The following is a 1,153,433-nucleotide window of genomic DNA, read 5'->3' on the forward strand; positions in this document are numbered from 1 at the left end:
GATCTGTCTCTTCCGCAGGAGCCTCCCCCTGGAATGGTCTCCCTGCCCTTCTCAGACTTGAGCCGGATCTCCTTAAGTTCTGGAAGCTTCTCAAGACCCTCCTTTTCTCTTCTTCCTTCCCTTTGTCCCTGCCCTGCTAAAGTCCCCACTCTGTCGCTTTGACTGGCTGCCTGGTTCCTTCTGATCCATGCAGGGACCAGGCTTTCCTCGCCCGGTCTCTCCCACTCCCCCAGCACTTCGGTCTCCCCAGAACCCCCTTCCCCTAACGTGCACTTGACCTACCAGGCTTTCTCCCCCTGCACTAGCCTGGCTGGGCCTGCACCCTATTGAGCCCATCCAGCCCTGTCCTGTCACTTAGCATGTGGACATTTATTCCCCTGCACACTCTGCATTCCCCTGGCACTTGTCCACCTGGCCTCCCCTTAGCACTCACTTAGCCCAGGAGCCATCCTCCCCCCTTCGTCCCTCTCCCCAGCACTTGCATGCTCTCCACTCCTACCTGCACTACCTTCCCTCCTAAGCATTAGCGCATTCTGCTCTGACTGGAACTTCCCCTCTCCTCCCAACTCCCCTGCCCTTCTTGTTACTGCACTTGCACGATCCGAATGACACAAGACCTAGTAGGACCGTTTTTTTGTTATTGTTCATCCCTGTCCCCACCCCCACCCTTTTTGTCTTGTTCCTTGAAACACCTTTTGCTGTTTAGGTGCATTTTAAATACCCCAAAAATAAATGTAATTTGTAAGTGCCCTCAGTATATTATGTCTGCTCCCACACCCTACATGGCTCAATGGACAAAGCACGATGATTTAAAATCAATGCCTTTGGATATTGGTAGCCAATGCAAAGATCGCAGAGTGGAGTGATATGGGTTCCACAAGGAGTGTCACGATCTGACACTCTGTATGAAGATTGCTATGCAATTATCATAATTCTGCACCCCCATTCCTTTAGCGTTGGCGATTGCCATGGTGTCTACGCCGAAGCAGCATACACGCACGACGCGCTCCAGTCAGTGCGTCCTCGGGTCGGGTACGTCCTCTTGTCACCTGGGTTATCCGACGCAAGCCACAATGTCAGCACACTGTACTGCCGCACTCACAGACATAAGTAGTCACCTTACAATGGTGGCAGTGCTTCTGATTAGCGTTAGTGCTTGTTGTTCATTTTTGTGCCTAGTCGAAGCTAATACTCCTTGAGCCTGTACTTTGTTTCCTGGACTGTCTTTTGGATCCTCCTTCTGGTCTTCATTCCTTATACTCCTGGCTACGAACTTTGGCCTGTCCCTCGGATTGATTTTGGATTGCCCATGTCGGATGGTTGTTTCCTTAGATTACCTCTTTGGATATTTCTGGACCCTGTATTGGGATTCAGTCCTTGGATGCTCTGCAGTGTGGACTAGTACCACCCCACCCCCATAGTGCGCCCTCATGCCACCCAAGAACAGGTCCCTACTAACCTACTAATACCCCACTTCCTTCCCTTCTGGATCTTTCAGTATTTTCCTGGATTTTCTCGATTTACATATATCACAGACCATCCTCCTTCCATTAGAGCCTTTTTTGTCCACCAGACGACTAATAGGTTCATCTGCAGTGCCTTAAAGCTCCTCAGGTCCGCGTTGTCCCCTGTTCTTGTTTACCTACTGTTGCACAAGTTCAGATGGTAAAGTCGTCCTTTATTTTCACAGTTTGGCATTTTCTTGTGGGATTTTTTGCTCTTTCAGTTGAATTACACCTCTAATTTGTCACAGATAACCAAATTGAGGAGTACATCAAGAGAAAGGTCACCCTCAAGAGAGGAGACACGATTTTAGGCTCGGGTTACCAGTCTGCTGATCCTAGGTTGGTTCTCGGGGACGTGTTGGTGAGTACTGACAAGGAGCCCCTGTGGCTACCCGAGCTGCCAAATTCTGGATGAGCTGCAATCGCTGGATCAGGCCCTTAGGTTGGGCTAAATACAGTAAATTGCAGTAGTCAATTCGACTCAGAATGAGGGAGGATACTACCACGCCCAGAAACAGTTGTGTACAGGTGTGTTATAAATGCCACATCAAATCATATCATACCAGGTGGTGAACACGGCACAGGATATGTGGGAGCGCGTTCCACGAAATCCTAAAATGAAAGTGGCCTGCTTTGCAGACTGCTGCCACCTGCTGGGACATAGACAGAGTGGATGAAAACATAACGCCTTAATTCTTCACTGCTGACACTGGAACTGGAAGATTCCCCAAAGAAGCAGGCCAGGAAGCAGACACCCAAGATGACGAACTAGAAGAAGTACCCACCATCAGAACTTGTGTCTTGTCCCTGTTAAGCTTCAGCCAGTTCTGGTTCATCCAGCCCCCCACAGCCATCAGGCACCGACACAGACATGATGGCATCTCAGCCTGGTTAAGACCTAGCCGAACCAGGATCTGTGTGTCATCGGCATATGAATAGCACCTGATGCCGTAGGAGCAGATGAGACCCAGAAGAGGCTGGATGTACACATTAAAAAGCATCGGGGACAGGGGGGATCCCTGAGGGACATCACAAGACAGGGCGGAAGAAGGAGATAAAAATAAAGATAAAGAAATAGTTTGGCTTCTGTCTGCTAAGAGGGATGTGAACCAGGCCAGCACAGTGCCCTCCAGACCCACGGAGGCAAGCCGAGATCGCAGAATATTATGGTCGACGGTGTCGAATGCTGCTGACAGATCTAATAATATTAGGGCCCGACGCTGCCCCCGTCAACCAGCCTAGCCAAATCATCCATCACTGAGACCAAGACACTTTCAGTGCCCCGGCCAGTTCGGAAGCCAGACTGAAAAGGGTAAAAAAAAAAAACTAAAGATTCAAGAAAAGAAGAGAGAAGAGGAGAAACCAGTGCTTCCAGCAGCTTTACGAAGAAGGGTAGTAGAGAGACGGGCCGGCAGTTGGACGGAAGTGAAGGATCCAGGGCAGTATGATGGATGTAAGACTCTGAATCAATCATAACCACTGGCATTGCTTTTGGTCAGCCGTCCATACCATTGTTTACAAATCAGCTTTGGCCCGGTCACTAATAGGGGCAGCCCTGCCCAAAGTGTTAGACCACAGTGACTGAAAATGCTTGCAGTGGTTTATGTTCCAGTGTAGAGCTGTCATGGCCTAACAACTGAGATTGAACCTGGCTGTTTGGTGGCAGAACCAAGACTAATGGCGTTTTCCCTTCTGTAATGGCACTGACATACTAATGATTTATGGGATGAAAGACTGCTCAGAGAAATTATAGTACTAATGTTTAACTGAAAGCCTTACATCAAATAATGTTTTGATTTTCCTACAATCTCTGCTCTAGAATTAAACTTACACAAGTAGTTGATGCAGCAGAATATATACTTAGATTGTAGTTTGTCAGGGTCCTAAACCATTTATACACCTGTTGCAGAAATCTGTGTCAAAGCTTCATCACCTGCCATTTCTTGTTCGATACAGTTAACCATTTTATTTAGCATGATGGGAACAACAGTTATATTGCCACACAAAATAGCCATACTTGAAATGTCAGAAATCATCTTAATGTTTCAAAAAATAGCTACCTTGTAACTGAGAGGTCGAAAATGGAAGTAAGATGGACAGTGCAGTATAAAAAAGGAGCATCAGTTAAAGAAAAGAAACACAGGATCTTGCTAGATAGTTGAGAGCAGCCTGCTTGAGCAAGTGTGCTACCTCATTTAGAGGTGTAAATGGCCCTCCATCTCCCTGGTTACTTGTGTTTTCATGGCTATGGGGCATAACACAGTGTACAAGGCAAGCAAATCAATCCTGTCTGGGCCCCCTCCGCAGTTGCTACCACACATTTAGAGCCAAATCCCACCTGCTTGCAACACTTCCTGCCCCCGCCCACACCTCCCAGTGGTGGTTAACACTTCTGCAAGGCCTCCTTACTAGGAGGCTGGTGGAGGACCGTGCTGGACCTGCACTTAACTGAGATCTCAATTGTTGTGACCTATACCAATAAAGCCAAAGGAATAACCTGTGGAGGTTGAATGTTTTGTCCCATTGGGTTGTGCAGCGGCTCTGATCCGTCTGTACCACTCTAGCTATTACTCGGGCTAGCGGCTACTCTTTCTGCTAGTAGTTTACAGAGAACCTCAGCTTCCATATAAGTTAAGGTGAGTGACCTAACTCCTCTTAAAGATGCCTCTAATACGGTTTCCTCAAACGCGTCATTAATGCCACTAACATTCAAAGTTATTTACCAATTCACCTTCATCATTTTAGACCTGCGACAATCCTTGATGTGCTGTCTCGCATGACCCTTAATTTGGCAGGAAACGTCAGCACATTTCTAATTTCCAGCTCCCACTGCCACTTTTGACTGCTTCCCCTTCCTTTGCTTGCTCTGCATAGTCCATGAAAAGCAAGCTGTTGACATCCGCATGCAATGGGTCCTCTCTTCCTGGCTGCTTGTGGAATGGCTTTGCGGTCTCTGGAATTCAGAGGTTTACAGACGCTCATCCTGGGAAGAGTCCAAGTTGGAGGTCTAATTGCAGGCAGCCTAAATGCTATCAACACTGAGGAAGCTGTTCTGGCTTTAGGGTGTCCTTATGGGGGTCTAGATCACAAGCACAGCAGCTTTTAATACTCCCAATCATGTCCAATACCAATAGTTTCTCGCCTCTATGTGGGTATCATGTACCCAACTTCAACTACGTACTCTACTGGCTGCATCAAAAGGAGCCCTCTGTGTGACCTAAGGCGACCTACTTTATTTCTTCGATACTGGGTCCACCACTTCTACATCCACGTTTCGCCTTCTCGTCTGAGCTTTAGCCTCACTTTAAATGTAGGCTCTTGCCCCTTCTCCTCCGGAGCAGTTTGCATACTCAAGACTTCACAGAACCACCGCTCTGGGGCCTGCATATGTCTCCCTCTTAAGTGGTAGTTCCTTTGAATGCTTTAAATAAAGTACCATGCTGGGAGCTGGATTCCGCCCCTTGTGGACCAAAACACTAACCATTGATTTAAGGTGTCATCACTGATCAACCCTTTCTGATGCCCTGCACCCCTGGATCTTATGTTGGGTGGCATCATTGTCCATGCTCAAATGTATGAACATGTCAACCCAGACGACATAAACAGATCTCAGCACAACCATAGCAGCGGGAAAGCAGGTAAATCCCTGGAAGCTAGCACTTTAAAAAACATGAACATGGATTTTACTACTTGGAATCCAGCAAACATCCATAACGTGTGACAGGGCTAGCAATCTACCCCTGTGAAGTAGAGGTAGGACCCCCCCCCCCTGCCTATGGTGGGATGCCTACCAGGGTTAACAACAGAGCCAGGCCTTTCCCCGAGGCGGGGTGTGGGAGTAGAGAGGGCCCCCAGCTCCTGGCCCTTGCCTTGAATTACAGAGATCCCACTTTCTAAGCTGGCCCTTTACTGGCTATCTGGCAGGGTGTTGCTGAGCTGGTTACACTTGTCAGTTACTACAAGTTTGCCAGTGCAATAAGGGAGTGGCGCTTCATGCGGAGAGTGACAGAATTTTGAATCATTTTGTGTGGGTTTGCATATGCTGAGAATAGTTAGCAGAGCGCCATTAGTATATACCTGCACTAGCACCCATCTACCTTCTCCATCCGAGAAAAAGGAAACCCAGTGGCAGCTTTAAGCCCTTTGCGCAATAGAATAACCATAGTTCCCTGTCTACCAACAGCTGGAGAAGAGAAGACCTTCCAAACGTAATGCTTTTTAAGTTTCAGTGACTAACTTTCATTTAAGCGTATAGCTTGGATATGGGCCACATTGGCCATTGGCTTCTGTAAGTGAGGGAGAGCACCGTCTGGTGTTGAACAGGATGAGATTGCATCTTAAAATTCCAAAACACAATATTAAGAGCCATGGTTCATGGACTCCCAAATACTAAGCTGTGTTTAATCACACACCAAGGCAGGTCCCTCTCCACCCCACTGTGGAAATCCCTGGAGATCACCATCTGACTAAACAGAATAAGAGAACAGAGAAAAGGGGTCGAACCACAAGAAACCAGAGCATTCTGTAGTCAGAATACCAGACCATATAGAAACCCAGCAATGAGACCATACTGGGGGTTGCAGTACTGTCAAGATACAGTTGTCAGCTCATTGGCCGCAGAAACAGCCAATGGAATCAAAAAGACCCCTTCTTGTAAACACCATCAGACGTAACCAAAACACCTAACATGTTGAAGCATGGCAGAGATGGAGAGCTTCAGTCAGCCCTATTCAGGACCATAGAAGATGGCATATTGAAAATGTTAAAGTAGAATGTTAACCCACCTGGCATGATCCTCTAGAGTATCTCATACAGTAAAGAATCACAGGACCATGTAAGTGTAACAGTACATAATATTAGTACAAATTACATAAACAAAAGGATGCTGGGATGAGCAGACCTCAAACCACCGTTGGGACCTCATTCAACACTCTTCTTTTTCTTCAGGTGCGCATCTGTTTTAAATTCTTTAGCATCTTCGGTGTTCGCAAAGACATGGGTGTGATTGTTTAAAGTTCCCTTCAATGAGCAGGATGTTACAAACTTAATTTTGCATTGAGCTGCTTTAATGCATGGCAGAGTGCAAGAAACTCCTTACGCCGTGCAGCAGTAACCTTGGAAACATATTGTGAGAAGCATAGGAGATTCCCATTCCACATAACTTGGACATTTGGCAACACAGCCCAAAGTTGAACAAGCTGTTTTGAAAAAACGTGATTAGACCATGAGGCTTGGTATCAGGTAGGGACGTGGACACTGCGGTCGCTCTGTGGCCTAGATGATGTGGAATTTGCATAGTTAAGATCAATGAAGATTTAATATGAGCAGTCGCTGGAACGAAAGCAGACAATAATGAAGCCTTATTTGCTTCTTCATTGTGTTCTCTGGAAGAACGACATTTAATTTGCATGTACTGTTGATCCTTTTTCTGTCCTTTTTACTCCTCCTTGAGTTCCTTCAGCATGAGCCGCAGATGATTCAGTATGCTAACCCGCTGTTCCCCATCATATCCTCTGTGACTTTTCACTTGTTCATTCAATGAAGTTCTGGATGGCCTCCACTTCCTGCAGAGTCTTCTCCTGCATAGGATCGGACAGTGAGAAAGCAGGATACGTGGTATCATTTTAATCTCTCTTTAGGGCAGGCAATCCAGTGCTTATGCCAAGGTCCCTTTTGCAGATGGCTCACACTTCCCTCGCCTTCATGGCCCCCATTTTCCATTGCCAGTTATGTACAATCACCACTTATGAGGAATTGGCTCTTGGGGGGGGGGAAAGATCTTCCGTTGTGATATGTCCCTGTGGGCTGCCGGCCCATCAGCCCCGAATCACAATAACAACACTGAGCCTCAACAACAAGTGCCCCTGCTTAAGCCTGGACACGGGCTCCATCCATTCAGTGTGCTTCACTTGAAAGACAGTAGCACAGCTCTGATGGGTAAACAAGCAACCTCGTTTAGAGGTCCAGTCCCAATTCTCAGAGGGTAAAGATTACATGTTGGAATCAGCATGAATACTCAAATATATGGAGTAACAGAATCAGCAAATCCTTCTTGGTTTTCTTCATCTTGGCCCTTCCGCCAGAACCGAACTGACAGACCCCTCTGAACCAAAATAATGACATCACGAGGAAATGGCTGCCTGCCATCACAGCCACTCCTTAAAATACCGCATTCCCACTCTTGGTGGTCTTTGCACTGTTCTGGCACCAGTTTGAAGCTGCGGTAGAACGGGAGCAAAGCATCCCCGTTTCGTATATATGAGAACTGCCATGTAGTTTGTTAGCGATGGTGGCTTCTCACACCATAGACACCTGCGCATACCCAACCAACCAACTAGGGCTTCCATTGGTCCATTTGACTCCGTAGTAGGGTCAAAAGCACAGAGACACTTTCCACGCTACCCTTCACCTCAAATGATCCCCTTCATGGGCTCTGAAGGGGATAGCCCGGTGTATAAAACGCCTGGGGAGAACAGGGATCAGCAACCATCCTCTTGTCACTCTCAAACACCCCTTCCAGTCCCACCATCTCTGCCACAAAAGATGTTAAATGGGGAGCCCCCAGCTGATTTCAGTACTCAGGAACTGAAAATAGGGAACCCTCCAGGGTGGTTGGTATTTGATGTAGTGTTACCTACACTAGAGTTCTAGTGTCATACCAACATTTTAGAATGGTTTACATTAAGAGCACCTTCTGGCATGCGTTCTCCACTTAAGGAAAGATTCAACCTAGAATCAATCAAATACATTATTTAAGTGGCTCAGACTCCAGAGCTGCCAATGCACAGAGAGTAGGAGGAAATTCTTACGCAAGGAGACACACTGTACCATCTCACAAAGGAGATGTGTATTTTTGCATCAGCAGTCAGTTTCTCTGTCCATTCAGCCAAAAGGACTGACCGGGCCTGTTTGATTCCAGCAGTCACGGAACAGAGGACCATTAATAGGCAGTGAGTTGGTGTCTTTCATCTATGAAAGAATAAAGAACCCAATAAACCAGTGGATCCAAAGCAGTGGCTTACACCTCTCTCCCTCTCTCTATCCCTCTCTCACTTTTCACACACACCAAACTACCATACTAGGCTCAACAGGAACCAGTCTCTCATGCACACAATAAAGTGCGTACACTCTCTCAGAACACTGCCACAGTATCCTCAGCACTCTATTCCTCTGCCTGGCTTCTTGATCCACCACCGCTCCACCTGACCAAAACAAAACGCCTTCCAATCTAATCTATGCTGGCTGGGCTTTTATAGCACAGCCTACCCCCTTCCAATACGTCTCCCTGCTCTGGTTGGTCTCCCTGGGGATGGGACTAGGAAGGCTGTTAGCCCCGCTCCCTTTTTCAGTCTTCATTTGTGGCATGGTAGCCATGTGCTAATGCTATTAGTTTTCCTTGTGGTTTGCTTCAGGTGCTGATGAGTTTTGTTATTATTATTATTTTATTTCGGCATTTGGTTTATTTCAAAACTTTGCCACATTACTCTTTGCCTCAATACTCTTTCCGCCTTCAGTCTCAAAGGCTCGGTTCTCAACTGGTTCTCCTCTTACCTCTCCAATCATTCTTTTGCCGTCTCTTGGGGCGGCTGTTTCTCCCCTACTCACTCCCTTGACGTTGGGGTCCCCCAAGGATCCGTACTTGGCCCTTTCCTCTTCTCACTTTATACCTCCCTTCTTGCCCCTATTATCGCTTCCTTTGGTATCTCTCATCATTTCTACGTGGACGATACCCAACTTTACCTCTCCTTCTCTTCCTTCACTCCCGATAACCACCTCAAACTCTCCTCCTGTCTTACAGCTATCAAAAACTGGATGTCTTCCCACTTTCTCTCCCTTAACACTGATAAGACTGAAGTCTTATTCCTTCCTGCCAACACACTTCCCCTCCCCCCTTCTATCCTCTTTCCCCCTACCAATCTTCCCTTCTCATCCTCTGCCCGTAATCTTGGCCTCCACTTCGACTCTAACCTCTCATTTTCTCTCCACATTTCTCTTACCTCCCGACCCTGTCGCTACCACCTCTTCAATATTTCCAAAATGTGATCTTCCCTCACCTTCCACGCTACCAAACTCTTAATTTCATCCCTTATTGTTTCCCGTCTATTCTACTGTTCTGCTCTCCTCTTTGGCCTCCCTGCCTCTCATCTTTTCCCCCTCAAATCTCTTTATCACTCCGCCATCCGTACCCTATGCTTTCTCTCCCCTCTAGATTCCATCTCCTCTTTGCTCTCTTCTCTTGGCTGGCTTCCCTTTCATTCACAACTTAAATTCAACTATCTCGGCCTCGTTTTTAAATCCCTTCACGACCTAGCCCTTCCCTACCTTTCCTTCCTCCTCTCTTTCTACTCCCCCTCTCGCCCTCTCCGTTCTACCGACCTCTTCCTCCTCTCTGTTCCACCATCACCCTGCGCCCCTTCCCGCTTTCGATCCTTTCAGCTCCTTGCCCCTCTACATTGGAACTCTTTACCTCTCCATATCTGCTCCATTTCCTCTTACCCCTCCTTCTGCTCCTCCTTAAAATCTCATCTTCTTCATCCTCCTTCCTGACCACTCCTTATCTCTTCCTTCTTACTCTTCCTCCTTTTATCTTATTCCTTGTCCTCAGCAAATTGTTGTGCATACTGTTCTTGATTGTTTGATTCTAGTTTGATACTCATGCTTCTAATGTAATCTTGTTGTAATGTAAAGCGCTTTGGCGTAAAGCGCTATATAAAATTTAATAAACACAAATAACCATACATAACAAGAAAAAGAGGAGAGAAAAAAAAGTATGAAAGCTATACAGTTAAAAGTGCAGAAAAATATCAGTCCACATTAAAACATTTTTTAGACAAAGTAATACTTAAAAACGTAGGTTTAGAAGAAGCCTGGGTTGATTTCAAATCAAAGAAGAAAAACAGATTAACCAGGCAACAGTACAAATACAAATAAAAAAACATACTCAAATCGCACAGATATAAGGACGTGAGTTAAACAGCCATTACCAGAACAGCCCCCTTACGAGGTTTCCTCTCTTTCAACATCTGATTTATTTTCAGCCCATTGTGGTAAGTTAAAAATCTCGCCCAAAAGTTTTGCTGAAGCAAATATCAGACGAAAATGTTCGCCTTTACAGAGTTGCAACCACTAATCATCAGCGGTCCTCGTTTGAAATGCCCAAGTAGGTCATTCTTAGGGCTTTTACAAAGGGGCACAATAGCGTAACATGTTTCAACGTTTCTGAAGGACCACTACACAAAAGACATGCCATGTTATCGCTCGCAACCTGTTTACGAGCATTGCAGACTTATTTGGTATGAAACAGGTTTAGTCGAAATCTCAAAAAGAGGTTGCAGTGTTTTGGCCGTGGAAATCTTGTCAGGTATTTCGGGACCCTGTTTAATGCTTTTGTTTCAGGTAATATGCAAGGATATAAGTCAAACTTTGTTTTTTCTGTTTGGGTCATAATCCAATCTCTGATCCAGAGCTTTTTTTTTTGCTGCCACTGGGTTTGCTTTCAAGAGGTCCTCCAGTATACCTGCACTTCAAAGGAGGTCAATACATAGCCTTGACCATAAATCCAAAGCCCAATCCACCCTTATACCTTCTTTCTTTTTCAAGATGTCAAACTGGGACAGGAATTTCCCATTTTTAGTTTCCGATACAAGGACAAGGAGTTCCAGACCACAATAGTGTACAAGGACAAGAGGCTTAGCTCATGCCTTATAATAGACATCAGTACGCAATTTGGAAGGTGTACAATTTTTCTCCAGAAAAACGATCTTTCCTCCCTCAATGATGCCTATATGTCAGAGATAAACATATAGAAAAGTTCTGGAGCCAAACTGCACCCCTGCTTCACACCTCTTCTAGTGTAGATCTTTTAAGAGAGGAGCCCCTCCTGATTCAATTTTACCTGAATCGAGGTGTCTGTATTCAAGGCCATGATAGGTGATAAAATATCACAAGGGCAACTCCATTGAGTCCATTTTGACCATTACAGGCTTGGATCAATACTATCGAATGCCTGTGAAAAATCAACTATGGCAATATACATTTTTTGGCTCTTTTTCAAAGCTCTTATTTTAAGTATATTCAATAACAGCAGGTTTAGGCTACAGCCGACCTCCTTAACGAACACAGATTGTCTCATATCAAATTGACCTGAGTCAAGTACCCATCTCTTCAATCAACTCAAAATCAGGGACGCAAATATCTTGCCCAAGACATCCAGCAGGGCAATTGTGCGATAGTTCTTAGGGTCATCCTCCTGAGTATGTCCATTTAGCATGTGAAAGTTCCTTTCAGCGATTTCTTTCAGCCAGACCTCAGCCCTTGATCCCCCCCCCCGCCCCAGTCCATGTGCATTACTTGAGGCTGCAGCATTCTTCTTGGTAGTCAAACAATTCATATTAAAATCACCACATATGATCATCATTGGATCTACAAACATTACAGCAGAATCGTCAATTTCCTTCATGACCATGTCCACAAAACACATTTCAGGATTCCAGTAAATATTTATAAGTATCTTAATACTGGGGAAGGTCGATCGCACCTTTGTCCAATCCACTACTGTTACTTGTAGGTATGGGTTCGGGTTGGATGAAGCCACAATTTCTTTTAAAAACATTTATTTATAGCAAGGCAGGACAAGGTACATGAATCATTGCATGGCAACATTGCATATCGATAGTAGGTCTACAAATCTATATCCCCCACTCCCTTTATTTCAGCTTCCCCGGGCCCCAGCCTCAGCCCATCGCCCCAGCCTGGTGTGTATCCTCTCGGTCACCCAGAGCCTATCTGGTGTTGATCGGTTTGAATGTCAGTGCGGGAAACCGTTGATCATAATCCAGTACTGGGGCCCAAATGTTCTGGAAGCGGTGCAGGGCCCCTGCTCTTGGCACGGTGACCTTCTCGGCGATCAAGATGTCCCAGAGTTTCCCCCATCAGTGGGCCATGCAGGGACCGTCCGGGGACTTCCAGAATCGGGCCAGCACCGTCTTGCCCGCCAGGAGGCATTGCGTTAGAAGCTTTTCCCTGTTTCCAGGGCGGGGATAGATCCCGGGGGCCGGGACCCCTAGCAGGACAGTTTCAGGGTCCAGTGGGAGGGTGGTCCCGGTAATCCGTTCAATGGTCGAGAGACACCTGGACCAAAATTGCTGGATCTTGGGGCAGGCCCAGCACATGTGAAAGAAGGAGCCCGGCTGGGGGCAGCCCCTCCAGCAGGAGGGATCCACCTGCGAATTCATGTGGTGTAGTCTGAGTGGGGGGTAGTACCATCAGGGGGTGAGTTTTTAGGCACATTCCTTGTTGGTGACACAGGAGGAGGAAGAGTGGGTGCAGGTCCATATATCTACCCACGTTTGGTCGTCAATCGGATGATCTAGGTCCGCCTCCCACTGGGCCATATATCGAGTTTTTGTCTCCCATGAAGCGTCTGTATAAGGTTGAGGTCCTACCCCTAGCTGGCAAGTCTCTGAGGGTTAGCTCAAGGGGCGTTGGGGGCGGGTGGCCGCCTGGAGGGTCTGAGGGTGGGAGCACCAGTGGCGGAGCTGGCAGTACGTAAATCTATCCCCCTCCTGGAGCGGGAAGACCTCTTTACATTGTTCGAAAGTCCAGGGTTTGTTCCCAAAATATAACTGTTCCAGAGTTTCAAGGCCCCTGTCTAGCCAGTTTTGGAAGTTACGGGGATGGGCCCCCGGAGAGAAATTTGGATTGTGGAAGATCGGTGAGAGAGGGCTTTGGCCTCTCGGGATTCCCTTCCGTTTCAAGGCCCAGTCCCAGGAACTTAGTGTATGTCTTGTCGTCCGCAGAATGTTCTTCCAGTGTTCCTTGAGGGGAGGCTAGATGTTTGGGAGGAACCGGAGGGGGAGCGGAAGTTGAGCCTGTTCTAGTTCCACCCATCTGGGGCGGGCCGTGCTTATTTGCCAGGCGTGGTTGTGTGCCAACTGCGCCGCTGCCCTATAAGCTTGTAAATCGGGGACCCCCACACCCCCAAGCCTGGCATTACCGATCAGGGTCTTGTGGGGGATCCTGGCCTTCTTGCCTTTCCATATAAACTTTGATATTTTCTTCTGTAGGTCTTGAAGAGCCGGAGTCGGAATGGAAACGGAAAGTGAGGAGTAGGCGTAAAGGAATCGCGGAAGCAGGTTCATTTTGGTGGCTGTGATCTGGCCCATTAATGAGATTTCTTGCGTGGTCCAGCGCTTCAGGTCTCCCTCTAGTTCACAAAATAATCTGGGGAAGTTCGCCTGGTAGGTATCCTTCGGGTTCGCTGGAATGTGAACTCCCAGATAAGGAATGGACTGGTCCCGCCACTTAATTGGGCACAAGTTGGTTAGCGCCTCCCTTTCCTCCGGTCAGAGGCCGACCCCCAGAGCCCCAGATTTGGCAAAGTTGACTGTGAAGCCAGTGACCTCCCCAAAGTTCTTTATTTCGGCTAGGGCATGCTTTGCTGAGGTGCTAGCTTCTGAGAGCATCAACAGTACATCGTCCGCGTATAGGGCAATTTTATGTTGAGATGGGCCCACCTGCGGGCCCATGATAAGTTCATTCTGCCTGATCCTCTGGGCGAAGGGTTCCATGGTGAGGGCGAAGAGAAGGGGAGATAGCCTTGTCTTGTCCCACAGGACATGGGGATCGGGGCTGAGAGGGCGCCATTGATCCTCAGGATGGTTTTGGGGGCCTTATAGTTGGCTAGGACCATGGACCGGAACGTCGGGCCGAAAACAAAAGCTTCCTGGGTACATTCCATGAATGACCAGTCGACTCTGTCGAAGGCCTTGGTTGCATCCAGGGCCATTAGGGCGAGACCCTGGGAGTTTCGGTGAGAAATGTCTATCAGGTTCAGGTTTCGCCGGATATTGTCCCCCGTATGAAGCCACAATTTTATTTCCTAGGCCTTTTTTAATCAATGTCAAAAGGCCTTTTGAAGGTCTCCCTTTTGCCCCCTTAAGAGCTGAGTTTATTAACAGCTTAAAGTCCTCAGCTCCTGAGGCCGCTGATAGCCAGGTCTCCTTGAGGCATAAAATGTCATATTTTCAAATGTCTTTTCCATTTTCATTGAATAAGTGGCTGAAGCCCCTCGTGTTCCGCGACCCAAGTATTACATGTTCTTTCACGTTACAGGGGCTCCTCACGTTAACGGCTTCGGTTAGCGTTCAAGGTGCCCGCCAAGTATAGCCCTCAGCAGGCTTTCCCTCTCTCTTGCTGATCGCTTAAATAGGGCTCCTGATAATCCAACAATGCCTCTGTTGGGTTCCATTATAGCCTATTTCTTGTCTTGCCTCACGATTGGTCTTGTTTCAGTCCCCCAAAGTTTATTTCATGTGTTTTCTGTGCTCTCGTGTGCAGTCTTTTGTCTCCATCCCTTTGTGGTTGGTTGAGCTAATTCCCCTAATGACAATGCTTCATAAAAACCTGGTCAGGAGGAGTTGCTGGACTGTCTGTGTGGCTCTGTGATATGGTGCTCTCTCCCTGCTGTACATCTGGGCTAGAACCTGTGATTGTGACTCTTTGGGGAGCAAGCCTTTGGTACTCTTGGCCAGAGATGGCTTGTGACTTGTGTAGGAGCTGCAGTGTTTCTGCCTGGGTGTCACAGAGGCATTTCTCCATTGGTTTGGAGGGTTGCATAAGAGTGGGTGTTGGGTCAGAATGGTCCTGGAGGGGACCTCTTTTCATAAGGTGGGCAAGGGTGAGAGCAATGGTGGGGATCCCATGCACTTCCTACATCTAGCAGGTGACATTGCTTCAGCGCCTCCATGGCCCTTAGAGTTTTCTTCATCACTGCAAGTGGACCATTCTGTGTGTCTTCCTGTCACTAGCCACAGATTTTGTGTTTCACCGTTATTCAAATAAAATCAACATATTCACCAGGTGATGAGGTTGGGGGTGTCAGAGAAAACATCTGCTTAAGGAATTTAAAACAATTATTGTGTACTTCAATCATAGCACAATGATATGATATGATATGATATGGCATTTGTAACGCGCCTATACACAAGTGTTTCAAGGCGCGACGAGGCAGGGAGGGGGGAACAAAGGGAGGACAGACAACGATCCTACTAGGCCAGGTGTCATTCAGACCGCGCAAGTGCGTGGTAGGGGGAAGGGAAAAAATGCAAGGGGAAGGGGGAGGGGGGAGTGCAATACAAATAGTAGAATAGAAATAAAATAATAAATAAATAGGGCCAGCTGGTGGCAAGTGCAAGGTAGGTGCAGACAAGTGCTGGGGAGGGGGTGGGGGGGCTGTAGTGATACAGAGACAGTCCCGCAGTGCAGGGGTTGCCAGGGAGGCAGTGCAAGTGAAGAGTGACTGGGTCCAGGACCGAGGTCGGTGAGAGTGGCCCAGTTGCAGGATCAGTGCAGTTTTGGTGAAGAATTTAGCAGGGGAGAGGGAGAGAGAAAGCAGAAGCGAAGAGGAAGGTTTTGAGGTGCTTCCGGAACGGAGATGGTTATCCTCAAGTTTCAGGGAGGCAGGAAGGCTGTTCCAGAGGGAGGCACCTGCCGCGGAGAGAGATCTACCCCCAGCTCGTTGCTTTGAGAAGCGGCTGACCCTGAGGGAGTTGGAGACGGATGAGCGTAGGGCTCGGGAAGGAAGATATTTAGGAAGAGAGAGTTGAAGGTATTTAGGCCCCAGGCCCCAGAAGGCCTTGTGGACAATGGAGAGGGTTTTGAACTTAATCCTCGCAGCCACTGGGAGCCAGTGTAGAGATTTCAGTCCTGGAGAGATACGGTCCCTGGGCTTGAGGCCAAGGACAAGTCTCGCAGTTCTGTTCTGGATGAGTTGCAGAGGGCGGAGAGTGGAGGCAGGCAGATTAAGGTAGAGGCTGTTACAGTAGTCCAGCTTCGAGAGAACCAGGGCTCGGGAGACAGTGAGCTTCTGGGGGAAGGAGAGGAAGGGAAGAATACCTCTGAGGAGGTGCAGCTGGTAATGTGACTTCTTAGAGACATCAGATATATGAGGAGAGAAGGAGAGTGTGGAGTCGAAGATGACCCCGAGGTTTTTTGCCTTGCAGGTAGGAGCAGGAAGAGGGCCAAGAGAGGCCGGCCAGAGAGCTGCAGGCAAGGAGGGAGTGGGTGTGCCGATGAGTAGGATCTCAGTCTTACTAGCATTAAGGCAGAGGTCATTGGCAGCACACCAATCCTGGATAGCAGACAGACAGTCAGAGATGAGGGAGGGAGAGGAGGAGGCCGAGGGTAACATGAAAATGAGCTGGGTATCATCAATAACAAAACATTATCCCAAACAAGTCTATATATCTAGTGTTCATGATTTGCGTATAGTCCATATACTCCAGACAAACATTAATCCGCTGTATCAATTACTTCATATTATTATTTACAAAAAAACAATGCCTTTCTGTTGCATCAGTGACCGGTCAAAATATGGTGTGGGTCAAAATAAAAAATGAAACATATCTAAGATTTCAAAATAAATAGCCCAAAACATAAAGTCGGTAAAATAAATATAATACTGGCTTGGATAGTACGTGGGTGGGACTGGTGGAGGAACTCAAAGGTAAATGGGGGCTAAATAGGTCCTTGCGTGTTACTTTATCTTTATCTGAGCTTTGAGTGGGAAAAAATTGGGCAAAAGTGAAAGGTCAATATTTTACCTAGAAACACAATAAAATGGGTAGGGTCTTGATACTTTAGGTGTAATGTAGTTAAGAGAAATTAAAATATTGGCTTTTAATATCATGAGGCTGATGTTAAAGCAACATTTATTTTTTTCGACCATATTATGACATGGCACCATTCTAGCATTCGTTATCACACCAGCTAGCCAATCAATGTCCAACCCATGCTGGTTCTACTTTTAAACATGAATGGTGAGCCTGCAGTTTGCCAGCAATAATTCCAGTGGTATAAATGGGCAAGTTTGGTTTTGCTCTTTACACATCCGGAGACGGCCCAGAACATATTTGTTTCTCTCACCAGAAATGTGCTTATAGATGAAGTTTGTTCATCAGCAACCACATCGCCTGTCAATAGTAATTTATTCCAGGCCTACACGTTACTATATTGAAGCAGGTTTATTTCTAAGCCCCCGGAGTACAACCAGCCAGGGTAAATGTATATAACATTATGGTCCTGGAATGGCTACATTCCAGAACCATTACATCATTGAGTTCCACACAATACGCAGTGTAACTACGTGTGTGTTGTACTACATAACATCCCCCTTCCTCATTTTACTGATATTTAAAATTGTAATGAGTGTGTAGTGCTACATATCAAAATTAAAAGAAATGTTTATTTTAAATAAAATAACTTCCTTTCTAACACTATACTTTAATGGATACGCTTGAGCGGTAATATGATGAAAATACTAGTAATATATATAGTCATCTTTAAAATTCTGTATAATTCTGCCGTTTCTTTTTGATAATCCACTTCCAGTAGGTCTGCTGCCACACCCTGTCTCTTGGACGCGCATCTCTTGACTTCTGTCATGTGTACCATAGTCAATACAATCCCTTGCCTACTGTTACTATACTCACTAGTGCTTGGGCATTCAGCATCATTTTGCACCCACACAATATCATCAATAGACCACATCTTGTCATCCTCCAACACAACTGATTTGCCGGAACTACTATGTATCCTCTGTGGTGGTCTGAAACTGGATTCACCTTTCATTGTTTTTTTAGGTTCTTTGACACAGACCCAATCTTCTTTTTTTGATCATCTTTTCCTTTACACCATTCCTGCGAGCATAATATGCTTTATACTTTCCCTGTTTCTCAGCAACTCTCTTTATGATTTGTTCAATGTCCAAATGCACATCCTTTGCTCCTGAAAACATCCAAGCAGGCTTCAGACGATTGAACGTGTGTCTGCCCCTCATCATGGTGAAGGGTTCAACCTCTGTGGCAGTATGTGGAGTGGTCCTATATGTGCAGAGGGCTTCCTTGAGGGCTTCCTTCCATGGAAGCGAGTTGGAGACAGCTAACTGAACCACTCCCTTCACAAACCTGTTCATCCTCTCAACAAGCCTGTTTGCTATGGGATGATATTACGATGTCCTTATGTGGTCGATTGCTCTTTCCTTAAGAAACAGTTGAAATTCCAGTGAGGTAAACTGTGGCCCGTTATCTGACACTATCTTTTTGGGGTCGCCTTCCCTGTTGAAAATGTCACTGAGAAAGTTCAGGATTTCTTTTGTAGTGACATTATCTTCCACAACTCCCCACTCAACCCACTTAGAGGGGTAGTCTACTAAAACCACAATGTATATTTTAACAGCCTATAGGTTTTCATATGGCCCCATGAAGTATATGGCTAACTTGGACCACACTTTATCAGGAATCTCAACAGGTTGTAGAGTTGTCTTTCTTACATTTTTTGTTTTGTCACTCATAGTATGTGCAGTACAGTTCCTGACACTTTCTTCAACATCTCTCTACAAACCCGGCCACCAGTATAAACTCCTTACCCTTCTCTTGGTCAAGTTCCTGCCCAAATGTCCTCATGGGCCAAGGCAATTATTTTGTCTCTTAGTCTCACTGGAGGAATCACTCGATCTCCTCTATATATATATATATGTCCTAAATCTATCCAAATTTCTTCTTTTATTCGAGCATAGTCTCCTAGACTTTGGTCATATTTGTGCCAGTCATTCTTTATCGCTTCTCTGATATTCTCCTGTTCTTGATCAACGTCAGCTATGTTTTTCCATTCTTCTTTCGTCACACCTGGATTTGTGGTGGCAATGATGTCTTCACCTCCCAATTCTTTCTCTATTTTAGCATTGGCCCTTGTACATTCCCCTGGTAATCTGGATAAACATTCAGCCACAGAGTTCAACTTCCCTGGGCTGTAACATATGCAAATATTGTACTGCATAATGTCAAGAATCCACCGTCTAATCCTTGGTGATATTAAGTGTGGCATTTTAGATTGCAACACATGAACTAGAGGCTTGTGGTCAGTCTTGAGGATACTAGGTAGCCCTCATACTAGGTTTCTGAAGTGTTCTAATATCCACTTTACCCCCAAAGCTTCACTCTTTATTGTTGAATAGTTCAATTCTGCATCTCTTATGACTCTCGATGCAAATGCTATTGTCACCAACCCTTTGTCCTGTAGCTGCTCCAATACACCACCCAAGCCGATCTTGCTGGCATCGACTGAAATTATAGTTTTGGCTTTGCAATCAAATATTCCTAGTGTCGGGGCTCCATTTATCGTGCTTTTTATTTGCTCAAATTCACACTTGCACTCATCCGACCATATGTATTTCACGGATTTCTTCATAAGTTCTCTCATATTTTTAGTTTTGTCGGTGTAATCATTCACAAATGTGGAGTAATATTCAGTCACCCCAAGAAACTTCTCAATTGAACTTTGTTCTTAGGTTCACTGATGCCCAAAATTGTATCCTTCAATTCTTTTTTTGGACTAATCCCATCCGCATCAATTGAATGACCTAAATCTGACACCTTGCTGCACTTGATCTTACATTTTTCGAGTTTTAAAGTGAGACCACTTTTTTGAATTACCTGCCGCACACTCATGATTCCTGCCCCTCTTGTCCCCAGCCCTCCAAAATGTCAGGCTGGAGCCAGGCCAGGATCACCTACATGGCCCTCAAGGGCCTCTCCATCCCTCCAAAGACTCACTTGGAGTCAGACTTGGTGCTTGTGGCACCAGACTCACCCACTCCCATAGGATAACATTGGGGATTGGATGGATGCCCCCACATATTTCGGTTCCCAGAACTGCATGTGCGGTCTAGACTTTTGGGTGTGGTACAGCCCAGAGGCACCTGGGATACCCAGAGACTATTTAAGCCACACCCAGGCTGAGAAGCATGCAGCGTGACGCTCACCGTGTTCGGATCGGTCTCCAGTGGGCCTGCATCTTTCTTCTGCGCTCAGCTCCTGCAAGAACAAGAACACTGTTAGGAACAGCCTTTCCTTGCAGCCCTTCTGCCCATCATTCAACGCTCCTTCTGTTCTGCGGGCATCTTCGGCGGTGTCATTCCCATCCTGGCACGCCACTTCCTAATGAAGAGGAAGAGGAAAAGAACAGAGAAAAGGCATTAGTAAGCATTTTACAGCTATTCGCTTATTTTTTTTTTAAATACAGCACAAGCTTCAAACGCTTACCTGAATCCCAGCCGCTCTGGGGGAACTGTGTCTCCGGAACTTCTCATCCATCTGCGAGGGGGAAAAGACACTCCAGGTTAGCGTGGAAACATCTAGAGGCGCCGCATACCGAACTTACTCACCGCATTTGTTCTTCATAACCAGCATCCACGCTGACAACGTTGCGGCACCTAAAAGTCACAGAAAAAGAACTCAGTTCAATACAAATAAGAAAAGGGTGCATCGTGCATCGTGCTCTCACTCACCTTCAGCGCCTCTCATCTCAGCAGCACGCCGCCACCCCCGGACGACGGCCATCATCTAAGAAGGAAAGGAATGATGTTAGAGAACTGTTCAAAGACTCATTATACTTTCCAGTCGGATTCTCGCCAGTGAAGTAACTAGGCACCAATGAGCCCGCATCAATCAACACGGCCCTGCGCTCAAAGCAGGATGGAGAGCACACCATCCAAGAAAGCAAGGTGAGCTGTGGATCAAAGGGAAGGGTTGGACCCCGGGGAGGAAGGGGTTCAAGCACACAGCGACAATAGGGAGTTAAACTCTACCAATCCTGTGTTTCAGGCCCAGTCGCCAGTCAAATAGCCTCCAGGGAAGGGTTTGAGGTCATAAGACGCCAGGACCGGCTGAGTGACGTCCCCGTGGATAGCAGGTGAGCGTTACAGAACGCAAAGCCTCACATCAAAATCCACCTGGGCGTCATGGAAACGTCAGAAACCGACCAGTTAGCTCAAATGTTGGGACAGCTACGTTCCGAAGTACATGCAGCCAGGCAGGAGACCAACACCCTGATAAGGGAGCTGATAGTAGCCAAAGAACGTACTGATGATTTAAGCCGACAACTTCTCCAGTCACAAGCAGGGCATGCACCATTTCCGGGAAGCGTGCCCTCGATGCCAGTGCCATCAGCTAATCTCGTTCAGATAACCCTTCCTGGGCAGTTCCCTTGGCCCCGCTTGAACGATTTACGGGGGATCTGAAGAAGTTTGCAACGTTCATGAACCAGTGCCGCCTGCACTTCCTTTGTAGGCCAGGGGCCTTTCCAGATGACCAATCACGGGTTGCTTTTGTGCTATCCTACCTGAGAGGTAGCGCCGCGGATTGGTCTGTACCCTTTGTGGCCCAAGACGATCCTCTGCTGCATGACTTCAGGGGCTTTCAGCAGGAGATGGAAAAGCTGTTCGCCCGGCGTACTCATGGGCAGGCATTAGACAACGAACTTCTGTCCCTACGCCAGGGGAATCAAGACTTATTAACATAAATAGCCACGTGCAATAGACTCGTAGTTGAAGCAGAATGGCCAGTGGAGAAGAGAACCACGTTATTTCATTGGGGGTTGCGGGGGGAGCTCAAGGATGTTCTCGCACAAGTAGTGAACCGCCTGAAAAACTGCTCAGAATTCATTGACCTTGTTGTTCAACTGGATCATAGGTTGCAGGACCAAAAAACAGACCGAGCCAGACCGGACCCTCGCCCTATGTATGTGCCTTCAAAGGACAATACTACCCGAACAGCGGAAGGTTCAGGAGAACCAATGCAAATCGGGGGGGGTCAGGTCCCCCTTGACTAAAGCGGAAAGGGATAAAAGGAGACAGCAGCAGTTATGTCTGTACTGTGGAAGGTCAGGTAATTTCATTAAAGAGTGCCCTGTGAAGCCACCGAAGAGTACGGTAGGGGCCACAAACAAGGAAGATACCATCAAGGAATCGGAAAACTCCCCAGCCCGGCAAGTGTAGGGGTCCACTTGTCGAGCGAATAAAGTGAACTACAGACCTCCCATTTTGCACTACCTGTGGTCTTGATCAATCCCCAACAACCATCTCGGATGCACGCAGTAAGAGCGTACATAGACAGTGGGGCCGTTGGGAATTACATCGACCAGGATCTTGCGGCAAAGATGGGGCTTCCGTTATGCCCTAAATCAACCACCGACACTGTTACCACTGTCGACGGCACGGAAATAGCTTCTGGTTCAGTATCCCAATGCACTGCAGCTTTAAAGCTCAGTGCAAGGATAGACACCAAGAATCTATCATTTTCGACCTCATTAAGGCACCACAGTTCCGGTTGATTTTGGGAATGCCATGGTTGGTAGCTCACAATCCTCAAATCGATTGGCGAGCAAAAGAATTGGCCTTGCCTGAGACTTGCGGCCACACATGTTATCGCCAAGAGAAACAACCAATAGACACCAGAACCTCCACGCTTGCGACGGTGGCAATCTGTACCCTCCCAAGTGAATACCAGGATTTTCAAGATGTCTTTCATAAAGAACGGGCTAATACCCTGCCACGCATAGACCATACGATTGCCAAATCGATCTGATACCTGGCGCACAAATCCCTTGTGGGCGAACGGAACCAGAAAACCAGCGCCTGAAGGCCTATCTTGACCAATACCTGGCCAACGGGTTCATCCGTCCCTCGAAGTCTCCAGCAGCCATTCCTCTAATCTTTGTACCGAAAAAGGAGGAGGACTTGAGAACGTGCATCGACTATCGCGCACTGAACCAGATTACCATAAAAAAATGCTACCCCCTGCCACTGATCTCTGAATTGCTTGATCAAGTCAAAGATGCCCAAATCTACACAAAACCTGACCTGAGGGGGGCATATCACCTTGTTCGCGTAAAACAGGGGGACAAATGGAAAACCGCTTTTCGCACCAAATACGGCTTGTACGAATATCAAGCAATACCCTTTGGCTTTTGCAATGCGCCTGCTGCATTTCAATACTTCATGAACAATGTCCTACGGGAATTGATTGATGTCTGCGCTCTAGTGTACATCGACGATATCCTAGTGTATTCCGCATCAAAGCAGGACCACTCTAAACACGTCCGATCCGTATTGGAGAAACTAGCTCGAAAAGTGCTCATTCCACGTCTCCGAGGTGGAATTCCTGGGCTTTATTCTCAGCCCGAATGGAATCCGAATGGATGTACACAAGGTAGATGCTATCTTAAACTGGCCATCCCCAACTTCATTCAAGGGGGTTCAAAGTATGCTGGGTTTTGCAAACTTCTACCGCCGGTCCATCCCAGGATTTTCACAAATTGTGCATCCCATCAAGTCATTACTAAGGAAAAGCAACAAAAAGTTCCAGTGGACAACTGAAGCCAAGGAGGCTTTCCAGGAACTCAAAGCAAGATTCACATCTGCCCCAATCTTACTCCACCCTCGCCCTGATCTCCCATACCTGGTGGAAACGGATGCCTCAAGCATGGCTATGGGAGCCATCATCTCACAAACGGACCCCAAAACGGGCCAGTTACACCCTGTTGCCTTCTGGTCACGTAAATTCACACTCCCTGAACTCAATTACGCTATTTCAGACAAAGAACTCCTAGCCATTAAGTCAGCCTTTAAGGCATGGAGGCACTATCTATTCGGCGCCAGACACACAATCACTGTAATAACTGACCACCGGAACCTCCAGTACCTAAAAACGGCAAAGGCCCAATCTTCACGACAACTACGTTGGGCTCTTTTTTTTGCTGAATATGACTACGTGATTACATTTCGACCAGGGGTGAAAAACGGGAAGGCTGATGCCCTTTCCCATATGGGGGTGGAAGAGCCAGGGTATCAGACTCCTGATCCAATAGCAATCATCCCGAGTGACAAGCTCCTAGGAATCACAGCTACCATAACTCAGAAAGAAATACGTGAAGAAATCCAAAACCTGATGAGTCCGGAACAATTACAAGCGCGGGGTGCGCAAGGAGAACGTTACATGATAAAAGATCAGCTGCCCTACTTCAGGAATCGTTTATTCTTACCAAACCAAGAACTACGAGAACAAGTCATGTCCGGTTATCATGATTCCTTGATCGAGGGCCACCCCGGAATCGCTAAAACCCTAGCCAAGGTAAAACAAAATTATTGGTGGCCCACGTGGCGTAAAGACATTATCCAATTCATCCTGTCTTGTGGAGTGTGTGCTCAAAACAAGTCATCCAAGCAGAAACCGGCTGCGCTATTACAACCATTGGAAATCCCACCAGCACCCTGGCACACGTTGTCCCTCGATTTTATTACTGATTTACCACCCAGTCAAGGGTTTAACACTATTCTTGTGGTTGTGGACCTGTTTTCAAAGTGGCACATTTCATTCCTCTTAAGGGGCTCCCAAATGCTTCCACTCTGGCAAAGGTGTTTCTTGAAGGCATCGTATGGCTGCATGGGTTCCCTTCAGTTTTGGTCTCAGACCGAGGTACTCAGTTCGTATCAAACTTCTGGAGAAAATGCTGCTCTATGGCCCAGATTTACATTCGGCTATCCACCAGTCACCATCCCCAAACGGATGGTCAAACTGAGAGGACAAATCAGACGCTCGAGCAGTATCTGCGTTGCATGTTACACCAAGCTGAAGGAAGCTGGTTCGACCTATTATGGATAGCTGAATATGCTTATAATAATTCCTTGCACACCAGCACCGGGCAGACACCCTTTTATACCATGTATGGCAGGCACCCACGTACTTCTGAGTTGGACATTCCTACAACCCTGGAAATGCCTGCAGTGAAAAGCTTGCACATGACCATTTCTCAAACCTTTAAAAGGGCAGCTGAACACCTACTTCAAGCGAAGAATCGCCAAAAGAAGTTTTCTGATCAACACCGAGCAAAGGCCCCCAACTATCAAGTGGGAGAGAAAGTCTGGCTGGCATCTAAACACGTGTCCATTAAAGGATCCCGAACTTTCCGTCCAAGATACCTGGGTCCATTCACCGTCACCTCCGTGATAAATCCTGTAGCGGTCAAACTAGCTTTGCCGTCAAACATGCAGATTCATCCTGTGTTCCACGTGTCTCTCCTTAAACCTGTTCAACCTGGGACCAGGGTAGCAACGCCACCACAGCCAGTAGTAGGTGCCGGGGAGCCAGAATTCGAAGTCAAGGACATCCTAGATTCAAAGTACGTCAGATCCAGATTATACTACTTAGTAGACTGGAAGGGGTATGGTCCACAAGACAGGACATGGGAGCCTTGTGAGCACATCCATGCACCTCGCTTGCTTAGACGATTTCATCAAAACCATCCAACCAAACCAGGATCAGACAGAAGAGCCACCTTGAGTGGGGCCTTGGGGGGAGTGCTGTCAGGATTCCTGCCCCTCTTGTCCCCAGCCCTCCAAGATGTCAGGCTTGAGCCAGGCCACGATCACCTACATGGCCCTCAAGGGCCTGTCCATCCCTCCAAAGACTCACATGAAGTCAGACTTGGCGCTTGTGGCACCAGACTCACTCACTCCCATAGGATAACTTTGGAGATTGGACTTGTAATGCATTGATGGGGACAAGATGGATGCCCCCACATATTTCAGTTCCCAGAACTGCATGTGCGGTCTAGTCTTTTGGGTGTGGTTCAGCCCAGAGACACCTGGGATACCCAGAGACTATTTAAGCCACACCCAGGCTGAGAAGCATGCTTTGCGTTTTCTGCACCTGCAGTGTGACGCTCACCGTGTTCGGATCGGTCTCCAGTGGGCCTGCATCTTTCTTCTGCGCTCAGCTCCTGCAAGAACAAGAACACTGTTAGGAACAGCCTTACCTTGCAGCCCTTCTGCCCATCATTCAACGCTCCTTCTGTTCTTCGGGCCTCTTCGGCGGTGTCATTCCCATCCCGGCACGCCGCTTCCTAATGAAGAGGAAGAGAACAGAGAAAAGGCATTAGTAAGCATTTTACAGCTCTTCACTTATTTTTTAAAAAAATACAGTACGAGCTTCAAACGCTTGCCTGAATCCCAGCCGCTCTGGGGGAACTGTGTCCCCCAAACTTCTCATCCATCTGCGAGGGGGAAAAGACACTCTAGGTTAGCGTGGAAACATCTGGAGGCGCTGCATACCGCGCTTACTCACCGCATTTGTTCTTCATAACCGGCATCCACGCTGACAACGTCATGGGAACCTAAAAGTCACAGAAAAATACAAATACGAAAAGGGTGCATCGTGCTCTCACTCACCTTCAGTGCCACTCATCTCAGCAGCACACCGCCATCCCCGGACGCCGACCATCATCTAAGAAGGAAAGGAACGAAGTTAGAGAACTGTTCAAAGACTCATTATACTTACCAGTCGGATTCTCGCCAGTGAAGTAACTAGGCACCAACGAGCCCGCATCAATCAACGCGCCCCTGCGCTGAAAGCAGGACGGAGAGCACACCATCAAAGAAAACAAGGTGAGCTGTGGATCAAAGGGAAGGGTTGAACCCCGGGGAGGAAGGGGTTCAAGCACACAGAGACAATAGGGAGTTAATCTCTACCAATCCTGTGTTTCAGGCCCAGTCGCCAGTCGAATAGCCTCCAGGGAAGGGTTTGAGGTCGTAAGAGGCCAGGACCGGCTGAGTGACGTCCCCGTGGATACCAGGTGAGCGTTACACACACCTATCAATTTCACATCATGCTCCTCTTCTGTTTTGGCAGATACTAAAATGTCATCCTGAAAGCAGTATACACCTTCAAGACCCCCAAATAGGAATGACATCAGTCTTTGAAATACCGCTGCGGCCGATGCGAGGCCAAACGGCATCATCTTAAACATGATAGCGCCCAGCGGAGTGACAAATGAGGTTAAATTCTTAGTCTCATTTTCTAAGGCTATCTGATCCAGAGTGCTGAAAAACTTAGCTGGTTTCATAGTTTTTAGTAGTTCTCCTATATTCGGAAGAGGGTGTCTGTCTAACCATATATTTTTGTTGAGGTCTCTGAGGTCCATGCACATTCTTATGGATCCATCCGGTTTCTTAGCTAACACTATAGGGGCCAACCATTCCGAGCTCTCAATGGCCTCAATTATATTTTTTTCACACAATCGGGAAAGTTCCTTCTTGAGTGCTTCCTTTGTGCTGATGGGAACTCCTCTTACCCTGTGTGCAATAGGTTTTGCCCCTTTCTTAAGAATTATTCTGTGCTGGAACCCCTCTAAAAGTCCAATTCTTTCACTAAACACTGGGGAATTGCTTTGCCAACGTTGCTTTGATGTCATCATTGTCCTCAGAAATACCTGGGATGGATCCTGACACGTAGGGCAGCGTGTTCTTCCCATCCGACCACCGAAAAGCCATTTTTAGCTACATAAAGTCTATAATATGTTTCCCTTTCACGGAAACCCAACCTCACTAAGGTGCAACCAGTGATCTCAATGGGGGTTTTACCGTAACCCGTTGCTCTTCCTCTTGTGTATTGCAGATTCTGCATGTCACCAGACAGTACTTTGACATAAGTCTCGACATCGACCATGGTATAAGGGGACCCAGTATACACCATTATGGGTAAAGATATGCCATTTATTTTCATGTCAACCCATGGTCCGCCATTTCCTCCCACTGCAGTAACTGAGTATTTGCACCTGTTGTGCGTTCTCACTTCTGACTGTCAGCATGTTGTCAGGCCCAGTGTTCTCTTCTACCACACCCACTGTATTTCTTGGTGGTCTGTTGGATGAGTACCTGTTGAACCTTCCACTTCTTCCCCGGACATTCTTGCACACCTTGGCAAAATGACCTGTATGGCCACATTTGTAGCATTCCACAGCTGCAGCAGGGCATTCTTTCTCTGCGTCATTGTGTTTATACCATCCACATTTTTGACATTGGTTCTGGGTCAGATTTCTGTATCCAGTGTCTCTACCTCTCTTTGAGTTACCTCTGGAATTATTAATTAGGTTGAAGCTCTACAGCATCTGGTGATGAACTGTGGTTCTCTATTGAGTCTTAGAGAAAAATGGTTGGGGATGCATTTTCGAAATCTAAGCACCTTATCTATGCAGGAGAGGTGGTCAATCCTAAGAAGGGGAGGAAAAGTATCCATGACTTTGGCCTTGATGAAGTTCGTGAGAGAATTCTTTTTAAAACTGGACACTTAGCTATTTCCCTTTTCCTTGTTTTTACTTTTATTTCTTTTTCCTTCTTTTTTTTATTCTGTTTTATTACTTTTCCTCCCTATATATAGCTGATGTAATGTGTGTTTTCATTTTTCTGTTAAACATTGATTTTAAGATGCATTTAAAGTTTTTTTGGAAACTAATTGATGCATTAAAAAAATAAAAAAAATTAAAAAATGATTAATTGACCTTCTCCTAACCATTGCTACCAGATTCTTCAGAGTCTCCTCTTGCTTCTTCTTGGACTATCCTGATTTCTTTATCTTCAGGTTTGTCAAACCTGTCTCTCATACAGCGATCACCTAATTCCATAGTTTTTTTAAAAAAACTATTTTTATTATTATTAACAAACAACACACCAAACATTACAGCTCTTTCAGACGTCCATAGTCCGCATCACAACATCACTTTATACAATGTCATCCTCCATCTCCCCCCTCCCTCCCCACAAACTTGAGCCGTCTCCTCCGTGCCATCTGCCTGGGCTTTTTCGGGTTTCTCAGTATTTGTCAGCTCATATGAGTCTTCCGTTTCAAAATTGACCTGGTGAGGGTTTGCCATTGTGGTCACCAGTTGCCTCCAGGCTATCAAAGGGCCCGCTTCCTCCTCTCCCCATCTAGTGATAGCTTCATACCACACACCGCAGTCTCCTCTTCTGCCCATTTCAAGAGGTCTGCCCACCATATCTCCACCCTGGGCCTCCGGGCGCCTTCCAACACATAGCTATTCTACGCTTGGCTAGGATATAGGCCAGATCCTTCATTTTACTGATGTGTTTTGAATTACGTGGTCTAGGGAAACACCCGAGCATGCATGCCCAGGTGTCACGGCTCGCTCCCTTCGCTCCCGTTCCCACCACTTGGGGGCATGTTTTGGGGTTTATTCCCTACTGGACATTTCCTTCGAACCCTATGCTACAGTGTTCTGATGAATTGGGAGCGGTAAAACCTTATATTCCAAGTTACTTCCCTTCCGGATCCATTCCGGGTTTTTGGCAGCCATCATGCTACTTAAATCAAATGACTATGCTTCCCAGAATGCCTTGGCTCACTGCTTCACCTCCTGCTTCCCAGAATGCCTGGCTCACTGCTTCATCTCCTCCCTGGCAACCAGCATGCTACTTAAATCAAATGACTATGCTTCCCAGAATGCCTTGGCTCACTGCTTCACCTCCTGCTTCCCAGAATGCCTGGCTCACTGCTTCATCTCCTCCCTGGCAGCCAGCATGTTACTTAAATCAAATGACTATGCTTCCCAGAATGCCTAGCTCACTGCTTAATCTCCTCCCTTGCAGCACAAGGCTGGGTGGAGGATAGGCAACACCTGTGGCTGCAGGTGCAGCAGGCGGCACGCCTGAGGGGTGTGCTTGTTTAGCAGCTTTAAAAGCCTCAGTTTGCTTCAGTCCGGCGCTGGTCATTGTAGCAGTGTTCCTGTTGTGAGTAGTCTCTGTTCCTTGTTCCTAGTTTCTGTGCTTGTACCTAGTTCCAGTTCCTTGTTCCTAGTTTCTGTGCCTTATACCTAGTTCCAGTTCCTTGTTCCTAGTTTCTGTGCCTTATACCTAGTTCCAGTTCCTTGCTCCTAGTTTCTGTGCCTAGTACCTAGTTCCTTGTTCATAGTTATTGTGCCAAGTACCTAGTTCCAGTTCCTATCTTTTGTGCCCAGTTCCTAGTTCCTGTATCTTGTTCCTCTGTCCTGGATTTCGGATTAATGTGCTTAATTGATTTATGCTTTCTGAATTTCCCTTTCTGTCTTCCTCTGTCTGCAGACAGCCTTTCTCTGTGCTTTACTCTTTGATGCAGCCCAGTTTGCCGGTGCTTTCTGTCCCTTTATGCTGTCCTGGTTACTGAAAAGCTTGATGAATTAACCTTTACTTTTATAGAATTAGTATACTGCCTTTTCTCCTTGGATGGTGGGAAAGGTTTCCTTTTGTGATATCGTTTTCCCTGCTCCCGATCCTACTTTATTGAGATTCCATTCCATGTTTTCCATTGCACTTCTGCATTTATTTTCCATTGATTATTAGGTGTGGGTGTTGTTGTAACTAGTTCCAGTGTGTATCCCCTTTTGTTTTCCTCACAATTATATCACAATTCATACTTGCCCTAGACCAGGGTTTTATGTATTTTGTTATCTTTAACCCTTTGTTTTTACAGCCTCCTGGGTCCCTGTTTGATCTACAGGGTTCGTGAAATTACTGACATTCAAGTGGTCTTTCCGGTCCTCGTGAGTACTGTTTCTAAGTTCCTTATTCAGTATTTTACAGAGTGTCAGTCCACAGAATCTGTCCTTGCTTGCCCGCTACGTGGGTTTAGCGCTGTCAGTATCTGTAATAGCATAGTGGGTAAAGAGTTTGCTGACTTTCCTTTCAGTCATAAGGAGGTCCTAAGTGCTTACCCCACATCCCTTTTTTCATATATTGGTAATATTGTTTTACTTTATTTGCACTCCTGGGTTTTATATATACACAAGTCTTGGGTATTATATGCACGTTGTTAGATTCAAAGTTGTTCATTGTGCAATTCTGAGCACTTGTCCCCTTGCCATAGTCAATGCCTTCTTCCTTTCTTAACACCAGGCAGACCTCACATCAAGCACCACTCCTCCCCCGGCCATTTTCATCTTTATTTCTTCCCAGAATCTTTGCACCTCGGGGCAAGCCCAGAACATGTGCAGCAGCCCTGCTTCCACCTCCTCACACTTGGGGAATTTCTGTGTAGCCGAGCCTCCAAACCTGGCTATTCTTCCGGGGGTCAAATAAACTCTGTGGGTGATATACAGCCGTATCTGCTGGAGTCTAGCATTCCGAACACCTTCTTATGGTATCTCTGGACTCTATCCAACTGCCCCTCTGTCATGGGTTCTCCCACCTCCTCCTCCCAGTCTTGCCTCAGTTGCAGCAGCTCCTTCCCTGCCTTTGCGCTCAGGAGCTCATATATCCGAGATATTTCGTGCCCACCCTCCGAGACATCATACATCATTTCTAAGATGGCAGCAGGTTCTTCCGCTAACACTGTCTCTGGCCATCTTCCCCTCACCCGTTTCATGAGCCTGGAATAAGTAATATATTGGCCTTTAGGCACTCCTGTCTCCTCATGCAGCCTCTGAAATTCCAGTGCCTCCCCCTCCTGCCATACATCTCCGTGGGTGGCTAGGCCACTGGTTCCCAGTATCTTCGGACCCCTTTGAAAAGTTGAGAGTCTTCCCCGCATAGCACCGCCAGCGGGACCTGTTCAGAGTGCGGGTCTGGGCCGCCCACAGTCCTCCATGCTCTGTGCCAGACTTCCCAGCCCAATACCAGAAGTCTCCCCATCCCCGACATTTTATTTTTATGCAACCACACTGTCTCTCTAAGGAAGTATGGGGCTGAATCACCTCGTAGGAGCCTAGCCTCAGCCGAGTCCTCTGCAGACAACCACCTAGCTACATACATCAGCCTTCCCGCTAAGTGTTCCACAGGGCCACCCTATTCCTGGAGCTGTGCCATATGAAGCCCCTGCACAGGCCATTGAGTCTCGCAAAAAAGCGTCTAGGGATCAAATACGGGACATTCACATAAAGATGCAGGAGTCTGGGCAATACCACCATTTTGAGCAACGCTGCTCTTCCCATCATTGCAAGGGGTAACCTAGACCAGAACGCCATACTATTTTTAATTCTGTCAACTGCTTTTTCCGTATTGTGCTCTGACTCAACACTATGGTAGATGTGTTCGTCCAGATATCTGAACGTCTCCGTCTGCTAAGGTATCTGCAAAATGGGCAGCCTTTTCAATGGGATCCCCTTATACCTGCCCAAGGGGAACAAGCTGGACTTCCCGGGGTTCACCGATATGCCCGAGAGGGTGGCATAACGATCCATCAACTCCAGCACATATTGCAGCTTTTCCTCCGGGTAGCGCAAGTAGAGGAGCATATCATCTGCGTACAGTGATACTAGATGTGTTCCTCCTGTCGTGCTAATCCCCACCTCCCCGTATTGTTGCCTCAGGCTAATTGCCAGGGGCTCCAATGCCAGAATGTATAACATGGGTGACCAGGGACAACCCTGTCTGGTCCCCCTACTAAGTTGCCATTTATCTGAAATTACTGTTCCTGTTTTAACTCTCGCTATCGGGGAACTATATAACAGCTGGGCCCACCTGATGTATCCAGGCCCCATCCCGTATCCTTTCAGGGTCGCCAGAAACCACGGCCATCGCACTGAATCAGAGGCTTTTACCGCGTCCAAGGACACGATAGCTAGCCCGCCCGAGTCTCCGTCGGTCTGATCAATGATGTGGTGCAGCCTCCTGTAGTTGTCTGTAATATTTCTGCCGGGGACGTAGCCTGTTTGGTCTGGATGTATCAGCTTGCTTATTACTCTCTTAAGTCTATTGGCCGGCGCCGCCGTGAGTATCTTACTATCCTGATTGAGCATAGTCAAGGGCCCTATAAGACCCACACTCCACATCCGGATTGCCCGGTTTTAGGAGCGGGATGATTACAGCCTCCCGGAGGGATGCCGACAATTCCCCCCGTTCATAGGCTTCATTGAACACAGCCAGCTGCGCCTGGAGTAACTCCTGCTTGTACATTTTATAAAACTCGCTAGGTAACACGTCCAATCCGGGCGCTTTACATATGGGCAAGTGTTGAATCACTGCATCCAATTCGTCCACAGTGATGGGGGCCTCTAGTTCTGCTCGTTCTAGGTCATCTAAGGTGGGAAAACCTATATCATCTATTGTTTCCTGTATTTCTTGGCTCATGTCCCCTCCTGTCTCCTCATATAGTCGTTTATAATATTTGAGGAACTCCTCGTTTACCCCCTCCTGTGTATTACATATTTGGCCTTCCCCATCTCTTACCTCTCTGATCACCGCGGGGGGGGGTCTCATTCTTGTATAGCCATGCCAGTAATCTACTCGGCTTATCCCCCCAGCGTGAAGCATCTCTGTATATTTCTTATAATTTAGCTTGCACAATCTGTCTCAGAGTCTACTACAGGTCATCTGTAAATCCCTTATCCTGGCACTGTCCTATCGGGTGGTCCCCCCACTCTGTATCAGGCCCTCCAGCTCCCTTTCTGTTTCCTGTAATTCCCGTTCGATACCCCCTTGGAGCCCTTTGGATTTGGATATAGCTACCCCACGCAACACCACCTTAAATGCCTCCCAGACTGTTCCCACGGAGCGTACACTGCCCGTGTTGATTTCGAAGTATTCCTTGATGGCCTCCCTCAAATCCTCGTGAAATCCTGCATCCTGTAGAGCCTCAGCTCTGAGCCTCCACATCGGGATTCGTGCTCTGGGAGGCTGGTGTTGCCACTCTATGACCAAAGGCGAATGGTTGGAAAGTACCCGGGCCTTGTATTCCGCACCCACCATCTCTCCTGCTATCTCGGCGGCAGCAAACTCATAATCCAGTCTCGTATGAAGGTCATGTGGAGCTGAGTAATGCGAGTACTGCCTGTCCCATGGGTGCAACCGTCTTCACACATCCTCCAGGCCGAGGTCTGCCAACAGTGTCGCCAGCGCCTTCGCTGCTGGTGCCTGCTTAACTGACTTGTCATCTGACCTATCTATCCTGGGGTTTAGGGTACAGTTAAAGTCCCCTCCCCATACCGTAGCTCCACCCACCCAGGGGCTAATTTTATTATATTGGGACCTAAAGTATGCTGCTGCGTCGTGGTTGGGGGCATACACGTTTACAATATTCACTTCTCTGCTCACCTAATTCCATAGTTCTGGTGATCTCCACAGCCTGTTCCAGTGACATGTCTTTCATTGGCCACAATCTCTGTTGAATGCGTGAATGTGCCACGTTCAACACCAATTGGTCCCTCAAATATTCTTCACTAACTCCAGTAAACTTGCATGTGGGCATGAGACCTCTCAGGTCTGCAATGTAAGCATCTATGGATTCTCACTTCATCTTGCATCGCGAAAAGAATTTGTATCTTTCCAATACAATGTAGGTTTTGTTACCAAAATGTCTCGCCAATTTCCCTAAAGCGCTTTCAAATTTGCGATTATTATCACCAGCTCCACCCTCTGTCCCTTCTAAGTCAGGAAGCGCTCTGAAAATTCTTAATGCCTCTGCCCCAATGCAGTTCAGTAGGGTGGCTTATTTGAGGTCATCGCTATACTTACTGCCTCTCACAGCCCTTAGGTATACTTGGAAGCCATCCACCCACTGTTCCTATGGGCTAGTGGGGTTGCCAGGTAGTGGGAGGAACTGTACTGGAGCTGTGACATGTTGCATAATGTCAGACAGGTGAGGTAATCCACTAAATATCTTGGGTAGATTGGCCCTGCTTGACAGTTCACTGGGTACTGTTGTTGTATGGTATTACTTAAACATTCAAGTGTTAACTGGGCCAGTTATTCACAGTACACTTCCATGCATTGGGCCTCATTACGACCCTGGCGGTAAGGGGTTAACGCCAGCGTTAGCTGCGCCGACCCCTTACCGCCAACTACGAGGTCCCTTAGCGCCATGGCGCTTTTAACACCTGCTTTTAGCAGGTGTTAAAATCCATGGCGCTAAGGGACCATGGAGTTAATTACGCCACCGTAATTTACGGTGGCGTAATTAACGCTTCCCCACTCCCATTATGCCCTATGGGGCAAAAATGGGAATGGGGAAGGGTAAATGGGGATTGGGGACTTACCGCCCCGCCGACCTCGGAATGGGGCGGTAAGTCCGCCAACCACCATGGCGTAAACGTAGTTTACGCCATGGTGGTAAAGTCACGGCCCAGGCGGTAACTTACCGCCTGGGTCGTAATGAGGCCCATTGTCTCATTTGGCGCATAAATGTGCTTTTGGCAATTGTTAGTGGCTTCTGTATTCATGTACTTGTTATAAGTGGTGTACAGTCTCTTCAAAATGTATTGTTCATCATGTTTTTATATCTATTTTACTAGCAATGTACAGCCTCTTCAAGATGCATTGATCAGCATGATTCCATATCTCTTGTATTAGCGCTGTATAGTCTCTTCAAGATGCATTAATCAGCACGTTACACATGCTTTTTTTTTTAAGCTTAGTGTGCTCCGTTACGCGATTCCGTTTCTCCGTATTATGATTACTATGGTAACCTCCATACACTTATAATGTCCCAAAATGGCCGCCAAGTTGAGGCACACCGCGAGGTCCTTTCCTCTAATGTACTCGTCGCTTAATGATCACTCCGTGTTTCATAAAATGCGTTTGTCAATGCGGGCATCCGGGCTGGCGAAATTCACACTACATCTGTTTCCGTACTCACGGCAATTCGAATGACTCTTTTGCACGCACATCCGATGCTGTATATAATGGTTGTATACAAATTGTTCGTTTTACAACTGTTCGAATTACAATTGACCTTTTCACAATTGACCGAATTGTGAAGGTCAATTGTAACATATATGCCGGGGAAACCCCCGCAGCCCCCCACCCAACCCAAACCCCCCCAAAACCCCTTATATATATATATCACCAAAGCGATATATATATATATATGATATATATATATATTATATATATATATATTTCGGCGGCAATGATCGCCGTCTCGCTCTGCATCACTATTTTTTAACTCTATGGTTCCAAGGGGACGAATTGTTGTGACCAAGCGGCAGGGAAAGCCGCGAAACGCGTTAACGTTCCCAACGCGCACATTATTTTTGCACTTTGGGGGAGCCTTATGTTAATGGATTTTTAATATGTTTGTGCCGTCCTGCAAGGCACCAATAAAGATTACTTTTTAATTGCGAACTGGATGTCCGGACCATCTTTTTGGGAGAAGTGAAGAGTGCTGCTCGGTTTTGCCTGATTCCATCAGTGTGAAGAAAAAGGATATATATATATATATATATATATATATGCGGTCAATTGTGAAAAGGTCAATTGTGACCCTTTAAAATCGGTCAATTGTTCATTTGAACAATTGTAAACAAACAATTTGGTGTATACCGTATATAATAGCTCCGGATCGCCAGTTGTCCAGTCACAGCGCCGCGCAAGGAATTCTCTGTAAAATGCGGTTGCTCAGTTTTCTGTGCACAGCAACGGCGGCGAACAAAACTCTGTGGGCTTACCTAGATTGAAGTACTCTCGTCGCCAATTGTTATGAAGACGCACACACGTACTATATTGAAGCAGGTTTATTTCTAAGCCCCCGGTGTACAACCATCCAGGGTAAATGTATGTAACACAATGGTCCTGGAATGGCTACATTCCAGAACCACTACATCATTGAGTTCCACACACTACGCAGTGTAACTACGTGTGTGTGGAATTACATAACACCCCATTAAGCCTCGTCACATGTTTTCAGTTTCCATGGCGTGATATAGGACCATCTTACGTGGTTTAGAAGACTTTCTTTTGAAAGTCTGTAGTTATTTCGTGCAGTTTTGGTCGACCTGAATTCAACCATATTTTCTTTTGTTTTTTTTGTTATGGGGCCGTTCCGTCCATGCCTGCCACCCTTACGCCACAACCCCACCCCTCAAGCCCCACATACATATACAAGTATTAGTATGTCAAATTGGTCGATTCGACCAAAAGTGCACAAACTAGAATTTCATGTTTTTTAAAACACCACTACCTGTCTATGTAGAATCTTGACTTTTATGAGTTGATAGTTTGACTTCATTGAGACATTATTGATGAGCATACAACACTGAGCCCATGGCTTGCCAGCTAGATGAAACCCAACATTGGCATTCCATCCATCCCTAACCTGATGGTCAGGAGCTGGACTGGTGTTCCAATTCAATGCAGTCAACATGCAGTGAGCTAACTCGTGGTTCCTCAGTACCACGGGGGGGAGAGGTGAACTCCTGCACACCTTAGGAGCCAGCACGTATGCAGCATGCATTTAGGCATATAAATGCACAGTTAATATATCCTCTCATACCATACGTTTGGGAAACACATCTGCACCGGAAATGGGCAGGTTCTCCATCGCACGGAAGGGCAGCAGGGGGTTGTCTTTGAGCTGAACTGCAGTGCTCAAGTCAAGGGTACACGCGGGTGGAAGGAGTCCCCCTGCTTTTTTCAGGAGTCCCTGCAATTTTTTCAGAGGGGTCCTTGATGTGCTCATTTCTGGTGACGCAACATTCAATTGGTAGGTTAATGAGTCTCCCCACTTTTTTGTTTTCTAGGACTTGACCCCTGAGGAACTGGTTTTGCCTAACACAGTCCCTCTCAGGACCTCAGTTCTTTCTGAGTGACCTTCAGTGCTCCAAATCCTAGAGTACACTCCACACTGCCTTACTGACCTCGAAAGGCAGTTGGCGGTGCCAGGTAGAGATGGTCAGAGATGGGCATGCCAAGTCGGGCTTGTCTTCCCTTTGAAATTCAAATACATGTCCAAGTGACCTGGTGTTTGGCGGGTGGAATGGTGAAGAGCATCTCAAGGACCATCGTGCAAAAGAGGTTTTTGGTGTGCACACCAGGTTGGGGACTATATTTGGATATGGACAGCATGAATGGCTAATTTACACCCACAATATCAAATCACAATTTCTTAACATGCTTAACCTGTTCTTATTGGAAATTCTGGTTGGAGCACGCTGGCCTCCTAACAGTGTGGCATGTTCACAATGGGAGTAAACACGCTGTGCTGCTCAATTGCAACCGACATGCAGCATGCATTCTTGTGTGCAAGGAGGCAGGGTACGTCCTGCAGCCGCAACATAGAGAGGCAATAGAGACGAAACATAAGGTAAGTGGGGTCGTGGGGTAGAATAGGGGTTTTTGAGGCAGGGGATACTGGAAGAAAAATGAAGAGGTTGAGGAGAAGAATGGTAGGTTCGAGCCGAGACCCCCCGAATGTCCCCCAAAAAAGACACTGATGTATTTGCAGGGATAAGGATAATTTCCTTGTTACATTATCCTCGCCGCCCCCATGTAAATATATGTTTGTCTTTACTATCATGGCCCACTATGTTTTATGAAGCTAATTCAGAGTTCCAAACCAATGGCCACATGGGCTCATTAGCATGGAAAGGCCACTTAGGTGCTAATCGAGTGCTCTATAAATTCTTCAACATAAGGTATGATAGGCCATACGTGTTATTGACATGAGCAAATATCAATTCACCACATCATGTATTGGCCAGGTTTTTCGCAATAAAGGCTTGGCGACATATATTATTGAGGATTTCACCCTAGTTTTCCAAGCTGTAATTTTCATTACTTCTGTGGTTGTGACTGAATGGCCATCCATGATGGTGGTATAGCCTGAGCTTTTTTGGTTTTTAATTCATAAAAAGATGCAGGTAGTTCTGTTTCTGGAGTCCTGCTAATCAGATCTCGCATGCATGGAGTATTTAGGCGGTGAGGTCTGATTAGCAGAACTCCAGAAACAGAACTACCAGCACAATTTTATGAAATAAAAATCAAAAAATCTCAGACTATACCACCCTAATGGATGGCCATTCTGGGCTTTCCTGAGGTGGTCTCCTGGTAGCCCCTGCTACTGCTTTGCAGTGATATGCAGGGTAGGTTCAAAGGTCACATGTGCATTCCTGAGTACAGCCTACTGGAGCCCAAAGTTGCAAACAGGTGGGGATTGTCTTTGTAGTCAAAGTCCCAATGTCATATCTATGTGCTTTAAGGGCCTTGTGGCACAGTACATTTTAAATATTCGCCCTCGCTGGCTTTACAGGGTGGCTCCTAAAATGACAGTTATGCAGCCACAAATAATTGGATGTCATATACCGGTCATCCTAACGACCATTAACGCATCCAGAGCAGGACTGTGTGGTTTCAGTTTGTCTGGCCTGGACCCAACACCTGGGTGCAGGCCACAAAGCTTCCCCTTTGATGCTCTTGAGAATGGTTGTCGCCTCCTCCTCACTCAGTGCAGGAATTACCCCTTGGCAGTGGGCTGGGTACAGCCTTTGAAAGACATGCCTGCCAGGAATCCTCACCAAGGTGCTGAATACTGGAGTCCTCTTGAAGTAGACAGACAGAGGAAGAAGCTGATGTTAGAGTAGCCTAGGGCAGAGGTACAGTCTACTGAGGCGTTCTATCCTATTGGTTCTTGCTGGGACTTCTCAACCTTCCTGCCCTCTCCCCACTTCCTGCGGACCGAGCACTCTTGGTATGACATCACAGGTCAAAGGACATTTATCACAGCATCCTTGATGGAGCTAATACAGAGGGTTAGAAAGAAACCAATCAGCTGCTGCATTTTCCCTATATAAGGGGAGCAAAGAGGGACCCTGGCCTTAGTGGATTCATTTTTGGTCTCTAGACAAAAGGATTAACATTAAACTGTGGTGGGGTATACAGTCTATTCCAAAGTCCTCTGGGAATCAGGTGAATACAAAGACTTTCAGCAAGAGGCAGACTCTTGCCCTATACCATTCCCAGGACCTATGTGGGATAAACAGTTGACTGGCCAAGACCCTCTGCAACTGAGACAATGGTACCCACAAACCTGCTGCTAAGGGTGGCAGAGCCCTGCAAATGTGCTTTACAAGCGTTCCTGGTTGGGAAGCACAGAAAAGTACTTACCTGGGCTTCAGATAAGCTTAACTGGGCCTCCCATCATCCCAGAAGTTTAAGAAGCAGCTCAGAGTCTATATTCCACTTTGAGATGCTTTATTGAGACAGCTCAACCGCACTCAGTGATTTTGAGCCACTACAGGACCCGGGATGCTGCCTTTGGCACTCAAATAAGCTTTGACCCACTTACCTGCATTGTTGTGCCGTGTTGACACTGGCTCGATCCATCTGATTCAATTGCTCAATTCGACTCATCAGCCAGCTCAATCCAGAAAAGCATTAGACTTGCAACGTCTCAACCCTTGCCTTGATCCACGGAAGATGAACGTCCCACTCGTCTCATTGATGGCTCAAACCACCGGAAGCCACTGTCTTCACCAGTCTCAGCACCATTTTGATCCACTGGTGCCCCTCATCTTGAATTGCGAAGACCATCTCGACGTGCAGTGCCTAGAAGACCCGTTCAGTACTGGTGAGATCGAAGACAAAGTTTTAAAGGTATCGTCCCCTTGTCCTCACTTTGCGGTACCTAGTGACCGATAAGGTCCACTAATTTACCGCTTTCCAAAGACATCTTTTTAATGACATTACTGATAAAGTATTGCCTGTCCTGCCCCTGTCTACAAGACTCAGAGCGCCCTTTTCAATATAAAGTCTACATTGTATGTGCTCTCTCCAAAAGAGGCTGTTTAGGGTTTTTAATCAGTTGTATGCATTTTTAGGTTGATTAAAGGTCCTATTTTGATATGATTTTCATTGGACATTCTTTCGTTTTGGATTGATTATACTAATGCTGCGGTTCCATTTGTTAAAATCGTGGCAAAAATGGGCCGTGGACACAAAATATTGCAGCAAAAAGGCTGTGGTTTTGCAGCCGCAATCCATGTAAAGGATGCGGGGGACTCCCCCGCAACCCCCGGACCCATTATACCATTTAAAGGGAGCGGGGGACACCCCCACAATCCCCGCTCCCCTTAAATGGTGTAATGGGGCACACCTTCAACGGGTCAAATCACCGCGTTTATTTGTACAGGCAACATTTTTGCAGCGATTTTATCACTGCATACCAATTCACATACCATTCATGTTGTGCCTCGTTTTACTTTTATGACTGGGATCACTGCTGGTTTAGTAGTAGCGTGAGGCTGAGTAGATGCTTTAATTACTAGTCATCCTTATATTCCTGCAGAGCGTATCTTATCATCACAGTGACATTTCCAGCCTTCTACTCATGTCTTAAAATCCCTTTTCCCATAAATGGCATACACATCCCTGCCATGTCCCCGCACATAGCATGTGCAGACAGCAGTCATTCACTGGCAATCTCTGGAGCCCGACTGCAGTTTGCTGCAAAGCCGGAGTGACAACAATTTATGCTCTGTACTCCCAAAGGCTTAGAGCTACTGCCAGCTGGCAGGCCTTAAGCCTTCACGATGAGAACAAAGCCTAGCTGACAATAAAAGGTAGAGGGAGTCGGGAACGGTGCCCAGTACCCTGGATGTTTGTCCTTCATCAGCTTATGCATTATTTGAACATGCTAAGCACTTTGCCTTTTTTGCCTGCTTGACAGTTCACATAAGGCAGACAAATGGAATGTGTCCTACCCAACCTTAAGATGCTGGTTATTGCTTCATACTAAAATAGGCAAAGACCCCTGGCCGCTTTTATGAAACTGCCCTCTCAAATTGTTGGAATCGGTTGGGTGCAGGTAGGACCCCCCCAGAGAAGTTCTGTCCACCATTGCATGCATGATCCATACAGCACTCGGTGACTATTGTCTACTGTTAGTAAGATGCACTCCTGGAAATGACATCATGCCTGCATTCATCAATATTATGGCGCCATTTCAAGCTAAGAGTTATTATATCTTGATCTGGGCATATTTAACTTTCAAAATACCATTAGATTTTTTTGCAGTGAGTGCAGCTATGCTTGTCCTAAAGTTACACAGGGTTTTAATGGAACAATAAATTGGCATGTTAGCCTGGAATGAGTATGCGTTAATCAGAGTGGTGACTCTCGTATTGGTAGTCCATCTGATTTGTTCTTACAAAATAGCTAGATGTCTGTAACTGATGCGCCAAGAAAATACAATTTCTTGCAAAGCATAAGGAACTGGAAGCTTTTGCAGTGGTGCAGGTGACCCTGACTCTCCTACGCACAGACGGCTTCCATTCTCCAGTCCCACTCTTTCTACACATTTCTCAACAACCAACAGAATGGAGTAATGCTGAATAAGTCATATGTGTTTCCGGGAAGATAGACAGCAGCGGGTCAACTTGTCCACTGTCTCCTGGGACTAATCACAGGGTATTGTCATTGTCCCCATGGGAGGAGGCCAGGGAGGTGAGGCCAGGTAGGTGAGGCCACTGCATGATAGTCCCCCTGGGGGTAGTACTCAGTAGGTGGATCTCATGGGAGGGAAACCCTCAGTGGGACTAGTGACACTATCATGGGAGAACCTGGAATGCACCCCCTCCACCTCTGTCCCCTCACTCCTCTCACCCTGGCCCATCCTCTATAGTTCCCAACAAGTCTATATATTTTTGTAGGACAGCAGACCCCATCCACTTAAATCATACTGGGACAAGGAAGAGTGAAAACTACCCATACCTTTGCATACTGACAGGAAAAAGATTGGGCAAGGAGGGAAAACCCCACCGCAGAACCAACGTACAGTCAATCAGAATCAGACTTAAACATAAAAAGGGGAGAAGGATTACGTGGAGAGGCAGATCCTCGCTGGACGAACCGAGAGCTCTTGGAGAAAGTCGAGGAACCCCTTCTCCCTCGTACCAGTAAATATACAAAGAGGACATATGAGAAACAGTTCCTGGCAGGGTAGTAAAACCAGGCCTTGCTACTTCATACAATAAACCCAAGAGAGGGGTCTAGGACCCATATGAGACTGAAGAAGCCCCACAAGTACAGCGCATCAGGGTGCGGGACCCAAAGGAGGACAAGGAAGCCCCGCCAGAAGAATACAAAAGGGCCAAGGACCAAGTACCATTTAAAGAATCACACGAACAAAGGGCTGAGGCCCACAACAAGTCAGGGATGCCCTGAGATAGTAAAAAGGGGTCAGGGACTCACGTGAAAGAGAGACAAGATACAGAACAAGTCTGGAAGACCCTGAGATATCCCAGAGGGGTCTGGGACCCACACAAGAGAGAGAAAAAAGAATGAGAAGCTGAGTCAAAGGGTTGAGGACCCATGCTTAAGGGACAATATACCTTTTGGAATGAGAGGAGCTACCATCAAGTCTGGCAGGATAGGGAACCAGTGAAAACACTCACCGCCTATATGGGAGTACTAAAGAATCAAAAAGGACACTCCTATCCTACACATGTGTACACCTTGCATGATCTATCCACAGCTAAGAGTCAGTCTCAGTTTTTACAAAAATAAAGAATTTTAATCCAAACAATACTTGATAAAAACATACATAAACTGGCTCAATGGACTATGTCACCATTTTGAAAAGCACCAAATGTACTGGAAAATAGCCTGGCACCGGGATCTGATCTTCTGGGGCCTACTCTCCAATGTAAGGCATGATGGCCCTGCTGCTACTGCCTTTTGAGCCCGGGACTCCTGGAACAATGTTTAAAGATGTAAAGGCAGGCGCTCTGTTACCAGTTGTTTCCAATCACCTGCCAGAAAAATCAAGTGTGAAAAATACAAGTACCAGAATCCTCAGAGCTAATTAACTTGCCACACCTGAAAAAGAAATGCAGACCTGCCTGAAATAACTAAGAAACTCAGCCTCCCTGAAGATGATTGAAGTCATGAAAACGTGCGTTAGGAGGAGAAGCTAAGGACTGGTAACAGAGCGCCTGCCTTTACATCTTTAAAGATTATTTCAGCTAGGAGATGTTTCAGTGCAGACTGCGTGACAGGTTGATCTTGGTCGCCTTGGTTCGATGGCGGGAGGGCCCCAGAAGGGAATTTTATTATCGCGCTCGTACACAAGGGTTGTACAAGGTCTTTAGCCCATATTTTAGCCAACACATCCTCCTGCGCTCTCCTAGGAGATCTTTGGTGGGGCTCAGAGTCTTTGCCCTTATTCTTTGACATGCCTTGGTTTTTGTGAGATAATTTGGTCTGGGGAACTCCCACTAGGAACCTCTTCAGTGGAGCTGAGCCTCAGTGACCGCTTTCTATGTTATCACCCTTTCTTGTTGCGGGGGGAGCCTCCCTGCGTCAGAGGTCGGTGATGACCTTGCGGGGTGGTCGGAGAGGTGGGGGAGGAGGGGTGCTTCGTCGGTGAGGCCCAGGTGTCAGGGTCGCCCCCCAGGTGTGCTTCTCCTCTCCGGGATAGTCTTTTGGAGCCCGTTGAGCTCGTGCCCCCACCTGGGTCTCGGTGCCTTGGGCGATCCCCCGCTGTTCAGCTGCCCCAAGCCAACTGTTCACAATGCTCCTTGTGGAGGGGGTGCCTCCCGATGCCTGTGGTCCGTGGCGTCCAGATGAAGTGGCTGAGGATAAGGGAGGGGGTCTGCCTCCTCAATGAACCAGGATGTCAGGATTGCCTCCCGGGGTGCGCTTCTCCACCCCTGGCTAGTCTTGTATGCGCCCGTTGACGATATTTGCTCGCCAGGGACTCAGTGCCTTGAGCAGTCGCGGGACGCCATGTAAGGATGGCACTTGCCTACGGGGCAGCGGGCCTGCAAGGGGGCACCCCTTTCCCCCCGTTTCAATCCTTGGGCGCTGATGGTTGAGTGGTCCCAAGTGGCAGGTCTGAGGTGGGCACTGCAGGGATTAGGGGTCCCCAGCAGGCCAATGTTCTGGAGTGAGGTGCCACTGCACCTACACTTGCCCCTCTGGTCTGATGTTTCCTGGTGCATCCGGGAAGGCCCTTCAAAGTAGACCAGAGAGGTCGCTCTGCTCCCCCGCGCCTTGCTGGGTTGTGACTCACTGCCTTGAGCCTCAGAGGGGAAGCGGGGGATGAGGGGTTAACCAGGGAGGGATGGCCGCACGTACCTTGGAAATGTGAGGCAGTAAGAGGCATCCTCTATCCACTGGGGCTTCCCAGTGTGTTGTGGCTAGGGGAGCGCTCTAGCGTCTGAACTCCCCCTGGAGAGCTGATCCACAGCACAGCGCCGGCTCCAACAGTTGGTAGTGCCTGAGCAGTCTCTGTCGTTGCTTCGAAGGGAGCTCTGAGGCCTCCTCAATGGCAGGGTACGTCAGAGGCTCCGGTCAGGCCCTCGTCTTTGGAAGTGGCTGGTCCTCTGAAGTGCTGGGACGAGGCTCCTACTGCATCTGTCTGGTTCGGGACCAGTGCTTGGCGGGGCCTGCCTGGGCACCCTGACTCGTGCTCCCCGGGAGATCTCCAGGACGGTTCAGTCCACTGCAGGTAGGGTTGGGGGGAGGGGAGAGGGTCAGTGTCTCCCCCCCCGACGGCTCAGGCGGCAACTTATGCGGGACAGACCCCCGGAGTGGAGCTCCACGGCACTCTTCAAGGGTTCAGGGCTCCCCCCCCCCCGTTCCAAGCCTGGGCATGATGTGCTCAGAGGGTGCCGTCCGCTCATCTGTAAAATCACCTCTAATTACTCGCCTCAATCTCGATGGGCCATAGGATGGGGTTCTCCCGGGCCCCGACTGTGCTCCGGAGGCTATTGGGTCCCGATTCGGTGCCTGGGGAGGGCTAGCTGCTTCAGGTTTGCGAGCTTTGGGGCCTCAAAGGTCATGAGCTCGGTGGCTGTGATGCTTAGAAGAACGCAGCCATCTTGGAATCCTACATTTTTATTTCTTATATATCAACCTCCGTGGTATGGGTCCTCACTCGAGGTCCCATATACCCGGATTTGTTGCCAACTACATGTGCCTGTCTGCAGCCACCTGGGCAGCTGTGTCTGAGAGTGCTGTGCACGTATTGCCTCTATCTCTATACCCCCTCAACAGGTGTATAGGGTGGATGTCATGACCTCCACCTCTCCAACCGAACGCTCCTGCGTGGCCCATATGCCTGGTCAGAGTGAATGTCACCTTTCGGTCAAAATCTGGTAAAATACTAATCCTCGGATGTCTTGCTTACAGGGGAGGACCCCATTCTATGCAGCCATTGAGACCCTTCCTCACAGTGTCAAACTGCTTAATGCGCCTCTGTTCTTTTCTATGCAAATGTTGTTCTGCTTCTCGGGAATCTGGTTTTACCTGTACTTGTATGACCACAAACCACAGTAGCACTTCAATTTTGTGTTGTTTAATAATCCATTACTCTACCAATGATTTGTCCTGTACCTGATTTCTTATGCAAGACCGGCGTTCGCAGATCCTCTTCCCTGCTTCCATTTTAGTCTTCTCCAGATAGACTAGGTCACAGTGGGAAAAAGCACCTAGATTTGAGATTCACAGCAGTGGGAAAACGCACCTAGATTTGAAATTCATAGCTGTGGGAAAATGCACCTAGATTTAAAATTCACTTAAATATAACAGTATAATGAAAGACCACTTAGATTAAACTTTGGCCGTGCAGTGAGAAACCAGCTATACAATTAGGCAAGGTGTGTCTAGGTATAAAATAATTAGGTAATAAGAGTATTGGGGTTTTACTGGCATGCAGTAATGGCTGTACTCCCCGCCACACCACACTTACCTTATCAGTTGCTGTCGGATGAATGCATTAGGTGTCCCAGGCAAACACAGACAAAAACAGGGTGGAGCTGCTTAGTAGGGAACTGCCCTTTGCCTTGAACCCTTAGCCGGCTGCCCAGGCAAGCCTGCCCTGGGGCTCTTAGTGATGAAGGCTGCTTCCTTGTGGAGGCCACCAATCACGGGCCCGGTGTGAGGGAGGAGGGAGTGGGGATGTAGGGAGGCATGGAGGGAGGACAGCGAGCAGGTGAAGAAAACTTAAATAAAATGGTTGTTTGATCCAAAAGCTGTACCGAAAGATGGGGTAATAATTGTATTGACCTGTATTATTGTTGAAGTATTTTCTGCAACATTTTTCATCACCATCACAAGTACCCTTCCTACATCTGTCCCCTCTTCTAGGAAGAAGCTTTGTGACTTTCCGGCACAAGGCCACCATACATCATAGGGATTGGATTTATAAAGTTAGGTTTGTATTCCTGTGATCAGGTTTCCTTCTACTGCATCAGTACTTACCTTCTTTTGTGTTGACTAAGTTATTGTATGCATTCCTACAAACCTAAAGGTGACTATGTATATTTTATAATTGAGTGTTGTATGATATTGCAAACTGCTTATTTCATTTCTTAGTGTGTGTTTTTGGGCCTACAATAGAGTGTTTTGATTATGACATTGAATGTAAGCGACAACTAGATGAGAGAGATGTTTACGTATCTCTTGAAAAGGACTCAATAGAAGAAATACGAGCTAGGCTAATGACATCACTAGATGAGACCATATAAAATTAGTGGATTAACAACAAGACCAGATAATGTCTCACAAACTTACATCCATTAAATCTTATTGTATATATTCTACCAAAGATAAACAAGAGTTTGATAAATCCACCAAGTCAACCAATAGTATCTGCCACAAACATAATCTTACAGCCATTAGGCATTTACATAGATGACGTTTTACAAAACATAATACAGAAACATACAGTAAGGACACTACACATTTTCTGACAATGCTTCAGGGATTGAAACCCAATTTTGAAGACATCCTGTTTACAATAGACGTTAAAAACATATATACTTCAATACCACACAATTCTGGTCAGGAAGCAGTGGAATGTCTCCTTATACAAGAGGTGGAAATTGGAGCCTCAAGAATCTTTCTAAAGGCCGTAGCACAAAACTCATACTTAAGGTATGATAAACAATTTTATTTGCCAGTATCAGGCACTTTTATGGGGGCCATAATGGCACCACCATATGCAAACACTTTAATTTACAAATTGGAAAAGGAACATGTCCTTAATCACCCCATGTGACACAGGTATATCAGATCAGAATAACTTTATTTTGGTGTAAAGCCATACAGGTTTTCACATCAGGTATAAAACATCAAATTACACAAATATAGAGCAATACAAATACATTTTCCAAGAATATTCAGTCAGATTAGGGACAACATTGGGTTGGGGATGGTCTTGAGTGGGACTCCGTTCTGGCAATAAAGGTAGTTGGATTCATAGCAGAAACAACTTAAAGTTGGGCATGGTAGTGGCATAATGCTGTTAGTGGACCCTAAACCTTTAGGTTCTAGGTCACGGAATATCACCTAAGGGCCTGTTTCCCAACTGGACAGCATTTGCTCCAAAGAGCACTGCTCTCTGCATTATGATTTCACAAGGCTGGTGGCTAAGTTCTAATAGGCAGTTCCGCAGTGATTGACAACTCTTGTAAAAATTAAATAGGCTCTCAGCTATGCCCTGGTCTCTAAAATAAATTCTGATGAAATCATATACATTGCCTCCCTGGCGATGGATCCTGGAGCAGCGTGAGATTTGCTCCTGGCTAATAAATAGACAGACCCTCACTACCCGGATCCAGTGAGTGCACTTATTTAGGAGTGCTTCACTAGGCTTGTGGTAGTTTGGGGCCAATTTAGGGACCGTATGAAGATAGAGTGACCCCACTTCCCAGGGTGCCGTGGGCCTACTGATATTAGTCGTTACTATGCTAGCGGCACTGCCCAACTTATTTATTGCCTTGCCAGATATGGTGTTTTCCCTGGATCTCCTAGCTACCTTAGGGCCAAGGGGGTGCAGAAGCAGTGGGTATGGGGTAGGGGGGTGCAAAGTGATGAATAATCCTGCTATAGGCACAATTTTCTAAATCTGTTTTAAGCAGTGCTTTGTCTCCCACTGATGTGGGTGTGGGATGATTGATTGCTTAATTCCCAATAGTCAGACCTCTAAAATCCTGAGTGTCACTGGCATTATTGGGACTTGCATCAGGGATGGATAAACCAGCTTCCACTAGTTGGTCTGGGTCCCTCATTTCTCTCCCCTGATCAATCCATGGCTCCTCCTTACACATGCCCCTTCCAACCACTTCAATCAGAGATAGGACTACATTTTTAAGAATCGACATTTCGACCAACACAGTGCTGCACTTGCAGATATTAGGCACTAAGCCTGCCCCTTCAGGCGGATTTGGTATAAGGTTTGCCACTTGTTAGGCAAGAATTGAGGTAGTAACCCTGTGGGAGACTACCCAACCCCTGTCCTCTTGGTATTGCCGGTCCGATAGCACAGCGAGTAGGGCGCTTGCTTTGATGTCCGTGCAGAGCCTGCTAACGCAGGTTCGAATCCCAGCAGGGCCAAACTCAGCCTTTCATCCTTCTGAGGTCGATAAATGAGCACCACACACCCTGGGTAATAATAAGCCATAGCGCTAAATTATTATTATTATTGTTAGGTAACCTACCTATTAATATAGGCCTCAACTACACAAGTTGGTAGTGTGACTGAGCAGCCAGGCTTATCTCAAGGGGGGTAAATGTGAGCTGTAGAGCTGTAGCAATGAAATACACCAATACAATTAGCTAAGTAATACTTATACGTAGGGTTTATGTTATAAATAATTATTTATCTAACAACAGTTTTCAAATACGCATTCCTTAAAAAAGGGCAAATATATGTAGCAATCAAATACACTTAAATACTTTTCCAGAATCAACACAAAGCTAGTAGATACTCTTTAGAGATGCTTCTTACACACTTCCTACAACCTGAGGTGACTTCACTGACTAGGACAGTAATGAAATGTATATATCACTAGTAAACGTTGTAGATTCTGAGGTTTGTAGAAAGAAAAGGCTAAGGGGCGGAAAAAGTTTAAACAGGTTCTCAATGCTTGTGTGCACTTTAAATCTTCCAATGAAATCTAGATAAAAACCTTTCCCAGAAATATTAGTTTAAAACCACTGTATCACCTATGAGGGACAGTAAGTACCAACAAGCAGCTGGTTGTTTGTTGATAATATTGCATTGGATATTAGATGTCCACGTACCTATATGGATCGCTATTGCGAAGTTATGTTAATTTAATTAGCTGTGAACTGTTCATCAACCGCATATTTTGCCATGATTGGCATGTCACGTAAGTGGGCCGAGAAGGAGACAAGTACGCTCAATTAGCTTGATTAGTTTAACAAGAATAGAACAAGGTCACATGCGCAAACTCAGCCCCTAATAGACCTACTAAGGGTTGTGCGTGATAGACCTTACTTACCCAGCGTTTCCATGTGAATGCCGTGCTTGGAGTCGGCCGCAGCAGTGACTTGTTCCCTTTTTAACATTAAATAAAGCCTAGCCCGTACATCGTAATACAGATGTATGGCTACATCGCACGGCCATATTGGGAGTGTTAATGGGATCGTGATAAGCACCTATGGTCAATAGAGAGGAATTGCAGAGAGATTGCCAGAACAATTAGTACTCTTTAAGTAGGTAAGCCTTGCTCCCTGCAATAACCCGTGGGACACCAGCATCAGCCATCTTAACACCACACTGCTGGATTCCATCCCAGCATATCCTCTTCCGTACTAACGGCTTATTCATTTTTGTTGTTCACTGCCACAGAAGAACAAGCCTAGATGTAGGATGCTGCACTAAAATTCAGCACTTCACTGACTTTTCGTTTGAGAAACGGGTTTACTTATACCCAGCTCTCCCCTATTTGTTTTGTCTCTCTTACAGGAGATGGAGCAGCTTGTTCACACTGCCTAATCTTGGGGAAAGTTGCAAGACTGCTCTAGTACAGAATGCAACTAATGTTCCTGAAGAAGATGGTTTAAATTACCTCAATCATTGAAAATGGTCGACCTTTTTGGCCATAGGGGCTTCCATGACATTTAGATATCCCTGCCAATCAGGGGAGATACACAAACATCTAGATACCATTGAAAACTCACGTTAGCCTTTTAAGGTGTACCAGTTAGATGAGTACATTTTTATATATAAACACAACTTTTGCATGTGGCAAATTAAATGCCCTAGGGTGAATAAAAAATTGATGGAAATCCCATGGCTACATGAAGTCCATGCAAGCTAACCAGCTGCTTCGACAAGATCTAATAGCCAGTCTTGTTGCCTGCAGCAGCCATTGAGTTGTGTTTTTTTCTGGTTGCTCTTTTATGATTAATTTAATTTCTATGAAATCTGTGATTCCCATACAATTGGTGAGATGAGGGACAGCTTCCTCTTTATCTTTCACTATTAGATAGGCTTTACACCACACGCCACCTAGGGCCAGGCACCCCTGTCAGGGTTAGGGTTTTATTCCTGTAGGGATAGATAGCACATGGTTTTCCCCATTGGCATTTTTCTCAGTTCTCTGTTCACTTAGTTGTTATTAATATTGTTTCTCCCAAAGAACCGTTTATGTTGTGATACGATAGTGTTTGTTTAATGGTTAGGGAATGTAGTTATTTTCCTGCATTGTCTTTGAAATCTCCTTACTTCTACAGCAACCTCTGCTTCAAAAGAATATTCATTCTTAAAGCTACAAGATTTAGGGGGTCATTCCGAGTTTGGAGGTAAGGGAAAAACGATGCTGGGTAAAGGATTACCGGCATTGCTTACAGCTCCGGGCTATTCCGACCTCAGACCCCGCTATTAGCGGCACCGTTAATAACTGTGCCTCAAATAGCGGCATGGGCGCGGGCACGTGGCCCTTCATACCGGCAATACCGGCATGCCGCTAATGGGAAAAAATCACATGTCAGGCGGACAAGCAAATACCGGCATCATGAAGGCGCTAATAGGGGAACCAACCGTAAAATGCTATGCGCAGTGTTCCCAACTGCCACAGATGCACACAATCAGCACAGATGGAGGCAATGGAGTCTGGGCCAGTACAAAAGGAGCACACCCACACACCACACCCCTTCCCACACCAAGATGATTCCAATAGTAGTAGCAATACTGGAGCTGGAGGACATGCTTGCATTGCAACACCAGCAACAATAACAACAGCAACAGCAGGCACCACAGAGGAGACGCAGGAGGAGAAGGAAGGTGAGACAGGCCCAGCATGCCCCACCAGTGCAGCCAGCTGTACCATGCAGGTGGCCCCCAATCCCTCGCATCAGAGCCAGTCCTTTCAACCTAACCCCAGAGCAGATCCACGTCCTGTACCGACTGGACCGGGACACCATCACCACCATCGTGGACATGATACACGATGACATTGTCAGCCTCATTGAAATACGCACTGCCATCCCCCCTCTACTGAAGGTAGTGTCGGTGCTCCACTTTCTTGCCACAGGCACCTACCAGCACACAGTGAGGCACATGCATGGCATATCACAACCCTTATTTTCTTGCATTCTGACCAAGTGCTGGATGCCCTCCTCAAGCACACAAGGGACTACATATCCCTACCACGGACTCCCCAGGAGATTCTAGATACCAAGGTTGGCTTCCATGCACTGGCAGGCATGCCAAAATTGTATATGTGCCCTCGACTGCACCCACATGGAGTTGGTGGTCCTGCATGCCATGGAGGTGTTGTACCGCAACCGCAAGCAATACCACCCCATCAATGTGCAGATGGTATGTGACGCCAGCAAGATCATAACACATTGTTGTGCCCGATATCCCGGAACAACTCATGACTCAATGGTCCTGCGAAACTCCACGCTAACACGCTACATGGAGTGACATGCTGGACGACGTGCCTGGCTGCTTGGTAAGCTGCATGACAGGCATATGGCACTGATTTGGGGGAAGAGATGCACACACCACCTTGGTGTCAATGTTGATGTGACAGCATGATGTGCACATCACTAAACACTGTGCCCCAAAGCATCCCAAACAGAACATGACATCCAGATCCCATAGGACAGAAGTAAGGTCGACACCTATCACAACATGACAAACAGTAAACCCTCCCCACATCCCAGTAAACGTGAACCACTCATCAGCAGACCTCACCTTCCGTAACACCATCCAGCAACATGCAGTGAATATGCACTATGTTGCTGTCTCCTGCAAATCACCACACAGGACAAGCATCCATGGGAGTGCATTGAACCAAACAAGCAAGGGAATCCACTGTCTGTCACAGGGCCGCCACAGCCACAGGAATGCAACATGTCACAATGACAAAAATCAGCGCTGAATGCCTAACATTGCAGAGCCTACTCCCAGTCAGCAATTCCTACAGAAGACAACACATCACAAATTAGACACAAACACAGCTGTATGCGTACACAATGCATGTGCAACAAGATGGCAGTGCACACCGTGTATCCTCTTGAAGATGTAACCCACACCATTAGTCCATGGCACAGGACAAAATGAGGGCCTGAAAATGGCGTGCGTACAACCAGGGACATGTGCATGTGACCAACGATAATCTGCAGGCATGTGTGACTAGTACAGCTGTCCATCATGATTCGACTGACATGTACCTTTTGTTGCCTCCCATGCAGGTGACAGTGGATATCCCTTGAAGCCATGGCTCCTCACCCCTGTACGAAACCCACAGAACAGGCATGAGGAAGACTACAATCGTTCCCACACCCGTACCCGTGTGGTCATTGAGCAGACCTTTGGCCGGTTGAAGGCACGATTTCGCTGCCTTAGCAGGTCGGATGGGGCACTCCTCTACAGGCATGAGAAGGTGGCCAAGATCATCATGGCATGTGTAATGCTGCACAATATGTGTATCCGACGGAACGTGCCCCTGCCCCCTGACATTGAACTGCTACCACCTGGTGATGATGAAAGGGATGAAGAAGATGTGGCTGCACATCATGGCAGTGCCGATGCACAGGAGGGACGTGATGTGCGTCAGTCAGTGATAGCACAATATTTCTGACACACATGTCTGCAGAGGGTGACATGACACTTGGACAGAGGGCACTGGGTGTGGGAGTACATGTACACTATGCACTGTATATGAATAAATGACATATGTGCAATGATGAATGTCCACTCAAGATGTTTTTTTTCACACAACGGGTGTATTGAAATTTACAATGAAGAAGAAAGTGCACCAACCCCCCCACCACCCTCACCTCCCTCCCCCCAAAACTCCCCAACACACCCTCACCCCCTACCCCTCCCCCAAAACTCCCCAACACACTCTCACCCCCCTCCCCCCAAAACTCCCCAATACACCCTCCTCCCCTCCCCCTCCCCACAAAACTCCCCAACACACCCTCACCCCCTTCCGCTCCCCCCCAAAACTCCCCCACACATGTCCAAACAAGTATCCATTGCCTTCATCAGGCTGGCCAGTCTACTTCCTGCCACTCCCTGCACCTGGTGGCGGCATGTCCGGATGGTGCAGGGTGCGCGCTGACCTGCACAATGGAAAAGTCTGTGTTGAGCTGGAGGACGATGGTGTGGCCACCTGCTCCATCTGGGGTGCTGGACGTTCAGCCTCCATAGCATCAGCGATGCGGCTGAGGACCTGCCGCAGGGCTGAGACCTCCTTGCACAGTCTCGTTGTGCTCTCGGCAATGATCTTGCCCAGAGAGGCGATGTTTTCTCGCCACTCCTGCCTTGCTTGGGCATTGTCATTTACAAATTGTCACACCAGGGCGGTCAGCTCCTCGTGCCGCTGCACCCCCGCTGGTATACCTGTGGAGGTGGAGGGTGCTTGGGTGTCATGCACATCAACCATTGGTTCCCCTATGGGACTCATGGACCCTTGGTCATACACCCCCCCAGACTGCTCTGGGGTGGTGGCGTGGTCACAGTCTAGCGATGTCAGCTGGGGGGATGGTGCCGGACTTGGTGTGCAGGGCAGGTCGGAGGGGTCGTCCTCCAAGGGCACCCACACCTCTTCCTGCGCCTCGCCCTCAGCCAGGGATGCTGTGGCTGCCGCCTCCCTGACTGAACTGAACTCCGCAGAGGGTGCAGCTTCAGCTGTGTCCTCTGCCTGTGTGACTGCTGGAGTAGTGGGTTCGGTGTCGGGGGCCCTTGGCGGCACCAGTGCCGCGGCATCCAGAGGTGGTTTCCTCTGTGGTGCATGGTGAGGCTTGTGTTGGCCTCTTGAGATTGAAGGCCTGTTGCCCTCATCACTGGCCCTCTTCCGGGGTCTGGTTGGCAGTGGGGGTGAGTCCCGAGCCTCGCTGTCATGGTCTGAGACTGTGGGAGTCGAAGAGAGGGACGGCATGAGTGATGGTTGGAGAAGCATCATGCATTCATTTGTATCATTGCTCATGTACACAATCGAGGGTAACAGGTAGTTCAGTTTGGATGATCAAGTTGCTTGCTATATGGGTGGGTAATGCAGGGATCCGTCGGGGTCACTCATGTTGGGGCAGACGTATGCTATGTGACATGCATATTTGTTGTGGCCCGCATGCAGTGTGACTTATGCCATTGACATCTTAGTGTGTTATGTGGAAGGTATGGCATTGCCTTTCTGCAGGCAACTGCATGTGTCTGTGCTGCGTACGACAATTATGCTGGGAATCTGTGTGTATTGGGCCATGGCTTGCCTCTTTAGACAGACATATCGGTGGACTATCATCAGATTCTGCATTGCAGTGGTTTCTTAGGACACTCGCCTCCTTCTGCGGATGATGTGGCGCCACACTCCATGTCTCCTATGCCTTCAATTGCCTCCATGCCAATCAGGCTTGCACATATGTCCTCCCACCGGGACAGCTCTATGGGGGAGCTTGTTCCTCCGCCAGTTGCCATGGCCTGGCTCCTGTTCGCAGAGAGGATGTTACGGACTTGCAGGCGCAAGTCATCCTACCTCTTCCTGCAGTCTTTGGTTGTGCGGGGGGTGTTGCCAACCGCGCTTACTTTTTCCGCCACTAGTGCCAAGATCTCTTTTTTTCTGATGAAAGCCTCCCTCTTGAGGCTCTGGGCAAAAACGATGTCGGCATTCTCTGCTAGTGTCTCCGCGAGCATGGTGAGCTCATCTTCATTGAAGCACTCCTTATGCTGGCGTGAGGCACCCTTTTTAACAGCCTTGGGCATTGTACTGTTGTAGTGATTAGAATTTGCCACACAACAATGTACTGCAGGCTCTGGCTGCTGAGGATGGCAATGGATTGTGTTTTTAAAGATGGCCGCCGTGCTCTTTCCCGTTCCTGTGCACTGACGCTACTTCCGGTTCCGCTTATTTACGGTGACCATTATTAGCGGTCAATGCTAATAGCGGTGACCGCTATTAGCAGCGGCCGCTAATGCTGCCTTGATTCATGCCGGTAGTGCAATCTGCGCTTTACATGATGCTGCTAAGGCCCTTTTTCATAGGCTTTTACGGCATGGCGGTAATGCCCTTACCGGCATGGCACAAAACTCTTGCCCGCAAAGTCGTAATAGCCCTCTATTAGCGGGCTGTTACCTACAAGGACACAGTATTTGCATCATGCCGGTAAAGACAGTTACTTACCTCCAAACTTGGAATGACCCCCACAGTCTTCAAAAGAAAAACAATTTTAGGTATACGCATCCACTCGTACAAGTAGATTTTCATCTTCAATTGTCTGTAAAGGTCAGTATTCCTATGGATTAACACGCAGATAGCTTTTGCTCCGTTTGGGAAAGTATAATTGTTTGCACCCAATCTTTCTTTGATGTTATAAGTTCTTATAACAAGTTGTGAATGTCAGCTTCAGTGTTTTCAGAGACTTTCAAAAAACGTTTCCCCTTTAATTGGAGACACGCAACCACTCCGATAATGTTTTAGCATTTGACAATGGAAAGGACAAAGCTTTTCTTTATATGCAAGCACTATAGTTTGTGTTAGGAGTGCGTATGATACATTTCCATTGTATAGAATAGTGTTCACAACAATCAACAATTAACAACTTCCACTTGCTTCTGCTCTTACCAAGCCGCTTTAGAGATGGTAACAGTTACCAGCAAGAGTTTAAAAGTGAACCTGAAGGCCCATCTTCACTCACCAGCTCGAGGAACAAAGCCGTGGCGGGCTGCTTCAAATTCCAGACTTCTGCTTCTACTGCTTTAGGCACAACTGGGACCCACACCCTTCTACAGCAGGATTTGTGAACACAGCACCCTCTCAGAACTTGCATGTGAAATTTGTTCTCCATCCCGGTGTCCCTTAAGTGATCACACTTCCTCATGAACTGCCAGCCCTGTGCTATTCTCCTTCTGCTACTACTAACACCCTTCCAGCTCCTGCTACAACTCCTTCTCCAGCTCTCTCTCTGTTCCCCAGCCTGCTCTGGCTTTTTATGCTTCTTAGGTGGGGCAATTGATTTCAGGTGCAGGCCATAAGTGTTAATTGCCTGACCCTGGCCAAGGCTAGTAGGTCTGATTGCCTGTCCACTTCTACATGTCTCTTCAGCCTTCTTCTTCATCTCCCTCCAATTGGGATTCTGGGAAATGTGGTTCACTTTATCAAAGTTAGGTCTTCCCACTTCTTTTAACCTTTTAAGAGTAGATGTAATTCTCTTCATATTTTTAACAGAGGGCCATAGATTTTAACTCTATTAGGGAAAGATGTGATAGAGTAGGCAACACATTCACTATTTATTGTAGTGTATCCTTTGTATTAAGGAGGACATTTGATTTTGGGGATAAAGAAGATTCTTTCTTTGGGTGTCACCACCTTAGTTTTGCCAAGAGGTTGAGCAATATTAAAATGACAGTAATCCATAACCTCTTCTGGCATGGTGGTAAGAATATAAGTAAAAAGGCAAAGGGAACTTTTCTGCAAGATCACTCTTTAACCTGCGTGACTCAATGGTAAGTACAGGTTTTGATGGTGTCGCAATGGTGCGTGCAGGGAACGGAGACAAAGAGTTTGCCTACTCCGTTTGTCAAAAATGAAAATAATTTCTGCACACATCTATTACTGTGCCAGAGTAAAGAATAGATTCCAAACAAGCAGATTCTCATGATATGTTACATATTTATTAGTGGCCTTTAACAATGACACTCAAGCGGATTACGGGCGTTGCAAATGTCCATTAGTGCATCACGCGTCGGGTTCTCCATAATGGACGATTATCCGTAATCCGCTTGAGTCTGATGGGACTCCAATCGCCAATATGACATTTTAGAGCTTTGAACTTCAACAGATAGTTTTTGAGCATCAGTTATTTCCCTGATTTGAAGAAGGCACACTAAGGGTGCCGAAACACGTGTCATTGTTAAGGGCCACTAATAAATACGTAACATATCATGAGAATCAGCTCGTTTGGAATCTATTCTTTACTGTGGCGCAGTAATAGATGTGTGCAGAAATTCTTTTAATTCGTGGCAAGAATATACCCTTCAGAGGAAAAATACTGCGTACCTCACAGACTCTCCTCACCACCCTGGGCCCTGTGCCTACCCAGGTGATCCTCCTGCAGTAGACCACCCCCAGGGTTAGGACCAGGAAGCGTCTGCTCTCCCCAGGCCCCCTGGGAGGAGACTTTAGGCAGGGTTTTGGTGAGGGATCCACAGATTTCTTCACACAAGGCACAAGAGATGAATTGGAAGTATTAATTTCATACATAAACAAGATTGATCCTTGCATACAATTCACGGCAGAGATCAGAGAAAGGAAGGTCAACTATCTTGATGTAACCATTGAATTAAAAGGAGATGGGTGGAACACCAATCTGTTTTGGAAACTGATGTATCACAATCATTTATTGCATTGTTTAAGCTTTCACCAACTTAAAACAATCAAGAGTTTACCCTACAGCCTGCTACTGAGGGCAAAGAGAATAGTCTCTGAGAATGAGCAATGTAAACAGCTAGATGTCATGGGAGAAAGATTCATGGAACATAGATACAGTGTAGAGGAAATTAGAGAAGCTAGACTCAAAGTGCACCTATCAACAAGATAAACGCTTTTTCAAAAAACAAAGAACAGAAATACACCAGATTTAATATATGTATCTAAGTTTTCAATACAAATTTGTAAGATCAAAAATATCATCAATAGACACTGGTCGATCTTGTGAGAAGATGATAAAATAGATAATTTGTTCAAAAGAAAACCTATATTTGCACACACGAGGAGTAAAATTATAAAAGACCTATTAATGCACAATGATAAGATCAGGAAAGAAGAAATTACCAATAAGAGAGGGGCATTTCCATGTCTTCAGTGTGTAAATTGTAGTTATGTCACAAAGGGCAATGTGGTTTTTCATTCGAACAAAGGAAAGAAAATAAGATTGAAAAAGGTTGCCACGTGTGAAACTTCGACCATTAATGACAGCATCAAAGGCCCATATGGGATATACTATGTGGGCCAATCCACAAGAAAAGCAAAGATCCGGTGGAGGGAACATCAGTCCAATCTACGCACAAGTAACATGAAATCACCAGTCGTTCAACATTTTTTAGAAGTGGGACATCAAATGTCACAGATGAAATTTCTGATTTTGGAGGTGATTAAGAAGGTACTAGGTTGAAAGGACATGAGTACACTTCTCAATCAAAGAGAATACCTTTCACTAGAGACTTTTATTTCACTTATCCCAGGAGGGATGAATGAGGAGTGCAACTGGAATTGTTTTATAGGTTGAGTGTACATATCAGCACAGAATACTGTAACACCAAAGAGAATGGTGAATGTTGTAGAATAGGTCACATATTGTGATGAATATCAAAGAAAGTAAAATAGGTTGCATATTGTGATGAATATGTATATTCAATTCCACTAGCTTTATTTCAACAGAAATGTCATCAAAGCATACATCAATAGAAAACAACACATAACATTTGCATCATAATACAAGAATTAAGATCATTAAAACCACAATTATCAAGGGCTCTCCGGTGACATCTTCAAACGTAGATGCCATGCCCATTTAAGAAATGTCCAGGTGGCAAATACTGCAGGAGTCCTCATGGCCTCCTTTGTAGTTCTGCATCCCTGATTGTGTATGTATTTGAAGGGTGCAGAAGTAAGTTTGACGTAGGGGGTCAGTCATTAGCAGAACCTTTTTTTTAAGTGAGACAGTGAAAAGAAAACCCTATCTTGCCCTAACCCTAGGATTTATTTCCCAGCCTCAACCAAAATAACTTGTGTCAGTGTCAGAATGTCCAAAAGCAAAAGTCCCAATGTCCAATGTCAGAATTCTAACTCTGTCAAACTAAATGAAAAGAAGGTATTTCTAGCCCAAGAGGAGTGACTCCCTTCCCATGGACAAAAAGACAATTCTGGAATCTTAATTTCCTCAAGTCTTGGGGAATATCCCCCTTCTCCAGCCTTATTGAGGCTTCTTGTAAAGTTCAACTGCCGGGGGGATGTCTCCCTATCCCAGCTTTCTTCAGGCTTGTAATACAGTTCAACAATGGATGGGGAAATCTCTGTTCCCTAATTGGCCTTTCTGAGGCTTCTTCTCTGTCTCTGGGTCCCTGATCCCGATTGCAGACCTGGTTCCTTTTCACAAGGCACAGTTGCAAAGAAGAAGAGTTTGGATGCATCTCCAAACTGTAGTGAGTCCCTGACCCTGGTTGGCAGAGCTGGTTTCTTCCTACCAGGCACTGCGATGAAGAAGAGTAGCTTGGACGCACTTCCAAGCTGTGGTGGCCTTGGTTGGCAGAGCTGGTTTCCTCCTGCCAGGTACTGCGACGAACAAAAGTAGCTTGGATGTACTTTCAAGCTGTGATGGGTCCCTGATCCTGGTTGTGAGACCTGGTTTCCTCCTGCGATGAAGAAAAGTAGCATGGATGCACTTCCAAGCTGTGATGTCACATTCAGACTTGGTTTACTCCCCTGCCACGTACTGCCTTCATGTATATCACTCTCTCACAGTTCTCTTTGTGGTTTCTTGATTTCACATACAGGATTGCTTTTATAGGGGTACGGGTCCTAGACTCATACTGTGGGTTTTCGCCAGTACGCTGCAAAACTTGTTTCACTGTTCCGCCAAGTGTTATTATCTCATTTTAGTTTTCTAAATGTCCCTCGACTTCCATCAGCGTCCCAGACCCAATCATGTTGCTTCATTTGCTTACTTGCTCCCTCAAGTTGTCTCTGCCCTCTACAAGTGGTCCGGCGCCTACCCGTTCATCAGCATACCTTATTTCGTGGTCCGTGATGGTCTCGGGCTGTGCCGTTGCGCTTGCCAACTGCGGTGGGGCTTCCCCTGCTTTCTTCTCTTGTCTCCAGGCACCAGCGGCTCCGTTGTGCCTGCTTTTTTCTTGTTGGTGTGGGACAGTTCCTCCATGGGATGCCAGGAGCATCCTTGCTGCCCGCCGCACTATCCGTGCACACCAGACCAGCTTCAAAGCAACTTGCTTCTTTCTTGGCTGCCTGGTCTGCACCACTCCTTCCCTGAACGTACTCCGTCTTGTGGTTCCTCCAGGGCAGGCTTGACACTTTGTCAAGTCCTTCCTCAATTTTAACTTGGTTCTTTCCAATTGGCTGCCGAGAACCACTAGAATGGGCAAAGTGGTCCTGGGAGGGACCCTCCTCACAGTACTGATCGGGTTATGATGTTGTGGCTCACTAGAGACTTTCCTCGTCTCAGTACCTTCTACTTCAGGCTCACTACAGAAGTATATGGGATGGAAGGCAGGGGTGAAGAGGGAGGGGTGAAGGAGAGGTGTGGGTGTTATAGGGGGTATATGGTCATCACTGGTCCCATAGGGGATTTCCCTCCCATGTGATCTACCCCCAGGTAGTAGTGGAGGCAGCTTTTGGTGCCGAGGTGGGGAGGGGTGGATAATAGGGGAGCCATTCGGAGGCTTGGGGTGCACTATGCACCAGGGGAAATCCAGGGGGGGGGGTGCCCCCCTGCCTTCCTCCATCGAGTAGCGACCTCACCTCCCTGGCCTCATGGGAAGGGGCTCCCCCTACGGAAGCAGTGACGACATCCTGGGGCTAGTGTTATTTGCTATGACTTTTGCTAGCTCACACAGAATCTAAATAATTTGTGTGTATTATTTATAGTCCGTAGCTCGATGGAGTATTGGCCCCAATTCTTTCGACATCCTGGGATTCATCACAGAATGCTGAACATGGGCATTGCTTCATAATCTGTGAGAATTGCAAGAACATGTGCGTTTGGACATTTTTGGCAGTAAAAATCAACAAGGATACCTCCTTTTTAACTAAATTGTCATACATCATGGTGTATCATATCTTTATATACTGGGTTAACATGCATGACATCCATAACTTGCTAGTTGAACGCAAGCTTGATAGGGTCTCGTCTCTAATGAGCTGACCTCTTGTAACAGCAAACTAAGAAAGCACTACATATAATGTTTATGTATAGCAGAATAGAGACATCAGTTTAGTCATGTAATACAGTCAGGATACAAGGGGCGTTATAAGTAATGTAAACTGAATGAGTGTACAACATTTGCTCATCAAACAAATCCTTGGTCAAAATGATTTTTTCTCTGAATATGGATTTATACTCGCAAACCATAAGCCTGTATTTCATTGTAAATGTATGTAATTGTAGCAAATGGTTGTGTCACATGTACCGCGCGGCTACATGGTGACAACATCACATGATGACGTCACAGTGCAAAGATTCTGTGATGAGCCATATAACTGAAGCAATTGAGGATGTGGTTCTGTGTCATTTTCCCATTTTCTGAAGGTTGCATATCAAAAACACATTTTTTTTCGGTCGATTTCATGTGATCCCCAGAAAACTGAAAAGGGACATCGCCACTGTCATCTTTTTTGTTTGGTGGGTTTCAACCTTCAAACCACGCCTTTGCCCCCTGCTGCTCCCCCACCCCCTTCGCATACATACACGTTTTTCACACGTGCACAAACAGACACACACACTCACTCACACAAACACTAGACATACACTTACCTCTCACTCACGCATCTCGTCCTCTCCGTCTCGCCGTGCCTGTCAGCCCCTGTGCGCACTCATGTGCGGCGCAGGGGCTGACAGTTCGATTTACAAAGACCACTCTGAGCGGTCCCAGAGAGTTCTTTCTAAATCAGCCTAGTAAAAAGGTAATTTGACCTAATAGTGAAGAGGTAGATTAGGTGAACACAACAGTGCCATTGGGCGCTGTAATGGGCTACAAAGTCGGTCACACAACTGTAAAGAATATTCCTTCTAACAAGGTATATTTATTATGGTATCCAATGATTCCCTGGAATACAAAGCATCGAATGCAAAAGCCTAAAAAAAATGCATCTCGAAAAAATTAATGTATTTTGTAGGTAAAGGTATTTTTTTTATTTAAATAGGGTTTAAGGGGTAAAAAACAGGGGTTGGGGGACCACCCTTTTAAAAAAAAAAAGGAAAAAATGCTTTGGATGTTGAGGCTATTACTAGGAACCTTTATTACAGGTTTTGGATTTTTTAGCAAGATTAAATTGAGCTATTCTACATGTATTGTGGTGTATCTTCTAAATCCCTGAGATTGTATTGTTTTAGAGCTTCTCAAGAAAGGAGTATTGTGTGATCAAGTTAAAATCACAATTCTCATGGGATGTTGCAGACGTATTGAGAGTGAGAAACCAAACAGTATGGCAAAACACTTGTCATTCCATACCACACAAATCAGCGTCGAGGTTGGATTATTTTTTAGTATCACACTAACTGCTGGGTCGGGTTAGAGAAGTGAAGATCCTAGCCCGCACTCTCCCGGACCACACTCCTGTGATGCTGGAGGTGAAATTGGAGGGCCGAACGAGAGGGAGGTTCCCGTGGCAGTTCAAAAGTGAGGGCCTCACATACACGGTCTTCAGAGAGAGTCTAACGATGGCCATAAACACCTTTTTTGACTTGAATGTGGGATCGGTGGAGTCCGCCGGGATATTATGGGAAAGCTTTAAATGTGTGATAAGGGGCGAATGCATATCCAAGGAAGCGAGGATTCTCACGCAGATTAGGGAAGAGCTGGCGGTTAAGGAGAGCCCCAATACGGAGGCTTCAGATGACAACTCCAACTCCTAAAAATCGAGAACAAGCTGAGATTCTGAAGCAACTACAAGAGTTTCAGGGGCTAGCGCTTCGGGAGGTTAAATACATTTGTAATCTGGTTAATATTCACCAATATGGGGAAGGGCACAAACTGGCCGGACATTAGCTAAGGCAACTAAGATGGACAATTTGAAAGGCAGGATCCAGGCTATAGCAGACGAGCAAGGGGAAGATCGGTTTGAGCATACGGAGATAGTCCGGCAATTCTTCAATTTTTATAATCACCTATACTCCTCCCAAATTCACGCCTCTCAGGTGGATATCAAAGAATACCTGGATCAGGTAGGCCTACATTGGTGCACCGACAACCAAAGAGAACACCTAGGTTGTCCCCTATCATTAGATCAGGTGCTGAACGCTAGTAAATCCTTGCCAAATGGGAAGTCGCCGGGACCCGACGGGTTCACGGCAGAATTCTATAAACACTATGCGGATCGGTTGGGACCCTGTCTATTGGGAATGTTTCAACATAGTTTAGAGACAGGACTCTTACCGGACAGGCTCAGAGAAGTGATGGTAGTAGTGCTACTAAAACCAGATAAGCCTAGTAATGATTGTTCCTCTTACCGTCCAATCTCACTCATTAATATAGATAATAAAATGTTAACGAAGATCCTTATATCTCGACTATCACCAATGATGCCAGTGATGTTGAGGACGGATCAGGTGGGTTTCATCCCGGGACGATCCACCTCGTTCAGTCTACGGAGGATGTTCGGGTTGATGGCGGCGATACCTCCCGAAGAGTCAATTGTAGCGGCCAAACTTGATGGCACTAAAGCGTTCCATTCGGTTGAATGTTCCTGTTCACTGTGCTGCAGCGAATGGGGATGGGAGAACATTACATTGCCATACACCCCGAAGGACAGGGAGAGAGTGAACGGTCAACTGACACCGACTATAGCATTGGAGAGAGGAACTCGACAGGGGTGCCCTCTCTCGCCACTACTCTCCACCCTGGCGATCGAGCCATTTGCTGAAAGGGTTAGGGAAGCACACTTGCACCGTGGGGTCCGATTACAAACCCGTAGGGTAGTAATATCGTTATACGCAGCTGACATGGTACTGTTAATCAAAGATCCCAGGGAGAATCTGGACCCAGTTATGAGTGCTTTGGGGAAATATTGGGGTTGAAGGTAAATGCTTCTAAATCAATACTTTTCCCAATGACAGAGAAGGTCGAACAATACCAAAATGGCTGGGTGTTCCAATGGCACATGACTCAAACCCACTATTTGGGAATCTACACAGCTAGGGACCCAACCGTGGTGTATCATAGTAATTATCTGAGGGTCTTGGATCAGGCTCGAGAGGCCATGCTTAGATTGAAAAACCTCCCCCTTAACCTGTACGGCCAGATATCTATCGTCAAAATGACGCTGCTGCCTAGGTTCCCCTATATCTTCCTGAATGCCCCGATAAAGGTTTCAGGGGACTACTTCTGTAATCTGAAATCAGCTATCTTGCAGTTTCTATGGGCAGGTAAGTCAGCCAGAGTTTCTTGGGACAAACTGACAGCACCCATACACGAGGGGGGATTGGCACTACCCGAATTTGGAGCATACTATAATGTGGCACAAGCAGGGTTTCTTACACACTGGTACGGGATGCAGGGAGATAGAAAACATGTGGAACTGAAAAGGGCGGTGGCCGCACTGGGTTTGCTTAGATCGATTATACTAACAGCACCGGGTAGAACACAACACACAGGGAACCAGTGGTCGAAGTGAGCGGCAGCGGTTGGGAGCGGTGCTCCTCTACCTTTTTAAATTAAGTTTTACTGTTCTATACTTTTTATTTTAAAAAGAAACCATTCCAGAATGGTTTAATTTTTAAAATAAAAGTGCGGGAAGAAGTTGAAACTTGTACTTTCAGTGCAATGCACTGAACGTTCCCTTAAACAGCAGTGAGCGGCAGCGGTTGGGAGCGGTGCTCCTCTACTTTTTTAAATTAAGTTTTACTCTTCCTATACTTTTTAATTTAAAAAGAAACCATTCCAGAATGGTTTAATTTTAAAATAAAAGTGTAGGAAGAAGTTGAAACTTGTACTTTCAGTGCAATGCACTGAACGTTCCCTTAAACAGCAGGTGCATGTGTTTGGGGGTTTGTATTGTGTGTGGAAGGGGATGTGGTGATGGGGTTTGTGGGCAGCAGGTGCAGGCCAGGAGGGAACATAGTTCCACTACTTCTTTTCATACACTTCGACCACTGCGCGGAACCTAGAAGAAGTGACCTGCAGAGCCTTCACTCGAATAGAACCCAAAAAAGTAGGGAAGGTACTATATTCGCCCTGACTCCCAGTAATACACACACCCGGGAGTCCCATCACAAGTGAGACGAGGTTTGTGACCATGGTGAATCGGCTGAGAGTTACAAACTTTGGAGAACTCTTTCCCGAAGCGAAGTTTATAACACTGGAAAATCTGAAGGAGAAAGGGGCAATGTCAGCCCTAGACATATTCCTGTACTACAGATTGATAGTGAGCCTACGCCAAGTGTTTACCACGTTTCCCGATCAACCACAGATCTCCCCTATATTAGATAAACTGCTTAGGGGCCTCATGGGCCACAAGGTAACCTCAGGATTATATTCCATATGCATACAATCCAGGGGAATGGCTAAGGCACAACAGCGGGAGAAATGGGAAAGAACACTAGGGTGGGAGATTTCAGAACAAGTATGGAGATATTGTTGTGACGGGACCAGAAAGGGGGCTATTAATGCAAGATTTAAACGGATTCATTTTAAATATACACATCCATTTTACTACACACCGGTTACGCTGAAAAAATATTTCCTGGATACCTCTGGGAGATACAACAGATGTAACAATGAACAAGCAGACTTTCTCCATGTGGCCTGGGGCTGTCCAAGTATACAACAGTTCTGGGAGCAGGTGTTTGACACGAATGGAGGAATTACAGGCCAGATGATAAACTTAGACCCATTGATTGGATTACTGGGCTACACTAAGGAGGTTCCCAAGAGCATCAGGAAACTGATTGGATTGCTTCTTATATTAGCTAAACAACGGGTGGCAATGCAATGGGGAGTGCGGGGGGGGGGGGAATGGAGTCCTAAAATCTTACAATGGAGGGCTGACATAATGTATTGTATTGATATAAAAAATGGTTGGGCATCGCTAACCCGGCACATAGAAGCATGTGGGATGCGTATACACATTTTTTGATCCAACAACTTGCTGGTGGGGAAGCGACATCCCCGATACCCGCAGCCGAACCGTGATGACGGGAACGGCGCACAGGCTGGTAGATGGATGTCTATTGTAGCGCTGCAACATGTACTTAATTATTGCCACTCAAGACTGTGTATCCATTTACTCTAATATAGGATGTAAATGCAATCCAAAGACTTACTGAATATGAAACGATCTGCAAATTGTTGCGATGTTACGGGGACATGAGGGGAAATCGGGGAAATGTTGGCACACAGTGCCAAATGTTTTTTTCTCCAGAAATGCCAATAAAAAAGAATTATAGAAAAAAGAAAGTTAAAATCACAGTTTCTAGAGCAATAGATGTGTTGGTATGTACAGATATATGAGATACCAATAGTACATGTATATCACATAATATATTGATGACATAGAACCATTGTATTTCTTTCCTTTTTCAGGACAGATTTTAGCAGAATACATGGGCAATTACAGGACACTACATAGTGATTGATGTATAGATTATATTGTGATATGGCAATAAATATAATGCATGTATATGTTATTTTCTTATTTATGATTATTCTAGATCCTTGAAAAAGGATGTCTGAAATGCATCGATCTTCATATAATAAAAGTCTCTTCTCCTTTATAAACAATATGGTCAAAATGCTTTATTGTTGTAATACAGAGGTGTAAACTCATGACTAAGGCTAGTGATAGGTATAACAGTGTAAAAAGGCAGAGCCATTGGAGGTTCACCTGTTTTTTGAAAGATCATTTGCCAGAATGTCTTTTCGCAAGAGTCACTTCAAAGCCTAACTTGCACTAGGCATGCCCTTTCTCCTTCCTAATAGCCACAGGATGGATAACAAATCCCTTAGCGGTTCTTATAGAGAGGGTGTCAGAAACTCTACTCTAGCTACATCGAAACCAAAATGAGAATCAGACCTGGAGTTCGACATTAAGAAGTATTCCCTAGAAAACGTAAATGGTATTGCCAAAGTTGTATTCAGGCAGAGATGAAAATGTATTCGAGAATATCACAGCCCAGTTCAACATGAAGCCATCTCCTAGGGAGAGGGGCTACTTGGCCATGGATGAGTCATACAAACTGTAATTAGAGTTCTGATGAGTCATGAATAGCTATATTAAGGGGACTCTCTCATTTCCTGATAATAGAAACTGTTTCTCGATCCTGAAGTTTCAATTTATACGGGGGCAGAGCGGGGGAGTCAGTCTGCTTAATCTGCCCACTCTGCAGCTGTCCCCACCTGCCAAGTGTGTTGATTAGATGGGCATTCACTTGCTTGTGGCACAATTTCACATTTCCAATGCAAGAGTGCCTGGCTTTGTGGAATAAGGTCTGCCTTGTTTTGTGGAGATGGGAGGCAGGCTGAAATGGGGAAGGCTGTGTGGGGGTCTCCAGGCAGAGCCACAATTTTGGGCCAGGGAATTAACAGACCCCAGTGAGGGTGCGTTGTGCATGAGCACTGGGTCCTCCTTCTGGCAACAACAGGCGGCTACACCGAAAAGTGGGAACACAAACGAAGGCATCAAAGTCTTTGCAGGAACAGATGTATTACATGCAGAGAAGTAGACTAATTTCCTGCATAGTAAGTTAGGTACACTGGACACAGATGATTGTCTTCACTGGGCTGTGGGCACAAGATGGCGCATTGATGGCAGGCATGCTAGCTAGGCACACCCATTGGTATGGGAGCTGGGGCCTGGTGAGTACCCTTGCATGCGGGGTTCCCCAAGGGGGTAAAGGGAGGGTTGGAGGGAGAAAGGTTTGAGTGGGGAGGCTGCTGGGAAGGAGGAAAGAGAGAGCAAGAGAGAGACTGGGGAGGGGAGTGAGAGAAGAACAAATGGGCAGCTGGGCAGAGGTGAGAGGGAGGGAGCGAGGAGGCAAATAACCAGTGCAGACATAGTGATAGAAGGGGAGCTGGTAGAGACAGTGAGGGTTGGGAGAAGGGGATAGAAAGGTGGAGGCAGAGAGAGAGAGAGAGGCAGAGAGAGAGAGGGGGCACAGAGAGAGAGAGGCACATAGAGAGAGAGAGGCACAGAACACATAGATAGAGCCAGAGATAGAGAGGGAGGCAGATAGAGCCAGAGATAGAGAGACTAAAGGAACACATGGTGGCAGTTAGATCTACAGTGCAAAGTAACATGATTAAGATCCAGAAACATCAGAAGTGCTATCTTGATAGGAAAGCTGTATTAAGATCATTTTCTATTGGACATAAAGTCCTAGTTCTCCTCCAGTCTTCCAAAAACAAAATGCTCTCTAGGTGGCATGGTCCCTATGAGATAATAGATCAGACAGGGCCTTGTGATTACTGAATATTGCAACCAGACAGGAAAATCAAGACTCACATGTATCATGTGAATCTTCTTGAGGAATGGAAAGAAAAACACATTGAAGACACTGCCGTGGTGTTAACTTGCTTGTTAGCTGACGAAACCATCACAAATACTTTGATTCCCTCTGACTTTCACTCAGAATCAAAATGAGGACCCAAGGGACCTCTTAGGACAGTTCTGTGATGTTTTCAGAACAGAACCTGGGAGAGTAAAATGGATATATCATGACATCCATACCCCCCCAGGAAAAGTGACTATTGGAGACTAGAAAAAGCATAATTGAAGAGGGGTTAGAAAATAGCTGGAGGGCTGATATTATCAAGCCCTCTCAAATCCCCTGGTCATCTCTGATCATGTTAGTCACCAAGGGAGATCAGTTGTGGAGGTTCTGCATTGATTTCAGGATGGTAAACGCGGTGTCACAATTTGATAACTTTGATGAATTGATGATCGAATTAATCGATTGGGGACCGCTGTTTACCTCTCCATGATTGATCTGATGAAGGGGTACTGGCAACTCCCTGTTAATCCAGCAGATCGGGAAATAAATGCGTTTTCTACTCCCATTGGACTTTTCCAATTTAATGTATTGCCTTTTGGTTTGCATGGGGAACCAGCTACTTTTCAAAGGATAATGGATCAAATCCTTCAGCCCAATGCCTTTTTCTGTGGAGCATACATCGATGATATCATCATCCAAAGCAAGTCTTTAACGGAGCATGTTTACCACATGTATTTAGTTACCAGGGTACTAAGAAAATCTGGGCTACAGCAAACCCAAATAAATGCCATTTAGCTAGATCAGCAGTTAAATATCTTTTCGTATGAAATGGCTGGTTCAGCCCCAGGCAGAAAAAAATCAGAGCGGTTAAAGAGACCCTAAATCTCAAAACAAGGAAAGACCTGAGAGCCTTTTTGAGTTTAGTAGGATATTACAGACATTTTATGTTAAATGTTAAATGTTAAAGCTATTTGTACCGCGCACCGTCACCAACGGAATTGGTCCCCAGGCGCTTAGGCGGATCTGTAAACGATAAAGGTGGGATGGGTTAGTAAGGTGAAGAAGGGAGTAGGATTGTGAGAGGAGTGGTGTTCTGTTGGCAGCTTTAACTCAGTATACCCCTGGTGCCGAGCTTCGGTGCGGGTATTGGATCGGGGTTAGTCCGCGTGTGCTGTTGTTCCGGCTTATGTGTTGTTGCGGTGTTGTGAAGTGCATGCGGCTTGTTGTGCGACAGATGGTTGTGTGAGTTTTTTGAGTGGGCTAGGTATGCAGAGTTAGAGCTTATATTGGTTAGTGGGTTACCTGACCTTTGCCATGCTAACATTCATAGTTCTTTCTGAGTGTGACACCTGTTGGCTTTCACATTCCCATCTAGACGCGGCGCAGGTCAATGTTTGGGACTCCATCCAGGTGTGGTCATGCCAACCCTCACACCCTCATCCAGATGCGGCACAGGCTACCGTCCAGGTGTGGGCAGGCTAACATTCACAACTCCATCTGAGCGCCACGCAGGCCGGTGTTCACGATTCTAGGTGTGGCACGTGATAGCATTCACGTTTTTTCTGGGCGCGGGCATGTTATCCTTCAATCGATCCTATCCAGATGCGACGCAGGCCAACGTCTATCTAGATACGTCTGCCAGTCTGGATATGTTCGTCCGGTACGTACGAGTGGGAGAGTCGCTTGGGGCTTTCGTCTGGGTCTAGGTATGTGGTCAGTCTCTGCAGCCTTCCTTTGTGGCTATTTTCCATGATGTCTTATGCTCTGTCGGATGGTTGGTTATTTGGTTTAAGTGTTTGTCAGATATGAGAGTGGTCGAGGTTGGATTTATTTTCGTCATTGTTTTAATGTCTGGGCATTCTAGTGCATCTGCGTTGTGGTTACGCTTTGAAGAGCCATGATTTGAGGAGTTTCCTGAATGCTAGGTGGTTTATTGTATTCCGTATATTCTTAGGTAGGTCATTCCAGGTCTTGGGTGCCTGGTGAGAGAAGGACGATCCTCCGAGTTTTTTTCTGTTGTAGGGTTTTGGTTCCAGGTGTATGTCGGTGCTTGATCTTAGTGTTCTTGTCGGTTGGTGTAGGCGTAGTTTGTCGCTTAGGAATTCTGCGCCTTGTTTGTGTATTGCTCTGTGCGTGATGCACATGGCCTTGAACTTTATTCGTTGTTTCAGTGGTAGCCAGTGTAGTGATTTTAGCACGGGTGTGATGTGTTCTCTTCTGGGTAGCTTGAGGAGGAGTGTGGCTGCTGCATTTTGTATGCGTTGTAGTTTTTTTAGAAGTCGTTCGGGCATGCCCAGGCATAGGCTATTGGCATAGTCTACTCTGGACATGATCAGAGCGATGATGGTAAGTGTTTTGTTGGCGAATGACAGGAACGGTAGGATCCTTTTTGCTACTCGCAGGAGGAAGAAACATTTCTTGATTACCGAGTTTACTTGTGGCTCCAGAGTGAGGTTGTTATCCATCAGGACCCCTAGGTTTTTTACAGTTGATGATGGTTCTGGTGTGGTGCCGAGCTCTCTTTGCCAGGGGATGTAGTTGATGTCTCCTCCCTTTTTTGAAACAATCATTATCTCTGTTTTGCCCGGGTTGATTTTGAGATGGTTGAGGTTCATCCAGTTGAATATGTCGCGAAGGCAATTCTCTAGTGTGGTGTTTCCTTCCCGGGTGTCTTGTATGTTGAAGATTATTTGAGTATCGTCAGCGTAGTTGTAGCATGTGAGGCTGTGTTTTTTGATGAGTTCGATTAATGGGTTCATGTCCCTTATCCCTAATTTCTCATCTGTTACATCATGCCTTACTGATAAACTCAAAAATGCTGAGCCGCAGAAAGTTAAATGGCGTGACAAAAATCAATTGTGTTTTGACAAACTTAAACAAATTTTGTGTAGTGAGCCTGTGTTGAAGGTGGAAGTTTTCAACCAGGAATTCATCCTATAGACTCCTCAAATATTGGTCTAGGTGCAATTCTTTCACGAGATCATGACAGTATAGAGCACCCCATCCTCTATTTAAGTAGAAAGTTATTCACAAGAGAGAAACATTATGCGACTCTCGAATAGGAAGTCTTGGCAATTAAGTGGGCCGCAACCTACCTCAAATACTATCTGACAGGCAGTAAATTCAAACTCATCACAGACCATGCCTCATTGCCCATGCCCACATGGATAAGCCACTGCAAAGACACTAATGCAAGAGTCATGCGCTGGTTCTTAGATTTACAGCCCTACTGTTTTTCTGTGGACTTTCTTTCCTGTTTTCCAATAGGTGCTGAGAGAACCAACAACATTAGGGGAAGGGTATGTGATGAATCCAATGGAGTCCTCATGGATTCCTCGGCAGTGACCTCCTCCCATGTGGCCAGGGGACGGCAGCCACTACCTGATCCTCATCCTAGGGGGAGGATCACATGTGAGGAAACAACTAGCGGGGAGATGCTCTGACTCATTGGACAAAACGCTGTGTGCCTCTCTTTTCCATGAGGAAGACCCTCTAATATCTGAGTTTTTTTTTAACTTGTTTATTTATTATTCAGCGCACAGGATAACAGAGCATTAACGATAATTACATCTCACAGGGCATAACAGATCATAGGGTCCCAACCCCCCACCCCCAAATTCCCGGAAGGCAGATACGTGTCTCATTCGTGCTGGGCAGGCGGCGAGTTCTCCCCCAATGTATGGAGGGCTCTCACAATCAGGCGTGGTTTGAGGTCAGTGCCGGGTAGCTCTGGTCATAGTCTAGGACCAGGGCCCAAATGTCAGTAAATCGGTAAAGCAGACCCGCTTTGGCTGCCGTGACCTTTTCTGCTACCAATATGTCCCATAATTTAAGCCACCATAGGGTCATCAGTGGTCCGTCCACGGACCTCCAGGTGCAGGCCACTGTGATTTTGGCAGCCAGCAGGAGTTGGGATATCAGCGCTCCCTCCGCCCCGTTCTCGGGTATACGCCTGGGAGTGGGATTCCCAGGAGGACCTGCTTGGGCATCAAAGGGATTACGACATGGGTGATGTCCCGAATGGTGGCCAGACACTGGGTCCAAAATTCCTTCACTCTAGGGCAAGTCCACCACATGTGGAAGTAGGAGCCTGGGTTGCCACAGAGGTGCCAGCAGTGGGGTTCCAAGGTGCTCTGAAAGTGGTGAAGGCGTAGGGGAGGGTAATACCAACGCAACAAGAGTTTGTGGGCGCATTCCCGGTTGGTGATGCACCGGGATGCCGTGCGTGTTCTAGTCCAGACATCGACCCATGCGTGGTCCTCAATCGCATGGCCCAGGTCAGACTCCTAGTGGCCCATATAGGAGGGCCTGACGCAGAGGGGGTCTTCCAGCAATAATTTGTAGAGGACCGAGATCTTTCCCCGGGCTGGCAGGTCCTTCATTGTGAGTTCCAGCGGGGCCAGGGGCCTTGTTGCGGCCGCCCGGGTCTGGGGCTGGGAGCACCAGTGCCTCAGTTGAGCATAGGTAAATCTGTCTGCCTCCGTTAGCTGGAAGGTTGATTTACAGCGTTCGAAGGTGAGGGGGGCACCTCCTTCAAAGAGTTGCCCCAGGGTTTTGAGGCCTCCCGCCACCCAGTTCCTAAATTTCCGAGGGCAGGCCCCCGGGGCGAAGGCAGGGTTGAGGAAAATCGGGGAGGATGTGCTGAAGCATCCTGGAATGCCTCACCGTTTGCGGGCCCACTCCCATGCCTTTATCAATTGCTTCGTAGCGGTCAGCATCTCTGGCCAGGTGCGGCGTAGCGCGGTAGGGATGAACGGGAGGAAGCGGAGCGGGAGAGGGAGGCGGGATTGTTCAATCTCTACCCATTTCGGGTGTCCGGAGGCGAGGTCCCATGCTTGAAAGTGGGCCAGCTACGCTGCGATAAAGTATTTTCGCAGGTCCGGCACCCCGAGACCCCCCAATTTCGTGCCGGCCATTAACGTTCTCCGAGGGATCCGTGGCTTCTTGCCCTTCCAGATGAAGCCACTGATTTTCCTTTGAAGTCCTTGCAAAGGGGGAAAGGAGAGGGCAGTTGGGAGGGCAGCGCACATGTAAAGACAGCGAGGAAGGAGATTCATTTTGCTCGTCGTTATGCACCCCAGCAGCGAGATCTCTTGAGTCTGCCAGCGGGCTAGGTCCTTTTCCAATTCTGCGAAAAGTGGGGGGAAGTTGACCTGATAGACCTTCATTGGGTCGGCAGGGATCCGGACCCCTAGGTATGGGATCGCTTGGGTGCTCCATTGGAACGGGCTGTGGCTCTCCAGGGCTTCTCTTTCGCCCGGGGACAGGCCCACTCTGAGTGCAATCGATTTGTGGAAATTAATAGCAAACCCTGAGACTCTCCTGAAGGCCTGAAGTTCAGCCAGGGCCGCCCTCATAGAGTTCCTGATGTTTGTGATGGTCAGCAGCACTTCATCCGCAAAAAGAGCAATTTTGTGGTGGGTCGTGCCGATCCTCAGGCCAGAGATCAGGGTATCCCGGCGGACTCGCTGGGCCAGCGGCTCCATGGCCAAGGCGAAAAGCAGAGGGGATAGTGGACACCCCTGCCGTGTTCCGCATGTGAGAGGAATCGGGTCCGACAGGCAGCCATTGACTCTTAGTCGGGTCCTCGGAGCCTGGTAGTTTGCCAGGGTCATCCTCGTAAAGTTGGGTCCAAAGCCGAAGGACGGCAGGGCCAGGGACAGGTAGGGCCAGTCCACCTTATCGAAGGCCTTAGTGGCGTCTAGAGCTATCAGGGCTAGCTGCTGGGAGTCCTTGCTGGAGATTTCAATCAGGTCTAGTGCCCTGCGAATGTTGTCCTTCGTTGATCTGTGTAAGATAAACCCCGTCTGGTCGGGGTCAATTATGCTTGGGAGAACAGGAGCGAGGCGGTTGGCCAGGGCATTGGAGTAGATGTTGGCGTCCAAGTTCAACAGGGAGATGGGCCTGCACGAGCTGTTCTCCTGGGGGTCCTTTCCAGGCTTGAGGATCAACACCGTGATAGACTCCTGCATTGATGGGGTGACTGTGCCAGAGGCCACAAACGAGTTGAATAGGCGGGTCAGGGGAGCCACAAGTTGGGGGCGGAAGAGTTTATAAAAGCATGTGGAGAACCCATCCGGGCCAGGGGCCTTCGGCTTTAGACTCTTAATGGCCTCCTCCACTTCCTCATCAGTGATAGGTGTCTCCAGTTCCTCTCTCGCCTCTGGTTTCAAAAGCGGTAGCAACGCCTCCTGAATGTGGGAGTGCTGCTCATCCGGGTCCCGCGGGACAGCCGTCATTATTTCCGATTGGTGGGCGACTGCCAGCCATAGTCTTTCGCCCTCCGTGTGGTGGATCTTCCCTTGTGCGTCGCGTAGTCCCAAGATGAAGTTCCTGCTCTTTTCCTTGGCTAGCTTGCTGACCAGAAGTTTATTAGCTTTATTGTTATGGGCATAATACCACTGTTTGGTTCTGGTCAGTAGATTAGCTGTAGCATCGGTGTAATGTGCCTCTAGTCTTTTCCTCGCCATTTGTAGGACCCTGTAGGACTTCGGGGACCAGCCCTTACGTTTATGGGTGGTTTCGGCCTCACGGACCTCGGCTTCCAGAGTGGCACGAGTTGCCCTCATCTGTTTGTGGTATGCGGCTCCTTCATGGCATCCCAGGTATTAGCCGGGGAGGTGTCCTCGTCTGGGTTTTCCGCAAATAAGTTTTTGATGGTCCTGGCGATCGTGTCTCTCGTTGCCATGTTCCCCAGGATAGGGTCGTACAGGCCCACTGGCGGCGGGGAGGGGGGTTCGGGTCGTGTGCCCGTAGGGCAAGCGAGACCAGAGCGTGGTCCGAGAGGATCTAGGAGCCAATCGTGACGTTGTCCGTAAAGGTCAGGATCTGAGGGGAAACCCGTAGCAAATCGATTCTAGAGACGGTACGGTGGACGTACGAATAGAAGGTAAAGTCTTTCTCCTCTGGTGATAGCACTCTCCAGGAGTCAACGACGTTCAGGGCATGGAATAAGCGGAGCAGAGCTGTTGCCTAGTTCAGGTCCCTGGTCGTTGGGGGGTGAGATCTATCCCTGAGGGGGTCCGGGACCCCGTTGAAGTCACCGCCGATAACCACTTGCCCCTCAACGAATGGGAGAAGGGAGTCCTCCAAGTCCTGATAGAATCCCACCTGATGCTCATTCGGGGCGTAGGCCGAGACGAGGGTGTACGTTGGCCGAGGGCAGAGCATTTGACCGCCATAAAGCGGCCCTCAGGGCAACTTAGCGAGTCCAAGATCTGGGGCTGTAAGTCCTAGTGAAAAGAATAGCGGTGCCTCCCTTCTTAGTTCCGTTGGAGGCTAGGAATTGAAGAGGATAGAGTCTACTTCGTAAGCGAGAGAAGTCTGCTGGGAGAAGGTGCGTTTCTTGTAAGAAAGCAATTGAGGTCCCCTCGTCATGCAGTCTTTGAAGGATGGATTTCCTCTTCGGGGGGGATTCAGGCCTCTGACGTTTAAGGTGGTGAACTTCAATTTTAGGTGCAGGGGCTGGTGCTCCGGGTCCAATTCCTGCGGGGAGGGAATGGGAACGGATTAGGTTGGCCATAACTGAGGAATACGCTGCATTGGGGTCTCCTGTGGCTGAGGGTTTTTCAGAAATGGTCTCCAATGGGAGATGAGAACCTCCAACAGCGGCCTCCAACGGGAGGGCCAAACTGCGACCGGGGGGACAGATTTTGATCATTCGGTGGCTCCGCCGGCCACTCCAGATGTCGTAACGTGACATCTCCAACATAGTTGAGAGTCTCTCCAGGGGTAAAAAAGGTGACATCCACCCTGGAGGAGGGTATGGACCGCATTAGGTCTGCAGTGAGCTTACGGGTATTCTGGTGGTTCCTGCGCCCTGAGTGCTTTGGAGCTACCAGCCCCTGTTTACGGTTCCTCTGCACCCTCGACCACAGGGTCAGCCTTGGCTTGGGCAAGGTGGCGTCTTGTCCAGAACTCGTCTGGCTTGAGGAGTGCGGTTCTGTAGTCCCAGGGGAGTCCGGGCGGAGGATGGATGCTGCGTCATCCAGGTGACTAATGGTGCGGGGAGTGCCCTTATACGAAAACTGTAGTGCCGTGGGGAACAACCAACGGTAGCGGATCCGTTGATCTCGCAGGAAGAGCGAGAGAGGGCGCAGCAGCCTGCGCTTCTGAAGGGTTAAGGGGGAGAGATCCTGGAAAATCTGTAACGGGGAGCCCTGGAAGGAGAGTTCATCTTTTGAGCGGCCGATCGCTGAGAGAGCCTCCTTGGTAGTATAGAAGTGCACTCTTGTGATGACGTCTGGAGAGTGCGGTCGAGCAGGAGCTGTGTCTCATCCATGTCTGGCAGCAGGGATTGAAAGAAGAGGCTTATGAATCCGGGAAGCTCCTTATCGGTGATCGCGGAGGGCACCCCGTGGATGCGGAGGTTGTTGCGTCGGGAGCGATTCTCCAAATCATCCTGCTTTAACTCGAGGATTTCTGTTCTGTCCATTAGTGCCTGGACCTCCATTAATGCATTAGAGTGATCCGTAGCCAGTTCCTCGGACTCCCCCATTCTATGTTCGATGTTGCTGACTCGTTGTTCTGTTTGCTCCAGTTTGATCGTTAGTTCGGCCATGCAGGACCTGAATTCCGACTTGATGTCGGACATAAAAGCCTGGAGGTCTTCTTTGGTTGCGAGCGACCCCTTATCATCGGTGGGCTTCTGAGGGGTGAGTTTGGGGGGTCGGTCTTCTTCCCCCTCTCCGGGGCCAGCAGCACGGTGGAGATGTCACCAGATTTAGTGGTTTTTAAAGCTTTAGACATGGCTCCAAGTTGAAGGACTGCTTTCAGGGGGCTTGGCAACTGTGCGCCAGGACTCCAGGCACCTGCCAGATGATTCGGGGATGACAAGGGCTAGGGAGATGGAGTGGGCCGGGGCGCCCCAGGAGGCTGTGCAGATAGTCAGTGGTTAGATCCCCTCAGTAGAGGTCAAGTACCTTGGTGGCGTCGCTCCCAGAGGCCAGGTGATTGCAGGTCCACAGGTCACCCTCCGTGGATAAGTCGGGCTGCAGGGGTCACAGGTCCGCTCCCTTCGGCTATAGGAGCGGGGTTAGGCAGGGGCGCCCCAGGAATTCAGTGGCGTAGCTTAGGCACTGAAAACATGAAGCCGGGGACAGGCCAGGGGGGAGCCCAATAGCTGGTACTGGATGGCCCCAAATTCAATGGGGGGGTGTGCCGAGCTCCCACCAGGAGGACCCAACGGGGCCCAGGCAGACAACAGGCTCCGGAGAAAGGAGGGGGTGAGCAGCCCCAGCGAGGTCCCCCAGGACTGAGGCCCCAGCCAGAGAGGAGTCCAGGGGCCAGCTCCGCCAGCACAGGAAGAACGAAGAGCCGGTCCACAACAGAAGGGCTGGGCAGCTCGGAGAGCGGGCAGCCCCAGACGAGCGGAGAATGCAGGCGGGCCCCGCACGGCTGCTGGAGGAAGTCGCTGGGGCGGTAGCCGGCAGAAGAGGTAGGTGGAGCCGGAGAGGCTCAAGCCCAGCAGGCACGGTCTGCGGTCCGCCTCGCGGAGAACCGCCGCACCCCAGCTGGGCCAGGAGACCCAGCGCAGCCGGCAGCGAAGGCGGCCCCCCCCCGCAGTGGTCAAGTCATGCAGCAGGGTCCGTCACCGGGCGAGCCGGGCAGAAGGGGGCACGGGCGGGCCCTGCGCAGGCGTTGGGCACAGGCGGCCCCCGCACCACGCAAAGCAGCACTGCTGGAGGGAGGCAGCGGGTGAGGCCCGGGAGAAAGAGCCGGCGGTACAGGCTCTACAGGCAGGCTCCGGCACGCAGAGGACCGCCGCGCCACTTCCGGGCCAAAGTCTCGGGCCAGCCGCCAAAGTCGAGGGGGAGGGGCCGCTCAGCTAAGCTACGCCCGCATCGGTGTACATCCGGTGGAAGCTGGAGGGGGTCCGGTCTACGAGCCGTGGGGGAAGGGTCACACAGGGGCAGTCGCCATCTTGGGGGAGCAACATGCTGGCACCGGAGAAGCGCCTTTGCCGCGTTTCGGGAGGCCCGGGCCCGTTAAGCGCCCAGAGTGCGGTCAGCAGTGCAGGGGAGGCTTCCACTTCACATCTTAGGTCGTGTAGGCGAGTGGGATGGCAGGAACCGGAGGAATCATGTTAATGGCCGCAGGAACGTGCGGAGGCCATCAATGGAGCTGCCTCATGGCTGGCGCTCCAGGCCACGCCCCCCAATATCTGAGTTTTTAATGGCCAAATGTAATTCTGGTCCGGCCCACACCTTTGACCCAAACCCCCACAACTCGCACATAGCACCTTTTATTTCTGATGTGCCTTTATGTGAAATCTTTCAGAAAAACCATTGAAGAGTTAAAAGTCCAAAGACATCTATGGACTCCAACTCCCATAACCACTCAGGTATTGAGATGAGGAGGAGGATGAGGGAGTTTGTGCAAACTGACAGAAGCTCGAAGTACAACATGCAGGCCTTTGTTTTTGTAAGCCTATAGTGTGCAGGCCATTTAAGGATGCCAACTGCACTAGTAGATGGAGCAGTGCAGGAGAAGACATTGAACCCCATGCTGAGGGTCACAAATGCAAAGCATACAAACTGGCGTGGCAGGACAAGAGGTGAAATGCCACAAATGAGCGAAAAAAGGCTGTGGAGATGCTGGGAGCCACGCAGGAGCTCCTGGATGTTGACCACTCGAAGAGGCAGCTTTCTCTGGTCCCGACTGAAAAGGAAACCGGCATGTGAGTGGAGCTGCGCAGGATGCTGGAAGAACATCTGCACACTCCAAAGTGGAAAGCGGAGGAAGGAACCATACCAAAGAGGCGTGAGCAGAGTCAGATACACTGGAAGCAACCAGGAGTCTGCCCAAAGCAGCTGGGGACCCTGGGGCATTCCGACACGCGTGCCAACAAGTGTTTGAATGGTACAAAGTTGCAGATGCAGAAAATACCCAAAGTTTCTTTGAATGCAGTCAAGGCAAAGTACAAATTCAACACCCAATAAGATCATGTGTGATGCAGATAAGGCAAAGAACAAATTCAATACTCAATATGAAGAATGTTTGAATACAGACAAGATAAAGCACAAAGGCAAACCCCAATCAAGTACAGATGCATGAGATGCCAGTGGGGGAAGGGAAGGTTTGAGAAAATAATAGTAAGAATGTTTGAATGTAGACAAGACAAAGTAGATATCATAGACAGATATATCAAGGACCTGATGGTATATGCCTTTTTGCTATAGCCAAAGAACTGTGAAATCACAGAAGTCCTGGCAGGTGAGTACACCAGGCAACTGAAATTGTATAAAGATTCCTGGCAGGGCAGTACACCAGGTGATCTGAAGAAGTCATAAGAGAAGTCATGGCAGGTGAATACGCCAGGCAGCTGAAATTATATAAAGATTTCTGGCAGGGGAGTATACCAGGTAATTTACAAGTTACAAGAAAAACTACAGAAAGACTGTTACAAGAACGTATTGTTTACACAAGAACTTTGTGAGTCTAGGGAAGGCACTGAGGAACTGTTAACCAAAAAGACATTATTTTTGCCATTCTAAGTATCCAGGGGAAGGGGACCACCCTCTGCAGCCGAGGGTCTTTACCTTGGAGAACGTTTTTGTTGAAGTCATTCTTGTACTTTCAGTTTTGAACACTTTTGCCAACATCAAAGTTAAAGATATTTCCTTGCACCCCTTTGTTGTCTTGTTTGTAGTGTGAGGGTCCGGATAATACGTTTTGGACACAACAGTGGCGTTTCAGTTTCTGATATCCTGACACAGACAGATCCTTAGCTTTTGGTTTTTGATAGTGTTAAGTCATCATGAAGCAAGACACAGACAACAGATTCAATGTTCAAAATCAAATGGGTTATTAAATCAAATGTCAGGATGGTTGAAGGCCTAACATGGCCTATGCTAAGGTGGGATTTCCCTACCTGAACGAAACTAAGGAAAGTCGGAGTCAAAGAGTTCAACTTAAAAGTTTGTCTGTGTCCAAAACCGATCCTTGCCCTCACAACTAAAGCTAAACAATGTGTAGGGATGTCAATAATCAAAGAAATGGTGATCAAAAATATGTTCTGAGCTTCTTCCAGCTCTTAGCTTGCCTTTCAGCTCCCCTTCCCCAAATTCAAGAAAGTTCCACAAATCCTAGATTTTCCCTTCCTTTAGGTCAAGGCAATACAGTTCCACACAATTCTATGGGTTCCTGTCCCCAAGTTCCAAGCAACACAGTTCGAAGGAAACAGGTCTTGGGGCTCCGTCCTCAAGACAACATTTGCAGTTCATCAAGTTTCAGGATTCCCTTCTGCAAGACTTCAACGTAGCAACTTGTACTTGTTTCAGCCTTTCAATGTTAAACAGAACTCCAGGTCAACTTGACCCTCCTTCTGGATTGCATCAATAGTTCACTTATATTGCTTCTTCTTGCTTTGTTTCACAATGTCTCAGGCTTTCACAATTTTAGGGTTCCCCGGTCTAGGCGCAGTTGTCAGACCACAAAGTCCACCCATCTCAGGTCGCGCAACCAGGAACCTTAGACACTTCAGCCCACTGAGGTTCTTCTGTATCTGCCCCGGTGTACAAAATCACATTCACTTAGCTTCTCCTTTTTGGCCTCTTGGGTATAGTGCAGGTGCACACTCTCCTGGCTTCTCCTGGTTAGCTTCTTGGCTTTGCCATCACGTTTCGCACATCTCATGCCAGTCTTGGGCCGTGCAGCACTGTATGCATTCATATAGTTCACTCTGTGGTGGTCTCTTTTATTCCTCACCTTTCTGTCATGCTCTTTTCATACATGCGCTCTTATTTCATAGATGATTTTCAAATGCGCACTCTCCCTTTTCACTTTCATCAGTTAATAGCTTTGCCTGCAAAGTTTTCATGCAGTCCAATATTCAATATGCGTGATTTCAAGTTTTCATTCAGTACGAAATTCAATATGTGTGATTTAACTTTGTTTCACGCTATCATTCAGTTAGGTATTCAATATTATACAGTATTTAGTTAATTGTGTGCAGCCCTGGCTTCGAGTGTCACTTCCCTGCACTCACAGGTCTTCGGTGTTCCTCTCCGGCAGCCTCGCTGCTACCATTCTGCTTTGCCAGCTGGTGGCCGGTCACTGCGAGTCCTGCTTGCACTCTGGGTGTTTCCGAGCACCCGCGGGCATCCCTGCTCCTCTTCCACAGACGCAGGCGGTGTCCTTGCTTCCTTCTTTGTTTGCAGCTCCAGCTGCTCGCTGCCAACCACAGAGGCTGCAACACCTGTGGGAGTAGTACAGCCCAACTCGCCCTGGGCTCCACAGGTCCTCTGGGACTTCTGCCGGCATCCTGGCTTCTTCTCAGGTCCCACCACAGATGCCTCCTCACCCGCAGGGTCCCCTGCTGGTTTCTCCCACACAAGCATCCCTGTTGGCCATCCCCATGCTCATCTCTGCCTCTCTTCTTATACACCTGCAACCACTTGACACGTTGCAGGTGTGATTTCTCAATTACATTTACCTGCCTCTATTTATAGGGACATGCCTGACCTTCACAGTACTTTGCAGGCATCTGTAACGCTCACCTGGTTCCCACGGAGGCGCGGCGTCGAAGGCGCAGAACTCTGAAGATGGACAGGAAGGGCCCCTCTATTCTGGCTTCGCTGGCTCGTTGGATACCCTCCTTAGGGTTTGGAAGGATGAGCTCTCCATCCTGCTTCTGATGCAGGGGCGCGTTGAAACCCAGTTACTTCACTGGATTGAGGATTGATGGGAGTTCAGGTAAGCTTGACTGTTCAGGTAAGGCGCTGTAAAAGTTCTGTTCAAAAGTTCAAGCTTAATAATGTTCGTTGTCTAATTGCAGCAAGCGCTAATGCTTATGTCTTTTTCCCCTTAGGGGCCGGGGTTCAGAGTGCCGGAGATATGGAGCCGACCCGAAGTGAAACAGTTCTGGATGAGCGCTCAGGTAATGTCTTTGCATTCGCTCATTCAATGTCTTTGTCTTTTTTCCCCATAGGGGCCGGGGTCCGGAGATGCCAGGAAGCGGCAGGACCCGAAATGCAGTGGGAATAATCCAACAGGTAAGACTTAAAAGGAAACTGAGCTTTCCTTATTCCTTTTCTCCCTCTCACCTTTGTTCTTGTCTTTTTTCCTCTAGGCACCGGGGCGTAGCTGAATCCGGAAGATCGCTGCTGAAGATGGAAGCGCCTTGCAAAGGTGAGTAAAATGCAGCGCTGCAGCGATCGAAACGAAATGCCTTTAAAATGATGTCTTCCTTTTCAGGGCCGTTGGAGAAATGACTCCGGGATGCAGATTTAGCAGGTAAGGGCTTTTCTTCTCCTATTCTCTTCCTTTCTCCCCTTGCAGGTGTTCCAGGGTGCTGGCAGGCGTGGCTGAAGTCAGGATGCAGGAGCTGACACGGTGAGCGTCCAGCTGCTAGGTGCAGAACAACGCGAAGCATGTGTGGCTGTTCGGGTGGGGTTTAAATAGCCTTGGAAGAAGTTCCTGGTATGTATCCTTCCACCAATCAGGTATGTATCCTTCCCCGACCACACCCGGGTGGTGAAGTAGTCCTACAGGTTAAGTAGTCCCATTCAGGCCTCAAGAGGGCCTGGATGAAGCAGCAAGGTCTGCAACAGGTAAGTGTGCACCCAAGCACTTAAACACATATCCTCTTCTATGAGCCTGGCGCCTAAGGCGCCAGGACTGAGTCCAAAGGGCCCCGACTTGGGCCCGCTGAGACTTCCCTGGGGAAAATGATGTCTGCCTCTGGGGTTGCTGGGCCCGGCCTGGCTCCTTAGAGGTAGGCATCAGGACAGCATCTTCCTTGTCCCCGTACTAGAGTGGTGAAAGGAGTTACTAGTGTTCGTTACTCCTAGTCGCCTCTTCCTCATCCCAGTACTGTCATAGGTAAAGTGTGTGAAAATGAGGGCAGATGTTTTACAGTAGCCCATGAAGGCTGTGGAGGGTTAGGCTGGTTTTTAATAGGTAATCGAGGATGCCATGTGTCACCTAATTTAACCTTAACCCCTCTCTTCTACTCCCTCTATCTGGTGCTTCTAGGTTGGCAATATCTCCTGGTGTGTTCTTGGCCAGTGGAACAGGGATAGCAATACCCCATAACTGCCTCCAGGATAGAGTGTTTCTCCTGAAATGGAGATGCTGGATAACGCATCTCACCTGACGGCATCTCATTCCGCAATCCCCAAGAACCCCTCTACCCAGGTGATCCTCCCTGGCTTCCCCACCCACAGTGTCAGGATCCAAAAGTGATGGCCTTTCCCAGGCACCCTGAGAAGAGGACCCAAGGGAGTAGATGTGAGGACACCCTCAAGTTTCTCACAGTAGGGAGGATCCTCTTTGGAATAGGGCCAGGGAGTCATTTTTCCCAACCCATGACAACTTGCACGGCTTTCATTTTTGACCCCTCACAGAGTGGCACACCATAAAACCTCTTTGTACCATTCTGAAACCAATGGTGCAGTTGAGTGATTCAACCGCACGCTTATGCAGGTGATAATAATGCCTGGGTGAGCGGGGAAGAACTGGGAAGATGTTGTGGAATGTAGAATGTGTATTATAGTTAGTCTAGCATGCAACCACTGGGTTGATGCCTTTTGATGTGCTGAGTTGAAGGATGCTGCACAGTGCGGTGTGCCTACCACGTTTAGGACAGGTAAGGTTTGTGCAGTGGCATTAGGAGAGTTTGAGAGCGGTTGTGGGGTCAAAAGCTCTAACAATGAAGCCGAGGTTTGACATGCAGAATGTGGAGAAGAGTGAGTTTCGAGAAGGTGAGTGAAGAAGGGTGGGATGTACCGAAGGGTCTTAGATTTTGGGGGTCACAGAATGTGCAGCATGGGTATGATGATGCAGTCGTAATGGAGGATGGTAGAGTGTGGAACAAGGGAATGCTTGCTCTAGTGAAGGAGGACTCTGGGGTGACCGGGGAAGCATTTAGTGTTATTTGCAGGTGTGTTATATGGGCTATCTGTTCTGTATGTTATGTCTGTTAGGTAAGATTTTCATATCAATGATACATCTTCCTGACCTGTGTCAACCCCAGAACATTTTGCTTTGACTAGGTGACTATTTTACCTTGTCCCTAGGTGAAGGGCAATCTTTTTCCCCTCTCACCTAGTATTTGACTCTTTTTATGGGTGACCTTTTTATGTCTCTCCATAGTGGATGGTTGTAGTTATAGTTTCCTACAACTTTCGGGCTTAGGCTGGGTCGCCCCTATGGGCTCCCTGGTTAATTTCTTTGTCATGTACTTGGGTGAACTACAGTTCCCAAGTAGTAAAGAGGGATTTTCTTCCCCATTTACATTTTATATAGTGAGCCAGCACACCCCTCCTTATGTTGAGTGCTGGGCGGATACAATGTATCCCCTTTCTTACTTACCTGATAACATTTTGTTACAATTGCAAGTTTCCTTGAATGGCTGGTGGCAGTGTAACTACTTTTATAATGTTTCAGTCTTCAGTACTTGCAGGCTATTAATTCAGCCTCGGTAATGCACAAAAGGGCCACCATTTTGCTAACATGGTGGGCTCCTTCATTTTTGCCATTTCTTGTGTGCTTGCTGTTTCTGAGGTCTTTCCCTGTCATTCTAGGCAGGAATGACCTCAGTGGCAGTTTTGTCTTTGGCGGGAATCCTATGGATTCCCACCCACCCCTCCCCCCCACGGCTCCAGAGTGTTTGGAAACACAGGATGCGAGGGAGGAGTCCAAAACTCCACAGCCCTTTGTCTTTCACCTTGCATGAAACGAACAAACTCCCATTAGGGGGCTGCCTGTCCTGATTGGACAGCCAGACCAGACCGCCCCTTGCTGTAAAATGCAGGGAGAGAATGCAGATGTTGTGCTGATAAACACTCAGAATCTGGAAGCTGCTGGCAAGTCGGCCAATAGAGCTGATACTGAAGAGGAAGATGAAGAAATGACGGCCGTAGCGATTTCAGCGACCGGAGAACCTGCTCTGTAGCTAGAGCCTGTTGTAACCCTTCCTTCCAATCGACCTACAGTTCCCGCAAAGGATGACGCCAACCCATAGCCTCATGAGATCCACTAGACTCAAGAGCACCTGCATTTTGAGCCATCCCACATTGTGCTGCGACCTTGCGGGCTGCAATACCCCAATACCCTGCGATCTAGAGCCAGTGTGTGGTGCACAGTCTTCCAAATTCCGAATCGAGCTGAAACATTGGTTGCATCCTGCAGGATCTCCAGAGATGGGAATGGAGTCTGAAAAGTCCTCTCAACAGAGTGCTGGACCTTACAAGTGATGAGAATCCGACCAGCGATAGTCACTCTACTTCTGGGTCTTGGAAAGGGTGCCAAAACCACAGAGCCGAATTCAGCCATGAAGAAATTCTTGCTTGGACCCTTCTTTGTTGATCCCATCTGCAAAACCCCTCCAAAATTCCTGTCTTCCGTCTTCATGACAAAGGAATCCATCAACCAGGTTTTTGGCTGCAGATCCCGAAGTATTCCTGCTGCAACTCTTCTTCTGTGGTGAGGTACTGTGTTGGCTGGGGTACTTACTTACAGTGTGATTTCTGTAAAGCTTTGGTGGGTGTTTTCTGTAATTGGAGCCCTCTCATCCAGTTCACTGAGGCCCACTTGCGGAATCCTCCTACGGTGTTTGCTTTAAAGTCCCTGGACTATAACTAACTCTAAAGTGAACTACTTACTTGTTTGAACAATCTTCCACAGGAACTCTGACTTTTTCTGCAACTGAACTTTATCTCACCCTGCCTACAGCTGGCACCTTGCCCACTAGGGTCCCGCTTCTGCCTCTGAGAGAACTCAGGAAAAAGACTAGGGAAGGACTGTATAAGAAAAGGATTCTTTCCTGAAAAGTATAACACATGTTTCAAAGTTGCTTACTTGTGAAAGAGTTGGCTAGTAACTGTTCATCTGAGAGTGAGCAGTTACAAAAGATGTTGCTTACTTTGAATGTGTTCTGCCATTCTGAAAAGTATATGTAAGGTTAATTTATGCAGATGCTAAAACAGTCTTGGGTTTATACCTACCTTCAAGTTGCGGATAACTCCTTTAAAAAGTGTATGGTTTTTCCTACCTTACCTTGGTCTGCCTTGGCCCATCCTAAAATAAGTTAGAAAGTTATTGCTTTCCTTAGTCTGTGTCCCACTGACCTGAAAAGCAACTCTAATAGTATATTACAACATTGGGCCTAATTCCGAGTAGGGCGGTAAGAGTTAACGGTCACTGGTAACGAGACCGGTGCCGTTAAACCCTTACCGCCCTACTACAAGGTCTCTTTGCGGGTCCTTCTTTAACGCCTGCTTTTAGCAGGCGTTAAGGACAGGACCTGCAAAGTGACTTTAGTGCTAATAACGGTACCTTAATTTACCCTACCGTTATTAGCGCATTCCCATTGAGCCCTATGGGGGCTCAAATGGGAATGGGGAAGGGTCCTGGTGAATGGGGAATTACCGGTCCCTCCAACCTTGGAATGGACCGGTAATTACTCCATTCACCATGGCGGAGTCGGAACGATTTTGGAGGCAGCTATGCCGCAAATAGCGGCGTGGTTACCCCCAAAGTCGGAATGAGGCCCATTAGGTTTTACCTGCCTAAAATAGCTGTGTGCCATTCTTAAAAAAGTGTTCTGTGGGTGAAGCTGACCTTGTTTTGCCTGGTGCAATCCTAAATTAGTCTAAAGAGTTCTTGCTTACCTTAGTCTGTGTTCCACTGAGCTGAAAAGCAACTTGTAATTGTATATTACACCAAAACGACTTACTCGCCTAGTATAACTGTTTGTTATCCTGAATGTGGTCATAGGTTTCTACTGTTCCTTGAATCAGTGTTCCACTATTAAGAAAAATATCCTTACAGGTTGGTTTACTAAGTGATCCCTTAACTGAGTGCCACTGCACAACTGCTAGGGTCTACTACCTTTGTATTACTGAAAGTAGTCAGAAAGTAACTTATGGTTTTACTTCCCATGAATAGGTGTGTCCTATACTAAATGGGTATGATGAGGTCTGACTTGCTTAGACATACTGTTAGTTTTCTAGACAATGTTTATGCTTTGGTCTGTGCACCTTCAAACATTGCATTGTTTTTTATAATGTGTTTATGACAAAGTACTTACCCCAAGACTTAACTTGGCTTAACTGTATTTATAATAAACCTTCATTTTGTATAATACCTCTGGTTGTTAGTGTTTCTGTTGAACCCTTGGTATGCTACACGTTCTTTGTACCTTCCTACAGCTGTCTCTCCCTCCTAAGATAAGCCTGGCTGCTCTGTCTACGCAACCATATACTCAGGTGGTACAGCCTTATACTAAGAGTGGAGTCTTGTACTGTCTCAGTTGAATGGTTTTACTAAGCCCCTAGTTGGACTTCAGAAAAACAATGTCTATTACCAGTGCTCAGGAATATTGGCTGAGGGAACAGTCTTTGTGGAGTGTTCACCATGAGCATCGGAATAGCAAGTACTGTTTACACCCGAATCAGTGGTTCCATAAGAGCAGTTGCTAATCAGACTGTGGAGGAGGTGGTGCTCCAGGGGGGCTTGTTACCTATGGCTTTTCGTTTATAACAAAATCATCCAGAGTCGTCAAGCACGTCCCCGCCACTTGGTTATAGCCTTGCAGTGGGATGGCGGGTCCAGTGACAGTGGCTATGGGATGTTTCCCATAGCACCCCTGGGGTCAGCGTTCTCTAGCTTAGGGAGGTACCCGCCCCCTTGATCAACCCAATCTGGTTCTTCCCGCCTCTTGGTCCTTTTGATCTTTGTGACTCTCCCTTGCCCTCCCTGCTCACAAAGAGCACCTAATAAGTCAGAAAATATCTTAGGTTTCTCCACACTGCAGATCTTCAAAAACCATATCTCTGTTTCACTCAGAGCATACATCTCTTTTTTCATCTATGTCTTGGTTAGACTATGCCTTATTTGGGGGACACCGGACCAGAGGAGGGTGGCATACTTAGCAGAACCATCCCAAACTTGATATTTTGCTTTAAAGGGACATTGTTAAAGAATTCCTCTTCATGATAAGCTCCTGTCATGCAACTTGGGTAATGTGGAGTGAGCCACGGGATCATCCACGCACCACGGCAGGCAAGCATCCCTTAACAGGCAGTGACACATGTCCCCCATGCTTCCTGCACCTTTCTCCCCAAGAGCCAGGCAGGGGACTTGGTCAAAACTGACAATGGAATTTGATAAGACAGCAAATAAATCTTTATTAAAATGTGATGCTACCATTCTGCTGGAAGGGTGGGTGCGGTGTCCTTCTTATGAAGAATCCAATAGTTGAATTAAAGGTTATGAATGTATTCCCAAATCACAGGCGGTCAAGTCCTTTTAAAAAAGTAATTCCATGGTTCACATTCCCTGAAAGTTTTTGTAGTCAAGGGTCCTACAACAGGAGCATATTTTCGTTCTTTCGAGAAATTATGCAGTTTCCAAATCAGGTCTGTACTGCCCAGTCCCCGGGCTCAGTGGGAACCCTTGCTCCATGGTTAAAGGGGGGGCGGCCAGCATACATTTCGTACATGAGCCTAAAGGCTGCATGGCGTGGAGCCCATGTATAGAAACAGTACACAATAACATGCACAATGTTTATGTAAATAAGGGTTTCTGTGAAATGTAAAGTGTTAATTCAGTATCTGCGACAAGTGTCATAAATTATGTATGCTTTGCTGCCCACAATTACAATCAAAATGTTCAAATTAATTTCCAGGTTTCTTGAACTTTGGCCTGAGCGTATATTGAATGCACTGCCGTTGGAATGAAAGGGAGTCGCAGGGATGGAGTATGGACTAGGGGAATGGAGCCCTCCATCCTAGGTTATGGACATTTACCAGAGTTTGTCCATCCATCATCTTAGAAACTTCTCCGAGTAGACTTACGGTCAGTAAGAGAGACGGAGGATGCCATTTTGAAAAAGAGACTTGCATAGCCGATTTGTCACACAAGGCAATATTCACGTTTTCTGGCGCCTTTCTGCTCCAGGTGAATAGTACATTCAGCCTAAATGCATCCTTTTAGAAAACACAGATAAACAAGAGATTGAAAGGCTTTTGGTATAGCTGGGGACATTGAGATAGGTGACTTTCAGTTCACATGAAAAGAAAAATGCTTTCTTCATGCCTGGCAAACACTCATAATTCTAAGCAGCTACAGACATGGCTCAAGTGGAGAAGTAGCTTCTGAGGAGATCAGCCAGAAGGACAGGAGGACTCTCAGGGGCAGGAGGAGCCACTGATTATGTAATGCGATCCTGGATGTGGTATATGAGGGATCCTTCATAGACAACAAACCCTCCCCAGACCCCCCAGCAATCACTCAGCCAGCCCTTCAGAACCCTCCTTTGCATGCCCACCATTACACATATTATATGGAAGCAGAGACTGGTTTAACAGAATAAAGCACCCATGTGTCAAGTAGCCATGGAGAGGAAGCACATAACGTATCAGTGAAAGGAAAGATTTATGAGAGACATGAGATCTCTGTCCTCTGACGCACTCTGTGGGCTCCCTTCAGGAGGCGGGAAGATCGTGAGTGGAGCATGAGTGGAGGTCCAGAGAAGAATGGCTTCTGGTGGATTTGGGAAGACAGGCACAGCATTAACGCTCAGAGCAAGGGAAGTGTTAGTGGGGCGATAAAATGAGCACCATGACATGGAAGTGGAAAGCAGGGCCCCCAGGGTGACATGATCATGCTGACTCCAAGATGGCAGCTTGTCTATCTAAGCCCTTAGCCTGCAAAGGCTCCATCAGTAAGGCCAAGGGAGGGGCAAGTAGGAATCACACAAGATCTGGATTCAGTAAGAGAGAAAGAAAGAAAGAACGAGAGAAAAAGAGAGAAAGAAAGAAAAAGAAAGAGAAAAAGAAGGAAAAAAAGAAGAGAGTAAGAAAAGTATTAGTACCCTCCTAATGCTGGCACCGACAGGAGTTGGAGATCCTGAGTTCGAGAAAAGCATGTGGTGAGCAAAAGCCCAGAAAAAAAGACCCTTGGCTGGGGGTAGTAATTACTGTAGTCTGACAAGAACCCAAGCAGAGGGGAAAAACGTGGGTGGTGCCAAGAGAAGGTGTCCACTAGACTAAGGATGCACATCCCACGGTCTTGGCCCAGCAGGAGTGTGTTGTATGGCTGCAGATAACAGAAGGACAGCCCCTCTTCTGGCCCAACGGTCAACAACAAGAAAGAATTCTGCCCCATAGGGGATGTATGGAGAGGGGGGGAGGATGGTTCCGTTTGAAGAATTAGCTAATCGTTATAGTCTGCATAACAGAGAGGCGGGTAGATATGGGCTTTTGAAGCGGTTGCTGATGGAAAGATTGCAAATGTTGAGCGGACCTTTGAGTGGTAGACCTCAGATTTGTGAGATTTTTGCTACGTCTCCTAGGACAGTTTCTACATATGTTAGGTTGATGCCTTTGCAGGACTGTATGAGGAGTTCCTGGGGTCAGTTGCGAATGAAGTCGGTGTCTGAATTGGAAACTGATCTTTCTGATGGCTTGTGGGATAATAGCTGGAGGGCTTCGGTGAGGGCCAAGGTTGATTTAAATCTGAGGTATATTCACCAACGTCTTTTAGGCCGTATTTATTGGACACCAGTGAAAATGAAGGAGAGAGGCTTGGCTGATGTAGATCTGTGCTGGGGGTGTGGGGGCTCGAGAGGGACCTATCTACATATGCTTTGGGAGTGTAGTAGAGTGCTGGACTTTTGGAGAGAGGTTTTGGATTGCATTGATATGGTAACTAGTATGACACTGCCTCGTACTTTTCTGTCAGTGATTTTCCTTTCAACTGATAGTCGAAGTGTGGAGATGTGGGATTGTTCGGAATGGATTGATAGAGCATTGTTGATGGCCATAAAACAAATAATGAAGGTGTGGAAATCCAGGAAGAAGCCACATTGTGAGAACTGGGTGTCGGCTATGCGGACGCTCTCATGGTATGAGAAGACTCAGGCAGTTCGACAACATCGGGGAAACTGAGTACGAGGAGAGATGGGGGCCATTCAGGGATTTATTTGGATGAGGTGTAGGCTTTGCTTTATTTTGTGGATATTGAGGTTGGGGATTGGTAGGGGCATTTTGTTGCACTGATGTATATGGAGTAATCTTTTGCTTGTTCCCATTCTGTTGTTACTCAGTTGTATTATGTTTTGTATAATTATTAAATAAAGTTGATAAAAAATTTTTTTTTAAAAAAGAAAGAATTCTGCTAGGGTGCTTTAAATACCCTGAGACTGTGTGTGTACTGAAGGACACGTCCAGGGGAAGACAACCCTGAGATCTTGTTGATAGGAACTGGAAAATGGACTTTGAACCAGACCAGCAGGGCATCTTGGAATAGGCTATTACACTCTGCTTTTTACTTTTCCTTCCTGTCACTACCTTCGAGTCTCCCCTTTGGTGTTCATATGGTTTCCCGTAGCTCCCGTAGGAATCCCTCCTACCCTCTGTGAAAGAAATAATAAAGGTTTTCAAATGGTCACGTTCTCTTTTGCATGCTCACTGACACACTCATTAAACTGAATAAATGTAAGGGAGCACTGCTGTTTATAAAAACCCAGCACTGTGATGAGTATATTTTAGTTTAGTGAAAGAGCAAAATACTGATGGCTGCATATGCACTAAACTAAACTAAACGCAGCCTGTGACATGCACTGTGATTATGGTTTTAAGGGCTGAATCAGGTTTGTACAGACAAATCAGTACCCGGACATGTATTGTGCTTGCAAGGGACCCCGAGTTTCTCCTGTAAAGAGAGAAACCTCTCCTGCATGGAAGCAGCATGTAGCTGCTTACAGGGACTAGGGTACAGTGACTGGAGGTTCAATGGATTTAGGGCCTGCACATTGGAAGACATTCTACATCTTAGCAAGACATTACAAAGGCTGCATTTGGAGTTACAGTGCATTGCATCTTAGATTATGGATAGACAGGTTTGCAAGTTGCTGAATTAATCTGAGCCTCTAAGTTGAAAGAAATACTGACAGCAGTAATGTGATTATAGTGGCTACTGTTACCTGCACGCCAGAGCATTGCTAAAGTAGGGAGCTGGAGGCCCAAAGGCCCTATGGGAGCGAGCACTTGCATATTGCAACACACTCTCTCCTGGCCTTCTGCTCTGTACCGCGTCACTAGACCCACTTGTTATTAATGCTTCTCAAGATTATGGCTTCCCCGCTCCCACGCCCCATTTGTACCTCCTTAACTGAGCGGTCTCCAGTTTACTCCTCGACACCTGCGACCGCCTATGATATAAGTGGTTGCTGACTCTCCACTCCTCCGGTGCATAAGGCAAATACATGGACTTGAGATTTTCTCAACACTATTCCATTCTGATGATTTTTATAGCATCTACTGTGCCAGTTCGGTCTGTGGATGGCTCCCCACTAAAGTCTGGAACGCTACCTCATGCAACTGTGGCTTTACAAATGAGCATACAGGATCATCAGGAGTTCATTGGTTTGGCTTGACACATGCACTAGAGTGGACAGGGATTTTGGGGATGCGTTGACTACATAAGATAGTCCAGTCATTAACTGGCCTTTGCGGACAGGTACACATCACTGCTGAGTATTGCTAGGAAGTTGGCCATACTGAAAATTACTGACAAAACATGTCTCCTTTAGGAACAATGGATATCCATTGAGTTGCTGCAGTTGGTTCACGATCTTCAGATTATTAGGAATTTGAGGACATTTTTTCTGCAATTGAAGTGGAACAATTGCCCCAGGGCTCGTGCAGCCCTGCGACGAAGAGCCCAAGACAAAGAGCGGCTCCCACAAGTGGCGGCTCAAGATCGTATCTGCAGGTATCCGCAGGAGAAGCAAGAAGCCACCAATAAGTAAGTGTGGCAAGGGTGGGGACAGAAGCAATTACTTCACGCCATACTACTCTACCACTCAACCCTAGAAGCTAAACTGCTGTAAACTCTTCCATTTGTGGTGTAGTTTGCATTTAGAAAGTCTGCCTAATAGCATGTCTATGGTGTAGTTGCGTTAAGAAAGTGTGCCGAATATCATATTTGTGCTGTAGTTGCATCTAGAAAGTCTGCCTAATAGCATATCTGTAGTGTAATTGCATTTAGAAAGTGTGAATAATATCACCTTTTGGTACAGTTGAATTTCAAAACTGTGATTAATCTCACCCTCTGGTATAGTTGAACTTTGAAAGTGCAAATAATCGCTGTGGTACAGCCGTAGTACAGTTAATCATAAAGAGTGAGTACAATCAACATCCAGTGGTATAGTTGAAGTGGGAAGGTGTGAATGAAATCATGCAACGCCAACTATAACATAGTTCAAACTAAACCAAAACATGAGTCCACCCAACCCACCAAGACCCGACAGAAATGACCCCCTCGGGCCTGCCTCCCTTCCCGCCCGCCCTACCACCCATCCCCCCTTCTCCAAACCATCCTGCCCTCCACCACACCCCACTCCCATCCCCTACCTAAACACCAAGCCACGGGGCACGATGGTGAGCCAACCATCCTAAGACCACTGCTCCTCCCATCCCCTCCACCCACCCGCCTACTATCATCATACCCGCTACCCCCGCTCCCCGGACTAACGGTCCGACTAGCCTCCCAAGCACACCCAGCCCCGCTACCATCCACCCCCCACTCCCCTCATCAGCCCCCACCATCATCCCCCTCCGACCCCACTCCTTCCCCTCCCTAAAAATTGCACGCTTTTCTCCCCTCTGCATTGTGAATGATGGCATGTCCCACTCTTGGTTGGAGCTGTGGAGGGCGACATGCGCCACATTTGGATGGAGTTCCGAAGGATAGCATATTCCACATTTAGACACAGTTGTGATAAATAACATGTGCCCGAATAGCGTCACTGTGTTAAAATTGAATCTAGAAAGTGTGCCCGAATAGCGTCACTATGTAAAGTTGAATCTAGAAAGTATGCCCTAATAGCGTCACTGTGTTAAAGTTGAATCTAGACAGTGTGCCCGAATAGCATCACTGTGTTAAAGTTGAATCAAGAAAGTATGCCCTAATAGCGTCACTGTGTTAAAGTTGAATCTAGAAAGTGTGCCCGATTAGCATCACTGTTTTAAAGTTGAATCAAGAAAGTGTGCCCGAATAGCGTCACTGTGTTAAAGTTGAATCTTGAAAGTGTACCCTAATAGCGTCACCGTGTTAAGATTGAACTTAGAAAGCGTGCCCTAATTGCATCACTGTGCTAACATTGAATCTAGAAGGTATTCCCAACATCATTGAGTGTGCCCTAATAGCATCACTGTGTTAAAGTTGAATCTCGAAAGTGTGCCCGAATAGCGTCACTGTGTTAAAATTGAATCTTGAAAGTATACCCTAATAGTGTCCCTGTGTTAAAGTTGAACTTAGAAAGTGTGCCCTTATAGCATCACTGTGCTAATATTGAATCTAGACGGTATTCCCAACATCATTGAGTGTGCCCAATAGCGTCACAGTGTTAAAGTCGAATCTAGAAGGTATTCCCAGCATCATTGAGTGTGCCCTAATAGTGTCACTGTATTAAAGTTGAATCTAAAAGGTATTCCTAACATCATTGAGTGTGCCCTAATAGCGTCACTGTGCTAAAGTTGAATCTAGAATTTGTGCCCTAATAGCGTCACTGTGTTAAAGTTGAATCTCGAAAGTGTGCCTGAATAGCGTCACTGTGTTAAAATTGAATCTTGAAAGTATACCCCAATAGTGTCCGTGTTTTAAAGTTGAACTTAGAAAGTGTGCCCTTATAGCATCACTGTGCTAATATTGAATCTAGACGGTATTCCCAACATTATTGAGTGTGCCCAATAGCGTCACAGTGTTAAAGTCGAATCTAGAAGGTCTTCCCAGCATCATTGAGTGTGCCCTAATAGTGTCACTGTATTAAAGTTGAATCTAGAAGGTATTCCTAACATCATTGAGTGTGCCCTAATAGCGTCACTGTGTTAAAGTTGAATCTTGAAAGTGTACCTAATAATGTCACTGTGTTAAAGTTGAACTTAGAAAGTGTGCCCTAATAGCATCACTGTGCTAACATTGAATCTCGAAGGTATTCCCAACATCATTGAGTGTGCCCTAATAGCGTCACTGTGTTAAAGTTGAACTTAGAAAGTGTGCCCTAATATCGTCACTGTGTTAAAGTTGAATCTAGAAAGTGTGCCCGAATAGCGTCACTGTGTTAAAATTGAATCTCGAAAGTATACCCCAATAGCGTCCCTGTGTTAAAGTTGAACTTAGAAAGTGTGCCCTTATAGCATCACTGTGCTAACATTGAATCTAGAAGCTATTCCCAACATCATTGAGTGTGCCCTAATAGTGTCACTGTATTAAAGTCGAATTTAGAAGGTATTCCTAACATCATTGAGTGTGCCCTAATAGCGTCACTGTGTTAAAGTTGAACTTAGAAATTGTGCCCTAATAGCGTCACTGTGTTAAAGTTGAACTTAGAAAATGTGACCTAATAGCGTCAATGTGCTAACATTGAATCTAGACAGTATTCCCAACATCATTGAGTGTGCCCAATAGCGTCACCTGTTAAAGCTGAACTTAGAAAGCGTGCCTAAATGCGTCACTGTGTTAATGTTGAATCTAGAAAATGTGCCCTAATAGCGTCACTGTGTTAAAGCTAACTTAGAAAGCGTGCTCTACCACCATCACTGTGCTAATGTTGAATCCAGACGGTATTCCCAACATCATTGAGTGTGCCCCAATAGCGTCACTGTGTTAAAGTTGAACTTAGAAATATGCCCTAATAACATCACTGTATTAGAGGCGAATTAAGATGGTATTCCCAACATCATCAAATTTGCCCTAATAGCATCACTGTATTAGAACTCAAGTTAGAAGGTATTCCCAACATCATTGAGTGTCCCTGGTCGCATACACTTTACTGATTACCACAATTTCACACTACTACGCTTACTCTCTCCTATACACCACCATTCAACTAGAACACAGCGGTACTATGACACATTCGGTAAAACTGTTCTCATACTAACATGACTCATCAAACTACCCATCATCCTAATAAAACACAGCTAGCTAGCACATACCGGCTAGCTTAGGCGTCTCCTCAGGCCTAACGCAGCCAAACCTCAGTCTGGATATCCCCCTCCAGACTGAACACATTCAACTGATCTCCTCAGCACCACACCTACCACTAAGAAGCAGCTATCATGCAACAACCACACCACCTGCACACATACCTGGTGCGTCCATGCACTTTACGACACTCTCTCTCAACTGACTTGAACTGCGGTTCCCGAGGACGTTCAACCTACCTTCGCCTTGAGATCATACCAATGATATATAAGGCGCTATACAAATGCAACATAACATATGATTATTACATTGATCCCATACCCGAGATGCCAGTTCTTTATGGTCCAGGTATATTCCCTCACTGCACAAAAAGAATCCCTTTTGAAAGAATACATTGACAATGCCCTAAAGAAAGGTTTAATTCAGCATCCAGTCTCTCCAGTAGGTGCACCAATATCTTTTGTCAAAAAGAAAACAGGATTTACATCCATGCATTCACTACAGAGAACAGAATAGCATCATAGTAAAAAATGGTACTCCCTTCCTGTAGTACCCAACTTTATCGACCAAGTCCTCAATGTGCAGAAGGTCACTAAACTGGAATGATGAGGTGCGTATAACATGATTAGGATACGGATGGGGGACACGTGGACAATACCCTTCAAGAATAAATTCAACCACTACAAATACAGGGTTATATCATTTGGGTTGTGCAGCATGCTGGCCGCATTTCAACATTTAATTTTCTGATGTGTTTCATGACATCAGTGGTGGGCTGTGTATTTGGATGACATGCTGACTCACTCTTGGAATTTCAAGAACATAGGTGTAACATACGTGAGGTATTGCACAGACTAATGTACCATCACTTGTATGGCAAGCTAGAGAAATGGCAGTTTCACACCTACCAAATAGATTTTCTGGGTTACATTTTCATGCCCAATGGAATACAGATGGTGTGGTCAATAGCGGTGCCGTGATCCACGCAAGAGCCTTACCCATGACTAACTGGCCATGCTAGTGACAATACCCACTGGAGCGGGATGGCGGCAGCAGTGGCGCAGCTCACAACGCATGGAGGAATGGATGGGCATCCACCCCTTGGCATGCTGGAGCTGGAACACCAGGAGCTGGGGTGCCAGCGTGGACCGTTCTGAGGAATGGAAGTTGATCAGAGAATATATCAGAGAGACAATGCAGGACCTCAGAGGAAAAGCCCAAGTCTTTTCCTTCGACAGCGCCAGGAAAAGTCATGGATGTTTGGAACTCCATAGAACCTATGCAAGGACCCGGTTTCAAATCCTCATAGAGATGCCTGGGGAAATGCAAGAGGTAGTCAAATTGATAAGGAAAAAACCTGAGCACTAAGGATCGGACAAATAATATTTAAAACGAGCCCAGTACAAAACAAGAATACAAAAAGAAAATGAAGAAATTCAATCTACAATTGAAGCAAAAGAAAACCAAATGGGCAATAAAAAGAGAGGCTAAACACAGGAGGACCAGAGTGGAAACACCCACCAACAATTCTTGTAAACAGGGCTTTCCATCAATCAGTAGCCAACAGGATGAGGAGGAATCCGGCTATAAAAGCAGAACCAGCTCATTCTGAACTTGATTCAGTCAGGGACAGGTTCCTTGTACTTCTCTCCAGACACTACTGCATGAAGAGGAGTTGTATCCCGAAGGAGGAGTTGCTGCCTGGGCGAAGGAGCCAGGACTATCCACGAGCACTGCCTGCGGGAAGCTGCCTGGAGGAAATTGATTGACCCAGGGGGAAGTCAAGTAATCCTGCATCCCACGAAAGCCAAATGGGTGGAAGAGCTGGCCGGCCTGAGAAGCCCAAAAAGAGGCTAAGGAGACTAGATGGCCTAGGGGGAAGGAGAGTACCCCTGCAACCCACCTAAGCCAAAAGGGTGCAAGAGCTGAACTGCCGGAGGAGCCTAAGGAGAGACTGAGGAAGCTGATTGACCCAGGGAAAAGGAGAGTACCCCTGCAGCCCACCTAATCGTAAAGGTTAGAAGAGCTGTCCTGCGTGAGAAGCCTGGGACAAGGCTAAGGCAAAACCTTGCTAAGAGACAGGTGAAGAGAGACCAGTACAGAAGCAGGACCTCTGAGAGGAAGAGAGGCAAAAGCTAATATTCCCTAAAAAAGAGAGGGGTGACAATCCAAGTCCCCTGAGGATGTGAGGGGCAAATAAGAGAGAAGGTAATGAAGATAGACTCCTGAAGGAAGGATGAATCACATAGAGAGAGAGCGAGAGAGGAGGGATGAATCGTACGAAGGACAGAGATAGAGAACCTAAGCACAGGACTCAGCTGATCCCTCACCAAAGAGGTCCTGCACCTAGAAGATAAATACAGGTCCCAGTTTGATTGCTTCACACAAGCGGCCCTATTATTTGTGTATCTGAGGAAACCGTAAGAGAAAATCTCTTATGAATTGTTGGACTTTTGTGGTTTAGGGAAGGACTTTAAGTTAGATATTTTACCCTGAACACTTTTCATCCATGGGAAGGACTTTAAGTTCATATTCTTCATTGCACCACTTGATTTAGTTTTTTTGACAACTCACTTTCAAGGAACTGTTTTGATTCAGGAAACCTTTTTTTTTTCAACTCAACATTTTATTAGACATTTAAAGAATTGACAAAGACATCAGACAGCATAATATATGCATACGATACACAACACTAGCGCAATCCTAGCAGAGTCTCCCTCTGGGACGTCGGGCCTGGGATGGTATAATACTCTCCAGGAAATTGGGCATTCGGTGTGGTATCCTCCCCCAATCTCTCAACTCATTGTAGCCAGTGGGTTAGTGGGAGACTTTGGGTGAGTTTGGGGAACTTTTCTGCGTAGTCCATGAATGGGGCCTGGGTGTTTCGAAGGGAGTCCAGGTCCCGCAAGTGTATCTCTGTGATCTTTTCAGCCACTACAATGTCCCAACACATTGAACACCATATCGGGATTGAGGGGCCCTCTGGATTTTTCCAGAACCTTGCCAATGCGATTTTGGCTGCTGTCAGGAGGTGGGTGCACAAGCGGGCTATATGCCCGGTCAGTGGGAATTTCCCTTCTCCAGTGTCTCCCAGCAGTATGATCCTCTGGTCCCAAGGAATTGTAAGACCCGTGATTGATTTGACCTGGTCCAGCACCCCCTGCCAGTAGTCCGCCGCTTTCGGGCAAGTCCATAGTAAGTGGAATAGTGTTCCCTCAGAGGTATAGCCCCTCCAGCAGCCCGATTGAATGTCTGAGTTAAATCTGTGTAGCTGTTCTGGTGTGATATATCTGTAGCAGACTTTATATCCTCCCTCTCTGTTTGTGACACATTGGGTGCTTTTATGCAATCCTGCCCAGATCTTGTCCCAGGCTTCAATGTCTATTGTTCGCTTCAAGTCTCTCTCCCAGTTGAGCATATATTTTCCTTTGATGGTGGGGTCTGATTTGTCCAAGAGTCTATACAGAGTGGAGACTTTCCCCCTTGGGGAGGTAGATGTTAATGGTAGTTCTAATGCTGTTAGGTCTCTGGAACCACTCTCCCGAACAGTCTTTTGGGATATCCAGTGATGGATCTGAGCATAGTGGAACCTTTCCCCTTCTGAGATTTTTAATTTTGCTTTGCAACCTTCAAATGTGAGTGGGCTACCCACCTCTAGGAAATCGGAGATTTTCCAGAGACCCCCTTCTTTCCAGGCAGAGAAGCTCTTAGAGTGAAGTCCCAGTGAGAACTCAGGGTTGTTCCTTAGTGGTGTGAGAGGGCCTAAGGTCCCTGTGCATCCCCATTTCCTGGCCACTGCTTTCCAGTTTGCCACAGTGTTATGCGTTGTTGTGAGAGGGCCCAGGTTTGCCTGAGTTCTGAAAGTCTGCATGCGTGGGAGGTCTGCTAGGGGAAGCTTGCACCATGCTTCCTTTATCTGCTTCCAGTACGGTTGGTCTATGGTTGGGTCCATGTAAATGCATGGGATAGTTGTGCCGCCCGCTTGTATCTGGACACATCTGGAACTCCCAGTCCCCCTGAGTTTCGGCCCCGAAGCATGATCCTCCTTGCTATTCGGGGTTTCTTCCTTCCTCAGACAAATGCTAAGATAGATCTCTGCAGGGCATTCAGTTCACTCTCTGGGATATCTGTCGGGAGTGCTGCACATTGGTAAATCAGTCTGGGTATCAGGTTAATTTTTATCACCGCTATTTTGCCCAGCCAGGAGATCTTCTGCTTATTCTAGTGGCCCAAGTCCTTCCGGAAATCCCTGGACAGCTGTGGGAAATTACATTGATAGACCCGTTTGTGGTTTTTGGGGATCTGGACCCCCAGGTATCCGATCGCAGCGTCTGCCCAAGGAATAGGAAATCTGGGACTAAAATCTTCCCTCTGTTTCTTTGTGAGGTTAATTGCTAATGCTGAGGATTTGCTACAATTTACTATGAATCCGGAGGCTCTCCCGAAGGCACCAAGCTCCTCCAGTAGGGGCCCCAAGGATGCACCTGGTTGGGATATGGTTAGGAGAACGTCATCAGCGTAAAGTGCTGCTTTATATTCCCTTCCCCCCACTATGAGTCCCCGTATTCCTGGATTTTGTCAGACCCTCTCTGTAAAAGGTTCCATGGATAAGGCAAATACCAGGGGTGATAATGAGCAACCCTGCCGTGTGCCTCTGGTGATGGGCATCTTCTCCAAACTAATACCATTTGCCGCAGTTGAGTGGTTGGGATCTGATAGTTTGCCATTGTCCATTTCACAAAGTTATGGCCAAAACCCATGTGTGTAAGAGCGTGTCTGATATATCCCTATTCCACCAGGTCGAATGCTTTGTGAGCATCCAAAGGATGGGGTAGGACCAGTAGTTCCTCCTCCATCCTGTTGGCACTTTTGACAAGGTCCAGCATCCGTCTGATGTTATCATATGTTCCCCTCCCTGGTATGAACCCCGTCTGGTCCCTGGCTATCACTTCTGGGAGGATTTCTTTCAGTCTGGATGCCAGAACTTTACAGTAGATCTTTCCATCATTGTTCATGAGCGTTATAGGCCTATAAGAGGCCGCCTGTTTGGGGTCTTTGCCTGGTTTATGAACTAGTATGGTAAGTGATTCCGCCATTGATTTGGTAACCTTGGCAGTTACTAGAAAGGAGTTGAATACGAGCGTAAGTAGTGGGGCCAGAATTTGTGTGTATGTTTTGTAAAATTTGGCTGTGAGCCCATCGGGGCCTGGGGCAGTGCTTTTCAGGGACTTGATAGCGTTGGATACTTCCACCGATATTAGGGCTTCAAGAGATTCAAGTTGGGGTTTAGTGGTAGATGTTCTGAAGGGCTGTCAATACTGTAGATATTGGGATTGATTTCCAGAGAGACTGGGTGAACCTGCCATGATTGCGCTATGGTGGGCTACTAGGGCTTCCATCTTTTCAGTGTCAGTGTATCGGGCCTTGCCATCCTCCCCAAGGAGCCGAGTATATTGTTCCTTTTATGTACCCTCTGCAGTTTATAAGCTAGGATGCGGTTTGCATTGTTGCTTTTATTGTAATAGAACTGCTTCGTGGGGCTAGAGCTTTAGCTGAGCGGTCCGCCCAATGGATTTCTAGGGCTAGTCTAGCTTTTTTCAGTTACCTCTAAGTTTTCCTAGTTCGGCTTTTTTTAGCTCCCTCTCCAGCGCAGAGACTTTCAGCTCTAAGGTTGATGCTTGGATCTGAGAGACCCGGTTCTGTTCAGCGGCTGCGCTGATGAGTGTCCCCCTTACTACCGGTTTCATGGCCTCCCAGATTGTTTCAATGGTTGTGTCAGGTGTTGTATTTTCCCTAAAATAGTTAGCTAGCGATTCTCTTACCTCTGATTTGATTGTTTCGTCTAGTAGGATAGCATCATTTAGCTTCCAGTATCTCAGTGGTGGGGGATTTGGGGATCCTCTTATTAATAGATCTGCTGGTACTGGGGAGTGGTCGGAAATCATCCGGGTGTGGATTTAGTTTTTCCCTAGACAGGGGAACACGGCGCCTGTGACCAGGAGTAGGTCAATCCGTGAGTGGCCCTTATGTGCGTTGGAGTAGAAGGTGTAATCCCTGGACCCCATATTCGCTAGTCTCCATGCGTCTACTGTTTCGGTTTCCCGGAGGAGTTTGGTTAGGGATAGAGCCCGGGTGAAATCTTATTTAGATGGAGGAAGCGTTTTATCTTTCACTGGGTCCAGGACCATATTGAAGTCTCCCCCAATGAGGAGGTATCCTGATGTGAATGCTAATAAGATTGGGATTAATTCTTGAAGCGTTTTATCTTTCACTAGGTCCAGGACCATATTGAAGTCTCCCCCAATGAGGAGGTATCCTGATGTGAATGTTAATAAGATTGGGATTAATTCTTGTAGGAATTTGTCTTGGGCAATGTTGGGACTGTGGATCCCGACCATAGTAATCGGTTGTTCCAAGATGTATCCTTTTAGTAAGAGATTCCTGCCCTCAGGGTCTCTTTTTACCGTGGGTTCTGTAAGTGGAATTTTGTCACTAAGTAAAATTGCTACCCCCCTCTTTCTCTCCGGAGGTGGTGAAGTAGGTCTTTTTAAACCTTTTGAATCTAATGCACCGCTCATCTGATGCTAGTAAGTGTGTCTCTTGGAGAATTACTATGTCACCTTCCAGAGTGTTGAGCCGGCTTTCTATTGATTTACACTTCCCCTGGAAATTGAGGCCTTGGACATTCCACGTGAGAATGCGGATTTCCCTTTCATCATCCAACCTAATGAGGCTCCAGTGTGGATTCAGATGTGGACGCCTTTAGGCTAGGTCCTTCATTGAGGTCCCGATGTGCCCCCCCCTCTCCCCCAGGAGAGTGTGTTTGTGTCTTGTCTGTGGATGTCTAAGTTGCAAGAGTTTTGGTTTCACGGGAGGCTAGGGTCGTAAATCCTTTCCCGTCTCCCATTACCCCCTCCCCCAGATTTCCCCTTCTCCCCAAAGAACTTCTTGGGATGAGACCAGCCTCACCCAACGGGGTAACTAGCTGAGCCTCATCACCAAAACTATTGAGGCCAACAGGCCTAACATGCCATCAGCGGGATAGCAAAAGATGGGAATTGGACACCGGAGTAGACATGTGCATTCTATTTTGATAGCACCTTTTGTGTTTATTGTTTGGGTGTATAGGTGCTGCCCTCCCAGGGACCGAAAGTTCCCTCCCTTGATCCGATACCCCCACAACAGTTGCAGGGGTAGCGATTCTACTAGAGATCTCTGCGAGAGGGCCATATGGGTGGTGGGAACAACTGACCTTCCGTGTGCTGTTATTGCTAGTCCAGCTCAATCTGGGTTGGTGGTTTTCCGGGGCCCCGGAGCTTCTGCAGCCTGCTGACTCAGGACCAGTTGTTAGTTGGGGGCTTTTTAGTTTGATCCTGGGCTTGCGCTTCTGTTCGGAGTCTCCACTTTCTGCCCCTGTTCCCATTAATTTCTCTTCTTCCTTCGGTGTGCGGATTTGTCTTCAGGATCCTTCCCAGGTGAAATTCAGGGCTGTTGGGAAGCCCCAACAGTACTGGACTTTTCTATCCTGGAGCCATTCTGTGAGATTCCTTAATGCTTTCCTCTTCTGTAGGGTAGAGTTGGCTAGATCTTGGTATAGCAGAATAGTCGCCCCTCTGAAGAATATCGGTTTGGATGATCTGTCCTCTCTCATTATTTCTATTTTAACTTTGAAAAAGTAAAACCGCGCTAGGACATCCGGAGGGGATAAGGATGCCTGCCTAGGGGCAGTTTGGTGGACTCAGTTGATTTCCAGGGGAGAACTGTCTGGCAGAGTTAAAATGAATCTAAACAGGTCCCCTGTAAAAGCTTCCAGCGCCGTGTCTGTGATTGCCCTGGGAATTCCTCTGAGGCGGATATTATTCCGTCTAGAGTGGTTTTCGGGTCCTCCTGTTTGGCCTCTAGAGCTTCGCATCTTGCTTCAAGGGCTACAATTCTATCTCGGCCCCTTTCCAACTCGAAAGCTTGGTCGCAGAGGTTGTTTTCTACGTCTCCTGTGCGCTTTTCTACTTCTTCCACCCTCTTGTCTAATGTCGAGATCTTTTTCATGACCTCGTCTGTTCCTTTCTGGATTTCCTTTGTCAAGGCAGACAGTAGGTCTTTAAGGTCTGATTTTGTAGCGGACTGGGCTGGTTCTGACACCTCAGAGGCACGTATTGCCTTGGTGGGGGGCCCCATCGTCTGTTCGCTTTTCTTCAGTTTCATCTGGTTAGGGCTGTTCATTAGGGTCACGATGTGTTTGCTTCATTGACTTCCCGCTCTTTGCCATGGTTCTGTGGTGGATTCAAGGGATGTGTGTGGCAGTAAAGGTCCTATTGATCCTGGGTCTGGCCCCAATTTGATCTTCTATCCTGTGTGGGGAGGGCGGAAGTCCAAGAGAGTGTAGTAGGCGTGGTCACCCTGTTCTCCGCTGTGCGCTTCTGTCCCTTTATGTGGGTTATGGTGTGTTGTCTCCGTTCCCTTTCAGTACCAAACGGAAAATGCTTGCACTTTGTTGAGGGGATGCTTCTTCCCTGCTCCAGCGTCTTTGTGGATCAGTCCCTATCAGATGGAAGGCACACTCCCTCTTGGAGGATGTTGGGGCCTCCGCGTACCACGGAGATCTGGGGGTGCTGGAGTTTGATTCAAGGTGGTTAGGTCCCTGGGGAGATCCTGCTGCATGCCCCATAGTTTGAGATGTGCTGTGAGTTGGGGATCAGCCGGGCATGGGCTAGTGATGCTGTGCGAAGTCACGTCCTCCCTATGTGTGCTTTACTGTGCCTTCTTCATTGGATTTTTCCACGGTGCCGTCCATCCCTCCACGGGCCGGCCACCCGCCTCTGGAGCCACGGGACAGCTGTACCACCAGATTCCACGACGGCTGCTCCTGCGGGTGCTTGGGTCCGAGATAGGACCTGGAGGTATGTATCCGCTCCCTAGCGTAGGCGGTATTGATTCTGGGTGATCTGCTTAGTGTTGCCTTGAGTCTCTGCTCTCCTCACGGGGGAGGTACCTGAGACGCTCATCAGGAACTTGGAGCCCGCCCTGCATTCTTGTATTGTACTGGAGCTGATTCAGAGCTGCTACTGACTGCTGCTTGCCTTCCCCCTCCTTTCCAACGGGGGAGGGAAGGTGTGTTCGCTTGTAGTGCTCCCAAGGTTGTTGTGAGTCCAACGCTTGCAGCTTTACCCCCCTTTGGCTATATTCCACTGCGAGGTCCGCTCCAGTTCCAGTTTCCGCTCGGAGGTGGAAGGCGAGTGGGCTCCTATCTGATCCTTACGTGAATCCTCCGGGTCGTGGACTGAGGAGGTCCCACCTTTTCCAATGCTGCTGTGCATTTAAGCATTTCCGGCTGGGGTCTTGGGCTGCGTGGCTGGTCAGGAGCTGGGAGGAACAGAGAGAGATCTCCGCAGAGGCACCTGTAATCTCTGACGGGAGGCTGAGATCGTCTATGGTGAGTATATCCTGTTAGAGATCAGGTCTGAGTTACCGGTGTCACGATTCCGCCCGCTGGGGTGCTGCTAGGCATCCGGGCCGTGGATAGAGCCGTGGCTCCTCCTCCTCCCAGCGATTTTGGAGCTCCAGGACAGCGCGGCCACCATTTTCCCCTGCTGCTTCAGGCTGAGTTTGGAAGTTCCAGCCAGAGATTCACGTCGCGGGAGGTGTTTGATGGCCCTGGTTTTTGGGCATTAAGTGCACCGTTCTTTCATAACCCCAATGCCAGAATTTCAGAGTTGTAACAGAGGCTCCAGCCTGCCGAGATTCGTTTGGATGATAAGGCCAGCAAGGAGCTTCTACGGAGCCATGCTGCTTGTGTCGGGTCCAAGCCACGCCCCCAGAAACCTTTATTTTAAGTTAAAGGATTAGTTGTGACAGGCGAGTTTTCTTTAGGGGTTTTAGTACTTTGGGGCAGGTGAAGTACATCTTCAGTTTGCGTTATTCACACAGGCATGGACTTTTAAATCACTCACGTTTGAACATTTTGCTTTATCATTTAAACCCTGTTTTGGTTACACCTATTTGATAAAGCATTTTTTTTAAAGAAGACCCAAAGTCTGAGACACTTCTGTTCGCCATGTCGACACACTTGCCACACAAGGCGTTAGGCGTGGAATTCTCTAGGCCCGAAATAGAACCTGCCCACAAAAGATTTACTTCCATTAGGGAACCTCTTAGCACTGTGCCATCTGAAGTCCCTCTGGAAGTAAGGCAACCACCATACCCGCCAACCCATCTAGGACACAGTTTCAACCAATGAGTACAGATGCCTTCCTTCCATGTAGAACCAATTGGAAGGAAACAATTACATACTGCATAGTCCCCAAGACTTTTGGATCCCTGGCAGAGACCGTCTCTTGATCTCCACTGACCCGGAAGTGACTGTACTCTCCAACCATTGCGGGTTCCTTACGCCATCCGATTAGGATAGTGCTGGGACTCAACGCACACTAACCACACCAACCGCCCTACAGGATCTGAATTTTTCTCTTCATCCAGTAAGGTTTTAGAGAGGGGAAGCCCTTGGTTGTCTTAACTATGGTACCTTCTACATTGACTCCTGTCCTGTGTACCACCCAAATGGAACTGGAACCATAGAGGATAACCAGGAAAGCAATCAAAGGGAACACTTTACACCCATTTCCCACCCAGAGATAAGTTCTTGCATTAACTCACCTTCATTGCGAAACGAGACCCATGATTCAGACCTTGTAGTAGTGGAATCTATCTCCCAGGAAGAGAGGCCATCTAGGGAATCAATGAAAGCCATAGAATGGGAGATGGTAGAGTGTCCTATTGTACAACTGCCAACCATACCAATGGAATATATGGATTATTTTACGACCAGCTCGACATTATACCCATGTTTGCCCTGAACACTATTACTCAAAAGAAAAGACTTAACCCAGAGAGTTTGAGACGGACAGTACAACCACTAAAAAGATGCTCGAAAGAAACCCAGAGGAAAAGGAGGCCCTATATGCCCGTAAAGAGGATCCTGGCAGCTTTAAGCACATCAGAGGAATTTTCCCTTTCCCAAGTACAAGACCCTGGAAAGGTGAACATCCGAAGTCTGGCAAGTCTACCTGAGAAAAGGTCCAGAAAGCATCAGAAGAAAGGAGGAAAGTGTTGCTATACTGAAGGAATCACCTATTGTGTCCCAGTAACACTCTTCAAAACCACACTGTGGGCAAAGCTGGACATGGGAAGCCTAGTTGCAGCCATCACGCTGGAATTCCTACCAACATCCTGGCGGGGGAAACTATCACCTGTGTCCACAGGAACAGAGAAAGGTATGATACTACCATCATCCCAATTCAGAGAAATTAGCGAGTTGGAAAACAGAAGCGTCCATAATTGGTGGTCTACCAGAAGATGTCATAATAGGAATCGACTTCCAGTATCTTCACCACTGGATTACAAGACTCCATCCAGCAAAAGAGGACCAGAAACCCACCAACCCAAAGATATACCAATGCCCTGATAACATCAAGAGGGGAAGTTGAGATTCACTCTATCAAGGAATATGCCCCAATTTCCATCTTTAGGGAATCGCCAAAGGAGTTGGGAAAGGAAGACCCAGAGAGAAGATGGAAGTTAGAGGACCATGAGCTAAGATGGTCCCAAAACCCCCCAGGAAAAATCAAGGAAGCAGCCAAAAGGAAACGGTGGGGGTATGGGGTGAATTGTAGTGCCGTGATCCACACAAGAGCCTTACCCAGGACTGCCTGGCAGTGGTAGTGATGTTACCCACTGGAACAGGATGGCGGCAGCAGTGGCGCAGCTCACGACACGTGGAGGAATGGATGGGCATTCACCCCTTGGCACGCTGGAACACTGAGAGCCGGAATGGCGGCGTGCTCTACTCTGAGGGATGGAAGTCGATGAGAAAAGACGGCGGAGAGACACACCAGGACCTCAGAGGAAACGCCCTAGAAAGACCTAGTCTTTTCCTTCGAAAGGACCAGGAAAAGTCCCAGATGTTGGAAATCCATAGAGTCTATGGGAGGACCTGGGTTTAAATCCCCATAGACAGACCTGGGGAAATGCAAGAGGTACTTAAATTAATAAAATAGAAATCTTTGCCCCAAGGCACAGACAAATAGTATTAAAAAGGAGCCCAGGATAAAACAAGAATAAAAAAAGCAAATAAAGAAATTGAATCGGTTATTGAAGTAATAGAAGCCCAACTGGCCAATAAAACGAGAGCCTAAACACAGGAGGACCAGAGTGGAAACACTCTGCCAGCCAATCCTGTAAGTAGGGCTTTCCACTAAACAGCAGCCAACAGCAGGAGGAGGAGGAGGGGGAGTCTGGCTATAAAAGCAGAGCCAGCTCATTCTGAACTTCTCTCAGTCAGGGACAGATTCCCTGTACTTCTTGCCAGACGCTACTGCATGAAGAGGAGCTGTATCCCGAAAGAGGAGTTGCTGCCTGGGTGAAGGAGCCTGGACTACCTTGGAGCACTGCCTGAAGAGACTGGAGTAAACTGATTGACCCAGGGGGAAGAAGGAGAGCATCCCTGCAGCCCACCTAAGCCAAAGGGTGGAAGAGCTGACCTGTTTTAGGAGCCTAAGAAGAGGTTGAGGAAGCTGATTGACCCAGGTCGAAGGAGAGTGTCCCTGCATCCCACCTAAGCCAAAAGGGTAGAAGAACTGACCTGCGTGAGGAAACTGACTAACCCAGGGGGAAGAAGGAAAGTACCCCCATAGCCAGAAAGGTGAAAAAAGAGCCAACCCATCCGAGAAGAGGCTACGGCAAAACCTTTTTGTGAACATCCAAACACAAAACACTTTTGATCTCTTGAAGGATGCTTTCTGTTCTGCTCTAGTACTGTTTCAGCCTGACACAATCAAGCCCTTCACCCTGGAAGCCAATACCTCTAATTCCAACCATGGAGTGGTTCTCCCTCAGAAAGGAGCAAATGGTCACTCCTGCCAAATGGAAGTATCCCATATACAACAATGGGTTATTGGTGATTAAGATAGCTGGCAGCTATTGGAAGCCTTATTTGGAAGGAGCAGTCCACACCATAAAAAAATCTGATGGACCACAAGAAGCTAACCGTTTTGAAGGAAGCTTGATGTTTCACTCCACGTCATTCTTATTGGATGCTATTCTTTGCTTATTTTACATAAATCCTATCGTACCGTCCTGGAAAGTTGCATGACAAGGTGGATGTGTTATCCCAAGAAAATCCTGACATTAACTTTCAGGTGCATCCCTTACTCATTCTTTACCCACAGGTGACTACTATACTAAATTTGGCAGGCGCTCTTGAACAATGCAAACGTATCCTTCTAATATACTCGGATGCTAGATTTGTTGCAATGATACACCAACTTTCAGTCTACCTCCGATTGATTGTTGAGCTGTCAGGGTCCACTTTATGTTCTGCTGGTAAAAGTATGGAAATAACTTTTACATTGGTGTCATGATTCCTTGCTTTGGGGCCCATACCGGAATCAAACAAACTTGTGAGATGGTGGAACAATGGTTTTGGTGGCTTCGAATGAATAAGGGCATTATGGAATACATAAGGTGGCTGTTCTGCCTGTGCACCACAGAAGTACTCTGTACAAGCCCCAGTGAGCTTACTACAGCTCCTCAGTGAAGCATCTAACTGCTGGAGAAAACAATCAGTTTGGATTTCATAACAGGCTTGCCAACTGCCAAGAAGAAGAAGATAGTCAACTGGACCATCATAGACACGTACACGAAACTAGTCAACTGGACCATCATAGACACGTACACGAAAGTAGTCAACTGGACCATCATAGACACGTACACGAAACTAGTCAACTGGACCATCATAGACACGTACACGAAACTAGTCAACTGGACCATCATAGACACGTACATGAAAATGTTCATTCCGTTGACGCCTTGAGCAGAAAACATCCGGATGAAGTGATTTTGGATCTCAAGTCACAGCAGAATTATGGCATGCATTAGCCAAACTGCTGGGGCTTCAGGTCTTCCATTTAACTGTATTGCGACGGCACTGCCACTCACACACACACACACACACAGATGGTGAAACAAAGTGGGTCAAGTAAATAATTGTAACAAACCTGCCAAGCTCAAGATAACTGGGTTGATCTGCTACCTCTAACAGAATTCACTTACAACAATCTCTATCATGCCTCCATAGGTATGTCCTCTACCGTTTACCTCCCAGGCTTCACCCCAAAGCATTACCAATCCAAATTCCATGTACTTGTCTTGTTCGTGTTGCACAGGAGGTAGCCAGACAATCGGTAGAAGTGCATTATGAAGCACATGTCAAGCTGCAGAAAGCGAAAGATCAGTATAAAAAGTACAGATCAGTATAAAAAGTACACAGTTCACAAAATAAGATCTGCCGCTCTCTGTCGAATGAACGATTGTGTGTGGCTATAGTCCAAACCCATTAGTATTCCACAAACTCACAATAACCTAAAACCTCACTTTCATAGCCCCTTCCACAAACTGTTCCCATTATCTTTGAAGTTCCCCTTGCCTAAACACAGGTGGATGTATCATGTCTTTCACGTGTCCCTTTTCAAAGCTGTCAGGGTCAGACACCAGTGGCAGCCTACCTTCCTGCCTCCATTGCGTGATGCTAACACTAGAATAGTGCAGTACATTCTGGACACCAGATGCAAAGGACGAGGAGTGGAATATCTGTTACATTGGAAAGGTTGAGGCCTTGCAGAATGCTCGTGGGAGCCTAGTTCGGCTATTGAGTCTTCCTGATTGACATGCTCATTTCATTCTTGTCACACTTAGTAAGCCCTAGCCTTTGGGGGGAGGGAAGTGCACTGTCACGTGCACACTCTGGCGAATGAGTCAACCAACGGGGCAGGAGCGCTGCTGATGTCAGCAGTTGCAGGCTTAAAGGGCTTGTGGGAGCGTGCTACTACTGCGTTGTTCACTAAAAAGATCATCGGGGAGAGCCCAAGTATCAGCCTCAACGGAGACAACATCAAGTGAGACAGCAGCGGCTGTTAACTCGGAGTGATTGTGGATAGCAAGCTCACCTGGAGGAGCCACATTGAAAACATCCAACCGAAAGCTTCCAGCAAGCTTGCAGCTGTGTTCCCACTCTTGGAAGGCAAGATCCGTTCCTATCCAGAGTAAAGTCAACATGTACAAGCTGATTATTAGACCCACCCTGACTTATGTCTCTCTGGCATGGAACACCTGTGCAGAAACACACCAGAGGACTCTTCAAAAGGTGCAAAACAAAGCCCTGAGGATAGCGACTGGAGCCCCACATTTTACAAGAACAGTTGACCTGCACAGGCAGTTGGGCGTCGAGATGTTGATCAACATCTAGCGAAGATAAACAGTACTTTATGCCAAGGACTGGATCAGAACACAAATCCTCTGATCAATTAACTTGCTATGATTACTGCAAATCCCTTTGACAGCTACCCGCGGCTCACCACAGCACCGACCCTATGAAACCATCTCTACTGTGGCAAGATAACACAGATCAAGAAGCAGTCCAAACCATGACTACACTTTCAACCAGAGACATTTGAGTAATTAGGCTTAGCCTTGGTATCCAACAACCCCACTGACAGATCTGACCGGTCAGCAAGATAAAGAATGAGGTGCACTCGTGTTTTTGCAATGTGACTCCGTTCTTACCGGTGCATCTGCACCTTTATTACTGCTTCCATGCTCCTATGCCCCATTCTTACCTCCTTACCTGGGGGTTTCCTGACCCCTCCTAAACACCAGCGACTACCTCTGTCGTGCACGGTCGCCATCTCTCCGCTCCTCCTCGCTTGCTGGTTCTGCTGGCCATTCCTGGCATATGTGGTAGCTGCATGCTACATGCCAGCTCTCTGTTTCTGTCATGCCTGCGCCATGGGCTCATACATTGGCAATCAATATGGACAAATTGTTATTCATTTATCTACAGAAAACTCCTGGATCAACCGCTATTCACTATTTGGACTTTATTTCCCATTTGCAAGACTTTGGTGCCTTTTTATTTTTCCCAGAAAACTACACTTACCGTAATGCACTTGGCTCTAATCATCCATTCCTGGCTATTCCTATTTTTCTTCATCAGAACTACAATCCCCAGAAGCCCTAGGGATTTGCTCTGCTTCCACCAGCTCAGGAACAGAGAGGGAGGTGGCCGATTGTCTGCAGGTGTGCTGAGCCAGGTGCAACCAATTAGCCTGCCTCTGTGCTGGGCTGGGCAGTATAAAGGCTGCTGCCTGTGAGAGCTCACTCTCTTGCATTGAGTGTCCTTCCGGCACCTTATTTGCTTCGAGCTACAAACTTCGTATGCTGTTTCCTGATTTCACCTGCTCTTTGTTCCAGTGCCCTGCCGGGCTCTCCACATTGCAGCCGATCACGCTCTGCTGCCTTCCAGCCTCCACCCTTGCCCTGCCGGGCTCTCCACATTGCAGCCGATCACGCTCTGCTGCCTTCCAGCCTCCGCCCTTGCCCTGCCGGGCTCTCCACATTGCAGCCGATCACGCTCTGCTGCCTTCCAGCCTCTGCCCTTGCCCTGCCGGGCTCTCCACATTGCAGCCGATCAAGCTCTGCTGCCTTCCAGCCTCCGCCCTTGCCCTGCCGGGCTCTCTACATTGCAGCTGATCACGCTCTGCTGCTTTCCAGCCTCGGCCCTTGTCCTCTGGGCTCCCTGCTCTGCAGCCTGCCTCATTCCGGCTGCCTTCAGCCCTTGTCCTCTGGGCTCCCTGCTCTGCAGCCTGCCTCACTCCGGCTGCCTTCAGCCCTTGTCCTCTGGGCTTCCTACTTTGCAGCTTATCACGCTCCGCTGCCTACTACCTACCTTTTTCCACTGGGTTCACGGCCTAGCAGCCCTCTACAGCCCTCTGTAACCTTCTACGGTCAGCGGCCCTGCCCCTCAGGGTCCCCTCCTTGCTGCCCGGCCCTTCTGGGTTCCTTACCGTGCAGCCTGCTTTACTCTGCTGCCCTAAGCCCTTTTCCTCTGGGCTCTGTACCTTACAGCCCTGCTCCTGTGGGCTTGCTCATTGCTTTCCTGCTCGTCTGAGCTCTCAACCTTGTTCCTTACTGTCCTCTGCTATCCTATCCGGTTACACGACTTTCCCTTCATTTCCTTCTGCTAGTTTGCTATCAACCTCCTTTTCCTGGATTTGTCTGTAAGTATCTTCTCTTGTCCTGTTTGTAGACCCTTTTGTACAGAGCTTGTCTGTTGGTTCCCATCAGTCAACCTCTGCCCCTTCCCTTGTCTCGTTTCTACATTACAGACACCCATAGCTGCTGTTCCAAGCCATGAGCAAACAGCGTGGGCCTCTGTTATAGCAAACTGTGCAGAAGGCTTGAGTATTTCCTAAGGTTCGTGGAATACTCTTTTCCTATATCTGCATACACCCCAAGAGGGAATTCATTCTGTACCTTTTCCTTGCTACTCTTGCCTACTCTTCGTTCTCTTCCTTTCAGCTGTGTGTGTGCTTCTCTGTCCACTTTATTTAGGCACAACCACCCAAACCCTTTTTGGGTGTCCTGTGCCACTCTTAATAGAGTGCCATCCCTGACAGTTTTCTTTAGTCTCAATTCCATGTTTGGTCTGACAGGTGCTGCTTCTAACATGTGTAACTGCCAGTTCTCGTTTTGTATAACTGAGACCATGCTTGTTCTGTTACATATGAATAAGTATGAAAAGGAACCAGATCTTTTATGCAATCTTGTAAATATGTGTGTTTGTACAGTGCCTTTTGTGTCTACCTGAGAGCTACAGGCTTCATATGCCCATTCTGAGGTAAGCCTTTTTCATCCTTTATCTAATCTTGCTTTGTGCTGTTCTGTTACAGCAGGGATGGGGGTTCTGCTTTCTATTCTTTGCTTCTTTCGGTCTCTTCTCTGCCAGCTCGGACATAGTATCGACCCATATTCCTCAGAACTCCTGACAAGACCCTGTGGCTGTTCAAGAAAGATCTACAGTAGTTGTGTCACCAGCCTGAGCCGCCCAACTTGGTAGCGCTACACTCGACAGGGGGGCGGCTAGGGTGGGTCTTATAGGGGACACACCCCAAGCACCTGGTAGTTAAAGTCCCATTTTCTCTTACCAGCCCAACTATTCGTCTGCACCCCTGCTGACCAACCGGGAACACAGTATCCTAGAGAAAGTGAATATGTCCAGGCCAGAAGATTCATGAAGGTGGTTCTGGCCGATGGAGAAACTAAACCTTCAGTGTGGTGAGGTGTTTAACTGCTCAGGAGCTTGCCTCGCCCTGTCTTTGTTCCCTGTGAATCACTCGGCAAGTCTTTTTATAACAGCATCCTCATCCAGCTGTTCTTTGAGGCAGAAGAGATACAGAGTGAGAAGTAGATGATAACCATGACCAGAAGTGGCTGATAACCATGACCAGCCACACGAAGACAGCAAGCATAGCAGACAGTGTTTAATTGTAATTGTCAATGCTGCCTGCCATGCTTCCAGCGTTTACTCGTTTACGCGGCGAGTGCAAATGTGCAGGGCAAAAAGCGGCATACACGTGTCTGCTGCCTTTTGCCTTTCATATTTGCACTCGTCCATGCAAATGACCAAAATATGACGACTAGGAGCCGCCTACGTGTATGTTTATGGTAATGGCTCATCGACGCCAAATTACGAGTTAATTTAAAATTGGCTCCATAACGTTAATACTAGTTTTTAATTTTTTCCAAACCACTGTACAGAACTGTTACATGTGTACATTTCGATTGCCAGCTGCAGGTATGGATACGCTTGAGACTCATTACGATTTACAACCGACTTTTACATTTTCTCTATTTCCACAAGTCAGACGTTTGTGTGCAGCATGCAATAATTCATATGTGCTTTTTCTCAGACACATTCGATACGGATTATTTGTACGATGAGCATTCTATGTGTTGTCTGTTTTACCTGCTCTGCTCGCCGAGGATGACACAGTCCATCATCTCAGGGGCTGTAACTACCTACTGAACAACTTTATTTGCACCACGCCTATAGAAGCACACATCTTTACCACCAGTCACTGGGGAAAGAGACTTCATGTACTCTGCGCAGCCTGGTGATTTCTTGTGGATAGTATCTGTTTTTAACAATAGCAGAAGTTAGGTTTTCATTGTAGCGGATTCGTCGTTTCACTTTAAGCGCTTCGGTGGTTTATAATATGCCCCAGTTGCATATTCTATCGGATGGTTTATTTCAGCTAGCGTTCCTAGAATACCTCATGAATGGCAAGAGAGTTCTATTGGAGCGTTAATGACCCTTCTCTGGGCGGGCTGGTCACGCAGGAAGGGCTCAGGGCAGTTACCAACTAATCCGCCCCAGCCCAAGGTCATTAACAGTATTAGTACTAATAGTTTTTATTTGTTTTTTTTAAGACAATCAGATTGCACTTATCACTCATGCCTGATTTCTTTGAAGAAAACTATGACACAAAATGGTTGGCTTCTGTAATAATAAAATGACTGTAGTCCTTTTACTATTTCTGAAGTATTGCTGAGTGGTTGAGACTCAGAGAACGTCTGGTCTGCAGTCAGGCGAGTGTGGGTCTGTGGAGGGCTGGGTGGCTGTGTGGCATCCAGGGAAAGGGTCAAAAGTATGGAGGAATGTGGGGTCCGGGTAGAAGGCTGAACAAAAATTGGGAGCTTGGATGGAGTGGCGAGGAGACAGGAATTGAATGGAGGCTTATACCTACAGATATAGGCCATATTCATAGTCTCGTGATTGGCTGGCACAAATCCTACAGGTCTTAATGTAAGTTATGGTTTTCACAAACCTTCCATGCTCACCATGTGTTGCACCATGGGAGGGAGCCCTCCGTCTTCCCCCAACCCCTGGTGCACCCCAGGTTATTGCCATTAACATTAGCTCCACTGCAATGAGAACACAGGTGATGCCACACAAAATTGTCACTGAAACAGGCTTTGGAAGAAACATAGCAGTACCTCAGGAAAAGTATATTTTATAGACAGTTTTTCATTTGGTGGGACAACATGAAGGACAACTGGGTCTAAATAAAGTTGCAACTCCTGGAGCCCTGACACAATGTATTTATATTGCGCCAGAGTCTAGCCAGGGCACTTCACTTTCGTCAGGGCCTCTCCATGAATCAGCTACATCTAAAATGAATCAACAGAGAGCGCTCCTTGCATGTGGCAAAGGGTCTTGCACCGTCCTAGAACTTCCAGCAGTCTTCAGCCTTGCTTGGAGCATATCCTCGCATTACACCCCTACACCAAGGTCTGTTCTTTGTGCTGAGCTGGGGCACTGCAACTTCACTGGACACACCCAAGCACAGATACCCACTCCAACCGCGTCCGCAGTTCCACTGAGTGCCAACTGGAAGAAACTGCTATGTCTGGTTGAGAACATGGCTGCTCATTCCAATGGGGCTAGAAACCCCTAGCATGGCCAGAGTACCTTGGAAGGAAGCTCCTTCATTCCATGGGCTTGGCGACATGCGTGAGGCCACATATGTCATACAAATGCAAAGGGGGGTACTCACTTTATTTCTTACAAGGGTTGACTAAGCTTCTGGTCCAAAGCTGGGTGTCCCTGGGTTAATGATTTGGACATGTATTACATGAAGGCATGTTCAACGTAGCAGCCGTGTGGAAGGCTTGGAGGGATGTGGCAGATGCATAATGGGCCTTTAAGCCACACACTGATTTTCATATAACCATTGATATTTGAGACATGATATATGGCATTTATAAGGCGCCTATACACATGCGCTATGAGTTTTCCTTCTTGTTTCTTCTGGGGGGCAGGATTATCCTTGATGCAAAGGTTGATATAGTAAACTAGTGTAAAACTAGAAGGGAGGTCCCCTACATAGTCCTAGATAATGGTCTAAACTCAGCTTCACATTGTGTTTGAAAGGAATCATAAAAAATGTGATTTGGAGTCTGGTACCGCACACATTCTTATACAGCCAGTGTGTATTGTATAGGAATATGTTGTGAGAAATTATATCACACAACTTGTAAAAGCCTAATTGGTACGTTGTTACTTGGAATCAATGCTTATGAACCTTTATGAGTGTGGCTGACTAACTGCTTTCTGCACCGTTACACACAGCGCAATGCATCCCTCAGTCGACAGTTGCTCTTTACACATAACTGCATCACCGTAGCAAGAGCGCTTATTCTAAGTTAGACTACTGTAACATACTCTTGGCTAGGCACCACCAAGAAAAATCTAGCCAAATTGCAATTATTGCAAAATAAAGCTCTTAGAGCAGCAGTAGGTATAAAAAAGGGACCACATTTCACAGTCTAGGAGAGAGGTACACTGGTTACCCATACAAGCAAGAATACTGCATAAAACTCTCAGCAACACACACAAATTCATTACCCTAAACGCCCCACCTACCTGAATGAATGTCTTACACAGAAAACCTCAACCAGACTCCTGAGATCTAACACTAGCACTCGCCTCCTTATTCCCCGTTTCAAGAATTCCAGAACAGGAGAGTCCAGCTTCCCGGTGGCAGCACCCAGAATTTGGAACTCACTCCCAGAAAATATAAGCAATGAACCTTCCCACACCCACTTTGAGAAACTCCTAAAAACCTGGTTATTTAATAAATTTGAATCATAACCGCATCATAAGACTTGTCCACAACTATATGACTGATGTATCTGTTCTGCTGTAACTGTTAATGTATAAATATGTCAACCGTTCCCCCTGTAACCACAATGACTGTGTTTTTGTCCTATTTAGCCGACATTTTTACCCTGTAACCAGAAAGCATTACTACAATACTGTAACCTACGCCGTGATACCTGCGGGTTTGGGCATATAATCAAATGCAATAAATGAATAAAGAGTTTCTGTTTCAGGTCCAGGCCTATCCTGCTATAAACAGTCGAGAAAGGAGCATTGTGGCATGCTGCCTCTCGTCAGTCCCGATTACCCTCTTTTCAATTAAGGCTCTGATTATCATTATGGATCATGCGCAGTAGGACTAGGAGGTTGCAAAGATGTTGCAGTCCTAATTGCTACTGTGACGTCAAACATGGTTGTGAGGGTTCCGTGCTACTGTGACGTTAAGCATGGTTGTCAGGGTTCCGTGCTACTGTGATGTTAAGCATGGTTGTGAGGGTTCTGTTGGTATACCTCGCGCCCTGAGAATGTATAAAGTCTTTGCAAAGGTGCGCAGGAAGCAATTACTGCAAATACCACATATTTAAGCAGAAGTTACATAAGCTTTTTGAGATCCCGGTTTTCCGTTCCTTCTGTATTGATGGATTATTTTAACTATGAACTTTGTACACAAACTGTTTATAATTATTTAAGTTTTTAGTGATATCATTGTTTTGTAAATTAATTTAATGGAATTTTGTCATTAAGAAAGCAATCGTCTTTGATGATGATGCGACTTAGCCCTGCAAAGGGATCGGGAGGGGAGCAGTGTCTCCATTTTACTAGAAAATATAAAAGTTTAGGTGAGTGTTGAAATTGATTGGACATTGAGAAACTGAGGTCAAACAGGGAAAATTATTGCTGAAAACAGGAAATCAATAATCTTTCTCTTAGACATTACCCAATATATTCAGGCACACACAGACAATTCATGTTTCCAGCAGAACTGCGTAAAAGATAGACGTGATAAGGGAGCCAAAGGATACCTTGGATACATGGGAAAGAGTTGCACGGGAATCTTAGCATTAACATAATGTGCCCTCATTACCAGAGGCACAAACTCATAAGCAAGAAATGTAAAGCTTTTTTCTTTTCAATAGTTTTTTATTGATAGGCCGGGTCTATAATAAATAGGTTTCTGCCACATTTGTAAACATCACACAAGACTTAACAGACATGGGGGTGAAAGAAGTACCAGAAGCAGGACCGAAGTGGAAGGGAGTCTTTAACATCTTCACGTAGTGTGTTTGTGGATTGCCTTGCACGGCTGGTTCTTCCCTTGCATTGCTGCTACATCAGGTTTCTACCGATTCTGATGTATACCTGCTTGAAAAAAGGTAACTCAGGGTGTTCCACTGACAGGTTGGACCAAGTCCCAAGGAACATGGCTAGCAACACCTCAAAAACAAATCAGGGAGGAGCAAAGTACCTTGCTCCCACTATGCGCTGACATAGACAGTCCAGCTCCTGCTTCAAAGGGACCCAGACACGGGTAGGTATAGGATCACCCAAATAATTAGAAGCTGCCAGGTTTCACTGACCATCACACCACTACCCACACTCAGGTTTGCCCTGCTTTAAAATAAATAAACAGCAATTAAAACTTCTTTTAAAACTAAAATAACACTAGTGTAGGCAGTGCTAAGAAATGATTGTCTGAATTCATCTTGCTGATCTGCTGCATTTCTTTCTTCTGCGGATCAATTCTTTTTTTTCAGAGGGCTAATCAGTATATTTGGTTAAACTGTGTGTGCCAGGTCCTTCTTGTCTCAGGATGGAGCTCTGCAAGCCAGATCTTATCACCAGTCCCGGTCTGCAGAGTTACCTAACCTACATCATCTGCCAGGATTTAATGCAAGCGTGGCCAATGGCACATTTCATAATTCAGATGGGACTGCTTGGACCTAGATTCCAAGACCTGCAGTGTGTAGATGTGGTGCTCTTTAGACAACAAAGAAGGATATACAGATACAGAGTTTAGAGTAAAGATCCATTCCTTTGGTACGCGTAGACACTGCAGGCAGATTCCTTAGATACATCAGTCCGTTTTTGTTGAGGTGACCACTTACATTCAACCCTGAGGTAGGGCTTAAAAAAGAGTCATCGGGTTTGTAGACCATAGCTCACACAGATCATACAGTCTCAAATCGCAAACTGCAGAATTATTACTCCGGGCAAACAGATGCTTGCTGCCTCTGAGCTCAAGTAGCAGAACTATACCTCAGGTCATTCAACATTTCATAATTAGACAACAAAGTTGGTTGTTATAAACACAAGTGAAATAGGGCCAGAGCATGGACAGCAGAGCCATCCATTGGTCACACGGAAGCTCGTATGGCTCAGTCTTAGTACTAGGGCAGCAGAATCTTTACACATTTTAAACTGATATTACAAATTCAAGACAGCAGAGTGTTTTCTCTCTCTCTCTCTCTCTCTCTCTCTCTCTCTCTCTCTCTCTACACAGATCCTTTATGCTCAGGTCAAGGAAACAAAGCTGTGTTTAAGGATATTTCAAACTCACAAGACTGTTTTTTCTAGCTTTCCATCATGCATCACAAACATTATCAGTTGCAGTGATCTGGCCTACAATCTGTTCTTTCTATCCTACTGGGTGTGGGAGGGGGATATATGCTCTTTGATGGAATTTACACTGCACCTCAGGTTTTCAAGTATTTTGAGTAGATACCAACAAAGATGCACTTGATTGCATCTAAAAGCTTATTTTTCCTTCTGAAGCCTAGTAAACCACATCTGCAGGTGAGAGTAATAGATGACAAGTCTTACAGCTTGACAGCATGCATGGTATGCTGCCCTACAGAGGGCGAGGTGGTGACGAGTAATTTTCATGAATATGCACCAAAGACCAGGCATGGGAGCAAGTTAGGGAGGCTTATGGTGCCTTTTTGCATGAAAGCGCTTCATGATGTTTCTATAACAAATCACCGCTTCATGATGTTTCTATAACAAATCACCGGCACGTGTAATATCCTTTCACACATATATACATATTTTATGCACACATCGAACCCAAACTTCTTACAGTGCGCCTCGCAGTACAGATTCAGTAGGAGTGGATACTGGTTTACCACTGTAACTCCATGTACATCTCCTGAAGATCCAAGATGCCAGATTGCAGCACAGGTGAGACTGCACAGCTTCAATTGTATGCAAGGTGCACTTTCAGTGCACAGCACAGTTAGCATCTCAAGGCAAGAGCATTGGGTTTGTTGGGCTTCGTACCTCGTTCAGTGAATTAAATGGATTAGGGGCAAAGGAATTTGAAAGGATGCTACAGATTCCACAGCTATTCTAAAGCAAGGACAGCAACATTTCTCCCCAAATAGATTTCATAGTGGCTTCCTGCCATTGATTCTTCATGATATTTGATGCTATATTCTCTGTTGTATGTTTTGTGAAGGAGATATTCTATGGAAAATCAATGCAACTTGAAAATGTTAAAATAACCATTTATAAATACTAGACAAATTCAATCAAGTAAGGTAAAAAAAAACAACACAGGGCAGGACAGTGCTGAGTATTCCCTGTAGACGTGAGTGTAAGGTTCATGGTGCGGCTTGAGGTCTCTTCTCTGCTTTGGAAGTACTTCCAGTACTGGGCAGTGCGGGAATGTGGGACTTGAGGGGGGGCACAAGGGACCTGGAGGCCATTTTGTGAAACTCATGCACCCCCTCCAAAACATCACTGCGTCAAGGCCAGGATAATGTCCTTCACCAGCATGGTGCCAATTACCATCTTTTCACTGTTTACAGTCAGCCGGGCCGCACCACCTTCCTTTTTTGCCAAGGTGACAAGGACCAGGTTCCTGCTGCTCACTGTCCTTGCTGCAAACCTTTCGGAGAGAGAAGACAGAAAATGTTATCAAAAGGACAACCTCACTCAAAAAACAGTGTCAGTCAGAAGAAGTGGTGGGGATGGGGAGTCAGGTAAAACAAGTGCCAAATGAGGACAATAGCTCATGATGGTTGTATCTAAATTGTCAGACCTTCTTAGTTACAATGAGCAATGTTGGAATATTCAAACATGTGGTTTTCCTTGCATCAAGTACTGCAGAGGGACTGCACTCTTATTTTTGTTCATGTTTTTACAGTAAGGCTATTGAACACATATATACTGCAACCACTAAGGACTAGCAGACCCACGAACCACAAGCTAAAGACATTGATGCCAGCCTACCTCTGCATCTCTACTAGTCTCTGATTACCATGCTTACACTAAATACATCCTTCCCGCCAGTAGTTATTTAAGCCAGGAAGTTGAGTATAACCCTAAGCGGTATCTTCTTAGCCTCTTGGACGATGAATCCAACACACTTGTGAGCTCTCCACCAGCAATACCTTCTCTACCATACACTTCAGGAGAACACCAGGCTATCCACTGGATTCAAAGCAACCACAGGACTAAATGCCTTATATAGTCAACACCTGCTCCATAACCAAACATCACAGATATGTATGTGCTGCTCCTCAAGCGGAATCCAGAACCACTCTTTTACCAAGTCTTGGCTAAATGCCGACTATGCTCCAGTGATCTATGAGCCCATCCCATAGACTTAAAGATCAAGTAGGCCAACTGCAAGAGTGGAGGGGAAATCACCTTGATACAACAGGATTACATCAACACAAAGGTGTCATATGCCAACACAATACCTCGTATTAACTTTTAAAATGACCTACAAGTCAACACTTTCCTTTCTCACGATCTACCAAATGCCTTCCTACAACCGTTAATTTGCAGACAAACTTGCAGGCGTGGTAGTAAACCTTCTGGTCAACCACAACTACCTCACCATCACAGTGAAGGTCTCCAACCTGTGGCTGAAGCAAAAGGTAAACACTGCCACCAGAATGTTCCCAGAAAACCTTGAAACCCTCCACATCAAGCAATTATTAAGTGCCCCGCTCATTCAGACCAACACTGGAATGCTTTGCAACATAAACCTCACCACATTGGCACCCTGCTCCCGATGCCATGATCTTGCTGTACCGATCACCTAATTCACAACTTCTGGCACACTGCCTAAGTGCACGAACACCCCTGCCTACTACCATCGGACCACCAAAAAATATCACATTGGAGGGCATCCTTGCAGCCCTCCAAGACCCAAACCTTGCTTACTCCTCAATGGTAACCCAGAAATGTAGCTGAGTGACCCTTATGCTTAATGATTTGTAGCTCTACCCTTGACCAGCTCGCCTCAATTAAGTCATCCACACAGTTATAGAAGAAGCATGTTGCAAGATGGTACATAGTCAACCTCAACAAACTCAAGACAGAGAACAGATGGATGGAAACAAAACTGGAGAAAAAAACTACAGTGAGGCTGAACCATTCACCACGCGTGGACAATTATGGATCTACAGGGACAGTCAGGCCAAGAAAGCCTCCTAGGCAAAATGAATAGAATGTGAAAAATGCCCTTAAATGAAAATATTGAAACTTATTGAACATTTCAAGACTCCATCAAACTGCAACACTGCACCAACCCCATCACAACAACTCTATGACTCAATGTCTGCCCACTTGACCAACACAATCATACAGATTTGCAACTGTTCAGAAGATTTTTCTATACACCTGGTGTGGGACATCGCGAGACAAAGCTATATTGTACTTGCAGGGTTTCTATCAAGTTTGACCAAACTCTCACTCGTAAATGTGACTTGCCGTACAGATCACTCACAAAAGGGATCAAGTCAAGAACTGATCACTCATGATAAATATATAAAATATATATGGGTATTTATTTAACAACTATACAGTGCCATAAACTAAGATAAACTAAGTAATTACTATATACATATGTACTTAACAGGTGTCCAAAATAGACACCACCCAATGCTTTATACATATCAAACAGTTGTTAAAATTGTTACAAAATAGATGTAATGTAATAACACTTTTGCATGCCTTTGATGACCTAAGGCAAACAAATGCAAACTAAAATAAATTACTTTAGAAGTCCATCATTGGATTCTGAACAAGTATTCAATGAGTACGAGAGGTCAGTAACAGAAATCTGGTGTTTTTTCATACTGCATTTTGTATAGTAACTGGTATACAATAAAATAAAAATATATAAAAGCGTCTCTTAGTAATACAAATGTTTCCCCATTGTGATCTCTAAAATCAATATGTATGTGCGGTTATATTGTCATGTTCTGAAAATTGTTCCTTACAGATGCTACAAGGTGCAGGAGGGCTGCCAACAATCTCAAGGGGCTAGAGGGAGTAAGGGAGTCAAGACAAGATTGCGTCACCCAGTTTTTACCACCAAAGGTAAGATAAGGGTAGATGCTACGGAGGACTTTAGGTCCTATTTGAGTCAGTTGGGACACTGATGGGCAACACAATAGGTGTGCAACCCTGGCCCTCAGACCCCAACCAAGAAGAGCAACAACTCCAAGTAAGCCTAGGCCAATGGTTGCAGCGCTTGGGGTCCAGAATTCACAGGTGCCAAGGTGGCTTAAGCAAGTTAGCAGTCTCAGGCCCTGCTCATGTGCTCTTGGTTCATGATACCACTAGGCTGAAGTTCAACTTTTCTGCTGGACCTCTGCTCCAGCAATCATGATGGGGAAGGATCTTGGGGATACAGCAGCCGTAAGAAGCACCCTGCATTTGCATTACCGCAAGGGGCTGCAGGCAACAATGAAGAAGGACAAACTTACTTTAGTTACAACAAGGCCCCCTACCGAGTGAAAAGCAGCAGCAGCAGGGCCACGAGATTGATGTCCCATAAGAAAGTCATCCAGCAAGTTGTGCAGCATGGGAGGCTGCACGATGTCCAGGCATAGAGGGGGGAGTCCTCTACCCACACCAGAAGATGCAGAGAAGTTACAGGACCACAGCTTCTATAAGCTTCCTGAGGATGTCCACTGGTACTAAGTGATTTAAACGATTAATGAAAACCGAATAATGAAATAACCGATTTAGATAGACTGCTTGGAGACCGCTCCGAGCGATCTTTCTAAATCAAACTGTCAGCCTGGCCGAACACGAGTGCGTGCAGGGGCTGACGGGCACGGCGAGACACAGAAGAGACATCGCTGGCGAGTCCGTTAAGTGTGTTTGTGTATGTCTCTGTGTGTGTATGCGTGTACGTATGGTGTGTGTTATGTGTTCTGCTGGGAAGGGGGTGGTGGGTGGCTAAACGGGATTCAGGGGGACCATAAGACCATAAGAACCAGCGGGAGATGGTGCGGTTGGGAAAGGGATCACCTTGAAGAGAGGGGTTGGGGGGAGGGGGATTTTTCTACATTTTAAGACCGAAACAATAAAGGTCAAAAACACCCAGTCTTTTTTGTGTTCGGTCTAAAAAATGAGGTAAAATCAAATAGAAGTGAACTGGTTCTTTCTGCCAGTTCAAATGATGGGGACACCTTTGAGACTTCCCTTGAAAGGCAAAGGACAGGGCTTCACTGTATGAGTTAGCTTTGGCAGTGCTTGTTGCTGCAGCAGTTGCCAGTGTTGCTTCTATGGCCCCTTGTGCTGTGGATTCCAGGTTACGGTGCAAATGAAGAATTTCTCCAAAACTCCACCAGGTATACTCAAATACTGGGCTAGACGTCGCCTCAGCTCACCTGCCAAAGAAGATGCTCCATTTAAACTCTGAGTGGTTATCATTTCCTGGATAACGAGCTAAGAGACAGTCATGATGTTAGTTTACGTGAGGATTTGGGTTAGGGTGTCTGCACCATCAACCGGGCCTCACTGGTTCCAAGCGCGTAGATGCCTTTTGTGGGCTCTGGACATGATAAACCATCATGACCACATATGGCCATTTTCTACCCTTGACAGGGGAAAGATGGCCATGAACGTTAGTGGCTTGGAGAGACACGGCTAAACAGAGTAATTTTGGGCACTCGAAATGGCAACCTTTCTTGAAGGAAAAATAGCTGAATTAGGACAGCCTGCATTGGAGCACACTGTTTAAGAGTAAAAGAACAGAGGGAACCAGCCGCCTGCACTAGGTTTCTTAAGGAGGGTAGTAGTGCTGTACCAAATATGAAATATGGAGCATAGGGTCCACTTTTACTGGCAGCCTTAGGGACGGACCAGTACTGTCCAAAGAATCAGAGTCATCAAAGAAAGTGAAGGGCGAGTAAAAGGTACTGCACTTGCAGAAAAAGGTCAGCAAAACCCTTATATGTTGCCGGTGGGTAGTGGGACTAAAAGCACCAGAAAAATAATCTTTCCTAAATTACCATCTGAGCAAAAAGACAGCACCCCAATACTCAGTTACAAAATGCAGCTAGCACCTACTACATCATCCCCAAGACCCTGGGACCGTGTTGCCTCTTTTACAACAATACATTTGGCACCATCATTAACTCCAGAAAACTAGCAGGACTACAAGGACATGTGTCTGCCAAACATTCATAACACAACAACTCTTGCCTAACTCTTTCAATCACTTCTCAACTTGTCCACAGAACAAGGCACCATTCCACATGTTTTTGAATCAGCATATGTTAAGTCTCTACTAAAAAAGCCCACAGCGAATCCTGACAACCCGGTGACCTACCTCCTCATTGCCAATGTACATTACCAATAACAATTCACAGAGCTATTCCTCCACCAAAAGCTTTGGGATCACTTGGAGAACAACAACAGCATAAACAAGACACAATATGGCTACAGACCAATGAGGGGAACTGACCAACACCATCATCCATTGGGTACACATTAAACAATAAATGCAGATGACATGCCAATCGATGTTATCCTCCTTGATATTTTGACAACATTTGGCACAAAACCACAACATTCTCCTAATGTTTATTTATTTTTATTAGGTTTATATAGCACTTTAATCCAAATCTTTAATCTAATGTGCTTGGCTGATTGAAGACATTCCTTTTCCACAGGACAGAGGCAAAGTGCATGTCTCCTTTCAAATACTCCCTCAGCAATATCATCTGGGGGTGCCTCAAGGTTTGAGCCAGTTACCCAATATCATCTGGGGGTGCCTCAAGGTTTGAGCCAGTTACCCCTATACACATCTACATGACCACTCTTATGCAAGCCATTCAGCAAAGTATGTCCCAACCGTTACAATTACACTGATGACACACTTTCTACAAACTAACATAGGCCTCAACCAAAAACCAACTGGATCCCACCGATTGATTCTTGGGGTGACTAGAAACTGACCAAACAAAATCTAAATCAAGTTTTGCAGCACCAAAACAACACACCCCACAACTATTTAATGGCCAGAAGAAATAGGAAACTGCTGTCAACAGACATCCACGGACAACAAACTTGAATTCCTCATGAATAAAGACCTCACCCTGGAACCACAAGTTAAAGCGACAGTCAAGCGTTGTGCCTTTAATTGAAAGATCTATTTGTCGCGCTGTGCCATACTTGTCGTTCTCAAACAGCTCTTAATTGCATTTACTACTTCAACAGCCTTTACTTAGGCTTCACGAAAGAGCTGCTAAACCATAAACAAAAAGCACAAAAGTCATCAGCAGACTACTCCTGGCTCTGGAAAGCGGGCACCAAAAATCACACTGACTTCGAACCCTTGAACAGTTCCCAATCAAATGCGGGATCCACCACAAAACCATCTGCATTGCCCGCAATGCTTTCTATGGCTGAGCGCCCAGAAGCCACTGCAAAGAACTTCACCCCTTAGGTGCCTGACAGGAGGCTTCCATTCATATTGCAGCTCTAGTAACGGCCCCAGACTTCAACAGGAAACCTAAAGAAGAGGTGGCGAGACGCTTGCTCAATCCTATCACCAGCATTTAGAGCTCCATACCCAAGCAACTCTGTACCCTGCATGACTATCTGACATTCAGGGAATCCTTAAAAACCTGTCTTTTCACCAGGCCACAAGGAGAAAAACGGCACTGATACTTTAGCACCAGAGGTTGGACCCAATCGAGTTGGACTCCCCCATGTGCTCACACTAACGGACCTTGAACACCAAAATGTTTCCTCGAGCCCAGGCAAAAACCTCAGCCAAGCAATCGAACCCAAGGGGCAACTAGGAGTAGCGAGGTACTTAATCTCAGTACATTCGTTACAGCAGAGAAAATAGACTCTCTGTCAGACTAATCAAAATGGTCGAAGGACAACTAGAGTATGCCTAGAATCTCACCCGCTATCTTCTCCACAAAGCAAAGGCTAAGGACAGCCAGGGCCCTTCTGCCTGGGGCCTTGGCCACACTGCAGCAGAATGCCTGCTAGTGTTCAACACCTCTGCTCTCAATAACACCAGTATAACTGAATTTTATACCTCTTTTACCAGTCACCACACACAGTGCCCTGCAAGGCCCCATCCCTCTGCGTTCTCCAGACAGACCGTACCGATAGCACTGGAGAAGGTTCATACACCTACGGCTCCACTCTGGGTACAAAAACCCCGAATCACCAAGAAACATACTGACAAACAGAAGAGGAGTTCTTCCAATCTGCAATCATCAATGCATTAAGGTTTTGCATTTTGCGTTTCCTCTCTGCACAATAACTTAGCTAATTTCAAGTCTGATGTGTTATAATACAGCATGGAAAGGAGACACATATGCTTCGTTAACCGGAGAGTGTATTGTTTAATTACTTCCATGGGGGGCTTATCTGTTCCTTCTGTTTGCCAATCAGGGTGGCTGACCTCCTGAGTGGGGGTTAGGAGAGGATCGGGCAGAGCAGTCTCTTGTTGTACAGTTGAGTGGCAAACACATTTTGCTCTGCCCACGTCTTTACATCCTAAGCAGTTGGAATTGTATAGCATTCTAACACAATGAAGAACAAATGCATTCGAATAGTTACACACATGAGTGAAACAAAAGGCCTCGTGTAGTGAGAAATATTTTGCCTGTTATAATAAATTCTGAATACTGGGATCTAGAACATCATAGAGGCAAACACGGCAAGGCACTAAAAAAACAACAAAATCACACAAAGCACATCACTGGGTAGAACACTGCCTTCACGAACTTTTATTGTATACTAGATAGGCCTGTTCCTCGGGCAGTTATTTTCATCTTAAAGCCCCATGCAGTGACGAATAATACTGCATTAGTCAGCAGAGTGAGTGTGGAAAAGGTCCCACGGGCAAGCCAAGCCAATAGTGCTTCATCGGTGGGCTCTTCCCGGCCTATTCCGATGAATCCCCACAAGCACAGGGATTATCAATACATGCAACTCTTTGGTAAACTCCAAAACCTGGGATTCGCCGAGATTTCGCACCCTTCACTGCACGTGTGAATGATCTCAGACATGCACGCATGCGCACAGCAGAAATCTGCAATGGCAATCACTGCAAAACAAATGGTGGCTGCCGCTGCCCCACTGGTTACAAAGGGCTCCTCCTGTAACCACACAGGCCCAGGAAAACTGAGTACAGTTCGTTCTAATCTGCCATTCTGGTGGAATCAGAATTCTGATGTGTGACGGCATGAGGCCTTCCCACACAAGTGTAGGAAACGAGTGTGGGACCTCCATGTGGGGGTCCTGTTTGCGGCTTCCTGCATTCATACAGCTAATTCATTCTCACCCTGACGTGGAATGGGGAAAGGCATTTTCCTGCGTTGTATTCCATGCCCCCCACATCCTCATTCAGACAGAGGGTGTCAGAGGGAATTCTGCATTACACGTCTGGCTTCTTGTGTTTACACTTCAGGCAGTGCCCTCAGCACACTGTCAAATACAGGCAAACAGTTTGGGGGTGAAATGGAAAAGCAAGCCATTGTGGGGGTCATACATAATATACATTGAATAGCTGAGACCCCTCCATCATTGTAGAGTCGTTTCTCAACATGGGACCCTTAGTTTTTAGTTTTGGTTATGAGGTGGCACTGTCTATAAGCCTAAACAATTGGCATGGGAAGTGAAGATTGGCACGAAATGGGATCTTAGTACGGACAGACAACCTGTGGATTTTGTTAGTCGTTTTACAAACCCATTGACCAGCAATGGCCCTGTTAGGCCCTACGGCCATCCACTACCTGACGCTCCCCATCTACAATATCCACCCCCAGGGATCTCTTTGGTACCCCCTTAATAGCACGGAGCTAGCCCAGTGTCGCTTCAAGGCAGCTGTCTGAAAGGTAATGGTTTAGTTGCAAGTTTAAACCAACACCCACCCCGTGCAATAAAAATGTCTTACTCAAGTGTGCCTCCGATCACTTCATTTATAAGCAATACGTGTGTCCTTGAATGTCTTCCTTTCACCGGATTTCTGTTAAAAACAAGCATTCGCCCTTGTATAGGCCTCTGGACTCCCATCACTCTAACGTGAAGTAAAAATCTGAAGATGGCTGCCAGAGGAGGGGCTTAGGTAGAGGGAAGTCATTGGTTGGAGGCAGTATGACCCAGAGACCAGTGATTGGTTGTTTGGAGAAAGACAGTTCAGAAGTGAAACTGAAACTGATTTTTTCTATACTGAGGATTCCCAGCCTGACGACGGGGAATATTCATGAGCATGTGAATCCATGCCAGACCCCATGCTGGAGAACATCATAATGCCTATACCATACCTGCACTGAAGCCAAAACTGTTGCCTTTGCAACTGCTTGTTTTGGGATGACAGTGAAGCAGCATTACATATGTTTCATAGGTGTACAAGAGACGAAGTCCTACACAGATATTGACTCCTGAGAACAGGCAGGTGATTGCTGATCATTCTGTATACAAGCACCACATGATGTCATTATTAATCATTCTAAAAGCAAGCCCCACACCATAAAAGCGTCAAATAAAAACTCAAAACATGCTCGCATGAAGACTCTGAATCTCAGAAAGCATATAATTACTTCAAAATGATTTGATGTATCACCCACGGCAAAACAACCTCAAGCAGCAACACATTACCTCAAGCACGACGGATCTGCAACCTCGTCAGGTGGATCCCTGCACCACGTGAAATGGAAAATGAAAGATATGGTTGTGTGTAACAAGTACATTTGCAAAGATGATGACCTATGATCAATGCACAGCGACAGATCCTCCATTCCGTCCCAATGCGATGCCCTTGTTACAGATCATGTTTCTCTATATTTTCTGAGCCTAAGAGGTTCACCACCCACATTTCCTTAAATCCAGTGTCTGCTATTCAAACTCTCCACTCACTGAATTTCTTCCAATTATATTTTGTGGCCCTCTCACTTATTGTGCTTAATTTGGGATCAAACTAAAGGGTCTTTCTAAGCAATTACCTCTAGATGGAAATGGATCACTGGCTTTCAACATTGTCTCTGAATATGCCGGCGAGGTCGGGGCTTTCCTCCCCAAGTCCTTAGCTAACATCTTACCCAAATATAGCTAATGAATTCAATACCATACAACTGCAATATCAAAGATCTATGCAAAATAAATCAGTGGTCTTAATTACTTTCAATTAGGAGTGACTGGCATCTGTCTCTGCCGCCTCAGTAGGGAAACAAATGATTGGATGTGTAGGACAGTGAACCACCCTTTCGTCTACCATCGGAGAACTCTGCTGATGCTTACCAGCTTCCTGCAGGGATGTAGAGGCCTTAGAGGCCATGTTTAGCTCGATGCGGTATCCCACTGGCAGTCTGTGCAGAGTGGGAGTGAGGCACTCAAAGGGAGATACATGGAATCCTAGTATTGTTCCGTCAGTGATGGTAACTAAAGGCATAGTATCTTAGTTATAGTCAAAGTGTGGATGAAGGAGGCAGTAACTCCCGCCCGATACCTTCAAATTCCTGAGTGGCTGGAGCTAGCAGAAGCATCCGTCCTCACTCACCCTGCCCTGATACAGCAGATACAGTAGACAACCTTTTCCACAGTAATAGTGCTGCTAGATAACCTTCTCCTGTCCTCTACCCAGGGACCCAGAGGATTCTGGTCATAACACCAACTCACCACCCCAGGTTGCACATGCGGGGTCTGCAGTGGTAAGATGCCTAAGGCTTTCCTGGAACCTGCGGATGCTACAGGGTGTCTGTTAAAAGCAGGGCCTGATGATCACAGAATAGGAATCATTTTCAATTACTAGTGTTTGTAAGACATTCCAGTCATTGAATCTTTATGATTTAGGTTCAGATACTTATTCGCGCATCAGCAGTTGCTGAGGAAATCAGAGTTAGAACCTGTTTAGACACTGCCCTGTAGATCTGAGCTGCTTATTCAAAACTGGACATTCCTCAATCGTTGTTTGCTACTTTGTGGTTAGTTTGATCACACTGGTAAATCGTTGCCCATGCTTTTGTTCTGCTTCAATTCTGGGGTTGTGAGAATAGGACTTCCTGTCTCCAGCTCTAGTTTCAAGTCTCTGATCAAAATGAAATCAAATCCGGATTCCAAACACTGAGTCTCTGATCCTGTGAACAGATAGGTCCTGGGCACCAATAATCAAGCCACTGGTTTCAGCTCTGCACAAAGTAAAAAGTCTTAGTCCTGGTAACCGTCCATGTTTAGGATATCAACTTTTAATCACTCACAGTTGACTTTCCAGAAGAGTGCTCTTCCCCTAGCCTTCCTGGTTTGGCGGACCTCAATTGTCATTGCTTTCTGTAATCATGGTGTATTACGCCAACCAGGTACATTTTGAGTGACTGTGCTTGCAGGCCGCAAGGACTGTAGTACCAGCGGTGGCGAGATTACACTTGGCAGAGTCCCAGAGTTTCCACCAGGCATTTGGAAAATGGGTCTTGTCAAGAAATGAGCCTGTAGGGGGGAATGAGCAGGCATGACTTACCTGTCCACATGATCAGAGACTTAGGGTTTGGAGTCCAGATTTGATTTAATTTTGATCAGAGATGGGAAACTAGGGGAGTGTGGGGGCAGGGGGAGCTGGAGGTCCTGTTCTATTCCACCAACTCCAGAATCCAAAGCAGCAGGAAAGTCTCAGGTTTGAGTTTTGAATTGTTTCAGGATGATATAGTCTTTATTTATGGACTTACAGATAAAGTACTGAGTGAACACAACCCCCGAGTTTGACTGGTATTGATCTCACTTTGCTTTGTGACAGCCCTTAAATGCCATAAATGAATTAAAGCTGAATAAGGGAAATGTTTTAATTAAAGCCAATATCAAGGAACTGCAGACTTAAAATATACCGCCACCCACAGTTGTAATAAACCATTCTAGAAGCAGAATCTTAGTAATTCACCTGCAGAGACAATGAACCTCATTTTAAATGGGGTGGAGAGGAAATGGATATATAAAAATGGTGCTTTTATGCCCGTTTCCAACTCTGCCACGTTTCATAACAGCGGGAGGATGGAAGAGGGGCACAGAGAGGAAGTACTATCGCTGCACTGCTGATCTCCTCTGTCTTTTCAGTGCATTTCATTTTACGCCTACATGAGATTTTTATGCAAACGTGAAACTAATGGATTCCTATAGAACTTGCCTCTGTTTTGCACCTGCTCAAGAACAGGCAGATTCCACAAGAATACATTAATAAATGCCACCTAAAAAGGCTAATTTTAATGTGATATGTATTTCTTCACCAGATAGAGATAAAAACTAAAGAGTAAACAGGAATACACCCTAGTTTACTCTTAAGTGTTCTGCACCTCTTTGTGAATATTTAAATTTGCATGCAGCGGACCCAACAGCAAATAAGTGCAAAATGCTGATGGTCGCTTGCAGGCAATTTGCCTTTCATGCAAAATTACTCTATAAGATGACAGAATCTGAAAATTCTTCATTTACTAGCTGTAAAGAGAGAGTCCAGAATGTGAGTATCATTATCCTGCCTACAGTAGGTAGAGATTCTAAAAGTGTCATGTATCATTCAACGATCAGTAAAACATCTCAGACTGAGTCGTGCGCCCTCAATAACCGTACTACATATGATGTGCACTGTTTTCATCTATCAAAGCTGAGTGTCAGGGATCCACATGTCTGCATTCAACTGCACGCCCTTACTGTCACCTTCCCTTGTCAAACCACTATGGCAAGAGGAAATGGGACTTGCGGGCCCTTTCTGGCTTGTAATCTACTGTTTTCCGTAGCAGACCTATGTTTCTTAGCATTCGGGTTCTCTCGTCTGTGCTCAATCATATCGGGTTAGAACCCAGACTATTCAGTCACGTGATGCTCAACGGGTTCCCATTCTTTGTTGTCTGTGGCTACTGCAGTGTTTTCTGGTTTGGGTTCCTGGTACTCTGTGGCTCCTCTCTGTTGCGTCAGTTAGTGCCTTGACCTTGGACTGTATCTGGATCATCTTTTACCTATTCCTTTGCCTTTGTTGATTGCCCATAAGTTGATAGACTTGGGCTGTATCTTGATTGTTGTTGCCTAAATCTCTTGCCCTCGTTGTTGCGGCGAAGTTACTGGATTGCCTTCATCGAACCCCTCAATCTCATTTTGCTAAACTTTTTAATTTCTAGGCGTATAATGATAGTTTATGATTATAGTATTGTAAAACTAATTTACCCCTAACCTCTGGTGGCTCTCAGGCCATTGTTGACTAATTGTTAACCGCTTTTCCTCCCGCTAGCTGCCACATGTAGTGCAAGGTGTACATTTGTATAATTATTTCTGCTACATACTAGAAGTGAGGGGAATTGGTGTGGCTATTCATGTGTGATAATATTTAGGGGTATTGACAGGACTCTGCCAATAATGTGTTTTATTGCTCTCTAGTGTCCCCTTTTTCTGCCCACCCATTTAACCATTTATGTATCATGCCGACCACCAGGTAGCGGGCATACATTTATCTCAAGAGTGCGCAAGGTCTCCTATGGTCCTTTACTGTTTTTATAAATGCACTGTGTTACTACTATGTGTTATGTTTCAACGTAAGTACTTATTTGACCGTATAGGTATTCTATACGTTTCATTGTACCAGGGCGGTGTATTCTCTATGGTTAAATATTGAGACTATCTGTACTTCACTACCAGCATCCCTCCTCCCTTGAGTTAAGCTTCGGTGCTCTGCCATTGCTACCATTGTAGAGAGTTTGGTTTTGATTGTGGTTGGAAACTCTCTCTTGCCTTTAGGCTAAATGGTTTTACTTCCCTAACCAGGGGGCTGTGGAAAATCCACTTTAACCGTATGCATATAAATGGGTATAGTGTTAGTGGAGTAACAGTTTTTTTGCATGGACCACTATACAATGCAACTCATTACAATTTTGGCGGTAATTCCCCCACCAGCAATTTGACCACTTACCCCCAAACTCATAATGAGCCCCAATGTCTTTATTTTCAGAGGTGATCTGGGGCAGGTGCAAACACTTTTGGTCTATATAGGATGTTACTTATACTACATATCTGAAAGCATAGTTTTGCAATTTAAACATTTTTTGACAGGGAAATGTGCTTCTGTTAACATTATTTGTTGATACTATATTAATAATAATACTAATGATAACAATACCATGTTATATAGTGCTTCATGCCATATGCCTCCATCTTCTGTGCACTGTAATAATAGGTGTTATTTTAACCCAATTAAATAGTACTCAATTTATTGACCTCAAAAGGACAAAGGACTGAGTCGCAGGACTGTAACTTGCAAATGCAATCTGGCCACATGTGCGAGACAAGCGCTAAACTCAACAGCTATCCACCTGGATATGAATGCTTTATCTAGAAACCCATCCAGCAAGAGTGCTCCCTGTCTTACCTGCACTCATTGTCTGCTCCACAGGGAACGCGGCTAAGGTTTGCCGCTGACGTCACTCGTTGAACAATGGCGTGGTCATTCTGGCACTTGCCTGGCAACGTCAGCTTCTCTGTGATCTCATTCATTCCAGTTAGTTTCCCTGTCAAAAACAGCATTAAACCAGAGTTGATTGTTGTCACACAAAGAAGTATTCAAATGTTGTAAATGTTTAGCATTTCACAATGCATGGTGTAGAAGACTGATACAGCCATGCTCAGTCAAAAAACCTTTACTCAATTTAAGCCATTAGGTGCAGAAATAACACGTAAAAATGACAATCTTTAAAATCCAAACACGTTACATTAAAAATAATCAATACAGACTAAAACATGCATAACACATGACAGGATAAAAACAGCGGCAGTGATTGCACGCAATCGCCAGTAAATATAGTGCATGGTTAAGATAAGAGTTCAATTACCTTGAGTTCAGGTTTAAGCTATTAATCAAAATCAGGGTTCTAAAACACCTGCCGCTGATGTAGCCTGGCCGTACGGATGCATTTTGACATAAAAAAAAACACTTTGGGGATATCAATGGCCTTGCAAAGGTCCATCACGTTGACATCCCTCTGGATGGACTGTGAGTTAAATATTTTTTTAAGATGAGCTTTTCTCAAAGCCTCAAGTTCAGTGTAAAACAGTATCAAGTGCAACACGGTTTCTTCAACAGCACCACAAAGAGGGCACTCTCTAGGGCCCAAGACTTGGTGACACTAGCGACCTTGAGGGTGTTCATTCTAAATTCTAAGAAAAGAGTCCTAGCCAGGGGCGGGGAAATTGAATCAAGATAAACTTTATACCCAAATTCAGGTTTACCCACTAAATATCCTGTGCCCAAACATTGAAGTGTACAGGATTCTTCCATTTTTCTGTGGCATACAAGCAGGGCTGTGTTTTTGAGACGCTGAGGGCTAGCTTTGTCAATGGTACCTGGCTTCATCCATAGCCAGTATGATTAAGTTCTGCAAGCATATTTTTTTATGTCGGCAAATCATGGTAAATATTTACTGCCCTGGACCATCAGGGCGTGCGCGCTGTAGGGCCTCTCGGTATTTGACAAGACATGAGGACCCCCACAGTCCAACCCAATATTATAGAGCTCTCAATCCGACACCGTCCTCAATAGGGCTCAGGTCAGTCTCCATGCTGAGCAGGGCATTTAGGGAATTTTGCGGCTGCATCAAAAAAGCTTTCAAGAATTTGTTTTCTGTTAACTGCAGCATTCGATGCATAGCCCCAAATGTCCGTGCCATAGAGAGCAGAAGCTTTTTTAAAAACATTTTTTTATAGATTTCCAGTACAGGCGAGATTGCGCGTCTACTGTGCCTCCTGAAAAAACGCCTCCCCCGCCCCCCCCCACTAGATTTCACTAAATGTGTGCATGACTTCTCAATCTGTCTGGGCAAGGTGTCAGTTTCCCAAAAACGAATTCCCAGATAATCATAGTCACCTACTTGCTCTGGTGCCGTCAACAATAATGCGCAAGTCTCATTTTTTTGTGAATCTGGTTCGGAACACCAAGATCTTAGTTTTCCCCACATTAAGAGATAGACCAAGATCTTTACATTTGGTCAGAAAGCATTCCATAGTTCGACTGAGGCCAATAGGAGAGGCGGACAAAAGGACAGCATCATCAGCATAGGACAATTCAGGGAATATCTTCCTGCCTAGTCTGGGGGGATTCATACAGAGAACCACCACATCCTCTATAGCCTCTCGATGCAAATACAGAATAAGGCTGGGGCAAGGACACAGCCCGGTCTAACACCTCTGCCCACTCCAAAGCCAGTAGTAACCTCCCCTGCAAGGCCAACACAAACTGCTGCTTGATTATCAGGATATAGAGCCTGATAATAAGTGGGTGGTGTGATTAATACCAGGGTATTTTCACTGCTCCCAAGGGGGGAGCTCCCTCCCAGGAGGCCAGGGAGTTGAGGCAGGTATACGATGGTCCCCCTTGGGGTGGTACTCAGCGGGTGGATCTCATGGTGAGGGAAGCCCTCCATGGGACTGGTGACAAAAGCCTTGGGTGAGCCTGGTATTCACCCCGTCCATTATCTTCCCCATTGTCCTTGTACCCCACTCAGTATCCCCTGGTCCCCCATGCCTCTAGGTGCTTTAGTAGAGTAGAAGAGTTCATTAATTATACTGGGACGAGGAACAGTGAGGCTTACCCAGCTGGAATACAAAACATCACTGACACTAAGAAGAGGAGGCAAAAGCCCACTGCGGAACCAATCTGCACAGTATAGCTTACTAGCAGCAGCCTCAATTATAAAAAGCAAGAGACTGCATAGTGTCAAGCCAGCGCAGGAGGAGCGAGGAACCAGGCGCAGATTCCGTGGTGAGGGACACGAAGGAAAGAGGCAGAGACGCTGTCGAGGAGAGACAATTCTTTCCAGGAGGTCCATGCAACAGGGACTTGGTCGGTAGCAGGAACATGGAAAACCTGACCAGTGAAGCCAAAGCGAGCAGAGGAAAGCAAACAGCTGGCAGTGAGAGAGTGCCTAACGCTGCAGAACCATTAAGAGAGCACGCTGAACACGACAACAACGAGGAAGCCCTGCTGTGCTTCCAGGACAGACCGGAGCCCACAGCCACGCTTCCCAAAAGTAGGGAAAGGGTTAGGCCGGCTACTGCGATATATAGTGAGCTGAATAGACAGAAAAGGCACACAGTAACATCCCGAGAGACGAAAAGGGATAAGGAGAGATGTATCCAGTTTGAGACGAACATTTGCAATCACCCTATGTGGAACAATGCCTAGAAGGGGAGTTCTCTAGGTCTGTTCAATTGGAAAGTGTGTGAAACAGGGGCAGAGGTCCCACAGAAACAGAATATCAGGTTATGGGACCCACTTGAAGACTGGGAAGTCCCACCAGTTCACATCAGGTTCTGGGACCCACATGGAACAGGTCAAAGCAATCAAGCGACGTGGACAGGTGTCGAGGACACTCTCAAGCGCAGAAAAGTGCATAATCAATCGGCTAGAGCCAAAAGTGAACAGGGGTGGCGCGTAGAGGGGCCTGAAAGCCAGAGAAAAGAGAAAAAGCAATGGAACAAGTCAAGGAGATCCTGACAACCCAGAGGGATCTGGGACCATAGCAAAAGAGGGAAATAAGTGCAGGAAACCAGGAGAAGGGGTCTGGACCCTTTACCAAAGAGAGACATTTTTGGAACTATAAAATACATAATTAACTGGGCAGAGACTTGATACCATGTTGGAAACCTGGAAATATTTCAAAGTTGTCTTTTGTGAAGGATGACGCCAATAGTTAAGTCTGGCCGGATAGTGACTTGATGCCACATTGATGACCTGGAGAAATTTTGGAACATTGGGCCTCATTACGAGTGAGCCGGTCTGGTAACAACGGCAGAGAAAATGCCGGTACGACCGGCTCTGGCATTGTTACCAGACCGGCTCACTCCGAGTCTGCTGATAGGGGCAGTGAATTACCGGCAGGCCTGACCTGCTGGGAGTTCAGGCCCCTACCGACAGAGAAATCACTGAAGCACGAGCAACGTTAATGGTGCCGGTGCTTCAGTGGTTCCCACTCCACTGAGTCCTATGGGACACCATGGAATGGAAACTTACTGCCGTTGCCGGCGCCCATAATATCCTTGGGAGCAGAAGATAGCAAACATGGGAAAAGGCACCGCTCCACCCCCCCCCCCCCTAAGTCTGGAAACTGTATTTGATTATTTGCTATACAATGAAGGGAGCATTTAAGATAGAACTTTGAAAGTGAAGGTTCACTCGCGTTCAGAATTGAGCATTTTGGCTCTGCATCCAGAACAAGGAGCCTCCTTCTGGAGCAAGAAGATACCCAGTTTTCCTTAGTTTTAAGTGTAAGGGATGGAAATAGGTTTGGACACAGGACGGTGGACATTTTACTTTACGGACAGCCTGACAGATTCCTTTTTAGTTGAGGTAGGTCAACCCCTCATAGTAATAGGGCTTAATAGTAAGATAGGATTTTCTCTTTCTTTTAATTTTTTAATAAAAGCCTTTTCCAACAAACATGCCACGACTGTGTCAGACTCATACCTCTGCACTAGTACATTTTTCTTTTTTAGGACTTGCCAGTGCTGGTCCTATGGAACCCCATTAAATGCGGTCCTTAAATCCACAAAAATGGCATACAATCTTGCTTTCTTTAGAAATATATGTTTTTGTATCAGGAGGAAAAGACGTAACCCCCTGTTTCAGAGTACTTTTTCCACACTGGAAGCCAGTTTGGAGGTTATTATTAATCTCATTGTCTTCCGCCAATTCCTGGAGATGTTTCAATATAGCTTTAGCAAATATTTAGCCAGCACAGTCCAGAAGCGAAATTCGGTGGTAATTCCCGGGTGCATCTCTCGCCACTTTCTTAAACATGGGAACTATTTCGGCTGAGCACCATGACTCAGGTGCAGCAGTGACGCGAAGGACTGCATAATAAAGTTGCAACAGCACTGGGACCCAAACTGACGGTTCTTCTTTATAAAGATCAATAGAGATTCTACCGGCCCACAGGCCTTCCCATTTTTCTGCGACTTAGCAGCCTAATGAACTTCATCAAATGTCAGTTCAAAGTTGTATCCCTCCATTTGCTGGGCTCCAATATGAGATAAATTAGTCAAAGTCATTATAAGTTACTCACCGTAGTGACCAACGTACTCTTAGTCCTTAGTCCCCTTTCCTCCATACTGCATGGGCGCCCCTTCCAAGGGACGAGAGACGGAACCTTTTTCACCAGAAAAAACCTTCTTCCCCTTTAAATTCAGAGGCACACGGGGAGCGGCCCTGGGAGCTTGCGCTGTGCTGACTCCGCCTTCCAGCACCACACCTCAGTCCCCATAGACACGTCGACAATAGATTAATATTGCCTAATGACACCAGTTTCATTAGGGGGGAGGATGGTGGGACATATGGGGGAAGGGGACTAAGGACTAAGCGTACGTTAGTCACTACGGTGAGTAACTTATAATTACTCTTACGTCCTGTCCCCTTTCCTCCATACTGCATGGGTGATTACAACTGAATAGCACCAGGGTGGAGAGGAGACCCTCCTTATGCAAACTGGTTTCTAAGAACCGCTTGTCCGAAAGCCGCGTCTGATCTAGAGCCGGCATCCAAACAGTAATGCTTGCAGAAAGCCAAAGGCGTGGCCCAGGTGGCCGCCCTGCTTATGACCTGCCAGGGGACATGCCACTGGAAGGCGATGGCAGTTGCCTTGGCTCTGACCGTGTGGGCATGCATGTTTGCCGGTAGTGGCTTATGCTGTCCCTCGTAAGCTTCTTTGATGGCCGAGACCATCCACCGGGCTATGGAGGCCTTGGATGCACGATCCCTCGGTCTTGAATCTCCAAAAGGTGATAAATAGAGCATCCGAGTTGCGGAAGCCCTTAGTCCTGCCCAAGTAGAATTTCAGTGCACGCCTGACATGGAGGCAGTGCAGAACTCTGTGCCTCGTCCTTAGGATCAGCAAAAAACACAGGCAGCACTATTTCCTCGCTTAGATGGAAAGCAGATGGCACCTTAGGCAGGAATGCTGGGTGTGCGAGCCGAGGTGAGGCCGACTAGTAAGGCCCTCTTAATGGTAACCAGCCTGATGTCCGCGGACGCCATTGGCTCAAATGGTTTGTGCGCCAGGGCACCCAATACTATGTTGAGGTCCCATACCGTGTGTGGCCTCTTGATGGGCGGGCAGAGCCTGGCGAGTCCCGTCAAATGCTTCTTGACAATCGGATTGGAAGAGAAGACCTCCTCCTCCGAGTTCCTGTAGGTCCCAACGGCTGCCAGGTAAGTGCAGCAAGTGTCAACCTGCACACCTGAGTGGGCGAGGTGCGCCGAGAAGGAGAGCACGTCGTCCAAGGTACATGCCAGAGGGTCGATATTCTTCGAGTCTGCCAGTGGCAGAACCTGGTCCACTTACTCTTATACTGGGGCCTGGTAGTCTTGCTCCTTGCGCCCTGTATGATCTCCAGATTAGCCTGGGAGAGGCTAAGGTGCCATAATGTGACATGCTCAGGAACCACGCTGTGAGGGCTAGTTTCTGTGGTGCATGGTGGATAACCCTGCCCCCCTGTTGTGCCAGCAGATGTGCTGGTCCCGTCGGAAGGTGAATCGGAGGCCTCTCCACAAGACTGAGTAGCTCCGAAAACCATGGCCTGCCCAGCCACCATGGAGCTATTAGAATGACGTTGAGCTGGCGAGACTCCTTGATCTTGCATATCACTCTGTTTATCAGCGGTGTGGGCGGGAAGGCGTATGTCATTCCACTGAATCTGGAATGCATCGCCCAGGGAGCTGGGGTCCTGTCCCTGCCAGGAGGTGAACTGCTGCCACTTCTTGTTGTCCCAGCTGGCAAAGAAGTCCACCTGGGGGTATCCCCATCTGCTGAAGATCTCCTTTAGCACGAGGTTGTTTAATTGCCACTCGTAATTGTCCGATCCCAACCTGCTGAGCCTATCCGCTTCCAGGTTGGAATCCCCCAGTAGATGGAGTGCCCCGAGGTAGAAGTTTTCCAGGGCCCACTCCCACATGCTGAAAGCCAGTCTAAACAGTGGAGGGTATCTGGTACCACGCTGCTTATTTCCACAGTACATACTGGTCGAGTTGTCTGTATGAGGACAACCCTGCCCTCGATCAGCGGAAGGAAGGCTCTGAGAGCTAGCCAGATGGCTTTCAGTTCCAGCCAATTGATGTGGTACTCCTGCAACTGCAGGGTCCAGGATCCATGGACGCAGTGGTTGTCCAGGGTGGCCCCCATCCCTTGAGAGAGGAGTCCATAGTGATGGTTGTCTGCGGGGGAGGGAACCGGAAAGGCTTGCCTGTCCTCAGGTTGCAGTCCCTGGACCACCATGTGAGGTCCAGGTGAAGAGATGGAGGAACATTAATCATCTCCGCCTTAGAGCCCTGTTCCTGGTTCCATGAAGCTGCGAAGTGTAGCTGTATCTTGTCTTCCGAAGGAAAAACTCTCTCAAAACAAGTGTCCCTGGTGAGCCCCAAGGAGGTCAGTCTCTGCGTAGGCTGCAGCTGTGACTTCGTAAGATTGAGCGAAAAGCCCAGATCGTGCAATGTGTTCATAAGAGTCTGGGAAGTAAGGTGCACAGCTTCCGGAGATGTCGCCCTGACGAGCCAGTCGTCAAGGTACGGGTAGGCCCTGCGACCTGATGAGGGACGCCACTGGATTCATCAGCCTGGTAAAGACCCTGGGGGCCCCGAGTTGAGGCCGAAAGGAAGCATCGTGTACTGAAAACGGTAGCCCATGATCCTGAATGGTAGAAAGGAAAGATGAGGCTGCCAGACCGGGACGTGCAAGTACGCGTCCTTCAGATCCAGGGAGCACATCCAGTCTCCCTTGCACAATGTCTCCGCTATTAAAGCTGGCGTAACCACCTTGAATTTTTGTAGAGGTAGGGGGAGGTTGAGGGTGGAAAGGTCCAGCACAACTCTCAGGCCCGCCTGGTTCTTTTTGTGAATGGTGAAAATCCTGGAAAATCCAGGAATAACAGCCCAAACCTCGCTGGGAGGCTGGGACTTCCTCCACCGCTTCGCTCTCAACGAGCGACCAGATTTCCACCAAAAGAGTTGCTGTCCTAACCAGTGGGAGTGGAGGGGAGAAGGGACTGGTATAGGTAGGCGGTACCCCGTGGGTACTAAAGAGGATCCAGGGGTCCGTGAAATTCTGGCACCAGAAATGTGCACAGAGAGCAAGCCTGCACCCCACTGGAGACACGTGGACCCAGAGGGGCGTGTCATGCCTTCTTTCCCCCTGAGGCTGTTGCGGAGGAGGGGGACTGGAAAAAGCCTTTACCCCCCTTCTCCTTTTTGTTGTTTTCGCCAAAGTTGGGATGGCGAACATTCAGGCTGCCTGGACCTCTGCTCGTGGAATCCGCGAAACCCTCCGTACGCACTCCCCTTCTCAGAATGCTGCTGTGACTGGGTGTACGGTTTGGGCGTGGTCTTTGTAAGGATGGATAAAGACTTGGCCGTTTGAGAGAGTTTTTTCTTTTTATCCAGCTCCTCGTCCGTTGTGGAGTGGAAGAGGTCACCCCCCTTCGAATGGAAGATCTAATATGCGTTCCGGACATCCGTGTTGAATTTCGTAGCACAGAGCCAGGCCATTCTTCTCATGTCTGTGGCAATACAAATGGCACGCCAGAGGTGTCAATGTGGGCCACAGAGTACTCCATGAGTCCTACGTCACAATCTTGGCCTCCGCCAATCCCGCCTTGAATCGTGATTGGCTCTGCGCCGGAAGCTATGGGAGGAAATCAGCAATTTCCCACCAGAGCCTCTGGTTAACGGCTGCCAGCATGGCATCCGAGTTGGCTTGACGTAGGTGAAAGGATGCGTTGGAATACAGCTTCTTCCTGTACGCCTCCAAGATCTTCTCCTCCTTGCCTAGCAGCGCTGCAGAGGAGGCTGATGAAGACTGAGACTTGGAGTACAGTGATGCTGCAGCGATCACCAAAGAGTGTGGTTGAGGATGGGCCGATAGCAAGAGTGTATCCCCCTCCATCAGCCTGTACCTGGCATCCAGGCATTTATGTACCGGCTGGGCTGAGTGGGGCTTGAGCCAATCCTTCTTGGCCAAGGCAACTGCATCCTTCTGCATTGGGATCCCGTTCTGGCAACGGGACGTAGCGTGAGGACTTCTGCGAGGACCCCCTCTGCTGGTTGCTGGACCTTGGGTTGAGGAAGGCCCAAGTACTCTGCCAGCCCTGCCAGATGTTCGTGGAAGGCTTTGGCTGAAGACGGCATGTCAGGGTCCTCCTCCTCATCTGTGCCCACCTGAGGGTCCGGTTGATCCGGCACCGGAGGGGGGAGCTAGGAGCTGAGGGCTGAGGTATGGAGACTGGACCCGGAGGCTGCAGCGGAGGCTGGTACGGAACCGCCTGCACCATGGGTTGGGGGGCCGGAGCAGGCTGCTGAGGCTGAACAGGGACCGGGGGAGCCTGTACTGGGGACTGCGACACCGGGCCACTGAAGGGAAGGGAGGACCCCCATCTGGGGAGATTTCATGAGCCCGAGGAACCTTTCAAAGAACCTGTCCTCGCTGGCTGGATTGGTGGTAGGCGATATTGACGGGGTAGCGGGTGGCTGCTGGAGCTGTTGTGTGCACTGCCCATACGGATGCAGCAAGAACCTACCTTGCGTGAAGGAAGGGTAAGCTGTAGGCCACATACCTGGTTGACACCAGTCCCACCTCGACAAACGGTCCTCCACCTGCCTTCCCTGGAGCGGCATCGGTCGGATGTCTGGATTTTCTGGCGCAGCAGCCATTTTGTCGAGCTGTCTTCCACGTGCCTGCGTCGTGTTGCTCGGCTCACTGGGCCCGCCCAGTCCAGGACTCCAGAGTGTGGATCATGGGGCCTACCCTGTTCCTCAGGCCGAGGCCTGATAGGCGTTTCGCCTCGGCGGATCTGCCGGTAGAACTGGGTAAAGGCGCCCCCTCAGACATGATGCTGGTACTAGGGCGTAGCCCCTCTGGTGAAGACCCAGAAAAAGAAACTTCCGGTCCCTCTGCACTGTCACTGGGAGGATCTACTGATCCCGCGGCCTGTCGGCCGGTAGCTGATACAGTCTTGGTACTTGTGCTAGTACCAGGACCTGGGCAGTCCTTCCCGCGCGGGTGAGTCCCTGGGAAGGAGTCTCTCTTGAGGGGTGCACTGGAAAAGAGCGTCCCTACCTTGGGTTTGGATTGATGATAGACAAAGTCCTTTAGGTCCTCTGGAGGCAATCTCTGAAAGAGCTCCCTCCACCTGGCTAGTCTGTTCTTCAGAGACCTTGAGAAAAGCATGTCGCACGTGGTACAAGCTTGCTAGCCAATTTTCTGGGCCAAGGCACCGTAGGCAGAGGGCGTGGGGGTCTTTAGTCGGGAAGAGCCCGTCGCAGGATGGACACCTGCTGAATCCTGTAGAAGTTCACATGTGCGGGGAGGAGCGTGACGCCTTAGGACCGAGTACCTAAATGATAAAAAGACAAAAAAGACAAAAGAGAAGAAGTATCCGCACGTGGAATTACATGGCCGAAGCCAAACCCAGGAGCGCTGGTGAATTTGGCCCGTTTCCGTCGACGAAGAAAAGGGTACTGAGGTGTGGTGCCGGAGGGCAGAGTCAGGGCAGCGCATGCTTCCAGGGCCGCTCCCAGCGTGCTTCTAAATTTAAAGGGGAAGAAGGTTTTTTGCTGGTGAAAACGTTCCATCTCCCGTCCCTTGGAAGGGACGCCCATGCAGTATGGAGGAAAGGGGTAGGGACGTAAGAGTAACATCAATTACATTCTCAGTATTTGGCCCATATCGGACAGAAAAATTATTGAACCCTGCATCCACACTTATGCTGGACAGGAGGGAGTTGTTACCATTGGTCTCTTTTCCTGCAACCAAGCTACAGAATTTGATGGGATCACCCCTCACAACTGAATCTCTTAGCTCCTCCCTTTTAGATTGGAACCAAGCAGATTTTTTAACCTTATAATGCTCCTTTAGTAGTAGGCCCCTTTAAAACGAAGCTGGTTCCTATCTATCTGAGTGCTTGCTTGCAGGCAAGCAACCAACTTAAGTTTTGCATCACTGCAATCCTTGTCATACCATTCCTCCCTAACCAGTGCATTCTTTTTAATCACCGGCTTTGGGCACGTAACATGAGGTTCAAGAATGCCACCAACGCTTCAAATTAATTCATTACCATTATACTACTGCACCCTGGTGCACAGTATCTCCCAGGGCTGCCGAATATATCCTTGCCTTGGTCTGTGTTCCCTGGAGTTTATCTTGTAAATCACTCTCTAGGCCTTGATATAGGGAAAGGTATGTGCACAGTGGCTTATGGTAGCTATCAATTCGATTTGAGACAGCAAAACTCTCAATAGTGTCCCATTCCTTGGCTTTAAACCACACATAATCGATTTGAGAGGAACAGTTGTTTCCAACATATGCTATACCTGCCGGTTGGACATTCAGGAATCTACCATTACAAGCCCTCATGTCTAACTCAAAGAGCAACAGTGTGGTCTCTATAGTTTGCACATGGGCTCTTTTTAGGATGGGGAGCAATGAGGGTGGGAATTCCCCAGGCCCCATCATGATCTTTCCAGAGCTCTTCCAGGTTACTCAAGGGTTCCAGCTGTAAATTGAAGTCACCCGCTATACTGACATGTATATTATTAATATCTTGACCCTCCCATTTACTGATGAGATTCTGTATCTTCCCAACTAGATACGGCACTGGGCTATTACTTGGCCTGTTGTAAATATTGTTGGGAGATATATATGACCTCCTGCGGCAAAGGCTATTCAATGTTGTAAATCACACAGGTCTGTGGCGCTTCTTGGTTGGATATTCCAGTTGAGTGAGCTGTCCACCCAAATGATAAGACCACCAACTGGTCTGCCCCGAGCTCCTTTAGAGGTGGGCTATAATAAAAGTCTGATAACCCTGAATGCCTACTGTTAGGGGAGTTTTCCTAAAGTCCCACATGGAGGTAAGATTTTAGTAAGCTATCCCAATGGTTAATAGATCCTCAACTCTTAGTATCAGTCTGTACTACTCACAGAACCTTGGGAGAGTGGCAGAGCATGGAGGCTTATCATAAGAGGTAGATGTGAACTGTAGGTAAGTACACTGAACCTAGTTAGTAATGCACATCAAATAAACACTTGTACATAAAAGTATATTAAAATATAGATTATAATCACACAAGAATCACTTTAAAAACTTAGCATAAATAACCAAAACTCTTAGGAATACTTGAGAATACTTTTCAAAGTTCCCTGCTTAGTTTGTAGTTGCTCGCGGTTACATTTGCTACAGCTTTTGATAGTAATTACAGTTCTACCGTATTATCGGTACTACCGTGCACTCACGTAAGACAGAAGAAATACAGCAATTACATTTAGTTAGCAAAACCACGTAAGATTAAGTCTTTTTGGAAGGAAAATAGTTGGTCAAACAATAGCAGAGCTTAAGGTTCTAGAGGCAGTTCCTTCGCACACTAAGGCTTTTAAGGTCCAATTTGCCAGTGTAGCTAAAAGGCAGTTCGGAGAGGCTCAAAGTCTTGTGCAGAACAGCAAAAGTTCCTGTGGATACTTTCTAGTCTCTCGCCCTAAGGATGCTGGAAGGCTGCAAGATTAACACAACGTCGGAGACCCTATTAAAGGACTCGTAAAAGGGACATAAGCAGCAGCCTGGGTCAGAGGTAAGAGGGGGCCACCCAGGACATCTCTATGTGCACTGCAACACTCTGGAGCGACTTCTGGGATTAAGGTAAGCAATTTATTTTTCCCCACAGTACCTTAGGTTTGAAGAAATGTTTGTGGCTGGATTCTCCTCAATGTGGCAGCGCTGGACCGGATCCCCGGATTCCTTAGTCTGGAGAGGAAAGGCAGGACAATGGGATCCCTCAGCAGCAGTCTCGAGGGAGGACCACTGGCACAGATTTCTTCAGCAAACACTTGGATGGATTCAGCCTTTCTAAGACGATGCACTTCATTTGGGTGGGGGGGTATCCTTGTATTCGCAGTCTGCAGCTCTGGAGAGGCACAGCACCTCAGGAGATGGCTCATATTGGACCTTGTCTTGGGACTGGTTGTTCCTACCAGTCAAAGGGAAGGAGTCAACCTCTTTAGAGTTCCTCTGTCACACAGAAAATGGGGTCAGGACAGCAGTGGTAGCTTCACGGTCTTGCAAAGGGTCTGCAGGTGTCTCTGGTCGCTTTCTTCTTCGGTTAATTCAGTGTCCAGTGGTCAACATGCCTTTCACCTCAGGAACCTCACCTTTTATTCAGTTTCAGCACACACTCCTCTGCAATCTCTCTCAGCAGTTTTTTTTTTAAATGTGTTTATTTTAAACAGGCATGTTATGGCAATACAAAGCTTAATCACTTGCGACATGTAGCATACAGTAATACAATTTGACCCTCCTCCCACCCCACCCTTCGGCCTCAAGTTTCTTCTTCGCTTCCCTGTAGGGGGTCTCCCTCCTGAATAGTTCTCCTGGCCAGTTGGGGCTTGAAAGTCAGGGCTAGGAACCTTAGGTCAAACTCCAATACCGGACCCCAGATGTTGCGAAAGCGATGCAAGGTGCCTGCTCGGGCAGCCGTTACCTTCTCGGCAATCAGGATGTCCCAGACTTTCATCCACCAGAAAGACATGAGGGGGCCTTCCGTCGTTTTCCAGGTGTGGGCTATCATGTTCCTGCCCGCAAGTAAGCATTGTGATAATAGTTTGGCCTTGGGGCCAGACCTGGGGTAGATCCCGGGGATCGGTGCTCCAAGGAGGATAGGTTCGGGGGCCAAGGGCAGACGCACCTGAGTGATGTCCACTATCGTCGCCAGGCATTGTTTCCATAAGGCTTGGACCTTGGGGCAGGACCACCACATGTGGAAGAAGGAGCCTATTTGGCCACACTGCCTCCAGCATTGAGGGTTGACCGTGGAGTTCATGTGGTGGAGTCTTAGGGGAGGGTAGTACCACCGGAGGAGGATCTTGTAGGCGCACTCTCTATTCGTGATGCATGATGAGGAGGTGTGAGCCTGGGACCAGATGTCAACCCACTGTTGGTCTTCAATCGGATGGCCCAGGTCCACCTCCCATAGGGCCATATACCGGGTCTTGGAGGTTAGGAAGTCCGTTTGGAGGCGCTTGTATAAAGTGGAGATCCTTCCTCGGGGCGGGAGCTCCTTAAGGGTCAATTCGATGGCTGTGGGGGGGCGAGTAGCTGCCTGGCGAGTCTGTGGATGGGCGCACCAGTGGCGTAGCTGGGTATATGTGAACCTATCTCGTTCCTGGATCCTAAAGAGTTCTTTGCATCGCTCAAAGGTGCAGGGTTGGCCCCCTTCAAAATGTTGACCCAGGGTCTCTAGGCCTCCTGCAATCCAGGCCTTAAAATTCCGGGGAGACAGACCAGGCGAGAAGGCCGGGTTCATGAACACTGGGGCGAGGGGGCTGAGCCCCGTCGGGATCCTCTTCTGTTTCAACGCCTTGTCCCACACCGAAATGGTGTGTTTGGTGGATGCCAGGAGATTCCGCCACTGTCGCCGTTCCGGAGGGGGGACATGCGGGAGAAAGCGTAGCGGGAGGGGCAACTGCGCTTGTTCGAGGTCCACCCATCTAGGGCGGTTGGTGAGGACTTGCCATGATTGGATACAAGACAGGTGAGCCGCCATTTGGTATTTCTGCAAGTCAGGGACCCCGAGCCCACCCAATTTCGCGTTGCCCAGCATCATGGATTTAGGGATCCTGGGCTTTTTCCCTCTCCAAATAAACTGCAGTATTTTCTTCTGTAAGCGTTGAAGGGCTGGAGCCGGAACCGGCACCGGGAGTTTGGAGCATGCATACAGAAATCTCGGTAGTAAGTTCATTTTACAGGCTGTAATACGGCCCATCAGCGATATCTCCTGTGTCGCCCAGCGTCTCAAGTCTGCCTCCAAGTTTGTAAATAATGGGGGAAAGTTAGCCCGATAAGTCTCGCTTGGACTGGCCGGGATCTGAACTCCCAAGTAGCTAATTCCTTTGGTCGACCATTGTATTGGGCACAGCGGGACCAGGGCTTCTTGGGCTTCTCGGGTCAAGCCCACTCCCATGGCGACTGATTTCCGGTAGTTGACTGTAAAGCCTGTGACCCTGCCATAGCTCGATATTTCAGCCAGGGCTTGAGGGAGGAGCAGGGTTTCGTGATAGTCAGGAGGACATCATCTGCATAGAGGGCCTGATTGAAAGCCTTCGACTGCAGGATTCAACCTGATCCGTTGGGCAAACGGTTCCATAATTAAAGCGAAGAGAAGTGGCGACCGCGGGCATCCTTGTCGGGTTCCACAAGTTAGGTTGATGGGGGAGGAGAGGGTGCCGTTAACTCTGAGAAGGGTTTTGGGGGCTTTGTAATTTGCCAGCGTCATGTTGCAGAACTCCAGGCCAAATCCAAACGCCTCAAGGGTGAGCCTCATGAAAGTCCAATCCACTTTGTCAAACGCCTTGGTCGCGTCCAGGGCCAAGAGCACCAACTCCCGGGAATCTCGGGAGGCGAGTTCCACCAGATCCAAGGCTCTTCGAATGTTGTCGGCCGTGGAGCGGTGTCTGAGGAAGCCACTCTGATCCGCACTGATTATCTCCGGCAACAATCGAGACAGAGGAGATGCCAGGATTTTAGAGTAAATATTAGCATCTATGTTGAGCAGGGCAATGGGTCTATATGATGCAGGGTTCTTCGGATCGCCCCCAGGTTTAGGTAGTAAGACCGTAATGGACTCCTGCATGGACAGGGTTACAGTGCCCGTGGTCCTGAAAGAGTTAAACAACTGTACCAGGGGTGCTAATAGTTGGGGTTTGAAAAACTTGTAGAACCTGGTTGTATAGCCGTCAGGGCCAGGGGCTCGGAATTTAAGAGCTTTTATTGCCTCGTCCACTTCCTCGTCAGTAATCGGCGCCTCCAAAGAGTCACGGGCTGTTCTTTTTAGCCGGGGAAGCGCTGCACCCCGTAAGTATTCCTTCTCTCTCTCAGCAGTTTACAGAAAGGGGCAGGTGGATGTCCAATCAGGACAGCCAGACCCCCAGTGGGAGCTGGTTCCATTCAGGAACTTAGACAGACAAAGGGCAGAGGAGTGAATACCTCTTCCCCCACTTCCAGCCTGCCCAGACACACTGGATCCTAGGCAGAGACACCCAAGTGTTCCTGCCAGAGGTAAAACACCCACACAGACCACCCCCTCCCAGAATGGTAGAAGAAGGGTTAACAAAGAACAACCACGCTACAAATGGCAAAAAAAGAAAGGAGCCCCCAAGTTAGTACTTAGGTGACCCTATTGTGCATAACCGAGACTGCGAACACAGTCTGCGGTAAAAGATTAATACAGTAGTTGGTAGAACACATTCACTGCCACCATCAATAACTAGGAGGTTGTCTATGTATGTAAAAGTTCACAGGAGCAGAGAGATGGGGGATACTAAGTAGCCCCCTTGGCACTCCACATAAGCCGGAGGGATGAAGAACTGTAGAAAGTAAGGATAAAGAAATAATCTCAAAGGAGAACCCAAAGGGTTCCCAGCAACAATACCCATAAGGAGCTGAGTGTTGCAACAGTAAAATACAGATGCCTGGAGATATGGAGGAAAGTAGACTGCATGGTACAGGTAAAACACAGAGAACAGAGTTTCAAAACACAGAGCCCATAAGCATGAATGAGTGGAAAAGTGCTCCAAAGGAAAAAGGTCCAGCAGTCCAGCAAACAGTGCTGGGGGTCTCACTAGGGGAGGGGACGAAGCATAAAAATTATAAATCTCCCTAACAACCAGTACCACCTTCACTTCAACCACCTGTTACCTCCTCTGATTCACTTGAACTTCTGATGTTATCACCTTCTCCATCTCCTTGAAGCTTGCTACCTTCTCGTGGACTCCAGTTCTTACTACCTTCTCTATACTATCACTCTGGGCTTCTGATGCTATTGCCCGCTCTGTTAGCACCTTAGCTTTCCCACTTTCTCCTGTCCTGTCCTGTCCCTCCCTCTCCCTCTCTCTCTCCCTCCCATGTTAAAACCTAACCCTTAACCATCCTAGCTCTCACCACCTTCTTCTGCTCTCCACTGCTGCCATATTTCCAGTCTTCTTCATCTCGCTAGCATATTAACTTTCCAGCACTCTCCAGTCTCTAGCCTTCTCCAAATGAGAGCACCCTCACTGAGAAAGTGGGGCTCTATTTTTTATACATTGTGTTCCCTCCTCCAAGTCGGTTGGGCTTTCAATGAGGGGTGTGCACCCTTGACTTGTAACTGGGCGGGGCTGCTTTGGACTTAAGGGGCTGGACCAGATCTATAAGAGGCCTGTCTGTCACTGTGACTGGTTGTTTTCCCTTCTGTGCACCTCCTTGAGGATGTTTGTGCTGAGCTACAGTCTTCAATGTTTCCAGCGTGTGAATTTAAAAATGGAAATCCAAAAGGTCATGCTTTGTAAATCCTTAATTTCACAAATTACGAAAGGAGTGTGGGAGCCCCTCTACTGAGCACGAACATTTGTCAAATACCCTGTTCTATGGAATGTCTTCCACTTAGGAGGGTCTACAACCATGTTTTAGCTCACTGACCCCTTCACAGAGGAGAAATATACATTTGCATATCAACCTTTGTCCCACCCACAAGGGCAGTCCAGCACCGAAATACTTCATTTCACATTACACTCTGCGTGAGGGGAACATAAAATATTTTATCCCCAGCACAGGAATCTCTTGCCAGGGAACAATGCTTTGATTATGTTTCCTTTGTGAAACCGTTAGTGTTTGGGAAGCTGTAAAGTGGTAACCCTGTGTCTGCAGGGCCACAGAGTTCACCATGCGAACCATCTGAAATAACAGTTTTGATCTGCCAGGCGAAATTTCAGTTGTAACCAAACACTTGATACCAATGTCCAGAGAAGAGGAAACCTTTCCCTTAAAGGGAAGGTGAGATATTTTATCAGTATAAAATTGGGTATGCTTACAGGAAGCTTCAGGTTCTTTATAGCAGTGGAAGGGGGAGATTAACAGACAGGTGGCATGATTGTTGACAGAGACTTTTATTCAACAAATAAGGGTTGGAGAAATACCTTCCAAACCCAACTAAGAGGGATTTCCCTGCCTCAAAATCATATTTCAAGGAGTCTGTCACAATAGCCCAAAAGAAACAAGTCCACCTTTGTGTCAACATTCCTATTTACAGCCCTCACACTAAGAACGTAAGCTAATGTGCAAAGTGGATCTTCTTTAGTCTCAGAGTTCTGGTCCAACTCACAAAATAAAGTTCCAAAATGGTGCAACAAATAAATTCCAAAAGAAAGGACAACCTTACTGCTAGGTTGTCGTGCCCTCTGAATGTTCAATGAGGGTCTTCGCCTCTTTTAATGTTCAAGAACAACCTTGCTCTCAGATTGTCGTGCCCTCAAAATGTTCAATAAGGGTCTTCTCCTCTTTAGTTTTCAAGGACAACCTTACTCCCAGATGGTCATGCCGTCCGAATGTTCAATGACTGCCTTTTCCTCTTTCCTTCTCCTTGGTTTCATGGCCAACCCGGTACACTATCCTGCCAGGTACTGTGGCTCTGAAGAGTGCTTTAGCTCCCTCTTCATGTGGGTCAATACCAGGGTATGTCTTCTCTGTACTTCCAAATTGCACGTTTTCTTCTTTGACCACTACTGCCAACCTGGTATTTTTTTATTTTTTTATTTTATTTATTTGATACAGCTGAAATAAAACAGCCTTTCAAATATTAGGCATTTTCTTTCCTTTTTACAAAAACATCAATTATCTACATCTTATTCATAAAACTATACATACAATCAAAGTCAAATTGTTAAAAACAAGGGAACACTTTTAAGTATTACATGATTCACAGCAAGATATGAAAAGTAATTGAAATTCTAAATTCTTAAATATCAGCGAAATACAGACAATTTATCCATGTTATGTCTTTACCCACTACAAATGTGTGTTAACTAGTTATTAGTTTGGGCTTTTATTTGGGTTTCTCCTCATTCAAATTTAGTGATTGTAAAAATGTCACCATAGCTATATTCAACACGGATCTCTGACAATCAAAAAGAAGTCTCCACAACTTATCGGGGGTTATCAACCGATATTCTTGCAACAAATGATGGAAATCTGTAGTTCTTGAAATAATTAGCATGGGCCATTCAACAATTAGATGCTTTAGGGTCTCAGGTTGAGATGTTTGGCGACAAAATCTACAGTCGTTATGTTGAATAATTCTACGCCTGTACAAGACATCATCGGTATACCAGAGGTTCATTCTTAGTCTCATATACAGGTTCCTCAGCTTCGCGTCTGGGAATCTTATCATATAAGACACTGCAGTGTATAGCTTTTTTATCATAAATGCTTGCTCAGCAAACAAGTGCAGCCTGCAGCATTTATCTCTTGTTCTTATCCAATCACTCAACCAGAGTTTTTTCTCAACTCTGTTTGGGTAAGTGACAAGTGAGTTAGCTGAAATGTCCTCATCTTTTAGTATTTCCTGAATTTTGGTTCTCCAGCACATCATCTTTATGTGTTTGGTTGAGAAAACATATTTTGCCATAGTATTCAAAATGCCATCAGGTTTAACTGACATTAAATACTTTCTATATAGTGAAAGCAATTTCATGTTTAAATTGCATATAGGGAGACCGTTCCCAGTTCGTGCAGTATAATACACATTGATGTTGACTGGGGTAACACTACGAGTGATCTCCAAAATAATCCCTCCATTCTTTGCCAATATTTCTCGAACAGCCAACTTCGTGTCTCAGCCCCATACATGAGGATAGGCACAACCTTCTGTTTGAAGGTTATAACAGGGGAAATCGAAAACTTGCCACATCGTACCTGGATAATGCTGGCCTGAGAGATGGCAGTCTTCAACTTCCGCTGTATATCACAAAGATAAGATTTGTCAGAGACTTGGTTATTAATGATAAGGCCCAAGTACTTATATTCTTGAACCACCTCCAAGACAGCATGTCCTTTGTTAGCCCTTCGTCTACCATTCTGAGAGGGGGAGGCCTGAAGGTAAGTTTTGACTTTGGCGGGAACCCTTTGTTTGCCCGTCAAGGCTCCAGTGTGTCTGTGAAGGAAGGAAACAGGGGAGGAGCCTGAAAACTCCACTGTCCTTTGTCTGCTGGAGTGACTGAGTGGAACCAGTTCCCACTGGGCGGCTGGCTGTCCTCATTGGACAGCCAACTGCCCCTTTCTGTAAACTCCAGGGAGAGTTTGCAGAGGAGTGAATGGGAATTCCTGATAAAAGGTGAGGTTCCTGAGGCAGAAGGCAAGTCGACCACTGGAACAGAAGACCCGAATCAGAAGACAACCAGAGATGCCGCCAGATCCTTCCAGTTACCACAAAGAGACCTCTGCTGAAGTGACCCTGTTTTCTAATCGACACAGGAGCTCTGAAGAGGACAACTCCTTCCCTTTGGCTGGTGGAACCGACGGGAAGAAAAGAGGTAACACCAAGGGCTCGTTAAGATGGAAGTCCGACGGCACCTTGGGCATAAAGGAGGGGTACGTCCTAAGCACCACCCTCGAGGCACGGAAAGTCAAGTACGGTGCTTTGCAGGATAGGGCCTGGATCTCTCCCACTCGTCGTGCGGAGGTAATGGCCACCAGGAATGCAGTCTTCCACGACACAAACTTCATCGGTGCGGAGTGCAGCGGCTCGAATGGGGGCCCCATGAGCCTGGTCAGCACCACGCTAAGTTCCCACGCCGGGGCCGGGGCCTTCACCGGCGGGAACGACCGGAACAGTCCTTTCATAAACTCTTTTACAAGTCGATGGGACCACAGGGACGTCCGTCCTGTGGTTCTGGTATATCTGGAGATCGCCGCCAGATGAATCTTAATGGAGGCATGGGCTAGCCCAGCCTTTGCCAGCGATAGCAGGTACGGCAGCACTTAAGGGGCCGTAATCCGTAGGGGGTTGATCTTCTGTGCTCGGCACCAGATAGAGAACCTCTTCCACTTATGACCGTAGCATTTGAGAGTCAAGGACGCCCTGGCTTTTGCAAGAACCTCTCTGCAATCGGCCGGTATATCGTAGCCTCCAAACTCTAGCGCTGCAGGAGCCAAGCCTGCAGGTTCAGTGACGCCGGGTCGTGGTGGAAGATGGCGCCTCCTTCTCTGGAGAGAAGGTCCGCGTCCGCCGACAGCTTGATGGGAAGGGACGTTGACAAGTCCAGAAGGTCCGGGAACCAGATCTGCCTCGGCCACGCCGGTGCGACGAGGATCATCCTGCACCGGGACCTCTTGAGCTGGCTGATGAGTCGAAGCAGCAACGGCAACGGAGGGAACGCATACAGGTATAGGCCGTCCCAGGGGAACGAGAACGCATCGCCCATGCTTCTGGGCTGGGGAAACCTGCTGGCGAACCTCTTGCACTTCGAGTTCGTCGCTGTTGCGAACAGGTCGATTTGGGGTTTGCCCCATCGTCGGAAGAGTTGATCCACCTGATCCTGGCGCAGTTCCCACTTGTGACACGAGTGCAGCTCCCTGCTGAGCGAGTCGGCGATGGTGTTGCTTTCTCCTGCCAGGTGGAAGGGAACCAGGAACATCCCCTGGGCGACCGCCCAGTGCCACAGATCCTGTGCCTCCTTGGATAGGGCTGGGGATCTGGTGCCTCCCTGCTTCCGTATGTAAAACATTGTCGTGGTGTTGTCCGTGAAGATCCGGACCACCTTGCCCTTGAGCGACGGGAGGAACGATTTGAGAGCCCAGAACAAAGCTCGGAGTTCCAGGACGTTGATGTGCAGGAGCCTCTCCTCCGGGAGCCAGAGGCCTCTTGCGTGGAGATCTCCGGTGTAGGCGCCCCAACCTTCCAGGGAGGCGTCCGTCGTCACCGTTTCCTGGTACACCGGCGTCTGAAAGTCCTTGCCCGCCGTGAGGTGCGCTCGAACGCCCCACCACTGAATCGCCTGCCGGAACACCTCGTTGAGGGTGACCCTGTCTTCGAAGGTGCCTGTCGCCTGCATCCAACGGGCGTCGAGAAATTCTTGAAGAGGGCGCATCCGTAGTCTGCAGAGGCGCACCAGGTAGATGCAGGAGGACATCATCCCCAGGAGGGACTTGATGGACCTCACCCTGGCCACGTCTGTGGTTAGCAGGTGCTGCACTTTGCCTAGAATGGTCTTCGTCCGTTCTTCCGACGGGGCCGCCAGGTGCCTCACTGTATCGAGCTTCGCTCCCAGAAACAGGGCCACCTGCGACGGCACCAGGTGGGACTTTGGGTAGTTTATGGCGAATCCCAGGTCTGTGAGTAACTGGACGGTCCTCGCAGTGTGCTCGACGGCGAGTTCCCTCGTCCTTGAGCGGATGAGCCAGTCGTCCAGGTAGGGGTAGACGTGAATCCCCTGCCGGCGCAGCCGCGCCGCCACTGGTGCTAGGCACTTGGTAAAGACCCTGGGGGCCGACTTCAATCCGAACGGCAGTGCTCTGAATTGGTAGTGGCGTCCCTGGACGACGAACCTGAGGAACTTTCGGTGACTTTTGAGGATGGGAACGTGGAAGTATGCATCCTCCAGGTCCAACGACGATAGAAAGTCACCTTCCTCCAGCTGTCCCAGTACGTGCTGGAGGGTGACCATCCTGAACTTTTGTGATCTGATGTATTTGTTCAAACGACGAAGGTCCAGGATGGGGCGCCAGCCGCCCGTCTTCTTCCTGACGAGGAAGTACCTTGAGTACACCCCGGAGCCTCTTCGGGACAAGCTCAATGGCGCCTTTCCTGAGCATCGCCCGTACTTCCAACAGCAGTTGCGGGACGTGATTTTCCTTCTTGGCCACAGGTGGAACGTGAGGGCACTTTATCGAATTCCTGAAGGAGTGTCCTCTTGCCAGGGTATCCAGCACCCAACAGTCGGTGGAGATGGACTTCCACACGCCGACGAAATTCGTCAGCCGGCCTCCCACCGGGGTGCTTCGGTGGGGGCCCAAGACCACGGCCGGTTCAGTCCTGCTTGGAGGTGGTGGCCTTGCCGCCCTGGCCACCTTGCCGACGGCGGCGAGGCGCTCCCTGCTTGCCGCGACCCCTGTAGGCCTCCTGAGACGAGGAGCGTGCCGCCTGGCGGTAGGATGACGAGCCACCGCTGGATCCCTTGGAGGCACCCTGTCTGCCTCCGGAGCTCCGAAAGGGCCGTTGTTGCTGAAGGGCTCCTAGGGCGCGGGCCGTCTCCGTGTCCGTTTTTATGGCTTGGAGGGATTTGTCCACCGCCTTCCCGAACAAGTTGCTGCCGTCGAACGGCATGTCCAACACCCTGGTCTGGACGTCCTGACGGAAGTCGGTCGCCCGGAGCCAACCCCGTCGTCGTAGGCAAACACCGTTGCCCAGCTGGCTGACCCCGGTATCGGCAATATCGGTTGCCACCGTTATGGTGTGGTCTGACGCCACCTTGCCCTCTTGCAGTATTTCCAGGGCCTCAGACCTCTTGTCGTCCGGCAGGAAGTCCAATATGGGGGCCAGCTTAAACCAGAGCTCCCTGTCGTAACGGGCCACGATCGCCAGGGCATTGGCCGCTTTGATCGTCGTCGCCGCCGACGAAATGACCTGCCGCCCCATGGCGTCCAACTTCTTTCCCTCGCCGTCCGGCGGGGAATTCGACGTCGAGGCTCCTGACCCTGCCGCTTTCTTCTTCGCCGCCGCCGAGACGACCGAGTCTGGCGTTGGCTGGGCCCTCAGGCACAGGGGAGCGGTTTCGGGGACCTGGTACTTCTTCTCGTACCGGTCCCGTTTCCCTGGTGCCGTGGAGGGGTTTTTGAGAACCGACAGGCCCTCCTCCCAGATGTCATCGATTAGAAGCACCGCGATGACAGTGTCATGCATTCCGCATGGCAGCGTTTGTGGGACATCTGGAAGCGCCATTAGCGGCTCCGTTACGTCGGCGGCCGTTCGGATTCAACGGTCTAGTTGTTCCCCAAGATGGCCGCCGCATCTAGTAATGCCGGTCCGGTCCTTTCCTCCTCGCGTTGCACCTTCTACGCTCCGCGAAGGTAACGCTACCGTGTGTGTTCGTCCTTCGTTTTCTCTTCCCTACTGCTATTTCTTCTCCCTCGAGTCTCTCTGTCTCTTGCTCCCGACGCTGCTCGCGTCCCTGCCATTCAGACCTGTTATCCGTCCCGGATATCTTGAATTCCCCTCCTGTGTATCCCTGGAGCTTTACCTTCTCTTCTTTGCTTCCCGGTCTGGGTTCCCTCCTCTCTGGGCATACTTACCTCACGTTCCTCTTGTTGGAATCTCCCTTGGATCTGCTCCATTATCAGCTCCAGTATATCCTTCACGCCAAGATTCTTTTCATCCGGACTCTGCTCAAATACAAACGTCTCCAACCTGCCTGCACACAGTGGAACCAACTAGCAGGGTTTTTTCTGCCGTGTGGCTTTTTCCCTGCTCCGGAACCGGCTCCCGGGAGTCCCCCCTGTCCGGTTATCTCATATACCGACAGCGTGGCATCCCAGGGAGCTCGTCCCTTTTTGCACGATAAAAAGACCAGGAAGAAGATCAACACAGAGAGGCAAGAGAGACTGAAGAAGAAGACAGAGTACCAAGACGGTTCCACAGATCTTTCAGGTGAGGAGGAGGGGAAGGGAGTTACTTCAGAGCCTGACAGAGTGCAACGCCAAAGAAAAGCAATGGCTTCGTTGGAACAGTACCAGGAATTGGTAGCTGCTATCCAAGGACTCACTGTAGAAGTTCAATCCCTTCGCGCTGACAATCAATCCTTAAGGCAACAGGTTTCTGCCCGAGATGAATCCAGAGGAGAATTACCCCCGCTTCCTTTCCCATTTGGGAAATATGATGGGAACCCCAAGACTTTAATAAAGTTTCTAGACGCCTGTCAACTGTACTTCACCTTTCGTCCTCGGGCTTATGAGACGGCTAAAGCCAAGGTGGGGTTCCTAGTCTCTAATCTAGATGGGAATGCCCTTGCTTGGGCAACACCTCTAATCCTTCAGTCAGACCCCTCTACTAATGATTATGACCAGTTATTTCAACGATTTAAGACACGTTTTGAAAGACCCGAAGTTTTATACACCACCTATGAGGCCATTGTAGACATCAGACAAGGATCTCATGATGTCCAGACTTATGTAACGACGTTCATGCGCCTAGCGACTGAGGCAGGGTGGCCGGACTCTGCCCAACAGACATTGTTTCGCCGTGGCCTACATGAAGACATTAAGGACGAGTTGGCCCGCGTAGCGAGACCACAGTCTTTTCAGGAACTTGACTCTCTGGCCTTACAGATTGAATTCAGATTAGGCGAGAGGAGACGAGAACGAAGGAGACCAAGACTCCCTTTCTCGCCAGTGTCTTCTCCTGCGGCTAGTGATCACTCTGCATCCCAGCTAGGGGAAGAACCTATGCAAATTGGCACAGCCAGAGGTCCCCTAACTGCAGTAGAAAGGAAGCGAAGAAGGGATCTGGGATTGTGTATGTATTGTGGCTCCAATAAACATTTATTGCGCAATTGTCCAGAGGTTCCTCCTCGCCGTCAGGGAAACGATCTCCCCCGAACCGGAACAGGGTCAGGTCGGGGGAAGTTTGCAAGGATCCCTGTAACAGCTCTTTGCCTCTCTCCTCTCAAGAAGATCATCGGCTGATGGTTTTTCAGATTAAGTTGTCCAGTGGATCTTCAGCAGTCTGGGATGTTATTGCCATGTTAGACTGTGGGGCAGCGGGAAATTTCATTGATGCTTCGTGGGCATGGAAGATGAAGATACCCATTCTCTCTAAGGACAGGCCCATCCCGGTTGAAGGGGTGGATGGCACACCTTTGTCTTCCGGACCCATTACTCAAGAGACTCTTCCAATACAGGTGCAATTGTTCCAACATAAGGAAGAGATTGTGTTTGACCTTATAAAGGCAGCCCATTTTCCGGTGATTCTGGGGATTCCATGGCTGCGCCGCCACTACCCTCTAGTGGACTGGTCAACTAATACCATACAATTCCAGTCCTCCTATTGTCAAGAGTACTGCCTTCATCAGACTTCTCCAAACAGGCTATCCAACAACAAGAGTTTGTTACTGGCAGCCTCTTTACATCTGGTTCCAGAGCATTACCAAGACTTCCTCGAGGTTTTTATGGAAAGGCAGCCACATTCCCTTCCTCCTCACAGGAACGAAGATTGTGCTATAGACACCATTCCCAATGCTTCAGTTCCATTTGGAAGGATGTACCCTCTGTCTCTGCCCGAGCGCAAGGCCCTTAAGGAATACCTTGATTGTAACCTGCAAAACGGTCTCATCCAGGAATCCAAGTCACCTGCAGGAGCTTCGTTGTTTTTCATACCTAAGAAAGACTCCTGTTACCTTCGCCCCTGCATTGATTACCAAGGTCTCAATCAACTCACCATAAAGGACCGTTATCCGATGCCTCTGATCAAAGAGATATTGGAGGCAGTTGAAGGTGCTTCAATCTTCAGTAAACTGGACTTAAGAGGGGCTTACCATCTGCTTCGCATTAGGCAAGGGGATGAGTGGAAGACAGCCTTTAGGACACCTCTGGGTCATTTTGAGTATCGGGTCATGCTCTTCGGCCTTGTGAATGCCCCAGCGGTGTTCCAACGCTTTATGGACAAACTTCTAGCAGACCTTCTGTTTTCTTCCGTAGTGTTTTATCTAGACGACATTTGATTTACTTGGACCGCCTACTGAGGAATCAACTCTATGTTAAACCAGAAAAATGCGTTTTTGATTCCCCTTCTGTATCGTATCTGGGTTTCATTCTCTCGCAAGAAGGTACCCGCATGGATCCGAGGAAGATACAAGCTATAATTCAGTGGCCTGTACCCAGGAACGTCAAGGAGACCCAACGCTTTCTAGGACTCGCAAATTTCTACAGACAATTTATTTCGGGTTTCTCCAATTTGGTCCTTCCAATCACCTCTTTGCTCAAGAAAGGGATACAATTCAACTGGACACAAGAAGCAGACGTCGCGTTTCAAACCCTTAAGTAGGCCTTTACTTCTGCACCCATTCTAATCCAGCCTGATCAAGCATTGCCCTTCATCGTGCAAACAGACGCCTCAGGAGGTGCTATTGGGGCGGCTCTCCTCCAAAAGAGCTTAGATAGTCTGGAACATCCAGTGGCCTATTACTCCAAGACCCTCTCTACCAGCGAAAGAAATTATTCCGTTATTGAAAGAGAACTATTAGCCATCAAACATGCCTGTGAGGAATGGCGACACCTCCTTCAAGGGGCCCGACACCGGTTCACTGTCCGCACAGACCATAGCAATCTCCGAGTCCTTCAGCAGATGGAGTGTCGTAACGCCCGTCATGCTCGATGGGCCTATTATTTTTCCCAGTTCGACTTTGAAGTCACCTATCTTCTCGGCAAAGAGAACATCTTGACCGACGCTTTATCCCGTGGGTATCAAGGAGATGCTGAAGAGAACCTAGTCCATGACTTGATATTAGCAGGCAAGAATTTTAAGACCATAGCTAATGCATTCCTACGGGATGTACAGCTCAGACAACAAGGGAAACTCATGAAGGAATCTGTGGATCCTCGGTTAGAAGACAGAGAAGGCTACCTATTTAAGGGGCGAGCCTTGTATCTACCCGATAGTAGACATCAAAGAATGGCCCTCTCTTGGTGTCATGATACACCGTTGGCAGGCCACAAGGGCATTCGCGCTACCAAGGATCTCATTTCGAGACTGTTCTGGTGGCCTACTTGGAGCCAAGATGTCCAGTCATATGTCGAATCCTGTCCCATCTGCGCTTCTAACAAATACTCCACTTCTAAACCTCTTGGTTTACTTCAACAGGAGCCAGCGCCCAAGCAACCCTGGACTCATGTCTCAACGGATTTTATTGTTGATCTACCCCGATCAGAAGGCAATAATGACATTATGGTGACTATAGATTCCTTAAGTAAGTTGGCCCATTTTACTCCACTTAGAGCAGTACCAACAGCTCCTGAAATGGCCAGAGTATTCCTCAAGGAAATTGTACGGTTACATGGCCTTCCCAACACTATTGTTTCGGATCGTGGCCCATAGTTCACCTATTTGTTTTGGGGATCCCTTTGCAAGCAACTGGGTGTCCAGCGGGCCCTTTCATCCGGGTTTCATCCCAAAGCAATGGGCAGACTGAGAGACTAAATCACACCTTAGAACAATACCTCCGTTGTTTTTGCAGCAAGAAGCAAGAAGACTGGTGTACCTTCCTCCCCATGGCCGAATTCGCCTATAATAACACCAAACATACCGCCATCCAAATATCTCCTTTTTATTGCACCTATGGTTACCACCCAACCCATCTTCCTCTTGCCCAGAGGCGACCGTCTAAGCTGCCTGCTATAGAACACCTCTTGCAGGAGCTCAACGATTCTCATAGAATAGCCAGGGAGACTCTGGATGCTAGTCGCCTATCTTACAAGACTTGGGCCGACAAGAAGAGGAAGGCTCCTCCCCCTGGGCCGAGGGCAGCAAGGTTTGGTTAGCTACTAGGTACCTACCACGATGGACACATACAGGGAAGTTTGCGCCGAGATATATCGGTCCTTTCCAGATCATTAAGAAGATCAATCCGGTAGCCTTTAAACTCCAACTACACACCTACTTGAAGCATGTTCATCCTGTGTTCCATGCCTCACTTCTGAAGCCTTATCTACCAGATCCGTATAAGAGAAGATCTAGCAGAACGACTAGAACCGTTCTGGTAGTGCCTGCACAATACAAAGTCTCTCTTCTGGTGGATTCACGCTACCATCATGGTGTATTACAATACCTGGTACATTGGAAGGGGTATCCAGCGGCAGAACGATCTTGGGAACCAGTGCAACACATACACGCACCTCTACTAATCAGGAGATTCCATATGTTACATCCCGGCAAACCGGGAGGACCCCCGGTGTGGAGGAGGCATACTGTCATGCATTCCGCATGGCGGCGTTTGTGGGACATCTGGAAGCGCCATTAGCGGCTCAGTTACGTCGGCGGCCGTTCGGATTCAACGGTCTAGTTGTTCCCCAAGATGGCCGCCGCATCTAGTAATGCCGGTCCGGTCCTTTCCTCCTCGCGTTGCACCTTCTACGCTCCGCGAAGGTAACGTTACCGTGTGTGTTCGTCCTTCGTTTTCTCTTCCCTACTGCTATTTCTTCTCCCTCGAGTCTCTCTGTCTCTTGCTCCCGACGCTGCTCGCGTCCCTGCCATTCAGACCGGTTATCCGTCCCGGATATCTTGAATTCCCCTCCTGTGTATCTTGTAGCTTTACCTTCTCTTCTTTGCTTCCCGGTCTGGGTTCCCTCCTCTCTGGGCATACTTACCTCACAATCCTCTTGTTGGAATCTCCCTTGGATCTGCTCCATTATCAGCTCCAGTATCTCCTTCACGCCAAGATTCTTTTCATCCGGACTCTGCTCAACTACACACGTCTCCAACCTGCCTGCACACAGTGGAACCAACTAGCAGGGTTTTTTCTGCCATGTGGCTTTTTCCCTGCTCCGGAACCGGCTCCCGGGAGTCCCCCCTGTCCGGTTATCTCATATACCGACAGCGTGGCATCCCAGGGAGCTCGTCCCTTTTTGCACAATAAAAAGACCAGGAAGAAGATAAACACAGAGAGTCAAGAGAGACTGAAGAAGAAGACAGAGTACCAAGACGGTTCCACAGATCTTTCAGGTGAGGAGGAGGGGAAGGGAGTTACTTCAGAGCCTGACAGACAGTCTTCCTCTTGGCCTCCCGGCGCTGATAGAGGAAACTTTCCTTTTTCTGCTCCTCCGGGCAGAGCTGGAACAATTCGGACGCCCTGGCGATCATGGCGTGGAATGAGCCAATCTCGTCGGGCGGCGAGGCCTGTGCGACGGGAGACGGGAGACCCGTTCCGTCGTTGTCGCCCTCAGAACCCGTCGTCGAGCCCAATGCACCGTCATCTCCCGACTCATGGGAGGATGAGGAGGGAACTGTAGGCCTTACGGGGGCGAGAGGAGGAGAGGGTTGGGTCCGCCATCGTTTGTTCTGAGGACTTCCCGACGGGCCAGGCTGCGGGTCCTCCGGCCTGGGCCGTGGGAACCTAGTCCTTATCTCAGGGCATAAGGACTGGATCGCAGACAAAATGGCCGCCGAGCCATCCTGAGGCCTAGGTTCCGGCCGCGCCGGCAGGGAAGGCTGCTCTTCCTCGCCGTCTTCCTCGGTTATCTCCCGAGGATCTTCCTTACGGGATCGAACCTTCTCAAATTGGACTTCGAGGTTCCTCATGGCCTCGGTCAGTTCCTCCTCCGAGGCTGACTCCGAGCTCGAGGAGGCTACCGTGCCCCTCCTCGCTTCTTCCATCATGGCGGCCACGACGATGGGCTGAAAAGAGGATTCCCTCCTTGGCGGCAGGGAAACTCTAGTCCCGGAGGCAGTCTCCGTTGGCGGGGTCTCTGCCGGCTTGGCCAGAGTCGCTGCGATCACCTCGATAGAGGCCTTTGCCTGCTGGGTAGGGGCCTTCACCACCTTAGGTGCGTCCCGGGTCTTCTCCTTCGGGGGAGGGGCGACGCCTCACTCCCCCTCTTCCGAGATCGGACGGGGCTTCTCCCGAAGCTTACCCGGGGTCTCAGACTTCCTCTTCCCCGAACCGGAGCGCTGGCTCGTGGTTGATGGTGCCGGGGAAGGTGCGCCCTGCCTTGCGACTGAAGAGCCCGACCTTTCGGCGCTCCCGGAGCCGGCGGACTTGCGGCGCTTGGCCTGGTGTTGGGCCCCCGTCGCCGGGGCGCCCGCACAGGACTTAGAAGCCCACTCGGACCCTTCTTCTTCTCACCCGTTGAGCCCTTCTCCAACCAGCTGGCGAGACGGGATCGGCGGCCCCTCATGGTCCGCTCCGACAAGTTCTTGCAGAACTGGCAGTCCTTCTCTATATGAGTCCTGTCCCCATGAAGACAGTAGAGGCATCGCGAATGTTCGTCTTCCTTAAACACATTCTGCAGCCCGCATCCAGGGCAGCTGCGAAACAGCTTGGGTCCGGGCGACGAACTCGCATCCTAGGCTATCTCGAAGTAGGCCGCGAATCTTCTGGAATCCTCCAAGAAGTTGATTCGACGAAATCTTCACCCTTGAGGGGCGTAGGAAAATCCTGCAACGGGTAGCCGTTAACGGGAGTAGAAACGGTGGAGCTTGAGGCTCGATTAACCGAAAAAATGTGAAAATTCACCTGAAAAAGCGCAAAACACGCAGTAAAAGCTCGAGAGCTAAGCACGAGGACTCCAACACTTGAACGTGTGGTAAAAATCTGAAGATGGCTGCCAGAGGCGGGGCTTAGGTAGAGGGCAGTCATTGGCTGTGGTCAGTATGACGCAGAGATCAGTGATTGGTTACTACTACGAAAGACAGATCAGAAACGAAACTGATACTGATTTTTTCTTTACCGAGGATTCCCAGCCTGACGACGGGGAATATTCATGAGCATGTGAATCCATGCCAGACTCCATGCTGGAGAACCTTGCTTATGGTTCTTTTTCACGGCTGCTGCGACCACCCTTCCAGATTCCCGCCTTTCATTGCAAGACTGAGGAAACGGGAGACTGGATCTGTCGCTGCTGCACAGGAAAGAGTCCAGCTGCATTTTCTTCAAACAACCTAAGGTACTGTGGGGCTCAAGGTAGTGTGTGACTAGAGTGCTTTATTAGGTGTTTGGGTGTTCACCCATATCCTTTTCCCAGGCTTAGCAGCTTGTGCGTGAATAGGGAGTCCTTTCCAAAGTCCCTACTAACTTTTTATTCTACTACAGCATTTTACTTGAAAGTAACTAAGCGTCCTGAGCAACCTGTGCCTTTTCTACAGTTGCATGGCTTTTGCATCCCTCCTCAACTGACTTTTGAGAACTCTGAGACTAGTTAGGGAATGGACTGCTAAAGTGCTGGAATCCTTGAAAAGTCTTACTAAAAGTATAAATTATTGATATTAGTGTCGAATAACCCTTTTTCCTCCTTAGAACTGAACTGTGATTTGACTGTGTTAATTGCTGGTGCAAGCCACTACTATTTAAGCAGTGGAGCTGTCATTACTGTCATTTTACGGTGTTCAGCGTGGGCGCGAGCCACTAATAGTTAAGCAATTGAATTGTCACTGAACTGTACTCATTGCTGGCGCAAGCCACTACTAGTTAAGTATTTACCTGAAAAGGAGTTGCTTATGTTTCCTTTTGTTGTGTTGGTTAGTCTAAATAGTGTTTACATACCTTTGTCTTGTGTGTTTAAAATAAATCTATATTTTACTATAACTACAAGTGTGTGAGAGTTTCTTTGGACTAATGTATTTACTGGGTTCTCTTTTTTTTGACATACAGCACACAACCTTCTCATAACATAAGCCTGGCTACTCTGCCATTCTACCAAACCTTTGGGTAGTGCAGACCTATACTAAGAGTTGGGTCTGTATATCAAGGGATAGTTTTATAAAGTCTCACCTCCAGGTAGACTTTAGGAAAACTCTAATAACAAGGGTATATAAGAACATCGGTATGCTGAGGATACCCAATTGTATTTATGGAATGCACCAAAGGGTGACTGAACCTCTGGGTGACTGTTTTAAGATGCATCATGGAGCTGTGCACAGCCTTCCACTCGGCTAAGACAGAATAGCCAAAAAAGTTTGTAATTTTAGGAAACTACTGGGCCCTCTTTAACACTACCTTACCTAACTTAACAGTTACATAAGAAAAGGATTTGTTATTCCTTTTTTGTAAAATGCAACTTACAGATAGAAATGTGTGCTGTTTTGAAACCGTTGTGTTCCTTGCTTTCAGGTGTTTTGTTGTCTTTTAGATAAGACAGCAGTTTTCAGACCCACATTCCATGCTGCTCCTTCAGCCAATCAACTTTAAAAGGTTTTTCCGTTCATTTCGAGCACAAGCTGTGCTGTGTTTTTCTCTTTACGAATAATTTCACACTGCGCCATCTGATGAAGTCTGATCGATTTTGAAACCCAATGCTTTGGTCCATCTCTGAATAATATTTTCAGTTATGTGGCAAGTCAGACTCAGGAGGCAGACGAGAGGACATGATTCTCAAGTTTCTTTTCATTATCACAGGAGTAGAAGGCATCTATTTTCTCTATGACTAAGGGGATCTTTACCCTAGTTTATATCAGAAAATAGAAAAAAAGGGTGCTTGTCAGGATGTTGTGCAACAAGAATCAGTTCTCTGTTATAAGCCTACTCTAACTGAAGTCTGTCCCTACCACTAACAAAAATAGAAATAAAACAAATTCTATCAGACCAAGAATGTGGGGCTTACTACACGTCCCCCGATATCCTGCCAGTAATTCCGGTGTGATACAGGGGCACTACTGTGCGGTCAGGATATTACAGGTTGTGGGGACACCGAAAAATCGAAATTCCCATGGAGTACCATAGGACTCCATGGGATAGGGATGGCAATCACTTGCACCGGTAATACTCGTGCTGGTGATTGCGGCAATTGTCTGCCGGTAGGGGCCTGAACTACTGGCAGGTCAGGCCTGCCGGTAGATCACAGCCCCTACTGGCATACTTGGAGTTTGCTGGTTGTTACCAGCACCTTATTTCCGGCATGGCAAATTCATGATGAGTCAGACTCCTTCTCCTCCATATAGGACATTGGCTGGGTACTGACCGTCCACCCAATTGTCTCTCTGGTGTCTTTCCAGCTACACAGTTAAAACAAAGTTTCCTTCAGAAAACAATGTCTTGTTACCCAGCTTTCTTCCAAGCCACGTGCTTGGATTTACAGTTCCATGTTTCAGGTTTATACCTTTCTCCCAGTCTTGGGCTTTGCTTTCTGGTGTACCACAAGATGCTATTGTGACTCTCACCCCTATGTGGGATATAGCGTATCCTCTCCCTACCTGTGTTGTAGTATTCCTCACCCAATCTTGGGGCCTCAGGGCTTCTATTCTTCTTGTGGTATTTCCTCTTCCACCCCTACTTGGGATACTTTCCTTATTACCCTGGCTTGAGGTTGCTTCTCTCTTACCCCAGATTGGGGTTCTTTCTCCCCGACCCGACTTGGGGTTCTTTCTCTCTTCCCCCTCCTTGGGGTACTTTCTCTCTTCCCCCTACTTGGGGCACCTTCTCTCTTCCCCCAGCTTGGGGCTGGGCTAATCTTCTCCACCCTCCACTCAGTTTTCGGGAACAACCGCGTACTGCTGTGACTGTGTTCCTCCAGGTAGGATGTTTCTACAACAGTGGCTCGAGTTCCTTCTCGGCCGTCTGCATCTTTTCAACCATTTTGGTTCATCCCATCGGGGCTCAGTGGTTTTTCGGCAGCGTCAGTTGCATTCGCCATATGACTAGCTTTGGCGTGGCTTGTTCCCTTCTCCTAAGAGGTTGAATTCTGTTGACTGGGGACCCCTTAGGGGAGGGCAGCGTTGCGCAGGTCTTTGAGCTCCTCAGCTCTTCACGTTGTCTTGTGTGGGGCAGTCTCTCAACTCTGCCCTCCAGTGGGATGTCTCTTTCTGCTGCTCAGTCCAGAGGACTTTCTCCTCACTCTCTGTGGCTCTCACAAGTCCTTTAAAATCCCAGCTGTGCAGAGATTGGACAATCTTCTGCTCTGTGAGCCAGACACTGTAGCTTGTGTTACTAGTGGAATTCAAGTGCTCTGGAACAGTGCATGGGTGATTCCAGGAGAACGTACAAGCCGAAAGAGAAATGCACATAGCCTTCACTCCACGCCATGAGGGTTTAAAACCTGTGCTTTCCACATGGGGAAGGCAAAACAAATGTAGCAAACAGCCTCTCCTCCTTGCCGAGAAATGTAATGCATATAACATCACAGGCTGGCAGAGCAGGGGGGCACAAGTTCACCAAAACAATGGTACCATGACTTACAACGGGGAGGGAGACTCCAAACCTGCACCCCACCCTTCTGAAATCCAAGATGATGGCAGTCCTTCATGTAACTTTAGGCCAGCCCCCTTCAAAGCCATATTATCATCAACCCTGGGCTCAATCAGAACTAAGCACACCCCTCAGTGCACAGGTGCCCTATAGATTCCAGCACCAACCCTGGCCGACAGTGAGGGCCGTTAGAGTACGAGTTTGAGGAGAGAGTTTGGTGGATTGTGCTGAGAGAGAATTATTGAGAGGAAAGCAGAAAGAGGGACCTGGAGGTTGGAGGGAGAATTTGGTGGAGCTTGGTGGGAGAAGGTGGCGTAATCAGCAGCAGGAGAAGGTGGAGAGCTGTTGGAGAGTTAAGGAGGTCAGAGTAGGCTGTTATCAGGTGGAGCAAGTTGTTAGATAGAAGGAGGTTTGAGAAGGGTGTCATCAGAAGGAGAAGAGTTATTGCGAAGTGAAGGAGAGGAGACCTAACAGTGAAAACACTAAACGCCTACATGGGAGTTTTCACCGTTAGGTTCCCAGAAGCGGTGGGGATATTACCTCTGGGCCCCATATATACTGTGCGGAGAGGAGACCTGCCAACTTGCCCAAGCCCATAGAAGCTGACTGTGAAAGGCTCAGAATCACATACTTAATCGACCAGGGTTCGCAAACCTGGAAAATCCTGCAATCCAAAGACAAGGGTTTTGACATTGGCTGACCAGCAGAGGTGGAAAAACGACACCGCTGGTACTGTCATAAGAGACATTTTGTTTTTATACCTGAACCAAACTGGTTGTTGTAAATAAAAATCCATCATACTACTACTCCACTTTGTATCAGGCTTCTTTATTCACCCCACCCAGCTAACCTGAAACAGGCTTCCTGAGGGTACAATGTGCCTTTAAAAACTGTTCCTCTTGCAGCTGCAAGACCAATAAAGGGGTGGGGAACTGTGAGCATACACCAATTGGATTCTTTAAAGGCTTTATTGGCAGGTACTTTCAGCTGGGGCATGCCATCATGGGAAAGTAGGTGTGTACCCTTTGTGATGATCTGCTGGGGAAAACAGATTTGTTTTTCTATTGAAGAAAAATATGGAAACAAAATGGGAGGTGCTGTACAGTTCCTTTTAGGAATTGATATGTGTCTATTTCTTTTTATTTAGAAATTTGTATCTGTATTTTGAGAATGTTGCAGTAGATGAGACTCCTTTTTTTAAGGATTACATTTTTGTATAATAAAAGGAACTCAAAGCACAATTTGAAAGTATCGATTCCAACACATCAGGAAGAAATTTAAAATTACGATCGGAAAAAGGTAGAGGTTGAAGAAAACAGTAAAAACAAAAATGCATTTTGCACTCAAATAGGAGCAAACACATAGCTACACAGGGTTTACCATGTGTATGGAAAAAGCATGCAATGTCAAACTCTATAAAATCTGGAATTATTTATGCATGAAAAAACAGTATAAATTGAATCACGCCATGGATATTTTCATTTGATAGTAAATTAAAATGCTGTCAGGGTCGTTGGCTTGGGTGCTTTGTGGTCATTAAACATCACTGAGCTCAAACATAATTAGCTACTCTTCATGATCAATAAAAGTCAACAAAGGTATTTTACAAACCTTTCCTGGAATCTTATTCAGAATTATAGGGAGTTTAAAGCACGTCAATGTATAGGCTATCCCTTGTGGAACATGTGTTTTTTTTACACGTTGGATTTGTGTTCAAGGTAAGTTGGACATGAAGGATTCCTTGGTTGCAAAGCGGCCCAAAGCGGCCTAGCTATGGAACTCTCTAACGCCCTCACTCCGAGAAGATCAATCATACCAGAACTTCAGATACAACTGCATTAACTGGGTTAAATCAACAGATCACCAAGTTCTGACCTCCCTCACCACCTGCTATCAGTCCACTATGATTGTGCCACTATTTGCTAATATAGTACACCATGCAACTTGTAGTTTTTACCTATGTCTGACCTTGTTCCATATTTTTTACCATGTGTATGTATCTGTAATTTATTTTTGTAACCTAAGTTGTGAATCTCCTTGTAATCTCTGCGCCCTGATACAAATGAATAAACAAACAAACAAACAAGGTCGCTGCCAAATCACAAAGGATTGAATAAATATATACAAAAGGAGGTCTGGGAGCCCACCTACTGAGAATGAACACTGCCAAATAATCTTTTCCATGGGTAGGCGCCCACTTAGGAGGGTCTACAACAAAGGTTGAGCTCACTGTACCTTTCACAGAGGATAAATTACCATTTGCATATCAGTCTGGCCCCACTCACTTAGGCAGTCCAGCACCGAAACATGTCTCCAAGGTTGCTGATGGTACTCTTGTTCAGAGGAGAATTGCATTGCATTTCGGTGCTGGACTGCCTAAGTTGGTGAGACCAGACTAATATGCAAATAGATATTTCTCCTCTGTGAAAGTTACAGTGAGCTAAAGCGTGGTTATAGACCCTCATGAGTGGGCACCTTCCTATAGAACATGTTAATTGGCCGTGTTCATTCTAGGTAGAGGGGTTCCCCAAAAGACCCCATGCAATATCACTGTAAAACCCTTGAATGATTGGCAAATTCATTGCATCCTGGCACTTACCTTGCTCCTTCTTAAACTCATTCTCGCTCATGAAAATGGGTGACATAAGCTCTCCAACAGGTGGCTGAATGGATACATAAAACTGGCGCGTGTGTGTGCTAGAAAACATAAAAGCAGTGAATGGTTTAAGCCTTTAAAGAAATTGACTTTGAGTAGAAACTAGTATTGGGAAAGAAAGAGCAAAATGTGACATTTTAAACCTGACGGCCAAGCTTTAATTTGAAGTTTTATTTAAATGCAATATTTGTAATTCTTTATTTATAAACACAGAATGACAGAATTAGTAAGGAACAAGTTACTTACCTGTAACTGTTGTTCTCCAGCATGGGTCTGGCATGGATTCACATGCTCATGAATATTCCCCGTCGTCAGGCTGTGAATCCTCGGTAAAGAAAAAACCAGTATCAGTTTCGTTTCTGATCTGTCTTTCGTAGTAGTAACCAATCACTGATCTCTGCGTCATACTGACCACAGCCAATGACTGCCCTCTACCTAAGCCCCGCCTCTGGCAGCCATCTTCAGATTTGGTAGCAGGTGAAGTGGCAGTATGACCAAGTGAAGAGCCGCAGAGGGGTAGGCGGGAGGGTTCGCATGTGAATCCATGCCAGACCCATGCTGGAGAACAACAGTTACAGGTAAGTAACTTGTTCCTTCTCCAGCATGGGGTCTGGCATGGATTCACATGCTCATGAATAAAGAATACATAGCAGTACACACATGCACAACCACGGGAGGTGGCAAAGGCTCAACATTAAGCATTACATCAAACTCAACATTAAGCAAATCTTACCTCCTCACCAGGCTCACCTTAGGCGAACAGGTTGCGCAGCACTGGTTGGCCGACCCTGGACTCCTCCCTGGAATCCCGATCGACGCAGTAGAATTTCGTGAAGGTGTGCGTCGACCTCCACGTAGCAGCCCTGCTGATGTCCAGCAAGGGCACACCAGATAGGAACGCCGTGGTAGCTGCGATCGCTCTGGGCTCTCGGACGGCCAGGCAGGGGTCGGTTTGCCAACCAATGACAGTACATGATACAGCTGGAGAGCCATCTGGAAATGGAAGCCTTCGAGAGAGCCTTCCCCTGATTGACAGGTCCAAAGTTCACAAAGAGTTGTGACGTCTTCCGAAAACCCTTTGTGCGGTCCACGTAGAACTTCAGCGCTCTAGCCACATCCAGCGAGTGCAGAGTCCTCTCAGCCGACGACGAAGGCGACGGGAAGAAAACAGGCAACACCAAGGGTTCGTTGAGGTGGAAGTCCGACGGCACCTTGGGCATGAAGGAGGGGTGCGTCCTGAGCACTACCCTCGTGTCGTGAAAAGTCAAGTACGGGGCCTTGCAGTAAAGGGCCTGGATCTCTCCCACCCATTGTGCGGAGGTGATGGCCACAAGAAACGCTGTTTTCCACGACAAGAACTTCAACGGGGCCGAGTGCAGAGGCTCGAACGGAGGTCCCATGAGCTTGGTCAGCACCACGTTGAGCTCCCACGCCGGGGCCGGAGTCTTCACCGGCGGGAACGATCTGAAAAGTCGCTTCATGAACTCTTTCACCAGAAGATGAGACCACAAGGACGTCCGCCCCGTGGTTCTGGTGTATCGGGAGATCGCAGCAAGATGAATCTTGATGGACGCGTGCGCCAGTCCAGCTTTGGCCAGCGTCAGTAGGTACGGCAGTACTTGGGGAGCCCTAATCCGCAGAGGGTTAATCTTCTGTGCGTGGCACCAGACAGAGAACCTCTTCCATTCGTAGCATTTAAGAGTTGAGGATGCCCTGGCCTTTGCAAGAACCTCTCTGCAGTCGGCCGGTACGTCGTATCCTCCAAACTCTAACGCTGCAGGAGCCAGGCCTGCAAGTTCAGCGACTTCGGGTCGTGATGGAGGATGGCGCCTCCTTCCCTGGAGAGCAGATCCGCGTCCACTGGCAGCTTGATTGACGGGGACGCTGACAAATCCAGAAGGTCCGGGAACCATATCTGCCTCGGCCACGCAGGTGCGATGAGGATCATCCTGCACCGGGACCTCTTGAGCTGGTTGATGAGCCAGATCAGCAATGGCAATGGTGGGAACGCGTATAGGAACAGGCCCTCCCAGGGGAACGAGAAAGCATCGCCCATGCTCCTCGGCTGGGGAAACCTGCTGGCGAACCTCCGGCACTTGGAGTTTGTCACCGTCGCGAACAGATCGATCTGGGGTGTGCCCCACCGTCGGAAGAGGCGGTCCACTAGATCCTGTCATAGTTGCCACTCGTGGCACGAGCGCAGCTCCCTGCTGAGTGAGTCGGCGATGGTGTTTTTTATCCCTGCCAGATGAAACGGCACCAGAAACATCCCTTGGGCAACGGCCCAATGCCACAGATCCTGGGCCTCCCTGGACAGGGCTGGGGACCTGGTTCCGCCCTGTTTCCTGATGTAAAACATGGTGGTGGTGTTGTCGGTGAAGATCCTCACCACTTTGCCCTTGAGGGACGGAAGGAAGGACCTGAGGGCCCAAAACACTGCACGGAGCTCCAGGACGTTGATATGGAGGGACTTCTCCGTCGGGAGCCAAAGGCCTCTCGCGTGCAGATTTTCGGTGTGCGCTCCCCACCCTTCTAGGGAGGCATCCGTGGTCACTGTCTCCTGGTGAATGGGGGTCTGGAAGTCCATGCCCGCCGTCAGATGCGCGCGGGCGCCCCACCACCGGATCGCTCGTCGGAAACTCTCGTCGAGTGAGATCCTCTCCTCGAAGCTGCCCGTCGTCTGGATCCAGCGCGCGTCCAGGAACTCCTGCAACGGGCGCATCCGGAGCCTGCACAGGGGGATGAGGTAAATGCAAGAAGACATCATTCCGAGGAGGGACTTGATGGACCTCACTTTGGCCGCGTCTGCAACCAGCATCCGTTGCACCTTGCCCAGAATGGCCCTCGTCCTCTCCTCCGAAGGGGAGGCCAGAAGCGACACTGTGTCGAGCTTCGCTCCCAGAAACAGTGCGTCTTGCGCTGGCACCAGGTGGGACTTGGCGTAGTTTACGGAGAATCCCAGGCCCGTGAGAAGTTGGACGGTCCTTGCCGTGTGCTCCACGGCGAGCCCCCTCGTCTTGGCTCGGATGAGCCAGTCGTCCAGGTAGGGGTAGACGTGGATCCCCTCTCGGCGCAGCTGCACCGCCACCGGTGCGAGGCACTTGGTGAACACCCTGGGTGCCGACCTTAGTCCGAAGGGAAGGGCTCTGAACTGATAGTGACGCCCTTGGACCACGAACCTGAGAAACGTTCGGTGTCCCTTTAGGATGGGAATATGGAAGTAGGCATCCTCCAAATCCAACGACGACAGGAAATCGCCCTCCTCCAGCTGACCCAGGACGTGTTGGAGGGTGACCATCCGGAACTTCTGTGCCTTGATGAATTTGTTCAGTCGTCGTAGGTCCAGGATGGGACGCCATCCTCCCGTCTTCTTCTTCACGAGGAAGTATCTTGAGTAAACTCCGGAGCCCCGAAGCCTCTTTGGGACGAGTTCGATGGCGCCCTTCCTGAGCATAGCCTTTACCTCTAAGAGAAGTTGAGGGATGTGAAGTTCTTTCCTGGCCACGGGGGGACGCGCGGGCACCTTCTTTGAAACTCGAGTGCGTGGCCCTGGGCTAGGGCGTCCAGCACCCAACTGGACGCCCTAGCCCTAGGGTGGAGATGGACTCCCACACGCTGACGAAGCCCGCCAGCCGGCCTCCCACCGAGGTGCTTCGGTGGGGGCCCGACCCCAGGGCCGGTTCAGTCCTGCTTCGACGAGGCTTTGCCGCCTTGACCTCCTTGGCGACGACGGCAGGGTCCGCCTGACTTGCCTCGTCCCCTGTAAGCTTCCTGCGACGACGAACGGGCCGCTTGACGGTAGGTGGAAAATCCGCCGCCGGAACCTTTGGAGGCGCCCTTGCCTCCGCCGCTCCGAAAGGGCGGCTGCCGTTGCTGGAGAACCCCGAGAGCTCGTGCCGTCTCCGTGTCTGCTTTGATGGCTTGAAGGGAATCGTCCACTGTTTTCCCAAACAGGTTGTTTCCATCGAACGGCATGTCCAAGACTCTGGTCTGCACGTATTGACGGAAGTCAGTAGCCTTGAGCCATCCACGCTGCCTAAGGCACACGCCGTTGCCCAACTGGCGAAATCCAGTGTCGGCGATATCCTTCGCAATCGTAATGGCGTGGTCCGACGCCACCTCACCTTCCTGCAAGATCTCTAGGGCATCCGCCCTCTTGTCGTCCGGTAGGAAGTCCAGCAGGGGGGCCAGTTTGTACCACAGCTCCCTGTCGTAGCGGGCTACGATAGCCAAGGCGTTGGCCGCCTTAATCGTCGTCGCTGCAGACGAGATGACCCTGTGTCCCATCGTATCCAATTTCTTTCCCTCGCCGTCCGGCGGGGAAGTCGATGTGGAGGCCGCACCCCCCCCCGCTTTCTTCCTGGCCGCCACGGAGACGACGGAGTCCGTGGTCGGCTGTGCCCGGAGGCACAAGGGGGCCGCGTCCGGGACCCGGTACTTCTTCTCGTACCGATCCCTTCTAGCCGGCGTCGTGGATGGGTTCTTGAGGAGGGCCAGGCCCTCATCCCATATATCGTCCAGTAGAGGCACGGAGAGGACCGTCTTCCTCTTGGCCTCGCGCCGTTGATAAAGGAAACCTTCCTTCTTCTTCTCCTCCGGGCAGAGCTGCAAGAGCTCGGATGCCCTGGCGATCATGGAGTGAAACGATCCAATCTCGTCGGGCGGGGAAGCCCGGGTGGGAGGTGACGACGGCAGATCCTCGTCGTAAACCTCGTCGTCCGTACCCATCGCGGCCGTGTCAGTCCCCGTATCATCCCCACGAGTCGTGGACGGGGAGGATGGCTGAACAGGGCGCGAAGGCTGAAAAGGAGGTGGAGGGTGAATCCTTCTCTTAGGGGGAGGGCTCCCAGAAGGGCCTGGCTCCGGGACCCCCGTCGGGAGCGGTTCCTCCGCTGGTGGTAACGGCAGTCTCGTCCTTATCTCCGAGCATAAGGACTGTATAGCCAACAAAATGGCCGCCGAGTTGTCTTGCGGCGCTGGTTGAGGGGAGTCCGACGGGCGGTCAGGGGCCCTGTCGGCACCCTCGACGATATCGTCGTCTCCTACGTCGGGATCCCTCCCGACGGGCTGGTCTTCTTCCATGCCAACGCCGTGGCTTAAGACCTCGATCAGCTCTTCCTCAGAGGTTGAGGCCGAATCCACGACGACCTCCTGCCCCCCCTTTTTCTTCTCCGTCGGAGGTTTTACGGGGGTCATGTCGAGGGGCATAAAAGAGAACTCCCTCCGCGGTGGCAGGGAGACTCTGAGCCCCGAGGTCGTCACCACTGGTGTAGCCTCCACAGGCTGATCGCGATTGTCGTGATAGAGGCCTTGGCCGGATGGATTAAGGCTTTCACCACCTTAGGTGCGCTCACCGTCTTCTCCTTGGGGGGGGGGGGTGGACACTGCCTCGCTCTCCCTCCGATGGGGCCTTCGAGCTCGACCGGGGCCTCTCCAGGAGCTTCGCCGGGTGCTCGGCCTTCCTCTTACCCGAACCAGAGCGTTGGCTCGTGGTTGATGGTGCCGGGAAGGATGCGCCCTGCCTGGCGCCCGTAGAGCCCGACCGTTCGGCGCTCCCGGTGCCAGCGGACTCGCGGTGCTTGGCCTTGTGTTGGACCCCCGTCGCCGGGGCGTCCTCAAAGGTCTTAGAAGACCGCTCGGATTTCTTCCTCTTCTTCTCGCCTGACGGGCTCTTCCCTTCCAGCCACTGGCGAGACGTTGATGGCGGTCCTTCATGGTTCGCTCCGACATGTTGCCGCAAAACGCACAGTCCTTCTCCACGTGCGTCTTGTCCTCATGTAGGTAGTAAAGACAAAAGGAGTGTTCGTCCTCCTTGAAGACATTCTGCAGCTGACATCCAGGGCAGACCCTGAACAGCTTTCCGGGCGTCGAGCTTCCCTTCTCCTGGGCCATGTCCGAGATGGGCCTGAGAAACTTCTGGAGTCCTCCAAAAGCGTAGCTCGACGAAATCTTCACCCTTGAGGGGCGTAGACGAATCCGACACGGGTCCCCGTTGATCGGATGAAGAGTCGGTGGAGCTTGAGGCTCTTTTTGACCGAAAAAACGAAGTTTTTGAGAAAAAACGTGAAAAATAGCACTAACGCTCGAGAGCAATAGCACGAGGATCCCAACACTTGAACGTGCGGTAAAAATCTGAAGATGGCTGCCAGAGGCGGGGCTTAGGTAGAGGGCAGTCATTGGCTGTGGTCAGTATGACGCAGAGATCAGTGATTGGTTACTACTACGAAAGACAGATCAGAAACGAAACTGATACTGGTTTTTTCTTTACCGAGGATTCCCAGCCTGACGACGGGGAATATTCATGAGCATGCGAATCCATGCCAGACCCCATGCTGGAGAAAACATGTTTCTTCTGAATTACCTCACACTTAGACATCACCTCTTAATATCTGTTAGGGAGAATTTTCAATGATGTGCTAATTCTGTGCTTAGAGACCCCCCGCTCTTTTGCTGGACTTTAGGACTTAGGCATCATCTTTTTATATTATGACACACCCCACCTGAAGTGCAGTGGCACAGAGAAGTCCTTTGGATTTCGGCTAAGGTTTAAATACCTTCTCTTGGATAAACAACTGTTTCCAAGAGTAGTAAAGTGAAATTGACTTTACTTACCTTTTTCTCTTTGTAGACGCAGCACACACCATCCTATGTAGAGTGCTGGGGGGTTACTTAGTATCCCCTTTGTCTACCTTCTCATGTAACATTTTGTATGTTACCCTTACTTCAATTATTGGCTGGTGGCAGTGGTTTGATTGTCCTACCATTGTGCGCTTTTACCGCAGGCTGAATCCTCAGCTGCAGTATTGCACCCATGGGTGCCCATTTTGTCACAATGACCTGGTCTTCTTTTTTCGCCATTTCTTGTTTGCAAGGTCCTTCTTGAGATTTACTCTGCATACCAAACCAGGTTTGGTCCCTTTGTTAATTTTGTCTTTGGCAGGATTCACGGGTGAAATCCGCCTCTGGCTCCAGCGTGTCTGGCAGGGCAGGAAGCGAGGAAGGTTCCCGAAACTCCCTGTGCTTAGACTCCTTGGTTACAGGAATAGACCCAAAGGTGATTGGCTGGCTGTCCTTGGAGGACAGCCACCCTGCTGTGCGAGGGACAGCTAGGCTGCAAATGATTGGGAGAAGCGTGCATAAAAGGCGAGGTCTTTTGCAAGGAAGGCAGAGTCGACCACTGGACGAAGGAACTGAAGAAGAAACTGGAAGAGAAACTTGCTGCACACCCTCCTTCACCGTTGGTTTGCCCAGTGAAGCCCTGCAGCAGTGCTGAAGCTCCAATGTACGCATTGATTGGAGAAGCCCGGAATGGACGACTTCTTCTCTTGGGTTGGTGGGACCAACTGACCCCAAGACGAACTTGACTGGAACCCCTCTCCCTGCTGGCAGTACTTCTTTGCTCTGGCTGGAACCAAGTGCCAGGGGACAGGAAGACCAGAATCGAGTGCATCGTTTTTAAGCCAGACTCGAGCTCCAGGAAGATCCACTGGACTCCTTTGAAGCAGGACTATCCAAGCCTAAGCCACCTCAACAGAGTGCTGGACCCCAGAAGCAAGGAGAGCCCATAAATTGTCCAAGAACCGCAGTGGTGCTATTTGCGAGTGGCTGAAACCGCAAAGTGCCGCTGATCTGGAGTAGGTCCATTGACCTTCAAATCTTAGTGCAGGAGTCCCCAGACGTCACTAAATCTAAAAACATCAAGAAATTGATTCATAGTAAGAACTGCGGCTCCCGAGGTTACTTAAGAAAATTGAATGTTCCTCCAGCAACTAAACCATCACGTTATGTCCAACGGAGTACAAATGGAGAGGGGAGGGCCCAATCTAAATCTCTTGAGAAGCGAAACCCCGCCTGGAGCGTCAGTAAGGAAGACAGGGAGGATGAGCCAGAGGAAAGCTTACGAGAGTTACTTGACTTGTCAGTTTACGAAGACGATGACCAGCAGAACGGCTGGGACCTACTGAGGAGGGTTCAGGGTTTCTCGGATGAAGAGAGGGTGCTATTGCTGTAGGGGCACCCAGCATTTCCCCTCCCTTTTTGACTGTTGGAGTAAAGGGACAAACTGAAATACGAGGCTAAGATAGAAGTTGACCCCCAGCCCCAGGAAACTCTAATAGAGGAGTTATTTAAAAAAATCAAAATAAGACCGCCTTCTGCAAGCAGGGAGAAAAAAAGCCACAGAAGGTGGGATTCAGCACAGAGAAACTTTGTTAGATTTGACAAGTTGGAAAAAAATTCAAAATGATGTGGTCTGGGATTGGAGTCGATCCATCACACTGAAGAGAATATTGAGAGCTGACAATGGCCTAATTCTAAATAGGACAAACCTAATGACGCTCCAGCACCACATACCACGGCTGAAAGTTATATACTCAGATGATATCAGGATTGTGAGGTTTCGGATGAGAAAATCAAATGACAAGGTGACCCCATTAATGAAGCCTGCAGCATTGTCTAGCTTAATGTTCGATGCAAATGACGATCTTTGTTCGCTGGGCTTTGAAATAAGCACGAGAGAGACCCCTCAAAGGTATCAAAAAGGGAATGGTGTGCATGGATCATCCCTAGAAACAAGTATGCTAGCTGCGGTGAAGAGGTCAGGTGATGTCCTGAGATCACCTAAGCTACAACAGGATGTTAGCAGTCAGTCAGTCTCAAGACAAAATAGATCAAAACACAACCCACTCTCCTCAGTGTTACATGAAGAGAAGGAAGTATTAAAAAAGATCCGGATCACTATTCGAGGAAGGGAGACGGCAGACCCTATTTGTGTCAAGATGCCATTTAAGCGGGTCAATTTGTCCCCCTTTCAAGACCCAATTTCATGCAGCTGGTTAGCAGGTGCGTTGGCCACTAAATCTGGAAATTAGGAGCTGGAACACTCTGGGATTTTAGACATCTTTTTAACGAGATGCTACCAACGATTGCAAAATTAGATATTGTATGCATCGAAGGATCCTGGCTGAAAGTTCTGCCTTTGTTAGATGGATACAGAGTCTATCCTAATCCAGCGAAGGGGGGGCTCTCGAGCAAGACCCTCCTCGGGTCTCATAACAATGACAAAGAATGGATCAAATATGGAAGTGCTGCAGGTTATTAACCTAAATCCTTATATACAGATAAAAATGAAACTAAATAAGCAGATGAAAACTGAGTTCCTACTACTGCTAAATTTATATTGGAACCCAGAGACCATTCAGGGCGCCTCCTTTATAGATCTGGTAACTGACTGGATCGATCAGATGTCAGAGAGCTACAAAAATATTCGAATAGTGATCTGTGGGGATCTAAATGCAAATTGTATGACAGGAGAGCAGGAAGGCAATGAACTTAAAACTTATAACAAGGAAAGAAAAAACTGTCAGGGTAAGCGTGGATGGAAGAAAATGGAGCTAGGAGGTATCCACCGCCTTAACGGAAACATCATGGGAGACATACCGGCTGCCCCCACCTGGTCAAATGGAATAACGAAGGCCACCCTGGACTACTTCGTTGTACCTGGAAATCCACTCCCAGATATTATTTTATTGGTAGTTAAGCAAGCCCACCATAGTGATCACAGCCCATTATAGTAACCATCTCGGAAACGAAATAAGGAAACCCCCAATGATGGAATGAACGGCTTGAATTAGAGAAGGGATGCAATAGACTTATATCCTCCTGAAAGACATCCCTGTATTGATAAAAGAGCTGGCGGTGTGGTAACATTAGGAGCCAGAAACGGTTGAATATGAACAAATTCTGCTAGCCTTTACAGAAAGCAAAGCCAAGCATCAAAAACCTAGATTCACAGCAGTCCATACCTGTGATGTGGAAGTAGCTAAAGACAAAACCTTGAGGAAAGACCTACGGCTCCTGAAATCCTTAAAGCCTCAAAACAGAAAGGAGCTGCTGCGCAAAAGGAGACAGCCAAATAAAAACTGGCACAGGTTGCATAAAGCTAGGATCCTTCCAAAAGATGCTGAGACGATGTTAATGGCTCTTAGTAAAACAAATAGCAGTAACTTATGGCAACTGCTAAATGAAAGAGGCCATTCTCCTGACCCATGTCTCCCAAATCCAATCTCGGAAGAAATATGGACCCAGCACTTTAAAAAGATATTTGGAAGTTGTAAATAACAATGAAAGGGGTGGGGAAGAGGAAATGAAAGTTCCCCAAAGTTGGAAAATGGAGTTCAAGAGAGAAGAGATTGAATTACTTATCAAAAAAGCAAGTCGGTCACGGGCGCCAGATCCTGACGGCATCTCCAACGTGTTCTTAAAAGCAGCGCCGGATAAGTGGGTCAAACATTGTGAAATGCTATTTAAAAGAATATTGAAAATTGGAAAAGTACCAGAATCTTGTAAAGCAGAGATAGTGGTCCCTATATTTAAGAAAGAGGACCGCCTATTTCAAACAAACTATAGACCTATCGTGCTCCTCGATGTTGTGGGAAAAATCTTTGCAATGTTACTTTTAAAACACTTGAAATAATGGATCAAGAGGACAAAGAACTTTGACAGCAGACAGGCTGGATTTGTGAAAGATGTAGGGTGCAGCTTTAACCTATTATTACTCTGTCTATTAAAAAAAAACAAGAGGGCCATAAGAAACAACAAATGTATATGGCTAGAATTGACTTACAAGAAGCTTTTGATAGTATTGACCGGGGGCTACTATGGAAGAAACTGGAAGCTAGAGGCTGCCCGAAAGATCTATTGGCTGCCATTAAAGATCTGTATTCTGGAACTTAGATGCAGATCAGATTGGACCAACAGGGGAACCTCTCAAAGAAAACTGAAACCGCAAAGAGGCTTAAACAACAATGCCAGATAGCTCCAATGTTGTTCAGTTTTTTCATAGAAGATCTGAAATGGGCCTTGAACAACACAATATCATTTCCACCGAAACTGAACGGAAGGGAGGTGGGCCAATTCCTGTATGCGGATGATTTGGTCCTCATGGACCAGACTAAGATTGGCCTTCAAAGGAGATTAAACCTGTTGCAGAGGTACATGGATAAAAACCGCCTGAAAATAAATGCCACAAAATCAGAAATGATGGTACTGGGTGATGTGAGAAGAGGAATTCTAGGCAACATTGTCGTCAGTACCCTGTGGGAGACTGCACTGGCCTTGACCTCTTGGCAACAGTTAAAGCAAGATTTGGTATAAGCATGTACTAGACAAGTTGGTAGAGTAACTGAGAAGCCAGGCTTATCTCAAGAGGGGTCAATGTGAGCTGTAGGGTTATCACACAGAGATTCACAGTGACAAGTATTCAAATAAACTCTTACACTCAAGGTCTCTTGATTAAACAATTATTCATGCATTTAACAGTCAGTTGAATAAGCCTTCTTCAGAAGTGAGCAATATATATGTAACACAAAAATATACTTCAAAACAACACACTCTCAGTTTCTTTAAATCAGTAAATACCCATTTGGGATGGCACACACATTCTTCCTACACCCTGAGGTGACTTAAATAACCAGGACGCTGTTGACATTAATATATCACTGGTACATTTGAACAATACTGAGATTAGTGTCAAAAGAAGAAGTATAGGGATTAAAACAATGGTTAACAAATATTCTTAAGCATTTAAGTATGTTTTGAACCCTCCAATGCAAAGTATATTAACCCTTTCTGGGGGAATGGTAAAGCACAACATCAGAGGTAAGAAGGGTCTTTCAGAGAGCCAGGACAGCCAATGTTAGTTGAGCAATAGTCTAGGTGAGCTGAAGCACTTCTTGCAGGTAGATAAAGTCTTGCACAATGTTTTTTTAGACGTTTTTGTGTAAAAAGGAAATCACTGTAGGGCCACAAGCTGGGAGGCTTGTGAGTGGCCACACTGCAAGCAATTCTGCAAAGCAACCAAGACAAGTCTCCACTGAGAACTAGCAAGGCTACACAACAAGAGGTAAGACCTCTTAGTTTTACAGTACCTTTGGTTCAAAGAAATTGGTTCCATCTGGCTTTTGTTCCTGTGTAGGTCTGCAGATCCTCCGTTGTGGGGACAAGATGGAGGACATCTGGGGACTCCTGCACTACGAAAGGATGGTCAGCAGCTGCAATGGGCAAACTTCAGATCAGCGGCTCTTCGCGGTTCCAGCTTCTTGTGACCCTTGAAATAACACCACTACGGTTTTCGGGTACCTTTATGGACTGTCCTCGCATCTGGGGTGGCTCAGGCTTGGTCAGTCCTGCTTCCTGGGAGTCCAGAGGATCTTCCTGGAGCTCAGACCTGACTTGAAAACACTCACTCGATTCTGGTGTTCCTCTCCCTGGCAATCGGTTTCTGCAGCAGCAATGGAAGTACAGCCAGCTCTGAGAGAATTTCCAGATGAGCTAGTCTTGGGATTGATTGGTCCCACCAACCCAAGGGGAGAAGTCGTCCTTTCCAGGTCTTCTCTAGTCGAGGTGAATTTGGAGCTTCCACACAGCAGCAGAGCTTCACTGGGCAACGGTCCAGGAGTTGCAGCAGGCGTCTCTTCGAAGTTCTTCTTCGGATTCCTTCGTCCAGTGGTCGACTCTGCCTTCCAAGACAAAAGCCTTGCCTTTTATGCAGGTTTCTCCCATTCATTCGCAGCCTAGCTGTCACTCACACAGCAGGGTGGCTGTCCTTCAAGCCCCCCATCCCCAACACTGCCCTACATGCAGAATTTGCTGCGTTTGATTTCGCTACAGTTACTAGCCTGGACTTCTCGGGGATGCTGAGCACAATACACCCATTTGCTGGCCTGGATAATATTCTCCTTCTGAAAATGAATCTTGATAATAGAGACATTTTTGCCCAGTTTTTGGCAAGATTCATTAATGCTTACTTCCGCACTTGCTCAGTCCTGAGAAGCATCAAGAATGCTACAGTCATACCACTCCTAAAAAACGGGGACAGACCCTAATTATGCAACTTTCAGCTGAAGGTCAAGGAGGCCACACGTCAAATCCAAACTTTTATAGAATCTATAGATGCATTACACCCCAGGCAGTCCGGATTTCAAACCGCCCATAGTACTGAGACAGCCCTCATCGATCCGCAAACCCACCTGTTGAGTATTGTGGATAAGGGTAAGACCGGCCTCTTGGTCCTGTTGGTTTTGTCATCCGCTTTTGATCTCCTGGACCACAAGCACCTTCTGTACACACTAAAAGACACTGGTCGCTGCTCTGAAAAGACATGTAGGTGGATGCACTCTTTCCTGACTGGGCGATTATCAAGAGTCTGCTGGGGAGAAGCATCAGCAGCCCCCGCCCTCTCCACCTGCGGGTTCCCACAGGGGTCATGTATGTCCCCTGTACTTTTCAATATCTATGCTAGACCGCTTTGCAGCCTCCTGCAAGAGGTAGCTGTGTTCTTCACCAACTACGCAGATAATACCCATCTGGTCCTAGAGATCTCTGGGGATCATGCTGCTGACAACACAAATCTCCAAAACAACTATAACATGGTGGACCTATGGATGAGAGACAAATGGATGCCTCAATGGAGGTAAAACAGAGTTTTAATCTTTGGATCTCTCCAAACAAGAGCAAAACTAGACCCAGACTACCAGGCTGTTTCTATCCAGGAATGTGATATCCTCGTGTTGGACAATATCAAAACTTTTGGCATACATCTTGTTTGCACCCTGAGCGCAGAGCCACACTCTACTAGCTAAAACGTCTCAAGAACATCCTCCCTTACCTCACCGAAAATGACTGCACTACAATAGCCCGGTGGTTATTCTGTCTAGAATAGACTATTGTAGTGCTCTGCTGGTGGGTGCCGATAAAAGGAGCTTACAGAAGCTTCAGACGGTTCAGAATGATACTGTCCGAATCATAAAAAGGATCCAGAGAAAGTGGCATATCTCAACCAATCGGCAAGGCTTACACTGGCTCTGTGTAAGAGCCAGATGCCAATTCAAAGCAGCTACCTTATTACACAAATGTCTATATGGGAAATCCCTGAGTTACTTCAAACCATTAGGGCCCTGATATCAGCTGTCACAGCCACTTCGTTCAACTAACCTAAGGCTAGTCAATTGCCAATTTTTCAAGCGGACTAAAGACTTGGTTAGGTCTTTGGCCGCCTGCTCAGCCAAAAACTGGAATTCGCTCCACTCACCCCTGTGGCTAGATACAAACATTAGAACCTTTAGGAAAGCACGGAAGACTTTTCTCTTTGAATAAACTCTTACACCTCCATCTGTAGAGCTGCTCAGTACCGTAATTTTTGTTGTCTCATGTGTATATGTGCGCCTGATACCTTTGGATTATGGCGCGTTATAAATCAATCAATCAATAAATAATAGAGTGTATAAGCGTTCTTTGGACCATATGTATGCTACAGGTTGTTTGTACCATCTTCCTACAGCCCTCTCTCGCGCCTAAGATAAGCCTGGCTGCTCTGCCATTGCTACTTACCTTGAGTGGTGCAGGCCTATGCTAAGAGTTGGAGTTCTGTATGGCCCATGACATAGTCGTATAAAGTCGTAAATAGGTGGACTTAAGAAAAACAGTCCTAACAGGGCTCATTGGAGAAAATAGACAGAGTATCACAACAAAGTCAGCAACAAGTTCATGGCGCAAAGAAAGTGGGTAAAAGGGGATTTTCAATCCAACAGAGGCTAGCTGGGTAGAAGGAGGTTGGGGAACTGTGAGGGGAAAATCATACGTGACAGAGGATCTACAGTGAGTTTCATGCTAACCAGGCACACAGGTGAATTCAATGAGCCAGGTGCTGTAATTAAAGCATGTCCTGCTGGGTCTAGTCAAGGCAATGTTTGTGAAAGGACATTGATGGATTCAGTGGCCACGGTGCTATACAACAAGAGTACACCTCTAGGGCACAGTCTAGGCAGGGTTTGAGAAAGTTAAAGGCTACATGAACCACAATGCATTAGGAGTGCAAGGTAAAACCCAGAAACAGACTACGGATCGAAGCAAGTACTCAAAACTATGACAGAGGGTTGTACAAAGTACTCAAAACTATGACAGAGGGTTGTACACAGGTTCCGGCAGGGATTGGGCGTGAAAGGGAATATATACTGAAGCTCTTAGGATCCTTAGGTACGTCACCAGGTGGCAGAAAGCCAGATTTGTTGTGAAAGATAGCTACAACCAACCTCGGTAAAAGAAGAACCCATTTGACCTTTGGGTATTCCTCCGACCCTAACTGGTAGATTCATAGCTTCTGAACATCAAAAGACTTTGTATTAAAAGGTTTACTTAACTATAACCTGTAGAGAACATACTTACCTACACAGAATATGACATGCATTACTTACCGTAATATAATTTCTGATGATTGTATCTGCTTAGATTCACATGCTGTGCATATAGTCTGACATCTAGTGGTAACGGCGGAGTATTGCATCTTGTCTTTCGAGGATCGAAAGGGGACGTCGACATGGGCGTGCCTGTAACACAATCCCTAACGTGATGTGTAGTGTACCCAAAATCCCTCATGCGTCGAGGTCCCTCCGATTGTATTTTGTCCGCCATGAGGGAGCCTTATGACTATCGTGAGTGAGTCATAAGAGAGAAGAAGTAGTAAAATGTCTATGTTCCTTCCATCCGAGCGGGGAAGAAGGGTGGGCGCACGTGAATCTAAGCAGATACAATCATCAGAAATGCTATTACGGTAAGTAATGCATGTCTTCTGATGCTTCTTAATCTGCTTAGAATTAACCTAGACCATAGACTACCGAGCAGTACCCGGAGTTGGAGGTGGGACATGAGAAGGAACAGTAGGGAAAATATGTCTTAGTACTGCTTGACCCACCTGAGAATCAGCCCTAGAGTGAGTATCTAGGCACTAGTGTTTTGTATAGGTGTGTACAGAACTACAGGTTGCCGCTTTGCAAATGGACTCGAGAGGAACTTTTGCAATGAATGCTATGGAAGCCCCAGTGCCCAGAGTAGAGTGTGCTCTAGGCTTGAAGGGCAGATCTCTCTTGGCAATAGTGTAGCAGAGTGTGAAGGAACTGACAATCCACCTTGAGATGGCTTATTTAGAGACAGGATCCCCTTCTCTACCAGCTGCCACTGAGACGAAAAACTGGTTTGTCTTCCTTAGTGGTTTAGTTATTTCCAGGTAGTACATAACAGCCCTGCGCACATCCAGTGTGTGTAGGCTTCTTTCCGCCAAGTTAGTGGAGTTCTGGAAGAAAGTTGCCAGTTGTATTGACTGGTTCACATGGAACTTAGAAATAAATGTGGGCGCAAACTGAGGGTGAGTGCACAGAACCACCTTATCTCTGAATTTTAACGAAAGGGTCTAGAATTGAAAGGGCCTGTAGTTCACTGACTCTCCTTATCGAGGTGACTGCCACTAGGAAGGCAGTCTTTTAAGTAAGAGCTTTGAGATTCGCTTTATGCATAGGCTCAAAAGGAGAGCCCATAAGTCTGGTAAATACCACATTTAGGTCCCATCTGGAAGCCGGGTTAGAAATGGGGGGATGAATTCTCTTAACACCATCCATGAAAGCCTTAATAACTTGGAATTTCCACCACAACATCTTCAGTTGGGACATGGAGTAGGCTGAGAGTGCCGCTAAGTGAACCTTCAGGGAATTAAAAACCAGACCCGAGTCTAGCAAGTGAGTATCATCAGGTTACTCACCGTCGTGACCACCTTACTCCTAGTCCATAGTCCCCTTTCCTCCATACTTATGGGACATCTCTCCGCCCTGTGGGACGGGACCAGAGCACTTTGTAAAAAGCATCCACATTTTTCCAAAAATATGTCCTTCCTCTCTTTCTTGCATGGAGCCCGGCACGCGGCCGTAACCCCGCCCACCTTGGCTCCGCCCCACGCATGCCCATCAGTCCTTTTCTATCGCCTGGTCAAAGACCCATTAGCAATAACAGAGGAACCTTATTAGAGGGGACGGCGGGCGGGCGTATGGAGGAAAGGGGACTATGGACTAGGAGTAAGGTGGTCACTACGGTGAGTAACCTGGTAATACTCCTACATCCTGTCCCCTTTCCTCCATACTTATGGGAGATTCCCAAGCACTCCTTACAGGAACTATGGGTGGATGGAAATACCCCTTACTGAAACAGGTTCTTCAGTACAGCCTGACCAAACTGAGCGTCAGCTCTTGAGCTCATGTCGAGACAATAATGCTTACAGAAAGCAGATGGGGAGGCCCAAGTAGCTGCCCTAGCAATGGACTCCCAGGGGACATATTTCTGAAAAGCAACCGCAGCTGCCTTACCCCGCACCAGGTGTGCATGAATACCCTTAGGAGGTTTCAGCCCTTGGACGGTGAAGGACTCCGTGATGCAGGCAACGATCCACCTAGAAATAGTTGCCTTAGACGCCTGCCTGCCCTGGGGGTTACCGAAGGTCACAAAAAGTTGAGAAGAACTCCTAAGCTCAGAAGTCCTGTCCAGGTTGAACTTAAGAGCTCTTCGGACATCAAGACAGTGTAGAACCCTCTCAGCCTCAGAGGCAGGGTTCGGAAAAAAGACCGGTAGGGAGATCAATTGATTCAGATGGAATTCGGTCACCACCTTCGGTAGAAAGGCCGGGTTTGTCCGAAGGACTACCTTGTCCTTGTGAAAGACCAAGAAAGGATGCTCCACCGACAATGCCTGGAGTTCACTCACTCTCCTTGCCGACGTAACGGCGACCAAAAAGGACTCCTTCCAAGACAAGTACTTGAGGTCCTCCGTAGCCATTGGTTCAAAGGGTTTATGGCACAGCGCCGTCAGGACAACATTTAGGTCCCACGGCGGGTGCGGACTACGAACCGGAGGGTAGAGGTGTGTCAAACCTGCAAAGTGCCTCCTAACTACTGGGTTACTCAGAGAATACGAGCCCTGGTCTGTAGAAAGATAAGCGGAAACCACTGAAAGGTAAGTCCTGCCTGACAGAACATGAACCCCTGACTCTGCTAGGAAGGACACGAAGGACAGGACCGTGTCAATCGTGGCCACCCTTGGATCCAACTTCTTCTCCAAACACCAATGACAGAACCTGAGCCATTTACTCCTGGTGAAGATCGGGTGTTACTGGTAATCTGATCAGCGGATACACCGACAGGTGTTGAAAGTCTGAGAACCAAAACCTGGCCGGCCACCATGGGGGTACGAGTAGAAGGGAACAGTTCACCGAGTTCTTCAACTTCCAGATCACACAGTGAACTAGAGGCAGAGGCGGGAAGGCGTAAACTCTCATGTTGTGCCATGGAATGTCGAGGGCATCCCCCAGAGAGGAGGCTTCCAGCCCCCCTCTGGAAGCATACCGAGGAAGCTTCTTGTTCACCGCCGTAGCGAGGAGGTCCACCTCCGGTGTGCCCCAACGCAAGAAAATCCATGAGAGGACCTCTGCCTTCCCACTCGTAGCGGACCACCGTCCGCTGGCTGAGGGCATCCACTGTGACATTCAGCTAGCCCCGGATGTGCACTGCAAGCAGCCAGACACCATGAAGCACGGCCCACTCCCATATCTGGATGAACAGGTCCACGAGGGGGGGAGACTTTGTTCCCCCTTGCTTGTTGATGTAATACATTGACACCACGTTGTCCGTGCGACTGCGGACCACCTTGTTGACAATGAGCAGTCTGTACGCCCTGAGCGCTAGGAAAATCGCCAGGAGCTCCAAGTGATTTATGTGCAGGAGCCTGTCCTGAGGCGACCAGAGGTCCGAGACCTGAAGAAGATCTAACGTCGCAGCCCACCCCAGAAGGGAGGAGTCCGTTGTGATCGTCACTGTGGGGGCTGGGTCCTGAAACCCCGCGCCCCCCCACAGGTTGCTGAGAGATGACCACCAATCCAGGTCCACTCTCATGGAATCCGGAATCATTATCCGCTTGGAATCTGGGTCCACAGCCTGACGCCAGGAACTCCGAAGAGCCATCTGGGTCCATCTCATCTTGAGATGAGCAAGAGGAAGAGCCAGTACACACGAGGCCATGAGGCCCAGAAGCCTCTGGAACAACCAGGCCGACATGCTCTCCGACTGCGCAAACATCTGACACATGGCTAATAGATCTGCCATTCTGTCCCCAGTCAGATACACTCTGCAGTCGATCGTGTTCAAACGAAAACCCAGGAAAATCAGGTCCTGTGAGACCGTCATGGAGGATTTCCGCCAGTTCACCGACAGCCCAAGATAGAACAGGAGCTGAAGGAGAGACTGGAGGTTGCCCGCTGCTGCCAGCGGACAAGGGCTGCGTAAGAGCCAGTCGTCCAAATAAGGATACACATGGATACCCTGTAGACGAAGATAGGCCGCAATCACCGACATCATCTTTGTGAAGACATGCGGCGCCAAGCTGAGGCCAAAAGGAAGCACCCGAAACTGGAAGTGCTCCTCTCCCAAAGAGAGGCGGAGATATTTCCTGTGTTGATTCCAAATCAGGATATGCATATACGCATCCTGAAGGTCCACAACGCTGAGCCAATCGCCCATCTGTAAGGAGAAGCGTATCTGGCTGGGCGTGATCATCTTGAATTTCTCTTGGGGTAGGAAAAGATTGAACTGGGAAAGGTAAAGGATGGTGCGCAGGCCAGCCTGGTTGGGTTTGGGCACCGTAAACAGCCGGGAGTAGAAGCCCTCCACTCGCTCCCCAAGGGGAACGGGTTCCACAGATCTGAGGTCCAGAAGTTTCTGAACTTCGGCCTTGAGGGAGGGTGAGCCCGACAGCTGAAAAGGAGGGTTGAGGGGTAGGGTAGGGGGTAAAGGTAAGCGGAAGCCCACTCAAGCGACTGACAAGACCCATCTGTCTTCTGTGATGGTCTGCCACGCCTCCCAATGAGACGCAATGCGTCCTCCCACCGGGGTCTCGTGCGAGCGCGGAAAACCCTCATTTGCTAGGCTTATCGGTGGCGGTGCCACCTGAACCTGATGAGGAGGCTGAGGAGCGAGAGAAAAACCGTGTGCGCTGTTGTCTACGGCGGTTATTCCCCGCTGGAGTATCCACTCTGTGGGATTTTCGGTCGAGGAAGCCCCTAAAACCAGAGGAGGGTCGACTTTGTGACAACGGTCTCTGGGATTTGAAAGGAGCTTTGACCAGAACAGACAATGATTTAGCCGTTTGAGTGCTATCCTTGGTCTTGGTGAGCTCTACATCAGTAGAAGAATGAAAAAGCTCCTTACCATCAAATGCAAGATCCAACACCTTGTCTTGCACTTCCTTAGAAAATTTAGTGGCATGCAGCCACACCTGCCGTGAGGTATCAACCCCAGCATAAGGCCCCGAGCCAAGGTGTCTACATGATGAGCCGCAGCCTCCAAGAGATCCTGGGCCAAGACCCTGGCATCGGAAAGGCCTCCTTTGAAGTCCTCCAGCTTCTCGACCGGGATGTGCTCCTCAAACTCCGACAGACCTTTCCACATCCGCATGTTAGCTCCCGCTAATATCAACTCAGCGTTGGCCTGCCTGAGCTGCAAGGCCGAGTTGGCAAACATTTTTCTCCCTAGGGAGTCAAGGAGCTTGTCCTCCTTTCCCAAGACCTGAGTAGCCGTCGTGGAAGAGGATGCTGCAGGTCTGGATTGCAACGTGGCCGCAGCCACCACTCTGGAGGAGGGAGGCAGACAGGACGACAGGGCCACCTCCTCCGAGGAATGTAGCCTGTACCGCGCGTCAATCTTCTTATTGACAAAAAGTCCCGAGTGTGGCTTTTCCCAGACTCTTCGGACCTTGGCCAGAACGTCCTTCTGCAGGAACAGGCCGGTACGCTCCAAGGGAGACAGGGTGAACGCCCCAGAAAGAACGCCCTCCTGCGGAGCGGGTGCCTCGGGCACCGGAACATCTAAGAAACTCATCATGTCCAGTACCCCGTCATGAAAGGCTCTGATAGAGCGGGGAAGGTCCTCGTCCTGATCGCCTTGAGGATCATCTGACAGGTCAGGATCCTGCTGAGCCGTATCAGGCACTGCCTTGTCCACTGGGGACAACGGAGGCACAGGTGGAAGAGCCGGGGAAGGCACCACGGGCAAGGGAGGAACGGGTGGAGCCGGAGACGCAGGTGGACATATCTCCTTGAAAAGCCCTTTGAAATATTCCCTCATGGGGTCGGTGCGCATAAGCGCTTGAAATTTACCGAAAAAGGCGTCCTCAGGAGATTGTTTCAGAACCTGAGGAGGCCTCTCTTGAGGTGGACAAATCCAGGGACGTAACGGGGAAGGGTGCCACACCGGCCCCTCCACCGACGTATCCACATAAATCAAAGGTGCCGCCCCCGCAGGCAACGACACATTGTGCGGAAGAGGCATCCGGGCGTTCCAATCATAAACCGGCTGGTAAGGATGCGCACAAGGGACCTTAGGTTCACCAAAGGGACTGAGCCCTACACCAGAGGCCGATGGCGTAGTTGTAGGGGTAGCACCTAAAATGGCCGCCGTGGTCGTGGCGGGGACGAGCGCCATTTTGTCCTCATCTGAGGGGAACTACGGCACGTGAGGAAGTGAGGCAGGGGTCCCCGTCGATGGATCAGGGGTCTTAATCTTAGCCTTAACATAAGGAACCTCGGCAGAGCCGGCACTATGAGGCCTGGAATGTTTTTGAGACATACCAACCGCCAAATTAGCCTTCGAAGGAAGGACCTCGGCACTGTCGGTAAAAGAAGAACTTTGCTTCTTTGCCCCCTCATCAGATCTGGTGTCACCACAAGAGCGGGAACGGTGAGCAACCGCTTTCACCGACAAGGCCTTGTCTGGCCTCTCAGAACTGATGGTAGCTTTAGCCTCTGAACGAGGGACCTCGGACCAAAGCCCGGTAACAGCCTTATCTGCACGGGCCTCTAATACCGTTCGGTAACAACAAGCCCAGCCAAGGCCTCGGGGCGCACCCCGGTCTTGTTTTTGAGGGAAGCCGACAGAGAGGCCTCAGAGTGAGCTCCGATACCCCACGATTCAGTAGAACTGGGTCTACAAACAGCCCCCACAGGAGGGGCCTCGGAGTGTACTCCGGTGTTCACAGGCCCCTTACGGAGACCCTTGGAGAAAACTCCGGTAGAATTATTAGGCCCGACGGGCACCTCAGGGCGAACCCCGGTGACAGAGCGATCAACGCCCCTCCCGGGCCGAGAGGAACCCGGAAAGGTATCCCCTGGCCGGGGAGCTCTGAAAAGTAAAGAACTTACCGGGCGTTTTTTCTTCTCATCGATGAACGCCTGAAATTGCGAAGGAGGAGTTCGTCGGAACACCTCCTCCCACCGCTCCAACTGACGTTGAAGTGCCCGGACCGAAAGGGAGTCACAGTAAAAACAGGAGTCCCAACGGTGTTCCGGACCCAAACACTCTAAACAAAGAGGATGGGGATCCACCCTCGCGAAGCGACGGTGACACGATGAACAATCTGGAAAGTCTAACTTGAAAGACAGACAGACTAATAAAAGAACGCTAGCGAGAGCCAGAGAAGAAAAAAGGGAAGAAAATCTTCTGAGGATGCAAGTGCGTCCGGCCCCGATCGAGCGGAGAAAAGGACTGATGGGCGATGCGCGGGGTGGAGCCAAGGTGGGCGGGGTTACGGCCGCGTGCCGGGGCCCGCGCAAGAAAGAGGAAGGACACATTTTTGGAAAAATGTGGATGCTTTTACAAAGTGCTCCGGTCCCGTCCCACAGGACGGAGAGATGTCCCATAAGTATGGAGAAAAGGGGACGGGACGCAGGAGTAAGGTATAAAACAATATGGTCTTCATTCCGAGCTAGGAGGTAAGTACAGGTACTTTCTGGCATGGTGGAAAGTATGACACCGGCCTGGTGCCAGACCGCTAGTTGCGGCCCATTCCGACCTCGCGGACACGCGCTTTTCGCCATGCCAGAAAAGTACCTAGCGGCATGCCGCTAAATGACCCGCAAAACCCCCTACCGGCATGCTGCGACACGTACTTAACAACACCGCCTTGGAAGTAGCAGTGTCTGTAAAGAACGGTGACCACAATTTACGGATCCCATAAATTACGGTCACCGCAAAACAACGGAACCGGAAATTTCGTCATCGCACAGGAACGGGAAGGAGCGCAGCGGCCATCTTTAAAAACACAATCCATTGCCATCCTCATCAGGCAGCCCACACCCAGGAACAATGCCAAAAGCCCCAAAGAAGTCTGTGGACCGGCTCTGCAAGAAGAGATTCAGCCCTGAAGAGCTGCAGGCCATGGTGGACTACCTGGCAGAGCATGCTGACGTTGTGTTCAGCCCCGACATGCGGAGAGAGTCAACAATCCATAAAAAAAAACATCTGGGCACAAATCGCCCAGAGGGTGAGCGCAGTAGGCACCACCCCCCGCAGCCCCAAGGACTGCCGCAAGCGGTGGGATGACTTGCGGGTGCGGGGCCTCCTCGCCGCCAACCAGAGTCAGGCAATGCAGACCGGAGGGGGCCCAGGTTCCCCAGTGAGACTTGAGCCATGGGAGGAGACATGTGCGGCATTGATTGGGACCGAATCGATTGAGGGCGTCGGGAGATGGAGTGTGGGGCAACGCCGTCTGCCGAAGGAGGTGAGTGTCCAAAGTCAACACTGCCAATGGCAATGGCAATTGCATGATGTATACTCCCCCAAGGGCCATCAAAGGCACCTTGTCATGTTGCCCCCCTCCCATCCAACTAATGCAGAGCTAACTGCCACGCAATCAAGGGCCAAGTGCAAGTACATAACGCACATCAACCATAGTGCACTAACTTACACATCCCATCATGCACACTGTGCAGCAGGTTCGGCAGTGTGCCAGCCAGACTGCACATTACCAGGCCAGGATGAGTCACTCCAAAACCTGCGTACATATCATACTCATGCACCACTGCTGTTGCTACAGCCAATAGGCCACAAACCCCAAATGACTGAAATGTGAATGCAGCCATGTATGCTATTAGGACATCATACAATCACTCATGTTGGCCCTCTCTTCTACCCCCACAGGCACTGATCATGACAGCGGTGAGCCACAGACAAGCTGTCCAACCACCTCCATGGGCAGTGGCAGGGTCCGGCGCATTCCAGAACTGAAAAAAACACCCACCCCGGCTCCTAAAAGGTCAGTGGAGGCTGCACCACCCCAATCCCTCCCAGCATCGGCACCTGCCACAATGGCCACCCCAACGTCGGCAGCGTCCAGCATTGCTGAGGAGGTTGCAGCTACAGGCCCCGAGGAGAATGTGGACAGCCCTTCATCCATCTGTGGGGCGTCCGAGGAGGAGTTCCATCCCACAGTCCACACCCCGGAGCCCAGCAATGTCTCCCTGGCATCATGCAGTGACTCTGGGGATCCAGAAACACCTGGCCGCAGTGCTCCTACAGACACACAGGGGTACGATGATCGTGGGCCAAGTTCACCAGTTGAGTCCATGCCAGAGCACGTAGGGCCAAGTCACTTCAGTGATGAATTCCCATCATTTGGCACACGTCGTGCAACTCAGCTCACTGACCTAATCACTGAGTTCATGGAGGACAACCGCCAGGCCAGGGTGGAATGGCAAAATGAACTCCGGGAAATGCGTCAGACAGTCACTGACAGCACTAACCGGTTGTGTGACTTCCTAGGACGCATAGCTAATGCCCTTGTGGCTGCACATTCAAATCCGCAGCATCAGCAGGAGGACACGGCCACATCCAGTCGTGACACACCGGCAAGTCCACCGCGACCCATTCGGCGTTCTATGCGGCGCCGGGACATGCCTCCCCCGGCCCCCGGAAGCATGGAATAATCATCATTGCTGCCACATGTGGCCTTAATGTACTTCACTGGAGTACTGTTGTGGAGTTGGGGGGAGGGGGGTGAGGGTTTGTTGTGGAGTTGGGGGGAGGGGGGTGAGGGTTTGTTGTGGAGTTGGGGTGGAGGGGGAGGAGGGAGGAGGTTTTGTTGTTCACGTTTGAACCTTCTTATTCAATACACCGGTTGTTCATCCAAAAAATAACAGAGTGGACATTGTTCATTGTGCATGTGTCATTTAATGTCTTACAGTGCATGGTGTACATGTATTCCCACACCCAGTGCCTGATGTCCTTTCATCCTCACACCCTCAGCTGACTTGTGTGTGAGAAATATTCTCCGATCAATGATTGCCGCACGGCACGTCCCTCCTGTGCATCGGCACCGTGATGCTGTCCTGCCACTTCTTCCTCCTCCCCCTCATCATCATCTGGTGGTAGCAGTTCCATGTCAGGGGGAAGTGGCACGTTCCGACGGATACACATATTGTGCAGCATTACACATGCCATGGTGATCTTGGACACCTTCTCGTGGCTGTAGATGAGTGCCCCACCTGACATGCTCAGGCAACTAAATCGTGCCTTCAACAGGCCAAAAGTCTGCTCTATCACCACCCGTGTACGGGTATGGGATCGATTGTAGTCCTCCTCGTGCCTGTTCTGTGGGTTGCGGACAGGGGTCATGAGCCACGGCTTCAAAGGGTAGCCACCATCACCTGCATGAGAGGGGAATGAAGGTAAGTGTTTGTACATTCATGGTGGAGACCTGTACTAGTCTTACATGGCAGCAGGGGATTTCTGGCCATACACACATGTCCTTGGATGCATTGACCCCATTACTGGCCCGGCTATGTGTCCTGTGCAATGGAATGATGGAGGGGGTAGCTTCTTCAAGATGGGTTATGGTGTGCACTCACATCTTGTTGCACGTGCACCGTATATGCATGCAGCAGTGTTGGACTGAAATCATTGATGTGTTGTGTTCTGTGAGATTCGGTGGCAGGGGGTGTTGGCTGTAGTCAGTAGCATACTCGTCATTCTGCACTGATCAGTACCATGGTGACCTGCAGCACTCTGATGGGTGTGCGGAAACAGTGACACGCTGTGGTATCCCTGCTAGGCTCACTTCTATGCACTCCCAGGGATGACTGTCCTGTATGGTGAGATGCAGGAGGCTGTGACATAGTGCATATGCAGTGCATGGAGCAGGATGCCCTTACAGTGTGTGAGGTCCGCCGATGAGTGGTGCATGTGTTGTGGTATTTGGCCAGGTTACCTGTTAGTCATGTAGTGTTAGGTTTCGGCATTCAATCATCACTGTGTGGTTAGGTAGTCATGTGCCGCATCACTTGCCTTGGGGCACAGTGTTCTGTGAGGTGCACATCGTGCACTGGCGTCAACATTCCCACCCAGGTGTAGTATGCATCTCCCCCCCTTTCCCGGCCGGGTGGAGTATGCATCCCCCCCCCCTTTTCCCACCCAGGTGGAGTTTTCAACCCCCCCCCCCCCTTTCCCACCCAGGTGGAGTATGCAGCCACCCTACTCACAGCCCCAATGCACTGCCATGGGCCATTCAGGAAACTCACCAAGCAACCAGGCACGTCCAGCATGTCGCTCCATATAGCGTGGAGTTCCGCAGGACCAAGGGGTCATGAGTTGATCTGGGGTATCGGGCAGAGCAATGTGTGATGGCTTTACTGGCATTACATACCATCTGGACGTTGATGGAGTGGAATTGCTTGCGGTTGCGATACGCCACCTCCTTGGCATGCGGGACCACCAATTCCACGTGGGTGCAGTCGAGGGCACCTATGCAATTTGGCATGCCTGCCAGTGCATGGAAGGCAACTTTTGTACGCAATATCTTATGGGGAGTCCGGGGTAGGGATATGTAGTCCCTTGTGTGCTTGAGGAGGGCATCCAGCACTTGGTTAAGTATCCGGGAAAATATGGGCTGTGAAATGCCATGCATGTGCCCCACTGTATGCTGGTAGGTGCCTGTGGCAAGGAAGTGGAGCACAGACACTACCTTCAGTAGAGGGGGGATAGCGGTGCAGATTTCTATGAGGCTCATTATGTCGTCATGTATCAGGTCCACTATGGTGGTGATGGTGTCCCAGTCAAGCCGGTACAGGGTGTGGATCTGCTCTGGTGTGAGGTTTGGGGGTGGGTGGGGTGGCTCTGATGCAAGGGATTGCGGGCTGCCGGCGTGGTAATGGTGGCTGCACCGGTAGGGCATGCTGGGCCTGTCTCACCCTCCTTCTCCTCCTGTGTATCCTCTGTGGTGGGGGCTGTGGTTGTTGTTGCTGTTGTAGTTGCTGCCTTGCAAGCAGGGCCTCCAGCTCCAGTAATGCTGCTACAATTGGTATCATCTTGGTGTGGGAGGGGGTGTGGTGTGTGGGTGTGCTCTTGTTGTGCTGTGCCAGACTGCATTGCCTCCACCTGTGCTGATTGAGTGCACCTGTGGCTCTGGGAACCACTGCTCAGGGTTCTTTACTCCTTCTCTGAGATGCCTGTATGTACTCCATGCCGGTAAGGTACTTTACGGCATTAAGGAGGCCGTTATTTACGTGTGCTCCTTACTTGTAATATGCTCCGGATTACGCCATGCCGCTAATTTCGGCATTGGTGGGGCGCGCGCGACCCAAGACCGATAATTACGGCATGGTAGTTTACGGTGCCGTAAATAGCGGTCTGACAGGTCGGAATGGCCCGTAGCGGTAAACGATGCCGGTAAATCATTACCGGCATGGTTTTTCCCTTACCTCCAACCTCGGAATGACCCCCAATATGAGTAGGAGAAGAGTCAACGGGATGGATGCTCTTGGAATTGCACCAGATGACGAAGTGTTTCCACTTATTGGAGTAGCAATGTCTGGTGTTAGGCTTTCTTGCTTCCCTAAGTATATTCATGCATCTTGTTGGAGATGCCTGAACTCTATGACCTCAGGAGCCAGGCCGCTAAATTGAGAGTCTGCGGGCATGGATGAAGTGTTTCCCCTTTGTCTTGAGACAGCATGTTCTATGGGCAGGGCAGTTTCATTGGAGAGAGAGGCATCTCCATCAGATGGGAAAACCAGGGTTGGCGTGCCCACCTCAGGGCCACCAATATCATGGTGACTGGTTCATGGTGCACCTTGTGCACAATCTTGTTGAGTAGGGGAGTCAGGGGGGGAAAGCGTGAACACATTTCCCTGACCATGTTATCCAGAGACCGTTCCCCTTGGACAGGTTGTGAGGGTACCTGGAGGCGTAATCTGGGCATTGTGAGTTCTCCAGAGTTGCGAACAAGTCAATCTCTGCAAAGCCCCATTCTGTGAAAACGTTGGAGACGATGTCTTCGTGTAGTTGCCATTCGTACTCCAAGGGTAGTGGGAAGTTTCTGCTGAGCAAGTCCGCAAGAAGATTGAGTTCCCCTGGAATGCATTGAGAAAATAGAAACATCTTGGGCTTGAAAGCCCATTTCCAAATGTTCTGTGACAGTTTGGACAGCCCTGGAGAGTGAGTGCCCCCTTGTATGTTCAGGTAGCACATGGCCGTGGTGCTGTCTGTGAGGATCAGTACTGTCTTTCCCTGCAACTGTGCTTGAAAGGCCTTCAGTGTTTTCAATACCGCTCACAGCTCCAACAGGTTTATGTGGTTGGATGCTACTGCTGGGGACCAAATGCCGTGCGCCTTCTGTTGAAGGAGGTGAGCCCCCCCACCCCATGAGAGATGCGTCTGTCGTGAGAGTGGCTTCTACTGCGGGGGTGCTGAAGGATTTCCCCTTTAAGAGGTTTTCTCTCGACCACCACTGCAGAGAGAGAACGAGGGCTGCCGAGACAACCACTAGATTGTCCCATTGTCCGCTGGCCTGACACCACTGGCTGTTGAGCCACTCTTGCATGGGGCGCAGGCGCAAACATACGTGAGGAACCAAGTAAATGCAGGATGCCATCATCCCTAACAGTCGCATGGCCTTGCATACCGTCATCTCTCGACTGGCTACATACTGAGGTATCTGAAACAGCATGTTTTGAACCCTCTTGTTGGAGTCGGAAGACGTGGCTTTCTGTTCGAATTAGAGCCCCAGAAACTGATTGACTTGGCTGGCGTCTAGGCTGGATTTCTTCTCGTTTATGGAGAATCCCAGACTAAATAAGAGGTCTATCGTCTTTTGAGTGTTCGACAGGCATGTTCCGTAGGAGTCCCCTGTTATTGTTACGCTCACCTGGCTCCCACAGGGGCGTCGATCTGAACTGGACAGCTACGGTCTCCACCAATGTGACGCATAGTGCCGAGATGACAGACTGGACTGGCCCACCTAGCTTCGTTTGCTTGGGCCGTAGGAATATTCTTCTGCAAATGGAGAAAGGGAATTAACCACCCGTGGAGTTGAGCGTTAACCCCCACCCACTCCCGCTGTTCTCACCACTGATCACCTTTGATGTCCCCTCTTATAGTCTCACCAGATGGTTTGGAAAGATGAGCTCTCCTTCCTGCATTGAGCGCAGGGGCGCGTAGATAACCAGTTGCTTCACTGGCTCGAAGGAATTGGGGAGTTCCAGAACAATATTGTATGTAGTTCGTAAGAGTTCAAATGTCTGACTTTCACTCTTGGCCGATTCCTTGCAGGTTGCAGCTTGACCCTAGCGAAGAGTTCCTTGTGGCAACCGGTAATATTCAGGTAAGGATTTGTATTATCCAACAAAGTTCGATAAAATAATTTCAGTATGTAACCTGCTGCTTTCTCCCTTATTCAGGCGCTGAGAGAAAGTAGGAAGTCTCGGGGAATAATGCCTCCGGTGGTAAAATCAGGTAAGTCTATTGTGGTGAGGAGGTTTCCCCTTGTTTGTCCCTTTGTTTCACCTTGCTGTCCTTTTGTTTTCCCTTAGGGGCCGGGGTTCGGCGAGGAAGCTGTGGAAGCTGCGCCGACCCGTGAAGAGGTATAGTACCCCAGTGGTAAAATCAGGTAAGTCTATGGGGGGTAACTAATATTGCCTGTTTATTCCCTTGGCTCACCTTGCTGTTCTTGTGTTCCCCATAGGTGCCGGAGTGCGATGGGAACATGCAGAAGGATGCGGTGGAATGTGAAGATGCTGCGAAGGCCGGTGAGTTCAGCGCGGCGCTGCAGCAGGCGAGGCAACACGCATAAAATAACTTCTTTCTTCCAGCTCGAAGGCGCGGTGGATCGGGAATTCAGATAAGGATCAAAGGTATTGCTCTTGTTCTAACCTTTTCTCCTTCTTTCTCCCTTTTACTAGGAGCTCCAGACTCGAGGCGGGCGTGGCAAAAGACTGGATGCAGACTTGCAGGCACGGTGAGCGTTACGCTGCTAGATGCAGAATAACGCGAAGCGTGTGCTGCTCTTCGGGTGTGGTTTAAATAGCCTCCAAAGTAGTCCCAGGTAAGTATTCCTCCCCAGCCCCACCCGAGTAAAAAAATAGTCCCTAGGTAAAGTAGTCCCTTCCAAGCCTCTTTTGGCTTGGAGCTCTTGCAGCATGGTCTGCATCAGGTAAGTTTGCAGCATGGTTGCATCAGGTAAGTTGTAATCTATGAGCCTGGCGCCTATGGCGCCAGGACTGACTCTCCATATGAGCCTGGCCCCATAGACGCCAGGACTGCACCCAAATAGCCCCTAGCAGGGGTTGTTGGGCTTGCTTGGAATAACTTGATGCCTGCTTTCGGGGTTGCTGGACTTGGTCTGGGTCCCCAGGAGTAGGCATCATGACAGCACACCCCCCCCAAGGCCCCTCCTAAAGTCGTTCTCCCCTGTGGTTTTGGTTTGTCTGGGAAATTTCGGTGGAAGTTTTTCACCAATCGGGGTGCATGAACGTGGTCACTAGGTTCCCATGACCGTTCCTGTGGTCCGTAACCTTTCCAGTCGATGAAATAAAAAAGTTTTGACTTTATCAGCTTGGAGTCCAGGATGTTTTTAACCTAAAATTTGGGTTCCCCGTCTACAAGGATGGGGCCTGGTAGCTTGGCTAGTCTTGTCCCTGGTTGCACTGGCTTCAAAAGTGACACATGAAAGACGGGGTGAATTCGCATATTAGCAGGTAAGTCCAGCTTGACAGCCACCGGGTTGATAATGGCCTTAATAGAGTAAGGTCCAAAATATCTGGGGTTAAAGGTCCGTGTTCCCTTTAGAGGTATGTGTTTTGTGGCTAACCATACTTGGTCCCCTATCTGGTATTGTGGAGTGTCACTTCTATGGCGATCAGCATCTTTCTTGGATTTTTCTTTCGCCTGTTTTAAATGTGCAGTTGCTTCCTTAAAGGCTTGTGTAATCGTAGCGTGCAGATGGTCCACTGCAGGCATTTCTAAGTGTTGGGGTGAGTCAAGGTCTGAGATTCGAGGATGGTGCCCATATAAGGTATAAAAGAGGCTTTGTCCAGTTCCAGAATGTACTAAATTATTGTATGCATATTCAGCGATCCAAAGAATGTCTTTCCAATTACTCTCAGTCTGATGTAACATACAACGCAGGTATTGTTTGAGAGTCTGGTTGGTCCTTTCCGTTTGACCATCGGTTTGGGGGTGGTGACTGGTCGATAACCTCACATCGATTTGCGCCAATTGACAACATTTTTTCCAAAAATGTGAAATGAATCGACTGCCCCAGTCAGAGACCAATACGGATGGAAATCCGTGTATGCGAACAATGTTTTCGAGGAACTCCTTGACCAGGATTGAAGCTGAAGGTAATCCCTTTAAAGGAATAAAGTGGGCCATCTTGGAAAAAAGATCCACAATAACTAGAATGGTGTTAAATCCATTGCATGGGGGTAGATCAGTAATAAAGATTAACAATAAGGTGTGCCATGGTGTAGGCGGAATGTCTAAAGGTTGCAAGAGTCCAGCTGGTTTTTTCTTCTGACTTTTGTTTTGGGCGCAAATGCCACAAGACATCACAAATGATTTAATATCCTTTCGCCAGGTGGGACACCAGAATTGTCTCTTAATTTTGGCTTCAGTTTTTGCAATACCTGGGTGCCCCTCCATTAGGGTATCATGATAACGGGAAATGACTAGCTCTTGTAGTTCCTTGTGTGGCAGAAATAGCCACCCTTGGTAATAAGGCAGGTCATTGGTGACAGAGTAGTCTGGGCCTTTCTTTACCCAGTCCTGCAGGGCTGTAGGATCAAAGAGTTGCTGGATCTTTACCTGAATGTCCTCTAGTGTCTGTAGAGTAGTCATGCCAAGAATCCTTTGTTCGGAAATTATAGGTACTGGTTCTGGGTTCGCTTCTGCCTCTCCCATCCCTATTCGGGATAAGGCGTCTGCTTTACCATTCTTACAACCTGGTCGATAGGTTATCACGAAATCGAACTCAGCAAAGAACAATGCCCATCGGAGTTGGCGTGACGATTGGGCCTTGACCGTCTTTAAATACTGTAAGTTCTGGTGATCGGTGATCAGAGTAATGGTATGCCTGGCACCGAGAAGATAGTGCCACCAAGCCTTGAAGGCGGATTTAATGGCTAATAACTCCTTGTTGGTATCCGCATAGTTTAACTCGGGTGCCGAGAACTTTCTGGACCAAAATGCTACTGGGTGAAGCTGGCCAGTTTCAGGGTCCTTTTGGGACAGGACAGCTCCCATGGCTAGACTGGATGCATCAGTTTCCACTATGTATGGAAGTTCAGGGCGCGGGTGCTTTAATACAGTTGCAGACGTGAATTTCGCTTTCAGCTCTTGGAAGGCATTTTCAGCTTCTTCAGTCCACATAAAGCATTTATTTTTTGCAAGAGTGCTGTGATGGGATGTACAACATGTGAAAAATCCAGGATGAAGCTGCGGTAGAAATTGGCAAAGCCGAGCATGCTTTGTACTCCTTTAACTGAACTTGGTGATGGTCACTTAAGGATTGCGTCCACCTTTCGTGAGTCCATTCGGACTCCTCTTGGGGTCAGGATAAACCCAAGGAATTCAACTTCTGTGGCATGAAAAACGCATTTTTTCAGTTTTGCATATAGTTTGTGCTGGCGCAATTTTTCAAGGACTGCTCGGACGTGCTTCACATGGTCAGATTCTGAAGAGGAGTATACTAGAATATCATCGATATATACGACAACACAAACGTCAATGAGTTCACGAAGGACATCGTTCATAAAGTATTGGAAGGCTGCTGGTGCATTGCACAACCCGAAGGGCATCACCTGGTATTCGAATAACCCATACTTAGTGCGAAAAGCAGTCTTCCATTCGTCGCCCTCTTTTACACGTACCAGATGGTATGCCCCCCGGAGATCTAACTTAGTGTATATGCAAGCGTCCTTTACTTGGTCTAGTAGTTCAGGGATCAGAGGCAATGGGTATCGGTTCTTAACAGTTATCTGGTTCAATGCGCGGTAGTCTATGCACGTTCTGAGGTCGCCTTCCTTTTTGGGCACAAAGAACAAAGCTGAAGATGCAGGGGACTTGGATGGGCGAATGAAGCCATTAGCAAGGTACTGGTCTAAGTATTGTCGTAGGTGAAGGTTCTCAGGTTCCGTAAGGGCGTAGATCCTGCTACAAGGGGGGGTTGTGCACCGGGTATGAGATCGATTTGACAATCGTACGATCTGTGAGGTGGTAAGGTGTTTGCCTGTTCTTTTTGGAAGACATCCTGGAATTCTTGATATTCTGGAGGTAGTTGCACGACTGCTGTGGTTACTGTGGCCAGGCCTGCGTTCAGATTTTTCTTTGGGTAACAGGTTTGTGCACAATCCGGGAAGGTTATTCTCTTCTCTCGCCAATCAATACAAGGATTATGTGTTTCCAACCAAGGTATCCCCAGTATTATTTGGAACTGTGGGGCTTTGATTAGATCAAACACAATAGTCTCTCGATGCCCATCCTGACCCAATAGTGTCATCTTTGCGGTGGAATGAGTTACAGGCCCAGAGGCAATTTCAGTTCCATCGACTGTGGTGATGACATCTGAGGTGGTTTTACGGCAGAGAGGTAGATTCATCCTAGAAGCCAATTCGTAGTCCACATAGTTTCCTATGGCCCCGCTATCAATGTATGCCCTTACTGCGTGCATACGCGATGGCTGCCTTGGATCTACGAGGACCATTGGTATGATGAAATGCGAGGTCTGAGTATCCTTGAAGCTCGGCAAGCGGACCTCTATGCTTGTCGGGCGTGGTCGTTTCCCGAGTTTGACTCCATATGGCTTTTATCAGCAGCTCCTACCACCTTCTTGGGTGGTTTTACAGGGCAATCCCGTAGAAAATGCCCAGAAGTTCCACAATAAAGACACAATTGCATTTGCCGTCTCCTTTCTCTTTCCTTCTGGTTTAAGGGTCCTTTAACCCCTCCGATTTGCATGGGTTCTGAAGCATCTGCTCCTTTGGGGTTAGCTTGGGTTTTGACCAACACCCGATTCTCAAACTTGGCTCGATCAGCCTTTCGGTTCTGACGTCTGTGATCTAACTGGACCACTAAGTCTAGATATTCAGTGCAGTCTTGAGGTGGGTTCACAACTTGAGCCACAACATCCTTAAGTTCTACTCGAAGCCCTCGATGAAATAACGTGATTCGTTTTTACTCAGGCCATCTAGTTTCCACTATCAACCTATTAAAGGTCGCGATGTAGGATAGAAGGTCCTGGTTACCCTGTCGTAGGGACAAAAGTTTGTTATCCAGGGTCTGTCCTTGGGAGTGCCGGGCAAATAGTCTTTCCATGCTCTTTTGAAAGTCCCGAAAATCCGGAAGAATTGGGTCATCCTGAGTAACTAGTGGAATTGACCAATCAGCTGCACTGCCGCGGAGATATGACAATACAAAGGCTACCTTGGCTTGATCGTTTGGTAAGGCTCCAGGTCTGCATAAAAAGTGCAAGCGGCATTGGCTCATAAACACAGCGAACCTTTTGGGATCCCCGGCAAAGCATTCGGGCAGAGCTAATGGAATAGTTCCTGGTAGGTTTATTTGCACAGGGTTACTCGATGACACAGGAGCTGGATTTCCCCCGGGTCCTGGTAGGGCTGCTTGTCCAGCCTGGCTTTGTAGTAGTTGCCTAGCAAGGTCATCAGTTCGCTCCTTTGACAAAATCAGTTCCCTCCTAAGAGCATTGGTTTCTTGACGGGCAGAATGCACTTCAGCCCTCAGTTCCCCTAGTAATTGTGCCAATTGGTCAGATTCTCAGGTATCCATAACGCCCGGGTGGGAATTTGTGGGTAGGCTTCGCGTTCTGTTATGCTCACTTGGCTCCACAGGGGCATCGCTCTGAACTGGACAGCTGCGGTCTCCACCAATGTGACGCGTAGTGCAGAGATGACGGACTCGACTGGCCCACCTAGCTTCGTTTGCTTGGCTCGTAGGAATATTCTTCTGCAAATGGAGAAAGGGAATTAACCACCCGTGGAGTTGAGCGTTAACCCCCACCCACTCCCGCTGTTCTCCCCACTGATCACCTTTGATGTCCCCTCTTATAGTCTCACCTGATGGTTTGGAAAGATGAGCTCTCCATCCTGCATTGAGCGCAGGGGCGCGTAGATAACCAGTTGCTTCACTGGCTCGAAGGAATTGGTGAGTTCCAGAACAATATTGACTCTGAGATTTCCGGCAAGACGCCGTAAGTATGTAGTTCGTAAGAGTTCAAATGTCTGACTTTCACTCTTGTCCGATTCCTTGCAAGTTGCAGCTCGACCCTAGCGAAGAGTTCCTCGTGGCAACCAGTAATATTCAGGTAAGGATTTGTATTATCCAACAAAGTTCGATAAAATAATGTCAGTATGTAACCTGCTGCTTTCTCCCTTATTCAGGCGTTGAGAGAAAGTATGAAGTCTCGGGGAATAATGCCTCCGGTGGTAAAATCAAGTAATTCTATTGTGGTGAGGAGGTTTCCCCTCGTTTGTCCCTTTGTTTCACCTTGCTGTCCTTTTGTTTCCCCTTAGGGGCCGGGGTTCGGCGAGGATGCTGTGGAAGCTGCACCGACCCGTGAAGAGGTACAGTACCCCCGGTGGTAAAATCAGGTAAGTCTATGGGGGTAACTAATATTGCCTCTGTTTATTCCCTTGGCTCACCTTGCTGTTCTTGTGTTCCCCGTAGGTGCCGGAGTGCGGTGGGAACATGCAGAAGGATGCGGTGGAATGTGAAGATGCTGCGAAGGCCGGTGAGTTCAGCGCGGCGCTGCAGCAGGCGAGGCGACGCGCATTAAAATAACTTCTTTCTTCCAGCTCGAAGGCGCGGTGGATCGGGAATTCAGGTAAGGATCAAAGGTATTGCTCTTGTTCTAACCTTTTCTCCTTCTTTCTCTCTTTTTCTAGGAGCTCCAGACTCGAGGCGGGCGTGGCAGAAGACTGGATGCAGACTTGCAGGCACGGTGAGTGTTACGCTGCTGGATGTAGAATAACGTGAAGCGTGTGCTGCTCTTCGGGTGTAGTTTAAATAGCCTCCAAAGTAGTCCCAGTTCCTCCCCAGCCCCACCCGAGTAAAAAAATAGTCCCTAGGTAAAGTAGTCCCTTCCAAGCCTCTTTTGGCTTGGAGCTCTTGCAGCATGGTCTGCATCAGATAAGTTGTAATCTATGAGCCTGGCGCCTATGGCACCAGGACTGACTCTCCATATGAGCCTGGCGCCATAGACGCCAGGACTGCACCCAAATAGCCCCTAGCAGGGGTTGTTGGGCTTGCTTAGAATAACCTGATGCCTGCTTCTGGGGTTGCTGGACTTGGTCTGGGTCCCCGGGGGTAGGCATCATGACAGTTATGAGCCAGTCGTCACGGTAAGGATAAACTGGGATGATGGTCTGTGCAGGTGTGCTGCTGCAACTGCCAGTACCTTTGGAAATACCCTTGGGGCTGAGGCAATGCCGAAGGGAAGGACCTTGAACAGATAATGTTTTTTCTTTGTCATGAACCCAAGGTATTTCCTGTGTGTCCGTAACATTGAAATATGAAAGTATGCATCTTTCATGTCCAACGTTGCCATGTAATACCCCTGCATTAGTAGAGGAATTATCTCTTGCAATGTTACCATTCAAAACTTGTGTGGTTTGACAAATTTGTTTGCAGGGCGCAATTCTAGCACAGGGCGCGTGATGCAATGCTTTTTGGGTACAAGGAAGTACACTCAATAAATACGCCTGTTTACCTGTAAAACGGGGACGACTTTGATTGCGCCCTTTTCCTGCAGGATCTCGACCTCTTGCAGCAGGATCTTCAGGTGTTCCGGTGTTAGGCGCCTGGAATCTTGGAGGTCTGTATAGAGGTGGTCGGCTGAACTCGATGCAATAACCATGGGTGATGTTCTTGATCACCCACTGATCTGTTGTAATCCCCTCCCATGTGTGCAGGAATTATGTTATACGTCCCTTGACCTGGGAAGGCATGGGAGGGGACCCAGACTTGAAAGTAATTTCTGAGCAGAGGCATGGGAGCCTCTGGAGGGGGCGTTGAGGCCCCTTCCCTTGTCCCGGCGCTGTCCTTTGGGTGGATAAGGGTTTGTGGAGGCAGACCACTGTCCTGAGGACCAGTTGTTGCCTGAGCTCTACTGGTTGTGTGGGGAATGGGAGTTGGACTGCCCACGAAAGGAGCGGCGAGAACTTCCCCCTCTCTGTTGAAAGGATCTTTGAGTGATCTGATTCAAAGTCTTTAAAGTCTCTTGTTCCTTCTTGGCCATTTCCAGTGCCTAATCAACGGCCTTGCAAATAAGTTTGAATCTTCCACAGGTTTGTTGATCAACGATGCCTGTGTCTCTGGTTTGAAACCAGAGTTTTTCAACGAGGCGTGGCGTTTCAAAAGGGTATCCTGGGACAAGGTTCTCCCTGCCGTCTCAGCAGCATCCAAAATGTTCTTGAGGATGTTGTGGTTTACCTGCTTACCCTCTGAAACAATTGAAAGCAGACGAGAGCGCACTGGTCCAGGTACCTCTTGTAGGCCCTCTTGGAGCAGGTTCCATTGGACGTCCGAATAGCTGGTAAACAGCCTGGTGTTGTTGGCTATGCGGGTAGAATATGCTGCTGCAGTAGTGACTCTATTTCCAGTAGCATACAACTTTTTACATTCTTTGTCCGGCAGAGCCTCGCTCATGGACAAGGGGATGCCTGCTCTTTTTCTTGTAGTCATAACCACAAGAGAATCTGGGATGGCATGACCCCTAATATATAGAGGGTCGGAGACTGAAAGGGCGAAACAATCTTTCCACTCGAGGGTTCACAGTCCTAGTGTGAGAGGGTGTTAACAAGGAAGGGGCGATGTGCCGTTTGATGGAATTGAGTAAAGGGATAGCCTGGCTGGCAGGAGGCTTCTCCTTTAATATGTCTTCCACGAAGTCTGAATCTAACACCGCCTCTTGCGTGGCTATTTGGAAGTGTTCTGCTGCCTTCTTCAGAATGGCGTTAAATGCCATCTGGTCATCGACAGGTGAAGCCTGATGCAGAGGAGGGGAGGAGGCAGGGTCCATACATATGGTATCAGGGTCCGGGGTATGGGTGGGTGACAGCCAGGGTGGGTCATCCCCCTGCTTGTCATCCCCCCAATTTTGGGTCTGCTCAGTAGTAATCCACAAAGGGATCATCCTCCTGCAAGTAAGGATCAAGGGGCTCTTCTTGATCTGTAAGGTCAAAAACCTCCTCATGAAGAGGGCAGCATGTCTTCTGAAATTTGCCCACTGAAGGATAACGGTTGTCCTTCCTAGGTCTCTTAGGGGTGAACCCCTCATAAAAGTCCACAAACATAGGCAACCTGTTCATACACCCTTCAAATCTTTCTCTGCTCCATGTAGAAGAGCCAGATGAGTCTACAGGGGTAAAGGGCTCCTCCTGGGGCTCCCCTAGCCTAGAACGCCAAGATTTATCAAGGAGTGTCTTAGATAAGGACTGGGGGCTTTCAGAATAATCCTCCCACCTGTCTGGGCTTTCAGATGTGTCTTCAGACTTGTCCTTTTGTTTACTGGCTGCCGAAAAAATCTTAGCGAGACTCTCGCTGATGTTCAGCGTTAACGGGAGGGGTTTAGGCTGTTCAGACGGTTGCGCTATAGATTGACGCAACCGGAGCTTTAAGCATCAGTGCGCTCTTAGGAGGCGTCTCAACGGCCTTGTGGGTTTTGGTGCTGGCGCACTTCCTTGTAGACTGCCCAGACGCATGCCGCTTACGCAGTTGCGGCGAGGGCTGCTGATCACGCGAATTGACGGGTATCGTCAAGGAACTCGACATACCAGTTGGCGCTTTGACCCGCTTTGACGGATTTGCTGAGGCAGTACCGGGGGTTGTGTTAGTCTTACGAGAATCGTGTGCGTTCCTGTCGCCGGGGTGTACATTCCCCATAGCAGCACTATCGTTGTGCCTGCGATGTGAGCTCAAATGCAGTTGGATCAGCGACATGGGCATCGCTTAGCTCCTTGTCACTCTCAGCGGCTGCTGTGGCAGGGGAGCTACACTTGCATGCGATGTGGCATAGGCCGCCCATCGCTTCAGTCGACGCTCCTTGATCGTTTTAGGACGCAGGAGTAGGCAGTATTTACAGGACGCCTTGTCGTGAATGAGGGGAAGACACTTATTGCACCGCCGGTGCTCGTCTTTCCAAGGGTATTTTCCCTTACAGGAAGGGCAAAATTTAAATGGTGTCCTGTCCATAACTCAGGTGTGTGAAAGCGACGACAAGACAGAACAGGCAAAGAGAGGGGAGAAGGAAAGACATTATTGAAAAGAATAGAGACCCCCAGGCCCTACTCTCCCTACTGTATAGGCTGGCCAGAAATCCCAGCTATGCGGTCGGCAGTGCCGAGCGGAGCACCAACTGTCGAAGGTTATTCTTTGCTGTCTTCGTCAGCGGTGAGGAAATAGTCGTTGAAGAGCAGATGAATAATCAATAAATTACCAAAGGTCAGGAAATAACAATTTTGCAAAAGGTAGGAGCTCCGCATAAGGCGACCAGCTAGCTGGGTGGAAAAAAAACTATCGGAGGAACCGTGACGCGTGAGGGATTTTGGGTACACTACACATCACGTTAGGGATAGTGTTACGGCACGCCCATGTCGACGTCCCCTTTCAATCCACGAAAGACAAGATGCAATACTCTGCGGTTACCACTAGATGTCGAACTACATGCACATTATACTTACCTATAACCTGTAGAGAACATACTTACCTACAGAATATAAAGTATTGTGTGGTCCTTCCCTTACTAAAATCTATATTTGTGTTAGACTGTGTCCTACCCATCCCATTGTCATCCTAAAAGGTGCTATTTACTGTTTAGCCACATACACCACTAGGAGGCCCTGTATTGCTTTTAAGGTCGTTTTCATGGCCAGCAACTGTAGAAGAATTGACATGATGGCAATTTCATGGCCAGTATTCATTGCAATAATCACAACAATATCCAATGATAAGGACAACTGTTAGGCAAGACTGCATGCAGTACCCTTTGGGTGCACTACAACAACCTTGGCCTCCTGGCAATAGGGACCGAACCTTTAGTATAAGTCTGAACTACACAGGTTGGTAGTGTAGTCGAGCAGCCAGGCCTATCTCAAGAGGGGTCACTGTGAGCAGTAATGTTGTGACAGAGTCTTACAATACAGTTATCCAAATAAACACTTACACTGAAGGTTTCTTGATAAAACAATTATTAATTTATTTAGCAGTCAGTTATCTAAGCCTTCTTCAGAAGGGAGCAATATATATGTAAAAAGTAAAGTACACTTCAAAAGACACTCTGTTTCTCTAAATCAGATGATACCTATTGGGGATGGCACACGGACACTTCCTACACCCTCAGGTGACTTAAATACCTAGGACACTATGTACATTGATCTATCACTGGTACATTTAGAGCAATACTGAGTTTGGTGCCAAAGATAGAATAGAGGACTAAAAAGGTTAACAAGTAATTCATAAACAGGTAAGTACTTTTGAAACCTTTCCAATGTTCAGTAAATTAACCCTTTCCTTGGGAAAGAGACAACACAGAGCCAGAGGTAAGAAGAGTCACTCAGGGAGCCAGGACAGCCAATGTTAATTTCACAATGTCAAGGGGGGCTGAATATCTTCTTTGCAGGTAGGTAAAAAGTCTTACACAATGCTTTTAGAAATGTTTGTAGAAAGATAGAACACTTAAAGGGCCACAAGCTGGGAGGCTTGTGAGAGACAAAGCTTTAGCAACTCTGCAAGGTAACCAAGACAAGTCTCAACTGAGAGCAAGTAAGGCTACACAACAAGAGGTAAGTTCTCTTAGACTGTACAGTACCTCTGGTTAGAGGAAACGGTTCCAGCTGGCTTCTGTTCCTGTGCAGCTCTACATATCCTTTTGTTTCTGGGCCTCAGTCGTGGGGGCAAGAGGGGGGATGTCTGGGGACTCCTGCTCTGCAACGGGATGGTCAGTGGCAGCAATGGGAAAACTTCGATTCAGCGGTCCTTCTGTGTTTCAGCTCCTTGCGTCAGACAGCAAATAGCAACACTGCGGTTCCCGGATACCACTTCAGACTTTCCTTGCTTCTAGGGTCCAGCACTCTGTTGAGATGGCTCAGGCTTGGTCACTGACCAAGCCTGACTAGATCTTCCTAGCGCTCAGGTTGGACTTAAAAGCAACGCACATAATATGGTGTTCCTCTCCCTGGCTCTTCGGTTCCAACAGCAACTGTAGTGGACTTACAACCAGATCCGAGAGGATGTCCAAATGAGTTCACTTTGGAGTTGAATGGCCCCACCAACTCAAGGGAAGAAGTCGTCCTTGCAGGGCTTCTCTAGTCGAAACAAATTCGGAGCTTCAGCACAGCATCAGGGCTTCACCGTGCAAACCAACGGTCCAGGAGCTGCAGCAGGCGTCTCTTCCAAGTTCTTCTTCAGATTCCTTCGTCCAGTGGTCGACTCTGCCTTTAAAGCCAAAAAGCCTTGACTTTTATGCAGGTTTCTCCCATTTATTCCAGCCTAGCTGTCAATCACACAGCAGAGTGGCTGTCCTTGCCCGACAGTCATCCGGCCGATCCACCTTTGGGTGCATTCCTGTAACCAAGGGGATTAAGCACAGGGAGTTTCGGGCACCTCCCTCACTTCCTGCCCCTGCCAGACATACTGGAGCCAGAGGCGGGCTTCACTGGTGAATCCCGCCAAAGACAAAACGAACCAAGAGAACAAACCTGGTTTGGTGCGCAGAGTAAATCTCAAGAAGGACCTTTCCAACAAGAAATGGTGAAAAAAGAACACCAGGGCCATTTTGATGAAAATGGGCACCCATGGGTGTCCTACTGCAGCTGCGAACGCAGCTCGTGGTAAAAAACCATAATGGTAGTAAAAAGTAAACCAATGCCAGCAGCCATTCATTGTAGAAAGGGTAACATAAAATTGTTACTTGAGAAACTAGACAAAGGGGATACTAAGTAACCCGTCCAGCACCCTATGTGCTGGGTCTAGAAAGTTAAACATTGTAAGTAAAGTCAATTTCCCTTTACTGCTCTTGGAAACAGTAGTTTATCCAAGAGAAGGTATCTAAACATTTGGGAAATCGAAGAGACTTCCCAGTGCCACTGCACTGAAGGTGCTGTGTGACACAATGTAAAGATGATGCCTATGGAGTTAGACTCCAAAGTTAAAAAGAAACACAGAAAATGAATCACATTAAAATGACAGAGATTAAAAAGTCTTAAAGTCCAGCAAAAGAGCTGGGGGTCTCTAAGGTAGAAGGAAATTAGCACATTTCTGAGAATTCTCCCTAACAACAACCGGATCCAGGAAGGCAAAGCAAAGCACAGATCCCCATAGTATATGTTCTGTCCTATGAATGGTTTGTACAGACTTACAAGGGACGGATGTTTCTGTGAGTTATCAAAGACTCATTCTATGGGCAGCTATGCAAAGCTTGTCTCTACTATGTATATCTGTGCACTGCAGAGAACGCTACCACGCTTACGTGTGGTCAATGCCTAACACCTCCCATGACATGCACTGCTTAGTTTGTTACAGAGGCATGAATTGGAACTCACCAAAGCTGGAAATTGGCTGCCTGTGTTGAGTCGCAGAAGTCAATTCCCATAATCACGGTTGCACTTTCCCCACATGCCAAGGATTCTAGGAAAGTAGAGGAAACAAAACAGCCACAGGCAAGAGCAGTGATAAAAAGAAAGGACACATTAGCAACAGTAGAACTAATACAACTATTTGTCAAACCAAAATTAGAAATTAAATGAAAATTAAAGCAGTGGCATGTTCCTTCTTCTTTTGGAATTATACAAGTGAAAAATTAGCATTTTAGGCATTTTGTGTTCTCCTTAAATGTATCTGTAGACATCACAGCAAATCTGTCCCACAAATGCCTTCAAACCCCATGTAAGGGAAAAGCAGAACCTGGGCACGTTTTGACGTAGGCATCATTATCATATAGAAAGACCAGTCTAGCATGCTTTATGCAGCATTTGTATTTTCCATCTTATCCCCCACATTGGGCAATTGTTTATTGTATCCATATAGCTTTTAGATCTTGGGTTTGTCTTACTTTACCGCTGGCAGTAGTTGGGATCTGTGTAATTATACCAGTAGTAAAAACGGTGGCCACACGATTCCTATTCTCTTTTTTAAATGTTATTTACAGGGTGGAGTTGGGTACTGTGGCTGTACCCTCTGCACCCATCCCTCACCCAACCATGTTAGCCCTGCCCTCTGCGGCCCATTATCGGGGCTGGGTAATTAGGAATGCTGCTGACAGCATTTTAACCATCAGCATTCAAATGGCAGCCAAAAGTCCTGGTCAAGTGGCTAAATTAGAGCTTGGAAATAAGGTTCTGATCTTGGATTCAGCAAAGAAATTGCCAATTAATACAAACCATAGTAGCACTCTGTGCCACACATTATTATTATATGCGGAATGTAGCAAACAAATGTAACTATGTGAGAAAAATCCCCACAAAGCTACAGGATACCATATAGTACTGTCACAATTACATGTTTCTAACCAACATCCAGATGATGTCCCAGGTTCTGCAATCAGGCTTCAAGAGGCAACCACACAACACACTGTACTACATACAGTACTTCATTTTCAAGGTGCTCATGATACAATACAATCTTCTTTGTAAAGGCCTCCACTGTCAGAGCTAGCTTTGAGCTATACACAATGCCTGCAAAAATAAGGGCCGTTCACCAGGGACTTCGGCATATAATGCGAGGTGGGCTTTGAGCCTTGCCATTTGTAGCCGCATTTCACAGCCCACAAATGTCAGATTCACAATAGGGATATTTGGACGTGGGGAGGGACTCTAATGCTGTTTCGTTGTTGACATCTAGATAGGCATTTGGCCACTGACCTCATGTGGCTAGGTTCTTCTAGCTACTCACTTGATATCAGTGATCATATTTGGAGTGACACGTTTTAAAGGACCTTGTTAGGCAAGACTGTATGTAGTAACCCTGTGGGAAACTACACCAGCTTTTTCCTCTTGGCAATAGGGAACCCAATCTTTAATATGGGTCGGAACTACACATGTTGGTAAAGTGACTGAGCCGCCAGACTTATCTCTAGAGGGGTCAATGTGTGCTGTAGCGGTGCAACATAGAGATTCACAGTGACAAGTATTCAAATAACACTTATATTCAAAGTTTCTTATTAAAATAATTATTTATTAATTTAACAGTCAGTTTTAAAATAAGCCTTCTTTAGAAAGGGCAATATGCAACAATGAAATACACTTCAAAAATACACTCCTTCAGTTTCAGTTAAGTAAGTAAGTAGATACCATTTTGGGATGTCACGCATACACTTCCTACACCCCGAGGCGACTTCTATTGCTAGGACACTGTGGACATCGATATATCATTAACACTTAAATGCATTACTGAGATTGTGGAAGAAAAGATTAGGAAAGGAAACAAAGGTTAACAATTTCTCTGAACAGGTAAGTACTTCACAATCCCTCAATGAAGTATAAGTTAACCCTTTACCAGCTATAAAAGTAATTTATGTATGACTTTTTGAGGGACAGATAAATACAAAGCCAGAGGGTAAGAAGGGGGCCAGGACAGCCAATGTCAATTGAACAAAGTCTAGGGGAGCTGAGGCACTTGTTGAAGATAGCACAAAGGTCTTGCACACTGTAATATGGAGAGTTTGTAGAAAAGAATCACTGTAGTGCCACAAGCTGGGAGGCTTGTGAAAAGCAAAGATGCAAGCAGCTCTGCAAAGGACAGCAAATGCAAGTCTCCAGTGAGAGCAAGCAAGCTACACTCAACAAGATGCAAGTACCTCTAGTTAGACAGTACCTTAGTTCTGAAGAAAAAGTATCCAGCTGGCTTCAGTTCCTATTGCAGTACTGCAGATCCTGTGTTCCTGTGCCTCAATCATGGGGACAAGCGGGAGGATATCTGGGGACTCCTGCACTGCGGTTTGAAGTTCTGCGGCAGCAATGGGCTAACTCTAGATCAGCGGGACGTCGCGGTTTCAGCTACCGGCAAATAGCACCACCATGGTTCTTGGACACCTTGAAGGCTCCCCTTGCTTCTGGGGTCCAGAACTCTGTTCAGGTGGCTCAGGCTTGGGTCACCCTGTGCTTCGGGAGGGTCCTCAGGATCTTCCTGGAGCTCCGGTCTGGCTTAAAGACGATACACTCGTCCCTGGTGTTCCTGTCGCCTGGTACCCGGTTCCAGTAGCAGCGAAGAGGTACAGCCAGCAGGGAGAGGGGTTCCAGTCAAGTTCGTCTTGGGGTCAGTTGGTCCCATCAACCCAAGGGAAGAAATCGTTCATTCCAGGCTTCTCCAGTCGATACAAAAAAAGTACTGCAGCAGGGCTTCACCGGGCAAACCAATGGTCCAGGGGGGTGCAGCAAGCACTCTTCCAGTTTTTTCTTCGGTTCCTTCGTCCAGTGGTCGACTCTGCCTTCCTTGCTAAAGACCTCGCCTTTTATGCAGGCTTTTCCCATTCATTCACAGCCTAGCTGTCACTCACACAGCAGCAGGGTGGCTGTCCTCCAAGGACAGCCAAACAATCACCTTTGGGTGCATTCCTCTAACCAAGGGGACTAGGCCCCGGGAGTTTCGGGAACCTCCCTCGCTTCCTGCCCTGCCAGACACGCTGGAGCCAGAGGCGGGTTTCAGCTGTGAATCCTGCCAAAGACAAAATGAACAAAGGGACCAAACCGGGTTTGGCGCACAGAGTAAAACTCAAGAAAGACCTCACAAGCAAGAAATGGCGAAAAAAGAAGACCGGGGCCATTTTAACAAAATGGACACCCATGGGTGCAATAAAGCGGCTGAGGATTCAGCCTGCGGTAAAAACGCACAATGGTAGAAAAATTAAACCACTGCCACCAGCCATTAACTGTAGTGAGGGTAACATAAAAATGTTACACGAGAAAGTCAAAAAAGGGGATGCTAAGTAACCCCCCAGCACTCCACACAAGATGGTGTGTGCTGGGTCTACAAAGAGAAACGGGTAGGTAAAGTCAATTTCACTTTACTACTCTTGGAAACAGCAGTTTATCCAAGAGAAGGTATTTAATAAATCATAAGAGAAATGCAAAGGACGTCTCTGACACTGCACTGAAGGTGCCGTGTGTCACAATACAAAAAAATGATGCCTATGGAGTTCGTGTTTCTTTTGGTTTTGGAGTGTGACAGAGTCCAAATCAGATAAAAAATACACGAGAGAGTCAGAAAAAGGTCTCACTCACTCCAGGATAAAAATTAAGAGTCCTAAGCACAGAAATTAGAATTCTCTCTAACAGACCCGTCACTGCAGTTGTAGATGTTACATTTCTTCCCATCTTGCAGCGGTGGAAAGACAAAAAATAAAATATTAGTCAAATCAATGGTGTCCAGTGGTCTGGAAAGACCCCTCTTAGCACTGGGCTTTGCTTGGGAGAATATGCGTGGGGGGAAAGAGCAGATAATCTACTACCGATTAAAGCACATCGTGCTGAAAACCTGGATTTTCTTTGCTGGTCTGCGGCACACCCTCTCACCTCATTCTGCAGGTGAGCTGAATCACAAAAAGCAGATTCATTTTTGCCCAGTACACTTTGAGTTATGTGTGACAGACACCTCACGGGAGATCACAAAAGTGATTTGGGGGATCTCTGGGGGAAGCCACCAACTGTGATTGAACCCCTTAATGTGGTATATGGTCCATCCTCCATAGATCCCCGTGTGAATCCTGGGTTCACCTTCACACACTTTGCAATCAAGCCTCGAGTGGAGGGTCCCAAGTAAAACCCACTAGGAAAAATAACATTTCTGAGTGCTCCGACTTTTTCCTCACTGGGGAACTGCACAGAGAGATTACATGATTTAGCCAGGATCATAAAAATGTTTGCATGTTGCAAACCTGGGATTAGAACATGGTTCCTAGAATGGCCACTTTTCCATTCAAGCAGACCTCATCTCAGGCTTTCCACATGTTGTCACATAATTGATGAGTGTTAAGTTATTATTGGTGCTCAAACATGTCTATGTTAAACATTTCCTTAATCACTATTGATTTCTCACAATTAAATGAGCCCATTCATTAGTTCTATGATTGGGCTAATCATCCAATTTGGATAGATGAAACGGGTCAAGTATGTGGATGGAACGGGTCAAGTATGTGGATGGAACGGGTCAAGTACGTGGACGGAACGGGTCAAGTACGTGGACGGAACGGGTCAAGTACGTGGATGGAACAGGTCAAGCACATAGATGGAACGGGTGAAGTGGATGGATGGATGGAACGGGTGAAGTGGATGGATGGAACTAATGAAGTATGTGGAAGGACGGGTGAAGTATGTGGATGAATCGGGGGAAATGAATGGATGAAACAGGTGAAGTATATGGATGGAATGGGTGAAGTATGTGGATGGAACGGGTGACGTATGTGGATGGAACGGGTGACGTATACGAATGGAACGGGTGACGTATACGGATGGAACGGGTGACGTATACGGATGGAATGGGTAAAGTATATGGATGGAACGGGGAAGCATGTGGGTGGAACGGGTAGAACTGGTGGAATGGGTGGAGTGGGTGGAAAGGGTGAAGTGGATGAAAGGAAACAAGTGTGTGGACGAAACGGGTAAAGTGGGTAGAACGGATGAAGTAGGTCGATAAACGGATGAAGTGTGTGGATGGAAAGGGTAAAATGGGTGGAACCGGTGAAGTGGGTAGAACGTGTGAAGTGGGTTGAACGTGTGAAGTGGGTGGAATGTGTGAAGTCGGTGGAACGTGTGAAGTGGGTGGAACAGAAGAAGTGTGCAGATGAAATGTGTGAAGTGGGTGGAACGGATCAAGTAGGTGGATGAACGGATGACGTATGTGGATGGAACAGGTGAAACTGGGTGTATGAAATGGGTTAAGGATGTGGATGGATGATGCATAGAGAACGGATAACGTGGAAATTAGCAGACCGGATGATGAAGGGATAACATGTATAGATTGGACGAAGTGCATTAATTAGAAAGAATACACAGAACTGATCGAACTGATAGTGTGCATAGAACCGAGTGAGTACATACATCGGATGGAATGTACTGAACAGATAGAGGGCACGGAATGGACACTTACAAAAATGATTTGAGAGCATGGAACGATCTGAAGTGCATAAAACGACCGAAGTACATAAAATGGTTGGAGTGCATAGAATGATTAGAGTGCATAGAATGATTAGAGTGCATAGAATGATTAGAGTGCATAGAATGATTAGAGTGCATAGAACGGTTAGAGTGCATAGAACGGTTAGAGTGCATAAAACGGTTAGAGTGCATAAAACGGTTGGAATGCATAAAACGGTTGGAATGCATAAAACGGTTGGAATGCATAAAACGGTTGGAATGCATAAAACGGTTGGAATGCATAAAATGGTTGGAGTGCATAAAATGGTTGGAGTGCATAAAACGGTTGGAATGCATAAAATGGTTGGAGTGCATAAAATGGTTGGAGTGCATAAAATGGTTGGAGTGCATAAAATGGTTGGAGTGCATAATACGGAGTGCATGGTACTGTTAGGAGTGCATGAAACTGTTTGGAGTGCATGAAACGGTTTGGAGTGCATGGAACGGTTGGAGTGCATGGAACGGTTGGAGTGCATGGAACGGTTGGAGTGCATGGAACGGTTGGAGTGCATGGAACGGTTGGAGTGCATGGAACGGTTGGAGTGCATGGAACGGTTGGAGTGCATGGAACTATTGGAGTGTGCTCGATCTCAAGCACCTAAGGTAAACCACCATATCACATCTCCACGCTTACTCTCTTCTTCACACCACCACTCAACTAGAACACAGCGATACTATGACACCGTTCGGTATAGCTGTTCTCATACCATCACTTGCATCATATTCCCCATCATCCTAACTAAACACAGCTGGTTACATCCCCTCCAGCCTAGGCGTTCTCCTCAGGCCTAACGCAGTCAGAATAGGTCTGGATAACAACCTGTCAGAACGAACACATACCCTTGATCTCCCAATTACTACATCTACGCTAAGAAGCAGCTATCACAGTAATGAAACACCTGCTGCAGACATATCCGGTGCTCACACGCACCTTATGACTCTCTCTCTCTCTCTACTGACTTGAACTTCGGTTCCCGAGGGCGTTCAACCTACCAGCGCCTTGAGATCATACCAATGGTGCATAAGGCGCTATATAAATGCAAAATAACATAACATATAATGTTCTGCTACAGATGTGTCAGCCATCTACAACCAGCGGCATTCAGCACAACTTACCTATCTCTTTAAACTCTTGCACCCTCATGCCGGACTGCAGCTTGGGTTCACTGATACGGATGTTCTTCACTTCGGCATCAGTGTTGTTGGAGAATTGGATCTGGACGGCCACCATGTGCGGGTCTGGTGTGAAGGGCTGGCGGCTGAACAAGTATTCCACTGACAACCCCTCCCCTGTCATTCGGTGAAGCAGCTCATGAGTCTTCACTGCACTGAAGATAGGGCTGATGACCTAGGAATTGGAGGCAGCAGGCATAGGGAGTTGAAGGGAGAGAGACATTTATCGAAAGCATATTAGTGGAGTAGAGCTTAAGCAAAGCAATCTACTCTTTGCACATCAATACTGACCGGTAGCACCTACACGTATTCTATGGCCGGGACCCCCCATATAGATCTGCAAATGCCCCCTAAATTGTTACCTGCAGCGCCTTCAGATATTCACCTGCTTCAACAATATACAACTTCATGAATAACCATTAATGCCTGCAACCTTCATTTCAAACGTAGTTCTGCCACTGAGCCTCAATCCTGCCACTGGTATTCTTTTACTGAGAACATGGACACAGCTCTGCAATGGGAAACTATGTCTTTAGGTGTGCCAGATATTATAGTACAGATCCCTCAGCCTGTGCACTTTAATCAGTACCTGTAGTAGGCCACAAGGAAAGGGTGGCTACACCAATTCAGATCTGCATTTTTCCAGTCTTGTAAAAACATTGTCAGTCCCAATGGACAGGCCCCTATACCAGGTGGCAATTCTGGTTCCTTGACCAAATTTCTAGAGTCTGGAGACAAAGCTAGGAAAGGGGTCTCTATTGCAGTTAAGTGGACAGCCCAGCAGCAATGCTGGTCACTTACCGTTGGAGACAATGCCGTATCGGTCAACGAGAGTCCTTCCAGATCTGTTACAAGACTTGCAGACACAACATTTCTAGATGAGACATGGGGGATGCTGGGTGTAGAGACTGTAACACAAAGAAAGGAGACAAGCAAGAATCAATTGTCAAAATAGACATTCTGTAGCAGGAAGTCTGATTTGACTGAGTTACATCAGGGTTGTGCGCTCAGACATTGGGTTCCTTGTCCAAGTTCTGGTAAAGTATTCAGTGTATGGATAATTAAGGGCAGCACATTCACATGAGTCACACTCATCAGTGAGGCCTTTAAAAGTAGTCTGACTCCTAACAAACTGGGAACAATACATAGAAAAAGCCAGCAAAAATACTACCGGACCCAGATAAGTGGGAAAAAGTGGGAAAAATTGTGCTTTCTGACCAGATTTGCACCTCATATGCAGCCAAGAAGTGAGGGTTAGAACGCCTGGTCGACTTTTGCTGCCACATGCTTTGCCCAATAGAGTTGTGTGTGTGTGTGTGTTGGGTGAGGGGGGTCGACATCCTCGGGATGTACAGATTTTGGAGCTGGGCGGGGTACTGGGTTGGTGAGAATTGTAATGATCTAGACAGTAACAACCCTAGCCAGTTTTGATTCCAGAGCTAGAAAGTATCACCAGACTCTGGCCCAGGGCTCTCAAAGTGCGGTCCTCATGAGCCAAATCCACTGCATGTTTTCAGGATTTCCACAACAAATGATGAAGCTCAAAAGAAGTTATTTGCAGTCACTGGTTATCCTAAAAAACGGTGTGGTGTGTGTCCCCAAGGAATGGCGTTTGAGACCATCACATTTGAACAAGTTCCCCTCCTGCTGTACTAAGGAGGGGAGTGCGTTGGGGGGATTAGATTTTTGGGGAAGCAGCGGTAAAGTCAGGGGCACACAAGGATACAATTAGATACCAAGTAGGCTTGCATATTTGTTCAGCCATCAGAAGTGAACGGCCCGGTGAACGGATTTGAACTGCTCATTCAGCACCATGGACAGCTCTCCATGGAAAATGCAACGTTAACAGAGCTCAGCGCCTGAAAACCAATACATATGGTGGGCTTTGTTGATCCATGTCTCCCTAAAAAGGCCTACCCATAGGTTCCACTGCTTTCCATGTGGTTCGGTTATTCTTCACTGGCCCGGTCATTCCAAAGGCCCTGCTTATTGCCTTGTTACACCTTTGGACAACACCTCTATACTCGTCCACCTCCTTAAATGGAAATCTGCTATATTTAGAGCCATAAACCTTGATGCTGGAATACTACTTTAATTAATTTTTCGTTTTTTTCACATAAACACCTGTCCCTAAAAAATACTACATAATTATGAATGAAAACAAACCCCCAAGGCACACATATGGCCTAACTGCATGCGGGTGAGGCTTTACAAAGCCCTAAATAAACAAATGTGCTGTACATATGATAACTGTCACTAGTGAATAGTTGCAAATACACACAAGAGGGGAGTTTAGGACCAGCTTAAGAATTCCCCTCATTGGGTCTCATTACGATTACGGCGGTGCAAGAAAAATTTATAGTAACACAGTGGAAACTCTGTTACCACTGAATTACTGCTGTATTACCGCACTACTGTACCACAACTTTGGTATGATATGGTATGGCATTTAGAACGCGCCTGTACACAAGTGTTTCTAGGCGCCACAAGACAAGGGAGGGAAGACATAGGGAAGACAAGACAAACGATCCTACTAGGCCTAGTGTCATTCGGATCGTGCAAGTACGACACTAGAAGTGCAAGGGGGAAGTGCAAGGGAGAGGAAAGGGGGGGAGTGCGATCAGAGCAGCATGGCTCTGAGTAAGTGCAGCCAGGGCAGTGCGGCTCTCGGTAAGTGCAGGAGGCAGTGGGGCTGTAGATGTTACAGTTACAGCCCCTAAGTGCGTGGTAGGCCAGGAGGTAGTGCAAAGGAAGACTGGTCATGGAGGAGCCTGGTAACCAGTGAGACTCTGAGGGAACCAAGCAAATCAGTCGGAGCTGCAGACAGGTAAGTTAGCAAGGGAGCGAGAGAGAGAAGGCAGAGGATAAAAGGAGCGTTTTGAGCTGTTTCCAGAACTTCAGGTTGTCCGACTCAAGTTTGAGAGGGGCACAATGGCCGTTCCAGAGGGAGGCACCTGCAGAGGAGAGAGATCTACCCCACTCTCTGCCTGGAGAAGCGTCTGACCCTCAGAGTTGGAGGTAGCTGAGCGAAGGGCTGTAGCAGGAAGGTATTTCGGAAGAGAGAATTGGATGTAGTGCAGGCCCCAGCCCCCGAAAGCTTGTGGACGATGCAGAGCGTCTTGAACTTGATCCTTGCGCCCACGGGAGCCAGTGGAGAGATTTCAGGGCTAGAGAGAAATGGCACCTGGGCTTGAGGCCAAGGAGAATTCTTGCTGTTGTGTTCTGGATTAGTTGCAAGGGGTGAAGAGTAGGCAGATTGAGAAAGAGGTTGTTGCAGTACTTCAGCCTGGAGAGAACCAGGGCTCTAGAGACAGTGAGCTCCTGGGGGAAAGTGAGAAAAGGTAGAACATCTCTGAGGAGGTGCACCTGGAAGTGGGCCTTTTTGGCAAGGTCTGTGACACGAGGAGAGAAGGATAGAGTGGAGTCTAAGATGGCTGCAAGGTTTTTAGCACCATGGGAAGGCAAGGGTAGAGAGCCCATGGAGGCCAGCCAGAGTTAGAGAGGGAAAGTGGGAGCCGGGGTCCCAATGAGATGGATATCTGTATTACAGGCATTAAGGCAAAGATGGCTGGAGGTGCACCAATCCTGAATCACAGATAAACAAGTCAGGAATGAGCGAGGAAAGAGAGGAGGTTGAGGAAAGCCTGAAAGAGAGCAGAGTGTCATCCACATAACACTGAAAGTTAAAAAAGAAGGTGGAGATCAGGTGGGCCTAAGGGGCCAGATAGACATTGAAGAGCCAGGGTGAGAGGATAGAGCCCCGGGGGACACTGCATGCGGAGAGAGAGGTGGAGGATAGAAAGGACCCTAGTTGGAGCTGAGAGGGACGGTCCAGGAGGAAGGCGGTCAGCCACGCCAGGGCCTGATCTGTGATGCCCAGGTGCACCCAGAGTCCATTGATCAGGGTGGCGTGATTGACCACATCGAAAGCAGAGGAAAGGTCAAGGAGGAGGAGGATAGAGGGAGAGATGTAGTCGAGGTTAGAAAGCAGATTTTCACGGGTGTTAAGGAGAGCAGTTTCCGTGCCTCTGGCTGCCCTGAAGCCAGAAAGATGGTCATGGAGGCAGCCAACAGATTCAGTATGGAGGGTAAGCTGGGAGATGGCCAGCTTTTCCAGACGTTTGCCCAGGAAAGGAGAGATAGAAATCGGGCGATAGTTTGCCAGACATGTAGGATCAGCAGAAGGCTTTTTTAGGAGGGAGTGCACAAGGAAGTGCTTGAAGAGAGAGGGGACAGATCCAGTGCCAAAAGAATGATTGCAGAAATTGGCGAAGGCTCGAGCAATGGTGGCAATATGGTCCTTGATGGTTCTGGAGGAGAATGGAAGAACCTGTTTGGATGACACTTTCATAGATCTGATTTGTCTATATACATCGTCAGGTGTTGTCAGAGCAAAGGAGGAAAAAGGGAGAGGAGAGAGAGAGGGAGAGGCGGCCAAAGGTAGCCTGAGAGAGTTAGGAAGAGGAAAGCGAGGACAATATGTGCTGAGTTTTAGTGGTGAAATGAGAGGCCAGAGGCATATAGAGGGTTTGGGAGGGAGATGGAGAGGTGGAGACTGCAGTAGGCTTGCCAGCTCCTTGCAGATTTTAAAGAGTTTGGCCGTGTTGTTAGATGCCGCAGAGACGCAGGCTTGGATATTGACCCTCTTCTTGGAGAGGAAAGAGTCTGTATTGCCTTTGGAGCAGGCGGCTGGCCAGTTTGTCAGAGGATGCGTTTGAAGCCCTCCACTTCCTCTTAGCCACCCTGCACTTGCATTTCAGGGCAGCGAGGTCCTACTCGTACCAAGAGTTGCACTTGGAGGTAGGCTTGAGGCAGAATCTCATGACAGAGGCAAGAATGTCCAGAGTGTTGGGGATAGAAAGATGCAGGCTAGAGAGGGCTGTGTCAGGGTGCTAGTCAGCCTCAGGAGTAGGAGGAGCAGAGAAAGTAGAGGCAAAAGCTGGTGGTAAGGTGAAGGATTTTCTTACAGCAAAATGCTGTAGGTAAATCCTCCACCTTACTGCCAAAAAAAGTAAAAATCGCAAAATTACCATGGAGTCTTATGGATGGGGATTTCCACCGCCTTCCTCCACTTGTAATCCTGCGGTAAATCCGCAGGATCAAGTGGCGGTAATGATAATTTAGTTTGGTGGTATTTCAGCAGATTTACCCCCGAAATACTGCTAAACTTGTAATGAGGCCCACTGTGTATGAAATGAATGAACAGTGAGCAATCTGTTAGTTCGAAACTTTCATACGTTCAATTACACCCACTTTCTTGCATACAGAAAAGTCGGTTTGATCCGAAATGTCAACCGAATTCACTCCTGTTGTGGCCTTTCTACTAAAATGCAAAACAACCTTTAAAGAAGAACTTTAAATTTGTGCAAACCTAAAATGTTCTTTCTTTTGACATACACTGAATTCACAAGAAATCTTTCCCCATTTCAAATTCCTTTTCTTAAAACGTATTATTGGTTCTCAATAGCACCTTTCAACCATCTAGTCATGCCAAAGCCAGGCCTGGCAGGAACAGCTACTCCCTGAATAGTGTAAAGAAGGCATGTCAATATGCCCCATGCAGTTAGGGAGAGTTTCATCCAGTCTATTCTTTTCTTTGTATTCTGGGGTTATTTTAGTTGTGTTTTCCCCATTAAAAACCCGGCAGTACAGAAAAGCCCAGAAAAGAACAGGACTAGATGAGCACCTCCCAAATGACACAAGACGTGTTGGCAAGAATGTAGAAATGTATTGTTTCTTTGAAGTGGAAGACCTGATGGTGTTGCTATGACAACCCACTAAACATCAACCCCATAAAAAAGGTGTTCGTTTCACATTCGATCAAAGCAGATACATTGAGATGCTGTACATGTGAGCAGGCGCCTTCTTCAGGGGTATGTGTTCTGAAAGTTAGAACTGTCCAGGTTTGCACAAGCATGTGTACAAAACTTGCCCTGTGACCTATAGTACTCAAGCAATGTAGGCTTCATTACCAGTATGATATTGCCAGCTGAACTAATACAGCCAAACTTAATTAAGTTACTGCATGTTGTAATGGTTACATACTGCAACAGTTAGAGTTATAGTTACTCCACATTTTAGAGGGCCATTGGACTTCCCTGGGGATAAGCGGGATACTGCATGGGGGAATTTCCGGCTAGGTCATTACCACCATTGCAAGTGGAGGGAAAACCTTCATGTGGGCTGGCAGATTTTGGTTATATGGTTGACAAAACCATTAACTATGCAGAGTGGTAAAAGAGGCGGTATTTGGAGTCCATTGGGTATAGTCGGAATTACTGCATTCAATAATTCTACCTTGGCCATTACCACCATTTTAGGAGGAGGTAGTTCTACCTTCATTTACAAGCTGGCAGATTTTTGTTATATTGGTGACAAAACCCATAATCGTACGGAGAAGTAACACGGGCGGTATTGCAAGATACCACCTGTTTTACTGTTACTGTGCAACTGGTAATGAGCCCCTTAAAGAAGTGGAAGCAAGAAAGGGCACAGTTGGCATTGGCAGGCACTCCCTTTTACTTACAGTCATCCAGATCAAGCAGGGAGATCTCCTTGGTCGACGTCTTCACTGGTTTGGGGGCTGGCTTCGTGCTTGCAGGCTGGACACAAACAAAATTGGATGTTGAGAGTTACTATAAAAAAACAATCAGTGAATTGTCGCAGAAGCCGCAGAAAGATGATTTCACACCTGTGCATTCATCTGTGTAATGAATGTGTGTGGATGATGTAGGCTGGGTGTGATGGGAATTCTTATGCAGCTGCTTCCAAATTGTTTAGAAATATGAGAAAATTCACATGTGTCACCTTTCATTTAACTACTTCTCAAAGTCCGGGCAAGGGAGGGGGTTATCTACTAACATGTCCAAGAATTTAAGGTTGAGGACCAGCAGTGGTGAAGTGACTTCCACAACAGTAAGATGAGCATGGAATTGTAAGTCTGTCTTCTTTGACCATCCTCATCTGACATTACATAGCAAGTAGGAAGGAGGAAAAAGTCATTGAGAGGGCGTGTGGAGTCGAAGGATGAAGTCCTCATGGAGCAAAACAGGCAGAGAAATCAGTGTAGAGTCCAAGAAGGTGGAGAGGTGATGGTGTGGGACACAGATCACATATGCAGAAGCAAGGATGGGTTGAGATAGACACACCCAAAACCAGTAAAGGGCGCTGCAGCAGAGAGGGGATCAAGAGACCGAGGGCCAAACTTAGTGCACACGCAGACTCAATGAAGGACGTGCTGATGGGTTGTTGCAAGTGAGAGGCTCAGGGGAAGGAGACAGTGTAATGCAGAGTGGAGAAAGGTTTGTGGATGAACGGCCTTAGAAAGAGGGAGAACTGAGGCGAAGACCAGAGAACAGAGCAGACACGCTTGAGGCAGAAACGTGGATCAGAGTAAAGGAAAAGCTGCTTAAAAGCTGCTGGCTGGAGCCAAGAAAAAGTCCATGGAGCCATGTTTAAAAATAGATTGGAAGGAGTAACAAGGACAGCTGCAACAACTGGAGGAGAAGGTTCTGAGAGGACAATGAGAAAAAGATTGCAGGAAGCCAGGCTGCTTGTTGGAACATGAAGTAAAGGTTCCCAGAGACAATTGGCCTTATTACGAGGCGGGCGGTAAGGGCACCGGTGTCGGTAATGCCTTACCGCTCTACTACGAGTTCCCTTTGCGGGTCCTCCCTTAACGCCTGGTTTTTCCAGGCATTAAGGACGGAACCCGCAATGGGACTCGGGAGCTAATAATGGTACCGCAATTTGCGGTACCGTTATTAGCGCCTTCCCCATTCCGATTGAGCCCTATGGGGGCTCAATGGGAAAGTGGAAGGGCCATGGTGAATGGGGAATTAACGGTCCCGCCAACCTTGGAATGGACCGGTAATTGCTCAATTCACCAGGGCGGAGTCGGAACGAGTTTGGAGGCAGCTATGGCGCTATTAGCGCCATGGCTACCTCCAACCTCGTAATTAGGCCCAAGGAGTACAAAAGGAAACATTGGGTGCTGGAACTTTCAAAGGCTTTTGAGAAAATGACTTTCAAAAGAAATGCTGCATGCTGGAACTTGAAGGCAGAGTTCCCAAAACCACTGAAAAACTGATTGCAAGGAGAAAGGCAATGCGCTGGATATTAGAGGCCACATTCTAGACCCAACTGAGAGACTGGAAGCAAGGACATATGATACATGTTGGCGTTTGAAGGTCAAGAGCCCAAGAACAAACCATCAAGAAAATGGGGAAAAGATTAGCAATTCTAGGGACAACGGGTTTCACTACAAGTTGAGCTGTGCAGTAGGAAAGTGGCGGTAACTCCATTAACACCACTTTTATTTTAGCAGTAACTTAATAACTGCCTCTTTAACCACATTGTGGAATTATAGATTTGGTGTTGAAGTGAAGAATTTACCTTTAGCAAGATGCTGGAGGTAAATCCTCCAATTCAAGACACAAAAAAATGGTGGATTTACCAAAGCAGAATTACAGATCTGAAGAGATAGGCAGTAGGGACTAAGTACGTTATAATTATGAGTGAAAGAATATCTATGATGCGAATATCTTCAAATAACTGTATGTGATCAATGCAGAATTTGACACATTATGCAGCAAAACACCCTCCTGGTAATGGCAAATATGATCCATTCGGAAGGATGGTCATTCCTTTGGAATGCTGGCTTGAAGGGAACCGTGTATGTAATGAATCTGGGGTCAGATTCCAGTCGACAGATACTTGCTTTACAAAAGGAAGCACCGTTGATCGAAATTACTGAACAGAGGCAAAGGCATGAATGAGGATGTCTGGGGAAGGCATTCACCCACCACAGAATGCTTTTCTGACCTAGCCTGCAACTTGCAGAAGCTGTCATGAGTGTGGGAACCTACGTGTGAGAGGGTATGTCCAGTCGTGTGTCCCTTGTTTGCTTCCTCATAAGGAAACAAGCTGCACCTCACTGATGAGGTCCACCAAAGCCGGAACGTGGCTGGGCTGGATTGTGTTTCGGGGCATTGGGGTTGTGGTCTAGCAGTTGGCGATTGACTGTTCCCATTGGTGGCAGTATGAAGACTGATTTGCATATGGCTAGTGTCCTTCTGCAATAACCCACACAGGCTAAAACTACGATGTGGAAGGCTGCCCTGAGCAATGACGGTGGTCAAGGTGAATTCATAAGCTTCCATCCATCACATTTATTTTGTTGTGGCTGTGGATACCTGCAGTTCTGAGTGCTCTAAATCGTGTACCTTTCACTGGTGCAATATGTCCATAGATTTACAGATGGCTAAGCTTATAATTTCACTTGTAGTTGCACAAATTCACTCAATCATGCACTCACACACGCACTCACCATGACTCGCACATGCACAGAAGTCACTTCCTCCTCCTCTCCTTCACCTGGACATGGTGGATAATGTAGCAAACACAACATTTTACCGTCTTCTTGGTCTTTGTTTCTGGCTCAGACTGAGATTCCTCCTCTTCCTCGGATTCAGATTCAGATTCCGAGGAGCCACTCTCGGAGGTGCTTCCTTCTTCCGACGAGGACTTGGGAGGTGCTTTGGGGTTGGACTTTTTCTTCGTTCTGGTTTTCTTGGGATGCTCCTCTTCTTCCTCACTCTGATCGCTGAATCAAAAATGTAAAGACATCACTTTAGAATCGCTCATGGATATCCCTCTTTTTGACAACCTACATGGTGCGGACAGGTAGTGGCAAGCACCACTTGCAGATTACGCCTGAGGAAAGATGGGGCCACTGGTCTTGGCCATCCCAGGTTAAGGTTTATTACTGGTTGGTGAGCCCAAGGTTAGTAGCTTTTCACTGAAGGGTGAGCCAAAGGTGTGTTATGAGGAAATATGTATTTGTAAAGGGCAGAGGCCTAGCTCTGTTTGCAGGCACTCGCGCGCACCTTCCACTTCTGATCAGCGCATGCCTGTGAAAGAGCCTGATGGGGGCTGGTTTGCAACCTAGCAATATGGCACAGAAGTAGTTGGAACTTGCTGTAAGGCCGTGCTTATTCCCCAGTGATAGAATAAAGTGCCTGTAGTATATGTCCGTGTCCATCCGATGATGCTATCTGTACTGACTGGTCAGTGTGCCTGAAGGCCTGTTATTGGTGCTTGTTTCAGGGGGGTTCTGGTGAGGGACTGATCCTATCGGACCTGGAGAAAGTTGTTTGAGTGCAATCCCAGCAGCACAATCCCTGAGAGGACTTGCTAAGAATTATGTGCAAGGAAAATGCCTTTTAGTGAACCATGGTTGGGTACTTCCTAGTGCGCCAGAAGGTCTGGGGAAGGCACGAGACAACTGATGAGTTATTGGACTGTGGCCTACTGCGGGGATGCAGGGTCTGTCCCATGTGGGGTACCTTCAGGAAATGTGAGGTGCTCCGTGTACTAAACCTCAGGAAATGTGAGGTGCTCCGTGTACTAAGAGTATAGGGAGACAAAGTTATGAAGCAGGTACTAGAGGTGTGTGGTGTAAACACTCTCAGTAAAACATTAGGAGGGACCAAGGAAGGTTAAAAAAAGCCAATATCAAATTTTAATAATCAACAGTCCGTCAAGATTAAAACATCAATTAAATAAATAGGTCAGAAATAGACATTGTCAAGTCCCATGTAGAAAGCAGCAATAGGGAATACGTAACAGGCTCTGAAGGCCAGTTGAAAGTAGTGTTATAGCAACAATACGACCACTAAGGGTACTTTTCAACCTAAATAGCAAGGTACCCATCCAAGTATGGATAAATGTGTCATAAATTATACTCTCTGTTTAAAGTTCAGAGATATACCTTGCTATTTAGGTTGAAAAGTACCCTTAGTGGTCGTATTGTTGCTATAACACTACTTTCAAAAGGCCTTCAGAGCCTGTTACGTATTCCCTATTGCTGCTTTCTACATGGGACTTGACAATGTCTGTATTTCTGACCTATTTATTTAATTGATGTTTTAATCTTGACGGACTGTTGATTATTAAAATTTGATATTGGCTTTTTTAACCTTCCTTGGTCCCTCCTAATGTTTTACTGAGAGTGTTTACACCACACACCTCTAGTACCTGCTTCATAACTTTGTCTCCCTATACTCCTATCACTATCCTCCCGGATATAGACAAAGTATACACTGCTAATTGTGATTAGACAGTAGTATACCAGGTTTCCTCTCCTTGTAAGTAGCTCCGTGTACTAAACCAGGATGATGCACTGGAGTAGGCTGGGGTTGCCAAAGTTAGTCAGACAGGCCATGTCTTCTACTTAGCTGGGATGGACATGGTTCCCTCCACAGGGTAGACCTTCCCAAAAGAACCAAATCAAAATAGTGCGATGCCCAGTTTCATACATCAGAGAGCAGAGTTCCTTGTTTTTACAGACACCGTACATTTGTTATGAGCTTGATTGGGAGGACTGTCTGTATCTCACCCCATACCTGTGAGATGAAGGGATAAGTGGCTCGACAGACAACACAAAGCTCTGCATTTCCAGTGGATACGCTCTTAATGAAGCTCATGGGCACTGTCTAAATCCAATACATTGATACACTTTTATGGGCCCAGTACAGGAAGAGCAGGCTTTGGATCAATGTACAAGTCAAGAGAGGATTTGATACATAAGTCCATTTAGGAGCGCAGAAGGTATGTACAGATTTATCGACCACATCTACATGGGTTTCTTATGTTTTTGAGAGTTAGCAGACTATGGATGGGGTGAGGAAGGCTTTAGTAGCAAGAGTAGCACCAACTGTTTTGAAGAATCTTTTCTCTTCTGTCTGTAATTACATTCCTGTGGTAGCTTGTGGCTGCAAACTCACTAGGGCAATATGTTCATAACTAGGGTGCAGCAATTATGCCGGTGAAACTTAATACTCGTTTGTGTACATTAGGACCTCTGAATGCTTCATAGTCTGATCAAGACCTTCAGCTTTCCTTGAATGCCAACCCATTCATTCATGCACATGGGACAGGGAAATGGATGTTGGAGGTTGCCATGGCAACTCTCTTGCATTGTCAGAAAGCATGCCCATGCAGTGACCTGTGCCAACATCCAAGGGCACTTCCACAGGGAGGAGGAGAAAGGTGTGTTGCATGGGCGAGGGACCCCTTCAGTCTCAACGTCAATGTGCGGACACACGAGGCGCACTCAAAAGTCTGAAGGCAAACTCCTCCCCGCCTCTACTGAACTTCCTGCATTGCTTTTCGCCCGCTGTGGCCCACCGACTGCTGGCCTACATTCAGCACAGGCATATCTCCTACCCTTGAATGACCTTGATTTTGCCTGACCTCTGACCTGAAACGTTGACCAGTAGCTTACTTTGCTAATCAATCAGGATCCTTGAACTATTGCATTTAATGGATTGTGTAGACCATCAATTTCATTCTACCCATAGGGACTTTTTATAGCAATTAGTAGTAAGTGCTTTTCAGCGTATCCCTCGATTCCAATCCATTATCATTGCATCCATGCGGCTGAAACAGACCTGTTCTTTTTCACCTCATTAGGGACACTTCAATCCCCCCTCTGCAACGTCTACTCCTCGTGAGTTTTTCTGTTCTCCCTCATCCAAGAGACGCATTTCAGCATGTCTTGCAGTTGTGGTTATTTTCACAAGGCACCGCCAAGCCTTAAGCCCTTGAGTGCTAAAGGCGAGTGTGTTCCCCTGATTTACATAGGTAGGCATAACAGCCCAGCGGTTAATTCAAGAAAGCTGCAAGATTGCAGACCACAAGATGCTTGCTTTGCAATGTGCACCTATAATCCAAGTCAGCTGGAAATTCCTCTGACTTTCACTGCAAATATAAAGCCAGTCAAAGGGCTTCCAACATTCTGGTTTATCCATCCCAGGTTTGCTTCTGAATCCAAATTCAAATTATACAAATCGAAAGTCCAAAGGTCTCTACCATGACTGTCCCTCTAATTACGATACCATTACAAACAAGGGGGCTCATTCTGAGGGTGGTGGTGTAGAAAACACCTGGTGGGAATTCCGTTACTGACACCCATTTGCTGGAATTACCACCGACCTCATAATGAGGTCCAATGTACCTACCACATAAGAATCACTCATAAGAAAGCTTAATGATACAACTACATGCACTATGTATACAAATGGCAATTTACATTTAGGCTAGTACTTTTTATTGCAAGTAAGAACAGCCATTTCAAAATATTTGTTTTCACTGATTCTTCACAATTCAGAGTCAAAATGGCCCCAATGCTGGTAAAAAGCGGGGAAAATAGGGAGACCTAGAGGAATGTAGCCACAAACAGAGCAAACAATAATTACTTGATGTTAGATTGAGCTTGCAAAACCTGTAGTGTCAGCTGTTCCTACTACACAACTCAAAGGCACACATTTCCTCTACCTTCGAGGGGCTAAAAAGCAGTGTTGACACCACTGGGACGCATACCTGTGGTCTACAAGTTACACTGATAGCTGCAGTCAAAGCACAGGCATTTATCTACCAAGCTACCTTACCAGGTAGGTTTTTTGCAAACTAGGAACTTGCCAAGAGGAATGCATGAGATTCCGGGTAGCCAAGCAAACGTAGGATTTTGCGCACAACTGTGCATGCAACACACTTTTTCCCTCTTGAACGGAATCAGTGTGTGTTCCAAAAGATGAGATATATTTTATGCGCCAGCAGTAGTTAGGGGTCTTGTGCTTGCTGGTTTCTAAAGCCCATGACCCTGATGGTTCTGGACTCCCTGTCACGGTCTTGACCTACAACACATTCTCAAGATGATATTCTTGTGGTAAAACCAAAGCATGTACTACCCATATGCAGAGTGATACCAAATATCAAAATGGCTGTCTAGATTCTGTTGTGCGTTCAGCAATAACAGCGAGGCCTTTCTTCCCTGAAGAGCATGCTATGGGTGCTTTTGGGAGTCACCATTTAACATGGGGTAAGAGGTTCTGAAAGGAATTACTCTCCCTCCCTGGTACTTATCCCAGACATGCATTTTTGTGGGTTGGTTCTGTCAGAGCAGCCTTCGTGGCTATCACCATAGCAGCCAGTCTCACCTCTCGGTATTCTGAAGGACAGCCTTGCGAGGGGCTTCCGTCGGTTTTGTTCTCTTGCTCTTCTCCTTATCAGATTCGGACTGCTCGCCACTCTCCTCATCTTCCTCCTCCTCCTCCTCATCGCTTTCTGTGCCATCACCACTCCCGCTGCCACTCTCACTCGCTGAAGCACTTACGGACTCTGGTTCTGAATGGGAAAGAACATACAAGAGTACATTTATGAATGAGCTTTATACATTTTGTTACGTATGTGTGCGGGCATAAAGTGGCCATGGGTCAACATAGTTTAGCATATGTCCAAAAAGCTTTATTAGGAAGCAAACTGTCATTTTTATGTTAAAGGATAGTTCCGGGACTTTTTTTTTATTGTCCCTACGGGTCGGCCATGTGTTTGTAAGCATAAATCGGTAGATCGTAGGAAACTTTCCTATGGACCTTACCCGACTTTTCGCCCATTATCGCACTCGAAATCAGCCTCCATTTTGTGATAATCCTATCATTCCGCCGCATCGACCTGGCTCACCTGCCTTTGCGGCACTAAATCAAATCCCCCGCCCCTGAGCCTGACATCAGCAGACGCGTACTGCCCATTTCAAGCACGTCTCGTGTCAACAATCGCTGCGCCTCAGCTATTGACGTGTTGCCATGGAAATGGCAGGACGCCTCTTTCCCCAATAAGTATAAACAGACCGTTTCACAACACACAGCAGCAGATTTTCGATTCCATTCCTCTCTCTGTGTTACTTTGAGTATTCTGTGACTCGTTTCAGTGCTCTGGTCAGCTACCTTCGCCGCTTGTAGCCCGTGTGAACACCTGTACCATCTCTGTAAATTATTTTACTATCTTTACCGCACAATGGCCACAATAATGCCGTATATGTACGAGCCCGAGTACACCGAGGAAGAACTACTGGAAAGTCAAGCACGCGAAAACGATGGGGATTCGGACGGCAGTTGGGAGGACCAGTCAACGGATGAAGAGCCTGGACCATGTCGCATGGACGGCGTCTCCACCTGGTGCACGTGCAATCGGTGCGAGCTAATGCCAACTGAGGAGGAGAACTGCTGCTGCCGTGAAAATTCCGGGTGCTTGGCCTACATTTCGGAAAGCGAGCAAAGTCTGCAGGAAGGCGAGCAAAGTCCGCAATGCATCACCGAGCTGCCAGAGTTCAGGGAAGCCTGCCTCTCACGGACCGTGTTGAGGATGATGATGGTGCTTATGCACGAACTTCGCGGCACTGTTCGTCCGCGTAATCCGAGTAACGAGTAAGTATACTCTGTTTGTGATGTCAGTGATGCCACCACTATTTCATGGTCGTCTCCCACATATAAAATTACATTTACATATCATTCGAACGCATGTAAATTTGTTCCATATAGTGCATTTTCTAGATATAATTTTTTTCTAAGAAAAATGACATGTGTTACCTGAATCGACATTGATAAGAAAGTTTGGTCAGTTTAATACAGTTTGCATCTTTTTTTTTCACAGGTGGTACAGGCTGGTGGCCTATCGTTGCTTCACTTGGTGGCTTCACGGGAGGCTCGGACACCGCGTTCGGAGAGTAATACCTGCCTGTGCGGTACTTGCCATTAGACAACATTTCCCCAGTGACAGTGGACAATACCGCGGATTTTCCCTCGATGTGCTGCAACCTCAACTTTACAATGTGTAATGTTTATTATTTATGTTTAATTAAAATCTAAAATAAAGCCCAACATATATTTTAACAATGGTTGTTTTGATTTTTTAAATGAATCTAGTGTATATTCTCCTGGGAGGGTGAGGTATTTATAAACTCACCCCCCTGCATTCCATGTAGTAGATCCTGCAGCCATCCTCTTACATTCAGTTAGATGGCCTCTCCTTGGTGAGGCCCTGCGGCAAACGGGTCTTGTCTGCACGACCACCGCCCCGATCCACCCCCCGCCCTATCAAAGGCAGTTCGCACCGGGGTACTTGTGCTGGCAAGTGGAGCTGTCAGGGAGCGATAAAGGCCAAGAGGTGCCAAAGACCATGTACACTTCAAAGTGGTCTATAGAGCATGGGTTGTTGTTCCCATGTCTACCTCCAGACCCCGTGTCTCCTGCCAAGCATCCCCCCTCACGCTGGACGGCCCCCTGCAATCCACATAAGTGTGTCTCCATTCACGAGTCTTCCTGTGTCTTGTCTGCACGACCACCGCCCCGATCCACCCCCCGCCCTATCAAAGGCAGTTCGCACCGGGGTACTTGTGCTGGCAAGTGGAGCTGTCAGGGAGCGATAAAGGCCAAGAGGTGCCAAAGACCATGTACACTTCAAAGTGGTCTATAGAGCATGGGTTGTTGTTCCCATGTCTACCTCCAGACCCCGTGTCTCCTGCCAAGCATCCCCCCTCACGCTGGACGGCCCCCTGCAATCCACATAAGTGTGTCTCCATTCACGAGTCTTCCTGTGTCTTGTCTGCACGACCACCGCCCCGATCCACCCCCCGCCCTATCAAAGGCAGTTCGCACCGGGGTACTTGTGCTGGCAAGTGGAGCTGTCAGGGAGCGATAAAGGCCAAGAGGTGCCAAAGACCATGTACACTTCAAAGTGGTCTATAGAGCATGGGTTGTCGTTCCCATGTCTACCTCCAGACCCCGTGTCTCCTGCCAAGCATCCCCCCTCACGCTGGACGGCCCCCTGCAATCCACATAAGTGTGTCTCCATTCACGAGTCTTCCTGTGTCTTGTCTGCACGACCACCGCCCCGATCCACCCCCCCGCCCTATCAAAGGCAGTTCGCACCGGGGTACTTGTGCTGGCAAGTGGAGCTGTCAGGGAGCGATAAAGGCCAAGAGGTGCCAAAGACCATGTACACTTCAAAGTGGTCTATAGAGCATGGGTTGTTGTTCCCATGTCTACCTCCAGACCCCGTGTCTCCTGCCAAGCATCCCCCCTCACGCTGGACGGCCCCCTGCAGACCGCATAATGCCACGACATATACACGTCATTCATTCACAAACACACCCCTGTTTCGAATTCTTTATAACCCACTTCATATTTCTAATGAGAACTTCTTTGCGCTTTGCTAGTCAACCCGTGAAGGTGCTGGTTATCTGCTCTTCGTCTCTGTGAACTTCCGTGACCACTTTGAGCAAACTCGTCAGTTTGCAACCTGTGAACTGCTCCCTGTTCTACGACAAGAAACTACTCTGATCCCTGCATCTAACTGTTTGTTCATCAAGGTAAGTCCATGTACCATAATCATTTTGCGTCCAATTTTTTAATTTATATCTATTTGCTAGTAGTCATCAAATTGCATCCATGTTTTCTTTTCGTTCACGACAGTACATGCAAGGAACTAGTCACATGTTCTGAGTTTAGTCAAATTACTTTTTCTATTTTTTGAAAGTTATTGAAATACTTATCCGCATGTGAATAACATGTATAGTTCCAAGAACCAAAACGGACCTTGCATTGAACCTTTTATGTGTCATTTAATGTTTTAACACATTGGTATTCATAGAGAATTGTTGATCTTTACTTTTCAGAACTTTCCATAATGCCTGCCTGTTCCATTGGCGGTTGCCCTTCGAAGACCCATAACAAATCTGAAGGTACTATAATGCATGTTTTCCCTAAGACAATAGATCAGATAAGAGAATGGGTCCGATATTGCGGATATCCAGCCTCTGAGATAGAAAGTAGAGTCCTAGAAGTCTTTGCGGACAAGAGGGGTGATCGATACCGCATCTGCAGCAGGCACTTTAGCCCAGACATGTACTCCACATCATTGCTAATAAGGACGAAAACACCGCGAGCGAGGCGAAAATTGCTCTCAACCGCTATTCCCACTCTATTCGTCCACATCCCTCCACTGGTGAGTCAAGTTTACGTATTTATCTCTCGGCATTGCGGTAGTGTGTAGCATTAGCTAACAATAATTTCCCCATTTATGTATCCACTCAATATGAAGGCTGAAGATTCTCCATCCGTGTCGTTATTGCAGTCATCAGCCACTTCAAGCGCCTATCGGGTAATCTTACTTAGCTATTCTGACACTGACTTGTTTTAGGCATGTAAATCAATAGTTTTAATTGATCGTGTAATTATTTTACCTAATGGTACACCACAGTACTCGTCCTCTAGTCTTTGTTTTCAGTTATAATTATTGTTATCCAAAATAATGCAAGTACTGTCTTTCAGGGAGATGCTGAGGAGTCCAACGCATTGACGACAACCGTAGATGTCACTCAGATGCTCGAGGTACGTTTCCGGACAGTTCCATCGATGGAGATCATCAGATCTTGCATTCTTGTAGCGTGATTGTTACACACAATGTTTCTTTCGTTTTTAGCCATTGGTATGTCCTTCTGTCGTCGCCCTCCTATGTGTCTTCTTTTTTCAATATTGTGTTCATTACTAATGAAAGTCCTATGTTTCAGGGAGTCGATGGAGCATTAGTCCAAGAGGAAGGGGGAGCATGCAGTTACGGGTCGGCGCAACAGCTTGCAGAAGTGTGCACCGCAGTTACAGCGTCCCTTGATGTTCTTATGCATTTCGAGGTATGGATACTGACAGATCAATCATGCGAGATCAAATGACGTGATTACATCCGCTATACTTCCTTCTTTATTAACGCAAGTACTATGTTTCAGGGAGCTGACGGAGCTTCTTCAACAAGAACATCACCCCTAGTAGTTGATGCAGATCTCTGGGTGGTGACACTTCCAACGATGGAGCAAATCGAATCATATTTAGATATCCATTATTTATTTTAGACAACTGATCATTTGTGCAGGTCTATTTAGATGAGCCGTTGACGCCTGCAGAAAGTTTATGTTCTTTTAAACAAAATAGAAAACCATACTAATGCAATTACTGTGTTTCAGGGAGTTGCTGAAGCGTCATCTTCAATAATATCATCAATGGAAGTCTATGCGGAGCCCGAGGTATGGATCTTGACAGTTCAATCTAACTAGATCAACAATGCGTGAACTATTGTCGTTTGAATGTTCTACACAATGCGTTCATTCGTGTTTTGCTATTGAGATGTACGTATGGGTATTGGTCCCCAAGTACATTTTGTGTTTTCAATATTATTATACATACTAATGAAAGTTCTATGTTTCAGCGAGTCGATGGAGCCTCAGTGAGTGATGGATGTGCTTATCATGAAAGTATAGTCGTTGCAGCGCGAGAGGAAGTGGAGACATGCACACACGAGTCGGAGCAACAGCGTCCAGATGTTGAAGTTCGAGGAAAGAAAGTTTCAAAGAAAAGAAAGCAAAAGAAGGTTAGTGTCCTGTTCACTATATTATGTTGTCTTTCACTGTCAATAGTTCAATACTGTAAGTTGTGTTTAAACTGAACATCCCTTTTCTAATCTGTCCTCTAGTTGCGAGTGGGTGTAAGAACTAGATCTACACAGACAGTGAAGCGAACGAGAGATGTTGCTTGTCAAACCTTTTGGCAGGGACTTGAGACTGGAGATGCATCGTGCCAATGGGAAGAATATGAAGTGATTGACAACGGAGCTATACCACCACCAGCCATTGATAGTGAATGTCCTCCTGGTAGTTTGGATGCAGTCGTAGATCAATTCACAGAATCCACACCCGCAAAAAATAAGAGCACGCGAAAGTTGAAGACATTGTTTTTTTCTCCCATCTCCGGACAAGGAACAGATGTTGCAATGGAAGAGAATGAAGTGGACGACAATGAAACACCATCAATATCACTCAGCATAGCGGAAGACGATATCAGAGATTGTACCTTTCATGCGAGTGACATGTCCTCAACGTTACAGGCCGAACCAGCTGGGATGCAGAGTGACAGTATAAGGAAAGAGGCCAAATTCATTGTATTCGATAGCTGTTTGATGGATATTATTATGATGATGAAATGTGGGCATTGGGTTGGTGGGGAAGTATGTGGGGAGCCATTGATTAATGTGACTCGTGCAATTCGAGGCACTAACCTTAAAATACATGCCACCTGTACACAATATCATCCGTTCGCATGGTCTGCACAACCCATGCTGGGGCAACTGCCAGCAGGCAATCTACTTTGTGCAGCGGCCGCACTTTTTAGTGGTTCAAGTTTTAAAAAGTTACAGTATTTCTTTCAGTTTGTGGGAATCCATTTCATTGCGAAAAGTCAGTTCTACAAATACCAAACCGATTATCTATTTCCAGCCATCAGCGAAGCTTGGAGAATGGAAAAAATGTCAATGGAAAGTACATTCGCGGGCAAACGCTTCAGGCTAGCCGGTGATGGACAATGCGACAGTCCAGGATTTTCAGCCAAGTACTGCACCTACCACTTTCAGGACATGGAAAGTAAGAAAATTGTGAGTTCGGTGGTCGTGCAGGTGTCACAAAGTACATCCTCAGTGGCCATGGAGAAAGTTGGCTTTGTAGCATCATTGCAAGAACTACAATCGCGGGGAATGGTGATCGACCTGATAGCCACGGACAGACACGTTTCAATTGCCAAGACAATGAGAGAACAGTACAAAAATATAAATCACCAATTTGACGTATGGCATCTTGCAAAAACAATCAATAAAAAATTGTCGGCTGCAGGAAAAAAAAAAGATATGCAAGGTATTTCACAGTGGTCCAAGTCAATCAGCAACCATCTTTGGTGGAGCTCAAAAACATGTGAAGGGTCGTTGGAAATTCTACTGGAAAAATGGCGGTCAGTAATGTTGCACTGTAGCAACGTACATCAATGGTCGACAAATGAGCATTTCCACAAATGTGAACATGGCCATTTGTCCACAGAGGAGGCACGGAAGAAGAAGTGGTTGATTCCTTCATCACCCACTCACAAGGCCATTGAAAAGATTGTATTTGATAAAACTATAACAAGAGATTTGAGGGGACTCACGGAATTCTGCCACACAGGAGATTTGGAGGTGTTCCACAATATGTGCCTAAAGTACAGGCCCAAAAGATTGCATTTTGGCATGGAAGGCATGATAAATCGGACTCTTCTAGCGGTCTTGGCACATAACCATAATGTTGGCCGTCAACAAAGTAGGACGACCGGAACTTTAGGGACGCTTCGCTACAATAAGGCCTTCACTAAAAGAAGTAAACAATGGGTGATCAAACCAGTGTTTGAGGATATGCAATATGAGTTTATTGAGAGACTTATCGTAGATGTCCTCGATAGGCACATACATGGAGTGGTGAACGAACCTATGCAGGGGACAACTGCATTGCCACCCAACATTGCCTCTGTTCCATGTCCACCTAAAGCAGAGCTCATTGAGAAATACACATCACGGTTTAAATGATTGTAATTCGATTGTCTGTTCTCTCGAGTCTCCTCATGTTGCAGGCCCATTGCAATTAAACCAAACAGTAATATAAATCATTTTTACAAAAATTATAGAATGTTTCCGTATTACAAACACATGGCCGACCCATAGGGACAATAAAAAAAAAGGCACGCAGACAAGATGCCCTTACACTAACTGGAGCTAACTAGAAATGTGTGCTCGCTCAAAGTGAAGGTCAGCTGCTTTGATGTTTTGCTCGGGTGGCGGAAAGGCCCACGACCCAATATAAGGTTCTATTGTGATTTGACCTTGACAGGCCGGGACCATCCTGAAAGACTAAGAAAAGATAATGAATAAAATTTCAGAAACGAAACGATGAGCCACGTTCATTAGAAGAAGTAACGTCGGCAAAGAAGGAGTGGTGTTTCGGGTCTGCCCTACACAGAGACACAATGGAAAATGCAAATATAATGTAAGTAACTTTTGATGAGTTTATACCGCAATTTCATTACTATACAGTGGCTTTAAAGACGGGTTCAGTTGTACTTGTACGTTCTATGTGGCATAGTGTTTTCTACCGCGCACTATCTGGAGGAGAACCATCTTCTTTTACTGAAGCACCTCAAAACCTTCCTCTTTGCTTCTGCTTTCTCTCTCCCTCTCCCCTGCTACAACTGGTCCACTGTCTGCGACCTCGGTCCTGGGCCCTTCCACTCTCCACCTGCACTGCCTCCCTGTCAACCCCTGCACTGGGGGACTGTCTCAGTATCCTACAGCCCCCCCTTCCCAGCACTTGTTCTGCACTTACCTTGCACTTGCCACCAGCTGGCCCTATTTATTTATTATTTTATGCTACTTACCTTGTACTCCACTCCCCCCCCTCCATGCCTCGCCACGCCTTTAAACACTTGTGTACACCCAGTAGCGCTGTCCTCGCTATGAAATGAATAATTTTAATAAGGATCTGATGGTGAGACTAATTTCATTTTTTATGTTTTTAGGTACATCATTCACTACTGTCTGTGTCACGAGTACCAGACACCGGCGGACGGCTTCTACAGCCGCCAGTTGCTTCTCCGCGTGAACAACGTTACCACCCTGACCATTTTATGGGACGATCGCCAAGTACAAGTATGCCCTTACGCGGTACTAACGGTTAGATGCAACATACCTACCGTTGTGGTGGCCTAGTGCCTCGTTGTTGGAACAGCCATGCGATTATCAGTGCGACAGAAGAGCTTATTTTTATCGTAAACCAACACCCTGTGTACTGCACACGAACATCGCTTCCCTCAAGACGAACTAATTTGGATCGAGAGCAAAGAAAAATGCAAATCGCTGAATATTCTCTAAACATTTGATGTCCAATAAACGTACTTTGCCAAATGTACAATCTTGCCGTTTGCTTTTAAACCACGGTTTCACATTCCGAATTGTGGTGCTGTATTGTGAGATGCTCTAAGACCCTGTGTACAGCAAAGGACCATCGCGTTCCTCAATACGAACTTTTTGGAACATGAGCAAATAAAAATGCAAATCGCTGAATATTCTCTAAACATTTGATGTCCAATAAACGTACTTTGCCAAATGTACAATCTTGCCGTTTGCTTTTAAACCACGGTTTCACATTCCGAATTGTGGTGCTGTATTGTGAGATGCTCTAAGACCCTGTGTACAGCAAAGGACCATCGCGTTCCTCAATACGAACTTTTTGGAACATGAGCAAATAAAAATGCAAATCGCTGAATATTCTCTAAACATTTGATGTCAAATAAATGTACTTTACCACATTTACAATCTTGCGGTTTGATTTCAAAGTACAGTTTCATATTCCGAATTGTGGTGCGCTGTATTGTGAGCTGATCTGTGTTGATTTCCGGGGTCTGTGTGGAGTCGCGTAGAAGACGCCTGGGCGCGTTTGCCTACGCAGCACAGTCACGTCACGGATAGAGGCGGGGAATATGAATGTTTTGATAAAGTCTGTTTCAGGGGCGGGGGATTTGATTTAGTGCCGCAAAGGCAGGTGAGCCAGGTCGATGCGGCGGAATGATAGGATTATCACAAAATGGAGGCTGATTTCGAGTGCGATAATGGGCGAAAAGTCGGGTAAGGTCCATAGGAAAGTTTCCTACGATCTACCGATTTATGCTTACAAACACATGGCCGACCCGTAGGGACAATAAAAAAAAAGTCCCGGAACTATCCTTTAAGTAAAGTAAATTGCTAGTGCTGGGCTTAGCAATAATGAGGTTTATTTCAAAAGGACAAGTGGCTGTCCCCTGTAAAGATGTGTGTTAGGTCTCCTTTAGATAACGTTGTTAATCCTCTGTTTGCTAGCTTTTTGGTTCTTCGTTTCTATCTTTTGCCGCCAGAGGACTTCTATTGAGGGGACTACATCTGCAACCCATTTAGGCGGCGCTACCCTTGGAAGCCCATATGGCTGCAAGGGAAGAGGTGCTTGATGAGCCCCCTATTTTGACCATGGGTAAGTTCATTCACCCAGAAAGTGTGTTGAGAAGTAGGTTGGTGGCAGCTACATGTTTTATTTTCATAACAAAGTGAACCCAGCTACTGTGATTCAGATGTGCTCACACATCTATTCATGTTACTAGGGCGAACAAAGTAGTCCAGAATCTTTCATCTAAACTGATGGGCTATAAACTGATGGGCAATGCAGCATCGCTTATCTGCCATGTTGGCGCTCTGAAACACTTGGGTACGAGCGCGATAGAAATAAAATATTAATATCAACACTCCTGTGCCTTACATTTTACTTTTGAATTTTTGTCGAACCCACTCAGTAAATAAACATACATAAAACCTACTAGAACCCCATACACAGATTGACTTATTGTGCCCAAAGTGAAAAAAAGCAAAGCCGGAGGCTCCAGCTTCCCATACCATGCTGGCAAGCTCTGGAACGACCTCCCACCGTCCCCGAGGGCAGAGAAATCCTACTGGATCGTCCATAAAGCTCTAAAAACTCAGTTTTTCCCCAAACCTGACCAGGAACTTTCTCTGTCCCACTGCCTGTTAGGGAGAATTTTCATTTTGGTGCTTAATTCCTCTCACCTTAGAGACGCCCAGCTCTTTTGCTGGATGTTAGGACTTTAAAAAAAAAAAACTTTTGTTTATTAAAAAGGTCCCAACTGCCACATATAGCACACTCCAGTGGAACATAACACAAGTACCAAAACATTTACGATAGCATTACAAAATCAAATTACATATTCTTATGGCATGGGACCAGGAGAAGTTTCAACGTCTGATACCATATCACAGAGGTACATCCTAAATGGAGCCCATATGTCCTTGGGGCGGCTGGTCTTGGACAGAGCGTCATTACATATTGCCCCTCACATTCGTTAACGAATGTCAGTTACCGGAGAAAATGTTCAATCTTTGGAGCAGAGGGGCTTTTCCAGTTTTGCAGTATGCAACGTTTCGCTATTATACAAGATACGTTGAACAGCCTTCTAGTAGTTTCAGATACCTTCCCAATGTCCCCAAACAAATACTTTTGCGGAGTGACTGATGCAGGAATCTGAGTTATCTCCACAACAATGCCCGCCACTGCCCCCCAGAACTCTGCTACCACAGGGCAGGGCCATTACATTTGAAACGTGCCCGCCTGCGGCTCCCCACATTTCTGACATTCCACAGAGTAGTTCACTGTAAATTTAGCCATTTTGGCCGGGGTATAGTGCAATCTGTTTAAGATTTTAAATTGTATCATTCTGAGGCCAGCGTTCAACGATACAGCTTTGGTCAATTGGCAATATTTAGACCACTTCTCATCAGTGATTGTTACTTCCATGTCCGCCTCCCATGTAGGGCTTACGTTATTTAAAGATGAGGAATGCGTTTATCATATTATATATTGTGGATATACCGGGGCCAGAACCGGACATCATGGCCCGCAGACATGCATGTGTGGGGGGTTCATCGGGAAATAGAGGCCATCTGGCGTTGAACGCTGCTCTCATGCAGTGATATTGAAATGCCTTCAGTTGCCTCCCACCAACCCCTCCGACCGGGCTTCTGAAATCTTCTAGGGTCACATATTTCCCATTAGGGAACATGTTGCACATTATTATCTCCTTGTTTGTGTCCCACATTTTCTGCAGGGCTTCATCAAATGAGGGTGAGATGCTGGGGAATTTCCACAATGAGGCCTCCGAATCATAGGGTGTCTCTATCTGTAGTTTTCTGCAGAGTGTTGTCCATGCATGGACCGTAACACTGACTGGATCAAATGGATGTTAGGACTTTTTAATTTTAACCCTGGAGTGAGACCTTTTTCTGTGTTTTGACCTGATTTCAATTATGTGTTTCCTTTGTTTTTGGAGTCTGACAAACTCTATAGGCATCTACTTTCTGAATGTGACACATAGCACCTTCAGTGCAGTGTTACAGAGATATCATTTAGATTTCTCATACGGTTTAAATACCTTCGCTTGTGTGAACTACTGTTCCAAAGAATAGTAAAGTGAAATTGACTTTACTTACCTTTTCTCTTTGTAGGTCCAGCACACACCATTTTATATGGAGTGCTGGGGGGTTACTAAGTAGCACCTTATCCTACCTACTCATGTAACATTTTTTATGTTACCCTCACTACTTTAAATGGCTGGTGGCAGTGGTTTAATTTTCCTACCATTGTGCTTTTCTACCGCAGCCTGAATCCTCAGCTGCAGTATAGCACCCATGGGTTGGGAGCTCCTGACTACAAGCAATTCTTTATTGTACAGACACATGCTTCTAACACATTCCTTGGTAATAGGTAATCCACCTTTTGGTATAGGCCTGTACTACACAAGTTGGTAGTGTGACTGAGCAGCCAGGCTTATCTCAAGAGGGGTAAATGTGAGCTATAGAGCTGTAGCAATGGGATTTACAAATAACACTTACACTCAAAGTTTTCTAGTAAAATAATAATGTATTTATTTAAAGGTCGGTTTTAAATAAGCATTCTTTAAAAAGGGCCATGTGCAACAATAAAAATACACTTCAAAATACTTTCTCGGAATCAAGTCAAGCAAGTAGATACTCTTCATAGACACTTCCTACACCCTTAGGTTACTTCACTAACTAGGACAGTAAGGAATACATAACTCACGTAATCGTATTTCTGGTGCTTGTATCTGCTTAGATTCACATGCTATGCATAGGCCACCATCTAGTGGAAGCTGCAGAGTATTACAGTTGTTGTTTTCAAAACTTGAAAATGGACGTCGAAATAGGGTGTGCCAGTAATACTATCCCTATTGTGACGTCCCCTGTACCCATGATCCCTCGCGCGTGTAGGTCCCTCAGATTGTATTTTGTCCTGACAGGAGTAGCTTGAGTACAGAGTTGCCAAGCAGATATGTGTATATAGTAGCTCATATAACATCTATGCACCTTCTCCAGGGGAGGAAGGGTGGGTGTATGTGAATCTAAGCAGTTAGAAGCACCAGAAATACAAATACAGGGAGTAATGTATTCCTTCTGATGCTTGTGAAATCTGCTTAGATCACATGCTATGCATAGATTAGCGAGCAGTGTTATGAGAAGGTGGTGGGTTGTGAGAAGGAGTAGCGGCAAATAGATGTTTTATAACCACTTGTCCCACCTGTGTATCTGTCTTGGAATGTGTGTCAATGCAGTAATGCTGAGTGAAGGTGTGAACTGAGCTCCATGTAGCTGCTTTGCAAATGCTGTCTAAGGGGACATTTGCAATAAAGGCTAGAGTAGCTGCAGTACCCCGTGTGGAGTGGGCTCTTGGTGTAGAAGACTGTCTGATAGTGAACAGCATAATTGTATACATTTGACTATACATTTGGAGATGGCTCTTGGAAACACGATCTCCTTGTCTGGCTGTAGCCATGGAGACGAGCAGTTGATCAGTCTTCCTAAGCGGTTTGGTCTTGTCTACATAGTAGAGAACCGCCCACCTTACATCTAATGTGTGGAGTTTGACCTCAGCTGAGCTAGTTGGTTTCTGAAACAAAGCTGTTAGCTCAATTGACTGGTTTACGTGGAACTTGGAACCGAATTTAGGGGAGAACCTAGGGTGAGTCCGTAAAACCAATTTGTCTTTGTGGATGATAAAGAAAGGGTCCTGCACTGACAAGGCTCGGAGTTCGCTGACTCTTCTTATGGAGGCAATAGCCACTAAGAAGGCAGTCTTGTAGCTAATGTGTTTAAGGGTAGCTTGATGCAAAGGCTCGAAGGGAGGTCCCATGAGTTTTGCTAGTACTACATTTAGATTCCAGCCAAGCGGGGGATTAGAGATTGGGGTGTAGTCTTTTCACTCCCTCCATGAATGCTTTAATGACTGGCACTTTCCACCATGAGACTTTACTTTGAGAGGCGGTATAGGCTAATAAAGCTGCTAGGTGGACTTTTAAAGAATTAAAGACCAACCCTGAATCTCACAAGTGGAGCATATATGTTAGAATGTGTGATTGAGTACATTCTATGGGGTTGATCTGCTTAGATTGGCACCAAATGATGAATCTCTTCCACTTGTGGAAATAACAGTGTCTGGTATTTGTTTTCCGTGCTTCTTTCAGGATCTCCATACACCGTTGTGGAATATTAAGGTGACCGAACTCTATGACTTCAGGAGCCATGCTGCTAGGTTCAAAGAGTGAGGTTGTGGGTGTATCGTTGTTCCCCCGTGCTTAGGCTGACCTGGTACGGGAGCTTGATGGGATCGCACATCGCCAGCTTGCGCAGATATGGATACCACGGTTGTCTCGCCCACATTGGAGCAACTAGGATGAGTGTCACCTGATCCTTGTGTAGCTTGTTCACTATTCTGCTGATTCAAGGAGTCGGAGGAAAAGCGTAAGCACATTTCCCTGACCAGCTCATCTATAGCCGGTCAAGTGGCACAGCGAGTAGAGCGCCCGCTTTGACACCCGTGCAGAGCCTGTTAACGCAGGTTCGAATCCCGGCAGCGCCAAACTCAGCGTTTCATCCTTCCGAGGTCGATAAATGAGCACCACACACCGTGGGTAATAATAAGCAGCGCTCAGATACCTGAGGGTTTGTAGCGCTATATAAAAGCCTAATTATTATTATTATTATTATAGGGCGTTCCCCTTGGAGTCTGGTTGGGGAACCTGGACACGAAGTCTGGGCATACCTTGTTTTCTCTTGTAGCAAACAAGTATAGAGAGGGGTAGCCCCAAAGAGAGAAGATGTGGTCTACCGTATCCGTGTGTAATTGCCACTCGTGTTCTTCTGGCACAGGATCTCTGCTGAGAGAGTCCGCTAGAGTGTTGAGTACCCCTGAAACATGTTGGGAGAACAGGGACGTCCCTCGTCTGAGTGCCCACTTCCATAATTTCTGAGCCAGTTGGACAGATTTGGAGAGTGTGTGCCTCCCTGCTTGTTGATATAAAACATTGCAGTGGTGCTGTCTGTTAGGACTTGTACTGACTGGTTTGTCAGGTGGTTTTCGAAGGCTTGTAGTGCCTTGAAAACTGCCAATAATTCCAGTAGATTGATGCGTTTCTGTGCAGTCACTTGTGACCACAGGCCGTGTGCTGTATGGTGAAGGTAGTGGAACCCCCACCCGGAATGTGACGCGTCTGTTATGACGACCGCTTGTGCTTCCTGTTCGTGGAAGGGCTTCCCTTTGAGCAGATTTTCCCTTGACCACCAGCGTAAGTTCTGAACTATTGTAGGCGAAACAATCTCTAGATCGTCCCACTGCCCACTTGCCTGAGACCATTGTTTCGCCAAGCATTTCTGCATTGGTCGCATGCGCAGGCGCACGTGGGGGACCAGGTAAATGCACGATACCATCATACCTAGCAGACGCATTGCTTTGCGTACACTTATCCGGAGACCGGCTTGATACTGGCGTATTTGACAATGAAGTCTAGATAAAAACCTTTCCCGGAAAATATTAGTTCAAAACCAATGCATCACCTATGAGGGACAGTAAGAATCAAAGTCAATGGGCTAGAAGAGTCTGCAGGGAGCCAGGACAGCCAAAGTCAATTAGAGCACAGTCTATGGAGTTGAGGCACTTCTTAGATAGCAAAGTGTTGCACAAAGTTAGAGAGTTTGTTGAAGAAAAATCACTGTAGGGTCACACGCTGTTAACCATCTGAAGCGTAGAGCTGAAATCAACTCTAGCAAGGTAGCTACAGCAAGTCCCAACTGAGAAGTGCAAAGCTAAAGACAAAGAGTAGTCCGAACAGTACCTTAGGTTAGAAGAAGAGGATCCAGCTGGCTTCTGCCCTGGTTAATGTTTTGCAGATCCTGTGTTCCTGGGCCTCGGTTGTGGGGACAAGAAGGAGAACGTCTGGCGGACCCCTGCACAGCAGTTCAGAGGTTGGCGGCAGCTACGGGTTCTTTTCAGTTCAGCGTCACTTTGCGGTTTCAACTACCGGCAAATGGCACCGGGGCGGATGTTGGACACTGTTTCAGCTTCCTTCATTCCTTGAGTCCAGCACTCTGGTGAAGTCACTCGAGCTTGGGTCGTCCTCTTTCGGGAGGGTCCTCAGGATCTTCCTGGAGCTTTGGTCCGGTTTAAAGACGTTGCACTCGACTACGGATTTCTCAACCCCTTGCACTCGGTACCAGCATCAACAAAGAAGTACAGTCAGTTGGAAAGGTCTTCCAGCAAAGTTCATCTCGGGGTTAGTTGGTCCCACTACCCAAGGCAAGAAGCCATCCTTTCCAGAGCTTCTCTTGTCGATTAGGAAAGGGAGCTTCAGCACAGCAGCAGGGCTTCATCGGTCAATTCAAAGGTCCAGGAGGATGCAGCAAGCTTTGTTCACAGTTTCTTCATCGGGTGTTCTTCCCAGTGGTCGATTCTGTCTTCATTCCCAAAACCCTCGCCTTTTAAGCAGGTTTCTCCCATTTATGCACAGCCTAGCTGTCACTCAAACAGCAGGGTGGATGTAGGACAGCCAGTCAGCCAATCAGGGCTCATTGCATTCAGGCATTCCTAAAGGCAAAGGACAGCTGAGTTTCGGGACCCTCCCTCACTTCCTGCCCTTCCACACACACTGGAGGCAGAGACGGGTTTCAGTATTGAAGCCCGCCAAAGGCAACATGAACAAAGGGCTCACACCTGGCTTGGCCCGCAGAGTAAAACCCCAGAAAGACCTCACAACCAGAAAATGGCGAAAAAAGAAGCCGGGAGCCATTTTGACAAAATGGTCACCCACTGGTGCTATACTACAGCTGAGGGTTCTGCCTGCGGTAGAAAAGTACAATGGTAGGAAAATTAAACCACTGCCACCAGCCATTTAAAGTAGTGAGGGTAACATAAAAAAGTAGGTAGGAAAAGGGGCTACTAAGTAACCCCCCAGGACTCCACATAAGATGGTGTGTGCTGGACCCACAAAGAGAAAAGGGAAGTAAAGTCAATTTCACTTTACTATTTATTTATTTTTTCATTTTTTCATTTACATTTATTGTACGCCCAGACCCTGAGGTATCACGGTGTAGTTACAGACACAAGCAAATACAATCTTAATGTTGAGCAATGCAATACGGGCAGAAGTGCAGGTATTCATTTATATACACTTATATACAGTGGAAATGGGGAATTGTTCTGAGATAGTAGGTATCTAGGTTCAACTTAGAACAGGTTAAATAACCAAGTTTTGAGTGATTTTTTTAATTTTGGGAAGGATGTTTCATTCTTGATATTGGTGAGTAAGGCATTCCAGTGCCTGGGGGCGAGTACTTTGAAGCTACTGCCCCCTGCTTTTTCTCTTTCGTATCGTGGGATTTCGAGATTTTCGCTGTTGTTCGTTCTGAGGTGTCTAGTGTGGTTTTTCTTAGCGACTGTGTTAAGTAGGTATTTGGGAGCTTTGTTGGCGATGCATTTATGGGTAATACTAAGGGCTTTGAAGAGTATTCTGGCTTTAATGGGAAGCCAATGATTTTCTCTCCTGATGTTGGAGATATGATCAGATTTTTTTATGCCTAGTGCCGCTTGGAGGGCTTTGTTCTGCATGAGTTGGAGTTTGGCTAAGTTTGTGTTAGAGGTGCCTAGGTAGAGGATGTTGCAATAGTCGAGCTTTGAAAGTATGAGCACTCTTGCTAGTGTGACGCAATTTGCTGGTGTGAGGAAGTCGCGGCTGGGGGAGATAAGTTTGGCTGTTTAGGAGGTGGAGGAGGCTAGGGTGTTTACTTGCTTAAAAATGGTTAATGTAGCGTCTATGTATACCCCAAGTGTCTTCACTTGTTTAAGTACTGGGATTGTGGTGACATCAATGATGAAGGATGAGTAAACAGACTGTAGGGAGGTGATTTTGGATGATCCTGGTATGAGTAGCTCTGTTTTGTCGTCATTGAGGCATAAGCTATTGTTAGCCATCCACTTTTGGATTAGTGGATTGATGTTATTAATAAGCAATGAGTCTTGCTTGTGATTACCTGTTAGTGGGATGAGGATCTGAGTGTCATCTGCGAAATTGGTATAGATGACACCCATAGAATCCAGCGCTGCAAAGAGCAGCTTGGTGTAGGCGTTATAAAGGGTGGGAGATAGACAAGAGTCTTGCAGGACGCCTAGAGGGACTGGTATGGGATCTGCTGATTCTTTACCAATGGCCGTTCTTGAGGTCCTGTCTGCAAGTAAGGATATCATCCAGTCTGTGGCATTGTCAGATAGGTTGAAGTTGTTGGCTAGGGTGGCACAGAGTTTGTCTTGGTCGACCAAATCGAAAGCCGCCGACAGATCTAGGAGCATTAGTAGGCAGAGTTTGCCTGATTCTCTAGTGGCATCCATTTGGATCTTCAGGTCGAGGAAGGGTGTTTCCATACTATGGTTAGGGCGGATCCCTTATTGTCGGTCCCCCAATAGTTGATGGTGTTCTAGAGGGTTTTGAATTTGGGAGTATGCTATTTTGTCGATAATTTTCAGTAGAAATGGGACAGTAGTTATGGGTCGTAGTTAGTGGGGATTGAAGGGTCCAGGGTTGTTGTTTTTAGGAGGGGTGTTACCACCCATGTTTTTTTGATACTGGCAGGGGCTATGTTTGAAATGAAGGAGGCGTTTACAAATTCAGTGATGACGGGTGATAGGGTAGGATCGCACAGTTTGACAAGATGGGAAGGGAATTGGTCTTCTCTGCAGTTGGAAGCTTTGAGTTTCACTATTGTGTCTAATACTTCTTTATTAGAAACTGGGGTGAATTGAAAAGGGGGGAAGGAGGTGGTAATGGGAGGGTTAGTGGCTATGTTAGGAAGTATTTTTTCAGCAAGGAGTGTTTTTTTGCTGTCGATTTTCTTTTGTAAGAGCATAATTTTAGAGGCTAATGTATTGTGGTGCACCACGTTTTACTAGCATTATAGGGTGCTGTCACTTGGCATGGGTTCTCAAGCTCTCTGAGGATAGAGAACAGTTCTTTACTGTCAGAGTTGGCATTGGTTATGTGAGTGTTGAAAGCGTTGGCTTTATGAGCGATTATAGTTGATTTGTACTTTTTATTGGCTGTTTCGAAGGCCTTTGCTGATTCAATGGTGTTGGTTTTCCTATGTAGGTGCTCAAGCGATCTATTCTTGGGAACAGTAATTCACACAAGAAAAGGTATTGAAACCTTATGAGAAATCTAAAGGATTTCTCTGTGACACTGCACTGAAGTGCTGTGTGTCACCATATAAAAGGTAGATGCATATGGAGTTTGTCAGACTCCAAAAACAAAGAAAACACATAATCCAAATCAGGTCAAAACAGATGAGAGTGAGAAAAAGGGCTCACTCACTCGAGGGTTAAAATGAAAAAGTCCTAAAGTCCAGCAAAAGAGCTGGGGGTCTCTGAGGTTGAAGGGAATTAGCACAAAAATGAGAATTCTTCATAACAAGGACTTTCAACCTCAGAGTGGGATTCTCTGGTTGGGTATCTTCGGCATTTTTTGACTGCCAGTAAATGCAAGCATCCTTGCTGGGTAACATAGCAACAACAGTGGGCCCTATGTTCTGGTGGGCCAATTGCAGTTCCGGTGAAGCTAATTATCTTCATACAGACCGCAAGATGCTGGTATGCCCAAGAGAAGAACCTCTAGGGTGTAGTGTAACTGCACAGTCCATTGGAGGTGCTGAACTGGTGTCAGAATGTATAGATTGTGTTCAAGCAAGGCAGTTCAGCTAAGAGATGCAACCCTTGCAGGATGGATGTTCATTCGTCTTTTTCTGGGTTATAGTTTAATTTCTCCGCTTGCAGCAGCCACGAGTCTTGAACTGCTTCCTCCTTGTGTCACGTGTGCACAGGGATTAGTCAACAGGGCTTTCCCACGAGCAGCGGTTCCCCAAAGACTTGCAAGTCAGATATGCCTGCAACTCAGAAGGCCCTGCTTGACCAACGGGTGAGAGCCCAACCTAACATTCACCACAGCTGATCCTGCAGTGGAAAGAGGCACTGATATGCTGGTGCCCTCTGTTCTTTAAAGAGGTACACTATTGGCAGACACTGGTAGCACTTTGCTGTCTAGTGGGCCATAGCAAGTTGCAGCAACATCCTCACAATTTCCTGGGGGTTTGGTGTCCCTCTTATTTTGGTATTCACCCCAGGATTAAATAAAGTAATGGAGAAATCTCTCTGGTTATATAGGAGAATTATGAGCCGAGTGCAGGCAGTGACACATTGACATTTTTCCGAGCTACTAGTTTAGAAAACACAAATGATGTAGCTTTCGCTCAAGAGTGCCATATGCTAATCAAGCATCTGTCCAAATATTTCTTGCTTCTCCTTTTCTCACCTTTCAGGCATGGAGAGTTCATGACCATACATAGCTTCATCAGTTTCCTTTCACAAAAATGGGAAAAAGGTCTAGCTTTGAAAGGGATTTCTAACAGAGTAGCGACCCCTAGAGCCTACTGGAAGGTAAGATCTGCATCAACCAAAATTAGTTAAAACAGACTGTGCGAGAATACTCACAAGGACAAGATGTCTTGTGGATACCCTAACCCTGAGAGGCCAAAGGGGCTTTAAGGACATGACACAGAGTTGTGTCCTGGATGATGCCCCACCGTCTGACTCATTTGGGGAAATTTGTTTCAAAATTAGTAGGGAAAAAACAAAGAGTACGTGGCTTTTTTTTTCCAGTGTAGGGCTTTTGCCCTCACAGCGAAACCCGGTTTGTTAGGGGGTTTGGGTCTAGATAGGGAAACCAGATCTCGATCATAGGCTTGCGTCCACTCAAACATCCTTGCAGCCCTCCGACAGATGGGGATGACACTTGGAAACGGAAGACCTTCCCTATGAGACAGGCAGTAGCCATGACTGTATATGGTAACATCCAAATCCCATTCACTCACTTGCATGAATGAGGTCTACCTGTTGACTTGGTAATGCATTTTCTTATGGCGTTCCCAGCAGCGAGTGACACATATGCCGTGCAGGCACAGCAAGCTGTGCATCACTAGATCACAAAAGGCAGGCATCAACTAGTGGAGACCACAGAGCTGATGTGCAAGGTGTGTCGCACAGGGACACCACATACATTGAGGTATCCTGACTTGAAGGATTTAGGATCTCAATCTGGTTTCACATCACTTGATGAGGCTTCCCATGAGGGACAAGTCTGGTACACTAGCTATGGAGAGTCAAAATACCCAGGCACTTGCCCCAGAGTGGCTGGATCAGACTTCCGTCTCACACCGACGTTGCTCTGTTCAGCTCTGACAGATAATTCATAAACCTTTAGTATCCATTGGTTACAATGCAATCTATCCGTAGTTTTAAGTAAATCAAGTGGCTAGGATAATGTGCAGGCATTGGTCCCTGGTATGGGAGTTTTCCTAAAGTCCCACTTGGAGGTAAGACTTTAATAAGCTATCCCAGTGGTTTGTAGATCCCCAACTCTTATTATCAGTCCATGCTACTCAGAGACCTTGGTAGAGTGGCAGAGCAGTCAGGCTTATCTTAAGAGGAAGATGTGAGCTGTAGGTAAGTACAGAACCCCATTACTAATGTACATCAAAGAAACACTTACACATGCATTTATATTTAAATATAGATTTATCATATATACACATAAGAGTCACTGTTTAATACTTAGCACAATAAACCAACACACCTAGGTATACTTTACAATACTTTGAAAAGGCCACTTCTCAGTTGGGAGCTGCTGAACACACACAATTGTTACCAGAGTTTGACAGGTCTACCGTAGTATCCGTAATAACGCACACCCACAAAGAAATACAGTAATTGCATTTAGTCAGCATACACATATTAGACAGGGATTTTTGGGAAGGAAAACAGTTGGTTAGTGTTATCTTAATAGAGCCTCAGGTTCTAGAGGCAATTTCACTGCACAGCAAGTCTTTTAAAGTCCAAAACGTAACCCTAGCTAAAAGGCAGTTTGGAGAGGCTTAAAGTGTTGAAAAGCAGCAGAAGTCATGGATCAAGAAAACCTGTGAATACTTTCTAGTCTCTAGGAAGGAAGATACAAGAAGGCTTAACCCACGTTGGAGACCCTGTTAAAGGACTTGCTAAAGGGACACAACCAGCTTGAGTCAGAGGTAAGAGGGGGATTGACCTAAACACCTCTACGTGCACTCCAATGCTCTTGAGCGACTTTCTGGAATAAGGTAAGCAGTATAATTTTCCCCACAGTAACTTAGGTTTGAAGAAAACGTTTGTGCTGGATTCTCTGTGATGTTGCAGCTCTGCACCGGACCTCCAGATTCCTTTCTGATGATGAAAGGCAGGACAATGGACGGAATCTCTCAGAAGCAGTCTCGAGGGAGCACTTCTGGCACAGCTTTTATCTGCTTCTCAGGTTACTCTGCGATTTTGGTGCCTTTTCTGTGACACCAACAAAGTACGCTATTCGCCCGGTCAATCTTTTTCGGTTCCTGCAGTCCCACACTCTGGTGATGGGGTCTGGACGAGTTGGAGTGTGTCTCTGGAGTGTCCTTGAGAGCTCAGCAAAAACCAGTTTGGCCTTTCCACGATGATGCACTCGAAATGGACAGCAGGTCTCGTGGTATTGGGTTTCCGCAGCTCTGGTAAACTCACAGGACCTCGGGAGATGGCTCAAATCAAAGTTTGTTTTGGGACTGGTTGTTCCCACCAGCCAAACAGAAGGAGTCTTCCTCTTCGGAGTTCCTCTGTTGCGCAGAAAACGGGGTCAGGGCAGCAGTTGTCACTTCACAGTGTTGCAAAGGGTCTGCAGGTGTCTCTGGTCGTCGTCTTCTTCGATTACTTCAGCTTCCGGTAGTGGACTTGCTTTTCACTCCAGGAGCCTCGTCTTTTATCAAGTTCCAGAACTTACTCCTCTGCAATCTTCCTCAGCCGTTTACAGAAAGGTGCATTTGGCTGTCCAATCAGGACAGCCAGACCCCCAGTGGGAGATTGTCCCATTCAGGCACTATGGCAGACAAAGGACAGGGGGCGGGGGGGTGGGGAGGGGTGGAAACTCCCACTTCCTGCCTGCCTGCCCAGACACAATGAAGCCTAGGCAGGGATAATCAAGGGTTCCAACCAAACGCAAAACACACACAGGACCCCCCTCCCAGAATGGTAGAAGGGCTGACAAAGGGCAACCAAGCTAGAAATGGTGAAAAAAGAAGGCGGCCCCACGTTAGTACTTGAGTGCCCCTATTGTGTACCACCGAGGTTATGAACTTAGCGTGCAGTGGAAAAATCACACAATAGTTGGTAGAACACATCCACTACCACCAGCCGTAACTTGGAAATTGTCTATGTGACATAAAAGTCCCAGGTGCAGAGTGAAGGGGGATACAAAGTATCCCTTTGGCATTCCACATAAGGTGGTGTGTGCCAATCCATCGGACTATACAGTTTTAGGAGAGATACTAAGTATATCTCTATCCTTAAGAACTGTAGTTTCTCTAGGATAAAGAAATAAATCTCAAAGGAGGACCCCAAGTATCCCCAGCAACACTGCCCATAAGGAGCTGTGTGCTGCAATAGTAAAATACAAATGCCTTTAAGAGTTATGGAGAAAAATAGACTCCATAGGACATGTAAAATACAAAGAATAGAGTTCCAAAAGACAGAGCCTATAAGAATGAGTGGAAAAAGACTCCACTCATTCAGTATTTCAGAAAAAGGTCCAAAAGCCCAGCAAAAAGTGCTGGGGATCTCACTAGGAGAGGGGATGAAGCTTACAAATGACACATCTCCCTAACAGTCCCACCAAAGACCACCTCAGGCTGATATTGGACTGGATGCTTCTCATGGTCATCACGCATGATATCACGCTAGAACTCTTCAGTTCAGCACTTAATGACACTAGACTGACCAGCACTAGTGGTGTAAATATAGCACCTTTGAATTGCAGTCGTTGATGACAAATAGGGGCCAATACAAGAAGCGGATATCACTTGCATATCAGCTTAACTAGCACAGCCACAAGTGGGCCTTTGCGACCAGCTATCACTTTCCATTATTGTAAGGTTACCACATCCTTCCATGTCAAGTAAAACATTCCAGTAAGCCCATCATTTTGAGATTGTATGAACAATTGTGCAAAGATGGCTAGGGCTAGGACTACACAAACTACACAATACTTAATGTGTCAGTTAAGGAGTGTGAGAAAACTAGTTTGGCCAGGTTAATGTTGGTACACTTGAATGTAATGCCAGGGCAGGGCTGTGCCAAGAAGCAGAAAAGAGAGGAGTAGAGCCACTTGAAGGTTAACCAATCAAGTATTATTTTACACTATAGCTTGCTTTATTATAGAGTCATGGATTTGTCGACTAGCGCACATGGCAGTGAGGTATTCTACTCAGAAGAATCATATAAGGAGCAAAGCATCAAGATCAGAAATGATTTACGCAGTGCTCCTATAATTGCACCTATCTTGTGCCTTAGATTGGCAATAAACATTATCATAAAACATTTGTTGAAAATGGTTTCTTACCACTATCTGCTGATTCCGTTGGGCCAGACTCCCCCTCTGAGTCAGAGTAGAATGGTTTCTCCACTTTCTCCTTCCTCTTCTCCCTACTTGTGCACTTGGTCCACTCAGGAACCTAGCCAGGAAGTAAGGAAAGCATTAGAAATCGTAGCCACGGCCCTCACCACTTGCACACAACACTGGGAAGAGCCCTTTACTAAGGAAGGAAGATAATAATGAAACAGCCCAGTGGTACCATCAATTCATACTGCCTTGCTACGTTCAAACCCACTCCATGCACAAGTATAGATGGAAATGACAGAGAAATAATCATTACAAGGCTGTGTGAGATCCCTAGTTTATTCGAATTGAAAGAATACTGAGGTACAGAGTAACTGCATACCACAAGCAACATGGTAACATGGTCACTGTTGCTTGGACCAGATATGTAAAGGCTGAAGCTCCAGCCCAAAGACATGTTCAACAGTCAGCAAAGGTACCCATGTACCTAGACCTTAAATTATTCATATGTGCGCAAAATGCAGCCTCTCTTACCAGTTATAATGCAGGAGTTCAGCAAATTGGTGTACACTCAGCGACAGCAATGCACCGCATAGAATATCCAGCCCACCCCTTCTCTAACGCAATAGTGTGTGTTCTGGAATGGTTGAATCCTAAGCAGAACAGAGTGACGTCACACAAACACCAGGTTATAAAGTCCATCTGAGGAAGGGTTTGGGAAATCTTTTCATTTTGCGTTTTTTCCTTTCTGCTTCAACAGGATCCCCCCTCAGAATATCTGCAGATGCTTTGTGTGACCCTAGTTTGATTTTTAGGCGAGAGGTATTTTTCTGCAGGATTGCCTGGTTTGAGCCACTCGATCTGAGGGCGCTGGTCAGCCCTCATGGCTAGCAGTGCAAGAGGAGTTCCATCTCCCCCACTGAAATCCTTTTTGTATAGCAGCACTAACTCCCCAATGGAAAGAACTGCAGGGAACACCGTTTCCCATTTATTTTGTTTTAACTGCATTTTTCTTTTTTTTAACACTTTCTGGTAAAACACTGGTGGGCTGGTGGCAGTGGTACTTTTTGTTAATTGTATGTAAATGCTCTATTACTGAGCTTTGGTGAAAGCGCTATATAAATAACACATCATTATTATTAACCATTCCATATATTTACCATGAGGTAGCAATATAACCACGAGAGCCCCCATCTCGTGGTAAATTGCTCGTTGGCCTTCTTCCTTCTGGCCAGCACTTGCAAGGGCCATATAAAGTCACGCATTCTGGAAGACTTCTTGCAAGAACCCTGGGACAATGTCCAGAGTGTGGCAAGTGGCGTTTGTATACTAATTGACCTTTTCACAATTGACCTTGGGAGAATTGACCTAATTTAGAAGGTCAATTAGGACATATATGCGGGGAGAAACCCCCCGCAACCCCCCACCTAATCCAAAACCCCCTGCAACCCCCCACCCAATCCCCTTATATTATTTGTAATCCAAAACCAACCCAATACATATATAAAATAATATAAAGGTCAATTGTGCAGAAGGTCAATTAGGACCGCTATAATTAGGTCAATTGTGCAAAAGGTCAATTGTAAAAGGTCAATTTGGGTAATACCCAAGTGGCTGCAACTGCGTGGAGTGTCTGTCTGCCTCAATATACATTCAGCCAGAGTGATGTAATGATTGCTGGGCAGTTGCTGAGGGAGCTGGCTGTCCAGGAGTGGACAGGACCACCCTCCTTATTTGAATGTTGCAGGCCTTCTATTGTTGGACTGTGGTTCCACCTGGTCCCGGAGTTCACATATTAGGAGGGGATCTGGGGCCGTTCAACAGTCGGCCACAGTAGCCAAGCTTCCAAAGATGAAGTGGCTGCTGGGACGTTCATTGGTTAGGCCATTGTCTGGAATGCAGAGGCTCTACTCTTCACTACTGTTAGGCAGATGTATCATTTTTATGCATGATCCCCACTCCTACTGAGACCCCCAGCACTTTTTGCTGGACTTCTGGACCTTTTTCTTTATATCCTGAATGAGTAGAGCCATTTTCTACTCTTTCATTCTTATGGACACCACCTTTTGGAACTCTGTTCTCTGTGTTGTACTTTTTCTATGGAATCTACTTTCCTCCATATATCTTTTAAGTCGTCTGTCTTTTAATTTTGCAGCACACAGCTACTTATGGGCAGTGTTGCTGGGAACACTTTGGGTTCTCCTTTGAGAGTCTTACCTTATCCTTAATTTCTACAGTTCTTAAGGATAGAGAGATACTTTGTATCTTTCCTAAAACTTTATATTCAGAGAGATTGGTACACACCACCTTATGTGGAGTGCCAAGAGGTTACTTAGTATCCCCCCTTTGCTCTGCTCCTGTGACTTATTAGTCACATAAACAACCTTCTAGTTAAGGCTGGTGGCAGTGGATGTGTTCTACCGACTATTGTGCTTTCTTTTACGTCAGACTGTATTCATAGTCCCCGTTGTGCACAATAGGAGCTACTGAGTACTAACTTGGGGGCTTCTTTCTTTTATCGCCATTTCTAGTGTGGTTGTTCTTTGCAGGTGCTTCGTCTACCATTCTGGGAGGGGGAGATCTGTGTGAGTGTTTTGCCTTTGGCAGGAACCCTTGGGTGTCCCTGCCTAGGCTCCAATGTGTCTGGGCAGGTAAGAAGTGGGGAGGAGTTTTTGTCTGCCTGAGTGCCTGAATGGAACCAGCTCCCACTGGGGTTCTGGCTGTCCTGATTGGACAGCCACAAGCCCCTTTCTGTAAACTGCTGTGAGAGATTGCAGAAGAGTATGTGCTGACACTGAATAAAAGGTGAGGTTCCTTAGGTGAAAGGCAAGTCGACCATTGGACATTTAAGTAACGAAAGATGAGGACTAGAGATGCCTGCAGACACTTTGTAGCACCGTGAAGCAGCCACTGCTATCCTGATACTGTTTTCTGTGTGACAGAGGAATTCCGAAGAGGGCGACTACTTCCCTTTAACTGGTGGGAACAACCAGTCAAACTACAATCTGAGTCATCTCCCGAGGTGCTGTGCATCTCCAGAGATACAGAACCCCAATACCAGGAGACCCACGACCCAATTGAAGTGCATTGTCTTTGAAAGGCAGAATCCATCCAAGTCTTTGCTGAGCTCCAGGTGAACCTCCAGAGACACAATCTGACTCATCCAAGTCACCTCAGCAGGAATCGAAGAAGGGTGACCGCGCGGATCCTGTCCTTTGTTGGTGCTGAAGAAAAGACGCCAAAACCACAGACTGCCCAGAAGAGCTGACCAAATCCGTTCCAGAGGTCCTCCTTTGAGACTGCTGCTTTGAAATCCCATCCATTGTCCTGCCTTTCATCACCAGACCATGGAATCCGGAGGCCGATTCCAGCGCTGACACATCAAGGAGAATACAGCCATGAACATTTCTTCAAACCTATGGTACTGTGGGGAGAAAGATATTGCTATCCTTAATCCGAAAGGTCACTCCAGAGCGTTGGAGTGCATGTAGAGATATCCAGGGTACCCCCCCTTATCTCCGATCTAACCAGCAGCTTGTGTCCTTTAGTGAGTCCTTTAACAGTGTCTCCAACATTGCTTTAATCTTCCTGCATCTTAGAGACTAGAGACCAGAAAGTATCCACAGGCACCTTTGTATTCTGCTGCTTCACAAGACTATGAGCCTCTCCGAACAGCCTTTTACATAGGGTTGCATTTTGGACTTTAAAAGCCTTGCTGTGCGAAGAAACTGCCTCTCTAACCTTAAGCCCTGCTAGTGGTACTGTTTTCCTTCCTAAAAGTCATTATCTAACTAAATGCAGCTACTGTATATCTTTGTGCGTGCGCGAGTGCGTGTTATTGCCGATAGTACGGTAGAACTGTCAATAGTGTCAAACGCTTTAAAAATTGTAACCACAAGCAACTACAAACTAAGCAGTGGCCTTTGAAACGTATCTTAAAGTATTTCTATGCGTTTTGGTTCAATGTACTAAATATTTAAAGACATATCTTGTGTAAATATAATACATCTACATTTTAATATACATTTATGTGTGCTTCTGTGAATTGCATTACTAACTACGTTCAGTGTACTTAGCTACAGCTGACCTCTTCCTCTTATGATAAGCCTGACTGCTCTGCCACTCTACCAAGGTCCTGGGCTAGTACAGACTAATACTAAGAGATGGGGATCTACAAACCATTGGGATAGTTTTGTAAAGTCTACCTTCAAAGTAGACTTTAGGAAATCTCCCCTAACAACTACCAGGGGAGACCTGAACCTGGTGCCCCACCCCACCCTTGGACTAGTGGACATAATTAGTCTGTAGTCCTACTCTACTGTCCTCGTATTCTGGAGCTCTGAGAAGTTGCTGGTCCTGGGTTTGGCTGGCATATTCTGGAATGGGGACTCTGTCATTGCATGTACATCAACTTGCCTTGGGGTTGGACATTTTTCAGACAGCCTCGTCATGACACTGGGTGCTTTCTGCTGCTGCACTTCATCCAGGAGAAGGGCCTACTTAGACTCTCGGTGTATATGTCTCCGAAGTCACAGCCCAACTGCTCATCTGCATTACCAAGAGAGAGTTAAGACGTTTGTGTCAAACCTTTGCAGGTTCACGAACAGCAGCTTCCCAGGAGCCTACACCAGTAGTGGTTCTGAATAATATTTTTTTATAATTATTATTATATTTATTGAGCGCAGACCTGGCTTTGAGAAGCAACAGAGTGCTTTACAGAGGTAGACGCCAATACAGATCCATAGCGGTGCGCTTTCCAGAGGTGTACAACATTACAGATGCATAACGAAGTACTTTTCAGTGGTAACAACAGAGCAGATATACAGTGGGGGGTAGGATACAGAGGGGGACAGAGGAGGGGTACAGTTGTACCGGGTGGCAGGGAGGAGAGGGGCAGGTGGCATCTATCGATTCAGGGGGCGCGACGAGCGACGTGATGGCCTAGGTGTTAAGGAGGAGAGACTCCTTGAAAAAATGGGTCTCGAGTTCTTTTCGGAATTGTTGGAGAGTGGGGGTAAATCTGATAATCTCCTAACACAAGGTTTCTGAGAAGGTCCTCAAGCACTGGTGACATTGCTTCTGGCCAGAGGTTGGCAAGTAAGTACTCAAATGAGGTACATGATGAACCTCATTGGAGTACTTATTACATGTATGGTAGTTATCTCCATCTAAGTTGGCACAGGGAGAGAATTAACCATATCATTTCCGGTTATGAGGACATTAAGCGATTGGAGCATGAGCTCGTAGTGGCTTATCTGGTGCGGTCCAGTGCTATCAATATATATATAATTTGTCCAAACGTAGCTATTGATTAACAAGGAATATGCCCACCTTAGCAAGTGGCCCAAAAAGAGTGGCATTTAAAGCTTTCGTCAATATGCAGTCTTACTCCACAAAGGGATGCCAAACCACAGAAGGCGATTGGTATTGGATTGCAGGTGTTTGTATCATAACAGTACCATGTGATCCAGGAATATGGAGGTCGCAAGCTGATATATTTAATCAAATCAATGTCATCAGCATACTCTGGCTGTGAAATGAAAGAGGTCCTACTTTCATCACAGTGTTGCCCCTCGAGGGTAACCCCACTTTTATGGAGTGTACTCATTGCTTATAGACCAAATGTTAAAGTATTAGGATCGGTTGTAGGGCTATGTTTTGGGTGCAAAGAGGCCCAATTGAAGGTCATGGCAGGCCTATCCTGCTGTCAAATACTGATTAAAGGGAAGCAGTGCATACCTTTGGAAACCTGTAATGGTGATCCTCTAAAACGTAGCCAAACCCTCTGAATGACGCCATCCTCCATTATGAGGAGGTTAACAAAGGTAAAGGACAGGCTTTTATTTTAAGAACTCTATGATGTCTGCCCTCTGACCTCCTCTCTGGTCAGACTCCCATCAAGTCTACTGAACATGGTAATTCAGCATGTACTCATTTGAAACAGCACCTTATTACTTACTGTAGGAGGGCAACGTTGTTCAACCAGAACCTTATTTTAATAAAAATGTTTAGATGATTAGTTGTTTCCCGAGCATTACTTTCTTTCTATCCATAATTGTATATTTTTGCCTGCAAATGTATTTATCCACAGGGAGCCATTTTGCATTTAGCTACTGCTCTTGCTGAGAGCAAATATTAGAACTTCACGGAATCCCAGTGCTGCTATACTGTAGATGCTGCTGTGCCGTACCATGTATACAGGGGTGGACTGGCCTATAGGGAACTCTGGGGATTTCCCGGTGGCCCTCTGCACCCTGGGCCTCTTTTATGTGGTATCTCCAAATGTGCTCATAGGAAAAGCATTGGGCTTGCTGAAAATGTGTCATATGGAGCCACTTTGAACTTTATTTCCAGGGCCTCTTTTGGTCCTCAGTAATTATTTCCAGAGCCTCTTTTAGTTCCCAGTCCACCCCTGCATGTATACACCCTTTTTTTCAAGAATGTACTTTGAGCACATGAAAAAAGGATCACATACCCTTTCACCAAGGAAACGTTTAATGTGAATGTGTGTTTTTTTTCTAATACTTGGCTTTCAAATTTCTCCTAGAACCATTTTTATTACATGCATTCTAACACGTTAAGAGCCTTATTACAACTTTGGCAGTACCATGGTTTTTACGAAAGGAGTGATGATGTTAGTTCCTGTTTTTGGGGGAGTCTATAGGACTCCATCGGGATTGTAGCAGATGTATTGTGAGCATTAATTCTGCTTCGGTAAATCTGATGATTTCTGGTGCTAAAGCCGAGGAGTTGCCCCAAGCAATATACTGGCGGTGGACCTTCCTTTGGCAGAGCAGTAAAATTGGCAATAATTCCGTTCACCGAAAAAAAGTGGCTGTCTATGGAATTACAGCCAGAAATGTACCACACTGCCGAATTCATAATTAGACAGTATGCACAGTTTAACAAATCCTAGTTTGAGATTTAGTGTTTGAACCAGAATCCACAAGCAATTGGGATTAATGAGTATTGCTTAAAAGAAGCAACACATCGATGTCCTATTTTAAAACGGGCAGAGGACCCATTGAATACCATTTTCAAAAACGCCACTTTCTCCTGGAATCACTTCACATTAGTTCCTTTGGGTATCACATGTTTGGTAAATTCTGTTACCCAGATTCTAGCGGAAGACACGGTTGCCGTCTGACTTTTTCTATACTGCTTCACCACCAATGGACAATGGCAAATTTATCAGGGCAGCCCTGTAAACTTTTTCTCCACATCCTGATTTTCCCTTGTAGGTAATGCTATGCAAATAAGCTCAAGAGGGGTGAATCTGTCTATGGAAAGAAATTAAGGTAGAATGTACGCTTACCTCGAGGAAGCCTAAATAGGAATCTCTGTATTCATTAGGGAAGATGGTCCTTTTTGCTGAATTTGAACTTTATTTTTTAGACTCCTGCAATATTTTCCAGATTCTTTGTTTTTCCCAGACAGCTTTTGGCAAGTGAGGTACTTTCTACCCCACTTGCCTCTATAACTAATTTCCTGGGACAAGCCTAGGCCAATCCATAGGGCTGCCAGGGCAGGGTATGTTTAACTTTGCCTGTTTGTGTAGCACTTCCACAGTATCTATGAGGATCCTACCCCCCATTTCATGTTACCTTGGGTGGGATTTTCCACCCATGGAGTGTGTTCTGGACAGTATGGTAGCAGTGGTAACCATATTCCTATATATTTCACTGGTGCACTTAAGGTTACCTTTCATCCAGTGCAGTGGCCAAAATGGCTTTCTCGTGCTTTAAGCCCTGTTGTTGTGAACGACTGGCTTTGTGTGATCTTCCTCCTTCCTCCTTGTGCCTGGAACTGGTTAGTATTAGGTAGGCATCACAGATACCCAAATCCACATCCTGGGTATTTTCATGGAGGAACCCGAGATGGTTATCCAGGATTAGGTACTATCTTGAATGCTGCATATCTCCTGATAGGTGGGCTGGTGGCTACATTTTGCTTAACTGGGGTTGTTTATGGAGCAGTTCAACAGTCACCCTTGGAACCTGTATCAGAAACATCAAGAGGATCAAGAATGATGCTGGCACTGCGTCTTCAACCACCATTGCCAAAGACAACTGCAATAAGGCAAATATATGCCTCTCTCCAACAGAAGGTGTCTTCATCCCTTTAGCCAGTGAGCACAACTGGGTCACTGCCCTACACCTCAATTGGTGCCCTTCTGAAGGCAGGGGGGAGGGGAAGGAAGACACCCAGAAATCTGCTCTAGTGTGGAAAGTCTACACAATCTGAATGAGGGGCTAGTCCAGCAAAACTGAAGGTGGATGGCTGGAACATTAAGAATTACTCTTAACCACTGGCAGTCATTTTGGGCAACACTCAATACCATGGTATTTCAGCGGCCATGCCATTGCAGAATGTTAAAGACCATGTGCAAATCAGGCTTGGTGCAACCCTAAACAGATATCAAGCCTGCTTTCATTGCATATCCCTTGCTGGCTGCATGTCCATGGTACATCTTGGTTCGTCACTTTGCTGCTGCTCTTGGCCACCTGGCAGAGTTAGCCTGCTGAAGTGGACAGACCCTCGCTGGGTCATCCTGAGACTGCTCACCACCTGTTGCATTTTCTGCCCTTCAGCATCCTGGACTCGAAGCAGAGGTCGTCCTTCATTGGGATCCAGAGATCCAGCTCCAGGCACAATCGTGAGCCTTGCACCGACAAGCAGAGACTGGAACAGCCACCGGCTTGACCTGTCCCCGACAGCTGATCTCCCTACGCACCGACCTACCCCTGGTGGTCTTCACTGCAACATTCAATGTGAGAAGTCTTTCCCAACTCTTCTTGGGCTTGCTTGCATACCCTTTTTGCTAATCCCCCCAGAATGTGACAATCTTCAGAGGGCTTATCTTGACAGGCAGTCAATCGATGCCTCGGTTTTGATCGTGGAGCCTAGATGTATAAATCTCAAATGGGGTCCCTCCGTCTCCCCAGATAGTAGACTGTCCATTCCTCCTTACCAAAGAGGAAACATCCTAAAATTAGATTATGGGTCTCATTACAGGGTTGCCAGTATCAGCTATGGGTCTCATTACAGGGTTGCCAGTATCAGCTTGTAATTCTGGTGGGATACTGGCAATTCTGATTTACAGTCTCCGCCGCCCGATATGACATGCATTACTTACCGTAATAGCATTTCTGATGATTGTATCTGCTTAGATTCATATGCTGTGCATATAGTCCGACATCCAGTGGTAACCGCGGAGTATTGCATCTCGTCTTTCGGGGACCGAAAGGGGACGTCGGCATAGGCGTGTTTGTAACACTATCCCTATTGTGACATGTAGTGTACCCAAAATCCCTCATGCGCCGAGGTCCCTCCGATTGTATTTTTTCTGCCATGAGGGAGCCCAAGGCTATTGTGAGTGAGTACATGAAGAAGAGAGAAGTAGTAAGATGTCTATGATCCTTCCACCGCGAGCAGGGAGGTACGGAGGGCGCATGTGTATCTAAGCAGATACAATCATCAGAAATGCTATTACGGTAAGTAATGCATGTCTTCTGATGCTTGTTAATCTGCTTAGAATCACATGCTGTGCATAGACTAGCCAGCAGTACCCAGAGTTGGAGGTGGGATGTGAGAAGGAACAGTAGAGAAAAGATGTCTTAGTACTGCTTGTCCCACCTGAGAATCAGACCTAGAATGAGTGTCTAGGCAATAGTGTTTTGTAAAGGTGTGTACAAAACTCCAGGTTGCCGCTTTGCAAATGGACTTGAGGGGAACATTTGCAATGACTGCTATGGATGCCCCAGTGCCTCGAGTAGAGTGTGCTCTAGGCTTGAAGGGCATTCTCTCTTAGCAAGAGTGTAACATGGTGTGATCCATTTGACAATCCACCTTGAGATAGCTGATTTAGAGACAGGATCTCCTTCTCTACCAGCTGCCACTGAAACAAAAAATTGGATTGTTTTCCTCAGTGGTTTAATTCTTTCCAGGTAGAACATGACTGCCTTGCGCACATCTAGTGTGTGCAGGCTTCTTTCGGCCATGCTAGTGGGATTCTGGAAAAAGATAGGTAGTTCAATCGACTGGTTCACATGGAACTTTGATATGAATTTAGGTGCAAATCTGGGGTGCGTGCGCAGAACTACCTTATCCCTGTGGACTGTAACAAAAGGGTCTAGAACAGAAAGTGCCTGTAGTTCATTAACCCTTCTGATAAAAGTGATAGCCACTAGGAAGGCCGTTTTAGAAGTCAGATCTTTTAGACTTGCTTTATGCATAGGCTCAAAGGGAGCTCCCATGAGCCTGGTCAAAACCACATTTAGGTCACACCCAGGAGCTGGGTGAGAAATGGGAGGATAAATCCTTTTAACCCCTTCCACAAAGGCTTTAATTACCGGTATCTTCCACCACAACACCTTTTGTTGTGATGTGGTGTAGGCTGACAATGGGTGACCCTTTAGGGAATTGAAGACCAACCCAGTGTCCAACAGATGGGTTAGGTACAGCACAATGTGTGTGGGTGAGCAATCGATGGGATTGACACCCTTGGAATTACACCAAAGGACAAAACGTTTCCATTTGCTGGCATAGCAATAACGTGTGTTTGGTTTCCTAGCTTCCCTGAGTATGTCCATGCACCTCAGAGAGCTGTAGGGTGTCCAAACTCTATGACCTCAGGAGCCAAGCTGCTAAGTTCAGAGTTTTTGGGCATGGGTGTAGGGTCTCCCCCCTGTCCTGAGACATGGTGTACGGGCAGGATAGTTTCACTGGTGGGGAGAGGGACATTTCCATCAGGTGAGCGAACCAGGATTGGCGGGCCTACACGAGGGCCACCAGTATCATGGTAACTGGTTACTGGTGCATCTTGTGCACTATGTTGTTGAGAAGAGGAGTCAGGGGAAAAGCGTAGACAAATTTCCCTGACCATGTTATCCAGAGACCGTTCCCCTTCAAGCGGTTTTGGGGGAATCTGGAGGCGTAGTCTTGGCTTTGGGCGTTCTCCCGAGTTGCGAACAAGTCGATCTCTGGCAAGCACCATTCTGCAAAGATGTTGGATACAATGTCTACGTGCAGATGCCATTCGTATTCCTCGAGAAGAGGAACATCTCTGCTGAGTATGTCTGCCAGAAGATTGAGTTCCCCTGGAACATGTTGGGACAACAAAAACATCTTGTATTTGAGAGCCCATATCCAAATGTTTTGGGACAGCTTGGATAGCCCTGGAGAGTGACTGCCCTCCTGTTTGTTCAGGTAATACATTGCTGTAGTGCTGTCCATTAGAATCAGCACTGTTTTCCCTTGCAGTTGAAACTGAAAGGCCTTCAATGCCTTGAACACCGCTAATAGCTCCAGTAAATTTATATGGTTGGATGCTACCTGAGGGGACCACACTCCATGTGCTTTCTGGTGAAGCAGGTGAGCCCCCCATCCTGCAAGAGATGCGTCTGTCATGAGAGTGGCTTCCACTGCAGGGGTGGTGAAGGTCATCCCCTTCAAGAGGTTTTCTCTTGACCACCACTGCAGGGAGAGAATGAGGGATGGCGAGACAACTACCAGATCTTCCCATTGTCCGCTGGCCTGACACCACTGGCTGTTGAGCCACTCTTGCATGGGACGCATGCGCAACCACGCGTGTGGAACCAAGTATATGCATGACACCATCATTCGTAGCAAGTGCAGGGGTTGCGCACTGTCACCTCCCGACTGGCTACATATTGAGGAATCTGAAAAAGCATGTTCTGAACCCTTTCGTTGGAGGGGAAGACGAGCCCGTCTTTCGTCTGAATTAGAGCTCCCAGAAATTGTTTTGTTTGACTGGGGACTAGACTATTTCTTTTCGTTGATTATGAAACCCAGGCTGAAAAGAAGATCTGCTGTTTTTTGTGTGTTCAAAAGACATGTGTTGTAACAGTCCCATGTAATGAGCCATTCGTCGAGGTAAGGGTAAACTGGGATGGATAGTCTGCGCAGGTGTGCTGCAGCCACTGCCAGGACTTTGGTAAACACCCTTTGCGCCGAGGCGATGCCGAAGGGGAGTACCTTTAATTGGTAATGCCTGTCCTCCATCATGAACCTTAGATATTTCCTGTGCGCTGGCAACATTGAAATATAAAAGTATGCATCTTTCATGTCCAATGTTGCCATGTAGTCCCCTTGTTTCAGCAGTGGGATCACTTCCTGAAGTGTTACCATGCAAAACTTTTAGGGTTTTATGAACTTGTTCGTTGGGCGCAGGTCTAGAACAGGGCGCATGGTGAGGTCCTTTTTGGGTACAAGGTAGTACACTGAATAAATACCCTCGTTTACCTGAAGAATAGGGACGGCTTCTATGATGTCCTTTCTCAGCAGTGTTTCCACCTCTTGCTTCAGGATCTCCAGATGGTCCGGTGAAAGGCGCGGTGATCGTGGCGGCCTGAACTGTGGAGGTCGGGCAAATTCCACACAGTACCCGTGGGCGACCGTCTTTAAGACCAACTGGTCTGAAGTTATCCCCTCCCATGCCGTGAGGAAAGATGTTAAATCGCCTCCTGACCGGGGTGACATCAGAGGGGACCTGGATCTGGTGGTCATTTTTGACCAGAGGCTGCAGCTCCTCTGGGATTGGGGCCTCTACCTCTGCCTTTGCCACGTCGCTGACTCCTAGAAGGGTAGTAAGCGGGGCTTCCTGAAGTTTGTCCTGTGATGAAACTCCCTGTGCCATAGTTGTTTTGGCCTGCATGGGTAGTTGCCCCTCTGGGGGGAAGGTCTTTGTGTGATCTGTTGCAGAGACTTAAGAGTCTCATGCTCCTTCTTGGCTGTTTCCAAGGCCTCATCAACCGCTTTCCCGAAGAGGTTACCTTCTTCAATCAGCTTTTTAATGAGAGACGCTTGCGTTTCGGGTTTAAACCCAGAAGTACGCAGCCAAGCGTGTCTTTTTTGTAGGGTCCCTTGGGCGAGTGACCTGCCTGCTGTTTCAGCCATGTCCAGGGTGTTTTTGATCACATTCTGGTTCACTTGTCGACCCTCGACTATGATCGATAGCGAGAAGCTTGGATTTGACGGGTTCTGGAACCTCTTCGACGCCTTCCTGGAGCAGGTTCCACTGAGCATCAGCATAGCTTGCCAATAGCGTGGTATTATTTGCTATCCGCGTAGTGTATGCGGCCGCTGAGGTGATTCGTTTGCCTACGGCATACAGTTTCTTGGATTCCTTGTCCGGAGGTTCCTCCCCTGTGGCAAGATGTACCCCTGCCCTTTTTCGGGTGGTAGTTACTACCAGCGAGTCGGGGATGGTGTGCCCTTTAATGTATAGAGGGTCGGAAGGAGACGGCCGAAACAATTTTTCGACTCGCGGGTTCCCTGCTCGGGTTTGAGCTGGTGATATCAAGGAAGGGGCCATGACCTGGCTATATGGAGGTTTTTCCTTAAGGATATTTTCTACAAAATCCTGCTCAGGCACTGCCTCTTGAGTAGAGATCTGAAAAGGTTCAGCTGCCTTTTTTAACATCGAGTTGAAGGCCATTTGGTCATATACAGGCGAGGCCTGACGAGCCGGAGTGGACGGAGGGGAGTCTAAACACAATACATCCATGTCCTCAACTTGGAAGTGGAAGGGTCCATGGGTCTGTACCCTCCTGTTGGGTTTCTTCCCAATTGTCTGTGGTATCCTGCTGTTCTTCTTCATAAGCTTGTAGAAATTACGCTTCTTCTTCAGTGTAAATGCCCCTATAGGTGTCCAAGTGGACAATGTCTTCAGGGCGGACTGGGACAGAGGGCTGCTCCTCTTGATAGTGAGAAGAAAAATGAGGGGTTATGCTCTCCACGAGACCTTTTCGGGGATGGATGGTCGGAAAGTAATTCTTTCCAGCCGGTCCATGCACCCCTCAAATTTCTCTCTAGTCCATTTAGAGGACCCAGACGGGCCTATGGGAGGAAAAGCGTCGTCTTCCACCCTATGGCGTGGAAAAGATTGTTTTAGGGTGTCTGAAAGAGGCTCTTGGGTATCCTCATAAGTATCGTGAGAATCGGGGCCTAAATCCGAATCCGACATTTTTTCCGCGGCTTGCCCCATGCTTTTAGGCGGAACCGGGGTAAGACCCGCCGCCGCCGTAATCCTCTCGATGCGGTCTTCGATAACCGCCGAATCAGTGTGGGATAATTGTTCCGATGGTTTATCGGTGGGTATAGTACCCTCCGCAGCGTTAGGGGGCCTAGCGGTCAGTTTTTCGACTAAAGGCCTAGTCGTAGCTTTCGGGCCTACCGTGGCCTTCGGGACCGTCGGAGCGTCAGATTTCCATGCTTCGACGTGTGAAGTTTTTGGAGTAGCGCCCTTACTTGATTTAGATTGCCCAGTCGCAAGACGCTGTTGCGGATGCGGGGAAGGCTTTGGATCTGCGCGATCCGAGGAACCCATCGAAAGTTTTGGCGGCCCTGCTGGCACTTTCACCTTTTTCGACGAGGACGTCGAAACTGGTGTAGGGGTTGTATGCTTAGTGTAATGCGTTTGTACGCCCCTGTTGCCGGGTGCTTTCCCTGCAGCGAGACCAGAGTCAGGCCTTAAAGGGTCGGGGACGGGCGTGTTGGGCCTAGAAGTGTCCGCCTCGAGGTCTATCACATCCGCAACGGATGTTTGGTCATCTGAGGTGCCCCGTCACTCTCAGCGGGTGTGGCGGTGGGGGTTCCACCCGCGACATACCGTACGCGGCCCACCGCTTTACACAGCGCTTCTTAACGGTCTTGGGCCGATGGAGTTTGCAAGCTGCACACCGCTTTTCGTCGTGCTCTAAGGGGAGACAGACGTTGCACGTCCTGTGTTCGTCCTTCCAAGGATATCTAACCCTACACTTAGGGCAGAACCTAAAAGGAGTCCTTTCCACAGCCAAAGGGAAAGATGACCAGGCTGAAAGAGTAAAGAGGGGAAAGGAGGAAAGACATACTGAAAATATGCCCACCCCGACCCCACTCTCCCTACTGTAAAGGTCGGCCAGAGGGCCCGACCATGTGGAAAGTCCGGCCGCCGGATCTTAGGCACCGAAATCCACTGCTGTAGACGAATCCCCCGAAGTCTTCGTCAAAGGTGTTCTTGTGACCGAAGTGACTTAACGGGGAATAACCGACAAGTCGGTGTGAGATAAACAAAGTCTCTTCTGAGAGAGCTCCGCTATAGGGCCACCAGTTATCTGGGCGGAAAAAAGCAATCTGAGGGACCTCGGCACGTGAGGGTTTTTGGGTACACTACACGTCACGATAGGGATAGTGTTACAAACACGCCTATGCCGACGTCCCCTTTCGGTCCCCGAAAGACAAGATGCAATACTCTGCGGTTACCACTGGATGTCAGACTATATGCACAGCATGTGTTCTAAGCAGATTAACAAGCATCAGAAACCGGTATTACCAGGATATTACGGGCGGATGTGTAACGGTTAAGTTCCCACTCCCATCATGGGATGGAATTTACTGAATCACCGGCACTGTTAGTAACAGTGCCGGTGATTCAGGCATTTGTTTGCCGTTAGGGGCCTGAACTCCCGGCAGGTCAGGCCTGCCAGGAGATTCATGGCCCCCACCGGCTAACTTGAAGTGTGCCGGTCCGGCAAAAATGCCAGAGCCAGAATTACCGGCACTTTTACTGAACCAGCAAACTTGTAATGAAGCCCATGAGTCACATGGCTTTTTGTAAAGTTGTAGCAGTGCCATCGACTTAAAGCAATGAGCGTGCATACAAAGGAGACAATCAGGACAAAAGAAATACCTCCCTGTTTTACCTAATAGTAGCAAACAGAATGACAATAGAGAAACAGGAAGATATCGTAACTACCTGACTCATAAGCAAAAAAAGCTCTTTAATTCAGAAATTGCTGAAATTCATACCAAAATTTATCACATTCACCTGGCTAATCACATAAAGAATTCCCTAATTTCAGCATTTTCTGCATAAGAGCATTTTGACCTATATGGTTTGTTTAGTTATATCTTCCTGTTTCTCTATTGTAATTCTTAAAGCCTGTGAGCACTGCTCGTCTAAGTAGCCTGCGCCTCCATTTCAAAGAGTTAGGCAGCATACTAGTCTCACAAGAGATGGTAACGCTAAAACGTTGACTCATACTAAATTCTGCTCTTGCAGTTAACTCCTCTTATCGAGGCATCATATAATAGTAGCTGAGGCTCAAACATAAAAATGAAAGGAAAGAGGAAAGCTAAGATAGGAAAAATGGCAACACAGCAAGCACGCAAGAGACACCTCTGTCCACTCGCCCAGCAGCCCGATGCGTCCTGCATGGGGTACAAACGTTTCCTCCTCCTGCAGACATAGGTGGAAAAACAGATTCATGACTGTAAATGTAGTGCAATCGGGCCAATTCAGTCCACATGCTGGTGTCCCCACTCAATTCCCACACAGTATCTGCATGCCTATTGGGCTTTCACAGCAGGTCTCCTTTGATGTTCTAGGTGAGATTTGACCTTAAAAGGAGAACCACATTGGAGTTAGTTGACACATTATTATCAAAACTTTTTTTTTTTAGGTTAAGGATGGTTGGGTTGACCAGATGACTTTATATCACTAGGATACCACTATTCAAGTCCTGGGTTTTCTTTATGCAAATAATTGGAGCCTGGTGCTACAACTAATTTATTAAATTAAAGTTAACTAAGGCTGTTACTCCCAGAAAGCATTATGTTCAAATTAAAGTCCAAGACATAAAAATAATGATGTTGCCTTAAACTGTAGGCTGTAACCCTACCCATAGGGTACACCATGATTCTATGTCAAATCTAGAGGCGAGCATTATATTTCAACTTCTTTCATTTACTCTCCAGCAGTTTCAACTTTTTAAACTGAAAATTGTTCTCTTTTTTTTAAAAACTACATTTCCCTTTCTTCCGATCCATTTCTGTATTCCTTCACACTTCCTTTATCTCTAGCTCTCTAGCTACTTCCTGCCTCTGGATCCTCCTCTTCTTAAGCTACTCTTCAGCAAGATAAATTGTGTTTTTCTTATTGCCGCGTGTGCGTCTGTAAAGATTTCATGCTTTTGCTTATCAAACATGAGGAATGGTTGGCTGACTAGCAGCATGAGTGGAGCACACCAGTGCTTTTGTCAACAGTCGTTCATAGTGGCTCCGTTGTATTGGCAAACATTGTTAGTGATGTCCTTTCTAGCACGTGAGCTGCACATACTCTAAGCGGGCGGGTGAACCTGCTTGCATCAGGACTCCAGAGCCTGGCTTGGTCGCTCAGGCACTCCGAAAGTGAAGAAACGAGGCGCCCTCCCTCAGTAGGAGTTGCTGTGTCGCGCATGCGATGCAGCGGTGGCTTCACAGGCTCGGCACTCAGTCCAGCGTGCGAGATAGCGGAGGGAACATCAGAACTCCGATTCTGCCTCCTGCTTTACCTCCACAGCCCCGGGTCGTGCGAATGCTGCAGTAAACAGCAGCTATCTCGGCAGACACGAGGGAGATTGTGTGAGGCAGAATTCATCACTGGCAATACATATATAGATCTGATGATTCCGTAGTAATATTGATGGTGCATACCAAGCCACAAGCAGACCAGGCTTTTGGCATTACACACCTGATCATAACATCTCCATCCTCAGCATGTCGGACTATGGGTGGAGCAAGGAGGAGCAGTGGAGCGAGGAGGAGCAAACAGAGCGACCTGGTGCTCAGTTTCAAGCAGATGCTAGGGTATTCCCTGGTGGAAGCAGTGGCAGAGGGAGTAAGCCCTCTACTAGAAAGGCTGGGCCCCCTAGAGTCTTTTCTTGGAGAAGAGATTTAAGAGCACCCAGAAAAGTACACAGATCATGTCTGGGAAAGCTGCCGAGCAGGCGAAGAGCCTTCAGGGGAGTAACATGACACAGAAGAGGAAACTCTTACTACCCCGGGCCAATAATATGGGGTTGAACATCATGACCCAGAGGCTGCTGATGCCTTTGGGAAGCTGAAAGAAGCGTTCCTACAAAAGGCAGTGGTGCCAAGCCTCCTAACACCATCCCAGGGGTAGATAATATGGGCAATGCAGATATGGGGCAGGAAACCCCCAGACGCTAGGGCTTTCTCGCAAGAGGAGGACAATAAGACCAAGAAAGAGACGCCAGGTACTGTGGGCGGCAAGAACTCGAGGAAAAAGAAGCATCTGGAGCTTCCAAATTCAGACATGTCAGATATGTTCGATCCAGACTGTATTAGAAACCCCAAGTCCTCTGACTGGCCTCCCTTGCCGAGGGTAACAACATACATGGTGCAAAGAATATAAAAGCCATTAGATAAGGAGATCAGGATGCACGTGAGGTCGGAATGCCCGCACCCACGTCTAGCGGCAAGGTGACCGAAAACCCCAGAGCTAGACCCCAAAATGATCACCCTTGTGACCAAGACTGCGAAGGATCTGAGGAAAGGTATGGATAGGTCCTGAAGAGTTGCCAGGAGAAACTGCTGGACCTCACCACTCTCATTGCAAAGATCATGGACCTGGCCGAATGAGTCAGAGATACAAGTGGACACTGATACGTTAGCGAACTGGGCACAATGAGCAGTATGCTTCTTGGGCAACGCAAACTGCATGTTCTCTTCGGAGAGGGGAAGGCGTCTCCTCCTGAAGATCGATGCAAAGCTGAGCAACCTCGCCTCCTACGAGGCAGGAGACGCAGCGCAAGGGCTCCTGTTCGAGGAGCCATTCGGCAAGGAGATGGGGAGATTTGTTGGCACGTATATCTCCCTGCAGAAAGCATAGGCCTCTATCAAAAAGTGTTTCCCAAACAGAGTTTTTGCCAGGACCTGCCACTATCGGGGTCGATCGGCCGGTCGCTTATCATCATGGAGACCCAGGTGGCAGGGCGCTATACTGGGAATACAGAAAACAAGACTCTTTCTTGAGCTGGACCACTTGAAGTTCCGGAAGCAGCTACAATTTTCCTCTTCTCCTCTGATTTCTCCCTCTCCCTCCCATGCTGATGTAACTGTCTGCTGTTCAGACTGGTTGCTTGGCTACCCTCAGAGTCTCACTTGGTTCCAAGCTCTTTCTTGATCAGTCACACTTGCAATTCTTCCGGGCAGACCACGCACTTAGGGACTGTAAATATATCCCTACAGTCCCTGTCTCCTTGCAATACGCAGAGCCGCGCTGACCTGGTTGCACTTACTCAGAGCATTGTAACCCTGTTTGACCTTCCCTTCTCCTTTGCACATCCCCCTTTCTCTTCCCTTATGCTTCTCATGCACGATCTGAATGACACAAGGCCTAGTAAGATTGCTCGTCTTGTCCTCCATCTGTATTCCATCCCTTGTCTTGTCGCACCTAAAAACATTGTGTACAGGCGCGTTATAAATTACTTATCATATCATATCTTCTTCCCAGCCAGAGGAAGACACTTAAGAGGTCATAGAGGATGGCAGATCGCAAAGAGCCACCTCAGGTGAGAGAACATCACATAGTATATCCTCCAGTAGGGGGAGGAAGATGCAATTATTGGCAAATTGGCACAAGCTCTCCAGCGATTAATGGGTACTTTAGACAGCCCAAGGTTTCCATCTAGAGTTTATTCACACTCCAATTCAGTCAGCTTGGCCGTGCAATATCCGTATGAACAGTAGGAGTAGGCGTTCCTGCACAATGAGCTGGCGCAGCTCCAAGTAAAGGTAGCCATAGAGCCCTGCAGCGATCAGGATATTCGCAAGCAGCATGTTCTAAGTACACAGAAAGGAGAAAGTGAGGCTGGTTATGAAACCGAAAGAGCTGACCAGCTGGGTGATTTACAGGCACTTCAAGATGGTGGCTATCCATCTACTGAGAGATATTCTCAGAAAAGAAAGCTGGATGGCCAGAATAGATTTCAAAGAAGGCTACCTGACGGTCCCTGCGGCAGACATATACCATCCTTTTCTAGCGTTCAGGTGGGAAGGGCTATTTTGGCAGTTCAAGACGCTGCCCTTTGGTCTGGCCTCAGCACCACAGGCTTTTACTAAACTGATAAGACTGGTGGCGGCTGCCATCAGAGAAGGAACAAGTTACTTACCTGTAACTGTTGTTCTCCAGCATGGGTCTGGCATGGATTCACACGCTCATGAATATTCCCCGTCGTCAGGCTGGGAATCCTCGGTAAAGAAAAAACCAGTATCAGTTTCGTTTCTGATCTGTCTTTCGTAGTAATAACCAATCACTGGTCTCTGCGTCATACTGACCACAGCCAATGACTGCCCTCTACCTAAGCACCGCCTCTGGCAGCCATCTTCAGATTTGGAAGCACGTGAAGTGGCAGTATGACCAAGTGAAGAGCCGCAGAGGGGTAGGCGGGAGGGTTCGCATGTGAATCCATGCCAGACCCATGCTGGAGAACAACAGTTACAGGTAAGTAACTTGTTCCTTCTCCAGCATGGGGTCTGGCATGGATTCACACGCTCATGAATAAAGAATACATAGCAGTACACACATGCACAACCACGGGAGGTGGCAAAGGCTCAACATTAAGCATCACATCAACTCAACATTAAGCATCTTACCTCCTCACCAGGCTCACCTCAGGCGAACAGGTTGCGCAGCACTGCTTGGCCGACCCTGGACTCCTCCCTGGAATCCCGGTCGACGCAGTAGAATTTCGTGAAGGTGTGCGTCGACCTCCACGTAGCAGCCCTGCATATGTCCAGCAGGGGCACACCAGATAGGAACGCCGTGGTAGCTGCGATCGTTCTGGTGGAATGGGCTCTCGGACGGCCAGGCAGCGGTCGGTTTGCCAACCGGTGACAGCACATGATACAGCCGGAGAGCCATCTGGAGATGGAAGCCTTCGAGAGAGCCTTCCCCTGATTGACAGGTCCAAAGTTCACAAAGAGTTGTGACGTCTTCCGAAAACCCTTCGTGCGGTCCACGTAGAACTTCAGCGCTCTAGCTACATCCAGCGAGTGCAAAGTCCTCTCAGCCGGCGACGAAGGCGACGGGAAGAACACAGGTAACACCAAGGGTTCGTTGAGATGGAAGTCCGACGGTACCTTGGGCATGAAGGAGGGGTGCGTCCTGAGCACTACCCTCGTGTCGTGGAAAGTCAAGTACGGGGCCTTGCAGGAAAGGGCCTGGATCTCTCCCACTCGTCGTGCAGAGGTGATGGCCACAAGAAAAGCTGTTTTCCACGATAGAAACTTCAACGGGGCCGAGTGCAGAGGCTCGAACGGAGGTCCCATGAGCTTGGTCAGCACCACGTTGAGCTCCCACGCCGGGGCCGGAGCCTTCACCGGCGGGAACGATCTGAACAGTCCCTTCATGAACTCTTTCACCAGACGATGAGACCACAAGGACGTCCGGCCCGTGGTTCTGGTGTATCGGGAGATCGCAGCAAGATGAATCTTGATGGACGCATGTGCCAGACCAGCTTTGGCCAGCGTCAGCAGGTACGGCAGTACTTGGGGAGCCGTAATCCGTAGAGGGTTAATCTTCTGTGCGTGGCACCAGACAGAGAACCTCTTCCATTTGTGTCCGTAGCATTTAAGAGTCGAGGACGCCCTGGCCTTTGCAAGAACCTCTCTGCAATCGGCCGGTATGTCGTATCCTCCAAACTCTAGTGCTGCAGGAGCCAGGCCTGCAAGTTCAGCGACTTCGGGTCGTGGTGGAGGATGGCGCCTCCTTCCCTGGAGAGTAGATCCGCGTCCGCCGGCAGCTTGATCGGCGGGGACGCTGACAAGTCCAGAAGGTCCGGGAACCATATCTGCCTCGGCCACGCAGGTGCGACGAGGATCATCCTGCACCGTGACCTCTTGAGCTGGTTGACGAGCCGGATTAGCAGAGGCAAGGGAGGGAACGCGTAGAGGAACAGGCCCTCCCAGGGGAACGAGAAAGCATCGCCCATGCTCCTCGTCTGGGGAAACCTGCTGGCGAACCTCCGGCACTTGGTGTTCGTCGCCGTCGCGAACAGGTCGATCTGGGGTGTGCCCCACCGTCGGAAGAGGCGATCCACCAAATCCTGCCGTAGTTCCCACTCGTGGCACGAGCGCAGCTCCCTGCTGAGTGAGTCGGCGATGGTGTTTTTTATCCCTGCCAGATGAAACGGCACCAGAAAAATCCCTTGGGCGACGGCCCAATGCCACAGGTCCTGGGCCTCCTTGGACAGCGCTGGGGACCTGGTTCCGCCCTGTTTCCTGATGTAAAACATGGTGGTGGTGTTGTCGGTGAAGATCCTCACCACCTTGCCCTTGAGGGATGGAAGGAAGGACCTGAGGGCCCAAAACACTGCACGGAGCTCCAGGACGTTGATATGTAGGGACTTCTCCGTCGGGAGCCAGAGTCCCCTTGCGTGCAGATTTTCGGTGTGCGCTCCCCACCCTTCCAGGGAGGCATCCGTGGTCACAGTCTCCTGGTGGGCTGGGGTCTGGAAGTCCATGCCCGCCGTCAGATGCGCGCGGGTGCCCCACCACCGTATCGCTCGTCGGAAACTCTCGTCGAGCTTGATCCTTTCCTCGAAGCTGCCCGTCGTCTGGATCCAGCGCGCATCCAGGAATTCTTGCAACGGGCGCATCCGGAGCCTGCACATGGGAATGAGGTAGATGCAGGAAGACATCATCCCGAGGAGGGACTTGATGGACCTCACTTTGGCCGCGTCGGCCACCAACATCCGTTGCACCTTGCCCAAGATGGTCCTGGTCCTCTCCTCCGACGGGGAGGCCAGAAGGGACACTGTGTCGAGCCTCGCTCCCAGAAACAGTGCGACTTGCGCGGGCACCAGGTGGGATTTGGCGTAGTTCACGGAGAATCCCAGGTCTGTGAGGAGTTGGACGGTCCTTGCCGTGTGGACCACGGCGAGCTCCCTCGTCTTGGCGCGGATGAGCCAGTCGTCCAGGTAGGGGTAGACGTGGATCCCCTTGCGGCGCAGCTGCGCCGCCACCGGTGCAAGGCACTTGGTGAATACCCTGGGTGCCGACCGTAGTCCGAAGGGAAGGGCTTTGAACTGGTAATGACGCCCTTGGACCACGAATCTGAGGAATTTGCGGTGCCCCTTTAGGATGGGAATGTGGAAGTAGGCATCCTCCAAATCCAACGACGATAGGAAGTCTCCTTCCTCCAGCTGACCCAGGACGTGCTGGAGGGTGACCATCCGGAACTTCTGCGCCTTGATGAACTTGTTCAGACGTCGCAGGTCCAGGATGGGGCGCCATCCTCCCGTCTTCTTCTTCACGAGGAAGTATCTCGAGTAGACTCCGGAGCCCCGAAGCCTCTTTGGGACGAGTTCGATGGCGCCCTTTCTGAGCATCGCCTTTACCTCCAGGAGAAGTTGAGGGACGTGAAGTTCTTTCCTGGCCACGGGGGGGACGCGCGGGCACCTTCTTTGAAACTCGAGCGCGTGGCCCCGGGCCAGGGCGTCCAGCACCCAACGGTCGGTGGAGATGGACTCCCACACGCTGACGAAGCCCGCCAGCCGGCCTCCCACCGGGGTGCTTCGGTGGGGGCCCGACCCCAAGGCCGGTTCAATCCTGCTTGGACGCGGCCTTGCCGCCTTGACCTCCTTGGCGACGACGGCGGGGTCCGCTAGACTTGCCTCGTCCTCTGTAGGCCTCTTGCGACGACGAGCGGGCCGCTTGACGGTAGGAAGCGAAACCGCCGCCGGAACCTTTGGAGGCGCCCTTGCCTCCGCCGCTCCGAAAGGGCGTCCGTCGTTGCAGGACTCCAAGGGCCCGGGCCGTCTCAGTATCCGCCTTGATGGCCTGAAGGGAATCGTCCACTGTCTTCCCAAACAGGTTGTTCCCGTCGAAGGGCATGTCCAGGACTCTGGTCTGGACGTCCTGCCGGAAGTCCGTAGCTTTGAGCCATCCACGACGTCGAAGGCAAACACCGTTGCCCAGCTGGCGGAATCCAGTGTCGGCGATGTCCGTCGCCACGGTGATGGCGTGGTCCGAGGCCACCTCACCTTCCTGCAGGATCTCAAGGGCCTCCGCCCTCTTGTCGTCCGGCAGAAAATCCAGCAGGGGAGCCATCTTGTACCAGAGCTCCCTGTCGTAGCGGGCCACGATAGCCAAGGCGTTGGCCGCTTTAATCGTCGTCGCTGCCGACGAGATGACTCTACGCCCCATAGTATCCAATTTCTTTCCCTCGCCGTCCGGCGGGGAAGTCGATGTGGAGGCCGCACCCCCCCCCGCTTTCTTCCTGGCTGCCGCGGAGACGACGGAGTCCGGGGTAGGCTGCGCCCGGAGGCATAGGGGGGCCGTGTCCGGGACCCGGTACTTTTTCTCGTACCGGTCTCTTCGAGCTGGCATCGTGGAAGGGTTCTTGAGGAGGGAAAGGCCCTCATCCCAAATGTCGTCCAACAGAGGCACTGCGAGGACCGTCTTCCTCTTGGCCTCGCGCCGCTGATAAAGGAAGCCTTCCTTTTTCTTCTCCTCCGGGCAGAGTTGGAAAAGCTCGGAAGCCCTGGAGATCATGGAGTGGAAAGATCCGATCTCGTCGGGCGGAGAGGCCCTGGTGGGAGGCGACGACGGAAAATCCTCGTCGTATGCCTCGTCGTCCGTACCCGTCGCTGCCGTGTCAGTCCCCGTATCATCCCCTCGGGTGGACGGGGAGGAGGGCTGGAAGGGGCGCGACGGTTGAAAAGGAGGTGGTGGATGGATCCTTCTTTTCTTGGTAGGGGGAACACCAGAAGGTCCCGGTTCTGGATCCCCCGACGGGAGAGGTTCCTCCGTCGGTAACGGTAGCCTCGTCCTTATCTCGGAGCATAAGGACTGTATGGCCAACAAAATGGCCGCCGAGTTGTCTTGCGGCGCTGGCAGAGGGGAATCCGACGGGCGAGCAGGGGCCCCGTCGGTATCCTCGACGATGTCGTCGTCGTCACCTGCGTCGGGGTCCATTCCGACGGGCTGGCCTTCTTCCACGCCTAGGCCGTGGCTTAAGACCTCGATCAGCTCCTCTTCTGAGGTTGAGGCCGACTCTACGACGACGCCCTGCCCCCCCTTCTTCTTCCCCACGGAGGGTTTCACGGGGGTCCTATCGATGGGCACAAAGGAAGACTCCCTCCGAGGAGGCAGGGAGATTCTGGGCCCTGAGGTCGCCACCACTGGTGCAGCCACCACAGGCTGAGCCAGGGCCGCCGCGACCGTTTCGATAGAGGGCTTGGTCGGATGGATCAAGGCCTTCACCACCTTAGGTGCGCTCACCGCCTTATCCTTGAGGGAGGGGGCACTGCCACGCTCCTCCTCTGCCTTAGAGCTCGACCGGGGCCTCTCCAGGAGCTTCGCCGGGTGCTCGGCCTTCCTCTTACCCGACCCAGAGCGTTGGCTCGTGGTTGATGGTGCCGGGGAGGGTGCGCCCTGCCTGGCGCCCGTAGAGCCCGACCGTTCGGCGCTCCCGGTGCCAGCGGACTCGCGGTGCTTGGCCTTATGTTGGGCCCCCGTCGCCGGGGCGCCCTCAAAGGTCTTAGAAGACCGCTCGGATTTCTTCTTCTTCTCGCCAGACGGGCTCTTACCCTCCAGCCAGTTGGCGAGACGTTGATGGCGGTCCTTCATGGTCCGTTCCGACATGTTGCCGCAAAACGCACAGTCCTTCTCCACGTGCGTCTTGTCCTCATGAAGGCAGTAAAGGCAGAAAGAGTGTTCGTCCTCCTTGAAGACGTTCTGCAGCTGGCATCCAGGGCAGACCCTGAACAGCTTTCCGGGCGTCGAGCTTCCCTTCTCCTGGGCCATCTCCGAGACAGGGCCTGAGAAGCTTCTGGAGTCCTCCGAAGTGTAGCTCGACGAAATCTTCACCCTTGAGGGGCACAGATGAATCCGACACGGGTCCCCGTTGATCGGATGTAGGATCGGTGGAGCTTGAGGCTCTTTTGACCGAAAGAATCGAAGTTTTTTGTAAAAAGCGCGAAAAAATAGCACTAACGCTCGAGAGCAATAGCACGAGGATCCCAACACATGAACGTGCGGTAAAAATCTGAAGATGGCTGCCAGAGGCGGTGCTTAGGTAGAGGGCAGTCATTGGCTGTGGTCAGTATGACGCAGAGACCAGTGATTGGTTATTACTACGAAAGACAGATCAGAAACGAAACTGATACTGGTTTTTTCTTTACCGAGGATTCCCAGCCTGACGACGGGGAATATTCATGAGCGTGTGAATCCATGCCAGACCCCATGCTGGAGAAAGAGGCATCCGCATAACAGTGTATCTTAATGACATCCTGCTGCTGGTGGACAACAGGCAGGACTTGCTATGCCAGATAGAGTGGGTGAGAGACCTCTTGTCATCATTGGGGTTCTTAATAAATCAGGAGAAGTCAGACATGGCTCTGAGCAAAAGGTTAGATTTCTTAGACTTTGTGGCGGACACGAGGACAGCAACGCTGGAGCTACCAGCAAGGAAACTGTGGGATATCAAGAGGTTGATACGAGCATGCCTCGACAAAGAGGTCGTCTCCCTCTGTACTCGAGCGAGAGAAGTGGGGCTCCTAGCATGCTCCATTCAGGCCATATTCCCCAGGCCACTCCACTACAGGGCTCTCCAGAAGCTGAAGATCAGACATCTTCAGCAGGGTCTGAGATACCACCAGACGGTTCCGTTGGACTGAGAATCAGGCACAGAATTACAATGGCAGCTACAAAATATGGAAGCGTGGAACGACCGTGACATTTTTTCGGGGACAAACTGGACCTAGTGGTAGAATCCGAAGGCAGCAGAGCAGGCTGGGGTGCCAGATGCGGCACCCTGAAGACAGGGGGCATTTGGACACCGGAGGAACTATATCTGCATATATAATGTCTAGAACTGTTAGCTGGATCCTTCGTGATCAAGGCATTTACAAAGGGCAGAATGAACTGCTTGCTGTATTCTGTTTAAGATGGAAAATATTTCATCAGTTTGTTACATAAATCACTTAGGGGGGACGAAATCCAGACTCCTGGCGGAACTGTCAAATGACTTCTGGCATTACTGACTTCAGGCCGGAATATCGGTGACAGCAAATTATCTACCGGGAGCACTCAATGTTATAGCAGACTGGAACTCCTGTTATGTGACAGATTCCAGCGACTGGAAACTCGACAAGAGGGTGTTTCAGCGTGTGGATCATCTGTGGGGTCCGATTCAAACTGACTTGTTGCATCCAGATTGAACGCTCAGATGACCAGATTCTTCAGCTGGAGGTTAGACCCTTGTGCTCTAGGATCAGACGCGTTGTTGAACGACTGGAGTGGAGAAGTGCACTATGTGTTTCCGCCGTTGGTGATGTTGAGCAGAGTTCCTGCGAAAGTTCGCAGAGAGAGCGCAACAATTGTGATTGTGGCACCCATGTGACAATCACAAGTATGGTTTCCAGCTCTGATGGAACTTTCCTTGGATTTCCAGAGGACTCTCCCGCCAGAGACACACCTGCTCACGGACCCAGCTGGGTCGTTTAATTCTCAGAGTGAAGGGCACGCTCCCGTTGATGGCTTGCAAGGGGTTGCGAGAAGATGGGCCAGGGCAGGCATTTCGAGCTACACTGCCCAGCTCATCTTGGACTTGTGAGCCCCTTCCACATGTAGGAGCTATTACGTGGCATGGAACAAGTGGGAGCACTAGTGCAAAAGGAGAGGTCTTCCTCCCATTTCTGCCTCTGTAGTTTCCATCCTCATTTTCTATCCTCCCTCTTGGAAGACGGCAAGGTTTTCAGGATGGTGGGCGTCTATAGATCGTCGATTTCAGCGGGGCATGCGGCAGTGGACAGGGCTCCCTTGGGGGACCATCCGGTAGTAGTCAGGCTCATTAAAGGAGCAAAGTTTCGGGTTCCTCCCTTCCCCAAATACGCACACTTATGGGACGTGAACGTGGTGCTGCAGTTCTTGGTAGACTGGCCAGCAAAAAGTATGTCTTGATTACGCAACTATCGGGAAACTAGCAATGCTATTGTGCCTAGTGTCCTGTAGGAGAGTATCGGACATCAAAGCATTGGAGGCTGATAGAAAGATTTTGGGCCAGAGGGCGTTACCTTCACCCTGGCAAAAAAAGGACAAAGACTCCACCTCGATTTCATACCCTTACTTTCCAGGACAGCCGCAGTTGTGTGTGGCGGCTTGCATTAGCGAGTATGAAGCCATGGTGGCAGAATTTCTTCCGGTGGGGGTGACCGAGCTACTAATTGCTTGCAGGAAGTCTTTCATAGCGGTTCCTTCGGCTACCTTAGCTAGATGGGTGCTGGAAATCATGCTGCAAGTGGGCGTCAATTTAGCTTGATTCGGAGCCCACTCAGTGAGAGGTGCAACGGTGTTGAAGGCCTTCACGGCAAGCGCGGCTCTCGCAGACATTTTATGAGCGGCGTACTGGGCGAGCACCAATGCGTTTAAAACATTTTATTTCAAGCCAGTCTCGTTAGTGACAGAAGCGGTGATGAAGAGCTTTGAACAAGCATAATGCTCGCCTCTGTTCTTGACATGGAATGAAGATTACCTAGGCTTACAGCTATGGGAGTCTCAATTCTATAAAAGACACAGAGGTGAGCATTACTCTCCCACCCAGCGCATGCTTTGTAGTGTATGGTTATTCTAATGTTGTACTTTTACCTCTCCCGAAAACAGGGCGGTGCATTCAACCTCCCTAACAGCGTCCTTTCTATTTTGGCAGGTGATGACAAGAAGAACATCTGAGAGGTGCTGAGAGTGAGCAAGGATAGCGTGAGTCAATTTCACGGAGTTTGCGGCAGGTCCGTTGGAAGGTTCGAACCTGAGACTGTTTATCAGGACTGTTGTTGACTTTCAAAGAGTTTTCTTGCAGTTGCGATACACAAGGACCTGTTCAGAGCATCCAAAGAAGAGGCGCCACCAGAGGCAGGAAGTAGCTAGAGAGCTACAGAGATAGGAAGTGTGAAGGACTACAGAAATGAACCTGGGTTCGCGCTTAGAAACCTCTGGGTATTAAGTGCGTTATAAATAACCAATTATAAATATAATGAAGATAGGGAAATGTAGTTTATGAAAAAAGGAGTCATTTTTTGTTTGTTTTCATTTTAAAAAGTTGAAACTGCTGAAGAGTAAATTAAAGAAGTTGAAGCATAATGCTCGCTTCTGGCTCTATAATAGAATCAAGACTCCCAGCGCTGTAAGCCTAGGTAATTTTAATTGTCCCTGCAGTGCTGACTTAAGCTGCTCATGGTGATGACTTCACTTCAACTGAGAATGATTAATGTATTGTCCCCCACTACAAGGTTTACTGTGCTAGTCCCTACACTGCTGACTCTGCTTACACCCACTGTGCTCAATGCACTATCACTGAAAGTGCTGAATATATTAGTTCCCCAGATCTGACACTGCTCTTGCCCACAGTGCCGACTGCGCTCATCCCCCACAGTGCTGGCTCCCCGTTATGGCTGTCTTAGCCACAATACTGTAAAATGTGTTCTCGTGCCCAGACTTGCTCTTGCTCTTCTCTGTCCCCAATTAACAGCAGCTTTACTCAGTGTTCAATGTACATCCGTGAATAATTTTATACCCCAAAGAAGGTCCCACATTAACACCTAAAAGAAGATAATGTTAGTATTGTGGCCATAGGATGCGCAGATTCCTCACCTCAACGTTGCGCACAGAAGGGTCGGGGGCCGCCTCTGGCCAGTCCGGCAGCTCCTGGTACCCGACGGCCTTGGAGTTTAGAAGGTGAGAGAGTGATCCAAGCTGGAAGTGGTCTCGATCTTCCATCAGGAGGAAGAAGAGGTCAGAAAGAAGAAATATCAGACACCCGGATGCTAAACAAAAGCCATCTGAGCAGCGCAATGACATGCTAGGTTCCAATGTCTTCAAAAGGTTTTCAATTCACCAGTGCATTTATTGTAGCCAAAAAGTTTGGAATAGGGAAAGGAAGCTGCAAGTGAAGCGACCAAAGAACTATTGTTGTTAACATTGCACATCCTTTGCTCACTCATGTTAAAATGAAATATGACATTGATGGCTCAGGGTCAAAAGGTAAAGAAATCTGAAGGTTGCTTGTTGCGAAATGGATTGCTGTGTCTGATGTGCAATGTAAGAGGAGGAGATGTTTTGCGTGTGGCTTAGCTTTGCAGAAGGAATGTTGTGATGTCATGTGGAGTGTTTATGCCTGAGTGATGGAATGTATGGGTGAGTGTTCTAACCTGGTCAGTTGGTCAGCCAGAGGCCTGGGTGCTGGGCTGCCAGTGTTATTGTCCTACATATATATATGTAACTTAAATGACTGCCTGTAAAGATACTTATGAAGCTGTTAATAAACCTGGCAAGTCAACCTAAGAAGGCTGGGAGTCACTTCATAACAATGGCGACGAGTCGGTCTTAAAGAAGAAGAACCCAAGTGCAAGAAGAAAGTAGGAAGCTGAAGAAACCTGCTGCGGGGGGTGCAGGAAAGGAAAGGACAATAAAGACAACACTGCACCCCAATACAAGTAAGACCCATCACCCAGGGCACCAAAGGGGGAGGAAAAAGACCCCGTAGCATGAGGGATCAGCAGCTCATGATCTGGAGGGAGAGCTGAGTCCCGGGGGCTGGAGAGGGAGCTGGGCCAGAAGATGAAAGGAAGCTGTGTCCCAGTAATGAAATGAGAAGTCATGCTGCATAGGATGTAGAAAGGAGCTGGCCCATAGGGAGAAAAGTGATGCTGTCCCAGTTAAGTGGGAAGTACTTGCTTTCAATGAAAAGTGGGAGGTTTGCACATAAAGGAAGAGTAGAGCTTTCCCATTAGGTGTAATCATATGTCCCAGCAGGTGAAACAAGGGACAAGGCAAACCAAGGGAAAGCTCCCCATGATGAAGAAAATGAAAGTAAATGAAGCCAGGGTGAAGGGATGTGTCCTTTTTACTGGTAAAGCGTAAAGCGATCATGGTGCATAAAGCAGAGTCAGTAGATGCCAGAGACAGTAACCGTTGGGTGAGCAGAGATCTTCACTACTCTGTCTGGCAAGGGAATGCAGACGTCAGTATGGAAGTGAACGGAGTTGGCGAATGAGACGAATGCTCAGGAGATACAGGAATCATTGCTTGCGAGGTTTAAACAAGACGAACTTTCAGGAGTTGCAATAATCGGGAGGCTTAAATGATGCGGCTGCATCGCGTCAAGGGTGAGAAATGATGGGGATTTCCGAGTAAGGAACCCAAAGGCGTGTGGCTACGTGTTCAGGACGCAGCGTAACGTTCATTGAGGAATAGTACGGCACACAGAAGTCGAGTATGCCTGTGTTGTACTGTGGCGGGACGTTCAGGTAGTGGTCTACCCAGCGAAGGGAAAGCATGCGATGCCCCATTGGAGTACTACTTATGCATTCTGAGCGGCATGGAGAGGGAATAAATCTATGTATGGTAAATGCAACGCAGACTTGGAGATACATCATTCTCATCACCGAAGGAGGAACGGTGCGGGGGCCGAGGTGCTGTTTGGTTGTCTAAAAACTGATGGACAGACCACTGAGATGGTGACGGGTTATCTTCTGAGGATTCTAGGAGAAGGGACTTAAGTATCCTTTTGTGATATTATCCTTGTGTGTTGCGCCACTGATATTTGGTGTTTTAAGAGTAGATGGTTACACTTTGAGGATTTGTAGATACATAGGAGGTGACATTGACGTCTTGTTTTAAGCAAATACATTTCTGTTTAGCTACTTCAGGCAATGGTATGGGTGTTTGCTGCATGGATTTCTCATGATTATTTGTGAGTGGTGTGGGTCATGTTTGAAGACTAGGATTAACCTTTTGAGGACTTTCAGCATTTAGGCCGCTTTATAGCGAGATGGACTTTTAGGATTGGATATGGAAATGTGCTCATGACATTTACTGTATTGTATTAGAGTCTAGAACTAACCTTCTTGAGGATTTTCAGTGTTTAGGTCGCTATGTTGCGACATGGACTATTAGGATTGGATTGGTTCGGAATTCATGAAATATGGTGTTTAAAAAAAAATGCATAATTTCAAATGTATAGAGCAATGCAAAGTGAACTGTATAATCTCTTGTGTGATGCATTGTGTACAGTATAGAAAATCTGTATGGACTCCGGGAATTTAGTGAGACTGGGGGTAGCGCCTTCAATTGTTTCTTGTTTAGGTGTGGATATGATTGTTTGGTGAATGCGGGGGTAGCGCCTACCATGTGTTTGGTTTTGGGTGAAGCTTATATGTGATATATAAGTATGGTTTTGCTGATGGTGTGAATGCCAGGTCAGCATGTTTGTGACTTCCAAATGTGATTTCTGGGGGTAGCGCCTTCAGTAATATTTTGAGTATGGGAGTGGAATGATATACAAGGGAATTTGGGAGGTAGTGCCACGTTATTTGGTGTTTGGGGGTAGCGCCTCCAATACAGTATGGGCGTGATTGTGATAAGTCGCGCAGGGTTAAACAATGTACGTGGGTTTATGGTGGTAGCGCCACCATATATGTTGGGGCATGACTGTAATAAGTTATGCATGGTTATCCCACGTATGGCTGTGTGAGGTGGTAGCGCCACCAAGTGTTGGATCTCGACTGTGGTCAGTCATCCGAGGTGAATGGTTTGGTATCTGGGTGGTAGCGCCCGCAGTAGGTGTAGGGTTGTGACTGCACTATAAGTCACGCATGGTAAGGGCTAGGTGTGTACGGATGGTAGCGCCCCCAGTTTTGGTTGGTTTGGGCGTGCCTGCGGTATTAGGCATTGCATGGTCACGTATTACCCGACTTTGTGGTTTATTTACCACAAATAATTTATTGTTCTATTCGTTGTGCACGTGCGGCTGTGTTTAGCTGTACTGTGTGTCCTTCTATGACCCTTTTCACCCCATCAGGGTCCGGAGTGCGACAGTGAAATTAGTTGTTGGTCCTGGTGTGCCTGGCCAGCGCATCGGGTATGAAGCGAGTGTTTGAGTGTCAGAGCACATGTTGTGTGCTTGCCCTGATGATGTGAGTCAGTGTGAATGATTTTGATGTGTATGGAGGTGTGTTGTGTAATGTCTGTGTTGTTATTGGAAGAGGGGAGGTGTGTTGTGTATGCGTTATGTATTGTTGCTCTCTGCAATGTGCCAATGTAAGGGGAGGAGATGTGTTGTGTCGGGCTTAGCTTGGTAGTGGGAATGCAGAAGGAATGTTGTGATGTCATGTGGAGTATTTGTGTCTGAGTGTCGGAATGCTGGAGGGAAGGTTCTGTGTTGGGCAGGTAGTCATCCTGAAGCCTGGGTGATGGGCTGCCAGTGTTTTTGTCCTATTAATGTAACTTACTTAAGGACTATGTAACTGCTTTTGAAGGTGTCCTGAGAAGCTGTAATAAACCTAGCATGTCAACCTAAGAAGGCTGGGAGCTGCTTCGTAACATTGGCGACGAGGACAGGCACACTCACCATCAGCCAAACTATGCTCCTAACATGCATGTAAGCACCATCCACAACCAGGATTGAAGGCACTTTTAGCTTTGGATTTGGGATGGATTTGTCGCATCTAATGTTTCTCGAGATTATGTGGTTTGGGCTTCGTGATATAGATATATGGGGCCACATTACGACCCTGGCGGTACGGGGTAAACGGCGCCGTAAAAGGTGCCGGCACAGTTTACCCCGTACCGCCTCATTACGAGGTCCCCTTGCGGGACCCAGGAAGCAACGCCTGGTCAAACCAGGCGTGCTTACCGGGTCCCGCGAGGGGAAGAGGGAGCAAACAATGGGCCAACTCGTAATGGCCCGTTGTTTGCTCCCTCTCCCATTCCCATTCAGCCCTATGGGGGCTGAAATGGGAATGGGGAAGGACCGGGTCCGGGTCCTTGGAGGGAGGAATTACCGGGCCTTCCGAACTCGGAATGGCCCAGTAATTCCTCATTCTGAGGACCCGGACCCAGACGCGATTTCGGCAGCAGCCATGCCGCCAATAGCAGCATGGCTACCGCCGAGGTCGTAATGAGGCCCAAGGTGTTTAAGAAATATGTCAATTCAAATGTAAAGAACAATGCAATGTAATCTGCATATTGTGTTATGTGATGTATGGTTGGGCTGGGTATGGATGGGAGTGGTTATGAGTGCCTTCAATCCTGGTTGTGGATGGTGCTTACATACATGTTAGGAGCATAGTTTGGCTGATGGTGAGTGTGCCTGGCCGACATGTTTGACCTACCACATGCGGTTGCTGGGTGGTAATCTCAGCAATGTATTAAGTATGGTATGGGTGCGTCTGTGGTAGGGGGGTGCATGGGTTAATGTTGTACGTGGGTTAATGGCGGTAGCTCCACTAGTTTTGTCAGGGCGTAACCGTAATTAGGTTATGTATGGTTATTCCACGTATACTGTATGAGGTTGAAGCGCCACCTATTGTCAGAGTGTGACTGAGGTAGTCACGCAAGGTGATTGGCTGGTATCTGGGTGGTAGCACCCCCAGCATGTGTAGGGGTATGTGAGTGCGGGTGATAGCGCCCCTGGTTTTAGTATGGGCATGTCTGTAGTATTAGGCATAGCATGGTCAAGTATTACCCCGACTTTGTGGTTTACTTATCACAAAAAATGTTATCTTTTCCTATTCCCTTGCACATGCGGTGTGGCTGTTTTTAGCTGTACTGTGTGCGCCTCCATGGCTCTTTCCACCCTTATCAGGGTCCAGAGTGTGACAGTGAGGCGAGTGGTAGAACGTCAGCACGTGTTGTGTGCTAGCCCTGATGATGTGAGTCGATGTGAATGGTTTGTGTTGGTGCGTGTGGCGGTGTTGTGTAATGTCTTGCGTTGTTGTCGGAAGAGGGGAGATCTGTTGTGAAATGGATTGCTGTGTCTGATGTGCAATGCATGGGTGAGTGTTCTACCCTGGTCAGTTGGTCAGCCAGAGGCCTGGGTGATGGGCTGCCAGTGTTATTGTCCTATATATATATATTATATATATATGATACATTACTCACCGTAATCGTATTTCTGATGCTTGTATCTGCTTAGATTCACATGCTGTGCATAGGCCGACATCTAGTGGAAGCTGCAGAGTATTACAGTTTGTTTTTCGAAACTCGAAAATGGGCGTCGACACAGGGCGTGCCAGTAATACTATCCCTAGTGTGAGATTGTATTTTTCCTGACATGAGGTAGCATGCGGTGTAGCGTGAGTACAGATGATCCAAGCAGATAGAAGATAGATAAGATAAGACTACAAGCATCCATGCGCCTTCTCTCAGAGGGGAGGAAGGGTGGGTCGCATGTGAATCTAAGCAGATACAAGCATCAGAAATACGATTACGGTGAGTAATGTATCCCTTCTGAGGCTTGTGGAATCTGCTTAGATCACATGCTGTGCATAGATTAGCGAGCAGTGTTAGAAGGAGGTGGGATTTGAGAAGGGTCATGAGCAAATTAATGTCTTAGAACCGCTTGTCCCACTTGAGTATCTGTCTTGGAATGGGTGTCAATGCAGTAGTGCTGAGTAAAAGTGTGAATAGAGCTCCAAGTAGCTGCTTTGCAAATGGTGTCAAGGGTAACATTTGCAATGAAAGCCAGAGTGGCCCCAATGCCTCTTGTCGAGTGGGCTCTGGGCGTAAAAGGCAAGGTTTTGTCAGAAAGAGAGTAACACAACTGGATACAGTTGACAATCCACTTGGAGATGGCACCCTTAGAGACGCGATCTCCCTCTTTGCCTGTGGCTACGGAGACAAACAGTTGATTTGTTTTCCTAAGCGGTCTGGTCTTGTTTACGTAGTAAAGGACAGCCTTACGCACATCTAGGGTGTGTAGTTTAACCTCAGCCGAGCTTTGTGGGTTTTGGAAGAAAGCCTGAAGCTCGATGGACTGGTTTACATGGAATTTAGAAATAAACTTAGGTGAGAACCTAGGGTGTGTCCGTAAAACCAGCTTATCCTTATGAATAGTAAAGAAAGGATCCTGCACTGACAGAGCCTGAATTTCACTGACCCTTCTTATGGATGTAATGGCTACTAAGAAGGCAGTCTTATAGGTCAGGTGTTTGAGAGTTGTTTTATCCATGGGCTCGAATGGGGGGCCCATGAGTTTAGATAGCACCACGTTCAGGTCCCATCCTGGTGGTGGGTTAGATATAGGAGGATGAAGTCTCTTTACTCCCTCCATGAAGGCTTTAACCACGGGTACCTTCCACCACGACACCTTGCTATGTGAGGTGGTGTACGCTGACAGTGCTGCCAGGTGTACCTTTAGTGAGTTGAAAACCAACCCTGCGTCCAGCAGGTGGAGCATGTATGTCACGATTGTGGAAGGAGTGCAATCAACTGGATTGATTTGTTTATTCTGGCACCAGATAACAAATCTCTTCCATTTGTCGAAGTAGCAATGCCTCGTGTTCGGTTTCCTAGACTCTTTTAGGATGTCCACACACCTCTGTGGTAAATTGAGATGTCCAAACTCTATGACCTCAGGAGCCATGCTGCTAGGTTCATGGAGTTGGGTAGAGGATGCACCTTCTGACCTTGGTGCTGGGACAAAAGATTGTACCAGCCTGGGAATTTGATGGGATCGCACACCGAAGGTCTGCGTAGGTGTGGAAACCACGGTTGTCTCGCCCACATGGGAGCAACTAGGACGAGCGTCATCGACTCTCTGTTCATCTTGTTCACCACCTTCCTGATGAGAGGAGTTGGTGGAAAAGCGTACGCAAACATCCCTGACCAGTTCATCCACAGGGCGTTCCCCAGGGAGTCTGGTTGGGGAAACCCGGATGCGAATCCTGGGCACTGTCTGTTTTCACTTGTAGCGAATAGGTCTATAGTGGGGAAACCCCACGGAGAGAAGAGATCTTCTACGATTTCTCTGCGTAGACACCATTTGTGTTCCTCCGGAAGGGGATCTCTGCTCAAAGCGTCCGCTAGGGAGTTGAGATCCCCTGGAACATGTTGAGATGACAGAAAGATGTTCCGTCTGAGTGCCCATATCCAAATTTTCTGGGCAAGTCTGGACAGATTTGGCGAACGAGTCCCTCCTTGCTTGTTCAGGTAGAACATGACTGTCATGCTGTCCGTCTGGATCTGCACCAACAGGTTCAGTAGGTGGGGCTCGAACGCTTGAAGTGCTCTGAAAACTGCCAGAAGCTCTAGCAGGTTGATGTGATTCTTGGCCACTGTGTGAGACCAGAGACCCTGAGCTGTGTGGTGGAGATGGTGAGCTCCCCATCCTGTCAGGCATGCGTCCGTCGTGACTACTGCCTGTATCTCGGGATCGTAAAAGGGTTTCCCTTTGGATAGATTGTCTCTTGTCCACCAGTGGAGGCTTTGTACAAGTGTTGGCGAAACGACCACTAGATCGTCCCACTGACCACTTGCCTGAGACCACAGTTTCGCCAACCATTCTTGCATGGGAAGCATGCGCATGCACGCGTGGGGGACCAGGTAAATACATGACGCCATCATGCCCAGCAAACGCATTGCTTTGCGTACTGTTATCTGGCGACTGGTTTGATATTGCGGAATTTGCAGTAGTATATTCCGAATTCTTTCCTCTGAAGGAAAAGCCTACCCCTCTTGAGTATTTAGAACATCTTCTAGGAACTGCTTGGAGGTGCTGGGCACCAGACTTGATTTTTTTTCGTTTATGGAGAAGCCCAATTCGAAGAGGAGGTCGATAGTTCTTTGAATGTTTGTCCTGCAAATTACTGGGGTCTCCCCCGTGATAAGCCAGTCGTCCAGATAAGGGTACACTGGGATTGCCTCCCTGCGTAGTTGTGCCGCCGACACCGCCAGTACCTTGGTGAATGCCCTTGGAGCCGAGGCTATCCCGAAGGGCAGTACCTTGAACTGGTAGTGCTGACTGTCCACCTTGAAGCGCAGATATTTTCTGTGCGCTGGGAACATGGAAATATGAAAATAGGCATCTTTCATATCCAATGTTGCCATGCAATCCCCCTTTTTTATGAGGGGAATTACCTCTTGGAGAGTCGTCATGCGAAATTTTTGGGGCTTGACATACTTGTTTGCAGGCCGTAAGTCCAATACTGGGCGCATTGTCAAATCTTTTTTTGGCACAAGGAAGTAAGTTGAATAAATACCCTTGTTTACCTGGTGTCCCGGGACGAGTTCTATCGCGTCCTTTGCAAGAAGATTTTCGATCTCTTCGAGTAGGATCTTCTGGTGGTCTAAGGAGTGTATTCTCTGTCGTGGAGGGTGGTTTCGGGGACGCTCTAGGAGTTCTATGCAGTATCCTGCGGACACTGTGGACAGCACCCATCTGTCTGATGTGATCCCTTCCCAAGCTTGGGTGAAGATGGAAATGTGCCCTCCTACTGGGGATGCGTGAGAAGGGACCCTGAACTGAGCATCACTGTTTTGGTGGCGGCGTGCCCCCTCCTTTATTGGGACTGCCTCTACCCCTACCACAACCTCTTTTGTTACCCCTGCCATAACTCTGGGTAGACTGCTGGTTAGTGTTCCATGTAGTACCCTGGCCTAGGGAATAGTTTGAGCCTCTTTGGGAGTTTTGTCCGCGAGGCCGACGAAAATTGCCATTCCCTCTCTGGTTAGGGGGTTTGTTGGTTAGTTGCCCTAGGGACTTGAGTGTCTCGTACTCGTCCTTGGCATTCTTCAGCGCGCCCTCGACCGCCTTTCCAAACAATAGATCCGGCTCCACCGGCTTATCTATCAATGATGCTTGGGTCTCGGCCTTGAAACCAGACTGCCGTAGCCAAGCATGCCTCTTGATGAGCGTGCTTTCAGCAATTAATCTGGCGGCGTTATCCGCGGCATCAAAGGTTGATTTTAAAATGCAACCTGACACGGCTCTCGCCTCTGCCGAAACTCGTGCCAGTGGCTTTTTAAGGGTTCTGGGGCGGAGTCTATGAGAGCCGCAACTTCTTCCCACTGGTGGCAGGTGCAACTAGCCAGCAGGGTGGTGGAGTTGGCAATCTTTGCCTGGTAGGCGGAAGTGGAGGCTACTTTCCTGCCCAAGCCATAAATCTTCTTGCTCTCCTTGTCGGGGGGAGCTTCGGACGATGACAAGGGTGTTCCCATCCTCTTATGGGTGTTTGTAACAACCAGGGAGTCCGGTTTGAGATGTCCCCTTATGTACAGTGGGTCAGATTGGGCTGCCCTGAAAAGCTTTTCAATTCTGGGGTTTACTGCCCTAGTGAGATTGGGGTTAACAAGGGAAGGGTCTATCCTCCTTTGTATTGACTTAAGGATAGGGATGGCCTGAGCAACAGGTCTCTTTTCTCACACCAATTCCTCTGCAAAGTCCCTCTCTTTCTGAGCACCTTGGGTGTCAATGTGGAAGTGCTGTGCCGCTCTGGACAGGACCTCATTCAGGAGAGGCTGGTTGTCGACGGGGGAGTCGGTAACCGCGGGCTCCTTCTCTACCGGGGAATCTACCCTGTATGTATCTGGGTCGTCGTCCTCCTCCTCCTCTTGGTCCTCATCATCCCCATAATAGCCTGTCCCAGTTAGTTCTTCGAACATGCCCACGTCTGGATCCTCACCAAAGGATGGATCTTCCTGATATTGAGAATAGGGCTGTGTATAGAAGGGGTCTGAAGACTGAGTTGGTGCTTCACCCCGGGACTTCTTACTTGGGGGTATTGGATCCTTAGAGCCTGAGGGAGTTGACCCTTCTGGGTTATAAGAGAGAAAGTGTTCCGGGTTTTTGGTGTAGAAATCCGCCAATGATGACATCCTTGACATTACTCTGTCTATGTCATCACTGGACCATTCCCTTGAACTGGGAATAACTCTTTCCTGGAGTGCTTTTCCTGTTTTATCCTGACTAGACTTACTGGTTTGAACAGGGGTCTTAGGGACAACAGACTGAGATTTGTCCTGTCTAGACCTACTGGCCTGAACAGGGGCCTTAGGGACAGGAGACTGAGACTTGTCCGTCTGTTTAGGTGGAGTAGAATGTAGTTTAGGAGTGGAAGTAGGCTGGGACTGCTTACTTCGTTGTTTTCCCCCCTCCCCGCAGGTGGAAGAGTGTTTCCCTGATTTTTGGGCCCAATCAGAGCTTTTCGATGCCTGGTGCCGAAATTCGGGGGTAGAGTCCCTGTCTCTGGAGAGTGTAAGGGATTCAGTAGCAGCCTTCGTGCTGCCTGCAGATGCCGACTCCTGGAGTGCGGCCTGGGGGTAGAGGTCGGCGTCGTCCTCCGGCGACCGAACCTCAGTCACTAAGGGGAGCGAGGCACTCTTAGCAACAGTGGAGGGTTGCCTGGTGTCATGAGGCGATCTCGAACGTGAATGCCCAGAGGACACTGACTCGGTGGACCGTTCTCTACGTGCCTCTTTCCGAGAACTCGACGTGCGCGTTGAGTCTCGGTTGAACATTTGTTTGCTGGAAGTGGTGTGGGTAGCGCTCGTGTCGCTGGGGTTCTTCCCCATAGCTGCCCTGCCGGACAACCTTCCAAGATCGGGGACTTGCGCTTGGCTGTCCATCGACGCCACATTGCCCTCGCCGTCCGAATGATGTCCATGGCCTCTTGTCGCCTGGCGTGGTGGGCCCAACGCTTTGTCGAACAGTCCTTAAGGGTCTTTGGTTTAAACCAACTGCACGCTCTGCAATTCGCCTCGGGGTGGTCCCTCTGCAAGCAGAGGTTACACGTGGCGTGTCTGTCAACCCAAGGATACTTGCGGTTGCACTTGGGGCAAAATTGAAAATGGGTACCCTCCATACGCACCCTGTGGCAGCGGGTTGGGAGTGTAGGAATATAAGTAATGTACCTATATTAATCAGAGTGTAGGATATGTGCCACCCCACACTCTCCCTACTTGCAGGGACGAGTCCAGAGGACTTCCGAAGCCCGGGCCGAGGCAAGAGGCCTTCCGAGGCCCAAATCCGTCACTGTAGTCCGATGGTTGAATTTTCTCCGATCCGGCGTCGAGTGTCGATGTTTGGAGATAGGTGGAATAAACAGGGAAATATATAACAATATTTGCAAAATCTGACTAAGTCAGGGAACTCCGCTCAGTGCTTCCGACCAGCATGGTGGAAAAAAACAATCTGAGGGTCCTAGACGCGTGAGGGATCATGGGTACAGTGGACGTCACAGTAGGGATAGTATTACTGGCACGCCCTGTGTCGAAGCCCATTTTCGAGTTTCGAAAAACAAACTAATACTCCGCAGCTTCCACTAGATGTCGGCCTATGCACAGCATGTGATCTAAGCAGATTCCACAAGCCTCAGAAAAATATATGTAACTTAAATGACTGCCTGTAAAGATACTCATGAAGCTGTTAATAAACCTGGCAAGTCAACCTAAGAAGGCTGGGAGTCACTTCATAAGATTGCTGTCTGCCATTGCAACATCACACCATTGGATAACCACTTTCCATTGCTCTTTGCCCTAAAAGAAAACCAGTTACCCTCTTTCTACTGGTGTTGCAGTCTCCAACAGCCTCCTTGGCGGTCTCTGCCAGGGTCTCAGGATCAGGCGGAACTGAAAACCAGTTAGGCAGGTACCTATCAGCACAAACCACCATAGACAGAGTGGGCAGTGCCAGGCTGCAATTCGATCCCACTCTACTTCAATGAGAGCTGGAAGCAGCAGGCCTTGTATTTGGAGGTTGATGATGGATTAAAGTGAATGCAAAGGCGAGAGAGCCATGGCAGCGTGTAGGGGGAGACAAGAAGTGGCCCCTGGTGGACCTGAGGTATTTTTCTTTGTTGTGGAGGTCTGAGTGGGAGGAGGTTATAAGAGGGTTGGCGAGGGCCCAGGATAGTTCAAGGGTTCTTTCCTTGATGCATGCAAGTAGTGTCAGGAGTGGTGGTGTTGGAAGATGCAATGGATGTTTTATAGTGCCCCTTGATTACCTTCCTGCTCCAGGTGGGGGCAGACAGGGATGGGAAGGGACCTAGACACAAAATTAATTTGTGAGTAGCTTCACCAGTCTCAACTTCCTGTTTCCACGTTGTCCTTCAACACAAAAGACAACCTGGGCCAATGAATCGTGTGCCATCTTTCATGGCATGCCATTCCCAATTCTATACACTCACCTGCTCCCTAGAGCGTTCCCTTTCCAGAGAGAGAAAGTGGTGCTGTGCCTTTCCAGCAGCAACTATGACACATTTGGTGAACAAAGGTGCTCCATGTGGTATATTAGTTGGATGTGGATGAGAGAATGTTTATGGAACATGGAATTATCTGATGTGAGGGTGGCAGCTGTTAAAAACTGTTGGAAGGAGGACTTTGAATGACCAAAAAGAATTTGGAATGTTCTGATTTGTCTATATGGACAAAGGCACAATAGCTTGACCCCTAGCAAGTGTTGGATGGAGGAAATAGGAGTTCCGGAAAATCTATCCATGAATGTAGGATGGATCCTGCCTTCATGGGATTGATCTTCAGCCAATTCTCTCACCCAGTACAATTACGAAGACTGGCTATTCCACCAGCTGTACATATATGTCCTCATAAAATGTGCTCACATTGGGATCAGGATCAAGCTGCATGTCATGGCTGCAATACCCTGGTTGGGTAGACTCAGGCCTTCACCCCACCCTCTCAGGTTCATTGAGTAACCCATTTTGGGTAATAATCACAGTAATAATAATATCAGTTAATAAGTGCTCTGAAAATGGGTTCCCAGTGTAAGTCAGCTATATAAAACAGCAGAATAATTATTATTAATTACCCATTATTCTATCATGTTGAACAGATTACTCCATTCACCATTTCCTCTACTTTCACATACACTTATTCTTAAATGCAATCATCTAATTTATAATTCATCCAAAGGCAAACCCATAAACCAACTATCTATTCATCACTGATATAGCCACTGAACCTGAAGAGAAAGGCCTATAGGTAACCTCCTTTCTGTCAGGACATTGTACATCACTGGCCGCATACGCCATCACTGGGCATCTCTTACCTTAGCGCAGCACATCATGGACTAACAGGACGGGGGGATTGGTGGTCGATGGGAAGAGCATAAAAGGTGCCTTACCTCCTAAGAGTACGACTTCCCTCACTGACCCTATAGACTTACATCCTTCGATTAGCTGGAAAGGACCTATCGTACCAGACCTCTCCTGCCGAACAGCTCAAAACTACGTTTAATAACTCAGACATGCCCCCCCTAACAAACCTGGACAGGCACGAAGTGGTGATCGCCTAACCCAGTGGTCTTCAAACTTTTTTGGCCAGGGCCCCCCTGAGCAAAATTTGGGCAGGTCGGGACCCCCCAGAAATGCCAAATGGACAGTATATATTGCGCGCCGTCACCTGCTCCCATCAAAGTCGCTGGGCTCCCTCATCCCACTCCTACCCAGTCGCTGGTCTCTCCCCACCCCATCACACACCCAGGGCTCTCCCCACTCTGCTCCCATCACTATCCCATGGTTCCCGCCCATTGTGCTCCCACCATAGTCCCTCGGTTCCCCCATCCCGTTCCCAACACAGTCTGAGGGCCAGTGGCGGCTGGTGAATCTTTTTTAAGTGGAGGGGCATTAAGGGGAGGTTCGGGGGGGTTTCCCCCTGTGAATTTTTTTTTAAATAATAGGTTAAAATGTTGCATTGTAGAGCATACTTTTAACAAAAAATGGGTAAATAGCCAAACAGTTTGCAATTGTTGCTGGGAGTCCAGGGGGCAGGCATTGATATTTTATTTCTATCGCGCTCGTACACAAGTGTTTCAGAGCGTGACAAGGCAAGGGAGGGGAACAGAGGAGAATCAAACAGCGATCTTACTAGGCCCAGTGACATTGAGAACGCGCAAGTGTGAGGGGAAAAGTGCATGGAAGGGGGGAGAAGTGGAAAGTGCGAAGCAGAGGAGAAACAGATAAATAACAATAAATAAATAATAAAGGCAACAAACAGTGGTAGTGCAGCCAGCAATTTGCAAGTGCTACGTTTAAGGCAGCAGACAGGGTAGGTCTGATAAGTGCAGGAAGAAAGATGGTTCTCCTCAAGTTTTAGAGTGGCAGGGCGCTGTTCCAGAGGGAGGCCCCAGCCGAAGACGGAGATCTACCCCCAGCTCGTTTCTTTGATAAACGACTGACCCTGAGGGAGTTGGAGGTAGAGGAGTGAAGAGCTCGAGAGGGGAGGTATTTGCGGAGGAATAGCTGAAGGTATTTTGGACCGAGGCCCCAGAAAGCCTTGTGGACAAGGCAGAGGGTTTTGAATGATAGATGTCCAGTAAAAAGATACCATCCCTGTCCCTTGGGCCCCACTGGTCCTAACACAATGAACATGATTATGTGTATATGCAAGGCGCTGCACATTCATACAGCAATCACTCTATCATTCACATGAGCATCCATCACCATACACTCACTCATAACGCATCCATACACATGTTTAAATAAAAACAATGAACATAAACGTACCTTCTGCATTGGCCTGTGTGTGGGTGCTGCTCCAGCTGCTCTGTCCGTATGTGCGAGGAGGCGCAGGAGCTCCCCCTCGGACATACAGACATGCAGTGCCCCAGCCAGCATTTCCAATGAGCTATGCAATGCTGGCGAAGCAAAACGCCCCAGCACTTGCATGGCTCAGTGAGCATGTGAGGCTGGGGAACTAAACTGAACTGTCAAAGGGAAACAGTGTTTCCCTTTGACAGTTCCGCCAGCCCAGGAGCACTCCATTAGCTGGATAAAGCAGCTGAGGGAGTGCTCACTGTTTCACTGGGCTGGCTCCTTAGCTCCTCCATAATGGGTGAGGGGCCACTATGCAGTTAGTAATGTTGACCATTGTTGCTGAATATATCACAATTTACTTACATTTTAACACAAAGCAACCCTTTGGGTACTATTGAAACAGTGGGCTTCATAACTACTCTGGCGGTAGCTGTGCCGGTAAAACCGGCACGGCTGCCACTGGAGTTGCATCCGGGTCTGGCACCCGCGAATGGGCAATTACTAGGTCATGCCGAGTTAGGCGGACATGATAATTGCCCTTTCGAAGGTGCCGGTAGATCCCCATTCCCATTTGAGCCCCATATGGCTCAAATGGGAAGGGGGAGCTCGGATGCACCGGCACCGTTAATAACGGTGCCGGTGCATCCGACGAGCTGAGGTCAGACCTGGCGGGGGCTGTCAAGCACCCACGAGCACAACTCTTACTATGGCGGAACGGTAGCAACGGTGCCGGTAGCTTACCAGCACCGTTGTTACTGGTCCGCCATAGTAGTAATGAGGCCCTGTCTGTGACTAAAGGAATGAATATCCATTTACAACTGTGGGCCACTTTTTCATTGTTGCCTGAGACAGTTTCATGCTTCAGCCCGCCCATGTGGGCCACCCCTGCCCATTTCTTCCAATCTAAAAAAAAAAAAAAAATACTTTTTTCATGCTGAGCTCTCAGGGCCCCCCTGGGATGCACCCGCGGACCCCTAGGGGGTCGCGACCCACAGTTTGAATACCACTGGTAACCATACCATAGGCCCCCGTAAGGACGTTGAACCAAACTGAGTGCACAGACTATGAGAGCCCCACCAAAGATATGCACATCAGCAACCACTCACAAGGACTTCAGTGCCTTGAAGTCATATAAATGACAGAGGGGCGCTTTATAAATCACTTGTAATATAACTTAACTCCAAATAACCTGGTTGTGGAAAGCATTGAAGTTTCGTATTGAGACAAACCGCTTCGGCACCGGAAAAGGAAAGAAACCTCTGCTTCCTGAAAACCCTGGAGCTCATTTTGCTCAATTTCATAATTTGATGGTGGAGAACTAGTAGGTTTGTACTCAGGGGTAGCAAGGTCCCCTTTTGCACAGCCAAGTGCGAATAAGAAGGGAAAAAGGCAGCGTACACAAGCCGTACCGTAAAGATAATCTGTAAAAGGCTTACGCAATACGTTTACACATTTTCTTTACAGTATTACTCATGGAAAATGTGTTCCCTATGTGTTCTTTCATTCGGCACAAAAGAAGCACCTTAAGGTGTTTCTGTTCAAAGAGGTGCGACACAGGTTCATGTTACTTTATTCAATTGGACTGGATTCAAATAGCGCCATCTCTTCCTTTGTTTTTACATGCCCCCATCTAATTCTCCATCAACTCATCTTTTTATCATTTGTCCACCTGTCTTTTTGTCCATATGTCTGTAGGCCTCCATGCATTAAAACACACATCCCTTCACTCACAAATTCTTTCATGCATGCTGCATTGGTCCATCAAAGTACTGACATTGTCAGAAAGTTACACCACACATACAGTGGCTTACAAGGGCTTGTGGTCTGCAAAAGTGTGTCCTGCATGTCTGAAGCGGCTCATGACCAATCGAAGAGTCGTAGGGGTCTCCTATAATGGGCGATTTACAAACGTTTCTGTGAAGGACGATGCTTACATCCACCTCAAGAGACTAGTACCTTTGAATGAGGATTCCAGAACAGGGGCGGGCTTCTGTGCCAGGAACAGCTTCTTGGCATATTTACTCAGAGCGCCACCTTTCTCTGTTGGGACAATCAGCTGGCGGATGAAGCGGGCACGGTCTCGGATGTCATAGTTCTGGTCATATTTAGCCAAGTTTAGGACATACTGGGTCAGAAGCTTGGTCTGCAATAAACAACAAGTGTAGGAAGATTAAAATCAAGAAAGTCATAAGTGGACAAAATGGGTATGAACATATCCAGGGGTGTTTTAGAGAAATAGTGAGTAAATAAGAGGAGGGAAAGAGAGATACAGAGCGGGGGAGGGGAAGTGAGAAACAAAAGAAAGCTGATTAGCAGGACAAGAGGAATTGAATGACAAAAGCAATGAAAGCAGAGAGAATGAGAAAGAGCGAGAGGAAGACTGAAAGTAAGATAAAGGAGGTAGGAGGGTTCATGAAGAGAAAAAGAGAATGGAAGAGCAGGAGACGGGAGGGGAGCAAGTGAAAGAGGAAGAAGGGGAGCTGGAACAATTAGAGAAAGCACAAGAGACAGCACAAGAGAGAAGCAAAGAAAGTGGGGTGAAGGAGAATGAAAGAGCAAGAAGAGCGAAAGAGATTAAGAAGTTTAGAGAAGAGATTTGTGAGCAGACAAAAAGGAGAATACAGGAAAGGGAAAGAAACCTGGTGAGTAGGTGAAATGAATAGACAAAAGAAAAGAATGAGACAGGATTGAAAGAATGTTCAAGGTGGTGGGCGCAGAAGGAACATTGAACAAAGTGAAGGGGAGGACGGTGGAGAGAAACATAAGGAAAAACTGGACTGAGAAATTGAAATTTTGCTAGAGAAACAGACATGGGATAGAGGCAGCAGTATATGGAATAGAATAACCATGAGGAGAGGTCTATGACAGGTAAAGAACAAGCTAACTATCTGTAACTATTGTTCTTCAACATGGGTCTGGCATGGATTCACAGGCTTATGAATATTCCCTGTCGCCAGGCCGGGAATCCTTGGTAAAAGAAAAACAGTTTCACTTTTTCTTACAAACTGTATTTCTCCTCTAAACCAATCAATGTGCTCTGGTCATACTGCCCCCAGCCAATGACAGTCTTCTGGCAGCCATCTTCAGATTTGGTATGATATGATAGGTTATTTATAACGCGCTTAATACCTAGAGGTTTCTAAGCGTGGACCCGGGGATCAAACCTGTGCTGCTCCGGAGCATGTTACCCCTGAGACAAGCATGTAAGCATGTAAAGTGGCAATATGACCAAGAAGAGCCGCAGAGGGGTAGGAGGGAGGGTTTGCATGTGAATACATGCCAGACCCATGCAGGAGAACAATAGTTACAGGTAAGTAACTTATTCCTTCTCCAGCATGGGGTCTGGCATGGATTCACATGCTCATGAATAAATAATACATAGCAGTACAACATTACACAACCACGGGAGGTGGCAAGGCTCAACAGAAGCAATACCCTTTACCTCCGGAACACACTCACTTCAAGCAAACAGGTTGCGTAACACTGCCTGGATGACTCTGGACTCCTCTCTGGAATCCCTGTCAACACAGCAGCTTCGTGAAGGTGTGCGCGGACCTCCACATAGCAGCCCAGCAGATGTCCAGCAGGGGCACACCAGACAAAACGCAGTTGTCGCAGCGATCGCTCTGGTGGAGTGGACCTCGGATGGCCGGGCAGCAGCCGGTTCACCAACCAATGACAGTGTGTGATGCAGCCGGAGAGCCACCTGGAGATGGAAGCCTTGGACAAGGCCTTCCCATGGGTCACAGGACCAAAGTTCATGAACAGTTGAGACGTAGAACTTCAGGGAATGAGCAACGTCCAGCGAGTACAAGGCCCTTTCAGCTGGTGACGAAGGCTTTGGGAAAAACACAGCTAACACCAAAGACTTGTTGAAGTGGAATTCCAAAGAAACCTTCGGCATGAAGGAGGGGTGCGTCCGCAGCACCCCCCTCGACTCATGGAAACTCAAATCTAGGTCATCTGGCCTAAGCACCACCCACCTTCTTAGCCCTGCCTCTTCCTTCCTTCTCTTAACTCTTACATCAAGGGCGTCTCTCGCCCGGGTGTCCAAAGCGAAGGGCAGACAAAGAAAAAGACAATTCCTTTTTGGACCTGTTTGGACCAGTAGGCCCCAGGGCCCGAACCCCTGCTCAGACAGCAGGTAAGCATGCATCGACATGTGTTTACGGCCTCAGTCCGCACAGGCCATCCCCACCATCATCAGGCAAAGCCAACGTCAACTTCTCCGGTGCTGGGGTGAGGAAAGTTTCTCCGTGGCATGGTAAGTTGTGCAAGTTGTGTAACGCTGCCTGCCTCTTGTATTCCGCTGTCCCCCCTCTGTTGTATGCATGTGATGTCTGTATGCTTAAATCCTTCATCTTGCTGTCCCCGCCCCAAGGCTACCCTCTTCTGCTACCCCCACCCACCTCCTGCATCAACAATCCCTCGCTGCTCATTGTGGGAGTTTGTATTGACACATTATGGTGACACCATCACCGCCTTGTTGCTGATGCTTTGATTTGACTTTTGGACTCGTGTGACTCATGTTGGTTCACCCATCTCGAATCTCGTTCTCATGCTAGGCTGCCATAAGCATCACGTAATCATAGTGACCATGAGTCATGTTGTGCCCATCTACGACTTGATCTCTTGCAACATTATGCGACCAGTACTGACCTCTGCACTTGCTTATGTGCTCTATAACACTTTATTTTGCCGGCTTTGCTTCTTCCTCTCTTTCACTACACTCACTGCTCCTCAGTCTTCTCTTCCTCTCCCTGTCTTTTCACTCTCTCCCCCACCCCACTATATTCTATGCACTTACCCTATCAGAATTGCCGTTAGACCTAGTATGATAATCGCTTGTTTGTTCATCTCCCCCCTCCTCCCTCTCCTTTTGTCAATCTCCAGCACTGCCATGAATGTCATCAGACCTAGTACGATAGTCACTTGTTTTGCCCCCCCTTCCCTCAACTTTTGTCATTCCCCTGCACTACCAGAAATGTCGTCAGACCTAGTATGATAGTCTCGTCTGTCTCATCTCCTACCTACCCCTCCCCCTCCCAACCTCCCCTCCTTATCATTGTCAAAGCTCTTGCACTATCTGAAATGTTATCATTCCTAGTACGATAGTTAATTTCACATTCTTAATGTCCCAAGGCCTTGTAAGAATGTCATTGTATTTTCCCTTGCTCCCTCCCTTGCCTTGAAGCGTTTTGAAACTCATGTGTGTATAGGTGCTATACAAATAAACTATCAATATCAATAAAGATATGGATGTTTGCAGGATAGGGCCTGGATCTCAGCCACCCTCCTGGCAAAGGTGATGGCCGCAAGGAAATCAGTTTTCCACGACAGGAACTTGACAGGGGCCTGATGCATATGCTCGAAGGGAGCCCCCCCATAAGCCTCATCAGCACCACGTTGAGTTCCCATGCTGGGGCAGGAGCCTTCACCGGCAGGAAAGATCGAAACAGTCCTTTGAGGTACTCCTTGAGGACCAAAGAGAAGATCTTCCTGGAGACCTGGTGTAGCGGGAGATAGCCACCAAATGCACCTTGATAGAGGCGTGCGCCAGTTCCGCCTTGTCCAAGGTCAACAAGTTCGGAAGAATCTGTGGGGCTGTGACCCTCAGATGGGAGATCTTCTGCGACCAGCACCACGTTGCGAAACAAGCCAGCGGGCCAATCAACTACGATTGCATTCCTGTCTCCTATGAGACTAAGCACAGGGAGTTTCGGGCATCTCCCTGACTTCCTGCCCCCACCAGACACCCTGGAGCCAGGGGCGGGCTTCACTCGTGAATCCCACTGAAGACAAAACAAACGAAGGGACCAAACCTGGTTTGGCGCGCAGGGTAAATCTCAAGGAGGACCTTTCCACAAAGAAATGCTGAAAAAAGACTGGTGCCATTTTGACACAAATGGCACCCAGGGGTGCTTTACAGCAGCTGCGAACGCAGCCCGCGGTAAAGACACACCACGGTAGTAGAAAGCAAACTACTGCCACCAGCCATTCATCGAGGAATGGGTAACATAAAAATGTTACATGAGAAGCTAGACAATGGGGATATTATGTAACCCCTCCTGCACCATATTGTAAAATAGTGTGTGCTGGGTCTAGAAATGTAAAATTGTAAGTAAAGTCAATTTCACTTTACTGTTCTTGGAAACGGTAGTTATCCTAGAGAAAGGTTTTTAAACTGTTGGGGAAATCTGGAAGAATTCCCTGTAGCACTACACTGAAGGTGCTGTGTGCTACAATGTAAAAAGATGCCTATGGAGTTTGTCAGACTCCAAAAACCAAAAGAAACACAGTGTTCAAATCATATTAAAATACATGAGAAAGTGGGAAAAAGGGTCTCACTCTCTCCAGGTAAAAATGAAAAAGTCCTAGGACCTCATTCCGAGATTGGAGGTAGCCATGGCGCTATTTGTGCCATGGCTGCCTCCAATACCGGGTCCGGCACCAGTCTTGTTCAATGGGGACTTACCAGTGCATTCCGACCCTGGAGGGACCGGTAAGTCCCCATCGAACAAACCATTCCCCATTCCCATTTGAGCCCCTATAGGGCTTAATTGGAATGGCGCTAATAACGGGCTTGTGGCTAGCAAGCCCGTTATTAGTGCCCTGGTCCCTTAGCGGGACCCGTAAGGGACGTGTGATCAGACCACACGTTCCTTACAGTTCCCGCTAAGGGACCTCGGAATTGGGCGGCAAGGGATTACCGGCACCGGTATCCTTACCGGTGCCGGTAGTCCCTTACCGCCCAACTCATAATGACCCCCCTAGAGTCCAGCAAAAGAGCTGGGGCTCTCTAAGGAAGAGAGGAATTAAGTACATTTCTGAGAATTCTCCCTAACAGTAGGCACTTGGGTGCGGACTCCCGCAGCCGGTACTTTTTCTTCAGTACATCCCGCTTGGCCGGAGCTCTGCAGGGGTTTTTCAAGAGGGCTAGGCCCTTCTCCTAAACGTCGTGCAGCAGTGGTATCACCATGGCATTCCTTTTGGCCTCGCGCCTCTGGTACAGGAAACTTTCCTTCTTGGTTTCCTCGGGCGTAAGCTGGAAAAGTTCGGAAGCTTTGTCGACTATGGAATGGAACAAACCCAACTCATCCGGTGGGGATGCTCTCGGCTGCAGAGATCTGCCCGCCGTGACGATATCATCGTCGTTGTCTGTTGTCATGTCTGTCCCAGTATCCGGGTCCACCGGGGGGAGGGCACAGCAATAAAGATGAGGAGGCTGAAATGGGGCTGTTGAGTGACGCTTCCTCTTCTTAGCCGGAGGCTGGTCGGGGGCTGCCGGGAACCAGGGTTTACAGTATCCTTTTCTGGATTTCTGACACCAAAGTGTGCAGGGTCGATAGGATGTCCAGGGATACATCCCTCTGTGGAACTGGCGTGTTCAGAGTGCTAGGCTCGTGCCATTGTCGAAGCTGTCGTTGGAGGCAGGGACACCTTGGTCGCAGTAAGGGTTACCTTGGAAGTGTCAGCCCCTTTCGCCTTCATGAGAGCAGCCGCCACAAGCTCAATCCTCGACGATTACTTCTCCTGTGCCACTTGGGCCTTCTTGGGCAGCTTTTTTCTTTCCAGCCCTTGGCTTCTTGGACTTCTCCCGCAGCTTAGCCGGGTTGGGCGATTTCCTTTTTGAGGAGGAGCTCGACTGCTGGCTGGCAAATGGAGGCGGATGGTGATGTTGATCGCGTCCTGCACATCGCGGGACCCGCTTGCGTGACGACCCCAGTGGAGCTGGACTTGAGGTGCTTGGCCTTGTCTTGGCCCCCTAAGGATGGGGCGCCCTAAAAGGATTTATACGCCTGCTCCTCAGACCGGCCTGTCCTGGATGAGGCATGACCCTGCTCGGGGCATGGGGCAAAGGCTTTGGCGTTCGGCCACGCTGCCAGTCTGTGCCGCTCCATCGTTTTCTTGGGGAAACCAAGGCAGATCTCGCACTCTCCCTTCTTGTGGTCCGGGTGAAGACAGTAGAGCCATTGGAGGCGTTTGTCCTCTACAAACACGTTCCGTACCCCGCATCTAGTGCAGGGCCTGAAAAGTGACCTACCTTCCTTCTCCTCCGTCATGGTCGGAGGTGCAGAGTAGGCCCGATGACCTTCTGGAAACTTCAAAGAAACGTAGACGATCCTCGCCCTTGAAGGGCGCTTGAAATTCACAGACAAATGGATCCCTGCTGTCGGCAGATGGAGAGAAGAGTACACAGGCTCATTTTTGACAAAAATAGAAACTTTATCTGTCGAAACATTTCGAAGTAGCTCACGGAGCAAAACTCGAGGACTCCCAACACTGAAACATGCAGTAAAAATCTGAAGATGGCTGCCAGTGGAGGGGTTTAGTGAAAGGACTTTCATTGGCTGGGGCTGGTAGGACCCAGAGGACAGTGATTGGTTAAGAGGAGAGATACAGCTTGTACATGAAAGTAAAACTTTTTCTTTTACCGACGATTCACGGCCTGACGACGGGGAATATTCATGAGCATGTGAATCCATGCCAGACCCCATGCTGGGGAGATATGACGATAGAAAAGGCAGACTGAAAAAGAAGCAATAGGATAACAGCCAGTGAGTGGACAAAGGGAGCAATACAGACCAGGAAGTGAGTGGCAGAGAAGGGCAGTGGACAGGGAGAAACTTTTTAACATTTCATACACGGACAGAATGTTTATGAACGTGGAATAGTTATATCTGATATAACAAAGTGTGACTTATGAGAGATTACAGATGTCAAACGCCTAACACAAACGAAACCCCATCAAGAACCAATTTGTCCTTATCGGTTCCCCACCAAATAGCAACTTGTGCAACAATGGTTGGATGGATGTGCCTGGAAGGATTCTCCCCTCAGCTGTCTAACGCTGCCGAACACTGGGGCTTAATTGTTGACATTAGCTTTTCCTTCCAAAGTACATAGCCAAAAAGGTGCAAGCCGTGTGGCTACAGATCTCCGCACTCTGCAAAATCAAAATAATCATCCCTGCATGCCTCCACACAGTGATTCAAGCCCATACTGTGCTAATAGCCAAACACCTGCCCACACTCAAGGCAGCCCACAACACTGCAGCCCACCTCATTACACATGCCAGCACATTCAACAGTATCACCCTAAAACTGTGCGAGCTTCACTGGTGCCCCCTTCTCACGAGCATCATATTCCAAGCTGCATGCATCACCTAAAAAGCAGACTTGAATGAAACGCCAACATACCTGCTGGCTAAACTCTACAGCTTTGGAAGCTCTTGCACCTCACATAGCAAAACAATCAACAAGTTGGAGATTAAGCTAGGTAACCCACCTTTTAATATAGGCCTGTACTACACAAGTTGGTAGAGTGACTGAGCAGCCCGGCTTATTTTAAGAGGGGTAATGTGAGCTGCAGAGCTGTACAATGAAATTAGTAAATACAGGTATCCAAGTAAACACTTACACACTTAAAGTTATAATATACATATTTATTTATATATACACAAGGATAATTAGACAATCTTTAAAAAGCAGCAACTAATAGTAACATTAATCCTAAAGTAGGATTCAGTTCAAATAGAGCAATTAAGTAGGGGAGTAAACTTTTCTTATGTTATACATATTCCAGCACACTGAGTGACGTAATTTGAGGACAGCAGTAACACTTATTTGTGATCACCATTAGAATATTGAGTTTTAAGGCGGGAGAAGTTAAAGTCACATCAGAACATACTTCGTAAGTATAAAACCACTTATATGCAGGATGCAGGGAGTCTTTATCCCAGCAATAATAGTGTTTAACAATTAAAACCTTTAAGGGAACAAGCACTGCCAAAGCCAATAGGTTCAGAAGGGTGCCTTTAGCCAGGACAGCCAAAGTCAATGGACCAGTTGAAAGTTATGATGCTTTCTTCTTAGAAAATGTTTTAAAATATTCAGTAGTTCAGGAGAAAGTCACAGGAGCTCAAGAGGAGCTACATTGAAGAAGCGCAAGCTGGGAGGCCAGTGCAGGTGAGTTGAGGTCAACTCAAAGGGGGTTCAAATAGTACTCCCCAAGCTAGGAAGCACCACAATTGGCAAAATGGTAGATGTACCCCAAGCCCCATAGTACCTGATAATTGAAGAATTGGTTCCAGCTGGATGCCTTCCTGTTGCATTGTAGCAGACCCTTGTTCCTGGTCCTTGGTCGTGGTGATGAAAGGGAGGACGTCTGTCAGGCTTCTGTAGCAGCACTCGAAAGAGGGACTCGGCAGCAATGGATGTTCCTTGATTCAGGGGACTTTTATGGTTTTGGTGCCTTTTTCTCAGCACCAAAGAAGAACGAACAGCTCTGGTTGGAAGTTACTTCTTTACTTGGTCCTGGACTCTTGTGAGGGGACTCTGGATTAAGATTTCCTGCTTCTAAAGGGTCCCCTGGATGCCCACAAAGTTTTGGCAGGATTCGCACTTCGAAGACTAAGCCCTCGATGGGCCCTGGGCAGCCTTGGAAACTCACAACAAGTCAGGGGTTGCACCACAATGAAGCTTGTTTTAAGGCTAGTTGGTCCCACCAGCCCAAGGGAGGAAGTCGTCAGCTGCAGGGCTTCACTGGGCAGTTCGCGGTCCAGGAGGGTGCTGCTGGCGTTCCTTCATGCCTTCATCGGATGTTGTCCTTGAGTGGTCGACTCTCCTTCTAGTCCCAAAAACCTCCCCTTTTAAGCAAGTTCCCATTCATTCACAGCCCTAGGCTGTCAATCACCCAGCAGGGTGTCTGTCCTTCCGGACAGCCAGCCGGCCAATCAAAACTAGTTTCAATCAAGCACAGCTAGAGACAAAGGACAGGGACGTTTCGTGACCCTCCCTCACTTCCTGACTTTCCAGACACACTGGAGCCTGGGCGGGCTTCAGGGCTGAAGCCCGCCAAAGGCAAAATGCACAAAGGACTCAAACCCAATTCAAACAACAGAGTAAAAGCCCAGAAGGAACTAACTGACAAGAAATGGTGAAAAAAGAAGACATGGGCCATTTTGGGAAAATGGTCACCCGTGGGTGCTGTACTGCAGCCGAGAAAACAGCATTCAAGTTAGTTAGTGTAACAGAATGTTACATGCGAAGTGGGATAAGGAGTTACTATGTTACCCCCCAGCACTACACAGTGCTGTGTGCTGGACCCCTAGTAAGACAGTAGTCATCTTACTATTCTTGGGAACAATAGTTCACCCAAGAAAATGTAGTTAAACAATAAGGGAAGTCCAGGGGACTTGTCAAGGGCACTGCATAAAAGGTGCTTAGTGTCACAATGCAAAAAGCAGATGGCTATGGAGTTTACCAGACTCCATTAAACAGAAAGAAACACAAAACTCCTAGTCAGAAAAAACACGAGAGAGTGAGGAAAAGCTCCCACTCACGATAAAAAAGCCCTGAGTCCGCAAAAGAGCTGGGGGTCTCTAAGGATAAAGGGAATTGGCACAGAAATGAAAATTCTCCCTTAAAGTTCCCTTGCACAGGATGACTGTTTTTGAGGGCACGAAAGCACCAGACCGAGGGTTCACTGGGGCAAATAAGGAGAGCAGCCCGAGGACAGCGAGTGTAACGAGCCCAGGGAAGCAGACTGGCACTCTCTCCTCCGAGTAGGCAGCGCCCCCTTACCTGCTTGGAGTTGGTAAGGTACAGCTTGGCTGCCAGGTTGATAACCTGGAGCTTGACAATATCTTCTTCGGTGGTGAAGGACTTGGCCGTCTTGCGCAGGACGTCGGGTGCAATCTTGGGGACGTGCTCACAGTACTCTCCGATCAGCCACACAATACTGGCTCGGGCCATGGGCACCTAGATAGCAAGGGTGACAACTGGTTCATTATGTGGCACTTACAAGTGGGTCGGATGTTAGGAGACTGGGCGATCTTACATGCTCACAATAGGGCAATAAGGACACAACAACATATAGACACAAAGACGAGACATACACTGACACACATGAGCACACACATGTATGTAAAGAGAGACATACACACATATACACAAATACTGAACACATGTACGAAAAAGGCAAATCGGTACAGACGTGGAACAAATGCAGATGTATATATAAACAGATACATATGCAGATAAACACAGCTACATTTACTGCACACTAACAAACTTGCACAGATAAGAACACAAGCATAGATTAAAAGACATTCATAAAACACATATGAACACACACGCACAGGCATGGAGTCAGATGGAGCGACAGAGATTGAAGCCCTTTATGGAGTCTGAGGGTATAGACACATGCACATGTGTATATATATATATATATATATATATATATATATATATATATATATATATATATATATATATATATATATATATATATATATATATATATATATATATACACATATATATATATATATATATATATATATATATAATTCCACATTCTGAAATCGGCTTTCTTTTCTGGAGTGCTTTTAAGCTGCACCTGTTCATTTTGTGTTTTGGTGGTAAAATCACATTTTGTTACTTTTGTGTGACCTTCACATTACCTTTGTCTATAATGAATATGGGGTGTGTGAGGCTGAAGCTTCTTTTTATGATATATTATCTGGGGGCGTGAGGGGAGGCTGTTTTGTGCTGGATATGTGTTTGTGGAAGGAAGCATGATTTGTACCAGGCAGGTTGCTTTCTGCTGTACTTGTTGTCTGTGTGTACAAGAGAGGAAGCCTGGTGTTGATTATAGATGTTGTGCAGTGTTACATGTTTTTTTGAGGGAGAAGATGCCTGGTTTCTACTGTTCTATTGCAGTTTGTTGGTCTCCCTGTGTATGGGGTGCTTGCACAGTTGCCACATCCACTGTCTGTGCAATAGGTCTTCCTTGTGCGTGTTAAGGCAGAGCCCCTCCTTGATTTTGAATGTGTTAAGTAGTCAGTGTGTGTGCATGCGCTGCACCCACCTTGTGCGTGACGGGGCGCACTGCTGCTGCAAGTACAACATGTCTTCTTAGCATATGAGTACAGATGGGCTTGGTTCAAGTGAGATACACAAGCCTGGGTGGGAAAAGCCTTGTGTGCAGGCTGGAGCCCTCTTTTGATGAGGTAAGCAGATAAGGCATGAGAGATCAGCATGGCTGCCCTCATTCCGCCCAATGCGAATACGGCTCTGTTGCCTTCTCGCCAAGTGGTTGCCACCCTTTCTTTGCGCAAAGAATTCCTCAGAGTAGGAATTCAAATGTGCCCTTTAAATGCAATCTCCCAGTCACTTGTGGTTGCCTCACAGATCAAGGCAAGTCGACAGGTGTGTTGGTGGTGGTGGTGGGAGAGTGGGGCTAGGGTAAGCCGCTTCTGATCAGCAGTGGAGCGCGCATGAGACAGGCAGATCTGGGATGTCAAAGTTCAGGGATTTCCTTTTGGCCTATATGTAGGGTACAATCGGAACTAACTTTGATTATAGAGTGATCAATAGATGGCTGTTTACATCGTTTGGGATAGAGCTGTAAGAAGGCGTTTTAGTTTTGGCTGTTACCCATCATAAGTCCAGATGAATTGTCTTATGTTATTTTAGGAAGAGCAAGCTACACATGCGTGTAGTTATGAGACAATGTGATTTGTCAAATGTGTACCTATTGCAGGCACTGCACCTGTTCTGTACATTGTGTTTCAAGCTTCAACCAGCTTGTGCAATCTGGTTGTTAAAGTCGCTTAAACGTTGCTCTCTATACCGTACCTTATACGTGTGAGTGTTTACATAGTGTCTGCCTATGCTTTATCCCTTTTGAATGCATCTGAGGCAAGACTCCTCTGTGTGGAGGGGTCACATGTGATGTGTGGTTGGTCTTGCTGTACATGGTGTGTGAGTGCCATGTGTGTGTGAGTGTGTGTGTGTGTGTGTGTGTGAACTCTGTACAGAATGTCAGTGTTGTGTTGTCCCAATGGTAGGTGTATTACTGGGAATAGTTCTCAATGCTGATGTACCTTTCCTGTATGAAACTCACTGTGTGGTTTCCTTTGCGGAACCTGTTTGCATGTGCTCTTTTTGTACCTATTCAGTGTGGGTTATTGAAGCATTACTTAATACTGGCAGCACAGCAGCTAAGTGAGTGTACACAAATGATGCTGGTAATGCTGCTGCCAGCAGTCCCCCCACTCTCTAGAGTATCTTATATTGTTACTTGTCTTTTATACTGTGCCAAATCACCAAGGTAGTAGTTTCAGAGCGCCTAATTCTTGTCCGTGGTATATTTGGGAAATTGGGCAAAGGGAAGGGCTTTGTGTAAGGATGGGTGCGTGCCACCCCATCTTATATGAATTGTCTTCTGGAGAAAGTTAGAGACTAGATATATGTGTGAAACTATCAACGTTGCCCATAATCACCGCAAGTGAATAACGCTTGATGTGCTCCCAGTGATGCCATAGCAGGCTAGGCAAATGAGGGTCAACCTATTTTTTCAAGCACTATCCATAGACTGTTTGTGTTCGAATGAAGCTTGGTTTTCCAGTCCGGTGAAGTTTGGCAATCTCTGCTATCACAACAGTGAGGGACTGCCTGCAAACACAGCTCTAGACTATTGTCGCCAACGCCGAAAACATGGCCAGTGCGTGTAAAGGAAGGCTGACCTGCCAGCTCAAGCAATGTAGACAATCATTGCATGTGGATGACGCTTGTCCTGAAACCAGCAGCACTGACCCAGTTAGTTCGATGTAATTTAATCAAGATTTGGTCGGATCCAAATCCATTTAATTCTCTTTTTTCTTTTAAGTCATTTGTCCGCAAATATATGCAGGGGAGACCCCAACTGCAGTCTCCCCTTGTCCCCACAACCTTAATTATTACCCTTACCCACCCGCACAAATATTCACAGCCAAATTCAGCCAAACAACTGTAATGGATTTGGCTTTGATCAAATCTCCTGCGATGAAATCTCCCTATCCCACCCAGTCAGCACGTTCCTAGTAAGATTTGCCGGAAAGGGCCAGCACTGTCCCCAGTCAGTGAGTGTGAATGTAGCTTGGCGCCTGCTGCTGCACATCAACAACTGTCCAGCATGTCAACGATTCCTGCACTGCTGCCGCTCATGCTTAATCTGCACTATATGCCAGGGAAGTCTGCACCTCTGCTGCCTTCCCTGTGCCTGGTCTCTGGATCTTCTTCTAGAGAGCACTTACTTGTATGTTGTCTGCCAGCTTGGCCATGTGCTTGATGATCTCGCTGTGCTGGGAGGGCTGCATCTGCAGCAGCTTCTTAATGACAACCACTGACTCCGCCACCACCAGTTCTGGATGGAATAAAGAGAGAGCTCCCGGTTAAGACCTCCACGCCATATTGCGCAGAAGGGACACTGCTTTCTCTTCTTATAGTCTGCACAGAAAACCGCTCTCCGTCCCAGCATATTCTGCTGACAACTCCCTCGACTGCCCCAGTCTGCCCTGTAGAAAACATATTCCCCATCCTTAGCACCCTATGGAGGCAAAACATTGTTTCTCTTTTTCTCTGTCACCTTCATGGCTGCCTCCATCAACAGGAAACGCCCATTGTTAGAAGGATTTTCATGGAGGTGATGTGTAGGGCACAGGAAGATCAATGCACACCCCACGTGCAAGGCTTCTCTGCTGGCTGCCTCTCTAAGGCGAAAGTGTGGCCGGGCTTTCAAGGCTGTACCCTCAAAAGGTGATCGGGGAGAAGAAAAGGCAGGGGAGAAGAAAAGGCACAGGGTAGCATACAACAACAGCACACAATCAGGGATTGCCCACGCAGAAACGGATATGCAGTATTTTACGGGTGAGAAGCTCTGGAGGATAGAGTCTTTGAGGGCAGCGACTTCCGCGGAAGTCACTAAAGAATTTCGAGATTGTTTTTAAATGTTCGTAAAAACCCCAACATTTGTCTACTGAATGAATCAAAAAGGAAGCTAGCGGTTACAGAGAAAAGAACGCCCTGCAGATTTAAAATGACCCCTACTGTGATTGATTTGTTCGGTGCAAAACTCTAGATCTTCTGAAAATTGCTAAAGTTTCGGTGAAGCATCCCACCGTAGACACACTCACAGTACTACAGAACTAACTGCAGTTTGCCTACACCACCCAGTTATTACCCAACACAGCAATTCTTTATTACAGCAAAAGAAACTTCTTTACACACTCAACCTAATTTCAGAACATGCATTGGCAAAGCCAAGCCAACAGATTTGTCTTTTGTGTAGTCATGGGACAAGAATGTTCCTGGCACTGCCATAATGGTAATACTTGGCAATAAATGTCAACAGCTGGAAAAGGTTTGATTAACTGGCCATTGTGAAATACCTATACATGGGCCAAAAACAGCTGGCTTTGTCAATGCTGGTTTTTAACAGGACTTCAGTGCAAAGAACACATTTCCAACTCAATCAAGCCATTAAATCTCAGCAGGCTGCTTAGTAAAAAGAACACGGTGGGGTCAATGTTTGATGCTACTGCTTGAAAAAGCTCAAAGAGTTCCCAGGCAGATGTTTTTTGGGCAGGGAGGGGAAGAAAGTGGATGGGAATAGCCATCAAGATTAGCATGGCCATGATCAGTCAATGGGTGGGTAAATAACCAAACCACACCTAGATGTGGTGTGCCCCTCCTCACATGCCATCTCCCACCTAGTTGTACTCCAATGCAATAGTTGTGCCTGATAGGTGGCACTAAAGCTTGGCCTAGATGTGCATTTTACAAATCTGAATGGATACTCTGCCTTTGTTTTTGTACTCATATTCAAAAACGAAAGTCAGGCGCATTCTGCTGCTCACCTCTAATAAAGAATTCAATGGTTTGCTCACATTAGGCTTTTACTCCAAAATTCTCAAGCTTGTAAGTATGTACACTCCCAATAAAGTAAACTGACTGCTATATGTTATGCCTGGAATTACCTGACTTTGCCCTCTCAAAAGGTGAAATGAAGCCGTACTAGATACCCAGGATGGGCACCCACTGATAAAGTAGGATTCTTTTTTTTTAATTGTTTTCTTGGTTAAAAACAAACCTTACACGATTAACTATGCACAACAACCATGCAATATATTGCGATGAATCCAATGGAGTCATCCTGGATTCCCTGGTGGGATCCTCCTCCCATGTGGCCAGGGGGTGGCAGCCGTTACCTGAACCTGACCCTGAGGGCAGTTCGATGAGGGATGATCACATGGGAGCAGACAACTACCAGGGAGGTTTTATGGCATCATTGGAGGAGTCACCGTGTTTCCCCTTTTCCACGAGAAAGACCCCCTGAACCCCAAGACCTTAATGGCCTATTGTCAGATAAGGATTTCCCCCTGCAGAGGGAGTTAAGAAACATTTTCTTTACATCATTCTAGTCAAGCCCCACTTTCCACCCAAATACCCATAACTCACACATAACACCTTTTGTTCTTAATGTTCCTTCATGTAAAGTCCAGGAGAAAAACTATTTAAGAATTAAGATTCCAAAGGTAAGCATGGTCTCTAATCCTGTTGTGCCTTTTTGTGAAAACTGAGAAAAAACATCCAGGAGTTAAAAGCCCAAAGAAAGTTATTGACTACAACTCCCATAACCAATCAGGTACTGAGACGAGGAGGAGGACAAGGGAGTTTGTGCAAAGTGACAGGACTAGTTGTTTTTCCAAAACCTGCAATGAGTGGGATATTTAAAAATGGCATCTACACTATAGAACAGAGAGGTGCAGCAAGCAATGCAGAAGGAGACGTTGCCGTCTACACTGGGGCTCCTAAGTGCGGGGCACACTGAGAGCACTGGCGAAGCATAGGAGGCCGTTGGGACTCGGAGAGAGACGCCGCTCATGAGCAGGGAGGATCAGACGCCAGGAGCATTCCTTCTGAAAATTGTGTAGGAAGGTTCCAATCTTAACTGTATCGGAAGGTTGTGCCAATTTATTGCGACTTTAATGTTGAAAGCCCTGCCCAAGCCATTTGATTTCTTAAACCTTGCTATCCTTAATTGGCCTTGTGATTTGGATCTGAGGGCATGTAGCAGGTTATCTTCTTTTTGAGATATTCTGGGGCTTTACCGTGAATGCACCTCTGTGCTAGGGTCAGAGCTTTAAACAGAACTCTGTCTCCTGCTGCCAACCAGTGAAGACTTCTTCTTTTTTCACTGATGTGTTTGTCTTTTGATTTCCCTTTAATGATTCTTACCGCGTCGTTCTGAATAGTTTGACAATTAGCAGTGTGTCCTTTAGTAGCTCCCAAAAAGAGTGCATTTCCATAGTCTACTCTTGATAGAATGGTGGCTCTAGCTATGGTCTAGCTAAAGAGACATTTTGCCATGCTGTTCAAGAATCTAGGAGAAGGGGGTTCCCTTCTGGATCCAGGGGTTTTTACCTTGGAGAACATTTTTTGTTGGAGTCATTCTAATACTTTTGGTTTTGAACACTTTTTTTATAAGTGTGAGGGTCAGGATAGGTTGTTTTGGACAAGAGAGCAGCTATTCAGTTACCGACATCCTGACACAGACAAAATCCTTAGTTTTAGTTTCTAGGTAGGGAAGTTCATCTTTAGAATAGGGCTAGAGAGGTGTTTTTCCAACCCAATTTTAATTAATACAAATGTCTTCACTCGAGAACACAACAACCTGGTATCCGTCTCTCATTTCTGACCCCTCACAATACAGAAATAGGATTAAAGTGCCCAATGAAATTAAAAGAGAATTATTCCTGCCTGCTAAACTTGCATCAGTCCTTTATATACCACACAAGTTAATCCTGTACAAGAAATGTGTTAAGGCGATCAGCAGTGCTATGGAGAGACCACTAAGTATCCTCCCCCACAAACTTTCGCAGGGGTCGCACCTAACATTGATAATAAATTTACCAAAGAAGTAGAGTCTTAGGAAAACAAGAATAGGCGTTTCAGAATTTCAGTTTGCCATGAACAATATCGGCATAAGGAACAAGTTACTTACCTGTAACTGTTGTTCTCCAGCATGGGTCTGGCATGGATTCACATGCTCATGAATATTCCCCGTCGTCAGGCTGGGAATCCTCGGTAAAGAAAAAACCAGTATCAGTTTCGTTTCTGATCTGTCTTTCGTAGTAATAACCAATCACTGGTCTCTGCGTCATACTGACCACAGCCAATGACTGCCCTCTACCTAAGCACCGCCTCTGGCAGCCATCTTCAGATTTGGAAGCACGTGAAGTGGCAGTATGACCAAGTGAAGAGCCGCAGAGGGGTAGGCGGGAGGGTTCGCATGTGAATCCATGCCAGACCCATGCTGGAGAACAACAGTTACAGGTAAGTAACTTGTTCCTTCTCCAGCATGGGGTCTGGCATGGATTCACATGCTCATGAATAAAGAATACATAGCAGTACACACATGCACAACCACGGGAGGTGGCAACGGCTCAACATTAAGCAGTACATCAAACTCAACATTAAGCATCTTACCTCCTCACCAGGCTCACCTCAGGCGAACAGGTTGCGCAGCACTGCTTGGCCGACCCTGGACTCCTCCCTGGAATCCCGATCGACGCAGTAGAATTTCGTGAAGGTGTGCGTCGACCTCCACGTAGCAGCCCTGCATATGTCCAGCAGGGGCACACCAGAAAGGAACGCCGTGGTAGCTGCGATCGCTCTGGTGGAATGGGCTCTCGGACGGCCAGGCAGCGGTCGGTTTGCCAACCGATGACAGTACATGATACAGCCGGAGAGCCATATGGAAATGGAAGCCTTCGAGAGAGCCTTCCCCTGATTGACAGGTCCAAAGTTCACAAAGAGTTGTGACGTCTTCCGAAAACACTTTGTGCGGTCCACGTAGAACTTCAGCGCTCTAGCCACATCCAGCGAGTGCAAAGTCCTCTCAGCCGGCGACGAAGGCGACGGGAAGAACACAGGCAACACCAAGGGTTCGTTGAGATGGAAGTCCGACGGTACCTTGGGCATGAAGGAGGGGTGCGTCCTGAGCACTACCCTCGTGTCGTGAAAAGTCAAGTTTGGGGCCTTGCATGAAAGGGCCTGGATCTCTCCCACCCGTCGTGCGGAGGTGATGGCCACAAGAAATGCTGTTTTCCACGACAGAAACTTCAACGGGGCCGAGTGCAGAGGCTCGAACGGAGGTCCCATGAGCTTGGTCAGCACCACGTTGAGCTCCCACGCCGGGGCCGGAGCCTTCACCGGCGGGAACGATCTGAACAGTCCCTTCATGAACTCTTTCACCAGACGATGAGACCACAAGGACGTCCGGCCCGTGGTTCTGGTGTATCGGGAGATCGCAGCAAGATGAATCTTGATGGACGCGTGTGCCAGTCCAGCTTTGGCCAGCGTCAGCAGGTACGGCAGTACCTGGGGAGCCGTAATCCGTAGAGGGTTAATCTTCTGTGCGTGGCACCAGACAGAGAACCTCTTCCATTTGTGTCCGTAGCATTTAAGAGTCGAGGACGCCCTGGCCTTTGCAAGAACCTCTGCAGTCGGCCGGTATGTCGTATCCTCCAAACTCTAGCGCTGCAGGAGCCAGGCCTGCAAGTTCAGCGATTTCGGGTCGTGGTGGAGGATGGCGCCTCCTTCCCTGGAGAGAAGATCCGCGTCCACCGGCAGCTTGATTGGCGGGGACGCTGACAAGTCCAGAAGGTCCGCGAACCATATCTGCCTCGGCCACGCAGGTGCGACGAGGATCATCCTGCACCGTGACCTCTTGAGCTGGTTGACGAGCCGGATTAGCAGTGGCAAAGGAGGGAATGCGTAGAGGAACAGGCCCTCCCAGGGGAACGAGAAGGCATCGCCCATGCTCCTCGCCTGGGGAAACCTGCTGGCGAACCTCCGGCACTTGGAGTTCGTCGCCGTCGCGAACAGGTCGATCTGGGGTGTGCCCCACCGTCAGAAGAGGCGATCCACTAGATCCTGCCGTAGTTCCCACTCGTGGCACGAGCGCAGCTCCCTGCTGAGTGAGTCGGCGATGGTGTTTTTTATCCCTGCCAGATGAAACGGCACCAGAAACATCCTTTGGGCGACGGCCCAATGCCACAGGTCCTGCGCCTCCTTGGACAGCGCTGGGGACCTGGTTCCGCCCTGTTTCCTGATGTTAAACATGGTGGTGGTGTTGTCGGTGAAGATCCTCACCACCTTGCCCTTGAGGGACGGAAGGAAGGACCTGAGGGCCCAGAACACTGCACGGAGCTCCAGGACTTTGATATGGAGGGACTTCTCCGTCGGGAGCCAAAGGCCTCTCGCGTGCAGATTTTCGGTGTGCGCTCCCCACCCTTCCAGGGAGGCATCGGTGGTCACTGTCTCCTGGTGGTCTGGGGTCTGGAAGTCCATGCCCGCCGTCAGATGCGTGCGGTTGCCCCACCACCGGACCGCTCGGCGGAAACTCTCGTCGAGTGTGATCCTCTCCTCGAAGCTGCCCGTCGTTTGGATCCAGCGCGCGTCCAGGAACTCCTGCAACGGGCGCATCCGGAGCCTGCACATGGGAATGAGGTAGATGCAGGAAGACATCATTCCGAGGAGGGACTTGATGGACCTCACCTTGGCCGCGTCGGAAACCAACATCCGCTGTACCTTGCCCAGGATGGACCTGGTCCTTTCCTCCGACGGGGAGGCCAGAAGAGACACTGTGTCGAGCTTCGCTCCCAGAAACAGTGCGTTTTGCGCGGGTACCAGGTGAGACTTGGCGTAGTTCACGGAGAATCCCAGGTCCATGAGAAGTCGGACGGTCCTTGCCGTGTGATCCACGGCGAGCTCCCTCGTCTTGGCTCGGATGAGCCAGTCGTCCAGGTAGGGGTAGACGTGGATCCCCTCGAGGCGCAGCTGCGCCGCCACCGGTGCAAGGCACTTGGTGAATACCCTGGGTGCCGACCGTAGTCCGAAGGGGAGGGCTTTGAACTGGTAGTGACGCCCTTGGACCACAAACCTGAGGAATTTTCGGTGCCCCTTTAGGATGGGAATATGGAAGTAGGCATCCTCCAAATCCAACGACGACAGGAAGTCTCCTTCCTCCAGCTGACCCAGGACGTGCTGGAGGGTGACCATCCGGAACTTTTGCGCCTTGATGAACTTGTTCAGACGTCGCAGGTCCAGGATGGGGCGCCATCCCCCCGTCTTCTTCTTCACGAGGAAGTATCTCGAGTAAACTCCGGAGCCCTGAAGCCTCTTTGGGACGAGTTCGATGGCGCCCTTCCTGAGCATCGCCTTTACCTCCAGGAGAAGTTGAGGGACGTGAAGTTCTTTCCTGGCCACGGGGGGGGACGCGCGGACACCTTCTTTGAAACTCGAGCACGTGGCCCCGGGCCAAGGCGTCCAGCACCCAACGGTCGGTGGAGATGGACTCCCACACGCTGACGAAGCTCGCCAGCCGGCCTCCCACCGGGGTGCTTCGGTGGGGGCCCGACCCCACGGTCGGTTCAATCCTGCTTCGACGAGGCTTTGCCGCCTTGACCTCCTTGGCGACGACGGCGGGATCCGCCAGACTTGCCTCGTCCTCTGTAGGCCTCCTGAGCCGACGAGCGGGCCGCTTGACGGTAGGTGGAGAAACCGCCGCCGGAACTTTTGGAGGCGCCCTTGCCTCCGCTGCTCCGAAAGGGCGTCCGTCGTTGTTGCAGAACTCCAAGGGCCCGGGCCGTCTCGGTGTCCGCTTTAATGGCCTGAAGGGAATCGTCCACTGTTTTCCCAAACAGGTTGTTCCCATCGAAGGGCCTGTCCAGGACTCTGGTCTGAACGTCTTGACGGAAGTCCGTAGCCTTGAGCCAACCACGCCGCCTAAGGCAAACGCCGTTGCCCAACTGGCGGAACCCAGTGTCGGCGATGTCCATCGCAACGGTAATGGCGTGGTCCGAAGCCACCTCACCTTCCTGCAGGATCTCCAGGGCCTCTGCCCTCTTGTCGTCCGGCAAGAAGTCCAGTAGGGGAGCCAGTTTGTACCAGAGCTCCCTGTCGTAGCGGGCCACGATAGCCAAGGCGTTGGCCGCTTTAATCGTCGTCGCCGCAGACGAGATGACTCTGCGTCCCATAGCGTCCAATTTCTTTCCCTCGCCGTCCGGTGGGGAAGTCGATGTGGAGGCCGCACCCCCCCCGCTTTTTTCCTGGCCGCCGCGGAGACGACTGAGTCCGGGGTAGGCTGCGCCCGGAGGCACAGGGGGGGCGTGTCCGGGACCCGGTACTTCTTCTCGTACCGGTCTCTTCTAGCTGGCGTCGTGGAAGGGTTCTTGACGAGTGTGAGGCCCTCATCCCAAATGTCGTCCAATAGAGGCACTGAGAGGACCGTCTTCCTCTTGGCCTCGCGCCGCTGATAAAGGAAACCTTCCTTCTTCTTCTCCTCAGGGCAGAGTTGGAAAAGCTCGGATGCCCTGGTGATCATGGAGTGGAACGATCCAATCTCGTCGGGCGGAGAAGCCCTGGTGGGAGGCGACGACGGTACATCCTCGTCGTATACCTCGTCGTCCGTACCCGTCGCTGCCGTGTCAGTCCCCGTATCATCCCCTCGGGTGGACGGGGAGGAGGGCTGGAAGGGGCGCGACGGCTGAAAAGGAGGCGGAGGGTGGATCCTTCTTTTCTTGGTAGGGGGAACACCAGAAGGTCCCGGTTCTGGGTCCCCCGACGGGAGAGGTTCCGTCGGCAACGGTAGTCTCGTCCTTATCTCTGAGCATAAGGTCTGTATAGCCAACAAAATGGCCGCCGAGTTGTCTCGCGGCGCTGGCAGAGGGGAATCCGACGGGCGATCAGGGGCCATCCCGGCGGGCCGGTCTTCCACGCCGAGGCCGTGGCTTAAGACTTCGACCAGCTCCTCCTCCGAGGTTGAGGCCGAATCTACGATGACGCCCTGCCCCCCCTTTTTCTTCCCCACGGGGGATTTCACGGGGGTCCTATCGATGGGCACAAAAGAGGACTCCCTCCGAGGTGGCAGGGAGACTCTGAGCCCCGAGGTCGCCACCACTGGTGTAGCCTCCACAGGCTGAGCCAGGGCCGCCGCGACAGTTTCGATAGAGGGCTTGGCCGGATGGATTAAGGCCTTCACCACCCTAGGTGTGCTCACCGCCTTATCCTTGAGGGGGGGACACTGCCTCGCTCCCCCTTCTCCTTCGAGCTCGACCGGGGCCTCTCCAGGAGCTTCGCCGGGTGCTCGGCCTTCCTCTTGCCCGACCCAGAGCGTTGGCTCGTGGTTGATGGTGCCGGGGAGGGTGCGCCCTGCCTGGCGCCCGTAGAGCCCGACCGTTCGGCGCTCCCAGTGCCAGCGGACTCGCGGTGCTTGGCCTTATGTTGGACCCCCGTCGCCGGGGCGTCCTCAAAGGTCTTAGAAGACCGCTCGGCTTTCTTCCTCTTCTTCTCGCCGGACGGGCTCTTCCCTTCCAGCCAGTTGGCGAGACGTTGATGGCGGTCCTTCATGGTCCGCTCCGACATGTTGCCGCAACACGCACAGTCCTTCTCCACGTGCGTCTTGTCCTCATGTAGGCAGTAAAGACAAAAAGAGTGTTCGTCCTCCTTGAAGACGTTCTGCAGCTGACATCCAAGGCAGACCCTGAACAGCTTTCCGGGCGTCGAGCTCCCCTTCTCCTGGGCCATGACCGGGCCTGAGAAACTTCTGGAGTCCTCCAAAAGCGTAGCTCGACGAAATCTTCACCCTTGAGGGGCGCAGGCGAATCCGACACGGGTCCCCGTTGATCGGATGGAGAATCGGTGGAGCTTGAGGCTCTTCTGACCGAAAAAACGAAGTTTTTGAGAAAAAACGTGAAAAAATAGCACTAACGCTCGAGAGCAATAGCACGAGGATCCCAACACATGAACGTGCGGTAAAAATCTGAAGATGGCTGCCAGAGGCGGTGCTTAGGTAGAGGGCAGTCATTGGCTGTGGTCACTATGACGCAGAGACCAGTGATTGGTTATTACTACGAAAGACAGATCAGAAACGAAACTGATACTGGTTTTTTCTTTACCGAGGATTCCCAGCCTGACGACGGGGAATATTCATGAGCATGTGAATCCATGCCAGACCCATGCTGGAGAACAACAGTTACAGGTAAGTAACTTGTTCCTTATGCCGATATTGTTCATGGCAAACTGAAATTCTGAAACACCTATTCTTGTTTTCCTAAGACTCTACTTCTTTGGTAAATTTATTATCAATGTTAGGTGCGACCCCTGCGAAAGTTTGTGGGGGAGGATACTTAGTGGTCTCTCCATAGCACTGCTGATCGCCTTAACACACTTCTTGTACAGGATTAACTTGTGTGGTATATAAAGGACTGATGCAAGTTTAGCAGGCAGGAATAATTCTCTTTTAATTTCATTGGGCACTTTAATCCTATTTCTGTATTGTGAGGGGTCAGAAATGAGAGACGGATACCAGGTTGTTGTGTTCTCGAGTGAAGACATTTGTATTAATTAAAATTGGGTTGGAAAAACACCTCTCTAGCCCTATTCTAAAGATGAACTTCCCTACCTAGAAACTAAAACTAAGGATTTTGTCTGTGTCAGGATGTCGGTAACTGAATAGCTGCTCTCTTGTCCAAAACAACCTATCCTGACCCTCACACTTATAAAAAAGTGTTCAAAACCAAAAGTATTAGAATGACTCCAACAAAAAATGTTCTCCAAGGTAAAAACCCCTGGATCCAGAGGGGAACCCCCTTCTCCTAGATTCTTGAACAGCATGGCAAAATGTCTCTTTAGCTAGACCATAGCTAGAGCCACCATTCTATCAAGAGTAGACTATGGAAATGCACTCTTTTTGGGAGCTACTAAAGGACACACTGCTAATTGTCAAACTATTCAGAACGACGCGGTAAGAATCATTAAAGGGAAATCAAAAGACAAACACATCAGTGAAAAAAGAAGAAGTCTTCACTGGTTGGCAGCAGGAGACAGAGTTCTGTTTAAAGCTCTGACCCTAGCACAGAGGTGCATTCACGGTAAAGCCCCAGAATATCTCAAAAAGAAGATAACCTGCTACATGCCCTCAGATCCAAATCACAAGGCCAATTAAGGATAGCAAGGTTTAAGAAATCAAATGGCTTGGGCAGGGCTTTCAACATTAAAGTCGCAATAAATTGGAACAACCTTCCCATACAGTTAAGATTGGAACCTTCCTACACAATTTTCAGAAGGAATGCTCCTGGCGTCTGATCCTCCCTGCTCATGAGCGGCGTCTCTCTCCGAGTCCCAACGGCCTCCTATGCTTCGCCAGTGCTCTCAGTGTGCCCCGCACTTAGGAGCCCCAGTGTAGACGGCAACGTCTCCTTCTGCATTGCTTGCTGCACCTCTCTGTTCTATAGTGTAGATGCCATTTTTAAATATCCCACTCATTGCAGGTTTTGGAAAAACAACTAGTCCTGTCACTTTGCACAAACTCCCTTGTCCTCCTCCTCGTCTCAGTACCCGATTGGTTATGGGAGTTGTAGTCAATAACTTTCTTTGGGCTTTTAACTCCTGGATGTTTTTTCTCAGTTTTCACAAAAAGGCAAAACAGGATTAGAGCCCATGCTTACCTTTGGAATCTTAATTCTTAAATAGTTTTTCTCCTGGACTTTACATGAAGGAACATTAAGTTTATGTCACCCACATCGAACTTCAGGCACCACGCCACATTAATGTCGATTACTGGGATGGAACTCGGAGGTGGGGCATACAAGGTCATATAATATACTGCCCAAGCCGACTTTGTAATAGGGTTTTCTTAGAAAATTAATTACCACTGGCACAGTGAATTTACTAATTTCCAGTAATTGGAGCTGGATTTACTCAGCACACGATTAAGCATGATTTCACCATCATGCTTGTCCTGCACACCCCTTCAGTCTTCCGGTCTCTTACCGTCTCGGTTGGACAGGAGCTGGACTAGTCCATTCAGGCAGGTGTCACGGACTTTACCAATGTTCGTCGCACAGCGCCCAATGGCCTGGATCGTGGCTGCAACAAAATCCTTATCCATGCTCCGGATGTAGGTCTGCAGGAAAAGAAAGCGGGGTGGGATGGAAGAGGAGAAGGATGTGTCAGAGCCAACTCTGATCCTTTGCTAAAAGCACCTGCGAAGTGGTCATGTGATGTTGCTGGTCCACTTCCCTATCATGTGAAAGTCAGAACTGCTTGGTGGAAGCTTATCCTCGGAGCCGAGTGTGTGCGATCGGTGAGGGAGACTTCTGCGTTCTCACTGTCGGCCTAAGGCTGGTGGCGGCATACACAGTTTCAGGTTATCTAAAAAGAGCCTGGAAGCACAGGGTGCGAATGTAGAAGAAAGTGCGAGTGGCATGCACGGCCCATCTTTTTTGATGCATTATGGATTTTTGGATTACTATTGTTCTGATCAGAGGGGTAGATACAGGTAATGTTTATGGCAATCACCCCCGCGTCGGGACAGACATGGGTGGTAACAGCCGGCCAGCCCAAGCCTAGGCAGGCCCAAGCAAAGCACTGCCCGGCCATGTCCGCCTCCCCCCAACAAGGGGGTGATTAGCACCCCGGGATTCATCTGGGGAGCAAATGGTTTATTTATGTTTCCGGGAGATTGGCTGTGCGTATTGCGCAATTCCAATTTCCAGCAAAAAATTAAAAATGGTTGCCGCGGGCAGCGGGCGTCCCGGACCGGAGCACAAAGCTCCGGTCAAGCAGGTAAGTGGGGAGGGAGGGGCTGGAGAAGGGGTATGTGATGTTTTGGGGAGGGGAGCGGGGAAGCAACAGGGAGAGGCTCCCTGTTGCCTTCCCACAATCAAGATGCCCCCCCCCCCCACCTCCCTGTTAAAGGGCCTTGGGTGGCTGGAAAGAGTGTTAGATTTTATGTCTTTTTAAAAACGGTGAATATTTTTTATTTGATGTAACACAATGTTTGAAAACTTTGCATGCATTATTTAGAACCATGGGCGAGTGAATAATACATTCCTATTAGCTAATTTGCAGGCTTTACGAGCTGATATAGTGCGAGGTTTTCGTATACCCTGCAAATGTCAACATATGTTTATTCGCAATGAGTGCAGCGCCACCTCTAGGCCTATCTGAAAATGACACTACATTTTCTTTGTTCAAATCAGTGAAATTAGGACAGTCCATTTGAGTCAATTCATACATTCCACAACGCCACCTAGTAGCCTTCGCTGGAAGTTCATATCCAGTTTTGAGCCACATCAGCAAGGCATTCTGGGTATGAAAATTCACCTAAAGGCATGAAAGGGATAATTTATTAAAAATAAGCCTGAGTTATATTTTTGTCGAGGGAATATTTTTCAGTTTCTTTTAAGTGTTTTTAAATACAAATAAAAATGTAATAGTAAAAACAATTAAATCATGTAATATAACTTTTGTGTGTTTATGATTGGCCATGGGTTCTAATGGGTTCTCGGCCACCACAATGCCAACACTGGAACAGAGTATTATGGAACGTGTGAATGCTAAACTCTAAATTAAATGATGATTTCACAAGTATCACTACGTGTTCAGGGCAAATCAAGGGGACTTGGGTCATGATATGATATGATAGGTTATTTATAACGCGCTTAATACCCAGTGGTTTCTAAGCGCGGACCCGGGGATAGAACCGGTGTTGACCCGTGTCGTCCTGCTTCCAAGGCGAGCATGTTGCCCCTAAGCAGGTAAGCAGGTAACCTCCCGAGAGGTTGTCTCGATCCCATAGGCGCAGGACTGTACGTACCTGGAACTCTCGCAGGATGGTGGAAATGTTGGTTTCATTTGCAAGGTTAGTCAGAACCTCCAACTGTGGGGGGTTTAAAAAAGAGCAGAAAACAGAGTCATTAACTGGAGAAGGCAGGAGGCGTGCACAGAAGAAGAAAGGACAACGGCACACAATGCAGTGATAGGAGGGTGTCTCGTGCACTGTACAACTGATAATTATGAACACAATTATTTGTTATGCTTTGCAAAGTGGCGACATGCCTGCTTTTATCTAATGTTAAGCATGGTGACATGCTGAAGGGCGAGCACAGAAGGTGCATGAGGAGCACTGAAGGGGAGTAGAAGGAGATGGGGGAATGAAGGGAGGGTGGCAGAGGGAGAAAAGGGGACATGGGGAGGGAGAGGATGTGAAGAAGCATATTCATTTATTTTCAGTGTTTTGTGCAGCGTCATAATGTCTGCTTAAGGCCCCTCTAGATCACTTTAAAATCCTTGAGCAAGGGCACCTTGGAATAGTAGGAAAGGAAGAACAAGTGGGACGTTAAAGGTACCCTAACACCCACAAGTGCCCAGAAGCAGCTCTGCGTGCATGTGGAATGCTACAAAAACAAATAAATAATGAAATAGTGTTGCTTGTTGGGCCCGTCAGAGCACCTTAAGACACTATACAATTACGCAGACACAACAAAACAATGAACATTTTTCCATGTGATAATGTCGCAGTCAAAAAGTCACCAGGCAGGCGACTTTTTTTTGTCCTGATCCCTAAAATTCTTTCCCCAAATATTCTAGGAGAGATATCATTATTATAACCTCCAATCCTGGAGTATTTGGGGAAATTGTTTGATTGTCCCATGGTGCATTTTTAGGGAAATGTCGTCACCAGGTTGCCATTTCCCCGGCGACATTATCGCTGGATACCCTTGACACTTCCTGGCCTACTGAAGAGATCTTGCCCCATTGATTCCATCTCCTCAATGGAGGCTCTGACCAGAGGTCGTAAAATCGAAACACTGCTGCAAGGATCTGGTCATCAGTTTCCAGTGCGTAGTCCAGCGCAGACTGATGCAGACAAATCCAGGTTACTGCTTTTCAGCCGCCACTTTCCACCACAGCCTAAGGTGTGCAAGCAGGAGAAGCCTCGCCACACTCAACAAAACCTAGAGAGTTGGGGACAGAAACAGCTCGCCCCCTGCAATGTGTGGAGTGAGCCTTCTCTCTCCAAGGTTGCCCTGGAGTCTCACTTCCATATGAAGCGTCTCTCTTATCAGATTATAGCAGCTATTTTGCAGATGAACCTGGTTTAACTCTCTTTTAGCAGCGCCTTGTAGCAATCGTTTATGGTTAATTTTCAGAAAGGATGGTAGAGACATCTCTGCGGGGAACTAAGCATTGGTGTGCTTTTTTGGCAGCGTTAACACAAATTACAATTTTCATCCTTAAACCTAGTCTTGTCCAGGGCTTAGAAGCTCAGCGTCCATGAGTACAGAAATACATGACAATATACGATAAATATATATAAACAATTCGGCATACCTTCAAAACCTTGATTTGAGTTGGGTCGGTCGACCGGATATAAAAGCTTTTCAAATAAGGCTCAAACATCCCCTGTGGGAGAAACAAACAGCGCTCAGGTGAACTTGGGTAAATGAAACAAACACGGACAAAGAAACCGACGTGCAGACAGATGTATGGGAACCAGCACATGTCTTACACAGCTTCTTCTAACCACAGAAGAACTCTAGGGCAACTGAGGGCCTCCTATGCTTCAAATACAGTCATGTTTTGGGGGAATGTGCAACACTCTCCTCTTTCAATTACAACTCTGTGCCTTCTGTCCAGCCAGGCGCCTCTCCCCTCTTTCTCATGGGTTATAAGCCCATTTAATGGTATTGAGTTGATCAAACTCAGAAGAATAATGGGCCGGGACCGCCCTACTGCGGGATTCAAACATGTGAAGTACATACAGGTCATCCATGTTCAAGGCCATCACTTCACTCTCGAGCTATACACTCCCACACTCTGCACTTGATCTCAGCAACAAATCTTTCCCTACTCTATGAAGTAGCAAGCCAGCTCTCTCTTCCCTTCCTATGAGGCTCTCGCTGATATGGGCGCAAGGCCTTGAAGCGTTGGAGGAGCTGCTGCACAGAGCGGCACAGCATGGGTGGCCGTAGGGTTAGCTATGAAGTAGGGGTTCCCATCTTCCTCCGTCCCACAATACAAAAGTAGCCAAGAGTGAACCCAGGTATCCCATGGACATTAATCTGCCCTTTACTGGAATCGGTTTGTCAAGGGAGCCAGCTCTAACCCCCCCCACCCCTGTGTGTTGACAAGGCACGTGTGCAATTTAAACACTTGCTGCAGAGTTCTGTGGCCAACATGACATCACTGGATTGAATCCCAGCCGAGCCGACTCAGGCCTTCACCCTTCCTGAGGTTAGTTCTATGTCATATCATCGACAGTCATTTTTACGACGGGTGTTTTTACGAAAGCATTTTGCCGAAAAAAACTGATCGAAATGTAATGTTTTTTTTCTTTTTTGGAGGCCCCCCCCAAAGCCTCCTCCCCACCCATTTTCTATTTTTAACTGTGGTCTTGGTTCCCAGTACACTCCTGCACACGGAGGAATAATGTAGTGCGGGTTGCGTGGGGGTTGGGGGGGGGGGCAGTACCGAGGGCTCTATCAGTTAATCATGGGCTGAATTTGCGAGGTTCTTTTCAGAACTCTTGCCACCGTAGACAAACTGGAAAGAGCACTTTAAAAAAAATGGGGCCAAACGATGCATTCAAATTATTATTATTGGGGTATGTACTGACCGCCAAGCTCGTTTTGGGAAGCAACTGAGGTCTTTACAAGTCACAGATGCAGGGACGTGGTGGAGGTAGCCGAGAAACAAGGGGGACGGGAGAGGGCGGGCAATTAGGCAGCAAAGAATCTACAAGCAACCAGGGGAGGAAACAGCAGGGAGTGGAGGGTGTGCCCATCTCAGTCTTAGGGGGAGCCATTCTTTGACAAGGAGGGTCTGGGGCGCCTTTTAGAAATGTCGCAGCGAAGGGGCGAGTCTGGTGTTGATGGGGAGGAGGTTCCAGAGTCTGGGGGTGAAGACAGAAAAGGCCTGTCTTCTGGCTCTTTCCTTCTTTCAAAATGACACGCGGAAGGGCCTCCCTATTCCAAGTCACCACTGGCAGTCAATATCGCGAGTGCCGCATTCGCTAAGCAACCTGGGATCTGTTCACAACAATGATTTGTGTGTAAAGCCACATCAGTTTAGGTTGACTAGACGGTTCATCAGTTTGACACAAATCTAGACCACACCTGTGGGCTGCCGTTTAAGGCCTGTCCAAGTCAGGAAGCATCTGTAATGATTTGGTAATCTTTACGGCAAACTTTGGTAGCTTCAAGTTGACATCTTGGTTGCTTGTTGTTAATGGCCCATTAAAAGTAAGAACATGTGATCCCGTTCCTAAGCTTACAGGACAACGTTGCATTGACTCAGCTGTGCAGAACATCCTCACTGGTAACTAAGGATAGCCATTCCTAGTCAGGAACTGCACACTCTACTGTCTGGGACTATCACTCATTGCCACACGCACCACAGGGAACCAGAAGAATTCACTTCCCAAAGTGCACCAGTGAAAAGAATCAAGTCTGAGAAAGCTGGGGCTGCGTGACGTGGACCTGTGTGGTTAGATTGATGGGAACTAAACGTCTCTCTCTCCTATTCTTCCGCACGGCACGACCTTGGAGCTCGGGTCAGGTGCACAACAGGTGCAGTGTAAGGGAGACTGGCACGAAACACTGCACTGGAGAAGCAGGGGGCTTGGCTTTCCACATTACTCAACAGAACAGGATCACCAAATATCAGACTCACAAACATCTATCAATAACACAGGCCCAATAATAGCTCACCCGTCTCTTGATGGACATCGTAGCCACGTTCTGGAGAACCACGTACTGCACCTCACTGCTCCGGAGGAAAGAGACAAGAGAAGCGAGCATGATGTTAGCATGTTCGGCCATGCACAAGTCTAACAGACACACGCAATACCCTCTTGTACCGAGCTGAACTCTAAACATGCCTAAAAAAAGTGTCATGTGCTTCATCACCCCCAAACCAATGTGGGCACCCCTAAGCATCGTCTGGTGTCAAGATGCTCAAGGGAAGTGGGCGAGGGGAGAGAGGTTATTTTGTCTATGGACGTTTTAATTAGTTAACATCTGCTCGAATGTGGCTATAAATTAATATAAACCCATCTGTTTCAGATTTGTCCCCTCTCTCTGCTGCCCTGGTCTGGGCCTGAATGGTTTGGAGCACCAAGATGCCTCCAGGTGTACGTTGCGCTTTAGAAGTGTACTTAACATAACATAGAAATATATTTTAAAACATTTTTTTTTAGATCCCAAAAACTCATGGCTATTTGTTCCCACGCGAATATCATTGCATGTTACAACACATGCTCTTTTTCAGCTTTTCCGCAAGACAATGGCTGATTTCTGGTTCCCCGTTCTTTGCAGAGGGCACTGTCCCAATGGGAAGGATGGAGTTACATGAGGCCGCAAATTCCAAACGTGGACATTTAAAACAAATTAAAATGGTATGCTTTCTTTCTTTTTCTCAAAGGCTGCAGTCCCTTTAGTTTGGTATATGGTCGCCTGTAACGCAGATAATGGGGGTCATTACGCCCTGGCGTTAAGGGTTTAACGGCGCCGTAAAAAGCGTCGGCACCGTTAAACCCTTAATGCCTGATTACGAGGTCCCTTTGCGGCTCCCGACCTTAACGGCTGGTCTGGACCAGCCGTTAAAGTAGGGACCCGCAAGGGGACTTCCGAGGTAATTACGGTACCGCAAATTGCGGTACCGTAATTACCGCCTTCCCCAGTCCCATTGAGCCCTATGGGGTAAAAATGGGAATGGGGAAGGGCCAATGGTAAATGGGGAATTACCGCCCCGCCAACCTTGGAATGGGGCGGTATTTCCCCATTTACCATTGGCGGACTCGTTACAATACCGGCAGCAACCATGGTGCTAATAGCGCCATTGGTTACGGCCGGTGTTGTAATGAGGGCCAATGATATTTCAGCTTGGGGGGGAGCGTCAAGTATCATGTTACACAATCACCTTCCAAATATGAGGCGACCTAATGTGAGCCTGCAAATGCCCGACCGCCCCAAAGTTTCACATGGCAAAAGTTGATTAAAAAAGGAATAACTTCGTTTTAGCGTTAGGAGCTTTGAGTAATAATAAGTTTTAAAACATAAAAAAACAAGGCAGAATATTACCCCCGATTAAGGTCTAGCATTTTTGCAATAGGGACAGAAACATGTTGGCATTAGATTGGAATACACTTGGATATCTACTATTGTAGGAATAGATATGAACAGAAAACGTATTTTGTTGAAATAATCTGGACATGTGGTGTGTGATTCGGTTAATAAAATGTGAGCTTTTTTTATAGAAAAAAAAATACAAGGCAGATTTAGAGGGGAAAGAGCGAAATGTGAGGAGCACCGTTTAAAAAGTACATTTCGTCGCGCACATGCCCCTCCCCCCTCAATCCCAGCACTCCTTCACAACGGGGCCAGATTGGCCGTCTGGAGGACTGGTCCAGTTCTGTGCCGATTCCTTCTACCCACGTGGAGCTATAGACGGCAAAACATTACTGCCTGGCTGCAGCTTGAGCCATGCAGTCACACTGTGGTTTGCATAATTGATATCCCATTGAATTTCACCTAACAGTTGGTCATTTATGCAGTTGAACTATTTTCCGAAAATACTGTTCTAACAGGGAAGATTAGCTAAGGTCATTTTTTTAAAAAACAGCAACTATTTCTATACTTGAAAACTAGTATTGGCCTTTGGATTGCAGGGGTGACAGGTCACTATTGTGGCGTTAACACCCTGTTCCAAAGTAGCTGAAATGTGAAAGTAAGAAAGACCATTTGAGCCAAGTCACACATTCCACAACGCCACCTAACAGCCATCGCTGGAAGTTCACCTCCAGTTCAGAGCTTTCCCATTTCAGGTAAAAGTTTTTTTTCAACCCTTTGTAAACCCACTATAACTTTCTTGGTGTTGTGAAAACATTTCCAAATGCTCCAACCACAAGGCTGTCTGGACTATACTACACTGATGATCCCTAATAAGGGTGAATTCAGGTATGTACTTGTCCTGGCAGCCTTGCAAATGTCTGTCTTGGGTTGATTAAGCTATGTATGAAGTAGCACTGCCCTCTTAGACAAAGACCATTTCCTGCAGAATAAGTTTGCATTTGGGCTAATTTGCAGTTGGAGTCTCAGTGGTTCTGGGACGGCCTGTAGTAGTTGTTCAAACTTGTGCCACTTACGGCAACCGTAACTAGCTAACAAGGTTGTATTTTTGGCAATTCTTGTTTGGTACGCTGCAGAGGGCGCTACCTTTCTCCCATGTATACATCTTTTTTCTCTCCTTGTCTGGCGGAGCCTCTGCCAACGCCAGGGGAGTAGTAACTACCAGAGAATGTGGTTTGAGCTGCCCCCCAATGACAGGGGGTCAGTGGGTGCAGGCCTGAACAACTTTTCTATTCTTGGGTTGACCAGTCTTGTAGGACTAGGTGTTAAGAGGGATGGTTGAATACGTCTCTGTATTGATTGCAAGAGAGGTATGAATTGGGTGGCTGCCTTTTTGTCCCCCAGGATGTTTTCCACAAAGTCCTTATGGGCTTATGTCTCCTAAGTGTCAATGTTGAAATGCTGCAACACCTTCAGTAACAATTCGTTATACTGCAGTTGGTTGTCAACTGGCGAGTCTGCAACCGGCTGGCCCTGCTGGTCGGGTGACTGTACTACATAAATGTCATTATCGTCATCAAAGCAGTACTGCTCTTGATCCTGGCTATAGAGATCCCCCTGAGACTCTGCTTGGTCATAATAATATGGGTCTTGCAATGGGTCTTCATATTGAGAGCCATCTTGGGTGCCAAGGCCAGAGTGCCTACGGCAGAGGTGCTGGGCTGTGGCTCAAGGCAGGTTTTCATGGCAGGGGTGGCTTGCTGATGCCCCTGGCTGCGAGGCATCTCTGAGTACAGTTAACTGATCTGGGTGTCTGTCCATGAAGTCCACGAAAGAGGACGTTCGCCCTAAGATCTTGTTAAATTGTTTTGGTGAAAAACGACATCCTGGTGGGAAGGCCGAGATGACAGGGCCCTGGGAAGGGGTGACATCTTTAGTAGGGGTGGTTTTTGTGGGAAGGCTGTCTTTATGGCAAATAGCCCCAGAGAGGGTATCTAAGGGAGTGGAAAACTGTCTTGGTGGCCTCAGGAGTTAATGGCGTCGATATTTTGTGTCTTTTCTGCGACCTAGCCTTTAGAAGAGATGCGCCAACATGTTTTTGAATTAGGTCTTGTATTTTTTGCGTTTTTTTTAGGAGACGCCAAGAAGCCCTTTGAAGCCTGTTCTTTGGCGTGCGAAAGGAGGGATTTTTTTATATGCGGTGCTGGAACCGACATTTTGTGTCAGTTTTCGGGAGCTGTCAATAGGTGAAAGGGTGCATGATGGCCCCACAGGAACCTGAGGCTTTAACCCCGGTCAACGCATGGACCTCGACGCACGACAGTGTCTTCGAGAGTCGGCCGTGGGTATGCTTTAGCGTGTTTATGCTTATGTGTGCTGTGGCCACCACGTGTCTTCTTCATCACAGGACCACCGGCCTGCTGCTCGGAGTCGGGGGGCCTGCAATAGGGGTCCAGACGGATCCCGATCGCCCTCAGCGTCACTCATGACTTCGTAACTGCTCTCGCTGGAGTCTTCCGTCAGGTATATGGAAGCTTCGGCCTGTATAGAGTGAGCGGCCCAGTGTTTCGTTCGCCGATCTTTTAGGGTTTTCGGCTAAAAAAGCAGGCAAGATTTACAGTGCTTTACAAGCGTGATCCCTTGGGAGACAGTGGTTGCACACGCGGTGCATGTGTTTCCACAGAAATTTTAGAAAGGCAAGAGGAACAACATTTAAATGGGGTTTTCTCCATTATGTATAAACAAGGCAGTTGGGCGAAAAGAGAAAAAAAGGGGCTAATAGGATAAACATTCTCTAAAAGGAGTCAGTATAGAGAACCTCCCCCCTCTCGCTCTACTGTACTGGGCCAAAGCCCGAAGAGGCCCGTAATGCCATGGCTGGGCGTCGATCGATCAGAGAAATTCTACCAATATAAAACTTTAGTAAATTAAAGGCATCGGCCTAGAAGAGAACTGCATTTGCGACCGACTTCGATGGTGGAAAAAATCCATCTGAGGGACCTCGACGCGTGAAGGACCATGGGTACAGTACACGTCACACTAGGGATAGTATTACTAATCACGCCCTGTCGACGTCCGTTTTCAACAAATCATGTAATACTCCAACTTCCACTAGATGTCGGACTATACAGAGCACGTGATCTAAGTAGATCCACTAGCTCCAGAAATATATATATAAGCTGACTGCCAAGAGCAAATCCTTGGAAAAGCTAGTGGTATAAAGACCTGTCCTGAATTTCTACCTTGTAATAAAATGGGGAAATGTAAAGATATACTAGATATAATCCATCCCCCCCACCCCCATGAACGTTCTTTATAAGTACGCTTTAGGCTAGGAATTCTGCATATTGCTTGGTACACCCTGACATGGTTAATGTTAAGATCTGACAAATGCCCCCTTTGTCAATCAGCAAACAAAACTCAAACCCATTTTATGTTAATCTGCCTAGTTACGCTAGAGCTAAGATGTAGGTACTTGAACGCTTTATTGATTGAGTCAAGGTTAAGGAGTACACAAAAAGTTTTTAATGTGCACAATGGAGTGGAAAGTTTTGCCTCACCTAGGTATGTGCATCGAACCTGGTTATTAAGAGGGAGGTTAGTGGGCACTTCTTAAATTACATACTGGGAAGAGTTATGAGGCTGCAAGCTTACTCTGCTCATAGCAGGAAATGCAATTAGAATGATATTAACTGTACATAGACCCACTTTTAAGTTTTATATGTAATTTTAAGATTGAGATGTATATTGAAATATCAATTTTCTATAAGGCACTATTGTGAAGAATTGTGATGAATTTCTATTCCAAATCAAGCTACATAATGAATAAAAATGAATATAATAGATTTGTGAAGCAGCTAAATACCATGCATTGGTATATGTTTTATTGTGACTATGCCATTGACACCACTGTCACCAAACCTGACATGAGAATGCATTACTTACCGTAAAAGCATTTCTGATGATTGTATCTGCTTAGATTCACATGCTGTGCATAGGTCCGACATCCAGTGGTCACTGCGGAGTATTGCATTTTGTTTTTCGTAGTCGAAAAGGGGACGTCGACAAGGCGTGTCTGAAACACTATCCCTATAGTGACGTGCGTTGTACCCACAATCCCTCACGCGTCGAGGTCCCTCTGTTTGTATTTTTCTGCCCTGAGGGAGCCTTCTAGACGTGAGTGAGTACAGAAAAGAGAGAGAGAGAGAGATATATAAAGGAAGTCTATGTTCCTTCCATCCGAGCGGGGAGGAAGGGCGGGCGCATGTGAATCTAAGCAGATACAATCATCAGAAATGCTTTTACGGTAAGTAATGCATTCTCTTCTGATGTTTGTTAATCTGCTTAGAATCACATGCTGTGCATAGACTAGCGAGCAGTACCCGGAGTTGGCGGTGGGTTATGAGAAGGAACAGTAGAGAAAAGGTGTCGTAATACTGCCTGTCCCACCTGGGAGTCAGATCTAGAGTGTGTATCTAGACAGTAGTGTTTTGTAAAGGTGTGCACAGAACTCCAGGTAGCCGCTTTGCAGATGGACTCAAGGGGAACATTTGCAATGAATGCTATGGATGCCCCCGTGCCTCGAGTAGAGTGTGCTCTTGGCCTAAAGGGCAGTTCTCTCTTAGCAAGAGTATAGCAGAGAGTGATGCATTGAACAATCCATCTAGAAATAGTGGATTTTGAAACTGCATCTCCTTCTCTTCCTGCTGCCACCGAGACGAAGAACTGATTAGTCTTCCTCAGTGGTCTGGTTCTTTCCATGTAGAACATGACCGCTCTGCGTACATCTAGTGTGTGCAGAGTCCTTTCTCCCAAATTGGAAGGATTTTGAAAGAACGTTGGTAGTTCTATAGATTGGTTTACGTGGAATTTAGAAATAAATTTCGGAGCAAACCTAGGGTGAGTGCGTAGAACCACTTTATCTTTGTGAACTGTAACGAAGGGGTCTAGAATAGAAAGAGCCTGAAGTTCACTTACTCTCCTGATGGAGGTGATAGCTATTAAAAAAGCAGTCTTAAGCGTGAGGTGTTTAAGAGATGCTTTGTGCATGGGTTCGAATGGAGAGCCCATGAGTCTGGTAAGTACCACATTAAGGTCCCATCCGGGAGCTGGGTCAGCTATCGGGGGGTGTATTCTCTTTACTCCCTCCATGAAGGCCTTTATAACAGGGATCCTCCACCACGACACTTTGAGTTGGGAAGTGGTGTATGCAGAAAGTGCAGCTAGGTGGACTTTAATGGAGTTAAACACTAGACCTGAATCCAATAGGTGGGTCAGGTATAGGACCACATGTGTGGGAGAGCAGTCAATAGGGTTGATGCTTTTACTCCTGCACCAGATGACAAATCTTTTCCACTTGCTAGAATAGCAGTGGCGAGTGTTCGGCTTTCGGGCTTCCCTGAGGATGTCCATGCATCTTTGCGGGAGTTGTAGATGTCCGAACTCTATGATCTCAGGAGCCAAGCTGCTAAGTTCATGTTCTGGGGGCATGGATGCAGAGTCCTGCCTTTGTCCTGAGACAGCATGTTGTACGGGCAGGGGAGTTTTACTGGGGGGGATAGAGACATCTCCATCAAGTGAGCGAACCATGGTTGTCGTGCCCACATTGGGGCCACTAGTATCATGGTCACTTGTTCCTGGTGCATCTTGTGCACCACCTTGTTGAGAAGGGGAGTCGGGGGAAAAGCGTAAACAAATTTCCCTGACCATTGCATCGACAGACCGTTCCCCTTGGATTGGTTCTGGGGGTACCTGGAGGCGTAACTTAGGCATTGTGAGTTTTCCAGGGTTGCGAACAGGTCTATATCTGGGAATCCCCATTGTGTGAAGACGTCGAGGACGATGTCTTTGTGCAGGCGCCATTCGTACTCTTTGGGCAGGGGGAAATCTCTGCTGAGACTGTCTACTAGCAGATTGAGTTCCCCGGGTACATGTAGTGATAGTAGGAACATGTCCTGTTTGAGAGCCCACTTCCATATATTCTGGGCCAGCTTGGACAGGCCTGGAGAGTGGGTGCCCCCTTGCTTGTTGATGTAGTACATGGCTGTGGTGCTGTCTGTAAGGACCATTACTGTTTTGCCTTGTAGGTGTTCCTGGAAGGCTCTTAGCGCCTTGAACACAGCTAGTAGCTCCAGTAGATTTATGTGTTTGGATGCTACGTTCGGAGTCCACACTCCGTGAGCAGTCTGATGGGATAGGTGCGCCCCCCATCCTGTGAGGGATGCGTCTGTGGTTAGAGTGGCTTCCGCCGCGGGTGTGGCAAAGGGTTTCCCTTTTTCCATGTTTTCCTTTGTCCACCACCGTAGCGAGAGAACTAAGGCCTGCGAGACCACAACTAGATCCTCCCATAGTCCGCTGGCCTGACACCACTGGCTGTTGAGCCACTCTTGCATTGGGCGCATGCGCAGGCGCGCGTGAGGTACCAAATAAATACACGACGCCATCATTCCTAGCAAGCGCATTGCCTTGCGTACCGTCACCTCTCGACCGGTTACATATTGAGGGATTTGAAACAGCATGTTTTGGACCCTCTCTTTGGAGGGGAAGACGAGGCCGTCCTTTGTTTGAATTAGAGCCCCTAGGAATTGCTTGATTTGACTGGGGTCTAAATTGGACTTCTTTTCGTTGATGGAGAAGCCCAACTGGAACAAAAGGTCTACTGTCTTTTGGGTATTGGAGAAGCATGTTTCGTAAGAATCCTCTGTTATGAGCCAGTCGTCGAGGTAAGGGTAGACTGGGATGGACAACCTGCGCAGGTGGGCCGCTGCCACTGCCAGCACCTTCGTGAATACCCTTGGTGCTGATGCTATGCCGAAGGGTAGCACTTTGAACTGGTAGTGTTTGCCCTCTATCATGAACCTGAGGTATTTTCTGTGCGTTGGCAACATTAAAATATGAAAGTATGCATCTTTCATGTCCAATGTTGTCATGTAATCTCCCTGAGAAAGCAGTGGGATTACTTCCTGTAAGGTTACCATACAAAACTTTTGGGGTTTGATAAACTTGTTCGCTGGGCGCAGATCTAATACAGGGCGCATGGTTAGATCTTTTTTGGGTACAAGGAAGTACACTGAATAAATACCTTCCGTTACCTGAGATAGAGGCACGACCTCTATGGCTCCTTTTTCCAGCAGTAGTTGTACTTCTTGGAGAAGGATGGCAAGATGTTCCGGTGTCATGCGACGTCCCCTCGGGGGTCTGTAGGATGGGGAACTGTTGAATTCGATACAGTATCCGTGGGCTACGGTGGACAGTACCCAACGGTCTGACGTTATCTCCTCCCATGCAGGAAGAAAGGATGTTATCCGGCCCCCGACCGGTGTTGCATGGGAGGGGACGCGAATCTTCGCGTCACTTGGAGTTGTTGGGGGCTTGGGAGCCTCTGGGGGTGGATCCCCGACCCCTCCCTTTGCCCCGGCGTTGGCCTCTTTGGCTGTACTGCCCACTATTGGTTTGGTAATTGGTGGCAGGGTATTGCTGATGTTGGTTTTGTTGTTGGTGTTGGCGTTGGCCACGAAAAAAGCGTTTGTTGCCATAGCCGCGCCTGGTAGTGGGCTTAGAGATTTGGTCAAGAGTCTTGATAGTGTCGAACTCTTTTTTAGCCATCTCTAGGGCTTCATCTACCGCTTTTCCGAAGAGGTTAGCGTCCTCGACAGGTTTATTTATCAAAGACGCCTGTGTCTCTGGTTTAAAGCCCGAGTTGTGCAGCCATACATGGCGCTTTAGGAGTATTCCTTGTACCAAGGAACGTCCTGCTGTTTCTGCCGCGTCCAGAGAGTTTTTAACAATGCTCTGGTTCACTTGGGTTCCTTCGCCAATAGTTGACAGTAGGCGCGTACGTAAAGGCTCCGGTGCTTCCTCGGCGTCTTTTCGCAGTTTGGCCCACTGCGCGTCTGCGTAGCTTGCAAGCAATGAATTGTTGTTGGCAATTCTTGCTGAGAAGGCAGCCGAGGAAGTAACTCTTTTTGCAAGGGCATATAGCCTCTTGCCCTCCTTGTCAGGGGGTGCCTCACTGGTGGAAAGTGGTACCCTTGCCCTCTTTCTAGTATTAGATACCACTAGGGAATCCGGAATGGAATGTCCCCTAATGTAGAGGGGGTCTGAGGGTGAAGGAGTGAAAAGTTTTTCAATCCGTGGATTGACCCCTCTGATCATTGCGGGAGTGGACAGCGAAGGTATGATCCTTCTCTTCACTGAAGCGAGGAGTGGAATGGTCTGGCTGACCGGGGGTTTTTCTTTAATCACTCTTTCTACAAAGTCCAATTCTGGAGAGAGTTCCCCGGTGTCGAGTTCGAAATGCGCTGCTGCTCTGCGCAACAGTGCATTGAACGTGGGCTGATCGTCAATTGGAGACGTGTTCCTAACTGGAGAATTGTCCGGAGGAGTTAGGTTTAGGACATCAGTGTCGGAATACACTGATGGTGATTGCCAGGGGTGTGAAGGTCCCTCTTCTGGGTTAACCCCGAAGCCTTCTTCTATAATGTCTGTTCTGTCTTCCAGACATTCCTCCTGGTTCTGTTCTTCATTGTCCATGAAATCATCTTCCTCCTCGAAGTCTTGCTCCTCCCCAGTGAGGTCATATACATTTTGGAAGTCTGAGGCTGTGTCCTGCTGGGGATCGACTAGCCTCGGATTTTTGGCCCTGGGGTCCTCCTGAGGCCCTTCTCTGGTCCTCTTGTGAGTTTGAGAGGCCTGGGTGGTCATGAACCTTTCCATCCTCTCCATACAGAGGTGGAGTCTTTCCATTGTTTCATGGGGTACCCCAGAGCGGTCTGGCGGGGGAAACATAGGGTTATCTAACTCGAAATGGCTCGACCTCTCCCAAAGCGTCGAGGAAAGTGTCCCGTCGCCCTCCGAAAAACCTTCAGGTGAGTCGGGAGACTCCCTGACTGAAGGGGGTAGTCCCTGCTTCCCTTCGGGCTTTTTCGGCGTATCCTTTAATTGATGCGTAACGCTCGACGAAATCTTCGGCGTACGCTTTTGGGCGTCGGCTACAGCGATCCTTGCTAAGCTATCCGCGACTCGCTTGTCGGCGACTCGTTTGTCGGCGGAAGCTTGAGTTTTCGACGCTATGGGTATCGAACGCTCTACGGCGGTCTGCGCTTTCTGTTGGTGCGCACCGGCCGATGGTTTGGTGGCAGCGCCCTTGTTTGCCGAAAGCCCAGTCGCAGGTCGCGGCTGCGGTTGCGAGAGGGGCTTCGAACCCGAACGGTCCGAGGAGGCCGCCGGTGGAACCTGCGTCTCCTTGGGCGCCGAAGGTCTTTTCGACTTCGTCGAAGAAGAGCCGTGGGTTGTGTGTTTATGTGGATCTTTGTGTGCGTCTGTGTCGCCGGGGTGTTCATCCCCATAAGCAGGGCGTGAGCCGAGCCCGTCGGGGCCGGGGACAGACGACGAAGCGCGTAAGCGCTCCTTAGAGGGGGTTTCGACTTCCGTAGCGGAGGTCGTGTTATCGCGTTCCTCGTCACTGTCGGTGGTAGCAGCGGCGGGTGAACCTTCGGCCTTCGACATCGCGTAGGCCGCCCACCTTTTAACCCTTCGGTCTTTTAGAGTTTTAGGCTTAAGAAGCCGACAAGCCGCGCACCTTTCCTCCTTGTGATCGAGGGGCAAGCAGCGGTTACACCGTGAGTGCTTGTCCTTCCAAGTGAATTTGCCTTTACAAAGTGGGCAAAACCTAAACGGTGTCCTCTCCATAGCCGAGGCAATAAATCGCGATAAACACCCCAAGGGAAAGGAAGGGGAAAGGGAAAGGCATTCTCAGAAAAGACCCAGAGATGTCCCACGACCCCACTCTCCCTACTGTATATGGCCTGCGAGGCCAGGCCACGTGTTCGGCAGCGCCGAAGGATTCCTTCCGCTCGACCCTCCGTCGAAGATTCTTTTCGGCGGAGAACAGCTTACAACTGCGTCGAGGGAGGGATTATTAATATTAGAGAAAAAACGACCAAAGGTCGAGGAGTTGCAATGTCTCTCGAGGAGCTCCGCGTGAAGGCGACCAGAAGCTGGGCGGAAAAAAACAATCTGAGGGACCTCGACGCGTGAGGGATTGTGGGTACAACGCACGTCACTATAGGGATAGTGTTTCAGACACGCCTTGTCGACGTCCCCTTTTCGACTACGAAAAACAAAATGCAATACTCCGCAGTGACCACTGGATGTCGGACCTATGCACAGCATGTGATTCTAAGCAGATTAACAAACATCAGAATCCACATTTCATTTCATTAAGCTTGCCATACTTTACGGTTCCTAGTTCTCCAGATGTGTGCCTTCACACGTTTATGTACATGTAAGTAGAACATTTCTTTGCCCATTTTCACACTCTTTGGATTTCAATGGCTACTTTCTAGGATAATCAAGCTCACAAATATAGAGAGAAATTGAAGATCCGTTTCTGGCGATCAAAAATCAGAAGAATTGGTGAAGCTAGGCTTAAAATACAGAATGAGAAGTTTGGACTAGTTATGCCAACTTTCAAGCTCCACTACGCTGCCCATCTGGCGAGACAGTATGACATATGGGTTGCATTCAATTCAACAGACCAACCGATAGAGTTTTTTAGATGATCTGAGACAGACATTGGGCCTCATTATAAGTTTGCCGGTCTGGGAACTACGGTACCGGCAAGCTTACCGGTACCGTAGTTCCCGTACCGGCAAACTACGAATTCTGCTCGCGGGTGTCATTACGGCACCCGCGAGCAGAGCATGTCGGACGCACCGGCACTTTTCTGAATGGTGCTAGTGCATGCGACCTCTCCATTCCCGTTCAGCCATATGGGGCAGGCAGGGCCGTAATTATCGGGTAATTGCCCATTCGCGGGCACCGGAAAAATTCTCAAGTTTCGCAGCAGCCTGCCGGTTTTATCGCCAAGGTTACCGCCAAACTTGTGATGAGGCCTATTGCCATGTTGTGGGCGACAATGGAATATGCAGACCAAAGTAGGGTATGCTGGGCAAGGTTTGCAGTCAGACAACAGAATCAGCTTTCAGTTCAATTCAGTTTCGTAAGATCTTTACACACTCAAGAGTAAGACGGACACATCTGTCAAAAGTAGGGAAAAGATTACTCTGGAAGTTTCTAGAGCGGGATGGGCATGAGGAAGAAACTGGGGGCGTGTGATAAGTCTGGAATAACATAAGTGCTGTTATTCCCATCTAATACTATATTCCGGGGAGGATCATAAGGGAAGAAAGAAGACTCCAAATGGTACGTAATGAGAACAGTAAAAACACTTAGTTCAACCTCATCACAGAGCACCTGTTTTAGTTATTGATTTAGTTAAATACAACACAAGCCGAGAGAAGGCCTTGATGGGCATCAAACCACTTGCCAACCAAGGAGGGATAATGTTAGACAAGAAAACAATTGCCAACGAAAAGAGGGAAAATGTTAGACAAGAAAACAATCAGTGAAGGAGGTCAGAAACATTAACCAGCAGTAGGTTTCTTTTAAGTATTAGTATTTGGATGGTGTCACACATTCTCCAGTATAGTGTTCAGTTACTAATTAAACACTTGTATTGCCCCAAGGTCTATGGAAGCAAAGGCCTGGCTTTAAAATGACTGAAATAGGTTTCTTTCTGTATGAACCATCATACAGAGGCTAAAATTAAGTTGTATTACCTTGCTGAATCCTGTCCTATTTTGTTCATACGCCCTGCACTGACTTAGTTGCTGATAGTTTAGCCAAAGACCAGCCTTGGAGGGAATCTACTGGCCCATAGACAGTAAACTATACATCAGACGAGTCCATGCTTCATATATAATAGATAGTGGCAGGGACGGGAATATAATGTGGTTTAATTCACAAATCCGTACTCAAATCAGATTTAATGCCATACTCTGATTGTTAATAAAATGATTGCATACATTTACACACTCACATATTTGTACAGTCATTCGGTTCTATGTTCTTACATCGGCACGTATTTTGTTTGTGTCTTTTTTTTTGCAGAACATTTTAAATTTATTTTATTTCTATTTGATGGAGTTCCCCCCAAGCCCCCCTTTGCTATTATGTAGTCCCTATTCCCTATACCCCCTACTCCTTATATCCCTTTACTCCCCACCCCCATTTTGTATGATTCGTTTTTTCGGGCCGAACATTTTCTGCTCCATGAAAAAATACTGGGCAATGGAACAACGTCGTACCACTCATTCACATATTGTCACATTGGCATCCAAAAGAAAGTGTTGATCCGCTGAGTGGATCCTCTGCCCTAGTGGAATTTGCCCTATTTGAACTGTTGCCCCATTGTATTGTGCTGCTTTGCACAATATGAATTGTTTGCTCTACTTGAATTCTTTGACCTAGATTCATTGTTGCCTCACTGTATTTTGCTCCTTAGCATTCTAGATGGTTCCCCCATGGTATGAATTGTTTCTCCCAATACCAACACTCTCTTCCTCACGGCCAAACACACTATATGCAGAAAAACCTATACTACTCGTAACGAGCAATTTAAAATCTCCCACTCTACAGACATTAAACAGCAAAACTGTACACCTTTACAACCAACCTACATACTACTGCCCAGGCCAATGATCCCTAGCTCCATGGGAACACAACACACCCGTCTGGGCACAAGTCCCTCTGCGCCCCTGACACAGACAACAGGGGTGGACTGGCCTGTAAGGAACTCTGGAGATTTCGCGGTAGGCCTCTGCACCCTGGGCCTCTTGTGTGGTATTTCTAAATGTTCCCATAGGAAAAGGGTTGGGCTTGCTGCAAATGTGTAATATGGGGCCACTTGGAAATATAGTTCCAGGGCCTCTTTTGGTTCCCAGTCATTATTTGAAGGGCCAATTTTGGTTCCCAGTCCACCCCTGCAGACATCCTAGAAACAGAGCAGCACATGGTACCCGAGTACTTCTGCACTGCGTGCAACCACAGAGCAGCAAATCTAACTTGTATTTTCCCTCACCCCTCACTAACCTTACCCACCCTCCCTTACAGAGTCTGCAGAGTGTCTGGAGCATAGCAGCGGTCCTTGATATAGATCCCTAACATACCTGTGTTCATCACACTTTGCCCTTTTCTCAAAGTAATGAATAAAAATGTAAAACCCCAAGAATTGATTGATGGAACAGCTTGGATCAATTGCGTTATGTTGATTTATACCGCGCACTGCTACCACCCAAGGGCAGTAATTATAACCACTGGGGACTCATTCGGGCAGTTCCTGTTTCATCGCTTTCTACCATATGTGCCATGGCAGAATGGGAAAAGACATACATTAAACTTGGACCTGCCAAGCCCGAATTGCTAGGCCGAGTATCCTCTGCATGCAACTATATAAGCGATCCAAGACTGTGTAAGCCTTCCTGGGCAATACACAGAGGTACAAAATAACAAAAGTAAAATAAAGAAAAAAACAATGAAGGGAGGGACTAGAACAGGAAAAGAATGAAAGGGAGTGCTAGAGGAACTAGAGTGTGGTTCAGAGTTACTTAAAAAGAAGAAAATAAAGCCAATCTTAGCAAAAAGGTACAACAAAAAAGGTAACAGGGTCAGCAAATCAACAGTAAAATAATAGGGAAAGAAAGCAAGAATGAGGGAGAGAGCAGAGGATGTGGTAAGTGAGATGCCTACAAGGGCAGGATGTCAGAGCGGCACAACATTGGCTCCCAGACCTGTGGCTCCTCAGCAGGCGGACTAGAGCCTTTGCAATCACACCAACTTCTGCTTTGGGCGCCAGGTGGAAGTACAGCTGAGCCACCGCCATTACCACCTAAAATGAGAGACAAGCGGTGGAAGACTGGTAATAAGAAGACACCACATGGAAACAATTGTGTCTGCTTGCAAGGCTAAATATCTAAACTACACACACATCCATGCCAACATGCCCCAATACATTTTAGTCCTTGGTTTATAATGGGGGAAATCCTGGACTATAAGTCCCAGAATGCAAAGTTAATACCAGGACTGCACTAGTATCTCCCGAATGGAAAGGAGCATGTAGGCAAATCCAACTCCCTGCCACCTTTCTGTGAGACATCAAAATAATAAGTTAAATCAGCAAAGCTGCAGGAGGCAGCAGAGTTTCTCCAAAGGAGAATCCTACCAACACAAGCAGCATATTACAACAGCCCCTCAAACCTCAACTGCACAATATTTTCCCACTTTGATGTAGAGAAGTAGATACATGGATATATACATCTACTGCAGAAATTAGCTGGATAATCTATAGGTCCATCACTTCTAATCCTGGTAAAGCAGATTTATTATTTCTTTAAATAACATTTTTATTTGGTTTCCTTTCCAAAAAACAGTAAAAATCTTAAATCACACACATCAACTCATTAAAAAGATTGCATCACATACAGCCACACTCACATTCTATGGCTAATCCCGTCTTGAAACGCAAAAGCCTTCCCCAAGGGCTGTGTTGACACCAGTTTGCCTATCCAACACCTCTAACCCAACTGGGCTGCACATCCACCTTCCCCTCCTATCAGCATCCCCCAAAAGAATGGTAGGGAATACCAAAAGGGCCTTACGGCGGCATTCCTGCTTTGGAGCAGGGGCTTGGTGTTGCGCAGCAGCAGCCTGTGGTCCGGATCCATCAAGTATGGTGCCTGCTTCACGGTCGAGGCGTTGTCGGCTTTCCCGTCCTTGGAGTCCTCATCGTCGGAGCCATAGAAAGCCTTCTCTGGGTTTTCTTCCAGGAGGGATTCCTGCGTGGTCAGGGATCGCACAGAGGGAAAGGTTAGGGCGCCTTCAAGTGAACGTCTCAGAATAACAGGGAAGAGCGCGGTATGAAGGGAGCCAACAGTCCTGGTGGAGGATTGGATGACAATGGGCCTCATTACGACCCTGGCGTTAAGGGTTTAACGGCGCCTTAAAAGGTGTCGGTGCCGTTAAACCCTTAACGTCTGATTACGAGGTCCCTTTGCGGGACCCGACCTTAACGGCTGGTTTTACCAGTCGTTAAAGTAGGGTGCCGCAAAGGGACCTTGGTGCTAAGTACGGTGCCGTACTTAGCGCCTTCCCCATTCCCATTGAACCCTATGGGGCAAAAATGGGAATGGGGAAGGGCCCATGGTGAATGGGGAATTACCGCCCCGCCAACCTTGGAATGGGGCGGTAATTCTGCCATTCACCATGGCGGACCCCCGGCATGGACCATGGTGCTAATAGCACCATGTTTAAGCGCCGGGGTCGTAATGAGGCCCATTAACTCAGCTATGTTTGGGGTGCGTGCCGGTGCCTAAGGTACCACACTTCGGGATTGGGGAGCATTGGCAGAGCTGCATATAGCTCCCTGTAGCAGAACGGTCAGGGGGCAGAAGCTCAGGTTTGGGGAGCACTGGTAGGACTATATTATATGATAAATGATAGGTTATTTATAACGCGATTAATACCCAGAGGTTTATAAGCGCGGACCCGGGGATCGAACGTGGGTTGCTCCGTGGCGTCTTGCTTCCAAGGCGAACACGTTGCTCTTGAGCTATCCTCCCGAGTCGACACTACATGTGGGAGTCCCATACTGGACTAGTAAGGGCTGCTGAAGGTCAGGGTGGATGAAGGTGCATTGGCAAAGCTGCGTATGTTCTCCCCAGCCTGGTGGGATAGCTGGGATGCTGTTGATCATGACTGGGGTGCAATGACTCAGCTGTGTGCAGGGCTGTGCACCCTTAAGAGCACCGGCTGTGTCCTAGAGAAACAATATTAGGATATTGCAGCTAACGCAGACCTTCGCAGAGTCTGTGAACTGTTGGCGGCAATGTGCAACATTAGTGGGGATGGATGGAACGGAGACAACATCGCCTGAAGCCCTGGAAAAGAGACAGCTCGGAATAGTACCAGATAAAGGATGAAAAGAAACCCATTGCCTCACATCTAGACGTTGCCTCTTCATTGTGCATGCACTGTTGCCTAAGCCTTTACAGCAAGCTGGATGAATAGAGCCTAGTGACACTACTGATGCCAACTCCATAGAGCTGCGGTGGCCGCCTGCAGCCCTCTTAGGTTTTCAGAAGAAACAGGGGAGTGGTGAAGGAGCAGAAACTCAAAAGTACGTTGCCTTTGGTCTCCCTAGGCTAGCACCTAAGGCCAAACCTCAAGCGAGCGTTGCTGCCCAGAGGAGGGCTGGCCTAGGCCAATGCTGACACTCCTGTGCAGCGGATAAGGGAGCAGAAGATAAGAACATAGTATTACTCCTAAGGACAGCGGGGCCCGCCCAGCCTGTCAGCTTTCCCTGTAATCCCCTGCGAGGCAGATCATAAAAATGGTGTAGGTACCGTCAATAGTATTGCCCTATGTCTACGCTAATGTCTTCTGGAATTAAATGTACACTTTCTGTGTTTCCACTACTTCCGCTGGGAAGTGTTACCCCGTATTCCCAACTCCGTTTTCTAATGGTACCCCTCAACCCCACCCCACGTCCAGTCTCGCATCTTGAGCTAGCAGTTCTAGCTTTTCGTCCCCGCTGAATGCTTGCATCATACATGAAGTGAAGTCCTTTAAGGAATTCCAATGTCTCTATTATACGCTCATCCCGCCTCACTGAAGTGCTTCTGTGTCTCCACTCACAATCCTCTTCTCACACAGGACCTGGAGTGTAAAACTCACCAACTCGGTCCTGTGAACGACAATACCCCTTTTGGTCTCAATAATGCACCGTCAGCATTGTTGACAATATCGCCACCTTAAATCATAAGCCCCAGAGCACCTCCTGTTCCAAAGCTCAATTCCCCTGCCTCCCATCATGCAACGCGTGAACCAAAACGTGCGTGATGCAATTGGCTGCACTAAACCTTAGTTTCAATCTGTTGTGATAACCTTTCCAACATTTTTAAGTCACTGCACTTTTGATTATTTCTGTGGCGTCAATCCGAAGACATATTTTATTGTCACCGTCACATAGGCGTGCCTTACTTTTCAGCTAGTCTGCAATGCACATTATGGATATATTAAAGAGTGATTGATGGAGACTGATCCTTGGCAGTTTAAACAGTTTTTTTTAGGATTTTAATAAAAATGGGGACAATTCAACTGAATCAGGATAGCTTCTATCTTGTCTGTCAAATCCCTCGCACAGGCAAGGTTTGTCAGGGTTCACACCCCGTGTCCCAAACACTCCTTCTCTCGTGATATTTCTGCTTCCTTGGACTTCCACCTTTCTCCATCATGGCCTTTCTTATTTTCACCGTAGTTCCGCAGCTGTGTCTGTTTGACCAGAGCCAGTTAGAGATGGCGTTTCCCCTTCATTCCAAGTGTCAACCACTCAGGAACAGGGCCTTATGCTTCCACAGGCTGTTTTCAGTGTCTTTTCTCGGCCCACTGCTTCAGGGACCCACCACAAGTTCCTCCCTATAGGAACCTCTCTTAGTTCCTCCTGGCTCCTTTCCCTATTCCTGTGTTTCTCCAGCACCTCCTTGAAGCTTTGCCAGATGTCCATTCCTCCACCCATCGCAGACATACCCCCTTCGGACTCAAGGTCTGCCTCTAAATCCCCAAATTGCTCAGGGCCAGACTTGCCCTCTGACACCTTCCCCTCCTGTCCTCGTCTCCCTCTGCTTCTTGCTAATAATACCCCTAACCTTACTCCCACCACTTCGTCCAGCTCCATGGCAATCCTCCTAAACACATCTTCACTCTCTCCAATGTCCTTCTTAGCCTACCTGATCTTCCACCTCTCCTCTTCGGACCTTTACAAACCACCCCAGTCATCTCCAAAATGTCCTACAACTCCTCTTCTTGACCTTTCCCATCCAGCTTTCCCCAACTCTCTACAAGTCTGCTCTGCTTTAACCTTCCCCAAATGTTCCTTGGGCCAGCGTCCTAACCACACACCCCTACTCACTCTGGGTTTCCTTTCATATGTCCTTGTCCTCTCCCCCTGGGCGAGGTTCCTGGGGAGTGTCTGCACCTCTTTACCCAGTCTGTTCTGGATTGGTCCGGTCCTAGCCAGCTATGTACCCAAGGTACACTGGTTTGTGTAACACGAGCCTCTTGGGTATGTTGGACACTAGCCATAAGAAGCTGGTCCATCATTTTGCATTCGGTCTCGTGATATGATATGGCAGTTATAATGCGCCTATACACAAGTGTTTCTGTGCATGCACGGAAGCAGTAAAACTCAGCAGCAGTGATCAAGCAGAGCTAACGTTACTCCAGTAATGGCTCAGTCTCCGGGCGATTTGTTGGTTAGTTCAAAGGTAAGCAGTATGGTTGTTGCGGAAGACCACCATTTATGTGTGAGGGATGAAAGTCATTTCACATTTAGAGGGTTTTTATGGTCGAGCCCTGCCAGCCGACCCGGGGCATGGCAGTGGAGGTCACATGATCCTCCCCTGCAGACCCTCATCACAGTGTGGTTGGTGGCATTCAGCCCCTAGGGTCACCCCATCATTCACCTCCGCCATGGGAGAGAGGGCTTCATCACGCATTCCACTTGCCGCCTCTTTCGGACTTAACGTGAAGTCTTCTGTGAAGACTAGCCGCAAAAGCTTTATTGAAATATAGCAAGATCACATCCACCTCTTTGCTTTCATCGATTTCTCGGGCCACTAACTCCAACAAGCAATTTGGATTTGGCTAGTGTAATTTTCTCCTTGTCGAACCCATGCTCCATGTGAAACCTGCAACATAAATGTTTGGCAATATTTTTTCTTTTTTTAAGCAAAAGCAGTTGCGTTAACATCCTTACACCTGACGTTAAGCTGGCTAGTACGCAGATACCAGCCATTTCCTAGCTCACTGGTTTGAGAAGTTGGCACGCGTCTGGTTTTCTTTAGTCAATCATTTGTGGCGGGCCTATGCAGGGTTAGCGCCTTGAGGGAACTTGACCTATATGTAAAGTACAGTCTATTCAGAAGCATGTGACCTTTTGGGGAACCTGCGTGCACACAGGCGACAATTTACTGAAGCAGGGCTATAGTGAATGCTCACTGAGCCGGGGATGCTATGTGCAGAGGGGCAACTGCCCAGAGTTGGTACTCAGGTGGGGGCCATGATATGATATGATACGATAGGTTATTTATAACGTGCTTAATAGCCAGAGGTTTCTAAGCGCGGACCCGGGGGGGGGGTCGACCCTGTGGTGCTCCATATCGTCTTGCTTCCAAGGTGAGCACGTTGCCCCTGAGCTATCCTCCCGAGACTGGTGTGGGCATTAACTGATGGTGCCAGGCAGAGGCGTTGCTAGGGGGGGCTGAGAGGGCTATAGCCCTGGGTCTTTTGGTTGTAGCCCCGGATAGAAGCTCAGGGGTTACAACCAAAAAGGCTAGCGAGTCCCGACAGTCCCAAAATTAGCATAGCCCGGATCTTTTCCAGAACTAGCAACACCCCTGGTGCCAGGTACTGATGGTGCACTTTCCTGAAGGGGTACTGTAGTGGCTACACTGCACTGATGGAACTTTGTATTGTGGGTGGTTTACTAGGCTTTATGTTTTGGGGGCACCCTTGCAAAAAGGCCACACCCACACTGGGCTCTGCACTTTGGGGGCAACATACTCACTGGACTAGAGGGATACTGTACTTCTGAAACAAAGAATCAAGAATGTGACTGATAGACTGGCCTGGTAGGCACATTTGCCCATTTCTTCCAGGCCAGTCGACCTTTGTAAAGGTGTAGGTATGTCAAGCAACAGTTTCGGGAAGATAGCACAGGGGCAACATGCTCGCCTTGGAAGCAAAACTACACAGAGCAACAGAGGTCCGTGTCCGCGCTTAGAAACCTCTGGGTATTAATCACGTTATAAATAATCAATATATAACTTCAATTAATTTCAGAAGAGAAGATTATGAATATGCAATGCAGACAGTTCCGAGAGGTGTGATAATGCCTTCAGCAAAACCATGAATGCCCTAATTTAGCATTTCAGCAACAACAACCTTTACAATGCTTTTGCTGTCCATCTGCCCTCAAACCCTCTCTCTAGCCCCGGTCTAGCTCATCTACTTTGGAGAATTTGGTCTCACGCGGCCTTCGACTACTCACGTTCTGGTTGGGATTGAGGAACTGCGTGCGGGCGTAGCGGGTCAGCATGTTGATGATCACCACCTGCCCCCATTCCTCCACGTCGATGAGCAGGTTGCACAGCTTTCGGTAGTTCTTATGGATAAGGTCGATGCGCTCAGGGCACACCTCCTCAAACGCCATCACAACGCTGCCGGCCACCAGCTAGATCCCACAGGAGGATCCAAAAAAGGAAAAAGCAGAGGTCAGGGGAGAAGGATGGAAGGACACAGAGCAGTGACAGGTGGAGGAACAAAGAAAGAACAAGGGTGGTGGGACAAAAGGAAGGATGGAAGGAAGCAAAAAGGTAAGGACAAAAAAAATGGCATAAGTAACCAGGAAGGTTATGATTCTCAGTGCAAGGGAAACGCAAAACTAGCAAATTACACTACGATAACTGAGACAACTGCCAGTGCCAAGAAGCTGTGAACACGGCAGGCATTGGCTCTATAAGCGCCACACACCACAACAAAAAGAGGTATGTTTCCACTTGAACAAATTCTTCAAATTACAATACATAGACATTCTGTTCCCCATTCCCAACGCCCTGATGATGAGAGGTCCGAGCACCCAGAGTCTGACTGGCTTACCGTGGTTTTATCGGCCAAGAGCTTCTCGATCACTTCAATCAACTGGTCCTTTTGATCGGAGTCTAAACTGCAACAGAAAAGGAGTTCAGAAGGGAAGAGGTCAGTCCGTGGACAGTGCAGCCGGGGCCACGCTAGAAAGGCTGGCCACTGAGGAAGGCCTTGACCGTCTGTCTAGTGTGGGCACTACCAGAAGAGGTCTTCACGAGTATGCCCTCATGCAATGCCACACTCCTGTGTGGCCCTGAATGGGGATGCAAGGCTGGTTGGTGCTATGAAATATTAATGCTCCAACCAAACTGGACTTGGAGAGGAGCTTCAGCTGTGGGAATCTATTACATAATGTAATCAGTGGTTAAGGACTAGAAAACCACGTCCACCCGTTCCCTTGTGCTACTGTGACATTATTCCATCCTTGTGAATGATTTTGGCATTGAGACCTGCTGGAAGAAGAACATTTTAAGTGTGCCCATAGTTACAATAGGTTGCCTCTGATGCCTATTTAATGGGAAGAGTCCCACATGTCCCAGGCTTGACAGGAGAGTGCTTGTTATGGTCTACATTTTGTTCAAAGTGTGTCACTCTTTTGTGTTTAATACTGTAACAATGGTGCTCAGATTTACAGGTGTGACTGTATTGCTGACAGTTAGTCACAGCGTGTTTATTAGGGAATTTTAGGGTACACTTGACTTATGACAGTCAAACCCTATTGGCCTTGCCAATGCATGTTTTCTAACCAACGCTATAGCTTTTGATAGTCAAAGGATGCTCTCATCCGTTAGTATTTATTGGCATTTTTGTGTGGTTGTTCTGTTAATTCTTTCTAGTCTCTAAATCACAGAATTGGAGCGGGATCATGATGTCATAGCCAGGCTGGAACATGGACATTGGCTCTTACCTGTAAAGCTTGGGGATAGCGTGTGCGGCTGTCTTGCGCACATAAGGAGACATGTCGGAAGCTGCCTCCTTTATGGCCAGCATCATGATGGGCACAATAATGGGCACACGAATGCTGGACAGCACGCGCAGGGCACTAGCCCGGATAAGCTGGTTGGGATCCTGTGGAACAAGCAAAAAGAGAAAAGAGAGAGGACTATTTCTCCAGGTACTGTAGTGGACTGCCCTATCAGGTCCTTGGGAAATGCCTTGTCAGACCATTCCTTCCCAAAGACCATTGTGAAACAACAAGCATGAGTTACTGTTCTGATGAGGCGTGTGGGAATGTAAAAAGGTATGACATATGTTCTTAACCATAGAAGGTACGGAATACATTACTCACCGTAATCGTATTTCTGGTGCTTGTATTTGCTTAGATTCACATGCTATGCATAGGCTGACATCTAGTGGAAGCTGCAGAGTATTACAGTTGTTTTTCGGTATGGATTATTATTGGTCCCATGTTAATTTTCATAGACAGGCTGTGCATGTATGCAGGCTTTGCTGCAGCTTTTACAGAATGATCATTACAAAAGCTGTGTATGTTGACCGCCTTCTCTAAATTTCGCTTAATGCTGTGCCTCCCCTGACCATACACTGCAAACATGTTGTTTGTGAAATCTAAGTGAAATTGGTGTACTGAAATCTGCAGTTGACATGCCTGTAGTTTTTAACACTTTTCTATACTATGGTAAACTATGTGAACCAACTCATGTGGTGTGCTGTTTTGAACAGATAAGAGTTTTTGAAAGTAGGGCGCCATGACGTTTGTTGCTGTTAGGAAAGATTTCTTAATTGTGGGTAATTTTCCTTCCATGTGGCATCCCCTAAACTTTTTGCTGTTGTTTTCACCATGATCTAGACTTTGCCAGAGAAGTGCAGCCTTCTGCCGCACTCCTCTGGGCTTTCGCTCCATTCTTACGGGGAAACTGACATGCCCTTAAGACAGTCAGTACCGGGAAACGCTGTTTTCCGTAGTTTCTTTATCATGTTGCAGCTTTCGTGCAACATGGCACAAGAGGGCACTGTAAGCTAAGTTACTGCTCTCTTGGGCCTCTAGTCTTCTACAGGCTCTAGATACTCTCTTTGGATTGTAAATGAACGGTGCAAGTGAATCACGGACGGGATTGGTGGCAGCGATCGTTTCTTGTGTTTTTGAGCTCCTTTTGGCGTTTTAAGCGCGTTTCTCACGCTTAGCCCAAAATGGTGGCCTGGCTCCCAAAATGGCCAGACCACGAGGCTCTTTGTCCTGTCCGCTGACCGTCTTGCCCCCTTCACCTCCCCCAGGTCGAGCCGACCCGGGGCCTTCCTTATTTGGGCATGTACTTTCCCGCGAAACACAGATGCTTTCGCGGGCTTCTACAGGCCTGTGTGTGCCTCCAGGATGGGGGCTGGGATGTCTGGTCCCAATACACATCCTGGGCGCCAGAGTCTAGGGTGATGTGAATGCCTGGGACCCCCGTGGTCCGTGATGAGGTCCACAGATGGTGTGAGTGTTTTATGAGCAGATCTCCCATTGGGTCCCCTCCGTTTTGGCGCGAAGGGAACCGTGGATAAGAGGGGGCTGGAAACGCCACTACGATGTCGATCTCCTGAGTTCTCACGAACAAAGGGATACAGGAGCCAAGTATCCTGCAACTACGAGGCTGAACCAAGGAATCGCTGGTGACCAGCTGAAGGACTGCTCCTCTGCACTGCTGTCGCTCTATGAAACTCTTTCTACCTCTGATCGAATGAGAAGACCTGTACTGGTACTTCGACCCATTGGAATAATGGGAACAACTATTCTCGGCATCTTCACCATCTCCTGCAAGTAAGCCTTCAGAAGCGTCCCTGGGCCATCCAGTGGACTGACCAGCCTACACAGGAGTCTTGCTCTGTTACCGCCGTCAGGTTGTGTTGTATTCCGAGTCCCCGACACTCTCACCCGCTTCGTACACTTGGCGTTCCCAGGTCTGAAGTGAGAGTGTGCACTGGGCTGAAATACACCCGGCCGCATCGTTGCCCTGCTGAGGTAAAAATCTGTGCGGGTTCACTTCGTTTGGGACATCTTTAACTCAACTTCTGCTGCCGCGGAATCTACACGATGCCGAGAGTCCCCTGCTTGCATCTGAACCTGCCAGCACTGAAACTGACGCAGAGAAGCCTGGGTCTGCCTGCATCGGGGACCGGTGAGTAGCATCGCTAGGGACGGGTCGCCCTCCTGCAGTAGCCTGTAGCTTTCTCCTCGCTGTGTTAAGCAGCACGCCTTGTACGCACTCGCGCTCTGCTCCTGCCCACAGTGGAGGCTGCGCTTGAGTCGCAGATCTTTGTCCTTCTTCATTTGTTCACCGATCTGAACTGCCTGACGTCCTCGCAGAGACTTCCTTTTGCCCATTGGCACCTGCGTGTGCAGGTACTTTTGAGCACAAGGCTCCACTCTTCGTAGGGCTCGGACTTCCTTCTAGTTAGGTGCCTCTGAAGGCAGACTGGGTCTAACTTGTATTCGCACTGCCTGTTTTCCTCCCCGTCTAGGTGGTCTGCATATTTCGTGCGTCTCTCTCCTTAGACTCTTTGGTATTGTATATATATTGTATTGAGTGTGATGTATTGGTTTACTTGAGTTTTATTGTGATTATTCGCTATGGTCAATGTTACAAAGGCCTTGTAATAAATGTGTCTATTTTTTAATATAACACCTGTCTGGAGTAATTTGTAAGTGTCCTTGCTTTGTGTGCTCATTGCGGGCTTTCAGTCACCCTCACCCCTCTTTAGGCCTAGTCTTGACCGCCGCGATCGCTACCCTGATTGGCCTGGCTTGTCCAGAGGTTACCCTGTTCCAAGAAACTAGGCTGGCCTTCTGAACCTCTGCGCCTCCAGGACAGAGTTCAGAAATCCGTCTTAAAAGTTGCCACAGGGGATTTCAGCAGGGTTGTCTTAATCACGGACAATGAATGACAATGCCAGGTAAGGTATATTGTAGATTACAAGAATGTCCACATAAATAAGACCCCAACGTGGGTCCGACCTCAAAGCATGAAGAATGGGGGCAATTGTCAATTTCAAAGGCTGCGCCAATGACATTCCAAAAGAGAACATTGAGATGCCATTGCGTGCACACCTAGCATGCAACAGGTTTAGTATTTGATGTAATTAATAAACATTAGGATAGCCTGCATGCAACAAGCTGCCATGTGGGCGCGAGTGCCCGTCACACCAGCAAGCGGCAGTACACTTTATGTGACTAGAGTTATTGGTATACCATCCCAAACTCCACTTACATTCCAGATGCCACTGAATTGACTGCAGCAGCAAAGATTCCCCTCAGTTGCTGCAGTGTCAATGGCGATGATCTAATGCTGCTAATAGTCCCATCAGCCCATTCCCTCGAGCTGCATGCATTGGCAGGGGAGATAGCTAAGCTGGGCTCTCCGGGGGAGGATAGGTATTATTATTATTGTTCTTCAGGTATTTATTGTGCGGGGACCTAGCTTCGGGAAGCAACAGAGTGCTTTACAATCATAGGGGGAAGAATAAGATTAGGGAGCATAGAAACAAGGTGTCATGATTCACTGTTTCCGCCCTTTCTGGAATACGTGGTCTATTAAGCACCGCAGTATCATATCCAGTATACTACCAACACGGCCGACGCTGCTAGGCAAACCATGGTCTAGTGTTCCAGCTATGTCTGCCACTTCCTAGAAAACAGACACGCCCCCGCGGCGCTGCGCGTCTCAACACTAACCTTCCGTGTTGTTGTACCGGCAAGCCGTTACCCTGTTATCCTTCCTTATCTGCCTCCTTCTCCCTTTTGTTCCAGCGCTACTGTTTCCTTCCTTCCTGGTATCCAGTCGGTACCGCTCCTCGCATTTTCTGCCTCGTGGATTCGTGCAAGTCTCCTGCTCCTTCCCGGACCCTGGTCTCAGTTCTGAACCGCTCCGCGTATTTCTGCTTCGTGGATCCGTGCAAGTCCCCTGCCCCGTCCTGGACCCTGGACTCTTCCTGGACATTTGCCCGATACCCACAAAATCCCTCCAGGAACTCTGAACGTTTCAAACCTTATCATCTTCCCAAGGCAGGAATCCGAACTGTATCCGTACACCTGCATATTGGCGACGGAGGAGAATCATCCGTTCCTGTACAAGTCTCGAACAACCAGGAAAAAAGAGAGTCCTTCAAATCCAAGAAAGAAGACTTCAAAGGACAAACAGGTGAGGCAGGAGCATGAGTGTGACACAAGGGGGTGGGGATCCAACAACAGGGGAGGTAGGGCAATAGTCTGCAATGGATCTACAAGTAACCAGGGGAGGAAACAGTGGGGATCAGATCACCCAGTCTCCTGTAAAATGGGGAGTGGCCGGTGTATGGACCTAGGTGTTAGGGAGGAGCCATTCCTTGAAGAGGGTGTGGAGCTCCTTCCTGAACTGTAGAAGCCACGGGGCGAGTCGCATTTTGATGGGGAGGAGATTCCAGAGTCTTGGGGCGTACACAGAGAAGGCCCGTTTTCTGTTGTTTTGCTTCCTGCGCACATGTCTTTATTTCTGGTGTGTCGTAGGCCTCCGGAGATGCTGAGTTTCTCAGTGAAGTAGGCTGGGGACCTCAGAGCGACAGCTTTGTAGATGATGAAGCAGGATTTGAAAATGATAAAGGCTTGCAGCGAGATTCAGGGCAGTTTTACGAGGGTGGGTGATGTGGTCGAATTTGCAGAGACTTTTGATAAGTCGTGTTGCAGCATGCAGCGCACATCTCAGGGGAGCCAGGATAGTTGCAAGAAGTCCTTCCAAAAGGGCATTGCCATCATCCAGGTAGGAGAGGACCAAGGCTTGGGAAGAAGATCTGAGGTTTTTTTTCTGACATGAAGGGCTCGATTTATTGCATGAGAGAAAGTTGGTACCAAGCCGTTTGTGTCTTCCTTGCTAAGTGCTGTTTGAATGAGAGGTGTCTGTCAATGTCAAAACTAAGGGACTTAGCGCAGGTGGCCAGCTGGGGTATTAGGCCCCCAAGGTGCATAGCAGAGAGCCCAGTCTGGATGTCTGGGTGGTCAGTGTTGTTGGTCAGCAGTCGGAATTCAGTGCAGGAGGGGTTGAGCTTCCTGTAAGCAATGGACATCCACGACAGGATCAATGAGAGGCAGGCCTTGAGGTGTGGTGAGGGTGTGTGTGCACCACTCGAGAAAAACATATGGGAGGGGCTCCTTTGCATTATGGATCTCATTGGTGGTTTATGGTGATTTGTGTGCACCATAAGATCTGAATTTTAGGGTTCAGGGGTTTGAGAGTAGGACATTTCAAACATTGCTGGGGAGAGGCCCTGAATGTTTTGTAATTCGCAGACTAATTTACCAATCTTTTTTCATGGATATGTCCAAACCATTGGCTTTATCTGTGACAGGACTCTGATGCGTCTCAGAGAAGCCCTAGTTCTCTTGAAGTCAGGGTGTCCAAAGATACCCTATTCTCTGTGCGAGTAACTTTGCATGTGTAGCTGTGTGTGCTCCAGTGCTTGGTTGCAGAGATTTACATATTCAGAAAACTAGTGTGATGCAGCTTTCTGTATCCCAAGGGATGCTCTGGAGGGAGCCCCTATGTTAACATCAATTATTGAGTTAAATGTTAAATGCTAAAGGTATTTGTACCGCGCACCGTCACCAACGGAACTGGTCCCCAGGCGCTCTGGCAGATCTGTAAACGATAAGGTGGGATGGGTTAATAAGGTGAAGAGGGAGTAGGATAGTGAGAGGAGTGGTGTTCTGTTGGCAGCTTCAACTCGGTGTACACCGGGTGCTGAGCTTTGGTGTGGGTATTGGATCGGTGTCAGTCCGTGTGTGCTGTTGCTCCGGCTTATGTGTTGTTGCAATATTGTGAAGTGCGTGCGGCTTGTTGTGCCAGAGATGGTTGTGTGAGTTTTTTGAGTGGGATAAGTATGCAGAGTTTGAGTTTATATTGGTTAGTAAGTTGCCTGACCTTTCGTATGCTAACATTCACAATTTTGTCTAAGTGTGGCACTTCACAATCCTATCTAGATGCAGCGCAGGCCAATGTTTAGAATTCCATCCAGGTGCGGGCATGCCAACATTTACAATCCCATCCAGATGTGGAGCAGGCTAGTGTTTAGAAATCTGTCTAAATGTGGGCATGATAACATTCACAACCCCATCTGGGTGCTACGCAGGCCGGTGTTCACAATTCTAAGTGTGGCACATGATGACATTCAAGTTTCATCTAGGCGCGGGCATGCCATCCTTCAATCAATCCCACCTAGATGCGACGCACGCTAATGTTCATAATTCTAAGCGTGGCATATGCTAGTCTTCAGGTTTCGCATAGGTGCGGGTATGCTAACACTGTGCGGGTATGCTAACACAGTGACAACTAAACTTTGCTTGTGTTGCCTACAATGTTGCCATATTTTGTCATGCTTTCTGCCCGACTCGGGAAAGCAACAACAGTGCAACCAGGACCACATCTGGGCCACTACCTGAATTGTGTGTTAATCTCTGAGAGGAATCGACATGTTGAGTGAAAGAGCGGGACATTTTGAATGTGTTGACCCCTATCGGATGACATGGTCCTAAAATGTTTTGGAAAGCCGCACTTTGTGATTTGAAGCAGAGTATGCATTGAGTTACCAATGTTCCCTTTTAACCACACAGCCTGCATTCTTGCCATATGAAACTGGTAAAAGGAAAGTTGGAAAGGACACTGCCAGACTGCATTGGAATAAATAGAAGCAGAAACAAAGTGCATTGTCAGAAATCATTGCTGCTCCCTCTTGCCAAAACTAGTCTAAGTGCAAAGCTCTACCAGTGTCTGAGGACACCAGACTTCTCTGGTGTAACTTGACTCTTAGTTCCATTTGTAAACCACTTCCGTGGATGGATTGTTTGCTGAGAGTGGCACGCCAGTCCAGCCCCTACAAAGGTGCTATTGTTCTCCAGCATGGGTCTCCCATGGATTCACATGCTCATGAATATTCCCCGTCAGGCTGGGAATCCTCGGTAAAAGAAAAAACAGTTTCACTTTCACTTAAAAAACTATATTTCTCCTCTAAACCAATTACTGTCCTATGGGTCATCCCCATTCAATGACAGTCCTCTCCCTAAACCCCTCCTCTGGCAGCCATCTTCAGATTTGGTAAGCCCATCATAAAGTGGCAGTACGACCAAAAAGAGCCGTAGAGAGGTTGGAGGGAGGGTTCGCATGTGAATCCATGCCTGACACATGCTGGAGAACAATAGTTACAGGTAAGTTACTTAAACCATCTCCAGCATGGGGTCTGGCATGGATTCATATGCTCACGAATAACAAATACTTAGCAGTACAACATTACACAACCACAGGATATGGCAAGTCTCAACAGAAGCAATAACCGTTACCCATGGAACTGACTCACCTCATCGAAACAAGTTGCGTAGCACTGCTTGGTCGACTCAAGACTCCTCCCTGGAATCCCGGTCCGTTAGTAGAACTTCATGAAGGTGTGCGTGGACCTCCATCTAGCAACCCAGCAGATGTCCAGCAGGGGCACACCAGACAGGAACACTGTCATCGCAGTTATCGCTCTGGTGGAGTGGGCCTTCGGACGGCCGGGCAGCAGCCGGTTCGCCAACCGATGACCGTGCGTGATGCAGCCGGAGAGTCACCTTGAAATGGAAGCCTTGGACACGGCATTCCCATGGTTCACAGGACCAAAGTTCACGAACAGTTGAGAAGTCTTCCTAAAACTCTTTGTGCGTGTCACGTAAAACTTCAGGGCACGATCAACGTCCAGTCAGTACAAGGCCCTTTCCGCCAGCGACAAAGGTTTCAGGAGGAAAACAGGCAACGCAAAAGGCTTGTTGAGGTGGAATTCAGATGGAACCTTCGGCATGAATAACGGGTGCGTACGCAGCACCACCCTCCATTTGTGTAAAGCCAGGTACGGTATCTTGCAGGATAGGGCCTGGATTTCACCCACACGTCTGGCAGAGGTGATGGCCACAACAAAAGCAGTCTTTCACGAGAGAAACTTGAGTGGGGACTGATGCATAGGCTCAAAGGGTGCCCCCATGAGCCTCGTCAGAACCACGTTGAGCTCCCACGCCTGGCCAGGAGCCTTCACCAGTGGGAAAGATTGGAAAAGTCCTTTGAGAAACTCCTTGATGTTAATGTCAATGTTAAAGGACATTTGTACCGCGCGCCATCACCACCGGAGTGGTCTCCTGGCGTGATGAGTCGGTGAGACCGAAGTGAAGATCTTCCTGGGGACCTTGTGTAGCGAGAGATAGCCACCAGATGCACCTTGATGGAGGTGTGCGCCAGTCCAGTCTTTGCCAGGGATAGCAAGTATGGAAGGATCTGTGGGGCTGTGACCCTCAGAGAGGTAATCTTCTGCGACCGGTACCATGTAGCAAAACGCTTTCACTTATGGCCGTAGGACTTTAAGGTCGGCGACGCCCGCGCCTTGACAAGGACTTCCCTGCAGTCCGCTGGCAACTCATACCCTCCAAGCTCTAAGGCTGCAGGAGACAAGCCATCAGGTTCAGTGTTCCTGGGTTGTAATGAAAGATTGTGCCTCTCTCTCTGGTGAGAATCACTGGCAACTTGACTGGAGGTGGAGAGGGCCCCGATACCAAATCTGCCTCAGCCACGCCGGTGTGATGAGTTTCATTTTGCATTGACACAGTCTCTGTTGATGACTCATAGCAGGAGAGGTTATGGAGGAAACGCGTACAGAAACAGCCCTTGCCACGGGAAGGAGAATGCGTCCCTCAGGCTCCTCGGCTGGTGGAATCTGCTGGCAAACCTCTGGCATTTGCAGTTTGCCGCCGTCGCTAACAGATCGATCTGGGGTCTGCCCCATTTGCCGAACAGACGGTCCACCTGCTCCTGACAAAGCTCACACTTGTGACAGGAGCGCAGTTCCCTGCTGAGGGAGTCTGCAATGGTGTTCTCGACTCCCGCAAGGTGGCGAGGGACGAGGAACATCCCCTGTCCTACGGCCCAGTGCCTCAAGTCCTGCACTTCCTTGGAGAGCGCTGGGGATTGAGTGCCCCCGTTTCCTGATGTAGAACATGGTGGTGGTGTGGTCCGTGAAGATCCTCTCCACCTTGCCTTTCAGATATGGTAGGAACGACCTTGAGTGCCCAGAAAACTGCCCATAGCTCCAGGATGTTGATATGCAGATCCTTCTCCTCCGGCAGCCACAGGCCTCTGGCTTGCAGATGTCCGGTGTGCATCCCTGACCTTTCAGGGAGGCGTCCGTGGTGACCATCTCCTGGTATGGGGGGGTTTGAAATCCTGTGCCTTGGGCGATGTTGGAGCAGACGCTCCACCACTTTATCACCCACCAGAACTCTTCCTTGAGAGAGATCTTGTCCTTGAAGCTTCTGGACACCTGTATCCAGCGGCAGCCAAGAATTCCTGTAGGGGTTGCATCTGCAACTTGCAGAGATGACGAGGTAGATGCAGGACGACATCATGCCCAGTAACTAATTGATGGTCCGCACCGTGGCCGTCTTCGTCGACCTTTTCTTGAATGGCTGCCAGCATCTCCTCTGAGGGCGACACTAGGCAAGACACCGTATTGAGTCTGGCGCCTAGGAAAAGCGCATTCTGCGATGGCTTTAAGCAGGACTTTGGATAGTTGTTGGAGAAGCCCAGATCTGTCAATAGCCGGACGGTAGTCTCGGGCGCGTATCAGCCAGTCGTCCAGGTATTGGTATACTTGTAATCCCTGTAGACGCAGATGGGCCGCCACTGGTGCCAGGCATTTCGTGAACACTCTGGGGGCCAACTTCAAGTCGAAGGGTAGGGCTTTGAACTGTTGGATGCAGAGACCTCTGATGTTTCTTGTGAATGGGGACGTGGAAATAGGCATCCCCCAGGTCCAACAATATCAAGAAGTCTCCTTTTTCCAATTGGCCAATCACGTGTTGCAACCTGACCATTCTGAACTTTTGGGACTTTAGGTATTTGTCCAGTCGTCGTAGATCCAGAATGGGCCTCCAGCCCCCTGTTTTTTTTCTGACTAGAAAGTATCTCGAATAGACTCCGGAGCCCCAGGGATCCAGCTCCATCACCCTTTCGCAGCATGGGTCCTCTTCCAGAAGCTGAGGGATGTGCTGCTCCCGACGGGGTACCCGAGGGATCTGGGGACACCTGCGTTGGAACCCCAAGGTGGGTCCTTGGGCGAGAGTGTCCAGCACCCATCTGTTGGTGCTGATCTTTCCCCACTTGCTAACGAACCTGGTCGGAAGGCCTCCCACCGTGGTGCACGAGTGGGGGTCTGACGTCCCAGTCGTTTCAGGCTTGCTTCGGTGCCAGCCTCCTGCCCTGCAGGCGACAGCGAGCTGTCCTCCACTACAGTAGGCCAGGGAGGATATGGAAGGCTGTGAGGATATGGAAGGCTGTCTGAATGACATGGAGAACCCTTTTTGAAGACATGCTCGACTTTCCCGTGGAGGAGCAAAAATAAGATGAGCAGTGCTGCTGGAGAGTTCCCAGGGAACCGGCCGTCTCCATATCCGTCTTGATGGCCTGCAGGGACTTGTTGACGGCAGTTAGATAAGAATTAGTGAAGTCACACTGTGAGAGACTACACAACACTTATCTGCTTGGTATTAGGTAACCCACCTTTTGGTATAGGTCTGTACTACACAAGTTGGTAGCGTGACTGAGCAGCCAAGCCTATCTCAAGAGGGGTAAATGTGAGCTGTAGAGCTGTACAATTGAGATTTGTAAATACAAGTAGACAAGTAACACTTACACTCACGGTTTCAGTTATAAATAGTTATTCATTTATTTAACATCAGTTTAAATAGCATTCTTTTAAAACAGCAATTTGGTCTAACTATTCAAATACACTTTAACAGAGTCAAATAAAGCCAGTGGATAATCTTTGCTTATGCTTCATGCACTACTCCTACACCCTGAGGTGCCTTCATTCACAAGGATTCTATTTGCATTTATATATCACACTAATATACTTTTGTAGACTCTTTGAGTATGGAGGTTAAAAGGTTAGGACAATTTCCCAGCAATTGTGAGGACAGCTGAATTCTCCAATGAAGTCTAGATGAGCCTTTCTCAGCAGTACCAAAATACATCAAGTAACACCCATGATGGACAACAGCATCAAAGTCAATGGATTTAGAAGAGTGCCTTTAAAGAGTCAGGATAACCAAAGTCATTTGGACACAGTGTATGGATCTGACGCACTTCTTGGATAAAAGTCTTGCACAAAATTAGAGAGTTCAGAAGAAAATCACTTGTAGGGTCACAAGCTGTAAAACGTGCGAGAAGGGAGTTGAAATCAACTTGAAAAGGGTAAGCCAATGCAATTGCCCAGTGAGAAAAGCACAGCCAAAGGCAATAAGGCAAGTACTCCAAGCCTAAACACTACCTCTGGTTAGAAAATTAAATCTTGCTGCAGCGGTGCAGACCCTGGTTCCTGAGCCTCAGTTGTGGGCACAAGAGGGAGAACATCGGGAGGTGGTCGGCAGATACGGGCTCTTTTCGGTTCAGCGGCACTTCGTGGTTTCAGCGCTTAGAAAACAGCACTGATGCGGATCTCAGTCCTGCACCCTGGTGAGGGCACTCTGGATCTGGAGGTCCTGCTTCTGGAGGGTCCTTAGGAGGCCCCTGGAGCTTCAAGCTGGATTCATTCTGTGACAGATGTTGCACTCGACTATGGACACTCGACCCCTGGCATTGGGCTCTCGTAGCAACAGAGAAGCACACCAAGTCAGGGATGGTGGTCCAGTGGCGTTTGTCTCAGGGTTAGTTGGTCCCACTAACCCAAGGGGAGAAGTCGTTCCGTCCAGAGCTTCTCTGTCGAGGTGAAAGAGGTCAGCATAGCAGCACGGCTTCACCGGGCAATTCAAAGGTCCAGGAGGTTGCAGCAAGCGTTGTTCACGGTTTCTTCATTGGGTGTTTCTCCCAGTGGTCGACTCTGCCTGTAGTCCCAAAAACCTCACCTTTTAAGCAGGTTTCTCCAATTCACGGACAGCCTAGGCTGTCAATCACACAGCAGGGTGGCTGTCCTAAAAGGACAGCCAGCCAGCCAATCAGGACTAGTTGCATTCAGGCATTCCTAGAGACAAAGGATAGGGGGAGTTTCGGGACCCTCCCTCACATCTTATAATTCCAGACACACGGAAGCCAGGGGTGGGCTTCAGGGCTGAAGCCTGCCAAAGGCAAGACAAACAAAGGGCTAAAACCTGTCGCAACGCACAGAGTGAAACCCAAGAAAGACCTCACAAACAGAAAATGACAAAAAAAGAAGACAGGGCCATTTTGACAAAATGGTCACCCATTTGTATTTGTATTTATTATGTTTATATAGCGCTTTATGCCAAAGCTCTTTAAATTATAAAAACAGATGGGTGCTGTACTGCAGCTGGGGGTTCAGCCTGCGGCAGAAAAGCACAATGGCAGGAAAAAGTAAACCACTGCCACCAGCCATTTAAAGTAGTGAGGGTAACATAAAAAGTGTTACATGCGAATGTAGGATAAGGGACTGCTAAGTAACCCCCCAGCACTCCACATAAAATGGTGTGTGCTGGACCTACAAAGAGAAAAGGTAAGAAAAGTCAATTTCACTTTACTATTCTTGGGAACTGTAGTTCACCAAAGAAAGGGTATTTAAACCTTAAGAGAAATCTAAATGATTTCTCAAGGACACTACACTGAAGGTGCTGTGTGTCACCATACAAAAAGCAGATGCCTTTGGAGTTTATCAGACTCCAAAAACAGTGTAACACAAAATCCAAATCAGGTCAAAACCTGAAAAACCGTTCTATAAACCTGAAGACTGACGCAGAAGATTACCAGCATTGCCTCCAGCCAAGACCCCATGAATCCCTGACTCTCTGCAACAATTCACAGAACACCCTTGTCACGGCTTCGACCCTTCAGCTGGTAGCAGCAGCCATTCTAGACCCTTCACGAGAAAACTGCTGCCAGAAGCCTTCAGAAATGTCCCAGAACCAACTTTTGGGCTGACCGACTTCATCCAAGTCATCTCTTGTGCATCAGCCGTCATCCCTAGTTGCCACTTGGGACTCTTATGGCCCGCGACTTGCATCCCAAGACCAGTCCTCTTGCATCTGCTGCTCTCCTGCATGAAGACTCGCAGGATCTGTGTCTTCTTCGACACCAAGAGTTTCGCCTACCTCTCCCTGATTGGGGTGAACTTCACTGCTGACCATATCTGTCATGTCCTGGGTTTTCCTGCCATTAGGGGACCTGCTGCGACTGCTGTTGTCTGAGGTACCAGTAACTGTCCTGCAGGAGTGGTGAATCGCTGTCTTGCTGAACCCAACCCTCAAAACCAAAACAAGCCATTGCGCCCGCGGCTCTAGGAGCCCCTGCAACTGGATCAATGATAGAAACAAGTGGCTCCAGCAGTTCTGAGGAACCTAGGGGTGGTCCCTCAGAAAATCAGAGTTCTGGGCAGGAGCTGACATACCGGTTTCCACCCCCCAGCCATAGGGATTGTGTGGGCGTAAAGTCCACTCCCTAATTATCCCTTTGCACAGTTGTGATCAGTGGAGTTCTGGCCAAGGACCCCCCGACCCCCAGGGTAACCCCAGCATTGTGAGATTAGGAGAGAACCCCTAAACTGCTTTTACCTGCCTTCAATTCTTTCACATGCATTTCATCTGGAACGGTTACTCACTTGTTGGCTTTGCCACTGCTTGTCCTGTGACCTTTAAGACTTTTAACTCCCTCAACAAGTGGATTCCTGGGACATTGACTCTTTTAGGAGGCACTAGGCCTACTTACCAGTTAGGAAACAACTACTTACATTATAAGTGTTGTGATGAATCCCTGGATGCGTCCCTGCTCATGTAACCAGGGTGGCACAGTCCCAGTCCAACAATCCCCCTGGGGGTGGTGCACATGGGGAGGGAACACCCTTATGGGATGAGGATGACACCCTAGGAGAGACGCGGTACACTTCCGCCACGATCCCAGCTCCCTCAGCCTCTTACCTCTCCATGGTGCAAGACTTCTCAGTACTTCTATGTATGCAAACAAGGTAGAAGTTTGTCCTCCTTTGAATTATACTGAGATGAAGAATATTACTGCAACAAAGAAGATGTGAACCCAACAAACAAATAAAAAGCAAGGAAGGACTCCAAACGGGAACCAGTCCTCCATAGAGGAGCCGCAAGGAAGAGGACCATGTTTGCTGCACCTGGGAAGGAAGCCGTGACGCCCAGGGCGAGGTCGAGAGCTCCAGAACCGGTCCCGAGGTACTGGTTGGGACAGCAGGCTAGTGGACGATCCTGAGTTGTCAGAAGTGAGATGACTTCATGTTGGAAGGCCAGTGCTTCGGAACCGCCACAGACCAAGCAGAGCCTTCGCAAGCAGCACAAGTCCCGTGGCTGACTGAGGAACCTGCAAGAAAGTGGACGCTCTCGCGAGTCAAACTCACATGTATGCGAAGAGGAAGGGAACCGCTAGGAAGTAGAAGAAGTTGTGGCAAGAGAAGGGGGAAAGAATACCCCGTACCGAAGGTCTGGGACCCTGAATCAGCAGAAGAAGTTGTGGCCCTGATAAGCAGAAGAAGTTGTGGCAAGCAGGAGGGGGAAAGAATACACTGAACCTAGGGTCTGGGACCCTGATAAGGAGAAGAGGTGATGGCAAGCGAGGAAGGGGGAGGAGTACCCTGAACCAAGAGTCAGGGACCCTGAAAGTGATAGCGAAGCAGCTGTTACATCTTTGGTCGTATGTGGTAGTACTTGAAAGCAGAGTAAACCAAGCCTACCCAGAAGGAGGAAGACAGTTGCTCACCTTCATAGGCACAGTAGCTGGGAGAAAGGTGAACCAGGTTGGCTGCGCAATAGGCAGTACTTGGCAGGAGAGTACACCAAGTCTATCTAGAAGGAGAACTGTTAAAGCCAGTCAAGCCTGGGGCTCGCACCCATATAAAGAAGGACAGTTGTGGCAGTAGGTAGTAGTTGGCAGGAGAGTACACCAAGTCTACCTGGGAAGAGAACTGTGTTTGTAACACATCTGGGACTCACACCCATAAAAGAACAGTTGTAAACACTGTTAGGGAAAATTTCACTTACTGCTATTGTACCTCTATATTTGTAGACCCACCAAACTTTTTGCTTATGTTTCAGCCTCCTGTCCTGACATTTGCCAGTGGAGCATAGCCTTCAGCTGCACTCCCTTGGGCTTTTGCTCATTGCTATGGGGAAACTGACATGTCCTTCAGACACTCAGTACTGAGAAACTTTGTTTCTCTTAGTCTTATGACTTTGTTGCCACTTTTGGCAACTGTATTTTATTGCGCAAAGTACATTACAGTACCGCGCAATGGGGCTTTTTTCGACTCTAGACATCCAACAGGGATTTTTTGGTAACTGGACAATGTGCCTAGGAGTGGACTGGTGGCAGCAGAAGCCTGTTTATGTATTTTTCATTAACTTTTACCGAGCCATACCAAGCTTACTGCGTTTGGCTCATGAGTGTGGCTTGTGTCCGCCATGGCCGTGCCACAAGGTCTTTTGTCTTCTTCTTTGGCCATTTTGTCCATTGGTCTTCCTTCTGATCTTTGTGACCCAGGGAATTGTTATTTTGGCATGCATTCTCCTGCAAAAGCTGCCGCATTTTACTGTCTAATGCGTGTCATGTGTGTAAGTACCCAGGAAGTGGGCTAGGACTGTCTGGTCCCAATCCACACTACTGATGCCAGGATATCTGGTGTGCACGAGGGCATCAGAGCCGCAGTGATCCTTCATTGGACCACTGCCTGCGTGCATGAGTGGGGCAGATCTCATTGGCCAACTGGGTGCAAGCACTCACTGGACTTGTGGATATGAGGAGGGGTCCTGAATGCAGACCTGCCGATCACCAATAGGTGCGAATCACCAATACACAGAAAAAAGTATCCAGAAGAGCTGAACAGATCCAAGGACTAACCGGAACAGAAGAAGCTTGGCAACTAAACCCTGCTGTTGTCTCAGTAGAGCTTTGCTTTCTGCTCGATCTCTGAAGGCCTGCAAGGGTGCTTCAACCCCTTGGAGTAGTGGGGCCAATCACTCTCAACGTCTTTTTGTTGGCCTGCAAAAGAGTCTTCTCAAAGTGTCCCTGGGCCCTCCAGTGAACTGACCAGCTCGAAACTTGGCAGCTGCGAAGGCGTGTTGTCTTATCAAGAATTACTTCAAGCTTTGGGGAAATCCTAGTTCGCACTGCAAAGCATCTTCTTGCCAAATTTAATGCCAGCTGCTTTGGGCCACAAGAGAGAAGCGTGCGTCAGACTGTGAGACCTGGCTGCCCCTGCATCACTGTGCGACAATGGCGGTCGCTGCTGGTGAATTCCCCGCCTTTCTTTAAGTGTCCTGAGAGCAGCTGCATCAGTGCTTTCTTTGTCCTGCAATCGAGATGGGAGATACAGCTCCTGTTGTAAACCGGACCCGCATCTGCACCCGCAGCGCCTGTGCACTTTGAAGCTTAACCAAGGGTGGGATTTCATACTCCAGACGACCCTCTCCAGACCTGCCAAGTTTGGCCCCGGAGTGAGCTAAGGGCGGTGCGTAAGCATACCACTTACCGGTGGCCCCTAGTTCATCTATTGGATTTTTACGCACAAAGGATCCCTTGTGGTCTTTGCCTTGGCTTGGGTGGCCCCTGGGCACTAAAGCCGTCTGAAAGTTAGGAATAGTTTTGTGCTCTGCTGCAGATGCTCCCCTGACGCTTTGACCCCGTTTCCTACACACGACCGAGCGCTTTTACGTGCACATCTAACAATGAGCACAAGGCTCCAATCTACGTAGGGCTGGACTTAGAAAGTTAGGGGATTCTGCACTCTACTGCATTGACCAAAAGTGACTGTACATATATTTTACATAGTGTGTGTTTAAGGAGTGATATTTCTGTGTTTTTCTTTACTCACTTGTGTTGATTCCTGAGCCTAATAAATTGTATATTTTGATATACTTCTGTCTAAGGGTAATTCTTGTTGTTCTACTGTGTGTGCTCATCCAAGACCTCAGATCACCCTCACTGCTCCTGAGACTTAGCCTTGGCTGCTCTCCAAGCTACTTTGAATTGTCCTGGCTAACTTCCCAGAAGTGGTCCCTCTTTCACTAACCAGGGTGGCCTCCTAAACGTCTGTTCACCAGAGCAGAGTGTTGAAATCCATTCTAACAACTACTCTTCTTTGTCACAATGCCGGGGAGAAAGTGAACCCGGATGGCTGTGTAAAAGGAAGAGAAACCTGGAAAGGGCATGAGAAACCAGAAGGTGTCTCACCCACTAGTCCCCGGGGATCTGTCATCCAGGTGGCCAGGACACGGCCATCGCTTTCGGATCCAGTTCCTGGAGTGGGAGTGCCACACTGGACAGTGAGACGCGGTATCCCCTTCTGTGTAACACCTTTACCCCAGCTTTAGCCCATCCTACCAGGTAGGATATTTAGGAATACCCCCCTCCCTTTTTACAACACAAACACTTTCTCAAAGACAGCCCGCTATGAGAGAAAACAGACTAACACCCGAGCAGTATACCTGACGTGTCCCAATACAATGGTCAGGCGAGGTCAGGCAATTAGTGACCATCACACACACCATACTTCCATTACATTTCCCTACACAGATAAAAGGCGGAGCACGAGAGCACACTCTGAGTGAGGCAAAGCACATGAGGAAACAGCAGTCTCAAGACAGCAGCTGAGCAAGAAAGGAAAGACGGCAAAACCGAAGGCGATCGCAAGGAGGGAAATTCGCTTGACTTTTTCGACAAGGAACCGTTACTTTCCACAGGCCTTAGGAATAGAAAGCGTAAGACCAGGAAACCAGGCTGAAGAATCTTGCATTGTGTGTCAGAGATACCCAGGGCCCTCCCACGTCAATGTTCAAGGCAGGGAAAATCACCAGCCACCATGGTACCGTCCTTGGCTCCAATAACTAAGTTGCTTCAGTGAAATTAACACAGCCAGTGAGTTGGGGAGACTGATACAAGACTGGTGTGTGTTGAAGCCAAGGTTGTAAGCAGCAACACTTTATAGTGAGTGCTGGAACAACATTGTTAAAACGTGTGTGATAAGAGAAGCAATTGAAGTTGAACTGCTGACGAGGGACTGAACTTTAAAGCAAGCTACAATACATTTGACAGAGTGGTCCTGCACCGAGTGGGTGCTCAAACGAAGCTCTCTGTAAAGTATTCAGCTGAGAAGTGACGAAAGTAGATACATTTGGACCGAGCCCGGCGGAGGGAGACCAATTGAAAGTGAACTAATAAATGTGAATCTAAGTGGTCCTGCGACGGGTCAAGCAAAAACCTGCACACAGTTGAAAGTCCTTGATTTTGATGAACTAGAGAAAGTTTGGAAAAGTACATGAATTTGGTCTGAACCCGGCAGAGGGAGACCAATTGAAGGATTTGTGTCGAAGTGGGACTGAGCTCAGCAGAGGGGGACCCGGGGTGAACAGTAAATCACCAGAGAAGTTGTATGACAATGCATTACTTACCGTAAAAGCATTTCTGATGGTTGTATCTGCTTAGATTCACATGCTGTGCATAGGTCCGACATCCAGTGGTCACTGCGGAGTATTGCATTTTGTTTTTCGTAGTCGAAAAGGGACGTCGACAAGGCGTGTCTGAAATACTATCCCTATAGTGACGTGCGTTGTACCCACAATCCCTCACGCGTCGAGGTCCCTCTGTTTGTATTTTTCTGCCCTGAGGGAGCCTTCTAGACGTGAGTGAGTACAGAAAAGAGAGATATAAAAGGAAGTCTATGTTCCTTCCATCCGAGCGGGGAGGAAGGGTGGGCGCATGTAAATCAGAAATGCTTTTAGGGTAAGTAATGCATTGTCTTCTGATGTTTGTTAATCTGCTTAGAATCACATGCTGTGCATAGACTAGCGAGCAGTACCCGGAGTTGGCGGTGGGTTATGAGAAGGAACAGTAGAGAAAAGATGTCTTAATACTGCCTGTCCCACCTGGGAGTCAGATCTCGAGTGTGCATCTAGTAAGTAGTGTTTTGTAAAGGTGTGCACAGAACTCCAGGTAGCCGCTTTGCAGATGGACTCAAGGGGAACATTTGCAATGAATGCTATGGACGCCCCCGTGCCTCGAGTAGAGTGTGCTCTTGGCTTAAAGGGCAGTTCTCTCTTAGCAAGAGTATAGCAGAGAGTGATGCATTGAACAATCCATCTAGAAATAGTGGACTTTGAAACTGCATCCCTTTCTCTTCCTGCTGCCACCGAGACGAAGAACTGATTAGTCTTCCTCAGTGGTCTGGTTCTTTCCATATAGAACATGACCGCTCTGCGCACATCTAGTGTGTGCAGAGTTTTTTCTCCCAAGTTGGAAGGATTTTGAAAGAACGTTGGCAGTTCTATAGACTGGTTTAAGTGTAATTTCGAGATGAATTTCGGAGCAAACCTTGGGTGCGTGCGTAGAACCACCTTATCTCTGAACTGTAACAAAGGGGTCTAGAACAGAAAGAGCTTGTAGTTCACTTACTCTCCTGATGGAGGTGATAGCTATTAAAAAAGCAGTCTTAAGAGTGAGGTCTTTAAGAGATGCTTTGTGCATGGGTTCGAATGGTGAGCCCATGAGTCTGGTAAGTACCACGTTAAGGTCCCATCTGGGAGCTGGGTCAGCTATCGGGGGGGGGGGGGTGTATTCTCTTTACTCCCTCCATGAAGGCCTTTATAACAGGGATCTTCCACCACGACACCTTGAGTTGGGAAGTGGTGTATGCAGAAAGTGCCACCAGGTGGACTTTAATGGAATTGAATACTAGACCTGAATCCAATAAGTGGGTCAGGTATAGAACAATATGTGTGGGAGAGCAGTCAATAGGGTTGATGCTTTTCCCTCTGCACCAGATGACAAATCTCTTCCACTTGCTAGAATAGCAGTGGCGAGTGTTAGGTTTTCTGGCCTCCCTGAGGATGTCCATGCATCTCTGCGGGAGCTGTAGATGTCCGAATTCTATGATCTCAGGAGCCAAGCTGCTAAGTTCATGTTCTGGGGCATGGATGCAGAGTCCTGCCCTTGTCTTGTGACAGCATGTTGTACGGGCAGGGAGTTTCACTGGGGGAGATAGAGACATCTCCATTAAGTGAGCGAACCATGGCTGTCGGGCCCACATTGGGGACACCAGTATCATGGTCACTTGTTCCTGGTGCATCTAGTGCACCACCTTGTTGAGAAGGAGAGTCGGGGGAAAAGTGTAAACAAATTTCCCTGACCATTGCATCGACAGACCGTTCCCCTTGGATTGGTTCTGGGGGTACCTGGAGGCGTACCTTAGGCATTGTGAGTTCTCCAGGGTTGCGAATAGGTCTATTTCTGGGAATACCCATTGTGTGAAGACGTCGAAGACGATGTCTTCGTGCAGTCGCCATTCGTACTCTTCGGGCGGGGGGAAATCTCTGCTGAGTTTGTCTGCCAGCAGATTGAGTTCCCCTGGTACATGTTGTGACAGTAGGAACATGTTTTGTTTGAGAGCCCACTTCCATATATTTTGGGCCAGTTTGGACAGTCCTGGAGAGTGGGTGCCCCCCTGCTTGTTGATGTAGTACATGGCTGTGGTGCTGTCTGTAAGGACCAACACAGTCTTGCCTTGTAGGTGTTCCTGGAAGGCTTTTAGCGCCTTGAACACAGCAGCTCCAGTAGATTTATGTGTTTGGATGCTACGTTCGGAATCCACACTCCGTGAGCAGTCTGATGGGATAGGTGAGCCCCCCATCCTGTGAGGGATGCGTCTGTGGTTAGAGTGGCTTCTGCCGCGGGTGTGGCAAAGGGTTTCCCTCTTTCCAGGTTTTCCTTTGTCCACCACCGTAGCGAGAGCACCAAGGCCTGCGAGACCACCACTAGATCGTCCCATAGTCCGCTGGCCTGACACCACTGGCTGTTGAGCCACTCTTGCACAGGGCGCATGCGCAGGCGCGCGTGAGGTACCAAATAAATACACAACGCCATCATGCCTAGCAAGCGCAGTGCTTTGCGTACCGTCACCTCTCGACCGGTCACATATTGAGGGATCTGAAACAGCATATTTTGGACCCTCTCGTTGGAGGGGAAGACGAGGCCGTCCTTTGTTTGAATTAGAGCCCCTAGGAATTGTTTGATTTGGCTGGGGTCTAGGCTGGACTTCTTTTCGTTGATGCAGAAGCCCAACTGGAACAAAAGGTCTACAGTCTTTTGGGTATTGGAGAAGCATGTTTCGTAAGAATCCCCTGTTATGAGCCAGTCGTCGAGGTAAGGGTAAACTGGGATGGACAACCTGCGCAGGTGGGCCGCTGCCACTACCTTCGTGAATACCCCTGGTGCTGATGCTATGCCGAAGGGTAGCACTCTGAACTGGTAGTGTTTGCCCTCTATCATGAACCTGAGGTATCTTCTGTGCGCTGGCAACATTAAAATATGAAAGTATGCATCTTTCATGTCCAATGTTGTCATGTAATCTCCCTGTGATAGCAGTGGGATCACTTCCTGTAAGGTCACCATACGAAACTTCTGGGGTTTGATAAACTTGTTCGCTGGGCGCAGATCTAATACAGGGTGCATGGTTAGATCCTTTGTGGGTACAAGGAAGTACACTGAATAAATACCTTCCGTTACCGGAGATAGAGGCACAACCTCTATGGCTCCTTTTTCCAGCAGTTGTTGTACTTCTTGGAGAAGGATGGCAAGGTGTTCCGGTGTCATGCGTCGTCCCCTCGGGGGTCTGTATGTTGGGGAACTGTTGAATTCGATGCAGTATCCGTGGGCTACGGTGGAAAGTACCCAGCGGTCTGACGTTATTCCCTCCCATGCTGGAAGAAAGGATGTTATCCGGCCCCCGACCGGTGTTGCATGGGAGGGGACGCGAATCTTCGTGTCACTTGGTGTTGTTGGGGGCTTGGGAGCCTCTGGGGTGGACCCCCGACCTCTCCCTTTGCCCCGGCGCTGGCCTCTTTGGCTGTACTGCCCACTATTGGTCTGGTAATTGGTGGCAGGGTACTGTTGCTGCTGATTCTGCTGTTGGCGTTGGCCACAAAAAAAAGCGTTTGTTGCCATGGCCGCGTCTGGTAGTGGGCTTAGAGATCTGGTCAAGAGTTTTGATAGTATCAAACTCTTTTTTAGCCATCTCCAGAGCCTCATCCACCGCTTTCCCGAAGAGGTTTGAGTCTTCAACAGGTTTATTTATTAAAGACGCCTGTGTCTCCGGTTTCAACCCTGAGTTGCGCAGCCATACATGGCGTTTTAGGAGTATTCCCTGAACCAGGGAACGTCCCGCTGTCTCTGCAGCATCCAGAGAGTTCTTTACAATACTCTGGTTGACCTGGGTTCCTGCGCCAATAGTTGATAGCAGGCGTGTACGTAGTGGTTCCAGCGCTTCTTCGGCGTCTTTGCGCAGTTTGGCCCACTGCGCGTCCGCATAGCTAGCTAGCAAAGAATTGTTGTTCGCAATTCTTGCCAAAAAGGCAGCCGAGGATGTGACTCTCTTTGCAAGGGCATATAACCTCTTGCCCTCCTTGTCAGGTGGTGCCTCGCTGGTGGACAGCGGCACCCCTGCCCTCTTCCTTGTATTAGTTACTACAAGGGAATCCGGAATGGAATGTCCTACAGCGGGTCCGAGGGTGAAGGAGTGAAAAGATTTTCAATTCTTGGATTAACTCCTCTGATAAGTGCGGGTGTGGACAGCGAAGGGATGATTCTTCTCTTCACTGAAGCGAGGAGGGGAATGGTCTGGCTGACTGGGGGTTTCTCCTTAATTACTCTTTCCACAAAGTCTATTTCAGGAGAGATCTCCCCAGTGTCCAGTTCGAAATGTGCTGCTGCTCTGCGCAACAGGGCATTGAATGTGGGCTGATCGTCAATGGGAGACGTGTTTCTAACAGGTGAATTGTCAGGAGGATTTAGGTTCAGGACATCAGTGTCCGAATATACTGATGGGGATTGCCAGGGATGAGAAGGTCCTTCTTCTGGATTTTCTCCGAAGCCTTCCCCTACCATGGCTGGGCTGTCTTCCAGACCTTCCTCCTGGTTCTGTCCCTCTTCATCGTCCACAAAATCATCCTCCTCCTCCTCCAAGTATTGTTCCTCACCAGTGAGGTCATACACATTATGGAAGTCTGAGGCTGTGTCCTGCTGGGGATTGACTAGTCTCGGATATTTGGCCCTGGGGTCCTCCTGAGGCCCTTCTCTTGTTCTCTTGGGAGTGGGAGGGTTCTGGGTCTTCATAAACCTCTCCATTCTCTCCATGCAGAGATGGAGCCTTTCCATGGTTTCATGGGGTACCCCTGAGCGGTCTAGCGGGGGAAAATTAGTGTCATCTAGCTGAAAACAGCTCGACCTCTCCCATAACGTCGAGGAAAGTGTCCCGTCACCTTCCGAAAAGCCTTCCGGTGTGCTGGGGGTCCCTCCGACTGAAGGGGGTAGTCCCTGTCTTTCTTCTGGCTTTTTCGGCGTGTCTTTCGACCTCTGCGTAGCGCTCGACGTGTCTTTCGGCGTACGCTTCTGGGCGTCGGCTACAACGATCCTCGACAAGCTCTCTGCGACTCGTTTGTCAGCGGAGGGCTGTGGTTTCGACGTTACGGGTGTCGATCGTTCTACGGCAGCGTGCGCTCTCTGCTGGTGCGCGCCGACCGATGGTTTGGGGGCGGCGCCCTTATTTGCCGAAAGCCCAGTCGCTGGTCGCGGCTGCGAGAGGGGCTTCGAACCTGAACGGTCCGAGGAGGCCGCCGGTGGAACCTGCGTCTCCTTGGGCGCTGATGCTTTCTTCGTCTTCGACAAAGAAGAGCCATGGGTTGTGTGCTTATGTGTGGTATCGTGTGTGTCAGTGTCGCCGGGGTGTTCATCCCCATAAGCAGGGCGTGAGCCGAGCCCGTCGGGGCCGGGGACAGACGACGAAGAGCGCGAGCGCTCTTTAGAGGGGTCTACGACTTCCGTAGCGGAGGTCGTGTTATCACGTTCCTCGTCACTGTCAGTGGTAGCAGCGGCGGGTGAAGAATCGGCCTTCGACATAGCGTAGGCCGCCCAGCTCTTGACCCTACGGTCTTTTAGAGTCTTTGGCTTAAGAAGCCGACAAGCCGTGCAACCCTCCTCTTTGTGATCGAGGGGCAAGCAGCGGTTACACCGTGAATGCTTGTCTTTCCAAGTAAACTTGCCCTTGCAAAGTGGGCAAAACCTAAAGGGTGTCCTCTCCATAGCCCAGGCAATAAATCGTGATAACGACCCCAAGGGAAAGGAAGGGGAAAAGGAAAGGCATTCTTAGAAAAGAACCAGAGATGTCCCACGACCCCACTCTCCCTACTGTATTTGGCCTGCGAGGCCAGGCCACGTGTTCGGCAACGCCGAAGGATCTCCTCCGCTCGTCCCCTCCGTCGAAGATCTTGCTCGGCGGAGACAGCTTCACAACTGCGTTGAGGGAGGGATCGATATGTTATATATTAAATATGAAAACGACCAAAGGTCGAGGAGATGGAAACTGCAATGTCTCTCGAGGAGCTCCGCGTAAAGGCAACCAGTAGCTGGGCGGAAAAAAACAATCTGAGGGACCTCGACGCGTGAGGGATTGTGGGTACAACGCACGTCACTATAGGGATAGTATTTCAGACACACCTTGTCGACGTCCCTTTTCGACTACGAAAAACAAAATGCAATACTCCGCAGTGACCACTGGATGTCGGACCTATGCACAGCATGTGATTCTAAGCAGATTAACAAACATCAAAAAATTGAATATCCTGAGATAAAGGGAACTTTAATGTATTGTCGTGTTGCATCAGGCCCTCTGAAGTAGGAGACTTTGAATGGCAAGGAGACTTTTCCACAGAAGGCCCTGATAGTGAATTCTTGAACTGCATCCTCATACTAGAGCAGCCAGAGAGCGTGCTATGCTCGAGTGTTCCGCCTTGTCCCTTACTGAAAACATGGGTAAGGGAAGCCAACAGCTTGAATATCCTGACATATCATTTCTTGAACACTTTTCTTTGGATAACATTGTTTCCCACACTATTTGTATTTAGAAGGAAGGCTTGGCAATGGGTTTATTAGTATAGGCCCTTTTATTTTGACAGACTCGACTACGACTGCGTTATTATTTGATGGACGTAACCTGCTCCCATCGTTAGATTTAGGATTAGATAGGGATTTTTCAAACCCAATTGAAGTTCAATAAACACTCTTGAACTGTGATCACTTGTGTCTGTTTTACTGTTTAATACCATGCCTTCCTTATAAGGAACACAACCCCTAGGATTCTGAACATTGTGGTGAAGTCAAGAGAAGGGAGACATTCTCTTGACCCCTATGGAACTTAGTTTTTTTTGCACCAGTTGGGACTTTGTGTTTGGAACTTTTGAAAAGAACTGTGAAGGATCTGCTACGAAGACACTCCTTTGCACCTTTTGGTTAAGTTGTTAGAGTGAGGACTAGAGTTAGGGTTTTGACACAACGGTGGACAATTCTTTATTTTTGACATCCCAACACACCTATTTAAGATTTATTTTAAGGCAGACAAACCCCTTGTAGCGTTAGGGCTAGAAAGACCTTCCCCAAACCTATTTATACTTTAATAAATGTAGCAAGAGAAATGCCATCTGTGTGTCGATCTCTCACTACTGCATGCTCACAGTGTCTTATAATTATAAGTCAGGCTACATGTTTTGATTGCTTTGCACAGTTGGGCTTCACTTTACTGCCTACAGTTTTTCTTTTTTCAATTATCTGGAACTATTGCAACTGTGTTAAGGGTAAAGTGTAAGTAATCTCACTCTAAGATCACTAAGTGTTTGCGCGTGTATAGGATGTTTTAGGGCTAGATACTTGCTTAAAGATTTAAAGGCTTAATATAATAGTATGTTTGTATTCCTGTGTTGCTTGAGTAATTTGTGTACTCTATGTTGGGTTAACTGTACTAGTACACCACACCTACAGCTCCTGAAGTCTTTCTTACTGCTCAGTCCACACTACCCCGATAGAGTTTCGATACACGCAAGTGTCAAATACCCTGCTCATCACCTAGGGTGCTCCCTCAGCACCTTCCACTCCATATTAACAGTCTGCATGGTGGTGGAGCGTTTTAGTTCAAGATGAACGTCATACATGACATTTGGAGTGTAGATCGCAAATGCCTTCCTTCTGCTTTTCGGATTTCTGGAGCTTCTGGTGGTGTACAGAATTCACAAAGAAAACAGTGTTTCAGCAAAATTACGCTTGGCAAACAGTACAGAGTTATGTGTCTCAAATTCAAAATATAAGGTTGTTGGTTTGTGGAAACCAAAAGCCAAAACTCTGTCTTTTATTTTGTGAGCGACATCTGACCTTTAGGCCGCGTTGGAAGGTAGAGATGGAGAGTAGCGCCAAGTCCTGCTGTTCCTCGGCGTACCGGACCAAGTAGACATACACAAGCTTCTTCACCTGCAAGGATGAGAACAAAAACATGATCATTCGCCAGACTGGTCAGTCATGCAATCATCTGACTTCATATGTTCTTCTGAAGCATAAAATGATCAATGGTTGGGTGCACCAAGCATCCGAGGTATAATCAGAACAGAATCAGAGACCTCTATCAAAATACCAGTAAGAACATTGTGTTGCCAACGTAGTATGTATCTATAATAGAAACCTTTATGTGTGCAAACAAAAATGTGAGTTATAAAGACATCATCTCTGCAAGATCTTTAGTTGATTTCTGCTTATTTTTGAACACCAAGTTGTATGAGACGTTCATCAACAGTTCTCTGGTGGGGGTGTAGGAAGACTTATCCTTAGTGAAATACTAGTTTGCCCATGATTTCAATCCCAACGCCCATCGAATGGTAGTGTGGCTGACGCCACCTAGTAGCCAACCCTGGAAGTTCATCTCCAGTTCTGAGCCACAACAGCAAGGCATTGTGGGTATGCAAATTAGCTCAAATGCAAACCTTTTTCTCCAGGAAATTGTCTTTGTTTAAGAGGGCAGTGCTACATGATACATAGCTTAATCAACTCAAGACAGACATTTGCAAGGCTGCCAGGGCAACTACATACCTGGTTTCACCCTTATAACCACAGTTATATTGGTAATGTACTACAAATAACCACAGTTATCTGTAGGAGCGCACAGATAACTGCAGTTAGCTGTAAAATCCCAAACTATTCTCTGCCCTCCCAGGCATTCACCAAGTGCTCACCTCCTCTTGGCATGCCCCCCTCGCCCACTTCAGTCCCCTCCGATTCACCCATAACCCTCGTCGTTTCATGTGACGCACTTTTATTCCCTAGCATTTTCTTTTATAACCGCGGTTATCCCGCCGAATAACAGCTTCTAGAAGAAAACATTTGAGCTAATTTTTTTGGGTAGCTGCGGTTATTCCTTACATAACCGCAGTTATCTCTCACATCGAACAGAAAAAAAAATGGCAGCTTTTAATTTCTGAAACTCCTCACTCCTGCAAAAGCACCGTGGGAGATATAGCTATAATTTGGGGAGAAGGGGGCCATCCCTTCTCCATCAAATATTTTAAAAAGTACTGAACACAATAACCTCAGACCCCTCCCGTCAATCGACTCAACGCTTCATGCCCAAGTTGTGTTGGCACTGCTGTTTCCAGACCGGCATACTTGTAATGAGCCCCACAGTCTAACAAAGATTGTATTTTTGGAAATATGGAGGTCCTTCATCCAGTTTAGATAAACTTACGCCTAAACCAAGGATTTCTTTGTGGAATGAGTCTACATCTACAAAACGGCTATTTTGACCATACTCTTGTGAACCACACAGTTAAGGAAAGTGTACAAAACAAATAACCGGGGGCAGGGCTTAGAATAACGCATTAGTACGCAAATGGCTACCACATAGGTGCTTTGGGCTACTAATACAGTAAAAAAAGGCTACAAACCTGGTAGAGCCAATACAAACCAATACAAGAGTGTAGTTGCCACCAGTTTCTTCACCTCCCTTTTTGTGGTTCTTGTTACTGTTATTAGTATCTTGCACTGTTGCCGATGCACCCAAGTCCCCACTGCCTTTGGGCTGACTTGCTGGCTCATGCTGGCTTTCTCAGGCTTGTTCGCCATCATTCAGGGGAAGGTACGCCACTTGGTTTCCCTTCGTTGACGTTTCCTGTTTCGGCATCTCGTGTCTCATGGCGTCTCCTTCAAATGCCTGCCTTCCCTCTGGCTCCGATAAGCAAGCGTTTGCTTGCAGCAGTTGGCTAACGCCCAGGAGTCTTTCCCTCGCGTCTTGGCAGCATGACCCGCTCTGTCAGCGTCTCCCCACTTCTCTGCTGGGAAGCTGCCCGGGTCCACCAGGCTTGCTTCTGCTTTTCCGTTCACCGAGCCTCGCGGTCAGCTGAAATGTCTTCTCACCAACAGTAGCCTCTTGTATCTTGTTGCTGTCCTTGACATTTCCCAAGCACACACTTTTGCAGGGAAAGACTACAGAACTCAGTGGGCTTCTGGTTTCTCCTGTTCTGCGTTACACTTTCCCTCTTCTTCATCCCAGTACTTGAGGAATTATGGGACAAGAAGTCCATTGTTGGTAATTGATTTTGAGAGATTGAGTAACCACTTGCAATATTTTTAAATGATCATGTATTGTTGTATCATTGAAACTTGGACCTGGAGAAGGTGGTTTTGTAATTTCTACAAGATAGATCAAGGTTGGAGGTTTGGTTTATTTCATGTGGGGAAATGTTTTCCCTATGCTTCAAAGGGGGAGGTGCAGATGAATAACAATTAGCCATAAGGGTCTTGGATATGGGACGATTATCCTTAAGTGCAAGTTGGGGACATCAGGTCTCATCCAATGAAGCCATGTCATCTCTTCCCCAGAGGTCATCTCATTTCATGTGATCCTCCCTCATAAAACCACTCCCATAGTCAGGATCAGGTAGTGGCTGCCGTTCCCATGCCACATGGGAGGACGTCACCAGCGGGTAATCAGTGAGGACTCCATTGGATTCATCATACCCCTCCACACTTTCAATGATCTACTTCAGGGCAACCCCCCGAATATGAGTTGCAGTGACAGGGACTTCAGTAGAAGTCTTTACATTCGCCAGAAGAAAGTCGGAAATCTGAAAAAGCCAGCAGAATGTTTAGGGGACTCACAAAAATAAGCAAAAGAACCCCAAAAATTTAATTTTGCCCTAACCACATTCCAACTACTTATTTTTTTAAAAACAAAATCAATGTCATATACATAACATTTAATAAATAGTAAAACAAATGTGATATCACGTTACACAAGTTCTATGAGGTGAGATTAAAAGGCTGAATTTCAAAAGTAGCGAAAGAAATGGAGTCCAAAATGTAGGGGGGAGGACAAATAAGGGGTAAGAAACAAATGTACAAAAATTCAGGTGAATGGGTTAGATGGAGTAATCAATGGGAGCAGGAAAAATGGGAGAGAAAAGTACTGGGTCCTAGGACCTGGGTCACCCAGGGCTTGTTTTGCTTAGTGAATCTGGACACTATCAACGGCAAAACATTGCTCAACAATGCCACAGTTTCCCCAAACTTAAACGTATTTTATTTATTTAAGTTCTAAACAACCTCAGGTTGTTGGGCACCACAGGCCTCAGTTTAGGAGCGCTTCTGTCAGACCTATGTATCTTCTGCAGGGTATTAGGTTGAAAGGGGGAAACCCCACTTCAATCAGGACATGAGCATCAAGGAAGACCCACAGGTCGGAATGCGGACATATGTACTTTGGCCGGGACGGATACCCTACAAGGCAGGTTGCAAGGCTTGCCTGGCAGTGGCAAGGAAAACAGACTGTCACGTTGGAGCTGGCAGTGCTCAGCCTGACTTCCACTACCTGGACGCACAGTACGATGCACATGTGTAGAAGAACAGGGGAGATCTCCGAGGTTACACGGAGGACAAAAGTGGGCTATGGCCACCTCCAGCTGGATAGCGCTTGGCTTCTAAAATGGTGGACCAAACTGTGGTATGCTTGGGTGATGGAAAGGATGTTAGCAATACTAAACGGGAATTTACCAAATTTTCAGAGTGAATGGTCCCAATTCGCAACTTTCTGTTTCTCCACACAAATCATCGCCTAAAGGCCAACCCTATTTAGGTCCCTATCCCTGTTGGGAGCCCTTGACAATAGCACAGAAGCGTGTAGGATTAATTGCTGCCTTTGTGCTGGTGCTAATTGAGGGCTGGACTGATACAAAGCTGATCTTAGTGTATACATATGAATTTACTGCTTGATTGTGATTTTGTTAATGTGTCCATCCTTTGATTTATAAAATCAAATTAAGTTTAATAAAATGGCAGAGGCTTTGCCTTGGTGTTAAGGAGGCCGTAGATGCCTTCTGGCAAGTTGTATACTGAGGCCTAGGTCAGCAGAGACAAAATGAACTAGTTGTGGTCCTTTCTTTTTACAAATCCTATCTTCTACTTTTGTGGAGATGGTTCAATTGAAGTGAATAAGGACTACAGCTCCTAGAAAGCACAATATTACATGAAGCAGGGGAATGGGGCACTATCTCTCTGGTGCTTATTGGTTTTAGGGTCACCTTACAAAAGCTTTTACACTCCAGACACCCCTTTTCCGCAGGAGGCCAACATGCTACTGGAACAAGTCGATTAACAGCTTTAACGTGTGTAGCTGAATATAATGACTGGAGAGAGCATTTGGCAATAAATGTGTTCATGTTACTTCAGAATACAAGATATAGTTAACAGTATGTCGTTTGGAGGCAATTGTTGGATTTCTACTAGTTCATTTTTCCGCAAGATTCAATTTAAAATCAACCTAAAAAGACCATAATTTGTGATCAATGATAATGGCCCTCATTACGAGGTTGGCGGAATGGGTTTACTGGTAATGGTGCCGGTAAGCCCATCCCGCCCTATTACGAGGTCTCCTCCCGGGACCCGCAAAGGGCGCCTGGTAAAACCAGGTATCCTTTCGGGTCTCGCGAGGAGACCAGGGAGCTAACAACGGGCCCGTTATAAACGGGCCCGTTGTTAGCTCCTTTCCCATTTCCATTGAGCCCTATGGGGGCTTGAATGGGAATGGGGATGTACCGGGTCCGGGTTCCTCGGACGAGGAATTACCGGGTCCGCCAAAGTTGGGATGGCCCGGTAAGTCCTCTTTTGAGGAACCTGGGCCCGGTATGTGGTAAGGAGGCAACCATGCCGCTAAATGCGGCATGGTTACCTCCAACCTCGTAATGAGGGCCAATGATATTTTATTTATATCGCGCTCATATACAATAACAAAACAAACACATATTTCATTAATAAATGAACATTTCACAAAGTGAATTTAAACTGCTCTTTGTTGATAATGTCTTTCTGGCTTCAACTGCCTCATAGCATGAATTGGGCTAATAAAGTCAAGAAGAATAAAAAATAACAAAAATGCAATATGTGATATTCAGTCACTGTTTTGTATACATCTATTTATTCGGTTATCATAGAGTTAAATGAAACAACATCACTAGGAAAGTCATCAGCTATAAATAACAGTCGCCATGAGAATCTCAAAAGTCACCCTTTGTAACTCCCCCAGCTACGACACCCTTATTCAATTTTTAAAGTGTGTTAAACAGTTTCAAAGTTTGTTGGAGATTTCTGCAAAACTTTTGGGTTTGGGGATTGTAGTATGGATGTCGAAAGCAGCCTATCAGACGATCGGTTGTTGTAGCTTGTTGCACGTAGAGAGGTCCATTCCTCTAACCTTTGTGGTGCAGTCGTGGCCTAATCTCGCCATAGGAGTTTTCTCAAGCTGTACGAACTAGGAAATCTCACTGTATTGATGTGCATAGAAATACCTGACGTCAGGTCCTTTTTCCCCACAAGAATGAATGTGATTGGATAATACACATATAAGAGAAGGCAACAGTCACCCTATCTGCCACTCACACCTTTGTTGTTTTTAACATTAAGTGCAATTTCCCTCTACAAACAACATCGCAAATGTATGATCGCTTCTAAACTGCCCTAACCTCAATGAATATTCTGGTGGCTCTGAGGAACCTGAGGGCATCCTCACTTCTTTTCCCCCCGTTACCTCCTCTCGGGTGGCCAGTGAAAGGCCATTACTTTTGGATCCTGACTCTGGGGGTGGATGTGCGGGAGAGGATCATCTTGGTGGAGGAGACTTGGAGAGTGTGGAGACGACGTCCTTTGGTGAGACATGGTATCCCCCCATTTCCCTTTCACAACAAACTATTTATGCCTCAAGCCTTTATAGGCTTTTGTCAGCCCTTTCCCTGTTCTTCCCCTAAAATCTTCCCCAAAACACACCAGTATGCTACTGGAACGAAGAAGAGGACAACTAGAACAACACATAAACAAAGAAGAGGATAACTAGAGCAACACATTCTCATTTTGTTAATACAGGCACATATCAACCCCAGCCAGGTACTAAGACGAGGAGGAGGACAACAAGAGTAAAGCAGGACTACCGCTTTAGTGGTGAGCAGTCTAGTTCTTTTTGGAATAAGCATGGAGTGGGAACTTTAAAAGCCGTAATCAAGATGGAAATGGGGTCAGCTGTGGGAGAACGCCCACAAACCTCTGGGTGCAGGCAGATCTCTCCGGTGTAGCAGTGTGGCAGTAGAATCGCTAGAGACCCGTGGAAAAGTGCTGTGTTTTTGCACTGGGAAGTGAAGCAACAAGACGCTGGAGGCCGGTGGCAAGCCGCCTGAAGGAGACCGGCGTGACCAAGAGAAGCGGTCGAGTGCGCCCAGAATTGCAGAAGGAGCATTGATGGGCGACTGTGAGCCACGGAGGACCACTGGGAGAAGACACGAGGTACTGCACTGGAAGAAAGGAACCTGTGGTGGAGGAAGACATCGTAAGAATTTGTAAGCTCCGACCGGTGAGTGAAACCAGAAGGGGGAACACGGGCTGGGAGGCGGACATAGAAACCAAGTAATGAACATTGATTAAAACTGAAGCACGCAATGCTTTTTGAACGAACGCAGATATAAGGCGATTTGAATACCGAACAAAATGCAATCAAGTTGTGAACACTTTTGAACCTTGAAAGGAGTGAAATAAAGATTATGAAACTTAATGAAAGGAAATGTGTGAACTGTACTGAAATGATGAACTGCACTATTTGAGAAACCAAGCATGGGCAATAGCCAAAATACAAAGAACTGTATTATCTGAGAAATACGTGCTAGCAAAGCCAAGAGAGCAGGAAGAGTGAGAAACCCAGCATTAGCCAAAGCCACGAGAGTTCAAGGAACTATATGTCATAAAGAAACAAGCATTGGCAAGAGCCAGGAGAACATAGGCAAGTGTAACAAGTGCATGGTGGCCAACCAAGCCACAGTACAGTGTCAGGATGTGAATGAGGCAAGCATCACTGTTAAGGAAAAGCAGTGGACGTGTGTCGATGGAAAAACAGTCAAGAAAGGGTACCGGTTGCGTGACCTTTAATGGGAGGGCCGTGTGGTCCGACAACTGCGCCTAGACTGGGTGCCCTAAATGGAAAAGCAACTAAAAAGACCCATAAAGAAGCTTGTGTTTTGCAATAACCATTTGGGTGATTTTGATGTCAAGTGTTACATGGAAAGCTGGAAGATTTGAGCTCTTGGAAAAAGCAAACCCCCTGCGTTAGTTTGAAAAGCTGAAAGATTTGAACTCTTGCAGAAGGGAACCCCTGTGCTATATGAACTATTTTGTACTTGAGGAAGGGGAAGCCGATTACAAGCCAAGAGCTAGAAGAAGCTCTGAACTTTATTTTTGATGCTGAGATCCCTACACATTGGGTCTCATTATAAGCTTGCCGGTCCAGTAACAACGGTACAGGTATGCTTGCCGGTAACGTTGTTACTGGACCGGAAAACTACGAGGTCTGCAAGCAGGTGCCTGTCAGCCTGGCAGGTCTGACCTGCCGGGCGGAACGGCACTCGCTCACAGACCATGTCGGCTTCCCCATTCCCACTGAGTCCAATGGGACTCAAATGGAAATGGGGAATAATATTTGCCGGTGCCCGGGAATGGGCAATTACTGGGTCCGCTGGGGCTGTAATGCCCCAGTAATTGCCCATTCCCGGGCGCCGGTAATTACCAGCATGGCTCACGCCGAAGTCGTAATGAGGCCCAATATATGCAGGCAGTTGTGAGGGCAAGTATACCTTTGGACACAGACAGATTATTACTTTGGACTTCCTGACGCAGACTATCCTTAGTTTTCCTTAGTTAGGGAAATACTCCCTTAGAAAAGGGCAAGTTAGGCATTACTTCATCCTACCTTTCGAGTTAATACAACTTTGTTAAATGAACTTGGATCTGTTGTCTGGGTCTGACTCATGATTGCCTTCACATGGCCAAACATTTAAGTAATTCTCTCCCAGGAACACACAAAGCCCAATCCATTGTTCTATGCGCTGCACCCCAACCAGGTGGACCCCAGTCACGCTTCTGCTCCCCGTGCCCTGCCAAAAGAGAATATACTTTTGTAGATCAGTCTCACCCACCTAGCTTTAAGTGAACAGTTCCTTTTTGGGGGTTCTGCTGCCCTATGCTTTTGGGACCCCAAGACTTTTCACTTTGTCCTGTTGGTTTTCCTGGCTTTTTTTATTTTTGTGGTCACAGGGACTTCTACTGAGGTCCCCCTGCCACTTCAACCTTTTGTTTTGTATGTGGTGTGCTGCGATGGCCCACATGGCTCTTAGGGAAAGTGCCCCATTTTGGCTCCAGGGCGAGTACATCACTCTACACTAATGTTGTGCAGTAGGGTGGTGGTGGCAGCTATAATTTAGTTTTGGCTTCAACAGGGGTGTAGTCGTGTTTACCTCATTAGTAGCAGAATGTACCAGTATGTTAGTCATTGTGATACCAATGTATTTTTAGAAGTCCTACTTGCCAAGATTTTTTTCCTGGCCCTTTCCTTTGTTTTAGGAAACCGCAAGACAGGTCTAAAATGGCAGGTGTACTCACCCGGGCTCACACAGAGCCCAGCCCTGCACCCTCTGCAGTACTTTAGACAGGTTACTGGTCCCAGATATGCTAATCCACAAGCTCTGTGCACTGTCTGTGGAGTTTGGCCGTTTTGTTTCAGTGCCCCTTTGTGTGATTAGGCCAACCTATGAGTAAATGGGTATATCTAGGGCAGCTCCTGTCAATTCTGCTGGTTTCTGCAGGTTTACTTACATGTTGGGAGGATTTTCCCAGAAAGCTGCCACCATTTTAGGACCAGGCCTGGACATAGTGGCAGGGTCCTGTGTCCTTTCCCTTCGCTCCAGTTTCATCTCTTGGCTGTTGGACATCCTTCCTGGACTTTCCTCATTCTCCCCCTGGTCCTCATCGCTGGATGGGCTAAGGTCTCTGTGCTGGAACCGTTTTCCTGCTGCTTCTCTGAATTACTGCCTTGATTGTGTGCCTGTGGTTAGGAAGCTGCCGTCATCCAGGAGAGATGCGGGGCACCACTACCCCACCTTTGCTGTTACTTTGGGCTGTCCTGGGTGATTTCCACCTTTTCCCTTATCACAGGATTGTTTTCTGCTGGCTTGCTGCCCCACCGTCAAACTGCCTGGATCTCCTTTGATGGGTTCCTATGCTTTCCAGATACCACCTCCATCGTTGCCTTTGCTCCTGGCTGGTGGGCCACACTCCTGTGAAGGACAATTGTTGTTATTTTGGTTCAAGTCACTGTGTGACCAGATCCCGTTAAATGTGCCTACAAAGGAAGAATTGTTCTTTCCGGGTTGTTTCACAGTTCCTGAACAGTCAGTAATGTTTGAGAACCGCCACCGTGAGTACATACCACTCAACCCTGGGCTGGTTGGTTATTTAGTGGTTGCTGTGATCCGTGGTTGCTGTGCTCTGCAGGTTCCCTTCACACGTATTTCTCCACTGGCTTTCATTGGAACTTTTTCCTGGGCCACCCTTGAGGCCATGGAGTTTACTAGAAAGAGCTAGAATTTTAGCTGTAATTCCTGACTTACTAATGTCAATCAAATAAATGCTTTCAACTTCTACTGACTAATATGTGTGCAACGAGACCAGTAGATCTGATACAGTATGCAGATTCTGGAACTTGATTGGCCCTCTGGGTCCTTTTGTGATTTGTTCTCCCCTCTGTCACATGGTAGGGGGAACGCACAACTACTGACACCTGAATAGGCTTAAAGGATTTTAATAACCAAAGTAAAATATAATACTTTTGCATGGAAATTGGTTCAGGATGGATGTAACAAAGGTTCTTGGGAAACATAGTTCTTGAACTCCGGATGATATGGAAATGGAATGGAAATGGAATGGAAAGGGCATTTATAGAGTGCATATCCGAAGATCCAAGCAAAAAAATGCATCTGGGCGCAGTTGGTATTTAATGGTGTACAGTCAGCAGTAGTAAACCAGATTACTGAAAAGGGTGGAGTTTTAAGCTTCTTTCTAAACACCTCCAGTAATTCCATGCTCTTTAAAGGAAATGGAAGGTCCTTGCATGAGAAACATCTGTTTCCATGGCAAACTGATTCAGAGGAGGATTTAGAGGATGGAACCATGAGTAGGCACCACTCCGAGGACTTCAGCAGTCGACCTGGTTGATAGGGAAACATTTTAGCTGAAAGGTAGGCTGGCGCCAAATTGTTAATGCATTTGAAAATAAGACATTGGGTTTTAAACCAAATATGCTACTGTACAGGGAGCTAATGAATACTCCTGCAAAGGTGTGAAATGGGTGCCCTCCTTGGAAATGAAAAAATACATCTCACTGCGGAGTTCTGAGCAACCTGCAATCGCTGGGAAGGTGGCAAGGGGTTTGCATAGGTAGGACTTTCCCTTTGAGGATTCACAACTGTTCCCTGCAGGGTCTCTCTGGATGGGCTAGTGTTTCCCCGTAGTGTATCTTTCCCTGAATCCCTAAAAGGCATTATAGAATCTGCGGTGGGTTTTGGATCTCTAAACCTGGTGCATCTTGGGAGTTGCAGTTCTAAATACAGTTTATTTTGGACCTGGTAGTTTATAACTAGTTTATCTCAGAGAGTTTGGGAACAGGTCAGGGTGGGTCCTGTCAGTCCTACTCTCAGGTGGATGTGGGACCTGAAGTGATGTTGGCACTGTGGCTTTGACACACCACCTCTTATTCTGAACCTTGTATTAAGTACATGATTTCCTTGTATAATAATGATTTTACAATGTACTAGGGGTTGGGGAACATTATTGTGGCTATCCATGTATGGCATTTGTGGATCTTAAATGATTCAATAATGTAGGTTGCTGTGTAGAAATAACGTTTTCTCCCGTTTCCCTAGCATTACAAGTGCATTGAGTTTACAACCAGGGTAAGACATACATTTAGCTTAGGATTTAGAAGGGTCTGTTCAGTCCCACTTAACAGCAACTCAAGTTTCTTCCACCTTTCCCTGCTCTCCTTCCCTTGCATGAGTCACAGGGGAGTTGCTAGGTCTGGAAAAGACCCGGGGCTAAGCTGATGTCAGAACTGTTGGGACTGGGGGCTAGCTAGTCTTTTGGCTGTAGCTCCTGAGATTCTATCCGGGGCTACAACCAAAAGATCAGGGGCTATAGCCCCCTTAGCCCCCCCCTAGCAACGCCCCTGATGAGTCATGTTGTCTGCATCCTGGCCTCCTCTGTGATTCCTGCTTCCGGCAGCACCCCTTTCCCACCCCGACCACCACAGGCGTTTTTCCTCAGACCCGTGCTGCTAATGTGGGGAGGTGATGACACACGATGGTAAAGCAATGCAGTAAAGACCTGTGATGCTAATGCTGTGCGGGAAAAGACAAGTCACAGGAGGCCTTAGTGTTCCGATAGGTTGCCAACATCTAAATGACTGATCACAGTACTGGCGTGTGCCACCTTTTGTGCATCGACAAACTGGGCTTCTGGGATCTGCACTGTGCCCAGCTTAGAGAACGAATCAAGGTCTGATGTATGGGTTATACATATTATCCTTGTGTTAAGTATACGTCGGCTATCAATGTCCTGCCAACGAGCAGCAGTGCCAATTCGATCCTCTGACCAGGTCATTTCTCTATCCTAGCTCTTCAGAGTATCCTCCTCCTCTGTGGGGTGCCCCAGAAACAGGTTACACAGAACTTCAGCTCCTGCTTTGTTTGCACATTTTAATTAGGAGTGAATCAGCGCAACTGTAAATATTACAGTTGGCACCACCATGAGATGTAAAGCGGAGCAACTGCCTGCAGAGAAGGATGGTGGGCTGATCAGGGCGTGGCGGTATTCCACCCACAGAAAAACATTACCACAAAATACACAATTCCTCATAACACATACAGCACATGCACACATGTAGGTGCCATGAAAAATATAAGTACCTGCCCATTTGGTATCCTTCACCGGAAGAGCTACTGATCCATTCAGCTCATAGCCACAACATTGGTATGTGAAAGATATGAGACCCCGGAGAGCTTTACAACAACCCCTAAATACAATGCATGTCCCTCAGCCCTGCCAGTGTGCACACAATGGGAACCAACGCAGATGTGTGAAGGTAATATAAAGGATAAGGGGGCGGCATAGACACACAAAAAAATAACAAATCACATCAGCCGGACAAAGATCTATCAGGCACAATTAAACACAAACTATGTATTTATTTTGCTGAAAATCTACACCTTAATTGGTGTGACTTTTTGGAGTGGAATATTGTAAGGATTCACAGTTGAAAGATGTAGGGTGGGTTTGGTTTGGTCTAATGTTTAATCTTGTGGAAAAAATGAATTCGAAAGAAATCCAAAATATAATGACCTGTGATATTTTGTGTGAATATTCATGAAAGATTTTGCACATTTTGCTGCTGCTCTCAATTCTTGATTGGGTGATGATTACGAGCATCACTCTCGGAAGCTTAGTGTTAGGTAAAGATGAGTGCAGTCCAACTGGTGTGGGACTACACAAGACTCATCCCCTTGGTATTAGACCCAGCTTTTATTATAGGCCTGTACTACACAAGTTGGTAGTGTCTGGGCAGCCAGGCTTATCTTAAGAGGGGTAAAGTGAGCTGTGTAATGAAACCAGTAAATACAGGTATCCAAGTAAACACTTAAACGTATAATACATTAATTATTTATTTATACACAAAGATATTAAAAGCATTCTTTAAAAAGCAGCAATTGGCTGTAACATTAATGTTCAGTTAGGATTCAATTAAAATATTGAACAATAAAGCAAGTGAGTAAATCAGGCATATGCTACACGTGTTTCAGCACCCGGAGGTGACGTCATCTGAGGTCAGTATAACATTTATATAGTATCACTTTTGCAATATTGAGTTTTTCATGAAGGAAAGGATAGGGTTATATCAGAACAGACTGATAGGTTATAAGAACAGTTAGAGTCACCCAAAGGGATGCAGGCAGTCAATTATCCCAGCATTAAAGTATTCAACATTTAAGACCTACAAGGGAACAAGCACTGCCAAAGCCAATAGGTTCAGAAGGAGGCCTTTAGGGAGCCCGGACAGCCAAAGTCAATGGACAAAGTCAAAGTTCTGACGCTCTTCTTCTTGGAATAATGTTCTTAGATAGTCAGTGATCAAAAGAGAAATCACAGCAACTCAAGAGGAATCACCTTTAGAAAGCACAAGCTGCAAGACTAATCAGTTAAGTTGAGGTCACCTTGGTGTTGGGTTAAAATGCACCCCCAAAGGTAGGAAGCACCCCAAATGGCAAAAGGATAAAATACTTCAACCCCACAGTACCTTGAAAATGAATAATGTGTTCCAGCTGGTTGCCTTCACGATGCAATGTAGTAGACCCTTGTTCCTGGTCCTTGGTCGTGGTGACGAAAGGGCAGATGTCTGGCGGGCTCCTGGGGCAGCACTCAATAGAGAGGGACTCAGCAGCAATGGATTTCCGTCGATTCAGCGGCTCTTTGTGGCGTTGGCGCCTTTTCCTCAGCGCCAATGAAGAAAGAAAAGCTCTTGTTAGGCATTGCTTGATCCCTCGGTCCTGGACTCTGGGAGGGACTCTGGAAGCAGATTACTTGCTTCTGTAGGGTCCTCTCGATGCCTACTAAGATCTGGCCAGATTTGGACTTTGGAAGACAATGCACTCACAAGTGGTCTTGGTATTGGGCTTCTGCAGCCTTGGAAAGTCGCAGCAAATCGGAGATTGCGCCAAAATAGAGTTCGTTTCGAGGATAGTTGGTCCCACCAGCCTAAGGGAGGAAGTTGTCCTTTGCGGGTCTTTCCTGTCGGCTTCACCAGGCACTTTACGGCCCAGAAGGGTGCTGCCGGCCTCTTCTCTCGTCCTCTGCTTCAGATTCTGTCCTCCAGTGGTCCACTCTGCTCTTAGTCCCCAAAACCTCGCTTTTTATGCAAGTTCCCATTCATTCACAGCCCTAGGCTGTCAATCACACAGCAGGGTAGCTGTCCTTTGAGGACAGCCAGCTGGCCAATAGGACCTGGTTTCACTCAGGCACACCTAGAGACAAAGTACAGGGATGTTTCGGGATTCTCCCTCACTTCCTGACTTTTCAGACACACTGGAGCCTGGGCGGGCTTCAGGGCTGAGGTCTGCCAAAGGCAAACTACACAAAGGGCTCAAACTTGATGCAAACAACAGAGTGAAAGCCTAGAAGAAACTAACAAGAAATGGCGAAAAAAGAAGACAGGGGCCATTTTGGGAAAATGGACACCCATTGGTGCAGCACAGCAGCTGAGGTATCAGCCTGCAGATACATGTCACTAGGTAGTAAAAAAAGAAACCACTGCCACTAGCCATTCAAGTGAGTTAGTGTAACAGCATGTTACATGAAGTATGGGTTAAAGGAATTACTAAGTAATCCCCCAGCACTCAACATAGGGTGGTGTGTGCTGGATCCATAAAGTAAAGGTAAGTAAAACAGGGGTCATCTTACTATTCTTGGGAGCAGTAGTTCACCCAAGAAAATGTAGTTAAACATTAAGAGAAGTCCAAAGGACTTCTCAGTGGCACTGCACAAAAGGTGCTGTGTCACCATGCAAAAGCAGATGCCTATGGAGTTTACCAGACTCCATAAAACTGTAAGGGACATAGAAAATCATAATAAGGAAAACACATGAGTGAGTGAGAAAAAGATCCCACTCACTCAGGAGTACAATTTTAATTATAAAGGCCCGAGTCCAGCAAAAGAGCTGGGGGTCTCTAAGGTTAAAGGGAATTGGCACATAAATGAAAATTCTCCCTAACACTTATGAACGACAACATTACATTAAAGCACAGAGGACACACTTCTGCTTGTCTCAAGGCTTGTAAGTTGTCGCCTTGCAAATTGTTCCAAGCATCAACTAATTAATCAGCCATTTTGTGTAAGCACCAACTCGAATGTCAAACCGGAGTCCAATGGACAAACAGTCACCACTTGCGGGGAATTCCTAATACACTTCAGATCAGGTGGGGACGGTGTTTCGCACCAATTTATGCATTCTAGTTTTGAGATGCCTTGCCAGGGACTCAGAGGCGGCTAAGGACCATCTACGGTTAATGGCGGATCTTCAGACTTGCATTTCCTCAGAAGACAGTGGATTGCAGCTCGTTTTCGAATTTGATATTTGGTAATTGATCCAAAGTACCTTGAAGCGGCCCTACTAAAACCTCTGTTAAAGCAATTCCAAGTATGGGTGGCATTGAAGGAATCTCTTTGGGACAAAAGCAGAATAAACCCCAACAAGATGGACACGGAATGGTAACACTAATGAACCCATTTTGATGATGCAGGAATATGCAGCTAAGTTAACCCGGGCCGTGTCTGTGTCATAAAGACCGTGCAAAAGGGTTTTGATCATTTTCAGGCAGGGATGGACAATAGCACAGGAATCAAAATATGCACTAGGATTACTGCTGTGCAGACCATGAAGGGAGTTGGTACTCGTGGCCACCAACTGAAAACAGAGCGGGCACCATTACCATGGATCCCATTGGACTCTGCCTTCGCTTTGCACAAGCAAAAATGCAGGCAGAATTCATAGGGCTTCATGCTTCTCTGCCCACCCCAAATATGATGTGGGTGGAGAGGCTGGGGGATTCCCTGCACAGAGTGGATTTCCTGTTTCGTGCACTGCTCCAGCTAGGGTCAGGGTCTGTAACCGATGGCTATTTGTTTTTGACTACAACTCCCATGATCCCTCACCATTGATTATGCGGGATAGGGCTGAAGGGAGTTGTAGTGCAAAACGTATGGTGAGCCAAAGGTTGCAGACCCCTGTGAATCAGGATCAAAATGGCCTGGAAAACACGCAGAGAGCGTATCTCCATATGTTTTACTGCCTCCGGACCACTTACTGGCCCATCAAAATGAGGGCCTGACCCTTCATTGAAACTAGAGGAAATATTTTGTTGCTATAAACTAGTGTGAAAATCCAATCATTCACAAACGAAAGACAAGCCCGGGGGAGCATCTGGTAGAAGAGTGGGATCTTCAATGGACCAAAATATCTTCTCCAGTCATGAAAGGGTGGACAGAAAGACAGAGGCTGTCAGCCGGATCCATTCCTTCTTTGGTAAACAACAAAACGTGATGGATGGAAAGCTTTACATTACAGTCGGCAGCACTGCCCCTGGCAGCTTCCAGCCCCTTCTTGTGTAACAGTGTACACCATTACACAGTGAGGCCAACCATATGCAAATCAGCCCTGGGCCTGCCACCAATGAGTGCACTCGAGGCTGAATGGCTAGGCTATGATCCTGCTCAGTAATCGAACGCCCTCAGACATGCTTTGGAATTCTTAAGCCCGAGTAACACTGGCTACTAATGGTGTAGAATAGCCAACCAAAGATGTCAAAGTAATACGTCCACAAAAGGATGCCTTGCATGGCAGTGACAAAAAATAGAATCTGTCTTAGTTGCAAGGTATTAATTAAATGCAATGTAGATTCCCTTCCCTTGTACCCCTATATGACCTGCAAACTTTCTGCCTGCTTCTGGCAAACCAGAGCACAAAGAGACCCAGCCCGCTGGCGAGTGGAGTTGGTATGTGGTGTGTGTGTGTTTGTACACCGTACCTGCCTCTGGGCAGCTTCCCTCTGCGTCTGGCTTACTCTACTGGGTGCACCTGCCTTTGTCTGTCCGGCTCATGGGCGTGTCTGTTCCCGCCTCATTGTCAGCATTCCTGCCTCGGTCTGAATGTGGGCACGTGCCTCTGTATGCACGTCTATGTGTGTATGAGAGCGAGAGGGAGAGCCTATGTGTGGGTATATATCAGTGTTGGAGCGTCAGGCCAGAATTCCATTTTGGGATTCTTTTGACTCACTTTGCGGGACCCCAAATCTTCCTTTATTGTTGCTGGCTTGCCTGATTTCTAGACTTTATTTCTTCTGATCAGAGGAGCTTCCACTGAAGCCCTGCTGCTATTGACACCACTTTCTGGTGTGCTGCCCTAGTAGCCCATATGGCTACCGGCGCATGAGTGTCTTTTAAGCACCCCATTATGACACCAGGCTGATTCCATCACGCTACAAGTGTATTGTGGAGAGGGCTGGTGGCAGCTGTAATTTAGTTTTGGCTTCATAAGGGGTGGAGCCATTTTTACTGCATTAGTAGCCCAATCTACCAATGTGGTATCCATTCGGGCACTAATGTATGATGTAAGCCCTGCTTCTGACCAGCTTGATTTTGGACATTCTTTTGACGTTATGGTCCACGAGTCTGGCATAAAATGGCTGTTGTAATGCAGGCTCACTCTGCACTCGGGCCTACACCCTCTGGAGTGCCTTACACGGGGTTAGCCTGGTTTTCTGCCCTAAACAGTCCCAGTATGATTCCTGTATGGATGGGCAAGTGTGTTCGGTGATTTCTGATGGCGCGTCTGATTGGCTGGCCGCCAAGTCCTTTGTGTAATGCCCTGTGGTGCTGCAGGAGGGCTGGCTAGACCAGGAACCTGTGCATTCCTCAGATTTCCTACCTGAATTGCTGGAAGACCTGTACTTAAGATGAGCTGCCGCTCCTGAGGACCTGGTTTAGCCATTCTTCCTCGACCCTGGCTCTTGCGCCCTTGCTCCTGGTTTCCTTCTCGGCCGCTGGAATACCTTCCTGGGATCTTCCTCGTCCTCCCCCAGTCCTCCTTGCTGTCTAGGCTACCTATGCCATTGTGGTACACATTTCTGGTCTTTGCTGTACTGCCTGGCTGTAGAGTCTTCCTGGTTCAAGCGCTTTGAGATAGAGTGTCTCCGTGTCCTAGCACAATGCTGCCTCACCTCAGCTCATTCTGGGCCAATCTGGGTTGCTTCCTGCCATTGCCCATGTTGTGGGACCATTTTCTGGCAGGCTGGCTGGCTGCTCCCTCCCACCCAACTCCTGAGCAGCCCTGAATCCTCAGTACGGTTTTTCCCTCCTCCTGCTGCTGTATGATTCTGCTATTGCTTCTGCTAACTTGGTTGTCCTTTGTATTTGTATTTTGTTTATTTATAACGCGCAATCACCGGGCCCAGGGGCATCAGGGCGCAACTTGAGCTTATATACATACATACCTTATATACATACATAGTTATATAAATGAATAATATGCAAACATAGATATATACATGAATTACAATAGTAGTTAACAAGGTGAGGCATAAAGACAGAAAATGTACAAAGAGCAGAGATCAATGGATAGATGCGTAGTAGAAAAAGTGGATCGATAGTCATAGTAAAACAGAAGTTCGGCAGGTAAATATGCCGTATTTAGGAGATTAACAAAGTAGTCGGAGGCAGCGCAGGCGACTGTGAAGCTGTGGCGTATAGCGCAAGTATAGGAGTGCCTCAGTTCTGATCGAGGAGCCATGATTTCGTTTTCAACTTGAAGGTGTTAAATGAGTCCTCAGGTCTGATGGTGACAGGGAGGGTGTTCCACAGCTTGGAGGCTAGGACAGGGAAGCTCGTGCCCCCCCGCTTTTTGGAGTTTGAACCTTGGAATCGATAGGCTATGGGTCTGGGCAGTTCTTTGAGGTCGGGTGGAAGAATGGAGGGAGAGCCGGTTGCAGAGGTAGGGGTGGGGCCTTTTTGGCTAGGCATTTGTGTGTGAGGGCAAGTGTTTTGAATGAGATTCTCTGCTTGACAGGTAACCAATGTAGGTTAGTTCTGGATTCGGAAATGTGGTGGTTTCTAGGAATGTTTAGGGCTGCCCTAATGGCATTGTTCTGGATGATTTGTAGTTTATTCAGATTCCCTTGGCTAGTCCCTAAGTAGAGGGCACTACAATAGTCAATTTTAGACATAATGAGCGTTCTGGCTAAAGTGACGCTGTTCGGAGTAGTCAGAAACGGTCTACAAGCTGCAATAAGTTTACAAGTGTAAGCAGAGGCTGATCTGACTACATTTGTTTGTCGAGACAAGGATAAAGTGGCGTCAAGGTAAAAACCTAATGTTTTTGTGTCTTTAGAGACTTTAATGGTATTTCCATCTATGAACAATGACTGGTAGGAAGGATCTAGTTTGCTAAGACGTTGCGAGGAGCCCAGGGTGAGGAGCTCCGTCTTGTCGTCATCAGGGCATAGTTCGTGTTGGGCCATTCAGGCCTGGATGACCAGATAAACGTCTTTCAAGGCCTTGTTGTCAACTAAATAGTCGCCAGTGAGGGGGATGAGTATATGGGTGTCGTCAGCATAGTTGGTATAGGAGACACCCAGATAATCAAGTACATCAAAGAGCGGTTTAGTGAAAACGTTATAAGGTGTGGGTGACACGCAAGATCCTTGGAGAACGCCGCAGTGAATTGGAGCGGGGTCAGCGGCTGCGCAGGGTTAGAAGACCCTCATGGATCTGTTACTCAGAAAGGATTTGATCCATGCCGAGGCTGAGTCCGAGAAGTGGGCAGCAGAGTGAAGGTTCCGGCATAAGATTTGGTGGTAGACCAGATCAAAAGCCGCAGAGAGGTCTCGGAGAAGTAACATTGCTAGTTTCCCCATTGTCTTTCAAGACCTCAATTTGGGTTTTTAAATCCATCAGAGCTGTTTCAGTCCCATGTCTGGGGCGGAATCCAGATTGTCGTAGGCCTAGGATATTGTTGGATTCCAAGTAGTCTTGGATCTGCAGGTATGCCGCACGGTCTAAAATCTTAAGCAAGAATGGGACGGTGGTTATGGGTCTGAAATTAGTGGGTATGCATGGGTCTAAGGATGGTTTTTTAAGCAGTGGGATCACCCATGCGTCCTTGAGGTTATCAGGGACAGTGCCTGTTTTCTGGGTAGCCATCTGGTTGCACTTTTAGTTGTCTTGTCTGGGCACTTGCTAGCTGAGGGTTCAAGTCCCTTTGTCCCAGAGAGGTCAACCACCACTAGACAGACCTGTTTCTGGCCCAAAGCCACTGCGACCTGCACCTTGAGTACATGCCCCGGACGGGATCCCGGCATAGTTTTCAGTTGGTTCTTCATGAGTCCACTTGCTTCCGGAGTTTGGGGGTTTTGAGGTCCTCTGCCTTCTGAGGTTTTCCCTTGAGTGGAACTGGCCTCTGACCTTCTGTAGACCCAACTCTTCCTGGCATGCTGGTTCTTGAACCTTGTACCGGAACTCTTCTTGCAATTCCTTTCTGGTGGCGCGCTCTCGACACTAATGTACGACGGGCTCCACGTGGTGGCTGGGAGTGCATTTCACAGAGACTGGTCCATTGGCACCGGTCTCTGTGAAATGTTCGGGGGGGAGGGGGAGAAGCATTTCCATCCCTGTTTGGGGGATGGAAATGGTAGTGTGAGAGCTAAACCGCGGCTGTCAAACTTCAAAAACAAATCATGGCACGGTTAGAAATGACCACACCATAATTTTCCTCTCCCTTGTGCCTTTTTCGGGACAGGTGCAGGCGGAAGACCCTCATTTCTTAGCATTTAAAAGTGCATCCCATTTGTGGATTCAGAATTTGCTTTTAAATGTGCAGAAACCCCCTGTTTGTGAAAATGTGCAAACGGGGGGAAAATGGCACCTGAACGAGCGCCCATTCAGATGCCCTTTGAGAATTGGATGCACGTTTTTTTGGCGCAAGAGAGGCGATGTGCTAGCGCATCTGCTCAATTGCCTCAGAAAAAGGTTTGAGAATCTGGTCCTTTGTGTTTTCCTAATTCTAGGGGTGAGCTGTGACCTCACCAGGTCTAGTACTGTAATTGAAAAGTCTGTTTTGGCCTGAGGGCCTGCTCTCTAATTGCGTCAATTCCTTTCGTCCCTTCTTTTTAAGACTTATATTGGACGAGTTCCATCTGTTGGGTTAGACTGCTGAATGCCATGTCCTGCAGCTATAGTCTCGGGAGGATAGCTCAGGGGCAACGTGCCTGTCTTGGAAGCAAGATGGCGCTGAGCAGCACATGTTCTATCCCCAGTCCGCGCTTAGAACCTCTGGGTATTAAGCGCGTTTCAAATAACCAATTATATATATTCTCGAATCAATGCTGTATTATAACGTAATACTAATAAAAGTAATATATTCTGTTATTGTGTATGTGAGTGGGACTAATTGTACTTTGCAACCAGCCTCCGCCCCCCGCTGAGTAAAGACTGACTACTCTGCCACTCTACCCAAATAGAGCAAGCTTGCGCGGTTGGGTTTTACACTTAGGCTAAGAATTTGTACACCTCCTTCCCAGAGGTGTGTGGAAAAACATTCCTAACGCAGGGCCCATGTAGCCATTTGCTTGCCTATACTTGTGTCTGTATTTACTGTGCAAATTGTGTGTAAATTGAGCAAATATGTGCAAATACATGCGCTGCTGCAGAGTTGTTGACAGTGAGCAAAGAATCGGTGATGTAATGTAAAGGGGCTTTGTACAGTGCAGGGTCTGCCATTCGGGCAGCTTCTTGGCACATATGTGTTACTGGTGCATAGTTATTATGGTTCATAAATGTACACTGCCCAACATGGACAATCAACATATGCGCATTGCTGCAGCACTGTGGACATTGGGCAATGCACGTGCATTACAGCTGCTTTGTACACATTGTTATGCTATGTTAATTTATACCGTGCATTGCTATCACCCAGGGGAAGTCTCCAGGTGTTCACATTGAGGCAAAATGATTAATTACAACTGCTTTTTGGACACTGTGTCAGCACTGTGCACTTGGAGCAAAAGATGTGCATTTTGGCAACATGCAGGAACTGAGCAATATATGTAGTGGCGTATTTAGGCTTTCTGCTGCCCTAGGCCTAAATAAGTGCATCTCCCCCCCTTAACTTTACTCCACCTCTGCCAGACTCTGCGCCTTCACCAGATTCTGCCTCTTCAACATACTCTGTCTGCGTTGTCCAAACTATGCCCCTTCCCCCCCATTTGGGCACCTTAACATTATAAGGACTTTTTAAGGATGCTGGGATTAGAAACTAAATGTTTCCTCTCTATTAATTCAGGCCTGCCATCTTCTATGTTATGTTAGTTGAAAGAGTGCTTTCTGATCGCTGCTGCCCAAGATTTGGAGAAGGCAGTGTGTTCTACAGTTGAGTGCACTAGAGGTAATTTTTACAGCTAATTCTCTACTTTTGGTAAAGTCCGAAAACAAAGTGATAAGAGCATGAGCTGTCTGCTAGCTGGACAAAAGCGAGAGAAGGTTGGAACGAGGATATTTGTTTTCAATGCCAATATCTGGTTTCTCTCACAAATTGCCTGCTGTCAATAACTACATTTCTTCATCCGGTCAAATGGTAAAGTGTAAATATGAAATATATGCAAGTGGTACAGGCACCTTTTATAAAACTGTTGTATACAAAGAACTTAACCCCCTTCTCATGGTTACAGCTCTGGTGTTAGCAGGGGGGAAAATGTAAATAAGGAAAGATACCTGCTGCAGCCGATGTACCTGAAATCCCTTGGGCAGAACGCCATTAAGATATGGCAAAATCACAAGTGAAATGTGTTAACTCTGCCAGGGAATAAACACCTCAGTAGAGTAAAGACAGTTGGAGAAGGTTCTTGGAATCTTTGGCTGTTCAGTCACACGATGGAGTAACGGATAAGGGCGACCCTGAACATTCATGTGTGGGAAGTGTAAGAAAGGCATGTTATCAAAGTAAGGCAGACACAAGTTATCACAGTTCAGGGGTGTTTATTAAACTGTAAAGTGGGTGAGATAAACGCCTAATATAAACCTAAATCTAAGATGGGAGCAAGCTACGAACATCAAATAATAAGAATACAGTCCTAGTGGAGTCTAGTCAAATAAATGGGGTCCATACTTAGAAAGCCTATTGCCAATCCTTACCGCTATGTTGTGGGATAATGTTCACAAGAAAAGAAAGAGGAAATAAGTGTTCACAAAATGATAAGTCAGGATATTATGGCCGGGGTCTCCCTTCCCCACCCTTTTAGCTCAGGACAATGTGGGACTCTTGAGCACAGCACGGTTCTTCGGCATGAGCTTACTGTTCCTTTTCTAAATATCAGGGCCTTCTGTGACCAAGTCTCTTCTCATTTAAAGTCTGTTACTTCAGAGGCCTGATAGGCCAGAACAATAAAACAGAACTTCCTTCGGATAACCTTCTCATCGGGTGATAAGTCTTCACCCTTGGATCCCCCTCAGCCGGGCTCCGATCCTCCTTTCAAAGATTAGTCTCCCTCAATAGGGCTCAGACCAACCATTCACTGTGGACATCCTTAGTCGGGTTCATACTCGTCCAATGTTGTTCACTTAGACTCTTCACAACTTTTCTCCTGTCGTCCCTCAGTCGGGTTCACTATCGCCTTCTAATCACAATTTCCTTATTTTAATATTCAAGAGTCTCAATGTCTTTTTAAACAACCACCTTTTTGTCAGGTCCCCCCTCATCTGGGCTCAGACCTTCTACAGCACTTGCCAACTTTAAACAAAGACTTCTGAAGGGCGCTCACGTCTCACTGGGTCACTTTGTTACCCTCTGGCAAGTGCGTATTTATTCACAATAACCGTTTCGCACAGCGTTCCCCTCCGCCGGGTGCAAACGCCTGACTCGTAATTCCCTTAGTCGGGTGAAAACGTCAGTTTCACAATTCTATTATCTTCACAAATTTCTACATTCTGTCAAGGACTTTCGATTGTAGAATGGGTTTTTGCTTGACCTGTGTATGACCACCTTGACACCTCACGTCGGCCTTTCCTAAGGCCTCTTGGTATTTGTAGTTTTTTTTACCCTTCTTTGTTCAATACAGTTTCTTCGTTTAGGAGAGTGGTACCAAGTTCATTCACAAAAGACCTCTGTCTCTTAACCTTCTTAATGTTACGACTGCAACCTTGAATCTAACACAGACCATCAGGTTCGTCTGACTCACCGACTGTGCTGAACTTGTTGGTGTTTCTTTTGCTGTTGGAGTCAAAGATGGTACCACAATGGCAGCCACGTCTTCCCGCCCCGACTATCAGTGTGGGAGGGTTCCATGTACTGCTGACATCTATCACACTACTCGCCAGCTGTGATTCCCGGTCTCATGTTTCTCTCATCCGCGGCTTTGCGGGTCTTGGTTGAAAAGGGCTAGGGCAACTCTCTCCTTGACGTCCTTTCAGGTCTCGCCACCTTTCTCCTCCATTTGGACTGCCGTCCTGGAATAGTGGTCTCCTCGTGCATTCAGCCTTGCTCAAAGTGTGTTCTCATGTTCTGCCTTTTATCCCAGTGGGGAAGGGAAAGAGTAGTCAGGCATGTAGTTGTCGGCAGCTGCCTAACACTTGTGTTGGGACATGTCAGGTAAACGGCTCTGGTTTTAGTCTGTTGTTGCTCGCAGGGCATGAACGTGTTTGTGTAGGAAAGGGAGGGGGGGATTTCTAAGTATCTTACTGGGGAGGATGGAGAAAAGGTGTCTTAAGGAAGTGGGTACTGCATCTCACCCTTCAGTGTCCCACTTCCACTCCACGACGAACCCCTGTCCAGTTGATCCTCCCACACTGGTCCACCACCAGGAACTAGATCCAATAGCGATGGACGTGTCCTGGCCACCTGGATGACAAATCTCCGGGACTAGTAAGCGGGACACCTTCAGGTGTCCCACAGAAGCAACAGCATTCCTTGTAGCTGCACAATACAGGCACCTTTCTATAACAAATGAAGTGTTACATACTGTTTACATAATTGCTGTTTGTGCTATTGTTTAAAATACCCAACACTCCAAGAGTAGAATTGAGCAATACAGCAGAATGTCAAAGACACATGATAAAACCAGCAGGGATGTCGTTTGCCTACTTAGCACTGAGCAGCCTCTGTAAAGATGGCAAATGGATATCTTTACGTGACACCTTTACAGCTGTGAAACAGTGTACACATTTGGCACACAGTTTTCGTTCTCACCCTTCTATGGCTTTGGGTATCCTTTCACAGGTTTCTTGAAGCACTTGCGAATTCATATTTACTCTTTGCCATTTTAACTTCTCTGTAATCTCTTCATGCTTGCACCTTTTGGGTGGCCACAGACCTCTGAAATGTGGGGCCGTGGAGGGAAATTAGTGCTTGCGTCTGAACATCATTTTAATGCCACCTGTGGGAACTCTGTGCTTGACTTAAGCATAGGCATGCGTGTAATACTGAAAAATGATGCATCATTTTAACCTTTACTTCTCTGAAGGAAAAACGCCTATTTTTGCAGCGGTTTAAAAAATGTATGTCATATATTTGAATATACAGTGTATGTGTATGTTGATTAGAAATAACTCCAAAGATAATGTGAAGTGGCAACAATAAAACAAATGCGGATTTGGCTTTCTGCATATTATAGACCATTTGAGACAATAAGAATGGCCATACAGTTTTATATCTGTCATACATGTCTATGAGAGGTGTAGTGTCAATCTGGAAAAGTGAATACCCTTCATTTGAATGACAGACGTAACTTGATGGCCGTAGGCCAAACGTCTTATGCACCGAATTATAGAAATATAGACTGATATGCTTAACAAACAAGCAGCCATTTTAAACGTAGCAAGAATCACCATTTTGCTTGTTAACCATTGCTCATTGCCTTCTGTCTAAAACTGCTTTGCAGCTTGCAATTCTTGCGGATTCTGCTTACTCTGCTCAACTGTTAACACTGTTGTCTGAATATAAAAGGGCAAGGTCGCGGGACTGAGGAGTTTGTTGAAAACTCCTCATGAGTAGCCCAGAAAGGAATGCCCACGCTCCCTCTCCATAGCCTTGAGGGAGAGCTAATCACTTCACAGCTGCCAGCCAGTCTCGTACGATGGTAGGATATGTTAGAATAAAACAGATAAAGGCTTGAATTATGCTCTTCCTACGGCCCCCCTACGCAAAACCCTTTAGAGCGTGTCGGCTTCCAGGACACGAATAGTACCTCATAGATAGCAAAGCATGGAATGTGGCTCTTCCCCCGTGTGCAGCTTGCTTCCAAGAACAGAACCGCCGTGTTCTGTCCAACAACTAAAAGATGCCTCCGCACTTTCTAAATTGCACATTGTTCCTAGAATAGACATCGAAAGTGTCATAATTGTCATACCCGTCGGAAATGTCCATCGTCATCCCGAGTTCAAAGAAACTTAATAAAGGAGGGTGTTAATCATGACATAGCTGATAGTGTGATATGCATTTTGTATATATGTAACTGATGTACGTAATTCGCTCTCTTGCATCCCTCGAGGTCTAGGAAACTCATGTCGCACGGCGTGAGACCAGAATTGGCCAATTGGGACTATTTTTGCTTGCAATAAACCCTAGCATTGGGAATTTGAACCTCGTGTCTGGCGCATCTTTTCGTGTATGGTTATTGCCTTGTTTCCATATCACGAGGGACCCCTAGGGGCCCCTTTCAAGATAGCGCCCGAATAGGGACCCTCCCCCACTTGCCCCATCGTATACGTTGTAACGGAGTAAAGGAGAAAGAACGGCGAGGATGGGACGATCGAGCCGGGATCAAGAGGTGTACGGGGCGCCCTGTAGAAGTGAGGAGAGATTCCTTCTGCAGATCTGCACACATCTGATCCCTGATCGACATACCGGGCCAGAGGGCAAAGGAGGCGAGGGTCCCGAGACGAGGCAGAAGCCAGAGAAGCGCAGACACGACGTTGGGAGAGGTTGCGTTAGGACAGGCGACTTGTTTTATCAGGTGAGTCATTCCCCGATTCAAATAAAAAAATCTGATTTTTGGTAGAGTGTTGATTTTGCAAATTCAAACGTCCAGGTAAAGGTTAGCTAACCAAAGGGGAAGGTTAAAGAAACATGCCTGGAGTACTGTCCACTTTAGCTGGGCTTTTCAGCTGCGGTAGACAGTCCTTGAAATATGGCCAAAGTGCACCGCCTGGAGGAACGCCGGCTTATGACATGTATGCAAAATATGGTGTGGGTGCGATAATATTTTGTGAAATTTGGCATAGGCAAATTAGAAAGCAACCCGAACATCAGTGGCCGATTAATGGTAGCTTTGAGATTGTGAGGATAGATAACCTAGAAAGGGTGCTGATTAGGAAAAAAGCGCGACCCGCAGCTTTTGAGACTGTCAAAGATTGGGGGGGGGGGTCAAACGGCCCAAGCAGAAATAGCATGCAGCAGCAGCAGGGATTTACCAATGGAGGTACTCAAAACCAATCCTATGGTCAAAATCAAGCGCAACAGAACCAGGCATTGAACCAAAGTGTTTCGAACCAAAATCAGGGCGGGCAGGGCCAACAGAGAAATGATCAGAGTGGAGGACACCAAGGGGGAAATGAGAATATTTTTGATACACAGCCAAACACGTATTATAGCAGCAGCGGTGACTACACATCGGACAATGTGTTATTTTTGCGATAGGACAGCCCACGGCAGGGGTCGGAACCAGTGTCTATTCCCGTGAATCAGAGAGGACCCTACGTAGAAATGAGAGTCGGGAATAAGGAGCACCGTTTCCTTGTAGATACAGGGGCACAGAAGTGTTCGATAGACCACCACTTGGTTCCGGAGATCCCACTGTCGGGGCAAAAGAATGTTTCTGTAGGGTTCGCAGGTACACCAGTAATTAACCCCATGTCCGAAGCTGTCCCAATTACAATAGGACCATTTACGGAACAGTGTCCATTTGTTTTGACAGAAAATTGTGGAGAGAATTTGCTAGGATTAAATTTGTTGAGAAAATTGGGGGCAGTCATACATTGTACAGCAAATGGGGTGTTCCTCACGATGTGGCCTCATGATGCACCGGTGACGGAATTTATGTCAAAAGCGTTACCAGAAGAGCTAAGTAGAGTACCAACCTGTCTGTGGGCCATGCATGAGAACGATGTAGGATGCTTGAAAATAGAGCCAGCAAAAATAACTTTGAAAGAAGTTGTTACACTACCACGAATTCCCCAGTATAAAATTTCTGTTGAAGGTGAGAAGGGATGAAAAAGTATTGTTACTGACCTGGTGAGATTGGGGGTGGTTGAAGAAATTGCAGGTAGTACGTGTAACAGCCCGATTCTTCCAGTTTACGAGAAAGGAGGCAATGAAGTACCCTATCGTTTCATAATTGATCTGCGCGCATTAAACAAAGTGGTAGACCCATAATTCCCTTTGGTCCCAGATGTCACAACGATACTGACAATGATACCGGCCACTGCAGAATACTTTAGTGTAAGTGATCTGAAGAACGCGTTCTTTAGCATTCCAGTGGATAAAAGCAGTAGATATCTGTTCGCGTTCACTCTAGGAGGTCGATCATTCACATTCAGACGCATTCCACAAGGATACACAGAAAGCCCGAGCATTTACAGCAGAGCGCTTAAAGAGCAGCTAGACATGCTAGAATTACCCGAAGGTTGTGTACTCTTGCAGTACATAGATGACTTGTTATTAGCTGCTGACACGAAAGATCTGCAAAGAAAGTACTATATTACTATTGACATACTTAGCGACCCATGGTCACAAGACAAGTTTGAAGAAATTCCAGTATAATCAGAAAGAGGTGTCTTATTTGGGTTACCTACTTTCGAAAGAAGGGAGAAGATTAACACCAGAACGCATAGAAAGTATTTCTAGTATGTCTATTCCAAAAACTCAAAAAGGAGTGAGAGCTGTAATGGGCATGGCCTCTTATTGTCGGCAGTGGATCAGTAATTTTGCGTTGATTGTGAAGCCGATGATAAGGTTAACTAAAAAGGTTGCAGTGATGCCTTTACAGTGGGATGAGGAATGTCAGAAAGCGTTTGAGCAATTGAAAGCTGCATTGTGTACTGCGCCAGTTTTATGCACTCCTAACTATAAAAAGATCTTTAGACTATTTGTGAGTGAGAGTGGAGGATGTGCATTGGCGGTTTTGACACAGGAACAAGGTGGAAGAAATAGGCTGTGCGGCTATTATTCTTCCGTGCTGGACCCAATAGCGCGCGCACTACCACGATGTTTGCGATCCGTCACAGTGGCTGCTGCAACAGTGAAACAAACGGAAGGAATGGTATTGGGGCACACTTTAATTCTGATGGTGCCACATGCTCTAGACATTCTATTAAATAGGAAACAGACGCAACACCTCACCTCAGCTAGACTGACAAGATATGAGCTCATCTTGTTTGCACCCCACATCCAAATTATGAGGTGTAGCGCATTGAATCCTGCAGAATTAATGCCACTGCCCATAGCAGAAATTGGTGACAACAAATCACCACCCCATGATTGTTTTATTGTCACTGAAGAAGAAACAAAGGGAAGAATTGACTTGAGCGACATCCCACAGAAAGAGCCAGATGGGGAGTTATTTTGTGCCAGCTCTTGTTTTAAATTACCTGATGGCACATCAACGGCCGCATATGCAATTACTACCCTAGAGAGTGTTGTAGAAAGCAGAAGAATACCCTACAATTCGGCACAAGCCGCAGAAATAATAGCACTGACCCGAGCCTGTGAACTCTGAGAATTTGAACGTGAATATTTATACTGACAGCCAGTACGCCTTTGGCGTGGTTCATAACTTTGGCCGACTTTGGGCTGAGAGGGGTTTCTTGACATCACATGGGGCCAGGATTCAGCATGGCCCTTTGATTGTGCGATTGTTGTCTGCACTCACGTTTCCAAAGCGCCTAGCTATAGTGAAATGCGAGGCGCATAAAAGAGTAACATGTAAAGTGGGAGAGGGAAACACATTTGCAGACAGGATTGCGAAGCAAACAGCCACAGATTTGGGAAATAACATGATGACAGTACAGATTGATTAAGTACCTTGTATGATAGAGAATGGAGTTGCCACAGTCAAAGAAATGCAGGCTGAGGCCACGACCTAAGAGATTCAGGGGTGGGCTGAGGGCTCTGCTGAGTTAGATTTGGAGGGATGTTGGGTGGACAAAGAGACCAAGAACTGGATGTTGCCAAATTGTTACGTAACCGTAATGGTTGCAATGGCGCATAGCCCTACCCACATTTGCGCGAAGAAAATGGTATAGCATTTATCCACAGTATGGACAAATGAGCACATAAAAAAGAATGCAGAAAGGCTAGTGCAGAATTGTATTACGTGCCTGCAACACAATGTAGGGAAAGGAACCATGACTCCAGTAGGTAGTTTTGGCCCACCCTCTATGCCATTTGAGGTGATCCATTTTGATTTCATAGAAATGGAAAGGTGCCAGAACTACAAATATGTGTTAGTGGTGATTTGTGCATTCAGCAAGTGGGTGGAGGCATATCCTTTAAAAGACTATACTGCCATGTCAACGGCAAAAGAAATGTTGAAGGAGTATTTCTCCTGGTTTGGGTTGCCCCGTGTCCTGTGGTCAGACAATGGCCCACACTTTGTGGGCGCAGTAGTGCTACAGATCTGTGCAGGTCTGCAGATAGAGAAGCGATTTCACAGTTCCAGCCATCCCAGTTCTGCCGGGCTTGTTGAGAGGCATAACGGTATGTTAAAGTCAAAGATAGCTAAAATCTGTGCTGGGAGCAAGTTGAGTTGGGTGGATGCATTACCCCTAGCGCTATTGTGCATGCGCACGTCTGTGCAGGCTAAAACTGGGCTCTCCCTCTATGAAATTATAATGGGGAGACCGGCAAATGTATGGTGCGCACCGCAGCCCAAAAGATTATGTGAGGTCGAGCATCCTATGTTAAGCACGTAGTGTGGCCTTTTAATGCAGAAGTTGCGTTTGATTCATCAGCAGGTGCAGGAGGCATTACCAGTGCGATACACGGACCGGGGCACTCGCTGGAGCTTGGAATTTGGGTCTTAATAAAGAACTTTGAGCGGAAGACAGCATTAGCACCCAGGTGGCACGGCCCCTACCAAGTACTTTTGGCGACGCAAACGGCCATTCGAGTGGACGGACGGAAGGCATGGATCCATGTGACACATGCCAAAAGATTCCCAGGACTGCTGACAACTTCCGACGACCAGAGAAAGGAAATGGTTTCGGAAACGAAAGAAACTGTTGCCAGCCCATTGCCACAGCATCAGCCTGAGCGAGAAGTGAAAGTTGAAACAAAGCCCAAGCGAGAAGTGAAACGCGAAACAGAGCCTGAGGAGGCTGCCAGTAAGTGGAGAGGGCGAAAAGTGCCCCAACGTTGCTCAGCAGAAACAACATCACTGCCGAGCGACACAAACCCTGCATTGCAAACACAAGCAGAAACAACACGTGTAACCCTTTGGCGCCCACCCCTTTCTGCAAATGCACCAAAGCCAAAGAAAGAAACTACATTCATTGCCACTGCGCTCATCGCTACCCATCATTGTGCCACAGGCTGACACTGAGTCTGTTACTGGAAGTGCAACGGCACTATTCACGGATCATACAATACCAGGAGTGAAACGGTATAATTTGCGGCCTTGACAGGCAAAGTGATCCACAGATCTTTGGTGCTTTTCTTTTGCCTTGGGTTCCACTCACGGACGGAGTAGGAGCCAGGGGCGTAGAGGAGAGAAGTGTAAGAGTTGTGCAAGTCGGACAATTCAAGACTCACGGCTCCTCGGTGCGCTTATAAAAGTACATGTGTCAGGAGCCAGAGCAGGACGAGCTGGACGCACATAAGTACAAAGGCTGATAGAGTACATGTGTCCTAAGCCAGAGCGGGACAAGCTGGATGCACATAGTACTCTATCAATAAAAAACTGTTCAGAAATCGTCTGAGCTGTGGGAGGAAGAACAACTAATCTTGCTCGGAGTGGATAGGTGATCTAGGCTGTGAAAGGGCTGGCAGAATTGAACTGTGACATTTTTTGTTTAACTTTTCTGGCATCAAGAACGAGAGACATTTGCGACAAACTTTGCCAGCAAGAAGAAGGACGATGAAGAACAAACCAAGACCGATTTCAGCCTCCTCCTGCACCCCTGCTGAAAAGATGATAGATTTCGAGACTGTAAATTTAGGGAAAAAGCATGGTAAAAGGAATAAGGTACTGATTTGGACATTGGTCCTGTGTTTCTTATGTATGGTAGTACCAACAATAACAGCTATTACACTATGGTTCCTGGAGTCCGCGCACCCATTAGAAACACTTTTGCCAAAAGCAGCTACTGAAATCCTGGTTCATGTAATCACTGGTACTTTGCCCCCAATGGAAGAAAGACATAGAGAAGGATACGGCAACAATACATTGTTGCTCATCATGAACATGACCCATGCGGTTTTAAAGAAAAAAGATTGCTGGGTTTGTGCCCATTTACCACAGCACGGTGGGAAAGGGATCGGCTGGTATGTACAACCGTTACCATTGGTTTATTCATGTGAAGTATCATTGAGTGCAATGTTCTTTGGGAAATGGAACAAGAGTAATACGGGTCAGCTAGATGAGACCAATATGAATGAATTTGAGGAAGTGATCATGGGACCTGTGGGTTGTTCCATATTCCACAAAGCTTGCGTGTTTTCACCAGATCCCATGAGGAAGAATACACGAAAGACAACAAGACTAGATAGATTACATAGGCAAAATAGACCAACCCCGCCAGCAGAAGAAACATCAGTAATAACATTTCGAATGAGGGATGAGTGGAATAAAGATGCTGTGCCCCCTGCCTATACAGTGGATCACAGCCCCGAAACTGCTCCCCTATGTTTACAGAAAAAGGGTTCCTATAAAGTAGGAACGTTTAGCAACTGCCTGAACACAGTGGTTTTAAAGCACGAAATAGAACCGGTGTACGTAGGGGACGCTGTTTACTTTATATGTGGGAAAACAGCATATCCATGGTTACCTAGGAACTGGGGAGGTACATGCTACCTAGGTCTACTGTTTCCAGGAGTGTTCCTCTTGGAGACAGCAGAAGTAGCCAGACGAACAAAAGGTAGAACTCAAAGGAGTAGCGAGGATGGAATGATAGCAATAGATATAGCCAAATCATTTATACCATTCTTGTCCCAAATAGAAAATTCCTACAATATAAGAAAACTGTCTAGAATATTAAAAATACAATAGATTCAACAACTGATATTTTATTGAATATGATGTTAGAAGAAAAAGGAATAAGACTAATGGCACTCCAAAACAGGATGGCTCTCGATATAATATTAGTTGATCATGGGGGGGTTTGCAAACTCGTAAAAACTGCATGCTGTGTGTATATAGATGATTACTCCCCTACGATATTTAAAGCAATCCAGAAATTACATGTCCTAAGTTCCACACTCTGTACTTAAAAAGAGGGTTGGGGGATAGGATCCTGGTTTTAGGGATTAAAGTTAATTTCGATACTAATGATGGTACTTGGTATATTCATAACATGTTGCTGTTGCATACAATGCTTACCAATAGTTTGCACTGAAATAACTGATGGATGTACTAAGGGATGTATGCACATGGTGTCGAGAGGAAAACAAACGCATGGCCAAAATAACAGAGACACTGATGAAACAAAAACAGTAAAACAATTCATGGCTATAGACATTAATGATGAAGATGATGCTCATAATAGCATGAAAGGTTCAGACATAGATACCCCAGACTTATCCTCATCGGAGGAGGATACAATGAATGAATAAGACGTTTTGCATACGGCCAAAAGGAGGGTTTGTCAATCTGAAAAAGTGAATACCCTTCATTTGAATGACAGACTTAACTTGATGGCCGTAGGCCAACCGTCTTATGCACCGAATTATAGAAATATAGACGGATATGCTTAACCAACAAGCGGCCATTTTAAACGTAGCAAGAATCGCCATTTTGCTTGTTAACCATTGCTCATTGTTTTCTGTCTAAAACTGCTTTGCAGCTTGCAATTCTTGCGGATTCTGCTTACTCTGCTCAACTGTTAACATTGTTGTCTGAATATGAAAGGGCAAGGTCGTGGGACTGAGGAGTTTGTTGAAAACTCCTCATGAGTAGCCCAGAAAGGAATGCCCACGCTCCCTCTCCGTAGCCTTGAGGGAGAGCTGCAGGGCATTTAATCACTTCACAGCTGCCAGCCAGTCTCGTACAATGGTAGGATATGTTAGAATAAAACAGCTAAAGGCTTGAATTATGCTCTTCCTATGGCCCCCCTTCGCAAAACCCTTTAGAGCATGTCGGCTCCCAGGACACGAATAGTACCTCATAGATAGCAAAGCATGGAATGTGGCTCTTCCCCCGTGTGCAGCTTGCTTCCAAGAACAGAACCGCCGTGTTCTGTTCAACAACTAAAAGATGCCTCCGCACTGTCTAAATTGCACATTGTTATTAGAATAGACATCGAAAGTGTCATAATTGTCATACCCGTCGGAAATGTCCATCGTCATCCCGAGTTCAAAGAAACTTAATAAAGGAGGGTGTTAATCATGACATAGCTGATTGTATGATATGCATTTTGTATATATGTAACTGATGTATGTAGTTCGCTCTCTTGCATCCCTCGAGGTCTAGGAAACTCACGTCGCGGGGCGTGAGAACAGAATTGGCCAATTGGGACTATTTTTGCTTGCAATAAACCCTAGCATTGGGAATTTGAACCTTGTGTCTGGCGCATCTTTTCGTGTATGGTTATTGCCTTGTTTCCATATCACGAGGGACCCCTAGGGGCCCCTTTCAGTAGGACTGAATAACTAAACACCTAAAGCACGCTGGGTTTGCTAAATGTTTCTGTTTTTTTAATAATAACAAAAGTCACCCTAACAATAATGCTTTCGCAAATATCAAGCATATATACGAGCTTGGCCATCAAAGACTTTAGCTGTTAGACTGTTAACAGCTCAGAATTATCTGCAGTGTTGTGGATTAGCCAGACTTGGAAAAACAACATTGGATTTATATTTAACAAGTGACAACCTGACAACCAGTACATTGAAAATAAACTGCAATAAAATGCTGCTCCTCTGGCGATCTGCCGCCCTAGGCCTGAGCCTAGTCGGCCTTGTTGTAAATACTTCTTTGAATATATGTGGATGATTGCAACACTGCTCACATTGAGCAAAGGGATACAATAAGAGAGCAGTGTAAACACTGGAAATGGGTAATGAAGGTTTACTGGGGCAATCTGGAAACCGGAAATCTATGTGGAATGTCTTTTTGCGAACAAAACAGTAGTTTCCGCATGCGGAATATCATGGTTTGGCATTGGGTCTAGCATGAGCTATGGGTTTGCACCGGCAGGGGCTACCACATGCACCAAGAGTATGGCAGACATTGTTATATTGTGCGAATGACAGGGGAAAGCCCCATTTACTTATCAGTAATCTTCATTACTCTGAGCCGCTAATCTTACTTGTCCCAGTCCTAGACATAGTAGGTGGTGTCAGTGCCAAGAGAGACCTCTGTTTACAAGCAATAAACCCCAAAACACTAACATTTGTTTTCTTCCCTATAGCCAATCCCCTTGACAAGGGTGACTTCAAGAAGGCCCTCAATCCGCCGGCACATCCTGTGTATATTAAGCTGTACTCTAGGAGAACAAATCCATAACTGATAAAAGGCTGGAGAGACTGGGTGAGGAGGATTAGGCACTCAGAGCAATGAAGATAACTTGTAAATTGTCAGGGCATTACCTCCTAATTCCATCTTCCCCATCCCTGTGCTAGACAGAGGGCCTCATTACGAGGTTGCCCGACCGGTACCAACGCACCACTTTCTACACATAAGTCCAGAGAGCTTTTGATGCTTTAAAAAAACCCATCTAACCCCGCTTGACAGTAACCCTACAACACTTTCTCACGTTTCGAATTTATATTTTACCCCCGTTACCTCTGAAGAAATTACTGATTTAATCACAGTGAACGAATCTCAATTATGACTACATACCCGCTTATTTGGCTGTACATCATGCTCCGGACTGAACTGATTTTATCACCTGCTTTGCTATCCTTTCCTTCTCCCAAGGTATGGTCCCTAAAGACCTCAAACGTTCTTTTTAAACACATTGCTTAAAAAAAAAAAAAAAAAAAAAAAAATGGGTCATGATACCCCATTGCCAGCCTGGCGTGGCCTGTGAACATTCTCAAAAACATAGCCACCTCCCAACTATAAAAATGTATGGAAGAGCATTTTCTTCTTGGCTCCTTCGAGTCTGGTTTTCATCCGTCCTGGAACCTAGACACTACTTCTTGCTGTCTGGGACGATAGCCTAAAATCTGTTGATTAAGACATTTTAGATACTGGTTATGCTCGACCTGTCCGTAGCCTTTGATACAGTTGATTTTAACATTCTTAAATCAAGACTAATTGAAGTCGCAGAAGTGTCTGAAGACTCTTTAAAATGGTTTAATTTCTTTTTGTCTGAGCACAATATGAGGAGCCAGGAATGAGACGTGGACGCAGAGAGCTCATAGTTTTGGCTATAAACCTTTATTCAAAATAAAAGGGTGTTGGAAAATGCCTTGCTGTCCCTGTTCTAAGAGGTGTTTCCTACCTCAACAAAAACAAAGGGTCTGTCCAACGTTAAGATGTCCAAAGCAAAAACTTTCTCTGTCCGAAATCCTATCCTAGCCCTCACATTCTAAAAGTAACTCTAAGGTGTTACGGGTAATGTCTTTTGGCTTGAAAGTGCACCAATGTTGTGTCTTAAAAGAAATGTCTTAAAATAAATGTTTCCAATGGATAAAGTTCATAGTTCCAGAGGACGGCTCCCTTCCCCTTTCTCTTCAGTAAACTTTAAACTCTTAAGGATATGAGTTTTCCTTGGACTTTTGTGGTCAATAAAAGAAAACTTGTTTGCAAAACAACTTGGATACATGTACCAACTTCGTAGGATACCTGGTAGGTTTTTCTCTACTTTAACGTAACTTCCCTCACAAGCTTGGCATTACCTGGTTCACTCTTCTGCTAGGACTTTCTGATATGATTCACTTTACACACTGCAAACTTGACTTTGCCCGGTATACTGTCCTGGCGGGGCTTTCTCAAGTGATTCACTTTACACACTTGTAAACTTGACTTTGCTGTGTTCACTCTATTGTTCTTGTTTTGGAAATATCGGGTCTCATATTCCCTTTCATTCACTCCAATTGCTTTTATCTGTGTTCAGTAATGTTGCCGAAGCCCCAGAGGAATCACTGGCTTTCTGTGGCATTCGTCAGCTCCCTCGCGGTAAACTGGAAGCAGTGCTTTGGTGTCCCGTTTCCACTTTACGGGCTCGCCGGTTTTGCTGAATGACTTCCATGTCTTCTGCGGTTCCCGTTTGCCTGCCAAATGCTTCTCTGTGTTCAGGCCGGCAAAGGGGCAGCTCTCCAGTTCCATACGCTCAAACGGCATCTGCAGTCCTCCTTCTTTGGCCTTCCCCGTGAGCCGGCTAGATCTACAGTCCTCCCTGCGCCTTGTCAGTGCCTCGGTCAGCACCGAGCGGGAGAAACCTCCCAGGCATTGTCTCTGTCATTCATGCTTGTTCGGGTTTTTAAATGTCATAATGATATGCTCGCAATCACTAGAGCGCTTTCAGCGTTTCTTGTTCAGATTGATCCTCATTGTTCCATTCAGCCTCCTGGTCCCAGTACTGTCACATGTCTGGGAACAGACAGTTCTTCGTATTTTCTGTACAGAATATTGGAAGGTGTCAACCGTAGGTCCCAGGAATTGTTGAAGGGAGCCATCACAATATGCCATGAAGGCGTGACGAATGGAGGGGGTAAAAGGAATAGGGGGGATACCATGTCTTAGCCGATGATGTTGTGTTACTCCCTTGAAGATGCCTCCCTCATATAGCTGCCCCGAGGGTCAGGGTTAGGATCAGGTAGCAGCTGCCATCCCCAGGTCAGATGGGGAGAGGTTACCACTGGGAAAGGAGTGATTACATCATCAGATTCATCACAAAACCCAACAGGTCAAGATTGGAGTTTATTACTAACTAACATTTATATTCAATCACTGTTCTCTAAATTTGACTTCTACTATCATTAACATGCTGATGATACACAGATTTAAGTGCAGTTAAATAACTTCTATGATTCTATTAAATGCATGTCTGATTGTGCACAGGAAATAAAAGGCTGGATGTTTTCTAATATGTTGCAACTGAACCCCCAAACCAGGGTTATTTTCTTTGGTCCCAAACACCTCTTGGCCAACCCCTCCTTATTACATCCTTGCCCACTCTTTTTGATCTTCCTACTGCTTATGTACACAAAGTCCAAAATCTTGGCTGTATTTGGCAGTCCAATCTGGAGGGCAATCAGCAAGTTAGCGAGTGCAGTCTATTTATTATCGGCTCAGACTTCTACGGCCAATTCTGCCTCTTATTTCTGAAACAGACCAAGCAGCAGTCACTTGCACATTCATTGATCCCAAACTTGACTATTGCAATGCTATCCTTTCTGGGATACCAGAAAAACAAATCAATTGCATGCACGTTGCCCAATATGCAGCCTTTTATCCTTCTTTTTCATCTACTAAAAATAGTATTCATCTTCCCCTACAGCAGATTACGTAATTGGCTGCCTGTGCATCAGAGGATCTAGTTCAAGATCCTATGCCTTGTTTTTAAGTGCCTTCATGGCCTTGCCCTCATTTATCTTATTACCAAACTCATTCCCTATCGACCAACACAAGCTCTTTGATCCTCGGATGAACTTCTCTTAGCTATACTTCTATCACATTTTGCAGGTAGAGGAGACAGGGGCTTCTCTGTGTTCGGTCCCGGTGGCTGGAATTTGCTCTCTTTCGATCTTCGAAGAACTAATTCCTACTTCTCTATTCGTACGAAGCTTAAAACTCACCTTTTTCAATATTATCTTCTTTCGTCTTTTAACATTCTTTGTCTATAAGCATCTGCGCCCAGAAACAGTCTTCTGTCTGGTTTTCCTCTAACAAGGAAGTATGAGTTCTACAAATCCACAAATCAAATATTTTCATACTTTTTTCCAGGAGGGTGGGGGAGAATATTTATTTTAAGTCCCTTAGAGAAGTGGGCAATATTACTGTCCCAGTGTTTTTTAAAAACACAACAACGCCTGGCACAAATTACAAGAAAAATACACACCTAGTGCCCAGTGGGACTATAGAAGTGGTCCCAAAAGGTTGCAATATTTGAACACTGGTGCATGGAAGTAGTTATTATTCCAGACTGGCAATGCTATATTGATAGGTCTAGCCATCATTGGGCAGACACTCACATATAAAGCGTGCTAAAAAAAGTTAAACATGTAAGAAATAACAAATTGGAAAAAATAAATGGACATAGGGCTCTGCAGGTAAGGACACGAACCATTAACATGCATTTATTCTCTTTGAATTAAAAGGTAAAAAAACAGTTCTGTGAAAATGGTTAAGGTTCTCAACTTAGATTGGAAATCCACACAGAGAAGTGCTATAAAATGCGGGCTAATTTGCATGATTACAACTGTATGTGATTAGCAGTGTTGCTATAAGGAAAACAAGTATTTGCAAAGCCAACAAATGTGGCTTTTGTGTACGCATGGGACAGGCATATGCCAGGCACTGGCACAACAGCAATACCAGGTCAAAAGATGGCACTAAGAAGCTTACATATGTATCAACAAAGAATACTGACAAATGTACTCATCTGTGTCTTTGAGAAGGTGTATCAGAACCCTCGGCATAGGTTCAAACCACTTATGCTTCTGTTTATGTTTATGCATTTATAATGCAAGTGGCCGCAAACTTACCTCTATATTCTTGCAAGCAACATTTTTCACAACTGCCGGGAAGAGGTCAGATGCATTTTTCCCTCTTGCGACCATCTAGGAACAAGGAGAGACATCAGTGAGTCCTAATGTAAAACATTTCCCCCAGAAAACAAGTAAACAAGACTTTGAATTTGTGGGCTTTTGTAACCCAACTGGCGATTCACATTGAGTGTAATCTGGCTATGGATGTTTTATGTAGGAACAAGGTACACTACAGCATGGCACCATAATCAAATATGGCCCGCAACTCTAGCCGCTCTATCAAGGCTCTTTTTTTCAATGTGAGGAATGGTTTTCAGTATCTTCAATGATTGCATGTGGTGGCATTAACCTGTTTGTGACCTTTATTCAGGGGTCCATGAGGAGTCTTATGAAGAATTATTTACTAAGTGTTCCATTGTAGGTTACTTAGGTATCATCACTTTTGAGTGTGTTGTACAGTGGATCAGCTTTAGATATCGGCCAAATAACAGCAAGCAGTGGTCCCTACCGCCCAACTATAGAGTTCACCAATCACAGAGGTGATGACTGGCAAGAGGTATTGTCTGTGGGGTACATCCTAAACAGCAGGAGGCCCAGACTATTACTGTGGGCCAATAGCTGATTGCATTTTCATGATGGTGTGCTACCCAAAATAACGTTAGGCATCAGCAAGTCTTATTATGAGCAATTTCGGCAAATGCCACTTGTGGGTCTCTTAATAACCTATGGCATGCGGCCAGTTCGGGGAGGGGGTGGGAGGAGGAGGCGCAAAGCTCCTCTCTAGGAAAGACCACAATGCCATAAACTTCTAGAGGTGGAGATGACCAAGCAGGTGGAAACCCGGCCCCTGAACCCTTTTTAAACACATGCGGAGGGGGAATTAAATTACTGCCTGTAAACTCACTGCTTTGTCGGCATTACCGGCAAGCGGTAATATTTACTGGCCGAGCGCACCTGCAGCGCTCCAAAAGTGCGCTGAAGGCAAACTCATCTTGGCTTGTTAGACCGGCTGGGAAGACTTTTGGACTCTTCTGGCTCGTACTCTCAGCTGCATATTCCCTCGCTCTATGCTTGTGCAGCTGGCTCTTCCTTTGACCAAACTCCCTGTTGGTTTTCCTTCTATTGACATGTCCTTTAGTAATTGTTGCTCCTCCTCTCTGTATTCCCTGAAATGTTTCTTATTGAAGCCTCGAACTTTGGTTGTCTACACTGCAAACTACTATGATGTGCTTCTAGAGAATGGTCCAGATTTTACTTGTATTACTGAGACTTGGCTGAAGGATTCCTCTGGCCCTTCTATGGCTCAGCTTCTTCCAGCTAATTTTGACATGCTACACCTGGACCATGTAGCTATTCACGCAGGTGGTGGAGCCGCCAGTATATTCAGTTCCCGTTTTACTGGAACTGAATATTATTGCGATTCCCATTTTAATTCATTTGATTCACAGCATTAAAATGGAGGCCATGCTTGCTCGCTTTGTGCGGTCAGCCATACAGTCTATCTATATTTTGACTTTATTTCGTACCCCCCTGGATATGATCCCTGTTTTTGTGATTCTTTTCTAGAACGAGCGGCTGATTTGCAGCTATGTTTCTCAAACCTTTGTAGAGTCAGGGACTTTAATCTTAGACTCAATGATCCTCAGGAAAAACAAGCCCATACATTAACGTTAGCTATCACCGACCTTGGTCTGGCTCAACTGCTCATTGACCCTACTCATCAGTTGGGGAATACTCTTGACCTTATCTTTGCCTTCCAGACTTCTTTTTTTCCTGCACTTCCTGTTCTGTGGTCTAACCACTTTATTATACCTTTCACGTGTGAAGCTGAACCAGCAAATTCCAGATGTAAACCTTGTCATATTTCCGCTGTAATTGGTGGTCCCTTTTTCCAGATACAATTTCTTCTGTTCCACTCACCTGCCACCTTATTTGGATGCCATTTGGCAGGCTCTCTCCTCAGTTGCTGATCACGTGGCCCCTCTTAAAACCTCTAAACCTTGGTTCACTGATTATATGCACACTATTCAGCTACAGAGCACACAAGCCAAATGCAAGTGGCCTGTGAGCTATTGTCCCTTGGCCAAAGGTACTCCGATTTATTTCATCTACTTACCACAAAGCCATTTGTGACGCTAAATCTACCTATTTTGCTGATCTCGTGGAGTCTTCAGTGAATCAACCCAGAAAACTTTTTAAGGTTGTGCGCTCCATCTCTAATCAGTTTCTGCTGAGGTTATTCCCCCTTCCCAATCCCTCTATGACTCTCTATCAAATCATTTTATTGATAAGATTGTTGAGATCCAGAATGATATTTTTTTCCTCATGCCCCACTTTGGGGGAAATCCAGAGCAGGGACTTCCCTGCTCCTAATCAGGAGCTCTGGTCCTACTTTCCTTTATTTTCCTCTGATAAGGTTACTGCTCCTGTGATCAGATTAAAATGGCCTCTCCCGTTCCCTTGTTAGTCCAGCAGACTATTATTCCTCACTTGCTCCACCACTGGCCTATGCAGGTAATTCTTCCTTCTATACTGGTCACATCCCTGCGGTTGCTGCCAACTCTCGTCCTATATCACTCCTCCGAATTTTTGACGAAGCTCTTGGAATTCCTGTACTGCTTAGTTCTTTTCTGGAGGTCACCTCCTTCCTTGATCATTCCCTGTCCGGCTTTCGTCCGGTTCACGGCACCGAGAGTGTGCTGGCCTCTGTTGTGGACGGTCTTGCTCGGCTACGTAATCAGGGCAATGTGGGAGCACCAATTTTGCTTCAACTCGCCACCACCTTTGATGCGATCGAGCAAGCGGTCTTGCTGGATCGGCTTGTGGGGGCCGGCCTCTCTGGAGCTGTTCTTGCATGGTTCACATTCTTTCTTTCTGGGCGCACTCAATCCCTTTCCCTCACTCCTTTTTGTTCTGCAACCACTGCCCTTACTTGTGGTGTTCCTGAAAGGTCAGCCTTATTCCCTGTATTGTTTAACATCTATATCCAGCCTCTCACCAAGTGTATCCTCTCCCACGATTTCCACTGCTATTCCTATGCTGACGACACTCAAATTTTAGATTGTCTTGACATCTTTACATCAGAGGTAGCGGCTTGGCCTAGGGCCTGCCTGGAGGCTGTGGGAGCATGGATGTTTAAGAACTTGTTAAAGCTAAATGGCGATAAAAATGAGGTGCTGGCGATGCTACTGCTCACCCTGTGAAGACTTGAGGCTGCCAAGGACCAACCAAACAGCCTGTAAGGGCCTTTGAATGCCTACTACCATCTTTCATGCTATAAGGACCCCACAGTGCTGAGGCACCTGCACACATACTTGGCCCCAGGATGCTAAGGGACCAACTCCCACCCACTGAAAATGCCTGAGTGTTGAATGCCCACCACTAACCCTGCTAGGAGCGTAGGTTGGTGTAAGCTTACTGCTTAATATCAGAGTGTTGCCAAATGATGTGAACCCACTGATGAGCTTGTGACTACCATAAGACGCTGAGAGCCCACAGCTCATCCTTCTCGGTTCACAGAATGCTGATACCCCCCAACCCTCTCACTCTGTAATGAACCCTGGATGTTGAACGGCCAACACAAAACTGTTCATGTGAGGTGGGAGAATGGGATAACACCCTCCCCCAGGTCTCATCCAGACCATGGCCTAGGTGATCACGGCCCAAGCAGCCCCCACAAGAGGAGTTCGAACAATTCCCTTCCTTACCAGATGACAAAGTATCCTGCTTCAAAAGGCATACACATACGAGGAGCATGCCCACTAGCACGCCCTGGTCAAGCCGACGCATGCGCCATGGGCCAGCTCGATTAGACACCAACAACGAAAATCACCATTGTTAGAGATGCCATGACGACATAGCCGAACACATGTGCAACCATGCACAGTGGTCACTCACACACCAACCCACACGAAGAATATACTCAGTGCTGTGACGTAGTGGACTGACATACCCACGGACATGCATCATTATTTTTCACATAGGCCTTCTACAGCACCGCAGAAATGCAAGACGACTGAAGAGCTTGTCTATATGCTTGCTGATGCTTTCTCGCTACCTATCCCTATGAAGACGCCACCATATATACCTAATGCTGCGTATAACACTGTCACCCCGCGACCTCCATAGTATGGATTATGTACCGCCACCCACGAACTAGGCCCAAGTAGGCCGCCAGCAAGAGTCCCCAGGCAGGAGCCTTGCAAACGAAAATCCTCCGAGAACGAAAATGCAAGTGCTGACCATGCAGAACGAGCCCCCAATGAGAGCCCACAGCCAAGGCCGCGATGTTGCAACCCGCATGCCGCACGCCCAGCATCAACGTTATACCTGCCGGTGCAAGCCCTCAGAGGCAGAATACAAAATCTAATGCTCATAATTCTACTCCAACTACGGTCTCCCCACACGTGACCAAGCCGAACTGACAAGGTGCCAAGCTCACAAGACAGATAATCGCCAGGGTCCCACGTCTGGGACACAATCTGCAACAACGAAGCGACAAGTTGGACACCTACAGCAATGGGAAAGACATGCACACCAGCCCGCAAGCAGACCTGTCCATTGTCTGCCACAAACACATAGTTGCATATTGTTGCTAATGTCAGGTACACCGCGAGCTGGGAACGGCGATGGTCCCAGGCTTGGGGGCTTGCGGGAGAACCAATCAGAACACAAGGGGCTCATCCCTGAAGCCATCACTCTTAGTCAATCACCAAGGGTCCCCTTGCAACAATTTCTGATGTAGCAACTGTTAGGGACAGCCCAAGTGTACCACCTGACCCGTCCTTATCCACTAACATTTCCTCCCATAGGGTAAATATACTAATCCTACCACTCGGGGAACCAACCCAAAGTGGCGATGGGTTTTGTGATGATTTTCCCAGGTGACGCAAGTAGCGCGTCCTACTGCTGTAAAAAGGGCCTGCAAGCCCCACTAACGACGAGAGTCTCTCCGGATGCATACGGTCTGAGCATATCCCTGCCGTTACTCTAATAAACAGCAGTTATTTTGACCTTGCTCTTGGGTGTGTCTCATACTCCTTTTGGGACGCAGGAGGAGTTGGGGCCTCCCCAGCCCCGGAGGTCCGCGGACGGCCTTGCCGGCCCCTGGGAAAATCACCCCGACAAGTTGGAGGCACTGCTGAGATCTGTTTGAGGTCTATTACCCTGAGAGCATCGTTCCAAGGCCTCTTGCAACGAGGCAACCGGCAGCGCGGCCCTCTCTGCCGTTGCCCCCTTTGAGGACTACAGGACCATCGCGGAACTGTGAGAAGACCGGACAGTGCAATCTGGATATTGGCCCTCGGGAGCCGACTTGAGAAGTATCCCGCCTGTGGTTGGCGAGTGTCCAAACTTGGTCCAGACGAGGGGAGGTGGCGAGCTGCTTTGGAGGGGTGCACGCGGTCGAGCGGCCCCGGCTCACGTGGACTTGGTATGACACACCCAACCAGCAATGTAATGTTGTGCAGGAGGGGGGAGGAATTGTGATAAGGGTGGCGGGAGGTGTTTACAGTGTGTTACAGAAGATTTGATTAGTAAGTGGTGATAGACGACTGAGCGGTAGTAGGACAGGCACGAGGGCCGTCTTCTACCATGTCACAAAGTGAATTGGGTGGAGCCAAAAGGCACCACGTGTGGTTGTTGGAAGGAACTGATTTGTCCAGATTGCAGGCACCTGTAGGGGAGGGGTGTGGCTTTCCTATGAATTGACGTTATAGATCAGTGAATAGATGTGGATTCCTACTAATTGAGTGTTGAAGCTCGTTAGGGAGATGAAGTTTCCCCGCAGGAGGTAGCTAGTTTTGTTCCCAAGTGCGGAAGACGATTGGCTGGTTAAGCTCCCCGAGAGAGGGAGCCGTATGACACGTGAGGCAACGCAGTGTGCGCAGTCAGAATGTAATAAGTAATTGATTGGTGCATCCTCCACTCCTGGCGAGGTGGGAAGACAGCTGTGGGGTTACGGGGGACAAGAGGGTTAAAACATATTTTGCGCTCTTTGATCTTATAAAGGCTTCTTATCAGTAATAGTTTACAGAAGTTGGTGACGTCACCCGTAGGACTTGTATAGGACACTGCGACCATCTCGTGTTGATCAAGGGGTGGCTGGGGGACAGGAAGTGGGAAAGGGCGGGACAGAAGGGGAGAGGAGGCCGCGCACGGAGAACACCGGCAACTCTCGATAAGGGAGGGGAGAAAAGGGGAGAGGTGGCCGCGAACGCCGGTCACGCTCGGCAATGGGGTTGAGATCGGGGAGGGAGAGGTTTTGACAAAAAAAGGAAGGCGGGGCGGCTGTAAAAGCACGCCACACAGGGCACGCAGCCGCAGGGGGCTTCGTGCACCATGGCTGCAGGGGGCCATACTAGTGACATCAAGGGGAACAAATAATAAAAGAGAAGAAACTGCACACTCGCAATTGTATTACTTTTCAGCGGACAGTAGAAAGTCCCCAACTTACGGGGCCAGGTAAAGAAGGTCGACAGTGGGAAAAAGAAAATTGTAAAATGGCCACATACTACGGTCAGGGTCTGGAGTGAGAGGAAATGCTTTAACTACGCCCCTTCAGCACATTTGCACGTCTCTATCACCACATAAGGAGAACATAATAAAATACAGCATTGACTGGACGCAAGGGACAGATAACAAAATACTAACACCATGGCGGCCTAACAGCAGCTTTGACTCATACACCCAACACTCGCTATTGACATACATACACAACACCTACAAAGGAAATAAATTAGCTCACCATATGGAGATGGTTAACTTATGAAATATGTTCCAGGGAGCCAGGCCAGGGGCAATGGGAATGTTTACAATGGAAGGGGCAACAGAGGATAAAGGAAGCAAGGAAACAAAGGAGGGTAAAGAGGAGAAGGAGAAAGGAGGGGGCGTGGACACGGCGAGCATCAATGCACTATGCACAGGAGAGGGCAAGAGGGAGAAAGAAGGATTGGTTACAGTATCAGAAGCAAAGGTGGAAAAGGAAGGGACAGACGAAATTCCTCTGAAAAGGTAGTATAGAAGGAAGAAGGAGGGTTGTACCCAATAACAGAATTAAGGGAAACCGCCAGACAAAAATTAACAGCCGCTGAGGGGTACTCATACCCCGCGTACAGCGCTCCACCATAGCTACCAGATGGGGGCGGCGGCAATGGACACGATAGACTCAAGCACAACAAAGACAGGGGGCGAGAAGAGAACTGTGGGAAAAACGGCAAACATAGGACAAGATGAATGGATAGCAGCACAGGTGCTACTAAAGCTCAGAGGGACACTAACAGGGGAAGAAGAGGACGCAGTGAGGAGAGTGAACAAGGAAGAAATGGAAAAACGCACAGACAGGGACAGAGGTGAGTAATACAAGGGAAGGGCGACTGTCACAGGTAGAGGAAGAAATGTTGGAGGAAAGGTTGGCTGAATTAAGAGAAGTACGAAGCACTCTGATCAGACAGCTCGAGCAAGAAACACGAGGAAGGAAGAATGAAAGAAAGGAGAATAGGGATGAACAGGCGAGGATGAAGGAGCGAGCAGAAGAAAGGAAGAAGGTGGAGGTGCGGATAAGGGCAATAGCAGAGAGGGTGTTACGCGCGGAGCTACGGGAAATGAAAAAGAAGAAGGAAGAAAAGGACAGGGAAATGGAACTGTGGAAAAAGAAGATGCTATCTAAAAGCGCCAGGAAGTATGAAGAAGGTAAAGTAATAGAAAGCATATTAAAAAGGGAAGGGGGAAAATGGGGGGAAAGGAAGAAGAGAGGATATTAGCAAAGGTAAGTACAGAGGTAATGGAAGAACTACACAGAAAGAGAGCGGAAATAGATGGTGAAATAATGGTAAAGAAGGAAGAGGAGAGAGGAGATAGGAGAGTGGAGCACGGAGTAAGGACATACACACACCAGGACTCGGAGGTGGCTACAATGTCAACACAGGGGGCCGCTGTTAAAGGAGATGAGCACAAGGAAGCGGACTTAATAGATTTAAGGACGGTAACAGTGGGGGGAAAAACGCACAGAGTGGGGATTATCTTTTCCTGATGGATTTTGCAGCGAGGAAGAAGAATATTTGGGAAAAAAAGTGGAAGAGAGGGCAGTAGAGAGAGTTTAGAGAAACTGTACATCACACGCACTAACTGCGAGTCACGATGGACATGCGGAAGAAGGGAAGAAGAAAACACAGGAGAAGCACAGTTTAGAGAGGCAACAAGGAGAACGCCACAACCATTAACACCGACACCAGTACAAACACCACGCCCACTAATACCACGCCCACTGACACCCAGCCTTGCGCACACCCCATATATCGGTAGACTTAGGGACCTCCCAGGACCCAGGCAGGAAGAACGGGCAAGCACGCCCACGATGGGACAAGAGGGTAACAGGAGAGGGGGGAAGGATGAAGGGGACGATAGAACAAACCACTGTAATATTGATATCATTGCAGAATTACCTGACACAGAGGAAGAGGACGAATACACCGACATAACCCCACGAGCACTGGGGGAAATAAAGGGGTACAATTTGATGCCACTTCTGGAAAGGGGAGGGGCCAGACCACAATATGTCCCCTGGAAACATGCTGATAAAGAGAACATAAAATGCAGACTTCCATCTCTAAGCAGAGGAGCTGGGAAGTGGATATATGAGATGGAAAAACACACTGCGGGGCAAAAGCTAGCGGTGGGGGACATCAAGGGGCTCCTGATATCAATACTGGGGGATGCTGCAAATGACATTTGGAAAAGGGCGGGCTTCCCAGAGCTCAGAACAACAGACACGCCACATGATGGAGCACCATTTGCCAACTGCAGACATGCGCTGTGGCAGGCATTGAGGGTCCAGTACCCAGACACGTCAGGCATAGGAGCAATAACGTCACGCAAGATGCGTGAGACTGAAGATCCTGTTGATTACATCCAGGAGATTCAGGAGAAGTGGTGCCTGGAAACGCGGGAGCCGTGGGATAAAACACTAGCAATTTTCTACCATATATTAATACAAGGGCTCCCAGAGGAAGTACAAAGGCAGCTGAACAAAATAGTGGGGATGGAAGTTAAGGCCTGGCCAGAAATACAACTAACTATAGTTCACCACTGCAGGATGTGGCAAGAAAAGATTAAACAAAAGGATGAAGATAGGAAGGCAGAGGAGGCAAAATTGGTAAGGAAGAAATTAGCAAAATATGCCATGGAAGGAGCACTAATAACTACACCTGCCCCCACACAGGTTACGGCTGCACTAGACAAAACACAACAACAGGCGGTACAACTACAGCAGCCAGCACAAATAATAACACAACAGATGCCCCCGCCCCCACCATACAGGGCATACACAGGAGGAGGTTATATGCAGATGGGAAATGGGTACTTAAACAACTACAGGGGGAGGGGTGGCCTGATGAGAGGGAGGGGCTATGGCACACCCACACAACAACAAGGGGGTGGGTTCCGGGGCTACTACCCAAATGGGCAGCAAGGATATCAAGACAACATGGGGGGTTTCCCATGGCAGGCCAGGGAACCACCAATATGCTGGATATGTGGGATGGTGGGACACATGTCACGTACCTGCAGGATGAGACCCACCCAAGTAGCATGGGGAGAAAAGGTGCAACAAGGGCCTATGTGGGAACAACAAGTTTACCAACAACAACAAGGAACACAGCAATGACTACCACAACAACAAGCACCACTGCAACAACCCCAGCCACAAACACCAACCTACCTACAACAACCACAAATACAGCAGGCACCACTACAGCCACAGATAAAGGTACAAACGTACACACCACCACAGCAACAGGCGATAGCAACACAACAACTTCAAGTACAACCGGCACAGCAGCTCACACAAATACAGGACAATGTAGTATCAACAACTGATGCACCCCTACAGCAAACAAAGCTAGGGAAGGTGACAATATTGGGCCACAACCCTTACACAGGAAGCGGTCAGTCACTATATCCACAATAGGACAGCCCACAGATGTCTTTGATGTGTCCCATCCTATCGGTCACACCTAATAGTGTGGAGGAACCACGCATACAGGTAGCGTTAGGTGACAAAATATTTTCCTTCCTAGTTGACACTGGGGCCAATAGGTCTTGCATAAGGGAGGGTAAGTTTAAATTGTCAGGCGAAGCTATGCACACTCAAGGATTTTCTGGGGCTCGAGGGTTTGTTCCCTTCCCTGATAACATCTCCTTATCTTTAGGAGATTACAACAGGTCTCTCCCGCTTCTGTACTCGAAGCAGTCACCAGTAAACATACTTGGAAGGGATATAATGAGCAGGTTGAATATGACCATCTCCTTCACGGAGAAAGGCATAATTTGCTCTACACCAGGCATTAACATGCACGCAGCACGACAAATACTGCAGGAGTACTGTGGCCAAACAGTGGCCCGGGCTGAGCCAGTAGATGGAGACCTCTTCCAATATGGGACATACATGGCAATAGCATGGTTGCCCGGCATTGAGGGCAAAATTTGGAGGAGGCCAACAGCTTACCTATTCAGACCAGAGACACCAGCAAGTGAAAACGAGGGAAACATTATTTCAGTAAACATAGAGAGCATTATGGCTACTGCAGACTACATTGCAGTACACGCCCAAGATAGGAAGGGGAGGGCCTGGAGAGCTGTAATAGCACTGGCAGAGGGGTGCAGGCTTACACGGGTATCAGATGAGGAGCTCTTCTCAGACGACAATGGAGAGGGAGGGATGGTGTTTGGAATGAGCATGAACATCTGGTTGAAAGTAACATACAAGCAAGTGGCACAAAAAATGGCTATGGCACTAGAGGCATATTCCCCTACACCAGTGCCATTTTACGAGGAAGACATGGCAGCCGTACCAACATCCCCGTGGACCACCAGTCCATATGACGTTGGCTACATAAAAAGCATTGGAGGAGTAAAAATAAAACTGAAAAAGGGAGCAATGCTACCAAGAGTGAAGCAATACCCACTATCAAAAGAGGCAGATGAGGGCATATATGAAACAATAACAGCCCTAACAAACAATGGTATATTAGTACCATCAGAGTCACCATGCAACACTGCTGTGTACCCTGTGCGCAAAGCAAAAGGAGGGTCTTGGCATTTTATCCAGGACCTAAGACCTTTGAATTACATTGTAGATAGAGGCAGAGTACCCCATAGCAGCTAACCCAGCCATCATACTATGTGGAATACCAGCAGAGGCATCACGGTTCACCGTGATTGACCTAATAAATGCCTTCTTTTCGATACCTCTTCCCCCCGACTCACAAGCCCTGACAAGCTTCACATACCGCAAAACAAAATTGAAACACACGAGACTGCCCCAAGGCTACTGTGAGCCACCATCCATCTTCAACAGAGTGATACAAATGGATTTGGGAAACATTGAAATGGAGAGCACAGTGCTGCAATATGTGGATGACATAATATCCAGCACCACGGAGGAGAGGTGTAGGAAGGACTCATTGAAGATGCTCACAGTGTTAGCTGAGAAGGGGTACAAGGTAGACAAGGTACTGCCAAGAACAGGTGCTCTACATTGGTCAGCTAATTTCACAACATGGAAGGAACATTGCACCACAAAGGTCACAGGCAATAACAGATACACCACAACCACAGACAGTGAGAGAACTACAGCAGTTTCTGGGCCTATGGAACTACTGCAGGGCGTGGGTTTTTGACTACAGCTCATACATAGGACCCCTACTAGAGGCCCTCAAGGAAGCACAGACAGGGGATAAAAAGTTGGGATGGACAAGAGAAATGAAAGAGGCATTTGACAAATTGAAACATGCTATCTCAACAGCACCAGTACTGGCCACCCCAAACTATGAGCACCGATTTTTCATTTTCTCACATTGCGACTCAGCAGTATTGAAGGCAGTACTGACACAAAATACAAGCATAGGACACAAGCCTGCAGCATTTTACAGCGGACACGTGGACCCTGTGATGTTAGGTCACTTCCCTTGTGAACAGAGCCTGGCGGCCACAGCCTTTGCGGTGGAAAAGTCATCATCAATAACAATGGGGTGCCCTACCGCACTATTTGTGGAACACTCCCTCTTTGCAATACTGAACAAACCCAAATCAACATTGACCACACAGAGGGCATCAGGATACGAGATCATTCTTTCCAAACCAGAATTAACGATTGTAAGGTGCAGTAATGTAAACCCGGCAAGGTTCATAACAGAGGTGGTAGAAGATGGTGACTACACTCATGATTGCACACAAGCCATTGAAATATACTCCAGCATAAGAAAAGTTGAGGAAAATGCCCTACAGGGGGGTGAGATAATGTACATTGATGGGTCCTCAACAATTGACCAGAGTGATGGGGTACGAAGGACAGGAGCAGCAGTGGTTCGTTTGACAGAGGATTCGATGTATGTACCAGTAAAATGTGTCCAACTACCACAGCATTTCTCAGCGCAAGCAGCAGAACTAGTGGCCCTAATTTTGGCACGAAAAGAGAGCAATAACAAGAGGGTAACAATATATTCAGACAGTTCATACGTCACATCGACAGTGCACTCAGGGTTAATAAAATGGCAATGAAGGGGTTTCAGAAGAGCAGATGGAACCCCAGTACAACATGCCCTCCTACTTGCTGAACTGATTGAAGTAATAAATGACCCTAAAGAAATAGCTTTGCTGAAATGTCAGGCACACACTAACGGGGATGTCCCTATCTCAAAAGGTAATGAAACGGCATTCGCACATGCCAAACATGTTGTGTATTTTGGTGAATTATGGACCCTCCCAGAAAAACAAAACGATAGTGGGAGAGCGGGGCAAGACAAATGTTGATGGGGGAGGGGTACACACACATCCCTGAAACTCAAATTATGGAATTACAGGCAGCAACCCCTACGGCGGAGAAGGAGCTATGGGCCAAAAGAGGGTGCACAATGCCCCCCACAGATGCATTATGGCGTCAGAATAATACAGGCAAAGTAGTGATGCCCCTAGCTCTATTGAAAACAGCCCTGGCTCAACTACACCATCCCACACACACAGGAAAGGAAGTGATTGCAGTACGAATTAAAGAGGCCTGGTTCTGTCCTGAGCTAAATTCACACGTCACAAACTTTATCAGCAATTGCCTAACCTGTCAACAGTTCACGGCCGGTCACACGCTGCAAGTGATAAAAGGTACTATACCCCAGCCAGAAGGACCCTTTCGCACCTACACATTGACTATGTTGACATGATCAATGTTTGTCAAGGATACAGATATATGATTGTGGTACCGTGCCCATTTTCAAGGTGGATAGAGGCTGGACCCTGCTCTCATGCAGACGCCTTCAGTTCCTGGTAAGGGAGGTCTTCCCTAGATGGGGGGATTTGCGAGGTGCTGCGGTCAGACAATGGCCCGCACTTCGCAAATGAAATGTTCCAACACATAACTACACTGCTTGGCTTTAAACACAAATTTGCATGCGCATACCACCAGCAGGCTAATGGTCTTTGTGAATGTCTGAACGGCCCCCTAAAGGAAGAGATTGCAAAAATTCAGCAGACAACTAAGAAAAGCTGGTTTTACTGCCTCCCCTTGGCCCTGTTTGAATTAAGGAATAAACCAGGGTCAGATCAACACCTCACACCCCACGAGGTGGTGACTGGACGTCAGATGCGCCTTCCACTTACTCCACCATCAAGGGCGATGCCAGACTATCATACCTCTGCTAATGTTTTTGGTGATTAAATGTATGGATATGTGTCTTCCTTGATTACTAGTGTCGCCTTTATCTCTCAACAGCTCGAGCGGATGCAGTGTGGGTCGAAAATCACCCAACAAGAAGATCTAAACGAGGAACAGGAACAACCAGTAAAATGGACTGTTAAGGCAGGAGACAGCGTTCTCCTCCGCAATTTTAACACAAGGTGGAATAGCCCCAGATTTACGGGGCCCCACCAGGTGGAAGCAGTAGCTCCTAGAGCAATAAAGTTGACAGATAAGCACATCTGGAATCACATGCATGACGTCAAGCCCTACAAAGATCAGACCCGCCCTTGCGTTGACGACAGGGCCACCACAACAACAACAGAAGACAACACGGCAGCAACACAACCAAAAACAACTGCAATAAAGCCCCTATCCCCCAAATAACAGATACTACCAAGGACTCAAATGGACAATTGCCCATAGCCCATACCATGGTCACGAGATCCCAGAGCAACAAAACACTGCCCCAGCCAGCCCCGCCCATGCTACCACCCAAATAAAGGACATTGCCTAACAAATTGTCAATTGCACCACACTTGTAGACACGTGCATGTTCTCTTTCTCCTTTTGTCTCGCACATGTAGGCACCGCGCACAACTGTCAAAAGTGAAGAAACTAATGTTGCGTTTTTCCCCAGGGGTAAATGCTACCCACAGACGACAACACCCCTGAAGCACTGTCACACCAATTTGTATACGCTATAAAAAGACCAAAATATCTAAAAAAGAGAAGGATACGTGTGTACTACAACACGTTCATTTTGGCCATAGAACAATCATTCCCACACCTCAACGAGCACTTACCAGCTCTGAGAGATAGGTCACTGAGATTAGCGTGGGAACAGCTTTTCGTCTGCGCATTAAACGACTACTCGATAGGTAGAGCTTGAATAAAAAACACTAACAACGTTAATGCTTATTTTTAGAAATTTTCAGGCAGGCATCTATAAAGCAAAGAATAATAAGCTGCAGGACCGCAGCAAAGGTAAGAAGAAAATGCCAGTGATATTAGCTATTGTAATAAAATGAATAGGTGTGTTGTTTGTCTATTGGCTGCCTCTGTCTGGCAGACACACTATGCTTATCCTGTTATGGCTGCACCTAAAACGAATGTACCCCATACCACAGCTGCAACAGGTACGGTGTCAGGTGGTACAAGTAACACAAGGGATCATGGGAACAGGGTTAAGCGTAGTATCTATATGGATAACAATGGGATGGACACATACCTCACAGCATCCGCACACGTCTCAAATAACATGTGGTATCAGCACATGTCCAAAATTGGTAAGCAGACAACTAAGGACAACTGCTATGTGTGCTCGCTGATCCCATACGCCATGAGCGCATCAAGGACATTTGTAGCTACTGAAGTGCCAGCAAGAACAGTAGAATGTCTGATATATCTGGCAATGTTCCAAACAAAAGGACGATTTCAAGGAAAAGTAGTAATGTTGCATTGGAAGACAAGGGACTCATACCCATATGAAAATAACTTCATCGAAACACTTATAATGTACAATAGTTACCGCCAACATACTCAAGGGTTCCGGTATGTGACGGATGGTCCTGAAAAAGGAGAAACAAAGAAACTAATATTAAAATACCTACCGTGCGATTGGTATGCAAACGAAATTGCTGGTGAACCAGGTTGCTGGGAATGACCACTGATAGTAATATATGGGAAGATATATACGAATGAAGGATGGACAGAGGGAGTTGTGGGGAGCAATATGGTTACATCCGCAAATGAAAACGTGAACAGAATAAATGACACGAACCACAAATGCTGGACAGAATGGGTAAAGAGCGTACCACTGATAACAAGGCTGGAGAAAGACGAAGACCCAACAACTACACTACCGCTAACTGCACCCACACTGTGCTATCAACACACTGGCGATGTTGGAAGTAATAACAACTGCAAAAGTACAGTACTGATACCTGAGGGGGTGCCGGCACAGCAGGTCTAATGGACCACTAATGGGCCTGCGGAGATAAGGCATAACACAGCTTACCACCATCTTGGAATGGAATATGCACTATGGTACACGTCAACGTACCATCTCTGGTTGTGCCTCAGAAACCTGTCAACTTGGGCAACTTCCCTCAGATGGATGAAGGGAACAAAAGGAGGAAAAGATATGTGGCGACTGAGGAAGGTAAAGGAAATAACAACACAGACATTTTGACAAGGGTGAAAATACAAGGAGAACCACTGACGGGAAACTACCTGTGGGGAAGATCGAAAACAGCTCTCAGTGACATTCCTCCAGGACACAGACTGTTCAGCAGAGCAGAAATGTTCTTCTCATCAATACTACATCCAGGACTGTAGGCATATGCAAATGCAAAATGGCTTCAAATAACCCGATGGGAGCAAATGATGACAATAAATTCGACCGTCAATGGATTGAATGCAATAAAAGAAGAATTGAGGGCAGTGCGCATGGTAGCACTCCAGAATAGATATGTGCTGGACCTCCTCACGGCAATGGAAGGAGTGTGTGCAAAAATTGGAAAATCATGTTGCACATTCACCCCGCTAACGACGCAGACAATGGAACACTTACTGAGGCAGTATCACAACTCGCCATGATGCACTCAAAAATGGTAGAAGAGGCCAAAGGAGTAAAGAAAGATGGCAGCTGGTTTTCATTTTTATGGTCATGGATGCCTTTGTGGCTGTCAGATGGATTGAAAATAATAGTAGGATGTATACTAGTGGGAATGGCTGTATTTCTTGGAATGAGGTTAGGGAAAGCAAGAACAGCACGAACGACGGACGAAATGATGGAAATGATCGGCATGCACGCCCTACTACCATCTGATGATGACAAACACACAGACATTATTATAAAAGAACGAGAAAGGTTGCGCAAGCAAATACTAGAAAACCACTTGGACCCACCATCTGTGAAGGTAGAGAACCCGACGAACCCGAAGAGCTATGTTGGAAAGTGGGTATACTGCAAACCCGGTGGTGGCTGCGTCTATATGTATTGGTCATTTGAAGATCATGTCCACCACTATGGACACCTGGCTGGAATAACGAAAATATATGGATGGTACGGGGAGACAAGAAAATGGATAATTTTGTGGTCGACAAGTCGACCAGAGGGGCGACTGAAGTGGGAGAATGGGATAACACCCTCCCCCCAGTCTCATCCAGACCATGGCCTAGGGGATCACGGCCCAAGCACCCCCCACGAGAGGAGTTTGAACAATTCCCTTCCTTACCAGATGACAAAGTATCCTGCTTCAAAGGCATATCCATACGAGGAGCATGCCCACTAGCACGCCCTGGTCAGGCCGACGCATGCGCCATGGACCAGCTCGATTAGACACCAACCACGAAAATCACAATTTTTAGAGATGCCATTACGACATAGCCAACAGACAAGAACACACATGCCACCATGCACACTGGTCACTCACACACCAGCCCACAGGAAGAATATACTCAGTGCTATGACGTAGCGGACTGACATACCCACGGTCATGCACCGTTGTTATTTTTCACATAGGCCTTCTACAGCACCGCAGAAACGCAAGACACCTGAAGAGCTTGTGTATATGCTTGCTGATGCTTTCTCGCTCTCTATCCCTATGAAGACCCCACCAAATATACCTAATGCTGCGTATAACACTCTGTCACCCTGCGACCTACATAGTATGGATTATGTACCGCCACCCACGAACTAGGCCCAAGTAGGCCGCAAGCAAGAGTCCCCAGGCAGGAGCCTCGCAAACGAAAATCCTCCCAGAACGAAAATGCAAGTGCTGACCATGCAGAACGAGCCCCCAATGAGAGCCCACAGCCAAGGCCGCAATGTTGCAACCCGCATGCCGCGCCAAGATTATACCTCCCGTGCCAAGCCCTCAGAGGCAGAATACAAAATCTAATGCTCATAATTCTACTCCAGCTACAGTCTTCCCACACGTGACCAAGCCGAACTGACATGGTGCCAAGCTCACGAGACAGAGAATCGCCAGGGTCCCACGTCTAGGACACAATCTGCAACAACGAAGCAACAAGTTGGACACCTACAGCGATGGGAAAGACATGCACACCAGCCCGCAAGCAGACCTGTCCATTGTCTGCCACAAACACATAGTTGCACATTGTTGCTAATATCAGGTACACCGCGCGCTGGGAACGGCGATGGTCCCAGGCTTGGGGGCTCGTGGGAGAACCAATAAGAACACAAGGGGCTCATCACTGACGCCATCACTCTTATGCAATCACCAAGGGTCCCCCTTGTAACAATTCCGATGTAGCAACTGTTAGGGACAGCCCAAGTGTACCAGCTGACCCGTCCTTATCCACTAACATTTCCTCCCATAGGGTAACTATACTAACCCTAACACTCAGGGAACCATCCTGAAGTGGCGATAGGTTTTGTGATGATTTTCCCAGGTGACACAAGTAGCGTGTCATTGCTGTAAAAAGGGCCCGCGAGCCCCACTAATGACGAGAGCCTCTCCGGATGCATACGGTCTGAGCGTATCCCTGCCGTTACTCTAATAAACAGCAGTTGTTACCTTGCTCTTGGGTGTGTCTCATACTCCTTTTGGGACGCGGGAGGAGTTGGGGCCTCCCCAGCCCGCGGACGACCTTGCCGGCCCCCGGGAAAATCATCCCGACACATGTCAATAAAGTAACAGTTACATTTTCAAAAGATTTCCACAGAATCGCACAGTGCATTACTTTGGAGGCAGTCATGTCAAAGCTGATTCTTGTTTCTTTGAACCTGCAGGTGCTATGCAGTACTAAAATATAAAGACAGCTAAGTGCATAATTTAATCAATGATGAGGTTAGTTTATTAAGGCATCTCATGAATAAAATATGTAATGAAACAGAAATATTCAAAAAATGCGAAAGGAAAAACATTAAAAAGACTGAATGCATGCAAACACGGACATAAGCGCAAACACAGGCATAAGCATTACATAGCAAAATCTCACTTTGTGCAAAATTCGCTAAAACCCATGGCGTGCTGAGACTCAGAGCTTGTGAAGCTGTCTAACAGAGTTCTACTACTGTGAACTGAACACAAGAGAGACATGCTAGAAAAATCATTGTGCGGAAATGTATTATCTAGCAAGATCTCATGGAGCTGTCTAACAGAATCTGAGCTGAATACAAGAGAAATATGCCAGAAAAATTATAGTGCTGAGATGTATTATCCAGCAGGATCGACATCTAGGTGGCATAGGAATCGATGGAATGAAAACTTGTCAGCTAATAACGGATGTTTCAGTGACACAAGTTATTTTTTTGTGCCTTCGTCAGGACCCATAATTTATAACGACCCTGTGTATAAAGAAACAATACAAAGTAATATGTATGAATTATTAAATATATGTGAAGAGATAAATTAGACAGAGGCTGCCTTAAAGGAAAGCAAAGTGGTGAACTGACTCACCATCTTGCAGAAAAATAAGTGGCATAGATCCACACACCAGCATGCCTAGAATCCTAAAGCATCTATATTTTCAGATGCTGTGCTCTAAGACTGAAGATTGCTGAAAGTGGGAAGAGTGGGAGACTTAGAAAAGGGCCTTATCTGCACTGTATATATTCCTGTGTGCTCCCAGGTGAAGAGCAAATCGTACCAGAGTTATTCAAGTTGTTTGTTGTCCCCATGTGAGAGGAAGAGATAGATATATTGCAAAGCCCCTGCAGGTTAAGACACAGGATAGTCATAAATCAGAGACTAAATGCATTGCTTATTGGTCCCTGAGCACATCACGCCCTAGCCTGTGCCAGTGATTGCTGCACCTTTCCCTTTATAGCATCCACCTTTATTCACAATGGGGATCCATGGAGGCGGCATCTCCTCACCATCTGCAGCACCAGATTTGTGCATCAATTAAGGAGGGCTTCACTTGGCTGTGTGCTGGGCCCTCTCACGCCCATGCCTGCACCCGCATGCGATGGGCCTCTCCTTGTCAGCTTTCTTCATTGTCCGCAATGTGGATATTCTCCACTGTCTGCCTTACCAGCTCTTGCATTTTGTTAGGAGGGCTGCACTTGCCTGCACCCGCTAGTGATGGGCCTTTCCTCTTTCAGCATCCATCTTGTTACATGGTGGTGGCATTCCTCCAAAGCTCGCTGCATCGGTTTTTGCATATTACAGTAAGGAGAATCTTTCCTCAGCCTTGTTTTGGGCCCTCTCACGCTCTCGCCGGCACCTGTGTGCTGGGCTTTCTTTTGTGCTGCCTCTTTTGCTCTTAACATGGTGGCGATTCTTTCCCCACCAACCACAGCACCAGTACTCTTATGCATTAAAGGAAGGAGTCTCACCTGGCCCTTTTTGGCCCTACCTTGCCCTAGCCGCTCCTGTGTGTGTTTGGGCTTTACCATTTATTGCAACTTTACTCTACTGGAGCCAATCTGGGACCTGTTCTGCTTCTCCTGGCATACTTCCCTCCTCCTTATCCTAATTGATCACTACCCCAATAATGTTTTTAATGCACTCTATGCATTGTCCATCTCTGCCAAAGCCCTCAGTCTCCTCCTTGAGGCCTTCACCAGGGAAGTTACCTACCCACCTAAAGGTATCATTGACTCATGTACCCAACGCCTTCACCTACTGCATGGTGCATCTGCCCTCGTCATCTTTCGGCTATTAGGCCGCGTGGCGAGTTCTTTGTGCAGCACTCTGCTCTCCCTCCCCCTCTCTTTCCTTCCATCACTCTGCCTTCTCCCTCCATCCATCCATGGCGCTCTCCATCTCACCTATCTACTCTAACTGCTACTGTATCACCTATCCTTCCACCCTTTCGAAGCATGGAAGGGAAAAAGCTCAAAATAAATCTCCTGGTCTCCAACCCACGCCTGCCCATTGCGGACACTTACATCAACGCTTTTTTTCAGGGAGACTGTCAAAGACATCCTCTTTGTTGCCCCTTCCCCCAACCTATGGACTCCTCATCTGACTCCTCATCTGATCGCTGTCCTCTCTCCTTTCTCCTCTTCTGACATTAATGGAGGCACCAGATGAGAAGGACTCTTGGTGGGTTTGTCATTCTCTAGGTGCATTATTAATGTCTATCACAATGGCACTGTCAAGGCCCAGGGCTGTGAGCCCAATCTTCTCCTTGTGGACAGGCGTCTTCCGTCTCTCCTCAATTTCCTTCCATCTTTCTTCTGCCACTCCGCCGGCACCCAACCCTGGCCCTTCTGCTCCCCTGATGGCCGTACCATGTCCCTGTATCCCCTTCAGAAAACCTTCATAGGTGGTAACCAGATCCACCTTGCAACCGTCAACTCTCGCTCTGCCGTCCAACACACTTCTGATATCTGTCTCCTCCTAAGACTTTGACCTCGATTTTCTTGCCCTCACTGAGACGTGGTGTACTGCCAGCCCTGTCATACCTTTGACACACTCCTACCTGAGGGTTACACGATCCTCTCCAAGCCCACGCCCAACATATCTCGAGGCGGGGTGGCCATGATCTTCCCAGACTGGATCCCTGCCACTATCATTCCCGCTCAATCCTACTCCTCCTTTGAATGCCTCATCTGTAGGCTCTGCATCTTTCCAACCCTTTAGTTGACTCTTGCCACTATCTACAGGTCCCCTGGTGCAGTCGCCCACATCCTCTCTGAGTTGTCTGACCTCACCCCTTCCCTTCTTGCCTCCTCTTCCTCCTCCAAACGCCTCTCCTTAGTGACTTCAATATTCACCATGACACTTCTGAGGCCTCTAGACTCTTCTGCAGCCACTGTAACACTCTTTCCCTCACCACTCATCCCTCTGGTCCAACACACTCTGTTGGACATATCTTGGATGCTCTCATCTCCTCTGACATTCCTATCTCTAACCTTCTCACTATTCCGCTCTCCTGGTCTGACCACTTCCTCCTATCTTCCCAACTGGATCTCTTAGGTCCACCTACTATGCCTCTGCCAGCACTGCCCGTCTCATTCTCCATCATCCGATTGATTAAGCAACTGTCAGTTGCTGCCTTTGCTACCACCTTCATTCCCCCTCCCACACCTGCCGCAGACACCCACATTGAATCTGCCCTTTCTCTTCACCTTTCTATAACCAACACCCTTGATATCCTTGCCCCTGTCACGTGGATCTGAATGAAGCCTGCCTTCAAGGGCAACACCTGGTACGATTCTGACCTAGCCTCTCTGAAACGCAAATGTAGAGTGGCTGAGCAGAGGTGGCGGGCTCCAGTCGCATCCTATGACAAACTGGCCTGTCGCCTACTCCAAAGGCAATACAAACTCTCCATTCGCTCGAATAAGAGGGCTCACTTCCAATCCTGCATCTCTGGGGCCACTAATTACTCTGGCAAACTATTCAAAATCGTCAAGGAACTCGCCAATCCTTTCACAGTCTCCACATCTCCACTTCCATCCATGACCCTTTGTACCTCTCTTGCCTCCCACTTCCTTTCCAAAACCCAGGACATAATGTCCTCACTCTCCTCTACCCACTTCCCTCCTCCCTCCCCAGCGGTCATCCCTCCCTTGACTCCCCTCTCGCCTCCCCTACCTCTTTCCTCCTTCTCTCCCATCGCACTGGATGAGGTCTCTAGACTAGCCCCCTTTATGAAACAGATGCTCCTCTGCTCCTCTAGAACTATCAAGGACAACATTGCCTCCCTTGCGCCTTATCTGGTTGATTTCTGTAACCACTCCTTTGCCACCAGCTCCTTCCCCCAAACTCTCAAGCACTCCCTTGTGCATCCCCTCCCTAAAAAGCCCTCCTCTGACCCCTCCTCCCCTGCTGATTATCGTCCTATCCCCACTACCCCTTTCCTGGGCAAACTCCTTGAGAAGCTTGTCATTGTCCAACTGACCCAACATTCCGATTCTGTCGCCTGTCTCCAGGACCACCAGTCAGGCTTCAGAGCTGACAGAGGCACGGAAACTGCTCTACTGAACACCTGTGATGACTTGCTTTCTAATCTTGACTCAAACTCTCCTTCCATTCTTATTCTCCTTGATCTTTCCTCCGCCTTTGATATGGTCAACCATGCCACCATGATAAATCGGCTCTGTGACACCGTTGGCATCACAGGTCTACCTCTGGACTGGTTGACCTCCTTCCTCACCAACAGACCTTCCCAGGTCCATCTGGGATCTTTTTCTATCACACTCTCCACCTGCTGCATCCACAAGGCTCTAACCTCTCGCTGTGGCTTTTCAATATCTACCTTTCCCACTTTGCCCTCATCTCGTCTTTCTCTCCTCACTTCGTGTTATGCAGATGATACTCCTTCAAGCTTCCCCCTCACTCCCCCTTTTTCATCCCTAACTGACTGCCTTTCAGTCATGGTGTCCTGCCAATGATCGCTGCCTTAATGTCAGTAAGACTGAGATCCTTTCCATTGGGACCCCAGCTCTATTGTAACAGCCTCTTCCACAATTTTCCTTCATCCTCCCTTCGCCCCCTTCAACTAATCCAGAATAGGACTGCAAGACTTATTCTTGGCCTCTAGCCTAGGAACCGCATCTCACCAGCCCTAATTTCTCTCCACTGGCTCCCGGTTGCTGATAGGATCCAATTCAAGACCTTCTACATCATCCACAAGGCTTTCAAGGGCCTGAGACCCCACTACACCCAACTCCCTCTCCCTGAATACCTCCCAGCTAGAACCCTTCGGTCTGCTAGCTCCAAATCTCTGTGAATCTGTCGCTTTGTTATGCAAAGAGTGAGGGGTAGATATCTCTCCTCCGCAGGAGCCTCCTTCTGAAATGGTCTCCCTGCCCCTCTCAGGCTTGAGCCAGATCTCCTTAGGTTGAGGAAGCTATTCAAGACCCTTCTTTTCTCCACCTCCTTCTCTCTCCCCCTTCCCTGCTAACCCATTCCTTCGTCCCTCTGACTGGCTGCCTGGTCCCTGCTGAGTACTACAGGGTTCCAGGCCCCCTCTGCCCAGTCCTCCCTTCCCACACACCCGTACCTGCTTTACATGGCACTTGTCCTTTGGCCTCGCAGTTACACCTGCACTTAGCCCCTTCCCCTCACCTTCCCACTTTAGCACTTTGTTTTGCTCAAAACCGCACTTCCCTCCTTCCCCCCTCCCTCGCACTTCTTGTTCTGCACTTGCACGATCCGAATGTCACAAGGCCTAGTAGGACCGTTATTGTATCTTTCTCCCTTGTGCCCCTCCCCCTTTTGTCTTATGGCGCCTTGAAACACTGCTTGTTGTATAAGAGCCTTACAAATATCCTATAAATAAAATAAAATAAATAAAATGAAAGATTTTTGCCTGGTTGCTACTAAACCAGGCAAAAATACTGGAAGAGCCGAGGCATAATTGTAGATGACATGTGGAACTAAAACACAAATACTAAAAATATCGGGAGTAAGTGAGGTCAAGTCGCAAATCATCTATGTAAAAAGAATGAATGCATTGACAGCAGTGCTCTGTATCGGGATAGAAACTCAAAGAATGCCTAGGATGCAGGTCCCTAGTTTAACAACAGCACTGCTGCCTGCTGTGAGAAGCAAAGACTAAACTGACAGGCGATCAATTACTAGGACTACCGTTACACTATTTTGTATCCCTGACCGGATTTAAATGAGTGATGGAAAAACGTGATTAAGGCCAGGGATATGTGATTGCATCTTTTGAATCCACCATGCTTCCTTGTACAGCAAGGAGTGCTGTGCATTGGTGGAAGCTTTTATTGCACCTAGAATCCACCACTGAATGTCTTGAGCTATATAGTGGAACTCAAGACAATGTGCCACCATGGGTGGCTGACATATTCTCACACCCGATTTTGGAACGGTGCTCTGAAATTCGTACATGGGCTGCCCTCATCGTCTGGCCAATGTAGCGTAGTCTGCACGGGCATTCAATGCAATAAGTGCTTTTGCAATTAGTCAGATGCCTAATTTGTCACTCCATGCTACCAATATGAAAAGAGTTAATTTTTGTTGTAATCTTGCAGACTATCAAAGCCCACAAGGGAAATGGCATGTGAGGGGATGCATATCCCAACGTGTGGTCCTGGATTTCGCTTTTCTGAATTGAGAGTAGACCAGATGTTCCCTTAGATTTTTTGAGCACTTAAGGGCAACCCTGTGGAATTGTTCAATGGGCAAACTTAATTGCACTAACAGTCAATATTTTTGGACCATTGATCTCATGTTGGAGGTGTTGGGACAGTAGGTCAGGACACACGTTATCCTTTGATCCTTATCGGGTCTTTCCAGTAGGCAGCCTGGTAGGACCCCAGATTGGTAACTGCCCATCACTCACTCTCTGAAGACCATAAGATTCTGAGGTCCCAGCGCACGCTTTGTGTGGAGTTGAGGATGCACAGGGCCCAAGGCTCGCCCAGTGAGGACCACCCTTTGTTGCTGAGCAAGATCTTGGGTAGAAAGGATAAGTTGCTGGGGTGCATTGGGCGCAGAACTAGAGGGCAATGGTTTGCATAGTAAGATAATCATTACCGCAACAATTCTCTTCATTGCTTCCAGCTTCAGTGAGTCTTTGCTGCTGTCCAGCATCTCCTTCAAGTCATCATGCCTGGAAAGAAAAAAAGAAACAAAAAGACAAGCCGTTTATTTATTTCTTGTTTTTTAATTTAGCTTGACTATGTTATAGTTACACAAATAGTTGTTCACACTGATCATCTAAAATATAAAACAAGTATGATATTGCATCATAGTGAATATAATAAAAACATGCTGATGTAACATCATCTTAAAATCCCCGAAATAGGGGTGACTGTGCCAGTTTTCATTAGACAGGAACACATACAGCCATACACATCATTCCCATTTCAAAATGATCAAGTAGCTACTTTGAGCAGAGGCAAACATTTCACATTTCATTAGAAAATCCCATTGTAAATTTAGTAACATAAGATCCTCTGAGCCAAGGCAAACATTCCATGTTTCTTTACATAATACACCACTACAAACATCCTTGCACAGAGTTCCCTTTTTAGTCTCAATGAGTAGCCACAAGTTAATTAATGCTAAGGTGATAGTTGGGTTCCTTGTATGCATCCAAGCCAACATTTGCATTGTACTCAATGTTTCCATATTGTGTACAAATCTGCCTGATAATGTTTGCAAATCTTCTAATTGTGTACACACCGTTAGTACGTGTCGGGTATTTTCTATCGTACATGGGGATTCATAAAATCGACAATTTCTTTTTGTAGATGGTATGGCCAATCTTGGGCCAATTACTGCAAAACCTCTCGTAGGTTCATTCAAAAAAGCGTGAAGACTCTTCTATGTGTCGTTGGCGGTAAAAATATTATATACGATTAAGATGTAATTTAGGTACTGGGGTGGGCACAAAGTTCTTCAATTATTTCAACCTACTTATGTGTGGAAAGTTACTACGCCAATCCCACATTTCAGGTTTTGACACCAATTGCTCCTTTAGAATATAATCCAGTTTCCAGTTTATCACCCACTGTATGGCTCGGAAAAAGCTTTGTCTTAATACTTAGAATAAGTTCCCTGCTTTACTGCCTCCATTTTAGAGTGACTCCTCCAGTATGGTACGTAATGGATATTCGGGTGAAGTGCACACCTTTAGGTACAGTAGGTGAGGCCCAGTTCTAGTTGTATATACCCTGAACAGGTGTATACAAAGAAAGACAAAGCACCAGATGTTGATTTTCCCCTCCAGCCTAACCAGCCACACAATGCCAGAATCAAGTCCGCCGGTAGGCCATACAATACTGTGGTGACTCCGCTTTGAGTGTAACTCGTTTATTAATGAAGCTTACCGTTTTCTCCACAAAATCTTTAAATCAACAAAATCAATGGCATGGCTCTGGTGCTTCTATTTCGATATGTGCTCTTATTTTTGGAAATAGCTGTCCCCAAGTACTTATACTTGTCTACTTGGGTTATGCGAGTGGGGCCCAGCCTTCAAAAATGGTTATCAGCAGCCTTTTTGCCAAAAGACATAATGTTGGTCTTGTTAGTATTCACTTTAAGATGGTTACAATTTAGATAATGTTGCAAGGTTGCTAATGTTCTGCTAAGCCCAACGGAAGGGCGGTCTAACAAAACCAAATCATCGGCATATGAAAGCCAATGCACGTGGGAACTGAACATTTTGGGGGTTGCAGTTTCTTGGAGCTGATAGGGCTGTTGGAAGATCTGTAATGTTTAAACATAGCTAAAGGGGTGCCAATATGCAACCCTGTTTTAGGCCCTTTTAAGGGGGTCTATCTGCTGTTAATGTTCCGAGTCTCACTATGCTATTCCATCAGCATTTTCAATAACCCCTGCCAAGGATATTCTATTTGAATAGTTTCTTCCATAACCTTCCACGTTCTGCCCTGTGCAAAGCTGCGAAGTCAGTAAATATCCTAAACAGAGGGGGGATTCCCCTTTTGCAATGCACCACTGATGATTACGTAGAGTGCCACAAGGTTATGTGTGACAGCCGATCCCTTTCTAAAGCCTGTTCGAAATGGCCCAAGAATAGCCTGATGTTAAACCCAGATTTGAAGCTCTCCCAATAATATGGTAGCATATATTTTGGTAGATGTATCTAAGATGGCAAGCAGTCTACAATTTTCTGGATTCAGCCAATCTTTTTTTTTTTAAGACAGATATTGAAAGGGACTTTTTCCAGGAATTTGGTGTGGTACCCATCACATCAATTTGATCAAATAGTTGATTTAAGAAGCTTGCCCAACATGAAGGGCGTTTCTTTGGTACAATATTGGCCAAACTGGCTAGGCCTGGGGGAAGGTTTTTAAGTGCACTATGATGTCCTCAACATTGTGTACTGTAGTGTTCAAATCCGGTTAATGATCAGCAATGTGTGTATTAGCTCAACCACAGCTTTGCCAATGCAGTTGGTTATGGCAACATTCCAATGTGATTTTCTAATGGGATTCTATGGCACGACAAGTATGCTTTCAATCTTTACTACTGACAAAATAGCAGCAAAGAAAAAACTTTGTTCAAACAGTAACTTTTTTCTTTTTAAAACAGAAAAAACACATGAACCATAAGCACACAGTGCAGGAACCCAGTCCAAGATGGGGCTCAGAACCAGCCCATTAACCAATCAGGATGAACCCAACCCCATAAATGTCCTTTACTCTAAATACAACTCCTCTTTCTTTGCTGCTGACGCAACGAGATAAGTCCTTTTGTTACACGCTCATCCTTTCTTCTGTGAAGGGGTTTGCTTGATACATTGTTTCTGTGTTTAAACTGTATCTGGTGTAGCTTTGCATTTACGTTTGCTTGTTCGAACGTTGGGGGAAACGTTATTTGATATTGTGACCGCTCGGTGTGAAGTGTTCACCTTGCCTCAGTCAGGCCCAGAGTCGGCCCTTTCTTCTTCCTTCCTGCCCTTCCCACCCCCTTCCCCTTGGGGATTTTATTGTTCGCCTGCTCGGTGAAGCCTGTCACGGCTGCAGCGCTGCTCGCGCATTCCCTCCCGTGTCTTTTTTTTCGCGCCTGCTTGGCGCATATATATATATGGGATACATTACTCACCGTAATCGTATTTCTGATGCTTGTATCTGCTTAGATTCACATGCTGTGCATAGGCCGACATCTAGTGGAAGCTGCGGAGTATTACAGTTTGTTTTTCGAAGTCGAAAAATGGGCGTCGACACAGGGCGTGCCAGTAATACTATCCCTAGTGTGACGTCCCCTGTACCCATGATCCCTCACGCGTCTAGGATCCCCAGATTGTGTTTTTCCTGACATGAGGTAGCATGAGGAGTAGCGTGAGTACAGATAGTCCAAGCAGATAGACAGAAAGGTAAGACTACAAGCAACCATGCGCCTTCTCTCGGAGGGGAGGAAGGGTGGGTCGCATGTGAATCTAAGCAGATACAAGCATCAGAAATACGATTACGGTGAGTAATGTATCCCTTCTGAGGCTTGTGGAATCTGCTTAGATCACATGCTGTGCATAGATTAGCGAGCAGTACCAGAAGAAGGAGGTGGGATGTGAGAAGGGTCATGAGCAAACAGGTGTCTTAGAACCGCTTGTCCCACTTGTGTATCTGCCTTGGAATGAGTGTCAATGCAGTAATGCTGAGTAAAAGTGTGAATAGAGCTCCAAGTAGCTGCTTTGCAAATGGTGTCAAGGGGAACATTTGCAATGAAAGCCAGAGTGGCCCCAATGCCTCTGGTAGAGTGGGCCCTTGGCGTAAAAGGCAGAGTTTTTTCAGAAAGAGAGTAACACAGCTGTATACAGTTGATAATCCACTTTGAGATAGCGCCCTTAGAGACGCGATCCCCCTCTCTGCCTGTAGCTACGGAGACAAACAGTTGATCTGTTTTCCTTAGCGGTCTGGTTTTATTTACATAGTATAAGACCGCCCTACGCACATCTAGGGTGTGTAGTTTCACCTCAGCTGAGCTTTGCGGGTTTTGGAAGAAAGCCGGAAGCTCGATGGACTGGTTTACATGGAACTTGGATATGAATTTTGGTGAGAATCTAGGGTGTGTGCGTAAAACCAGTTTGTCCTTGTGGATAGTAAAGAAAGGATCTTGCACTGACAGAGCCTGAATTTCACTGACCCTTCTTATGGAGGTAATGGCTACTAAGAAGGCCGTTTTATAAGTCAGGTGTTTGAGACTACTTTTATGCATGGGTTCGAAGGGGGGCCCCATGAGCTTAGATAGCACCACATTGAGATCCCATCCTGGCGGTGGGTTCGAGATAGGAGGGTGAAGTCTCTTTACTCCTTCCATGAAGGCTTTAACCACTGGTACTTTCCACCACGAAACCTTGTTATGGGATGTGGTGTAGGCTGAGAGGGCTGCCAGGTGTACTTTCAGAGAGTTACAAACCAACCCTGCATCCAGCAGGTGGAGCATGTATGTTACAACGTTGGAAGGAGTGCAATCAACCGGGTTGATTTGTTTACTCTGGCACCAGATAACGAATCTTTTCCACTTGTCAAAGTAACAGTGCCTTGTATTTGGTTTCCTGGACTCTTTTAGAATGTCCATACACCTCTGTGGTAATTTGAGATGTCCAAACTCTATGACTTCAGGAGCCATGCTGCTAGGTTCATAGAGTTGGGTTCCTGATGCACTGTTTGACCTTGTTGCTGGGACAGAAGGTTGTACCAGGCTGGGAGTCTGATGGGCTCGCATACCGCCATCCTGCGTAGGTGTGGAAACCATGGTTGTCTCGCCCACATGGGAGCAACTAGGATGAGCGTCATCGATTCCTTGTTCATCTTGTACACCACCTTCCTGATGAGAGGAGTTGGTGGGAAAGCGTACGCAAACATCCCTGACCAGTTCATCCACAGGGCATTCCCCTGGGAGTCCGGTTGTGGGAACCTGGATGCAAATCCTGGGCATTGTTTGTTTTCGCTTGTGGCGAATAGGTCTATAGTGGGGAAACCCCACTGAGAGAAGAGATCTTCTACTACGTCTTTGTGAAGGACCCATTCGTGTTCTTCTGGGAGGGAGTCTCTGCTTAGAGCATCCGCTAGGGAATTGAGCTCCCCTGGAACATGTTGCGATGACAGGAAGATGTTCCGTCTGAGTGCCCATATCCATATTTTCTGGGCAAGCTTGGACAGATTTGGCGAACGAGTCCCTCCTTGCTTGTTCAGATAGAACATGGCTGTCGTGCTGTCCGTCCTGATCTGCACCGACAAGTTTAGTAGATGGGGCTCGAACGCCTGCAGCGCTCGGAATACTGCCAGAAGCTCTAGCAGATTGATGTGGTTCTTGGCTACTGAGTGAGACCACAGACCCTGAGCTGTGTGGTGGAGATGGTGAGCTCCCCACCCCGTCAGGCATGCATCTGTAGTCACCACTGCCTGTACTTCGGGATCGTAAAAGGGTTTCCCCTTTGCGAGATTTTCTCTTGTCCACCAGTGTAGGTTCTGTACGAGTGTTGGCGAAACGACCACTAGATCGTCCCACTGACCACTTGCCTGAGACCACTGTTTCGCCAACCATTCCTGCATGGGACGCATGCGCACACGCGCGTGGGGGACCAGGTAAATGCATGACGCCATCATGCCGAGTAACCGCATAGCTTTGCGTACTGTTATCTGTTGACCTGACTGATAATGCGGAATTTGCAGAAGTATGTTCCGAATTCTTTCTTCCGAAGGGAAGGTCAATCCTTTCTGAGTATCTAGGATAGCTCCTAGAAACTGTTTTGAGGTGCTTGGCACCAGACTTGACTTTTTCTCGTTGATGGAGAAGCCTAATTCGTGGAGGAGGTCGATGGTCCCCTGAATGTTTGACCTGCAGATTCCTGGGGTTTCCCCCGTTATGAGCCAGTCGTCCAGATAAGGGTACACTGGGATTGCCTCCCTGCGTAGGTGTGCAGCTGCCACCGCCAGTACCTTGGTGAATACCCTTGGTGCAGAAGCTATCCCGAAGGGCAGTACCTTGAATTGGTAGTGGCGACTGTCCACCTTGAAGCGCAAGTATTTTCTGTGCGCCGGGAGCATGGAAATATGAAAATAGGCATCTTTCATATCCAAGGTTGCCATGTAATCCCCCTTTTTTAGGAGTGGGATTACCTCTTGTAGTGTGGTCATACGGAATTTTTGGGGCTTGACATACTTGTTGGCAGGCCGTAAGTCCAAAACTGGGCGCATTGTTAAATCTTTCTTTGGCACAAGGAAGTAAGTTGAATAGATACCCTTGTTTACCTGGTGTCCCGGGACGAGTTCTATCGCGTCCTTTTCTAGCAGAATGGCGATCTCCTCGAGGAGGATCTTCTGATGTTGTAAAGAGTGGACTTTTTGTCTTGGAGGATGGTTTAGGGGACGTTGCAGTAGTTCTATGCAGTACCCATTGGATACTGTTGACAGCACCCATCTGTCGGATGTTATCCCTTCCCATGCCTGGGTGAAACTTGATATTCGTCCCCCTACTGGGGTTGCATGGGAAGGGACCCTGAACTGAGCGTCACTGCTTTGGTGGAGGCGTGCCTCCTCCTTTACTGGGGCTGCCTCTGCCTCTACCACGTCCTCTTTTACTACCCCTACCATACGCCTGGGTAGACTGTTGTGAGCTGGTGTTCCACTGTGTACCCTGGGTGTGGGAGTAGCTATTTCCTCTATTGGAATTTTGGCCGCGGGGGCGACGAAAATTGCCATTCCCTCTTTGGTTAGGTGGTTTGGTAGTTAACTGGCCAAGGGATTTGAGGGTGTCGAATTCTTCCTTAGCGTTTTTTAGAGCGTCCTCGACTGCCTTCCCAAACAGGAGATCACTTTCCACTGGTTTGTCTAAGAGCGCAGCTTGTGTTTCTGCTTTGAATCCCGACTGCCTCAACCAAGCATGCCTTTTGATGACAGTCCCCTCTGCTATAAGTCTACCCGCATTGTCAGCGGCGTCCAGAGTTGCTGTTACAGTGCAGCCTGACACGTTCCTTCCTTCCGCACAAATGCGAGCTAGCTGGCTTTTAAGGGGTTCGGGAGCAGAGTCTATTAGTGCTGCCACTTCTTCCCACTGGTGACAGTTGTAGCTAGCCAACAGTGTGGTGGAATTCGCGATTCTGGCTTGGTAGGCTGCCGTGGAAGCTACTTTCCTGCCAAAACCATAAAGTTTTTTACTTTCTTTGTCGGGGGGAGCCTCAGAGGAAGATAATGGTGTACCAGCTCTTTTGCGGGTGTTGGTTACTACTAGAGAGTCTGGCTTCCTTTCCCCTATTAGTTCTTCCGCAAAGTCCCTTTCTTCCTGGACACCTTGTGTGTTTATGTGGAAGTGGTTAGCTGCCCGAAAGAGCAGTTCATTCAGGAGGGGCTGATTATCTATTGGGGAGTCAGACACTGGGGCTTCCCTTTCGACTGGTGAGTCCATTCTGAAAATATCTGGGCTATTTTCTGGCTCATCCTCGTCTTCGTCTTCGCCGTAATAATCTGATCCTGCAGGATCTTCTGGCGTGTCAATTTCCTGACCTTCTATCAGGGAAGAGTTTCCTTGGTCTGTAGGGAAGAGGTAAGAATAGGGTTGGACCTCGATGGGGTCTAAAGGCCTAAATGGTGTCTCGACCCGGGGTCTTTTATTTGAGGGGATAGGGTCCTTTGACCCTGAGGGAGAATCTTCCTGAGGGTTTAAAGCTAGGAGTTGTTCAGGGTGTCTTTCGAAAAAATTCGCCAAGGAAGACATCCTTGACATTACTCTGTCAATGTCCTCGCATGACCAGAGTTTTGAGCTTGGGGTGACCTTGCTGGGACTTTCTATGGATTGGCCCTGAGAAGACTTGGTCAGTTCTTTTGTAGTGGAGGACTGCAAGGGTTGTTTCCTTTGCTGTTTACCCCCTTCCCCGTGGGTGGAAGTGTGTTTCCCCTTTCCCTTATCTTTCGACGCCTGGCGTCGAGGATCGGAGGTGGAATCCCTGTCTTTCGAACTAGCCTTCGAAATTGGCCCCTCTTTACTCCCAAGTGATGTACCCTTTTCCTGGGGTGCAGGCTGGGGGTGGAAGTCGTGTTCGTCTCCGGACGATTGATCTTCCGGGATATTAATGGTCGAGGCACTCTGTGCAAGTGTGGAGGCTTGCCTGACGTCGTGCGGCGACCTCGACCGGGACCGCCCAGAGGACGTCCTTTCGGACCGCTCCTTCTGTGCCTCTTTCCGAGGTTTCGACGATGTCGAATCTCGGGTGGATTTTTTGTGTTTAGCGTGTGTATGTGTAACGCTTTTGTCGCCGGGGGACTTCCCCATAGTCGCCGGGACGGACGACCTTCCGAGGCCGGGGACGTGCGTTCGGCTGTCCTTCGACGCCTTGGTGCCCTCGCCGTCCGAAAGTTCGGCGTCGCTGCCGTCGCTGAAGGTACCCTCCGCCTCCATAGCTGCTAGCTTGGCGTGGTGGGCCCAACGCTTGGTGGAGCGGTCCTTAAGAGTTTTGGCCTTAAACCTACTACAGGCCCTGCAACCCGTCTCGGGGTGGTCTCTGGGTAGGCAAAGGTTGCACGTAGCGTGCTTATCTACCCAAGGGTATTTCTTATTACACTTGGGGCAAAACTGAAAGGGCGTACCCTCCATACGCGCCTGTGGGCAGCGGGCAAGTGTGTGTAGGTAATAAGGTGTCGAGTGTGGAAGTGTACCACCCCCACTCTCCCTACTTGTAGGGCCGAGGCCAGCGGCCCAGGCCCGAGCCGAGGCGGAAGCCTCAAGGCCCAATCCGTCGGGTATTCGACGTTGATCTCCTCCCCGGTTCGGCGTCGAGATGTTGATCGACGAAAGGTTGGCCAAACGGGGCAAATTAGAATTAGTTTAGAGTGAAAATATGGCAAAGCCAGGGAACTCCGATGAAGTGCTTCCGACCAGAATGGCGGAAAAAAACAATCTGGGGATCCTAGACGCGTGAGGGATCATGGGTACAGGGGACGTCACACTAGGGATAGTATTACTGGCACGCCCTGTGTCGACGCCCATTTTTCGACTTCGAAAAACAAACTGTAATACTCCGCAGCTTCCACTAGATGTCGGCCTATGCCCAGCATGTGATCTAAGCAGATTCCACAAGCCTCAGAAATATATATATATATATATGGGATACATTACTCACCGTAATCGTATTTCTGATGCTTGTATCTGCTTAGATTCACATGCTGTGCATAGGCCGACATCTAGTGGAAGCTGCGGAGTATTACAGTTTGTTTTTCGAAGTCGAAAAATGGGCGTCGACACAGGGCGTGCCAGTAATACTATCCCTAGTGTGACGTCCACTGTACCCATGATCCCTCACGCGTCTAGGATCCCCAGATTGTGTTTTTCCTGACATGAGGTAGCATGAGGAGTAGCGTGAGTACAGATAGTCCAAGCAGATAGACAGAAAGGTAAGACTACAAGCAACCATGCGCCTTCTCTCGGAGGGGAGGAAGGGTGGGTCGCATGTGAATCTAAGCAGATACAAGCATCAGAAATACGATTACGGTGAGTAATGTATCCCTTTTGAGGCTTGTGGAATCTGCTTAGATCACATGCTGTGCATAGATTAGCGAGCAGTACCAGAAGAAGGAGGTGGGATGTGAGAAGGGTCATGAGCAAACAGGTGTCTTAGAACCGCTTGTCCCACTTGTGTATCTGTCTTGGAATGAGTGTCAATGCAGTAATGCTGAGTAAAAGTGTGAATAGAGCTCCAAGTAGCTGCTTTGCAAATGGTGTCGAGGGGAACATTTGCAATGAAAGCCAGAGTGGCCCCAATGCCTCTAGTAGAGTGGGCCCTTGGCGTAAAAGGCAGAGTCTTTTCAGAAAGAGAGTAACACAGCTGTATACAGTTGATAATCCACTTTGAGATAGCGCCCTTAGAGACGCGATCCCCCTCTCTGCCTGTAGCTACGGAGACAAACAGTTGATCTGTTTTCCTTAGCGGTCTGGTTTTATTTACATAGTATAAGACCGCCCTACGCACATCTAGGGTGTGTAGTTTCACCTCAGCTGAGCTTTGTGGGTTTTGGAAGAAAGCCGGAAGCTCGATGGACTGGTTTACATGGAACTTGGATATGAATTTTGGTGAGAACCTAGGGTGTGTGCGTAAAACCAGTTTGTCCTTGTGGATAGTAAAGAAAGGATCTTGCACTGACAGAGCCTGAATTTCACTGACCCTTCTTATGGAGGTAATGGCTACTAAGAAGGCCGTTTTATAAGTCAGGTGTTTGAGACTACTTTTATGCATGGGCTCGAAGGGGGGTCCCATGAGCTTAGATAGCACCACGTTGAGGTCCCATCCTGGCGGTGGGTTCGAAATAGGAGGGTGAAGTCTCTTTACTCCTTCCATGAAGGCTTTAACCACTGGTACTTTCCACCACGAGACCTTGTTATGGGATGTGGTGTAAGCCGAGAGGGCTGCCAGGTGTACCTTCAGAGAGTTAAAAACCAACCCTGCATCCAGCAGGTGGAGCATGTATGTTACAACGTTGGAAGGAGTGCAATCAACTGGGTTGATTTGTTTATTCTGGCACCAGATAACGAATCTTTTCCACTTGTCAAAGTAACAGTGCCTTGTATTTGGTTTCCTGGACTCCTTCAGAATGTCCATACACCTCTGTGGTAATTTGAGATGTCCAAACTCTATGACTTCAGGAGCCATGCTGCTAGGTTCATAGAGTTGGGTTCCTGATGCACTGTTTGACCTTGTTGCTGGGATAGAAGGTTGTACCAGGCTGGGAGTCTGATGGGCTCGCACACCGCCATCCTGCGTAGGTGTGGAAACCATGGTTGTCTGGCCCACATGGGAGCAACTAGGATGAGCGTCATCGATTCCTTGTTCATCTTGTACACCACCTTCCTGATGAGAGGAGTTGGTGGAAAAGCGTACGCAAACATCCCTGACCAGTTCATCCACAGGGCATTCCCCTGGGAGGCCGGTTGGGGGAACCTGGATGCGAATCCTGGACATTGTTTGTTTTCGCTTGTGGCGAATAGGTCTATAGTGGGGAAACCCCACTGAGAGAAGAGATCTTCTACTACGTCTCTGTGAAGGACCCATTCGTGTTCTTCTGGGAGGGAGTCTCTGCTTAGAGCATCCGCTAGGGAATTGAGCTCCCCTGGAACATGTTGCGATGACAGGAAGATGTTCCGTCTGAGTGCCCATATCCATATTTTCTGGGCAAGCTTGGACAGATTTGGCGAACGAGTCCCTCCTTGTTTGTTCAGATAGAACATGGCTGTCGTGCTGTCCGTCCTGATCTGCACCGACAAGTTCAGTAGATGGGGCTCGAACGCCTGCAGCGCTCGGAATACTGCCAGAAGCTCTAGCAGATTGATGTGTTTCTTGGCTACTGAGTGAGACCAGAGACCCTGAGCTGTGTGGTGGAGATGGTGAGCTCCCCACCCCGTCAGGCATGCATCTGTAGTCACCACTGCCTGTACTTCGGGATCGTAAAAGGGTTTCCCCTTTGCGAGATTCTCTCTTGTCCACCAGTGTAGGTTCTGTACGAGTGTTGGCGAAACGACCACTAGATCGTCCCACTGACCACTTGCCTGAGACACTGTTTCGCTAACCATTCCTGCATGGGACGCATGCGCAGACGCGCGTGTTGGACCAGGTAAATGCATGACGCCATCATGCCCAATAACCGCATAGCTTTGCGTACTGTTATCTGTTGACCTGACTGATAATGCGGAATTTGCAGAAGTATATTCCGAATTCTTTCTTCCGAAGGGAAGGTCAATCCTTTCTGAGTATCTAGGATAGCTCCTAGAAACTGTTTTGAGGTGCTTGGCACCAGACTTGACTTTTTCTCGTTGATGGAGAAGCCTAATTCGTGGAGGAGGTCGATAGTCCTCTGAATGTTTGACCTGCAGATTCCTGGGGTTTCCCCCGTTATGAGCCAGTCGTCCAGATAAGGGTACACTGGGATTGCCTCCCTGCGTAGGTGTGCAGCTGCCACCGCCAGTACCTTGTTGAATACCCTTGGTGCTGAAGCTATCCTGAAGGGCAGTACCTTGAATTGGTAGTGGCGACTGTCCACCTTGAAGCGCAAGTATTTTCTGTGCGCCGGGAGCATGGAAATATGAAAATAGGCATCTTTCATATCCAAGGTTGCCATGTAATCCCCCTTTTTTAGGAGTGGGATTACCTCTTGTAGCGTGGTCATACGGAATTTTTGGGGCTTGACATACTTGTTGGCAGGCCGTAAGTCCAAAACTGGGCGCATTGTTAAATCTTTCTTTGGCACAAGGAAGTAAGTTGAATAGATACCCTTGTTTACCTGGTGTCCCGGGACGAGTTCTATCACGTCCTTTTCTAGCAGAATAGCGATCTCCTCGAGGAGGATCTTTTGATGTTGCAAAGAGTGGACTTTTTGTCTTGGAGGATGGCTTAGGGGACGTTGCAGTAGTTCTATACAGTACCCATTGGATACCGTTGACAGCACCCATCTGTCGGTTGTTATCCCTTCCCATGCCTGGGTGAAGCTGGATATTCGTCCCCCTACTGGGGTTGCGTGGGAAGGGACCCTGAACTGAGCGTCACTGCTTTGGTGGAGGCGTGCCTCCTCCTCTACTGGGGCTGCCTCTGCCTCTACCACGTCCTCTCCTACTAGCCCTACCATACCCCTGGGTAGACTGTTGTGAGTTGGTGTTCCACTGTGTACCCTGGGTGTGGGAGTAGCTATTTCCTCTATTGGAATTTTGGCCGCGGGGGCGACGAAAATTGCCGTTCCCTCTTTGGTTAGGTGGTTTGGTAGTTAACTGGCCAAGGGATTTGAGGGTGTCGAATTCTTCCTTAGCGTTTTTTAGAGCGTCCTCGACTGCCTTCCCAAACAGGAGATCACTTTCCACTGGTTTGTCTAGGAGTGCAGCTTGTGTTTCTGCTTTGAATCCCGACTGCCTCAACCAAGCATGTCTTTTGATGACAGTCCCCTCTGCTATAAGTCTACCCGCATTGTCTGCGGCGTCCAGAGTTGCTTTTAAAGTGCAGCCTGAGACGTTTCTTCCTTCTGCACAAATGCGAGCTAGCTGGCTCTTAAGGGGTTCGGGAGCAGAATCTATTAGTGCTGCCACTTCTTCCCACTGATGACAGTTGTAGCTAGCCAACAGTGTGGTGGAATTCGCGATTCTGGCTTGGTAGGCTGCCGTGGAAGCTACTTTTCTGCCAAAACCATAAAGTTTTTTACTCTCTTTGTCGGGGGGAGCCTCAGAGGAAGATAATGGTGTACCAGCTCTTTTGCGGGTGTTGGTTACTACTAGAGAGTCTGGCTTAAGTTGACCTCTAATATATAGGGGGTCCGACTGGGCTGCTTTAAACAGCTTCTCCACCCTCGGGTTCACAGGTCTTGTCAGGTTTGGGTTGACAAGGGATGGTGCTATTCTGCGTTGAATAGATTTCAGGGTGGGAATGGTCTGGGCTACTGGCTTCCTTTCCCCTATTAGTTCTTCCGCAAAGTCCCTTTCTTCCTGGACACCTTGTGTGTCTATGTGGAAGTGGTTAGCTGCCCGAAAGAGCAGTTCATTCAGGAGGGGCTGATTATCTATTGGGGAATCAGACACTGGGGCTTCCCTTTCGACTGGTGAGTCCATTCGGAAAATATCTGGGCTATTTTCTGGCTCATCCTCGTCTTCGTCTTCCCCGTAATAATCTGATCCTGCGAGATCTTCTGACATGTCAATTTCCTGACCCTCTATAAGGGACGAGTTGCCTTGGTCTGTAGGGAAGAGGTAAGAAAAGGGCTGGGCCTCGATGGGGTCTAAAGGCCTTAATGGTGTCTCGACCCGGGCTCTTTTATTTGGAGGGATAGGGTCCCTTGACCCTGAGGGGGAATCTTCCTGAGGGTTTAAAGCTAGGAGTTGTTCAGGGTGTCTTTCGAAGAAATTCGCCAAGGAAGACATCCTTGACATTACTCTGTCAATGTCGTCGCATGACCAGAGTTTGGAGCTTGGGGTGACCTTGCTGGGACTTTCTATGGACTGGCCCTGAGAAGACTTGGACGGGGAAGTCAGTTCTTTTGTTGTGGGTTGTTTCCTTTGCTGTTTACCCCCTTCCCCGTGGGTGGAAGTGTGTTTACCCTTTCCCTTATCTTTCGACGCCTGGCGTCGAGGATCGGAGGTGGAATCCCTGTCTTTCGAAGTAGCCTTCGAAACTGGGCCCTCTTTACTCCCAAGTGATTTACCCTTTTCTTGGGGTGCAGGCTGGGGATGGAAGTCGTGTTCGTCTCCGGACGAATGATCTTCCGTGATGTTAATGGTCGAGGCACTATGTGCAAGTGTGGAGGCTTGCCTGACGTCGTGCGGCGACCTCGACCGGGACCGGGACCGCCCAGAGGACGTTCTTTCGGACCGCTCCTTCTGTGCCTCTTTCCGAGGTTTCGACGACGTCGAATCTCGGGTGGATTTTTTGTGTTTAGCGTGTGTATGTGTAACGCTTTTGTCGCCGGGGGACTTCCCCATAGTCGCCGGGACGGACGACCTTCCGAGGCCGGGGACGTGCGTTCGGCTGTCTTTCGACGCCTTGGTGCCCTCGCCGTCCGAAAGTTCGGCGTCGCTGCCGTCGCTGAAGGTACCCTCCGCCTCCATAGCTGCTAGCTTGGCGTGGTGGGCCCAACGCTTGGTGGAGCGGTCCTTGAGAGTTTTGGGCTTAAACCTACTACAGGCCCTGCAACCCGCCTCGGGGTGGTCTCTGGGTAGGCAAAGATTGCACGTAGCGTGCTTATCTACCCAAGGGTATTTTTTGTTACACTTGGGGCAAAACTGAAAGGGCGTACCCTCCATACGCGCCTGTGGGCAGCGGGCAAGTGTGTGTAGGTAATAAGGTGTCTATATATATATATATATCTATATAGCCGAGTGTGGAAGTGTACCACCCCCCACTCTCCCTACTTGTAGGGCCGAGGCCAGCGGCCCAGGCCCGAGCCGGAAGCCTCAAGGCCCAATCCGTCGGTATTCGACATTGATCTCCTCCCCGGTTCGGCGTCGAAATGTTGATCGACGAAGGTTGACAAAACGGGGCAAATTATAATTATTTTTAGTGAAAATATGGCAAAGCCAGGGAACTCCGATGAAGTGCTTCCGACCAGAATGGCGGAAAAAAACAATCTGGGGATCCTAGACGCGTGAGGGATCATGGGTACAGTGGACGTCACACTAGGGATAGTATTACTGGCACGCCCTGTGTCGAAGCCCATTTTTCGACTTCGAAAAACAAACTGTAATACTCCGCAGCTTCCACTAGATGTCGGCCTATGCACAGCATGTGATCTAAGCAGATTCCACAAGCCTCAGAAATATATATATATAAAAAGAATTTAAACACAAGCTCGGAAGAGCGTCTCGAGCGCGTTTCGCGCAGTCGTGCCTCATATATAAGAGGCTCGTTTGTGTTTCAGTGTTCGCCTGTGACAGACTGGAACTTTGGTAGGTCTGCTGGGCCTTCTGTTTGGTTAGTGTCACTTGGGTGCGTTTTTTCATTCACATTCTATTTTTCATTGTAACCAACAATGCAGTCAAATAAAGGGGTAGAAGGGGTTCCCTCAGTGGATGCCAGCCCCCACGTTAGGGCAGCTTCAAAGAAAAGTGATAGACCTAATGAGGATTCCGGAATGAGAGGGCTGCGGGAGGCCTCCCTGGTTCCACTCCCGTCCGTTTCCAGGGCTATAAAGGATTCCATGGATTCGGGCTCTGTTGAATTTAAACTCAACCTTAGCCTCAGCTTTTGACAGGCTAATTAATAAGACTGCCGACTTCCATCCTAGTCCTGTTCAGGGACCTTCTACAGCGCCCAGAAAGTGCACGACCAAAACTAAACATTTACAAGGACAACTAAGCGCAGCTCAGAGTTCTCCCTCTTCCCCCCGACTCCCCGGTTAGAGCCTTAAAGCGTAAGTTTGGTGAGGGCGTTGCCCAGCCTTCAACCCCAATTAGGGTGACCTCTACTCCTTTATCATCCCCTGATTCCTCTGACGATACGGACTCCCCGCCCAAGAGGCTTAAAAGGAAAGTATCATCTGTGGGGGTATCCCAGACTGCTGAGGAGCAGTTGTTAGATGACAGCTGGGTCCCGTTTTTTGATCCCTCCCTCATTCAGCACCCTAGGTCAGCGGAATGGCGTCGTTCTGAGGCAGTCTCCTCTTTCCTCCATCATTGGGTTAGGAGGGCTCTTCCTAGCGAAGACAGGAATAAATTACGTTCAGATCGCCCCCGTCCTGTTATTCCTGACAAGGTGGCAATGACTTCTGTTATTGATCGGTCCATGGTTGCTTTTTTGCCCCAAAGGACTAAAGACCCAAAGAAAGGTGTTGATGGGGCACTTAAGAGTTGTCAGGACAAGTTGTTGGACAGGTTAGGACCCTTGACCCAAATATTCGAATTGGCAGAAGAGGCTGCTATTAATCAATCACAAATAGATGTTGAAGTGCTCAGGGGCTGGGTGCAGTGTTCCGTTTGCCTGCTCGGCAATGCTAATTCCAGCATTTCCAAGGAGAGGCGCAAAGGAAATCTTTTTGGAGATACGTTTATTAAAGGACCTCTCAGCTTATGTCCATACCTTTACTGCAGTAGAAAAGGCCCAGACAAACATTAGAAAAGTTTTTGCACCTAGACTTTTTGATAAGGCCGGACGAGGAAGAGCCCGCTCTTCTGGCCGTTCGTCTTTCAGGGGCTCAACCCAACCACAACAATACGCCTCTAGAGGGGCCCATCATTCTTCCTCTGCTCGAGGATCGCAGACGACCTTCTATCCCCAGAGGGGAACTCAATGGAGAGGTCGGAATGGCAGAGGTGCAAGTAGAGCGAGATCCGCTCCAGGTATTGTCTTGTCTCGTAAATGTTTCTTCCCACAAACGTTTGGGGGGCAGGTTGGTACGATTTCTTCATCATTGGGAAGGCCTCACCTCAGACCCATGGGCGTTAGACAGTTCGGGGATTTCAGATAGAATTCTACTTCCCTCCATGTCAACTCTCACCGCCTCTACCTCTTGTGTTCGATCAAGAGAAGCAGAAGCTGGTGGATGCAGAGATTCGAGAGCTTATTTTCAAGGGTGCAGTCGTCCCGGCCACATTCAAGGCTTCTCAATTCCTCAGCACAATTTTTCTGGTTCCGAAGCCTGAAGAGGGTTTTCGCCCCGTGATAAATCTCAGAGCCCTCAACTCATTTGTAGTTTACCATCATTTCAAAATGGAGGGCATTCATCTTCTGAGGGATAACCTGCTCCCAGGGGATTGGATGGTCAAGTTAGATCTCAAAGACTCTTATCTGGTAGTTCCTGTTTTCCCCCACATCAGGAGTTTCTTCAGTTCCTCTAGAGGAGTCGCCTTTGGCAGTTTGCCCCTGTCCCGTTCGGCCTATCATCAGCCCTGTGGTGTTTCACCAAACTAATGAAGCCGGTGATGGCCTTCCTCAGGTCAAAGGGGATCAGGAGTATAATTTATCTAGACGACATTCTTCTCCTAGCCCAAGATCTCCGGATTCTGCAAGGTCAATTGAATCTGACGATCTCTCTTTTGCAGGATCTAGGGTTTGTTCTAAATGCCAAAAAGTCCATATTTTGTCCAATTTTTGGGATTCAATATAGATTCAAAGCAGTGGATCCTTCTTCTCCCAGACTCCAGGCTCTTGAAAATTAATTCGCCTCATCCTAAAACAGGGGACTGTGTCCCTCCGGCAGTTAGCGAGGGTGGTGGGAATGTTGTCAGCCTCCATTCAAGCTATATTTCCGACGCCTCTTCATTACAGGGCTCTTCAACGACTCAAGGGAAGACATTTGCGCAAGAGTCTGTCTTATGGTCAAAAGGTGAAGCTGGATCCAGAAGCCCGGTTGGAGCTTCTTTGGTGGCTCAAGCATATGAATGCCTGGAATGGCAGAGCGATCTTTGGGCCCTCTCTGGATGTGGTCCTCGAGTCAGATGCCAACAGAGTTGGTTGGGGGGCCAGGATAGGTCAGATTTCCACTGCGGGGAAATGGTCAGATCAAGAGAAATTGCTTCACATACGAGAGCCTTCTCAAAGATCAAGGGAATTGCTCAGTCCTCCTTCGGATCAACAATGTTTCAGCAGTTCGATATATCAATCACCTGTGGGGGACCCGCTCGAAGGCCCTAGCGGACTTGGCAAGGGAGTTCTGGCATTATTGCATGGACGGAAACATCCTGGTTCAAGCAGAGTATCTTCCGGGAGTAAGTAATTCAGTGGCAGACTGGAATTCCCGTTATCTTCAGGACAGCAGCGATTGGATGCTGGACAGGAGTATATTTGCATTGATTCAGTCTCTTTGGGGTCCCATTCAGATAGACCTCTTTGCCTCCTGTCTCAACTGCCAGGTTCCTCGGTTTTACAGTTAGAGACCGGACCCCCTGGCTCTGGCGACCGATGCGTTCCTTCAGGACTGGTCAGGTCCTCTCCCCTATGCCTTTCCTCCATTCTCCATGATAGACAGGGCTCTGGTACAGCTGCGCAGGCAGTGTGCTACCTTGATAATAGTGACCCTGTTCTGGCCTTCTCAGGTATGGTTTCCCGCTCTCCTAGAGTTGGCCGTGGATTTTCTTTCGCCTTCTTCCTTTTCATCCCCAGCTCCTAACGGGTCTCCCTCACAGCCTGGTCCTTCAAGGACATCTTTCCCTTATGGTTTGGAAGATTTCAGCTCTTCCTGGTGCTTCAGAGGCCTTTCGCCGGACTCTATTAGCGTCATCAAGGATTCCTGGCCAACCTCCACCAAGACAGGGTATTCATCCGCATGGAGCCTGCTGGGTTAGCTGGTATATGGTTAGACACCTCAAGCCCATTTTTGCTCCTCCAGTAGACATAGTAAACATTTTAGTGGAATTGTTTAAAGAAGACAAAGCCTATAGAACAATTAACGGGTTCATATCAGCTGGCCATGTTCTGGTTAAAGGGGAACCGGTTGGGAAACATTTCTTGGTCAAGAAGGCTCTGAAGTCATTTAGAGTTAAGGTTCCTCCTAAAGCTAGGTATTCAGTTCTGTGGGATGTTAATAAGGTTTTGAATTTATTTATTGCTTGGCCTCATAATCAGGAATTATCCCTTCAACAACTTTTTTCAAAGTTAGCAATGCTGCTGTGTCTTTTCTCCATTAAGAGAGTGTCTGATATTAGAGCTCTTGATGTGGACAACAAGATCTTCTCTCCTCAGGGAGTGACCTTCTTTGTGACTAAGAGAACCAAATGTATGATTTCATCTGTTTCTTATCCGGCGTTTCCTGAAAATAATAAATTATGTGTGGTTCAGTGTTTAAAATGTTTTGAAGCTAAAACGGTAGATCTTCGTCCCCCAGGTACCTCTCAGCTGCTCATTTCATACCGTAAGCCTTATAAGGCAGTGTCCTCGGCTACTCTTGCTAGATGGGTTAAATGGGTTATGGAAGAAGCTGGTATTGACATTTCTTCCTTTGGAGCTCATTCAGTTAGGGGTGCGATGGCATCAAAAGTGGCTCTCCTTGGGGGAGGTTTGGAGCAGATCCTAAAAGCAGCTGATTGGTCCAGGGAATCTACTTTTAAGACGTTTTATCATAAACGGATTGATCATGTGGTTTTCAATGTGATGCAAGGGCTTTAAAATTGCATAATATGAGCTTCCTTGTCGTGCCATAGAATACCTAATCCCCACACTATCATGAGTTGGGGTTTAGATTCTATTAAAGACAAGGAGGTGAGTATTATCCGTCCACCCACCCAGTGCTAACATTTGTCTCCTTTTTCAGCTTCTGGTTGATCACCTTGGGAGAACTGGATCAGCGGAAGGTCTCCGGAGTCTGCGCCTTGAGGAGTTGGCTGGACTGTTCTTTAATTGAACTGTGGGCCTTTTATGTTTCGCTTTTTAAAGGCATCATTTGCAGCTTCATAAGAGGAGTGGTATTTAGAGTAAAGGACATTTATGGAGGTGGGTTCATCCTGATTGGGTAATGGGCTGGTTCTGGGCCCTATCTTGGACTTGGTTCCTGCACTGTATGGTTCATGTGTTTTTTCTGTTTTAAAAAGAAAAAAGTTGCTGTTTGAACACAGTTTTTTCTTTGCTGCTATTTTGTCAGTAGTAAAGATTGAAAGCATAATACTCGCCTCCTTGTCTTTAATAGAATCTAAACCCCCACTCACGATAGTGCGGGGGATTAGGTATTGATCGTTATTTAGCAGCTGGCCATCTTTGTTTATTAAAACTTTGCCAAAATGAGTTTGTTTCATAATTGATTAGAACTTTTAATACCAGATGCCATTCTGCATTGGTAATGGAATACTTATGACGTCATAACCAATTTTTGTGCACATTTTCGTCCTTCTCTAAAATATATTACATTCCTTTGTGCCGTAAGACAAGACTGATGTATACTGCAGCTTCTTATATATCCCCTTAGCTGGTGGTTTTCGTGGGCGATCACAGGATCACATACTGCTCCAATCTTGGCCCTTTTTCCACTGATACGGTTGCGGGTCAAAATATAGGCCCGGGCACCAATAAAAAGGGGACCCTGAATCGTGAAGTGATATTCGTTTTTTGTTGCTGTCACAGACTGTTTGAATGTCACCTGGGGGGAGATGTTTTGTGAACTCTGAGGCAAATAGAGCGTTTTAATGCACACTGGGACAATTACATACGCCACTGGCTGCAGAGTGTACCAACTCCTCAAACTGGCCCACATTGCCCAACAGACCAGCCTGACCCTATACACGTTGAAGGAGCAGTGCCGACATTGGCAGATAGCAACATATACCAACTTCCCTATCAACAAAAGATCCGTCGGCTGTGGCAGTCAGTGAAGTGCCCGGGCCACGTGACAGGCTGAGATTAGTGAGGCTGATATATGCGACTGGCTCTTCCCCAGTGCTTTCACCTACACAGAACCATGAAGAAATGTCCTACATTCCCTTCACCACGGATCAGCCTCGTGCCTAACTTGACTCTTGCTGTAGAATGTGTGTATCCTCAGCTCGCCCACGCCCTTTGTATTGTTTAGTAAAGGCGGCGCCCCAGGAAATGGTCGATGTTGTGAAACCGGAAAGATAAAGAGTATTTGACATTGAGGGCGTGGCAGTACACGGAGCCCCTCTTCTCTGCCTACGCCTGCTGTACGTGCAAATTCGACCAGGGTCTGCACATTACCTCGACTGGGTGACTCAGACCGGCGTGTCGCGCTGCTACACTAATCAAGTCCTGAAGACGGAGGCTTTCCAGCTTATGCCCATCGTATGCTATCGAGAAAGGTCAGCATCGACCAGGTACTAGCTGGTAACACTAACACCAAGGCACCAGTTTTCTGCTGTCACACTCCCCCACACACGAATGAGGGGGTTACATAAATGCGATGTACCACGGGTCCAAATAAAAATGGTCATTTTGTAAGCCTCCCCAGAGAATATATCTGTTTTAGGAGTGGCCTTTGAGTTTATTGGGGCTGTGATATAAGTGATAATACATTTCCAACATTCTATGTCATGAACCCCAAATGCAGTATTATAAAAAACAAACAATTCCTGTAACAGCGCCTCGATGCCTGCGGGCTGTGGGAGCGCTTTATAAATGTAAAATAAATGTTGCAGAGAGGTGTAAGGACGGCGCAACGCCAAGAAGCTAAACACGACTTTGTGCATGGCGCTACAGCCTGGATCTACAGCCTTAATATCCTGCTTAAGTATAGGAGAGGAGCCTAGATTGCCAGGTTTTGCCACCATTGCACCAAAGCCTGTGTGCGAGTGCGTGTGCGTATGTGGCTTTGGACTCCAGTGGAGGCTGTTGAGAAACAATGCTGCGATGGGACGTTGCACAAAACATATATAAAAGGTCTGCATCAATTTCTATGCATTCCTCCACGTGTCTATGATCTGTCCTACCCAACTCTCCAATGGGATCCGGAGCTCAGGACATCAGGAGGTGTGCCCAGACTACATATAGCCAGCCCATATTCTCTCACTGATTTCTCCCTTTTGCAACAGCTTTATTAGCACCAGACGACCAGTACCTATTCGCTACGCTGGAGGATTTCTTGTAAAGGAGAACACCTGTCTGATTCTCGTGAAGTACCAAGGCCATCTCTTCCATGTATATACAGAATCTGGTCAGCCCAGCACATTATATCTCGGGAGGATAGCTCAGCAGCAACATGCTCACTTTGGACGCAAGATGACACGGACCAATACCTGTTCGATCCCTGGGTCCGCGCTTAGAAACCTCTGGGTATTAAGCGTGTTATAAATAACCTATTTTATCATATCATGCATTACGCTTCTTCATTTAGGATAATCGGAGCTCAGAAAGATGAGCATAAAATGACCCATGGAATTAGGCTTTAAATTAGTTCCATACAGTCATCGAGTAATGCTCATGAAAAACATTTCTGGAAGCTGAAAACTTGATTGGTTGTTTCTTTAATCATACAGCATGTGAACATTTTGACTGGCAAGTTAGCACATTCAATATAACCATCAGGGATGTTATCAACTCTTAGGTCGGTAACCCCTAGCTGTCTTTCTTCTCTCTACACTTTAGGTGTTTGCCCTAGGATGATGGTTGCCTGGCTCCCTAGGAAACCTAGACCCTTCCCCCTCCTGTCATTGGTTAGTACTCAGGGAATAGGGAACAGTGCCTTCTTTCACCCATCGTCACGCTCACACCTTTCACACCCTCTCATATCTGACCCTTTGCTTTATGTTATTCTCCTCCCACCATGCCACTGACCCTCCAATCTCTCACTCTGCCTTTCCACCTCCACCATTTGATCTTCCTTCCTTTCCCACTCCTATTCTTGCTACTGCTAGTATCTTCAACTATCCCGCTACCTCTGTTAATTCCTTTCCCTCCTTCCTCACCCTACTTTCCCTACCTCTTACTGTTCCTGTAGTTATAACTTCTTTTTTGTCTACACCAATATCTACTCCAACTCTCCCACTCACTATCACTCTTCACGCTCTACCTCAACTACTGTTATTATTCCGCAACTACCACTACCTCTCTACTACCTTTACTGCTCCAAGTCACTAAGGGATATTGTGCCTTGCTCACCTCTCTCTAGCCCCTGGTCAGATCCCCAGTGACACCCATGGATATGGTGTACCCTGCACACCCCTCTACTACCCACTACCACCTATCTGCTTCACTCGCTACTCCCATCACCTACTTTAATTACTTAGTTACTGCCACCACACCATTACTTCAGTCCGCCACTACTCCTACTCTACCTCACTCTCCCCCTCTCTCACAAAATCTCCACAGACTCCCTCCTTAACAGCCTCAACACTCCAATCGCTCTCACCTCCACTGGTCTCTTGGACATCCTCCACCACCTTCTGCCCTCACCCAACTAACCCGAACCTACACCTACACACCTACACCCCACCCTCAAAAAAAATTTAATAAGAAATCCCTGGTGGGCTAGTGGACTCGTCCCCCCACGCGGGCTCCTTTGCTGCCCGGTCTTGTGGAAAGCTTGGCACTCCTTTGGTGCTGTGCATCCCTTCTTACGTCCTCTGCTGGTGTTGCCGTGTTCTGCGGCATCCCTTAACAGGGATGCTGCTGCTGCCTCGCGGTTCCTCGGCGTGTCCTGGGACGGCGGCAGTGCTTCTTCTGCAGTGCGGAGGCCACTGTCAATGCTGGTAAGGAGGGCTGGGGAGGGGCCTGCCTAGATTCAGGCACTCGTGGGAAGCTAGGGGGGGTCCCTTGCCCCCTTTGACAGGGCCTGTTCACCGTCCCTGTCACATTCCACTAATCTGGTTCCAAACGTGTCATTAAAAACCACCCTGTCCTTCGATGAAATCATTATTTCTAATGCCACCTTACACACTCCTTGATGCTTTTGATTGTGGTATTTATAGTCACTTAAATTCTCATAATTGCATAAATCAATATTCTCATCTTCTATATAGATAGCATATATCCACAACGGTACTCAAACAAACAAAAGAACTAAACAATACAAAAAATGAGCTGAATGGATGAAAATGAAAAGACAAATATTATTGCGCTCCTTATGTTTATCCCAAGCGTGATAAATTGAGAGGCATTAACTTTGGTCAATAATCAAAGCCTCTAGAAGCGAGAGGAACCTGTCCTGAAGTTATCTATACAAAACGTGATATTATTAATATTAGTACAATATCCAGAGTGCTTTAGGCTAACTGGTGATACATTTCCCCAAATAATCTACAGATTAGGTTTTTCGTTTTTTAAATAATCCTGCTTGATTCACCCACCTTATCAATGGGGGAATAGAGTTTATTATTTGCAATCTCAATAGAGACCCTGTGTGTATTGCTGCTGTAAATTGTTTGCTATAGGCAATGTTCGTGAGTGCAACTTCATGTTGTTGTTCAGATATCCTCTGCGCAACAGGTACCCAAGTCTCACCAACACATTTTTTGCCACAAAGGCATGTTAATATGCAGATCGCATCGTCCCAGTTACATGTGTAATAAGACATTGGTGTCATGTTTGAAGATGAAATATCGTGCCCCGTGAAAATGTACCTTCCAAATAGGGTTTGAGAAAAAGCTTGTGCGACTGTTTCATGCTCAGGACAGCCTTTGCTAAATTGTCCATGAGATACGGGTCCTTCCTGGACTTCCAGGGAACACGCTCTGCCATTCAATAGTTGGACATAATTAAGTCCAATTCCATCTCACAAACTTTATTTGAGGTCTCAAGATAGAGGGGAAGACGTACTTAATTTAACAAGAACCTGTGTCTTTTGGAGTGAGCGTCTATGGTCGTCTTGGCAATTTCTTTTGTAGCCTTCTCACTGGGCAAAACCTTGTTTGAAAATGTTTGGTCAGTTCAGGATCTCAACGATGAGAAACACTGCCTATTTGTTCTGTTTGTCTCGGGAGGATAGCTCAGGGGCAACATGCTCACCTTGGAAGCAAGAAGACACAGAGCAACACAGGTGCGATCCCCGGGTCCGCGTTCAGAAACCTTTGGGTATTAAGTGCGTTATAAATAACCTATCATTACTGACTAATACCTTTGGGTGGATGTTGTTGTAATGCAATCTACTTCAAAATCAGCAAGAAAGGTGGAACCCCCAAAAGGAGCAAATTTACATACAAAATGTGGATCTCTAACTACCAGAGGAGGACACAGGTTCACGGTTATCAGCAACTAGATCTAAAGCCACACATCCATATCTATGGGCTATGTAGCCTCCCAACCCAGAGCTGGAGACCCCTCTGTTTTCCAAGGACTCTTCAATTTGGCCATTGGAACCATCAACGCAATTTTTAACACTGGCCAAGCCACTTAATCAATCGCATCCCTGATGGTCCACCAATAAGAGCCTTCAAAAATGCAGTGGACTGACCAGCCCCAGCACTTGGCTGGACTACAATGAATGCATGCTATCCTGGCCACCTAGAAACTCACACGGTGCAAGCTAATGGCAATCTTCATAAGGTGCCTCACCATTTCTTTAAATGCCCTCCAACAGTAGTACATTCAAAAAAGGTTGACCCTATAAGTATAGTGCATAAGAAAAGTAAAATTGAATTGAAGGTAAATACACCGAGGGTGGCGTTCCCTGTTTTTCAGTATTCCTTCTGGACGCATGCTGGATCTGCATTCAGGCACTCGGGCGGTATGGCTGACTGAGTGTGCCTCCTTTGTGCTCCGTCTTGTTCCACCATCTATCCTAGCCTGCTTTCTGCCAGAGCTGCCAACTCACTGTGTCGTGATCTTTGAGATATTTACTGAGCCAAATAATTGTTTTGAGGAAATATGAGCATGTTAGATAGACCGATTCAAAGTTTGAGTCAAAGTATAGCGCACAAGGTCAAATAATTTTCCTCACGCCAGCACCTTGGAAATACAAAGTTTCCTCCTCTCAGTGCATCAGTACTTGAAATGGGGAGTGTAAGAAATTGGTTTAAAGATCAGAGAAATACTAAGGTACGTTTCAGAGCCCCTTCACCTAGAGAACCATGGATCACTCAAGGACCCAAAGTTTCCTGACCTGCTATGAATTCCATCAGAGTAATCTGAAATGGGACATACATTGGAATGCGATCAAGGGCAAATGTAACAATGCAGTAAATGTGATAAATCGCTTTGTAGGTAGACAGCGAGGAATGTCGTTTGAGACAGTGTTGCTGCTTGACCACACGAAAGTTTGTTCGATCATATTCTATGGCATTGAACTATGGGGTGAAAATGATTCATCTGTCCTGTGAAGATATGAAGCAATTGTACTACGTAAGCTTTTTTGGGTTGCCACCGACTTTATCTGTAGAACTATTGTACTTGGAGTTTGGGAATCCTGGAATTACATACGATGCAATCAGGAAAACCCTTCCATTATGGGATAAAATGATAAAGCTGGAAACTGACATCACGATCGGCGCATTCACGGATGCTTTTTGTGACCTTGACACCTATTATACACTAGGCACCCTGGGGAAGAAGATCCACACCTGCACGAAAAGGCATGCAGGTTGTTGTTGTGGTGTGAGGTTAGATGGAGCAATCTACGTGAAAAAGAATAGCCTCAAACAAAAAGATACTAGAGTGCAGCAAGGAACCGTATTTAACAAATCTGCTCTCCGGTAAAAATCATACTGGATTCTGTGATTATATAAAAAGTAGAGAAGTTAAGCCCCGATATACGGTGGCATTTCCTAGTAGTGCAATAGCTAAACAATGTCTAAGGCTGAAATTCAATGTAAGTATTACTTTAATGACCCAGGGTGCCCGGTTGGGTATTCAGCGTAGCAGACGCATTTGTAGGTTGTGTGGGGTGGAATGTATAGAGACTCTGGAACACTTACTATTGGAATGTGAAAGTCTAACAATACTACGATGGTAATATCTGAAAGCGTATAATAGAAACATCAGCAATGAAGACTTAGTTATGATATGGTCTGAGTTTTTTAAAGGTTGTGATATCAATTTGATATTTTGTCTTTTATTGGAAGTGTGTTGTAATTATGAAGCTATCGGATAATACAATGTGATTTTATTACTTAAAACTGAGTTTTCGCTTGAGTAACAACCCTATTTTATAAACCCCATTTTTCATCACCTTTGTTCTTAAACTTGTAATATGGAATTTTTATATTTTTCTTAATTGTTGTATATATGATTGTATGTTTAATTGTTGTATATGCAAAGCTATTGCTATATGAGTATTAAATAAATAAAATAGATTAAACATACATGCTACTCAAAAATAGGCCAACCAATTGAAATACATTGAGAAACTATACCCAACACAAATCCAGTCCCTCCTGCCACCCACTGTTATTGTACGACTGCAGTACAAGTCAGCAGAAGAACTGCGGTTAGAAATGTACTCGGCAAACCTGTCCACATATTTGTCAGATAGTGAAATGATGAAAATTAGTTTATAAAGGATTTTTCCAGCAATAAGTTGATAAATTGTACACTTGATCAAATGTGTGCACCAATACCATCAATAATGTGGAACATGCACAAGTGTCTGGTCATGAAAGTACAGGAAGCCATTACACTGTGGGATTAAACTCATTGGTTGTGAATGTTTCTTCATCAGGGTTAAGAAAATCAAAATCAGTGGTGTTTTAAATGTAGTTATGCATGATGCCTCCTACATGTAAATACATTCATAGGTTAGCTGCTCTTAAGCTGTTGCATTAACATAGCAATTGAATGTGGCGTCACGTGGGGGGGGGGGGGCTCTGTCATCCCGCATGTACCCTCGACTTGAGCCCTGGTTGGTTAACACATTTATGATTCCTATACCTAAATGACCACACTAATGTTCCTCTTAACATCAACTGATGCCACTGGTGTGACCATTTGATATTTTTTTAAGGGGACGCCATGATTATCCTCTGCCTGATTAAGTACACAGCTGGGCCCACTCACCCCAAATAATCCGCAATTCACCAATGGATTAATGTAAGCAGGGAAATCTGTGTATACAATACTGGCCTTATGGGGCAGCTTTCTTCTTTTAATTTCGCAGAGGCGCAATTGGAAAATAAATTATTAATTGTCCAACTTCTTAAATTGAAAAAAGTATGGAATATATCCGAGAAGCTGTCAGGATTCAAATTGTGCCTACTCCTGAAGTTAATGTTACCTAACTAAATAGCATTTACAGCCATTGACCTCTAAGAAGTGAAATTTTGCTTTAACATCTCTGGTGCGGTCGCCCGGCCTAGCTAACTCACTCAAACCAGGAAATACCAGTTCTTTTATCCCACTCTTTATACGTTCCCTCGTGCTTAAAGTTTCGCTCTGGACACCATGCCTACTCTGAAGCAACCTCAAATGTGGCACACAAATCGGTAAAACATTTTAAAAAGCTTTTAAAAATCATTGCATTTTCCCCATCCCAGAACTAGTCCACCTACGCATTCCAAGCCTGGACAGTCTTTTCCACGCACGTGAGATATGAAGGGGCCGAGCATCAAATGTGAGGATTTAAGAGATCCTTATCTAAACAAGTGTGGTTCTATTGAAACCAATAAGCCACGAGGCAGAGGGAGGAGTAATATGTCATTAGTGTCTGGGAGGACATTATGGGAATGGGAGCGATGTTAGTGACTCTACTGTGGTCATTGAGGCTGGCAATGCAGGGTGCCTCATTGAAATGCACAAGCTTGTGAGCTTTATTTATTCAAGTGGCCATTGGTGATAGCCCAAGTAGGACAAACAACGAAGAAGGGGCCAATGGGATTGCTTGTGAGCAAGCTTCCTCTTAAGTCTAAATGACAGTATAGACTGGCACTGAGTCTGGTGATGCTGAGATTATTATATAGATATAGGCTGGCAACAAATAGGTGAGCCCACATTTACGTCTAGGTGACAGACAATAGTACACATGTACTACATTTGTATTATACCACGTTATTAAGTGTATTATATATGTTTAATGAATCTTCAATTATCTATAATATGTATATTTTGTATGTATGACAAATGACAACTTGTCAAATAAATGCATTATAATGATGATAAACAAGACTGTCAATATGTGATACTATATTGAAATAGGAGAGCTTACAATGAAGCCTTATATACAGTAGAGAATGAAACATATGAGACAGAATTGAAGTCTAAGTTTAAGTGTCTGGAGACTGGCAACCGGTGACATCAGAGTCTTATGAAGACTGTCAGTAAATGAGCCTAGACAAGGTTTAAGTGTCTCTGGAGACTGGCAACAGGCAAGACTGCTATGAAGACTACGGCACTGTGAAGAAAGACAACAGGTGAGACTACACTGGCGTCTAAGAGCATGGTGACACTGAGCCAGGCTCCAGTGAAGACTGGGAAGCCACTGAACCTGGCTGTTAGGGAGAGCTCAATGATATGCAAGTACTCAAGCAGTTCTGGAGCATCACACAGTCACAGTGCATAGCTCTCAAGGAGAGTATAGTCCCCTGCAGTTTCTGTGTTGTGTATCCCATTCCTGCAAGTGTTACTGTCACAGGGAGCACCTCTCTCTACCACTCCTGCAGTGAATATAGAGTGCTACACCTGCTAAGAATTAGGAAGATTCTCTCTTACAGGGTCTTCACCTGGATGCCTAGTGCATCTGAAAGAAATGCTGTCAACCTTAATAATAATAATAATAATAATAATTTGCATTTTATATAGCGGTGCGAACCCTCGGGCATCTGAGCGTTGCTTAACTCGGAAGGTTGAAAGGCTGAGTTTGGCCCAGCTGGGATTCGAACCTGCATCGGCAGGCCCTGCACGGATGTCAAAGCAAGTGCTCTACTCAATGTGCTATCTGACGGTTGACACTCACACAGCAAATAAACTGCAAGTATATTCATCCCGCCTGAACTATAACGAGCATATAAATTGTATGGAAATATTTACCACAGAGAATTATCTAAATGTTCCGAGGATTCGCGGTGGCGAGAACGACAATGCACAGTTTGGAATAAAACCATTAAAAAAAGATTAAGAAAGGGAATTATTTGTCTCCCATATGAACTCTCAAATGCGTACTCCATTGGCTCCTCGCTTCAAAGAATTGAGGACAACTGAGGCTCACTGCCTCTTTCCTATACATCCGGGACCCCAACGTACGCTCCCTGCGCTCCTCGCTTCCAATTCGAGCTATTCAACCAGGAAAAGCACTGTGGAAAGGCGGGGCTGGCACTTTGGCATTGGCACCTGAGGAGAATGACCTGAAAGTGCTTCGGCAGAGTGAAGCGTTATTACTCAAAACATGCTTATAAAACAAACTGTCACAGAGCGTGCTCGGAAAGGGAACACTATATTCCTCTGTAGTCACTAAAGAACCAAAACAAAGGGCAGCCATTTTAGGTCCAGGACACATGGCTTTGACAGGATTTTTCATGATGTTGCGTCTTGCTCGGGCACACAACAGCCTACATCTGAAAATGTGCAGACAATGCAAGCGAAAACCTGTACTGGTAACATAAGCTTAGCTGTACTCTCTATTAGGGATCACAGGTGCCAGACACAATATCCGTCCCTTTATGCGTTAGGTTTCATTTGCATGGAGGTTTGGGTGTCCAATTGCCACCTGGCTTGCCAGATCCTAGCCTACAAAGCAGGCTGTTCCCATGTACCCAAAAGAGGTTTTCATTCCAATACTAAATCTTCTATGTTACAGGAAGTTACTGGTGTGAATGGCAACATGGGTGGAATGATATGGAGACCCCGCCGATGATGTAGTCCCCTCATATCATATGTATTATTTAGATTAAGATATTGAAGCCTTTGCCAGAATCCAGCTCTTGCATCAATGTATGTACTGCCCCATACATATCAATCTGAGTACATCGGCTTCCCGCCTAGGACACAAGCTGACAAGCCGTAGCATCTCACGCCAGTGTTTATAAATGAACATTTTGCTTGCACCTTCAATTCAGTTCCAAGAGTGTAAGTTACCGATGCTGTGGTTACAGACTTCTGAAATTTGAGCAGAGTATTTATTTTGAAGGACTAAAGCTCCGGCAAACCTGGATTCAATTTTGAGATTACTGTTTCTGCATAGCAGGTTACAAACACTTATTCCAGCTTTATGAATAAGCGCTCCTCGCTCGGAATGTTGAGACCCTTGGCATGGCTTAGACCTCATTGGGCATGCCAAGGTGCTATATATAATCAGCACACGGCTCTATGCTAAAACTCTATACTCAAGTGTGGCTCTAACACCGTCCAATTTACCGTCACAACTGGAGTGGTGGAAAAACTAACACATTTGGGGTAGTCGGAGATGGCGTCTGTCCAGACACCGTGTGGGTGAGGGGTCAGGGGAAGAAGGGCTCTTAAGTTGTTTCAGAGAATAGAAGTTGATGACCCCTATGCAGATGTATATGTGACACACAGTCATATGAAGTTAAAAAAAGGACTACATTCGGGTTGATGTTCTGCCGTGCACCTGGGAGACCTGAGGATTATCGGCAGTCCGTGCACCACTGACAAGCGGTGGAACGTGCACACCATGCCGCTGAGACTTGCTTTGTGCGGTGGCAGCATGGCAATGAAAGATCCTTAATGGGCTTTTTTCCTATTGGAGCGTTTCGAATCAAGCCACATCATAACTACTACCTTATGCCTGAATGCCCAAGATGAAGCTCCCCACCCTCCAAATGGGTCTGTCACATGGTTCGCCCGAGATCAAGAGGTATGCCAGGACCATGCGTTGTAGTTCAATACTTTTATTAGGGGAATTATTACAAGAAGGGCTAACTTAAATTAAATATGAGCTCTTTCCAAACGAACAATGGTCAGGCGGGTTCCCTCCAAAAATGGCCCCTTTCCCCTCAGAGACCTTCCCCTTCCATAATGTTTCTTCCGCCGCTTGCTACGCTTTTCTGGCCCCTGGATGAATTGCTCCAATTCTTATAGTTCATAAGGGGGTTACATCATCGCTTTCTGGCATTGAAGGCTTTAGAGGGATCCAACCCCTCCATCTGTGCCTGGTGTAGATGCAGAATTTTCAGAGTTATGAACCTCATGACTTACACGGACATGAAGTCTTGCAAGCAAAAGAGGTCAATGGACGAAGAAGGCAGTGAAAGCTGGAGCAGGGTCCTTGGGTTTTGGCCTTGCCTGGGCTTCTTCCAGGCTCCTCTCCTCTTCTTCTCTCCTCTCTGACCCTACAATAATCTCCCTGACCCAGACTTGTTCCTCCTTGCATCACCTAGTCCTGCCGAGGGCCATCCAGGTCTGCTGGAAACCTCCTGCTCTGGCTAGCAAAGAGATTGCTCTCTGCCTGTCATTTGGTGCCTCCTTCGCTAAGTGATATTCTTGCTGCTGCTTCTCCCACTCCTCCTGATGTTACTCTATCTTCCTCCTCTTGGGTGGCCACCGCGTGGTCTCTTCGGTTTTATTCTCGTCTGCTGTTACTACTGCGAACACCCCTGCTCCTCTTCGCTTTATCTCCTCTAAGGTATCCCCTTCTCTGCTCAATATTACACTTCCAAGTACCACCTTGACTATCGCCCCCTCGTGGTGTTCTTTGGACCACCTCCTCTCTGCCACCCTCTCACCAGTCATCTCCCCGCTCTCTCTCCCAGCCACTGATGACATCCCACCCTCCTTCCCTTAGAACAAGTTACCACCTTCTCCTGCAACCGCCCTTCTTCTGATGTTACGATGTCCACCTTCAACCAGCCAAATTGAGATGCTACCACTTTCTTAACCTTCTAAACTGCCCCTCTCCACCTCTGTTACTTCTAATTGAATGAGGGCTGGGATTGGTTGCTATACATAAATACACCCAGGGCTGCTGTGAGCTTAAGGGGGTTGGACCAAGCCTATAACTGGCCTGTCCGCCATGTTGAAAGTGTGTTTCCGCCACAGACCCTCCCTGATGCGATCTGTGCTGAGCGGATATCTCCTGCACTTCCCGCATGTGAATTAAATAGTGGAAATACACCAGGTGACCCGTTCGCCCTTTTCACTTCCCTCAGAATAATGTGTGTGTGTGGTGAAGCTGCAACATTGTAAACCGGTTGGAGAACATTCTGCCATAGAACAATACTTTTGTAACTTTGTTTCTTCCGTGGCATTACCCTCATTTGGGAAGTTGTGGACTGGTGACATTCCAACAGTGGAATTCCTAAACTCATTGCGGCTCCTGCAAGATTCTGTGAAATGTCTTTGCTGATGTTTTTTGTGAAATTTTAACTGTTTTAAAACACAAGCTACTGGCGTCAAGTGGATGCTAGGGATTTCCCTTAAAAGGAAATGTATATTTTCCTACGCGCGAGGCTTTCCTAGTTGGGGTGAGATGCATTACTCTTCCCTGCATGGTCTCCCAAGAGTCTTGGGGAGGCTGAATGCTTTTAGAACTGACCTGCCTGGAGTGGGACGAATCCAGGCCTTTAGAACTGGACTGGCCTATTATGAGGTACTGTGATTGATCTGTGATTGGTCTGGGGATCCTCCATATCCCGCCCTGAGCCCAACATCAACAGGCTCGGGGAGACATCCAGCCTGCTGAGTCACCACCTTTGTGGTTCCCAGGACCAAGCTGGGGACTTCTTCACAGGACAAAAAGATATTTTTCAAAACAGACATTCATTGCTTCAGGGCCTGCTACAGATGGACCATTTTACGCCTTCAAATTCATGATCCCTTTTCTGTCTCTACCCCTAACTCTACAAAACTTTTCAATTTGCTTCTCGTACCTGGTGCTCAGGGTAAGGAATGCAGTGAAGTAGAGGGCCGGGTACCACCACCCACCAAGTGATGCGGGACCTGGGGACAGTGTTGTGAATATCCCCTGGTCTATCTTTCTCTTTACTAACCACGTGGCGTGGTCTTGTGCTGGGTACCACAAACAAGCTCTGTTCCTTTAAGGGACCAGGTGACATGGAGTGAGGCTCCTGTCAAGCAGGGTTACAGCAGTATACCTTGTAGGGAAAACCATACAGGGACGTGCTTACAGGACAGGTGTTCATAAGCCCTGCACTCAGGAAAACCTGTTTGACCGCGAGAACTTGCGAACTCAGAAAGCCTAAAGCATCACCATGTAGTATCGAAAGCATGTGCAAATACCATATGCAAGATGGCGGGAGCACCAGTTATTGGCTCGGTTCACGGAGTCATGTAAAGAAGGGAAGGAGCCCACAACACAGACAGGGCACCATCGGCACATTCAAAACAACCAATCCCCAGGGGGCGCTGTTGCACGCGACGCTGATGGCCGCCTAAAGGCAGAGCTCCGGCCCGGAATACATCCTGCTCTGAATCAATCCTCGTTGGAGCTACCGGCACACTTGTAAAGCACACAGACTTGTAACAGAGGGTCTGCGGCACCATCCACCCAAATCCGGGAAGAAATCGTATGCGGACCCGTGAGATACAGCTCGAGGAACTTTTTGCCAGGACAACAGGTGGAGGCGGCCCGCGCCGCGGCTCCATGCCAAAATCAATATACGCCGGTGGCGTGGTTCTGTCGTTGGGCCGAGTGGGGGAGGGGCTGTGCTTGGAGTCCAGCCGTACGCCGCGCTTCCTGACCTCCCGCCTGCTGAGGGAGCTGATCGCCCGCACCCCCCTCCATCGACCGCCCGCCGCGGAGGAGCCTGCGGCTGTGGCCACCCCCGGGGCTAGCGGCGTGTCACCCCCACGTCCCACGTTTGAAGACGTGGGCACAGAGACCATCCTCGTTGATCGGGAGCGGCGTGTCACCCCCACGTCCCGTGTTTGAGAGACGTGGGCACAGAGACCATCCTCGTTGATCCGCCCCCCCTGCCCCCCCGGGAGCTACATTCGAATCGGCGGCGGACCGCCGGAATTACGCAGGGCTCCCCCCCGGGACTGCTGCTCCTCATGTTTGGACCCCCGTTGGGATACGAGACTCTGCAGAGCCCAATGCGGACGCAGGATTGGGCCGCTGATGTGCGGTGCGCATCCCTGGTGGACTTCTTCATCCTGGTGCCGCGGCTGAGACGTCCTGCGGTGGTGACCCTGGGCAAGGGGAGCTGGCGCCCTGATACCCTGCATTCAAGAAGGTACCAACCTGCACCCACACTCCCCTAACCTGTCTATGGTCAAGCCTGATAGTGTTTCCTCTCCTTTGGGGCCCTGGAGCTGTGGGGAGCCCGAGATAAGGCGTGGGCGGGAAGAACACAACGCCAACCATCCAGGCCTAATGGACACTTGCGTAGGCCGCATATTGACCCCATTCTGTGGCGAGGGACCCTGCGAACGCCGAACCTCTAGACGGGCGAGGCTCGAGTAACTCCTTCAACATTGGCCCTTGGCCCTGCTCTGGGGTGCGCACTTCAGCATACACATCACACTCCGTGACGGAGGTGTGTCGGGACCCGGCCTCCGGAGGCAATCACCATTGTGGTTCACTACCATGCCACGTCCCACCCAGAATACATAGCCACAATACAATATATATAGGAGCGACGTGGGAGAACACAAACCACTCGGTCTGATATATGGGCCGCCACGACAAGAGGGGAGTAGGCCCCAAAAAAACTGGCCCGATGGATTCCTTCACCAATTCCCAGCCGCAGGGGTCCACCACGCCGCCGCCCGGGCCGGCGGATGGCCAACCAGAACCTCTGATGGACGAGAGAGTGGACAAGCTGCTGTCAATGGTTCAGAATGGTTTTTTGGCAGTCAATAGTAAGCTGGATGATATTGGAGCAACGATTAGTTCCTTGAAGGCAAGGGTTGACAAGGAGAGCGTGCGAACCACTGAAGCTGAGGGCAGGATTAGCACCAACGAGGACTCAATCCTTCAACATGGTCGGGACATCGCACAACTGAAAGGAGAGCTGCAGAAAACCCTGAATAAGTGCGAGGACCTTGAGTCGCGGTCCAGAAGGAACAACATCCGATTGGTCGGGGTGGCTGAAACCTTTGGTAAAGGATCGATGGAACGACAGGTTGAAAACCTTTTGAAATCCCTTTTGGGCCCAGACTCTCTCAGACCATTTTCTTGTGGAGCGGGCGCATCGCACCTTGGCGCCCCTTCCTAAGCCTGGAGCACCACCCCGCACCATTATCGCTCGCCTGCTCAATTACAGGGACAGAGACGCTATCCTGAGAATCTCCAGGGAGAAAGGTTTCCTATTTTATGAGAACAACAGAATTCATATATACCCGGACTTTTCAACCAATGTGCAGTGCCTGAGAAGATCTTACGAACCTGTCAAGAGGCAACTGAGACTTCGTCAGATCCCATATGCGCTTGTCTTCCCTGCCAAGATGAGGATCCAGCACGGAGGCCGTGCACATTTCTTTGAGAACCCTACTGAAGCCATGGCATATGTTTAAGCCTCCATTCCGCTCCCCCCGAGGGAGTGAGCGGTGCAGCAGAACTTGCCGCCCCACCTGCCCGACGAACCGGACGAACATCCTGGCTGACGGTGATTGATCTACATTGCACCACCACGATGCTGAAATCCATATGACTGGCAAGGTGGCCCCAACTACCACAAATGTTAAGAAAGGCCGTGAGCCCCGTTTGCTAAACGGCCACGTGAGTACAGCTTTTACCCCCAAGAGATTTGTTGAGCTATGTTTCAGGGATACATCATCTAGTTGGGGTTGATGATGCGGGTGGGGGTTGGTGGGGAAATCGAGAAAGGGTTCATCCTGGCACTGAGCTGGGACTGTTTGGGGGGAAGTTAAATTGTTAAAATCAGAGAGCGGTTTAGTTGCAGGATACCCACACCTCTGGAGGCAGGGGCAGCTCCATGAACAGAAGATTTTACCACGGCATGTTTTTGACCCAGGCTAATAAGGGATTAAACATGAAACTACTCTCATGGAACATCCGTGGCCTCAATAATCCGATTAAGGCAAGGGAAATCGCAGCATACATTGCACGTCACAACCCTCACATCCTCTTTCTACAGGAGACACATGCACTGGGGACTGTTAATGCCAAATTCCTCCCTAGGTGGGGCCTGTATAGATATTATACGGAATACTCAGCACAATCAAGGGGAGTGTTGACCTCATACACCCCAATCTGGGCTTCAAGTATCACTCCAGTAAAATTGACCCACAAGGCAGGTAAACACTGGTTTGGGGAGACCTGGTAGGACACCAAGTCATTCTGGTCAACACATATGGTCCTAATGTGGACGACACACAATTTTACTGTACAATACTCTATTTACTGGCCGCCTCTGGTGAGGCACAAATTCTTTGGGGTGGAGACTTCAATACGATACTGGACCAGTCCCTAGATCGTGCATCGACCTCCCCCAGAACCCCATCCAAAGCTGCACTAGTCGTGAAACAGATGATGGAACAGGCGGATATGGTAGATGTGTGGCGCGCACTACACCCAAGCGAAAAGAAATTCACCTTTTACTCGTATGTTCATGACTCCCACTCACGCTTAGATTACTGGCTCATTAGTTCATCCCTGGCCGGGACGGTCACTGATTGCGCAATACACCCCTGCACTCTCTCAGACCATTCACCGTTAACACTTGACATCCAGTTGGGCGACACCCCGCCACCGGTTAGGAGATGGAGAATGCCCCCTGCGATCCTTAAGAATCCCAATGTCTGTGAAACCTTACATACAGAGATAGCAGAATTTCTGGAACTAAATGTGGGAACGGTGACTACCTATTCTACCCTATGGGAGGCATTCAAGGTCTGGATCCGGGGTACCATCCTGGGCAAATCTACGGGTATGTTGAAATCTGTTCATAGGGAATTAGGTATAGCCGAAGCCAAACTGGACTCATTACAAACCCAATATGGTGTTGTGCAGGACAAGGAAACCCTATCGAAGATTCAAGCCACGCTAGAGGAATTCAGTGAGTTAGCGAGGAGGGAGGTTTTGTACATGGCCGCACCAGCCAAGGCCCGCAGATATGGGGAAAGTAACAAAGCCGGGAAATTTCTAGCCAATATGCTAAAAACCGACAGGCACCACAACCCGATCCCTGCATACAGACCCCAGCTGGGGTAATGGTCAATAGGGAACAGGACATCAACTCCACCTTCGCTGAATTTTATTCCGCCCTATACTCCAACCACGATAGAAAAACGACAGAGGACACGTTCCGATACTTAGATGGCCTTGACCTCCCCACACTGACCACTGCGACACGCAATATTCTAGATCAACCTATTAAAGTGGAAGAAATTATAGAAGCCATCAAATCCCTATCCGGAGGCCGTGCGCCCGGCTCAGACGGCCTAGGTGCGGAATATTCCCCTTGACCGATGGTACGGGTGACCTATCCGAGATAGCAGGGCTAAGACCTGCTCCCACCCAGGTACGCTATTTGGGAATCTTGGTGGCCAGAGATAAACAACTGCTATACACACAACTACGGTGAATTGCTGTCACACCTGACAACTAAGTTCCAACTGTGGGCCAACCTCCCGCTGTCCCTGTATGGCCGAGTGGCATTGCTTAAAATGATAGTCCTCCCCAAACTCCTATACTATTTTAACAACATCCCAATCTGGCCTGGTAAACCCTTTTTTGCGAATCTCAAGTCGCTTGCCTCCTCCTTCGTCTGGAACGGGAAGACGGCCAGGCTGGGGTGGGATAAGATGGTGAAACCTTTTTCACAGGGCGGTATTGCCGCTCCAGACTTTGAACTATATTATTTAACTTCACAAGCACAATTCGCGAAACATTGGTTCGACCCCGAAGATACGGCCCTGCACACTCCTCTGGAAAAACTCAGCTGTCTGCCCCAACGACATACGATCAGTGCTCCTTAACCCTGTCTATGGGGATACTTGCCCGTTCGACCCGGAGTACACAACAACACGTGCGTGGTCCAAGATCTATAAAAGGATCGGCCTTGAGACCCCCTATGATTCAGAGGTTCCCCTATGGAACTTCTCCATCATATCTCCGACATTCGATAAAGCCCTTCAACAGTCCTTGGATCCCAATAGGCTTTTCACGTTACGGGACATGTTCCCTGATGGCATGTTCTGTGAACTCACAGTCTTCATTGGAGCGGTGGGAGGGGGTCAGCTCAAACGCTTCCAGTACCATCGCATGAGAGGTGCTTTTGCGGCTAGATGGCCGACATTCCCGGCAGAACCCCAATCACACGAATATATCAGAGCGATAGTGTTAATGAACAGCCACAATAAGGGGGTCTCGATGTTATACTGTCTAGTGCAAACCCATACCCCGTCTCGTAACACGATAAAAGAGACCTGGGAACGAGACATAGGCACCCAGATCGATGACGTCCGATGGGCCCGGCACTGTCAACTCACTAGATCGGTCTCCATGAACTCTGGGCTCCGACTGATCCAGTTTAAAGTCTTAAATCAACTACACTATGCCCCGTCCAAATTAGCTAAATTTGTGGAGAGCTGTTCGGGATCGTGTCCCAAATGCAATGCCCCAAATGTGGGGCCATATCACAAACCAATTTCCTAAAAGACCTATGTATGCTCAATGATGATGAGGAACTCTTTGTGCCATCAGTCCCATCACCTTGCCGCCCTAAAGACATTTGGACACTCCTACGCCTATACTTGTGTAATCTAACTCCTGATACGGATACAACACCCTCATCTTCGCCCTGAACTGTAATGTTTTTCACCCATTGTATGCACATAAGTACTGGAATTGCGCCTGCAATGTATTATGATGTTTATGTTGGTGGTCTTGTTGTGAACCTGCTCTCTCAATAAATAAAAGTTAAAAAAAAAAAAAAACAACCAATCCCATATAGTGATTCCACACACCAGAGAGTTGTTTTCGAGGGTGAAGCACTGGGGCCAAGACCCTATTTGAATGAGCAGGACTTAGCACATGGGCCAAATCAGGGCCTCCACATGGACCGAATCCATGTGATCGAACAGCAATGTTATCAGGCATAAAAGAGCAGAGACACATTGTCACCACTAGCTTCTTCTCAGAAGATAGTCTAGGAGCACCACCAGACTAAACGCAAAGCAGCCTACAAGGCTAGGATATTAAAGCAAGATATATAACACAGTGACAAGCGGAAAGTATCCAAATACATGAGAGAAACAACCCCCTTACCAGTAGACACCAACTTTCTTTTAAGCAACTCTGAATAGTATGAGGTCTCTGCAGCTCCACCATGAGAATTTGGCACTAGGCCCTGTTCTAGTGATGATGTGGCACAAATATATATATTTGTCTTCTGTGTATCCATTGGGTACACACATTTCTGATGGGCACCTCCATGCAGTGCTGCAGTGAAATGCTTCTGCATTAGTTCATGGGTTCCATGCAGAAATTATTTATATTTATATTCCTATGGATGGTAATTAAATTTCTCCTGATATTTGTACTAGGTTTTTAGTATAACCCACAACTATTTGGGGGCTTGGAAGCTCATTCGCTCTCCATCTTTTACACTCGGCATAAGCTGAAAGCTGGACAGGGAATCGTCCGCCTCATGGGCCGCACAAACTCATGGACACTGAGATTATTTCTGCAAGAGGTACAGGGAAGAGCGGAAAGTGGGACACCATGGCAGGTCAGCCTGACCTCAAAATGGTGGTGCCAGTCCTTAAGCTCTCGGCCTGTGCTCCCCGTCAATCAGTCACTTAACAATACAACAGAGATGGCAGTAATGATTAAAAAGGGGAGAAGGGAGACCCTGACAAATGCAGTGATCTGGGGTTTAACGCGGGAATGAACTATCCTTTCCCAGGGACTTTTGGGGCCTATATGAAATCTGAAACCATATGAAGGGGGGTGGGACAGAAGAGGTACAAGGTGATTTGGAGAGATGGTAGTGAGGGCGCAAGAGGAGAAGAGGCTGCATTCAGGAGGACTGCCCTGGGCTGAAAGGATAGAATAACTTCAGACTGAAAAGCACTCGTGGGTGGAGGGAGAAGAAATTATTCCAGTAATCATTTTGAGTTTGCATCCCGTAGGGCAAGAGGGGAATCACAAGTTCTTTCCTGGCAGGCGTACGCTGAGTGTATCTCCAAGGAGAGCAAGAGGAACCTCTGGAGTCAAGGAGCAATCAGGAAACGGATCCAAGAACGTTAAAACAGCCAGCAGGGGCCTATATCTCTTCAGTTCTCTAACTGTGTCGTGTAGAGTAGGGCACTCGACTAAGATAGTAGGTCCTCTCAGATCAGACCCCCCAAATGCACTTAGTTGCTAGATCCCAATACTGACACCATTAGCTAGAGATATCCCCTTGGCATGGAGTTCCCCTCAGACCTCATACATGCTCATCCCATCTGTGGCAAATTAACTCATGTAGAACCTGTGTAATCTCATGACAAAGGAACAGAACTTCAGGGAAGCTGGGGCAAAAACAAAAGGATCCTGGTTCAGGTTGGCAATGTGTACTCATTGCTACTTCTGTAGCTCTTCGAGATCCCAGCATTGCATGTTAAATGCCCTTTTCCTTCTTTCAATACATAAGCTTTGCAGTGAGTACTTCTCCTCACTTTGCTACAGAGCAGCCTCAAGATACTAAGGGATTTAGCCTTTTCACTTTTGTCAAAGTAGAACAATACTGTGTCTTAGAGAACTTTGGCCAGGGCCCTATCCAAGTATTGACCACAAGGACCTATAAGAAGATATTGCAGATTTTCTTTACATAATAAAAGACATCCGAAAGCAGAAATAGGCAACTTTAGTTTTGTTTTTTAGGTGCTGCCAGCCCTTCCTGCAACTGAGGAATGTTGCTCTGCATCTGGATTGTACATGTGTCCTTTTAGAGATAGTATGTATGTTTGGACCTGCCCAACACAGCCCTTTAACCTATAGGATGCAACTCCAGTGCAACCTGCACCCAATACCCAATACCCACATTCAGGCAGTCGCGACACACACTCCCCCTCCGCATCTCAACACACACTGCACTTGCACACAAACACATTCAGGCAGACCCGACACACACCCCACCGCTGCATCTCAACATACACTGAACTTGCACACAAACACATTCAGTCAGACCCGACACACACCCCAACCCCGCATCTCAACATACACTGAACTTGCACACAAACACGTTCAGGCAGACGCGACACACACCCCAACCCCGCATCTCAACATACACTGGACTTGCACACAAAAACAAACATTCAGGCAGACCCGACACACACCCCACCCCCGGATCTCAACATACAAGCAGCACAAAGATCCAACAAACACACACGCTCGGAAGACAACAAAGACTTTCCTAATGGAGGGGGCCGATGCTGCTTGCCGGCCGCCCTCCATTAGGAAAGTCTTTGTTGCTGGCGGGCCGGACAAAACGGCATGGCTGGCCGCAACTGGCCCGCGGGCCTTGTGTTATGCACCCATACTTTAGGGTATATCCTACTTTTTTCATCTTAACACTTCCAGACTTGTTCAGTTGCTTCGTTGAACTGCTTTGTGGCTGAAGGCAGACCTGGTTAAGACATTTTTTTTATCACAGCAGTAGTGGGTTTACAACTCCAATTAAGTAATTAACTCTTAGAATACTGCTTTGAAAATCACAGGCAGGCACTTTAAGCGCAGGCACTTTAAGCGCAAAGTCTGATAAGGCTTGATTAAAGTGAGCTCAAAGTTCCCATAAGGAGGTATTTTGGGAGGGGCAGGATCTGGGTGTAAATGGCCATAGGGATTAAAATGACCATGGGCAGTCAATATTTCGGCAAATAACCAAACGTCTACTGGCTTTGTGTGCCTAGGTGTTCACCATTTCAGAAGTTCAGGTAAGACTGGCACCTGCCCGAGACACTTCCATGGGTGGGTTCCTAACAAACTTCCTTACTTGCTGGGCTGTGTCTGGGTACCCATCTGGCTCCCTGCGCTGGTTCCGGGTCTTGGTAATTGTCATTAGAATGCGTACTGTATTAAAATGTGTAATATTAATATTTGTGCTATTATTTCAGCATACTGGGACACAGTGGATTCCTGTCAGCAGGTAGCAGTTGAGCACTGCTTGGAACTGGCCGTTGAGTGGATATAGAGGAGGCGGACAGGAGCCACAGAAAGTTTTCCCGATACAAATCCCAACCCTGGTCCATCAACTGCATCAGAGGTAAGTGCCATTGGAGTTAACCAAAAGTTGGTTTGTGCCCTTATGAAATAAATAAATGCTTTTTCTCTATCCAAATACTATCGGTTGTAGGCTTCTGTGTCTCCACCCCAATCTCAAACCCTCCTCCCCAACATTCCTATGAAGCCATAGGGCTTCTAGACGACTGTGTCAGAGGGTGGGAAAAGGTAGCTCAAATACTGTGGCTCATGTATTAACCGGTTATTGTCCATCACTCATTATATGCCCACATGCAAACATATTGCTTTGTCCATTACTTATGACCCGTTAAGCTTCAAATGTCATAGTGGTGTCCTATGTTATTTTTTTAGATTGTTACAAAAGCAAGCACGCACATAGTTAAATTCCCATAGGTATATAATATCGGCATCAGTTGGCCCGGGAGCCAAATTTAGCTCCTGGTAAGCATGGTGTAAAGCTAACCAGGCTCTTCAAGGCTACAAACAGGGCTAAATAGCCCCCAGCTCCGCTCAATTTCAAACCCTGTGTATTTGTTTTGCTTGTATGGCTCCTTTACCAATGCACTGTCCATGGGGGAAACACGAGATTGGTAATTTCTTCACAATATACCAATTATGGAAAGAAGATAAACGGAGAGCCACTTCCTGGGGAAGTGACACTAATCTATATTAAATTCTAAGGAATTGCCATGGTTTCAACCAGATTTACAGCTTTGAGAAATGTAGTAATTCGAATTACGAAAGCACATTAGAGGGTGTACAGTGAAAATTGCCTATGCTTTATTTCTCACAGCCATGTGTCAACCAAAAAGTACTTTGCTTGCTCTTTTCAAACTTTTTACACAAATTTTTTTGCGTTTCAGAATGTATCCATGTTAAAGCCAGGGAAATGGGCTTTCCAGTACTCTCTGCATCCGAGTGCAGAAAAGCCCTCCAACACAAAATTGGGAACTACCGGATGAAGAAGGAGCCAAACCTCGTCTTTTCTACACAAGTGTAGTTCCACATTCCCTTGCTCTTTTGCCTCGTCCTGGATACTAGTGTGACTCCCTGGACTGGTTCTCTTTCCCCTCTCAACCTTGCTCCCTGGGCTGGTCCCCACCGGACTCGCTTGCTCCCTAGGCTGGGCCTGTATACTCGTGTGACACCCCTGGACTGGTTCCGTGTCCCCTATCACCCTTGCTCCCTGGGCTGGACCGAACCTGACTGGTTCTGGGTCCCCTCTCACCCTTTATTTTTAAATTGTGAAGCACCCGTGTTTGGGATTGCTACAGTTGTGTTTTTGTGCTATGTACACAGTGTCCGATTGAACCTCTGCCTCTTTTTAATAAATATAGTCGGGGAAAAAAAAACGTGTCGCTTCTTTTTAAATATAGTTTATATGCCATTACATGGTCTTGACTTTCATGGCCATTTTACCTAAATGACTGTGACCTAATTAGTCATCACTATTGTTCTAAAGGCAATTCAAAATGCAACTCTCTGAAATGGGCAGCAATTAAGCCACAGTGACGCTTTTAAAGCCCAATTCAACAAGGTGCACCAAATGTGTTTTTAAGCATTTCTTTTCAGGATTATAGTAAACATTATTTTTGTTAAAACTCCTAAATTTATTTCCAGCTCATAAACCGAAACAATGCCTATATTGTTAAAGAATATTTTTGGGATTGCTTTGTTGTTTTGATTTGTAAAGTATTATTTGGTGACTACATTAATTGCTTTTGGATTTCAAAAGGTTTATTTGGGGATTGCATTGCATTGCTTTTGGATCTCTACGAGGGTACATTTAGCCAAAAGGAAGCCAGATGTAATCCGTTGCTTTTGTATTTATTTAGGGATGGCACTGCTTTAGGATTTTTATAGGATTGTTTGGGGATTGCATTGTTTTGGGATTTTTGCTGGATTGTTTGGGGATTGGATTCTTTTTGGATTTTTGCTGGATTGTTTGGGGATTGGATTCTTTTTGGATTTTTAGTGGATTGTTTGGGGATTGGATTGTTTTTGGATTTTTAGTGGATTGTTTGGGGATTGGATTGTTTTTGGATTTTTAGTGGATTGTTTGGGGATTGGATTGTTTTTGGATTTTTAGTGGATTGTTTGGGGATTGGATTGTTTTTGGATTTTTAGTGGATTGTTTGGGGATTGGATTGTTTTTGGATTTTTAGTGGATTGGATTGCTTGGATTGTTTTGGGATTGCATTCCACTGAGGATTGCTAATTAACATATTTCAGGGTGCATGAAGCCAAAAAGAAGCCAAAAGCAATCCTCTCAGTACAATGGGAGTTTCTGGAGTTAAATAGGATTTAAAGAGGATTTAAATGTTTGGGAAAATCCAGTAGCAATCCACTTTCAATCCAGATTTTTTTGGTAGGGACAACAGCCTACATCTGAAAATGTGCAGACAATGCAAGCGAAAACCTGTACTGGTAACATAAGCTTAGCTGTACTCTCTATTAGGGATCACAGGTGCCAGACACAATATCCGTCCCTTTATGCGTTAGGTTTCATTTGCATGGAGGTTTGGGTGTCCAATTGCCACCTGGCTTGCCAGATCCTAGCCTACAAAGCAGGCTGTTCCCATGTACCCAAAAGAGGTTTTCATTCCAATACTAAATCTTCTATGTTACAGGAAGTTACTGGTGTGAATGGCAACATGGGTGGAATGATATGGAGACCCCGCCGATGATGTAGTCCCCTCATATCATATGTATTATTTAGATTAAGATATTGAAGCCTTTGCCAGAATCCAGCTCTTGCATCAATGTATGTACTGCCCCATACATATCAATCTGAGTACATCGGCTTCCCGCCTAGGACACAAGCTGACAAGCCGTAGCATCTCACGCCAGTGTTTATAAATGAACATTTTGCTTGCACCTTCAATTCAGTTCCAAGAGTGTAAGTTACCGATGCTGTGGTTACAGACTTCTGAAATTTGAGCAGAGTATTTATTTTGAAGGACTAAAGCTCCGGCAAACCTGGATTCAATTTTGAGATTACTGTTTCTGCATAGCAGGTTACAAACACTTATTCCAGCTTTATGAATAAGCGCTCCTCGCTCGGAATGTTGAGACCCTTGGCATGGCTTAGACCTCATTGGGCATGCCAAGGTGCTATATATAATCAGCACACGGCTCTATGCTAAAACTCTATACTCAAGTGTGGCTCTAACACCGTCCAATTTACCGTCACAACTGGAGTGGTGGAAAAACTAACACATTTGGGGTAGTCGGAGATGGCGTCTGTCCAGACACCGTGTGGGTGAGGGGTCAGGGGAAGAAGGGCTCTTAAGTTGTTTCAGAGAATAGAAGTTGATGACCCCTATGCAGATGTATATGTGACACACAGTCATATGAAGTTAAAAAAAGGACTACATTCGGGTTGATGTTCTGCCGTGCACCTGGGAGACCTGAGGATTATCGGCAGTCCGTGCACCACTGACAAGCGGTGGAACGTGCACACCATGCCGCTGAGACTTGCTTTGTGCGGTGGCAGCATGGCAATGAAAGATCCTTAATGGGCTTTTTTCCTATTGGAGCGTTTCGAATCAAGCCACATCATAACTACTACCTTATGCCTGAATGCCCAAGATGAAGCTCCCCACCCTCCAAATGGGTCTGTCACAAGGTTCGCCCGAGATCAAGAGGTATGCCAGGACCATGCGTTGTAGTTCAATACTTTTATTAGGGGAATTATTACAAGAAGGGCTAACTTAAATTAAATATGAGCTCTTTCCAAACGAACAATGGTCAGGCGGGTTCCCTCCAAAAATGGCCCCTTTCCCCTCAGAGACCTTCCCCTTCCATAATGTTTCTTCCGCCGCTTGCTACGCTTTTCTGGCCCCTGGATGAATTGCTCCAATTCTTATAGTTCATAAGGGGGTTACATCATCGCTTTCTGGCATTGAAGGCTTTAGAGGGATCCAACCCCTCCATCTGTGCCTGGTGTAGATGCAGAATTTTCAGAGTTATGAACCTCATGACTTACACGGACATGAAGTCTTGCAAGCAAAAGAGGTCAATGGACGAAGAAGGCAGTGAAAGCTGGAGCAGGGTCCTTGGGTTTTGGCCTTGCCTGGGCTTCTTCCAGGCTCCTCTCCTCTTCTTCTCTCCTCTCTGACCCTACAATAATCTCCCTGACCCAGACTTGTTCCTCCTTGCATCACCTAGTCCTGCCGAGGGCCATCCAGGTCTGCTGGAAACCTCCTGCTCTGGCTAGCAAAGAGATTGCTCTCTGCCTGTCATTTGGTGCCTCCTTCGCTAAGTGATATTCTTGCTGCTGCTTCTCCCACTCCTCCTGATGTTACTCTATCTTCCTCCTCTTGGGTGGCCACCGCGTGGTCTCTTCGGTTTTATTCTCGTCTGCTGTTACTACTGCGAACACCCCTGCTCCTCTTCGCTTTATCTCCTCTAAGGTATCCCCTTCTCTGCTCAATATTACACTTCCAAGTACCACCTTGACTATCGCCCCCTCGTGGTGTTCTTTGGACCACCTCCTCTCTGCCACCCTCTCACCAGTCATCTCCCCGCTCTCTCTCCCAGCCACTGATGACATCCCACCCTCCTTCCCTTAGAACAAGTTACCACCTTCTCCTGCAACCGCCCTTCTTCTGATGTTACGATGTCCACCTTCAACCAGCCAAATTGAGATGCTACCACTTTCTTAACCTTCTAAACTGCCCCTCTCCACCTCTGTTACTTCTAATTGAATGAGGGCTGGGATTGGTTGCTATACATAAATACACCCAGGGCTGCTGTGAGCTTAAGGGGGTTGGACCAAGCCTATAACTGGCCTGTCCGCCATGTTGAAAGTGTGTTTCCGCCACAGACCCTCCCTGATGCGATCTGTGCTGAGCGGATATCTCCTGCACTTCCCGCATGTGAATTAAATAGTGGAAATACACCAGGTGACCCGTTCGCCCTTTTCACTTCCCTCAGAATAATGTGTGTGTGTGGTGAAGCTGCAACATTGTAAACCGGTTGGAGAACATTCTGCCATAGAACAATACTTTTGTAACTTTGTTTCTTCCGTGGCATTACCCTCATTTGGGAAGTTGTGGACTGGTGACATTCCAACAGTGGAATTCCTAAACTCATTGCGGCTCCTGCAAGATTCTGTGAAATGTCTTTGCTGATGTTTTTTGTGAAATTTTAACTGTTTTAAAACACAAGCTACTGGCGTCAAGTGGATGCTAGGGATTTCCCTTAAAAGGAAATGTATATTTTCCTACGCGCGAGGCTTTCCTAGTTGGGGTGAGATGCATTACTCTTCCCTGCATGGTCTCCCAAGAGTCTTGGGGAGGCTGAATGCTTTTAGAACTGACCTGCCTGGAGTGGGACGAATCCAGGCCTTTAGAACTGGACTGGCCTATTATGAGGTACTGTGATTGATCTGTGATTGGTCTGGGGATCCTCCATATCCCGCCCTGAGCCCAACATCAACAGGCTCGGGGAGACATCCAGCCTGCTGAGTCACCACCTTTGTGGTTCCCAGGACCAAGCTGGGGACTTCTTCACAGGACAAAAAGATATTTTTCAAAACAGACATTCATTGCTTCAGGGCCTGCTACAGATGGACCATTTTACGCCTTCAAATTCATGATCCCTTTTCTGTCTCTACCCCTAACTCTACAAAACTTTTCAATTTGCTTCTCGTACCTGGTGCTCAGGGTAAGGAATGCAGTGAAGTAGAGGGCCGGGTACCACCACCCACCAAGTGATGCGGGACCTGGGGACAGTGTTGTGAATATCCCCTGGTCTATCTTTCTCTTTACTAACCACGTGGCGTGGTCTTGTGCTGGGTACCACAAACAAGCTCTGTTCCTTTAAGGGACCAGGTGACATGGAGTGAGGCTCCTGTCAAGCAGGGTTACAGCAGTATACCTTGTAGGGAAAACCATACAGGGACGTGCTTACAGGACAGGTGTTCATAAGCCCTGCACTCAGGAAAACCTGTTTGACCGCGAGAACTTGCGAACTCAGAAAGCCTAAAGCATCACCATGTAGTATCGAAAGCATGTGCAAATACCATATGCAAGATGGCGGGAGCACCAGTTATTGGCTCGGTTCACGGAGTCATGTAAAGAAGGGAAGGAGCCCACAACACAGACAGGGCACCATCGGCACATTCAAAACAACCAATCCCCAGGGGGCGCTGTTGCACGCGACGCTGATGGCCGCCTAAAGGCAGAGCTCCGGCCCGGAATACATCCTGCTCTGAATCAATCCTCGTTGGAGCTACCGGCACACTTGTAAAGCACACAGACTTGTAACAGAGGGTCTGCGGCACCATCCACCCAAATCCGGGAAGAAATCGTATGCGGACCCGTGAGATACAGCTCGAGGAACTTTTTGCCAGGACAACAGGTGGAGGCGGCCCGCGCCGCGGCTCCATGCCAAAATCAATATACGCCGGTGGCGTGGTTCTGTCGTTGGGCCGAGTGGGGGAGGGGCTGTGCTTGGAGTCCAGCCGTACGCCGCGCTTCCTGACCTCCCGCCTGCTGAGGGAGCTGATCGCCCGCACCCCCCTCCATCGACCGCCCGCCGCGGAGGAGCGTGTCACCCCCACGTCCCACGTTTGAAGACGTGGGCACAGAGACCATCCTCGTTGATCGGGAGCGGCGTGTCACCCCCACGTCCCGTGTTTGAGAGACGTGGGCACAGAGACCATCCTCGTTGATCCGCCCCCCCTGCCCCCCCGGGAGCTACATTCGAATCGGCGGCGGACCGCCGGAATTACGCAGGGCTCCCCCCCGGGACTGCTGCTCCTCATGTTTGGACCCCCGTTGGGATACGAGACTCTGCAGAGCCCAATGCGGACGCAGGATTGGGCCGCTGATGTGCGGTGCGCATCCCTGGTGGACTTCTTCATCCTGGTGCCGCGGCTGAGACGTCCTGCGGTGGTGACCCTGGGCAAGGGGAGCTGGCGCCCTGATACCCTGCATTCAAGAAGGTACCAACCTGCACCCACACTCCCCTAACCTGTCTATGGTCAAGCCTGATAGTGTTTCCTCTCCTTTGGGGCCCTGGAGCTGTGGGGAGCCCGAGATAAGGCGTGGGCGGGAAGAACACAACGCCAACCATCCAGGCCTAATGGACACTTGCGTAGGCCGCATATTGACCCCATTCTGTGGCGAGGGACCCTGCGAACGCCGAACCTCTAGACGGGCGAGGCTCGAGTAACTCCTTCAACATTGGCCCTTGGCCCTGCTCTGGGGTGCGCACTTCAGCATACACATCACACTCCGTGACGGAGGTGTGTCGGGACCCGGCCTCCGGAGGCAATCACCATTGTGGTTCACTACCATGCCACGTCCCACCCAGAATACATAGCCACAATACAATATATATAGGAGCGACGTGGGAGAACACAAACCACTCGGTCTGATATATGGGCCGCCACGACAAGAGGGGAGTAGGCCCCAAAAAAACTGGCCCGATGGATTCCTTCACCAATTCCCAGCCGCAGGGGTCCACCACGCCGCCGCCCGGGCCGGCGGATGGCCAACCAGAACCTCTGATGGACGAGAGAGTGGACAAGCTGCTGTCAATGGTTCAGAATGGTTTTTTGGCAGTCAATAGTAAGCTGGATGATATTGGAGCAACGATTAGTTCCTTGAAGGCAAGGGTTGACAAGGAGAGCGTGCGAACCACTGAAGCTGAGGGCAGGATTAGCACCAACGAGGACTCAATCCTTCAACATGGTCGGGACATCGCACAACTGAAAGGAGAGCTGCAGAAAACCCTGAATAAGTGCGAGGACCTTGAGTCGCGGTCCAGAAGGAACAACATCCGATTGGTCGGGGTGGCTGAAACCTTTGGTAAAGGATCGATGGAACGACAGGTTGAAAACCTTTTGAAATCCCTTTTGGGCCCAGACTCTCTCAGACCATTTTCTTGTGGAGCGGGCGCATCGCACCTTGGCGCCCCTTCCTAAGCCTGGAGCACCACCCCGCACCATTATCGCTCGCCTGCTCAATTACAGGGACAGAGACGCTATCCTGAGAATCTCCAGGGAGAAAGGTTTCCTATTTTATGAGAACAACAGAATTCATATATACCCGGACTTTTCAACCAATGTGCAGTGCCTGAGAAGATCTTACGAACCTGTCAAGAGGCAACTGAGACTTCGTCAGATCCCATATGCGCTTGTCTTCCCTGCCAAGATGAGGATCCAGCACGGAGGCCGTGCACATTTCTTTGAGAACCCTACTGAAGCCATGGCATATGTTTAAGCCTCCATTCCGCTCCCCCCGAGGGAGTGAGCGGTGCAGCAGAACTTGCCGCCCCACCTGCCCGACGAACCGGACGAACATCCTGGCTGACGGTGATTGATCTACATTGCACCACCACGATGCTGAAATCCATATGACTGGCAAGGTGGCCCCAACTACCACAAATGTTAAGAAAGGCCGTGAGCCCCGTTTGCTAAACGGCCACGTGAGTACAGCTTTTACCCCCAAGAGATTTGTTGAGCTATGTTTCAGGGATACATCATCTAGTTGGGGTTGATGATGCGGGTGGGGGTTGGTGGGGAAATCGAGAAAGGGTTCATCCTGGCACTGAGCTGGGACTGTTTGGGGGGAAGTTAAATTGTTAAAATCAGAGAGCGGTTTAGTTGCAGGATACCCACACCTCTGGAGGCAGGGGCAGCTCCATGAACAGAAGATTTTACCACGGCATGTTTTTGACCCAGGCTAATAAGGGATTAAACATGAAACTACTCTCATGGAACATCCGTGGCCTCAATAATCCGATTAAGGCAAGGGAAATCGCAGCATACATTGCACGTCACAACCCTCACATCCTCTTTCTACAGGAGACACATGCACTGGGGACTGTTAATGCCAAATTCCTCCCTAGGTGGGGCCTGTATAGATATTATACGGAATACTCAGCACAATCAAGGGGAGTGTTGACCTCATACACCCCAATCTGGGCTTCAAGTATCACTCCAGTAAAATTGACCCACAAGGCAGGTAAACACTGGTTTGGGGAGACCTGGTAGGACACCAAGTCATTCTGGTCAACACATATGGTCCTAATGTGGACGACACACAATTTTACTGTACAATACTCTATTTACTGGCCGCCTCTGGTGAGGCACAAATTCTTTGGGGTGGAGACTTCAATACGATACTGGACCAGTCCCTAGATCGTGCATCGACCTCCCCCAGAACCCCATCCAAAGCTGCACTAGTCGTGAAACAGATGATGGAACAGGCGGATATGGTAGATGTGTGGCGCGCACTACACCCAAGCGAAAAGAAATTCACCTTTTACTCGTATGTTCATGACTCCCACTCACGCTTAGATTACTGGCTCATTAGTTCATCCCTGGCCGGGACGGTCACTGATTGCGCAATACACCCCTGCACTCTCTCAGACCATTCACCGTTAACACTTGACATCCAGTTGGGCGACACCCCGCCACCGGTTAGGAGATGGAGAATGCCCCCTGCGATCCTTAAGAATCCCAATGTCTGTGAAACCTTACATACAGAGATAGCAGAATTTCTGGAACTAAATGTGGGAACGGTGACTACCTATTCTACCCTATGGGAGGCATTCAAGGTCTGGATCCGGGGTACCATCCTGGGCAAATCTACGGGTATGTTGAAATCTGTTCATAGGGAATTAGGTATAGCCGAAGCCAAACTGGACTCATTACAAACCCAATATGGTGTTGTGCAGGACAAGGAAACCCTATCGAAGATTCAAGCCACGCTAGAGGAATTCAGTGAGTTAGCGAGGAGGGAGGTTTTGTACATGGCCGCACCAGCCAAGGCCCGCAGATATGGGGAAAGTAACAAAGCCGGGAAATTTCTAGCCAATATGCTAAAAACCGACAGGCACCACAACCCGATCCCTGCATACAGACCCCAGCTGGGGTAATGGTCAATAGGGAACAGGACATCAACTCCACCTTCGCTGAATTTTATTCCGCCCTATACTCCAACCACGATAGAAAAACGACAGAGGACACGTTCCGATACTTAGATGGCCTTGACCTCCCCACACTGACCACTGCGACACGCAATATTCTAGATCAACCTATTAAAGTGGAAGAAATTATAGAAGCCATCAAATCCCTATCCGGAGGCCGTGCGCCCGGCTCAGACGGCCTAGGTGCGGAATATTCCCCTTGACCGATGGTACGGGTGACCTATCCGAGATAGCAGGGCTAAGACCTGCTCCCACCCAGGTACGCTATTTGGGAATCTTGGTGGCCAGAGATAAACAACTGCTATACACACAACTACGGTGAATTGCTGTCACACCTGACAACTAAGTTCCAACTGTGGGCCAACCTCCCGCTGTCCCTGTATGGCCGAGTGGCATTGCTTAAAATGATAGTCCTCCCCAAACTCCTATACTATTTTAACAACATCCCAATCTGGCCTGGTAAACCCTTTTTTGCGAATCTCAAGTCGCTTGCCTCCTCCTTCGTCTGGAACGGGAAGACGGCCAGGCTGGGGTGGGATAAGATGGTGAAACCTTTTTCACAGGGCGGTATTGCCGCTCCAGACTTTGAACTATATTATTTAACTTCACAAGCACAATTCGCGAAACATTGGTTCGACCCCGAAGATACGGCCCTGCAGACTCCTCTGGAAAAACTCAGCTGTCTGCCCCAACGACATACGATCAGTGCTCCTTAACCCTGTCTATGGGGATACTTGCCCGTTCGACCCGGAGTACACAACAACACGTGCGTGGTCCAAGATCTATAAAAGGATCGGCCTTGAGACCCCCTATGATTCAGAGGTTCCCCTATGGAACTTCTCCATCATATCTCCGACATTCGATAAAGCCCTTCAACAGTCCTTGGATCCCAATAGGCTTTTCACGTTACGGGACATGTTCCCTGATGGCATGTTCTGTGAACTCACAGTCTTCATTGGAGCGGTGGGAGGGGGTCAGCTCAAACGCTTCCAGTACCATCGCATGAGAGGTGCTTTTGCGGCTAGATGGCCGACATTCCCGGCAGAACCCCAATCACACGAATATATCAGAGCGATAGTGTTAATGAACAGCCACAATAAGGGGGTCTCGATGTTATACTGTCTAGTGCAAACCCATACCCCGTCTCGTAACACGATAAAAGAGACCTGGGAACGAGACATAGGCACCCAGATCGATGACGTCCGATGGGCCCGGCACTGTCAACTCACTAGATCGGTCTCCATGAACTCTGGGCTCCGACTGATCCAGTTTAAAGTCTTAAATCAACTACACTATGCCCCGTCCAAATTAGCTAAATTTGTGGAGAGCTGTTCGGGATCGTGTCCCAAATGCAATGCCCCAAATGTGGGGCCATATCACAAACCAATTTCCTAAAAGACCTATGTATGCTCAATGATGATGAGGAACTCTTTGTGCCATCAGTCCCATCACCTTGCCGCCCTAAAGACATTTGGACACTCCTACGCCTATACTTGTGTAATCTAACTCCTGATACGGATACAACACCCTCATCTTCGCCCTGAACTGTAATGTTTTTCACCCATTGTATGCACATAAGTACTGGAATTGCGCCTGCAATGTATTATGATGTTTATGTTGGTGGTCTTGTTGTGAACCTGCTCTCTCAATAAATAAAAGTTAAAAAAAAAAAAAAACAACCAATCCCATATAGTGATTCCACACACCAGAGAGTTGTTTTCGAGGGTGAAGCACTGGGGCCAAGACCCTATTTGAATGAGCAGGACTTAGCACATGGGCCAAATCAGGGCCTCCACATGGACCGAATCCATGTGATCGAACAGCAATGTTATCAGGCATAAAAGAGCAGAGACACATTGTCACCACTAGCTTCTTCTCAGAAGATAGTCTAGGAGCACCACCAGACTAAACGCAAAGCAGCCTACAAGGCTAGGATATTAAAGCAAGATATATAACACAGTGACAAGCGGAAAGTATCCAAATACATGAGAGAAACAACCCCCTTACCAGTAGACACCAACTTTCTTTTAAGCAACTCTGAATAGTATGAGGTCTCTGCAGCTCCACCATGAGAATTTGGCACTAGGCCCTGTTCTAGTGATGATGTGGCACAAATATATATATTTGTCTTCTGTGTATCCATTGGGTACACACATTTCTGATGGGCACCTCCATGCAGTGCTGCAGTGAAATGCTTCTGCATTAGTTCATGGGTTCCATGCAGAAATTATTTATATTTATATTCCTATGGATGGTAATTAAATTTCTCCTGATATTTGTACTAGGTTTTTAGTATAACCCACAACTATTTGGGGGCTTGGAAGCTCATTCGCTCTCCATCTTTTACACTCGGCATAAGCTGAAAGCTGGACAGGGAATCGTCCGCCTCATGGGCCGCACAAACTCATGGACACTGAGATTATTTCTGCAAGAGGTACAGGGAAGAGCGGAAAGTGGGACACCATGGCAGGTCAGCCTGACCTCAAAATGGTGGTGCCAGTCCTTAAGCTCTCGGCCTGTGCTCCCCGTCAATCAGTCACTTAACAATACAACAGAGATGGCAGTAATGATTAAAAAGGGGAGAAGGGAGACCCTGACAAATGCAGTGATCTGGGGTTTAACGCGGGAATGAACTATCCTTTCCCAGGGACTTTTGGGGCCTATATGAAATCTGAAACCATATGAAGGGGGGTGGGACAGAAGAGGTACAAGGTGATTTGGAGAGATGGTAGTGAGGGCGCAAGAGGAGAAGAGGCTGCATTCAGGAGGACTGCCCTGGGCTGAAAGGATAGAATAACTTCAGACTGAAAAGCACTCGTGGGTGGAGGGAGAAGAAATTATTCCAGTAATCATTTTGAGTTTGCATCCCGTAGGGCAAGAGGGGAATCACAAGTTCTTTCCTGGCAGGCGTACGCTGAGTGTATCTCCAAGGAGAGCAAGAGGAACCTCTGGAGTCAAGGAGCAATCAGGAAACGGATCCAAGAACGTTAAAACAGCCAGCAGGGGCCTATATCTCTTCAGTTCTCTAACTGTGTCGTGTAGAGTAGGGCACTCGACTAAGATAGTAGGTCCTCTCAGATCAGACCCCCCAAATGCACTTAGTTGCTAGATCCCAATACTGACACCATTAGCTAGAGATATCCCCTTGGCATGGAGTTCCCCTCAGACCTCATACATGCTCATCCCATCTGTGGCAAATTAACTCATGTAGAACCTGTGTAATCTCATGACAAAGGAACAGAACTTCAGGGAAGCTGGGGCAAAAACAAAAGGATCCTGGTTCAGGTTGGCAATGTGTACTCATTGCTACTTCTGTAGCTCTTCGAGATCCCAGCATTGCATGTTAAATGCCCTTTTCCTTCTTTCAATACATAAGCTTTGCAGTGAGTACTTCTCCTCACTTTGCTACAGAGCAGCCTCAAGATACTAAGGGATTTAGCCTTTTCACTTTTGTCAAAGTAGAACAATACTGTGTCTTAGAGAACTTTGGCCAGGGCCCTATCCAAGTATTGACCACAAGGACCTATAAGAAGATATTGCAGATTTTCTTTACATAATAAAAGACATCCGAAAGCAGAAATAGGCAACTTTAGTTTTGTTTTTTAGGTGCTGCCAGCCCTTCCTGCAACTGAGGAATGTTGCTCTGCATCTGGATTGTACATGTGTCCTTTTAGAGATAGTATGTATGTTTGGACCTGCCCAACACAGCCCTTTAACCTATAGGATGCAACTCCAGTGCAACCTGCACCCAATACCCAAAAGATCAAGGTCTACGGTAGGGTTCTGCAAGCTGCAGCTCTCCAGATGCTTTCAACTACAACTCTTATGCTGGATAGAACGTATGGGAGTTTTAACCCAAAACATCTGGACAGCCAAAGGTTGCAGACGCCTAATAACATTGATCTGAAGGTTTTCTTGAAGGCGAAGACAACTCCAAGAGCAGTACTGATAGGAGCAGACCCATCCATAGACCACAAGGGGTTCAAATGGGAAAGCAGGTTCACACAGATCCACTGAACCCGCTGTCAACTTTATACAGCAGAGAATGGTCCATGGGCTCATTCCAAAAAAAGAATATATAGAAGAACAAAACATGTGCACCCTAATAACCCCCATAAAAAACAGCCCAGTGGCAGAGTGGAGAGAAAGGATCCTGCTGCACGGGTTCCATTCCTTACTCAGTGCGGGAGGAGAGGTCCTCAGCAGTGAGATATGCTGAGGATGCAACGGAGGGAATATATGGAGCCACTGGGCTAAAAGGTTTACATATATCACATATACACACAAATGCACACACACACACAAGCAGGCACGCAAGGCCAGAATCAACTTAAAATTATTTGTCAAACTCGTACTGCTGTAAAGTGCTGCCTGAAAAGTTGATGAGTTTTGCCGCAAAACCCACCTAGGACTTTCCCCAGCGAACCAGCAGCTTTGGGTTTTGTGTATCTCCAGGGAGGCTCCCAAAATTCTTGAATTTCTTGTAATCTCCTCTCTTAGAACTGTCAGCGGTGAAAAGTGAGCTATGCATTCTCCGCCACTGTGATTATGAATACAACTATACCTGTTTTTCTTGTTTCTGGAGGAGGCAATCTCCTGTCACTGGAAAGATCACTATTGTTTCTTCACTCTCAAAGAGGTGAGCAAACAGACATCGATTCACTGAGGCCTTTCACAATCTCAGACCCGGAACAGTTATTGCTCTCTCTTTGATTTTATTTTTTTTTATTTTATTTTTTTAGGTGGAGTCTTCTTTGCCTTCATTTATTTGATTGATGGTTTTTGTATACTGCTAAATAGCACGAAATAGCTGGGAAGGGAAGGACCATCCAAACGCACTAAGAGTGATGTGTGTTTTTTGTGCATTTATACATTTCATACAGCAGTCTTACACCAGGCGCAGATGTACCTGGAGACCGTTCCAGAAGTTAGGGCCTTGATGATGTAATCTACCCCCAAAACGGATGCCGTTTATCTAGAAGGACCCAACAAATTACAGACAGCTGTCCATAGCCATTCTGAGAAGACACAGTCACATTTGGATGTAAAGTTAGTACCCAGGTTGGGTTTGTTCTCTTCACTGATCAGTCGAATTCCAAGTTGCCTTAAGTGGTGGCGCTCTTCAAACTACAGCGTGGGTCCTCACATATGCCGCCAGTCGTCTTCTCTCGCTGCACCATGCCACCTCACCCACCACCGCTGGCCACTTTCTTACCTATTTCTGGATGTCTCCTCTGCCCCTCCTGTTAACAGCAGCTGGCAGCCCGCCTCCTCTACATGCCAGGCTGTCGTCTCATCCTTCCTCACTGTTTTCTGCCCATTGGCAGCTTCACCACCTGCTCGTACATCAACTGCCATTTCACCCGCCTCATCCAATTAGTAACCCAGAAGGTTTATAGTGATTGCATCGAATGCCAAAGCATCGAATGCCTTAGCGTCTAAAAAAAGCAATGAAAAAAAGCATTGAATGCATTTTTTTCCCCTTTTTTTAATGGGGGTCCCCCATTCCCTGTTCATTTACCCTTTAAAACCCATTATTATTAAAATAAAACCTTTACCTTTGAAAAAATGCATCTGATGCTTTTTTCGATGCTTTTGGCATTCAATGCTTTGTATTCGATGCAATGACTGGATACCAACCCATAACTCTCTACAAGCTAACTGAGGGGCCTACAACCACTGACATTCCAGATGTTATGGACTACAACACCCATCAACTATAGCCAGCATATTCAGTGGTGTCGGATTATGGGTGTCGTAGTGCAAAACTCTACTGAAGAGCCACAATTTGCAGACCCCTCTGCTAACTTGTTCTCTCAGGGCACTAATTTCTATATACCCATTATCTGCAGGGCCTTATTACCTTGTATCAGCATCAGGGACCTTGTTAAAGGCCCGATATAATGTTGTCCCTGGCTATTACCAGGCAGTAAAGCTATTTGCCTCAAGATTGTTTTGTATATTTTCTTCTTTAAAAACCACCCATGCCATTTAGTTACTGTGTCTTGTGAATAAAGAATGTATGTGCAATGGACCCAGGAGAATTGCGGTGAGGAGACTTGACTTCTTTCTGGAGACAAATCTACACTTCCTGTCTGGCAGCTGCCTGCAGCTCTCGCTCCCTACTTGCTTCTGGAAGGTTCCAATCCCCTCAAACTGCTTTTGGCCTTCTTCTGTTTCCCTCTGATCAGTTCTATTACCAGCTCCACTACAGAGAGGGAGAGGCAGCAAGTTCTGGTTTTCCCCTTTTTTATTCAGGAGGGGTGGGTGTTCACTTTCTCCCCTTTTCGAGGCAGTGGTGTTTTTCCTGGGTATTGGAAAACCCCCACTGTGGGTTTGCTCAAACTACCCCCCCCAGTCCCCAGTTGGCCTTTTAGTTTGCCAATGTATGTGGTTTTCAAGTCCAGGTTTTCTTCCAGCAAACCATGGGGATTATGGGAGATGTAGTCCCCTCCTTCTAGCCCTATAGGAAAGCTCGGTGTGGTCTATCTAATTGTGGGTGCTAGTAGGTGGAGCAGTTGCTATCATGTAAGCCATGTCATTGTCCCCTGCTAGGAGGAGGGGGTGCTTCGTACATAACTCAGAGGGTTTTAGGGTCACCTACCTTCTCACTCAGAATACACTTCTGGGCTCTGCTCCTTCCACACAGTATGTACAAATGTAGTGTTTTCCTGCACCACCAGAAGATAACACTCATGCTTTGGGTGTCAGTGGAAGGACAGAAGTTGTGACATGTTTTATAATGTGTGAATTTCCTGCATTATAACATAGACTAGTTCACCCACAAACATGCAAATTAAGGCTGCAAAAAATGACCCCCAAATAGCACAAGCCGACAAGACGCCGAGGCACTGGAATCCCAAGTGGACTTTGCAGCCTTTTACTAAAAACAGGCATGGGGTACTTTTTTCAGTCTGGTACAATTGAAAGCACTACATCCTTCTACCTGCTCTCAATTACTCAAACTTCAATTCCTAATTCCACCACTTCTGTCTCGTGATCTCAGCCCAACAGACAGCTCATTTTTGTCCACCCGTCTTTTGAACCCTTATGCCACCTATCCTTTTAAACCAAAGCACTGAAATGACAGAAGCCCATATTATTGCAAAGCGATGACCTTTGAAGTAGACAATGATATAGTGATTTGCAACATCCTTGGCCAGATTAAGACCACTGTTTGAGGGAAGATGTTCATTAATAAGAATCGGTTTTATGCGGACCGTGCGTGCACTGCCTGGTCTCCTGATAAGTCTGTGGCGGAAACCATTTCGGCATAACAGTTGTTTAACCACACTGCTCCAAATATTCAGTCAAAATATCCAACGCTGATATACCTTAATCATTTCTTTATAGTAGCAGTAATTTGAAATGCCACTAGGACCTGCATTTGCGATTCTATAGTAAAGGATACATGACACTTTACATAGGAGAATGAAAAAGGTTTTCCTCTGTATAATTTGACCTCGTCCAGGGAAGTTCACCGAATCCGGGAAGCAACTAATCTTTCCAGATCCAAATAGTCATGCCAAACAATCTATTTTCATGAGAAAAAAAATGTGGATAATTTTTTTTTGCATTGTATTTTCCTTGGAACCACAAAAAAACATTGTACCAAGGTGCACATCTAGACATTGTGTGCTTTGGTTTTCAAAACTAGATGGCACTTTGCTTAGCCCTTACTATGAACCGGTGCACACTGCAGGAATTTTGCAAATCGGATCAGATAAACTCTAGACATTGACTTTTTGAGAAAATAATTGTAATGATATATTCGTAAATGCGCAGTTCCAGCGCACAACCTGAGCGAACCAGGACAACAATGGGCTTCGAATAGGATGCTTGCAATAACACACAGAAAAGACATTTAGAACACCAACTATGGACAATGGGCACTGCATACAAGCCCACACTGTGACCAATAACACAATGCTAGGAGTAATATGCGAGTAATACAACTCAGCACAATATCCATAGACAACAGACACTGCATGCATAAAGCGCACACCACGACAAATAGCTGAGGGCCTCATCACGGGATGGGCGGTATCCCGACTGCGATACCTGCCAACTTTATTTGCGTTAGCGCGCACCCGTCCGGAGTTATTACAGCCGGATCACGAGTTGGGCGATAAACATTACTCTCCATTCCGCATTGGGTCCCACAGGGCATTTTTGCCGCAATTACCACGTTTAATACCGGCGATCGGTAATTGTGCCAAAAAATGGAAGCTCTGAGCGGGGTGTTAACACGGCGGGCTCGAGATTGGGCGGAGCAGAAAATGCAGCGGTAACCCTGTTGCCGCCACATTTAAGGGCTACCGCCAAACTCCTGATGAGGCCTTCAGAATAATACACCTGGAAAAATACATGCCTAATAAAATTCAGCACAACAGCCATACACAACAGCCACAGCATACAGCCGCATGCACATCTTGACTAACAACAAAACGCTTTGAATAATACACTCAAAATTACATGCATTATACAACTGAGCAGAAAAGTCATTAAAAAAAGAGGGATTGGAACAAAAAAAAGACATCTACGTGCATTGGGATAGGCAACGTTAAGGTACAAACACTCTGTACGAAGTATTTTCCTAATAAAACCAATGGCAATAACACTACACATTGAACCTTAATTGACACTACACCACTACTTCACAAGTCTCGCTTTATAGCATGGACATCAGCTGCCCAATATTTAAAGTGAGTGCTTGAAGCAGTAGCATAGTGCGAGTTCAAATTTAGTATGAAAGGCTTTGTAGTCAGGGAAATACCTAATTAGTACTGATAGATTGCACCTTAACTTTGGCATTGCCAAAATATGTAGACTTAACCTTTTCAACTCTTTTTTAAAGCTTCTGTACACTATTTTTCAGTTTTTTGATGAACTAACTTGTCGGGGTAGCGTCTCATAGCACCTGGGAAAACCACATCAGGCTTCAGGCATAATACCGAGGAGTGACCTATACACAATGGGCCTCATTACGACCCTGGCGGAAGACCATGGTGCTATCAGCACCATGGTCCATGCCGGTAAGTTACCGACTCCGCCATGGAGAAAGGGGGAATTACCACCCCATTACAAGGTTGGCGGGGCGGTAATTCCCCCTTCCTCCATGGCCCGTCCCCATTCCTATTTTTGCCCCATAGGGCTCAATGGGGATGGGGAAGGCGCCAATTACAGTACCGCAAATTGCGGCACCGTAATTAGCACCAAGGTCCCTTTGCGGGTCCCTACTTTAACGGCTGGTCTACACCAGCCGTTAAGGTCGGGTCCCGCAAAGGGACCTTGGTGCTAATTACAGTACCGCAAATTGCGGCACCGTAATTAGCACCAAGGTCCCTTTGCGGGTCCCTACTTTAACGGCTGGTCTACACCAGCCGTTAAGGTCGGGTCCCGCAAAGGGACCTCGTAATTAGGCGCTAATAGGTTAACGGCGCCGCAGCCTTTTACGGCGCCGTTAACCCATTAGCGCCTGGGTTGTAATGAGGCCCAAAGAATAGAAAGCCTCAGAGGTGCTTAAACGCCCAAGTAGCTTGCGTAGTTACAGCCAGTATCCGAGATCAGAGCTTACACATGGGTTATACAGTGCACGAGACTCTTTTGCTAAAGCACCATAGGTTAAAGAAATTCTGGTGCTTGCAGGTTACTCATACTACAACAAACATAAAACAAGTGGACATTGGAACATGTAAGGTAGCTTTTTGCTGGGCAGAGGCAGGCAAATTCAAGGTTCTCAGGTAATGGCTAAAGTAAAAGATAAGGGGCGCAGGTGCTAGACAAAAGGTCTATGTGCGGTAGAGTATGGGGGGTGGAAGGTTATTTGATTAATGCATGTGGGCAAATCTCAGTTAGACCTTCTGGTCAAGCACCCAGGTTTTCACGTTCCTTTTGTGCCGATTGGAGGAATGTTCTGTTTTCAGGGTTGTGGGGAAGTTGTTTCAGAATTTCGTAGCAAATACTGCTGCATCTCCCTCCATGACTTTTTGAACCCGGGTGCAGTTAGGTTGTTATCCTGTGATGATCTTAGCGGTCTTCGAAGTACACATTTTGTTTATGTCAGTTGTTCATTTAAGAGTTCAGGTATTCAGGAGCAATGTTGATTGTGTGTTCTTCTCTTTGCAATGGGGAGCCGGTTATGGTTTTCTAGGCCTTGTGAGATATGTTTCCAGACTTAAGTCCCAAAATAAGTCTATACTCTTTCTTCGGATAAGTTGCAGCTGGTTTAGTTGGTTTCTGTTTAGTCCTGGTTAGAGACTGTTATAATAGTCTAGAAGAGAGTGGACAAGAGTGCTGGTCACTTCAATTGACTGTCATTTCCAAGTAGGGGCCAATCTTCCTAAGGATATACAGCAGGGAGTGTGATATTTGGGCAAGGGAGTCTATTTGTGGTTGTAGGAAGAGTATGATGTGGAAAATGATGCATCAATGTGTTACCTGATCCAACAGGTCGGATCCTGTCTCGGGAGGATAGCTCAGGGGCAACATGCTCACCTTGGCAGCAAGATGACACAGAGCAACACAGGTTCTATCCCCGGGTCCACGCTTAGAAACCTCTGGGTATTAAGCGCGCTATAAATAACCAATCATATATCCCAAAGAAGATCATTCCTGTCTTAGAGATGGTAAAGCAAAGATTATCATCTATGATCCACTGATTTCTATACCGCTATACACATCTTCATTTAAAGGATGTTATGCCTACAAAGCAAAGCCCAAAAAGTACTGACATTCTGCAGCTTTCGTTGGCAACCCACCCCAACGTGCTCCTTTAACATGCACTACCCCAGGCATTGAGTGAGTGCATACCCCAGCCCTGAATGGTTTCACCCATTATTTATCAGATAGCACTGCAAGAGGACAGTGTATGTGGTCTTACATGCAATGCAGTGCCTCCCTGGTGTCTCTACTGTTGGAAGAAATGTGTCCTTCCGTCTTTGAAGTTCTCTTAAGTCAACGCAATACCCAGAGCGAACACAGTTATGCGTACCGTGGCATTGCTCCCACCCACCTCCTGCCTCTACTCATCATGGACAAGATCCATTTCTTATGGTGTGCAGAGACTATGCCACACGCAGAGTGAACATGGCTAGGTTACATTTACATAGCCTCCGCCCCATGTCTGCCACAGGCCTCTACTAATCGTGTACATGTCCCTCTGTGTCGGTAATGCGAGACCACATCACACATCCCAACCTGAGTGGGCATGGCTGTGTGTGCATTTGCATAGACACGCCACATGTGTTCATGGTATTCGCCAACAATTCAGTTGTGCATGCATCCTGTTAAATTAGCCAGTTTCACCCCAAAATGGGTTCCATTTTCTGCATGTAAAGGCCATGACCTGGAGCTCCCTGTGGTGGAGCCTGGTGTAGAACTGCCCCATTTCACTGTTCTTGATATGGTGGCACTAAAGTTCCCCAAAAAATCTAGTGGTGAATGAATAGTTTAATTTGGAAAGTTTTGCTCTGACTAGCCGGACAGCTCCAAAGTTATTAGCATGCATAACACTGCTCTTTCCATTGAAGAACCATGTAATCATAACTGCAGAGGGAGTACCACCATGCCTGCAATATACAGTTGATACGACTATTCATATATATAATGCTTGTATTGCAATTCTGCTACTCGTACAAATATTATGGCTCCCAAAAGACTGAAGGGTTGATGATTGGAAATGTTTCTGTTCCTCTAAGAATAAAGGCTGATCTCGTGGCCGTCCCAGTGCTGGCCCAGGTAGGAAGGGAGTCTGATGACTGGGGAACTGTTCCATGACAGAGTTCAAATTATCTGCTTTATCATGGAACAGTTCCCTGGTTTCTCAGAGGCCGACAAACGGCAATAATTTGATTTCTCTAGAAAGGAGGACAATGTATCTCACACTCTTCTATCTTTCTTGGGTAAGAAGGTGACCAATTATCAGGCACTCATAGCCGCCCCGTGTTCTTGGTCTCTATGGAAGCAGTGACACCTTTCCCACATTCTCGGGCACCACCACGGCCACCTCCAAGCTGGCGCCTTCCTGAGGTAACTTCCCTTCCAAGATGGCGGCCACCATGTTCGCCGGAAGAGGGAGCTGCAGCGGCATTCACATGCATAAAGGTGATGGATCTCTAACTGGAAGGTGCCTCGCTTCACTCTGGTGAGCAACTTGACACTGTTTCATTTCTAATTGCTCCCCTCTTGCCTTTTTCCCCTTCTCCTTCCTGACACTCGTTTCCTCAGCATCCGCCGTTCCTTGTTGTTCCTTCTGTAGTGGACTTCCTAATTCCATTTGCTGCAACTTTACATCTACACGTATTTTCTCCCCCATGTCGGTTTTCCCTTGGACTGTTCCTTTGGGAGTATGGTTGCCTGTTTTTTCCTTCAGGCAGTAGTGCTCTCAGGAGGTGTTGTTCTACTACTTCATCCCAGACCCTTTGAAGTTAACCTCAAGGCGTCTCGGGAGAATAGCTCAGGGGCAACGTGCTCGCCTTGGAAGCACGAAGACACGGAGCAACACAGGTTCGCTCCCTGGGTCCGCGCTTAGAAACCTCTGGGCATTAAGCGAGTTATAAATAACCAATCATATCATAAGGCATTCCAGCCCAAGTTAGTGCTTGCTCATCACAGTAAGCGACGCCCACTATCCCTATCATGGATCAGGTGCAGCAGTTGGTAGCAGCTGTTCAGGCACTAACTACGGAGGTGCAACACCTCAAAACAGAAAATGCCATCTCAGATGGTTGCTGTCGGGGCCTCACTTGAAATATCCCCCAGGTTCCCTGCCCTGTGCAAAGTACAACGGAAACCCTAAACGGCTTAATTAATTTTGGACACATACACTCCAATTCACGCTTAAAGCATCCTTTTTCATTTGGATCGCGCACGGGTTGGCTACATGATATCCAACCTTGCAAGTAGTGCCCTGGACTGGGCTACCACTCTGGTTACCACCAACACCCAAGTCTTGGACAGCTATCCTGGGTTTATAAACAGTCTTAATGGCATGTTTGGATGTGCTGAATTGACGTTTACTTCCCCAAGTTGCCCTATTGGACCTTAAGCAAAGAAGTTTGGATGTGTTGTTTTACATTACGCTGTTCAAACAGCCACTGAGACCACATGGCCTGACGAAGCCCTAATTACACTATTTCGATGCAGTCTCAATGAGGATCTGAAAGATGAGATGGTCTGAGTACCGCGTGCGAATAACCTGGCTGAACTTATAGCCTTGGTTATGCAGATAGAATTTCAGATGTCAGAACGCCACAACAACAAAAAACAAAGAACTGTGTAACTCGGCCTGTAACAGAAGCCCCTATGCCAGTACCAAAAGTGCCAGATGAGCGTGACCTCATGCAAATAGGAGCAGATTATGGTCTGCTAACTTCTGAAGAACGAAATCATAGAAAAACACACGGTTTATCTATGTACTGTGGTTCAAAAGACCATCTGGTAAGAGCATGTCCAGTCGCCTTCTCCTCATTGCTGGGAAAACCTCCCATTCGGTCCTAAAGGGGACGATGTTTCGGGATGTATTGACAAGTCCCCATATTTCCACTGTGGCACAAGAGAAAACTACTGCTCCCTTGATGGTCGTTTTAAAGGTTTCCAGCATTTGGGCAGAATGTGCTCTCCAGAATATACCTGCTTTAGTGGATTGTGGAGCCTCAGGCAACTTTATTGATGGTGCCTTTGCCCTGCTTTCCACAAACCTCCAAAGAAACCATTATACCTGTGGAGGGTGTTGATGGACAATCATTGTTATCTGGATCTGAATTATCATTTCACCTCGCAGCCCATAAGGAAGATCTGGAATTCCATCTCATCCAGGCAGGCAATTATCCCACCTTCCTAGGATTACCATGACTAAGGTTGCATAATCCATATATTAATTGGACTGCTGATACCATGTTTCTGGGGTACGATACGTGTCTCGCTCCTTTTTTACAGCATGGGGCAGTAGGACTACATTCCCCCAGCCAAATCCAAGACGATTCAACTATTAATGCCAGAATTGATGCCGCCCCTACTATACAGAGTCAAAATGAGGACTTTAAGGATGTCTACAGAGCGGTCCCCTTTGGCAGGATGTGCGTCTCATTCGGTCCTGAAAAAGAAGCCCTACTGGAGTACTTACATACCAATCTGCAAAATGGACTGATCATGGATTCAAGTTGGGAATCGTTATTTTTCGTGCCCAAAAATGAAACATCTGAATTACGACCATGCATCAACTACCATGCACTCGATAAATTAACTGCAAAGGACAAATACCCTTGCCCTAAACTCCTGGCATCCTGAAAGCAGTCACAGTGGCTACCATCCTCACCAAATTAGATCTGAGACACGCCTACCACCTTATAAGGATTTGTTCAGGAGACAAATAGAAAACGGTCCTTTTGGACCCCCTTCGACCATTATGAGTACTGAGTTATGCCCTTCGGGTTGGCCAACACACCACTGATTATTCATGGACCAAATCTTCTCTGACCTCTTATAGTGGTTTACTTGGATGAAATCCTCGATTTCTTCAAAAACCCTAGTGAACACGAACATCATGTTTGTGAAGTCCTGCCATGCCTAAGACAAAACCAATCGCTGGCTAAACCAGAGAAATGTTCCTTCCATCAGACCTATTTTGGGTATATTTTGTCATCTGAGGGCACCAGTATGTCTCTGAATGGGCTATTCCCACTAGAGGTGCAACGGTTTTTGCGATTCTCAAATTTCTATCCGAAGTTGATCTCCAACTTTTCTCAAATGGTACAATCCATCACTAAGCTATTGAAAAAAGGGTATGTTTCTCTTGGGAAGTCTTGGAGGAGAATGCCTTTAAGAACTCAAAACGGGCCTTCACATGAAGCACCTTTATTGAAACAACCCAACCTCCTTATTACCAGTTGAAATACATACTGACCCATGTGCGTGTTACAACACGCAGAATGTCAAAACAGCCGCCAATCCTGTTGGCTGCATTTTTTCTTTCAGTACAACCTTCTGTTTACCTATGCTCCTTGTACCTGTAATACCCAGGCGGATGTTCTTTCACAGAGTTTGGATATCAATCGGCTCGATCCTGGTCCAGAGAAGACATTGCCCTGGGCTACATTCGCCTACCATATCGCAAGCTTCCTCCAATTGGTCAGAGCCGAAAGCCTTGATTCCACCTTAGACGTTCTTGGGACAGCTGATCGTTAATAACAATAATAATGTAGCATTTATATAGCGCCACGAACCCTCAGGTATCTGAGCACTGCTCATTATTACCCATGGTGTGTGGTGCACATTTATCAACCTTGGAAGGATGAAAGGTTGAGTTTAGCCCTGCTGGGATTTGAACCTGCGTCAGCAGGCTCTGCACAGATGTCAAAGCGAGCACTCTAATTGCTCTGCTATCGGACCGGCTGCATCTGTTAATATCTGCACCGAACCAATGTTTAAAGTTGCATATTGTTAACAATCCTCCCCATCTCTTTGGGAGATGTAGGTTCTCCTCTTATAGGCATGTAGTGCAGGAGGTCCACATCTTAACACTATCAACCCATCGCTCCATGTGCCTCCCCAGCTATATACAGAAGGTAACGATAGAGTGGTCAGATTACTCAATGTGCATGGGTGCCCTAAGGATCCAGCGCTGGTTTTGCAATTTCCCATCTCAATTTACTGCAACACTTTACTGGCTTGCCTCTATAGATGCCAGCTGTGGGACTGCAATTTCTGTAGCCATTCAGAAAGTTTGTCCATGCCTCGCCCACGTGGGCTGCGGCCCAAATGGAGAGCCTAGATCCCCAGATGTCATCATAAAAGGGCAGCTTTTGCTCGAGGTAAGGAAGTTCGCAGTCACTCATAATCCGAATGTGAAGGTGACTTTATTGGTCTCAGCAAAGCTTACGGCTTGTGTGCTGCCAGATGCGAGAGCCTGTACAGCCCAGGATGTTGGTTCCACAGAAAGTACAGAGAAAATTGACACGTTTCAGTGACATACAGTTCCTGTCCTGCAATGTCAGTGGAAACTGGAAGGCGTCGTTTTTTTTTGGGACATATCAGTCACCATGTTAAGTGGGAGGTTTGGAGAAGGGCCTGTCTTTTATATACCACGGCATAGTATGGACTCAAGCTTAGATACATGTTTCAGTGACATACAGTACCTGTCCTACGATGTCAGGGGCTATGGAAACTGAAGGTGATTGAGGGTTCTGGGACATATGCACCACCATGGCATAGTGGGGGAATTTGGAGAAGGTCCTGTCTCCTATATGCCATGGAATAGTATTGACTGAGAAAAGGGATTTCAGACCCCGCAGTCCCTGCTCTGGCTCGGAAGAGCCTGTGGAAAAAGTGTGGGGGAGGGGCATTCTGTGATATGTAGAAGAAATGGTCTAAGCGTTCCTGTTCTATATAGGGTCTGCCGTGGGACAGCTGGTACTTTGGATAAGGAAGAATGCTCCTGCCATATATCTGCTGTGGAATGTAAAGGAGCTGCGGAATGTCATGTAAGATCATGGAATCTAGTCTATTTCACCAAATATGTATCCAGGTCATGAATGACTCAGCCGCCCGCTTCCACTCTACCAAAACAATATAATTCAAACCTAAACTCTTGCTAGCAAGACAGATCTGCTGAAAAACATCTCCTGAGATTCTCTCATATGAAAGTTACGCCATGCCAGGAATGGCTCAGAGTCCCGCTTTTGCTGGTTAATGCCTCTTGGCCTTTGAATGCAGGGAAACCACAGACAGACAAAAGGGATCCTTCCTTTCACTGCAGCCTGTCCTAAGAGTAAATTCAACATTCTAATATTGTAAATTGTTGATAGGCCTGGGCTAAAGCCTGTTTGAAATATACTAAGCAGATCCCCTCGCACAACCCACTTTTCAATTTCTCTTAGTAATAAGGTTAAATACACCTTACTCGAGACATCCAGCAAAGAAATAACTCTATAATTTTCTAGTTCCTTAGAAATGTCCTTTTTAAAAATCGGTATCAGATGAGACAGTCTCCATGAATCCAGGAGAACACCTGCAAGTTTTATTGCCTGAAAAAAGGCACATAAAATGGCTGCCGATCTCTCTGGTTGACTTATCACAATATTTGCAATTCCATCTGGGCCGGGTGTCCAGACTGCTTTAATTTCTTGATCACTTCCAAATGTTCATCAAAGTATAAAAGTATATATATCATCCCGTTTTGCAATTAATATTTTCCCTTTCCATCAAATTTTTGGGATATGTATTTGTGCCACTCCTTTTCTCCTATCATATTAATGAACGCATCCACCTCCTCACCCTTTACCTCTCTAAAGGATTTCAATCGTTTTTTTGAGTCCCTCGGATTTAGAATTGCGTACATAATTTGCCATTTTGTATTTCTTTGTGACATTCTGTAATATTTGACCCAATTTCTATAACCATTCTTTACCTTTTTAATATTTCATCGATCAGTAACTGTCACTTTGACTCTCTGAATCTCTTGTCTCAACTGCCTTTTTTTGTTCACAATTTCTTTATCATATGCTGTTCCCACCTTACCCTGCGCTAACCAACCAACCTTAAAATTCCCAATCAGTAAAAAGGTGTCCGTCAAATCTTCTAGCCAGGACACAATTTCATTAGGAGAAACTTTTTGCAATGCATAAATATTCTTTTCTTCACACTCCATTATATACCTACGCATTGCATTTACATTACGGTCGGCCCAGCCCAACTGATTTTTCCCCCTCATTCATTTCCGCTTCTCCTAGCATCCTCAGACATTTCTCTTTTGTTCCCTGCTTCTTTCTTAGAGTAAGTATAGCATGGTCGCTAACATTATGAAAAATAACCTTTAATTATTTTATCATCTTCCTACCCTTCTCACACGTATATAGGTAAACTATTGTAAATTCCCTTCAGTGCATCCATCTAACATACCTTAATCTAAAATCACACAAAAATTACGCCCATCTAAAACCTTGTCTCCTAGAAAGAACATTTGTCCCGAGTGTAGTGCTATTGGACGCTCCAATTTTCTGTTCCCCAGCTTTTTGGCAGCACCTAGCATTAAAATCACCACCAATGATAATAATCTCCTCTGAATTCACATCCAATCTCATGCCCACAATATCATAAAAATACAAATGCATATGTCCCATCACCCCTCTGCCCTGGCGGATCATATATGCTCACCAGTAACACTTGTACATATCAATCGCATCTCTATCCTCACAATTAAAACATTAGGATCCCCACCCCCCTGTCTAATTTCTTCAGACATATTCGTTGCAACAAGCAGTAAAATGCCCCCCGCCCCCAGGGTGACCTAGATCTTCTTTTATTGCCACATTGTGATATCCCACGTAACCACCCATTTGAATACCCGATGTTAGCCATGTCTCCTGCAACACAATAATATCTGCCGAATGCAACAGATGTCCGGAGCCATCATTTCTTTCTAGGAGAGGAGGATATCCATGTATATTCCCTGACTTGATTTCTAACTTCCATGGTCTCTTCTCAGGATGTGTTGGAAGGAATGTTGACAGCCACCACCACCACTTGTCTTCAGATCCCTCCATTTTATTCTCAGCCCTATAATGGGTCCTCGCAATTACTACAGAACAACCCCCCTCGTGCATAGGTTTTTTTTAATTTGAGGTCCGCATTACTACTCTTTTCATCATTACTGACATCTTGACTATACTGGTCAATATCATAGCCTAATTTCAGCAGAAAGTATGATTGTTCCTTTGTCGCTTTCATCCCGTTCTTTGAATAGCAATGGACTTGTGCAGTTGGACATTGCTTTGTTTCTAGTTGCTCAACATATTTAAAGTCTCTGCTTGCTAATACTCTCAGCACTGCGAAGTATCCCAATAATTCTAGAAGCCTTGCTCGATTTAATGGAAGAGACATCTAATTTTAAAATATGATGCATAGGGCTCCCTATCTACTGCCTTGTCAAATCTTACACTTCTAACATGAGATGACTGCTTCATTTGTGGTTGGGCGATTTCACATCGGGGTTCCTCAGTATTCACCTCCTCTCGGTTCTCCGGAGGCATAGAATTTTCATACATCACTGATCCCTTGCCAGAAATCCACCCAGGAGAGTTTAAATTACTGTTTTCCTTAGCATGATCGGTAGTCTTTCTTAACCAGCTGGTCAATGTTCCTTTGTTCTCTTTTTCAATGTACTTTTTTTCAGGCCTTTTTAAATTGCTGGTTTTGCATGCTGTCCTCTATCTGCATAGTCTCCTCCGTGTCTCCCGTCTCTCCTTGAGTGGCAACACTTTTGTTAACTTTCCGCTTAATTTGCCCTTTTTCGTTTGCGCCGCTCTTTTCTTGTTAAATACGAGTCACGTATCAAAATCTACAAATTCTCTTTTTCTGGTTTATTATCATTACCCTCACCATCTACCTTTGTAGATTCAAGCACCTCCGCAGTTGGTTCTGCCAATATCTACTGGAGGTGGGAGTGATCCGCCTGGATTGTTGCCTTGTACTTCTTCCACTATTGATTTTCCTCTCGTTAAACAGGCCAGTCCTTTTTCCAAACCCTCCAATATTACTGAATGACGCTGCACTTCCTCATCTATTTGTGTGCTTAATTTCAATAGTATTTGTAGTGCACAATTCACTGCTTCTCGATGTACCGAGTTCTCAGCTGTTTCATCATCTGGACTGATCAGCGTAATATTTTCCTCCACATATCTCTGTTCGACTAGATCAGGCGTTACACTGAAATGGTCCGCTGGTCTAACCTGGAGGTCATGAACCATTGAAAGCGCAGGGTTCGGAGCATTTGATGAAATCACATAATGATTTGCTTCCATTTCTAATGAATAACATAAATTCAGAGAATTGTTATCTATTGATAGCTGATTTGGCATGATACCCGTCAATGGAAAATTCAACAACGCACTTTTGCCTGCATTATCTCTGCAGGCCCCCATTCGCATCTTCCACATTATTACTGGTCTGTGCATTAGCCATTTTAGTCTGCTCTCCTATTTTTTTACTCCATAGTTTATAGAATTTCTTAGGCACCTTTTATTGTCATAACGTCAGCTCTTCCAATTAAGTCAGCAAATTCAGTACTCACAAAATCCAGAGATTAGTTTCCTTGGCTGCTACCACTCTTATCCCAATCTCCCAGGCCGTCCAGACCGCTCCACTCAGCCTCACTCCATTGCACGCGCGCGCTGAAATTGATAAAGGAAACTGCGCACCAATGCAAAATTTCCGTAATGCAACACCAACTCAGACAGTTGGGTCTAGACCGCTCCACTAAGCCTCACTCCGCCCCACACCCAGCGCATGAGGAGGTTGATAAAGGCAACTGGGCTCCAATGTAAAATGTACGTAGTGCAACACCAACTGAGACACTTAGGTCCAGACCATCAGACCGCTCCACTCAGCCCCACACTCTGCTTATGCTGAAATTGATGAAGGGAACTGCGCTTCAATGTAAAATGTACATAGTGCGACACCAACTGAGACAGTTAGGTCAAGATCGTCAGTCCACTTCACTCAGCCCCACTCCCACCGAGCTCCATTCACACTGAGGTTGATGAAGGAAACTGCGCTTCAATGTAAAATGTCCGTAGTGCAACACCAACTCAGAAAGTTAGGTCCAGACCGCTCCACCCAGCCTCACTCCACTGTTTATCACAGTAGCGTCAAGCGTTGTCTGTGTGCATAGGTGAATTGGGGATCAGACAAAAGTGAGGGAATGGAGGGTAGGGGTAAGATCGCCAGGAACCAACATGCTTGCCCACCTCTGATATATGACTTCAGTTACTCTCAAAGTCTGCCTTCTCTGTTTTGCCAATCGAGAGGGTGGGTCTTTGGTGTTATTAGCTGTGTTCATTTTTATTAGTTGAATTAAAGATTCGATTTTTATAGAAACTTTGTTAGACATTATTTTATTTTGGTACCACTACAATATTTTTGTTTGTGTTGCATCTGTGCCTGCTCACACCCCTCCCGAAGAGTACAACCTGCCCTCGGGCCATATTACCAAAAGAGGTGATTGACTTATACATGCCAAGATGTGCCTTTCTCACCTTTATGATTGGGATCCCTGCAGGCTCAGCAGTAAGTAGTGTGCAACCGAGTAGATGCTTTAGATGCTACTCAGCCCTTTACTCCTGCAGAGCAGTAGTTATTCCATCACACATGATCTTTTAATCTGAATCATTTTTTGACAAAATGCCAGCTACTGTTAAGCCATCCGGGATGTTGGCACAACTTCAACCAAATACCCAAGCCAGACTACGGTTCACCGCTCTCAGTCCTAGAACGTGTGCAGCGATTTCTCTGTTTTGCTCCCGCACTCATTTTGTGTAGTGCCTCAAAGGGTTCAATGTTGCAATCTACCAGTGCAAATAGTTCTTATTTAGTGTAACGTGATTTGTATATGATATGATAGGTTATTTATAACGTGCTTAATACCCAGAGCTTTCTAAGCGCGCACCCGGGGATCGAACCTGTGGTGCTCCGTGTCGTCTTGCTTCCAAGGTGAGCACGTTGCCCCTGAGCTATTCTCCTGAGTGCCTACTGCCATGGTTATGGGTTTGAAGTGCTGTGGTGAATGTAGGCCCTTCGGACATGAACATTTAAAGGGCATTACATTGCATGCGAATAGTAATTACAATTCGTTCACTATTCAATTACTAGCAGGCATGACTAGTTTAAAACACTGTAAAAATCATGCAGTGCTGTTACTGCTGTGTCAGTGACAATGTGACAGCTGGACTGAATGTTTTATGGGACTCAGCTATGGGTGGCAAAGCAAGAGGGAACATGGGAATTCTAAAAAGTCTATCAACCCCGAGGTCAACTGCCTACAGTTGAGGGCTCTGCTATACTTTGCACGCAGACCACCTTGGTAAAATACCATTCCACAGAAAGAAATCTATGTGCCCACAAACATTACATGGTGTAAATATGTAGGGTTTAGAGTATCCAGGCAAGACTGAGGTGAAAAATCAAAGCAAGCAGATTTACGAGAAATGCATGCGAAAAGTCCTCATCCGTGAAAGGCACATGAGAAATGGATGGGTTGCTCATGCCAGGCAAGAGTACCAAAGATACATCCCACATTAACTGATAATGGTAATGTTCGGCCCCGTACCACAAGTGCCACTTACCATGTGGCATCAACTAATGCAGGATGTGTGAGTGCAGGTAGCTGCCACATTTTAACTGCATTATCATTTTCCACCAGGATTTCAAAACAGCAGATTTTCTGGAGACAATGTAGAACTTGTACTCAGGTGACTGGCCACATGTGGTATGTTAGGTCATTTTCTGCTTCGTGGGATTTTTATACCACGCCTCTGCCATTAACACCACTTTGTGGCGCTGAGGATCCTCCTGTGTGAAGGCTACATTACTGAATTGTGGTGTCCAATCATGGGTTAACAGAGGCAGAGCCGGCCTTAGGGCAGGGCGGGCCAGGCAGCCTGCCATTATTTATTTATTACATTTGTATAGCGCACAGCAGCCCTTGGGTATTGAGGCACTGTTACTTGAGGGGAGTTTAGTTACAGGGAGAGAGCACATGGGGAGAAGCAGTTGTACATTGAGCAAAAAGAGACCCCCGCCATGCCAGCTTGGGGGAGTCTTTCAGTCTCCCCCAAGCTGGTATGGTGAGAGAAGGCGTGGCAGGCGCCCAATTGAAATTAAATGCGATCGCTCTCGGGAGCGGAGCACATTTAATACCAATAGGGCGCCTGTTTTGCCTATTGAAAAATGTGGTGCTCTCCCCACCCCTGGGGCGCGAGGGGTCCCACATTTTTGATTTGCTGCCCGGGGCGCTGAGGCTTCTAAGGCCGGCCCTGACCAGAGGGTAGGTGAGGAGACGACTCTGCCAGGGGGTCAATAACCGAAAGGCGCTCCATATTACCTTCCAGTCAGAGATTGTAAGGGGGTGGGATTTTATGCAGGTTTTACACGTGCGGATTAACCCAATGAAAACACGTTTCCTACTGTAATCCTAAATGGGAATACGAGGGAAAATGGGCGGTAATCGTGTTAACACATTTTTGTATGGCTTTTCTCCAAACCCTAAATGTGCCTAGCTGCCAAATTGCCCTGTGACATGCATGACACTACGATGCAGTCTTAGTTTACCCAACTGCGTGCTTGAATTTTTAGGCACATACCTACAATGGGAACAAGCTAAACTACAACTCCCGGCATGCCGTGGGAATAACCCGGACTGGCTCGAGGTGGCAGGCATGACACGGGGCAACTAGGCTGCTCGTGTCTGTTGCCCGCATAACACACCTCAACTCTTGCATCAGCAGCAGGCCAACGGGAGCATTTTATTTTTTTGTTTAAATTGAAATTAAACCTTGTTTAAGCAACCTCATTTTCTTGCTCGTGACGAACACAAGACAAGGTTTATTGCAACAGAAATAACTCGTGCTTCAAGTACATGAGGAAGGGGGCGGGGGCTAGTAGGAACACTCTTCCGGCAATAGTTTCACTCCAAAAGCTTTTTTCTTAATTGAGAAGTAGTGCGGTCGTTCTGACAATTCCCAAAACCTCTTCAGAAGTGGAACCAAGCAAAATCGAATGGGGATGGGGAACTAACAACAACCAAACTGCTGAACACCCAGAAGGGCGCGCATCGCTGATGAGGGGAAAATAACCCGACACTGGCGCGTGAAATATTTATGTCTTGACGGAGGGATACGTTACACCAGGGTGAAAAAAAGCGCTGGGCAAGGGAGGTTACCATGACAACCCAAATGCTCGGATTCCAGCCCCATCTTTGCCAGTATTTACCATACGCCTGTAATTCAAGGGCCGTGGGCGGGTTTGGGGCTTGTTATTTTATATACATTGTATTGTACTTGTCATTTATATAGCGCCTTTTATCATTATTATAGTCTCAATGCACTGGTAGTGGGAACGCCCTAGGTGGACCAAAGTCCAGAGTGTTGGAGGTCACAGAGTGAGATTAGAATGTGTGTCAGCTTTTATATTACACAGTTAATACCACAGTCGTCTCAGAGCACCTAGGCGTGTCTGCAAAGGGGCTACTTTTCCCCCGCCGGGGGTACCTAGAGCTTGGTCTGCTGGAGAAGAGAAAACGAGAGAGGTGAAGAAAGCAGGCAAGAGATGGTACAAAGACAGGGAGGGAGGGATGCAGTGGGGTGGAGTGGAGAAGGTTTTGCGATAGCTTGTGTGCGTGACTCGGAAGGATAGCTCAGTGGCAACGTGCTTGCCTTGGAAGCAAGATGACACAGAGCAACGGAACAGGTTCGATCCCCGGGTCCGTGCTTAAAAACCTCTGGGTATTAAGCGCGTTATAAATAACATATCATATCATGACAGTCCTGTTTGGCATCCTGAGGGAAAATGGGATGGGCAAGCATACCGGTCTGCCATTTTGGGAGTTTGCAAAAAGAAAGTGAGTGGTTGGCATGGAAGTGGGTCTCACTCAATTCAACCCAATGAGTGACGACAGGATGTGCGTTTTGCGACAGAGGATACCAAAACTGTATGACCATCGTCAAAGTGGGCTGCACACTGCGGCACATACAACCTGCTGCACACACACGCCACAATTGCCACTGTGAACTATTTACTGCAGCAATGGTGAGTATTTACATATGTTTGGCCCCGCGCATCTCCTGTAGAGGCCTTGAAGATGCTAAGAAGCAGGAGCAGTGACATGGGTATGGCTTTAAGTGGGCGTAGCAGAGCACCCGCAGTCTCCCAAAAGTGTTCCCGAGCCTGAGCTCCCTAGTTTGAGCCAGCTAGATTTTTTTTATGTGTATGTACCAAAGCCGCCTGACCTATTTGGGTGCACAGGGGCTGGGGTGGGGGGTGCCAGTGCAGTTAAAGCAAAGTAGAGGTGGGTGCAGCAAATGGGTATTAGCATACTTGATCGTAAAAAAAAATTGACCCTTTAAATTTGACCACATTTTTTCAAAATCTTTTTGGGGGGAATTTCAGTCCGCTTTAATTAAATATATACATGAGGTGGGGTAAGGGAATAAGTTAAGGTGGGAGTTGGGGGGGGGGGGTCTCCCTCTGCATTTTAGAGCAAAAAACGACCAAAAGAAATTCGGTCAAATTGGAAAAGGTAAAAAATGCTCGATCAAGTAGATCTAAACCCAGAAAATGGAGTGACACTTGCTGAGTTTTGCAAGTTTACTTTCGGGCTCTTGTGTGGGAACAGCACAAAGAGAGGGAGGAGCAGCAAAAAAAGAAACGTGGCAAAGACTGGGGAGGGGAGAAGGACTGGTGCAACTTTCACACCAAATCGGGTGAGACTGAAGACGGCAAGCCTGGGGAGGTTGAGGGAATGAAGATAGAGAGAGGTTCCGAATAGAGGGAGGGAGGGAGACACACAATCAACGAGGTAGCGGGTAGAAAGGAATAGAGAGGGTGAGTTTAGAGGACGATAGGTAAAGAGAGGGAGTGGGAGGAAAAGAAAAACAAAAAACAGGCTCACTAAACTTAGGCCATGCCAGCACTCGGTAGACCCCTACCTTGTTAGACCCCTGTCACCTTACTTTCTTATCCCACATACAGCGCTGCATGTGGCTATGCCACTGCTTACAAAATGAAGGACCTGCCTCATATGTTTGAGCAAGGGTGCTCAAGAGCGGGTGGCCACCATAGTCATGTGCACGTGTGCATGTTGTCTCCATTTGCCGGTTGGCGAATCTGCACTTACCCATGCTGTCCCTTCCACACACACAAAGTGAGAACACAACAACCGGCAATAAGGAAGTTGTTCTGAGACCTCCGCGCTATGGTATGCCTTGGAGGAGGAGGGTGTGGTTCTTCTCTGCTGAGTTCAGAGGCGTTGCTCATGATGGGCCCCCAAGCAACTCTGTGCCTACATGACTTTCCCTCTTGGCTTTTGGTGGAGGAGCGCCTCATGCCTTTGGGGTGCTATTTCTGAGCCTGCGGCTAGAGTGGTGGCTCCTCCTGCATGGATTTGCCTACTGCACATTGATGCCTATATAAGTTCACAACCATGTCCGATGCCGGAGCAGCCACTATGCACTTCGCCGCCACCAAAATTAATGTTGGGTGCATCATCGCTGGGGCCTCAATGGGCTCTGCTGCCCGACTACCTTATGGCCTATTTCAGAGAGAGGAGGGAAGCTGATCCAGAGGTGGAGCAGTTGCTGTAGATGCTACTGACTGGCTACAATGTCACAAACCTGATCAAATCACTGCTCAATACAGGTGATGACAATGATTGCACATCAGCTATCACAGCCCTGGCTGACCATGTTGACCCCTAAGAGAATCACGATATAGAGATATTTGACCTGTGACCAGGTAGGCAATGCCTGGGTGAATCCATGGATGTCTTCCACGCCCGGGCTCAACATCTTGCCCAGTCCTGCAAACTGAAGAACGCCAATGACAAAAGAGGTTCCAGAATAGTGCTGCCTGGACTACTGCGAGAAACACTGCCAGAAAGGGTGGCCCTGTCGGCTTGCAAAGGTCCCAAGGGGCAATCAAAAACATAGACTTAGCTAAGAAAAAAAGCTATCACGCAGAGGTAAATATTACAGAGTCATGTCCATTGTAGCACAGGCATGATACGTCAAGCCGCGGGTGTTGGGGATCCCCAGCCCCCCACACAGTGCATAAATAAAGGTAGTAAACAATGGGTCAAAGTGAGTCATGATTTCTGCAAATCACCCAAATGGGAAATATCGACTTATCGGGATTGATACCTTTTCCATAAACCCCAAGGTAGAGTTTTTCCACTCTACAGCGACAGAGGCCATCTGGCCCTTGGTAGAAAAGACGATTGTGGCACATGACGCACCAAGTAAATTGAAAAACTGACATTGTTACGCCAATCCAAGGAAGGGGGTGCAACAATTACACTGAAAGCTTAGCTCTTCGGTATATCTGAAGAAGTCAACGGTGGCCCCAGTCACACAAGGATGCCAAGCACTTCAGGTATAACCCTTAAAAGAGTAATTAGGATAGCCACTCAACGCCAGGACAAATTGGAGACAAAGAGTTGCCACTTCCTTAAGAACTACCAGACCACACCACACACATCCACACAATGCTCCCTGAGGATGCTACTCACAGGTCACCCCTTCACGACAAGCATTCCTGCACAACAGTCCTGATCAAGTAGAGGCCATGGGTCAGGCAAACAACAACCCCATCCGCACCAAATGGCATGTGAAAGAATTGCTCATTGGGAAATGGGGATGCATTTTAGTCAAAAACAGACATGTGGCAAACATCATTAACCATTTAAGGTGACAACCCCCCGCTGTGATACAAAGACATGGCGCAATTCTGACAGCGAGCAGACGGGATGGTCAGATCCCCATTAACAAGGACAACGTTAAGATGCTTGATGGCAGGCTATAGGAATATCGGAGTCAAGTCTCCTGCAAATGGTGATGGTTCACTAGTCCTCGAATGCGACTTAAGATTCGAGAACCTACATGACCCCACCAACAAGGACTCCAGCACACAAGAAGCACTGACCCGGACACCCACAGTGAACAACCAACCTTCACAGACACTACCAACCACTTCAAGGATTACAGACTAGGATTTAAGCAGTGTGATGAATCGTTTGATATCATCACTAGCACTTATGTAACTAAGTAAGCCTTCTTAACAGCGCCACGATGCCCGAGGGCAGTTGTGCGCTTTACAAATGTGAATACATAAATATATAAATAAATCACTTCTTTCCTGGAGGTGGCCTCTCCTCATGTGACCAGGGAACAGCAGCCGCTACCTGACCCTGACCCTGGGGGAGGGTATTTGAGGGAGGATCACATGGGGGGAGGCACCCTCAGGGGGGATTGAGGCATTATTGGATGAGACATAGTTCCCCTCCATTCCGCGTGCTTTGATGGCATACTGTGATGCCCATCAGTAACCCACAAAGCATCTTGACAATATCCTTCAACATTCTGAAACAAACCTACTGACGAACACTGACACAAGGAAGAGAGCAACCAGAATGTAGATTGCTTAACTGAAGCAAAATGAGCAGTCAAGTAGTTGGAGAGGTCTGATTGACTTGGAGCATCTCCTTTTGTCAGCGCAAGAGTTTAAAGATGGAACAGCTGAGCAACACAGTGAAATCCGACCGGCTAGCCAATGCTGGGTAAACCAAGCAGTCAGGAGGACAGACGATCACAGAGAGAATTGTGGAGGAAAAGGAGGGAGCAAACAAGGCTGAAGAGCGGAGCAGAGAGCAGCCAAGGCAGCGTCTGTGTTGGTGGTGTATTCCCACAAGCACCAGAGACGCCGACGAGGGACGCAAAGCAGAAAGGAAGTTTTGTGCTGGCAAGGAAGCCTGGCGGTATGCCGAACACTATCCGTCACAGAGCTGAGCCGTCTGAACCGAAAAGAGAGCAGACGTGAAGCAGGACCCGAACTGGGTCGGAGAAGCTATGGAAGCTGTTCAAGCACCGGTGAGCGCATAGAAAAAGAATGGGGCACCAGGTGGGAGTGGGAGAAGGCACTCCTAAGTAAATGTTTGAGGCGACTCCCTACAGCTTGCAAAGTGGCTAATCTTCATAGTCCGAGGACTTGAGGAAGAAGGAAAATACAAGTATGCAAAATGGAAAGAGGGACTTGGGGAAGCTAAATACCCCTTGCTCCTGAAGCGGTTGACTGTGTACTGAAAGTCCTGGCAGGAGAGTACCCTGAGCGAACGGTGAGTCTGGGACTCACACCCATAAAGTTAAAATGGAAAGTCCTGGCAGCAGAGTATAACAGGCAAGCTAGAGAATTGAAGCAAAAACAGAAAAGGACGAGAAATACCCCTTCTTGAAAAGAATGGTACAACAGACCTGGAAGGGGAGTATACCAGGTGCTATGCGAGTCTGTAACCCACACCCAAATTGTGTCATTCTAAAAGCAGAACCCAAAGGAAGATTTATACCCTTCGGATTTTGAACTGCATTGCAAGGGAGTAATTTCCCTAAGAAGGAGTGAATTACAACACCAAGAGGAGAGTTATCATCTTGGGCTACAGGACTTGGTTATTCTTTTTGAACTTTTTACTTTGGTGAAGAGAAAGATGGGGAAGGGAGCCATCCCCTGGAACTCTGAACACTATCCATTGGCGATTTCTGTTGGATTTACTTCTTTTGTTGAACTTAAACATTTGTGCACTTTTTCAAGTCAAATAAATTATCCTTAGCACCTTATAGTTCTTTTTGGTGTGAGAAAGATAGGATTTTGGCGCAACCAAGCCCTGGTTAGACCAGGCAGCTTCTAATTTACACTTGCAAAGAAACCCTTCAAAATGCGTACATTTCAGACATCATTTTCTGAAATGCTCCTTAGAAAGTGTAACATTTATTATTTAATCTATGTCTGCATCATATTTAATTAGTATGGTGGACAAATGTCAATTTCTGATACCCGATTCCCAAAGCACCAATGTTTCCATGCCCCACACATCCCTTAAATTAAGCACTTTTCTCTGCAGGGGCTTTTCTCCCATCCAAGGGAAGCCGGTCATACCGGCGCACTGCTTTCAGCGCCGGCCGTTTCGGTGCGGCGTCTCGGGCGCAAGACCCTTTCAGGCGCAGTCTGTTTACCGCGGCCAGCAGGGCGCAGGGTCGTGTGCGCCTGGATATTGATGTTTGCTTACCCGAAGCATTGGAAAATGCTGTGCTTTGGGTGACAGTACATTTAGCAAACACTAAACGCTCAGTAAACAGAGCTGTACTGCAAAGCATCCTATTTGTGTATGGAGCATTCACTCACAGTACAGCTGCATCTACTGAGCTCCTAGTGTATGCTTAAATATACCATCATCCAAAGCACTGCATTTTTCGTGTCTTGGGGTAATGATATATTTAAGGAAACATCAATATACAAGTACGCAGGTCCCTGCACCCTGATGGCGGCGGCCTACAGCGCCTGCCTAAAATGGATCTGCGCCCCAGGCGTCGTGCCGAAACAGTGGGTGGCGAAAGGGCTTCGACCAAACACGGCCTACCACATCCGTGAAGGACAACATGACCATTAGAAATGGAATTCTGTAGGTTTTGTAGCTACAATGAACTATTTAAATTAAGACCAAATGCTGGAAAATTGACAGGTTTAAGCCACAACATGGGTTTTCTTGCAGCAAACAGTGGGAGTCAATATCACCATATATCGCTTTGAGGTGCAGGAAAGTTGGGTTGAGCGCTAAAACATGTGAGTTCCGATTCTTTCCTAAAGGGAACCCGGCTATCCACCTTCTGGGCCTAGAAGGAGCTGGGCTCACAGACTTTTGGCATTTACAGGGTGGGAGTCTGACACCTGACCTATGAATTCCGGGGCATCAGTAAGTACTTGCAGATGTAGTTTAGGTTCTGGGAGGCAAGAATAGAATAAGGTGGTTGCTCTGAAAGAAATAGAACAACATGTTTTTGGAGAAATCCAGTTTGGTCAAATTACAGACTGAACAATAAGTGTTAAAAAGACAGGCCTTTATGATTTCAGAATTGTCTACTTAAAATCGAAGGAGCAATTTAAAAAGTAATAATGATTCTTTGCTGAACATATAAAAAAATGTAGTTGGGTATGTAGCAATCATGCGAGTCAAACCCCAGAGCAACAAACTAGAAGCGGGGGCGAGGTGGAGGGGGAAGGGAAGAGAGAGAGAGAGAGAGAGAGAGAGAGAGAGAGAGGAAGGGAGGGGTGGGTGTGTGTCCATGTGCTCTGCCCTGCTTTTAAATGCTTTGCATCCTTAGGTGTGCTACACAATTATGTTATGCTTTTTGTAGTCTTTGTCTGTTAAGATCGATGAGTTTTGTTTCCAAAACTGAATCTATGCTTTTGATTTAAAGAAAAATTCTGCTTTTAGGTGGATGTCCCCCTTCCCCCTTGCTTGGATCGAAGATTTGCATGCAGCTGGACAAGGTCGAGAAGGATAGGCAAGGCTGGATTATGCAGATGAGCTCCCAGAAGAGCCCAGCCTCACTTTAAGAGGGGTCCTGCCTCTCACACCCCTAGAACGACCCCAGGAAGTACTTAGCAGGAATCAAGAACTTCCTGGAAGCCCTGCTCACAGAACAGCCACGGTTCAAAACTCACCATCATTCAAAAGTGTTCTGTCCAGCTTTCCTGTTGATGGAACCTAGATATTTGTGGCCCTCCAAGACCTAGGCGAGTAAGTAGAAAGGTTTTGCCCTCATCCTTTTTCTTGGGCATGGTTTCAACAGGGCCAGGCACACAATGACACCCTGGCCCTGTGGAATGCTTAAAAGACAGACCGCTGCATAGCCAAACACAGAGCTCATGCCCTTACACATTTTCCATTGAATGACAAGTCTAGGTCCTCTGAGACTACTACTGTGATAGTGATTTTGAATAGTATAAAACATTGTAACATAACTAAGGAGGGCGGGGGAAGAAACATTTTGTTCATTTTTGAAAAGTTGCAAACATGTGTGTGCAAACTACCCAGATCCCAATTTCTCTTGACGGCATGTCTGTTTTGGGGCAAATTCACTTTAGTTAGATGCCCATTCTCCCCACTTTTGCTGGCTGAAGGCCGCCTCAATGCTGATATTCGGATGCATTGGTTTTGATGTTGTTGGCTTGTATCCTGAAAGATTATTTTAATGCGCCTCAGTCATGTGACATTGCCTCACAGTGGAATGAAGCACTATACAGGCAACTCAATGAGTTCATAGCCTTATGGTAATTGTCTAAGCGTAGTAACATAATATAACAAAATTGTACCAGTCTGTCACTGCATACAGAAGGGTAGCCACCTGTCCCTTCTCTCTCTCGCTACCGACCCGACTTGTCGCACATCCACCGCTGCCTTTCACACAGTCTAACGAACACAGCCTGCATAGGGAGCTATGTCTACATTTTCTCACTATTGATGGCTATCTATTATTAGTATTTGAAAGCCAACTTGCAAGTAATGCACTACTTTGTCTGTCTCACTGTGAAATCAAATAAAGATTAGAATCCAACTCTTGATAATAACCTTTTTTTCATATCAAAAGTGCCAGACTAGTTCAATTTGACTAAACCACTTTGACCACTATCCCCCCGCTTTAGGCTACCAACATCATTCAGCGTTGTACACATTCCTTTCTTGACTATGCCACTCTTGGCAGTCACAGAAGGAATGTCCTGGCGTTTGACCTGGGCAACAACATGCAGAGATGACCAGGTCAATAAGCCACTTAACTTCCATAATTACTCGAGCACACTCTTGAGCCCCTCATGCATCCAAAATGACTGTGTACTGACTTACAATTCTCCAAACCTGCCATGGAATCGCAACCCAAGTACCACAACACTTTGGGACATATCCGCCTCCTCCCTCTTGCAGAGCTATGCTCCACATAGGAGGACTGATGGGCACCCATGCGATCACAAAACATTCTTACCCCTCCCTCTCCCTGCGCTTGAGGCGGATCTACGTGAAATTCCAGAGGCGGAATAAGCCGCGACAGGAATGTTCGCATGGGAAATGTACGCACTACAAAATGGTGGTACATTTCCCATGCGAACACCCATTTCACAACCCTACAAACTTACACCCACTGCCACCCACACCCCCAATATACCCCCACCCACAGCCTACTTACCTTTGAAGAGGCGTTGTGTCCCTGCGGCGCCAGTTCCCTTTCACTTCCGTGATCGGGAACCGGCGCTGCAGGGTCCTTTTTCTTTTATTTTTTTTCTGGCAGCTGCAGGGATTTTCCCCGCAACACCCCACCCACTACACTGTATAATAAGACACCCCCAGAGCCCCCAGCTTTATTTTTTTTTTTACCGACCCACCAAAACACATACCATAAAAAGTTCAAACTTTTGGTAGTTCGAACTTTTGGTGGTATGTGTTTTAGGTCTTTTTATAAGGTCGATAATTTTTATTGAGACATTTCGTCCTAACCCCCTGAGGCATCTATTTTCTGCTTTTCCATCCTCGTCTTCCCCTCGCTCATTTCCTTTCCTCCACCAGGGGTACAGTACGCGACTGCACGGGCACTTCCGCAACACACAGAGCGTTTGAGTGCCCGGGGGTTCAGTGGAATACACCAACACTGCTTCCAGTAATCAGCCTTTTTTCGGACATTGCCCAACTAATTTTGGCACATGACGTTTGGGCCCCCTTCTCTCTCCATGATGTTTTCCTTCCCGCTTCCTCTTTCGTCTTGCTACCATTGTATTGTCCAGTTCAGATTTGCAAACAGAGCAAGTGGTCTAGAAAAAAATAACTGCTTTTTCAACATTATCTGGGTTTGTTTGTGCATTTATATAGCGCTACAAACCCTCGTGTATCTGAGCGTTGCTTATTTCCCACGGTGTGTGGTGCTCATTTATCGACCTCGGAAGGATGAAAGGCTGAGTTTGACCCTGCAGGGATTTTAACCTTCGTCAGCAGGCACTCATCCTACTGACACCTGTTAACCTGATGATGCAGCTGCAGCACACGGAAGCAGTTTGAAATGGGCAGTACTCATTCCAGAGGAGCTCGGCAGCTGCCTACGAGGGGCTCAGTCTTCACAGCAAGCCAGGAATTCTCAAGGGTTTGATTGCAGGGCCCAGTGACTGGTGCATCCTAAACAGGGAACCTGCATACTGAAAGCCACCGGAAACCTGGAAGTGTCTTCAGGGCCACCCGTATTATCCATACTACAGAAGTGTCTTGTTAGGGCTGAAGGGCCCTCTAGCACAGGCCTTTGGGTGCACGGGGGCTTACATTGTTGGCCTGCAACCTCAAATCCCTTCCTGCTTCTCGCCCTAAGTGATGTGAGGTGGCTTTAGTGCAGCAAAAAGTACTATACAATACACAACCATCTCTTAACCTTATGGGGTGATAGTTTTGACACAAGCTTCCCCCTCCAAAGGAACCCAAAGCTGTGCAGCGCCTGAACTCCCGAAAGAGCCAATTACGATAAATGATCAGATAATTTCAGGTAATTACGCTATTCCCTCCCGCAGCGCCCATCCTTCAAGACGTGGCCATGGAAGGATGGCACTTTAAGGGAAGGCCCAGACACTTAATGTCTCTTCCCCGGTCTGTCCACATCATTCGCTTTGCACAGAGTCCACTCTGACAACTGGCTGGGCCACCTTAGATGTTCTCTTTGCTGTTTGTCAGGTTATGGTAGCACCTGTTGGACAAACAAACCTCCACATTTCAAGGGTATACTGGAGTGCCCCTCAACACCATCGCACTACTGCCCACCGATTCATTTCAGTTTTGAACTGTAAGTACTAGAGCCTGCCCTCACGGGCATACGCTCATTCATAGGAGGTTTAAGAATTTCTGATAATTCGTCATAAACTCTATCCCTGCCCTTAATTCCCCTTCCTACATGTACACATCTTTCATGTGTGTTTCACCTTTCTCCCCGTTTGCTCTTGTTGCCCCTTCTCAGGCGCCTTTTTCTGTTCTCTCGCAGACCAAGGTCTGGATACCCGTCGTAGGGTAGAATACGCCACTCTCCAGGACAATCTCAACATAGCATAAAAGAACCCACAAGACCACAGCCGTTGTTGATATCGTGAATAATAATGCTTTGATCTCTCCATAACCAATGAATTGCTTCCTTTCTTCCGATATTGTATACATCTTAAGGGTCAAAACTTGAAAGCTCTTTTGATACTAATTTTTAAAAAACACATCTATACGATTGCCTCGCGGAAACTGTGGTATGAATTTAGGTTTATTTCTCCAGTCAATTTCACCGCTAATGGAGTCATCAATTCCAGCTCTTGTAAAACTGTCTGTTGTGGGAAACTGAAGGATTGCCTAGCGGGCTGCTCCATCATTCTCGTACAGTGCTATGGATATTGCAACATTGTTTTTTTTTAATGTTGGTCGAATCTTTTGTGGCTGCAGATTATGGTAAAGGGTTAAGCATGATAACTATACTACTTTCTGTTACTGTCAAGATTCTTCTCCAACATGGCCGCGGCTTTCATCATGAATAGAAAGTCGGCGTTCGTATGTTGGATTCTTACTCCTTGTAAGCTTCCTTCCCCCCCCCCCCCATCACTGAATAATGGAACTAAAGAAATCGGGTTAATCGTGCTACGCCATGCATTTATAGAAAAGCGTGTAGTCATCTGACTTGCATAGGTTCACAGTTAATTATATTTTCCAATTATCATGCTGGTCACAGAGAATCACATCACGCTACCATGTGAGAAACATCACAAGCTATTGAAATATGTGTGGTTCCTGAAAGTTTCCTAACATGTGCCATAAAGGATATTTTGCTTCTTTTGTTATTCCTTGATAGAGCACCAAGAGGCGCGAAACACATGTCGGCTAGCTAATGACCGCAAATTGAAACTGGGAATCACAAGAAATTGTGCTATGCAACTAATAAATTCACTTTCATGCAAACACCAGCCTTTGTGATGTGCTGGCTGGGGTTTATAAATATACCTTTTGGAACGGTTTTGCCACAAGGAAGGACTGGCAAAGGAACACATCTTGACAAATCCGCAACTTTCAGGAGCCAACGCATTTGCTCATTTCAGTGGCGTGTTGAACTTGCCGCTACTGCATATTATTTGAAGAACTATTATTATTTTCTGAAGAGGTTGAGATCAAGTCATTTTGACAGATCCTTTTGATCTCAGTGATGAAACTAGAATACAGTTTAAGTATAGGAAACCCTTTCCTCCACCATTTTCCCCTAAGCCTAAGGACATCCTACATGGATTATAAGGGATTCCACCATTTTGGACCCTATGCTGCATAGACTTCCCACTCTGCATTGCCCACCCAAACCTGGGGCCCGATTAACTAAGTCGTGCTAGCATATCTTTGACACATGTGTGAAAAAAGGAGGTGAGGATGATTTCCAGTGGGCTTCTAATTGGTATTGGGTCTACTTCTCGACCCTAACTGCTCATCCCTCCAACTGCTTGTCATTAAGTGGTCACCAGTTTGGACTGGTAAACCCTTTCATCAGGTCGATCCGTCCACATTATTGACCATTAAGTGATCAGCAGGTACCCAAATCTACACGGCGAGGAGGGTGCTGGGATTGGAGGATGTGGGGGGAATGAACGGTGGGGAGTATGCATGTACATCGGGGAGGGGCTGAGGTAGGAGTGGTTGTTGGGCAATGTATGGTGGGGCTATGCTTGTAATGTGGGAGGGGGCAGAGGTGGCGGGACAGGGGTAATAAACATGGGAACAGAGTGGTGCAGCACAGGGGTAATGCATGGCTGAGTCTGGGAGGATCGATGAGAGGGTAGGAAAGAGAGGCTGGGGGGGGAGGGGGGAGAGGGGCTCTCCTGGAAGGAAAAGAACGGGGAACCTTCTGAACTTGCGCATCACTGATGAGCACATTTAGATGCTCGTTTCCTGACAAGTGGAAAAGACCGACTTGTCTTGGTTTAAGGCAAGGGCCTGCAACCTGCCGCTTCCCAGATCTGTTGGACTATGGCACCTATGATCCCTCACCCTTGACTATGCTGGCTAGGACTGGTGGTAGTTGTAGTCCGAAGCAGCTGGAGAGCCAAAGGTTGGAGGCGCCTGCAATGGCAGCGAAAGGTGCTTGGATATTTGAGATAATCCACTGGTCCCCTGTGAAGGATTGGAGGAAGAAATACTCAACTGTAGAACAGTTGCACTCTCAGAACAATCAATGCTAAGACACGTTGATCTGTGTTGGCAGGGGTGGACTGGGAACCAAAAGAGGCCGTGGAAATAATTTTCAAAGTGGCCTCATATTACACATTTTCAGCAAGCCCAACCCTTTCCCTATGGGGAACATTTGGAAATACCACACAAAAGAGGCCCAGGGTGCAGCGGCCTCGCGGGCAATCTCCAGAGTTCCCTACAGGCCAGTCCACCCCTGTGTGTTGGTATTTGAGTGCCCATGGCAAAGCATACACTATTTAAGGGTGGTAAGCAACATCGTAGAATGGTGCCATATACCTACTGGAAGCCATGCCATTCACCATCAAAGCTTTGTGAAATACACAAGCAGAAACTGCCAGTGTGCATTTTGATGAAATGTTTTTGGTTTTAACAGACTGTATTAACCATTACTTTTAACTGCCATGGGTTTTCCCCCACCAATGCCAAGGCCTTTTTTGGTGATTTTGGTATTTTTTTTAATGACTTCTAACGTTTTCTGTTTCACTAACTCCTTAAGTGCCAAGGACGAGGTATCTCGTCTTTGGCAACAGGGAGGTAATCCCAAGGACGAGATACCTCGCCCTTGGCACTTAAATTGAATTTATCATTTATTGATTATATCTTGTTTTAGAATTGAGTGGAAAGTTTATATAACTAGATCACACTAATAAAAACAACAATGACATTCTACGCATGCCCGCACACCAGCCTTAATAACTGCTCAGGCATCCGGAATTCGCAAACTCGTGCTCTGCCAACCCGAGGAGGCAACAGACATATCAGCCCAGACAAACTCGAAACACATGCCAGCACTCCCCCTCCACCCCTTCTATGCCGCTTACTACCAGTAAATAGCATAGACGTGGCTATGGGCACACAAATAACACCCCAGACCATCTTGACTTCACACGGATAGTCCTTTCAGCACCACTGTGCACACATTGGGTATTTTCTCCACAAATGATGTGGCTTGGAGGCACTGCTCCCACCCATGGAGAAGCGCCTCCTGCATTTTGAAACTGCATTTGATTACTACCACATGACAAAAATCTATGCAGTCCCTGCTCCTATTGGGGCCATGCACAGGGGAATGAGCAACACACAGAAGAGTCCCTGATCCTATTTGGACCAGGCAGAGGGGGATGAGCAATACACAGAAGGATCCCTGCTCCTATTTGAACCAGGCACATGGGAATGTGCAATACACAGAATGGTCCCTGCTCCTATTGGGGCCATGCACAGGGGAATGAGCAATAGACAGAAGGGTCCCTGCTCCTATTTGGACCAGGCACAGGGGAATGAGCAATACACAGAAGGATCCCTGCTCCTATTTGGACCAGGCACAGGGGAATGTGTAATACACAGAATGGTCCCTGCTCCTATTGGGGCCATGCACAGGGGAATGAGCAATACACAGAAGGGCTGCGATGAACCACTATTGACATGCATGGACTTTGCCCCTTTTCCTCCACCCTAGGAGCTAATTAATGCATTTGTTCTAGGTGTGGACACGCCAAAATAACGCATTTATGAAGGCCGTACAGTACGTCATTTGTCCCCCATAAAATATGTGGGGCGTCTTTGCCAGTTCGGTGGCGTGTTTCATGTGCTGTTTCTTTGTGAATCGGTTATTGATGTCAAGGAAAAGCCTTATTCCATAACCAACGTTTCCCAGGCCTACAGAGATGATGATTTCTAACAATCTATATTGTTGTGAAGGTCTCAACTGCAGGAGAGAATAATGAAGACCACCACAGAGTTTAAGTTTAGGCTGCCTTGAGCTTTTACTCGCCCGAGTGTTGGAAAGAACGATGTAGTGGCAGTGCAAACAGAAGCCCCATAATATCATGGGCATAGGGTAACTTGAGAGCCGAGGCTACCTTTCATGCACAAGAACTACCACGTCAGTTCCTCGGAACCTGATCCCGATTAAAGAGATTTTTTAAATTGTATTGTTCATTTATAACGCGCTTAATACCAGCGAGAGGTTTTCCAAGCGGAATCGGGATTCGAATCTGTGTTGTGCCGCGTTGTCTTGCTTCCAAGACAAACGCGTTGCCCCCGAGCTATCCTTCCTCCCCAACCATTACTTAGAAGCTCACGCCATTGCCCACCAACCATTATACAATGGATAATCTCTCAGAGATGAAACATGAAGCAGAATCTCAACCCTGGGGACCGGCCATGACACATCGGTTCACCTCAGGGATAAGCCATGACACATCGGTTCACCGTACTCCTCACCTGAGCAAAGTGGATCAGCTTCCCCCACATTCTCCCACCCCAGCCCCCTCCTCACTGTGTAGTTTTGCGTACCTGCTCATCACTAAAAATTGAATCAGTTGGACAGGTTGAACTGTTGAAAAGGTTGACCAGTCCAAACGGGTGACCACTTAATGACCATCCCATGCACTCAAACTCAACCGGCAGCACTGGGAACCACCTCACCGGGGACAGTGCCAATCACCTTATCTCACTGACTCAATAAGGTACATCAGCTGAACAACTTGAGTGTGCCACCCTTGTCTAAAGGCCCCAGATGAAAAGGCATTCTACAGCTTTGCAGCTTGCGCAGCGGGCGACACGTGTGGTAAGTCAGACAGAGGCGACTGACAAGAGCACATGTTTTTAAAAAATGGTTTTATTAAAGAAATGAATGCTTATTCTGTCCCTAGCTCTAAGAAGATGGATTCAAGGCTCTTCAAAGAAAAGAATAAATTAGTGCTCATCAGGATGTCTTAGCAAAATGCTTTCCTCCATCCAAACCTTTTCTAACATATCGTCTGTCCCTACCACTAATGAGAAAACAACATTAACTTCACCTAGCTAAGACTAATCACCCTTTTCTTGGCTTGTGGCCTCCAGCCAATTTCATGCTTGGTTCTCTTTCTCTCAGGCCCAGGCTTGCTGCTACAGTTCAAAAATGGATCCTGGACTCTTTTTCTCTTACGAGAGCCAACTGCTCTGGACGCCCAAACAATAGTTCTGATCAGTTTGCGCTTAATTGGGATAACTGGTAGTGTGAGTCTGTTCCTTGTCTATCACAACAGGCGTTGTGAGCCAGTCTTTATTTGCCTTCACTTGGGAAAGTCCTTTACCACAGCTGGGGGGGGGGGGTGGTCTCTGGTATTCAGCTATGTCTGGAATCTGTTTCTGGTGCACCTCTGCTGGGTGTCTCACCCTCTTGCAGACAAACGTAAATTTTAGCCGCTCCTGGGCTTCATGGCTCTTCAGCCGAGTTCAACGTGTCACCCCTCTCTCTCCCATTTGTGGGATGCCTGGGTTTTCAATCTTACATGGGCCAGAAAGCTTCTCAGCCTTTCGTGGCTTTGCTTTAGTTTCACCCCCTTGTGGGGTATCTCCGTGCTCGGCCCGTCGTGGGCTATTTGACTTCTCAGGCCGTCTGGGTTTTGTACTGCATTCACCCCCTCGTGGGGTGTGCTGTTGCTCAGCCCGTCATGGGCATACTGGCCTCTCAGGCTGTCTAGGTTTTGTAATGCGTTCACCTGTTCATGGGGTATCTCATAGCTCTGTCCGTAGTGGCTATTTGGCCTCTCAGACAGTCTGAGTTTTGTAGTGTGTTCACCCGCTTGTGGGGCATTTCGGTGCCTCCACCACCCCTCTGTCAGCTGCGTACCTTGTTCTCGTGGCCTTGCCTATCGGTGGAGGTAGCATCTGTCCGATACAGAACCGCGACTCTGAATTCTTCGTGGTTGGGTCTATTTCGGTTCCTCCTGTGTGCGACGACAGGATTTCGGTGTCGCTCCTGCTGGACACTTGAGTTGCCGCATTGGTGGTGGACTGGTCGCTTCGTCTCTCTGCGGTGCAGCGCTTTTCAGGCTCTCAGCTTTTCTGGACTCAGCAGCGTTCCGCGGTCCTCTGGGTTCTTCTGCCCACCACACCGCCATGGAAGGACAGCGTCCCTTCCTCTGCACTCCGCAGACTTCTGCCGCTCACCCTCAGGCCGGTTCTTCCCCTTACTGCAGGGGTCAGGGGTTCTTTATGTGCCTTCCCGAAATGAGAGGAAAGCTTCCATTGGTTCCACTCCTCATGCAGAGAGGTTATCAAGGCTGGGTCAGAAACCAAACCATCCACCTTTAAAGGGCCCTGAACCCTATTGTAATGCTCAATTCCCATATAGCCAACAAACACTTGTGAATCTGTGTTGCAGGGATATGTAGAAAAAAACCTTACTTGGGGATACCTTGTCCATACAGGAGGGTCACCCCAGTGGGATCCCGCGTGCCCTGTCCCCTCGGGGGTGTTAACCATAGTGGGCTCACTGCCCTAGTCCCAATAGGGGTGCCTCCCCCTGCGGCAGAAGGGAGACATTGCCTGGATTCATCACACAAGTCAAGAAGGAACTCAAGGAAACTACCATTTCAGGCGTATACGCGACACATACGTAGGGTTGTCGCTCATTTCAAATACATGCTCGTAATGGCGGGAGAGAAGTTGCTTAGCGTTCACCAGCAGCAAAAAATGACAGCCCCACAATTAACACGGACCAGAGACAATCCAACCTAGCCCAAACAATTGCACTCAGAAGCAGACACATGATAATGCAAGATCTTTCATTAAAATATTAAAACAACATGACTCGCAACAAATGAACTGCACTGTCGCCCACTGATGACATCATGGTGTGCCCCCTGGGGCAGGCCAGCGGGTATATTTTACATATGAAATAAACTTTGTGCAATCGCCAAAGCATTAAAGCACACTACTTCGAAGGGGCTTAGATCAGAAGGATACATTACAATCAAGCTCAGCAAGGCCCCCCCAATAGTGACAGACAGGTGCTATACCAGACCGCTTAAATGACATGCCATTATACTATATTACCATTAGAGCTAGAATGGCAGTAGCCAAGCTTAACTTTTGTCTGCCAGTCGTACTTAAAACTGCCCATGGCAGTAAAAAAAGAAAGGCAGATAACGTGGAGATTTTTTGAGAACTACAAAAATTGAGTCTGCACTCGAGGGTGGTTGTGTTTTAAAAAAATCAAAAAAAAATCACTTTATTGAAAGTTTCTCATCCAAACGTGTAATCCAATGAATGCCCGGGTGAGTATGCGGCTGAGCTGCGCCCCTCGTGCTATGCTTGAGATGTCCTCGTTATCATAAGAAACTTTGAATTCAGCAATTTAAAAATGTTTTGCCCACACCATGGTGGGCGACACTGCCAGCAGGGCAGAGAGCACTGCGTGCCGGGTGAATGGGCGATGATGTCCCGTAGGACATGTGCATACTACTAGGTGATACTTGCATATCCACCACAAAATCCAATATGGGTGACACACCAAACACTGAGAAAGTCATACTTCTGGACAACACAGCTCACAAAAAGCGCAAGTAAACAAATCACCCCTTTCCCCTCCGCGCCCCCCCCCCCAAACTGAGGCTTACTCTAGCCTGGCAATCTATTCTTCATTATAGACAACAGGCGGTGACTGTACGCTACTGGGAAACCAATGGAATGTTTCCAGTTCTGACATTTTATCTGAAAACCTAATGCTTTCTGGGAGTTGTGGTCTTGGTCCATTCACTTAATCTGAATCAAATACACTAATTTACAAAAGTTTGCAAAAGGAAACAAGCCACCCAGAGGGACAGGAGTCATTGAGTACCCCTATTTTTCAGCCGACTTTTCAAGCTCTACCTTTCCTCTCTCACGCCCTTCATCAGGAAGCACAATCTGTCAGTCCATAACTGTGCACATGACACTCAAATTATCTTAAAAATTAACAATAATGCCCTTCCCTTTTTTAACATCCAAGACTGGGTTCATTAAATTGACATATGAATGGCACACAACCATTTACTTCTAAACTTAGAAAAAACAGAAATTATCTTGACTGGCAAACCTTCTGTATTTATTCCATAACATGACAGACAATGCAACCCCTAGGCTTACATCTCTGCAACATCACAAGTCCAGATCTTGGCCATCATAATTGATGCTGACCTAACTCTTAGCCCATTAATCAAGTCAGTAGCCAGACAAGCGATTGCTAACTTGAGAATCCTAAGAGGAATTCTTCCTTTCCAACAGCAATACGCCTTAAAAACAATCGTCATATCATGATTGGACTAGTTCAACACGAGGCATACATTCGTTTTCAAAAATTGATTAGCAGAGTTTACAAATTAACATGTTATTGATTAGCAAACAAACCTATTGATTAGCAACTCATGTTTTTAATGTCACTAGAAGTTATTTTATCCAAGACTTAAAATAAGCCACAATATAGTACTTTTGTGTACCTCTGAAGACATTAGTGAAATGAATCTGTGAAATGTAGAGGTTAGCTGCACAAATGGACACAAATAAATAGATATTAAACAAAGACTCTGAAAACAGTTTTCAGAGCACAGGGCAGTGTCCCGTACACGGTATGTTTGCCCCATCATTTATTTCATAAATCAAAAAGATCACAATGTTAAAGGAAGCTCAAAGCTGGAGACTAAGTATAGTATGGTGTTGCATCAGGCAGGGTAATTGTCAACTTCAGGTAGACAAGATGGCCCTTAACTGTCATTGATATCAACTGTTTTCAATATACTTTAAATAGCACCCGGGGCTGCAGAGCCAACCAATGAGGTTTCTCAGATCGTGGGCTGAAATCCATTCCTTCCCTTCCCCTCGGCTTTTCCCGATCCCTTCCCACCTCACTGCCCCACTACCCGATTCTTTCGGGGGCAGCACCTAGCTGTCGCTGCCGCTCTGTGTCCTCGCTGGCTGCCATGGAAATGGAAGAGGAGCTCTGTATGGAGCCCAGTATTCTAGCTCTACGGCGGCCATCTTGGTTAAATGTTTTCTTTTAATGAATGGGAGTCTGTGAGGCTAATAGCAATATGTACCTGTTCTGGGTACATCACTGGGTGGTAACGGCACCGGGGACCAGCGTTAAGGCCATTCCTTCGCTCGGGCCTTTTACTTGAGTACCCAGGCCATTACCACTCAGTGAAGCCCGCAGAATGAGTTCTTATTGCTATAATACACTTTCGGGGGAGGTCAGGGCCAGTAATGGCCCTCAAGCTCAAGCCATGTATGCCCAAGGCAGCATTACAGCCCAGCAACCCACAAAAGCAGTATTTATCACTATTAGCACTCTGAGCCACCATCTGGGCTGCTGATACATGTTTTTGTTGCTTTTAAGGGAACCAGGCTTTGTGCAATTCATACTTCCCTTAAAAAGTAAGTACACATATGTCTGCAATTGCAAATAACTATTTCCAGGACCTCGAGGTGGCTTAGGAGGTGCACATGTCAGCAGGCAGGGGAGCTACCTGGGGACTCTGGTGGGAAGTGGGGTTCAGTTGAGGCACTCCAGTGGAGATTCAGCCTGGGGGATGCCTCCAATGACAAGGTGAAAGCTGGGCAGAGGCACACAGGGCCGGCATGAAATGCATACGGCTACTTGAGGATTCTGCTTGCACTCCCAGCCTCCTGATTGGCCAAATCTCTCCCCCAGGTGCTAATATACAATGCAATCATAATTGTGGCGAAAAGCAGGCTCTGGAGGCTAAATACAGTGTACGGTATTGCAGTAGGTATGTGGATGTCCAGAGAGGATGGAACTATCGATTGCTACTTTGCATAAACATCTAGTATGCTGTGTGTATGCATTACATAAGAGGAAAGAAAATAAGAGACTACGCTGAGAGGATGGTGTAGCAGACAAAGGACTGGGCAGATTAGGTGGAATATTGTGGTTGGCAAACATCAGGGTAACTGGTATAAAGCAGCAGGGTGATGAGATAGAAAAAGAAATATAGTTGACACTATGGGCCTCATTACGAGTAGTGCGGAATGGGTTTAATGGGTACCGGCGCCGTTAAACCCACTCTGCACTATTATGAGGTACCCTCGTGGGACCCACTCTGGACGTCTGGTTTTTCCAGACATCCACAGCAGGTTCCTCGAGGGAACCAGGGAACTAACAACGGGCCCGTAATTGACGGGCCCGTTGTTAGCTCCCTCCCCATTCCCATTCAGCCCTATGGGGGCTCGAATGGGAATGGTGAAGGACTGGGCCAGGGTTCCCTGAAGGAGGAATTACCGGGCACTCGGAATGGCCCGGTAATTCCCCATTCAGGGAACCCAGACACGATTTTGGAGGCAGCCATGGCGCTAGTATCGCCATGGCTACCTCCAAAGTCGTAATGAGGCCCTATGAGATTTAGATACACTAACTTTACTGAAAAAAGGCAGTGCCGTGTTTTACAGTAGAAATACTGTAAAGTTGCATTAACAAACTACTTAATGTTTTTGGAAAGGACTACGAAAATAAAGTTGACACATACTAGTCTTTATCAAACAGAATATAGTTAGCCTAATAAAAGTATCACCCTGATTACTTCTGCTATCCAAATATTTGAAATAGATCAAATTTTTCTTGGCCGGCCCTCCCACACATGCCTTCCTTTGGCACTTGTACGTGTGGATGAGGCGATTACTGCACGACTCTCTCTCCATTAGACCCTTTGAACTTCCAGTTAACAGTCATAAGACGGTGGGGAGAGGGTTCCATGTTATTTCAACGACCCAAATTACTTTGTTGTATTTTACTTCAAAGTAATTACTTTGAATATTTACTTCGATTTTGTATTTGACCCCCCCGGCCCATTCTCTCCCTTCTTCGCTACTAGACCAACCTCAAACCCCTCCCCACCCCCTTTTAACCTCTTAACCCACAACTATCTATTCATGGTAATTTCGAAGTAATTACTTCAAAGTAAATTACTTCAAAGTAATTTCTATATCAAGGTAAATTCGAAGTAATTACCTCAAAGTAAATTACTTCGAAGTCATTTCTGTCGTGAAAACAACTGAATACCGGGGAGAGCGCTGGGGGCAAGAGACGACTGCAGGGTGAGATGTGTGTCATTGAACAGGGCAATTTATTCATCAGCAGTGCTGCACAAGCGTCAATGTAATTAGCAAACCTACAAAATGATATAGCAAATCGTTATGTAACCCTGCTTATGTTATGCCTTTCAATAGTCTTTACCTGGGAGTGTTTGCATACCTTACAGCTACACTCCGAAGAGTCCAAAATTCAGCTGCACGATTGGGGCTGAGCCTAGGACACAGAAGTCACATTTCGCCAGTCTCATCCCCCCCCCCCCCACTGTCTCCCAGTGGCGGGGAGAATTGCTTTAAAAGCCCACTGCATCACATTCAAAGCACTGCGAGTCAGAGGACCAGAAGGAAACTCTCAAAATATACTATCCCTCGGGTCCTACGCCTTCCTCACAACCGACATTGGCAGGCCCCACATCTACAAAAAGACATTAGGAGTGTCCTCATTTGCCTGCCTGGCCCCCAAACCGTGGAACTCCCTCCCTCCAAACATTAGAACTATTCCAACGAACTCGGGATTCAAAAAAGTGATTAAAACTGGCTATTCCCCTACTAGTCCCAACAAAGGTTCAGTAGCACTCAATTGGCTCAATTACTTATAAATACTATGACCTCTCCCTCAACAACAAGACATGTTATTCACAGGGAACACACAGCCCCCTCCTCCAACAACCACTTACAGCTCTTGCATGGTCAGTGAAGCCAGGATAATGATACACTGCTCTTATCGATCGTTATGATTGCCATGCATTCTACTTACTGAATTACGATTGTACTGTTTTACAAGCGTCCCAAGATTTTGCTCAAATAAACTTTAAGGTTTATTTGCTTTTATTTTTCTTTATTTGGCAATTCTCAAACCTCAACAATAATCAATAGCGCTTTAATCTTACTTCCCTGTAAATGCAAACGAATACATTAGATGAGGTTATTATATATATCATCTCTAAACCTGCCACTAGCCAGAATAATTTAACCGAACATAGGTAACTAGTAGTTTAGCATCGAAATAATACCTTTGGTGATGTAACAAACACGGATACCTCATTCATTCCACTGGCACCTAGGTCCTGCCCTGGCCATCTCTCACAATCATTGTTGACAGGATTAATAAGTTATATGTGATTATACAGACCACAATTACAGAGTGGTACATTTAACTGCGGGCAAAACATCGGTTGATACCCCCTAAACCCTCCCAATTTTCCACCCTTATAACGCCACCCCAACCGCATCCCGACCCATTTGAACCCCCTACCCCACTTCCCTTTATATATTTATTTCATATTTTCTCCGTTTTTCTGTGTTATTGTCCACTCTGTTATGTACCACTCTGTAATGTTTGCGATAAAATGACGGGATAAAGATTAATACTACTCATTTACGGTACACCTATACAAATAAGATACTACCACACTGCAATTACAGAAATAAGGCGATCACACTAAGATCCAAGTTCAATCTTATTCGAACATGCGTTTCAAGACAGACCTCCCCACAATCTTAATAATAATTATAATAAAAATGATTCAGCATTGATATAGCGCTACGATCCTTCAGGCATCGGAGCGCTGCTTATTATTACCCACGGTGTGTGATGCTTATTTACCGACCTCGGAAGGATGAAAGGCTGAGTTTGGCCCTGCCGGGATTCGAACCTGCGTCAGCAGGCTCTGCACGGATGTCAAAGCGGGCGCTCCTAATCGCTTTTGCTATCAGACCGGCTGGGTCACCCTAGGTTTAGATTACCAGCATCCCATACATTCTACGCACATTAAAACACAACAGATAGATCTTAATATACCAGGACTCATAATTTCTTTACATCGCCACTTCTACCTCCATCTCTTATACTGGGGTTTTCCCTATGCACACGTCTCAACACGTGCAAATCTTGGAGCTCACACATCTAGTCAGCTGGCTTGACAAAATTCACCCTGCCATCTTTCAGGAATGCTCTTCTGGTTGAAAGCCTCCAAACCACAAGGGTCAGCTGAAGCACATTGTCAGGCAACCATACATGAGATATTTCTTGGACTAGGCACCTCCACGCCTAGATGCTGCCGTACATGCCAAAGTTTCCAGTTAAACCATTCACACAGTCATCTAGGTTTCTCTCATGCTGTCATGTAAGCAAGCGCGGATTAATGAGGCACAACCATACTACCACAAACACTCTCCCTCACCATCATTCCCACTGTTGGCGTCACCAAACTAATTCCTTCTACTTTTCTCTGTTACTTGGCTTCTTTTTCTATTCTCTCTGTGTCTTCTTTATCCCTCTTTTGGATCTTGTTCTTCACACCAGCACACCAATGTGTGGCGTCGCCCTGACGGGGTCTCTATTTGTGCCCTCCAAGACAAGGTTAGATGCCATAAGACCGCTCCGGCGGTGAATGGGGCAGTGCAAATACGACTTCACATAGCATTACATCGGTCCAGGCTTTCGACAGTCAGGCTTCATGATACATGAGGTCACTAGCTGACTTTGGCTAGCTGCATGGGTACGGGTGTAATCACAAAGAGTTCACTCACCGCGATGGAATAGCATCTTTCCACTGGACCTATACTGCCCTTGCTCTGTTGCGCTTTGCCAGTAGACCAGACCCCGGCGGTCCAGTGGACTGCTTCAGCACAGAGGGGTATCCCCTGGTTTGACCGACGGAAATCACTTCGAAGTGATTACTTCAAAGTGATTTCGACATATATATATAGGGTTGTGGGTTAAGTGGTTCAACTGGGGTGGGAAGGGGAAGGGGTAGGGGCAGTGGTGAAGAGGAAAAGGGGGCTGGGGTGGGAGCCCCCAAATACTTTTTTTTAAACTAAGTATAATTTCGAAGTAATCACTTCGAAGTACATTACCTCGAAGTGATTACTTCAAAGTGATTTCGAAACATATATATGGTTGAATGGTTAAACGGGGGTGAGGAGGGGTTCTTGGTAGGGGCAGTGGTGAAGAGGACAATGGGGCTAGGGGACCCCCCCAAATACTTTTTTTTAACGATGTATAATTTCGAAGTAATAACTTCCAAGTAAATCACCTCAAAGTGATTTCTGTGGGCAAAATGACATGGAACCCACAGAGGACCGGAACGTAAAGGGCAGAAGGTCTGAGTTTTCGTCCTCACCACTTGACATGACACTTGGCCCCGGTGACGAAGCATGCTGGTGGGGGCAGCCTGGCTGGGAAAGCTTAAACGGACCGTGCTAGCCCTCAGCAGGAACTAAGGGGTAGAGTGCCCACTATGCTACCGCCAACACAAAATGAATCCGCATCTTTACTTCAAGCGGGACTCCAGGTCTGATTTTGATTCAGGGGTAAAAAAATGTTTAGGGAGTAAAATAAAATGTGATGCACATTCCCAATGGAAGTATTTTTCAGGCAAGTAAAATATATATTAACTCTGAAAGCGATAACATTTTGCAATGCAGACTTCCTTATATGTACTTATTTGGTTCAGCCCCGGTATATCTCCGGGATAGTCTCCAACTACAGCGATCTGCCAGGACTACTAGGTCTAGTGACACCATGCTTCTCCGCTGCACCCCTATTGGACGGGTTAGGGGGGGAGCGGTCGATCCTTTACGGTGCAAGCAGCTGCAACATGGAATAAACTGCCTGTGGAGCCGAGTATGATTCCAGGCTTGAATCTTTTTAGAAAACACCTGAAAACTATTTTGTTTAAATGAAATGAATAACCTTTTTTCCCCAGATCTGTCTTGCTCCCAGCAATCTTTTTGCACCCTGATGCCTGCAAGCTCCGGCACATTATAAGTAGATAAATGAATAAATAATAGTTTATGCATTTTTTATCAGGCAGTATTACCATTAGGTCTTGTTCCTGTGACCCCACTCAGCTGGCAGGGTTGGACTGGGACATAGAATTGTCTCGGGCAGCAATGAAAAAGTGTCCCACAGTTGCAAATGGCAATTCATTCCGTTTGTGAAAGACTGTTCGAGTAGTACAGAAGGGGGAGGTTTTTGATCAAATATGTTACATGTGATAAAAGGTGTGCATAAGCAGAAGCAGAGACTTTGACCCTTTTGCATTTTGAAGGCCCAGTAAATGAGACGTCATTCCTGTCATGCAAGACTTCAGGAGTGAGACTGTGCCATGTGGTGTCAAACTCTCACATCCAAAGGCAGGATTGACTGGGACATCGAGTGGGGCCCACAATCACAAATGACAAGGTGTTGCTCTTCGTGACAAACTGCGGGGGTGCCATCTACTGTTTTTGATCACGTGTGTAGCTAATAGTACATTGTAAAGCACATTTGCCCAGTAACACTGACCAAACCGACCAAATGCACAGTGCAGAAACTCATCAAATTGGGCTATTTTTGTCCCCCAAAAATGCCCCATACCATCATGTTGGGCTGGCCCTTCGGGCATTGCCCTGCTACTGCCAGTCCGAACCTATCCAAAGAGTGACACTGCTATCCAATGCGTGGATTAAGTTGCCTGCCCCCCACACACACGCGCCTACCGTATCGGCTGGGGCTGCGGGCTCTGGCTGCCGTTGGCACCGCTCTCCGCCACCACGGTGGGCTCCAGCTCGGGCGACTTGAGGAGCCTCAGCTCGTCGACCTGCACGGCGTTGTAGAAGGTCTGCTGCCCGCCGTTGGGAGTCAGCACCGGGCTCTTCAGCTCGTTCTTGTGGCTCTTCACCAGGTTGACTGCCGCCACGGGCAGCTGCATCAGTCGCTTCATCGGCTTCATCGTGGGCGCTGTGCCCTCAACCAAATAACTCAGAAATACCAGAGAGCCTCCCCCCAACAAAATCACTCTGGTAGCCCAGGGCAAAGTCTACAGCCCCTTCTTTCGAAAAAGCAACTCGCTGGACTGCTCAACACGTTCCAAACAATTCCAAATTCGAACTACTTGTGACGGTGGCCCTTCTCCCTTGAACTGACAGAGTGTGCCTTGAAGGTGGCCCCTGAGCGCTACAAGTGCTATACACCTCGGAGTACTGTACAGTCGCCCAGTGGCCCGGGCAGGTTGCGGTGAAGGCACCCTCATCGCTCTACTGTAGCTTTAAGGAAAAAGGGGGCGTTAATATATATGTGTGTATATCAAGAGACATACATGTATATATGCCTATATCATAAACAGGTCCCATTTACAGAGCCAAGAACCCGTAAAATGATGATAGTAAGAGCCATGTAAGCGCTATATAATTATCACTGAGCTGCTGCATTGGGTCTTTGTATTGTGCCAGCTCATTTATGCTTAAAGTTCCCAGCAGAGTACGTCTGCTAAATTTGAATGGCACCGTGGGTTGGGGGGGGGGCGGTAAACTGCTCTGACACTACTCCAAGATGCACGACTGCCCCCTCTACACAGGCATACTGCAGCCTACTGACCTAAACTACACAAAGTGCAGAGTGCTGCTCTAAACCACCCATGATGCTGACGGCCCCCCTGATGTACACATGTCACAGGGCTGCCCGTCAGCCACATGCGGGGGGACTACTGCACATGCACAGGCGAGGAAGGCGGGCCGCCCAGTGTGCGCTCGCTGTCTTCCTACCTTGGAATCCACAGGTCCTGCCGAGGCAGCCCCCACCCCTGGCAGACCCCCTCCACCTGCACACGCCTCAGCGGCTGCTGCGGCTGCCTCACTCCCTGTCTCACGGAGCAGGTCCACTCCCTTAGCCACGTTTGCAGGTCCACTGGTCCCACCCGCTGCCCCCTCCTCCCTCACACGCTCTGGTGTATGACTCAGCTCTCACACACACGCTCCCTCTCTCAATGGGCTCAGCCTGGCAGCCTGTCCACTCCCCACTCCCCTTCGCCTCCTCCTCGTTCGTCGCACAGAGGGGGGGGGGCTGCGAAACCCCATGACACTCGAGAAGAGATCCCTTGCCCTTCCGTGGGGGCTCCCCGCCCAGGGCATCGGCTCCCGCTCTGCTGGCATGGTTCCACACACAGCGATGAAACGCCTGCCTTAACTGAACACAACGGGGCGTGGCTCCTGCCCAGATGCCTGTGTATGCCCGAGCACCTAACCTACTGCCTACATGCCTGCTGTCATGTGGGAGATCTTTCCCTGCTAGCAGTGCTGCCCGCAAAGAGTCTATCTAGACTTCTGCCCTGCTGGCTGTAGCGGCAGCCTCAGTTGCCACTGCGTTAACGCCATGCCTGGGCTTCTGCCCTGTTGCCACGGCTCCACACACAGGAAGTGGGCTTCTCTGCTCCTGCACGTGACAACAACAAGGTTTAGGTTGCGGTTCTGCAGCTGCCAGGGCTCTGCCACATCTAGGCTCCTGCTCTGCTGGCTGTATAGCTGCAGCCTCACTTGCAACTGCGTTACACGCCATGCCTGGGCTTCTGCTCTGTTGCCAGGGCTCCACACACAGGAAGTGGCCTTCTCCTGCTCCTGAATAGAATATTTTAATGGAAGTGAAAACAGCCGGTCTGTGTTTCGACCACAAGGTCTTCTTCCAGGCTTGACTGTTCTGTTCTCCCACTTGTGGGGACTTAAAGAGTACTGTCTTCAGTAAATTATATTAGCGCAATTGCGTGGCTCTCAACTCGGACGTCCCGGGAAGCTCGGTGTTTGTTACAATTTGTCTTTCAAGCAAGCACTTTTATAGCAATGATATATACTAAAACAGCTTGGCAAATATATAAAAAGAACTATGTTAACCAAAAAATTAAGCATATGTTATGTTGGTGACCCGCAAACGTCAATCAGCGGTTCGTGCCTCCTATTGCCTGTGGCCTGTAGAGTATGGTAATCAGTGGCGTTTCCTGACTGTCCCTCCTCTCCCTCTTCTGTCACTTCGCAGGCCCTTCTTTTGTTTCACATGGGGCGCAATCTGTTTGGCGGAGGGAGAAAGAAAGAGAGGGGTTTGCCAGTGGCAATGGTAGTGAAACAGGGCTTGTCTGCAAGAGGTTAGTTCTAGGAGTACAAATGTTGGAGGTTGTTTTTCTTTGCCCACACACTCCCCTCTAAGGTCAACTATCATTTGACAAGGCACACGCAACCCACCCTCAGACAGCTATCACAGGCTAGCCGTTAGCATTTGAACACTAACTGAGCTACGGCTAAGCTCTCTGCTTTAGCTCTATCAAACTCTCCCACATCAGCTGCTAACCAGACCCAAAGTGCTGCAGTCTATCAGATCTTGGGTTCTTACCTATTTATTTATTTATTTAATGTATTGGTTTCTTATAACGCGCTTAATACCGATACGAGTTCGGTTTCTAAGCGCGGATCTGGAATTCGAACCTCTGTTGCTTTGCGTGGTCTTGCTTCCAAGAACACCACGGCGCACCCTGTGCTATCCTCCGTTCACAATGGATAACCACACTCCCAATGTCTCAGCTAAACCGATAGAAAGCAGTTTGGCAGGGGCACTTCTGATCTGCATCCATCAACATCACAGGTTTCCCAGCAGCCTCTCTCACTGTCCCACTTTTGTTTTTTACAGTCACACACAGCCAGGTCTCCAAAAGTGACAGAAAGGGGCTATACAAGACCACTAATATGACATTACAAAAAAAAAGAGTATGATTGCAAGTTTGTTTACCCCATCTTGAATGCAAGACTACAAATACCAGAATACAAAGTAATTGCAAGCCTAAAAATGGCCTCTGGATTTTACAAATGTACGTTCAAGACTTAGACGCACACAACAAAAAACACTGTGTGCTAACCTCACCTGCTGGTAGTCATTTGTCGACATACGCCTGCTGGTTTTTGCTAAATAAGATGAACAAAATGTGAAGTCCCATTTGTGTGTCACACATCCTGAAAATAAGAGACAGTTTTAAACGTGTGTGTGTTCCTACTACTGATAACCCAACTAGGTACATCCAACCGAGAGATTGGGTTGAAAAGGGATGTTGTATGTGCAATTATTTCAGAGGACGAGAGGAGCCTAGTCTCCATAAGATACCGGGAATACTCAAACGCTTGCTGGCATGGCCCAATGACTGCTCAGGCAGCGGTCTCAGGGCTGAAAGCGACTTCGGCTTCACCCACTTCTTATTAATCTATAACTATATATAACTGGCTGCTCAGGGCTGAAGGGCCACTCAGCGCTTTTCTTTGTGGGCTATTGGCATTGATATTGTTGGCTGAAAGAGTCCCACCCGCTTCTCAGTGCTGTGCAGTGGCCTTCTTGTGGCAAAGCCCTATGCAAGCAACAAGCATGGCATAGCCTCATGTGTAATAGTCATGTTTACCAACGCAGCAGCCACCCAGCACCAGAACCATGAGCTGTGCAGCCACTGCACTCTCATACAATATATTGCCAGAGCATCACATTACTCCTCCTCTTCCTGAGTTCCAACATAACCTATAATGCGTCCACAGATCCGTAGCGCTCCATCCTACCCCTTTGTTCTCCAACTACATCCACTTTTCACACAATCTATTCTAGACTGGGCCAAATCAGGCCTCCTGCTTTGGCAGCCCCGAATTACTATTCCGGCGTCTGTATTGTAGAAAAGTCTAAACTGTTTTGGATACCCGTGAAGGTGTTACAGTATGCCACTCTGTGGACAAGCATCAGCACTGTTAGACCACTGTGTTGGTTACTGGCATAGTATAAAATAAAAATAAAAATATTTTATCAACATGAAATAACACACAGAACAACTCTGGCCAGACGGTTGTCTGTTCTTGTCAGTTTTCCCCATTTCCCAGTTTTGGTGGATCACTTCCTGCTCCTCCCCCTAATCACGTTGAACTGGCTGTATTCAGGGCAGTTTGACAGTTAGAAATCTTCACCATGAGCAGTGCAAATAACCTTCTCAGTTGTCCCACATACGGACAGAGCACATTGAAATTAAAAAGCTAGCCAGGCAAATGTTGCAATTGGTGGTGTGGGGGCATGCCTGTCTGTGAGGGGTACGCTATTTGAACATCTCTCTGCTTTCTCCCTACACCATTACTCTAACATTCCCTCTGTACTCATCCTATTTGATCTCTCCTCTGCTTTCGACACGGTCAACCATACCACTCTGCTCAACCGTCTCCGTAACAACCTGGGTATCATCGATCAGGCTCTGGCCTAGCTGACCTCTTTCCTCTCTGATCGACCCTCCCAGGTACAACTTGGGTCCTTCCTATCTTCTATCTCCCTCTAAACCTGTGGTGTTCCCCAGGGGTCTAACCTCTTGCCCTGGGTTTTCAACAAATCCCTGGCAACTCTCGCCTACTGCATTTCCATTTTCTGCTCAAATTTCCAGTGCTATGCTGAGGACACCCAACTCATTTTCAGGCTTCCTTCAGCCACCTCCTCTCCCTCCCTCATCTCCGATTGCCTAATTGCCATTCAAAATTGGTGTGCCACCCATGATCTTTGTCTAAATGCCAACAATACTGAGATCCTCCTCATTGGTACACCTTCACCATCCTTCCCCCTCACTCTCTGGCCGGCCTCCCTTGGCCCTCCTCCTACCCCCACCTGCGAGGCTAGGAGCCACAGGGTCATCTTTGATTCAACACTTTCCTTCTCCGCACACATCTCTGAAGTCTCTAAAAAAATCAAACTTCTTACTGCACCTCCTCAGAGGTACTATGCCTTTCCTCTACTTCCCTCAGAAGATCACTGTCTCCCAATCTCTGGTTCTCTCCAGATTGGACTACTGTAACAGCCTCCTTCTGAATCTACTTGCCTCCACTCTCCGCCCTTTAAAACTAATCCAGCACAGCACAGTGAGACTTGTCCTTGGCCTCAAGCCCTCGGATCGTATCTCTCCAGTGCTGAAATCCCTCCATTGGCTCCCAGTGGATGAAAGGATTACATTTAAAACCCTCTGAATTGTCCACAAGGCTTTCTGGGGCCTGGGTTCAAAATACCTTCATCTATCCCTCTGTAAATACCACCCCTCGAGCCCTACGCTCCTCTACTTCTAACTCCCTCAGGGTTAGCCGTTTTTCAAAGAAACGTGCCAGTGGTAGTTCTCGGTCTTCGGCTGGGGCCTCCTTTTGGAACAGCTTCCCTGCCAGCTTGAAAATGTACGAGAACCATCTCCGGTTCCGGAAGCACCTCAAGACCTTCCTCTTCGGATCTGCCTTTCCCCTCTTCTCCCCTGCTGATCTGTTCTCTCTATCGGCAATGTGCACCTGGCTACCCTCTGTCCTTTTGGCCCAGGTACCTGCTCACCCTGCCACCCTCCTGCACTGCCTCCGGGCCACCACTTGCACTGGGGTCTGTATCTGAACCCATACAGTCCCCTACTCACTTTCTTCTGCAAGTATCAGATATACCCTATCTGACTAACCTAGCACTTGCCACCTGCTGGCTGCACTACCACTGTTGATCGCCTTTATTTATTTATTTTACTTATCAATATTTATTCTGTTTCTCTCCTCTGTTCCACACTTTCCACTTCTCCCCCTTCCATGTACTTTCCCCCTTTCCCTTTCCAATGCACTTGCCCATTTTAATGTCACTGGGCCTAGTAAGATCGTTCTTTTTGTTCTCACCTGTTCCCCTCCCTTTGCCTGGTCACGCTCTGAAAGACTTGTGTATGATATCATTTCATTTAAAGCGCACAGACGGCTGCATGCCTGCCCCGTCTGCCTCTGGAAACCCCTAAAACAAAGATATTTGGAAATATATTGATTGAATAAACTAAAATTCACTTCTCCATGCAGCTGCGAAAAATTCCTATTCTGTGGCTAGTATTGGCGCCAATGAATGCAGGCTTCCATAGCTTTTAAGGTAAACTGCTCCCGAGATTTAAAATAGTTTGTGAAGGACTTACCTGCCTAGATACTGCTGAATCCTCCATTTAGACTGCTGGGAGCGATCGGGAGGATAGCTCAGGGGCAACGTGCAACGTGCTTGCTTGGAAGCAAGTCGACACGGAGCACCACAGGTTCGGGTCAGCGCTTAGAAACCTCTGGGTATTAAGCGGGTTATAAATAACCTATCATATCATTCATATCAAGCAGCAGGTTTGAGAGTCTGCTTTGGAGTTAATTCATTTGTGTTTTGACGTTTTTAATGGAATCTTGTTAGCTAACAGTCATAAACTTGAAAACAACAGCGTGAACCCTAATTGTTTTAATCCTAATGTTTTTTTAATGTACACCTTCATTCTGCATTTCGCTGTATTTAAAAAATGTTATCCAAATTTTAGCTTTGTTACCAAAGGACATTTTTCGTTTCTAATCGAGTTTTCCAGATTTTTCATTTGACCTATGCATGCATATAAGAACCCCCCAAACCCCTCAGTTTTTTGGACATAATGATAGCTTTGTTACATGAGCATTTAAGGGGTGAAACTAAAAAATACTCTGACTACGGAAGCTGGTTGAAGGATGTTTATTGTGGGTTTTACAGGAGTGGTGGACTGAAAACACTGAAAGCTCAGGTCAAAAGAACCTTTGGAAATGGGCACTAGGTCCCTCTCCCCCCTCTCTCGCCTCCTCCCTCTTGCGGTTTCCCCCACCATAACCCAGTCATTCGTAATCCGGGTTAGTGCTAAGGCTCGGTAACCCCTACTCTCTTGGTTCTACGGACTATTGCTATGATGGTGTCCCTAAAGCGCTGGCTCGCTGACTCCCCAGGGGCTTTCTAACTGCCCCTACTCTAGCTCTGTTTGGCGTTCCATAGGGAGAAGGGAAACGGTGCCTTCCACTCACCCAGTTGGAATTGTCCACCAGTCAATCATACACACTCTTACCTTGCACATCCACTCTTCGCCCTTCTCTTCCCTCCTCTTCCACGCCAGCCTTTTGTCCCTCTGAATTTCCACTCTGCCTCCCTGCCTCCACCCTTAGGTTTTCCTTCTCTTCTTCTCTCACTCCTTCTCTCACTAACCTCCACCTACTCCTACGACTACCTCCTTCATCCATCTGCTACTACTCCACTTGCTACCACTCTTTTCTCTACTACCATTCCTTTTCTCAACTACCACAATTACTGCTTCTCCTCTTACCATTACTACCACTCCTCTTCCTACCACTACTACTACGCTCCTCTTCCTACTATTAACAACCCCCCTCTGCTTCTACTACTATCTCTCCACTACTAATGCTTCTCGATGACTACCTGTCACCTATTACCACTACGTCTCTACTACTACTGCTTCTCTCCTCCACTACTACTACTGCTACTCCTCTCACTCTACTACTTCTACTTCCTACTACCACTCATGCACATCCACTCTACAGTACCTTTGTTTCCTTCAACAACCTCCACACAATTCTGCTCCATCCTCGAGTTGGTGTCTTGGTCGTCCTTCTGCCACCTTTGATCTCTGTCCTCACCTTTCTGATCCACCTACTTCCTCTGCCCTCCTTAAATCTCCCTCCCTCTCCCATGATTGGCTGCTGGCACTGGCCAATCTCACTTACCTCTTTGCATAGGGGCGTGTGGGAAGGACTGTAAAACCTCAACATGGCTTTAAGCCCTGCCCCCTTTTCCCATGCCGGTTAGCAACCTTTCACAAACCAACCCGCACCTGGAAGCTTGCTACACCCGAGGCTGCAGGCTCCGCACAAATCTCTTTTCATTTTAAGTCTGTGGTGGTTTAGTGGGGCTGCGACTATGGGCATAGCTCTGCCATAGCTCGGGCCACACCGGAGGTACCTCAGTGGCTGGACCACACACTGGAAAGGCCCATGCCGCCATGATGGGAAATTCCCTTCCTTTGGAGTCACTGCGGCGCGCATGCCTCGTTGAGGTGGTGCTTGGTAGAGGGGATGTTCTCCACTCTGCACCGTCCGCTGCCTCGCCTTCCTTCTTGCGAACACTCACCGTCAATGCTCCCATGGCAGCTACTCTAGCACCCTCCAGTCGCGGATGAGGTAAGGGACATGCCGCCTTCTTGACAGGGGAGGTTAAGGAGAAGGGTGCATTGCCTGCAAGCATACCGGCACCCCGGGCAGGGATGGAGGTCTGGATCCCCCCCTACTGGCCTTGTGACACACCTCCACCCTTTTCTCGAAGTTCTCATCCTCTTTCCCCTGTTCCTGCTTTCTAGCAGACTTATTCCTTACACTGATAGGAAATGTGCCCCGGTTCCCAGAAGCAAATGCACTTGTTAGTCAAGTTTACTCCGAGTGACCGCAGTGTTGCTACAACATCATGAGGTACTTGCTCTCAATCGGCCTCAGCCCATTTGGCAAACCCAGGACATTTACGTCCAATGATTAACTCTTCCAGTAGTTTCGGGTTGATCGAACCGCAGTGTCTCAGATGGTCTCGCAGAGTTGGAGTGGGACTCTCATTGCTAATTATAGCCAGTCTCCGTGAACACAACAAGTGGTTCTTGCCAGTCAATAAAAGGAAATTTCTTCTGGTGAAAACACTGAAAACTATACATTTATCCCAAACAACCCTTTCACTAATGGTACGTTCTAATTTCCCTAAATGTTGTTAGTTAAGACTGTTTTTGTATTCCCCACCTTTCCCACTGTACCCCCTTTCCCACTCCTTTGCCCCCATTTCCTTTTCCACTCACAGACCACTGTCTGGCTGCCATCCTGGGTGGGATTACAATTTGCATACACAAGGACAAAACTCTGTGCCTTAGACCACTACGGTGGCGATGTACGCAGTATAAAAGACAAATAACATCCACCAGGATCAGCGCTCGTCTTTCATGAAGAAAGATCGCTGGAGATACTTAATCCGGCCTAGGAAAAACCACCTTACAAGGGAAATCCTAACCATTATCATTACCTAACCTTCCAAGATCTCCAGTGGACATTGAACATATGAATCACCAGAACTTCACGTTACAAATGAAAATGTAAACCACCATAACTCCAAGTCACTACACAATCCCTCCTGACGAGCTCTAAATGGGAGTGGTGAAACACGTGTAGACGGCAAGAGGTAAGACCAAAGAGGAAAACACGCTTTTCTCAATAACAAAAGCAAATTCATTACGGCCTCAAACATTTTTTGGAGTGGACAATTTTCTGAACTCATTGGGGAAGGATACCATAACAGAGAAAACCTTATGCCAACAACACAAGGACAATCACTGGATGGACACCTAACGACCACACTAAGAATAGATCTGGAGAAAAGCTATTCTGAATGAAGTTAATTCAGACAAATTGAAGGAAATGGTCGACTTGTAATCTTAAAATAAATTTGAAAGCAACAAAACATATTGCTATCAAAGGTTTTTCACTTGCCACGCAAAATTTTGTACGTGCTGGCGCATGATTTGAGCCCAACATTTTTCCTAAGTTATTCAATATTGGGCAGAGACAATTTAAAGGCAAATCCTGCAACAGTAAATTTGACTCTTATTAACTGAAATAAATTAGGCAATTGTATGGTTCGCCATAGATTTGTTTTATGTCTGCAACTTCTAGTTAACATTTTATAACTGTTTAATTGTCTTCAAGCAAGGCACATATTTAGGTAACTAACTGGAGCTTGGTCTTACTTTCAGGAGCAAAACCACCCTTCACTGCTTATCAACCAAGCATTAACACTTATAAGAGCTTCCCCTTGAAATGCTCTCCGATAACTAACAGCTTTAAAGGCATATTTTCAGAAAGGCAGCTGCTATAATGGCACACAAATGCTTCAAAGCCCTACAAGCACATGAATCCCAGAGTTTGAGTTCTTCCCTCAAAAATAAGAGCATGAAAAGCCATAGACTCTGGGACAATCCCGCAGGTTAGGCAGTCTGAATCTCAGAGACGGCTTAAGGGTTTTTATTGGGTTTTTCAGGACCTTAGGGATGTCCCGCTCTCGTCTAGAAAGCACCATTCCCCCGTAGCCCAGACGTCCCATCTCCCATGATTAGTATATACCGAAGATTGACCTCCTCTGTCTAGCTTCAGACTTATATTAGTGATGAGACCTAGGGGCACGTGTCTTATCTGTCCAACATCCCTCAGGGACTTCCTAGACTGTCCAACACCCTCCTGTCACTCACACATGTGCTTCACATTCACTCCTCCTGCCACTCACACATGTGCTTCACATTCACTCACTACCCTCGCTCTCCTAGACACACGTGCCACTATTTCATGCACACTCAGAACGCAGTACCACTAGCACTCACTAACCAATGCCTCGCCTGCTTCAAAGGTTGCCTCCAAAATCCACTTCACTGCGTTTCCTCCTTTTGGTCACTTGGCCTGCCACCTTCTCCTCCCGTGACCCCACCCACGACTTCCTGCTTACTCTACTTGCTTTCATCCGCCTCTCTATCTTCTGGTTGGTCAGCTTCCCGGGAGGTGCTACATTCAACAGTGTCTTTACATAGTGCCTTAAGCCCTGCCCTATTTCTCCACACAGGGCCATCTTGGATCAACAATGGTGTTTGTACACTGTCCCAGTTCATGATGGGGAGTCTGGCCTCGTCACCCGTAAGGTAAGACCAGTCTTTGGTTGAAAGGGTGGGGGGTTACTATGAATCCCTGGTGGTCTAGGAAAGCCACACAGGTCTCCCCATAAGGAGGACTAAGGCTGGCATGCAGTGTGCTGCTTCGGTGACTACTGCGTAGGATCTTCCAATCCTGACTCTGTTGCTTCCCCTCCCGTGGCACTGTTTGTATGCCGGTTGAGTAGGCTTTCTGATGCGGAAGCTGGGTCTCTGTCTTTGGGTGCTCTTCGCCTGGATCTGTTTCTCTAGGGGAAGCAATTTAAAAATTGCCAGCATTTGGTGCCATAGGCATGGGGTGATGCAATTTGGTACTGCACTAAATCAAACTTGTACATCATGAGGGGACAGGAATTGGGGCCCTCCCAACTGCCACTGTTCCCAGCTGGGGGCCAACTGGCTTTGGATTTCTCCCTGGTAGGCCATCCACCCCAAGCTGAGAGGGGTTCCCATCTCCATTATATAGCGCAGATATGACAAACCAAGCACACTTAATTGCCTCTGGGTGCTTGCTAAAGTTGCACGCTTCAACAAACAGATGAGTCTTAAGTTTCTTTCTGAACACAGATAGGTCATTCAAGAGCCGAACTCATTTGGAAAGGGAATTCCAGAGCTGCTGGCCCAAACCCCCTCCTCCACTAGATGAGTCTTTGAGAGTAGTTATACCAAGAAGATGATTGTATGACCTTAGTTTATGAGTTGAAACATAAGGACTGAGGTTCTTGGTCAAATGCTCTGGGGCCAACCCATTGAGGCATTTGAAGACAATGCAAAAAATCTTAAATACAATGCATTTGTGCCCAGAGAGCCACTGCTATTTCTGCTGAAAGAGGGAAACCAATTGAAATCTTTACAAACCAAAGAGTCTGGAGGCAAGCAACAGGACCTGGCCAACACAGATGACTTTTGCGTGGTCCAACCTAGAAATAACAAAAGCACCAAGCACAGGATGGTGCAGGTGTTTAGGAAAAAATTGAAGAGTTCTTTGAAGTTGATGTAAGGTGAAACACGAAGACTTAACTATTTATCCAACTGGGCATTAAGACACAGGTCGGCTTCCCATACACATATCAAGCTAACAAAGGTCATTGGGTGACCTAACATAGCTGGTGGGGGTGGACAGGCAACTGAATTATATACGAGGTGTCTAGGTCCCAACAACATGACCTCAGTTTTAGATGCGTTAAGATTTAAACTGCTTTCACACGTCCATGCTCGAACATGTTCAAGGCCAGACAAGTGTTGAGAAAAATCTTCCAAAGGGCCTGTGGCTCTAACAAAATTGTAGGTATCAGCTTGCAGGATAAGCGATGTAAGCAAATAGATGTTATATAGCTGGGGAAGACAACAGAGACCCCTGTGATATGCAACACCCTACTGTAATAGAAGTAGATTGGACATGTACCAATTGGAAATACTGCTTCTTGTCAGTTAGAAAAGGCTTAAGCTAGTCCAGTGCATGGCCTTTGACACCCACAAATCTGGATAGTCACAATAGGAGCAACTCATGGTTGACAATATCAAATGACACAGATAAACTCTTGGCATACTCATCCTCTAGGTTCATCATTAATGTCTACCACAATGGCACTATCATGGCCCAAGGTTCTCAATCTACTATTCTCCTTCTTGACCGGCGCCTGCCCTCTCTCATTAACTTCCTCCCTTCTCCTGCTTCTTCTCTACCCTCCCCTCAAACCTCTCCACCACCACTGACAGTAGTACCAAGCCCATATCCCCCCCCCTCGGAAAACTTTCATAGGTGGTAATCAGCTTCACTTAGCTACTTTGAACGCTTGTTATGCTGTCAAACACTCCTCTGACATCTGTCTCCTTGAAGACTTTGAACTCGACATCCTCGTCCTTACTGAGGCGTTGTTCAATGCCAGCTCTGTCACTGCTCTTGACGCTCTCCTCCCTGAGTGCTACAAACCCTTCTCCAAACCCAGACACAACTGGCCCAGAGGTGGAGTGGCCCTGATTTTCCCTGCATGGGTCCCTGCTTCTATCCTACCTACACAATCCTACACCTCTTTTGAATGACTTGTCTGTAGGATGGGATCTCTCCCACCCTCACACTCACCTTCACTACCATCTACAGGCCCCCTGGCCCCATCCCTCTCTGAATGGTGGAACTCATGGTGGCAACAGTAAAGACAGACACACGTGATCACAGTTCAAGGGTGTTTATCAAACTGTATATGCGGGTTGGAAAACGCCTAATCTAAACCTAAATCTAAGATGGAAGCAAGCTACAACCATCAAATAATAATAAGGCAGTCCTAGTGGCGTCTTGTCAAATAGAAATGGCCTATAATAAGACTACTAAATACAAAAGAGTGTGGGATAATGTTCATAATAAAGAAAAAAGTGTTCACAAATGATAAGTCATGATGAGGTAGCCAGGAGTGACCCTTCCCCACGTTTTGAGCACGGGACAAGGTGGGACACCTGAGCCCAACACACGCTCGGGCTTCCTCAGCATGAGACGACAGTTCTGCTGCTCAGATATCAGGACGTTCGGTGGTTAAGTCTCTTTTCTATAAAAAAGCCTCTTGCCTCCGAGGACCTGATGTGATTCAAAATAATAAACAAAAGTTCCTTCCTACTTGTACATTGGGCGATGCCTTTTCATCCCTGGATCCGCCTCTTCCGGGCTTAGACCCACAACAGTTCCTTTCTACAAAAATAATAACCAAAAGTTATTTTCCGATTGCACTTGGATGATGATTCTTCAACCCTGGGTCCCCCTCTACCGGGCTCGGACCCCTCTCGAATATCCGCCTCCCTCTGCCGGGTTCACTCTGGCATGTATTCAAAAGATCTCTTCCGTTGCATTCATATCTTGGTGGGGTGATGGTTTTTCACCCTTGGATCGCCCTCTTCCGGGCTCAGACCCTTCTCAAATATTTGCCTCCCTCTGTCGGGCTCACTACGGCCTTCCTCAAATCAACTTCACTTATGGCATTCACAAACCTCTATGTCTTTTTAAACAGTTCAGTGTGGACATCCCTCTGTCAGGTTCACCTTTTGTCAACACACTGTTCATCAGGACTTTAGGCTTTGCTCCTTTTCATTGGCATCTCTCCGACGGGTTCACTTTGCCAACTTTTGCCAATCATACAATTTCTTCTATTTTTTTTACAATGTGAGATTCACTTCACTTAGCTTTACAATCTTCTGCCAGTCAAAGACTTTCGACTGTACAGAGGATTTTACGAGACACCTTTATGACCACTTTGACCCCTTTGACCCTTTTCCCGCTCGTTCCTAAAGCCTTCTGGTAACGGTAGTTTCAACAATAGGGTAATCACCCAGAGTTTCTCAAGTGAGCAGCCGCGTGGTGCTGGACTCCTCTGCAGCTGGTTTTCCATTCTCGTATTAACAGTTCTTTGTACTTTTCTTCAATTAGCTGTTTTCTACTTTTGTTCAACACAGTTTGCTTTCTTATCGACTCTCCCTTCGACTCACCGGCTGTGATGAACCACTTGGCTTTTCTTGTCTCTGGTGTCTAGGATGGTACCACAGTGGCAAGCGTCTCTCCCTGGCTTGGTTATCAGCCAAGGAGGGCCCTGTGTACCGTTGACATCTGCTGCAACACATGCTGGCTATTGTTCGCAGTCTTACAATTCCTTTCACTGAGACTTTGCGGGCTTGGGTAGGAGAGGGCAAGGTTGCTTCTGTCCTGGTCACCCTTTCGGGTTTACGCCGCCTTTCTCCTCCGTACTTGGATAGCTGAGTCGTTGTGCGGTCTGCCTTGCTCGAAGTGTGCTTCATGCTCTGTCTTTTATCCCTTTGTTGAAGGTAAAGGGCCGTCGGGTGTGCCTGGTTATTGTCAAATGCCTGACTCTGCCGAACCTGTGCGCCAGGACCCATCAGGTAAACGGCTCTGGTGTTAGTCCGTTGTCTGTTATAATGTAAGAACGTGTTTGTGTTGGAAAAGGGGGTTGGTAGAGTTTCCAAGTATCCTACAGGGTTGGAAGGGTGTTATATGGCATTATAACCCTCGTACTAGGGGGGTTGGTGACCTCAGAAGGGGGAAATTGGTAGGGTCTGGTAAACAAACGTAATGCCCAGGATTTCTATCTTGAAATGAACAGGGGCATTGTGGGAAGGACAGTGTTTTGTTAATGCTGATTGAGACTTCAGAAAATAAGGACTAAAAGGGACGTGGAAAAGAATGACCGGGAGTATTCAGGCAAGACACAGGAAAACAGGGATTTTGGGAGAGAAAGTTTCTGGATGTTACATGGTTTGAAATCCTAGGGGATTGGTTATAAATGCAGAAGGGTCGTTGGATCTAGGCAAGAAAAATTCAATGGGAGGAAGGGAGGAAAATGTAGTACAACCTACAAAGGTCTTAGGGATCTTGTCTTTCTCCCCTTCTTCCCCTGTACAATACCGCGTCTCACTTAGGGTATTCCCCTGAGCATAACCATGGGTTCCCCTTCCCAGGAGATCCTCCCTTGTCAGTCTACCCCTCGGGTTGGGATCTGAGAGGGCCAGTTCTTCCCTAACCACCTGAATAAGGGATTCAAGGGGTCTACTTGGGAGAATACCTTCCGGTTTCTCACAATGGGCAGTTCTCACCTCCTCCCTCCTAACCTCTACTTCCAAACTCCTCCACCTCCTCTGAAACTTCAATATCCACGTCCACTCACCTGAATCAGCCTCTTCACAGTTCAGTGATAGAGATCTCGAGATCTCGAGATCTCTCTCTCTCCCTCTCTCCCCCCCCCCCTCCTCCCCCCCTCCCTTCCGGTCCGACCCACTCAGCAGAACACTCTGGATGCCTTCATGTCCAGCGACATCCCTATCTCTAACCCAGTCACCACCACCCTCTGCAGGTCCGACCACACTCTCCTCTCTTCCCACTTGGGGCCCCTCAGCACTCTGTCCGAGTCGCCTCCTACACTGCCAGGCTCCTTCGCTGTCATTCAACGATGAAGCGAGTGTCAGTCGCTGCCTTTGCCTCCACTTTCATCTCCCCTCCCACCCCTGCTTCTGACTCTCTCCCTGACTCTGTCCCCGCTAATCTTCACCTCTCCATCTCTAATGCCCTCGACATCCTTGCCTCATGTCATGAGGATTCGCATGAAGCCTGCCTCCAAGTGTAATGGTTGGCGTGACTCCGATCTAGCTTCTCTGAAACGTTTGTGTAGAGTCACTGAAGGGAAGAAGCAGACCTCTGGCTCACCCTCTGACAAACTGGCCTGTTACCTACTTCAAAGGCAAAATCATTTCTCTATCCGCTCCAGGAAGACAGCCCACATCAAAGCCTGCATCTTTGGAGCCGCTAAAATCATGGCTGAACTCGCAAATCCAACTGCAGTCTCCACCTTCCTCCTTTCTTCCCAGGCTCTCTGCACCCTGCTGGCCTCCCATTTCACCTCAAAAACTCAGGACATCCTGACTTCACTCACCATCACCACCCTCTCCCATCTCTATCCCCGCTCCTGCTCTTCTGCTTCCCTTCCCTCACCTCCCTCCACCCCCGCACTCTCCTCCCTAATACCTATAGCAACTGATGAGTTCTCTAAATTGTCCTCTCTATGAAGGTCTCATCCAAACAGGTGCTCCCCAGCCCTTTTAGAGCCATTAAGGACAACATCTCCTCTCTCGCCCTGGCCCTTGCCGACTTCTGCTACCACTCCTTTGCCACTGGCTCTTTCCCTCTATCCCCCAAACACTCCCTTGTGCACCCTCTCCTAAAAAAGCCACCTGCTGACCCCTCCTGCCTGGCTAACTATCACCCTATTTCCACCCTTTCTGGGTAAACTCTTTCTGGAGAAGTTGGTCCTCCACACTTGGTCCTTAACACTGAACTTGTTGGTTGCCTCCATGGCCATCAATCGGGATTCCGGGCATCCAGAGGCACGGAAACTGCTCTCCTGTACACCTGTGAAGACATGCTCGCGAATCTTGACTCCAACTCGCCTGCTGTTCTCATTGCCCCTCGATCTCTCCTCTGCTGGTCAACCATTCTCTTGCTCAACCGATTTCCTTCTTTTCTCCTAATTTCCAGTGTTATGCTGATGACACGCAGCTTTCCTCCAAACTTCCCTCTTCTACCTCCTTTTTCTCCTCTCTCATCCCCGACTGCCATCCAGGTATGGTGTGCGACTAACAATCTCTGTCTTAATGCCAGTAAGACAGAGATCCTTCTCATTGGGACACCTGCACCCGGTTTCCCTGTTACCCTCTGGACGCCCTTGTTGGGCGCTCTACCCTCACCATCCTGTGAGGTCAAAAACCTTGGGGTCATCTTGGACTCTGCTGTCTCCTTTACCCCTCACATCTTGGAACTTGCCAAGAAGGACCACTTCCAGCTTCACCTCCTTAGAGACATTCTCCCTTTTCTCACCTTTTCCGAGAAGCTCAATGTCTCCAGAGCTCTGGTCCTCTCTAGGTTGGACTGCTGCAACAGCATCTTCCTCAATCTCCCCCTTTTCTCCCTATGTCCCCTTCAGCTAATCCAGAATAGGGCTGCAAGACTTATCCATGGCCTCAAGGCCAGGAACCGTGTCTCTCCAGCTCTTAAATCCCTCCACTGGCTCCCGGTGGCCACAAGGATCAAATGCAAGACCCTCTGCAACAACCACAAGGCCCTCTGGGGCCTGGGGCCACACTATCTCCAACTTTCCCTCCCTAAATACTTCCCTGCTAGAGCCCTCCGCTCCTCTCACTCCAACTCTCTGCTTGCCAAACGCTTCGCCAAGCAGAGAATGAGGGGCAGGTCTCTCTTTGGATGGTGCCTCCCTTTGAAACAGCCTCCCTGCCCCTCTCAGACTTAAGCCGGACCGCCTTAAGTTTCGGAAACCTCTTAAAACTCAGCTTATTCTATCTCATTCCCCCTTTCCCTTCCCTGCTCATCACCCCAATGCCGCAGAGACTGGTGGCCTGGTCCAACATGAATCTCACAAATTACCAGGCCCATTACCCAGTCAACACCAGCATCCTCCCTCCCTCAGCACTGCCCTTGTGGGCCCCCCTGCCTGGCAGCAATGCATTCCACACTTGGGATGCCTCCGCCTTAGCACTTAGCCAGCGGCCTCCTCCCTTGGCTCCCCCTGGCACTTCCCACCTGGGCTCCCACCAGAACATGTCCACACCCTTCTCCCCATTCCCCACCCTATATCCTACACTTAACTTCACTGCACTTGCAAGTCTGAATTCCACAAGGCCGAGTAGGACCTCGATTGTAGATTTACTGTTTTGCCTCTTGTTCCCTTCCCACTTGCCTTGTGGCGCATGGAACCACCATTCGGTTGTATAGGCGCCTAACTGATGCTCAATAAATAAAATTAAAATAAATAAATCAGGAAGACATTTAGGAGAAAGGTGTAAGGTTAGAATATCATCCCAGGCAGACAACAATAGGGTTTCCATTCAATGATGGGGACAAACACCTGACTGCAACATGTTCAACAAACTTACTCGATCCAGGTGAGATGAAGTTGTTTTATGACGATTTTCTCAAGAAATTTGGCAAACAAGGGTAAACCTCCAATCCAGCTATAATTGTTGAAGACTGTTCAGTCCAGCCTTGATTTTTGTTTAGAATCAGGGTACAACTTTCTTTCTTGAGGTCCACAGCGATGAGCTCTGAACTAAAAGAAAGATTTATCAACTGGGTTCGTGGGTTTACTGACATTCAAGTGGTCTTTCCGGTTCTCGTGAGTACTGTTTCTAAGTTCCTTATTCAGTATCACCCAGAGTGTCAGCACACAGATCCTGTCCTGCCATCCTGCTCAACCGTCTCCGTGATAACCTGGGTATCACTGGTCAGGCTCTGGCATGGCTGACCTCTTTCCTTTCCGGTCGACCCTCCCAGGTCCAAATGGGCTCCTTCCTCTCTGACATCTTTTTCTCCACCTGTGGTGTCCCCCAGGGATCCAACCTCTCTCCCTGGCTTTTCAACCAGTATCTGGCACTCCTTGCCCACCGCATCGCCGCTCTCTGCCCCCACTTCCAGTGCTATGCGGACGATACCCAGCTCATTTTCAGGCTACCCTCGGCCTCCTCCTCTCCTTCCCTCATCTCCGACTGTCTGTCTGCTATCCAGGAATGGTGTGCCGCCAATGACCTCTGCCTTAACGCCAGTAAGACTGAGATTCTACTCATCGGCACACCCACTCCCTCCTTCCCTGCAGCTCTCTGGCCGGCCTCCCTTGGCCCCCTTCCTGCCCCTACCTGCAAGGCTAAAAACCTCGGGGTCATCTTCGACTCCACACTCTCCTTCTCTCCTCATATATCTGACGTCTCTAAGAAGTCACACTACCAGCTGCACCTCCTCAGAGGTATTCTTCCCTTCCTCTCCTTCCCCCAGAAGCTCACTGTCTCCCGAGCCCTGGTTCTCTCAAGGCTGGACTACTGTAACAGCCTCTATCTTAATCTGCCTGCCTCCACTCTCCGCCCTCTGCAACTTATCCAGAACAGAACTGCAAGACTTGTCCTTGGCCTCAAGCCCAGGGACCGTATCTCTCCAGGACTGAAATCTCTTCACTGGCTCCCAGTGGCTGCGAGGATTAAGTTCAAAACCCTCTGCATTGTCCACAAGGCCTTCTGGGGCCTGGGGCCTAAATACCTTCAACTCTCTCTTCCTAAATATCTTCCTTCACGAGCCCTTCGCTCATCCGTCTCCAACTCCCTCATGGTCAGCCGCTTCTCGAAGCAACGAGCTGGGGGTAGATCTCTCTCCGCAGCAGGGTCCTCCCTCTGGAACAGCCTTCCTGCCTCCCTGAAACTTGAGGAGAACCATCTCCGGTTCCGGAAGCACCTCAAAACCTTCCTCTTCGCTTCTGCCTTCTCTCTCCCTCTCCCCTGCTAAACCTGCTTAACTCCCCACTGAATTCTGCACTAAACCTGCATCTGGGCCACTCTCAGTGACCTCGGTCCAGGGCCCAGCCACTCTCCACTTGCACTGCCTCCCTGGCTCCCCCTGCACTGTGGGACTGTCACTGTATCCCTACAGCCCCCTTCCCAGCACTTGCTCTGCACTTACCTCGCACTTGCCACCAGCTGGCCCTTTTATTTATTATTTATTATTTTATTACGCTACTTACCTTGTACTGCACTTTCCCCCCCACCTCCTCCCCCTGCACTTTCTCCTTTTCCCCTTACCTCTGCACTTGCGCGATCTGAATGACACCTGGCCTAGTAGGATCGTTTGTCTGTCTTCCCCTTGTTTCCCTCCCTCCCTGCCTCGTCGCGCCTTGAAACACTTGTGTATAGGCGCGTTACAAATACCATATCATATCATATCATATCATATCATATTTATAAAATCTGATACCCCTGGGCCCAGGGATTCTGCATAGGTTTTAGCTTTATCATTACTGATGATGGTTGCTACAACAAACCTAAGAAGTGATTTTCCTCAGATGTAGCATGGACTAAGGTAGAAAGAGCGGTGCCCTCTAAGAGGGAAATCTGTATTAGAGAAACGAGAGGAACAGCAATCATGATATGAGTTTGAATGGATCTGAACAGGTTTAATGCTTCAAAATGTTCAGGTGAAGGCATCAGCTGGCTCTTTAAACAGACAGAAAGGTTGCAGAAAATCCTGAACTACTTGAAAAACAATGTGTTTATGGCAATCAATAGCAGTAGAATGTTTCTCATAAAAGGAAGCTTACTTAACCGCAAAAATGACTTTTATATTTAGTACTTGCAAAATTAACCCGAGTAAAATCTTCAATTCTTACACATCTCCTACTTTTGGATTCAATTTGCTTATATATTTGTTTCAATGCAAGGAGATTGGAATTGAACCAAGGAAAGTATTTGCAGTTGTTCTTAAAATAAAAAGGTTATAAAGGCGAAATCAAATTTCAGAAGGATATCATGGAATCGCACAAATAGTGTGCTTCAGAACTCTAATCCACACTCTCGGTTCAGACAGGCTGAGACTGACGACAGGTGATCTGTGACCAACTGTCAAGATTAATCAGGTGAGTACAAAGGCAGCGAATATGGCAAGGGAAATGTGCACAAAATCGCACAGTGAATAACCTTGAATCAAACAACGTGCACACAAGAACCACGACTCATATATACTAACACCCAGGAGTACAGATAGAGTGAAACAAAAATACCTATTTATGAAAAGGGATGTGGGGTAAGCACTTAGAACCTCCTTATGACTGAAAGGAAAGTCGGCAAACTCCTTACCCACTATGCTATTACAGACACTGACAGCGCTAAGCCCACGTAGAGGGCAAGCAAGGACAGGATCTGTGTGCTGACACTCTGGATGATACTGAATAAGGAACTTAGAAACAGTACTCACGAGAACCGGAAAGACCACTTGAATGTCAGTAAACCCACGAACCCAGTTGATAAAACAGGGACCCAGAAGACTATAACAACAATGGGTGGAGGATAACTAAATACCTAAGACCTAAGTCAAGGAGCCAGTAGGAATTGTGATAAAAGAAATAGTGAGGAAAACAAAAGGCATTCACACAGGGACTAGTTACAACAGCACCCCACACCTAAATAATCAAATGGGAAATAAATGCAGAAGTGAAATGGAAAACACGGCATGGATCCCAATAGGAAGTAAGGATCAGGAGCAGGGAAAATTATATCACAAAAGGAAACCTTACCCACCCATCCAAGGAGAAAAGGCAGGAAACTAAATCTAAAAAAGGAAAGACTAATGCATCAAGTTTTTTCAGTAGCAAAGGACAGCATCAAAGAAACAGAAAACACAGGCAAATTGGGCTGCATCAAAGGGTAAAGCACAGAGAAAGGCTGCCTGCAGACAGAGGAAGACAGACAAGGAAATCCAGAAAGCAGAAATCAATTAAGCACATGAATCTGAAATCCAGGGGCGGAGGAACAAGAAACAGGAACTAGGAATTAGGCACAAAGGCTAGGAACAAGGAACTAGTCACAACAGGAACACTGCAACGATGACCAGCGCTGCACTGAAGTAAACTGAGGCTTTTAAAGCTCCTTAACGAGCACACCCCTTAGGTGTGCCGCCTGCTGCACCTGCAGCCAAAGGTGTTGCCTATCCTCCACCCAACCTTGTCCTGCAAGGAAGGAGGTGAGGCAGAGAGCCAGGCATTCTGGGAAGCATAGTCATTAGATTAACGTAGCATGCTGGCTGCCAAAAACCTGGAATGGATCCGGAAGGGAAGTAACTTGGAAAATAAGGTTTTAGCGTTCCCAATTCATCACAGCACTGTAGTATAAGGTTCGGAGGGAAAGTCCAGTAGGGGATAAACCCCAAATCATGCCCCCAAGTGGTGGGAACGGGAGCAAAGGGAGCGAGCCGTGACACCAACAGAGAGGACGCTATCCTTCTGGAACCCCCAGTGGACTAATGCTATACTGAAGAGTAATGGATTAAGATCCTAAAGACAAGACTGATCATTAAAGAGGAAGCTGTGATGATCACATTGTTCTCTCATTTTGAGAATACCAGCGGATCGACTGTAAACTGGAGAACGGCTGGATAAAAAACTCTGGTCCAACACAGAGTGCTGGTGCATGAATGAGCCAAGGCAAGGCGAGAAAGTATAGCAGTGACTACAGAGCCTGTAAGGGACATTGCCCAAAATGTCTGAACTTCCTCCAACAATTAGAAATTGGAGATGATGGCCCTCATTACGAGTCCGCCGGACCCGTAGGGATTTACCGGCTCCGGACTTGCCTGAATTACCGGAGCATTACAGCCCCGGTGATCCGGCAATTCCAGAGCCGGCATTCTGTAAATATCCATTCCTGTGGGGTCCCATAGGACTCCATGGGAATGGGGAAGTGGGAACACCGGCCCCATGTGGTGATGGTGCCGGGGTTTCTGCGTCCGTCTGTGGCCAGTGGCGTTATGCCCACCAGGTCAAACCTGGCGGGTGTAACACCACACGGCCACGGAACTCGTAGTTAGCCGGTCCGGAAAACGGTGGCGGTACAGTTTTACCAGCACCATTAAATCCAGACCGGCTAACTTGTAAGGAGGCTCGATGTTGCTCACCCTATCTATTCCGAAGCAAGACACATTTGGTACTTTGCTTTTGTTCTGAGGAAGGTTGGATCAACAAAAGGGCAAGATTTGTGATGCCCGGTATAGACAACCGAAACACGTGTCGACCTGAAAAACTGCTGTGTTATACACAGACACACCTGTACCTAGGCAAGGGTGCAAAAACATTGTGTTAATTAAGACAGATGGTCATATATGTGATGTTACCATGTTCTGATTTAGCAAAGAGAGATTTCTGGTATGAAAGTTTGAATGGGTATGTGTGATGGGTTAATGAAATGGTGAGCAGTTTTTACATGAAAATGATTGATTATGTTGAACTTTTGTAATCAAAATAAATATATATTGTTTGAGTAAATGATCAAGTAGAAGTATTCTGTCATCCTCGATCTACTGGTCCAGCGTGTCTGCCAATGCCTTAAATCTTGCTGTGCTCTGAAGTTTTCTACTGTGATTGCCAGTGCTTTAAAACTGACATTAGACATTGGGCATCATTACGAGTGTGGCCGTCTGGAAACAAGGGTGCCGGTAAGCTTCCAGACTGCCACTACGAGTCTTCCTGCCGGGGCTGCTGCGCCTGACAAGTCTGACCCTGCCGGGCGCCACGGCAGGCAAAGTTGACCTGGGCGCACTGGCACCGTTAGCAACGGTGCCAGTGCTTTTGAGTACCCATTCCCATGGATATCAGAATAGGGACGTACAAAACCTGCCGCCTGACGTCCCGCTCCAGTGGGACTTGTAATGTCCCGGTGGCACCGGGAAGTCATTCGGCGGATCTGGTGTTACAAGTACGGTGGAAACGTGCCGGAATTGTTTTGAATCCAGGTGCTCTCTGAAGTTTGCCACTGCTTTAAATCTTGCTGTGCACTGAAGCTAGTCACTGAGTTGAACCCATTTGCCACGTGAACATTCCCACTGCTCTAAATCTTCCTGCGTCAAAGTCTGCCACTGTACTGAATCCAACTCGCTTAAGAACTCTGCCACTGCTTTCAATCCTGCTGCGCTCTGAATCTGGCCACTGTGTTGAACGCTTCGGTCCAGTGAAGTTTGCCACTGCCCTTCCCTTCTTTCTACCAGCCCATCTCCCTGCCCCACTCACCCCACCCGCTTCCCTGACTGGTTCATTGTAATAGGAAACAACTCTAGTCGGGAGTCCCAGGGCAGCCGGCTAAGGGCAATGGCAAAGGGCAATGGCAAAGGGCACCTCGCTTCACTACAGCACCTCTATTGCCCATCTGCCTGTTTGCCCTGATGCCCCACCCTCACAAGGAATAGCTTTTGCCATCTGTAGCCACACACAGGTAAGGGACTTTGTCACAGTGGTAATGTTGCCCGTGGTAATGTTGCATTCTGAATTTAGATAATATTGGGTTTCACCACAGTACATTCCTCGTCCACAACAACTCCTAAATCGGGCTTGGTTTCATTTGACTCTAGCAGTGTTTAGTTACACCACATTGTATTTCCCTTCAGCGCAGTCCTGATGTAGGGTTTGTTACATTTTGCAGCTTCCTAGTATTAGGTCATCACAGGAAGGCTTTCACCACTGTGAACCTGATAAACCCCAGCAACCTGAAGCTCCCAAGCTCCACAAGACTGAGACTGAAAACAACCACCACAGATAGGCATTTGTCACTGTGAAGCAAGGAAAGTTAATAAAGTACAGGCTACCACAGGCCACCACAGGGAGGCTTTTGCCACTATGAACCCAATACAATTACGAAACCCCAGCAACCTGAGGATCCCAAGCCCCAGGAGACTCTGAGACTGAATGCAACCACGACAGATGCCTGCGCCACTAAGAGGCAGAAAACTATAAAGGACACCACAAGGGAAGATCAAACCATCTGGAGAATAAAACCAATCTAAGTCACTCATCAATACAGGGGACTAATGAATCATAACACATGAATCTCTAAGATGGAAATATAACCACCACAGACAGGCTTTCACCACTGTGAACCCCATATAAACCTGGAACAGCTCGGACCATGGGACGGCACACGCCCAGCCCATGGCAAGCTCATGCATCGTGGACAGACCCCCAAATGCAAGACAGAACCCGACGCCTGGGATAGACCCTGACCCCTGGAATAGACAACACAATCCTGCGAAAGCTCAGACCCTAGGACAGTTCAGACCCTGGGACAGCTCATGCTCCTGTCCTTGGGACATCTCATGCATCAGGGATAGACCCTGAACCTGAGATAGAACCTGACTCCTGGATTAGTCCTCAACCACCAGGGTTAGTTCCCAACCGCCAGGGTTACGCCCAGACCCCTGGTTTAATCCTCCATCACCTAGGATACTCCCAAGCCCTGGGTGTGCCCTGACACCAGTGATAGTGCCTGTCTGTGGGATAGTCCCCATCCCTGGGATAGACCCCACTTTTGGGATACCAAAACAGAATAAATCAATTGGAAGAACACCGTACCCGGGAACCAACTTATACCAAGAGATGGCACACCTACATGATCACCGCATACGAGTCACTTTGCTAGAACAAGACCAAAATTACTCTACTTATCACCCTACCAGTCAACTTACCACCCACTTGGACAACCATATATCTTCAAGCACCGTAAGCACGTAAGGAGGATAACCGGAAACCCAATGGAAAGACCGAAGACCCACAGTAATAAAACCAAAAGAAACAAACATCAACATGCGATTCATCACAAAGAATTGGCATGACAAACTGAATCAGCAATGTCAGCAGGTAGACGACCCTGAAGAAAACATCACTCCAAGACAAAACCTTGCTGAACTACTCAATGAAGAAACAGAAATAACAAATCTGAATACACAAGCTGGTGGACAAATGTACCAATATCAATGCTATCACCAAAATACACAGACAAAGACCAAACAAACCACAGGAAACAAAAAGATACACTGCAATCTAGTAAATGTGAGATCAATGTCAAAACACACAACTAAAATATACAAACTGCTAAGTGATGGAGGAACAGATATCCTATTCCTCACTGAAACCTGATTAACACAAAACCACAAAGTAAAAGAACATGATTGACCACCCAACAACTCAAAACTTAAACAAGCCAACAGAGAAGTAAAAAGAAGGGTTGTACTGCCGCGTATACAAAGGCCAGCTAAAAATACCAATAGCACCACCATTAAACATCCCAAATTGGGACTCACACCTCCTGATCCTAGCCTTAGATCTCCAAACCAACATAAAGTTTCTACTTATCTACAGGCCACCAACATACAACCCTACCTTCATAGACACGTTCATAGAGGCCATCACCAACCTCACCATTAAGCATGATCACCTGATCATACTGGCAGACTTCAACATCTGGTCTGAAGGGGAGAACATCAACTCACCCAAACCTTTAACTAATAATCTAGCAACAATGCACCTACAACAAATGGTGAAAGGAGCGACACACACAGCGGGCCATACATTAGATGCAATCTTCTGCAACAAAAAACTGATCACAAATGTACTTCAGATACAAATCCTCTAGGGCGACCACCTTATTATACCCTTTATGATCCAAACGCCAACACAAGTACTTGCTAACCTCCCAAAAAATCCTTGTATGCTAAAAACTGAAAATCCACTTTAACGTGGATCTAAACGCGAGACTGGAAGCCACAAACCCATCAATCACCGTCCCAGCATAGAAGAAAAACCAGACACAATCTAAAAATGGATCTCGAAAACACTGGATGACATTGCACCAGAAAAACCATTCAGCCCCTTGCTAAAGAAAGCACTGGCAAGATGGATCACACCCCACCGCAGAGCACTGAAAATAAACAAGCAGAAAACTGGATTATGAATAGAGGAAAAAGTACAACCAACAAAAAACATACCAAAGACAGGTACGAAAATAAATACTCAAAGCAAAAAAGACATTCTACAACGGACGGATCACAAACTCAAGCAACACCCAGAAAGCGTTATTCAACATCTTAAACAATTTAAGAGACCCAGCAGCTTGCAACACATCAATCCCATCAAAAAAGAACTATGCAATGATCTTGCAGACCGCTTCAAAAACAAAATCACCAACATCCAGCAAATCATTGAGAGCAAACTAAAAAAGCCCCATCAACCACCTCAACCAGCCAACGCCGGAACCACCTACCAGATTAAACCACCTCCCGCCGATCGACAGAAAAATTCAACAGCCTGGTGAGCAAAAGCAACAGAGCCGACTCTCCAGCAGACCCCTGCCCACCAGAGGTATACAAGACTATCCTCACCCAGAAGGCACCTGCAGACTATTTCCTCAACCTCTTTAATCTTTCACTAGCAACAGAAATCATGCCATGAGCTTTCAAATCGGCATACATCAAGCCACTCCTTAAAGATCCATCAGGAAACACGAAAGACCTAACCAACTACCGACCAATCCCAAACATCCCATACCCGGGGAACTTACATCTACGAATACACCCTGGAACATGTAGAAAACAATCAGATTCTAGACTAGACACAAGTAGGATTCAGACCCATGCGAGGAACAGAAATGGCATTAACATCTATATGGGATGATCTAAAAATCCAAGCAGACTAAATCAGCATTAATAATGCTCGACCTATCAGCAGCCTTCGAGACAGTCCACCAAAAACCACTCAGCACAAGACTGTAAGGTATTGGAATCGGGAACACAGCACTCCGCAGGCTAAATTCCTTCTTGACAGAAAGAATGGAAACAATTTGAATAGCACCATACAAGTCAACACCTCACAAAAAAATGTGCGGAGTCCCACAGTGCTCATCACTAGTACCACTACTCTTCAACATCAACATGACCCCCTTGATTAACCTCAACAAAAAACATGGCTTCACCTGCTACAACTATGCAGATGACACTCAAATTATTTACAGAATCAATGCCAGTGAAAAACAAAACCCAACACACACCAACTGCCTCACTGAATTAAACCAGTGGATGAGCATCAACAGCACTCAACCCGGACAAGACCAAAATCATGATTGCATGCAATGACCCATTGAATAATCACAACATCCCATGGCCTACTGAACTGGGACACCCACCAGATCAATCAAAAGTGGTCAGAAATCTCAGAAAACGAATGCACAACAAACTACCACTAGAACCACAAGTCAAGGCAGTAGTTAAGAAATGCTTCTTCCACTTACCCACAATCAAGAAGATACTCCCCTTCTTCACCTTCCCACACAGAACACTCACCATTATCTCTCTCATCATGCCATGAACAGATTACGCAAACAGCATCTATCTCGGAATGCCAGAACACTTTATGAAAAAACTACAATTAATACCGAACACAGCAGCAGGACTACTCCTCAGACTCACTAAGAGAGAACACATCAAACCAGCACTGAAAACACTACATTGGCTACGAGTCAACAAACAAATCTTATTCAAAATACTCTGCATAACACACAGCAATCCACAGCCAAGAGCAGAATTGACACTGGGAAAAATCTCCATCTACAAACCAACACGAACACTAAGGTCCAGCAACGACATTCACCTTGAGCCGAAACAATACGCAAAGCGCAAATTTGGGGAATCCGCATTCTCCTGCATAGCGGTGAGACTTTGGAATTCACTTCCAAAAAGAAATACAAACAACAAAAGATCACCTAAAATTCAGGAAACTGTTAAATACATGGCCCTTTAACTCAACAAGCTAAAGAGAGCATACAGGTGAAAGGAAAACCACCAACGCAATAAGAAACTCTGAAACTAGAGCACCCAGAGAAATAAAACACTTGACTCCAAACACCATAGAATAAGATTAACCCAACGCAGAGCGAAAGACTCAGGCAACCCCGTACTAAAAACTCTTAAATACTCTGCATACCCACCACCCAACGCTGATTAAACAAGACACATACCTTCACCACTAAAACAAAAACACTGAAAACTACAAGCACTCTACTGACACACTACAACTTCCAAGATGCACATAAAACACCCACATGCACCCACCCACCGAACACCACACAACATGAACCAACTAAAAACATACCAGCACACAGTGACCGTTTTCTCCAAACTGAAGCCACCAACAGCCCAACAAAGCTCTCTTGCACTTTTCCGTCTCAATCCACTAACTAACCCATCCCAACTTCCCTAGCAATTCAGATCCACCTGGGCACCTGAAGACCATGAAAATGGCAGAAGTGTGCAGTATAAATCACAATAACATAACATCTGTAGCAGAGGGGCTGCTTGGCGTAGTTGGGACATATTCTTGGGCTGGGCTGCTCCCACTGGTGGCAGTACCTGAACGATTTGCATATGGCTGGATCCCTTTTGCAATGGCGCAGACAGGCTAAAAAACAGTGGTGTGGAAGGTTGCCCAGCGGAGTGCCAGTGGTTCAGATGTATTCAAAACCTTCCACCCATTACTTTTTTGGTTGTAGTTGGTCTCCCTATGTCAGAGAGGGTATGCCCAGGCAATAAGAAAGCAAGCTGCACCTCACTGAGGAGGCCCAACAAGGCCGAAACATGTCAGGGTTGCTTGTATTTCCATGCAGAGGAGACCTTGCCTAGCAGTCCGGGCTGGGCTGCTACCATTGGTGGCAGTACCTGACTGATTTACATATGGCTGGATCCCTTTTGCAATGGCGCAGACAGGCTAAAAAGCGGTGGTGTGGAAGGTTGCCCAGAGCAGTGCCAGTGGTTCAGATTTATTCAAAACCTTCCACCCGTCACTTTTTTGTTTGTGGGACAGATTCTTGGGCCCTCTTATGGCTAACCTTTCCCGGAGGTTAGTGGGAGGGAAATGCGTTTTATTCCCATTGAAGATGGGCACTGTATCTAAGTTGGAATTAACGCTGTTAAAAAGTAACTTGTTTAGGGAGTGAGAAAACATAGCTCCATTTCCATTATTAAACTTTTGTAGGGTCAGAGCCAAGTTTTATTGAATATAACTAATTTAATTATTTTTTAAAATATCATAGAAGCTTCCATCGGGCATCCTTAAATTAGATCTCCAGTACCTCCTTTCTCCTGTCCTTACCTTCCGTACAATGAAAAACAAGCGGATGGCAAGCAACTAAAAAAGGATCAATGTGCCACTGGCTGCTTTACCCTCATACGGGTCAGAATGGATTAAGCATACCTCTATACAATATGTTTCACATATGTTTTGAAATAAACCAAGAGACTTTTTACTCTGACACGTATTTTCCCATGATGTAGCCTGTGGTGTCCTACGTGATGTCATCTGTGATGTTATCAGTATCGTCAGGGGCTATTCAATGGGGGCTCAGAGGTAAGGTGGCATAGCTTCCAAAACGTGCTGATTTTCAAGGGTTTTGTTGTGATAAACCATCAACTTAATGTCACTTCAACTGACATTTTTTCACTGAATTTCAAGGGTTGTTTGTGTTGAATTTAGCAGGGACGTCATTTCACCAAAATGCCAGGGGTAGCGGAAGTGACACCACACGATCCTTGGCCTGCGACATCACAGGAAGTGATGTCATTTGACCCTGCCTCCAAATGACATCACAGGAAGTGATGCCACACGACCTGCAGGTGTGTCTAACACCCGTGTTTCCACCCAGAACATTCAAACACACTATACCATTCCTACTCATTCACCCAGCAGTCACTCATTCATACACCTTCTCTTACATCCACTGTCGCTGCATTCTCCACACAGGCACACACCCACCCAGAACATTCAAACACACACTAGCACACTTCTTCTCATTCACCCACCACTTACTGACCCATAGCACATAGATACATCTGACAAGCACTTCATACATGCAAGATACACATCCCATTAAAACAAAAAAAAAACACGTATCTGTTTTTCCAGCTTTGGTCCGTCACTCCAGGCCACCCTCCGCTACTCCGTGCTGCTCGCAAACAGGAACCAGGAAGCTGGGAGAGCTTCCTGGTTCCTGTATATAAGCTGTGAGAAAGATGGAGCAGGGGTTAGAGCTGAACATGGCATGTGACGTGCCCGATCTCATGGTCAGCTCACCCTACTGAGCGCTTCCTTCTCATGGTACAAGCCCCGGCCCAGCCTTCACCCTGATAGGTGAGAACTGGACCAGGCCCCAATCACCCAGACCGGGTATAACAGGGCCCCCGCTACTTCTGTGTCCAGGAGTTTCCATTTAAAAAAAAAAGAAAAACCAGTGGTAGAAAGGGAGACTGCAAGGGTAACAAGGGAGATCAGAGGGGTTGCGGCCGTAACCCCTGGCAATCCCCAAATGATGATCCCTTGAACCTAGCTGTGTCTAATTAATGTTTCTCACTGAATTAGAAGGTTTTTATCATGCTATATCTCACATCACATATAGTACTAAAGTTTTTTCTTTTCATGTCATCATAGATGCCAAATTCAGTGTTATCAGCACGTCCCAAAGTTACGCACCATTGGATTCCCCCCATTACCCGTCCCCGGCCTGCTGGCCAGGGCCTGTGGCCACTTTGCGATAATGAGGAACTAGGAGGAGAATGGATGGGATATTTGGTGCCCTCCCTTTTTGTTCCTGCATGAATTAACTGTGCATTTACAGAGAATTTACTGTGAATTCACTATGACATTCCTGCGAGAATGGTTTAAAGCGATGAAAGAATTATGTTTTTTCAATGCTGAAAAGCCTCAGAACGCTGCAAAGCACCATGGGAATTTGGTGCTTGTTCACTCTATTCTCCACCAAACGTTTAAAAAGTTACTGAATGGATTAGTAGGAAACCACCAAAGGGCACCTCTGTAGCGCTGTGTACCCAACTTGTTTCAACAATCAATGCCCATTTTCACCTATGGGAAAAGCAAAACAAATGGTGAAAAACACCCCTCTTCTCAAAACTATACAATGTTTAAACCGTTGCATGAATAGCACCAACATTTCCAAATTTGGGGGAGCAAGGCCAGAAGACTTTGGAAAATTGTTTACACGTACATCAAACAAGTTAAATGTTATTAGCAATAGAATGTTCCCCAAATCAATGGATCTTAACTTTTACATGAACTATACGGTGAGAACTGTCACCCTATAATATATAAATATTTAAAGCTTTATATACATATTAATTCAGTGAAACCTCATTAATCAAATCTCCCAAAATGTTTGTAAAGTTCATGGGACTCAAACCTCCCTAAAATTCTAGTGGTTTGAGATTAGTTTTTTTATCACCCCTTGTCAAACTGCATTTCAGCAAGGTTAGGCTTGGAGGCCACAGTTACGCTGTTCTGGCTGCCCACTGGTGGAACCCATTCGCGCACGCCATCAGGAACGCCCATGAGCACCTAGCCTTCCACTAGACCATCAAAACCTGGCTCTGCCCTCTGTAATCAGTCCTCTATTCCGTCCACCTTATAGTCCCAGCCGCAAGAGCGTGGCCCACACACTGCTCCACAAATGCTTAAGCAAATAAAATAATGAATGCGGTTATTGGTTTTGCCATTATGATTTATTGATGCTATTATTATTAGTAGAAAAAGTTGTGAGTTTTGCAAGCACACTGCGCAATGACACTGATTAAGACCAAAATGGTATAATGATTTTTAATGAAAGCTGAAGTAGCCTGACACGTGTTTCTGGCACTTGCCCTTCCACTGAGGCTACAAGGTTTTTTGTACATGCAAAGTAATGTAGTACAAAGCATTTGAACAATGTCCATATGTAAACCCAAGGTAACAGGCCAACCAAAGAGAAAGGCCACAAAACAATTATTTTGGTCATTCATGGCACAGTATTGTACATTTCAATTCATGATGCCAAAGCAAAAAATTATTATAAGCAATTTGGAAATGAAAAAGACATCCATGTGTAACATGATTACAAAGAAATCCATACCATTTATGTGTTCGGAAAACATCAGGTCAAATAGGGATGTTCCGCAAATGGAATTGCACTTATAAAATGTGTTGTTTACTTAATTACAGTTCTCAATTGAACCAAACCTAAAGGTTTTAAATTTATTTCATTTCTAGTCCCTCCAACTTGTATGGCCCCACCAAGAACCCCTAAGCTAACAAACTTTGTTTATCTTCTGCTTTTCTCTCCCTATTTGACCTGATGTATTCCGACCTGATGTATCGGGAGATGATCATCGTTTATGGAGAGGTCCTGATATGGATCAATGTTTATGTTCTATACCCTGAAAGCTGCTAACATGTTGATACTGAAGAAGTCCATTGAAGTTGTTGTTATTCTAAACTTGAAAGTTACCATTGAAGCACTTGTTGAAGAAGTAGATGGGCAGACAAGTATACCCATAGGGCAAAAAGTGATTTCCCAGATGAAACCTGGTGAAGGAGAAAGCCAGGCAGAAGGGCCACGTGAAGAAAAGGTACAATTCTTTCTACAGTTAACATTGAAGCACACCATCCTGATCAAAATATCTGCTGTTGCCACAAATATAAAAGAGCTCTTATGCCAGGAGGAGTGAGAGCTTATGACTTTTCCAAGGTACTTTATTGAAGTAGAACATCCTAACCAAAGTATTTGTTGTTGACACAAAGGTGAAAGAGTTATTATTCCAGGAGGGGTGAGAGCTTATGACTTTGTCAAGATCCTTCATAGAAACAACAGAACTTTGTGTAAATCTGATTTCCTTGTTTTTCCTTTGAACTGTGGAGAACCCCCTTATTTGGATATGGGGAAGGCCGGGTGGGTAGGTTATGTTTATTTGTGGAATTTAGTTGCAATAGAATACCTTTTTCACTTTAATTGTTGTATAAGTGTGAGGGTAAGATATCCCTTGGGTGGAGTTTTCCCTTTAGTTTACTTTAGGTAGGGAAGTCCTTGTTAGGCTAGGGATAGTGAGGCGTTTATTCAATAAAATGGCAAAAGTTCAACATTTGTTACAAAGTTGTCTGCCTCACATTTCTGACCCCTCATACTGATCAAGGACTAATCCTGTTGGATGCAGACTGCAACTTACAGTACTGCACTACTGTTAGAAGATGCCAACACAAACACTGGCTACCCACACTCTGTGCAGCGCTCTGCTATGATTGAGATGGAACAAGTTACTTTCCTGTAACTGTTGTTCTCCAGCATGGGTCTGGCATGGATTCACATGCTCATGAATATTCCCCGTCGTCAGGCTGGGAATCCTCGGTAAAGAAAAAAACAGTATCAGTTTCGTTTCTGATCTGTCTTTCGTAGTAATAACCAATCACTGGTCTCTGCGTCATACTGACCACAGCCAATGACTGCCCTCTACCTAAGCACCGCCTCTGGCAGCCATCTTCAGATTTGGAAGCACGTGAAGTGGCAGTATGACCAAGTGAAGAGCCGCAGAGGGGTAGGCGGGAGGGTTCGCATGTGAATCCATGCCAGACCCATGCTGGAGAACAACAGTTACAGGTAAGTAACGTGTTCCTTCTCCAGCATGGGGTCTGGCATGGATTCACATGCTCATGAATAAAGAATACATAGCAGTACACACATGCACAACCACGGGAGGTGGCAAAGGCTCAACATTAAGCTTTACATCAAACCCAACATTAAGCATCTTACCTCCTCACCAGGCTCACCTCAGGCGAACAGGTTGCGCAGCACTGCTTGGCCGACCCTGGACTCCTCCCTGGAATCCCGATCGACGCAGTAGAATTTCGTGAAGGTGTGCGTCGACCTCCACGTAGCAGCCCTGCATATGTCCAGCAGGGGCACACCAGAAAGGAACGCTGTGGTGGCTGCGATCGCTCTGGTGGAATGGGCTCTCGGACGGCCAGGCAGCGGTCGGTTTGCCAACCGATGACAGAACATGATACAGCCGGAGAGCCATCTGGAAATGGAAGCCTTCGAGAGAGCCTTCCCCTGATTGACAGGTCCAAAATTCACAAAGAGTTGTGACGTCTTCCGAAAACACTTTGTGCGGTCCACGTAGAACTTCAGCGCTCTAGCCACATCCAGCGAGTGCAAAGTCCTCTCAGCCGGCGACGAAGGCGACGGGAAGAACACAGGCAACACCAAGGGTTCGTTGAGATGGAAGTCTGACGGTACCTTGGGCATGAAGGAGGGGCGTCCTGAGCACTACCCTCGTGTCGTGAAAAGTCAAGTACGGGGCCTTGCAGGAAAGGGTCTGGATCTCTCCCACCCGTCGTGCGGAGGTGATGGCCACAAGAAACGCTGTTTTCCACGACAGAAACTTCAACGGGGCCGAGTGCAGAGGCTCGAACGGAGGTCCCATGAGCTTGGTCAGCACCACGTTGAGCTCCCACGCCGGGGCCGGAGCCTTCACCGGCGGGAACGATCTGAACAGTCCCTTCATGAACTCTTTCACTAGACGATGAGACCACAAGGACGTCCGGCCCGTGGTTCTGGTGTATCGGGAGATCGCAACAAGATGAATCTTGATGGACGCGAGTGCCAGTCCAGCTTTGGCCAGCGTCAGCAGGTACGGCAGTACCTGGGGAGCCGTAATCCGTAGAGGGTTAATCTTCTGTGCGTGGCACCAGACAGAGAACCTCTTCCATTTGTGTCCGTAGCATTTAAGAGTCGAGGACGCCCTGGCCTTTGCAAGAACTTCTCTGCAGTCGGCCGGTATGTCGTATCCTCCAAACTCTAGCGCTGCAGGAGCCAGTCCTGCAAGTTCAGCGATTTCGGGTCGTGGTGGAGGATGGCGCCTCCTTCCCTGGAGAGTAGATCCACGTCCACCGGCAGCTTGATTGGCGGGGACGCTGATAAGTCCAGAAGGTCCGGGAACCATATCTGCCTCGGCCACGCAGGTGCGACGAGGATCATCCTGCACCGTGACCTCTTGAGCTGGTTGATGAGCCGGATTAGCAGTGGCAAAGGAGGGAAGGCGTAGAGGAACAGGCCCTCCCAGGGGAACGAGAAAGCATCGCCCATGCTCCTCGCCTGGGGAAACCTGCTGGCGAACCTCCGGCACTTGGAGTTTGTCGCCGTCGCAAACAGGTCGATCTGGGGTGTGCCCCACCGTCGGAAGAGGCGATCCACTAGATCTTGCCGTAGTTCCCACTTGTGGCACGAGCGCAGCTCCCTGCTGAGTGAGTCGGCGATGGCGTTTTTTATCCCTGCCAGATGAAACGGCACCAGAAACATCCTTTGGGCGACGGCCCAATGCAACAGGTCCTGCGCCTCCTTGGACAGTGCTGGGGACCTGGTTCCGCCCTGTTTCCTGATGTAAAACATGGTGGTGGTGTTGTCGGTGAAGATCCTCACCACCTTGCCCTTGAGGGACGGAAGGAAGGACCTGAGGGCCCAGACCACTGCACGGAGCTCCAGGACGTTGATATGGAGGGACTTCTCCGTCGGGAGCCAAAGGCCTCTCGCGTGCAGATTTTCGGTGTGCGCTCCCCACCCTTCCAGGGAGGCATCCGTGGTCACTGTCTCCTGGTGGTCTGGGGTCTGGAAGTCCATGCCCGCCGTCAGATGCGCGCGGGTGCCCCACCACCGGACCGCTCGGCGGAAACTCTCGTCGAGTGTGATCCTCTCCTCGAAGCCGCCCGTCGTTTGGATCCAGCGCGCGTCCAGGAACTCCTGCAACGGGCGCATCCGGAGCCTGCACATGGGAATGAGGTAGATGCAAGAAGACATCATTCCGAGGAGGGACTTGATGAACCTCACCTTGGCCGCGTCGGAAACCAACATCCGCTGTACCTTGCCCAGGATGGACCTGGTCCTTTCCTCCGACGGGGAGGCCAGAAGGGACACTGTGTCGAGCTTCGCTCCCAGAAACAGTGCGTTTTGCGCGGGTACCAGGTGGGACTTGGCGTAGTTTACGGAGAATCCCAGGTCCGTGAGAAGTTGGACGGTCCTTGCCGTGTGCTCCACGGCGAGCTCCCTCGTCTTGGCTCGGATGAGCCAGTCGTCCAGGTAGGGGTAGACGTGGATCCCCTCGCGGCGCAGCTGCGCCGCCACCGGTGCAAGGCACTTGGTAAATACCCTGGGTGCCGACCGTAGTCTGAAGGGGAGGGCTTTGAACTTGTAGTGACGCCCTTGGACCACAAACCTGAGGAATTTTCGCTGCCCCTTTAGGATGGGAATATGGAAGTAGGCATCCTCCAAATCCAACGACGACAGGAAGTCTCCTTCCTCCAGCTGACCCAGGACGTGCTGGAGGGTGACCATCCGGAACTTCTGCGCCTTGATGAACTTGTTCAGACGTCGCAGGTCTAGGATGGGGCGCCATCCTCCCGTCTTCTTCTTCACGAGGAAGTATCTCGAGTAAACTCCGGAGCCCCGAAGACTCTTTGGGACGAGTTCGATGGCGCCCTTCCTGAGCAACGCCTTTACCTCCAGGAGAAGCTGAGGGACGTGAAGCTCTTTCCTGGCCACGGGGGGGACGCGCGGGCACCTTCTTTGAAACTTGAGCGCGTGGCCCCGGGCTAAGGCGTCCAGCACCCAACGGTCGGTGGAGATGGACTCCCACACGCTGATGAAGCTCGCCAGCCGGCCTCCCACCGGGGTGCTTCGGTGGGGGCCCGACCCCACGGCCGGTTCAATCCTGTTTCGACGAGGCTTTGCCGCCTTGACCTCCTTGGCGACGACAGCGGGGTCCGCCAGACTTGCCTCGTCCTCTGTAGGCCTCCTGAGACGACGAGCGGGCCGCTTGACGGTAGGTAGAGAAACCGCCGCCGGAACCTTTGGAGGCGCCCTTGCCTCCGCTGCTCCGAAAGGGCGTCCGTCTGAAGGTGCCAGGGAGGTTGCGCCCTGCCTGGCGCCCGTAGAGCCCGACCGTTCGGCGCTCCCGGTGCCAGCGGACTCGCGGTGCTTGGCCTTGTTTTGGACCCCCGTCGCCGGGGCGTCCTCAAAGGTCTTGACCGCTCGGATTTCTTCCTCTTCTTCTCGCCTGACGGGCTCTTCCCTTCCAGCCAGTTGGCGAGGCGTTGGTGGCGGTCCTTCATGGTCCGCTCCGACATATTGCCGCAAAACGCACAGTCCTTCTCCACGTGCGTCTTGTCCTCATGTAAGCAGTAGAGACAAAAGGAGTGTTCGTCCTCCTTAAAGACGTTCTGCAGCTGGCATCCAGGGCAGACCCTGAACAGCTTTCCGGGCGTCGAGCTTCCCTTCTCCTGGGCCATGTCCGGGCCTGAGAAGCTTCTGGAGTCCTCCAAAACGTAGCTCGACGAAATCCTCCCCCTTGAGGGGCGCAGACGAATCCGACACGGGTCCCTGTTGATCGCATGGAGAGTCGGTGGAGCTTGAGGCTTTTTTGACCGGAAAAAACGAAGTTTTGAGAAAAAAAACGTGAAAAAAATAGCACTAACGCTCGAGAGCAATAGCACGAGGATCCCAACACATGAACGTGCGATAAAAATCTGAAGATGGCTGCCAGAGGCGGTGCTTAGGTAGAGGGCAGTCATTGGCTGTGGTCAGTATGACGCAGAGACCAGTGATTGGTTATTACTACGAAAGACAGATCAGAAACGAAACTGATACTGGTTTTTTCTTTACCGAGGATTCCCAGCCTGACGACGGGGAATATTCATGAGCATGTGAATCCATGCCAGACCCCATGCTGCAGAAAGAGCTGTGCTTTAAACAATACAATACATTCTTGCTGCTATCAAGGAGCTCCTGGTGTAATTCAAACTTCTTAACCACGTGCGCATTCGACCACTTGATGTCAGCAATAAAACACCGAAACACCTAATCCTGAATGTAACCGTCTCCTTTATTTTTCTTTTGAATAGCAAATGGTATAGATGAGCAGTAACATTGCAATTCATTTTATTCAGATGGTTTGTGGAAAATTGTATTTACAGGCGCTGTAATGTTAAAAATATATGAATGGGTGAAACATGTCTGTCCATAGAAAAGCCAACACCAGGTTACCCGCTAGCGTGTTCTGGCACAGAGCACAATCCCACTCAGAACGGATCTATGTGATCACTGCAATCCTGAAAATGAAAATGTCGAATTTTCTTTTTTACACGTGTCACCACAATTATATGCGGGGGGAGACCCCCCACATCTTCCCCATACCACCCTCATATGTTGTATTAACCTAACCCACCCCCCACATATAATTGTGGGGAAATGCAGAGCGAAAACATCATCATTTTCGTCCTCGGTATTTTCAGCTTCGATGTTTTGGTGTGATATCCTCAGAACGAAGGTGTGATGACTTGCCTTGTGCCGCTAAATCCTTGCATAATGCCATTAGCAACACATCATCCGGCTACCATAAAAAGGCATTAGTCACATTGCAATGTATTCATTAATAACAGGCGGGGGCGATCAATCTTACCGTAAGAGGTATAAGGAAGTGTCACAGTTCCCGATTCCCCGCCATAAGTGTGAGATCACATTTCTTGCAGTGATCACAATATTACGCGCAATGGGAATAACTTGACGCCATCACTTGGACGATAAAAGCCATTACTATCCGTGAGCAGCGGAACATAGGTAGCGTGATAAGACCTAGCGCAGAATAAATCATTCCTATTAACCCTTTGAGTGCCATATATATATATATATATATATATATATATATATATATATACTGGATCCGAACAAAGTAGTTTTGTTTTTCCACAAGGCTTCTATAAATCTGCCCTAAATTAATAGGGCCAGAGGGTCAACGTCCTGTGCCCTCCCTTAAAGTCCCAGTCCCTGAATGGGTGGACTCTCAAAAGGTTAATATACAGTGGGAAATGATAGTCAAACTACCCGAAAAAACATAACTTACTACACCTATTAATGTATCACCGTAACTAAATATGGCACAATAAAACCTCCATGAGTGATTATATTTGAGAAAAGAGACCGAAAATCCAGTTTTTTTGAAGTGATATTGATCCCCTATACAATATGTATATAATGCATTTTATTTAGGTATCCTTTCAGGAACACAGCTCAGTGGGTTAAGCATTTGCTTCAGAGATCCATCTGCAACATGAAGTCACTGGCTTGAATCGTTCAGGGTGATCTCAGTCCTTCATCCTTCCAAGGTTGATGAACACAAAGTACCATTCAGTTGAGTTACAATAGCACCTACTGCTAAAACAGTGCTTAGAAGCTGAGGAGTCCAGCATATAGCACTATTTAAAAATTGATTACTTTGATATGGACCGCATGTTTCAACAAATATCTAAAGTTAAAAACCCTTTCCAATGTCATTTTCTTTATCAAAAATCAATACTTTCCAGCACAACCTGACAATGTTTCCCATGTCACAGAGAGCAAATGGTACGAATTTCAATTTCTGGTACGGTGAAAAACTGGTTCAACAGTTTCAAAGCGTGCACCTGGAGACCATGAGCGGTGCACGGCATGAATCCCAGTAACATGACTTATCCACCATTAAAGATAGCGCAAAGGCTGCTACTAAAGAGACTCTCTATATCTAGGTGGCATATGTAGTACGCCTAGGCCGGGTCACGAGGCTCAAGGAATCGGTACAGCAATTGCCCCAGAGGGATGTCTATGTCAATACGGTACGAGTGTAAAAGGCTGACATTCTGCAGCAGAAGCCTTCAAGTGGTGCCCTGTGCAGTACTTTGTCTGCGCATGCACATTTGATTTTTTACTTTACTCTTCTTAAAAATCATTCATGCAGCAGGTTTGTCGCTCCTAAATGTTTATAGTGAGACAGGAGAAGGAGTCATTTTTTTCCTGAAAAGACCCGTATGTGCAGTGTTTACACTGCCGCCGTCCTTTCCACCACTCACTTCCAAAGAGAGCAGCTGGACGCTCCTCACATTCGAGGATTACCTAATTAGAACAAACTAAACTGATCTGTAAGAGGCGTTATCTTGGAAACCCTCGTATTGTATGCAGCCTGAGATTAAAGGGGACAAGGAGAACACTAGTCGACTAACCGCGAGAAGTATTACTACGGTATGCAAGCTGGTGACATTGCTTCTCTTTGATAGGACTCTTGTGGATCTGCCTGAAAAGAACCACATGTTTACATGGGTATCCCTCATCAATAATCAGCACAAACTGCCAGAGTGGAAATTATTAGTGCAAGTACTTGGTGAGAACTGGAGGCACAGTGAACATATCCTTCTAGAGTAACGAATAGATGTTAATGTCCTGAAGAAGACTGAAAAGCTTGAATGCTATCAGTGAATCTGTCGAAACATATCTGGACCTTACATGACTCAGTCTCTGATCAATTTTATGAGATTGCTTTCGTAACTTAAACGATGACAGCGTTTTTAAATGGAAAATTGCGATTTGTGCATATGTTTATGAGACTATGTGTGAAACCTTTAAGGACTTGAAACAAAGTAAACCTTGTATTGAATTCATTACGTCAGGTGCTGAGGTATACCAAGTGAGAGCCTTAACCAAGGGAGTCTTTTTATGGTGCTTCTGTACAACTCAATGTAATGGTTTAGGTTGGTAAAGAAAGACAACATGGATTCCATTCATAACGAACCATAGGTCGAGCGCAATGATGTAGTTTGCTGCACTTTTGTGCTTAATGATGTCAGGTCCCTGGAGCAGCATGAAAATTCCATAGAAAGAAGCTCCCCACCTCCCACTCCGAAGGTGCTGGTGTTTTGGGAGGCTGACCTTCATCATCTTACTGTGAAGGAGAAGGAACCAGTGTAGTGGTAGAGCCAGTGGCGAAACAGAGGAAGGCTCTTTGCAAGAGGCAAGGAGTTGTGATGTTGATGCTCCATTTCATCGGAAGCCAATGCAGAAAGGGGCAGAGAGATGCGCTCTGTGGGCTAAAAGGGGGCTTGAGATGCACTTAGGGTGTCCACATTTTCAAAACCAAAAAACAGGACAATTTTGCGAAATTAAACAAGGAAAAGGGACATTAAATGTGCCGTCCACAGAATGAAGGGTATGTCAGAGGGCTGTCCTCATGTCAGCCATTTTTGATTTCAAAAGACCAGTGTACAGTGGTTTATTCCCCCAATTACATGACAAGTGATGTATGTCTGTAAGCCTTTTCTATATCTATGACAGCAACATCATCTGTGTATGTTACACTACATATGGCTTCCCCTGCACATGGAATCTAGCCAGCTATCACAAGAGCTTTGAAAAGGGTCTGGCTTCTAAGTCTTTTTTTCCAAAATTGGGACAGCTTTGCTGTTTTGAAGATGCTTGTTGGGACAAGGTGTGAAAAACAGACTGTCCCCTCTAAACTGGGATGCCTGGTCACCCCAGATGCACCACATGGTTTCATGCCCTTTGTAGCTTGTGCATGGTTTTTACTGGGAGCTCAACGTAGACGGGTTTATGTCTGATGGTCTTATTGTTCAAAGAATTCCTCTGCTGGCGCGTTCAGCATTCAACACAGAGGTCTTCCTCTCATCCCCCATGGAAGCCAAGCCTTCATTATTATCTGAGGTTGGTATTCAGACTCGTGTCTCGATTAGAGGGCAACCTGTGGTAAAGCCTCGGAGCTGGGGAACCACTGTCGCGGTACCCGGAGCAGTAGAAAAGACTCTTTACATGTGCACCTATCAAGACATTTAACAAGAGAAGAACAGGCCAATTTAGTTAACAAGCCACGCGAGACACAGCGCCACCTAGAGCCCACCCCATGAAGTTCACCTCCAGTTCACAGCCGAAAATCAAAGAACTGTAGCTGAACAGGTTCTGAACGTGCTACAGCGTGAATGACGGCACTATTCATTCCTCTCGAGTTCACAGCGCTACTACTACCTTTTATATATTAACCGATACACTCGTTACCTTTCGACCTCTACCATTCCATTGTGAAATGAATCCATTTGCTCCCCAAACTTGCGCATTCAGCAAATTGGCTTTTTTCGCCAGAGTTTCTCCACAGCCGACTCTTCACCTGCCTTTGACCTTTCCAACTCCACCCTCTCATTTGCTCCTCCCACGGATGCATCTTGAGTTGCGCCTGCGCTGTTTCATCAGCTTGGTGCCTTGCTCTGCTGCCGCCTGTCTCCCCTGCAATTTGCAAACACACTTCCTGCCCCCCCCTCCCTCTGCTTCTTCAAAGCTGTGCAGGCTCTTGGCCCATCAGCCGCGTCCTCAAGTACCATAGCACGTGCTCATATGTTCATTAACACCATGGAACACTTTAGACCCTTTACTGTAGTAATGGGATGTAGTGACTCTCAATATGGTTTACAGTAAAAAATAAATCAAATAAAATAAACCACGTTGCCACAAAAGTGCGAGAAAGAAGGCAAATGCGGTTCCAGAAGGAAGGGCAATGCTGCCCCCTCCCTCTCTATGGGAGTAAGACAGAATATGCTGGGGCACAGTTGGGGGAAGGATATATGTGGGGGGGGGGGGTGGGTGACGCATGACAGCCTTCAGGAGGGATGCCACTTCGTCTGGACTGCCCCTTTTGGGGTGGGACAGAGACTGGTTTGCAAATGTGTTTCCCTCTTCTGTAATGGCAGAGTGGGCTGAAAAGCAAAGCAAGGGAAGACTGCCCAGAGCACTTACTTGTTGCTGCTGGCATCTGCCTGTAGCCTAGATACCTGGTTAGCTTGGCACCATCCACTACCAAGCGTTCAGTTTGACCGGCCAGCTGGTGTATTCAAACATACCCTGGGCCATGTGACACTAACTTGTGTGTTTGGCAATGTGTATACAAGGTGTGCCGGGAAAAACCTAGGATGGCGTTAGTGCCAAAGACGAGTATGCTCGTCCTTTTTGCAAAGACTTGCATAATAGCCTGGCACTTAAGGGATTAAAGCATAATGGGTCATATGTACTGGACACAGATGTAAAGTTTGAATCTCATGTGAAAGTCAGAGTTGTGGCACGCCATCAGCAATTGTGATGCCGGATATTCTGCCTATAGTTTCTGTTCATTAAATCTTGATATCGACCCCTTGGTTGTGAATAACTACCCTCGTTCCATGTTTCCCTTTTAAGTGCTGGGATATGGCAGGCCAACATGAGTGGAATGGATGTTGCATGGCAGCAATGCCAGGCAAATATGGTGCTGTCAGACCTTTAGGAGCCTAGAACAGGAAAGGAAAATACAAGCCCATCAAGAGCTGTAAAGCAACACACATAGGGCCTCATTACGAGTATGGCAGTGTGGGAAAAAAGTGGCGGTAACGGAATTACTGCCATTTTTCCCGCTCCGCCATACTACGGTTTGTCCCTGGATTGGCACCCGAGTCAAATGATTAATGGTTCATACTCTGCACAGGCTCCTGATACGGCCCGGTTCTGTGGCGACTCTGACGTCTTTCTTAAGCAAGTGCTTCTTTAGCGTATGCGTTCTTTTACGACATCCCTTGGTATCTGCACGGGTACATAATCGGTTCTGACACGAAGCGTTGTTATTGTACTGCTTTTTCTGGCTTTGCTATCCATTGATGATAATTGTGTCTACCGGTTTATCTGATAGGCACTATGAATCGCCGTCTTTGAGACACATCTGCAGCGGCCATTAAGGCACCTGTGAATTTCCCTCCACTTGCGTGACCATACACGCCATTGCTCAATTATAAACAACGGCTTTGTTGACACTGTTGTGGCAAGTAAGTGTCCTTGGTCCCGATTCCATCATTCTATTAGTGTCGGATTTTGATTGTTACCGACTTTTGTTACCGACATGACATCCAGTAACAATTATTGTATTGATGTCTGACTCAACATAAATCTAACACTTCCCTTTTTTTTGTCTGTTTCTGTATTTTTTTCCTGTAGGCTGTATCTCCAGGAGTATGACTTGGTTATGCAGTGTTTGGTTCAACATTTCGTGACCCATTTAGTGTCTTACACAACGGGAGTGGGTCGACAGCTGAGTTATTGCTACCTTGATTGAATTCCCTCTCTTATGCGATTATAATAAATAATTCAGGTATTACCCCATAACGATGTTATTCCATGTCTAGCTTTCACCATCTTGTTGGCACCCCTTTTTCCAACATTTGCGGTCGTTTGTGGGGGGTTGTGTTCTATTGCCAGACTGTTACTAGCCATGTACGTGCTGCTTGTTTTAGATTCTAGTGTCCAGAATGAAACTAGGGCGACTTCCTCTATTTTTTGCATTGTGTCACTATTATATCCTGAACGATTCCTTGTGATTATTAATCGGATTGTATACCAGGGACAAACCGTAGTATGGCAGAGCGGGAAAAATGGCAGTAATTCCGTTACCGCCACTTTTTTCCCCACACTGCCATACTCGTAATGAGGCCCTATGTGTGTTGCTTTACAGCTCTTGATGGGCTTGTATTTTCCTGTCCTGTTCTAGGCTCCTAAAGGTCTGACAGCACCATGTTTGCCTGGCATTGCTGCCATGCAACATCAATTCCACTCATTTTGGCCTGCCATATCCCAGCACTCAAAAGGGAAACATGGAACGAGGGTAGTTATTCACAATCAAGGGGTCGATATGGATGGTTTGGGGGATTTACCTCCAGCATCATGCCGAAGGAAATCCTTCCACTTACTGCCGAATAATTGGCAAAATCAGAAGAATTACAGCTGGCGGAATTACTGCCAAAGTAATTCCACCACAATCCCCAACGGACTCCTGTGGACTCCAAATTAATGAGGTCTAACACCGCCACCACCACCTGTAATCCGGCAGTAAATCCGCTGGACCAAATGACGGTAACAATAATTCTGTTGGGCGGTATTCCAGCAGATTTACCATCACAATACCGCCCACCTCATAATGATGTCCATAGTACTAGATACCGGGGTGGCTACGATTCTGAAGTACAAACATTCTTCCTCAATTCCAATTTTGCTGTAATTAGACAGTAAATCTGTCAAATTACTGCCAAACTTCGTTACAATTACCATTACTCGGTCCCGTGGGCCTACTCAGGGATTATGAGTGGTGGTAGGATGGTGTAATTCTTGATTTCTGGAGTCCATTGGGATTTCGACAGATTTACTGCTAGCAGAAAGTCTGGCAGAGTCTGAGGAGTGATTGCCAGTAACTCTACTCTTTCTACTGCCTATTGTGGGATTGCCCTTAAAAACTGCTGATCCCCGCGGAGCGGGCGCGGAGTCTGGCAGAGTCTGAGGAGTGATTGCCAGTAACTCTACTCTTTCTACTGCCTATTGTGGGAGTGCCCTTAAAAACTGCTGATCCCCACGGAGCGGGCGCGGAGTCTGGCAGAGTCTGAGGAGTGATTGCCAGTAACTCTACTCTTTCTACTGCCTATTGTGGGAGTGCCCTTAAAAACTGCTGATCCCCGCGGAGCGGGCGCGGAGTCTGGCAGAGTCTGAGGAGTCCGAGGAAGTCCACGGATTCCCGGACCCCCCCCTGTGGTCTCTCCTTCTCTCTGCCTGCTCTATATTGCTACCGCGATCATGAGAGTAAACATTGCTGCCACATCCAAAGGCAAAGCTGCGTGTACATTGATGAAGACACGGGCCCAAAGGAAGCGAGTGCGGGAGCTGCCCTGCACGCTGGGCACTGACCTGGAACAATCTTGGTCATCGGCGGCTTCCCCCGAATCCCCTGACACCCCCCGGAAGGTGACTCCTAAAGATGCATTCGAGCCGGTTTCGGCTCCCGTCACAGCTGAGCACGACCGCGTTCCGGTAAAAGAACGACCGGAGCCGACGCAGACTACAACAACGACTCTCACAAAAGTAAGTGAGTGTGTGAATACCTCATCGATATCAGCGTTGGTGTTTTCTGCTGGTTGCACTGTGTTGGGTGATAGGGCCAGTGATGACAAGGGCATGTGGTGTGATTTGGCGGCGGACGCTTCTGTACCCTCAAGACAACCGCTCGTACACTCTGCCTCCATCCTGGAGAGCTGCGACACGCTAGAGATGCCATCTACCCCATTTTCAAACGGAAACTTCACCCAAGAGGGAGCCCGAGGAAAAGTGTTTGCGGCGGCCACAGGTCACAGCCCCACCAAGTCGCTCTCTGGTATTCTAATGAGCGATCGGCGATCTGAGACTGAACTGATATCTGTAAACATAATACCAACGTGCGAAACTACTGGCGATCAAGCTCATATATCGAGCACATGTGCTTTGAATAAAACATATAACACAGATCAAGAAGAAATAAGTACGGGCTCTCATCGACCAAGATTCTACACTGCGTATGACAATCTAATACCTTCGCCAGTTTCATCTCCCAATAGGGCCCAGGCTGATATCTCTCATAGCGCTGTTTCCATTCATAGGGACGCTGTGGAGCTTGTCTTTGAGCCGTGTCCAGAGACCCCAATCTGTCACTTAAGAGCTGTTCTGGACACATCGAAGGCTTTGGAAGACAAAAGTGTTTCCAACCGCAGAAACTCTTTAGACATCGTTAACAAACTTCTAATAGATCTGAAGCAGATAAATAAAGAAAGACTCTCTACCTTAACCACAAAAGACACTATAATGGGAGATGCTGAACCAAGGGAGGCTGCTTCGGAACATTCGCACATGGCAAATATACATGTATCTGAAATGGTGGCAAACCCCAATCCACAGGCAGTGGCAAGCAAATGCCAACTGCAGAGCCCTCTTAAAAAGAATTTGACGAAAAGGAGAAGAGTTTACTCGAGCTTATCCCCGAGCGTACAATGTTCACAGAGAAAGCTCCCTAAAATAGGTTCTGCGGTTGCAACGCAAAAGCAAACCTACTCATCGAATACCGCGCAAAAGTTTGCGTGTGGCCCTCAAACTGACGATGGGAGTGTTGCATCCACAACTGACTCTTCATCCTCTGACTCATCCCTGATGGAGCGACCCTTTCCTAAAATCAGACGACTGCCGTTAAGCAAAAAACGGCAATTGGGACATATAACAGAGCCATTTACAAACACTTGCCAAACGCCAAATATGCAAGAACTCCAGACCATCATCATGTCGTCAACAACGATGTCATTGACACCTTTTCTCAAAATGTACGAACATTTGAACGATAGCCTAAAAGATCTGACGGCAGCTGTCTCTGGAATAAACATAAAGATTGCCACGCTTGAAAATACGCACAAGTCTCTTATGGACGCAGTTCTGAACACCAACACGAAGGCTGAAATGGCTCTGGGGGCCCTAACAGACTGCAACAAAAATGTCTACCAAGACAGAAAACTTCTGGCTGACGTGGCGAAACAAGCACTTAACCTGTTCCATCAAAAGTCAACAAACTACTCGTGCAATGGCCTCTTAGACGACAGAGGAAACGGGTCCTCTTGCAGCTTACATCAGTCGTCTCTCGGTCTCTCTAACAGTCTGACTGAGACCGCCCGCATGCAGCCTGCGGTGAATCTTGCAATAGCTCATACAGTTCGTAAGATTCCGACGATCACAGTGGACAAAGCTGCTTCGACAGCCAACCTCGGGCTCAAACAGGTAACGACCTTTCAGTCTCAGTCGGGCCTGATCAAAGCAACCCCACACAGTTCCAGGACATACTGTTGGCAACTCATGCCGTCGGAAACTTGGCTTTATTAGATCCTCAACTGGCTTCCTCCTCGACCCAGTTCCAAAACCCAGACTTGGTCGGTGAGGAGCCCATACTTGTGGGGGAAGAGGCGAATAGTGTTGCCTCGGCCGTCTTTGACATCTTTAAATCTGTCAAGAGGGTTCTTCCAGTTGGCCCCAGTGTTAAGGTTTGCCGAGAAAACGGGCTGAAAAAACCTAAAAACATGCCCTTGAAAAAAACAAAACAAGGCAAAGACTCGAGGAAATTTCTGAGAAACTTGAAAACAGTTAATGTAACTGTCAATAAAACGATCCTGAAAGAAAAAAGTAGTGTCGGACTCCAATTCTGGAAATGTTGTCATTGAATTGGACAAATTAATCGGAGCAAAAACTAACTCATGTGACACTTCTGACAAACTATTAAACATGTCAGTATATGAGGATGTAGAGACTGAAGATCTGGGTGAGGTAGAAGATTTGGCAGAGATCGTCTCAGACTCCATGGTAGTGGTCTGTGCAAATCCAGAGACTAATGGAGCCGCTTTTGTAAACCTGCCTTGTTCAAACAAGTCATCTCAGCCATCGAACAGAGTGGTCACATTATGTGAAATTGGACAGACCAAAACTGCTCCAGTTGACAACTCGGACCGTCAAAAGAACACATTTTTGACGCTAGACGAAAAGCGCTTGAGATTGTCAACATTACCCCACAAGCTGGCTTATCGATTAGATGAGACCAGTGCTCAGTTAGCGTTGGACGTTCGTGGTAAGATGCCAGTTTGAGCCTGCTACTTTGGAATTAATAAATAATGTCCCAGGGGTTTCCACTTTGCCCACACCACTGCAACCGACCCAAATGTGAGTCCATCATCAAGTCCGTTAAGAAATGACCTACTAAATGTTTCCAATAAGGTCAATCTTCGCATTAAAAAAAATGAACCACTGCTTCATAAAAAAAGCGAACCACTGCTTCATCGGGTGCTCTTGGAACGTATTGACACTGCAGATGATTTGATCATGAATCGGCACAACGTCCTATGGTTATGTCATCTCGTTCCAAGCCTTAGAGCGATTGAATCCGAAGACATACAAATAGTGGAATTCTTTAACGAGATGAAAAATGATGCAGTCATCTTACACGTGCAGTCCAAACTGGTAGTTGACATACTTCTTCAAGCCGGCCTGGTGTTACTGTCGCTGGGTTTTGACATCTCCATGGCACCGGCCCGTGCACTCACTGGCGCACCAAAAGTGGCTTTTAACATGGTACATGATGGTAAAATTGATCAAGTTCATAACATGAAGACAACTGATTCTGCCAAAATAGCTTCTTGCGACAAATCACAATGCACTGCAGTAAACAATTGGAAGCCAGTTCTCGACCCATCCAGTAACAATCGGATAAGAATCACAATTCAAGGAGCCGATCCAGCTCACTCCAAAACCAAAGCAACCGATCACTGCCTGCTGTACAAAACGAGTGGAAAAGACTGGTCCTGGCTAGCTGAATCTTTAAACAATGTTCAGTCATGTTAACGCCAGGCTCCCTCTCCATCCAAACTTTACACACTAGCGTCCTGGAATACCAGGGGCTTCAGCCATCTTTTTAATACTGCTTGGTCTGCTGAATTGGATATTGCTTGCCTGCAGGAGACGTGGCTTTGCGACAAACCAATACTAGAAGGATTTGAACTTGCCCATAACCCTGCAACTAAACAGCGTAAGGGCAGACCTATGGCAGGCCTACTGGTGGCTGTTAAGCTGGACTCAGGCTTTCGGATTGTAAGTTCTGCTAACATTTCTCCGTTCATTCAAGTGGTAAAGATTGTCTCTGAAAAGGCAGCCGATGGCTTGGCCATAAATCTTCACATCGTCAATCTTTACTGGAACCACGAAGCTGCTGAGTCTAAATACTTCATAGATGAAGTCACAACTGCGTTGGACGAGATTCTGGAAGGTGGCCCACAACACGAACTGATTATTTGCGGCGACCTTAACATCGACTGCCTCACTCACTTAAACCCATTGGGAAACAAGAAGAGATTAAACAACTTGGGACACCAACTGACATTGCAGTGGTGTTTAGAAATGGAGCTACGTGGCCTGACGATGCTAAACGGACAAACTCAAGGGGATATTCCAGCGGCTCCAACTTGGAGAAGAGGTGTACAAAAGTCTACACTTGATTACATCTTTGTATCTGAAACGATTCATAAAAGAACTGACAGGTTCGTTGTCATTAAAATGACTCACAGTGACCACGATATGGTGGTCCAAAAATTTACTTCGAAAGTTCACCTTTCCCAGGCTCTATGGTCTCATTCTGTTAGAACAGGATCCGGCCGGGTCCGTTTGAATCTTGAACCAAGTGAGGTGAGCAACATTCTCATGGGATTCCAGTCTTCTCACTCTCTGGAGTATGACCATTTGCTGACGCAATACCAAGAACAAAAAAATAATAATCTAAGACTTACCCAATTCACACCTAAACACAAATTCGACCTTGAGGTACAACAACGGAAGCGCCTTCTACGCCGGCAGTTGAGATTGATACATAAAAATCCTCTTACAGACGATGGAAGCCAAGCTCAAAAGATTAAACAAGCCTATAAGAACTGGATAAAGTCCCACAAGGCCATTATGCTGCAAAATGACGCAGAGCTCATGCTGGCAAAAATGGAGTCTGCTAACCTAGTCGAATATTGGAGACTCATAAACGATCACCTTGCTCCACAACATGCCCTTCAGGCCAATTTGGTGCCTGAATCTGAATGGACAACTTTTTATGCTGATCTCTTTTGCAAGGACAATCTCAATCACACCTGGAAGCCCCCAAATTTACCACACTGGGACCTCGCATTCGGATATGAAGACATCCTCAGAGTCATCAAGAATGTGCACGACTCCAGAGCGCCAGGCCGAACATTGGGCAACCTTCTGTGAATCACTGTTCAACAGGATCATTGAGTGTCGCAAGACCCCTAGCTCATGGAAATCTGCAGTGATCATTCCAATCTTCAAAAAAGGGGACCGCAACAACCCTAAAAATTACAGACCTATTGCACTCCTTGACGTGCTGGGAAAGGTGTATGCAACCCTTCTGCAGCAAAAATTGCTGGAGTGGTCTTCTTACAACCGGCGGGTAGACCCTAGACAGACAGGTTTTGTAAAGGGTTGTAAAGGTTGTTGCGTCAATCTCCTATTATTGAATTTAATGAAGATGGAAGCGCTTCGTTCGAATTCTAAGATCTATCTTGTGCTGGTAGATCTATCTCAGGCGTTTGATAGTATAAACAGAGAGCTTCTATGGGGAAAAATGTCCAAATGGGCCTGTCCACCAAGTCTGCTGGCCGCCATTAGTGAACTCCACACAAACACCTCAATTAGAGTGCGATTAGATCTAAAGGGCAAGCTATCAGCCCCCATTGTCACTTCTAGAGGTGTGAAACAAGGATGTCCCCTAGCAGCAAGTATCTTCAACCTGTTTATATCTGACATCAAAGACGCTTTCAACGGCTTACGCACTTTCCCACCTAAAATTCACGGCACACACGTAGACTATTTAGTCTATGCGGACGATATCATCTTGTTAGACTCAACACCGATAGGTCTACAACGTAAATTAACTACTGTGGCAAAATACTTAACAGATAATGGATTAAACATCAACAAGGGAAAATGCGAAGTCATCGTCTTTGAAAAATTGCAAGGTGCAAAAACAAACAAGCCGAGATTTAAATGGTATCTAGACAAAGAATACATCGGGCGCGTGCTAAATACCCGCTACTTAGGGATGCGCCTAAGTGCGAGCAGAAATGATGCTCCATGGGCTGAAGAAGCAAAGAGAAAATGCCGCCAACTGGCATGTCAAGCGTCTCTAATTAACAGAAAATTTGGCAAATTTTCTTTAAAACCGACATTAAACTTCTTTCAGCAGAAGGCTGTGCCCTCATTGATTTATGCTGGTGAAAATGCCTTTGGCTGTGGGAACGAAGTATGGAACACTCTTGAAAACATCTTTTGGTCTAAAGTTCTACATCTCCCAAAAGGTACTTCAACGGTTTGTGTTAGATATGAGCTTGGGTATATCTCTTTACAAGCAAGGGTTGCTTGGAATCTGCTAAATCTCTACAGGAAATTAATCCAAGCAAAACCTATGCTTCAAACTGCAATTCTCCAAAACCCAGAGTCTGACAAAGCGCCGTCAATTGTCTATCAATGGAATGAGCTATGCCAGGAGGTTCTTACCTCATATGACATTACTCCACAACTACTGCTAGAAAATCCTGATGCTGCCAAACTGAAGCTCTGGAGATCGGATTGGACAAACACCTGTGACCAAAGAGCGACATCAAGGTCAATGCAAGAAGTCCCTGGAGAAGCTAGAGCATATGGTTGTGTGCCGACATACTTGTCATGTTTTCCGGATCAGTGGTTGCGTACCCTATATCTACAATTTAGACTGAACGCCCTGCCGACGAAGGAACGGCTATGCTATTGGTCCCAACGACCGGACTTAGACCTCAGGTGTCGCTTCTGTAACTTCACAAACGAAACCTTGAAGCACCTGACGATGTCATGCTCTGGTCTTGAGCAAGAAAGAAATCGTATCCTTAGTACAGTGACAAAGAACTTCAAATGCTTAACTCGCGACGATTGGTGGAAAGCCTTGTTTGACGGGTCTAACAAACCTGTCCTGTATGCTCTTGTATCCTTTCTTCAGGTAGCTAAAGAGCGTTTAAACGCTACGATAACTTTAAAAAACGAGGCTTAAATCACGGGGTTGTTGATGAGCGTGGGATGTTGTTATACACATCAAATCTAAAATGTAAAGCTATGTGAGTCGTTTGGAAAGTCTTATAAGGCTACTTTAGTTTTTTTTTTAAAGGTTTGTATAAAAACCAAATAAAAAACAATAAAAAAAAAAAAAGAAATTCTGCTGTTTACATCCACCGATTTTTGGAAGAAAAGTGGAGGATTCACCTCGAGCTTTTTGCTGGAGGTGAATCCTCCACACTCAGAATTCGGCGGTGCAGCAAAAACAGCAACAATTACGTTACTGCTAAAAAAAAGTTACCACCTCTTTTTTTTTACCACACTGCCAAACTCCTAATGAGGCCCACTGTATACTCGATTTTTAAAAGAAAACAGTTAGAAATTTTTAGTGTAGTATTAGTTTAGCAATTAATTTAAACAAAAGTGAAAAGTAGTATTTTGAAAATAAAGACATCATGCATTCAAAGAGCGGCACCTTGTGGCAAAATGCTGCATATGCTGCTTTATCTGGACCACAAAACACGGAGTCCAGCAGGCGGAAGGAGCAAAACCTCATGTAGTCGCTACACTTCATAGACTTAGTGTGGGAGCGGGGGAGGGGGGGATTTAGGGGGGAGAGCAGCACACTTTTACGGATTGCTACCTTTTGTTCACCTCATTTTATGACAGCCTCCTTGACTCTCTAGGGCAGATTCAAGAGCATGACATGTGACTTGCCATTGGAGACTGAGATTAAGTGAAGCTCTGCTACTAAGCCTTCTTGGTGCTCTGAATAAAGATATAGGGCCTCATTACAAGTCTGCCGGGCTGGAATGCAGGGTGCCGGTACATTGCATCTGGACCGGCAGACTACAGCTGTGTCTGCCGGATCCTCAGTGCCCCGGCAGTTCTGGCCTGTCGGGTGTATCGGCCCCGGTAGGCACAGTTTTCACTGAAGCACCGGCACCGTTAGCAACGGTGCCGATGCTTCTGTCTCCCCACTCGCATACAGTCCTGTGGGACTCTGACTCTATGGGAGTCCCAGGACGATTTCCGCCGCTTGAGATCCCGGCCCGCCCGGCCTTGTAATGTCCCGGTGGCATATGTGAATGCCCCCCCAATTACTACTACGAGGATAGCGCATGAGCATGTCAGCATGTTGGAATCCGCTGGGCCGACTCAGCCCTTCAACATCACAAGGTCGAAAAATTGAGCACCAATAAATTGAGTAGAGGCAGCTATAATTACAGCGCTTTGAAGCGAGAGGAATACAGCACGAAGCTCTAAATAAAATGTACTGACGGATATGTCAGAATAGCAATTTTCTGTTTACTTTAAAATGATCTTCTGCAACAAGTTATTAATTAATTTTCTTTCTTGTGTCAGTGAGCCCCCTCCTCGAGTACACCCACCCTTCCTTCACCATCACACGGCTTTTTTTCATTCCTTAATAGTTTCCGATAGCTTTCCTTCTCCTCTAAACCGAACCCCAACTGCATTTTTGTCAAAGAAAAATAATCGAAGTCGGATTTGTCAGTCGGAATCCATCCTCATTATTTAACATAGTCTTCTGCCAATTGAGGCCCATTGCCTATACCTTTTGGGGGCCAAGAAGGCAGGGTGCCACTACTCGGGTTAGGATGCTGGGCATGGGGGCAGCATGTCGAGGATCCACTGGCCAACCGCACCATGCCCTGGTCGGGAGCCAGGGCCTGCCACATGATGCCACTATAAGCTGGTGTCTCTTTAAGGGACCTTGGTAAGATGGGATCCTGGTATACTCTGAACCATTAAGGGATCCTCAACCTCAAAGCCAGACATGAAACTGCAGTGAAGCACAACCCACCTTCAGTAGGGAATCCCATTTCGAGCTCCTCACACAGGCATGACATGTAAATCCAAGATGGCGACGGCAAGACCCTTAACTGGCTTTCACCACAGAGACACGCAGATAGAGGGCGGGGCAGAAAATGCAAACATAAGGTCAGAGGGCCAAGGTGACACACCACCCAGGTTACATCAAGCTCAATGAGACACACCAGAGTCCCGTTAGACCAGGGAGGCACCAGGAGGCGGGATTAGGCCCTGCGTAAGGAGGGAGGTTTTGCAGAAGAGCGTGAGTGTTTGGAGAAGGAGCACATTTGGAGGGGGCAGCAGGAGGTGGTGGAGCAGGAGGCAAGAGGATGGAGAGAGGTAGAGGAGGAGAGGAGGAACACCAGTCAGAGCGAGAAGGAGGGGGAAAGGAATGGAGAGGATGAGAGGGACAACAGAGCTAAGTGGTTGGAGTGGGACTCAGGAAGGAGAGAATTCAGGTGATTTAAGAAGAGGGCGTGTAAGGCAAAAAGATAGGATGTCCATAGAGTGAGCGCCTAGAGCATGCGAAGGGTGAGCGTGTGAGGGGCCGAGGAATGAACATGTGGCAGAGAGGTGAGGAGCTTCCGGGTAAGCAGGAAAGGAGCGTCCGAGAGAGAGAGAGAGATGGGGAGAACTTTCCGTATGTACAAACACATGTCGAGGCGTCAATGAAGGGGCTTAGAGTTGGTCGTGGGCAGTAGAGTCAGGACCCTCAGAGAGGGATGTGGTGAGACTTCAAGTGAAACCAGCCCTGTGGCCGCCCCCTGCTTGGCTAGAACTCTGTACATCTGTGAGAACGTCACCAGGCTGTGACGTGTGTAAAACAGAGACCCAGGGAGTGATCTCACCATGAAAACAAAAGCAAGGAGAAGGAAGTGTGGCAGCACTTCAACTGGGTGTAATTAACCACGAGTATACAAGATCAATACGTCTACTGATATGTGCCTGTCAACAGTCAGTCTTGCTCCTTAGAAGATGTTAGCTCTCCATCATCAATCAAAAGATGGATGGACAATAGTTTTGTTAAGATCAATCTGTGCAAAACTGGGTTCCTGGCAGTTGTGACAGCGTCATTGGCCTGACCCTTTGTCTGATATGGTGCCTATCAGTTTCAGTCATGCCAGGTCTTTCTTTTGAATTTTTCATGGGATTCCCCAGAGTTATGGCATTCAGAGCATCCTGATGTTTCAAACGACCCAGAGACTACAGCGACCAGCATGCATCAGACTCCTGAGAAACCTGGTATGAATCACGGATCCTGGGGGTGAAGCAGCACAATGTAAAGAGGAACTGGGACTACAAGTAAGAAAATGCACCTGGATCCAACAAACACAACGCTGGTGGGAACCGGAGGAAAGAACTGGTTGTCCAAGTGAAAACGGACTAGGCTTCCCCTTTCAGGAGCCAAATGAAAAACCCAACAACCTCGCAACAATCACTTTAATGGAACAGGGGAGCAGCATAGGCAGAACTGGATCTAGTGGGGAAATATACAAGAGTGTTGGAGACCAGGGAATACTCACAAAAAACATATTTGGACAGTGGCTTAGTTGATCCAGGAAGGGAAGAGAGCACAAACGGTGCAGGAGACCTCACGGCAGGAGAAAAGGACCTGGAGACTAGAAAGGGGGCAGGGTTAAAGGCCCTTATGAAGACTTCCAGAGGAAATTCCAACTCACAAGCAGATGAGATGGGAGGAGTTGGGATTAGCTTAGAACGAGATTGACCAGGGGAAGCAGCTGATTTGAGCATCTAATAGGAGCAGAGGGAACCTTCTAGAAAGTTACAGGAGGGCTATAAAAACCAGCAGAATCAGACTGCAGTGAGAGGTGTTCAAGAGAGGTCAGAGAGGAGGGGGGGTTAATAAACCATAGATGAGTGTGCAGCAGGTTCGGTGGGACTTGGGAGGAGAGAGGAGGTAAGGTGTTTGCATTGAGAGAGAGTGCTACACATTTTGGCTGTTTGCATGGGATGAGCATGCGAGAAAGGGAAGTAGGACTACTGTTTGGAAGAGTAGAAGTGGTAACGAGGAAGAGGGTTTGGAGAAGGAATTTAGTCAGCAGCCCACTATCAACCGCGGTGTACTTTAGTGAGCAGGGCATTATGTCTCAGGGAGATGAGCAGGGTGCCATATCCCTAGAGGTAATAGAAGGGGAGTAGAGATAGAAGTAGTGATAGGATGACAGGATTAGAAGAGAGGTGGAGAGTAGAGACAGGAGAACAGAGAGAAACAATAAGGTTAAGAGATGGAGTGTAAAAAGGCAGAGGGGCGAGCTAGAGTTAAGAGGAGGGGGAGGTTAAAGGTTGAAAGACGGTCCTCTCGATGAAAGGCACGCCGGGGAGATCAATGCCCCATCCAGGTCACTTAGAAAATCCCAGTGGAATTAGAGAGATATGGGTAAGGCATGCAGGCCCCCCTACCCCCAGCGTAGGAATAACCTAGGCAATGGGGGTCAGCTGGCCATAGAGAATCTGCATCCTGTCAAGCCATGTGTGGGAGGGGAACCTGGGCTAGGGAGGGGGGGGGATCCTTCAAGGACAAGGGAAATGATACAGGGGACTCCCCCTAGGGTTGGGACCCCAATTGCCTCGTTTGGTATAATACTGAAACCATATTGGACTTGTCTTGCGCCTCATTCAGAACATTGCCACACAGTGAATGCTGCTACAGACACTGGATTTCCTAGTTTTGGCCACAGTCATGTAGCACGTGTTCCCTTTCATCGCCATTGGTTGGAAACATGTCGATTAGGAGGGATGCACCTCTTTTGTCGATCCGACGGGTCTCCACCGGGAGTAAAACGTATTCGTTATACTTTAAAAAGAGAAGCACCTTCTTCTTAATCCTTTGCCCACACACTGGTGGCGTGCAATGCATTCGTAACCGCCCGCTTCGGCTTCAAGCTAGGATTCAGAACGCACCGGTGAGGCTTCTCCTTAGTCTACGCACGATCAACCACATTTCGTCTGGTCTGGCCATCACTCTGTTGGCTGGCAGTCAGGCAGACAGTGACTTTGAAATCCCTTTGCCTGACCCATAAAGCTTGCTATGGTACTGGTCCTCTGCTAAATTGGACTAGAACTCAGCGGTATGTTCCATCAAGCCCACTCCACTCTCTGCAGTCCTGTTCCCAAATCTAAGTCAAATTTGGAGGTAGATCCTTTTATTTTCTTGCCAAGTAAAGCTTGGAATACCATTCCTGTTTATTTAGGAGGTCAGATCAATCATCTGGCCTTACAAAGAAGCTGAAAACCAGACTCTTTAGCGACATTTAGAGTCCTTCTTCTATTTGCCAGCTGGCTCCTTGTCTTTGTGTTCAGCTTATGCCAGGGTTTGAAATTGCTGGGAGCCATTTAGGTCCTGCTTCTAGCCTAGTGGAGCCTGGCTTGCTTAAAACTAACAGTTGCTAGGAGCTACTTGCACGTGCACTTGGACGTTTCTCAATGGCACTGGGCCTAGTAAGATCGTTGTTTGTTTTCCCCTGTTCCCCTCCCTTGCCTTGTCGCGCTCTGAAACACTTGTATACGAGCACGATACAAATAAAATATCATATCATATCGTATCATACTTTTGGCACCCCTGGCCAACTGGAGCCTTAAAAAATGTATATGTGACTTTTACCTTGAATGTTTTAGAATGTAAATAGAGAAGAATTAGGACACGTCTAGGACACATTTAAGTATGATGGTTCTACATAGGTTCGATGTAATTTTACCTAATTGCAAAATAAAGAATGCAATTTTACTGAAACACATTAAAAAAAATACAAAATAGTGTTTCTTTTATTTGGGGGGCACAAACACCCCATCTCCCCATGTTTAAAACCCCAACCCAACCCCCCACCAGTTTTAACCCTTTACCCCACCACCACATATATTTTTAAAATTCAATATGTTCTTGTTTTTGTTTTCTTTGAAAATGCATTCTTTATTTTCTATTAGTTAAAATCACTGGATACTTTCTACACAATCCGAGAAACACTGGTGTGTGGATATCACGTGATGGTTAGCTTTGCAGTATGCAGTTACTCGCTCCTGGTTCCCCAGCAATAGCTCCTGCCTACTGGGCGATGCCTGACACCCAGGAGCTGATTTTCACTTTAGCTCATCGAATCTGGATTCTGAAGTTTCGAGCCCTGTTAGGATAATAATTGCTATTTCTGATCGAGTTCCTAAAGGAACTCAATGAGCACCAGGATGCCTTCTGAGAGTATGTCTTTGCACTCTACAAAACCTGCAGGGCTCAAGTTGAGGGAACACGCGGGTTGACAGGGTCCTACCACTTTTTTCACAGGGTGGACGCCATCCTCCCGGTGTGTTTAAAAATAATAATTAAAAAGCACTCCCGCCAGTGTCTGGGATTCGAACCCTGGTTGTGTGCGGTTCAGAGACAAGAAACATAGCCATGAGACCACAAGAGTCTCTAAGAAGATGGCTGTTAACTCTCCCATTGACTCTTTGCTGTACAGGATTCGTTTTCATATACATTTTAAGTTTAAAGGTGCGTACCTTTTCCATCTAGCAACCAATATTTTAAGAAAACATGTTATCTTGGCATGATTTGTGCAGTACTTTCTGAGTTGGGAAAACCACCCTAAATTGCATATGCATATTGCTTTCACTTTCTGTTCACTGACTGTGACATCAGAGTCCCCCCACTTTGTTTGGGGACTTCAACCCTATGTCATTACCATTACAAATTCTAAACACCTGCACATTCAAATCAAATGTTAAAACAGTTCTCTCAGCAATTTGTCTACATAGTTAGAAAACATGCTGTCTCAGAATAATAAAAGCATTCAACACATACACTATTTAAAATCAGACCTTCTGCCAATGTCCATTGCATTACCAGAATATTGCTATTGAAAACCGAGATAGTGTCCTGCAACGCGAACTCTCCGCACTATCCAATTCCCTTACAGTATCTGCACCTTGTTTCTGTGTATGTACCAGGCCCTGCTCAAAAGATTTTTCTTTGCTAAACTCTCCTGTGAATAAGCGACTCAGATGAAACGCAAGGCAAAGTGATCAGTGAGGAAAATACACCCTCTACTGGCCAAACAGTGGAACTGCTTCATAAAACAGAAAAGATCACTGTAGCGCTAATTTTTATTAGGGCGTAAAGTTAATGGAAGACGTAAAAGCATTGTGTAAGGCTTTTTGTAGTAAGAAGGGAGGTGTGTAGTATTTCATTGCAGCGTTGCACGGTGTTTCATTCATCATTATTATGGTCATATTCATAGATACAATGAGCTACGAAGCATTGGGATATGGATTCTTGTAGTATGGATGTAAGGTCCAGAGTAGAGTGTAGAATGTGGAATGTTGATGGTTGGGGGAATGATGCAAAGAAAGTTTCAGTTGCTTGCTTTATCTTGATGTGACCGGTGGGCAAACCCTTCTGCTCAATAAATGCTATCAAGTTATATGCACTGCGTGATGAGCATCATTTCACTTGTATGTCTTCCATTAAAGTCACACCCCATTTTAATTCATGTGCATGGCAGAGAGGAGGGGTAGAATGCAACTTACTTGTACGCCACCTCCCTTCCTCTCCTCCATACAAATGCCCCAGAATTTACACCAGCATGCATTTTCATGTCGGGGATCTCTATGTAGCCCACCGGATGAATGTGCCAGCATAAAGCAGGCGGACTTCATAGGGAGCCATTGTAAGCGCTGCCTACCATGCGCACATGACAGGCAGCGTTTACAATTAAACGCTGCTTGCCACATAACAGCTCCCTGCTGCCAATTTATGAGGAACTAGAAAATGAGTGCCTGTGGGTCTCATTTCATAAATGCAGAGAGCATTAAAATGGTCATAAAAACCAAGCATAAAAAGTGTACGCATGGTTTTAGGCATGAGTCACGGTACAGGCAATTTTTTGATTATTTGTCCAGAGGGGGGGGGGGCACAGAACTAAACTTACGGCCCTACCAACCGCATCTTCTCAGCCTCAGAAATAAGGGAGCACTTCCTCCGACCTTCGTTTCCATGCTGTCGGAAATGCTATGGTTTTCTTGGAATCCAAGCAAATGCCTCCAGACACGTAATGGGCATGTATGCTCCATTTTGCAAATGCCCTAAATGTCAGATGGATTCCATTATAACATTTCAGTGGGGACTGTGTGCACAAAAGCAAACACATTCACTGGTCCCCTACACGCAACGTCCAGGCTCATGGAAAAACGTGCTCTTATTTTCTGAACGCGTTTAACATGTTTAAAACGAACCTTGTCCATATGCAACCAACATACCCAACATGTAAAATAACCATCACGACACAGCACAAAGAAATAAAACGAGCACAGTGCAATTAGAGTTACACAGATATACAAATGACACACTAATCAAGCATTCACAACTCCATCGGCATTATGACACCTTTCTCATTTCATTATTAGGAACTCAAAACTGTAAGAAAACGAACAACTGCTAAAATCAAAGAAATCTGTGTGCCATTTAGAATCCTCAACCAAAAGGACGACCTTCTAACTGCATCCGAGGTATTTACCAACATATTCACATCTCTCTCACCGACGAGACAGTCATGAGATCACCAGATGTACTAAAGTAACAACTGGATCAAGGCCACATGTTCTACATGTCATCTTGGTTTGCTCTACTTCCAGGTGAGGACGTAAAACTTCCGGGGAGGTAAAAAGGTTAAAACACACTCTTATAAATTGTCTCCTGTAGAAAGGATGAGGACATTTGAGCAAGTAGCCAGGTAGTTGTCCCAGCCGCTTTTCCTCCATATTAAAATGGGTGTACAATGTATACCTAGCCATCTGTAATTTGGGATTCATTCAATCTTGCAGCCAGAGGGTCTCATCACGTCTTTGGCGTTATCCCGGTGGTAAATGCGCCAGGATACCGCCAACACAAATAGCGTTACAGCGCCGGAACCAGAGTTGCGGTAAGGCTGTTAATTTCTTTTGTCCATATGGCTCTATGGGGCAGTAATGGTAATATTAGCCATGTGTGTTTCACTCTTGATGGTACAGATGGAAAACAGACTGTTTAGGGTGACATTTCTAAAGAGGATTTGTGTTGGGGTATTATGGCGTAGAGGCAGGACGCCAGGTAAGGGGGTTGTGATCATTTCACTTTGGAGGGCATGGGTAGGCAGAGTGGGTTGTGCATGTGGGGGCAATGGGGCAGACGTGGGCTTAGTTCCACTACTTGTACTCTTCAACCATTGGCTGGGGTAGGTTTGAATGTGGCGAGCATCCCCGATTAAGATGCCATCAAATGTTTGGAAGCTCAATGTGCATTCGCCGGCCACACATTTATAGGAATAGGAGTCAGTGCCATACCGTTTTCAATTTCTGGGACTCCACCACTCCCCACATAACCTGAGACTGAGCCATCTGCTTCCCCCCTCCGGCCCCTTCGTTTTGTCCCTCAGTTGCTTTTAGATTCCTTGCTGCCAAATTGGCCACCCTCATTGTTAGCTCCCCTGTATTGACCTCTTGCAAACTGCTTTCATTGCGTATACTTACCCCCATCAGATCTCCGTTGCTTCCCAACGATAGCTCAATACTCATTACACCATCATGAGAATCATGATAATAAAAAGAGGACACAAGCCCAAAGAAGATGAAGGCTCTCCCGAGCCTGCAAACAATGACAAAGTAGTGCTGTGCTCTGCGCAAATCCGACTTTTCCAAATGAGCAGAAGGAAGCGCGCTGGTGACCCCTTCCATTGACTCAGAGCGAAATTACTTCCAGGACTCTTGGTTACCATGGTTGCAGAGCCCACATTTGTCAGCTCCTTTTCCCCCCAAACACAAGCTTTTCTGAGCAGCTTTGGCCCATAAGAAAGCACTGGTAGAGAGAAAAGTATTGATGCAAAAAGTCCACAACCACACCTTGTGCTGCCTCTGACAAACTTCCACAGAGCCACTCATTTTATTTGCATATTGATGAATGCCTGATACTGCAGTTTGAACACCCTCGAAATTGCCATCCTTTTCCAAAATCAAAAATGTGGCCATCACCTCAAAAATAGAAAATGTGCCTCAGGGGTTTGAGGTAACGCTGGGGGAGATGGTTCCTCTGCCACACAAATGCATACGGTGCACAAGACAGACACTGTGTGCACTAGATAGACTGTGCACTAGACAGACACTGTGTGCACTAGACAGATACTGTGTGCACTTGACCGACTGTGCACTAGACAGACACTGTGTGCACTAGACAGACACTGTGTGCACTAGACCGACACTGTGTGCACTAGACCGACACTGTGTGCACTAGACGGACTGTGCACTAGACAGATACTGTGTGCACTAGACAGACGTTCTGGGTGGTGTTTTAAGGAGATTGTTTATTTAAACACAAAAGCACACCCACAGCATGAAGCTTGCCAGCTATAATTATAGCTTTAATTAGGCTATAACTAGAGATCGGGCATTCTCCTGCAATGATGACCCCTTCCTCGGACTATACGGCCTCATTAATATTGTGCCACCCCTCTTGACCAAAAAGCATGGGGCAAATTTCAATACTATGCTGGAAATACACATTCTATGTTACGTTAAATGCACTCCAGACCAATCGCTCAACCATCTAAAACAGACGTCAAAACCTTGCTGCAGCCATACACACAAAATTGGATGATGTGGAGCCACCACAGCCTCCCCAACATCCAGGAGTATCTGATGTTGTGAGGAGGCAAGGGGTGGGGGGCTATCTAAGGGACCACCATGGGTATCCCTGCGTCTTAACCCACACAGCGTCCTCACTCGAAGAAGATGCAGATCCTGGAGTGTGTTCTAACACTTCTTTATTGAGAGGCTCGTCGCTGTAACTACCCTTGTGCCCCTCGTCACTTCCTTTTCCCTTCACTCCTGTCCCGCCCCTTCCCATACAGCTAGACCGTTAGCCAGGACATTGCCACCTATATGAAGGGTCCAAACATCACCCCATTTCTTCAATGAGTCTACGAAGTCGCATTTGCGCCCTTTGTGGTCTTTCTTGCTGAACTCCACCTCGCTCCTCTGAACCGCACCTAGCAGGGATCTCTCGGGTGTCACTTTCCGAATCCTCAACAACTCCTTGATAGGAAGAATGGGATTGCTGAGAGTCCTCTCCACTGGGATCCTTCCTTTGAGTTCTCCATACTTCGCCTTCAAGTGTGAAGAATGATGGGTCACTAAGCAATGATCCTCTTCTGCCGTTATCAATGATACCTTCTTCTGAATGATCGCCAACCGGTCTTCATGCAATGCTGTCGAGTATTTGTGCGTTAGCAGTTGCTTCACTGCCACCAGATCGCCAACCTCCAAGCTGGACTCTTGGGCACTTCGCTTGGTATCAGTATTTCTCTTCATCTTTTAATTCGCTTCTTCGGCTTTCCTCCTCATACTTTCATCTTCTTGATATGCTTCAGAGGTCTTCTGGAAATAGGGTACACAGGTTTGTACGTTGCGCCCGAACATTCCTTATGAGGAATATTTACCCGTCATGCTTTGAGGTGTGCTTCTAGAGTCCCACAACAATTGATACAGTCACTGTTCAAACAGTTTTCCAGTGAGGTGTGCTATTTGTAATGCTCTCTTTAAGTTTGCCATGAATCTCTCTACTGTTCCATTGGCCTGGCGCCAAAGCAGCGTCACCCATTGGTGCTTAAATCCCATGTAATCTGTGAATGTTCTGAAGTATTGGCTTGCAAATGTCTGACTTGACGAACCTGAGAATGCCATACGCGGTTAACATTCGATCCAGTGCAGGGATGACCTGGTGAGCTGCAGTAGATCCCACTACTTGTGCTTCCGTGAACCTGGTGTATTCGCCCACTGCCACCATTACATCCGTTCCACCATCTATCGGTCCAAAGAAGTCGATGGCAAACTTGTCCCTGACCCTCTCTGGGAATGCTGTCATCTTCAGGGGCTCAGGATGCATTGTTGGCGTTGTGAGGCAGCACATAGGGCATCCTTTTAGTAATTCCTTCACTTGAGTGTCAAGCCTTTGGAACCACACTTCTATCTCAGGAGTCGTTTTTTCGCTACTGCTCCCCTGTGCCCTTCACAGGCTATTTCCATGACCTGCTGTCTCATTGTCGCAGGTATGACCAGCTTGTTACTTTTGAAGAGAAGATCTTCTTTGGACATGGAGAACTCATCCTTTAGCAGTATGAAGTTGTTGATGTCACTTTGGACTTCCTGTGGTTCCCTTTCTCCATATTTTTTGCTCTCTTCCAACTCCCAGACTTGAGACATTGTCCATTGAACCGGAAGGCCCTTTTCTGCTCCACCTCCCTTAGTATTTGTGTGTTATCCAGTCCTTTGGGAGTAGCTTGTTGAACTATGTAATGAATGTAGCTGTAAGCCACTGATGGTTCTGGAATTAATGATTGTTTCGGGTGTCAGGAGAGGAAGTCAGCTGGTTTGTCTATCTTCCCTGGCATGTGTATTACATTGAAAGCGGAGTCCTGTAACCTTAGATCCCGCCATTCAATTTGTGGGTGCATTCTCGCTTGAGGGTTATCATAAATTAATAGTAATGCTTGATGGCCTGTGATTATCATGAAGGGTTTTCCATAGAGGAACAGGTGGAAGTGCTCATAAGCCTACACCACAGCCACGCTTTCTTTATAAGCTTGGGAGGATGCTTGTTCTATTTTTGATAGGCTCATGCTGGCTTATGACACTATGTGCTGTCGGTGTGACGCATCCTCCTGCACTTGTGCCAATATGGCTCCCAGTCCCACCGGACTCACATCCACAGTCCGTTCCGTCTCCCTTGTGGTCTCAAAGCAGGCCAGGTTTTCATTGGTTGTAATTCTCCTGAGATGTCATCAAAGGCCTCCTGACGTCTGACCGACCACTGATATGGAGCATGCTGTTTTGTGAGCTCACGCAAAGGTTCGCTAATGGTCATGAAGTCCCTGATATATCTTGTTCAATAGCTGGCGAGTCCTAGGAAAGATCTCAGCTCCGACACATTTGTTGGTGTGGGTGTTGTTCAGGGCTGCTACGTTCTCTGGGTCTAGTTTCATCCCTTGCGCCGAGAATATGTGCCCGAAGAATCACAGCGTGCCGTTGCGGAATTCACATTGTTCTTTGTTGAGGGTGAGGTTGGATGCCTCCAGATCCATGCACACCCTGGCTAACATGTTGTTGTGTCATTCTGTGTTGGTGCCGATAACTATACCGTTGCTGTAGTTTCTTGTACTTGCATGTAGCTTTTAAGTATCCTTTGCATGGTAATGGGGTCTTGAACCCTTATGGATAGATGTCCACTTCTGAGGGTCATCGTCTCTGAGCCTTTGGGATGGTTTTGTACACTTCTTTGCCGATCACATTCACTATGGCCCCCGCGTCCACCAGGAATTCTGCCTGTAACTTGCTGAATTGTGGGCTGTGTTACATTGCTTGCTGATTTCTCAACGCCTACAGTTACCCTTTGCGTCTATGATAATCTGCTGATGAGCTTAACTTGTTGTCGGAAAGGGATTGTTCTATTAGGTAGTGTACATGGTGTCTCGTCCTTCTGGGTGGGTGAGCAGAGGTAGCATGAGACCTTCTTTCCACCGTTCTCCTGTCGCCCACCGACACTTCTTCCCGACGGTCACCATCTTTGTACCTTCCCAGCATTCTAGCCGCCACTATGGATGCTGGCACTGCCGTGGTGCCTGTTCTTTCCTTTGGTCTTGTGGCCAAAGGTCCTTCTCCTTCACCTCTCAGCATGTTTCTCGACATTCTGCATACCACCTTGAAGTGGATTTCCCCTCTGCATGCTGAGCATAGTTGCCCTATTGCCGGGTATGATCCTTCATGCGACAATTCATCCCTGCAACGGAAACAGACTTGTTCTGCCTAACCACGTGACAGGGTCACCGCTGCCATTTTTATTATTGTGGCTGGCGTAACCCGAGTGATGTTTGTCCTGCTCATTGTCTCCGCCTGCTGCTCCTTTGCCAGTTCTGCTCTTGCCAGCATAAGTATTGTCTCTATCATTCACGGTTTCTGGAGCAGCTTCATTCGAACGTTCAGGGACTCACATCCTGCAATTATCTGTGATCTCAGTGCCTTGTTGTTGGAATAGTTGTTGAATGCACAGTGCTTCATCCGTATATGCAGGAGCATCACAAATGCATCCATGGTTTCGCATCCATGGTTTCCCTTTTGTGCTGCATCTTGTTGTAGAAGATGTGCCTCTCATAGTCCATGTTTGTGTGCGGAGTGAAGTAGCCAGTGAGCGCCCATTCCCACTGTCTGAAGTCTCTAGTGTGTCTTCGGGTAGTTTGTCAATGATGTCGCTTGTGGCTGGTCCCACTGCTAGTGTGAGGAGACATTGCCTTCTGTTGTCATCCATCAGACCCAGAACCCCCACATATACTTCAAAATCCCTCAGCCATCTCACCCATCGGGGGTCCCATATTACTTGTGACGGTCAGGTCAAATGCACCTGGAAGCTGTAGTGACAGTGCTTCTTTTAGTCTTGTCTGACCTAGGTTGGGTGGGTTCTCTGCCACTGTGGTTGGGATGTCTTGGTCCGACATGTTGGGTTCCCAGGGGGGTGTCTCCTCCCCTTCTCACTGTCCTGTATTTGTGCTTGCGATCTCCTTGTTGCCAGGGAACGTGTTGCTGACTTGGTATGTGGCTTTTGGGGTTAATAGGACAGCCCATCACACTCGTTTGAAAATTGACTATTCACTTCTGTGTTACTTCGTTCTCAGTCCCTTCTTATGTGTGCGCCTCTGTTGTTCTGTACCTGCTTCAGGGCCTTATGTGTGGACCCTCTTGACTTCCTCAGCTCTTCTGCCGGTGCCTGCTTCTGTACGCAGCTCCCTGCAGCATATCGGGACACTGCCTTGTCCCTCCCTTATCCTCTGCCCTACAGCCGCCGCCCAGGTCTTCTCGGTACCGGTGTGGAATCGTCCGCCTCGTCGTCATTGTTGTGGGGGCATGGGGGTGATGGGGCTCTACCCAGGGGATCACATCTTAACCCCCACGGTATCCTCACTCAAAGAAGAAGCGGAGCCTGGAGTGTGTTCTAACACTTCTTTATTCAGCGGCTTTTGCCGTTACTAACCCCGTGCCCCTCATCACTTCCTTTCCCGTGCCTCCCGTCCCGCCTCTTCCCATACAGCTAGACCGTTACCCAGGACATTACATCTGGTTTGCTCTTTTTCAGGGAACAAGAAAACCAGATTGAAAAGTGCAATGGACATAGGAAAAAAAAGAAAGAAAAAAGGAGAGGTACAGGGCATTTGCCCCGTTTTCAATAAAAAATATTATAACCCTGCAATTACACCTTAACACTAATGCAAAAAAAAAAATTATATATATATATATATATATATGGGATACATTACTCACCGTAATCGTATTTCTGATGCTTGTATCTGCTTAGATTCACATGCTGTGCATAGGCCGACATCTAGTGGAAGCTGCGGAGTATTACAGTTTGTTTTTCGAAGTCGAAAAATGGGCGTCGACACAGGGCGTGCCAGTAATACTATCCCTAGTGTGACGTCCCCTGTACCCATGATCCCTCACGCGTCTAGGATCCCCAGATTGTGTTTTTCCTGACATGAGGTAGCATGAGGAGTAGCGTGAGTACAGATAGTCCAAGCAGATAGACAGAAAGGTAAGACTACAAGCAACCATGCGCCTTCTCTCGGAGGGGAGGAAGGGTGGGTCGCATGTGAATCTAAGCAGATACAAGCATCAGAAATACGATTACGGTGAGTAATGTATCCCTTCTGAGGCTTGTGGAATCTGCTTAGATCACATGCTGTGCATAGATTAGCGAGCAGTACCAGAAGAAGGAGGTGGGATGTGAGAAGGGTCATGAGCAAACAGGTGTCTTAGAACCGCTTGTCCCACTTGTGTATCTGCCTTGGAATGAGTGTCAATGCAGTAATGCTGAGTAAAAGTGTGAATAGAGCTCCAAGTAGCTGCTTTGCAAATGGTGTCAAGGGGAACATTTGCAATGAAAGCCAGAGTGGCCCCAATGCCTCTGGTAGAGTGGGCCCTTGGCGTAAAAGGCAGAGTTTTTTCAGAAAGAGAGTAACACAGCTGTATACAGTTGATAATCCACTTTGAGATAGCGCCCTTAGAGACGCGATCCCCCTCTCTGCCTGTAGCTACGGAGACAAACAGTTGATCTGTTTTCCTTAGCGGTCTGGTTTTATTTACATAGTATAAGACCGCCCTACGCACATCTAGGGTGTGTAGTTTCACCTCAGCTGAGCTCTGTGGGTTTTGGAAGAAAGCCGGAAGCTCGATGGACTGGTTTACATGGAACTTGGATATGAATTTTGGTGAGAATCTAGGGTGTGTGCGTAAAACCAGTTTGTCCTTGTGGATAGTAAAGAAAGGATCTTGCACTGACAGAGCCTGAATTTCACTGACCCTTCTTATGGAGGTAATGGCTACTAAGAAGGCCGTTTTATAAGTCAGGTGTTTGAGACTACTTTTATGCATGGGTTCGAAGGGGGGCCCCATGAGCTTAGATAGCACCACATTGAGATCCCATCCTGGCGGTGGGTTCGAGATAGGAGGGTGAAGTCTCTTTACTCCTTCCATGAAGGCTTTAACCACTGGTACTTTCCACCACGAAACCTTGTTATGGGATGTGGTGTAGGCTGAGAGGGCTGCCAGGTGTACTTTCAGAGAGTTAAAAACCAACCCTGCATCCAGCAGGTGGAGCATGTATGTTACAACGTTGGAAGGAGTGCAATCAACCGGGTTGATTTGTTTACTCTGGCACCAGATAACAAATCTTTTCCACTTGTCAAAGTAACAGTGCCTTGTATTTGGTTTCCTAGACTCTTTTAGAATGTCCATACACCTCTGTGGTAATTTGAGATGTCCAAACTCTATGACTTCAGGAGCCATGCTGCTAGGTTCATAGAGTTGGGTTCCTGATGCACTGTTTGACCTTGTTGCTGGGACAGAAGGTTGTACCAGGCTGGGAGTCTGATGGGCTCGCATACCGCCATCCTGCGTAGGTGTGGAAACCATGGTTGTCTCGCCCACATGGGAGCAACTAGGATGAGCGTCATCGATTCCTTGTTCATCTTGTACACCACCTTCCTGATGAGGGGAGTTGGTGGGAAAGCGTACGCAAACATCCCTGACCAGTTTATCCACAGGGCATTCCCCTGGGAGTCCGGTTGTGGGAACCTGGATGCAAATCCTGGGCATTGTTTGTTTTCGCTTGTGGCGAATAGGTCTATAGTGGGGAAACCCCACTGAGAGAAGAGATCTTCTACTACGTCTTTGTGAAGGACCCACTCGTGTTCTTCTGGGAGGGAGTCTCTGCTTAGAGCATCCGCTAGGGAATTGAGCTCCCCTGGAACATGTTGCGATGACAGGAAGATGTTCCGTCTGAGTGCCCATATCCATATTTTCTGGGCAAGCTTGGACAGATTTGGCGAACGAGTCCCTCCTTGCTTGTTCAGATAGAACATGGCTGTCGTGCTGTCCGTCCTGATCTGCACCGACAAGTTTAGTAGATGGGGCTCGAACGCCTGCAGCGCTCGGAATACTGCCAGAAGCTCTAGCAGATTGATGTGGTTCTTGGCTACTGAGTGAGACCAGAGACCCTGAGCTGTGTGGTGGAGATGGTGAGCTCCCCACCCCGTCAGGCATGCATCTGTAGTCACCACTGCCTGTACTTCGGGATCGTAAAAGGGTTTCCCCTTTGCGAGATTCTCTCTTGTCCACCAGTGTAGGTTCTGTACGAGTGTTGGCGAAACGACCACTAGATCGTCCCACTGACCACTTGCCTGAGACCACTGTTTCGCCAACCATTCCTGCATGGGACGCATGCGCAGACGCGCGTGGGGGACCAGGTAAATGCATGACGCCATCATGCCGAGTAACCGCATAGCTTTGCGTACTGTTATCTGTTGACCTGACTGATAATGCGGAATTTGCAGAAGTATGTTCCGAATTCTTTCTTCCGAAGGGAAGGTCAATCCTTTCTGAGTATCTAGGATAGCTCCTAGAAACTGTTTTGAGGTGCTTGGCACCAGACTTGACTTTTTCTCGTTGATGGAGAAGCCTAATTCGTGGAGGAGGTCGATGGTCCTCTGAATGTTTGACCTGCAGATTCCTGGGGTTTCCCCCGTTATGAGCCAGTCGTCCAGATAAGGGTACACTGGGATTGCCTCCCTGCGTAGGTGTGCAGCTGCCACCGCCAGTACCTTGGTGAAAACCCTTGGTGCAGAAGCTATCCCGAAGGGCAGTACCTTGAATTGATAGTGGCGACTGTCCACCTTGAAGCGCAAGTATTTTCTGTGCGCCGGGAGCATGGAAATATGAAAATAGGCATCTTTCATATCCAAGGTTGCCATGTAATCCCCCTTTTTTAGGAGTGGGATTACCTCTTGTAGTGTGGTCATACGGAATTTTTGGGGCTTGACATACTTGTTGGCAGGCCGTAAGTCTAAAACTGGACGCATTGTTAAATCTTTCTTTGGCACAAGGAAGTAAGTTGAATAGATACCCTTGTTTACCTGGTGTCCCGGGACGAGTTCTATCGCGTCCTTTTCTAGCAGAATGGCGATCTCCTCGAGGAGGATCTTCTGATGTTGTAAAGAGTGGACTTTTTGTCTTGGAGGATGGTTTAGGGGACGTTGCAGTAGTTCTATGCAGTACCCATTGGATACTGTTGACAGCACCCATCTGTCGGATGTTATCCCTTCCCATGCCTGGGTGAAACTTGATATTCGTCCCCCTACTGGGGTTGCATGGGAAGGGACCCTGAACTGAGCGTCACTGCTTTGGTGGAGGCGTGCCTCCTCCTTTACTGGGGCTGCCTCTGCCTCTACCCCGTCCTCTTTTACTACCCCTACCATACGCCTGGGTAGACTGTTGTGAGCTGGTGTTCCACTGTGTACCCTGGGTGTGGGAGTAGCTATTTCCTCTATTGGAATTTTGGCCGCGGGGGCGACGAAAATTGCCATTCCCTCTTTGGTTAGGTGGTTTGGTAGTTAACTGGCCAAGGGATTTGAGGGTGTCGAATTCTTCCTTAGCGTTTTTTAGAGCGTCCTCGACTGCCTTCCCAAACAGGAGATCACTTTCCACTGGTTTGTCTAAGAGCGCAGCTTGTGTTTCTGCTTTGAATCCCGACTGCCTCAACCAAGCATGCCTTTTGATGACAGTCCCCTCTGCTATAAGTCTACCCGCATTGTCAGCGGCGTCCAGAGTTGCTTTTACCGTGCAGCCTGACACGTTCCTTCCTTCCGCACAAATGCGAGCTAGCTGGCTTTTAAGGGGTTCGGGAGCAGAGTCTATTAGTGCTGCCACTTCTTCCCACTGGTGACAGTTGTAGCTAGCCAACAGTGTGGTGGAATTCGCGATTCTGGCTTGGTAGGCTGCCGTGGAAGCTACTTTCCTGCCAAAACCATAAAGTTTTTTACTTTCTTTGTCGGGGGGAGCCTCAGAGGAAGATAATGGTGTACCAGCTCTTTTGCGGGTGTTGGTTACTACTAGAGAGTCTGGCTTAAGTTGACCTCTAATATATAGGGGGTCCGACTGGGCTGCTTTAAACAGCTTCTCCACTCTCGGATTTACAGGTCTTGTCAGGTTTGGGTTGACAAGGGATGGTGCTATTCTGCGTTGAACAGATTTTAGGATGGGAATGGTCTGGGCTACTGGCTTCCTTTCCCCTATTAGTTCTTCCGCAAAGTCCCTTTCTTCCTGGACACCTTGTGTGTCTATGTGGAAGTGGTTAGCTGCCCGAAAGAGCAGTTCATTCAGGAGGGGCTGATTATCTATTGGGGAGTCAGACACTGGGGCTTCCCTTTCGACTGGTGAGTCCATTCTGAAAATATCTGGGCTATTTTCTGGCTCATCCTCGTCTTCGTCTTCGCCGTAATAATCTGATCCTGCAGGATCTTCTGGCGTGTCAATTTCCTGACCTTCTATAAGGGAAGAGTTTCCTTGGTCTGTAGGGAAGAGGTAAGAATAGGGTTGGACCTCGATGGGGTCTAAAGGCCTAAAAGGTGTCTCGACCCGGGGTCTTTTATTTGAGGGGATAGGGTCCCTAGACCCTGAGGGAGAATCTTCCTGAGGTTTTAAAGCTAGGAGTTGTTCAGGGTGTCTTTCGAAAAAATTCGCCAAGGAAGACATCCTTGACATTACTCTGTCAATGTCCTCGCATGACCAGAGTTTTGAGCTTGTGGAGGACTGCAAGGGTTGTTTCCTTTGCTGTTTACCCCCTTCCCCGTGGGTGGAAGTGTGTTTCCCCTTTCCCTTATCTTTCGACGCCTGGCGTCGAGGATCGGAGGTGGAATCCCTGTCTTTCGAACTAGCCTTCGAAACTGGCCCCTCTTTACTCCCAAGTGATGTACCCTTTTCCTGGGGTGCAGGCTGGGGGTGGAAGTCGTGTTCGTCTTCGGACGATTGATCTTCCGGGATATTAATGGTCGAGGCACTCTGTGCAAGTGTGGAGGCTTGCCTGACGTCGTGCGGCGACCTCGACCGGGACCGCCCAGAGGACGTCCTTTCGGACCGCTCCTTCTGTGCCTCTTTCCGAGGTTTCGACGACGTCGAATCTCGGGTGGATTTTTTGTGTTTAGCGTGTGTATGTGTAACGCTTTTGTCGCCGGGGGACTTCCCCATAGTCGCCGGGACGGACGACCTTCCGAGGCCGGGGACGTGCGTTCGGCTGTCCTTCGACGCCTTGGTGCCCTCGCCGTCCGAAAGTTCGGCGTCGCTGCCGTCGCTGAAGGTACCCTCCGCCTCCATAGCTGCTAGCTTGGCGTGGTGGGCCCAACGCTTGGTGGAGCGGTCCTTAAGAGTTTTTGCCTTAAACCTGCTACAGGCCCTGCAACCCGTCTCGGGGTGGTCTCTGGGTAGGCAAAGGTTGCACGTAGCGTGCTTATCTACCCAAGGGTATTTCTTATTACACTTGGGGCAAAACTGAAAGGGCGTACCCTCCATACGCGCCTGTGGGCAGCGGGCAAGTGTGTGTAGGTAATAAGGTGTCGAGTGTGGAAGTGTACCACCCCCACTCTCCCTACTTGTAGGGCCGAGGCCAGCGGCCCAGGCCCGAGCCGAGGCGGAAGCCTCAAGGCCCAATCCGTCGGGTATTCGACGTTGATCTCCTCCCCGGTTCGGCGTCGAGATGTTGATCGACGAAAGGTTGGCCAAACGGGGCAAATTAGAATTAGTTTAGAGTGAAACTATGGCAAAGCCAGGGAACTCCGATGAAGTGCTTCCGACCAGAATGGCGGAAAAAAACAATCTGGGGATCCTAGACGCGTGAGGGATCATGGGTACAGGGGACGTCACACTAGGGATAGTATTACTGGCACGCCCTGTGTCGACGCCCATTTTTCGACTTCGAAAAACAAACTGTAATACTCCGCAGCTTCCACTAGATGTCGGCCTATGCACAGCATGTGATCTAAGCAGATTCCACAAGCCTCAGAAATATATATATACACACACACACACACACACACGTCTGTGCCACGATAACGTGACATGGAACCTAAAGGTGTGAACTGTGGGGTCCTCACAAGGCCTTCTTAGCTACATGCTAAATTCTGGGGTTGGCAGAGTCCTCGTGCAAGGCCCTCGATGCTCATTTTTACATACTTATAAATGCAACTCAAATGGAATCCTTCCTTTAGATTAGCAATGTGCACACAGGAGTGGGCTGTGGAGGATGGCCCGAGTGTCTGTTTTCTGCAGTGATCCAGTTGGCGCAAAGCCGTCTGGGAGCGGCAGCCACTTCCTGATTTGCAGCACTGTTCCTTATGTTACTCAATGGTGAACTGGGACTTTCTAGGGCGGAGGCGGGCGACCCCCTTTCTTCCCACAGGGTTCCTTTTTAATCCACCTGTGTGCATTGGCCTTTGTGCGTTGTGCCACTTCCTATTGTGTGGGGGCAAGGCTTTCTTCAGATTTCAACTCTCAGGTACTTTTTTCACTTGCCAATTCCCTATAGTCAGAGCTTTGAATAGAAACCTCAAGGGCACTGCACTCTTTAATGTAATGGCAGGTCCATTCCTCGTTTATTCTCTTAGTGCCCATTTTAGGATGCGGCCATTTTTTTTTCTAGTTGAACAGGGCAGCGTTTTCTCCACCCATGAGCCTTGATGCCCATTCCTCAGTGTGACAAAAACATATCAACAGTGGGGGAAACTTACGTCCCCAGTAAGAAGAAAGAGGTGGGTATATGGAATGAAAGGCCTGGTTTGTACCATCTGAAAGAAAGTAGAACACCATTGGAAGTAAGAAGTAACGATAAAGCCAGTAGCTTTAGCTTTTGTATAAGCATTTGCTAAGCATTCCCCCTTTGCCATCTGCTGCTATTGCGCATCATTGGTTCTGATGCTCAAATCATGGGACAGGTACGGTACTGCTGCCACACACCAGCGTTCGCCAGCAAACTTTGCAGAGCCTCAAGTACACACCATTATCAGGGGTTACCATTAAATACCCAGGTACTAACATCATTCGCCAGGTATTGTGAAGCTGGGGTGACACTGAAAAAATGCCTTTGGGGCTGCAGCGCACACCCTCCCCCTTATATATTGTTATATATAACCTCCTGCCCCAGAAAGCATGCACGCTAACAATCGCATCCATGAGTAGATGGCTATTAATGGCTTGGCTCGTAACAATGGGAAGACAGAGATTATGTTAGTGGGCACAGCTACAAATTGCGTAAATTGATCCTACGCGCGCCACTTTTCAAATCTCTGACTGCTTCTTAGTAATACTCCCTAAAGTTAAAACATTGGCCTTGCTATTGGATTCGGAGGTTACCATGAAGGCACATGTCAGTAGCCTTGTATCACGTGTTTCCTACTATGTCAAGTTACTCGTACAGGCAAGACCATTTCTTGACAGGGCAGACAGCGAAACACTGGCCAGTGCAATCATTGGTTCACGTCTGGACTACTGTGCCACTCTTCTGCAGGGCATTGAAAAAACAAAGATTAATCAACTACAGGTGGTCCAGAATAATGCAGTTAGGGCGGTGTCTGGTAGTCGCAGAACAGAGCGTGTGTCTGCAGCACGAAGATCACTTCATTGGCTACCAGTACAGACGCAAATTCATTTCAGAACACTGTGCGTCACACATGCTTGTCTTTATAGAAAAAGCCCAGCATATCTTTCCAAAATGATTAGGTGGCTGCCAGCTAAGCGAGCACTACACACTAACAACACAGGCTTGGTGGAAACTTCCGCTGCCAAGCTTTCCCATGTTCAGAATAGCTGTTTCTCAGTGGCCGCTCCCCGGCTTTGGAATGCCCTCCCACCGGATCTTAGACTGTGTGGGGGCAATCTCAATTTTCAGGCGTAGGTTAAAGACCCTTCTACTCGAATACACTTAACCATCATGCCTATTCTTTCTTGGGCGACTGAAATGTTTCCCTTATTTGTTTGGCTGTGTGTTGTTCTGTCTTGTCCCTGCACTTCTATGCCCATGGGCGCTGTCCCAGCGCGTTACAAGTAAATTAAAATAAAATACACCGTAGTATTCCAGCTATCTATAGTCATTTGCAGTGCACTACTTTTTCATGGGGAAGATTACATGTGTTTGGCATGGAGTACTTAGTCTAAGTGCGCTCTTCAGTACCTCTGACATGTACCACGACAATTGGGGATTGTGCCAGAAATCATTCACAGATAAAAACCAGTCAGAACACATTAACTTAGAAAATCTGATAAACGTGATTTGCCATGTGAATATGGCCAGCAAAACGATAGACAGACCCAAACCGTAGTCTTTTTTCAAAACTTTTATGTCACAATTGAATTGTACTCAATCCATGACATACACAGAAGGTTCACGTCCATCTACTTTTGAAGACTCACCACCTACAATGTCGGTGCCCTCACTGTGTATACAAAACATTCCTACAAAACAGCTAGGCGCTATACTATTTGAAATTAACAAAATATTACAGTTTTCATATACATGTTCCTATGACTATTAGCTGCCGTGGACCTTGAGAAGGAAAATAGGGAACTGGGGACACTGTGATAATAGGCATACGTTGGCGTAACCAACAGTTTTGGCTTTTGTGTAGGCGTTGAATAGGCAAGTTCCAGAAACTGCCATAGTGCTAGCTGGCCATAAGATGGCAACAGCTGTCCAATGTTGTTAGTACCTGGGAATATCATGTGTGAAGTTGGTGACTGTTGGCCACGTAGTAGTTCACCAGTTATGGCACCCCTGTGCTGGTGACGTGTGGCTTAGCTGCACATGGGGCTTGGTCTAGCATAAAACAGCTAGATGGAGGGCGGGGGGGGGCACTTTGTTAATATCTGTTGTTCATCACCCTCTGTGACAGGTAAGCAGCACTAATAGAAAGCAGAGATGCAACGTGCAGGGAGCCCAGCAAAAGGTCACAAGAGAGAAGGGCAGGGTTATAGGACACCCAGTGCTCCGTCAGTTGGCCAACAAGGAGCCAGGTTCTTGCTATGATGAGTGGGTCACAGCATGAAGGGGTTCCCCTGCAAGCCCTGCTGGCAATCCACCAAGGTCCTTGAGTCTCTGTGCCACAGACTCCTGGGCAGGCTTGGGCGATCACGCATGCGCAATACTTATGATGATCATGCTGCTGCAGCTGTGTGCTGCACTATGTAAAGATGTAAGTGTGTCAATCAAATCTTAAATCTTAATCCTGCTTCCTCCTGCCGCTGCCACCCTCCACACGGCACGGTCACGCGAGAGATCACATGACTGCAGGACTCACTATGTGAACTTTGCTCCTGCCGGCTCTCAGCCTCACCTGAGGTTGCCATCGGAGGTCCTTCACTTTAACGGTGCTGCCGCTTGGACCTCCCCTGCTTCCTCCCTGCATCCCTGATGCTGCTGCTGTTACCCACCTCCACCCAGCGTGGTCAGGTGATGGATCACCTCACCGCAGGAGTCACTGTGTGAACTTTGCTCCTGCCAGCTCCCAGCCCCCCAGCTACACCCGAGGTTACCGCCTGTGGTGCTCCACATTAACGGCGCTGCTGCTTGGACCTCCCCTGCATCTGTGATGCTGCTGGAGCTGCCGCCCTCGACCCGGTGTGGTCACTTGAGGGATCACGTGACCATAGGACTCACTGTGTGAACTTTGCTCAAGTTCAATCTGGATTCTGAACATCCCACTCCATTGAGACTGCCCTCCTGCATGTCTCCAACACTCTTCTCATGACTCAACACTCTAAATGCTCTACTGTCCTTATCCTCCTTGATCCTTCTGCCACGTATGATACAGTTGATCACTCCCTTCTCATTTCTACTCTTTCCACTCTTGTTATCTCTGGTTCTGTTCTTAAACGGTTTTTCTATGCCACCGCTCTTACTCAGTGACTTGGGCTGGTGGCTGGTCAAACCTCTCCCCCCATCGCCGTCTTTAAAGAGTCCCTCAAGAGTCTGTCTTTGGCCCCCTGCTTTTCTCACATTTTACAATCCTGATTTCTGCTCTTATTTCTTCTTTTAATCTCGCCTTTCACTTTTAGGCTGACGACACCCAAATCGTTTTCTCCATTTCCCCCTTCACTGACACCCTTCACTCTACTGTCTCTAACTGACTCCCTGCAGTCCAAAGTTGGATGACCTCACATTTCCTCCACCTCCATCCTTTGAAAACTTTGGTTGTATTTTTTCTTCTACTACTATTCCTCGAGCTATTCTCCCCCTCTATCCCCCTTCCCGTTTCCCATCTCAGCGTGCAACCTGTGTGTAATCTTTGACCCCTCTCTCTCTTTCTCTCTGAATATCTCTTCTACTGCCCGATCCTGTCGCTATGCTCTTTTCAATATCCAGCGTGGGTGGCCCCATGCCACCAAGCTTCTTCTTTCCTGCTTAGTCTTCTCTCATATCGACTACTGTTCAGCCCTTCTACTCGGCAATACCTGCCTCTCATCTTTTCCCTGTCTATAACGCCTCTGTTCGTCTACTCGTCTCTCATTTCCTCTCAGTCTTCTAATACGTACTCTGTAGATCTTGTCTCCCTTTCGAATGTCATGTTCTTTATCACTTCCTCTCCATCGTCTTCAAATGTATCCATGGTCTTGCCCGCACCCTTGCCTCTCTTCACTTTTCTCAGGATATTTTCCTCCCTGCGCTGTCCAGTCTCAGAATCAGTTGCTTCTCTCTGTCCCTTAACCTCACTGTGCTTCCTCTCGCTTACGTTGCTTTGCCTTACTTGACACCAAGCACTTTCTCTCTTTCTATTCGTTCTACCTTCGCTCTCTGTAACTTTCAAATCAATCTCCAAACCCATCTCCTATCCGCTCTTTCTGCCAACTAGTTTCTCTCCCTCTGCTGTTCTCCGTTTCCCGATTGTATTGTTCATATTGATTTTGCCGATTTGTTAATCTTGTACAAGCGCTTTGGCGCAAAGCACTATATAAATCAAATAAAATACAAATACACCTGGCATAAGAACAAAGGGTTGGTGTGGCACCAGGCCTGGGGCATTCAGCTGCGTTTGACCAGTAATATTAGTATCTGCATGCCAGTAGCAGGGGAAGCTTTCGATGCCAGGGGGTTGGGACGGCTCCTTAGGGGGGCTCGCATTGTAAACGATTCAAGGTAAGTGGCGGCAGGTGAATATCTTTAGTACATCAGCATTAAAATCTCCACAAATTAGAGCGAGCAGCCGAGTACAGCAGGCGAGTCCTAAGTAATGTAGGGGGAGATCGAGTGGTCCTCGCTGAGAACATTTTAAAAATAATGTGTTGAAATTGTGCATTTTACTGCAGTTTTTGAGAAAACTGGTTTAAAAGCCATACAATTTACAATTGGTTCTCTAGTGCAATGCATGAAAAAAATCAAGTGAATGCCTTTTCACCAACAGTACACAGGAGCATTTGACAACCTTTTCATTGTGACTGTCTCCACAGCATATGCCTGCATTGCCACCGTAAGACATCTTTATGCAGCTGTGCCCATGATAGAAGCCAGGATCATTCATGAAACTGAGCCTATAATCTGACAGCATTTCCAGTGTATATCACTTTGATTTTAGAGCACAATCTATACCCGTATGGTCACTGTAAACCGCTTTTATGAAGCAGCAAGCGTAATCAATGGTAGTATGGTCATTGCGAAATCTATACCAGAATTTCCAGCATAGTACATTGTAGGATGTAGTAAAAACACAATAAGACAGCCTTGTCACTATCAATAACTTGTATGATACAGCCCTCTGCCGCCAAACATATGGATGCACTACGCAAACCTATATATCACCCACATGGTTCTAAATGTTTATTGTGACTACAACTACTTAATCCCCAGTTCGGTCAAATCTTTTAGCTCGCATGAAATAAAAAAAATGTAAATGGGGGTACCTCGCCATACCCCCTTGCCCGCCGACCCCACCCTTGCCCACTCCCACCCCATAGGCCCACTACACATAATGCACACACATATATATATATATACACACACACACACTTCTCCCTCATTGTGTAACTAATTGTCCTATTGGGAAGGGCGATAAACAGCACAATAGTTCTTAGCTGCTTTGCATATAATCAAAGAGCATTTTGAGAGCATACAAAATTGTCATCGTTTTTTATATTTAACACATCAAATGACAGTAATAATAGTGATGTACGCACGCAACAATTTTGAGTACACAATGTGCATGGTAGGCTTGGTGCCCATTTAATTTGATACAATGCTCACCCCTAATAGTAAAATGTCTCCAAACGAAGATTCATATATAAAAATGTGGTCCCTTTTAATTTTGGGTTATGAGGCTGATAAGAAGACGCCTTCTTTTTCCCCGGCTGAAAATGGATGGCTGATGGTAGTGAAGCAGTGCCTCGGGTGGTCATTTGTTGTGGAGGGGTCTCTTTTAGCCCCCCCCCGTACTGCGGGGTCTGCAACCCTCTGCAGCATTCATCCAGCCCAATACATTTTAATGGAAATATCTAAGCCAGACAGGATTTCGAGGCAGAGGAGCCTCTTTATTCTTGGGGGGTGGGAGGGTCATAGTGAGATAGTTAGCATGGGAAACTCTTCCTTACTTTGCCGGCCTGCTGATCATGAGTGCATCAGGTATTGGCCTCATGATGTAGATCTCATGATTGAGAGGTTAGCCTTTACCTCTAGAATTCCACATATTTGTACCCCTTACTCCTAAGCCCCCCAAAAAAAGGTGGCGGTTAACATATTTCCTTCACAAGGAATTTAACTGGCTGTCTTTTAAGTGAAGGGATCAAACAGAGCACCCCTTTAACATATGGGCCAAAATATGCAGGAGTCCCTAAAGTGCTTGATAGTTTGGCTATCCCATATGCCCACTATCTCACTGTGTTTGATGCACAAAGCCCAGAAGGGTCACCACTGTGCCATATGCATTCCCATTGCTCAAACAGGGTGTGAAATCCATGTTTACGGCTGTACCCAAACATAACAAAATGAAGGATGTATACTAATTGACCTTTTCACAACTGATTGCGGGAGAATTGACCTGCACAATTGATCGTGAAATGAAGGTCAATTCGGACATATATGAGGGGGGAAACCACTGCAACCCCCCACTTAATCCAAAAACTCCCACAACCCCCTACTCAATCCCATTATATTATTAATTAGGACCACTATTATTAGGTCAATTAGGACAAAAGGTTAATTGTAAAAGGTCAATTTGGATAATACCAAATGAATGCCATTAATACTCACGTTTGGTAGATTTTACGGCCTAAGCAACTTTAAAAACCCACCCTTACTTAAAAATGCCCATAGTTTTGTTCAGCTTTCCTGTATCTGGAGCCCGGACGTTCAGGGACCCAGGCGAGTAATTAGAAGGGCTTTGCCAGCTGGTGTCCCTAGGCATGGTTTCAACTCGCACATGCGTACAGCGGATCCCTGTCACCGTTGAATGTTTAAAAGTTTGACCACTGCTGGGCTAAAAAAATAAAGGACACGCCTAGGTGCTCGGACACTACTGCAGTGGTGGCGGTGACCTGGTGCAACATAACATCTTTGCAGAGGAGAAACAAGGCAAAATGTTGGCTCACTTTTCAGGGAATTACGAACACAGCATATTCGCATTTCTGACATACAACCCCTTCTGAACCTAGTTACTGAAAGGGTTTGCAGGTGTGCAAGCTGCCCGCATCACGATTTCTGTTGCTTGTGAGGCTGTTTTGGAGAACATCCACTTCTGTTCAGAAGCCCATCGCTCCACTTTGGTTGGCAGGCTGCGGGGCCCCGCACGGCTAACGTTCACGTCTGTTGTCTTGCCACCTGAGAGCTTCCTGTTGTAGGCAGGAACACCTATTCCCCATCCTCCCCCCACTTTCTCCCTCTTGGTTTTCCTACTATCCAACACTTTGTTATAGAAATCCCATGTTTTGTCCTAGTTCACCCCAAGTACCTACAGGTGTTTACCCAGGCGACATCCTGACTACAATCATAATAAAAGGGGTTTAAACTCATATCTATGGGGTCCTCGCTTTGTCAGATCACGCCTGTCAATTAATTGGTAGGCACACTACCAATGTGATAAACTTGAAACAAGGGGATTTGTGTCACGTGGGGACACGTTCCAGTTGTATGTGTCACAAAGAACAGAAGCACAAAAGAAGTAGGACTTTCTGGCTCCCAAAGCTAAGTTTTACTTAGAGTTAGGATTAGTTTCTATTGGGTTGGGGGTGGGAGAGGGACAGATATGAAGAGGAAGAAACACATACAATCGGAAACTAGGAAATAGACAAAACAGAATATACTTTTAAAAGTAAAATACAAATATGTAACTACGTACATCATGAATATAAAGAACCACTGTATGTAACCGTCTACATTCTACATTGTAAGGCTATATGCTCAATGTAACCCCGAGCAAAGCATTCATCCTTGTAACTAAGACACTTTCTTGCAACAGCGCCTCGATGCCTCTGGGCCGCTAGTGCGCTTTACAAATCTAAAAAATAAATAAATAAAATAAAACAGTAACAAAGAATAGTGGGTGTGTGCGCGCGTGCGCGCGCGCGCGCTCTCACGCGCAGGCGCGCTCGCACCATTTACATTACAGGAACAATTTATGCGCGCGCGCGCTCTCACGAGCAGGCGCGCTCGCACCATTTACATTACAGGAACAATTTATGTGAAAACGGGACACATGGCCCACCAGAGGAATCTTGCTCCAGCTTGTACCACCCTCTGCAGCAGGCTGTGTCGAAAGGTGCAAACATCAGTACTTGGCACCAGCGCCAAAAAGCAATGGAAATGGTGATGGTTGCACTTTGGAAATGCCCAGGTCACAAGTCTAGCATCCCCCCTTTTGTCAGAGGACAGGTGGTATGACCCCTTTGTGTTTTCTAGTAAATAAAACATTTTAAAAATCTGACCCCACTTTAAGATTGCCCAGGCCGGGATTCAAACTCAGGTCGTGCTGTTGGAAGGCCAGACACTTATCAACACCAGTGGAATTACTCATTACAAAATTGTAAATGCCTTATACTGATGCCATACAGGACATGTTTTGTTAGAGATTCTTAGATATAAAAAGGCGCACCTTTTCTACTTAGACAGCAATGTTATAGGAACATTAAAATCTGTTCTCCTGGCAAATGCTTACTTCTCCTGCACACGTTCTTCCATTGAGAAAGAGAACCTGAAAGAAATGGGCATATTTCACTTAAGGCTACGTTCAGTTCCAGTGACGTCACTCCCCATTGCGTAACTCACAGCCCTGCCCTCCCCCACACTTTCTTTGAGGACTTGAGCCATGGAAATCCTGGTTGAATTAAACGCTTGAGAAAGGTGCAGAAACCACTCTTTTCAAAAGGCCATTTTCGACGTATATTTACGGTAGGAAGCTCTGGTCCTGTTTTGGAGTCTGCACCTTTTAAGATTGCCTGACTACCGCCCCCCGCAGCCCCTCCCCCCCACCCCCCCCCAGAGTCCTCTGCACACAGTGCACAGCTGGGCCCACATCTCCCTCTCGCGCGCACTGCTGCTTCCTGCTGAATCATAGCACCGGACTGGGCCGAGCTCTGTCTGCTGGTAATATGAGCTGACCTGGCTATTAGCAGCAAATTACAAGGTATCGCCTGGCAGGTGGTTTTCACTTATCCTGCTAGCATCTCCCACCATCATTAACGTGGAGACGTGGCCGTTGAGAAATCACAGCCCCGGAAGGATCAGAAAGTCTAGGTGAAGTAGCTGAAATCTGAGAATATCCGCCATGGTAATCTGTCTGGCACGTGTGCCTGGATCACTCTGGCAGGGGTTACCTTCCTTTCTGTCTGGCACGTGTGCATGGATCACTCTGGCAGGAGTTACCTTCCTTTCTGTCTGACACGTGTCTGGATCACTCTGGCAGGGGTTGCCATCCTGGCAGGGGTTACCTTCCTTTCTGTCTGGCACGTATGCATGGATCACTCTGGCAGGTGTTACCTTGCTTTCTGTCTGACACGTGTGTCTGGATCACTCTGGCAGGGGTTACCATCCTGGCAGGGGTTACCTTCCTTTCTGTCTAACACGTTTGCCTGGATCACTCTGGCAGGGGTAACCTTCCTTTCTGTCTGACTTACACATGTGCCTGGATCACTCTGGCAGGGTTTACCATCCTTTTTGTCTGACTCGCGTGCCCGGATCACTCAGGCAGCGTTACCGTCCTTTCTGTCTAGCATGTGTAGTTGGATCACTCTGGCAGGGGTTACCTTCCTTTCTGTCTGACTGACACGTGTGCCTGCATCACTCTGGCAGGGGTTACCTTCCTTTCTGACTGTCACGTGTGCCTGGATCACTCTGGCAAAGGCTACCTTCCTGGGTTTACCTTCCTTTCTGTCTGAGGGACACGTTTGCCTGGATCACTCTGGCAGTGGTTGCCTTCCTTTCTGTCTGACACGTGTGCCTGGATCACTCTGGCAGGGGTTACCTTGCTTTCTGTCTGACACATTTGCCTGGATCACTCTGGCAGGGGTTACCTTCCTGGCAGGCGTTACCTTCCTTTCTGTCTGGCATGTGTGCCTGGATCACTCAGGCAGGGGATACTGTCCTTTCTGTCTGACGCGTGTGCTTGGATCACTCTGGCAGTGGTTACCTTCCTTTCTGTCTGGCACGTGTGCCTTGATCCCTCTAGCGGGGGTGACCTTCCTGTCAGGGATTACCTTCCTTTCTGTCTGATACTTGTGACTGGATCACTCTGGCAGGGGTTACCTGTCTCTTCTTATGCAACCCATTTCTGTCTGACTATCATTCATGCAACCTGGCATGTTAATTTTGACTGTAGCTTACTTTTTACCTGACTCTATATATAATTACTTTCAATCCATCTAACTGTCGCTTGTTTATGCCACCAATCATCTACATTATTGTTTAAAGGAGCATATTTCCCCAAAAACAATGAACGTTCATTTATCATGTCAACACATTGAGTGATCACGTTTTAACGATTCCACTGCATTTTTACAGAATGTACATGGATTATCAGTTGTGTTTTTATCCTGTTTAAACCACAACACTTCTTTTGTGTTGTATGCATTTAACCGCAACCTCAAAAACTGATTGTGATGGTATTTTGAGGGGAATTTTTTCAGATATTTTGGCAATTGATCCAAACTATTTGCTGCCCAACCAGTATGAAGTGACGTCTTTAATTCTCTCCTTTTGTCATTGTTCTGAAACCAGTTCCATATTCTCACTTGTTTCTTCACTTTTGAGGATGAGATATCACTGTTTGCCATTTTATTCCAGCACACTCAACAATGTTGGTTATCTTTTCTGCCCAACATGCCAAGATTCCAGAATGAGGATGTTGTTGCGTGGAAGCCAGAATCCGGAATGCAGGTGCAAGTTCTGGTACTTCAGTTTTTCTTAGCACTGAAATCGAACGCCAAAGAACGGTGCCATAAAGAGAATTAAGTCCCAATTCGTGTCTTATTGCTGTCACAGAAATGTTTGGTGGCAGTCTTAGGACACGACTCCAGAACAAGCCTTCTAAGGTTGACCAGATGTTATGGTGCAAGTTCCAACCTGCCTCAGCCCCAAATGTGATTGAAGGGACCACCTTCTGCCTGTAGAGTTGTAAGACTGGCAACAATGTAAATTTGCCATAACCGGCACGCAACTTTGCTCCTTAGAGTGAGAACGTAATCATCCTTTGTTTCAAGTTCTATGACCACTCCCACTCTCTAATAGAGTTATTGACAGTAACTCCTAGGAATCGAATTGATGATACTTTTTCAATCGTCTTTCCTTGTACCGTCCAGTTGAAATTTTTATCTTTCTTTGTCCCTGGAGCACCAATTGTCATTAGCTTTGTCTTTTTTTCATTAATCTCCAATTCATTTGTTTCTGAATATGACACGTTAAGAGCCTTTGAAGACCAATTTGGGTGGAATCTATCAAAACAATGTCGTCAGCGTAGATTACACAACTTATTGGCTGACCGTTCACCATTGGGGGAAAACAGTGAACCTTTTGAAGTGCCGCCAGGATGTCAGCAATATACAGTTTAAACAACATTGCTGCCAAAGGGCAGCCTTGTCTGACACCTTTGTTCGTAACTAATTCATCAGCAAGTTCCCCATCGTCGTTTGCTCGCACTCGGATCTTAAGTGTTGGCGTGGAGAGCCATCAACGAATGAAGTAATGACGGAGGGCATGACCGCTTTGACAGTTTATCCCAAAGTTTGTCGCAGTTGATTGTGTTGAAAGCTTGACACATATCGACAAACACGAGAAACAACTTACGCTTTCTTTTCATGGCCTCTATAATTTTAGCAGTGTCAGTAGAACCAGGTTTAATTCGGTTCCCACTCATTTCGTGAAACCGGTCTGCCTACAGTGTGTTAGGCCTGAATTTAAGACCCAAACTGTCACTTTTTTCTGTAGAAAGGTGGCAAAAATCTTTCCAATGGTGTCAACAAGGGCAATCGGACGCAAGTTTGCCGGGCCGTCCCTGCTGTCCTTCTTGAACACCAGAACAACTATTGCAGATTGCCATGACGTGGGTAACTGTTTCATCAAAGTGATCAATTTGAACAGCTCTGCTATAAAGCTCGACCATTTATCACGTTTCTCTTTCAGCATGATATTTGTTATGTCATCTGGGCCTGCTGCAAGTGACTTTTTCAGGTGTTCAATCGCCACTAAAATATCTTCCTCTGACTCCACTACGTTCCACTCTTCCTCACACGATGGTGTTTGTCGAGAGTCTGGCTTGTAAATGACATTGAATACCTCTCGAAAATGTTGTGCCCATCTATTACTTGGGATACAGTTTGCCAGTCTTTCACCTTGATTTAGTGACCCCTTGTTTAAAATTTACCATATTTCTCTTGAGTTGTTTTGGCAAATTCATTTCAAAATGTGTTCACCTCGCTTTTGGTCTCTTATTAGTGAAAAGTTTTTTTAGCCAATTTCTGTAATGCATTTTTCACTTTTTAATTTGTTGGTCGGCTTTGAGGCCCAGGGACTTTTTTAGCATCCTCAGGTCGCGCTTCAAGTTTTTCTTTTCTGTCCTCACCGAAGCGCTAAACAGGTGTGTTCTCGAATGAGGCACATTCGTTGTCTGTTGTCCTTTTACCTTATTGTAAGCAAGTATCAGGGAATAATTTAACTTGCTCCTAGGAGATAAATTCCAATACTGTAGGCTTTGTTTTAACATTGTTATTTGCGAAGTGTTTATTTTCAGCCTATTGTATCCGCTGTTAACCTCCAATGGAGTTAAATATTTTCCACAGGTGTCGACACATGTACAAAGCCATGTCATTTCCAAGATGTCATGGTTGCTGTAATGATTTGTAAACTTTCAGGTCATCAATTTTTGGCCACAAGGAGTTAGAAATCCAGATGTAATCTAGGGTTTTCAAAACCAAATCACGATGCCAAGTTCCATTTGGCGGTGTGTCACTTTTTGTCTTTACATATCACAATCATGCGCTTCTAATGAAGTTTGCCAAACGGTTCTCCTGCGAACCATGTTCAACTGTGACTTCTTTTCTGATGCATGTTCATCGTTATTATCATCAAACCAGGAACAGTTTAGATCACCACACATTATCACTGGAAGTTCAGCATATTTTAGTTGACAGGCGTCGATCATCCTGATAATTGAGGTGATATATTTGGCCGTCAAGATCATCCGAGGATTCCAGTACATATTAATCAACAGCAGGTATGTTGGCTGACTGTCTCTCTCTCTATGTTCAGATGCAACAGTGTTCCTTGAACAAACAAATTTGGGTTGAATATTTGTGTTATGACCCAACCAATACTGTTCTTTATCATTGTCAAGAGACCAAAGAAAGGACGACCAAAACTATTTTTGCCTGCAGGATTCAGCACAGTTGTATAGCCGTCTCTTGTATGAGTTTCCCTCAACCACGTTTCCTGAAGGCATATAACAAAGTTGTTATCCAGAGAAAGTGGGTGGAAAGTCCTGGAACAAATGATTAAAACCTCTGGTGTTCCAGGAAATCAACCCACAAGGGATTTCGCTTTCTGTGGTTATTTGTTATTTCCATATCGGTCTTTGATGCCTACTTGTTCACCTTCTGCCTTACTTATGGTTCTTCGGGTGACATAGTTTTCCTTGCTTGTCAGTCAAGCATAACTTTATACGGGATAGGTAGATTACTGTGCGGGAGAATTCATCGAATTCAATTTCATCTAATTTTGTTGAACTAATTTTGCCACAAATATTTGTGGGGGGTGGCTTTAGGGTAATAAATAATGTGGGGGTTTTGGAGGGCTGCAGTGGGTCTCCCCAGCATATATTTGCAGCAAAATCTGCCCAAAAAAATAAAATAAAATTGTTGAAAATAATTCGACCAGATCCTGTAGAACTCTTTATACACCTAATTCACTTGCCGCCAGAGCAGTAGTCTTCAAACTGTGGAGGCCGCACAGAGGATCTCTGGTGGTAGATGCGGGGGCCACAAGGCCCTTCCAAAAAGGGAGGACACCGACTTCTTGAAACAGGAAATATAAGCAGATATGGCATTTGGGTGGGGCCAGCTTAAAAGATTTTTAATAAAGGGAGGCTCAGCATTAAAACGTTAAGAGAGCACTGCTGCGGACCTTGTCCTTCTATTTTTTAGTACATTCATTGTTTGATTTAGTATTTTCTTTTGTTTGGTTTTTATGTGATGCTCTGTAAAATATTTCTGAACACTGAAGGCCGAAGCGTGGAAAATTAAATAAAGTTTGCTGGACCTTATCTCGTGGGCCTGGTTACAAACACATGGAACATAAGGTTGAGCCCAGTGGTCCATACATCAGCAGAACCAGCAGAACCATCAGCTGCAATTAAAGGCCAATTGTGCATTGTGAGGGGCATCACCGTCGGCCACCACCTTACACCACTCTCAGAGGGTAGTTGCTACCTAATTTACATAAACGGTTCCACTGGATTCCTATAAAAACCTACCTTTGTAGCGCTCTACTAGCTCCCAGTAGAGTCAGAAATCAAGTTAACATTCCTGTGCACATTGTATAAAGTGTCTGAGACGAAGGCCTTGAGTACTTATGAAAGCTCTTTTACCGAAACAAACCCACCTAAATCCTTTAGTGAAGAATGGACACCAATGGCTCCCAATCCAAATTTTAGGAATTTGATCACCAGGTACCTGGATCCCCTTCTCTTCAAGGTCTTGGACCAATCAGTGTCTTTCCCACTCTTCAAAATCATCCTGAAAAAAGCCCCTTTCAGAAAACCTCTGATAGAGGCTTAGCTTCCAGCAGAACCATTCCTTCCAGGAAAATAGGACCGGAGATGCAAGCCGCTCACAAGCCCTCCCCGACCTCAACCCTGCGAAGGACTGACATGACAGTTCAAAGAGGTAAGTGACCATCTCGTTAATGATGGAGAAATCCGTTGAAGTCAAATCCAACTGAAAACTAATTGGACATTAGCTTTACGGGGAGGCGTAAACACATTCCAAAAGTATTGAATACATTATCCCTAGAATTAAATGGTAGGTATTTCCTGATTAATACATGCCAGAGCACACGTCATACCCAATGCAATTTCTTATTATTTACATCACTTTTAATATATTTTTTCAGGCCGAATTCCTATTCTATCCCTATCAATGATAATTGTAGTCAGAGTCGAAAACTAGGTAGAGTTCCGAGTTCAAGGGAATTCTGGAGTGAACACAAAGTAAGAAAGACATGCCCATCTAGTGGAGGGTGAAGAGCTTTTAGCTGAAGGAGTCACCAAGGAACTGAACAAATATTCTACTAAAGTCTGTAAAGAAATTCCTTTCTTCTGTTCTCCTGCTGCGTTTTCTCTGTTCCTCCACTACACATGTAGAATTGGCCTTGGCCCCTTCGTCCTAATGACTAAAGATCAGAACTATTAGAAGCCGGCATTGTACCGTTTCCACGTTGATCCTTGCCGATATTAAATCATTGAGGGCTGTCCTGTCCCATCATATTTCTGTGATTACCTCTTACCTGCCTGCAAACGGGTCACATGGGAGCGTAAGCATATAATGGCTCCTACTGCAAAACCACACAAGAAAGGGGTCTCTTCCAAAATAAAGGATCTCTTAAAAAGCAACTCTATCCATGACCACTTTAATGGCTGGAGGGAGAAAGAAGCAATCAGTCTTGGCTTCCCTCATTGATGACTTGCGTACAAGAGCGATAATCTTAATCGATCTGTCAAAGTTGACACCAGCAAACCTGATGAGGTGCAGGCCGTGGGTCGTTCTGAGGCAACGGAAACACAGAGCGAAGCCCTTTACTAAAGCACTCAGATAAAATGAATTTTCTGGGATGGGTGGGCTTAATTCAGCCAGAAAATTGCCTTAACCCCTTCTATGCCCCATCTACCAGCGACCTCTTGCAAGTTACCTAAGGTGCTTCCTTGTTACCAGTACATTTCCAACTCTATGTAGGCTCCTTTGTACACTTGACGCAATCTTCAGTTTCGCAACGCACAACAATGTTGAGGATATATGAATGATTGTCCGGCAAAGTGAAGATCAGCTAGTCCCATCTTCCATAGATAGCACAAGACTCACAGCAGAAAACATCTATTTTTCAATGTAATATAATGAGTTTTGTTCCACAGAACTATTCCACATGCGACATAAAACTATAAGATACAACAATAATCACATAAAATGATTAATTCCCTAATACACACAAACTTCAACATAACACTCTAAAATACAACCACGCTTTGTCATAACATAATCAGTGAACATCTGGATGTGTGACAAGTGGCTACGGCAATTAAGCGCTTTAAGAACAGGAGGTTTAACTGATTAATTTACTAGGTTTCCAATTGGTTAAAATCCACAGTTCATGGGAGTCCTTTCATTATTGTGAATTATTCGGACATTCCAAAGAATAATTACAGCGTTGCCATGAGTTGTGGATTTGAAACTTGTGCTGATTTTGCAATAAACATCGGCAAACATGTATGTAATAAATATATAAACACATTGACAGGTGAAAATACTCAAAGTCCAATGGGGGCATGGCAGGGAGTTCATATCCACAGACGAATATTCACACTTTCACGCACGTGGAAAGAGTAATATATTGTATGCAAGCAAGGGGTTACAATCATAAAAAGGAAAGAGTGATGAAAATATACATTTTTGGGGAATAATTATACGATATGATGATGAATAAACATGGTGAGGTTATCAGATTAATTTGGAAAATAAAGAAATGTAACAGAATAAAAGCCAACATATCGGGTGAAAAGATAACTTAAAATGCGCATGTGTGAAAAACAGGTGAAAAAGAACAAAACGGCAGGAAGAGGGATACACAATAATATGTACAGATATATTACATTTGAAAGACAATGTATTGAATGTATCTAATTCTTGTCTGTTCAGATTAAGGTCTGCCGAAGAGCCACACTCGCCCCACAGCTCTTCATAGCCATAAACAATGGCATTAAGGTACTACACAAATGTCAAATAAAATAACATAAATTACGCTCTTTAGTCACCGACATTGCCTCTGGAACAAATTGGCAGCATCCTGAAAAATGCAGCTGAGCAAACCTTCAGAAATTCTGTTAGCACTTAAGCATCTCAAGTCTAGAGTGCAGAGAAGTGGCAGGCACAGAATGGCCTCGGCGCTTTTTTTACGCAGCGTGTATCACAGAAGGGCCTACAGCCTTCTTTCATGTTGCGCCTGGCTGCTAATTGTCAGTCATTCTATAGGGGGCGCCAAATCCTCTTTACATATACGCGTTTCCCGGGCAAATGAGGGCATTCACCTTCAACTTGTTCCAATTAGGGAAGGGCACAAAATCAACAAGGGTCCCGGCCGGGGAATGGGAGATGTTCTCTTGACTTAGGGGATTGTAAGGCCCTCCCTGGAGGGGTAGGTGGGAGGTGGCAAGGGGATGGGGTTACATTCATGAGTGAGCACTCCACCCCATAGGTGTGAAGGGCCCCGGGCTCTCTCCAGTCCCGGATTAAACCCTGTGGAGGCGCCAATGCAGTCAAAATGTCGGGTCCCCCTGAAAAATGTAAAATACAAAGGGCCTCATCATGAGTTGGGCGGAATCCGGACTGGGAAATCCGCCCAACTGTATTACCGTTACCTCCCAACCCTCCGGCGGTATTAACGCTGGATCACAGATCGGGCCATAACAGTAATTCCCCATTGGGTCCATCGGAACACAATGGGGAATTTTCTACGCAATTACCGCCAGCGGTATTACCACGCGGTAATTGCGCCAAAAATCTGCAATTTTCAGGCACATTTACCCCGTACTTAAAGCTGGGGGTAAATGCTGCCAGACTCATGATTTGGCGGACCCTTAAATACGGTGGTAACAGCGTTACCGCCACATTTAAGGGCTACCGCCAAACTTGTGATGAGGCCGAACGTCGGAGACGGCCCTCTTTTGATTTATCAGTCCCTTACCTAAATGTCTAGCCATCAACTGCAATGTTGATAATTTCTTTACATTCCAACTGCAAAGGATCCCCGGAGCACTGGGCACGAATACAAAATCCAAATTAAGCACTGGCGGGGCCCCTAAAAGTAGTGGGGCCCATAGGCCGGTGCCTACTTGGCCTAATGGGTAATCCGGCACTGGCTCTCTCCAAAAGTGAGGTGCAGGTGATGCCAGAGCACGCTGACAAGGTGCAAGCACAATCCACCAACCTGTGAGGAACATCTGAGGCCTCTCATGAAGGTGGGTGCAGTATGGGAATGCACCTGACTGCCCTATTGGCGGGAGAGGGCTTTCAGACAGGCCGTCCACCGTAAAGGCCAGGGATGCCTCTCACCCACCCTTGTGATGCTGTGGATGAAGTCATGGCTCTGTGTGGTGGTGTGCAGTGCCGTACAATTGGTTAGACTTTGTGCTGCAGGCGGCCCAACATGCCTTTCCTGGCATAATAAGGATCAAAACACTGGTTTGCAGTGCTACGAGATTTAGGGCCCGATTCACAGAACAGTTTCAGATGGATTGCACCATTATAAAACGCTTCTGCGAGTCAGGCCCTTACTGTCAACATATATGCAGTACAGCACCTTTTGCTGCCTTCTCGGATACAGTGCATGACAGCATTGTGTGTTCATTCTATGCTGCACTTTCACAATCCGAATGTCACAAGGCCCAGTAGGACCGTGTATTCTGAGTCGGGCGCTCTGGTAAAAAAGTGCCAGTCTCAGCAGATACCGGCACTTTACCAGACCTCCCGCTTACGTGTTTGCCCGTGGGGCACCTTGGCTTACCTCCAAGATGGAGGTAACCCAGATGCCCTATCAGCAATAAAAGCCTTGCTGGTGGCAGTAATGGCGGCAAATCCCCTCATAGAGTCCTATAGGACTATAGTCTATAGGACTTAATGACTGGGGATTTACACCATGCCGCCGGATCAAGTGCCGGTAAAGGTAAGTACCGGATGCTGGTATCCTGGCACTCTACCCCAGGATACCGGAATACTTGGAATGAGGCCCATTGTTTTTTTTCCCTCTGTATCCCCTCCACCCTTAGTCTCGTGGCGCCTGGGAAGACTTTGTTGTATAAGCGCCTTACACATGTTCAATAAATACGAGCAGTGGTTTAAGTGGGTGGGAGCGGTTTACTGTTCCTATACTTTTATCTTTAAAAGAATGCGTTGCGGAATGGGTTACTTTTTAAATAAAAGTGTAGAAAGAAGTTGAAACTTCCCGTTAACATTCCCTTACATAGCAGGTCTGTTTGTTTGAGGGTTTGGCGTGGGCGTGACAAGGGGGTTTGTGGGGAGCGGGGGCATGCCAGCAGGGAACATAGTTCCACTACTTCTTTTCATGCACTTCAACCACTGAATACGTGGACGGCTTTCGGGAAACGGGCCAGAAGACCTACTTCTGCTTATTCAGAAAACCCACGTTGGGTGTCTACAGATGATCGTCGTTCTAGGCTCGTCAGGGACGTTCTTTTAAATACATGATGGCTTGGGTGGTGGCCGCTCCTGGCTGGGTCGGAGTGCCACGCACTGCGCAATCACACACTCCGACGTCGCATGGTAGAGTTTTGACTGCATGGCCGCGCCACAGGCCCCCGTCTCCTGCTACAATATTGTCTCTTGTCACGCGCGTAAAAAACAAAGCCTCTGGGCTGCTCTCCCCCGGCCCCACGCTGACCTTTGACGTTCGCCGTTTCATTACTCCATTTATTGCAGTTCGCCGAAAAAGCGCATCCTTGTAACGGGCCTGGGCACCGGTGGGAGCATGGGGGGCCCGCAGGAGCCGGTGCAATCCTCATGGAAGGAGCACGAGACGAGCCAGGGCTCTTGAAAGGAGAAACTGACGCCATTCCACAGGAGGCCTCGCGCCTCTGCAGCAAGTCACGTGCCAGACAAGGCCCGGCATGTGACTGCGCCCGTCCCAGTGAAAACCAAAACAACAATGGCTACAAATACTCGAGCCAGTGCTGCCCAGCTACCGGAAGTTCCTCTGCCTAGTGCCCCCATCATAGCTCTCAACCATTTATGTCGCAAAGGCGGGTGAAAACACCCGATTTTATTTTTGGCGGGTGAGAGGCACATTGAAACGAATGGGCGTGAAGTTGGCTTGGCGGGTGAGTCAGCTGTTTACAAGGCGGGTGACACCCGCCAAAAGCGTGCGAGTTGAGAGCTATGCCCCATTCCATCGTTTTAAGTCCGACTGCGCTATTACAACAGTGACCAAACATGTGCAAATATACGGAGCCCAAAGGAGCAGCCCAGTCCCAACTGCTGGACCACATCTCATCCGCGAGAGATCACGAACTCGGGTGCATTTCAACCATGGTCCTAAACAGTGTTGAGGTGCGATTGATAGTGTGTGCTGGGCCAAATTGCGAAATAACTCACTAACCACTGCTGCTTTGTAGGAGTAAAGGAATGAGCAGTGGTGGAAATCAGTGGTGGAAATTGAAAAATTGGCGGGGAATCGCACAAGGGCTGGGGTAGGGGCAGAGTTTGGGGGTGGGGGGCAGTGCCCGATGAGCTAGGATTTAGGGGGCAGAGCTAGCAGTTGACCCCCGATCAAAGGAAATGTCCAAAATAATAGTTTAAAACGGCACTATTACTTTCATGCTTCTTTTCCAAACTATATATCAATTCCACTTTAAACTACTTCCATGGCACTGATGATGAGTTACTTCACTATGTGGATAATAGTTTTGACCAGAGTTGCTGAGTAAATATTCTTTAAAATGCACAATGTGCATCTCATTTTATAAAAATAATGCCCCCCCTGCCCGTGGGTACTATTCAAACAGGGTGATTTCTGTTCACCATAAGCAACCTTTTCTCTTACTTGAACCACACCCAGCACAGCTCCTGCAGCTCCCCTCCGAAAGCAGTTGGATGGCAGTATCATGTGTGTCTGTTTGTCGGACACATGGACACAGATTATTTATTTATTCATGCAATTTTTATCAGATAGCTGTATATTTATTTATGCAATGTTTGGGATACAGATATCCGACAAACATTGCATAAATAAATAATCTGTGTCCATGTGTCTGAGAAACACTGCAGAAATAAATAGATAAATAAACCAGGTCGTGGCTGAGGAATGTAACTTCCTTTTGTGACCTCTTGCATGGGGTCATCAGAGGAAGTTACAGTTTTCTTGCGAGTGCTTTTTTTCTCTTTTATTCTTCTCCCCAGCGGAGAGCAGGCCTTTGGGACTGCTGACTCTGGCCGGATACCGAGATCCAGCTACACATCTGGTGCCAGATCTCAAATCCGCAAGAGCTGGCCCAATGAACAGCGCTAGTGGAAATGGAAAACATTTGGAGGGGGATCCCATGGGTCGTGTGGGGGTGGAGTTTGGATGAGAGGCGGAGTTTCTATGGGGCGGGGCTGCCCTTTGAACTCTGATGAATGGAAATGTACAAAATAATAGTTTAAAAATGGGACCATTTCTTTTATTGCTTGAAAAGTACACAAACCATAGTAACTATGGTTTGTGTACTTTTCAAGCCATCAAAGCATGCACGTCTGTGTCAAAATGTCTTTTGACAACCCAAACTACAAATACCAGAATACATTTGGGAAAGGCAATTATCACTGAGGCCGCGAAGCTGGGGGCTCAGTGATCATTGCGTTTTCCAAATGGGTTCTGCTTTATGCTCAGTTACAGGGTCTTTGACCCTCGGCGAACCCGGGGACTCGCTTCAGTGATGCAATCTGCTCTCTGCGAGCACACTGTGCACACAGGCTGTGCACAGTGTGCTCGCACAAAGCAGATTAGGTCACCGAAGCGAGCCCCCCGGTTCGCCAGGGGTCTGCCTTGGTTGAGGGCTCATGCTGCCTGTGACATAGGTAGGGGCGGAGCCAGAGAGCGCTCATGGCACCATTGGTCTGTTTGCGACTCTGCCCCCCACTCCATACCGTGTTTTTTTGTGTTCTTCCACACGTACGTTATAGGTGGAGGCCGCCCAGATCCTGAGATCTGGTTACACATCTGATGCCAGATCTCGGATCCGGCTAGAGCCGGCCTATAAGCCAGCGCTGGGGATGAGTAGTGCCCAGGGCTCAAGTGAAGTCAACATGCAGGTGGACCATGCACGGCAACTTTTTTCAGAGGCCGGTGGACCCAGTCCTCCCTGTGTGCTTTCAATTACTTTTTTTTTTTTATAGTGCAGCCTGTCACTTGATAAAGACAGCTGTGTCCGGGATTCGAACCCAGGTCACAGATGAGAGACAAGAAACTAAAGTTAAGACCACAGGAATCTCAACGCAGATGATGGTATAACACTCCTATTGACCCTTTGCTCTGCAGGATCCGATTTCTTACACATTTTAAGACAAAAGATGCGCACCTTTTCTATTTAGCAAGCAATGTTTTAAGAAAACATGTTATCTTGGCAAGTTCCTATTTGTCCTGTGCGCTTCCTTGAGTTAGGAAAGACTCCCTAAAACTAAATATGCACATTTCTTTCAATTTATGTTCACTTCCTGTGATTCCACGTCCCACTGTATACTTCAGAGCCCCCCAGTTTTTTTGTAAGAGTCAACCCCGGGTAGTAAGAAAGCGCCTACCCAGCCCCCATTCTACCGCTAAACCCGCAGTGATCCCAAGGAAAGGATAAAAGTGAAACAAGCACAACCCGGCAGTTATAATTGCTTTGTCTATAAGGGTAGTACAGGCTGCACACTTTAGAAGGAGTGTGAACTGGCAAGAAGCAAAGATTTCAGCAGCAAAATGTCAGACTTTGTGAAGGTGTCTTTAAAAGGTAGTAAAAGAGTTTAAAAGTCACTTGGGTCCTTTAAGGAGGACCAAAGGGACAGATACACTTCAAATACTAATTGTTGTTGTAATGGGGGCTCAAAAGTGTTCAGCTAGACTTCTAGGAGCTTTCCGAGGCTGTGATTCGGTGACAGGTTGATGCAATGGTTGACTGATTCCAACAGCCGGTGAGAACAAGCAGCAGTGGCATGGATAAGCTTGGGACAGCCAGGCAATGTCCTGGTCAGTGTGGTGCGCAAGCAGTTCAGGACAGGAGCTAGGGCCAAGGCGGTTCCTTGACTTCTTGATTGCTGGGAGGCCCAGTCCAGAGTATACAGGGGCAATGGTAGTCCTTGTTCTGCACTTCCATGCCGGGAAGTTTACCAGAGGGAACCTGCAGGAATTGCTACTTCCCTTGTCCAGGATTATGGTACCAGTGCTCAGGCAGCAGGTAAAGCCTTGGCCCACACAACAGCTCCACCCTAAATATGCTTGGGGACAACAGCTTGCCTCTTGCTTGGAAGCCTCTGATCTATGCCTCGCTGGCAGAGGAATTTGGAACAGACGACTGTTCCCCCAAACAGGCTCCAGGTGAATCCTTCTTCAGTAGTCGAAAGATTAATCAACCAAGGGGAGCGTCCTCCTCCCACCCACTTATATGGGCGACTTTCTTTCCTGCACCTCTAAAAGCCTTCCCCCACATATAGGACAGTATTTTTTACTATGATATACTCCCTTCCTAGAATATTTGGAGAAAGTGCTCGAATTTCTTGGGAGTGCAAATGTCGCACAAGGCAACCTTTTCCCAGGCAACCTTATCACTGGATACCGGCAAAATACTATTGTGGATTGGTCCACAGCAATCCTGTTGTTAGAGGCCCAACCCTGGCTACTGTAACAAATGTCCTTTGCTTTTCGATGTCATACGCAGAGTGGCTTATCTGCAAGAAGTGGGGAGGGGGGACAGGAAGTTTTGGGACCCCTAGCAAATCCAAAATGTTCAGACACCTTTGGGGTCTGAACCGCTCCTCTGCGCTACTCCAACATGGCCCCTTCCTCCGACTGCCTACTTCAAAAAGGAATTCAGTAATCAGCGCCCTGGTGCAAGATGGCCATTGTCATAACAGGACTTTCTTTAAGCACCAATTCCCTGGGGAACTCCCGGCATTGGCTCCTGTCTCCTTGAGGAAGGCATTGCCCGTCCTGTGGGGGAGGGATCAAGGAGGGGCTTCCTTGGCTGGGTCTGACATGGCTGTTGTGGGTCCTTCCCAGACCGTGTGGCTAATTCACACCCTGCCCTGTCATGCACGAGTCACTGCTCATCAAGCTGACAATAAAAACACATCCTGTGTTTATGGCTATATAATTGTGCAATTTCACTAGCCACCATGCTAAAACCAGACATGTTTGTATTTAGATAGTCATAACTGCCACCATGTTGTCTGGATTACACAATTACAATATTTTGAACTAGAGGTGGATAACTAGGCCACCTCTGCCTTTTGGGGCCTTATGTTCCAGCAGTTGTGTTCAGGAATGTATTTATTTTAATTTTATTTTTCACATTTGTAAAGCGCGCTGCAGCCCACAGACATCGAGGCGCTGTTGCATGAAGGTGTATTTAGGCAAGATTACGGATTACATAGAAAACATGAGATACTTAGTTGCAGATGCAAGATGACGGTTACATAACGACAAAAGACAACATGGGTACTTAGTTACAGAAGGGGTGGGTTACAGTATTGTGACAGGTGTACCTAGTGAGCCCTTGGGAATTTAGAGCAACGCTGGGAGTCTAGAGCGCAGTTGGGAGTCTAGTAGGTCAAACAAATAGCATGGTTTTGATGGCTTTGCGGAATGCTAGGTAAATACATGTGACCTTTGAACCTGCCTCGATGTCAGGAGACGTTCCCAGCAGGTTACATGTGTGCTCTATGCCTCTGGCATGAACCATTAGGACAGAGGTGTCTGATTACCAGATCCCACTTTCAGAAACAGAATTACCTGCATCATTTATTAATAACAATCAAAAAAGCTCAGGGTGTGACCCTCGCCAGATGACATTCTGTCACAGCCTATGTCTGGGCCCACTAACCGAGACTCACTAAGAAACCAAAGAGCGAAGGATGCAAACGCCTGGGCCAACGCTCCCTGGCCACTGTGAATTTACGTGGGTAGCATAAAGTGCAACTTCAGTCCACAAGCCGAGGGAGCTTGGGATGCAAGTCTCGATGCACAGCTGCCACTGCTTCCTCCAGGACTCTACCCCAGCCCTACCAGCTTTTTAGAAGCACTAGTTTCATGTCAGGAATAACCATTTCCGTATAGGCCCTAACATTCACTGGCTCTGTGGGGTCATGCTGTCCTTTCGCAGCCTCTCGCATGATAGGAAGGCTCACCAGAGGCCCTGACATGGGACTGGCTCCTTCCCAGCCCTTTCTGCCTATTTAGAAGCCCCAACCTGTGCAGAAAGCTCGCCATTTCCCGGCAGCAGTCCCTTCCACCTCTCCCCAAATCAGGTAAAGCCCTCTTTGACCCAGAAAGACAGGGACATCATTTGGGGGTCACCAGAGGTCGCAAGTGCGACCTCTGTGATCTCACTTGCGACCTCTAATAAAAATAAAATATTATATATTATTATTATTTTAAATGCAAGCTCCTGGGCTGTGGCCAGCACCATGTGGCTCTTTAATTCTGGAGTGGCTGGCTTTCTTGTTCAGGCCCCTTAAAAAAGAAGAAAAATAAGAACAGGAGTGCCACAAGTCTAACACTTTCAGCACTGACCCTAAATAAGAAAGAATAGGAATGCCAAAACATTTGTCTTTCTGGAATTATATACAATAATTGCTAGACTCATTAAAGGTTTATTTCAAGCACACTTCAGGGAGTGAGTCACTGATTTAGTCTGTTCTTAAACGCCTCAACTCAGCCTTTCATCCTTCTGAGGTCGATAAATGGGTACGAACACAGGTTGGGTGATATTGGGTGTATATTTTTTCTATATAAAGCACTTAAGCGTAAGTGCTATATAATAACACATCATTATCATTTGGTCATGGAGGTCTGCTTGCATTCACAGTAATTTGGTAATATGGGCCTATACACACTGATCTTAATGATACATATGGCGATCCATTCTTGTATGAAATGTACATCACATTATAGTGATATCATAACCATATGTTTCATAGTGTACAATGCTATGTGATGCCACTTCCTCTTTTGGCAACGGGTGAAAGGTCATGTTCCATCGCTTCCGCGAAATCACTTCGGGGAGGGGTCAAATGACATCACTTCTTGTGATGTCATCAGGGGTCAAAGGTCGTGTGATGTCACTTCCGCTACCCCTGGCATTTTGGTGAAATGACGTCCCTGCAGAAAGCTTCTGCTGAAATACTGCTGTGACCAACCACACCCTCTGCCCGCTCCTGCCAGCAGCTCCTGTGCACTGTTGTGTGTGTTTGAATTGGAAACAGTAGCAGGGCCCTGGGGGCAGGGGGGCGGATGAGCACGGGGCCCGTGCTGCCTCTTCCACGCCCCTTACCCTACATAAAATACAGACGCAGCAATAAACAGACAAGGGAAAAAGGTCACTGGTACCAATAAACCACATTGACCAGAGGTGCAGGGCTGGCAAACTAAGTCCAAGCTCAGCACCTCGAACAGCAGTGCCAGCGGTTACATCTAACGGTACATGGCCGATGACGGGCAGAGAGGGGGTGGGCGATAAAGGATGTCTGCCGTTGCACCAAACATCATAGCCGGTAGCCCTGCCATATCGAAGGATATTCTGTAATATAATATGAATCCGGGCCGGGTAACACGTTTCGCCGTAGCCCCTCCCCCTGTTAACTTCAAGGGATGGGGTCTGCATGGGCTTCAGAATTTTGCACAGAGGGCGGCCAGAAAATGTCATCCCTGTCCTGTGAGCCCGGGTGGCATGACCTGTCCGCGAAGCAAGCACAGGGAGCCTGCAACCTTTTCTGTTCTGGGGTGATGGAGAGGGGAGTGATAAGCAGCGGTAGCGAGTACACTCTTCCTAAACCCTCACAGAAATATGCAGCTCCCGTCTTATGTACACGATATGATGCGCTGGCATTACACGATGCCCACAGATGCAATCTCACCATATCGCGCACACTGCACCCTGCGACTGAATGGCACGCGCCAGACACTATTTTTATCCCATCTTCCCTGGGAATACAGGGACGGCGAGGAAATCATCGCCAGGCGCACCCCTGCTGTTCACCCCACTACATTTGCCCTCTTACCTTTTGTAATCAGACGAAAAGATACCCCCGCTGGCCGGATCGTGCCCATACTCGGGCTCCCCCAGGCTGGACGAACCCCCTTTGTCATCATTGTAAGCTTGGCTGGCAGACATGGCTGTGGTGGGGGATAGGCGAGGGGGCCTGCGCGTGCAGCGGGTGAGGGTTTCGAGGAAGCAGCAAGCAGGGCAGCAAGCGGTCTGTCCGGTTTAAAGGGGCAGCAGCGTGAGCAAATCAGGGCCAGACCAGGGAGGGGGCACGGCGTGATGGGGGAGGGGCAGAATGCAGGTGCTGATGTCAGGATTCACAGGCAGATGGCGGAGGGCGGGGCTCCTCGTATTGAAGAAAGCACCACATTAGACCTCCTCCTTAAAGGGCCATGCACCCAGAATCAGCGAGTATTTGGTACGAAGAGTAATTCAAACGGGCACACTGAATGGGCACGGCCACGGATGCATTTCCGGTGACTTATGTAGCGCCAACTTCATTTCTAAAGGCACCATTGCACTTAGTATACACGAGCTCAATGGATGGGAAGTGATGCAGAGAGCCCAGAATGAACACCGTGACAGCCTTGTCTAGCTCTGGTGGGCGAGCATCAGCCAGGGGGCACCAGCGCCATAGGAAACATTCCATAGTGGGACCTAGGTTTAAAATGTTGATGGGGTTGAAGAGAAGGGTTCCAAGCACTAAGTTAGTTTATTGTATAGCGCTCAATACTCGGCCAGTTTCAAAGCACTATGGATGAAATGTGAGAGTTAAAATAGTGTCGGATTTTAATTTAAAACGATCCCTTGAAAAACGTTGTGGCCTGTTATGTTAATTAGCTTTTGTACGGGGCTATCGCCACCTTAGTACTAGTCTTACAGCGCCAAGGCTTGTGGCATATTGGGTGAGTATCTAGACTGTGGCCCACGGGGGAAAAGAAGAGAGCAAAGCGGTGAGAGGATGGGTCAAATTAATAGAAAATGCACTACGCAAACTACTATATGCCATGAATAACATTGAAACTACTTTTGCGTGCGAAAACCTTGGTGCTTTTCTCTGATTCATGGATTCTAAAGCCATACATGCCGACCTTTTAAATCACCTGTATCAGGGTGTGCTGTAAACACCCGATGCAGTCTCTCCCCGGCTGCCCTTGCGGTCCAATCCCCAGGGGAGATTTCTTCTTGAAAATCGGGAGGAAGAAATGTCCCCATTAAATTGCCTTGCGGTTAGGGATATTTTAGGTGGGAGACAGTAAAAAATAGCAACTTTTTTTTTTTTTTACAGATAAATGGTGAGTTTCCTGCCTAACTCGGGAGGGTTGGCATGTATGTAAAGCCGCAAAGTAACCCGCTGTGCAAACAACAACGAGTTGCGCACGGAACGCCCACAACACGCCCACACAGAAATAAAAACCAGTACCACCAAACAACCTTTGCGCGGCGGGCCTTTGCATCATTAGCCAGCACCAGGCAAAACGGTGGAACATCCCCCACAATGCAAGCCAGGACCCCTCGAAACTGCAAACCATTCATCATAATTATAATTGTTTTTTTATAACGCGCTTACTCCCAGATATTGGTTTCTAAGCGCAGGATCAGGATTCAAACCTGTCTTGCGCTGCGTTTTCTTGCTTCCAAGACAAGCGCGTTGCCCCATAGCTATCGCCATCACCAACCATCCCCCGCTACACAAGCCAGCACCCTGCCAAAACTTTGAACCGTCTCTGTAACTGAAAGCAGCACCGCAGCGAAAATGCCAGTATTCAACCCTAACTTCAAGGCACCTAAACTGCAGGCCCACACCACTAAGTCATAGCAGCCCCCTCAAGTCCTCACACCTCCCATCACGCCCACTCATTTTGGCCCACTACCCCAGGCTGCCCCCTCAAGTCCTCACACCTCCCACCACCCCTACTCACCTTGCCCCACTACCCCAGGCAGCCCTCTGCTAGTCTGCCCTCTTCCCAATACCCCCACTCACCTATGTCCACTACCCCAGGCTGCCCCCTGCTAGTCTGCCCTCCTCCCAACACCCCCACTTATCTTGACCCACTACCCCAGGCTGCCCCTTCAATTCCTCACACCTCCCACCACCCCCACTCACCTCGGGCCACTTTCCCAGGCTTCCCCTTCAAGTCCCCATACCTCCCACCCTCCACTCAGCTCTGCCCACTTTTCCAGTGTCCCCCCTCAAGTCCTCATACCTCCCACCAGAGGCGTTGCTAGGGGGGTTTAGGGGGCTATAGCCCCGGGTCTTTTGTTTGTAGCCCCAGATAGAATCCCAGGGTCTACAACCAAAAGGCTAGCTAGCTCTGAGTCCCGCCAGCCCGAGATTAGCGTAGCCCTGGATCCTTTCCAGACCTAGCAACATGCCTGCCTCCGACCACCCCCACTCAGTTTGGCTCACTACCCCAGACAACCCTCTGCTAGTCTGACCTTCTCCAAACACCCCCCTCACCTCAGCCCACTACTCCAGGCTGCCCCTCTCAATTCCTCACACCTCCCAACACCACCACTCATCTCGGCCCACTACCCCAGGCAGCCCCCTCAAGTCCTCGCACCACCCACATTCAGCTTTGCCCACTACCCCAGGCTGCCCCCTCAAGTCCTCACACCTTCCACTACCCCCACTCACCTCAGCCCACTACCCCAAGCAGCCCCCTGCTAGTCAGCCCTCTTTCCACCACCCCCACTCACCCACACCTGCAACCCCACCAGCCCCAGCTAGTTTGCACCCCTACCAGTCCAATGTTGAACAACAACCTACCTGAACTCCTCTGGCCTGCCTCCAACATGAAGTACGCCTACCAGATATCCTCCTCGAGCCTGAACAACTGGAAGCACTGCTGTTGAATCCATGTCCGTAGCTCCTTACAGGACTCCCTGGTGCATCACACTCAGTTGCACATCAACAGGACAGCAGAATGTAGCACCAGCTACTCTGTGAACGCACCATGTATGTGTGACATTGTAATGCAATCTTGCGTATCATTGTGCCCATGTGACATTGCAATGGCCTCTAAGCGCTGTAGGTGAATGCTCTTGGAGGACCCAAGTTGAAGCTATGAGAGATTGTTCTGAGTCATGTGTGTGTACATTGTAGCCTGTAGAAAGGAAGAAAGGAAGGTATCTAAGTAGGCAGGGGTGGCAAAGTCCCTGCAAGTGACACAAGTAGAAAATGCTTGTGGTAGGGAGATGTGGACAGGCCCGGACTGACCCACCAGGACACCAGGACTTCCCCCGGTAGGCCTCAGGGACCTAGGGCCTCTTTTTCTTTGGGGAAGGATACCTAAATTCAATACTAACATAATGATTCATTGAGGACAGTCGGTTGAAGCCTGGGTGGTTCGCTGCCTGCCTGCCTGATTCTAGCAGTTCCACCTGTAGCTCGCGCTTGCTCCTTGTGTGGGGTGTGGTGTCACGTGCCCCGCCAGTAGAAGGTCACGTGGCACACAGGAAATAAAGGAATCACCGGAACTGGCGTCACGGCGCCAGTCCGGGTTTATGCAGTGATCGAAGTAGTCTGTGTGTTCTTTAGCTGCGCCCAGCTTTCCCGCGTTGCGTACCAGAGGCCTACCCTCCGCGGTCTAACACTGAGCTCCGGACCCCTAGGTTGGAACATCACACTGGCGACGAGGCGGAAAGAACCCGTGCCTCTGCAACGCACAGCCAATCGTCTTCCCTCCGCGTGCCGACGTGACGCGGGGCCACGTATCATTCCTCCGCCTGCTAACGTGGATGACCAACTGCCTTGCACAAGGCTGACAAGCAGCAAGCTCTTCCTGACACAATATCCCTATCACATCACCCTGAAACGGAGAAAAAGAGAGTGTGGCGACAGCGCAAGTACCCGGCACTTCAAAGACTCATTCGAACAACAACCTAACCAGGAAGGCCGTCACCGCAAACCTTCTAGAACATGTCCAGCCCGAATACCAGCCCCAGGAGGGCCAGCACCGGCCTGTCATCCAGGAGAAGCCTCACCCTAGACCCTCCAGATCCAGCGCAGACAACTTTCATGCCGCCGTTTGATCCTTTTACCACCGGGGCAGCTATTAGGTGGGAAATCTGGCTACAGCAATTTGAAATGCATCTAGATGCAAGAGACATTACCATAGCGAAGAAGAAGCGCACATTCCTCCTACTCAACATCGGAGCAGCCGCCCTGCGCCTGTTTAATGCAACCCCAAATCGTGGCAACAATGACAACTACGACGCGGCCAAAGCGGCGCTCACAAATATGTTCAAGCCTGATCTTAACCCGGATTATGAACAATTACACTTCTGTATGGCAAGACAACGCGAGAAAGAGACTGTAGACAAGTTCCATGCTCGCCTTCGAGAAATGGCAGTAGGTTGCGAGTTCCCAGACGAAGAATTCGCCATCCGTCTCCAGATCATTAATGGGATATCCTCAGAAAAACTGAGAAGAGCCATCCTGTCTGAGAGGAATATAAGACTCTCTCGCATCGTAGAAATGGCGCACCTCCGTGAACAAACAGAAGATCAGGTGGCGATCATAGAGGTCGCGATCCAAAGATTGCCGCTAGACAGCCCTAGACCCACCGAGGATATCGCTGCCATCTCTAAACATCAGAGCAATCGCATGAAACAAGGCCTAAAGTCCAACACAGCGCAGGGACAAGACAGGAACTGCAAATGGTGCGGAGGCCCATGGCACAAAGGTGAATCTTGCCCGGCATGGGGATCCACGTGCAGGAAATGCAACCGCCTCAACCACTATGCCGCAGTATGTCTGAACCCGCCAAACAGAAATGACGCAGCGCAACAGCCTGCCCAAGATCGCAAGAAAAAGTTTGCACCCAGAGAATCCCGCCAACAAGAGCGAAGAGGGAAAGCAAGAGCCGTGGATGACTCCCAAAAGTCTCCGGACACGAGCAGCAGCGACGACAGCGACGACAGCTCGTCCCCAGAAAAGAGAAACAAAAACAGGCGGAAAAGGGGGAGTAGACGGACACACCGAGTACACTTGATCTCGGCCGTCGAGCCGCACCGATTACGACAGAAAAAGAGACCGTCATGCACTGTTCTGTCCAACGGAGCACCGCTGAAAGTCGTCATCGACACCGGCACAACTGTGAACGTCATGCCGGTGACAGCATACTGCAGGCTCCACCCGAAGCCCACTCTTCATGAGAAGAAAGTCCGGCTCTATGCATACGGAAGCAAGAAGCCTTTGGGTCTTTCAAATCGGACTTCACATACAAAAACGCCAACCACAGAGCACGCATCTACGTGGTAGATGCCGGCTGCGAGACTCTGTTGAGCTGCAGAACCGCAGAGAAGCTGGAGCTGATCCATTTCGCATTCAAGCTTCAACAGGATGAACTCGACAGCCTGCCAAGACGTCACAAGAAGCTGTTCCAAGGTATCGGATGCCTGAAAGGAAGAACCATCAAGCTCCACATAGACCCAACCATTGAACCCAAAGCAGTCAGGCATCGAAGGATCCCGTTCCACTTAAGGGGAGCGGTGGAAAAAGAGCTAACCAAACTAGAGAAAGCAGGGATCATAGAAAAAACGTCAGGGCCTACCCCGTGGGTCTCACCCATGGTGGTTGCTCAAAAACCCAAACAGCCCGACGCAGTACGAATCTGCATTGACATGAGGCTTCCCAACGCAGCCATCGGGAGAGAACGTCACGTAACACCTACGATAGACTAGCTCATTGTAGACCTCACAGGGGCAACAGTCTTCAGTAAACTTGACCTCAGATCAGGCTATCACCAACTGAGACTGTCCAGAGAGTCGAGATACATCACCACATTCTCCTCTCACCTCGGCCTGATGAGGTATAAACGACTCAACTTCGGAATATCATCGGCTGCGGAAGTGTTCCAGCACGAAATCCGCAAAGTCATCACGGGGCTGGAAGGCACCACCAATATCAGCGACGATATTCTCGTATACGCATCAAACAAGAAAGACCACCACAAACGACTGGCAGCAGTCCTAACAAGACTAGAAGAAGCAGGATTAACACTTAACGCCGAAAAATGCGAGTTCAACAAAGATGAAATATGCTTCTTCGGGTATATTTTCAGCACCAAGGGCGTATCCCCCGACCCGTCCAAAGTACGAGACATAAAAGACTCCAAAGCACCCCAATCAGCCTCCGAGGTGAGAAGCTTCATGGGAATGGCAACATATTGCGCACGCTTCATCCCTGATCTCGCCAGCACGGCAAGTCCACTCAGGGAACTAACGAAGAAGGACCAAAAGTGGGAATGGACCACCTCCCACCAACAGGCGTTTCAACAAATTAAAGACACCCTATCCGAGTCCACCACCATGGCGTTCTTCAACACAGAGAAGCGGACTGAACTCCTGGTCGACGCCAGCCCGGTCGGCCTCGGAGCAGTCCTAACACAAAGCGACAACGAAGGGAATGTGGTCCCCATCGCGTTCGCCAGCCGAGCGCTCACAAAACCTGAACAGAACTACGCGCACATAGAGAGAGAAGCACTAGCCATCTTATGGGGATGCCGTCACTTCAAAGTGTACCTGTTAGGCAAACAAGCAAAAGTCCTCACGGATCACAAACCCCTGATCCCGATTTTCCGTGGGTCCTCTCCCCACCCGCCTGCACGCATCGAGAAATGGATGCTGCAGCTACAACCATACAACATCGAGGTTGATTATCGCCCAGGAACAGACAACCCGGCAGACTACCTGTCCCGCCACCCGCGGCCCGCCACGGACAGAGAACAGCGAAGGAAACCGACAAGCACGTCTGTCACATAGTAGCCTGCGCGAGGCCACGAGCCCTGACCCTACAGGAAGTAGCCCGTGAGACAGAAACAGACACCATCCTGCAGCACACCACTGCTACCATCCGATCAGGAAACTGGAAAAACTATCTCACGTCGATGGCTCAGCGCACCTCGGCGGCCCAAGTCAAGCTCAGAGCGCTATTCGGGATCAGACACAAGCTCTCGGTAGCCCCAGAAGGCATCATACTCAAAGGACACAGAATCGTACTGCCCGAGTCCCTAGAAGATAGGACTCTCCGCCTAGCGCACAGTGGTCATCAAGGCATCGTCAAAACCTCTGCATATCTCAAGTCCCGGATGTGGATGCCGAACATACAGCAAAGAGTAGTAGAGTTAGTCGAGTCATGCGTAGCATGCCAAGCATCCAGAAGACCAGAACACCCGGAACCGATTAGCAGCGCCCCAAGAAGCTGCAAACGTTGGGATGCTGTCAGCATGGACCACTGCACAGTTGCCGGCGAAGGGTATCTTCTCGTAGTGATAGACGAATTTAGCCGATACCCGGAAGTAGAGCACGTAACATCTACTAACGCAGAGACCACAATCCTCGCACTAGAGAAGATATTCGCCACTCATGGAATACCGAGGAAGGTGAAAAGCGACAATGGACCATCCTTCTCTAGTTAAGAGCTGCGCGAGTACTTCAACGAAGTGAATGTCAAGCACCAACGAATCACCCCGAGGTGGCCCCAAGCGAACGGTGACGCAGAAAGATTCATGGGGTCACTCAACAAGGTCATCAGAATCGCCAAAGAACAAGGACGCCCGTGGCTAAAAACAGTGTACCGGTTCCTGAGAACACACCAGCAAACCCGCACTCCTCTACGGGGATCAGCCCGGCAGCCCTCATGCTGGGCGTGCCCATACAAGCAGAACTACCCATACACCCCCAGTGGATAGCTCCGGAACCAGACATCCCCGCCACGGACGCCATGCGGCTGAGACGAAATGAGCAAGAAAGTGTCACCAGACGAGCCTGCCACAGAAAGCTGACCCCAGGAGACACCGTCATTGTCAACAATCGAGCCCCGCCTAAGAAAATGTCCCTCAACTATGAGCTCCAGCCATGGACAATTAGTACCACAACCACAGCATGGTCACAGCCACCCGAGGGGGGGAGACAGTGACGAGGAACGTGTCCCACTTCAGGAAAGTACCCCCAGAACTGTGGGAAGAACAACCAATGCCGTCGAGGGAAGAAGCAGAGGTGCCACACTCACCCCCCGGCCAAGCAGCCCCGAGGAGTCCAGCCACTCCCAGAACCTCGGACAGTCCACGCCAGCAAAGAGAGCTAAGTAAAGCCGAGACTCCCAAGATGGACGCACCGGAGAAGAGGAACACCCGGTATCTTCTGAGAGAGAGGCCTAAACCGTCATCCCGCCTGAATGGATATGTCGTGGACAGAATAGGCCAGCCGAAGCGTTGAGAAGATGAACTCGATGGTTAATAAGTTGTGCACATTCGAGACGTAAGCCAAGGTATGCCAAGGACCAGTTAATAATGTGTGTAGTTGAATTTGTTTACAACTGTGCAAACACCTCCAAGCTGGGGAGGAATGTGGTGTCACGTGCCCCGCCAGTAGAAGGTCACGTGGCACACAGGAAATAAAGGAATCACCAGAATTGGCGTCACAGCGCCAGTCCGGGTTTATGCAGTGATCAAAGTAGTCTGTGTGTTCTTTAGCTGCGCCCAGCTTTCCCGTGCTGCGTACCAGAGGCCTACCCTCCCGCGGTCTAACACTGAGCCCGGGACCCCTAGGGTGGAACATCACATGGGGCACTGCCAGGGCATCACTGCACGTGCCCTGGTGTGCATGCATGCTCAGGTGAAGCCCCGCCACCCAATTCCAACCTGCCAGTGCTCCAGGAACAACGGAGTGAGAGTTGCCGCCTGCATCCGTTCCAGTTCCACAAAATGGTATGTGCGCTGGCTGGGGGCAGCTTGCACCATGTAATGTATTATGCAAAAGATTAATATAAGACAAAACGTGCACTGCAAGCCCACGGGCGTCCCATCGACCTCTCTGGCTCTGCCCAGCCTTTGGTGCCAGTCCTCTAGGTATTCATGCCCAGGCTATAGGCCAGTCCGAGACTGCTCAAGAGGAAATTGGTGGTTTCGTGGTGGGGACGCTGAATGCTGAGCAGTTAGGCTCTGGTTTCAAAAACTGGCTTAAAGAACCAGGCCAGTGAGCATGGAGAAGGAGGCAGGTCTAGGTCTGATGATTTCAAAAGCTGCTGAAACCTGTCACGACGAACATTTTAGGTTTCGTTGCTGTGACACTGAGTAGTGGCAGAAATGCCCTGTGCTATGAAATGATAGTGGGGCCGCAATAGAGTCCTGCTGTATTTAGCAGCTTCTGGACTGCCATGCCAGTGCTGGGGTGACCTGAGCATGTTTAGGGTCTGGCACTGGGGGGCAGAGGGGGCACTTCTGGCATGGGAAAAGAACCCAGAGCAGGTGAATTGCTATAGAGCAGGTGCCGAATAGACATGCTGGGCAAAACAAGCAATTTGAAGTAAAGCCTTATGCAGCAGGTGCTCCGACTAATGACTTTTTCCCCTTCGTGGGCTGCTAAGTAGCAGTGAATGCAAAAAATGTGTCGCTATGTTTTGGGATAGCTCCGGGCTCCATTGGCAGCCTTCAAACAATACCGAGGGGAGAGGGGCAGAGGGGAGGGAGAGGGGGGAGCAGCGCAAAGCATTGACATATAGGGGAGTTCTTGAGGGGATAAACCGAAGAAAAGAGAGGGAGAGAGAGGGGCGGGGTTGGGGAGAGGAGTGATAGTAGACAAATGGGACTTGTAAGCGATGGGCGGGAAAGGAGGAAGAGAGAATGGAAAATGAAAAGTGGCGCAGAGTGAAAGAGGGAAACGGAGGAAAGAGAGAGGTCAAGATGGCGGCAAGTAGGAGTGATAGAACGAGACAAGGGAGGGGGAAAGGAAAAGAGGATATGGGGGAAGCAGGAGGACGAGTGAGAGGATTTGGGGGAAGCAGGAGGACGAGTGGTTATGGTAGGGAAGAAAAGGGATATGGATGGCAAAAGGACCCAATGGCCGTTCATGAAGCAATGCAATGTCATTGTACAAAAGTACTGATACATTTGCAGAGCTCTCACAATGCACCTTTAACCTGGACTATATCATTCACTGGTCGTAGGACTGATACGCCTACACAATTCCCACAATGCACCTCTATCCTGAATTTTAACATGCACATTTAAGGCTGCTCCCATAATTCTCACCTTTCCCATATATCGCAGAGGCATACATACATCCCATAATTCACCTTTTCCATATATCGCGGAGGCATACATACATCCCATAATTCACCTTTCCCATACATCACTGAGGCATAATAATTCATAATTTGCCTCTGCCTTGATTGCCGTGTGACCAGTAGAGGGATTTATGGAGCTCCCATAGTTCGCCTTCATCCTGATTTGTTACACCCCAGAGGCATTATGGGAGCTCTTACCATTCACTGCTACCTTGATTTCCATTGTGCCCTGATTTCCAGTCACACAGTGCATTGACAGAGATTTACTAATTCCCCAGCAGCTTGGGATGTGTCCTTGTATCCCAGTAGAGACATTCATATATGTCATAAAATACACGCATGCACTTATATCAAACTTGCATCATGGACTGAATACAAGTACCGAGCCACCATGCTTCCTTTCCTGACCCACACTGCTAGGGCCATTACTCACAATGCACCTATATAAACCCTGACCCGCAGTGCACCTTTATCCCAGTGCTGAGACCACCACGGAACCATCACAGCACACCCTGGCTCGCATTGTGCACCAGCATCTCAGCATTTTCATAGTCAGAGTATCCTTAAACATCTCATGTTCCAGTACCAGGAATGCAGGGCTGGACTGGCTTACAGGGAACACTGGAGATTTCCTGGTAGGTCTTTTCACCCTCGGCCTCTTTTATGTGATCACCTCTTTTATTTCCACTTTTCCCCATAGAAAAAAGGGTTGGGCTTGCTAAAAATTTGAATATTGGGGCCACTTTGAAAATTACTTCCAGGGCCTCTTTTGGTTCCCAGTCCACCCCTGGATGTGGAGGCTGTCAGAGAGTGTGTGAGTCAAGGAAACGGATAAAGTGTACAGCCAGAGAGATTAACCATTCATGTGACTATGGAGCATTTGTGTGGCAGATGTGCAGCACGATATGAGAGCAGATAGCAGGTGACTGCAGATGTGTGCGGGTGGGTGGCCATGCTTTGGGAGTGATACATCTACGAAATATCGAGTGCACAAGTGATGTGTGTAGCCACACATCCACAGTGAGGCCACATCCCTCCTCAATACCCACAATGCTAAATACCCATACCAGTGAATGAAGCGTGATCACATACACATTGTCAAGCAAGTGCCAAAGGAACACCTAAACATCAGTGGACCACAAAGAAACCCAACGTACATTTAACTCAACCTTCAGTAGCAAATGTGCAGAGGTTCATGAGCTGTCACACACACAACATACAACTAAACCATGCAGATCATGTAGCAGTTTCCATGAACAAGTCAGTATCCATGACCAATCAGAGACCCTAAACTCCATTATGATACATCTCACACATCACCACAATCATCCCTGTATGCATAGGATTACACACACAACAGAAAACATCACAACAACACCAAACACACAGTGTCCCTGCACAAGGAATGGAGTCAGATAAACAGCCATTGCCACCTCCAGACATCTGATGTCCCCTCTCCTAAAGGTGAAACACATGTGCACATGTTAAAATCAATCAAAAGAATGCCAGCATGTCAAGTACATATAACACAAACCACCAAACACACATGAACACATGCAGCAATGGAGTACATACTCAACCACATCATATAACTGTCACACACACATCCACACTATATACACAATTCAACAACATGCCTGTAATGCAAAGCACGCAAGTAGGCAAACAACACATGTGCATGTCAAAGTTGTCAAAAAATCAAATACCAAAGAACATCACCACCCCACCTCTGCCAGGAACCACCAGTGGTCACCAAGTATGGATGCAACATCCATCATACACAGGGAGCATGCGCTCATGTCCCACAGAAAGTATCACAGTAACAACATGACACACACAGTGAGGGCCAAACCACGTGACAGTCATAGAACAAATGCATTGAGATTGAAAAAGTGATTTTGCGCATGGACAGAGACCGCAAGAAGTGTGGTATCAATATTAATAAAACTTGTATTCAAAATATGTACACTACAATTATAAAATATGAGTGAGGGTAAAAATGTCCAGAGATGAAAATAAAATAAAAATCCAAAATAAAACCTAACACTATATAACTATATACGCTAGCAGCAGAAAACTCCTCTCAAATGTCTGCAAGTGCTTCCACCGGGGCCGAGTCACTCTCCTCATCCTCTGCCTGTAGGTAGGCCTATGTTCTTACCTAGACGGCTTGCAGGCCTTCGGCCATCTGCCTCTCCTCCTCCTCCTCCTCCTCCCTGCAATCATCCTCCAGGATGACTGCCTGTCGCCTTGTCTGCCTCTCTGCCACCTCAGCCCTGGGCCCAGCAATGGCTGCCCCCCTAGCCTGCTGTCTCTCCACCATCAGCTGCCTCTCATATTGTGCACGGACAAACACCATCTATCTCCCTGAGCCGCTCCCGGTCCTCCTGCCAGATGTTATCCACATGTCTGCCACTTTGCCTCATCAGGGTGGAATGGCCCTGCATTAGCTGCCTCCTCACAGTCCTCACCTACCGCTGCCGGGCAAAGTGTAAGCTGTGTTGGTACCTCCTCCGAATGGATGACACTTGTCGGGGGCAGGAGTCAGGGGGCAGGGGGCCCCGCACTTGCACTGCCCTGATGTGCCAGCTGTCCCACCACTGCCTTTCCCTGTGTAGGTTACTTGGGCAGGCACAGTGACCACCTAATGTGGCGTTCTTGGAACTTCCACCTCAGGCTCGGACATAGGCACAACCAGACTGAGCGGTGTTAGTTGGACTGGTGCACAGGGGACCATGGTGGTATGTGGCACAGAAGGCTCCCTGGATGATGACTGCGGCACAGAGGGGGAAGTGGAGAAGAGGCAACTGCATGCACCAGTACACAGAGACCGCTGTTACGCTCACCTGACTCCCACAGGGGCGTCGGTCGGACCCGGACAGCTGCGGTCTCCACCCAGGTGATGCGTAGTGCAGCGATGACTGACTGGATCTGCCCTCCTAATCTTCCCTGCTTAACTCGTAGAAATATTCTCCTGCAAATGGAGAGATGGATTTAGCCACTTGTGGATTCAAGTAATGGCAACCCCAGAGTCCTCCCCAACTAATCACCTCTGAAATGCCCTCACAGCAATCTCACCTTATATTCTTGAAAGATGAGCTCTCCATCCTGCGTGGATTTGCAGGGGCGCGTCAATTCCAGTTACTTCACTGGTTTGAAGGCTCGGGAGAGTTTCGGAGAGTATTGACTCTGAGGTTCCTGGTGAGGACCACTAAGTATTAAGTTCATAGAGTTCAATATGTCCAATGTTCACTCTTGTTCCCCCCTTCCTTTCTTTTCTTGCAGCTGGCTCGTGAAAAGATGCTCTGGCAGCTTGTGGCGGTCAGGTAAGCGTCTGTTTTACCCGGCGCTGTCCGGTAAATGTTGCATGAGGAAAACGTGTTGTTTTGTCTCTCTTTACAGATGCGGCACGTGAAAATATGGAGAGTCACAAAAGGATGCCTCCGGTGGTAAATCAGGTAAGTCTATGGTGGTAAGAATTATATTTGTTGGTTCCCTCGGCTCACCTTGTGGTTTTCTTTTGTCTCCTAGGTGCCGAAGTTCGGCGAAGAAATGATGGAGGCAGCGCTGACCTGAAGGATGCTGTGAAGACTGGTGAGTATGGCGCGGTGCTGCAGCTGGAGGTGCGGCGCGTGCAGAAGTGATGTTCTTTACAGGTCCGGAGACAAGATGGATCCAGAATCAGGTGTGGAATAGAAATAAGTTTGTTTTCTAACCTTGTTCCTTTCTTTCCTCTTTGTTTTAGGGGCTCCGGATTCGAGGCGGGCGTGGCAGAAGCCTGGATGCAGGCTGCAGGCACAGTGAGTGTTACGCTGCTGGATGCAGAAGAACATGAAGCGTGTGTTGCTGGTCTGGCGTGGTTTAAATAGCCTCAAAAGTAGTCCCAGGTAAGAAGTCCCTAGAACCACAACCGAGTAAAAAATAGTCCCTGTAGAAAAATAGTCCATTTCAGGCTTCATGTTGGATTGGAGTCATTTGCAGCATGGTCTGCCTGAGGTAAGTAATGACTATGAGCCTGGTGCCTTAGGCACCAGGACTGATTCCTACTATGAGCCTGTCACCTAAGGCGCCAGAACTGAACCCAGATAGCACCTAGCCGGGGCTGCTGAGGTTTTACTAAATGTCTAGATGCCTGCTCCCGGGGCTGATGGGCTTGGTCCGGATGCCTGGGGGTAGGCATCATGAAAGCACTCCCCCCCACAAGGCCCCTCCTAAAGTTGTTCTTCCCCTGGGCCCTGGTTTGTCTGGGAAATTCCGATGGAATCTTTTCACCAACCGAGGTGCATGGACGTGGTCACTAGGTTCCCATGACCTTCTTGTGGCCCGTAGCCCTTCCAATCGATTAAATAAAAAAAAGTTTTGATTTAACCATCTTGGAGTCCAGGATATTTTTTACCTCGAATTCAGGTTCTCCATCTATCAAGATGGGGTAGGGTGGTTTGGTTAATCTTGTTCCTGGTTGAACTGGTTTTAAAAGTGAAACATGAAAGACAGGATGAATGTGCATATTAGAGGGTAATTCCAATTTGACAGCTACCGCGTTCATAATGGCCTTAATAGTGTAAGGTCCCAAATATCTAGGGTTAAAAGTCTGAGTTCCATTCAGAGGTATGTGGTTTGTAGCCAGCCAAACTTGATCCCCAATCTGGTATTGTGGAGTTTCACTTCTATGTTGATCAGCATTTTTCTTATATTTCTCTTTTGCTTGTTTCAAATGTTCTGTTGCCTCTTTAAAGGCTTGTGAAATAGTAGAATGCAAATGACTAACTGCAGGCATTTCTAAATGCTGAGGCGAATCTAGTTCTGAGGTTCGAGGGTGATGTCCATATATGGTATAAAAGGGGCTTTGTCCGGTTCCTGAATGTACAGACTTATTGTATGCATACTCGGAAATCCATAAAATATCTTTCCAATTACTTTCGGTCTGGTGTAGCATGCAACGTAGGTACTGCTCAAGGGTCTGGTTGGTCTTCTCCGTCTGACCATCGGTCTGGGGATGGTGACTGGCTGATAACCTCATGTCGATTTGCGCCAGTTGACAACATTTCTTCCAAAAATGTGAAATGAATTGACTACCTCGGTCAGAGACCAATACGGAAGGAAATCCGTGTATTCGAACAATGTTTTCGAGGAACTCCTTGGCCAGAATTGAAGCAGAAGGTAATCCCTTTAGAGCAGTGGTATTCAAACTGTGGGTCGCGACCCCCTAGGGGTCCGCGGGTGCATCCCAGGGGGGCCCTGAGAGCTCAGCATGAAAAAATATTTTTTTTTTTTTTTTTTTTTTTTTAGATTGGAAGAAATGGGCAGGGGTGGCCCACATGGGCGGGCTGAAGCATGAAACTGTCTCAGGCAACAATGAAAAAGTGGCCCACAGTTGTAAATGGATATTCATTCCTTTAGTCACAGACTGGGCCTCATTACTACTATGGCGGACCAGTAACAACGGTGCTGGTAAGCTACCAGCACCGTTGCTACCGTTCCGCCATAGTAAGAGTTGTGCTCGTGGGTGCTTGACAGCCCCCGCCAGGTCTGACCTCAGCTCGTCGGATGCACCAGCACCGTTATTAACGGTGCCGGTGCATCCGAGCCCCCCATTCCCATTTGAGCCATATGGGGCTCAAATGGGAATGGGGATCTACCGGCACCTTCGAAAGGGCAATTATCATGTCCGCCTAACTCGGCATGACCTAGTAATTGCCCATTCGCGGGTGCCAGACCCGGATGCAACTCCAGTGGCAGCCGTGCCGGTTTTACCGGCACAGCTACCGCCAGAGTAGTTATGAAGCCCACTGTTTCAATAGTACCCAAAGGGGTGCTTTGTGTTAAAATGTAAGTAAATTGTGATATATTCAGCAACAATGGTAAACATTACTAACTGCATAGTTAAGTAACTCATCAAAATGGTCCACATTGGCCAAAATGGTGGCCCATTTTGATTGGCCCAAACTAGCATTTTACATTTTTGGTACAGGCATTGCCCTATAGGCCTGTCCGAGCCTGGCGGCTCATCCATAATGGCAAGAGGCGCCCACCCAGTGGCCCCTCACCCATTATGGAGGAGCTAAGGAGCCAGACCAGTGAAACAGTGAGCACTCCCTCAGCTGCTTTATCCAGCTAATGGAGTGCTCCTGGGCTGGCTGAACTGTCAAAGGGAAACACTGTTTCCCTTTGACAGTTCAGTTTAGTTCCCCAGCCGCACATGCTCACTGAGCCATGCAAGTGCTGGGGCGTTTTGCTTCGCCAGCATTGCATAGCTCATTGGAAATGCTGGCTGGGGCACTGCATGTCTGTATGTCCGAGGGGGAGCTCCTGCGCCTCCTCGCACATACGGACAGAGCAGCTGGGGTCATCAAAGAAACGAAGCTGGGGTCATCAAAGAAACGAGCTGGGGGTAGATCTCCGTCTTCGGCTGGGGCCTCCCTCTGGAACAGCGCCCTGCCACTCTAAAACTTGAGGAGAACCATCTTTCTTCCTGCACTTATCAGACCTACCCTGTCTGCTGCCTTAAACGTAGCACTTGCAAATTGCTGGCTGCACTACCACTGTTTGTTGCCTTTATTATTTATTTATTGTTATTTATCTGTTTCTCCTCTGCTTCGCACTTTCCACTTCTCCCCCCTTCCATGCACTTTTCCCCTCACACTTGCGCGTTCTCAATGTCACTGAGCCTAGTAAGATCGCTGTTTTATTCTCCTCTGTTCCCCTCCCTTGCCTTGTCACGCTCTGAAACACTTGTGTACGAGCGCGATAGAAATAAAATATCAATGCCTGCCCCCTGGACTCCCAGCAACAATTGCAAACTGTTTGGCTATTTACCCATTTTTTGTTAAAAGTATGCTCTACAATGCAACATTTTAACCTATTATTTAAAAAAAAATTCACAGGGGGAAACCCCCCCGAACCTCCCCTTAATGCCCCTCCACTTAAAAAAGATTCACCAGCCGCCACTGGCCCTCAGACTGTGTTGGGAACGGGATGGGGGAACCGAGGGACTATGGTGGGAGCACAATGGGCGGGAACCATGGGATAGTGATGGGAGCAGAGTGGGGAGAGCCCTGGGTGTGTGATGGGGTGGGGAGAGACCAGCGACTGGGTAGGAGTGGGATGAGGGAGCCCAGCGACTTTGATGGGAGCAGGTGACGGCGCGCAATATATACTGTCCATTTGGCATTTCTGGGGGGTCCCGACCTGCCCAAATTTTGCTCAGGGGGGCCCTGGCCAAAAAAGTTTGAAGACCACTGCTTTAGAGGAATAAAGTGGGCCATCTTGGAAAAAAGATCCACAATAACTAGAATGGTGTTAAATCCATTACATGGAGGTAGATCTGTAATAAAGTCTAACGATAGGGTGTTCCATGGTGTAGGTGGAATATCCAAAGGTTGTAAGAGGCCAGCTGTTTTTTTCTTCTGACTTTTGTTTTGGGCGCAAATGCCACAAGACATTACAAATGACTTTACGTCTTTTCGCCAGGTGGGCCACCAGAATTGTCTCTTAATTTTAGGTTCAGTTTTTGCGATACCTGGGTGTCCTTCCATCAGGGTGTCATGATAATTGGAGATTAATAGTTCTTGTAGTTCCTTGTGTGGTAGAAATAGTCGCCCTTGATAATAAGGTAGGTCATTGATGACTGAGTAGTCCGGGCCTTTCTTCACCCAGTCCTGCAGGGCTGTTGGATCAAAGAGTTGTTGGATCTTTACTTGAATATCATCTAGGGTCTGTAGAGTGGTTATGCCAAGAATTCTTTGTTCTGAAATTATATGCACCGGTTCCGGGTTCGCATATACTTCTCCCATCCCTATTCGGGACAAGGCATCTGCCTTGCCATTTTTACAACCTGGTCGATTAGTGATCACGAAATCGAACTCGGCAAAGAACAATGCCCATCGAAGTTGACGCGACGATTGGGCCTTGGCTGTTTTTAAATACTGCAAGTTCCGGTGATCGGCGATTACCGTAATGGTATGCCTGGCACCGAGAAGATAATGCCGCCAAGTCTTGAAGGCGGATTTAATGGCTAATAATTCTTTATCAGTAACTGCATAGTTTAACTCGAGTGCCGAGAACTTTCTGGACCAAAATGCTAATGGGTGAAGTTGACCGGTTTCAGGATCCTTCTGGGACAGGACAGCTCCCATGGCTAACCTGGATGCATCAGTTTCAACTATGTATGGAAGTTCGGGGCGTGGATGCTTTAAGACAGGTGCAGACGTGAATTTCGCTTTCAGCTCTTTGAAGGCCTTTTCAGCTTCTTCGGTCCACAAGAAGCGTTTGTTTTTTCGCAAAAGTGCTGTGATAGGGTGTACAACATGTGAGAAATCCAGAATGAATCTGCGGTAGAAATTAGCAAATCCGAGCATGCTTTGTACCCCTTTAACTGAACTGGGTGATGGCCACTTGAGGATTGCGTCCACCTTTCGAGAGTCCATTCGGACTCCTTTTGGAGTCAGGATAAATCCAAGGAATTCAACTTCCGTAGCATGAAAAACGCATTTTTCCAATTTTGCATATAACTTGTGCTGGCCTAGTTTCTCAAGGACTGCACGGACGTGCTTCACATGGTCTGATTCTGAAGAGGAGTACACTATAATATCGTCTATGCATACAACAATACAGACGTCAATGAGTTCACAAAGGACATCGTTCATGAAATGCTGGAAGGCTGCTGGTGCATTCATTACACAACCCGAAGGGCATCACCTGGTATTCGAATAAACCGTACTTAGTGCGAAAAGCAGTCTTCCATTCGTCGCCTGTCTTTACACGTACCAGATGATATGCCCCTCGGAGATCTAATTTAGTGTAGATGCAAGCGTCCTTTACTTGGTCTAGTAATTCGGGGATCAGAGGCAATGGGTATCGGTTCTTAACCGTGATCTGATTTAATGTGCGGTAGTATATGCACGTTCTGAGGTCACCTTCCTTTTTAGGCACGAACAACAAAGCTGAAGATGCAGGGGACTTGGATGGACGAATGAAGCCATTAGCAAGGTATTGGTCCAAGTATTGTCGTAGGTGAAGGTTTTCGGGTTCCGTAAGGGCGTAGATCCTACTACATGGAGGTTGTGCACCGGGTATGAGATCGATTTGACAATCGTATGATCTGTGAGGTGGTAGGGTGTTTGCCTGTTCCTTTTGGAAAACATCCTGGAATTCTTGATATTCCTGAGGTAACTGCACGACTGGAGTAGCTACTGTGGCCAGGCCTTGGTTCAAGGTTTTTTTTGGGTAACAAGTATGTGCACAATCCGGGAAGGTTATTCTCTTCTCTCGCCAATCAATACAAGGATTATGTGTTTCCAACCAAGGTATCCCCAGTATTATTTGGAACTGTGGGGCTTTGATTAAATCAAACACAATAGTCTCTCAATGCCCATCCTGACCCAATAGTGTCATCTCTGCGGTGGAATGAGTTACAGGCCCAGAGGCAATTTCAGTTCCATCGACTGTGGTGATGACATCCGAAGTGGTCTTTTTGCAGAGAGATAGATTCATCCTAGAAGCCAACTCGTGGTCCACATAGTTTCCTATGGCCCTGCTATCAATGTATGCCCTCACTGCGTGCATACGTGATGGCTGCCTTGGATCTATAAGGACCATTAGTATGATGAAGTGCGAGGTCTGAGTATCCTTCTTCAAGCTCGGCAAGCGGACCTCTATGCTTGTCGGGCGTGGTTGTTTCCCGAATGAGGCTCTGTTTGATTTTTATCAGCAACTCCGACAACTTTTTTAGATGTTTTTATAGGGCAATCCGGTAGAAAATGTCCTGAGGCCCCACAGTACAGACACAATTGCATCTGCCGTCTTCTTTCTCTTTCCTTTTGAGTTAAGGGTCCCTTGACCCCCCCCGATCTGCATCGGTTCTGATACATCTGTTTCTTTGAGGGTAACATTGGGTTTAACCAATACCCGATTCTCGAAATTAGCTCGATCAGCCTTTCTATTCTGAAGTCGGCGGTCTAACTGGACCACTAAGTCTATATATTCTGCACAATCCTGAGGTGGGCTCACAACTTGGGCCAAAACGTCTTTGAGTTCATCCCGAAGTCCACGATGAAATAATGTAATTCGTTTTACCTCTGGCCATCCGGTTTCCACCACTAACCTATTGAAAGTAGCGATATAGGTTAGTAGATCCTGGTTACCTTGCCGTAATGATAAAAAGTTTGTTATCCAGGGCCTGTCCCTGTGAATGTCTGGCAAATATTCTTTCCATGCTCAATTGAAAACCTTGAAAATCCTGAAGAAGAGGGTCATCCTGGTTAACTAATGGAATTGACCAATCCGCTGCGCTGCCACTAAGATATGATAGTACAAAGGCTACTTTGGTTTGGTCGTTCGGAAAAGCTCCAGGTCTGCATAAAAAGTACAAGCGGCATTGGTTCATAAACACAGCAAACTTTTTTGGGTCCCCAGCAAAACGTTCGGGTGGAGCTAAAGGAATGCTCCCTGGTAGAACCACTTGCACAGGATTGCTCGATGAAACAGGAGTTGGATTCCCCCCGAGTCCAGGTAATGGTGTTTGCCCAGCTTGGTTTTGCAGTAATTGTCTAGCAAGATCATCAGTGCGCTCCTTTGACACAATCAGTTCTCTCCTGAGGGCATTAGTCTCTTGGCACGCGGAGTGCACTTCTGCCCGAAGTTCCCCTAACAATAGGGCTAGTTGGTCGGTTTCTGAGGTTTCCATAACGCCCAGGTGGGGATTTGTAGATAGGCTTTGCGTTCTGTTAAGCTCACCTGGCTCCCACAGGGGCGTCGGTCGGACCCGGACAGCTGCAGTCTCCACCCACGTGATGCGTAGTGCAGCGATGACTGACTGGATCTGCCCTCCTAATCTTGTCTGCTTAACCCATAGAAATATTCTCCTGCAAGTGGAGAGATGGATTTAGCCACTTGTGGATTCAAGCGATGGCACCCCCAGAGTCCTCCCCAACTAATCACCTCCGAAATGCCCTCACAGCAATTTAACCATATATTCTTGAAAGATGAGCTCTCCATCCTGCGTGGGTTTGCAGGGGCGCATCGATTCCAGTTATTTCACTGGATTGAAGGCTCGGGAGAGTTCGGAGAGTATTGACTCTGAGGTTCCTGGTATTAAGTTCATAGAGTTCAATATGTCCGATGTTCACTCTTGTTCCCCCCTTCCTTTCTTGTCTTGCAGCTGGCTCGTGAAAAGATGCTCTTGTGGCAGCTGGTGGCGCTCAGGTAAGAGTCTGTATTACCCGGCGCTGTCCGGTAAATGGTGCACGAGGAAAACGTGTTGTTTTGTCTCTCTTTACAGATGCGGCACGTGAAAATATGGAGAGTCACAAAAGGATGCCTCCGGTGGTAAATCAGGTAAGTCTATGATGGTAAGAATCATATTTGTTGGTTGCCTCGGCTCACCTTGTGGTTTTCTTTTGTCTCCTAGGTGCCGAAGTTCGGCGAAGAAATGATGGAGGCAGCGCCGACCCGAAGGATGCTGTGAAGACTGGTGAGTATGGCACGGCGCTGCAGCTGGAGGGGCGGCGCGTGCAGAAATGATGTTCTTTACAGGTCCGGAGACAAGATGGATCCAGTATCAGGTGTGGAATAGAAATAAGTTTGTTTTCTAACCTTGTCCCTTTCTTTCCCCTTTGTTTTAGGAGCTCCGGATTCGAGGCGGGCGTGGCAGAAGACTGGATGCAGGCTGCAGGCACGATGAGTGTTACGCTGCTGGATGCAGAATAAAGCGAAGCGTGTGTTGCTGGTCGGGCGTGGTTTAAATAGCCTCAAAAGTAGTCCCAGGTAAGAAGTCCCTAGAACCACACCCGAGTAAAAAATAGTCCCTGTAGAAAATAGTCCCTTTCAGGCTTCATGTTGGATTGGAGTCATTTGCAGCATGGTCTGCCTGAGGTAAGTAATGACTATGAGCCTGGCGCCTTAGGCGCCAGGACTGATTCCTACTATGAGCCTGGCGCCTGAGGCGCCAGGACTGAACCCAGATAGCCCCTAGCCGGGGCTGCTGAGGTTTTACTAAATGTCTAGATGCCTGCTCCCGGGGCTGATGGCTTGGTCCGGATGCCTGGGGGCATCATGACAACCGTCCAAGAGGAGTGCTTTTGCAAGCTGGCCCAGGAAGCAGCTCATCTGCTTGTGATGCTGAACAAGATCCTTGCGAGAAGCTGTAACAGCATCACGAATAAACACGGTCCACCTCGCGAGACCATCCAGCAAGGGCTGCACCTCATCTCAGATGGCCAGTTTGGTCTGAAGCAGGGCTTTGGCCTGGGTGGAGGCATCTACAAAGACGGTCACTGCGCAGCAGATGGCCCAGGGACAGGAGGTTGTGCAGAACCCTATACGGTGGACTGAACATCCTGATGCCTCTGGGGCAGGGGTGCAGCCTGAACACCCTCCTCAATGCCCCCACCTGGCCCTGTGAGCTGGCCTGCAATGGCCTCCTCCTCTACCAACACTGATAACTCCAGAGGGTCTTCCACTCTTGATGACCCCAGTGTGCCAGCACACGGTCCCCCAGCTGCTGATGTGTCCCCCACCACAATCCTAGGACTTACCCTCAGCAGCCTCGCCTGATGGTACTGGCACTCCCCCAGCTACATCACTCTCAGAGGAGAAGGTGTCAACAGGTAGTGGTTGGGGTCTGCGCCTGAGGCGGGAGAACGTGTCCCTGCTTCTCCGCTCCACAGCACTTCCTCCCTCTCTGCCAGCTGCAGCAACTGGTGAAAAGTGGATAAAGGACATTGACATCAGTCGACAGTGACAATGCATGTTTGTCATACACAACATAAACAGTACAATTAAATCAGCACGGGCCAACCAGCAACTGCCAATCACACACACAACCATAATACTGACACACAAGTGTAGGGTCAATGATGACTTACAGTTGTGACACACGCACATGTACGTGTGGCCACAAACGCATTGCAAGATATCATGACACATGTACACATGGCACAATACCAATGCCAAAGTGACCCAAGTGTAACCCGCAGACAGACCCATGGGAAGTGAAACTGGGCACACATCTCACCAACATCATTGCATGTTTCGCATAATCACCTTGTCTGCTCGCATAGACATGCAGTGTAGGAATTGCTACAAACAGGGTGGCCAGGAGGAGTCACACATGGGACAGGGAAACCTGACAGTCATGGCCTACGCGGTGGCACACACGTGTGTGGCCACAATGTGTACAACGGGGTGGTCAGTGCCATTGACAAACTATAGCAGTATCCTCCTGAGAGGCACGGGGGCCCCCTAAGCCTCATGGCATGTCCCCGGGACACCTACTGGGGCCTGTATCCAGCCTGCACCTTCCACTACTGGCCTTGCCAGCCACTCCCGCAGCATCCAGGCCTGTAGTCACACACCAGGGAGGAGCCCCTCAAGCTCCCATGCCACATGTCCATCACACGGGGAGATACCAACCACAGACTACAATGTATGCGCAAAGTGGGGTCGATGGAGCATGGATGCAGACAACTGTGGGACACAGCTGGGCCAGCTGTGACTCAGGCCATCTGGAGGGCTTGGCCCTGACACATGGACAGTTGGGCCTGGCCGAGGGTAATGGCCAAAGGAACCAGTGGACGTGTGGCTATGAGGCAGTACGGGCCATAAGGCTACCATCCTGGGTGTGGCCTTCAGCCACCAACACTGTGCTGGGGTCTGCTAGTGGCATGACAATGTCTGTGGGTTGAGGCACATCAAAATTAATTGTGACCATTGAGCGATGCAGGTTCGATGGCCACATAATGTCACATGTCCCGTGTCTGCTGTCTGATGGCGAAATGGTATTTTGCGCTGTGGACTTCCCACATCACTCCATGTGACTGAGGGATTTCTGGGCATGTAACCATTATCCACTTAAGTGACATGCCCTAATCTAGCAGACCGCCACCTCCGACATGAGCACGTAGTCAGGTGAAAGGAGCCTATGTGTATGGGCTGGGATGAGCCTTCAGACCTGTCTGTGTGACCTTAGTGTGAGTGGGTAGGCCAATGATGCAGGGTGGTGGGTCCTGTTAGTCACGCATGCACTAACGGCCCAGCTGTATTGGTGGTAGGAAGAGCCTGGGCCCAGGCAATAACCTTGCAAGAAGGGTACGGCATGCTGTCCATGAACACACCACTGGTTGAGCGCAAGAAGGTACGGAGACGGAGGATTTACAATAGTTGACATGCAAGCCATTGCCTTCACGATACAAGGACCGGAATTTTGTGGTTTTGGGTGCTTCTCCAGCATGGCATATGCATGTTTTCATTTTTTTGTTGTGGATCCCTCTACGGCATTGCATAAACTTCTTTCAGTTTGGGGTGCCTATACGGCATTGTGTATGCATTGTTTTGGTTTAGGGTGCCTAACCTGCATCATGTATGCGTTTGTTTGGTTTTATGTGCCTCTATGGCATTGCGAGAAGGTACGGAAATGGAGGATTTACAAACGCTGACACGTATTTGGGGGTGCTTCGCAAGCCGTTGCCTTCAAGTTACATGTACCGCATTGTTTTGGTTTTGGGTGTCTACTTCATTGCATATGCATTGCTATCCGGTTTGGGATACCTGTACAGCATCACGTATACATTTTTGTTGTTGAGGGACCCCCTATGCATAGCGTACCACATTCTTTTTTTGTGAGGTTGGAGCCTTGCAGGACCACTCTACGTTTTCTATCACGTAGCCTGAACATTTTTTGGGGTGTGCTTTTCCGTTTGCTGGAACTGTAAGTAGTAAGGCTCCAAAAGGGAAAGGACGGGGGTGTAGTGAGGACACACATGAACCTGCCCCAGGAGGAGGATGTGGTGAGGACACATGTGCCCCAGGAAGAGGACGAGGTGAGCCTCAGTCCACAGGTGACCTTGCACTAGGACAAGGACATGGCCAAAGGCCTACATGTGGCCCAGCAGCACCAAGCGCCAATAGGGCCAAGAGAGGACACCCTGCAGAGTAGGAAGAGGCACCACCCCATGATCAGTCACAGTTGAAGGAGAAGGAGCCACTGATGAAGAAGCGCTTCACGAAAGAGGAGCTGGAAATCCTCACAGACTATGCGCAAGAACACCATGTGGACCTGTACCCTCGGCTGGCAGCACCCGCACTCACGCTCAGCGAATGAGGATGTGGCATGAGGTCACGGACCTCATTAATGTTTGTGATGTGGAAAGGCACACTGCTAATCAGGACAGCAAGCGGATAGATGACCTCATTTGAAGGACAAAGGAGAAGCTCTGTGGCAACTTGGCCTCTGCCCAGGCCACTGAAGGGGGGGCACCAGAGGAGGAGCTGACTCAGTTCAACAAGGGTGCAAGTGGAATGATCAGCAGTGAGCAGGTACTTGGTGTGGGAGACTTGGACGCCTATGTTGACACTTCTGGTGAGTGACATTTGTGCATATCATATGTGCTGATAATTTTGTATGACATTCTAATATATGTGTTGGAGTACAGTTGGCTGCAGTTGGCAGCCAACAATGGGCACTGCATGAATGCTGCTACCATGTACACTTCCATTAGCTGACCTGCATTCAGGGAGGTGATATTGTGGTTTCTGTGCATGGTACATATTGGTTGCACATCACTGTCTGCTGTGTTTCACTGCTTTGCAAATACTCATATGTGTGGCAATGGCATGCAACAGGCATCTCGTTGTACACATTCACAGTGTCATGCATGCGTATTGTCAATTGTGAATGCTAATCAGGACTCATGTAGAATCATAGAAATGTGTGAATGATTTGTCACAGCCATCCATTCCCTGACCCTATCTGCCGGTGGATAGGGATGAGCAACAATGTCTGTGCATAGACACATGGGGCCGTCTTCCAGACAGGACAAGATGTGGATGGCCAATAGATGTTTCTGTACCGTACATTCGACATTTGGAGTGTCAATGGATGGAGCCCTGGCCCTGCAAGCATGCCTTGGTCATTTCCATGTCGCACTCTCCTCACACATGGATGAGGTGCATGTGATTGGGACCAATCACATATCTTGCACAGCCAATGTTGCAGTGGTGGTTGGGGTGATCATGGCAACACATATGCATGCATTACATTTTGGGTCAGCAGATGTGCAGATCAGACTTCCACATTTTGCAACAAGACAAGGTCAGAGTAGAGTAGGGGCTCACTGATGATGCACATACCTCCATCCTTCCACTGATGGGGTTCATCCTCAATCATGTCTGTGTGTATGTTTGTACTCTTGATCCCACAAACCATGCCATGTTACATGGCCTGGTATGCCCTGCCATGATTTTACAGGTCACTGAATGTCATTCATCTGTGACATACAGGTCACAGTGTGCTCAGTTACAATGTGTGATGAATGTATGGCTAGCCATTTCGTATCTGAATGCATTGTAATACACATATGCCAGTTGTTGTTTGTCTTTGTGCAGGTGATGGTGCAGCAGATGCAGATGTTGAGGGGGAAAATGAGGGGAACACATGACAGACCACCAGTGGAGGCTGGGGTGTCATGCCCCATTAGAATCCCCAGGTTCTGCAGGCATTCCTCAGTAGGGTTTCAGATTTGTCTCATGACTCTTCAAACTCTTCACATGAAGCTGCTGAATCAGAGGTGGAGGACTCACTGAGGGACATGGAGGGTTCCCAAATAGGCAGTCTGACTGATGCAGTTGAGTCTGAGGAGGTGAGCCAGAAGTCACAGGTCTGGTCACTGGGAAGCCCTGCATCTACAATGGTTATGGCTGCAAGATAGCCTTCACCTGTGTTGGAATCAGCAGCAGGGGGTGTTGTCCAATGGAGAGTTGCAGACCTGCAGCCAATGACAGGGGTCCCACTGCGAAGGGCCTGCACCCCGGCATCCCATCGCCATCAGCCCTGCACATGTAGTGGACATGTGTATGACAGACAGTCGGAGTGGAAGCAGCAGATGCTGCGTGTGACCATTTGACATGGTACAGCCATGCAGGAGATGGTCAGGGACATCCATCGCCTGGCTGAGAACAACTCCTCACCAGCTGCACAGGATGCACAGCATCTGGCCTCTCAGGACCATCAGCAGCGGTTGATGGACAGCCTGACGAGGACACTGCATGATGCAAGGCTCTCCCACTAACTGGGCATGGGGGCCAACATCAAAAGCCGGCAGGGTGATCTACCGTCTCTGTGGGATTCCCTACATTGAAATATGGTGGCACAGAGAAAAGGCCTGCAATTGGAGATGTCATCTCGAACCTCCCATCACCGTGAGATGGAGAGCTTGAGGGGTTCACTGCAAGATGAGCTTTTGGCTAGATGGTCCCACCTCCACCTGGAGACGGACGCCCTGAGGCAGACGCTCTCCCAGCACTCTGATGTGCCACGAGTGAGCACGCATGCATACTATGTGGTCACTTGGGAGGAAGTTCATGGTGACCTCTCTGCCATTGGGTTACTCATGTATGCATCTGCGTCATGAGTGGCATTAGCCAATGAGACCATGTTTTGGCACTGCATGGACAGGATGCTGTACCACCACCACCTCAACACCATTTGTGGATCCACCACAGGATGAAAGTCCGAGACCAACCATGCCACATCTATCACCTATGCCTTGATGTCCATGAGCTCACAGAGGGAGTATTATTTTATTTTAATTTCCATTTACTTTTTTTTGTTCACAAATGTCAACCCCACCCTGTGACATATTTTGATTTACCCACGTCCAATATGGACAATTTTTCTTACTTTATTGTTTCAACTTGAGTGATGTAATCAAAAACATGGATCAGGGGCAGTGAGATTGGATTAATTCTACGAGCATAAATTCTTCATATCATCAGATTTAGCAAAAACATTTTTTTAAATTCTTTTTCACAACAAAATGTGTACACATTTAATTAAAATACCATAGATACTGTATACACCACACATTGACCACATCTCTCACTACCACCTTGCATACACATTCATGCCTTCACACACTTGAATATTTACCACATATTCTAGCATATATAAACAATATAATATACACTGTAATTCCTTTTCCTCTTCACCTATTTACAATAGTAACTTTGGCCCCACATTCTCTTTTGCAGTATGCCTTTCTTATAGACCACTCAGATTTATTTGTGGCCTATGTCTACATATGTTTCAGTCCCTAATAGGCACCAGTCTTGCCCATAATTCTTAGGACCTTCTTCAGGACAAACTATATGTGAAGGACCAGAGGGGGGGTCTGTACTTTTGCTCTCTATGGTAGAGGAGAAGCACAGAGAACCCCTGCCAAGATTCTCTATAAGGTAGCAATGGATGAGCAATCAAGGCCTAGCTTCTCAGGAGGTAATGCAGGCTGGTTCTTAAGTACAGTGTAGTCCCCAAGCACCCACAAAGGAATGTCCGCACACTGTATCGGTTAAAACACAGGGCCTCATTAAGAGAATCCCGCTAAAAACGGGTCCATTACCGACATGGAGGAAGTAGCGGGTCCTTGCTCGTTTGACGCCGCTAATAGCAGCTGATTACGAGTGCGCGAGCATGTGCGAACCCCCATGCCGATAATGGCCATACCGCCATGCCACTAAAGGCCCTCCAACCCCCCCCCGATAGCGGCATCACGGGACCCGCCGATACTGCCTCCGCCTAGGAGGCACCCCTTAATACCGACCCGGTAATAACATCATGCTAATACCGGGCTCGTAATACCGGACCCGGAAGTAACGTCATTGCGTCGGAACGGGAAATGCGCCGGCGGCCATCTTTAAAAACATCATCCATTGCAATCCTCCCAAACCACCAGTGTTGCACAGGAGAGACCAGGGCCATTGAAAAGAACATGTCTAAGGCAACCCGAAAATCCAACTCCCGCCTGCGCAAGAAGCGTTTCTCTGATGAGGAACTTAACATGTTGGCAGACACCCTTGCTGCCCATGCTGATGAGATCCACAACCACAACCAGGTAGCCCGCAAGGTGTCTGCAGTCGGCACCACCCCATGCACAGTCAAAGACTGCAAGAAAAGGTGGGATGACCTCCGCCTCAGGGTATGCAACATCCTGGCCAGCAATCGGAGAGAGGCAATGGCCACAGGTGGGGGTGCCCACTCCCCTGTCAAACTAATGTGCTGGGAGGAGACATGCAGTGCTACCATCCAGATGGAGTCTATCGAGGGCTTTGGGGAGATGGAGACGGGTGCCGCAACATCTGGATATGGAGATGAGTGACCCTGCAGACCCCAGTAGGGCAAACCATGACGTAGCACAAGTGATGTGGAAGTGAGCCTAGGCAAGGCAATGCGTGGCCCATCACACACACATTACCATATCCATGTCCAGATGGAGGCCCAAACCCTGCCACACTGAAATGGATGCTGAGTGCCCATCCCATTACCAACATACAGCCAACACACAGGGACCATTCCCATGTCAAACATCACGCAAACCCTAATACAACGGCATACCACCTGGCATGCATCATTGCCGAATTGTGACGTCACGGCTAACGGCAAAATGTCCCCCCCTTCAAAGTACTCTGTGTGACACACCTGTAAGATATCAATGCATGAGAAATGAAAAACTCCACAGCACCATCTCATGCATCTTGCATGTAACACCATCACTGATGGCCTGCATCTCTTCTTCCCACCCCAGGCACCGATGGAGAAGATGGCAGTGAAGACCCAGGCACAAGGCCATCCACGTCATGAGCCAAACCACCTGGCACTAGCAACACCACCTCTGGGGCAGCATCGCGGCCCACAGTACAAGCTAGGGCGAGTGCACAGGCCATGCCGGCACATGAGGGTCCCGCAGCTGCAGATCAGACTGCAAGCACAGAGCTGCCAACTGCAGTGGAAGGGGAGGCCAGTGGCACCCATTCTGCTGCAACTAGTTCAGTGGGTGAGGCAGCAGCCACAGCCCCACTGAGTGACGTTGACATCAGAGCGGAGGAGTACGTGGACCAGGAAGGCACAATCCAAGTGGCATGTCCGCACACCCCAACTCCCCCGTCTACCTCCCAGGACGCCACTCAGGCCTCACTCACTAGCCCCATGCTTGAATCTGCAGTCCTGCTGCACAGCCCCAAACTTAGTACCACCCCAGAGGCCAGCCCTGCGATGGCACGCCCTGCCACAGCACCATCAACCTCTGCTGCTCCCACTGACTTTGAGGCACGGCTGTCGAGGGTGGAGGCAAGGCAGGACAAGATGATCAACATTGTGCTCCAATATGTGGCTGACTGGGAGGAGACAAGGCGGGAGATCCGTCAGGCCATTGCAGGGAACACTGCCGCAATCAATGCCTGTACTGCGACGATACGTGACAGCTTGGGGGCGGTCACGCAGGTACTGACCAGCATACTGCAACACATGCAGCAACACTAACCTCCGCCAGCCGTTCTAATCCCTATGGCATCCACCCCATCCTCAACAACCGCATCCTCCGCACCCTCCAGCCCTGTGCGACTGACAAGGCGGAGTGAGAGGCAGACTGAAATGCTGCCCTCGGACAGCAAGAAAACACACAAATAGTGTGGAATAACAATGGGAGTGGGGGGAGGTGGTGTTGGTGGTGTATAGGGGATTAAGGGGGAGTTCATTGGGGGTATGGGGAGTTCATTGGTGGTGTGGGGAGTTCATTGGGGGTATCGTGAGTTTGGGTGTGTTGGGGGTATGGGGAGGGCGTAGCGCGTGTGAGTGGTGGAGGGGTAAGGCGCTTTTCTGTAGTTTGCATTAATACACCCGTTGTGTAGAAAATAATTTCATGCCTGGACATTGTTCATTTCGTGCGTGTTCATTTTATTCATGACAGTGCACAGTGCCCAACTCCCCACATACCCTGTGTGCATGTCCACATGGACCCAGTGCTCAGTGTAGCACTGACACATATCCATCAACGTCCCTGTGGTTCAGAAGTATTCGTCAATTAGTGATTGACGTACAGCACAGCCATCTTGTGCATCACGTATTGGCAGGGGTGCTGCTTCTCCCCCATCTTCATCCTCATCATCCTCACCCGGTGAATGCATGTCAATGTCAGGTGGCAGTGGTACATTTCTCTGGATGCAAATGTTGTGCAGTATGGCACAGGCCATGGTGATCTTTGCCACCTTCTCAGGCCTATAAAGGAGTTCTCCACCAGACCTGCGTAGGCAGCGGAACCGCGCCTTCAACAGGCCAAAGGTCTGCTCAATCACAACACGGGTACGGGTATGAAACCGATTGTACTCCTCTTCATGCCTGTTACGGGTTCCGCACAGGGGACGCCACAGCTTTAGGGGATATCCTCCATCACCTGCATGGGAGTACAAAGAGGTCTGTGTGAGTCATTCTGAGCTGCCACCTTCAGGATTCACAGCCATGGCCGCAGCTATTTGCTGTTGACATGCACATTTCCCTGTAAATATGCACAAAGATTATTTGGATGCATTGTGTACTGCAATATGGTCTGCTAGTCTGGATGGCGTTGTACAGATGATGCAGGGTGTTGACTTGCATGCTGATGCGGATGTACTGTGGATGCGGAACAATGTCTTGCCTCCCACTATTGCAGTGTATGCTACTTTGTGCCTAATCACACTAGTGACATTGGCACAGTTGTAATCATGTTTAGTCATGCATCGCTTGATATACCCATGGTGGCCTGGTTGTGCGTCTCACATGTTGTCATTGATGTATGGCATTGGTCCAATGTGTGGCAGTGATGTGTCATGTTCGGGTTGGAAGGTTCAGGTCAGAAGTGTTTGGCTCTGAGTGCATTTTCCACTTACCGCCCATTCCCACCCAGGTGGAGTATGCATCCCCCCCTTCCCACCCAAGTGGAGTATACATCCCCCCTTCCCACCAAGTAGAGTATGCACCCCCTCCCTTGCCACCCAGGTGGAGTATGCATCCCCCCACATCACAACCCCGATGCACTGCCATGGACCAGTCAGGCAACTCACTAAGCAGCCAGGCATGTCGTCCAGCATGTCGCTCCATGTGACGGGGTAGCGTGGAGTTACGCGGCACCATGGCATCATGTGTCGATGCGGGATATCGGGCCCAACAATGTGTGATGATCTTGCTGGAGTCACATACCATCTGCACATTGATGGAGTGGTATTGCTTGCAATTGCGGTACACTACCTCCATGGCATGAGGGACTACCAATTCAACATGGGTGCAGTCGAGGGCACCAACGCAATTGGGCATGCCTGCCAGTGCATGAAAGCCTACTTTGGTGTGGGTAATCGCCTGGGCAGTCCGTGGTAGGGATATGTGGGTGCTAGCGTGGTTCAGGAGGGCATCCAGCACTTGGATCAGCATGCGTGAAAAGAGTGGTTGTGATATACCATGCAGCTGGCACACTGTGTGCTGGTAGGTGCCTGTGGCCAGGAAGTGCAGCACAGACACCACCTTTAGTAGCAGGGGGATGGCAGTGCGTATTTCAATGAGGCTGACGATGTCGTCATGTATCATGTCCACAATGGTGGTGATGGTGTCCCGGTCCAGACGGTACAGGGTGTGGATCTGCTCAGGGGTTAGATTGAAAGGACTGGGTCTGATGCGAGGGACTGGTGGCTGCCTATGAGGTACTACTGGCTGAACTGGTGGTAATTGCTGTGCCTGTCTCACCCTCCTTTTCCTCCTGCGTCTCCTCTGTGCTGCCTGTTGTTGTGGCTGTAGTTGTTGTTGTAGTTGCTGTTGTTGCTGTAGTTGTAGCGGTACAGGCATGTCCCCCAGCCCCATGATTGCAACAGCTAGTGGTATAATTTTGGTGTGGGAAGGGGTGTGGTGTGTGGGTGTGCTCCGTTTATACTGGGACAGGCTCCATTAACTCCACCTGTGGTGATTGTGTGAACCTGTGGCAGTTGCCTTCACTGAAGGTTGCTATTTACAGGTGGTCTGCGATGCCTGTATGGCCGCCGTCATGCAGGCCCTATTTACTGCCTTTGGGATGCCGGTAAGTGCATGCCAGTGTAACTTGTGATGCCATCCTATTACCGGCATCCCGGTATTTCCTCCAGGAAGGGGCGTGTGTACGCACGCATGCAGGTATGAAGGGGCACGGTACAGGCGGTGGCGGTATTGGCGGGTTGTCAGGTCATAATGGCCCGGACCCCTTAACGATGCCAGTAATACCATTCCGCCTTCCTATTTTCATTACCTCCATTCTCGTAATGAGGCACACAGTCTTTATATAATTAATATTCAAGGTTATGTACAATATCACGATAACTCACCTTGTACTCGGTTATCTATAATGACAAATATACAGTTCTACGTGGTACCACAATTACTATTAGATCTCTTTAAAGTGCATCAAGTGTACGGTTAAATGGCACACAAATAAGTTTGTAAAGGAAACCAACAATAGATGTAAGAGGAAAGCAGTTGGTTAGAACAATTGGCAGAATACTGGCCCCAATACCTAGATACAGTTCTGTGCGAGGATCCCCCCCACCTGGGCAACCTGTAGAATAAAGATATATCACAAGCCCAGTCCATATATTGTTCACAAGAGACTTTCCAATAGTTCTGCAACCCCAAAGTACCTGGCGTTGTAGCGTTCCTCGTTGGGGAATCAATGGCCCTTCTTGATTGCCCTCCCTTTAAAGGAATGGTTCGGTCAAAATTATTTATTGTCCCTACGGGTCGGCCATGTGTTTTTAAGCCTAAGTCGCTCGATTTTAGAAAAATTTCCTATGGACCTTACCCGAGTTTTCGTCCATTAAACACACGCGAAAACAGGCATCAGGGCGCTGCCATTTTGTGATAATCCTATCACTTGCCCCATCATCCTGGCTGACCTGCTTTTGCGGCACTAAATCATATCCCCCGCCCCCGAGCCTGACATTATCAAAACATTCATATTCCCCGCCTCTCTCCATGACGTTACTGTGCTGCATAAGCAAACGCGCCCAGTCGTCTTCTACGCGACTTCACACAGAACCCGGAAACCAACACAGATCAACTCACAACACAGCGCGCCACAATTCGGAATATGAAACTGTACTTTCAAATCAAACAGCAACACGGTACATTTGGTAAAGTACATTTATTTAACATTAAATGTTTATAGAATATTCAGCAATTGGCATATTAAATCGGAATGTCATTTTTTTTTCTTTTCTCTCTATCCGCAAATCCTGTTCCATTTTATCGTGAGTCACGCGCTGTTACTTTATGGTACACAGGGTGTTGGTTTTCGTTAAAAGAAGCACTTTGGTCGCACGGTGAACCACAAGGCTGTTCCATCAACTAGGCACTAGGCCAGCGTAAAGGTTGATATGTTGCTTCTAGCTGCTAGTACCGCGTAAGGGCATATGGGCCCTTGGCGATCATCCCATAAGATCGTCAAAGTGGTGCAGTTGTTTACGATAAGTTGCAGCTGGCGGTTGAAGAAACCATCTGCCGGGGACTGAAACTGGTGGCAGTAGCAGTAGGGTAGGATATACCTGTTTTGAAAACATAAAAATTATAATTAGTCTCGCCAGCCGATCTTTATTAATATTATGCATTTTATTTATAACAGCCGATCTGAAACTATTTGCTTTCAAGGATAGTGCAATGGAGTATGTTCGGCTCTAAAATCAATGCGAAAACTAACGAAATAAATTGAGGTTAACACACAATGAGAAACGACTGTCTGTCTACATGCGTGTGGAATGTGGACCTGCATGCCCATGTGCCCGGTACAAAGACGATCCCACAAACGTTTTACTTGCTCTTCATTCATCCATTCGTTAATTCTTCATTCCGGTATAAAAGCATCTAAAGAGTTACTTACATTATATTTGCAATTTCCATTGTGTCTCTGCGTAATGCAGTCCGTAAATCCCACTGTGCTCTTGACAACGATTTTTCGTATACTGAACTAACATGAAACTCGGTCTAGTTTCAGAATTTTCTGCCTTATCGTCTTTTACGTTATTGCACCCCTCCTTCAAATGAAGTCCTTTCGGCATGGTCCTTGTCTCTCAAGGTCAAAAAACAATAAAACCTTATACTGCCAGCGTGAGTTGTGGGCCTCTTCAGGCCGCCAGCTGAAAATCAAAGCCGCTGACCTTCACTCTAAACGAGCATAGATTCTTAATTTGCAACATCCCGTAGTAAAGCCATCTGTGAGAACTTGAATTTTCGAATCCATCAATGTACTAGCCCTGAATGTGCAAATGTGAACTGGCTTCTCTCCCATCTGCAACGGCTCGCTTGGGGTGTTCTGAGGCCCCCAATTTTGTCCTCGCTGTCCGCGAGCTTTGCAGCCCTAGAGAACCATAACTATGGAGACATTGACTTTTTGGGGGAAGGTCAGGGAAAGTATAACGTACCCGAGGAGTTGAGTTGAAAGTGAGATTTATTGTTTGTTTTATTATTTGCAATACGCAAGCCTTGCGAAACTTAGTTAAGCAACAAAAATATATACATACACATATTGACAAGGTCAGTGATATGAGGGGAATAGAGAGAGAAGTCAAACATGCCGCCTAGGATGGTGAAGGGAGGGGCTAGGGTTAGCATACTTTGCATGTACACTGTACAATAACATTTATTTACAAAAAGACAATCATATTACAATTATTTAAACTGGGATTTGTACTTCACAACCAGCTCTGCTTTGGGTGGACATGGCACAGTGGCAATGTTTGGTGGCCATGCATCAGTGCTCTGCACAGAAACGTTCAGAATTCCATATCTGTGCTTCTCGAGTACAGCAACAATAAGGCTTCTTACAAAGTCGAACTCCATTTCCTCATAGACTGGTTTGATGACCCATTGCTTGCTTCTTTTAGAAAACACCTTAGTGTAGCGAGGCATCCTTACATTACCCGTAGTCCTAGATTGTTCACGGCAGAGATTCTCGTTATGGGCCAAGACCGCAAGTAGAGTCCTATGTTTCATGCCCTGTATGCTGAAATGCAAGCGCTTTGGCCGGTACTTTAGCCACATATTGTGGAACACCTCCAAACCTCCTGTGTGACAGAATTCTGTCAGTCCCCTCAAATTGCTTGATAGAGTTTTATCGAAAACAATCTTCTCAATGGCTTTGTGTGTCGGTGAAGATGGAATCAACCACTTCTTCTTCCTTGCCTCCTCTTGGGACAAAGGGCCATGTTCACATTGGTGGAAATGTAGGTTTTCTGACCAGCGGTGAACGTTGGTACAGTGGTGCATCAGTGACTGCCATTTTTCAAGTAGTATTTCCACTGACCCTTCACAAGTTTTGGAGCTCCGCCAAAGATGGTTGCTGATAGACTGGGACCACTGTGAAATACTTTCCACATCTTTTTTTTTCCCTGCAGCTGAGATTTTCTTATTGATTGATTTAGCAAGATGCCATACATCAAATTGATGTTTAATATGTGGGAACTGCTCTCTCATTGTCTTGGCAATTGAAACGTGTCTGTCCATGGCTATGAGGTCGATGTGCATTCCCCTCGATTGTAGATATTCCACTGATTTTATAAATCCTAGTTTCTCCATGGCCACTGAGGATGTACATTGTGTTACCTACACGACCACCAAACTCACAATTTTCTTACTATCCATGTCCTGAAAGTGGTAGGTGCAGTACTTGGCAGAAAATCCAGGACTGTCGCACTGTCCATCGCCAGCTAGCCTGAATCGTTTCCCTTCAAATGTACTTGCTAGAGACAATTGTTCAATTTTCCAAGCATCACTAATGGCCGGAAACAGATAATCATGTTGGTATTTGTAGTACTGCGTTTTAGAAATGAAATGAAGTCCCACAAACTGAAAGAAAGACTAACTTTCTAAAACTGGACCCACTAAAAAGTGATGCAGCTGCACAAGTAGATTGCCTGCTGGCAGCTTCCCCAGCATCGGTTGTGCAGACCATGAGAATGCATGATTTAATCTACAGGCGGCATGTATTTTGACGTTACTGCCTTGTTTTTGACAAGTCACATGAATCCGACATACTTTCCCTCTGACGGAATGCCCACATTTCAGCATACTTATAATATCCATCAAACAACTGTCGAATACTATGTATTTGCCTCTTTCATTAGACTGTCATCCGGCATCACACTTTTTTCGGACTGCATCGTTGCAGACATATCAGCAGAATTGAAAGAAATATCACCGATATCAGGTTCTGATGCGTCGGTGAATGCTGCTGCTGGTTCATTCTCTGTTATTTCAACATCTGTTACTTCAACATTGATGGGAGAACACAACATTGTCGACAGCCTTTTTGGTGGCAATTCTTTGGCGGGTGTAGATTGAGTGAATTGATCTGCGACTACTTCCGAGCTATCCTCAATACATTCAGTATCATCTTCTTGTGGTGGTGCAGTCGCACTGTAGCAATGGTCCATTACAACTTTACTGGATTCTCCGGACACATTCATTTCATGTTCTGGCCATTGGATTTGTGTCATGATGCCTACCTCTAAGGAGCCAGGCCGGGCCCAGCAACCCCAGAGGCAGACATCATTTTCCCCAGGGAAGTCTCAGCGGGCCCAAGTCGGGGCCCTTTGGACTCAGTCCTGGCGCCTTAGGCGCCAGGCTCATAGCGGACCCCAGTCCTGGCGCCTTAGGCGCCAGGCTCATAGAAGAGGATATGTGTTTAAGTGCTTGGGTGCACACTTACCTGATGCAGACCTTGCTGCTTCATCCAGGCCCTCTTGAGGCCTGAATGGGACTACTTAACCTGTAGGACTACTTCACCACCCGGGTGTGGTCGGGGAAGGATACATACCTGATTGGTGGAAGGATACATACCAGGAACTTCTTCCAAGGCTATTTAAACCCCACCCGAACAGCCACACATGCTTCGCGTTGTTCTGCACCTAGCAGCTGGACGCTCACCGTGTCAGCTCCTGCATCCTGACTTCAGCCACGCCTGCCAGCACCCTGGAACACCTGCAAGGGGAGAAAGGAAGAGAATAGGAGAAGAAAAGCCCTTACCTGCTAAATCTGCATCCCGGAGTCATTTCTCCAACGGCCATGAAAAGGAAGACATCATTTTAAAGGCATTTCGATTCGATCGCTGCAGCGCTGCATTTTACTCACCTTTGCAAGGCGCTTCCATCTTCAGCAGCGATCTTCCGGATTCAGCTACGCCCCGGCGCCTAGAGGAAAAAAGACAAGAACAAAGGTGAGAGGGAGAAAAGGAATAAGGAAAGCGCAGTTTCCTTTTAAGTCTTACCTGTTGGATTATTCCCACTGCATTTCGGGTCCTGCCGCTTCCTGGCATCTCCGGACCCCGGCCCCTATGGGAAAAAAAGACAAAGACATTGAATGAGCGAATGCAAAGACATTACCTGAGCGCTCATCCAGAACTGTTTCACTTCGGGTCGGCGCCATATCTCCGGCACTCCGAACCCCGGCCCCTAAGGGGAAAAAGACATAAGCATTAGCGCTTGCTGCAATTAGACAACGAACATTATTATTAAGCTTGAACTTTTGAACAGAACTTTTACAGCGCCTTACCTGAACAGTCAAGCTTACCTGAACTCCCATCAATCCTTAATCCAGTGAAGTAACTGGGTTTCAACGCGCCCCTGCATCAGAAGCAGGATGGAGAGCTCATCCTTCCAAACCCTAAGGTGAGGCTTCACGGGGAATCGTGGAGGAGGTATCGTGGAGGGTTGGAAGGGAGTGGGAGGCTTGAGCATTGTTCCACAGTTGGTAATACTCCCTTTTCACGCACAGGAGGGTATCCAACGAGCCAGGGAAGCCAGAATAGAGGGGCCCTTCCTGTCCATCTTCAGAGTTCTGCGCCTTCGACGCCGCGCCTCCGTGGGAACCTAGGTGAGCGTTACAGAACGCGAAGCCTTACCACAATTTCCCACCTGGGCGCTATGGAGACTTCCGAGACAGATCAGCTGGCCCATCTTTTAGGGGAATTACGGGCAGAAGTGCACTCAGCCCGCCAGGAGACTAATGCTCTCAGAAGGGAACTAATCCTATCCAAGGAAAGAACTGATGATCTGGCCAAAAGGTTATTGCAGGGCCAGGCAGAGCACACTCCTTTACCTGTTTCCGGAGATATTTCTACAACAATGGGTTCGAATAACCCGGTACAAATCAATCTACCTGGACACATGCCTTTGGCCCCGCCGGAACGTTTTGCGGGGGATCCCAAGAAATATGCCGTTTTTATGAATCAATGCCGTTTACACTTTTTATGCAGGCCCGGGGCCTTCCCCAACGACCAGACCAAAGTAGCCTTTGTACTATCTTACCTCAGTGGCTGTGCTGCCGATTGGTCTATTCCATTGGTAAATCAGGATGATCCCATTCTCCGGGATTTCCAGGGCTTCCAGGCCAGCATGGAAAGATTGTTCGCTCGACACTCGCAGGGACAGGCCCTTGACAACGAACTGCTATCCTTACGACAAGGTAATCAGGATCTTTTGTCCTATATCGCCACCTTTAATAGACTAGTTGTGGAAACCGGATGGCCTGAAAATAAAAGGATCACATTGTTTCATCGAGGCCTGCGCGGAGAGCTTAAATATGTTATAGCTCAGATAGTAGATCCACCCCAGGCCTGCGCAGACTACATAGACTTAGTGGTTCAACTTGATCACAGACTTCAAAATAGAAAAGCAGATCGGCTCAAGTATGAAACCAGAGTACCTATCAAGACCCACGTTAACTCCAAGAATACTGACGTTTCCGAACCTATGCAAATTGGCAGTGTTAAAGGACCATTAACACAGAAGGAACGAGAGAGAAGGCACAAATGCATCTTTGTCTGTATTGCGGAACTTCCGGTCACTTTCTTCAAAGTTGTCCAGTTAAACCACCCAAGAAGGTGGTTGGAGCCACTGATAACGAGTTATTGACACCTGGTTCGGGAAACGACCTAGCCCGACAAGCGTAGGGGTCCGCTTGCCGAGCTTGAAAACAAACTCTTTGACCTCGCATTTTGTCATGCCAATGGTGCTTGTGAACCCAAAACAGCCTCAGCAGTTGCATGCTATAAAAGCATACATAGACAGTGGAGCTATTGGAAATTACATAGACCGTGAATTGGCTTCCAGGATTAAGCTTCCTCTCCGCCCGAAAGTAACCCAAGATGTAATTACTACAGTTGATGGAACCGAAATAGCCTCAGGGCCTGTAACGCATTCCACAGTTGAAATCACTCTGGTGGGTCAGGACGGACATCGGGAAGCAATCGTGTTTGATGTGATCAAGGCCCCACAATTTCAAGTACTTCTTGGAATCCCTTGGTTAGAAACACACAATCCGAGAATAGACTGGCGAGCAAAGAAGATAACTTTTCCTGATTGTGAACCAACCTGTTACCCAAGGAATCCAGCTATGGGTCTAGCCTCTGTAACTTCCACCCCTGTACAGCTACCATCTGAATACCAAGAATTCCAAGACGTTTTTCAGAAAGAGCAGGCTAACACCTTACCTCCCCATCGATCTTACGATTGCCAAATCGACTTGGTACCCAATGCACAACTACCTTGTAGTAGGATTTATGCTCTTACTGAACCTGAGAACCTGCATTTGCGCCAGTATTTGGATCAATACCTGGCCAATGGTTTCATTCGCCCATCAAAGTCACCAGTCTCTTCCGCTTTGTTCTTCGTACCTAAAAAGGAAGGAGACCTTAGGGCCTGTATTGACTACCGCGCCCTAAATCAGATAACGATTAAGAATCGTTACCCTTTGCCCCTGATACCTGAGCTTATCGACCAAGTAAAAGATGCTCGTGTGTACACCAAGCTAGATCTCCGAGGAGCTTACCACCTGGTACGTATAAAAGAGGGCGACGAGTGGAAGACTGCATTCCGCACCAAATTTGGGCTCTTCGAATATCAAGTAATGCCCTTCGGTTTGTGCAACGCACCTGCCGCCTTTCAGTACTTCATGAATGATGTTCTTCGGGAACTTATCGATGTTTGTGTCATCGTTTATATTGACGATATCCTGGTGTATTCCTCCTCAGAATCTGATCACAGAAACCATGTTAGGGCAGTTCTTGAGAAATTGCGCCAGCACAAATTATTTGCCAAGCTCGAAAAATGCGTTTTTCATACCACAGAAGTGGAGTTTCTCGGATTCATCCTGACACCTCAAGGAATCCGAATGGACTCGCGGAAAGTGGACGCCATTCTCAAATGGCCATCTCCTAGCTCTTTGAAGGGAGTGCAAAGCATGCTTGGCTTTGCCAATTTCTATCGAAGGTTCATCCCGGAATTTTCTCGAACTGTTCAACCCATCACAGCTCTCCTAAAGAAAAACAAACGCTTTGAATGGACTCTTGAGGCTGAACAAGCCTTTCAGGACCTGAAAACCAAATTCACCTCTGCACCTGTATTGAAGCACCCGCGCCCAGATCTCCCTTACATCGTGGAAACCGATGCATCCAGTTCGGCCATGGGAGCTGTCCTGTCGCAAAGAGACCCAGAAACTAACCAACTACATCCTGTAGCCTTTTGGTCCAGAAAATTCTCTCCACCTGAACTCAATTACGCAATTACCGACAAAGAACTACTGGCTATTAAATCAGCTTTCAAGGCTTGGCGTCACTATCTTCTCGGTGCAAGACACACCATCACCGTAATTACGGACCACAGAAATTTGCAGTATTTAAAGACGGCCAAAGCTCAATCTTCGCGACAACTCCGATGGGCTTTATTCTTTGCGGAATTTGATTTTGTAATTACCTATCGCCCTGGCTGCAAGAATGGTAAGGCAGATGCCTTATCCGGGATAGGCATGGAAGAACCCAATTCGAGTTTAGAACCTGTGCCAATCATACCGGAACAAAGAATTCTGGGCTTCACTTCATTGCAAACCATTGAGGACATCCAAGCTCAAGTAAAACAGCTTTTTGACTCTTCTGCCTTACTGGAATGGAGTCAAAAGGGTCCTCACTACACCGTTAAGGATGATTTACCCTACTTCCAAGAGCGGTTATTTCTGCCAAGTAAAGAATTGCAGGAACTTGTCATTACCTGTCATCATGAATCATTAATGGAAGGACACCCCGGTATCGCGAAAACAGAAGAAAAGATCAAACGCCACTTCTGGTGGCCTTCTTGGAGAAAAGACATGAAGTCATTTGTGTTGTCTTGCGGAATCTGTGCCCAAAATAAGAGTCAAAAGAAAAGGCCAGCCGGCCTACTAAAACCTTTGGACATTCCACCAGCACCTTGGCACACCTTGTCAATGGACTTTATAACTGACCTGCCTCCTTGTGGTGGTTACAACACGATTCTCGTAATAGTGGATCTATTCTCCAAAATGGCCCATTTTATCCCTTTAAAAGGATTGCCGTCAGCTTCCACCTTGGCCAAGGAATTTATGGAAAATATAGTGCGGTTACATGGTTTCCCTTCCATATTAGTCTCAGACCGTGGCAGTCAATTTATCTCCCACTTTTGGAAGAAATGTTGCCAACTAGCACAAATAGACGTGCGGTTATCCACCAGCCACCACCCCCAGACCGACGGACAAACCGAGAGAACCAATCAGACTCTCGAGCAATATCTGCGGTGCATGTTACACCAATCCGAGTTGAATTGGAAGGACATCCTTTGGATTGCAGAATATGCATACAACAATTCAGTGCATTCTGGAACCGGACAGACTCCTTTTTATACCCTGTATGGTCACCATCCTCGGACCTCTGACCTAGATCCACCTCTGACCCTGGAGATGCCTGCAGTAAATCACCTACATTCCACAATAACCCAAGCCTTCAAAGAAGCTACAACCCACTTACAGCAAGCCAAGAAAAAGTATAAAGAAAACGCTGATTTGCACCGAAGTAAAACTCCTCCTTACCAAGTAGGAGATCAGGTATGGCTAGCAACTAAACATCTACCCCTTAAGGGTCAGCGAACTTTTAATCCCAGATTCATTGGGCCTTACCCCATCAAAGCTATTATCAACCCAGTGGCCTTTAAACTCGATTTACCATCCAACATGCGGATTCATCCCGTTTTTCACGCATCTCTTCTAAAACCAGTACAACCTGGAACCAGACTGTCTGAGCCCCCAGGCCCTGTCCAAATTGATGGAGAATTAGAATTCGAAGTGAAAGACATTTTAGATTCCAAGATAGTTAAGTCGAAACTCTTCTATCTTGTTGATTGGAAAGGATATGGACCTCAGGAAAGATCTTGGGAACCCAGTAACTATGTTCACGCACCACGATTAATTCAAAGATTCCATCGAAGATTCCCGCACAAACCAAAACCCCCGGAGGAAAAGACCTTGGGAGGGGCCTTGAGGGGGGGTACTGTCATGATGCCTACCTCTAAGGAGCCAGGCCGGGCCCAGCAACCCCAGAGGCAGACATCATTTTCCCCAGGGAAGTCTCAGCGGGCCCAAGTCGGGGCCCTTTGGACTCAGTCCTGGCGCCTTAGGCGCCAGGCTCATAGCGGACCCCAGTCCTGGCGCCTTAGGCGCCAGGCTCATAGAAGAGGATATGTGTTTAAGTGCTTGGGTGCACACTTACCTGATGCAGACCTTGCTGCTTCATCCAGGCCCTCTTGAGGCCTGAATGGGACTACTTAACCTGTAGGACTACTTCACCACCCGGGTGTGGTCGGGGAAGGATACATACCTGATTGGTGGAAGGATACATACCAGGAACTTCTTCCAAGGCTATTTAAACCCCACCCGAACAGCCACACATGCTTCGCGTTGTTCTGCACCTAGCAGCTGGACGCTCACCGTGTCAGCTCCTGCATCCTGACTTCAGCCACGCCTGCCAGCACCCTGGAACACCTGCAAGGCGAGAAAGGAAGAGAATAGGAGAAGAAAAGCCCTTACCTGCTAAATCTGCATCCCGGAGTCATTTCTCCAACGGCCATGAAAAGGAAGACATCATTTTAAAGGCATTTCGATTCGATCGCTGCAGCGCTGCATTTTACTCACCTTTGCAAGGCGCTTCCATCTTCAGCAGCGATCTTCCGGATTCAGCTACGCCCCGGCGCCTAGAGGAAAAAAGACAAGAACAAAGGTGAGAGGGAGAAAAAGAATAAGGAAAGCGCAGTTTCCTTTTAAGTCTTACCTGTTGGATTATTCCCACTGCATTTCGGGTCCTGCCGCTTCCTGGCATCTCCGGACCCCGGCCCCCATGGGGAAAAAAGACAAAGACATTGAATGAGCGAATGCAAAGACATTACCTGAGCGCTCATCCAGAACTGTTTCACTTCGGGTCGGCGCCATATCTCCGGCACTCCGAACCCCGGCCCCTAAGGGGAAAAAGACATAAGCATTAGCGCTTGCTGCAATTAGACAACGAACATTATTATTAAGCTTGAACTTTTGAACAGAACTTTTACAGCGCCTTACCTGAACAGTCAAGCTTACCTGAACTCCCATCAATCCTTAATCCAGTGAAGTAACTGGGTTTCAACGCGCCCCTGCATCAGAAGCAGGATGGAGAGCTCATCCTTCCAAACCCTAAGGTGAGGCTTCACGGGGAATCGTGGAGGAGGTATCGTGGAGGGTTGGAAGGGAGTGGGAGGCTTGAGCATTGTTCCACAGTTGGTAATACTCCCTTTTCACGCACAGGAGGGTATCCAACGAGCCAGGGAAGCCAGAATAGAGGGGCCCTTCCTGTCCATCTTCAGAGTTCTGCGCCTTCGACGCCGCGCCTCCGTGGGAACCAGGTGAGCGTTACAATTTGAGCATCTCTAGTCTCAACACGCGGCGTCTGAATTAATAGTTCCCCCATAGTGTAAATGCTCTGGCAAGCAACATCTCTCATTTGCTTCACTGTCTGTGTATGTATAGTTCGTAGACCCACGGGTAACTACAGGACAGATTGGAAAAGGGATGTTCAGTTTAAACACAAGATAAAGTATAGTACAATTGACTGGAAAAAACATAAAATAGTCCCCAGCACAAAGAAATTCTAAAGTTATGAACTGTTTGTAACTAACCTTATTTTTGTTTCTTTTCTTTGCAACTTTCTTGACTCGACCTTCAACATCTGCACGCTGTAGCTCCGATTCGTTTCCGCATCTCTTCCCTTCCTCTTGCGCTGCAACAACTATATTTTCTGTATCCGCATAGACAGCACGGAATGAGGCTCCATCGACCCCCTGAAACACAGTACTTTCATTACTATGTATCACAATATTGATAACATAAAACACACGTGAGGACGAACACACAGGTACATCTCAATACCTAAACACAAATTAAACATTGTGTAGAACAATCAAACGACAAGTATTCGAGCTCTGATGACCAATTTCCATGGAACTGTCAGTATCCATACCTCTGGCTCTGCATGGACTGCCATGAATGTTTGTATTGGAGAGGAGGCATCAGCAACTCCCTGAAACACAGTACTTGTGTTAGTATGGTTTTCAATATTGTAAACATAACACACACTTGGGGTCGACGGCACAGGTACATATAAAGAGATAACCACAAATGATGCATTGTCTAAAAGAATCAAGGAATATTTAAATATGATCAGATTTAATCGACTTATTTCTCCGATTTCTTTACATCTGCATCATCTAAATGGGATCTTGTGATTGTAGTGGAAGCTCCATCGTCTCCCTGAAACACAGTACTTGCGTTAATAGGGAAGAAAGTATAGCAAATGGAATCACGTTATATGATCACGCTCGATGGAGCTGTCAGTATCCATACCTTGTGCTGCTGAAGAATATCTATGGATGTTGTAAATGTGGTGCGCACTTCCGAAAGCTGTTGCGCCGATTCGTATACGCATGGTCCCGCTTCCACTTCCCCTGGAATTACTTGAATGTCAGGCTCCGCATCAAGTGCGTGGTTGATGCTTCAACAACTGCCTGAAACATAGTATTTACATTAGTAAGGATTACAATATTGAAAACACAACACACACTTAGGGTCGACCGCACAGGTACATATCAATGGCTAACCACGAATGAAACATGGTGTAGAACAATCAAACGACAAGTCTTCCAGTCCTGATGATCACGGTCGATGGAGCTGTCAGTATCCATACCTCGTGCTGCTGAAGAACATCTAGGGCTGTTGTCAATGTGGTGGACGCTTCAGCATCTCCCTGAAAGACAGTACTTGCATTAGTATGGATAACACTAATTATAACTGAAAACAAACACCAGAGGACGACAACTAAGGTGTATGTCAATTGGAAAGCACTAACCAAACAATTGGTAAAATAATCACACGATACATAAAAACTATTACTTGACATGCATAAAACAAGTCTGTAGCGGAATAGCCAAGTATGAATACCTGATACGCGCTGGAAGTGGTTGATAACTGCGGGTACGTCACGGATGTAGAATGTTCTTGCTTCAGATTCAGTGGATAGTCAAGCAGTTGTAAAGGTAAATTATTGTTTAATAATGAAATGCAAATATTAAAAAATTGCCATGTAAACCGACAGAATACTTGAGAATAATGCTTTTGAAAATGCGCAATATAGCACAGTTCCCTGTGCCCATAAATAGATTTCCTTTGGGGGTTATAAAATCGAAAAATAATTTATTGATAAATGTCATTATTCAAAAAGCTTTACACTCATATCAATATCGAAAGTATTACAAGGGACACAACACCTAAAATATCAATTAATCCATTCGGCTACCTACACACTACCGCAAGGCCTAAAGCTAAATCCGGATACTTGACTCACCAGTGGCGTAATGTGGATAAATAGAGTTGGAATAGCGTTTGCGAGCAATTTCCGTGTCGTTCGCCGTTTATTCTTCTTTTTCACCCAAGATGTGGTGTACATGTTCGAGGAAAAGTGCCGGCTGCAGATGCGGTATCCATCACCCCTCTTGTCCTCAAAGACTTGCTGGACTCTACTTTCAAGCTCTTCCGGTGGATATCTGCAATGTATGACCCATTCTCTTATTCGATCAACAGTTTTAGGGAATACATGCATTGTAGTGCCTTCAGATTTAGCATGGGTCTTCGAAGGGCAACCGCTAATCGAACAGGCAGGCATTGTTGAAAATTCTGAAAAGTAAATATCAAGATTATTATAAAACCTTGATGAATAAAAATGTCATAAAAAAGTAAATGAACCTTACCATGTTCAATGCAAGGTTTGTTTTGGTCACCGGAACTATACCAGTTCATCATGTGCGGCTTAGTATTTGCATAAGTTACAGAAATGTTTTAAATGATGTGACTAAACTCTGAAGATGTGACTCGTCCCTTGGATGTTCTGTCTTGCACGAGAACGAAACATGCTTACATTATAGACTATTATACATTATAGACCCCCGAAGGATGCAATTCGATGACAATTGACACAGATGAAAATAAATAGATCTATTGATACCATAACAATTGAAGCTCAAGTCAATAGCAATGAGACCAATGACCATAGCACTATTGGGTACTGTAATCGCAAATAGATAGAAATGTAAAAATGACCGAAATATGACTAGGATTCATGGCCTTACCTTGACAACAAACAGTTGGATCAGCAGGCCGAGCAGTATGTTGCAGAACAGGCAGATGGCCACAGGTAGCACACTGACGAGTTTGCTCGAAGCGGTCACAGATAGCACGACGACGAGCAGATTAGCATAGATCTCAGTGCTTCTCAGGTAGAAGGTTCAGGAGTTGACTTGCAAAGCACAAAGATGTTCTCATGAGACATATCAAGTGGTTTATAAAGTATTAGAAACAGGGGTGTGTTTGTGAATGAATGACATGTGTATGTCATGGTATTATGTGGTTTGCAGGGGGGCGGCCTGCCTCAGGGGAGGCCTGCCTGGAGACACGGGGTCTGAGGAGGCCATGTGAGCGATGGCCCCTGGGCGTGGGATACCTTTTGAAGTGTACATGCTGTTTGGCACCTTGGCCGTTTGCGACCGTGACAGCCCCCCATGCCAGCACTCATCCCCGGGTGCGAACTGCCTTTGATAGAGGGGGGTGGGATGGATGGGCCGGTGGGCGTGCAGGCAAGTGTGTGGGAGCGAGGGGCCATCAGGCCCCTCTCATCCTTTACTTCTCAGTACAAACTTGGACCAAGTGCATCCAGTAGTGGGTTCGCCCCTTGCCCTTATGTGATGTTAACTTTGGTTGACATTCGCGTAGATGGGACCACTGAGCAGGACACGGGGCATCCATTTTTGTACCCCCTTTCCACTCCATCTTGGTGACCAGGCCTCACTGCCAGAGCACATGGCCCCCACCCTCGTTCCCACTCTGACTGGAAAACTCCAGAGGTATTTGCAACAGCTAATAAATGTAACACATCACTCTTCCTCGGAGATCACTGTCCTCCATGTGAACCAGCCTGAACTAAGCACATAGCTCGTTCATCTCCACAAACGTGTCTTTGCCCACGCACCCTCGCCAGTGGAAACTTACTGCCATTCTGACCCTGTGTCCCTGCAAGGTATTCTCTTCATGTGCCAGACCACTGACCACGCCATGATGCCCACCTAGCAGATCCCCAACTAACATTAGACCCCTATTGCAGTATATCATTGCCTATCAATAACAAATGCCACATACCAGAGATTTTCGTGAGCACATACCCACACTTCAAACAGTGTATTATAGTGGTCAAGACCCTTAACCTAAGGCCTGTATAATCCAATGTTAATTGATAGTATATATATATGTGTGGCTTTTATAGAGACATAACCAATTGAAAGACTTTGAACAAGTGTTATTTAGTGCATGCATTATTGAGAATATATTATGTTAGCTTAGATAGTGACCACCCTGCTTCACAGCGACCTGACCTTCACCCATTCGGAGCACAGATGTCTGGCGTCCATCCTTGAATGGAGACACACTTGATTCATTTAAAAAATCGAAACAACCGTTGTTAAAATATATGTGGTGTTTTATTTTGTATCTTATTTTGATGACACAAAAATACAAGACTTTACACATTGTACAGGTCAGGTTGCAGCACAGCGCGTGAAAATCCCCTGTACTGACCGCTGTCACTTGGGAAAGTTTCTCTTATGGCACGAACGGCCCAGGCGGGTATTACTCTTCAAACGCGGTGTCCAAGCCTCCCGTGAAGCCTCCATGTAAAGGAACGATAGGCCACCAGCCTGTACCATCTGTGAAAAGGAATGAAACAACTGTTTTTAAATGACCAAGATAAGTTTAATAAACGTTTGTTGTCAATGACAATTCTTGTAACGAATGGCATTCTGCTCGAACAAATGCTATCTAGACACTGCACACTATTGAACGACTTTCATGTGTTACAATGATATGTATATGTAATTTTGGATATAGTAGAAGACCATGAAATAGGAGTGGCCTGACAAGCAGAGTATACTTACTCGTTACTCGGATTACGAGGACGTACAGTTGCGTGAAGTTCGTGCATAAGCACCATCATTATCTTCAACACGGACCGTGTGAGGCAGGCTGCCCTGAAGTCTGGCAGCTCGGTGATGCATTGCGGTCGTGGCTCGCCTTCCGAAATGTAGGCCACGCATACCGAGTTTTCACAGCAGCAGCAGTTCTCCTCCTCGATTGGCATTAGCTCGCACCGATTGCATGTGCACCAGGTGGAAACACTGTCCATGCGATTAGGTCCAGGCTCTTCAGCTGTTGAATCGTCCTCCCAACTGCCGTCCGAAGACCCATCGTTTTCGTGTGTTTCCCTTTCCAGTAGTTCCTCGTCGGTATACTCGGGCTCGTAAATGTAGGGCATTATTGTAACCATTGTGTGTTAAACAAACTAAAATAATTTATAGCGGTGGTACTGGTATCTGTTCACACGGGCTACAAGCAAAGAAGGTAGCTGACCAGAGCACAGAAACGAGTCACATCATACTCAAAGTAACACAGAGAGAGGAATGGAATCGAAAATCTGCTGCTGTGTGTTGTGAAACGGTCTGTTTATACTTATTGAGGAAAGAGGCGTCCTGCCATTTCCATGGCGACATGTCATTAGCTGAAGTGCAGCGAATGTTGACACGAGACGTGCTTTGGCGTTGTGAAATGGGCGGTACGCGTCTGCTGATGACAGGCTCAGGGGCGGGGGATATGATTTAGTGCCGCAAAAGCAGGTCAGCCAGGGCGATGGGGCAAGTGATAGGATTATCACAAAATGGCAGCGCCCTGATGCCTGCTTTCGTGTGCGTTTAATGGATGAAAACTCGGCTAAGGTCCATGGGAAATTTTTCTAAAATCGAGCGACTTAGGCTTAAAAACACATGGCCGACCCGTAGGGACAATAACATTTTTTGACCAAACCTTTCCTTTAAGGCAGGAGTCATGGGTCGTTGAACGTCCGACAGAGAACAGGGTGAACTACGGCAGTGAAGAGGCAGCTTCGTTCCTAGCGGTGCTCGTCGATGGGGAAGCGTAAACATCCTGCAAGGAAGAGGCATGCGGGGCACTTGGTGTCGATAGTTCTGGACCGCAAAGAGTTTGAAGAACTGTGGCCCAGCAAGGGCGTCAAGTCGTCGGCATCTGTGTGGTCTTTGGGTGGTGGGTAACCCACCGGCGGATGCTCTGCGGTGCATCCACGGCCTGGCCTTCTCCAACGGGATCAGACGGGCGATGATGCAGACGAGAGCGTCCTTGGATCAAGTGTTCTTAGGCAACGGAGCACAGCAGCTCCGGTTGGAGACGGCGGTCGTCAACAGTGGCAGATAACAGTCCAGCGCTTCTGTTTGGGATTCTGCGGAAGTCCCTATCTCCGGTCGGCAGCCTGTCATAGGTCTGTCTACCAGGGAGCTTTGGCAAAGATCAGGTGGTTCATGATGGTCCCTCGTAGCTAGGGAAGAGGGCGCCTTACCAGGTCCTCTCTGGGTCAGTCCTTGGAGACACAGCAGCTTTCAGATTGATGAAGGAGAGCAACCGCAATTCTTCTCTTCAAGCAGGGCTTCAAGGTTAAGCGTCAGTTTCACTCCAGTTACTCTTCGTAGTTTGGACTTCAGCTCTGAACACTTCTGAACACGATTCCTAGCAGTGAGAGTTCCCCAGATATACTGTTGATCTCCCAATCATTCCGCTGGGTCACACTCGAGCATCCAATCACTACGAAGGGCATTCAGCAGTCTGTCAGCCAATCAGGCGCATGGTGCATTCAGGCCATTCTTCTCCATCCAAACACACACAACACAGAATTTGGATTCGGACAAGTACCATGCCATTCAACACTACACACTGCATTCATACCAGTTTCAGGCAGGGCTGTCTCAGTCATTGTGTCAACCACCAGAAACTTGACATCCACAACACAGAATGCGTATTCGTCACACACTCCATTCACCCAGGTCCCACCCACAGCGTACCCACAACATACGGTCGTTGAGATGGCTCCAGCCAGTCTGGTCGGCACTTCCCCACACTACCTTATATGGAACTTCCACCCAACAGCCAGTCAGGATGAAGGGACAGAGTCAGGGCTTCCCGGGACTTCGGGAAGATCAAGGTAACAGGCGATGGAAGGCAAGAGGCCACGGGGGCCATCTTGTCTCCATCAGAAATCTACCAATTCCAATGACAGGGCCTGGGCATCCCAAAATGGAGGACGCTCAGGGCACCAGTCAATTCAGCACAGAGCTGCCACCAGCCCATACCCTGCTCTGTGGGCCACACACAGGTGCCTAAAAACATACACTACGGGCACAGGGTTGTACCCCCAGCCATGGGTGCCATAAGGGTATCCCATGGGTCGGTTCACCAAAACCAAAAGAGAGAGCTGCACCGCCAGGAGTCCCACATGAACTCCTGTGCGGAAAACACGACAGAACACACGATAAAAAGCAGTAAAGGACAAGGATACAAACAAAAAAGCAGTTCAATACCTGCTTATGTCAAAATATAAGGTGGTGGATGTCTTCACAAGTTTTACAATTCTCAATCACCTAAAAACAATAAAACAGACACACTTGTTATAATCCAACCTAACACAACCCAGAGTAACTCCATTGTGAGAACTCATACTAACCTCCAATTTTTCTGATGGAGGATCTTGTAAGTATTGGGAAAACAATCCCTCAAGTTCTCACAGACCCCGTTGTGTTCTTCGAACCTTCTGTATCCTTCCAATTAGGATCAGATTAATAATGACCTAAAAACCATAGGCCCAGAGTTAACATTCTGCATCCTAGTCAAGGCTGCCACATCTGATCCAACCTGTCTAAGCCACAAAATAAATCCAAGTCACTTCCACAAGATGCTGTCAACTGGCTTAGTATTTTGCCAAATTTGGAACGTCAAACAAACAACCGCAGTTCTATTCAGCTGTATGTATATCTACGAATCAATGTGTCAGATTAGAGTAATATTCATTACGATTTACTATCCAACTGCTTAGTTCTCATATATCAATAGGACACACGCACTCACCCATATTGGACAGAGGTCTCTTGTACCCTGTTCAGTGTTCTGATAGTGCATACTTCAGATGCTGTACGCTCATCACTGCATCAATACCATAGAAAACAGTAGCATTACAAACTTGTCACTGCAGACCATCCGGATTTGCTGTACAAACAACCATGAATGTGACTAAACACTATTCCATGTGTTTCAGTTTCCCTTTAAAGTACATTCACCAGTGTTGCCATCATTCAGTGCATACTGATGATAGCCCAAGAGCCCCTGTTAACTGGCCCACCTGCATAGTTGTTCCATATATGTGGGGGGTAGTAGTACATTGTAATCCTAAACAGCCTCTGTCTCTTACTGGCAACGCCGATATATCTTACTGATCTCTATTACTTTTACTGCACATCAAAAAGCGTGACCCAGTGAAATTATGTTTCATTTTCCATAATCACGGTGCCGCCGAGCAGTTCCTTATCTTCACGGTGCTTAGTCTGTGTTCGTCTCTGCACCTAGCGGGACACGTCCGTCGCGTCTGAAAAAATCACAGCCTTTCCACATCATACAAAAATAGCAAATCATGGAAATGGACGATGGACTATCGTCCACAAGGGACCTCGACAGTCATAGATATAGTACTGCTGCCAAACAAATTGGATGCTGCTACTTCCATAGGGCTCCCACAAAAGGATTACACTGAACAAGCTTTAGTGTTAAGTGATTCCAAGGTATTAGCCGTTAGACCAGCAAATAATTTACGTGCTACTCAAAAAACGGCAGATCTCTTTATTTCTTGTTCTTTATTTCTATTCCTAATGACAATTCCTGTACCCTGTGGTTATAAGATGTTAATGAATTACACAACTCAAATGCTAAATAGCATATAATCACACTCCCTTATGATTGTTAAATGTCAATACATTGACCACAGGTCCACATCACACGAGAAAAAGTTACCGTGCTATTCAAAACGACCACACCCTTTCTTTCCTATTTGTTGTAATTCCTTGTGTTGCTGAAGACATGCGCAGTGGAGGCAAGGATGTACACATGTGCAGTCTGCATGAATGACTACTTCAGCCGCTCCATTCCAATATCCTGTGTTGTTGCAGGTATTTTGCCTCATCCAGTCCTTGTACTCCATGAGAGGTCCACCCAGCACCCTTTTCTACCCTAGTCCCCATACCCTCTGCCAGACACTGACCCTCCATTCACCAATGCAGAGGCACAATGTTAGGTGGAGCTGGTGAGGGAATCGCAGCAGAACAGCTCTGCCAGCAGGTAAGGTTGCGCACAGTCAAACATGGTCATGGCTGGTGATTTTTGTCCCACAATAGTGGCATGCAGTGGCACACGTAGGGTTTGCATGGATCATGTGATTTGGTGATAGTGACTGTCACTAAAGATGTGTGTTGGGCCACTTGTCTGTGTTTGTGTATGTCCCCTTGATCATCCATGCTTGTGTTTTGGGTTTCTGGTTGCACTTCCACAAATGACAACATCCTCAGGGGGCTGTGCTGCACTTATCCTCCTTGACCCATCAGTAGCCTTTGACAATATTAATGACAACATCCTCATCGAAAGACTCCACTTTCTAGGCATCACAGACTCTACATTAAGATGGTGCACCTCTTACTGTGCTGACCGTTCACAATTTCTCTAACACCTTTCTCTTCTCACACATCTGTCCTGACCCCAAAAGGGTCCTGCAGGGGGACTGCCTATCCACCATACGCGTCAACCTGTGCCTGAGCCTCCCCACCCTTATCTGCTCATATGACCAGTCCTTCTACAACTACACCATTGAAACCTACATCCTTCCCTAGATCCCCCCCTCAGCTACTACCCACTGTGACCTCACATTGGGGCGCACAGATTCACAACCACTGCCTGACAGCTAACCACCTCCTCCTAAATCAAGGTGGAAGTGGAAACCTGATTTGTGGTAATACAGTTCTCTTCCACCAACCCCACCCCTGGCTGTGCTCTCTAGACCCCACTCCCACAGCAACCAGCTCAGTAGAGGACCTGGGTGTTGCACCATGGACTGGGACGAAACACTCTCTCGCCACATTAACGCTGCTTGTACATCCTGTCATCTACACCTCCACATCCTTAGATGACCCTTTTTCTTACCCATCCTACTTTCACTGAGTCAGAGCAATGTTGGCTCCTCCTCTCCTGCCTAGACTGCTCTTATTCCATTTATGTGGCCATCCCTGTCTATCAGCTCAGAATGCTACAACAGACCCAGAACAACGCAGCCTGCCTCATTTTTGCACTCACCCCCAGGAAACACATGACTCCTGCAATCTGGGTGCTCCACTGGCTTCCCATTGTCTGACAAACCACCTTCAGAGCCATTTGCATCACCATCTGGGCCTCCATCAGATGTGCCTTGACTTCCTCCAACACTGACTCACAGGCTACCAACACAACAGAAACGTCACACCCGACTCTGCACACCTCCTTGTGATCCCTTCCTTCAATTAAACTCTTTCTCCATCCAGGCTCCCACACTCTGAAATGAGCTCCCACTAAGCACCCCCCAAGTGGAGGACCACCTTACCTGCCAGAAGGCACTCAAAAACTGTTTCTTTCCTTCCCCAAGCTGGACAAAGGCCACACCCATGCAATGTCCCAACACAGAAAGCGGGGGATCACTGTGGGCACATGGCAGTGTTGGACTGCATGTCATGCCTGTGTTGGGTTTCCGGAGTCCAGCTTTTTTTGGCATGCACAGTGCCTGGCCAAAAGGAGTACATCAGCTGGGTTGCACACAGATGGCAAGGCAGCCTGCCCATATGTCTCTGTATGTCTCCCTGCACTCCACAGAACCGATTTAGTGCACTTGGCCTATCTAGATTTGTACTGCTTGGCACATGACTACCGCACACAAGTCGCTTGTTGTTAACTGTTGGTTTTCTGTATGTTTTCGCATTGTCAATGTATTGCATGACTTTTCTTTCCATAATTGTTGTTCAATTCTTGCACTGTATGTGATTGCACTATATGTGACTGTATATTGTGGGTGCATGCATGTGAAACATCCTCCCTCCCCACAGCATTTGTTCATCTTTTGTCCCTGCAAGTGTTTGCACTACAGCCTATGATTCTCGCCCCTTACTGGGAACAGCTCATCCTGGGTTTGGGCTCTGATTGAGGAGGAAGAGACAGCTGGGGTGTGATGACATGTACATATACTATTGTGTCCAACAGAGGGGTAGGTGGGTAGGACAGACTCTGGAGTGGGGGTGACACAACCTCATATGCATGGGGATTGGGGACCTGGGTCTCTTTCTGGGTTGCCTGCTGTGATGTGTTGACTGTCGGTTGGGGGTCTGAGAAGCTGAGGAGTCCCCTTTAACAGATTCCCTTATTTTCCATGTCTGCCCTTCACCCTCTCCCCTATTATCCCCCTTTACCGTGAACTGATATAGGTTTACATCAGTGTGACTCCCAGCCTTTATCCCCATGCTTCCTTCATTTCCTCTCCTTCTGTCTCTGTCGTCCTCTCTTCCACCCTTCTCTCTGCCCTCTCTCTCTCTCTCTCTCCCTCTCTCTTCCTCTCTCCTCTCTCTTCTCTCTCTCTTCCTCTCTCTTCCTCTCTCTCCCTCTATCGATCTGCTCCATATCTGCCCATTCTTCCCTCCTCTGTCTCCTTTCTCCCCAGTCCCTCTTGCCCTCTTTCCTCCTTCCCATTAACTTCCCCACTTGAACTTTCCCTCTCCAGCCCTTCCCCTCCTCCCTTGGTCTCCCTTTCCCTCCCCTGCACCCAAGGGTACCGCACAGGCCTCCAGGCAACCTGACAGTGAGGGTGCCATACTTGTATCCCTGTGCCCAGAGTACCTAACATACTCTGGTGGCAATGTATTTATTTCACAGCCAGTGATTACTCTGTTCCAGAGTTCTGATTTTGTTGTAGTCTTTGGTGCTCACACTCTTAGATGTAACCTGCGACCTGCCTGTTTCTGCCAGAGGCGGACACAGTCCACCTGTGCATAGAATGCACCTTCATCAGGTTGGTTGATCACTGGTCCTGAAATGTGGCTGTGCCTGGGGTCACCCATACAGCCTTCCCCCTTCTTGCGTGCCTCCCACATGTATGGCCACACTTTTCAAAAATAGATTCTACCCACCTTTAGACTGTGTTAAGGATATGTCCCCTTGGGTGGGCCCCCTTACATGGGTGTCTCACCCCTACAGGCGGAGCAGAGGATGAGCATCCTGGAAACTCACCAGTGCCCAGTTCAGAGTGGACAGGGTTGGGTGTTGTTCACCCCAGTACAGGCTCTCTCTGCCACCCTGTTCAGCCTTTGCCACTGAACATGTATGTGTTGCAGTTCAGAGAAACCATTCTCTGGAGTGCCAACCCCCCTTCTCACCACACTGGCACTGCAGGTAGTGTGACCCCTCTCACTCTCGGTTGTGCCTGAGGCCAGTCTCTTCCCTTCCTCCACCACCAGGGCACTTTGGGCGATTGGCTCTCCCAACATCATGGGGTGGGGAAACGGGAAGGCCAGGATGCTCCAGCACCAAGTCTCTGTGCCACGTACATGGATCCTGTGACAGTGCTGATCAGGGTCTGACCTTAGGGGGACAAAAGGAATGGGGGACCTGCAACAACCCCAGCCAGGAACCCAGGGAGTGTTATCAGGGCCATTGACATTCAAGCGACCATAAGACAGGCAGACCCCTAGGGGGTGTACAGGGCCACACAGTGCGGTCAGAGTGTCGATCAATGTGTCCTGCAATTAACACCGATTCTCACAGCTAGCTGTATTCTTCATCGATGAGCGAGCCAAGTGACCCACCACCAGGAGTCATGGGCACATTTTGTGGCCAGGCATCAGTCCAAAGCTGCAAGTGCAGGAGAGCTGACGGGACACAGCACCACCTGTCCTGCCCGCCCATGCAGCAAGGCAGCCTGGTGCCCCGTCTAGATTCTCCACTTGTGAGTTGGCCAAGACTATTGCATTTTCTAAATGAACAGGTTGTAGGCATTCATCCTGGGAATCCCACCTAGCATCCTCTGCAGCAGTGCAACAGGGGCTTCCCACAGTGACGGGACAGGCAGCAGCACCACTGGACAGCCAGACCAATCCACTCCTTTAACAACCATGTCCTCCCGCTCCCCTTTCAGGGAGTAGGTGAGGAGGTCCAGAGGCAGGCAGGGTAGTGGTCAGGCAGGGTCACTGGGGTCTTCCAAACCCAACACAGCTGCATTGGGCCAAGTTCCAGGTACCTGGTCACAGGGGTATGTCTTCCGCTGCACCGGCAAGCATCGACATCACTCACCCACAACAGTAGGCAGCCAGAACCTCAATGCCCACCCGTGGAGTAGGCCTGGCTGCACCATGGCTCTGAGATTGGCCAGCATGGCAGGCCACCGTTCACATGGGGAGGCCTCCTTTGAGAACAGCCAGGTTTCCATTGGCTCCCAGATTCACCCATTCGGGACTTCTCTTCTGACTGTGGTTCCCCCAACAACACCCGGCCACTAGCATGTCAGAGAGCATGGCACAGCAACTCCAGTGCCAGCTCGGAGAGGAGGGGGTCAACTCAGAGCTCCCTTGTCGGTGCACGGTTGGTGTTCTCCCAGCAGTCAGCCCAAATCTGCCAGACGTCAGTTTCTACCTGCTGGGTTGTGGAACACTCCACTGGCCAGACCATGGCACAAGGAGCACCTTGGGATGTGGGATGTCTGGGACACAACAGCTGCTTGACCATTGATGATCCTTCCACAGGTTCACATACAGAAGCCTTGTTGTGACTCTTGCTTCCTCTGAATGATCAAGTTTGATTGTCTTCTCAGCACTTGGGCAAGGCCTGTCGCCAACCCCAGCGGACCAATCCTGGTAACTCACTGAAAAATACAATCAATCACTTATAGTGAGGGGCAGTGTGTATAACGGGCAGTGACTTAATCCAAACCTGCTTATGACCTGCACTTACTGGTAATTCCTAGTGACTGTGATATAGTTGCAAACACCAATCAACTTCACGAGCACAGTTCAGCGGGTTACCCGCACTTGTCGGCAAAGAGTAAACACACGCTGATACATTCAGTTTAGCACATGTGCAGCCCCAGACATCTGACATAATCACAGACGTGTTATTGGTCAATCTGGTGTGGCTGAATGCAACTTGTCCCTTTAAGAATTTGAACGCAAAACACTGGAAGTCACGTACATAGTTGCCATGGAGGAGTCTTTCTCATTATCATGATTACCCGGACAAATGACTCCACCATCTTGGAACAGACATGCACCACCAACCACAAAATCAAGAAAGAGTTACCTATCTGTGAATCCTGTCTGTGTCTGGGAAAGGTGGGGTTTACCATGTATGGTCAAATTGAGCTGTAGGCTCCATTCTTGGTGCTGATCTTGCATCTATTCTTTTTGGTTTCAGCTTTGAAACCATGCTCCCCCTTGGCACCCAAAGACATTGGTTTGAAGTAGGCTGCTCAGCAGGTCATTGTGCTTGCAGGGTAGAGCCACACAGGCTTGTTATTCCCAACACCGTGAGGTGACAGGAAACCTCCAGCAGGTCATATTCTGATGTGACATCGCATGGGGCTCTGCCCTTGGGCCGCTTGGAGGAGTGCAGTGGTTTCAACATGAAGCCCAGGTGGGGCTGCAAGAAACAAGTGGGGCACAGACAGGTCCCTTGCAGACTGTCAACAGAAATCCAGAGGAAGGTGACTGATCTTTCATGTATTATGTGTACCCTACATGACAGAGGGGCAGTTCGGGGCATAAGTGTCCTTCCTCCTTATGGACCCAACTGGAACTTTAAATTGACAGCCATATGGACTTCCAGAGGTGGGGGCTGTCTGGATGTGCTATGCATTCCAATGGCACTGGGCAGGAAAGTCCATGTGGCCCCCTGACCAAGTGCCAGCAGGACCCGCAGGGCAGGGGCCACAGCAGACCCATATGCAAGCCAGGTGCACAAGGGTCAGGGGTAAGGAGGGGCAGCAGGGGTGCTCTGTCCAGTGTGCATTTGTGCCTTTCCCTCAACAGGATGCCCCGGGTCCACTGATGGCCAGGCAAATGGTCAGCACATGTTCGAGGCAGGTGTCCAGGGGAGGGGGAAGCACCCCCAGCCATCATGGAGCTCAGGCCAAGGCATGAGTTAGCTCTTTCAATTTTTCAATGAGCCTGCTAAGCAGGCACAGCCCCTGGTTTCCTGACACAGAACCACCTCCTCTGCGTGACCCCAGGAGTCAACACCAAGGTGGGTTTATGGTGTAGGGGGGGGGGGGGGGTGGTTGCTGCGAGTACCTTGGCAGTGCAGGTAGATGCTAAATGCATTTGAGCTTTGCAGGGCGGGGGTACAACCCAGGCACGCAGAGGACACTGCTCAGTAAACCATGGATGTAATGTTTCACAGTTCCATGCAGGATACATTGACCAAGTTCTTCTTATATTCTGCAATGCTAGATTATGCCAGCATACAAGGAGTTTTGACAAGTCCTCCACAGGTCTCTCTAGAGGACATGGCTCAGAGATGTCCCAGCCAGTGGTGCTAACCCAACCATTGTACACCTGCCTCCAATGTAGCGTGCCAGCCACGTTACTCAGCAGAGTTCCTCACAGGGGACACAGCACACTCTCTAGGGCAAAGTTCAAAGGTATCGAGGCAAGGCCCTGGATGGCCAGCAGTGCTACCACACCCTTTGGTGACACTGGGTAGAGCATAGCTGTCAAGCTACCTTGTTCCAGGTGTGTACCTTGTGCAGGCTGGTTCATGTCACTCAGGGGAGCACTGGGTATGGTGTCATTGGTGGCAGAGATGTGTTCACTGTGTTGGGTGTATTCATGCACATTGGCCTGAGGTGAGGAGGACCCGCTGCATGGGTGCAGAGGGAGACATGGAGATGGGAGTCATTGCTTGCAGTTGTTGCATGGCACTCAAAGGGGAACAGGGTGCTGACCTTGTGTTTTCCTTTCTTCTGCGTCATTCTGCAAGGGGAGACGGTCGCTGCTATGCAAGGACACAGGGCTGAGTAATGCCTGCATGCCACAGCTCGGCAGTCTAGGCTACCTTTGCAACCTCCAGAGAAGTGCATTCCTGCATGACTGTGGACAGCTGGAGCAGACTCTCAAGGGAAAAAGCTGACATGTGATGGACTTCATTCTTGAACAGAACTTGTACTTTTCTCAGTCTGTATGACTATTTATTTGGAGATGTGTTTTATAAGCTGTATTGTTGGCAGGGAATGGAGTAGCCACTCCACCTGTATATTAGGGCAGACATGCCTAGGGGGGGGGCACAGCAGTCACCACAGGTGTTTGTTCATGCTTACATTATATGCTGTGCCTTTAGTGAGAAACCTGAGGGTATTCTCACTCTGTTTTCCATGGATCCTCTGTACAGGTGGCCAGGGAAATGCCACCGCTCTTGAATCCTGACCCTGGGGGTGGACTCGCGAGGGAGGATCACCTGGGGAGGTTCTTTGGGAACTGGGAGTGGGGTACCCTTGGGTAGGACATGGGATTCCCCCTTTCTCTTGTGACAGTCACCCTAACCCTCCCCCTACTTTCTTGGGGCTATAAAAAACCAGTTTCCCCCTTCCCACATACAACACCTGACAGTACTTAGACGAAGAAGGGGCACCTGAGAGGGATGAAGATTTCCATCATTGTGGATTCAATTTAATCCACTCCTGGATGCCGCCGTACATGTTTTTGGCCCCTTTTCACCAGTATACTGCTTTGGATTAGCAGTGCTACCCGCGGCTGCACCCACGGCTCACCCCACCCTTCACCCATTCCCCAGCCTGCCCCCTGCTTCTCTCCGGTCACACACCCCTCTCGTCACATCCGCCCATTGGCTGGGCGCGACCCACACACCCTTCCTGACGCGTCCACCCATTGTCTGCACCCACGCGTCTCAGTCCACTGGCCCCGCACCCCTAGTGATGCATGTGGAAGCTAGCAACTTTTTCGGCAGCCGCCCGCGCTGCAAGCTGTGTCTTCCCCTCGTGAGCATGCTTGCAGAGGTCACCCACACAGATATTTTCCAGGTATATGCCTCAGTACTGCGTGCACCATCCGAAATAGGCTTGCACACCTTGCCATAATTAGTTTTGTTGTGCCAGCACGTGACCGCGATATTTATTTCAACTATATGCCTATATCTTGTTGCAGGCAGTTTTCCATCCCGACTTCACAGCGTCTACAAGCAGCGCTACAAACAGACACCCCTTACTGGACTACATTGATGAATCCAGGTGGGCACTTATGGCAGCTTGTGTCCACTATCAATAGGTGTGGGCACACCCTCTTGTCTCATGGTTGTCTGCAATTCGTCAGCCACAATGTCCATTGTTCCTCACCTCCACCTTTGGGCCCCGGTGTTTACGCCATGCCACACAATACAGTGGCTATGTACTACATTGTTCTAGCGTGTATATTTTGTACATAGCATTGATGTGCTTTGAAACTAGATTATGAGTAGGATTTGGCTGGACTCCAGCTATTGCAATCTGGCACTGCAGCACGAGATAGACTGATGCCCCTCCTGCCATGTCGTTTGTGTTTCCTCGTAGGATCAAAAGCAGCCTGCCGACGCTGCCCTATTCAGAGGCCAGCAGGAAGACTTAATAGATTTACATTGGAAGGAATTTCGTCCTGACGATGGTCTGATTGACAGCGTACCATCGAAACGGGTCGACCATATCCGTTGTTGCTCCACCACAACAGAACCAGATACTCTTGATACGGACAGGGGGCACAGTGTAAAATAATTAGACTCACGACAGTGAGCCCTCTTTTTAGCAAGCCCCATAGTCTTGGGCTTTGTGTTTTTAAAGAAGTTTTGTTATTCGTTTTTTCCTTCCTTGTTTTGACAACCACTGACATGCAGAGAACAGGAGCCAAAAGGGTGATTAAACATTTAGAGAAAATCCCTATGACCCCAGTTACCACATGTTAGTTGACACATCCCGGTCTTTTCACGAGATCTAATCACACTCTCGTAGAGACATTCACCTTTGGTGGTCATCTTCTTTTGGCTGTTTTTCTCAACACTGAGTGCGATCTAATTGCAACAAACTGCCCATATTGTATAGAATCAGGGACAGCCTCTTGACCTATGCCTCTTAGATAGGCGTTGCACCATCCGCTGTCTAGGGACAGGCCCGCCTGCTAGGGCTAGGGTTTTCTTCCAGAGGGCCAGATCAGCTCACTATCTTGATTTTCCTTTGTGTTTTTCATAAAGCCTCAACAACCATGTGATTTGACTCCAATCCGCAGATAATCTTTTTTTCTCCTAAAGAACTGTTTTTTTTGTGTACCAGAACTGTTTCTTAATGGTTAGGGAAGGCAGTAGTCCTTCTGGCTTTTGTAGCCCAATAAACCCTGTTGTTATTTCCTGATTGCTTCTTTTCGCCACTTTGGTACTGAGGCAAAAAAGATGCATGTAAGGAACTGTGAGTGTCAGGCATGTCCCTCTAATCATGGTCAGGCAGGGTCAATTAGGTTCTCTCACCTACAGCCTGTTAAGGAGCTGTAGGGGTATAAAAGAAGACTGAGAAGGGGAGAGAAGGCAAAAGGGAGACCTGAGTGCGGAGGAGCATCAGGAGACCTATGTGAGGAGGCAGCCGTGGTGGTCCAGGACGAAGAACCAAGACGCCGGCAAAAGATCCAGAGGAGTTGTGGGACCCCAAGTGAATTGGCATTGTAATTTCCCCAAGCCTGGGAGTCTCCAAAGCTGGGCACATGCAACAGGAACTGCTGGGGAGCAAGGAACCCAGGGGACATGGTCTGCATCTGACAACATGCATCGGAGGTGCCAGTGTGAAGGAGAAACAATGCTGCGAGCGAGCGACGCTTGCACCAGTGGGTGTCCAGGCTTCTGCAGCTGAAGGGAAGCCGCGAGAACCATCAGACAAACACAAAGGAGATTGGCGAGTGTCGGAGGGACACTTCAGCTTCGGGAAGATGCTAAAGGACCACCAGTGAGTAATGGTCTGTGAACTTTAACAATTGAATGCATATTGAACACCGAAGTGTATGAAACTAACTTTTAAAGAAAACCAATATATCTTGAGTGCTGAACTATATGAAAACTTAACATTGAAGCAAACAACCATATTGAATATCAAACTCACTCATAGTTGGACTTTAAAGCAAACAAGTGTACAGTTCAAACTCAATATAATTAAGCAACATAAAACAACTTTTGCACGCTGAGCTGAAATTCAACTATAACTAAGTTACAACTTGACAAGAGGTGTGTGATACATGGTTGCAGAGCCACGAGACAACCAAGGAGAAGCCACAGGAATAGAAGAGTACACCCCAAAGCCAAGCAGTCCATAAAAGGAGTCAAGTGAATGGGATTTGGCGCACAGGAGCCAGTACCAAGCAACCTGCGAGTGAGCTAAGGAACCCAGGGATCTTGGTTGCGTGACCTGTGATGGGTGGACCATGTGGTCTGATAACTGCGCTTAGACCAGATAGCCCGGAATGTTCAAAACTGAAGGACACCACAAGCAAGCCCAATGAACACTGCAACACTTTTAAAAAGACTGAGGCAAGTGAAGTCTTGGGGAAGGAAACCCTGAGGCTTGAAGTATTGCACTTGTTCTCTTGGGAAAGAAGTCCTGAGGCCCTTTTTGTTTGGATTGTGCAACTGAAAGCTTGGGGAAGGGACTCCAAGGATTGGTTTTGAAGTATATCACCTTGAACTGGAGAAGGTAAGCTTTTAGACTCTTTTTGTTAATGGAACTTTCATATATTTGTGAAGAACTTTCATATGCTTGGGGAAGGGGAGCTGAAAGGAAGCTGTGAGCTGGAAGAAGCTCCGAACTTTGCGTTGAACACGGTTTCTTTTGAATTTGATATACCTACACATGTGAGGGCAAGGATAGGTTTTGGACACAGAGTATTAAGTTGAACTCTTTGACTCAGACTTACCTTAGTTTCATTCAGGTAGGGAAATCCCATTTTAGCACATGTCAAGTTAGGCTTTCAACCATCCTGACATTTAAGTAAATACATATCTTTCATTTGTCTGTTGTCTGTGTTCTTCTTCATGATGCCTTCACACTGTCTACTTGTGTTCTCCTGTGTGTTGTTGGGTGTATGAGTGCACAATTTGTTTTGAGCATGTGAAAGTGGTGAGAGATTTTGTTGATTGTGTTTTGTGCGAGCTACAAGGATATTGTTATTCCCGCCTGCTATGAATGTGTCAGTGTTTTGTGCACTTGACTTGATGGCTAGGGACACACACAGGTTGCTTCTCCTAGACACACATTCTCATGGTGTTGATATGGGCAAGGTGGATTAGCCCTTAATCATCATTGAAGGGCACCAGTGATGTGGCTTCACTGTGTGGGCTCCACACGGGCTGTTATTCAGGTGAAGTAGGTTTGCACAATCTGATTGCGTGCATCCTGTGCCTGCGCCCTTTGGCCTGCCAAGGGGATGGGTGGTGCCTGTGGCTGAGGGCAATGTCCCTACTGCAGGTCAACCTGTATGCCACTCCATTTGGCAACATTGTGCAGGTCACAAGATGCCACAATGATCTTGCATACTACTGGTGGGACATATAGCAATACGCCGCTAGAGTGGCAATGGAACAGAAGCGTGACTTAGGCATCCCGAATGTGTGCTCCACTATGCCCCTTGTGGCTATGTGTGCTCAGTTATACCTGACCTCAGCTGCGGTGGCAGGATTCCCGAATGGTGAGAGTGGGTAGGCACTGTCCCCTACAAATGTGGAAATGGTTGTTGTTAGCATTGTCATGTGCTGTCATTCTGTGTGTCATGTGACCAGGCCACCAGATAAGGGTCGTACTAGAATTTTTTATTCATGAAAATCTTGTAAATACACCAGCTTTATTATTTTCCTGCATACATGTATGCACAAGTTTAGAGCAGAGGGCAGTGCAAAGGTTAGGTTACTTGACAAAAATCAGAACGCTTGTTTTAATTTTTATCTGCATGGATGTAATTGCAAGCCATGGAGAAAAGTTTCTGAAACAGAATGTATTTCTCTGAAGCCTTTCAAAAAAAGAAAGTTCACCGCATGATAAAAGGAATTGTTTATTTCCGTTCAATTCTGCTGTGTTGTTTGTAGATGGTCATGGAGCAAAGAGAAGCACTGTACATATTTATGTTCCTAGCATTTTAGGATTGCATAATTAAGACGGAAAACTAAGTTGCAATTTAGAATTCATCTTTTGTAACAAATTATGCTTTTTTTGCCAGTGAAAGCAAATGAATATTGCACAATTATATTTTTCAGGGTTCCTGTGCTGTGTGCATAATCACGTGGAGGTAGAACAGTTTCACACTTATAATTTAATTCACAATATAATTATAAAAACAGTGTGTAAGATAATGAGTATGCGCGGTCAAGTTTACATACATTCAACCTTGCAGTCAATGGGGTACATTACTATAAATGGTCAGTGGCAGCAGACTCTTTGCTCAAGGGTGAGTTATTGTCATTACATCAATCACAATGTGTTATAGTCTCTCACATCTTCAAGACTACAATAAACAAATCCAAAAACCTGACTCTCCAGGAAGTGCAAGCACTGTTCAAAAACAAACAAATGAAATTTACATTTGTAATTGAAATATAAACTCAGACAAACCTGTTCCTGTGATAATCTAGATAGGTATTTAACTTTATGTAGCGCTTCATACATGGTTCGTCCAACATCTAGGCACTGTGTTTATTATACTATCAGTCAATACTCAGTTTACTGACCTGTGAAGGATGTTAGCGAATAAGATAGCTCAGCTGGTTGAGCACTAATTCTGCGATCTGTGCATGATCTGTAGGTTGCAGGTTCGAATCCTGGCAAGGCCAACTCATCCTTTCATCCTTTCATTTCGAGGTTGATATATGAGAACAAACTTCAGTTTGGTGATAATTGGGAACAATATGATATATGTACAGAGCTTTACCAAAAGCGCTATATAAATAACAATTTGACCATGAGATTAAGTATAGAATTTAGCATGGGGCCCTTGCCTCCCTGCTCTGTTGTATCATAACATTGGCAAACCATTAGGTAGTAATAGTTCCAGGAAATGAGGACTTTCATTAAACATCAAAAGACAATTCTGCCATCGAATCTCAAAATACAGAATACAATTCATGTTTGTTCTATTATGTAATTGGCGAGAATTTTTGTGTTTTCAACATTTAAATATATACAGAAGAGATTAAATGGCCAGACCTTAGAGAAATAATGAAAAATGTATTCTGTCAGAGTGCAAAAGGTTGCTGCTTGGTAACGATTTCCATACAGTATTTGCACACATCAGCTGGATGTCACATACATTTTACTCTCTTGCAAAGGAGAAAATTCATTTTTACTCTCTTGAAATCACATTTACTCTCAAAGTTTAATAATAGGGAGTGAAATACTCCCATCTCAAAATCTTGTCTGGAGCACTGCATGTGACTGCTTCAATGTGTTTGATGGTCGATACTCACTGATGAGCCATATGTTGCCAAAGGTTCCTGAAGCCAGGGCCCCGAAGCCAGGGCTTGGTATAGGTGGGGAATGGTGGTAAATGAAGCCACCATGTGTGCTTCTGGGGAAATTTGCATTCACATGCTTGATAACTCCCTTTGCGTTGATTGAATGCCAATGCTTTCGGTTTCAGTACATATGCTGGGGGGAAGGGCGGCTGTAGCGCAACATGTGTACATTCAATGGCTCCCAGTACATGTGGGAAGTGTGCTTTGGCATAGAATTCCGGGCACACGCTCTGCCTTACCTGCAGTATGCGTGCAGCGAAAGACCTGGCATAGGTGCCGGTTTCCCTCAACAATGGCAGAGGTGTGCTGGAATGAGCCAATAAATGTAGGGCTATCAGCATCTGCTCCATGGGTGTGAGTGCATGGGAGCAGATGGTGGGTGATGCAAGGTCTTCCTTCCACTCCCTGACCAAGTCTAGGATGATATGGGGAGGGAATCTGTACTTTGTATACGCCTCATCATCTGGCATCCCAAAAAGCATTGTGCGAAGATGGAAAATCCTGTCCGTCACCATCCTCCGCCTTCTTCCATGAACATGCACACTCGCTGCCACTACCAACGATTCACCCTGGAAGTACAACTTTGTAATGGTGTGCATTGCATGCTTTTATACATATCCTTTGGCTTTGTACGTTGTGTTGCATATTATGTGGTGGTGTGATCACGAGGTTTGCATGTGCCTTTTAGCTCCGGGAAGTTGCGGTTAGTAATCCAGGAATTGGGTAACGTTTGCCCTTGACTGGGGGTGTTGGTTTATTACGTGACATGTCCCTCAGCACATCCATGTTATTCCTCGTTCTTCATTTTGTGCAAAAATTCGGGAATGTGCATGTTACTCCTCCATTTGTTTCTTTGCGCAGACCCTTACCATACTTTGCACAATGTGTCGTGCAAATTGGTCAGCACCACGCAAAGTAGGTAAAGACTTGCGCAGAATGAGTGCAGACCCACGCAAAGACCGATCCATGAAATGGCAACATGAGCTTTGTGAGAGTGCACTTTTTTGGCGCAAAGTGCCTTTGCAGCACACACAACCTTCTATAAATCGGGCCCAATATGTTCAGCTGGAGTAGGATGGAAATGAACAAACATTTGGAAAAGTCATGGGACTAGTGGGGGGAGGTAGGGTGTCTGAAAGTCACCATATAATAATATAATAATATGAACATACTGCGTCCAAGGGACAGAAAGACTGTACAGTATAACCTGCCTTTAACTGTATAAACAGAAGCTGCATGAAAGTACAATACGGAAGAGAGGCACACCCGCCAAGATAAACATACCAGCAATCACCTCTCCTGCAGAATTCTTTTATCTCCTAGGTTGGTGGCAGTTTTTCTTACAGGGACCACAAAAAATACCTTTAAAATTGATACCACTGCATGCAGTAATTTCACATGTGGTAACTTTGTATTTCTCCTTGGAGTCCTATGGGATTCCAAATGGGGACTAAAGGAAGGGTCGGCATGACTCAGAACCATGCAGATTCTTCAAGTTACTGTATGCAGTAACAGTAATTCTGTTTTGGTGGCATTTCCAGAGGAAAAACATAAAATCTGTAATCACACTCTCAGAATGTCTGCTTGCAGAGTGTGCACAATTCTTCTCACAGTGTGCTGTGAAGGGTCAGAAATGTGAGGCGGACAACTCTGTGAAGGTTTTTCAAAAGATTGGCTAAACGCCTCACTAGCCCTACCCTGATGAGAATTTCCCAGCCTAAACCAAACTAAAGGAAACACTCTAAAAAAGGTTTCTGTCCTTCACACTTATACATACAGTAACTCAACAATGTAATACATGGCAGTTCAAAAGCAACACAAATAAAACTAAATTCATCACATGATACCAGTCTCACCTTATACTTGTGTGAATTTCCCTTCCCCAGATTCAAGCAGGAGTATGTTCCAAAGTTCCAAAAGAAATAAGGAAATCCTGTTGTGTAACAAAAGTTCCAACACAGTTCTTTGTTACTCCAACTTCGCAACAAAACAATTCCAACACTTCAGAATTGTTCAACAAAGTATCTTTTCTCTTCTACTTGTAATAGAAGGAAACAAAACAATCTTCTTCGCATAAACCAAAGATATTTCATTCGATCATAAATTTTAACATAAATCGTCTTTGTCAGGATGCTTCTGCAACAAATTATTAGTTCTCTAAATATAGAAAACGTCTGCAATCTTGTTATACAAGTCTTGCTTCAGCCATGAAAGTTTGTCAGGATAATTTGTTAATATCACTACAAAGCACTTAATCAATTTTCACCTGGTTTACTTCCATGCCAGGCCTCACGCATGCCAGTAACATCTACCTCAGCGACTTCAACATCCCTGGCAACCCAGCAACCAAGTTAATGAAGGAAATTCTCTATTGCCTTCTCGACATACTGAACCTCACACAGCACACGTAAGACCCAATGCACAGGAAAGGTAATATCCTCAACCTCATCATCACCGCCCTGCCCACCCTTCATCACAGCTCTCCTATTCTGCTCAACTGGCCAGACTGTCTGGCAATCCCCTTTGAGATCAGTCCCACCACACTTCTCAAGCAAACCCACCAGAAAACCAGCAAACAAGCCTTCATATCCTTCGGGAACTGCCCAGTGGAGGCTCTCATGGAAGACCTCACCAAACTCCACCTCACATGTGCTAATCTACCTCAGATAAACCAGCAATGCAACTTGCTTCTCCAAGAACTGAACACCGTCCTCACAATATCAACCGCCAGCCCCGGGTGAAATGGCGCACCCTCAAGCCTAAAACCTTCCGCACCCTGGTACACTCAAGAACTCAACTTCAACAAGTGAACCATCAGAAAACAAGAAAAGAATTAGGGAAAATCCTGCACAGCCTCCGACCTGCTCAAGGAACTCCATGCTACATGCAAAATATTGATCACCATTGCCAAGTCCAACTACTATCAAAACACTATAGCCAAGGACAACAATGAAAGCAGAGCTCTCTTAAAAGACACCAAGCACTGCATCAACCCTCTGCCCGACCCTCACATAGTATACTCCATTGGAAAATCCACCTCCACCAACTCTTCGTCAAAAGGGTCAGCATGATACGCCAACGCCAGAACTCACATCACAGTTCACATACCATCTGGCAAAACTACTACTACCTGGACAACTTTCAAGATACTATAGAAGACCTTATTGCCACCCTCGCATCCCTCAAGGCTACATCGTATACGGACGACATCCTCCTGGCTTCCATATTATAGACCCTTCCGACTGAGGTTCTCCTCCCTTACTGGAAAATCATCAACAGCTTCCTAACTCAAAGCACCTTCCCCTCGACCCTCAAGACTGGATAAATCCTCCTGCTTCTCAAGAAACCAACACTGGACCCTGATGACCTCAGCAACTACCACCCCATCATCAACCATTTTCCCTTTCTAGGTAAGATCCTTGAAAAAGCAGTCGGCATGCAACTCGTTCAACACACCAAAGCCAATAACCTCCTTCAGTCCTACCAACCCGGCTTCAACCCAGATGCAGCACAGAAACTGCTACCATCAAGGTGATCAACAATGCCCTTAAAATCCTCTGTGAGGATCATCTTTGCCTCCTGGTTCCTTGACCTGTCAGCAGCATTTGACACAGTAGACCACCAGACACTCGCCAACAATCTACATCACTGCATGGGGATCAGCGAGATCATCCTCAGCTGGTTCAAATCCTACCTTGCTAGTCACCAACAATTCTTACAAATTAATTCCTCAAATCAGAAACTCTACCCATCAACTGTGGGGTCACTTAGGGGTCCATCCTGCCCCCCATGAGCTTCAGTCTTTACATGGAACTGCTCTTGAACCCTGCTCACTCCACTCAACATCCACATTCACCAATACGCAGATGATGCTTAACTCTACCTTAAGATATCCTCCATCAAAGACATTCACTGGCGCAAGGCTTTCCTCATATCTAGCCAGTCCTGGATATTGTGATGAATCTGGATTATTCGTCTGTTCTCCCCAGGGGGGAGCCACCCCCTCTGAGGCTAGGGAGGTGAGCCCAGTAAGCAAGACCCTTCCTAGGGGTCTGGGAAAGTGAGGCGTCACTTGGAATGACTCCCCTCTTGGGGACAAGGACTCCCCTTCTTGTAAGGCACTGCCTGCCCAGAATACATTGTCTGCCTACATAGGAATCAGAAAGACTGTTGTTACTTCTGTTTTGGACTCGCCAAATAGTGACATTTCTTCAATCTCTTTGGCTTCAGGTAATGCTGGATCCCACCTGAACTCTGCAGACAAAGAGGAAGAGGAAGAGGAAGGACACACCCCTTCTGTTTGTGATGACATATAGAAAACGATGAGGAATGTGGAATAGTGGAGAGAAACACCCATGCAGAGACAAGCCTCTGACGGGATGACATCCTGGAGGGGCGGAGCCACGCTAGACAGCGGGTCGGCTGTAGCGTGGAGAGCGAGCTGATCACTAACAAGATACTGGAGGACTGGTGTCCTGAACGGCAACAAAGCCCAGGTTGAGAGAGAGAGACAGAGATGGTAGACATCTTGCCTGGTGGCGAGACCACATGAAAGCCGTTAACCGACACCGAAACCAGACTGCAGCATGAGAAGTGCAACAGCTGCCGAGCAGTGCAGTGAAAGGTAAGCGAATGCTCCCAAAGAGCTAACGCTGCTGAGAGGGCTAAACAGTTGTATCTGAGGCTGGGGAAGCCAAAAAGGTTACGGGAGCCAGGAAAACCCGAACTCTGGATAAGGGCAGATGCCTAACCAAGGCCCTGCTAAAGTATGCATATCAGAGGGCAAGTGGGCTTTGGAGAGCCCATGGTAAACCAAAACCAAGAGACATTAATTTCCAAGGCTGGGGAAGTTGAGAGTGTTATGGGAGCCTAATAACCCCAGATGCTAGACACAGCCAGGCGCCCAAATGAACTCCTGACAAATTAAGCCTATCAGAGGGCCGGAGGGCTTCGGGGAGCCCTAGAAAACTATGGGATATTGATATACAGTGCTGGGGCAGCCAAAGGGTTATGGGAGCCCAAGAAACCCAAACATTGAATACAGGCCAACGCCTAAAAGGAAACTAGAAAATTCCACACGCATCCATTACTGCGCCACAAGAAATATTGTTCGAGACCAGTTTAGTTTGATTTTTTTATATAAAGCATTGTTTCGTATGCTTTTTTATTTTTGGTTGTAGCCCATGTTGATGACACGTGTTTCGGCACTCATTTGCCTTTCTCAAATCTGGGCAATAACTTTCTATACAAAAATAATAATATCCACATTCATCAAGAAAAACCAATTTACATGATTCTTTAAAAGAAAAATAAAAAAACAAAAATTAATAATTTTCAATTACATTATTTTGAAACATATAATGCAAAGCATAAATACCACATACCATAGTATTGTCCAGTTGCAGGGTTGATACATACGTAATAGTTTAGTATTCCGAAGGAGATGGAAGAAGAGAGAAACAGGGGGGTGTGGGGGGGAGGGTAATAAAATTAAAGGAAAAAAAATAATAAATAGCACGAGAGGAGAGAAAAACAACAAAATATAACAATGGAATTAGTGCTATTTGTCTTCTAAGGTTCCATTTGTCTATTAGGTGCAAGTGTTGTTTAAAATGGAGCTTACCAATATTTGGTGTTCATGATCTCACTAATAACGTGTGTAGAGCATAAGGAGTCCCGTCAGACTCATGGACGATGTACGTCCTAGTTGGATAAAGAAAGATAGTATTGGGAATAGATTAGTTCCCAGATCTGTAACTGACACTTTATGTATCCAATCACATTTTTACTTTTGCCCCAGCAATCATGCACTACTCTTAAGTATCACTATTGCAAAACAATCTTAACGCAGCAGTGATCCCGAACCGAAGTCAATTGAGGAGTCTGCCACATGCTTCCGCATCCTGAGAACAGGTGTCCTGTGTTTTAGTTTGTCTTCCCATCCCCACCCCTTTATTTCCTTCCATGCTCCCTTTCGTCACCCGCCCCTACCCTATTTGGGCACTAGGCCCTTCATAACTTTTGCTCACAGGACAGGCCCACTGCCTATTGCATCCACTCTACAGCGAAGGGCCCTCAAGGCAAAGGCAGCTCCTATTGAAGCAGCTCCAGATTGTGTCTGCCGGTGTCAGCCGGAGAAGCAAGAAGCCTGCAGCCATCAACCTGCTGCGCCCAATCATGTAGGTGGTCAGGGGGCAGCACTCACTGCACCCCACAAAAAACAGTCCCACCCTCTGTTAATCAGTGCTACGTAGTTTATCTCACCAACCATAGCATCCCAGTAAATTGTACTGTTTAGCCTTCCATCACATATGCCATGGGATAGCCACATTCTTTGCATTGCTGCTGTGTTTAACGACTAGGCCTTTCCCCTCTTTTTAGGCAAGTTGAATCTGGGGGTTTTGCATTGCTGCTGTGTTAAAAACTAGGCCTTTTCCGCTCTTTTTAGGAAAGTTGAATATGGGTGTTTTGCATTGCTGCTGTGATAAAAACAAGGCCTTTCCCACTCTTTTTTAGGAAAGTTGAATCTGGGTGTTTTGCTTTGCAGCAGTGGTTATAAAACGTGGCCTTTTCCCCTCTTTTTAGGAAAGTTGAATCTGGGTGTTTTGCATTGCTGCTTTGTTAAAAACGAGGCCTTTCCCCCTCTTTTTAGGTAAGTTAAATGTGGGTGCTTTGCATTGCTGCTGTGTTTAAAAAGCTAGGCCTTTTTCCCCATATTTTCCAATTTTTAGGAAAGTCAAATCTGGTTTTACTTGTGGTAACTATGGTACTTTTAACTGTGTCGCATTAGGCTCTTCGCACTCCCGATGTACATTCCATACTCCATGGGAAGTACCTTTGTACTGTTGAGTGTACCTGTCTGCTCATTCTGTGTGTTCCCCACTGTCTGACCCACCGTCCTGCCCTCTGCGCATCCTGGGCTGTGTAACCATTCCTCTCTTTCGCTCCCTAATTCCTCCTCTCACCCTCTTTGGTGCTTTCGTCTCTCCCATCTTCTCTAAATGTCTATTTCCTATCCTATCTGTTCACTAAGTCGGGAAGGAGGAGGCTCAAGAGGGACATCCTGGCCTTCAACCCAGGCCTCCCTATCGCTGATATCTACCTCCGTGCTTCCTCCATACAAACTCTCAGCAACATCTTCTTTGTCGTTCCCTCTCCACAGCTATGGACTCATCATATTGTCTCTGTTCCCTCTCCTTTCTCTTCCTCTCCCATTAATGGTGGCAGTTGGTGGGAGGTCCTCTTGGCCTCCTCCTACTTCTCCAAGACCATCATTAATGTCTATCTGAATGGCACCATCTTGGTCCAGGGCCCTCACCCCAATCTTCTCCTTTAGAGGCTCTGTGCCCCTCCCAAACTTGAGCCAGGCCACCTGAAGTTCCAGAAGCAGCTCAAGACCTTTCTTTTTGCCTCTGCTTTCTCTCTCTTTCTCCCCTGCTGACCTACCTGTCTGCCACAATGACTGGTGCCCTAGCTGTCCTTAGAGGCTCCCTGGGTACCAGGCTCCTCCATGACCAGTCGTCTATGCACTGCTTCCGGGCCTACCACGCACTTAGGGGCTGTAACTGTAACCCCACAGACCCCAGCCTCCTTGCACTTACCCAGAGCCGCACTACCCTGGCTGCTCGTACTCAGAGCAATGCTGCCCTGATTGGACGCCCCCCTCCCTTCCTGGCACTTCCCCCTTCTCCCTCCCCCTTCGCACCTTGTGTTATCGCACTTGCACGATCTGAATCACACAAGGCCTAGTAAGATTGTTTGTTTTGTCCTCCCTCCGTCTACCCTCCTTTGTCTTTTGTGCCTAGAAACACTTGTGTATAGGCGCGTTATAAATGACTCATCATATCATATCTATGTGATATGAACTGGTCTTTCTGGGAATTGCAGTCTTTTAACTGTTTGGAGGAAAGATACTGCATGTATTGCGTTGCCAGCTTCCATCCTGTCCATGGGTACAGAAAACTTCACAATCCATTCTGTGTAATGTAAGGAAGGCATGGCATCACAAGTATGACACTGACACAATGGATACAATTTGTAAAACCTTTATTGAAAATGTTAGGATGGGAGAAACTCCAGTTTTGCCCTATTACTAAGATGCCATCAAACGATAAACAAAACAGTCCTAGTGAAGTCTGTAAAACCAAAATGGCCTTTGCTAACAAAAAAGCTAATGCCTGCCCTTGCTCTTGTACAAAATGTATGTAAAGGAAAAACCAGTGTTCAAAAGAATGAGGGTAGTTGTACCAGCTCTCATCCTCATGTAGAACCTTACGTAGAAAGGCTGTCCTTGTAGACAGGATGACACACTCTAGCTCAGGTTCTAACACTCTAAGCAGTTACAAACTGTGGATTGTGGTCTGCCTGGTCTTCTACGTTAAAGTCGCTTTCTTGCCTTTCAAAATTGTATTCCAGCGTGAAGTTCACAAAGGTCCCACTCTGCCAGGCTCAGACCTTTCAGCACACAGATCACTTGGGTACCCCTCTGTCGGGCTCAGACCTCTCACGTCACAGTTCAACACAAACTTGCCGGGTGGGCTCCTTTCCCCAAGCTTATCGTCTTTCGGTTCTCCCTCAATCGGGCTTGGACCCCTTTCGGATGTCGAAGACTTTTGACTGTGCATGGCTCTCTTTACAGACCATTGCAGGACCACTTCGACATCAAAGTTCACGTTTACTCTTGCTTAATTCACTCTTGCTGTTTGTCCGCTTTATAACTTCAAACAATGTACCTTTCACTGAGACGTTCGAATGGGCTACTTCCTTTCGCCGAACCACTCAATTACTTAGTATCAGTGATTTCACAGCTGCCTTTTACTTCAAAGTTCATTCACAGGTTTGTCTTTCTTCATGTCTCATCCACACGCGTGCAGCCTTCACTTGTGATATAATGTTGCTACTTCCTTCGCTTTAACATACCCCAGTCTTTCATGTCGCTTGCCAACTCACTGACTGTGTGCGCTTCTTTCTTGTTTTGCTATTTCTAATTCACGAGTCAAGGTTAGTACCACTTGCTTGGCCTCGCCTCCCCAGCTCTGACGTTCACCCAGGAGGGTCGCTGGCATCCTTGAAACATAATGCAATCTTCACTTGTGGGATTTGGCCTTCTCCGCGTGTCTTTCATGGTCTGTCGGAGGCAATGACATCCAGTAGGGAACCCTTAGGGTTTCTGGTCTGCTGCTCTCGTCCCTTGGTCCATTGCTCTACTCCAGTAGGTGTGCCTTCGTCCCAGAAGTTCTGCTAATACTCGTTTTCCACTTTGCTCAGAGTATGTCTGTAGGTGTTGCCTTTTATTGGTGTGAGGAGAGCTAACTGGTATCAGGTGTATGCACTTATTGTAAAGTGTCTGACTTTGCCTGACCCGATTAACAGGACATGGCCAGTATGATGTGAGAGAGTTAGTCTAGTTACTCGCAGTCACCCTCTTCTTCGGCCGGCCCAGTGTTTGTGTAAGAAGGGTGGGGGGGGGGAGTTGGGACTTCGGGAAATCCTACGAAATAGGATGGGGTAGATGCACATAAATGGGGGTAATACTGTGTCTCACATCGGCGGTCCCACCCCCACTCCCAAAGACCCATCACCCAGGTGATCCTCTTGCACTGGTCCACCCCCAGGGTCTGGATCCAAAGCGATGGGCTTACCCTGGCCAGCTGAGAGAGATCCCCGGGGACTAGCTGGTGAGACACCCTCTGATTTCTTACAGTAACCAGTGGAAAGTCTAACAAACAGCATCTGACAACATAGGGCCTGATTCAGACAAGCGCTTTAAAATGGCGTAATCCCATAGGCCATGGGTGCACAACTTACGGCCCGCGGGCCAGTTGCGGCCCGCCATGCTCTTTTGTCCGGCCTGCGAGGCACAAAGACTTTCCTAATGGAGGGCGGCCCGCGGCCGCCCTCCATTAGGAAAGTCTTTGTTGTCTTCCGGGCCGGACAAAACACTGGCCGTCATTGGCTCAGCACACATGCACCACGTTGCTCCTACGAGCCACGTAGTGTGTGTGTGCTGACCCAATGGAGGGCCAGCACTATGGCTGGCGTGGTCCATAAGGCTTGATGCCGGAAGGCATTTCAGCCTTGGACCACGCCAGCCGTAGTACGATTCCAGCGTTCCTGCTTACCTGCCGCTTACCTGCCTTCCAGCACGTCTCCGGTAAGTGGTCTGTTTGCGTTTGTGTGTCGGGTCTGTTTCACTTTATGTTTGTGTGTGTATGTTGCGATGGGGGGGTGTCGGATGTGTATGAATGTTGGAATTTGAATGTATTTTGTGTGTGTGTTGAGATGCGGGGATGGGTGTCGGATGTGTATGAATGTTGGGATTTGAATGCATTTTATGTGTATGTTGAGATGCGGGGGTGGGTGTCGGATGTGTATGAATGTTTTGATTTGAATGCATTTTATGTGTATGTTGAGATGCGGGGGTGGGGGGGTGTCGGATGTGTATGAATGTTTTGATTTGAATGTATTTTGTGTGTATGTTGAGATGCGGGGGTGGGGGGGTGTCGGATGTGTATGAATGTTTTGATTTGAACGTATTTTGTGTGTGTTGAGATGCAGGGGTGGGGGGGTGTCGGATGTGCATGAATGTTTTAATTTGAATGTATTTTGTGTGTATGTTGAGATGCGGGGGTGGGGGGGTGTCGGATGTGTATGAATGTTTTGATTTGAATGTATTTTGTGTGTGTGTTGGGATGCGGGGGTGGGTGTCGGATGTGTATGAATGTTGGAATTTGAATGTATTTTGTGTGTATGTTGAGATGCGGGGGTGGGGGGGTGTCGGATGTGTATGAATGTTGGAATTTGAATGCATTTTATGTGTATGTTGAGATGCGGGGGTGGGTGTCGGATGTGTATGAATGTTGGAATTTGAATGTATTTTGTGTGTATGTTGAGATGCGGGGGTGGGGGGGTGTCGGATGTGTATGAATGTTGGAATTTGAATGCATTTTATGTGTATGTTGAGATGCGGGGGTGGGGGTGGGTGTCGGATGTGTATAAATGTTTTGATTTGAATGTTTTTTGTGTGCTGAGTTGGGGGGGTGGGGGTTCGGGTCTGTATGGGTGCATGTTTGTGTGTGTGCTGAGTTGGGGTTGGGGGGGTTCGGGTCTGTGTGTGTGCTGATTTGGGGGGTGGGGGTTCAGGTCTGTATGGGTGCATGTGTGTGTGCTGAGTTGGGGGGTGGGGGTTCGGGTCTGTAAGGGTGCATGCGTGTGTGCTGAGTTGGGGGGTGGGGGTTCGGGTCTGTATGGGTGCATGTGTGTTTGCTGAGTTGGGGGGTTGGGGTTCGGGTCTGTATGGGTGCATGTGTGTGTGCTGAGTTGGGGGGTGGGGGGTTCGGGTCTGTATGGGTGCATGTGTGTGTGCTGAGTTGGGGGGTGGGGGGTTCGGGTCTGTATGGGTGCATGTGTGTGTGTTGAGTTGGGGGGTGGGGGGTTCGGGTCTGTAAGGGTGCATGTGTGTGTGCTGAGTTGGGGGGTGGGGGGTTCGGGTCTGTATGGGTGCATGTGTGTGTGCTGAGTTGGGGGGTGGGGTTTGGGTCTGTAAGGGTGCATGTGTGTGTGCTGAGTTGGGGGGTGGGGGGTTCGGGTCTGTATGGGTGCATGTGTGTGTGCTGAGTTGGGGGGGTGGGGGTTTGGGTCTGTAAGGGTGCATGTGTGTGTGCTGAGTTGAGGGGTGGGGGGTTCGGGTCTGTAAGGGTGCATGTGTGTGTGCTGAGTTGGGGGGTGGGGGGTTCGGGTCTGTATGGGTGCATGTGTGTGTGCTGAGTTGGGGGGTGGGGGGTTCGGGTCTGTATGGGTGCATGTGTGTGTGCTGAGTTGGGGGGTGGGGGGTTCGGGTCTGTAAGGGTGCATGTGTGTGTGCTGAGTTGGGGGGTGGGGGGTTCGGGTCTGTATGGGTGCATGTGTGTGTGCTGAGTTGGGGGGGTGGGGGTTTGGGTCTGTAAGGGTGCATGTGTGTGTGCTGAGTTGGGGGGTGGGGGGTTCGGGTCTGTATGGGTGCATGTGTGTGTGCTGAGTTGGGGGGTGGGGGTTCGGGTCTGTATGGGTGCATGTGTGTGTGCTGAGTTGGGGGGTGGGGGTTCGGGTCTGTATGGGTGCATGTGTGTGTGCTGAGTTGGGGGGTGGGGGGTTCGGGTCTGTATGGGTGCATGTGTGTGCTGAGTTGGGGGGTGGGGGGTTCGGGTCTGTATGGGTGCATGTGTGTGTGCTGAGTTGGGGGGTGGGGGGTTTGGGTCTGTAAGGGTGCATGTGTGTGTGCTGAGTTGGGGGGTGGGGGTTCAGGTCTGTATGGGTGCATGTGTGTGTGCTGAGTTGGGGGGTGGGGGGTTCGGGTCTGTATGGGTGCATGTGTGTGTGCTGAGTTGGGGGATGGGGGGTTCGGGTCTGTATGGGTGCATGTGTGTGTGCTGAGTTGGGGGTGGGGGGTTCGGGTCTGTATGGGTGCATGCGTGTGTGCTGAGTTTGGGGGTGGGGGGTTCGGGTCTGTAAGGGTGCATGTGTGTGTGCTGAGTTGGGGGGTGGGGGGTTCGGGTCTGTATGGGTGCATGTGTGTGTGCTGAGTTGGGGGGGTGGGGGCTTGGGTCTGTAAGGGTGCATCTGTGTGTGCCGAGTTGGGGGGTGGGGGGTTCGGGTCTGTATGGGTGCATGTGTGTGTGCTGAGTTGGGGGGTGGGGGTTTGGGTCTGTAAGGGTGCATGTGTGTGTGCTGAGTTGGGGGGTGGGGGGTTCGGGTCTGTATGGGTGCATGTGTGTGTGCTGAGTTGGGGGGGTGGGGGTTTGGGTCTGTAAGGGTGCATGTGTGTGTGCTGAGTTGGGGGGTGGGGGGTTCGGGTCTGTAAGGGTGCATGTGTGTGTGCTGAGTTGGGGGGTGGGGGGTTCGGGTCTGTATGGGTGCATGCTTGAGAATGTGTGTGCTGCGTTGGGGGCGGGGGTTCAGGTCTGTATGGGTGCATGCTTGAGAGTGTGTTTGGGGTATAGTGTTTGGTTGGGGGTGAGGGGGCCATGGGGCATAGTGTTTGGTTTGGGTGAGGGGGCCATGGGGCATAGTGTTTGGTTGAGGGTGAGGGATAGGGGGCATAGTGTTTGGTTGGGGGGTGAGGGACAGGGGGCATAGTGTTTGGTTGGGGGTGAGGGACAGGGGGCATAGTGTTTGCTTGGTGGGTGAAGGACAGGGGGCATAGTGTTTGCTTGGTGGGTGAGGGACAGGGGGCATAGTGTTTGCTTGGTGGGTGAGGGACAGGGGGCATAGTGTTTGCTTGGTGGGTGAGGGACAGGGGGCATAGTGTTTGCTTGGTGGATGAGGGACAGGGGGCATAGTGTTTGGTTGGGGGTGGGGGCCATGGGGCATAGTGTTTGGTTGGGGTGGGGGCCATGGGGCATAGTGTTTGGTTGGGGGTGAGGGGCCCATGGGGCATAGTGTTTGGTTGGGGGTGAGGGGGCCATGGGGCATAGTGTTTGGTTGAGTGTTAGGGACAGGGGGCATAGTGTTTGCTTGGGGGGTGAGGGACAGGGGGCATAGTGTTTGGTTGGCGGTGAGAGACAGAGGGCATAGTGTTTGCTTGGGGGGTGAGGTACAGGGGGCATAGTGTTTGGTTGGAGGTGGGAGCCATGGGGCATAGTGTTTGGTTGGGGGTTAGGGGGCCATGGGGCATAGTGTTTGGTTGGGGGTGAGGGACAGGGGGCATAGTGTTTGCTTGGGGGGTGAGGGACAGGGGGCATAGTGTTTGGTTGGGGGTGAGGGGCCCATGGGGCATAGTGTTTGGTTGGGGGTGAGGGGGCCCATGGGGCATAGTGTTTGCTTGGGGGTGAGGGGGCCCATGGGGCATAGTGTTTGGTTGGGGGTGAGGGACAGGGGGCATAGTGTTTGCTTGGGGGGTGAGGGACAGGGGGCATAGTGTTTGGTTGGGGGTGGGGGCCATGGGGCATAGTGTTTGGTTGGGGTGGGGGCCATGGGGCATAGTGTTTGGTTGGGGGTGACGGGCCCATGGGGCATAGTGTTTGGTTGGAGGTTAGGGGGGTGAGGGGGCCATGGGGCATAGTGTTTGGTTGGGGGTGAGGGACAGGGGGCATAGTGTTTGCTTGGGGGGTGAGGGACAGGGGGCATAGTGTTTGGTTGGGGGTGGGGGCCATGGGGCATAGTGTTTGGTTGGGGTGGGGGCCATGGGGCATAGTGTTTGGTTGGGGGTGAGGGGCCCATGGGGCATAGTGTTTGGTTGGGGGTGAGGGGGCCCATGGGGCATAGTGTTTGGTTGGGGGTGAGGGGGCCCATGGGGCATAGTGTTTGGTTGGGGGTGAGGGGGCCATGGGGCATAGTGTTTGGTTGGGGATGGGAGCCATGGGGCATAGTGTTTGGTTGGGGGTGAGGGGACCATGGGGCATAGTGTTTGGTTGGGGATGGGAGCCATGGGGCATAGTGTTGCACTCCAAGAGTGAACTCAATAATAAAGCTAAAACAGGCACAGTTAGGAGATGTACATCCTTTGCTTTTTTGAGGAAACCTGACTCAACGAAGGCCATACTCCTCTTGGGTAACCCAAACAGCAAACTATAGCAGTCCAAAATAACGGAATGTCCAATCAAGGGTCAATAAAATATATATAATTTAATTAAACAGACGATATACAATAACTAAATCGAAATAAATGATAGCAATGGAAAATGTGTAGTACAAAATGTAAGTTTGAAATGCAATAAAAATCGTTACCCCTCAAAAACATCTTTTTCCATGTGTTTAATACAAATTGGGGGTTGAAAAAGCCTCCTGACATGTCCCGCCTACCGCCCCGCCCACTTTTACTTTTCGGCCCACTATAGCCCTCATGTAAGGTACTTTCGGCCCTCTGTCAAAATCAGTTGTGCACCCCTGCCATAGGCAAACGCTCTGTGAATCAGGCCCATAATGTTATGTTATTTTCTTGTTTTTTGTAAAGCGCACCACAGCCCCTGCCTGGCATGTAGATGCTTATTATGCACTTCTGTGAGCAGAAAGATGGCGAAGATTTAGCAGGAAAACAATGTGAAGTAAAAATACCGGACTTTATATATCCTTGCATATATTGGTGAGGCAATCCAATGTTGGTCTTTGGCACAAGCTGCAGGAAAAGGTTTTACAGTGGCAAGTCTAGAATTTATGAAGAAGTACCAGAATTTTCTTTCGGCAAACTGAAATAAAAATGGGCAAGGCTGACATATTCCGACAAGCCTCATAATATTCTTTGGGCACAAACAGCATGAAAATGCTTTACAGTGGCAGCTCTAGCATATATTACGTGGACAGGCTCCGGAAATGTCCTTAAAACGGGGGCAGCACTGGCATAGATTGTTGAGGAAGGCCTCATGACGGTCATTGAGCACAAACGGTATGCCCTGTAAAATGATTCATAGTGTTAATAAGGCATATTATTTACTGGACTGTGTGATAATTAGCTTTCGGAACCATTCTGGCATATATCAGTGAGGTGAGTGTCATGATAGTCTATGGCAACAGGCAGCATAAAAATGTTTTACAGTTTTAATAGCAGCTTATATTGGAGCAGTCAGTGTGAGAATTTGCTTTGGGCACAGTACTGGAATATATTGATGAGACAAGTCTCATGGTGATCTTTGGCACAACCAACATGAAAATGATAAAATGATTTATCATATGTGGGAAACCCGAAGGTGCTCTCACATTTACTCCCCAGGGATTTTCTGTTCAGGTGGCCAGGGATGGGCCATCACTTTTGGATCCCGACACTGGGGGTGGACATGCAAGGGAGGATCACCTAGGTAGAGGGTCCTTGGGGATTGGAGAGAGGATACGCAAGTCCATTACTCCCTTTGACTTTCCTTTAAGTACTCAGAAGAAGAAGAGGCAATTAGGAGTAATGCAGATTTCCTATTGTAAGTACCACTCTGGTATTGTCACGACAAAGGGAGGTCAGGCATGTCGCACTAATTGGCCTGAACAGGTTAGGCAATTGGAAATACTTTGTTTCACCTGCAGCCCATTGTGAATGAACAAGAGTATAAAAGCTGGAAATCAGAAGTGTCAACAGGGAGGTACGAGCGGTACAGGTGTAGCGGGCGAGGAGAAGACCAAGAAGTGGCCGTGCCGAGAGGGAAGAAGCCGAGACGCTGAGATGCTGCTGGGAATACCAAGGGTCCTGTCGAGTGGAGCAAACAGGAACGGGAGCCCTGCATTAGGGAAAGCAGAGAGCAGGCATCTTGGAGAAGCGGAGGAGGAGACCGAGGCTGGCATCCTTGGAAGTAAGCACTCAGCGTACTGGTGAGTTGCTTTTCCCGGGCAGGCGGGAAGCTGCAAAGAGGAGCACAGTAACCCGGTAAGGCTCTGGAAGGGCTTTGGTACTCCAGGCACTCAGAAGAGCTGTTGAGTCCATATAAACTGAAACTTAGCATTATTGAATGCCGAACTCTGTGAAAGGGGCTGGTAAGCCTATATAAAGGGAACCCTAGCATTACTTAATATCGCACTCTGTGAAAGGGGCTGGTGAGCTCGTATAAAGTGAAATCTACCATTATTGAATACCAAGCTCTGTGAAAGGGGCTGGTGAGCCCATATAAAGTAAAACTTATCGGTATTGAATACCAAACTTTGTGAAAGAGGTTGGTGAGTCTGTATAAAGTGAAACACATTACTTTTGAATAACAGAGTTTGTGAAAGGAGCTGTTGAGCCTGTACCATTTGAAACTAAGCTCATACCAACCTGCTTGTATATGGAGTGTTGACCCAAACCATTGAATAGTGACATAGGGGAAACCTATGGTTATGATATGATATGATATGGCATTTATAACGCGGCTATACACAAGTGTATCAAGGCGCAACAAGGCAAGGGAGGGCAAACAGAGGGAAGACAACGATCTTACTAGGCCAGGTGACATTGAGATCGCGCAAGTGCAGTGGAGGGGGGAAAGGGAAAGTGCGGGGGTAAGGGGAAGGGGGCAGTGCAAAACATAGGATCCATAGTAAAGAATAAATATGTGTGACCTATAATCGGTGGGCCGTGTGGTCTGTCAACTGTGCCTAGACCTGGAAGTTGCCTAGTGTGATTCTGGAAATGCATCAGAGGGACAGGGCCTCCGTATCCTTGTCCTTTACTGTGTGTGTTCTGTCGTGTTTTCCGCGCAGGAGTTCATGTGGGACTCTTGGCGGTGCAGCTCTCTCTCTTGGTTTGATGAACAGATCCATGGGATACCCTTATGGCACCCATGGGTAGGGGTGCAACCCTGGGCTCCTAGTGTATGTTTCTGGGCACCTGTGTGTGACCCACAGAGCAGGGTATGGGCTAGTGGCAGCTACATGCTGAATTGACTGGTGCCTTGAGCGTCCTCCATTTTGGGATGTGCAGGCCCTGTCATTGAAATCGGTAGATTCCTGATGGAGACAAAATGGCCCCCATGGCCTCTTGCCTTCCATCGCCTGTTACTTTGATGTTCCCGAAGTCCCGGGAAGCCCTGACTCTGTCCCTTCCCCCTGACTAGCTGTTGGGTGGAAGTTCCATATATGGTAGTGTGGGGAAGTGCTGACAAGACTGGCTGGAGCCTTCCCAATGACCGTATGTTGTGGGTACGCCTGTGGGTGGGACCTGGGTGAATGGAGTGTGTGACGAATACGCATTCTCTGTTGTGGGTGTCTAGTATCTGGTGTTTGACACAATGACTGAGACAGCCCTGCCCGAAACCGGTATGAATGCAGTGTGGAGTGTTGAATGGCTTGGTACTTGTCCCAATACACATAACTTGTTGTGAGTGTCTGGAGAGAAGTAAATGGCCTGAATGCACTGTGTGCCTGATTGGCTGCCTGCCTGCCTGAATGCCCCTAATCGTGATTGGATGATTGAGTATGACCCAGCAGAATGAATGGGAGATCAACAGTATATCTGGGGACGTCTCACTGCTAGGAATTGTGTTCAGAAGCTGAAGTCCAATACGACGAGTAACTGAAGCTTGACCTTGAAGCCCTGCTGGACGAGAAGAATTGCTGTTGCTCTCCTTCACAATCTGAAAGCTGTTGTCCACCACTGTCAACGACCGATGTCGCCGACCGGAGCCGCTGTCATCTCTCTTGATACCATGCCTGTCTCACATATAACAATGCTGGCATATCATTTTGTTTAGGGAGAGTACAATATAAGCATATGCTACTGATCTTACTCTAATTATTTTGTGTTCATTTGTGAAGCATGCTCTTATGCCAGTGATGTGCCTCATGTGTCTCGACTGAAGGAAGCTTGCAGTGCTGCAAGTAGCCGTGTCCCAAGTGAGGGACAGTTACACTGCACACACAAGCGGCGCCATGGAACACAGTTCCACTTCCTTACACTTTTTGCCTGTGTAAGTGATTCAGCACTACCCAAATTAGCTGCAGGTTAATCTGCAGGAGCGGTCTCGCTATTCACGACATCCCTTCACCCATCAGTGCCTACACCTTTATCTATCACTGCTGCCCAGGTAGGTTTGTCCAGTCCATTAATTTCTCAAGTCTTTAAGTACATGTTTAAAGGGCCTGTGAAGCACAGAGGTGTGGTAGTTATACAAGAAATTGCCATTTTATACTGTTTTTAAGCCATTGCCAACATTTCCGTAATAGTTCGATTCCTCTTCTAGAAGCAGCCAATCCACAGCAAGCCCAAGAGAATTACGCTTCTGCTGCTCAGGTGTGCCTATCCTTCTCCTTAATGTCTGCAGTGATTTGGTAAACAGTTAAATGGGTCCTTGAAGCTGGGAGGAAGGGCAATTCAGTAAGAATGTAATTTTTATGATCCCTGTATATGCCATTACCAGCATTTCTGCAATGATTGGATTTCTCTTCCAGAAGCAGCCTGTTGGCTACTCACTCCTGTGCGCGCAACTCCCCCAAAACCCCCCTCAAAACGGCTCCTCCCCAGAGTGATTATGTAGCAAAAAAACATGTAATTGTAGTTGGAAGCCTAAATGGATAGGTTTCCTGCACATGAGTGTTTCTACCCTCAATTCTCACATGAGATTCTCAATAAGAAGCCCTTCCTTGGCGATTGCCTTATTGACTCCTTTCATAATGCACTGTTGTAGGTCAAAAGGAGGAGTCAGACACATATTGGACATTTCGTAGGTTTTTATTCAAAATATTAAAGGAAAGGCCTAACTTACCCTATTGCTACATGGATGTTCCCTACCTAACCAAACTAACTAATGGTGCTTCACTGTCGTCAGGAGTTCCAAATACAAAATGTCCCCTGTACAAATTCTAATCTATCTGACCTTACCACCAATACTACTAACTAGAATTTGCCAGAAGAATGTCTCAGTTAGCACTTATCAGAAAAGGTAGGTAAAATACCCACACAGGTATGTTATCTAAATAACACTCTTTTATTACAATACTACACTAACATCCACTTCAAATATCATAAGGTAGGAAAAAATACTTTAGTTCATATATACAACTCACAGTTGGTCACCCATATGGGTTACACACTACTTTTAAAGTACTTTAGCATAGAACACAGACAGTTTATGCAAACTTTAAAAGTAGGGAGAAAGTGATGTTATCTCACAGGTAGGCCCAACAGCAAATAATAAACTTTAGAAGTCTAGACCTACTCTACCTCAAGTCTCTAAAGTTATTTTTGTTGCCCCAGAAGACTCTGGAAGATGGAGATTATGTTAGGTTGATTTATACCGTGCACTGCTACAATTTGCATGGTCTCCAAGCCCTCATTTGGCTCTGTAAGAAAAGTAGGTTAGTGAGGGGAGAGGGATAAGATAGGGGTTGTGCTCTTCTGTTGATGCTTACAGAACCAGGAGAAACTGACATCTGTGCGTGCTGGCTTTCAGAGTATGATTGGATTGTGCGCACCTGGGTTATTGTGTCCAGAGGGGCAACACCCACCGTCTGTGTTGCTAGTTTGCAGGAGTTTGTTACTTTGGCGTATGTGTGTTTTATGCGTTGTAGGGCTGGTCTGTTAGGTCATTTGAGGTATGTGTGGGGTATGCTGGAATGGAGCATGGAGCAGGGGTGGTTAGTGGTTAGTACAGTGTGGTTTTATTGTTGGTTACAGGTACCGTACTGTCCCTTGATTGTCTTGGGTCCCCAGTGTTAGTTGTAGGAGGTGACGGTTTTTATGCTAGTCTCAGTGAGTTGAATAGCCAGGTTTTCAGTAATTTTCTGAAGGTAAGGTGATCTTCTGTCGTTCTTATTTTCTGCGAGATTGAGCCCCATAGATTGGCTATAAGACGGGAGAATGCAATCCCTCCAAATCTCCTTTTTTTCCTGTAGTGTTTTGTTTTGACTTGGAGGTCATTGCATGATCTCAGGTTTCTTCCTGGTTGGTAGTAGTTGATTTTGGCTTGGAGGCATTTAGCCCCTTGTCCGTGTATCGATTTGTGAGCTACGCAGAGAGCTTTGTTGAAGTTAATACATTTTTTACTGGGAGCCAGTTTAGGCTTCTCAGGGCTGGTGTGATATATTCTCTTCTGGTTAGTCTCAGGAGTATCCTTAGTGCAGTGTTTTGAATGGATTGGAGTTTTTTAGTGAGACATCCTGGCATTCCAAGGTAGAGGCTGTTTGCATAATCAATTCTTGATAATACTAGGGAGATGATTGCAAGGGTTCTGTGTGGGATGGGGATGAAGGAGAGTATCCCTCTAATTAGTCGCAGGCAGTAGAAGCATTTCTTTGCTATTGCGTTGACTTGTGGTTCTAGTGAGAGTCCATTGTCAATGAGTATTCGCAGACTTTTTATCACGGCAGATGCTTACGGTTGGGTTCCCATGCCTGGTGGCCAGTTCAGTTGTGTGCCTGTTGCGTTATCTTCTGGGCCAGGGGGGGATCATTATTTCTGTTTTGTTCAGGTTTAATTTGAGGTTCTTAATTGTCCTCCAGGTTTATATGTCCATGATGCATTTGTTAGGGGTGTTGCTTGGGTCTTGTAGGTGGCCAATCAGTGATTTGGTGGTGGGAGTGTTGCGAGTTGGTCAGGGCAGGTGCAGAAGCCATTGTTGTTACCCCAGGATGAATATGGCAGCTTCCCACAGTTCAGAGTGCTCGGAACGTTGACAGTACTGTGTGGTAAAGTCAGCCTTACGCGCACAATGACTGACTTACAGGTCCTGTGATGTCACCTCCGGATGCAGTTAGAGGACGCAAAATCTTTAACTAGAACTGAATGCACAAATTAAGCAATAGCCCTGGAAAGGGACCTAGTAAGGTACCCCACCAAGGGGGCAATAGCTATTTCCAGGGGTGCACAGTGGCTGTTTCTCAAGTAAAAATAAATACAAAAGAAAATGCCCATCATAGAAAGCAGAGCCATTGGAGGAGGGATTGAGCAATGAGGTATGCAGTGACAGAAATAGAGATAGCAGATAGGTGTAGGAGAGGAGGTGTAGGGAGGTACACTACTGTGGTAGCAGCACAAGAGTGAAGGGATCTTGGGTGGAGGGTGGCTATTGGAGGCCAACGTCTGTGTCCTTGGAAGAAAATGGATCCCTCCCACTGATTAGGGGGGCACAGGACCGTGTGGTAAAGCCCACCTTCTGAGCACCCTGATTGGCTAGGCTGTCACGTGAAGTCTCCTCCCGGGTGCTAAATGTAAATAAAGATAGATTAAGGAACTGCCACTGTTTTTATGCTCTTCCATCATGGACAAATTGTGTATTTGAAATTGTATTAGATGTAAGCACTTAAAACTAGGTGCATGGCACATTTTATCTCTGCCCAAAATGGGAGGTGGGTCACACCCCTATTTCATGACCCCCGTCTGTGATGCAGCACAATAAAGGCACTACAACTAGTGCAGCCAAGGTCCCAATCCATGTTAGTGGCAGAAGCAAAGAAACTTGCAATGGGATTAAGGCGTGGAAGAACACCCAAAATGGTTAATTCCCCTCACTAACGTGAGAGGTGGTTTAGAATCTATTAAAGACAAGGAGGCAAGTATTATGCAGAACATCTTTATTTCTGACACCACAGCAGCAAAGAAAAACGTTTAACAATAAACACGTTTCTTTAACTTAAACTGAAAATAGAATTCAATGAAATCCAAGGGAAGAATCCCATACCAACATGGAGGTCAGGTCATGCCCTGCCGGCAACCAATAGGCAGAGACTCACCCCCATATAAGTCCTTTTCTCAAACACCAACTCCTCTTCTGTAGCTGCATCACAGGGTGGGTGGGTGGGATACTTGCCTCTTTGTCTTTAATAGAATCTAAAACCCTCTCTCACGTTAGTGAGGGGGATTAACCATTCTATGTCAAGACAGGAGGCTTCATATTATGCAAGTTTAAAGCCCTTGCAGCACATTAATTGCAACATGATCAATATGTGTGGTAAAATGTCTTGAATGTGGACTCTCTGGACCAATAAACTGTCTTTAAAATGTGCACCCCTAACAGAATGAGGTCCAAAAGAAGAAGTGTCACCTCCTGCTTCCTTCATAACCCACCTAACCCACTTGGCTAACGTGGCCCCTGTAAGAAATGAGCAGCTGAGAGGTACCCAGGAGCCGAAGCACCTCTGTCTAACTCAAAACATGTTTTGCATTGCACCGCACACAGTTTCGGATCTTCTGGGAAAGCTGGGTAAGAAATGGAGGAAATCAAACACTTAGTCCTTCTAGAAACAAAGAAAGTAACCCCTTGCGGGGAGAACACCTTATTATCAACATCCAATGCCCTCATATATGAAACTCTCTTAATTGAAATGAGGCACAATAACATGGATAACTTGGAGAAAAGTTGCTGTAAAGTCAATTAATCATTATGAGGCCAAGAATGAAACAAATCCAAGACCATATTAACCTCCCATAAGACGGAATACTTTGCCTTAGGTGGAACCTTGATGCAAATAGATTTAAGGGCCTTGCGCACCAAGAAGTGCCTACCCACTGGTTCACCCTTCGCTAACACATGTCCAGCTGAAATGGCTGACCTGAACCCATTGATAGTTCTGTATGCCTTACCATCTTTGAATAATACAACCAGAGCATTAACCACTTCTACTGGAGGGTCAAAAACGGGATTGAAGTGTTGAGCCGCACACCAGCTAACCCAGCGGCTCCATGCTGAAGAGTAGCCTGATTTGGTAGAAGCTGCCCATGAGTCCTCGATGATACAGATAGAGTCCTGCCAAAGTCACTGGAAGCACCAGAAAGAGCTGGAATCTTCCAAGCCATAAGGGAGAGAAGCCCCTGAAGGACCAGCTCGTGAGGGAGACCTGTCGGGTCTGTTAGGAGCCGAGGGTGGAGAGGGAGAAGACGAGGAACATCCACAGCTAACTCTAACAGGGCTGGAAACCGCACCTGAGAGGGCCAAAAAGGAGTCACCATTACCAGCATTGCAGCCTGTCTGTGCACTTGAACCACAACCCTGGCTATCATTGCGAACGGTGGGAAGGCAGAGGACAGGGGAACCTACCAATCCTCGAGGAAAGCTTTGGTTGCTAATGCATTGGGATCTGGTCTCCAACTGTAAAAACGAGAGGTCTACATGAATCGGGCCCAAGAGGGGAAGGATCTTGGCAAATAGAGTTTTGTCCAACATCCAGTCGCTCCTGTCCTGAAGGTTCCTGGAATTCCAGTCTGCTAATGCATTGTTGACCCCTGGGATATACTCTGCCTTCAATAAAATGTCCCTGTCTAGGCAAAAATGCCAGAACTCTCTGGCTACATCCGCCAGGGCCTTGGAGTGGGTTCACACAAGATGGTTTACTTAACAAACTGCTGATACATTGTCCATCCGAAGGAGGACAAAGCAATTTCCCTGATCTTTGAAAATACTCTTGACTGCTAAGGAGCCTGCTAACAACTCCAGATAGTTGATATGCAGCTTCTTTTCTAGATTCAACCATTTTCTGCCTGTGGACCCCTGCCCTATCCTAGCGCCCCAGCCTGCTCTGCTGGCATACGACTCCAGAATGACATCCAGAGAGGGGCCAACAATCGCGCTGCCATTCCAGCTGTCCATGTGCCTGAGCCACCAAAGGAGCTCCAACCTGGCCTCCGGAAACAGAATCACTAACTGAGAGACTTTTGCACAGATGCTTGCCCTTGAGGCGTTGCAAAGTGCTGTAATGGAGGGAAGCTGGAAAGATTTGTATTTGTATTTATTACATTTTATGTAGCGCTTTACGCCAAAGTGCTTTACATTATAACAACAAGAATACATTAGAATATAAAAAATTGAAGCATAATTGCAAAAACATGAGACAAACCATAAAAAACAGTATGTAGAACAATTTACCTAGGTCAAAAGACAAGAAATAGAACAGAGGAAGAGCAAGAGGGAAGTCATGACAGGGAATGGAGAGGATGAGATTTCAAGGGGGAGAAGAAGGGAGCAAAAGGGGAAATGCAGCCGACAAGGAGAGGTAACAAAGAGAGAATAAATGAGGGATGACAGAGAGAAGTAAGAGGGAAGTAATGAGAGATGTCAGGACAAGGGATGAAGAAGATGAGATTTCAAGGAGGCGCGGAAAGAGGAGTAAGAGGAAATGGAGCGGATAGAGAGAGGTAGAGAGTTCCAGTGTAGGGTGGCAAGGAGCTGAAAGGATCGGAAATGAGAAGAGGCACAAGGAGCCGGACGAACAGAGTGTAGGAGGAGATCAGAGGGAGCGAGGGGGAGCATAGAACGAAAGGAGAGAGGAAAGGTAGGAAAGAGCGAGATCATGAAGAGATTTAAAAACGAGACAGAGGAAGTTAAATTTATGTTGGGAATGAAAGGGAAGCCAGCCAAAATAAGAGAGCAAAGAGGAAATGGAATCGTGAGGAGAGAGAAGGCAAAGAGTACGGATAGCAGAGTGGTAGAAGGATTTGAGGGGGGCAAGATGAGAGGCAGGGAGTCCAAAGAGGAGAGTAGAGCAGTAGAAAAGACAAGAGAAGATGAGGGAAGAGATTAAGAGTTTGGCGGCATGAAAGGTGAGGGAGGAACAGATTTTGCGGACAGAGAAGAGGTGGTAGCGACAGGTGCGGGAGGTAAGAGAAATGTGGTGGGTAAAGGAGAGGGTGGAGTCGAAGTGGAGGCCTAGATTGCAAGCAGAGGCAGAGATAGGGAGATTAGTAGGGGGAAAGAGAATAAAATGAGGGGGAGAGGGAGGCGGGAAGGTTTGGATGGAGGCTGACAACATCCCCACAACACTGCCTGAGGGTGATCTTCCCTTTCTTGAGGAGGAGGCGGATTTCCTTCCGAATTTTGGAGAGCCTGCTATCTGGAAGGAGAAGGATGCACTCCGTTGAATCTATACTGAAGCCCAGAAATTGGATACATTGCGTAGGCTGGGAAATGGACTTCTTCGCATTTATAACAAAGCCTAAAGCTTGTAAAAGAGAGACTGTTAAACTAAGATGAGTCTTAAGAATCTGAAAGCTCTGCGCTAGAAGGAGCACGTCATCCAGATAAATGATTATTCAAAACCCTTTTGATTTGAGGTGAGTCATTACCGGCTTCATTAGTTTGGTGAAACACCAGGGGGCTGACAAGAGGCCAAACGGGAGGGAGGCAAACTGCCATGTGCGAGACCCCCATTGGAACTGCAGGAACTTCTGGTGGGGAGGATAGAATGGGACTGCCAAGTAAGCATGCTTGAGGTCCATCTTGACCATCCTATCCGCCGAGAGAAGGGTGTCAGAGGAGGTGAATCCCCTCCATTTTGAAGTGTTGATACACCACAAATGAGTTGAGGGCCCTCAAATTTAGAACTGGACGAAAGCCTCCCTCGGGTTTTGGGACTAGAAATATTGTGCTTAGAAATTGGGAGGCCTTGAAGGATGCTGGAACGACTGCCCCCTTGAAAATGAGATCCCAGACCTCTGCATCTATTAATTTCTGCTTGACCTTGTCGAACACTAGTGGAGCGGGGAAGGTGAGCTGACAAGGAGGGGGGTCAAAGTCTATTTGAAATCCCTCACCGTTTGTAACACCCAGGGATCTGAAGTGAGCGCCTCCCACTGAGGAAAAAATCTGGCAAACCTGCCCCCTAAACATTTGCGGGAAGAAACATTTAAAACATGTGGCATTACCTGGAGCTGTCCTTCCTCTACCAGCACCTCTGCCGGCACGTCCTCTCCAGTGGAAACCCCTCGGGGGTAGAACTCAGTCTGGGCTCCTCGAGCAGAGGAGGAAGTGTGTGCACCCCTGGATGCATACTGCTAGGGACAGTTGGAGCCCTGGGGAAAACAGCCAGAGGAGCCGGCTCTACCTCTTCCAGCCCTGTCAAAAATCTTAGGGGCAAAAACCTTTTTGATGTTAACCTGTGCCTTCTGTAAGGCAGTGAAGGTATGCACGTAGGCAGACAGATATTTAATGAATCGTTCACTGAATAAATTACCCTGGGCTTTGGGGCCTGCCTCACCCTCTGCCATATCCGCTAATTTGGAGTTGAGAAGCATAAGGAGAGACTTACACCATTCCTTGGAAATAGCAGCATTGGTATGATCGAGCTGGCAAACCACCCTCTGCACCCAGCCCCGGAAAGGCGTGCACATCTACAGGAGAATCTGATAGCACGTCCTCCTTTGCCAACTCAGAAATCTGTGTCAAGGACCCTTAGACATCCAATAGCTAATCCTGGCGTCTCCTCCGGCCTTATCAACCCATTTCTTGGGGTTCTTCCAAATATGAGATAGGAATGAGACCACGGACTTGTCGATGTCTGGGGAAAGGGCCACCTTGTCTGGAATGACTTGGCTGGGACACTCACAACGCAGCTTGTTCCTATCCTCCTTGGGTAAAGGACCTCTAACCTAATGATACAAAAAGGCAGAAACCACCTCCAAGAGATGCCACTCCACTGACCTCGGATGCTGAATAAGGGGAGGGTTGAAAAAAGGAACCCCACTGTCGTCCAACAACAGACCCTGGGATAAACCTACGGGATCCTCCTCCTTCTTGCGTCTTTTAGAAGGAGAGTCTGAATCTTCCGAGCTGTTCTCCGAAGACATGGGAACCGAGGGGGCGTTAACAGGAGGCCCTGAGTGACTTGGACAGGCGGGAGTTGACTGGGAATATGGGAATGAATGGGACCCTCCTGGACCAACTTACGCTTTTGACCTCTACCCGGAGGGGGGGGGGCCTGTCTAGGAAAAGAAGATGGACTAAGTTGTCCTTCCAAATGAGTGGATTTTTTAGAACACTTTCGGGGGATAAGTACTGGCATCGAAGGACCCTCAGACGGAGGGTGAAAATCAGACATTTTATTTATTAACCTATCAAAGGCTGAGGCCAATGTGGAATTGAAGTCCTGAAGGGCAGAGTCTATGGTAGTTTGAATTACCTGAGCCACGGAAGGCTGGGTAGGAAGGGCTATCTCCCCCTATCCTTTATTAACCCCATCATCCCCCAACCTCTCACTTTTTTTTATTTTTTAGAAGGTTGGACATGGGTTCTGGCATCAGCCGAAGAGGGGCCTTCAGCCCCTTTACTAGCCACCATGATGATGGAACCCACAAATATAGCAGGGAAGGGAATAAATGAAGGGGACACAACTGACCACAGGAATAAAGAATGTCAGAAAATACAGTGTTTATAGCAGACACAGGCCCCTAAAAACCGAGTCTTACTTGAAAAGAAAAAACCCTTGAGGCACAGAAATGGTGCTGAATGCAAACACTTTGTGTAAGTGCGTTATGCAGACGGGTTGGTGAAGCCGGGAGAGCTTGAGAGAATGAGGGGGCAATTAGGCCACCCAAGCACTTAATTGAAGAGCTGCGCATCAGGCCTGACAGCCACAGAAAGCAAATGCCCGGGCAAAGTTTACACATGTGCAGCCGCTGAGCAGGAGTGCCGTTAAAGCAGCAGACGCACACGAGGAGGGATACAATGTAAAAACCCAATTAAATCTTGACAGGAATGGGCAAAAGGAAAAAACACTTACACTAAAAGGACACGCTTATGAGTGTGAAAAGACCCACGCATTGGGGAACATAATTATATATTGTACTGAAAGCACAGTGCTACAATGCATCTAACTAATGACTTGCAACAAAGTACACAACTGAAGGGAGTGACTTAACTTGTGGCGTCAGCAGCAAAGAAAGAGGAGTTGGTGTTTGAGGAAAAGACTTATATGGGGGTGGGTCACTACCTATTGGTTGCCGGCAGGCCATGACATGCCCATTCTGCACACAGTACTAAGCAGCCCCTGACCACTAGCCTATGCTATGAACTTACCTTGCTCCCCAAAATGCATGGAGCCACCACTATACAAGTGCGCCATGATCACCACACGTATCACATTGCCACTACTATTTGCTCACACCACAAACGTTATTTGGCACACCCTGACCAAACTTCAGTTGCATTCCAATATGACCCTTACCAAAATCACAGATTCTAGGATCAAAGCAACACTGTTCCTACCAACAATGAATAGCAACTTCTTAGATGCCACTAATAAGCCCACCACATTCCTACCTAAACTACACACAGACGCTCCTAGGAATAAAAAGGTGACAGCTCCCACTCATACGACTGCCAAGAACACCACAAGCCATACTTCTGACTCATTGACCACCTGCCCTACCTCTATGGACAGAAATCAGAGACTCTGCACAAGGCTACCCTCACATCAGCCTGTATATAACAGAAACCCTAGCAAATCTGACCCTAAAAAGCCATGTAACCACCCCAAGGGACACCCTGCCACCAATCTCGCACATAATGAGAACCAGAAACAACTCACACCCAGTAATATCATAACTGACAAACCTATACAGACCATTAAAGGAGCCTTGATTAAGGCAAGGTCGTTTGTTGCTCATGCTATTGACATAGCCGACAACCTACTATCCAACAACCTGGACTTCCTAGCAGTTACAGAATCCTGGCTGCACGCTGCAGCGGGCCCCTCACTTCTACTAGCCATCCCAGACAATGACTATCACTAGAGTTGACAGACCTATCTCCAGAGGTGGAGGTATTGCCATCATCTTTAAAAACTCGCTAGACATGACAATAGCCTCCCCGCTTCCTTTCTCCTCATGTGAAATCCTCTCAGCCAAACTCCAAACGTCGCACAATAGTACCATTAAAATCCATCTGATCTACAGACCTCATGGGCCCATAGGTTCATTCGAGGAGGATATAATGAAATTACTATCAGACAACATCAAAACCACCTCGCAAAACCTAATCCTAGGAGACTTCAACATAGGCTATAATTACCCTAATGACCTCCCAACTTCCTCTCTAGCTAATGCCCTGGCTAAACATGGATTTATTAAAAAAAAAATCACCCAACCTACTCATGAGAAAGGAAGGACCGTTGACTGGGTAGCAGACCTAAACTGTAACATTTCTGTAAACGAAATCCTACCGCAAACTTAGACGGACCACTACCTTATCTCCTTTGAGTTTAACACTGGCAAAATACCCAACAAAACCGGCCCAATAGCACCGCCGTGCCCTACAAGAAACAAACGCAATATCACTGCTGAGGCATTCATGCATCTTTTAATCCCCACATTAAATGCGCTCTTAAACAGGAACAACCTCAACACTCTTGTAGACGCATAAACTCCTCTATGGCTGAAGCAATAGACAAAGTCGCTATTCTCAAAATGCGCAAAGGGAAACCAAGAGCCCATGCGAACTCATGGTTTACCCCCAAGCTGAAAGCGCTCAGAGCAGAAAAAAGAAAACATGAAACCATCTAGAAACATACTCCCTCATCGGAGAACAAAACCAATCCAGCTACCATCACTACTTAATACAAAGAAGAGATTATCTGCACTAAGCGAGATACCTACAACAATAGAATAAATCAAGCAGGCTCCAGCACTAAAGAACTCTTCAACAACCTGAGACAAAATGGAGACACCCAACCCACCCACTGAGTCTTGCTTCAAAGACAAACTCTGGTGCACGAGCATTCAAAATGCTCTCACCAACAAAGTTTTTAGTTTACAAACTAAAATAGCCGACAAACAACGACTACTTACCAACTCTGCTTCTACCAAGTCTCCTTTAGAACCACTCACCCCACAGCCCCAAGGCTTCAAATTTGCAAATGTATCGATACCCGAAGTACAACAAATTATAGCTTCTCTGAAACCTTCTAATTGCCAGGGTGATAGCTGCCCAGCACAGATCATCAAAGATGCAGCCAGAGACCTGGCTCCTTTCATCACCAAATTAATCAACTCAGCATTCTCAAATGGCATAGTACCCAGCAACCTGAAGGAATCTTGGGTACTTCCACTTCTCAAAAAACAAACCCTAGACCCCACAATTCCCACAAACTACAGACCTATCACCACAGTCCCATTGTTGCTAAACATCTTGCATAGGGTTGCATACCTGCAAATCCAAGACTACCTGGAGACCAACAAAATTCTGGGAACCTGTGAATCTGGCTTTAGACCACAACATGGGACAGAAACCGCCCTTATTGACCTAAAAAGCCAGATTGACAATCTCAAAGATAAAGGTAGACTTGCTATCCTGCTCCTCCTGGACTTGTCGGCGGCTTTTGATTTGGTCGATCACAAGGTACTATGCGATCACCTTGCCTCAGCAACCCACTTTTCCATGTCAGCCATCTCATGGATACAATCTTTCCTGAATGATAGGACCATGCAAGTCTTTTCGCCATCTGTAGCAGCTGACCCCATCCCAATCATCTGCAGTGTGCCCCAAGGCTCTTGCGTCTCGCCAACTTTGTATAACATCTTTACAAAGCCTTTGTTTAATGAACTGGACCGTCTGGGTGTCACCTACACTAATTATGCAGACAACACCCAGATACTCCTTCCCCTTACAGGTGTGTACGACACAGATGTACATCGTGTGAACGAAATCTACATCATCATTCAAGCATGGATGGCCGTCCATGGCCTGTGCTTGAATGATGCTAAAACTGAACTACTCCTTGTAGGCTCACCAGCAAAGTTAAACAAATTAAGCTCCAACTACAACACGTTTAACATAGTTGGGAATAGCATCCCCACAGCCAAAGTTGTCAAAACACTTGGCTTCTACCTCAATGCTTCCTACAACTTAAACAAACAAGTGAATATGACTACCTCAACTACTGCCTAAACGAGCAAGCTGATAAGAGCCTGTAGACCCATGCTATCCACAGAAAGCTGCCTCATATTAGCCCGAGCTCTTATAGTGTCCAAACTGGATTACTGTAATGGACTCTACCTAGGCGCTAACAAGACTGTACTTAACAAACTCCAAGTAATTCAGAACAATGCCCTCAGAGCTGCACTCAACATACCAAGAAATTAACATATTTCTGCAATTAGAACACATTGCAAGTGGCTCTCTATAAAAGAAAAGATTGAACTTAAAACCTTATGTCTCACACATTTAAAGCACTGAACCACACGGCCCCTCCATACCTCACTGAAAAATTCACCTTGAGAACATCCACACGCATCACAAGATCTTCAGACTCCTCCTGCCTAGTGGTCCCTAGATACAACTTAAAAAGATCTGGGGGATCTAGCTTCCCAGTTTTGGCCGCCCAATTATGGAACTCCCTTCCTCCTAACATCAAATCCATCCAAGTATTCTCCAACGTCTGGAAACACGTCATCGCCTGGTTAATCAACAAGAATTGTTGAACATCTGACCATACCATACATACTCATCCGCACTTGCTGTTCCTTAGTTCTCCTCAATCTAGTTATGTAGATAACCACTGTCTTGCCTACTCGTCTAGCAATGTATAACACCTTCCTCTGGTAACCCTCTTCATTGCCTATGTACCTTATTGCATATTTGTACCATTCTGCTATACATCTATACATCTATACCTCCCATGTATGTACATTTGCCAGTCTAACCGTATATATCCTCTGTATGTAACATTATACTAAAAGCGCCCAGATACCCCTGGGCCAGGCGCGCTATACAAATAAAATAAACAAACAAACAAACGTGTTGGTTTGGGATTCTTCCCTTGGATTTAATTGAATTCTATTTTCAGTTAAGTTGAAGAAATATTTTTATTGTTCAAAGGTTTTCTTTGCTGCTGTGGTGTCAGAAGTAAAGATTTTATGCATAATATGAAGCCTCCTATCTTGACATAGAATCAGAAACATGCCATGAATGTCCCCTAAAATGAATGTTCGAGTTAATGCATGCTTCACCAGGCTTCCTAATCATCCTAACAGTAAGCACTTTTAAAAAGGGATGACTGGAGCATGCATGTCTTCAATGGGTCGATGCTGCCACTCTGAGGCCATCCCTGGAAACGACAGCTTCAATCCTAAAATCAGCTGAAACACAACAAAAGGCCATGTGCGAGTTCAATGATTTACTCAACTGATCCTCTAGTTTACAGATCATGGAGTTCATGACTGAAGTTTCATATAAGAGCTGACTGGGGTGCAGGGTACAGAAAAAAAACTCCCCCCATCTACCTATCTATCCTCTGAACCATGGCATTCCCCAAGACTCCGTCCTTGGCCCCTTTCTCTTCTCACTCTACACTTCCTTCCTGGCTCCTATCAACTCCTCCTTCGGTGTCTCACATCATTTCTATGCTGATGACACCAAACTCTTCCTCTCCTTCACCTCTGATATCCACTTTAAGCGCTCTTCCTGCCTTTCCGCGATTAAATCTTGGATGTCCTCTCACTTTCAAACTCTTAATACGGACAAAACAGAAGTCCCTTTCTACATTGCTAACACACATCCTCCTCCCTCCCCACACCATCTATTGTCTTCTCCCCCTATCAGCTCTCCATCTCTCCCCATGCTCCCAATCTTGGCATTTACATTGATTCTAATTTCACCCTCTCCCACCGTATCTCTCTCACTACCAGAATTTGCTGCTTCTTCCTCTATAACATCCGGGCAATTCATCCCTTCCTAACCTTCCATGCTACCAAACTACTTCTCTTCTCCCTCGTCTTCTCTAGACTCTTCTACTGCTCCTCTCTCTTCTTTGGTCTCCCTTCAGCACACTTAACCTCCCTTAAATCTATATACCACTCTGTTATCTGCTCCCTCTTTCTTCTTTCACCTTATGATTCCATCTCTTTTTTGTCCTCCTTAGGCTGGCTCCCCTTTCACTCCAAGCTTACATTTAATTTCCTCGGTCTCGTTTTCAAATCCCTCTATGGTCTTGCTCCACCCTACCTTTCCCCTCTCCTCACTTTCTACACCCCTTCTCGCCCCCTCCGCTCTGCCAATCTTTTCCTACTCGCTCCTCTTCCATCACCCTGCACCCCATCCCGCTTCCGTTCCTTCAACTTCTTGCTCCTTACCATTGGAACCGTCTCCCTCTCCCCATCCGCTCTATCTCCTCGTTCCCCTCTTTCCGATCTTCTCTAAAATCACATTTCCTCCAATCCCCACCCCGACATATTCTACTACCTCTCTCTCGTGATCCTACCACCCATCCTAACTCCTTCTTGTTGCCTCTCCCACTACAGTCTTACATCTCTCATGTTACACCTCTGCATTCAAGTAAACTGTTGTAAATTGTTGCATGTACTGCTTTCTGTTACTTGATTCGCATGTTGTTTTACAATGCTTATTGTATTCTTTTGGTCCTCTTGTAAAGCGCTTTGGCGTAAAGCGCTATATAAACATTTAATGATTACAAATACAAATTGCGGGAGACAAAAGGTGAGTAAAGCAGTGGTCGAAGTGGGCGGAGGCAGCAAATGCACATAGTATACAAGCAGAAAGCTACAAGCCGGCTTAACCAATTCGCTCCCTCTGGGTCGAGATCCTAAAGATATAAGCAAATAGTTTTCTGGAACGACCCCACCCCCACCCCTCCCATGTCACTTAAACTTGATCTAAAACTATTTTTTGTGTCTGTTGCAACGGTGCTGGTGCTCCCATTCACAGAGGACTCAGGAGCCGGGCCAGGCCGATGTATGCACTAATCGCAGCGCGATCAAGAGCATGTCTCACTCGATCATAACTTTGCCTGAGATTGCCCTTCCTCGGAGGAGGACGTCACAGTGTTTTTTCCAAGTCACCACGCAAAACGTGGTGACATCAACATAACATTCCTCTTCTTCCCCATGAAACAAACAAAATACATTGTACTCATGGCATATCATTCAAGTCCTTACTTGCGCACATAGTCACTTAGCTTGTCTGCGGCCTCACAGACGTTTTCAGGTGGTATCAGCTGTGCAGTCATCGGGTCAGGCTCGGAGGGCTAAATGGCTGCGATTCGACTGATCATTGTCCTGGGCTGCTACCAGGGTCAGATCTGAAGGTTCCATGCTCCCCCTTGTCGGGCTGCCCCTACCATCGAAAACTCCATTCTGGTGCAAGCTCTCCCCTTGTTCTTGCTCCCTTGTTGTTGGTCCTTCTTCAGTTCTGTCTCCGACCCTTCTCAGGTCACTGTCTTCTTTCCACAATGTCTTGGGGGCTTGTTTGAACCACGAGGCATTCCGGGTGAGTAGCTTCCCGTTCTTGGTTACTGTGACTATGGTTCCTTTTCGTCGTATCACTGTCCAGGGATCAGTCTCAAAGGTACTTGCTAGCTTTGTCCTCAATGGGTTGCGGAGGACTAGCACTTGGTCACCTGCTTTGGTGTGCGACTTCCTGGCTTGTCGCTTGCGACTTATGTGTTAATTCCTCCTCATTCTCCGCTCACATGTTTGCCTCGTGTCTATCAATTTGGCTTGGTTTCGGCTGTGGTGCGGTATAAAGGATCGTAGCATGGTCCGAAACATGACATCAGCTGGGGGTGTGTCGGTTGATGCATGGGGTGTCAGGCGATAATGGCGGAGACATCTGAATAGCTCTGGTTCCCATGGGGTCCATTGGGACTTTGCGATCCTCAGGACTTTGTTCAGAGTTCTCATAAATCGTTTGATGTCCCCGTTTGCCTGGTGCCATCTTGGCATGATGAGGTGGTGCATAATCAGGAGGACCTCTGTGTATCTGGCAAATTCAGCTCCTTGAAAGGTGGTCCGTTGTCACCGTTAGCTGCTTTGGCAGTACGTGGGTCGTAAACATTTTCTCTAGTGCTGGTATTACGACTTCCATAGATGTGGAGTGAACAATCTCGACTTCTGGGTAGCAGGAGTGTTCGTCCACAATGAAAAGAAGGTAGGTCCCTTCTTGTACTGTGCAGAAGTCAGCACACACTGCCTCGCAGCGTGATGTACTTCTCGACATGTTCTGAATGGGGTTGTGCCCTGGTGGGGCTCTGGTGGATAAGCAGGGGAGGCAGGTCATGACAACGTCCTCCACTTTGGAGTCGATGTGGGGGAACAATACCTGGTCCCTTATTCTTGCTTTTTTCCGTACCATCAATTGATGGCCCTCGTGTGCCAGTGCAATTATCCTCCCTTGTAGTGATGATGGGATCATGATTATTATTTCTTTTTTTAAAAAATGTGTTTGTAAGGCGCAGAAAGCCCGCAGGCATCGGGGCGCCACAAAGACATTGACTTACACATAACATTTTGACTAAGTAAGAACAGAACACGAGACGCTTGGAATGCCAAGACACAGAAAAGGTCAAGTACTACTCAGGGATGTCTGGCTCATTTGAATAGGAGGGTTTTTAATTGCTTTCGGAATCTGAGGAGGTTGGATTCTGCTCTCCAGTTCAGTGGCAGTTTATTCCATTGCTGAGCTGATCGGTTGGGGAAGGCTTTTGACCCGAAAACCATCAACACGTTTTTTTCCCCACTCAAACACAGCCACAGAACAGCGATGGCCTCCTTTTCAAAGTGCGAGTAGCGTTATTCTGTGGGGGTGAGGGCTCTAGACACGTATGCTGCGGGCTGTGTCTCCCGCTGGGGAAGTTTGCACCAGTACTGCCCCCATCCCACCAGGCTTGCATCGACATGTAATACTGTGTGTAGGTTAACGTCATAGTAGGCCATTGTGGTGCTGGTCGACAGGGCGTCCTTGATGTTAAAAGCATCTTGGCATTTCGCATCCCAGTCCCATTTTGCAACTGCTTTGGTTAGGGCTTGTAGTGGCTCAGATAGATTGGCCAGGTTCTTTATGAACCTCACACAGTAGGTTGCCATTCCCAGAAAGCTGTGGATTCTGGTTGGTGTCGTGGTAGGCGTTGCTTCCTTGATATGGGCCACCTTCAACAGGTCTGTCAATACGTCCCGGCTATTGAAGATGTATCCAAAGAACATGAGTTCTTCCTTGAGGAACTCACATTTGTCCCTCTCGATGGTTAGGCCCGCTTTCTCCAGCCTGTCAAGAACTGCTGCCAATCGAACCATGTGTTCCTCCTCGTCTTTGGCATGTACAAGAATATTGTCACCGATATTCAGGACCCTGGGAAGGTCTTGCAGGACAGTGTGAATCATTTGTTGAAAAACCTCGGCTGCGGATGATATTCCGAAGTTTAGTCGTTTGTATAGTCTCAGCCTGAGGTGCTTTGAAAATGTGGCAATGTACCTTGAGTCTTTGTGCAGCTTGAGCTGATGGTAGCTTGCCTTTAAGTCGATTTTTGAGATTGTCTTCGACCCTGTGAGGTCTGCAATGATCTCAATGTGGGTGGGCATGATGTGCCTCTCCCTCACTATCCCTGCGTTAGGTAGGAGCATGTTGATGCAGATTCTGATCTTTCCAGGTTGTTTCGGCTTCTTTGTGAGGACCATTCGTGAGACCCAAGGTGTTGGTCTGGTCACTTCCTCGATGAGCTCTGCTTTTTCCAGGTCATGTAGCTCCTTGGCGACCAAGTGCCTCATGTGAAACGGGGTCTGCCAATGTCGTACTGCCTGTGATTGTATGTTAGATCGATGTGCAGTTTTATCACACTGCCTTTGAGACATCCGATCCCTTCAAACAGTTTGGGTTGTTGGGCTAGGAGGTTGCGGACTTCGTCGTCGCTCGAGATGTCACAGATTAATTTAATGAGGCCCAGATCTTCTGCGGAGTCCCAGCTAAGCAAGCATTCAATCCCTGTGTCCACCATGTAGATTTTCGAGTGGATCGTCGGCCCCATCGTTCTGCGAGTGTGGTGCGGAATCGTCCAACCACGGGTAGTGGCTTCTGGCACCCGTATGCATAGAGCTGGGTGTTCATGGGCTTCAATGCAGGTAGGGGGTTCATTGTAGATGGGGTTCTGAGAGGCATCACATTTACTGAAGCTCTGGTATCCATTGTCATCGTGACCTCCTGCTCCCCTACCATGATGTTGCTTCGGGGCCTCTTTTTCTTCCTTCTCTTTTTCTGGTCTCCCCGCACCAGCACTGAGACTAGGTGTACTTTCCCCTTCTTTTCTCTGGTTTGGCAGGCTGTGAGGGTCACCATCGTCTGGCTTTCTTCACCTTCCGATTCTGCCAGTGAGGAGTCGTTATCCGCTTCGACCTGGCATGCTTTGACTTGCTTCCTGTCCCTGGGGGACCGTCTATTTGCGGGGCTGCGCTGGCCAATTGGGTTGTTTGAGGACCGGCAGACCTTGGCATAGTGGTCCATGCGGCCGCATGCGCGGCACCTGGTGCCCTGTGCTGGGAATTTGGTTTCCCTGTGTTGTTTCCCACAACACCACCCGCAGTCGTTGGGTCCAGGTGTGTAATGTCATCCCCCTGGTGTGTGGGCAGGGTCTGGGTCCTCTCCTTGCGGCGGTAGTTGATCAGTGATGGCTGTTACTGTTGGGGCATGCAGAACTTGGAGCCTCTGGAGCGTGGTGCTCATCTCAAGCATGTGAAAGTTCTCTCTGTCGGCCATATTCTAGGATGCGCAATAGGGAAATTCCTTTTTCACTTCATATGATCCTCTGTAACTTTTCAGAGGACATCCCATTTATGATTTTCTGTCTGATCTCTTTGTCCAGGTTGTCAAATTCACATGACAGGGTGAGCCGTCGTAAACAAGTGTGATATGAGTCAAGTGTCTCTGCTTCGCCTTGTTCGGTCGTGCAAAAATTGAAGATTTCATAGTCTGGGTTGAGTTTGGGCATAAAATGGTGTAAGGGTGTCTTTCGCTGATTTGTGTACATCATCTGTGTCCGGAGCATGTGGCAGTGAGTTGCAGACGTGAAGTGTTTTGTCACCTATGCTCAGTAGCAAGTGTGAGCACCTCTTTCCAGGCTTGTGGATGTCTTTGCAATGCATCACCATCTCGAATTTCTGTAACCACAGGGCCCATCTGGGTCTCACAGGTATGGGTACAACAGTCTGTGGGAACCCCTTTGTGCCCCCATATCCTTGAGCGCATGGCATAGGGTTGGGCTGGAGTTTGGTGCCAACCTGGCAGGGGTTGCTGGTGATGATAATAGTGTGTTCGTTAGCACATTTAATCCATTATCCAATGCTATAACAAAGATTGTGGGACACAACTGGCACATTTTAGAGAAGGGTGACTGCCCGCTCTCTATACCCAAGTGTGCATTCCGAAGAAGTAAAAATCTTAAAGAACTGATAACCAAAAATGATGTGTCTTTAAGTGCAAGTGTCCAACCCACCCTCACTGAGAGTTGGGGTCTACCTAAAAACAAATGACGTAGCCCGTGTGGACATTGCAATTGCTATGCACAAACTATTAGATCTAAAGATATCGACCTGGGCCTTAATAAAAGATGGGAACAAAGAGTATTGACAAACTGTAACTCGATGATGGTAGTATATGCTATTTGGTGCCCATGCAACAGACTATATATCGGTAAGACCGAAAGGAAGGTAAAAGTCAGGATAGGCGAACACAAAAGTTGCATCAGAAACAATACCATCAATGCACCCTTGGTAGATCACTTTGTCAGCCTAGGCCATAAACCTGAAGAACTAAGATGGACAGTAGTTATGAAAATCGGATAAACACAAGACCCTAGCAAAGATAAACATACACTTGATATACAAGGACAGAAAATTATTTTTCTGACTAAAAGCTACCCCCAAGGACTAAATGAAAATATTGATTGAAGTGTATTTATTAAATAATCCAATTTTAATCTCTGATATCCTAGCGTCAGGCTCTTCCTAGGTTCTTTGCTGAATCCACCTTGTGGGAACATTTATCGCTATAGTATGAAATGTGCCATCTACCTTATTTTTTTCTCTCAACTGTACCTTGTCCCACGAATTTGATGCCTACTCCGACATATGCCGTTGTTTTTTTGCATTTTGCATTTTTGTATTCTGTGTCCATATTGATTCCCTTTCTCTTTTCTTTTTTCTCTCCATATACCTTCCCAGATGTAGATGTGCCTCTAACCATTCTGATTGAACACTCCATGAATTAGATACTGCACGACCTATTACCTCAGTCCGCTTACAATTAGGTTACAATGAGTGACAATGAGTGACATAATAGACGACAATTAGTGGACTCGCATACTACACCAAAGATCTGCATTTTACACTCTGCCCATGCGATTAATATGAGCGAGAATCCACCAGGGACTCAGGCTAGCGGGATGCATGATGTGCGCTCAAACGTGCCTTAACATCCTCCATAACCGAGATCGTTGCACACATACTTACGCTTTTCAAGCTCTCCAGCAAAAGTATTTCCATCCGTTATACCGCATACACCGCTCTCTTTTCCCTTTAGGACATACATGTCCGCAATAGAGATTGCGCGATCCTCTACTCGATCGGGTAGACAAGCGCTCACATTTCCTTAGCAACCACTGATACACACATACGGCAGTTTCTATCGTGAATACGTTACCTTCATCATTTGTCTAGTTTTTCCCACTTGCACCAATAATTATCTAACACGATCAAGCGATTTTCCACTATTATTTTCTCCTCTACTCAACGAGCACAATAGTCAGTAAACCTCGTTGAGTACGTTAACCGTCATGGTAACGTTCGCTCATTCCACGCAATAGCAGACGCGGAAGCAACGATCTCGGGCATGGCGTTCCACAACCTCTAAAACTTAAGGTAACATTTTCCCCTTAGTTACCTTTTAGCGCTCTGGTTCCACTACTTTTCGATTCTTTAGCGCTCTGACTCCAGGATATTCGATTCTTTCAACACCAGTGGATCCTGGTCACATCTGGTTAACTTATACTAAGACACTGTTGGGTATTAGTGCCTCCATCCACACCCTCCCGGAGTATGATATGGGCTTTTAACTTTCTGCTTTCCGAGGGAGACCTTTATTCTTTCTCTTGAAATAGCCATTTTTGCTACACCTAATGTCATGTAGCACACAACTATGAACATTGTACCTTCATCAGAATATCAACCACTGATTGGTGATATGTCATTATTATTTATTTTACAGGACCGGACTATCTACCCGGACACCACTATTCTCTTATGTATTTATTTATTTATTTAAATTTATATAGCGCGCAAGTAACCCATGGGCATTGAGGCGCTGTTACTTGCAAGAGCTTAGTTACAGGCAAAGAGGCATTCAGCAGTACATTATGTATTCAACAGGCATAGAGCTGCTATTTTGGTTGGTACAGTTGGTCATTAAAAACAGTTTATGCACTGGAACATAAGAGATCTATTCAACTGGTGCGAGGAATCTTATGTGAATAAGATGGTTGATCAGTCCAAGACAGACTGTCGTTACCTAGATCGAGAGTGTTGCTCTAAGTAAGTTTTTTTTAATCATCCTGCCACTAGCTTACTTTTTATAACACTACACAGTATAAACACTATACCCAGAAGTTAACCTTCTACACTTGAGGATTATAGGACCTTTTGTTTTGTTATGTCTCTGTTTGCTAATAGGGATTTCCCTGGAGACTGCTAAATCACAAATGAATGCAGTACTCAAGGATTGCTTACCGACACTGAGAGATGGTAAGCTCCTTCTCTAAATACATCTTCTAACCATATTGATTACTGATGTACTTTATTGAGAAACCACACTAACTGAAATGTGGTTTATTTCTTTTGTTTAATCAGGTGTATCCTGGATATACCCTCTTGTATTAACAACAAGTTCTGGACATATACTTTCTTGATTTGTCTATTAGAAAATACCAGAAAAGTCTGCTCATTATCAACGCCAGTCTTCACTTGCCAAATCCGCCAGCTATGACTTTGTTAGGGCTGTGGGTGCTTCCTGCCCCGGCCCCCACACACATTTTTTCTCCCCTGAAGAGGTTCCTAATACCAACCTAAAAAACTACAGGAACGAAACATGTTGGGTCTTTTGTCAGATACTAATAAGAGGTATTTGGTTTAGGATTAATATTCCTTTGATGCACTTAAGATACCTCCCGACTAGGGCATCAGAACTAGAGACACCTAACAAAGAGTTTCTTGTTTTATGTACTTTGTGTGGTTTTTCATTTTGATATAAATTGTATCTTGAATTTGTTTAAAATTGTATAACTGTTCATATGTTTATATGTACACTTGGTGCTCTTGTTGTACCTATGAGATGCAGTTTAACTATGTATTCTGCTCTTTACTAGCCATTTGGCGACTACCACTTTCTCTCTCTACAAGCACTAGTCACTTTGTTAGTTTTTATATGTTTGCTTTTACATGTTAGTTTTTATGCAGATGCTTTTAACTTTGTATGATTTTTTATTAAAGTTTCATCATTAACCACATTAACAATGAGGTCAGGTTGTATTCTCGTTAGACCTTTGTGTCCCTACTGTCCTGAATATATTTAGAGTGTGACTTTCTCTGATAGATCCATGTTAGTGATACAGGTACACCCATTTAAGGTACGGGAGCCCCCCCTTTTTTTTCTTATAATTTACGTCAGGTTTGCTCCCCAGAAACCTATTACGATACCTGATGTCCCCCAATTTTCTTGTAGTTGCTGGAGTGTCAGCCATTTTGTATTGTCTTGTGGGGTGGATGGCCACCTGTAGGCATCAGTGTGGCGTTTTTCTGCACTTAGCCCCCCACTGCTGCCATGAGTACTGTGCACTTTTACTCACAGCATGCTTCCGGTACTAGGGCCCTTGTTGTGTGCTGGTCTGCCTTGCGCATATGCTGGTGAGTCGCCATGGTCACAGATTCAGTGAAGATGTCTGTGTTGTGTTGGCCTCCTATTGTGCTGCGCAGGCTTCGCGAGGTGGGGCAGGGAGAAGGCGTGCTGTCTTCCTCACAGGTGCCGTGCCTTAGGTTGTGCAGGGCGCGGATCACTTCTGCCTCGTCGCCAGTGTTGCAACAGTGACAGTGCTGCCATTCACAGAACAGAGGACTCAGGAGCCGGACCAGGCCACTGTGCGGTCTAATCGCAGCGCGATCAAGAACACATCTAACTCGATCATAACTTTGCCCGCGACTGCCCTTCCTCCTCAGTGGATGTTGCAGTGTTTAATTCCACGTCACCACATAAACGTGGTGATGTCAACATAAAAGAAACCACCCTTCTATTCCCTACTTCTACTTCTGCTTCTACTGTTATAAACTTTTATGTATCTGTTGTCTGTTGGGGGAGGGCCTGAGGGACAATGGACCATTTTAAAACACGTGTCACAAATGAGGCCATGAGTGATCACGCACAGTGCTTAATTTGTGGGGGTGGTTGCCAGTGCCCAACACCCGCACTCTTTTTTGGGCACCGAACTCATCCGGGACCAACGCACGTGCCATTGCTTTGTTTGTTCTTCCACTTCAATTTGCTTCAATTATAAATCATTGGGATTTGTCATTCTGATCTCGATCTCTCTCGTGCTTGCAGGTTGCAGGCCATAGCTGGCTGGCCTGGGAGGGGCCAACAATAGCAATGAACAAAAAACTGGTACAAACAGCCAATGAAAACTACCATTCTGTTGTTACTATGCAGTATTTGATACATTCTGTATAGTAACACAGAATGTGCAGTTTTCATTGGCTGTTCTTCTGAGCCAGTGAAATTACATGGTGACATGGTGTTGCCACAGGAGGCAGCGTGGCGCCACCTTCATTTCACGAGTTACTGTGAAGTGAAGGTGTCGAGGCGTGGTGTCATCGGTCCTGACTTGTGAGAGAAAGAGCTTGCCCTGCTGCACTGCGTGGTGCAGCCTCGTTGCTTCCTGGGGCCCCCTCTGCCCACTTTTTCATTTGTGAGGGTGCCAGTGTGCGCACACGGCCCCCCACCCTGAGGCCCCGACAGAAGACCAGGTCCCAGCTGGCAAAGCAGGTAAGTCACTTGTTGCTGCGTGCGGTGCAGCCGGAGGCTGTCATAGTCAAGTGATCAGGCAAGGATGGCCCAGGTCGGGGCCAAGGCAGCGGCACAGTCCCCTGGTGGTGTCCTGACTGCCCAGGAGTCAGGACCCCACCAGGGGCCCATCCACGGCCGGGCTTTTGTCTGTGTGACCTTTGTGCAGTGTGCTGCTGACTGCAGTCAGTGCCAGGCCAATTTCTGTGACATGGGGCTGCCAGCTACCGCAGACTGAGTCGGATGACTCTGCCGCGGGCAGCAGGGCCCGTGGATTGTGCCCAAAAGTATGTTTTTTACTTTTTTCTTTGAAAACCTGACATTCCGTGGGGCCGGTGGCTGGGGCCCCACCCCACGGAAGGTAGGTTTTAAAAGAAATAACTTATTTTGAGTGGTGGCTGTGGCCCACCACTTCGAAAGTGATGGGCCCCATCCGCCCAAATATACGGTTTTTCTTTTAAAATCTTACCTTCCGTGGGGCCGCTGTGCCACGCAACTATTTTTGTCATCATCAGGCTCAGCATGGCCGTGGCGGTGGTGGACCCACGGAAGGTAGCCTAAGTGATTGAGGCAAGGCAGGGAAAAGCTCAGGACCGGGTGGGGCACGGGCGGCAGCGTGGTCCCACTAGTGTCTGTCACAAAAGGAAAGAATTGTCGTTTGCAACTTTGGCCACTTTTTCATTGGTGCCGAGCCCGACTCGAGACAATTGTATGCCCCAGTTCGACCCTGGATAGCATTCATCTAAGCGAAACATGAACTGTGAATTTTTGCCCGGGTGTTTCCGTTCTTCCTTTTAATGTTATCGGCCTCATTAGTTCACAAACGAGCTTCAGCGAGGGGACCCCGAACGGTGCACGTATTGGGCCGAAACGGAACCGGCTGCACTACGCAAGAAAAGCCCATGCAAAGACGAACTTCTGAAATGCCATTTCAGGCTTAAAGATACACACATGGAAACTAGACGGGGATAAACATGGTGCACGTGCCCACTAATCTGTCGTCATAATAAAAGCACTAGCAGAGTATTCGTGTATAATGAAGATTCCCCCTGCTAATAGCGCAGGGACCTCTTGATTATATTAAAGACAAGAAGGCGAGCATTAAGCTTCAACTTCTTTTATTTTCCACTCTCCAGCAGTTTCAACAAATATAAACTTTGTAAACTTTTCATTTTTTTATTTAAAAATTTTTTTGTTTTAATTCTTTTTTTAATTAACTTGACAGCACAACAAAGAAAACAGAGGGAGCCACACGGCACCAGCGCAGAAAGCAAGCAATGAGAGTTTTAGACAATACAAAATGAAACAAAATATGACGTATTGGGAGAAAGGAAAATACAAGTTATTAATACATACATTTTAACAGGACATCCACTAAGGGGAACCGCCAGGGGAAGCAGAGGCGGAAGTTGATGGTGAAGCCAGGGCAGAGACATAGTCTCGAAATCTCGGCCAGACATCCCTTGGCCTGGAGCGGGAACACTGCATCGCACTCCAGGACTGCTCAGTGTCGTGAGCCCATGCGACCTATCTAAGCCATTGTGTATAGGTAGGCGCTCTAGGGCGGAGCCAACATAGTAATATACAGCAGACTGCCAGCAGCATGCAGAGACCTGCCAGTTTCTTAGAGTCTCGAGGTAACTGAGGGAAGTCATGGAAAAAGCAATGCAGTGGGGTAGGGGTTATCGGGTGTTCCAGAATGTCAGACAATGTAGAGCAAATGTCTAGCCAAAATTGGGATAACCGGGGACAGAGCCACAACATGTGTATGTAGGTAGCTTGGTCTGTGCCACACCTGGGACAAGAGGGGGGGTTAGCATCGGACATACAATGAAGTCTCATAGGTGTATAATGATACCTGTGCAGGATTTTGAACTGGATGAGTTTAAATTTAGTATTGTAGGAGACCTCGTGGGTACTGGCGCACATCCGAGCCCACCTCTCATCAGTGATCTCAGAGCCAAGATCCCTCTCCCATTTGAGCCGCAGCTCGGTGAAGTGGGGGGCCGCTCTGGACTGTAGTAAGGAGTAAAGCCTTGACACTTTGCCTCTGAAGGAAAGATAGGAGCAGAGCTCCTCCACTATCAGTTCATCAGGGGGGCAAGGCAGGGAAGTCTGAGTATCTGGCCTTAAGATGTCCGCGGAGTGACGAGTACTGTAGCCACACCGAGGGTCGTCGCCTAAGTGAGGGAGGAAGGTCAGACCATTCTATAAAGTTCCCCTGCTCAAAGGCATCACGCAGAGTCAAGAAGCCCGCAGTGGCCCAGCAGGTGACCACTGAAAGTGGAACGTGCGGACAATCGGGCAGGAAGTTCCACAGTGGGAGATCCCCGTGGAACGGACAGGGAGTGTCAACCATGGACCAGAATTTGGACAAGGCCAGGGATGTGCTGGCCACTGGATTCGCAGAGTTCAAATCAGGGGGGATCGGTTGCAGGACCAGGGAGCCGATCACACGGTCACAGACAGTCAGCTTCTCAAGGCGAAAACATGTGGGGGGGGGATCAACAGTATTGAACCAAAATGCAGCAAACTGTGATTGGGCCACCACCCAGTATCTGACAAAATCGGGTGCGCTGAAACCGCCCAACGCTTTAGGGGTGGATAGTGTGGAGAATTTGAGGAGGACAGCCCCGGAGTGCCACAGGAAGGTGTTACATATGCTGCGGAGTGTTCGAAAGAAATTGTCCCCTGGCCATAGCGGCAGATTAGTAAATCGGTACAGTAATTGAGGCAATACAATCATTTTGAGTATTCCAATCCTGCCTGCAAGCGAGAGGGGAAGTTTAGTCCAGCTGGGGGCTTTAGCCTCCAGGTTAGTTAAATAAGTATGGAAGTTATCATCGCGCAACTGAAGTGTGTGCCGGGAGACCACCACCCCTAAGTAGGTGAAGCTATTAGGACACCAGTTGAACCCATGTAGTTCGGGGGGGGGGGCCTGTGTGGAGTCTGTGAGTGGAAACAATACAGATTTAGAACAGTTAACCCTCAGACCGGATATGTCACCAAAACGAGCCACATCCGTCAGTATAGGCAAAAGATTGACTACAGGGGATCGAACATACAGCAGGGTATTGTCAGCGTAGAGGGAGACTATGTCGGTCTGGCCAGATGTGCGCAACCCCCTGTGCGAGTGCGATTGTCTAATCATGTCAGCAAAGGGCTCCATGGCAATAGCAAAGATAAGCGGGGAGAAGGGGCATCCCTGGCGTGTTCCTCTAAATATCTGAAAGGGGGAAGAGCACCTATCTTCTGTGCGGACTTTGGCCGACGGGGCGGTATAAAGGAGTTTTATCCAGGTGCAGAAGTTAGGACCGAAGTTACATTTCTCAAGAACACACCACAGGTATCTCCATGAGACTGAGTCAAATGCTTTTTGCATGTCCAATGCAGCCGCCACTGCCTGAGTGGCAGGGTCGATCCTGCCGATTACATTGAAAAGTCTCCTCAAATTCAGGGAAGTGGACCTGCCGGGGACGAAGCCGGCTTGATCCGGATGGATAATGTGGGACATGTACGGGGCTAAGCGGTTAGCAAGTAGTTTGGCAAATATTTTGATGTCACTATTGATCAGAGAAATGGGACGGTATGAGCTGCGCTGCGTAGGGTTTTTACCTGATTTAAGGAGCACTGTAATCAATGCCTCCCGGAGGGACGGTGGAAGTATGCCCCTGTCGCATGATTCTTCCCAAAGCGTCAGTAGGTGCGGCACTAATTGGGCCTTGAATAGCTTATAGAAGTCCATCGGGAGCCCATCGGGGCCGGGGGCTTTACCGGATGCCAGTGACTCAATGGCCTCCACAATTTCCTCTAGGGCGAAAGGTCTCTCGACGGAGGCGCTAGCGTCGTCCGACAAGACTGATAGAGGAAGACTCTCTAAATAGGAGTTGATGTCGGAAACCTGGGAACTGTCTACCTCTGAGTATAGGGTCGTGTAGAACGTGAGGAACTCAGAATTGATGTCCTGCGGGGAGGTGGCAAGTGTGCCATCTGGTCTAGAAATGGCCGAGATATGGGGGGCACCAAACCCGCGGCGCAGTAGTCTAGCTAGCATTCTGCCGGGCCGTTCACCCTCGCCATATTTCCTTGCTGATTGAGGGGAATCCAGGAACCTAACCTCGCGCTCGGCAAGGCCACGGAACCTGTCCAGCTCAGAACCCAGCAGCGCTAGCGTAGCCGGGGAATGGTCCTCCGCGTATTGGGATTCATAGACGGACAGGGTCGATTCGCTGGCAGCGATATCGGCACGGATGTCCCTAATTATGCCACTGCACTTGGAGATGGCAACCCCTCTAGTGTGTGCTTTAAAGTCTTCCCAGAGCACCGCTTGTGTTGAGACAGAATGTAAGTTAATCTCGAAGTATTCCTCGATAGAGGACTCAAGCTCAGATACGAAAACCTGGCCAAGGAGCGCGTGGGGGCTCAGCCTCCACTGTCTTGTTTTATTGGCATCTAATCCCCAGTTTAAAGAGATGAGTACAGGTGAATGGTCTGATAGCGTCCTGGGAAGAATGGCTAAGTGGGTAATGCATCTAACGAGTATATCTGTGACGAGCCACCTATCTATCCTGGAGTGGGAATCATGCACTGAGGAGTAGAAGGAGTATGTACGGTCATCAGGATACATCAGGCGCCAGGCGTCCACCAGTGCCAAGCGGGGGAGCGAGGTAAGGATAGAGTATGCTGCCCTAGAAAGTTGGCAGGGACGAGAACCCGATCTATCCAGGGTGACATCTAGTATCGTGTTGAAGTCACCACCCCATAGAATAGGAATTAGGGGGTAGCTCTCGAGCAGAGTGGCCAAGTGAAGGTAGAAGTCAGGGTCGTCGACGTTGGGACCATATATGTTCAGGATGACTATCTCCTGTTGCTGTAATATACCGGCAATGAGCACAAACCTACCAAGTGGGTCTATGTGGGAGTGCTGACATGTAAACTTCAGGCTTTTATGTATTAGGGTGAGGGTGCCACGGCTCTGAGTGGAATAATTAGTATAATACCTCTGGGGGCCCCATTGCTTGGCGAAACGCTCACAGTGCTCCGAGCGAGCGTAGGTTTCCTGTAGACATAGGATCTTCACTCCGTGGCGTTCAGCGTGAAGCTGAATCTGTCTCATCTTTTTATAGTTGCCCAATCCCCTGACGTTCCAGCTCATAAAGGTCAGAGTTGTGTCAACCATATTTGAAGGGGTGATGGTGGAATAGATAAAAGTGGATTCCAGTAAGGTGAAGGGCGTGGACCCTGGGAGTATGCGGCCTCCCGACCATTTGTGTGAATTGATTGAAAGCGGTGCCTGCGGCGCCTCTGAAGGCTGTCAAGACTTTTTCAAACCATAACATTCCCAACCTACCCCCCACCCACACCCCTCCCCAATCAGAGGGACGAAACCCAAACAAAACCACAACAAACGTAAACTTTTAGGCATCAACGCCTGGGGGTCTGCTTGCAGCCGGGCAATGGCGCGCCGGACTGGGAGAGCGTAAGGAGAGTTGTGCTATGTAGTAGGATTAGGCAGGGCATTTAGAGTGCATGCGAGTTACATCGGGACCAAATCTATGAGCGAGAGGGCCCAACAGAGTTTGGGGTGCGGCCGTGTGACAAGACACGGTAGCAACATAGTTGGGTGCGGATTTAGCCAGAAGGGGCCTGGGTCCCGCGGTCCAATCGACAAAAGTAACTGGGATGAAATGTCAGGCGACTCCGAGAAGGGACCCAACAGAAATGGTCATTACAGTCAACGGTGCAACAGCAGGGTGCGAAGACACACCCACACAGATAGGAAATGGAGCAACATCAGCAACATGAACTACAATGAAGTACGATGAATAGTGGCAATCGTGGGGGGGGGGGCGCCATGGCAGCCCCGACCCGCGGCCCAGGTACCACAGCAATCATTGAGAAACCATACAACCTATGTTAACATTGTTTACATCAACCAGGAAAGTGTTCATCTATAAATTTCGAGGCTTCTTCGGCGATAGTGAAAAAGTGTGTTTCATTAGAGTGTTCAATCCTCAGTTTGGCAGGGAAGAGCATGGAGTACTTGACACCTAGGTCCCGGAGTCTCTTTTTCACCGCAAGGAAGGTCTTACGCTCCTGCTGCACAGCCACAGAGTAATCCGGGTACAAGTGTATCCTCGCCGCCCCAAGATGAAGCTCACCCTTGGCCCTGGCCGCCCGGAGCAGGGTGTCGCGGTCACGGAAATTGAGGATTCTGGCTATGATAGGACGGGGTGGGGCACCCGGCCTGGGTCTCGCGGTCAAAGAGCGCTGAGCTCGCTCCACTGCAAATTGTGCCGAAAGCTTGGGGCTATCCAGGAGGGTCAAGAGGGTGTGCTCTACATAGTCCTCCATGGGCTCCCTGATGTCGTCCTGCGGAATACCAACAATGCGGAGGTTATTCCGCCTGGAGCGGGATTCGAGGTCGTCATTTTTCTTTTCGACCATAGAGACCCGGCTGGTCAGGGTGGTCACAGCTGTGCGAAGGGAGACCAGGTCGTCCTCTGCGGTGCCAACCCTTGTCTCAATCTCAGCAACCCTACTGTCTGTTCTTTCGATATGGGCCTTTATGGATGAGATGGTCCCATTCATATCATCTAGCTTAGTGTGGAGCGTGGTGAAACCCTCTCGCATGTATTCCATCATTTTCTGCGCGTTGTCGGAGGTAGAGGGAGTTGCAGTGACCGGGGACTCCTCCGGAGGGTCAGTTAGCGGCTTGGAGGGAGTTTTAGCAAACATATTTAGCGAGGCCTGCTTCTTGTTAGACCCGGCTCTCTTGGTCATGGTGATAGAACACGTCTGGCGTCCAGGGTCCGGTGCAGGTATGGCGGGAGGCCTTCCGATAGACGGCCCGCAGGACGCCCAGGGGGGAAGGAGGCAAGGCGTGGAGAGCAGCTAACAAGGCTGGGGGAGACACCAGGGGTCCCCACCAGAGCACACAGAGCGAGACCGCCGGGCACAAGGACCAGAGAGGTAGGCAGGGGCGTTGCTAGGGGGGGGCTAAGGGGGCTATAGCCCCTGATCTTTTGGTTGTAGCCCCGGATAGAATCTCAGGAGCTACAGCCAAAAGACTAGCTAGCCCCCAGTCCCAACAGTTCTGACATCAGTTTAGCCCCGGGTCTTTTCCAGTCCTGGCAACTCCCCTGGGGGTAGGCCAGACGTGGGGTTGCCAGTGATGTGTAGGGACAGTTCCGTAGTTGTAGAGGCCGAGGGCCCTTCCACAAGGAGCGCTCCGGTGTTATTGGCGGACTGCTAGCAAGAGCCTGGGAGCACTGTCGAGCCCACACAGTTGGTAAGTAGTGGGTTGGCTGGTGACAGCGCGATTACGAGGTGAGGGAAGCCAATTGTCCTTGGACTAGAAGTGGAGCTGAGGGGGGTATTACACCGAATGTTGCCCAGTGAAGGGTCCGGATCCAGAGTTATGGTTGAGGGCAACAGTCAGTAGCCGAAGAAAGGGGGGCAGAGAAGGACGATGGTGCAGTGAGGGCAGGCGCGGACCACCAGGGCAGAGAAGTAGCGCTGGAGCAAGGCCCCCCAGCCGTGTCAGTCGCCGGGGTGGCAGGGAAACAAGTGAGGGTCAGCCAAACCCGCAGCAAACGGATGGGGTGGCCGCAAGGACCTCCGAGGCAGGACACAGCCGCACCCCCACACGCCCTCCGACCTGATGTGGCGCCGCGCCGGCGGATCGGTAGGGGGGGGCAGGCGAGGTGGAGGCCGGAGAGAGCAGCGGTGACCAAGAACAAGTGTCCGCTGGGGATCAGGGTCCAAAGTCACAGTCAATGCAGGTAGGGTCCGCTGGACCGAATAAGTGACAGTAGCCAAGGGGAAGTAGCACGGTGGCCAGCCCAGTTCACAGGCTCAACTGCAGCCCAGGATCGTAAGAGACGGGAGAAACCAAGCGGCCCCCTCCCCCTGCACCCTCCTACCTTGTCGTGGATCAGGGGTTACGCTCCGCTGGAGGGGGGGGCGCCGAAGGGAGGATGGCAAGTGGTGTAGAGAAGCAGGGGTCCGCGGTGATGTCCCCGCTCCCCGCGGCACGAGACAGGGGAGCCGGACAGTGCGGCGTCACGAGTGCCGCAGGAGCCTGAAGATGCAGGCGGTCACAGGCCCAGGCAGGGTGCGTGGGGTCCGCCAGAAGGGTGACGAGGTCGTCGATGGAGCGTGGGGCCCCCACGGGAGCCGGCCGGCCCGGGCCGACGAGGAGGGCTCCGGCGCTCCTCCCCCACAGCGGCCCGCAGCGCCGCGCCCTGAAGTAGGAGGGAGAGCCGCAGCTGGTGGAGCCGCGGAGCGGCCAGGCCCACTCAGTCCCGGCGGAGTCGGAGGGCAGCAGCACGGTCCCCAGAGGGCAGCGGGGGCCAGGAATCTGCAGGACAGCAGCGGATGTGTTCAGGAAGAAGCCCCGCCGGCGCACAGGAGGATAGCCGCAGCAATAGGGTCTTTTTCAGGATTTGTGCGCTCTCCCAGCGCGGAGCTCCGCAGTTAGGCGGCCATCTAACTTCGGCGCAACAGCGCCCTCCTTATTTTTTAAATTTAACAAAAACTTCAAGTCCCATGAATCCTGTAGTCTCATAGTCTCTGGCCATGTGACCTAGTCCTCCCTGTCCCTTAGTCCATCCTCTTCTTGACTGCTCGAACTGCAATCCTTTCCCAAACTGTGTAACCAACTGGTCAACTTGTTTCAAACTTTCTGCTCAGTGCCGGATTGGCCCCTCACATTTGAACTTGCGAGCTCGCTCCAGGCAATGCGATCCTTTAATCGTCTCAGCTGTTCTTTTGCTCGTCTCCTAATGCCAGGAGGAAACAAAAAGTACATATTAGGGCGGGCAATACACACCCTATTCTGGAAAGAATAATCATATTATTTATAAACCGTGCATCAAGTCATTCATTACATCATCGCGTCTGCTTGTGTATTCGGGACGGGAATTTAATGCTCGCCTCCTTGTCTTTAATAGAATCAAGAGCTCCCTGCGCTATTAGCAGGGGGAATCTTCATTCTATGTCAAGACGGAGGCGAGCATTAAGCTTGTTCAAAGCTTCTTACTACTGGATCAGCTATTGTATTAATTGGTCTAAAAAAGAACGTTCTAAACGCTGAATCACTAGCCCAATCTGCTGCTTTCATAATGTCTTGCAACGCTGCGCCCTGCCCTAATGCTTTCGAGGCCATCGTTCCTCTAACTGAGTGCGCCCCAAATCTGGACATATCGATGCCAGCCATGTTCATGATGTCTCTAACCCATCTCGCTATCGTGGCAGTAGTTACTCCCTTATGTGGTTTTCTGCGCGCTATCAAAAGCTGGGTTATCCCTGCCGGCCTCACTTCTGCTGTTCTAGACTCGTATTCTTTAATACATGTTGCTACACACTACTTGGGGTGATCTGGCATGTACGGGTAAGTGATTGATGAAGAGTCTGTCTTTGTCCTTCTAACTATGTTGAATGTCACTCCTTCCGGACCAAAAGTCTTTCTATTGATCTCTAGAGCCTTCACGTCTGCTACTCTCCTGCATGATACCATGCACAGGAGCAAAGCTAGTTTTCCGAATAACTGTCCCAGAGACAGATATCTGTTGTTTGGCCAATCTGCGAGAAATCTCAACACTGTGGAAACGTCCCATAAGGTCTTGTATCTTGGCTGTGGAGGTTTCCTAAATCTAATCCCTTTCAGCAGTCTGATCACTGCTATATTCTCTCCTATTGGAAGTCCCTCTATCGGCAGATGCCCTGCCGAAATTGCGGACCTATAGACTCCTATAGTCCTGTAAGCCTTAACATCCTGTAACAATTCCACTATGAAGTTTAGAACTTCGACTAGAGGGGCAGAAACGGGATGAATCTTTCTCCTTCTGCACCATGTCGACCATCTATTCCAAGCTGCGTCATAGCTCCTTCTGCTGGAAGGTGCCCAAGACTCGGCGATGAGGCTTGCAGCCTGCGCCGAAATTCCAGGGAGATTCCAGCGTCTCCTGCTATCCTGCACGCCATCAGCGGCAGCGTCCCCTTCACTCTCAGAGGGTGAAATGACCCAGCTGGGTCCGTGAGCAAGTTTACTCCTTGAGGTAATAGTCTCGGATAGTCTATTAGCAGTTCCATGAGCGTCGGAAAACAAACTTGCGATTTCCAAATCGGAGCTACTACTATGAGGCTCGCTGCTTCTCTGTGCACTTTAGCTAATACCCTGGTCATCATTATAAATGGCGGGAAAGCGTAGAGAGTCTGCTTTCTCCAGTCTTGCAGGAAAGCGTCTGCCCCTGCTGCTGCTGGGTCTAACCTCCAGCTGAAGAATCTTTCTTTCTGTGCGTTCAGTCTGGACGCAAACAGATCTGTGTGAATCGGTCCCCACAGTTCTTCCAGCTGTCGGAATGTCTCCCGATCCAGCATCCAATCGCTGGAGTCCGAGAGGTATCTGGAGTTCCAGTCCGCTATCGCATTCAGCGAACCTGGCAGGTACTCGGCTACCACTGAAATCCCAGAATCCAGGCAGGTGTGCCAAAAATCCTTGGCCATCTCCGACAGCAATCTGGATCTCGTCCCTCCTAAATGATTTATGTATCTGACTGCTGAGATGTTGTCCATCTTCAGCAGAATACAGGAATTCACTTTTCCTTTCGTGAAAGCCCTGACCGCAAATGATCCGGCTAACAATTCCAGACAGTTGATGTGAAGCTGGAGTTCTTCCGCGCTCCATCTCCCACCTGTCTGGAGATTCCCGCATCGGGCTCCCCAGCCTGCTCGGCTGGCATCTGACTCTATTATCAGGTCTGGACGGTCGCCGAAGATGGCTCTTCCGTTCCATGCTTCCATATTCGCCAACCACCACTGTAGTTCTGTCCTGGATTGCTGATCGATCTGAACTAGGTGGTGATAATGCAGGCCCTGTCGTAAATGTTTTATTTTTAGTCTTTGCAGGGCTCGATAATGAAGCAGGCCTGGAAAGATTGCTTGTTTCGAAGCTGCTAGTAAGCCTACCACTCGAGCTACAGTGCAGAGGGAGATCACTGTTTTGCTGAGACATGCTCTCAGTTCTCTTTTTATGTCTCGTATCTTCCTGCCGGGAAGCTCTAGAGTAGCTGTCCTGGTATCCAGGATAAACCCTAGGAATTCTAACCTCTTGGTTGGTTTCAATTCCGACTTCTCCTGATTCACCAAAAAACTCAGACGACAAGAGCTTCACCACCCAGTCGGCTTGGTAAAGGAGAGTCTCCTTGCAGTTTGCCATCAGCAGGATATCGTCTAGATATAATCATCCGAATCCCTTTCTCCCCGATTGCTGCTGCTACCGGTTTCATGATCTTCGTGAACGCCCACGGCGCTGAAGCCAGCCCGAAAGGCATCGTAGCAAACTGCCAGAATTGCCCGTCCCAGTCAAACGCTAGGAAAGGGCAAAACTCTTTGTGAACTGGTATCGTCAGGTATGCATCTTTTAGGTCTATCCTCGCTAGCCAATCATCTTGCCTGAGTGTATCCCTGAGCTGATGCGTCCCTTCCATTTTGAAATGGTTGTAGACTACCCAACCGTTCATGTTTTTTAGATTTATCACTGGCCTTACTTTCTCTTTCCGGTGGACTAAAAACATCATGCTCACAAATTTTGGGGGCGATACGCATTGCTCTATCGCTTGCTTCTCTACCAACTTTTGCAATTCTGTGTGTAATAGACTTTTCTCTATTTGGGTCGAGGCTATCGGACGGGGAATATGACTCTGAATGGGAGTCTCTATGAAGTCTATGTGCATGCCATTCACTCTCTGCAGGACCCAGGCGTAGCTGGAAAGCGAGTGCCAGTTCTCCCCAAATAGCGCTGTCCTCCCCCCAACTGGAGGGTATGCGAAAGTTCTCACCTGTGGGGAAGTTGTGTCCTCTTCTCTGTCCTCTGCCTCTCCTCCCTCTCGGGAAACGACCTCTAGACGGGAAGAATGAATCAGGCTGCCTGTTCTGCCAGTAGGTGTTCCTGTTTCCTTGAGGCCTTCTGTACGCTTGGTAGTGACCGGTCGCTCGGCCTCTGCACCGACCGGTCCCGCCAAAAACTCTCCCGGGGAAGATCTTTTTCGTTGATGCTTGGGCCTTCTCTAATGAGGTAAAGGTTCCACGAACCTCCCCCTTTCCTTGCCAAATGTGTCGCCGAATAAGTCGATGAGCTGCCTCTCCAGCTTCATAAGATGACAGATCTCCTAATTTGTTGTCGATCTTAAGTAGGAGACCTCTCCTGCGTTCTGAAGAAATCGCGAAATTCGCGTTGCCTAATAAGCATACTGCTCTCTGTGCCCAGTTTGCTAGGACTACTGGGTCCACTTCCTCTCCAGTATCCTTTGCTCGCTCTGCGAGGTCCATAATCTTTGCCCGGCTATGTCCAGAACTTTCTCCTGACAGTTTTTCCAGGAGCGGTCTATTGCTTTCCTGGGTTCTCTGTTCGACTTGGAGACGAAAGAAAGCATCTTCGGGTCGAGATCCGGAGCTTCTGCTACCTTTCCTGGTAAGTCTGGTTTCGGGCACTCCGCCCTCATCCTCTGCCTAACTTCTTTCTCTAATGCTTTCCGCAGCCTCTGCGTCATGTATTTCGCTGCCCTCGGAGAGGGCACTCAATCAGAAGATCTGGGGTTCCTTATCTCCTCCAGTTGGAACATATCAGAGGTTACATCCTCTAGATTATTCATCTTTCTGAGCCTTTTCTTAGGAGGAGGTGGCTCTCCTCGTCCCCTTCATTGTCTGCTTCCTCCTGCGAGGATGCCGGGGATTCCTGAGGTTCCTCATCGGGGAAATCCTCCTCTCTGTTGCCCATATTGTCTTCCCCTGGGTAGGGGGTCTCAAGGCTCGGAACCTGCGATTTCCTCATAAACGCTTCCCTGAGTTTGTTGAAAGCGTCAGGAGCCTCTGGGGTTGTTGGTCTTGCCCCTTCCATCTGGCCCGGGGGGTCAGAAGAGTCTCCGCTCTTCCGGGCCTTGATACACCCCTTTGGACCCTTCGCAGGAGTCCTAGTGGATGTGCTATCCTCGGTGCTTATATTATTCTCACACAAAAAGAGCTCAATGGTCTGGAGTCTCTCCTGCAGGGGTCTAACTCCTTGAGCTACCGCCTCTGACAGTGAATCCCCCAGCACTTCTTTAAAACTGTAGGCTAGTTCTTCATAGCCTGTCTCTTCATCACTCCACTCAAAAGTAGACATTTTCTTGTGCTGACAGGGGCCTTATATCTACCTTGGAAAGGTGTAGTGGCACGTCCACTGATTCACTTTGTGAGGCTGCACCTTCTTATTTACTCAGTCAGTGACTGTGTCTATCCAGGGATTCTTACTAAATCCCTTGGGCCAGATACCCTTTCAGGAGCTTGAAGACTGCAAGGCTTGCGTGTATAATTGAATATATGGAGCAAATCACTGCTCCGTAATAGTAAAACACTTGACTGTTAGGTTAGAACTCTCTCCTTCACGGAGATCGTCGGGCTAAGCTCCTCCCCCAAAGGTGGGGGCCTGTCGTGCGAGCGAAAACGCTCGGTAGAGGATAGAGGGGGAAATCCTCTATTCGTGAGCCATACTCGCTCTCTGGCTCCGTCTCCACAAGGGTGGGGGCCGGAGCTGCTCCTCCACGCGGCTGCCGCGGAGGATCCCTTCGCGGCTTCCCCCGGCAGGGTCTGCCTGTAAGATAAGCGAGCGGGGAAGGTCTTTTCCCGCTCGTGGATAGCTCCGCCCCTCCAAGGGTGGGGGCTTACCCGCTCCGATTCTCGGGAAGCGCCGCGGGTCTTGTGTGAGGAAATCTGCAGGCCCCTGGCGTGCCGAGTAGTGCGGCACGGGGCCGCAGATTGCTCACACTCTGAAAAACAATCTAATACGATTTACTAAAGTAACGCTGCGCCGTCGCGTGCGCGCCTGATCTAGGGGTATAAAATAATCATATAAAGTCTACAACGGATCACGTTAATGATAATAAACACAAATCACGGAGCACTGTAAAGATTGTACTTATCTTTGGAGAGCAGAAAAAGAAGAGGAAGGACTAAGGGACAGGAAGGACTAGGTCACATGGCCAGAGACTATGGGACTACAGGATTCATGGGACTTGAAGTTTTTTTTAAATTAAAAAAAAAAAAATGAAAAGTTTACAAAGTTTATATTTGTTGAAACTGCTGGAGAGTGGAAAATAAAAGAAGATGAAGCTTAATGCTCGCCTCCGTCTTGACATAGAATTCTCAACAGTCTTTTGCTGTCATTTTTTTACATAATTCCAGCACATGTTTTCTATCCAGATGTGTGGTTTATACACCAGATGTGGCCCCTTAACCTGGGTACAATACGCTCCGAGCATTTGCTCCGAATGAGAGCGCATGCAATCCTCAGATAGGAATCCTCAGATAGGGAGGTGGGTGTCTGTTACACCCCGCAGTTTAGTGAAGTATGTCAAGAACATGTCAGTGGGAAGGAGGTATCCGAGTATGCATTCTCCTCTGGCTCCTGAATATTGGGTGACAAAACATTTAGTTTTTTAATATGTGTTAAGGTGGAAAGAGGCCCTAAAGCATAAGTAGCACAGGCCGTTGAATTCACAACAATGTCTTGCAGAAATGACTTTTTCCAAGTTATACAACACCATGCTCATGCTTGAAGAAAGGGTGAAGTGGGATACATTTATGAGATGTGGTGACTGATAAGGGCTTGAGAGTTAATTGATTACACAAAAACCCTGAATGAGGTGACTGAAGAACGGGCTGAGGGTGGGTGCTCTTCCTGGAGGTAACCGATTAACAATACTTGGTGTACTTTAACAGACTGTCAGATGGGGCAGAAGGGGTAGAGACGAATACAGTGCAACAGTGACTGAAACAGAATGCTTTTTTATTTACTTGCCGATCTAGGTAGGTCTAGCACTGAAATTGCGCGGCCGGCGCGCCCGCGCTGAGTGTGGCACCACGTCTGCACTGAGGGTGGCCCGCGCCCGCGCTGTGGACGGCACCACACCCGGCATTATGGTGCCAATATTTTTTGGGCACTGGCACTTATTTTTTTACAAATTAAGCACTGATCACGCAATACCCACTGCCCTCCAGTCCAGGTGCCCGCATGCCCACTTTCAAGCGGGCCTTTGCCTTGTGTATTCTGGCCATGAGAACCCTTGGCATACACAAGCTGTCTCTTTGCTCCCCAACTGACCGAGAATCCGAAGACTGCCTGCGCTCTCTGTTATTGCCTACTCTGAAAGTCATTTCCTATCGAAATGGGACCAGTTTCTTCAATAAATACAAATGAAAATACACACACTGCCCCACTCCACTGCCTCCTGTTCATCCTCTGAGATCATCAGGGGTGCGTATTCTTTTCTTTCATCCCTCCAGTCATCTATTATGCCTTCCTTTGGCCCATTACATCAATCCTCCACCCCAATTCTGAGGATATTTCGTTTTACAAAGAGATGCTATTCATTGGGAGGCATAAAAGCAGAAAAGTTAAGCCTTTGGCTTTATCATAGGCGGTATATTAATATGGGAAGTGCACACCAATGTCTTCTGATACAGTACATCTGTTGCTGCTACCTGTTAATGAGTGATTACCAAAGGAATCAGAATGCTGTAACCTGGCAGAATAGAATGCAGATTAAGTGCACCTTTTTAAAATTTTATTATTGTTTAAAACGCAGACCTAGCTCGAGAGCAGCGGAGCGTTGTATAGAGTGTGGGTAGCAAGCATTTGGGCTGCCATCTTTTAACAGTAGCGCAGTACTGTGAGGTCTGTGACTCAGTATATTTGTTCATTGAAATTAGTCCTTGGTTAGGTGTTGTGGAAAGAGCCATGTATTCAGTGATTTGCGAAATTGGGGAATTGAGGGGGCATTCTGAGCCGGCACCGGGATTGAGTTCCAGGGATTGGGTGCATGACAAGAGAAGGATTGTTTGCAGTTCCTCTCCTTGCGGACTATTTGTGATTCAAGCCGGTTGGTCGATTTGCTGAGCAAGGAGTGTGTGCCACTTGATATGTGGAGCTTAGCCGCCAGGAATGAGGGTATGCTGCTCGTGACTGCTTTGTAGATGATTCATGCAGTCTTCAACATTATCCTTGCTTGGAGTAGACGTGGCACATTAAATAATAGACAGATGCGGAGGTTTGCAACACACGTCTTCTATATTCAAGTTCCAGGTAACACTGCCCCTTGCCCCGCCACCCTCCACCCTTCACTTCCCATTCACCGAAAGCCCACCCCCGTTGTATGTCTGGAGACGTCAATGTGACATATCCCCCCTTTTTAAACAGGTACCAGGTCCTTCACAACAGGTGAATGTCTGATATGGATTGTTAATCCATCTCCTCAAACCAGCGGCGCGGCTTCTTCCGAGCCCGTTGAGGACAGGTAATGGCAAGTTCTGGAGGGCTTCCACTAGGCCCACTCTAGGGGAAATCTTCGGGGTCCGATTCATCAGTCTCTCCTTGGTCGCCCCGATAGGGGTCATCAGAGGCATAGTCAATGGGTATGGTGACGCGTCCGCTCAGTGGGCAGGAGCCTAGCTGGGGAACTCCCTTGAAGTGCAAGGAGTTCCGAGTGACGGGTCCCCACGAGCCCTGTGCCGTAATCATGGATCATAACTAGCAGAGGCTACTCCTGGAAGATTGAGGTATGTTTATGGGTCTGGGTTTGCTTTACGGTGACGACGTGACCTATTTCAATCTGTGGTGCTCTGGCTCCTCGGCGTTGATCTGCATACTCCTTCACGCGCTCTCTTTGGCAGCTTCGTCTCGCTCTCTCATGTTTCTGTCACGGTCCTCGGGTGGACCACCTGAACGGGCCTGTGGGATCCTCGTTTCAATGTCTCTCCCGAACATTTTCTCAGCCGTGGTCTTTCCGGTGGTGCTGTGGGGAGTGCCCCAGTAGTCCCACATCAACTGGTTGAGTACTTGCTCATAGGGCTGCTCCACGCGCTTAGCTATTTGCAGGGCCCTCTTCAAGTTGGCCATGAAGCGTTCTATCATTCCATTCGCCTGTGGCAACAACAGTGTTATTTTCCGGTGATGGAATCCGAGGTAGCTTGCGAATTGCATGTAGGTCTAATTTGGAGAAGACTTTGGCTCCATTTATGAGGCGAATCATATCTGAGATGCGTGGGGCCAGGTGCCTTTCTCTCTGTATGGCTTGGTTGGGGCGCCTCATTTCCATACACTGTCGGATTGCATCTGATCCCTTTTTGGGCACCGGCACTATGGGGGACTCCCAGGACATCCCTCAATAATGTTGGGCTACAGGACGTATGGCGTCATCTATATGCAGCTTTATTGGTCGATTCTTTAATTTTCCAATGCCTCCAAATATGCGAGGGTAGAGATTGTTAATCATTTCCACCGGGTCAATGTATTTGTGAACCATGATGTTGTACTGGATGTGGACGAGTCCCATATCGGCCGCTGCCTTTAAACTTAGAACACACCCACTGTCCGTTTCTGTCGCTAGGACGTGTCTCTTCTCGTGTCCTTTGTATCGGCAGGTGCCCTCAAATTGTCCTAGGCACTTGAGGGGTGTTTTGGTGCCATATGCATATATGTCCACCCCTGCGTGGGTACAGGTTTGGTTATGTGGGGAGTTCCTTGAAGGCGGTTTCGCTGACGACACTGACTGTGGCCCCAGGTGTCGATGAGGAATTCCGTGGGCTGCTTGTTGAGTTTGATGATCAGAGTGGGGCTGTGTGCTTTGGCGGTGGGGTTGCCTAAGGCATAAACGTAGGCCGCCTTCTTTTGGGCACTTCCCTACGAGCTATGGTCAGTCAGATGGTGATTGCTCTACTAAGTAGCGCACATGGTGTCTTGATCTTCACTCGGACCTTGCGCGCATCACGTATCTCCTTCTGTCCCTTCTCTTCTTTCTTTGCCTGTCCTCCCCCGAATCCCTCTCTCGGGAGTCTGGGAGTGCTTGGTTTGCTGGTCCTTGGGGAGAGGGGATGGGATGGTTCCCTGAGGGGACGACCCTTGTTCGGGGCGGGATGATGTTTCCTTAGCCCGCTCCTTACCTCTTTCTCGGAACAGTTTGCAGACCGCTTTAAAGTGCCCTTCCTTGCCACATGTGGCACAGCGCTGACCGATGGCTGGACAGGTCCCTTTGTGTGGATACTCAAACCCACATTTGTAGCAGACGAGTTCCTCTGACTTTCTCTCCTGCTGTAGTCTGTGAATGCTCTCTCCCGGCGTGGGGTTGTTAAAGCTACCAACCTGTGAGTCTATGGCTCTCTCGGCCCTGGCTAGTGCAAGAATTTCATCATGCATTTGTTGTTTCTGCAGCAGCTTCCTCCGGAATGTCTGAGATTCACAACCTGCTATTATCTGGGATCTGAGCACCTCAGTGTTGGAGTAGTTGGTGAAGTCACAGTGTTTCATTTTGTGCAGAGCCGCATGACGTAGGCATCCATGGTTTCACCTTTGCTTTGCTTGGTACTGTGAAAAAGATGCCTCTCGTAATCCACATTGATGTGGGGCGTGAAATATGCAGCAAACGTGTCTTTCAGGTCCTGCAGGGAGTCGATGGAGTCAGAGGGCATCTCGTCAATGATGTTGTGTGTAGCAGAGCCTACAGCCAGCTTCCAAAGGCATTTTTGGCGAGCATCCTCTATGGGCCATTGGCCCCCATATATAGTTAAAAATCTCGGATACATTTGGTCCATCTGGGACCCATGTTGCTCGTGTCTATGACATCGAAAACCCCTGGCATCTGTGCCGCAAGCATGTCAGGCAGCCTGGAGAGAACCTGATCTGCTACTTCCGGGCCCTGCCCCGGCTGTCCTTGTCCTTGTGCCTGCGCACATTGGTCATTGTCTTGACCCAACATCACTCTGAATTATTTCTGGGCGCTCTCGTCCTTCTTGTGTCACCACCCAGAGATGGCTAAGGGTGTGTCACTTTGTGTGCCCTCTGCCTCTTGGGGTCAGAGATGGCCACCCCTAATGAGCACAAGCACCATCCGTTGAATAATCCATGTTGTCAGAAGCCTTCCTCTTGGAGCGCTTCCACAGGGATGGGCCCTTCCCCTTTTCACCTCACGTGGATAACCTCCACACTTTGTGCTGGGCGTCTGCTGGTTTGCCGCGAGTTCTTCGTGCCTTTTATATATCACTGCAGCGGCCCGGGAGGAAATGACTCCAATATTCCACCGTCGTGGCCCGGAACACCTTTCTGCCCATGTGGGGACTTTTCCACCCATGTTGAGATGAGCGTTGATTCTGCTCGGCGCTCCTGCGCCACACACGATTCGCCACACCCCACTGCTCTGCTTCTTCCTCCTGTCAGCGGTGACTCGCAGAGGCCGGACGCCTCGTCGCCAGTGTCAGAGCGTGGGGTAGGCCTGCGTGGGGCATAGTGGCGCATTAAATAATAGGCAGATGCAGAGGTTTGCAACACTCGTCTTCTTTATTCAAGTACCAGGCAACACTGCCCCTTGCCCCGCCTCCCTACACCCGTCACTTCCCATTCCCTTACGCACTTCCCTTTCCCCGAATGCCCGCCACCCTTGTAACTATGGAGACGTCAACGTGACAGAAGCCCATGTGGATTGCCTACGATGGGGTTAATTCAGTCAAATTTCCATGCTTCTGTAATAAGACATGCTGCAGCCTGGTGGACTACTTTCAGGGGAGTCAAGTGAGATGCTGGGAGCCCTGTCAGGAGAGCATTTCCCCCATCGATGTGTGAGACCACAAGGGCCTGTACTACGGTCCAGAGGTCCTGCGGGGGGATGAAGGGTTTGATTCTGCACCAGGCTATTTGGGCCTTCTTGGCCATCTGTTTCTGGAAGGACAGGCTTCTGTCAATGGTGAAGCCTAAGGATTTTTCTGAGTCAGAGTTGTGGATCAAATCCTTCTAGGCGCATATCATTGAGCCATTGTTGGACAAGTTGTTTTTGGGGGGCAGACAGATGAAGATGAATTCATTCTTGGATGGGTTTCGTTTCAGATAGGCAGTTGGCATCCAGGACTGGATGATGGCTGGGGGTACGATGTTGTTACATCATCAGATATTTCTTCGCTGAGATTTTTGCCGAAAATGTTCTGCTGAAAAAACTCATCAAACAATATGGGGGGATATAAGGGATAGAGATGTGTGGGGAATATGTACTAGATAAAAGCAAAAAGGTAGGATTGGGATTGGGGGAACCCTCCCCAAACATATATTTTTTAAAAAATTAGATGAGTTTATTTGGCCGAAAACATTTTGCAAAAACCTCAACGAAAAAATATCTGGCGATGTAAAAACATGGAACCATGGCTCAGTAATCGCAGAGACAAATGATGTCCTGCACCCTATTTACTCTCAGGTACAACTGTTTCGTATTGGTGGATGGCTATATTGGGATCTTTGAGGAGAGTGCCCAAAGCCTCAGTGTAAAGGTTGGAAAGGATTGGTGAGAGGATGTAGTCTTGGGGGACTTTGCAGGAGACCTGGAGTTGGTTAAAACACAAGTTAATTTGAGCAGCCTGGTGTCTGCCTGAGAGGTAGGAGGTAAACCAATTCAGGACAGTGCCAGAGAATCCCATCCAGTCAGCAAGGAGGGAGAGAAGGATGCGATGGTCGACATTGTCGAATGCAGCCAAGAGGTCAAGGAGGATTAGGAGGTATGAGTCAGCAATTACCTGCTGCTCAGAGTTATCCTCATGGTGGACAGAATTGGAACAGGGAGGGCATATTTACACAATCCACTCAACATATGCAACAGAGATTTTCGCTGCAAATGCCCATTCCGAAATAAAAGCGTTATTGAGGTTTTCATGGATCCTAGAGAGAAAGGTGTCTCTCTTGACTCACCTTTAACAGCTTAAAAAAGGCAAGCTCCTTCCCTACTGAATTGCATACACCCCTACCCATAACCCCTCCTGTGTTATTTGACAAAAAAGTTAAAATTCACAGGATGCAAGTCAGGAAAGGCAAGGTGAATGTTGTAAATACTGTGAAAAGTAGGATTAATGATAAGTTAGCAAAACATCGAATAATACCCTGTTCTATGCTTCATGGTGGAATTATCTTTGCTATAGTCACAGTATTGAAAAGGGTTGTGCCGTTACTATTAGAGATGTACATAATTATAATCAAAAATGGAATCATGTTACTGAATATCTTAATACCTCTTCACTGTAACGTCTATAATATATCTTATTACCACATTTATTCCCCCCTTCTGTCTCTCATTGTCCTTTATGTTGCATTTCCTTTTAATTCCTTTGTTTTCAAAGGCCATATACTTTGTGTCAATCACTTTTATTAGCACTAATTGCTTTTGCAATGATTTTTTATTGTATTACCAATTTAATGTTTCATTTTTATTTATAACCTTGATACACCACTTTGACTTTTTAAAAAAAAAATATGCTCATTTTAAACTAAAGCAGGAAAACAAATACAGTTATATATCAACTCAGCATTTTAGTCAAGTTCTTCTCTCCCCCTCCACCCCACTGTGAGTGCCGGCCCGGATCAGAGTCTCAGGAGTTTTGGGGGTTTTCCCCTCCCACTTCATCCTTGTTCCCCCTCCTCGGGTACCTCCCCACTGTTCAGGATCCTCCTGGCCTGTTGGGGTTTGTAGGTGAGGGCCGGGAATTTCAGGTCATAGTCAAGAAATGGAACCCCAAACCACTTTGACTCTTCTAGATTGTTAACACAGCCTTTGTATTTATTCAAGATTATTCGTTAAGATCATAATCATAGCTATGTTAACTGCTGAACTTAACTTTTTGTTCTCATTCATTATAATTGTTTAATAAAAAACGTATTTAACAAAAGAAAACAATGAATACTACGTAAATACATCAATACCTTTTTCTAATTTACAGTGCATACTGAGCTTAAACCCCCGCCAAATAGGGTGCAGGACCACTCCACTCAACCAGGGAGGTGCTCAAAAACATTTCACAAGCCCCTCGGTTGTGGGAATGTGCCCATTTGTCTGTGTTGACGCGGCCCATGGCTTGAGAGGGAAGGGCGAGAATAGTGACCACACACAAGGAGGCATCCTAGGCTTCTATGATGCACCCGGCCATTGGGCGAAAGTCTGAAGTGACTATAAGCCAGTCCTCATCTGGAATACCCTGAAAAAAGAGGCAACGCTGACCTGCACATTGACATGAGGGTGGAAATCAATACATGAATCGAGCAGCTGAAATCACTTCTGAGCAAACCATTTGCAGTTGGTTTTCAGGTTCCCTCTGCCTTGAAACCATAGCGGTCAAATCGGCAAAAGGCAAAGGTCCTGTTTTTCAAAACAAAAGGCAAAGGACAACACCAATCTGCTTTATGTGGTGCTTTAAGCTGGAAAATTGTGACCAGGTCAGTAGCCTGATCTTGTCAAAAGGGGATGGGAACCCCTCTCCGCCTGGAGTGGGAGGCCTACCAGGGAGGAATCTGACAAAATAATTTTCACAGGGTCCTAAGGGGTCGTAGAATAATATTTTGGGTTGGGGCCATTGACGTGTCAGGAGCAGCCTTAGAATCTCAAGTAGCCAATGAGCCTTTAAGATGCAACTTCTGCTCTACAGCACCTTACCTTTGTAAAACTGTAACAACCAAGACTAAGGGGGTCATTCCGAGGTTGGAGGTAAGGGAAAAATGATTCCGGTAATTGATTACCAGCATCGTTTACCGCTACAGGCTATTCTGACCAACAAGACAGCTATTTACGGCACCGTAAAGTACGATGCAGTAAATAGCGGTCTTGGGTCGCGCGTGCGACACGCCATGCCGATATTAGCGGCATGGCGTAAACCAGTCTGATCACAAGTAATGCGCACACGTAAATAACAGCCTCCTTAAGCCCGTAAAGTACCTTTCCGGCATGGAGTACATAAAGGCATCTCAAAGAAAGTGTTAAGAACCCTGAGCAGTGGTTCTCAGAGACACAGGTGCACACAATCAGCACAGGTGTAGGCAATGGAGTCTGCCACAGCAGAAAAGTATCACACCCACACACCACACCCCCTCCCACACCAAGATGATGCCAATAACAAGGCCTCAACTACAATAACACCACCAACAACACCAGGCCCCACCATAGAGGAGACACAGGAGAAGGAGGGTGAGACAGGCCCAGCATGCACCACCAGTGCAGCCACCGTTACCATCCCAGCAGCCCCCAATCCCACACATCAGGTCCAGTCCCTCAACCTAACCCCTGAGCAGATCCACACCCTGTACCAGCTTGACTGTGTCACCATCACCACCATAGTCGACCTGAGACATGACGACACAGTGAGCATCATAGAAATACGCAACGCCATCCTCCCTCAACCGAAGGTGGCGTCAGTGCTCCACTTCCATGCCACAGGCACCTACCAGCACACAGTGGGGCACATGCATGGCATATCACAACCGTTCATTTCACGAACACTGAACCAAGTGCTGGATCACCTCCTCAAGCACACTAGGGACTACATATCACTACCTTGGACTACCCAGGAGATATACGATACAATAGTTGCCTCCCATGCACTGGCAGGCATGCCAAATTGCATAGGTACCCTTGACTGCACCCACGTGGAGTTGGCGGTCCCGCATGGCATGGAGGTGGCGCAGACGGAATGCAATGAAAGCAAGATCATCACCCATGGGTGGGGCCGACATCCAGGATCAACTCATGACTCAATGGTCCTGCTGAACTCCACGCCACCTCGCTACATGGAGCGACATGCAGGACGACGTGCCTGGCTGCTTAGTGAGTTGCCTGACTGTGCCATGGCAGGGCATCGGTGTCATGAGGTGGGTGCCTGCATACTCAAACCGGGTGGAAATGTCGACGCCAGTGCACGATGTGCACCCCACCAAACACTGTGCCACAGAGCCAGTGTAACGGCACATGACTACAGATTCCCACATTGATGAAGGCCCACACCTAACACTACATGACCAACAGATGACAAGGCCACATCCAAGAACACATGCAACACTCATCGGCGGCCCTCACACACCGTAAGGGCATGTAGGAAAACACACTGCATATGCACTATGTGGCTGCCTCAAGCATATCAAAACACCGGAGATTCATCCATGGGAGTGGATTGAACTGAGGCCAGCAGGGATACCACACCGCATCACTGGTTCGGCACACCCTTAGGAGTGCTGGAAGTCACCATAGTACGGATCAGTGCAGTATGATGAATATGCTACTGACTACAGCCAACACACCCAACTACGGAATCTCACAGTACACAGCACTTCAAGGATCTCACCCCAAGAGTGCTGCATGCATAAACGATGCTTGTACCACAAGATGTGCTTGCCATAGTCCATAGACCATCTCGAAGATGCTACCCCCTACATCATTCCATTGCACAGGACACATAGCGGGGCCAGGAATGGGGTTAATGCATCCATGGACATGTGTGTATGGGCAGAAATGACTGCTGCCATCTAAGACTAGTTCAGTTGTCCACCATGAAAGACCAAACACTTACCTTCATTCAGGTGATGGTGGCTGCTCCTTAACGCTGTGGCTCAGGACCCCTGTCAGAAGCCAACTGAATAGGCCCGAGGAGGCCTACAATTTTGCCCATACCCGTGCGGTGATGAAGCAGGCACTTGGCCTGGTGAAGGCACGAATAAGTCGCCTCAGCCGGTTGGGTGGGGCACCCTTCTACTGCAATGAGAAGGTGTCCAAGCCCCCCCATGTCATGTGTAATGCTGCACAATATGTGCAACCCTTGGAACTTGTCCCTGTCCCCTGACACAGGACTGCTACCACCAGATGATGAAGGGTAGGAGGAGGAGGAAGGGGCAGGACAGCATCATGGTGACGATGCACAGGGGGGACATGCCGTGTGGCAAACATTGATTGGACATTAAAACCGAAACACAAGTGAGCAGAGGGTGTCATGACATGGGGACATAGGGCACTGGGTGTGGGGATACATGTACACCATGCACTGTCAGATATCAGAATACACATCCTCAATGATGAATATCCACACAGGTTTACCTTTGCAACACAAACAGTGTATTGAAATTGTACGTGCATATGTGTATAACAAACCATCCACCACCCCCTCCCCCTTCCCCCAAACTCGCCAACACACCCTCACCCCCCCCCCCCAACTCACCAACAGTAGTCCCATGGTGTCCATCTAGGCCACATGTGGCAGGTATGCAAGTCACTCCTCGCCCTCGGGGCCCGGGGCAGCCATGTCCCGGCGGCTCTGGGAACGTAGTGAACATTGCAGTGGGCTCGTCCAGGCTGGTTGAATGGTGGAGGAGATGTCCTCCTGCTGAGCTGGCTGATAAGGACGCGCAGCCTCAAGGGCATCAGCAATGCATCCGAGGACTTCGCACAGGCGGTTTGTGTTGTTTGTCACCACCTGCCCCATTGCCCTTAGTTCCTCCCGCCACTCCTCCCTGCCCTGGCGATTGTCTTGCATCACCTCTATAATGAGGGCAGTGAGCTGTGCTATACATCAGCGGATGGGGTGTCATCCCTGCAGGGGATTGGGCTTCCATGCCCTGACAGGGCTTCGGCTGGGGGACAGGGCACAGGATTGGCCTGTTCCCGTGCTTCTCCACGTACACATCGGCCAGGTGTGTCCGGCTCCCCTAAGTCGCTGCACGCCACCTGTGGGAAGTTGCTGGGCTCTGGGGTGTGGACAATTGGGTATGAGTCCCCCTCTGCCGCTCCACAGATGGACAAGGGGCTGTCCACGGTTTCCAGGGGGACCGTGGTTGCCACCTCCCCAGCGATGCTGGACTCTGCGGACCTTGGGGTGGATGATGTACCTGCCGCCAATGCAGGGAGGGGTGGGGGTGGTGCACCCTCCATGGGCCTTGCAGGAGTCGGTGTAGGTGTGTCCTTCCTGGCTGGGATGTGGCGGACCCTGCCTTTGCCCCTGGAGGTGGTGGTACAGCTGGTGTCATGGTCCTCGCTGTCATGCTCACTTCCTGTGAGGGTAGAAGAGAGGGACGGCATGAGTGATGATTTGAGACGCAACTTACATTCATGGCTATATTCACATATTCAGTCATTTGGGGTTTATGGGCATTTGTGTATGCAACAGCAGTACATTCTATTTAGGAGTGTGATATGTATGCAGGTGTCGGTGTCACTCATACTGGCCGGGTACTATGCAGTCTGACTCGCACACTGGCCACACCAGCTGCACAGTGTGCATCATGGGATGTGCCAGTTCGTGCACTATGTGTGATGTGCATTATGCCCTTGCACTTGGAACTTGCCTGGGTCGCAGTTGGTTCGGCATGATTTTGATGGGGGGGGAGGCACCATACCGTGATTCCTTGTGTGGGCCTTGGGATTGTATATCATGGAATTGGCAGTGTTGACTTTGGACACTCACCTCCATCATCAGACGACGCTGCCCCACACTCCATGCTGCTAACACCTTCTATCGATTCCTGTCCTAGCAGGCCGGCACACGTCTCCTCCCATGGCATAAGTTTAATCGGGAACTTGGGCCCCCTCCGGTCTCCTGGGCCTGTCGGCGGTTGGCAGATAAGATGCTCCTCAGCCGCAGGTCATCCCACCGCTTGCAGCAGTCCTTGGGGGTGCGGGGGTTGGTGACGACTGCGCTGACCCTCTGGGCCACTAGTGCCCAGATGTTCTTTTTCCGGAGCACCGGCTCTCTGCGCTTGTCCCAGCTGAACACAATGTCAGCGTGCTCCTCAAGGGTGTCCACCAAGGCCTGCAATTCATCCGGGCTGAATCGCTGCTTGCGGAGCCGGTCTGCTGTCTTCTTAGGTGCTTTTGGCATTCCTCCAGATTCTGATGGCCTTTTCCAGGGTTCAAAATGCTCCCAAGGGTGCTGCCTGTTGAGGACGGCAATGGATTGTGTTTTCAAAGATGGCCGCCGCGCTCCTTCCCATTCCTGTGCGATGACGATATTTCCGGTTCCGTTATTTAACGGTGCCCGTAATTTACGGGCACCGTTATTTACGGACATCGCTGTTTCCACTTTGTTCTAGGGCGGTATTGTTACGTACGGTGCGCTTCATGCCGGTAAGGGCTTTTTCAGGCCCTTTTGCGGCTTGAGGCTAGGTACTTTACCGGAATGGCGCTAAGCTTGTGCCCGCGAAGTCGTAATAGGCCACAATTAGCAGTCTGTTACCAAATCGGATACGTTCTTTGCTCCATGCCGGTAAAGCCCGGTACTTACCTCCAACCTCGGAATGACCACCTAAGTATACTTGTAACCTATACCGTGATACCCCAGGGTTTGGGCGTACAACAAATGAAATAAATAAATAAATGTGGCCTATGTAACTAAAGGGGTGGTCTAACAGGTGGGGTGGAGTGTTGGTACATGGCAGAAAAAGGAGCCACATTGATTTGAAAAGGCATGTTACATATAGGCAGGAAACAAAGGATTTGTTCAAATTTCGCTTTGCTCAGAAAATTGGCTGCTGGAAATGAGTGGTTGGAATTAACACGCCTTGTTTCATAGAATACTCAATTAGTAGATTAAGGATGAATTGGCAAAAGTGGCGTGCCCTCCCACTATGCAAGAATTACCTGAGTTGGCTATTTCTAAGAGAAAGGCTGATCCTGATTTAGGACGATCCAAATGGTCACATTCAGAGGAATTTATGCAAATTGCACCAGTTTGTGATACACTTTGCGGAACAGGGAAGATGCCAGGAGCGACTTGCATTGCGAGTTATTGTGGCAACAAGAAACATCTTGTTAACGATTGTGTGGCTCATTCTTTTGTGCTTTTGGAAACTAAGACCACCCATATCATATAAGGAAAGATAGGTTGAGGGGTAAAGGGTGTTTGTCTCTGATGAATTACCAGACTAAGGGACTCATTACAAGTATGGTGTTAACAATAATTACTTGCCTTTAAAACACCACCTAATTATGAGTTATGCTCTGTGGTGAGTTCACTAAATTCCGCAACTTAACTTGTGTGCACAGCTCACTATTATAGACTAGGGAGGTCCAGCTGCTAACTGACGTGCCCCACAGTGGGAACAGGAGGATCCGTAAAACAATACATTCCATAATGAATACAAGACAATACATAAATAAAGCAGAAATCCTGGATGCTTAATCTAACTCCAAATCTAACTCCCACAGTGCATACCTACACAATAACCCATGACCAACAAGCCATGTCGAAAAATGATTAAACAGTCAGTTAAACGTTCTAGAAACAGTGCATGGAATACAAGTCTGCATTTCCAGGTGAATTTCAGGTAGCATGCGAGTTTAAAAGCAGACTGTGCATTGGAAAGAGGCAAAAGCGATAAAAAGGCAGGTTGCCACCGCCTCATTCCACCTTCCCTAAGAGAATCAAGTAGAGGGTGGTTCCTCAGATCTGCATGGAGTGGGCAGAACAATGTAAAGTGGTCTAGGGACTCATAAGAGCCCCAGTAACAACCAACATCTTCTACTTGACCTGAGCCCAGCCATTTAATAGCAATAGCCTCTACAGGAAGGATGTTTAATCTGGCCTTAGTCGATAAGATGCAGTGGTAATATGGTGCAGCCGCGTTGAGCTAGCAGGCTGCCCCCGGCCCCTGAGAGAGGGGAAGGTATAGCCTTAGGGAGGGTTTAAACAGGTGCAGGTCTTCCCCTTGATTTTCCCGCAGGAGATCATAAGTACTTTTTAAAGATACCTTTGCCGCACCGATGATATTGTCAGGGTTTTCAAAGTACTGACCCAGACCCTCACACTCTCAAAGAGGTTCTAACGAAGGCCAGCCAGCTAATTCGATCACAGTTGCCCTATAGAGAGCACGTGTTTTATAAGTGTCTTGGTTAGACACCAACCTTTACTAGCCCACAGTGAATGCCAGAATAAGATAGCTTTTAAATTAAGAATGCCTGAAAAATGGATTAGCCCAGATTCTAGGTGAGTAATGTATGAGGATGTGGATAAGGGACACCCAGTAAGTGGGAAAGCCCTATAGGCTGTCAACATATGAATGACTGAGTGATGATGTAATGTCTGTGCAAACCTAAAAATGCCATCAGAAGCTGGCTTCATTTTTTACTCTACGTTTGCCAATATTATAGCTCCAAGAAAGCCTGTTAAAAATAATTCCCAAATACTCAAAGTTTTGGCAAGTTGATAAACAGAAATCACTGAAGGTTATTCTTGGGGGTTGCTGGGCTTCAGTTGAAAAAGAAACTCATTACGAGTTTGGAGGTATTTCGGAAGTAAATCCTCTGAGATACGGATTTACAGTTACCACCACTTGTTCCAATGGATTTACCATGGGATTTCAAGAGGTGTTAGGCGGTGAAAATCCACATTTTATGGATTTTTGGTGGAATTACCACCAGTGGAATTAGGAGTGAGGAAAAGTGGAGGATTCACCTCAGCATCATGCTGGAGGTATATCCACCACTTTTCCTCCAAAAATCATCAGGATTACCACTCGTAATTCCACCAGTGGTAATTCGGTCAAAACGTGTAATTCGGTGGTGCCGGAAAAAAAATGGAGGTAATGAAATGACCTCAACTTTTTTCCTGCACCGCCAAACACCTAATGTGGCCCATTATGTAGCACTTGCCGATGTTTACCCTAATTCCGTGACTTGACATATTTTCCATAGCCCTCCATCAATGCCTGCAGGGACTTCAGAGTTCTGGCTATAAAACTGCATCATCAGCATAGCTCAGCACCAGGATCCGTCTGCCTTCACATTTAGGGACACCAGCATCCATACTTTCCAGGTACAATGGGAGGAAATGGGTATAAAGCTTGAACAGGAGGGGTGCAAGCACGCCCCCCTGCCTGACCCCTTTCCCTGTCTTAATAGGTCGACTTAGCTCCCATGCCTGTCCATAACGGACCAGAACCGTGGAACCGCTATGAAGTGCTCCAGTATGCGTAGTAACGGACCAGGTACGCCCATCTCATCAAGAGCCCTCCAAAGGAGATCCCTCTACATGTGGTAAAAAGGAGAGCCAATATCCATAAAGGCCACATAGAGAGGGGTCCCCAGGAGATAAACATATTTCCCAAGATGCAATACAAATGTATACTCCGATTGACAGGACCTAGGCCCGGTCTAAAAGCCACCTCTGTATCAGACAGGATATTCCTATCCCTAACTTATTGCTCCAATCTGTGTAACAAAACACCTGATAAGAGTGTAGACGTCCCACCCACTAAAGTGATGGGACGGTATGAGGACGGAAGAGATGTAGGACCCTTTTTGTAAACTGGAACAATAATGTCAGTCTTCCAACTCTCAGGGATGTAATCTTCTGACAAAAAGGCAATATATACAATCGAGAGGAAGGAAGCAGTTAGTGCCATAGGGGATCAAAATAGGTCATGTGGTACCCCCCGGGAGCTTTCACTGGTCTTTGGCCTCTAATGGCTATCAGTAGATGTTTTCATGTGAATGGCTCCAGCATTTCCCAGTCAGCGGAAATCGTTTTTATATTGATACTAGTTTTACCCACCAAACTCAGGTCAGGTTCTGGGCCATATATAGTGCAAAAGTGCTTAACCCAGTCCTCCTCTAGTACATGTATTTCAGTAGAAATTGGGAGGCCCAGATCAAGCCCATTCGAGTTTCTTACAAGAATGTTCCAAAAAGATTTGTTGTTGTGGGAAGTAGGCAATGTTGTTATCACATCATGGTCCTTTGACGTTTGGAAAAAGGCATGTGCTTCCAGAGTACCTAGAGTGAGACTTTCCACCATCAACCCTCAGGAGACAGAGAAAGAGAAAAACTGAGAAGCAGACTCCTGGCAGGAGGGTAACAATATCATCTTCCTGAAAAGGATCCAGATTGATGGAGAAATACTGTTTCAGAAGTGCCGAGAACAGGGCCATGGAGAGGCCTACAGAAACTGTGAAAGGTGGAGTAATGGAGAAGGAGGGCTAAAGAAGCAACATTATCCAATGAGAGCTTCGGAAAGACCCCAGGGAGAAGATTGCGAGACCTACGGATGTGGCGAGGCCAGGGGTATCTTGTGAAAGCAGGAAGACCAGAGAGTAAGCTGCACTGGGAGTAATCCCTGGAGATGCCTTTGTCCAGAAAATAGTTTTGTTCGCTTTATTAGAATAGGGGAAGAAGTTTGAAGACACGATTTGTTTGAGTTCTAGATTAACAGGTTTCTGAATTGCTGCACGCAGTGTTCCAGGAATCTCTTAGAACTGGAAAAATGTCTGTGTCACTGTGACACGCCCTGGTTAGCCTTCTTCTTAAGAAGAACAAAGACCCAACCTTATGCGGAAGCTACACTACAATCAGTACCTCCAATAATGACTTCAAGGTGTTTGAGATTGGAAAGGGTTCCGTCGTCACTGATACATCAAGAACAAAGAGGCTGTGTAAAAGGCAAGAATGGGACAGATAATAGGTGAAGAAACAAGGTTAAGAAAAACAATGTATACTCAAAAGAGTTGCAGTGGTATGTTTGGATGCCGAGAAGGCATTTGATCGAATCAAATGTGAATACTTTTTCAGAACGATGTTCCGGACAAGGCTTGGAGATGGGTTTATATAAATAATAAAGTTGTTATAAGCTTTCTGACTGCCTCTGTGATGACAATCAACCTGATCTTGAAAACGTTCAGCCTAGGAAGTGGCATCAGGCAAGATTACTGGTTTGCAATTGCCATGGAATACCTTGCGGCCAGGATGAGGACTAATGACACGGTTGCAGGGCTGTCTTACAGGGGCACCCTCCAGAAACAATTGCTATATGTAAACAATCTTCTGCTGGTACCCTGGCAGGTCTCCACCTCACTACTCATCACAGTAGAGACTATAGAAGAATGTGGATGGATCTCTGGGTATGAGGTGAGCCAATCAAAATCCAAACTCCTGCTATTGACAGAGACTTGCCAACGACAAATGCTGCCGAACATTCCCTCTAGCTATCTAGGATTAGGGAATGTGATCCATTTCGAATCTCGGAAGCATCGCTGTGAATGAAGTCAACATTTAGGCTACACAGACACACTCTGTTCTGGCCCAGATTGTACCCATGTGGGATGAAATGGGACAGCGATGTATGCAGAGGAGATGGATGGCTGTCTTTTAAAGAAATCAAAAGCAAATATAGAACGGAAGGATGCACGTTTGGAGTATACCAAAAACTGAGAAGCGGAACAGGGTGCATCACTGAGAATGAGGCCAGCCTTGGAGACCAATGCACGTTCAGAAAGACATGTCATGAGATGCGAACAAATTACATGCTGTTGGCCTGACTTAAAAGCTACTGAGGGATGAAGCTCACATTGGGAAAGAATGGTCCAGAGAACTGGGCTGGGAAGTGATGGAATATGACTGATCAGAGTGGTTTGCTGACATCTGGCACACTTCTAGAGACCTTAGTATGGTGGTGTTCCAGATGAGGAAGCTGCACGGCTTGCAGTACACTAATGCAGATGTTTGTGAAGGGTCACTGGAGCTGTGGGTTGGCATCAGGATCCCTGACCCAATTATGGGAATGTGGGAACATCCACCCCTTTAGGGATGGTGTTGGTCAGTACATTGAAGAGGTACTAGGTATATAGATCCAGGCACATGAGATATAAATGTAAAGGGGGCTGAACATGATCTGGAGGAGATCCCATTGTGGTGTGATATGGTTCAGAAGTGTGAATATGCTAGTAAATTAACAAATGAGAAAGTGGAAGCCCCCGGAATCCCCTAGCATTGATGAATGGCGTGCCAGTATGATGAAAACCTATGCTATGGAAAGAGCGATCACCTGACTGAAGGGCTGGAAGAACACGCTTCAAGAAACTGGCCCAGGATTGATGATACACTGGGGGAAGGAGCTCCCTGGAACCCTGATGAATAACACTTGTATGGTAGCTACCTGATTCAATGTTATTTTTACAGCAAATAAAACTCTGTACAGATTTGGCAAATGCCCTTTTGCACTCCAATTGTCCCTCTTTAAGTGTAAAGTGTTGCTATGTCCAACACTTTGTTGTTCGTTTCAATAAAGATTTAATGCAAAAAATTGGAGGTAATTAAAATCTATGTTTTAACTTTTACCACCATTTACATAATGGGGTGCTGCATGTACTAAACCTCATGGCGCTTCAGTAATTTTAAGTGATATATTTTGTTGTGGACAATTTCAGGATGCTTCTGCATTGTTACATTCCAGAGCCTCTGAACATCAACCGAACTTGGGTTTTATCGGTTTACGATTGAGGACATTCTGAAGGCTCAGGTTGATCGTCTACACTGTGGATGAAACAATTTTGACCTTTGGGGCAGTTAATGGTGAGACAAGGCCTCTGGTAGTCTGCTGCATAACCATAGAGAGCATCAATCTTTTGAGCCAATCCCTTCCAAATGCTTTTTGGTTTGTTAGGATTCAGAGGTTAGAGAGACATAAACCGTATATGCATTAGTTCGCTTGGTCAGTCATTATCCGTTCTTCCTTTTGTGAGGCCAAACGCTCATCTGATGTTGGGTGTTTTGCCCCAAAGGTTGGTTTAGGTGAGCCATAGACTACTGAAAAGAATCCCTTGAGACCCTAAATAATTGATAATGATTTTGTGGATGCGTTAGAGAAACCAGCTGATCATGCCCACCCTCACTCTAAAGCAATATAATTGTGCTATAGAAAATGAACAGGTTTGGGTGAATATATGAATCTGAGAATGAGCCATTAAAAGAACAGCAACAATTATTATTGTATTGGGCTCATGGCGCTCACTAATTCCCTGCCAAAATGGTTTTTCATTTCTAAAAATATGCACCTGCGTGGATAGTAGGGGCTTGAATAATATTGATATCAATATCCTTCACCATTGATTACTGATATATTGGAGCCTGTTTGAGGTGCAGCTCATTTGCTCTCTGTGATAAAGTCCACTGCCTGATTCTTGGGGGTAAAGGGTGATGGGGCCATGTACAGCCATATGCTATGTGATGCGTGGCAGTATGGAGGCGTATCCCCTGGTCTACCCCAAAATAATCCAGTCTGTCAATAGAGGCGTGTCACCATGAGCTGGGACATGCCCCTGAACTTTTAAGAGGAGCTCCACACATTAGGAATTTTATTCATTGGGTATTTATAATGCTCCTACACACAAGTGTTTGAACGTGCAACAAGACAAAGGGGGGGGGGAGACAGGAGGTGAGACAGTGATGCCAAACACAAATTGGTCCTATTAGGCCTTGTGACATTCGGATCATACAAGTGCAGTAACAAGAAGGGCAAGCGAGAGGGGAGGAGGGGGATGTGCCGGTCAGGGCGGAAGGGCCTTTGAGAAGGGGAGAGCCAGGTGGACAGAGCCAGGGGAATGCAGAGTGCGCAGGTGAAGGAAGGTCCACAAGCTAAGCGCGAGGTAAGGAGCTGGAAGGGCTCAAGTGGTGCAGACCTAGCCAGTATAGTGCAGGAAGAGGGGGCCTGGAGGCAAATGCAGGAAGAGGGATGGGGAGGGGGGGTCATGGGAGACCAATTGCAGGGGTAGACTTGACGCTGTGGGCCTGGTGCCCTGTAAGATTCTGAAGGAACCAGGCAGCCAGTCAAAAGGCAGACGAGGGGATCAGGAGGGGAGAGAAAGAGGAAGAGAATAGGAAGGGCTTGAGAAGCTTCTGGAACTTAAGGAAGTCTGGCTCAAGTCTGAGGGGGGCAGGGAGGCCGTTTCAGAGGGAGACACCTGAGAAGGAGAGAGGTCAACCCCCACTCCCTGCTTGGAAAAGTGTCTGATTTGCAGAGAGTTGGAGCTATAAATCGAAGGGCTCTAGCAGGAAGGTATTTAGGAAGAGGGCGTTGGATATAGCAGCATCCAAGGCCTCTGAAAGCCTTGTAGATGATGCAGAGGGTCTTGAACTTGATCTTCGCAGCAACCAGGAGCCATGGAGACATGTTAGGGCTGGTGAGATGTGGTCCCTGGGCTTGAGGCCAAGGATAAGTCTCATAGTCCTATTCTGGAATAGTTGAAGGGGGTGAATGGAGGAGTTAGGCAGATTGGGTGAAGAGGCTGTTGCAGAGCGGACCAGAGCTCTGGGTACACTGGAGACATTGAGTTTCTGGGGGAAGGGGAGGAAAGAGAGAATGCTTCCTAGGAGGTGCAGCTGAAAGTGGGCCTTCTTGGCAAGGTCCATGATGCGAGGAGAGAAGGAGAGTGAGGAGTTGAAGATGACACCAAGGTTTTTTGCCTCACAGGAGGTGGAGGGGAGGGGACCCATGGAGGGCAGCCAGAGAGTGTGAGGGAAAGAGAGAGCAGGGATCTGAATGAGAAGGATCTCTGTGTTACTTGCATTAAGGCAGTGATTGTTAGCAGTGCACCATGCCTGAATAGCAGACAGACAGTGAGGAATGAGAGAGGAATAGGAGGATGAGGAGGCAGAGGAGAGAAGCTTGAAGGAGATCTTCAAGTCATCTGCATAACACTGGAAGTTAGGAGAGAAGGTGGAGATCAGATGGGCTAATGGAGCCGGGTAGATGTTGAAAAGCCAATGTGAGAGGGTAGAGTCCTGAAGGACATCGCAGGTGGAGAGAGAGATGGAGGAGAGAAAAGGGCCCAGTTGAACCTGTGAAGGTCGTCAGAGAAGAAGGAGGTCAACAAGTCCAGAGCCAGGTCCGTGATGCCATGGGTATTACGGAACCGATTTGTGAGGGTGGCCTGAGTGACTGTATCAAAGGCAGAGGAAAGGTCAAACAGAATTAGAACGGAAGGAGAGTTGGAGTCCAGATTAGAAAGCAATCCTTCACGGTTGTTCAGGAGTGGAGTTTACGCGACTCTAGCAGCTCTGAAGCCAGACTGGTGGACGTGAAGACAACCGAGAGATTCAGTATGGTGAATAAGCTGGGAGATGGCCAGCTTCTCCAAGAGTTTGCCTAGGAAGGGGGTAATGGAGATAGGGCGATAGTTAGCTGGACAGGACGGGTCGGCAGAAGGCTTTTTGAGGAGGGTGCACAAGCAAGTGCTTGAGGAGTGAAAGGAAGGATTCAGTGGCAAATGAGCGATTGCAGAAATCAGCGAAGGCTGAAGCAAGGAAGACAATGTTGTCCTTGATAGTTCTGTAGGAGCAGGGGAGCACCTGTTTGGATGAGACTTTCCTGGAGCTGACTTGTCTAGAAACCTGATCAGGTGATATGGGAGAGAAAGAGGAAAGCTGGGCGGAAGGGCGGAGGGGGGCCAAGGAAGGCCTGAGAGCGAGTGAGGGAGAAGGGTGAGGTTTAGAGTAGAGAGAGGACCGGATGTCCTCAGTTTTAGTAATGAAGTGAGAGGTCAGAGAAGTGCAGAGCGTTAGAGAAGGCAGAGGCGAAAAAGAGACTGCAATAGGAATACATGTAAATCTCAATTATTCCTGCCTGTGCAACAAACATTACCACAAGGTGTTACCTAGAGTGGGAGCAGGGCCCTCATCTCCCACAGGGCGTGTTTGCATGCTGGTTACCAACCCTGACAGGAAAGCGCTGTGGCCAGCGGTGAGGACGGATTTGCCACAGCATGCACTGCACACCAAGATAAGACTCCCTAGTCACTAGTAGACGCAGAGCACCGACCTCTGATACAGCAAGCACACTCCCAGCATTTGCAAATTGGAATTTCGAGATGCTGGGCAGTCTTCATTAAGTTTTGATCTTCTTCCATGTAGGGAAGGGCAGTCCCCAAAGCGGTAAACAAGCTCAGACCAATTTCTCCTTAGCCAATCCAGTTCCCAAGACACCTGAATGGGGTTAGTGGCCAACTTAGACGAATTCAGAAAAGGTTGTAACCGGCTTTTTCCATTGTTGTAATGTCTAGGGGATGGGCTTCACACCTAATAGCTTTACTGTATAGAGTAAACCGTAAATAAGTGTAAATATTATTATTCAGGAGGAGCAATCAAGGTACAAGCAACTTGGCAAGGGCTGCCTCCATCAAATCAAAATACACATGCTTGCTGATGATCCGAGAGACCATTGAGGCTCAACTTGAAATTGTTTGTACAATGAGTAGATTTGTATGTGTACACACTGATAGAATTCTTGAAATAAACAATCACTGCATCATTCAAAAATGAATATAATCCATTCCGGTAATACAAAAGTGCATGTTCAAAAAAATATATGTGCACAAAATCAACCAGTAAAGTCAACACAATTATGACAATCTGTCCATTTTAGTTTAGAATTTCTGTCCCATCTTTTCTCCACCCGTTTAAGATTGGATATCTCCTGCATCTATTAAGAAAACTGAGTGCATTTCAGGGTTTTCCATTTTCTTTATGGATTATCTATTCAGAATTGGTCACAGTATGCACAGTATTCCAAGATTCTGCAACCTCCTCCCCCATCATCATCAGACTTGCCCCATTGTTTCTACAGTTCAGGAAAGAGCTCTAGACCTCCCTCTTCAAAGAACGGCTCCTCCCTAATACCTGGGTCCACACACACTGCATTCTCCACCCTACCTGAGACTCAGTGATCTGATTCCCACGGTCTCCTCCCCTGGTCACTTGTAGATCCCTTGCTGCCAAGTGCCCACCCTCGACCTCCCGTTAGCTCTCTGCTCCCTTTTTCCCTGCTTACCTCACTGTGTTCTTACCTCTATGATTGTAAAGTGCTCCGTTCAGGGACGTCATTTGGGGGTCACCAGAGGTTGCAGGTGCGACCCCCGAGGTCTCCCTTGCTACCCCTAAAAAAAATAAAAAAGATGTTAAAAAAAAAAATGGAAGCTCCTGGGCTGTGGCCAGCGCCAAGTGGCTCTTTGTTTCTGGAGTGGCTGGCTTTCTTGTTCAGGCCTCTTAAAAAAAACAGGGGGTTCCACAATTGGGGTAACACTGAGCGGTGACCCTAAATAAGAAAGAATAGGAATAACAAATTGTCTTTCTGGAATTATATACAATAATTGCTAGACTCATTAAAGGTTTATTTTAGGCACACTTCAAGCAGCGAGTCACTGATTTAATCTGTTCTTAAACACCTCAACTCAGTCTTTCATCCTTCTGAGGTCAATAAATGAGTACCAACACAGGTTGGGTGATTATTGTATGTATATTTGTTCTATATAAAGCGCATAAGCCTTAGTGCTATATAATAACACCATCATTTGGCCTTGGATGTCTGCTTGCATTCACAGTAATTTGGTAATATGAGCCTATGCACACCGATATTAATTATACGTATGGTGATCCATTCTTGTATGAAATGTATATCACATTATAGTGGTATCATAACTATATTTTTTGTAGTATACTTAGGAACAATGCTATGTGATGCCACTTCCTGTTTTTTATGGGTGAATGGCGTGTTTCATCGCTTCCTGTGATGTTACTTTGGGGTGGGTCAAATTGCATCACTTCCTGTGATGTCATCAGATGTCAAGGGTCGTGTGATGTCACTTCCGCTATCTCTGGCATTTTGGTGAAATGACGTCCCTGCACCGGAGGCCATAATGACCTCAGATCTGACCCATTATCTTTCTGCATCCATCCAATAACGAATTCTTTGGGAGATGTGGGACTGATTCTAATGGGCACATTAGATCCATGGTATGTTCCAATGGATCCAAGATGGTGGTGTCCATGTGGGAACGATGTTCAGAGACTCTTGTAAGTTATTGATGCCCATGTGCGAATGGCATGGCATGGAAGATGGGATTGGCAGAGAGTGTTGACAAAAGTTCATCGATGCGTGCACCTCCAGCAAGATGGGAAAACTCAAGTCTCTCACATTGGGTGCGATTACATCTGACCTCCCAGTGGCATTGCATGGCATTGCTATGCTTGGGCCTTTAACTCGGGCCACGGGCCATTACTACCCATTCCAGCCCTTGGAATGGGTGGTAAACGCTTAAGAATAGCCCAGCTTCAGCACAAGCTGTGTCCAGCCTCCTACTCGCTGTTAGTACTGCCCATAATGCTCCTAGCAAGCTTCAAGAACTTACAGGACGCCTGTTCCAGGGCATTGCTCCTAAAGGAGCCACTGATCAAAGCGCACCCTCTTTTGAGAGGGTCCACAGTGCCACTACTATGATCCATGGATTTTCTACCCAGTTCAAGGAACAAGGCATGGGAAATATATGTTGTACTCCCTCCTAGACACTGGAAAAGACAGTGCAACCCTTGGATGCCAATTGTGCTTGCATGATGCTCATGCCAACGACGGGTGCAGTTAGGAGAGGCCCCACATAGCTTCTTTCTGCTTCGACTGGGAACCTCATATGTCCTTGGGCTCCTGGTTTTGCAGGCGGAGGAAACGCAGCTTAGCTTTCATCCCAGATGAGATCAGACTTGGACCACCTCATCCTCGGGTGAGTGACCGGTCAGCACCTATCAGAGGACAGTTTGGTGGTTACTCTCAAAATCCAGATAAAATAAACCACCTATTATTATTATTATGGTATTTATTGAGCGCAGACCTAGCTTTGAGAAGGGGAGCGCTTTAAAAAAGGTATACAACAATACAGATGCATCACGGAGCACTTTTCAGAGGTAACAACAGAATAAATATACAGCGGGTGGTGGCATTAAGAGGAGCACAAAGGATGGGTACAGCTGTACCAGGTGGTGGGGAGGGGCAGGCGGCGTCTAGCAAATCAGGTGGCGCGAGGGGCAATGTGATGGCCTAGGTGTTGAGGCCAATCTAATGACCCTAGTGGCACTGTGAGTACAGTCAATGTGGGTGGGCGTGTCTGGTGTTATCCAGCATGACGAACCTTCTGACGTGCAATGCCGGAAGTTTGGCTATGTGTAATCCAGAGCAGGGACCTCAGAGCGGGTGGTTGTTAATGCTGCCGAGTCAACAGAACTTTTTCTAAACCTACCGCCCGAGCCAACGCTCGTTTCCTGGCGGCCGCAGTGCAAGCGCACTGAAGCTACTTGCTGCAGCATGTTGCGCTATTCAAGCCCTCTCTCCCAAAACTCACTCGAAATCCATGCTACCTGATCTAGTTCGATTCGAGCAAGTACCACAGTTGGACCCAACATGTCCTTCAGCTTAGATGTGATGTTGGCAGATATCCTTTTGGAATTCTGGCCCAGATATGAAATTGATGGGAGTTAAACATAAGAGCCTTGACCAAGAAGTTTAAAGAATAGAAGACGACCTAATGGTCAATGCATAACAGACTGTCGTAATACCGAAATAAACCCCTGAAGAATTTCCTGGAATTGTGAAAATCTATAAAGGAAAGAAACATGTTGGGTAGTGTGGATTGTAGAATGATAGGATGTATGAATGACATAAGTGTGAATGAATAGAACGCTGCATTGGGGAATTTAGAGTACCCAGCTAGGATAAGTGATGATATAAAAACAAACTGTAAATTGAAAAGCATGTCCTCCTTTTTTGATGAACTAATTAACAGTGAATCTAAGTATTAGGCAACAGAGTGTTATGTATGTTGTTCTGGGGTCAAAAGTGCAAATAGTAGTGATAAATGTGCAATAACTGGTCTTAGAAAAAAGTGCAATATTTTGTATTAGAGATAATGATGAATGTATTTTTATTGATGTTTTTATTGAAAGTAAATTGATTTTTTGATTAAAAAAAACTTGTTGAAAAGAGTATGTTGTAATCTAATGAGTTAAACAGCATACATGACTGGGTCAGAATAAGGTACTGGAGAAGCAAGGGACCCTTTAAGCATTAGTGTGGTATGTTTAGTCTCTTGACTCGTTGAGGGTTGCTTTAAAGATGTCCAGATAAATATTCCCTCTAGTCTCTCAAAGTTTTGTATACAATCAACGACACCATCATCAAACAATAAAAGCACATGGAAGTGGCTCAAAAAATTATGCAGAGTACTATACAAAACAGCAAAATAAATAGAATTTGCCAATTATGTGCTATCTGCCCTTTTCCTTGGCTGCCTGAAAATCTCCACCCCTTTGGATCAGAGCCCTATTAGGACATTCCTTGCAGTCATACCCTGAGCACAAGGCAGCCATCATGCCCTGTACACACTGCGCACATGGTCTGGCCTGCAAATATGCACATTGCACATGGTTACATAGGATAGAGCATTGTATGCCTATGGGAATTGGTACTCACATAGTCTTTCATTAAGATCAGCCCACAGTCATTTAAACTAGTGGTAACACAGATTACAATTGTTGCTCCTCCTACAATGAGAGGACAAGTAGAATGCATACTCCATAGGTGTGTAACCTGTGGCTCTTCATGCGTTTTGTACTACCACTCCCATTATCCCTCGCCATTGGCTTTGTTGGATTGGGCCGATGGGAGTTGTAGCCCAAACCTCTGGAGAGTGAAAGGTTGACAACACCTGCTGTAAACAGGATCTGTTGTGGAGTTGAGATAGACTACCTTTGCACCCTCCACCCCCCAAACACAGGGCACAAGGAGAAGTAGATCACATCAGATCCAGCACATGTGAAATAGTCCTCTCCATAAGGCCTCTCTCTTCAATAAGCAAGACAAGCAGTGTGTTTGCCTCGGAAGTCTCTCCAGCGTTAACAAGACTGGCAGAACTCCTCTGGTAGTGGTGAAAGAGATGGCAAGTTTCACACTACACTTTCCAACAGCTGGGGCTTGTAGACCTCGCCCTACGCCCCCGCCTCCCCCTTGCCTTGGTGCGGCAAGAAGCCAGATAAGACGCTTGAAATTCCCAGGGCCACCAGGGTGGCAAATTGATTAGAAATATATTTAGCAAAACAAAATGGTCATCTTTCATAGGGATATACAGAGTGCACGAGACATCTCATAGTTAATCAGAACTAAGAGTTAATCGTGCTGCCAGAGCACACCAGGTCGCTCTCTCCAGGAGAAACAGAGTCCAGATCCCAATACACACTGCACACGGAAACATTCCAAACAAAAACTGCACACTGCTGAAGGCACGGACAAGCACCTCTAAACGCGTGCATTTGCTGTGTTTGAGCGAAAGCAAAACAAAATGTGTTTCAATGAATTGTAGAGGCTGTGAAAAGCGCTGAACATCCTGTCCCGGAAACCGAGGCACTATCCTCCTCCCAACAGATAGTCAGGACACTGGGAGACTTCTTGGCAACGTGCCCCAAACGCATTGTTTCAAGCCCATGCCTTGAAATAACAGTAGAACAAGGCATCCGTGGGCACCATTTGTGGCTTCCCTTTCTGTGTGTGGCTTTCAATAAAGAGTTACAAAGCTAGGCTGTAATGAGCTAAGTCAATTGTTAAGAGGCTAGGTCATGCCATAAATTGCATCAAGCCACTCATCATTGGCCAAATAATTGGGGTAGGCTAAGGCAACAGACAAATAAGTCAGGTGTTAAGAGGCTAAGTCACGCCTTTAATTGCATCAAGCCATTCTGTATTTGCAAAATAAATGGGGTATACTCAAGCCACATGCAAACAAGCAGTTACTCACTTTCTACAGGGCGGCCATTTTGTAACAAATTTCCCATAATCACAATATATGTCAATATCTTAACCCACAGCACAAACCTTTGCCTGATCGAACTGCACCAATCCAAAAGAATGAAAAGCCCCCCCCCCCCACACCCCCGACTGCCTCCGCCCCACCCTTCATCAGTCTGCGTCTTTCCAGAGAGTGCAAAGAAAGAGCTGCAGAAAAGAATTGGAAAAGAAACTTCTGGTCGGGGCCTTGAAAATGTTGATAGATGGAGTAAGAGGCAAGAACTATTTGCCCATTGGAACATCAGAACATCAATGACATTTCTAAAGACAAGAGGAAGATAATCTCACAATTTCACCATGTGTTAGAAATATAGGGAAAAAAACACAGGGAACCACTGTTTAAGGAGAAGGCAAAGTACTTACCTGTGGCCTGTTTGACAGGATGCATGCACTGTAATAATTTAATTAATTCAGCAAACTGCCACCAGATATGTATGCAAATACACAAAGATGACAGCTCACATTCAATGATAGCACAGTGGGCATTATTGAGATTAATGTTGTCTAAACCATGAAAGAAAAATTTAAAGGGGAAGTTTGCTCAGTAATTCTATCGACCCAATGGACAGGGCATGTGTTTTTTTTTTTAGCATATTTCAATCAATCCGAAAAAAATGTACTATGCGTCTTACCTTCGATTTTCTCACATTTACACATGTAAACATTCTCACATTTACACATGAGAAACAGGGCTTGATCCGGCTAATCGTGAAGCTAAGCAAGAACAACCTTGGTTGGTTTGTGGATAGGAGACTGCTGGGGAAATACCAAGCTTAGTGATAGCTGCACATAGATTGTGTTTATAAGTTTGAATTTACTTTGATCATGGCTAGCTCGAGAGACCCGCTTCTGACTGGTTACAGCCTCGGTTTACCAGGAGCAGGTTGGAGGTTTCAGTAAGTTCAAACATTTTATGATTTAAAAATGTTGGCCATAATAAAAAATGTTGGCGAGGGGAGCGGCGGTTTTGGCTGTCGGAGGACGGCTGGCCTCGGCCCCTGTGCCTGCAGCTACCTGTCGGAGACCTGGACCAGGACCGTGAAACAGTGGAGGAGCGGTGCAGGCTGGACCCGCCTCCGGAGGTATAGCCTTCCCCCCACTTTGCGAGCAAGCCCAGTCCTTTCCATCAGCCACTGCGGCCATAGACCTGACAGAGGACCCGCAGGAGTGCCCACAAGTGGGCATAGCAGCAAACGCGAGTCCAGCGCCCACGCTGGTACTGGCACAAATCCACACCGCAATGGAACCAGCAACGGAATCCCAAATGCCGAGTAACACTGGTTTGCTCCTTGTAACCCCTCGCAAAAAAATCACTAACAGTCTCTCTATGGGAAAATTCCAAACTCCTGAGCCTGCACTACCAGGAAACACAGAAACAAGCTCTGCAAGTCACACAACACCTAAAGAGCCTCTATTGCCCACCACAAGCAACACCCATACATTGCTTTCAAAACAAAGGCACACATGATCAGACTTTCCCGAACTCGCAGTGATAGAACCCTGTGCCTTAGAAAAAGTAAACGAACAGAACATGCAGATAAAAAAAACAATAAAGTCAAAAAGGTTAACACATCTGAAAAAGGACCAAAAAAAACCCCGCAAAAATCACCAAAGAGACTAGAAATCCGCCTAGCAAAACTCAAAAGTTGCAACACAAAAAAAAAAAAGACGCACAGAAAAAGAACTTCCCCACCCGCTTCTATCCAACGCCCTCAAAGACTTCTTCAAAAAACAATACAAAAGAAAGCTAGATCAGGATCAAGAGCTCTCGGATGCTGAAATCCTGGAGGCCATCCAAGATTTACCCCCAGTGAGCAAAGCAAGGAAAGTGACTGCAATCCTCAACAATCACTTGGTAAACCTACGCTGGAAAATAACAGTTCAGCACAACCGGCTCCGCCAACCCTGGAGGAGCAAAACGCGACTACTTTAGAAACCCCCTGCGTGCCCACTGCTAACAAACCCCCTGCCGAGGCAACTCAAGTAGGGCTGTCTAAAGCAGGCTCTAACCACCTACAAAAGAAAGTACATGTGGACGAATCCAACAAACCCACGCTACCTAACGAACTAGAGGCGAGTGGGCAGTCTTCACTACGCGATAGCGAGAACATCACAAAAGAAAAGTCACCCACCATTACAAAACCAGCACCTTTACTAGTTCCTAGACAGTACCATACTCAAGATGATATGTCGATGAGCCAACCCGAACCCGACCACTTTGCACTTCAACCTAAAAATCCTGATAGACTCTTCCAAATAGATGAGAGCTTCTCGCCCACAGTGCCATCGATACCGACCACACCGAGAGGTCCATCTCCTCCAAAAAACAGGAGGAGAAGCGAAATGGCCATACCAAGCACTAAGGAATCACCAGTAAAAAACAGACCTCACAACCGTCATGTCGGCTACAACAATAGCCTTAGCTCCCTTCGGGAAGCTGTATGAAAACATCAACGACTCCTTAAAAGACAGCATCACAGTAACAGCAATGATGCACACTAAGATGATCTTCGTCGAGGGATATATCACAGTGCTAGGCCAAAAGAACAAGGAACACAGAGACTCTTGGGACTTAAAGCTGGCTCTCTTATGAGAGAAATGAAAGCTTCTCAACTCAACCAGTCTTGACAAAGCCAGATCTCTCGACAAAGAAACTCAGACAACAGCACCACCTCAACTGACTCCATTGTTAACAAGAACAAAAGACAAACAACCTTGTCCATCGACCACAGCAACTAAAGCCATGTCAAGTGACTCATCAAAAACCCACTCCCACCACAAAAAAAGCAACCCCTCCTGAAACTTACCACCAGTGTTCAACAAGAAGCTACTCACTTGGAAACAGTGACAGTGTTAGACCCATTACTGTCCTCAAAAGAACCTCCCAAAAAAACACGGGAGAGAGCCACAGTGTTTCACATCAAACCCAAAATATCGACAATGCAGAGCCACATCGTACCCCCCTCCCCCAGGACCACGGAGGAGTTCATGACCCGAAGCTCTCCGATTGACCTAACCCAACACTGGGACTCAATAGAAAATTCGGAATCTCAAGCCGAAACCGTAAACAAAACCAAGATCCAAGTTCCAAGTCCACCACCCGGATCCCCAAGGGACCAAACCAAACCTGCATCCCTAAATCGTCATCCAGAGCACAATGACACCATACCAATACCGGATCACTAGAGAACTGATCAACTCCCCCAAAAAGGGACAACAATCCCCCTGACCATGCCAGCCGTTGCTAGTCACGTCAAACAATGAAAAACCTTGCCAGCTCACTCGAACGAGGACCTACCAAGACCAAAACACACAACAACAAGATCGATCCGTCTCTTTAAAATAGAACAAAAAGCCACGGACGACCACTAGATGAGCCTAAACAGAAGAACAGTTCTCAAAATACTAAAACAAGTGGCCATGCTCCAAGTCTTAATGTCAGACGACTTCATCCTGATTGGGCCTTACCATAGGAACAAACAATCAAAGGCCTACCTTCACATTAAAAATCTGGCGCTTTGTGAGATTCCCCAAGATGTCTACGCAGAACTAGCACATCTGGGGTTCACCCTTAACGAGACCCCAGTCGCAACCACGATCGACAAGCAGGTAGACAACTACAAGAAATACCCTAGCAAAAACTACAGCTATAAATCGCGAACAGAGAACCTATATAGGCCGTCACGAAGGACAAGAAGCCCACTACCAGTGAGAAAAACTGCCTACAACCACAGCAGACCAACTTGGGAAAGGGTAAACACAATTGACCAACCGAAACACGTTCCAACTGACAATCGAAGAGACCAACCGAGAAGGGAAGCTAGAAATTACAACGAGCATGGGAGACATCAAACCTTCCTGAACTCTCCACAAACCTGGAACCAAGAGCGAAGAACTCCACCGCAACATGCAAGTGAATGTAAAAAAACATCAGAGTCCTCTACTACCTGCCCAGAAGAAGCACCAAAGAAGGGTAGCTGGTCATGGCTACGAGACGCTTTGACACCAGGCCTCAAACGATAGCAACAACCACAGGGTGCCATCTCACCATCACAGCTACCCCGTTTTACCCAGAACAACCTCCCAAAACCCACCTTGTCCATAGGCTCATGGAACACCAGAGGCCACATCCATCTAACTAAACCCGACAGCCATGACTTGGGAGCCCACAACATTCTATGCCTCCAGGAAACCTGATTGCTGGACAAACCGGCACTCGACAGTTATACTATCGAGATCTCACCTGCCTCCAAAGCCCCCCTTGGCCGGCCGTCATCAGGCCTATTGATAGTTACTCGCATAGGATCAGGCATAGCCATCACCAAGAAAATAGCAGAAAGCTATGAACTCTTGGCTGTTCTTACTACATGGACCCGCAAAACTCCAGTTGAAAGAAAATCTCCTCCAGACACGCTTGCTATTTAACATTTATTGGAATCCCCGAAAATCAACACCAGCAAACTTTTGTGACGCAGTAGCCAACATCATCGACGAAAAATGTGATCAAACACCAGACCTCAAATATTCTTATTTGTGGAGACCTCAACGCACACTGCACTGTCTCTAACCTCCCAAAGACTAACTCATTTCCCCTTACCCAGACAGAAGAAAGGGGACAAGCATGGCTAACACTAATGAAGTCCAGGAACCTCTGCAATGCTATAAATGCAAGCAGTGATCAAACCCTGATACATACGTGAGAGCGAGACAGGTCATCAGCCACCCTCGACTACATTTTCGTTTCTGAAACCATCTACCTTTGCATAATCTCTTTCGAAGTAATCAGAACTAACGCCAGCGATCATAACCTGCTGAATCTTACCTGCAATACCGGGGCCCGTTCACAGCAAACCTACAAACCATCGATTGAGACCAACTTCCAACAAACCCGTCTGCGCATGACCGCCACAGACATCCGAAAGCTGTCGAACAAATACAAAAGCTTAACGTCCGACACTGAAGCTCAAGATGCAACTTTCAGGGATAGCTACATCCCTCTGCTACTAGCCTTCAAAAAGCCTAGAAGACACCCTCATAATCCTGCATTGAACCATAAACACACGTACAACACAAATTTAGTAATCAAACGAAGACTCCTAAGTAAACTAAAGAAAGAAGCAGATGCCTTAAACACAACAACGTTGTGGGAATCGTACTGCACTGAGACGAGAAAATACAAACAGTGGCTTAGAAACACCAGACTCGACCTCTACCAGACAGACACAGAAAACATGCTTAAGGCTCTAACCAACAAAAAAACCTCAGGAATTCTGGTCACTCATCAACAAACCAAATCATCATCCCAACAGCCAAATGATCAACTCAGTCTCAGAAGCTAACTGGACCAAGCACTTTTCTCAACTCTTCGAGGCCCCCACAACGATTACCGATCCAACTAATCGACCGGGAGATGGAAACTGGGTGGACCTCTCAGATGAAGAAGAAATAAAAAAAGTCATTGTAAGGCTGAAGCTGTCGAGAGCACCAGGACCCGACGGGCTCGCTAACTCTGACCTAAAACAACATCCAGACGACTGGTCAGCTATAATGAGCAGGAACTTTAAGGACTGCAAAGAAAAAAAGATAATCCCAGGTTCCTGGACCTGAGCAATCATCGTCCCGATTTTCAAAAAGGGTATCAGAGAAGATCCTTCCAACTACCAGCCTATAGCCCTTCTTGACGTTATCGGTAATGTCTTCGCAACAATCCTTTTGAGCCACTTCCAGAAATTGGTACGGTTATCTCCAAGTGCTGACCCACCTCAAACGGGGTTCCATAAAAACGCCAGCACAGGAGCCAATATAATGATCTTGAATTTCATCAAAGAAAAAGTCCTGTCGGGAGCACCGCAAGTCTTCCTAGCATTCGTCGACCTATCTCAGGCCTTTGATAGAGTCGACAGGCAAAAACTGTGGGTCAAACTAAAGGCGTGGAATTGTCCCATGGAAATTCTTCACCCAATAATCGCCCTCCATTTTAATACCAGCATTTCTGTTTGTCTGAACCATCAAGGCCTACTTTCTGATCCCATATCTTCCCACCGCGGAGTGAAGCAGATTTGCCTGTTGGCTCCTGCTCTTTTCATATCCTTCGTAGGTGACTTCAAAGCCTCCCAAGCCAAGATCAGGTCCTTTCCACCTAAAGTCGGAAACGTAAGGGTCTCCAGACTTCTATATGCTGATGACCTGATAATACTGGATCACACACAGGTTGGTCTCCAACGCCAACTCGATAACCTTGCACAGTACACTAAGGACAACAACCTTGAGATCAACAAATCCAAAACTAAAATTTTGATTTATCAAAAACCGGGGAACAAAAGGAAAGAGAGCTTACAGTGGTACTTACACCAATCGAAAATAGAAATTGTTTCAACGTTCAAGTACCTGGGTGTTGAAATCGACAGCTCCAAGAAAGCACTGTGTATGTAGCAAACTTTATGGACAAAGACCAAGCACCCAACTGCCCGACTACGAGCAGTTGACAGGAAATACTGCAAATTTAGCTTGCTACCGGCTATCCAGTTCTATAAGGCAAAAGTGATTCTGTCACTGACTTACGGCATGGACGCAACACCAGCAATCCCATCCATGCTGTGGACAAAACTGGAAGGATTCATCTGGAGAGCAGTACTAGGACTTCCTAAATCTACATCTTCTGCTGCAATAAAACGCAAACTAGGCCTACTTTCACTAAACCCAGTTGTGGCCCAAAGCACAATGCAACTCTTCAGAAAAATTCAACACCCAGAGAGCCTCCAGATTTACTGCATGATCGCTGAGGAAATCGCCAAAGGAAGCAATCAGTTCCTAAATGACTGGGTCAAGACACAAAAACAAACACTACAGGAGATAGCCTGCTCAGAAGAAGAACTACTCCAAAACCCACTAAGAATTAAATCAAAAATAGAATGATTAGACTGGATAAACACCAACGAGAAAGCAGTCTCAAACAAACTGTTAAGTCACCTGCCACCAACATTCAGCAAACTTAAAGAACCCATGATGTATTGCACAAAATACCCGAGCAAACCTCTAATGAAAACTTTATTGAAAGCACGCCTTAACCTGCTACCTGCTCAGGAAATTCTAGCAATCAGAACAGCCAGCAAAGAGAAAGCCTGTCGACTTTGCAAAGACCCGCAAAATATAGCATCAATCAGACATCTCCTGATGTCCTGTCCGGCAATAGAACAAGAAAGGAAAGCCTTTTTTTGGCCCTCTACTCACAAACTCTTTTGTCGATGACGAAGACACATGGTGGAACCGTCTCATCACAGGAGCCCAAACCAGATGGTTAATAGCGACGGCTAAACTCCTGATCATCGCTATGGAGAAGGCAAAACAACCTCAACACGAAAACGCATCTGAATAGAAGCTTCTGGTTACTCTACCTATTTCTAGCACCTTCTCTAATTCCATCAAGTTTGGAACAGTAGAAGCCGCTAAACTTCTCTACCTATGACGTCTTTGTAAAAATCTAAAAAGGTTACATGCAAATAAATAAAAAAAAAAAAAAAATATATATATATATATATATATATATATATACACACATACATACATACATACATACACACATGATATCTCCCATCCACAAACCAACCAAGGACAGACCTGCTTAGCTTCACAGGGCTGGGTCAGCAAATGATTAGTAGCATTCCAGGTGCTAGATGAAGCACTGATGTATTCAACTTTGCAGCCTAGATGGGCTCGACCCTGCTGCTGTGAAGCTAAGCAGGATCAGCCTTGGTTGGTTTGTGGATGGGAGACATAAGATGTGTACTGGTGTTGTGACAAAAGACATAAGCTTCTAATGATGTTAGCTTTAGGGCCAGTCTAATGATTTACTGCTGCAAGGGCACTTGAACTTAGTGCTATGGATCAACGGATCAGATTAGCACAAGATGGCGGCTTCCAATGCATCAGTTTCACATGTGTAAATGGGTGAAAATCAGAGATGACGCATAGGAAACATTTTTCAGATTGATCAAAATAAGCAATAAAACACATGAGCTATCCATTGCGCCAATAACATTTCTGAACACTTCCTCTAACTTGAGAAAAAAAGGAAATTAGCAGCAGCAGGGTGGAGCTTTTTCACAATTGTTACTAGACCGTTGAATAGGCAACAGAGGGTGCTAGAGAGACCATAAGGATAAAATTAGACAACAATCGTATTGCCACAAGGTCAACTTGGAACTAATCTACACTGCAGAGGAGCAAAAGTAGACCTACAAAATGCTAACAGGTGAGCAACATTAAAGGGTACTGGTCACGTGACAAACCCCTCCCTATGTCCCCGTCACCTCCATAATCCTCTCCAGTCCTCTGCTTGGAATATCAAGAGTGGATCAGACAGGCTGTAGCATTCTCACCCTGGCATACAGAACAAAGTGTGGAAGAAGTCAAGGGGCTCTCCCTTGTTGGCCCTGCTGCAGAATGGCAGGACCAATAGCTAGAACCCCTGCAGTTTGAGCTCCTGGTAAAGCTCTAACATGTGCATCAAACCACACTCACATTGCCGGCAATCATTCGCACAAACAAACCAATGTGCATACAGCACCTACACTCTGCTGACGCACCAACACCTCATTCACATCCTATTCATCACCATTCAACTACCATCAGACGTACACTGACATAACCTCATACACAGTAGCACTCACTCCACAGCCCTACACTCTGTAGACATTGCTGACATCATCTGTACTGTTACCAAGCCCGTGTCTTGACCCAAGCAAGGAGCCGAGGAGGACCAGGAAAGCCGACTTACCAGGGACATTGGGCAACCTGGAAACGGATAGAGTTGAGATTAATCAAGTCCTTCTCCCAGCCGGCACCCCACTCCTGATTGTCAGAGAAAAACACTTTAGCACAGGAATTTAATAGCAGCAAGTAACAGGTTTAGCTTTATTTCACTACGATGTAAAGAAACAGAATCGGGCAAAGTAGCTCCCCTACCAAGAGTCAACAGACCATACCTTTCCATGTAACCGAATCACGAAATCTTCTCCTCTGAATAGCCTTGTATCCCTGCTTTGGCAGGTCACATGGCTGAAAGGAAACATCTGCCTGCTTCCATACCACTATATCACATTATACCTTTCTCATGCTTTCAGAAGCAGAGCCTAGCTCTGGAGGACTCCCACTTTCAAATCACAAAGCCCAATGATCTTCAATGCTTCTGATTGCCAACCAAACATGTTTTTATATCCTTGCTACGTATGAAGTTTTCTTCAAACATGGTCACCAGTGTTCACTCTTAATATCAAACATGGCATTATATATATATATATATATATTTATTTATTTATCTTGATTGAATTGCTATAGCAATTTTTACAAGAATGATACGAAATAAAGTGATCAAGGAACCAGTCTGTAGAGGTGAAAATGTAGCCGGAAAGATGAGAAAAGGTAATGTTGAATAGGGTATAGGGTTCAGTTGGCTTGAGGCAGGTTAGCTTGCTTCAACTACGGAAGTTGGCCGTTTTCCCCCAAATCATGTCGCTCTCTCTCGTTCTTAGTTATTTGGGGCTTAAAGTTTGATTGTGGTTTTTATTCTCAACTGAGGAGAAAATCAGTTGAAAAATGTTCGCTGTAACAGTCACCCATGAGGTTTTCCCACTGCCTATCAGGCGCGTTCACCAAAGCTCTTCTTCGTGGATCTGTGCAGATGCGAGGTGGTGGGATAAGTAAGGAGATCTTATAGTAGACGTGCCAGGACACGTCAAGAGTAGATGGCGTAGTGATTCAGTCTCAGCCAAGTTTCCACAGAATCTGCATTTATTTGATGTTGAAAGGCCCCTGACCATCAGAATTTTGTTTGTCAGTAAAAGGTTGAGCCGAGCCCTAAGGAAAGTGCTCCGTAGCCTTCTGTTTGGATATTTCTTCAAATATAATTGGGTGTCGTTCAATTTTCTGGACTGGGTGGGAAGGTGGGATGTTAGTATGTATTTCGCTGCTAAATTCAGAGTGAAAATCCAATCTGTTTCGTCCAGCGTCTTTTTATTTTTGTGGTATTTTGAATCAGTTCTTCCACCGAACTTTGGATCGCAAGTAATTGGTCTTCACAGTCTTGGTCCCATCATGTGAGCATTTTGCAGCGACCACTTTTGAGCTCCGTGTTGTTCATTGCCAGTGTCAGTGGCCCATTTGGTTCAAAGATCCTCCGATAGAGCATGATGCTGTTGCGGGCCACAATAGCCTGCAGAGATCAAGCTCAGTTCTCGTCTGATTAATATCACCGGCGCCGATTTCGGGAGATTTAAGACCGATATCCAAAAGAAGCTTTCCAAAGTCAGCCAGATGGATTTTTGGAGTCGGCATTGCCTCTGCTCCATAAGTTATGGCGGGAACCACTCTGGGCCTATAATAGTTGTTAGTGGGCTGAAGAGAGAATCTGCCGTATTTTTTGTCTATCATTTTCACCTGTGAAGAAAAATGTATTATTTTTGTATGGAGCATAGACTGCATAGCTTTCTCTGTTTTAGAGCTGTCTAGCATGACTCCCAATTATTTGAACTGCGACACCTTTTCGATTTGACAGTCTTCCAGGTGCCATTTCAGTGTTCCGTTATTCCTGTGCTGTTTCTTAAAGGACATGATCTTAGTTTTGGATTTGTTAATTTCCAAATCGTTGAGAAGTGTGTAGTTTGGACAAGTTGATCAGCTGTCTTTGTAGGCCGATGGCTGTCTGATCGAACAGAATCAGGTCGTCTGCTTATAGCAGTCTTGACATCTTCTCTTGGCCTACAGATGGGGGAAAAAGAGCTTATCGTCACAAAGCATTCTCATAATCTCCTAGGTAGGCCAGGAAAAGAGCTGGAGCACGTGGGCATCCCTGTTTTACACACCTGAAAGTAGGGATTTCCGCCGAAAGAAGGCCTTTGTTGTTCAGGAAGACTTGTACTCTCGTGTTCATCTGGAGAGCTTTTAAAGGGACCCAATATCTTGTTTGAGCACTTCCACGAAAATAGTTTCTGCCACAGTTTGTCTCTGTTGGCCAAGTCTATAAAGGCCAGGAAGACCTGTGGCCCGCCTTCGATGATCCTGGCATTTTATATCTTTACAGAACGAAAGCGCATTAAAATTTGCTTCCACATAATCAAAGGAATATAGAACCCACATTCTATGCCCCAAGTAAGGATTCTTGTCTAGTTTCTCAGCAAAGCAGACAGAGCCAGCAGGTGATCCAAATTACCCAGTTATGCTTGCAATCCAACCAGAAGGGGAAAAAGAAAGATTAGAGTGAATACCAAATGCCAAGCTTTGTTAGAGACACATAACCATTCCAACACTTACAAATGGCCTACCAAAAACCTAGTGTGGCTGGTACCCAGAGCAGGCAGAGTAACCACGGCACCAGGAGGAAGGAGCAAAAGAAGAAAAGAACGAGCAAACGGAAGAAGACTGATCATTGTAGGTACGCCAGCTGGTACAGCGCCAAGAGATGTGAGAGTCAGAAAAACCCGAGAGCCATAGAGATCAGAGGATGCTGAAAGTGCAGAGAGACCAGTGCGATTGAACTGTGCTTGGTAAGGGCAAATAGGCGGATGACGAGAATATCTGGGCAGGCTGCACCGGTAAGCAGGGCACTATATACCTAGGTGCATAGTGAGGTGGGCACTAGATACCTGAGAGTGTGGCACTGGGTGCCAGAGGCATTGCTGGGGCAGGGGGTAATTGAGGCAGCTATAGCCCCTGGTTTTTTGCTTGCAGCCACGGATAGAAGCTCTGAGGTTACAACCAAAAGGCTAGCTAGCCCCGACAGTCCCGACATTAGCATAGCCCTGGATCTTTTCCAGACCTTGCAACACCCTGCTGGGTGCCCTATCATGGAGGATCTGGCATAGGACACTATCATCGAAAGTGTTCTGTGGAGTCTCATGCAGCATACAGGGTAATGTGTCGCTGACACGGTTTTCCAGAAGATGAGGAGTGTGCTGGGCACTGAATCCCTAAGACTGTTGTCACAGCCAAAGGATCAATAGTCAATCGAAAGATCAGAACATATGATTGAACAGGTTTTTGTTACAAAATTAACGTGCCGTGGGTTAGGGGGCAGACTGAAAACAGGGGTGCAGGAAACCTAAAGAAAACAATGGTGTGCAATTGCAATTTACGTGAGGACAGTAGTTTGTCAGGCTGTCTCTCTCTTCCCTTTTGCTCCACCAACCTGTGGTCAAATAAAATCGCCCATAGTATTTAGGGAGTGCTGACACTTCCCATGGTTGGATTGCAGGTTGCTCATTTGATGCATTTGTCAGGATGCTACTCAACCAGGCAGCAGATTCCACCACCTTGAGTCCCCTGCTCTGATGGGTCCTAGGATGAGACTCAAGTTTTGATGATGCTGGTCCTGGAACGCCTGTGCCCTGGAAAACCAAAGGCACTGGCACTGTAAGCTTAGGCTTCTGGTGGCATTAGCAGACTCTGCCACAGTCTCTGCCAGTACTAGGTTGGTAGGCACCCTACTATTCAGGTGTCCTGGGTCTTGGGCACTGCCTCCTTCTCCTGATCCCCCTCACTCTTCCCCCTTTCCTCTGGTGCGTTGCTCTTCTCCCCTCCCCCCTCTATGCCCCACCATGTTCAGGCACTCTTCAGCTCCCTTCTGGGCCCTGGAAAGGCAAAGCTTAGGCCACTGGTGCCATTGGCAGACTCTGCTACAGTCTCTGCCAGTAATGGGGTGGTAGGAGCTTCCTCCTCAATGCCGCACCATGTTCAGGCACTTTTTGGCCCTCGTCGGGGCCCTTCAAAGGCAAATCTAGGGCCCATGGCGACATTAGCAGACTCTGCAACAGTCTCCGAAAGTACTGGAGTGGTAGGAGTTGCCTCCTGAATGCCCCACCATGTTCAGGCACTCTTCCTTACCAGCCTGGCCCATGAAAAGCAAAGCCTAGGCCTCTGGTGCCATTAGCAGACTCTGCCACAGTCTCTGCAAATCTTAGGTCTCTACCCATACTGTGGTGTTAGAACGGCCTCTTCTATGCCCCACCATATTCAGGCATTCTTTTGCCCCACTCTCGGCTTTCTAATCCCTTACCTGGTTGTAAATTCTCCCTTTATCTGCAGTATTGCCCCATTTGTCCTCTCCAAAAAACTGTTTTCGTCTGCCGCCTCTGGTAGACTTTTCACCCACAGCTTCCCTGCTCTTTCTCTACTTCAACTCCCTTTCCTATTCCTTGAGTTGTTTCACCTCCCGCTGGCCTTCCCAAACCTCCATTGCATTGCTCTCTTTCTCACCTCTGGTCCCCTGCCTCTTCATTCTTCTTCAGCACTTTCTGTTCTTCCTCAACCTCCCAGGCTCCCTCTCCTGCATGCCCCCTCCTTCTCAATCTGCTCCTCCACCTTCTCACCACCCCGATTCTCCACCACTCTCTCACTGCACCTCCAACCTATAACATTCACACCCACTGTTCCACATAGGGAGTTCTTAATATTACACAGGCCTGCTCACGGGGCCTGTAATTGAAGACCTGTGCTCCGCTGCATTTGAATTTCAGCTGACTCTGACCCATTTTGTGTGGACCAAACCCTTATGAGGGTTGTCCGCCATTCTTATTTTGTTCCTGGACGTCTTTGTGACAGGCTGGTCCTGTGGCTCCTGGTGCTCATGCAAGAAAGGCTCACTCCGAGTGTGTGCTGCTGGTGGTGTCCACAAGTGCGGAGGTCCCTGGCCAGCAAGAACAGGTTTATGCAGCACCTGCCGCTTGACCCCTATGCTTGTTGGACCAATATTGAATACTTGTAGTTGTGTGCCTGTAAGGCCCACTGTCAGTTGCTCCCTGACTAGGTACCACAAAAGCAATGTTTTTGTCAAAGACTTTCACTTGATTGTGTTTCTTGTGGTAAGGGAAAGCTGTTAGCATGCAAGGACAATCACGTTGTCATACACATTGGGGACATGATAATTAGGAAAGCTCTGGGAAGTGTGCAAATGTTCCTCAGGCATGAGCAACGGGTTGTCTGTGATTGCAGATCTACTTGAACCTAGAAGTAGGGATGTACTACAGGGCCTGGTGGATCCTCAATTTACCACAATCAGGACTACTTCACGTAGTAGGTGGTGGTGGTCCCCAGCCCCCATGGCTAACTGTGTTCCATCCTGTAACCTCAAACATGGGACTTTATCATACTCCGTTTAGAGAATCAAGAAGCAAGCCAGGTGCTACAACGCCAAGACCTGCCAGAAGTGTGCTAGGCGTTATGAACCTGGACCAAGGAGGATAACGTAGATAAAGACCCAGAGTGAAACCAATGTCCCTGGTCTTGGCATACAGGAAATTCCCGATGCACCATAGCTTATCTTTTACCTGCTCATTTTGTTAATAGAGAAACTCCCTTTTCAGTTATAGCAAAACCTTAAGCACATAGGGGCATATATCCCGTTACCCATTCAAAAAAGAATGAAGTCTTTGAAATATGTTCAGCGTCATCTGTTCTGTTGATTCACCCCAGTACCCACAGTATTAATGCCCTTTATCGCAGGGATATGGTTCAATCTCATCCGTTTCCTGCTTCATCTCCTTAAGCACTCTTTGCCAGCCATCAGATGACAGCCTTCCCCAGACTCCCACAATCTCCTGCCACAAGTCCTTCCTTTTACAGGGCCTTGGCTCTGCCTTCCAGCCTCTCTGGGGTATATGGGTATGGCCTGATGGACCCTGCCCCCTGTAGATGGCTTACGGTTCAGATGGGGAACTTAAGGTTGGCCAGCCCCTCCAATTATGCCAACCTCTCTGCTGGTCACATCCTTGCCCAGCCCTCAGGATGGCCTCCCTTAGTCTAAAGTTGTCTTTGGTAGAGATGATTGGTCAATTTCTTGAGTTCCATCTCCTGCTTCCAATATTGCTATTCTCCCTGTAATTGTTTTATATAGAAATTCTGCACTCACGTGAGGGGAGCAGAGTGTGCATGCACTGCAGGCTCCATGGTTCTCAGACTAAGAGCGCTGACTGTTCTTGAGAGAGCGAAGGAACCAGAGTGACCAGAGAAGCGTGTCAGAAAGTTCCCTTCCTGGTTCTGAGGCTGTTTAGTGGGTTAAAAAAACAGGGGTTACCATCCAACAGTAGAGGATGAGGTCTGCGGGGCTGGTATGGCGAAGATCTCCTGGTCATCTTCACTAAGTCCCTGTCATAAGGAATGGGACCGGTCATATGCAATATTCTCCTGAGACTGGCCCATTAAGAAAGCCTGCTGGCCTCAGGGAAGACAGCTCCCTCACAGTAGGACCAGTCAGACTGTATCAATGGGTCCTCATTGTCAGGGGAATTAATATTCCACCTTTACTCAGACAGAATAGAGGCGAAAGCGGGGTGAAAGGTAGATACTTGCATGAGTGAAGATGCAGCTCCACAGCTGAGATCCAGTTCTCGCACAAACGAATGATCAATCACTGTCAACTGTGACAAACCTCACAAGTTCCTTTTTGAGGTTACGGAGGTGAGCCCACAACTCAACACCCTCTCCAGGCAAATGGGACCTCACTGGTAGCAACACCCCTTTTGGGGACAAGGACTCCCATTCCACGATGGAACTCCCAGTCCAAACCACCCTTTGTCAGCATACATGGATGTTGAAAAGACTTTGGCATCTCCTGTAATGACTACATTCAAAGATAATTCTTGGTCTCTATTGGCTTCATGTAATGATGAATGTCACCTGAATATTATGGTCAAGAAAGACGCACACAATTCTTGTTGTTACAATGACATGAATAAATTGAGAGCGAACTGTGAATGGAGAAGAGACTCCCACAGAGGGAGGAGAGCAACCGCTACACACAGGAGAGCCTCTGTAGCAATGACATCCTGGAGGGGCGGAGCCACCTCGAGCCACAAAGCCAGCAGTGGCATGAGTGAAGAGAGACCCGCTACCTGGAGATTGTACAGAGGGTGCCTTGACCGAGCAAGATGCTCCAGTCTGAGACCAAGACTCGACGGGAAGGCAACCGTCTTCTATGGTGGTGCGACCATTGACGAACAGTGGTGGGCCTGGGGCGCAGCAACGGTCATCGAAACCAGAGACTGGAGAGGAGCCTGGATCGCAGAGCTCGCTCCACCCAACAACCGCCTGTTCCGCTGGAAGCCGCACCGTCTGTAAAAACAGCCACTGTTGATTTTGGGACGCTACAGGTGGCTTCACAGAGCACTGAAACTGACGCAGGTACAGAAAACATTGGGAAAAACATACAAACATTGTATGTCAAAGCTGGAATAGCCACCAAGAGTATGAGAATTTAAGAGACGTTATCGGGCATGGCCCCATGAAAGCAGAGGGGAAAAAGTTACAAACACTATCGCACGGCTGGAACAGCGCCAAAGTAGGAACGGAAGAGAAGCTCACGGCACACACCCCCCAATAAAGCATCGGAAAAAGGATAAATACCATGTTTAGGCTGGGATAACTGCCAAAAGTATGAGAAAGTGAGAAAAGCTAATGTGCACGCGGCCCCACTAAAACCGTGACAGAGATATGAACATTGTATACCAAGGTTGGAATAGCCGACCAGGCTAGTGAACATTGCAATTGTGAAATAAAGACACACAGGAGAGAACTAGAGGACTTTGGGGAATCCCACTATCCCAAAGGTGAGAGGCCGAGATGCGTCTTTCCAAGTAATCTTGAAGAGATTTGGACAATGGAAAATAAAACCTGAGAAACGTTTCAGAAGAATCAATGTTTATTATCAAAGGGGGAGAGGGGTTGAAACCCATACAGAGGATAATTGCAATTTCTACAAAGAGACTATATCAAGACACCATTGCACACTAAAGAACTTTGATGCTCTGAGCAAGTCTACTGCAAATTGGACCAGGCAAAGCCCACACAGGGGATGCTGTGCAAGCCTTCCCTTTTCCTTTAGTTAGGTGTTTTCAAAAGTGGTAGGGCCAGTTAGTGGTTAGGATGCGGACAGAAACTTTGGAGTTGACGTGCACCCTTTGGTTTACTTCATTAAGTAGGGAACTTCCCTCATAGCGATAGGGCTAGTTAGACGTTTTTCTTTTAATTTAAGTAAAACCTTTGAACATGTCAGCAACTTATTCGACTCCTCCTTATAGTTTGCCACACAACCCACAGTGGCAGACCAGGCTTTAGGTTTGTCAGTTCGCAATATAGATTATACACCCTTCCATGCATGACCAATATACCAAACCAAGGGGTAAGGCCAAGACGGGACAAGCAGAGAGAACCCACATCAGGCACAGAGAACTACAAATCCCAAGTCCCCCATGCCCAATCTACACACCTGAACCAAATAAACAGGAAAGTCTCTCAGGAGGTAGGGCAAGAAAAGGTTTGCTGGGAAAACAGGGGCTTGTGGTAGTTAGGAGCTTGTTTGGAGTTGGATGCTGGAAGAAAAAGTGGGAGCAGGAGCTGAACTTGCACCATGAGACTTGACGGGAGACCCTGGAGGTCAGGAGAAACTGGAGAACCAAATCTGGGGAAGAGGCCAGGGGACTGGAAAATGTAGCAAGAACAGCTGGAGCAAGCAATAAGGAGATGGAGAGTGGTGGCAGACTGCAGATGGTATTGTGGGTTTGAAAGGAGGTCAGGGGAAAAGTGGGCTGAGGGAAGGAAACCCAGGAGTAAGTAGAAACATGCCAAAAGGGGTACGAAGGAAGAAAGGACAACAGACAGCTGGAGGGCATTACTTGGGACAAGGAGAGAAAGAGAGGTAGGTTACAATAAAAGGACCCCAAAAGCAGAGAGGTTGGCCACCCTTTCAATCTGCCAGCCACTCCAGGCCTGCATTCAGGACTCTGGGAGTTACCCTGCGGCCACCCAAGGCTCGAACTATCCTGCCAGGGTTGACATTATACCAAGCAAGCACAAGATCTAGGCAGTCAACCTCCATATGCCTTCTCAATTTAAAAGTCTTTCAAGATGAACTAGACCAAGTCACAAGCAAAAATGCAAAGAAGAAAATCATGCAGGGACACTGTGGTCTCAAAGAAACCCACATAGCAGACAGAAGCTGTGTTTTTGGAGACTTTCCCTAGAGACTGTGCTACAAGACCTCTCCCAAGAAGAGAACCCGGGAGAAACTCTAAACTGGAGAAACGCTAAACTGGGGCACGAAATCAATAAATGAGCAGTCTTCTTCTGATATCCCAGACAAGATGACCTTCCATGGTATCAGAGGATCCTATATTGTTGAATTACTGGACACATGTAACAGAATTTTGCATGGAGCAGAGTGTGATAACTTGGCACTTTCTTTTAGGCTTAGATGTGCTTCCTTCCAAAGCCAGCCCAATGAATAAGGATAAATAGAATGAATAAGGATAAATAGATCAATGAAAGGACTTTATCAGCTAAAAGGAGATTGTTGTGCTGAGAAGAACAAGTTACTTTCTTACCTTGTAACGTTCTTTCGATGGGATGGTCCGACGACGTATTCCATATCTATGACAGGTAATCAGCACAGCTGTGCTGCTTCGGAAAATTTTCGGCGTCTGCGTCCTGCGTCGATGACGTCAATACTCGGTCCTCGGGGGCCTCCATCGAGCAGACGTCACCGGATGTTATAAATAGGATGCACATAGCCTCAGTTGTAGTTTTTTCCCCAGAACGTGTGGCACCAATCTTCTGCCAGTATGACCACAGAAAGCCTTGCGGAAACGTAAGCTGCAATCGCATAAGAAATTCTGTAGTGGGGCAGGCAGGGAGGGAGCGATATGGAATACGTCGTCGGACCATCCCATCGAAAGAACATTACCAAGTAAGAAAGTAACTTGTTCTTTGAGGGGATTGGGTCCTCTGACGTATTCTATATCTATGACAGACTTCCAAAGCAGTACCAACGTATGGAGGAAGGAAAAGAATTTAGAATACAGAAATTAGAATGCCCAATCAAATTGCAGAATAGAGGACCGCCTTGCCAAAGGCCAGAACCTGCCCGTGGAAAGAATCTAGGGAGTAGTTTCTTACAAACGTATGGACCGAAGCCCATGTGGCTGGTTCACAGATGTTACGAATAGGAACACCCCTCTGCAGGACAGTAGAGGCAGCCATACCCCTAGTAGAATGGGCCCGTAAGCCTACAGGAGGGTCCTTACCCGCCAAGCGGCAACATTCAGAAATTGCCAAGATAATCCATCTAGACAAAGTCTGCTTAGTAACAGCTTGTCCCAAATGCCTTCCAGTGTAACCTATAAAGAGCTGATCGTCCACCCTGACCCGGGACATGCGTGAAATGTAGAAACTTAAAGCTCTCCTAGGATCCAACCTACGGAGCCTCTCCTCTTCCTTACCAGGATGCGGAGGAGGATAAAATGCCAGAAGAATGACCTTCTGGCTTAAATGAAATTCTGACACCACTTTCGGAAGAAAGGAAGGACAAACCCTAAGGACAACCCTGTCCTTATGAAAACCGTGAAGGGTGGCTTAACAGAAAGTGCCTGCAACTCACTCACTCTGCGAGCGGAAGTAACCGCAACTAAAAATACAGTTTTACGGGTTAACAGGACAAGAATGTAAAGGCTCAAATGGAGCACCCATTAGGAATCTTTAGAACAAGGTTCAAATCCCAACCGGGCACCTGGAAAGGTGACGGTGGAAACACATTAGTGAGCCCTTTCAGAAACTGAGAAATTAAAGGACTTTTGAAATAAGAACACAATATGGACAGCGCTGCCAGTTAACCTTTAATAAAAATGTTTATCTGTGTAATGGTGGTGGGTCAGGGACCAGTGACGAATCACAGGATTTTGTCACTTCTCCCCAGGGGAGAGGCCTTTCCCCGTGACGCTAGGGAGGTGAAGCCGCTACTCAATACCCTCTGTAGGGGTAGAGGCAACCCACACCGTACTGGGAGACTCCCACTCTCGTGGCAAGGACTCCTGTTCTTATGAGGACCCCCTAAATCACATATTAACCCACCTTCAGTGACATTTAACGAAAGAGAACATGAAGAACAGATTAAAATCTGCTATTGTCAACCAAACACCCTGACTATCTCTATGGCGGAACATCCACATAGTACTGGGACAAAGTAAACCAGTAGAGGAATACAGAATGCAAGTTGGACAAAGAAGAAGGACTTGGAGGCTATACCCGGGAAATCCCATGGCATCGTCATAAATATGAGAGGCATAGACCTGGATAATGAGAGAAACCAGCTGGGAGCTGAATTCTGAAGGAAACTTGGTCACGATGCACCCAACCCAGGAGAGAAGCCTGTGTACAACCTCCGAGGTGGGAAGGTGGAGGCGGGAGAAGACGCAGGAAGCAAAGCTGGATGCAAGGCATCCTGAACCGAAACAAGAGAAGGGAGGTGGCGTAACTGTAAGCAGGTCGAGGCGGACCTGGTATTTCATGAACAACCCCAAAACCAATTTTGGAAAAGTATCACGGAACAAGCTGATCAAATAAAGATAGGAAGAAAGAGAAGACAGACAGAAACCCCACTGACGCTATCCTCAAAGAGTCCAGGTAAAGGGAGACCCGGGAAGAGGACCAGAGATAATAACTGGAACGTGCATACTCATCCCAGTCAAGATCAAGTATTGAGAAGATCTGCAAAGAGTGAGAATTATTACTGGCATGCTAATACTCGTCCTAGTCAAGATCAAGTATTAAGCTTGTCTGGAGAGAGTCTGGAGAGAGTGACAATCATAACAGGAACACTCCTACTTGTCACAGTCAGAATCAGAGAAGAGTAAGAATCACAAGTGGAATGCTTCTACTCATCCTAGACTAACACAAAGGTCAAGAGTATATGAAGAGAGTAACAATTATAAATGGGACATGCAAACTCGCACTAATCAAGATAAAGAAAATACATTGAAAAAAGGATACATCTTGAGTCAATAAAAAGAGCAAGATAGCAATATATAAAGAAGTGGAAGAAAAGGGGGTAAAGCCTAATAAAGTGAATGGAGAGTAAAAAGGAAAGAAGCAGTAAAAAAGGAAAAGACTGTTGAGATCCTGAAGAATCCAATATCTGAACGGTATGATCTGATAAGATCAGCTGCCATGAACTGAGGATATGCTGTTGAATTGAAAGTGGTGGAAGACCGCCTTAAAGGAGAAGGGAGGCATCCCCCGTGCTTTAGTTGTTACAATAGTTGTAGGTTCAGTATAGGTTAGTTTGGACAGTGGACCGAACTTGGGTTGGACTCTGACTGATGAGCACAATTAGTTTTGTTAGGTAGGCAACACCCATGATTTGGGGAAAGCTAGTAGTTTTCCCCTTTCATTTAATAAATTACGTGAGATGGAAAACCATAGTCCATGTTCTTGTTCTGACCCGCAACTGTACCTTTAATATTGCTCAATTGAGAGGGTTTGTTAACAGATTGGGTTCTACAACAACGTTGTGCCTTAGGCAAAGAACTCTGTCTCAACACATTTGCAATTTCTGTTTATCTGCATTATTCCAGAAAGGTCACAGAGCACATCATTTTTTATTTTTTTATTTTATCGGTTTATCACAAACCTTTAAAATATTACAGACAATACACATACCAAAACAGTTTTGTCGTGTACACACTACTAAGAAGCCCCTCCGTCTGATTTTTATGACCCAATCACTACCTTCATTGCCCGTCAACTAAAGGCAAGCTTAAACAATTATCTATTATCATTAAAGCGGGTCAGTGGCAGTAACAGTTTCATGTCAGAGCCCTGAAACATGTAGGCCCACCAGTCGTCTACATAGAGTGAGGGGTGATTTAGTCTCCAAGGTCTGAGGTGGATTGTTCTTTCTGATCAGAGCTTAGTGCAAAATAGCACTAAATGCTTAAAGGCATGGTCTAGTAAAATTTTTTACTGTCCCTACGGGTCGGCCATGGTTTTTTAAGCCTAAGTGGCTCGATTTTAGAAAACTTTCCTATGGACCTTACCCGAGTTTTCGTCCATTAAACGCACGCGAAAACAGGCACCAGGGAGCCGCCATTTTGTGATAATCCTATCACTTGCCGCATCGCCCTGGCTGACCTGCTTCTGCGGCACTAAATCAATTCCCCCGCCCCTGAGCCTGACATTATCCAAACATTCATATTCTCCGCCTCTCTCCGTGACGTTACTGTGCTGCGTAGGCAAACGCGCCCAGTCATCTTCTATGCTACTCCACACAGAACCCGGAAACCAACACATACCATCTCACAACACAGCGCGCCACAATTCGGAATATGAAACTGTACTTTAAAATCAAACAGCAACATGGTACATTTGGTAAAGTACATTTATTTGACATTAAATGTTTAGAGAATATTCAGCAATTGCCATATGAACTCCGAAAGCCATTTATTTTCTTTTATCTGTATCCGCCATGGTACACAGGGTGTTGCTTTTCATTAAAAGAAGTACTGTGGAAGCACGGTGAACCGCAAGGCTGTTCCATCAACTAGGCACTAGTCCATCGTAAAGGTTGATATGTTGCTTCTAGCCACTAGTACAGCATAAGGGCATGTGGGCCCTTGGCGATCGTCCCATAAAATTGTCAGTGTGCTCCAGTTCACACGAAGCTGCAGGTGTCTACTGTAAAAGCCATCTGCTGGTGTCTCAAACCGATGGCAGTAGCAGAAGGGGAGCAAATACTTGTTATGAAAACAAAAAAATTGTAATTAGTCTCGCCAGTCGATCTTCATTAATATTACTCATTTTATTTATTACAGCCAATCAGAAACTATTTGCTTGCAAGGATAGTTCAATGGAGTATGTTCGGCTCTAAAATCAATGCGAAAAGTAACGAAATAAATCGAGGCCAAGACACAATGATAAACGACAGTTAGTCTACATGCGTGAGGAATGATATGATATATGATATGGCATTTGTAACGCGCCTATACTCAAGTGTTTCAAGGCGCAACGAGGCAGGTGGGGAACAAGGGCAGACAGACAACGATCCTACTAGGCCAGGTGTCTTTCTGATCGCGCATGGGGAAGAGGGAAGGGGGGGTAAAAGTGCTGTACATGGTTAGTTGAATACAAATTAAATAATAGGGCCAGCTGGTGGCAAGTGCAAGGTAAATGCCGGGAGAAGGGGCTGAAGGATACAGAGACAGTCCCGTAGTGCAGGTAGGCAGTGCAGGGAAGAGTGGCTGGGCCAAGGACCGAGATCGGTGAGACCAGTGGACCTGCATGCCCATGTGCCCACTACGAACACGTTTTCCTTGCTTTTCCTAGCTCTTCATTCATTCATTTATTCATGCATCCATTCATTAAATCTTCATTCCGGTATAAAAGCGTGTAAAGATTTACTTACATTATATTTGAAATTTCCATTGTGTCTCTTCGTAATGCAGTCTGTAAAACGGACCGTGCTCTTGACAACGATTTTTCGTATACTGAACTAAAATGAAACTCGGTCTAGTTTCTGAAATTTCTGCCTTATCGTCTTACGTTATTGCGCACCCCCTTCAAATGTAGTTCTTTCGGCATGGTCCCTGTCTCAAGGTAAAAAAACAATAGACCCTTATACTTCCAGTGCGACTTGTGGGCCTCATCTGGGCGCGAGCTGAAAATCAAAGCCGCTGTCCTTCGCATTCTTTATTTGCAACATCACGTAGTATAGGCATCTGTGAGAACTTGAAGTTTAGAATCCCTCTATGTAGTGGACCTCAATGTGCAAATGCGAACTGGCTTCTCTCCCAAATGCCACGGCCCGCTTGGCGCGTTCTAAGTGCCCCAATTTTGTCCCAGTTGTCTGCGAGCTTTGCAGCCCAAATTGAGACATTTAATTTTTGGCGGAAGGTCAGGGAAAGTATAAAGTACCACAGGAGTTGAGTAAAAAGTGAGATTTATTGTTTGTTTGTTTTATTATTTGCAGTACGCAAGCCTCCCCTCCGTTAACAGTGCGCAACAGTGCGCAGCATTTACATTTACATGAGATGAGACATGAGAAAAATATATACATACACATATATGAGGTGAATATAGAGAATTCAAAGATGACACCCAGCTTGTTCGCCACCCATGATGGTGAAGGTAGGGGTTAGGGTTACAGGTACACTGTACAATAACATTTATTTACAAAAAGACAAATCGTATTGCAATTATTTAAACCGGGATTTGTACTTCACAACCAGCTGTGCTTCGGGTTGGCATGGCACAGTCGCAATGTTCGGTGGCAATGGATCACTGCTCTGCACAGAAACGTCCAAAATTCCATATCTGTGCTTCTCTAACACAGCAACAATAAGGCCTTTCACAAAGTCGAACTGCATTTCATCATAGACTGGTTTGATCACCCATTGCTTACTTCGTTTTGAAAACACCTTGGTGTAGCGAGGCATCCTTACTTTACCCCTAGTCCTAGATTGTTCACGTCCGACATTGCTGTTATGGGCCAAGACCGCTAGTAGAGTGCGATGTTTCATGCCCCGAAAGCTAAAATGCAAGCGCTTTGGCCTGTACTTTAGGCACATATTGTGGAACGCCTCCAAATCTCCTGTGTGACAGAATTCTGTCAGTCCTCTCAAATCTCTTGATAGAGTTTTGTCGAAAACAATCTTCTCAATGGCTTTGTGTGTCGGTGAAGATGGAATCAACCACTTCTTCTTCCGTGCCTCCTCTGGGGACAAAGGGCCATGTTCACATTGGTGGAAATGTTGATTTGCTGTCCAGCGGTGAACGTTGGTACAGTGGTGCATCAGTGACCGCCATTTTTCAAGTAGTATTTCCACTGACCCTTCACAAGTTTTTGAGCTCCACCAAAGATGGTTGGTGATAGAATGGGACCACTGCAAAATACTTTCAAAACCTTTTATTTTCCTGCAGCCGAGATTTTCTTACTGATTGATTTAGCAAGATGCCATACGTCAAATTGATGATTAATATGTGGGAACTGCTCTCTCATTGTCTTGGCAATTGAAACGTGTCTGTCCGTGGCTATGAGGTCGATGTGCATTCCCCTTGATTGTAGATATTCCACTGATTTTATAAATCCTAGTTTCTCCATGGCCACTGACGATGTACATTGTGTTACCTGCACGACCACCGAACTCAGAATTTTCTTACTATCCATGTCCTGAAAGTGGTAGGTGCAGTACTTGGCAGAAAATCCAGGGCTGTCGCACTGTCCATCGCCGGCTAGCCTGAATCGTTTGCCTTCGAATGTACTTGCTAGAGACAATTGTTCAATTTTCCAAGCATCACTAATGGCCGGAAACAGATAATCACGTTGGTATATGTAGTACAGCGCTTTAGAAATGAAATGGAGTCCCACAAACTGAAAGAAAGCCTCTAACTTTCTAAAACTGGAGCCACTAAAAAGTGATGCAGCTGCACACAGTAGATTGCCTGCTGGCAGTTTCCCCAGCATCGGTTGTGCAGACCATGAGAACCTATGATTTAATCTACAGGCGGCATTTATTTTGACGAGTCACATTAATCAATGGCTTCCCACATACTTTCCCTCTAGTGGAATGCACACATTTTAGCATACTTATAATTTCCATCAAACAACTGTCGAATTCAATGTATTTGCTCTCTTTCATTAGACTGTCTTCCTGCGTCAACGTTGTTTCGGCCTGTGACGTTGTGGAGATTTCAACACATTGGAAAGTAATATCACTGATATCAAGTTCTGATGCGTCTATGGATGCTGCGGCTGGTTCATTCTCTGTCATTTTGACATCTATTACTTCAACATTGATGGGAGAACACAACAATGTCGACAGGTTTTTGGATGGCAAATTTTTGGCGGGTGTAGATTGTGTGAATTGATCTGCAACTACTTCAGAGCTATCTTCAATACATTCAATAACATCTTCTTGTGGTGGTGCGGTCGCACTGTAGCTATGGTCCAATGCAACTTTGCTGTAGTCTCCAAACACAGTTAATTCATGTTCTGGCCATTGGACATGAGCATCTCGAGCCTGAACACGCCTCGCCTCAATTAATAGTTCCTCCATAGTGTACATGGTCTGGCAAGCAACATCTCTCATTCGCTTCACTGTCTGTGTATGTATAGTTCTGACACCCACGGGTAACTGGAGGAGAGATTGGAAAAAGCATGTTCAGTTTAAACACAAGATAAAGTGTAGTCCAATTGACTGGAAAAAAACATAAAATAGTCCCCAGCACAAACTTTTTTTTTAAAGTTATGAACTGTTTGTAACTAACCTTTTTTGTTTTTTTTTCTTTGCAACTTTTTTGACTCGACCTTCAACCTCTGCACGCTGTAGCTCCGATTCGTTTTCGCATGTCCTCCCTTCCTCTTGCGCTGTAATGACTATATTTTCTGTATCCGCATAGACAGCACGGAATGAGGCTCCATCGTCTCCCTGAAACATAGTACTTTCATTACTATGTATCAAAATATTGTTAGCATAAAACACACGTGAGGACGAACACACGGGTACATCTCAATAGCCAAACACGATTTAAACATTGTGTGCAACAATCAAACGAGTATTCGACCAGTGATGATCTATTTCGATGGAGCAGTCAGTATCCATACCTCTGGCTCTGCATGGACTGCCATGAATGGTTGTATTGGAGAGGAGGCATCCGCATCTCCCTGAAACACAGTACTTGCATTAGTATGCTTTTCAATATTGGAAACATAACACACACTTGGGGTCGACGGCACAGGTACATATAAAGAGATAACCACAAATGATGCATTGTCTAAAAGAATCAAGGAAAATCTAAATAGGATCACATTTCATCGACTTATTTCTCTAATTTATTTACATCTGCATCATCTTAATTGGATGTTTTGATTGTAGTGGAAGCTTCGTTGTCTCCCTGAAACACAGCACTTGTGTTAATAGGGAAGAAAGTATAGCAAATGGAATCACGTTATATGATCACGCATGATGGAGCTGTCAGTATCCATACCTCATGCTGCTGAAGAATATCTATGGATGTTGCAAATGTAGTGCGCACTTTCGAAAGCTGTGAAGCCGATTCGTATACGCATGGTCCCGCTTCCACTTCCCCTGGAATTACTTGAATGTCAGGCTCTGCATCAAGTGCAGGGGTTGACGCTCCATCAACTGCCTGAAACATAGTACTTGAATTAGTGAGGATTACAATAGTGAAAACATAACACACACCTGGGGTCGACAGCACAGGTACATATCAACGGCTAACCACGAATGAAACATTGTGTAGAACAATCAAACGACAAGAATTCCAGCTCTGATGATGACGCCCGATGGAACGGTCAGTGTCCATACCTCCTGCTGGTGAAGAACATCTAGAAATGTTGTAGATGTGGCGGACGTTTCAGCATCTCCCTGTAAGACAGTACTTGCATTAGTATGGATAACACTAATTATAACTGAAAACACACACCAGTGGACGATAACTAAGGTGTATATCAATTGGAAAGCACTAACCAAACATTCGGTAAAATAATTACACGATAGAATAAAACTATTACTTGACATGCATAAAACAAGTCTGTAGCGGATTAGCCTATTAAGATTACCTGATACGCGCTAGAAGTGGTTGATAACTGCGACCACGTCAAGGATGTAGAATGTTCTTGCTTCAGATTCAAGGGATAGTCAAGAAGTTGTAAAGGTAAATTAATGATTGATAATGAAATGCCAATATTAAAAATAGCCATGTAAGGCGACAGAATACTTGAAAAATGCTCAATACAGCACAGTTCCCTGTTCCCATATATATACATTGCGTTTGTGGGTTATGAAATCAAAAAAGAATATATTGATAAATATCATTATTCAAAAAACTATACACTCATATCAATATCGAAATTATTACAAGGGATAGAACACCTACAATATCAATTAATCCATTCGGCTACCTACACACTACCGCAAGGCCTAAAGCTAAATCCGGACACTTGACTGACCGGTGGCGGAATGTGGACGAATAGAGTGGGAATAGAGTTTGAGCAATTTCCGTGTCGTTCGCCGTTTATTCTTCTTTGTTACCCAAGATGTTGTGTACATGTCCAAGGAAAAGTGCCAGCTGCAGATGCGGTATCGATCACCCCTCTTGTCCTGTAAGACTTGTTGGACTCTACTTTCCAGCTCATCCAGTGGATATCCGCAATGTCTGACCCATTCTCTTATTCGATCAACAGTTTTCGGGAATAGATTCATTTTAGTGTCTTCAGATTTCGCATGGGTCTTCGAAGGGCAACCGCTAATCGAACAGGCAGGCATTGTTGATAAATCTGAAAAGTAAATATCGACATTATTATACAATCTTCAAGAATAAAGATTTGATACAAAAGTAAATGAATCATACAATGATCAATGCAAGGTTTGTTTTGGTCGCAGGAACTATACCAGTTCATTATGTGCGGCTTAGTATTTGCATAAATTGCAGAAATGTATAAATGATGTGACTAAAATCTGAACATGTGACTTGTCCCTTGGATATTCTGTCTTGCACGAGAAGGAAACATGCTTACATTATAGACTGGACCCCCGAAGGATGCAATTCGATGACAATAGACACAGATGAAAATAAATAGATCTATTGATAGCATAGCAATGGAAACTCAAGTCAATAGCAATGAGACCAATGAACATAGCACTATTATGTACTCTACTCGCAAATAGATAGAAATTTAAAAATCTGCGAAATAGGACTAGGATACATGGCCTTACCTTGACCAACAAACAGTTGGATTCAGCAAGCAGAGCAGTACGTTGCAGGAGAATAGGTGGTTGGCCACAGGTAGCAACTGATGGGTTTGCTCTAAGCGGTCACAGAAGTTCACGGATAGCACGACGACTAGCAGATTAGTGTAGATCTCAGTGGTTGCCAGGTAGCACGTTCAGGAGTTGACTTGCAAAGCACAAAGTGGTTTATAAAGTATTAGAAACAGGGGTGTCTTTGTGAATGAATGACGTATGTATGTCGTGGTCTTAGGGAGGCGGCCTGCTTGAACGGGAGGCCTGGCTGGAGACACGGGGTCTGAGGAGGCCATGTGAGCAATGGCCCCTTGGCATGGGATACCTTTTGAAGTGTACATGCAGTTTGGCACCTTGGCCTTTCGCGCCCCTGACAGCGCGCATCCCCGGGGGCGAACCGCCTTTGATAGAGCGGGTGGGATGGATGGGCCTGGGGCGTGTAGGTAAGGCACAGGAAGACTGCTGAATGGAGACACACTTATGTGGATTGCAGGGGGGCGGCCTGCTTCAAGGGGAGGCCTGGCTGGAGACACGGGGTCTGAGGAGGCCATGTGAGCAATGGCCCCTTGGCATGGGATACCTTTTGAAGTGTACATGCAGTTTGGCACCTTGGCCTTTCGCGCCCCTGACAGCCCCCCATACAAGCGCTCATCCACTGGCGCAAACCGCCTTTGATAGTATATCGTTGCTTATCAATAACAAATGCCACATACCGGAGATTCTTGTGAGCACAGACCCACACTTCAACCGGTGTATTATAGTGGTCAAGACCCTAAGGCCTGTATAATCCAATGATAATTGTTAGTATAGATATATGTGTGACTTTTATAGAGACATAACCTACTGAAAGACTTTGAACAAGTGTTTAGTGCATGCATTATCGAGAATATGTTATGTTAGCTTAGATAGATAGTGACCACCCTGCTTCACAGCGACCAGACCTTCACCCATTTGGAGGACAGATGTCTGACGTCCATCCTTGAATGGAGACACACTGGATTCATTTAAAAAAATCGAAACAACCGTTGTTAAAATATATGTGGTGTTTTATTTTGTATCTTATTTTCATGGCACAAAAATACAAGACTTTAAAGATTATACAGGTCAGGTTGCAGCACAGCGAGAGAAAATCCCCTGTACTGACCGCTGTCACTCGGGAACGTTTCTCTAATGGCACGAACGGCACAGGTGGGTATCACTCTTCGAACGCGGTGTCCAAGCCTCCCGTGGAGCCACCATGTAAAGGAACGATAGGCCACCAGCCTGTACCACCTGTGAAAAGGAATGAAACAAACTGTTTTTAAATGACCAAGATAAGTTTAATAAACGTTTGTTGTCAATGAAAATTCTTGTAACTAATGGCATTCTGCACGGACAAATGCTATCTAGACAAACACTATTGTACGACTTACATGCGTTACAATGATATGTAGATGTACTTTTGGATATAGTAGAAGAACATGAAATAGGAGTGGCATGACAAGCAGAGTATACTTACTCGTTACTCGGATTACGAGGACGAACAGTTGCGAAGTTCGTGCATAAGCACCATCATTATTCTCAACACGGCCCGTGTGAGGCAGGCTGCCCTGAAGTCTGGCAGCTCGGTGATGCATTGCGGTCGTGGCTCGCCTTCCGAAATGTAGGCCAGGCATCCCGAGTTTTCTCGGCAGCAGCAGTTCTCCTCGCTTGGCATTAGCTCGCACCGATTGCATGTGCACCAGGTGGAGACGCCGTCCATGCGACTAGGCCCAGGCTCTTCATCTGTTGATTCGTCCTGCCAACTGCCGTCCGAATCCCCATCGTTTTCGCGTGCTTCCCTTTCCAGTAGTTCCTCCTCGGTAAACTCGGGCTCGTACATGTAGGGCATTATTGTAGCCATTGTGTGGTAAACAAAGTAAAATAATTTACCGAGATGGTACAGGTGTTCACACGGGCTACAAGCGGCAAAGGTAGCCGACCAGAGCACAGAAACGAGTCACAAAATACTCTAAGTAACACAGAGAGAGGAATGGAATCGAAAATCTGCTGCTGTGTGTTGTGAAATGGTCTGTTTATACTTATTGAGGAAAGAGGCGTCCTGCCATTTCCATGGCGACACGTCATTAGCTGAAGCGCAGCGAATGTTGACACAAGACGTGCTTTGGCGTTGGGAAATGGGCGGGACGAGTCTGCTGATGACAGGCTCAGGGGCGGGGGATATGATTTAGTGCCGCAAAAGCAGGTCAGCCAGGGCGATGGGGGAAATGATAGGACTATCACAAAATGGCAGCTCCCTGGTGCCTGTTTTCGCGTGCGTTTAATGGACGAAAACTCGGGTAAGGTCCATAGGAAAGTTTTCTAAAATCGAGCCACTTAGGCTTAAAAAAACATGGCCGACCCGTGGGGACAATAACATTTTTTACTAGACCATGCCTTTAAGGGTTTCCTTGTCTTGAGTACAAAACCTGCACATTGGGTTTAAAGTTTTGTTACATTTCCATGCGCACAGCCGTTCCTTAGTTTTGAATGTGTTTAGTCGCAACATCATAAACAACCTTCGTGCTTGAGGATCTGGAAACAGCTCGATATAGCGTTGTGGCATATTAAATGCCCGAGTTTCAAGAGGCACCTCACTCATCATTTTTGCGACAGCTCGTTGTGTACAGGTTTGATCCCAGTCAGCACACCAGATTTTTAGTTTAGTGGCATTCGGATTGTCGTGAAGCATAGCCAGGCTGATTCCATGTTCTTTCAGGATCCCTTTGCATCTCTTGGTCCACAATGACGCCATGCTCCTGTTCGCCGGTGTCAGACAATGAAAAATGTCAAATTGTGATATTTGCTCGCGGTGTCGAGTTTTGCGAAACAAACCCAACAAGCTCCAACATATCCTAGCGTGGAGCGATATGAGCGACAGTTCATACCTCACACACGCTGTCATGATTACCTTTGGGAGAGCCAGTGCCTTAGACCAGAAACAGTTTTCTAGTGACAACCATATTTCATGGGAGCAGCGTTTTCAGCGCCGTATAGCAAGACTGGGATTACTTTTTGTTGATAAAAAGCCAACAAAGGTTTTATTGAAAATGTCACTAATTTCTTTTGCATAATCACGGCTTGACTCGCCAGTTGTCTGCATTTCCTTTGGGTTTCAGCAATCCATGGACCATCAATGATGTATGAGTTTATTAACATTCCAAGGTGTTTTACACTCTGGGATGTCTGGATTAGGTCCTGACCAAGGAACCATTTCAGTTTTTTCGTTTTTTTCACGCTTTGACCATTCAAGTTCTTGAGCACAAGAATTTTGCATTTGTTCTGTTTATCAAGAGTTGGTTGGATGCAACGCATTGGCAGACAGCATTCAGTTTTCTTTGTAGGCCGACATGTGTTACGTCCATCAGGACCAAGTCGTCGGCATACAAAAGCCAGTTTAGGTGCGAGTTAGCTACTTTTGGTGGAAATGAGTTTACTGAGTCGATTGATAGACCTATATCCGATATGAACAAACTGAATATTGCAGCAGCTAAAGGACAGCCTTGTTTTACACGTTTAAAGGTTTTAATTGGTGCAGACAATGTTCCTGATGGATCTAGCCGGATATTTATTGAAGTTTCAGTGTGAAGTTCCCGAATAGCAGGTATTAGATCCGCTGGGCATCCCCAGCTTTGGAGTTTGAACCACAAGAGTGACCTGTCGATGATGTCGAACGCATACGAAAAGTCAATGAAGGCCAGGATAGACCTTCATATTTGATTTTATCGCCTCCATTTTGATCAAATACAATAGTAGCAAGTTTAGCGAGCATCCCACCTGTTTTACGAACCCAGGTTGCCTTTCGTCTACGTGGTTTGATTTGACTGCCCAGGCCACCAGTTTTTGTTGCAACATTGTGGCGTAGATTTTCCCTAATACGTCCAACAATGCGACTGGGCAATAGTTTTTAGGGCATGTTCTGTCCCCCTTCTTAAATATCGGGACGATAACTGCAGACTTCCAGGATATTGGAGTTCGGCAGCACTTGGTTATTCTGTCGAATAAGGCTACACATAAAACTGCCCATGAGTCTGGATGCTGTTTGATGGTAAAATTAGTGAGGCCGTCCGGGCCCGGGGCTCGCGAATTTAGCGTTCTTGATTAATGACACAATGTCATCTTTAAGGAAGGTCAAGGCCCACGGTTTGGGATATACTTCTACTGGGTCACTTGGGTACTTCATTCGCTTTGTATAGATCTTCAAAATGGACTATCCAAGATAATTCCAAAACGGTGCACGACTGCAGAGCTGTTTGAGGAGCTTGCGAGTTGTTAATAAGGCTCCAAAAATCCCTCGTGTTTTTGTTCTTTAGTATTGCTAGCATTTGTTCCGCGTCGTTTTGTGCAAGGCATGCTTGTGCAGCTTTAGCCAGTTCTTATATCTTTGCTTCACAGCCTTTTTGGCCAGTTTACGAGCGTCGACATCTAAAAGCTGGGTTCTCCTAAGTGCAGCCCGCATCCTGCGTTTTTGTTTGAGGATCTCGAGGTCAAATTGGTGTGCCCGAACCATATTCAAATGTTTTAGGCTGACCTTTTTTGTTTTGAATTGCGTCAATAGCTGGTCATATTCGAGATTTGTACTGAGTTGACAGTACTGGTTAGTCAAGATGTTAACTTCACACTCATCTAATCTTAAGTGTACTTGGTTTGATTTGACCAGGATTCCATGAGCCCACGTTGGAATTTGAGCATATGCTGTCGTTGCAAATTTCATAAGTATATCATGATCGCGGTTTGGTGTTTTACACACTTTCAATGAGTTTACCCTTGGGTGAAGAGCTTCAGACACAAACATGTAGTGTATGGTTGAAGATGAATCAGCACAGTGCCACGTGTGTGTTGGTGGTATATCAGCCGAGTGCTTCCGTTCAGCATATGGAAGTTTCGTAGACTCATTTCGTTTGACCAAACCTGTGCCAAAGTATTTTGCTCTGATTTTGAAGGCTTGAAAAGGTTGATGTTTAAATCACCACAGAGGATTATCTTTGCCCACCCTAAGGCTTCCAACCGACAGTCAAGTAGAGCCGATATCTGGTCAATGTAATCTAGCTTTCCCGCTCTTAGATGGTTCCAATACAAGTTCAGTATTGTAATCTTGTCAGGCCTGTGCTCATGTGGGCGAGTTTAAGATCCGCCAACCCGAGGATCTTCTAACCATAGTTATGATACCTGCCATCGGGCGTCCTTTTTGTGATTGTATTGCTGGATTTAGTGTGACCTCAAACTCAGATGTTACCGGCATGTCACTTAACCATGTTTCTTGCAGACACGCGATGTGGAGACCGTCTAGCCAATTTGAGTTGAACAAGTGTGTGAAGCCTCGTGTGTTCCAAGAGGCTAAGCTGCACACTTGTGAGGTCTCGACTTCCTGGCGTTATTGCTTGGATTTCATGTTTAAAGCCCCTGCCAACCATTGCCACTCGTTTATGGGGGGGTGGGTAGGGGGAGTTGAGGTTTTTCTCCCCTCCTCATTGCTGCCAACAGAGATACCATTCTTTTTTATTGTGATTCTTATTTGAGCGTTTTGACCATCGAGTACACCTACACAATCGCTCATAGGTGATTGAGGCGACGTTAGGGGAGACTGTAGTTTTTCGCAATTTCGGTCAACTTCTTGAGTCTTCTTTGAGTGCCCTTGTGAGTCCATCCCCACAGGACCTCTACATTGTTCCAGTTCCAGTGATGGCTTCATGGTCACAGCCCTTTGGAATGCCAAGTTTCCATTGTTAGCAGGGCGTGACAGCTCAGGTGCTGTAAACTTGTAGACATCAAACCCCAATGAAAACAACGCTACATTGGCCTCCAGTATAGTTGCTGCAATTAACGATGAGGTTAGGTGGAGCACCACCTTGTCGTTCTTCCCTTCTTCCGGAAACTCCATGATTTTTAAGTCGTTCGAGGTTATGGCCCGTAGGCTTGGTACAAAATGGAGTAGCTTAAGTTTCCTCGATTTAAAGTCAGGTTTTTAATAGACTCCAAACTCTCGATTTTTAGCTTATGGACAATGCTCTTGTTAGGGACTGGCTTCGAGAAGCTTACTTTAGGCTTTTTAAAGCGTCTTTCCGCAGCAAGTCCTTGCACCTTTGTTCGTTTGTTGTCAGATAACTCAGTATTGGTGGATGTAATCAACTACCCGTGTGGGCCATTTACGTTTACTAATTTAGCAGTTTGACAGGAGTTAGACCATGACCTCTCCGGTCTAGTTGCTTGAAGGTTAGCTATACACTGCGTTCTCTTCTTGTGCATTGTCATAAACGCTGGGCTAAGTGAGAGTGGAGGCTGTGCTTGGTTAGTGTCCAATTCTTCGATGATGTGACAAGTTCTTTCATATGACTTGCATTCTGTTGTGGGGGTTCTGCGGGACTCCTTGTCAGTTTGGGGTTGGCTTGAGTCAGGCTTATCTAAAACTATTTTGGCTTCCAGCTGTACGTTCAAATCCTTGCTTTGGTTGGGCACCAAAATTATTTGCTTCCCCAAGTTCTTTGTGCTTTTGCAAAAATGTGTTGATTCGTCAAGATCCACATATTCCGGATCATCATATGGTGACAGGTCTAGGAGCTCAGGCGGTAGATCATCCAATGGTGTTGTTACCTTAGCTTGAGGATACTTTAAGGATGTTGAATTTAAGAGGTCACCTTGCGTTTGCTTGTTGTTAAGCGGTGCAGGACCCGCAGTTGGTTTGTTAGTGTCAGTAGACACTATTTGGACCACTTTAATGTTCCGCAAGAACTTCCGAGCTCCATTTATTGTGTTATTTTTCCTCGCCTTTTGGTTCTTTGATTTCTTAATATTTTGTTTTAACAGCTTGTTGTGTTTTATGTTGCAATTTCTCTGAATTGCTTGAGTTTTGGGACCCGCCGAGGAAAATTGAATATACATTTGGCTGCCCTGCTATACGAGGTGGTGGCTCTTCTCTTGAGGCCACTTCTGGTTGTGAGCTAGCTCCTGAGGTCGATGCTGTTTGAATGTCATGACGGGCTTGATTAGCATTACATCTGGCTTGTTCAAAAGCCGTATGAAATGACAGGTCCGTGATTTTTGAGCTGACGGAAATTATAGGTGTTCCAGGTCCGCTCTTGGTCTGTGGCTGCATGTCCTCGCTTGCTGGAGCCAATGGAGCAGCATTGTCCCTCCTCACATCAGGTAGGGCCATGGTGTCCTCTAGCGGGAGACAGATCGGAGTTGTCATCTCAAAATGTTGAATTTCCAGCAGACTAGACACACCAACTTGGGCTTGCTGGCGTTGCTGTGACGTATTTTGCTCATACTCACCTTGAGTTCTTGTGTTGGCGCTTGCTGAGGCTCTGTCAGTTTTGGTGTTGCCTAGTTGTCTTGACAAGGACGATTGTGTTGCGTCATGTTTGAATAATGCAAGTGCCTCTCGGGCGACTTCAGCAAACAACCTTTTGTCTGTTGAGGCGCTTTTTCTGTCCTCACTTAGTAGGTTGAAGGCTGTGTCCAATCTTTTGATTCCCTCATGTTGCTCTATGTAGGAGTAATCGTATGTTTTTTCGAGCTGAATCAATTTAGAGTTCATCATAGCCACAACAGTCGTCAAATCTCTAGTCGCTTCATGTATGTTCTCATACAATTTCATGAATGGGGCTAGAGAGATCACCGAAGATGACATTAGGAGGGCTTGGAGCTCAGTCGAGGGCAACATAGAGGGCGCTTCAAAGCTTGCGCTTGTTGCTTGGGCGCCTTACTCAGAAAACGATCCTTGTCACGCCGAATTTTAGGAAACGGGCGTTCCATCAGGGATGAGTCCGAGGTGTCCTCGTACAGTGAAGCCTCATTGTAGGACAACTCATCTGCATCTTCAGTCTCTTTCCTGTTCACAAATGTGAGCCTTTTTTGGGAGGTCAGGTGGATGCCAGATAAGTCATGACAAGACTCCCCATTGGGCGAGTGTTTGTGTGTTTTTGCACGTTTGTAGCAGGCTTTTGGCCATATATCCTCATTGGCTCCCATTAATTGGGTGTTATTTCGTTTTAAAGATGTTTTGACCTGGGACTCAACAGGAGGCCTATGTCCTTTAGGCTGTTTGTTCAAACATGCTTTGTTCATAAACACTAGGTTCTGTAATACGTTGTTAATAACGTCCAGTGAGTCCCTTCTTGCCAGGTTTCTTGTTTCGCCTAAGTGCGGTTCCATCATATTGCCATCCTGTGAACAAAATGCCTTGTGGCCTCCAAGTCTAGGCGTGTGACATTTTGCCTCTAGGCTATGGCTGAGCGGACAGAACATGTCATTGAGCGCCTCAATAGGCGCTTTGCTTCCCGCACTCATCGGCGAACTCGCGCTGATCGGGTCCTCAGTGTCTGTTATGCTACTTGTGGGTGACTCACAAGCACACAAGGGTCGCGTAGGTTCAATCAGGTGAAAGGCCACTGTGCGAATCTGGGGGTTTACCACCCTCACCCTGCGCGATCACGCTTCCCAAGCACAGCGCATGCCCACCGCCAGGGGCCGCCTCCTCAATTCCGGGGCCACTGACCGTCGCTCTCAGAGAAGCAACCGCGCCTCTCCCGTCGTCCTGCGACGGGCTCCGCCCTCTGCCCTCGACCGAGACTCCCAAGACTACAATATAGCAGCAGGATTATGGACAAGATGAAAGGATGGGAGTACTCCTTAAATGAGCAGAGGCCCTGCAAAAATCTATGTGTTTTTTTAATCAGATTTCTTTACAGCGTGGATGGGGGCATTAAAAGTGCTCATCATTGGGACTTCGATTCCTTGTTGTAGTAGTGACGAACTAACTGGAGCAATCCTTTCTTGTGCTCAAGGCGTAACTGATATTGAGGAATCTTTGGTAATTGCTATGATGGCTCCACTCATATTCAGACTGGTTCTGCATTGTGAATGTAGCCTACTTCATTGTTTTGTGAGGACAATAATACATAAAAAAAAGAAGTGACGTGGATAATTCAGTGAGTTCTGGAGACAAGATTGTGGGACTTGGGAGTATGAGCAGACACTCTTGTAACGTTGCTACATTGCTCCAGTATTGGTAATCGGAATCTCAGAAAATATTCAGTCAGGTGTGCAATATATTGTGCAGTTCAGTTTACACAAGTGGTCTCACCCTAAAACGTTAACAGGAGAGAATGGACTCCACATAAGTGCATATATCAGATATGGGACCAAGGGACAGTGTCACAGTTACGGGTATGACCTTGTTGAGGGGAGGCCAAGTACCCCTTTCAACCTGGAGTAGGTGGCCTAAAACAGAAACACCAGTGCCAGACCTACCCAAGAGGTGGTGTGGGGGGAGTTGAAGGGGGAGCTCCATCCCCGGGATGCATGGTGCCATGTCTGTATATTTGTGTCTCTTTCTCAGACACAATGCTGATCAGCCTGTGTTCCGGGAAGGTCTCTCCCTCTTCTCTTCCTGTGGCACTAACACTACCAGAATGAAACCAGACTCCTCAGACCCCTGGGATGGGCGAAGGTTCCAGTGATCTAGTCCAGTGCAAACAAACATCTGGGACTAGACGTGCAACAATGCACCTGGGCTTAATGGACAAGGCCCAACTTCACTGTCTTGCTCAGCTAACATCCAACCCTCAGTCTTCCTACCAGACTTTGTACAACCCATTACAAAATACACACCTAACATCCACCTAGACCACAACCTCACACCTGAACAATGGATACATCTATTCGCTAGGAAACCCACACCCAATATACCGTGCCCTACCACTATTAGGAATTCCAGACTAGGTTACAGATTCCCCAAAAGACACCTCAAGACCTCACCTAACCTCACCCTCAAGCAACATCAAAACACAACACACACAAAAAACTTTTACTGCAAGTAATCCACCTACCAGCCCTAGCTCTCTAGTCAAAAACATCAGCCAACAACCACCACTTACCAACACTTCCTTCACCCTGAAAGGAGGCCTTATCAACGCAAGGTCACTAACTGCTCATGCACTGGATATTAATGACCTCATGAAATCCGACCTAGACCTCCTAGCCTTCACGGAGACCTGGCTCCATAGCGTATCAGGTCCCCTCCTGTCATTAGCCATCCCAGACCAATACACTATTAGGCAAGACAGAACGTCATCCAAAGGGGGCGGTGTATCTATTATCGCTAAATCTTCCCAAGGCCTCAGACAGATTCCAGGCCAAACACTCACTTCTGCTGAACACCTATCGTTCAAACTGCCTACATCTCCGTCTCAAACTATCACAGCCCATCTGATCTACAGACCCCCGGGCCAACTATCCTCCTTCGAAGAAGGCTTATGACAATTGCTAACTACCAACACCAAACCATGCTCGTAAACACTCCTCCTCAGAGACTTCAACTTGGGTCTATATGACATCAATGATACGAACGCCATGGAGATCAGCAAGAGCATAGCAGTCTTAGGTCTCCCCCAACGCCCGACACAAGCTACTCACTCCAAAGAGAGACAACTAGATTGGATAGCCGACTGAAACTGTAACACCACCATCACATCAAAACCCAGTCTCGCCTGGACAGACCATCATGCTATCCTTTTCTCCATTCCTAGAGATACTTCAAACCAGGAGAAAACCATAGCCCCTTCAAGATTAGCCAGAAACTCACTTAACATAACAGCCCTTAAACTACTGCCATTGCTTCAACCAATTCTACATAGGGACACAGCCCTCGACCCTACTCACCTGGTAAACCTCTACAACACAACCATTCAAAATGCCATTGACAAACTAGCATTTCAAAAGCCTCGCAAAGCCAAACCCGTTGCCCATCTAAACATGTGGTTCACCCCACAATTGAGAACACTACGAAAAAACAAAAGAGCAGCCGAAACAAATTGGAGAAACACACCTACGGCTCATAACAAAGAAAACTTCCTATCAGCCTCTGCCACTTATGAATCTGCTATCTTCTTAGCTAAATCGGACTGCTACAACAACCGTATTCATAATGCCAAATCTAACACAAAGGAACTGTTCAGCATTCTCAGAGAGCTCGAATCACCCTCACAACCTCCTAATACCTGCATCAAGGATACCAACTGGTGTCAAAACATCCAAAAAGCACTAGCAGACAAAATTGAGCTCCTACAAAAGAAAATGTATCGAAAAAAGCAAACTTAACTCAAAACCTTCTTGCCCCCTCATCCGTGACCCCACCCCCTCTACAACCTAGCCTATTCAAATTCTCCTCACTCAGTATCAAGGAAGTAGAAGAAATACTACTAAGCCTCAAACCATCTAGATGCATGGGTGACATCTGCCCTGCTCCCATCATAAAAGAAACACCAAACGAGATTGCCCCATTTATCACCTTGCTAATCAACGCCTCCTTCAAGGCCAATGAATTCCCCACTAACTTGAAGGAGGCTTGGGGCATGCCACTCCTGAAGAAATCCTCCATTGATCCCAACAACCCCTCTAATTACAGACCAATTACTACGGTACCCTTCCTCCTGAAGATCGACAGAGCAGCCTACCTACAGATCCAGCACCACCTGGAAAGCAATAACCAGCTAGGGTTACGTCAATCCGGATTCCGACCCAGACACGGTACCGAAACAGCCTTGATAGATCTAGTAACCCAAATTGAGAACATTAAGGAGTCAGGCAACCTTGCCCTCCTTCTCTTACTAGACCTATCAGCAGCGTTTGACCTAGTCGACCACAAAACTCTCTGCAAACACTTCTCCGCTGCCCACTTCTCTGATGATGCCATCCGTTGGATCCAATAATTTCTTAACAATGGAACAACCAGAGTGTTTGCACCATCGGCCTATGCGCCCCCATCAACTGTCACATGCGGGGTCCCACAAGGCTCATGTGTCTCCCCCAGACTCTACAACATTTTCACCAAACTATTATTCAACAAACGTGACCAATTGGGCATATCCTACACTAATTACGCAGACGACACACACATTCTCATACACATCAAAGGTAAAGACGACTCAACGACATTTTCCTTCTCATCCAAGCTTGGATGGCACAACACAGTCTCTGCCTCAATGACAAGACTGAACTTCTTCTAGTGGGAACCCAAGCTAGACTCAACAAACTGGACAACACATTTAACACCTTTAATACTGATGGCAATGACATCAAAGTATCCAAACACGTCAAAACTTTAGGTATGTACATTGATGCCACCCTCTCGCTGGGAAAACAAATCAACTCCACAGCATCCACCACTGCCTACACGTGTAAGCTCATTAACGCCTGCAGACCATTCCTGACGACAGAAAATTGCATCACCTTGGCCAGAGCCCTGGTACTTACCAAGTTGGACTACTGCAATGCGCTATACCTAGGCACTAGTGAACACAATCTACACAAACTACAAATCTATCAAAACAATGCGCTCAGAGCAGCCACCAACTTCCCCAGAAAACTACACATAACAGATCTGAGACGTAATGTCCACTGGTTATCTATCAGCCAAAGAATTAAATTCAAGACCCTCTCCCTCGTACACAAATGTATACACAACCAAGCACCTAAATACCTTTCAGACAAATTTAAACTCAACACTTTAGTTAGACAAACTAGATCCTCCAACTCCAACCGCTTTACCGTACCAAGGTACAAATTGGAAAAAGCAGGGGGTAGAAGATTCCCAGTCCTCGCAGCCAAAACTTGGAACACATTCCCGTACAACATCAGGCTTGAACCCTCCATTCATAAATTCCGCAATGAGGCCAAATCCTGGCTCACTCAGAACGAAAACTAACCCACAACATCTACAATCTCTCTGTAGATACTTTCGTACCCTATGCAATCTTTATAAATAACACTGGGCTCTATGCCATCTATGTACATTTCTATGTACATATTCTTAATGCTATACATTCTGCTTACCTTCCATGCCTGTTAACTTGATTTCCTATGCCTGTAACAGGTATATATGCATATCTGTCTGTACCTAAGAAATGTGCCCAGTTGCCTCAGGGCTCGGTGCGCTATATAAATAAAATACAACACAAGAGGAACAGATTGGTTACTCAAAATGGAATTGACAAGCTTTCACATTCAAGAGCCGAATGGAAGAGCAAACACCAACCCCACAAATCCCAGACTACAGAGGGGTATGAAACCTCTACTATCAAGAGACAGCACAGCCATAGGGGAGACCAGGAACATTCCTCAAACCCTGTTTGAACAGGGACTCACCAAGGACAGCACAGAACAGACTATAACTGTAACCGCATGGCTGGCTGGCAAAAAAATGGAGGCTGGAAAGGGGGATGGCTGAATGACTGTGGCAGAGGTTGCCAATGGCACCGTTAGGCAACGTTTGTATTCAGTACCCTCTGGGAACACTACAAACTAGGACTACATGTATAGGCAACCCAACCTTTGGGATAAGCTTGTACTACACAGTTTTGGTAGCGTGAAGAGCAGCCAGCCTTTTCTCAAGAGGGGAAATGTGAGCTGTAGTGAAGTTACACAAGGATTCAGTTACAGGTATTGACGTAAACTCTTACACTCAAGGTTTCTTGCAAAAACATAATTTATAAAGCCTTCTTCAGAAAGGAGCAATATAATAGTAACACAAATACACTTCAATACTGTACACTCTGAGTTTCTGAATCAGACAAGACCCTTTTGGGATGGCCCACGGACACAATCTACACCCAAAGGTGACTTCAGTAACAAGGGTGCTGGGGACATTAATATCTTACTGTTGGCATTCGGAATACTCTTAAAAAGTTGGTAAAAGGCAAAGTTTATTAGAACACAATAGACCACAAATATTCCTAAGCAGTGCAGATACTTTTAGAGTTCAGTAGAAGAGTCATTCAATTCAATAGGCTAAGCCAAAATCAATGGGCAAAAGTCTTGGATAGGATAAAGCACTTCTGGTAAGTAAATGGAAAATTCTTTGCACAAGTTCTTAGGAGTTTTTGATGAAAAGAAGAATCAAATGTAGGGCCACAAGATGATTAGACATGTGAGTTGTGGAAGTTACAAGCACTTCTACAGTAAGAGGTAAGTTCTCTTAGACTTGTTTTACAGTACCTTGGTAAAGAAGAAAATATGCAGCTGATGACTGTTCTGGTGCAGCTCTCACTGTTCCTGGGCCTCAGTCGTGGGGACAAGAGGGAGGAAGTCGGGGGACTCCTGCACTGCACTGGGAATGCCAAAACCTGCACCTGTCAAACTTTACTTTCAGTGGCTGTTTCACATTTCAGCTACCGCAAATAGCAACAACGCGGTTCCCGGCTGTCCAGGTGGACTGTCCTTGTTTCTGGGGTCCCACACTCAGCTGAGAGGGCTCAGGCATGGTCAGTCCTGCTTCGTGGGAGTCCAGAGGATCTTCCAAAAGCTTTAGGCCAGCTTAAGAGTAACGCACACAATTGGGTGTCCCTCTCCCTGGCTATACGGTTCACTCCAGTACTCTGAGGAAATTCAACCAGCTCCGAGATGGGTGTCCAGGTGGCTTACTTTGGAGTTGATTGGTCCCATCAACTCAAACGGGAGAAGTCGTCCTTGCAGGGGCTTCTCGGTCGATGTGAACTTGGCGTTTTGGCACTGCAGCAGGGCTTCACCGGGCAAGCCAACGGTCCAGGAGTTGCAGCAGGCGTCCTCTTCAAGTTCTTCTTCGGTTCCTCCGTCCAGTGGTCGACTCTGCCTTCCAAGCCTAGCTATCACTCACCCAGCAGGGTGGCTGTCCTTGCCAGACAGTCAGCCAGCCAATCACCACAGAGTGCATTTGGGTCTCCCGGGAGACTAAGCACAGAGAGTTTCGGGCACCTCCCCCACTTCCTGCCTGCCCCAGACACTCTGGCGCTAGAGGCGGGTTTCACTCCTGAAGCCTGCCAAAGGCGAATGAACAAAGAGACCAAACTTGGTTTGGCGCAGAGAAAAACTCTAGAAGGACCTTTCCACAAAGACATGGTGAAAAAAGAAGACCGGGGACCATTTTGTCAACGATGCTCTGCGCCATTTTGAAAAATATGGCTCCCGCGGTTAGCGTTACCAGAGCTGCGAACAGCCTCGGTAAATGCAAACCATAGTAGTTCATAAGGAAACCACTGCCACCAGCCATTCTGTGAGGAAAGGGTAACATTATGTTACATGAGCATTTAGACACAGGCGATACTAAGGAACCCCTCCAACACTCTATTGTAAGATAGAGTGAGCTGGGTCTAGCAAGTACAATGCTAAGTAAAGTCAATTTCACTTTACTATTCTGGAAAACTTATCCCAGAGAAGGTATTTAAACCTTGGGAAATCTACAAGACTTCCCTGTGCCACTGCACTGAAGGCGCTGTGTGACACAATGGAAAAGATGATACCTATGGAGTTTGTTAGACTCCATAACCAAAAGAAACACAGTGTATGAAAAATCACATTAAAATACATGAGAGAGTGGGAAAAAGGGTCACACTCTCTCCAGGTTAAAAAAAAATCAAGTCCTCAAAATCCAGCAAAGTTGCTGAGGTTCTCTAAGGTGGAGGAAATTAGCACATTTTTGAGAATTCTCCGTAACAGGCACTGTACGACCTCTGCCCTCCATTCCCCAAGTTAGGGAGGTTTGGCATAGCTTCTTCGAGCTTGGAACCTTGACCAACAACTCAAAGCCCCCCCCAGGCCCTGAGGTGGCCACCAAGCGGATTTGGAACAAGCAAAAAAAGAACAACCACTTAGCCAAGAGAAATAAGTGACAACAACTGGGGAAGCAATGTATGTTTATTTGTAGTAAGGATGCAGTTTCAAACACAAATGGTGTACATAGGTATTGGTTGGTGAGAGCAAGTGGTACCGTCTTGTGAAAGTGTGCGTGTAAGGTTAGTGGGTTAAAGTGTTAAGGAAAGTGTAGTGAGTGAAAGGAGAGCAAGTAGGAGAAAGTAGTAGTGAAATTGAGAGTAGTAGGGGAGAGCAGCAGGGGACAGTAGTTGAAGACCAGAAATGGGAGAGCAGCAATAGAGTGCAGAGGGGGAGAGAGGCAGAATGGAGCACAAGAGAGCAAAAAAAGGATAGAGGATTGCGAGAGTGAGACAGACATTGGAGAGCCAAATGTTAAAGGTATTTGTACTGCGCACGGTCACCAACGGATTTGGTCCCCAAGAGCTCTGGCAGATCTGTAAACGATAAGGTGGGATGGGTTAGTAAGGTGATGAGGGAGTAGGATAGTAGGAGGAGTGGTCTGTTGGCAGCTTCAACTCGGTATACACCGGGTGCTGAGCTTTGGTGCGGGTATTGGATCAGTGTCTGTCCACGTGTGCTGTTGGTGCGGCTTATGTGTTGTTGCAGTGTTGTGAAGTGCATGCGGCTTGTTGTGCGAGAGATGGTTGTGTGAGTTCTTTGAGTGAGATAAGTATGCAGAGAGTGTGAGCTTATTTCGTTTAGTGGGTTACCTGACATTTAGCATGCTAACATTCACAGTTTTGTCTAAGTGTAGCACTTGCTGACCTTCACAATCCTATCTAGATGCGACGCAGGCTAATGTTCAGAATTCTATCTAGGTGTGGGCATGCTAACATTCACAATCTTATCTAGATGCTACGCAGGCTAATGTTCACAATTCTATCCAAGCGTGGCACATGCTAACATTCAAGTTTCACCTAAGTGTGGGCATGCTAACATTCAAAATTCTATCTAGATGTGACGCAGGCTAATGTTCACAATTCTATCTAAGTGTGGGCATGTTAACATTCAAGTTTCATCCAAGTGCAGCGCTTGTTGACCCCGACAGGTATGTTAGTATGTAATGCAAGGCAACTTCTACAATCCTGTCATGAATAGGTTCAGTCTGGTGGTCACAAATCTTTCCAAGTATGCCTGGTGTGAGTCTATGGCAGTCTATGTTATTGGAAGGTAAGAGCGTGGCAGGGGTTTCTGGAGTAGAGTAATTGCTCTACTCCCCACCCATGCCCCACTCACAGTTTTTGTTGGTGTGTTGACTGCTGGTTTCACTGGCTTCCCCTACGGACACCTGCAGACACATCTCGGAGCCGCCAATGTAGGAGTTGCCCTTTGCCTTGGGGCCCTTAGCCGAAGGGGGCTGCCGGGCAGTGGGCTGCCCCGCGGAGGACAGGTATGTCTATGAGGAAGCCAATCATGGTGGGGGTGGGCGTGTTGGGAGGCGGGAGGAGGTGGGAAAGCATGGGGAGCTGAGAGGGGACAAGGCTGCACTCTGGCAGTACAAATGGAGATCTACACCGGAAATGGGCCCAAAGCATTCCCGGGGCCTTTCCACTCACCTGGCCTGGATGTTGAGTGGCGAGTCAGCGAGCCGTCGGTGGCTAGGCCTGCACTCGCCTTGCTGGCAATAGCCAATCGCGGTGGAGGTGGGAAAGCACGGGGAGCTGAGAGGGGGAGGGAAAGGGGACAAGGCTGCACTTGGGCAGTACAAATGGAGATCTACACAAAGTCAGAAGGAGAAAGTACTAGGTGAGAGGATGGTGTGGAATAGGAAGAAGCAGAGTAGGGGGACGAGGGTAGAATGGTAACAAGAGATGGGTAAAGGACCATATGGGCATGAGAGGAGGAAGAACAAGTGGAGCTAGAGTGTCTGAAAGGCACATCCCTACAATCCTATAGAACTCTATTAGTTAAACATTTGATTTAATCATTCATGGTTCCCATTAACACATATTGGATTGTGGGTGCTGTTTTAAAGAGTTCATACCTGCGTTAAGCTAATCACATTTGTCTGAACTTCTTATGACAGTTCGTAAATGGGGATGCCTTTACTAGTTATACTGAATACAGGGATAAGTGGAGATAGAAAATAATTATGTATTCATTAGAACATGATTTGGATTCATGTTTGGTAATACATTTTGGAAGTTTTGCATTATAGGTTTGATTATTTAATGAAGGTTAAAGCATTAGAAACTTTACCTATTTGCTTCATGGCTATGGGGATTGCTTCAACAGTCTACTTTTCACTTGTCCATTTTTCTTAGTTTTAAATGCTGGTAATCTATGGTAAATGAACTTCAGTTCAATTGCTGTATATATCATATTTAAGAAAAGATATTGTGAATCTGTATTTAGCATAATGCTGTAGTAATACTTCCGGGTGAAATATATCTGAAGAACCTTTTGTTGAAAGATTACTGTTGATGGCTTCTCTGTAGTGTGTCTTTTTTTTGTTATCTGTAAATTGGATATTATGTACCAATAGCTAACTTTCTTGATTATTACTAGCTGTCTTCATCAATGTAACATACCTCTTACAGACGCAAGGTAGTAGGCCTCTAGAACTCTTATTTTAGGGATCTAGTAGGTGCCTCATACCCCACCTCGGTGGTAGGTCTAACACACTAATCAGGACACTATTTCCTCGCAGTTATATCATATTGATCGGGTATTGCATGAGGCGTCAACACATACCTGTAATGGTTTAGTGAAATTTAACACCAATTCTGGCACCATCTTTACATGGTGTTAATCCAGAAAACTTAACAAGACCTGCTTTACACAGTTGGAAAACTGAATATAAAGTTGAAAAACGATTTTAAAGAGCAGGGAAAAGTTACACATTAAACATTTTCTGTAGTTGTTTTTTTATGTTATAAAGTGGGTGGTTGTTCAAATGAATTTAGTGATCAAAATACCACAAAGTGTTAAATCGAGCGATCCATAGAATATTCTGCTTAGTATTCAGAAGTGTATTGCGAGAAAGAAAGAAATAACAATAGAAAATATTACTCCCAAATCGTACCTGTATTATTCTTTCAATGGTTTATGCAGACAATTGTTTCACATAATGTACAAAGACAAATGTTCAAGTTTCTATGGAAGACATTTACATCCGTAATTGTTTCATAAGAATACATCTAGTTCATTACCTATGTTCAGTTCTTGGGCAGTATGGTTCATCTAAAAAAATGATTTGCCTCTGTCTCACTAAAGGTTCTTTGTTACCACCTTTCTGTTTGTTGAGCTTTTCCATTTCTACAAAAGTGATGTCTTCTATGCAAGCTGCTGAATGTTCATTGTACCAATGGGTTGCAAGTGGATATTTGCTGTCATTATTCCAAATTGCTCGTAGATGTTCTGAAATTCTCATTCCCCGCTGCCAGATGGTGCTCCCAATTTAGTTTTTGCCACATCCACATTTGATTACATAAAAACAAATCGTTTGCACTGGATAAGCTGTTTAACTAAAATGTTATGTTGGTTGATGCTATATTCAGTTACTCTGTCCAACACACACACTTTGACTATCAAATTTATTAAATCCTTTTACATTTTGATTCAACCAGTTTTTCACATTTGTTTAAACAGTTTTAAATGGCTGGGGGTTATTTTGTTTTTAATTGTCTGTATTTTCTTAAAAGTTGTTCTTGGATTTTCATCAATATATGGCATGACTATTGACTCTGTTCTTAATAAATGCCAGTACTTTCTTAGGATCTTCTGCACAACTCTATTTTCTGTTGAATAGAAGTCCCTGAGCATGATTGCAGAGATGAGGCAATTATCTTTAGGCCCTCATTTATATTAAAGTCAGAACCTAGACAGTAGAGGGTCAATAAGCTCTAGACACAAACCTGGGGAATAAGGACGCTCGGGTTAGGGAGGAAACAAACTTTAAGACGAAAGAGACGGAAGGCCTGTAGCAACCAACCAAATCTTTTATTAAAACCCCTGGAACCATCACTGGGAGTTAAGTGTATTCTTAAGGCAATACGTGACACACCGTACTTTTTGTTTTCTTTTATTTTAAGATACTTTGTGTGAAACTAGCTCTGGGAAGCGACAGAAGACTATATAAGTAGACAAAGAGGGTAGCATTCCAGTATAGGTGGAATACCTTAGGGTAGGAAGACGAAGTAGGACTTGGGTTTTATTGTTGTGGCTAAAAGGAGAGAGCGATAAAGATGAAAGTGGTAGTGGAGGACATTCAAAAAGAGTGACTACATGGAGGGGGACCCACAAGATCCCTCCTGCTGCAGTGGCAGACCCATTACAGAGAACCAATCTTCAGGGAGAGTGGCTTGCCAAGAAAAGGGGTGACAGTCAAAAGAAAGAAAGCAGAACTATCAGGAAACATGAATGCATATCCTTGGCCTTCGTGGGAGGTAGCAGGGAGGGGGTGGAAGAACAGCTGTTCCAAAACGCAAAGGTAATTCTAAGTTAGTTGCAAGGAAATATAACTTTAGTCACCACTCAGATGCCGTGTAAATGCAACAATTATCAAAGCAAAGATAAAATACTTTAGTGCCGCTGCCAACAACCCTAGACCACCAGGGACTAGCTCAGGAGAGATAACCCCAAATCCCACTCTCAATGGGACTTACCTTTTGGGCAGGGAACGCAGATCCGGACAGAAACTCGAGCATTCACTCTCCAGGGCCACCACTGTTGTTCCAATGCAGGACTGCTTGGAAGGAGTGAATTGGGCATAGCCCCTTATTTGTTATCTTGGTAACATATAACCTGTCTCGGGTGGGGTAGATATAGTCAGATCAGCGATGGAGAGAAAATCTTTTTGGGGCAGTGGTTTATAAGGAGAAAACGGGGAGCAGCAAGTGTGCGTTATTCAGGTGAAGTCAGGGGAGGAGGTAGAAGACCAAGAGAGCAGCAGGAGGAAGAATGGAGCTGCAGATTGTGGAGGCAATTTCTGGAAAAGGTGTGGTACTGGCTAGTGAGTGAAAGTAGTACTGTAGTATGAGTGTGTGCATGTTCATGTGGCAAGTAGTGCAAGAAGAGGTCATGTAAGAAGTGACTGTGGGGTGTATGGTACTGCATGACAACAGGGTCTCCAAGTAGTAGTATTGTCGAGGAGGGAGTAGTAGTGAAGAGGAGGGAGTAGTAGTGAAGCGGAGGAAGTAGTAGTGTGGAGGAAGTAGTAGGGCAGAACAGGAGGGAGGAGTAGCTACTAAGGGTGGTGGCAAGTTCTAGAGAGATTTATTGACATTGGAAAGAGAGTAAGGAGAGATCTAGGTGGATGGAGAAGGAGGAGGAAGACAGGAAAGGAAAAGGAGAGCGAGCATGACCAAAGGCACATTCCCTATCCATGTAGAACACTAACACTTACATAGGGTAGGGAAAATTAGGAAGTCTCTGAGGGAGCCTAGGCAGGCAACGTTTAGAAAGCCATTGTAGTAAAAGTCAGTTTTCAGACTGTAGGGGAGAGGGGTGGGTGGGTGAGAGTTGGGGCTGGGGGGTAGGGGAGTCAATATTCTGTAGTCACTAACCTGCGTTGGTTAGGGGAAGAGGGTCACAACACGAGAGATGAATGGCCCAAGATTCAATAAAACCCTTAAACTACCTCAGGGAATTGCAGTGATTCAATAGTATATCAGAAGATTCATCCAAAGAGAGCTTGGGGTTTGCTTGCTGTCCATATTGCTGTTATTGCAATTAAGAAACCTCAAAGTAGCCTTCCAAAGTACACCTTGTGCTTAGGCTCAAAGGGTGACCAGATGAATTGATGCTGTACTACTATATATAGATCCGAGCCTGCAGGTTGATGTGCCACCATGGGATACATGGGGTTTACACCGTCCATGAAAGCTTGGACCAGTAGAACTTTCCACTAATTAAACTTTGTGTTATAACGTGGTGTAGGCTGCCAGGGCAGACAAATGTACCAAGTGCGAACTGTACAGTAACCCAGAGTCCAGGAAGGCAGGAGGTAGGTTACGTCGGATGGTGAACAATCAAATGGACTGATGCGTTTCTTTGAGCAGCAGATCATAAAACAAATATATATTACTCAGTATAAATCTAAATAACATAAAATATTAAAATATCAGTGTAAATGATCAAACTATGACTGGGGGAGCCAGACAGCAGAGTTCATAGTTTGTGGATGTGGATACCTTATCTGTTTTTTGTTGTTGTTTTTATTACAACAGGGTGTGAACTGGGTGCACTATGATTGGTGGTTGAAGCCTTAAGTATAGGAGGCGAGGATGCCAAACGTGTTGCACCCATGTTTGAACAATGGAGATTAATGTAAGGCTCTGCCAGAAGCGATTTATGGATTACCCAGTGCAGATGGGGAATGGTGGAAAATTAAGCAACTATGCCTGATCAATTCATCCATAGACCGCCATTGCCACGTAACCCTGGTTATGGGTACAAGGAAGTGAAGACTGGGCATTTTGTGTTTTTACTTTTTGCAAAGAAGTCTATGGGCTTCTTTACGAGTATGCCGGTCTGGAAAAAAGTGCTGGTAACAACATGTACCAGCACCTTTTTCCAGACCATTACCCAGAGTCTGCTGGTAGGGGAAGTGAACTACTGCCAGGCATGAACTTCCGTTAGTTCAGGCGCCTACCGGCAGATAATTCACTGAAGCACAGCACTGTTAACAATGGTGCCAGTGCTTCAGTGGTGGGAACTTACTGTTACTCCGCCACCCGTAATATCCCACTAATACCGGGATATCAGGCGGCAGAAATGGTAAGCCGAGGTTGCCAGTAAGCCACCGGTACCATCGGTAACCTCATGATGACCCCCTATGTTTGGATAGTCTATGTGATGAAAAGATCTGTTTGAGTAGGTTTGTGTTGAGTTCCCATTCGTGCTCTTGAACCAGCATCATGCCAGACAATTGTGTACTCCCGGCATTTGATGTGCTTCCTGGAGTACCCTACAGTGAATGCACCATTGCCATAATTATTAAGCCAACAACAGTGTTGTTCCGCCCCGTTCATTTATGTAACGCACGGCTGTCATATTGTCTGTGTTTATGTGGCCTCTCTGGTCGTACGAAGGCATGGAAGCTGTGTAGTGCGTTCTAGAATGCTAGAAGCTTTAACACATTAATTTGCAGAATTATCTGATACAATGCCCATGTGCCTTGAGTTTAGAGCCTGGCATCCCACCACAGCTGCAAGGCATAAATTATTTTTCAAAAATTGATTAGCAGAGTTTGCCAATTACATTTTTCTTGATAAGTAAACAAACTTTTTGATTAGCAATTTTGTACTAATATTTTTAATGTCACCAGACGTTATTTGTACCCAAGACCTAACATGATCAACAGAACAGCATTTTTGTGTACTGCTGAAGTAAAACATTAATGAGATGAGTGTCTGTAAAATGTAAAGGTTAGCTGCATAAATGGACACAAATAGATATAATAAAAAGACACTGAAGACAGGTTTTCAGTGCAAGGTTTTGTGCAGCTGGGTCCAGTCGGTTTTGCACAGGATAGTGTCCCGTATATTTTGTGACCTACATGTTTGACTCCTCATTTGCTCTGCAAGGAGAAGTTCAAATGTTTCATTAATACAAAAGTTCACAATGTTAAAGGAAAGTCATAGCCTGAGACTAAGTACGTAGTATGGTGTTGTGGAAGGCAGGGTAATTGCCAACTCCAGGTGGACAAGATGGCCCTTGCCCATCATTGATATGTTTTTCAATATCGCATTAAATATCACTTTCGGCGGAGGGCAGGGCAGCTAACAGCCCTCAACCTCGAGCCAGTTAGACCCAAGCACATTATTCCAGCTCTGAATATCCATGAAAGTGTTTTTTATCACCATTAGTACTCAGAGACACCATCTGTGGAAGAGCGGAGATGATTACTGTTGCACTCTCTCTCCATTAGCACCTTCAAACTTGCAGTCAGAGAAAAGAGGGGGAGAGAACCCTCAGGGCAAGAGACAAATGCATGGTGAGCTGGGCTTTCATTTAAGAGGGTAATTTAAAAAGCAAGATGTGCTACACAAGTGTCCGTTTAATTAGCAAATCTACAGAATTGCATAGCAAATTGCACTGGCAGATTCACCAAAGGTTTTCCCTTTAATATAATGGAAACTACCACCAGATTGTCTCAGCCAACGGTCACGTGTGACCATTGGCTTGACAGCCAATCCTGTAGAGGATGCACAAGTAGGCATGCAAACAAGGACTACACATGAAGCCATCGTTTCTAACAGTCTCATTACTATGTACACTGTTATGGTTTGGTTGGCCTGATAAAAAGGGTGATGCATCAGAAGGACCCGAGTCTGTCATGTGATGGGTATGCAACTGCTTTTTTGTGTCCATAATTGTGTCTCAGAACTTTTTTCGACTGATTTGGCATTAAGCTTCACTTTTGCATGTGTATTGAGAACCCACGTTGGTAAAGGAGATTGATGGCCTTTTGTGTGTTTTCTTGACGTTTGCTGGTGCTTTGTCCTGTTATGAGCCAATAGTCTAAATAGGATATACTGGGATCTTCTGCCTTAGCAGGGGTGCTGCAATTATAATTGTTCTTTTATAACGCGCTTAATACCAATGAGTGGTTTCTAAGCGCGGGATCGGGATTTGAACCTGTGTTGCACTGCATTGTCTTGCTTCCAAGACAAACGCATTGCCCCTGCGCTATCCTTCCTCCCCAACTACCGCTAACTCCCATGTGAACGCACATGGTGCTGATGCAATCTCAGAAGGAAGTACTTTGAATTAGTAATGCCATGCGTCTATTTTGAAGCGTAGGAATTTTTTATGATCCTGGAATATTGGGCATGAAAGTTGCATACTTTCATATTTCAGATTCACCATGAACCCACCCCACCGCCCCGCTCTCTGCTGCATCGAATGCATTTGTAATGACCTTCGCAAACTGTTGGCCCTTACGTACTAGTCCCTCTACTTGCGAGGTGCCTGGCAGGTTTTTACTAATGGCTGTGAGGTTGCACCATTGTGTCCCGTTGCGTGTGGCCCTTAAGGCCGTAGTGTTGGCTTTCTACATGCTGCAAGAAGCCTTTTTCTCTATATTGTGTACATTGTCTTACTTTCACGTTCTGGCAAATGTTCAGCAGTGGAGTGCAAAAGCCTGTTTTCCTGTGATGGCTAGAGAGTCAGGGGTTGATATATGATATGATATGGCATTTGTAACGCACCTATACACAGGTGTTTCAAGTGTTGGTTGACCTTGAATGTAAACAGGATCCAAGGGTGCCTGTTTGCATTTATTCTCTAGTCTAACATCAACCAAACTTGTAGAAGCAGTTTTAAGTAGAGTGTGTGCTATCCATTTCTTAACTGACACAGTGCATCCTCAATATCATCGATGTTCTCGATCGAAGTTTGTGCCCTTTTCAGCAGTGATGTGTATGCAAAGTAGTCTTCTGTAGGAGAATTTGTTACAGAAGAACATCTACGGGTGCATCCCTGGGGTACTCCTCTGGATTGGTAGGGTTTAACGCCTACTCTTGAGGAAAGTCATCCTCATCTTGGTCTTCAAGGTCATTTGGGTGAATAAAATCCACCTTTGTTTTTTTTAGAGGGTGTGGTCTGTAATGACAATGCTGGCTGGCTACATTTTTGTTCTCTCTTTTTCAAGAATTCTGCCATTTATAACATGGTAGTTTGAAAGCTGTCCTCATCTCAGACTGCCTTGCCAGATAATATTAGGGTATTCCTCCACCTCCTGTGAGGATAAATCTTAATCTTCCTTACCTTGCTCAAGGGAGAATTAGAGCAAGCCCTTTTGTTGGAGAGATGTGAACGTCTAGCTTATTTCAGTATACAAACTGTCCTTTGACATGTCCTTAGGCATGGTGTAATTTGCCTTGACCTGTGTTATGGCTTTAGCCTGTGAGGAGGATGCTTATATAGGGTTAGTACCCTTAATTATATGTGCTCCTTGGGAGATGTGTGCCCCATTCTCAATCTGTATGGCACTGGGTTAGGTGGAATATTCTTTGAGTGGTTTCGGCCTTAAATTAATCTTGGCCCCAATGTCACTTGGATTTTTGGCCTGGACAGCGTCTGAAATATTCTGCACTAACACAGATTCTTTGGAACATCTTGTTGTGTGGGTTTCATCTTAGGGCCTTGACTTGGAATCTATCCTTCCGAGTCCTATCGTTACTTCGAGAGGTCTCCTTAGACCAGCCTGTAGCAGACCCTTTGAAGCTGGGGAATTACTTGGGTTTCAAAGTCTCCTTCAATGGCTGATTGGGGGTGGCACCGTCCCCTATACCCTGTCCACCACCTTGACTACCGCCTCGTAGGTAGATGCCTCGCTTTGTTCCGCCTCAGCCTGCATTGCATAGGCCGCAGAGTGTTTTGTTCACTGCTCCTTGAGCGTTTTGGGGTAGAAACATTTGCACGCTGGACAGGTATCTTCAGCGTGGCCCTTTCAAAGGCAATAATTACATGTAGTATGGGTGTCCTTCCAGGGGAACATGGATTTTCTCTTTTGCTACAATTTACAAAGCAAATTCTCCATCTTTAAGGGTTGACCCAGGACAAGCCGTGTGTGTGTAGGTGTAAAAGAGGGTCTGACAGATTTCTCAACAACCATAGGGACAATATAGGCCACATAGCCCTCTACTGTACAGCTGGCAATGAGCTGAAATTTGACAGTCAATGTTGAGGAGTAGCGATCAACCAGACATAGGCAGGTGTTGCCAGTGTGAATGCTAGTGATCATCGGCCTTCAGTGGCGTTGAGAAGTTGCTTCATGCCGATAAAAGCATTATAAGTTTTAAAAATAATAACAAAAAAATGTTTTAAAAAATCGGTGCTAATCTGCTGCGACAAACCAATGGCAGAAAACCAATTTGAGGATGCTGACCTGTGAGTTATCATGGGTACCTGTAAATGTAGGGCATTGATGGTCGATGCCCTCCCTTTTACTTTGAAAGTAAAGAAATTGTACTATGCCGCAGCCACCTCTAGATGGTGGCCTATGCAAAGCACACAAGTCTAAACAGATTCATAAGCCTCAGAAATGTATATTTATATTTACACGACAATTTATTCTAAATTATGCTGCAAACGTGACTTGGCGTGGCCAATGAGTGTGGTCATCAATTATCTTAACTGAGGCTCTAATAAATATGCTGCGTTCTTGCGATATCAGTGCTGCCAAACCATTACCTTTCATTAGCAGTAAAATCCTTATTAAAATACATAAAACAAACCAAAAAACAGGATATACAAATCAGCATGAACAAACGAGACTATTTCTGTGCAGTAAGAAATAAAGCTTTGTCAAATGAGGATACAGATTGCATCAAATTTGTTCACCCTCATGAAGTGGGTCTTTTATTACATTACCTTGCGTACAAGGTGCTACTAGGCTACAAAGTGTACCACACAAGTGAAGTTTAAAAATCACCTACATTGATTCGTGAACCATATTCATTTCTCAGTGAATACATTTTTGTGTGTATATGTCAAGATTTATATGCATACGTGTGTAATGATCTCCAAGTAAAAGACATTTTAATGCAAAAAGAAAAGTAAAAACACAGCAAAACAAACAATTTAAAAAAGATGCAGTGCCAGTCCAAGAGGTTCTTGCATCATCCCTTTATGCAAAAATAGATGCTAAAAATCCCCAACTCCCACACCTCTTAAGCAGCTCTTCACACACGCAAAGTACCCTCAAATGAAAAAAATAATGTAACAATTGCAGACTAGTCTTCGTCTGAGGAGGTCTGATCCAAGGCATAGACCATGAACATGACGTCTGGTCGAGATGGAACGCAGGGATGTCCTGGTCGCACAAGTTCGAATCCCAGGAAGCTGAACGTCTTCAGAAGAGGGCCTAATGTAAACAGAAGAAGCAAAATATTTCACTGAGTCTTAAAAAGAAACTAGACATAATAGAATATATTCAGCTGACAATGTGTATTACCAAACACAAACAGTTTCAAAGCATCAAGTCCTATGGCTTCCGGTCAATGGGAGACCAACTTTTAAGCTATAGGATTTTCTTTAATAAGTCATTGTATTCTGCTACTGACATACTTGTGTGCCAAAATCCACAGTAACAATGTGTTGATCTGTTAAGTGAAAGCTCAGACCCATGTACATGCATTCTCGGTTATATGGCACCAGATCCTCCTGCCTCAGGATGTCCATAATTGATGCGCAATTACCAAAACCTTCAAAGGCATTCAACCATGTTTGTTTGAGAACAGCCTCACGATCTATTAGATAAGACAGGTCCAGATTTCATGTTGGCCAATTCTTCACCAGCTCTTATCCGTAGCAGAGTCTTCCGAATATATATTTTGCAGTGAAATGCTCAGGGGGTCCATTGAGCAATTTATGGTGTATTATCTATGCAGTTTGGTTGTTAACTGCATAGATTTGCGTCTTTCAAACACATTTCTTTGCTGGACATGGCATCTAAAATCTAATCAAAGGTGCCCAGAAAGTCGATCTACAAACAACAGGGTAGTGCCATCTTTGTGATGTGAACCCTGGAGGCAGTATATAGTGGATCCTGCAGAACTCCCCCCTAGGGCGTCCCCAGAACTCAACTCCCTTTAGGGACCCCAATGTGGACAAGGAAGAACGGTATGTGATGAAAAAAAATGATAAGAGACTGGAGAGAAGAGGCTAGAAAGAGAAGTGACGAGTGGAAGGCGCTACCACCCTGAAGCAACAAGCCCAAACATTATAGGTATCTCCTTGCAGGGATTGAACAAGTCACTCACTGAACAGTCCGATTGTTTGGGATTGGGATCCTCTGTTGAGGAGGAAGGGATGAAGTCCTTGGTGCCCCGCATCTTTCATGGAGAGTCGCCAGAAGAGTGATACTGCCCAACCTCAAGGTCTGGAATTGACACCTACAATCTTCTTTCAAGAAGTGGATGGGACTTCTCTGAAACGGTTTTGTTGGGACAAGGAGGGGCTTCATTGTAAGGGTGACTCGCTCATCTTTGGTTTAGACTTGATTTAGGCTTTATCTGTGGTTGGGTCAAATAGCTGAAGGCCATCAAAAAGTAGGCCAAGCCCTTTATCCTGTACTTCAGAATGTAGTCATGCTTGCCTCCCAGTCAAGACATAAAAACAGACAAAAAACAGGGTCGGCTGTATAAATGGGCTGCATAGATGTAAACAGTAGGCTGTGTAAAGTTGTTTGGAAGCCAATAGTTTGGCTTCTGCTGACACACACAACCGACATTTTCTTTTTTGTTCTCTGGTAGGCTGTCCCCCACCCCCTTTGCCACCCAAATGTCTAGCCACAACTTAGTTTGAAAGCTGTTCAAATAGTCTCATCATTAATATGCCTCTGGTGCAGACATTTGGTAACCCTTCTTTCATGTTGCTTCAAGGACCTTCTCTCCTTTACTTGGAGGGACTTATGAGCTGCAACCAAACTTTCAACTGCGGGCGAGGTTGAGAAGCCAGGTATAGTTTAATCGCCCATCGGCCTGTAGCCAGCCTCCAAGCAATTGCCCATCAGGGAAGAGAATGTAGCTTGTGCCATACTCGCCTCACTTCTAAAAGGATGCCATTTTGGAGGAAGAGTCACGTCTTTGGGGTCGTACCTATATAACCAATAACAAAGACTCCAGCTTCCACAGGTGGAGGTTGGGATCTGGAGGCCCAGGCATTCCATGATGCTCATGACGATCTTGAAATGCCTTAACTGAGCACAGAGTCTCCTTCCTGATGGAAGGACCCCCAGTGCATCGGCAGGAGGTGGAGACATCAAAGGAGTAGTGGCAGGCAGGGTACCTATGTGACAGCATCATGGGAGCAAGTACAGGTACCAACACACGTGTCTTTAGGAAACACTGAAAGTAATAGTGTACTGGACCTTTCTTTGTTGTGAAATCCAGGGCAGCTGCCAAGATTTGCCTAAATGTAGCAGCAAACAAACCTCCCTTCCCTGAAAGCAGGAATAGCTATATTTGGTAAAGACTGCGCAGATAGCACCCAAACCGTGTCCGTGAAGCAGAATAACAGCAAAGTGGTATGATGTTGGTATATGAGGCCATGTGGCAGGGAAGGTAGAGTAAAACATACACTAGTTGACAGCCCCATCCTTGAAGGGGTGGGGGGCAGGGTAAACCCCAGTGCACTTCTCCCTAAAATGTTGGGACTGGCCATATCAATCAAGGTAGGGTCCTCTGCAGTACAACTAACCTCCAAGGGTTCAGATTTAGTCGCAAATTCCACATTGGGCAGACTTGTGGATCTTCCCAGAGAAGAGGACACTCTAGCCTGGGCCTGGCGCTCTTTTAGAAGAGGGTGCATAGATGCCGTTATGTACACAAGCACATTCAACAGCGAAGCAATGCAGTCCATGGGTGGCTTCGATAGAGGGTGTTTCATCAAGGGAGCACTTGGATGTGTTGGGCAGCACAGGTGGAAAGCTAGGATAAGGCACCTCAAGAAGACATGTGGCCTGACTTAGAATACCCTTACAAGCCTTACAGATAAACCATCCAGCAAAGTAGATTGATCTGGCCCCTTGGTTATGAAACAGCGAGCACACCAAGTAGGTGACGCATCAGGGAGGGTGCGATATCTTCAGGTTACTGGGCCCCTCCGAGATGCTTGTGCTGCTGTGCTAAAACACAGAACCTCTCCTGCTAGGGTAAAATGAATTAATCTTTTAACAAGCTTAATACCAGAGACCAGTCTCCAAGCGTGGGACTGGGATTCAAACCTGCATTGCCTTACTTCCAAAACAAACACGTTGCCCCTGAGCTATCCTCCCAGCATTGAATGTGTCCCTCTTGCATGGCAACTGACTGAAAAGAAAGCGTTGTACTTTGGAAAGAGTCTTGGAGGGATGGGAACTGTTCTATGAAAAAAACCGCTTCCGAGTGGTGTGAGCTAGAAATTGACCCAAAGCACTATAGGCAAAGTAGATGCAGATTTTTGCTGGAAAAAGACCTGATGCAAGAGTGGCACCAGCTCAGACCCTAAAAGCAGGGCATAGACAAGGACCGGCAAATGATTGGCAAAAATATGGTCAAGAGCCCAGTTGAAAAAGGGCATGTAGTTGATTTTGCGTGCAGAAAGTGACTGGTGAGTGGGAGCAGAGCAGTGGGTGTACCCAGGCATGCACCCTCAGCTTGGTTTCTCTGGATCCTGCTGTGCAGCGCGCTCAGGTCGAGGCCCCATTGGGATGACATCACATACAAAAGGTAGAAAAAGGGCATGGCATAGAAGTAATGTCACAGATGCCCTAAACAACACACCAACTCTCCAAGACAGTTCAAGGGTTTTTATTTGTTTATAGTTAGGGGGCTCTCTAAGGGGCTTTCCACTCTATCTAATGTGGAGATGAGGGTTTCCTCCCAAACCCAGTTATTCCTCAACCCCAGAATGGTCACTAGAGATCAGTAAATCCTAATGCTGGTCTTGGATAAGGTGGTCGCCTTTAGGCTATCATGTTTAAAGACTTGTTCAGGGAACTATCTAGGTGGCCCCTGCTCTAAAATCCAGAGATCACTTCGATTGTAAGTTGGGCCCCTTCCAGACAGTCAGGCCCCTCTTAATCTTCCCTATACATGCTCAGCTTCCCTCTCCCTAGATCTTGCTGTCACTCTCTCTCTTCCTACTCTCCTTCCTCTTACTCCACCCACTGTCTTCTCCCTCTACCCACTTCCTCTATCCCTCTGGCGTTTCTCCATTTTGTTTGCCCTCAGCTTCCGTTCTTAATCCCCACTCCATTACTTGTTCTATTCTCTTCCCTCCACACAACACTACACCCCATTTCTATTCGACTAGTAGTCTTTCCAAACTAAAACTCTGCACACACATTCTCGCCTCATTCACTCTTCTCTCACCTCACATCCCCTTCAGTCACTCACTATCTATACCATACACACATTTTGAATGCACAGTCAAACTCCAGTACCCACCATCCAATACCTCACCTTGAACACTCCTTCAATACATTTCCACGCTCCTCTGCTCTATCCTTCCTCTAACTGGTCTCTTGGTCCTTGTACTCCCTTGGTCTCACCTGAACAGCCCACACCTTCTGCCTTTCGGTCCTCCCTTTTATCCTCTCCCATTCCCTCTCCATTGGCTGACTCCCTCAGCCAACCGCTGGTTGTTCTTTCCATTGAGGAGGTTTTACAAACAGGCAACAAATCAAAAGTGTTTGCCAGACTGTTAGGAAAGATTTCGTAATTGTAGGTAATTTTCCTTCCATGTGGCAACCCCTAAACTTTTTGCTGTTGTTTTTCACCTTGTTCTTGACTTTACCAGAGAAGTGCAGCCTTCTGCCGCACTCCTCTGGGCTTTCGCTCCTTTCTTACGGGGAAACTGACATGCCCTTAAGACAGTCAGTACCGGGGAACGCTGTTTCCCGTAGTTTCTTTTATCATGTTGCGGCTTTCGTGCAACATGACACAAGAGGGCACTGTAAGCTAAGTTACAGCTCTCTTGGGTCTCTAGCCTTCTACAGGCCCTAGATACTCGTTTAGGATTGTATCTGATCGGTGCAAGAGATTCAGGGACGGGAATGGTGGCAGCGATCGTTTCTTGTGTTTTGAGCTCCTTTTGGCGTTCTAAGCGCGTTTCTCGCGCTTAACCCAAAATGGTGGCCTGGCTCCCAAAATGGCCAGACCACGAGGCTCCTTTGTCCTGTCCGCTGACCGTCTTGCTCCCTTCACCTTCCCCAGGTCGAGCCGACCCGGGGCCTTCCTTATTTGGGCATGTACTTTCCCGCGAAACACGGATGCTTTCGCGGGCTTCTACATGTCTTGTGTGTGCCTCCAGGATGTGGGCTGGGATGTCTGGTCCCAATACACATCCTGGGTGCCAGAGAGTCTAGGGTGGTGTGAATGCCTGGGACCACCGTGGTCCGTGATTGGTCCACGAATGGTGTGAGTGTTGATGAGCGGATCTCCCATTGGGTCCCCTCCGTTTTGGCGCGAAGGGAACCGTGGATAAGAGGGGGCTGGAAACACCACTACCATGTCGATCTCCTGAGTTCTCACAAACGAAGGAATACAGGAGCCAAGTATCCTGCAACCAAGAGGCTGGACCGAGGAATCGCTGGTGACCCGCTGAAGGACTTCTCCTCTGCACTGCTGTCGCCTTGTGAAACCCTTTTCACCTTTGATCGAACCAGAAGGCCTGTACTGGTACTTCGACCCATGGAATAGCGGGAACAGCTATTCTCGGCATCTTCACCATCTCCTGCCAGTAAGCCTTCGGAAGCGTCTCTGGGCCATCCAGCTGACTGACCAGCTTACATGGGAGTCTTGCTCTGTAACCGCCGCCAGGTTGTGTAGTATTTCGAGTCCTTGTCACTCTCACACGCTTCGTACACTTGGCGTTCCCAGGTCTGAAGTGAGTAGTGTACATTTGGCTCAGATACACACGGCCGCTCCGTTGCCCTGCTGTGGTAACAAACTGTGCGGGTTTCTTCGATTGGGACGTCTTTTTACTCAACACGACGACGAGGCGTTCCCTGCTCTTCTGAACCTGCCAGCTGCTGAAACTGACGCGAAGAAGCCTGGGTCTGCTTGCATCGGGGACCGGTGAGTAGCATAGCTAGGATCTGGTCGCCCTCCTGCAGGAGCCCATTGCTTTTCCCCGCTGTGTCAAACGGCACCCTTTTCTGTACTCGCGCTCTGCTTCTGCCCACTGTGGAGGCTGCGCTTGAGTCGCGGAACTTGTTGTTCTTCTTTTGTGCACTAAACTGAACTGCCTGATTTCCCTCGAAGAGCTTCTCCTTTTGCCCGTTGGCACCAGCGCGTGCAGGTACTTTTGAGCGCAAGGCTCCACTCTTCGCAGGGCTCGGACTTCCATCTAGTTAGGTGCCTCTGAAGGCGAACTGGGTCTAAGCATTATTGCGCACTGCCTGTTTTCCCTCCCTTTTAGGTGGACTACACATTTCGTGCATATAACGCTTGAGACTTGTTGTATTTGTATATATATTGTGTTGATATGGTATGTGTTGGTTTACTATCGTTATATTGTGATTTTCTCGCTACGGTCATTGTTTTAAAGGCCTTGAAATAAATGTGTATATATTTTTAATATAACAACTGTTTGGAGTAGTTTGTAAGTGTTCTTGCTTTGTGTGCTCATTGCGGGCTTTCAGTCACCCTCACCCCTCTTGAGACCTAGTCTTGACCGCCGCGATCGCTACCTTGATTGGTCTGGCTCGTCCAGAGGTTACCCTGTTCCAAGTAATTAGGTTGGCCTTCTGAACTTCTGCGCCACCAGGACAGAGTTCAGAAATCCGTCTTAACACAGACCAGCCCCCCTTTCATCAATGGGACCACCGCTCCCAAGCAATGGTGGCCTGCCACAATGACGGCCATGTTCAAGTGGGTCTCGCAGCATCCTAAGCCTTCTGGATTGGGGAGGACGATACCGTGTGGCTGCATGCAGGTGAGCATATGTCGGAAATATTCCCAGTGTCACCAGGCTTGGGCTTGCAAGGGTGTTCTGCTGGCACGGGTTGTCTTAGTTGGGTGAATTGTGGACGAGCACTCCAGTTCACTGTGCTTCTTCAAGAGCAGGTCGCATAGCCCCATCTTTGGTCCATGCTGCTGCACGGTTTGTTCTGCCTCCCATCTGTGCAGAACGTTACCGTGCAGGTATGCGGTCATGCAACCAGGCACAATGAGAAGGGGCAGGGACTGGGGCCCTCTTAAATCCTACTTAAGGACTGGCTCTGGCGTTAAACTTAGTAGGCCTCTCACCTCAGGCTGAGAGGAGTTCCTATCACCACCTGATAAGGGCATATACCTGGCCCAGTCACAGGATGTATATGTGAAGCTAGGAAAACATTTCACCAGAAAGTCCACCACCATGTGATTGAAGAAAGCAAGCCCTGAAGACATTAGGAACACTTCAAAGAGCAAGATGGCACCCTGAAAGTGGAAAAGCGAGTCACAACTCTGTGAGCAGAAGGGTTCCAACAGAGGAGAGGCAGTGGGGTAGAACCACAACACTTCTGGAAGTTGACTGGAAGGCACTGATTCAATAATACGTTAAGCAGCAGATGGTCCAAAGAGATGGTGAACTTCACAGCGAGTGGGAGGGATACTGAGTTCCTCACCTGTGTGTGAGGCAAGGCAGACAGCTCAGACCAAATTGAAGTATTTAGGATATATATTTGTATTGGTGATGTAACGTAAGGTGGCCTCTTAACTAAACGCATGTACTCTCCATTCATGCCAAACAACACATTTTGAATATCCTTTGGGACTTCAGATGTGGATGCTGAAGTGTGCATCAATGAAATCAATGGTTTTAAGCAAACTGCCCGTGTAGGGCTAGGAATTTGGCTTAGCGTGACTACCTTGATTGGCTAAATTGGGAGAAACATTTCTTTTTTTTTTTTAAAACTTTTATTTTTATTCAGCTTGGTAGCACAGGTACTGGTGAGCAATAACCGAGCATATAAAATCAAAACAACTTAAAACATCACAGACTCATACAATAAGTCCAAAGACTCGACTTGCGCACAAGGAAGGGTACATAGCAGGACAGTACAAAAACCCGGTGGAGGGCAATTCAAGAGACAACTGGAGATAAACGAGAAGAGGTGGCTGGGGATGTAGGACCTGAGTCGGTGTCGGGGGGGGGGGGGGACATAAATGAGCGGAACTTCAACCAAATGTCCCTGGGTCTAGAGCAGGCGGGCTGTTGTACCGCCCATGATTCCTCTGTATCGGAAGCCCACGTAACTGCTCTGAGCCACTGTGCGTGAGTAGGGGTGATAGAGCGAAGCCAGCAAAGTAGTATAGCACGCACAGCCAGCAGCATACAGAGGCCAGCCAGTTTCCTGGAATCCCGGTGGAGCTCGGGAAAGTCATGCAATAAGCATTTCATTGGGGTTGGGGAGATAGGGTGATCAAGAATAGACGAGACAGTGGAGCAAACTGCGCTCCAGAATTGGGTGAGGCGGGGGCATGACCAGATCATGTGGATATAGTCGGCGTCATCATAGCCACATCTAGGGCATCTAGGGGAGGAGTTGTTAGAAATGCGGTGTAGTCTGGTCGGGGTGTAGTGGTATCTGTGGAGTAACTTAAATTGAATTAACTTGAATCGGGAGTTGAAGGAGACCCTCTGGATACGTGAGCACATATGAGACCAACGATCGTCGGTCATTTCCAATCCGAGATCAGACTCCCAAGAGCGCTTTCATTTAGAAAATGAAGGGGGTGATCTGGATTGGATCAAGGTGTATAGTCTGGAAATGTTAACCCTCATAGGGAAAGGTGAGGACAGTTCCGTGATCGCCAGCTCGTCAGGTGGCAATGCTGGGAAGCATGTGTACTTATGTTTGAGGACTCCACGGAGGGATGAGTATTGAAGCCATACAGAGGGCCTCTGTCTGAGGGACGGTGGGAGGTCAGGCCATTCAATGAAATTACCACCTCCGAATATGTCTCGGAGCAATTCAAATCCCGCCTCAGCCCATGTGCGAACAACCGATGGGGGGACCAGTGGGATCCCCGTGACAAAGTTCCAGATCGGGAAGTTACCATGGAAGGGATAGGTGGTGCCCAATATTTGCCATGTTTTGGATAAAGCCAAGGATGTGCACCTCACCGGATCTAGTGAGCCCGATTCTATTGGCATGGGTGCGATCACCAGAGATCGGATGTCGCGGCCACTAACCGATAACTTTTCCAGTCTGACATGGGGAGGGGAGTCAGATATATTGAACCAATGTGCAATGTGTTGAAGTTGTGCCGCCAGCCAGTACTTGAGGAAGTCAGGTGCACCAAAGCCACCCACCTCCATCGGGGCGGCAAGGGTCTTGAACTTAAGGCGGACCGCACCCGAGTGCCAGAGGAAAGTATTGAGGGTTCGTGTCAGTGCCTGAAAAAACTCGACTCCCGGCCACTGCGGGACATTAGCGAATCTATACAATAGTTGGGGGAGTACTACCATCTTCAGTATTCCTATCCTACCAGCCAGCGAAATCGGAAGTTTGTCCCAACCCTGAATTTTTAACGTAAGATTTGTGAGGTATACTTGATAATTCTCCTCGAAAACCCGCTCAATTTGGCGTGACACCACTATACCTAAATAGGTAAACTCAGATTGGGCCCAAGTGAATCCCAGGGTATCGGGAGGGGGGAGTGTGCTGGGAGTGAGCGGAAAAAGAGTTGATTTAGCGCAGTTCACCGTCAGGCCAGAGATACGGCCAAAGAAAACAATATCCTCTAGTATTGGGGCCAGATTAATTTCAGGGGAGCGAATGAAGAGGAGAGCATCATCAGCATATAGGGAGACTATATCCGAGGAACCGGTGGTGCGTAGGCCTCTATGAGAATGAAATTGGCGAAGCATATCCGCGAACGGCTCCATTGCCACAGCAAAGATTAATGGAGAGAAGGGACAGCCTTGTCTAGTACCCCTAGCTATTTGGAAGAGGGTGGAGCAACGGTCCTCGGTGCGGACCCTGGCAACGGGATTTGAATATAGTAGCCTGACCCAGGAAAGAAAAGTGGGGCCGAATTTGCATTTGTTGAGTACCCGCCAGAGATACCTCCACGAGACTGAATCAAAAGCTTTTTGCATATCAAGCGTGGCGGCCACTGCGTGGACATCTGGGCTCACTCTGCTTATAATATTGAAAAGGCGCCTCAAATTTAGGGAGGTAGAGCGTCCCGGAATAAACCCCGCCTGATCTGGATGGATGATATGTGGCATGAAGGGGACCAGTCGTAAAGCAAGTAACTTTGCATAAATCTTGACGTCGCAATTGATTAATGAGAGTGGGCGGTAAGAGCCGCACTGAGTGGGGGATTTACCAGGTTTTAGCAGGACGGTTATGGTGGCTTCGCGGAGCGTGGGAGGGAACTGACCCACCTCCACCGATTCCTCCCAAAGCGCAACCAGACGAGGGAGTAGAAGAGACTTGAACCGCTTATAGAACTCAACGGGTATACCGTCCGATCCCGGGGATTTGCCTGATGAGAGGGAGTCTATGGCCTCCGAGAATTCCAAGGGGGCAAATGGGTTCTCAAGTGCTCCGATGGTATCGGGGGATAGAACCGATAGGGGAAGCTTGTCAAGAAAGGCGTCAATTTCTGACATAGTGGCATTGTCCACGTTAGCATACAGGGATTGATAGAAGGAGAGGAATTCGGAATTGATATCACCCGGGGAAGTGGCCAGGGATCCATCAGGTCTTTCAACTCCAGGAATGGGTGGGGCACCAAACTCACGGCGGAGAAGCCTAGCCAGGAGACGGGATGGGCGTTCACCCTCACCGTATTTCCTCGCAAGCCCAGGGTTATCGAGAAACCTCTGCTCACGGTCTGCAAGTGCGCGGAAGGTATCTAGCTCCGTGCCGATCAATGCAAGGGTCTCAGGAGTTTGATCTTGTGTATATTGAGCCTCCAACTCGGATAGGGTGGCTTCACTCTCGGCGATCCCCCTACGGATGGTTCTAAGGATGCCATTTTCCTTAGAGAGAGCAATGCCTCTGATGTAGGCCTTGAAAGACTCCCAAAGGGTGGCTTGTGATGAGACGGAGTCGGTATTGGTCTCAAAGAACTCCTCGATCGCCGACTCCAACTCCGAACCGAAGACCGGGTCGAGGAGGGAAAGTGGTTTCATCCTCCAGTGTCTAGTACGGTCGTGATCCGGGCCCCAGCATAGGGTGATAGTCACTGGTGAGTGATCGGAAAGAGTCCTGGGGAGGATCGTCAAGCCCGAGACACTCCTTATGAGTATATCAGACACTAGCCATCTATCAATCCGGGAGAAGGAATCATGCACCGAGGAATAAAAGGAGTAAGCACGGGAGTCGGGGTAAAGGAGCCTCCATGCGTCGAACAGGGCCAGGCGAGGAAGTGAAGAGAGTGTAGTATATGCAGCCCTAGTGAGTTGACGGGGACGAGAACCAGATCTGTCAAGATCAACATCAAATATCGTGTTAAAATCACCTCCCCAGAGAATCGGTACCAACGGGAAGCCATCTAGGAGAGACGTAAGGTGTGTATAAAATTCAGGATCGTCGATGTTGGGACCGTAGATATTTAGCAGGACCACCTCCCTATTCTGTAAGACGGAGTAAGACGTATCTGCCCAGGCGGTCTATTATCGTGGCTATGGGGTTGAATCTAATGCTCTTGTGAATAAGGGTCATAACCCCCCGGCTTTGTGTAGAGTAGGAGCTTTGGTATCTCTGTGGTCCCCATGCTTTAGCAAACTTTTCACAATACTCAGTAACCGCATGTGTCTCCTGAAGAAACAGGATCTTAGTTCCATGCCGTTCAGCCTGAAGCTGTAATAATCTCATGTTCTTGTAGTTTCCCATCCCCCGCACGTTCCAGCTCATGAATGTCAGGGTTGCCTCACTCGATACTCCCAGGGTAGACAGAGGAATACAGGTGGATGGAACAGCGCCCCCCATAATCGGTCCCTATTGTAATCAGATCTGTGACGGTATTGAGACCATGGTGCTCTGAACTCTACCCTTCTCTGCAATTACCAAGCCTTTTTTAACGTAAACTCCCCTACCCCCCACCCCCTTCCACATCCCTCCCCCAATCAGAGGGATGAACACCCCATATCCAACCAACCAAATCCAAAACAATGGCATCAACGCCTGGGGGGCCTGTAAGTCGGCCTGGCGGCGGTGCTCCGTACCATGAGGCAATTTTAGGATAAACTTAATGCCTGACAATGATAGCAAGTCTCATCCGGGGGTGGTCCCGCGGGGGCGGGGGGAGGGCAGGCATGACCATCTATAATGAACCAATGTAACGAGATTATAAGGAGTAACCTTCTGATCAACATGATCGAAATGATGTATGTGTTCAGTCAGAAACATTAGGAACGAGGGATTACCACAGAGTTCCTGGAGAATCGAAAAGGCAAAGGATGCATGTGGCGAGTAACTGGGACGCATCGACGGGGAGAAGTCGGTGCCGTCAACCGCCCAACAGCTAGAACACAATGTATCATAACCCAAACCAGCAGTTGAACCGCATAGAGAGAAAACAAAGACAAACATTTTCCATCACGATGTGAGCAGGACGGGATGGCGGCGATCCGCTCGGCCCATGAGCCTCTGTAGATGCCGCAACTGGGAATGACGGAATACTACAAGTCTAACTGAGTTCTGGGCTAGGGCCCACTGATATCGCCTCCACAATAAGACCATGTTGTGTTAGGCCAATATCACAGTGTGTGGTCGAATGTAACAAGATATAAAGCAATGACAGTGAATGTTGCGAGTCCAGTTCAGCCGGGGAAGTGTTCATCTATAAACTTAGAGGCCTCCTCCGGTAGCGTGAAGAAGTATACTCGGTTTGCATGTTCGATTCGCAGTTTGGCAGGATATAGCATAGCATATTTGACCTGGAATTCGCGCAGTCTTCTCTTCACCGCCAGGAAGGACTTACGCTCACGCTGGACCGCCACCGAGAAGTCCGGATATAGGTGGATTCTGGCTGCGCCCAACAGAAGGTCTCCCTTGATTCTCGCCGCCCTAAGGAGGGCATCTCGGTCGCGAAAATTTAGGACTCTGGCTATGATAGGGCGCCGAGGAGCGCCAGGCCTGGGCTTCGCCGTAAGTGCACGGTGGGCTCTCTCGATTGCGAATTGAGGGGAGAGTTTTGGGGAATCAAGGAGTTGGAGTAGCATGCTCTCCACGTAGTCCTCCATGGGTTCTTGTATGCCGTCCTCCGGTACCCCGATTATGCGGAGGTTGTTGCGCCTCGAGCGAGACTCAAGATCCTCATTCTTCTTCTCCACCTCTGTCACGCGGGCGGATAGCGTGGAGACCTCCGCACGGAGGGAGCCAAGACCATCCTCAGCGGTGCCCACCCGCGATTCAATCTCGGTCACACGACCATCCGTCCTCTCCATATGTGCCTTAATAGAGGATATCGTACCATTCATGTCGTCTAGTTTGCTATGGATTGTGGTGAACCCCTCACGGATGTATTCCATCATTTTCTGAGATTCGGATGGTTCCAGTTCATGTGCAATGGAAGGTTCTTGTGCAGGTGTCTCTGCCCCAGATCCCCCCGGAGGCTTCGTAAACATATTGATGGAGGATTGTTTCTTTCCCGTCCGTGTCGACATGATGCCGACACGAGATGAGCTCAAAACCAGTGGGCCAGACCAGGGGTGAGTAGGGCGCCAAGGGAGGGCACCCGGACCGACCCGGGCTGCATGTGCGTGGGGCCGCAGCCGGCCAGCAACACAAAATGCGGCGACTCGAGCCCAGATGGGGGGAACCAATCTATGCTGGACTGCCGGTTCCGGGTCAGGATGGGCCTCCCCGGACAGCTAATATGTGTAGTAGCCAGTGAACCACAAGTAAACCTCAGAGATCCTGTAGAGCCCAGGGCCAAGGAGACAATGACTAGTAGGAGGGGCAGGAGAAGCCTCTGGTTGCCACTGCGATGAGGTGAGAGAGGGGTATACCACTGTGTGAGGTTGCAAGGTGGTCAGCACTCTGGAAGACAAGGGCCATCAAGGCGAGTAAGTCCCGGATCAATGGTGCGTCAGTACGGGAAATCGGGGGTCAGAGCGCACCTCGGCTCAGTAAAATGATCAGACCATAGGTAACTAGGAAGGGGCAGACGCCTCAGGCTGTCCCCGGGTCAATTTAAGAAGCAGATAGGTCACAGGCTAGTGGGCCCGGGGGGGTGGCGTGGCCGGAGAAGGGATCCGCCGGGGGGTAGGCTCCGGAACGGCAGGGCACTACCTCTCAGGGTACCAGGATAAAAGAGGAATGGAGTTGCCGCCATCAGACAGGGCCAAGCGTAGCGCCCGAAATCATGGGGATGGATCCAGCGTAGGTGATGAAATGCTACAGATCCCAACGTGCTTCAGGGACGCCCACACGCCGCCCAAGGCCGCCGGGAATGTGGAGCTCCGGAGGGGCTGTCAGCGGGATGCGTGGAGCGGTGATCAGGGACCCGGGGGCAACTCACCGCCCGGAGCCGGGAATGGAGGCTCAGTCCAAGTCAGCACGCCGCCTAGGATGGGGCAGCGGAGCGAAACGCTCTCGAATCCCGCGAAGGTCCCGGGGACAGGTCGCAGCGCCGATCAGCCACTCTCCCGTAAGGCAGGAGAGAGCGGTCGCGCAGGGCGGGAAGGACGCCCCTCCCCCACAGAAGGCCACAAGCCACGGGACACGGCCGCGATCCTCCGGAACTCAGAGCAGGGTCGGAGGAAGCACCCGCTCCGCCCTCACTCGCGGCGGCCCGTAGCTCCGCAGTAGAAGAGGTCCGGGGGACGGGATGCGATCAGCGGACGCCCAGTCACACCAGCATTCAGCTCCGTCGGTTGGTTGTGTAAGTCGCCGAGGCAAGCAGGAGGATTACTGCAAAAAGGCGCCTCACGGCTCGGAGCAGATCAGTAGGCGGCCATCTTCTCTGAGCGCAACAGCGCCCCACAGAAACATTTCTTTTTGAAAGTTTAATTATTTTTTTAATAAACAAAAAAAACGAGAGCTTCTCAGCACAGTTAATGTGTTACATTACATCAGCGTATGCTCCACAGTAAGTAACTTTTCTAAGTGGAGGTATCATCTATCACCTCTGAATGAACAGACTCTGCTCGTGCCTTAAGACAACAAATATGCCTTATGCGGTTCCCATATTTATTTATTTATTTTCTACATTTATAAAGCGCACTAAGCCCGGAGGCATCAAGGCGCCGTTACAGAAACCGGTTACTTGCAATAAGCTTATATGAACAGACAGTAGATCAAATAAAACTAGGAATAACAATTTAAGCAAACAGTAAAGTCTTTAGTGATTTTCGGAAGGCCCAATAGGAGGGCTCAGCTCGCAGGGTTGGGGGCCTGAGTAGGTTCCAATGTTTGGCTGCGATGGAAGGAAAGCTAGAGCCCCCAGCTTTGGTACGTTTAATGGTGGGCAGGATTAAACTTTGTGCATAGGCCGCTCTCGTAGGCCTGGTTGAGTTGGCTTTCAAAATGTTTTGGCAAAGGTAATGGGGGGGAGGGGGCAGCCTCATTGGAAACAATCTACCTGCCTCTACTCTCCGCCCTCTGCAACTAATCCAGAACAGGACTGCAAGACTGCGAGACTTGTCCTTGGCCTCAAGCCCTGGGATCGTATCTCTCCAGCTCTGAAATCTCTCCATTGGCTCCAAGTGGATGCAAGGATTAAATTCAAAACCGTCTGCATCGTCCACAAGGCTTTCTGGGGCCTGGGTCCAAAATACCTTCAGCTATCCCTCCGCAAATACCTCCCCTCTCGTGCTCTTCGTTCTTCTACCTCCAACTCCCTCAGGGTCAATCGTTTTTCAAAGAAACGAGCTGGGGGTAGATCTCGGTCTTTGGCTGGGGCCTCCCTCTGGAACAGCCTCCCCGCCACTCTAAAACTTGAGAACCATCTCCGGTTCCGGAAGCACCTCAAGATCTCCCTCTTTTCTTCTGCCTTCGCTCCCCCTGTCCCCACTGATCTGTTCTCTCTTGGCACCGTGCACCTGGCCACCCTCTGTCCTCCAAGCCCAGGTACCTGCTCACCCTGCCACCCTCCCGCACTGCCTCCGGGCCACCCCTTGCACTGGGGATCTGTATCTGTACCCATACAGCCCCTCCATTTTTTCTTCCTGCACTTATCAGACCTACCCTGTCTGCTGCCTTAAACCTAGCAAATTGCTGGCGGCACAAAAACTGTTTGTTGCCTTTATTATTTATTTATTGTTATTGATCCGTTTCTCCTCTGCTTTGCACTTTCCACTTCTCTCCCCTTCCATGCACTTTTTCCCTCCCCATCTCCAATGCACTTGCGTGTTCTCAATGTCACTGGGCCTAGTAAGATCGCAGTTTTGTTCTCCCCTGTTCCCCCTCCCTTGCCTGGTCGCGCTCTGAAACACTTGTGTACGAGCGCGATAGAAATAAAATATCAATTTGCGTGATGGATAGTGTTTTGAATAGAATCCTTTCTCGTATGGGAAGCCAGTGTACCTTCCTCCTTGTAGAGGTGATGTGCTCATGTTTGGGGATGTCCAGGGCTGCTCGCAGTGCATTGTTTTGCATCACCTGGTGTAAAGACTGAGGAGGGGGGCATCTGGTAACCAAGGCTTAGGCTCTCAAGAGGTGATGCAGGCTCGTTCTTAAGTACAGTGTAGTCCCCAAGCACCCACAAAGGAATGTCCACACACGTTAGTGAAAACACAGTGCTTTATATAACTAAAGCTTTGATTATGCACACATACAATAACACACTTTGTGCTCAGGTAATTCTAAAATGATGAATATATAAAGTCTCTATGTGGTACCACAATTATTTCTTTGATTCCATTAAAATACATCAACTGTAGGCAGTTCAAATGGCATACAAATCAATTAATAAAGTGAACCAACAATAGATTTAGGAGGAAAACAAGTTGGTTAAACAATTGACAGAATACTATACTGGGCCCCTACCACTAGGCACAGTTCTGTATGAGGATCACCCACCACCTGGGCAACCTGTAAAATTAAGATATAACACAAGCCCAGTCCATATATTGCTTACAAGAGTCTTATTTCCTTCTATAACAGTTCTACCACCCCAGTGTACCTGGTTTAGCAGAGTTTGACGTCTGGTCGTTGACGGATCCTTCTTGAGTGACCCCCTTTAAAGGCAGGAGCCACGGATCGTCGAGATCCCTCGAAGAAAAGGTGAACAAAGGCGTCGAGGCAGCAGCTTCGGTCCTGGCAGTGCTCGTCGACGATTGGTCGTGGACGTCCTGCAAAGATGAGGCGTGCGGTGCACCTCGACGATGATAGTTCATTGCCGCAGAGTCACTGCAGAACTTTGGCCCAGCAAGGGCGTCGGGTCATCAGCGTCTTTGTGGTCTTCGGGAAGCCCACCGCTGAATTCTCCTTGGTTCATCGGCGATCTTGACTTTCTCTGGGGACAAAGCGGTCGACAGTGATGAGCAAGGGAGTCCTTGTTTCGAAGTGTTCTTAGGCAATGGAGCTTTGCAGCTACGGTCGTCGGCGGCACAGGGTCAAGCTGTCCCTGCTTCTGGACAACACAGCTTAGACAGGGCTCCAGCGGTTACAACGATCCTCCGAACCCTGGTCAATGATGGTGAACGGAATGTCCGGGCGCTTCTCTTCAGTATCCTCTGCGGTCCCCGCCTTCGTTCGCCAGTCTTTCGAAGGCTGACTTCCAGGGAGTCTTGGTGAAGGTTAGCTGGTGCACAATGGTCCCTTGTAGCTTGGGAAGAGGTCTCCTAGCAAGGTCCTCTCTTGGATCAGGTTCTTGAAGGAACAGCATCTTTCAGATTGCGTCGAAGGGAACAGCGTTTCACCTTCTTCCGGCTTCGAGAGTAAGCATCAAGTTTCGACTTCAGCTTCTGAACGATTTCCATCAGTGAGAGGTCCCTAAATATACTGTTTGGTCTCTCATTCACTCTGCTGGGTCACACTCAGGCAATCAATCATCCAGAAGGGCAGGCAGGCAGGCAGCCAATCAGGCGCCACACACACACGCGCCACACACACACACACACACACACACACACACACACACACACACACACACACCCCCCCCCCCCCCCAGTTTGGGCAGGGCTGTCTCAGTCTTTGCGTCACATACCAGAAACCAGACACCCATAACATGAAATGCATGTTGGTCACACACTCCATTCACCCAGGTCCCACCCTAAGGGTGTACCCTACCCACAAAATACAGTCACAGGGAAGGCTTCAGCCAGTCTGGCCTGGACTTCCCCAAAATAACATATATGGAACTTCCACCCAACAGCCAGTCGGGGGAAGGGACAGAGTCAGGGCTTCCCAGGACTTTGGGAAAACTTAACAGGCAATAGAAAGCAAGAGGCCACATGGGCCATCTTGTCTCCCATCAGGAATCAACTGATTCCAATGGCAGGGCCTGGGTATCCCAAAACGGAAGATACTCAGAGCACCCGTCAAATTCAGCATCGAGCTGCCACCAGCCCATACCCAGCTCTGTGGGCCACACACAGGTGCCCAAAAAACATACACTAGGGGTACAGGGTTGTACCCCCAGCCATAAGGGTATCCCAAGGGTCTGTTCACCAAACCAAAAAGGAGGAAGAGCTGCACTGCCAGGAGTCACACATGGACTCCTGTGCAGAAAATAACACAGAACACACATGATAAAAAGGAGTACAGGACAAGGATATGGAGGTCCTGTCCCTCCAATGCATTTGCAGCATCACACCTGCAACTCATGGCTGTGGTGCCTTTGAAGAGAATATTACAATAGTCAAGCCTCGAGCCAATTACTGCTGTGGAGATAGTTAGGTGGCTGACAGAGGAGATAAATTGTCTGGCTGCATTCATCAATTTGTTAGTGTAGGCAGCTGAAGAGGCAATGGTGTTCACTTGCCGATTGAGGGAGAGCGTGGTGTCCAGATAGACTCCCAAAGTCTTCACTGCTGGTGAGACAGGGATCAGGATGCCGTCAATGTTGAACAAGGTTTATTGGTCATCAAGTTTCTTGAGGACCGCTGAAGGGCCTAACACAAGAATCTGTTTTCTCGTCACTTAAACAGAGGCAGAGTGTGGCCATCCAATCATGGATGGTCAAGTAGAGCTCATTTGGAGCAGAAGAGTCCTTGAGGTAGTTGCCGGTGAGTGGCAGTAGTATTTGTCTATCATCGGCGTAGTTCGTGTAGGAAATGCCGATGGAGTCTAAGAGATTAAACAATGGTTTTGTAAAACTGTTGTATAACGTTGGGGAAACACAAGACCATCGTGGGACGCTGCAGGTAATAGGTGCCGGGGTGGCACTGGCATTCTGTGCGAATACTCTCATTGATCCGTCTCCTAGGAAGGAGGCAATCCAAGCCTAGGCTTCAGTGGAAAGTTTAGCTGCTGAAGATAGGTGGCGGCATAGTATCTTGTGGTCCATAAAATCAAATGCAGCCGATAAATCAAGAAGTAGTAGTAGTAGGGCAGACTTGTCCTCATCCCTAATCTCATCGAGCTGGTTCTTTAAGTTGAAAAGGGCTGACTCAGTGCTGTGGCCTGGGCAGAGTCCCGACTGTCGTAAACCCAGGATGTGATTGGCTTCCAAGTAGTGCTGAATTTGCAGATAAACTGCTCCGTCTACAATTTTAAGCAGGAAGGGGACTGTTGTAATGGGACAGTAGTTGAAAGGGCTTTTTATGAGTGGCAACACCCAGGCTTCTTTGAGGCTATTGGGGACTACACCAGTGGAGAAAGAGGAGTTAATGAACGCAGGGATGAGGGGAGCCAAGGTTTCCAAGCAGTCCTTGATGAGGGTTGTGGGGCAAATGTTTCCTTTACATCTAGACGGTTTGAGGTATTTTAGAGTAGTTTTGATTTTGGTTTCTGAGATCTCAGTGAAGTGAAACAAAGGGAGGTTCTGATGAGTGGTCTGAAGGGGCAGAAGGGCGACCTCCAGGGGGTGAGGAGAGGAATTGATTGTGGAGCACTTGTGTTCCATTTTTCTGAAGGGTGTCTAGTTTGGCAAGCATTGCATCGTAAATGATCGTGCACCAAGGCTCTTCTTTAGTGGTGGTAGTTGGGGGGGGGGGGTTGGTTGGGTTTTCGAGTTCCCAAAAAGGTGCTAAATAACTCAAGGGTGTTAGATTTTGCATTGATGATATGGGCATTGCAAGTAGTGGCTTTGGCATGGAGAATGGCTTGTACGTATAGGGGGGCTGCTAATGTGAATGTCAGTTTCTTAGCAGCGAGTGTGATGTTTTCCATTTGGCTTCTGCTAGCCATTTAAGTACAGAGCTCTAGGAAGTCAGGAGTGAACCAATAGTTTATGTGTGCAGATGGTTTGGACTAACGAGGCACTAATGGAGCAATAGTGTTTATAGCTTCTGTCAAAATCTCAGTGTATTGGTCTGCCAGGACATTGGGGTCAGATGACAAAGGAGAAGTTGTTAGCAGTGAAATGAGCAAGGGAGTGAGACACTCTGTGTATGGTTTCTGCAGCTGCAGGCCAACGTAGCTGGCAGTGTCAGTGGAGTTGGCGAAGGGAAGCCAATAGGAGAGATGGTAAAATGCACTATATGGTGGTCAGACCACGGGCAGGGGCTGTTGCAGATAGTGACTTGGCAATTAATGTTTGCGATCTAGTCTAGGATGCAGCCTTTTACATGTGTAGGGGCCCTGATGCAGTGTAGGAACCCTAGGGTACTAAGTGTGTTGGCTAGCGAGATGGCAGTAGGGTCATATGGGTCCTTGTGTCCTAAGTTAAGGTCACCAAGAAGAAATATTTTAGAGGTGGGTTTGATGTAGGCACCAAAACAACAAGTTACTTACCAACTGGTAACGTTCTTTTGACTGGATGTTCCTCCAACGTATTCCTCATCTTAGATGTATTCCATCCAGCTTTAGCTGCTTTGGAAACTTTTCTCGGCAGAGGGCGCCGTGCATCGATTTCGTCGAGTCAAGGTCCCTCGGAGGCCTCCGTCAAGGGTGACGTCATCGGGTAAACAAGTAGCATGCGCAGCGCCAGTTGGCCTCAGTTCTGTTCTTCCTCCTCTTGCTCTGTTGTATGGATAGTGTAGGTAGCCAGGTGTCAGCCTTGCGAGAGTTGAAGTGGCAATAACCCAGGAAAATCTACAGAGGGGTAGGATGGGAGGGTGATGAGTAATACGTTGGAGGAACATCCTGTTGAAAGAACGTTACCAGTTGGTAAGTAACTTGTTCTTCGAATGGATTGTGTCCTCCAACGTATTCCTCATCTTAGATAGACTCCCAAAGCAGTGTAGAAAGCTCTCTTGAGGAGGGAGAACATTTTTAATATTATTGTTATATGCCGAATATAGCACTGCTTTAACGAAAGCAAGCTCTTTAGACTGGGAAGCATCCAGACTATAGAATTTAGAAAAAGTGTGCAGCGATGACCAAGTTGCTACTTCACAAATAGATTTTATCGGAACACCTCTTTGAAGGGCTGTCGAAGAGGTTATGCCTCTGGTGGAATGGGCCCTTAAGCCTTCTGATGGGTCTTTGCCCGCCAATCTGTAGCATTCTGAAATGCAAAGCACAATCCAACATGATATGGTTTGTTTTGACACTGATTGACTCAATTTCCTTCCGGTGTAGCCAATGAAAAATTGATTATCCACTCCAAGCTTGGAAAGCCTAGAAATGGAAAAGCTTAGAACTCTTCTCGGATCCAGCCTGTGCAATCTTTCCTCCTCCTTATTGGGATGAGGTGGAGGGTTGAACGCGGGCAGAAACATTTTCTGATTTAAATGGAAATCAGACACAACTTTAGGCAAAAATGAGGGTTTAACCCTCAATAACGCTCTGTCCCTGTGGAACACAGTACAGGGTGGCCAGAAGACAGTGCCTGCAATTCGCTCCCTCTTCTTGCAGATGTTAAAGCAACCAGGAAAGCTGTTTTCAATGTTAATAATCTTAATGGACAAGTGTGTAAGGGTTCAAAAGGGGCACACATTAAAAACTTTAAAACCAGATTAAGGTACATTCTTCTAAAGAGCGCTTGAAAATGGAAAGCGCTGGAAGATCACCTTTTATGGTCCCAACATTTAGGCCTCTATGTGCTAGGGACAAGAGAAAGGACAACACTTCCGGGATAGAACATAGAAAAGGATCAACATTCTTTTCTCTGCACCAGTTGCAAAACTTTTTCCAACCGCAACGGTATAGAGATTTTGTTGCTGGCCTTCTTTACGAAAGCAACACCTCCATGACGTCATCTGGAAGGTCCCAATCCTCGTATCTCAGCCTTTAAGATACCAAGCATGAAGGTTCAGAGTCTTGACCTCTGGATGGAGAACCTGGCCCTCCATTTGCGAGAGAAGGTCCTTTCTCTGAGGAAGACGTAGCGGAGGGCAGATGGGCATGTCTAGAAGGTCCGGGTAACACGTTCTCCTGGCCCAATCCGGGGGAAATTAGGATCATGCGGTTTCCGAACCGTCTCAATCTCCTGATGACCTGAGGAATGACGGGAATCGGAGGGAACGCGTATAGTAGTGGGAAATTCCACTCTACTACAAACACGTCCCCTAGGGCTCCTCTCGGGGGAAATTCCCTTGAACAATACTTTTTGCGCTTGCAGTTGATTTCGTTCGCAAACAAGTCTACTTGGGGGGTTCCCCAAAGGGTGAAGATCTCCTGAAGGACTTCCTGAGCCAGTTCCCACCTCGTGGGACACCGTGCTCTGCCTGCTTAGTGCGCCCGCCGTCATTCTCCTCACCGGCCAGATGAACTGCCGTTAAGGAGATCTCTTCTTGAATTGCCCAATACCAGAGCCGCATTGCCACTCTGCACAGAGGTAGTAACCCTACACCTCCTCTTTTGTTTAGATAATGCATGGCCACTGTGTTGTCCGTCATTATCAGGACATTTTTTTCCTCTGATAGATGGCAGAAAAGCCTTCAGCGCTAGTCTGATTGCTCTCAGCTCTAAAAGGTTGATGTGTAGTTTGGACTCCGATGCAGACCAACGACCGCTGATTGGCAGATCGTTGGCATGAGCTTCCCACCCCATGAGTGAAGCGTCCGTCACTACTGTAATCTCCGGCCATGGTTGGCAAATATGTTCTCCTTTTAGGATGTTCTCTGTGCAAGTCCACCACAGAAGATCCGGCCGAACCTTGTTCGGAATCTGAAGGAGATCCGTCATTTGACCTGAGAACTGGGACCATTGAGAGCCCACTGAAGTGATCCCATCCTCAGGCATGCCTCTGGCACTAGGAAAATGCAGGATGCCATGAGTCCGATCAACCTTAAGAAGTCATAGGCCTGGAGATTTTGGGCATTTTGGAATTTGGTAACCATATGAAGAATATCTTGAGACCTTGGCTTGGGAGGTGAGCTCTTTCCCAAGGATGGGTCTAATACAGCCCCTATGTACTGGAGCTGTTAGGAAGGTGTCATTTTGTGATTTCTTGAAATTGAGGGAGAAGCCCAGTCTGTGGAGGAAGTGGCAGGTGACTTTCAGATGATCCAGGGCCTGTTAAGTAGAATGTGCCCTGATCACCCAATCGTCCTGGTAGGGGTAGATGTGAATCCCCCCCCTCTCCTGAGGTGCGTTGCCACCACTACCATTAACTTGGTGAAGACCCTCGGGGCAGAGGTCAACCCGAATGGCAGGACTCGAAACTGATAGTGTGAGTCGCCAACTATGAACCTCCGGTATTTTCTGTGCTTGAGATGGATTGGCACAAGAAATTAAGAATCCTGGAGGTCCAATGACACCAACCAATCCTGAAGCTGAAGGGCCTGAAGGATCTGAGAAAGAGTGACCATCTTGAACTTGTCCTTCCTGAGGAACTTGTTCAAGCTTCCTGAGGAACTTGCTCAAGCTTCTTAAGTCCAAGATGGGTCTCAGTCCTCCGTCCTTTTTGGGAATAAAATAATACATGGAGTACCATCCCTTGTCCCTTTCCGCTACAGGTACTGGTTCTATAGCACCTTTCTCCAGCAGAGTTAAGACTTCCTGCTGTAGGAGCAGATCTGGAAACTTCAAATAGTGTCTCCCTAGTGGATTCCTTTGAGATTGCGTTAGAAAAGGAAGGCAGTAACCTTGGGCTATTATTTCTAGAGCCCAAACATCTGAAGTAATGGCTCGCCATTCTTGCAGATGCTGAGAGAGCCTGCCTCCCACAGGCATCTTGTGTTAAAAGTCCTCAGTGGTTTAGTGGCGGTTGCTGCGGCCGCTGATCGTAAAGAGGCTGCAGCTGGGGCTGGCTTTGCATGTTTTCCTCGTCCACCACGAGTGGCTTTTTTCAGGCCTCTTTGACTGGCCATTCATCTCGCCTTTCCATAGGAGGAGTAAGAACGATAGGATCGTCCCCTCTAAGATTGTCCTGATGCACGAAAAGGCTGAGGTTGCCCAATAGCAGCTCCTAAAGATTTGGCAGCCGCTTTTGAGGTCTGCAACCTCTCAAGGCTCTCGTCAGCCTTGTTGCCAAAAAGGTGAGACCCGTCAAAGGGCATGTTCAAAAGACAGTTTTGTACGTCCTGTGCAAAACCAGACTTTCGCAACCACGCAAACCTGCGCCTTACCGTGCTAGTGGCCATGGACCTGCTCAAACTATCTGCAGTGTGCAACCCAGACTGAAGGGATTCCTGCATGGCCTCCATTCCATCTCTAACAATGGCTAGGAAACCTTCCCTTTCATCCCCTTCTGGTATATCCTCCACCGCCATTGCAATACACTCCCACAGAGTGTACGAAAATGTTGCCAAGGCACATGTGGAGTTGGCCTATTTAACGCCATACTCCCAGCTGAAAATACCTTGCGCGCCCACCCATCCACACGCTTGTCGTCCCTATCCGTAGGGATGGAAGGGTACACCACCTTATTTGAAGCTGTGGCTGCCTAGACCACCAGACTCTCGGGAGTAGGGTGTTTCGACAGATAGCCGGGGTCGCTACTGGAAGGGCGATATTAAGAAGTGAGGGACTTATTCACCGGAGGAATAGAGTCCGGGGTCTACCAATTTTTGGCCACCCTATTTCGTAAGGCTACATGGAAGGGTAAAATAGGATCTTCGGTGGGACCATGAGCCAATATATCCGTCAAATCATCTTGGATGAACTGAGTTGGTGGTCTAGCCCATCCTAAGTATTCAACCACCTTTGTCATTAATTGCCTGTATGAAGGATTGGAATGTTCCCCTGGTTTTGGCCTGCCAAAATCTGTTTCAGGTGACGTATCAATTCCACTTGCATTATATGCAAGGTTTCCACCAGATCCCTCATCCTGCTTTCCTCAGAAATCAGGCATTCTGGGACATTTGGGGTGTCATATTCCAGTCCAAAAGGGACATCCTCCTCATCAGACCTCTCCTTCAAAAATTGAAGTTAAGGATTTGAAATATTCTTTCCTCGGTAGAGGTTTAAAAACTTTTTCTGGGAGAGGTGCATCAGATGAGCCTGAAGGCTTTACAGCCTTTGCAGCTTTTGCTTTTGCTGTTATTTTGACAGCTTCTGGCTGAATTGGAGCCTTTGGGACATTTGGCGCAGAGGGCTTCGCGGTCGACGTCGACCAAGGCGCTCTTCGAAGGCTCACCCTTCGAGGTGTGATGGGTTCCGGACGGCATCGGTGATCTCGAACGGTCGACTCGACTGGTCTTTTTCGCTCAGAGTCCTGGAGGGTTCCCGATCCTTTCTCCTTCGATCACCCAGGCTCGAGGGCGCGCGAGTGTCGGAACGGTAACACTCCAGGCCGGCTTCCGAAGAAGGCCCGGACCGAGGCTTAGCCTTTTCAAACACCTCCATCATTTTTATTCTAAATGCTTCCCATTCTTCGGAGGAAGAATGTTTTGTGGGGCATTTCATTCGTTTAGGGGGATTCATCCGAGGACGAGGTGGAAGGGGACCGGTGGCGTATTTTCTTGGACTTTTTCATCGAAGACGAAGAGTGGTAGGAACCACTTCGGGACCTAGACCGATGCTTTTGCCTTTCGCATTGAGGAGATTTCTCCTCACAGGACCTCGACTCGACGCTAGTGGCTTTTCGGTCGGGTTTTCAACCTACCTGCAGTTTTCCCTTCCTCTCTCGCAAGGCCTTCCCCGTCATTGCCTGACACTTCGTACAGGCCTCCATTTCGTGGCCTTCACCGAGGCACCACATACATTCTCGGTGCGGGTTCGTGATGGACATTTTCGAACCGCAGGATTTACACTTTCAACCCCGAGCACGGAGTAGTCTGGGTCGACGACAAGGACATTATCGAATATCTTCTTCAGTAACTGCGTCACAGAACTACTCGAGGCGCGCCGAGTCTCCGAAGCAACACGTACTGCGGAAAAACGGAACTGAGGCCAACGGGCGCCGCGCGTGCTACTTGTATACCCGATGAGGTCACCCTCGACGGAGGCCTCCGAGGGACCTTGACTCGACGACAGACGCACGGCACCCTCTGCTGAGAAAAACATTTCCCAAGCAGCTAAAACTGGATGGAATACATCTAAGATGATGAATACGTTGGAGGACACAATCCATTCGAAATGCATAGTAGGTCCTCTTCGAAGGTGGGAGCCGGGACTGGTGGGCAATCGATAATGTGCAGTGCGATCGTGTCTGTGTCAGAGACAGTCACTTTAACTGAGAGGATATCGCACTTGTCTTTAAGGGTGGTGCTAAATTCTCTGAATGCTAGGGAAGGACATTGCTGTAAGTGCCACATCACCAGCCCTACCGTTTGGTCCATCGTGTATCCTAGAGGAATCGCAATAGAAATGGCAGGGCCTGAGGAAGCATGTAACCACTTTTCTGTGACTGCTAGAAGATCCAGGTTAAGGTCAGTGATGAGGTCATAGATTTCAAGGGTGTGTGCCGGGATAGATCAAGCACTGACGCAAGCACATTTAAGAGAGATCATAGGTAGAGGGGGAGGTTTGATGGTAGGTGCTTTTTAGGGTCTGGCATAGGGAAGGCTGGTATGGCTTGGTTGCTGATAAGGAGGCTGGTAGAGACATTGTGCTGGTTACAGGAGGGTTTAGATTGGACTGTGTGGCGTGCCCCTTCTTACTTAGGGGCTTGGAAGGCCATTGGGGTGTTGTGTGAAGGACTGGGTGGGTGCATGCGCTTCGTGGGGTTTCCTCGTTTTAAGTTTGTGGGTGGGGAATGTACGTATGCCCGAGCGAGCATTTCTTGCCAAGGTGAGTGGGAGATGTAAGGAGGCTTGAAGTGGCGCCCAGTGCGTGTGATGTTTAGGGTGGCATTGTGATCTGTACAAGGGGCTGAATCTTTGACTGGAAGGCTACCTCCTATGTAACTGGTGTGCAATCTGAGGCAGGTGTTTCTAAATTTAGTAGAGATGGCAGTGGAAGGAAGAGGGAGGCAGTGCTGCTGTGGCACAAGAGCTGGCTTCTTAGTGAGTACAGTTGCGGTATATACTGTTTTGCTGCAGGTTGGACAACCTTTGGGGCCTTGTGTCCTTATTTGCTTCGATCTGCGCACCTTAATGATACTGGTATAGTATCCAAGGTTGCAATCCTAGCTATGGATGTGCAAGGCATTTTACATTGGGCATCAGTGAGGAGCAGTGTAGAGGCATCAGTGGATGCACAAGGGTACATCGTATCAGGTGTTTGAATTAGGGGCAAACGAGACACACTAACATAGTGAGGGAATGTGGTAGGCGCGTTTACAGTGTGACTGATCATAGTTAGATGGCTTGATGTAGACAGAGTTACAAGGTGATCTACGGGGACTGGGCATGATAGGATGTGGTGTTGAGTGGTGTGGTGGAAGGCAGGAGGGAGAAAGGGGCTCAGTGCCAGGGTAGGGATGTCAGAGGTGCATGAATGGTGCATCATTAACGTGCATGGTGTCAAATTTCTGAGCCGTAATAGTACACTAGTACAGGCTTACCTAATTTGGAGTTAACGGCTGGTATAGGGGAGGTCCCAGCTTGGCTTGTACATAGATCTGGAGCGCACTGTGCAGGTCCAGATACTTGACATTTTCGGCTGGCTGCCGAGTTTGACAAGAGATGCTGCAGCAGACCCAGGTGCCTTCATGGCTTGACAGGGCCGGACAGGAGAAACATCCGAGGGCCTTTGAAAGGGCTGGCGTCGCAACCCAGCTCCCTAAAGACATCCTCTTTTCTTCTGGAGCCGAATCAGATGTCGGCATGGGCGGGAGAAAGGGGAGGCAGGATGGTAGTGTGCCGTTCATGGCCTTTTTGTCGGCAATTTTAGAGTGGGTTGTGGCTGCATTCAGGAGAAGCCCAGCAGTGCCTGCCTGCAACACAGGTCCCCCATGGTGGGGATCCAGGAGGCACTTCTATGCCATGACCATCATTGTGCAGACCTGAAAAGGGGATTCCTGCACATATGCTCCAGGGCCTAGCATTTCGATGTGATGTGGCGCAGTATTCAGCCACTGTATCGTAGCAATATAGAGTATCCACTTCCATTGGACAACAGAGGGAGGCCACCCTCTACCTCACACCACAGCCGTCCTTTTCGCAAGAGTTAGCAAAACACCACCAAGTCTCCTTACATGTCTGATAACGTCTTTCGGGTAACCCAACAGCGCCATAAATGAGGATGTTGTGACCAGGTCTCCTAGTATCTCACTCAGAGCCTCAAACAACCTCCATCCAAATGTTATGCACGCGGATACACTAGCAAGCAAGGTTGCTGGCGCGTGCCCACATTTCTTGCATTCACGAGAAACCTCAGGGAATAATCTGTGTAGGGTTGCATGAGTGTAATAAAGCTGGTGTAAACATTTGAAATGTATTAATTCATAACGGGTATTAAGAGCGACTCTTAGTTTGCTAACAGGAATAATGCCACACATTCTCAGCAATTGGGACGTCCAAGGTCGCTTCCCATTCCTAAAGCGTGGTTGTTGCCCATCCCACCCTACTGTCAATGATTTGCGAGTACAATCTTTTCCTACTGTCCTCAGCCGCCAACATGTCGCGGAGGAGAGATGCGACCCTCAGCGCTACAGGGAAGGACGAGAACAGCTCCCTCAAGGCAGTGTTGAGTCGGAAATACAAAAACAAATCCAGGGCAGACAAACACCCCCCCCCCCAACACCGTTTAAAATCATCTGTGTTAAAAAATCTCCCTGGAGAAAGACATCATGAAATCTAGAAATGCCAAATCTGCCCGTACATTGCACTAATCCTCTCACCAGTCACAGGTATCCCCAGAATGTGTGTAACAGGTAAAAGAGGAGAGTATAAGACCTCTTGGTGCATTCTTTGTTCTATATATTGCCATGCCTTGCACATGCCCCATACCATGTTTTAGGTCTGTGACTGCATTGCATGGTCGTGAGTATCACAGTCCTCAGCAGAGCGGGTAACGCCAAGGCACTCTCAATTTGAGATTGGGGCCATTCTGGATTGGGGACGCACCAGTAAGATCGTATTTGCCAGTCCTCCCTTCTTCAAGGGGGCGGTCAATTGATCCCAATGCAGCCTCGGCCCATATGAATCTGGTCAATTGATCCCGATGCAGCCTCGGCCCATATGAATCTGGAGACAATAGACTTCACAGTACCGTAATCTTTTTGGTAGCGTATGCGAGAGGACCTCGGCTAAGTACACTTACAGATAACGAGTGCCATCCATGTGCCACTGAAACCCAAGTCCATCTTGAAATTCCTCTATTTGGTCAGTAACCGGGAATAATACAGACTTTTTGGGGTTAATTCTAAGCCCTGAAAGTCGACTGAATTCCATTACATCTGCCATGGTAGGTGCTAAATTGGCAGCTGGATTTGTGACATACATTATCATTTCATCGGCTAACAATGAAATTACTAGTTTGTGCGTGAGCAAGTGCACGCCTCTGAATATGCGCTTATTAATTCCACCAGGGGCTCTATTGCTAGGGCAAACAAAGTGGGGACATGGGGCATCCCTGCCTCACCCCCCCCCCCTCGCCCCTCCTCCCCGCACCCCCGCCACCCCAAAAGAATCCGCTCCAAAATCTGCCTATTAATCCTCAGGAAGTACAGAGGAGAGGTGTAGCAAAGAAACCATTGATCGAAAGTTCTCTCCTAACCCCATTCATCACAATAACGTAAAAAAGAAGGGCCACTCTACGGAGTCGAAAGCCTTCTCGGCGTCCAATAAGGCAGCCACTACTGGGCTGTGTTGATCAACCGATTAGGCTGAACATCCCATGTAATCCATAAGAGGTAAACCACCCGGAACAAAGCTGGCTTGATCAGCTTTTACGCATTTAGTCATTAGAGGTGCCAACCTAAAGGCCAATACCTTGGCTAATATCTTTGTATTCATAAGCAAGATCAGCCTATAGGAGGAACAATCTTCGGCCTCCTTCCCGGGTTTCAAAGGTAACGTACCACAGCGTCCCTCATCGAATCAGGCAACCTCCTGTTGATCAGCACTTGTTGGAAACCTCTCAAAGTGTGGCGCCAAGCTAGACAAGAAGCATGTATACAAATCACCTGTGAATCTATCCGGCCCGCCGGGCTTCCAGGACGGAAGAGCACTAATAGCTTTATGAACCTCTTGTATGGTGATAGGGCTACCTGCTCAGTGCTATTTGATCAAGAAACCTTTCAAGCAGTGCCTGTGCCACAGTCATATGTGAAGAGTATAACCCAGTACAATACTAGCGAAAAGCCTGAACTATTTCCATATCAATGTGCTTCAACTCCTCAGTGTTGTTCTTTATAACTATAATGTTGGATTTGGGTGCTTCAACCTTGGCCGCATAAGTCAGAAGCCTTCCCGGATACTGACCCTCCGCATATTGTCGAGTCGAGAGTTGCCTGCGCAAAAATTGTACCTCCCTATGAGCCGCCTTGTGAAATATACCAGTTCACTGTAGATTTGCGCCTGTATCACAGGGGCTGTGTTATGATCCACATTAGCCTCCAGTCCTTGAAGGTGTGCCTCCCTATTCGAACTTCTGCCCTGATGGTTTTCAATATTCCTGCCTCCTTCGCAATGCATGCCCCCCTGCAGGACACACTTAAAAGCCTTCTGCAGCATGGCGCGAGAGGCCACCGAACCTTTGTTCTCTCAAAAGAAGTTACCAACACTCCCCTTGATGGCATCCCGAAAAACAATGTCAGTAAGGCTGCCATTCTTAAAGATCCAGTAACCCCTGTTTTCCAGTTTCCCGGGTACTGTCAAACACATTGTCACCAGGGCATGATCGGACAGAGTGTGAGCCAGTATTTGACATTCTGTGACCCAAAAATAAAATAATCAAGGCGGGACGCCGACTGGTGAACCGCTGATCTGAATGTATAACCCATCATATTCCGATGGCGCCCCCTCCAGACATCAATGAGATCGTAAATAGTGCATATGTGTTGCAATTTGTGTGTAGCTTTCGGGGGCGGGGGGGACACCTGTATATCTCATGGGATCTATCCCGAACTGGATCTAATATGGTATTAAACTCACTATCCCAAAGTATTAAGGTAGTGGAGCTTTTGAACGGTGTCCAGTCAAATGGTCGAAAATAAAAGATCGAATGACCATTTGATCGACAGTCAAATGGTCGAAAAAAAAGGTTGAATTTTTTATTTATTTATATATATTTTTTTAGTTTTGGTTGGTTAAAAAATATTTTTAATAAAGAAAACGCAGGGGTTAGAGGGGGACCCCCCCATTAAAAAAAATTAAATTTTTTTTTTAAAAAACGACAATTTTTTTCGACCACTTGACCGTCGATCAAATGGCATTTGATACTTTGGTTTTCAACCAAATGACTGGTAACCCTTTTGAACAATTGTGATTCAACCCAGTTTAATGCATCTAAGGAGTCAGTATTAGGCCCATAACAGAGCAGCGTAACAGTCGGATCATGAATAACCCCTGTGACTATCAGCGCCCTACCCTCAGCATCTGTCACTGCCCCTCGGATCATGGTGTTCTCCCCTCAGGGATAGATAGAATAAAAGGAGAAATATCTTTGACAACCCCATTATTTAGTGAACCTTGTTTCATCCAGGTGAGGGTCAAATGTGTCTCCTGCAGAAATATAAAGTCTACCTGATGTGTTTGCAAGTATAGGAGTACCCTCCGAGCTTTCGAAGGGCAATTTAGGTCACGGATATTCTGGGGTCAATCATTGACCCATTTTACAATTCCACCTCTGCCACCCGAATACCGTAACATCAAGAACAATTGCTGGCCGGTCCACCCGATTGAAAGTCTCGGGAGTACTCTGCATTGAATCCAGAAAATCAGCAGCCTCATCGGGAGACTGAAAGAACATTGCCCTCCGTTTTTGTTCTACCCGTAGGTTCGTGGGGGGGTGGGGTAGAGCTTTCTCCCATAGTCTTCTTTTGACATCAAGAGATGTCTTCGATGGTGGCTTGCACCTTGCTGGAGAAGTCCAAAAATAGGCGCACAGTGTCTCCCTTATATAAGAAGGCACCCTTCTCCCTCGAACAGTGTAGTGTATGGTCCCGTGCTCTTTAGTTTAGTAGTCAGGCTACGATCGGCCCGGCCGTAGTGCCAGGAGCAGGCATCCTCCCTGCCGGGATATAATGAGCCTTTTCTACCACAAATGCTGACGAAAAGCTATACTGACCCAATGCCGCACGGAGGATCGATTCAACCAAGAGTACTATGGAACCGGACTCAGGGACCCCTATCATCCTGAGATTATTCCTGCAGGATCTGGATTCAAGATCCTCCATCTTTTTTTGGACAAATCTTTGAGCGCCTTCGGGTGTGGATTATCATGGTACCATGCCAATACAGGGGGAGTTGAATGAAGTGCCATGCCTAATGAGGTAGGTTCTAATTTAAATCCAGTGGAGGAAGCAAATGGTAATAAAAATTTGCACTGGCTTGCCCTTTCCCTACTTCATGCAATTGCTGTACTCAAGTAAGTAAAGGGTCCCCTTTAGTACTGAGGGGCCTTTAACATTATTCTCATGTGAGGTTTTTCTTCCCTTTGTTCTGACCCCTCCCTTTGCTGCAATCTTGGATTGTATGATATCATTTAGCAGGAAACCTGGATGGTGGGGCTTTAGGCTTTTTATGGATATGATACAATAGCTGAATTTGCTAAACAGGGTCCTAGAGGACATCCTGCCGGCAGCCTTTTAATTGCCATAAAATCAGGGAGGGGCCTTAAGGTTTTAGAAACCTGGAAAGTGACAAAGGATTTACTTTCAGTAGTAATTGCAGGGTCAGATAAACCTGGGTTAAATATTCTTTTGTTCAACCTATATTGGACTCCGTCAGACAACCTGGCACACACCCTGGGGATCGTAAGTGATATATTGGAATCTTGGTTTGAAAGTTGCCCAGCTGGTGAAATTATCTTTGCTGCGGACTTTAATTCAGATTGCTTGTCCAATAATTTCTCAGATATTCAGTATCTTATTTCTGAGAACACAGGCGACATTAGTGAATTGCTAGAGGGGACCCCTTCTAGAGAATACTACAATTCCTTGGGCCCGTCTTAAAGGAAGAAGGTACAGGGCAAGAAATAGCGTCAATTTCTTGAGGGTTGGTGAATGTCAATGCTTAACAAGGATTATCATCTTAAAATGGAAACTTGGATTAGCTGGAATGCAGCCTATGTTGTTGATTATGTATTTCTCACTAAAAACCTCCACAATTTGGCTGCTAATCTGGTTGTTTTACCAAATACTTATAGTGAACATGCCATGTTGACAGTACAGATCAAGGGGCTATTCTGTATGCTCGAAGGAATATCTTCCGTGTCAGCAATGGCTAACGTAAGAGGGAACCGTATAGCCTGGCACAACAACATTTATAAAATTAAATGGGTTACTCCTAGAGGACTTTGAAGGCAGTAATTATGCGATAAAAAGGCCACTTATTCATCATCCATCTTTAAACTCTGTTTTGGGTGCAATACTCAAGGTTATGAATAAGATCGCAAAAGCTAGAAATCATCACCATAAATTTGATATTCAGATTAAGAACATGAAAAAAAGACATAAGACAGGACATACGTAGGCTTAAGGTATCCTCCATGAAGGAGATGGATTGCGCAAGCGGGGTTAATCGCTTGAGATAGAAGAGGAAAAATTGGCTGAAATCCCATTGTCCCCTATTGCTCCAAAGGGATGCTGAGGCCATGATGGAAGCTTTAAAAAAATATAAGACAACTCATTTCTGGTCACTACTTAATGAAATGGAGGTACACCAAAAGGTTATACAAACTAATCCAATTGCAAAACAAACTTGGTATGATCACTTTACAAAACATTACAAGCCTATGTCCTCTTAGCTTACTAAGTTGGATAACATGACCATTCAGTGTGATTCGTATACATTTGTAGAAGAGCGAGTCATTGAACGTATAATCATTTGGGAAAAACTCTCTAATGCATGTCCTCCTAATGTAGTGTTTAAAGAGAATGTGCCATTGTGGTTGTCAATTTTGGGAGTTTTGTTTAGGGACATTGTTTCTATTATGTCCATGCCCTCAGCTTGGAGGATTTCCTATGTAGTACCCATATATAAAAAGGGGGGATAAATCTTCCCTCTCTAATTACTGCCCAATTGCAATTATGGTTTCACACTCTGGATATTTGCCACAACGATTTTGGAGCACATAGAGGATTGGTGTAATTCTAATCACATTTTGGGCTTTAATCAGAGTGGGTTGCCAAAATCCTTGGATACGGATTGTGGTGGTATCGTGTCATCCAGTCTTCAACATTCAGTATGGATGGGGACTTCACCTCCAATTTACATCGCCTCTATGGACCTTTCCATGGCTTTTGATACGGTTGATCGCCCGACCTTTTGGGCAAAATTGGAAATACAAATACTAATCCATATCCAGGAAGGGTCCTGTATACAAATCAGGCTATATAATGAGGGCCTACTATCTCGGCCTATTCTAATTGAAAATGGTCTGAGGCAAGGATGCATTTTTGCTCACTGTCTATTTAACATTTATGTAGCAGATGTTGCTATTCCTCTGTCAACTGCTTTGTATGTACCTCCACGAATAGGAGGGGTAAAAACTGCATGGGTAGCCTATGCAGATGATTTCCTTCTAATCGACCATACTCCTATAGGTTTGCAGCACCTACTAAATGCTTTCGATCAATATATGACAGCTAATAATCCGCAGAAGTCTGATTACATTTAGCAAACATAAACGTGGTATTCCCTTCCAACAGTCTTTGGGCAAATGTCAACTGCAAGTAAAATCTTTTATGGTGTGCCTAGGTTACCCAATTATATCCAAACAAGAATGCACATAATGAGTTCATGCAATTTAGAAATAATGTTTTATTGACATGTGAAATTCAATATATTCGAGATAGTTCTTTAAAATGGGATCCTACTTGTCGTTTTTGCAAATATAGCACAGAGTGAGACATTGGCACACTTGGTATTATATTGTCCGGCGTTAAGACTTCAACGTATTGAGTTTTTTAGTAGATTTGTTATTTCTCTAGGATGGGTCTGCTTAGATAGCCTGTGGTGGAAGATACTACATGGCAAATCGATCTCATTGAAGCTTACCGTACCGATTTTGAATTGAACTGATGTTTGTAAATTGTTTGAAATATTGCATATAATAATAATAATTATTTAGCATTTATTTAGCACTACGAACCCTCAGGTATCTGAGCGCTGCTTATTATTACCCACGGTGTGTGGTGCTCAGAGAAAAACTCTTTCTCCGATGGTTACTACGGGAGACAAAGTTTTGTAACCTGATCAAATTGCACTACACCCACAAGAAACCGTTTCTAGGTGCTTTTTGAATTGTTATATTGCTTTTGGGATGTATTAATGAAATATTAACTTAACTGTTTGAATATGTAATTATTTTATGTAAAATTGAAATGTGTAATTTAGCTCGTAAATGTTTCTACTTTTTGTAAAGGTTTGTATAAACCATCACAAATAAATAATAAAGAACACATCAGCGGAGCATCTCCTCTTCGCATTGGTAGTCAAAAGACCACTAACCGAAACAGGGAACTATTCATAGGGAATAATATCCCTTACCAAGAAGGTATTGGGAGAGGAGGTCGGACCAAGGAACGCTTTGGGGGCCTAGTGAAGAAAGCTCGGCAGGAGCTACGAAGACAGCTCGTTGATAAAAGGAGAAAAACCAAAAGAACTGAGGCAGTCTCCTGGTGAGAGTACTTTTCTTTTGCTTTGAACTTTCAGAGCTTGCCAGAAGAATGGATGCCATCTCCTGCACTTGTATCTTACTGGACACCAGTAGAAGAGCGGCATTCAAGGAACAGTACAGTTTAAAATGTGTTAAAACATTAAACATCTACAGGTGGTTACCCACACTATGGTGTTAATCCCTCCTACTGAGTGGGGATACAATGTATCTAATCAACAAAAAAGGAAGGACCCGACACAAACATTCACAAAAAAATGTACCCTTATAATCAAAACACAGGTACCCCGACACTAACCTTTGTAACAAATATGGGTAGCGCAACATGTAAACTCTGGATGAGTTGTCAAATACACAGAAATTGCATTTTATTCTTTTTAAAGTACAAATATCAAAACAATTTTTTTTTTAAAAACATACATACACCAGATTACAGTATAAAATGGATAAACATTACTGTAAATACACAGTTTCTCAAGTGTTCACTACTTGAAAGATCACAGTGGCAAATTAATTGTCCCTTAATACACGCTGTGACCACAAAAGTCCAAAAACGTTAATATAAAAAAGGCCCTATTAAAGGTCCGGTACCAATCTCGCTGGTAAAGCTAAAAATGCAGATCTCTTTTTCCAAGCCTGCAACAAAAAAGCTCCCAGTACAATGATGTGATAGTTCACTTTCTCCCACCAAACAAAGACACAAGGCCACTTTAATCGTTCTCATATGTAATTGTTTAAAAAGTGGTATCGGCCGGTTTCTCATGATGTTGGCATAGGCGAGAACAGGATAAAGTGCACAGTGCTCTCTTCTTCCTAATACCGGGAAGTACCGCTTGGCCGCGTTACTCTCTCTGGATGATATTTCTGAACTACATTTACCATAAGGTGAACAATAACTCTAATACAGTATAACTTGCATCAACGTTATATAGAAGTTGGTATTTATCCTTTTTATTTACTTGTAGGCTTTGCTGCCAAACCCCTGCAGGCGGGGCTATAAAGGCTAGAAGGCGCGTGCGCACCGAAGCAAGTACCTGGAAGTACAGCTTGGCCGCTTTGCTGCGCTTGTTGCGCTTCTGCGGTTCTTCTCAGTGATTGCCCGGACTTCCTTTTGAGGGCGTAAGTCTAACAGGCATACGCCAAGATGAAACGCAACATTGCCTCATTAAAAACAGGAATGCCGTCGTGAACGGCAATACAAAAAAATACGTCTAATGGCATTTCCTCTACATCACCGGAGCGGCCCCTCAAGCGTGTTCACTCCTCGTCTACTCCTTTGTTAATTAATGCTCAGTCTAAAATAGCCCTCCAAACAAATGAAAGGAAGAACGCAGACATTTGTTCGTTTTTTCAAGAAAACAACATGCACGGAAAAGTTCAAAGGGAAAATAACTATATACCGGCTGCATCACGAACTTTTGGAGCACCTCCTACTGACCGCAACATAGTCACTTTACTTGAAGCGGAAAACAAGATGAAGGTAATAGAGCAAGTTGGCAAAAGTGAAAAGGTAAATGAGAAAATAGTTGCCAACGATTCTGTATCTGTCATGTCTGCGAAAGAAAATGTTTCACTAACCGATAGTGTACTTCTGCGTAGTGTTTTGATGGGAGCAGGGGTTGCATCTGTCATTAATTCTGGATTAAGTCTGCCTGGAGAACTGGTTGTTATTGATCTAGACTCAGATGCCTTAGACTTCTCATCACACATACTGCCCGAAAATGTATCTAAGTCACCCGATAGGTTTTTAAATTCTAGTGCTTCCTTATCTGTTAAAGAACTTTCCTTTGCTGCCCCCACGCCTTGGAGAATGAAGCCTCTGGTTCCTTCTCCGAAGCTACCGTCCCCTTCTCCACCAGATATGTCTCTCAGCCCTTCCTCTATAGAAGTGGATAAAAACAGTTCCCTCGAATGGCCTAACGGAAATAGCTTTAACTGCGATGAACTTTGCAATTCAAACTTTAGCTAAGTTGTTTGAAACCCTGGACACAAGACTAGCTCTCCGAGCTATACAACTTGAAAAGATTTTGACTTGGCAACAAACATGCCAAATTACTGCACGATCTCTTGACAAAATAAAAACATCTTCACAGATAATACCAGTGAATAATATCCGATTACCTATGACAGAAGATGTTTGGGGGAACAACAAAACAAAACCAGATGACTATGCAGTTCCTTTTATACCTACCCCAATTGTTGAACTACAATGTGAGAATGCTCAACCCAACCCACAAATCCTGAAAGTAAACTCTGTGGAGAAACAAATTATATCAAAAATAAATTCTCACACAAATTATGCTTTGTTTTCAGGGTCTAGCAATAAGTCGACAGGCCAAAAAATCTATTCAAATAAGGAAAAAAATAGTTAGAGAAAATAAAAAGTCTGAGAATTTAAACAAAGGAATTTCTTCTTCCAAATCGAAACGATTCATTAAAAATCTGTCTCAACCTAAATCGGCTGGCGCAACAGCCTCTAAAGCCACCTTTAAAAAATATTTGTTGCAAGCCAACTTAAAAAGTTCACAAATTGATGACAAATTTTCCCTTCACAAATTGATGACAAGACCCAAGCATACCAACCACTAGACGATCTGGTAGGAACAAGTTACTTACCTGTAACTGTTGTTCTCCAGCATGGGTCTGGCATGGATTCACATGCTCATGAATATTCCCCGTCGTCAGGCTGGGAATCCTCGGTAAAGAAAAATCAGTATCAGTTTCGTTTCTGATCTGTCTTTCGTAGTAGTAACCAATCACTGATCTCTGCGTCATACTGACCACAGCCAATGACTGCCATCTCCCTAAGCCCCGCCTCTGGCAGCCATCCTCAGATTTGGTAGCACGTGAAGTGGCAGTATGACCAAGTGAAGAGCCAGACCCATGCTGGAGAACAACAGTTACAGGTAAGTAACGTGTTCCTTCTCCAGCATGGGGTCTGGCATGGATTCACATGCTCATGAATAAAAGAATACATAGCAGTACACACATGTACAACCACGGGAGGTGGCAAAGGCTCAACATTAAGCATTACATCCAAAACTCAACATTAAGCAATTCTTACCTCCTCACCAGGCTCACCTTAGGCGAACATGTTGCGCAGCACTGCTTGGCCGACCCTGGACTCCTCCCTGGAATCCCGATCGACACAGTAGAATTTCATGAAGGTGTGCGTCGACCTCCACGTAGCAGCCCTGCAGATGTCCAGCAAGGGCACACCAGATAGGAACCCCGTGGTAGCTGCGATCGCTCTGGTGGAATGGGCTCTCGGACGGCCAGGCAGCGGTCGGTTTGCCAACCGATGACAGTACATGATACAGCCGGAGAGCCATCTGGAAATGAAAGCCTTCGAGAGTGCCTTCCCCTGATTGACAGGTCCAAAGTTCACAAAAAGTTGTGACGTCTTCCGAAATCTCTTTGTGCGGTCCACGTAGAACTTCAGCGCTCTAGCCACATCCAGCGAGTGCAAAGTCCTTTCAGCCGGCGACGAAGGCGACGGGAAGAAAACAGGCAACACCAAGGGTTCGTTGAGGTGGAAGTCCGACGGCACCTTGGGCATGAAGGAGGGGTGCGTCCTGAGCACTACCCTTGTGTCGTGAAAAGTCAAGTACGGGGGCTTGCAGGAAAGGGCCTGGATCTCTCCCACCCGTCGTGCGGAGGTGATGGCCACAAGAAACGCTGTTTTCCACGACAAGAACTTCAACGGAGCTGAGTGCAGAGGCTCGAACGGAGGTCCCATGAGCTTGGTCAGCACCACGTTGAGCTCCCACGCCGGGGCCGGGGCCTTCACCGGCGGGAACGATCTGAACAGTCCCTTCATGAATTCCAAAGGCCCCTCGTGGGCAGATTTTCGGTGTGCGCTCCCCACCCTTCCAGGGAGGCATCCGTGGTCACTGTCTTCTGGTGGCCCGGGGTCTGGAAGTCCATGCCCGCCGTCAGATGCGCGCGGGTGCCCCACCACCGGATCGCTCGTCGGAAGCTCTCGTCGAGTGTGATCCTGTCCTCGAAGCCGCCCGTCGTCTGGATCCAGCGAGCGTCCAGGAACTCGTGTAACGGGCGCATCCGAAGCCTGCACAGGCGGATGAGATAAATGCAAGAAGACATCATTCCGAGGAGGGACTTGATGGACCTCCCCCTGGCCGCGTCCGCAACCAGCATCCGCTGCACCTTGCCCAAGATGGCCCTCGTCCTTTCCTCCGACGGAGAGGCCAGAAGCGCCACTGTGTCGAGCTTCGCTCCCAGAAACAGTGCGTCTTGAGCGGGCACCAGGTGGGACTTGGCGTAGTTTATGGAGAATCCCAGGTCCGTGAGTAGTTGGACGGTCCTCGCCGTGTGCTCCGCAGCAAGCTCCTTTGTCTTTGCTCGGATGAGCCAGTCATCCAGGTAGGGGTAGACGTGGATCCCCTCCAGGCGCAGCCGCGCCGCCACCGGTGCGAGGCACTTGGTGAACACCCTGGGTGCTGACCTCAATCCGAAGGGAAGGGCTCTGAACTGGTAGTGACGCCCTTGGACCACGAATCTGAGAAACTTTCGGTGTCCCTTTAGGATGGGGATATGGAAGTAGGCATCCTCCAAATCCAATGACGACAGGAAATCGCCCTCCTCCAGTTGACCCAAGACGTGCTGGAGGGTGACCATCCGGAACTTCTGTGCCTTGATGAATTTGTTCAGTCGTCGTAGGTCCAGGATGGGGAGCCATGCTCCCGTCTTCTTCTTCACGAGGAAGTATCTTGAGTAAACTCCGGAGCCCCGAAGCCTCTTTGGGACGAGCTCGATGGCGCCTTTCTTGAGCATCGCCTTTACCTCCAAGAGAAGTTGAGGGACGTGATGTTCCTTCCTGGCCACGGGGGGGACGCGCGGGCACTTCTTTAGAAACTCGAGCACGTGACCCTGGGCCAGGGCGTCCAGCACCCAACGGTCGGTGGAGATGGACTCCCACACGCTGACTAAGCTCGCCAGCCGGCCTCCCACTGGGGTGCTTCGGTGGGGGCCCGACCCCACGGCCGGTTCTGTCCTGCTTCGACGTGGCTTTGCCGCTTTGTCCTCCTTGGCGACGACGGCGGGGTCCGCCCGACTTGCCTCGTCCCCTGTAGGCTTCTTGTGACGACGAACGGGCCGCTTGACGATAGGTGGAAAATCCGCCGCCGGAACCTGTGGAGGCACCCTGCTTGCCTCCGCCGCTCCGAAAGGGCGGCCGTCGTTGCTGGAGAACACCAAGAGCCTGGGCCGTCTCCGTGTCCTTCTTGATGGCTTGTAGGGAATCTTCCACTGTTTTCCCAAACAGGTTGCTCCCGTCGAACGGCATGTCCAAGACTCTGGTCTGCACGTCCTGACGGAAGTCAGTTGCCTTGAGCCATCCACGCCGTCTAAGGACACGCCGTTGCCCAACTGGCGAAATCCAGTGTCAGCGATGTCTGTCGCTATCGTGATGGCGTGGTCCGACGCCACTTCTCCTTCCTGCAAGATCTCTAGGGCCTCCGCCCTCTTGTCTAGTAAGAAGTCCAGCAGGGGGGCGATCTTGTACCACAACTCCCTGTCGTAGCGGGCTACGATAGCCAAGGCGTTGGCAGCCTTAATAGTCGTTGCTGCCGATGAGATGACTCTGCGTCCCATCGTGTCCAATTTCTTTCCCTCGCCGTCCGGCGGGGAGGTTGACGTAGAGGCAGAGGCCCCCCCCCCCGCTTTCTTCCTGGCCGCCGCGGAGACGACCGAGTCCGGGATTGGCTGTGCCCGAAGGCACAAGGGGGCCGCGTCCGGGACCCTGTACTTCCTCTCGTACCGATCCCTTCTCGCAGGTGTTGTGGATGGGTTCTTGAGGAGGGCGAGACCCTCATCCCAGATATCGTTCTGTAGAGGTACAGCGAGGATCGTCTTCCTCTTGGTCTCGCGCCGTTGATAAAGGAAACCTTCCTTCTTCTCTTCCGAGCAGAGCTGGAAAAGCTCGGATGCGCTGGCGATCATGGCATGAAACCATCCAATCTCGTCGGACGGGGAGGCCCGGGGAGGAGGTGACGACGGGAGATCCTTGTCGTAAACCTCGTCGTCTGTGCCCGTCGCGGCCGTGCCAGTCCCCGTATCATCCCCATGGGTCGTGAACAGGGAGGAGGGGTGAGCAGGGCGCGAAGGTTGAAAAGGAGGTGGAGGATGAATCCTCCTTCTCTTAGGCGGAGGGCTCCCAGAAGGGCCTGGCTCCGGGTCCCCCGTCGGGAGAGGTTCCTCCGTTGGTGGTAACGGCAATCTCGTCCTCATCTCCGAGCATAAGGACTGTATAGCCAACAAAATGGCCACCGAGTTGTCTTGCGGCACTGGTTGAGGGGAGTCCGACGGGCGGTCAAGAGCCCCGTTGGCACCCTTGACGTTCTCGTCGTCTCCTACGTCGGGGTCCCTCCCGACGGGCTGGTCTTCTTCCACGCCAACGCCGTGGTTTAAGACTTCGATCAGCTCCTCCTCAGAGGTTGAGGCCGAATCCACGACGACCTCCTGCCCGCCCTTTTTCTTCTCCGTCGGAGGTTTCACGGGGGTCCTGCCGATGGGCATGAAAGAGGACTCCCTCCGCGGTGGCAGGGAGACTCTTGGCCCCGAGGTCGCCACCACTGGTGTAGCCTCCACAGGCTGAGCCAGGGCCGCCGCGACTGTCTCGATAGAGGCCTTGGCCGGGTGGATCAAGGCTTTCACCACCTTAGGTGCGCTCACTGCCTTCTCCTTGGGGGGAGGGTCACTGCCTCGCTCCCCCTCAGATGGGGCCTTCGAGCTCGACCGGGGTCTCTCCAGGAGCTTCGCCGGGTGCTCGGCCTTCCTCTTACCCGAGCCAGAGCGTTGGCTCGTGGTTGATGGCGCCGGGGAGGATGCGCCCTGCCTGGCGCCCGTAGCGCCTGACCGTTCGGCGCTCCCGGTGCCAGCGGACTGGCGGTGCTTGGCCTTCTGTTGGACCCCCGTCGCCGGGGCGCCCTCAAAGGTCTTAGAAGACCGATTGGACTTTTTCTTCTTCTTCTCGCCTGACGGGCTCTTCCCTTCCAGCCAGTTGGCGAGACGCAGATGGCGGTCCTTCATGGTCCGCTCCGACATATTGCCGCAAAACGCACAGTCCTTCTCCACATGCGTCTTGTCCTCATGCAGGCAGTAGAGGCAAAGGGAGTTTTCGTCCTCCTTAAAGACATTCTGAAGCTGGCATCCAGGGCAGACCCTGAACAGCTTTCCGGGCGTCGAGCTTCCCTTCTCCTGGGCCATGATCGAGATGGGCCTGAGAAACTTCTGGAGTCCTCCAAAAGCGTGGCTCGACGAAATCTTCACCCTTGAGGGGCGTAGAAGAATCCGACACGGGTCCCCGTTGATCGGATAAAGAAACGGTGGAGCTTGAGGCTCTTTTGACTGAAAAAGAGAACATTTTCCTAAGAAAAAGCGCGAAAAAAGCACTCAAGCTCGAGAGCAATAGCACGAGGATCCCAACACTTGAACGTGCGGTAAAAATCTGAAGATGGCTGCCAGAGGCGGGGCTTAGGGAGATGGCAGTCATTGGCTGTGATCAGTGATTGGTTACTACTACGAAAGACAGATCAGAAACGAAACGGATACTGATTTTTCTTTACCGAGGATTCCCAGCCGGACGACGGGGAATATTCATGAGCATGTGAATCCATGCCAGACTCCATGCTGGAGAAGCTGCCCTTCCGGTTGCACCTCAACAGAGTAAAACTCCTGCCATTGACCGAGAGTGTCCAACCAATGAGATTGACACTAGCATTGCGTCAGAATGAAATAAGTCATGCAGTAGATGCCTATATGGCTGCTCGTCTTACGCAAAAAGCTCTTAGTTTTGCCCCATATGACAAGAAGCTAAAGGGGCTCAATTCAATCAGAAATCTAAGTCAATTTTACGAAACATCTCTTTACTCGATACGGGAGCCCTGCCACTGTCTAATAATGAAGTAGCCGAATCTAATTCTAAAGCCTTCAAGAGCAATTTAATACCAGACCTTGATCTAAAACCGCTTATTAAATCAACTCCATCACACATTTTAGAGGAAACAAGATGCCCCAAAGAACAAGCCAAACAGGTTCTGAACACAGAGATGAAACATTGCAAAATACTGAAACAGTCCATCACAAGACCAGCCATTCACTCTCTCACTCGGATGTGTCGTCCGTTGCCATGCACCCAATATAGCTTGAACCGCTCTTCGGTATTGTCAATTTTCAGTGAAATCCCAGATCTGGATGACATTGGAATAATTGACCCTGAATTGGTTGAATTTGTGGACTTGCCAAAAAGAACAGCTGTTACTCTATGGTTGAATTCCAGAGTAGTTCTCAACACTATTTGGGCGGTCAGATCTTAACTCTCTGAACTGGGCTTTGTGATTTTAACAGGCCCTACACCTTCGGAGAGTCAAGCATCTAATCAATCCTCCCAAGTGACCTCTATGACAAATGATGCTGGTAAATATGAATCTGCATCCAATACTCATTGTAACTGTGGCTCAGCAAAAGATCAGAACTAGCTAGTCCCTGGAAATTCCATCATATGGTCGCTAGTTAGCTGGAACTCTAGGGGGTTTAAACATCTGATTAACAATAAGGATTCCACATTGGTAAAATATGACATCAATGTACTGCAGGAAACCTGGGTGTTGACTTCACCCTTCTGGAACAATTATGATATCCTTTTAGTTCCAGCCAAAAAAGCAAAACAAGGGAGGCCCACTTCTGGTTTCTTTATTGCTATCAAACCAAGTACTCAAATTAATTCTGATCACTGGTTCTCGCCTAATTCTTTTCTTCAAATGGTCAAATTGTGGAAAATCAAATTGTATATGCTGTAATAAAGGTCTACTGGAATCCGGATGGGGTAGATGACAATAGGTTTCTGGAATCAGTGACTGAAGCTCTGGATTTGGTAGCCCAAGAAAAACATCAGTGCCATATAATATTGGCTGGAGACCTGAATTTACATTGTTTGGACACAGACCGATTCTTATAACGATCGAGAATATTGAAATGGAATAAATTAATCAAATCCAGAAATCTATTCATGCTTAACAGATCCCTGTCGTCAGACGCCCCCCCTCCCCCCAAAGCGACCTGGCATAGAGGGTCGAGTTCAGCCATTATTGACTTCATCTATATAGACGCGGTTTTGTTTTCTCAATTGATGTCTTTCAAGTGCTACATTCTGATCTAAGTGATCACAATATGTTAACTTTCTCGTGGGTACACAAAAGTTTTGAAAGAGTCACCCCCACGCAAAGTGCATTCAGGGAAAATAACGGTTAACACTGCACGGAATAGACTGACTTGGTAGTGTATCCTGAACTGATGCAATTATTTCAGTCAAAATCTGTGCTGATAAACACCCAATCTACACGTTTATAATGATGAAGTTAAAAAGATGAAAACAATCGTGAGACAACGTAAGCGTGAAGCACTAAGGTTACCACTTGATAGTAGGTCTAAGACATTGACACAGATTAACACAAACTATAAGAACTGGATCAAAGGTATAGCGTCCAAGCTGTATCAAGAAGATGGAAGCAATATGCTGAGAAAATTGTCTAACAAAAATGCCTCTCAAATATGGGCCCTAATAAATCGAGCAACAGCTGGAACCCAGGTGGCAGTACAAGCTAACATCATTAAAGAACAAGAGTGGATTGACTACTATCAAAAAATATATAGTCTACCAGTCTCTGTCACACCTCAGAAATGTCAACTAGGGCAACCGCTTTTCTGGCTTAACTATGATCGCGATGATATACTGTACTATATGCACAAAAGTGGTCACTCAAGAGCCCCGGGTCCAGGCGGACTGTCTAATTACATTTTGAGACAGTTCCCAGAAATTTGGGCAGACATTCTAAAGCTCATGTTTGATGATATGCTAGCATCTCAGCAGATCCCGAAATCTTGGAAATGCTTGATTACCATACCTGTTTACAAGAAGGGTGATTGTGCAAATCCGGCTAGTTACCGGCCAATATCATTGCTTGATGCCCTCGGTAAAATATTTGGGCGCATCATTCTAAAAGAGCTAAATAACATGAAAATGGACCCCTTTCAATCGGGTTTTGTGAGCGGGTTGGAACAGCGCCCAATATGAGCACCCTAAATATGATACAATCTGAAAGTGCCACACGAAAACAGTCTTTGTATCTAGCATTTAGCAATTTTCGTATGGCCTTTGACTCAGTGGACAGGAACCTATTATATGCCAAATTAGAGGCATACGGTTGTCCTTCATCATTACTAGTCTTAATCAAATTACTGCACACTGATACCACCATGCAAGTTAGACTGACATAGGAAGGCCTACTGTTGTCAGCTTTCAAACCTTACGTGGCCTAACACAAGGGTGTATTATGGCCTCAATATTATTTAATTTGTTTATTCTTGACATGGGGGTCTTCTTTCTGAAGGTCATCTCGGATCCTCCAAGATTGGGGAATCAGCGTATAGCGTGGATGCTCTACGCTGATGACCTGATATTGCTATCCCAAACCCCCGATAGGCCTCCAGAATTAGTTGAACGCTCTGGCTGATTTTGTTTAAACCTAGTCATTAATCTGGAAAAATCACAGGTACTAGTCTGTAAAAATTCAAGGAAACACAGGCAAAGGAATCATGTATGGTGTTGCAAAATGTTGCTCTTAAAACTATCGGAATACAAATATCTTGGTTTAACTGTGTACAACAACACATCAAACATGGCATACTTCGCAACATAAGAGTTGCTAATATCACAGGCTAAGATCCTGGTTTTTAAATATGGTAAATTCACTTATAAACATGTGCTATTATTCTATGAACAAAAAGTCATCTCTGTAATACTGTATGGGGCAGAAACTAAGCTAAATGCCCAAACAAAAATGTGGAATATCCTAGAAGCATGTTTTTGGAAAACAATTCTAAACCTACCGAAATGTACACCAATGCCGTTAATTCGTCATGAATTGGGTCTGGTTTCATAAACAGCAGGTTTACTCCGGCGTATGTGCAGCTTATTCCGCAAATGTTTATTGGGAACTGATGTCAACAGCATTTTGAGTGTGATAGCTCAACAACTTCTATCATCCTCGAACTGTTTTCCCATGGGATGGCGCAAGTGTGTAGTAGAGACTATGGCAAAAGCCGATATAACTATAACCTTATTACTGGAAAATCCATCACGTGCCAAGGTGAAATTATATCAGTCGGATTGGCTACAAAATAGATCGATCTGTATGAAGGGAATAGTTTCTTACCTGTAACTCCATTTCTCCAGCATTGGTATCTTTCATGGATTCACATGCTTAGAATATTCCCCGTCGTCAGACTGGGACCCCTCGGTACACATATAAAGCCTTTTCCTATAGGAAAACTTCTGACACTTTTGTGTCCTATCTACGTCCTTTTAGGACCCGCCTACGCATGCTCCGTAGGCCGTCCCAGTATAAGAGGCCCGCCCCCGCGGCTCCCCTTCAGATTTCGGCCCCTCCAAAGTAGGAAGGGTTAAACTTATCAATCAAATACATTGCATTCAGGGGAGGCTGGCGGGCGCATGTGAATCCATGAAAGATACCAATGCTGGAGAAATGGAGTTTCAGGTAAGAAACTATTCCCTTCTCCAGCATTGGATCTTTCATGGATTCACATGCTTAGAATAGATTGTATAGCAGTAACACCTGAAACGGTGGTGAGAATGTAATGTAATATACCCTCACCATAATACACAATGCATATGTACAGTAGGAATAAGTTAAGTCATATAACCTTACCCACATAAAGTATACTGTCATCAGAAGGTAGAAAACAGATTCTCCACAGCGTGGAGCTTACCTTACTGAAACAGATGGCGCAGGACAGCTCTTCCCATCTGCACCTCGTCCGCATGCTGCCTGGCAAGGCAGTAGTGGCGGGTAAACGTGTGGGGCACTGACCATGCCGCATCCTGGCATATGTCCGTCAGCGGAATTCCTGCCCATAATGCTGCTGAGGCGGACGTTGATCTTGTAGAATGGCCTCTAGGATGTCCTTGCAGTGGTCTTCCAGCCTTGGAGTGACAAAACACAATCGTCGATGAGACCCATCGAGCCAATCCGTTTTTAGATAGCTTTTCCTCTCGTCGACGAACCATATGCGATGAACAGTTGTCGAGTAGACCTGAATTCCTGTGTACGATGTAGGTAAAACTTCAGAGCCCTCTTAACGTCCAAGGTATGAAGAGCTTTTTCTGCTGTCGAAGAAGGGGTCGCGAAGAAAGTAGGGAGAACAATGGACGAGTGTTTGTGATACACTGTCGGAACTTTTGGGACGAACGTCGGATTAGTATCCAAGACCACTTTGTCCTTAAAGAATCTTAAGTATGGCGGGTCTACGACCAGCACTTGCAGTTCCGAGATTCTCCTGGCCGATGTGATAGCAATCAAGAATGCCAACTTCCACGATATGAATTTTATGTCGGACGTGGCCATAGGCTCAAAAGGCGGTTTCATTAAGCCTGCCAACACTGTGTTGAGACTCCAAGTTGGAGGGCAACGTTTCTCCGGGGGAAAAGTTCAAAATAAACCCCTCATGAAGTGTTTCACAAGTCTGTCGCTAAATAGAGGAGACGACTGTCTCTTCCGCGTGAACCTCGAGATGGCCGCCAGGTGCACCTTTATCGATGTGAAGGATAAACCCCTCTCCGCCAAGAGAAGCAGGTAAGGTAGAACTTGTTCCGGCGTCACCAACAACGGTTGTAGACCTTGTTGTTCTCGACACCATTCACAGAACCTCCGCCACTTATAGGTGTAAGATTTGTTTGTAGAAGGGGCTCGAGCCGCCTGCAGAATTTTTTGACAATCCTCCGAAACGTCTAAAGCACCGAACTGCGAAAAGTCAGCAGCCAGGCTGTAAGGTTGAGACTGTCCGGGTCGTGATGCCACACCGTGCCTTTGTCCCGGGATAGTAGATTCGGGACTCTCGGAAACGCTATAGGATGTTCCAGCGACAGGTGAAGCAGGTCGGAGAACCACGGTTGCCGCGGCCAGTATGGTGCCACTAGAATTACCCGGCAATTGTATCTGCGTATCCACTGTATTGTCCTCCGTATGAGGGGGTACGGGGGAAAAGCATAAAGGAACATGTCCGTCCATGGGAAGGAGAATGCCTTCCCCATGGAACCCTCTTGAGGCCATCTGCTTGCGATTTGCTCGCATATCTTGTTGTCTTTGGTCGCAAAGGCGTCCAGAGGGGGGTGACCCCATTTCTCGAACACTGTCATCAGTTGAACTGTGTCCATTTCCCATTCGTGTATCTGGGCCATGCTTCTGCTGAGGGAGTATGCTTGCGAGTTCCTCACTCCCGGGAGGTGGTGAGCTACGATGGAAATTTCGTGCTTTAATGCCCAATGCCATGTTTTCTGGGCCTCTATGGAAAGAGTTCTTGATCGCGTCCCTCCTTGTTTCCTTAGATAAAACATGGCCGTTGTATTGTCGGTCAGTACTCGTACTCGCGATCTCTTGATGTGTGGTAGGAATGCTTTCAAGGCCCCTCGTACTGCTTTGAGCTCCATCACGTTTATGTTTAGGAGTGACTGCGTTGGAGACCAGCGACCTTGCGTTTGGAGAGCACCCATGTGAGCTCCCCATCCGGTTAGGGACGCATCCGTGACTATGATTCGCTGAAACTCCGGTTCCTGTAGGGGTACACCGTTGTTCAGATTGTGGAAGCTCTGCCACCACTGAAGGGTCCGAAGCAGCTTGTCATCGTCGATGGTTCTCTTGTCTGACCACAATCCTTGGGCCTGCGTCCATCGGTCCGCAAGGAATTCCTGGACTGGCCTCATGAATAGGCGACAGTTTGCCACCAGATGGATGCAGGATGCCATGGCCCCTAGGACCGAAACGTATTTTCTCACTGAGAGCCTGGTGTTTTGACGTAGTCGGCTCGCCAGCTGATTGAGTTTTGAGGTTCTGTCCAGAGAAGGTTTCACTAGCCCTAACTGGGTCTCGAACTGTGCCCCCAGGAATACCAGCGTTCTCAATGGCCGCAGAGAGGATTTTTTGAAGTTTATGGCGAATCCCAGCTGTTGTAGAAGCTGCATGGTGGCTTGTAAACTTGTGTTGGTCGACGCCGGGGAGGATCCCCTTACCAGCCAGTCGTCGAGGTATGGGTATGCATGGTGGCCTTGCTTCCTTAGCCAGGCCGCAACTGGAGCCAGGCATTTGGTGAACGTTCTGGGGGAGGTCTTGAGCCCAAAGGGAAGAACCGTGAACTGGTAGTGAGTCCGCCCTATTACAAATCTCAGGAATTTCCTGTGTCTGACACATTGGAATATGGAAGTACGCGTCCTGTAAATCCAGGGACGCAAGAAAATCCCCTTCTTGAACGGCGCGGATCACTTCCTGCAAAGTGAGCATTTTGAATTTTAGGCTCTTTAAAGACTTGTTGAAATCGCATAAGTCTAAAATGAGACGCCATTTGCCGTTCGGCTTTTTTACGACGAAGTATCTTGAGTAGACTCCTTGACCTCTCTGTGATGTTGGAACTAATTCTATCACGCCCTTTGCTAACATGAGTGTTACCTCTTGTTGCAGTACCCTCAGATGGGAATGAGCGGTGAACGCAGGTGGAATGTGCGGAGGGCTGTGTTTGAATTGTAGAGAGTGTCCGTTTCTTATGGTGTCCAGCACCCATTGATCCGTCGTTATTCGTTCCCATTCGTCGACATAGGCCGACACTCTTCCCCCCAGAACAGTGTGTTGTATGTCACTGCTGGTCTTTATTTTGCTTGTCTCTCGACGACGACGGATAGGATGGTCTTTTTCTGGACGTCTGGAAGTTACGGCGTCGGTTTGCCGTTTGGGAGGCACGCCTGTATCCCTGGGAGGGGTAAGCCGACCTGCCAAAGGATCTGTCTCCAGACGCAGAGAATCTTGAATTACCTGAAGCCCCTCTAAAGGGACGAAAGGACTTGTAGCTTCGGCCACTCTGGAGGGCACCCAATGAACGTGCCGTGTCCGAATCCTCTTTCATTCCCTTTAGGGCTTCGTCCACCTTCTCACCGAATAGAAGGTCTCCCTCAAACAGCATGTCTAATACTTTGTATTGTACCTCTGGCCTGAAGTTGGTACACTTAAGCCATGACTGTCGTCGTAATACGACCCCATTATTGACTTGCTTGAAGCCTGACTCAGCGAGGTCCACCGCGATGTTTATTGCGTGATTTGAGGCTTCCTCACCCTCTCGGACAAGTAACATTGCTGCCTTCCTATGCTCTTCCGGAAGATGATCAAGCAACGGAGCTAGCCTGTACCACATCTCTCTATCGTATCTGGCTACAATCGCCAGAGAGTTTGCGGCCTTTACTGTGGTTGCTCCCACGGATAGCACTTTTTTGCCAAAGGCATCCTGCCGTCTCGCTTCATTTTCCGGCAGAGTCGTGCACTTGTGCTGGGCCTTCGCCTTCCCTGCCGCTGCCGCCGACACCACTGAGTCTGGCGTTGGTTGGGAGGATAAACACTAGGGGGAAGACTCTGGAGCCTTAAACTTTTTCTCGAGGCGTCCTTTCACTGCCGGCTCTGAAAAAGGGTGACGCATTGTCTGCAACCCCTCCTTCCACACGTGGTCTAGTATTGGTATTGAGAACACAGACCTCCTTCTCTTACCCATGTGGTCGAACAAAAAACAGTCCTTTTTCTGTTCTTCCTGGGATAAACCAAATTCTTTACACGCCTTCTCCATCATTGAATGGAATGATGCAATGTCGTCCGGAGGGGACGGGTGAGCTGGGCTTCTAGGGGTTTCCAACTCCACCTCTGACTCCCAGGTTGGGTCCCTGGAGGGGGATGATGAGATATCCGACATGGCTCCCCTGTCAGACTCCGAATCTGGCAGCTCACCTTCCTCTTGTGCCGGTGCTGAGATTGGCGTGCATAGGTGCGTCGGTGGACGGGAAGGGCCCGGCTCGTCGATGGGTGACTGTGGCAGGTTTGCCTGAGGTAGTCTCTGGTCCAACGACTGTAGCAAGGACTGAAGCGTGGACAGAATTTCCAACGACAAAACAGATTGAGGAGAGGGGCAGATCCCGGTATACCGGATCCCCCTCGTCCACGACTTGTCAGCCACTCGTAGCCCTAGGTCTGCTGGGCCAGCTATTCTCTCGTTCTCGTCCTCCGAGGACAGCAACACCGCCTGTTCTTGCAGTAAAGTATCCGGGGGGATCGGATCAAAAACCTCAGGCCTCCAGTAGAACCCCCGTCGACGAGGCCATCGTCGTCGCCGCTGTTGGTGGGACGGTGGATGCCACCGGCATTAGTGGCAGGGTGGATGCCGATGACTGGACCGCCGTCGACGACGGTGACTTAGCAGGTGGTTTAGGCGGTCCCGCCTTTTCCCCACTTGGCCTGCTTTTACTCGACTCGTGGTCGATCTATGATGACCGCCCGAGGAGGATTTCGGCCTTTCCTTTTCATGCTTTTTTGATGATGATTTTTTTGACGAGGAGTCTCTAGTTGAGTGACTCCCAGATGACTCTTTTTCCGTCGGTCGAGATTTTTTCGCCGGTGGTTCCGACGAGGTAGCGCGGCGTGATGTTTTCGCCGATTGTGTGGAGCCTACCTCCGAAGGGGGGTATGCCCCCGCTCCATCATTCAGCCATGCCACCAGCCGTCGACTCCGGTCTTTGAGGGTTTTTTGAGAAAACCCTTTGCATATGTCGCAGTTATCAGCCGAATGATGAGGGTGGAGGCAATATATACAATCCATATGTCCCGTCCCCCTCGTAAACCTTTTTCAAGCCGCACGTCGCGCACGGACGGAACAGCGCTTTTCCTGACGTGGAGGACATTTTCTCTAACTTCAACTCCAGGTATACAGCCTTGTACAAAATAGTAAGACAACGCGAGGAAATCCCACTACTTTGGAGACGGTTGAAATCTGAAGGGGAGCCGCGGGGGAGGGCCTCTTATACTGGGATGGCCTACGGAGAATGCGTAGGCGGGTACTAGAAGGACGTAGATACGACACAAAAGTGTCGGAAGTTTTCCTATAGGAAAAGGCTATATATGTGTACCGAGGGGTCCCAGCCTGACGACGGGGAATATTCTAAGCATGTGAATCCATGAAAGATCCAATGCTGGAGAAATATAATGATTTTGATATTAACCAATTTGGTCACAAAAGGTTGCAGCACATGGCCCTTTACTTAGTAAAGTGCCCCTCCACAGCTTTAAGGCTCAAATTCCTAAGATTCAGGTTAAATCTCTGGCCCACTAGGGAAATTCTAGCACAACGGATAATAATATCACCCACTTTGTATTACTCTCATTTTTGTCAGGTGATTACGGAAAAAGAGACACTTCAGCACTTATTGACAAAATGTCCAGAACTTCCAAAGAATGTTGCATTTCAAAAACTTGTTATGCATATATAATGATGAAGGTGATGAAAGTTTGGCGCTTGTTTTCAACAGAGAGAATGACGTTTATGAAAGCTATAACTCAATTCCTAGACTGTGTATTACCATCAGAAACTATCCCTTGAGTGAATATATATCTGGCTGAGTCTTAAGTTAGACTTTATCAGATTCATACAGCGAGTATTCTTGTGAAATTATTGATCATATACAATTCTCAATATCTGAAGGTTTTAAAGGAATTCAAGAAATCATAATGCCGAGCAATTGTGAAAAGAAATGATTAGAAAAAAATCTTTTATGGATAGTTTGATAATGTCTGCATTTTATGTATCTTATGTATTAATTTGTTTTCATTTGTGAAGAAATCAATTAATTTGTATTTGAGAAGTTGTTTATTTTCAACTAAATCAAATAAAAAAAAATTAAAAAAAGAATGTACCAATACACACCTTCATGTATAGGGCCTTCATTAACCCCCCGCCCCCCTGCATACTAGCCAGATAACTTTCAAAGCCAGGGGCAACTTTCCTGGATAGATAGGGTGCCAAACCAGCTGAGCATGTAATTTTTGCCCTGGAACCTCTCTCCCATCTAACTACATTGACCTTTTTGAATCGCACTTTGAAATTAGTTGGGATTGATTCGGGCTGCAGCCAGTAGCCTTCCATCCCCATTGCAACCAGCGCTTTTCTTATGGCTCGAACCTAGGGTAGATCACGCCCTGCCGGGTGAGTCAAACACATCCCAAAGTCCTTCTATAGTGATCCAGATGACCATATGACCAAACTCTAGCCCACAGGGATACTGGCTTTGTTCGACAAACAAAGCCAATGCCCTGTAAACCCAATTCCCACAAAACCGGGATATTGGCCGCATTGGTCGGCTGCCCTAATATGGACTTTAAAAATGTCAACTCTCCCACCCGGATGCATGCCTAAATTACACATGCCCTAGAGTTCAGTCCAATAAAGGGCTGCCTACCCGTACCTGTCTCAGATAAACCTGTAGAATGACACTGATCAGACCTACCCGCATAGGCCTGCGTAAATTTGAGTACAGCCGCAACACACGTAGTCAATTTTAGCGCTGCACTCTTTACCTGGTTGCTCCAGGCACAGTTGGCCGTCACTCAGACCCCCAGATAGTCATAGCTCATTACCTGCTCGATAATGCCACCTCACAGACAGACTTTGAGTCTGGGGATTTTCTTGGTCCCCTTTTTGCTGAACACCATTGACTGTGTTTTATCCATGTTTAATGCAAGCCCATTTTCCTAGCAAATTCTTTCAAAGGTTGCCAGTTGTCATTTGAGACCCCTAGGAGTAAGCGAGAGGAGAACTGCATCATCCGCAAATAGCAGATTAGTTATTGGCTCGCATGCAAGCGATGGGGCATCGTTCTGCTGGCCCACCAGGTGATCAATAACCGCACAGCAGTTAGCCTGCATCCCACAAGGTATTGTGGATATTTTCCATCAGTAGTACCAGTAGAGCAATTGCACAAGAAGGAGCTCTGGCATTACTGCCTGACCTAATAAGGAAGTTTAAAGGTGAAAAAACAGGTTTTAATTCGCATACATTACTAAACGCAATAAAGTATGGGTTTCGAAAAGATACGTTTTAGAGCTAAAATATACTTTTACTTCCCTTAAAAATAACCCGACTGATAATCATAATTATATTTTTCATGGTTGAATGTTAAGGTACCCTCTGTAAATAGTTACTTGTTGGTGCCTCAAGTGGAAGGTGAAGGGGGAACTGATCTTTGCAGCTTTAATATACACAGATAAGTGCAAGAGAAAGGGGAAGGGGGAAGGGAGATGTGCCAGGCACACAGAGGTACCCACAACACAATATATCAAGAACAAAAGTGCATTGATAAACCAAAACAAGAGGAGCCAGGACAAGACCAGGGAAACTCACAGGGCAGTATAATGGCTAAGTGTAAATAGGGTAGGGGCAGGCTGCAACACTGCTTCCAAGAAATCATGACACATGGCTCCTGATCTAGAGGCAGAGTGTGCAAGGATGGCACTCCATAGTAGTACAATAGACAGAAAACGAAAAAAGACACAGTAGAAGGGTCAAAACCAATGAAGAAGGCTCAGACAGTCCAGTGAGGAGAAATTAGAAGAGGAGCCACCCTGAGGGTCAAAGCAAATCCTTTGAAAGGAGAGAAGTCTTTCTGAAACCAAGGTAGTTTTATTTCTTCTTGGATGGGACCAGGCAAAGATTTCCCGAGCTGGGCCCTGGCAGAGCTTAAGGCCCTGCCAGCAGGCTTTCTTTTCCTGGGACGTACGACCACAAGAAGTCTGGAAGAAGAGGATTCTCTAGAGGAAATTGGCCTGTGCGGTTATTATGCCTGTAGAATGATGAGGAGTGCTTTGAAGAAGATCTGGGCCTCAACAAGTAGCTAGTGGTTGGATTTAAGGGCAGTAGTGATATGGTCATGTGGTCTGAGGCCCAGCGCAAGCATAGAAGCCTTTTCCTGGATGATCTGAAGAGACTGGGCCTTCTCAAGCATCTACTTCGCAAACAGATAAACTTACAGTAGTCGAGCCCCGAGAGGGCCAGGGTTTTGACCTTATGAGGGATAATTGGGAAGACAGAATATGCCTGAGGAGATAGAGTTGGAAAGAGGATTTTTAATAAAAGAAAACTCTAGGATTGGGGGGTGTAAGGGTGTCGAATAAGGATAACACAAGGGTGGTATTTTGATTGGACTTTATCAAGAAAAGAAACCTTCACTATCCCATCTTCTAAGAGGGGGTTCTCTGCCTCAAACTAATACTAAAGGATCTGTCAGAATGTCTGTCAAAATCTAACTCCATCGCCCTGTGTCACAACCTACTTCTTGCCCTTACACTACAACTAAAGTATAAGTTAACAGAACGTTCCTTCTCCAGGAGAACGACTCCCTTCTCCTCGTATTTGGGTGGTATTCCCAGAAGTTTTCTTTGGCAAAAAGCTGCCAGGGGGAATGACTCTTCCCCCGGCTTGTGGTTCCAACAAACCTTTGCACCAGTCAACTTTGGGAACCAGAAGAATGACTTGCTCCTCCTGGTATTGGGTCCCACACTCCAATATAGTGCACACCAAAGCCATCGGGAAGGACTCCTTTTTCCCTGGCATCTCTTGATCAAAAAGGCTTTCAGGTACTTCTACTTTCAAGACCAGGAGAATGACTCGCTTCCTGGTATTAGCAAAGTCCCAAATACTTCTCGGAGCCTCAGTGGTGTTTTCCCAGCCACTGCGAGACAAGGATGCTCGTCTCGGATGCTTAGTACACTTATGTCGGGGTCCCAGACTTCTCTCGTGGCCAGTGGGTATTGCCACTGCGACAAGAAAGTTCTCCTCGAATGCTCGATGTGCTCATGTTGGGGTTCCAGACCCTTCTTTGGTGGCCAGTTGGATTACTAGTGCCACTGCGACGAGGAAGTTCTCCTCTAATGCTCGGTCCACCTTTCCCAATAGTTTGACTGTTACTACTGTGTGGGCGGAGAGCATCTCAAGCCTTCTTCTCTTCCACCCCGTGTCCCTTTCGGGTCTCTCGTACGCCAGATACCTTCTTTGGGACTTTGTTACGCTCCGGGGCTTCCTGGGAATGGGCATGCCTCTCCAGCTCTTTGGGCTTCTGTCCTGCGCTTTCGCAGCACCACGGCGCTGCTGCACTCTACTGGTATGCTTGGCTCTCTTCCTGCTTCACGTTCGGGTCCGCTCCAGCTGGACACACCGAGACCTCCCTAAGCGATTCGCTGGCACCTCTGCTCTGGCAGGATTGGAAACTCCTGCTATGGATTTTTTCAACACCTGCTGCCTCTCCCGGCTGGGCTTGACCAAGTCTTCAGTCCTTCGCTTATTATACAATGTTGCCAGTCCCCGCCCTTGTGGATTGTCAAAGTCCTTTGTTATTCTTGATGGATTGATCTACATGCATCCTCGGGGTCATCTCGTACCAGTACTAGCACAACCAGTCATCTTCATGTCTTTTGTGCACTTTTGTCCTGGTTCTCTGTTGTGTTTGTTTCTCCTACACTAAAGACATACATATGTCTACTCTCAAGGAAGTTGTTTGGCATGGGGGGGGGAGGCTTGGGTGTGACGTTGGCCAATGGGCTGTACTCTAGGTGATCGTCCTTATCCCCAGAAGGGGAGTCCCTCCCACATTAAACCACCCCTATGGGGACTATTGGGTAGCGGCCTAAAACCTCCTTTACAATCCTCATAGGTACACTCAACAAATACAAGGAAGCGTGCCATGAAATATATAGCACAGCCAAATTACAATTCATGGCTTTAAATACTGCGAAAAGGTATGTATGTATATAGCTTTTTTTATTTTTTTAAAGTTGCAGAACCGCAAATCTAGAACAAGAATAGCCATCTCACCTCGATCTTCCCGACTTTTCCTAAAACATATGAAGACATAGCTCACTTTCATCTTCTCCTCTGCATATTCAAGTAGTGCCAGCAAGCTATCAGACAGGGGGAAAAGAAAACAATAAGTTATGAAGTTTACCGGAACATTCTAGTAAGGTAAAATTAGTCATCATAGGGAATTCTGATCTCCTAATCCCATAGTACCTCCTCTCCCATTTTCCTAATCGACGATTTCAGCATCTTAAATACCCTGCATTGGCTATTGCTAGAGTGAAAAGGACGCCAAAGAGCATGTGCAAGTGGGATTGTGCCTGGCCCTTAACTCCACCTCCAAGCTTTAGTTTCATTTTCTTTGTTGACCCCTATAGTTTTATATCCTATTGTGAAGATGTGCATACCAACAAGGAGAAATGTAGTTGCCCAGTTGAGTGCATCAAAGTTACCTACCTGTAGATCTAGTCCTCCAACATTGTTATTTTGCATCAATCAATATGTTTATTTTGGAAACATAGTTCCATAAAACACACAACATTACAGCAAATTGCACTTATCACATCATCACAGTATTCCAGGCAATCACATTGTGAAATCACAATGTCAAACACTCCAAGGTTCATCTGAGCGATAAAAAAGAACAATTAAAAACTATTCACAGATATGGGACCACGCTTGTGTTAATAATCTCCATACTCAAATTCAAAATGAAGATAGATAAAACAATCACTGTTAAACTACCCCAAATGTTGCCTTCTACATATAAGTAAAACACTTATTTCACATATAATACATAAATACATGGGGATAATAAAAGAAATAAAAACGTCAAAACACGGGGGCATGATCAAACACAAAAATAAACACAATCTTGTAGCCTCCCCACAAGAAAAACCTTGTTCATTACAGTCCTAATGTTAACACCACATACACACCCTGTAACCTATTTAATATCAAAGATGTAACTTGATGCCAAGACCAAGCACAGTTTCTTGGGACAGAATAAATGTCCTTCTGATGAAAGCTTGCTTTAAACACTGTAATAGTGACCAACTCGCTGACGGATTCTCTGCCCACAGCAAGTATTACAATGCCGGGCAACACTGCCTAAACTATCTCAAAATGGGCACCAGGGTCCTAGCTCTGATGTCTCTGTATTCTGGACAGAGTAGCACCAAGTGCAAGAGGTCCTCCTCGGCCTGTCAGCAAAAGGGGCAATGCTTTGCGCTCTGCTGTTTGACCAGGTGTGACAAGGTTGATCGCAACGGGAGACAGTTACAGCGTGCCCGAGTTAAGAGTATTGTTTCATATGGTTTGTTAGTCCACAGCAAGTACATTTTGTATTGAATCAGAGGAAATAATGGCAAAGCTGTTGGTTTCCTTCTGAATTGGACAAAATTCTCGCTATTCCTTCAGTTTCAATAGGGTTTTTTAATGAATTGCGGCTACTTGGCTAATCGAGGTGGGGTTGGTCAGATAATGCTCCACATTTAGTTTTTGCAGCGGTTTCATGACATAACCAGGGGATGTTATACGCACCCCTGTTATCTAGGATATGTATGATTAAAGAATGTCAGTACAGCTTTGGGATTAGCCCACAACCTACACTAATACAGAGCTGGTTCCGCTGCCATTACGTTTTACGTCTTCAAAATACGACATACCCAATTCACGATGGGTACCATAATTCGGGCTGACTGTGGGAGCCCCAAAATTATTTTTAAAAAGCAGTTAAATTACTTGAATTTCATGTGTTTTTCCATAACCCCATATTGTAGCTTGATGTTTGGCCGCTGACCCTGCTTTACTAATGTAAACCCAGTTTATCACATCCAGTGGCTTTTAATTAGACATGACCATGAATCTCCTTACCCCACCAAGTGCTTCATTCAACCTAGTTGCTGGTTTAGCTAAATGCGCCACTGGTTCCAGTTTAGGAGTAATGTGTATCCCCAGGCAGCCAAATACATAGACTCTCTGGATTTACATTATTACTTGACATCTCTGACATCCCAGGGCTTTTTCTCATAAGATGACAAGTCATTACCGCCAACTTAGTGACATGGACTTTTAGGTCTAGCAATGTCAAGGTCTCTGTACGCTGTGACGAAGGCCAGTTAAAGTCGTAGTGTATGGACGATCAAAACTATCATCAGCGTACACGAAAACTGAAGTAATCTCACTCCTATCCTCTGGTCGTCAGAAGAAGCCTGCGTCAGGGCATTGCATAGCCCGTCAACATACAATAAAAACAATAAAGGTGCTATTACACATCCCAGACGTTCTCCATCCGTCACTTGAAAATAGGATGCGCAATGCCCATGGACACCGCACCACACACAAGCTTGAGTGTTTTCATGTAATATGGTCAACAGAGCAACTATCTCTGCTGGGCAGCCCTGGGACCTGAGCACAGCCCAAAGTTTATTTATATTCACTGTATCAAAGGCTGTGCTTAGGTCCATGAAGGCCATATATGTAGGTTCATGCCTTACCTACATAAAGTTGGCCACAATTAGGTACACATTCAAAATGTGTTGACTAGTGCCCAAACCCGGGCAGAAACCCAGTTGAAGATCTGAGAGGATACCATTGACATTAACCCAAGATTCAATTTTGCACAGAGAAGCTCAGCCAAATATTTAAATAAAGAATTGAGGAGTGAAATCAGCCTATAAGAGGCCAGAGCATCCCTTGGACGTTTCTTGGATATTGGCCGACTTATATTTTTCCAGGAAGCTGGAAATTGCTTTGCCAAACATGGCATTGAAGCAAGATGTGAGTGTCGATGCCCAGAAGTCAACTTCCTCTCTCAATAGGTCAGCAGGAATGCAGTCCGGACGGTGTCCAGTCAACTCGTCGAAAAAAAACTGGTCGACTGCAATTTGGTCGACGCAATTTCGTCGAAAACCATTTCGTCGAAAATATTTTTTTATTTATATATTTATTTTTTGGGTTTTCGTTTAGTTAAAAAAAGGGGTTTTTAGAGAAAAAAAGGGGGTGGGGGGGACCCCCCCCAAAAAAAAAAAAAAAGGGTTAAAATAGAAAAAAAAAAATTTCGACGAAATGGTTTTCAACCAATTTGCTTCGACCATTTGTCTGGTCGACCAATTTTTTTCGACGAATTGACTGGCAACCGTCCGGACCAGTGGAGCGATTACGCTTTTGGTAGAATTTTGCTTCCATAACCTCGCCATGGGAAAATGAGACCATTTGCCCTTTCTACATTGGCAACAACTTGTGTCTCTATAAAAAGAGACTGCTCACCTTCCCTCCCAGAAGGGACTGGGTTATTTGTATAGATTGACGTTTCTAATCAACAGGTTCAGGAACGAGTCATCAGATAGTGGGGTTCTCTCGAGGTGCCCAACACCTATTGAGTTCAATAAAATCACATCATACATTTCTTAAACTATTCTTTTAAGTTCCTACCCCTTTTTGGCACACCGTACTCTATAAAGCAATGTCCAAATAACGTGGCCAACTGAAAGTTTCAAACATAATGTAAACATAATCTTAATGAGTCTGTTAGCTGCACGGCTAGCAACAATACAAAATGTCCCAATTTTTGGCCAGCAGAAAAATTCCTAAAACTTCACAGTAAATGTCCAGCCCTAAGCTAACAAAGCACAATAAACTGTTTCTCCAGCGAAGGCTCTTTCAGGGCCTTCCCATTACAGACTCATCTAATCGTACTGCTTTTACCAGCTCTCTGAAGACCTTTCCCAGTTCGCAGGTTCCTTGTCTGAGGCTTTCCCTTCAACGTCGGACTGCATCCATCTGCACTCAACTTCTCACAACCCTTCTTCCGTAATTCAGAGCTTTCCCCAATCTTGGGTTTCACCAGTTTTCGCACGCAGGTCTCTCCCAGACATTGGATTAACAGCATTCACGTCAATGGGTATCTCCCTGGTTTCAGGGCCCTTTTCAGGTAGATATGTCACCCTGCTGCAGCTGGTCTTGGTTTAGGAAACACTTTTCCTTCAAGCTCCCTAACCTCCTTGACACAAAACGATTGACTAGATTCTCCACTCTCCTGCAAACTGGGCTCTTGGAATGAGCTCGGACTTAGCCATCTCCATAGTAGATCCTGAGGTTTGCCCAAGGATGGGACCTTCTCTTCCCAATTCGCCTGCCAGACTGCCTCCTACCATTGCCCACAGTATGCCTCCCCCTGCTTAACCTCCCTCTCCCCATGCCTCCTAACATCAACACCCCAGTGAACCACTATAATTTATTTTATTTGTTTATAACATGCCAAAAGCATGCAGGCATCAGGGCACACGCAGACAGAAGGAAAATGTGACACAGGACAACAAAAACCAACAATTGAGCATAGGCGCGTTATAGATGCCATATCATATAACAAGCCAAGGTCGAAGTTTAAGCCAGTTACCAGGACAGAGGATAAGAGCTACGAGAAAGACTGTCGTCGGAAAGAGAATCAAAAGTCAATTACTGAAAGAATAATGTTTTTAACCGCTTTCGAAAGGCTACTAGGTGTTTTTCCAACTGAAGCTCAGAGGGTAATGCATTTCAGGCCTGCACTGTTAAGGTAGGAAATGAGCGCCCGCTGCCTGTAGCTCCTTTACTTCGTAAGTACCCATAGTTACTCGAGTGGAGAGATTTTGGAGGTTCATACCATTTTAAATCGGTCTTTAAGGTTGTAGAGGAGCAGCTGCAGGCCTCTGCAGGAAACCCTGCCCCCCTTCCTCCCATATGTTGGAAACCTGAGATTGCGCTGTGTTTGACAACAGCAGTTGTGCTAATGCCGCAGCGTGTGTTTGAAAGATACCCTTTAAGACAACCCTACCGAATGTATCCCCGAAGGGATGACAACTTGAGGGAGGAACTCCCTGAAGGATTATGAGAAGGAGCAGAGAAAAGAAGCCAGCGACGTCACAAAAGGTATGCACGTCATCTCGGGATACTAACTGTAGAGAATGTATGGATCCTAAAGAAACTAATGAAGTAAAGAATCGAGTGAAGTCTCAAATATAAATGAAGACGATTACACGTGCACGAGTGCAGAAGAAAATTAATGTACAGATGCTGAAACACAAGGTAGATAGACATCATAAACACTGGCTGTACATCGTTAGAACGCAGGCGAAGCCGCCATTATATAGAAGCTGGACATCAGTATCATGAATTTAGTAAACCAGGACCCATGAAGCGGGAAGAGAAAGCGGTGTCGCAGAAAAATGAGCAGAATCGTGGAGCTGCAAGACAAGGCTGTCTGGCCTGGAGTAAACACTGAAGCAGCTAAGCTCAGCTATCTATTCTGGAAACGAGCTAACGTGGGACGGATGAATCATCCCTTGTTCAGGTGCAAAGAAAGAACACCAAGAGTGCAAAGTTTCATTCGTTTAAAACATTTAAAAAGCTGCAAAATGGCCAAAATCGCGGTCTCCCGTCACATGAGCCAAAGATGAAAATAGAGTTTGAACTTGGAGTCCTAGAACATGATAGTGAGTTATGAGAGACAAGGATAATGTGCAAGGTAAAGTTCAAAGACAATCTTCATGGCAGAAGGCATAGGCGTTCAGATGCTGGGCTAATTGGGTGGGGAGGTAGTGTCATGCCCTACTCCTTGCACCTGGGACTGGGCTTATGTGCTGCTAAGTGAACCGAATATTACAGACCTGGCCAATTATAGTAGTCCTTGTAACGAAGGACCTAATGTTTCTGAAGAGGACATGTTTTAGAGGTAGGCTTATGTTGTCCATCTGACTGTGGGCAGCCAATCACAATCCTATTTCCTAAAGAAAGTATATTTAGGTGTTCCCTTTAAGCCAATCCCGACCCTTAGTAAGTTTTTCATTATTGCCAGTTCGTATGACATCACCTCGGACGTATTTTTTATATAAAAGCTATGATTTGTGTTAAGATCGCAGAGAGAAATCAAGTGTACGTCCGTTGATGTTTGTTGATAATTGATAATAAAACAGTACTTGGCCATCTTCCTGCATTGGTTCGATTATTCGGCTCGGAGATATATCTGTGTGATCCCATCCATCACACATGCAAGTTCCTAAAGGGCCCTAAACTCAAGTTATTGTTCTTGATATTGTATTTATTGCACGCTCGTACACAAGTGTTTCAGAGCACGACAAGGGAGGGGAACAGGGGAGAACAAAACAACAAACCTACTAGGCCCAGTGACATTGAGAACGTGCAAGTGCATGGTAGAGGGGGAGAAGTGGAAAGCGCGGAGCAAAGGAGAAACAGACAAATAATAAATAAATAATAAAGGCAACAAAAAGTGGTAGTGCAGTTAGCAAGTGCTGGGTATAAGGCAGCAGAAAGGGTAGGTCTGATAAGTGCAGGAAGAAAAAGGGGGGCTGTATGGGTACAGATACAGACCCCAGTGCAAGGATTGGCCCGGAAGCAGTGTGGGGAGGGTGGCAGGGTGAACAGGTACCTGGCCCGGAGGACAGAGGGTGGCCATGTGCACGGTGCCAAGAGAGAACAGATCAGCAGGGGACAGGGGGAGTGAAGGCAGAGGCAAAGAGGAATGTCTTGAGGTGCTTCCGGAACCGGAGATGGTTCTCCTCAAGTTTTAGAGTGGCAGGGGGGCTGTTCCAGAGGGAGGCCCCAGCAAAAGACAGATCTACCCGCAGGAACAGAGGTGCTTCACCATAGATATATTTGTGTGTCAAGGAGGGGGCCTTGAAGCGTACTCTCTCTTTAACCAATGGAGGTTCTTTCTGGCACCTTTTTGGAATACTGCAGACAATACAAACTGCTTCATTCAGAAGAACTTCTAGTCTGTTTATGCAGTTCTTATTGGCTCAATCAGAAGCTTGTTACAGTAATCCAAATGCGGCATGAAAATGGCTCCAACTAGGATCTTGCAGTTTTTTGATGAAAGAAACAATTTGGTATGCCGTAACTCTAAGATGGTATCCTCGTGTGCTTCTGCCCAGAGTGATTCTTCCAAGTCAACTTCTTAAGTTCACATTGTTTACAACCTTTATGTAGTTCTCTTCAATCACCATGCTGGCATATTAAGGAGCGAGTTTGGCTCGAACCTGCAAGGAACTGAATATCATCAGCTCTGGTTTTTTGATTTTCAGGCACATCCAATGCTTTGACATCAGTAAATATATTTCAGCCTAATGGAGTCTTTGTTGTGATCCCCACTGAGCTCCATGAGCAGCTGAGTGTCATCAGCATAGTTTGTGAAATAGGATCCCATAACAGTCATCTGATCACAAAGAGGATTGATGTATACATTTAACAGTATAGGAGACAATCATACTCCTTGAGGGACCCCACATTGTATTGGTTCTAATTCTGAGCTGCCCCCAACATACTTTGGACAGCCTGTTTTTCCTCAGAAAGAGCAGATCCATTCTGAGGCATCTGCTGGGCAGTTTCCTGTAGTGGCCAGTATTTTCAAAAGACATTCATGGTCTAGTAAATCGAACGTGTCTGACAGATCCAGTTAGATCAATAGCTCTGATCTACTTCGCTCCAGCATGTTAGTCTGGTGATCAAGGAGGCCAATTTCCATCCAGTGATTGCTCCTAAAACCTGATTGATTTGGGTGAAAGATGTCTGAAACTTCAAGATGTTTTTGGAGTTGGAATGAAGCGATTAGATCTACATTTTTTAATAAAAAGTGGGTATTGGTAATAGGGCATAGATTTCCAGGGTCCATAGGACAAAGGCCTGCTTTCTTAACCAATGGTGTGACCACAACCTGCTTCATTGCATCAGGTACTGAGTTCCATTTGAATGACGCATTTACAAAACTCACCAGGAACGGAACAAAGATTTTAAAGTTGGCTAGGACAAGTTTTGAGGGAACAAAATAGCCCAAGCATGAAGTGGGGAGCATATTTTTCAGGAAAGCATCCACTTCCGTGATTGAATTACATTTGAATTGAATTGAGAGCCTACCCTATGTTCCAACACCATATGTTCAGGCAGAATCTCAGTATTAGGGCTAGTGGCTATTTTGACATGTGCAGCATCGATCTTATCCTTGAAGGCAGATTGTATATTCCTGCAGACTTCAGAGAGAGTGGCAAACTGGGTCTGAAATTTAAGTCTTTCAAGATTCCGGAGTGGTTTTTTGCATCTTCAATTTCATTATTGAAGAAGTTTCTTTATGATTCATAGATAAGCTTTTTGTAAATGTTTTGTAAATGTTTCCAGGCTAACTTGTTCTCTTCGGAATTATTCTTTTCTCAGACTCATTCTGCCTGTCTTTTCTCTTTCTTGAGTTTAGTAAGGAATGGGTCGATCCAGTCCTGATGTTTTATGTTCTCTCTGACGACTTTGGATTTCACAGGAGCCGCCTTATCCAGAAAAGAATTAAGGTGTAAGGTGTATTCCTGCACCAACATATCAGGGGTATCAGTGTCTGTGGTGTCGGCCATGATTTTATCAGGCACTGATCTAAGTCTTCTGATGTAATCTTGTTCAGGTCACAGCTAACTATTCTTTTGAGAGAGGTAGGTGTCCTCTCTACCTCAGCCGGAAATTCAATGGCCACTTCACAAAAGAGTGATCAGACCAAATACATGCTCTGGTGTCAGCGATTTCCATGGAGATGTTTCTTGATGTGACCCAATCTAGAATTTGTCCTCCTGAGTGGGTTGCTTATGTGTTGTGTATAGTGAAAGTCATGTTTTTTAGACGTTTTTTAAATCTGAAATTTCTTTATCACGATTGACTTTGAGCCAGCAGTTTAAGTCACCCAATCGAATGCTGGATAACAGTGTCAATTCCTCAGTGCCATTCAAAGCTAAAAACTTTAGTCACTGCAACACCTGGTTCACTACCGACCAACGTGCCATCCGCAAAAAAAAAAAAAAAAGAACATTAAAAAAAAACAGCAAGAGAAACCGCTTGGCAGGAAGATACCACTACCGCCCAAAAAAATAAAAATAAAATATATTTTCACGACCTTATCCTCACAATACAAGGATGCGAGTCATGCCTCCAAAGTATCTACGTACAATAAAAGAAAAGCAGATGCTGACTCCTGCCCCTGAGAGTTGTTTGCAATTCTCAGAGCTAGAAAAACCAGCTATGCCCTCATCTACTATTCAGAAAGACAACCTATGGTGTAGAAGTGTTCAGGACGCCGTCACTGGGAAAATTGTACAACTAAAAGCAAAAATCAGTAAGAAATTTGGTGCCATCCGAGAAGCCCTATCCCAGCACCCACCCTGCCCACAAGCCCACATCCACCCATTCGAGTTCCAACCCACCTTCGAATCGGACCTCGCCACCATCAAAGGGCTCTAACGCACAAGACGCAAAAATGAAATCTGCTCTACTTCCCTTGTTAAGGACGCCGCCGATCCCTTACTTCACCTCATCACAGCCATTGTCCACTCTTCCATTGCATCCAGCTCAGACCCAACTACCCCCATCAACTACCAGCACATCACCATAGCCCCATTCGTTCTGAAAATCATTGACAGTGTTGCCTACCTTCAAACCCAAGACTTCCTTGAAAAGCATAACGTCATCGCCAATCCACCCCGAAACATGGAATGCAGACACCCTTCCTAGACCTCAAAAACCTATTTGACAAGGCTATGGACGCTGCAACCTTGCACTCCTACTGCATTGACCTCTCAGCCGCCTTCAAACTTGTCGACCATCAAACCCTCTGTCAGCACCTCATCTCCTCCACACATTTCTCTGAAGAGGTAGCCTAATGGATCACAGCATTCATAGCCAACATAACCTCAAAGCTCTTTGCTGTTGAGGTGACCAATCCCTCCACTCCTATCCCCTGTGGTGTCCCACAAGGCTCCCCCGTCTCACCAACCCTCTACAACATTGACACAAATCCCCTATTTGACCACCTTGACTCGCTGGACATCACCTACACAAATTATGCCAACCATACTCAAGACCTTAATCCCCTCTACAGAAACCACTCACAAAGCACCCTCAAAGTAAACATCTATGAAATCATTCAAATCTGGATAGCCTCACAGCCTCTGTCTTAACGACAAAAAAACTGAGCTACTACTCATCGGAGCCCATCTGGCTTGCAAAACTTGATGCAACCTTTGGCCACTTTACCATCGATAGCCATACAATCCCAGACTCCACCTCGGTAAAAACATTAGGCGTCTACCTAGATGCATCTCTTACCATGACACGCCATGTGAATCACGCTGCCTCCACCTCCGCCTATGTCACGAAGATCATCACTGCCTGTAAGCCATACCTCTCTTCCGACAATCGCCTATCGATCTCACGGGCGCTCATCCTGTCTAAATTAGACTACTGCAATGCTCTTCTCTGCTGCACATCAGAAAAAAAACATATCCAAGCTACAAATAATCCAAAGAAAATGCTCTCTGTGGTGTGCTTGACCCAAGGAAGCACAACCACACCCCAGAGGCAAGAAGATCAGCCCACTGGCTCCCCATCCGAGAGAGAATCACATTCAAAATCCTCACCATCGCTCAGCGATGTTCGTCCAACTATGCGCCTTCATACCGCACCCGGAAGAACAAGAGACACGCGCATACTAGACCCCTCCAAACTACCCACAACTGCTACCTCAATTTAGAGATTCAAGTGAAAACAAGCAGGTGGCACTAGCTTCCCGGTTTGCTCTGCCACTCTCTGGAACAATCTCCCTCTCCAAGTGAGAGAAGAACCTTCCTTCAATGTATTACGGAAAAAAACTGAAAACTCACCTACAACCTCAGATCATCTGTCTCTCCTGTTATTACCCTCCACCTAGTCTTGATGTCTGTAACGGCGCTTAGATGCCTACGGGATGTGTTTGCACTTCTATAAATAAAATAAATAGTGTGGTTGCCATCTATCCACTGACAGTTTGGAAGTGCACTGGCTTCCTTCCAAACAGCTTCTTTCCCTTTGATCTTCACTTTTATAGCACTTCATGGGACTGAGCACTTGTTTTTGTCCTTCATATTGGCTGTAGCTAGTGTGGTTGAATTTCCAGGTCTTGGATTGGTTCTTTTCTAGCATAGGCTCCAACGTATATTTGAATCTTTTTGCAGGCTCGCTTAGTATTGGTTAATTGGAAGATTTCCCTCACTTGTTCACTCATCGTCCACAAATGCGACTGGTGAGAGTCAGACATCTTGAAATCTTCAGGGTTTGGCACTGCCATGTGTGGCGTTCAATGCATATGTGACTGGGCTCTGCGACTTCGGACTGCCATTCAACTGGAATGCAAGGACCAATGATGTCTGAACTCTTAGGGGCGTGTGTTTGAGGACTTTTCTCTTTCTTTTGTGGACTCCAAGCTCATGTTACGGACCGCAAATACCAGCTGGCATGGGGAAGGTTACCTAGCCATTAGCAGCATGTCTAGCAGGAACAGTTATTTAAGCATACTCAAAGTGGTTTCTTGTTACTAATGCTGCATTAAGCAAAGTCTCCTGGGAGTGCTGGTCTATTTCGTGGGCAGAAATATTAAACGTTGCTTCAATGGGGTTTTTAGAAGCAGGGATTGTGGACCTTTTTGCTTTTTGGATTACCAGCCTTGGGAGGGAGTTGGGGGTGGGGGGCACAATGTTTTAGTATTACACTTCTTTCACCCTCTGGGGGGGGGGGGGTAACATGGATAGCAGTCATGGGGGATTTCACTGAGGTTCCGAATCAGCATACCCGTAGGCACAATGGATCATCCTGTTGATGAGGAACCCACTCTTCCTCTCACCGACCAACTTCCATTAGCTTAAGAGGGGCTGTGATATATATATTTATATATCCTCTCGTTCAAAGAGTTCCTCATGTTGAATCTCCAAGGTGAGGTTTCATCTTTTTCAGGTCAATAACCGTAGCCATTGTACTTTTAGTGGGTTGAGACTTCCAAGCTCTGCAACAAGATCCTTCAATGAGGTTATGTTCTTGTTAATTGACACCAAAGTTTGGTTATCCTGGAGAGCTGCCTCAAGCTTACTTTTCCAACTTCTAGAACACCTCGTTTCCCTATGCTGCTCACCTCTCAGAGGCACACCCCAGCTTGCTCGTCATCCCCTAGCTTTTGTTGCACAATCTAGTGTCTTTAGTGTTAAAGATGAAAGTATCTAATGTTTCACTTATTCTATTGCACATTAGGGTAGCCAATGAGGTACGTCCATTCAAATGTTACAAGGCGAAAGTAGAATCTTGGCAATGACCAGCCCATGTGACTTGGGAGCCTTCAAACTCATCCTCTAGCCAACCTCTGCAATTTTCCTCTCAACCACTTCCAACAAACTCTACCGCTGCAGGGTATCCAGCATTCTTGATTCTTACATAAGATACTTCGGGTGTAGGAAGCACAATACTACTTGTATTGCGTAAACAATATTTCCATACAGTTCTTATGAACACAATTATTTTAAAAATGACATCCAACGTGACAATCTCTGAATAGAACGTGTCAGCCTTCTACCCCCAAGAGGATGTGTCACTGCCCTCTCTCTAACTCCTAGTGCTACCTACATATATCAGGAGACCGGGTTAATAGCTGTGATCTTTTGTTTCCCAGGCAAGATAACACGAGATGAACACACACAGAGTAACAAGTCAGTGCTTCCAATTAATGTAAGGTTACTAGGCAGCTCATGCTCAGTCACTCAAACTGACAATGAAACATCAACCTAATGCTTGAACTGTGCACCAAGTGTTTAATTTAACTGATGCAGGATTTAATTAAGGCGAGGGTGATGATTCAGATATTTCATTGTTAGAAACTATACTGCCAGCAACTATAAGAAATGTACTGTCCTTAAGCACACAAATAATTATGGATGAATCCTATAGCGACTCTTACTTAAGCTTACCACTGAGTGCTCCAACTAATCCTGCTAAGATTGAACCTGGCCTCTTTGGCCTTCTGTATATTATAAAGCTAAAGCGCTTGGTGTACTGGCTTAAGATTTTGTGGAATGTTGACTTGCAGCATTATTGCAATGCATTATAAGATATCTTCGCTACACAAGGTATCAAGAAAAATTCCTTTGTTTGGATTTGTTAAATCCATGCTTGTTAAGTTGGGGCCATCTGTTTTATGGAAGGATACATTCGCTATCAGACCAAGCCACAAAGTAATTTATATAAATGCTTATTGAGGATTGGTTCCTGATGGAACCTTTGATACTTGTGTGCAATCAAGTTGGTTTGCAAATGGAGCAATAAAAACACTTTAGGATTCGAGGAGTACTTTGAGCTAATCGACTCTCTGTGCATGAAGTTATTTATAAAACTGTGCCTAGCAACTCTATCACAGTTTGCCTTTACTTCACACCGAATGTCAGAGTCTTCCTCCAAATGCTCACTGTATGCCTCCTGGGAAGAAAACGTAAGCCACATTTTATTCCTCTGTCCGTTATATGATAAACATAGACAAGTATGGCTAAGATCTATTCTGAGAAAAATAATATATAGAATTTGGCAGAAGTATTAACCATGGATAGATCTGCTAATACAGTCCTCTTGACATATTCGGTAGCAAAAACCCTTCAGAAAGGTGGGGTAAAAAGGATTAGATATCTGAATTCAGTCATTTAAGTGCCTTCAAAAGAATAATCATTTATATGACAAGGTTTCGTTTGCCAGCACATGACATTATGCCATAGTGCTTCTATTAATTATTATAGTGTAAGATATAGTGTTTGTAAGATACACTTGTAGACAGGACTGTTCTTCCAGTTCCCGATATCCTCTGTATTTATATGATGTTTTAGTCTATGGTGGTCTGATGTCTCAATTTTGTTGTTAAGTGCTATTTGGTTAAATTTGGCTAGTGGCATGTGAAGCAAGCATTTATTAGGATGGAAATTACTGATTTTTTTTCATGATGTATTTATGTTTTTGTGATGCTTTGAAATTGAAATAAAGCAGCCTTTGAATTTAAAATAACAATTACTTCCCTATGGAGGACCAAGGGGGAGATGAAGGGGGTTACGCCTTGGCCATCTCTGCTGAGCCATATCTGCCCTCCCCTCTCCCCCAATTACAGAACACATCCGAGACGATGCCATATTCCGGGGCTGGATTGACGCAGGTTGAGAGGGTGGGTACATTGGTGAAGGGGAAGATCTTTGAAAACATAGGTGCAATAGAAGAATGCCAAGGGATAGGTCCACTCTCAATATTCAAATACCTACAGTTAAAGGGGGCACTGATGTCAGCAAGGTGGAAGGGGACTCTGCAGGGAGACCCGACGGATACGGAGAAGTTGCTGAGTGGCACGGTGGCCTCGAGGGTTTTGATTTCAAAATTAGATCAGGCGCTCCTACTAGCACAGGAAGGGGACACCAACATGTTCAGTAAAAGGTGGGAGAAGGATATGGGTGCAGACCTGGATACTGACCTCTGGAGCAGGATGTGTGTAAATGCCCACGGAACGTCAATAGCTTGCCAGTACAAGCACCACTGCATTAAAACTGTATAGATGGCGGTACCCAGTCAGATTATCCAAGATGTTCGTGGGAATTGACACTAGATGCTGGAGAGGGTGTGGCCAGAGGGCAGACTATTGGCATTTGTGGTGGGGCTGTGGGGAAGTGCAGAGATTTTGGAAAGAAGTCCTGGGATGGATAAAGGCCTTAGATGGGGTTGAAAGAGACCTGGTTGCCATGCTGGTACTATTTGGGATGGAAAGTGTGAAGGAGGGAGAATGGAAACGGCTCCCCCATATGGTGCACTTTTTGCTGTTGGCCACAAGGGCATGTGTGGCAGCTGGGTGTAAAAGGGAGGCCCTGCCAGGCGAGAGGCAATGGGCCATGAAGGCCCAAGATATCTATGTGATGGAGAATCTGACAGGGCAACTCCACGACAGCACCTCATCGAGGAAGCTTGAATGGTCAGTGTTCCTAGGCAAATATGGGCGCCATTGTAGGTGCTGCCCGTAGACATAAGCTTTGGCGGGGGGGGGCTTAAGGGGGCAAAGGTCTTCCGAAGAGGTGAAAGACAGTAAGGCATCCTAGCCCGATGATTGTGACTGGGCGCCCAACCCCAAGGAAAACCAGTGGGTGGTATAATAACCGGTTCGCCTCAGGCCCAAAGCCTGGAAAAGTATGAACTGTATGCAGAGAACTGTCTCACTGTAGAGAGTTGATATATGGACAGTGGAAAAGGACACATTGGACTCACGGGATATATTTGACAGCTACACTGGAGAAGGAGGGGTGTGTGGGGGAGTTTACGTTTGGTTATGCAAAGTTTATAAAACTGAGGGGTTGCAGCGTTCAGCACAAGGCGTCTGTGATAGTGTCATTTGGAAATGTTACAACTACTTCTAAAAATCGGCAAAAAAACTACCAAAAAAACCCAATTACTACTTCATAATAAATAGTGACTTTTCATCAGAAATCTGGAAATCATGTCTGTTCCATAGGAAAGACAAAATGATGCGAGTCCCAACCATTTTCTCACACAGTATCCTCAGACTTCGGCCCATTCACCAGCCCCAGATACCACCAGCTATTTGGAAAGCTAGCACCCGGGACCCTACTTTCTTCTTCTCCATGCCCACAACTACCTGCCACCTGTTCAAATGATCAGGCCTTACCTCTTACAACCCCAATAATGTCAGATGTCACTGGGGCAAACTATACGTATTAAGACACATGTGGGGCAACCTATTCCATAATCTATTTTGATTAGAGAAGCAGACTGGCACCAGAAAGGATGAGAAGCAACTATAGCAATTATGTAATTATCCCAAGTCACACATCTGATGCTTGTGGGGCAAACAAATTACAACATTCTCCGATTCCCTGGAGACACCTGTGGGGAGTCTTACCTCCAGGACTCAGATCAGTCACTGACAACCTCTCTTATTATTTTACGCTAGTATCCTAACCTTTTGTACTACCCATTGGGGAGCAGGATGATACCGGTTTAGAGGATCTATGCACCCATTTGCACCACTCTGCGTCTGGCCAAAATCCATTCCCAACCAAATAATGCCAAAGTCAAAAAGACAAAACTTCCAAGAATAAATGTATCAAAGCCCTTACTGGGTAAATACACGAAATAGTCCATCAGGTGATCTAATGCTTTTTTAAGAGACGAAACAGAATGTCCGGAACTCTTGACATTATGTGATTAGGTTCTCCCAACAACATAGGGGAGTGAGGGAGACAAGGAGTTCAAACCACAGGAACATTAGTCAACCCACACCTCATCTGAAATAGGTCTGCACTCTCTCCTCTCTGGTCCCACTTCACACAGACTCCTTTCATCAGACCCAGCTTGCTTTCCTGTCAAAGGTGCTCACCCACTCATTGATCGGTCAAGTTAGCTGTCCGTCATACATTCACTAAGATATAGTTGCTCCTTCCCAGCCTCTCTGGTGGTGCCCTGCTGCCAGACACCCCTCAACGCAGCTCAGGGTAGCCAGCCAATAAACTGCTGACATGACATCACAACCAGGAACAACTGCACTGAAAGCTTAACCCATTCTGTCCCAAGCAGAATTTTACCCTATCTACAGTAGTTTCAACAGGGACAAAACGTTTCTGGGCTAAGATAAATAATCACTATAGAAGCAATGCCCTTTTGGCAAATCTGGCAGAAGGTCTTAGGTTTGGGAAATCAATTAAAACGAGCAAATTAAAATTTAAAAATTGTTAATGAAGTATTTTGAAAATGGATAGAAACTGGATTTACATCAATATGTTATTGGTCTCAAAATCTGCAGTTGCCACTACCAATTGGAGAGTAACAATTGATGCTTGCCAAGAAAAATAAATGGTGTGCTGTGATCATTTGAAGAGGGGGGGAGGGGGATAACTATTTACATCTGGATATCAACTTGCAACTTACATTTTATACTCCTGTATAGATTATGGGACATTGAGACCCCACTAGTTATTGTACTGTGTTTTTTATTTTGTTGAAATAGATTGTTGGTGTAGTATTATTTCCCAATTTATGCAAGCAAGCACTGTGAAACTAGATACCTAGTTATTGTAAGCTTCATTAAATGTAATAATACATAAACACACACACACTTCGTGAACCTTAATTGTATAGTCTTGTACCTGCAGACTTAAGTTGTACAAATCGTTTTTAGAAATGACAGAAAATAAATAAATAAATACCAGACTAATTAATGAACAAGTTCAAAACTATCTTACCTGTCTTTGCTCCCTTCAGCCAGAAGGCCATCAGGGATTTCTACAAAGAGGCCCTGATTGGACAGTACAGCCTCCCAGCAGGAGTCCTTCACATCAGTCACCTTGTACTGGAAGTGGATGGGCTGTGGCTGGTCATCATGCACTGGGAGATCCTGTGTAACTGTGAGCTTCTCGTCCTGAAGCAGGTCATACAATAATAAACATGATTAAAATCTGAGTTCTACAGCCATTACAATGAAATAAAATAGTGGTCCAATAATAGCTTGTCATTGATATAGCACTTGTGTTGATAACATTCACATAGAAGATCAAGTTACTTACCAACTGGTAACATTCTTTCGACTGAATGTTCCTCCACCATATTCCTCATCTTTGACATGTCATGTCCAGTTTCGGCTGCTTCAGAATTATTTTTTTGGAGGACGACGCCTTGCGTCGATGGCGTCGAGACAATGCCCCTCGAAGGTCTCCGTCAAAGGGTGACATCATCCTTAGTAGCATGCATGGCGCCCGTTGGCTTCCGTTCTGTTTTTTCCCTCCTTGTTTATCAGGAGTGCCCATAATTATGGGCAGAACAGTATACTCGGCCTTGCAGGAACGACGGCTACAATAGCATGGGAAATTCTACAGAGGAGTAGGTTGGGAGGGCGATGAGGAATACGTCGGAGGAACATCCAGTTGAAAGAACATTACCAGTTGGTAAGTAACTTGTTCTTTGAATTGATCGAGTCCTCCAACGTATTTAACAGAATTTTCAGAGAGCAGAATAAAAGACTGACATACCAAATTCCACACCCTGAGCATGGGCAGTATCTCTAGCGAGTAATGCTTAGTAAACGTGTGCATAGATGACCACGTTGATGCATCACAGATGTTCTTAATAGGGACCCCTCTCTGCAGGGCAGTGAGGTGGACATGCCCCTGGTGGAATGGGCACGCAAACCCTCAGGAGGGTCCTTGCCTGCCAGCCTGCAACATTCAGAAAAAGCGAGGATGATCCCCCTAGACAAGGTCTGCTTGGAAACAGCCTGGCCCAGTTTCTGTCCGGTGTATCCTACAAAGAGCTGGTCGTCCACTCTCAATTTGAACATCCTGAAAATGTAATAGATCAGCGCTCTCATAGGGTCCAGCCGATGTAGCCTTTGCGCCTCCTTAGTAGGATGCGGAGGAGGGTAGAATGCTGGCAGCACAATTTTCTGCCAAGGGTGAAAGTCAGAAACCACCTTAGGCAAGAAGGTGGATTTCACCCTCAAAACAACCCTGTCCTTGTGGAATATAGTAAAGGGTGGCTTGGAAGAAAGCGCTTGCAACTCGCTCACTCTTATTGCATATGTAGGAGCAATTAACAATACAGTCTTAAAGGTCAACAACCTCAATGGACATGAGTGCAAGGGTTCAAAAGGAGCACCCATCAAAAACCAGGTTGAGGTCCCACAACGGAACCTGAAAAGTAGAAGGCGGGAACACATTTGTGAGCCCCTTTAGAAACTGAGTGACCAGAGGGATCTTAAAATAGGAACATTCCTCTGAAGAGCGCTTAAAAATCGAAAGCCCTGCCAGGTAACCCTTAATGGTGCCAACCTGAAGACCTTTGTGTGCCAATGAAAGCAGGAAGGATAGACCATACAGTGTCGTACAATGAAAGGATCAACATTCTCGTCTCTGCACCAGTCACAAAACTTATTCCAGCTGCACACAGATTTCGTTGTTGGCTGTCTTGCCGAAAGCAAGACCTCCATTACGTCATCCAGGAAGTCCCAATCCTTGTACCTCAACCTTTCAGAAACCAAGCATGAAGTTTGAGAGTGTTGACCTCTGGATGGAGAACTCGACCCTCCTCTCATGAGAGAAGATTCTCCCTTTGTGGAGGACGTAGCAGAGGACAGATGGACATATCCAGAAGGTCTGGGTACCACGTTCTCCCGGCCCAATCCGGGGCAATGAGGATCATGCAGTTTCCGAACCTCCTTAACCTCCTGATTACTTGAGGAATGACGGGGACGAGGAATGACAGGGACTGGAGGAAACGCATACAGCAGTGGGAATTCCCAATCCACGACAAACCCGTCTCTTAGAGCTCCTCTAGAAGGAAATTCCCTTGAGCAGCACAGTTCGCACTTCCGGTTGACACTGGTCACGAACAGATCCACTTGACGGGTTCCCCAAAGGGCAAAGATCTCTTGAAGGACTTCCTGAGCTAGTTCCCACTCGCGGGAGACTGTTCTGCCTGCTCAGAGCGTCCGCTGCCGTGCTCTCTTCCCCGGTGAGGTGAACCGCCGAGAGGGAGATTCCTTCTTGAGTAGCCCAATACCAGAGCTCCATTGCCTCTCTGCACAGTGGTAGTGACCCTATGCCTGCTCCCTTGTTGAGGTAGTGCATGGCCACCGTATTGTCTGTCATTATCAGGACATTCTTTCCCCGTACAGATGGCAGAAAAGCCTTCAGCGCTGGTCTGATCGCTCTTAGCTCCAAAAGATTGATGTGTAGCTTGGATTCTGACGGAGACCAACGACCGCTCAACTCGTTGGCGTTAACTCCCCACCCGGTGAGTGAGGCATCCGTCACTACAGTGATCTCGGGCCATGGTTGCCAAAAGTGTTCGCCTTTCAGAACATTGTCCTTGCAGGCCCACCACAGAAGATCCTTTGAAACTCTGGACGGAATCTGAAGGCGGTCTGATATTTGTCCTGAGAATTGGGACCATTGTGATCGAAGAGCCCATTGAAGGGATCGCATTCGCAAGCGGGCCTCTGGCACCAGGAAAATGCAGGATGCTATGAGGCCGAGCAACCTCGAACTCGAAGGCCAGAGGATTATTGCCATTCTGGAATTTTGTTACCATCTGGAGAATGTCTTGAGCCCTCACCTTGGGAGGCGAGCACTTTCCCAAGGAAGTATCTAAAACAGCCCCGATGTACAGAAGCTGTTGGGAAGGTGTTATTTGGGACTTCTTGAAATTGAGGGAGAAGCCCAGTCTATGAAGGGAGTGGCAGGTAACAGTGAGATGATCCAAGGCTTGTTCAGGAGAACGTGCCCTGATAAGCCAATCGTCCAGGTAAGGGTAGACGTGAATCCCACCTCTCCTGAGATGCGCTGCCACCACCACCACCATCAGTTTGGTGAATACCCTTGGGGCGGAGGTCAACCCAAATGGCTGGATTTGAAACTGATGGTGCGAGCCGCCAACGGCGAACCTCAGGTATTTCCTGTGCTTGAGATGGATCGGCACATGAACTTAAGCATCCTGAAAGTCCAATGACACCAACCAATTCTGAAGTTGGAGGGCATTAAGGATCTGAGAAAGAGTGAACATCTTGAATTACTCTTTCCCGAGGAACTTGGTCAAGTATCTTAAGTCCAAGATGGGTCTCAGTCCCCAGGCCTTTTTTGGAATAAGAAAATATGGGGAATACCAACCCTTGTTCCTCTGCGCTACAGGCACTGGTTCTATAGCACCTATAGGGTCAAAATTTACTGCACAAAGAGCGGATCCGGATTCTTCAAAGAGTGTTCCGGTGGATTGGTCTGAGGCTTCCTTAGAAAGGGAAGGCAGTAGCCATGGGCTATTGTTTCCAGTGCCCACGCATCTGAAGTAATGGCTCGCTATTCTTCAAGATGCTGAGACAGTCTGCCCCCCCCCCCACTGGAGAACTGTGACTGAAGCCTTCAGAGCGTTTTTGAAACAGCTGTTGCAGCGGCTGATGGTTAGAGGCTGTTGCTGGAGTGGACTTAGCACCTCTACCTCGTCCACCACGAGGGAACTTTGCTGGCCTCTGACTGGCCATTTCTCTCGCCCTTCCAAATGAGGAGTAGTAGTGAGAAGATCTACCCCTCTACGTTTGTCCACTGGAACAAAAAGGCTGAGGTTGCCCAACAGCAGCGCCTAAAGATTTGGCAGCCGCCTTGGAGGTCTGCAACTTCTCAAGGCTCTTGTCAGCCTTCCTGTCGAAAATATGAGACCCGTCAAATGGCATGTTTAGAAGACGAGCCTGCACATCAGGTGCAAAACCAGACTTCTGCAACCACCCAAACCTGCGTATTATGGTGCTTGTAGCCCTGGATCTGCTGATACTATCCGCAGAATCCAATCCAGACCGGAGGGACTCACACATGGCTTCCTTGCCGTCCTCAACAATAGCCTTAAAGTCGTTCCTCATATCCCTCCATCTGGAATGTGCTCCTCCGCCATGGAGATGCACTCCCACAAAGGGTACGAAAATTTTGCAAGCGCACAGGTGGAGTTGGCCGATTTCAATGCCATACTCCCCGCTGAAAATAACTTCCGCGCCCATCCATCAATGTGCTTATCGTCCCCATCAGGAGGGATGGTAGGGTACGCGGCCTGCTTTGAGGTAGCTGTAGCTGCCTGGACCACCAGACTCTCAGGAGTGGGGTGCTGTGCTAGATAGCCGGGGTCGCTACTGAAGGGGCGGTATTTTCATATAAGAGACTTGTCCACCGCCGGATTGGTCTCCGGGATCTCCCAATTCCTGGCCAGCCTCTTTTGAAGAGCCACATGGAAAGGTAACCCAGGATCCGTAGGCAGCCACTTGTCCAAAAGATCCGTAAGATCAGGCCTCCGCCGCATTATGGACTAGCCCAAGTACGCAACCACCTTAGACATAAGGTGCCTATATGAAGAGTCGGCATGCTCCCCAGGTTCCGGCATGCCGAACTCCAACTCTGGAGCGGTATCAATACCACTTTCTTATGCAAAGTATCACACAGGTCCTGCATCCTGCTCTCCTCTGAAAGGAGGTACTCTGGTATATTTGGAGACCCATACTGAAGACCAAAGGGGGGGAAATCGGGGCCCCCCCCTTGAAAGTTCCTCTTCCTCAAAAATTGAAGTGAGGTACCTAAAAAAAAATCCTTTTTAGGAAGGGGGACAAAAGACTTTTCTGGCATAGAGCCCAGAGGCTTAGGAGGCGTTGAAGATGTCGACTTACACTTAGCCAGAGCCTTCCTTGGCGGGTCAACTGGACCCGAAGGCTGAGCTGATAAACTAGGCTCCATCGGCGTCGACTGCTTTGGCATGGATAATGGCGCTGAAGGCACTGATGGCTTGACTGGCGTTGAAGACCCAATGGGCACTAACGACAGCATCAATGGTTTCGAAGACCTAGATGACGACCGAGATCTTGATCTCTCCCTCCATCTCAAGTGATCCTTTGACACTTTCTCAAGAGGCCTTGAGGGCTCTTGATGTGGATCACGCAGTGAACCCGAGCTCGAGAGTATAAGCCCGAGACCGCTCCTTGCTGGCTTCCTCAGAAGGTGCGGACGGAGCCTTACCCTGCTTTTCAAAAAGCTTAAGCATCTCCAACTGAAAAGCTTCCCACTCTGCCAGTGTCAATGTTTTGGTCGGCAGGTCACCCTCTCAGGGGTACTTCTCGACAAAGACTATGAGGAAGGCGACCAGCAGTGCCTTTGCTTCAAACGCCTCGACGAAGAGTAAGAGTGGCGGGAACCACTACAGCACCGTGAGCGCTTGGCTTTATTCCGACTAGGAGAGTCGCCCCTCGAGTCGTCAGTCGAAAGCCCAGCTGGTCAGGATTTTCGGTGCTTGGACACCTTGCCTACCTTAACTTTTATTCTAGCAAGGCCTTCCCAGTCATGGACTGACATTTCGAGCAGGTATCCGTCTTGTGGCCATCGCCCAGGCACCACAGACATAGCCGATGCAGATCCGTAATCCACATCTTGGAGCTGCACTCCTTACATTTCTTAAACCCGGAACGAGGAGTTGTTGTGGTAGAAGACGAAGACATCGTCGAAAAGAGATAACAGCAGTACTTCAGAAGGACAAGCCACATAGAGATTCACAAAGCAAACACATTTGCAGAAAAACGGAACCGAGGCCAACGGGCACCATGCATGCTACTTATAACATCGGATGACGTCACCCTCGATGGAGGCCTTCGAGGGACATCGACTCAACGCCATAGACACAGGGCGCCCTCTGCCGAAAAAAATTCAGAAGCAGACGAACCTGGACATTACATGTCAAATATGAGTAATACGTTGGAGGACACAATCCATTTGAACATGGTGCTATTGATAAAATACAACTGGTGATTGATTAATATAAAAAACAGAGGTCACACCATCCACATTCCGATCTAGGGCATCTCATTCAGGGCAAACTCTCTGCCCAACACAGTGGATCCATCACACTACAGGCCATCTGACTGAATTTTGTTGTTCTTTTTTTTGTTGCACTAGATCACCCATATTTCAGTAGCCAGAAGGAAATGTGCCTTTTTGCTCTCACAGGATAAAATAGGTCAGTTACATGTTCAGCTTAAACACAACGTGCCACGATACTTTTCTCCATACACATGCTTTCTGGCAGGGTTTGGTGGGAGCAGCCCCCCCTTTAGCCATCTTTGTTTTATTACCTCCCAGAGACAGTTGTAGAGAGCCCAACTTTCCCTACCCTGTCTTCGGTTTGCTGCGTTGCTCTACTCTGGTGTGATTTTGCCCTTTGATCAATTCTGATGCCTTTTATGGTGGACTGCCACGACATATCTCCAACTTTCATCAGTTTCCTCAGTTTCCAATGTAGCCCCACTTTTCAAGCAAAGTCCCCTTGGTTGCGAACTTCAGAACGGAGAATCACTCTGGAAACAGGGTATAGCTTACTCAGAAATGTTTTGATTGGGGTGTTGGGATGTTTAACTTTCATGTTTGTCCTTTGCCTATGTTTTCAGCTGGCCCAAAAATGGTTTTCTACCGTTCCATTAAAATTGCAATGTGTTGGTGAACATAATGTGCCATCAGTGAATTGATGGTGAGAAAAGGCTGCCTTTGTGTGGCAGGTGTGGAGCTGACATTTGGTGTAACGACAGCAGTGAGTTGGTGCGATTCCCCCAGATTCAAACCTCCAGATCAAACACACATCTCGGCATCAAGAGCCAAACTAGTAGCTTGTTTGCTGGCTTCAGACACATTCAATGAGAGAACTGGACGACATAGCCTATTTTGTGCATAGCAAGGTTACGTGCAGCAAAGAACTGCAACATTGCATGAAGGAGGAGATGGCGTAGGCCTGCCTTTGACTTATCAGCAAAGGGGTTTGGGCAGGGTGATTCATGCCAGAGTGATTGACTGGGTCTGCGTCAGGAAATGCAACATTCTGGCGGACATCCAATATGGCTTTTGGAAAGGGATTGGGAGGATTAAACTGGTTTTGACTCTAAAATGAATTTTTGAAAAGTTCTGGGAATGGTGTGATCTTTCCTGTGTTTATGGATTGAAATGTTACCTTTTAACTCAGGCGATCAGTCACACATATAGGTTGACAGCTCCCTCGTCTGTGTTACTTGTGATGTATTTGGAGCAGTTAGCCATAGTCTGAATTATCAAAGGAGTTCTACTCTACACGAGAAAGTGAGGCACAGGACCATTCTAGCATTCTTGCTTGTAGAATTCATGAGTGAAAAGGATTGCAAACTAAATGCTGCAAAGTCAAACATCAAATGTATTTGCAAACAGAGCGAGTCTAAAATCTTTGTGGAACAAAAGGGAAAAGCGCTTGGTGGTTACCTTCGCTTAACTGGATAAACCTCAGTAAAGCACACATGGTGCGCCTTGCTAAGCTAAATAAAGGAAATGGGTGACTTACAAATTGTGCCAATTTTACATATGTATCGAGCTAAATCTTTTGCTGTTGCCATATGTGGCTTTGTAATCTGGGTCACTCTGGGACTTGCCCCTTATAGGTTAAAGAAACAGCTCTTTACATAACTGACTGGATCTGTCCCAGAGTTTACTGGTAAAACCAATGCAGCTTATTTGTGGTTCTGAATTATATCTCGATAATATTGGTTTCCGTGAACGGATGCCGTGTTGGGTGATACATACCTTGAACTGGTCTTGGAACAAGGTCTAGTGTATGGATTTCCAACGTTCGGCTCGCCAGATGTTTAAGCCTACAGGTTCCACCAGCCGTAGCCACCATAAGCATTGGTGAGCAATTAGGCGAGTCTAAATCCAGAAAGGTCTGGCAAAACACAGCGTTCAGACACCCGATTTAATTGCATCACATCTGCAGGAAATAAGCAATAGTGCCTTGTTAAGCTACAGAAAGAAACTGATCGACTTACAAATGGAGCCTATTTCCATATTTGTAGAGATAAATCGGTCCCTCTTGCCATATATGGCTCTGGAATCTGGGGCTACTCAGGGACTTCTCTGTTAGATGTTAATGAAAACTGCTCCTTACATTACTGACTGGATGCGTGGTTCTGAATTATATCTCAGACTATCAGCTTCAGTGAACTGAGGCCATGGGAGGAGTGAGGGGAGAGGGGGACACTCCTTGCTCTCACACTGGCCTTGGAACAAGATCTAGCGCATGGGTCTGGTAAGCTTTGGCTATCCCGATGTTTAGGCCTACAGCGTCTACCAGCCCTAGACACCATAGTCATTGGTGAATAATCATGGGAGTCTACATCAAAAACATCTGGCGAAACAGAGTGCAGGCACCCGATTTAATTGCTTCACATTGCCAGCAGATCAGCAAATAGTTAGCAATATTGAGCATGAAGTGACCAAACTGGCACATTCTTATCTGTCCCAGAAGCTTACAGGCTCTATAAAAGAAGACAAAATGGACTCCTGAAAAAGGTCCATCTTGTAAGCTTACCGGCACTGTTGTTTCCGGACCAGCACCTACAACTCTGCAGGCGGGTGCCGTCCCGCCAGGCAGGTCAAACCTGCCGGGCGGAACTGCACCCGCCCCCATAGTTTTCACAGAAGCACCGGCACCGTTATTAACGGTGCCGGTGCTTCCGTGGTCCATGGGAATGGGGACTTACAATTTACCGGCACATGACTTTGCGGACCGCAGGGGTTGTAATCCCCCAGTGTTACCGGGAAGTCAGGCGCCGGTAAATCATTACGGGTCCGGCAGCAACCCGCCGGTATCACCGGCATGGTTACCACTGACCCGTAATGAGGCCCATTGAGATGAAGCCGTCCTTTACGTCATATCTCACTAATAAAATATGCCTTGGCAAACAAGATTATTTGAAATGGATTGTGAAACATAGACAGAGGACTATTTTGATTCAAATGAAGTTGAACATGTTGGTGGCCAATGTAGTTTAAAGATGGGATGACCAGTTTAAACTAGACGCCAAATGCTCTGGTGATAAGGGAAGCTTTGATACATGTTCTGTCCAGCCTATTTAAAATTAAAAAAGGTAACACTCGCTCCCATCTCCAGAAATTGGGGAATTAATCAAGTACAGATAGCCACATTCCAGCTTCATGCCCTTAGTGAGAGGCAAACAGCGTTTTCTGTGTATAGGTTCAATGAAGGTACTCCATTCATTGAAGAAGACGGGATGTGATAAGTTAACCATTGTATTTCGACACAGTCAACCATACCAGCCTACTCAACTGGCTCCGGATAACCTGGGTATCACTGATCAGGCTCTGGCCTGGCTTACCTCCTTCCTCTCGGATCGACCCTCCCAGGTCCAACTGGGGTCCTTACTATCATCCATCTTCCTCTCTACCTGTGGTGTTCCCCAGGGGGTCTAACCTCTCGCACTGGCTTTTAAACCATTAAACCAATATCTGGCTACTCTAGTCCACTGCATTGCCATTTTCTGCTCAAATTTCCAGTGCTACACTGATGACACTCAACTCCTTTTCAGGCTGCCCTCGGCCAACTCCTCTCCCATCTCAGATTGCCTAACTGCCATTCAAGACCGGTGTGCCGCCAATGATCTTTGTCTGAATGCCAGCAAGACTGAGATCCTCCTCATTGGCACACCTTCACCATCCTTTCCCCTCACTCTTTTCCCTTTCCCCTCTTGGCCCGCCTCCTACCCCCACCTGCAAGGCTAAGAACCTTGGGGTCATCTTTGACTCCACACTTTCCTTCTCCACCCACATCTCTGAGGTCACTAAAAAGTCAAACTTCCTACTGCACCTCCTCATTGGTACTCTGCCTTTCCTCTCCTTCCCCCAGATGCTCACTGTTTCCCAAGCTCTGGTTCGCTCTAGGTTGGACTATTGAAACAGCCTCTTTCTTAATCTACCTGCCTCTACTCTCCACCCTCTGCAACTAATCCAGAACAGGACTGTGAGACTTATCCTTGGCCTCAAGCCCTGGGATCGTATATCTCCAGCTCTGAATGCTCTCCATTGGCTCCCAGTGGATGCAAGGATTAAATTCGAAACTCTCTGCATTGTCCACAAGGCTTTCTGGGGCCTGTGTCCAAATACCTTCAGCTATCCCTCAGCAAATACCTCCCCTCTCGAGCTCTTCGCTCCTCTTCCTCCAACTCCCTCAGGGTCAGTCCTTTTTCAAAGAAACAAGCTGGTGGTAGAGCTCTGTCTTTGGCTGGGGCCTCCCTCTGGAACAGCCTCCATGCCACTCTAAAACTTGAGGAGAACCACCTCTGGCTCCGAAAGCACCTCAAGACCTTCCTCTTTGCTTTTGCCTTTGCTCCCCCTCTCCCATGCTGATCTGCTCTCTTGGCACTGTGCACCTGGCCACCCTCTGTTAACCTGGGCCCAGGTACCTGCTCACCCGGCCACCCTCCTGCACTTCTTCCTGGCCACCCCTTGCACTTGGGGACTGCATCTGTATCCATACAGCCCACTCCCCTCCCTCCATTTTCTGCACTGATCAGACTTACCCAGTTCTCCTGGAGGTAACACAGCACTTGCCACTTTCTGGCTGCACTACCACTGTTCACTGCCTCCATTATCTGTTTATTTGTATTCATTATTATTTATCTGTTCTCCTCTGCTCCACACTTCCCCTCTCTCCCTTGCATGCACTTTTCCCCTTTCCAATGCACTTGCATGTTCTCAATGTCACTGGGCCTAGTAAGATCGTTTTTGTGTTCTCCGCTGTTCCCCTCCCTTGCCTTGTCACGCTCTGAAACACTTGTTTATGAGCGCGATACAAATAAAATATCATATACCATATCATTTTATCGGTATAAAAGGATGATTTTTTTTCCTTTCCTTCATTTGTATCTACAATTATTACTCCTATTTGTAAAGAGCATGCTATATGTGACTGTATTTTACTAAATAAAAACATATGCAGCACATTCTTAATGAATAGCACCAATGAGCAGTCTCGCTGTATTGTTTATCTCACATGTTTATATTGTGGTCGTTTATGAAGAAATTGAACTGAATGAACACAGGTGGCTTTTGGATGAGGACGTCTTATGAATGTGTACACACAAACACTGGCTCTTTCGAATCTGACATTCCAAGACCCAAAGCAGCTGAATAATTAAATTGGATGGGTGAGCAGGGGACGTTCATCTTATATAGGAAAGACACAAGCCCAATGGTCAGGGTGGATGGGGGGCATGTGGAAAGTACAACAGAGACTAGCAAAGGTGCTGTGGTTTGATAGGAAGGTTAATACCTACTCGAAGTCAAGTCAGCTATGAATATAGAGCTTAAACTCAGGGCCACCCCAATCCTTTTTCAATTATACATCACAAAGATGAGTGCCAAAGGAGTCTGCCCGCATGCAGTGGACACAAACAAAACGCAGTTTCTGGACAGATGCAAAGAGACCGGCCCAATTTCAGAAAGGATTAGAAGAAAATTCCATCATGGAAAATCCCACACACCCATGTCAGCACTTCCAATAAACACGAGCTTTGCCACGTTCGAAGCCACAAAGTAACATGCAAGCCAGTTGCCTCTGCAAGTCCCTTCATTAGTCCCAGGTGAGCACAGACGAGTACAGTTAATTATCAGCACAGCGAGGCACTGACGCAATACAAAAGCAATAACAAAATCAGTCCTGCATAAACAGGTTCTCACAAACTCGACATTGAAAAACATGCCTTCCGCCTCAGTTTGCTGGATTTGTTTGTATTAGTCTGGAAAAGGTTGCTGGACTGAAGGATCTTCCTAAAAACGTCAGGCTGGTTTGCTTTTTTTAAGGGAGTCTTCAAGAAGCAACAAATCCAATGCAATGTGTGAAGGCTAAAATATGGCATTCACCTCTACTGTTGTGTGCCTAAATAGCACGACGTTGACAATCTCCATGGATTGGGCGATTAAGGAAATGGGGTCGGGGGTGACTGCCGAAGGCATCGTTAAGCAGCAGTTCATCCTTCTTTATTTTAACGGCACAATGTTTTGACATAACAAAACTAGAATTGCGGACATTGCCCTTTAATATTGTGAGTTAAGAAGGTGAAAGGATTAGTACCCAAGGACCACAACCCAGAATTGCCAAGTGAGTTAAGCGCTCGCCCCAGACATATGTAGTCAGCCTGCAGTACACAGGTTTGAATCCCGAGTTGGCAGCATTTCATCCTACAGAGGTAGATACATTAAATACCATTACATTTGCTAATAAATCCAACTAGTATTATAGCACTTAAAAACAGATGGAACGCAGCATTAAGTGCTACATCAAAATGTTAGATTTTATAACCCCTTTGAAAAGCCCAGTTGCTACAAAAAGAAATCGGTTAGACAAAGTTTTTGTTTTGACGTCTAAATGCCATGGCTCTGAAGCATCGTCTTATCACTGCACTCTTAGCTTGCCCCAACACATCAGGGAGGATGCTGTGGTCAGTGACACAAAGGGTTCAGATGCCCCTATACAGGAAAGCAGACGGGCACATTTTCCCACTAACCTACCTTTGACCATCCTACACCCCTTACACATGGACACAGAGAGCAGAGCCCAGTGAAGAGCCACTGCTAGGCTCCCTGCAGACGCCTCCTTCACAATGCTGTTATTTGCTTGCCATGCCATCCACCCGTAAGCACTCTTCTGGAGTAGGGCCCAGGCTGTCTGCCAGGTTGTCACTTAATTTGCACGGAGTGGAAATGGTGGGGCAGGAACATCAGGCAGCATGTGCTATACCAGTCGACTGTTTATCAGGATTGAGGGTTATTGTCAAGCTGTTTGGGACACTCACTAGTAGACTAGAAGCTACTGAGGGAAACCGAGTTAGATTTGAGGTGCAGTGGCAGGGGTGAGAGTTGGTAAAATGTTCAAAGTATCAGATGCGGCTGTGCTTCAGGCCTAGGGCACATATTTAGATCTGGATATAGTTAATCTCACAGATGACTTCGAGAACACACCAAGTTTCGAAGAAAGGTGAAGGGATTTATTAGAAGGTTTGAAAAGAGTCTCTCCCCCTCTCCCTCTTTCCCCCCGTGGGCGTGGACCTCCCTAGCCCAGGTGTCCCTAAATCCCAGGTGTTCACTAGAGATCGGTAACCACCATCATCTAAAAGTCTGGCTTACTAACAGTGAGGGCCTAAAGGCAACCGTCCCATCTCCCTCACTCCCTCTGCGGTCAATCTAGGTCGGTCCTACCCTGCGGTCGCACAAAGAAAGTTATCAAGAAGTGGTGCCTTCCAATCACCCAGTTCTCACTCAGTCTTGGTCTCTCACACTCTTTATGTTCCTAACACTGATGTTCTTTCCTTCTACTCTCCTCTCTTCCTACCATGTTCCTCTCACTGTCCCTCAGATGTTTATCTGGCTTCTACTACTCTGCACCCCCCACAACTCTTCATTCCCCCCTACTAGTACTACTCCTCCTCCTCCTCCTCCTCCTACTCCTCCTCCTCCTCCAGTCACCCTCCTTCCACCCACTAATTCACACAGTCGCTCCCCCTACTCTTAAAATTTACACTCAGCCAATCCCTGCACTCATCATGCAAACACTCTCACACTCCAGTACCAGGTTCGCTCACCAACAAGTACCTCTTCTCCACACTCCCCTGCAGCGTCCTTCCTCCACGGGGTCTCTTGGTCCACCGTCTTCTCAATTGACTTCACCCGAACAAGCCACACTGCCCTGTTCCCAATGCCCCCCTTCATACTCCTTCCTCCCATTCCATTGGTCCTGGCACCCACTAGGATCCCCTGGCCAATTACTACCTCATTCTTTCCCCGGGGTTGTGTCATACAGGTGAAAAGCTTTAAACCCCCTGTGAAGCATCACCCCTTTCTCCAAAAGTCTGCCAGAGTTTTGGAATGCAAGCAAAATAGTCAATTATCAAGTTCCTATTTGCGTGGTCTTGAGCTTCCGGTTAGCCAGTTTGCAGAGCGTACCACTCCACTGCCTTGCTGTTCACCAACAGCTCTCTCACTGGTGGGTTGCACAGTCCCTCCTCCACTGGAAATACTTATGGGCTCTGTAGTCCTGGAAGAGAAGAAAGAGAAAACAGAACAGTGCACAGGTATGGGGTGATAAGTGGTGCTTACTAATTATATCCAGGACCATGTAGAGCAGACAGAGACTCAAGCATCCCAAATCCCTCACCCTGCCTAAGGATCAGCACCATCACACAGGGGTGCCAGAGGCTGGTGATACTGGGTGAGGATGGGGGCTGGAATAAGACCGGAACAGAGAAATAACTGACCACAGAGCAGTAAGACAGAGGAAGAAACGTTTACCTTGGTTTCAATCAGCACCACAGAACCCGCCAAGAAATAGATTTATTAATTTCTTTATTTGTTACACGACCAGACCCTGGGCGTCAATATACGTCAATCTATAGGGAGGCCCATGTCTTTCCTATATGGAGATGAGGAGGTGACAAGGTGGTGGATGATGCAGTACGACTGGAAAATGTTGCAGTGAGGTGGATTGTGCCACCACCAGGGGGCTCGCCAACCAGAACTCTTCTCTCATTCTTGCTAGACATACACCCATAACTCCCAAAATGGACTACTTGCGCATCTTGGGTACATACAGAGGAAAGCTAGGCAGCTTAACATCCTCCCATAATACCCTTTGTCCTAGACTAGATCCATTTGCTAAGCCACTGCAGAGGATTGCATGCCCAGTCTGTCCCCCACTACTCAGTGCTTGGGGTCAATCGGAAGCCTGTCCCGTTGCAGCAAACGGCCCAGTAAGGTAACATGGGAGATATATATATATATATATTTTTTTTTAAAACAGTCTCACCCTGCTCTTCTCCTTCCGGACTTGGCCAATAAGAAAGGAGACAAAAGGGTGAGGTTAGTCTGTGCTCTATATCTCCCTGTGTTACAACACATCCACTGGAACCAGACTACTTGCATGACCCTCAAATACTGGGAGTATGAACTGCAACCAATTTGCATCAACTTTTTGATATGCTCCTCTCTGGAGAGGTTTCCAAAGGCTCTTGAAATGGAGGAATTGGTAAGAACTAGGTTTTGTCGGAAGGCCAAGAGAACACACAACTACTGACACGGAATAAAGTTCCAGTTTTAATTAGCAAAAGTAAAACACAAGACTATTGCATGGAACTTTTTCAAGGATAGCTGTAACAGATTCTTGGGAAACCTAATCCTTGAAAACAGGATTATATATGAAGGAGAGAAAATAAGATTTGCAGAAACTTCCCAACAGAAAGGTCTGCTGCTTAATGACTTCTAGACTTCAGTTCTTATCCTTTTCCTCTGGGGACCATAAGGCCTCTCCACCTCTCAGAATTTTGGTGCTCCCTCTCTTTGCCAAGTGTCACAAACTTACACTCCTTTTCGCGGCTCTCCTCTGTTACTTATTCTCTTCTTCTGGGGCAAAGGTGTTCTCACCCTGTTCCACAATCTCTGCCTTGGGGATCAAAGTCGCTCTCACTTTCTCTCTTCACTATAGCACACTCCACTTCTGGGCTCATTGGACGCTCCTCTCCCTGGAGGACACCCTTCTTTCTGGGGTTCAAGTGGCTCTTCCGCTACTCGCTGGAGGACAATCCTCTCTAGGGCTCAGGTTTCTCCCCTTCTCCAGTGTATGCAGCTTTCTAAAAAACCTTCCTCAGGTCTCAGTTCAGAGACACTGTCCGTCTGTGACTCTTAGCCTCAATTGAAAACCCCTCGCCCTCTTCCATTGGCTGAGGCAAAATTTCCAATTAACTGGCTAATTGGCTTTCTATTCCAAGCCAGGGGAGGGAAGTCTTTAAACGGCTTTAAGATTTCTTTCAGTGCGTTTCATGTGCAAGAGCTGGTGTTTGCCTGTTGCTCTGCTCCTGGATGTCCCCCTGCACAGAAGTTTGTTTTTTGGGTTTATGGTGTTGAAAGGTCATCACAAAGCACAGGTACCCCCATTAGTTAGTGACCACCTGTGCAAAATCGCTTCTCTTTTGGGGAGGGGAAGGAACTATTTATCTCCGTCAGAGGCACTGCTGCTGGGTCGGGGAAGGGGGCTTGGCAGGGCATATACTAGATTGTATCCTTTAAAATCTGCACCAGTTGATTAAGGGGTTTCTCTGGAAGTGCTAGGTTCCCCATAGCAGATCTTTCCGAATCCCTGAAAGGCATTCCAGATTTTGCTACAGGTTTTGGATTTCTAAACCAGATGCATCTTGGGAGATACAGTCCCTAATACCCTGTTTCTTTGGGACCGGTTAGTTCCTAACTAGTTGCTCCCTCAGGAAGTTCGGCAATAGTTCAGGGCAGGTCTGGTCAGTCCTATGTTCAGGCGGACTGTGAGCTGGCTACGATTGTGGCCATCACAGGTTGCAGACTTGAAAATAGAATCAGCTGAACTACAATTTTAGATTTTAATGTTTTAGATTTAAATATCTAACTATCCTTCTCTAAAAAACTAACGGATGAAATACCAACTGAACCAGCCCTGTCCATCCTAGAAAGCACTGGAACTGTGTAGGAACACAATCTCTTTCTGGCTACCCATGCTAAACTCCAGTGGCTCCAATGTGCTTCATCGCTACAGGGAAACTCCTGAGAACAGTTTTCAGGAAATCTGTCATTTGTACAAGTCTGTTTGAGCCATTTTGCTCCAGAGCGTACAAGAGAGGCTGAGTCTGTGAGCACTTTGCACTGTTGAGCATGAGATGCTAGACAATACTTTTGCTTCGATTACTGCATGCGCATGTCACAAAATCCTCCTTGCTAGCAACAGGAGCCAGAAAACAGCAGAGCAGGGTCTCTCACCCAGGAGCCACCTAACAAAAGGGGCTACTACTCCCAGTGTTCAGGCTGAGAAAAAAGTTGCTTGAGATCAATGGCCTAGACGTGTGACTTGCTCTGCAATCAACATGGCGCACTGAATTTCCCTTTGTGCCTGCACGCTAACGAGAACAAATGGTGCACGACTCTGGAAGCTCTGCAGATTGTTTTACCAAATTTTGTGGAGGAAGGAGTGAAGGGGAGGCGGCGTTAGTGGGAACTAGAAATTACACATACACAATGAGGGAAGAGAACTAGGGAACTAGTTATTGGGACATGGAGAGTAGGACGGGCACTGTTGACCAGAGAGCACAGCAATACATCAAAGGAGAGTTTATAGCTCTGTTATTCTGCAGAACGGCCCAGCTCAACACCCGTGGTATTTTCCCTGGAACTGGCCCCAGCATCTGAGAACGAAGCCAAATGCTGCAGCATTAAGTAGTCCAGGAATAAAACGGAGTATGCAATTTACCTGAAACTAACACCTCCTACAGCAAACAACTATTCAACGATCCCAACAAACTATGCTTTCCCCTGGTGCTGAAGGGTGGACATGGCCCAAGCCCAAACTCTAGGGCTAACCACTTCACATCCTGCAATGTGCGCCTGAGCTACTAACAGCCCTGCCATGCACTTAATCTCCTCTTCCTGGCAGAAACCACAATTGCAGCAATTGTAAAACAATCTAGAACTTTTGCTTCAGCCTATCAGATGAAGTCCCTAACCTCACAATGCATCTATAATGTTGGGGTTGACAGGTTAGAGTAGACAAGCTACAGAAAATGTCATATGCTTCAGGTAAGTGACTTGGTTGCTCTGGAAAGTAAAATCCTAAATGGTAATCTTGACCATAGTGTAGCAAACTTAGCCACATTTTGGTTGTCCTGTGTGGAGAAGTCGAACATGCCTGTTGAAGCAGCATTAGTTCTGACTGCTATCTACTAGGTTTCCCATTCATCCTCCAAGACAACCTCATGCTTGCCGAGCAGAGGGGGCCTACATTCTATATGCAGTCCTGACTCCAGAGCAGATATTTCCTTCCTTCAAATATTGGCTGCGCCCAGTGATTTTCTTATGAGCAAATACGATTCTGAGCGGTTGTCACTGCATACACTCCACAATTAGAACTGTGCCCATTCTGTTGCAATCCAACCAGGTCACGCTCCAGTATGATGAATGCATTACATATCATGTGGACATCTGCCAATTCTGATTGCACATATTCCTGAGTTTTGCCCTCTTGACATCTGCCGTTTTCCTCATTGACCATTTTCAATGCCGGATTCTTGTCCATATTGCCTATTCACTGCACCCCTGCTGAGTGACCGATTTCCCAATCAGCTCGGCATCACCAAAATGTAACCATGAATAGACTGGTCAAATATGTTGAAAAGAACTTTAAACACTCCCATTGTTCGCTCTGCAGTATGCATGCAACGTCTTGAACTTCACTCTCAAGGGCAATCCCAGCCTTGGTCTTCAAAGTGATCTGCTGTGATAGCAACTGCTATTATATAATTAAAATTGTTCTTTTATAACGCACTTAATACCAACAAGGGGTTTCTAAGCGTGGGATAAGGATTCAAACCCGTGTTGAGCTGTGTTGTCTTGCTTCCAAGACAAATGCGTTGCCCCCAAGCTATCCTTCCTCCAATACAGCATATTGTCTAAGTTTCTCCCTTTTGACACCATTTACGGACTAGGTCTCACCCAATGTTACACAGCTGAATGCAAGTTTTTTTTAAGATATTTGCAAATGGTGAATTGACGAATAAATCATAATCTAGGAACCTCTGTTGACCAAAGTCCACTCACATGATGATGAATGATGATTATTATGATAATTTTTATTATTATTCTAGTACTGGAATAGCAGCAAGGCAAGGCAGCTTTTCTTAATTCATTATTTTTCTTTTAAAGAGACATATTGAATCCAAAAGAAATCCCAATAAACTGCATTCCCACCCCCATGAACAAAAACGTATGCAAGACAAATCCATAACATCTTTTCATTCCAGAACATCCTTTGCAGTTCCATCATTTCAAAGCCAACTTTGGCAAGGGTTGTTTATTGAAGAAGGATCAATCCGCCTGTCGGAAATGTCTGCATGCTTTTTGCGGGCAACTCCTTTTCTTGTACACTAATTTGACGTACTCCATACCGACTTTCCACGTCCCACCCGCATCCTCCCGAACTGTGAGCAGCTCGGATGCACTTCATGTAGCTGTTTTTGGAGGGCATGGGAAGCTGTGGACAGGTGACAGCAGTAGTACAACAGAAGAGGATGTTGTAAGGAAAGCGGTGCCTGCGCTGAGCAGCGTGTGGGCACTACCGCAATAGCAATCAGTTCTGCAGGAAAATTCAGGTCCCAAATCACTTTTTTTGGGGGAAATAACAAATAGCAGGACGTAGATCTTGGAAGAGGGACATTGGCAGACTTTTTCTAAATCACAGAAATGGAATAGCAACAGTTGCTGCCAAGCAAGCCGGGCTGCTGTACATTGTCAAGGGACTATGGAGGCCATGATGGAATAGCAGATGATGATGCATGGCGGAATTGAGGCACACTTGCCCCCTCTGCCTTTGTGCACCTGCATATGTTTGAGAACACAAAATCCTGTCACTTTGACAAGGCAAACGGTTTTGGTTTTGCAATGCTTGCAAATAAGCTCTTTGATGGGTTATTGTTGCAGACCTACACTCATGCAACCACTTGCAATTTTCTATGATTTTAGGATATCCAACACACAAATAGGCACGTCAAAGACATACATGTGGTATGGGAAGTTAAGATGCTTCGAAAATCTCTTATCCCAAAGGACACACAGCTATCAACTCCAAAGTCCAGTAGAGATAGCGGGACTAAAATAGAACTTCTCTCCCTTCACTGGTCCCCCATCCCAAAGAATGCGCAAAGTCACAGGATGCCCGATAGATTTCCTTTGGCATTCAGAAAGGGCTTGTAATAAAAATGAAAGACGGCAGAGGCATTTCCACAAAGGGTGCCTGTACAATAGCACAAAGATGAGAACAAGTGGTGAGCCTTTTCAATATTGCGTGCAAAAGTGGTGCATAGCCAAAAGACCTATATATATATATATATAAAAAAAGGTGACTTACAAAATAGGTAACATTAACCTAAAGGGGCATGTTTATCACATTAAAGAGAGGCACTATATAAATATCCAAAATTATATTAAGTGTCACTGAAGGGAGTGGTGGGGTCGTGTATGGAAGATGGGGCGATGGGGGGAGGGATCCCCATTTCTAGCAAGTACATTTGAAGCCGAGCTCTGAAGAGATCAACGGTTTGGCTGGCTTTGATTGTGATGGGCAGAGGGTTCCAGTGGAGCAGAGCGAGTGGGGAAAAAGATCAGAAGCGAGAGAAGAACAGGGCAGGCATGTGACAATGCGGTTGAGTGTAGAGGAGGATCAGAGGACACTAGATAGCAAGTAAACAGAGTTACAGTCAGGCAGGTATTGAGGAGCAAGACCTTTGTAGACTAGGAGAACATAATTGAAAAGGGAGCAGTTATGAATAGAGTGCCAATCATCGTGATGTGATATCGGTAGGCAGAAGAGGGGGAGGCTATGGGAAGGTTGTGGAAAGTACTGGAAACCAGGCTACAGGGACGAGGGAGTAGAGAGGAGTAGCGAGGTGTAGGCTATAGCAGAAGTCAAGTTTTCAGAGCATGATAGCAAGGATTCGAGTTTTCAAAGAATGGCTAGTAAGAAAAAGACATTTTCCAAGCTCTGAGGAGGTCAGTAAGAGCAGCAGACGCTGCCTTACAGGGAGGACTTAATGGAACACCAGGATCAGGGAAGTTAAGGGTCACCTGTTTGCCACCAGATCTCTGTGGCCCTGGTTTGGGGGAGTTGAACAGGCCATGGAGGCATACTCCTGTGTAGGATGGACAATATGGAAAGGAAATCACACTCTCCTCGAAACACAGCTCTTTTCGATTGCACTGAAACTAGGGACTCTGTAGTTACTGCCCTTTTAATGGAAACAAGGAACAGGGGCATCACAGAACCAGCAGCACCTGTACGTTTTGGTCTCCTAGAGAGGGCGCAGAAATTCAATTGAAATCTAAAGAGGGACATGAAGTAGGGAGAGAGCCTAACCAACCAGCCATTGCACAAGACCTCCACTCTCCTACAGTTAAAACAGATCGACTAAAGGACTCCAAGGTTGGAATGTGAGAACCAGAGGGCTGACCACTCAAAAAGAGTTACTTGCCGACTAGCCAATCCCCACACAAACGGCCTGAGGAGGCACTCCCTACTTCCCTTGATCCAAAGAGATGCTGGAAAGCAGAACACAACACTGCAGGACTATTCAAGGGGAGGGACAAGCCAGTCCCAAATCTCAAAGCGAGGCTGTACGCCACTGCTGGGAGGACAAACATTCAGCAAAGAACTTGACAGGATAGCCATGTGAGCAGGAAGCTAGGGAATTCGAATGGAGAGAGGCATAGGAGAGTAGGACACATCACTGGGGATTAGGGTCGGCATGAAAAGCCACCAAGGAGACTACAGAGTAGTTGAACACCCTCTTACCCAGCCCAGTTCATCTGCAGAGTACATCAACCCGAGGCTCTACCTTTAATGACATAGCAACTCGACATTTCTGCTGTGGTCATCCATCTGGATTGAAAGTGGGGGAATACTGACAAAAAAAAAGAAAAGACCACAGTCTCACAAGAGCAAATCTCGAAGGTGAAGTGGGGAAGACGTAGCTGTGAGGTCAGTGGTGTGGAGGTTGCCCAGGAATCCGGGGTCAAGAAATTCCCAGGCACTGGGAACCTTAGAGACGCTCTTAAATGGCTTTTTTTAATGACACTATGTTAAAAGAACTCTCCCTTTTGGTAAGAGATCCTACTGGGAAGGAAACTGCAGATCATTGATGCTGAAGTGAAGCCTATTTTAGCTTTCAGTTAAACTATACAACCAGAGGACAATGCCAGCTTGTTACACTTCATGCCTACCTCCATTTATTATTTTGCCCACACTTGCAAGACTTAGAGAATAAATGACTGTACTTCAACATTTCGGAGTGCCTGGTCTTTTGATCCCGGTTGTATTGTTCATTTCCTAAGTTGCTTAGAATGTCATCATGCCATGGAACCCTTTGTTGTGGAACTCCATGCTAGAATGTTTATCTTGAAACCTGGTCAGTTGGGAGTTGGAACAGCAGAGCTGGGCATTGCCGATAGATAACTTACTGCAATAAATAAGCAAGCAAACTTCCTACCTGTGTGAGGATTCACAATATTTTACTCCCCATCACAGAAGTGACCGTGATGACTGAGGGCAGAGCAGGTCGAGCTAACCAAATAGTCAGGGAAAGCTTACCAGACTGGTACACACAATTTGAGCAACTTTAGTCCTCCATCATATGGTTTTTCCCATTTGCTCAAGCACCTCTCTCTCGACATTCTTTCCTGACCCCAACTACTTTTATGCCCTTTCCTTCAAACATCTATTTCCCATCCACTGTTTGCATATTTTTCTGGTGGGCTTCCTGGGTGCTAGACCTGCGCAGATGCTGCTGACTTGACCACATCAATCATTTCGCCCCGTTCATGATCAGGACTCTACAGTACTTATTTTTACAACACTTATTGTTTTATACACTAAAATTAGATAGCAAAATAAGACAGCAGTAGTGCATGGCGTACACTTATAAGAATAATCTCCTAAACAGTAGAATCAGATACATGAGTCAGACACGTCTGCAGAGACACTGTGGGCATTGAGAGAAACCCGAAGGTGTCTCCCTAGCTAGTCCCCAGGGATCTGTCATCCAGGTGGCCAGGACACGGCCATCGCTATTGGATCCAGTTTCTGGGGCTGGACCAGTGAGGGAGTATATCCTGGATGGGAGGTCCTCTGGGAGTGTGACACCTATGGGTGGGACACGGTATCCCCTTCTTTTTACACTTTTTCCCCATCCTCACTGTCGCACAACACAAAGGGCAACGGACTAACACCAGAGATGTTTACCAGACATGTCCCAATACAAGAGTCAGGCAAAGTCAGGCAATTGATCAGAATCACACACCCCTGATGGCCCTTTCCCTTCCCCACAGGGATAAAAGGTGGATCGAGAGAGCACCGTACGAGCAAGGCAAGCATGGCAGACAGCACGACGAGACGGCTACCACGTGGCAGTTCAAGAGAAGGAGAAAGGCGGCAGAAACCAAGAGGGTGGCGAGGAGAGAAGTGACCCTGCCCTTTTCATCCCAGACCTGCAAAGCCCTCGTGGAAGAGAGCCTAAGACCACAAACAATACCCAAGTGTCCTGCAGCAGAGGTCAACGGTACATGGGGCAAGCCTATGCCAATAAGCAGGACCGAGGGAAGCTCCCACGCCCGTGGTATCAGCTCAGACTCCAGGGAGGCAACAGCGAAGCAGTTCATCACAGCCGGTGAGTCGAGGGGGGGGAACCGATAAGAAACGGACTGTGTTGAGTAGGAATAGCAAAGTGGCAAGTTTTGAACTAAAGATGATGAACTTTGAATGAACTGTAAAAAGTGTAAAGGGGAGACCAGTGGCAGAGGGAAACAGGCACCACGTGGGTGCTAACTCAAGAGACTCTGGTCGAGCCACATATGAGAGAAACTACAGATACCAGAAGGCCGTAGGAGGGCCGGCAAAATAGGTCAAAGTGGTCATACTGCGGGACAAGTAAAATCCCTGTACAATCGAAAGACTGATCTACAAGAAGTGAGAGTAAACATTGAGAAACTAAGGGAATTGAATCCCGCTAAAGACAAGAAGGGTCTGAGCCCGACCGAGGCAGATCCAGGGGTGAAGCCACACCCAAGAATATAAAGTCAAGAGGGGAAGAGGGGGTCAGCATCCAGAAGAGGGGGACCCATGGGTGAACCGTCACCCAGCGAACATTGGGAACGAACTTTAATTTAGTTAAAGGAACTTTTGTTTTTGTTATTTGAACACAATAGGGCCGAAGGCAAGAGACTTTCTAAGGAAATGAGAATTGGCCATCAATGATCCTGAGAACTGCCATTGAAACGGTCATCTCATGCTGGAGAAGCCAGAGAATGTACTACTCCGAGTACCCATCTTACCCCGTGTCCAAAACGTGGGGATGGGAGACCCAAGCTATCGCATCTCGACATATTATTTGAGAACACTCTTTCCTTGAGAACTATCCCACACCCCTTTTTGTATTAGTTGAGGTTTTGGCAATAGGTTTCTTAGTATAGGCCCTTATTTTGTTTTGACATAACGCCACTAGGACTGCCTTATTTTTCATTTGATGGTCAACGCTTGCTCCCATCTCAGATTTAGGTTTAGATTAGGCGTTTTTCCAACCCACACATAGCATTAATTGTTCAATAAACACCCTTGAACTGTGATCACTTGCGTTCGTCTTACTGGTTGGCACTGAGTTCCTCACAGCATGCTGTGCCTAGGACGGTTTATAGTGATAATCTCGAAAGCAAAAATGTCAAAAGTCATGTTTGCGAAAAAATAATGACGAAAAAAAAAAATTGAATTACTTTTTTTTAATTACTTTTATTATTCGCAATGGGGGGGGGGGTTCCCCCCCAAACGCCCCCCCCCCTTTTTTTTATTACTCACGAAGCCCCAAAAAATATATAAATAAAAAAAGAAATAATTCGATTTTTTATTTTTCGACATTATTGTTTCGACATTGTCATTCAACCTTTTGTTTTCGAAATTATGACCGACCACCGCCTAGGACTATATATATACATATATATATATATATATATATATATATATATATATACATATATATATATATATATATATACATACATACATAGATACATACATACACACACACACACACAGACCCCATACATTTTTCGGTCTTGCAGAAGGGTGTAAAGTGGCACAGTATTCAGCTTCCATATCATGACAATACAAAATATCAGTCTTCCAGAGATCGTGCAGCGGAGGTCAGCCCTTACCCCCACACCATAGCAATCCTCCTCGTAAGAACCAGAAGGAGACCCATAAAGGTGCCTGACATGTCCCTCCACCTTTTTTGTGTAACCCAACAGAGCAACCAGAGGAGAATGAACAACACACTCACCAACGATCTCGCTTATGGTGCCAAAGATCCAGGACCAAAAATCATGAATTCAGGGACAATGCCATGATAGGTGTATAAATGTAGACGGAGAGAACCCACATCGCAGGCACGCCTCAGATGTCTCAGGAAAAAATCTATGCAGGTCAAAGGTAAAATGAAACTGGTGAAAGAATTTGAAGTAGATCAGTTTAATCTACTATTGAGTGCTAAACAGTATCTGAAATAGGAACACCCAGTGAGTCCTCAGACTTCTCATGAGAATCGTCTGCCCAGCCCACTGTGCTAGCTATGATTTTCACATATAAACCAGAAACCATTTTCCCGCTGTTCTACGCGCTAACCAACCAATGAAGAAGGGGGGCAATAGTGGTTGCCTAGGTTGAAAGAGGGAAACCAATCCTTCAGCATATTCCGAAACGTAAAGTATAAAAAACATTCAGTGCAAAACGCCACCCAGGCCTTTAAACTTCTCCATTAAGAGAAATTGTCCCAGGGGAAAGGTCTAGCCAGCATGAGATACCCAACTTGGTCATACATTCAGTGTAAACCTTTTCACTCATTAGCGGGATCCCGGGAATATAGACAATGGGCAGAAGGGGGAATATAGCACATGCTGATGTGACTTTTGTTCTATTCGCTGCCAGACCCTATATGCAATCTCCACCACATTACTTGCTCTACCGATACAATGCAGAGAAGTCAATATCCCTGCCCTCATGAGTGCAGGCGATGCGAGGACCCTTTCAATCTGGACATACCCAGGATTGGTGCATACCAGTAGGACAGGAATACCTGTGTAGCGATATAAAAAGTTACAAAATCCTGGAGCGCAAGCCCACCCCTCTCTAGTGCAGGCACCAGCTTATTCAAGAATATTCAGGGCTACTTACCCTGCCAAATAAAACCAGAACCACAGATTTCACCTTCATGAAAAAGGATTTAGGCACCTCAATAGGTACATTCAGGAATGTATACAAACACCTAGGGAGGATAATCATTATCAGGGATATATTTCCACCTCTACACTTTTGACCTAGCCTGAGTAAGTTTAGCCATATAATTGTTTGGGTAGAGAATCTCAGGGGATCACACTCTCAACTGCCAAATAACTAGTACACTCTTTGTGCCACTGAAAGCCCATCCCATCACAATACCTCACCACGCCTTCAGTAAGAGGAAACAGCACCAACTTTGTAGGGTTAATGCATATACCAGAAAATCGCCCAAATTCTACGACACCATACACAATAGGCGCCAGATTAATCTTTGGATCAGTGACAAACAAGATCATATCATCACTGTGTAATGAGATTACCAAACAGTGCGTGAAAAGACCACGCCCCTATGGATATGCATGTATTTTATTAACTTTGCCAAAGGCTCCTCTGTGAGGGCAAACAGAAGAGGGGATGGAGGGGGGACAGTGGTTGCCACTGCCTTGTTCCGCACCCGATCTTAATGGGATCAGATATTGGTCTGTTCACCCTGAGCCACAATACAGTGGATGCATACAAGGAGACTTACGAGATAAAGGCCTCACCAACCCCCATGCGTCTAAGCACTGTAAACAAGAAGGGCCGGAACCAAAGGGGATGGATGCTCTAGTGCTGAGAGCAGACCAGACACCCTACGCAATCCGTACAATGTGGTCTTTCCAGGGTAAATATTCACATTCAACAGGTGGGGCACCATAATTGCTGCAAATGGCTTATAAAAGTCAGTGGAGTGACCGTTAGGGCCTGGTGCCTTCCCCGAAGGAAGAGCCTTGATGGCGCTGTGGACCTCTTGAGTGGAGGTTGGGCTGCACAACCAGTCCCGTTCACCTTGAGCAAACCAATATAGACCAACCTGATCCAGATAATTCTCTATTGATGATTGGTGTACTGTAATTTTGGAAGAATAAAGAGTACTGCAAAATTGAACAAATTCCTAGCAATGTCATAGTCACTATGCACCACATTCCGAGTGCTGCTCCTAATAGCAGTAATATGGGATCTAGGGGTCTCAACTCGAGCTACATGAGCCAACAACATGCCTGGATGCTGGCTCTCACCATATTGGCGGACCGATGTTTGCCTGTGTAAAAACGTCACCTCCCTTGCAGCAGTCTCTCCGAACCTCCCAAGTCCTTTATTAAATTGTGCTTGCAACACAGGCTCTTTAAGGAACTCCATGTTCATCTGAATAACCTGTAACAGAGATTCAATATCAGCCAACTCTGCACTAATGACCTTAAGAATTCTTGATTCCTTGGCAATGGAAACTCCTCAGATTACACATTTGAAGGCCTCCCAGAGCACTGAATAAGAGACCATCGTCCCTACATTAACCTGACCACGTCAGTAAGGCTCTCATACTGAAACAACTGGTGCCACAACGCTGCCTGCCAGGAATATTCACAACTGCAACCACGGGGGCATGATCTGACAAATTATGTGCCAAAATTGTGCATTCCGTTACCCAACCAAGACCCTCTGTGAAACCAATATATAATCCAGTCTGGACACAGAGTTGTGCTCAGAAGACCTAAAGGTCTAACCTCCATCAAGACAAGGACGATGTCTTCACAAATCGGCAAGCTCACTAGTAGGGCAAATCTGCTGAATCTTATGCGTGGCCTTGGAGACCGATCTAGTATTCCACCCCAGATCCATCCAGGTCAGGAATCAAAACTGCATTAAAGTCTCCCGCACAAATGACAATGTTGGCTGGATACTTCCAAAGGTGAGTTTCTATCCACACCAATGTGTCAAGTGAATCAGTATTGGGACCATAGTAATTGACTAGTGCGACGTCCTGGCCTTGCTACACCCAAAAAGGATCAGTCCCCACCCCCTTCAGTATCCATTAGCAGGTCATAAAAGCAAAACCCTAACGTTCCTCGAATAGCTATGCAGACATCCCTGGAGTAGGATGAAAAGAAAGGGAAAGGTTTATAGCATCCCTAGGATTTGACAAATTTTGCTTCATCAGAGGGAGAGAGGTTTGTCTTCTGCAAAAAGGCTACAACAACATGCTGTCTTTGAATATATAGCAACACCTTCCTTGTTTTTGAGGGGCAGTTAAGACCACAGACATTCCACTGCATACATTTAACCCCGCTACTAGCCATGCAAAGCCCAAAAAACAAATTATCAAGGTGGATCTGCGATCACCGCACGACTGATCCATAACTCATGAGGAAAGAGAAGTAGTGCGGAAGCCTCTGTTGGGACCCGCATTGCTAGACATTTTACTAAGTGAAGCCCCATAATGTTTACTGACTCTGCAGATGCACAATTGCTACTGCTATATCCCCATTTACCACGCCAGGTATTTTCCTCCCTTTTACTTTGCATTATTCCTTCCTTACCCTATCCTGTATACAGTTTGCTTATATTTATGCATGGTCCCTTCTGGGTAACCTTTTTCCTCAAGGATACCTACTTCTATTCAGTCCTTGTAAGCGTTTGGGCTCACTGCCACTAAATACTACGCTTACCCTACCATGTCCCTCCCTCCACCCATCCCCACCTTCATCCCTTCCATCAACCCCCAGTTGTAAATACACTCTTAGCTCATTTCGGGAGTCTTGTTTTAACTTATTTGACTTCTCGTTCTATTTATTAATGTCTGGCTGCCATTTATTATAGTAAGGCCCATGGGTAAAGTTCAGAGGAAATGAAAAAATTAATCAATGGGGCTGCTTTAATAATAATTATCATTGGACACAACGAGCCAACTGTTGAAGCAGACTTACAGGTTCTCTGCCGACACAGCAAAGGTTGTCAGGTTACTGAAAGTGGAAAGCGATGGTTGGGAGGAGTCATTCTAGGAGCACAGTTAATGTGATAGGAACCTCTGAGGAGGTTCTAGGTGTGGGAGCAAGTGAGCAGAATCCTTCTGCCTTTGGATAATGGCTAGTACTGATCAGGGGTTAGCCAGTGGGGGGTTGCAGGAAGGCAGATTCCATTTAAATGAGGTCATAGAAGTGATCGGGTACATATGTTACTTAGATGAAGCCGATAAGGTGACACATGTTAACGGGCTGAAAGGGAGGTTCCAAGTGTGACAAACTGTTTGTCATGGAGGAAAGAAACAAAGAACTGCAAGATGAGTCAGTGAGCCCAGTAGTGATCTGCAGAGTGCGCTGTAAGCTGCAAAGTGAAATTATGTCCAAACTCTCAAGAACGGGGAGTGCATCATCTGACAAGGAGTGGATGTTCTATTAGATAAAAAAGGGGGATGTTTTAAGTGATATGCATTAGCCCAAAACTCGACTAGCAGGAGTTGAGTCAAAGATATGATTATGGAGGGGCTCACCATGAAGCAGGGAGTTAGAACACATCTGAGGACTTTGGGGAAACTATAGAAGGCTGGCATGAACGGTTTGGAAGTGCTGAATGTTCAGATTATTTCATCAGTTGGACAACAGTTGGTTAATTAAGCACAATGCATGTGAAGCAGCCCACTCGACTCATAACCGTACCCTTCCAAGAGCCACAGTCCATAGAACATACCATTTGTGGTATGGAGACACTGCATTGGCAAGAAAGGGGACCACTGAATAGAAAAGGATTATAAAACCTACCAGGGAAGAAAACAACTTACCATATCTCAAGATCACAAGAAACGCATGCAGAAGGAGCACTGTGCCCTAGATGATCGCTGCATGCCTGAGCTTTGTTTTACAATAGGTTTGGCTCCATTTCAGGAAAAGTCCAAATTTGGCAAGCATGATGGTTCTATATCCTGTGTTGGCCTCAATAAAAAAGACTTTACTTATCAGAAGACGAAGAAGAAAAAAAAAGAAAAAAAAGGAAAGGGATTTCGAGAGGTAGAGCAAAGGAAAAACTACATTCTTTAAGAATAGAGGATCAAAGATGCTATTCAAAATAAAAAATAAAGAGATCTTCTAAAGCAGCAGGTATACTGATCACAGCAGATTATCCAATCAAACAAAAACCATCAAATTACAAGACTAAACTTAACAGTGCTGTGTCCAAATTCAACAGCATTCACAGACAATTGTTTTTGGAACAATACAGAGAGTCGATGGCTAAACTCAATTTTGTATGTATTGAAGTCACCAGTGTCACCTTGCTGGTGGGTAGGGGGGGGGGGTGGGTTACCAACTGCTGCCACAAGCCAGGCGATGCTGGGCTCTGAAGTGGCATTAGAAGTCTCTGCTAGTTCCCACTCTGACCAAGCCCTGCCATGCCATGCCTGGGAGGCAGGGGCTCGTCACATTGTCATCATAGATGCTGGTGTCCATTTCAAGGAACCAAGAAGTGGCGATCCTGCAGAGCCAGGTGTGCCTGCGAGCGTAGCTCCCGTTGCGCAGGTACAGAAACCAGATAGAAAGCTACGAGGAAAAAGAAAAGGGGAAGAATCTGACCAATCTATAAGTCACCTCTCAAAGCCCCTGTGGAAACCGGGATGAATAACTAATCTGCAGCCGCTAGCTAGGGAGGTGAACAGAGAAGTTGGTGCTATGGCAGAAAACTTAAGGAGAGCCCCAGAGGGCTGGGGTAAAAAAGAGATTGGAGGGTCCAGCAGTCGTCAAGGAGGCTGGGAAAGATATCCTGGAGGTGGGGAATTCAAATGCCAGGGGGATAGTGAGAGAAAGGCCAGATAGATGGAAGGAGAGTGTCTAAGAGGTCTGGGATAATAGAAATCCAGGGTTGGGATGAGAACATCCCAGCTGGCTGGGAAGAGAGAGACCCAGATGGCTGGGAAGAGTTATCTAATGAGAAGATATGGACAAGAAAAGTGGAGCGAGAGAGAAAATAGATAAAGGAGCTTGGGGAAGAGTTGCTGAAAGAGTGGTGGAACAACTGGAAGCAAAAGGTAAGAGGTAGCATATGGAAGTGAAGGGGAGAAGTGATGGAACAGCAAGGAGGTGAAGGAGGAATAGACAAAAGTGCAGAGAAAGAGTGGACTATTGCTAAGGAGAAGGGAGACTACGCCATTAGAGATGAGGAAGAATTGTAACAAGGAAGAGAAGGTGGTGGCCCCAATATAACAAGCAGTTATAAACCTTCTGTTTATAAGAAGGGAGGGGAAAGCTTGTGATGAGCCATTCAGGTGGGACAGGAGAGGAGCAGCGTGAGCGAGAGAAAGCAAGAGAGAACAACATGGGTCAGAGGCAGGACCCTGTAGGAACAAGACATAAGCCAAGAGTGACTGGAGTAGGTGGATGGAGAACCAGGACTCCGAGTAGGTGTGCTCTTTCTTCCACTTCGAGCTTGGAGGCGGCCCTAAACTCACAAAACACACTTCTCCAGCACAGTGCTGCGTGAGTGTGTTTCAGTGGAGCAGTGGATTCCAGAAGTTCTGAACTGGCGCTTAGCAAGCTAGAAGGTTAGTGCTCCTCCTGCTCTTACTGTTAAATTCTGGGCATGGAAAAAGGCTGAGAGTTACTGTAGCATGTGACCCTGGCTTTGTGACTAGAAATGACTGCTGTGTGGCAGAAGCCATCAGCGTGCTGGGTTGTGACTGGAGGTGGAGGTGCCTTCAGCTGTGCAGAGTTCGCTTCATAGTGCCTGTGCTTGCTAATTTGCTGGCCTCCCCATGAAACCTCAGATCCAGGAGGTCGATTCCACAGCCCGCCTACATTAAGCACCAGTGAGGGGATTACATTGTACATCGTCCAGTTTCCTGGTCGTAACATTGTGGGATAAATTATGAAATCTATTTAACAGCGAAAACCTGCCTCGCATGTCATGGTTCGCAAAGCAGGGAAACGCAAATCTTAGTCCAATTAAGATTAGCAAAACAATTAACGAGACACCCCGCACAAAAAAAAAAGATAAGCAGCAAACGATGAATACAAATCACCCCAGGATTACTGGTTTATTTCCTACTAATACCTTCGAAACTCCTGCTGGAAGCAACCCCATTGATTTAACTCCTTGTACTTTTAGTCCGGAAATCATATTGGGAAAATAGTCATGTCAATCTCCTACCGTAGACAATGATAACTCGTTATTAAATATGGTTGTGGGCCTGCAGAAAAATTTGCTGAGCAGGAGAGATGTCCAGCTAAATCTGAATGAAGGCCATGACAATGTTATAGGTACAAACCTATCATTAAGCCCCGAGTGCTCTCATCCGTCTTCCTTGGAGTGCGACAGCGAAACTGAAGGCTCTATGCTTTCCTGCGGTGCATCTTTTCTAGTAACCAGAAACAACACATCACTATTTAATGACTTACAACCCATGTCTGCTGAACTTGATTCACTGTTCCCTCTCTAGTCCAAGGTGTGCTCACACATGGCTCTCCCGTGACGCTGCAAAAGTATACAGATGCTGTATATATTTGAATTATTCCATCAATACATGTGTCTTCCAGGATTCACAAAAAAAAGGCAAGACCTCTTCTGTGTCATGTTTATCAATTATTTTGCTTTGAGACCAACTGCATCCAGTAAAGCCATTACCATATTTCCTAGTTTCATTATCGCTTGCATTTTCCCAGTTTCACTATCACTTATTTCTAAGCTGACTTACATCAAAAGATTTTACCCCGTGCTTTCTAGCTGACTCAAGACACGTGACTCAGCGTTGCTTAGCAACGCTTAGTGAGATTCGATGTATACCTAATATACACCGGACATATGTGGCAATTATTAAATACTTGTAGTCACAATAGTCGCCACATCAAGCCTCAAAGCCCGCTGTCCCTGTGCGCAGGAACAAGTGGGGCGCCAGGTGATCGTGACGCTGTGGCGTTCACAGGCGCACGACGATGTGTCACTAAGAAACGGCTTGTGAAAGCTTTTTTAGTACCACAGTCAGAACACGCCAGATTGTTGAACTGGCGGCCACGTGGTTATGAGATGGAAATAGAGAAGGTAAGCACACATCAGAACGCATTGGAATGACGATTTAACTGGCCTGGTAGAATACGAAATGGCTTTATTATTTATATTTAGCTACAGAGTCTTGCAACACTAAAAACACAGTCAAGTAGGCTTTAAATTCAGCATTATCTAAAAACAGAAGCATGTTTAACTTAGCATGCAGTCAGATAAATGAACGTCTGTTATATGGATATCTTTTTTTTAAAGATTCATTTAACAAGTCTAGGCTTTATAGCCACAACAAGCAGGTAACCATGACTTTGACTATAAGGAAATGTTCTAATACATAAATGGTAACTACATACTATTGGAGTTTCTAATGCGAAATGTCACCATTTTTCTTACCACCTGAACCTGCCGATGACATTACCAATAATGCGGTATGACTCAATAATGAGATTTGTTTTTACAATAATGTGTTTTATTTACATGTGGAATGTTTGACAAAACATGAATTTTTCTGTTCATGGTATCCATTTTGGTTCTACAAACACATTTTTTACAGTATGTTCTTGTATGTGGATTATCACGTGGACTTTTATACTGCTACATTTTGGATACTGTTAATTTTGGATATTACACTGTAAATGTGATATGTGCTCATTAACAAACAGTGCCCCAGCCCTGAAGACAGACTGGCTCCAAAATTGATAAGCACGATACACAAAGTGGCACTGGCTTTATTGGATGCAGTTCGCCGACAAGCAAAATAAATAATTGATAAACATGACATAGAAGAGGTTTTGCCTTTTTTGTGAATCCTGGAACACACACAGCGATCGATGGAATAATTAAAATATAAACAGCATTAGTATACTTCTGCAGCTCCAAGGGAGAGCCATGTGAGAGCACACCTTGGACTAGATTGATGTCTAGAGCTACATTTTGCTGGTTTTGGTAACCTTGTGCCAAGGCCTCAAGGCCTCTGAAACTCAAACAACAATTACTGATCACGAAATTGAAAGCGGTGCCCACCCTTCATCTTCTTGATTATTTCTCCTTTAGCCAGTTCTTACACTGTGTCGAGATTCTAGCCAATACTCTTGACTTTTCATCATAGTGGATCAAGCGATTCTTTGTAATCTAGGCAATAGAGCGGTGATAGGCCCTTTTCTCCATGTGTATGTTTATTTAGAAAGGTCCCCTATGGGCAAAGTTTCCAGTGCAAAACATGTGGGTCAAACCCAGTTGAATACCCAATAGACAAATCATACCCCCAAGGTCCCATTTTCTAGTTTCCAACCATTTGAAAAGAGGCAAAGAATTGTCGTAATATAACGGGTCAGACATTTTAGGTTGGTTAGATTTACTTGGGCATCCAGAGTAATTGCTGGGTCTGTGTGATTTGTTCTGCGGTGGATGTGTAATGTTTGTGTCCATAGGATGACCGCATGGTCACTTGCCTCAGTTTGCCCGATCTCCATCTCACTACTTCTGGACCAAAGTTCAGCATCCATTCAGGCAAGAAAATACACAATCATTTGACCAGGTCAGACATTGTGAATCACTTGACTGTCCCTTATCATTTAGGCAAAGCATTTTGGGCACATGTCCGGGATTAACTCTTTTGTGAGATTATGGTAACCGTGTTGATCCCGATGAGTTGGCAGGAGTCCATGCTGGTGACAGTTAAGTGTTTGATCCGTCTAACTACAGGTTACTTGGAATGCTGGACTCCAGCCAAAACTATGTTCCACACCGTTACTAAAACAATTGAATAAATGGGCCGAGTGCAAGGGTCTTTTATACAAGTCATAGAAAGGATTTCGAGAAAAAAATTAAAATTCAAAATAGAAATAAAAAATCACAGTACTTTGCACAATATCTGTGCCCTGCATTGTGCCATGGCCGAGACTGTAGGCAATAGACATAAGAAGTGATATATATATGATACATTACAAACCGTAATCGTATTTCTGATGCTTGTATCTGCTTAGATTCACATGCTGTGCATAGGCCAACATCTAGTGGAAGCTGCAGAGTATTAGTTTGTTTTTCGAAACTCAAAAATGGGCGTCGACCTAGGACATGCCAGTAATACTATCCCTAGTGTGACGTCCACTGTACCCATGATCCCTCAAGCGTGTAGGACCCTCAGATTGTATTTTTCTGACATGAGGAGTAGCGCGAGTACACAGTATCCAAGCAGATATAAAGAGAAGACTACAAGCATCCATGCGCCGTCTCTCAGAGGGGAGGAAGGGTGGGCGTATGTGAATATAAGAAGATACAAGCATCAGAAATACGATTACGGTGAATAATGTATCCCTCCGGAGGCTTGTGGAATCTGCTTAGATCACATGCTGTGCATAGAATAGCGAGCAGTGTTAGAAGAAGGACGTGGGATGTGAAAAGGGTCATGAGCAAATAAATGTCTTAGAACCGCTTGTCCCACTCGAGTGTCGGTCTTGGAATGAGGGTCAATGCAGTAGTGCTGAGTAAAGGTGTGAACAGAGCTCCATGTAGCTGCTTTGCAAATGGTGTCAAGGGGTACATTCGCAATGAAAGCCAGAGTGGCCCCAGTGCCTCTTGTAGAGTGGGCCCTTGGCGTAAAAGGCAGAGTTTTATCTGAAAGGGAGTAACACAGCTGGATACATTTGACTATCCATTTCGAGATGGTACCTTTAGAGAGACAATCTCCTTCTCTGCCTCTAGCTACGGAGATGAACAGTTGATCTGTCTTTCTTAGCGGTCTGGTCTTGTCTACATAGTAGAAGACCGCTCTTCGCACATCTAGTGTGAGTAGTTGCACCTCAGCAGAGCTCTGGGTTTTTGGAAGGAGGCCTGTAGCTCAATGGACTGGTTAACATGGAATTTTGAAATGAACTTAGGTGAGAACCTAGGGTGAGTTTGTAGAACCAGTTTATCCTTATGAACAGTAAAGAAAGGATCCTGCACTGACAGAGCCTGAATTTCACTGATCCTTCTTATGGATGTAATGGCTACTAAGAAGGCAGTCTTATAGGTCAGGTGTTTGAGACTAGCTTTGTGCATGGGTTCAAAGGGGGGGCCAATGAGTTTAGCAAGCACCACATTAAGGTCCCATCCTGGTGGTGGGTTCGAAATTGGAGGGTGGAGTCTCTTTACCCCTTCCATAAAGGCCTTAACCACTGGTACTTTCCACCACGATACCTTGTTATGGGGGGGTGGTGTAGGCTGACAGCGCCGCCAGGTGTACCTTGAGTGAATTAAATACCAACCCTGCGTCCAGTAGGTGGAGCATGTAGGTGACAATATTGCAAGGAGTGCAATCCACCGGGTTGATTTGTTTAGTCTGGCACCAAATAACAAACCTCTTCCATTTATCAAAGTAACAGTGTCTAGGGTTTGGTTTCCTTGATTCTTTTAGGATATCCATGCATCTCTGTGGTAGATTGAGATGGCCAAACTCTATGACTTCAGGGGCCATGCTGCCAAGTTCATTGAGCTGGGTTGAGGATGCACTGTTTGCCCTTAGTGCTGGGATAGTAGGTTGTGCCAGCACAGGAGTCTGATGGGTTCGCACACTGCCAGTTTGCGCAGGTGCGGGAACCACAGTTGTCTCGCCCACATGGGAGCAACTAGGATGAGCGTCATCGATTCCCTGTGCATCTTGTTGACCACCTTCCCCATCAGAGGGGTTGGTGGAAAAGCGTAGGGGTTTCTGTTGGTACTCTTGTTCAGAGGAGAATTGCCTAGCATTTCGGTGCTGGACTGCCCCAGGGCAGGACGAAGACTGATATGTTTGGGATATTTCTTCTCTGTGAAAGATAGTGAGCTAAAGACTCTGGGTAAGTCTCTCGTAACCAGGACTAATGTCTGGCAGAGGGACTCCCAGGACCCCCCTTGTTAATTTGCATATTTAAGTAACTTTGGGTCTCACCCTAAGTTACTAGGGGAATCCAGACGTGGACCCCTTGCTCACTATTCTTAGAGAGGCACAGATCCACCCTACTGATGAGGTCCAACCAGACCGAAACACGTGTCTGGGGTTTCTGTTGGTACTCTTGTTCAGAGGAGAATTGCCTAGCATTTCGGTGCTGGACTGCCCCAGGGCAGGATAAAGACTGATATGTTTGGGATATTTCTTCTCTGTGAAAGATAGTGAGCTAAAGACTCTGGGTCAGTCTCTCGTAACCAGGACTAATGTCTGGCAGAGGGACTCCCAGGACCCCCCTTGTTAATTTCGAAAAGCGTAGGCAAACACCCCCGACCAGTTCATCCATAAAGCGTTCTCTGGGGCTGGGGGAACCTGGATGCGAATCCTGGGTATTGTCTGTTTTAGCTTGTGGCGAATAGGTCTATAGTGGGGAAACCCCACTGTGAGAAGAGGTCTCCTACGACTTCTTCGTGTAGACACCATTCGTGTTCTTCCGGGAGGTCTCTGCTAAGGCGTCTGCTAGTGAATTGAGATCCTCTGGAACATGTTGAGATGACAAGTAAATGTTCCGTCTGAGTGCCCATATCCACATTTTCTGAGCAAGCTTGGACAGATTTGGTGAACGAGTGCCCCCCTGTTTGTTTATGTAAAACATTGCTGATGTGCTGTCCGTTAGGATCTGCACTGACAGGTTCGATAGGTGGGGTTTGAAAGCTCGAAGCTCTCTGAAGACTGCCAGAAGCTCTAGCAGGTTGATGCGATTCTTGGCGACTGTGTAAGACCAGAGGCCCTGCGCTGTGTGGTGAAAGAGGTGTGCTCCCCATCCTGAGAGGGACGCGTCTGTAGTGACTATAGCCTGTATTTCTGGATCGTAAAAGGGTTTCCCCTTTGAAAGATTCTCCCTTGTCCACCAGCGAAGACTCTGTACTAGTGTTGGCGAAACGACCACTAGATCGTCCCACTGACCACTTGCCTGAGGCCACTGTTTCACCAACCATTCCTGCATGGGTCGCATGCGCAGGCGCGCGTGGGGAACCAGGTAAATACATGACACCATCATGCCTGGCAAACACATCGCTTTGCGAACCCTTATCCGACGACCGGACTGATATTGAGGAATTTGCAGTAATAGATTCTGAATTCTTTCCTCTGATGGAAAGGCCAACCCCTCTTGACTATTTAGGACAGCTCCTAAGAACTGTTTGGAGGTGCTTGGCACCAGGCTTGATTTTTTCTAATTGATTGAGAAGCCCAATTCGAAGAGGAGGTTGATCGTTCTTTGGATTTTGGATCTGCAAATTACTGGGGTCTCCCCTGTGATGAGCCAGTCGTCCAGGTAAGGGTACACCGCCAGTATGTTATGTTATGTTAATATATTTGTACCGCGTCAAAGCCCGTAGGCATCCAGACGCCGAGAGCAGAATACTGTAGCAAGAACTACCACGGGATTACTCTAAAAGAAAGAGATAGGTTTTTAGTTGTTTGCGGAAAGTAAGGAGGTCTGAAGTTTTACGCAAGAATGTTGGCAGGGCATTCCATGCTTTAGCTCCTTGGAGGTGGAAGGCTCTACCCGTACCTCGGGCGCGTTTCACTCGATGTTGTATAAGGAGATTGGCGTCTGCTGACCTGAGATTTCTCTTCGGCTGGTAGATGCCAATGATATCTTTAAGGTATGCTGGAGCGCTGCCAAAGATACATTTGTGGCATGTGGTCATCAATTTAAATTGGATTCTATTTTTTACCGGGAGCCAGTGTAATTTTTTTCTGGCTATCGATGTGGGTTCGGAGTACTTCATTTTAAAAATGACGCGAATGGCCTTATTTTGGATTTTTTGTAACTCTTGGATGTCTGCATTGCTTGCTCCACCCAAGAGTGCATTGTAATAATCAATGCGAGGCAAAATAACGGCTCTCACAAGTTTCGTGCGATTCTCGACCGAGACTAGAGGAGCGATTTGCCTAAGCACTTTAAGGTAGTAATTGGTACTGATAGTAATAGCTGCGACAAGGGCATGGCAGTCGACTTCGCTATTCATATATGTACCCAAAGTTTTCACTTTCCGAACCGTATTGATAAAACTACCATCGATAGTGAAACCCACGTACTCTTGTCCCAGCTTAGTTTGTGCCTGTCGTGAGCCAAAAATCATAAGCTCTGTCTTCATAGCGTTCAGGCATAACCAATTGGTGGACATCCATTGTTTTATCGATTGGTAGACTATGTTTATTGCGCCTTGATCTAAGTCATAATCTCCAGTGATGTTAAGTACCAGTTGGAAATCATCTGCGTAGTTACAAAAGAAGGTCTGTAAGAGACCTAAGTCGTAGCAGAGAGGGAAGATGTATATATTAAACAGCAATGGAGATAGACAAGCCCCCTGGGGCACGCCACAAGTAATGGTTTGTGGCCCAGAAGAGCCGTCTCCCCAATGTACCCGTGACTGACGACCCTCAAGAAATGCTCTCAACCAAGTGGTAGCATTCTCAGAAAGACCCCCAACAGACTTCATTCTGTTAAGTAAAATTTTGTGGTCAAGCAAGTCAAAGGCTGCCGATAGGTCTAACAACATCAGCAGCCCTGACTTGCTACTATCCAGTCTTGAGAGCATATGCGTCTGCAAGTCCAGGAGCGCACTTTCAGTGCCGTGGTTGCTTCTGAATCCAGATTGCTTAGGGTGCAAGATGCCAGCCATCTGGACGTGGGCTTGAAGCTGGATAGTAGCTATCTTATCGATAAATTTAAAAAAAAACAGGGTATTTGTGATAGGCCTTAAGTTGGCCGCATCCATTGGGTCAAGGCCTGCTTTCTTCAGCAGAGGTGAGACTGCTACATTTTTTATGGTTTTGGGAATTACGCCTGTTCTAAAGGAGGCATTTGCGAATCTACAAAGAAAAGGAGCAAAAAGCTCCTTATATTCCAGGATGAATTTGGACGGGAGTAGTTCGCCGGGGCAATTGGTGGGGTGCATTGACTTCAGAATATTAAGGATATCAGCCACAGAGGATGCTGTGAAGGAAAAATCCAAAGTGGAACCTGATGAAGCATCTCTGCTAGATGTAAAGCTGAACTGAGTTTGGGGTGATTGTGCAGAAGCATAGTATGTCTCGGTGGGCATAGAAGGCGAGGTCACTGATGTCTCGGATTTAATTTTATCTTGGGCTTTCAAAAGTTTGGCTGCGAAGGCCTTTTGTACCCGTTCGCAGTCATCATTAGTAGGATTTATAGGGAGGCAGCAGGCCTCTGGTTTCTCCCAGGATTTGAAAAGACGAATAAGTTCCTTCGTCTCATCTCCGGCTGAACTGATTTGGTTATTGTAAAAAGTTTTTTTAGCCTCAACAATTGTTGCCTTATATTGTTTCTCTTTTTGTTTCCAGATCGCCAAATTGATGGAGGATCGGTCTTTTTGCCAGGTGTGCTCGGCTTGTCTTTTAATCGCCTTAAGTTCCGCTAGAGAGGGGGAGAACCACTTGTGGCGATTTGGAAGATCTCTAACTAACTTGTCTTTCATGGGAGCGGATTTGTCAAGCATTTTAGTGATCTCTTGGTTATAATTATTTATAAGTGTTTCCGGATCATCAAAGTCCGTAGTTTTATTGATTAGAGTCTGCATACATTCGGCCAGAATCGGCTGGGAAATGTTTTTAAAGTTTCGGGCTTTCACTTTGTGTGTAGGTACGTGCTTTCTATGTGTTAAAGCGGGAAGTTTCAAAGTGAATGAAATGGTGGAATGATCTGACCAGATACATGGTCTGGTCATCACATCTTTAATCTGAATATTATTAGTGCCAATCCAATCCAAAATGTGGCCTTTGTTATGGGTAGGTTCCACATTTTGAATAGTAATCTGATTGTTATTTAGCATTTTTTCTAAGGCTAGTGCTTTTTTGTCTTTTTTATCATTTTTCCAGCGATTGAAATCTCCTAACACGACCAGACCAGTGTTGGTGGTCGTCATGGGTGCTAATATGTTGACAATATTTTCATTGAAGCCCTCGTCGACTTCAGGGGGCCTATAGAGGAGAACTAAATTCAGGGTAAAGTTCGGGTTGCAGGTCATCTTAATGTGAATAATATCGCTCCCAGGACATTCGATTTTCGCCTCGTAGAAACCCAGTGATTTTTTGCATAAAATAGCAACTCCACCACCTACAGTCCCTTCTCTATGCTTCCCAAGGAAGACATATCCTGGAGGTATGATCTGTTCTATGGTAGGGCCATGTGAGTCGGTGAGCCATGTCTCAGTGAGACACATAACGTCTAGTTTGTGTTCCTGAACGTAGTCGTGAATATTTAATGCATGTTTAACTGCAGAACGTGTATTCAAGAGTGTAATGGAGGTGGCCAACGAGCGACCGATGTAGACGCGTGCTCGCTGAGCTCCCGGTGCCGCCAACACATCCTGCCAAATCCTGGGGGAATTTGACTTGCGACACTCCTGCAAAATTACGAAAAGTTGGCCGACAGACGACACGACACATTGCAGTTGCTCCCGTAACAAAACGGAGGCCGGAGGCGAAGATAACTGCGGTGGAAGGTGATAGAGCGTGGCACCCGCCGAACTCGATCCAAGATGGCCGACAGTGACTTGGGATAGTGCGCCACTGACATCCGGCACGAAGAACAGCGCCATACAGGAGGAGCGAACGGTTGATGGGAAGGCAGTGACCAACCGTACGCGCTCCGCTCCGCTCCGCGTTGAGCGCCCGCCAACTCAGAACAAGGGGCGACAGACAGCGACGGAGAGGCACGTGATTGGGCACGCGAAACGGTGAGGAGCAGGGTGGGCGGGAGGCAGTGGTTGCGAGCAGCTTTCCCGCTTGCCCGCTCCCAGAAAATCGCTTGTGATTAGATCGAGAGTTAAATCCGTGCCCCGGCCCACGCACAACGCTACTAGAATCATCAAGGCGGATCCTCATCGAAGTTGTGACTGCAACGGTCATGGGCAAGGACAAGAGCAGGAGAGGCACGACGCAAAGCAAAATGGAACAATACGCGGTGCCCACACTGGCCACGGAGCCGACACAGGAAAGATCGGCAATTACTGAAGATGAGGAACCCGAACCCTCTCTCAAAGACATTATGAACGCCATAGCCAACTCCAGAACCGCTATGGAGATTAAAATGGACGGCATCAGCACAGAAGTGTCCCTCCTACGCCATGACTTGCAGAAACTCACGTCCCGCACGGGAGAGGCGGAAACCCGCATATCCAACACGGAAGATGGCCTCCGAAACATCCATCAACAGATGACCAGAGTACTGCAACGTGTTAAGACTCTAGAGGAACGGGTGGAGGAAGGAGAGGGGCGCTCTAGACGGAACAATATACGAATCCTGGGATTACCTGAGAAAAGTGAAGGCCCCTCCATGGAACTATTCCTTGAACAACTACTCATGGACCTATACGCCCCAAAGAATTTTTCGAAACTTTTCTCCATTGAACGTGCACATCGAGTCCCAACAGGCAGACCAACGCCTGGGGCCCCACCCCGCACTGTGATTGCCAAAATCCTAAATTACAGAGATCGCGACGCGATACTGCAAATGGCCAGATCCAAGGGAGCCACGACCTACAACGGCGCGAAAATCGCTTTCTTCCCGGATTTCACACGGGAAGTACAAAGAGCACGCCAATCATTTGACCAGCTTAAGAAGAAGCTACAGACCCAAAACATCAAATATGGTCTCCTGTTCCCGGCACAGCTGAAAATTTACCATAATGGCACAACCGTGCACTTTAATGACCCAAAGGATGCATGGAATTGGGCAGAAAATAACCTGGAGGGAGATTGGGGCCCCACAAATAGAAGGGAACGTGAACGAAACAGACCGCGCCCGGACAGATCCCCGAATGCACAACCACTACAAGGCCAGGATGGACTACCACCAAGAGAAGCCGACTGAAGTGTGCGGACACATGCTGATAGCAATGCACTGTCAGAGCTTTTCCCCCCCCCCACATTGAAGAAATGGCGGCTCGAGCGGGGGCCCCCCCCCTCAACAAAGGTAATAGGACCAGCGCCGAGCAACGGCGACAGAATCGCAAAGAAGTTATATCGAATGTATTGATTGTTTGTTCGGTCCGAGCAGACCCTTGTCAGGCTCGGCCTAATGTTGGGGCGACAGGTACTTCCAGTTGGGGTGGAGTATGGGGAGGGTACGAGGGAGTTTGTGTTTAGGACAGAGTTTATTTGTTTGGTTTGCTGCTCTAAGATCAATGCGCGCAATAGGCTGGGGTCGGGTTCCAGGGGGGCGGATAAGGGGCAATGCCCGGAGATACACACAACATTACCCGGCATGTCCGATTCCCGACCACCATGACTGACCACACCGCTGAAAGCAAGAACAGGTCTATTAAGATAATGACCTGGAATGTGAATGGGCTAGGCAGCAGTATCAAGAGACGCCTTGTACTCCAATATTTGAACCGTTATACGCCCGATGTAGCCTTCCTAACCGAAACGCACCTGGCGGGCACAAACTGCAACCTCTTCAAGCGAACTAATTACCGCATCGCGATACACTCAGGTTTCTCCATGGGAGCTAGGGGGGTGCTGATCCTCGTGCACAAACGACTTCCACTGACCCTCTCATCCGTCACACAGGACCCAGGAGGTAGATTCGTTCACATAACCGCGACTCTTTGGGAGCGGCCTATATCCATGCTAGCCGTATATGCACCACCTACCTTACTCACTGCACTACTTGAAGATATAACGCCAATGTTGGCGGCGGACTCCTCGAGCTTGATGGTGGTGGGGGGAGACTTCAACGAGGTCATGCACCCAGAACTTGACCGAACACACATCCGCTCGAGAAATCCAGCTACGCATACCAAACTAGCCACGTTCGCCGACGCAATAGGCCTGAAAGATGTGTGGAGACATTTGCATCCTGGCACGAGAGAATACTCTTTCCTCTCCGGAGCACACGCCTCATTATCTAGACTTGATTACTTTTTTCTCCCGATCTCCGAATTACATCTAGCAACCGATGCACACCTCCTACCCAGAGGTATATCGGACCACTCCCCGCTCGTAATGGTGCTCAATACACACAGGCCGATTCCCCCACCCACGTGGAGGCTAAACAATTATTATCTGGGCTTCCCCGACCTAGTCGAACATATCAAAAAAGGAACAGAATCATACTTTGAACTGAACACAACCTCAGTGGATAGCCCTGTAACATTGTGGGAGGCATACAAACCCGTACTGAGAGGGGAACTCATATCCCAGATCGCAGCCCATAGGAAAAAACACGCCGCGGCGATCCGGGCGGCCGAAAAGCGAGTACAAGAGGCAGAGGTAGCTCATCTATCCCAAGACCTCCCAGAATCCCATCGCGAATTACAGCTAGCACAAAAACAGTTTCAAAACGTCGCCCTGGACAATGCCAAACAGGCACACGCAGCGATGCGGACCAGAGTGTACGAAACCGGGGATAAGGCAGGCAAAATGTTGGCGTGGCTGGAGAGGCGTGACGAGGGGCTCCGACATGTTAGAGCGATCAGAACACAGGGGAATACACTAGTGACAGCGGACCGTGACATAGCGGAAGAGTTCGCAAGCTACTACAAGGAACTCTATGGACCGCCAATCTCCCCCATTGACACTACACCCATCTCGGGAATCACCCTTCCCTCCCTGACACCTGAACAAAGAGCCCTGCTAGAAACCGACATATCGGAGAATGAATTGTCTGCAGCCATAGCCGACCTTCAACCCGGGAAAGCCCCGGGACCCAACGGCCTTCCGGTCGAGGTATGGAAGAAAATAGGCACGAGCGTAATTACACCACACTTGCTGAAAATGTATGAAACCTCCCGAAACAAAGGGTCCCTCCCACAAGACCTGAGACAGGCCACCATAGTGGTCATACCCAAAGCGGACAAACCCCCAGAGTGCTGCAGTTCGTATAGGCCCATTTCCCTTATCAATACAGAAACCAAAATTTTAGCGAAAACCTTAGCCAATAGATTGCAGCAAGTTATACCCTCCTTGATCCACCCGGATCAGTGTGGTTTTATGCCGCAGAGATCCACGCGGATGAATATACATCGATTATTCATGGCGATGGAGAATGCGACCACCATCCGAGACCCGTTGGCCCTGTTGGCCGTAGACTTCGAGAAGGCCTTTGACTCTATCAGGTGGGATGCGATCTGGGAGATAATGCAAAGGATGGGATTCGGGCCCCAGTTTATGAGCTGGGTTAAATTATTGTACAAATCCCCGCTAGCAGTCACGAAAGTGAATGGTCACGTGTCAGGCCCCTTTGAAATCGGCACAGGAACCAGACAAGGATGCCCACTGTCGGCCATGATATTCGCAATAGCGATTGAACCACTCGCTATACTGTTAAGAACAAACGAAACATGGAAGGGATTTAGATGGTCTGAAGCCTGGGAAGATAAGGTGTCCCTATACGCGGACGACTTATTGGTTTACTTACAAGACCCGGTCAGATCCTGCCCCATAGTGACTGATTTACTGCAGAAATACGGCTCCTTCAGTGGCCTGAAAGTAAACTGGGACAAATCCACCTTATTCCCACTTAAACAAGAGGGAGACTCGATCCCGCCCCAATGTCCCTACCGGGTAGAAAGGGAACAATTCAAATACCTAGGTATTCTAATAACAAATAAGCTGACTGATTATGTGCCCAGAAACCTGTACCCAGTCATGACAAGATTTGCAGAGGATGCCCGTCACTGGTCATCCCTCCCGCTGACACTACTGGGTAGAGCTGCACTCTTCAAAATGATGACCCTACCCCGCCTACTCTACATATTACAAAATGCCCCATTACACATCCCTTCAAACATATTTAGGAAAATAGACCAGACACTCCGCAGACTGCTGTGGAATAACGGTCATCCACGCATAGCCCTAGCTACACTCCAAAGATCCATATGGGAGGGCGGAATAGGACTACCCCGAATGCAAACATACTATTGGGCCAGTCAATTGATGAAAGTGAATGACCAACTACACGGCGACACCGATGCACCACACAACAAATCTCTAGAGTCGGACACTCCTGGAAAACCCATCATGCTGTACCTTTATAAGAAAAGAGACCGCGCGGCTACCCCCAACATGCGCGCACAGCTAACACAAATCTGGACAGACGCACACAAGTTCGTGGGATGGGGCGACAAACTATCGCAGGCCCAACCTCTGTGGAACAACAAGAACCTTCCAGGTGTATACACGCTCCCCAGGTGGCCGAACTGGTCCCGGCAAGGTCCGCCCATCTTGGGAGACGTTGTGAAAGATAACACCATGGTCCCTTTTGCAGAGCTGGCTCTCCGACTTGGACTTCCCCAAACCGAACATTACCACTATGCTCAACTACAACACGCACTACGAAACATCCTCCCCGAAGTGAGCCCCCTACCGGACTTCACCCCCATTGAGAGAAATCTACTCCCGGAACCAATTACCCGGAGAGTGACATCGGTTCTATATAGTGCCATAAGTTCCTTTGGCACACCAGATCTACTGTCACTGCGGACCAAGTGGGAATCGGACGTGGGGGCCATACTGCCGGAGGAATGGGTCATGACATTGATGTTCCCTAGGGAGATAGCGATTTCATCAAGGCTTAGATTGGTTCAATTAAAGATATTACACAGAGTATACTATCCCAGGGTGGCCCTACACAGATGGGGAAGAATAGATGATCCGAACTGCCTGCGATGCAAAACGGAAGAGGGTACCTTTTTCCACATCATATGGGATTGCACACATATACAACCACTTTGGGAGGCATGCTGTGCGGAACTCTCTAGAGTTATGGGGAAAACAGTTCCCAGAAACCCTAAGCTACTACTATTGGGGATAGATGATGAAATTGACCTATCTAGATATGAAAAACTGCTCTTGTTCACCACCACCGCACTTTTGAAAAGGAACATTGCTCAAAAATGGGGCTCGGACCAAATACCGAGCTATGAACAATGGAGAACGGATGTGGATATCTGTGTCGCAACGGAATACAGAGTATACGCGGCCAGAGGATGCCCGGCAAAAGCCCTGAAAGTGTGGAGGAAATGGGAAGATGCCCAATGAGGATTATAAAACAACTGGACGCTGCCTGCGGGCTCAACTAAAGCTGTCCCCCCCCCCTTTTTTCCTTTGCAAACATATGTGTACAACATCTGAAACAGCCAGTAACCCTCTCCGGCAATGCGCATGTATTGATTGTTTACGTTGTTTATTTGTTTAACCTTGTTTTTTCCTAAAAACACCAATAAAATGTGTTATTAAAAAAAAAGAGTGTAATGGAGAGTGGGACGGGTGCAGCGGGATGGCTGTCTAGTATTGGGGTGGGTAGGACGTCAGTATGAGTTTTGGGAGCATTATTATGAAATGCAGAGGTAGGGGTCTTACTTTGCATTTTTCGACGACGATATGTTGGGAGACAACAGAGTTCAGAGTCCAGCACGTCTCTGCACGGACCCGCACAGACTCGCAGTTCGTTCGCGCAGGCGCGTTCGCGCCGGAGGACGAAATAAGTGGAGAGCGCAGGAAACTACAATCCTGATGGGATTTGTAGTTCCGTGCGCCTCTTCACTCGTGTGCGTCGTAAAATGAGACAGTCACACGCTTATTTACAGAATTTAACAGAAAGCAGTCATCCACTTCGACCAAAATGCACAAGCAGCAATTCAAGTTTAAAAGTAATTAAATGCTAATGTTAAAATGCACAGTTTAAAATTCAGTTTTAAGAAAAGATTCTATCTAGGCAACTAACTGTATTCCTGTAACAAAAAGGGATTAGCAAAAAAAGGATTAGCAACTAGACTAAGGAAACAAAATAGGGATCACAGTAACCCCCGGCGTGTAGTATACTACAGTACCTTGGTGAATACCTTTGGAGCCGAGGCTATACCGAAGGGCAGTACCTTGAACTGGTAGTACTGACTGTCCACCTTGAAGCGCAAGAATCTTCTATGTGCTGAGAACATGGCATCTTTCATGTCCAATGTTGCCATGTAATCTCCCTTTTTTAGTAGGGGGATTACTTCTTGGAGGGTAGTCATGCGAAATTTTTGAGGCTTGACATACTTGTTTGCAGGGCGTAAGTCTAATACTGGGTGCATTGTTCGATCTTTTTTTGGCACAAGGCAGTAAGTTGAATAAATACCCTTGTTTACCTGGTTGCCCGGGACGCGTTCTATCGCATCCTTTGCAAGAAGAATGACAATCTCCTCGAGGAGTATTCTTTGGTGCTCCAAGGACTGTATTTTCTGTCTTGGAGGATGGTCGCAGGGGCGCTCCAACAGTTCGATGCAGTATCCCGCGGACACTGTAGACAGCACCCATCTGTCCGATGTGATACCCTCCCATGCGTGGGTGAAGCTGGAAATGCGCCCCCCTACTGTGGATGCATGGGAAGGGACCCTGAGTGGAGCGTCACTGTTTGTTGGGAGAAGTACCGCCCCTACTTGGGCTGCCTCTCCCTCTACCACAGCCCCTTTTTTGACCTCTGGTGAAATTCTGGGTACCCAGTTGGTCGTTTCCCCACGATGTACCTTGCCCTTGGGAGTAATTGGACCCTTTATGGGAATTTTGGCCGCGGGAGCGATGAAAATTATTATTCCCTCCTTGGTTTGTGGGTTTATTGGTTAGCTGACCAAGGGACTTGTGATCGAAACAGCAAAAGATGAATGAGACCCTCATCTTCCAACGCTTTCCCAAACAAGACATTTGGTTCCACCGGCATGTCGATTAGAGTGGCTTGTGTCTCGGGTTTGAAATCCTGACTGCCTTAGCCAAGCGTGTCTCTTGATGACTGTGCTCTCTGCAATGAGCCGGCCTGCATTGTCTGCCGGGTCAAAGTCGCCTTGAGAATGCATCCGGACACCGATCTCCCTTCTGACGCAATCTGGGCCAACTGGCCCTTTAGAGATTCAGGTGCGGAGGCAATGAGGGCAGCTACCTGCTCCCATTGGTGACAATTGTAACTTTCCAGCAGAGTGGTGGTATTAGCAATTCTTGCCTGGTAAGCGGAGGTGGAAGCCACTTTCCTTCCTAGCCCATATATCCTTTTGCTCTCCTTGTCTGGGGGAGCTTCGGAGGATGCTAGAGGTGTACCCGCCCTCTTTCTGGTAGTTGTGACCACCAAAGAGTCGGGTTTAAGCTGACCCCTTATATAAAGTGGGTCGGAGGGGGCTGCCCTGAATAATTGTTCTATTCTTGGGTTGACTGCCCAGGTAAGGTTAGGGGTGAGGAGGGGGGGAGTAGGGGATCAACTCTGCGTTGAATGGGGGGGGATCAATTCTGCGTTGAATGTATTTCAGAATTGGTATGGCTTGGGCAACGGATTTCCTATCCCCCATAATTTCCTCTGCAAAGTCCCCCTCTTCTTGAGCCCCTTGAGTGTCTATCTGAAAGTGCTCTGCAGCTTTAGCTAAGACCTCGTTTAGTAATGGCTGATTATCCACAGGGGAGTCATTCACCGGTGGGTCCTTGGTAATAGGGGAATCGAGACTATAGGCCTCCTCCTAGTCTTCCTCCTCCTCCTCCTCATCCTGGTCCTCATCGTACTCATAAGATTCAAGCCCTGCCTGGTCGTCCAGTATTTGCATGTCTGGATCTTCAGCATACTGATGGTAAGGTTGAATAGTGAGTGGGTCCTAAATCAGGCCCTGAACTGGAGTGTCAGTGCGAGGTCTCTTACTAGGAGGCTGAGGGTCTTTGGATCCGGAAGGAGTAGAGGTAGCGGGGGTATTCTGATAGCTCCGAAAGTAATCAGGATTTTTCTCATAAAAATTTGCCATAAAAGACATTCGCCTCATCACCCTCTCGATGTCTTCAGCGCTCCATTCCTTAGAACTGGGAACTATCACCTCTTGTTGAGGTTCATCTTCCATTCCCATATCCTCTGGAGTGGGAGGGACAACTTTAGGCCTAGTGACAGGGTCAGGGGTCTTGGGCTTTTCAGAAGATCTAGGTTTGTCCTTCTGAACCTGGTGTTCAGACGGTTTTTTCTGTTTGTCCCCTTTTCCATGTGTGGAGGTATATTTCCCTGACTCCTTGGACTTCCCTGAATCTTTCGACGCCTGGCGTCAAGATTCGGAGGTGGGTTCCATAGGGTCTAAAGATTTAGAGGGGGGACGTTGAGACTCGGAGGCAGATGTAGAACGAACTGCCGGAGCAGACTTTGAACGTGCTGCTTCGGGGTGGAGGTCGGTTTCGTCTTTGGACGACCAAACCTCTGTGACTTTAGGAAGCGTGGCACCCTTAGCAATCCTAGACGGTTGCTGTGTGTCGTGAGGCGATCAAGACCTGGAATGGCCAGGAGGACATCGATTCTGCGGACCGCTCTCTATGTGCCTTTTTCGAGTCTCGGGAGGGGTTAGTGTGTTTAGATGTAGGTGTATGGGTAGCGCTCATGATGCCGGGTGTGATCCCCATAACTGCCCCGCCGGACAGTCCTCCGAGGTCGGGGGCGCGCGCTTGGGTGTCTAACGACACTCCAGTGCCCTTGCCGTCCCAAACGGCGGCGTTGCTGCCATCACTGAAGGAACCCACAGCGTCCATGGCCTCGAGTTGCCTGGCGTAATGGACCCAACGTTTGGTGGAGCGGTCCTTAAGTGTTTTAGCTTTAAAGAGCTTACACGCTCTGCAATTGGCTTCGGGGTGGTCCCTAGGCAAACAGAGATTACACAGAGATTACAGGCGTTATGCTTATCCACCCAAAGGAACTTACAGTTGCACTTAGGGCAGAATTTAATAGGAGTACTCTCCATATGTTAATCTATGGCAGCGGGCGAGTATGTAGGAAATAAACTAGTGCGAGTATGTCCACCCCCTACTCTCCCTACTTGCAGGGCCGAGGCCGGAGGCCTTCCGAGGCACAAAGTCTGTCATGCAGTCTCGACGGCTGTTCGTTCTTCAGTACCAGCATCGATCTTCGGAGTCTCGAAGTGGGATAAGAGGAACGGGGAATTTATGAACAATCACAAATGGCTGAAAGCCAGGGAACTCCGCAACTATGCTTCCGACAAGTATGGCAGAAAAAAACAATCTGAGGGCGCTACACGCGTGACTGATCATGGGTAGAGTGGACGTCACACTAGGGATAGTATTACTGGCACGCCATAGGTCGACGCCCATTTTCGAGTTTCGAAAAACAAACTAATACTCCACAGCTTCCACTAGATGTCGGCCTATGCACAGCATGTGATCTAAGCAGATTCCACAAGCCTCAGAAATTATTATATATATATATATATATATATATATCTAATGATACATTACTCACTGTAATCGTATTTCTGATGCTTGTATCTGCTTAGATTCACATGCTGTGCATAGGCCGACATCTAGTGGAAGTTGCAGAGTATTACAGTTTGTTTTTCGGAACTCATTATTAGGGAAAATAATTGCACCAATGGGGAATCTATGCCAGATTATTATATTTACTCAAGGCACTGTACTTTGACAATTCATGTATTAGCCAGGACGGAATGGCGAGCCAACAGATACTGACAAATCGAGGTTTAAAGAAGGGGCGAGTTCTTGCAACCCTGCTTTTTAATGTATACATCTCTGATTTGGATACTGCAATTGGGCCTGCTCGCAATATTCTGCCCCCCCCACTCCATGCCCCCCCAGCGGTAAGCCAATGGTGTGGCTTGGCTACGCCGATGATAGTTTTGGTGGATCTCACCCCCATGGGTTACAACACTCATTTAACACCTTGTCTTCAAACAAATCAAGTAATCTCAGAATAAACATTTCTAATACCAATGTGGTAATAATTGGTGGGAGACAAATGAAAAAGTGCTCCTTTACTTGAAGGATTAATTGGAAACCACTTGAAGTGGTAGACAATTAACAGGTTACTCACCGTAGTGACCACCTTACTCCTAGTCCATAGTTCCCTTTCCTCCATACTTGTGGGACATCTCTCCGTCCTGTGGGACGGGGCCGGAGCACTTTGTAAAAAGCATCCACATTTTTCCAAAAATGTGTCCTTCCTCCCTTTCCTGCGCGGCCGTAACCCCGCCCACCTTGGCTCCGCCCCGCGCATCGCCCCTCAGTCCTTTTCTTTGCCAGGTCAGAGACCCATTACCAATACCGAGGAACCTTATTAGAGGGGACGGCGGGCGGGCGTATGGAGGAAAGGGGACTATGGACTAGGAGTAAGGTGGTCACTACGGTTAGTAACCTGTTAATACTCCTACGTCCCGTACCCTTTCCTCCATACTTGTGGGAGATTCCCAAGCACTCCTTACAGGAACTACGGGTGGATGGAAATACCCCTTACTGAAAAAGGTTCTTCAGCACAGCCTGACCAAACTGAGCATCAGCTCTAGAACTCATATCGAGGCAGTAATGCTTACAGAAAGCAGATGGAGAGGCCCAGGTAGCTGCCCTAGCGATGGACTCCCAGAGAACATACTTCTGAAAAGCAACCGCACCTGCCTTGCCCCGCACCAGGTGTGCATGAATACCTTTAGGAGGTTTCAGCTTTTGGACAGTGAAAGATTCCGTGATACAGGCGGCAATCCACCTAGAAATAGTTGCCTTAGACGCCCGTTTGCCTTGAGGGTTGCCGAAAGTCACAAAAAGTTGAGAAGAACTTCTAAGCTCGAAAGTCCTTTCCAGGTAGAACTTGAGAGCTCTTCGGACATCAAGACAGTGTAGAACCCTCTCCGCCTCAGAGGCGGGGTTCGGAAAAAAGACCGGTAGGGAGATCGATTGATTCAAATGGAATTCGGTCACCACCTTCGGCAGAAAAGCTGGATTAGTTTGAAGGACTACCTTGTCCTTGTGAAAGACCAAGAAAGGATGCTCCACCGACAATGCCTGGAGCTCACTCACTCTCCTTGCCGATGTGACGGCGACCAAAAAGGACACTTTCCAAGACAAGTACTTGAGGTCCACAGTAGCCATCGGCTCAAAGGGTTTATGGCACAGCGCCGTCAGGACAACATTCAGGTCCCATGGCGGGTGCGGATTACGAACTGGAGGGTAAAGGCGTGTTAAACCAGCAAAATGCCTCTATACCACTGGGTTAGCCAGAGAGTACGAACACTGATCCGTAGAGAGATAAGCAGAGACTGCTGACAGGTAAGTCCTGCATGACAGAACATGAACCCCTGACTCTGCTAGGGAGGACACGAAGGACAACACCGCGTCAACCGTGGCCCCCCTTGGATCCAATTTCTTCTCTAGACACCAATGACAGAACCTGAGCCATTTACTCTTGTAATGAGATCTGGTCGAAGGTTTTCTGGCTGCCTGGATAATACGCATGTTATCCGCAGACAAATTCAGATGCTTTAAAGACCTGAACTCAGGCACCAAGCCGCCAAGCTGAGCGATTGTGGTGAGGGGTGCCACAGCTGCTGCTCCCCCTGGTGGAGAAGATCGGGAGTTACCGGTAACCTGATCGGCGGATAAACCGACAGGTGTTAGAGTTCTGAGAACCAAAACCTGGCCGGCCACCACGGGGCTATCAGTAGAAGAGAACAGTTCACTGAGTTCTTCAACTTCCAAATTGCCCGGTGAACTAGAGGCAGAGGCGAGAAGGCGTAAGCTCTCATGTTGTGCCATGGAATCTCTAGAGCATCCCCCAGAGAGGAGGCTCCCAGCCCCCCTCTGGACGCATACAGAGGAAGCTTCTTGTTTGTCGCCGTCGCGAAGAGGTCCACCTGCGGTGTGCCCCAGCGCGAGAAAATCCTCCTTCAACTCCCACTCGTAGCTGACCACTGTCCGCCGGCTGAGGGCATCTGCTGTGACATTCAGCTGGCCCGGGATGTGCACTGCAAGCAGCCAGACACCATGAAGCACGGCCCACTCCCAAATCTGGATGGACAGGTCCACGAGGAGGGGAGACTTCGTTCCCCCGCTGCTTGTTGATGTAATACATTGACACCACATTGTCCGTTCTTATGCGGACCACTCTGTTGACAATGACCGGTCTGAACGCCTTGAGCGCCAAGAAAATCGCCAGAAGCTCCAAATGGTTTATGTGCAGGAGCTTGTCCTGCAGAGACCAGAGGTCTGAGACCTGAAGGAGATCTAACGTCGCACCCCACCCTAGGAGGGAGGAGTCAGTCGTGATCGTCACCATAGGGACCGGGTCCTGAAACCCCACGCCCCCAGACAGATTGCTGAGAGATGACCACCAGTCCAGGTCTACTCTCATGGAATCCGGAATCGTTATCCACATGGTGTCTGGGTCCACTGCCTGACGCTCCGAATTGATGAATTCCGAAGGGCCATCTGGGTCCGTCTCATTTTGAGATGAGCAAGAGGAAGAGCCAGCACACACGAGGCCATGAGGCCCAGAAGCCTCTGGAACCACCAGGCAGACATGCTCTCCAACTGCGCAAACATCTGACACGTGGCCAACAGATCCGCCATTATGTCCCCGGTCAGGTATACTCTGCAGTCGATCATGTTCCAACGAAAACCCAGAAAAATCAGGTCCTGAGAGACCGTCATGGAGGATTTCCGCCAGTTCACCGACAGCCCAAGATGGAACAGGAGCTGAAGGAGAGACTGGAGGTTGCCCGCTGCCACCAGCGGACAAGGGCTGCGTAGAAGCCAATCGTCCAAATAAGGATACACATGGATACCCTGAAGACGAAGATAGGCCGCAATCACCAACATCATCTTCGTGAAGACACGGGGCGCCGAACTGAGGCCAAAAGGAAGCACCCGAAACTGGAAGTGCTCCTCTCCCAAAGGGAAACGGAGGTACCTCCTGTGTAGAGCCCAAATCAGGATATGCATGTACGCATCCTGAAGGTCCACCACGCTGAGCCAATCGCCCGCCTGCAACGAGGAGCGAATCTGGCCGGGCGTGATCATCTTGAATTTCTCTTGGGGTAAGGAAAGATTGAACTGGGAAAGGTCTAGGATGGTCCGCAGGCCAGCCTGGTTGGGTTTGGGCACCGTAAACAGCTGGGGGTAGAAGCCCTCCCCTCGCTCCCCAAGGGGAACAGGTTCCACAGCTCTGAGGAGCAGAAGTTTCTGAACCTCGGCCTTGAGGGAGGGTGAGCCCGACAGCTGAAAAGGAGGGTTGAGGGGTGGGGAAGGGGGTAAAGGTAAGCGGAAGCCCGCCCGAGCGACTGACAAGACCCATCTGTCTTCTGTGATGGTCTGCCAATCCTCCCAATGAGACGCGATGCGTCCTCCCACGGGGTCTCGTGCGAGCACGGAAAACCTCATTTGGCAGGTTCATCGGTGGCGGTGCCACCTGAACCTGATGAGGAGGCTGAGGAGCGGGAGAAATACCGCATACACTGTTGTCTACGGCGGTTATTTCCCGCAGGAGTGTCCACTCTGTGCGATTTGCGGTCGAGGAAGCCCCTGAAACCAGAAGAAGGTTGACTCTGCGATAACGGTCTCTAAGGTTTGAAAGGAGCTTTAACCAGAACAGACAATGATTTAGCCGTCCGAGTGCTATCCTTGGTATTGGTGAGCTCTACATCAGTAGAAGAATGACAAAGCTCCTTACCATCGAATGGAAGGTCCAAATCCTTGTCATGCACTTCCTTCGAAAACTTGGTGGCATGCAACCACGCTTGCCTCGAGGTATCAACCCCGAGCATCATGCCCCAAGCCGAGGTGTCTACGTGATGAGCCGCAGCCTCCTGGGCCAAGACCCTGGCATCGGAAAGGCCACCTCTGAAATCTTCCAACTTCTCGACCGAAATATGCTCCTCAAACTCCGACAGACTTTTCCACATCCGCATGTTAGCTCCCGCCAAAATCAATTCGGCATTGGCCTACCTGAGCTGCAAAGCCGAATTGGCAAAGATTTTCCTCCCTAGGGAGTCCAGCAGCTTTTCCTCCTTTCCCAAGACCTGAGTAGCCGTCGCGGAAGAGGATGCTGCAGGTCTGGACTGCAACGTGGCCGCAGCCACCACTGTGGAGGAGGGAGGCGGACAAGACGACAAGGCCACTTCCTCCGAAGAGTGCAGCCTGTACCTCGCCTCAATCTTTTTATTGATGAAAAGTCCTGAGTGTGGCTTCTCCCAGACTCTTCGCACCTCAGCCAAAACATCCTTCTGCAGGAAAAGGCTGGTACGCTCCAAAGGAGACAGGGTGAACGCCCCAGAAAGCACGCCCTCATGTGGAGCAGGTGCCTCGGGAAGCGGGAAATCTAAGAAATTCATCATGTCCAGTACCCGGTCATGGAAAGCTCTGACAGAGCGAGGAAGGTCCTCGTTGTCCTGCTCGCCTTGAGGGTCATCTGACAGGTCAGGATCCTGCTGAACCGTGTCAGGCACTGCCTTGTCCACTGGGGACAATGGTGGCAAAGGCGGAAGAGCAGGGGCAGGCACCACGGGCAAAGGAGGCGTCGGCGGAACCACCAGAGGAACCGGAGGCGCTGGTGGACAAATTTCCTTAAAAAGCCCTTTGAAATACTCCCTCATGAGGTCGGTGCGCATAAGAGCTTGAAATTTACGAAAAAAGCGTCCTCAGGAGATTGCTTCAGAACCTGAGGAGGCCTCTCATGAGGTGGGCAATTCCAGGGACGTAACGTAGAAGGGCGCCACGCCGGGCCCTCCGCCGACGTATCCACATAAATCAAAGGGGCCGCCCCTGCAGGCAACGAAACATTGTGCGGATGAGGCATCCAGGTGTTCCAATCATAAACGGGCCGGTAAGGATACGCACAAGTGACCTTATGTTCACCCAAGGGACCGAACCCTACACCAGAGGCCGATGGCGTAGCTGTAGGGGTAGTACCCAAATGGCCGCCGTGGTCGTGGCGGGAACGGCCGCCATTTTGTCTTCATCTGAGGGGAACTGCGGCACGTGAGGAGGTGAGGCAGGGGTCCCCGTCGATGGATCAGGGGTCTTAATTTTAGCCTTAACATAAGGAACCTCGGCAGAGTCAGTACTATGAGGCCTGGAATGTTTCTGCGACATACCAACCGCCAACTGAGCCTTCGAAGGAAGGACCTCGGCACTGCCGGTAAAATAAGAACATTGCTTCTTTGCCCCCTCAACAGATATGGTATCACCACAAGAGCGGGAACGGTGAGAAACCGCTTTCACCGACAGGGCCCTGCCCGGCCCCTCAGAACTGCTGGTAGCCTTAGCCTCTGTACGAGGGACCTCGGGCCTAGGCCCGGTAATAGCCTTATCGGCACGGGCCTCGAACATCCGTTCGGTAAACAAAAGCCCAACCAAGGCCTCGGGGCGCACCCCGGTCTTGTTTTTTTAGGGAAGCCGAAAGAGAGGCCTCAGAGCAAGCTCCGGTACCCTGTGACTCAGCAGTACTGGGTCTACAAACAGCCCACACAGGAGGGGGCCTCGGAAGTTACTCCGTTGTACACAGGCCCCTTACGGAGACCCTCGGAGAAAACTCCGGTAGAATTAATAGGCCCGACAGGCACCTCAGGGCGAACCCCGGTGACAGAGCTATCAACGCCCCTCCCGGCTCGAGAGGAACCCGGGAAGGTATCCCCCAGGCCGGGGTGCTCTGAAAACTAAAGAACTTACCGGGCGTTTCTTCTTCTCGTCGATGAACGCCTGAAAATGAGATGGAGGAGCGCGTCGGAACACCTCCTCCCACCGTTCCAACCGACGTTGAAGAGCCCGGACCGAAAGGGAGTCACAGTAAAAACAGGAGTCCCAGCAGTGTTCCGGACCAAAGAGGATGGGGATCCGCCCTCGCGAAGCGACGATGACACGAAGAGCAGTCTCGAAAGTCTAAAAGACATAGACAGACTATAAGACGAACGCTAGCGAGAGCCAGAGAGTGAAACAGGGAAGAAAATCTTCCGAGGATGCAAGTGCGTCCGGCCCCGATCGAGCGGAGAAAAGGACTGAGGGGCGATGCGCGGGGCGGAGCCAAGGTGGGCGGGTTTACGGCCGCGTGCCGGGCCCCACGCAGGAAAGAGAGGAAGGACACATTTTTGGAAAAATTTGGATGCTTTTTACAAAGTGCTCCGGTCCCGTCCCACAGGACTGAGAGATGTCCCACAAGTATGGAGGAAAGGGGACGGGACGTAGGAGTAATATATTTCTCTAGGGGTCCCAATCAAATCTTCCCCAAAATTAAATTTTTATGGAGACATTTTTTCCCCGAAGGTCCTGAGGAAATAGTTGGTGATTAAGAGATTTGTCAGTAATAAGGGAGATGACAAAATAGAAGGCCTTATTAATATTTATAGAACAAGCCTTGTCCCAGGAATTTTATATGGCCTCTTAGTGCTTCCCGATTCAAAAGTGCGATGGCTGGAAAAGCTAGAAGGTAAGCTTTTCCATTCTTTTCTCGGAGTACCTTCTTCCATCCCGGTGCAGGCATTAAGACTTGAGCTTGGACTCACCTCCCTGAGATCAATGTGGTTAGTTACTCTCCCGATGTAAATTTGTTCTTTCCCTGTATGATAAAATTGTTTTAGTATAATTTCTGAGGCCTATTGTCCGAACCAATCTAACCACCTCCTGTCAGAGCTCCGGGACATGGTGATGACACATTTGAACAATTTGGGACTTACCATGGAGCAATTGACGGACCTCCTAAATGTATTATTATTACTGTGTGATGAAACTAAGTCCTGGGATTTAGATAATGCTCCTGTCACACTTTGCAGAAAGAAAAACTATGCAATTTATAGTACTCAAGGTTTCCACCACCACTCCCCCTGTACTTATCTTACTAAAATGTGCAATGTGCTGCAGACAATTAAGAAGATTTAATCACCTATATGCGCTATTATATACTTCCAACAATGGAACACATTGGTAGCTGGGAGGGGATGGCGCATGAGGACAGGTATCGTGTAACCTAAGTGTAGAAACCTTGCGACCTATTCTTGCCTCCTGCCACAAATTAATCAATGCATATTGGGAGGGTTACACAGCCTTAACTCCCTCCATTGAATTTAATGAATCCGATCAGACTTGGACTGTCATTTACAGAGCAGAGTCCATATTGAGGATAGCTGGTGCTTTCTATATACGGAAGAAAGCGTGATCATTACTTCAGCATGTCACCAAACGTGATATAATTCTGAAGAATTTGCAAAGTCGCTGGTTTTACTATAATGGAATATTAATGTCTCCCTTATTTACTTTAGGTATTTTTTTAAATTATATTTATTACCAATATTAGGTATACTATTTTTACACTAAAGACAAGGTGTTTGCCCTTTTATGAATTAGAGTATTAAAGATTTGTAATTGAAAATGGTTATGGAATTATTGGTATTAATGTAGTAAATTAATTGTGCATTTTTTGTATATTATGTGGTAAAGGTTTTTCTTGTTTAACCAAATGCACTACATAAAAAAAAACACTGTAGAGGGAGGAAGGAAGGCCATCTATCTACAGAGCCCACCGACCGCTTCAATTTGGAGCAACGATTTGGGAGGAGCTACCATTTGTGAAAAGGCTGCAGAAATCCCTTAAACCCAAGGCCCAATCAGAGATGGTAGAGACAGAGCCCTAGAATTACAGAGAAAGCAGACATGTTATTGAGGCACAATTTCCCCTAAGAGCCCCTTTCTTTTTAAGTTGTCTTTGAGCGCTCCCCACATGCTGGTGAATTACCAGGTTACTCACCGTAGTGAGCACCTTACTCCTAGTCCATAGTCCCCTTTCCTCCATACTTATGGGACATCCCTCTGTCCTGTGGGACGGGACCGGAGCACTTTGTAAAAAGCATCCAAATTTCTTTCAAAAATGTGTCCCTCCTCTCTTTCCTGATCGGGGCCCGGCACGCGGCCGTAACCCTCCCACCTTGGCTCCACCCTGCACATCGCCCATCAGTCCTTTTCTATCGCAGGGTCAAAGACCCATTAGCAATAACAGAGGAACCTTATTAGAGGGGACGGCGGGCGGGCGTATGGAGGAAAGGGGACTATGGACTAGGAGTAAGGTGGTCACTACAGTGAGTAACCTGGTAATACTCCTACGTCACGTCCCCTTTCCTCCATACTTATGGGAGATTCCCAAGTACTCCTTACAGGAACTATGGGTGGATGGAAATACCCCTTACTGAAACAGGTTCTTCAGCACAGCCTGGCCGAACTGAGCGTCAGCTCTATAGCTCATATCGAGGCACTAATGCTTACAGAAAGCAGATGGGGAGGCCCAAGTAGCCGCTTTAGCGATGGACTCCCAGGGAACATACTTCTGAAAAGCAACCACGGCTGCCTTGCCTCGCACCTGGTGTGCATGGATACCTTTAGGAGGTTTCAGCTTTTGGAAGGTGAAAGATTCCGTGATAAAGGCGGTAATCCATCTGGAAATAGATGCCTTAGACGCCGGCCTGCCCTGAGGCTTACCGAAGGTCACAAATAGTTGGGAAGAGCTCCGAAGCTCGGAAGTCCTGTCCAGATAGAACCTAAGCGCTCTTCGGACATCCAGGCAGTGTAGAACCCTTTCCGCCTCCGAGGCAGGGTTCGGAAAAAAGACCGGAAGGGAAATCAACTGATTCAGATGGAATTCGGTCACTAGCTTTGGTAGGAAAGCTGGGTTTGTCCGAAGGACTACCTTGTCCTTGTGAAAGACCAAGAAAGGGTGCTCCAGCGACAATGCCTGGAGCTCACTCACTCACTCACTCTCCTCGCTGACGTAACGGCTACCAGAAAGGACACTTTCCAGGACACGTACTTGAGGTCAACCGTAGCCATTGGCTCAAAGGGTTTATGGCACAGCGCCGTCAGGACTACATTTAGGTCCCAAGGCGGGTGCGGACTACGAACCGGAGGGTAGAGGAGTGTCAAGCCTGCAAATTGCCTCTTAACCACTGGATTACTCAGAGAATAGGAGCATTGGTCTATAGCAAGATAAGCGGAAACCGCTGAAAGGTAAGTTCTGCATGACAGAACGTAAACACCCGACTCTGCTAGGGAGGACACGAAGGACAGCACCTTGTCAATCGTAGCCACCCTTGGATCCAACTGCTTTTCCAAACACCAACGACAGAACCTGAGCCATTTACTCCTGTATTGGGATCTGGTCGAGGGTTCCCTGGCTGCCTGGATAATACGCATGTTATCCGTAGACAAGTTAAAATGCTCTAAGACTTGAACTCAGGCACCATGCCGCCAAGCTGAGCGATTGTGGGGAGGGGTGCCACATCTGCTGTTCCCCTTGATGAAGAAGATCTGGGGTTACTGGTAACCTGATCAGCAGAAACACCGACAGGTGTTGAAGTTCTGAGAACCAAAAACTGTCCGGCCACCACGGGGCCATGAGCAGAAGGGAACAGTTCACAGTTTTTCAGCTTCCCAATCGCTCGATGAACTAGAGGCAGAGGCGGGAAGGCGTAAGCTCTCATGTTGTGCCATGGAATCTCGAGAGCATCCCCCAGAGAGGAGGCTCTCAGCCCCCCCTCTGGAGGCATACCGAGGAAGCTTCTGGTTTACCACCGTAGCGCAGAGGTCCACCTCCGGTGTGCCCCAATGCAAGAAAATCCATGAGAGGATCTCCGCCTTCAACTCCCACTCGTAGCTGACCACTGTCCGCCGGCTGAGGTGCTTCCGCTGTGACATTCAGCTGGCCCGGGATGTGCACCGCAAGCAGCCAGACGCCATGAAGCATGGCCCACTCCTATATCTGGATGGACAGATCAACCAAAGGTGCCCACCCCGCAGGCAACAAAAAATTGTGCGGAAGGGGTATCCGAGCATTCCGGTCATAAACTGACCGATAAGGATGCGCACAAGGCAGAGAAACCAGCCCTACACCTGAGGCCGATGGCACAACTATAGGGGTAGCTTTCAAAATGGCCGCCGCGGTCGTGGAGGGACCAGGCGCTATTTTGTCATCACCTGAGGGGAACTGCGGCACATGAGGAAGTGAGGCAGGGGTCCCCGTCGATGGATCAGGGGTCTTAACTTTAGCCTTAACATAAGGATCCTCGGCAGAGCCGGTACTATGAGGCCTGGAATGTTTCTGCGACATACCAACCGCCAAATTAGCCTTCTCACGAAGGACCTCGGCACTGCCGGTAAAATAATTTTCCTTCTTTGCCCCCTCAACAGATCTGGTGTCGCCACAAGAGCAGGAACTGTGAGAAACAACCTTCACTGATAAGGCCTTGCCAGACCCTCAGAAATGTTGGTAGCTTTAGCCTCTGTACGAGGGACCTCGGACCCAGGTCCGGTAACAGCCTTACTCGCGCGGGCCTCGAACATCCGTTCGGTAGCACCAAGCCCCACCAAGGCCTCGGGGCACACCCCGGCATAAGAGCCAGTTGTCCAAATACGGATACTCATGGATACCCTGCAGACTAAGTTAGGCCGCAATCACCGACATCATCTTCGTGAGGACACGCAGCGCCGAGCTGAGGCCAAAGGAAGCACTCAAAACTGGAAGTGCTCCTCTCCCAAAGAGAAGCAGAGATATCTCCCTTGTGGGTTCCAAATCAGGATATGCATGTACGCGTCCTGAAGATCCACAACGCTGAGCCAATCGCCCCTCTGCAAGGAGGAGCATATCTGGCTGGGCATGATCATCTTGAATTTCTCTTGGGGTAGGAAAAGATTGAACTGGGAAAGGTCTAGGATGGTGCGCAGGCCAGCCTGGTTGGGTTTGGGCACCGTAAACAGCCGGGAGTAGAAGCCCTCCCTTCGCTCCCCAAGGGGAACAGGTTCCACAGCTATGAGGTGCATAAGTTTCTGAACCTCGGCCTTGAGGGAGGGTGAGCCCGACAGCTGAAAAGGAGGGTTGAGGGGTGGGGTACGGGGGTAAAGGTAAGCGGAAGCCCGCTCGAGCAACTGACAAGACCCATTTGTCTTCTGTGATGGTCTGCCACGCCTCCCAATGAGACGCAATGCGTCCTCCCACCGGGGTCTCATGCGAGCGCTGAAAACCCTCATTTGGCAGGTTTATTGGTGGCAGTGCCACCTGAACCTGATGAGGAGGCTGAGGAGCGGGAGAAATACCGCGTACGCTGTTGTCTACGGCAGTTATTCCCGGCAGGAGTATCCACTCTGCGATTTTTGCGGTCGAGGAAGCCCCTAAAACCAGAGGAAGGTCGACCTTGCGACAACGGCCTTTGAGTCTTGAAGGGAGGATTAAACAGAACAGACAATGATTTGGCCGTCTGGGTGCGGTCTTTGGTTTTGGTGAGCTCTATATCAGTAGAAGAGTGAAAAAGCTCCTTACCATCAAATGGGAGGTCCAGAACCTTGTCTTGCACCTCCTTCGAGAACTTAGTGGCATGTAGCCATGCTTGCCGCGAGTTATCAACCCCTAGCATCAGACCCTGAGCCGAGGTGTCTACGTGGTGAGCCGCAGCCTCCAGGAGATCCTGGGCCAAGACCCTGGCATCGGAAAGGCCTCCTCTGAAATCCTCCAGCTTCTCGACTGGAATGTGCTCCTCAAACTCCGACAGACCTATCCACATCCACATCCACATGTTAGCTCCCGCCAAAATCAATTCTGCATTGGCCTGCCTGAGCTGCAAGGCCGAATTGGCAAAGATTTTCCTCCCTAGGGAGTCCAGGAGCTTGTCCTTTCCCAAGACCTGAGTCGCTGTCGCGGAGGAGGAAGCTGCAGGTCTGGATTGCAACGTGGCCGCAGCCACCACTGTGGAGGAGGGAGGCGGACAAGACAAGGCCACTTCTTCCGAGGAATGTAGCCTGTACCTCGCATCAATCTTTTTATTGACAAAAAGTCCCGAGTGTGGCTTTTCCCAAACTCTTCGGACCTCGACCAGAACGTCCTTCTGCAATAACAGGCCGGTACGCTCCAAAAGGAGACAAGGTGAACGCCCCAGAAAGCACGCCCTCCTGCGGAGCAGGTGCCTCGGGCACCGGAACATCTAAGAAACTCATCATGTCCAGCACCCGGTCATGGAAAGCTCTGGTAGAGCAGGGCAGGTCCTCGTTGTCCTGATCGCCTTGAGAGTCATCTGACAGGTCCGGCTCCTGCTGAGCCGAGTCAGGCACTGCCTTGTCCCCTGGGGACAATGGTGGCACAGGCGGAAGTGCAGGGGGAGGCACCACGGGCAAGGGAGGCGCCGGCGGAACCACCGACGGGACGGGTGGAGCCGGAGGCGCGGGTGGACATATCTCCTTGAAAAGCCCCTTGAAATATTCCCTCATGGGGTCGGTGTGCATAAGCGCTTGAAATTTACCGAAAAAGGCGTCCTCAGGAGATTGCTTCGGAACCTGAAGAGGCCTCTCATGAGGTGGACAAATCCAGGGACGCAACGGCGAAGGGTGCCACACAGGCCCCTCCGCCAACGTATCCACATAAATCAAGGGAGCCGCCCCCGCGGGCAACGAAATATTGTGCCGAAGAGGCATCCGGGCGTTCCAATCAAACTGGGCGGTAAGGATGCGCACAAGGGACCTTAGGTTCACCCGAAGGACTGAACCCTACACCAGGGGCCGATGGCTTAGTTGTAGGGGTAGTACCTAAAATGGCCGCCGTGGTCGTGGCGGGAACGGGCGCCATTTTGTCCTCATCTGAGGGGAACTGCGGCACGTGAGGAAGTGAGGCAGGGGTCCCCGTCGATGGATCAGGGGTCTTAATTTTAGCCTTAACGTAAGGAACCTCGGCATAGCCGGTACTATGAGGCCTGGAATGTTTCTGCGACATACCAACCGAGACTTCGAAGGAAGAGCCTCGGCACTGCCGGTAAAAGAAGAAACTTTCTTCTTTGCCCCCTCAACACATCTGGTGTCACCACAAGAGCGGGAACGGTGCGCGGTCACCGACAGGGCCTTGCCCGGCCCATCAGAACTGTTGGTAGCCTTAGCCTCTGTACGAGGGACCTCGGACCTAGGCCCGGTAGAAGCCTTATCGGCACGGGCCTCGAACATGCATTCGGTAACCTCAAGCCCAGCCAAGACCTCGGGGCGTACCCTGGTTTTGTTTTTGAGGGAAGCCGAAAGAACGGCCTCAGAGCAAGCTCCAGTACCCTACAATTCAGTAGAACTGGGTCTACACAGCCCCCACAGGAGGGGCCTCGGAGTGTACTCCCGTGATCACAGGCCCCTTACGGTGACCCTCGGAGAAAACTCCGGTAGAATTATTAGGCCCGACAGGCACCTCAGGGCGAACCCCAGTAACAGAGCGATCAACGCCCCTCCCGGCTCGAGAGCAACCCGGGAAGGTACCCCACGGCCGGGGTGCTCTGAAAATCAAAGAACTTACCGGGCGTTTTTTCTTCTCATCGATGAACGCCTGAAAATGCGAAGGAGGAGTCCATCCGAACACCTCCTCCCACCGCTCCAACTGACGTTGAAGAGCCCGGACCGAAAGGGAGTCACAGTAAAAACAGGAGTCCCAACGGTTTCTGGATCCAAACACTCTAAACAAAGAGGATGGGGATCCGCCCTCGCGAAGCGACTGTGACACGATGAACAGTCTGGAAAATCTAGTTTAAAAGACATAGACAGACTAGTAAACGAACGCTAGCGAGAGCCAGAGAGAAAAACGGAAGAAAATCTTCAGAGGATGCAAGTGCGTCTGGCCCCGATCGTGCGGAGAAAAGGACTGATGGGCGATGCGCGGGGCGGAGCCAAGGTGGGCGGTGTTACGGCCGCGTGCTGGGCCCCGCGCAGGAAAGAGGGACACATTTTTGAAAAAAATGTGGATGCTTTTTACAAAGTGCTCCGGTCCTGTCCCACAGGACGGAGAGATATCCCTTAAGTATGGAGGAAAGGGGTTGGGACGTAGGAGTATGACTGTCCAAAAATCTTTGGTGTAGTTTATACCCACCCTGCTGATATTTTGGATCAAATTGGTGCACAGCCCTAATAAAGCGGTTAATCATATGCTTGTGTCAGGTGATGTGTGTGTCCATCCATGGCAATGACCAGACACACTCAAAACATGGTTTCTGAAAATAAAATTACTCAGTGGTTTAAAATAACCCCAGAGTTGACTCTTGAGGAAAGCTCTAACCCTTTTAAAATCACAAAGGGTCTCAATGATAACGTTTCTAAATCTAGAGCTCGTTGCATAAATACATAAAACTACTTTGATTAAAGACTGCAGACTGCTAATACAAGTATACGAGAAGATACTTATAAGAAAACTAAAATGCTGCTTTGCGGTAGCTTTACGCTTATCCGTTAACTCACTGAAGTTTAAGAGTAGAGGAGTGTGCCTGCTGCGTTTCTAAATGAGCACATTAGTTCATAGACAAGTGTGTGCTCCGTGCCTGCGTCTACTTGTTTATCCATTTAAAAACCATGGAGAAAAAAAAATAACCTTATTTCTTATCATGCCACGCAGGGAGCGGAAAATGATATCAGGGTTTCAACACACTTACGACATGGGCAGGAGTGTCTCAAGAGAACACCCGACTGTGTATTTGTTCTGGGTGGTTCTTTTTCCTAACCAAGACATAGAGGGACTGAAAAGAAGTCCTTCTATGTCGATGTTACCGTGTCTGATGAAACTAACCACGTGGCGGGGCAAGAGAGATGGGATGGGTAACTGGACAGATGAAGAAGTCTGCTTCTAACTGCCCACTTCAAAATATATTTGGGTAAACAGCAGGTGAACGATGGTCACCATAGACAACTGTCACCTGTTCTGTATGCACAAATTGGTTCTGAATGCCTGGTCCATAGGACACAAGCGCAGGGCATAGGTTACATGCTACATAATTATGCAGGCTTCTGTTAGCAGGACTACTAGGTTTCTGCATCTTCATTTTAAGCAGTGAAAAGAGAAACAGGTTTTCAGGCTGTGGCTACACAGAGTAGCAGAGCCATGAAAAGCAGCAAATACATCCCATGTGACCAGAGCCGGGGGGAAAGGAAGAGGGTTTTATATGGAGTTTTTAACCATGAATTCAAATACATATCAAATAGCAAGTAAGATGTGAAGTAGCAATAACCCCTGCACAGAAAAGAACAGCTACTATAGTGACTCCTAGTCCATAGTCCCCTTCCCTCCATACCTTTGGGGAATCTGTCTCACAGGGATGGACCAGAGCCTTTTTTGCACCGGAAAAAAAAAAGGTTCCTTTCAAAATGTTTGAGCATGCAAGTGTGCCAGTGGTCGACGTGCCCAGCATCTCCCGACTCCCAACAGCATCACCAGTCAGTGGTTTGCCCGCTCATCAGCTCCTACTAAACGATTAATGGGTGAGAGGCGGTCAGTGTATGGAGGAGAGCGGACTATGTACTAATAGTACAGTAGTCAATTTGGTGAGTAACTTTCTTACTGCAAAGTCCTGCCCCCTTTTCTCCATACATATGGGATATTCCATAGTATACAGGAAAACCCCTGCAGGTGGAAGCAATCTCAAGCCCAGAAAAGTGGTTTTGAAGAAGAGCCTGCCTGAACATAGCAGCAGCCCTGGAACTAGTGTCCAAATAACAGTGTTTACAGAAGGCTTAGCCCAAGTGGTTGCCTTGCTGATAACATCCCAAGGAACTGTCCATTGGAAAGGGACCTCCATCACCTTTGCCATCACACAATAAGCATGCAATCCTTTTGGAGGAGTTACTTCTGCCTCTTATAGTACTGGTGAATGCCTGCCACCATCCACCTGGCAATGGTGGCCTTAGATGCTCGAGTAGAAGGGTTCTGGAAATAAAAGATAACAAAGAGCCTACGATAGCCTGATAGGTTTTGTCCGAAAAAGCGAAAAAGAAAGAATTTCAGAGCACTCCTAACATGCAGGGAGTGTAGAGTGATCGCCCCTTGAAGATTTTGGTTCCGGGAAAAAAAAGGTGGCGAACACCACCTCTTCATTGATGTGGAACTATTTTACCACCTTAGGGAGAAATTAAAGATCATTTCTCAGAAATAACTTTCCCTTTGTGGAAGTCAGTGTAAGGATCTAAATGCAGACAAAACCTGGATCTCACCGACTAAATTGGGATAGGTTATAGTGACCAGAAAGGCCACCTTCCACGACAGGAAACACATGTCTAGAGACTGCGATTTGAAGGGCTTATGAGCAAATGCGGTCATCACAAGATTGAGGTCTCCCACACGATGGGGCCTTTTTTACAGGAGGGTAAAGTCTGGTCAAGTCTTCCAAATGTCTGCGGACTGTGGCATTGGAACTGAAAATGTGAGTTGCTTGAAATCGCAATATGTCCGTAAGGGCAGCCAAACAGGAGCAGCAAGATTCAACCAAAGTGTGGGAAGCAGCCCAGTGGGAAATAAAGTTCACTACGAGGGAAATACTAGGAGCTAGAAGACTGATGTCATTTTCCATTGTCAGTAGCACAATCTAGTCCACTTTGTGAGGCGGCAGAAATGTGAGGCGGACAACTTTGTGAAGATTACTCAACAAATGCCATTTTATCATAAGATCAGGTTGGATGAAGGCCTCGCTATCCCTACCATGACGCTTCAAAACTCCCAAGCTCTTCAGGGAAAACAAAATGTATTTTAGGGCTCTTCTGAAAATAATGCTCCTATCCCTCTGGATCTGTTTTCCCAGAAGAGCAGCCAATGTGCCACTCTGGTTTCCCCCACTACACAAGTAACCAATGACTGATAGGAAAATTCTTTTCCCTTGGCTTGGATAATGTGAGTTTATGCCAGCTTTCACCACAGGTCGTGCAGCGTATGAGCAACAAGTGTCACTATTTATGACTCTTTCAATAGCCCCCTGCCACTGTTGGCAATGTTTGCTAGATTGTAAAATCCTTGGTTTGGCTCTCTTGTCTTGGGCAATGCATGTAGGTGTTCACTTTTAACAATGTTGCCCCTTTATATTGTTGCGGTTTCCATAATCACATTTGTAATATTACAGGCTTTTGTATAATGTGGTTTTGTTGCTTTTTATTAATTCGGTATTCAAAAAAATCACTTTAGAAATCTGGTTTGCGAGTGCTGCTTTTGCTTCGTTTCAGCAGCGCGAAATTCAAAGATCCAAAAGATCCTTTTCCAGTCACTCATACACATGTGAACTCACCGGGTAAGATGTGCTTCTCTTCCTCTCGCTGCTTTCAGGATTTCTCCCATTGTGGCTTTTCACAATTCGTAAAACAACTTCTTTCAGTATGCCGCCGCCTGCACCACCTGCAACTGAAGCCTCGTTGCTCCGGAAGTTCGCTGGTGCACGCCAACCACCTGAGACTGCCTCTGGGAAGGTAAAACAACCCTCGTATTCGCTTCCTGCCGCGTAGCCTCGCCTCTGCAGATTAGGTTGCCTCTGCAGATTATGTCACCAGAGGGCAAGCTTCCTGCTCGAATGCCTCCTGCTGCGCGACCTCTGCACTTCAGGATTTGAGAGGCAGAGACCCTCTCAGGACCGGCAGTTACTCTCTGTCATGCAATGGTCCTGGCTTCTTCTCTCTCCTCCAGCTTCTGTTGTGCTGTCTGCATAAACCACACTGCTTCCGCTTCCTGATCTCTCCTTTTTTTCATGCCCCTCAGTCGCCCTCAGTTGTGGTTCATTCACTTTTATGATCTGACCACCCACCCCTATAATACTGCCGCTCTTCAACCATCTTCCTTGTACAAGTACTAACGGAATTATGGGACTTTAAGTCCATAATGACAATGATAGGTTTGTGAGTCGGAATTTCCATTCTGTACTTAGATTTATTCTTTACAACTTTCTTTAAAGGAATGTCATAAAGATTAGTCAATAAACCTTATTGAAGAAGGAAAGGTAATTCTTTTAGGTTATTATCCATAAATTCCCTTTTATTGTACCTTTAGGTATAACGGGGATCTTCAGTTTTATACGTCTCTGGGACTTTGAAAGGGCTTTTATTTCTTCTAAGGTCTAGGGTTTCATGAGCGTTTTTACCCTTGTTTACATGTATATTTTGTGACACGGCAAGATGGTTTTTACAGCAAGCCATTACATACTTTAGCATTATGCAGTTATCTTCTCTAGAGGTAGACACTGCATCTCATCCCACGGAGGAGTCCTATTACACAGAGCTTTTTCTCCTCCCAGCTGATCCTCCCGCAGAACACAAAGTCTGCCTTTGCCTGGCCACCTGAGAAGAGACTTTAGGCACGGAATTAGAGAGGAGTCCATATGATTCATCACAGCTTACTCCTATAAAAGAAATGCATAGATACTTAGTGAGTAGCCTAAGTGATGGTCCGCTTTTCCCCCAAAAAAGCCAAGATGGACCAATGTTAATTCCTCAGCAACCAGGTGGCGAAGCAGGTCGATCGAGGGGAGGGTTGAAGCACCGTCTCCTCCTGCTGGAAGAGATTGTGACAGTCAGGTAACCTCCAGGACCCCTTTGTTCGACGGTTCATCAGATGAGAGAACCAAAATATATGCCTCCAGATTTGGGATATCAGATTATTGATCAATCCTTGGTCATTGCAAACTTGAACAGTACTCTTGTGTGAAGAAAATCCAGAGGAAATGCATAAGCCAACAATCCCCTCCAGTCTTGAAGGCTTTCACCTGCAGACACCATCTCTCCAGTTAGCAAGAGCCATACAAGGGACACTTCCGAAGGTCAAACTCCAAAGCCTAAATATGTGGTCAAGAATGCCTTTTCCTGTCCTATTTTCCACTCACAATTTCTATCTTTCTGATCTGACCTGCCTCTGCATGAAGATTCCCTGCCTTAATGAAGAACCTGTCGGAAATGACCCAATACAAAACATTTACAGTCAAATCACAGAAGAGGGGATTTTTGCGACACCCAGTTTGTGATAAGATATGAATGTTGCACTGTCCGGCTGGACTAACATGGATTTCCTTTGAATAACTGGTAGAAAAACCCTCAAAGCACTGAAGATTGATTGGACCGGAGGTTGATTTGTAGGGGTTTCTGTTGAGCAGACTAAAAAGCAATAGACCTTCAGGTCTTTGAGAGTGCTTCCTACACCAGCAGAGAAACCGTTTTAATCAACCCAGGGAACAGACTCACCCAAAAGAAGGAGAAAAGTTCCACGCTGTTCGAGTTGATTCACCAATTTAATTCCTTCAAGAGAGAATCCAGAATGGCAATATAGTTATAGATTGCCTCCATGCGCTCTGGCTCCCAAGAGTTGGCGAAAGGTAGCTGAATTCTATTTATCCTTAGACCATGGAAATGCACAGTACACAAGACACCATGGGGCCGAACTTCCTCTGGAACCACCAAGTGGTTGCAAATGGCCTGCTCTGAAAATGGGCTAGCATTAGCCAGACATCTGTAATCTGCTCTCGAGTAGGCTAGAGTCCTAAAGAAATCCTAGGAATGTCAAACTAAACTAATGTGGATTTCTTGAAGCTGGCCAAGAACCCCAGGCTGAACAGGGTGTCCATGAAATTCTCTGCCATGCTAGCTTTCTGCTCTTAGGGAGCCCTCACTAGCCAACCATCTAAATAAAGATTGACGTTCATCAGACTCAACGGGGTGCAACCATGTACATGAGCTTCATAAATAATCTCTGGGATGCGTTGAAGCCAAACAGTAAAAGTTTGTACAGGAAAGGTTGATTCACTTTGGAGAACCTCCGATATGTCATGTGAGGTTCCCAAATTAAAACATTCACATAGCAGTCTTTTAGATACACTGAACACATCCAGTCACTGACACAGAGCTCCCAAGATCTGCGCTGGTGTGAGCATCCTGAACTTTTCAGTAGGTAGGAAAAGATTAAAAGGAAGAAGTATGGAGAACGCTAGGGGGGTGCGGGAGAAGATGGCCGGTGGAAGGAGGGGAATAGGGGGGGGGGGGAAGAGACCAGCAGAGGGTGTGACTACCCTTCCTTTATTAGCTCTCTCCGCTCTCTCTAATGGTTCCACTGTTGTTCAATGCGCAAGTGCCGCTGCACTCTCCTCTCTGCATCTGTTCGCTTATGTCAGCTCACTTGCCCACTAGTCTGGGTGTCTGGTGGCTACCTTCTTTCCACAGGATCCGTGTTCACATTTTTTTCCAGCTGTGCCCCTCTGTCTATTTGCATGACTGTGGTGTTCACGGGTCTTTTCTGCCTTCCAAGAGCCATTTTCTCGCCTACCTGGGCGATCCGGAGCATGAACAGGCTCAGCCGCCGTTGTTTCCATCCGTCCCTTCCCTCGCCGAATCGTCCACCCGGACCAGATGGGATTTATAGCAGGTAGGCAGGGCCTGGATGCAATTAGAAAGACCTTGGACCTTATGGGAGTACTTGGGTGAAGACTCAGGGGCCATGGTCTACTGAGTCTTGATGCAGAAAAGGCCTTCGACCGAGATGAATGGGGGTTCTTATTTGCAGTGCTACAAAAAAATAGGAGTGGGAGAAAGAATGTGTAGGGCTATCAGGGCAATTTACTCAGGACCCACAGCAAGGGTGGTCGTAAATGGAACAAAATCGAAGGAATATGGACTCAGTAGGGCTACTAGGCAGGGGTGTCCACTGTCGCCCCTCCTCTTTGCCTCGACTATGGAGCCACTAGGGGAGAAAATAAGTAGAGATGACCAGATTGGAGGGATCAGGGTGTGAGAAGATGACAATAAGCTAAGCATGTACGCAGATGACGTTCTGCTGTATCTTACAGCGATGGGGGAAACAGTCCAGAGGGTGCTTCAAACGCTGGAAAAGTATGGAAGTGTATCAGGGTTCAAGGTGAACGTAAATAGGTCGGCGCTCCTCCCTTTAAAAGGGGTCACTGGGGATCATAGAGCAGAATGGAGAGGGTTGGGGATACCGGTAGAGGAAGATAGTATAAGTACCTGGGGGTGAGAATACCCACGAACCTGGGTGATCCCTATGAGAAGAACTTTCCCCCACTATTGAACCGGCTCTTCGGGGGGGGAACTGGACACATGGTTGAAACTCACCATCTCATGGCTAGGCCGGCTGAATGCGCTGAAGATGGTGCTTCTCCCCAGAGCGCTCGATCGGTATCAGGCATTGCCAATAGAATTACCCAATCTGCATTTTGCAGAGCTAAAAAGAAGGATAGTGCTGTTTCTGTGGCAGGGAAAGAAGCTAAGAGTAACCTACAGGGTGTTAATACAGCCCAAAGAGAAGGGAGGGGTGAGTGTACCCAAAATGCGAACGTACTACAGGGAGGCCCAGTTCAGGGCCCTGGTTCCCCACCTGCGGGTAGATAAACAAAAGCAGTGGGTAGGTATCGAGAATTATATGTTCAGGCCAGTCACGTTGGGAGAGTGGCTCTGGGCTCCGAAGGAAGCAGCCCGGAGAAGGGTACTGGAACACAGGATTCTGGGTCCACTATGGAGGGATAAAAGGTAAATGACAGGTGTGACAACATGGCCCTCACCACTGAGACACATATGGGCCCCACCCATTACAGATAGTATCCCAGTACATGAGAGGTTCCAAGACTGGTTTCAAGCAGGAGTGGAAAGAGTAGGGCAAGTCTTGAAGAAGGATGTATTCATAGACTTGGGTGAGCTGGAAGTGATACTGGGAGTGGGTGGGGGTCTCTGTGTTCGAATACCTACAGCTAAGGGTTTACTGATGTCAGGAGATTGGGAGGAGGTGCTACAGAGGGACCTGTACGCCACAGAGAAGGTAATGGACGGGAAAAGAGATGAGAGGAATGATATCCAAATTGTATCAAGCACTAGTAGAGGCGCAAGGAGGTGAGGCTGGAACACACAAACAAATGGGGAAAAAGATATGGGGATGGAAATGGAGATGGAACAATGGTGAAAGCTATGCGTGAATGCACACTGCACGTCAGTGGCCTGTCAATATAAGCTGCATGGGATTAAACTCCTATATAGGTGGCAGTGGGACCCAGTGAGATTATCAAAGATGTACCCGGGAGCTGACCCCCACTGTTGGAGGAGGTGTGGGCTGAGGGCAGACTATTGGCACATGTGGTGGCCGTGCAGAAAGGTGCAGAAATACTGGAAGGTCTTATGCAGGAGGAAAGGGCAGAGGGGAGAAAGGAGCGGACAGCGGCCACAGCTGGCACAAGAGGGAATGGGGTGAGAGCCACATCAGCAAACCTAACTCAGACCCTATAGCGATGTTGTAGAAACCATTTGCGGAGGAAGGACTCATATTCAAGTGTGGGGCAAACGATGGCTGGAGCTTGCCGGAATCAGGCTCCAATGAGACAACCGCTGTCACAACTCGGGGTCCACGTTACAATAGAGGCAGGGGGGTGGGTTAGGGGAAATATGTAGTTGGGGGGAAAGGTTGGGGTGGGAGGGGAAAATACTCTAAAAAGATGTTGTACAGTGAACCCTGCGATATGTATATGAAAACATGTATTGTTTAGGTTTTGTGTCCGACAGTTCACCAATAAAGCTTATTTGTAAAAAAAGGAAGCAGTATAGGACAGTCAACAGGCTGGTTTTTCTTGGGCACCAAGAAAATCCCTGAGTAGACCCAATATGTTTAACTTCCTGAGAAGCACTGTCAAACCAATCTGGATGGCAGGAAGTTGGAATTGGTGAGAGCAAAAGACTGGATCTTCTGCTCACCACTGATGGGACCCAAGTATTCTTGTGAGGGTCTGCCAGGAATTGTGATGATGGGATCTGGGGCATCAGGTAAATATCAAATATAGATCTAGAGTTGAGCTACCTAAAATCAAGTCAAATCCACCATGATATATCTGGCTTCACAACCAACACAATAAAAGAGGACCACAGAATATCAAATGGTTCAACAATGCGGTCTCTAAGCATCTCTTCAACCTTCTTTTCAATTTATTTTCCTCCCAGCCTCTGGTTTTCAAATTAATTGTTTTTTCTTGGTGGGGTCCCAATACAGTGAGTAACCCTATCTGGTCCTTCTGCGAATACCTTAGGGAATTGAGTCAATAAATCCCTGAGGTATGCCTGTTGGGAAGGTGACAGGTTGGGGGAAGACTACACCATTTTCTTTATCAGGGTCTAGAAGGAAGGCAGTCATTAACAGTGTTGCATTTGCTCTGATCCACTCTGCACTCCTTGATTAGATTAACATGATATAGCCGTCTGGGTCTTCTGTCTCCGGTATGGCTACAATATAGGAAAGTTCAATGGGCCTTCTTTTCAGAGTATTTTAAAGGGTTTAAACCATTTGGACACCATCTTGTTCTCGGAAATGGTTAGGCAAAAAAGGACGGATTGTCCCACTGAGAATGTGCTGGAAATAGCATTTTTGTCATAACTAAGCCCGCTGGTGTTCTTGGACCCATCGCAGAGGCAATTTCTCTCACCATTGCCAAATGTGATCGTAACTTCTGGAAAGTTTAAGAAATTGGCAGGATGACCTCTTCCCAGGTCTCCTGCAACATATTGTGATGAAGCAGTAATGATTCCCCCCAAAACCTCGAACTGGTAAGTTCACGTGGCCAGGGGGAAGGCAGATGCTTCCTGATCTCGACACTGGGAATGGTGTTCACGGAAGCATCACATGGGGGGGAAACAGGTCAGGAAGACAAAGAAGATTCCCCTGTTAACTTTCCCCAAAGCCCTAGTCTTTGAATGGCGTATTGCCAAGTAAAAAGAGTTAGAAAAGCTAACTTTTTTGCCAGGGAGGGACTTTAAGTCCCATAATTCCCTCAGTACTGGGACAAGGAAGAGGGATACAGAGGAACTCTACTGTGGGAGTGATCTCTTAATTGGTGTAAATTACCTACACTTGAAGGGGACTGGGAGGCTTAATATTGCTCCTCTGGTGCAGGCATCAGAGAGAGAAACAGAGCAGTGGAAGCAGAAGAAGCAGTTCAGGCTGTGGTTACAGCCAAGAAGAAAGCCTGAGGCACGAGAAGACGCCGGGACCGCTGAATTGCCAGAATCCTTGGCGTGTCCGGAGAGAGTCTTTGCCTGTGACTAAGGGATGCTTACCCTCTAAAGTTAAGTTGTGGGAAGCAGCAGTGGCGAAGGAAATGTTCCCTCTTTGAAAGTTCAAGGTGGCTGGGTTGCACCTGGCCCCATCCAGAGCAGAGGGGGCTCCATTCAGCAATGGCATAAGCGCAGCGCAGGGGGACCAGAGGAGGCGGTCCACCTGACCGCAAGGGGGCACAAACACTGCAGACACCAAACGGAGCATGATCTAGCAACTTACTCAGTGAGTTCATAGCTTGTAAGTGACTCCGGAGCACACCAATGCTGTCAGCGTGTTCACAGTAGGCCGTTTCACTGGCGAGTTAAAGTAACAGTATCATGGAGGTTGAATGCCGAACTACACAAAATCAACTAAAGTAGTGCCTGTTGAAAACAAGTGACTGTATTAATAAGGGCATGAGAAGTGGAAAGCCCAAAAACGCCACGGGAAAGCTGAAAAGGAAGCAAAAGCTTACAAACAATACCCAAGCCAAGATTATGTTATCAACCAAGTAAACCATTATTATAACACAATACTCCAGGTGAGAGCTGAATATTGAAAGGCTTAATGGCTATAAAACGTACTAATTACGTGCTAGGAAATACAACTCTGTGCTTGATAAAAACCTACATAGTCTAAGCCAAGATAGAAAGGTAAGACTATCTGGTGGTCAGAATTTGGTTGTTGATATATAGGGGAAAGAGAGGTGGCAAACAGGCTGCCCTTCTGGAGAAGGCTATGCTGAGGGAGAGGAGCATAATTGCCAAGTATTGAGGAGCAATAATGTGGTTTCTTGTTCCCCCCCATAACTTTGAGGTTTGATGCTAAAGAAGTTTAATGCAATGGTTATTCTAAGTTGGAAGTTACCACTGAAGCTCTTTTCTGTTCTTGCTGTTGAAGAAGTAGACTGGTAGCCGAGTATACCCGTAGGGCAAAAAGTTATTGCCCAAAAGAACCTGGCAAAGGAGAAGTCAGGTAATAGTTAATGGGAGTGCTAAAATGTGGTTCTAACAGAAACTACTATGTTGCTTTGTAACATCTGAAGAAAAATTGTGCAGGCTTGTTGAAGAAAAATTGCAATTCTTTGTGAAATCAAAATTTCAGTGAACCATCCCGACAGACATTTGTTGTTGCTGCACATGTGAAACCTGTTCTTACTCCAGGAGGAGTTGGAACAATTAATTTCTTTTCTTTTTTTAAACCAAAGGTTGTGATAATTATCCTGACAAATACAATTGTGGTTGCTTACTTGGAGAAGACAAAATCGGCGAACAGTTCTTATTCCAGGAGGAGTGGAAGAGATACTTTATTGAAGCAACAGAACTTTGTGAGTTCAAGTACAAGACTTTAAGATCTGTATTGGAACTTGGTGTTCAACCGGATTTCCTGGTTTCCTTTGATCCGGGGAGAAACCCCTGATTCAGTTCTGGGGAAGGGAAACTCACCCAGGTTATAGTAAGAGACTTTAATCCTATTGTGAATCAAATTATATGTTATATTGTTGGATTGATTTGCCATACATTTTCTTTTTGCTTTGTTTGGTGTATAAATGGGAGGGTTAGATATCCTTTTGGTAGAGCTTCTCCTTTAGTTTATTTTAGGGCAGGGAAATCCTTGTCGGGGTAGGGATAATGAGGCATTTATCTAACCTGTTCATTCAATAAAATGGCAAAAGTTGAATTCTTTACAAAGTTGTCCACCTCACATTTTTGACCCCTCATAATATCCAATATGTCTCTGGCTTGAATATCCCAGAGAGGCTTGAGGGGTCTTCCAGGCTGCAAATAAAACCCATGGGCTCATCACATCCCAGTGTTTTTTTTTCCATGAACCTCTAATAATTTATGTAACATCCTTTTTAGAATCTGCTTGAAACACTCAACTAAACCATCGGTTTGTGGGTGACACACTGAGTTTCTTAGTGTTTTATTGTTAAGCATCTTTTTCAACTCGTGCATTAAGAGAAACAAAAGATGGCACCCTGATCCTTGAGGATCTCTTTTGGAAATCCTACTCTCGAGAGGAAAGGTAGTAAATGCTTTGATATTTGTTGTGCTGTGTTAGTCTGCAATAACGGGTGGCGTAGTCCACTATTACTAAAATGAAACTATTTCCCAGTTTGGCTGTTTCTAGTGGTTCCACTAGATTCAGCGCTATCCTTGAATACCGGACCTCAATGATGGGTGGGAGTTCTAGGGGAGTGGTGGGAACCAGTTAGGTGGCTATTTTCTGACAGATCTCACATGTCCATATGAAGTTCTCCACATCTGCAAATCCCCTTGGCCAGTAAAATGTTGGTGTTATCTGGCTTGGAGTCTTTCCGACTCCTTGATGGGCTTCAGTCAAATGGTAGTGGGCTAGTTCTAATACAATCTTTCTATGGCTTCGTGAGACCACTAGTTTGGCAGGTTGTACTGCTTATAGGGTTGTGACGCCCCAAAATGAAGTAGGGACCACCATGGTTTCATCCTCCTTCCGTCACAACTTTTGTGAAGGTTTCTGTAAGGATCAGGTCATTCCTTTGGATGAATGGCAGATCGGGAAGGAGGTCGACCTCTTCTAGCTCTTGGGAAGGTTGCTCCTTCCAGGGAAGATCTGCAAGCCCCTGGGAGCCTCTGTCTGTTTCATCTTGGGTGTTTAGCTCCCAGGGAATTGGGAACAAGGCTTTGCTCAATATCCCTTGAGCTATCTTTTCCCCTTCTTTCACTGTATAGGGATTATTCCTGTGATTGTGAAGGAGGACTTTTCACCCCTATAATCCAGATCAATGATCCCTGCCATCACATTTAACCCACGTCTCCAAGGTAACCCGGACTTTGAGGCTAGTCTTATGTATGTCCATTTTGGAGGGGCTAGGGTTTAGACCAGTGCAGATCGTTTGCCTGGAGGTATCAGGATCTCTGTAGTACTTTGTAGGTCGAACCAGATGGATTCTGGGGTAGCTACCATGGGGGCTTTGGTCTTGGGACTTAAAAGGTGGGGACCCGTACAATATACTAAGTTATCAGTTGGTAGTGATCACACTGCTAACACCATATGTGGCGGTTCAGAAGGAGGACTACGATAAACCATTTCACTGTTTTTGTTAAATAAAAGAAATATGCCTACCTCTTCCTATGCTATAAGGATTCCCTACCTAACAAAACTATCTAAGGTGCTCGTCAGTGAACGTCTTAACAGAATCTGCACACCGTCCAAAAATGATCTTTACTGACCCTACCACTACGATAAAGATAGGAGAAGGACTCCCTTCGACTGGACTTTCACCAACTTCAATTCAATAGCCGATCCCTCATATAGTCTCTGCTAGCTGTTTTGATCACCTCACATAATTTGTTCAGTACTTTATTGGGCTTTGTTTCTTTCCTCTTAGGATAGTGTTCTTTGCTACTGTGTTATTCTCCTCTTGGTTCTCACTATTGAGGGTTATTCTCTCTTCCCATGGTAAAGTTATCCAACATTTAGAACTCTTTTTGGTATTCTCCTCCTTTTCAAACAGTTCCCAATATTTGATCCCTTTTCGATATCGGTCTTTGGACATATGTTCTGATCTAGCCTTATGGTCATGCTTTTCACTTCACGCTTTACTCTCTTCTTGGATTATACTTTCTTGCTATTGACGGATGCGAGTATGAGCACTCCAATGATAATCCTCATTCGCTTTGAGGTTTCCATATTACAATCCCTTTACTTTGACTGGGACAAGTAGGATTAGTCCTGCCGTCCTTAGGAATCACAGATATCAGGGCCCGACAAAAGGACGCAGAAGCCATCCCAGTCACTAAAATATGATTGAATAACGTAACTTACTACAAGGAGAGACAACCTGCAAAAGACTTCTAAAACCAGGTGTAAATACGTCATCATCGGGCGCCTTCCCAGTCTGCATCCTCCGAATGGCGAGGAGAACTTCCTTGGGACTAAACGGAGTCTCCATTGCGGATATCTCATCCCCGCTTAACCTAGGAAGAGCGATGTCCAGCAAATATGCATCTATCCGTACCCTATCCGACTCCACATCCAAACCATACAGCCACTCGTAAAACTTAGCAAAGCGCTCTGCGATCCCCTCCCACGATGTATCCACTTGGCCATCCGCCCTTCTGATCCCAGCAACCCACCACTCCGCTCTCTGCCCCCGTAGACCCGCTGCCAAGAGCCAATCCACCTTATCCCCATTTTCATAGTACCGCTGCTTCTAAAACTGCAATTGTCGCTCGACCTTGCCTAAGGGTTTAAAGTCTCCCTCTTCCTCCCTGCCTCCTGTATTAAGCCAGCCCTGTCTACCATCCACGCTGGCCTATATACTCTGTTACAAAGAATCAATACCACCACCCCCTTACCGCGGAGCTTCATCTCGAGAACAGTCCTTTCCTTTTACCATCCCGAATCAACACTCCACGCCAAGTGACCTTTGCCACTTCCCAAACATGCAATAGTCCACTTCCCTGTATCAATGATATCAAAATATTCACCAATGCCCCCCCCCCTTTAATTCCTCACAAAACTCCCTGTCTTTCCAAAGTGAATCATTACATTTCCACAAAGAATCCTGGCAATGCATACCCAGAAGGGAAAACATATAGCCCATGTCATGGTTGGACCAGCAAATGGGCACAACATTACAGACTAACTCTACCTCTCATATCCCTCCCACAAATGTAGTCTCTTCATGTGCAAGTACCCTGCAGGGGTTTGGGTGAAGAGGAGAAGAAAAATGTAAATCCTAAGTCCAGAGGAGGGCGATGTGTCCATACATCCTGAAATTGATACGTATCGAAACATTCCCAGAGACCCCCTCTTCCTGCCCAGTCAATGGGACCTCCGACACCCCAATGGTCCTCCTATCCAGCGTATGGTCACCCACATATTAAAATCTGGCCCCACCCCATAGTATCACAAGACCCTTCGCTTCCTTCGGCAATTGACCCAAAGTTTCTTTGAGAAATGCTTTCTACCCCCGATGGAGGCAATATATTGTAGCCAAGGACAACCAGACCCCGCCTCTAGTTCCTGATATCAGTAACGCTCTGCCACTGCCCTCCCCCCACACTCTTTCATTATCCAACTTCAACCGCTTATGCAAGAACAACCCAACCCTGCCCCTCTTTACTTCACCAGAAGCCCAATATGTCTCCCCAATAAATCCAGAAGGGATGAGCCTCCTTGTCTCCTGCAGCATCATCACACCCAATCCGTATTTCTTAAATTCCTTTGCGACTAATGAATGCTTTGTCAGGGGGAAGTCCCCAAAAACAGACAATCAACCCATTTACCCCCCCTACTTCTGCCCATCGCTGCCATCTCATCACCCACCACAGTGTAGTCAGGCCGTAGCATACATTCTCACAAAAACCCATGTCACAAACTTGCTGCCCATGACGCCCACCCCCCAATCGACCCAATACCAAAAACACCCCAAACCCCTTACACATTCTCATCCCATGGCCAAGGTGAAGCTCAAGGGATCCTGAAAATGTTATCTAATCTCCTTGATTGCACAGGCGTTCGTTCTTTCCAGGACTGCGGCCTTATCATTGAACCTCAAAAACTTTACCACCATTGACCTGGGGCCTCTTCCCCCGGCCATCCCTCTGCGATGATCCTGTTCAATTGACCTCCAAACCACCCTCCTCAGAAAAAAGGACATTCACCAACGCTTTGATCTTCTGCACCACATCACATGATGACACCCTCATCCGTTCCTGGAGACCAAAAATCCAAAAGGTTATTCCTGTGTTTCCTAGTTTCAAGGTCATCCACCTTCAGCTGGTAGACCTCATCTCTTGACTCCAGTCTGATAACTTTTCCTCGAGCTTCATTTCAACGATATCCGCACTGAGGTGATGATTCTCCAATCCTTCAAACTTATTCATTCTCAAGTACCTCTTAACCGGCCCCGGAGATCAGAGACCGAGCCCTGTAGTTCACCCTGCAGCGTGCATAGTTCCTGCAAAATGTCCTGACTGTCCTTCGTACAAGGGGTCTGGGTACCACCACAGACCTCTAACTGTGGCGCCCGTCTATGGCCTCAGCTCTCCAAAACTGTTGCAGTGCCCCTATACCGTCTCTGACATTGGCCGCCAGTGTTACAATTTACCAATTCTCACCGCTGGTCGGGGGTCCCCCCCCTCCAAACACGCCCCCGAAGCCTCACATACTGCCCCTGCCCTGCTCCACAGGAATCAAGCAGAAAGAGGCACAGGAGCCATCAGGGAGCCTCGACTCTCAGTTCCTATGGCTCTCCAAACCGCAAAGGGGGTGCCCCAGGGAAGGCACCCTGACAGCACGCCAGCCAAAACGCCAGCAATGTCCATGGGCCAATCCAAGCTGGGCCACCCTCCAGTTGCCACCAAGGTCCCACCAGAAGTGTGCAAAACACTGCAGGGGCAGACAGACGCCCATTTTCTGGGTGCCTCCCCTCACTCCCAGGCCTTCCAACGGCCAAACTGCAATATCCTGGGGCTCTCGGCAACCCCCTGCACACCCTAGAGAATTATTACAATGCAATCCGAGATGCAGGCCCCCTTCAAAACGGGCTCACCAATGCTGGGTTCCCCGGCCCAATGCCAGTCCAGTGGGGCACCTCCCTCCAAGGTCCCATACTGCTCTCCATGCGGGTAACCTAGGCCTCAACTAGCCCGACCTCCGTCCGCTTTCCAGCACCGTCAGGGCCAGGCTGTCGCCGGCAAGGGTGAGCCGCCGCTGCTCATGCACCGCCTCCAGGGGAAGCTCTGGCACCGACCTCTCCAGGCTAGCGCCCCCCCCGCAGTGCAGCACCTTTTCTGCCTCCCCAGCCACCAATGCCCACGGTGCACACCCCCAATGTGCCGGCAGCCCCCCCCCACACCCTCTCCAAGGGACAGTGGCTGCTGCACACACCACGATGGCAGGGGCGGCCGGGATGTCTCAACACCAGGGATATTAAGAGGCAGCCCCTCGCCGCAATCAGGGTTAGAAACAGCCAGAGAATCTTCAGACATTCAGATTTTCTAAACTGTGTTCCACGATCCTGCAACGGGAACAATCACAATTTCCCCTGAGTACAATCATCGGTAGGCCTTCATGGGGATAAAGGGGAGACAGAGCTGGTTTAAAACGCTACCAAGCTGGTCCGCGCCGCCTGGTGGTCTCCTTAGCAAACCTTTTCAAACACCATTTTGAAGTGCCTTCAAGGTAGTTATTTTCGATATGTAGGAAACAGTTACACAGAGTCACCTTCCAATAGTCTGCTAGCAAACCTAACACCAGCAAACATTTCAGAGAGTGAGGCAATGTACAATGTCCCCAATTTGAAACTCTGCAGCCACACCCACCAGCAAGCAAGGGCCAATCGGAGAGTTGTGCTGCTGGGCAGTTCTGCATTTAACCAAGTGACAGACACTAGGTTCTACATGATGTAATGATTAGGTCTTTGTACAATAAACCAAATGAAGGTCTCACAACGCAGTTAAAATACGTACCCCATCTAGTCCTTATGAACCTCTGCAACACAACCATGGAACAAATATAGGTTGATATCCAAGGAGGATCAAGCAGATATTACATACAAAACATTTGTCCATTTTATTTAATCATACTTCAAAACATCCAAAGATGCAGGTATTGCCACCTGCTATTACACCTACAAATTATTAGTTAAAAGCTTATACACACATCAATATACAACATCTCGTGATTGGTACTTGTTAGTCCAATTTGTGCAAAGAATGATACACTGTGTACGTGGTTAACACATAGAAAATAAAGTCTCTATGACTTGTTTGTACACAGTGTTCGTTTTTTACATCCCGTTCACACACTGATATCTTAGCCCTTAGGTCTTTCACAGGCAGATACAAGATCTATTCTACAAAGTACCCTCCAGCCAAAGGGAGCTCCTAAAACGTGCATATATCCCTTTTCGTCCTATTCATCTATGCATCTGGCTCTTCACTGTATATGCTGGCAGTGCACAGCTCAAATGAACAGATTCACTACGTGAATCCGGACAAGAGTGCCTTTGTTCTCCTAAATGTGCCAGAATGACAAACTTTCACGACACCTTGCACATCAGCTAAGCAAGGAGGAGCCTTCCCAGTGTGCACTGCGCCACAGAGCAACCTAGCTTGTAACTAGAAAAACAGTTCAGGGTGGAAAGGCGGGGAGACAACAACAAAAAAAAAAGCCACTTGAATTCAAAGGAGGCGATCATGGAGTGGAAAAACAAACTATGCCCGCTTCATGATTCGTACATTTGTAGAAAACAGAAAAGCAGAAAGCTTGCAGCAAAACGTACTTTTCAGCGACTCCATCAAGCAGCACAGCCATTTGGTGAACAGTACGAACTCAACCATCTAATTCCCACAAGAGCACAGAGGAGCATGAACGACAAAACGGCCGCGTCTGCAGAACAGGCCCCAAGGACGGATTCAGTCACCAGCTTGTAGTACACAAGTGTCTATTTATTTTGGTTTGAATATTTTTAGTCTTGCCGCTGTAATGCACGTCAGGGCGGAACGCGCAGATCGAGTGTCCGAGGAAGTGCTGCTAATCTAGCAGAGGGATCAGGTTGATTTGCCATCACATCACGCACATGCTTCTTACACACGCGGCACATTGTCAGTCAGTCTGAAAGGGCACCCGCTTGCTGGGAGTGCATGAGTGGATACTTTAAGGGGTCCGGCCGTCCGACTCCTGGGTGATCAAAGAGCGACGATTTAAAAAAGAACGTTTACAGTGAACCTCAAATAAAAGAGGAACAAGTCCTTCCCTCTTGGCACATACATGACCTCCTCAAGGTCAGACACATACATGCACACCAAGAATGCTCCACTTCAGGGTTCTGCAAACCTTTGGATCGCCAGGTGTTTTGGACTACACCGCTTATCAGCCTTCTCAAGCAGTCAATAGTTAGGGTTCATGGGAGTTGAAGTCGAAAACATCTGGAGAGTCACAGGTTGCAGATCTACTTAGACATTTGTTGAAGTACACAAGCACATCAGTTATGGCTGGCACTTAACCTGCGATGGCCTAGTACTGTGTTGAACACTTTAAATGCTATACCTTCAACAAAGTTCTGGCAAAGCCGACAGTTTGGTCTTGTGTAGACGTTGGATAGTCATTTTCCAGGCAATGCCACAGTGATGGCAACAGCTGGCAAATGACACGAGTACCTGGGCACATTATGGCTGTTCTCTGGCAAATGCCTAGATAATTGCTATGCAAGGGACAAACCAGTTGAATTTGCCAGTACTTGTTTTTAACAGGAATTCTGTGCAAGGAACACACATACTACTTAGAAATCAAGTGGCTGAAGGCACACTTGGTTAGGATTTTGATTACACCGGGAGCGGAGTGACAGCTGCAAATATGACATTCGTCACCATCCTGCACTTGGCCAACTCTAGCTAACCTCACACATCGCATGGGGTGTGTCGACCGCGTTTCCTGTACCACCCACAGAAGTCCGCCAAAACGCAATGCAGGATCCACCAAGATGGAAGGTCGAAGTCGGAAGGGGTGAGCCATTAAGCTGTTTGCGAAGGAGGGAGGCAGGAAGGGGGTGACTGTTTGGGCCCTAGGAAGCAAGTTAACCAAGAATGGAGGGTTCAGGGAAACCAGTGGAGAAGATGAAGGCGCAGTGCAGGGGGTACTGAGTGATTGCATGGGGGCTGAGGGGTGAAACATCCATACCCCCCCCCCTGGATGACAAGGGTTCTATGCCTATTTGTCGCCGGTTTGAGGTTGCTTCAAGGCAGCAAAAAAAGGCAACATTTTTTAGGAGCGAGGTAACAAAATCGACACAGTACCCTCCACACCCCACTTGGAGGGGAAAGGCAACCCAGCGGAGACAATGGCCACCCCTACTTACTCTAGGATTCATTATAATGCCTTCTCTGACCAGAAGAGATTAAATGGATGGCTGTCAAAATAGACATGGTTTTAGGCAAATGGCTTCATGTGAACTCCGCAGTAAGGGAGACGAATTTAAAATGAGGTCTCTTCAGCATTGAAAATAAAAACAGGAGGCCAGAATAGGGTTTTGGAAAAGTAATTTAAGATTGTGCATTTACATTGACACATCTGCGTTTTGCATGTACTAAACTGAGCTTACCTTGTATATCACAGCTGGGAGAGCAGGATCCCTGCTGTCCCCTCGCCCACCAGGGATCTTCAACAGTGGGTGAGGGGCATCAGGAGCACCACAGAGGCCCTGGAACAATGTGCCTGCAGCACTGGAGTTGTGGACATTTACTCAAAGGTAATATACTACTGCAAGAAACAAAAACAGAAAGGAAAGTTAGGGCACTTTAGCATGTCGTTTTCTCAGCAACACAATCTTCAGTATATTTTTGGATGACAGCGCAGAGCAAGCGAGGGTCTCAAGTGCCCCGGGCAGAACGTCTGGCAGCACAGGATCATAACACGGCATGTTGTCAAATAACCATCTAGAAATAGACATCTTCCGGGCTTCATGCTAACCAGCGGGAAACAGGACTTGGATTCTAATTTCAGGAGAGCAAGAAGGCAAGAGAACAGACATGCTTACTGGAAACACAGAGGGGGAAGAGATGAGAGAAATGGGAAGAGAGGGGAAAGGGACGAGCGAGACGGTGGGAGGCAAGGGGGTTAAGTGGGATGGAAATGGGAAGAGAAGCAGGGGAGAGAGAGGGTGCAAGACAAGGGAGAGGGTGCGGAAGAGAAGAGGGGGAGAGGATTGCAAGAGAAGGGAAAGCGGGCGAAAGAGATGGGGTAAAAAAGGAAGGAGTACAGAGAGAAAAAAAAAGAAAACGAAGGGAGCGAGGGGAGAGACCAGAGAGAGAGAACGAACAGAGAGCTCTGCCACCTTACTGTGGTTTTAATATTTTTTTTTACATAAGTAGGTTGATTGGCAATGGACACTTGAAACTGTTTCTGCGATACAGTGTGGTAATCATCAAGGTAGGCGAGGGGTTTGCCAGGTCTGTGCCAAGCACGTACAAACGTTTTGGAAGAGCATATAAACAGAGACGGGATAATCTGTACGTTTCGGCTGAATTGGCAAGGATCCTTTTCGCACTGATATTATGAGTTTCATAATTGGGTTCAATTGTGCCAGATGGACGTTGGTTCGCATTTCTTAAAATGTATATGTGCATAGAGACTGGGTGGGCCAAGTACATGAGGCCAGGTGATGGACGGGCCACTGGGGAGGATTGGGGGGGAGGGAAGGAGGGGTGGAAGAGTATGGGGTAAAAGTGACGATTTTTATTTTATCATTGAATCTTGCAGTTCCCTTGCACAGTGGCCAGGAATCCCATGCAGGATAACAGCAACCACCCCTTATCCCCCAAGAATGTTTGCTTTTAGAAGAGTTCCCAAAAATGTATGATGATAACAGTTAAGATAGTCAGTGGGTTAAGCGCTCACTGCTGCGATGTATGTGTGATCTGCAAGTCGCAGGTTCGAACCCCAGCATGGTTGGCTCAGCCTATTATACTTACGAAGTCGATCAAAATGAGTACCAATTTCTACTGGGCAATAATACTGGTCTATAAAAAGGTTTTATATAAAGCACTTTGGATAAAAGCGATACATAAAGAACAGGTTATTATTATAATGATTCTAGGCCTCCTATGTCTCTGGAGAAAAAAAAAAAACAGGACGTTCCTGCAAGTGTTTCCTCCCCCAGTCTCGGCATATCTCGACCGTTTGTTGGGGGATTTGATCTATCTTGGCATGGTAAAATGGGACTTAGTTGAAATTTGATGTACTGATGGTTTTAAAAGTACTTCTGTAATCGAATACATACTTTTCCATAAACTGACATAGAAAAGCATGGCATGACGCATGCTCATCGCAAGCACAGTCTGAACTTGCAACATGGCCTACTTTCCAGAAAGATTTCTTTTTAAAAGTGCTCCAATTTATTTCGTACTTTACGGTACCAAGTCAAGCATGGGCATAAAGTAATGAAAGTGTAACAGGACTCGTGCTTTTGGCAGGCAAATTATGCAAATACAGCGTTCCTGTAGCCATTGGTCAGCAGAATGTCCATACGGACGTTTCCGTATAAATGTTTTTAAAAGGCAGGATAAAACTACAGGTGCAATCCTTTTATGGGTTTTATTTTTAAAATCCACACTCCATCTAACAATGTCACTTTACTTGTAATGATTTATGCACAAGAAAAAAAATGTGCATTCAAGGGACTGTTTTCGGAATTTTATTCGGGAATTGAAATGTATGGTGCCAAGTTTAGATGTTTCTCCAGCTATTTAAGAAACTTTGTGCATTTGGTTATAAAACCAACCCCAAGTACATTTACAAAGTTACATTCAATTATAACAATTTCCTGTAAAACATTCTCATCACATTATAATCAGCAAGAAGATAAACATTTATTTATTTATAACAAGATACGTGATCAGACCGCGGCCAATTTTCCCGCAGCCGGAAAGTTTGCATGAGAAATGTGCGAACCACCAAAGGCTCGCACATTTCGCATGCAAACACATGTACACAACCCCTACATACCCATACCCCCACACACAACACACCCATACTCTCAACACATCCCCAACATAAACATACCCTACTTACCTTTTTCTTCACGCCGAGTCCCTGAGGCACCAGTTCCCTTTCACTTCCGTGATCGGAAGCAGCGCGGCAGGGACCTTTCAATTTTTTAATTTTTTTTTTTTTAACGGAAGGCTGCAGGGGTTTCTCCCCGCTACCCTCACTCACTATACTGTAAAGTAAAGCCCCCTGTTTTTTTTTTCTTTTATGTGGTGTGCTGTGAGGGTGTACCCCGCAACACCCCGCTCACTGTACCACACAGTATAGTGAGCGGGGTGTTGCGGGGGACACCCCCACTGTCTTTTTATTTTATACTTACCTACAATGCTACCACCAAAGGTGTGAACTTTTGGTGTTCGAACCTTTGGTGGTAGCATTTGTAGGGCTTTTTGTAAATGCAAACATTTAGGTATGATAAAAACGTACAATACCGATTTGTATCATTCAAAATATCTTATAAAAGATAAGAGACCAGAGAAAAGAAAAATATCACAAGAAGAGTAAAAATATCAAGAATAAAAAATATCAATACTATCATAAAAATACATATTCCATGTCATCTCATATTTAAAAACAGATAATTTTCAATATTTTCTATATGATCTACAAAGTTCTTATATCCCTTACAATAATGAGATTTTAACATAGGACATGAGGTCAGAACATGACGACTTGTCTCAATCGCCATCCTGCACAGACGACAAAGGGCCTCATTACACGGAAGGCGGTGAACCATGGCGCTATTAGCGCCATGGTTCATGCCGGTAAAATACCGGCACCGCCTTGGTGGAAAGAGGAATTACCGCCCCATTCCAAGGTTGGCGGGGCGGTAATTCCCCCTTCCACCATTGCCCTTCCCCATTCCCATTTTTGCCCCATAGGGCTCTATGGGAATGGGGAAGGCGCTAATTACGGTACCGCAAATTGCGGTACCGTAATTAGCCCCACTGATCCCTTTGCGGGTTGGTTTTTAATACCTGAAAAAAGCAGGCATTAAATTCCCCAACCGGCAAAGGGACCTTGTAGTAAGGCGGTAAGGATTTACCGGTACCGGTAAAATACCGGTAACTGTAAACCCTTACCACCTACAGTGTAATGAGGCCCAAAGTCTTTTTTCAGAGGGTATCTTCCCAAGCGCCCACATAGTCTAAAGTAGGGAATAGATTGAGACGTAAATGGAGGCTAGATCTTCTTGAAGCCGGAGAACAAAGATTAGATAGTTAAGTACCAGGAGCATTTACTAAGAAGCTTTGCAACGAAAAGGCTTTATATCGCTTTTTATCTGCTAGTTTTACCAGGTTACCGTAGTGACCACCTTACTCCTAGCCCATAGTCCCCTTTCCTCCATACTTATGGGACATCTCTCCGTCCTGTGGGACGGGACCGGAGCACTTTGTAAAAAGCATCCACATTTTTTTCAAAAATGTGTCCCTCCTCTCTTTCCTGTACAGGTCCTGGGACGAGGCCGTAACCCCGCCCACCTTGGCTCCGCCCCACGCATCGCCCATCAGTCCTTTTCTATCGCAGGGTCAAAGACCCTTTAGCAATAACAGAGGAACCTTATTAGAGGGGACGGCGGGCGGGCGAATGGAGGAAAGGGGACTATGGACTAGGAGTAAGGTGGTCACTACGGTGAGTAACCTGGTAATACTCCTACGTCCCGTCCCCTTTCCTCCATACTTATGGGAGATTCCCAAGCACTCCTTACAGGAACTATGGGTGGATGGAAATACCACTTACTGAAACAGGTTCTTCAGCACAGCCTGGCCGAACTGAGCGTCAGCTCTATAGCTCATATCGAGGCACTAATGCTTACAGAAAGCAGATGGGGAGGCCCAAGTAGCCGCTTTAGCGATGGAGTCCCAGGGAACATACTTCTGAAAAGCAACCGCGGCTGCCTTGCCTCGCACCTGGTGTGCATGGATACCTTTAGGAGGTTTCAGCTTTTGGACGGTGAAAGATTTCGTGATACAGGAGGTAATCCATCTGGAAATAGATGCCTTAGACGCCGGCCTGCCCTGAGGCTTACCGAAGGTCACAAAAAGTTGGGAAGAGCTCCGAAGCTCGGAAGGTCTGTCCAGGTAGAACCTAAGAGCTCTTCGGACATCCAGGCAGTGTAGAACCCTTTCCGCCTCTGAGGCAGGGTTCGGAAAAAAGACCGGAAGGGAAATCAAATGATTCAGATGGAATTCGGTCACTACCTTTGGTAGGAAAGCTGGGTTCGTCAGAAGGACTACCTTGTCCTTGTGAAAGACCAAGAAAGGGTGCTCCATCGACAATGCCTGGAGCTCACTCCCTCTCCTCGCTGACGTAACGGCTACCAGAAAGGACACTTACCAGGACATGTACTGGAGGTCAACCGTAGCCATTGGCTCAAAGGGTTTATGGCACAGCGCCGTCAGGACTACATTTAGGTCCCAAGGCGGGTGTGGACTACGAACCAGAGGGTAGAGGCGTGTCAAGCCTGCAAAATGCCTCTTAACCACTGGGTTACTCAGAGAATAAGAGCATTGGTCTATAGCAAGATAAGCAGAAACTGCTGAAAGGTAAATTCTGCATGACAGAACGTAAACACCCGACTCTGCTAGGGAGGACACGAAAGACAGCACCTTGTCAATCGTAGCCACCTTTGGATCCAACTGCTTTTCCAAACACCAACGATAGAACCTGAGCCATTTACTCCTGTATTGGGATCTGGTCGAGGGTTCCCTGGCTGCCTGGATAATACGCATGTTGTCCGTAGACAAGTTAAAATGCTCTAAGACTTGAACTCAGGCACCATGCCGCCAAGCTGAGCGATTGTGGGGAGGGGTGCCACATCTGCTGTTCCCCTTGATGAAGAAGATCTGGGGTTACTGATAACCTGATCAGCGGAAACACCGACAGGTGTTGAAGTTCTGAGAACCAAAACTGTCCGGCCACCACAGGGCCATGAGCAGAAGGGAACAGTTCACAGAGTTCTTCAGCTTCCCAATTGCTCGATGAACTAGAGGCATAGGAGGGAAGGCGTAAGCTCTCATGTTGTGCCATGGAATCTCGAGAGCATCCCCCAGAGAGGAGGCTCTCAGCCCCCCTCTGGAGGCATACCGAGGAAGCTTCTTGTTTACCACTGTAGGGAAGAGGTCCACCTCCGGTGTGCCCCAACGCAAGAAAATCCATGAGGACCTCTGCCTTCAACTCCCACTCGTAGCTGACCACTGTCCGCCGGCTAAGGGCATCCGCTGCGACATTCAGCTGGCCTGGGATGTGCACCACAAGCAGCCAGACGCCATGAAGCATGGCCCACTCCTATATCTGGATGGACAGATCAACCAAAGGTGCCCACCCCGCAGGCAACAAATTGTGCGGAAGGGGTATCCGAGCATTCCGGTCATAAACTGACCGATAAGGATGCGCACAATGCCGAGAAACCAGCCCTACACCTGAGGCCGATGGCGCAGCTGTAGGGGTAGCATTCAAAATGGCTGCCGCGGTCGTGGCGGGAACGGGCGCCATTTTGTTAGCACCTGAGGGGAACTGCGGCACGTAAGGAAGTGAGGCAGGGGTCCCAGTCGATGGATCAGGGGTCTTAACTTTAGCCTTAACATAAGGAACCTTGGCAGAGCCGGTACTATGAGGCCTGGAATGTTTCTGCGACATACCAACCGCCAAATTAGCCTTCTCAGGAAGGACCTCGGCGCTGCCGGTAAAAGAAGAATTTCCCTTCTTTGCCCCCCTCAACAGATCTGGTGTCGCCGCAAGAGCAGGAACAGTGAGAAACAACCTTCACCGATAAGGCCTTGCCAGACCCTCAGAAATGTTGGTAGCTTTAGCCTCTGTACGAGGGACCTCGGACCCAGGTCCGGTAACAGCCTTACTCGCGCGGGCCTCCGTTCGGTAGCACCAAGCCCCACCAAGGCCTCAGGGCGCACCCCGGCATAAGAGCCAGTCATCCAAATACGGATACTCATGGATACCCTGGAGACGAAGTTAGGCCGCAATCACCGACATCACTTTCTTGAAGACACGCAGCGCCGAGCTGAGGCCAAAAGGTAGCACTCGAAACTGGAAGTGCTCCTCTCCCAAAGAGAAGCAGAGATCTCCTTTGTGGGTTCCAAATCAGGATATGCATGTACGCGTCCTGAAGATCCCCCAACGCTGAGCCAATCGCCTATCTGCAAGGAGGAGCGTATCTGGCTGGGCGTGATCATCTTGAATTTCTCTTGGGGTAGGAAAAGATTGAACTGGGAAAGGTCTAGGATGGTGCGCAGGCCAGCCTGGTTGGGTTTGGGCACCGTAAACAGCCGGGAATAGAAGCCCTCCCCTCGCTCCCCAAGGGGAATGGGTTCCACAGCTATAAGGTGCAGAAGTTTCTGAACCTCGGCCTTGAGGGAGGGTGAGCCCGACAGCTGAAAAGGAGGGTTGAGGGGTGGGGTAGGGGGGTAAAGGTAAGCGGAAGCCCGCTCAAGCGACTGACAAGACCCATCTGTCTTCTGCGATGGCCTGCCACGCCTCCCAATGAGATGCAATGCGTGCTCCCACCGGGGTCTCGTGCGAGCGCGGAAAACCCTCATTTGGCAGGCTTATCGGTGGCGGTGCTACCTGAACCCGATGAGGAGGCTGAGGAGCGGGAGAAAAACCGCGTACGCTGTTGTCTACGGCGGTTATTCCCCGCAGGAGTATCCACTCTGCGAGATTTGCGGTCGAGGAAGCCCCTAAAACCAGAGGAAGGTCGACCTTGCGACAACGGCCTTTGAGACTTGAAGGGTGCTTCAACCAGAACAGACAATGATTTAGCCGTCTGAGTGCTATCTTTGGTTTTGGTGAGCTCTACATCGGTAGAAGAGTGAAAAAGCTCCTTACCATCAAATGGAAGGTCCAGAACCTTGTCTTGCACCTCCTTCGAGAACTTAGTGGCATGCAGCCACACTTGCTGCGAGGTATCAACCCCAAGCATCAGACCCCGAGCCGAGGTGTCTACGTGATGAGCCGCAGCCTCCAAGAGATCCTGGGCCAAGACCCTTGCATCGGAAAGGCCTCCTGTGAAATCCTCCAACTTCTCGACCGGAATGTGCTCCTCAAACTCAGACAGACCTCTCCAGATCCGCATGTTAGCTCCCGCCAAAATCAATTCTGCATTGGCCTGCCTGAGCTGTAAGGCCGAATTGGCAAAGATTTTCCTTCCTAGGGAGTCCAGGAGTTTGTCCTCCTTTCCCAAGACCTAAGTAACCGTCGCGGAGGAGGATGCTGCAGGCCTGGATTGCAATGTAGCCGCAGCCACCTCTGTGGAGGAGGGAGGCGGACAAGACGACAAGGCCACTTCTTCCGAAGAATGCAGCCTGTACCTTGTGTCAATCTTTTTATTGACAAAAAGTCCCGAGTGTGGCTTTTCCCAAACTCTTCGGACCTCGGCCAGAACGTCCTTCTGCAAGAACAGGCTGGTACGCTCCAAAGGAGACAAGGCGAATGCCCCAGAAAGCACGCCCTCCTGCGGAGCAGGTGCCTCGGGCACCGGAACATCTAAGAAACTCATCATGTCCAGCACCCGTTCATGGAAAGCTCTGATAGAGCGGGGAAGGTCCTCGTTGTCCTGATCGCCTTGAGGGTCATCTGACAGGTCAGGCTCCTGCTGAACCGTGTCAGGCTCTGCCTTGTCCACTGGGGACAATGCTGGCACAGGCGGAAGCGCAGGGGGAGGCACCACGGGCAAGGGAGGCGCTGGCAGGACCACTGGCGGAACGGGTGGAGCCGGAGGCACGGGTGGACATATCTCCTTGAAAAGCCCTTTGAAATATTCCCTCATGGGGTCGGTGCGCATAAGCGCTTGAAATTTACCGAAAAAAGCGTCCTCAGGAGATTGTTTCGGAACCTGAGGAGGCCTCTCATGAGGTGGACAAATCCAGGGACGTAACGGAGAAGGGTGCCACACCGGCCCCTCCAACGACAAATCCACATAAATCAAGGGAGCCGCTCCCGCGGGCAACGAAACATTGTGCGGAAGAGGCTTCTGGGCGTTCCAATCATAAACCGGCCGGTAAGGATGCGCACAAGGGACCTTAGGTTCACCCGAAGGACCAAACCCTACACCAGGGGCCGATGGCGTAGTTGTAGGTGCAGTACTTAAAATGGCCGCCGTGGTCGTGGCGGGAATGGCCGCCATTTTGTCCTCATCTGAGGGGAACTGCGGGATGTGAGGAAGTGAGGCAGGGGTCCCCGTCGATGGGTCAGGGGTCTTAATTTTAGCCTTAACGTAAGGAACCTCGGCAGAGCCGGTACTATGAGGCCTGGAATGTTTCTGCGACATACCAACCGCCAACTGAGCCTTCGAAGGAAGGGCCTCGGCACTGCCGGTGAAAGAAGAAACTTTCTTCTTTGCCCCGTCAACAGATCTGGTGTCACCACAAGAGCGGAAACGGTGCGCTTTCACCGACAGGGCCTTGCCCGGCCCCTCAGAACTGTTGGTATCCTTAGCCTCTGTATGAGGGACCTCAGACCTAGGCCCGGTAGAAGCCTTATCGGCACGGTCTCGAACAACCGTTCGGTAACCTCAAGCCCAGCCAAGACCTCGGGGCGCACCCCGGTTTTGTCTTTGAGGGAAGCCAAAAGAGCGGCCTCAGAGCAAGCATCCGATAACCACGACTCAGTAGAACTGGGTTCTACAAACAGCCCCCACAGGAGGGGCCTCGGAGCGTACTCCGGTGGACACAGGCCCCTTACGGAGACCCTCGGAGAAAACTCTGGTAGAATTATTAGGCCCGACAGGCACCTCAGGGCGAACCCCGGTAACAGAGCGATCAACGCCCCTCCCGGCTCGAGAGGAACCCGGGAAAGGTATCCCCCAGCTGGGTTGCTATGAAAAGTAAAGAACTTATCGGGCATATTTTCTTCTCGTCTATGAACGCCTGAAAATGCGAAGGAGGAGTCCGTCCGAACACCTCCTCCCACCACTCCAACCGACGTTGAAGTGCCCGGACCGAAAGGGACTTACAGTAAAAACAGGAGTCCCAACGGTGTTCCGGACCCAAACACTCTAAACAAAGAGGATGGGGATCCGCCCTCGCGAAGCGACAGTGACACGATGAACAGTCTGGAAAATCTGGTTTAAAAGACAGACAGACTAGTAAACGAACGCTAGCGAGAGCCAGAGAGGGAAAAAGGGAAGAAAGTCTTCCGAGGATGCAAGTGCGTCCGGCCCCGATCGTGCGGAGAAAAGGACTGATGGGCGTTGCGCGGGGCAGAGCCAAGGTGGGCGGGGTTACAGCCACGTGCCAAGCCCCGCGCAGGAAAGAGAGGAAGGACACATTTTTGAAAAAAATGTGGATGCTTTTTACAAAGTGCTCCGGTCCTGTCCCACAGGACGGAGAGATGTCCCATAAGTATGGAGGAAAGGGGACGGGACATAGGAGTATTGCCAAGTTATTTACTCTATCCAAATCTCTACATTTTTTTCCTTCAGAATAAAATCAATATTAGGCAGTTCAAGAACAGACGGCAAAGATAATCCCAATGACGACAAAAGAAATAAAGTCAACTGTTGCAGTTCAAACAAAAAAGGGTTTAGTCTCAAAAAGGGATATTTTTTACCCATAAGTCTCAAAAGCTTGTTGGAATTAGTCTGGGATGAAATCAATTTAAGAAATATGCTAGTTTGTTGAGTTAGTCATATAGAGGTTAACAAGAAAATACCAAATTCCATCCTCGAAGCCTCAACCGGAACAGTGGTAGCCAGATTCACTAAAGAACGGAGTACTTCGCCTTCAAACTTGTCAAGCCATTTTACTTGCCTGTGAGGAAGCACATGTAAACCATAAACTACGGCTGGAGTACAATATATTATTAGCAATGCTTCCTAATTATTTCCTCCTCTACTGGCTGTATAATTTTTTATTACTAACCTTTTCTTCCAGATCTTGGTTGCAATAATATCCTGGTATAAGTGGATATTGGGTTTAAGCCTTATAGGAAACCCTAAATAGGTATAAAGATCCACCACTTCAAGTTTAACTTTATTTAATTTCCAAGTAAATATTTGCGTAGACACCATTTTTTTCTTAAAAGTATTAATGACCATAAAAATCTTTTGTGCAAAATTGGCGAGGGTGTCTAAGTCCTATAGGAGTCATATCGAAGAGAACTGTGTCATCCGCATAACCAAGCCACGACAGAGCCTCTCGTTCATCTTGGGAGGGATATTTGTTTACAGTGTCAAAAGTAGCAGCCATATCTGAAATGTACAGAATAAATAATAAGGGTGCAAGAGCACACCCCCGTTTAAGGCCTTGATTTGTTTTAATAAAACCAGTTACTTCCCCCTCCTGATTAGAACAAACTGCAGCAGTAGTGGGCATATGTAATGTTCTTGGGAAAAATAACAAATGAGGACTGATCCCCCCATTGTTCAAGTTTATTCCAGAAACGAGGACGAGATACTAAATCACATGCCTTAATCTATAAAACAATAAAGATTAGAATTCGGATGACGCCAAGCCTCTGCCATAAGATATTGTGTAGTGCAAATATTGTCCAAAGTGCAATGCGCCCTTCTAAAGCCAGTGTGAAAACATTTCAACAGATCCCTTCCTGTACCCATTTTTTGGGTTTAATACTATAGTCAAAACAAACAAAATAAAATACATTGGCTCACGTCAAGCATAGCTAATAATCGATAATTAGAGGGGTGATGTCTATCGCCTTTTTTATGCACAGGCATCCTCCAACTACCAGGGATTTTCCCACTTATCTCAAGATGTACGAACAATTGCAATAGAATTTTAGCCCAAACTTCAGGATTTGCTTTCATGGTAACATTTGCTGTGCCATCAGGCCCTGGGGCTCAAGAGGAATTGAGTTTATTAGTGATAGAAACAATATCATCCACCTCAAATTCCTCACCAAAAAACGTCATCTGGGAGAAATAATGTTAATCGCCAAGCTCTTCACTTTTGGGGACAAAGAATAATTTGGTCATGCACATTTCCCAGTGGAGTTCTGAAACTGCAATAAGATCAAGGGAAGCAGATCTTGCCAAAAACTCCCTACATCGTGACCAGAATTTCCAGTTGTCATTATTTTTCAAGATCCCAAATAATACCTTCCAATTTTAACTATTTATGAAATATCGGAGTAAACAATTGTTATATCCAGTGGCTAAAATAGTTAACTGTTCTTTTTCCCTTTAGGGGATGGCAAAGGATGTCTTCTAATAATTGCCTTGGTCTTACTGTATACCACTTTTCTTTGTTGCATCAAAGGGTCAAATGATGCAAAATGTTCTTTACCAAGATTACTAGCAAAAGTAGATTTCTTAATATATTGGTGGTCGGCTAGATCGCGAACATACACTCAATATCTCAATTAGGAGATGCCAACCATGAATCAAGTAATGTTTGAATTGCTAGTATATTATTTATTTTGCTCATCATTTTCCCAGTCCATATGATAGGATTTCTTTGTTGGTTTACTTTAACTACAGCAAAAAGTTAAGACCTAGGATGGGATTGCCTTGAACTTGATGTCCAAGTAAGGACAGTATGATCACTTAAGTTGTTATTAAAAATATGAACCAAATCACAACATCTAATCATTTTAGTGCCTGTAAAGACCTAATCGATGTAAGATTTAGACCGCCTATTGGTCCAGCTATAGTTGAGATCAGGGTTATCAAAGTTATTGCTATTTAAGCACTCCAAAGTAGAATGTGCAAGAAACCTTTTCCAGCCTTGATCATTAATAAAAGTAAAATACACTAAATGATTTATGAAGGGAGATTAATGTGCCCCTGCCTATTTTAGGAATGCCTGGAATAGCACCACAAGAGGGCAAGACCTCATACCCCAGTGGTGATTTGTGCCTGACAGTCACCATTTTGTCAGTGCGAACCAAAGCCTTGCTTCTGCTTAGATTGAGAGAATGCGCCAACGCCTTCAGACCATATGGTCAGCTCCTTCCAGTTGCAGCCCAGGTTAGTTCCATCTGCTCTGCTGGTTTTCTCAAACTGAAACAGATGAAAAAGATGCTTCCTTTTATTCCACGCAGTTTTCACGCTTTGGTCGTCGCTGCTTTCATCAATAGCACTCTGGACTATTGCAATGTGGTTCTGATGGCCCAACCAGCTTATTTGTTAGATCGTTTGCAAGGGTTTCACAACACGGCCGTTCGTCTGGTGAAAGGCCTTCCATATGGAAGCACAGTGTCGGTTGCTCGCCGCAAACTACATTGGTTACCCGTCAAGACCCGGATTCATTTTAAAGTCCTTTGCATTATACATCGAGCTCTTCAAGGCGAAGGTTGTCAAACATTGCAGTAAAAGTTTGTTCCTTATTGTCCCGGTCACTCATTGCGATCGGCCTCCCTATAGTTGCTTAAGGTTCCTAAACACTGACTTCAGTGGCTGGCCCCAAACTTTGGAACTCTCTTCCCTCTTTTCTATGTAACATTCAAGATCTTTTAAAACCTAGTTGAAGACCTACCTTTTTTGGAGCAGACTTGTTCAATCCTTTCTCTCTGCATTCTTTAGCACCCTGATTCCACTGGGGAGGGATGCGCTTCATAAATATCTGATTGATCAACAGGAACTAGACTGAGCAAACTGGGAACACCAGAGTGGTGTGATGAAATGTACATCAACACAGGGAGAGAACAAAAACAGACAACCTAAGGGTTTTTCCACAAATGTTCAAAAACATCTGATACCCTGTTGAGTGGGGTAGAACAACAACTCTGAAAAACGAGGCAGAGGTACGCAGGGAATCATAAAACTGGAGACAAACCACAAGCAGCATGAAGAATTTCAAACAAAGCCCTCCTATTCCTGGTAGAGTTTGGGAGACACAAAGCAGGCCTGTGATACAGAGTAAGTGCACCGAATGTTTCATGCGGATCACCCTTGCAGTAGTGTGAATAAATTGCAGAGCCATTGTGGAGGTGAGGAGCCTCCAGCTCTGTAGACAGACCAAACACATTAGGTCAAATGAAAATGCAAGTTGCGGCAGCCTTATGGATCTGCACATAGGTCTCCTGACTGAGGGCATCGAAAGTCTACAAGAGGAATACAGAAAAGATGGTGGTGAGCATAGACCGTGTGGGAGAGAAACTCAGATAACAAATGGTATGGCGAGGAAGAACTAGCAGAAAAGTGCAGACCGTGCAGTCAACCTATGGTGGGGAATGGGAGCAATGCAATTGAGAGGTTAGCAGAGTGCTACCTGCGGTTCCAGGCTCTAAGAACCAATACAGAAATGCAGGGTAACCACAAGTGCTGCATACTGAAAACAGATATGTAAGGTTCATCAAGCCAAACAAGGGAACAGGAGACATTGAGCAAGTGAACAGCAAAAGCAAATGAAACACAGAATGGTGAGACCTCAAGTGTAGAGTCCCAAAAAACGTTGCGGTTACAAAACGCTGTGCCAGTTTGAAGACAGAGATTGAAGTTCCAGATCACCTGATAGTTCACATATTTATAATCTTTGAACTCTGTTGAGGTGCGCAGGTTCCCCTCCCCTAATCCTGGGTTAGGTGGATTAGCACAGCATTGCCAGAGATGTCCTGCACCAGGGATGGGGTGAAGGAGTTGAGGGGGACCCATTTCCTCACTCCGTCAAATGAGCTGCGCTGGTGTGAAAGCATTGGTACCAATGTTCGAGCCACAAAGCACGTCAGCCTCTGCCATGGCCAGTTCTTTTGCGTTTCAATTGCAGGACTACATTTCTAGCCGTGAAACTGCATGCAGCCAAGTCTTCCTCTTCTCAAGCAGTACAGACCAAGCTTTATACCAAAAAACTTATTATAACCCATGAAACGAACACCAGGCCCAGTGTGCATTATGTGCTCAGAAGAATATCATGACTGAATCACTATCAAAATGGGGTCTTTTGTGTTACCAAAATTCTCTATGATTTTGTGCAAAGCAGCCACAAACCATTGTGCTATTTATCCTCACGCCCTTTCCCGCAGGCAATTTATTTACAGAAGTAATTGTTTATAAATAAAATCATCTCGCTCTGTACATAAATAGCGATTTAGTTACAAACAGAGCCAGAAATTAACAATATGCGGACGGAATACCCAAGACCAAGCTTAATGACCCAAGATATATGTTTGCAGGATATCATGATTTATTGTACAGCTAGGTAGAGGGGTGTGTGTTTATATAAAAAGTCCCATGTTATTTATAGTGATAATGCTGGATTATTTTGTTTGTGCAACATCAAAGTGCTACATTGGGAATTCTGCACGAGATTTTAGCCACAGTTTCATAAAAGTGATTTACTTAGAACATACTGGTAAAGCTTGTAGCACCAACTTCATGAAAGTGATGTATAGTAACCATACTGTCAGATTGTGGGCGCATCTGCATGAAAAAAGTTTACAGTTCTGCCCATAGCATAGATTGTTGCCATAAAATCAAAGTAATATACAGTGGGAATGCTGGCATATATTCTAAGCACATATTTATGAAGTGATTTACAAGGACAATACTGGCATATACAATGGGCACAGCTGCATGAAAGCGGCGTACAATGACAGTGCAGGCAAATCTTGTGGACACAGGCATCATGAAAATTTAGTAAAATGCATGCTTGTGTATGGTTTGTAATGTGGCATCTACTGGATGTTTTCATATATTATACTAAAAGAACCAATTGTAAGTTGCGTATCTTTATCTTATTTTTCAGAAAAATTGTTCTGTAAAATTCACCAGTTTAAAAGATTTTTTTTAAATGTCTGAATGGGTGTGGTTGTCACTACTGTGCCACTGGCGCACCAATTGGCACCCATCATATTTGGTACTCATTCATCTCCATAATATTGCCTGTACAATACCTATTCATATGTTGTCTCTGCTTTCCGTTTGCAAGAATTTAGAACTCTTATTTAATTTCACAAACTACATGTCCCATAACGCACCTTGTGGCAGTTCCCATTCCCTGGCTATTCCTAGGCAGCAGTCTTAGAACTACAATCCCTAAAAGTCTTAGAGATCAGTGGAATGTTCACATTCCCTGGACCAGAGGGAGGAGGCCAATTACCTTCAGGTGTGCTGCTCCAGGTGCTACTAACTAGCCTGCTTCAACACAGGGCAGCTCAGTATTAGTATTTAAGCAGCTGCTTGCAGGAGTGCAGGTCTCTTGCACTGAGCTTGCTTCCAGCCCTTTGTTGCCTTGATCTTTGGATTTCTGCTGTGGCCTGTTTCCAGAACATGCTACAGAGCGATGTGCTCCCTGCCTTGCAGCCCTGCTACGATGCCTTCACACCCCTGCTGCTTTTTTGCCCAGCTCCCCTGTTTGCAGTCCTATGTTCCCTGTCTACAGCCCCTTGCTCTCTAACACTAATTATCTTGTTTCCTACCTGCAGTTTCCTTGCAAAGTCTTCAGTCCTGCCCTTGTTAACCCACTTCAGAGCTACAGTTTCCTTGTTTTCTCTCGGTAGTCCTACTCTTGTTCTTCTAGTCCAGATTTACTGTTCCTTGTTACCAGTCTACAGTTTCCTTACCCCTGCACTTAGATTTTTTTTCTTGCTTTTCTTCTTTGTCCTGAGCCTTGCTCACTTTGACTTCCTTTCACCCTGGATATTTCCGTTACAGTTCTTGTCTTCACTTGTGCCTTGTGTAATTCCTTTGTTCAGAGTTGGCTGCTGGGTTTTCAGAAGGCAATCTCCGTCCCTTTCCTTTGTCGCGTTTCAGTAGTATTGTACCATGTGTCATTGTTAACTGTGTGCTGGTTCCCGTTTCAGGAGGCAGTCATTGTTCAGCTCTTGCTGGACCCATAAAGGCTTCAATCTTGTGAGTACTGTTACCTTGTTCGTGACTTAGGGTCCAGACACAGACACCCACTGCTGTTGCTCCTTTCCATGAGCATTCAGAGTGGGGCCCTGTAATAGTAATCTGCTCAGAAGGCTGGAGTTTCCCTGGTTCTGTGAGAAACTCTTCCCCCATTCCGTGTACTCCCTCCCCACCCCCCAAGAGGGAACCTTACTTGTTTGTTTTACTTGTACTCCCTGCCCCTTTCTGTTCACTGCCTCTTTTGCCCATTCTTGCTTATATGCAGCACTCCTTGTACTCCTGCTTCTTGTGTACTTTTCTCCCTTTGGCTTTGTGGGCACGTCTCTACCTGCAAGCCCATGTGGCAGTGGTGAACACCACTCACCTTACATTACATTACACTTAAGGCTGCCTTGGTACACCCCTGTCTTGATACACCCGGGTGCGCTAATTCATGGAAGATGGTAATGCCCACCCCCACTAGAAATCTACAACTGCAGCTACTCATTTTGAATACTTGAGCATGCCAGCCCCCCACAGGAACTACCAGACCCAAACGCTGTCTCGGCCATTACCATGTACCTAATAATGTTACTCGCTGCTTACAGCGGTTGCTGGAACATATTTGCGACAGGATCCAGGCCCACATCCCTTTGTAGCTATGCTAGGTGTAAGATGTAAGGTTTGATTTAAAAACCTACATCTCCCATCTAGTGCAGCGTTTTCATCAGAAGCATTGTAAATGTGTGTTGGCCCAGGGGCACTCAGGAGTCTGTGATGCAGCATGCACTTCCTCAAGGAGCTTGTGGAGGTCACCTCAGTAGGCTTCGGAGGGGCCCAGGCGCCCATTTTGTGTTAAACCATTGGAAGGGGCATACCATGAAATGGGACTGCTCTACCTAAGCAAGAAATTGAAGGAACCTTTCAAGGCAGTATTGGACACCGTAGTTTGCATCCCAGAAATGCATATGTTCACCCATTCTCCTGGGGATGATAGTGCTGAAGGGATTCTATTCTTAATGGGAATCTTGATAAACTGGATGATCCACTCCAAAACAATGATCGAAAGGAGGTCTCCAGATGGTTTTGGGAAGAGCGAGTATTGAATATGCCTCTAGCCCAATTATATCTGAGGAATCCAATCAATGGCTCTCTACGCTAGTAGACACTGAATTCTCAATTACAGCACTAACCCCTACAGAGCAGATCTGGGCAGATGCTTTGGACTATGACTCCCATGATACTTCACCAGGGACTGTGCAGGCTAGGACTGATGGGAGGTGTACCCAAAACATCTGGAGAGCCAAAGATTGTAGACCACTGCGGCCTAATGGAAAGTACATTGACGCAATAAACATATTACTGATAAACAAATGTCCATGAATGCAACAGGTTAGTGGTTGTATATTAATTGTATGGGATGATTCTATGGGGGGCATCATGTCAGCGTAATGACAGGGACCTACAGGTTACCTTACACAAACACTTGGAGGGAAAACCTAGATGTGGTTGCCAAATTGTATGGTAAAAATCTGCTCCAGCATTTAGAAACATGGGCACATGAAAATGGTGCCGTGTCGAATTTACAGGCAGGCTTTAGATTGGGAATAAGTACCATCGACCACGCCACAAGGTTTCACCACTTAGAGCACCTGGAGACCTAGCAAATGGCAGCAGTGTGCAATATAAATCCAAATGACATACAATAACTTTCTGCAAGTGATATAATTGAAGCAACCATTGTGCAGTTTATTTTTTGATCTACACATTCCCTTTGATGCTGTTCCCCAACTTATGGTGCATCTTAATGAGAAAAGTGTACCATGAAGTCTTCCATCAGCAATTAGCAACTCTTATATTGATAACTTTGCATTTGGTCGCTATGGTTTGTGGCGGGATGTAATTTGAGGTTCAATGTATCCAGAGGAGTCAGACAGGATGTGTGCGCCCCTACCTTTTTCAATTCATATGAATGCAATAAGTTAGTTGAAGGTTTGCAAAGTATTCAGTCTGACTTAAAAATTGCTGCTTGCTTTAATCACACAGTATTTAAATGTTGCCCTGCATTTGGGTCTAGGCGGATAGGGTACCTCCATGGAAGTGAAATTTAAATCCTTGACATACTAAATGAAAAATCTGGAGAAACTGGTTATCCTTTGGCTTACTGAAAGGCCCTTGAAGACTTCTTGCCATAAATGCTGCCAATTCATTACCTTGAGTAAAAAAGATGATCAGAAAGTCTGCTTCCAATACTAACCTGGAGGAGCTTTGGAGTAATCTCCAAAAAAAGAAGATTTAGTACTTACTTATGAGGAATGTGTTTTTATGTTGAACTTTAGCAGCGTGTTCAATGAGCGAAATGCTGACATCTTTATTTATCTAGAGAGCAAACATTATCCTTAGTCTTATGCAAGTCATTTTTGCTAAATAACTTTTTTGTGTCCTTTTCTTTTTTTTTTTTTAAATATTACCATTGGCAGCATTTACATTGAAATGGGAAATTCAGAGGGGCATTGGAGACATAGGCATACTAGTGAAGATATGAAATATTTTATAATATTTCTATCTAGAAAAAAAAACGATACAAAATCATGGTTGTTCCCATTTTTCAGACATTTAATACATGCTCCGAAGTGTATCTAGTCTTTTCATCGAAAAATGTTTTATCTAAACATATTCCATCAAATATTTTCTAACGAAAATGTTAATCTAATGCATTTGTGTGTGGGGTAAAGGGTTAATTTTGTTTTCCGAAATGTTTGGGGTGGGTTTTTAAGAGTCCTAAACAGGGTTTTTGGGGCGGGTTCAGACCCCTCCCCCCCCAAAAAACAAAATGCACTTCGATTGAAGTTTTTTTCGTTACAAAATATTGGATGGAAAAAGGTTTAGATTAAACATTTTTGATGAAGACATGGAACCGCTGCGAAGTAGAAGAGTTATCCAGCTGAAACCCATACAATAGAGGTAGGACTAGAAAATGTATAATGAAGACTTCAGTAAACTTTCATTACAAAGCTTTTTGTACGTAGTATGAATGTCACAGTCAAGTTTTGGTAAATAGTAAAGCATCATTAACATAAAAATTACCCAGTTCGTCTTTTCAAAATGGTTTACTAGAATATATGTGATGCATGAATCCACTTTCGGATTTTTTATTTTTTTTAAAGGACAAATGGATTGTGTACACTTCTTAATTTTTAGGAGTGTGAATTTGATTTTACTCTATTTTTAGGTATTCGTTTTTTTTAAATGTACATTGCCGTTAAGCGCCTCAATTTACTTTTGTTGCTTGAAAGATAATTGCATAAGCATTTCGGATGACAACTCAGTCACAAGGGCAAACTGGTTAGTGATCCAGCTGTATGACTTTTCCTCTTTAAATTTAATTTCCAGCCTTTCAACCTTGCTTTGGACGTACCTCTGTAGAAATCGAAATTCAAGGCCAGAAGGATTTAAATCTATGGAAAAAATATTTAGGCACTACATCAGAGCTCAAAAATTCCACTTGACACAAGCTCTGCCTGGTTCACATACTTCAAAAACAAGGAACAATGAGGATCCACCAATTTATACAACATCCCTCCCTCCCGATTGGCGATTAGAACACAAGGAATAAGCCTGAGAGAAAAGTTGCAACTTCATGTACCTTACTGCTCAAAAGGAATTATCAGGCCAAACTCCTTTGTAGAAAACGTGAGCTGGATTGCATCATATCATAACTGTGGCATGCACTCCCATGTCCAATATGAATTGACAAACTTTACATTGACAAATACACAGTAAGTGGTGACAAAGAAGCCACTGTCAAATCCGCCAAATAATGAGGTACAGTTAGAACATAATCTACCATGCAATTTGTAGAGTGTGTTGCAGAGAAATTAATTCAACCACAGTGAGGTAGGCTCTAACACTCTCACTAAGGCCTCCAAACTAGACAAATTGATGCTGTGGGAGACAGTGCCAAACATAGCTAATAGACAAAGTAATAGGTGCATACCTGCTGGCCATCCTCAAAGTTCAAAAGGATTTTTGGTGAAAATGTATCTCTACTTTTGAAGCTGCTGTGATGAATTGAATCGAGGGAATTTGTCACTTCTCCACAGGGGGGGGGGCCCTGAGAGGGTAGGGGTCAAGGCAAGTGGGACCTTACCAGGAGAGACCCCCCCCCCCTTTCTACCCCTTTTGGAGGGACTCCCTAAAGCCGAGTACACTGTGGCCTACAACGCCTGCTCCACAATACCAATAACTTTCAAGTACCATGACTGGGATGAAGAAACTCACCAGGAAAAGAGCATGTCCCTTTAAATCTAAAGACTCAATTTACTGGGATTAGTAGGTTACATAACATGCCCCCAACAAATCACAGTGGGCAGGCAGAGTAAGCACAGGTCAGAAAGCCCACGCAGTACCAGCACAAGAAACAGACAGGGAAGATGCGTGAAGGAAGAGGCAGGGATGCCAGCCAGTGCGCAACTCCCAGCACAAGAAACCAGCAGGGCAGGAACCTGGAGGAACACGGTGGCAAGACCACAGAAACTCAGTGGTGGACATCCAGTCCCACAACAATCGCTGATACCACTGCGCATAGAAAGTAACACTCATCGGAAGACTGGGACACCAGAGAGAGAAGAGAGACCACAAGGAGGAACACGCTGAACAGAACAAATAACTTGTACCAGATGCTGCTTAGCAAGTCAGATAGGGTAACGGGGGTATAGAGGGGGCGTGTCCTAATAAACAGATAATAAAGGCTGTAAAATGCTCATTTGCTCTTTATTTAAATGTTGACGTTGTCCTTGCTGTAGCACTTTCTCATCTTACTCGTGATTAGAAGAAAATATGTTGATACACACGCAAAATCCTGTTGCCTACACCAATGGTAAAGCCATGAAAATAGATTGTTTCTTTGCATCTTAGTTAATAATGAAGTCACATGTTTTGCAGATGAATAGATGTAGGAACATTACAGAAATCACTAGTTCCTCACTACTTGATTCAATTTATCAAACAAAAGAGCATCTTTAGTCTCTCAGTTCTCCCCACCCTCCTCCCAACTATTCCTTTGAAAATTGAAAACAAATGTATCTAGTTATTTATGAGAAAACACTTGATTCCAAGCATATATAGTGAGCAACTTTAAATATTTCTAAATTACTTTTGAATTTGATTTATAGCTTCCATTTAACCCATTTTTTTTAAAATAAATCTGACATGAAAAGCAAGTGAAGACAAACTGCAATTGCAGAGAATTGTCATGCAAGCAGCAGTGAACTTAGTTTTGCGACATATGTGATGACATCCATCACGTTGCTAACGTTCATGAGATAACATATCTAACATGACTTATTTATAATTACACAGAGAAGGATTTGACCACAACTTTGCTCAGTACATCAAATGCTTGAAGGCTGCCATACCTTCAATATTGAGCCAAGCCAGCTCACAATACACTGCAATAGACTACCTGTATTGATACATTAAATAAGGCCCATGGGCAATGGAGTCAGTGATTCAGGTAAAAGAAGCTCATACTCTCACTTACCTGGCAACCAGGTCCATATGCACACTGGAACATATACTGTGTTGCGATTTTCAATGTAACTTAAATTCTGTTTCCCGTTTGGGTTTATTTAAAAACTCACAACAGAGTGAAGATTTGATTGCTCTTTCCCTCATTTAACCTTCAATTGGCATAGACGTATCAAACAACCACTCAACCAACTGGAGATTTTTAATGCAGGTTTTGCACATTCGTTCTGTGTTGTAAAGTTAGGATCTGCCTTAGGAACTAAGGAATATTACTCACACATTGGTAAGTGGAGACATGGTGTAGTACAAAAATATTATACTTTGGGAATTGAAAGTAGAACCTTCCTAGCCCCACGTGCCCTTACACCCCATATCCAACCTTTTATGTTGGAATTGGCACCATCCATGTCCTAGCGCAGGGGTCTGCACCCTTTGGCTATCCAGATGTTTTGGACTACATTTCCCCATCATCCCTAGCCAGCATGGTCAATGGTGGGGGATCATGGGAGTTGAAGTCCAAAACATTGAGAGAGTCACAGGTTGCAGATCCCTGCCCTAGCGCATCAACGTAACGCAGATAGCAGGTTCAAAAAGCAGGTTTTGTTTATTGCACGTCCACAGAAGAGCTAAACGAATAGACCTTTGTTTGAAAATTGCTGATCAGGCTTTTCTAGATTTTAGATTGTGATAGCTGTCACAGAACCATCAAAAGTGACACAGATTGCAGTTTTTGAGCGGTTAGGGGTCACACCTTCAGGTATCGGAAATGATGACAGCATGATCTTGATACCCAACCCACTATACCGACTTGTTAAAAGGTTAATGTTACGATAATAATAAGGTACCAATGCCTATTCAAAAAAAAGTTATTGGACTGGCAAATTCTTTTCAAATATATGCTTTTAAAAACTAGTGGTGTTTGGCACAATGACACTAAGAAGACAAAAGATGTTTGCAAGTGCATACTAAATATGCAAATGAATGCAACTTCACCATTGTACTTGCAATAATATGTGCTCTGTTAAAAAGTAACTATTTGCCACAGGAAAATTATCAAACTAGTGAGCTGATGTACTTGTGTTCTTTTCCTGCTAACCCAGAACTGCCAACTGAATTTGCGCTGTGTTCCATTGGTTTGCTTTTTTAAATAAACAGAGCTTGTTTATTTAGAATTTCTTCTTTGCACTTCCCGTTTCAAAACCGTGCCAAATGTGGCGTCATTAAAAAAATGCTGACTAATGCAAATACATGCCAGGAACAAAGGCCAACTGAAATTAAAATACCAGCTTTAATAAGATAACAACGATTTGTTACTTACTGACTAATCCTTGGTAACCATCAGCTTATCCAGCATCACACTTACCCTACAAAGAAACGCTCCCATCTAACACTCTAAAACACAGGCTTGTACAACGGATTATTCCCCCCGGCATCTGCACAACACCGAAGACTTTTTGAAACATACTTCGATAGCCAACCGACATAAGCAGCCACTGCATTCATCAAAGCAGCACATCGTCCTCTGCAAACTCCATACAAATGTAAGCCCAAGAGCAAACAAACAACGGGGGTGCAGATTGAAATTCTTTTTAACTGAACAGAATCTAGCAAATCTAGCAAGATCTTAACTGTGTATTGCTAAGTGCGACGAGCCATGGGACCCGGTCACTTCTCGCCAGGGGGAAACCCTTCCCTGTGAGGCTATGGAGGCGAGGCCGCTACCTGATAGTCCCCCTAGGGTTGGTTTAATGCTGGAGGGCCTCATGGGGAGGTACTCCCCTCTGGGGACAAGGACGATCACCTAGGGTACAGCCCACTGATTGTTGTCACTCCCCAACACTCGCTAGCCCTTCACACTGTCCAGAACCACTTTATTGAAAGTCCACCCATGTACTGTTGCCATATCGGAGATAATCCTAAAGCCAAACATACTAGGATGCAGAAGAATGCAGGAGACATGAAGGTCATTGACTGGCTTGTACTGGTACAAGTTGGCCACGAGGATGCCTAAGGAGTCGATTGTTAACATAGACAAAGAACTGTTACAATCCGCATGGGAGAACTTTGATACAATGTATAAAATGGAACAAAGGACTATCAAATGTGTGAAGCCCCGCCGTGTCAAGCGTGGCTGTCAAACCCCGCCGGGTCTGGTGGGGAACAAGATTGTGACATAATTCAGGAGGTATGAAACTCATTGTCCCAATTCAAGTCTGTGTGGCATGTTTCCATAATATTGATCCAATTGGCCTCCCTTTCGCGTAACAGGTGCTCTCTATTCCCACCCCTAGGTGGTCCTTCTATTATTTCAAATCCCACAAATGTGAGCATGTCTAATGGTGTATGAAGCATACAGTCATTGGATATCTTGTGTCCTTATTTTTAATGGCTCTTAAATGTTCCATTATATGAATTTTGAGATATCGCACAGTACTTCCAATATACCATTTTCCACACTGGCATAGGATGGCATAAATAACATACTTTGTGTTACAATTCATAAATTGATCAATCGATCGTGAGGTGCCATTTGGTAGATCAATCTTGTCTTTCACATCCAATAATTGCAGACAGATTTTTCAGTTGCCATATTTGTGGTTGCCCGTCACTGCTGGCAATTTCCATATTGTTGCTATTGTCTTGGTTTGTTCCATTTTTTCAAGTTTCAGAAAACTTGGGTTTATCTGGTTTTTGATCACTTTGGCTTTACCATATGTCATGGGTGGTTGTGAATCTACATATTTGGTTACAGCTTTATCCAATTGGAGGATGTTCCAATGATTTCTTTAGGATGCCATTAACAGTATAGGCATTGAAGCTTTGGTTTTTTCAGTTCTTGTTTCTTTATTGCGCAGAAGTTCTACTCTCCTTTATTGTTCCTCTTAGTGTTGCTTATATGCTTGAGATATTTTTTATTCTCACTGCAGTTTTTCATTTTTCAAAGCTTCTCCATATGGTATGTTATGAATAATGAGTTTTGGGTGGTTGCTTTTAGCATGGAGAATGTGGCTACCCGCAGAAGGTTTCTGATAGAGCGTTGTGTGTACTGTATTGTTTTTGACAAAAAGGTCAAGGTCAAAAAAAGCAAATCCTTTCATTCTTAGTTTCATATTTTAGTCAGAATTCTGGTGGTTGGTGCATTGACAGATTTCTTGTCTCCATCCCAAGTTATTAGGATGTCGTCTATGAATCAACCCCAGAAAATGAGGTTTCAATTTTCTGTAAAAGCTAGTTGTATCCATGTCTGTTCCATTTCATAGTGTCCCATGAAGAGGTTTGCATATGATGGTGCGTGTTTGGCACCCATAGCGGTTCCCTGTTGTTGTTGGTACAGTTGCCCATCGAAACTGAATATGTGGTCAGTGAGAGTGAACTCTAACATTGATATTATCATTCAATGTTGTTCATAATAGGAGACAGATCTTGATTTTAACACCAAACAACTCGGCTATTATGCAAGTCTATGCAAAGAGGACCAGCATACTCGTCCTCAGCACTTAAGGTTATGAAATATTCAGTGGTTTGCAGTCAGTTATGATGTTGTATCTTGGTGTACAAAGAGAGCACATCCAGACTTACAAAGCTGAAATGAGTTTGCCAAATGATGGAGTCAAGTTGTTGAAACACATGTTTGGGGTCTTCAATATAGGAGGATAAATTGTAGGCCAAAAGGTTTTAAGTGGACATCAATGTATTCAGATAGCTTTTCTGTTATGGATCCCATTTCCTGCATGAAGGCAATTTCAGATATTTTTATGTATTTTGGGTACAAAGTATATAGTAGCCATAATAGGCTGTTGAACATTCGTGTGTGTAAAAAATATATATAAACATATATTCCAACACACCAGTATGCAGTATGCTCACTTATGAAACTGAAAGACATTGCATGAATAGAGAGAAGTTCCGAAATTTCTTATAGAGGTCAAGGGAGAAGGCCAGATTGAAGTACTAGTTGACTTTAGGTTGAAATTTAACACTACAAAAAAAAGGTATGAACCCATAATAATTTGAGATTTACTCACGTTTTGTCAGACCTGAAGTGGAATGAGGAAATGTGGATAAGTTTCAGATCTTAATAGCGTTAATAAGATAATTTGGCCGAAGCAGCTAGCCACTGAAAACACACCAAGTACAACCGAAGTGCAGCTCAGCTAATCAGAATGAAACGGATCCATCTTCAATACACTAGTGTGACATTCAATGAATTTTGAAATTGCCTCATAAAATCATATACGAGAAGTCAATTAAAATGAAGAATTTCTCAGCTGAAGAAATGTGTTCCAGCAGCAGAAGTTGTAACGCTCACCTGATTCCCACGGAGGCGCTGATCCCGGCTGGGCTGCTATCGTTTCTTCAATTGAGAAGCGTAGAGCTCGGACGACTCTCAGGACTGGGCTTCCTCTTATCGAATGTCTGACTTGCAGGGTAGGTTTTCTGCAGGTGGAAGAAAAAGGGTTAATCACTGTTTGATGGGATTCCTTCTCCCACCAATCGCCAGTTTCTCCCACAGCCTAGCTTTCTACTTGTCTCGGCGAGCTCTCACCTTAGGCGTATAAATGCTGAGCTCTCCATCCTGCGTCTGGTGCAGGGGTGTGTGGATTCCAGTTACGTCACTGGATGAGTTCAGTGTTGAGGCTCAAGTCTTTTGCGGCCTTAGTTGTGGCACTGGTGCTGGGATGCCGAAGAGCGATGCCGCCGTTACTGCACGAGCGGATGCCTGTAAGTATACTGTAGTCTTTAGGCTTTAAAAGATGGGCACCTGAATAATGTCCCTTTTCCTTTGTTTCAGGCCTCGGGATGCTGTGGGCGTAGTTTTCCGTTGCCGCTGCACGTGCCGATGCACGTAAGTATAATGTTCGTTGGCCGCTTTTAATGGCACCTCTAATAATGTCCTTTTTCTAGTTTTCAGGTGCCGGGATGCTGCGGGCTTTATATCCGTTGCCACTGCACGTGCCGATGCACGTAAGTATAATGACCGTTGGCCGCTTTTAATGGCACCTCTAATAATGTCCTTTTTCTAGTTTTCAGGTGCCGGGATGCTGCGGTTGATGCGGCCGCTTCTGCGCATGCAAAAACTGGTAAGTTAAGATGAATGCGACTGCCTTCACCCGAACCCCTTTTTAATTATGTCCTTTGCCTTTCAGGTGCACAGAAGCTGCCGAAGAGAAGGCCGCGGTTAGCTCCGTTGCAATCACGGATGGATCAGGTATGCGGGCGCGGCTGCGAGCTAGTTGCACTTTTCTAACCTTATGTTTATTCTTTGCAGGTTTTGCCGGTGACTGGATTCCGGGATCTGGTAAGTATTGTTCTGTGTCTTTCTTCATCCACAGGTTGCTGCGCGGAAGCTGAAGATGACTCTGGACCTGGAATGCAGGAGCCGACTCGGTGAGCGTCCTGCTGCTGCTGCAGAATAACGCGAAGCACGTGTTTTCCATCGGGCGTGGTTTAAATAGCAGAGAAGTGCTTCCAGTGTGTGTTCTTCCACCGGTTCCACCCAGGTAAGAAAAGAGTTCCTGAATGAGGGAATAGTTCCTCCCAGCCCTGGTGGCTGGGGACTTCAACCAGACTGGATTGTTCTGGGTAAATATGCAGCATGGTCTGCCTCAGATAAGTCCACCCAAGCATTATTACACTGTTTATCAATATGAGCCCGGCGCCTACGGCGCCGGGACTGAAACCCTTCATGAGCCTGGCGTCAAAGGCGCCAGGACACGGTCCAAAGGGCCCCTGTAGGGGCCTGCTGGGTCCGGAGTAGTGGAAGACGGGTCTGCTTCCGAGGGCGCCCATGACAGCAGTACTCTATACTGTACCAGAGGAAATGTGTTTTTGTTTTCCAGTACTTCCTAGGAACTCAAGGAAACCAAGGTGCAAATCAAGTTGCAAACAACTAATCTTACAAACGTGATCAGGGAAGTGTTTCAGTTGTTATCTACTTCTTGGGCAGTTGATCATTAATTCTGGCAAAGCTAGGTAAAGCCAGTCAAACACAAATAGAAAGATAAGAAGAAATTCAGAAGGCTTTAGTGGTCGTTGCAACATCCAAACATTTCTTAAAGTATTTAAAGATTAAACAGAATTAAGCCAGGAAGGGGGGAGAAGAGGGATCAGATGCTATCAGGTCAATACTAAGTGCTAGTTTTGGCCTGTGGTTGAAAGGCTTGACACTATATTGAGAGACCATACATTCTACAGTATGATCCATACAGGGGAGGGAAAGACTAAGCAAGTCCAAGTTTTCCATACAGGAATGATTTAACAAGCTACACTGCTGGGAATAATGCTTAGTACTGCCTGGGTTAAAACGGGGTGTTAACTTCACTCAAAGAATCAATGAGCAGAGTAAAATGATAGTGTAATACCTTTGATTTAAAGAGATTGAAACTAAATTCCTAGTATATTGACAAACAGATTTTAGAAAATAAATGTTTGAGGTCTATACAAAATTGCTTTATTGTCAAAGGTTTGCCAAGACAATTTATCTGAAATCATAAGACTCAACAAAAGCCATTTATAAGTAGTGGCTTGCAGTCCTATTTGATACTACAGATGCAGAAGTGAGGATTGACAGGTTGGTGGCATGTTAAAGCATTTAGAATGCTGAAGAGTATTGCTAATTAATAGAGTGCAAAGATTTGTAGCGACAATTTTTAAAATGGAAGAGAGGAGTCTTATTACATGGATTTTGAATCCACTGTACAAGACAGGCTCATGTTAAAGCAACACAGTGAACTGAAAAGATCTATTAGTTATTCATCAAAGGTGTATAGCTTTTTTAGGTTTGCACATGGAGTGGTGCTGGATTCAAGCAGCATAGGTTGTGTTCACAGGAGACAAATCTATGCCTCATTGTGAACCTTACAACTCACTGGTTACTTTTCCATAGCACAATAGAGACAGAAGACACTATATAGTGAGTTATAGAAAGGTCACTGATCCTAATCCAGCAACTGGGGTAAAATTAAAATGTCTTGTCTGAATGTATGCACAATTAGCTGGATACATATTGCATAAAAATTGCCAATTCTCCTTTTGGCTCGAACCTAAACTTCTTTGTAACCCAGGTGACAATCACCACTACTCATTAATTTCACATAATTCTAGCTCTCGCAGCTCCCACCCTCACCCACTTAATCCAGCAGGAGATAGTGATTCAAAGGCTTAAAAAGAGCACACTCGACAATTTCATCTTTTGGCTATGAATATGTAAAAAGTTGTCTTGTGGCCAATGCCATTTTGAGTTTTAGTCCAATGTAAAGAACAAGTTTCTTACCAACTTGTAACTTTCTTTCGATTGGATGTTCCTCCAACATATTCCACATCTTTGACATGTAATGTCCACAGCGGTGTACTTCAGAAATATTTCGGCAGAGGGCGTCCTGCATGGATGGCGTGGGGTTGATGCCCCTCGAAGTCCTCTATCGAGGGCGACGTCACCAAATGTTATAAATAGGACGCACGGCGCTCATAGCCTCAGTTTATGTTTTTTCCTCCATAAGGTGTGGCACCTATTCAATGCCTGCTTGACTGCACATAGCCTTGCGGAAACGTAAGCTGCAATCGCATAGGAAATTCTCCAGAGGGGCAGGCTGAGAGGGTGATGTGGAATACGTTGGAGGAACATCCAATCGAAAGAACGTTACCATTTGGTAAGTAACTTGTTCATTGAATGGATTGTGTCCTCCAACGTATTCCACATCTTTGACAGACTCCCAAAGCAGTACCAGAATACGGAGGAGAGAAAGGAATTTAGAGTACCCAATCAGATGGCGGAATAAAAAACCGCCTTACCAAAGGCCATATCTTGACCATGGATCGTATCCAGGGAATAATGTTTGACAAAGGTGTGGATAGAAGCCCATGTGGCTGCATCACAAATATTCCTAATAGGAACTCCCCGTTGTAGGGCTGTGGAAGTAGCCACGCCCCTAAGTCAAATGAGCTTGCAACCCTTCAGGAGGGTCCTTACCTGCCAATCGGTAACATTCAGTAATGGTGAGGATAATTCACCTGGACAAGTTCTGTTTATTAACAGCCTGGTCCAATCGGTGTCCAGTATATCCCACAAAGAGTTGATCGTCCACTCTGACCCTGGACATCCTAGAAATATAAAAGCTCAGAGCTCTCCTAGGATCCAACCCACGGAGTCGCTCCTCTTCCTCATCAGGATGAGGAGGGGGCTAGACAGACTGAAGAACCACATTCTGGCTTAAATGAAATCCAGACAACACCTTAGGTAGAAAGGAAGGACGTACCCTCAGTACAACCCTATCCTTGTGAAACACAGTAAAGGGTGGCTTAGAAGAAAGTGCCTGCAATTCACCGTCTTCAAGACTGTGTTATTGGTGGCGATCTCAAAGGGCAAGAGTGCAAAGGTTCAAACGGAGCACCCATCAGGAATTTCAAAACCAAATTCAGATCCCAAACCGGCACCTGGAAAGGGGACGGTGGTAACACATTAGTGAGCCCTTTAAGAAATTGTGAAATCAAAGGAATCTTAAAGTAAGAACATTCTTCAGACGAGCGCTTAAAGATAGACAGTGCTGCTAGGTAACCTTTAAATGGTACCCACTTGAAGGCCCCTGTGGGCCAAAGAAAGCAAGAAAGACAAAACCACAGGAATGGAACACTGAAAAGGATCAACATGTCCTCTGCACCAATCGCAAAACTTACACCAACTGTACAAGGATTTTGTTGCTGGCCTCCTGGCCGAAAGCAACACCTCCATCACATCATCCGGGACATCCCAATCCTTATACCTCAACCTTTCAGATACCATGCGTGAAGGTTGAGAGTCTAGACCTATGGATGGAGAACCGGACACCTCCCCGCAACCCCTGACGTGAGAGCAGATCCTTTCGGTAGGGAAGACGGCGTGAGGGCAGATGGAAATTTAGAAGGTCTGGTACCACGCTCTCCTGGCCCAATCGGGAGCAATGAGGATCATGTGGGATCGGAACCTCCAACCTCCTTAACACCTGAGGAATGACGGGGACTGGAGGAAACGCATACAGCAGTGGGAACAACCAATCCACTACGAATGCGTCTCCTAAGGCTCCTCTCTGAGGAAATTCCCTTGAGCAGAATCTCTCGCACTTCCGGTTGGCACTGGTGGTGAAAAGATCCACTTGTGGGGTTCCCCAAAGGGCGAAGATCTCCAGAAGGACTTCCTGAGCCAACTCCCACTTGTGAGAGACCATGCTCTGCCTGCTCAGAGCATCCGCCGCCGCATTTTCCTCTCCGGCCATATGAACTGCCGAGAGGGACATTTCCTGCTGGATTTCCCAGAACCAGAGCTGCATTGCCTCTCTGCACAACGGGAGTGATCATAACCCCCCCATCCCCCTTTTTGCTGAGGTAATGCATGGCCACTGTGTTGTCCGTCATGATCAGAACACTCTTCCTCCGCACAGACAGCAGAAAAGCCTTCAGAGCCAGTCTGATGGCCCTCAGCTCTAAGAGGTTGATGTGGAGTTTGGACTCCGACGGAGACCAACGACCACTGGTGGTCAAGTCTGCTGCATGAGCTCCCCATCCTGTGAGGGAAACGTCCATCACTACGGTCACCTCCAACCACGGTTGCCAAAACGGTTCCCCCTTCATAAGGTTCCCCTCGTTGGCCCACCACAAAAGATCCTGGGAGACAGAGTGGAATCTGAACGGGATCCGACATCTTGCCTAAGAACTGTGACCACTGCATCTCGAGAACCCATTGCAAGGATCTCACCCTCAGTCTGACCTCTGGCACCAGAAAAATGCAGGCTGAGCAACCTGAAGGATTTGAAAGCTGGGAGACTGTGCACGATGAAACCTGTCCACCATCTGCACAATGTGATGAGCCCTCACCTTGGGAGGCGAGCACTTCCAAGGACGTGTCCAACACAGCCCGATGTACTGGAGCTGTTGGGAAGGTGTCAGATGCGACTTCTTGAAATTGAGGGAGAAGCCCAGCCTTTGGAGGGAGCGGCGTGCGAGACCGAAGTGATTCAACGCTTGCTCCGGAGGACGCGCACGGATCAGCCAGTCGTCCAGGTAGGGGTGAATCCTCTTCACCCCCTCGCCCGAGATATGCTGCCACTACCACCATTAGCTTGGTGAAGACCCTCAGGCGGAGGTCAATCCGAATGTCAGGACCGGAAACTGAAAGTGCGAGTCGCCAGCCGCAAACCTTAGGTCCCTTCTGTGCTTGGGATGAATCGGCACATGAAAGTAAGCATCCTGGAGGTCCAGAGACACCAACCAATCCTGAAGTTGCAGGGCCTGGAGGACTTGAGAAAGAATGACCATCTTGAACTTGTGTTCCTTAGAGGTTTGTTCAACCAATGCAAGTCCAGGATGGGTCTCAATCCCCTGTCTTTCTTTGAGATAAAAAAAAAAAACAAGGGGAATACCATCCCTTGTTACTCTCTGCTACAGGCACCAGTTCTATAGCGCCTTTCTCTAGCAGGGTCAAGATTTTCTGCACAAAGAGCGGATCCGGAAGCTTCAAAGAGAGATTCCCCGGTGGATTGTCATGAAGCCGCTTTGGGAAGGGAAGGCAGTAGCTGTGGGCGAATGTATCCAGAACCAACGCATCCAAAGTAATGGCTCGCCACTCTTCGAGATGCTGAGACAGTCTGCCCCCAACCGGCGAACCATGGGACATGGCCTTATGACTGTTTTGGAGCGGCTGCGGCAGCGCCTGAAGGCAAAGAGGAAGCTGCCTGAGCAGCTTTGGCACCTCTATTTCCCCGACCAGCATGGGTACTTTTACACTGACACTTTGACTGGCAGCTCCTCTCGTTCTACCAAAGGAGGAGTAGTAACAAAAAGATCCTCCCCTCCACTGCTGTTCCCTAGGACGAAAAGGCAGAGGTTGACGCACAGCTGCGCTTAAAGATTTTGCCACAGCTTTTGAGGTCTGCATCCTCTCAAGGCTCTCGTCAGCCTTGCTGCCAAACAAACGCACACCATCAAAGGGCATGTTCAAAAGACGGGCTTGCATATCTGGAGCAAAACCCGACTTTTGCAACCACGCAAATCTGCGTATAATGGTTCTCGCAGCCATGGACCAGCTAACACCAGTGGTTGTGTCCAAACCCGACTGAAGGGATTCACACATGGCATCCTTGCCATCTTGCACGAGAGCAAGGAACCCACCCCTTTCTTCCCCCTCGGGAATATGCTCAGCCACAAGAGAAAGAGTTCCACAGAGCGTGTGAAAATCTTGCCAAGGCACAAGTGGAGTTGGCGGATCTTTGCGCCATACTCCCCGCAGAAAACACCTTGCTTGCCCAACCGTTGAAGCGTTTGTCATCCCTATCAGGAGGGATGGTAGGGTACGCTGCCTGCCTCGAGGTGGGCATAGCCACCTGAACCACGAAACTCTTGGGAGTGGGGTGAGTGGGTAGGTAACTGGGCTCTTCTTCCTCCCCCCCCCCTCAGAACAGCCAAGGGTCAAGGGTCTGGAGTCCATAACAGGCCTTACAGACTTGGAAGTAGCCTTCCTTGGAGGATCCACAGTACCAGGGATCTCCGACTGTAATTTACAGCCAAAAGGCCCCGAAGCCGACCTCAAGCCCTCAGCTGGTTTCTGCGGTCTCGCTGTGGACAAGAACCAAGACCAGGAAACACATCTCTTGTAACCATCCTGAGCCTTGTCCGAACAGGACCTCCAAGGTTCCCGATGAGGATTGCGCCGTTGCCGTGCGAGCCACAGATCGAGACTGTTCCTTGCCGGCATCATTAGAAGGCACGGACGGAACTGTGCCCTGCGATTGGAAAATTGACAACATCTGATCCCTAAAGGCAGCCCATTCCTCAGGAGTCAAGGACTTAGTTGGACAAGCCACTTTCCTCGCAGCGCCATCCTCCGAGGAGGACAAGGAAGGCAACCAGTAACGGGGCTTCCTAGAATGCCGAGACAAGATGGACGAATGGCGGGAACCACTCTGGGACCGAGACCTCTGGGACTCCTTCCAACACAGAGAGTCACCCCTCGAAAAGTCAGTGGACATACCCTTGGACTTGGATTTACAGAACTTACTGGGTTTGGAACCCCTACCTATCAGAAGCTGTCCCTTACGCTCCTGCAATGCCTAAGCAGTTAGTGACTGGCATTTGGAACAGTTGTCTGTGTCGTGACTCTCACCCAAGCACCACAAACAAACGCGATGCAGGTCAGTAAACGACATTTTCGACTTGCAATGCCAGCAAGTCTTTAAGCCAGACCGCAGAGTCGGAGGGATTGAAGAAGAAGACATATTCACAAGGAATACACGAGGGGCGTCGAGTCTCCGAAGCAAACACGTTTGCGGAAAAAACGGAACCGAGGCTACGGGTGCCGTGCGTCCCATTTATAATATCCAGCGACATCGCCCTCAACGGAGGCCATCGAGGGACATCAAACTGACACCATCAACGCAGGACGCCCTCTGCCGAAAAAGTTTCCGAAGTACACAGCTGTGGACATTACATGTCAAAGATGTGGAATACGTTGCAGGACACAATCCATTCGAAATAAGGTTTTGCTCTCAGATTTGAAGCTGGTGCAAAATACAATAAATTCAGTAACAACCCACAGTCATGAACCAAGGTTAAAGTGGCCAACAGCAAATACAGCTAAAGTAGCAATCTGACAGGTAGAACATGTAGAGCAGGAGAAGCCTAATGGCAGTTTACTTTCGAATCACACCAATTAGGAAATTCCTGGGAAGCAGATGGTTATTGCATTTAACCCATACAATCTAAATCATTTTTGTTCAATTCCTGCTTTGATTTTGGGAAGTCAGCTACTCAGGGTCTTCAAACTTATCCACAGAACTTACTAGCATGAAGTAAACATTTAGATACTGTGGTAAAGCAGGCCACAGAGATGTCAAATTAGGAGTCATTTATTTTGAGAATTGTCATTCGAAAGGGATTTGTTGAAAACTATGCACATTGACATCCAAAAGGGATGCCTTTCATTTTTATGCAGGCCTTGGCATTATGCAAGTATCAATTAACCTATAACCCAAATTAGACTGCAGGATTAGCATTGCTTCCAATAAATACTTTTTTGTTGGCATCCAATATGCACATTTCGTAAAGCTTTGCTTCAGACCCTATTAAGTGACTTACAACCATTCCAGATCAATGAATAATTAGATGAATGACAAGCTGTCAGAATTAGCGGTTCTCAGTGCATCCTAGGAGATGCTAATAAAGAGTTGAAGCAAGATTTAGCACATTACCACACCATGAAAACTGCCAAATAATTCACGCAGCACGATACTCTACGAGCAATTCCAAGAGAAACAATTCACGCAATGTTTTCCAAATGTTATTTTGCTTTAAATTTTCAAATGTGATCTCGTTTCACTATTCATAATTTGTGGTTTATAGAGAAAGAATTATCGAACCATATCACCAAATGCAATTTCGTGTTTTATTTTTCAAATGTGATCTCACTTTACTTTATTCATGATTAGTTGCTTACATATTTCTCCCTGACTACTTCGAAAGGTTGGTATTCAATTGTAACACCCTCTTCAGGTCTCTTACTTTGTTTAATCCCTTTTTTTCTTTCTAACTCAATCTATGCATATCCAAAGTCCTGTCCCTTGGTTGGTCTTCATTTCCTGGAGTATCTGTCTTTATTCATACTAATCATTTATTTTTAGTGAATATTGTTCAACCTTTGCACATTGACTGAACAAAACTATGGTATGTGAAAACAATATTATTTCCAGATAGTGTTCTGACCAGGTGATGGTAAGTGGGATAATTGATAATTCCCTCTCATAGAAAATCTGATCTGAATCACGAACTGTGAAAAAGTGTAAACCAGTGGTGGTATCTTTTGTTTTTGCCCGAGACATGGGGAAATCTCAAGGTGCCCAACATAACTGTTTCCAGATTAGGTATTTGCCAGACAATAAATACATTTTACTAAAAAGGGACAAAAGACAAGAGTTGAAGGTTGTGAAAGGTACGGATCTGAAGCTATTCCATGCAGGTGTGAGTAGCTCACTTACGTTTTTCATTTTACATCCAGATACAGGTTTTGCTTTTCAGAATACAAATTACATGTTAAAAGTATAAAAAGTAACAACAAAAATCAAAACACAGAAAATAAATTAAATAGAAGAAAGAAGCCCTAACCTCTCTCCCCCCCCCCCACACACACCTGTCGAGGGACAAATGGAGATCATTTCCACTCAAAAAACACCCGTTTCGTCAAGCTTTCCCTGGTCGCCATTATAAATCTTCCTGATAATCAAATGTCCACAACCTTATTGCCTACCGGCTGCTGCTCCTTGCCCCATCAGCAGCAAAAATTAAACTCACTATTTCATTCAAACGGGTCAGCGGTTCTGTTAAATCATATTAATTGGACATATCCTGTGATGGTACCACCAAATGTCTCTGATGTTCTCTTCAAATATTCTCGGTGTGCAGATGGTTGCAAAACTCTTGCTGGAGTGTTCCAGAAAGGCCAGACAATCAAGAAAGTTCACTTTGCGCAAATACAGGTTTCGGATTATGTAATGAGGGTAATGTAAAAAAAAAAATATAACACAAAAGTGCATCTGAAAGAAAGTAGAAGTGAATAACAGACGGGAACACTGCACACAGCTCTGCATGTATCTAGGATACATTCTTCAAATCGTAAAAAAACAGATAAACACTCAAAACGTGTAAGAACCTTAAAATAATGTTATGGAGTACAGTATGCATCCTCTTCTGTATCACTATTTTGAGCTTCTCCTAGGGAGCCAAGGGGAGTATTTAGCCTTCCACAGTCTCCCTTTGACAAAGCTCTCTTGTTTTCAGTCTCTCTGGATGTTCTGCTCATGTTGCAATAGCTAACCTAGTAATGTTTCTTAACCTTCACAGCTGCTCTTAATCCCTGCACTCATTTATATTTACTACCTGCACTCAACATTTATATTTACTGTCACATTGATTTTTGGCCTTGGCCAGGACGTTCACTCCTCACATGCATAGAGCATTTATCAGAAAGATTTCTGCTATTTGGTATTCCAATAATTATAACTTGATTAGCAAGACTTTTTTCCTCAAGCATGCATTAGATTACATATGGGTCTGAAACCTGTGGTTCCCCAGATGTTTTTAACAGCTGTGGTCTCTCTCCACTGACTTTGTTGGCTTGGGATGATGGTAGTTGTAGTGCAAAAGATTTCGTGAGCAAAAGGTTGCAGGCCCATGGTCCAGCATTTCCGTTAACAATGCGCAAGTCCAAGGACGCTTGGTCTCCGTTAAGGCCAGGTTTCCCAACATATTCTTGATGATCTCACTTCACTCTTGGACATCAGTAAGAACCTGGTTTCAGAAACAAAACCTTTTATTCTTCTATTAAGACTTAGGTTCCCAGCATGCATCAGTTTCACATTTCACTATAGGATGGTATTGCAAGACATTACCCAACATGCATTTGTTTCCACCTCAACCAGTCCAATCTGGGTGTTTTGTATTGTGCTGTGCTCAAATACTTAATTCACAATTTGGTATGCACCCTCGCATCGTAGGTACCCCGCATCCTATTCCGTTCCCCCGCCTCCTGCGTTTCCCTTCCTTCCCCTCACATGTCAGCCCTTCCCTCTTCAATCTATTGTGTACTATTCTGACACTGTCTCGTGCTCCACTGTTCTTCTGGCATTACTTTGCATTGCCTACATTCATCTTCTAGGTTGCGGTTGTGTTCTGTGCTTTGATGACTGTATTGACTTTTTGTTTGCTCTCTACGGTTCTTGATATTGTGTTGCTATCCACGGTTTGTGGCATCACATTGCAATTGCCTGCATTCATCACTTCTAGGTTCCCTGCTGACCTCTGTGTTTTGCTTTTGGTCCTGTATTGCATCTGCATTCTTTACTTCCAGGTTCCCTGTTGTACTTTGCCTTGGTTCTGTACTACATCTGCATTCTCTACTTCTAGATTCCCGGTTGTGCTCTTTTTTTCTGATGGTTCTGCACTGCATCCAGTTTATAGGCCCGTTCTTGGTTATTGTTGTGCCCCCCCCCTGCGTGACCTCCCCCCTGTGCGACCTCCCCTGCCTGGGTTCCCCTCTCCCTACCCCCCCTATGGTTCTCCCTGTCTCACCTATCTTTTCTAAATGCTTTTCTATCGCTCTCACCAAGTCTGGCAGGAAGAAGCTCAAAAGGGACATCCTGGTCTCCATCCCAGGCCTCCCTATCGCCAATACCTATACCAGTGCTTCCTCCAAAAAGACCCTTACTGGCATACTCTTTGTCGTTCCCTCTCCAAGCCTACGGATCCCCCCCCCATATAGTCTCTGTGCTCTCTCCTTTTGACTCTTCTCCCATTAATGGTGGCACCCGGTGGGAGGCCCTCCTGGCCCCATTCCACTCCTCTAAGACCAACATTAATGTCTACTTAAATAGCACCGCCTTGGTCCAGGGCCCTCACGCCAATCTCCTCCTCTTTAATAGACTCTTCCAGAGTCTTATCAACTTCCTTCCCTCTCCTGCTATCCCTTCTTACTCCTCTGCCACCTCCTTCCTCTGTCATGTTTTCGGCATCCCCTTCTGCTTCTCTGGCCACCCCGTTGCCTCCCTCCTCTGCCACCCCTCTGGGACTCTTCTCCCTCTACGTAAACCCTGCCACCTCTTCGTTCCTCCTCTGTCCATCCTCTGGCACCTCCAACACCATCTCTCGCTCTACTTGTGGTGTTTCCCAGGGGGTTTAACCTCTCTGCATTATGGCAGAGATCATTGGTGGCACACTATTCCTGAATTGCAGCCAGACAGTCTGGGATGAGAAAAGCAGAGGTGGCTGAGGGGAGCCTGAAAGAGGGCTGAGTGTCATCTGCATAACAGCCAAAATTGGAGCAGAAAGTAGCGATACAGTGGGCAAGAGGGGCCAGGTAGTGGTTAAGAACCAAGGAGAGAGGTTAGACACCCTGGGAAACACAAGTAGAGCAAGAGATAGAAGAGAGGAAAGACCGCAGTTGGACCCGAGAGGGTTGGTCGGTGAGAAAGGAGGTCAACCAGGCCAGGGGTTGATCAGTAATACCAAGGTTGTCGCGGAGGGGACTGAGCAGGATGGCATGGTTCACCATGTCAAAAGCAGAATATAGATTGAAGAGAATGAGGACAGAAGGGAGATTTCAAGATTGGAGAGCAAGTCTTCACATGTGTTCAGGAGAGCAGTTTCTGTGCTTCTGGCAGCTCTGAAGCTAGACTGGTGGTCATGGTGTGCCACCAATGATCTCTGCCTTAATGCCATCAAGACTGAGATCCTCCTCATTGGGACACCCACTCCCTCCTTTCCGCTCTCTGGCCGATGACTCTGGGCCTTCTTCCTGCTCCTTCCTGTAAGGCTAAGGAGTCATCTTCTACTCCCCCTCTCCTTTGCTCCTCACATATCTGACGTTTCTAAGAAGTCAAACTATCAGCTGCACCTCCTCAGGGGTATTGTTCCTTTTCTCACTTTCCTCCAGAAGCTCACCATCTCCAGAGCTATGATCCTCACTAGGCTGGACTATTGCAACAGCCTCTTTCTAAATCTTCCTGCCTCTACTCTTCGACCTTTACAACTTATCCGGAACAGTACTGCGTGACTCGTCCTTGGCCTCAAGCCCAGGGATCGTATCTCTCCAGCTCTGAAATCTCTTCACTGTTCCCTGTGGCTGCAAGAATCAAGTTCAAGACCCTCTGCTTTGTCAACAAGGCTTTATGGGGCCTGGGACCGCTCTACCTCCAACTTCATCTTGATATGATATGGCATTTATAACGCGCATATACACAAGTGTTTCAAGGCGCGACTAGGCAATGGAGGGGGAACAGAGGGAAGCCAGAAAGCAATCCTACTAGGCCAAGTGTCATTCAGATTGTGCAAGTGAATGGGAAGGGGGAAAGCGCAGGGGAGAGGAGGAGGGAAAAGTGCAGTACATGGGATAATAGAATAACAATAAGTACGGCCAGCTGGTGGCAAGGGCAAGTGCAGACATCCAGTGTCAAGTGCTGGTAGTGGGACTGTAGGGATACAGAGACAGTCCCGAGTGCAGAGGTTGCCAGGAAGGCAGTGCAGGTGTGCGACTGGCGGTGGAGGGGACCTGGGCCAGAGATCAGAGGGTGGCCAGGTAACCAGTGAAGTTAAGCCAGGGATTCAGCAGGGGAGAGGAGGAGAAAAAGCAGAAGCAACGAGAAAGGTTTTTAGGTGCTTCCGGAACCGGAGATGGTTCTCCTCAAGTTTCAGTGAGGCAGGGAGGCTGTTCTAGAAGGAGGCCCCAGCCAAGCGAGAGATCCACCACCAACTCGTTGCTTGGAGAAGCGGCTGACCCTGAGGGAGTTGGAGGCGGAGTAAAGAGCTCGAGAAGGAAGATATTTAGAAAGAGAGTTAAAGGTATGGAGGGCCCATGCCCCAGAAGGCCTTGTGGACAATGCAGAGGGTTTTGGATGTAATCCTCGCAGCCACTGGGAGCCAGTGCAGAGATTTCAGTCCTGGAGAGATACGATCCCTGGGCTTGAGGCCAAGGACCAGTCAAGTCTTGCAGTCCTGTTCCGGATACGTTGCAGAGGGCGGAGAGTAGAGGCAGGCAGATTTAGAAAGAGGCTGTTGTAATAGTCCAGCCTAGAGAGTACCAGAGCTCTAGCGACAGTGAGCTTCTGGGGGGAGGAAAGGAAGAATACCTCTGAGGAGGTGTAGCTGGCAGTGAGACTTCTTAGAATCAGCAGAGATGTGAGGAGAGAAGGAGAGTGTGGAGTCGAAGATGACCAAGGTTTTTAGCCTCACAGGTGGGTGCAGGAAGAGGGCTAAGAGAAGCCGTCCAGAGAGTGACAGGAAAGGAGGGAGCGGGAGTGCCGATGAGGAGAATCTCAGTCTTACTGGCATTAAGGCAGAGATCATTGGCAGCACACCACTCCTCAGAGTCAGAGATGAGAGAGGGAGAAGAGTTGGCATAGGGTAACCTGAAAATGAGCTGAGCGTGGTCTGCATAGCACTGGAATTTGGGGCAGAGCGCGGCAATGCGGTGGGCAAAGAGTGACAGGTATTGGTTAAACAGCCAGGGAGAGAGGTTAGACCTCTGGGGTACACCGCAGGTAGAGGGAGAGGAGAGCAAGGACCCACGTTGAACCTGGGACGGTCGATCAGAGAGGAAAGAAGTCAGCCACGCCAGGGCATGACCAGTGATATCCAGGTTATCACAGAGACGATTGAGCAGGATGGCATGGTTGACCATATCAAAGGCAGAAGAGAGATCAGGTAAGATCAGGACACAGGGGGTGTTGGAGTCAAGGTTGGAGAGCAGATCTTTACAGATGTTCAGAAGAGCAGTTTCCGTGCTTCTGCAGCTCTGAAGCAAGAATGATGGTCATGCAGGCAACCAACAGATTCAGTGTGAAGATTAAGCTGGGAGATGGCCAGCCTTTCCAGGAGTTTGCCCAGGAAAGGGTGTGATGGAGATTGGGCGATAGTTGGCCGGGCAAGACGGGTCGGCAGAGGGTTTCTTAAGAAGAGGGTGCACAAGGGAGTGCTTCAGGGTGGGGGGGAAGGAGAGGGAAACGAGGGAGGACAAAATAACGATTGTACTAGTCCTTGTGTCAATCAGATTGCACAAGTGCGGGGAAGAGGGAAGGGGAGAAGTGCCAGGGGGCATGGGAAGGGGGAAGTACAGTTTACTCACAATTGCAGCCAGGGGTGGTTCATAAGTGCAGAGAGAAGGGACTGTAGGGTTTCAGATACAGACCCTTAAGTGCTGGGGAGCCCGGAGGCAGTGCGAGGGCAACCAAACTTCTTCTGTTCATTTTCCAAAACCTCATCTTTCTCAATCTCTCCGCTCATCCACCTTGAACTCTCGGAGGGTCAGACGCTTCTCAAAAGAGTGGGGGGGCAGATCTATGTCCTCAGCTGAGGCCTCCCTCTGGAAAAGCCTCCCTGCCTCTCTCAAACTTAAGCAGAACCACCTCCGGTTCTGGAAGCAACTCAAGACCTTCCTTTTTGCTTCCGCTTCCTCTCTTTCCCTCTTCCGCTCCCCTGCCGATGCACCAGACTGCTCTGCGCACTGGTCACCTCGTCACCCTCAGAACTCGGGGCCCAGGCTCCTGCATGTCCAGTTGCCCTTGCACTGCCTCCAGGCTCCCCAGCACTTAAGGGTCTGTATCTGCAACCCTACAGTCCCTTCTCTCTGCACTTATGAACCACCCACTGGCTGCAATTGTGAGTAAACTGCACTTCCCCTCCCCCCTTCTCATGCACCTGGCACTTCTCTCCTTCCCTCTTCCCTGCACTTGTGCAACCTGAATGACAAGGACTAGTAAGACCGTTATTTTGTCCTACTTTGTTTCCCCCACCTTGCCTTGTCGCGCCTAGAAACACTGGTGTACAGACATTTTATAAAACGCCATAGCTCGTAACCCATTTTCCTTTAACAGCCTGGGTCTCAGAAATCGGATATCATTGCCCAGCTTACAATTGTTGAACATCTTCTACAATAATTGTGTAATGTGGCATTGGGTATCAGTCCTCCTGTACTCTTTACCAGCCTTATACTTCATATCCATCTTAATATGAATGTTGAGGGCTTTGTTCTTTCTCCCTTTTCAACATGCCGCTGGGTTTTGGACTACATCCCCCAGGAAAGATTGCTCGCTCTCACTCTTGACAGTCTGCAAAGTCCACTTTGTCAAGAGTACTGACTTTCTTTCAACCTTCGACTATGCCTACAGTCAGTTTCTGGATCCTTCACACACTTGGTTTTTCTGGCTCTCCTACCCAGCAGCTCTTGCCAGTTTTCTTTCCACAAAGCCCATCTCAGATCCTCCACAAATCTTCATGCTTGATCATCTCCCTACTCTAGCTCGCCATTTAACACAATCTGGCTAGCTGAGTTAGTTCTCAGAGTTCACGTCCAACTCTCTTGCTCATTCTCTCCTTCGCTCACCAGCTTTTTATTTTTTTTACAGGCTCTGGTCAGATCATTGAGCACCCACTTCCTTCATAGCGTTTTGGGGCCGATCTCAACACCAAAGTCACTTTGCTCTGTGCATTCTTATACCAGGTCCAACCCACATAGGAAGCTTCCCTTCACTCAGCCAGCATGCAATGGCTTTCACCTTCAGAGCTGCTCTTCGGTCTGCATTCTGTTGCGGTTCTGAATGGTCCAGAGCCTCATCGACTGCCAGTTGCCTACCCACCTACTCTGAAGGTAGTGTCTTGCTACAATATTTAGAACCCATAACAGTAATTGAGGTCTCAAAATACACCAATGCAAAATCAGTATGGAGAAGTAGCCACAACATTACATGTTCTAAATGTAATGCTCCAATTATACATTTTCTAAATCTTCTAGATTCACATTGGTCGCTTTCCTTTGTGTGTGGATGTTTATCTAGTCCTAGCTCTTGCTGGAGTAAGGTAAGGAGGGGTGTGATCAGGTGTGTTCAATGTGCACAGATTAGAGGTGCCCAGTAAAGGAGTGCGGGCAACAGTGAAAAGGCTAAATGGAAGTGAAAGAGTTGGTAGTGAAATAGGATTATAAAAGGAAAGGCAGAGTGCACTGTGGAGAGTCAGAAGAAGGACAGACTCTTGGAGGACATTCTGCAAGTTTGTTAATTAAATAATAATGTGAATGCCCAACTACCCCGATTTCCCTGCCTATGAATAACTAAGGTGCTTGTCGGTTAAAAGCCAATACTTACTGACCCGACCACTAATTAAACAACTAAGAACAGGAGGTGGTCTCCCTTCTCCCGTTGGGTGCTTGTCACGCATGTCTTCTTATTCTTGGTATTTCAAATAAATATCCAATCTTTATATAGTCTTTCTGAACTCTTTGCATTAGTTCATGAAACTCTCTTTTCAGATTGCGACTTGCTTTCTTTCCTAGAGCTGGGTTTCTTTGGCTCTTGTCGGATTCTTAGATCAATGTTTTTGGGCTTTGTATCATCTGAAGGTTTTAGATTCTGGTCCTTTATAATTCAGGCTTTTCTTACCTAGTTTCTCTTTTAAGACATTGATCCACAAGGCTTCTCTGGCCTTTAGTTTACCATACTCATGCTTTCTTATCTGCCACTTTTCTGCTTTCAGCCAAGGGATATTCGTCCCCTCTTTCCAGAAGAGTTATCCCCGTCTCATTCACTTTCTCAGGGATTTCTATTGGTTGCTTTCTTGCATTAAGATAGAAGGAATATTACAGAATCTAAACTAAATTCTTCATACTGTTACTGTTTCCACTTCTCTTTTTCCACCTTTCCGTGGCCGGTTATCTCCCCTCTTATGTTAAGACAGTTCAGGTTTATTATTAAGCCTTTTCCATTTTCACTGAGACAAGTATTCCGGGCTGTATAATGACTCTTTGGACCTCGCATGTATCCAGTGTTCTCAGTTACCTGCCTGAATCTTAGGGAACTTCTCTAACGGACTCTGGCTTCTCTCTTACCCTTCGTCTCGCTTCCTGCTCCACAGGGTCCGTCGGGCAATCCTTGCACTCTCTCAAAGTTTCTCTGTGTCGCATTGGGGAATAGAGTGTGATTGCGACCATCCCGCGGTAGTATCAGCGTTGTTGATAGCGCCACCTGCCCACCCTGATACTTTCATGGTGATGACACTAGCAATTCTCTGACTCCTGTCAGCTCTGCTTCTCTCCGTTTCTTGCACATGCCGGATTTTCCGCATTTGGTTTGCTGGCTTCTAGCAACTCAAGATTTTGTGTGCTCTCCGTTCATTGGCAGCTCTGGCTCCTCGTGGTCTCACCCCATCAGGGGCCTTCCCTTGCTTCAGTAAGTATGTCTCGCGATCTCTCTCGGTGTGATGAATACTCCTCCTTTAATCCACTTTACACAGTGGATTGCTGCTTTTCACTTAAAGGGCTAACATCTCTTTCCCATTTGAAGGTCTATGTTAACTTTCTCTTCATTCCAGTTTTGGTATTTAATAGGGTTTCATATGCTTCACAGTTCCATGCAGGCATCATGTGTCCAGGTTTAGGGAGTTCCTCACGTGAACGGGATGCCTTGTCCCCTAAGGGTGAGTCCCTCCCAGTGTTGTCCCACTTGCCACGACCCCTAGGGAGGGTGCTGCAGAGCGGGCTCACTTCCCTCCCCTCACAGGGGAGGGATGCTCCCCCTTGGGGAGAAGGGACAAGTTCCCTTGATCCGTCACATCACCAAGTCATATAAGAAAATAGCGCTGGCACTGCCGTTATGTGCACAGGCGAAGGTTTAGCCATCATATGCTAAATATGGCCATTATATGCCAGCTAGAAACGCAAAATGTTGATACAGTCTTACATGTCCAGGAGCTGTTACAAAGCAGGTTATGCCATCATATGCCTAGGCATTCCAACCGCATTACAAATGCCTACACTCAGTAAGGCAGTGCTAAATTCCTGCAATTCCAAAAATGCACTGTATCTCAATTAAACCACATACTACTGCCACAGCCATGCCAGACACCAGTGGGCGCACACAACAATCTGCAATGGAAAACAGCCATTAGTATTTCTAACTTATTCCATTTACAAGACTTTGGAACTTCCTCATTTCATAAACTACGTACCCTATAATTCACCTTTTCCCAGTTCTCTTTACCTGCCTATTCCTATAGAGCAGTCTGAAAACTACACTCATCAGAATTCCAATAGCTCAGTTCTGCTTTGACTCTCCCAGGTCCAGAGACGGGGAGGCAAATTGCCTTCAGGTGTAGCGCTCTTGGTGCTGCTAACTAGCTTGATTCAGCAAAGTGCAGTTCAGTATTAAGCAGCTGCCTGCAGGAGCAGTGTTCTTGCATGAGTTAGCACCCTGCTTCTCTTGCTGTGAACTGTGGTTTCCCTGATGTTGCCGTTTCCAGACTTTGGTCCTGTTGCAGCTGTGTACCCTCTGCCATTTCCAGACCCTGGTCCTACTCAAACCATCTGCCTGCAGCACTGTTCACCCACCCCCCACCCCCATCTCCTGTGCCTTCTTCCCTGAAATCTTGTGTGTTCTGCCTGCAGCTCCCCTGCCTACAGATCTGTCAACAGCCCCTTGCTCACTACCACCTGTACACTTGTTTCCTGCCTGCAGTTCCTTGCCCTTCACCAGCAGTTTTTTGGATTCCAGTACCAAACTGCCTTGTTATTAATCTGCAACGAAATCCTTGTTTTTCCAGTCCCTAGCCAAAAGTCTGCAGTACAGTCCTTGTTATTCTAGTCCATATTTTCTGCCCAGAGGTTCCTTGTCAAGTTAAATCCACTGTTGCTCCATCACGGTCCAGAACTTCCAGTCCGCAGATGCGTAGATTCCAATCTTCTTGCATATGCTCTTACTTAGACTTTCTATTCTTCCCTTGATGTTTCTCTCAAGGCTTGCACTTGTGCTTGTGGAATTCCGTTGCCCAGAGTTTGGCTGCTGTGTTTTCCAGCAGGCAATCTTTGCCCCCGACATTTGTCTAATGTTAGCATTGTCCATCATGCCACATCTTTTAACATTGTTCTAGTTCCCGTTTCAGGGGGCCCTCATTGTTCTGCTCGTGCTGGACCTATACAGGCTTCCATTTTTGTAAGTATTGTTCCCTTGTCATGCCTTAGGATCCAGAGATAGAAGTCCGCTGCTGCTGCTTTTTTCCATTTCAGAGTAAGTCCCTGTATTAACCTCCTCTGAAGGCTACAGATTTCCTCCGACCTTGTGGGAATCGCTACCCACATTATGTGTGCACCCCACATGCAAACCTAACATGCTTGTCTTACACTGTGTCTGTTGCCCATCCGTAGTTATTGCCTATTGGTTCATGTCTGCAAGACTCATTTCACTTTTGTGCACTATTCTCACTTCAGCTTTGGTGGCACTATTCTTCCCCCAAGCCTCTGACAACTACATATACCAGAAGGAAATCAGTCTAACTCGCCAAATACTGTCTTCCAGACTGCATCATGTTTTATTTTAACAACCAAATTCTACTGTGCCTTTTAACACTCAGATTGTTTTTTGCTTGGTTGCAAGAGATAGAGTAAAGAATATCACATTTCATACATAATCGTTAAATCCTACAATTTCTATGAAAATCCAAAAAGGAAGCCGGAAGATAACTGCTCAAATCATTTATTTATTTGCATTTTTTAAAAACTGCTCACACAGCCCGTGGGCATCAAGGCGCTGTAACAGGAATAAGTCTTAGTTGCGTATTTATAACGTGCTTAATACCCAGATGTTTCTAAGCGCGGACCCGGGGATCGAACCTTTGTTGCTTCGTGTCGTCTTTTTTCCAAGGCGAGCACGTTGCTGATGAGCTATCCCCGCGGGACAAAGATACCTTCATCACAGTCTTGGAAAACATGTGTTCCTTAACTGAAGCCCGCCAATTCTAAATACTCATTCAAAGATTCATTCAAAGATTAAATGGCAATAGGTACAGGTACAGTAGAATTCCTTTCGCCATCATCATCGACATTCCAGGCTACCACCTTAATGTTTCAAAATTGTTTCCTACACCTCGAACTGAAGTTGCGTCACAGAATGGCTTGCAACCAGTGATTTGTTTAGTTCATTTTGAAATTCAGCTTTATTTTTTATTTTGTTTATTTTTTTAGAGGTTAGCTGTTGCTACTCAGCTTTAGATTTAATTAACCTTGCTTCACCAGTGGGATGGTTAAGCAACATAGATAAATAGCAAGGTCAACCAATTTGCCAAGATGCAAAACCTTTCTCCAGTTCAAAAGGAATGATCCTATAGTGATCCCATTGGACACAAGGCAAGTCAGGCATGTAAAGATTCAATCTCTTCCACCAAAGAAGTTTCAAACAAGATGGCCTTCTCAAATACCTTTCTCTCTCCCTCCCTCCCTCTTGATCTATCCATCTGGTATTTATAACACTCTCTTCATTCTTAAAAAAGCTTTCACAAATTGGCATCAAGGCGCCAAGTAAAGAAAATACCAGCAGAAAGGCCAAAGACTAAATGAAATAAATGAGGTTTTTAGGCAGGCCTTAAATAGATTAAAATCTGATGTGTGTCATTAGGCCTTTGGAACTCTGTAATAGTTCTAGCCTGTACAGTTCAGCGGCTACTTCACCTCACATCTTCTTTGTATCATGGGTCGAAGGAGTGACTCAAACCATTTTATGCAGTCTATGCTAGCTGCAGGTTTTCAGGAGTCCCATACCCCTATGACTAACCCAGTATGTACATTTTCCAATGTTTTTTAGGTTTCTTGAAAGATTAAGTAGGGGGGTCAGAAAGGATAGAATCTAAAAGGTTCAGTCCCATTTGCCTTTCTTCTTCTTCAGGTCAGTCCTCCTCACCTCCCATTTGAGCAAGTGCTAGTTTCCTGTGCCCCCAGTAGAACCTCCTCCTGGCATTGTGGACCCGTCTAGGATCACACATTGCTCTGTGGAACCTTGCTCCTTAAGTGGACAGATCTTTCCTCAGTATTTTTTTAATTTTTTTATTTGTGTTTCGTTATAATAAACCTTTACAAAATTACAACTTTACTTATCAAATTCATTTCATACAAATAAACTTTAAAATATTCGGAAGCATCTTTGCATTCTTAACGGGCTATGCATTAGCCCCATATATTCACAAGAATTTTTAAAAATATACATAAAACACATAAACCCATTAATACAAGACCCTTTGGCAGTTCTAGTTTTAAAACGGTTATTTTCAAGGACATTATAAAGATATAACAATGCCATATTAACTTTCAAATCGAGCAAGCTCTTCTTCCACAATCTTTAAAAAATTGCCTAATGCTAGAATTAGAGGATAATATGTTCCATTCATAAGTCTGTCTCATAAAACTTAAGTGCAATCAGCAAATTCAACGGTAACAAATTTCATCAAAAAAAGTGAGCGCAAATTTTTAAAATGTGGACACTCGAGCACCAGATGTTCAAGGGTTTCATAGTGCTCCATACAACTGGGAAACCTACATTCCATATATTGGATAGTAATTAACAGACCAGTCCATCGGTGACAATGTTCCTTAGCGTGGAAGTGATTCATCCTAAAACGCATGAATAAACTTCTTATAATAGGACGAGGAAATATAGCAACATAGGGAAAATCTGGTACACGTTTTCGTAAGAATTTGGCATATACACAATATGAAGAATAAAGTTTCAGTTCATCTAAAGTGCATATCCAATCTTCTTCAAAGAATTATTTTTTAACAAAACCAGGTCGAAAGCATAGATCATCATGCGATACCCCAAGTCAATCTAAAATCACTTGCATGCGAACCTTCGAGCCTACTGACTGTTCTTCCATCAATACTTGCAGATCTTTAAATAAACAATTTTTAGGCGGATTCAAATATTTAGCATAAATCGACAGCAAGCGCCATGACACTCTGCATGATAACGATATCAGGCCAACTAATTTCCCCAGCATTCCCCCTGGTTGACTAGTTCCTCAAAGTCTCTGTCTATTCACATAATCGTCTTCCTTCCTATTCCACCTCTCCTCTCTAGAAGACTGTTCTTCCTCCTTGCTTCCCTCCTCACCCGGAGATGTCGCTGCTCTCACCACCTTTTTATGTCCAACCTCCTTTCTCTTAGTTTCCACCACTTCCATTACTTCAGTGACCACCTTCTACTCCTGATCAACCACCATCTCCTCACTACCACTTTGCACTTTGGTCCGGTTATAAGGCTGCCCCCTCCATGTCATTGCCTTAGGCTGTTATTGTACCGTTACCTCCACTCTACTGCTTTAAACTCCTCTTGTTGTGACCTCCTCTATACCACTTGGGGTAGTTCTCCTTACCAGGCTCTCCTCTCAAATACTTTGAATGTTCTTGTTCTCATGCACTCCCCAGCAAGTAGGATCTCCTGCAACTCTCCTACTACCACTGTCTGCCACTCCCTTACCACTCTAACCCCCTTTCCTTCTGACTTCACCCTTTGTCACCTCTATAGATGTCACCTCCCTCCAGTCATCTCATCAGCTCTCCCAAAATAGCTCCTTCTCCATCATTGTCCAATTTCTAGTCGCCAAACTCTCACTGCCAGACTGGGCATCTTGGCTTATACAGGGGGAAGGGGAAGAGGGTGAGGGTCTGCACTTGCGATTTGCAAATATTGGTTACTGGGTTTTTAATGTTACTTGCAGCCTCAACTGTGTCCAGATAGGGCCACCAAAATTCATAACCACATGGGCCATCTTGGGGGGTGAGAAGAAAGAGAGAAAGCAAGAGATTGATTTGGTGGGATAAGGAGAGCTGCCTGCAAAAATATCTGTGGTTTGCTCATATGCAACTCAGTAAGGTTTACGGGCAGGGTGTTCTGGTGACTCTAATGTCATTTTGATGCTCACTATGAGGTTCGCATTCATGAGTTTTTGGATTTTGCAAGGAAATGTATAGATCCCGTAGGGCATGGGAGGGGTCTGTGCTTCCAAAGTGACTGACTCGATCAAGCAATATGGAAAGAGATCCATCAGTGTTTTAAAAAGTCCTACTCTTGATTATGTGATCTCATCGGCTTGTGTGTGCAAATAGACATTAGAGTTTGAACGAAAGACTGGAAATCTGGCAGTTGAACTATATAAAATGTCATGATTGGGACTTTGATTTGTCTGCTGATAGGCCAAACATCTGAAACATATTGAAGCTGCAGCGCAAGCGTGCGAAAGCGTGTGAATCGCAGTGCCAGTGCGAAAATCGCAGCGAAACCCGCGCACAGCGATTCATGGAAGTCCGTGCGCGTGGAAATCCCAGGATGTGCGCCAGATTTCTGCGTGGCGCACGCATCTCCAAACAGCGTGCGCTAAGCCCCCAGCGAAATCGCACATAGCACGGCGCACACAACAAAAGTAGGAGGAACATGGGGCGTGACACGCGGAATGGGGGAACAACTCGTCAAAATGTGGGAGTCACGGGGGGAAGTACAGGAGGCAAGTGCGCGGAACACCCACATGCACGTTCAAAACACATATTCATGGAATCGAACGGGGCTAAGGCGTGCGCCAAAAAAAGACACGCTAATCAGGAAACACGTATGCCAGCAGGAAGCAGGCATACGTGGACCCGCGCAGCATAAAAGTGCATGCAAACAACAAAGAAGCACAGACGCCAGGATGAATATACCGTTCCTAGCAGCAGTGGTTGTGGGATACCGCAGGAGAAGGAGGAGGATAGTCAGTCCCAGAATTTTTGCACCCAGAACCAGCCTTTTTGGGATGCCTGATGACCAGGTGTATGGGAGGTACAGGTTTCCACCTCACATAATACTCGACCTGGTCAGTGAGTGGGAGGATGACCTCACATCACCCACCCTGTGCTCCCAAGCACTCAGCCCCCTGCATAAGGTCCTCAATGTACTGCACTTCTTGGCCACTGGTTCATTTCAATGGACAACTGCTATAGTGGGGTGGGGTGTCACAGTCCACGCAGTCACGCTGCCTACACCAGGTCTTGGCCATCATGACTGCACGCCCAACAGTCCGCAGGTACTTATACCTGCCCAGAACACCTGCAGAAAGGCAGGCTGTCGTCCAGGATTTTTACGGGGTGGTACACTTCCCTAAAGTGCTAGGTGCCATTGACTGCACCCATGTGGCTCTACGTCCCCAAAGGGCATCAGAGCACATCTATAGAAACTGCAAGCACTGGCATTCCATCAACGTACAGGAAGTATGTGATGCCAAGGGAATCATCACCTCAGTATATGCCAACTATCCAGAGTCCACCCACGACAGTTTCATTTACAGAATGTCAACCCTAAACCGGGACCTAGAAGCTGGACGGCATGGCGATACATGGCTGCTCGGTGAGTATAAATGCCACAGCACATGCATGCATATCAGATACTGAGCAATGACACAACCCCACTAATGATACCCATCACCACCTCCCCAGGGGACAGTGCCTACCCTCTGAGCACCCACATGACGACGCCAATGCGGAACCCCACCACGCCACCTGAGGTAAGATACAACACAGCCCACATTGCAACCCGGGGCATAGTGGAGCGCACATTCGGAGTGCTCAAGTCACGCTTTCGCTCCCTTGACCGTTCTGGCGGGCAGCCGTTATACGCTCCCCCAGTAGTGTGCAGGATCATAGTGGCAGCATGTGTCCTGCACAACGTTGCAACACGCCGGGGCCTGCCCGTGGACATGGTGGTGCCCCCACATTCCCAACCACATGCACGCCCGCTGCGCATGGGAGGGGAAGGGCACGGGGTGAGGCAGCCCGTACGCAGCTGGTGGCTAATTACTTCACCTAAAATCACACCCCTGTGGAGTGCACACAGCCCTGGCACATACCAGCTGACAATCAATGATGATGACATAAGGGACAGTCAACTGTCACAACCATACCAGCCTGAGATTGGTCACCTGGAAGTATTACATTGTGTGCATCCCTACCTACACAAACACCACCAATGCTGTGTCAACAAAAGACACACTTCTATGCTGCAAAAATAATTACCCCCTTGCAAAATACAACATGACAACAGTGCCATGTCACCCAACCCCTCCCCAGCACCGCCACCCAACACACCATGGCATGTCATGCTATGTGAGAGCAAACAAAGCAATCCCCAAAACATGACACAAGTGTCAAAGTACAGTGTCCTTAATGGAAAGTGCCCACACACAATATGCTCCCAGTAATGTAGAACCAACAACACACATGAACAAATACTTAACAACAATACAATGCAGCTACACAACCTCAAACATAGCATAAACATGACAGTACTAAGTTAAAGTAGTGGTAGTCTTACAACCTGATCATGCCAGCACATCGGCCACTTCCAACTGTACAGTGCTGCTGCCACTCAAATGTCCAAGTGCACTGCTTACAACATGAACCCCATCTCCAAAGTAAACAGCCTTGTGAAGACATGAGGAATTAACATGCAAATTAGGCGAAAGACATGGATGCACAAGCACATAGCAATACACCATGCAGTGTACAATTCAACAACAATATCCACTAGGAATGTATACACAGTATTGACTACAGACTGCCCACACAGCTCATGGGAGTCCTACGTCACCGTGTAAGTCAATGTTACTTGGGCACACCCTTTGCAAGCCCATGGAAACGGGAAGCAGGAGGGGTGTGTGTCTCACGAACCCAAGCATCTAACCCAAACTCAGGACAAGCCTGCATGTGCCCAGCCGGAATACAGTGGATGCCCACGGGAGCCAAACAAGGCAACACACTGCAATAAATAAATAAATAAAAATAAAAAAAATCAAAAATGGCCATGTGTGGTCCGGGGGAGGGCAGCCACCCAGGAGGTCCGAGGACAGGGTGCGCACCAACACCCACCTGTGTGGATGTTGGGAAAAAAAACACCTCCATGGGCTCGTGGCCTGCACGGCTATGCCAATGTGAGAGAACTGCTGCTGTCGCTATCATCACCCTCTGCTGCTGCCACAGAAGGTGGTGCTGCCACAGGAGGTGGTGGTGCTATGGGAGGCAGCCCACGCACGTCCCTGGTATGGTCCTCCATGGCAACAAGCATGCAGGTGTGGAAGGTCTCGTTTTGGAGGATTATAGTGCGGAGATCCCCATGCAGCACCTGACGTGATGCACGGATCGCCTCCCGAGTTGCCTGCATCTCAGCTGAGAGCGAACGTGTGAGCCGCACCAGCTGCTGTTCTGTCCTCAAGTTAGTGGAAGCCCCAAGGTCAACAAGAGTCTCCCTGCGGTGATGGAGTTCTACCTTCAGGGCTTCCCCGTGGCCCTGGGACTCTATTGATATCGATTGGCGTAGAGTCTCCAGTGCCGCCCGTCTGTCCCTGTTGGACGCCAACATGTCCTCCCTGTGTGATTGGCAAATGGAGTCTGTTGCCTGCTGTAGTAGCTCCATCTGCCTTTCAGGGGGGACAATGGAAGTGGCCACCCTCTCCATTGCCTTAGCCATCATTTCTACTGATGCTGCCTGTTGGGTTGCCATACCGTAAATGGATTGTTCCCATGCGGTATTGCCTGGTGGCGTACGGCCACCGCGTCAGCAGGCACCACACCTGTTTGGGGCAAGGTGATCTGCGCCTTGCTGTGCCGGCACTGCCTGAGGCTGCAGGACTGCATTCCCCCTCTGATCTGCTGGCCCAGGAACAGGATCAGATGTTGTGGAGTGTGACCCTGCATCCGTAACCGCCAAAGGCGGACTTACCAACTCTGGCATTCCTGTGATCAGGCCAATACTCAATTAGCCTGAATGGTCAAATCATTCAGCTAACAAGGTAACACGTGGTCCAATGTGGGGTTCATCAATGACAGAAGCATGTCACAAATGTGACAATAGGGCTGAGGAATGCGTAGCAAATGTGGGAGAATTGAAACGATCAGCCTGAACGAACACTGAAAAATACAAACAATGTTGTTGCAAGATGCCACTTCAAGGGCAACTGCCCTAATGTTGAGCCAAATTACTAATGTGGGCAGAAGGGATACTGTCACACCCAAATCCAAGGCCGCTGAATGTTTTGGATGAAGCACATGTGTGACCCATACCACTCAGGCACACACACCCTCACCTGGCACTCAATCAGAACCCGTCACCCAAACAACATACACATGCTTTGTTTTTTTTTGTTTTACAAAGTATAAACCTTTACAAAAGAAACACAAAATACACATTTTATACAAACGAAGAGATTCAAGAGCAATTAAAACAATTTGAGCAATTTAAGAAGGAAAAGAAGAGCAAATCCTAGTTTTAACACTAAAAGGACGTCCAAACTAGTGTTGTACCATTCCCATCTTAAACATAAAACATTTACATACATTCATATATATATAAAAAAAAGAGATATGTTTTCCTCTTCACATCGATTTTCCCATTTACATTTTCCCCCCCTTTAAAAAATAAATAAATACATAAATAAATAAATAAAATCAAAAGGATTACTAAACTGTGGTCAAATTACATGTTTTGGCCAAAAATTTCACAATAGCCAATTTCAATGTATTGAGTTTACCATACAGCATATTCCATCATAAATCTTCAATATCTACTCTAGAAGCATCGTAAATAAATTTACCGAATATTTCAAATCTTTGGATTGCCAATGCCTGACAATGTAATAGCAGATGCTTCGAGGTTTCAGAGGTTTCTTTGCTTTAACAAAAGCGGCAGGGAATTATTTGTTTGGTGTTTGAATGAATTTCTAAAATTTCCCCTGTCAACAAAACATTGAAACGAAATCGCATGTATGCAGCTCTCCTTTTAGGATCAGGGAATTTAACTAAATATATGATTCCGGAGTACCCATTTTTTTCCCGTCATAAATGATCTGCTTATAGATCCTGGAGGACTTAACCCGTTCCATTGACTGTATCCAGTCCAGTGATTGAAGTTTTTCCTTAACTCTCAATGGGTTAATAATCAGGGACTCCAACGTTAAGCTAACTGAGTCAAGATAATTCAGTCTGTTTGTAGGTTCACCAACCACTTTGAGGTCGAAGAACCAGTTCTTAGTCTACAGCCCATCAATGAGTATAAATTGTTATCTTTAGCAAGTAATAAATTCCGATAAAGGGTTAGTCTCCAATTTGATTTTATTATCGAGGGATAGAATACCAAACTCAAAAACGGATAGCTGACATTGGAACTCCCTTCGGTAGACAATACAAAATTTTTTGCCAAATTTTGGATTCCAGTTTGGCGGCTAATTTGTGCGTCGGAAATGGTTAAATTTCTAAACCATATACCAGTTTGGGTAAAACTTTAAGGTTGTAAAACGATTACCGGATTCACCGAATACTTGCAATATTTGGTAGCTACCTTTTGCATTTGATAAATAAGTTTGTCTGCTTTATCAAGATAGTAGTTCCAATATAAGTGGACATGGGAGCCACTGAAGATAGGAAAACCCAGATAACAAAGTGATCTAACCTTTAATAATGAGCATCCATCAATCTTCCATGTGAACACGGGAAGTTTTTTCCGATTGGTCAAAGAGTTTACAACTGTTTTTTTCGCATTTATAATCAGACCATTATCGTCCACATATTTTGAGAACGCCAGCAGTTTCCGCTGAAGACCCACCGGAGTGGAGTCAATCAGAAGTATATCGTCAGCATAGGCTGTCCAGGATATTTTCCCACCCTCAATCCTAGGCATCACAAGCGAAGCTGCCGTTATAGGACCATCCACATCTCTTATGTATAGATTAAAGAGAGTGGGCCCAAACAAGCACCCCTGTCGCAGGCCATTACTTGTTTGGATAATCCGTGACAAATCCCCTGAGAGGTTTAATCGAATTTGAATTGAAGAGTCTTCATGTAAATTAATAAGGATAGTCAGGAGTCCGGGAGGGAGGCCCATTAATGCCAGCTTGGACCACAATCTTAGCCGGTCCACCTTGTCAAAAGGCAAGGGAAAGATCAATCGAGGCAAGATGCATGGGAGTGGCAGCTTTCTTACACACCTTTTCTAAGAGGAGAGTAAACATTAAGCCCCCTATCTCCATACCCACCCCTTTTCTGAAGCCAAATTGTTGCATGCAGAGTACCCTATTTTCTACCATCCATTCTTCAATTTTCGAGAGGACTATTCCTGCAAATACTTTTGAGTCTGCATCCATAATAGATATTGGGCAGTAATTACGGGGGGGGGACTTCTGTCCCTTTTTTTTATATATCGGGACTATATAAGAAATCCTCCAGGAAGATGGGATAGTACGAGTTAGCATGATATCAGAAAATAATATATAGAGAGCCTTGGCCCACAATTCTGGATTTTTCTTAAGAGTATTATTAGTGAGCCCATTTGGGCCTGCAGCCCTAGAGGTATTTGATGCCTTGATTTGCTTTTCTATTTGTTCTACATCAAAATTGCAGTGCCAATTTCCCATTTTAGTTGTTTCAAGGCCATTTGTCATTGCAGACTTTCCTGCATACAGGGTGGAGAAATGAGAGACCCAGACATCCTCTTGGACACACACGGTTTGTTGAGTAGCCTGTGTTTTTTCTAGTGAGTTAATTAAAAGTCCAAAAGTGTCGGGCAGATGGGTCCCTTAATGCAGTTATCATCGCTGTGTTGTCTTTCTCCAGCATATACATCCTGTGGCATTTCAGCCAATTTTCTTTTGCTTGTTTAATAACACTGATTGCGTTTAGCTTTATGTCCGGTTGATTGGATTTTTGGATTGCTCTAATTTGTCTATTAGTTTCATTTTTTTTTTGCTCTTACCATAGGATCGTAAATGTGTGCATGCTGAGGCCTTTTATTTCCAGTTTTTTTGGTTTTATAGAACTGTCTATTAGACATTTTACATACTGACGGAAAAAGGGGACCGTGAATAGTATTTGTCTTGTGACGAGCGGCGTACAGTCATGTTCATAGAGAAAGGTGGCATTAAGTTTTCCTATATTACCATCATGCCAACAAATCCTATTACCACTGTAAGACACGGTCATAGGGGTTGGAAGGGAAACTTGGATTTGTTTAACAAGGTTCCAACACAAATTGGCCACCAAGGTTCTGTGATCACTTGTGTAAGCTTCACCCACACAGAAATCGACACAGCAGGCTGCAAGGCGCTCTGACAAAAACATATGGTCTATTGCTGATTTTTGTCTGCCATTCGACCATGTATACTCATTTACTGAGGTTTCAAATACAGGGTTCATATGGATGAGTCCCCATGAGAAAAATAGTTTGGACCAAATGTGCCCCTGCATGCTTTTACGAGAAGTAAAAAAGGGAGCACCATCGGAGGGTCCCGAAAGACCCATAGATCTGATTGAAATAGAGCCCATCCTCTTAGGCATTCCCACACCATGCTTAATTTCAGAGTTGAGGTCACCCAATATTATAATTTCAAGACCTCTATATTTGAGTAACATGTTCAAAAGGCAGGTATTGATTGGTGGCAAAAACTTTTCCATTGCGTTCTTTAGTGGATTATAATAGATATTCATTATCAGCATGAGTGTAAGACAATTCAGATTCCTATATTCAAATATAGACACCAAGACACCACTTACAGGATTTAGTACTTCCAGGATACGTGTTCCATTGGCTATTTTCACTGCTGTCAATAGGCCACCGGACGGTCTACCTCGGGGCCCTGTTGTTGCGTATTGATCTTGGCATTCAAAACCATCCAAATGAAGCGGAACACTCAGCCAAGTTTCTTGGATGCAGATTACATCCATAGATTTAAATTTGATGCATACCTCATTCGGGGTCATTAAAATTGAGTTGCCCCTAGAGTTCCATGATAGAATGTGCCATGACTGCGAGGGATCGGAACCTCTAAAGTTTCTTTTGCATGGTCTGGATTTGGGAAATAGATTCACGCAGGGATAAAGCTAACCACCTCCAGTCTTGATCATCGCCCCCTCTTGCCCGAGTATTCACGTCCCTATTCATATGCCTCTCCTCCTGTCTTGGTGGAGCAGTGGGTATCTGATCTTTGGAGTCCCTATCATTATCCCAACTATAACTGAAAACAAGAATATCATACCCCATTTTGTTAAAGTGCTCCGTCTCCTGGGTTATGAGGTCAAAGATATTTTGGGACCTTGGGACTATTCTCACGTGATCCGTCCGTGAAGGGTGAATGAAATCTACCAAGCTGATATCAGTGGATGAGATTAGTCTCAATTTTGGGATTTCGTTAAACAGAGAAAGCACACAGGCCCCATTTAGGGATGGTGGACCTCTGATATCACACAAGTTGTATAACAAAATGCTTGGATAATCAGGAAGTGCCGGTTGTCGCCAGGTCATATTACGCAGGTCACTATCTTTAATATGAATTGGAGGTACAGGGTTTTGGATCAAGCCGGTATCTCCATCATGATTGTGTTTTATTTGACCATTTCTGGGGTTAGAAGGTTGTTCCAATAAATTCTCCCAGTCCCTTTGAGGGTTGTCCCTCATACTAGGCCGAGTTGTCTGAGTAAGGTATTTCGGAGGGTACTCATCCTGTACATTGGTAATAGAGGGAGCCTCCTCATGGGCCTGCTGGGAGTTACTATTTCCCTCGGCTTGGCTTTCCCTTTGATCCTGAGTTCTAAGCTTGGATGTATCTGGTAACAGATACAATAGAATTTTTTTAATGATAGTAGGTAGGTCACTATTATCATTCTTCAAAACTTCTGCAGGTGGTTGTGGAACAATGTCTAACCCCAATGATACTTGCTCAGCAACCTCCTTTTTTGTTTTAGCAAAGTCCATTTCTGAATCAGGGACCTTGACCGGCAAAAGCCAGGAGACCACGTCCCCTGTTACTAGGGAGTCAAAATTGCCGATCCTGGGTTGGGAGGTAAAGCCCAATCTGTTAGATTCCAGGGATGTCATTGGGGCTTCCTCATTCCGATTTAAAATTATCTGTGGTAGAATTCGGCTTGAGGTACTCTTTTCGAGGACTGTGTAAAAGTTAGATAATTGAAGCTGTTTTACTTCTTTAATTAACCAAGACAGGAATGGTAGGCTTTAGGACGGGGCTAACATTTTGCACCTGCAAAGCCTTGCGACTTTCCTCATTAAGCTGTATCAAGTCAGACGGTGCCATCTCGCTTGTCACGACTATGCTTTCTTTAATTTCTTTTTGGGCCATGTCAAGGAGTAGATTATTTTTTAACTCCCTTTTCTTTGCTCTTAAAGCCATCCGTTTTTGGCATCTTGAAAGCGAGTAGCCTTCGCAACATTGAATTGATACATCTTCAATGTTTTGAGAGCCCACAAACGAGTTGTTTCCATCTTTGGATTTTTCCAAAAGATCTGTTAGAACTGATGGACTATCTAGAGGAACTGGAGGTGATTTTAAAGTCACCACACCTTTTTCACCGTCCCCGTTGGTTGTTGTACTGGAGGGGGTCAGAATCAGTGTGGAAACATCCTGTTCTACTTTATTCATTCTCTGATATAGCTCTTTCATTACTGTAAGGATTTGATTTTCCCCTTCGTTACATGTTTTTAAACTGTGTTTTGCAAGAGCAAAGTCAGTCATTGTAGATTTAGTGGCTGTTGTTGGCCGATAGTTTAGGGCAGCGCAGGTTTGAGAACTTTGGGTTTTGGCTATCCCATGAGGGGGGATAGCTGATTTCCCCACTCCTGGGATATTACCAATTTTGCCCATTAAGAAACCTTCCACCCGATTAAGTTTTGCTTGAGAGTCTAATACAACCCGTTTTAGATCTCTTATTTCCCAGTGAGTCAACTCGTGCCCCTTATCCAGGAGATTCAGTATCCTAGAAATGACTGGCAAAGATTCCTCAAAATGGTCTTCGTTCCCCACAATTGGGGAGCTAGTTAAAGAGCCCCTTGGAAGGGGGGGGGGTGACTTTTGGGCTCAGAACCCGAATTTTCATTTAGCACCTTTGAGCCGCTTCCACCCTCTTTTTCATACCTGGCTATATTTTCTTCCAAAGGCCATTTTTGGCCCATATCATCAGAAAAGATTGACGCTGAAGGAAGAGGGAATTTCACATTTGCAGAAAACATTCTATGTGGAGCCATGGTCTGAATTCGAGGAAGGGAATTATATAGGTGAACCTTGTCAACACCATTTCGTGCTGCGTTGACAGGGGTGGAGGGGCCTCTTGAGAGCATTACACGTTTGCTCAGTTCTAATTTCACAGTTTGTGACATCATTGACACATCCAGTTTTGTACCCTCAGATTCCACGAATAGCTCCACAGACTGGAACTCAGGCAAAGTATCCTGGATACTCAAGATACTTGTCTGCGTGGGAACGTGAGATTCAAACGATAGGCCCACCGGAGTGAATTTATCATACTCATCGTCTGAGTCATTACCCCTATCCTTTGCATGTACCTGTGCAATCAAGTGAGATAATTCCACTTCCTGTACTAGGTTTGTTATTTTCTGATTATTAGTTGCCGCAATCCCCAGATGGTCACGGTCTATAGTGCAGCACAATCGTAACTCGTAATTGTTAACGTGAAGTCGCAGTGGTATATACTGCAAACAGAGGAAGTACCATATGTGGGGATACCTACAAAATATTTTAATAATATTCTTACGCGCCCACGCCGCACACCCAAACAGCCAGACAGCCAGACAGCCAGACAGCCAGACAGCCAGCCAGCCAGACACTTAGGGGGCCTTCCGGGTGCGCACGCACAGTGCGCGAGAGTCAGGCAGAAGTAGCGTGGCCAGGCAGCAATGGGAGGGGCCAGTGGAGGAAATTTAGTAAAATGCACAGTCCGAGTAGAGCCGTGGCAAGTTACGGCACAATTCCGATGAATGGACCTTCTTGCTGACGGCCGCGTTCGTTTCAATAGTGGCTGGGAGAACGAAGCAAGGAACACAGCCAAACAGCCAGACACTTACGGGGCACATCCGGGTGCGCGAGAGTCATGCAGATGTAGCGTGGCCAGGCAGCAATGGGAGGGGCCAGTGGAGGAAAAAGGTTACCTGATTCTTGAGACCACATCCACGGTGTCCGCATGCGCAGCACTGGAATGAGGACTGAGACAGCTAGGAGAACTAGGCGCCACGTGCCTCTGGCGCGGGCTGCGCAGACTGCAGGAGGACTCGGCCGGACTCTGCATTACACACACATGCATGGGCACTCACCGGACAATGCTTCATAATCAGGTAGTCCTCCCACACCTTGGATCTGTTCCTCTGTGACGAAGGCCCCAGCAACAGACTTGTGTTCAGTGAGTTCATTGTCCTCTTGTGGAGACCCACCGCCAGTCACCAGAGTAGCGGCATGATTTGAGGCCAGCTTGTTCTTTGCTCTGCGTTTCAGGTCATTCCACCGCTTGTAGCAATCATCAGCTGAGCGCCTCACAAATCCAAGGGCACTTATGCGGTCGGCGATGGTCTGCCAGTGTGCCTTACGTTGACCAGATGTGGTCTTGCACCCTGCAGTCACCAACATTTCGTGGCTATGTGCCGACACATAGCGCACAAGTGCATCAAGTTCCGGATCATTGAAGCAAGGCTTCCTTGAGGTACCGGAGTGTGTAGCTGTGTCTGGGGTCTCAGCCTGTCGTGCCAGAGCACCCTTCTTCCTCTTCTTTAAAGGTGGAACAGAGCCAGAGTGGCTTACGCCGCTCTGGTCAGTAGGGGCAGAATCACCAGTGGACTGGGTAGTAGGAGTGTGGGAATGCACAATGACCATAGGTCTTGATGCAGGCATTCGTTGCAGGCTAATGTTGGCAGGGGGAACGTCAGTTTGATGGACTGGGACTGACACTGTCCTGGCTGGGAGAGTCAGAGCTGGGGCGGATGGAGCTGCAGCTGCCCCTGCAGCCTCCCCACCTTGCATACTTGGGGCAGCAGATGACATAGCTGCCCCAGATCCACGTGGATTGGTGACAACTTGCACCGCCACACGTGGCCTAGACCTGCTGACCTGGAAGTCAGCCAGGGAGTCATCCTGTGCCAGGTCAGGTGCCACAATGGGCTGGTCCAACAGGGGCTGAGCTTGGATGGTGTCAGCCATGTTTCCCTCAACCATGGGGGGGGCATGGGTGTCCCCGATTGTTCCTCCACACATGGGAGCATAGGGGCACCCTGCAAATCCCGGCCACGTCCCCTACTGCACCCACCACGCCCACCTTTTGAGGGTCGGCCACCTTTGCCTCCCTTACCGCTTGGTCGCCTCCCAGCCATGGCACTGATGTTGTTGTGCGTATGGGAGTTGCAGTAAACTATTGTCCTGGGCAATTGCGGGTCAAAGGGGTAGGATACCAGATGGAATTCATGCCCTAGTGCTCTAACAAGGCTGTCTGTGACCCCTGGGGGAAGATGACGGGTCACGCAACGCACAGGCAGCCCAAAATCAAAAATAAACGTGCACGCAACCCCTCGTAGACCACGTGCGTGAAAAAATGAACCCGCACTACGCTGTGGCACCCAGAAACACAAAAATAAGCGTACGCGTAATACACATAGCCTACAATGACCTCTGAAGGGGAACACGACACACGGGGCAAGCACAGTTGCTAAGTTCTTGCGGAACTCACCGTCTGCCTGGAAAAAGAACGTGAAAAATACCCGCGTGTGCGCGTTGGCAACACCCCCGCCAAATGAAGAATTGAACGCTGTCTGAGGAGACAGGACAAAAGGAGAAGTGAACTCTATTTGAGGAAACAAGCCCAACAAAAAAATCAGAAAAGAGCTGTCAGAGGTAACGGAGTACGGACTAGAAATGCTGTGAAGTAATCGCGCGTGAACCGACGAAGTACAGATTTCACCCACTCGCTCTCCACGAAAAGCATGTACAAGGAAATGGCGTCCTACACGCAGCTTTTAAACCAGCCCACACGTACACGTCAGAGACGCGTGTACGCGGGCGCTTTCATCCAATTACACGCGATGACACTCGGACGTGCAGTTTTTCCACGTGTGCTCTGTCATCACGTGCTATGAGGGGGGAAAAGCCTGCGCGCGTAATGTAACTTACGGGCCTACGTGCTAAGGGCCTTTGGTCCAATGGAATCGCATGCGTGTGTTGATGCACTTACGCGCTAAGGCCCTTTCCTCGAATTACATGCTGACGTGCAAGATTTTCACGTGCCAAATCACTCTGTATCAAGCTGGCCACGCGAAAACACACAGAAGACCACGCCCCTGCCCTGAAGGCCATTTTCCTGCCCCCCAGAGCCCTGAGCACGCTCCCACCTGCCATCTGCTGCTGCCCGACTGCCTGCTGCCCACGTGCCCTGCTATTTGGTGCATGCAAATCAGCCATCTGCAAGGGTCCATTTGCTGTGTCCACCCCTGCTGGAACAGAAGACTCCCGACTGGGATACCATCGCTCAACAGCCCAGCCCCAGGACACAGTTGCCCACCCACGCCTGCCTCGGAGGTCGCCATGTCAGGGCAAACGCCATCTGAGACCACTGGCGACCCCCAGCCAGAGGGGCAGAGGGCCACCAGCTTCAGTCAGAAGGAAGTTGGTGTCCTGGTGGAGCATGTCCTGGGGCATTATGATGCCATCTTCGGAACATCACGCGCCAACAAGGAAGGACGGGATAGGATCTGAGACGACTTTGTGGTTGCCATCAACGCGGAGGGGGTGGCAACCCGCAACATCAAGCAAGTCAAGAAGCGCTGGGAGGACTTGAGGTCCAGGACCCTCATAAAGGCCCAGTGCCTCGTGGAGGGGGCCGGGGCAGCCCGAGTACCATCCAGATGAGGGTCCTGGAACGCGTAGGCCCAGCGCTCCACGCCCAGATCCTTCTGAGGCAGACCCGTCTGGAGTTGAGCGGTAAGTGGCCAAGCATTGCTGTGTGAGACAGGGCATGTTGCAGGGTGCTGGTTGTCTGATACTTGCCTGTATGTGTGACATAGGCCATGTACGTATGTGTGTGTGCAGGGACATAATGGTCATGCATGTGAAACCAGTAATGTGTGAACCACATGGTTGGTGCATGTGTTACAATGCAACATGCGGAGCAGCATGCGGAATGCACACATTAATGCATGCCTGTCTCTATTATTGGACATGGATGGGGTGTGAGAGATGGGTGCTGCTGTCATGGACATGTACGGTGTCCATGTCTGTATGTCTGACTTGCGTGTCTGTGACTTGTAAATGCCATGGATGGATGACACATGTCTGTGACAATGTTCAGATTCACTGATGCAGCCTACTCATCCTTGTATCCACTGTGTCTGGGGTGTACGAGGCCAGATGGATGAAACTACGGTGAAGTGTGTGCATGTGATAGGCATGACCCATGATGCATGTGATCAAACCAGCATTGTATGTTTCAAGAGTCCCTTGGACAGGTATGCTAATGTCCATAGTATGCGCCATACCTGTTACTACATGCGTTTTGCCTGCACTGACCCATGTGTTGTGGAGGGACATGATGGAAGTGATGTTTGACAGTGCCACTCATCTGCTATTGCTTCCTGTCTAGGGGACCATTGTACAGTACCCTGATGCTTGTGTTCTATGTCTCCCTCTATACAGCGGCAAGTGATGAAGAGGGCGGAGATGGCGCTGTGGAGCAAAGCAGGGGGGGAAGCCCCCACCGGCCGGCGATGCAAGGCCCAGTCACCCTCCCAGACATTACCATTGTCCGGGAGTCAGGGGACTGGTGCTGCGTCTGCCAGTACGGCTGCAGCGGAAGGGGTGGGTGAGCCCCCACAGGGGCTTGCAACGGCGGAAGACGGTGTGGAGCAATCCAGGTTGGTGGTTTCCACAGGAGGAGGAGGAGGCCGCTACTGAGCCGCACATGGGGCCTGGTGGGGGTGGTACCACTGGTGCAGTCCAGGGGCAGGGGCAGGAGGCAGCACAGGTCGCCGTGGAGGGGCCTGTGCATGTCACTGTCCCCGACACGGTGACTGCACCACCATGCACCAGCAGGGATGCCCCATCCCAGGCCCGTCCGCAGGTAGGGGGGATGTCCATGTCATCTGACACTCCTCTACCTGCGGACGAGGGGACCCCTGGCCGTATGGAAAAGGTCCTGATTGGTGTTGCGTTGCACACGCGCGACATTCGTGATGACGTGCGTGCTTCCCGGGGGGAGCACGCACGTCATCACGAAGAGCAGCGTGCCAACGTGGCCCAGTTGGGAGGGTCCATGGTCGGGGGTTTTGTACATGTGTCGGCCACTCTGGCGGCCCTCTCCTCCTCTGTGGAGACTATGCGCCAGTCTTTCTCCATGCCGTCTTCCTGCCCAGATGCCACCAGGGCCCCCTGTGGACCTGCCCTGACCAACATAGCCAGCTCATGTCCCGCAGGCAGCCCATCCACCATGGGCATGCCCCCCAGCCAAGCCACGTCACCTTGCACTACTGATCAACAACGCATGTCCCCTTGCACCCCCACACCCAGCAGTAAGGGGCACCTGCCAGCAGGCCCCCACTCATGTCCCCCTGCACCCCCACCCCCCCCCCCCAGAAGTGCAGGGCACCTGCCAGCAGGGCCCCACTCATGTCCCCTTGCACCCCCACGCCCCCAGCAGTGCAGGGCACCTGCCAGCAGGCCCCCACTCATGTCCCACTCACGTCCCCTTGCACCCCCACCCCCCCAGCAGTGAAATGCTGATCTCATGACACAAACCAAATGTCAAAACTATGTACATCAACACATGTCCGTCACACACATACACTGGTTGGCATTGCTTGTGTAAACTCACATTTTCACATGCATCAAGCCAATGAGCGAATCCCACACATGGAACTAAAAAATGAAAATGTATTATGTACATGAAATCCAAAATGAAATGAAAGCATACCAAACCATGAAACATGAAATGAAAAGCATGTGAATATGATGACTGAATGAAAATGACAACCAATCCATATGAATGAAAAACAGTCCAAAGTCAGCCTCCAACAATGCAAATCCAAAGGAAATTTAAAAAAAAAATAAAGAAATCCATTGCTTCATGTTCATAACCAAAAAAGAGAGAAAAATCAATCCATTGTCAAACTATTTACAATCCATTCTCCAAGGATGTAAAGGGTCCATGATCCCAACCAAACAAATGAAACCTACCTACCTACAAATATGACTATATACAAATTTGGGTGGCATTGACCACAAATTAAAGGAAAACAAAGGAAACCTAACTCTAAAAACTATTTACAAGGGCAGCGGGCTAGTCCGACGGCTGACTTTTGGATGTCCCGGGCTAGGGCATCATCGAACCCCTGCTCAATGTCCTGGAGGCGGTCCTCTTCCATGGCCCCCAGGGTTCGCAGGGACGACGACATGTTCTCCTCCAACTCCCTGCGAATTGCCTGGAGGCACTCGGCCTGCCTCAGGGCCCTCCGCATGGAGTTCTTCGCCCTGACCATCGTGAGCCGTGCCTCTTCTGCCCGCTGCCGCTCCGCATCTATAGCATGGCCTAACCGCTGCCACGCAGAAGACACTTCCAGTCCTGGGTCCTCCTGCCCTCTGGCCGATGCCTGCCCCTCCGATGTTGAAAGCTCCCAGCCATCATTGCTCCCACCTAGAGCCTGCTCCTGCTGCTGCTGTCCATGTGCCATGTCTGATGGTGCCTGCACATCCTCCATCAGCTGGTCTCCAGTTGTGGTGTTCACCCCTGCTAGGCCAACGACTCCCGACTGTGGCAGGGATGTGAGCTCCACCAAGCTGGCTGTGTTTGTCGGGCCAGGTCCACAGGGGGCCCTGGTGGAATCTGGGCGGGAAGACGGTGTGGAGAACGACTGGCGCATAGTCTCCACAGAGGAAGAGAGGTCCACCAGAGTGCGCAACACATGTAGGGACCCACCAACGGAGACCATACGTTCGTGGGACCCCCCCGACCGCAGGTAGAGGAGAGGCAGATGACATGGCACTCTCCCCTACCAGCGGACGGGGCCTCCCTGCTGGTGCATGGTGGTGCAGTCGCAGGGTCAGGGACAGCGACATGCACAGGCCCCTCCGTGGTGACCTGTGCTGCCTCCTGCCCCTGACCCAGGACTGCAGCACTTGCACCAGTGGTACTACCCCCCACCAGGACCCATGTGTGGCTCAGTAGCGGGCTCCTCCTCCTCTGTGGAGACCACCAACCTGGATGTCTCCACACAGTCTTCCGCCATTGGAAGCCCCTGTGGGGGCTCACCCGGCCCTTCCGCCACAGCCGTTGTGGCAGACGCAGCACCAGCCCCCTCGATCCCGGATGATGGTAATTCCTGGGAGGGTGGCTGGGCCTTGCGTCGCCGCCCAGTGGAGGCATCCCCGCTGCTTGGCTCCACAGTGCCGTCTCCGCCCTCTTCTTCACTTGACGCTGCGTAGAGGGAGACATAGAACACAAGCATCAGGGTACAGTACAAAATACCCTAGACAGGATGCAATAATACATGAGTGGCACTATCAAATGTCACTTCCATCCTGTCATTCCACAACCCAAGGGTCAATGCACACAACACACATGCAGAAACAGTCCCGGCGCCTGCAATCAAAATCAACATCCATGTAGAAGGGCCGCTGTAAACCAAGATGTTGCCTTCAAAGTGGCGTTTCAAAGTCACACACACACTTCTCTGGCACACACACACACACACGTGCACCATACAAGTACATGACATCAGCACCCATTCCTCTCACCCCCCTCCCACCCTTCATGTCCAGGAACAGAGACAGCCAGGCTTTCATGTGTGCATTCCGCATAGCTCCCCATGTTGCATTAAAACACATGCACCAACCATGTGGTTCACACATTACTGGTCTCACATTCATGACCATGATGTCCCATCCATACATGGCCTATGTCACACATACAGGCAAGCATCAGACTAGCAGCACAATGCAACATGCCCTGTCTCACACAGCAATGCTTGGCCACTTACCGTTCAACTCCGGACGGGTCCGCCTCTGAAGGTTCTGGGCGTGGAGCGCTGGGCCTACGCGTTCCAGGACCCTCGTCTGGATGTTACTCATGTGTGCCCAGCCCCCCCTCTGCGAGGCGCCAGGCCTTGTGGCGGGTCCTGGACCTGAAGTCGTCCCAGCGCTTCTTGACGTGCTTGATGTTGCGGGTTGCCACCCCCTCCGCGTTGATGGCAACCACTACATCGTCCCAGATCCTCTCCAGTCCTTCCTTGTTGGTGTGTGATGTTCCGAAGAGGGCATCATAATGCCTCAGGACATGCTGCACCAGGACACCAACTTCGTTGGCAGTGAAGCTGGTGGCCCTCTGCCTCTCTGGCTGGGGGTTGCCAGTGGTGCCAGACGGAGATGTGCCCGACATGGCAACCCCAGAGGCAGGAGTGGGTGGGCAACTTGGTCCTGGGGCTGGGCTGTGGAGCGATTGTATCCCAGTCGGGAGTCTTCTGTTCCAGCAAGGGTGGACACAGCAGCTGGACCCCTGCAGATGGCTGATGTGCAGGCACCAAATAGCAGGGCACATGGGCAGCAGACAGTCAGGCAGCAGCAGATGGCAGGTGGGAGCGTGCTAGGGGATCTGGGGGGCAGGAAAATGGCCTTCAGGGCAGGAGCGTGGTCTTCCGTGTGTGTATGCGTGGCCAGCTTGCTACAGAGTGATTTGGCACGTGAAAAATGTGCACGTCAGCGTGTAATTCGAGGAAAGGCCCTTAGCGCGTAAGCGGGTCAGCACACGTACGCGATTTCATCTGTGACGTGTCACCCACAGGCGTTGCCCGTTCGCGTGTAAAACTTCCCGCGAACCCCAGTTATACATGTACCCTGCTGAAATGGCGTGTGAGACTTCCTGCGAACCCCATAATACACGTACCCCGCTCGCACAGGGCCCTTTCGCGTGTCAAACTTCCCGCGAACCCCAGGAATACACGTACAACACTCGCACAGGGCCCTTTCGCGTGTAAAACTTCACGCGAACCCGAGGAATACACGTACACCACTCGCACAGGGCCCTTTCGCTTGTAAAACTTCCTGCGAACCCCAGTTATACATGTACCCTGCTGAAATGGCGTGTGAGACTTCCCACGAACCCCATAATACACATACCCCGCTCACACAGGGCCCTTTTGCATGTCAAACTTCACGCGCACCCCAGTTAAACATGTTCCCCGCTTGGCTTTGCTGTTTGGCAGCCCTGTAAACTGGTCCAGGGTTAGCGCAGCCCTTTGCGCTGAATTGGGAATTTTGATGGCTTTTCCTTGCGCGAGGGCGTTCTTGGGGGTGTAACTGGCGCTGCTGCAGGGTCGCTGTGCCACTCTGCGCCGCGGCTGGTTTTGGAGGCTAAAATCCATGAATACGCTGTGCCCGAAAATAGATTTTAGCGCACACGGCTGGCGCAGACATTCGCACACGCACACTGTGCGCCAGCCGCGTGCACCAATTTTGTGCGAAATTCTATGAATTACCCTGATTATATTTTGGTTTATTGTCGCACCATTCTTTCAAGAAGGCTCAAAGAAAGGCTCCAGAGGATGTCTGCTTGGCTTAAATGCAGTCTGAATGATGCCTAAAGTAATTTTCACAAATGATGCCTTTTGTAAAAGTCTTCAGCTGGTAGGAGTTTACTTATTCTCATAAATTACAAATACGGAAAACCAGGTATGCCAATTCCATGGAAAGTTTGTTCCAGTTGCAGAATCTGTTCTCTACATTTAACTGGTTTCTTCTGGAAAAAATGTTACTCAATAAGAGCAGTAACAAGATAAAACATTTGTGGTCCCAATGAAAGTAGGTAGATTTCTGTAACCCCTTTCTACGACATGAGGCATGCTAGTGTGCAAAGTTTCACTTTTTCCAGTTATGGGCAGAAAGAACTCCTTTCCGTAATACTTTGACATCCTGCTTGTTAAGGCTGTTGTGGTGCGTCAGGATGTTATCTTTCAGTAATGTCGGTTTTATTATCAGTGAAAGGGGTATAGGGCGATTCGGGCTCTTCCGCGATTTGGCGTTTCATGGATTTTTTTGTTTGTCTGGTGTAGACTTCCCAAACCAATAAAACCGAGTCATATTTACAATCCCATTTCGTTGCAACATGTACATTTCTGCATTTTTGTCTAACAAATCAGATGCGTAATGTCATGGTATCTAGTCTTTACAATATTAATCTTCCAATTCTTTACTGGCTTCTAATGCAGCATTAGTAATATGTACTCTTAAATGGTCAATATCATTAGATAATTGCTGTATGATAGTAGCTTAGATTCCACCCCCCCCCCCCCCAATATGAGCACAAAAAAAGAGATGCACATGGTAAAATCCTGGCAAAGTAAGTGAAACAATTAATTGAGGTAAGAGAGAGGGTACTAACAAAGATGCTCAAGCTTCGAGACACATAGATGATGAAGAAGTGAGGTTACTAGTGGTAACTGAATGATAAATCCTAACTCATTGAGAAATTAAGCAGAAAGAAAAACGCTGCATGCTGGAACTTGGAAGTCCTAGGTCTGAGAGCTACTAGACCGAAAAGAGAAACACTGTATGCTAGAACTTAAAGGCCAAATTCCTAGAGAAACGGAAAACAGTGGATGCTGAAAGCTGAGACAAAAGGTCCTAGAAAACACCAACACTAACCGATGGTAAAAAGGTTAGAAGTGCGGGCTGGAATACATAGTTTCTTAAGACTTGCAACACAGGGGTAGAGTTCCGGACCACCCGACAATCCCTGCCAATCTAATAAAAAGGTTCAACTCTATGGCCAACACCCATAATTGTAAGAAATGGACATCAATATTAAATACTACAAGAATCTTTGTAGCTTCAGCTTCCGAAAAGCATATTGTCTATTTGTGCTCCATTTGTAAACAGCTCTTCTCCCACTGCAATTGTCAATATTTAATAATTACAACTGACGATCACAGGACGATGTCCTCTGAATATGCGTTGCTAAGAATTAGCCTGCTGCACAAAGCTGTATATGTCCGCAGGCGCTAGGACAATCTCCTTCAAGTTACAGGAGAAATGGTGCAGTCCTGCCCTGGCATGAAATCACGTGCCATTATTCACTGTGCTTAATACAATGTAGAATCCAACATGTACCAGAATGCGCTCTGCATCAGTCAATGCTTTTGGCACAACAGGACTACATGCCATAGAATTAATTATGCTCCACTCGTTTATCGCATTATGTTCCAGAAATTACTCTTCCATGCTTAGAGCCCCCATTTTACTAAACATTTACATAATGCGTTTGGTAATGGAGGGGAGGAGTGACCTGCTGCTGGTGGAGTCAGCTACACATTCAGCCAAAGTTTGCTTCCAAGCCCACTGGAACCCAGACTACCATTAGCCTGTGTGGGGGCTAGGGTAAAGATTGAGAACTCGGAGTTGCTTACTCACAAACCAAAGGCGGGAGAAGGGAAACAGCCAATGGGGAGGTAACGACTCCTCTTCTTCCCACACAGACTCTTTCATGGCAAGAGATTCACCGAACCACCCACGAAATGGCTCAGTGGACTGAACTATCACTCTAAACTGCTGCATCTAAAATCCAGCTACCACTCCTCTATCCGTACTCTATGTCTCCTCGGCCCGTAGTAAGTAAGTAAGTGTCTCTCTCTCTCCCTCCCTCTCCCTCTCTCTCTCCTTCCCTTCCACTTCCCTTCCACAACTGAAATTTCAATTCCTCTGCCTTGTCTACAAATATCTCCATGACCTGGCACCCCCCCTACCTTTCCTCCCTCCTCTCACATTTTACTCACCCTCCCACTCTCTCCGCTCAGCAAACCTTTATCTCCCCACTGTACCCCCAGCCCCATGTGCCTCCTCATGCTTCCGCTCCTTCCAACTCTTGGCCCCCCCTACACTGGAACTCCCTCCCGCTCTCCATCCACTCCACCCCTACCTGCTCATCCTTCCGCCACTCCCTGGAAGGCCATCTTCTTCAATCCCCCTAACTTCCCTTCCCTACCCCTCCCCTCCTACCCTTGCCCCCCCCCTTATTTCCCCTCCATCCTCTCTCCTTCCCCTCGGACCTTAAATTGGTAACAAATATTACTTAAGGGCAATGAGGACATCAGTTAACTCCCCCTTCCCTTCTCCCCTCCCTCCATCCATCCCTCCCTCCGCTCCTCCTCCTCCTCCTCCTCCCCCTACCCCTACACCGTAACTCCCTTCATCTACCCCCTCCTCTACCCTCCCCCCAGCACCCCCCTCCCGTGTAAATAGTTCTACTTATTGTTCTAATGACCTGTTCATGTTTGTAAATATGCTTCTCTCACTTTTGTACCTGTTATATTGTAAAGCGATTTGGCTTAAAGCGCTATATAAATTCAATAAATGTAAACATCTTCCACTGAGCCGATGTGACGGCCTTTTGCCCGTCCAAAATGAGATTTGTGTTAATAGCGTTGGCTAAATGCCAGACCCAAAAAGAGGTACCAAACATGACAACAGTTCTATTTGCTGGGAGGAGAGAAGATCATTTCCCTTATTGGGGAGTGGGGGGTTTGGATCGCCAGCAGTTAGTACGCAAATCTTTTAAGTGTCAAATGAGATCAAGTTGAAAAGCTCAAGAACTGGGTGTTACCTGGGAGGATAAAGACGCACGCAAAGCATGATTATTTGGAAAGGCAGTGTTCATTACTCTGTTCTGCGTAGAGTAATGTCTCAGAGATTCAATCTGACCAATGGATGCATCTGTTAAAGATTTACAAACTTTCTAAAACATTCATGGAATTCTACAAGAATGCATCGCTCGAGTCCTGGAATACAAGACCCACATTAAGGAGCGCATGCTCATTCGAAGGCATTTTTTTTTTTATTTGCTTGCTATTTTCTTAGGTTCCATTAGACAATTGCAGTGGTTTTACATGGTCACAGATGACGGGTGCACAAAACTGGTACAGAAATCAAAATAAATAAAACGTTTTTTTTTTTTAAACACTAGAATAATAATAAACATATCTTCAGCAGCAGCCGTTCTGGGGCATAAATGCATAAAATGGTATAATGATGTGATGTTGTTCATCAAATACATAAATAAATCCTCCCCTACATCAACTGTGTCCCAAAAAGGCAAAATGTATAATGTCCGATTTCATAGCATCCTTTTTAGGGAAGCAAATCAGGTGCACAATTACTAAACAACGTACAATGTTTGTAGAGGGCAACGGACGGTTAAATCTTGCCCAATTGGGATTCAGGGTAGGTTTTAGGACCAAACGATGCCCATGGGGTGTGGGCACAAAGCTTTACAAAAAGAAGTATAGTGACTGGTTTTAATAGGAAATCTAAGCAGTAATGAATTTTACTTGGAGGTGGCTGAGCTTAATATTTTGAATACCACTGAACTAGACCAAAGACATTCGGATGTTGGTGTTCTTATCCAGAAACAGTAGTACAACTTCTCAGAGCCACAGACAGTGCCTAGTGCCATCAAAGGGTAGGCGGATAACAACCTAACTAGACAGATATTTTGGCTATCGTACCGAGATGTTCTTGGCCTCAAACTTTCTTCAGTGACTGTCCAAAATCGTCATAATTTATGAAGAATCCCGTGATCATTCTTTAAGCCGATTCTGTGTCCGCCGAGTTGCACAGGTGTTGTGGAAAAATGTTTTCACCATCTGCATAAAATCGGATCTGTCGTGTCACATAGGATTATGAAGGAATACTTTACACAAATAGAATGAAAATATGTTCCACAATAAAAACAAAATGCAAACACAAGGCTACGGCTGTAAATTCATTTAGTGTCCAGTCAAAGCATCGAAATAAAAGGATCGAATGACCTTTTTTTCGAATCCAAAAGGATCAACAAAACAAAAAATGGGTCGAATGCTTATTTATTTATATTTTTTAGTTTTTATGTAAAAACAGTTTTTTTTAAAAGAGAAAATGGGGATTTGGGGCAACGCCCCATAAAAAAAGACCTTTTTTCGATCCTTTTGGCGTCGAAAAAAAAGGCATTTGATCCTTTTGTTTTCGAATATTTGACCTAGAACCAATGCATTTGTCTTGTTGGGTACACAAAGAGCATTCATCCCAGTCTACCTGAAAAATAATGGACTGGTATATTATAATTGCCACACTGTTCCACCAATCTGCACCAAATTTTGCATAGTTCTGTTATCTTATGTTATTAAAGCTTAGTATAGTGCAGCCATTACCTGAAGGGGTCTTGTCGCTGTTACTGAACACCACATGGGTAATCAGAGGAAATCACTTAAGAGTGCGAGAGTAGGAACCTAGGTGAATGAATGCAGAAAGAAACATTTTCAAAGCCTTACGAAATTTAAAATGGTCATCAGTAAGCCTCAAAGCCAAGGGAGAGGGTGTTCCATAGCTGAGGCTCTGCCACAGAATGCCCCAATCCCCAATCGTGCTTTTTCAAATCCGGGGTACACAGAGACAGCGACAGTGTCCTGCCGGGGGCATAGAGAATACGCCTTTTCTGCAAATATAAGACCCCTCAAGCCATGCAATGCTCGGTGAATGAGACACAGAGCCTTAAACTTCACTCTACGTTCCATAGGAAGCCAGTGGAGTTTAGCCAGAATAGGGGTGAAGCATGGGAGAACTTCAGGAGGCCTCCCACTAGTCGGGCTGCTGTGTTTTGAATGACCTGAAACCTCTTACGACCCTCAGCCCTTTCCCTGGATTACAACCCCTTCGCACGAGACGATTCCTGAAAACCTCAAATCATCAGTGTGATTGTAGAAGGACCAGCGCCCCTCTCAGACTTGAGCTGGAACTCCTCGAGTTCTGGAAGCTTCTCCAGACCTTCCATTTCTCTTCTTCCTTCCCTCTCCCTCTCCCCTGCTACGGTCTCTGTCTGCCTCGTGACTGGCTGCATGGTTCCTTCAGTGTCTTGCAGGGCAACAGGCAAACCCCCCCTCCCACCTAGTCCAGTCTAACCCTTCACTCACCCCCAACCGGCACTTGCCCTTCCAGACTCCCCCGCCCCCGCACTAGCCCGACTGGGCCTGCACCCTTAGCCCATTCAGCACCTTACCTCGCACTTAGTGCATGGACCGTCCTTCCCCTGCATTCTCCGCTTTCCCCTGGCTCTGTCCACCTGGCACTCGCTTTTTCTCTTGCACCCTTCCGCGCTGACTGGTATCCTCCCCTTGGCCCCCCCACAGCACTTCCCTTTACTGCACATGCACGATCCGAATGTCGCAAGGACTAGTAGAATCGTTTGCTTTGTCCTCCCTGTTCCCCCACCCTCTTGTCTTGTGCCTCGAAACACATTGTATATAAGCACATTATAAATACCCAATAAATAGTGTCATGGATGGCACAAAATACTCGAGAGACCCAGTATCAGTCCAAGGGTGTTTATTAGAATACACAATTACAACTGTTTTGGCTTTTGTATAAGCATGAGAAAGGCAATTTCCAGGCACTGCCATGTTACTACCCGACCATTAGATGGCAACAGCTAGCAAATGGTGATTATGCCCGTGCATATTATAGCAGTGCCTGGCAAATGCCAAATCCAACGCTCAATCAAAATGCAAAACTGTGTTTTGCCAATGCTGACTTTTACAAATACTTCAGTGCAAGGCACAGATGCAAGGACAAACATATTGCTTATAAATCAAGTGATGGACAGCACACTTGTCTAAAACATCTTTGTTACCATAGGTGCTGGTTTTACAGCTGCATTTAACCAATTACCTTTCAGAGACCACTTATAAACGCTATTGGCATCCTTGGGAAAGCACAGAGCTAGATCAGAGAGCCCAGTGGTGTGCATTTGAGGAGGGAGGTGCAGGTAGTGGGTGGAAATGGCCGTAGGAACCAGGACCATGGGTAGTGAATGGGTGGGTAAAATGCAAACTATACCTACAGGCTGAGTGTCAAACTTTACATCCCATCTCTCTCCTATCTTCACATATCAAACCAATAGTTTGGGCTTACAGAGATTACAGCACAACCTACTAGCCAAAACAAAAACAAAAAAAAGAAAGCAAAACAAACATTGGTCTGTCAAACCTGGTCATCTGTGATGCCTTCTATAAAACAGACAGCAGAGCAAATCTTTTGGCAACTGGAGCACCTACAGAAAGTTCTCCTAACAGCAAATTGAAGATCAGAAAACAAACAAAAAGGGATTAACTATCTATCACCAATGTAGATGTGTACTGTAACGCATGGGGATGACCAGAGACTACCACGTGTGGCTTGCCCATAGGGGGTGGTAGGGTTCATACCTCCAGCCCCCTTTACTAATTTTAGGGAAGCCTATGAGTTTCAAAAACGAACCTGGAAAGGTCATCTGAATTATGTAGACCTTTACATTTCAAAAGAAACTAAAACATATTTCGATTTTTTGTAAATGTAAAGAACAATGGTGTTTCCAATGACTCCAAAGTGCTGTACCTCGGCAACGACTCATGTACAGTGCAGTAAAAATGCGTTGGGGGGGGGGGGGGAGACCTTGCCAGACGTGATGGCACTTATTTCCCGGAGCAGGTTGATGAATCCTGCAGCATCATCACTAAACCCCAACCCAAAGTCTCCTCCCATGTGGCCAGCGGAAGGCAGCCGCTACTTGAGCCTAACCCTGGTGGTGGTATCAGGGGGGAGGATCACATAAGAAGAGATTGCTGTCAGGGGAGGGGGTGGGGAGAGACCAATATTCATCTTCATCTGAGGACGAGCCTCCTATAATTACCAAATACCTAATGGCATGCCGTCAGTGTACAAGTCCCTCCCATATTACTACCCAAAGAACATGTTATGAAAAATCATCTAAACAGAATAAGGTTGGTTACTTGGAAGTTCAGGAATTAAATACAACATCCATTAGTGGTCATAATTCTACTTTAGGTGGAGGTCCTCACTCCGATGTTAAATCACAAAACCTTTTCACAACCTCCACTCACTCTGACAAAGCAGTCAAAACTAAATATAAAAAGACCAACACTGCTATGGCCTTCAGTATCCATGATGCCTATGGTAGTTGAACGTGGAAGAAGGGCTCAGAAGTCAGTAGGTATCAAAAGTGATACTAACAGAATATGCAGCCTAGTTGTTATAGATCAAGGCACCTGAGCGGTACATTTAAACTCAGGTTTGAGGTTGCAGCTGTGGGAAAGAGACGTGGAAGGAGTAGTTGAAGCAGAGGCAGTCCGAGGAGCTGGTATTGCCGCAGAAGAAAGAACGGCAGCAGATGCAGGTGTGAGGAGTGAAAGCGAACGGCACTGCAGAGTGCGTGCAGATGGAAGCATCATTTGGAAGAGAAGCCTGGCTGAGGAGGGCACGTGCGCCCAACTCGGCGTATGGCGTTTCGATGTAAGAGAAGCCATGAAAGATCAGCAGAGCTGTCAGAGCTCCAGGGGAGAGCCTCGGAGTTCACCGAATGTATGCAGAATCTGGTATCAGAGCAGGCAGAACTCTGGAGGTCCGCTGCAGCGGCAGAGACGAAGAGTATATGCCGAAAAAGACTAGTGAGCTGGCCTAATGCCAATGCTGACCGTTGGGCTGCTCCGAACAAGACAATTGTTAACAAACCTTAATTCTGAATACTGAACAAGTAAAGAAACAGTACAAAGGTGGCAAGGGCGTAATGCCTCCTGTATGGGTCACCAATAGGTGGAAGCGTGTAACCTGCATTGCCAAAAGCCCAGAGGCTGTGATGAAACCCTAGAGAGACAAGGGCACAACTACCCTTATGTGGAACCCCAACTGGGGGAAGCTTGTAACTCACATTGTCAGCAGCCAAGAGGTTGCTAAGAAATAGTTGAGAGGCAACCTGGGAACAATTCTCCTATCTGGAGTTCCAGTTTGGCCAAAACTGGAACCCACATTGGCCAGAGTCAAGAGACTATAAGAAGAGATGGCTATTGTTCAGCCCGCCTCACAAGAGATACTGGTGTGGAGAATCTTGGAACATATATTGCCACCAAGATTGATTGTAGTTGTACAATTGTTCTTCCTAGCAGGAGAGTACACTAGGAAAGGGATCATAGTAGTTAGTCCTGACAGGCGAGTATACTAGGAAAGAAGATGATTACTTCAAGAAGTGCGTGTGTGGTAAAAAGGTTTTGTGAAAAGAACTTGTTTGTCCTTTTGACAAACTCTTGCATCACCAAATGTAGTTGCTGTGCTATCCTGGCAAAAGTGTTCAATTTGAAGACTAAGTGTGATTATGCTAATAATTGCTAGACATCCTGAAGAGAACAATTGCATTGGTTTATAAACTTGTGTGTTTGAGAGAAAGACATTTGCCTTACCAAGAACGATACTGTGGAGAACAACAGTTCTGATTTGTGAAAGAGACATTTACTTTGCAAAGTGGAAGGACGCAGTGGATGGAAAAGACATTTTGTCTTATATTGGAAATAACTTTGTTGAATTAGAACTTTGCTCAGAGTATTCCTGAATTGATCCAAGGGAAGGGAGCCCAAACCTGGTCACAAGGAGTACTTTCTAAAACCAGTTTGAACTGGTATATTGTTTTGTTGAAATAAGGACAACCAAACAGTCCTTGTATAATTTTGTTGTACGTATTATTGCGAGTGTCAGAGACTTTTTGGACACTAGGCCATTTTTCTTCAGTTTTATTTTGCTAGGCAGCGACATCCTTGTTAGGATAGGGAATGATGAGCGTTCATCTCCCCCTTTTTTAATGTAACAAAATGGCAAACTTTGATAAAACTACACCTTTGTGTCAGTCTTGCATTTCTGACTCCTTGCAGCGGGCACTCGATACCAGGAAAGTCCATCGAAACAAATGCCCTTTCACCCATACCTCTCCCTGCCGGTCTCAGGCCAGAGAGTCTGAGTCCGAATGTTGCACTTGCCCAAATTTAGTGCAGGAAGAGAAAGAGGTAAGGGGGGGGGTTCCAGACCCTGTGACATGTATGTAGCATAGCCTGTGCCTAAATGAGTCCTTGGAGGGAGAAGAGAACAAAGCAGCTGCATAAAGGGAAGTGTTTAAAAATAGCGAGTGCCTGTGACGCTGTGTTTCTGGCAAAGAGTGTTGTGTAAAGGCATGATGCGAGCAGATGTGTATACATGTGAGGGTGTGTTCATGTATGAATGTGATTGGAGATGGAGTCTTTGCAGAATGAGGGGGTTTGATTTAATGAAGAGATGGGTGGATGTGAACAAAGGATCCAGTGTGGGGCCGCTGTGGGGAGGGGATGAGGGTACAAACAAGCATGGACAGGTTTTCTTAAAGTGACATGGCAATATTACTGGCATTATGGGCAAAGACAATGTGAGTGTCCTTAAGCGAGATAATTGCCTATAGTGGCGTAGCCAGCATGGACAGGCTTTCTTAATATGGCATGAAAAGGTTACGAGCATTATGGGAAAAGTCAATGTGTGTGTTGTTACATGGTTGCATTGACATATAAGAAAAACACTGGCATATATTGGCAGTGTCCACATGCATTTGTCTGCTTAGATTAGCGTTTCTGGCAATATGGCGAACCCAACACAAGTAGGTTTAATAATGTGATAATATTGGGATATAGTAGCAGAGGCAGCATGAAAATGTCTGGATACACTGGCAAACTACTGGGATATTTTGTCTGCATAGACATTACAAATACACGTTGGAAAATGTTCCTGCATACCATTGGTAACCTGGCATATATAAAATTTTGTTCACGTAGAGAACCAGTTTAACAATTGTATAGCTTTTTACCCAAGGATACAAATTTAAAAAAAGGGAAAATGCACCATTAAAAAAATGAACACAAAAAAAAAAAAACATTCTCACAGGGAAGAACCCACCCCCTCCAAGTCACCTTTAGTTGGTTGGTGCTTCTGCACTGGTCACTTTGATACAGTCATGTAAAAAATGTATGCCCCACCATCGAAAATAATTCACAAGCTGCAAGGTATAAAATAAGCAGTGTTGCATAGGAATTTGCTATGCAAGTCTGTATATTTGCTAATTAAATGTACACTTGTGTAGCACAGTTTGCCATTTAAATGACCCTTTTCAATGAAAGAACAGCTCACCCTGCATTAGTCTCTTGCCTTGGGAGGTCTCTCGCCCTCTTTTCTCTGTTCACTGCAAGTTCAAAGGCGCTAATGGAGAGAGAGTGCAACAGTTATCATCTCCACAGATGGTGGCTCCGAGTACTAATGGTGATAAAATAACACTCATATATACAGGGCTGGAATGATGTGCTTGGGTCTAACTGGCTCGGGGTTGAGGACCGTTAGCGGCCCTGCCCTCCACAGAAAGTGGTATTTAATGCTATATTGAAAATCATATCAATGACAGGCAAGGGCCATCTTGTCAACCTTAAGTTGCCAATTAACTTGCCTGCTGCAACACCATACTATGTACTTAGTCTCAGGCTATGACTTTCCTTTAACACTGTGAATTTTCTATTTATGAAACATCTGAACTTCTCCTTGCAGAGCAATTGAGGAGTCAAGCATGCCACTGCACTCTTCAGCCCCTCTTTCAGGGTACAAAACCAGTATGTTTGCTTTCTTTGCATGGACTGGGTTGAAAGTCACGCCTAGGTTTGCATTTTTGGGATAACCAGTTAATAGCAGTTCAGTTCACGTTAATTCCAGATATTTTCAAACCAATGAAAGAGTACTAAGCAAACAGTTATAACCAGGGTCCAGAATTAAGTGCAGAGGCATCCTTTGCCGTCCTAGTTACAGGCCAGATTCCATGGTCCTAATTTTAGGAGATATGGTCAACAGTCAGTCAGAAGTTAAAAATGTGGAACAGTTCCAAATGAAAAATGTTTCTCTGCCATCCCTTTGGATTGATCCTGCTTTATAGCCATTTAGATGTTGTGCGGTTTCTCCCATTAGCTACAAAGGGGAAACTGAAACCGTGGCACAAGCACAATACTCCTTCTGGGGTGTACCAATTTGAGAGCCTCTATGGCTTGTTGGCTGAGGTACATTGAATAAGTTACGGCAGAAACTGGCCTAACCTCGTGTGTGTTCCGACACGGGAGCCTTTATAGTTTGTTAAGTGCTACGTAAAGTGATGATCATCTCCAGGCTCCCTCAAGTGTGTTGGTCCACAGGGTTTTGCAGCCTTTGGCTTGCACAGACTACAGTTGACCTTCCCGAGCAGGGTTCCTTTTGATTCCCGCACCTACTGATACCCTACCAATGTCACCCTGAATCCAGGAACCTAGATTTCTATAGGGCCCTTAACATACCGGCACAAAGACACCTCGTTGTGAGCCACCTACTCCCCCATCCCTCTGCGACGCTGGTTCCCTTCGCTTACGTGGATGGGAACTGGCATCAAAGGGTCCTCTTTCTTTTTTTTACTTTATTAAAATCGGGGGCGAGGGACACCCCTGCAACCATTATAGTGAACAAGGGTGCAGGGGACACCCCGCCCCCTGTGCTCACTAGAATGGCACCGAATGGTACATTTGTTTGAAATTTTCGGCTGTATGAAATTTTGGACAGCCGAAATTCAAACAAAATATACTATTTGATTTTTTTTTTTTAATATTTCTACGAATACGCTCGCCACACTGACACTCCCCCACGTTCACCTCTCTACTTTCTTTTCCTCATTCCCATCTATAGCTTCCCTCTCTCTGTTCAACACTTCATTGCCCCACAAAGGTGTACGTTTTGCTGCATTGCTCTCCCTTCTCATTAACTCCACTTCCCCTCCTCACGGTTACATAACAGTCTCTCAAATTTTCTTTAGTTCCCCAGTTCATCTTCCTTTCTCTTGATGCGCCTTTCTTCTCCCCAATATATATTTCACTTACTGCTTCTCTCGCCTTCCTCGTTTCCGTCTTGATCCTTGGCTGCTGTTTTTGACCTTCCTTCTGTACTGGTCTTTACTTTGTCACCTTTTTAGGTCTGGCTGAATGTTGGTGAAGCCAATTTTCCAAAATGATTCCTATGTATATGGTTTTTGCCAAAATTATTCCTATGTATATGGGTTTTCTGAGAGTGCAAACAGGGAGATGGTGGGAGGATACCCAGAAAGTCATGCTCTTTCCCCAAGCACTGCCGAGCCAGAGATTTAAAGACAGAGTGACTTCTCCCAAACGTGGGCTAACACAGCAGCAGAGGTCCATTTGTGCAGAACAGAATATTCATCCTTGTGCTAATGGAGTTGCAACAACTCTTTTCTGCCAGTGTGTATAATAGGTCCAGTAGCAAGTGTCGGCAAGTGGTTGACAGGACAAAGATGGGCACATAGACTACTGCTTAAACAAATAAAGACGGTAGTATTTCACATCTGAACTTCAATAACGTTTAGCCGAAAATGCCCTTTTCAGAAGCTTGCAGGCATTTTCAAAATAATTGGACCCAAATAAATAAAATAATTCGCCAATCATGTATGTGTACATTAGCACATGTTCAAGCAAATAAAAACATAGGGGTTTCAGTTATGAAAATTAGCAAAAAAAATGCCTTATTTCTCAGATTCTGGGTGTGCTCAGACAATGTAACATACTACAAACAAAGGCAGGCTCACTCATCTGCAGTAATGTGAGGGAGCCTTAGTGCAATTAAATTGCGTGCACTTTGGTCCAGAGCCCTGAAACCCACCAGCCTCTTAGAAGAACCCCTTCCCTTTTCTCCATTCCCCAAACCCTCAAGAGTTCTGAAATACAAAGCCTCACTCTCAATCAGAATCCCGCAGGGAAATAACTATCTGACCCTCCCAGCCAATCGGAGTATGCACCTTGCCCAAGACGTATGGACGACACTTGATTTCTTATGTCTGCAAAATGCAAGGATGAAGATATGAGCCGGAGATCTGCGATACCAGCGACACTTAACAGGCCAGCAAAGCAGAGAAGAATCAACGCACATGAGCATGGACTGACTGTAGAGGCTAAGGCACCAGAAGTCCTATATGGTAAGAAGGGCACCTTATGCCTTGCAGGGTGAGGAAACCCAGAGCATGGGAGAGAAACCGCAAAGCCTGCAGAGGCCTATATCCAGACCCAGACAAAGAAGCAGATAAAGAGGAGTCTGCTGGGGGGTTACAGCCCCAGACATTAGTGAAGGCTGGATACGAGACTGGAAAGCCGGCTCAGGGCAATTATCAGACCCTGGCAGGACCCAAAGCCAAGAAGAATAACCAAGACCCTGTTAACGGCTAGTCTCTTTGGCCCAGAAGAGTGACCCTGAGCAGGTGGGAGGGGTTGGGGCGGGAAGTTGTGCAGCTCAACAATGACCCTAGGCAAAGGAGAGGAAATACGGGTTAGATTTGAGACGTGAAAAAGCAAGCTGGATATTAGAAACATAGCCTCTTTTGAATTGAACGGGTGCTATATATCATCAAGGACTGTGCGTTAGGCCAGGATTCCTCAACAGACCAGCGGGTCCCCACCTATGTTCTGTTTACATCCTTTCCTCTTACTTATTCAGCCTGGCTGACTGGATTTCTTACATAGACTATAACAAAGACATGTTCCCTTTTGAGTTATAGCTGAAACCTTAGGTCCAACATGAATTCTACCAACCCAACCTCCGGTGCTTTGTTAAAAAAACATTCAACTGTACTTTGCTGTTGTGTGCTCCGTCAGTCACTTTGTCAGACTTCATTAGCTACATAATAAGAGGATACAGTACGGATATTTTTCATTTAATGAGTCGATATTGGCTATTATCAATCTTCAGGTCTCAGACTTATTTTCCAAAGCAGTCGTATTAATCTCAAAATGGTTAGTGAGTACTTTAGGGCCAATATCAAAAGGGGATTCACCTTGCGTCATCATTGGGTCACTCACCATCCCCATGTGGAATCCTGTGTTTAGATGCCTGCTAGGAGGTGTGACTGACCAAAACAAGCCCTCTCTTTTTTAGGTCAGTCCGTACTATCCTTGGAGGGCAATCACATGGAAGCACGGAAGGTGATCAAGGTTAAACCATTGAAGCAGCTAGAACATAACCCACAGTTTTCATGCGTGCACCATTTAGGTGTATGCACCAAAATAGCTGTGAAATCAGTGGCATGAAGTAATTGTGCAGAGCGGTGCTCCACGGCACAATCTCACCTCTTGAGAACCTCGTTCTTCTTAGGCAAAGGTTCACTTACAACCCTTTCAGGGCCAGAGCCATGCGGACACCACCTGGTATTCTACTGCAATCTAGTGCATACGCTGACCCCCCCAGCCCCTTCTAGGTTGAATTGCTGCGAGGGGCCTCTGAAAGCCCTCTGGCGGTCTTTGCACTGCTGCACCTCTATAACTGTTCATGGGGGGCACCATCAGGGAGGCTGTTGGTCTCGGAGAAGAGAGAAGGGGCTCCCAGGCCAAATGTGTACTCAGTTCTTTCAAATGAATAGAAGTGCTGTTAACTCCTGCTTCGGGGTGCTGCAATTATACTCCTGTAAGGCCCATACTGGAGAGCCTGCGCCTGAACCTCCTGAAAACAAAGCCATCTTGAAGTTCAGATAGTACCACCCCACCCAAGATCGTTTACAGCATTTGTAACAATTCAATAGAGGAACTTGCAGTAACGCTTGCTTTTAGTAATACCACCATAAAAACGCCTTGATTGTATTAAATTAGCAACAACTGTTTACTATTGGATAGCAATAGGTTACAACTACAAGACATAGGTGCTTCGTTTTGCACAAATAACAGACATTGATTATCCGTGTGCAATGTAGGTTGCTGCCTAGGTTTTGCTACATTCGTTATTGCGACGATTCAAGCTACAAGGACAGTGCAGTGTCCTTACCGCTATTTATAAATTATAGGCAGAGGATATAGGAAATGAGCTTAAGAGAAAAAGCTCCACATCATTAGAGGAAAGCAACAACTGGTGTGTATCCGAAGAAGAGGATAAACAAAGCAGCTAGCAGCATCTAGGCATTTTGGTCAGCATGGCGTGTTGGGAGAGCATCAATTCTTCCATCCGGTTCTAGAAGTGAGGGCACTGCAAGAGTACTGCGCGATTGCAGAATCCTGAAAACAGCTGAGCTTTCAGATTTCACTTCAATATCCTGCCATTGTGAGGAACGTAAGTCACTGTTGACTTTGGCACTCATTCTGTATAATCACGCTGGTAACCTGTTTTTTTTATTATAATTTTTTTAACGAAGATAACGAACTGGGTCAAGCCCAGAACCGCCTGGGTGAGAGTGCATTTTATTTTAGAACAAGGAAACTTTAAAGAGATTTTCACATGATATGCCTGTGAAGGGAAAATAAAACTGGGTAATGAGTTCCTTTAAACAAATGCATTGTGCTGGTATCACCTATAAACTACCTACAAAATCTGTCACAGTGTTCCCCTCCTCTTATTTGCCATCTGCAAGAACAAATAATCCCATAATTGTCCTACAGCAGGAGTGCCTACCTAAGCCAGCACGTGCAGAAAGAACCAACTGAGGAATGCAGGTAATGTATATTTGAATTTCTCTTTGTGCACGGCTTACAAAACAAACACGTTTAGGGGGGCATGGCTAGGAGGGCCATCGGCATGGATAGCTTCCAGAGTGCCTCTGGTGCTGCGAGGGTGGAAACCAGTGAAACAAATCCTCTCCTGAACTTTTTTCGCCCAAGATGTGACCGTAGGGTGTCTGCTAATGAGGCAGAGAGTGTCTGGTGTGTTTTATGGACTCCAGGGTCCCCAGACACTGACGATCGGCACAACAGCGACATGCAGCCGTGGGGTACCAAGATGGCGGCCAGCAGGGAGTAACATGCATGGACGCTGCTGGCAAACTCCAGCATCGATGAGGCGAGCCCCCGCTTGCACTTAGGAAGCAGATCTGAGGCCCGCTGGCAAGAGCGGACTGTTGCAGCAGTGGCTGATGTGCTGAGCCCGGTGCCATGCAGTCACAGAGGGTACCTGTTAGGGAGATTTATCATTTGTATGCTTCACTCCCTGCTCTGACTTTTGGAACTCGGTGGTTTCCCTTTACTTCCTCCATATCTCTTGTAAGACATCTGTGTTTAACTTTTGCAGCACACGGCTCTTTATGGGCAGTTTTGCTCGGAAACCTTTGGGTTTTTCTAAGAGATTTGTTCTTACGGATAAAGAGATACATTGTATCTCTCCTAAAACTTTATATTCTGAGATTGCCAACACACCACCTTATGTGGAGTGCCAAGGGAATACTTAGTATCCCCCTTCTTTCTGCTCCTGTGACTTGTTAGTCACATAGACAAGCCTCTAGTTAGGGCTGGTGGCAGTGGATGTTTTTTTACCGCAGACTGTATTCACAGTCTCGGTTGTGCAAAATAGGGTAACCCAAGTACTAACCTGGTTGTGTCTTTCTTTTTTTGCCATTTCTAGCGTGGTTGTTCTTTGTTAGCCCTTCTTCTACCATTCTGCGAGGGGGAGGTCTGTGTGTAAATGTTGCCTTTGGAGGCAACCCTTGGGTGTCTCCACCTAGGCTCCAGTGTGTCTGGGCAGACTGGAGAGGAGTTTTGTCTACCGGAGTGGAACCAGCTACCGCTGGGAGTATTGCTGTCCTGATTCGACAGCCATGCGCCCCTTCTGTAAACTGCTGGGAGAGTCTGCAGAGGAGTGTGCCAAAAATGAATAAAAAAGGTGAGGTTCCTGAGGTGAAAGGCAAGTCGACCACTGGAAACTAAAGTAACCAAAGGCGACGACCGTGAAGCAACCACTGCTGCCCTGACCCAGTTTTCTGTGTGATAGAGGAACTCTGAAAAGGACTCCTTTTTGATTGATAACAACCAGCCCTGAGACGAACTACAATCTGAGCCATCTCCCGAGGTACTGAGACTTTCCAGAGCAGCGGACCGCGAATACCAGGAGACCTCTGACCCAATTGAAGTGCATCATCTTTGAAAGTCCGAATTCGTCAAAGTCTTTGCTGAGCTCCAGGTGAACCTTCAGAGACGCAACCCGAATCATCCAAGTCCCCTCACCAGAGTGCTTGACTCCAGGAATTGAAAAAGATTGACCTGGCGCATTGCGTCCTTTGTTGGTGCTGCAGAAACGGCACCAAAAAACGCAGACTGACCAGAGAAGCTGAAGAAATCTGTGCCAGAGGTCCTCCCTCGAGGGTGCTGCTGAGAGATCCCAACCATTATCCTGCCTTTCTTCACCAGACCAAGGAATCCAAAAGGTTGGGTCCTGTGCTGCAACATCAACGAGAACCCAGCCACAAACATTTCTTCTAACCCAAGGTACTGTGGGGAGAAAAAGTATTGCTTACCATGATCCAAGAAGCTGCTCCAGAGCGTTGGAGTGCAGGTAGAGGTGTCCAGGGTGTCCACTCTTACCTTTGACCCAAGCTGCCAGTTTGTGTGCTTTTGGCGAGTCCTTTAACAGGGTCTCTGACGTTGCGTTATTCTTCAAGCATCTTTGAACTAGAGACTGGAAGTATCCTAAAGAACTTCTGCTGTTTCCCTGCTTCGTAACACTTCCTCTCTGAACTGACTTTTGCTGCTAGCTAGGAATTGGACTTTAAAAGAGCTCTGAAACCATCTCTAAAACCTCAGGCTCTACCACTGTTTGACTAAGCAACTGTTTTCCTTCTTAAAAGATTGTATCCTATGTGGTTTTGCCAACTGAATACAATTACTGTATATTTGTCTGTGAGCGAGTGAGCGGTATAACCTATAGTACAGTAGAACTGTCATTAGTGTCAAACGCTGTTACAATTGTAACAGTGATCAACTACAATCTAACCAGTGGCCTTTAAAAAGTATTTCTATGTATGTTAGTTTAATTATCTAAGCATTTTGAAACATTCCTTGTGTAAATATATATTTTAATATAGGTTCATTGGTGTAAGTGTTTCTTTGATCTGCTTTACTAACTAGGTTCAGTCTACTGACCTACAGCTCACATCTTCCTCTTATGATAACCCTTACTGCTCTACTACTACTCTACCAAGGTTCCATGAGTAGTACAGATTGATACTAAGATTTGGGGACCTGTGTACCATTGGGATAGTTTTCTCAAGTGGACTACAGGAAAACTCCCCTAACAGCACCCACCAGTTACAGTCAACTGGCAGAGTGCGTGGACGGCGGGGGCTTTGGCCATAAGGTGGTGAGCACACCATAAAGGGCTCGGATGGGGCTGCCCTGCAACCCAGCCGCATAAAGATTACTGCGGAAAATGATGGGAAGAGTGCTAGGCCCTGCCTGAACAGGCCTTGGTCGAGGTGTGTGAGGTTGTGATCCACCAACGAGATTTGGGAGGCGGGCGGAGACCACCAGCCAGAAGTATCTTAGAAACTGGATGGGGTTCTGCTCCATCCAATTCTGCCGCTCCCTTCTGGATTGGTGGGCTGCTTTCCAAGCACAGTGGGCCACGGTGAGGTGTTAATATGGAAGACCTACGGTTGAGAACTGCACGAGGACCACAGTGTGGAAGTTAAAGCAGTAAATACCCGTTGGCTAGATGGGGGCCAGGCAGGGCATCTCAAATCTACACAGAAGTTTAAATTTCTGATATCTGGTAACATACATCAAATCACGGCCATGTCCGGAGCACCATAGCAAAAACACCTAAACCTGGGAAGCAGGGGGATATCTCTACGATGTTGCAGCCGGTGGACAAGACCGAACGCAGCGAAGTGGTGGTGGCCCCGATGCATGCTGTACACTCACTCCCGGTCCATGGTCACTCAGTGTCCACCAAGATAGACTTGCAAGAATTGCTGGCTGAAATCAGGAAGAAAATTCACAAGTGTACAGAGGAGCGGTCTCATAACATTCTGGCGATTGACAAGAGTGTCTGAAATGGAGGACAGAGTCTAATAGGTGGGATGATCTCCTTGAGGTGGCAGACCAAGGAGAACTATCCTTACTGGTTATGTTGGATCTCTCTGTGGCCTTTGATACAGCAGATCACTGTATCCTACTTGGACGCCTCAGGGAGATCAGAAACATCTCTGACCCAAGCCATTAACTCGTTCAATTCTTTTCTTTCAGACCAACAGTAACGTGTCAGAATGGGTAGGTGTATCTCAAATTCCCTCCCACAGGAGTGTGGAGTCCCCCAGGGCCCCTCACTCTCCCCCCCTGCTTTTTAATTTATACCTACACCGGCTGATGGACCTTTTGAGGAAGCGCAAAGTAAATTTTCATTCCTATGCGGATGATGCTCTGGTGTTCATCAAAACAGGGAATGTGGAGGAGACGTTTCAGACGGCCGAATGATGCTTGGAAGAAGTCAAGGGGTGGATGTCCTCCAACCGACTCCTTAATGCCGGTAATACGGAAGTAGCATTGTTTGTAGACCTTGAGGGTAGTAGGTGGCCATGTTCACCTGCTTCCTATGCTCAGAGTTATCATTTGCACCTAAAATAAAATAATCTCGGATGTATCTGGCAGGACATTGTGGGGCGCGAAGCTCGGATGAGTGCTAAGGTGCAGTCAGCATTTGCCAACTTATGCCTCCCGAGACAGGCTTTCCCGTTTATTCTGCCCAAGGATCATGCAGTGTTGGTGGGAGCTCTGATAAACTGATTATTATAATGGGTTGCTCGCAGGCATTCCATTCACACAAGTTCAGAGTCTGCAGAAAGCACAGAATGCTGCAATTAGATGAAATCCTCTCCAATGTCAAGGTTGCGCCGATCCCCATACTGGCTCGTGGTAAAGGATCGCATTGATTTTTAAAGTTCTCTATTTAGTTTTTAAATGAGTAAATAAGCATGCCCCAGCATATTTATCAGAGGAAATTCTCAGTTTCCAACCAACTCATCAGTTCGGGTCAAGTGAAATGCTGTTACTGCAAATTTCCCCACCTCGATTTGGGGGTATCGGGGAGACTATAGGTTTGCATTATATGGACCAAATTTATGGAATAACATCCCACTACAGATTCGGGCCACTAAATCTCTGTCACTTTCGTAACGTCTGAAAGACCCATCTGTTCAAGTAACCTGGACAGGGGAGAAATAATTTAGGAAACTGGCCATCCCGTTGGGGATTCATTTAACTCATCTGGTAATAAATGTTTTTGCTTTGCTCCGAGTGTTTTAAATTTAATCGGCGCCCAGATACGATTTGGTTTGTCAAGTGCGCTATATAAATAACTCAAATCAAATAGACAGCAATTGTACGAGGTAGGTGAATGCTCCAACAAAATAGAAGCTTGATGTGAAGCCTTAGAGGATGAGCATTCTGTGAATCTCTCTGGTGGCGCGGAATGATGAACTTTCAGCCTTTGTGGCAAGCCTCTTCAGATCCATCTTGGAGCTGCCCGACGACTCCCCTTTGGACTCGATAGGACACATGGAACAAGTGCCAGGCTAACTTGCCCCAGGATAGGCCCACAGATGCCTGGCCCTGTGTACACTTCTTTAAGTTGAAGGAGTGCATAATGGCTGCAGCTAGAATCACTCCAACGATGGTCTTCTGTAATATGTCTCTTTCTTTCTCTCAATACTTAGCTTTCTCCACTCTGGCAAAACTGAGAACTTTGCGGCCATTGACTGAATGGTTGCGCGGCAAAAGGCGTGAATTATAGGAAGGGGAGTTCAGCCGGAGGGGTCAAGTTCAGGATGGGTCACAGAAATGGTTGAAAGTAGGAAGGGGCATGAAGGTGAATGAGCTGTCCCAGAAAACCCGAGGGGGAAATCAATCAGCAGTTGCACTAGGGTCGCCATGAGTTATTTTGTTGGGCTATGTTTTCTTTAGTTCAATGTGCTTTTTCAAATGGCAGTGATGGGTTCACAAAGAGTGCTGTGCTGGGTGTTGTGTGGGGGCAGGGATTTTGAAGGGGAGTTAAGGTTCACCCGCAACATCCGCCCACCTCCCTCCTCCTTCCCAAGTCAGATTCCCATAAAATGACTTATGGTGGAACACAAAAACTTATTTTGCAAATGTTTGTTAGTTGTGTTGGGTGGGGTGGGGGGAGGTTCAATTGCAAGGGGAGGTTCAATTGCAAGGGGAGGGTTCTGTCCATGTTTACCAAATGTTGGGGCGATAGGTGCGGGGAACTTTTGGTGAGCCCAGCTTGGCTAATTGGGAGGAGGGGTCATGTCAGGGGTTGAGCTGGATGTAGTAGAGGAGGATCATATTCAGCTGGGGACGTGGAATGGTCAGGGGTTGAACTCCCCAATAAAGAGGAAGTCGGTTCTCAGAAGATTGTGTGAAACAGGGAGTAGCGATTCCATTAGGTGAACAGCTATGACCAGGGTTAAGATCTTGCAGGACCCCCAAAGGGAGATATGTATTTGTCAAAGCCCTCATGTGGGAGTGCATGTTCACCCCAATATCCCCGATATGATCCAAATGTGGGGCAGGGTGGCTTTCTGGCAGGCTTTGTGTTGCAAACAATGGCCTTTGCAGAGGGTCAAGCTACGATCAAGGGGTACTTCAATTTAGAGTCTATTGCTCTGCTGGATAAATCTTTAGCGGCATCAAGATTGGATTTTCAAACATGCAATTTCCTTTGCCTTGCTGTTGTGAAAGATGGGGTTGTGGATGCATGGAGGCTATATAATGGGGGGGCAAGAGATCTCTTTTCATTCGCATGTGCAAGGGGGGCTTCTCCAGACTAGAGCTATTATTGTGCTCCAGCGGTCTACACCCTTGTGTGAGGGGAGTGGAAACGGACGCTTTCGGATCATGCACCCGTGTCACTCACCTTGGCCATAGAAGGCAGCACAGAGCCGACTAGGCACCCGTGGTAGTTATATGACCCGGTTTTGAGAGATCAGGTGTTATGTAGGAAGATAGGGGAGGTCGTCACAAATTACTTCCAGGAGAACGTTGACTCTGGACCCTCACCAAGAATCATCGGGGATGCAACGAAGGCAGAGGTGCGTGGGGAATTAATTAGCAAGGCAGCAGCCTAGACCAGTGAGCGACAGTTGCTCTGGAAAGGCTAAAGGGTGACATTTAGTCTGCCGAACAGGATCATGAAACGGAAGGGTCACACGCTTTGCTGCGCAAGTTGAGAATAATATGCAAGAAATTGAAAGAACATCTAGCGGCTAGAACGGCCCAGGCACTGTTAAAACACAAACAATACTTTTAGAGATTGATCGACTCCTGGTAACCAATTTGAGAAAAACTTCTAACATGTAGTGCTGTCTTGACTCTGCGTGACAACCAGGGGACATTCAGGAGGGCAGAAGCTAGATCTTTCAGACACATTACAAGGCTGTTTTTTTGGGGAGTTCTCACTCTGGGGGGATATGCATTCTAAATACCCAAAAGAGGCTGGTCTACCGAGACTGCCGAGGGAGGCGTGCAAATCTCTGGACGGGGCCTTTTTACCTAGCAAAGTGGAAAGGAGATTGAGACAGTGAAAAATAAAGCACCAGGCCTAGATGGGTTCATGGCTCCCTTTTATAAAACGTTCTGTTCTCTCCTGGTCCCCCACCTTACAGCCCTCTTTAACTCGTTTTTTGGGGACTGGCAAGACCACTGCTACTATGGGTACTTCTACTACTATCCTGCTCTCCAAGCCAGGGAAAGACCCGACGTTACGCGGCTCATACCGCCCCATTACACTAGCAAATATATTGACTTCAGGCTGTTCTCCAAGATGTTGGCGCGCCGCATGATGGAAGTGCTCCCAAGGGTTATAGATAGTGACCAAACTGGGTTCATTACAGGGTGCAGCACTAACGACAACGGGAGGCCTACTCTGAATTTAATTGAGGTGGGGCATGCGACAGGAAGAGATGTAGTGGTATTGGACGCCCATAAGGCGTTTGACAGGGTACACAGGGGGTACGTTAGGACGACTCCGGAAGCATTTGGCTTTGGTCCCAGGCTCATCACACTGGCCTTGGACAATTATCAGAAGCAATCAACGTCTCTCATAAGAAACGAGAGATACTCTACCACGCTAACTATAACCAGAGTTACCAGACAGCGGTGCCCTTTGTCCCCACTGGTGTTAGCGTTATCCATGGAGCAGCTTGCATGTCACATTTAGAAATAATGCAGCAGTAGTGGGGATAAAGGTGGGAGGGACAGAATATAAAAACTCAATATATACAGATGACATTCTGCTTTCACTGCAGAACCCTCGTGCCTCCTTGAAGGCTTTGCTGAGGACAGGCCACAGGCTTTAGATTTAATTATAGTAAACTGCATTGGCTGTATGTCCTCGGTGCGAACCCCAGATAGAGCCCCTTTGGAGGCAATTTCTCTGATAGAGTGGAACCAGGTAACCATCATTTACTTTGGTGTACAGATCCCACTTAGGGTGAATGAGGTCTTTCAGTGGAATTCCCCTCCCTTGTTTAAGGAACTGGCCGAAGATTTAGTGACATGTCGGATGGGGGCGGGGGCAGGACATCTGGTTCGGAAGGATTGCTGCAGTTAAAATTAACCCAATGCCCATGCTGCTATATTGTTGCTTGGAGTGATCTGTTAAGATCCCAGATTTGGAGTTGCATGCACTACAGGGTAAGATTCTCAAATGTATATGAGGAAATAAATGGGCACAGATCACCAAGAGAGTATTGCTGAGGCCATTGATGGTGGTGGGGGAGGATTCCCGGTGTCTTTCGGTACAACTTGCCCATGCAGGTCATCTTGAGCAATATTGACTCGATGCCCTAGTGGAAAATGATTGAACAGACCCACTCGGCAGTGGCGTTAGCTTGGCTTCAGTGGGGGGGTGGCGGTTCACATTGCTAACAACTACTAGAAACACACTTTACTACATACGTAAGGAGCTTTGTAAGACGGGGAAACAGCGCATGGTATAGGTCCACTCACACCTAGTTGGAATAACCCAGGGTTTCAACCAGGGTGTACAAAGGGGATGTTTGTGGTATGGACTAGTGGGGGGCTGGAGAGGTTATAGCCGTTGTACAGAATTGACGCCCTCTAACCTTCAATGAGTATAAGGTGGTTGTTCTGGTAAATGAAGTGGAGCACTACAGCTATGCTCAATTGTGTCAATTGGCTCCTCTTACTCACACGAACCGTGGGGTTACCAGGCAACTGAACCTGCTAGAATGATCGTTTCAGGGAGGATATATAAGGGCAGAATCTCTCACTGTACACGTTACTTGATAGTGGGGAACCAATAATGCACCTACCTTACATGCGTAAATGGGAGGAAGATCTGGGGGTTGAAATAGAAGATGAGGCTTGGCTGCGCATATGGGCTTGGATGCACAAATCATCTAAAATGTGCAACAGACAGGGAGTGTTCCTACAAATTATGCTACATACGGTACCTTACGCTGGTGAGATTGCATCATATGTCAGGAGTGTACTATGCCAATTGCTGGCTGGGGTGTAATGCAGTTGGGTCTCCCTTACACATGGCATGGACGTGTGTACAGCTAACCACTTTTGGAAGGAAGTGTTAGCAAAAGTTAAAGAGATTACGGGACTGTCGTTGCCAATGGATCCCCAGGTGGCGTTACTGGGGGGATACAGGCAGTGTGAAGTTCCCCTTATGGGAACCCATGGCCACCCTGATAGGGGACTTTTTCCTAGCAGCCAAGTTGACCATTGCCTGCAATTGGAAGAATCCCGAAGCCCCGATAGCTCAGATGTGGTGGGTCAAAATATGGACACTTTACAGATCGAATGACCTATGTGAAGGGAGGAGGGCCAACTAAGTATCTGTTTGTAGGCCTTTTATCGATACGCTGAGAAATACCCGGCCAGGAAAAAAAAGAAAAAAAAAATTACGTTTAGCACGAATAAATCATAAGCAACAAGAAAACTCCTAGAAAGAGGGCGTTACATTTACAAAAATAACTTGGTCATCTTCCTTTTTATTATATATGAAGACAGGGATGTTTAAAGAGCACATCTGGCACAAGTGTGGCCTCATAGTGCAGATGGCTGGTCAAGCTGTTGCAGGCATGAGCATAGGTTCCAATATAGAGTTAGATTCAGAGCGATTGGAAAAGACTGGTGAAAATTAAGAGGGATGGGAGATGATTCAAATTTCAAAGAAGAGCCTCGCAGGCTCCACTGGGTCTTCCGTCAAAATGCTTCATTTTGAATATGGGGGACCGACAGATACGTTGACCCACAGGTTTCATTTTGACCCACAGGTTTCATTGTTAGCTCGCGCTTGAGTATATGATGAGGGAGTAAAGGGAAACCAGCAGGCACAAATAAGAACTGTATAGATACAGTTTACAGTGGTGGAGCCCTTCCAGTGTGTTATTGCAACTGACAAATGCAAACGTGGGGATGAAAGAATCAATAAAAAGGTTTGCATTATGAAGCCATTGTTCTATTGGGGGAGGGCTCTGGAAATTAAATGGATATTGGTAACTAATAAACCTGCAGTCTTTCATGGCACAGCCAACTGTCCTTCACCATGTCAGATATTGAGCCAAAACAACCTCAACTACGGGTCTACGAGTCATTCATATATATATATATATATATATATATATACACACACACACATACAGACACACATATATATGATATGCATGCATGCATATGCTCTTTTGTTGCGTCTGAGCAGTTTACCATGGTCTGTGGCATTTTCAAGTCATTTCTGTGGAGTAGGGGCTCCTTAGGCTCAATTAGACATTCTTGTTATCTGGCGCACTGAGTCTGTGTTTGGAGATGCCTGGATGTAATCCAATTCCCTGTCCTGGCAGCTCCAACCTCTGAAGCACGTTTCTACCCTATGGGCCAACTACAGCCTCACAGTCCTTGTTGCCCTTGGACCTTTTAGAAGCCACTGGCTTGGAGTAACAATACTGGAACACATCTACATCAAGGCAGACTAGACCACATCTACATCAAGGCAGACTAGACCGTCAAACATATCAGTCAGACCAGTTGCAGAGAGGGCAGTTCTATTAGCAGTGGCCTCAGTGCTGATCGAAGAGCGCCAGGAGTTCTGAAATGAAGTCCTATATGACTTGCTGGCTAGCAAATGGACACGGGGCTCCTCTCGCAACAGCTAGGGTCCACATATGTGGGGACACACCTGTATTAACCTTATAGTAGCCCTTCTAATACAATGTAACTTTGTTTCAGTGGAACAAGGTTGTGTGGCTCTATGACTTATTTCCATTTCACTAATTTTTAACTATGGTCAAAGTGGATATCGCCATCCATAGACTACAGGTAGAAATTTGATAGCATAGTGAACATTTAAAGGGCTGGTTGTGGACAAAAAACTCTGGATCTTCTTGGAATTTCTTTATTCCGCTTTCATGTCACAAGTTTTAGGTTCAGGACAAGTTAATATGCAGGGTAGTGACACAATGGACACACCGTCTCATACAGCACACAGGGATCAACTGTTTCTCACAGAACAGGCCACTCTCTCCATGCAAGCCTTTAATACACTACAGCAGCACTCGTTTACAGGATGCAAGATCTCCCTTCTTTCCACATACAAAACGCAGGACATGCAATCAGACTTCAGGATAGAGGCAAAAAAAAAAAGATCAGACGCTAAAAAGAACAAAATTGCATCTATCCCACGATTCAATGATACATTATCAGTTTCATCAGAGGCAGACCTTTGAATTGGCTGGACTTAACATTCAGGACACCAGTGTACAAAAGAAAAAGAATTGAGAAACATTGAAGAAAACATTTGTGCGTACATTTAAAGCCAACAACAATATCTTTCATATCTTCCATTTGTATCCCGATTTTCACCCAAGGAGACATTTGCTCTGGATTTTGAAGATCTTATCCACAATACAGAGAAATGAATGACAGTATTCTTTCCACGTCATTCAGAAAGTTTCTGTGTCAAGTAATGAAGATCAGGGAAAAGACTAGCATTCCTGGATAAAACTTGCCAAGTTCAGGCCAAGCCTGCTTCACTAACCCTCCTCCATATGCAGCACTACACTGGTCTCACAAGACCCTTTGAAACTCTAAACAGAATCCCTCATACAGGAGCAGGCTGGACCAGTCCTGCTAAAACAAATATTAAAATGAGAAAAAGGTTTTGGTGCTGTGTCCCAAATGACCGTCTCAACTGGACCGAGAACGAAAATCTAACATGCTCCTACATCAGCCGCATTAAGAGGACTGGGTTGGGGCTAAACAGCCTTTTAATATGCCCCTGCTCCAATGTTTTTCAGCATTTGAAACCGGTTGTATCCATTCATTTTCCCTCAATTTCCTACAGAGGTTTCTATGGCAGCAGTACTGGCTAATATTTAGAGTTCCACCTTTGCTGAACGTGTAGACTAAATAGTCTTTCTATTCTAGCAACTCAATGTATAGCTAGTTACGTATGTCATTTTGAACGCAATTGTCTTTAGCATGATCATCGCTCACCCCTCTTTTTGAAGAAGAAGGTTTTTAATGAAAACAAACTTAAGTGTACATAAGGGTGCTGTTACACCATCTTTCTCCAAATATGAAAAGCACATCACCCGCCCCCTTTTACTTTGTGTATTATTTTGTATTCAACAGTATTCTATAGTTTACAAAAATGAAAACTTTTAATACTACACAGTTCCAGGTCTGCTTGCCCCAAAAAAAAACCTATAAAAAGACAACAAAACAAATGATCCACCTACTTACAACTAAAAAACAAAGACCACCCGTTCCCAAGATAAATCCTCAGTCATACAACCATAAATCAATGTCAACAGAAAACATGTCACTGTGTCAAAACCACTAAAACCCCACAGATCTTCTTCCAGAGGACGGTAAAAAACACCCCACATAGCTATACATGTTTAGTTCGAGTCGCTCATGAAAATATTCCAAACTTCATCACCCCTAGTATTAACCTCTAGGCCGGCAGAATGTAATGTCAGAGCACGCAACTTCCCAACAGACTCACATTCCGTCAGAGGATGCCTTGCTGCATTTTCGGCAGAGGCGATCATTTCTAGGGATGTTATTCCAAGCACCCACTATCACAAGCGACTTTACTGCATTGATTTTAATTCTGAGATAATCCCAGACCAGCGAATTCCCTAGCAAATGATCAATATATAAGATAGGGAATCACCACGAGACTGAATATACTTGGTGAATTCAGCAGCATTACTTTTAGTCGTCAATTCAGTTGGTCTGTGCTTTGTATGCACAATAGTCTCTTCCGAATGGTCTTATACTGGCTGAGTGGCAAAGCCATCACATTTTCTGGAACCAGATTAAGCCACTGTTCAGCCATGTGCCCAATGTTCCCAAGAGAGCTGGAGGACATAAAGCGCGTGTGAGTCTGCAACACGCCGAACATTAATTTTTTTCAATGTGGCATCCTAGGCATGAGCAAGCTTCCAATAAGTGACTAGTGCTGAAAGATGATAACGCACCAAAATAGGCACGATATTAAATTCAAGATAAATTGCTTCCAAAGACGGAAAAGTGGGCAAGCGCAGGTGTTTCTTCAAAATCAGAGACTCCAATTTAGTCAACTCAGGAAAAATCCTGTTTGCCCAAATCTCAGCTCCGTATAATATAAGGGGTAAGATTTTAGCCAGGTATAATTTATAGAGGACTCCAATGGAGTAACCTATAAGAAAATGACCTTATTGTACCAGCCAACTGATAGACTTTGGGCCTAACAAATTCAAGATGGGTATCACCTGTAATTTGGAATCCAAGGTTATGCCCAAATATTTATAATTGGTAACCACCTGAATGGCAGCCCCATCCATATGCCAGTTCACGCGCTGTCCCTTCTTATGGGGAGGACTAAAGATCATAATCTTAGTTTTTGCAATATTCACACAAAGTGAATTTTCTCTAGAGTATGTATGTAGGGGACTTAGAGATTTTAAACCACCAGGGGTCACATCTATAAGCACAAGATCATCTGCATAACCCATCCACTGGATGGAATTATCCTTTAGTTTATGGAGTATGGTCAAATGACTGCTGATGGTCTTGCCAAGATCAGACAAATACAAGTTAAACAGCACAGGTGCAATAGTGCATCCTTGCCTAACCCCCTTCCGAGTGGAGAACCAGCCAGTCGTGCCACCAAGTTTGGTCTGCTCGTGAAGAGCCATTTAGATTTTTAGCAACCCTAGAGAAATGCTTTCTCCACAGTCTGCCCCTGTCCACAGTGTCAAAAGCGGCACTGAAGTCTATAAACACAGCATATACCCGAGTTTTACGACTATATGCATATTACAATAGTTGACTGCTCTTTGGGCCCCTCGACCGTGTGATTATCGCGATGTTATATATTAGAAAATCGCACATGACTCCTTTACTGTACAGGCTACACGTGCAGCATGCACTTACATGTATAGCATGTTACTGTACATCACTATGCACTGGTTCTTTGGGATGATGCACATTATCTGTTACGTTGCAGCAGGTCATCAACCAGGGCTGGCAGTCAGATCTACGCGTTATTCAACCCCCTCCTATTTTATCATACATAAAGCGCTCTTCATAGAAAATATGTACAGAGATGATCACAATGTGGCCGAACCCATGCCACATTCTTTCCACGTATCATAGCATCACTCAACTGTACAGCTCCTGCTTCTACACTGTAATGTTGACCCTGCCACAACAACATACCGGACATTTCATCCTGCCACTGTAATGCTTGTTCATTCACATCCCGTTTGTTTTACAACAAAAAATGTACAGCACAGTCCAAACAAACACATGAACTGGTAATGTCAGAGTATCACAGGCCTCCGATACTTTTGTCAGTTGTGCGCTGTCCTTTTTCCATGCACCCATTTGTGTCCCCCATTACGAAGTACACAACATCTGTGCAGACATTGTTTACCCCTCCCCCATTACAGTAATCATTGCAATATTATAAATCATAAATGATACACTGAATCGCGCAGCCTGTTGTGTTTATATACACACAATGTGTTTATGTATTAAAAGATATTGGATGTAACACCCCGCCCCCTCCCTACCTGTCCTGCGTGTTTATCATCCTCCTCCTTCCGTCTGCACACACTGCCAGTGCTGGGTAAAGCCTTGGAAAGCTGTTTAGGTCTCTGCGTCCTACTGCCCAGGAGCATCCGGGAAGGGGGCCCCTAAAACGGGCTGCGCGGTGTGTTAGTCCCCGTGGCAGAGGGGGGGTGTCCGGCTCTCAGCTGCCCTACCCCCAAGCTTCAGCGGCTGCTGCTGCTACCGGATCTCTCCGCTCGGCTTTTGTGACAGGCCAGTCTGTGTGTCCCCTCTCGCCAAGGAACAGAACAGTGTCAAACTCCGCCCAACACTCCCCGAGCCGTCCTCTCCTCAACATAGCCGCGCCCCCTGCCAACGCGCTTAGCAACACGGCTTCAAGGCTCAGGCCTCCACCGGTTGCCCTGACGGAAGCTACAGTCGAGGGCGTTACGCAGTCACGCCGAGGATATGTGTGATATCTCTTTGGGAATGTATGTACATCACATATTTTCCATTTTTACGGCCCTCACTGTTGAGAATATACCTCTTTATGGCTACTCCTTACTCCTTTCTGTTATGGAAAAAGAAAGAAGACTTAAATACAATTATCTGCCTTTTGTATTTATTTAATACCAGAGAACATGGCAGCCATTTTGGCATGGTTCTCGTTTCCTAGTTGTACAATAGGAGGGCAGGCAAAAGATAAACGAGTTTGTCATCTGGGCACACTAGACTTTTTAAAATCAACTCGTTAGGAATAGGTTACACAATTCCCTTTTTTAATAACCTTTCCACCTGCGAATATTTCCATTCTAGAATGGCACTACCTATTTCAAACGCTGGACAGGACCATACAAGAGATGTTTTCTGTGTCAAAGTGAAAGGATATCTGACTAAAATCGCTCTCCCTCGTTGCTCACACCAGATACACTCCGATTTGCAACGTGCACTCGTGGAAAGAAATGTGGAAAAAAATATTTTTATTTTTTTTGCATTGTTTTTGGCATAGACCCCACAACAAATAGTTTTCCAGAGTCGCATACGTCAAAATTGTTCACTTCGATTTTTGATACTGCCTATATGGCAACATTATTCACTTCCATTTGGGAGATGCTAGCCCAGCCGTGGTTTTAACTTTTTGGGACTTGCAGTCCAGAATTAACTACGCATTCTGGAGCTCGTAGCCCAGGATTTATAATGGGGGGATGCTGAACCCAATAGCTCTCAACTTTTTGCTGCCCCATGGCAGGTGAAAAACACCCAATTTTGTTTTTGACGTGTGTAAACCAATTGAATTTTATGGACGATTTCCCTGTTCTAATCTCCCTCCCAGGTGCATACTTGCCAACTCTACTGATTTAGGCAGTAGGCTATGTTGTAGCCTGGTGAGTGCCTCGGGCCGCCCTGCTTCACACGCACGCACATTCACACATAGAGATGCAGAGACGTGTCTGGTGTCAACAAGGTCCCGGCGGCAACTGACGTTCGGGACGTCTTTATTCGTTCTGCGCATGCGTGAGCCCGAACGAGTCTCGCGCATGCGTACTCCCACATTACTTCGTAAAATCCCTCCTTTTTTTAAAACAGAAACCAAACATTACATAACACAACATGACTCAACGTGAGTCGTACAAACTTATCTGTTGGGAGCTCAACCCCCCGAGTCAATGACATAGTCCTTGAATCGAGCAGGAGGTTGTCGTCCCGGTCTGCTCGGGTACCGGCTGCTCCTCCCGAGGGTCGGCAGCGGTGCATCGTCTTCAGGTCCATTGACATCGGGGTCAGTGACTTCACGCAGGATTTCCGTTGTTCTCGGTCCGCTTGTCTCTTCCGACAGTTCATCCCTTGAACTCACATCTATCTTCTTGAAGAACGATCTGTTCCGGGTTACTGTTCTCCTCTCGTTAGCTGCAGTGACCATTGATCCTGTCACATGGGTTACCCCAAGCAGTCGAGGCTCGTAGGTGAGTGACATTTTTCCCTCGGATGGTGGTTCTTGACCAACACCGTGTCCCCCACAGCAATGTCTTTCTCTTGCAGATGCCTTCTCTCACTTTCTCTCTCATTCCGGGCCATTCTTTCCTGTTTGACTTGTGCATCATCAATTTTTATCCGGGCGCCCTGCCCTCTAGTTCTGGTATGAGACCCCTTGGACATCGTTTGAACAGTGCTTCCGCTGGGGAGATCCCAGTGGATTGGTGGGGAGTTAACCGGTACTCTTGTAGAAATTCAAATAGATTTCTCTTTAGTTCTCTCCCACCATTTGCGAGATCCGAAATATCTTGTTTAGGGTCCTCATGAATCTCTCGGCCTTTCCATTGGCCCGGGGCCAAAGCAGTGTCACTTTCCTGTGCTGGATTCCTTTCTCCTCCATGTACCTTGCAAACGGACTGCCTTGGAACGGTGAGCCATTGTCTGAGCACAGGATCATCTGAAAGCCGTGGGTTGCGAACATCTTTTCTAGCGCAAGGATCGTATGGTCGCATGCAGTCGAGTCTACTAGCTCCACCTCTGGGTATCTCGACCACTGATCTACGACTGCCAAGAAGTACATTCCCCTTCCAGTTGATCCAAAGTCAGAATGGACAGACCCCCACGGTTGCTCACTTCTCGCCATGGACTTGATTGGGAGTGCTCTTTCCGCCGGACTAGCTGCCTGACATGGTATACATCTTCTCACATGCTCATCTGCTCTTTCCTCCAAGTCAGGAAACCACACTTTTGGCCTCAGTCGGGCCTTTGTCTTCGCTGATCCCTAGTGTCCTGTGTGCGCAAGCTCCAGCACCTTAGCCACGAGCACCCTTGGTATCACTATCTGGCGGAACCGTATAAGTAGGCCTTCCTCTAACACCGACAGTTCGTTCCTCACCTTCTATAATGCCTGCATGTCCCGTTGAGCCCTTGTTTCTCGCCTTGTGTTGTTGCAGAGTATTTCCTTCCATTCCCCGCTTCCTATGGCTGCCTTGGTGACCTGGAACACCTTGTCTTCATTTGATGCCGTGATGATATCTTGACGAACCAGCGCCACGGGCATGGCCACTTCCACAACGTTGTGTATTATTTCCTGGCATGCCGCAACCTCCCCTTGGTCCTGCACCCTTCCTTGGCTCGGGTAGTGGGACAGGCAATCTGCTGGGTTGTTATTCTATGAGTGACAGCATCCAGCGTTTGAGGCGTGGTGGAGGTTTAGAAGATGGCCATGATGGGGATGAGAGGTTTGTGATCGGTGATCACCACCAATGGCTTACCAAGAATGTAAAGGCGAAAGTGCCGGCAACCCCACAGTATCGCAGGTAATTATCTTTTGATTTGGGAGTATGTTTTCTCTGTCTCGGAAAGTGCCTTGCATGCGTAGGCAATGGGGCACATGTTGCCTTGTGAGTTGGCCTGCAGCAGTACGGCACCCAGGTCCACATGACTCACATCCACCACAATCTCAGACTCTTTCGAAGGGTCAAAATAGGCCATAGTGTCTTGGTCCGACAATGCTGATTTGATGTCCTGGAATGCTCTCTGTTCTCTGTCTCCCCACGTCCAGGCCACATCACCCTTCGTTAGTGCTCGTAGGGGTTCTGAGCGGGACGCCAGCCCTTTGATGAAGCACCCACAGTAGTTTACCATGCCAGGGAAACTGCAGACTTCTGCCGGTGACTCTGGGGCGGTTGCGTCGCAAATGTCGCATACTTTGTCTGGATCAGGGGATATACCTCCGGCATGAAAAACAAACCCAAAGAACTCTATCCTGTCCCTGAACAATTCGCATTTGCCTCATGCAGGGTTAGTCCCAGTTTGCTCAGCCTCTGCAGGGTAAGTTCCAGCCTTTTCATGTGCTCCATTTCAGATGACGCAAAGACGAGAATGTCGTCACTCATGTTGAGGACCCCTTTTAACCCAGCCAGCGCTTCCCTAATAGTGTTTTGAAATACTTCCACAGCGGATTACACGCCGAAACTCAGTCCCTTGAATTGATACAACCCTTCCTGAGTTGTGAAGGTTGTGATGTATCGTGAGTCTGGGTGTAATTCAAGCTGGTGGTACCCGGAACACAGGTCCAATTTTGAAAACACTTTCGCTCCTTGGAGCTCACTAATAATGTCATCCAACGTCAGGGTGATATGACGTTCCCTTTTTATAGCGGCGTTGGGCAACCGCATATCTACACAGATACGGACTGCACCTGGCTATTTGGGCTTTGGCGCCACTACGATAGGCGATACCCATGGCGTGGGACCTTCCACCTTTTCAATCACGTCCATGTCTATTAGAGTCTGCAACTCTTTCTCCACCTGTGCTCTTAAGTGGAACAGAATTCTCCTGTGTTTGAGGGCAGTAGGTCGTACTGTGTCATCAATGTGCAGTCTTATCGGTTCAGCTTTCAATTTTCCTACCCCCTGAAAAACATTTCAAATCTTTCTAGGAGCTTTTCAATGTCCGACTGGTACACAGCCATGGTAAATTGAACAATATTCAGACCCTCCGATGCAGCGCAGCTCAGGAGAGAGTGGGGCTGACGTCTGTCACAAAGAAGCCAGCCTTTATCGCATTGGGTCCATGGGCCACCGGTGCAAGAAAGACACCCTGTATCAGCAACAGAGTGTTGCACCCAAATGTGTAAATTCTAGCTTTTGAGTTCTCAAGCTCAGGTGGGCCAGGGAAAGCATTGTAATGTTCAGTGACCACGACACACACCGACACTCCAGTGTCTATTAAGACTGGTGTGGGGGTACCTGTGATGTCCACAATGCAGGTGGGCTGTCTCCTCTTTCTGGCGCCTGTGGCTAAATTGGAGATAAAGAAAATGTCCTCCTTGTCTTCCTCTTCTTCAGCCATATTAAGCCTCTGCATGTCTTGCTCTATCGCAGCCACGTTCCGTGACCTCCTGAAGTTGCCACCACTCGCCCTCGCCGGACCTCTTTGAGTCGCCACTTACGCTGCAGCTCTGCAAATTCTGGTGTAGTGTCCTGGTGTGTTGCACCTTCCAGACACTCTTGATTTCGCAAGGGAGTCTTCTGTGTGTGGCAGGTCGTATCCGCAGTATTGACATGACGCTGGCACACCTTGGGTAGAAGATGCGTCTTGTTTTTTTTGGCTCCACCTAGATTTAGATGCAGTGGCCTTTCCTATAGCAAAAGCCTCTTCACTTTTGCCTGGTCGAACTGCGACATCCATTTTTGCCCCTCTTCGTTCTGCTAGCTCATATACCCTACCTGTGTCCAGGATCTGTGACAACGTCATTCCGGGTTCCCGCAGGATCTGTCTCCACAACTTGCTTGAGTTGCACCCTTGTATTATCTGGTTCCTTACCATCCCTTCTACATTTTCCCATCTGCACGTGCTTGATAGTTGGCGCAACCTTGCACGAAATTGGTCAAGAGATTCATCATCATGTTGTTTTTCTCCACACATTACAATTCTGTCATAGTCCATATTTGACAGTGGTATGAAATGATTCTGAAGAGCAGCTTTGACTGCAGTATATGTGACTTGCTGGATGTTTAATGACTCATAGATCTTATGTACCTCAGTCCCTGCTGAGTATAGGAGCGTCGCTACCTTAGCATCATCGTCATCTTCTCCAGTTGCCCTGAAAAACATGTCCAACTTCTTGACCCAGATCAACCACGTCGGTCCTAGCTTCGAAAGGGGGCCCTGATGTGTCGAATTCTGGCATCTGCGCCAGGGTGCCTAGCTGTCGACGTGACCTCCGTGTAGGGGGAACCAGAGCACCATCTTGTTCATTCATCCTCGCACGACAGGTTGCGCAGACACCTCACCCAGCTCTATGAGGCTGCAGACCTTTCCCCCACACAGCCTTCACTCCGCCTTGGAGATCACTGACCTTCTTAGCTGTGTGTAGCAGCTTGTAACAGCCACACCTTCTTGCCAGTCCAGCAGGTTGTTTGAATTCAGCCAGGGATGGCACAGAATCAGGGCTTCCCAACGTGGGAAACCGTGAAGGTTCCAAAAATTGCTTATGTTCTTCTCCTTGAATAGCGCACAAGCACCCTTGCAGGCCGCAACTATTCCCGGTGAAAATTCAAGATGGCTGACCACCGCAGTGTCGGATTCGAGCAGCGTCAGGAGAGGGAATGCCACGGAATGCTGATGTACTCACTCGCGGCTCCCTCAACACATGCTTAAACCTCGTTGCCAGTGTTGTAGTTGGGCGAGTGCCTCGGGCCGCCCTGCTTCACAAGCACGCACATTCACACATAGAGATGCGGAGACGCGTCTGGTGTCAACAAGGTCCCAGCGGAAACTGCAGTTCGGGACGTCTTTATTCGTTCTGCGCATGCGTGAGCCCGAACGAGGCTCGCGCGTGCGTACTCCCACATTACTTCGTAACATCCTACTGCTTTTTAAGCAGTCCTACCGCCTCTGGATTTGGGTGACAGATCCTACTGCTTTTTACAGTGGCAGGTCATTTATGTGACTCTAAGGAAATTGATCTGTCTGTGCCGTGGGCGGTTAAGTGATACATTTGAGTGATGTGCTCAGATCAATTCACTGACCTGACAGCGGTTTTGTACGATCAGACCGAAAAAAAGGTCGACCGTACAAAACGACCGAAAAATGCTACCACCAAAGGTTTGAACACTAAAAGTTTGAACCATTGGTCGTAGCACTGCAGGTAAATAAAAAATAAAATAAAAGACTGCGGGGGCTGCAGGATATCCCACGCAACACCTTGCGCACTATACTGTGTGGCATAGTGAGCGGGTGTTGTGGGGGACACACCAGCAGCACACCCGCAAACAAAATAAATAATAAAAGGAAGAAAAAAACAGGGGCTGCAGGGGTGTCCCCCGTAACACCCCGCTAACTATACTTTGCAGTGTTGCGCGGGACACCCCTGCAGCCCCCGTAGTATGTAAGTGTGTTCGCATGAGAAAGATGCAAACTTTTGGTAGTTCGCACCTTTCTCATGCGAACATTCCGGCCGCGGCAAAATCAGCTGCGGCCGCATCACTTAGAATCCCTGACAGCTACGTGTCTCTGTCCTGCACTCTTGCCGGGACAGACCTTAGGTGAACCACCAGTGAAAGCAAGTGGCAGAGCGTACCACCATCACACAGCATCTGCCTAACATACTGAGGAGGGTATCAATCTCCCTGTTGTTCATTGTTCAACCTTCACTACAGGAATACATATGTACTGCCCAGGCTGCTGCTACAGAGGAGTGGCAAACGTTGCCTACCAGCTCTATGTGATTATTTTCTGTGAATTTAGGTAATTGAATTTGAATTTGGTGTTTACTTACCATTCACAATTATACATTTTAAACAGTTGAGCATCTTTCCATGTTGTGCTGTTTGATGGGTTGTGCATTTTTAAATGTTCCAGTGGTGCCAACAATGTATGTTTTGTAATTTCCTGTGATGTCATTGTTGTGCGAAGTATTATTTTTGAAACTTGAAAAATCCTACATCTTTTTGGTCACAGACTATTGGCAAGTATGCAGGTGCCTCTGAATGTTGGCATGTATGTGGATGTATAAGGAGCTTGGTGGGTGAGAAAGCTTCTCACATGACGGGTGAACACCAAAAGCAAGTGAGTTGGTAGATATGAAACCTCAAGTCCCAGAATTAAGAGGGCGATTCATGGAACAAATGTGTGCCGAAAGTCTTGGCGCAAGCTGGTGCAAGTGTGAAAAAGCAAGCACACGTGTGCGATTCATGAAAGTGCCTGCGCGTGTTTACTGCGGGATGTGCGCCAAATCCTTGCGTGGCGCACACGGGCGCACACGTCATTCCAACATCCCGAATGCCGTGCACAACGCGCACAGCGATATCGCACAACGTCGGCGCACACACCAAAAAGGGGGCTGGTCACAGGGCGTAACACGCGGAATGGGTGAAAAAGAAGGCGTAACTGGGGAAGTACTGCAGGGAAATACACAGAACGCCCACATGCACGTGAACAACACGTATTCATGGAATCGAATACGGGAAACCCGCGCACGCTAAAAGACGCGCACAGGCGTCAACACGTCCGCCACACAAAGGCAGGCAGAAGCGTCCCCGCGCACTTTATAAAAGTGCACGCAACAACAAACACGTATATACAGCTAAGATGAATGCCCCATTTGTCAAAGCACTGATCTGATCGTGGGACACCGCAGGAGGAGGAGAATAGCCAGGCCCTGCATTTTTTTGCCCTGGCCCATCCTTTTTGGGATGCCTGACGACCAGGTCTATGGCAGGTATAGGTTTCCACCTCCTATTATCCTACACCTGGTCAGGGAGTGGGAAGATGACCTTACATCCCCCACCCTGTGCTCCCAAGCATTGAGCCCCTTGGAGAAGGGGCTCAATGTCCTGCATTTTTGGCCACTGGGTCATTTCAGCAGACAACTGCCATAGTGGGGGGGTCTCACAGGCCATGCAGTCACGCTGCCTACACCAGGTGTTGGCAATCATGACTGCGCACCCCTCAGTCCGCAGGCACATATACATGCCCAGAACATCCGCAGAAAGGCAGGCTGTGGTCCAGGACTTCTACAGGGTGGCACACTTCCCCAAAATGCTTGGTGCCATAGGTTGCACCCATGTGGCCCTACGTCCACCTAGGGCCACTTAGCACATCTATCGAAACCGTAACCACTGGCATTCCATCAACGTGCAGGTTGTATGCGATGCAAAGGGAATCATCACCTCTGTCTATGCAAACTACCCTGGATCAACCCATGACAGTTTCATATACAGAATGTCGGTCTCCACGAAAGGCATGTACAGCTAACTGCTGGGACCTGCTCACCTTTAAGCCGTGCTGAGCAAAACGCCCGCGCGCGTCACGTCACTTATGCGCTTAGGCCCTTTCCTCGGATTACACGCATTAACACGCAGACGTGCTGTTTTTTCACGTGCTGAATCACTATGTACCCATCACGAGGGAAACGCCTGCGCGCTTAACTTCACAGATGCGCTTACGCTCTAATGGCCGTTCCTCGATTACATGCTGACGTGCAGTTTTTTCATGTGCCAAATCACTCCGTATCAAGCTGGCCACGCGACAACACACGGAAGACCACGCTCCTGCCCTGAAGGCCATTTTCCTGCTCCCTAGAGCCCCGAGCATGCTCCATCCTGCCATCTGCTGCTGCCTGCCTGCCTGCCTGCCACGTGCCCTGCTATTTGGTGCCTGAATGTCAGCCATCTGCAGGGGTCCAGTTGCTGTGACCACCCCTGCTGGAACAGAAGACTCCCGACTGGTATTCCATCGCGCCACAGTCCAGCCCCAGGACCCAGTTGCCCACCCACACCTGCCTCGGGGGTTGCCATGTCAGGGGAAACACCATCGGAGAACACTGGCAACCCCCAGCCAGAGAGGCAGAGGGCTACCAGCCTCAGTGCCACAGAAGTTGGTATCCTGGTGGAGCAAGTCCTGGGGCATTATGATGCCCTCTTTGGAAGTTCACGCGCCAACAATGAAGGACGGAAAGGGGATCTGGACGGACATCGTGGCTGCCATCAATGAGGAGGGGGTGGCAGCCCGCGGCATGCAACACGTCCGGAAGGGCTGGGAGGACTTCAGGTCCAGGACCCTCAGCAAGGCCCGGCGCCTCTTGAAGGGAAAGCATGCAGAGGGGTGCCGGGTCCACCTTAGCAACATCCAGATGAGGGTCCTGGAATGCATAAACCCGGCGCTCCACCGCCAGATCCTTCAGAGGCACACCCGTCCGGAGTCAAGCGGTAAGTGACCATGCCTACTGGACGCTGTGCATGTCGAGTTGTGGCATGAGTGTGCAGGTTGGACATATGTCTTGGAAGGCCCATGTATGGATGTGTATGTACAGGGACATGAGCCTGCCGCATGTGAGTCCAGTCATGTGTGAGGCACATCAATGGTGTATGTGTTCAAATGCATGGTGCCCAAATGCATGTGTCAGTGCACACATGTGTAAATGTATGTGTATGTACTGTGGCATGGTTGTGGTGTGACACATGGATGCTGGTTCCACCTTCATGTATGTGAACGGTGTACATGTGCGTGTGTGTGTATTTGACATGTGTGCCACTGTGATACACCATGGATGCATGTGTCACCAACATGTAGGAGGCTGATTGGCAGATGCGACATGGATGCCGATGATTTAACTGGTGGAGATGTGCAGATGCATGTATGTCTGGTGGTGTGTGTGCATGTGTTTGGCATTCCCATGTTGCATGTGACGTAAGGCTAACCTTCGGATGCTCATGCTGTTGTATGTGTATGGATGGTGCTGCCTGCTGCAACATTCCTGTTAATTTGCGCATGTGTGTGGGTTGAAATGATATGTGTGTTGTGGAGTGTGATGCCATGTGTGAAGTTTGAGATTGCCACTCATCTGCAACTGTTCATGTGTGTATCAGACCATCATTCAGTGCCCTGATGGCTGTGTTCCTTCTCTCCCTGTCTGCAGCGTCAACTGATGAAGAGGGTGGAGACGGTGCTCTGGAGCACAGCGGCAGGGATCCCACCGCCAGCCGGAGATGCAAGGCCCAGCTCCCCTCCCATGTTGTCATCTCGTCGGGGAGTGAGGAGTCTGTTGCCACATTCGTGGCCGCAGCTGCCAAGGGTAGGTCAAAGAGGCAGGGGTCGGAGGTGGACTCCTTGGCAGCAGAAGGGGCAGCTGAGACCCCACAGGGTCCGATGGAGGAAGATGGCACAGAGTCATCCAGGTTGGTTGTGGGTTTGGTTGAGGAGGAGGCCGTGGAAGGGCCACACACGGGGTCTGGAGGGGGAGGGGGGATTCCACTGGTGCTAGTGGTGCAGTTCAGGGGCTGGGACAGGAAGCAGCACAGGCCGCCGCGGAGGTGCCTGTGTGTAATCCTGTCCCCGATCCTGTGACTGCATCATGACCAGCAGGGATGCCTTCGTCCAGACCCGTTCGCAGGGAGGGAATGCGCGAACAACAACTGGCCTTCCTCTCCCTGCAGACGTGGCAATCCGGGACCATGTTGAGCCTGTCCTGGCTGGGGTGGCGTTGTGTCAACGGGGCATCCGGGATGACGTGCATGGTTTTCGTGAGGACTCTGCACGTTATTTGGGATGCCTCATTGACCGCATCGACCTACTAGGATGAGTCACCAGTGCTGGATTCTTCCGTCTGCTGGGCCTTGTACCGACCCCCTCCTCAACTGAACCCCCTATGCGCCAGTCATCCTCCGTGCCATCTTCCGGCCCAAGTATCACCTGGGTACCCTGTGGAGCTGCCTCTGACCCAGCGGCCAGGCTGGTGGAGGACACATCCCTGCCACAGTCGGGAGTCAGAGGTCCAGCAGGGGTGGCCACCCCAACAACTGGACCCCAGCAGGAGGAGGATGTGCAGGCATCAACAGGCAGGGCACTTGCACGGCAGCAGCAGGCTCAAGGTGGGAGCGATGATGGCTCGGGGCCATCAACATCAGAGGGGAAGGCATCGGCCACAGGGCAGGAGGACCCTGGATTGGGAGTGTCTTCTGTGTGGCAGTGGTTGGGCCAGCAAATAGATGCGGAGCGGCGGCGGGTGAAAGAGACACGGCTCACTATGGTCAGGGCAGAGAACTCCATGCGCAGGGCGCTGAGGCGGGCTGAGTGCCTCAAGGAAATTCGCAGGGAGTTGGAGCTGGACATGGCATTATCCCTGCGAGACCTCGGGGCCAGGGAACAGGCCCACCTCCAGGGCTTAGAACAGAAGTTCGATGATGCCCTGCCCGGGAAATCAACAAGTGAGCTGTAGGACTTGCCCGCCGCCATTGTGTATAGTTAATTAGTGTTCGGTTTCCTTTATATTTTCATTTAATTTGGGGCGCATGGACTATGCCCTACCTTTTTGTATATAGTTGTTTATTAGGTATGGTTTTTTGTAGGTTTCATTTGGATTGTTGGGCTCATGGACCCTGGATTTGGAAATTGTATATAGTTGAATACTGGATTGGACTTAATATTTTTCATTTTTTACCATGGAGCAATGGATTTATTTTTTCATTTGGATTTTGTTTGATGCAGCATTCAAATATTTTATTTCATTTATATTGGACATGAAGCCTTTTGTTTATTATTTCTATTATTGTGTGATTTTCTTTCACTCCCTTGGTTTTATTTTTAATACATTTTGGTTTCATACTTCATTTGTGTGGTATTCTCTCATTGGTTTCATGCATGTCAGGATGTGGGTTTTCTCATTCACTTGCACCCATTGTGTGTGAGTGTGACGGACATGTATGGATGTGCATACTTGCCATTTGGGATGTATCATGTAATGGGTATTTCAATGTGGGGTGGATGGAATACTTGGTTGGGTGTTTGGACTGGGGTGGCGTGGGGTGGGATTTGGGTGGCCATAAGGCCCATGTGTGTGGATCGTGATGACGTGTTGGGGGGATATGAGTCGGGGCCTGCTGGCAGGTGCCCGTCAATGCTGGGTGGGTGGGGGTGCACGGGGACATGAGTCAGGTCCTGCTGCCAGGTGCCCGTCAATGCGGGGTGGGTGGGAGTGCAGGGGGACATGAGTCACGGCCTGCTGGCAGGTGCCCGTCAATGCTGGGTGGGTGGGGTTCAGGGGGACATGAGTCGGGGCCAGCTGCTAGGGTAGTCCCCTGTGGTGTGGGCTGCCTGCAGGGCATGGGGAGGGGGGAACCGCACACCTGGGAGGGCACATGATGCCAAATCGCTTGTAAAACTCCCTGCGCACCCCTCAGAATACACATACCCCTCTCGCACTAGCGAAATCGCATGTAGGACTCCCGTGCGCTCCTCAGTATACACGTACCCCTCTCGTGCTAGCGAAATCGCGTGTAAAACTCCACCCGCACCCCTCAGAATACACGTACCCCGCTCGCACAGGGCCTATCGCGTGTGAAACTCCCCACGTAGCCCACAAATACACATACCCCTCTCGCACAGGACCTATCACGTGTGAAACTCCCTGCGTACCCCACTAATACACGTATCCCACTCGCACAGGGCCTATCGCGTGTGAAACTCCCTGTGTATGCCACAAATACACGTACCCCACTCGCACAGGGCCTATCGCGTGTAAAACTCCCTGCATAACCCACAAATACACGTACCTCGCTCGTACAGGGCCTACGCGTGTAAACCTCCCCCTGTAACCCACAAATACACGTACCCCTCTCACGCTAGCGAAATCGCGTGTAAAACTCCCCGTGCACCCCTCAGAATACACGTACCTCTCTCGCGCTACCGAAATTGCATGGGAATAGTCCCCCCTGTGGTGTGTGCTGCCTGTGGGGCATGCACTGGGGTGATGGGCTGCCTGTGGGGCATGCACTGGGGGGATGGGCTGCCTGTGGGGCATCGGGAGGGTGGATGTGCTGCATGCGTGTATTCTGAGGGGTGCGCAGGGAGTTTTACACGCGATTTCACAAGCGCGAGAGGGGTACGTGATTCCGAGGGGTGTGCGGGGAGGTTTACATGCAATTTCTCTAGTGCGAGAGGGGTACGTGTATTCTGATGGGTGCAGGGGAATTTGACATGCAATTTCACTAGCGCGAGAGGGGTACCTGTATTCGGAGGGGTGTGCAGTGAGTTTTACACACGTTTCCGTGGTTGAGGGGCTGTATGCTGGTCCACTGGCCTTTGCGCCATGTACTGGATCTGTGTGCTGTCCATGGCACACGCGGCGGGGTTGGGGGCGTAACTGGCGCTGCTGCAGGGTTGCTGCGCCACTCTGCGCTACGGCCGATTATGGATGTTAAAATCCATGAATACCATGTGCCCTGAAATGGGTTTTGGCGCACGCGGCTGGTGCAGATTGCCGAACGCGCACACTGTGCGCCAGCCGCGTGCGCCAGCCGCGTGCGCCACTCGTGTACCGAATTCTATGAATTACCTTGTAAGTGTCTATTAACCTGTGGACTGTCCTGTGGCTCAGAGGGAAGAGAGGAAGAACATATGTCTCGGGAGGATAGCTCAGGGGCAACATGCTCATCTTGAAAGCAAAACGACACGGAGCACCACAGGTTCGATCCCCGGGTCCATGCTTAGAAACCTCTGGGTATGAAGCACGTTATAAATAACCTATCATATCATATCATATAGAAAAACCAACCCTCCCAAAGAAATGAGAAGGCCATCCTTGGTGTCCCCTGACATCTGGCCAGCTAAGAAACCAACTACCGAGACTTGGCGCTCACTGGAGAAGCAAACCTCCACCAGGGGCAGACCCACTGCAAAAACAAGTCCTGCGCCACAAGTGAGTAGAGGTACTACTCATGATGTTAAGATTCCAGCCTGCTGAGATAGTCTGCCTGCTTGAATACCTGCGCTGTGCAACTCTTAATCAATGGAAGGAAGAACTTCAGAGTTTTGGCGAAGGCTTATATCTCTAGCACATTTATGTGGAGAAGGTAACCAACCCACAGGGCTTCAGAAATCATGTATCTGAAGCTTGCCTAGTGCTGCATCTCTACGCAGCAAGGAGGAGTTTGTCATGATTGTAACTGAATGGCGAGGCACCTTGAACTGAACCCCTCTCAAAAGGTTGGAAGAATCACTCCACCAAACCAGATCCACCTGTAGGGATACTGTAAGAATGAGGTAAGAATGGGAATGACAGCAGACTGTGGACGGATGGACTGGTTTCAAACAGAAGCCAGGTAGAACTGTGCCCATCTAATTTTCATTCTCGCATGTGGCACAGAGAGCACAGTACGGAAGCAGTCCTAAGTCCCAGTATCCTTGCAAAAGGGCTCTAATGGCAGGCCCTCTCTAATTAGTCTAGAGATAGCAGGCCCCTCCCTAACCCAGGTATCCCCACTTCCCAGGTAAGTTTCTACTGATTATTGTACCCCACTGTGTAAGTACTGTCTGTTCTGGTGGTGATAGTGTTCTGACTTGAGTGTCGTGTAGACCGTTGAGACCTCCGTCCCCAAGTGACGCACAGGGGAACCAAAAGAACCCCGCTGTGCGACCTTTGGAGCCACAGGTGGGAGATGTTACTTCCCGGATCCACGGAACCTCTGGAACACCGATGCTGCTGCAAAAAGAACGAGGTTAAGTACCAGGCAAGTACAATATAACACAAGAATCAGAGGATCTGAATAATCTTACCTATCTGGTGGTTGGAAAACCGGGAAACCTAGTGCAGGAGGTTCGAGACTCAGATGAGAGGCGGTCCCCAGAACAACAGGGAACGGAGTCAAGCGTGGACACAGGATAGCCCACCTGTAGAGCTGAAGACGTAGCTTGAGTTCCCAAAGGGCAATGGCGTAGAAGTCCAACAAAGTACCAAGGGATGATCCGAAGACAGGCAAGGGACGTGTCGAGGTTCAGCAATGGGTAAACAGTTCCAAGCAAAGGTACAAAAGGGTAATCTGAGGCAGTCCAGGTGAGAGATCCAAGATCAAGGTAAACCAACAGAGTATATCAAACGTAGCGCCAAACAGAGTCGAAAGACAGCTGAGAAGCGGTGAGTGCTCCGTGCATCAAGCTTTATATACTGTGCACTTCTGAGTCATGTGACGTCCACCATGGTCATGTAGGAAACGCCGCTTTGAATCACGTGAGCAAATGAATGATCGATGCGGAGGTGTTCCGCCGCCCCTTCTGCTGTATGTTCTCCATGGCAACTGCCAATGCAGGAAGGGCTGCAACCGGGCACGTACATTGTACCTGGTACAGAGCTTTCGGTCCTTTGGGGTAACCACATCACGTGAGTCTCGAACCCTGGAGGGAGTAGTGTGGGAACCCGGGGAAGGTGTTGTGGAGATGTTAGCAGTGTTCTGGTGTGCAGAGGAGCGTCTAACAGATGGCCTAAAAGCAAGTACCGTTTCTATGTAACTTCCTCAGGGACTTTCTAAGTGTTACCTACTCTGCTCCCGTGGTTATCTCTAAAAATTGGAGTAGTGCCTTCCAGACATGCAAACGCCACCCAGTCTTCTCCTACGCCCTACTGTTTATCTCCCTATGTCTGGCTGTCACTCTCCCTTTCCTCCTCCTACTCTCCTCCCTACTACTCCACTCACCGTCTCTGCTCTCTACCTTACACTTCCTTTTCTATTCCTCCATTACCTACCTCCACTCTCCGATCTTATTCCCTGCTACTCTCTTTTTCCCTCCTTAAACTACTACTAGTCACTCCTCCCCACACTACTACTTCTCTCACTTCTACACCACGACTTCCTCCTTCACACCATTAATACCCTCTCCTTCATACCACTACTACACCCTGATCCACACTAATATTACTAATACTCCTACACACCTTCTCAGTCACACTACCCTCCATTAACTCACTCAATCACCCCTCAATCACTGCCCCTCACTCATCCTCTACTCTCTCACTACCGCTTTCACTCACTCACTTTCCATGCACAATCACAACACAGTACCACTTTCTTTCACCAAGAAATACACAACTTTATTACAAGTCACGTCCACACTCCTTTCCTCAACCGTCCTTTTTTCTGATCTCTAGGTTTGCCTAGTCGTCTTCCTCTGACCTCAACCCGAACAACCCCCACCATCATGTTTCCTGTTCCTGGATTTATTCACCTCCTTCTTCTCCCAATAGTCCTCCCCTGTTGGTTCCCCTGGACCATCTTGTCAATTCTTCTCCGCATGTGAAAGGGTACAGAATGGTAAATGCATAAAAAGGCGCATAAAACCAGCCCCTTTCTCCTTCGTGGGCCTCCTAGTTTCCAGCAATGGTATTGCACATGGAACAATGTCAGAGGTCTTATTAAGGAGCCACTCTGCGGCCGCCCATGGGTGGTAAGCGGTTTGTGTAATGGGCTCAAATTCATGTCAGATAGCTGCTCCGTGGCTGAACCGTATGCAATCAGCTTGTATTGTCGCAAGCACAAGGTCATACCAGGGAGCCACTCCGCAGCCACGCTGCAACTACATGAGTTTGGCTCTATCGATGGCACATAGTTCTCCATTGCGCCGCTCCTTAGTGTTGTTGACATAACGCACCATGTCTCTCTCTACAGTGCTAGTGGAAGTCTGCTGGCAGGAGGCTTTTCACTGAAGGCCATGGGGGGCTGCCTGGTCACTGGCGAACTGCCAGGACGTTAGTATCAATTTCTTTTGTAAGATAATAAGAAAGAGACTGGATGGTATCTTTTTCAAGAGGTTTGGGATGATTAACTGTGTTACTGTTCACACATATATTGTCGAGATATTGGCAATCACCACACTACATGAGAGGTTGACATTGGCAGGGGCACTGGCCACAGGAGTATGAAGGGAGGATAAGGGGAGCTATAAGAGAACATGTTAGAGGTGGGGGCCAGAGGAGTAAGGAACCTGTATGCCAGTCGGACCCATATCAGGACATAGCCGCATCAGGGGAGACTACGCAAGCCGAGCGCCTCAATTCTGGATAGAGATGCAAACTAACCAACCCTACTAACAATTTCCCTTTCTGCATACACCTCTCAAACTTCAAACCAAACACAACCAAAACCTACAGCACAACAAACCGCACAAACTTCACTACATTGCAACAACAAAAGAAAAACACACATAGGGCCTCATTACGACCCAGGCGGTAAGGGGTTAACGGCGCCATAAAAGGTGTCGGTGCCGTTAAATCTTTACTGCCTAATTACGAGGTCCCTCTGCGGGTCCCGACCTTAACGGCTGGTTTTACCAGCCGTTAAGGAAGGAACCCGCAAAGGGACTTTCGAGGTAATTACGGTACTGCAATTTGCGGTACCGTAATTACCTCCTTCCCCATTCCCATTGAGCCCTATGGGGGCAAACATGGGAATGGGGAAGGGCCAATGGTGAATGGGGAATTACTGCCCCGCCAACCTTGGAATGGGGCGGTAATTCCGCCATTCACCATGGTGGAGTTGGTAAAATACCGGCGTCAACCATGGCGCTAGTAGCGCCATGGTTAACGCCAGAGTCGTAATGAGGCCCATAGTCTTGCACAACAGTACACGACGACTACCGGCCGCAAACACCCCAGGCCCAGCCAACGGACCCACCGGGCTGAGGCCGCCAACAGCACATCACTGCTCTCTTGCACTTTTCCTGCTTCCTCCCACTAACTCAACCTCCCCTCCTCTTTCAGAGCAGCCAGAGCACCAGGGGACCACTCTGGTGGTGATAGTACGCGGTACAAATGTCCTTTAACATTAACATTAACATATACTCACTGTGTGAAACCTGAGGCCGTCCTCACATCTACTCCCCTTGGGTCCTCTTCTCAGGTGGCCAGGGAAAGGCTATCACTTTTGGATCCTGACCCTGGGGGTGGAGAATCGAGGGAGGGTCAACTAGATGGAGAGTCCTTGAGGATGAGATGCCTTCAGGTGAGACACAGTATCCAGCATTTCCATTTCAGGAGGAACTCTATCCCAGAGACAGTTATGGGGTATTGCTATCCCTGTCCCACTGACCAAGAACACGCCAAGAAATATTGCCAATCTAGAAGCACCAGAAAGAGTGTGAAGAAGCAAGGGGTTAAGGATAAAGTAGGTGAGACATGGTATCCCCCTTTCCCTATTGAAAATCAACTTAACCCTCCCCCGGCCTTTATGGGTTATTGTAAAACATCTCTGCAGTGTTTCTTGGGTCAGCTTGACTGCTGGATGCTCTAACTGGAGCTGCTAAGGAGTCTGTCTACTAACACTTTGCTGTTGGAGGCGGGCTCATTCACTCAAAAACACACCGCTAGCGCGGAACACGCGTGGTCTGCTCGCAGTGTGTCTTGGTCCTGCTTACCTGCTGGATGCACTAACTGGAGGTGCTAAGGAGTCTATCTACTAATACTCTGCTGCTGGAGGCGGGCTCATTCACTCAAAAACACAACGCTAGTGCGGAGCGCGCATGGTGTGCTTGCAGTGTGTCTTGATCCTACTTACCTGTTGGATGCACTAACTGGAGCTGCAAATGAGTCGGTCTACTACTACGTTGCTGCTGGAGGCAGGCTCATTTACTCACAAACACACTGGTAGCGCGTAGCATGCGCAGTGTGCTAGCAGTGTGTCTTGGTCCTGCTTACCTGCTGGATGCACTAACTGGAGCTGCTAAGGGATCTGTCTATTACTACATTGCTGCTGGAGGTGGGCTCATTCATTCAAAAACACACCGGTAGCGCGGAACACACATGGTGTGCTCGCAGTGTGTCTTGTGTCTTCAGTGTCGGCAGGACAGCGGGACACTGGTGACCTTTTACCAACTAGGGACGAGCATGAAAACACTGAAGTGGAGAAGATACAGAAGAGCTTTGCAGATAAAAGATTTAATGCTGCCTTTTTGCACCACACTTTGTGGCTTGAGGACAAGAACACGTCTTGTTTTTTTCTCTCTTTCCTCCCCTCGCCCATTTCACCCTCCCTCCTCCAATGCATCTCTATCTGCCTAAGAGAAGAAGTGAACATTTGAATGTCGGCTTAAATAGCTTGACTGCGACTTGCTGAACAATAAGCCTTGCTTACGGGGTTGGCTGCTGTCCACTCGGGTTGGGAGACAATCTGGGAACCCGGTCAAAAATAACCGCCACAGTACAAATAGGTAGACATTACCTCAATTCTCCTTCACATGCTTGCTATACCTTGCTACTCAGCTAAAGAAGTAATATCCTCATATTTTAGTATGCCAAACCTGAAGCAACACTCATACGGCCTCTGCAGTAACACACAATGAAATAGCAAACACCTGATACCTGGGAAATATTATTCTGCAGGGTTGCCCTGCTCAAAGAAAGATAAAAGAGATCTATCGGTCCTCATTGACTCTCTCCAACCTAAAATAACAATGTTTCTGGACTTAGTGTGTCCTGAGCCAGGAGGCCTGAAGACTACAGCATTATCAGAGAGTGGAGAAGCCATAAGTATAGGTGAATCACCCAGTTCATTTACCATAGACAACAATGGCTCACTTGTAAATCAATGTTTAAACCTACTTCAGAACTCTATGGGCCCTGTAAATGGCAATTATGACAATGTAATAGGATCCACACTTTCGGCTACACCCAATTCAGAAAAGCTGCGTACGTCCCTGGAATTTACCTCAAGCGATAGTGACTCAGAGTGTGACACCCCTCTACAGAAATCTGTTTACCAGGGAAAATCTACCTCAGTGAACAGGTTTCTATTGGACAAAATAAAAAATCTAGAGTCTAAAATTGACGCCTTGTTTCAACTGTGCTCAAATGTAACAGGATCAAAGAGGACTAAGAGCAACTATGGGGAAAGTAGTGGAAACAAACTTGGCTAGGGGCATTAAAGACAGCAACAAACAAAAGAAGATGAATGAAGAGATACTTAAGAATTCTTTGGGAAAGCCTCTGAAGGCCCACAGTTCTGAAGATGCACGAAAGATTCAGACTACCTCTGTAATCATTGTTTCCGCACAGAGGCTTTGGCATCAGTATGCTCTTCTCTCCTTTCACTTCCTAAGGTAGATACACATGGTTCTCTGCAATGTTCTGAGTTAGATGGAAGAAGGGCAGGAACGGTCAGAGTGACGGCTGAGTCTGAGGAACATGCAACAATGGCACTATGTACAGAATAGTCTATGTTGAATACTCTGCCTTCACTGGAGCCAATGATGTAACAATTAATTTAAAAGAAAATCTCTAAAAGCAGACTGTTAGTCGCTAAATCTAAGGCATTTCTTAAGGAAGGCACATCGCCGAACATGCCTAAAATCATCTTAATTTGCCCTCCATATACGCTGACAGTGCCTTACATGGTTATAAATGAGACAGGCAACGGCGAAGTAAGAACATGATGTTGCAGGTTCCACTGGACAAGTGGTTGGTTCCAAGCACTAGCCCGACTAGGCAAGCTACAGAAACACATACATTTGGGGCCTAACTGAAGTTATAAGCTCACCCGCGACAGTACCAAAGGTACAATCACAGAAGGAAAGGAAGAGAGGAGCAATAGCTATGAAACCTGCCAGCTGCTCCTTCACTGGCAACCTTCGCGGGGAACTTCCTCTTGAAGGAATTGCTAATACACCTGAAACCTGACTGATACTACATGGTACGCAGATACCAGATACATCAAGTTGGCAGAAGTCAGACCGACGGCTAGGAGCCCTTTTCTGAATTTAAGTTGGCTGCTGGAATTATTCCATATTATTCCGGATCTTTGCACAGTTGCAACGAATGACATTGTTACGCTGGAATTGCCTTGCTTGTCTAGTCATGTGAATTGAATGATAGCATCATTTACCTCACCCATTGTTGTGGAGCATATTTGCAAACATGCGCAAGCCTTTAAGGACCTGGGATTCGAGCTGGAAGTCTTTCGGCAAGCTATGTGGAACGAACAGCTGGGGGCCCAAGGCGCTTTCAGCAATTACTTCAGACAGACTACAGGAACCGGGTACAGGGTGGACACAAAGAGGACGGAGGGTACATGGTTGCAGGTAAATGTTGGAGTATATTGCAAGCTTCAACCACGTTTAGGGTGGTTTGATGGAACACAAGGGGGTTCAATTCCTTTCTACGTAACCACAGTGGGTTACTGCAATTAACAGGCACTCCGGTATTCCTTTTGCAAGAAACTTGGCTGACTACCCCTTTTGACCTAGATGGCTATAATATGGTCTACAAACCAGCAGAATCTGGATTGAAGGGACGTCCGAGGGGAGGCCTTCGTATAGGAGCGAGGTCAGTATGTGATTTATCAATATCCCGAGATACTCCGGCTATTTGCAACATTGTCTAAGACATCTTTTGGATTTGGTTTACTACTGTTGGTTACACTATACGACCCCCCAGGTAATGATCTCACAAGAGCTTTATGTCTGCAGTAACAGAGACCCTCGGCAAATCTGTCGCCGCTACCTGCATGAAGGTGTTATAGTATCAGGTGATTTTAATGTAGATTGTACCCAACTACCCGAACCAGTTTCAAAGGTTAGGAAACAATTGGCTTTACAGTTAAAGGGACAGGTGTGGTGGGAAGCCCTGCTGGAATATGATCTGAAAATGGTCACCTTGAGTAGCATAGAGCCAATGCAGACTTTGTCCAATGAAATATATGGTAGCTGTATACACTCTTTCTTTGCCAATTCTGCTATATTGAAATATTCTCCTCCCAAATTACATGTGAGTCCTATTGACATAAGTGACCACACTGGCCTCAGCATTCAATGTCAGCTTCCTATATATCAGCATAGGGCAAGTCTTAGAGAAAACCCCACTGTGAACCTACAGGGAAATAGGTGGTCATCAATCATTTCAATTTAAATCTCAGAATTAGTACTAGGACACACCCTCATTTATTGAAGCAACACGATTATTAGTTGAAAAACATGTTAAATAGGTATGGTATAACTGTACAAAAACAAATTTGTAGGGGCATACAAACAGGAAGGTCTGGGGGACTATTTGATTCAGAGATAGCCAAAAGAAACAAACAGCTGAATGCTATGCTTCGTGCAATCAACAGAAACAACTTAACAAATTTTGAAGAAAATAAAATACACAAAGTTTCAGTTAGATCCAAATACAAAAGTTGGTTGTGCGAGCACAAACATAGCGAAAACTCAACTAATTGGCGTTTTATAGCAAATGTTATTAGGACAAACGATTTCAAGAAGTTCTGGGTCTTGATGCGTACCTTTATATCTGCCAAATTTAGCAGATCGATAAGTGGCATTACTGTGACCAATTGGGCTGACCATATTGCGAAGATGTACAGGACAAAAGCTGACCAACTGATCAGTCTTCCTGATGTACCCAAGATAGGCTTCCTGCTGTGGCGCCATGTGCAGCAGGCCAATATTGTCTCAATAATCATGAAGTCCAAATCCTCCAAAGCCATAGGGCCGGATGGTTTTAGTAATGAAGTATTTAAGAATGATCCACAAAATAGGGCTGAACTATTGCGGGGTGTGTTTCTGCATGTATGCGATACTGGCAGTCTCCCTACCACATAGCTAGAGTCCATACTTAAAAAAAAAAACGTTACTCTTTATATTGGCATTTTGCAAACATTAACAATATAACGCCTAACCTATGGCAAAGCCATACAAACAAAATGACAAAAGAAAATAAAACAACAATAGGAGAGGAAGAACCATCTCAGTCTCAGCGTGAACTCTGCAGTTCTCGTTTTTTGGTCACCATGAATTTGGTCAGTTCTTTACAACAATATCCTCCCATTGTCTCTCTCCCATCGGGTTGTGTTGGTATCATGTAGTCGAGGTATCTCTTTGTCAGTAAGACTGGGCCACGCGAGTGCAATTGACTCTGGAATGGGGCTATGAAAAATAGGTGACCTTTCTCTCCACTTAAAAATGAGCAGCATAATGATAGTTACTTGTAACTACTCCCCCTTATGGTCCTTGAGCCTCCTCCTCCGTTTGCTTCAGCAGATGGTGTATGTATGGTTCTCACATGCTTGGTGAACTCGAGCGACAGAATGACAAGCCTCTGTATCCCCTCTCCATATCGTTGCACCGCACCACATCTGAATGCCAGTCTTCCACCTTGGGATACGCCGGACCACTCCAATGTATAGCCACCCTCCTCTTACCCAACAGCAGGAGCAGCCCTGCTAATCGCCTTCTGCCCCTGGGGATGAGATTAGTATATCCCAATAGCGCTGTCATGAGGTTTAGGTTTAATCTCTCACCAATAATTTCTCCAATTTCTTTACATACCTTTTCCCAGAAGGTTTGTACTGTGGGGCACCACCATGCCATGTGTATTAAATCGGCAATTGGTTCCCTGCATCTGACGCAGCTGGGGAATGCCTCTGGAAAGTAGCTATGAATCTGGGAAGTTGTGTAGTAGAATTGATGTAAGTACTTCCAATGGATTAGTTAATATCTGGCATTTATCACTGTTTTTCTTGTTTCCTCACAGTAGTATCTCCATTCCTCTTTGGATATTTCGTGCCCTAGGGTCCGTTCCCACTTGTCTTTAGGGGACAAGTTCTGCGACCTTGAGTCTAAGCTCATAGCATACATGACCAAAACCACCCTCCTGTGCTGCCCCCCGGAAATGATCCTATCAAGTATTGGGACCACTTCAGGTTGTTCTGGGAAAGCTGGTAATACTTTTTGAAGCGATGTTCTCAACCTGTAGTATAGAAACATCTCTAAAGGGTTTAGACTCCCATTGGCCTTCAGCTCGTCTAATGTTATAAGCTTCCCATCGGGATACAAATCAAGGTATCTGTGCATTTTCAATTTCCGCATTAGGTTGACAAAGCCTTTGTCGGAGGTGAGCAGTATACCCAGGGTAAATAGGATTGGCAGCGCCAGAGAGTAGAGATTCTCTGTCCTTGACTTATGTTCTATAAGTGTCCATACTGTGCAAGTGAGTTCCACCATGTTCCCTGCTTTGTTCCCTCTCGCCGGGGCAGTGAGAATACTAGATTTTAGTAGGTATGGTGCTGCCAATGCCCTTTTCACCTCTACATGCCTCCTCTCCTGTTGATCTCCGAACCAATAAAGAGCAAACCCTGCCTGCGCCACATTGTAATACGTCTCTAAGTCCGGTAAGGCCAGGCCTCCTTATGTATTGGAGCCGTTAACTTATCTCAAGATAACCATGGCTATTTACCGGCCCATATAAGATGTGTAATTAGTGATTTTACCTCCCGAAAGTAATCTGCGGGGATAGCTAAGCTATAGGTACATTGAGAAATACATACAGAAATCGGGAAAGCAGTACCATCTTCATCAGGGAGATCCTGCCGTACATGTTAAGTGGCAAGCTCTTCCACCTGATGGTCACCTCCCTTGCCTGGTTTAGAACCCTTTTGTAGTTGCTTTCAAATATTGTGTTCGCATAGCTACGTTGACCCTAAGATAGCGGGATTGTGCAGTGTGCCATTGAAATCCCCATTTATCCGCGTACTGCACCACACTGTCCATTAGAGGGAAAAAGACTGATTTTGTTGCATTGACAACCAGGCCCGAGAAGATCCCAAACCAGATAACATCTTCCATGATATGGTCCAGGTTCCACACAGGGTCCTCTATAAACAGCACCATGTCCTCCGCATATAATGAGATACCTACCTTATGTTTGAAGAGTTGGATACCCCTGTGTATGTGGGCCTCTCTAAACCTTCCCGCCAGTGGCTCAATTGCCAGGGCAAATAGCAGTGGGGAGAGGGGGCATCCCTGTCTCGTGTCCCTGTTCAGTATTATCCCCGGCGTGAGTTGGCCATTCACTCGCACTCTGGCGATGTGTGATTCGTATAGTAGCGCTACCATGGCAATATATTGTTCTCCTAACCCCATTCTCCACAAAAACCATGAACAAAAGGGCCATTCCAACAAGTCGAATGCCTTAGTGGCATCTAACAGTGCCGCGACTACATGATCTTTCTGTTTAGCTGCCGAGATCAGTCCAAACATTCTCTGTATCCCAAAATATGTGGAGCGTCCTGGAAGAAATCCAACCTGGTCAACTCTCACCATTTGTTCATCAGCGGTGCCAATCTGGAAGCCAGTATCTTGGCTAGGATCGTGTTATCGAAATTTAAAAGGGAGATCGGTCTGTATGATGCACAATCGTTTGGTGGCTTGCTGGGTTTTGGTAGGACTGTGGCCAGGGCCTCCCTCATGGATTACCAGGAGTTTCCCCTCCAGGCGCTTTGGGGATACATTTGTAAGAGGTAGGGGCCGATTAGTGCTGCAGAGAATTTATAGAAGTCTGCCAGAAACCATCCGGTCCGGGGGCCTTCCCAGAGGGCAGAGACCTTATGGCTGTTAGTACTTCCTCTCAAGTTATTTGGCGATTCAGACCCATTCTATCTTCATCAGTGCACCAATACAGGGCCACCTGATCTAAGTACCCCTCTAACTCTGCTTGGAAGGCCTGTGTCTGCGCTGTATACAGGTCTTTATAAAAACAGTGGTTAAGTTATTGGGGTTGGTTGTGCCAACTTAACTGGTTCCCATGCGCCAAATAGCTGAATTTGCAATTCAACAGGATGTGTCGCAGGTGTGTGGGGCATGGAGGGGCAGAACCCCAGCCCCTCAGTGAAACAGTAATAAAAGGAGGACTCTTCGGCATTTCGATGGGCAATTCAGCCCTCGCACATTCCATGTGAGGCATCTAGTCGATCCCGCCATAACTCAAGTTATCGCACTCCTGGTTCTTAGCCCCTTTTCTAGACTCATGCGTGCCCTGGCCTGAAAACCCATACCCTCCCAGTTGTGTAACCTAAAACTTTCCAAGTATTGCGATGCTTCCTCTCGATTTATACCCACCCCTAATCTCCCACCTCTCCCACCAACAACCCCAACCTGTCAGTAATGCTGCCCCCGCCCCCGCCTGGGCTGGCTACCCCAACCTGCCAGCATTTACATTTGTTGAACTTGCATCTGCTTGGGCGGCAACCAGTGGCCCGACTATATCTCTGCACTTAGTACATTGAGGTCTGTTCCTGGCCCCCAAGTGTCATTCTCTGCAGCTCGTTGGCTCCAGGTCCCTGAAGATCATGATCATCTCAGTGCTTTTTCAGTCATTGTTCCCCCTAGGCCTTGGGTTCTGGGGTAGACATTCAAGGAAGTCATTAGCCTAGGCCGGGGTATTAAAGAACAGCCTGCGACCTTCATGCTCCACCCAGAGTTTGGCTGGGAATATCATGGCATAGCGAATGCCCCACTCTCGCATCCTTTTCTTCACGTCTATGTAGGTCTTCCGCAATGTCTGGACCTTGTCAGAGAAGTCCAGGAAGATTTTTATCGTGTCTCCTTTGTATACAAGGGCACCCTTCTCTCTCACCTTCTGCTGGGTTGAGTCCCTGTCCTGATAATTCAACATTCGCGCCATTATTGGTCGTGGTAGCGCTCCGGGTATGGGCTTCCCACCGCTGGGTATTCTGGGAGCTCTTTCCATGACAAAGATGTTCGAGAAGCCCTCCAGGCCCAGGGCATCCCTCAGGATCTCCTCTGCTATAGGTTTCATGTTTCGATGGTCCACTGCTTCCGAGATGCCAATTATTCGCAGGTTATTCCTCCTGGACCTTGATTCTAAGTCGTCCTGCTTCTCAGTGAGTTCTTTCAGCATCCTCTTCATTTTTTGCAAGTCCCTAGTTGTGGATACAGCCTCATCTTCAGTTCTTGAGATTCTTCCCTATGCTTCATCCAGCCTTTCTCCATGTTTGTCCAGGCAGACATGCATGTGGTTCACCTTAAATGTCAATGTGCCCATCTTCCCATCAAGGGATTGTATACTTCTTTGTATCTGACTGAACATCTCTTTTATGTCGTGAAATGCTGTTGAGGTGTCATGAGTGGTCTGCGGGCTGCACCCATTAGTGGAATCCGTAGTGTCGATGTGCTTGGGCTGTGAGGCAGCTCCAAATTGGAGCTTGGGTTGTTGTTGCCGGCACTTGTTTACCTTGGCCATCTTTCACTCTGAAGTTTTCCACTGTTATCTCTCCTCCTCCTGGGCTGGTTTACCTCGCAGGTTATATGCTTTTATTCGAGGGGCACAGGCATTATCCTGCAGGTCTCATGGTGTAAGGGCGTTAAATGTTCTTGAGGGTCTGGTGCCTGCGGTACCGACCCCCCCGCCTCCTTGCACTGCCTAAGTTGAGGACCTGAGGTAGCCTCTCAACCTTACTCGTAGTTTTTCACTTATGATGCTGGGATGTGATGATTCAGTGCACTGTGCCCTGTTTACTCTCATCAAGAGCAGCGCAATATGGTTACTCCCTAGCCTAGTTTTGTGGGGGGAGCAGTTCTAGCGCCAGGAAGTCAGAGTGTCAGCATAGGGAATTACAGCAGTGCCCCCCTGCTTATTTTAAAGTGGAAGTTCTTCTTGCGCGGGTCTAGCGCTATTGGTCAAGTGCACTTTGGCTCACTGGCCCCCGGTGAAACGCTTCTGAGGCTCCCAGCCTTACTTTACGTGGCAATGGCTCCTCCAGTGTTATCAGAGCCCTGCGTTGCTAGCTGTAGTTAAAACCCCTATTGTGTGGTCTGCCTGGGGCAACCCCCAGCACTGTTGTTCTTCCAGTGGTTTCCAAGGGTAGATAAGTGTCTCCTTTTGCTCTAACTTCCAAGTGGTTGATAATATAGCACTGTTGATCATGGGGGCTTGTTAGAATCAGGGCCAGGAGGTCATTGAACCGGCCTGATAGAGTCTCAGCTCTCAACTCTGGTGCCTCACATCTTAACACTTTTTGCTGGAAGGGTACACGTGTAATCAGAGGATCACGTCCTGCAGTGCTTAGGTGAACTCTCCCTTCGGTGTCTCTGATGCCTGTCTCACCCACCTTGAGGAGGTCTGGCTGTATAGTTGTCCTATCGGGCTGTCTGCCAATTGTTGCAGAGCCTTGCTACCTGCGTACAGCTCCTTCCCCCCTCCTCCCGTGCTGTATGGATGCTTCCGCTCCTGCCCGTCACTGCTGGGAGCGTGTCCACTGACCTTACTCCGGTCCACTGGTCACGATGATCTTATGAAGGTGGGGCAGGGGGGCCCGGGGGAAGGTCGGCGTTGTAGCACAATGTCCGCTCAGTCCCCAGCGCCTTCAACCTGTTACTGTTCGTGTGGCACCTCCCCTATGTCCCAGAGCAGCTCCTCTCCCTCCGCCGATCCGCTGCGAGTCTTTTACAGCTCGCTGATATTCATTTAGGTCCACACTCTCCTCATCTGTTAATTCTGGAAGTGTTTCATATTTTTCTTGTCCAACAGGACCTAAACAGTGCAAGAGTAATGACTTTCTCTTTTCTGCACTACAATTGGGACCGCAAATCACTCCTGCATAATGTTCAAAGGACTTTATCCACCTCTCCCAAGGCAAAGCAGGTTCATCAGTGCTAGGCATAAAGAAAGCAGGTGGAGGCACACTGCTGAATGCCATGATAAATTATACTTAATTAATATTGTATATATGTGATCCAATTAAGACTCCCTAAGATGCAGAAATGTGCAAGTTCAAATTCAGTTTGAGTATTGTGATGTCCACGTGGTGTGCAATGCACAGAAAATTTCTGCAGGGTCCTTATAAATTTGTATGTGTTTACTTTTAATAAAGTAAAGTTAACTAACTACTTCTTTTCCCATTTGCATCTCAATAAGTAAATGGATCCTTAGTATATTTCAGAAGATAAGTCTTCAGCTTGTGATGTTCCTTGTCTTAATCCAACAGAGTTTCAGCACTTTCAATATGTGAACGAAATAGGAACTTGCACTAGAGAAAATGATGTACTGTTGCTTTAAGGATGTCTTCTTCTTTCGGTGCATTCATGCATGCGCGAAATTGTCAACAACATAAGCAGACGGGAGAATCAGGGATTAAGCAATGAGATTCATCAATGTGTAGCGCGGCCCGACCACTTTAAACGACTGCATGGTCGCACTTGTCAATGAGGGGTTGGGTGCAGCACTACACGGAGCTTTTAAAAGGTGCTATGAAAGTCAGCGTCACCTTCAGGAACACGAAGACGGGGCCGCTACTACACTCGGGCATGAGCGGAGCAGCTCCGTTAACAGCATCCCATCCTCGTCGCCAATGAAGTAGGCCGTAATGAGGGTAATAAGTAAAAAGGGGACGGCAGTGTAATATAAATAAATGTTTTATTTATAATTAATCATTAAGTTATAAGTAGAGATAAGGAGGGAGACAACTTGCAGCATCAAGAGCCGGACGGTTGTGATTCAATTCCGTGCTTCATTCTGGAACTCCGGTAACTTCATTTCTTAATGTTCTGATCTCTCCATGCCATGATGTGGTCAGGCATGTCTCATAGAGATCAGGCAGCCACCATTCGTATGATAGATACTACAGTCTCCCAAGCAGCGCCTGTTTTCTGGCTCACCGGCGGGATGGTTCACATGTCCCTCGATGCACCGCTGCGCTCCAACGAGACTGCTTCTGCCAGTGTAACGTCAGGGCTGGAATGTACGCCAGTGGATGTCTTCTGTGCAGTTTTCCAGCATCTCCGCTCACAGCACAGGCCGTGGTCCCCTGCAGCTCGTTTGAGACACGCGGCTCTGCTTCCCTTGCTGGCTGCTTGACAACACAGGGCTCCAGCTGCTCCGGGTCTCGGCAGGGTATGCCAGGGACTTTTAGACAGTCTGTGACACGCACACAGCTTTATTTGGGTCAGATGAATGGCTGGATCTTGGACGGATTTGTCTGTAGTGCAGAGAGCTCACAGGCTCACAGCCATCTTGGTCAGGCTCTCTAGCGTCCCCCCGGCTGGAGTCCATGCTTATACCAGTTTATAAGAAAGGGTCACAGTTGGACCCCAGTAACTACAGACTCCTGGCCATGCTGGATAGCAGCTCAAAGATTTTCTCACGCCTATTGTTGGAGCTGCTTTCCTCTTGGGTTGATTCTAATACCATATTGGATATCACACAAACTGGTTTTAGGAAGGGCCATTGCACAAACCATTCTGTTTGGGTACTGTTCCCTCTCATTTCTGACACCCTATGAAATCCTGGATCTATATTAAAAATGTGTTTTGTGGATTACAGCTCTGCCTTTGACTCTGTTGATAGAGGGAGACTATGGACTAACTTGAGTGGTAAGGGTCTGATTCTTCTCGTTTGTATATTATTGAGCAGTTGCATGGTGACACAGTAGTGAAGGTAAGGATGTGTCACCAGTCTACGCACTTGGAGCGTATGGAAGAGATGGAAGATCCTCCATTGAAGTCGCTGCTATGTACTTTCCATATGCAAGTTCCCTTTCCAGCCTTTTGCTTTGCACTGGGTTTAAAAGGTGGCTCTGCCCCCTGATTGCAGCATTGCAACCTTTGTGCTCTGTCTACCCGCTTGGTTCGCATGCAGTGAGTTTGTCTATTCTGCATGCCCACTTTGCTTTGCTTTCCTATGGGCTGCCTGTTCCATCTCTGCCCGCTTCTGCCTTCTCCCCCTTTGGCGCTGGGCTCCCCCTTCTCGTTGGT

The 1,153,433-nt window shown here is 47.3% G+C and overlaps 2 protein-coding genes and 1 long non-coding RNA gene across 7 annotated transcripts; 1 reads left to right on the forward strand and 2 right to left on the reverse strand.

The window, feature by feature from the left end:
• Positions 1-122,269: 122,269 nt before the first annotated feature.
• On the reverse strand, positions 122,270-655,441 carry AP3B2 (adaptor related protein complex 3 subunit beta 2). Of its 5 annotated transcripts, none has more exons than XM_069624706.1 (28): positions 655,186-655,441; positions 450,965-451,040; positions 425,804-425,878; positions 386,374-386,469; positions 360,093-360,253; positions 359,198-359,264; positions 358,590-358,772; positions 353,143-353,319; positions 352,276-352,373; positions 337,286-337,340; positions 334,908-334,979; positions 333,391-333,453; positions 331,563-331,695; positions 319,979-320,088; positions 316,482-316,658; positions 306,853-307,039; positions 290,222-290,340; positions 260,789-260,900; positions 236,678-236,864; positions 232,092-232,281; positions 229,204-229,279; positions 223,479-223,585; positions 222,621-222,852; positions 215,919-216,003; positions 173,339-173,436; positions 136,395-136,533; positions 131,660-131,698; positions 122,270-122,669 (listed from the first exon to the last, which is right to left on the reverse strand). In XM_069624706.1, exons 1-28 carry the CDS (start codon positions 655,296-655,298, stop codon positions 122,519-122,521), a joined length of 3,378 nt encoding a protein of 1,125 aa, XP_069480807.1. In that variant the 5' UTR covers positions 655,299-655,441; the 3' UTR covers positions 122,270-122,518. The 5 variants fall into 5 exon arrangements, with proteins under 5 accessions (XP_069480807.1, XP_069480809.1, XP_069480805.1 ...); XM_069624708.1 differs by lacking the exon at positions 655,186-655,441 and adding an exon at positions 596,056-596,129; XM_069624704.1 differs by lacking the exon at positions 655,186-655,441 and adding an exon at positions 553,640-553,998.
• On the forward strand, positions 492,705-495,110 carry LOC138504300 (uncharacterized). Its single transcript, XR_011279819.1, has 2 exons — positions 492,705-493,780; positions 494,622-495,110. It is a non-coding gene; the product is annotated as an uncharacterized lncRNA (long non-coding RNA).
• A 207,360-nt stretch (positions 655,442-862,801) lies between the features above and the next one.
• OAZ2 (ornithine decarboxylase antizyme 2) lies at positions 862,802-1,060,957 on the reverse strand. The gene is given in 7 exon segments (XM_069625424.1): positions 862,802-863,148; positions 920,581-920,666; positions 937,659-937,834; positions 1,023,091-1,023,171; positions 1,023,173-1,023,248; positions 1,042,556-1,042,733; positions 1,060,891-1,060,957. Coding segments are annotated over 7 exon segments (795 nt in total). The 3' UTR covers positions 862,802-863,017.
• Between the last annotated feature and the right edge of the window lie 92,476 nt (positions 1,060,958-1,153,433).

Source organism: Ambystoma mexicanum, chromosome 11 (genome assembly GCF_040938575.1).
Source record: "Ambystoma mexicanum isolate Mex_15411 chromosome 11, UKY_AmexF1_1, whole genome shotgun sequence".
NCBI classification, from domain to species: domain Eukaryota; kingdom Metazoa; phylum Chordata; class Amphibia; order Caudata; family Ambystomatidae; genus Ambystoma; species Ambystoma mexicanum.

Excerpts from the sequence above, each read along its gene's own strand:
- AP3B2 (XM_069624704.1), bottom strand. The coding sequence starts at position 553,872 with ATGAAGCCGATGAAGCGACTGATGCAGCTGCCCGTGGCGGCAGTCAAC. Across the intron at positions 451,041-553,639 it reads CCGCAGCCCCAGCCGATACG|GCATGATGACTTGAAGGAGA; the intron begins GTAGGCGCGTGT and ends TTTTCTTTCCAG. Across the intron at positions 236,865-260,788 it reads AACGGAATCAGCAGATAGTG|AACCAGAGTCCGTAAGTGCT; the intron begins GTAAGAAACCAT and ends TTTCCCATTCAG.